Here is a 981,911-nt window from a genome sequence, read left to right as displayed (position 1 = left end):
ACAATTTTAAAAAATAATACGAATCTTCGTCCAAACGTACGGGCGTGCACTCAGGGAAGCACAATTAACGCGTCTTAAACCGAAACAAACTCCGTGACTTCGCAGCCAGCCAATCGCGATGCAACGCATATCAGAACGAAACTTTTTTTCACCGACGTACGCGGAAGGGAGAACAATCGATACGAATTCAGGACGTCACAGAGAAGATCGCTTTTCTTTACTATTTTTGCAACTTGTCGCTTGATCGTTTTCACGAGACACGCGAAATTTAAAAAAAAAACATATATATATACTATATGGACGATCGCTTAAAACTGCACAATAATCTTTACTCTCTCGACTTCGCTGGACTTGCAATCTTCACCCTCAAGATCATTCGTAGGCTATAAAACGATATGTCGATGTGGATCTTTTGTATATTTACGCGACTACGGTTGAGCGGGCAGTCTTAACGATATCGCCACACGCGATCGTCCACAAAAAGTGAAAGAAAATTAATCTTCCGACAGCGACGGGGTTCAACGGGAAATCGTTTATGCGAGACGGGATTAAAACGAACTTGGTATTTTTGTCTTAACGAACCACGAATGAGAATTTAAACACTCTGTGTCAGTGGAACATTGATCCTCTGTCCCTCGAATTTTACTTTATTTATAAATTTATTAACACTAAATTTAAGACTGTTAAATTATCCCACGATTCTCGGGAAATTGCAACAGCAAATTTTAATGAAACCGTTTTAATTAAAAATAATGTTATTTGGTATATCCAGAAATTCTAAACTGCGTGAAACATTAAAAGTCACGCAAACGATGATTTTTCACCGGATTCGAATATTGTAAAAAAAATAATTTATACAGTTAAAATAAAATGCAAATTGTACTGTGAAATTAAAATAAAGAATTGGTCGGAAACAGGAAATTCAATTCCAAAAAATTCGACTCTTTTTCTACGTGAATTCGCATTAACACGGAAATACCAAAGATCGAACAGCGACGTATTTTAGAATAGCTTTATGTTAACACCAAAGTATAAATTTCGTTCCAAGTGCAACACGTACAATTTACAATTACTTTTTACTCCACCGTTTCCTATGGCGAAGGCTGCCTATCGCCATACGCGCGTTCACCGTTACTCGAGAAACGCGAACATATTGTTATCACTGCCCCCTAAACTCTTTATCTGCATATCCTTCGATGTACCGACGACTAACGTTTATACTAAACTAATTAACTTCTAATAAGATATCTTACCGAGCAAAATGTTACTCTACTAATTAAACTTAACGCGTTAAACCTTGAACTTAAGTGTGTCGCGGGTAGCCATCATACCTAAACTTAACTATTAATGCGTAGCGCGGTAAACAGAGATGTATAAAAGGGTGGAACGAGAGCGAGAGTGATAAAGAGAGAAATTGAACGAGTGTGTGTGTACGTGTACGTATGAGGGTGGAATAGAATGAGAATGCCCACGTGTGATGAATAATCACGAATCGAAAGTCGTTAGTAGGCAGTGGAAAAACGAAAAGAATAAAAAAATAAGCTCACACAACTGTATCTAGAGTCGCTATAGCTAGATGGAATTATATTTTACATTGTACAGTCTATACGTATGGGTGCACTATATGAATCTAGATAGCGAAATATGTTCGTGGACAAGATGGAGGCCCGTGGAGAAACCACAGAAACGAGAAACGAAAAAAAATTAAGAAACGCAAAGGACACGGTGTTTGGCGATAAAGATTCGCGGAACTGTAGAATCGCGGATATTTTTGTTGTTCACTACGCTACTCCCCCAATTTTTACACATATCATATACACTATACGTATGCGTGTGTACAGTAGATATTCGAGCACGTGTATCCGGTGATCGATCGATCCTTTTCGAACAAGAAAGGATATGTACAGGTTGCTCGAATTATAGTTGGCATCTTTCTTGTAAATAAACTGAACGAAACGGAGCAGGGAAAGATTCGATTGTTTTAAAATTCGTGTCGAATTCTACGTTCGAAGGTAACTAATTAATTTTTCGTTACATGACGGAATCGTTTGTTTACGTTATATAAGAGATGCAACGAGCATTTTGTAAATACTTAAATCTGGTGTAACCAACGACTAAACGGCTATTTGTTGCAAGAAGTTTATTTTTTTCGATTTTTTTTTTTAAACTTATCGTAGGTAACTATAATTTGAACAGCCTGTATATGTATATATATGCACATGTATACGCGATACGTATGCTAATTCTTCCGCGTTGAGAGAAAACGTTTCGTTTCCGTAAACTTGACGCGGATAAGTAAGTGCGCAGTATAATACGAGCGTAGCGTACAGTGATGCATTTAGATTTTTTACACGTAAAGGCGAAGCCTCCTGTGCCGTTTCGTTGAAAATTTTCCTGTTTGTAAACGCGCGGATCTACGACGCCACGTGACACAGTCCACGCCATCGATCGCAATTTCTCTTGTTTCGCGTAGCGACGTATGTTTTACAAAATCACAGAGCGAAAAGAACCGAAAACAAACTGTAAACAAAAAAAAAAAAAAAAGAAAATGAAAACGAAACAATGACGATACGTTTTACAATTTAAAATTCAGAGGCAACCCACGCACGTGAGTTGCACATGGTAGCGCGCGAACGGAGACGCCATTCTAAGATTTCTCGAAAAAAAACTGGAGACATGTAAATACATAGAGATAATGCCGTAACTACGAAATTATATGAATAAAATATTGAAAATGTGTATCAGCCTGTTTCTATACCATCCAGCGGTAATTGTAATTCGAAAATTCATTAAACAATTAATGATTCATTAAATTTTAACGTCCGGTGGACGAGCACCTTGTATATTACTGTACGAGAGATTGCATCGCCATCTGCGACAGAACGCCCAACTTTGTCGAGAAATGACCGACCTGAAAATTCGGAAAATCCTCTTCACATGGATGGCGGTCAGTTGAGAAATTATTCACTGAATTAGTATTGATAGGCAAACAGTTCTAGTGTTGCGTAAATACATGTGAGTTGACTATGGAAGAGATTAAAAATCTGAATCTGTCGGTAACGTTGCGAATGACACGAAAATGGTAATGGGGTTTCGTGACCCCATAAAAATAGGCTGCAAAAGTACATTGGATGAAGGATCTACTTCTATACCACATCTGTGACGATACTCTAGAATCTTTGATGAATCAATGAGAATCAAAACTAACCTAGCGAAGAAGCTCTATATTTATGATGACCTATGCAAAGCGGATCGCAGCCAATTTGCTAATATTATTCAGTTTTTAATTAATAATTGCATTACCCGGCTGAGAGTGATACGATTATTAATTAAACGCTAAATGATATTACCCAGGTCTCACCACGTGGAGGTTGCTGCGAATGGAGACCCGCCCTAACCGATTCCCAACCACCCTCCATTAGTAAAGATCATTTGTGACCAGTGATCATGGCCGAAGAAGCAATAAACGAAAAAAGTACAACCAACGAAGGAAACAATCAACGAAAGAGTTTTTTGAGAAAGAATTTGCCTAACTAAAAATCTAAATTCGTTTACATCCTACCTATCTAACCATCTAACAAAATGCATAGAAAATATATTCTTCCCTGTTGATACTTCGACGAAGATTTCCTGAAATGTACTGTTACATTCTACCTAACTATAAATCTAAATTATTGAAACATAAACTAAGGAATTTGAAACAAAATACATGAAATACATTCTTCTTTCTTCTATCTTCTATTTGTCCCACGATGATTTCCTGAAACACAAACAAAGCAGTATCAAACAAAATTGTAACAATTCTTAATTGTTGCTTCTATAAACCTAGAACTTCCATAGGAATATGCTCTGTAACAGAAACTTGTTTAATAGATTAGTAAGAGGACAAACAAAAATTTGACACATGCAAGACACATATGCCCAACACCGAATCCGTAAAACTACAAATACTACAACTACAGGCAAGTGCAGTGACAAAGTAAAAATGGTACATAATATACGAGGTTACTTTGACTCTAAAATGTATTCGTCGCGAAATATCTTCTTGCACGTCGATCTAATGATATATTTTAATAAGTAAAGAAAGACTTTGGGTATCTTCGATATCGAAGATACCCAAAGTCGTCGACTCGATTATGAAAGTGAATTTAATTATCGAAGAATGTAAAGAACAATCGGAAGCTACTAATTTGACACTCGTTCTAAAATTAATATAATTATAAGTATTATAAAAGATATTAAAATCATGACTCTACTTTCGATTGATATTACGATATTTGTCATATTAAAAATTGCGGCGTGTAAAAACATCGCACGCCTAAATAAAACGCGACGCGACACGTGCTCATAGCGTGCAGTGAGTGTGGGTATCAGATTGATCCCCCCCGGCCTTGATTATCAGAAAAGCAAGTCGCGCCCCTGACCCACGTCTATCGGACCTCTCTACGTACAACCGCCGGGCCCTGGAGGACACATGATCACAACAGGACCCGCTTAGTACTCGAGAACGGATATGGGTCAAGGACTCTCACCGGAGGTCATTCTCTTTTCCGTATAAAGAGGAGAATATATGCGCTCGGTGAGGCCCCACTTAAGCTGAACCAAGCTGCACCGGGGTTGAAGCGGTAAGAGCTATCACACCTACTACACAGGCGTCACATGTTTCATTCTATCAAACAGAGGTGATCGAGCAAAAAACTCTCCGGTCCTTTCGGTCGAGACATAATCTCGGAAAGCGAGAACCAGAGAACGAGCGGACGAGAGAAAATGAACTATTCATATATGTATATGTACTCATTATATATTCATTTTAAAATGAGTGTCAAATTAAAAATGAATCTACTATGACATTTGTCGTCTTAAAAATCGCGGTGTGCAAGAAGATTATAATTTTAAGCAAAAGGTACTAACTACGCTTGCCAAAGAAAGCACGTATACAACCAGTTGTTTTACCCCTTTGCCTTACGATTTAATTTCCAACTGTGCCAAAAGCGTCAGCAAGGTTTGGCCCGGTAGACTTATCACTTCTCTGAGACGTCTTGTTCATGTTTGGCCCGGTAGACTCATCACGTCTCTGAAACATCATTAAGCTAAGGGGTTAAAAAGGAGGTTTTTAAACACTGAAAAATGACCTATCAACCTATCACCTAGATTGAAAATAAAAATATATCCTGCAATATTATACATATCGAAGCAATCACATAAATTCGAAAACCAATGTAAAAGTAGAAACGGAGAAAAGGAACATTCATAATGACCAAATAAAATCAGATCGATAAATAAAGTTGAATTCACATCAAACAAACAAATAAAAATAATAAAATATAAATAAGTGGAGTGGACTTACTACTTGTTGTCAGTACATAGGGTAGTTACCACTGGATCAGCTGTAAAATAAGAAAATATTCATATTATAGTAACGTCAGTTAGACAAGCAAGGCAAAATCAGTTCATTGAAGCAAAATTAGCATCAAACGATAGAATAGGAGAGGGGAGAGAATTTTTAAACAGTTCTTACCGTTGGTCATCACCGTCCGGCACTGGTCAGTAGTGGTCAGTAGTGGTAGGAGCACTAGTCAGAACTGGTCAGTAGTGGTCAGTAGTGGTCAGTAGTGGTCAGTCAGGGTCAGCCCTGGTCAGTAGTGGTCAGCAGCGGCCGGCAGAGGTCAGCAGCGGTCCCCGGTACTCTTCTGGCCATTTGTACACTCCCGAATTCGCGACGCGACTGAGGAATTCTTCGCAGTGACCCTGCTTATCTGTCTAAGGTGATGAAAGGGTGGGGAGACCAGTCAGAGCCCAAGTTGAAGTTAACAGGTAAGACTGTCTTGTCTACAAAGAAACTATTTCGATTGGTCCCACCTCTTGACCATTTCTGGATCTTCACTGGACCGCTGACCTTGATGTCAACCTCACTGTTGACCACCAGTGACCATAAGCTAGTCATTGTTGATCATCGACTCATTAAAACCATTACGAAGATTCCTTCTTACGACGATTCCCTTACAATTTGATGCATGATCTTTTTAACATTTTGTTCCACTTTGGAAGGGTGTATCTCGTTAATTTTTGTCTTTTTGTACGTCAGTTTAAACAATTGCCATACGTAAGCGAAAAATTCGGAGGTGATTTTAGCGTACTCTTCTCATGGATGGCGGTCAGTTGAGAAACTATTCACTGTATTAGTATTACTAGGCAAAGAGCTTGTAGTTTGCGTAAATCCATGTGAGTTGACTATCGAAGGGATTAAAATTAATTTCTAAATATGTTGGTAACGTTGCGAGTGACACGAAAATGGTAATGGGGTCCCGGGACCCCAGAGAAACGGGCCGAAAAAATACATTAGGTGAAAGGTCTACTCATATACCTCGTCTGTGAATTAAATTCGTTTATAAAAGCCTCGCCCTCGACAACAAAATATTCAAGTTTGTAAAGAAATAGTTTCTATTCCTGTCGTTAGAGGACACCGCCACCTTCTGCTGAAATCAAACTACAACGCTGCCAACTATAAGAATTAAAACTAAATGCTACGATTTAATAAACGATCGAAGTATTCATCGCTTTGAATCTGACGAAGAAGCTAAACTGTACGAGAAAGATTGCAGCCATTTACTGATATTATTTGGTATGTGATTAATAATTACATTATACACGCGTCTGTGTCTACGTAACAAAAAAATGCATTAGATGTTTATTCTGTACTTCGCTCGTGCTTTTTACGTTTTCTAATTGTTGAAATCATCGTTGTTTAATGATCGTTTAAAGGACCTCTATAGCGCCCCAAATTGTGGAACACAGAGTTCCATTGAATGTTCTGTCTATCTTATAACTTGGTCTATATTTTAACTTGCTGGAATTAAAACTTTCGAGCAGCAATAGAAAAGGAAACGTAAATAAATGTGTTAGACAAACATGTTTTATTATATGCTACCTTTGTAAGTAGGGAGAAACAATTGTGAGATAGGAAATATAAATATTAAAAAAAATTAAGCTTCTTCTCATTTGTCAGCCAATACTGGATATGGTTGGGAGTGGACCAGAGGTATTGGATCTTGATCTTAATGAATCTTCTTTCGATGACGGTAGATTATCGATTTGCTAAATTAAAAGTTTAAAGAAACAGTTATAAATATAAGAAATTGATTGAAAAAATTGAAGTACAACTCCATAAATTATTCTGTCACAAGTAAAAACTAGAGGTGGGTGTCGGATCGAGTCGGGGCCCGCGAGCTTGCGATAGTATCGAAACTCGATCAGTATCGTAACGTAATTAATGCAGCTTGTATGCGACTCTGTTAAATGAATGCTTGAATAATCATTTTCAATTGATTGTAAATTATAATTCGACTTGACTTGAGCATTACCTAACCTGACTTCGATATCTCGCAAACTTTCGAGACCCTACCCGAACTCGAAATGTCGGGAACCCACCCACTCAACCCTAGTTACCAACCCAAGAATATCGTTGTTCCGGGGAATTACGAGACCTTGAATTACAATTAAGTTTAGCTGTAATTATATTGAAAAACAGGAATATAAAATTTATTGCGTCGCGTTGACCTAAAGTTACGTGAAAGATTAAATATGATTAGGAATCGGTGTTAAAAGGATTTGTTGACATAAGATCAAAGTCATTTACAATTTACTGTTTTGAAAAAAATGAAAATATAAAACCATTCATTGTGTAGAAATTACAAATTTTTCGAGTGAAAAATGCATGTATACTTTGCATTTATACAGCTTTCATGTACCATATATTTGCAGGGCATAATTTGATGCATTGATGTCAGTAATTAACATGTATTTAATCACTCTAAAGATTAAGCAATATCTTTAATCACCTCCTGTAATTCAGCATTTGTGAACATATGAAACAGATTCTCTGGCGTCATTATCATTAGTTCTATATTAGTATCGTTTAGTTTCTCTTCCATGACTTGTTTTAATATAGTTAAAGCAGCTTTGATTGCTTCTTTGAGCGTCATAGACTGTAATAAAAATTCTTAAATTTTTATCTGTTCTACATATGTATATATAGTGTATATTATATATATACGTATATACAGTAGTTCCGACTTAAATGTCCGCGGTTATTCCCGCCAATTCTTAAAAGCCAAGCGGCTTCGAACATCGAGCGTAACTTGACGCTGGTACTTATCCTCTTTCATTATCTCTGTTGAATTCTGAGAAGTAACCATGCCCACATAAATGACCGTGGCAAGTCCCGAGCGTGGTCACTTAAGTGGGCACTACTGTATATATCTCACATAGTAGCTTACTTTATGATAGACTTCTTGAAGGTTCTGTTGCGCGCCTTCGCTTCCCGAACCAATGGCTTTTGCATCAAACTGAACAAAGGTGCCCGAAGGGTCTATGTGATACAATTGAGGCCCTTTTTCATCAATACCAGCGAATAACATAGCTACACCAAACGGTCGTGACATAGCACTACCAGCATTGTCTCCGTCACTGTCTCCAAATTGTATGGCTAAATTAGAAACAGCTTGCGCTGTTGACTCCACGGACATTCTTTCATTGTAAACAAACCAATGATTTTGACATTCTGATCTAGCACGATCGATCATTGTTCTAGAATCAGCTATTAAGCCAGATGCAGCGCATCCAATATGCTTATCAATTTCTACTATTTTCTCTAATGTTGTTGGCTCCATTAGAGAAGAAGTAATACGCTTCTCAACAGCTAACACTACACCTTCCTTAGTTGCAATTCCTATGGCAGTGGAACCAAGTTTTATAGCTTCTATAGCATACTCAACTTGAAATAACCTCCCCTCTGGTGAGAAAGTGTTAACACCATGATCATACTCTGAACGTGTTAAAAACATCTAAAAATATAAAGATTACTTAATTATTCCAATCACCTCGTAATACTGTATCTAAACTAACTACATTTGCACACACAGTTTAAGGTTATAATTCAGTATTTTGCTCATTAATAGCTTCGTTGCTACTTTCACACAATTAATACATTTCGGTTGTAATCACAACGTATTTGTAGTTTTCTAGTTAATTCATCAATGACCGAAATAATTACAAAATTTAAACGATAAGAGGTTAGCTCGGAATGACATAGCAAAACCAATAGATTCACATTACTTATATATGTACAAAGAAATATAAATCCACAACAGTATAATATATCCATTTAAAATTAAGGATATTTACCTTGAAGATAGATTTTTCTTTCAATAAAAGTTGCTCGAAAATTAGTTTAAGCCGACTTGACAAACGCTAGTCATGGAGGGACTTGAATCTAATAACAGGAATAAATACATAGACGTACCTTCAAGTTTTAGATCCCTGGATCTATATACTCATCACTTATCACTAACTTCACACTATAATATTTTTTTCAAATTTTATAAATTTGTTGTTTTCTACCCATAACTTTAATTTACTGGAAACCCATGGCAAATGTGTTTAATGAATTTAATATATCGAACAAATGTATGGAAAATAGATGTAGTTTGTAATACACATAGTTAGTCAAAATATACACTTATTTTAAATACTCTTCGTGTTTTAAAACTATTATAAGTTATCAATCATAGTAAATAAATGTTTAAATTTTGTCAATTATTGTATACAAAAATTTAATACAATTATAACTACTACATGAGAATTGACCTTAATGATCGTCAATTTGAAAATGACCCTTGTGTATGCCCATGAATGAGGTTATGTTAAAGAATATACGTGTACAAATTACGTACAATTTTTGTTAAATAGTAAAAACCTTTACGTATTATCTATTTTTAATCGATAATAACACGATGAATATTACAGCTACTAATTTACTCCTAGAATTTGAAACAGCTTTCTCTCAACAAAATTGGAATAAATTATTAAGTCTTCTTAACCCTACACTATTCAGACCTCATGAAACAAAGTATGACTTAAACAAACATCGAAAATTTTACGATTATACGGATTGCAATAAATTTAACAAATTATTAACTTCCAGGGAGTCAATTACATTTTCAACCCTAGCAAAAGTAGCACAAATTCTTACAACAGAGGATCCTGTTATTCCAGCAAATATAAAAGTTGCATGCTTAAAATGTTTAGGGAATTCTTGCTTTATTCGTTACATAGACAAGGAATATATTCCAACAAATATTGAACATGGAATATATTGTCAGAAATTATATTCTACTCTAGCTACAAATAATGCAAATTTAAGGGAGGTTTCTGATTCATATGCACTTGTCTCTCATTTTCCTTATGATGGTGTCATCGAATGGACATTAAATTATATTATATTATGTAAAAATAACGAAGATCTATCAGATGAGGAGTTAGAAATACTCAGATTAAGTGTTCAGTTTTTATGTAATTTATTTTCATTTGGATATGAAGATAATAGTTTTTCGGATCAGCCTAACACACCAAAATGTTTATATGATGCAAATTTCAAAACTGCAATAATGTGAGTACAGTTAATTTAACAATTTTAAGTTATTGTTTTATTACCCTAAGTATTACAGTCCTAACTATGCATTTTGTGTTTATCCACAGAAATCTATTGCATTCCAAACATGTTCCACTTGTTAGAGTATCTTGTGCATTTATCCATAATATTTTGAAAAAATTTGAAGGAAAAAATTTCACAGAACCAGAGAAGATACATCTATGTTCTAAACTTTTAAAACCAGTTAAGGAAGGTTTTGAAAGTGCAAAGGAAGCTCTGATGTTTTTATTATGCCAATCAAATGTATTAGAAAATGCATACAGTGATATGGACATCAAAGACAAATTATATTTATTGGAGATGATTTACACAGAAATCTCAGAGGCCGTATACAAATCTAAAAGTGAAAATGTATTTACACAAGACACTATAGAGTTCCTATCAAAAAGGTTTTGCAAAAGGAGTGACTTAATATTGAAAACAGCAGACACATATTTGGATGAAATAGAACCAACAGAAATCATAATTCTTCTCGATATCCTAGGCACATTAACTTCTGCTTCATCCAAAGAATATCATTTTCCAAAGAATCACAAAAGCTTACTCATCAATTGCACTAGTAAGTACCTTGTAAAGCATATTTTCTTTAATATTTAACAAACATTTAACAGTACATATTTTTACAGATCTTTTGATATCTATACAAATGATTGGGAAAGAATCAAACAATTACTTTACACCAATGCAAAAGTTAAGTGACTTAGTACCAGTATCACAAAGAATAACTGAAGAGGATGAATCAAAAGTGAATGTTGCTGCAACCAAAGGGAATGAGAAAGAAGTTAACTCAGAGAGAAATGACCTTTACAGCCACCCTGCATTTGGTTTTAAAGCTGGATTGATCAGAGTTATTGGTAATATATCGTACAAAAACGAAGAGTGCCAAGACCTGGTGAGTACCAATTTCTTTCGATTTATTTGCTCGTAACTCCGAGCAAATAAAATTATCATTAAATTTTTACCTACTATTTATCAAATGATTTCGAATTATTATATTAATGTAACAATTTAGTCTAAAATGACATTCACACGGTACAATTGCGAGTAAATTTTATCGAACATTGCCGATTGCGTTACCTCCTATCGATAGACAAGCTGTTTCGATTATCTCGATCGAGCGTCCGTAACGTAGCGCTTGAAAATGGCGGCGGTGGCGATTCAAACTATGGCGCAAGGTGCAGTAGATAAACAGGGACACGAAATACCAGCGATAAATAAAAAACAAACATAACGATTCTTTTTAATCGGTTGTTGATCCGATCACTTTTTACAGCAGTCTTATATTCTTTTTCTGTACTCTCGTCTTTCAGACGGATTATTCATTTATCAAACACCCATATCGTACCTTTTTATGCTATAGATCATTTTCTGACACGCAAAAGGAACGCACCGAATACAAATGTTAAGTTCGAAATAACTTGCTCGGTTTTTATTGCCTCTCGCGCGTACAGGGCCCCGAGTGATCGCTATTGCCTCTTATTGATTCCATCTCTTACGCGGTGGAGATGGTACAAAAGAACTAACCGATCGTACCAGCGCGCACTGTTCGCCGCGAACAAAGGAAAATTAAGTATCCTGTCCGGCTGGAAGACGCGGCAATTTAGCCAGCATCGGATACTGCGTTAATACATTAGCGAGATCGAAGTACGGCCGCTTTCTGTTACATTCCAATAATTTTATTGGCCTGGCACTCCGAGCGCAGAAGCGTGAATACGAGGGCCTCGCCTTTTATCCCTCGTTCCTCCCGCTTCTTTCTCTTCTTCTTCTTTCGAAGTGTCGAAGGCAATCGTGTTCTTAAATTTCATTCTGTAAATGCGCGTCCCGGTTCTTTGGGCGCGATTGTAAACCGCATGTTTGCCTCGCGATTGGCTGCAAAATTACGCGACGCTCTCTTGCCTTCGCACTGTCACAATTTTAAAAAATGCTCCCAGGTATGTAAATGGAATAGAAACTTTTTTATTTTAATCTTTAACTTGGAAATAAACACAAACAGTTTTTTGAGTTGTATCTGAATAAAAAATTGCATGAAACGTCTATAGCGTTGACTCGAATCTATTAACCCGTTCAGCAATCGCGAGAGACGCGTTCCAAGGTTCAGCGTTATTTCTCCGGATGATGGTCCGCGTGGCATATTTTCTATAAAAGCAAACAGAAGAAAAATATACCGTGCCCCGGTGTTTATGCACGGTGTCGTTCGGTTTACGCGGCGTCTCCGGGCATTATACGACATAATATCATAAGCGTTCGCTCGGCACGGGGCATAAGTTCTCATGACGTTGAACATTTTCAGCTCCGTGAAATGGACGCCATACCTCTGCTTCTGGACTGCTGCAATATAGACGCGAGGAATCCGCGTAAGTACCAGAAGGCCACGTTCCGCGTAAATAAATATTATTATATGTGTATCGCGATTACGCGGCCGCGATACGAATGATATTTCAACTAATTAACGCCGCCCGTTACGCGGTGCGATTAAACGTTTTAACGCGCAGTTATAATGCAATGGACGATCCTGGCTCTGCGGAATTTATGCGAGAATAATACCAGGAATCAAGAGATCATACGGAATTGCACGAGGACCGGAGTCGTGGAGAGCAGCGTGCTGCGGGAAATGGGAATGACGTTGCACGAGGACGAGGAAGGAAAGAAAATTGGTATCGTACCCTTGACTCCAAATAAAAATTAATATTATTCAACTGCTTCGATACGCAGCTCTGCTAATTTTTCGAACAAATGACGCATTGTGTCATGAAAAATTAAAGAAAAATTGTAAAATATGAACATTTCATTTCCTTTTTTTATAAAAACCTTGTATTTAATTCCTTTTCAGTTATTCTAAAACAAAAATCCCAATACTCAATAACTTAAATAAAGATAGTGGTAGATTTAGAAGAGCTGAAAGGGGCCCAGAAGATCGATCAAAATTCGAGAATCTCGCTAGAAATATTAGAGTCACGCGATTAAAATTTCGATGATAGATTTTTTTAATCAACGTGGAGGGAGTTCGAGTGCACGAAGCTCCTTATATTAAAAGATGCTAATAAAAGTGTAGAGTGTTTGAAATATTTATTCGTAATTTGAGAACTGTTCCGCGCGCTTATGGCGGTGATCGTTTTCTTCAAACGGGATCGCTGGTTAAGCGTATAGTTACGACTCGAGTTAATTATTTTACTATTTACTGCCACAGTCGTGTGTACACTGATAGCTCACCGGATAAGGTATCTGTGATCTCTTTATCGAGACTTAGGCGCAATAATTATTCGAGTTAGGCCGACTGCAAACGTATCTCGCCGCGTGTCGACTGTAAAATAAGCCTACAATTATAGTACATGATAGGTACCATTACATGAAATATGATATCGTATTGCATAAAGAGACATTATATCTGCATTCATGGCTGAGTGATTTACGGTACAATAAAAGCTGCGCGGAGTTCACGGTCTATTAGCAGTTACTAATGCAGCTGTTCGACTCTGTGTCAGCATCTATCATCCGAATCCGTTTTAAAGGAAAATTTATTTCGCACGAATGACCCGTGCCCGGTAACATCTTATTAATATGGGAAATATTATTTGGTTCATCGTTTATCGTTTACTAAACAAAAGCTTAGTCAGTCTATAAAACACTTTGTTCTATATATCATTTAAAAATTGTTTTACAAGTAACATGCTTCAACACCTTCATTATCTTTACTTTTCACAGTTAGTACTAATGTATCTAAACATCATGTAACTAATACTTAAGTTTAGTATAGTTAAAATAGTTTTAGAACTATGAAAGATGATATGGAATTTTTAAGAATAATGTTCTGATAATAGTTGTAATAGAAGTGGAAAAATATAAGATTTTTATTGGAAGAATATTCATTTATATTAAAATAGAAGTGTTATTCCACTGCCACGAATGCAAGCTTAGGATTGTCTGCATTAATCAGTCCTGATTTTGTTTATTTCTTTCTGTGACCGTTTCTACGCCTCGACTTGCTTTCCTTTTAAAGGCGGGACTCATTAATTATTCTACTTTTCCTCTGCATTAATATTTATAAGTCTCAACAGCCGGATATTTAAAAAAAAAAGGAAATACGAAAGAAAGTGTATCAAAATGTAGAAACTAATCATTTATGCTTATAAAACATTTCATTTTTAAGTGGATTTTAGCAAAACTGATAATAATTCCGTGAAAATATTGAAAATTCATAAACGATGTACAAATGTGTTGTGCAGTCTTGAATCCAGTTAGGGTTTCGTCGAGAAATATAATAAACATTAACATATAAATCCGTTTCGAAATTTTTCATTAAAAATCGACATTTACAGTATTGAAGAAAAAAATGTAAATATTTCCAATGGTTTCCAAGAAAACAGGCTGTTAGCAGTTTACCTGGCCTACTTCGAATAAAATATGTCTTCCTTCTCGCGAATCGTTCGTACCGGAAGTATCGAAACGCGAGTATTTTCCTTTCTAATGAAATACCACCAACGTTGCCCGCTATCAACGATATCCAGAAGCGTACCATTTCAGATAGAAATCGATAATTAGATCGATAGCCGGACGGAAATTCGTTCCGCGTGAGTCACGCGGTGTAAACGTTTTACAAAATATAATGATACGTTTCTATCAATATACGCGCGCGATTCGCGATCTGATCGCGTGTAACCAATCGTTCGATGATCGATGGTCCATTGTACGTAAAGAATTTTATCGTTTCATCGCCATTCGTCATCAGTTACGACACTCCGTTGGTTCCTTAAAACTATTTATAGATTTCACGATTCCATAAAATCAAGATCTGGCATTCCTTGTTCGCGATATTAATTGAAACAATTAAAGTACGTGTTGTTATCGTGACGAGTGCTGAAAATGATTTTAGAACGCCAAAGTTATCATCGGCGAGGGCACCAAAATTATTAATTTCGTCGAAGCGGGGCTCGGAGAAGGTTTAAAGGGCGTGCCCGTGAGAAAAAGCAGAACGCGAGAGGACGAACCGCTGGGAGATTGCTTTTAATTTAAATATCAAGCCATCTCGAACGATTAATCTTGAGTAGCCATAACGGCTAGCAATTAACGCGAAATTTATCATCTAATTATACGCGTTAATTGTGCCTGGGTAATGATTCCTTTATGAAGCGGGACCACGATGCAAAAGAACAGAGAGAAGAGGAGGGAAAGATTCATGCTTGTTACACCTTGACGTGTTCGAGAAACGCGACCTGCGATGAGAAATTAAGCAACTTGGAATCCCGTGTGCCACGAAGACGAGAGTGACGATGCCGACTTATAATTAAAACAAGAGAAATTTGAAGAGCTTAAGTGGTTCTGGACAGGAAGTATTAATTCTCGAGGAAAGGGTTGCTGTGTCTAGCGTACGAAAGCTCTTTAAGCTTCGAAGTCTATTTCTGGTACGAATCAAAAGGTTGTTTTATAGGAAATAATTTATTTAATTAGATATGTGGTAAATAAGAATTGATTTACGTTTCTCTCTACTGGGACAGCTATAGCAACAAACATAACACGTATTACAGCTCTAGTTTCATTTATGGCAACACAAATTGAATTCAGGAAATATACGAATAAATTTAAAATTATTTATTTTCGCGGAGAAAGGAATATTTTTAAAGCTTGAATAAATCGTCTATTTTAAACGAAACTCGAAAGGGAGATTATTCCATCCACCAACTGCTTCAACCTCAGCCTACGTGCCGCTTCCGCGTAATCTGAATTAATAAACCGCAGAACGCAACATTCAATTAGCTCGAGCGATCGGTGATTGCGTAGAACACGAAAAATGACCGATGCAAATTGGGTGCAAAGAAGCGGAACAGTAAATTGGCGAATTGAGCATATGTCGGTGCCTAATAAGTCGTGGATCCCTTTCTAAGCGAGCCATGAATCAAAGGAAACCTGCGCGACTGCGCGATACCTTTCCGAAAGAGCCGACACGCGATATACTGGGTGTAGCACGAGGGAAGGTGATGGATCGTGGTCACGGAAACAATGGAAAAAAGTTGGTACGAACGCGTGCCCTTATTTAATCCCGCTACCAAGTTCGGACTCGTGGCCATTTTCGTGCTCCGGAAATGTGCAGCTGCTTTCATTGAAAGTGCTCGAAATGGCTACCCTCGAAACGCGAGCCTGTAATTGTCTTTGGAATTTCCCAATGGTTCGAACATTCCGGGTATTTATTGAATTCGTTGGTAATACCTATTGTCGAACTATTAGGTAACGTTAAAATATGGTTAGCTGGGTTCTACGAAGCTTTACGAGGTTAATATTAGAACTATCGATAATTATGGTGTATTTATTTGTACCAAAAAAATTGAAGAAATGTATAAATGTTTACTCATTTTCTTATAAAAAAAACTATAGTAAATTTTAAAAAATCGAATCGAGTATCTCTTTTGCAATATTTGTTAGAAACTACGAATTTTGACCAGTTTGATATTGTTAGTGTTAGTGTGTAAAAATTTTGGGAACGCGAAAGAACGAAACGAGCGGCTCTGTGTTTGCTAAGGATTTTACGGTGACCATTGTCCTTCCATAAAACAGAGGGGAACTCTTTCTGTCTCCTAGATGCGATCGTTGGCTCGATCGGGGTTGACGATAGTCCGGAAAAGATGGCGGAAACGCGTCTAGCGACCGTGGCCAGGGCTTGCATCCAGTCGTTATGAGCCACGAAATGTGTTTTAACGACTGCCGCACACTGTGTATGAGCCATAAATGTTACGTCGAGCCGGAGATTCGTGTAATAGCCACTAAAAGCAACCTTCGGCCCTTTATGGACCGTAAAAGCTCGGATATTTGGAACGAGGAAACCGTCGCTTAAACTTAAGGAGAGTGAATCGCGATCGGGGATGCCTCCCTTGTCTTCCGAGACCGTCTTTGCAAAAAACGAACCTTCTTCTTTAATCAAACACGACGTGGATACGCTCTATCAAATTCCTCAACCCGTCAACCGACGGAGACGTATTAATTTGCCATCTTCGAATTATTTCTGTTCATTTATTTAAATATTTCTGTGTTAAATTGCATTTGCTGTGTGTCGAGATCCATTACAAATTAACGATCGAATTTAAAGGAATTAAATTATTATGTATCTTAATCGTTGAATGTTGATGATTTTTAATATCCGAAACGGGATAGTAACGCATTTGATATAATTTTCACCGTTACGCGTTAACTTTAATATTTGATAATGGTTAGCGAGAAACTTAATTATCATTTATCTTCGAGAAAACGAAACGCGTTTCGTTCGAGTCAGCAAAGGAACTGTGAAGTAATCCGGCCGGTAGGAGATCGCTTTGCAACAAGTAGGCCAATAAATTAACATCGTTAATGAGCCGCTAATTACACGCCGTCCGACGGATCGTTTGATTTATACGAGATTAAAGCGCATGCGTTGCTCGCGCACCTGTTAATTTACGTCTAATTAAATTTTAGACTTTATTCAGGAAAAGTCGACTCGCGAATCGAATATAATATAAACAGGTACATCGTTTGACAAATGTCTTCGATGTTAATGAAAATTAAAATTGAGTCCCGTCGATCGTGTTGGATAAACAATTCGTTCGAGCATTTGAGCTTTTATAATCATTTTTTACGAGCGTACGAATTGATACACTTTCATACATTTGTACAATTTTCATCGTTAATTTTAGGCGAAGACAAGTGTTCTAAACTATACTATAAAATTTAAATTACCATTTCGAGCACGTAAGTTTAAACGATAATCATTTTTTACGAGTGTACGAATTGATACATTTTCATAAATTTTTATATTTTTCACCGTTAATTTTGAGCAAAGGAAAGTGTTTTAAACGACTCTTCTAAAAATCTTCATTTCGATGTTTTTTACCTACGAAATAGGAGCTCCTTTGCAGGATTGCTTTACGAGCAATTCATTATAAAATTCAAATTACCAGAATACTTCAGGATTAGAAACCACCAGGTAAATCTTCGCCCCGAATCGTGAGTTCAAAAAGAATCTTCGACCAAACTCGAGCTCGAGAAGGTTAAGCCGACCCAACCAATCACCGTCTCGCAGTAAAGAGATATAATAACCGCGCGAAACGATCCCAAAAATTTCCTCTCCGCTCCGGACGGGGGAACACACCCAAAACGAGAAAAAAAAAAAAAAAAAAAAATATGGACGACGGCGGTAATTGCCTGGGCAAAATTGAATCGCGCCGCGTTGAACGCGAACTACGCAACTTCGCGGCGAGGCAAGCCGCGCGATAAACGATCGCGCAAATAAACAAGACCACGCTAACCGAACTAATTATTTAAAAGCGAGAGGAGCCCTTTGGTGGGTCGAACGAGCGACGGGGAGAGTAAACAGGACGACAGGGGGAGAAAGGGAACGATTCCGTGGCCCCTATGATGGCCAGGTCCGATCCAGCTGGCGGATTAATTAATCGTCGCGAACGATCTCCATTCAAATAGAATCTGGATAAATTTTCCGTTCCGGTCTGTTTGCCGGCTGGCGATGTGGGCATTATCTTTACGACCTCTCAAAGAAGAGACGTACCCGGCACGAAAGGACGAACGCATGCGCGATACGAGGCGAAACGGTGCACCGAAACCGGAGAACCTGTTATCAAAGAAACGGTGGCTGGGAACCCGGGCCCAATTATCATGCAGCCGACTCTCCGAACTCTCCTCCGATCTCCGATGCGCTCGTCGCCCTTAATTTCACGCCGCGAGCCTAACCGATAAACGACGGGCGCCCGTCGTCCTCGTCGTTGTCGTCGTCGTCGTAGTCGTCGGTGGCGTCTCCGTTTCGCGACGCAAATGTGACGGGAAGTGAAAGACTACGATACAGGCTTCTCGTTTTGTTTCGGTGATAATCGTTTTGGGAACAAAAGTGTGAGAAATTTGCGAGCGTCGAAGGTGTTCGTGACCCCCCTCATGCTTAGTAATTGCATTTCGTAAGTTTTTGTAATTTTTCGGGATGATCGAAAAAAATTGGGAATAAATGTGCATGGAAATGGTAAAGGGATCGTCCTCAGGTTTGGAGAGCTTTTAATACTCAATATTTTGAATCTACAAAAGTCAGAACTGTAAAAACAGAGTCCAGACCAATCTATCGATTCATAACAAAACTTTGTTTCACTTTTTTTAAACCTTCGACCTGGTGCTATTCCTTAACTCATCGTGCCATAATAATTATCGTTTGGGGATCGTAACAAAATGATTTCTCAGAAAGAAAAGAAAAGTGTCCATCAGAGACCACTATGAAAATGCATTCTTTGAACGTGGTAATGCACTGTGCTCGAGTGAACATTTTCTAAGGATCGCCCATTACTCCGGTATAACTGATCGACGTTACGAGCAAGGTCCGACGCTGGCAAGAAATTCGTGAAGAAGCTGAAGAAGGATCACCGAGGAAAAAGCAAAAGAAGGCGTAACAATGAAAACGTACGCGTTTATTCCGGGAACCAGGTAGCCGTGGCACAGATAATGATATCGCGGGGAACAGTCTGGAACTGTTAAGCCGTTCGTTGGCGTTTCAATGTCCCGATGTGTAACGTACGCCGGCGAACGAGCTAAGCTTGGCGTTCGTCCGCCTGTTATATACCCCTTTTGAATGAGCCACGGTAAAAGAAGAGAACAGGACCTTCGGTAAATTGTAGTAATCGCGCGGCTGTCGGCTTGTAACCACCGGTTACGCGGAAAGTCAGCACGATTTATCTCGCGACGCTCGGTCACTAATCAACCGAAGCCGGAATGCACATAAAGCGAACATTAATTAACACTGTCTCCGGGGCTGGCCTTTCGTCGTTTTCACTGTTCGCGCGAACGTCGCGCGTTTAGCTACTTTTACACATTTTCCACCGCGATTCCCAAGAATTTCAATACTTGGCTCGACATCCAGCAGTGCAACGTCTACAGTGAGTTTCAAAGTGGAAATCAGTGTATCGAAGTAAACAACGCGATAGGATTTTTAACGCATTTTTAAGAATTTTAATGGTAAAACAATCGAAACGAGTTTTTGATCCTTGTTCGATAAAAGTGAGTCTCGGGAAGAGTCAAAGATTGGAAGGATCACATAATGATGTTGATCGTCTTTCTTTTCTTTAACACTAGAACTATCGAAGTGGTCAAAATGATTTATTTGTAATTTCTAATAAAAATTGTTACAAATTTACTCGATTGGGTTTTTGCATTTTTGGGGTATATACAAATAAACACACGACAATTGTCGATAGTTCTAGTGTTAAATCGACTCAAACATGAAATTCAACCCCTTGCCATACAATAAAAAATCTGACTTGTTACAAGTTCTTGACGACAAGTTTCGCAATCATGAGGCTTGTCATCAAGTGTTGCATAAAAAAATCAATATCTTTTACATTCACGAGGTATACGTAAAACAAATCTATTCTTTCTCGTGACCATTTCTTGAACGAATAAATTTAAACAAAATTAAATAGTAAGGGGTTGAGAATAAATAAATTTGCACGAAAAGGTACTTCGAGACTTCGAGGCTTGCACCAGTGCTTAAACATCGAGATTACCGTTCTTCGATCGAAAGAAATCCGGGTGTTTTAATCGTGGATCTCTTCTAGATCTCTTCTGTAGCGCGATGCGGTCGATTTCCTCATCGGCGTAGCCAAAAAATCGCATGGCCGGTCGATCGACGACATTCTTTCGCGCGGAGAAAGCGTCGCCCGGGTTTATCGGGACGGGATGATTTATGAAAACGGGGAACGTACTAATTACTCGGCCGTGTGATCCATCGTGGGACGTCGATCGGAAGGTGGACCCGAGGACCGGTTGGACGCCGCGACGAACGCTTTTTCACGGCGCTATGAGAGACTCGTGGCTACCTTGATTCCGGAGCAATGAAGGAGATCAGCCGCTTGTTGCTCGGGTAAGTTCCATTCCTAATGGCTAATTGATGTTTTCCTGAATACGAGACCCGATAATTTAATTACGCGACGCGGTTCTCGTTCGTTCGACCGCGTTTTAAACGTTCTTGCCGCGGCCTACGCGCTTAATAATTCAAACGGCAAACCGAGATTACGCGTAATTACCGGACGAATGAAACATTGCCATGTACGATCGCAGGCAAATAAGGAAGCGTCGTTTCTGGAACGTTTGTATGAATCGTTGGAACGATCGGCTGACGATGACGCTTTATGATGCGAGAGGTGGGTGTTGCGTCGATGTAAATTCGCGAATCGCGATTGGTGTTTACCAGACCATTCTGGAGGAACTGTTACTTCCGTTTTGGTGTTTGGAACGTGATTTAAGGCTGTTTTAAATTAAACAGTGGAAGGGTACAATTTTGAACGGAAAGTTAGGCGAAAAGGCGAGGGTTTATGACGGCTATTTAGCCCCTTTTAATCCCTCAACTTTAAGAAAATCTCATCTAGATAATAGACTTCCAATAATGATTGAAACTCGTTCTATTATTTGCACAATGAAAAGTACGATCTGAATTATATATATTATGTTTCTTACAATTCACAAAACAGCCCATTATGCCATATCTACATAATGTCAATAGTGTACAAATAACTGAGACTGATATAAATATATTAACAAAGTGAATTTGAAAATTTAATTTCTCTAATCTAAAAAGCTACAAACAATTGCAATACGATTGAATAATATTGGAAGCCAGTGTCAATTTTAACGAGTAGATAGAAAATTAAAAGGGCACTTTTATCTGTGACACGATTATGCTTTCAAACTTCTCATGTAGGATTTCGGTAGCACGCACGCGCCTCAAACAAATTGCATAATTCGTTCCAGATTTGGAACTTCAAATAAAAGAGTTTACAAAAATAAATGGCGACCCGTTCGGGTTCTACTGATGGACTCATCAGCAAAGCTGACCCAGCAAACGTTGCCTTATTAGAAGAGACAAATAGGGGCCGTATACGTAACGTTCCTTCGTACGATTTTGCTCGACACGACTTTATTAACGAGTGCATCCTCTCGCCCCCTATTTTAAAACGGAACCAATTGTTTTTTTTCTCGCAAAAATCGTTTCCCCGCTAAAGGATCCACAACGCGAAATAAAATTGATGTTTTAATCTGAAATTACCATACCGGTCCCTTAAGTTAATCATTTCGTTATGAGTTTAGCGCTCTGGGTATTATAAATTATGGGACGTTAATGATTCGGAAAAGAAACGTAAAAGATTACCATTAAAGTTTGCAGATACAATAATAAAATTAATTGGATCACGTGGCCCGTAATGAGATAAAGGTCTTGTATTGGAAACACGGGTATCTTTCTGATCGGTCTCGATGGAATATAAAATTTAATTAAATTCGAAAGGAATGCACGCTTAATTAAGCCGTTTATTATATTAAACAAGTCTGTAATCAGGTATTAAACCATGTTCCTCGATTTTTAATTAAAACTCAATCAATACTGGATTCTACGCATGGTAGCGGAAGACTTTTGAAATTCTACTTCATCTCGATCCACGATGAACTACGAAAATGCGACTGCAAAGGCTCTTAACGCGTTTAATCTCTGAAATCTTCTGGAAAAATGCTCTCGAGCGTCTTCTATAATTAAATGTATCGCCTCGTTTAATCTAACGTTTCAAAATCGAGACACGCAGGTGCCATTTCAAATTGGTACCACTCACAGTCGGAGCCAACGAAATGGCAGACCCTACAATTTACGTGAGTGCCGGTAGTTTGCTCGGAAAACGGATCTGCGGTCATCGTAACACGCCAAATTTTATACCGAATATCGAAAATGTCTAGGCCTGGCTTTGTTATCCGGTTTCTCACGATGTTTCTCGAAATTTCGTCCACGTTCGCGGGCAGCTTTTTTGCCGGACATCGGGCGCGAAGAGGAGAGAAAAGGATCCTCGTTTCGCCGTCTGCGAGAGCTCGCAGGTCTTCTCCATCGTGGTCCTCCTCCCCTCTCCAACCATTCCTTCCTTTCTCACTTGGTCCCCAGTTCTCCTCGAAGCCCGGTGTAACAATGGCCGCCCTCTAATTATCGAAAGACCGCGGCACTTTAAAGAGATCCCGAGAGCCCATCACGGGACCTCCGTTTCGTTCGCTCCTTAAAATTTCTTCCACTCCCCGGGCCCGGCGCTCACCGGCCCGAACCAACGACGGCGGCAACAAAAACAATAAACGACGCGATCGCGCCTCGTGGAAAATTGGTTTCGCCTCACGGGAGCACCTACCGCACCGTCGGCCATTGACGCGAATTACGACCACCCTTTTGCGCGTGGAAGCTAGAAAAAGCGAGGCGAAACCAGGAAAGAATTTGCCCTCTGCCAAACGACCAACGATACATTGGACGATGCTTCTGGTAAAATGGTGCTCCTGTCGATTAGTCTCGCGGACCATAAGGAAATACACCGCGTGTAATAACTGTAAAACTCTAAAATTTTCAATTTTTATATGTTATTAAATAATGAAAAGCAAATACCATATTTGAAATCGAGGAACGATGTTCTAAATAGGGTGGATACCATCGAGACCTGTACTAGAATTATTATTGAGAGTGATACTTGTGGAGATATTCGGGAAGTTCCAGGTTTGCTGGTGATCAATGAATGAACGTCGAAATACCACGCGAAAGAATTGTACAAAGCTTCCATTAAAATTCGAACAATTTCTGGACATATGGAAAGGATAAGACAATGAATGATAAAACGTCTCCAAGCCTGTGTTCAAACGCAAGGAGGACGCCATAACTCGAAAACAAGCTCGAATTGGACGTATGTTTATATGAACCTTTTTTATATTTCTCCATATCAAGTGCATTCTGTAGTTTCTCGCGAATTAAAATTTTCTATAAATGCATAAACATCCGCAGTTTAGTGATAAATAGTGGTTTCTTGTATGAAAAATCTCTTCCTTTTTATTATGAAGATATATAGCCTGGAGTTATTTTTAATAGGAACCTAACTAGAAATATGTTAAAGGTATCTCCATACTTAAAACGTCATGTCTAGTGATCCTTGAGTATACATCTCACATACAGTGTCTGACAAGTGGTTCTTAATTTCACTATGTACAGACATACAATCGGAGCTTGTGAACACTACTTACGTTCTCGTCGCAGTAGATTGAGACGTGTCATAATCGTACCTATGCACCAAGCGTTACCCTTTACATTTTGTGAAAATAACTTTGTGATTTCAAATACCTTATAGTGAATTAAATACATTTTCAAAAACAGAATCTAACGAAACTCTACATATGTAAATTTGTAAATATATCCTTTGACCATTTGCCAAAAAGGTAGTCTTAAACTTCTTTCCAAAATTTTCGAAAATTCTTGGCTTTAGCGTTGTAAAATATTGAAAAGGACCAATTGTATGGCAATTTCATTTATCACCGAGAGAATAAGATCGAAGTTTACGTACCACGCTCTCGTCGCGGCGGATCAAGACGTTGGCTTCCGGTCAATCGACGTTCCGATCGTAGAAGGGAGAAAAGCCACGCCAATAAAGAGAAAATAGCGGTTCCCAGGACGGGGAACGCGTTCGAATGGGCGTAACCCAAGCACGCTCGGTTAGACCTGTTGCTCATTGCTTCCTATTAAATACTCGCACGACCCACGCTGGAAAGGAGTTGGTTTTGCCGTGTTAGCAGCCAATGACTAACGGTGCGGACAGACTCTCTTTCACCCTACGTTTCTTCTTTCTCTTCCTCTCTTACTCGCTTTCTCGCCCGCCACGCCGAATGGAAGTTATGCCCGCGGCCCCGACCGGATGTGCGACGATACCATCGCTGCCGATCGTGTTTCCGGGTGGGTCGTTCGCGAAATCTCCGCTCTTCCTCCTTTTTCTCTTCCTTAACCCCTTTCGTCTCTTTCACTTGCTCGACGTTTGAAAAGAAATATTCGCCAATTCGTCTCAACCCACGAGTGTAATCGAATTACTGGATTACTGGATTTAAGAAGAGATTCACTAAATTACACGAAGATAAAACGATTGAACAATGAAACACTCGACGTTGGATCGGTCGTTGTGGACCAAACCCTCCTCTTGATTTTTATTTATTAGGTCGTGAAAATACGCTAGACTCCAACAATTTTTAATTCGACGGATGAGAAGCTGTATTAGTTTATTTTTCTCGACATTATACTCCTATATATTGTTATTCGTGTAAAATTTATGGTGTACTCATTTTAGGTTCTCAAGTTTCCATATATTGTCCTGAAAGAAACGTTGACACTAGAACTACCAACAATTGTAATGTATTTATTTAAACCAAAGAAATTAAAATAATAGATATGGGAATAAATGTACAATGCAATGGAAGTAAATGTAAATTTTCAAGAATCCAGTCGAGTAAATTTTTTACAGTTTTTTAGTAGAAAGTACGAGCGAGTCATTTTGATCACTTCAGTAGTTCCAGTTACAATGAACGAACCTTTCACCTTGTATCTTGTTGGAATTGATTCTGAATCCATCTTCGAAATTATCTTGAATCCATGCAGTAGCCCGTGAACGTGGTAAACGTATCCTGGGGGTGTCGTTGCCAAGGAAGCCCCCGAAGGGGCCTACCCCAATCTTTTATATCTTGGCGCGACAATGCCGTTACGAGGCTGAAACTGGCTAACCCGTGTGCCGGCCATTGTGCCGGGGAAACATCTGCTCGAAATACAAACCGCTAATAGAAACGCGCAGAAAGGTATTACGAGGTGGTGTTAGACGTTAGACGGACGACAGGAGAAAAAAGGAACGAAACGACGGGGTGGAGTAACATCGAAATTGTGTGAAAAGGCTGGCATAATAGAGAAACAAGGGTAGAATCGCACGATACGCGATACCCGAACAGCCTCCGCCAGGTAATCTCTCTCGTTCTCAGAGCGTTCTTTTATCCTCGAATCGCGAGTACCTTTTGTGTCGACAGAAAGAAATTGTTATGGACGTTCTCGAGACTTTGCCTCACGACTGTGTAATTTCGAAGGAAACGTCCAGTTTCTTTCCCGAGCTCCATTTATCGCGGGCCATCGGTAAACCCTGTAATTTCCCGTTTTCGGACACGCGTGGATCACGCGTTTCGGTCCCGACTCGCAGAAAGCAATTTCCTGGTGATTTCAATGCCGTTTAACGACCAGACGCGACTTTGTTGGCTGCGCGTTACATTTTACACGATATCGAAAAGATGCAACCTTCATTGCTCAACTTGGGGAGTAAATTTGTATGAAATTGTTATGTGTACGTTTTCTCCTTTTTTAAAAGTAAATTTAAGTACAACGGAACGATCCTTTTGTATATTTGTCTTCTGTCTTTCAGAGTAAGACTAATGTTTTTCGTCTCTGTGATTTTAATCAAATTTTCTTCAAAAACACTTCTGTTTACATGAGTAATACACAATAAATTTGCTTGTGTAAGATTGAGGTGTCTCGAATTCCTTTTTCGAATGTATTGCCACGCGATTGCGTATCATGAAAGCGTGCTTTACAGTGATTGTACGATTACGCAGGGCGATCGGTAAGAATTTTAACGATTCGTCCACCGAAATGTACAATCATAAAAGGCCGGTGAATGGACTACGGATTTGAGGCGTCATGGGACCAGAATTAGAGACAGCGAAATAACTTATTTAAGGGAGTGCCCAAACCCGGGAGACCCACCATCATAAACGTTGTCCTCGCCTTATACCTGCGCGGTTTTATTCCACTGTGCGCGCTTAGATTAGACGGTTCCTTTGTCAAAGAATCTTATAAACGACTTCGAAGACGTTAACTCTTGGATACGAATAAATATAGAAGCACTATGCAAGTTCTCACAAACTACATTATTATCATTAATCCTATATTATATCTCTCGTAATGTTTATGTGTTATTCTGATTCCTCAACTTCTTATTTACCAACTTTGTACAATGATAGTACAGATATCAAATGTGCAAGAAATAAGCCAAACTAATTTGCAAAAATTTCGTATGACATAATAGAGGAACAATTAGTAGATTTACCTGTAAAAACGAATGATGTAGCATCGCCAGGTGCTTGTTGACTCGCCACAGGTCAGCTGTCGATACCTGATTCACTGGGCCGGGGCGGCGAATATTTGTGAATGGACCTTTATGGTATTTTACACGTGCATCCCGGTGACAGCATTATTACGCCGCATTGTCCATAAAGCACTCGGCAATAGGGTCGCGGTATAAATTACGCGATATCATAAAGCTAATGACGTCCCATTAAAGCTCTGCCGCGTGAAATCTGCGCTCTCGAAATTCACAGCAGGCAGTAAACATTTTTACGACGCCCGGGAAAAGGGGGGACGAAGACGGGGCGAGAATGGACCGGCGAGGTGTACGCTCGACCATAAAACGGGAATCTACAATGAGTTCACATTGTACGCGATCATCTTCTCCCGTCCTGTGTAAACAGCGTTGCGCAACGCGACTTCCGGCGCGGTCGCGGCGTCATGGACTTCTTATCATCTGGAACAATAACACTTGTATTACTCGTATCGAACGTGCAACACTACTGCGATCGAATCATTTTTTCTCCCTTTAGCTGAAAATGAAAACAAGATGAATCGAACAACTTATTAAGCATTATAGCAGAAGGTTGAGTGACTTGTATTTTATTCTAAATCAATACATTAGCTACCATGCAATATTAAGTGATGATTTTTAAACAATTTGTTTCATGAAAAGGATCCAAGGTATTTATTTTGGATAGTGTCGAGTTTAATATGTTGCTTGCACGATGTGTTCTATAGTTTCAAAGTTCGTACTCTTTGGTGACTTCATGATCCCACCACGATGGGAGAAAGGTTCAATTTGAATAAATGTTACAGGTGATTTAATCTATAGAATTAATTTGTGGGCTCGTTGCATTTAAATTATATCCGTTCGAGTACAGAAAAATTGAACAATTAGTCCCCCAATGTATACTATTTGTCGTATCAGAAGGAAATCTGTCGGCATTAACGGATTCAATGCTGTGTGAAATTAAATGGTCGCAAACAAAGCACTGCGCTTGCACGACGATCGTTCGATACCGGTCGATGGAAACCATCGATCGTCTGGACTCTAATAGCAAGTGACAGGAAAAAAATCGTATAAAGTAGGTGACTTTTGTTTTCGTCGGGGAATAAACGGTGATCGATGTGGCATTGATCGCGCCAAGAAGATAATGGATCAACGCGATGGTAACAATTTGTTGAACCGTTCGTTCGTGCGCGATGCTTTCTCGATCATTTGTCCTCCAGCTCGTGTGTGTTTGCCTCTCTTTCTGCGGATCCGGTGCACCGAATACGCGTGTATGTATAAGCCGGTCGAGTGTCTGAAACGACAGGCTGTGCAGCCAGACATGATTCCTGCCGTTTGTTCGAGTCATTCCAATAAAATGACGGAATAGTCCTGATCGTGTCGCCTGCCACCGTACCTGTTCTCTAACGAGAAGCACGAGTCGCGAATGGCTGAATAAAATTCGTATTTCTGGTTCCAGGGCCGGAAATGGTCCTTAAATAACAGGAACCATACTTTTTCCAATTGTATATTAATAAAAATATAATTTTGTCACTGTTACAAATTAGCCACGATGAGAATATTGACTAATTATTTCGACAAAAATAACTTCGATTCGCTATGGTAATATTTTTCGTGGCTTCGAGGAACGCAGCCCACTGGGGGGCTGTGCCCCCGTTGAGAATCACTGATAAAAATACCCACCAAATTACTTCTCGAGAGATCAAATAAAATTCGTTTAATAGGGGGTTAAGACGTATAGTATTTGCCTAAAAACGAGGATACAAATTGGGCTGTAACTACACGAGCCTCAAACACCGAGAATACGAGATTTTCGTGTTCCCCTCTTAAATTACTACCTATTTCGGGGCCAAGATGGCGTTTCTATTCCTAGATCGAACAATTTTCCAGATTCGTGGAACATCGAGCTACGTTTTTTCCCCGTTTCCCCCGTCGTTTCACGTGGATCGCGCGCGTGTGGAGCGTACATACACGGGACCCCTTTAAAACCGAAAACATATGGCGTACAATTACGATGTAATGATATATAATTAATGGAATTTGCCCGAGGGGCCCTTCTGGTTGTTACACGGCACGCTTGTTTCCTCGAAAATCGAAGGGAACCGCGCTGCCCATTAGCGGCCGCGGATCCGTCCTTTGAATAAAATTCTCATCGCCTTCGATACGTGTGTACTTTCCACGCGGTTCGTCGTTTACGTTTCGCATGCCGCGGTACAATAAAGGCCAGAAAATTGCCGGCACCGCAACATACTAATTTCCAATGTCTCGCGAACGGGTTCGGTGCCACGAGGCTTCCACCGACCGTCGAACATAAAAATGTCGCCTCTATCGCGACTTTCGTAACTTATTCCCTCCTTTCCGCCACCGCTATCCTGGCTGGGTTTTATAAGTAAACACGTTATCGTTAAGGTTTCCTTCTCGCGAAACGCCCTGACGTTCGTATGGGTGGGTGGTGGGAACTCACCGTACGGAGATTATAACGCGTCGCGAAATACGACGACTGTGGAAATGAATTATAAAAAACGTGTTCCTGAGAAACGTATCGGGCAATTTAGAGGGGACGAGCAGGGGCTTAGATTAGGAAGCAGCGTTGGAAACACCTTTCCCGACTACTCGCAATTTAACCTCTCCGTTCCCAGATTACCAAAACGTTCCTAAATTTAATATCGAAATAACAAATCTGATTCACGGTCAATAGAGCACTAAGCTCATTTTTTTCTCTAATGAACAAATAAACGATTGAAAGTAATGGTTAGTGGAGCCATCAGTTCTTTCAATTTTTAATTTTAAAATAGTTAAAAATGATGACATGTTTAAAAAACTGACGTGATGATAGCTAAAATATTAGTGTCGCAATCAATAGTGCACCAAGATTATTTTTTCTTTGAATGAATTATCAATTCTGTCAACCGTTTCTTTTAATTTTAAAATATTTGTATTCTATTTTAGCAAAAATTCAATGGGTTTCTAGATAGTATTATCCATACTTGAATGACAGGTTTAAAAAATTGACGTGGCAGTGATTGAAACATTAGTGTCATACATATATGCATGACAAGGCATCGTAATATAAATAGCACTCCTCGATAATTTTCGATTAGAGACGTAACCGTATACAATTTTAAAGTGCATAATGATTTATGACACCTGACAGTAAACGGATTAATGGACACTTTCGATCGTAAAGAGAATGAGTCTATTAACGGCGACAGAATTATTTAAGACTGGACGTTTCCTGGTAATAAAACTTCCGACGTGCGCAAAAACGCTTTAAATAACCTCTATTAGAGTGTTTAACCTAATCAAACGCGCGATCTCTATGTCTTCCTAGCTTTCCTTGCCAATAAAATAATCGTTCGAGGGTATTTTATTCGCACGATGAAAACGTTTGAGGGAAACGGATATAGCACGACGATAAAACATCCTTCCACTACTGAAATAGTGAGTTCATGGAAGTCGTTAAAAAACTAATATTCCATCTGCTGTGCCGTTCTCGTCGAGATCCGCCCGATAAATAAATGCCACGAACATGACCGGGAGAAAGAATTTCGTAATTGTAATAAGCAACGAACTTTACGAGCCGAGCTCTCGCGAGAAAGATCGGCCCAGATTGCGGTTGAAGAAAAATTTATCGCTCGAACCGAATCTCACCACTATTACTTAACCCAGATTTTATTGCACGCATTATCGCTGGCAACGGCGAACGTATCGGAGAGTTCAATCGATGGTACGTAGCTGCGCGTGACCATAAATCTTCCTCATCGGGCGTTCAAATCACCGGATCCTATTTTCGCGGAGCCTAGGCATTCGTGGCGTTAACTTTAACACCAATTTCACCCAGACCAAATCGATCAATAAACAAAGTAACCACGTGTTAGTGTTTGGGACACCATAGAGGTTGTTTCTATCGTGAAAATAATAAAATATTTCTATAATTAACTCCTTGACGTACGATTTAATTCCAAGCAATTTTTCGAACGTACACTATTCAATTTTGTTTAAATTTGTTCGTTGAAGGAATGACCACAAAAAAAGAACAGATTTGTCTTAGGAATATTAACTGTGACTTGTTAATAGTATCGTACAGGTCAAGGATATATTTTTAACTTTGGAAGTTGAGTTGATTTTGGTAGTGTCGACTTGTGTTACGATTGCGTGATACTTTTATTGGAATAAAATTTTTCCTGTATCTGCTGAACGATACCGATCGTTAGAGATCCTCGTCACGGCTGATTGCTCGATCGTTTTCAGCTACGCGGACGTTCGCTCTCCAGGATCGAGTCGAGGCACACCCCTCGTACATCAAGTCTGCCTCACGTCGAACTGGTGGATCGACCGATCCACCCACGAAATGAATCACGACCGAGCACAGATAGCATCGAAAATTCACGCGTGGATACGTATCGATCATTCGGTCTGTTACACGACGGAAATGATACGGATACACTTTTCCTCGCGAGCTCTCGAAAATGACAGAGAAACGAATTGAAAAATCGAAAGTGAAAACGAGTGATAGGTAACTGGAGAACACTTCGACGAAGCTTGTTCGATAATCCTACCCTACGAAGAGAACGAATAAACATTTATTTCCATTGCACCATAGATTTCTTCATGTGCCTATCCCTTTAATTTTTTACGAATGTATAATTTTAAATTTCGTCCAGAATTTAAGCCCAAACCCAAAAACAATCGCGTGTGAAATCGGTGAAGTCTCGAACCGATTGCAAAAGTGATATCCCCGAAGCCGTAAATTTTTGTATTTTTCGAACACTTTAATCAGCGTTTTCAAACGATATCTACGACACAATAGCGCGGTACGTGTTCGAAAAAGTATCGAATTGCAAATTCACGATATTACATCTTGAATAAAGACATCTGTTAAGATTAATAAGTTCCGGCATTCTGTATAGGACAGCGTAAAGTAAAATAAGTAATAAATAGCCGATACGCGATCTAAAGCGGTACGCTATATATTTGCATTTTACACTATAACTCTACGACGTAGTGTGCAAACGTAGACGTGCGCGAAGATAAATGGAGTCGAGCATGGCGCACCGCGTAATTTCAATGCTGGGCTACTGATTCATTCGACATTGTATTTGTTTCCTATCTGAATAACGTGTGACTGCGAAACCGCATTGTTTATGCGTACATAACCGCGGTATTGTTTCAATGATTAAACCTTACGTTTGCCGCGAATTTTTCAAACGAGTCTCACGGAATTCCGAAACAGGACGAAATTAATGCGTTCGACATAACTCAGAAAGGAAATGCACAGTTGAAACGGGACAAAGGCACGAAATATGAAAGGAAATCGATAGTAACACGAGTTTAATTTAGTTTCAATTTTAGACATTTCTATTAATCAACACTTAAGTGACAACAAAGTGCAATATTAAAAATTGTCAGAATACTATTTCTTCGATAGCTAATCTCATTTTTAATTTTTTAAAGTGGCACCATATAGTTTTACTATCGATAAATTCTGCTGTATCATGCGAATATAATTGAACTTTCTAGAGCACCGTAAAATTTCTATTTTCAATTATCTTTCATTTGAAATTTTATTCCAGACGAGATAAACACTATTGCACAAATACAAGGGAAACGTTTGAACAGCAACATTATCACTTTCATTTCGAACGAATTCCCATCAGAAATAAAAATTGTTCAGAACACGGAAAGGAACAACGTTTAGAAATTCATCGATTCTAACACAATGAATTATAACTCATTCATGCTCGATGTTCCGTTCTCGCGACAACATGACGTATGGGCGAATGAATACCTTGTAACACTTCGCAGAATTTATCTGAATCATTTCTTACATCATTCTTTTAATAGCACCGGAATTGTACACGAACAACTTCGTACACTTTCCAATGTGGTACGTGCACGCAGGAATTTTCAAAACTTCTCAAACTCCTTTTCGAAACGTATGCGTTCAACATGATTTTTCTCATTCCACGTTTAAATAAGGTTAACATTTTATGTTATTAAAAAACTTTAAAAAATACAATTTTTACAATTTTAATGTCGACGTTTCTTGACTTTATATTACGTATATGTATATGTATGACAGTGTCTTTCTTTATTTCAGTCATTTGAGTTGTATTTTTAAGTAGAATTGTCTAGCGAAACTCGTACAGAACCAATTACCCAGGACAAAAGAAGAAAAATCTTTTAACTTTTATTTATTTATATATATACACACACATTTAAGCAGAAATTAAAAGAAAACATTGTAGCACGGGTCCCTAGAATGAAATACTAATGTAAATATGTGTATAATAATAAAAAAATGTAGGATGGCAACTCTATGGTTAATGATAGTTGACAGCACCACAACTTAAAATATCAAAGTAAATGCCCTGCAAGAGTACATGCTATTTTAAAAATTTGGCCCATGGAGGTCAATTGATTCGATAGAGGCTCACCAAATGGAACGAAACGCAATGTTCAGCCTAAGGGGTTAAAAATCTCCAAGGATTTTTATTTTCATAGCAGAACTACGGATATCTAGATGAAAGTTAGTCGTTTAAATGGTTACGTCAGACGGTGAAACGTTAGAAAAGCCGCCTGCCACCGTTCATACGATGCAGGGAACGACCGCAAGAAAGACGACACCGCGTGACGGGCGGAAACTGTAATACCTGGAGGATCCGCGAGGGCGACAGACGCCGTTCAGACGGTAGCAAGAGCGAAATTGACGCTTAACCGCGGATCCATGACGCGGTCCGTCGAATATAGATGTACGACGCACGGGGGTTCTCGGGGGCAACGGGCAACAGGTAACTCTGAAACTAAAGCAAAGCGAGGGTACGGGGGCCTGAAACGGCCGCGAAACGCGCACGCGGGTAGAGAACGAGCGAAGGAGATCGCGCGAGAGAGTGTTTCCAGGGAGGAGAAGAAAGTAAGAGAGCCACCGGAGGAGCAAGGAACAGAGAAAGCCGGACGTGGCCGTAGGAAGACGAAAAGAAACCAAGAAAGGTGGGAACCCGGGGGGGAAACCAAGCAAGATGGAGAAAGAAGGGAGGCGGAGGAAGAGAGAGAGAAAGAGAACCGAGGCGAGGTAGGATCGTAGAGGTAACATCGTAGAGGCTGGGACCTGATCCCAAAGGTAGGAGGACTTGGGTTGGCGAGGCCAGTCCATCGCGGGCCCTCCTCTCGACCGAACGCGCTTTACTTTCTGCCCGCTCGTTCAAATTCCCATGTGCACCGCGGTGTTCACGTCGGACTGCCCTAACCCCTCGTAGGTGCCAGTGCTCTCCTACCTCTCCCGGTGACGGTCCCCGGTGCCCGACTGTTGGTGGTGGTGGTTGTCACTCCGTGTCGCTGGTGGTGGTCGCGTTACCTTGAACACCGACTTACGTCGCGCACCTTGCACAGTTACCCTCTGCTCTAGTTCCGGCGCGCTCCTCGGAGCCATCGTTCGTTCCAAGGATACTCGATCCGATTCACCGAGTACATTTTCGCGAGATCGGCGATGTCAAGACTTCGAGACAACCCTCTGCACCTGTCCGCAGCGGGACAGGGGAAATCGATCATGAAATTTTAATTACGCCGGGGGAGCGATAATCTGCGTCGATCGCCACGAAGGCCGAGGGCAGGAAAACGGGGCCCAGCCAGCTGGTAACGTTCGTCGGAAGCGGCATACAAATTTCAGCCCCGGAATAAAAAGCCCGTGGTTCCCGCGCCGTCTGAAAAGCGCGAGGCGCGCGCTCGCGTACCGGCTACAAACGTTCGAAAAAACTGACAAAAGGGAATAATAAAGGCGGAATGGGACAATAAGAACCGGTAGCACGCCCCGGGAGGGGTTGACCGGTGAAAAGGAATTCCTCTTCGTTAAGTTGGCTTCGACGAGGAGCACCGATGGAAAGAGAAAAAGAACGCGGCCCGCGCGCAGGAACGCTTACTTCTCGTGACTGCGAACGAGCGATCGATCACGGTCTCGCCGTTGATCCCGCGATCTTGACGCCGCGATCGCCGGACTTTTAACGCCGGCGATGATGAGCCGATCGATAAATCCTCGCCACGTAATCGTTAGCAGCGGCCACGCCGTGGCACGATAAGGCAGCATCCTCGCGTGAGCAACGCGCCGATTCAATAATAACGTCGCGTGAGCCGTATCGTCGATCGGCGGAGAAGCTACGCCGCGAAGCGCGCTGGGCGTCGATCATCGCGATCGTCTTTTTAATTAGCGTCTATTTGCCGACGACGCGCGGACGAACGCGTCGTTTCTGGGTCCCACGTTGAGATTGCGAGCAACGGGAGAGCTACGTCGACGGAAGAGGAATTAACGAACGGTTTCGGGCACGCGATGGCCACTCGAGGCGATGTGCTCGAGAACGTATAGACACATCAACCGACTGGACGCTCCTTACCGCTTAGTCACCGCCGACGGAGCCGGGGTTTCGAGTATTTGGCGATCGCAAACACTCGCCGGACCAGTTAAGCGGAGCAAACACTTTACAGTTTCCAAATGTTGGCCTTGCAGTTTTGACTCGTTCGCGCGTCTTTGTTTCGACCTGGACGAGAACGCTTCGCGAAAGGAACCCGCGATTCAGCGTTTCGAACGATCGAGAAACGAGTCCCCGCTACGAGGATGACCGACGTCGTTTCCAGAGTCTCCGGGACAGACTAGAATCGGAAACAGTGTTGTGATCACGAGTGACAGAGGGAGAGGAACCGTGCGAGAAATCGTCCGATGCATTGCTCGAGGACCGTGAAACGCATCCCGTGCCACTGAAACGACGAACTTCCGACGCGACGTCCGGTCGGCTTGACTGCGGAAGCGTGAAACTCGTCGCGTGCACATCCGTTTTATGAATTCAATAAACAAGGGGATTGTGATGTAAGAGATGCGTCGTGGTGACATCGCGGCAACCGCGATAGCCCTTCTGATTCTTGGGCAGATCCAGGGACCACGGCAAACGAGGTAAGACATCTTTGTTCGCGGTTGTGGGACCTTATAATGTTTCTCGTTGACCCTCGTGTACTGGATGCTCCAGGTTTCAACGGACAAACTTTGTCGATTCATTCTATGAGCGTAAATGTTTTATAAACGTGGATCGTTTAACGCTAGAACTATCGACGATTATGGTGCATTTATTTGTATCAATGGAATTAAAACGATAGATCCGAGAAGAAATGTATAATGCAATGGAAGTAAATATTCATTTTCTTATCAAAAATCACGATAAATTTTTAAAAATCTAGTTGAGTTTTTTACAACTTTTATTAGAAACTACGAATTTTAACCACTTTGGTAGTTCTAGTGTTAAAGATTTAGCGATAAGTCGTGACAAAAATATGGAATATGAAGATTAACTTACAGTTATTTTGAGCTGTGTAATACTTTCAGTACTTTTAGAAACAATTAATATCCCATTTAAAACTATTCATTATAATTCACATTATTATTTTAATTTATTACCAAAAGTAAATGCAAGTCTATTACTGTTTCCATATCTACTTTGTATTTTTATTATAATTTTTCATTAAAACTATAAACGATCTGTACCTATATAACACTGGTTTCTTATTTATAAAAACACAATATCCTGACAAAACTTGACTATTTAAACCTGGAACAATCAGCTTGCAATCGAGTATCTTTTATCGTTAAAAAATGTTTATTACCGACCTAAACATATGTTTATTTAATAACTGAAATGTCCAATTAGCACTACAGCAAAAATTGTAATTACGTATGCTATGAACAATAGCATAAGAACACTACTACAATGAAGAATTTTATTTACTTGGAATGGAGGGCAATTCTTAAATGTTATGAATGAAATTGTCTGAGTTTTCACGAATACCACAATTCTACTAATTTAATTTTTTCCACTTGCATTTTATAGCTGTTGCGGAAGATATTGTCATTTATGCTATTCACTGAAAAGTGCCTCGTTATTTGTATGTTCTTTTTCAGCATACTTTTATTACCGATGTTGTATATCACTTGTGTTCAATTTAAAAACTCTCGAGAAACGTAGAGTGGTAGTTAACCTTATTCTTATTTAGAATAATAAATTACCTGGCCAAGTATGCACCCCATTTGGAATTAATTATATTTTATGTTCCATCTAGAGGGCCACCTGTATTTTACGATACGAGGCCTTTATCTCATTACCGCTCTTGTGATCCAATTAATCGCATTATCGTATTTGTAAACTGCCACGATAATTTGTTAAATTTGTTCTCTGGATCGTTATTATCGTTCATATTTAAATTACCTAGAGCGGTAAGCTCCGAAGTGTACAATTAACTGAATTAAGTTTAACCACCGCGACGAGCACTACAAACGCATCATTTCAAATTTGTTTTTTATTTGTGCATTTAAAGGATGAATACCCGTTATTATCAACAATAATATATTCGAAAGTTTATCGTATTCGCTCCACCAAACGCAATCGTGTTCATTGAAAAGTAAAACAACGAGTACTCGATTATCTTTTATAGTTTTCGATCGCTCTTATCGGAAGACCCGTTACAATAGCGTTTCGTACCTCAAAGATACAATTACTTTCGCTCAGCTTCCCGTTATCGCGCGTCCGATCGAAAACTCTATGCGACTGGCTGCATAAATTAAAACGAGCCAGTAAAGTATCCAACAACGGTCACCGATCGAAACTCAATCTGGACCAATAATAGCTTATTTATGTTCGAGTTCGCGTTCCGTAAAAACGCACGGAAACAGTTCTTTAACGATCGCTGGCCGTAACCCGGCGTTCCACGACCGAGGAACCACCGCCGGGGGCATTAGCATTTGTTGACAGCTCATTCATTTGCATCCAGGTAATCGAAACCAACCCCTGTCACCGTGCACGTGAGGGGCACAGCCCGAAAAGATTGCGACTTTATCATCACGGGGTTCGTGTTACCCTCGTGACGCGTATTTCTATCTCCCCGATGCCCGGAGGGGTCGCGTAGATCTTCTATAAAGTAGCTTTCCGTGTTGTCGGGTAACAATATTCACAAAGACGCGCCCCCTTTTGTAAAAGAAGACGACCCCGAATAGGAAAAGAGAGCGACCGCCGGCACGCAACGGGGCCCAACGAAGCGAGGCGATCGCGTTGGCCTCGAGGGATCCAAAAAGAAGGGACCACCTCGATCGAGATTTGGTTTCGTCGCGGAGACTCAATCGTTCGCACTTCACCGGTAGATTCGAACCGAGATAAAGATAAACGACCTATCCTCGAAGGCTGTTGTAAAAAAATCGACCGACTCGCTACAGGGTTACGCCACAGGGTTGGAACGTCCCGTTTGGAGCGAAAATTTTCGTTCTTCTCTAAAAATATATATACAGAAAAAATACAACTTTTCTTTGGAGATTCTTTATTCGTGTAATGTGTATGTCACGCTCCGTGACGCGGGGGCCATTTTTCACTTTGTTACCCGTGGCGTGTGCCGCTGGTATATAATTATTTTCTGGCAGTCGACAATATTTTAAAGGCAATTTTCCACTCGTCCCAAGACCAGTCGTTACACTGTCATGTGTGCACACGTTTCATTTATTTATTTATTTAACGTCTTTATTGCGCATACCAACGACATTGTACGCATAAAGTAAACATAACACGTGTATGATTGAAAAGAATTTTCAAAATTTATGTAATCCATTAGTTCATTATTTTTTAAAGGCTTTAAAGGAAAGTTGATTTCTATTTACCAATTTGGTAAAAATCAACATTAAGTAAAATGATTCAATTGAGATTAATAGTCCACTTAAATATTATTTTCAAAATTCAAGAAGGATATTGACTAGTTAATCTTTATTTTCCAAACGTTTTCTTGGATCAAGTTACACGCAATACGTGACAAGACCACGTGTTTGACGTGAAGATTCTTTGAGGGATTCCGAAAATAATAAATTGCGAGTATCATTGGTCAAAATTGCGATTCCCAGTCGCAAGTTTGAAGACCATAATCGTCGCGCCTAACGTGATAAACGCATTAAAGTGAACGAAGGGGTTGGATCGGCGAAAGAATGCACCGGGAGGCATACGCATGTGGGGCCACAGCATCGCGTCGACGCGTGCTGGAAGCCCGTCACACCTTGTCAAACTTCCATAGCCATGCAATGAAATTTGATGCACGGTCCAATGTTCTTGCGTATGATAAATTTAGACAGCTCCTTGAAAATCGTGCAGTAAATTACGACCCCCTTCGGTGCATCCTCTCGATGTTTACACGTGTCTGGCAGCGACCACGCGTGCATTAACAAGGCGGCATTCTTTCCGAACTGCACGCAAAATCCACAACATTTCTTAATCCACAATTTTATTGTTATTCTCATTATTTAGAAACAAAGCAAAGGCTAAGGGCAGCTAAAAGTAAATTTTTATTTTTATAAAATAAATATTTATTCCCTGGAATTTGGCTTGCAATTTATGCACAAAGGGTTAAGAGCGCAAAAATGGTGGTTACAGGTGGTAAATAAACAATTTTTACCAATAGAAATCAGGAGAGGAGATAACGCTCGTACGGGGAACGCGAGCTGAAAAATGTCGAGAAACACGGCGTTAAACCACAGGTGCGGATCGACGCGTCGTGTATCTTGCAGAAAATCGGCACTTTGAGTCGGGTTTCAATTTTATCACGGCCGCAATTAGATCAAGATAGAAACGCCTGCGCGAATTTTTGCATGTTTTCCCGACAGCCGAGGCGCTCGTAGAAACCGGCTCCCAAACTCCGCGCGAGCCGAGACGCGATTATTACGGCGCAGGCTATTAAATTATTAAGAGAAGTAATTATCATTACCTCCGACAGCTCGCCGCGGCGAGGATGAAATACTGTCATTGTAATTTCGCGCGCGTTTACGTAATGGCGGCGATCGGTCAGTATCTACGGGGGAGAGGCTGACGCTCGGCTCTAATTACAACCCACGGTGAAATGAAATTTTTACATAACGCAACGGCCGCCACGCCGGTCGAATTTAATTATTTCGCGGACGCCCCGAGAAGGTACGCCACGATTTTACGAGCGTCTTGTTACCGGGGCTTCGTTAACCTCGCATCACTTGGCCGTTGCTGTCAGGCAACATCGCGTGTGTCTTGTCAGATTCAATTTTTCCCGATTCAATTTTCTGTTTGCAACCTTGAGTCTCCCATTGTACCATTCACCAGTACTGGACCTAAGTACAAACCTAGGCAGTTGCTCGAAACAGGGATTTTTTAAAGGCATTGGATCATTCTGTCTCTGTTTTTTTAGGGATCATCGGTTAGAATTGCAGAAAAATAATTCGAAGCATTTAATCGTGCAAAACAGGGAAAGTAAACAAGTATATCAATTTTTCCCGATTCAATTGTCGGTTACAATTGCAGAAAAATAATTCCAGGCATTTAATCGTGCAATGCAGAGCAAGTGAACGAGTTTCGTATTGATCGGACTCGTTGTCAAGATTTGGGCGCGCTTTTCAAGAATTTCAGTTTTGTTGCTCGAAACAACGTCGTCCATCTTAGCATCTACAGATGTGCTCTAACAAGATGTTACACATGCTTGAAAAGTGTCGGCGTGTACATCGATTTATCATCGATTGACACTGTCGACCATCTTGGGGCTGCGACGTGTCGCGATGCGGAACGCGATACGAAAATAAACCGTCATTTTGTCCTCGAGGACATGTTCTGCCACGCTGTTACGATCACACTTGGGGCTGTTCGATGAAAAATTGAATTCCACAACGGTGTACAATCTTTACTGTTTTATTTTTTTCGCGTTAACTCGTCACCCAGTTATGACAGTGTTTATAGAAGAAATCACTACTGACATTTATTTTTTTATTTACTGTCATTATCTATCAATGCCACGTCCAATCAGTTTCAGTCGAATGGCACAAAGAAAACGTTTCAGAAATTCCTATAGCATTCTTGGGCCACGATAACCGACGATTATGAACGTTATGGCTCTTCGTAAATCCTTCGAATTAACGAGGGACCAGAGAAGAATTCGAGAAATAATAGTATACCGAGCTTGTGGCGATCGGTCATAATCCGTGGCTGTTCAAGGGCCCATTAATAAGGATACAAATTGAGTGAAACTCGGGGTAGTTAACAGAGCTCTGGACTAAATTATGGTTCTTAATAGTGTGTGTGCAAAGTGGTAACGAGAGTGGAAATGTCATTCGTTTGTCAAATAGTCTCGTCTGAAACAATCCTGTCCATGTTTGATCTACCTTGTCTGGACATACAGTGGGTGTTACTTTTATAAGAACATTATTGTATTGAATGAAAACTAAAGTCAAGTATTTTGATAATATAATAAAATGAATGTGATAAATAACAAAATTGACTTTATATAAAAATATTGAAATACCTTACAAAAAGCAATGGGTGTTTCGTGTTCCTCAAACCGACGTCGAGATTACCTGTAACAAAGATAAGCAAAGTTGTTAGTATCGAGAAAAATTTATAAAAATCGATGCGTTGTATTAAAGGGATGCCTTGGTAGACCATTCGAGAGAAATAATCGTTTAATTAGCGCCGTGAGATTTTTATTACCGCGGGCCTTTGAATCCGCGTGGCTTTCATGGAGCACCGCACGAAAGTTTTGCGGGCAGGTTTACTGTTTCAGGACCGACCGCACGGCCGCAGAGAGGATGTCACGGCGTTTCCACCGTATCGACGTTGGAAAGAAAACGAGAAATTAATCCCGGAGAACGTACGGGGCGACATTACTCACGCATCGTACTTTCTCCGCGGTGTAATCAATATTTATGCGATCGATGTGAATGGGATTAATTAAGATTCAAATGAAAATTTCGCGTTACCTCGCGCCGAGAAAGGTACGAGCTTAATCAAGCCGCGAATTTATTAAACGCGATGACGCTTAAAAATCGCGCTTTGGTCGCAACCGTTACGCCGTGACAAATTGCACGAAAAGAAACACGCGAAACGCCTCGCAATTTATACGAAGTAATATTCGTGTAATTGCAACCGTAACTCGAGACGCATAATTGTAATTTTAAACGAACGGGAAGCGAAAATAACATCGTCCGATTTGCTAAACGCTTCCCCCGACGTAGGGGGTTGACCTCTGGAAGGATCAAAGAAGATTTTTAATTTAACAATGTATTTTTTTAATTATATATTTTCAACAAGTAGAGTGGAAACTAACTAACTGTATTATCTATAATCAATAGGTGATCCAGTAGGTGGCAGTCGATTACTTTATTTTATCATCAGAAGTGAGATTTATGATTATGTTTTGTCTTGTTACTCCTGACAGTATTAACCCCTTCAGGGATGAATTGCTTTGTAAAAGAACAAACTAGTATTCTAAATGGTACTATTAGAAAATTGATACCTCTAAAATATAGTATTTAACCTCTTTTGAAAAGAGTAAGAAGATAATTGTTACACCTTATGCAGCGGTTGCAAACGATCCCCTGGATGATTCTGGCTAATGAGTCCACGGCAAAAGGAGCAGGTAACACTGACGCCGTTGGACGCTAAAGGAAGCTTTATAGCCACGATACTTTTCGTACGAATTCCCCCCCCTACGGTAGCGTTACAGCAGGGGCTGTCCTTTCGCAAATTTCTTCGCCGAGAATCGACCGATCGCGCGGCTCGGCGGTCTTCCAATAAGCGTCCGCCATAGACGATGAAGACACGAACTCTACTACCGAACCGAACTCACTGAATGGTATTACTACTCTTCGCGGCAGGGGGGCCGAGTCGGGCTTACTTTACACCGTCGGATCTTAATTTAACGCCGGGTCCCTCACCAGCCGCCACGACATCGAATCGGGCCTCTCGTTCGACCGTGTTCCGCTGCTATGCACCCCGATCCGTCCTTTCAGAAACACGAAAGAAAGTACAGTGCGTGTCACAAACACAATGAACGAAATTTTTGTTAAAACCTCACCGTTCTGAAACCGACAGTCCAAGACGGCCATTTTTTTGTACGAAAATTTTTTTCAAATTTTTTAATTTCGTCGAAAATTTCAACACCTACTCCAATTTTGTTTTTGAAACTTAAAGATTTCGCGAGTAAATTCGTGTCAATTTTAAGGGAACTTTAATTTTGCCCCTTCATAAAAAATTGACACGTTCAACTAACGTCGTACTTAAAGATTTCATTGAATTAAATCGAAGTCTGCGTCCCTTGGTGGTGACTTTGCCCTTGTCAGGAGCTCCGGTATGGCCGTTCAGGGAGCAAGGGGGAGGGGGTGGCTCCATAAACGAGCCGCGCGTATATCCCGGGGCACGAAGTCGCGAATCATCGAATAAAATGGTCGCGACGGTGGATAAGAACAAAGCCTCGCGAGGGATCCCGGGGTCCTTGAGGTGTTCCAAAGAGTATATTGAATTCCGCGTGTCGTCGCCGCCGCCGCGGTCTCCGGCAAAGATCCCCGCAGACGACGTCGCGCCGCGCACAAAAACCGACGCGCCGTGGTATCCGTGGAACTGGAGGATACGAAAAGGGGGAGGGGTAAGGGCGGCGAACCACGCGATGCGAACGAAAAGAAAGGTAGAACCGGCGAAAAAAGCTTCGGCGAAGATCCAATTAAAATAACCAGTGGTCAGGAGACGTCGCCCGAAAGAAGTATAATGAGAGGAGGAGAGGCAGAGGACGAAGCAGGAGGGAAAACGCGGGGAGTAACCTGGCCAGGGGGAGAGTGAAAGAGAAAGAGAGATACACAAAGGGCGAAACGAATCGCGGTCGTCGAATAAAGGAACCCTTTTCGAGACGGAGAGGAAGAGACACTGGGCACAAAGCGCCATTAAAATATCTCTAAGTGCCTCGGGAACTGCTCCGTGGACGACGGGGCATGAAAGATGCCCCGGGTATGCCCCGCGTTTTCGCGATTCAAATTGAGCAAACGCGCAGAAGCTGGCCACTCGAGGATAATTGATCGTGGAACCCTAAAACTTCTAAAACTCTCTTCCTTTTGTTCGGTGATTCGAGTTTTACGATTGTCTCGCGACGATTATCGCTGGAACTATAACTTGGGGGGGGGGGCAAGATCGGTATTGCAGGGGAATTAATCTCGATCTCACCCAACTTGGTCACCTCAACGCGTTGACTGTAGGACCAAAACTGTGATTTTAGACAATTATTTTCGTGACCACATTAAAATTCATGAATCCTATTCGAATTTAGTTTCTTTGAAATTCCAGCTTGGGATTTAATTGTTTTAGTTCCGATGTAAAAAGTCTTGTCATCCATATATGGATGACGTGGTAATCAAAGTGTTAAATATTTTATCGGTTTTTAGTGACAGAAAAAAATATCAAAGGAAACATTTGTTTGGAGTAACTCTAATTAAATGTCTCCGTTGGTAAGGATAAAATATCAGGAGAAGCATTTTTCTCATTCTACCATATAATACGCTTTTTTTCTTCTGATAGCCCGGGGACCCCTGCCAACATGTTTACAGGCCCCCCAGGGGTCCGTGGACCCCGGTTTGAGAAACGCTGGTCTAGGCGATAGTCTAATCGGCCGATCTCATCCTCGTCATTAGCTTCGTCACGTTCAAGCTACTACCTCATCTTATTAACCCTAAAATAGTATAGTGGGATACCGTGTACGCCTCTCGTTTTTATCAGCAATTTATTTTCACTTCCCATAAAGCGCGCTTGTGCCTTGATTACGAATAAATTGTCGGGTAGAAAATTGTTCTTGCCATTTGATTTTTAGTTTCTAATAATTTCATGTAAATAAAATTACGTATATATAAATTAAACTAGTAAATTAGTGAAAAAAATGGAATCCTTTATCACGAAACATAATTACATTTAATAGGGGTAAATCGATTGCAAATATGTGTGTATATGTTTTTTTACTTAATCTTTGAAAACCTCTTTTCACACAAACAAATTAGCGATGCAATTATGAAATGTATGACATTTAAGATCAGTCATGTTTGTATTACGAATGCTGGCAGCAAAGAGGGTGTGCCGACATATAATACATTGTACAATACATTGCATTCTTTTTCGATGGAATTATCGTCCCTGTCATTGTAGTAACTTGACAGTGTTTTATTACTTCATGCAGATACGAGTTAATATTTACATTTTTTTATTCTGTTTGAATAGCGCCATTATACTTCAATTTGCGTTTAGCGTGTATCTGTTGTGCAAAGGGTGAGGTCTACGATTGAATCTAATCCCGTGAAGTCTGAAATAAATAAATGTAAAACCGAACACTACGATTAAAATGAACTAAACTGCACCAAAAATGGGACAACGTATGGTGGTATCGCAAGAAGATGTACTGTGCAGAGTTGGAAAGTTGGCACTCGAAATGCAACTCCCTTTTAGGTTCTGCTCGATCGATAAGAATAAGTTTGACTTATTAAAAGTAGATCTATAGAGAGGGATTTATACTACACCCAATCAGGTGTCAACTTCCCAACTTTGTACAATGGATATACCCTCATATGAATTAACTAACCCTTAAGTGGATAAATCGTTTAATACATGTCAATGTAATTATTTGAAAATCTATATAATCCTCCATTAGTTCATTATCATAAAGTTGATCTCCATATATCAATTAGATAAGAATTAACATTAATTAAAATGATTCAGTTGAGATTGAGAGTCCACTTAAGGGTTAAGGAATCACATTTTGATGGTTTCAGGAAAGAAACATAAATAAATTATGATAATCGCTAAAATAATGCGTCGAGTAGTTTTGTCACGGAGTGTATCACGCTCGCGAGCGCGCACCTGGGAAAATTGAAATTCGTATTTGTGTTTTTATTGGAAACATCGCACGTTCCCGTCAAATAAATAAATAAATATGAACATATATCGGTGGGGTTCGATCGAAAAGAACAATTCGACGCTTATTCGCTTCAAGGTAAGCGACTCTTCGGTTACGTTGTATCTCAGTGCCCCGAGAGCCGCGCGTTCGAAAGCGTATCGGTGTGCGACACGAAGCGATTAAACGCGAATCATCGCGTCCGCTCCGCTGGCGTTATAAGCGCGGACAAGAGCTTGTAGCAATTTACGGTCTCGTATCTGAGGATCATCGTCGCCGAACGGCGGGTGCTGGCGATTCCTCCTGTTCGCGCCATCATGATCTATGTCTTTATTAGCCGGGCCTCGCGTGCGGACGTTAACGAATGGTATCTGCGTCGACGTGACGATTCGCGAGTTATTGCGTCCGCGCGATTCATGGTTGCAGGGGGGAACCGGATAAGATAGACGACCACGGGTACGTATAGTTATCGAACGAGAAGAGATACGCGACGACAGAGTGAAGCAGGGGTTACCGGATACAAAAAAAATCCCAACCCGAGACACGGTTCACGCTGCCACCTCTCCGGTTTTGGTCCTCAGACTCTCAATACCTACACTGCGTATCGTAAATATTAAACGAAAATTGTCAATTTTTATACGTTCCTGTTAAAATAACGAAAAGCAAAGTGTACCGTACTTGAAATTGTATTAAGATATTCTGTCAAAGAAAACTTGGAATAACGGGGTTTCTTATTAAACAAATTATTAAGCTATAACAATAATTTAGTAATGTCTAAAACCTCCTTTAAACTCAAGAATTTCAAATATGGTATATTCTGTTTCTTCAAATTTCAACAAGAATATGTATAAAATTGAAAATTTTAGGGTGGTTTCATAGATATGACACGCAGTGTATTTCTAGACTCTAGATTCAACCCTTAAGGTTTTCTTTGTATAAATAGAAAAATAAAAAAATTTGTCGATGTTACTAATTGGTTCGTAATTAAACGAACTAAAACACAAGATAAATTCCGAAGACTATTATTAAGCCTACCCCAATCGCACGATTATACTTAGTTTTTATTGAAAACGCAATATCGTTTGCGAGTAATAATGGAACATTATTATGGTTAAAAAACCAGCGGTTAAATTTGATGATGATACGCAACATTTATTGCGTGCACGCCCGACCTTTATCGTTGGTTATTTTAAAAGCAGAGTATATATATTTTCAGCGAAAATAACTCAATTATCGAGAACTATAAAATTTCATTTATCGCGGTTTTCGAAGAACAATGTACCCGAATTACACAAAATGTATACATAACAAATTGCAAAGTATAATAAATTATTTATTGATAAGCTTCACGAAAAATATAGCATGATTTTAAAAAGACAAGTTACAAAAGAAACTCGGACAGTGTTGGTAAGGAATTCATGTTCTGTATCAACATTCGTGTCACATAATACTTTCTTAATAACTTCTGAGAAATTCACGAGGCTCGTTCGAATGGTTGGCACTTCATCAGCCACGCGAATCTTTCTCGTTCGATTGCACATTCGCAGCAAATTATGCGAATGCTTTGGAACAAAACCTGTCTCGGCGATGAATGAATTTATGTTTGAAAAGAACTCGGGGAGCGTACACATCCAAGCGAAAAATCTCTCCCGAGGAAAGACGCGTCGACAAGCAGGTGACAAAAGTCGGCCTAATATATTCAAACTGCTCTAGCCGTTTGCACGGAGCTATGTACGCGCTTATCTCAATTACTGTCCCGACTAAAGAATGCCCGAGCGTCTATGTAATCACTATAATCTCCGCTCGTATTATAATTATCGTCGTCCATTACGACAACGTCCTGTTCGCGAAGGATCGAACGATCGTCGAGAAACGTAATCGCTAACTAACCGCCTTATCTAATTTACTGTAACCAGCAATAAGTATTAGGCTATTTCGTACGTCTTTGTGTTGTTAAGTAGTCAAACTTTTGGCTTCGTCCATTACTGCTCCATATTAGTCTATTAGTTATTAGTTTTGGGCGTCGAATTACCTAGACACGGGCTTGCATGCAACCAGATTGCTTTCGATAATATGTGAACAGAATGTAGTAATTGTTGTTAAAAAGAAGAAATTCCTAAGACAACAGTCGCGCGAAATATAATAAGATTCGAGATCAGTAGTAAGAGTCGCGTGTGAGCCAACGTGTGACTTCAAGATCCACTGAAAATCTTTACAGAGAGCTTGAAGCATTAATTATAAACAGTACACATTATTTTGATGGGCAAAAGTGATTTCTGCAATCAGGAATATATAATCAGTACTAATAAATTATTAAACGACGTTATGAAAAATATTGAAAATAGGTCATTTTCGTTCCTGTCTTTTGACTAGAGGGTGTTCTAAAAAACTCATATGATAGATATGCAATTATAATACGATTGTTAGAAGCATTCGAACTCTTAATGCGACGCTCGCGTGCCACGAAATACGATCGCTCTTCTTCGACGAAATTCCAGCGATACGTGTTTGGTCGATGAAAAAGACGAAGGAAGAAATCGACATTTGTCAGCGAGTGTAACAGGGTAGTCACGGGCGCGTCGCAGTTGTCACTCGTCGGTAAAAATTCACTCGAGCATTAGTGTTAGTTTTCATCCTCGTTCGGTTCGAGCGTTTTTGTTTTCCACCGTTCTCACCGGGTGGTTGATCCTCCATCGTTCGGTCCCACGAACACACGGAAGGGCACCGAATGGGGAAGCCGTTCAATAAATCTTCAGGCGCCAGGGTTGAAATTTTCGCCACCTCTCCTCACGTCAGGACCTTCCTACAAAGATATTTTCAGCATTGCCTGACCGAAGATCAGATCCTAAAGATACCTGGGTTAACGAGCTCTCCGTTCTACGAACAAACGCTTCTATTTCCCCATCGTCCATAAAATAATGGTAATTTGTGGCCCGATATTGTACACACCTCCTGCACGATAACAAACGAGCCTCATTGCCCGAGCAATCGAATATCTCTCCACCGGTGTGTCTCCGTGGACTCGAGACCATTCAGAATTTTGATGATTCTATTGTTGGAGGATTCTACGAGTATTTATGATAATGGTACTCGTGATTTCTTAGGGTTTCGTCACTCGAAACAAGACATTTAATCGTATTGTCTACGATTATAGTAATAATCTACGTGTTTTACAATCCTAACGAATCACCACTAAATTGCTTTCTTTCAATTTATTACATGTTTCTTGATGCTCTGGTGCCATGGGCTCGATTATAAATTTGAAGACTGAAGGGGCGTATTACTAGGAAAGAAATTGAACCTTTTCTTGTAAGAATTTAGGATCACGTTATTATAGTTTTTGCTTCAGCATATTTAATTTGAAATCAAATAAAAAATAGTGACTTATCGGAGTTCGACCATAATAAATTATTAAACTCAGGCCTCGGTACTTTCATTTAAATTTTAAATAAATTATACATACCGTGTGCAAAATTTAAAAATAAATATTTTCTAGACTACTCTCAACGAAAAAAAAATTAAATGATATCTCGTTTGTTGCATACATAAATTACATTAACGCCGTACACCATAAATACTGTAATCGATACGTTTACGAAAATATTTGTATAGGTTTAACTCCTGTAGATAAAAAAAAAAGGAATCGTGCAGGAACCAGATCGCGTCCCTTCCACCGACAAATCAGAATCGTTGCTTTCGCATTATCGAGAAACGTCAACACCTGCGCCAAGTTACACGCAATCTGCTCTTCGTAACTCGCGCGAAATAAAGTTCCAACGGCAGATAAAACATACTTGGAAGCCGTCTTGTATCCGCCGTCCGCATTAAATCTGCCCGTGCTACCGGAAAAGAAACATCGAACGCTTAATTTCGCCGATAGGCAAAGTGGAAGGTGTTATCGCCGTAATTAGCGACACCTGTGATATCTGGCTGGCGGGCTCGGTGCCGATAGCGGCGCGAAAAATCCTCGAACTTCGCCTACGATGATCTCTCCCCGTCCACAACGGCGATCTAACCGCGATCCGGTCGACGTGTAAACTTTTTGCCCGGCGTAAATGTTCCATTTTCTGTCATCCCGGTATCGAAGTCACGGAACGATAGCGTTTAATTATGCTTAATGATGACGAGGTTTATACTCGCGAAACGGATAAACGCGTGTTACGAGCTGGGAGGCACGGCCGATGATTTACAGGACCGATTATTTCGTCGTTAACTTTTACAGCAGAGTTTCTCAAACCGAAGGGAACCGAGGACCCACGATTTCGATTTTAAGGATCTTTTGCAGGATGATAAAATACATGACAGCAACAATGTACTGTAAATTTTAGTTAAATATTGCTAAACTTTCGATTCATGATACACTAGATAGGTAATTTTGATTAATTATATATACAGTTTCTATCGAGTTCTGAAATCCTTGTATTTGGTATAGAATTAATTTAACAATCGTTATAAGAAAAATGAGTAAATAATTTCGAGTAAAAATGTTGGGAATGAAGTTTGAGAAATACTGTTCCAGAGGAAGTTGAAGTTAAACGCGTAACGAGACCCGACTTCAGGTTATCTTTCTTGGGCCACGTTCTGCTTCTACTTCAACGTTGCGTTCGCCTTATCGCGCAAATTGCAATTTTGTTTTATCGCTGTGTAAAGTAAATGTACTCGTATTCCTCGAGATTAAACTCCCGCCAGAACGGAATTAATCATTATTGACAGTGTATCGAAAACACGTGTTTGGTAAAGCATAGAATGAACCGCGTAGTATATTGCAAAATCACGTCTTTTAAATGCAACGAGATATCGAGAAATTATTTATTGGCACGTTCGAGGTTTTAATGGGCGGATTGTTTCGTTAAATATTCGACACCGAGTATCTCGCTATTTCTGGAGCAAATCAATATATTTTCTCCTTGGAGAGATTTAAATGTGTCTCTGTACCTGTGTACGTTTAATTTACTCCAAAAATCTTTTTAATAATATCTTTATATCTTTAATTCTTTGCACTACATAGCACAAATGAAAGATTCTATTTATCGACGGTACGTGCATTTGATTTGGATTACCACGACGAACTTAGACGTTGCATAGTTAATTTTTCAACTTTCACCGAAGAGGTCCCAGTCCAAGGCCGAAACGGACGTTAGTGGCGTGGAATTTTACAATAAATTTTGTTCGTATTTAAAAGACGTTCGTTTAGCAACCGAGGTTGAGCAACGCTTAACTTGGGAAATATTCTTGCGAATTGCTCATGCAATAGTGCGTTCCGTGAAATTAATCGCGCAACACGGGGCACCGTGTCGTTCGTTCAGTGATGGTTATTAATTCGCGTAACGTTTCATGAGAACGAGGCGCAGAAGGACAGGTCGAGCGACCGTTCCGGTTGAAATGACTCACGCGAATAACTCCGCGCGTCCTGATAACGATCAGCTCGTTAAAGGCCCCGCGAGGCCCCCGAAAATACGATTTTTACCCGCGTCGCCAGGAAAACGTGGAAGTCGAGCGATACCTGCGCGTCAACCTGATACCTGGAGAACAACAGGTAACCGGTCGGAGATAAATAAATAGAACGAACCGGTGGAAAATCGTGTAGGAGAGCTGAGGGGGCTGTAAGTGCCGGAACGCGCGATCGGAAGAGATAATTTTGCACCTTACGTACGAACGGAGGAGAACTGGACCGATGAATTTGTCACTTCGCGTTTTTCGAGCCGACTAATATACGCACGCCGTGCCCCGATAAACCTGAAAGACGTATCTTTCGTTTGCTAAATATTGGAGCAACGCAAAAAAGGGATTAACCCTCCGATAGCCGAGCGGAGCGAGAAACTGGTTTTTTCGATTTTACTTTTTTCCCGATCGATACTCGCGTCGCGGCCAATAATTGCATAAACGAGAGCAGCTTGTTCTGTAACAGACGTTCCGACCGTTGATTTACCGGTGAATTTTTTAAAAAATCCAAACGAGAAATTATTGGGTAACGACTGTCGATATTACGGGATGGAAACTTAGTCGAATTCAGCTGGGTTTCGAAGCTAATTTGTGACTCCGCCAGGAACCTACGCTTATGCTCGATCATCGTTAATGAAAGTAATTTTCCGCAAATCTGCGCAACGGTTTACGAAACAACACCTCTTTCCTAATAACACCGCGATCTTCGCTCCCCCTCCTCGCGTTCGGTGCACGCTATAATTTGCATCGTACGAGTCCTCGACACGGCGCATTGTTCTATCGAAGAAGAAGAGCGGACGAAGACAAAGTAAAAACGAAAGGAAAAAGAAAGAAAAGAAGGCGAACGATCGTTCGGCTCGGTCCATCTCGGGAAGTTAAAGCGCGGGCCCTTATAAAAATGCAAATTTTATACGCGTCGTTTGAATACCGATCAATGAGTCCCATGAATTGCGCACTAAATGCTCGATTACATCGGAATACACAGAAAGCCGTGAGTGTATAAATCCGAGCCGAGTTGTCGAGTACGTACGTTAAGCGTAATTTATTCCATATATGATATACACGCTTCGCGCAGCTCGGTGAACCATTGCTGCTTCGTTCGTCCTCCACCCTCAACGACTATCGTTCTCTCTTTTCGTTCGGGGTCCGCGCGGGCCCGCAATCTTCGGGGCCTTTCGCGAACGCGTGTAATGCGACGGTACACGGGATTTATGGGAATATTTATGCGTATTTATAGGGCGTGGAGTCGTCGATGTTCGCGAGTAGGTACACGGGGCTTTCGTGGGTTTGGCCTACCGCGTGGAGAGCCAGATCGACCCCGGGATCCTGGCCCCGAATTTATGTCGCGCCTCGAATAGTTCCGTGTTCCCTTGGGCCTCTCTTCTCACGCTTCGCGCCACCCGTACACGAGCACCACGGTGTTTCGCCTCGATACACGTGTTCCCGACGAACTGACCCGGTTTTCCAAAGTTTCTGCTCGACCGCCTCCGAAGGATTGGGCCAGGGGCGGGGAAACAGCGGACCGAAGTCCGCGCGTGGGCCTCTCTAGGCGTTCTGCCTTTTTCGCATATTTTTTCGACGTCGATCCTCTGTAAATCACCGTCCAGGGACCCGGATTCCTGATCACTTTAGCACGGCGGGCCTTTGCTTGGATAATTTGTTCCCAATTAAATTGGGACCGTTCGATCGATTTAACCCTTCGCGGCCCAGAAACGTTTCTGATATTTCGTTGTGAATGATTTAGCTATTCTTACTTATATTTTAAAATACGTGTATTTACTGTGGTAAGAAAGGCCCAAATTACAATATTATATCTAACACGAAAAGTAAGTGTTTCTTGGGCAATCTATTTTGCTTGTGAACAGAACTAATTGCCTCAATTTTAAAATAATTATCTTCAACCCTCCACAAAGACACAAATTGGGCCTGATTTGGCTTAATCATGTTCTATTCAAAATACCGATGAAACAATTGATGTATGGTATAGAATGATGGTAAAAAGGTATTTGGAATGTCGTTTCAGACATCTCGTATCACGAAGCGTAAAATGAAGATATAGTTTAGCGTCTCCCGGGTAGACGTCGTTTGTCTCACCTGTCGTTGCATTTACTTACAGATAAAATAACACGATGTCCTAATCATACGTTCAACGCTTTAATATTTACTGCGATAGTTTCGTTCCGGTCGATAAGAATACGTTACCAATTTATATCGCGCCTGGGGTAGTTCGTCGCTTCACCTGCGCCGGGGCTTTCGTGCTGCGCATCATTTACACGGCTCTGCGCGGACACGAACGCGTGTATCGCGTCTCGTTTTGCACTTTAGAAGCACTAGAAGCGTTTCAGAGCACGACTTCCACCGATAGCCTATTCGAACGTCGTTTCCTCGATTTATCGTCCTTTCGAGCCCGACCTTTACACGTTTCCGAGTTAAATGGCGCGCGTTTCAAGCCGAGAAATGATGCGCTCGACCGTAAATACGGAGTGGCGGACATTTTTATCGGCGCAAAATTGGCCGAATACATTTTGGAATTTTTTCAAAAACAACGATGAAAATTTAAATATAGATCACACTCCGCTACGAAGGATGAAACGCTATGTAATTTTGGCAATTTTCAGAAATGTACATGAATAATAACTGCTCTTGTGTTAGGTATAAATAATTTTTAGTCGATAATAAAGACTAATTTATCAACGATGATAATTCGTTGTGATCAAGTATGGTACAATTAATTTCATTCTTTGCATAGGAAAATTGGCACCCTAGCCTCATCTTTGATGCCCACTATTGGGCCCTATTCGATATACGTGGGCATGAAGTGACTAATAGACTACTTCACTATAGTCAATTATTCCGATTCTTAAAATGAACGTGGCTCATTTTTTGTACAATGGAGGCGAATTTCAACACCAACAGATGTTTATACACAGCATTGAGCCTTGGAGTTCCCTCAAGTTGAGGATAGAAACATTCAATTTACGAATCGCGCTACGATCGTCACTTAAAACCGACGTAACAAAGACGGAGCTAAATGTTCAGCTAAATATTCGATCGATTCGTCTGGTACATATTTCTTTCGATCACCTTGCGTTTTCGAGCAAGCATGCGTGAAAATAACGTCGAAACGCTGTCTCGTATAAGAATGCCGTCGCCGCAGAGAACCTACTTAACGTTTTTTATCGTCGTCCCACGAACGAGCCGCGTAACAGAGTGGTACCTGATGGATAAACGTAACGCCGTCTATTATTGTCCGAACACCATCGATGTCTTAAGCAGTCTATTTCTGCCCTGGCACGATCGACGGACACTGGAGGGCCAGATTTATTCCGGCGTGTTCTACGAACTGGGCGATCGGGGCTGCCACGCCGTGGACCCCGATAATACCGATTATTTATTAAGATTGGCTCGATGACGAATGCGCCGGCAGCATAATACGCGCGACAAGCGAATAAGCCACGGTAGCGCGAGTCGTCCTGATTGTGTTTCGAACCGATCGTTCGCAATAGAGGAGAGTTTATGGGGAAAACCATTGTGAAGAAAATAAAAGCAATTTTCAAGAATTCTTGGGGGTAACTTTGAAGCTTTTTCTAATCAATGTTCAATGTTTTCGAAAGTACAATTTCTTGACCTACTTCTTGTGAAAATTTTGTACAAAAGTATTAATTATTATAGATATAATAAGAACAGGTGTGAGAGGCCTTCAAAAAATTGTTGTAAACGGTGTAATTTTTGACTACAAATTCTAAAACAAGAAATCATGTAATTTTCTTAAACTATAAGACAGTAGCTTCAGTTTCACGTAGGGATTTACAGAAATAATGATTTATTATAAAATGGTGGAAGTTTGAAGAAAAGATCTAAAAAATCTGTGAAAAAGTCAATATTTCTTTTAACATCATGCAGGAACTAATTTCTCGATCGAAAATTCCGTAAATGTAACTGAAGAGGATGGTATTAGGAATCACCGTACAAAATTTTGAGTAAATCGAATGAAAATTGACCGAGTTAAGCCGCCCATTTTTAAATCCCTTAAATCAAAGGTGCTGCCATTAACGGGCACAGACGTTATTCGGTAAATGATGCCGATTCGAATCGGTGCTCGATCCGTCCTTTATTATCCTTAGAGACGAGCGTCGACGCGTGGGCGGGTGAAAGATCAGGAGGAGAAAGTGAAAGCACCGGGTATCGAAGCCAGGAGACGCGTGTCGGCGCGTTTCTTAGCTCGGACCGCTTCTGTGCTAGCGTCGATCGATGCTGATAATCGGCCACGATAAGAGATAAGGTTGCGCGGAGATGCAGATTTGACAGGTGTCGCGCCAGAGAGTTCGTGGTTCTGGAAAAACTTTCAGTCACTTTTAATCGTGAAACGATCTTTAACGCTGGATCTACCAAAGTGGTCGAAATTATCCATTCGTGATTTCTAATAAAAATTGTAACATTCGACTGGATTTTTAAAGATTTATTAGTTTTCTAGAAGAGAACGGATGAACATTTATTACCTCGCCAAAAACAAATTATACGCGTGTAAAAAAGAGCGAAAACGTTACTCGTGCTTATCGTCTAGAGTTGGACAGTAATTGATGAATAAAAGTCACCCATGATCGTCGCGATAATCAATCAATTAATTACCATTGGGATCAATCATTAATCATAAACTATACTTCCAATCTCCGATCATAAATCGGTAATTTGCAATAATTTAATGAAACATTATTTCAGCTTTCATTAACCTCCTTTTTGGCTTTGTTCGACATATTAAATTGTAATCAATCGTTTCGTGATAAATGATTATATACGTAACTATTATTATCAACCCTTCGAATGCAATATTGTACGATAATCGTTAATCGGATTAGATTTTGCTCAACATTGCCATCGTTTTACTTGCATCTGCATCTGCCCACGAAGTTCCATTAAAATCGGTACGTAACGTCGCGCGTGGTCCCCTTGCGACTCTTAATTGCACAATGTAATTACTCTATTCGAGGAGGAGGTAAGAACGATAAGATGCCTCTTCGTGTCTTCGCGTGATCACTTATCGTGTACTCCATCGCAGACAATTGCGCGCTCTTAGCACAGTAATTTATCGAGCCGTTCATCGAACTCCTTCTCGCCATGATCTCAATAACGACCATGCATTTCCTCACACTTCCTCGCGAGGAGGATTTACGCCAAACGAAATACACTTTTCATCAATTGCACGGACATGATTTTATAGCTTCTACAAATTGCGAAATAATAACGATTTCTGTGAAATTATTCAAGGCAGTATTTGTCGAAATCCTACATTATAATTAGTCCCAAAAATACTCTGTCACCAAGGGTGCAATTTTTCTCACTAGTCTGAGTACGTGGGTACTAACAGATCACTTCATAATTTATACCAAACGAATTCTGAAATAATAACGATATCCGTGAAATTATTCAAGGAAGAATGTACACGAAATCCCACATTATAATTAGTCTCAAAGATACTTTGTCGCGAAGGGTATTTTTTGCTCACCCTTCTGAGGACGTGGATTCGCAACAGAGAACTAAAAGAGCTGGATCCTCGACCCACACCTGGAGACTGTCGTCCATTCGACGGAATTAATTACACGAGGTAATGATCGAATCCGGAATGGAGCCTCGGATCAAAATCGCGTCTCGATTTGCATATTTTCGGATCGCGTGCTGCGCGAAATTCACGAAGGTCCCTCTTCTTCGCGAGGCGATTCGTCGACAGCGGTGGAGATTTCTCAATCGAAGCGGGGCGTATCGCGTGAAGACGACAAGAGGCTTGAAAATCCGACGCATTGACAGGATAATTACACGCACGTAGGCCGGCCGGGTTGTCTGTTCGTCCGTCTGTTATGTTCGTTCGTCTGTCAGCCACGGGGGGAACGCGTACGGGCTACGGGAGGTGAGACAGTGGAGAGAAAGACACTTGGTAGCATTGACTCTTCGGCTACTGGTGGATCCGCCGCCGGCCACCCACGATGTTGATCATCGTCGAAGATCGGTTTAACCTCGCGCCGTCCGTTTCGCCAGTGTTTCCATTTGCATAATGGAAATTACACGCCGCGCCCGCCACGATGGCGAACGTTTCCGCGGAAGTCGCTAATTTACGGACATTCGGCGACGTTACGATGAGTTTATCTTCGAGCGTCGTCGGCGAAATTAATAGACCAGTCGTCGAATACAGAATGTCCACTCGAAAACAGATAATTACAAGCAGATACTCCGTTACGCTGGCAGGCGTGTTTTAGAGACAAATTTTGGTTAAGATTCTAATTTCAATTTTATTAATTCACATGGTGATCGTAGTGAATATTCAGAGAATCTTTATACATATGTTTCTTCATCCTGAACTTTCTTTGCAATTTCTGAATTGGTTTGAACATTCGTCTACGATGCTAATTATAGAAAGTAAAAAAGATACATTATACAAGCCGTAAAACGACCATTCCGTTTTTTATAACGAGAAACATTGTCGCGACTTTAAGTTTTAATCTGTAGTTTCTTCGGACATGTTGTCAAAAAAGTGACGTTTGGCAGGTATCGACGGATTAGCCGAGAGTTTACTGCCTATTGCGTTCGCAGGCTGTTTTTACGAAATGAACCGCCATGAATCAACGTTGCCATTCGAGGCGCGAGCGTGTTCTCGCTAATAACTTAGCTTTATCATCGAAGGGAGGAGCACGTGGATAATGCGGGGGAAAGGAGTTAATGCAAATTTATTGCGACTGATCTGACTATTAACTTGGAACATTATGAGACGTAAGTGGCTGGCTGGAACGGAACTGTGTAGTCTGTTGTTAGTAACTGTTGTAGGCAAGAAAAGGGGAAACAAGTAAAGTTGCACCTATCGCGACAGGCTAAAGAAAATGTAATACCCGTGTTTTATAACGCGATTTACTCACTTTCACGTTGGAAATTTTCTGTAAAATACTTCCGAGAGATTACAGTGCTTTTCCAATTTTATAAAATACATACACGTTCACTTTTAGTTAATTCCAATCATACAGAGATCTGTTCAGAGATCAAGTTATAAAATACTTCATTACTAACTATTCTCAAATTACTAATTAGGGAATATCACCCAAAACTAAGACTCTGTAGAATTACATAGAAATTATTACATCGTCAAAATCGCAATGTTCCAACAGTCTGAGTACACCTCTCAAATGATTTATTAGCTTCGTAGCAGTGTTTCTACATTTCCGAGGAAAATAATTTATGTCTGCCAGTTTGTAAAACAGTAAATCTGAAATGTCGAAATCTCCAAGGAATAAATCGTAAATTGTACAGTGAAAAATCCCAGCTAGTTCGAATATTTTCTGTGTAATAAAACCATAAACGTAGCAGCTATACATACGCTTCTAGGGTGATTTCAATGCGTGGTAGCGTCTCAAGTTAGTGAACGACTCCAATTAAAATTAAATGCCCATCGCAGTTCACCCATTAAGCAGTCAAAATCGCTTTCTCTACTGTGAAATAGAGGAAGCACAACGAGAGTAGTGAAATATTGGCATTGCAAGCCATTGTTCTAGGATGCAACTACGTAATGCAACTACCAAGCTAGTACACGTTATCACGCACGCTACTACCTAGTTAAATTATAAATACTATTAACAAGAAACCTTCTACGAAGCCTCTGGTTTTGAAGATCACTATTACCCAAAATTTATCGTGATTCCTATTCAAATTAATTTTCTTCGTGAAGACTCGTGTTATAAAATATATGGACAACGCGGCAGTCTACGGTGCTAACGCGATTTATAAAAATCACGAACCTCGTGAAATATTATGCAGTTACTTAATCCATCTCATGGAGCCACGAAGTCGTTCAACGTTATTTTGTTGCTTAATGCGACGATTTCTCTTCGCCCAGCCTCCCTTTACGTTTCACGAGCCTCCCCTCCCTCCCTTCGAGCGTAGAATTAATGATCGCATACTTTCCGCGGCATTTCACGATGGGTTATGATTGATCGATCGAGATCGACCGGCAGGCTTGTAACTTATCTTGTTTGCACGCCGCCGATGCTCGTAATTATCTTGACCCGACGCTGTTCTTTAATAGAAATTTACCTCGGCCCTGTCGTGCGCATTTTGTTTCCCAGTGACGAGAAGTTAATGCGTTGCGAAGTGGACGCATCGATGGCGTGCGTGGAACGTAATGAAAGATTAAAGTGCAACTTGTTAACATTATGTTTCTGCGTTCCAGCGTATGTGGCAACGCTCGGGATGATGAATGATCTCCTACGCTCGCGTTCGGTTCCCTTCTCTTTTTCCCTTCGAAGAAACGCGAACGACAGCGTAATTAAAAGAACGACAGAAATGGGTTAATGCGGGGATTTGGAAATAGCCACGGTGAAAACGCGATATGAAAAATTGCGTTGGAAATCGACGGGAGACAGGAAGCTAAATCACCCAACGATTGGTTTTTACTGGGGATCAAATAGTTCACTTTTATTCTTTTTAATCCTGGTTGAACTTATTCCTTTAAACTAATGATCTTGTAGAAGGTATTCGACAACCCTTATAATAAATTCCGTGGAAACATTGTTATGTTTTATAAATATTTTGAGAATATATACAGAAGAATTTACAATATCTTAAAAATTGTTTAAACCCAAATGGTGACATGAATTTTCACACACATTTTTGACTTGAATAAATTTTAAAAACTAATAAACAGGGTTACATCATCATTTGTATTTTTTACGCGGTATAAGCAATCATTTACGTACTTACTCCAAGAACTGCATACCGCACCGTGAAACGAACTTATTACTCAATTTAATAGATGTAGATAGAACTTGAAGCAACAACTTCATAGACCAAGTCACTTTGTCGATCGTTTAAGATCGAGACGTCCAATTGATCAATCACCTGTCCAAGTCGAATAAATAGAATCGTACCGAGTGATTAAGCGTGTGTCTTTAAGCTAGTACTCTGGAATAGTAGAAAAAATACCAATATTTCTTTTAAACGTATTGCAGAAATTAATTTTCACTATTTTTGTATTCGATGGAAGTTATCAAAATAAATCATAAGATTTCACGGAACTCTGGTACTCGAACTATGTTTTTGTTCAACCCCTTGACGTAAGAATTAATCTCAAATTATTTTTCAAACATATACTATTTAATTTTCTTTAAATTTGTATTATGAATACCTCGTGAATGGAAAAATGGCTCGATGACGAGTGAGCAGCATTGTGATTGAGAAACTTGACATCAAGAACTTGTGAACTCCGATCTGAACGTGTCAAGCTCGCCTAAATGTCTGTTATGGTAGTCCCGATTTGGGAATATGGCAGCTGGTAGACATCGAGCCAGACGATCCGTGAAATCGTCCCCGTCGAGGCGTTTAATCGGCGAAGGCGATGTTCTTTTCCCGCTCGCATAAACACAGGCGCCTCGCGCGTTAATACCGGGTGGGAGGAGGGGAGGGAACCGGTACTTTAATGCGCGTCTATGATATGATAATGGGCCGCCACGGGATTATGCATGTAGGTTCATGTATGATAATTTGGCGAGACAAAGCCGCATTGTCGGGGCATAAATTGAATCGCTGTTCACCCCTCCCGCTGGCCACCCACCCACCCCCACTATTCACATCGAAAGGAACGCCCATCCACGTGGGGTGGGGGGACGCACTTGCTGCGCCTTTTTACCATTCGAAGGACTTTCCGTCTTCTTTTCTGCGATTCCCCCGCGCCGATTCCCATCTTTCTCTCGTCGATGACCTTTCGTGCCTACACTTTTTTCTGCTCCGACACCTCTCTTGGTTCCTCCGCCTACTATCGACACTTTTATTTCGCTCGATCGCCCAAAGTGCACTGTAACTCCCGACGAAGGACAGAGTTGCGAAAATCAAGATACTTTGTACGCTTCTTACTTTCCAGGGATTTTTGTGAATATTTATATTGCAAATTGTATGACACTCAAACTTTTAAATTCGATATTTTATGAATGTTTAAATATTAGCCCTACACAGTTTCTCTAGTAGGTACACAGGTTAACCATTTAGCTCGACGAAATCCGGGCCAAAACGGTAGGCATCAACCGTGGTAAACAGACCAGAGTAACTAGAGGTTATAAGAATCGTGACCAACTCTTGTGGCGTACTGATAGGAACTAAAACTCAATCACAATCGTCATTCGCTGTCCGTGAGCTTGGCTCGTGATGTTTACGTTTGGCTCGACCTTCTGTTCGCGAGTCTGACTCGTTAAAGTACAGGAAGGGGTTGATATCAATTATATTAATTTAAATCGACGGACTAACAATTTTTTAAAACGATGGTTTGACACAGATTTCTTTGTATTACCGTAAGAAACTACGAATGAAAATTGTAAATTTAGCAATGAAATTACATAGCGTCGCGTAACGTTCGACATCATCTAGCATATTAATAGGCGCGACAAGTTCGAGACACGAAGAAAAACAAAGATGGGAGGAAAAATAAATGGGCTCCGCGTTCGCGTCAAACTCGCTGGCCCACGCGTCCCTCAAAGCCGATTGCTAATCATGATCGGAGCCAGAATCGGTTCTTCGATGCCTGGAATAGAGAAATCTACAAAAGACGCGCGCCACTCCCACTCGCGGTGTGGGAGACGACGGGCATGCGAGCGTTCGCCGGAAATTCATAACTTAGCATCAACCGGACGAAAGAGGGTTAATCGCCAAAAATACGAGACGAGGTTTATCAGAGCCGGGGCCGGCGTCATAGCTGAAATATAATTTCGTGGATTAGTGAACGGGTCTTGGGAATTTACGTCGAAAATCGCGCGTACAATAATGTCGGCCACGCCCCCGATCGCCGCTCGAACGCGACGCTTGAGCCGACCTGTAAATTATTTAATCCCCCGGGAGTCCCTTTCGGGGTGTCTTTGCGGGCCACTTTAGCCCAGGCGCGAAATTCTTTGTCAGTAATCAGAGGATTACGAGCCACATGAAAGCAGCGCTCCGCGAGATTGATATTTTGGAAGAAAAAGTTTCGACGCCATTTTATCCAGTCTTTTGGAGAACAGGAATATTTAAATACGGTAGTTTGTAGAATTTATATCAAAACATATTTAGTAATTATCTTAATATGCAACACTTAAAGTTATTCCATGTTAACACTAGAACCACCAAAGCAGTCAAAATGATCTATTCGTAATTTCTAATAAAACTTGTACAGAATTGAATGAACACTTATTTCTTTTGCATTACACATTCCTTCGCGTATCTATATTATTATTAATATTATTTCAGCCTAACCTATTGATTCCTTCTATTTGTATTAAAAATTATTTTTAACGAGTTGAGTCTTAGTAATTATATTTTTACACGTAATTTAACGTAGAAGCTGGAGTTGGCTGAATATTTCAAAGTGAAGTGAACCAAAATCGATGAGGTAGATTCTATTAAGAATGTTTCGAGTATGATTGAACATTCTAGTAAATTTTCCACGATAATAACCAAGGTTCTACCATAGTTTCGTACAGAGATTCGTCGACGTGAAACTCGCTTGGGGAACGAAATTCTTTGGAGGAGCAAAAATAGGTAGAACAATGAGGCGTCCACACATGCACAGTGCCACGAGAGAAGCATCTAAAAACGCCTCGAGAGAAGTGAAAAGCCACGAACAGGTGAAGCTGACGGTTCCACGAGCGAACAGGGACCATAACTGGTCCCGAGGCAAAGGAAGCGGTTCGCATAAATTCGCGATATTATCTGGGCGCAAAAGGTATTCTTCATCTCGTAGAATGGCCAACACGGATTCCCACGCATGAGAGCTCGTCCAATTTCGAAATTTCGGGGTCGACCGGGTTAAATGTTAACACGGGAATTATGCTAATTTTCGGCAGCGGCCTGGTCATCGAAACATTCGTCATCCACCGCGGTTTTCTGCTCGCTTTCTGCGGCGCACGATTATGCGAATGTACGAAGGTGGTCCACGGTGAACAGGGACGTATTTGAAAGTCTAATTCTTTTTTTCTTTTTCTCGTCTCTCTCTCTCTCTCTCTTTTTTTAACTATTTTCGTACACGAGCCTGCGAGATCCTTACTAATGTCCTGGGGCTTTCATCTAATTCGCGATTGTGGTTCTTCATCGTTCTTTCCATAGGTTATGACGATCTATTCGTTTCTAGCAGGGTACAGAATTAAAGAATACTTTCGAATATTTGGAGGGAAAAATTATTCTTCTAATTTGACGAAAGAATATCCATAGTTGGACACAAACAGGAAGCTTGAAATATTTATACTTATTGTTGATATTTTACTGTACAATGTATTATTTTAATTATATATGTTTCATTTTCAACAAGTAATGTGAAAACTAATTAATTGTACGAAGCGTATTACATTAAATTACAAACTGATCCATAATCAATGATCCAACAGGTGACAAAAGTGAGATTTACGATTATGTTTTGTCTTGTTACTCCTGGTACTTATTAAATTCTTTTGTTATTTTGAGAACATGTTATATGCACTTTTTAAACAAAAATTTAACTGTTCGAAGGAATGTCACGAATAGATTGCTAAAATTCAGCCCATCTCTGCTCACTATCTATGAAGTTAGGTTTATTTCGAACAGAGCTTATTCGAAGGTGTCGTTACACCGGCGCGACGAATTACGCGACCAGTGTTTGGCCAATTAGCCCCGCCAAATTATTTCTATCGTCCGTCAGGATCTCCTCCGTCCCCGATAACCCCGAAGCCGAACGAATCTTCGAAATGCACCGAACCCCGGTGCAAAATGTCTCACCTGCCGTCGTGAAAGCGAGCGGAATCGACGGAGTTTCCTTTTCGTCGCGTCAACGCCGATCTTATCTTTCGCTCGAGGTCCGCCGTTGGATCCTTTTAATTAGCGTCGGCCGTGTATAAACGTCGGTCCCTTCGAGACCCTGAACAAAACCGTTCCGCCCCGCAATAACTCTGTAGCTCGTGGTCGAAATTTGTCCGGAGATCGTAACGCGGACGTTAAACAAGTTTCTTTCATTTCCCTCGGTCGGGCCACTCTCGCCCATCCGGCGGACACACGGAATTATAAATCAAATAGCAACGCGATTCTTCGTATCGCTCAACCCGATCTAAATCATTTCCAATAACGCGGAAGACACTCCAGACGCTTCTTCCGAGAAGACTATCCAAGAATTCTTACAAAACTTTCAGCTGACCATTTGGTCTAACTCGATCTATTCCTATCATGGCTATAGATTGCTCAGTTCTCGACGTATTTAGGATTTCTGTGATGTTCGTCTTATTTTGTTTCTATTTTCGAGAAACAGTAAAATATTGTTGCCACAGCCACGTGAGTATTTAAGTAAAGTATAATCACTACTTGATCTATTTCAATCATAACTATGGATAGCTCAGTTTTCGACGTATTTACAATTTTCGTAACATTTGTTTTATTTTGTTTCCATTTTTAAGAAACAGTAAAATATTGTAACGACAGCCACGCGAGTGTTAAAACAAAGTATCCCTTAGAGGGTCGTGGTAGCTCGAAACTCGTGGAAGAAAATGGCGTTTCCTCCAGGCTGGAATCTGGGAAGAGGAAGACGTGCGTAGATCGCGTAGGTCGACGCTTACGAAGAATCACGAGCACCTCACCTTCCATTAGCATTGAATACGAATTAAATTAACCTGCCGATGGCGAATTCTTTCCATCCGGCGCAAAGGACGACGGAGGATCGGGGGACGTCGATTCTGTCACGATACAATAAAACGCATTTTTCCCCCCGCGGACGCGCGCGTCGCGCCCAACCGCGACTCGTCGATGATTAATCTGATATTTCTTTTTCTTCCTTTCGTTCTTTTTATTATTATATCGTTCGCGTACACGCACGTGGGGTGTCCCCGTGGCGTACCACGCGTTGCCATGCGATGCCTGGACTCGCAACGTGCTAATTTACATCGCCGTCTGGCCCCCATCGACATTCGCCGGTTCGGACTAATTGCGAGTTCGACGCGCTGTTGTTGATTGGAAATTCTTAATCGAAGTGTCGCGCACGGTTGCATACAGGGTGGAGGATATTGTCGCGAACGCTGGTCGAGGTAGAGGTTACTGTTTCTACGAATCAAATTTACGAGATCGCTCGTAATAAGTCGATGGAGACTTGTTAATGGGGTTGCTTGTACTGATCTATTGATTCTAATAACTTTTCTTTATTTATTTACGTGGAGACAAGTTATGTCATGGATAGATCGTTAGATCATCTTCATTCATTTTTAACTTTCTATAACCCATGGTGTATATCAAGTGTGGTTTTAAATTAATAGTACAACGTACAGTTTATCTGTAATTACTAGTGTACGATTCCTTGCACCAAAAAGGGCAAGGAAATTTCAATGACTATCAATGATCCTTATTTTTTCAGAAGTCGAATATAATTTAGAATTAGAATACATTACTGCTACTAATTTAAATAATACTTCACTGACATCCTCAATAACTTTAATAATGTCTAAGAATCCCACTAAAATAAAAGTTTAAAAATTGAAACCTAGTAAAATTTCTTTAATGTTAACCAGAGTCATTTTGTATATTGACACGGGATCGAAACGCGTCGGGAAGAGTCGCGTTGATAAAAGCGTGCCACCCTGTACTTGGAAAGCGTATTCCTCCGTAGCGTCGGTAGAATCTGTACCCGAGACCTGATACACGGCATTTTAATTAGAATTTACTCGACGAATAACGAGCAAGTTGGATCGAACCGCTTGGCTGTCCATCGAAAAACTTTAATTACGAAACACGCGGAAAATTGAGTGCTATCAGGAAGGGAAAGAAGAGCAATGTCGTGCGAGGCTCGTACGCTTTAAATCGCATTTCTTTCGAGCGATTAATTTATTCGATCGCAATAACCACGAACTGGTTGCGGATCGGTAACGGGAGAAACATGGAGCTCTATCCGCACAATAAACTTTAAACTTCTCTTTGCTCTTTTCAGGAAATTTACATTCTTCTAATTAGGAGCCACAAACAGATTTACCAAACGATTCTTGCTTTCTCACTCCTCTGACAACGTGAAAATCCACATTTATCTTGCAATATCATTTGATGCAAATTTTGCCTTATTTGCTTGTTCTGCACTTATGTCGTCTCCTACGATTTCCAGAATTTTCAACACTGGAACTACCAAAGCAGTCAAAATGACCCGTTTCCAATAAAAATTGTGCAAAATTTACTCGACTGTTTCAATTCCTTTAACACAAATAAATACACAAAGGGTCAAAGAAATCGATTTTCATTATCTGCAATAATGAGTGCACGTGTGTAGCTATGGGCGTAAGCAGCGTTTTAGAAACGTTCAATTAGCGACAGGAGCAACGACGAAACGGTGCTTTCGATGGACGTTCCCGACACCCACAATCGAATAAGTCCTAGCTTAGCCGGCCCATAAAGCGGCGATCGCACACGACGATCGCGAAACCGCCCACGCGATCGCGCGTCGGTAGAGATCTCGCGGTGGAAATTAAACGCGACTCGAAGAAAGGCCCGAAAGGTTCGAAAGCATTCCCGGGGCAACGAGCGTGTCGGAAAGCACGTGGTTTTTCGACCGGAGACCCGGCGTCGCGTCGATCCACGCAAAGCAGCATTTATCTCGGCCCGATAAGTCGACTGATCCCTCTCTCGGCCGGTCAATATGCGTGTCCACTTTGCATTGCATATGCGCGATACGCATAGATAAGGATTAAGGACTTACTAAGTGGTCCCCGTGCGTGCGCGTACGTACGTGGGCCGTCCTGTTTCCCACCGAGGCGGCGTTATTTAGTGAGCAGCCCAGCAGGTACCTTGCACGCGCGCAAACTGTATCACTTCGTATCTAATTCCCGTATTTATGGCGCGGTTTATTGAATCCCCCTTTCCTATATCCCCCGTACGCCATTACCAAAGCCTAAATATGGCGCTAAATTCGAGTCCTTTTTCGCTCATCGCTCCCCACGCGACTGGTCCCCTCGATTTTAATATTTGGATCACAATTTCCACCTTCGATTCTCTATTTTATCGTTTGAAACCACAATAACGTTCTGGGGAATATTTCTTTCGAATTTTTTTAAGTTTTTGAGCTCTCAACTATCATGCTTCTTAAGGTTTCACTGCACAATGTATTTTTTCAATTATATACATTACAGACTGATCTATAATCATATTGCAGTCGATTACCTGTTCTGTTTTATGGACACAACTGAGATTTACGACTGTTTTGTCTTGTTACTTCTGACGGTGCTTTCTTTAGTAATAGTTTGTTATTTTCTTTTAACTCCTTGAAAAAATTAACTTCTCAGTTTGTCAAAGTATATGTAACTTAATACAACCTTAAATAAAATAAATGGAGTTGCACCGTATCCTTTTCAGGGCCGATGATAACGCACGAATAAACGATATTTGATTTTCTATTGTCCGAGAGTGGTTCGCCGGAAGTTCGCAAGTTCGGGGCGGATTAAGGACTAAGAGATCCACAGATCCGACAGTCGAACGACACGCGACATCGAGAGCGTTCCCACAATGGGATTCAAGATCAATAACACATCACGCAAAAAGAACGAAAGAAAAACAATTGCCCCGTCGATCGGGCCGATCGAAAAGAATCGAGCGTGTCACGCATCGGATAACCGGACCCCACAGGCGAGAATCGATTATCGATGAATCGTCGATGACTCGACGGAAAAAAGGGGCACCGGGATTACATTGTTGCTGGATAGAGTTTCGGGACGTCGATTTGGCCCAGTAAACGGCCGCGTATGCGTACGTGGCGCGTTTTAATCCACCGGCGCGGACGAAAATGGGCGTATCGAATCCGAAAGGAGTCATCGCAACCAGAGCGAAAGGGCCCTCGAATATAATCGCGGTAGGGTGCATTGTGAGGTTTGGCACGGTACGACCGAGACACCCGGTCGGGACCTATCCCAAGAACGTCCACGGACACCTTCCTCAAGATTAGTCACGGTGTATCGAGCGCCCGAAACCCATTCGCCACGGGCTGTCGAGTTAAAATCTCCGAAAGGCGGACTCGAGGGCCGAATTTTCTCGTCGCGACGCGACACGATCGGGAAAACCGTCTCGAAGATTCCGACGGCGGATAATAACTACAGGGCAGAAGAAAGCGACGAGGAAGATCCATCAGGGATCGTTGGCTCGGAAACGGGACCGCTTTTCAACCTTTTTACGAGAAATCATGCCACGTGGAAAATGAAATTTGACGTTGGAGGCTTCTTTCGAATTCATTGTGGTCTCGGTCGTGATGTTGTTCAGGGTGGAGAAAAGGTATTCCACTCACTAGTTTAACAAGACATTCTTTCGATAAAGCAGAGCATCGACTGCCTCCTGCTGGATCACTTATTAATTATAAATCAGTCAAAAATGTTTTGATCAAAGATATTCTAACTCAGATATCTAGTTAGTAATATCAGTAGATAGGAAACCAATTCTTCAACAAACATTTTTGGAGAAATCGTTTTCACTTTTCACCAAGAGTAAACAAAGCATAATCAGATACAAGTACCTACGAACGTGACACAGGTTTGGGGATCGTAGGAGGAGGTTTGGGGTGGTAGAATGCGGTCGTCGAGGGGTTAAAACGATGCTTGAGAAAGGAAATCGAGCGCGACGATAAACGATAATAAAGTAACGCGAGATAAGAGCCTCTCCGGACAGTAAATTCACCGACGGCGTTACGGTCGGATAGTCGGAATACCTGGCGCACCAGTTAATGCCTGGTACACCTGTACGTTGTATATCTTGGACGACGTATTTTTATACCGGGGGGAACCCGGGAACAATGAGTCTCGCGAGTGCTTCCCTTCGCTTCTTGTTGGCCGAGTCCACGGACGTGGCACGGATTACCGGAGACCCGAGGAGAGAAGAGGTGACGTAATTGAAGCAACAGGTGCGTCGATGCTCGCGAACGTGGTCAGGATTTTTATGCGCCCAGAGGTATCGCCAAAGTGTTTATGTTAGGCGATACAGGGCGATTCAGAAGGACTCGAACGCTGTCAAGAATTTATCACTTGCAAATTTATTGCCGGCTAAATTTATCTCTGGAACCGTAATTATGCTGCCCGACGCGGCCGCGCGAGAACTCCTTTACAAATTGATGCACCGACCGAAAGCGCGAACCCTTTTTATAAGTTTGAATTCCGTCTAAATCAACGCTAACGATCGTCGTTCAACGATCAACTGTTTTCCCCGCAAAGAATATTCGTATTCTTTTTATTTTATTGTAAATATTATCGTGGATTTGTTGGTTGTGCTTGAAAATAATTAACGATGACCATAGGAAGTTTGGAAAAGTTCAGAACTATTTATGAAGATTATTTATGTCATATGAATACGAAGTATTCATTATCATATTTGTAATCGACAAAGTTTATGGTAAAATTTATTCTAAAGATGTAATACATTCTTGCAAAATAAAACTCGTTAATAGAAACTGTTTATTTTAGAATCGTAATGAAATGAAATCTGTGAAAATAAATAACACTAATAAATGACGAACTTACAAAAGAATTTTTTTCTCGAAAGTGCGTAGGATTTCGGGGGTATGTCTATCGACCAAAAATGATCGTAGTTGACCCCTGTAACCAAAAATAATTTTTCCAGAATGATTTGAAAATTTTCAATTTCGCCGAATTTCAGGAGAATCGTCATTCATGGTCAGACATTGTATTTTCGGTAAAGAATTTTTTCCTCGTAAGTGCGTAGGATTTCGGGGGTATGTCTATAGACCAAAAATGATTGTAGTTGACCCGTGCAGCTAAAAATAATTTTTTTAGAATGATTTGAAATTTTTTAATTTCACCGAAAAATTTCCGAAGATCAGAAATAAACGCATTAAAAGTGACGCTAAATTGCACTTTGAAACTAAACTATTCGACTTCAAATAAAACAGACGACTATTCCACAGGTGATAAATTGTATCTGTAAATAGCACAAGGTTGAAGAAAAATTCAACCGTCGATATTCACAATAGCCTGTGTAACATGTTCTTGATCGCTAACTTTAAAAGAACTTCGCGCTGTCTAACGCGAAATGTCTTCCAGTTTGTTTTCGATTGAAAAATATGGACGATTACGCACGAATTCCTCTCGACGACTGGCGAAAGTCTGACTGTAATAAATTGATGGATATCCTGCGATTTGAAGGGGTAGGGCTGGCTATGTTTACACGTGCTTATTTCGTATTACAAGTTTGCGCAGTCGAGGCTTATGAAGTGTCTCGATAATTGCAACATAAATACAACACGAAGTGTTTCATAAGTCTCCGCTTATTTCACTGTGCAAACTTCTGATATGAAATAAGCATACGTAAACATAGCCCTACCCCTTCAAATTGCAGTGTATCAATCAATTCTTTAGATTCGGACTTTCGCCTGGCGTTGGAAGGGCACTCGAGCTGAAAGACAATTCGTATTAGGCAATACCCATATTATCGTCTATAAATAATTGACCACTTGATGAAATTAGATCGAACAATTTATATTATCGACGCGTAGAAATATTAACATTCATGAAAGGCTTATTTTCATACAAAATATTTCTTTGATTCATCAGCGAAAATGCCTGGAAAAATGATGGTCAATGAATCCTTGTTTTTAATCTATTTTGATAACAATGAATAATTAAACTGTAAAATAAAAGTCGAGCATTAAAAATAAGTGATTTCTACCAGTGTGCCAAATTGTAATATTTTGTTTGGTATAAGAATAAAACAGTTCTTTAAAAATAAAGATTCTTGCCATTTTTATTCGAAATAACAGTGTTCTTGTAGAAGTTTCATCCATCGTGTTCGCGAAGAATTGCGAAAATACGTATGATTTTTAAACGCGATCTCGCGACGAGGGTCGATTCGAGAGGATGGAATGCAAAAACCTTCTCGTAAATTGCGCGTTACCGTTTCCTTCGCGGAGTATTTCGTCATCGTCGTCGAGGGAACCTGGCCGGTGTTCTAACAACGAAGCTATGCATCATCCCCTTATCTAGTCCGCAGATTCACGACTCGCGATCTCGGTTCCGAGATACGTGTAACTGCTGAGCCTTCTGCTCGCTATGTGACGCACGTGTGTGTTCACGTGTGCATGCAACGGCCACGGAAATCGCGCCAACGTTTAATGATATTCACGAGGATTCATTTTTCTGTCACCGAGTGTCACTTAGGAGGTCGGATAAAGAATCATTAAACATCGGTGTAGGGAGATAAGATTACCGTGCCGCGTTCGGATTTGATTTATCGTTCAATAGTTTTTTTTTTTAGGGAGGGTGGGGATAAATGGTGTACGTGTTTTATCGTAAATCATTGTTCGGGGATAATTATTTCGATCGAAACGATCTTGACTTTGGATATAACAGAAACTATATTCAGTAAATAAGCAAAGCAACGTTACTTTTATTCTGAGCCTCTAGAAACTTTTTTAAACCGTTTCTAATTTCTCGATAGCTATTCTTCGTTTATAACAAAAATGAAATCGTTAACTTTTCTAATTTTTACCAAATTTGGGATACAGCCTGTGGTGTTTACGTGACTGTCAATGGAGAAATCGTCTACGTGATGTGTGACTTAATAAGAAACGTAAGAATTTACCTAATGTTCGCGTAGTCAAATTGTAAACAATATTGGAGGCAGTAAATTTTAGATTTCTTCGGTAATTGTTGGGAACTCGATGTTCTTATTTTTAGTCGATGCACCGTTACGCGACCCTTTAATTAAACGTTTCATTAAACGGCGAAAAAATGATCGAAACAACGAGGAGCGATACGAGTGCTATTACATATCTGACCCGTTGGTGAGATTATATCGAGGCACTGAATCATTGGCATGGGTGTATCGAATGCTATAATTAACAGAGTCGCTACTGGTCTCTCCATCTTTCTCCAGCGTAAATACACCCTGCTGTAAGTGTCTTCGAATTACGAGGGCAAGCCAAGGGACAAATCGCTATTTAACTTCGCCAAGGCAACGAAATTTAAAGTGCTGCTAGCTCGTTACGTTATCTAACATTGCACGGCGCCATTATTATACAATTTCGCGTTTAAATCGACGCCCATAAATATTACCCAGGCGTATTATTTACGAATAAGCGTCACGGAAATATTGTAATTTCCTGGAAGTGTTGGATAAGGGTAATTGATAATAAGAGACTGTGACTGTAATGGTAATTAATACGTACTCGATCATCGAACGCTTTCCGGTAATTATAAACGATATCTTTTATTCTCTCAAAAAACTGTAAATACTTGTTCTGGAAAAAGATGCAATTTTCCATAATTGATTGCAATAATGGATTAACTCTACTATCGATGCAACGTGTGCATACTTCGCCGAGTTATAGCTTCGCAGAAACGATTCGTCAAAGAATGGAAACTGAGAGGAGAAAAAGGAGACGCGATCCTTGCATTCTCGGATGCAACGAGATTCAATCTCTCGTTCTTGCACATGTTACCATGCAAATACTTTCTCGCTAGATTGTACAGTTACCAAGCAACATTGTGTACTTGGATCCATAGCAGAATTCCCGCAGTGTCACCCGGCACTGACTATCGAGATATCATCGAAAGAAAGTCGCCGGGAGAACACACCTGATTCCACGTTTACTGCCTCGGCGCTTCTTGCGATGTTACTTGCAACCTCTCTGAAAATTGAATTTCTATGGAATATCAACGAACAAAAAAAAAATTAACCCTGAAATAATACATCTATGAAAATCAATTTTTCTAAGAAAAAATATTTGCATATAAAAATGATTCTATAAAACTCAAAGGTGCAAACCTTTAGAAGTTGTCAGAGATATCAAATTTATCAAATTCATGAACATTGTATGGACTGGTAAAATATTTCTTTTGATGTTGTTTACTTGCACAAGAATCATAAGTGTCACGAATCATTTTGTATCTTTGTTGTCGCAAATACAGAACAGCGAATGCATTCGAGATTATCTTCGGTAATAATCGTCACGGCCAATCATCCAATAAGGAAGACATGTAAATAGTAATAGACCACGATGTAACGGTGGTAGTATAGCGAACCCTAATAATTCTGACGCGAACGGTTAACCTTTGGTAAGCAGGATATGCATGTGAATAGGTGGTTAACGATGATAATCTGCCTGATTTTATAGTAATAGTCCATGACGCGAAGGTGACTGCTCCTCCGCCGTGCCATTAATAATCGAGACTTCCGGGTACGAGGCCTGGTGCTTGTTTGGTAAATGATTGAGACGTTTCGCGGAAAATCAATATTGCAATCAGTCCTATAAAGGCTTTGTAGGAATTGCAGAATATTCTATGCATTTTATTTAATTTAATTTACGAACTATTATATTTACCCCCGTTTTTAAATTACATCTAAATGTGGCAATTAAAAATTACGTGAAAAACCACCTGATATTCAAATAGCAGTAAAAAAATGTTTTTCTAAGTGTCCTCTAAATAGAAAAATTTTGGTCAGTGACCAACGATTTTAAATTACTAATTGTGACAATTTCTGTATCTCGTTACAAAATACAGTTCGTGGGCAAGTTTAAACAGGGAAACTTCACCCTTCGTGCCTCGAAGGTACGGGTACAGAGTTTACGATAAACGGTACCACAGTGCTGGACGACGATTACTTCTCTTTGCCAAGGTACATCGTTATTAGAGTTAAACCCCCATTAACCGCTTACTTTGGCTGTGATTCGTTGTAATTTGCGATCATAAAGCCCCCATCGGGCGATCTTAATACGATATATATTTAAATTAGCTTTCCTTATTTGAAGGAATTGAATAGCTTGCGTTAAGTAAAGCGGGTTAAGTGCGTAAATAGGATAAGTGAGGAGGAGCAGAAAGACAGACTGGTGTGAACAGAAGGGCCCAGGGGTGGCCCCCTGGGTTGGTACCGTGCACCGTACATGCTTATTATAATTATTGTCGATTATATGGATCATTGTGATCTCGTAGGCACACGGTTTCCCGTCAGAGAATTTTCTAAAGCGTTTCTGATTTCTTTGAACAGCTCGTCGCGTTGGTCTCTTAACCCCAGAAAGACTAAAAAAGGGTCAGAAAATCTTAAAGTTTGTAAATGTATTGTTAACATAAAATATGGAAAACATAAGTGGTCTTTCTGGGGTTAATAATAATTGCTTCATTGCAACTCGAATGTTTATAAATATGGATTCGTGTAGAAAAAACGTTAACGGAAAGAAGTTCTAGCATGTTGACCGCCATTGAATTTATTACTTTCAAGGTATCGAAGATCGTAATTACATTTGGTCGGTTCCATCGGAGGCTACGTACACGTTTCCTCTTTCTTTTTGTTCCTCGTTTCATTTTGATCTATGGACACGCGTCTCCGAACAGTCGCTAACTGGTACTCGTTAGAGAAATGTAATGATCTACGGGTAGTCGTTCTTCGGATGAAATTATACAGTAGTCCCTGCTCAATGAGTTGCTCTTCGTCATCAAGTTTTTGTCGAACATAGTGGAACTCGGATATCGATTCCAACGACACGGTCGAAGGAGTTGTCGATCGATCAATAATTAAAAGATAGAGATCGAGAAATTCTTATTGAAATCAATCGGCCGCACTTACGAATTTATTAATGTAATAAATACGCTCGTTTCTATACAATTTAACAAGGTAAATAGTAAGGATTAAAATTTGATAAATCAAATTGGAATATTTAAATTTTGTGTTCACGTTTCTTTTTTCGATACGTGATAAAAGGGGGAGTCAGAAATTCCATGGATGTTCAGCAGCGAGCCAAAATTACATTTAATAGGATCAGAATCAGACATGGAAGATTACGAGTCCGCTTCTTTTAAATCTTCCGTACGGTTGATCCGTGTTACTCATATTAAATGCTTAAACGGGTGTCAGGAAATTGTAATGGCCTTCAAATAAAACTTTTTCGGATGAAGTCACAGGCGAGCCTCGTCATTGAAAAGCGAATTCGTTTCGGTTGACATAAATCCCCAAAGTGATACGCGGATACTGCCACGATGCGTCCCGTTAATGCTCGCTATAGTAGCTGATGCGTTATGCAGCAGTCACGCAGCGTTTTAGGAACTTCCAAAGACTTATCTATAGCGACTTGGAATAACGAAAATATAAATTATGAAGATAGAGTATATATAAAAATGCTGAGACACGAAAGACGCACTACGTATCTGATTATTGGGTGTGTTAATTAAAATAGGACACTTTCCTGTTTTTAAAATGGAAATATGAAAGTTCAAATATATTCTTGCGATTCTACAAAAATTGCAATCAACAGTCGTGCTAATTTTTTATACTAGAATATATCGAAAATCATCGAAATCTCTCAAAGTGAACGCGTAACCGAATTCGTTCGATCATCAAACGGGGAACGCTCGTTTAAAAGAACAAATGGAATTATTGTTAGATAGTTATCTGCCTATAAATTCTAATCACCAATGGCAACCAATTACAGTTTAAAAATAAAAATATGCGAACAGTTGGACGAATCTCGTGGCAAGAAATCCTCCCAAGAAGTGTTCCGTAACCAATTCACAAAAACAAAATCCGATCAGCGTCGCGCGGAACTGTGTCACGAGCAATTACGTTCTTCCTACTAGCGAAGAACCCGTAGTCTACCCGGATCAAGAACCTCGAGTCTCTTGTCAGTAAAGATTAAAGCCCTTGGGGCTTACCGAAGCACGGGGAAGCGGAAGTAGCCGAGCGTGACCATAGGAGCGGAGGAGGGTCGAGGAGGCGTTCGTGAAACAGCACCTGAACGGAAACCAGAAATTCTCGAAACGACATTATGCCCGCCGATAATAAACATTATTGCGGGACCACCTGTGTTCAGTCGATCCATATAAAATGTCCGTGGAAGCGGTTCTGCTGTGAGCGCCGCTGTCGGCGACCGGAACGTGGAAAATCGAATAATGATCTATCGCGAGCGCGAAGGTGCGTCGAATCGCGCCGGACTTTCGAGAATAAGATACGATACCGCGAAAGGCATTTTAACAGTAGCCTGTAAAGAGGATATTATGCAAAGCAGCGCGCGGCACGGCAGCCCGATAATTTCCCGTGATTTACCAATTTTTCCTACCACACTGTTGCTTCGAGTTACGATCAAACTCTTATTGCGATTCCGGGAAAGAAAGATTGATTTTATCTTGGGCGTGGAAGTAGATTCGGTGCCTTTATATCGTATATAACTCTAAATGCAAATATTCTCTCACCTTCGTAATTGCGAAAGACACGTCGAAGCACGATTTGTAAATTTTGGTTGGTCGTCGACAGTCGAGAATTTTTCTGTCTACGATTAAAATTATGTCGTCGTAACTATTTCTATGGCATCGTTTCCGTGATATAACACTGGAACTACCGACAGTTACGGCGTATTTATTTGCACCAAAGAAATTGGAACGATAGACGCTCGACGAAATTTATAACGCGATGGAAATAAATGTTCATTCTCTCTCTTATAGAAAGCTGCGGTATATTTTCAAGAATCCAGTCGAGTAGATTTTTTAGAATTTTTTATTTCTACCGCTTCTGGTGTTAATAATTTTGTCGCGCGATTGACAGTCGCGACTATAAAGATCTATATCCACTGTGCTATTGCGAGCGAGATCGTTAACTTTCTTAAAAATACACGGACTCGGGGAACTTTCACGTTCCGCGTTTGAAGGACTGAAGGTAAAAAAAAGACGCTTGGTGGAGATTAGGGGTTGCTGCGAATCGTCGCGACAGCGGCTTAAAAAGATGGTGGCCTACGGTGGTGAAGCGGCCTGTTGCAAATAGCGCACCATTAACCTCTGTATGAGGAGGGCGTAATGTTATACATTACGCGCTAATGGCTACGTATGTATTGCTGCCGAGCACATGCACGAGAGGCCCGTTGTTCTCGGTTACCTGTTCGGCATACTAAGAGCGGAACAGCGGCACGGGATTCTCTAAAAGAGAACTCGACCAGCGTCGCGAGATGCAAAATCTGTGTCACAAGTCGCGGTATCTGTACGCGTAGAATCCTGTTTCCCCGGCAAACTCGCCAAGGGACGCGATAAAATCCTAGCGTGCAAAGTTCTTTAACCCCTGGACGCTCAGATATTTTTCAAATTTACCGCCCAAATCATTTATTTAATAAATTCGCGTCCTGCGAGCACGTTCTTTGCATTTCTAGCGTACGAGTGTGTTACGTATTTTTATTCAAACATTTACGTAACGCGTTGAAATGTAAAAACGATAACAAGAAGAAAATAACGACAACCACGAGATGAAACAGTACTTGGAAGCGAAACAGAAATAGAGAAAACGACAAATACCGAATTACATGTCTCGTGTAATCTAGTCGCTTTCTAATGCTATACCACGATGTATAAAGTATTATAAATTTGTTATAAAACGTTTGTTGTAATATACTGAGTATCGTTTAACGTCGAAAGATACTCATTATAGGAACATGCGAGGTAAAAGTATAAACATGCATTTCGTATTTAGGTAGGAAGAAAGTTAATCGTTATATCTCTTTTCCATATTTAATGACTATGTGCACTACGCTGCACTGTGTTTCTATCTAATTTTTAGAATTCACAAAATTCTTTTGGTGGAAAAAAGGAGAGCAAGGAGAAACCGGTTCCTTACAAAGCGTAGAATATGTAATTTTCCTATTTTATCGATTTTTAAATATTCGTTTGATATCGATCAGAGTTCGGATTAATATTTCAACGATCAATTTATTCTTCTTCGCTTCGTTCGATTGTTTTGCCTTCGAGAGATACTTTATAAAATTCTAATTGAAAAGTGTATCAATATGATGTACAGTTTCCTCGCGCAGAAATTTACTGGCGTTAAAACGATTCCGAGATAGCTTCCAGGTTGCACCGAGTAATTGCGTTAGAGCAGACTGTAATTACTCGGTGCGCAAGTAAGACAAATGAATAATTAGTATCAGCACGACTCGCTCGTTCGAGACGTGCCCTAAGGGCGTCGTAACATTAAGCGTCTCTAATTAGGGATAACGAATGACGTAATGGACGTGATATTAACTATACAGGACAAACGTTATCAACTTTTCACGCTGTTATAATCGCGTGCGCTCCGATTTAATAATTTTCCAACGGGCTACTTACTGATATACCTTAGTCGTCGAAAACCATCGAGTTCCACTCATCTTGGTTATTTTATTCATGCAAATAATAGCAAACGACTGAGAAGAAATTCATTAAAATAAAATATTTTTACAATTTTACAGGTGTATTTTTTGTACAAATAATAGCAAACGACTGAGAAAAGATCAATTCTGTACACAAAAATTAATAAAAAATGTAGAATAAAATTTTTGTTGCAAATTATCCTCGAATGATTTCTTATGGAGCTGGATCTATATCACAAACGAAACAAGCACTTAGCCTGCCAGAGGAGACCACAAATTAAACACACCCCAGTCGAGTATTAAAATCAAATCGCCTAGTCCATCCATCATCGTGGCCGATCAGGATCCATAGATCGGTCAAATTGAAACACGGCTCGCGGCGATGGCTCGTCCGATCGAGAAAAACAGTCCTACAGTCTGATAAGAATTTGGACGCGATAAATCAGAAAAGAATATTTAAAAATCTAATAGGTTTTGTTTAATAATGGGTCCAATCTCTTCCTGAAGGAAACTACGAGTGTTTAAACTAATACAATATCCCCATTAGGTATCAAATCTTATCTCTTATCGAGCAAACTGTAAATAATCGACAAACCTGGTTATCGTCGCGTAGCTCGTTCGGGGGTGGTTCGTGGAGCAAATGTGGAAACCCAGAGGATCGGGGGAGACCAGGAACGGGGAAGAAACCGCAGAACGACGAGGATGGAAGACGCAGGGGGTACGGGGAAGGCCTGGATTTCTGAGAAGCATGAAATTGCGACGATTACGCGTCGCGTCCCCGGGGCAGAAGAGTTATTTGCATTGGAATGCATCGCGCGGGCTCGGTGGCCGAAACTCACCACGTGGGACGATCTACAAGGTGTCCTGATGAACGTGAGAAGCTGCCAGGACGGCGGCCGCGTGCCGTGCGAAAACGAGCCGAGTGAAATCGCCCGGAGGGTCCGTCCCTCTCGTATAAACGAGGAAGACGTTGACGCGATGGGCGGCAATGAACGAGGGGAACCGTTTCGTGATTTTCGTTCCGCGAACGGGAAGACATAATCGCGCGTCCAGGTGAAGACGTCCCGGCGTCGTGCGTTTCCGCAAACGCGTCTCGACGTCGTGCACCGTTCGACTCGCGCTCTTTCATTAAGTCTCCGCGACGTTGCAACGGTTAATAATGCCGCTCCTTCCGAACAGAAACGCCAATAAGCGTGCATCGCGTGAGAATAAATTGAAAAAATTAACCCGACGTCGAGGGGAACCGGGGATGGTGAATGTTCTGGGAAGTTTGAGACTGTTCGAGTGGATTCGAAGGTTGGCGAAAGGAGGGGGACGGGGCTATTGATGAATAAAATTTGCTCGACTTAACACTAAAACTACCAAAGCAGCCAAAATGATGAATTTTATAATTCGATTATAATTGTCGCTAGTTCTAGTGTTAATCACGAAAGTCTCATAGTAAAGAAATATCATATGATTAAAATGAAAATTTGTGAATTTTATCGTTCACGCGTGCCCCTTTGAATAGCGAAATTTTTCGACGCAACGGTAAATAAGATACTCGTGTGATCTCATTCGATGGAGACCTGTATATCTAGTATTTTAATTGCTTTCGGTTCGGAAGATCTCGACAACCACTCCCAGCCGTCGCAGCAAGGATCTTTAAAGCCTGTAATTTCGTTTTGTGTTCTTTTGAACGTCGTTCGTCGTTAAATAAATTCGGAACATCGCTGACGGGTGGATCTCACGAGCGAAAAGCGAACAAAATAAGTGGGAGTTGTTCGCGTGTATCCGCACGGTTTCTGGAAACGCTGTTACCGCTACGAGGAGGTTGACTTATGGGATGTAAATTACGCAATGGACCAGTAGGAGGTTGAGAGTATCACGTTTCAGGTTGTCGGCAGGTAATCGTTTTTAGTATGCCGTGATCGCGTCCCGCAGGTTGCTCGTGAAGATGTCGAAATAAGGATCGGGATGACGGATGGGCATGAAACTTTTAATACGAAACGCGCGTCCGATCGTGGATTATATAATACAAAGCGATACAAGTCGGTTCGACGATCGGTTAAATTAGATTAGATTAAGTTCACCGTAAGCGGATCATCGTGCACCCTAAGACTGTGACAGTCACTGGCTGCGAGAAATTAATCCTCTTACGAAACTTACGTAACGTTTCGTCAAAATTTGTACAGGCCTGTTTGTCGAAATATAGATAAATTGCTAGTTATAGAAACATGTCTCTATTAAACCCATTTTCTCAGAAGCCAATGGAGATATCAACTTTTTTTAAAATTTTTATTCGATTAAACAAGTTTTAATTTGGACCACATTCCTTGCATCATTGCTTAGTTCTACCGAGACCAATCGAAATACATTTGTATTGGTTAAAATATTACCTCCGCTTCTAAAAAATTATAAGTGATTAATATTATCTGTAATCAACTGTGTAATGATTTTAAAAAGTGCAACAAGATTAAAGGGTACAAGCTTTTCGAGTCGAGTACGCTTCGAGATTCAGATTTCGATTTATACGGGACTCGTATGTTCATGTTGCGAATATTTACCTTAATTCAGGGCCATTACTTGTCCGCCATACCCGTGGCAAGTAAACGAGCAAGACAGGTTTTATTTATCAGCGTATAATATTGAAAGCCGTGCATCAATAAGAAAATTCGTGGAACGATATATTAATCGTTGCGTAGCAATTAAAGACGTTCAAGCATCGGAACTTAATGGGAAGATAATATTTTCTAAACCCCTCAAATTGTTGTAAAATTTAATAGGACTATCTAGATTTATTTTCTTCAACATCTAAATCTTCACAGCTTCGTCTTTAACAAAATTTTCCAAACAACCGTGTATCTCTTTCTACAGTTGCCCCATCAATATAAAAAAAGGTACATCGATAAAAACGGTCAGAGGTAGAATCAAGGAAGGTTCTTTTCACGAGCAGCAATATTTCCTGCGCCAAAACGGGTGTTAAAAAGGTGATACTTCTGCAACCTTTCGCGCACCGCTGTACATCATCGGTCGCGAAAGCGTAAAGTGCCAACGTAACGTCCAATCGTCGCATCAAAAACCGGCGTGCTTTCACATTTTTCAAGAAGTCTTCTTCCGCGGCAGCTCGATGAATCATGCCCGGACAGTAATTGCCGAAGCATCCCCGGCGGAGGATCAGCGAGTTTCCGCGAAGAGGCGCAGAGAGAAAGAGACTCGACCAGGTCGTGGGATAAAAAGATCGAACCGTCGTTGATTTCTTGCCGCGGACAACGTCGCGTACACGGCCAAGTATAACGTACCACCGGAATCGAATTAACACGACGACAACGAAACGAAGGAACTTAAAATGCTAATGAGGATCGACCGCGCCGCTGACTCCCCTCGTCGACACGCTCGTTCCGTACTTTCACACGTTCGAATTTATCGAGATTTAATTCGTCGTACGATCAGGTAGGCCCACTACCGGTCGTCGTTTCTGGATCTCTCAATGTTACCGGACGCTAAACGGTACCTTGTTTCCCGTGGACCCTCTCGAAACCGCCATCGTGGACGGATAATTTATACGAAATTGATTTAATGCTCAGGGGAAGCTCATAGAACAAGATATATCGAGTACCTTTTACTGTACGGCGATACATCGATTATCGCGTTCGACGTTTCGTGTAGAGGCGCGTTGAAATTCAGAAAAATTATACCTGATGCCTGTAACCTTTCCACGAAGGTATTATATTTGAAACCCGCATCGAATATTGCGTAAGTGCTTCCGGAAGGTTTCCAAAAATGTTGAGAAATTATTTTTTCCATGTGTAAAGTGATAAAATATTTATTACAAAACATGGCCTGATAAAAAGTTGATATCAGTTTTGCCATGATAGCCAACATCGGCTCATACCATAAGACTACTCAAACATTGCTCTTTTTTCAGTGAAAATAGTAACTCAAGCTAATAGAACTAATAGAAGACCAGTTAAGTAAGCATTTTGTCCGACTAGAATCAATACATTTTCACATTATTTTCCTGGAGTCTCTTTCCTCATAAGAAATTATGCTCACCTCTAAGGGCATTATTAACGTGTAGAGTGTCTAAAATGTACGCATATTTAATTATATTACCTGGAACGTTCAAAAATATCCCACGTCTTATCATTTAGTCCAGCACTGTATATTTCTGCAGCGTAAAATAAATACCGAAGTACTGTGCGTCCGCGAGAAGTTGGCAAGCGAACAGGAGTGTACTTCGACTTGCTCCGCCTATTTTAACCCAAAGTGGGGCACCAATCGGACCCGCATTCCTTTCGCCAGTCAACTTCTCGCGGATGCACAGTAGTGTATCGCCACTGTGTCCACCGGAGGATCGTATCCCGGAGGATGGCGTTCCCCGATGGAACGCATTGTTCTTGTGCGAAAGAAGGCCCAAAAAATTCGTTTGACAATAAAGACGCACACGGTAAATCGGCTTGGTTGCAGGGTGGTCGGAGCGGTGGTGGTCGGGGCGGCCGTCTGCGGGCGTATTCCCGGTCTGGCGAAGAGTCAACGGGAGCAGTGCAGAAAAGCGCCGCACGCGATGCCTGCGGTGGGCGAGGGCGCGGAGCTCGGACTTCGCGAGTGCCGACATCAGTTCAGACATCACCGGTGGAACTGTTCCCACGTGGCCAACGATCAGGTCTTCGGCCACGTGGTCGTAGTAGGTAAGGATTGTCCTGTCACCGCGGCAAGACCGCTATTTATTATGCTACCGGGCCGTTTTAACAGTGCCACGCCGTACGGAGGAGCGCTCTCAGCGTTCTGTAAAAGGCCAGTCGGCGTGTACGCGGTAATGGATTCAAAAGACTTCGGTATTTCGTGCCCGCGAGCGCAGATGCAGCCGATGCCTCCCGGGGGCCGTGCTACGCGACGTGTAAATGTGGGCTACGCGGCGCGGGATGCTGTATAAATTAGTGTTACGGATGTGCTCCGCTCGAATCGAATATACCGAGAAATAACCGAACAAGGGGGGCAAAAATTATGCGAAAGACCGTCGTACTCGACCGTGCATTGATTTTATGTCTCGCGTACAGTGAACGGAAGAAACGTAACGCGAATAATATCTACGCGAGCTTTTAAAATCATATATGCAACGGTGGTATTAGAGATTTGTTGACAATAATCTGGTTTCGAGAAACTTAACAGGCGTATTATAATTGATCGATGACAGGAGTATGATTTCAAAATTTCGAGGCTCGAAACTTAAGAAATGAGAAAGGAGCAACCTCCAATAATGTCTGCACTATATTAGATATAATTTATTTCGTTAGTTTTTGAAAAAGTTTGTAAATAGAAATAGTTACATACAAGGAAACACTTTTAAAAGAATGACTAATTGTAAACATAGTAAATAGACATAATAAATTGTTCTTAATGAAACAATTCTGATTCACTAAAAATCCTTTTTCCATTCATTCGCGTTCATATGCATAAATTTCGAAACAGCTTGGATCAAACGCGACTAAATGGAGCTTAAACGTTCGATTTAATGCTGCTCACTAAACACCTTTGCACCTGATAAACTACAACCAAGTTACATAGCGTATTTACATAGCGTATATACGTGTTTGCAGACATGTTATAAAATTAAATAAGATAAATAGCTGTTGAGTCAGATCCGTGTTTTATTAGACAGCTGTGCCTGTATCGTATTAATGGTCTTTTCATTATGGATTTCCAAGCTTTATCGTGGACCTACTAATTTACATTCTATCGTGGGACCCTTTCTAGCCATTGGCCGTTAATCCAGCAGTTATTAATACGATCCCAATATCGAGTGATTTAAGTCTCTTGGAAACCAAACGTTTGGATCTCAGAATTATTACGATTGAGTGTAGATCTCGTATAATCCTGTGGCTAGATTGAAAACAAATTCTTAACCCTCTATAACTCAAATTATGTATAGCTTCTAAAATAAATTGATAAATGCTAATAATGAAATTGAAAAGTGTATTATCGTTTTAAAACAAAAATGTAGATAATAGATATATGAACTTTAGAGTCACGCTAATTTATAGAACTTTTTTTAATGGAATGAAAACTATGTGGTATGTCACGTGTTTATATTTCTTTAATTTTATAGCACCGTACTAAATAATGCTGAAACTTTTCAACGATACTGTACCCGGATAATCTTGAATATTTTCACGGCCCCGGATCTATTGTACGACATTTACTAGCCACGTGGAACTATATTCTCATGAAATTTAAATCGGATCAAATACCAAATAAAGGGGTTGCTTTAATGCGACATCGGAGCAACGATAATGAAATAACTTTCCGGCTGTTAAATCAACGTTTCTCGCTTGTCGGTTACGATATCTTTGCTTTGCATCCCGCTGCGCCCATTTTGAAACGAAGATAAATTACAAAGCCACACATCCTGCGGCGTAAACTCGAAATTCTTTATCGAGAACGCGCGGCAATATGTATTTTTCTCTTTCGAACGCAATTGTAATTTGTTTCCATCGTTTTGAAGGAACGATGACTCGTCGAGCCCATCTGACCCGTTGAGATAATTGATTTGAGATGAATCAGCATTAAAAAGAGAACACGAGTATAACGCTGAGAGGACACAAGAGTGGTTTACACAACAAAATTTGCTATTTACAGAGTTGGTTTCCTGATTTCTATTGCTCCTTAATTTCTTTAACGTTATTAATTTCCGTGTTTTGGGATCCGATTTCGATCAACGATGCTCTACATTTTAAGCCCGATTTCGGTTGAAAAGCTCTGGTCCCATTCGTATCCTTCCCTTGTTAGCGAATAAGATACAGAAAGCGAAACCGTTCTCACGTGCCCGCACGCACGAAATTTGTGAAGACGGTGCGTGGGCAGGTACCGACGTTCCCGGGCTCACGTTTTTCGCTATTTTTTTCGCGAACACATCAGAGAGCTCTTACACAAGGTTGCGACGTCCCTTCTGCGCCCCGAGCATAAGTTATACGCGTATTATGCGGCTGCCGGGCAGCCGGCAGCATCACGAAACGGTAACACGAGAAACCGGACCCGCATCTAACGCATACGCGTGCACGCTTGTGGGTGTAGAAAGCCTGCTACCACATAGCAGCGGCCGTTTCGTCGATTTCCACCGCGATAAAATCCGCTACCGCGCCACCGTGCCTCTATCTTCTTCCTCCGCGAACGCCTAATCCTCATAAAAATGTCCGCGATTCCGGCCAAGAAAAAACGCCTACGTTCGGGGGAACCGAACCGTCGCGGGACGCCATTACACGCTGGTCCCCCCCCTTAATTTCGAGCTTCGGGACATTTTCATCGGCGAACTTTTCGTCGTTTCTGCGTGCCACTGTTCTCGCGAACCGATAATCGCCGATAAGATTAACTCTGACGGAGTACAACGTGCTCCGAAAATTGGTCCCGTGCAGCAGTCGCTCTGGAAACTGGAGCTGAGCTCGTTTCTAAACGACGATGCAAACGATTCATAAAGGATGAGATGCAAGACTATTCTTCGTTTGCACGTTGCATTTGCTTAAACGTTCTACGTTGCAACTTTTGTATGAAAACATTATATGCACAATAGTTGGCTTCGAACCTATTTACCAAACGATTTTCTGATCGATTTTTCTTTCATTTTTGGACTCGAGATATCCCCCCTGTTAAAACAGTTGTGAAAGTAAAAATAAACAGCTCGAATTAGTAAAGCGTGGAAAAAGCGTTTCTGTGTGACAGAGTGGACTTTTAAACGCTCCCTGCATTTTGAATGTCTCTTTTCTCGACACCCTGTAAGTACCTCTCTTAATTTCCGAGCGTAGCTGGAAGTAACTTAATATTACGCGACAGGACGTTACGGCAGGTTACGCAGCGACAAATGGCGAAAGCGATATATCTCAGGGACAAGATAATCCGGGAGTCCAGTCAGCGGAAGCTGACGTGATCCGCTCGCATAAATATCGCTAAATACGGCGTATTTGTCATCTCGACGTTAAAAACCATAAGCGCGGACCACGGGGCCACGGGAACTTCGCCATTGATCGTATGTCTCGCGGTAGCGTTATAGGAAACTGGCGGACGCACGCACCGCGATTTCTCATGATTAACGCGGTAAGGGATTAAGCCTCAACGTGGGAAAAATCGAGAATGCAAAATTTACCCAAACGTCGCTTGATTTACGACGCTCGAGGAATCGCTGGTAGTTTGTCACGTGGCGTGTGACTCCGAGCCACCCGGATAAAAGTACTCGCGTTCCTCCGGGGTTGATCTCGAAAACACTGGATTAACCAAACACTCGCGTGATGGAAGCCATTTTTATCCTCATTGTGCTCGCCAATCAAGCGAAACGTATTAATCTATTTCATAGAAACGATCAAATTAATACCATCACCAGTGCAGGGTTGGGAAAATTTGAAATAGTTTGAACATTGAAAAATTTGCACAAGTAAATACTATTTCATTGAATGTTTCAATCATAAGAAATTACTATCTCTGATTCAAATACAGAAAATAGTAAACTGAAAATAGGACATACAAATTTTAATGTTATTTACACAGAAAACAAACGTCTTATGCTATCGATATTATTATTTTCCTGTATTTTAATGAAATACTTATGTCACAATACCATTTCCATTTATAACTCCACACATAAGAAAATAAAAATATTTACATTCTATTTACTATTTTCCTACAGCCTGCACCGATGAAACTTTTAATAAAATACAAATAAATAAAATTTCAAGTTTTTCCGTTCGATATAATTTTACAAATTATGCTGTGGAGTTTCTGAACCCTCTTATAATGTTTCATTTTAATCTTGAGATTTTGAATATTTTCAAAATTAATGTGATTTGACATTCTCGAGAACGTAGAGATTTTTGAGAATAGTAAAGTTTCGATGCTTTGCACGCCTCCGTTCGTACCTCGACGCGTAATCTAACGACCAGACGCTGTTTCCCGGAGACTTCAACGCCGGCGCAGGCTTGCAAGTTCAAGCGCGCATCGTGGTTTTCGCGAAACGTGTTAATCGCGCGTTTAATTCAAGATCGCGCGCTCCAGCGTGCACGGATTATATCGAGCGCATAATGTGAGCGTTTTAAGAGCCGGGAAATATCTTAAGCGTATATTGCCGCACTTAGCTCCAACATGTTGAGCGGCCCCGTTAATTTCACTAATTAAGTTAGCGACCGACCGCCCCTCCGCCTTATGAGCGCGCGTTATTTATATTTTTTTGCGCATTAATTCCTGGCCTTCTTATTTCTCGCGCGACTTCCTCCCTGCAGCTGCTATTTTCGTTTCGTCTCGTTTATCGGCTCGACTTTAAACCGTTTCTCCCCCTTTGCTCTGTTCCTTCCAGTTCCCCGATCCCTTTCCACGCTGTGCTCTATTTATCCTTTTCATTTTTCGAAAATCGTATCTCGATACAACACCCGTTCTCCCCCTTTTAATTTCGTATCTTATCAATACCAAGGTCTTCACGATAAACGGGAACGACTCGTTTTAATAAACGTTTACCGCGCGGTGCCGCGGACCAGCGGGATTCATAACTCGTTAAAATGCGGAACGACGCGAGCGTACCGAAGAATTTGCACATTTTTGCGCGCCATTGCGTTCGTAGAATTCTTGTGCTCGAAATACCAACGAATTTTAAGAAGATTCTCTAGCTTCACCAGCCGAGATAAGCTTGTAGCCTCACTGTTTATAAAATATTTACCAAAAAAGAATAATCCAGCTATAATTTAGTACTGATAAATCAGCGATGAATTGTTGTATCTTATATTTAGGTATATTCCTTATAAGTATAAAACCATAGATAAATAACCGTGTGAAGATTGTCTTCGTGAACAAATAAACGTAAGAAATGCTACTACCCCTGTAAGAATTGCAGAATGGCCACGATTGAGTACAAAATGGCCCCGCAGAAGTTTCGCGAAAACACTGGTACGAAATTAAGATCCGTATCGGTGCTCTAAATTCAATACGATCGGCGAACGAAACAATTGCGTCGAATTGGGAAGAACGATGCGATCGTGATTGTAAATAATCGCATCAGCGAAACGGTCGATTCGAGTCGATATACTCGATCGCCGTGGCGAGTTAACGGCGCGTAAAATTAATCGAAAGCACGACAGCCCACTCGACGATCCGCGGTGAATATATTTTCATAAATTAGGGTTCCTCACGCGACCGCGACGTCGATTTCGGAAGAATCGTCGTGGGCGGATGCCCCCCCTCCCCCTCGTCCCTTAATCGTCGAAACAAAACGACATAATTAAGAGATCCATTACAAGGACCACTCTCTATCCACGGAATATTATCTATTATTAATTCAATCGGCGGGGGCCGTACTCTTAATTACGGAAACCGGCACCGGACTTTCGTCGTCGTTCGATGTTAAGAAGATCGACGAGTTCCAGGAATATCTGCAGCGAGACTGAGGCAGAATGGCTCTCTCCGGCGGAAAGGGTCGCACAAAAAGACTCCTCGTGGAATCCTCCTGGTCAACTCGCTCTAATGATGTGTCGTTATTTTTATATTCCGGCTGTATTTCTTTTTCCCCGATCGTCGTTTTGACTGGCTGCCTACTTACGCCCGACAGCGTATTTGGAAGTCGATCCTTGCGGGGATTTATCGACGCGGACCGACTCTTTGAATACGGAACGACGATTCTTTTCGATTCTTGGCTAGCTCGCAGGGTGGATCGATCGCTTCGATCGAGTGTTCGGGGCACTGGTGTCTAGATAAAAAAGAATCCCTCGGTTAAAAATATCATTAAGTGGACTCTAAAGCTCAACTGTATTAGTTTACAAATGTTTTTGTCAAACGCTATCAGCCACAATTTCACTAAACATGGTGAAACATCTGATTTCTTCCAAATTTAAACCACTCTACAGCGCAGTCTATTTCCCCCAAAGCGATATATTTACCCCAACTCGCGGTGAGATTACACGAATCGTAACGACACCGTCACGGTCGATTACCCAGAAAACACCGAATCGACGAAGAAAATGAATCCGTTAACGTCGAACGTTATCACGGAGACAGGATCTGAGCGCGTGCACGTCGATGCACTTGTTCCTCGATCCCGTGGCGGCGGACGTAAAAATTGCGCGAATATCTCGTTTCAGCGGTTATCCAGCGATAATATCGGGATTATCGCAGCCTATAAATCCGCGTACATACGGTCCGGCGAGGTGCTAATTTTATTCCGCGCGCGACAAAGTAATCCGGACCGCACAGCGGCGGGGCAGATAAAAAAGGGCGGTAACGGACAAGGGGAGCCACGGGGTGAAGAGGGGGGACAAGGAAGACGAGAGAAACAGAGAAAAAGGTGCACTGGCGTTTTCTTGTCAGGACAGCGAGCGTATCCTCTCCGCCTCGGATAACGTCAACGAGGACGTTGCGAGTTAATGTGGCGTCTTATCAATTTCTGCTGAACCCAATGGAAAGCCTTCCTACCTTCTCACCCCCTTTTCTCGGTCGGGTCCCACCTTATCCGTCGGAAATAACTGGACTGGCCCACACTCGGCGCATTCGTGCCTTCGGAACACCTACCTAAATACGTCTACCTGTGTCTCTGATGCGTTCGACGCATTCCCCTACCCCTTCCACCCTCGTCTCTCATTAGCCCGTGTACAAACGGGATCGATATTGTGTGTTGAAACCGGCGAAATAGCGCGATCGAGAGGTTTTACACGGTCGTTCTCCCCTTGATTTACCACGGCGGCCGCGCAACGACACGCTCGCGACGCCGTTTACGATCGCTTTCGAGCGTTATTGAACGGTTTAGCAGCGCGGACGCCCCGCGCGCGTTTGAAGAGCATCGGATGATATTTGAACGGATTGTAACTGAATCGTGAGTGAACGCTCCGAGAGGATTACCGACGTAAATCATGCTTTGGATACCCTACTTTCCTCGGACGGAGACGTTCACTGCGATGACTTCATGACGCCTGAGTGGGAACGCGAATTCAACGCTCCGTGATAGGTTTCTGTGCTCAGCGAATCGAACGTCGAGGAACTTCGATGGAAGTGCTCGCACGCATTTCAGCGCAATCTTCATAAACGTTTCACGAGCAACGTATTTTATTCATCTTCTTTTTTTTCATTATTGCACGCAGAAAGAGTTAGAGACATTCTTGTTTCTGCGCTACCTTCCACACAAGACGGTCCTTGAAACGTGTATTTAAAAAAAGAATAACAAAATCATCGTTTTCCTTGCTATATTAGTTATCAATAACGTGTATTTATTTTAATACTCCTTTGCACTCCTATGATATTTTTTCAAGTCCAAACTAAAGAGATATCACGCACTTGAAACTTACAAAATGCAACAACAATGTAAATAAAACAGATATTTAATTGAATTTGTTTGTTCCTCTATTCGTTTAAATCGCCCTATTTTAAAACACTTAAAAGTGTTGGGAGCTGCTGGTAACAAAATTGAAATATAATTCGAAATGCGACGTATCGTACGAAACAAAAAATGTACGAGAAATGAATCTTAGGCCACCCTGCGATATTAGCAACTAGAAACTTGTAAGCAGTTGTACGTATCGGTTTCCATAAGCTTCAGCCGTTCAATTAAATATTGTAACGCTGATTGCCTTTCAGCGTAATTACGATAATTAACTCAAAGTGTTATCCCATTACACGCGAGAAGCAGAGCGGAAATTTCGAATAATCTTTGACGTTCGTACAAAAGGTCGATCGAAAAATCATCCGTATCCGCTGTTTAATCGACGGAGCCGGACTTATTGGAAAAAGTAACGCCCGTACGATCGGGGAATGTTGACAGCACGAGCGTTGCTCAGAGCTATCCAAGATGACGACGTCGATTATGAAAATTTCCGAGTTCCAGTAATCTGCTGAAGCGCTTCGCGGATTAAATTACACGAGTCGGCGATAGCAATATCGAGCGGGTCGGGCATCGATGAAGAAGAAAACCGGTACCGACGGAAAAGGGGGCGAACCGTATTTCCAGTCGCCAAGAAAAGTGCGCGCTGGTCGATCATCTTTCCACCGACGAGATCCGTGACGGTCCTCTCGGTTTAATGAAACTCCAGATTCTCAGATAGCGTTGCTTTTGTACGGTGACTCGATTAGTAAGGGATGAAACCACCCCTCCAAACAGGGCTTTCCAATCTTCAATGAGTGAAAAGGATCGTTCTATAATATTAGAAATTTATTTTATTTATGGTCACACCAGCGAAATTTGTTAAAAATGAAGGGGGAAAGGATCCTTCAATTGTTATCAGCGGGAGGATTTTGACTCGGTTATATTCGCCGGGTGATAACTCGCGCTCGAATCGATCAGATATCGGGTTGCACGCGTGTGGGATTATTCGCGTGTCGGACGAGCGCCTCGACCGGTTCGAGAAAACTCCAACAACGGACATCGGGCGAATATCGGAACACGTATAATGAGAGAAGTCCTCTCGGGACGACCTCTTTCTTTTTCACCCTGTTTAACGAGATACCATGCGAATGGAATTCTCGTGCCACGTGGACGCACGAATTTATACGTTTCGCGATCATTAGTTCCCCGAAGTATCTAAATTTCGTCTCGCAGCTTGGGGCCTTTTAACGTTTTCATTCAACCTTCTCTTCCCCTATTTTTAATTCTGAATCGCTGGACGACGTCTCTCTAATTTTTAAATTCCAGCATGCGTTTCGGTGACAAACGATGGCTCCTTCGAGGAAGAACTCCCAGGATGCTTCATTTTTATCAATTCTAAATTGTATTATATATTCTGTTACAATTACTATTCCGAGACTCACACGATATCATATGATAAATATACTGTGCGGATTGTTAAATTCTTGGAAGATAAGACAAAGGGGGTGCAAGTCGTTTGGAATTCCCCAAAATGTTTATGATCGACTCGATAATATAGTTATTCGAATAAAGCAATAACCACGACGTGACAGTAAAGTTAATCTTAATCGTTGAACCTGAACGGTCGACGACAATTAATTCCATCCTGATTATAAAATCTGGAAACTTAACGACGTACTAAGATGGCTCAAGCCCCTATAGAGTCGCCGTGCGACGATCGAAATCCGCAATCCGGTCGATCTTTCCCAGCCGGACGGTCCCTAATTGTCGGACGCCCGAGCCGCCATTAAGCAGCCTAATTAATCCGAATTTCTCGAAGCGAAAAGGTAAGGAACGAGTCTAGAAACCAGGGGGTAAAAGAGTCGGGGATATTTATGAACGGTCGGTTATCTGAGCCGTTCTAAATTCATCCCCGTGGTTATCTAAACGGAGACCGGATCATAATTTACCTTCGAATAAATATCGGTCCCGGGGGAACCGTGGAGTCCCGGGTTTAGACGCCAGCGATGGTAATTTTCCACGGCGACTATAAATTCTTAGTCGCGACTCGCGGCGGTGGTACCTGCGCGTACGCGTTGGCTCTCATCTCTGGTCTAGTTACATTCGCGAGCCACAGATACGGGAGGATTTACTTGTGGGTTGGATGATCCGATGAAACGTGTATCGATAAATAACAAGTGTCTTCGAACTGCACAAGAAACTACGATGGGGGAACCAGCGAACTTTCGATGCAACAAATTCATGTTACGTTCGATTCCCAATCTGAAATTCTGACGTTACAATGCGTGTTCTAGTATTGGTTATTCTATGCTATTTTTATATTCATAGATCGCGATTTCTTTCATATTTCTATTCTAGTCGATTACAAGCCCGTTTTATACAATATTTTTAAAATAACAATTTATCAATTTCTATACATATATAATAGTTTTTCTATTTTCCCTATTCTGCAAACATTTAATGTTCAAAACACTGTTCCCAATCTCTGAAATTCGAGAATTTGCTCCGTCGTCTATTATTCGAATAAATTTCCACCCGGCTCCGAGACACGATTTACTCCCGGAGTCGGATCATCCGCAGTTATCCGCCATTCCCGTTGGTCCCCGCCTCGGTCAACCTATCGAACAAATTAGCGGTAAGATAAAGTCGACAGAGACGGATCGTCCTGCACGGCCGCACGATACAATTATCCTCGGTCAACGGCGATGCCTGAACTTCTTCGAATCAGTCAGAGCGACGCGATCTCGTACGAGCAACTGGGAAACGGCCAGGAATTCTGAATTACATCGTGCCTCGATCGAGACGCGCCTTCGGCAGCCTACTCGCCCGGAGCACCGAGCTTTCGATTAAGGCGGCCTTGACGAGGACGAGTTCGTTTCCGATCTCGCGGACGGAATTTTTCGTCCACGCGCTTGCTCTCGGATTGTACTACATCATTACTTTAAGATCGATGACGTTTTAAGACGGTGACACTCGCGTACAAACGTCGAGAAACGAGTCACGCGGTTAACCTCGACTGGCAGCCTCGATGTCCAAATATCGTGCGCAAAAAATCGATCTTTCGATCGTTTAAATCCTGTAGCTGTCTAGATAAACGTGTCTAGTATATTTTAATGTAAAATTAAATAGAATTATGAGAGTAACTGTTGAATTTAAATTTAATTGAAACAAGAATTGTCGCTTTGTTTCTTTGGCAATAATGATTTTCGTAGTCCCGCGAGTATCGTCGCGTTTTAATCTAAACGAGAATTTCCTACGCCGTTTTCCGAAATCGAGTATCGAACAGCTCCGATCGAAGGAACGGATCGCGGAACGCGACTGTGCGGAGGACGTTACACCTGCAACTTATTCCTCGAGGCTGACCCTAATGACTTCGATCGCAATCGTAATAACAGCAATTGCTCGAATCGGATTCGGCCTGTCGTGCACGGATGGGAGCGAAGGAAACCGCAATGTGTACACATTGTGGCGGCCAGTCGCGGGAATCTCTAATGGCCCGTCGACGATAAGTCGAGGAACGCGAGCCCCGGAGACAAATTTCGATTTACAAGTCGCCGGATCGGCATTATTGGATGGAATCTGGCCCCCGACGATTGGCTGACCTGCCGTCGGAGGCTGGCCGGAGCGCGTGCAACCGCCGAGATAGGATCGACGCGGCCGGGCAGTAGTTCAGCGTAGAAAACTGCCAACGGGGACTCTCGAGATCCGTGGATTGAGTTATGGTCGGGGGCCCGGCCGGTCGAATCCCCACAGGGCCCCTCGTGCCATTCGCGTAGACGGGTCTCTTTAAGCCGTATAAATAAACTAGTTAATAAATTAATATATCACTGGCGTATCTGCCCTCGCCCCCTTCCCCGTGGCAGCCAAGTGCCCCTGCGAAAATCGCTAACAAGACCGGGGCCATTAATAATAACCGACCGAGGCGATGAATTCGCGCCGCTTGTTCCTGCCCTCCTTATTAAGATGTAACCACTCATCGACGAGGCCGATAAGTGCGATTCAGGAAAGTGTTCGTCCCACCCAGCCACCGGAGAGGTTTCTCTTTTTGTCGCTGTACCGTTGCAACTGTCGCTGGATTGATTTATTAGGTCATTCCGTAAGTAACGTCGCAACGGTGCGCAAAAACGTCCGAAACGCGGACAAAATTAAGCAAAATGACAATTTTCAAAGCAACGAATATTGTTCATTTGAGTTGCTATATCGTTATCTCGTTTCTTAAATTCTCATACAGATATTCTGCATCTATTGATTTTTTTAATGTATCTCTTGTAATCTTTTCCTGTAGCACTATGTACAATTAGATGTAAACCAATGTCCGTAAAATAAATAAATAAATATATCCATTGATCCAGTTATCAGAAAAGTTCGAAAACTCTACTCTCTAGGTATTTTAGCGTACAGTTGAGCAAACTGTAATTGCAATGGTTGATTGAAACTTCTGACCCAATCGTTCGATGACCAAAGTTTTTATTTTCTATAGGTTTTAACGTTGTTGCTACAGCTATGTAGGATGAAACGGACCGGTTTTCTAGCCTTCGAACTATGCCATGAATTCAGATAGATTAAGAATGTCCTGTTAGATCGTGAGCTTAAAAAGATTAAGAATCAGTGCTGTGGGACGTAAACGACGATACAGTCTGTCAAGGAAGAGCGTGACCAGCATAACTTTCGTTTGAATTCTGTTATCAAGATAGCTGCGGACGCGTTGCACGGAGGGAAGCTCGGTCCACGGCGCGTTATAGAGCGAGTCTCGGTGTGTCCTTATGCCTTTTCTAGAAGACGACATTCTTCGGAAAGAATGATCGGCGATCCCGAGAGAACCGGTTGCTCCGATATGTCAACAGATCAAAATCGCTCGCGAACAAGTGGGTGAAACGATGTAAGGAAGCAGGAACAGTCGTTTGGTAGAATATAGCGCGACAGGAGGACTGGTAAATACTGATCCGTGTTAGAAGTTGCTATTTGGATCGTGAATTTAGGACTTTACGATTGTTTACGAGTCTATAAAAACACTTGACTATTTACCCAACGGTGAACATTTTGGTTATTGTCACGATTCGTGCTCTTCCCTGACTAGTGAAATTTGATGTCGAAGGGATCGTAAGTGATCTATGACTGGACGATACGAATCGAATTCGAAACTTGAAAGAAACGAAACAAAAGTCGTCGACGCGAGAGGGAAAGTTGTTGCAAGAAAAAGAGTTTCGACGATCCTTCGCGTTTCGTTGAAAGAAGGCCGCAAAAACGATTGGAACCAGTCGCTAGAAAAGGTCGAACCGTTCGAACGGTTTCCAACATGACCTATACAAGTATGCGAGTCGCGAGATGGTGAGATATCCCGCGCGTCGCTGGACAGAAGTTTAAACGATCGTTACGAGCTGACATATTGCAATCGCGAAATCGGTGCTGTCGATATCGAAGGCCGCGGTGAGAGTACGCCTGAGATTCGACGAAGAAAAGAAACCGGGGAACCGTGGAGGACGTGGAATAAAGAAATTCCGGACGTATCGTCAGATGCGTATCTGACGATGGAGGAAAAGGTCGCATGGCGGCTGCGGAGACGACTCTCCATGTTCTCTCCCTTCCTGCTACCAAGCACCGCTCTAAGTTCTTGCGTTTTTCGTTTAGGGAGGACACGGTAATGTATTTTTCAAAATGGTATAATAGATGAATAGAAAACATTAAACATTCATTAGAAAAAGTTTCAAAGTTACCTCCAAAAGATTCTTGAAAATTGTTTTTATTTTAAGTCGTCCAGCCCCCCAAAAAGACCACAGAATATTCAAACTTGAACAAAGTGAAAAATGCTGGTCCAATTTGGTGTTTGATGTCGACGACCGAGATTAAAAATATGTGGCGGAACTTTCGGTGGGGCATGAAAAAAGGGCTCGTGACGAAAAGCGTCGGGAGGGAACGCGTCGTCGAGACACGGATGCCTAATGGGCACGCTTACGCACGACTGTGTAACCACCGCCGCCTGTTAAACGCGTCCGAGGAGCCGTAAATCATAAAAGGCAACGTAACGAACGCTGTAAACGAGCACCGGCCGTAGATCATGGATCTAATGCTAGGCGACCCCCCGTCGACGCGACAGCGTGGCTACAAGGGATCCTACGGTGATGCTGTTAATCGTATTACGCGCCGCATACAGACCCCTCTCGGACTGTATCATTTAATATTCCACCGTCTGACGCACCTGCCACGAGAACGAGGCACCTCGAGAACGCGGTCCCCGGCCTACCTCAACGGATCTATGACCAATTACGCGATTTATTACGCGCGCTCGTGTGCCACGAGACGCGACAGTCGAGTGACTGATAGGCGTACCGTGAGTTATGACTATGCTAATGCGCCTCGAATGCGTTTCCTTCTAATTTATTTTTCGAGAGACAGAGAGAGAGAGGCCGCTATAAACTCTAAACTGGCGTTTAGCAGTCGTCGATGGCGATAAAACTGTCGTTATTTATATTTTTATTCTCAAAGATTCGCTGGACGTACGTTGCAAATGATCTTACACACTGAACCACATAATTTGTCCATCACTGTTACTTTTATTTTAATCACTCTTTCGTTATTTTTTTTACCAGTGATGCGTGAAATGTACTTCCTATATTTTTTGATACTAGGAGAAAGTAGAGTAAATGTAAAACCCTCGTTCGTAGCCCCCAACCACGAGATTAGGTGTTTTGCAAATTATCCCGATTATTACAGAAACGTTCAGTTCCTATATTAAGTTAATATATCTCAAGGTATAAGTTGCATCGAAAAATTCACCGCGAATGTCCTGAAAAATTCCATAGCGTCTCGTATTTACATTTGAAAACTCGAGAGGCGAAAGAACGATCGATAAGAGGCTGCGTCTTCGCAATTTGCAAAAATGTGGGAGACTTTACGATCGTAGTCGACAGTTCATCGACCGTCCGCGATAATAATGTAAATTAATTCCGTGACCCGTGCCGTAATTAGAAGTTGTCAGCTGCGCGATCAATTTATTGCACTTGTCGTATGCCTCGTCCGCGATTCCACCAACTTCGATGCAAACACGTACGCTTCATTCTAAATAATGAAACGGGATTGTTTTACGTAACGCGACGCGTAATGTACGCGTTTCGATTGCGACACGGTGACTTCGGCTCACAGAAGACAGAAACGAAACCTGGGAAGACAAACGTACCGTTCGACTCGTGTATTTCCAAAGCAGATTTATAATCTGTCGAGACACCCTCGAACGACGTTGTAAAGAAAGAACACACCGATCGACGAGCCTCGACTTTCTTTTTTCGCTACTTAGCGCTGACACTAAATTTATTCCATTCGTTTACAAGTATTTTATTCCATGGCTCGTTTCTTAATTTTTGTTCAACGTGTAACTAATCCTTCATAGATGTGAATCCTAATATAAAGTGAATATAATTTGTTATTACTACCTAAATTCCCTACATATTTTCTTTGATTTGTTACTGTATATACGAGGACCAGTTCCCTCGAATATTCAAGATTGAAATTGACCCTTCTGCTCGAAACTCTCAATAAAAGCCTCTGACTCTTTACTTCGTTTAAGCAAAAGGCATCCCGAATGTTAACCAACGAATAAAAGGTACTCGAACGCGGACCGGTGTTTGTTTCGGAGGCCGGATCAGTTAAGAGAAAAATCAATTCAACCTCCCAGATCGTTAAAGGACGATGCCACGCAGAAAAAGAACGGGCGACCGAGGCCCGAAGTGGATTCGAATGCAAATTCGACGACCGACCCCGGATCGAACAAATGCTAAATGGAGGCGTGTGTCTTAATTATAGTAATTGGTTAATTGTCTCGGTATCTGATGGAATTCAATCTGCCCCGCCGAAATACGTATACCCGTTCGCGGTTTATCAGATTTTTCCCGAACAACGAGAATTTTTGTTGCCCGATCGGAAACGGAAACGGTGAACCCGGCCACCGCGCAATTCGTTAAACTCGAATAAACGTGTTGATTGTGAACGCGTTCCGAGCTTCGGTGGTCCTCATTAGGGGCGTAAAAAATTATTTATGGCCCCTCGGAATAACAAGTTTTTCGTTAAGTCCCGACCCATTCGTGACTCTCGATTGGCGCTAATTGCGCCGAGTCGTGTTCGCCACGGTTTTGTTTTGCCGCGCGTACGATTTAATCTCGAGCGTTATGCAAGCCCAGGGAATAGTGTGGATAATCGTACGTGAATTTGTTAACGCGCACAAAGTATGATAGTCCAAATAAGATATTAAGAAAAGCTGTTTACTCTATTCTTGAAATCCTTTAACTCGTTAAAATTGAAAGAGGACTGAAATCAGGGAACAGTTTACACGAATGATATAAAAATTTGTGGAGCCTTCGATGAACATAAAGATACTGCATTTTTAAAATGACTATCGCTACCGAGCGATTAAAATTAGCGGGTAAAAGTGGCCAGAGTTCCATTTCGTGGGGGCTAAAAACAGGTACAGCAGGTAGTATACCCGGAGTGTCAGTATACTATAAATTACAATTGTAGCTGGCCACAAGCTGCAATGCATACGATTGGTTTCCGATCTTCGGCTCGAGCGGTCCCGGAGGCAATCGTCGTTCGGCATTTACGATGATTGAACAATGATTATTCATTGAACCGATGGGGGCCGGCAGTGGTCGATCGCTGAAGAATGCCACGCGACCGTAAAAGTCGTCCCTTCGCTCGTCCATCCCGAAGGCCCGCGCGCTCTTTGTCGCTTCGTCAGACGCACAAAACACGTCCTCGTACGCATTACTTTCGCGCCATTGAAAAACCCAACTCCAGGAGTACTCACACCCACGTTACTATCGACATTATACTTCGCATTCAACGACCGTTGCTTTTTTCGCGTACTCTTCCATCGTTGAACACTTCTGCATTTAGATTCGGTCGGTGAGACCGTCGAACCGCGTTTGGAAACTTAATTGATCCTAGATATCCTTAGATCATCCATGTAATTTATTTCGCTTTCTCCGACGATCTTTAACAACTTGTAAATCATTATGTCGCGTCGAACGTTAGGAAGACGACAATTCTAATTAATATTTATTGGCGAATACTACTTTGAGACACGATTAACTTCGCTATTGCAGCTATAAAGAATAGCAAGTCTCTTCGAAGATTTTACGAATATAACAAATTAATTTTTTTAGAAATTTATAAAATTTACATTTTTACAGATCTTCAATGGTCGTATTAACGTTTAAACAAGCAACTGTATTTAATGTATGTCTAATACAAATTATAAACTTGTTAGTAAGACACGCTCCTATATTTATTCCTTTCCAATACAGAACGACCGAACGTATTTCAAATTAAATGTAATTTATACGAGGTAAGCTCTGCAAATGAGATACGGCCAATTGGTCACGCTTATGAATTATCATCGATACGTTATTATTCGTTGGACTTCTACGTCCAGTACTTTGCATAAACGTTAGAATTACTCTTATCGGAGCCATCTTGATTGCCCTTACGTTCGCCTTTGTTCTTACAGAAGATGCTATCGCGTAGACCCATTATCCCATAGATAACTATCATTACTCAATGATGAAAACGCGTGGTCAATGGCGCGGAACGTCTGCCCAAAAGGACAAGAAGCATAGTCCGCGTCGATGCACCTTCACCGTGAAACTAACGATCCAAAGTATACAACACCGCGTATTATTGATATTACCTTAAGCTTTCAGCAATCGTACACGTACGCCTTTATATACGGCGCGCTCGTTCCTCGTTTTTCACCGCGTTTATTACTCTGATTCATGTTTCTGTTTGCATCACACATTAACGCGTATCGAAGCGGTAAGCTATTAATATGCATCGTATTTAACGACCTGCTGCCGGATACTTGTGAATCAAAGTCGTGCATTAATTCGAAGTTTAACGATGGCGAAAGACACAGTGCATTTACATATGAATAACTACGTGCTTTAAATACGAGAGAGAACGAGCGAGAACGAGAGAGACCGATTGCCCTAAGGGTAAGAACCGAGAACGTACGAACTTTGTATTCGAAACGAACGAACGAACATTGTGTCGGATCGTATAAAGATGATCGAAACATCGAACGTATAGAAATACAAATCTATCGAAAAAATATTTTTCACAATCGCTAATCGCTATTCTGTCGCGTTACAATGCGTCTTGCATACTCTGAAACATCCCCATCGAACGAAACGTTTGGTCGCGTGAAAAATGGCGGCACGCCAACGGACAGAAATCAAGACGAGGAACACAAGTTCGTTCGTTACGGCTCGCGCGTCGACTCAATGGATCTGCCATCGATTCAACCGCGTGGGTGTCGGTCGAATGATCTGTGACAAACGTCACGGGCCACTAAAGGGCTCTCGTTCGGGACGACGAGGCGCGAATGAACTTTCAACCTCGCGCCAGACGCAGGAAAGAAAGAAACAACGTGGGGAAGCCTGGTACCAGCCATTGCGGGAGGTGATGCCAGGTGTTGCCGCGCGCAGATAAATTTTTCTCACGGCAAAATAAAGATCTTGTCGGACACGAGAGAGTACAAGACGGAAACATTGGTGCGTGGTGGCAGGACATGCCTGTTCACCGAGATAACCTCGGGTTTCAACGACCCGTTCCACTCTTTCCCCGTCCACGACGCGGCGTATCTAAGCTTCCCTCGTTTTTTCGGCACCCACACGCTCGTCATGGCTCGCGAAAACCCCTCGAAAATCGCTTCAAGGGGCAGGGGAAAAAATAAATCATCACCGTGCGAGGTAATATCTAATAAACGACAAACAACTGGAAAAAATTTACGAACGCTACCCTGAAGATTTCAACGAATTCTTTTCTTTCGTATTTTATTGAATTTTTCCATCTGAATTTTAAATTTTGAAACGCAGTAAAATAAAATCAGAAATCATTGCGAAAACAATTTTGTCTTTGTCTGTTGTTCGTTGTAAAATGAGCGATTGTAAAACGAATTTCTGAAGCGCGAGATATTGGTTTCAACAACACCCGATACACCCAACCGTAATTTCCAACACCCACAATTTTCACGGACGACGAGGCACGCTCGAAAATCGTTGTTGCGAGCATTAATTATGCGAGGCTTCGAGGAAAAACAAATTCCCCGCGCGTCCAAGCATTCTCGTTATTGGGTGTTGACATTTTGCCCCGCAGCTCGATGAAACTAGAAACGCGCTGATTGCGCCAAGTTCAAGCCACGTAATATTTCTGCTTGCAACTTTATTCTGGCCCATTCGCGAGAACGAATGTTCGACAATAAATTTCCATCTTGCCGCGGCACCCACACGCCTGGATTCGGCCTCAAGACAAGCCACTCAACTCGCCTTACAAGAATCAGTTTCAATTCATAGCTGTCCGCGATCTCGCTTTACATAGTATCCGTTACAGAGCATGTGTCCTGCACGAGGAAAAAAAAGAACAAATGTAAAAAAGAATACACGCGAAGAAAAACGAATCGAATGAAAGATTTCCATCGAATCGATCGTAGATAAAACCGCGAGAAGTTTGAAGCTGTCCGCGCGTGCTTCTTGCGTCAGGAAATTTCCAGCGCTACTTCGCCGAGTTGCAATTTATTTTGCAACCGATTCGTTCGATTTGGCGAGCGGAAAGACTAGATAACTTAAACGAGCAATACCTATGCAACTGATTAAAATATACGATTACGCGCGAATGTGTTCCATGCACAGTGTGATTCCAGAAACAAGCTTTAGCTCTTTTCCACGCGAAAAAATCAAATCCTACAACGTGGACAGTTCTTTAATATTATAATGCAACTTTCTGCGGATAAATAAGTTCCTAAATTTTTATCGAAAATGGGTAACTGGAGCAACATATGTGAAAGCGAGGAACAATGAAGAATAAATATCTCGAAACACTAACCCACGAATGCGTATTGAATTTAGTTCATTGTTAAAGTATGTTTAAGTATAGTGGGCTGTGTCTAGCCATAGTGTTCCTTGTTGATCGAACTTATCTAAGGATGGTAATGAGCAAGTTCATTGGAATATTCAACCACTCGAGTCGATCTATGCCCACATGGTACGGCACAAAGTGATCTATCGTTTAATCCGGAAACAATCTAGACGACGTAGCATTACACGTGTTTAATAAAGTTAAACTTTGCTCGTACGACCGTGTTAATTTATTTACCGGTTATTCGACAAACGAGCAATTATCTACATTATTTTATAATTCGATCGAAACATTTACTGTGCATACAAAGTCAGAATTTTTTATTACATTAAATATCAATCTTGCAGAGGGTAGAATGAATTTTCATAACTTTTCGAAAGCAAACGGTGGTTACGTTAAACGTGCACCGATGTTTGTATATTCGTATACCTGTTTCACTGTCGAGCACACGACAATGTGAAATCTATTGAAGCAATAGAGAGTTTGTCGAAACGTTTCTTATGCTAATACGTAAAATCGATTCGAAAGAAAAATATCCTACACTTTATTAACACTCCGGGCATGTTTAAGAACAAGCACGAACGCTTCACATTATGCTGACATTTCACAAAGGTCATTATACAGATGTCAACACGATGTTATCTATTCAAATGCACACCTTCCAGGTTGTTATAACATTTGAATGCTCTTTAATGAAGTCGATTACGATTCTACCTTATTAGAGCTGTCATCGGTTCCATTGGACAACAGTGTCAATAGAAAAGCACGCGTGGCGCTGGCTCGCTGTTATCAAAGTGGCAGTAAATTGGAGCGAATTATTGGCACGAGCTGCACGACTCGATGCAAAGCTAGAATCGAAAGTGCGGTGCACAGGGGAAATGTAAATTGTATTGACATCTATCGATTATACGGAATATTGAATTTCATCAGGAATATCGAGTACGATCTAAGAAAAGGCTATCCAACAAACATATAGAATTACGGGACCGGTTTGCGGTAGAGAACACTATTAAATGGCGCGCATAATAGCTCGATATCGTGGAAAGTTCGATGCTGAAAACGTTCCTTATCGCTGATCAGTTACTCGACAAAGGGTTACATTATTTAAAAAAAAAATAAATTTTGTAATTCACGATACGTGATACGTACTGTGTATCAAAGTAATCGTATTGAAATCATTTTCCAATCGTTTTACTAATTTAAATATTGTAATATTTAATAACTCATCGATTAAGCCCAGAAGTTTCACGCATATATCATTAAAAGAATCAGTTCGAGAAAGAATAGCTTAACGATTATGCTAATGAAAATCCCGTTCCCCCGTTAGGTTCAGACTTCGTACCACGTATCTTAGAATGAGATATTTTTTCAATTCGATCGGCAGAATGCGAGTCAATACATAGATATTAAGTACAAAAGGCTTCATTAGCTCGCCTTGTTCTTAGACTAAACGACGATGAAAGAGTTCTGGTCAGCTTAATGCTAACCTACACGAGGGTCTTAAATTTATCCTCGAAGGATGCTCGGATCAGCCGCGATTTGAATGGATCAGTGAAAATAGAATACAAAGTCTATAATTATCTGCATCGTTACGTTAACAATGGCTATACCTATCAAGTTGTTCATCACATATTTAATAAATTTTTCTCTATTATTTAGACAAGTCCTGAAAAGGACCCAAACAATTGGTCGAAACGAATACGTTGAAATTAAGATTTGTTCGACAATAAATATATACCTTTTGAAAAGTCTGTTTTTAATAGGAAAGGATTGCAATAACATCCAAGAGAATTAGAAATGTTTGAAAAAATCGTTAAGCAATACACACAATTTTTAACCCTAAAATATTCTTAAAAAATAGACATTAACCTCTAATCGTTGGTATATCTGTACTAAGAGAACGAGTAGTCTTAATTTACTTTTTCATTTATCTTGAGTTAATGCTTTCACATGAACGAATTAGGATTTACATAATATATTCGTCTAACCTATCGCCTAAATATCACGTCTATGTTCACGACAGGAGAGTCAGTATCTCACGACGCAACAAATGACCCGCGAATTCCCATCGCATGCGCGATGTGAACGCATAATTGAGTTTCGTTACGAGCCACTTCTGAGGCGATAATGGCGTGGACTTTTTGCGGTGTTAGGCTACACAAGAAAATACTGCTCCGCGTTACCACGATGCCTTTCGTGTTAATGACTGAAGGCCCAATGCTCGCGTGCAGACGAACAGAATTAATTTCAAATTCGGAACACCGGTGAGTCACCCGACTAACCTGACGAAGAAATGGCTAATGACTAACTGTGGTTAGCGACAGGTCGCCCGTTTTGCAAGTCACTCCCTGGGAACTGATTCTAGAATTGTTTCTGAGAAGCAAATGATTCGACGGAAATCCTTTTCGACGAGGAAAAATTGTTTACATTCTTCTGAACTACGCGGAACAGGCCAATAAGTAAATTACTCGTTTGTGATAATTTGCTTACTAAAAGAGTACATTCTTGTTGACGTACAGTAAGCTCTTATATTACTGTAGGTTAAACATAGAGCCATAATAAATGGTTCCAAGATTGAGACGCGTGTTGTTATAAAAGTCATACGGACAAAAAATTATACCTCTCGCGCTATTCATGGAGAACTGGTTTCTGAATATCCCCAAACTGTTAATAAAAAAACAAAAAACTGAGGAGGAAGGTGGTCCTCATCCATATTCTGCATGGGAATATTCAAGTTTGGGATTTTCATGTGTTTTCCCAGACGAAGAAAAATATGGCTATCTCTCATACATAATTTTGTAGAATTTCAACATTAAAATATTCGTCATAATATACATTTAAAAAGCTTGAATGTTTCTGTTGCTCTCATTACCAAAAAATCTCCTGTATGGAGGTTCGTCCTGAGTATAAAGGGTTTTTAAAAAGCCGATTGTCAGTTTTATGTTTTCTTGCGGTTCGGTTTATCGAATCCGTTACGAGGAAAGCCGGCTTATCGGAGTATTGTCTGTTGAGCACTTTGGGTTAACCTCAGAGTAGATAAATGCTATGCTGTTGTGACAATTTGACACGTGATAACGATCCAACGTCACGCATAGTGAAACACACATACTTCGACACAATAATAGCAGTCCTCAGTAAGTGTAAGGAGCACAAACTACGTGCTTAACGTCAAAGTACAATTTAGAAAAGCATTTTAATTTGTTCCTGACAAGAACGATCAAATAGTTTTATCCTATTTACTTTTAGACAAAATTTCACAATGTCTTTCTAGATTTCGACTTTCCTGCAGTTAAAAATAACGAATATATAAACCGAAAGAAAATTAGAAATCACGAAGATTGTTTCTAATCATTCAAAACCGTATGGTAAGAAAAGTAATAATTCCTTATGGTCGTGAGAGCGATACAAAAACAAAGATTTATTACGCGAATCGTTTCTAATAACTGTGATACTTTCATCCTTTCTAATGACCCGTAATGATTTATTAAATAATTTCTAACGACCGCGATATTCTCCCGTGAATAATTTTTACAGAGTTTTCCAAAACATTGTACTAAAAATGGTCCATAAGTAAGAATGGTTATGGTTAAAAAGGATAAAATCTAAACGCTATTTAATAAGAAATATCCCACATCTAGCATTGCAAACCATTCACACAAACTTGGCCTCGTGAATCATTGCAAAGCATTGCCGTAACAAATTGAGCGAGAGAAATTTGATGGATCGTATGTCCATTTGCGATTCGTTGGTCACTTGCAACAGAAACGAATAGCAACGATCATTAGTAATCTGGGCGTGAAAAATCTTGGACTAAGCGAAACTGTTCACCACTAAGGTATTCGTTAATAAAATTAAAAAATAGATTTTTCTACGAATTCTTTTAAAATCACCTTTGAAAACAAATGCACGAACATAATATGATTCGTTTTATTCGTGTTTCTTCTTAGTTGTGCGGTCTTAGATCCACCTTTGCATGCCCGAATCTTGTTCGACGAGCATTTAGTCCTAAGTTACGACTCCTAACTAGAAATCCCAGCCAACCTTTGCCCTCCTGGGGCAAGGAGGACGCGGGGCGAAAACGTCGAGAGGAGAGATTCGAGAAGGCCGTGGTATTTTATTGCGCGACGCGATACGATCGTGCTCGTTACCTTTAATAAGATCGCTCGCGAGGCATAAAATCGCAAGGGCATAATAATAACGTCCTGCTAGCGCATCGCCGGCCACGAACAATGTTGTTGTAGGTGGAAGTGTGACGCATCACCGTTTGAAATACTGCTATCAACGTCATAGCACCGGCGGCTGGACGTTTCGAGTGGACGCGGGACGTGAGATTTAGCGCTTGTCAGGCCCGTATCATTCCAGTTTTACCGCCGCTGGCGTTTCGAATGGCTCGTATATCGCGCCCTGCTAATTAGCGGACAGCTAATTAGCGTGTATACTCGCTTTTGCAGCTCAATCGCGCCGAATTCTCGTCCGCCGGACACGAAACGTCGCGCACCGCTCCGCGAACGATCGACGTTTAAGGCGCGAATCGCTCGAGACTGGTTTCCACGAGAATTCGATTCGATCGAACGAAGACGTTTCTCCGTCTCGTATGCGTGAAACTGCGTACGTACGCTCCGTAAACGTACGGGTTAATATGGTTTAATTGCTCCTCGGTTAACACGTTCAGTACCAATGCTGGCAAACGACATCCGGGAATCCGAGAATAATTACTTTCAAAGTCCAATTTTGGGGATTAATTTCTTTAGTCAATGTGTTATGGTACAAGGAATGTGAGATTGTATCAAAGAAAAATTTATATTAGCCTCGAAAATAGGGAAAAGCAATTTTGAGAAAATTTTTATTTTCATAGTGGGATATTCTTTGTTTTAAACTGAGTAACTTTCATTCTTGTTAATTTTTTGTATCTTCAAAAATGACTGACATATTAAAGGTTTTATGGGTGAAGCGGACTGTTGTTGGAGACTTCAATGCGTGGAACGTAGTGTTGTTGGAGACTTCGATGCGTGGAACGGAGTGTTTTACTCGCGTAAAAACAGAGTTTAGATTTCGAATTCGTATTTTACTAGCTTGACTCGTTTCTTTTGATAATTGAGTCTCTTATAATCGACGTTCTAGTCTTTTACCGCCGCAAGTGTGAAACGAGGTTAAACAAAATCGCGCCGCGGACCAAGTTGTCTTCCGGTTGGAGAGATTTCGCTATTATCGAACGTACGCGAACCCGAGGGATAATAAACTAACGCTTTTGCGACGACGTAAATCATCGGTAAGCCGGCGTAAGTGTGCGTTACGTCTACCGCGACTATGGATCGTGTGAAAGTAGATCTATTTGCCAGCATCTCGTAGCACAAAGTATTGAAATATGGAGTCCTTTCGGCGATAACACGAGTTTCTTCAAAGCCTTAAGCATGGAATTTAACAAGAATGTAAATGTCATTATTCGCGGAGGCTGCTGAGTTCGCCAAATGATAAGTCGATGTCTTTCTAAGGTCTAGAAATATGAAACATTAGAAGGAAACTTTCGAAGCTTTTTTAAAAGCGTCTTTTCCCAAAATTTTTTAGGATATATTGTTCTAGAGGAACACACTAATCAACGAACTTTGTATACATCAGTATAAACGTCGTAGATATTGTTTGTCAAAAATACAGATTAATAACTCGCGATTAACGCTCCCTCATTAACGAACTCGTTAAGTCGACACGAGCACGCGGTAGTCGAACGATGCCGTGACGAAATCGAATTCGTTATTAAATTTAAGCTCGTGGCACGCAATCACCGTAAACAATCGCCCACGCGTAGGATGCTGCCGCTTATAAATTTCCTAGGCCCATTACGGTAGTCGCTTAAAACGCGATGATATAAATTAAAAGTTGTCCGGGTCCGTCGATTGATTGCGACTACGAGCCTTTCCTTTTTCAGTCTCGTGTGGTTTATTGCTGCAACCGACTACTTACCGCTTATGGGCCGATTTAGAACGACGTTACATCGATTACAGTCGAGGAACCAACGTCGTACATATTAAACGAACCATTACAAATTTCCTGCGTTCCAGAATTTTATTAAATTTATTATTTTATTAAAACGAGTAATCAACGATTTGAAACGACAAGTGAGACTTTTGTAAGGAGTTTAATCTTAAAAATTATAAAAGAAAACGCAGCACGAAGTCGGGTTCAAAGAGTACAGGGGTAAAAAATGGAACGCACGAACTGTTTCGGCGGCACAGTATTTCATGTCGCGCTCGGTGGAGGCTTCGTTCGGGCCACGCGATCTATAATATTTTCAAGACGTTTGTAAGTAGACACACGCGCAACGCGGCATGCACACAGTCTTGTACAACGCGCTATACAAATAGATTGAGGTCTACCCTTCGGAATCGCCATGAGTCACAGCCAAATATGGAAGCGGTACTCATTTGGTGCGTTCACAATTTACAGCTGAAATGAATTTATGGAAAGGCCACCTCTCTTTTCTCCGCCCATTGAGAGGCCGCCGACGCCGCGTACGCCGACGAAACGATAAATTTCCCCGTTACCGTCTTCCGACACTAAATAGATGTACGCGCTGCCGTCTTTTGACATAAACGCTCGACATAAATTCATCAGCCTTGTGACCGATGTGCCCGCCTAACTGTCCCCGGCGTCACCGTGCGCACAATCGACCGTCCGCAACGCGAAAAAATGACCTGTTTGTTCGCTAAATCGGAGGAACGCTCCGTTGAACGACCCTTCAAGGCGACAACGGTAGTTTTATTGCCGGGGAAAGATGGCAATTATTGCTCGGACGGGTCCTCCTCGATTATATCCTTAATATCTTTGCTGTGTGCGGCAATAAAAGGAAAACCGAGCCGCGTGACAGCGACAAAACATCGTAAAACAATTTACGTTTGGAATCTGACCACGCAAGGTCAAAAAAATACCACATTTTCGTTTCATTTACGATGCGTTTCTCGTATTAAATTTTAATAACGCTAGGTTTACGGTTTCAGATTCTAAACTTGACGTAACGATACGAATGTATATTCTGATTAACAGGAAAACTGTATTTTAACTGACAACGCAAGTGCAATAAAAATATGCGCAACGAATGGCGGTAAATCTAGCGTTAATTCGTCGGGCTACTGGAGACTTCAATGCGTGTATATGCTAATGCAGAAAAGGGAAGAAACGAAAGAGTAAAAATGCGTGGCGCGGTTGAAGTGTTTCTTTCTTTATTTTTTCTAATTTTAATCCCTTCGTGCAATTTTTGAGTTCGTTCGATGGGGAAAAGCTTGTTTGCGAAAAGATGGTCGGCGTTATGGCGTAACTACCGAACGGTATTTATATTTGAATTTCTCTTTAAAAGTACATTATCGATGTAAATGCAAATATTACGCGGAATGTGGCAATTTAATTTGTCGAATCACTTTGCTTTCAACGCGGCGTTCGATACGAACTACCGCAAAATTCATACCGGTAAAAGTATACGTTGCAATAAATTTACACGTGAAAGTCCAAGGTATCGATAGTAAACGTTTCTAAAATAACGGAAATTCTTCCTTGATACGTTACTTTTGTAAAAAATTCATTTTTTCTTATTCTTTTTAATCTGTGTCTCATTTGTTTCGTATTCTAATGATTTCAATTTTCACGTTAGATTCTTATCTAAATGGGGTATCAAATACACAAGGTATTGTGAAGATGGTAGTGTAACCAGTTTTCAAGGTAGACATTTCTATCTATCAGAAACGAAACTTTCTTCTCCTTTGAAAGGGGTGAAACCACTGTGACGACTTAAACAAATCGAAATGTTTTTTTATCTCTTTTTAATGTTTGGGGTCCTAAGAATGACTTCCTAAACTGTTAAAGCAAAATTCGCAAAAATTACGAAGTTGTGACTAATAAATCCCTACGTGCAACTGAAGCTACTGTATCGTAGATTTAAAAAATTGCATGATTTCTTGTTTTAGAATTTGCAGTGAAAAATTACAAATTTTTGAAAGCCACTCACGCTGGTTCCTATCATGCCTATAATACTTAATATTTGTACACCAAATTTTTACAAAACCCAGTACAAGAAACGTACTTTCGAGAACATTAAACACTTACTAGAAAAAGTTTCAAAGTTACCCTCGAAAAAATTCTTGAAAATTGCCTTTGTTTTCAGTCGTCGCAGTGGTTTCCTGACGAGTCCCGATAAAATCCATTTGGAATCATTACGCTCGCAAAAGCGTCGTTGGGTCGTATAAAGCGGACCGGTAACCCTCGTTACCACCGAATCGTGTTTTGTCACAACAAAAGGGGGGAGCAAGAAAGGAGAGCGTTGTTCGCGGATGCAAACATCGAGCAACGGGGTCCCTTCTTCCCGATCGTTTCGTACTCAAGGATGTCGCGTGCTACATAAATTGGACGCATCGGGACACGCGGGAACGAGCGGCAGATACCGATCTTCGAGCTGGCGTCTTATAAATCAACGAGTCGATCGCGGAGAGATACCGATCTCGGGCTGCGTTATAAACCGTGGCTACGTGCTGCCCGAGCGATCATGGCGCCCGGGCGTGAAACGCGCTCGTTTTCTTTTTCCGGACGTTCGACCGCGAGACGAAGATGATGCATCCGCGCCGAAGAGACCGATCATCGACGATAAAAGAGCATAAAGGGCTGCGTCGCGCGTGTAGGCAGCTGCACGCGATGCAATTTATCTAGTTCCCGGCGTATCTTGTTGCGTTCGCGCGTCGTCCTTCGCGCGTGCAGGTAAAACCGTGACAGCCACGATTTAATTAACGGAGGGAAATTAGAAAAATCAAAAGCTAACGCGTTCAGCTCAATCGATACACAGCCTGGTCGTTTTCGACGTTTCATCCGGGGAAACAAAAGCTATTATCGAGAACGTAAGCGCACATAGTCTCGTCCATAAATTCCGTTAGTGAAATTCAAAGTAACGCCGAGGCGATAAATTCCAACGTGCAAAACTCGCAACAGAGTCGAAGCTGTTAGCTCGCAGAACGACGGACTGTAGATAAACAATGTCCAGTTGCAAATAATTGGTATCTGCGCAGCCGCGCGGTGGGCGTGTATGAAAATCGCTGTAATTCGAACCGTGGAAGAGCAAGATTTATAACGTGGTAAAGGTATTTTAAAAAAATGTTCGAGCTATTATTAGGAGCGATTAAGAAGAAGGATTTTTATTTAACGGATAATTCTCAGAAGCCTCGAAATCACTGAGCTACATAGTCGTTCGTTTCTGAATTAATTCGTCAACCTTTTGTAAAAATCAATCAGCCCGACACAGTTTCGTGCGCTTCGTTCCCCCCAACGTGATCATTAAATTTAAAATTCACGGTAAACTTTATGCTTCGCGAGAATACCTCGAACGCGACGTACGCTGTAATTTAGTGCTCGAGCACAGTTACGTAATAAAAATCACCGTTTCCTTTCTTAAATACATATTTAAAAATACGGCGCTCGACGCGAGATGCAACAGCGTGTAGCGAAAAAATTGATTCGCCATTACGGTCCGCGGCAAAAAGATAATTTTGTTTTAACAACACCATGGTTGTTTGATTTCAGATTCGTAGCTAATTTCGAAAGAACAGTCGACATATTTTCTTTGTTGATTTTGGCTAGGAACGTGTTTAACGATGTTAAATTCAGGAGGACGAATGTTTCGCGCCGATCTGGAGATAATTGCGACGCGGATCGTGCTCGATCACGATCACGGATAACGGGAAAAATGAAATCGAATGACTCGCGAAAGCGCACGTAGGTATATTTACTTTCACAATATGCGCTCCGAACGAACGCGTGTCGGTAACTATGAATTATAACCGTGGGCATAACAAACATCGACTCGGGCTGTATTATCGTGCAACCGCGTGTAGGAAGATTCGATGTAATTACAGTTAACCGGGTCTTTTCAATCTCGATGCTCCTTGTCCAGTCGATGACGCGCGAATCGAACCCAGAATACGTTGCCTCTTTGCCGACGATTACGTTGTCGCGCCTGATTTATCCAACGCTTTTAAAAACACTACGGGGAAATGCTTTTAAATGTCCGTCCTCGAGTATTCATATTAAGGGAGTGAAACCATTGCACAAAGTTCATATTGTACCATTCTGTTGGATGTATCTGTTATTAGTCAGTCATAGCAAGAGTTAAGCGTGTAAAAGAATTGATAAAATTGTTCATTTTATGACGATTAAGGGCAGTTTGCCTCCTGATAACAATAGGAATTTTTGTACACCATCTTACAAACTTCGAGAGCAGGTTTCACCCTCAGAACCGATGTATGTTAATTCGTATCGAATTATTGGGTTTCTTAAGAATTTTATAAATTAATTGACAAGTTTTTGGTGGCAAAATCCAACGATGTCCTCGATTTAAAAGTTTCGAAACACAGTAATTCGATTTTCTACGCGCGCGCGCGATGTTGATGGTAAGATCGACGATGTGGAAATCGAGAGAGCGTTTCGAGAGGACCCGTAGATCGGGACCGGCGATAAGATTCTATCGGCCGTGAAAATTGCACTGTCAAAGCGTGTAATCGTGCCCGCGGGCCTGGCGTATGGGTTTTCGAGTTTTATTGCGCGCGATAATTAGGCGTCCGTGTAAAAGGCGATCCTGACGTTCGAATTAAAGCCGGCCGACGAGGCTGATGGCTGCCAGGCGAACGCGAAATCAACTTGGACGCGGGACAGTATCGCGTAGGTGGTTGAAACGACGACCGAGCCGGTGAAAAAAGCAACATCGAGAAGAAAGGAACGCGCGGTAACTCACTCAGCATGGCAAACGAGCTGAAAGAGCTGCGCGGGTAATTAATTGTGCTCGCGCTTTACGCGAGTCTACGTGTGTCGGATGGTTGTAAATTAGTGTGACGGAAACGCCCGGGTGGCGGGGGGAGGGAGGGGGGGCCCAGTGTGGGTTTGCAACGGTTGATGTATCATGCTTGTCGGCGAAACGAAGTAGATCGGTTCGTACGAGACGCGGATCAAAATGTGTCGCGTGTACGCGAAATCGGACTTTGAGCAGCAATACCATTCTCACAACACGAATTTAAAGATAATTTAAAATTTATGTACACGAGAAATTGTATGGCTAATTTTGTTATACATATTTTTTAGAATTTATATAAATGATTTATCGAACGAACTAAAAAATTGTGTATGTAACCATCATTATGGGACCGATTTGGTTCGAAATTCATTGAAATCGAAAAATTGCAACGTAGACTTCTAAATGTGCACATTATTCGCCATTGCACAAAATGCAAATTCGGTTACTAGTCCTTCGATCTGCAACGTTGCGAATTCCAGCGACAGAAAATAATAGCTAATTCTGAAAGTGTAGCGACGAATATCGAAGCAACGAAGACTGTTAGGAAACGTTTTAAGAGAAAGAATGCATCCAGGTGGTGAACGCGATAGAACGATCGTTTTCTTTGGCAAAATAGCTGAAACTGCATTGTCCTTGGGAGTTTGGTAAACCGCAACCCCGTCTGTCGCATACTCGAGGCTCGTTTCTCGTAGCCTGAAATCCCTATACACGTTCCCTACCTACCGCGCAAACTGGACAGACCTGCTCCGACGCCAGAACTAACAGGAAATTTCTCACTGATCTATTTCAGGAAGCAGGGAAGCAGCTTTCACGTACGCAATAAGTTCAGCGGGTGTAACGTACGCCGTGACCGCAGCTTGCAGCAGGGGCAACATCACCGCCTGCGGTTGCGAACCTACCGTAAGGTAAACTGTTCTCTTTGCCTTTGTATTTTATTCGCGCCGGTTAAGTACTCGTTACCGATAACGTGATGTACAGGGTGTTCCTAACCCGTAACTGGTGCACCTGGGTCCTGGGGAACCGAGAGAAATTATGCGCGTACACCGCGGAGAAGTGGGTTTAAGCGTTCCAGCTGGCCCAACTGGTATTCTCTTAACTTTTACGAGACTTTGAGACAATAACGTCGTCGTTCGCAGGTTACCTTTAAATCACCGTCATCTCGCCGACCACTACTTTCCTTGCCAATGCACGATTATCTGCACTCTCGTCTTCCCGTACACAAATAGTAACATATGTCGTACTGTTTGTAATGATTTCAAATATCAAATTAACTTGACTTACCTTTAATCGTAATATAAGCTACATACATGAATAATTGAAATCTTTTAACACTAGAACTACCGGAAGTGGTCAAAATGATTGTAAATAAAAATTTACTCGACTGGATTTTTACAAATTTAAATATTATTTCCATCGTTTATTATATTATCGTTTTAATTTATTTGGCACAAATAAATACACCATAATTATCGATAGTTCTAATGTTAATAGAATTAAATACAAGTAAAATTACTTTCATAAGTAATGGCGTCAAATTAAATTACTGTACCGTAAAAAAGAAAAGAGTAAAACAAGTTCGATCTGACATCGACAAACTACTTACAAAATTGAAAGAAAAAAGGAAATATTCACAATTTTTGTCCAGATCTACCTGTTTTACTTTCGTTTGTAAATTTGAGTTTCAAATAATTACATTTTAGTTTAAATTATGACTCGAATATAGAATCGAAGTTTATACCAAAAATGAGTTTGTCTCTCACTGAATATTTTTAACAATTTACTAACTCACCGGCGTTGATTTGTCGTTTTGCAGAACGCGAAAGGAATTACCACCGAATGGCTGGGAATGGGGTGGTTGCAGCGCCGACGTTACCTACGGAATGAGGTAAGACAATTAGCGTGATCCTTAATGAATTCGTCGTCAGTTCGCCGCGGCTCCCTTTGCACGTGTCAACGTGCGTGTAAAACCTCCATGACGCTGCACGTCACGACAGATGTTATACACGCATGAATTTTAATATTATAATTTAATGTTAGGTTCGCGCGTAGGTTTCTGGACGCGAGGGAGGTCGAGGGCGACGCAAGGAGTCTGATGAACCTTCATAATAATAAAGCTGGAAGAAAGGCAAGTAACATGAATTATTCATATTTCGTAAAACCTGAAACACGAACTTCCAAGTACGATTTAGCAACGCGTGAAATATTATTCGCAGTCTCGCGTACGATTCTCTAATTGCTTCGACAATATCAGCATAAACGATATTAGGCTAACCGTTATCCCAAGTTAAAAAGCTTGAAATAGACTGAAGCTGACTGAAAAATATTGAGAATATTCGCAAAGAAAAATCGAACAATGTGGCTGTCGCTTAGCTTGTATTTATTTAAATAAACATTTCGAACAACGATAAAAATATAACTTTACGATCGAATTACTGTCAGGAATAAATTGCTATATGGTGGCTTTATTGGTTATTTATTATTCGAATAAAGTAGTTTACCCAACTCCGATGTACACACGCTTGACCTCTTTGTCGAGTCCAAAGATTTTTTCGTTGCTATGTTATAAACTCACTATATTATGCTATAAATAAATAAAATACTAAAACGTAATATACGACCGTCGCGGCTGTAAACCTACTTTAAATGTTCAAGAACCTGAAAGACACCGTATAACTGAATTAGGAAAAAGAAAAGGATACCCAGTTTTCCCCCATAAAATTTCCACTTTTATAACTTCGATCTAAATAAATACTACTTCAATAAAAATATTCCTAGAAACGAGTTGTTTTGTTGCTTTCAGTGAAACAGGTATGCCTGTTATATAGAAGTCTAAAAACAACAAACCTAATCATTGCGTAATTACGATGTTACGAACAAAGGCAGGGACCTTGAGCAATCAATAACGACAGGGGTTGCAACAGAAGTAATTGACGCGCTAAGTTCTTAAGAATTATCCCCGAACAATATAATACCCTTTGAGAAACGAACTGCCAGAATTTTATTTTGTCCCAAAGGTGACGACTCGGGTAAATCTTTAAACGATCAGGTAGAAAATTGCATTTGAAGCGCCACGACGTATTTCCCCATTCTAACAGCCTCGTTTCACTTTTGATTTCCCCGTAAATCAGATAATGGCTAACTTTTTCGCTGAAATGTTTAAAGCAAGAAAATACTAAATATTTCGAGAGGAAATTATCGCTGAAAATGGAGTTGGAGAACTTTAAATCCTAAATATCACACGAGAAACTACGTTTTTCCGGGTCTGAAATGAATTTCTTCGAATTCGTGGTTAATGTAAGCTCGCGGTTCCGAAGTGGGGATGGTCGAAACGGTCGAAAATGAAACGTTTACGAGAAAGGATTACGCCGCAGGTAGTGTACGCGAACGTCGGCGTCTTAATTGGGGAAAGTTCGTCGAGCTTTCGTCTTCTTCGATGGGCTTTATTATCGGTTCGGCAATAAAAACGCGCATATATCGTGGTTGTATGATCTGTTGCGCATATAGACGCTACGGTTAACGATTTATTCTCAACGTCGATCGCCTCGCCGCGCCGCATACTTTATGCCCCGACGATTTTTTCAGCCTCCGCGTCTCTTTTGCTCCCCCTGTCTCTTTCTCTCGATAATTCGAAATGTAAACCAGTTTTCTGGTTCGCAACGCGCCGTCGATGGACGGGCAATCAGCGAGAAAACGACGAAACCGCGGCAGGATTATTTCAGTTGCACCGAATCGATCGTCGAATTGGACGAGATGTTATTTCACATACGCGGGCTCGCGAAAGTGTTCGAAGGCTATTAAATATCTGAACGATAAACGTACGCGTGTGAAACTTATGTTCAACATTTGAAACGTATAATGTTTGTAGAAGTTAGAAAATATTCGCTGTCTACCGTGAAAAAGAAAGAATTGCGCAAACGCGACGATCATTTGAATCATTACCGGCTGTAATGGTTTCTGAAACGCGACGTGTAATTCCAAATGTCACGGTTGTGTGTCTAATATAGAATGCAAGGAATCGAAATTACACGGTTCGATTTCCTCCTGGATAACGCTCGAGCATTGTTACATTGCAGATAGTTAAAGCCCTGTTGCAAACGGAATGCAAATGCCATGGCGTGTCCGGCTCGTGCACCGTGAGAACCTGCTGGCGAACTTTACCCAGTTTTCGTCAGATCGGCGACGCTCTGATGAAAAAATATTACAGAGCCAGACCTGTCGTGGCCATCACGCCGCCGCCACCGCCTACGATGCAGGTAATGTTCGTGAAATTAGATCAACATTGCTCGAATGCAACCGATAATAGCAGAAAATTACAATATCGCGTGCACTCTTATCGCTCGAGATCACCTCTTTCGAAAAACGTTAATTACGTTAAAGTAATAGCATTGATATCGTGAAAATTCTTCCAAGGCTTCGTCTTCGTGTTATTTATTTAATTTCGTTCCCGTAACGCGCAGAGTTTGGACACGTTGCACTCGACGTCGGCGGAAATGGTGCCGATTTTGGGCAACGACGCGAAGACCCAAGGGAAACCGAACGACGTTGGAAAGTCTCGACACGATCGACAACCCCCAAAGAAAGCCACCAAACCGAGACGGCCTCACTTGGTGTTGAAGAGAACGAAATCCAGTGGCGGATTGGGCATAGGTCAGAAAAGAATTCCAAAGAGAAGCGAGCTGGTCTTTCTGCAACCTTCCCCAAATTACTGCGAGCCGGACTTGGCTCAGGGCAGCCTGGGAACGCAGGGCAGATATTGCAATCGTACTAGCAGAGGTAAGAAAAACTAAATAAAATTAAGGACTAGCTGAAATTTGTGTCCTGGCACCAAAGAACACTATAAAACATTCTTAAGTAAAAAGAACCACATTTACTTTGGAAAGGAAAGGTATTGAAATATTCTAATGACTCAGGCTTTGTAAACTAAGCACCTAGTGCAAATATTACTCTACCAAATGCACGTTATCTCTATTATCCCTAAACTGTGATTCATACCACTGTACACATTCTGCTACCAAGAAACGTAATTTTGTAACTACTTGGGGAGGTGTAATTTAAGAAAATAAGAATTTATATACAGGGTGTTTGGCCACCTCTGGGAAAAATTTTAATGAGAGATTCTACAGGCCAAAATAAGACGAAAATCAAGAATATTATTTTTCCTTTCGATAAAAAATAATATAATAAAATGATTTTGTTCATGGCACAAGATTTTAATCGTATCATTCTCTAAAACATTACTCATTTATCGTGCATAATTCGCTGTACGATTATTTTTCAGGAACTGACGGATGCGATTTAATGTGCTGCGGTCGTGGCTACAACACGCATCAATTTACAAGAACGTGGCAGTGCAGATGCAAATTTCATTGGTGCTGCCGTGTGCATTGTGAAACCTGCACCGAGCGTACAGAAGAGTACACGTGCAAATAAACGTTCGAACATTTTTGCAATTTCGGCACGCAGTGATGTAAATATTTGCTGGACGTTAACCACCCACAAAGGACTCGCTACTATCCACGGATTCAAGAATTTTGTGTCAGGCGGCTAAAAATAATTTAACGTCGAGCACGTGGAAAAGTTTATGTAAAGTTAACGCGCCTAATAACGATAGTTGATAGAGCGTTCGTTTTGTGCTTGAATCAAATCGACCCTGTACACCTGTGGCGACCGAAACGCACGAGTCCTCGCCAAGCTTTGTAAAGTTTTTGTTATTTAACGTAGAGAACGATGCTCCTAGTACGTAAGTTTATAAACGATATTTAGCCCGTGAAACGAGTAAACGTGAACTAAGACGTTCGAATCTAAACTGCATGTTTTAAACGAGGGTGGCTGCAAGAGAGAAGAACCAGCGATGGGCAACATTTTATTCGAATAAAAACGACTTATTATTTCAGTTATTGGGTTGAGTCTTTATTACACTTTATAATTAAAAGCCTAATATTTATTCAACGAGTAACGATTACAAAGTTGCTCGTCATTTATTTCGTTGTTCGAAATTTTTTCTGGATAAGAATATTGCCCGTCTCTGGTAGGAACTTGAGGATTTTAAAAACTGTATTTAGAAATTATGAGAAATTTAAACGAATTTCCTGATACAATTCAAAACGATTGTGGAGCGAAAATGGAATTCTACTTTATTCCGATAGTTACGTTTGCCATTTTCACTCCACTACCTTTCGTCACATCCATACGCTCAATCGATTAGATTACATACTCAAATAATTATTCAATATTTTTATTCAACATTCCGTATAGATATACGTACGCAAAATGTACAATATCCGTGACTCCCTAATAATCTTAAGCAGTATACTCTTCACGCTTCCTATATCTTTTCCGAGGAACGATTGATTCATCATCCTCGCCCTCGTCCTCGAACTCCAACCCTTCTAAACCGTCCCCGTGCAAGAAAATACTCAAAGCGAAACGTTGCTTGCGACTTACCTTCTCTAATAGCTGAAGCAACAATCGTATCGTGTTGAAACAACACAAAATGTAATTAAATACGAATATAATTATAAGGCGCAGCGATCGACGTGTCGTTTCACTTATCGATACGAATATAATGTATAAATTCTTCATATTCGTTCGACTACATTTAGAGAAAATACTTCGTGTAGCTCATTAAAATACCTCTAACGTTAATGAACTTATATCTACGCGTATAATTACCACTTCAGATCGATCACTTTAATAACCCAGTGGTATATACAGGCTTTCCATGTTTCGTAGAAGTAGCATGTAAATTATTATTTATTAAAAACGCGACCGTAAATTATAAACGTGAGCGATGTACTTACTTGGCTTTCTTCGGCGACTAATAAACGAAACTGCATTTTTCCACGAGAGCGTTGTTATTCTTCGTTCCCGTTACGATTTCTGATTCGTGTCCTTACTGGCAACTGTAAGAACAACGACTGAGAAAATCCGTGACGAACGTCGCGTAAATTGGCCTGTGTTCGTGACAATAATATTATCGAGACGAAAGGTTGTACCTTCTGAGGGCATGAGCCAGGTAGTTGGATCGTGATAGGGAAACTACGGGACTTTTCGTCAAATGAAGGGGCAGGTATGCGGTCCACACAGGGTGTCCTGAAACAAACAATGACCAACTCGTCAAAAACGACAATATAACTGAACGGTGACTATATAAGGTAATCATTTACCACGAAATTGTCATTTTCGGTGCAAACGTGGAGCAGTGCGTGTCGAGGTGTACGTCTCTGACTTTGCAACTAACGTTGAAATTACATTCGAGCACAGAGTAAGTATACATTATTACAACGTTTTTATTAACAATTCAACGATAGTATCTCAACTTAACTTCTACAACGCACTAACACTAAAGTAAACTATTTTACTTCTACAAAATTTGTTAATTAAATCATTTTTTCGATATTAGTTTAATAGAACATTGTAATTTCGAAAAGAAACGAATTATGTGAGATATTGTTTTACAGAATAATTTGAGCACGCACGTATTTATGTTTTTCAACTAGTATCGTAAAAGTTACATATTATTTATAGTTTTTATTATCTCTTTTTTTTCGAATAAACAGTGACGAATATTCGGGGTATTTAATAATACGAAAGATTACGTTACAGATACAAATCTCGAATAACGAATACGATAGAATAATGTTATATCAGGCGATTGTTTAATCGAAAATTCTTTTCTCTTATTTGTTATAGCGTCGCTATCTTTTACTTTGAGCCTTACGATGACGATAATAAAAATTTTTATTTAAAATTTATTTCCTTTTTACAGATCGTGTACTCCGATAATATGTCGAGAATAAATTCGATTTGGAGTCCTTGCCAGTATGGACCCAGTGAATTTCGAATTGAACCAATGCCGGTGATACCATTACCATCGAATCACGTTTTGCTCTACTCCTTTTGCCCGTGTGGTAGACACAGGAGCCACTTTATCGCCCATCGGGACGTAATTCTGACTCAAATGGGAAGACATCAGTCGATGGTCTGGCAGATTCGCACGCAACAGCACCTTTATAGAATGCACGAGAGACAATTACAGACAAGATTTCGTCGATCCGACGATAACAAAGACTATCGTCAAATAATACAAATGGACGAAGAGGAAGAAATTGATCGATAAGGGAAATTGATTTAATTTAGAAATTATACTGTACAATTGTAAATACTGCGATATTGTTACGAATATCTATTATATTAACGCAAATTGTATACGCGACGAAGTACTTTTATTGAAAGTGCTAATTTTGTTGAACGATTGTAGGAGCACTAAGCAGAACGACATTTGCGTTTAATAAAAATTTTTTTTATTTTTAAGCATTATTGTATTTAAAATAATTAATAAATGTAAACATATATTTTATACAAAATATTTTTAAATACATAGTACAGTCACAGTATTCTTAAAGCCTTGAAAGACTATTATAATAATATTGTTAGTAATATTTCTATATAATTGTGATGCCTGTATGAAGTTTTTTTGTGCGCAATATTCTGTCCATTTTCCTGTCATTTACATAGAAAACATGAATGGTTTGGAAATAAAACATTACCATACGAGAACTGCATTGTTACATTTATTGAGTATCCTTAACCACTATTTCAGTTATTAGTAAAAATACTTGGCAATGATAATTAGTAATTATTTTTGCCATGCACGTAGCAGTTAAATTTTTATCTTTCTTAACAGAGATTCTGCCTCTTGTTTAGCACTATGGTCATCATCATTTTTTACTGGATATTCAGATACCATTTTTAAATACTTTAAAGCTTGTTCCTTCTGATTTAATTTTAAATAAGTTTTTCCCAGCATTAATAAATTATGGCTATAGAAATATGGATCAAGTTTCTCTGCCTTTTCAAAGTATGTCACAGCTTCATTAAATGATGAGCTTGGTGGTTCTTGAAATATTATAGATGACAGTTTTCTTTGATGCCACGATAAACAAGAAATATGATAACACCATGTACCTAACATGTACATGGTTGTTGCATCATTCGGATTGAGTTCTATTGCTCTCTGTAATATCATACATATGTATACAAATTTACAAATGATTTGTTTTATAGTATAATATTAAATAAAGCTATGTAAATAGAACAATATTTAAACACAAATATACTATGACATACCAGCATATGTTTCTTGACATTGTATAACTGAGTTATTCGTACTCTTGTGCCTTCATAATTGCATTTACTGTCAAGAATGACTGACATCCATTTATGTACAGCCCAATGATCCTCTTTTATTTTCAAAGCATTAGATAATATGTCATAAGCTTCAAAAATCATTTTTTTTTCTTCTATATCACTAGCATCTTGAGACATTTTATATAATGCTCTGCTTAGACGCCACATAATTTCAACATCTCCACTATCCTACAAAAATCTGTTATAACTTCTAAATCCTACATATATGTATGTAATAAAAATTATATTTACTCTATAATTTGACAAAAGATCATATAATTCTTTATATTGCCCTTGGTCAAACAGTGCATCAGACTTTGCTATTAGAACTTCTTTTGCAGTTATAACCGATTCATTTTCACTTTTTTTTTTGGTAAGGCCCCATATGCCCATAGTAGCAAGCGAAGTTCCAGTACATAACTTTGTAGCAAATGCATATTGATTATTGATCTATCAATAAAAACTGATTAAATACTTTTCTGTATATTAATAATACTTTTCGCAGGCAATTAATACTAGGTTTATATTTAAATGTTCTTTGTGAAAAGGTTAGAAATTATGGAATTAAAAGTAACATCTATATAAAATGAACTTTGAAAACATTATGGTATGCTGGAAATATGGACAAAGTAAATAGTTCCACGTATCTATAACCTCAAACCTTTTGTGAAAACTGAGAACTCCTATGGAAAAATGATCTTTGCAATACTTTCGTATTTTTTGTAAATCGTAAAACTTTCTGTACCAACATTTTAGGTTAAAATATTTAAAAATAGTATAAAAAAGCTAATATAACATATAATAAATTTAAATTTGAATAATAAATCACTGTTAAATTATTGTAATTTATTTTTATAACTAAACGCTTAAACTCCCATCATACGAGAAACACTACTTCCATACTTGGCATTAAATTTTACTCAATCCTCATTCCTCAATCTACTAAAGTCTACTGATATGTTATATAGATATTTTCTATTTGATGTATTAAATAAAACTATTTGATTAACTGAACAGAAGAAACGATATATTAGAATTAGTAATAAGATATTGATTCTTTAAATAGAAACATAGAAATTGTGCATGCTTTTATTATTACCCTAATTTGAATTAAACATCGCTATTAATTGATAATATTATAGTAAATTAGTTTCAATAATAGCTATTTATTAACAAATCTTTGACAGATCCAGCATGAAAGAAAATTTTTATAAACAATTCATATAGTTTACAATAAAATTTCATTGGTCTACTGTGTCTTTATTTAAGAGTTTATCATAGATCCGATGTCCGATGCATATAGCGTTAATAAATACATCATTAATGTTACTTCGTTTTACATATATTTTTTCATATTGACTTTTTCATTGCAAAACTATAATTATTATACATGACTAGTAATTTATGTAAATTCTATTAAATTTATATTTATTTCTCGTTGAAAGTATATGTAATTTATATTTAGAATTAGTCCAAATATGAAGATTATATACATATTTGATTTAATACAAATGAATTATAATATTGATTCACATATCTATGAATAATTTTCATATAATTGAAATACATTTATTTTATTTTCATATAATAGAATGCATTGTGTACTATAAATTGCTTGCATGTACACAAAAATAAGATGAATTGTTAATAAATATAATTTTTGCAAAATCCGTAGTATATCTATTCTATGACAGAGTTCATGTAAATTAAGCTTTAATGTATATATTTCAAAACGCACATGAGATATGCACTATATACAGTCTGTGTTAGGTTATACAAAATAAAATAAACTTGTGGGGTGTTTTAATGGCGTTTTTTATAAGATAATTATAACTAATTCTAGTCGTGACTGTATCATAATTACAAAAATGCGTATGTCTATAGCTAAACCTCTTTATCATTACTCAGTAGCCATAGCTACTGTGGGTGGCTGCTATTTATTGAGGTAATTATATTTTTGTAACATAATCCAATAACTTCAGGTTTTTCTTTAGGTAGATTACATATTGATGAAAAATCCAATAACATAATTTATCATTTTTCATGTATAAAAACAATGATAAACATTAAGTCATATTCATGTATATTATTATTTGTAGGGATTACCTTACTGGTGGTGGGTATGATAATAAAGAAGAATTAAACGATAAAATTGCTATTGTAACAGGAGCAAATACTGGTATTGGCAAAGAAACAGCTTTTGATTTAGCTAGAAGGAAGGCCAAAGTCATTATGGCATGCAGAGACATGAACAAATGTGAAACAGTACTTATACTATTATTATTTCATGTAGAATGTAGAATTCATGACAATATTAAGTATTTTCCATACTTCTAAATTTATGTTATGTTCTAATCATTATTATTTAAAAGTTTTTCTCTTCTTTAGACACGCTATGAAATAGTAATGGAGACTAGGAACAAATATGTGTATTGTAGAGAATGTGACTTAGCATCTCAAGAAAGTATTAGAAATTTTGTAAACCAATTCAAAAAAGGTATGTAATAACATTTTGTGTTAAATTCATTATTGAATCTTAATCTAACAAAATTTTCTTCAAGCAATGTAATAATATAATATGAATATTTTCTTTAATTTTAGAGCATTCGCGATTGCATATTCTTATAAACAATGCAGGAATAATGAGATGTCCTAAAAGCTACACTAAGGAAGGAATTGAAATGCAATTTGGTGTCAATCATATAGGACATTTCTTACTAACAAATTTGTTATTGGATGTTTTAAAAGATTCTGCACCATCGAGAATTGTAAATGTTTCAAGTGTTGCTCATAAACGTGGTAAAATAAAAGTGAAAGATTTAAATAGTGAAGAAAAGTACAATCCTAGTGATGCATATGCTCAAAGTAAATTAGCTAATGTCCTATTTACAAAAGAACTAGCAAAGAGACTAGAAGGTACACAATAGTTGTTTCTAATAAATAGAATAAATAGAATTCTTATTCTTGAATAATTTTGATTTGATTATTATTTTTTACTCTGTTATCTAGGAACTGGTGTTACAGTAAATGCAGTCCATCCTGGTACAGTCAATACAGAAATAGTACGACATATGACAGTTTATAAATATTTCATTACTCGTATCTTTGTAAAACCTTTAACATGGTTGTTCGTTAAATCGCCTAAAAAAGGGGCACAAGTTGTTATTTATTCCGCAATAGATCCATCTTTGAATGATGTAACTGGTGCTTATTTGAAGTAAGTTTTAATATAGTTGGTTAAAAACAATGGAAAATTATTTCAATGCTGTTTTTATTGCAGCATCTACAACATTGCAGATGTTTCTGCCGCAGCAAAGGATGACCAAATCGCAAAATGGCTGTGGGCAGTTAGTGAAAAGTGGACTAAATTAAATTATGTATAATTACATCATATATCATTTAATAATAAAGTGTTACAAAATATTACCCAATTATTGTATAATTTTTATGAAATCAAACACATAAATAGAGCATTGAAAAATATATTTGTTTGTTATGTATTCTAATTCTAAGTTCAAGGAACAAAAATTACTCAAAGTTGAGGGAATGCCTACTTAGTTAAATATCTAAAAGAAATTAATAGATGTACATGCTTCATGTCAAACATTCTTTTACATAATATTTTTCGTTTGAAAACATTGACACAAAATTTTTAAATACAATGTAAAATAAAATAAGAAATAATTATATACTTACGAAATTTCAAATTCTTCATCCTTTTCGGCATAATATCTATTGAAACACATTGCATTTGTATGTTTCTTTCGCACTGTTCTACTTTTAAATAACAGAAAATCACAATAAATTACTTTAAAAACTATTCAATTAATACGCTCTACGACACTTAATTCGTACGTGTAACGGTCACGAATTCAAACTATACAAGTCAAAAGAGGGAATGAAACGTACAGATGCGCGCGCATGCGTTTTAATGCTCTTTCTAGACTCTAGTATTTGCAGTAAATGCAAATTTAAGGTTAAATGACAACGGATGTTCGAAGTGAACAGATGATTATTGTTTATACTTTCTTAACATTATTTGTATGAGAAGTATACACGTATTTATTCATACACATTGCAATTGAATATATACTTTGTACGTAATGCATTATTTAGTAATTTAACGTTAATAGATTATAAATAATTGATAAATTAATAGGCATTATTTTGTATAGGGAAAATTGTTTAATATACAATATGATGCCTAAAGTGTGGGAATCAGCAGATAAACGTGTAAGGAAAGATATAATAAAATCTTGTGAATTTTCTAAAAAACCGACGGAACGTGCCAGTTGCGAGGTTGTCATTGAAAACATACGCGTTGAAAATACATCTCTAGACCAGTTGAAAGAAACATTGCATTTGGACATTTTAGATGGAACAGGTAAAAAAACATTAATAATAGGGGAAGCAAATTGCGAAATAGATAGCTTAGTCGAACGAGCTATTGAGATGATGATGGTCCTTGAAAAAAGTTTAGTTACATTATCTGTATCATTTCTTGATCAACCTATACTTATCAACTTTGAGATAACATTAACTAAAATGCAACCACATAAGCCAATTTGGGAATGGACACCACAAGAAAAATATTTAATAGCATTGAAATATAAAGAAACTGGTGTTTGTTTATTTAAAGAATCTAGGTGGGTAGATGCATTTCATAAGTTTACTAAAGCTTGCAAAATACTTATAACTTTGGAGCCAATACCTGATTTAGAATTGGATACAAAATTAGAAAATGACATTAATAATTTGAGGCTTATATTATATAACAATATTGCTGGATGCCAATTAAATCGTCAGAATTATGAATTGACAATATCTTTGTGTGATAAAATTTTGAGTAAAGACTGTAATAATATTAAAGCATTGTACAGGAGGGGTATAGCACATGGGAATTTAAAAGATTATGACAGTGCTGTCAATGATTTAAAAACTGTTGTTACATTAGAACCTCAGAATCGTGCTGCACAGGCACAATTTTCATTTTACAATACAAAACTAATAGAGACAAATAAAAAAATTGTAAATATGATAAAAAAAATGTTTAAAACATAAAATACAAATATTGTTGTACTTATCTGTGATGAAAGAATGGAATACATTTGTATTTTGTAAATAGAAAAATATGCATTTATTTTTATCCACAATAATTAACACTACAATTAGACTAAGTCATTTTAAAATTACAACTAAGAAAATCTGTTGCAATATGCAACCTTACAACTATGTTTATTCACATTATTATTAGTATTATTATTATTATTATTATTATTATTATTATTATTATTACAATATTGTTATTACAAAAGCGTGCTTAAAATATGTTTTGTGTACATGACAAATATATAAATGTTTATAGCAAATAATAACATTACATTATTTGTCAATGGACCATGTTTCATTAACCTGATACTACTTTCTGGTAGAACTCACAATCAAATTTATTAATGAAATGTCTCAAAATTTATTTCTGTACGTTTATTTTCTTCTTGGTTTATGATTCACTAAAGTTATTAAAATTATTACACGCAAAACAAATATTTATTGGAAGTCCATTCTTTCAGTTGCAATTGCATTATAAAATTGATTGGGCAATATATGGTCGAATAACAATGAGAGAATAGTAAATTTTTTTTTCGTTTCTTATATTTAAATGAGATATTAATGTACGACAAGTAAATTTCAATTAATATATGGTTTAAATCAAAGAAGTTCTAAATATTGGTAATGACACTTTTACCAATATGCGAAAGTCCGTATCTATCGGTTAAATGGATCTTTTTTTTTTTTCTTCGAATTAAAGTAAAAGTGACCATTAACAAATTGAAAAATAATTAATAAACAATGTCTCTTCATTTTAACCACCACCGTAAAATTGTGTTACTCCCATTTTATTATTAAAATGTAAAATATGAAATCTTCTACTGTTTACATGGTATAAAAACATGTATACATGTAACAAGTTTCAAGATGCATTTATTAATCCAGTTTATAGATGATGGTGTATCACATGTACTCAAAAATGAATATTAGCTCGATTATAAATTAACAATCATTATCAAAAATATTATAAAAATTAAATATAATATATATTAATATTTGTTTGGCAAGATAATTCAATTTTAATCAGGGTTGTGCGGGATCTTGATATTCGCGACGGGACGAGATCCTAAAAATGCTCAGGATTATACTTGTTATTTCCTTGATATATTATTTTCACTTCACCTCTTATAATTTGAAAAATTTAGAATAATTTGTTTCGAGCATTCTAGAGGAACTCCTGTCCCGTTCCTACCCGAAACTTTCGGGATTCTGATAACCTCTGATTTTAATATATTTTCGCAATTAGTTAATTTATCAAAACTAACTACGTGTTTTAACAACCATTCTTCATTGTATTCGCGTAATTTGGCACTTATGCAAATAAAAATGAATAGAAATGATTGACTTTGCTATGTCTACAATATCTATTCAAAGGAAAATAATTAATATTTTTCCTAACAAAAATGATATTCTCTATTTAATGAGAATAAAATCTGCCACACTTAATATGCAAATTTGAGCACTATTAACCCCTTCCCGTACTTTAACGAATCTGACTCGCGATGAAGATTTTGGCCCAAACATGAATACCACGAGCCAGACTCGCAGACAGCAAATGACGATCGTGATTGAGTCACGAGTCTTATAATCTCTGTCACAAAGCAATTTAGCATTAGTCTGGGCCCGGATTTCGTCCAGCTAAATGGCACGGGAAGAGGTTCACACCATACTGGCAATAAAATTCATCTTATGAACCACCTATGTATGTTTTTGTACGTTTCATTTAATATATTCAATACAATTTTACGTCGACAACTGATAAGTAAAATTTCAAACAATTAAAGTCTATTATTTTTTACTCTTTTTAAATTTTAATTTCAAAGATGTATAGAAATTTAATATACTTTTGTCTGCTCTTCCCTCGTCTCCAAATTTCATGTCGATCGGTCGTGGGTGCTATTCGAAAGAATATTTATACTATTTTGTTTATTATTTGCGGTCCATAAGATATTAAAATTAAAGCAATATATCTATATTAGACTGTTGTTGCCCATTTTTTAGACGCGATCAACTAGGTACGTATATCGTGAATTTTGTTTAGAATTCGATAAATGTGAAGAACACTGAGAAGTATTTACATTTTAATTTATTAAAAAATTATTCAATACAATAGTAAGTGATATAGAATAAACCTGGCACAGACATAATTGAACTTGTTTGTTCATATATAGAATAATGCATAAATGTACAAAGTGCGTATTGTTCAAATTTTTGTTTAAAAATATTTTTATATGTTACTCTTTGTGACATTAAAATGCACTTAAGTACTTTTTTTTCTTCAATCTAAGTAACAAGTTATAAGTTATATATGTATTTGATGATATCAAAACATATAAAAGTACTTATATTTCTTCGAAATGGTTTTCTTTTTTAAATTTATTTTAATACAAAAGAAAAAGAAAAAAAATTAAAGCTAATTATAAACAGTAACAAACCCAAAAATAATAGTTTTTATCCAAATTGTAATATCGTTTACCAGTAATTGTGGAATTTTTTATTTCTCTAATAGTATAATATTAATGATCATAAACAATACTAATAACCATGATTTTCAACAATCTAATATGGAATTATAATCAAAATATACTGTATATACATTCACAGTCGCTTCGGATTAATATAGTCAACGCAGTGTTTCTTATTGTGACTTAAGAAACAAATAGTTATTTATGGCCTCATATTGAATGATCAAAACTATGAAATTTTGTTATGTCACTTACTCGATTTTAATACATTGATGTATGTTTTAATGGACTCTAGAAATTGAGTTATGAAGGGAATGAATGTTATGTTAGCTTAGCCTTGCCATTAGAAGTAACAGTGGCATTCATTGTTGTATTTGTAGCTATTTCAGCAGCCTGAGCCACTGCAACAGAAACTGACTTCTCCACAAATTGTTGGTAGAGTGGCTTCATGAACTAGAGAAAAACAAAAATAATATATTTCTAACATTAATACTGGTTCGTATAAGAATATTACTAATGTCTAAATAAATTATTATGGTTTTTAATCCTGTAGGTGTAAGATAGTATACGATATCTGAATACGAAAAGTAGAATATTCAGGTAAAAATACAATTGTATTATTTTTAAGACTAGTTCAACAAAATGTGTTATTTATGACACAATAATAGTTTTTCCTAATACTTGAGATGCATATGAAACGAATATTAGTTACTTCTATATTAACTATAAGCAAATGCCATACCTCTTGGATACTTCTTCCTATTAGCATTCGGCTTATCATGAAAATTAAGATACAAAAAGAAAAAGGAAAGAAAAAAGAGAGAAAGAAAGAAAAGAAAATAATATTAATGTCCAAACTGATATAATTAAAATGCAAGGTATCAAAAATAACGGAATGTAAATAATAAAATGATTAAATAATTATAAAAATACAAAAATCTGTTTCGTAAAAAACATAAATATTTTATAGAGAGAAGACACTTCTTTTCTTTTTCCTCTTCTTAAAAAAAAAAGTAAAAATATTTATATATTTTAAATGCTAATATAATAGCAGTATACTACAGTAAGTAGAAATATAGTACATGTATTCCAGACCTGTAGAAATAAAAAATGGTAGGTATGAATTATGTGTGGCAAAATGATGAGTATTAACAAGTTGAGTGCGGACACCAATATGATGTCTTTTCGTTCAAACCTTGTCGGCGAAAATAACATTAATATAAGTGCACTATCGAAGGTATCGAACGTTTCTAGAAATTTAGTAGCGTTCGGTGTGAATGAAAAGACACGAAAAATTTGCTCGATACTCAACGTGTTATTATAGAATGCATTTACATTTCGAAATTATTATATACAGGGTATAATGCTGTAGTAAAGTAAAATATCGGTCTTTTAGCATTGATAATCAGGAGTGTGCGAGATCACAAAAATTCCGGGTTGGGATGGGACGCGAATTTTTCACAGGAACGGGCCGAGATTCCGAAAATTTCGGGTTCCTGAAAATGTCCGGAATTCTTGAAGATATTTGGGAGTCCAGAGCCGTCTTGAATAAATTCTTCTCGACTCATCTCAAGCATCAGAAGCTCGAGAGTTTTAATCGTCGCATATCACTGATTCAAGGTTTCAATTTTTAACACACTTTCGAGCTCATCAAATTTCCTCGCTCGTTTGTACAGTTTATACAACGGAACACAAATAGAAGATGGAGAGAAAATAATACATCAAGGAAATAACAACTATAAAATCTTTTATTTAAAATTTTTGTGAATCGTCCCGATCTATCTCTCGAACATCTTCAGGAATCCCGGGCATTTTCGGGATTCCGTCTCAGTAAGAATCGTAAAAATTTGCCATTCGTGGATTCGAAATATCGAGGCTATAAAAAATATTCACACAAATTTCTATTCAAAGAATATTCAGTAAGTTGTATATTATTCTTTGATGTTTAGTATACATAAAAACTGGAGAAACCTTAGGGCATTTTTTAAAAAGTTTTACATGTTAAATTTAAAAACAGTTAGTTGTTCTCGTGGCTAATGATACTTTACGCTCTTTTACTAATGCATTATTTTCAACATACACTCAACATATACTATAAACAGGTAAATCTCATCAAAAAGTACAAATCTCTAAATTGTGTATTTAAATAGTCAAGTATACATTACTTACATTATCCCATAAAATATTTGCCACCTCATCCAGTATTGCGCCGAACGGTCTGAAATTACCACTGTACCTGTACGAACGAAAACAATTGTATAATGAAACAGTGTCAAAGCAGAAAGGAGTTTCCGTGCGAAAAATTGTTACATACCTTATGTATGTCCACAAAATAAGAGTCATTATACAAATACTGACAATAAGATTACAAATGTTCGCTAGCGGGTATAAACCAGTAAAACCAAATATTCCAGATGAAAAGTACATTGTGGCAGCAATTACGAAAAATACTGCGGGAGTTCGTGCTGCTTTGAAGATATTTTTGCTTTCATTGTGCGCCTTGAATTGAGTGAAAGCTTTATCCATATCCTACAATAAACAAGAAATTAGATATTTAATATACAGAATTCTGTTTATGATATTCCAAGATTATAATAACAGAACTTCTATTCTTTCTTACCTTCATTAATTTGTCCATGTATGTCTGACTGAACTCATCCCCTCCCATTTTTCTTTTATTTTGGAAAAGATTGATAGCTTTATCGACAGAACGCAAGTGTTCTGTTTCTAAACGTGCAGTTGCTAAAAATGGTTTTGTCCCCCCGCAAACAACTTCCATCGAACGTAAATAAACATCCTTGGCCTCCGCTACCGCAGTTAAATTATTTGCTTCTGCTGTTGCCTGGAAGTAAATAACGTATATAGAAAATGTCAAGTTAAAATAAGATTAATAAGATACATAATCGAAGAGTAAAAACTTACCACCAACATACTTTTAGGTTCAGGAAGCTCGTCCCCTTTATAAATTTTCATGTAACTCTTAAAGTATTCTAACAAATCTTTTGCTTTCACAACCTGGCCGTTAATTTTTTTTGTAACTAAATTTTCTGGGGCCAACAACATAGGTATCAGTTCCTTAAGTTGATTCTTAAATTCAGATTGGATCTCTGACAATCTACCATCGAAGTTGGGATTGGTGGCAATATTGAGACCTGGATGTGGCATAAGGAAACAAGATATCTCCGAGAAGCAAGATTTTATATGCTTTCTCAGGCTCTGTAATTCCGGGTGTTGTCTGTCGGAAATTTCTAATCTCCTTTGTAATATCTTCTTTCCGCCACTCGCGCCATAGTCCGCTTCGTATGGGTAACTCCAATCTCTCACTAAGAATTGCAACTTTTGGAACGGCGTGCTTCCGGAGTTCTCTAACGCCAGCCTACCGTATTCGGTAAAAAGTTGCAAATGCTGGAGATCATCCTCTTGGATGTTTTGTGACAGATTATAAATTTGTACGGATGACAACATTGTGCTTAGAGCAAACACAGTTGCACAATCCCTAACAGTGGATTGACTATCAAAAGCACCTTGTGTATCCATTAAAATCACAGCAACTTTTTCGCCGGTCGATAAAACGCCAGGGAAAACCTCTGACCACATTAAAATTCCCGTTGTGTCTCTCTCGGAGCCTCCTTTCCACGAAAAGCCATTCAGGGGTTCATCTTCTTTTCCCAACCAGAAGTCCGTTTTGTTGTTGTTCTTATACTATTATCATTAATTTTACGATTAGTTTTCCGGATAAACTCGATGTTCGTTGAGAACGTACCTGATAATTCATATAACGAAGGAAAAAATCGAGCAGGAAGCTTTTGCCTTTCCTAAAAGCTCCTGCTACTGAAACAACAACAACACTCCGATCTTTGATATTAGGTTGGAGAAGAATTTCTGCCAAGGCTTCTTCATTTAACTCGAAGGAGTGATCTGGATGAGCAAGCACAACTGGTATGGGTCTTCCTTGGTCCGATGTCTCTTGACTATTTACGGAGACTCGCTCTATTCTTTCTTGCCAACCTAAGTCTAATGAGGTTCATAATGGCAAAAATGTATCCATTTAATCGCGTAACACTTGTACAGCAAACATGATTCACATTAACAAACAGTAGCTAACACATAAGTTTGGTTTTATCAGTTCATACACAAAATTACTGTACAACATTCTCATTATTGTTACATAATCACAGCCAAACATGCCAAAACGATTTCAATGAAAGAGTGTGGCAAAAAATAAATTATGTCACTCGAGAAAAAAGCGTGGTGTGTATCAGTATATCTAAATTTCCAAAAGAAGGTACCTTTTAGTTGTATTTTAATGTTGTTTACATTTTCTATTGTCCCATTAGTTACATTTTGTTCGTAAGACGGAAACAATACCAAAGAAATACGTGCATAGTTGGCATAGGAAGTGGAGTAATACATAATTGTTGCATAGTTTGCAGGTTTCAAGGGCCCCGTACCACTTTCGTTTTCAAACACGGTCTCCATGGTACGCGAGTGCCGTTAAACGATAAAGTACGTGGAAATCTCACATCGTTTGTTTCCTTTCTGTTTCTATAACACGCGTGCAATTGCTATGCGGATTAAATTACCATTAGATCCATGTGTGTACGGCTGTTTATACGATTATCTTCCAAGTACACGGTACATGCATAGGGTATAGGAGTCAGAAACTTTAAGAGGTGGTTCATTATTACAAATATTAAGTTAGCCTACTTAATGCATCTTACTTGTGCATGGATATCAATATAGACCACGTTAAACCAGATTTCTATAAACGTCGCGTGGACTATGACCGTTTAAACTGAACGGCGATAACGAACGTGTTAAATAATTAATAATCTGCCTTATTTAACCAATCAGAGGCACGTGTGTACTAAATTGTAAGCAAAGAAAACTGTGAAGAAACCAGTAACTTATGCTAACAGCAAGTTCAGCTCTCGTTATAATAGACACTGATAATTACAAATGAATAAAAACGATTTAATAGATAGGTGCGCAAAGTCCGATCCTTTTAACGAGTCTATCCGGGTTCGCGAAACAATGTTAAAAACAAGTTCAAAAAATATGCACGAAAAAAAGACGTGTAATTATTATTGTAATTGGAATAATATTTTACAAAAATGTAACAAACTCTTATTCAAATAACGCATTTTCTCTCGCAAGTATATTCAGTGGCATTTCCAATTATTAATATGAATGAAAATAAAACCAGGAACTAGTTTCGAGACGAAATCGTAATTACTATCAGGCAATTTCCTACAACTTTATTAGGGTCAAATGTTAAACAGCTTGTGTTTGAGATCTGTAGTATATTTCTTCGTAGTCTAGAGGCCGTTGGAAGATACTTTAACTCGTTCGTGGCCATTGAATTTGTATTGTTATTATAATATTTTTTGATCGCTAAATTTGAATTCCATTCAGGGACATTTTTTTTGTCGAGCCTCTGACGTGGTTGCAGCGTTGACACCGAGTCGCTGGAATAATTAAGCACGACCGGGGTACGGTCGACGAGGCAGTCAAAGCGTTAAAAGCGCTCCGTTCCCAAAGGATTAATACGCCTCCTTGCGTGCAAGAAATTTTCTTTTTGCCCGACATTGTGTCCATCGGAGCCATGCGTCCGCGCAGAAACGGCCGACGCGATTTCTGACCCGGACTCTTTGATATTCCGCGAAGCTATCACTCAGGATCGTATTTAAAGCGACGAGCAGACCGAGGCAAGTCCCAACGTCAACTACAAGGAACTTAAACGAGCTGGAGCGTTTCAATCTAACGTGACGAAACGTCTCCGAAGGAGCCCCTGAGCGATTACTTATTGCAAGCGAACGGCCAATTATACTCGCGCGAACACTAATTCTACCTCCTCTCTTCGCTTCCGTCTTCAGCTTTTACGCCCGGGTTTCCTCGTCACCGTCGTCGCCGTCGACAAAATACACACCGTCTGCCATCCAGCCACATCGGTGCCTTGCAATCTCGCATTTACACGAATCATTAGCGCATTAAACTCGTAAATACAGGGCGTCGAATTTCTCATCTGGAACGAGACGCGCGGCAGCCAGCGAGAAAAACGAAATACGAGAATTTAATTAACCGAAACGTTAGCGGGCTGAATTGAAAAGAAGGAAATACTGTGATGCAATTGGGGCAGTAAGAATATATATCGCTGAATACGGGGGGGGAGCGGGCTTTCGAATTTCCGCGAAAGCAGAAAATACGGTGTATAGTACGCCATTGGCCGATAAGGAAATTCAATAAAGTTCATTACTCGATACGGCGAGAAATTAATCACGCTTTTGTTGCAGATATTTTATGTCGAAATTATTTCGAACGTACCTCGAATTCAAATCAATAACGTCGAACGTAAATTAATATATGGTAATTGTTTCGCTCGATAGCGTGAAAAATTATGTCAACGTGGCGAGGTAAAAAGGTTAAAAAGGTTACTAAAATTCGTTTCGTCTTGAAATAACAATTTTTCCACAAAAATTTGTGTTGAAAATCTCTTCGTATTAATCACGCGATTCAACTTAGTAAAAATGTAAAAAATCAATACAAACTCAAATTTATAATAAAAGTGCGATTTCCGATCAAGTTGGAGAATGGTTCAAAATGTTCAGAAAAGGTCAAAGCATCAAACGTAGGCAGGGCTCTGGGAGGCCAAGGATAATCGATCAAAGAGCGTTACGTCGAAAATTCAAGCGCGACAAAGACCGATACTACTTATAATTTGTCTATACAAATATGTTCTGTCTGTAGTTTTTTACTGGTTTTAAAAAGTTGGCAAGCGGTGAAAAAATCGAGAAATTCTACGGAATGGCGATTTCCTATGACTCCAGGTATCTGAATTGATCGAGAAAAGTAAAACGGTTGAGGAAACAAAAAAATGTCATAAGACAAAATTAAACGGCTCGAACGATGCACAAACTGAATGTAAATCTGTTCATTTTTATGCATTGATGCATCTGGAAAATACAACTGCATCCTTTTTTTAAACTAGACTACAGTACCATATATGTATACTCACGTTACAATACAAATTTTTCAATCTTTCCCTTACGTTACTTGACATCTTTGTGGCCATAAAATTGGACCTCGTGAACCAATCCAACTGCCTTCGTAAATTCTATTTAAATAACTTGTAGCAACTGAAGAATCATGTGCCTGAGCACCGTCCTCTCGAAAGTATTTTAATCTTTGCCGCGCAGATAACGGAATATCTACATCGGGTAAAAGAATTGGATGGTAGAATTCTAAAAGCGGTTCTTCTGCTTGGTCAAGGTTTCGTTAAAAAAATAAGGTCCAACAATACATTTATCAAATATGCTACACCAAACTACACTGTTGGAGGACCATTAGTATCTTTTCTACAATGAGGGGTTTCTCTAAACCGTGTGTGTTCATTACGTCGATTGAGTATACCGTTATTAGTAAACATAGCTTCTCTACAAAGTTTCAACATAGTAACGTTTGTCCATTAGAAAAGAGACAAGGATGTAAGTAAAATTAACAAGAAAGGGTCAACGGTCAAAACGTGATCAGGGAGCCTTAAAACCTAATTTCTCAATGAACCAACATTTCGTTTGCAGTTTTGTCAACCCTGATTTTCGTTTCATTTTAGCGTGCAGAATCACCTCTCGAAGTATCGGGCACCGTGTATATTCAGAAACAGGATTCTACGTGCAGGTGTGCCATATACAACGACGAGTAAAAAAGTTGTCGCGAGCGATGCACGACTCCCAATTGGAGGCCTCGCGCCATACGTGCGTCCGTGACGCTTCAACTTTTTTCCTCCACAGTGTAGACTCGAGACGTTGGTACAAAACTGGTTCAATCTACATCGAGCGTAAGCAACATTGAATTATATTATAATTAAAAATTGCGAATTTTTTCGTCCATGTGTCTGGGATCGTATTGCTTTTGCGTGCGAATAAAAATCATGCGAAGGTCGAGGAAAAGTAAAAGGCAAATATAGGATGATTTGTGCTCCAAAGCCAGAATTAAAACAATAAAATATAACAATAAAGAAAGCATCGAGGAAGCAAATAATAATCGTCGGTTGCAGAGGATAAAAAACTCACCCACTGGTTCGTTTGTTGTATACACCCGTGGTACACGGTTCACGTTCTCGTCGAGGGTCGTCATCGAAACTTTCTCGGCTGAAAGCAAATTTTTGAACGCACATTTAGCCACATAGGTTTTCTCACATTCGATTTATTTCGATTTTCGCGAACAGACGCATACAAACGGATTAAAACTCGAGCATAAAATCTATTCGAGCTACAAAACGTGCGGTATGAGATTCCATCACGCGAGTTACGCTGTGAAAATTATTACTCCGGGGCTTCTGGTAATAAGCCAATATTCTTCGCGACTTAAACTTTCTACATCAGCCTGTGCTTAAATGCCCCGGCGTCTTATCCCCGTTGCATTTCGAAGCTTTCCATTACGAATCAATTATTCGCGGATAAATTATCGCGTAGACGTTGCGTTTTCGATAAGTTTCCGTCGTAACTTCGACTCCCTGCTCGCGGTCTCGCGCATAAACGTTGCATTTCGAAACACTTCGAACTCCGACTATCGCGAGAAACCGTTCCCGGTAACAGTAAGTTTCTGGTAATAAGCCAAAACCATCCCCGCGATCGAATCTTCGCATTCTATCGAACGTATCTCGCGTTTGAGCGATTTTACGTCACGGTCGTATTTTGAGGTCTATCACCGACTCTGTTATTGCAGAATCTGTTGCGTTCCCGAGTTTCTGGTAATAAGCCAATTTCCCTTTGGGACCGAAACCCCTCGAGTTCGATCGTAGCTAAAGCTCTACTCGGTCTTATAATTAAGCGGTCACTTTACGTCACAATCGTAATTCGAGATTCCACGTTAGAACCGACGAATTCCATTACGACTCTGTTACGTTTCTGGTGACGAGCCAGCACGTTTTTACGATCGAATCGTCGGGGATCGATCGTGTCTGATCCTCGATGTTTGCGCGATTATAAATTTTTTTGTCGTCGCGAGCGTATTTTCAGCGCACCGCGGTTCACTTTCTGATGGCCGGTCTCATTATCGCGAGTCGGTTGGGTCCTCATCCTCGGCGGCCTGGTCGGTTCCCTTGACCTGGTTACCGGTTCCTCGGGTCGTTTCCGACTCGACGTTATCTTTCTCTTCTCGCTCATCTTTGCTCACTCGCATTCGTCGCGGGTACCCGACACGCACCAAAAGGGAACACGAACGCACGGGCAAAACGAGAAAACGGGCAAACGAGACGGCACGCCACGCATAGATGCTCCGCGCACAAACGATCGAGTACTAAGTCGCGAGAGAACCGACTAGAAATATCCTGGTGGTGGTGGCCAGCCGATGGGCCGTGGTCAGCGGCGGAGTTCGCGAGTTGGCAGCATCCCACAATCAAGAAATACCGGTGAAACCTGGGTGACACGGTTGGTGGCGTGTCACCTTGTACTGCGACAGGCCTCATATGGCACGGTATTCTTTATCGTTCGCCCGGTAATTACTACTCCCGTCAAACGGTACATTTTTACCTAACATTGGACTCACCAAACAGTAAAAATAGTTTAAAATTAAAAAAAGAAATACTGGAATTTAGGGGAAGCATTTTGTATTTATCAATTTCGTCTCTATCACTTTTGGTTTTAGGATGGTTTCTGAATGCATTGTGTGATTATACAAAGTACGTAATAAGTAATATACCTAACCCAGACTAAACAGCCAAAATAGTTTAGAATTTAAAAAAGAAATACTCAAAATTTAGGGAGAAGTATTTTATATTTATCAAATTCTGTTTTAAGATGGTACCTGAATGCATTGTGTAATTATACAAAATGCGTAATAGGTAATATTTATAGTGAATCCTTATTTGATTACGATGTTATACGTTGATTAAAAAGAAAGGCTTAGAGGTAGAATATTAGAATGAACATTTTGAAAAAATACTATAAATAAGATTAATATCCTGAGTCAATCCATTGGTTCATTGCAATTTTTTGTGTAGAGTATCTTGTGAAAAAAAGTAATAAAACATGTTTGAATATAAATATAACAGTATCGAAGTGCTGTTTTAATATCTATAAATAAGTAAAAACTGAACGTCTGAACGATCATTATGCATTCCAGTATGCAGTTCTGATTATCATTTTTACTGTAATTTTAGTAAAGTGTACTGCTTATCAGTATTAAACATGGCTTGCATTTTCTAATGCATACCTGACGCTCATAGTTGTATGCGTTTGTGGCTCTGTTCAGCAAACGAGTACAGTATTCCATATTGTAGCCAACTCTTATACGAGTAAAATTATGATTTCGCTAATAAAATTTATTATTTGGAAATAAAGAATTCGTCGAGATTCCGTAAAATCTTAATGATACCGTAGAACCTCGACGATTGGTCGAGAGTGCAGTCGACGAGGGGAAGGGATGATCACCTAACAACAAATGAAGATGTAAGTGGAAGTAATTGGCAGTAGTGGAGATGTATTGTGTAGTTAAATTGGTCACCTCGACTATTGCACGAACCTGGATTACCGCAGGAATTTTTAGCCCTGTTTTACAGGATTAATCGAAGCTTTACTATATTGGTATAACCTGGTTATTAACTTCATGAAACAAATTGCATAGTGTTTCTAAATAAATGGTGTTGCTTAAGAATCTTCACACAATTTTTAAAATAGTCCATTTATGAAGAATTTGAAAAATCAAAATTCTACTTGTTCGATTATTATTGGATTATTACTCGATTGTACATTGACTATTCTATGTGTCAAGAAATATAATACTAATACCAAAGACAGCAATAAGATAAGATAATATAATGAATAATGACAATGATATGACGCACGCAATAAGATAATACAAGGAAGAAGACAATGAAATGTGTATCAACAATACATGCTAAAGAAATGATTTTTCCTCATTTCTGAGTTTCTGTAAATTGCATACTTTCGTACCAAAACCTCTAAGTCTTTTTTTTAATACCACGAATGTTCTGAACATTTCTAATGCACATTTTTTGTGCAAGTAATCGTAGCTTTCCGGATATCGTATTTGCATTCTTACTGATTATATGATGCTCGCACTTTCGAACTTTTAAATTATTTCGCGTTTTCTACCTATTGTCAGCGCAACAAGTTTCCACGGTGCTCATTACTATGTGTGAACGTGTATATTCTATGTATAATATACAATAATAATAACTCCATAGACAGTCAACAAAAAAGAAACATCAACTTATATAAACGAAACGATTACTGAAAATCATTCGATCTGAGCGTTTCCTCGCATCTTTAAGAAGATAATTCAGTGTTGTGTAATTTTTTTTCCAAGTAGTCCGCCTTGAATATTAAATAAAAATAGATCGTTCCACCAACATTGAACTAAGCTCTTATGTTTGCGAACAAACCTTATCATATATGAATTACAATTACAAATTTTGATTTTGAAGTTGTTTGTGTTTGTCAAACCTCGTTCGTACGTCAAAGATGAAAACTGCGTGAATATGGAGTTTAGAAACGACACCGTTTGCAAACGATATTATTTCGCAAATTATAGTTCGGTCGATTCATCGAATTACTACGTCCTCGAAGAGGTTGATTGTTGGCATGATACTGCGATGAACAGATATTAGTGGCTGCTTGGTAACCGGTAGCGTCGGTTCCCATCGTATGTGGAAGTTTGCAGTCTAGTAAAGACTATTTTTAACTTCCGTTGGTTATTTTTGCGTCTGTTTGGTCGCGTGTAAAAGGAAAATCAAACATTTGGGGAGGAACGTTCGTTTCAACGTTGTTCCGTTGCACAAGACTTGTTTGATTCTCGTTAGAGAAGAGCCGACGTCACCAAATAAAATGATCAATGCGTATCGACGCGAGGTGAGAATTAATTCACAGTCACAGAATCGAAAGAGAAGGAAGAGAATGGCGACGAAGACGGTAGATTCCAACTCTTTCCGTTCCCACAGAATTGCGTAATCTATACGTCGAACGAAAACAATATTTGCGAATAAAGCAGGAATAATTATATCACGGGCTCGTTTAAAGAGAAAGCGTCAGAGAGATTGCAACAAAACAGAATTTATCAATAAAAATATTTACCGAACAGATAGTTACGTATCAGTAATCTTTTCTTACACGGTTCTATTGAAGTTTACGGATGAAGTAACTTTTATCTTTTATCGTTCGTTTCGTAACGCCGCGAGCGACATTAACGCACGACACAATTGATGATGTCACGGTAAACAAGAACTTAAAATACTGGTAGGAAGAGGAAACGAGATTAGAATAAATGTTTAAAAGAGCCATTTGTACGCAATAAATGTCCGTCAATTTCGTTGAGTTATTTGAATCGGGAGATTGGACTCTTGGACGTCGAAAGGAGGAAAACCGTCTTGAAATAATATTTTAAGTAAATTTATTGTTAAACGTACGTTCGCGCATCGTAGATGTATTGTTCGAACCTTGAACGTTCTTGACCTTTGACTCGTTTCGCGTCGCTTTTTGCATACATTTGCACACACGACGATATGACGCGAGTTCCCGCGTGCACAGGTAGGCAGAAACGAGCGCGTGCGATCCTAATTTAGTCGCGAAACTCGGATCAAAGCCTACCTAAGAAGATTTCGGAGATGCGCAAAGGTGAAATTTCATGAAAGAGGAGGTACCGAACTTACGATAATAACTTTATCTTTTGGAACCAAATTTAATAATGGAACATCGAGGAAACTCGTACAATATCCTCTGAGAAATAGAGCCAGCGATAACAGAACTATTGAAAAATAATTTGAACAAAAGAATTTAACTCTGGATCGATCTTAATGCGACTCAAATTAAAAAAACAGAAATTGTTACTTTAGGTAATTAATTACGTGACTGTTAAGTTACGATAGTGTAAAATCTCTATCGATAAATATGGCGAACCGGGCAAAGGTTACGGATACGCATTTGCACTTGGAAATATGGAAATTCGAGAAGTATTAACCAATTTCAGATTCCTGAAAAGCTATCTACACGTTTCTTGTCAAACTTCTAAAACGTAAAATAAAAGTACAGTTTTCTTCTCGAAGACGTGCAGTGGAAACGATTGTTTCATGCGTGGAGATGTTAAGAAAATGTCAAGGTAAACTTCGTACCTTCAATTGACACGTTATTATTAATTTACGTCGATAGCCACTTTAAAAATTAGTTCATTATCTCATAATATAACACCCACGGTCATGCTAGATCATAGACACGCGATAAGGTGATCTCGATACGGATCTATACTCGGGCCAACGAGACTACAACTGTTTAAAGTGGCAGTAAACAGATACTTGGACGGTGTTGCGGTTACAGATTAGCGGGCGTCGTTCAGGGACGAATTCGAAGCAGATTTTTATCGGGGGCACTTCACCGTATCGCACTAAATTTTTTTTTATTTCAAATTCAATTTATTAATACTACATTTCTAATGATATTTTTATTCAATCTGTATTCGAAGGAGCGGAAGTACAGGAGTGGTAGAAATCGTTTAAACGACGGACCCTCGGTAAAAGACCGCCTCGAATTCGTCCCTGAACGGCATCCGCTGATCTCTAGCCGCAGTACCGTTCAAGTAGGCTATCTGTTTACAGCCACTTAAACAATTGCAACTCGTTTCGTTGGTCCGTGTCTAGTGCTGCCACGATTCATAATAAGCACTGAAAAGGTTCGATCTTGAACGTGTCGGTCACTCGTATCTTCAAGAGTGTTGATGTCGACTAGTCTTGCATAATGGGTCGTTAACCTTGAATCAAAAGTGACTGCATAAATGATTACACAGATGATTATAGCGTAAATTATGTAACGTGGCATTTGCATCGATCATTGTTCTTAAGAACCGTTTTGTACTAGTTTGATAGGAACGCGGAACGGCGGATTTTACGAAGAAAAACTAGAAATATTCGTTTCTAGAAAACGAATAACTAAATCTGAATTTTTCGACTCGATGGTTTCCTTTTTGGTTTGTAAACATTTGAGGAAATGATAAGTTTCAACGTTGCTTTTCCGACAATGTACAAGGTTGATTATCGTCTCTGTTTACGAGGGTTGAATGCTTATTTTTAATAACTGTAATTATCTACCGTTGTTTACGTCAATAGATAAACTTTGTGTCTGAACCGGAGTTCTTAATCTGTTTTCCCAAAATATGAAATGTAAAACGTTACCTTCGAGACCAAGATATGCTTGTTGAAATTAACGCGAAAACCAGTAGCCCTCTGTTTTCTTAGAACGGTCGACTAGCTTTCCCCGCAGCTCCTCGTTATTTGCATTACTCCGCTATCGGTTGTTTTTCCACGTTCGTCTTTACGCGAACGCTACCGATTTACGAGCAGCCACGGCCGAAGAAATGCAATCAAAAGCGACGTCAGCGTCACTGGCTACGCCAACAGAGGTTTCAGATCGGTACAGTTAACGCGAGCTGTAAAACCGGAGAGTTAACGATCAGACCCACGACGCGCGGGGTTACGACGTGCTTTCACAGAGATATTTATTTAAGAAACAGCCCCTCTCTTATACGCCATTCGGCGCCCAGAAGGCTAAATGTTTTATGACAAATAAGGTTTACTGCGGGAAAGAAAAAAATGGTGGCTCGGGGCCGCGACGAGCAACATCAACGAGAAACAGTCGCGGAGAACAGCAACTATGGGGCCAAACAAATTAATAAACGTTCACATACTTGTACATAATAGTATTCTATATAACAAAATATGCAGATACGATTTATTTAAAGAGGCACAAATGCATTAAATGAAATTATTTATTTATTATTGGGATTTATGATTGTGAAGCGGTCTTCAAATACTTTGACGTGATATATAAAATACAAAATTGTCTCTAATTTTCATTTTAGTTGTATTAGAAAGCTTGCTTAGGGTATCGATAAGAACACTGTGTATACTTCAATTTTCCATCGTGTTTTTTGGAGTATTTCTAATTTGCTTTCTCCAGTAAATATGGCCGTGTTCTAATATCGTATTGACGTGCTAACGCGTTGTCTTACGAATTTTAATCGCTTCCGACGATTAGCTTTGCTCACGAAGTACTTTTTGCGAGCAACTGTACCGTGATATTCGCTACTTTGTAAGCAATTACGCACGGCACTGGCAACAAAAAAAAAAAAACATTTATTCGCCGCTGTTCCTGCGCTCCGCAATAATTTGTTCCGCACTTAGACGGGAATTGTTTTAATCACCCGACCGATCGTATTAGTTAATCGTTCACGGACGTGCTCACATCTTTTATCTTGCACTGTTTCCCCGCGATTCAACTTTATCAATAACGCTTCGAACAGTAAATCTCGGTCTGTTTACTTAGCGAGAAATGTCTACCAACGATTTACACGGGATTGTGCAACCGAACAACAATATTCCACTCCTCTTCTATTGTTTCAGAACCTTTACGACCCACATTGGGAAACAGCTGTAATTTCTGTCTCGATTTTATAAGTACTGCGTGCAAACAGACAGGCTTTGTTATTACTCGTTGTATTCAGAAGGTATTCAGACTCCAATTGGGTAGAAAAAATTAAATAAAAAGATAGTATTGTAAAATGCAAACGTGTACCAAAGGATAGAATCTTCAAAGATATAAACTTGATACTTCTTCACACTATTCTTTATTTACGTCGTACGTTCCGATTAAACAAGCAATTTGTTGCATCATTAGCAAACGAAGAAGTTAGAAAAATGACTAAGTGGGCAATAATATATCCCAGAGATCAATTTAGGATTATTATATCTGGTAATGGGATCAACAATATGTCGATAATATTCTAGAGCTCGAGTTAGGATTATTATGCTTAGAGATGGGATTAATCTAATGACATATTAATACCGATAGGTAGATTAATTCCCAAGTATAGTGTTGAGATATTAGGCAGGCATCGAAGTAAGTTGTCACTGATATTAGTAAAATGTTCTTGTCGACATAAACACGACAGAGTTTCCGTGCTGTCTAAATTAATAGGAAATTACTGTTCGAATAAGACCAAATTTATAATAATGTAGACTTTCTCAAACGTAGACTTTGAACCGATAGTAAGTCAATGAGACGACGATAGTGACAGCAGAAACGAGAGGCAGAAGAGGATAACCTTGAAGTTCAGTCGGATTGCGAGAGCGTTGTTTCGGATAATGGACTGTCGGAAGAAATTGATAATGATGTCGATATAATTGTACGAAAGAACGATCATAAATGGGGCATATCTCGATACAAGAGTATCAATTTCAAACAAAAATCTACAGATATCTATCACGATGCTACCCATCGCTAATGATGTCTTCTTCAGGCATCTGAACTATCATCAATCTCGGTTACCGCGTTATGCAGGTTATTTATATTTCTGTCGTCATACGCTGGAACTAACTGCGATTCGCGAAGTTTGTGCCACGCGCATAGCTCAATTACGAGTTTTGCAACAACCAGAGGGTGTTCCTCGAACACGGGCGTGGACGATCCCCCCGGGCTTCTCGAGCCTAGTTTTCGTGCCTAGAAATCGGTTAACGATGCAGCGAAGAACTCGCGCGGAAAAGAAATCACTGGGCGAGTACTCGTGGACGCGAAAAATTCTCGTACCCGTTACGTTCGTAACACCGGAGGAGCTTTACGGACGCTCGAAACGGGCGCAACTTTTTCCTCGGGAACGCGGACAGTTAAAAAGGTCTCAACGTCGAAGAAAGTAAAGTGAAAGGCGTGCAATTAACTCTGTAAAAAAAAACCCCCCGACGAATTTCGCGTTCCCGCTTTTTCCAACAAACAGAAATATTAAAATCGAGAGAGTTGCAAAGCGGAACGTCAATTGCAGTATCACCGTTAGGCGTGGAAAAAAGAAAGACATCGTTGGTCTTTCTTCTTATTGGATAGGCGCGCCATACTTTGTTCGACAATACGTTTGGTCATCGTCGCGCGATCGTTCTTACGTTTTACGACTGACCTCGGACTATCTCGATCTGTTACGCGGAAGGAATGTAAGAAAAATATAGTTGTGTAAAGAATGACCGTGACTGTGGTTCGAAGGAATTCACCACTCGAGAAATTGCACTTTGCATCGATTTCTACCCGTTCTCTGACGACGTAAACAAGATAATTGAAACCTTTTCTGACGATTTAAAAGAGCAACCCCATATTTTGAAGGATTTGTTTGGTAGTATTGGTATCGTCGAGACTGTCAAGAGTTTAAGGCTTCGAATTCCGGAATTCCATCGCTATCCACGTGTATCGACCAGCGCGCTTTTATTTCACGACTCCGCGTGTACTGCTTGAAGCGTGAAAGTTGAGCGTTATCGTTTATAGACCGATCGCGATTCCGCGTAGCCTAACGCCGACCATAGTCGGGGGATTCGTTGACCCACGGGCGCGGGAGTCTCGCAGAGACAACACGAAATCCGAGTTTTCAGGCGAGCGCGCTGCGAATTGTCTTCGACTCCATCTGACTGAATAATGCGAGTTTAATTAACGAGGTACGGAAATACGCGAACGATGAAGCGAATTGGACGGGGTCTATTGCTATGTGGAACACGTGTGCACAGGTCTCCGCGTGTATTGGTACGCTCGAGAGTCGAAATTCTTGGTATCAGTCTTATTGGATTGCAACAGACGGATTCGCGAAGTCCTCGTTGCCAACTGACACGGTTCTCATTCATTATCTCGCGTCGTCTTAATTCTACATAATTATCGTTCGATTAAATCCTAAGGTGCACCGTGACTTTCGCGAAAAGTCACCGACTTGGGGTTTTCTTACGACATAAGCAAACATCCTCGAAGCTCTCGAGTTACGGAAAATTCATCAAACGATTTGTAAATTTGTTGCAATGGATAGTTTTGTCTATGACACGCAGTACTCCAATAAATATATTAAACGTTAATAGATCAAGACAGCCAGATTTGTCTTTTCCATTACACCCACTAGTTCTACTATTAATAACTTCGCTTTACATTTGAATCAACTTCAATTTGAAATCTTAGGAGACGATAAATATGCAGAGGCAATTGCAGTAAACAAGTGCCAAGATTAGTGTATGTATTTCTTTCTCCGTTTAATGCTCGTTCCCTTTTTAGCGTTTAAACGTAACAGATAATTATGCAGCTCGCGATTAATTAATTGTTCGTAGGGCATTGCTTAGGAAATTTGTTGACGGCCATTGTTCCCGCTTCGGAAAGGAATAAGGCGAACTATCGGGAAAACGAGACGATTCGTTTTCATTGGACGTGGCACGTAAACCTATCGATAGTATTCAATGAAACACGCGCTGTATCGAGTTGAATAGGTATGCCAATATGCGGGTCTCATTTCCAATCCCAAATATCACGTGCAATGCTGTACAGTGGAGCATTGAATCGCTTTAAAACTCTGCCCTGCCTTTCCCACCTGTTTTATTGTCGCGGATTTCATTTAACGCGAAATAATATTATAAATTCCTCGCGTAACGTATCGTCGTTCTTGGCCATTATCTCAAGCGATGCAAAAAACGAATTTCTTGGATTTTACAATATTCTTACAAACGGCCAAACGTTATCACGTATTTATGTATACTATAAGTTTGGAATCAATTCCTTACGTTCGCCTTTCTCGTGTATTTCTTAACATTCGAAAGTTGCTTTTACGGTGTTTTTCTTGGACGACAAAAACGATTCGTAGAGGTCCGCCGGACGCCAAAGAACAAAAGCGTGTATTTAGGAATAAAAACAAATAAGCCGTGATAAAGCATTGCAATACATCAGGCTGTCGCGGGATGAACTTGAGAGAAAAATTGAAAAATTGTTTCAAGAGGAACGTTTACGAGAAATTCTAAAAACGCAACCAGAACAAATTCCAGTCGAAAGAGTGTGGAAAGTTGTCAACGGCGCGTAAACAATTTGCAAAAGATGTATTTTGTAGAAATCACTAGAAAATTTATATTAAACTGTAATTCATTTTCTTTTTTAATAATTTTAATTAGAGATTATACGTGCTTTTAAATTTGTGTACAGTAGAAATGTGTCTAGTACAATATTTTCTGTACATCATTTATTTAAAGTATAAGTAGGTATATTTTCTCACGATAATTGAAATTGAAGTATACATTTCTATGCCCCGGAAGTTCCATTACTGTATTCCTGCATAATTAGGTATACTTTGCTACTTTCTCTTTTTTACACAAATAATAGAATCCCATACTTTTCCGCTTTTGTTACGACCGAGTAGCGTGTATCATAATACACCTGTTGCAACAAGTAATTTTGTAAATTCTCCTTTCACCGTTTGTATATCGTAAATTAAAACACCTATAATCCATAAAAATAAATATCAATACCAACAATGGAGATAAAAAACATAAAATACAGATAAATATCAAATTTCAATGGGATTTACGTAATCACGAATTTATAGTAATAAAACAAATAAAGAAATAAAGAATAATTAGTGAAAGAGAATAGAGTTTAAATTGTAACAAATAATATTACAGAATTATTCGGAATTGATATTGGATAATGTAGTTTTAAAACAATTTATCGTGTTATTTTGTACGCATCAGCATCTCATTTAATAGTCTGATTTGTTCAAACAACTTAGTAGTACGTTCGAATGCTGTAACAAACCGAACAATGACTAATCTTATTGAATAATAAGAATCAAGGACGAACGTGTTACTCATTGACATAATTTGAAGTTCCCTCGTTTTCACGAGTGAAGTTCGAGGTTTTGCCACAAGGCGGTAGCACTTACGTGCCATGCTTCGAAGCTACGTCATCCTCCTTTGACAGAATATTGTGTTACTAAACATAATTACGAATGCATAGCAGCCTATTACGTTCTTTATACTTTACAACGTCACTGATGTTAGAAATTAAAAAGTCATACACCACTGAAAAAAACTGTTTACGGCAGTGATCTAACCTCTACGATCACGAACGTTACATAGCACTTTCATTAATCTTTGCACTCTTGCCACATATATAAGCTCTCCGAGTGATAATTATGGAATAATATGCCCGTTAATGATGCGTACACGATATGATTCATCAAGTTATAAACACGGATTTTTTAACGGTGAGTTCAAATACACCTGGCAACACTCCCTTGCTAACTATATTTTTATTGTAATTCATGGCGAATCACCACGTGGTTGGAATCATACCAAATTAATACCGAACGTTAGCTGTTGTTCTATTGTATCGAAATTCCACTCGAACCGCGAACAAAACGTCAAAAAAAAAACAGAAAGCATAACGGTGTGGGGTTACAGCTGGCACTCGATGTTCACATTACATTCCCGCGATTATTAGGCACATTATCCAATATCACAGTTATTCTATGTACTTTTACCTTTTGTACTGTCGAAAAATATTAAAAAATAATAACAGTACTTACCCGCATACGAGCTCCTGTATTCGTCACTCTGTTTACGCTGTTCAGTGTCCGCCATATTGGGATACGAATGACGCCACTTCCGTAACTGCGTGCAACTGTTTCACTACGTAGGTTAAAACGAACTTCGTCGCTGACTTTTACTTACTCGCGACACTCACGCGATTGTTTGATAGTGGGACGTTAATTGAATGTAAATATAAAAGAATAATAGTAACGAAAGTGAATCAGTTACCGTGGGAAGCAACGGTAATACCTTCTCACAGAGTACCTTTCCCTCTCATTGTCCGTTACAATCTCAGCATTTTTAAAATCTCAAATTGATAATCGATTAGATTAGATACACATCTCATATTGATGTTTTTTTTTTAAAATAGTCTTCCGAGGGGTCATAATTATTAATTTTTATAAAAGACTTGCTCACAGTTTTGTATTATTGTGACGGTAAATTTTCGTATTTGTATTACAAATTTCACTAATTGCAAACAGTTTTTTAACGTTTAAACGTCTACACCATGCATTACAAAATATTTCACAATACAGTATCTATAATGAGTAAACAAATAGTCCATAATTTTTCCAGCTTTAATAATGGGAATAGAATTGTTCAAAATCAACCTTCACTTGTCATAAAATAAAAAAAAAACGCGTTAGTGACCATTAGAGATATTTCAACACATGTTGTATTAATATTAATGACACAAGGAGCATATTATTGAATTCTTTCGAGTTTTTCAATAAAATACGTTTGAAACAAAGATTCGATTTCTTGTTTGTTAGTGAATTAGTTATTATTTTGAGAGTTTGGTACATGTACAAAATATTTAATCCGTGTCGAATGCTCGATATGAAAATCGAACTGAAATAATATCCGTATTAAATGTTTTTGCAAAGCTGTAAACACGCGTGTACGTTAAAATCAACTGAATTAAGGTTATGTTCTCGTTTTTAGTCTCTCTTATATCTCGTAACAAAGTTATGTAAGCTCCTATGGTTTATCAAAGCCAATAAAATATGTCATATAATTATGTCGTATAAACAATGGCAAAAGTGGGATGAAGAGACACGTGTTTTTTTTTTAGAACTATATAAGCAGATGTTATTAACCCTTTGGATAAGAGTTTTCACTATACTGAACGTGCATAAACTATTCATATTGGTCAATTGGCATCTCTGCCACTGGGATCGCTGCACGATGCGATCGTCCAGTGCCGAAACTCGGAATTTTTAACGAACAATTGTAACTAATTGTATTTTTGCATAATTTTGATAAATTTTCATCAAATTAAATAACGTACAATAAACTTGACACGTTTGTTATAAATATTACTATCATAAGAAGTATACATAGTCGGATTAAATGCTTATACTTCGCTCAGCGAGAAGAAAATAGGGTAAACAAAAGCATGTGACTTAGGACAGGGCCGAAACAGCAAGGTACTGGGCTCCGAATAAATCCAAATTCAGTATTAGTTATACAAGGTATTATTTATCTATAATAATAACAATTCTGCAATGAAAGAATTGATAGAAAAAAATATATAAAGATATTAAATACGGTTGTACAAATAAAAATATATCTAAATTATATTTATCGACCTACTAAACGTCGGACTTCTAATACACTCCTGATTGGAGATACAGTGGACCAATAAGATGTTTTTGTAATCACGTGGTTTTGTTTACCGTAGTTTCTTCTCGTTAAATAAAGTATTGCACGCAGTAAATATTTAATTCGTTCGTATTTACAACAAGCATTAAAAATAATAGCAAGATACGAACAAAGTAATTTTATGAAATATTTTATTGAATTTCGTAAACCATAGAGACCTACGTGACCCTGTCGGAAGGTACAACAGAACAAAGGCAACCTAACCTTAAATCAGCTGTTTTGAAAGTACAGGAATGTTTACGGCGCTGCAAAGGCGTTTAATACTCGTACTATTTTGGCTCGATACGGCATCTAAGGACGTATCGTACCAACTTGATATACGTTTATTTGCACCACAATTTTGTTAGAAATCAAGTACTTGGAACGCGTATCAAACGCTCGTTGTAAACTAGTTCGGTAACTGGGCGCGCAGCCGTCCCTTAGCCGTTCATCTGATTCGCGGTTTCGGCGGAGCGCGGCACTACTTTCGCCGGCGGATGTGATTTGATCCCGGCGGTTGCGCGGTCGCAGATTCCCTATGGTGGAATGTGGATGCTGTGCGCGGTGGTTTGTTTCGTACGCGAATTAAAGGGTCTGTTTTGCCGGTGATCGAATGCTTCGATCCGTCGAACGAATCGTCCTTGTAAGCTGACAGCCGTTCCGTGCGACGATGCAGCTTGACAGAACGTACGTGCGCATTGACAATTACGCGCGAACCAGCGTAGAGTGGTCGAGCACGGGCTAGTAAACAAATGTCAGAACGGTGGACGAGAGGGAGAGAGAGGAAGGGAGGGAAACGAAACACTATCGTGCCGTTCCAGCGCAACACAGTGGCGTAACATTGGTGCCTTTCGATCGGGCCGTTTGATTTCTTCCCGTACATTAAGGGGAACGTCACCCACGCGTTTTTCGGCTGGCTGACACGCATGGAACGTGTCCGTGCATTGTCGTCGTGACGTCAGGTGTCACGAGCCTGTGTTCGCCGAGTGCCGTGCATCAGCTGCGTGCCAGCTGCATACCCGGCCTGTCAACTTTCTGTTTTCGTTTCTTTTGATAGCGCCGCGTCGAATTCGTCGGCGTCTGGGAAGCGTCGATGCACACAGACGCCAAACGGGGTCGTGCGTGAGATATCGGTGCTAACCGTGTGATATGTTCGAAGCGTGTCAACGCGTGTGATGTTGCATTCCGTGCACGGGTGAAACGCGAGTGGAACTATATTCTATACCGGGCCCTTTAAATCGGAACGACCGAGGGGGCGACTACTTTCACGCACGACGCACACAACGGTACACCCTTCTAGGCTCCAGCTGCCGTGGCATTTAAATCTTTCATCAGGCTTCGGTTTCTTTAACGTTCTTTCGCTCCTTTTAAAAGGCCCTTCGCGTATTATTGGTCCAGTTTCGCGTCGCGGTCATTTTCCCTCTCGATGTCTGTACTGTGCAAACGCGATTATATCGTTTTCGGTCGCGAGAACGAGATCGCGAAGTTCGACCGAGATTCACGGTGAAACGCGGTCGACCGCTTTTCCCTCGCGCGTCGTAACGTGTCATTTTACTTTTTCACCCGGTTTTATCGTGCTTTGAGGTTAGAAAATTATGTAACATCAAACGATCGCTGAACCTGCCTGGCTCGGAATGTGGGATTTGTTTGCAGTTCCTGGCGAGACGTACTTAACTCGGTGAGTAAATCTACTTTATTTACGCCAGGTGTTTGTACACGCATTTTGTCAATACCAGTAGAGGTTAAACAAACTGTTGCTTAGATCATACGCATTAGAATCAATGTTGTTTTGTAAACTACTTTTATGAAAATCTTATTGTTTTCAGTTTATTTTTACAGACGTGTGTGACTGATACTTTTGTGTAATGTTTGCTAGAGCAGCTGTGAAATTCAAGACGATTTAATTGTCACGTGGCGCGAATTGCATTCACTAGTACGTGCGAGTAAGTCGCGCCACGACACGGTGTAGTAACGAAGGACATTTCATAATTGTCAGTGTGATTAATTAAATTCATTTGGCACACTGCATCGCACGAAATCAATTTACGAATGAATGTTTACAAACAGTGTAAACAGTTGAATTTTTAATAATACATCTTGTGTGTTTACATTGTGCGTGTACTGTAATTCACGGTGTGTTCATTCTGTAATTAAAACTTGAATTAAAATTTTTTAAATGTCACGATGCGTCGCACAAAGCTCTGCTGGATACTTACAATTAGTCATGTACAGATTTACAAAATTGTTTTCGTCGATAACGGAAGGTCACACAAAATAATTTTATTCTACATGTCTCGTTTACTTTTGCATGACATTCTGTATATTCTCATAGACTGAAGCATCTGTCTAAATGATTAGAATAGTTAAATAAAAAAATATAACCTTGTACCATTTATTGCGATTTTGTAATCATTTGGAGCAACGCGTTCTCGCGAAGGGAAATTAATTTAAAAGGACATCAGGTTTCCGTGCGTAACTAGAATTGACTGTGCAAAATATCGGTGTGCTTAAAATCAGCGGCCCGTAATTATCCCTGCGCTTAAGTACTCTCCCACGTTTTTTTTTTCGGGACGCCAGGGTATTTTCTTCTTATTTGCCAGACTTGGAGAAGGAATTCTCGCGGTGTCTCGTTTTTCACCGGTTCGGTCCTTTCACTTACGGGGTCATCAATCTCCTGCTGGGTTTTCCGACGCGTCAGTGTTACCTATAGGAGCTCGTATGCAGTCACGAACCCTCATCACTAACCGTTTCTCTTTCCCTTTCTTCCTCAAGCTTTCCGGTTCTGTTATGTAACTTTTCATTATTATTACTCGCGCGCGGAACATCAGGGGATTCAAGGAAACGCGTCGTAAATCTACTTTTCTTGCCAAGTCCACCGCTCTGTCTCCAGTTCGCGAATTACACGCGACTCCGCAGTACGTGGAAAAGTATTAATTATTCTTATTTCGAAGTCGTAACGAAGACGAGGTTTTGCGGAACGTATCAAAATAGATTGGACGCTCGATATAGTGACATCGGTATAATGCTCGATAACGATATTGATATGTCGATATCAAGATATCGTGTGCAGACGATGTCGATATATCGATGTTACGGTACCGCGATATGTATAAGGATATCGACATTGCGGTGTAGCAGTAGGAAAATATTTATTAACTTATCGACCTATTAAATATTAGTGATCTACTTAAAGGACACCCAAAAATATTTAGATAATAAACAGCTTTTACGAACTAACGTTATACAGGCTTTATCGATCTCAATATTTAGTTTTCATAATGTATTCCAGCATACGAGAATATAATTAATTCCTTCGCGGCATCGTCTACTATTACACTGGATAATTATTATGATTAATAACCGTGTATCATACATTATGTATAATTAATTATACTGTGTTCTAATATAAAATTAAATCGCTCACATTTACGCTGTTGTTCAAGCAAATCGCTTTTACTCTTTATCGACGTTTGGTTACCTTTAAATATCTCGCTAGTTACATAACATCAGATATTCTTGAACTCTTCATTCACGTGTAAGAGTAAAGCGTAACCTACTTTCCTTTAAAGGGAGTTGGATTAAAGTATTAGTTATTTATTATCTATATATACATGTATTGATGTCGCACGATGACTGTACTATTTTTTTAAAAGTATAGCTACGTTTAAGAAATGCAATTTCTTAGGTAATTTTCGCATCTAATTATACATAAGTTGACGAGATAAAATAAACGGGCAGTTTCTCAAGGATGTTTGTTAATTCATTAATCGCTGTATATTAGTTTTACTTGTCGTCTATTTATTTATCTAGTTTTTATCGTGAACATTAACCTATGTTCTTATAATATAAATTTTCAAACCTTGGGAAATACGACTTTGAAATAAACGATCCGCTGTTCGTAAAATATTTGTTCCGTTCAACCAAATAATTCTCAGACGTTGCACCGTGTTTGCAAAAGGAACGTAGATTTTTTGAGGGAAACCGTTAGGTGCACTGACGGGCAAATGGAAAGCAAAGCGTCGCACGAACGCGATCGTACGTACTCGGGAGCGTTTATATTTGCATAAACCTATAGAAATGCATACTCGAACGTTTCGCAATTTTTGTCCACTTATCGTTTCCTTCGGTTCGAATCTAATTACAACGGTTTGCCCGTTACAGAACGTATTGTTATCGCGTATGATTTGGTTATCGCGGAGGACGCGTTCAAGAACGAGCTTGCGTTTTTACTTAAAACACCACGAAATTACAGAAAGCAATAATACCTAGGTTCGCGCGGCAATGAACGTTCCCGCGCGAACGTATTAATGTCGTGTCTAACGAACCGTGGCTCATTTTTATTCATGAGGTTGCCTCGGTGTATTAATTATTCCCGGTCCGTTTGTCTCACGCGATAGACTGCGGGTCCAACTTATTTTGGAAATAAGGTATTTCAGGATGTAGAGTAATGCATCGCGCCACGCGATTCTCGAAGTATCCGATGTACGTACCCAATCAGACACTTCTTTCGTCTGCAATCAGTGCGTATAATATGGGTTTTCATGTTGCAATTACTCGTATAATGCACATACGAGAGCGCAACTTAACTTATCTTGACCAGGGTCACGTTTGCATTTAAGAAGCTTTCTACGTCTGGTGTTTTCTATTGTTGGGGAACAATAGAGATCGTTGCTATCTCATTTTAAATACGCATCCACGATCTGATACATACAATAGGAAAACAGCCTTCCTTTCTCTTTTAGATAATGAAAGATACTACGCTGTTCTGTTTTCATAAAATTTGTTTAATCGGTTTGCTTAGAAAGTTCAGGGATACTCTTCTCAAACGCAAGGAGAAATGCACAGCGATCGTACATCATCCTCTAGAATGTGTATCTTGGGGAATATATATCCTTGTATCGTTCAGGCACGTAGAACACGTAAATCACCATTATTGTCATAATTGTAGAGGGCAGCTGTTTCCAAATACTACATTCAGGGGCACAGGATTCATCGATGGCTCGGATACTTAATTCGAAATTCTTTTCCTTGCATCGATTAGACTTAACACTTTTAACACAATGGTGTTGTAAAATAAAATGTCACGTCGTGTGTTTCAAAGATTGCACTTCTGAGACTCGAGGTTACTCGCAGCTCAGTTACAAGATGCTGGAGTTATGCGCATTTATTTACATTCTTGAGCCGTACGTTACATTCCCGCGCGAACTATGAACCTTGAAACGCTCGTGGACCGTGGATAATCATGAATGAATCCGTACGACTGCCCGGGGGTGGGGCTGACCTTTACGCGATACGTTTCGAATTCGATTTTTGTGCAAGTCGATGTCGACGAACGTGCAATAAATAATGGCGGTTCCCGTTGATTATCGGGTGGACACCTTTTTCCCAGGAGGCGCGCCGTGTTTCAACGTGTACCGCCGAACAATGCAACGAGAGAGATTCACGCTCTGCCGGCGATAGCGTCGAAGTAATTGCAATTAAAATTTGTTTCGCGAAATTGGTTACCCACATTCTGTGTGCTCCCGCCTTCTCTCTTGTCCATCGATCCGAGGCTTTTAGTACCCGCTTGTTTTCTTTTTATCGTTCACTTCTGGCAGATCGAAAATCGTAATTAGCAGCTCGTTCGCGCGACTCATTCTTCCCTCTCCCTTTTTTTTTCCACCCCCCACCTCCCTCCTCCGCCGTTACAGGACTGTAATTAATAACGCGCGGTTGATAATTGCGCGTCTACTATGTGCCCAGGTCGATTTAAACGTTCACGGGCAGACACGTTTTCGGCAACCCTACACTTTTCGCCCGCCTCGATTCGTTTTTCCCTCGAACGAAAACCGTTTAATTGAAATGTAAATTGTTTGATCGAGCCACAGCGATATAGTTGATTCAACGAACGTATTGCCCTCCGTAGAAATTACATTTGCGCAACTGTCGATCCCCGATGAGATAAAAACACGGCGCTACGTTATTGTTTCGATAATTGCACGAACTTTCAATTATTGTTAATTTTAATGAACTGGTCTTAAGTACACATTGCTCGATATTTCAACGATGTCCCGTGGAAAGTGTTTACGACTTATCCTTGGAAAAATTGAGCCACGAACAGTTATAAATCCTTCGATACGTTTAGACATACTCTGGTGTGTTCAGTTTTGATTGGAAAATGATCTTCAAAACGAATTCCTATAACATCACCGATACTTTGAATACCCCTTTTCAGAACAATACTCTTAACGCTTACCAAAATTACGTAAATGTTTCGGTCTGAAATTATCAGGGCTTCCACGCGCGAATAATTTTCACGTAAAAAACGCGAGCTTTTACCGGCTCTCGACCTCTATGGGGGATGTAATCCTTTAAATAAAACCGCTTTGAAGTACAAACGTATTGTGCGCAGTTTCCATTGATTACCCCGATCAGCAGTGAAGAAGTGTGATTCGCGCGAAAACACGGGCCGCGTACTAATTACTGACAATATTTCCGGTACGACTGGTCGTTAATAACGTTTCTATTATTAATGAACGGACTCCAGCGCGGCGTTAACGGCCGATACGTGGCAATACGTTATAAGCTCCGATAATGCGCCACGTGGGACGGCTGACGCGTAATTGTAAACTCGATCAAAAAGGCTTGTAGCTGCCAATGCGATTGTCGTTGTACCGTTTCCACGGTTCCGGTGTTCCCTTATTCCTGCCGTTGGTTATTCACCGAGTTTTCGCGGTATTAAATAATCGAAATTGAATTCGAAGCGTAGTCGCGCGCATCGGGGCGCAGCTTTCCCCATTTCGAATTCAATGCGATCTGTTCGAGCTTGTTCAAGTAGCTTGGCCCCGTACACTCGATGTTCATTGCATCTTTGGGGAATTTCAGGCGTACGTACTGGGATTATTGAACGCGACTGTGCACCCATTCGGAGACCAAAACTCGATGGATCGTTAAAACTGTGGCAGAGACTTTATCATTGTACGAAGGTTTACTCGTTAGCGCATCAAGTTGTTTCGTGTTCGCGGTTTGGGTCGTTGGAACGAATAGTTTTATACGATTACCGGTATTTCTTGCTAGCAGGGCTCGCGATGCAAGGTAATAAGGCTTCAACGTTCTCGTTTCAGAGGCTTAAGATACCCAGTCGCGTATTTAGAAATGAAAGGAATCGGTCGCTCTAAGAGCAATTGAAAATTTGTATCTTAAATGTTTTGTGCAAAAAGCTGGTTTATTTTGTTATAAGAAAGCTTCTTAGGGAATTCCACTTTGTTCCGTTACAAGAGACAGTTTCTATTTTTCGATCATAGCAACACTGTGCAGAACGAGTTTCTGTTCGATTTTGGGCGATCTGCATATTTTGATATTCTCGGGTTTCAATTTTCGATACGGTGGAGATTTCGAAGGAACGAAATTGCCCGCAATCGAAGCAAACGGCGCACAGATTTGTCAAGAAACACGTATTTTCTATGTGTTATCTTATGAACATTGAAGATCGACGTTGCTCATGCACGTGTACGCGATATTTCAAGGATACTGGATCAGTCCAACGGGTGACCGTTATGAATCATAATAAAACGCGTTGCACTTCGTGCTATCGCTCTCGAATGGTTAATTTCTCAAGGGCGTAATAACAACGAAAAGTGGTCGCCTTGGGGTGCGATTAATGTCGCCGCTGTAAAAAATGGTCAACACTTTCTTCTCCTTCGCCCGTGTGTACCGTAACACGAGGAATTTTTTAAAACTATTATATATATTCGTACCATCGAACGATGCTGCGCTTTTAAACTTGGAACTGATCGATGGTACACTCTTGATAACAATTTCTAGAAAAAGAACATCGTTTCTAAAGAAATCTATCGTCGTTGGCTTCAAATGTTTTATTTCATTCTTGACTCGGTTTATTTCTTCCTCTGTAATTCGCGTAGATCTTTCAGGAGGGGTAGATGGCCGTGAATTTCTGCGTAAAATATCACGATCCGGCTCCAGAATTTCATTCAAGGGACTCTAAACGCGAATACCCGGATAAGGTTTGAAGAAATTCGCCGTAACGAAGACGGTGGCGCAGCGACGAGATTTATAAGACTTTCACGGGTCGCCATAAACCTTGAAAATTCTATTTATTTCGCGAATTTGGAGCCAAATGTGGGACGAACGCGCGATGAGATAAATTTACGATCCTTTTTAGGCATTAAATCTGGCGTGTCTGCAAAGTTTGGCGAGCAGCCAGGAGACTCGAGTGCGGCCAAATACACGTACAGATGAGCCCCACCTATACTAGAACACGTGAGCCCGGCATTATGAGATATTTAATTTGAGTTTCGCGCCGTTATATATCAGTCGGTGTTGATGGAATGGCTTGTTCTCTTGATTTCCGTTTTTGCGCCCGTGTTGACCCGTAATTTACCGTAATATCTATTAAGAATCTTTTGAACATCGACGATTTTTATACCCTTTTTCAGCTACGACCCTCGTTCCTCGTTCTTTCGCTTTTTATTTATCCAACGAGATCCCTTTTGCGCGTTAACTCTTCCGAAAGAAATGGCGCCACTTTTTGCATTCCGCGGCGACGATCAACGGCATTGAATTAAACATCGCGTCTTGTTCTTTCACGTCTGGATCACACGATTTCATTTGCGAATAACAAGACAATTTTTCAACCGACATTTTTAGTACCAATCGTTACTCAAAAATTTGTAACGTAATGACAAGGTGTTTACTTTGGCGGGAATGAAGTTAGAAAAGACACCAACCTCTATAATGTATGTGTACGTCGGAAGCGTGTTCGTTGAAGCGTGAATGGGTGGTTCTGTTTGGCAAACCGTCTCTGTCGTTTGCAATCGCCGTATGCAATCTTGGCAAGGGAAGGAATTTGGCAAAGATATTGTTACAGAGAGTTCGTGTAAAAATGTATTTTCATTCGTAGAAGAGTTTACAGGAAAAACGCCTTGTTATTAAAATATCTCGGACGATAGGGCGACGTTACGAGCATCGAAATTAATTCTCTTTGCATTTAATCGCGATTTGCTTCCTTCTTTTTTACTCAGAACGGGTGCCGAAATTCCAACGCGATTTCAATGCAAAACTGTTTCTTCCAATTATTTTTATCTACGTAACCCGCGAACATTTGTACGCTATCTTTTCTTATTTCAGTAGCGCCGCGAGCGAGATAATTGCATTCCAGGGGAAGCGCCGCAACGGCCGCGTCGTATCGTTTTTCTCAAGCGTCTCGTTCCAGCTTTTTGTTTGACGAAGTTACCGTATCATTGATACGGTTTCACAAAGTACACTGCAATTCCCCGAAGTGTGAAGTAAGTTTAACAGTGCGTTAAACGTAATACGATTACGGGAATCTGCAACGTGTAAGCCAAACTAGAATGCAACATCCCAATGAATTCATGATTAATACGCAAACGCTGGTTAAGTTCCAAACTCGAATTGAGAATAATTTCACTGTAAACGGTATTTGTCTTGCCACTGTGAACGAGGAACATCGACAACGGCCATTGAGCATAATACGTAAATAGTTTGGGAAACTAGATAAGAAAATCATCCGTGCAATTCGGGACGATTAGACTCGAGGCAATACCGTTTAGCTTGCGTTTCATTAGCCACGAATTGAAGTTATAGCTGCGTCAGTAAAGAAGAAAATCAAACATTTATTATCTCCAATGTGAAAAATATTTTTTTACTCGACTTAAAAATCATGTAACCAACACTTTCATGACCATCGGTGATTTTCGAGAGAGTTTCCAATCCGATGAAAGTTTCCCAAGCGGTATTTTCTAAGTACTCAAACATTAGCATAGTTTCATCGTTAGGCAAACATACGATTATCGTTTTTATCAATCTTCTCAAGACGATTCGTCGATCGATTTAATATAAATTAAACATCGTCTTAAATGGATTCTCAAAAATAGAAAAAACCATTACTATTAGAGATTCAGAGGCACGCAAAACTAGAATATGATCAAAATTATGATTTCTTCGCGGTCAGCTTTCCATGGTTCTTCGCCAATCTCCATGTGACACCTCATATCGTATTTCATTTGAATTTTTAAGAAAAGTACGCAGCTGTGCTTCTTATTCGTTCCTTACTAGGTGAAACGGATTCCCCGCCACTTCTATTTTTCTCCCTTTTGAAGAAGCTACGCGAGCCGTAAAGCACCAGCGTGAATTCCCTTGCATCCATTGTCGTAAATACCTGCGAGGGAACTCCTTTGAATAAGTAAAGAGGTTTCCTGAATGACGCCCGTGAAAGTATAATACTTTAACGTAACGCGTAAACGTGCAAGCGCTGATTCTGAAAGTGATTCAGCTAGGATCGCGTGCACACGGGGAGGGAACGAAAGAAAAAAAAAGCAAGGAAAAAAAAAAGATATGCAAGGCGAATGTGAAAGTCGCGAAAGTTTCGCGCGCACGGGGGCGTTCGCGGTTTCGCGATCTTTATTCTGCTGACTCCGTGCCTCGTTTAGATACGCTCCATCAATCATGTTAATAAACCTGTTCAAGCGTTGTCTGTATGTATATAGATCGAGTCTGCGTTACGAAAACCCCCCGTACGAAGCACGCTCGAAGGCTATCGGGTCCGAGCAGCTTAGCGAAAAGGAGATGAAATAGTCTGTTGGATAGCAACATGCGAAACGTGCATTTTCTGTATGATGAAACAGCAATGTCTCGGTGTTCCAATGAAATACTTTAGCTGGATGAAGATTAGAGCGTCGATAATCGAGAAAGTTGGTCACTTTATCGCTGTGCTCTTGCTTTCTGTATTGGATAACCCAGTCGAGGGGGGTAGACTTTTTTTCGGCTGGTAAATAAGCACTTGCGAGGAATTTATTCCAAATAAATATAATCGATCACGTTTGTTATGACGTAAAAATATTTTTAAAATAGAAGGATATCTGCTCGTGATATTGAGGTAGCTTGAAAGACCAGAGTTTTCATAACTGACAGACCTTTATGGAACAAAGTAGGATAATTAGAAAATTTTGGTACCGTTTTAAAGAAGAATTTGACTCTTTTCGAGGAAAATTCGCTGTTTGCTCGAGCAGAGAAAAAGAATTGGTAAAGATAGAAGTATTATTCTAGTTACGTCTATAGACACACTATCCCGGAAGCTTTTCTGCTTCAATTTTTAAGTTCGTCAAAAATTAAATAGCCTACGCTCGAAACTGTTCATTTATGGAAAGCAAATTCGAGTTTTTGAACGAAAGCAACGACTACCTTTTTGATGCTTCGTAAAATAACACTTCCATAACTGTCTTTCTCTCTTGATATAAAAATTCTTTGAATAGAAGACTTGAATTTTATTTATGTACAATTTTGCAGACTCAGGTTCGACAAAGTCGTGGTCTACAAAAAAGTATACATTTATAAAAATATAACAGTGCAGTTTTATTCAGTATATTTACGTTTTTATAAAAGTGAAATTGAGAAAGTTATAATTTTTAAATCGTGTTGCTACAAAGTTTTTTAAATCATGCAAATACAGATTATGAACGCATGTTTAACACGGTCCCTGGCAAGTATCTAGCTTATCACATAGATTATGTGACACTTATCTAGTTTATCGTATTATTTATATAACACTTTTAGTTCTTCTTTGAATCCAACGTCACGGATGCGTAGCAGCGATGACTTGTCGTTTTATATCGTTTTATGCAATCAATTAAGATTTCGTTATATCACTTATTGACTTATAATTAGAAATCAATTAATATATTGTATAATAGCAAATAACAAAAATAAAAGTGGTTTGTCGACCACACATTGGCGTAATTAAGTAGTAATTTCTATTTTACGATTCATCATAACAAAGAACCAAAAATTTCGATATCTATCCAGTTTCTTAATACAAAATGGTCACTTTCAGCAAGCAAGGAAACCATTATTCGGTGAAACATCTTAAGCGATACGATTTTGGCAACTGTTCTACACAGTATTATCGGAAGTCGTAACTAATAAATAAGCCATTTGTTATTTATCGGTGAGAAATTTCGGTACCAGAAATACCGTGTTCGAGAATGTTATTTCTACGATATCGATTTTTAGCACGAGCAGGATTGTTGCCAGAGGACTACGACTCTTATCAGTTTATTTTCGAAGTAAAGATGTAATAACGGCTTTCCGGGATGAACACGGATGAGGTCGGTAAATAGATTTCTCATCGGCCGCAAGATGTTTCCATTTTCAATTTCTGCGGGATGGGAGACATTCGGTTTTGCTGCGCTTGATACGAAAGTAAAAAGGTTTACGACTCGCGGAATGAGTACGCGACCCTCGAAGCTTTTATGCAATAACGTGAGTAATCTACGAAAGCAACGGTAGCCACGAGGAAAAAAGTAGGTCGCAGAACGGATCGAACCATCGATCGTCGAAGTGTGATAATGACTCGATGGATTTGAAAGCGGAAGACGCCAGTCGGCGTTCACCTTTTCGACCAGCTCTCATTTTCTCCTCCACGACTTCCTCATTATTCCCAGATCATTCACTCTGTGCTTTTGATACAAAAGCTTCGGGGCTTCGCGTGCATCGTAACACCCTTTCCGCGTGTGTGTGTCTGTGTGTTTTTCCCCTCGCGTGTATGCTTTGGCACATGGATTCATCGTTGCCTAAATTCGACAGCATCGTTTATGCTGCACACAGCTCAGGCTCGAAACATTTTTGGAGCAACCGATGTTGCATTGGAAGCCATACATTTTTATCGTGAACGCGTACGAATTATTTTCATATTTTCTTGTTAGTTCTACTAGTAAAATTCGATTTACAACGCATGTAAAAATTTTTGAACGGAAAATAACATTTTTCGCGTAGAGTCTATCGGCGCTGTCGTATTCTAGGATTTTTATTACCGTTCGTTATTCGTTCGTAATTCGTAAAAACGCTCTTATCGCGTACCGCGCGATACGTAAATGTTTTACACGTCGGTGAAAAGCCTTCGGAGACATATAGCGTTTTACGATTTAGCACTAGCATCTTAACACGGTTTTCGGCGAGTCTGGATGCTTCTGCTAAAAAGCAAGGCAATGCTGCTTTAATAATCGAACAGCCATAAAACGACGAAGATGCAAATACAACGGTATCCCGGGGAGATAAATGGGGGGGGGGGGGGCAGAAGAAAAAGAAGTAAGTTTGCAGCATAAAAGTTTTACGAGTCACGACAGCCCTTTGTTACATCTGCTTGTGTGCTTCGATGTTTAGCGTTCCGTTAAAGTAGCTTTTAAGTTATAAACAGCGCCAGACAACGACGTTCGTTTCTTCCTTCCGCCTAATTGCTTCGTTTTGATAAGCAGATGCGTCTGGTTGGAGCAAAACGCCACGAGGTTTCTTTTCAATTATTTCTAACGGATAATTATACCCTTGCGTGGCATTGACACGATACGTTCACGGTCTAAACTTTATTTCGCTTTATTAGCACTAAAACTGGTTGTGGATTTATTCGTATCAAAGGAATTAAAACGATAGATACGTGAAATAAGTATTTATTTATTTTCTTATAGAAAATTACGATAAATTTTTGATTATTTTTATTAGAAATTACGAATGGTTCATTCTGATCGCTTTGGTAGTTCTAGGGTTAATAAAGAACAATATAGTTCTAATTATTTTACTTTAGGTGTCATTAAGTTTGTAAATTCTTGAGGATCTTCATTTGAAACATTATTTATCTGTAGACATTGTTTAAATAGGTTAATTTTTACTCAGAAACTCGACGTTTTTATTCTTCTTGGAAATCTATTTTTGCAGTTCATATTTCTCCTTCTAGGAAATAATGATATTACAATGATTTCATTTTATACTGTACTTTATTTTAGAATATATTATTTCTTAATAATATAACTTTCAGGTCAGCGAATCTTATTCTTGTTATTTCTATTTTATATTATTTTCTTTATTATTTACGTACATGAAGCAGTGAATACATTTCTTTTTTCTTTAATTAATTAATTCAATTTTCATTTAACATGAAATAATATAAAAACTATTAAGCAAAATTAATGTTCACAGTTTTTAATCGTGTTTTCGGGGATCTATGCACTTTGAAATAGAATTTTTCGCGTCTAAATCGCCGTTTTCGAACACCGTGAGTCGCGAACCGTGTTTCTATTCGACGAAAGCCCCTTGCATCGAGTATAATAGTCGATTTGTCGCGGATCGAAGCGTAAGTAAAATCGCCAGGCAGGTGCGGGCGACGCGTTACGAAGATATTCGACGGAGATGAAGATAGCGAAAATACATTAGATATCTATCAAAAGACCCTGTGGTTGGCTGCACGCCCATTCGGGGTTCACGGAAAATTAGATAACCGATACCAGAGAAATATCGTTTTCTATTCGCCGGTACGATTTCGCGCGGAGTCGGGAGAAGCTTAGTTTCGTATTTCCAGACGATTTCACCAGTCGAACGGACTAGTTGCCGAGTATAAATTTCAGTTGTTTTCGCAGGGGTGTGTGTTTTGTCTGCGGCCACCGGCGAGGAGGGGGGTCGACGGCGGCCGATTGTTATTAATTCCGTCTCCGGGGTGCCACTAATATTCATTTGCTCGACGGCCTGGGTACGTAGGCGGAGGCAAGTGTGCCGATGCCAGTCGAGCTTCTGGAAAACGAAGGATCCACCTTTGCCGAATAACTCAATATCGACGCGGCTTATTCCGGTGGGACGAGACCCCCGTGGTCGTTTCTCGCGTATTTGCCTATTTTTTACCCCCCTCGTATCGTTCGTTTTTTCGCTTACCAACGGCAGTTCACGCGGTTTTCTCGCTCGATCGATTATGAATCCGAAAACAGATTGTTTCATGGCAAGTTTTCAACCTTCCTTACTCGATTGTTTCGCCTAGATCTTGTGCACAATGTACAAATTAAATCAATTTATTTTAAACACTTTCGATGCTTTTGATATTTAATCCTTTGCACTAACTCGAACATACTTTCTTACAAAATAGATAGTAAACATATCTTTTTTCTACATTCTCTGCTTATGTATTTTAAATAATAATATCGTTGTATTTCCTTAGACGGTACATTCAAATTCTTTGTCCCTTCAGAGGGGTTAATGAATATCATTATACGATATTCCACGAATTTTTGCTTTCTCAGAATGTATGGACGCGCCCGCGTTTCGGTAATTATTGTTATTCCCGCGATAAAGTACGCCGCCGAATGCAATAGTGCTATAGAGTGTTTGTTTGAGTATTATTTTCCATGCAAATTAACGGCAATTACTTACGGTAATCGGGCACGGCGTGGTAATTTATTTACCGGGACTAGATATTAAATAATAATTATTACCGTTCGTTTCCTGTATTTCAAAGTGTAACGGTAAAGAGCTCGCATTAAACGAAATTTACAATCTATTTCTTCTATTTTACGCGCATTGTCGCGCCACGATTTCGCGGATCGATGGATCGTCCGGTTCGGGGGGGGTAAAATGGTAAATGGCTCGTTCGCTGTTTAAAGAGAGCACATACTCTTAACACCGTGTAACTCGTATTGTTCGTTGTTACAGAGAATTTCCAATATTAACCTTTCGTTACCAAAGGCAACTCCAGTTCGTCAACGATCGTTCGTTATTTATTAAGAACGATTCAATCGCCCGACGAAATGTTTGCAGATAATATTCGCCCGTTTGCAAATATTTGATCGAGATTGTAACCGCTGGATTAATATTACGCGAAGTAGCGTGATAACGCGTCGAAATTCGGCGACAGTGTGCAGGTCGTTCTTAATTACAGAAATAAATTGGAGTTGTCAAAATTTGACTCGTACGAATAATTGCTTCCGTATAAATTCGCTATCTCGTAATTTCGGCGTGGTATCTACGTGTATACGAAATAATCCCCTCCGACGTCGTGGTTCCGGGGCACGGATGATGATTTAAAATGAAAAAGAGGAGAAGGGGATGGGGGGCGGAGGAAAAAAAGGAGCCGGACTTGTCCGATTCTTCCGGGTCGTATTTTTCTCCTTGAAATACGTTTCACGGCGAAGGATTTACCTGGTGCGATCCCTCCGGCAGCGACGTACATAAACCTCGAGAAATTAATCCCTCAGGATAAGACAGTATGACGAAGCGGGCGGAGAGAGAAGATGGAGGGCTCTTTTTTTATAAGCGAGAAGCGCCTCGATGGCTCGTTTACCGAGCTACGATTAACCTAAAAAGTATACAATTTTCTCCTCCCGCGGCATTCCCGGTATTCTTTCCGCTACCGTCGCTTCTTTTTCGTTTCCACTTTCTTTCGCGTCGTCCTCTTCTTTGTTACCTCTTTCTACCATTCGAAACTCATGACAATTCGTCACCCGAAGCCGTCCGTTTCTTTTATTCTTCGGCCACTGTAACGCTGGTTAAAGAAGCGTTATCTTTTTTACCTCGCCACCCGCGACTCACTTTGCACTCGGTGTACTCCTCGTCGATGTACAAATTACATTCGTTCATTTATTTCCTTTTTTTTTTCTACCGGAGAGCCTCGGGATAAACCGTTTTAAAATCTGTTTCGCGAATTGCGCCGATCGGATCGAACGTTTATTCGAGGGCTCGTTTACGATTCGAGGCTCGAAATATTTATGTGTAAATTTTTTAATTCGTACGTTTCACGAAGATATGGGTATTTTAATGTATCAACGCGCACATATGGAAAATGGCACTTAATAGTAGGGTCACTTGAAAATATAAAACAGTTTTTTAAAAGAAGAGTACCGATAGAAATTCATACGCGTCAATAAAAATGAAGGGTGTGGCGAGAATCGTAGCACGAGCGAAAAGGGGAAATATTCGAAATAAAATTGTTTCATACGAGGCTTCGTTTACGAGAAAATAGAGTTTGAAAATTCTTCGAGTACGTATGCACTCTACTATGACGCGGTTCGTCCAACGACACTTTTCCCATTTGTTACATTTGTTTACACGTGTACGATTCTGTTTGTTTTCGTGTATACGACTTTGCAATTGACGAGTGTTAATAAAATACGATATGCCCCCGAAAATATCGGGGAACTGAAATAAAAAATCTTTGACGCATTTCAAGAGTTGGAAGTTCATATTAGTTCATACATCAGCAATATAGCATGATTAATTGATTTTTAATATTTTATTAAACCATACTAACTATACAAACATATATACATGTAAAATTAATAAACTGACTTCTTCAAAGAGTTACATCTACACATAAAGGATAGTGTGGTGTCTTCTAGCACTTCTTTCACAAAACTGCAACTAGAAGTAACTGATTTTCAAAGATTTAATTTACTTTGTTCGTAATTTGAATATTCAAAATATAACTTCCAACTCTTATCCAAATATTCTACATAATGCATATTTCCCCACAAGTATATTCAGCAGCACTTTCATTTACGAACAAGGTTTTTCAATTACGAAGCTCAAGGAAGGCGAAAAGCTGAATAATATTATGACGCTTTCTGCTACTTCGTTCAAGTCAAATGTTAAAGTTTTTTAACATTAAACCAACTACGACCGGTAAAATGACCGGTTGAATGACTTATATTTTTTCCTAAAAAACTGGGCAAAATTTGGTACCAAATTCTGGTTAGCTTCCGATACAAATAAGAAATATATAGCAAAGATGAAACGAGAGAATCTGTCGTAGAACAGTCTAACAACGCGTATTAAAAATAGTTAAACTTTAGACGCGTACAGTTCCGAAACTATTACTGTTTTATTAATTATTGAGGCATTGTTAGAAGCGGCAAAGCTTCTCCTTTAAAACGGTTTTTTGTTTTTGTCGATCGGACTTTCCGTTTTCGAGATATCGTAATTTATGTAAAAGTTAATTTTTAAAATTTCGCTGTCTCTCGCTTCCCCGTGTTAGAAAAGGCTATTAACGCGTATCGAAAATACTAAAACTTTAGACGCGTACAGTTCCGAAACTATTAGTGTTTTATTAATTATTGAGGCATTGTTAGAAGCGGCAAAGCTTCTCCTTTAAAACGGTTTTTTGTTTTTGTCGATCGGACTTTCCGTTTTCGAGATATCGTAATTTATGTAAAAGGGTATTTTTCTTAATTTGACTATCTCTGTCTCCGTCTGACGCGTCGCGTCGTACCTCCTTGTCGCACGTGAGTCGTGACCGAGTGACCTAGTTTCGGCGTAGTATTTCCAAGAATTTACTACGCACTGTTTACTATTGTCGCGCGCGCGAGTTCATTGATCAGAATGAAATGCTTCGGACCCTTATATCTCCGAAACTAGCCACCGCATCGACTTGAAATTAAAATCGCTATATCTCCGGAACTAATAAAGCTATCGACTCTTACAAACGCTCATTTTAAAGGGCATTTCATCCTCTATCCGATGCCCATATCAACTATTATTTTTGATACTGTCTTCTATGTTTATTTTGCAATTTACTCTAACGCTATGCATCCAAAGAAGTTTCAGCGATAAAATTGAATTATAAATTGTTTATTTAACTAAAAATAAATTTTAATTTACCTACAGAATATTTGTGTAATTACTAGCTAGCATTTTTCGTAAATAATTCTTTTCTTTGGAACTAACGGTATCGACTTGAAACAAAATTTCAAGGGACAGTGTACTAAATAAACTTTTGCATTAATACATATTTTAAAGAAGTTTGACATTACGTTGAATGGGAGATTCGGTCAACAGAAAGTATCATTTCTAGTATTCAGTATTCAATATTGACTGGATAACGTTGATAAGAAAAATCACGAAGAGAATCGATTTTGTTTATCTCGAACCTAGACCCCTCGACGCTTCAAACGCTCCACTACTTCCTGCTCCACGCAGATAAACGTTTTGATATTCACTCCGCTGCAACAAGTGACGCGGAAGACACTTGAAGCACTTAAAATGAAAAGGGGTCGTGCTCGAGGCGCGCATGACCACGCGAACGGGATATTTTGCGCGCGGGATTTCGCCCAACATCCCCTCCCCCCGGAACCACGAAACTTTCGATCTGTACAGATTTGTAATAATTTTTTACGAAAAATTTTACTAAAAACCCATCATCGACGAACTCCTCCCACGAGCTTGTATTCCATCTCGTTGCGTTTCGCCGTTCTCGGCCAACAGTTACGACAATAGTTTACAAGATAACGACTCTCGTCGCGATGTTATAATTTTCAACTCATTACGCTCGGTACTAAAAAGGATAGAAAGCTTTATTAGCAACTCACTCGCGGGCACCGAAGCTTGTTGCATTCTCCACGGTTAACATTGCGCGTAACGACCGTATTGTCGGATCCGTCTCCGTAAATAGAACGCACTTCGCGAAAAGAGCAAAAATCCAAAGAGAATAATGAATCTGCGTAGTTTTAACCAGCCGGAGCTTTTCGCGGCGGTCGGTGTTATTGCAGGACGAAACGAGAGAAACTCTGGACGAAGGGGGGAGGGGGCGCAGGGCTGGGGATTCAAGCTTTACGTCAGCAGCAGGGAAACTTCCATAATTCTCGTCGTTTTCGCTGGCGCAGGTTGCGCCCTAGACGCGCTATCGTCGACCTGTAAGGTCGCTGAGTACTAGGTCGAGGGGGATGAATGTGAGGTAGCGAAGGCGTACGGTAAGAGGATCATTATGCTAGAAGGCAAGCCAAAGGGTAAGAAAGGAAGGCACGATTAGAATGGCGGAACAGGGGAAATCTGGGAAACCGCGGTAGAATAAAAACGTGTCTTAGCCGGTTTCCTGTCTGCGACAGATATTTTATATACAGGGTGGCTCGTGGGTGATTTTGCAACTGGTCGAAAAACAAGAATCACATTTTTTCCACCGAGGCATCCTCTCCAAAAGAATCGACATTGCAACTTTCGTTTGTACTTGTAATTATAAACGTAGTTTTGGTTTTTATTTTGTGTATTCAACATATGTTCTATGTACCTTCGGATCCCTTGACATCGAGTCAAAAAAGTTCGCGTGTTTTAAAGGAGTTGCTTTAAAATACCTCGTACAAGGAACACACTGAACTATTCTTTTCGAGGAAAGGAAATAATGTCAGCGGATCTACTAGAGACGTTCATAGGTTTGAGAAGTTTTCGAAACGATGACATCTGCCTGAAAGATAACGAGCGTACCTCCGAGTTCAATATTGAAGAAAACTCTGGGAAATAAACCCTGTAAGAGAACTGGACGCAAGTCGTACGAGGGTTCGAGTATATTTAAGACTTTTATCGTTAGCGCAACTGGAATATCGCTGTATGGATTCCATTGCTCTCCAGTTATCTTCGAGCTTCGCGGTAAAGTTTTTTACACGTTCGTACGAATATTTTTGAACAATTCGAAGCGTAGGGCCACGCGTTCGGACACACCCAGTACACGTGTGGTCGGATACACCGGGTTTATACGTAATCACGCACGTAGTGGATGCGAGCGTCGGTTTATGTGCGCGTCGCATTCGCCGGGAGGGGGCTAAAATCTAAAGGGAATAATGGATTCGCGTAGTTGAACCTTGCCTTGGTGGGTTCCAGCCGAGTTCTCCTTTTCCGTCGCGTCCGCGACATCTGAAAGGGGAATGGGGAAAGAAAAGGGAAGGAAAGTAGGGTGGGACTTTAAGCTTTACCCCGACAACTTTACCTTCGCAGTGAAAACTTCCATAATCCTCGTCCCGTGCACCCATGTACGTACGTCGACGAGCGTCGTCGTCGTCGGGGGGGTTTGGGCGGAGGAGAAAGGTCGAGAAGGGTGCGTAAGGAGCAGGGCACGTGGTAAAAGGCTCTACGTGTAGGTAGGAGGGTGAAAGGGCGAGGTGAGGAGAGAAAGGCTCGTCTTGTAGCCGGACGGAGTACGGATTTGTGGTGGTTCGGGACACGAAAAGCGAACCTCGCAACCGACTCTGAGAGAAAAAAGGCTAAACAGAGAGGGGGAGTGTCTGATCAGTGAAAGAAGAAAAACTCCTGACCACACGAGCCATGGCGGAGGTAGCGGAGGAAGTAAACGAGGAGAAAGCAGGATGGCTTAGACGGGATTCACTTTCTTTGGATTCTACGTTCGTCGACCACTCGTTCGTTGGTCTGTCCTCCCTTTGTTTCCCGTCTCTCCTTCCTACTTGGTTACTTCTTCAGCGTCGAGTTCTTTTTGTTTCGTCCTCTGGTAAACGACAGAACCGCAGTATTTCTATTATTTCACGGAACCGTTATCGATGGTACAGTTGTTCCGGGAATTAGGCTAGCTTTTCTCCGTCGATGTCTTGTTCTTCGCTAGTTGGGAACAACAACGCCGCTCTTCTAATTCAATTTTATTTCTCGAGGGATCTCCCCGGGTTTGAAGCGAAAGAAACGATGCTTTTACATTTTCTTAATGATACAAGTTTTAACAGTTGTGATTTGTAAATGGTGTGCAAATATTCTTATACATAGATGTCTTTGTACTTTAACACTGATCTCAGAAACTTTAAGCTGAGCCTTGGGTTCTTAATGCAAAGTACAATAACGAGTTTAGGGTAGTTGGCAGAGTGTTAGTTACCATTTGAACGAAAAGGATGCGAGTTAGTTCAATTTTTATAATATCGATTCAACATATTTACCCTCCTAAATGCATATTAAAAATTATTGTTAATATTATACTACAAAAACAGTCGTCTAGATTTTCAAATCTGTATATCCGTATGAGTTGATTTTGAACTTTGTATAAATATTTAAAAACTTCACGATAAAGTAGAATGTGTTACCATCAGTCGTTTAGATACCGTTACAGTACGATGCAGTATGATAAGTGTTACTATAAATATTACTAAATATAATACAAATTTGGATTTGCTTTTCGAATCGAACTTCTCATACGTATTTGGAATAAAAATAGACCAAAATAATTGATTGACGTTTCTAGAAATTTTCATATATCGTTTTTCTGTGTTTTAATAAGAACGATAATAATAAATAATACAGATCGACAGGCTGTGCTTTCTAACAAAAGTTGTTGCTAGCATAGTTCTTGGAAGTTACACGTGGCTGTAGCTATAGGCGTCGACCGCATAAATTCTACTTGCCAGACAGTAAACGGCTAACGAGAGGAGTTGCGTTTCCCCGGCCTTGCAAGATTCCCGCTGAATCGTGCACAATTTCCCCCGTGGATTTTCGAGATGCCGATTGCACGCACCGATCTAAGCCTCGCTTAAACGCTTTGCCGACACGCATTACGATAATTGATTGCTCAGTTCCTGATTAGAGTTTCCGATCATTTGACACTCGTCATGTCTAGAATCCGCGCGAGGCTGATGCGTCGCGTCTCCGCGATTCGGAGAACTAGTCGATCTCTCGAGCTTACCGGTTAAGCTGCCGCCTTCTACCGCCATTCTAGTCGTATCGGAGTATGTATCCTGGATATCCGGATTAACGTCACCGTTGCAACGTTCCCGGGGAGAATCTTCGCGTGATTTGTTCCCCACCGAACGATTTTCCGTACTTGCTTTCAAAATGTTTACAGAGCAATTTCGTTCTGTTCGATTCCCTTGTCAAATAAACAAACGCCAGTCGCTACTGACAAAATCCTCTTTACGTTCAACTTCGTATCACGCGGTATGGATCGATTACCAAGGTTGAAATCGTTCTTGTTGCTTTGAAATATTCTGTTTTCTCCCTTTTTCTTAGTTCGAGTTTCTGCTCTTTCTGGGCTTTGAAGTGCTCTGTTCGGGTCGCGTCGTGGAATGTCGGGTTAGATCGGTTTGGATCGGTTTGGATCGCGTCGGGGAATATCGGGTTAGATCGGTTCGGGTCCCGAATGTTCACGATACATACCTTTGGGTCTCGTCAGTATCACCGGTCGTCGCGTCGCGAATTTTTGCATAAATACCGTTTAATTCCGTTAGTGTTATCGGGTCCAAAAAGGAAAGTTTACGCGTATATCCTTGGATTTCGTGTCGTCAGCCTTGGAGTCTCTAAGTTTTCTGCGTCTTCAGGACTCGTAAGTACATATCCTGATATACAGAAATTGTTCTGCGTAATTCTTACTAGTCTAAACGTTGTTACTAACCAAACGACACGAGCCAACAGTGTAAACACAACTCGACCTGACCTCGTCCCAATCGTTTACTCGCAATACTATTAGGAGATAGGTACGACTCTAATTGAAATCTTCCATCTTGAAGACTCGTAAGTCTTCTCCAATATATACAAATTATTCTGTGTAATTCTTATTAGTCTAAACGTTGTTACTAACCAAACGACACGAACCAACAGTGTAAACACAACTCGACCTGACCTCGTCCCAATCGTTTACTCGCAATACTATTAGGAGATAGGTACGACTCTAATTGAAATCTTCCATCTTGAAGACTCGTAAGTATCCTCCAATATATACAAATTATTCTGCGTAATTCTTACTAGTCTAAATGTTGTTACTAACCAAACGACACGAGCCAACAGTGTAAACACAACTCGACCTGACCTCGTCCCAATCGTATACTCGCAATACTACTAGAAGGTACAACTTTAGTTGAAACCCTGAATCTTCAAGACTCGTAAGTACACATTCTGGAATACAAATAAATTGTTCTGCGTAATTCTTACATAAACCCATATCCTTCAATCCCTAAACGTTGTTACTCACCAACAACGCAACGTAAATACAAATCGACCTGTCCTTGTCTCAGTGGTATACACAAAGTACTGTTGAGAGATTCTATATCGAGTCCGAGCTCGACTTAAATCGTTCGACAAAAACTTCGTTGTCTCGAAATATTCCAAGTACCCAGGCTCGTATTTTCGCGTGAAAAACGAACGTTTCTAGTTCCGTTTCCCACCTTGTCGGCGTCAATTTAGCGCACTTCTCGTGCTCCTTTCATTGATCCCCCGGTTCGACGTTCGTCGGTCGTGCTGGTACACGCGTCCACGGGGGTAGAAGCGTGGGGCGCGTTCGCACGAACGAAGATTTCCGTAATCCGTACACGTCCAGAACTCGTAAGCGTTCGGAACAAGCCGTCCAATTTTTCGGTACGGTCAAGTTTTCGCGGACTCCAATTCCTCGTTACGCCCCCCCTCGGTTCCCCCCGCCCTGGTCGTTCGTTTTTCCTCTCGGTTCCGTTTCCTTTTGGTCGCACTCTCTCTCCTACGACTTGACCCGTGCACCTACGTTGAATACAGGGCCACCTGCGATCGTTACGGAGCCAGAAAGTTTCGCGGATCGATCCCGCGCGGAAGAAACTCTTCCCACTTTTCTTCTCCTTTTATTCGTCCACCCCTGGCCACCACCCCGCCGCCCGTCTCTTCTTTTTCTCCCTCCCCCTTCCCCCCATCGTACCGTCGCTAGTTTTTCTTCTTCCTCTTTTCGCCTCCTCCGGTTTTCTTCGTCCGGTTCACCCCGGTTCGCTATTCTTTCGCCCGCCGCTATCGCCGACTTTTATTCGCGGTTCCGTTACCCGAAAATCCTTCCCCCTTTGTTTCTTTCTGTCCTTTGTTCGTACGTTAGCATGTAAAGCCTGGCCGCGATCCCGCGTTTTTACGGGGGACGATTTTTGCGGGAGAGATTACGCCGCGCCGCGGAATGGGTTTGTAATTGAGGAGCGTTCTGAAAAGGGATTTCCAACAGGGCTACGGGGGTCCCTTTTTCGGTAAATCGGCTCTAATTAACCGCCACGTGTTTGACCCTTCGATAACCGGACACCGTTTTTCGTTGTGAAAAAATGACCGTTCCGAGAATGAAAAATTCGTGCGTCCGGATAGTTTTCCAGAAGGTCGATGGGGAAAGTTAAAAATGAGTCCAAACATGTGAATGTGACAGCGATAGAACTCGCCTAAGCGTTGTGTTTCATTCTTGAGGGTCCGAAGAGGGCCATTTTTTTGAAATATCTATGGAAATAAAAAGAAGCTTTTCTCGATGTAATATCTACAATTTACCCAGTTAACTACAAATATTAATAGCGAACACTAACGCGAAGTATTGATAGTACACTTGCTTTCCGATATGCAAGACCACGGTGGTATTAGAATTTCAACAAGATAACGCTTCCTTCCATGACAGTGCAGCTACATAAACATAACTTAAGGACCACAGCATCGAAACTTTAAGGCTGACACGTTCCGCGGACATAAGTCCTATTGAAAACATATAGAGGAGACTAGAGAACCGTGTTTATTAAAATAACAAAACATGTTCGTCGATTTAATAAAAATATTTGCCAACAATATAGAGTCAAGAATTTCGAGCAGCGGTCGTGCATTAATAATTGTTTTTATCGTAGTTAATGCACAATAAATAAATGATTTGTTTCTCGCATTTTTACGTAATCCAGAAAAGAAAAAAACTGCGTAGCGTTGACTAGGAATAATAAAAGAAGTTGAAAACGAAGCGAACTTGTACTTTTGTTACACTAAACTTTAAGGGTCGTCGAACCACTGTATCACATTTCGGTTCAATCGCAGATTAATCGTGACAAAGGTATTGACGAGATCTATTTCCGGTTACTATGCTCTCAGTATTATGTTCGCGTATACTGGCGGTATCTGACATCAAAGTTAACCGTAAACCCGTGGCGTTTCTAGTACATGATTCGATTGGTGCATAAGTAACCAAAGCTGTCACGCATACGAACGGAACAGAGACTCGTTAAGTACCTATTCCCCTTCAATGAGATTCTAATACTCGATAAGTACTTACGTGTCGTCATATCGTAACAGCTTTCGATGTTTATTGATTACTTTGTTTCAATACCTCAGTCTATCCTGGACAGTGTTGAAACAAAACGAGTAAAAGCAGGACGAAGAAATTGGTTGTGCCCTTAAATGCAAAGGGTTAAAATATATATTTATTTTTCAAAACAAAAGAAGGAAGTAAACGAGTCATCCTGAGTAAAGAAATTACTAGTAATGAATAATGTTTCTTTTTAAATATGTGCAAGAAAATCTTTTACGATCTATTTAGGGATCACGACTAATTGATCTCTATAAAATTAACAATCCGTCACAATTTTTACAGTACATTTTCCACGAATTCGTTAATCGCATCGCGACGCTTTCCACTATGAAATCGGGATCGCCGAGTCCAGGCGAATTAATTAATTATCTGTGCACGATACCAGGGAAACAATGGTCGTGACAATTATCGACACAAAAATAACACGTAGCCGATAGTCTATCGTATCATAATATTCATTCGCTAATTAGATTGAAATTGTATCTATGACACTGCAGTGGAAATGATTGGATAACGTCACAAGGGGGAGGGGAGGGGGGAGAACTAATCGAGCGTGTTCTCGACCTAAATTAATTTCTTGTCAGCGTTAATGTTTGCAAATTTGACCCGGGCAGCCTTTTCGCCGGCACAATATCGCCGAGGCGTGTACGTGTTAAATCGAATCGTAAATCCATTCCAGGCTTTCGTTTGCGCGGTACAGTTTGAAAATTGCATGCAAACGCAGAAATATTCGGGTTGAGTGCCCGCATCGTGATTTCTTATCGATTCGCGGCGTTCCCTTTCCTGTTCTTTCGCCGTCCTTTATCTCATTCTATTTTTCCCTCCAACTTTTTACCGAGCTAAATGCTTCGCGAGATAGAGCTTGACGCGGCTCTTCGGGGCAAAAATTCTTATCGTTCCGTCGCTTATCGTTCGCCAGCTTTCTGGAAAATCTTTCGAAATTGTCACCGGCACGATCGTCGGAACGATTTAATTGAAACGACGCGTTACAACGCTCGCGACGTAAATAAAAAACCGACTCGCGTCCGAGAATTAGAACGAAATTGAAAGGATCGATCGAACGATCAAGAAGAATGGTGTTTGAACGACGAATTTACTAATGAGTTTATGAACTTTCAAAATAAAAGGAAATTAAATTTTATAACCTTTTCATATTTGAAGTTCCGAACTCCGGAACTCATTATTTTTGTCGGGAACAGTCTGAAAACTCTGGAATCATAGTCATCCATAAATAACGCGTCCAGAAAGTTAATTAAATCAACAAGAAAACATAATGTAGTAAAAACATCTCGATAAAGGAGTTACTCTTTTTGCAACGTTCAGTTTGTGAAAACAATAATCAAAATTTGTGTGATCGATATAGAAATCAGTACTGTCCAGATTTCATTTTGATTCAACTACCGTTATTTCAGATAAATTCTGATCAGTCCTTTCTTTAATAGGCGTATCGGATAATTTAGTTTCGAGCACGGTATATTTCTCGTCGAAACTTTTCAAAAGGCTGATAAAGATATCCAAAGTTTCGTCGTGCTCGTGTGGGGGTGTATCGACTCCACAGTATGTAACAGGCTTATAAAAGTAAACTAAGTTTCCTCCACGCGAAGGCACTGCTTGCAGAATTCTATATCAACTTGGTTAGCGATACGTTTACAGTTCTTCCTGTATTAGTGTACTGTATCATATTATTTGTAAAAATTAATTTTTGTTGGATCACTTATTCGGTATTAGTTTCTTATCAATTTTTTTTCAATATAATATTTGTTTAAAGAGATGTGCATTTAAAGATTTGTAGGTATTCAGAACCCTTTTTGGTCGACCAATGAATAATTCAATCTAATCATTGAATTATTTTACAATACACGTACTCTGTTATGTTTCCTCTTCACCCATACCTAAGTAACTAAAATTACATCCATCTTTCTACAGAGCTCGCAAACATCAATGCTTCAGAATATCAATTACCCGAAGTTTTTCATTAAAGAATATTTCAAACTGCTTTCTCATGGAAAGTCAGTTGTTCGTCTACAAGTTTTCAATCTTGAGCGACTGTTACATAATTCTGAATACTCTAAGCTTTTCTGAGGATATTCACCGATCCAAAAGGCGACGTTGCGAAGCTCATCATTCACGAAGTATCCTCCTCGGACATTTTCCCCGACGTGCTATTTTCGAACGTCCTGATTCATCGAGGAGGTAGCGTAACTGCACGAATTTCATATTTTTTCCTTTGTGCAATCAGCGACGTACCGCGATAAAGTTTGCTCGAAGATTTCGAAAACTGTGCAATGAAATTGCAATATTAGAAAATCTAACGTGCGATTTTTAATTCGTGCCTGAAAAGTTTTAAAGAGCGTGGTCTAGAAACCGGGACAAATTGTGGCCAATTTTCAAACGTGGACACAGAAAATTAACCCAAGAAAATATCGAATCTCAAGGTGGGAACTACACTTTAATAATATAATTTTTTGTCCTCACGCGACGGTGCTATTTTTTCAAACTTTCCTCTTTCAACTCGTGTTTTTAAAAAGTTTGGTAGCTGCTGCAACATGCAAAGGTGATTCTAGAAATTGGAACAAGCTAGGTGCCCTTTCTAAGCGCTGTTCTATCGTAACATTCACTATCGTACCTATTGCATTAAGTTTTTACTTTCCTTTGATAGTATCGTTGTTACGAATCAAGTCTGACTCGTTAGTCTAAACAGAGATTCAGTCGGGACGAACTCGAATCTGAATTCGAGACCAAAGAACAAAGAAAGAAGCTTAAGAACGTTAGTTTTTGCGTAATCATGGCTCCCCGCGTTGTCTGACCCGGGGCTTTGAAGTTTCTGCCGCCTCTTTGTCGAGAATTGGTCTTAATGGGTGAATCATTAACGAGGAAGGTAAATGACGGTCCGTGATATTAAAGTTAGGTAGACGTTAAACTCGACTGGTTCGTCGTTATTCCTATATAAGATGAAAGGAAGAGGGGTTGCTGGATAGAAGATGTTCCAAGTTTACCGTTGCCTACGGTCGTTGTTATTAACGTCTTGTGACATTGTAACGAGTCAGAAATTGAGTGTCTTGATCATTACTTTACTATCAAACGTGTGTAGAAAACGTTCTCGCCCTCCTTTCGTGCACTTATATATACTAGATCAAATTTATCTCGATGTCACCTACAATATCGAGTAGACAAAATTATACAAGGTGTTTTAGAGGCCAAAATAAAACGAAAATCAAGAATATAAATTTCTTGATCCAGGCTTCGTTAAGTTATTAAAAAATTAAATTAAAAAGTTTCAAATCATTCTGAAAAAATTATTTTTAGTTGCAGGGGTCAATTACAATTATTTTCGGTCAATAGACACACTCCCGAAATCCTATCCACTTTCGAGAAAAAAATTCAGTAAGTGGACAAATTTTTCGTCGAAATTAACAAATTTCAAATCATTGTAAAAAAATTATTTTCGGTTACGGGAGTCAATTACATTAATTTTTGGTGAATACACATACCTCCGAAATCCTACGTACTTTCGAGAAAAAAATTCTTTACCGAAAATATACTGTGTGGCCAGAAAAGCAATGGACTTGGTTTATACTTTATTCTTTAACTCATTCATACAAACACTCATTCTCTATTGTCTTTGTACTCTAAATTGCTTGTAAATAATATCTAATATATCTCTTTAGTTTTCACCGTCTTCCAATAAGTGATATTGCAAAAACTGTTAATTTAAGAAGAAAAATATAAATTTGTCTTTGCAAGGTGTTATCTCGCTCCGGGTCAAGGGTCGGAAATCCTGGGGCAAAGGTTTGGAAACGGCACGGAAATATTTTTGTACCACTTTGCATCTGTTTACGCGTGGCGTGTAGAGGATCGCGAGGCTTGTCTCATTTCGCGCCGTTGCTCTTTACGTTGGTATCCACGGGCCAATTCAGAAGTCCACGGAAACGGCAGGAAACTGTGTATTGTCGTGCCGGATGCTTCGAGACTTCCGACACTTCCTTTGTCTCTACTCTTCTGCGCGACGGTATAGAAATCTACAGCAGCCGGAGAATAGGGGAACAGGTTACGGTTACGAGCTAAACGGTAAAATTTGCTGCTTTTATTGCCGCAAGAAAACGATACTATAACTGTTAACGTACTCGTGGGGTGCGGCGAAGAAAACTTGGGACGATTCGTATTTTCTATGTTAATGTAAAGGCATAAACTACAGCCGACACTAGACGCAACGCTCTTCTCTCGGTTCGCTTAGGAGGGGAGGAAACAGCTGTGACCAATGTCGAAGTCGGTTGCTCGATGTGTAAGTTTGCCTTGACATTCTTATGCAAACGACGAACGTGTTGTATTACCTACTCTAACACTCGCGTTCTTACGAGTCTTAACTTTTTGATCGTTGTTATGCAGTTTCTCAGTCGATCGATCAGTGATTAGAATAAAATATTTAGAAGTAAACAAAGATAAAATTAGTTACGCCTATTGAAAGTTCCTCTAAAAATGTGTAAGTCAGACATCCTTAATGGGGGTTAAAATTATCTTTTTTTTATTATATTGATTCCAAAAACTTAAAAAGAAAACGATCGTAGCTATTCTTTCGTCGAATTTAATCCCAGAATAAATCTCGGGTAAACCGAGGCGAATTTAGAAACCGCGATTTCCAGGATTCCATCTTCCATCTTTCTTGCGTGGTCTCGAAGCAAGAAGCGGCGATACGGAGCACATTGCACGTCAGGCTAGTCTCCGGGAAAACCTTGGAGAAATTCCTTATCAGCAACTATTAAAAGAGTAAGGAAAATCGATAAAGAACAACCGCGTTCGCGCGACAAGGATTGTTCGTTAATCTTTATCGCGCGTTCGGGCTTCCTTCGGCTTAGGTATTCATCTTGACTATCCTGTTCGGCCTCGACCTCTTCAATTTGCATCGTCTTTATTCTAACTTTCGACCGCGTAATATTATCTAGCAGCGTGGCTCGCTAAACTTTTTATACGTTTACGAGATTAAACTTTGGCCCCGTGGGTACAAGGAGCCCCCGTACGTACTTTCATTCTATTTCCTCCCCCTCCTGTCTTTCTCCTTCTTCGGCATAAGCGTAGTTTTCACGTAGTTGGTTACTCGAACGAGGTACTTAGTATAAGCACGACAGTGCAAATTCTCGGGGTCGCAACCCGGCTTCCTTGCAGTTTTCTAATACGGAGAGCATGATGACCGTTGCGCCGGAAGCGATGCAATTTTTCCAAGCGATCTCGAGGGGGATCCAACCAGTATCGCGCGGTGACGTTTACCTGTTGAGTTTCTAATTAATTGCGTTTGTAAAACGAAGTCGCGTTCCATAGATTCGTTCGACCATCGAAGAGATTCTTTCAAACCGTCCCATCGAGTCGAATTCATTTGACATCACTTTTGGAAATTATAAATTCACTAGATTAATAGTCGAAAGTTCTCGTCGTAGGTCCCATATTTTTGTAATTAATTATCATACCAATAATCAGCTTCCTGTTGGATTTAAGACATTTTGGAAACGAATATGCGACGTATGACGCACAAAACAGGGACGTTAGTTTCTCTATTTTATGCTTGGTAAATTCAATATTCCTTCTTCCGTAGAGGGGGAAGAAATGGCGATATTTCGCGGGTCTATTTTGTGCTCGTACAGCGACGGTAATTTTCGCTGTAAGTTGGAGTAAAGTTTGCTCGGCAAAGCGGAAATTGACGACAATTTTGCGTTACCTGAAAATACCCCGTGAAAGAAGGAAAATTCTTCTGTTTTATTATCTTGTAAACTGAAGGACTGTCGCGACGACTCGTTCACTTTCCTTTTAATTAAACGAGAAATTAGTTTCTTCCTTTCCTCCACGACCCACTTTTGTATATTCATAAGAAGGATGCGAGCTTTACCAACAACGGACACAAATTAATATTTCATTCGAGTAGATGTAATTTCCTTTCGACAACACACAGCTACGTTTTATGTTATTCGTTCCACTTGTTGGGCGCGGTTTTTTATACTGATTTACATTTAGCAAGGTACGACTAACAAGCACATATATTTTAATCGACTTCAGATATACTTTTTACTTTTTCTATGTAAACAACAAACGTTTCGATAGACTGTCGTACTATCCTCGTTCTTGCAACCACAATTTCATCATTTTTGCCATAATCTAAGCAAAATCAATTTTGCGTTGAAAAGTAAGTGAGAAAGAAGGGAAATTTAACAACGAAAGAAAGCTCGCGAAGGCACAAAGAGTCTTTCTACGTCCAAATATATTTCCTCCCCGTAGCTCGCCGCGACGTTAACGACGATTTTTCGTTTTCAACTTTCAACACGGTCTATTTTATCGTCGTTAAAGAGAGTCATTGTTCCGGCGGAGAAACCGAAAGACTCGGGAAATTATACGATGGGTCTCGTTGAAATTCACTTGTGTCGGGCACGGTGGTCCCCAACCGGTGACTCGAAAGTCTCGTAGCCGAGAAAAACGGGCGTGGGAGGGGCCTCGTAGCTAACCTAATTCCGGAGATAAATGCTAAGTAGAGGCAGAGATTTCTTAGATAGGGGAGACGTAGCCTTAACGCGAGGGGGATGTCAGCGTCGTCTTGCTGGAATTTCACGCCCGGCGAATTCTTGTGCATGCACGGAGACCCGGTGCATCGGTGTTCGTGATACCCGGATGCACCTTTCCGTGGCATTAATCCGACGAAAAGTGGACCTCGTCGAGGAAACTACGGAACGTTGGTGGAAAACACATGGAATCGTTGCGTCGAAAGGGGTGAAATCAAGTGAGGGGAGTTCCCCTAGTACCGGACACTTAAGATTTCTTTTTTACATCATTAAAAGAATATAATATTTTATGCCTTAAATACTGTTTTATTTATAATTTAACGATGTTAGAAATCAGTATAAAGCAACAAAACAAGTAATATTATTATAATAGTTAACTGAAACTTTGGTACACGAATAAGCAAAAAAAATAAATAAAACAAAGTTTGTTTTATAAAAACCAGTGTACTATACAAAATTGAGAGGTATAGTAGTTTGTAATTTATACGATACACTAGCTTCTAATTAGATGCAACAATCAATTGATTTTTTTAGCAGTGTACATGCGACTAAAACACGGAGAAACTTGATTGTTTGTTCTATCCCTACTATTGCTTATGAAAATAACGATCTCATAGCGTTTCACACTTCAAAGATATCGTTACTGTTCGATTTTAGGGTAACTCTCCTTACTTATAAATAATTTTGCAATTATGCATCACTGGCCTATAATATTGCAATTTGTATTTCCAATAGTCGTCCATACGCCTCGAAAATAAACGTCGAAGCTTGTTTTTTCTTTCCATAAAGAAAATACCACCGTCGAACAATTTTTCATAAAATAACAACCAAACTCGACTCGGATGTTACGCGTCGCGCTTTCGTTCCTCGTTTCTTCCCGTATTTTTATCGCAACAAAACCACGATCTCGTCGAACGATTTTCTTTTTTTTCTTTTTTTTTTTTCTGCCCCCCCCTTCGCGTGGCCTCGTTCGACCAGTATTTCAGCGGCGTTGCGCGACAGCCTATTGTTCTCCCAGCACTGGTCAATCATCCAGTAGTTTGGGGGCCAACTATACAGGTGGAAACACACGCGCTTCCGTGGATGTATATTATACACGTAAAAGTTGCACGCGTGGGCGGGGGTCGTACGCACGCGCGGGTCCATATGCATACACGCGCTCGCCTATATTATTCCGTCGGCTAACAAAAGCGGCGGTGGCACCGCATTTATCTGGCCAACCGTGAATGCAAATTTAGTTGCGGCCATCGCGGTGGACCGATAAATTCTTTCACCGCGACACGTTGGTTGGTACACGCAAGTGGAATCGACGGGGCTGTGCTCGATTAAACAATAACAAAAAAAAAAAAAGAAAGGAAAGAAAGCGGGGAAAACGGTCGCCCCGGGTGGAAACAACGGAATGTCGTCGAAGGGGAGTGAAGACGGGACGAAGTCGCGAGTAGTCGCGCTGAATCTTTCAACGGCGATCTCCTATTCCAGCGTCGCGGATTACGAGACCTTGCCTTCGCGGTAATAACTTTTTTAAAAGGTTTTCATGCCTCGAAATTCGTTTCACGGGCCAGTCTCCGTGGATGTTCATTAAAAATGGAACGATATTCGCCCGGCCGGCGGAGTTTTTAAGCGACAAGTTCCGCGTCGACGGATTAATATCGATGGTTCCTTTTCGCGCCTTTTATCTCGTCCCGCCCTTCAATCTTTGCCTCGCGACGGAATACTCTCGAGGCAATTTATCCCTTTCACCGGGCGTACGCGAGGAAATTCTTTTTTACCCTCTTGTATTCCTTTTTCCCCTTTCTCTCGTCATTGCGAAACGTCGTCGAAAACGCGACGCCCCCCTCCCCCCGGAGTTCGGTGACACCGTCGCGCGGTTCTACGTTTAAATACATATCTTTCTTGCACGGGCGCCAAAGAAGAGCCCAGGAATTTACATAATAGTTGGGAATTTGCATAATGGAAAAGAATGTATAATAGAGAAGCGAGAGCACGTGTGCATTAGGAAAGAGCCTCGCGGGACGCGACGTTCTTTGATGGTAACGAACCTAACCGAAGCTACCCTCGTTTAATCAATTAATAATGCACCGGTAGGTCGAAAAAGGACGTGTCCGGACATAAATCGGTCGGGAAGAGTTTTAAGGACACGCGTTACCGTTAAAATATAAATTGTTTTTCACGTTCGCCGGGATATTATAATATCGAATCGAATTAATGCGCGACAAAGCTAGACACGACGAGCGTTGAAATTTGTCCAGTATTTAATTTCTATCGCGTGACAGATTTTAAGCGAATTTCATTAAAATTTTTAATAAGAATTTTCATATTTTATGCCGTGACATGCAGGGCATTCTTTGTTTGTCGTTGGTCGATGTTCTCTACGAAACACCCACCGTGTTATCGCGTTAAAAAATGTGGTCGTCGTCAAATATTTTCGAGTCCAAATTAAACGCAACAGCTGTTCCTTTTAATCATAATTGCAAAACTAGAGACTCTTTAAAACGTTAATACTTCTATATATCATTTCTAAGGGGTGTATTGATACATCGTTGGAAAACTCTGCGTTGATTACGAAAGTTCGTCCTTCTTTCGTTTGAGTTGCTTTCGTTTCGTTGCTTCTTCGAATGAGCCGGAAAAAAAATCGAAGTTTCGTTGCTTTTGCGCCATTACCGGAAACAAGACTACGATGATACTGAACGGACCAGAAAAATATGTGAAGTCGGGAGCAAGGGACTCGCGGAACTTCATACTTCACGATTCTGGCGGAAAAATTTAACGACGGTGACATCGGTTTGAAGATGAAAGACGGCCACGGTCGAGAATCGTTTTATCTCCTCGCGCGTACTTTTTACGCGTGTATGTGTCAATTTTCCGTTTCGTAAAAGAGCATGCGGGGTGCTGTTTAAATTTATTTACAACTAAAAGAATCGTCGATCATACTGGGTCGAACATCACTCGATACTGACACGCATTACTATCAGAGCGAACAAATCTTAATTTTAAAACGAGTTCGAATGCTTCGAGTCTTCGTTACTTTATAAGAATATCATATTGAAACTTCAAATTGATATAATAAAATGTTTCACAAGAGTATAAACATTATAATATCATCGTTCGATGCCGTATTATTTTTTCTGCACCGATAATTCGCAAACGAACGACACGGGCGATTTTATATTAATATTCAGAACGCACACAAAACGTACGTAGATAAATATTTTATAAATCAATAACATTAATATTTTACTCTGCATAAGTGCACCGTACTCTCAATACGTTCTGTACATGTTTTCCATATTCATACACCCGATGAATACATAAAATCCGCGGTTCAACGATCGATAACAGAGAAGAAAATTCTTTTGTGCTATTAGCGCGGATTACAGAAGTTGGATGGTATGTAGTTGCAACTTAATAAAGTAAACCTTCGAAGTGGGGAACATTTTCCGGGATACCCTAATATTTGTTGGTTCGGTAGTCGAAGTTATTTCGTGGATCGTTGGCTTACATACGGATCGATGCTCTTTTCGAGACGTTATTCGAGCACCGCCGGAAACTATGCCCGGAAATGTCGGTCTCGTTGATTAGCGATCGTATTTTGGCGAAGCCTGTACACGTCTGCGGGGTTGTTTCGACCGTTGTATAGGTGCTTTAACACGTACACGCGTAGATTGGACATGAACGAGCGTCTCTCCTCTCGGTTCTCCTTCTCCTTGAGTCGGTACAGGATTTAAGGGAGGAAGGTAGTATATTTGGCTGCCAGGTACCGCCCATCTCGTTTATGCGCCCTGCCTGACTCAGCAAGGCCATAAAAGCCCTTCTTATTCGTGAAAAACGATTTCTCGCAGAGGATCTTGTTTGCTGCCAATATCATTCCTATCAAATCTCTCCGGCGACTATCTCCGTCGGATTCCCGAGCACGATGTAAAGCGTGACCCGATGTCGGAATGATTTTCAAACCAGCCAACGCTTCTCGTTCTTACCGAGCTGTTTATTATTACAAATTCACGTTCCTCTTGATTTTTCGGTAGCAATTTGTATTATCTTTTTGACATTTGCTGTCAAGTTATTTCAGCGAAATTTGCGAACTCGTTTCAGATTTATTTCCTTTAACGTTTCGTTTTGAGAATTAATTTTTACGTGTCACCCAGGTATGAAAATAAAGTGTATTCGAGAATTTATAGAACGTCCTTATAAACTATATTTTGAATAATATGATTTTGTTTTAACAATGTTCTGGATTGTCGGATAAATCATTATGCTCGTTATCGATGACACGCACGGAACAACGAACGTTTTTTAATTTTATTACAAAAATTATGAAACATAAATCGTTTCTGTAACCGAATTTTATTCGTTTGTTTCAACCACTTCGCGAAGAAGGTCCACGTGCTGATGCTGAAACTCTGTCGTGCAATTAGTGTTTCGTCCTTGGACGGAATAATTCCAACAATCTTTTGGGGGAGCCCACGTCTTAAGACGTCTGTTTATCAGACCTACACACTTTCTCTTGAAGACTGTACTTCAGGCATTGAAATACTTGGCCACTTAAGTTTATGGACCTGGAGGGCTGGGAGGGCGCGGATTTTACCTGTTTTAAAGTTGTTAACTCTCCTTCCTTTTCGTCACTGTTAATACCATTCTAGAAGACGAACTAAAAGCCACACAGAGGGTATACAAATAGAAACTTTGACGTCGTGGAGTCAAAATCTCCGAGTCGACTATCGTTCGTCACAGCTATGATCATTCGTTTATCGTTGATACTTTACATTACTTTACTAGTTCTAACATAATGAAATCCTTTGCAATATTATTTATATAGTTGAATATGTATATAAATTGTGTATTACAAATCAGCTGACATGGATCAATAATTAGACGGTGATATTCTTGCAAAATAGTGACCCAACGTTAAATTAGCGTCAGTAGTTGATAGTTTAACTTGTAAAATTACTGAAAATTTACATTCATAACTGACATTGGCTGTGACTAGCTGAAGTTGACGTTCAGTTGTCGATCCAAAGACAGATTAGGTATTTCAGGCTTCTGCAAAAAATATGTGTATGAAAGGATGAAGTTACATTTTTACTAGTTACAAGTTCCCACACAATAACCAGCGATTATTCGATAACTTTTTATTTCTATTCGTGGCAAATTTTTTAAATCTACGTTCGAAGCATACCACAAATGGTTGCTTTTTGCTAAACCATGCACAATGAACCACACAATATATCGATGCATTGTTGATGCAAAAATTCGTAAGGAACTAGTTTCTTTTCGTTTATAGCGAATCACCATTACAGTGCACGAATACTATAATTGTTTTTAATCGCGAAAGCAAATAACTACTTCGTATAAATAGAAGCAAAATCCATAAGAAACCAAAGAGTAACCGTGTATTAGACGTTGTAGCCAAAAAATAGTCAAAAATGGAGTTGCATCGTTCTTGCTGCATCTTCGATTTCAGTCTTCGGACAGCGAATAAAGCGTGTTGATTTGCGGGGATTTGCCCGTGGCACGATTAGCAAGCCGGCAGAAGAACTTTGTTGGCGCAGAGATTATAGTCGCGGCGATTTTCACCGTCGTCGATATTTATGTAGTCACAAATTACAATACCGTGCGAGGTTCTCCAGCTGACAGTGGCACGGCCCGGGTAACCTATCGCAAAACCCTCGGACGGGCCAGCTACTTTAACGTAATCCCGCGACGGTGGCGGCGAAAAAATAATATTATTCGAACCGTCGGGCTAAAGTTGTACGCGACCGCTTCAGGAAGTTACCGCACGCCGTGACGAAGTTACTTTCGCATTATCCTTTGTCCGCGACAGTTTCTGTCCAGCGTGTAAGAAGTTTCGCCGATAAAGGAGTGGCTCTTCCTTCCCGAGTGCAGAGGATAACACAAAGCGTGTTCTTAATAACGGTCTTTTCCCTTCTTTATAAAGCTCGACGCGGGTCCGCCTCCCCCCCGTACGCTTTCGAGTTTTATCGGGGACACGTTCGTAAACGCCACGGCGAATACACGCTGTTCAACACGCGTTAATACGTGTTTCCGGGGGAAACATTCTCTCTGTAAAATTTCGACGCGTCCTGGGAACGTTTGGAAAGTATTTTAAAATCGATTTCTCTCGGAAAGTCGTGCTAAACGTAGGCTCGTTTCGTTCTGCGTTTTTGGATATCAATCTTTGCTTCTAACATGATTTTATATAGAATATTCTGTGATATATGGTGGTAATGGGTGTTTGAGATGATTCTGCGTTAAAAGGTGAATACAAAATCTGGGATGAACATTTTTCGCTCGAGGCTTCGTTTTCGAGAAATTCGATCTTGATTTTTCAGGTACGCGTCTGACCATATATCGTTATTTCTACTTGCGTTTGTAAATATCGATGGTGGCGTGTCTTTAACGTTTTAATTGGTTTAAAAACAGTAATAGATAGAGATGAAGTGTAATAAAACACTAGCTGCAATTCAAATAAAGCTTCACAGTATACGTATCGGTAAAAAGTAAATTTTAATTTCGTTTCGATGACATTCGTCGATTGATGGCGCTAATTGGTCCATGCACAGCTGCCAGAAAGTCGAACAGTCAGGAAGCGAAAAAGAAAAAGAAACTAGTCGAAGAAGGGGTGTGGATACGGGACGAGAAAAGCACGGAGATTGGAATTTTACTAAAATGTGGTAAAAGCTTATAATGCTCGAGTGTGGTTGGGGGGTAGTTAGGACTGGTTGTAAGCTACTGTAAACTCGGCTTGAAGAGTTGACATTAATTGGACCGTCTTGACAACTTTCATTCATCTCCTAACAAGCTACATCCGTCTCTATCCGTATTACCGGTTATCCTTTCTGCTCGCCGTAAATTCGACGTTGCTTGGCGTCGCTCCGGGAACACGTATCGAACGGGGACGCGTATCAAAGTTTGCTGTTCGAATTATTGAAGGGCGTTCGTTCGCGTCGGCGATTATAATTAATTCTCGCGTATAGAAAAACAATAATTTCCATGCACATCTCGCGTGTGTACTTTCGTGTGTATTTTACACGTTACACGCGATCGTAAATAAATTCTAAGAATTATTTGATTACACTCGACCTTGATAGGTGTTAAATAGAGCTTTGGCAGAAGAAAAAGTACATCGAAAGTGCGATTGAACACGATTTGGCTACAGGCGTCTGACCATTGCTCGATATTACTACTCGTGTTCGCCTTTCCCTTCGATATCGCTATATTTAAACTAGCTAAAACACCAACGCGAGTGGTAATACGAGTAATGGGCAAACACGCTGCACCCCAACAGTTTTTAAACTCGATTCGAAAACGAAAAAGTCCCACATTTCCACTGAATATCGCAGGGCATTTCGAGCGCGTTAAAAAATAATTTGGTACCTAAAAATAGAATTCCATCTGAACGCCATGAAATTTTGGGCATTTAATTCTTGAATAGTGTTGCTTTAAAAGCGTCGTTGATATCGGTATAATATTTTGTAGCATCTTTTTAACGAGCCACGGTGCTTTTTAAATTAGAAGGTTGCTCGCGCGTGTCACGAGGCCCGGCGTTAAATACAAATGCTCGTTCGTAAATAGTCCGGGGCGTCTCGTTTAATTTTCGTAATTAGCGCGGAAACGACACCGACGGACGCGCTCAAGGTGCACGGTTTCGACGATCCGCCGTGAACTTGGGACAGAGGCATAGTTTGATACGGTCGGCCCTCTCTCATTAACTCCGAATCACGGAGGCAATGAATTCACAATCGGCGAAACAGGCTCGCGAACGAGACAGACATTGTCAGCGCGCTCGACTGGCGCGCGAAGCTTCGGCGAATTCCGTACGGAGGTTTGTTATACCGAGGTTTAACTTGTATTATTACTAGCCCAACAAGTCAAACAATGGGGGATAGCGTCCCGCTCGCTACCGAAATTCGTGGGTAGGCACGCTGGCTCCATAAGCTTTCGGTTCCCCTCCCCCACCCGTCGACAGAAACCAACGACGCAGGATATCGCGGGGAAATTGGAGAGAATTCGCTGGAAAATTTCTGTCTGCGGTCGGGATTTTACATGTGTCACGTCTCTAAATCTTGCTGTCGCATCGACCCAGCGTTCCGCGTTTCCCTCTGCGCGTTTCATTACGGCTACGCAGCTGCGTCGAATGTTTTCCGCGCGGAACTTCACTTTTATAATCTCGTCGTCGACGGCCAGTAACGTTCAACCGACCGTTGAAAGCGGCGAAGTGCTCGTAAAATGTCCCGGGACAAGTTAATACCGCGGCACACTATTGCACCGACACTTGTAAAAATGGCGATCCGTATCGGTTCATTAGCGGGGGAAACGTGGCCGCAATTATCGTTGTCGAACGAACGCTGAAAGTAGATTTAGGACTCGCAAATCGCGCTCGTTGGACGCTGAAAATACCAGTTATCGACTCGTCGAGGAAAATCATTTTCTCGAGAATTTTTAGTCGCGGGAGGTTGTCTCTAAAAACGAATTCCATCCGTCTCGGTTGTTGATCATCCGTCAATTAACGTGGTATCCACTTGTCCAATTTGTTCGTCTTCCTTATTGCAGCTACGTGTCGAGAAATTAACGTAGTGGCAGCTCCTAAATCTCCTGCAAGACCTTGAATCGTTGTTCGTCGGTTAGCTTCCGCCATGACTCTTCATTGATCTTCGTTTTAAGCGTATTCGAGTCTCCTTACACGCTCGTTTCTCAGATTCCAGTCTCCAAGACCGAATGTTTGCGAACCAGTTTATTATATAATTGCAGTAAATTTTCAACTTATACAATATCTTAAATTATATGTGGTACGATTAAATGGGTTATTTAGATATTAAATTATCTATAAAATTGTATTATTTTGGCTTTGATTCTTTTTCCCCCAAGATTTTCGGCGCAATGCATTTTCCGACTCCTCGTACGACTTAATCCTTGGGAATTTCCTCGAAATTTATGGAGTAGAAATGCATATATCTTTATAGAACATCTATCGAGTCCATAAATCTTCGCTCGTTTTACCGGCTACCTCGAAGATTATGCCAGTCTACGCGTATGATGTCGCACTTACATATTACTCCAGAACGTAGTAACTTCTAATGTAACGTCGTGTAATTGCACCAGCACGAGTGACGTGCAACGTTTTACGCGTACGAATGAGCAAGTAGAATATCGCGTGTCTTGAATAAATTCCGCGAACGCGAACGAGAATTCATAAAATTTTAACTAACGTTTAAATAAACACGTAAAACGACGAATAATGCCGAAAGAGATTAAACGATCGACGCGAGTCGCGTTAACTATTATTTATATTTCATTCTGGAGTCGAAAGAAATAAACATTTCCGTCGCATATTTACCCAAAAATTGTAATGTTCCAACATACATACAAGGTTTCTACGAGTACTGTTATATCTTTAGTATGCAGTCAACTTAATTGAAGATCCAATTAAGTTGACTGCACACTTTTCCAAGTTTATAAGCCATTACGAAGTTTACTCTGATGAAGCTTGACGCCGCGAAGCTTGAAGAGCTATTTTATTTACGTTGCGAAGTTTTAAAGCGCCAAAAATGTTCGTTTAGAATATTACTCGTCGGAATAATTACTGATATTTCTACTGGAAACCGATAAAAAAGCGAGAATATTTATTTTTCACATCTGTATAGAAATCGTGTTATAGTAAACAACTTATAATTTACACAACTTACTCTTTGTTACCCTAGTTTGAGTCTCTGATTAGTCAGAATTAATCCCACGTACGAGAAAAAACGCGGTTACGCGAGGCAGAGAGAATCGATGGATCAGCCTACGAAAAAGTTGTAGGAGTTCCTCTTCCTTTTCTTTCCTCGCTTCCCGTTTCGTAGCCCCTCGATCGTTCGCTTTGTCTCGCGAACCACTCGACGACCACGAATGCGAAATGCTGTATTGGTTGTATCCACGAGGACACCTGTGGCCCGTGCTCCAGCATCTTTCTTTGTTTACGTCGTGATACGATATTCGCCGTGAAGCGTTCCACTTGGAAGCGTGCACAACGTCGTACCAGGCGTCATTCACGACTCTTCAGAAGCATCCCCCCATTCATTATACAACGACGTGCAGCGTTCTCGTTGGTTAACGAGTGTCTCTCGTAACGACAACGATACGACAAATACCAGCGCGTGCTTATCTTTTTCGCGGAACGATCGCCAGGCTCTCGGTTGCGCAATAATCGAAGCTCCGAAATTTAATTAACCGTGCGTTAATCAAATGGCGAAATATCGATCGATCAGTTATAATTATTTGACGTTCGCAATATGGTTAATTAAAGGTCTTGTTTGTCCGACGAGTAGTCGGAATATTCGATATCGGAAAAGTAGTACATAATTAGCTCGGAATATTCTGGCCGTTTCCGTGGAAATTCGCGTACGTATCTCCTTTTCGAAAGCGTTTCGTTCGGTTCTTTGAAAGTGAAAATTATTCCATGGGCCGTGGACGTAGCATCGGGAAGAAAATACGAGGCGAGTGGGTTTTTCGACCTCGATTTTTCCTCCGTTCTCGCGTCGATTCGAACTCCCAAGATGCCACGAAAAACTGGACGTAACAGTTTTCGCGGTTAATTTATTTTTCCGGTACCGTTCAACGTGATCGACTGGAAAGGAATCTTTGTATTTCACGGAGGAGAAATTTGATCAAAAGACACACGAGACGCGTCGACTCAATGGAACGTTTCATTTTTGAATATCATCTCCAGATCCATGGTGCATTTAAAAATATGAAAGGAGGGAAAAGAAATCGCAAAAATTTGTCCCACTTTCGAGGGACTTCTCTCCCTTTATATTCCCCGCAATTAATGTCGCGCTGAAATTATCGCGAACCTTGAATTCCGCGCGGTGCTTTTCAGTCCTTTTAGAGACGCCGAAGAGTGGTTGAAAATATTTCATTCGCGCGTTTTCTTACCCGCGGTGAAAATGGCGCGGCACGTAGACGTCAGCGGCGCTAAAAGCACCGGCGGTTACAGACTTTTCCTTTCGCGGGAGGAAAACGAGCGTGCGCGCCTCGCGCGAGCCCCGAGTAAAATCGAGGACCCGAACGAGGGCGGAAGAAAAGAGAAGTAGCAGGGATTCTATTTGTCACGCGGGTACAGACTGCAGCAACGTTACGTCGTATTACGGTAATTTGCTCGTCTCGCGGAACGCCATAACGCGGGGGCATTAATATTCCCGCCACGTCACTCCATTTCCCCAAAGGTTTCCCCCCGTACACCCCTCCGTCCCGTCAGGTTGCTGTTTCCCTCGGTTCTCTGGCTCCCGATAGAGTCAATAGCGGCCCGGAAGCCCGTGGCTGGAAGCCCTCGCGACATTTCGTTTCTAATTCGAATTCCACGAAATCCTTTCCACGAAGCCAATCCAGTCTTATTCTCCCGCGGGCTCCGGCCGCGCGCGTACGTACGTTTCAAAGGGGGCACATATATAGAGTCCTGAAAAGTTCCCAGCGTCGACGACTCCGGGCGCTGGGAGTAAAGGCATCGGGGCACCGTTGAAAAAGGAACGCCAGGAATAGGACGAAACTTGTGGGAGGCGCCACGTAGTTCTCCGGATGTTTTGCGTTCTATCTTTTTGTAGCCGCCTACCACCTCGAATCTCTCTTTCTCCCTCTGACTCGCGGGCTTTATTCCTACGGTTCTCTGTATCTCGCCAACCCTCCCCCCTTTCATTTTCCCTTCTTTCTATCTCGCCGTTCCTTGTAAGACGGGCTTAAGCGAGTACCTGGATGGTAGGTACTGTTCGACCCGCGATAGAAGAGCGAAACTCTGCCCCTCCGGTGTTCTAGTCTGACTTCGCGGCCGACTTTACTACTACCACGCTACACTACGACCCTTCGATCCTCTCGTCCACCCCCTTTTCGTGTTTTCGCTATCGCCGCGTACATACTCTTTCTTGGCCCTTTTAACTCTCGGAGGATGTGTATCCAAGGCGGTTCACCTGGCTTGACTAACGATTGCACTGAAATCGACATTTTAGGACAGCCTCAGGCGTGGGAAAGTACAAACTTATTTTGGTCACAGTGGACTTTTACTAGTTATAATAATACACGCGTGGTTTTAGCCTGGTTATAGACAGTTGTCTTTCTAGGCCATTGGGGACAAGGTGAGGCTAAAGTTTATGTTTTTAAAAATTGTTTGATTTTTATAATAGGAAGCTCTGAGACTTTAATAAAATACACTGTAATTTTGATTAGAAATAATTCACTCGAATCTTCTGGTATGGAATTGTTGAATATTTATTTGCTAAATAAATACAACAGATTTTCAACCCAAGTATGTATTTGACAGTTTTCTGCTAACAGAGCTTGAGGCTCGGAAAAAAAACGAGACGCTCAGGGGGTGCAATAAAGTGTCCTCCTCAGGTAGTACTAACCTTTGCAAGGGAGGGGACTGCACCAATGTACACAAATTTTCATTAAAAATACATGCATGCAATGCTTGTTCTCAACAGGAATATTCTCAGATTTTTATTTTACCTTATCAACACGTTGACTGCCGGACCAAGTCCCTCAAATTGTCCACGAAACCGAAACTTTGTTGTTAGACAATTGGAAACCAGCATTTCCATAATTTGTTAAAGAATTTATTTTTACAGACTCGTTAAAATTCAAGAGTCTTTAACATCTGATCTTAAGAATTAATTGTTTTAGCCCAATATGTTAAAATACAGTAATCTTAAAATTGAATATACGTAAGATCGAACTCTTTCACCGAGGATAACAATTAAGTCGATTTGAGTCGTCATTTTACGAAGCAATTAATTTATCCTCGAAGTCAAATCGCGACGCTGGAAGTGCAGTCGCGGATGCAAATACGTATCTCTGATAACATGGTTCGGTCACGCACGTAAAAACGGGTCGTTAGTGATTTCGCGTCGGAGGATATTCAAGACGTAAAAGCAATCACTTTTCCGTCGCAGATGAAATTGCATCCGACATTGCTCACTGTTGCCAACCGACGCACACACGAAACTAGTCAAAGCCTATTGCCAGTCTACCTCAATCAACCGGTTAAGCTCTTGTAACTAAGCATTTACGTTTCGACGGTGTTGTAACACGATTATGTTCCGCGAATTAATCCCGTAGAACGTCTATTCGCGGAGAAGCAAATCCTCGATGGTATATATAAGTTATCTCTCGATCGATATCGTGTCCGTGCCGTCGATCGTGTTGGACCGGACCAGTGATTAGTTCTGCGGATCTACGGATCTTTCTGCGCGAACTTTTGCGTTTCTACGGCACCCAAATTAAACGATCGAACTGTTACAGAGTGATGGAGTTCACTGGGTTGCAAATATCCATTAAAAATTGTTACTTTACGATCGAGAAACGTTTCGAAAGTTTACGTTTCGTACGGTTGTTGCAATTTAGTTATTTATTTTGTATGAATTTACCGTAAAATTAGGGATTTCAGTAGTTTTTTCAGAACCCAGAAACTTTTTTACTCGATGTTTACCTTAACAACCTGAATAAACAAGTCAAAGTTTCGATTTAAAAAGCAGTAAAAATGTTTGCATACAGTTAATTCTCCATTTCAGAATAGTGATTGAAAATTTTTGGTCACTGTTGAAATGTTAAATTAAGGGGAAAGGGGGATAATAGTTTTCAAGATAACAGTTTAGAAAGTTGCTTTTTTTACGTCATTTTTGACATTGAGTTTAGTGGCGCGTGCAGCGAATGTAAAAAAAAATACAATTTTCCTGACTCTTTGGAAGAATAATGGAATCGAAAAATCCATACTCTTATTCGTTCGATATTCCTGTAACAGTTTGTAAAACCAATTTCAGCTCGACAGCTTCTTTTGTGCTGTAGTTATTTTAAAAAAAAAAAAAGAAAGTTTCGTTGAAATATATTTACATCCATCGTAAAATGATTGTAATTTGGGACCAAAAATAGCTTCAGAATGCAGATAATAAATATCGTGTAACCGTAGGCGATTAAGTTTATCTCGAAATCTTGCTTTTCGAATTTATTATTTAGATTTCTCAATATATTTTCATAAATGTGATTCAACAAAATTCTGGGATTCAATGCTCAAAGTTAAACTGAATCAAAGTTTTTTTATAATCACCATTGTTATCTAACGTATATATTTATCATTTTTGGCGAAATGTGAATGTTTTAACGTTCATTGTTTTATCCCCAGCGATGCTTCAACGTGAATAATTGCATAATGTACTAACTTTTGCCCACAGCCCGCGCGATGTTTTCGTTTCGAAACGATGAAATAAGAAGAAACGTAGACATTTGCGTTTACTACTACGGTTCTAGTTACGGTAGAGTAATAGTCTCTTTTGAAACTGGGAGGATAAGCTATCTCGCAGCGAAAGTTTTATCTAAATCGGCTCAGTCGTTCTCGAGTTTATCGTGCACAAACATACAAACATCCAAACGAACTATTTCACATAATAGTATAGATATAGATAATATTTATTTGCGTATGCGCGCGTGTAGACGCTTACGAAGTTATGCAACGATGTTTCCTAATATATTTCGTACATTTTAAATCTGTCGAAAACAGCTTTGAAAAAACAATCAGTTGAGTCTAAATTCCAAGTTCGAGGGGGTTGGGTTAGGTCTGTACCGTTTAATCAATGATTCATATAGTTTTTGATAGAATAAGATACTAAGGAGTTTTCTTTCTTTTTTGTTCTGTCTATTTGACCCCTCGACCGATGTCGACGTACAATAACTACATAAAATAGAAACTGTCGTCGCGCTTAGTGGTAAATTCGCATCCCCCAATCGATAGATTTACGTTTCCACGGGCGATTTTCCAGCAAGACTGTTCGCGATCAGTTGTTAAGTTCCTTTGATCAATCTTTCGTTCTCCCGGCAACGCGTGGATGAAAGTCGCGGCGAATGTTTCTTTCGTCGTCGTTCGCAATTATCGGGGGAGGGCGATCGTTTCGCGCGATGCTCGCGTGCCTTTGACACTGTCAAAAGACGTTTTCGCCCGGCGTCGAGCGAGAGGAGAAAATCAACGAGAGCCACGGCGTCGAAAGAAAATCGCAATTCATTAAAGCCCCGGGTCTACGCGTCGCCGTTTTATTATTGTATATGTTGAACGTTGATTTAGGGATCGCGGCGGGGAGCAACCAACCACGGTGCATTGTCTCGGTACTCGCCCCATGCTGGGCATTGTTAGCTCTTCCATTGTCCGGTACATCGTCCCTCTCGTCCCTTCAACCCCCTACAGCACTGGCTGGTACCCACCGCAAGCACGTATGCGTGTAACTCTGCTGGCCAGCGTCGAGTGACGTGAAGAGTATTTTCCAGCGATTAATTGTTTTCCGCCGGTCCGCGTTCCTTTTTCCGGCGCTGCTTCGATCGCCGTCCTTTCCGTTTTCTAGCTCCTCGTCAGACTCCGATCGGCCACTTCCATCCATGGCTCGACGAGCCTCCAGAATGTCCGGGTCGTTTTCAACCCGACTCCGATAGGAGTCAATGCATCGGTGTTTTGGTGTTTCTTGCATCCATCGGGCTGTGGTATTGTCTGTTTAGGGTACTTTTTTAACAAATAAAATACTCTAGGTTTAACCCTTTGCACTCGTATACGAGTTTTATTATACGTTTTATCTTGTTACAATTTTTTTTTTAGTTTCTGCTTAAATGTGTGTGTATATATAAAATAAAATAAATAAATAATAGATAAAAGATTTTTCATCTTTTGTGCTGGTTAATTCGTTTTGTTCTCGAGGACATTTGTTTATAAAAAAATTATCAAAGAAAAATGAAAAATACAATTGTGGTCCAAGATTGTGTTTTCAAGAGGAATATTATTTTATGTAGTACAGTTTTATTTTAGCTTTTAGTATTCCAATTTAGGAGTTCGTTTTATTTATTTTTTAAATATTTTGAAAAATCATTTTATGTACAGGGTGAGGCACAAACTAGGCTCCACGATTTTTCAGCCCCTTTCGATAGTGTTGTGGTCCTTCAAGAGCGAGTCATATACCAAGATTGGTCTAACCAGTGTGCAGTAAAGTAATCCCAGTGTGTTCGTATCATTGAAAAGTCGAACAGTTCTATGATTAAGACCCAAAGATCTAAAGAGGCACGAGAGATTATATCTTTGAGAGATGTTGAACGTTTAAAAATGGTCGGTTTCATCGTTAGTCGGCACTCGAGTTCGCGAGCTCGATACGCGGTCGTCAGCGTTTCCGCAAACACCGTGAAATCGATGGACATCATCGACTGGCTGTAACCCGGCACCGGCGGATCTGCGACCGGGGCAAATAGCATAATAGTGGCTCGCCGAGTATGAATGTCGTGTTATCACGCGTGGACTAGTCACGCGTAACTCTGTGCCTACGTCGAACAATGCGTCGTTGAGACGATCGAGTATACACACGACCGACCACCCTTGGACGCGTGGGTGCGTGTGTCGCGCGGCTCTCGCTGGTCGTGTCGCTGTTCGGGACAACGCACTGTCACGATTCACGATAACCAATCCTTCGCGTTGCCTCCGATGGTACACGCGGTCGCGTTTCCGCGTCGCGTGTACTCGTTTGGCTGGATTCGAGCATCGAGAGACCATCGATAACCATCGCGTTTTCGACGTACCTGACAGACGCACTCTCGCACCGCCACTACGGGTTATCGCGTGCAATAAAATCGAAACCCAGCCTTTTCCCTCCCCCCCTGAATCCTGTTTTTAAACCTCCCTCCGTCGCCAAACGTATCGCCAATTATTCGCGAAGAACGAAAGTTTTTCCTGTGTGCAATACTCGCGAAATAAGAATGAATTTGTTTCGCGTACAGAATGATACAATTTGCCTTTAACGAAGAAAAAAAGTGGCTCGATGAAGAGTGTTGAGATCAGTGATGATTCTTAAGTTGCAGAGGTGAAATTCGACACCACTTTTCACGCTCATTCATTTTAAGAATGATCACTGTACCTTGTTATTAACCAGCAGCGATAATCAAGGGATCTATTAAATATTAAATGGTAAAGTTGATGTTTTCGATGTGGTATTAATACCGTACCAGCCACGGAGTTTTTCATCGCCGGAAGGAAATTGGCTTGGGAAAACATTTTTAAAAAGCTCGACGACTTACTCTTTCTTTAGGAAGACCGTCTGCGTGACAGGAAATTGATTTACCTACACGCGCAGGTTTATCTTTACGCTGGAAAAATAGGCTCTTATCCTTGCTCATCCTGCTATATTCACGATCAACACGGCCTTGCCGCAGTATATTCTAGTCCCGTACGTTTTTACATGGCGACGACCACTCAACTTGGATCTTAAAGACGCGAGACGCGAGAAGAAAAAATAAATATTGCCATCATTTGCACGTTCTCGTTACGTAAAACACGATTAGGGGGTCTCAGACGTGTCCTCCAACGTAACGAATCTTCTCAAAATTCTTAACTCCGTTGAAAACAATGAAATCTCAAAACACCATTAGGCACCCCTGTATTCTTCTCGTTGAAAATGCAACCGTTTCCTCATCTTTGATCCACGGGGGATAACGACGTTCGCCTTGGACGGTATAATAATAAATCCCCTCGTAATAGTAACGAGCCATGACGATTCTCGGCCAAGGAATGTTGGAAGACCGCGGATAAGATTATTCACCGATGTATCCCTTAATCTTAATAGAATTGCTCGTGAATCAAGAGCTCCCGACGAACCGGTGATCTCTGTAATCCAGCTGGATTTCGGCACGGGGACGTTTCGAAACCACAGGCATTTAACCCCGAGCCGCTGGAGACGCGACCGCCATTTTTAATCACGTTAATTCCGTCGGCCGCGACGCGACGAATCCACGGAATTCAACTTATTGCGGAATACATATTGGTTGTATGTACCCCCGCGTGCTCACGTTCGCTCTTGGGTTACAATCAGTTCGACAAGTAGTAACGTGCCGCGGACTGATTGTGCCAATATACTTTGGCGTTTCCGCCCGACCGTTACGTCCAATCGATTCCCGTCCTCTCTCGCTCTCTGCGACCTCTTTCTCCGCGTTTCGCGCAATCCGTTTGTTTCCGTACATTTTTACTTCCCGATCGGGGGATAATACGGTCCAGACCGAGCATACGTTTAAATACGCCTCAATTTGAATGTTTCGATCTCACTTTTTTCGACGGTCCAATCCTTCCTTCGATGAAAGCGCGGTTTATTGGGTTTCTAGAATCTGGCTATCAGATTTCAGGTTTCACTATTTTGATATTTACTTTCACTGGACTTCGTTTCTGAGATTAGAATCTGTGTTTTTTGGAGAAATGATTATTTTTAAGTGGGGCTTCAGGACTTAATTCTACACATGAAAATATTAAAAAAAGGTTCATATAAACATACGTCTTATTCGACCTTGTTTTCGAGAATTCATCTCTGAGGTAGGTCGCTGTATATGGAGTTTCGTTAGCTTCTGTTTTTAAAAATATATTTAATTTACTATAAGGTATTTGAAATTACAAAGTTATTTATACGACGCTATATTGGTGCATAGGTATGATTATGACACGTCTTAATCTACTGCGACGAGAACGTAAGTAGTACTCACAAGCTCCGATTGCATGTCTGTGCATAGTGAAATTATGAACCACTTGTCAGACACTGTTCTGCGTCTGTGGGACGTTGGCTAGCGAAAGGAATGCGGATCTAACTGGTTCCCCACTTTAATATTGTCTCCAATGGTCAAAGCGACGAAAGTGGTGATGGGTGGAACAAGAAAAGTGCAATTCCCTCTGCTAGTCAATTTCTTACAAACTCTTGCCTTTTCAGCAATCATACTACACGGCAGTAGGATCTCCATATCCACGATAGACGCATTTTCATTCCGTTCGTGGTTAATGCGTCATGCGTGTGAATTGCAGTTGCGATCGACCCAGCCAATAACAATGTTTACACACATTCTTAACACAAATTTTTCTGGTAGCTTCGACTTCGATCCCTTTCTCAGCTCCCAACCACCTTCTCCGGAGATCCCTCGTCCATTCATCTATCTCTTTACTCGCCTATCTACCTATCCGCCGTCACCTTTGCGCGTTTCCCCTCGTCGCGACCCCGCTTGGTCGTTCTTTCATCCTCACCGGGCGACCGGGGAGCGTCGCTTCGCAAACTTAGCTTCAAAGACCGGATGCAATTAGCGAGGAAAAAAGGCCGAGCCGAGGAAAAGGAGCCCGTTGGACGCGGGGAGGGGGTGGTGGTGGTAGACGGGGGGTGGGATCGTTGCGGAGACAGCTACGGAGAGGAGCGAGAGATTTTCGCGGAATCACGATCGCGTCCATCATCGGACGGCTCGCGAAGTAATTGCTGCTACTGCGAATTCGCGTAATTGATCCCGAAAAAACGGTTCCGCCCGTCGAGACGTCGTCGACGTCGCGGATAGAAAGATCCCTGAAAGATTTTCACCCCCGAGGAAGGCAATCACGGGGTGATTACCGTGCCGGGGCGCGTATATACACGCCGGATGCCGGGGCGTTCAAAGAAGACGAGCCCGCTCGTTACAGAACTCTTTTCGATATCCGCGCGGAAGCGAGGAAATGCGACGCTGGTCGGGGGACGGGGGGAGGAGTGCCTCGGCGCGGGCGGGGGAGGGGACAGACGAACGATAATTAATTAGCCGACTAACGGACTTCTTGCTTCGCGAAATAGGAAGAAAGCGGCGACCTTTGATCCTTGATTTTGATCACCGCCGGGCGTGCTCGCTGCGACGAGTTCAACTTTGATTTGTGAGAGAAAAAAAAGAGAGCGAAAGAGAGACGGAGAGAAAGAAACGAAGAGAGGGCGAGGCAGGGGGGGGGGTGGACGACGGAGGGCTGCTGGCCCCGGCGTGTAGAAAAGTTGCATCGCTGCTGCGGCCTGGTTGGCTGCTACTACCACTCTCAAAGCCGCAAGTAATTAGAGAAAAAGTCGCGACCCAGATGTGGGCGACCATGTCGATCGATTACAGCCCCGGCCGCTCTTTCCTGCTCCCAGGAAAATTTTCCCTTCGAGGAGCGGACGCTCGCGAGAATGTCAAAAAGATGGATGAACCGTTCGGGGCCGTGCCTTGCTCCCCCGCGTTTTCCAGTCCGGCCGGTAATTAGAATGAAAGGAATTTATCTTGGCGCGTTTCGTTTGACGACGCTCGCCGCGAAGGACAGATTCTCCCTGCCCGATTGCGGAATATCTGCGTTCCGCGTTCGCGTCTCGGATTTTTTTAACCCCGATTGCGAAGAATATTAGTAGAATAATTTGTTTTTCTAATCGTCGGTCTCTTCGTATTTTTTAATAGGAAGTCGCCTGGTACCAGGTACAGCAAAGAATAATGTATCGAAATTGCATCGTGGTATCTTAGGAACGATAATATAGAGATAATTGAGAGAGTCGTTGTACGAAAAATTAACGGAAAGATTTAGTAACCAAATAATAAAATATATGGAACTATCTTGTGGTCGCATAAAATACCTGTTAAAAGAAGACACCAAACATGTAGGGTACGGTATCAGCGCGAGAAGTGTGTCAGCGCACGCAGAATTAATTTGAACGCATTGTAAGCGTTCAGAATCGCTCGTGAAGAGCGATTCAGCATGTATCGCGCAGTGAATTAATTAGAATTATTTAGGTACGATGTATAGATAATATCGATAATGGTTAACACGGAAACGGGGCAAAGGCCTTTTAAATTTATTACGTTTTGATCACGTGATAAATGTATCGGCGCTAATTAATTTTCCGTAAACATGTAACGAGCAATACATTGCGAGCACGAAGGAAGCGCATTGTAGAAACGTAGCTAATTACACGCGTTAATTATCAATTAAAACAATGAACGCTAATGAGAATGTTAAAAATATTTCGCTCTAATTACCGTGCTGAAAAGCCACACCGGAAACGAGGCGACTGCCCCGTCAGCCGTTGGGAAACGTCGGAGATGAGATCTATTAGTTTTTATAGATCGTTGACGAACGGGGGAAAACGGGCTCGCACGATCTACGAGCCCACGCGAATTATCCGGTACGAAATTACGAGTAGATGGGTATCGATGTCGATGACAAATTAGCCGTCTCCGCCGATTAAACGACCCTGCTTCCTTTGACGCAAATTGCCTCGTTAATCTGGTATTAAATCGCGGTATAAATGATCGTGACCTTTTTTCCCCAAAGAGAGTCGTATTTTCACGAGATAATGGGAACGCCCGGGCGGAATCCTTTATGCGAATATAATGGACGCGCGTGAGAACGTCTCTTCGTCACTGTTTAACTTGACCAACGTGATCGTACCAGTCACTTTTAGGCTTATGGCTTTCGAACTTTTCGACTTTCATTGCACTTTACGAATTTACAACGACCACTAGAATCACGTTAACGTCGACAATTTTATGCAAGATCTTTGTAGATTCGTTATAAATTTATTGGAACTTGTGATATCAGTTTTGAAAAAATGCCTTTAGAGTTTCTGGTGTCATTATTAAACGCTGAGTACTGTCCCCTCCAAGTCTCTGTAACTTCCTTATTTTTACGAATTTAGTAAAATGGTTTTGTAGATATATTTTGAAGGTCCCAAACTTTAATAGATGCCAATAAAAAAATCGATTTGAAGTGTCAGCTGTGAAAATATATGAGTCTCTTTGAATCACTGTGACGGCTGAAAATAAAGGCAATTTTCAAGAATTTTTTCAGCGTAACTATGAAATTTTTTCCGATAAATGTTTAATATTTTTGAAAGTACATTCTTTGAACTACTTCTTGTAAAAATTTCGTATAAAAATATTAACTATTATAGCGATAATAGGAACCAGCGTGAGAGGCCTCCAAAAATTTGTTAGAAATGGACGGACGTCTAATTTTTCTAAACTATAAGACAATAACTTCAGTTGCACATACATATTTTTAAAAATAATTATTTATTATGACTTTGAAGGAAAAATCTCAAAGAACTGTACATTAACATTTCAGGGGGTCATTCTTAAAACCCCAAGCATTGAAAAATTTCAATTTCAATTTTTTCAATTCGTCATAGTGGTTTGCCCCTTTAAGAGCGTCTCTTCGGGAAGTAGGCAAATTCTAAAGATAATTCGCGGATGCAAACGATGGATCGTTGCTTCGGGCCGCGCGTCCGAATCGCAGACGCGTTTCCGACGACGCGGCGTCCCTTTACGACCAGTTTCAGACGTATTGCGTCCCTGGTTTCGGCGAATGTCGCTCCCTTGCGGCCGGTCAGAGGAGAGTTTTACGCGCGTACGTGCGGTATTGATCGTTACACGCGAGTACGTTGGTTTTTACCGGGCCATGAAATTTTCCCTAGATTACCGTGGATTTGGTCTCCGCCGCTACGGGGGCCGTACACCGGATGGCGGCTGCTCGTATTTAATGGATAGTTAAGTAGAGGTTTCCTACGTGGACCGAATATCCGCGGCGGTTTCCACGGGCGTCGCATATGTTGCGAATATACGCGAGCACGACTGCACGCGGAACCCGCCACGAGTTTAGGAGCACGCACCGACGTCGGAAATAGATACGCGCGTTGCTTGCACGATATCCATAGATTTATATCCCCCACTCCGACCGACAGAAATTCCGTCCAGATAGCTCGCAAGTTGAATTTTTCCACGGTCTCTGCTCTCTTGCGATACAATAAAGTTCTCGAGGACCTTTGAATTATATCCACAATATTCCGAAAGTCGTTGCATTTTGACTTTCGATCACAATTTTAACCCTCAAGTGGTCGCTCAGTTTCAGTCGAAGGTAAATGGAAATCAACTTCCCTTCAAAGCATTTAAAAAATAATTAACTAATGGAGGAGTACATTACATAAATCTTCAAATAATTATATTGATATATACACGAAAAATGGGTTCAAAGTTTTCATCTTAAGAAAGTCAATACTTCTGGAAACTTGCTCTTGTTTGAGGCTAATCTGCGGTTCTGTTTCCTCGTAAAACTCGAGGAAATATATACAATAATCCATTTAAGAAATACAATATATTTGTGCAAAGTCCAAACTTAAATTTTGTACTATTTTATGCAACACGTTAATAAACGATCCTTTCTTTTTGTATAAAGTATGGCTATTTATCCGAGACACGTGCAGTTAAAATTCAAACGTGTCACCATACGGGAGACATTCTCGACGCATGTTCGAATTTTTCGAGAGGATCGTATCTCGCAACGAGGAACGCGGGGTTATCAAACCGTGCTCGTTTCATCGCGCTCGAAGTCGCGCGGTTCCGGGCGAAAACAGTTATCGTATCCGACTGTTTCCCAACCGCCACCTGAAATACGATTATTGGCACTCGGAGAGACTGGTCGGCGATAAACGTAACGATTCTAAACGGGAAGCGGTAAACGTTTTCGGTTTTACTTAGGGACGCGAGATCGATACCTCCTCGAGGAGCATCGATTATTCGGCGTTTTATCTGCCGCGAAAAATCGCTTATCCGCCGGTTGGTTCCGTAATTGCGGAGCAGCCGGGGCATAGAAACGATCCCGCGTATTCGCTTTGGAACATAACCACACCAAACACGTATTCGCCTGGACCGTTCCGCAGGCCAGGTCCCGGCGCGGATGGAACAGCCAGGATTCGTATAGACGCTTTTACGGCCTGCTTTAGATTATACGCCTGAGATAACGGCCGAAGGAAGCGGGAAGCGAGCCTTTATTTGCAGTCGGTGGAAGGTATGCGAATCCGCCCCCGCGCCACGGTTTTTCCCGTAATGCGCCCGCACGGTCTTCGGGGGCTGGGTCCTTTTCCTTCCGGAAACTGCGACTTCTTTCTCCTTCCAGCTCCCGAAGATCCCGCGCGCCGGCTCGAACCAAGTTCGCAGAGAGAGGCGATTTATCCTCAGGATGAACGGGGGAACACGGCCGGTGCACGGAATTGGCGGTTTTCGGTTGCCCGTTTTATTTATTTTTTCTTTTCTTTTTTTTTTTCACTCAACCGGCAACGAACTGCTTTTACGGCGTCCTTTTCCTCGGGGGATTTTGCCCCCGGGCACGCTAAGAATTGAGAAATTTTTTTAGAATTTCTTTAAACGATGCCCGAAACTCTTTAAAACAAGCCTGGCGTTTCTTTGTACGGCGTTGCCTCGCTTCTTGCAACCGAATCGGCCACTCTTCGCCGGAGAGCGAGACTTTGTTCTCGGAACTGGTTACACAAATGAAGTTTTATTCGTACCGTGGCCGGCCGAACGACCGGTCTTCTCTTTTCTCTTTTACGAGGCAACGTACTCCCAATGTTTGCATTGTACGCATAGAATGTTGTGTTTTCAGGTTCATTCGTAAGATATCTCTTTTATGTCGCGTATCTTTCCTTGAAGCGTGCATTTTTAAAATCTGTACAAAAGTATTCGACTGTTTTAGTTTAAATGCGCATACTTAGTACTTTAACTTCCAACAGAAAATTTACAAACTACGTTAAAATTTTTTAATTTTTCATCAGACGAGGAAGATAAAACTAATTTCATTAATATAAAGAATTTTGTTTCAGTTCGATTGTTTCAACCCTGTATAAAAATTTAAATTCATTTTCAATTAACCCTTAAGTGGATTATTGGTGCTACTACGGTCCTCTGCAAGTTTAAACGAATAATTGTTTAATATAAGTCAATGTAATTACTTGTAAAATTAAGTTACCCCCTATTAGTCTATTATTTTTTAAATGCTTCAAGGGAAAGTTGATTTCTATCTACCAATTTGGTAAAAATCTACTTTAGGTAAAATAATTCAGTTGATATTGAGCTTCACGTAAGGGTTAAATAAACAATTGATAGTTCAGTTTTATTGCACACCGGTTGTATAGTCAATAGAAATTGGTAAAAGCTCTTTGGGTGTATAGAGTAAAAGTAAATTGCAAAATAAACATAGAAGACAGCATCAAAAATAATAGTTGATATACTCATCGGATAGAGGATAAAAAGCCCTTTAAAATGAGCGTTCGAACCAGTCGATAGCGTTATTAGTTCCGGAGATATGAGGATTTTAGTTTCAAGTCGATGCGGTGGCTAGTTTCGGAGATACGACGGTCCGAAGCGTTTGTTTACGTTTCATTCGGATCAATGAACTCGCGCGCGCGACAGTAGTAAACAGTGCGTAGTAAATTCTTGGAAATACTACGACTTCCTGGTCACGCGACTGTCTCGACTCACGTGCGACAAGGAGGTACAACGCGACGCGTCAGACGAAGATAGAGATAGTCCAAATTAAAAAAATACACTTTTCTTTACACGACGATATCTCGAAAACGGAAAGTCCGATCGTCAAAAACCAAAAACCATTTTAAAGGGGAAGCTTCACCGTTTCTAACAATGCCTCAATAATTAATAAAACATTAATAGTTTCCGAACTGCACGAATCTAAAGTTTTAGTGCTTTCAATAGACTTTTTACACTTAAATTACGATATCTCCAAAACGGAAAGTCGAATTGACAGAAACGAAAAACCATTTTAAAGGAGAGGCCTTTCCGCTTGTAACAAAGCTTAAATTATTAATAAAACACTAATACTTTCGGAACTGCATGTGTGTAAAGTTTCGCTATTTTTAATACGCATTGTTAGACCGTTCTAAGACAGTGGAAGCTATCAATATACAAAATATAAATCAATATACAGAATTTGCTAAGGTATTTAACGCAAAAGACTAAATTGCAAAAATATCGATTTGCTCAAGCCCGTGCAATTTCGAATCCTCGTTCCTTGCGGCTCGAATAGACGCCCCAGAATAAAAGATACTCGCTTCATTCCGCGCTGTTTCATTTGCTTCTTAAGTGTTGATTATCTCGGATCCGGATTCATGGAAATTCGTATGCATAGCACTTAATAGGGAATTCCATTTTCCTATCGGGCTCTTCCTATCGACGGAATTCTTTTGTTACTCCATTTCCCCCCTCCTTTCGCCTTTTCCCTCCTAAATTGTAACTTCTCTGTGCTCCTGCGCTCGGGAATCGCGGTCACGTTCCAGCTAAGTTCACTCGTTCGTGCAAAAAGGCAATTTATCTCGACGATGAAGGAGAAACCTAGATCGAGGTATTTAGATTCTGTCCTTCAGCGTTGTTTTTCAAACACGAATTTTCAGCTTTATCACGGTTGACACATTTCTTTTTTTGTGCCTTTCTGTTTGTTATCCGAGCGGCCAACTCTTTGTCGTTTAAGCGATCTACCGTGGCATTGAGCTCTAAATAAATCGGAATAAAATATACTGCATAGATAGACTGGAAATTAGAAAATAATAGGATTAAACGAGGACACTGAAATCTGTATCGAAAGTTAAATAAACATTATTTGGCACGAGTATGGACGATGTCGTGTCGCGGAGAGGTTCGACACTCGATTGATCGCGAATTGCCGTGCCGATGCTGCTTTCGATTTTCCGGGAAACGTATCACGGCAGTCCTCTTTGAACAGGGGCGCGATATCTTTCAATTTCTCGACGATGCGTATGAAGTATGAGACTTTACGAGGATTCGAGGGTGCCAACGCGGCAAATCGATATCCGACCTCGAACTCCGACTCCGTCGAGAGAAGAATGGCAGCGAATTCGGAGCAACAGCCACCGGGGAGGATAGATAAAAACACGATAGAAGCGGGCGAGAATTCAACGAGAAACAGATCGATCGGGGGAACGATTGGAAAGAAATTGGAGAAATTGTAACGGGGTAGGAAAACGCGTTACGAATCCCAAGAAATAGGGAAACGTTAATAACACGGTAGGAAAAGAATCTTTATACGAGACTCGTACAAAGAACCCCGACGGAAACTCGGCGAAACTACTAACGAGAGTAATAAATAACTGTACATATCGTTTGGTGGAAAACACAATCGGTTAAACTTTCATTGGCCGTGAAGAGAATTCGAAATCGACGAGTGTCGCCCACCGCATTTGTTTTCATAGTTTTTTCGCGATTCGAGTTACGAAGAAACACTTTATATTATTTTTATCACATCGAAATAATCACGTTAAAAATTTCTGTTTCGAAACTCGAAGAAAATTAATTCTTTTAAGCTCCGTAACGATCAACCGCGTAAGTCGAGGGTTCACTGTATTCCGACGTTTGATATTATGTTTCATCGTAGTTGGAACTCGATAAAATTAAGCTTGGTCGTCGCGATACGTTTCAAACGTTTTTTTCCCCCTCTTTTCGCGTGCTCCGGGAAATTCGTCCCTTTGGCGACATGAAAGTTTCATTCGCGTCGTAACAGCGCGTCGCTTTATACAGGGAATAATAAATTAGTCGCAAAAAGTCGCGCACGGACCAACGAGTCAAAGTAATCGAAGGCACATGCGCTCGGGAAACTCGCGTATGGCAAATTCGACTAAAAATCCAAAACGCGTGTGCCTTTAATCGCCATGGTTTTGCTTATCTGTATCGGTTAAAGGAGAGTTAAGATTGTTAATTAAGAACCGAGAGAGATCGTAAATATGATCGTTACCATATTCGTTTTATCGGTAAACTAGAATTGCGTACATATTGCTGCGAGAAACCAATAAAAGGCAATTATCTTTTTATCGGAAGATGTCTGCGTCGATTGCCTAATAAAACTTGTGAAAACCAAATTAAGTACTCGACTATCTATCGACATTCTCTAGGGGTTGCAAGTTTTATAAACTGTGCAACAAAATTATCAACAAAGACACACATTATGAAACGTACCATTATTCCTGAATATTGGTTCGATTTCCTGCATTCCATTTACATTATTTCTCTTTTTTTACTGCACTTCTTTACTTCGTGTTAATTAAAAATTATTCGTCAAATACTTTTCATCAATCTTCTTTTTTTTTCTTTATTATTAAGTCACGTTCGATCTTGCAGTTTGCAATTTTTCGCGGTCGATGCGTGCCCGATAACCTCGATAATTCACGAAGATACAAAGATCTAATTTTCAACGAGCCTCCGCGAGCCAGGCATTCATGGAACATCGGCGAGCTCGGTAATTTCGTTTACAGTGACCGTAGAAGTTCGAGGTTGCGTGCAAAGTTGTTTGGATAGACGAATACAGCATCGAAATCAGCGGTTCTTAATCATTTTTCCACGGTCCCTACATGCTAGAATCTAGAATTGCCAAGAAACTTTATTCCTTTCAATCTTAAAATAAAATTGCAACTTGCAGAAAGCATCCCACTCTCGTTTCTACGTTTAATATGAAAACAAAGCGCACGATACGATAAATTCGAAGCAACGTGGCGTGGAACCTGGCCCCAAATTTCAGTTCATACATTTCTGGCAACCAGTAATGAAACTCTGTGTACGTACAAACGTTTTTAATAAAACGTCTGACTCGAACGTGTAACGATATGCGCCAGGCGACATACGCGAAAGAATGGTTGCAGCGTCTTCCGAGACGCGGATGGCGGCGCGATATGTAAAAGCGATGCTCGAGCAGTTAGAGGACCGTCGAATTGAAACGGGGCGAGAGAGCCAGGGGCATACGAAGCTCGAGTCAAGGTAACAGGTGTTATCTATAAAGGCTGTAAGAGCTCCTCCACGCGAGAGTCGAGGTACACGATATACAGAGACTGTGTCTTTTCCCGCAACTTCGTTGTTAAAGGCTGTAGTTTGTTTCCACGCGCAGAATTTTCTCGATCGATCGCGTGCCAGTGTTCAAGCACTCTTGGAACGGAGATTTTCTTAGAACAGTCGATGTTCGAACGAATCAAATTGTTTGTTTGTATTTGATGCTGAAACACTTAGTGCATGAGTATGCTGAAGACAAAAGAAAATATTAAATAGACTTGGTTGGCCTACAGTGAAATTTAGAACAGTAAACATTATGAGATTGTATGACTGTGTTGGAATATCTTTGGATTGAAATAAAACATAAATTGTTTGAGATATTTCAGGTTTCTTTATTTTAATATAAAGTCCAGTTCGACGAACTCGTTTTACCCAATTTTCTATTACACTGTTATATAATTAGGGTTCTATTTCAATAATGTCAGTTATAATATTGTTTTTGTGGTTTATTGATATAAACTTTACTTTTTGAAAAACTCCATAGGAAAAGGTCTGACGGGGTTAGATTGAATGTCTCAAAGAGATTTTCTTATTCTAACTCGAAAACAGTATATTTCGTAAGTTGTAACAATTTTTATAACAGAGTTCTAATTTCTTGCAACAAAGGGGGCAATTTGAACGATCGAAACGATTTATTTGCGAATTCGAAAGGCGTAGAAAGAATCGAATGCTTTGAGATTCCACGCGCGGGGAAGAAATAATTCATATCGTTCTCGAACAGATTCTTAGCGAAAGTTCGCGCGCCGAGGGATAATAGGCTGAAGGAGAACGGCGAATGGAGGAGAGATCGATGAACGATGCACTGTTTTGTGCGTTTGACGTATCGGGAATTCTATTTTCCGCGGCAGCGAGTCGCGGGAACATTTTACTTTTCGGGCGCGTATTTCTCCGCGGCGCGAATGTCTTTTCATATGTATCGGGATCGTCGGTACGATCGAGCGGAGCCGCGAAAACGGAAAACGGGGTACTTTTACGTCGTAAGCCCGACTCAATATTCCGGTGCGCTGCACCTTTCGTTGGAGTCGCTTTCGCATAAACCCCTTAGTCGATCTCGAATATATATGGGGAATTTTATTGAAATGCATTGCGTTTCTCGTCTCATCTGCGACAGCCTAGCCATCCGCGTGCAGCCTTTTGTATTTTCATACCGATCCACCATTTTCCGCGTGTGTTTCCCGAGCTTTGCGCCGCGACAAATCCTCCTTTCGTTTCGTGAAATCCTCGTCGCGTACGCGCTAGACTCCGACGCCTTGTGAGATTGTCGATCCGGAGATGAAAAATGCCGCGTTAAAACCCAATTCGATCCCCGGGAATGCTTTATCCTTGTCTCGTCGACGAGTGAATTATATTCAAAATTCTTACATACGACAAAAAGTAAGATTTTTTAACCCTGAAATTTTGCTCGTATCGAAATATCAAAATTCAAAGAAAAGACAGTGACACGGAGGACTTTTTTAAGAAATGGGAAAAATTTGTTATACTCATTTCATCTACAAGTTATAATTATCAAAATTATCGTAAAATATTTTACCAGTTACTTTCTTTATTGGCGAAAATATTTTTTCAAACGCGTTCCATCACCGAGATTCTATCCCGCGAAAAGCGTAACAAGTTCGCGCGTTTCGACCTTTTTGTCGCAATTTAGTAACGTATTATTTTCTGATTTACGTCATTTCTCTCGTAAAAGCGTGTCAGCTCTATCGATCGCACGCAGTAAAAGCGTTTGTATTTAATTTTTCATGTTTGCACCGCATAAAAGTACACCGCCATTTACAGGGTCGCTGCGAGTGTCGCGAGAAGTTTCCTCGAAACGATTTTTCGACGTACTATTTTTTTCCATGGAATTTCATAGTTAATTATATATCATAGCCGGGACAATGTCGTTCTATTCGCCGACGATGATCGCTCGAAACGGCGTACGCTATGCATTTAATATTATTTCGTTAATTTCGACGTTATAATTAAAAATTTGCTTCGTTGCTCGCGCGTCACCGGCATCGGTATTAAATTTTCTATCGAAAAATAAAGTGTCGCCGAACAAAAAAGAACGAGCGGCTGGCTCGTGTCAGAGATTGTTCGATATTCTCGGATGAAAACGTGTGTCGTATAAATTTTAACGTGGCCCGTCGGTTCACTGAAAAAAGGCCGTACCGCGATGCACCGCCCCTTAAATTTACATCAGTCCTTTATCCTAGGCGCGGAAATTTTTATTCCTGTTTGGAAAAAAAGCTCTGCTCGATCTTTTTTCCACCCACGTGCAGCATTAATGTAACTCAGTTTCATATTGCTCGAAGTCCGGTTCAAGTAAGTTTACGTGTTTATCAACGCACGAATAGGTTAATAAAGTGGCGGTGGAAAAAGTTAACGCGCCGGGAAAAATTATATTCGAAAATTATTTAACGTTTCATGAAAGTTTCGTGCAATAAATTGCACGCGAGGCAATCGAGAGAGGTGTTCCGGCAAAGGAGCAATTTGCGTTAATTCTTCGGTCGAACGATATTCATTATTTGATATTTCGTTGTTTTTCAAATATTTAAGAATCATATAGTATTAGAAGCATTGGGAAGCAGAAATAGAAAAAGTACGAAGCGTAGTGTAACTCTAAAGGCAGATGACGTTCACTGTCGTTTTTCTCAGAAGTCTGTAAACTAGATGGAGATACAAAATGTACGATATACAGAAAAGAATGTCTAAACACTTTTGTTACCATAAGTCCTGGTAACTTAGGCGGTTCGAGACTTTTGCAGGGCACAGTACAGTTTACTATTGTTCGTCGAAACTAGCCGTGACACCGTGCATCCCTATTCTTTTAACCGTGCCTGGGCACCAAAATATTACGGGGAACAAACGATAACCAAGCTAGCGAAACGGCGCGTTAGACAGTGTAAACAATAATTTATCTGCGGTTGGCTGCTCGTAGCGGCGAAACGGAAGCTCGGGGAAAGAATAAGTGGAAGAAGGTAGAAGGCCAGAATGCGGGGATAAATTGATAGTCGAGGACAAAGGAGGGAAGAAAGGGGTAGAGAGGGGGAGTTTGGGAAGACAGAAACTGGGAAGAGAATAAGGAGGAACGAGAGACGGGCTTTTCAGGGGTGGTGGCCAGTCGTTTCTGGCCGTCGTCCAATTTCGGGCATTTTGACGTCGAGAGGAAAGGAACCGTGGGAAGGAGCCGTAGGAAACGAGAAAATTCGGGCCTCGTTCACACCCCGGTGTACACAGAGCGACGCGACGCACGGAAGAACAGTAGCGACGGGGTTACGAAAAAAGAGTTACGTCGGCTAAGTAAAGCGAGGCTAGCCTTTGAAGGGGCCGTACTTCTTCATTAAAATTAACGGTACCACTTTGACGAGTCGCGTGGAGGGTCTCTCGTCAGGAGTGTATAAACATTCAACGTCATAATTCGCGGAGAAAAGACTGATTCATCGCAAGCGTGACAAACAATGCGAGAAGTCATCGCCAGGAGGTTGTTTAGAGTCTTCTCGCTGTCCGAGACGTTTCTCGCGTTTCGTATCTCCCTATTGTGAGTAACAAAAACTCTATTTACGGCAATATTCATTGAAATTAGGCAGTTGATCACTCATGTTATTCATCATATCATGTTACATTTCTCACTCATGTTCATCTTCATCCTTCCCTTTTGACTTCCATTCTTATACTCTATCCTATCCTATCTTATTCTTATTTTGATTACAATCATTTTTGGTGAATAGACATACTCCTGAAATCCTACGCACTTTCGAGAAAAAAATTCGAGTAGGTGGAGAAATTCTTCAAAATTAAAAAATTTCAAATCATTCTGAAAAAATTATTTTTGGTTGCGGGGGAGAATTACAATAATTTTTGGTGAATACACATACCCCCGAATTCCTACGCATTTTCGAGAAAAAAATTCATTACCGAAAATATAATGTCTGACCATACCGTTGATATGTTTCACTGAAATTTCATGCGCATGTTTAAAATGTCATAACTTCTGAACGGATTGGAGGATTTTCATTTTTCAAGAGGCAAACGACGCTTATTTTGGTGGAGAATATGTAGAAACAGCAAAAATATTCGAAACGTTGGTCCTTAACCCCGTAAAGTGAGAAAAACCCCATAAAAGTGGTCCAATTTTCAAACGACCACAACTCCTACAATAGTGAATATATTTGAATGAAACTTTTTTCTGACGTAGAGCTCATGGGTACCTACAAAAAAGTAGTAGACAAAATTTCCGTAGGATGTCAAACAGATTTATTAAAAATGAAAAATGAAACTTAAGAAAAATCGACAGGTGAATTTTTCGTCGAAATTAAAAACTTTTAAATCATTGTAAAAAAATTAATTTCGGTTGCGGGGGTTAATTATAATAATTTTTGGTTAATACACATACCCGCGAAATCCTACGTATTTTCGAGAAAAAAATTCTTTACCGAAAATATACCGTGTAGCCGGAAATGTTTCTATAACTTTTTAACGAAGTCTCAATCAACAAGTTAGTATCCTTGATTTTCGCCTTATTCTGGCCTCTAGAATCCCCCATTAAATTTTTCCCCAGGTTTGGCCGAACACCCTGTACAAAATTGTATAAGATTGAGTAAAAATGTAGTTCAGAATTTTGTTCAATTTTCATAATCTCCACATTAATTCGTTTGCTCGATTTAATATGAAAGATAAAACTTCTCGTTTCACCATTTTACACGAGGCTCCTCTTTAAGGGTTAATTTCTTATCGAGTCTCAGCTTGCAATCGATCGAGATGAAAATTTGTATCTTCAGAGTCTCGTAAAATGTTTCGGAGTACTTGGAACCGGTATTTTCGATTTAGTGACCGACAGCTTTGAAGTGGAAAAGTGTTGCAAGTAGTCTGCCCTCCCTCTACCCCCCGCAATCGACGTTACAGTCGGATCCTTGGCGAAGCAGCCGGCGGCTATCTCGATGTAAATCGAGCCTCGGCTCGATAATTTGCCGGTTCGTTCGTACGTAAGTAACGTTTCCAGGAGGACGGTGAACCACCACGGGACACCAAGTCACGTTGGACAGTCGTTTGGACGCGGTCCCTCTTGGTTCTTGGTGCACAGAGGATCGGGACACGAGCGTGTTTACGCGAGCACTCGGTCGCTTGCACGCTCGGGCAAGTTGGTTGGCCGGGATACGCGCGGGGCTCGCCTACACCGGTCGTCCTCCCCAAACGAATTGCAAACTCGCGGGCTCCTCGTCAGAATTGCAAATGCCGCACGCCGGGGGTATATTTTAAAACGAGTGCTTCCCGATAATAGCTTCGGCCCGGTATTTCATCGGCGCGAATCCTCGAGCGGATAGCGCCGCGTTTATCGAACGAGCCTGGGCTAACCGCGCCGCGAAAAACTGGGAAAACTTGTTTGCCGATTTCACGCTCGCCTTCTTTTATACGGTAAACGGGAATAACGCTCGCCCGGCCACCTGACGCGACGTTCGATCGCAATTTTATTGCGTCTATCGCTCGTACGCTCCACGGTTACATCCACCAAGAGTCTGCGTTTTTGCTTCTCCTCAAATTTTTGAAAAAAACAATTTTTTATTCGTCGCAACTCGTCATTTTTCGCTCGCTCTTCATTCGCATTTACGGTAGGGTGGTCCTTATTTTTCGACTTTCGATTACCTTTTGATGTACCCCCCCAAGATTGTGACACTTGGTGAGAGAAACACGTGCCCCACTTAGATTAAAGTTTTGAAATTTGATGCACTTGTACCATCTTGTACCAAAGTTGTCGAGTAATATTTTTTAGTGAAATTATAATTCTTATCCTATGTTGTATGCGATGTTTAATAATAAATTGAGTGACAGTGTTAGAGATCATGCGTAATGTTATTATTTTACACTGAGAGAATTATAACTTCGTCAAAGAATATCGGTTAATAAATTTAGAATAAGACGACACAAGTACATTCGACTCTAATGCGAAATCGTTATAATTTCAAAACTTCGATTCAAACGCGGTACTTGTTCTACAATAGTTGCCCAATCACGTTAAAATTTGACATAAATCATTTCTTCATCAAATGTCATAAAAAAAAAATTTTGATTCCTGTAGTTAAAGACCACCCTAATGTACATGCTGGGTCGCCATATATCGCCATCTAAATTTAGTATTGAACGCGTAGAAGACGTAAGAATATTTTTTAGCGCATCGATGTACCTCGAAGTTCTTTACAGAAAAGTACTAACCTATTCATATTCAAAAGTCATTAGTTTAGAAGATATTTTAATTTTTAATTAAATACACATTACACAGTCGATAACACGTGTCCTCTTACTCAATGCTAGCTTTGTTTACGAATCAGCTGTTGGTAAGATCAACGTATACCGGTTGATACTAAACTTTCAAGTCATAAATATTTCCTTAGAAATCAGCTTTATTAAAAATCGAACCATTTCTGACACAACAAAGGTAGCCAAACTGTTTTGCACGTGCCAACTATTTAATTGCAAGGAGCTGAAAATGATTTCCTCTGTCGATCTCTCGTGCACGTCAATTCTTAATATACGAACGCTGGCACCTGTCGAAAAAACATTTGTCAATACAATTTGTCCCCCCTCGGGTGACAAACTCCCACGACAATATCGAAATTGACAAAAGATCAAGTTTTGAGCGTTGGAAATAGAACACGTCTGTCGAAGAAGTATATCGAACGAAAGCGTTGCCAACCGTACGGCCGTAAAAAAAAGTTGCAAATCAAAATTCCTGTCGTCGTAAATCTGGTGCAACTGTTTGCAACTTGCGCGCGGTAAATATGTATCGTTTCGAATACGCTTCTTTCGTGTAACTGAAAAATTTGTAACGAGGAGGCAGAGAACGAAAGCGTGGTGGTACATTTTTGAGAAAATGCCACTCGTCTTGTTTTGTGCAGCTCAATGACAGTTTGATCGGAACGCAAATATCGAGGATGAAGCGTGAACAGACGCACGGACGATAACAACTGACTTTGCAAAACTTAAACAATTGTCGGAGTAACGACGTTGTAAACTGGCTATTCCGGACATTGTGCTAGTTTCTATGCTGGCTGAATTTCCTGGAAGAGTACTCGTGACGAGCGTACCGCTGTCTGTAACTATTATTCTCGAAGTGATGCACGCAGGGCGTAACCGTGCGTCTTTTTGCCGCATCTGCGCTGTCGCTCAACGGAATGGCCGATGTCCAATTGTCTTCTTACGAGCCAATTTCGGATCTTCGTTAAACGCGTCGAATTTGGCCGCGGTTGCTCGAATTCCGTTCGCTCGGAATACGTTGTTCCCCTTCGACCCCGGAACTCACAATGTATTTTTTAATTTCTCAAACTGTACACTGCTTTTTCCCCCGTTTTTAAAGTCCTTCTGCTGAAAATTCTAAACTCAAATTTAAATTACAATAAAAGTATTTCGCATTTTAAGTTCGATTGTTTTCACAATTAATTGAAAAGAGAAGTTCTACTCCTGCTGAAAATTCTAAATTCGAATTTAAATTACAATAAAAGTATTTCGCATTTTAAGTTTGATTGTTTTCACAATTAATTGAAAAGAGAAGTCTTACTCCTGCTGAAAATTCTAAATTCGAATTTAAATTATAATAGAAGTATTTCGTATTTTAAGTTCGATTGTTTTTGCAATTAACTGAGAGGAGAAATTATTTCGATGGTCGTGCCGGACGCGAATATGAAAATATTATTCTCAGCGAGCGCGATACAAGCGAATTTCTAACGCGAACGAAAAAGAAGATGCAGGAAATAGGGGCCGAGAAAAGTTAGACAGAATATCGCACGGGTCATCCTTTCCGTGAACTTTGCTCCGCAGGAAATTACGGGAACGTGATACTGTACGCTTCTGAAAATTACAACCGTGCCCTTGCTAGACACGAGAAAAAAGCTTGGCCGGCTTTTTAACGGATGCAAATGCGCTGCGAAACGTGTACCAAGAATTAAAAGTGCAAAATGTAGGAGGGAACGTACACTTTAATTATTTCGCATCTCTCGTCCAGGCTCGCCAATTGCGGCGAACACTTTAAGCCGATTTGCATTAAAGGCTATCCCCGTTAGCACTTTGCGTGTCCTATAATGTAAGAAAATGGCAGACGATCCCGGGATCCGTACCGTTTGACGGTAAATGCCGATGCCAGCCGGATATTAAAGACGACAGAATAAAAAGAAAAGCACGCGGATCTAATTTCGATTAAAAATTTCGACGAATTAAATATTTTTTAACCTACGATTCAAAATTCGATGGAGTAAATTATTGAGAAACTCAGTCTTGGACTTTCCTATCGAAGTTAATCAGTATTTAACCGACCAGAAATAACAGTTGCTTAAATTTAAAGAGAAATTGATTTTCGATAAAAAGTTAAGGTCACTGTAATGTTTTCAAATGGAACTAGGTATTTTTAACTTCATAGTATGATTATTCGACGATGCATTACCCCGAGGCCTCGCATTTGGACGTAAACGAATGAATGTAAACGTTACGAGTGCTTTATTAATAGCATACATTCGTTCAACTTCAGGACTTAAGACACAAAATAAAAAAAAAGACATTTCCATGCAAAACCAGCATATGTACTTGTGTTTCTCTATTTTATAATGAGAATGAAAGTTAGTCAAACAGGATTTTTGTAATTTTTAAGCTCTGCATGTTCTTGAACAGGATCAGGAATTCAATCACAGAAGTACCTTTTTCAATAAAAAAAAATGTTCAAAAGTGTACACATTAAAGGTAGATTCAATAAACTCTCATTACCTTCCGAATCATTTGAATTGATAAAAGTTGACATAAAACTATGGTTCAACAAGTTTCTCATTAATTTTTATGATTCCTCTCGAACTATTAATTAATGATATAGCAACTCATATAAAGAATATTCGTTATTTGGAAAAGTACCATTTTGCTTAATTTTGTCCGCGTTTTAGATGTTTTTGCGCCTGGATTCCTTGATCTTCCTTTAACTCGTTGATCTTGCGTTGTCTGCGACCGATAAGAATCGTTCGATCGTTAAAATGGTGACGGGCGTAACGCATAATTATAAACCCGACGGCGGAGTCGCGTTCTCGCGCGCGTGGCCACGATTACAATTTCTCGGAACGTAATTCCTTTGAATCCTAATTGCGGCATTCATTTCCGCTCAGCTCCATCCCGGGCGTTCATGCGTGCGTGCACAAGTGCCGTGTACGCTCCAGCGGCACGCACGTGCAGGATTTACCGTAACCCCGAGACGAAATAAGCGCGATTTACCTGATCCCTTATCGTCGAGCGAAATTGATACCAAAAGGGCTGGTGTTATTTTTCCTCGTGGCTCGTCTCCCCTTCGAGAGGGTGGCCACCGCTCGCGTAAGCGGCTCGATAAATCTTGTATTGCCGATTTTGCGCGCCCCTATCGCTTTCAATAGGACAATCGCATGAAAATCTCGATGGAAAATGCCGCCAAGACGCGGAGGGGGACGAACCCGACGGTCGATAATGAGCATACAAATTTGTCGCGCCTGACAAAGCGCACGAACGTAGCGTCGCGTTTGTCTTCCGACAGAATTTTAAAGGACGCGCCATTTTTCCTGCGTTAAATTCGTCGATCGTGAGAATCAGGGTCTTTCTCGAGATTGGATTTTCCAGGCGAGTGGAGTGGATGTTCCAGACCCTGGAAATCTTTTCATCCTCACGAATTTCACGTTTTCTTTTAATCTATACAGCACTGATGATTAGTATAAAGTTGAAACTTGTTCAAATCTGTCTTTGAAATCACCGTTTCAATTTAAACAATTTTTTAATTTCTTGTGCTAATTTTAAACGAAGAGACTTTCTGTAGATAATAGTATTGTAAGTAAATGATAGTAATTTTTTTTAAAGCCACCGTTTTTCAGTTTGTGCCATAAACAAGCTCGATTTCTTGTGCTAGCTTAACCCCTTAACGTTCATATGTTTTGGGTTAACCAAGAATGATCAGTTTTCTCTATTGGATTTGTTTATATATATATAATTCGAAGGAAAGCAAATATTGTCATCCCTTAAGCTGTTTTATTAAACAAATATTGTTTTTCGAAGCAGTCAGACTCGAGCATGAATGTTAAGGGGTTAATTTAAAACTAGATTTTCCGTATCGTGGAATTATTGTATGTAAATGATAATAACGTTGGAATAAATTCCTTAAAAATACTTTTCGATGGGGAAGAACATCTGCTACCGCAAGGTTTTGACCGTTTAGTGTGAAATCGAATTTCCATGGTTCGCTGGACGATACGCGAATGGCGACGATCCGGTGGCAGACGGTATCGCGTTGTTCGCATTCTACGCCGCCCGCTGCGTCTACCTATGAGCAAATCGTGAGCTAGTGGGTAAATACGGAGACAAACTGTATGTTCACCCCTTCATTACCCACGAGTAAATACCAGCCGATTTTAATTACGGTCTTCAACGTGCAACTATATCTCTTCTTGCTTGTTATTTACTCGCGCGCCCGACCGGGCTATCTAACTTTCTTGCTGACGGCTAAGTAGGGGTCGTTGCCAGGGACGTGATTTTCCTAATCTTTTCGGCTGGAACCAGCGGGCGCTTCCAGCGTTTCAATTCCTACAGTTCGCGGAAATCCCAATATTTAGGGATTTTCATCGGTATAGCGAGCATGGCGTGGGTGGAAAATTGCATAGAAGCTGCAAACTCTTTTGGTAAAGCTGTGGACGATGTTAAATAACAGACCTACGACGATACTGGCAAATTAGTAATATTAAAGGCAAATTAAGTGTCTATATCATTACGAATTTTTTTTTATTACGAATGATAGAACAAAATGGAAAATATTCTGTTATACTTGACAAAATCGTTCTACGGAAACTAAAAAGAGTTTCTACGTCGCAAACTTCAGGGATAGAATTTGTATTTCCAACTATATTTGCAATTCACAAGGATTTGTTTAGAAGAACAAAAATTTATTTTGCAAAAAATAAAACAAGTTTCGAGTCGTCTGGTAGCGTTTGTAAGAAGAGTTAGCTAACCTGATATTTCTAAAAGCATAAAGATATTAATAGTACTGACTTGAATCGCAAGAACCGTCTCGATAAATAATAATTTGTGTTACCGTAATAGTACGTAGCATTATGGTTGCAAGAAGAAGTCGTATATAATGCGTTGCATGTACCTCGATGCATCTTTGGGAATCGAAGCGAGAATTACACGCCTCCCTGTTGCACCGAGTCGTGGCGTCGGTTTTTGCAATCCTAACAAGCGATTCGCGGATTAAGCCGGATTCTCGAAGTGCCCCGATAAGATCGTGAAGCCTCTCTTCCGTTGCCAGGACGAAAGTAAGTAAGGAGCAAAGGTTAAGGAGCGATAAGATCTCCGGAATTCCGCCCCTCGTCGATATTTCTCGCGGACGCGCCTATTACTGGTCCCTTTCCTTTGCAAGCGCGAACTCTCGGTCTTCTTTATCTGCTCCTCGGTGCTCTCCCATCGTTTCATCCCCGTATTTCCGTTATCTAATGTTTATGGACGAGGTGATCCGCTGTATAGCAGCCGATCGCTCTTTAAACGCAGCCAGCCGAATTTATTCCCGTCGTTTGACGCTTCCTCGCCCTCTCCGCGGCCGAAGACAAGATTGTTTAAGGCGCCCCCGAAAGGATCTCCTCTCCGTCGCCTTCGCTGTTTTAAACGTCACTTTCGACGCCGATGCCGCGATGGAAATGCAAAGCGCCTCGTTTCGTATTCCGGACTTCTGTCGAACGATCGAACGAAACCCCCGCGGGCTCCTGCGAACGATTACTGGATCAATTACACCGCCAGACATTACCTATTGTTCGCGGAAAGAAACGCAAACGCTTCTCATCGATCGTGCTCGATCGATTGTCTTTGAGAAACGTGGCTTGCAAGTTCTTGTCGAGCTCTTCCACTGTGGAACGCGTTTTTTTGGTCTCTTTGGTATTTTTTTATGAAGAAACTGTGCAATATAATTATTACTTTTTAAGTAATGTTCACAAATTTTTACAACGAGAAATAGTCAAGATTAGTGGCAGTACAGAGCTTGGTGTTCTAATGGCTTCCATTCTATTTGCTAAGCCAGAAAAATGAAAAAGATTTTTAATTGGGATACATTTTTCTATACCTGGTATTAAAAGGACAGAAAAAGATTGATAATTAAAAAAATGGCAACATTTTATAGTTGAAATATCGATTTTTTCCTAGTTTTTAATTTTGGCAGGCTAAAAAGAAATAGAAAGAATAATGATTTTGACTTCATTCTAGTACAGGTTATAGCGACACATGTACTCAAGGTACACGCCAAGTTTGAGCGAAATCATGGTCATAAGTCGATAAAAAATAATAAGGCGGTTCTAGAATATTGTTTTAGATTTTTACTAGTTTCAATAATACTTGGATACAATTTAATTGGATATATTTTAGAGACGATAAACGAACATAATATTGGTAAACATTTTTTTAAAATACATAGTCTTCGATAATTTCTCTTCTCATTTCATTAAACGTCACGCGAAGACGAAGCAGCTATAAATCATTGAATTCGAAACGACAATAAAATCCCAACAAAAAGGATGATGTTAGAAAGTGTTGCTCAATAATCCTTGGATTATTTAAAATCATTTATGGTGTCATTTTAGAGACGATGAACGAACGAAATCTGTAATAATAGTAAACGTTTTCGATAATTTCTCTTCACGTTCCATTGAACGTCACGCGAAGACGAGGCAGCTATAAATCATTGAATTCGAAACGGGAATAAAATCCTAGGGAAAAAGGATGACGTTTGGAAGCATTTTTCTCGTTGTCGGGATATTTGCCTCTCCCGAGCAAACAATGTTTTCTGATATCCGTTCCATCGTAAAGAACGATCGAGATATTCAAGGTGGGCAAGTTGGGCGCGACACTCCGTACAATACAGCGGCGTATTCCATAAATCGTTCGCAATTGTAAAGAGTCGGTTCCGCGCCCAGTTAACGCGACTCGACGTCTCGAATTGACAGAGCCATTCCCCGCTGCATCGCAGCCAATTGTGAAATATCGTAGGACGTTAAACGTTCCGCGTGTAATTTACTTCGAGCTAGCCTCGAATTGGAATTCCTGCCTAGGGCTGAGCGAGCCACGTATCTAAATGGTAATGGGCCCGCGTCACGCTAAAGAAGCGAAGCCAGCTCTCAGCTAAAATCTCTAAACGCGCGTCTGACGTCGTCAGGCGGTGTGCATCCATCGACTATCTGCGAAATATTAGATTATTAATTATTTTCAGCATCATACCCTCCTTCAAAATTGAAACGGTGGAATATAAACAAAAGTGCAATTGGGTGCATTTGATCGATGCATACCTTTATGCAAGTGTCTTCAAAGACCTCAAAATCACACTTCTATTTTCTAATCATCGAATAAATGTGATTTTTCATTCTCTCGAAAAATAATTACAAGATACTTCAAGTCTAGTTTTAACGTTGTATTTAGCTAAATGTGTACACTCTATTTTTCAATGAACATCCATAAAGCATTTCTGAATGCTTTGTAATCAATAATATGGCTGTTCCTTTCTTAAATATTTTCCATTCGATAGTCAATTAACGTCCCGAATGGCCAATTCCAACACTTTTGCACATGTATATTGCTTACCGTTATCGCAAACAGTCCTGGCCATAATTCCCCACATATTTTCGATAAGGTTCTTGCCCGGGGAAATTACTGACCTCTTAAGTGCATCGATTTTTACCTCTTGAAGCTTCGGTGGATTTATTACTACGGATGACTGCATTATTTTGCTGATTCGTATTTTTAAAAATATTACTTTGTACATGGAAATAATTTCAATTTCGATTTTACCGAACGAAAGCCATTCGGGTCATCGTGGTTGAACTTTTTACGACTTTGTATAATCTGGGACGTTCGAACGGAAGAAAAATTACAAAACAGAGACATAATAAACGAACATGTTAATGAACAAAAATCGTGCGTCACTGACCCCGATTCCAGTCGGTTGTCCACGTTGGATAGCGATCGACAAAAATGGTAACGAGCAACTTTATGACGCAAGGCGAGTAGAATAATTATAGTTCTTTATTACATTTTTTTATCGCGATGATGTATGTGTTTTGTCGGTTTAAATAATGACGTTAAATTCTTTCGTGTTATTTGATTAAATTTTTTGTCGGCGATAATAACTCCTTGGACAAAGTTGACGAGACGTTTCTGCGAATAAATATTAATATCGAGTCTCTATGGTGGATTCGAGCTGCACGACGAGACCTCGGTGGCCCGTCAATTATCTCCCGAAGGAAAACGCACGAAAACGTGCAACGGGAAGCCGTCGCGGAAGGTTTTGCGTCGCCATTCCGCGAGAGCCATTCGCCACGGTAGAAATGATGACGTTGAATATGTATAAGAGACAGTGGGAAGAACGTTGCAACACTGGCTCGGTGAAAAGGACATTCGTTTAATAGGGTTCGATGATCCTCGGTGTAGAAAATAACAGGGAAATGTTGGCCAATGGACGTTCGGTGATAATTTTATGGCGCTGTTGCTCGTTACAGCTGGCCCCGATGGAAACTAATTGGACCCGGGCCATGTTTCTTGGGCCGTTGAAAGCAATAAAAAGCGTATCTCTCGATAAACAACAATCTTTACGCAAGGTCCAAAACGAAATTAAAAGAACATTTTTAACGTTGAGATAATATCTTCATCGGTGTGTGTTCTCACCATATCTCGATACTTCTCCCATTACCAGCTACAAAATAATAAAATTAGTTATCTTTTGACGTTCGAACGAACCTCGAAGAAGTGGTTATCGCCGAGACTTGATTTTACACGATGCATTTTGTATTCGTCTACGATAAGTATTTCCCCGCGGAGTACGCATTTGAAATCAACCCGTGATCGATTTCGTTTCCCGTAGCCTCGTCGTTTTATCACTAAACGAAACCGTTTCCCCGTTGAAAGCGCCGTACGATCTTTCTGCAATAAGTAATATCCCCTGCATACCGCATTAAAGTTCATAACGCGCGTACGCTCCGGTAACTCTCCATTCAGTCGACGTTCGCATGGTGGGAGCACGTCAAAGGGTAAACTTTATTCCGTGGCATTCCTTTTGCAAGCGACTACGGCCGAGTAGGATAATCGAGACTCTATTGTGCTACTAATAATATTAGCTTTCGGAACAGGCCGCGTTTTGCGTCGTTACGCGACAGCGATTCGCAAACTCTATTATACTCCGTGACCCTTTAAAGATCTTTGATCGTCGGGAATCGTAACCTCGGTGACACACGCACTCGACTTGTTCCAAACCGACCTATTGTTCGCCGAATTCCGACATTTCTAAGCATCAGCGGGCAAATCTCACGATACGTGTTCCCTTCTATTCGTTCAGAATAAAGGCGATTCCCTATAATTTAAAAAGGAGCTTGTTCCTTGTAAAGTGAGCTGTTCTCTTTCGTACGACTCCATTTTTTCATACATCGAGATATTCAAGGGTTTATGTTACTTTGTATAGTACTTTAAAATATTTTATATTTATGTGTCTGTATATATTTCTAAATCTCGTATTATTTCAATATTTTCTATTCAGATTTTGCTGTATTAGAATTATGTTATTTTGTACAGTACTTTGGGATATTTCATATTTACTTGTCTGTATATATTTCCAAATCTCGTATTATTTCAATATTTTCTATTCAGTTTTTGCTGTATAAGTTCGTAGAAAGGGCATTACCCATTAAATTGTATTATTTTATATTTCTATCGGTTTTGTAATTGGATATTACTTGCACATTAATATTAAAAAAAACCAAAACGAGAAACTTCGTACATAGAAACATCACAGTGGGAATAAGAACAATATTTGGTAAAAATAAATAGAAACAATTCATTAAAAATAAGTTCCTATTCTCTTCATCTTTTTATCATCACTACAATTTATAATTGAAACAGAATTTACATTATCTGAAAGATTGCAGATTCGGAAAAGATTCCCTGTTTTATTTTAACCAGACAAGCAGTTCGATACAGGAGAAGGGGGTTAGAGCAATTTAATTACTAATTTCTTTTCATCCCTCGAGGGGGTTGTTCTCGAAAGGTGCCACAAGCCTCGAGCAATTATTGTCGCCAAGTACTTAATATAGCAACGTTTAATACGTCTTTTAATGGTTCGTTTCGTTGGAAGGTTACCCAGTAGGGTTGCAAAATCCCCGAGTAGTTGTAAAACGACTCCCAGCGAAAGATTCTGCTCACTGCTGGCAAAAATCGCTCCCGCGATGGGAATGGTACGTAGAATGCAGTCTGCTGCGCCCCGTAACTCGAAAGGTACACGAAAAGCAAAACGTTTTCTCGAAGATCGCGCGCAAAATCGACGAGAGAGAGAGAAGGAGAGCAGAGGCGTGTATAATATACTGATTTTCACGTCTACGTGGGAGGATATATTCGCCTCACGTCCGTGCCAGATTTCCTTGAGTTATATCGGCAAATGCGGAGGAAAATGTGTTGTTCGAAACGTTGTTGCCTCGCGGGGACAAATTTTTCACGGCTGTACATCTGGGCATACGTGGTTTTACGCTCGCAGACAGAGCGAGAGCAGCTTTGTCGCGAGCCCCAATTTATTCTTTGATTGCTCCATTGTATGTTTGCTCATCTCGTTTTATGTACTTCCAACCGGGTGGAAAAAAAGTGCACGGCGAGAGAAGAAGCGTTATCAATGTTTCGGTTTTCTTCGTGACGTGCGCGTGGTTGCAAACTTTTTGCAATCTCGAAACGTCGCGGCGGTGATTTTTCCGACGATCGAAAATGCGAATTTCTATCTAAACGCCCGTTCTGGCGACGTTTTAGACGCTTTCTGCTTACAGGTGTTTTTACCGCGACACGGCCTTCCGTCGAATTAAATTTCAATATTCGGTCAATGGGTGCATTCCTCGCTTTCGATCTCTTTTGTCGGTGTTAATCAGTTTTCGCGCGGCCGTTAAATCTAATCAGAATTTTAATTAAAAAGACTTCAAGCAAGTCCTACTAGAGCACTCTAAATATAAAGGTGTTTGGTGCTCGCACGACTCTTCGTCCCTTAGGATTTAATTATGATTCAAAGATCTTGTAATTGGCTTGATCTCGGTTCACTCATTGCCTGTAGCAGTGTTTCTGATAATTAATTCTCTTATTTAACTATTTCTAATTGAATAGAAAGACAATAAAGGGGGTCCTTGAATTAATAGCCTTGATATTCTTTCCTTAGGGGGGTGAAACTTTAATTATCTTTCGTAACTCAGATTTTCTACTAAGTGCATTCTAGTCTACACCGTTTGCACTCCCCAATGATACACATATGTGTATTATCACTCGTACAATTCGACTTGCAAAGTGTATTTTCAGAATTTTTATTTACATAGAAAGTTTCCAAACCATCGCCCATTATACGCGACCAAATTCGAGGTAAAAAGCTGATTCTCGAACGAAACGTTTTTTAAGGGAGGATATACCTTTAAACGCCCAAAAATGAGGCATTTTTCAAGAATTTTTTTTAATGTAATTGTTTTAATGCAATTGTCATATGATAGAACGTCGCCATATCATTTTTCATTTTTTTAACGCTACTAATATTCCTCCAAATTTCTAATCCGTAATACGTAGTCAGTTTGTTTATAATGGTATACGTTAATTTGCCTTCACCTCTCTCACCAAGTTTTTTTTTCTTTTTTAATATTTCGGGAGTCTCGAACCCCATTCTCTTTTCGACATGGCCGATACATTCACATTTTACAACTGTTAATTAATCGTCATACCTGCTCCTTAACGAGTCACGTTTGTTGGCTACAACTTTCATAACACTTCGAATTTCGCTTTAAAACAGTTTGTACTATATTTTTGAAGGTCCAAAGGTATTTTCCTCCGGAAACGCGCACGCGTAAAATTGAAAACACAGGTGGTGGGGGGGATTTGCAAGCGACCCCGATATATTCTTGCGGCGTAACGTTGACATCGTAGTTTCGCGGGCATTAATTCTTTCCCGACAATCGCGCGCAACCAGGTTTGGCGTGACAATAAATTCTTCATTCCGATCTACTTCTTCCGCGGCGCGTGTCCCGCCATGCGGAACCGTCCAGTCGTACAGTCAATTTAGAACGGCTGTGCCTTTTGCGGTAGATAGAGGCAACCTTTTTAACCGTGCTCCGTTACGCATAATTTACGTTCATTATCTTTAATGGGCGGGCTATTAAGAGGGGCGCGAGTAATAGTATGGCAATACCACTAATGCTTCCGCTCCTCTTACTTTATACCCGACGCCCTCCCTCTTTCTCTTTCCCTTTTTCCCTCGTTCTTTCAACCAGCCGGTAGTTTCGCCATTTTTCCTGCCCGGCACGGTTTAGAGGTCCGGCGCGAAGCAAACGATGCCCGCTGCCAGGGGAGCATTACTCTTCGCGCGGAAGAGCGCAATAATCGGTACGAACGATCGTTCCTACCGAATAAAAGTATTTTTTACACGACGGAATCGCTCGAACGGGTAATTCGATAGGAATCGATGGACGGCCATTTTTCTTTTCTTTGTTCATCGATGTCCACGCGTTTCACTGACGATAACGACCGCATAAATCTGCACGGTGTTGTTTTTTCCTACCATCTCCGTTCGGGGCTGGCTGCACCGTTCTCTTCGAATCCACGCTGGTATTCAGGAAACTGATTAAATTGATTCATTAAATTTGGTATTTTTTCTTTCGGGTAAAAATAATTTACAGCGACCAACAGAAACACTTTTCTCATTTGCATCGTCCCTTTTGGGAATTTTGAGTCTCGTAAAAGAAAAACTATTCAGGATACCCCTTCGACGCTTGGCATCTGTATTTATATATATCTTGCCAAGTTACAGGAATTTTTAAGAAAAGTATCTTCAAAGTTGACAGTAATATTGTATCATTGGCCCCCATGAAGTTTGATAAGTTCTACTTTATTGTACAAATGTACCTCAAGAAAAGCCCTGTAGAGTACAACGAAGGTTTATGTGTTTTTCCCCTCCAGTGATATCTAATAACTCAATTTATAAATATCCTAGACACACGGAAATAATTCCTTCCCAGATGAAGTGAAATTCTTGCAACGGAGGGCTAACTGAAAGTACGAAATTCTGTTTGCTCGGCTTAGAGATAAAATTCTATTTTGAAACAGTGTTTCTCTATAGCTGTATCTTGTTTCGTATCCTTCGGGTTGTTATGTAGTTATCCCTACCACTTCCTGGACCTACTCGCATGAATCCTGTCCCTTACACGCCCTCACTGTTCCTTACTCTTGTCTCCGATGTACACAAAGCCGAGCTAGCTGGAGATAAATTACACGGTTCAGTTCCTGCAACGTTTCTCCGTCTTTCAAGTTGTCCAGATTCGAAAGAGAAAGAAAATTTTCCCCTGCACTACTTTGAGTCTGCAACTTGATACGTAATGCAAGCATCGAACGCTACAGAATAATAATCCCATAATTAATGTACTGATAATAATAGACGAGATCTATGGACGCTGAAAAGTTGTTTGACACAGTGTGAAACGTTGAGAAAAATAGATACCTCGAACGTTAGATCGAGTACAGTAACATACCATCGATTATGTTTTCCTTGAACAAAAAAGTATCAATCCATCTCAAAACGTGTATACAGAATATGATAATTCCATAACTAATGCACTGTTGATAACAGACGAAGTCTATGGACGCAGAAGAATTGTTTGACCCAGTGTGAAACGTTGAGAAAAATAAATGCCCCAAACGTTAGATCGAGTACAATAATTTAGCATCGATCGTGTTTCCCTTGGAAACTAGCGTCCATTTCCGACTCAGCCCGGAAACAACATAATTTCCCGCGACTCGTTTCGTAGCTGGCCCTTCCTTTTTGTCCAACTTTCGTTCGTTGGCGTTCAACGGATTCGTCTAGCCGTCGCGTCGTTGCGATATTCTGGCACGAGTATCTTCGAACGTCTTTCGGGCTGTCACTTACCGTCCCAAAGAAATAACATTTCCTCCTTCAGCATCAGCGGGCGTCATTGTCGTAGTCGTCGCTATCTGTCCGTTTTATCCTGGCCACCAAAAGGCTCATCCCCCCATTTCTGGACGACGTCGCGGATCCTCGTCCTTTCCGTATTTTTGTTTCTCGCGAAACCATTTTTGTCCGACGGGGATCCAACGTCGCTAAGCGTTGCGCAAGTGTCAGCTTGAATAATACATGTACGTTGCGCCGGAGCATTCCGCTTGACGTTGCTTGTCCCGCGCGAGCCCGATTGCTTCCGTGCGAGCTTGTTCAGTCAGTGTATAGAACGAACTGTAGCAACGAGGATTGCGTGTATCGTGGAAATCAGAAAGCGTGTTTGTACCATGCTCGACGATGGTATTCGAAGCTTAGAGCAAATACATACGTTCTTGAACGAACCAAATACTTTGTTGGGGACTGCAATCCATCAAAATTAACCATGACACTTTCTACAAGACATTAAACATATAGAAAATGAAACTATGTACCTATAGTTGCCTATTCTTAATGCGATCATTGTCGGACCAAACCTCTTAAATTGCCCACGAAAACGAAATTTCGTGTTTCTAGATAATTGGAATTCAGAATATTCACGATTTGTTATCGAACTTATTTTTACAGCCTTGTTAAAGTTACAGTTCTATCTAAATTTATTCTGGAGAAAAATATGTAGTTGAATGATTTATATTTTTTATACATTTTTGTTTTTGTAAAAAAAGTGGACAAAATTTGGTACCAAATTCTGGTTAACTTCCGATGTAAATAGAAAATATATGTATAGCAAAGATGAAAGGAGAGAATTTTCAATTTACACTGTCTCAGAACAGTCTAACAACGCGTATAAAAATAGTTAAATTTTAGACGCGTACAGTTCCGAAACTATTAGTGTTTTATTAATTATTGAGGCATTGTTAGAAACGGTGAAGCTTCCCCTTTAAAATAGTTTTTGGTTTTTGTCGATCGGACTTTCCGTTTTCGAGATATCGTAATTTATGTAAAAGGGTATTTTTCTTAATTTGACTATCTCTGTCTCCGTCTGACGCGTCGCGTCGTACCTCTTCGTCGCACGTGAGTCGTGACCGAGTGACCTAGTTCCGGCGTAGTATTTCCAAGAATTTACTACGCACTGTTTACTACTGTCGCGCGCGCGAGTTCATTGATCTGAATGAAACGTAAACAAACGCTTCGGACCCTCGTATCTCCGGAACTAGCCACCGCATCGACTTGAAACTAAAATCCTCATATCTCCGGAACTAATAAAGCTATCGACTGGTTCGAACGCTCATTTTAAAGGGCATTTCATCCCTTATCCAATGACTATACCAACTACCATAATTTATGCTGTCTTCTATGTTTATTTTTACATTTACTTTGACCTTACATACTCAATGAAGTTTCAGCAATTCCTATTGATATTGAACTGAATTTAAATTTGTATACCGGGTGTTTGCATCATTAACAATTATTTTCTGTAGAACTAACTACGGTTTCGACTTGAAACAAACTTCGTTTTCAATTTCGTTTTATCTATCCGATGAAAATTAAAAAATTGTTTAACGTAAAAGGGAAGGATACCTTACGAATAAAAATCAAAACACAACTTTCTATACATATAATGCAAAAATTACGTTACTTCGTAAACGTGAAATAAAAAGACTGGTAATTTAATCAATTATGGCAGGGTATACAGGAAGTGTCGGTAGGTTTAGTGTTAATAATTTCGGAATGCGTTTCAGGTATAATTATTTCCCATTTTGACAATGAATTTGTCAAAGAAACGTTTGTTTTTTCGTTGAAAGGAATTGTTTCGCGTTAAATCTTTTTACCGAATTCCCGTGTTCCCCCTTAGGTTACGATTCGTCGCGCGGCGTTGTTTCAATTCCCAGGAACTCGGTTAATGTTTCATCTCGCTGTATGGATGCGTGTCTGTTTCAGGAATTGTCTTCGACGCGAATTGGATGCAGCGACGTCATCAGGAGTTTGCTACACGGTGAGTACGTCTACGCGGAACTTTAATCTCAAAGCAGTAGGTACCGTGTCGTCGGGGATAATTCGACGAGAGTGCAGCGGGGCCGTTTCGAATCTTTTCAAGGAGAAACGATTTAAATGTTTATCGTGCTCCGTGGATATTTACTTAATTTACGGAAAGACTCCCCGGCGTCGTCCGGTAAAATTTATTTAATAACACGATGAATCCGGCGACTTTAAACATTCCTACAATTTTGCCCTTTCGGTTTGGTCGATCGTATAATTCGAATCTTTGGATGCTCGTGTTATTCTGCTAGATGCAAATTTCAGTGGTTGAAGAATTTTATCGTAAGCATGAATGTTAACAGACTCCGTACGAATAATCAATTTTGATTTTCAATTTACTTTAGGAAGAATGGACCAGAAAACAATTCAATTTAATTTACACTTCGTACTGCAGATATTAATTACAGTGACATTGGCCAACAAAATATTAATTTTTATAATTCGTAGGAAGTTAGAAGCCTTGAACGTACCCTTAAGTTCAACTTTATTTTCCACCGTTCGCGGGCTATTTTCGAAAAATATGAAAATGCGTCTGGTGCAGGGTAGCACTAGGAACGGGCTGCGAGCGAAGTTATGCGAACTGGCCCGACGGGGATTCTCGAAAAAAGGTATCACGCGATCCAAGAAAACAGCGCCGCTCCAGTAGGTAAAATACACCTTAACACGGTTATCCGGACCATGAATAAATTTAGCGCGGCGACCGAGATTACGAGGCCGAGAAAGTAATGATATATAGGAGAGGAGACGCAACCTTACCCCCTTGCCTCCGTCACGACGACGTTATCGAGCAACCATCCCCCACGGCGTTCAACCAGCTCAGGCATGCAGCGTACACATTCGAGCTGGCCGTGTGCGACACGTATGAAACGTGTCCGCGGGAAAAGCTCCGTCGAGTCAAAAGCACGAAGAGGCTGCCTCAGTGTTTCCCAACTTTTTTCATTACGACAACTTTCACCCCCCGGTGACGCGATTTATTTATTTATTACTTAACGTCTTTATCGTACCGTCACGGAGCCCAACCGCAGATGTTCGACGGCCTAATTGGCTGGACCCACCTAGAATTACCACGGTTTAAATCTTAGAAATTTCTATAATATTTATAGTATAGTTGTAGTGGGGTGTCGTTCGAAATTGGTTTAACCCTCTATGAGATAAATTTTTTTCTTAAATATAAACTTAACCGTTATTAATATTGCTATTGATTATCTCAGAGACATTGTATAATTAAGACGTATCATTTTGTGAAAAAAACTAAAATTATTTGGTGAAACGTTCTCCAATTTTCTTCATTCTTCCCTGTCAAAGCTATCGAAAGCAGACAATTTCAATGCAAATAAATAGTTAGCAATTGCCACGAATTAGTCACAAGGTCTCGAGAGACGAGATCCTGCCATATTGGGGAGAAGTTTGAAAAGTATTAAAAATTTGCTCTGTGGGGGGTCGTGCACTCGTCGAGTAAACAATAATCGGGCAGTGGGTAATGTTGCCCGATTGGGAACCCCTGGGATAGATGAAAGAGAGAGATAGGGGGCGAGGGGGTGAGTCGCTCGAAAACATTTGCAGCGAATCGGATTAACGCGGGTATTTAATCCCGCCCGCGGCTTTCTCGTCGACAAAATGAAAAGCGGGACAGGTAAAAAGGCGTATTAAAAAAAAATGGTGGTCGTGGAGAGGCGTACGAAGGAAGAGGGGGGAAGATGGCTGGTGCACGCGGACGTTGAAAGGACACGGCCGCGACAGAGAAAGAGGGAGGAGCAAGATACAGAGAGGACCTTCGATGAAATCTCATCTCTTTAATGGGGAGAAACTTTTCCAGCGAGCGAAGTCATCCCCCTCGAGCTTTCTCATCGAGTGTCGGATTTCTGGCTGATCGCGCTGCCGCTGCGAACGACACAGACACCCTTGAATCCGCGAGCGGGAGGGCACCGTTTCCTTCCTCTTTTATTATCTTTTTCCCTTCGTTTTCTCTTTTTCTCTCTGCGCGCGCCAGAGTTAGCAGAGGAGTCGAAAGAGGGCCCGTCGTGTTTTTTAATCATCTTGAAAAGGAACTCGCGCGCCTCGTGTCTTACGTTCGAATCGACGCGCATCGGGACTCGTCGACGCGTCGATAGAAAGGGTGAACGAGGGTGTTAACATTAATCTGTTTTAAGGGCGTCGACTATTCGATTCGAACGAGGTTCGTCGCGTTTATTTGGCGGTTTTCGGAAACGATCGCAAAGGTCTTTGACGATTTGACAATTTAAACAAATTTTCAAGGGGAAGTGTACTATACAGGCTCACGAAAGTATTAATTAAAATTGACACAAATCGAGCGGTATAGTAAATATTTTGTAAATATCGAATTTTTGCAAAATGAATTGGAAAAAGTCGGAAACAAGTCAGAAACAGAACTGATAGTAAAATGGTACAAAGGAGGAAAATCTATGAATGAAATTACAGAAGTACCTAACCACAATTTCAAAACTTTTTAGTACATGAATATTTTATCGTTTGAATATTTCTAGGATCTTCTTTTTATGGAAACAAGAACGATTGGACCACGAAAATATCTTAAATAAATAAATTGGAAATTTGAAAGAACGTCGATTATCTTGAATTCTCGCTAAAGAAGCTTGTAAATTGAGATATTTTTAAATAAGAGTCCTGCAAAGAGACGTTGGATTTTCAATTCTTTCCGGCGACAAAGAACCAAAGTGTCGCACTCTCATTAGAGTCGCTTTAGAAAATTAGAAATTAAACTGTAAGCAATTATACGAAATTGATGAAAATCTGGAAACAGTCTTTGCGATTGGTCTGGAACGCATGATAATTTGAAGGCAACGAGAACGTTAAAGAGCAACTAATTTGCTCCGAGAATGTCTTTGTGCCGTGGAATCTCATACGGTTGTACGGTTCTAGAAGGCATCTCGTCGGGAACTGCCATCGGAAAGTCGTAATTAGTTTAATTACTCTCGTATTGCTCTTTGCCTTACCCTTCTAACGTCTTAAACTATGGGACATTTTCTCCGTTCTTTGGTCGTTAAAAGATGCGCCCTCGATCTTTCCACGCATCGTTCGCTTTTGAATCTCCGTGATATATTGAAACTCGCGGAACACCTAGTTCCTGATTCGTTACTTTAAATCGACAAAAATGCTCCAAACTTTTCAGTTCAAATTTCTACCTTTTACATCAATCACAAGAGTGAAGCATTAGACTCTCTAAAAGTTTGTTTAATTTTTATTTCTACAATATTTATCGAAGTGTAATTATATTGTAATTGAACGTAATATTTTGTCTTGGTCGTTTTTTAGTAAAAGGCGAATTCGGATCGAACGGAGTTTGCGCGGGAAATGAATGTAGAGAAGGGACGATGTCTGGAAATATTCTTGTCAATTGAAAATGCCGTCAGTCCTTTCTCAGAATTGCTCCTCGGGGATTCAAGTGCGGTAACAAATACCTCTGCTGGTTATTTGTCATTCATAAGGTTTTACCTGAAGACAGGTGCACGTGCCTGTGCTTTATTCGGTTTCACATAAGTCAAATTGACATCTCATTTCTCCCTTCCTTCGACGTCTTGCATGTCGTATGAAACGATCAAACGGAATATCTGCGTCAATTTGGAAAATAAATTTGATCTATTTATCGATCGTGGTACTATTTATATTTACCAAAACATAGAATATTATTTTGATCTCGTCCAGGTGAAAATAAATTAAAATGATAGGGACAAACGTTTATGGATCTCACAACGATATTGCTTTTTTACAGGATTGGGAAAATTATAAATATTTATTTAGAAATTACTATTTTATTAAAGTACTATTTTCGAGTTATTGGAGAGCAGAAATTCAGACAAGTGACATATCGAAAATTTGGAGAAAAATACCTGCAATTATAGTCTTTCTATCAAATAGAAGCGTTCAAACCACCTTATAGTTTCGTAAGTTCAGGTCTTACGTAAATTTTAACATTTTCTTAATCTTGATCGCCAAAAAGTAGAACGTTCAAGTCTCTGTCATAACGTGTAGTTCTCATAAACGGGTAAACTCGATTTCCCGTTACAAAAGTGCTCAGGTATTCTTGAAAACAGCAAAGAAGTCACGTACGTATCAGAAACTCGATGTCGTTGTTCGTAACAAATACGAAGCTCGAAGGACAACCGTTTACCGAGCTCGCGTTTCATGCTGCTCTGAAATATCGGTTATTTGCCATTCCGTCGGCGTGTTTCGCACACGTCTGCCAGGATCTGCTTCCCTGCCTTTGTCTCGCATCAGGATGCAGCCACAATGGTCGCGATTCGACTCAAAATCGAACTTGTAATTAGGCAACTTTCGCCGTTGTGCCACGATTCTCGGTAATCCTGACGAGCTTATCAAAAATGTTCTTTTGATCTTTAATTAGGAATAGTATCTTGGATGGACGGTAAAACAGAACCATCAAAATTTGGCTAGAATGTTTTTTGCATTCTTAAATTCAATGTCAAAAATTAGGTTAAAATGTCTGTAAGATTAGTTCAGTCACAATGGCTAGAATCCTTACTCTTTGAACGTGTCTTGTATAGTCAGATTATTTTAATTAATTTTTCTTAGGGTCATTTTAAGGGTCGAATCTTTTAGTTTTGCACCCCTAACTTCAAAAACAAGGTATAAATATACATTAGTTCAGCTACAATCTTTACTCTTTGAACGTGTCTTCTATAGTCAGATTATTTTAAGTTGAGCTCTGAGGGGCGGGCACGTTTCCTGAAGTATACAATGAAATTAAATTCCTTTCCTTTTTCTCAGATTCATTTTAAGGGGTCGAGTTCTCTACTTTTGCACCCCCAACTTGAATTTCTCATAGATTCATACTTCCAAACACGTAAATTCAAAGTCAACTCAGAGAAGACTCGTTAACTCATACTATTTACAATTCTTATCCATTAATTTTCACCGTAAAATAAATAATCGTCGTCGTTTCTTCTTTCGGAGCACTGGTGGCTCCTTCCAGCTTCCATCCAGGTGCATTTTGGCCGCCGTTTCGGGGTTTCAGGGGGTGCACGTATCGGAACGAACATTCGACCGCACTTGCTAGCTACTTCGCGATAGGCATTCGCAATTCCCCGGCGCCGGGCGTCGTTGGTGCGCTATTTGCCCCGGTCGTATCTCGCGGCACTGATGGAGAACGTAGGTTTTACGTGTTATCGTCGGCGCAGGTAGCGTAATCGTGGCCGGGCCGATTTCGTGAGGCGTACGATCTACGATCCCGGGGGCCGGCTAGGCCGGTGAAAAATGAACCGGCTCGGACCTTGTACGCGGGGGCGGGCCCGGCCACGCGAGCACAGCGCAACCGGCTACGTGACCCTAGCAAGACTTCATAAATCCGGCATCAATATCGACGGGAACGTGCGCCCGAACGGACCCGCCGGTTGCCTTTTTCTCTCACGTTTTCCGCGCACGCCACGCTACTCGCGCGAAATTTATTACGATCGTCGCTGCGCCCACTCGAACCACCTTCGCGCCAGCGATTAATAGAATCTGTCGAACGAACAACGCTTCTGCCGCTTCTTTCGCGATGCTTCCGGTTTCGGGAACCCGGCACGCTCGACGCCCCGGACATCCCACTTTTCAGAATTTAATTAACGTGCCGGGTTATCGGGGTCAGGGTTGTTTACAGGACAATGGGACTCTGGAACAATGGGGACTTTATTCGATTCGCTCGTAAGTGGACGACTCGCGAAACGCACTCTCGATCTTCTCGATCGACGAGGCTTGAAATACTATTCGTAGGGTCGGTTGCCCTGATATGGAATACTTTTTTTATGCTCATGTTTCACTTGCTTGCAGGAACTTTTATAAAAATTTGAATATTATAAATTTATAGGAAATTTTATGCTCCTTAAGAGTCTTCTATATTAGGAATACTTCTTAAGACTCCTTGTAACAGCCAAATTTAAAATATAATAACGATTCAGGAAATCTTTACTTTTTTTTTACTGAGGTCCTCATTTTCCATATTAGGCTCACAGTACTCGTAATATGGAATACTATATTTATATATATCTGTATGTTAATATAAATATTATAAAAATAGGAAGTAGAATGGAGAATGTTGAAATTAGAACAGAGAAAATTAAAAAAACTATTGAAATACCCACGTTCGTCTAAATTTTTTCTACGTTTGCATCATATGTATATTTCTGCCCCCTAAATCAAGAATCGAAGATCGTCCTATAATAATAAAAAAATTCGAACGAATCCGGTAATGTATTACACGCTTTGACGGCCACTGTCACGTGTACGTGATTTTACTATTCCATGTCAACATCGAATAATGGTGATTCAGTATAAACGTATTACACTGTACCATTCGCGATTTCGAGGTTTTCTGACAAATAGGTTGATATATTTCCAATAAAAAAAAGAATTTTAAAGCACGAAAGATCCTCCAGTCGATTCCATCGACCTGAACGTTGACTTCGTCGCCCCCGATATCGTCCAGAATCGAACGAGCCTTACATCTTGATTGAAGCGATTGTTCCTGCCGGAGATCACTTTTGTAGGCGTTGCTCCCTCTTTTCCGAGCTCCGGATCCCCGGTTCCCCCCCTCAGGAGCGTCCACGGCGCGATATCTACTTAATTACCGAAGCTTTTGTAAGCGAATGCTCGAAAAAGAGAAACTGCCTGGCGCCCGGCGGGACGGGGGTTGGAGAGGGTTCGAAGTATAAAGAAAAAAGACGGGAGATACCGTCGGTTGATACCGATGCTGGGAAAGGCTCGAGGAAACGTTCGTTGGTAAGAGGCATTTACATGTAAATGGTCCCACGGTTACGAAAGTCCCGTCGAGCCGGACGGAGAGAGCGAAGTTAACGAGGCTCGATCGTCGGGAGGAGGAAGAAAACGGCTGCCAGACGGAAAAAACGGGCTGCAACGGGGAAGGAACAGGCGGTGGGGGATCGTTTCGTTTCGGTTTGGACTTTCGTCTGTCGTTAACATCCCTCGGAGCCTCTTGCTTTTCCCGTCGTTCTTGCCTTTCCCGCGGCCCCCGACGAACGTCAATTTTTTACCGCTCGCAGCCAATACGGGCTCCGAGAAAATCAAACTTCCATTGACGAGCTACTGTTTCATCGTTTGCTGCTATTTAGGTGTGCCCCGTTCGCTTCGACGGGATCCCTTTTTCGTTTACTGCCATTTAATGAGCGCCATTGTTGCGAACAGAGAGCCACTCTCGCGTACAAATCTTTAAAGGAATGGATCAAGGTGTCGCCGTAGTTTGCGGTTTATTTATTCGTTGGACGAGCATTCGACCGACAAGGTGTGCTCTTTCACCTTATATTCGGCCCTCGAATACTCTTACGCCTCGTTTGAACTTTACGCGTCTCGTTTAATATTAGGCTCAGTTGCCCTAATGTGGTACACGTGTTTCACTTGCTTACAGAACTTAAATATTATGAATTTATAGAAAGTTTTATGCTCTTTTGACTGATAATAGACATATTTTTTTCTACAAAATGTTTAAATTAATTAGTAAAGATATCCATCTGAATCCAACTGGAAGGGTGTGTTTCAGATATGGTCCCGTGAGGAGCACCATTTTTCATGTTTTTACGAGGAAATATTATCATTGCATTCATCGTCAATAAATGGTAATATCACGATTGTTTAATATCCAAATTATGAACGTATTCCATATTAAGGCAACTGACCTTATTATTAAGATTTATTAATTGGGGCTTTACTTTTAATTTTACGTTACTCTCGTACAAATTTGATCAGATTTCAACTGTGAATCAATTTTTATGGTACTCGTATACGTGCATTTCGATCTAAGATTTGGTGATTCAAATATAGAATTTTCAGATTTCAAGGAGAAATTATTTTATGAAATATGAACCTTATGGTCTCAGTCAACCAAATCTAAATAATTTGCCGCGGTATCACGGAACGTCGGATTCAACGTTAGGTTTGCACGCGAAATTTGGTTTATGGAAAAACATCACGCGGTATGAAATTAGAATCTCGTAAGTCGAGAACCGAAAACGGAACCTCGACGTACGAAAGTCATCGTGTATATTACGCGCGCGTGAGTGCCAAGCTAGACTGGTCCGGCAAATAGTTGGAAGCCTCGCGGTCGTATATCATCGAGACAGGATTTATGCAATGCACAAACTCGTGTGTACGTACGACTGCGCTGGCTTAAGCGAAGGCAACGTTCCGCGCGCTGAACTATAAGTCACCAACAGTTTTCATTGTGTGAACAATGCTGCATTTGACGCGTCGACGCGCACGTGTATACAGACCGTAAGTTCTTGGGGAAAAAGGAAGAAAGAAAAAACGCGACCTGTAATCGGTTTACCGCCCTAGACACGACGCCACGCGTTAAGGGCTACGACGAGAATTAGGTTTACGATACGGACGTGACTTCTACGTCATTTTCGAGATTAACGATGCCCGCGGACCTTTGCTTCCACGTCCTTCGATTTAAAATTATTTAGGGACTGAGTGGTGCAAAAATCATTTTTACTGTACCTTTAAAACTAGCTTTTCGCGCGTGTAACTTTTGTCGTTCAATATTGGATTGTGGTCTGGTAAACACATTGGGGTAACAAATTTTAGGGTGGTTTTATATAATAGTTATGATATGCAGTTCATTATTTCTTAAATGCCTTAAGGGAAAGTTGACTTCCATTTACCACTTTGGTAAAAATCAACATTAAGTAAAATAATTCAGTTGAGATTGAGGGCCCACTTAAGGGGGGAAACTCATGTGAAATGGTAAAACGAGATATTTGACAATTTTTTTTACAACATAAGGGCTTGATGTAACTTTTCACCTCTTTCCACATATATTCTTTAATATTTTAAGATACTTAAGGGTTAATGACGTTCACTTTCGTGTACGAACGTAGTTTCTGCCCAATCTTGTACGTCGTTGTCCTTGGATTCGGACCTCGAGGATGTTTCTTTCTGGGTTTCGTAATTGATTTCGGTTTCTAAGGATCGACGGATACTCGATCAATCCGTTTTGCTGTCGGTTATAAATCCCAGACACGATGAACACGCTTCAGAAGCACCTGACTGACGTCAATCTGTAATTGCATTCCTCGTGACGTGTGGATACATTTTGGTCGAATTGCGCCGGATTATCTGTTCTCGATGCACGATAGGTTTCGCGTTGCAACCGGCGCTGCCTAGACCAAACTGCCAGGCTGCTGCATCGGATAGGCTTTTCGCGAAGCTTTGCCCTTAATTAGGAATCATCTTTCAATTCGATCAGTGTCTGAACCTTGGTATCGCGTTGCGGTGGAAACAGTTTTGATATTAAACGGAACCACAGTCAGTTTCCATGCAAACGGGAGATTGAAACCTTTTAATCAGTATGCTTTTCATTTTTTTCACTTCCAAGCAAGCTTCGAGTCTAATAATATCACAAAATTCTAAGAAAACAAGGAATTATCAGATGTTGTTAGAATCATTTACGACTAACACGGACGAGTGACTTTTTGTCCATCTTTCTTGACTGTTTCCAATTGAAAAAGAAAAGTACATAGAATCAAACTTAAATAAGAACTTTATTCGTTACATACAAGTAGTTGTCACACATTATCGAGTATTCTGTATACAACGAATCGCACGTTGATGTTTGCCTAACCCGTTACAGAGATCGTTGCACCCTACGTCCTTTCCAATTATCGCGTTCGCGTAAGGAGTTGCACGAAAAAGAGTCGTGATGTGGTCCGGTTCTATTCGAAGGATGCTACCAGTTTTGAAACTTGCTCGTTCGTAGTCGAACGATCGTGGAACGCGCGTTGGGATGCAGGGTATAAAATAGAGTAGCGGAGATGGGAACACGGTTGCAGGCCGAATATGCCGGGAGAGAGTGATAGACCGATAGAACCGTAGACATTGAATCGGCCCCGTGTAGCCAATCATTGGAGGATCCTCCCATTCCCTGTTTAATCGTCTCAGCAACCTGGGTTCCGGCGGCCCGATAATGAATACGCCCCGTAGCGCAGTTAGGTACATCTGCAGCCGACCATCGAAACACTCTCGCTGTGAGCGAAGATTCCGAAAAGTTTGATACTCGAAGCTCGGGACCAACTTCCGCCACGCGTCCGAAGAAACGAGGAAACCGAAGCGACCGTTTAGCCAGCTATGGTAAAATAACCAAACAGTTTTATCGCGAGCGAAAATGGAGGAGTCGAGACAGAGAACATCGGAAACAAGTTTAAATTCAATATTAAGTTTCTATCGTATCAAAACCAATTATGAAACCTACGCGAAAAATGTGTTTGGAATTTTTTTAGCTTTTATTCCGTTGAGGAAACGCGAGGCGGAGTTTCCGCGAGCTAGCCAAAACTTTGCCTGTTTCTGATTTTAAATTAAACTTAGTTTCGATCCAAGTATACTTTGTCTTCGTGTCAGATTCAATCTGGAAATTCACCGTGACGAATAAAACTTAAATTATTTTATTTCCGTATGTTTTTATATCTGTTTGAAAACATTCTGAAACGACGCCCATTTTTTGGCCGTCCCGTTAAGCATTTTATTGGCGACACGAAATTTTTGGCACCGATCGGCCAACATGGATGCGTTTGACGCGACGCCATCTTGGCATAGATCTTGCTTGTTAACGCTCTGCTCTCACCGAACATATTTTCTCTGTTTTTCTTTAAGTGTATTTATTTATTAATTCTTATTTCAATATTATTTTGAATTATCAGTGTTTTTGCGTTTATGGTTTTATACGTTGCTCGAGTGCTCTTCTTCGTTCGTTTCGACGTTGTTAGGATGTTAATTGTAACTTTATGATTAATAAATCCCCAAAGAAGGAAATCCAGAGGCAAGAGATTAGATGAACGTGCACCAGACCCACCACATCCTATCCACCTATTATTAAATTTCCTATTTTGAAGCGAACGTGTATTTCGGGCAAAATGTGGCGGAGCCTCGTCTTCTCGAAACTATATTATTGATTTTTTATCGGACACGTTGTCTGACAGTCCTGATAAAACGTTTTCTAAAAACACGAAAGCTGCAATTTATTTTTAAAAAAAAATTCGCTTGACACGCTCTAAGGAACCAATCTTTAATAATATTTAATTTCACTCGAGCCTCCTTCCCTCTTTTCTTACGTCATTATTAATATTCTTTAGTGTCTATTCTTAGAATACATAGTTTAGTTTTGAATTTAAATTTAATTTCCTCAATTTGCTTGCGACAAGATCGAACGAAAAATTGCAATAACCTGTTAAAGAACCATCAAAGAAGCGTGATCCGATAATTACATTATCGATGATTCTACGCCAAGCGTTTAAAGCCCTTCGATACGGAACCACTACCGTTCGTATTTAATGAGGATTTTCAGCGGACCAATAATGTAAATTATGTCTATTAACGTGGCCAATGTTGGTAATTGCTGCGAACATGTCTGAAATATCACGTAGCCTCCGTTCGATGCGATTCTGACTACAATTTCTCCTGCAAACCTTCGACTCGTGTAAACACAAAAATCCGTGGACATTAAAGTCTCCCTGCTGAATAGATAAGCGATATTTAAAAATTCTGGACTTTATAAACATCTTATTATCGAAGGTTATCTGGCTTCTTAACCGTAGAAAGTTTCTCTCTCGTAGCGCGATAGCGTGGTGAATAATATACTCGCAGCGCACATAATACTTTCGTGCAACCGGACGGGAAACCCATTTTCTGGAAATTCACGAGAACCGCTCTTAGAAAATGTTTCTGTCAGGCGCAACCCGCTGTATAAACTTTCAGCCGTTGATCGGTAAATTCATCTCCAGCCGCTTGCATTGAAACACAGGAAGTATTTCACGCGGTGGAAATGGATTGTTCGGCCGTATCGATACTTTCGATCGCTCCAGGAATCGTGCACGCGTAACTCGTTGCTCGTTACGTCTTCATCGACGAATTAATAGCGTTCGAGAGTGTCGCGATCGTTGGAAAATGAAATCATTGCGTCGACGATCGATTTACCTCGAAACTTGCATTTTTTCTTTCGTGTTTCAAAAATACCTTCGATGTATCTTAACCCTGGAAGTTGGGAAACAATTTTTTAAAATAACCATAGAGGATATTCGTATATTAAAACTTGTTATTTCAAGCATTTTTCTTAGTCTCTTTTACAAATGTGTTTGAATATTGTGAATCTTGTTTGAAAATTAAGATTTTATAATAATTATGACCATTATTGCAGGATTTATCGTGGTGAAAAATGTCAAATTAATGTTTGAATTAACCGAGTTTTTAAATTTGTTATTAATAGTTAATTATTGCACAAAATAATACAATGGAGAAATAATAAAATTGTTTAATGTATAAAACATATGTGAAAGACATATTTACATACATAGATTTTTCGATCCTTTTTGATAGCCTGACATAAAAATGATTCCAATCGAAGTTAATCAGAAATTAACCAACAAGAAATTACAGTTGCTTAAATTTAAAAACAAATTGATTTTCGACAAAAAACTCACTGTTATATTTTTCAATGGAACTAGGTATTTTTAACTTGATAGTATTGTAGGTGAAATCGTTTGAATCGATAGAGGTTGACATGAAATTATGATTCCTTTTGAACTGTTAACTAATGATAATAGCAACTCGTATAAACAATATTGGTTACGGAGGTTTTTGCAGATCGTCGCGACGGGGGACACCTAACCAATTTCCGATCGCGGGGTAATACCTCATTTTCTGTCGCGAATGTTTGTCGATTCTGTTCATAGCGGAGGATTAATGACGAGCAGTGGCGTCTGCATAGCACGGGAATTGGAACAAGGCAGAAGCGCGTGGACGATGCATCTGCACGGCCGTTGGGTTCGAGTTTAGTATGATTTAACTGCGGAACAAAGTGACGATTTCGTAGGTGGTTTGAGTCGTTTGTAAGCGTCGCGCGTTGGTCTAATGGTCCCCGTACGTGTAATTACGTTGACAGCAGACGGCAGGGACGAATTGTACGCGCTCGGTGTGTTGTGTCGACCTATGGATGGAAATGGTGGATTCGAGTGGGCGACGGGGGTGTTTGGCCGCTCGATGACGCATTGCCATGGATCCGTGATACGCTGGCCCTTCCTAACTCCGGGCGTAAAGTACGCGGTAGTCTCCGATGGGTATTGCTAATTAGTTATCGGCTGAAACAACCCTGAATCCCTTAACGCCCAAAGTCCTTCGTCGTTGAACAAATATGTCTGTTCTAATCGAAGAATTCCCCGGGAACGTGCAATGCATCTTCGACGAACAAAACGGGACGAAAAAATTTGGAACAGCCAAATTGGCGGGCGCAAAAATTTCCTGACAGGCTTAACAGTTATCGATAGATCTTTGTGCAAATTTATATTTTCATTAACGGAATTAATGGGAGCTTTGTAGAGGGTTGTCTCAACCCCTGAGTACAGTAATTTGTAGTTTTTAGAAAATTTAAATTTCTCATGCATCAATCTCAATGTGAATATTGACTTAACGTAACTTATTTTTTAAATAAATATTTGGTTCAAAGTAAAGACTTTGTACACAAGTCTGTGGTATCTACAGCTATTTAAAACAAAAGTGAGTTGTTTAACTAGGGCGTGGCTAGTGTTGCACACGTTACTACAAATTATACATTTTGCTCACGAATATTGAGAACACGTGGCCATATCTGTAATGGCGACCGTGATGACCTAGATCTAACCCATATCTAATCCAGAACCGTTTGATCGAAAAGCAATAAGGATATGTTGTTTTAGTTAACGAGTAAAGTTCCTGAACGTTCAAGATACGACAGTAAAATTAAATGCATATTAATAGCCTGTTTTGTCGAAATATGTAGTTGGAAGAAAATAATGTATAATCAGAATGGATACTAAAATTATTAGACACTGATACAATATTGCCATTTTGGAATTGATAAAATATAAAGAATTTTAGTCTTCTGGGCCAGTTCTTGGACAAATAAATACATAAAAAATGCCTATTTAATAACCTTCTGCATTTTTCTGAGAACATAAATTTCCTTTCAACCCTTGTTTCGTTCTGCTCTGCTCGTTGGATTCATTAGTATGGCTTCGTACAGGATATCCAGCTTCAGGGCTTGTTAATTCGACTGACAGTTAGTTTTTGAATTTTTACGAACAGGAAAAATGCTGTAAAGGATCGAACAAATACACGTTGGATTCTGACATCGCAATTAAAGCAAGGTAAAATTCTGATCTAGTCGAACCAATCCTCTAACGAGTAGTATAATAATTAATATAAATATCGGTTTCTAAATTCGCTAGGGAATCGTATTATAATTTCTAAAAACATTTTGGGGGATTTCTTATTTAGTAACAGTATAAATTTGTTTGTTCTTGATCAATTTTTAATAATCGAGTGGTTTGAAGTTTGCAAAATGAATTATTAGAATAAGCAAGAGAATTGTTACGATTTTTCGTAAATGATGTTTTTCTATTCGTTGGTGTATACGGTGGTGGACTATTAAATTTTCCCATTTTGTCGGTTGAAATTGAAAAATTTTTCGAATTTCACGTTCGCGAGCGAACAGACTCGTTCATCTGAGAGTAAAGGACAGCCAGCTTGTATCGATCGTACCTATATTAATTTTTCCTCTGTAAACTGTTTCTAACGCATGGGTTGCACCGAACAGAGTAAACACTCGCGCCCGGTTTCACAGATGCATGTCCGTTCATACGCTGCGTATATATTCGTGAATATACATTGACCATCTCTAGAATTCCGTTGGGACGGAGGTCACATCTGCGGATACGCACGTACAAGCACTTACGCGTGTTTGTACGTAAATGGAGCTATAAGCGGCGATAACGTTAAATTCGCTTCCGCAAGTGTAACATCTGAAACGGGAAATACAGGTTTGATTAACGGTACGCTCGTGAGCAACTCGAACATTTTTCAGACGATAATTAGGGGTGCTTTCTTCGATCGAATTCGTAAAAGTCAAAAACAGATGCAAACGATATTTTATGAGACGAGCAAAATGAAAATTGAGCCAAATTACAATCATAGGTTGATAGACTGATTATTACAAATTAAGGAAGTAATATTTCTTTAAATTTTTGATGATACAAATTGTATTTGTATTTGTTATGTATATTTGCGTCAAATAGAAGTTTTGTATATTTTGGTATGAGGAGTGTTATTGAAAATATTGTTTGGGAGGAAAGATCTGTCGTGCAAGTAGTATTGGGCCAGACACCATCATAATCAGACTTTACAGAGCAGAGTTACTCCACGCCATTCATATTCTATTTATTTGCAGTGCCACATTCCTCACAATCCTGTTCCCTTTTTTTTTTTTCCTTGCAATACAGCAGTAATTAAGATAAATTGCCATACATGTAATGTGCAACCACGGAATGCATTAATAATATAACTATAAATTATAGAGACGACTGTTTTGAATTTGGTTTAGTTTCTCCTGTCTCGTTGCAAGTGATTTTCTTGGTTTCTATTTAGTGTGAATCTAAGATAAAAGTTAAAAAATTTCATTTTCATGGTTTTGAAATTGTACACGATGTTGATTATTGAACAAGGTTTTAGAATGTTTGATGATGAGAAGAACGTATCGATTGAAGTTAAATTACAGTTTGTATGAAATTCTGGGGCAACCTGAATCTATTTTTATAACAAAAGAATGTTACTGACAAACTTTCGTTGCTAAAGAAAAACGTACAGTGTTATGATTGAATATTCTAAGAATGTGACCCGTTTAATAATAGCAAAATTCGAAGTGTATTGGTTAAATTCTTGAAATACCTGACACAATAGCTTGAATAACATGTAAATGAGAAAACCACGTTCAAGAGCATAGTCAATGGAACTGAAAGCCTGTTGTTATAGTGAACGATTCAACTTCCAATTGAGTTCCATCAACAGACTTTCTATTCCATTGACTACATTTGTAAACACCAAGAATAAACTAATGAGTTTCTATCTACTTAATCGTATTTAAAGTATTGCATAGAACACTCTGAAAGGCAGGCAAATTGCTCCTTTGCCAGAGAGGTAATTAAATGGAGATATTAGTATAATACCTGAATAAGGTAAAGTCTGTTTTAATATTAAACATCTGATTATATTACGAATATTCCAATAGAATTCTACAGACACAAAGACGCAAATAGATTCTACTATTTTAAAACAGCCATTAATCTAATTTATGTCTCATTTTAATGTTTATAAATTCCCGATCTATCTCCAAAGCATTTTCCGTATATTACGTTATTCCGGCGGTCACATCGGTGGGCTAAATTCAAATATTTCTGTAATTAATAGTCAGATATTTAATTATTGACCCGATCGTGCTTTAACCAGTAATATCATTATAGCCAGCAACATATAAAATATTCGTTCAAACGTTCCGCGTTAAATATAGCGTATCGGTACGCGTAAATTATACAACTTACTCCCAAAATCTACTCTCCGTCCTCCGCAAGCAAAAATAAAATTTATTGCAAATACTTTCGATCGCCAAGACAATAACAATCGAACTACCCCGCCGAGCGTCGACGTGTTTCGTGTGTTCTCATCGTTAGAAAAAAAATGCTTCGAAATTCCGGCGAAACGGAAAATTAATACGCGCGGCAAAAAAGAAAAAAAAAAAAATTCACGTTGAAATATTTCTGATCGAAGGATGAAGTAATTCCAGGGGGGGGGGGGCTGTGTGGGAGGGTGCATTTAACCGATGGGCGTGTTTCGTCGAGTCGCGGAATGCTGGGCGTCGAAAACCGTGTTCGTGTTCGTGTTCGCGTTCGGGTTCGGGTTCGAGTTCGAGTTCGAGTTCGGGTTCGATTTCGATTTCGCGAGGCGCGGCCTCAATTTCGCCCGCTGCGCGGCGCGTGACGTTCCCGTCGCCCGACATTCCGCACGGTTTACTGATTCGCAAACGGACCCGACGCGCGCTACGCGCTCGCCCACGCGTGCATTTCCGTGTAAACGGAACGCCCGGACCCGTGACGAAAGTATCGTCCGCGTTTCGAGCCGCCTCGCGAGTGAAATCACGCCACGGACGCCGTCTGGCCTCGTGCTCGGCCGCATACTTCTCGCGGTATGGGAAAATCGCGCGGCACGTGCGAACGAGCAGCCGGGCACATGTCTTTCCTGGACTTCCACGACTGCAAAAACCGTGGCACGCCGCGTAGGAAAACAGCAATTCGTCCAGGAGGCCCAAGACGTTATTTGTTTATTTGTTATATGAGTAGAAATCGCGTACGGGAGAAAATATTACGATATTTCTAGAGTCGAGATAGGGTACAGTTCTTACAGACGAATATTAAGTATACAGGGTGTTCGATCAACTTGAACAAATTTTAATGGGAGATTCTAGAGGGCAAAATAAGACGAAAATCAAGAATACTTATTTGTTGATCGAGGCTTGGTTAAAAAGTTATTAACGTTTATCTGCGTACAGATGGAAATGTCGTCTAATACTATGGGGATTTTTTAATTTTATGGGGTTAAGCAACAACTTTTCGAATATTCTTCGTATTCTGAAATATTCTTCATTAAAATACGCGTTGTTTGCCTTTTCAAACATTAAAATCCTCCAATCTATTCGCGAGTTATAATGTCTCAAACATACGCATGAAATTTCAGGGAAACATATCAACGTATGGTCAGACATTATATTTTCGGTAAGGAATTTTTTTCTCGAAAATGCTTAGGAATTCGGGGGTACGTGTATTCAACAAAAATGATTGTAATTGACCCCTGCAACTAGAAATAATTTTTTTAGCATGATTTGAAATTATTCAATTTTGTCGATCATTTCTGCACTCACTGAATTTTTTTCTCGAAAGTACGTAGGATTTCGGGGGTATGTGTATTCAACAAAAATGATTGCAATTAACCCCTGCAACTAGAAATAATTTTTTTAGCATGATTTGAAATTATTCAATTTTGTCGGTCATTTCTGCACTCACTGAATTTTTTTCTCGAAATTGCGTAGGATTTCATGGGTTTGTTTAATGACCAAAAATGATTATAATTGACCCCTGCAACTAAAAATATTTTCTTTTGAATGCTTTGAAATTTTTTAATTTCGCCCAAAAAGTCCACTCTCTATTATAGTTATTCGGATAACCGGGTGCTGGATAACCCAAACACTACTGTACGAGTTTTCTTGATTTCCTAACTTAATTGTTGCCGTATATGCTTCTCTTTATATCGAACAACTTTCATTGGAAACATTTTTTTACACAACATGTAGTTCACAAGAAAAATGAAGGTGAAAGAATTAAATGACTCGCTCTGTATTTTAAATTAAAAAAATTAAATTCGTCGAACAAACGATGACTGCCTTCGTGTAAATATCAACTAACATACGAATTAACTCCAAATAATTTTTCAACCCCGTACTATTTTGTTTAAAATTCGTACAAGGAATTAATTCGTTTCACAAATGTGACGAGTCAGAGCCTCCACTATTTTCTATAATTTCTTTGCTGAATATTCGAAAGATTTCAAACAGTTTCTTGAAAACACGTCCACGTACCCCGTATATCTAACGCGTAAAATCGTCGCGTGTCGCTAACGAGTATCCCCGCTGCACGAACGTAACATAGTTCGAGGGAAACTGCGGCCATCATGGTTGTAACTGCGCCGGGACAAGTACTTAACAAGTACTTAACGAACGATCGAGTATTAAGCCGTAAATAGAGGAATCGATACGTAGGAGGAACTTTCCCAATAACGTTACCGGTCGGGTCCGCTACAATCGTCGAAGTTGCCCGCCTTTCCGAATTGCCGAAAATTCTAATTACAATTAAGAAGACGCTGCCGTGATCTTGGCGCGGCCACCTCGCGGCGCCCGTTAGCCGTGGGCCGTTAGACGCAATTTCAGTCCCGCAGATCCGGATCTGCGGCAGGGTAGGTGGCGGAAAATCGGAGTAGACGTTTTGCTACGTGAGCACGAAACTCGCATGCATGATCCCTGGGGCATGTCAGCCCGATCGGACAAGAATGTCAGGTGGTCACGTCACGGACCACCGGCTGTCCATCAATCCTGTCCATGGGGTACATGGGGGTTCCCGTCTCATTTCGATTACGTCGGCATACGGGTTGGATTTCACGTGTAAACTACGACTTACTCCCTTCGGCATTATCTCTCTGCCTCTCGCTGACTTCCCGTCTTATGACGCCGTCACGGATGATAATAGAGTGCCAGATTGCTAGAGATACTTCTAGCCCACGTACCACGCGCCATTGTCAGCGTACATTCTTGCTCTCCTACGCTCAACGATACTTATATTTTTAAAATAACTCAGATTAAATATGTTAATTTTCGTGGCCCAATCCACAACTTCAGTTTTCTGTCATTTTATAGTATAAAATTCATTGTATTTTTTTAACGACATTATTCTTTTACTTAAGACACAGGTATAATTTTCTGAAACGACCTAACGCTCTTATAAAATCAAAATAAGTATGTTAATTTTTGTGGCCCGATCCACAACCCCAGTTTTCTGTCATTTTATAGTATAAAATTCATTGTATTTTTTCAACGACGTTATTCTTTTACTTAATATTAGCTTTAATCTCTAAGGAGAGCAAGGAAATCGAAACGTAAACAGTCGGATATGTCGACAAGATTAAATTTCATTTATAATGTTCCGGATATACAGAATATCTTATTTCTGTGTATACTTCCCTGTGCAAGATTCATACAGTACAAAATGAAATCATTGTGATATCATTATTTCCTGGAAGGGTAAGTATGAACTGCATAAACAGATTTAAAAGGAGAATAGAAATGTCGAGTTTCTTAGTAAAAAATAATCTTGAAATAAATAATGTTTCAAATGAATATCCTCAAGGATTTACAAACTTAATGACACCTACTACTGAAGTAAAATGATTAGAGATTGTCCAAAATTGGACTTTCTCGCGTTTAAATCGCCGTTTTAAAACACTGTATGTCGTCCATGCACGACTTAGCGTAAGTAGAAATAGCAAATAATGATCCGACAGTCTCTAGTTGCACGCTTGCACAATGAACGTTCGAGTTCAATTATCTCGAAAACAAAGCACCAAAAACGATCGAATTTTATTTCCGTAGAACCTCCCCTAAATAATACTAAATGAATACTTTTATTCAGGCAATATTAAGATATATTTCAACCGAGAATGTATCTCGCGTACCGCCAACGAGCGTCGAAGGCGTTATTCGAGATACTTTGCTCATCCATCGAGGTGCAGCTAAATTCTTCGTGTACGGGAGTTAGCGCGATGCACGCAGTCGTTCTTAGACGCCAGTGAACTGCATCGAAACGCAGCCAGTCCTTTTCCCTTCCCATTCGCCGGGGCGAGCGTGTTCAATAATATCTCGCCCAATTTCACTCGATCCTTTGCGTGCTTTGTAAGCCAGCCTCCGCCGCCTGGATCTCTCCGGCTCTCTGATCTCAGCCGTACGCCGCCGGGCACCAGCCAATCCGGCATATCAATATTGAAGCTGCATCTCGCCGATGTAACCCTCGTTCCTTCAATCGAACTCGCGCGCCGGTTCCTGTTTCTCTTCTTCGAACCACGCCGACACCCGACGTGTTTCCATGTCACACGCGCGCGAATCTTCGACGCTTACACGAACGCGAGCCACCTCCTTTGAAACGCGATTCGTCCTTAATTTTATCGAAACGAAACTTTTCTGTACAGAGATTCGGGACAGAAACTGATTTAACAAACGTGAACAGCCCTGACTTAGAATCTGGCATCATCGTTGACAAGTATTGTTTTTAATTTAAATCTTTAAATATCTCAATGCACGAAAAAATGAATTTATGTCACGTTTTTTTAAAGGGTAATTAAAAGAACGGTATATTTGATTTATTCGGAGCTTAGCTGTAATTTAATTAAAATTGCTTCGAAATGGAGGAAAATGGGTCATGAATTTAGACAATTCTCCGCTCGGATGGGGTTTTGAACTCCCTTCAAATATGCCCACTTTATATGCGTGTGAAATTTCGTGAAAATTGGACGGTTGTCCCCGGTCATTGACTTATAGTCATTCGCTGGCTCGTGATTACGTTCATGCCTAACTAATCGCGCACACACGGGGCCCTGACCATTGTGGGTACTCCTTAGTTCCCACTTGTTCGTTCAATTAGACGTAGAATATCGTAAGGGTCTCTATTAGAGCCATTCCTATTTGGCACAGTTGTCGAAGATCTTCGCGTTTGTGAATCCTCCCGTGCTTATGTGTATATACACGCCGAGGACATGCAAATTTTGCAGTCTATTGACATCTCCAGTATTCATACTGCCATTCATGAACACGAACTAAACATAGTTAGAATTTCAAATTGGTCTCCCTCGCATGGCTTAAAGTTAAATCCTTCTAAATCCTCTCTCCTTATTGTTGGCTCGCCACGCCTCGTCGAACGGCTGCCTTCGGTTTGTTTTGCGTTCGACAACGTTGCTGTTCGCCTAACGGATAGTGTGAAAAATCTTGGCTTGGAACTTCGCCCGACTCGAATTTCCATAGTCCTTAATTAAGCAGAAACTCCTTGTCTCTCAATCGTTTGATATTTAATAAAAAATACAAATGTGTATGGAGATAAAATTATTTTGCCAAAACTCCAGACTCGAACTCTAAGTAAAAGAATTTATTGTTTACATAATACACGTGCTTCTCCGCAAAAACATTTTCAGAAATTGTACGACAATACGTGGCCCCCTAATTGTCTTGTGCAGCGTGTGTTCTACCACGTGTATATACGTCATCGATTTTTCTCGCGTATACGATGTGTTATGGTTAAATACTCTTAGGGGACTCCGTCCCAGAGCATGTAATAAACGATCTATCTATCTCTGTACACCAATCCTAGAACATTACGCCCCCACCTTCGAATCGATACGGTTGAGCTTCCAACAGTTGTGTTACGACCCATTTGCTGTAAAATATTCATTGTGCACCATACTTATACGCGACGATAATTCTTCAAAGAAAAGCTGTGTAAATCTATTCCACGGAGAGCGATAGAAGCTGTAAAGAAACAGAGGAGGAAGTATAATAATTTATAATGCAGTTTTATCGCGCACCAGTCGTGTAATCGATAAGAATTTCTGGAACTTCTTTGAGTATGTAGCGTCAAAGAAAATTGCAAAATAAACATAAAAGACAGCATAAATTATAGTGGCTGGTATAGTTATCGGATAGGGGATGAAATGCCCTTTAAAATGAGTGCTCGAACAAGTCGATAGCGTTATTAGTTCCAGAGAAATGGGGCTTCAAAGTTTTTGTTTACTTTTCATTTATGAAATCGCGAGGTCATTGACCTCGCGCGCGAGAGAGGCCCGACGCGTTAGACGGAGACAACGACAGTGGAAATTAAAAAATTGCCCCTTTACATAAATTACTATATCTCAAAAACGTAAAGTCGGATCGACATAATCCAAAAATCATTTCAAAGAGGAAGCTTCACCGCTTCTAGCAATGGCTGAATTATTCATAAAACGCTGCTCTAAGACAGATAGAAAATATAAAAAAATATAAATCGTTCAACCGATCGCATTGGGCAAGACAAATCACATATTTTCCTTAGAAAACACAGTAAAGAATATTGATAAATTCATATAATACCTATACCATAAGAAAAGTCGTGAAGTTAAATGTCTCTAAAATACCATTGTACATCAGAAATTCCAAACGAAATTTAAAAAACGATCATTTGACCGATCGTGGTAGGTTCAGCGTTAACAATACCACGATTAACGCGTCCCATGGACGTTTCTGGAACCCAGGGCGTCGTTATTAGCGTCGTTCGACGGAAGTAGCTGGGAAATCCAATCGGTAGCGAAACGACGAGCAGACGAGAGGCACAAGATCGAGATGTTACTCCCGGCGTCGTCGGGGCTAAAATATCCCCTGCAAATAACTTGAATTCTATCCGGATTTCCATCCGGATCTATCGTTGGCGGTGGGGGAGGGGCGTCGGAACCGGCGTGGAATCGAGGAATTCGTGGTAAAAGAAGCAGAAAGTCGGCTGCTTGCGTATTCGATCACGTAAGTACACACGGGAGCGACGAGAAAAAGAGAAGCAGCCGGGCAAACGATGATCGAAAGGGAGTCTCGGGGGCGGTATAGTTCGACTCGTGACCCCGTACACGTCCGACCCCGCGTACACCCGCGGATACGTCGACCTCGTATCGGGTTCGCGCTAAGCGGCCCCGTGAACGGCGGGAATCAAAATCCTAGATCGCGGCGGGACCCCGCGTGGATCGCGCGTTCGGAATTTAAAACGCTCGAGGAGACACGGATACCGCCGCCCAGGAACAATTTGTACCGGTCTTTTGAAATATACTGGTAATCGCGGGGCGCATGCCAATGGCAAGAAATATTTCCCCGCGCCAAATCCCCCCGGCTTTCGCGACGCTTCGCCCTTCCCTCGCGGCTTCTTCTCGGTCGCGTCGCGACGCGGGCCAATTGAATTTTAAAATTCGACACCGCGGCGAATTTTATTGTTGCCCGCGAATTGATTTAACCCTGCGCCGACGTCGTCCGCCACTTTCTTTCCGCTCCTCCTTCCGCGGCTCTGGAATGCTAATGAGACCTCTCCTCGCGACACCCAGAAGGTTTAATTTGCGAGAAGAGGTTGAAAAGGGGTCGTTTCTCGATACGTACTGGTCCTCCGTATCGTGAATTATACATTGTTCCGTCTTGCTTTAAATAACCTGTAACAGTTTTAAGACGAGTAATAATTTGCAAGGAATTTAATATTTTGTTCGTCTCGAGCGTCCGTCCGTTTGCAGGACGAATGCACGCGCCTGTTGGAAACGCACGAACGAATCGAGTTGTTTAATTAAGCCCTCGCGATGGAACAAGCTTAGCGAATGTAAAAGACAAGGTAAATTCGTTTCGTTGTAAACCGCCAAGCTGCGGTACGTCTTCCTCGCGAAATGTAATTTAATCGCGCGATTGGAGTTCCGTGAGGTTGTAAAGGCCAGTGGAATGTCCACGGAAGAAACGAGAGACGTGTCCAACGGATAGGAACGAGACAACAATGAGGATTCTTTCGCGACGCGTATTTATGTAAGACGTTGGAGTACAGGATTTCGCTAGGAAATTATTTTTCTTGCAGGGAACCGGAATCATTGTGTTATATCTTCGAGTGGGTTCGCCTATTAACCCTTTGCTTTCGGTGATTATTTTAACGTTTACTTCCTTATTGATGTCTTCGAGCAGTAAACCTCTCTGAAGTGAATTCAATCTTGTCCAACAGTTTTTCAAATTGTTTGTTTTATGTCTGAGTAAGATATTAATACACCACTTAAGTTTACCACCTTTAATGGCTCCTTACTTAAATATTGTAGAATGTTTTATGAGAAACTTATAATCTTGGAATTTCTATAAAAGAAAAACAAAAGAGAAACTCGCACAGAGTTTATAAACATTTCTGCTTTAAAAAGAGGTCCCTTGATTGGTTCTGCAAACGTCAAAGTTCCAACGTTAATCGATATTTTCAACGAGTCGAGTGCGAAATTAAAACATGAAAAATTAAAATTTAGCAACTGCGTTCTGCCTGCCACTACATTTTCCACCAAAATGACATTCATTTGTTAAACTGTAGCGGCTGCAATATTCACTTTGTTGACATTTATATTCAAGTTATTGTTAAAATAAATTCTGTCGTGTGGTATTCGTCGATATAATTTTCAAACACGCAGGATTTTTGTATTTCTACATTATTTTTAATGAATATATTTCTAATTTTTCAGTTCGCCCAAAGCCTATGTTAATCAATGCAAGATATTTTCTTTTATGCAGAGTTATTTGTAAAAGTGTTATTGAAATTTTATCGCGTTTGCAAGTAATATTTCTATTCGTTAAATTTCATGAATTGCGCGAAGCTTATGGATGTTAACGGGCGCAAGTGCAGCGACGGCATTGCATTTAGGTAGCATCGGGATTATGGAAGAAGTGCCGTGAATACGGCAAAGAAAACGAGCAATTTGTAGCGAGTATTGAGTAAAGGTTGATGCAAGTTATTCCCGGCGAATCGGATATCGAAATGAAAAGAAGGGTGGCACGGTCGCAGAGTGGATTGGGACACTGTCGAATTCGTCAGATCCGTGGAAAGCTTTTCAGATTTGCATACTACCGAATTTTATCGAATACATTACTCAACATCGACGTTCTCCTCGTTCGAACCTCTGGAAACCAAACGTTAGCTACGAAACGAGAAAAAGAATCGTGCACGGGGCTTCGAAATATCTGTTATTCAGGAATTATTTAGTATTTTCTCTTCTTTTAATCCTATACGAAATTACAAACTACAACTTCAACAATTTCAAGAGCAGTTCGTTTCCTAAAAGTCGTTTCAAGCATTTCGACTTGGAACAGGGTCTGCTAGGTTGCCATACCGACAAGTCTGTGGCGACAGTTGCCACATTTGCCACCAGAGGGCTATGCTCTTGCCTCTCTCACAAGTACTCGAACGACTATTCGTATATACAGGATGGTCCATGCAATTCTTTCACGTTATAACTTGGTTATTAATGCATTTACGAAAAAATGCCAAAGGAGAAACAGTGCATGTGCAATTAAGAATTGCATCCTTTCTTTTTCTTGCACGTATCCATTTCCTTGTCGAAAGATACAGTTCTTAATTACTCTTACAGCTGTAGTGTTCTTCCAAATTAATTCTTAAATGCATTAATAACGGAGTTATGACCTGAAACAGTTGCATACACTCCTCGACCGACTGCACTTAGTAGGCCCAGGCCTAAACCATCAACTATAAGCAGCCACAAGGTCGCTATCTACCAAACCCAGACCCATTTCTATGTCACGACGTGCCCCCAAGGGACGAGTGATAATCAGAGCATCAAAGGTGGGGGGGATTGGGCCCCTCCGACTCCCCGTCAATCATCTTTCGAAACGTACACAGTAGAGATGGATCTCCCTGTCAAATTTTATCCGAGACTTTGTTCGTAAGACCAACACGTCCCCCCCTTAGCGGGTATCTGACCAGCGTCGATCAGCATTTCCGGGGGTCGAGCCCCCCAACAATGCAGTCCGGTCGGTAGCAAGAATCGACTGTAAAGGTCGATACGACGCGAACACTTAGGGCAATTCGACGGCAGTTAGGCGCGGGCGGAATCAATGGCACTCCGTTCGGACGCATTATCTTTCCTCTTCATCCATGCGAGACGAGCCGCAGGGTACGCCCCGATAATTATAATCAGCGAGAAGGGGTCTGGATTCAGGCAGGGGTTAGCGCGCGCGCGGAGATCGCCGGGGTCACTCGGGGGTTGTCCAGGGTTGGGAAGAGAGAGGGAAGTTGTGTGTCGTCTCTGCTAGCTGCGACAGAGGGTGGACAGAGCATTTACATCATTTAATTTATGACCCTCTCTGCTGCACCGACAACGCGGACGAGAAAGCTTCGCGTGTACGCGCGTACACGGCCACGGTCGGCCGGCCACCGCGACACACACCCACACTAATGCACACGGTGGAATAAATTTGCATATGCATGTAACCGGCGCGCGGACGCGACCGGGGAAAGAGAGACGAAGCGTGTGTGTGGGGCCCCGTTGGAACCGGCGGGGGGAAGAAGCAGAACGGAGCACACCGAAGCCCCTGGCACTCGAAATCGAACCCGCCACAGTCGATTGACCGTCCTCGAGTGCTTCGACGGGGTCGAACGATTGTCGATGGCGCGAAACGCGCGCGGAAAATAATGCTGTGTCGTTTCAATCAGCGGCTGCCGGACGAGCGACAATGATGACCGGCGACGCGCGCGGAGGAGGAAATACAACGCCCACGCGATCGGTGAAAGTGGATGGATTCGTGCAATTTTAGTTACAGGAAGATCCCAGGTAGTCGACTACCTCTTAAAGGGGGATATTTGACAATTTTTTTTATAGCACAAGAGCTCCATGAAATTTTTCTCTACTTTCCACGTATATTCTTCAACATTTTAAGATTCGATAATTATTTTCCCCGTTACATTTTATAGATTTTTGATAAAATAATAAATGTTATTAGTAGACTGCGGATCTTTATGCAAATTCACATTTTTATTAATAGAATTAATGAAACGGAAGCTTCGCAGAGGGCTGTCTCAACCCCTAAATATAATAATTCGTATCTTACTTTAAGTATTTCTTATATTTTTGCATATTAAATGCATTCTGTAGTTTTTTGAGGATTAAAATTTCCCATAAATGCACAAACATCCGCAGTCTAGTTATTACTTATGGACCTCCCTGATGACGGTGTCCATCGGTGTGCAGTCTAGCATTTTTAGACAGTTTGTTCATAATAGTACTATGAGTCGTGTGAACTAAAATTCTCCCTAAAAAATGCAAAATTGATTGCTCTTAAAATATTGAATATTTTTGTATGGGGGAAAATATTCTTCGAACTTGATACGAAAATATTTCACGGTTTCCCACGAAAAATTCCAAAGTGCCATTAATAAATTGTGTTCTACAGTAGAGTACTTAATAGGGTCTGAATCTGTAATAAGTCGAGTCGAACTTTTTTAATGGGAACGTCAAAATTAATTTTTTAACGACGAAAGACTTCCTCGTTTGCTACTTAAAAACTTATCTTTACAGGGTTCAGGTAAAAAATTACAAGGAAGATTTTCGAGTTAACGAAAGAGTTACAAATTCCTCGTATTAAAACTGTTTGATATAAATTTTCTGAAGAAAATGCATATACCGTTGATATAACTTGTGTAAATAGTATAGATTTGCGTTGCCTCGATGCTTAAAAAAATACTGAATAAATTTTTTAATAAATACTATGGAATACTTTTTTTTTATACACATGTTTCACTTGCAGAATTTTTATAAAAACTTAAGTAGTATGAATTTATAGGAAATGTTTACTCTTTTTTACTGAGGTCCTCATTTTCCATATTAGGCTCATAGTGCTCGTAATGTGGAATACTATATGTGCCTAATATCGAATAGCATAATATATCGAATTTACTAGAACTGTTTAATATTGTTTAATATTGCGGTGTTCCAAATCAGAAACGTATTCCATATTAGGGCAACTGACCCTAAAACCACTAAATAAACTTTTAGAGATAAACGATAACGATAGACGAACAATATAAATATGCATTGAATATTTCTATTGAATTGTTATTCAGTGTTTCTCTATGAAAATCTAGTTTCAAACATACCACGAGACAAATTGGTAAGAACCCGAGGATTAGCGTGGTCGTGGCTAAGAAAACGCACGGTCCCCACTCATAACCGTAACATACAAGTGGAATATTTGGCTTCGGGATTACCAGAGCTCAAAGTTTGATTGGTCGTGAACGGCGTATCAAGTTTTGGCGGAGCAGGTAGAACTTTAGCTTATTCGCCAACGTCTCCCGTGCGTCACGAGTTTCCGAAGTGGACGATCTGCATTTAATCACGCATCATTTTTCCGTCAACAATCGTACTCCCTTACAACGAACCTCGTAATTTTGATTTCTAGAAAACGACTACACGGAGAATTTTTGCAGAATCGGCGTAATTAAAGCATCGACGAAAGAAGAACGAAATTCAGGGTCGTTCTATTTTCGTCGTCTTTCCACCAAGGGAGATGTAGCCGTCTGCTACCTGGCCGAATGAAGACGTAATTCTTTTAATTACTAGGTAGCTTAAAATACAGCCCCTCTTAAAACGCGTGAGAAACGAAGGGGCGGCGGGTAGCAGCCCCCCTCGAGCACCGTGCACGATCCCAGGAAGAGAGCACTTTTGCGAGGCTTCAAATTAAAACGCGTAATTACGCCGGGGGAATTTAGTTCCAATTAGTTTACGATTACCTTTCAACTTGTTCCCCCATCGTGGGCCGCCCCGGTTTGCTCCGCGTTTCGTTCGTCGGCCGAATTTTCAAAATTGATTTCCCGCACGCCAGGCGACGCCCATGTAATACCCGCGCCCGCCGGTTGGGTCCGCTTTAATTTTCAAAAACATTCGTCCTTGATGAAAACGATGTTTCGATAATTTAAGGCCGCGTTCTGGTTTGTTCGGTGATTAAACGGGTCATTTTCGGGCACGTGCGCGTTTTCCAAATAAATTATCGTACGAAATTGAAATTTAATGTCACGATTTATTAATGCACCGACTGTAAATCATTCTTTGGTCGAAATTTATCAATATTTTCCCCATTGATTCCTGTTGGTTCGCACGGTTGTAGGTAATATTAATTTCAGTAGTAATATCGGAGACTAATTGCCGAAAAAGGGACGATAATATTAGCATTTAAATGTTCTTCAAGATTTTTAAGTCTCTTTTAAATCGTTTCCAATAAAATGGACTCTTTTAAACAAAATAAATGGTTCCTTACGTATTTGGTTGAAATTTATCAATATTTTGTCATTTGTATATTAATTTCAGTAGTAATATCAAAGATTAATTGCGGGAAAAGGGACGATAATATTAGCGTTTAAATGTTCTTCATGGTTTTTGAGTCTCTTTTAACTCGTTTTGAACAAAATAAATCGTTCCTTACGTATTTCCTGCTACCATAGAAAATAATATATTTGAACAGATGTAAAACAGTTTTGTGTTTATCTTATTACAGATTTCTAAGGTTTTGGGACGCTTGTTGGACCGGTGTCTCTTTTCTTTTCAGGAATGAAATTCTGGCAAAGTTGCCGGTGAATTGGAATCGTTGTACATTCGAGTGTAGCGAAGTTGATATCGAAATACGATGCCGGACGATTTCTGTTGCAGAATGTCAAGAGGCAGCACAGATTCCGGTTGGCTATGGCTCGCTTAGCGAAACCTCAGATCCCGCCGTCCGAGCCGCCCCTCGTCTCTCCATGGCAGCTGCGGTAAGTAAATTGACGTTAAAACATTGTTAGCCAGAGACGCTTCGTTGCTCCTTATGCAACACTATACCAACAACCTGCCCGTCGACAGGGCTCTCTCGTCTTGATCTTAATAACTGGACGACAATGAAATTAGTTTCGTTAGCGCGGAATCTCGCGTGTCCTTTGTTTCCGGTAGCGGGCGTTCGTTTATTTCGGTCGCCCCCTAACCCTCGTCAGACTTTTCTTGCCTCGTGATTTTACAGAGACGCGTCTGAAGATCAAATTCGTCGTTTGGCGCACGGTGACGTGACCGGGGATCCCGTTTCTGGTGTCCTCTGTCCTCGTCACTTTCGCGTTTCTTCTTTTGCGGTCGGTTCATTCGTAATTCGCGAAAAACTCGAGGTGTTCAGCACTAGTTATGTTTGAAACTATTACTGCAAATAATACGTAGGAATTTTTATCATTTTTGTTAGGCACTATTTAGAAACGGGATGCAAGAAGACAATAGCAAAAATTCATATCAACGTCTGCCCTATTTCACCCCATTTTCAAGTTATAAATTTCATGAAAATTTCAAACTTCTTCTTGAGAACATTGCACCTGTTTACCTTCACAATAGGTGTTCAAAGAGACCTCCTTGCATCTAAACATAAGTCTGGAGACGTTCTACAATTGGCTGTCTTACCCTCTCTATTTGTCAAGGTATTATTTATAATAATAAACCCATATTCATGGTTCACATTCATGAAGATTGCTATTTATTGACTAGACAAAGTTCCCATTTTCACACATGATGTATTTCGATAGTCTGATACATAGTACTCTAATGTAAATTGTTGAGTGAAATCAGTCTAACTAATTCTCACCTTTCAAAAGAGTTATTCCAACCCAGAACTCGCTATAACTTGAAAATGGGGCTAAGTAGAAGTTTATATGAATTTTTGTTATTTTTTTTTTTATGTAGAATCTATCCCTCTATATTTGTACGGTTGTTAAAACGAGAAAAGAAAAGAGCTATTGTGGAACGAGAATTTTGTTTCGTGTCTTCCAAAATCTTTTACGACAATAATAATGGTGTACTTGAAATGTTGATAATGAAAGATAATGGTTACCAGGAACGACTTAGGGGAAAGATTGCTACGTCTTCGCGAGGGAAAGTGTTAATCAGGTGTCGATACCACTTAGGATTGTTTGATCCAATCACCAGTCGTCACCTAACAGAGTGATGGAAGTATTCCCTAATGGGATGAGTGTTGGAAGGTCTCCAAGATCGATTCGTTCTTCGAGCCGACTATAACGTAATTCTATTGTGACAGTGATTGCGTGTTCGTACGAACCGTCTGTTCGCAGGAACAAATAGTTGATGGAGCAAACGTAGCGATCTGCTTAAGTCAATTTCGAACGATCTCTCAAGCGACGCCCTTATCGAAAGGTGTATTATTTTAATCCTTCGTTGCATGGACTCTCGTTGTCGATTATGAATCTCGGGTTCAACGAACTTAAAATTACAGATTCAGTATGCAGGATGCATCCCCTAAAAATTGTTATAGATGGAATATATATTTAATATAATACCAAGTGTTTAAACACACATTTCTTCGTTGTCAAAATACGTCAGTCATTCCCCGGTTTCTGTGTTTGTTTACAAGTTGTTACTTAATATTTCATGTAAACGAATTATCAGAAAAATGTTACCAAATACTGGAAGAATTTGTACAAAATTTGTGATCGTCAAAAAGATAATTTTGAACGATAGATTCATACACAATACTGTGCAACGAAGTTATGTTTCTTTTTTTTCACATGGACACGCGAAAGATTACACCTAACAAAGATTCCAGGGCTCTTTTGATAATTCTTACCGGAGAATGAAACTTTCAAAACCATTTTGCTGATATCGTGTCAAAACACGCCACCCACTGGTCTCCCCCGTCAATCGTCGTGGCTTACCCTCGTGAAAAACGTTGCTTACCCTAACCGAGGCTCCTCCACGATCAGTTTATACCTCGTGGCGCGTCACGAAGTCCTGGTGGAAGGACTGTTTGTCAGCGTGCACGTGTGCGGAGGAAGAGAGGAACTTTGCCCCCGCCCAACGATCGTTCGGACAGAGTCCAGAGTTTCAGACCGCCCCTTCCGGATATTCGTTCCTCGTATATCTCCAGTTTGGCCGGCTCCGGCTCTCCAATACACGCGAGCCACGGCTAGATGGGTCAAAAGGGAGAAACGCGCCCCGTGTACTCGAATTACGTGCGCCAGTTTAAGGAGCGCGACTGGTAAGGGTCGAACGTTGCCTGCGTCGTCCTTGATAACCTGCCAAACTCTCGACTTCCTTCTTTTTGCCTTTATTGCGACCCTACCTGACGCCGCTCGAGTTTTTCGCCGTCTCCGGTTTCCACGAAGAGTCGCAATTATTGCGATTGTCCCTTGGGACAGGTCAGTTTCAACGCGTTTATTTTAATGGAAAATTTGGTTCCCTATTTTCAAGGTATAAAAATGTTAGAATTGTAACTTTTAAATGTATGCAATTTTGTTTACATATTATATCTTGAAATACCATTTGAACTACTTTGAAACAAAAAGTACTTTGGATTTTGGAATAACGAATGTGGAATTTTTGTAATAAAATATATACAGTTTGATCATTGAAAAAATACACAGGATATCTCGACGAGGTCTGGTATATTGATTATATTTATTGTAACGGCGTTGCATTTCAACAGCAGTATTTGTATCAAGTTAGAGTTCTGTTCACTAAACTTAAAATTGTAGCCAATGACGATACATCGATGCCTTTATGGATTTCAAGATATAATAAGACGTCGTTTAATTTCTACGACGGTACTTAAAAATTCGCGATAGCTATAGAACGTAGAGAAAGAAATAACCTTCGATTACCAGAATATGTTTTTGGACGTTCGCCAGCGTGCCACGATTATTCCGCAATTTATTGAGCATCACCGATAATTACTCTGTAACGTATAAAACCTGAAATCCAGGCATTAATGTGTAATCTTTGCACCGACAGGCTCGCATTTGCAGAATTAACGTATTAACAAATATGCATCGCGCTCTCCTCTTCCGCGTACGATGCGCCTCTCTTCGTAATCCCGGCGAGCATAAAGCGGAATCAGCCACGTATCCGTTCGCGCACGAAAGGGGAGTTTAATGGGGGGGAACGCCATGGCCGACGAACGCCAGAGAAATTACAAAGTAAGGAGCGGCTGCGGAGGGCGATAACTTTTGCACTCGCGTTTTCGACTTATTTTTCCACCCTTACACCTCGCGAGTGAACTGCATTCGAATTTTATCACCGAATAGTAAATCCTGTTGATCGAAGTCTTCTTCGTATTATACATCGAACATTTCGATAATTTCAACGCGTTTGATCTTGTATCTTGCAAAACACTGAGGTACCAATATGGCGACCAATGATTAAAAGATGTATAGCTGTTTGCCAGTAGATCAGAATCGAAGTGGTTCCACCCCCAATCGTGTCAAAGTCGACACTGTCTAGCTATATTCGCGATAAAAAAATTCGTGTTCCACCCCTTGGACTTGTCTTGTCAAGCGTACTAATATGGTGGTCAATGATCCACAGTTTTATAGCTGTTTGCTAGTAGATCAGAATCGACGTGGTTTCACCCCCCTAATCGTGTGAAAGTCGACACTGTCCAGGTATATTCGCGATAAAAAAATTCGTGTTTCACCCCTTGGACTCGTCGTGTCAGGCATATCAATATGTCAATGATCAAAAATTCCATATTCGGGTGCCAGTAGATCACAGACGAAGTTCCACTCCCAATCGTATGAAAGTCGACACTGTCCAGTTATATTCGCGATAAAAAAATTCGTGTTTCACCCCTTGGACTCCTCTTGTCAACTATACCAATAAGGTGGTCAACGATCCACAGTTTTATAGCTGTTTGCTAGTAGATCAGAATCGACGTGGTTTCACCCCCCTAATCGTGTGAAAGTCGACACTGTCCAGTTATATTCGCGATAAAAAAATTGGTGTTCCACCCCTTGGATTCGTCTTTGCGAGCGCGTATCCGCAAACTGTAGGGTCAGGTATGCGAAGGGGTGGGCCCCGTAGACTTTGCTGAATGTGCGGTGCCCCGTCGATTAATAGTTATTGGTTTAATCGACGTCCGTCTCGCCCTGCTTGTCCCCTTCTCGGCGGATCCGAGCAACGTTAATCGCCCCTGAATCGCGGTACGTAGCTGCCCGGTCAGAGAAATGCGCCGGCGAGCGTGTTCGGAGGGAGGCTGCCGTGCACCGAGGGATCTAATTGGGCGGCTAGGAAACGGAGGGCCGCGCTATCGGCACGAACATCCATTTTGATCGTTGGCGGCCGCAGCCGCGCCACCCGCCGTCGTTGCCCGACTTACCCCTACGCTCGACCGCCGCGTTCCATCGATGTATTGGCCGGCCGTTTATCGCTGGTCGATAACACGCGACACGCACCTGCGCCGCCCGAAATCTACCGTGGTGGAGCACCGCGACCGAGGTCGCTGACGACCGTCTTTGTCTTCGCAGAATGTTAGGATTTCGTTCGAGGACGCGGCTGATTGTTCCCTAGGGCATTAGCATTTGAATGGGGTATTGCGACGTACGGAGTTCGAAGCTACTCCGCGGAGAAGTGGAGGAACGACGGTGCTCGGATATATGCAAAGATTTCCACCCGGATATCCCTCTTTTCACCACGCGGCGGTGATGTCGCGAAATTTTCACTCGCGCGTCGAACAATATTTATTCGATACGTCGACTGGGCGAGACAATTTTTTCCCTATGATTTTTTTGGCCATTGTAAAATGAAAGCTTAAAATTTGTCTTGGTAGTTAGTTTTCGTAAAGTAATTTCAGCTTGATTGTATAAATATAAATATAAATATAAATGTATTTATATTACCTACAATGCTTATAAGTGGAAGAAGTACGTTATATTATTTGCAGAATCTCTAAACAATTTTCATAACAGTCAATAAATACAAAGCAAATAAGATAACTACATTTTACTCTTTAAAATGAATAAATTTCGTGTTCAATATTTTCCCTCAAAATGCGTCGTTTTGTTAGATATCTAGATGCAAAATTTCCAACCGAACACCCTTCGTACAAAATACGTAATTATTGAATATAATCATAATTAATTCTCTTTTCGTACCCATTACATTTCATCGAACACAAATTAAAACAGTGTCAGAATTAGCAGCGATAGAATTGATTTATTACGTGTTCCTATGTTACTTGACTTTTGCATACCAGATTCTGGCATACTAATCATCTTTAATGTTTAGTATAATTTCGTCTTCTATGCACTCATAGTCCAAAACAATAAAATACAGTGTAAAATTGCAGATATACCACTGTAAAATCTAATGAAACTGATGGAACAGTTAAAATCAGTAGTATGTATCAATCATTGGTCGGACGCTTCCGCCTTAAAGTAAGATTCGACTACTTTTAAGAAAATTGGGTCTTCCTATCGTTTTATTCTTTCGAACTCTCAGATGCTGTGTCGTGATTTGTACTTGAAAAGTTTATATTACTCTGTCATAAAATTATACAGCAAATTTATCTGCTCTCTCGATACGTTATAGTTCCATGGTATCGCGACGAACCTGAATAAGTTTTCCTATCTGCTTTTTAACGATAATTCAACGGTACTGAAACAATAAACATATATGAAAATGCAAATTGCAGTGTCAAAACATTACAGGTCAGTTTTCTTCGTATCGTATTAAATTTTCAATTAAAAAGGTAAACGAAAGACCCCGTTTGGTGCACGATACATATTGTTGTTCGTTCTGATATTGCGAAATTAGAAAGTATCGATCGATTGAATTAAATAAGTATAAACTTACGCTCGATCGCTTTTAATGTCCACGAATGGAACAAAGTGCAGTTGCAACACCGTTTCCTTTCCTATTCTTCGCGATTACGACGTCGTAAAGCAAAACGACGGTAGCAAAGTTGCAGTGCTATTGATTTCGTAGCTCAATAATTGCAACGAAGGATACAGAAAGCTACGTTAAGCGACGGTTTAAAGTGCCGGAAATTAGGCTAGCAGAATCCATCGACGGAATCCTCCATCCCAGTCCGCTCCCCGTGTCGGTAACGTCTGTCTTGCCGGAGTCTTGCTTCCAATTTCAAGGTAAACCAAACCTGACGTTTCCATGCCGCTGGTTTTCATTAAGAAGCCAAACTGCAACCACACGTAACCGACTAGCCGTGTTTAGCATTCAGCTGCGCTCCTGCCGGATGCCTTCCTCTAAGTACCAGGTTTTCACCCTTCTATCGACCCTCTGCCAACCTTCCACCTTCTACCCTTCGACCTTTCTCGTTTCGCGCGAAATACAATGAGCGATACACAACAACGTACACACAGGCACACGCAAATAATTTTTCAATCGATTCATTCTGTCAGAGAAAATATGAACAAAATTTCCATTGCATTTTACTTTGCTCGTGTACTTTCTTTCATTTTACGGAAAAACATAGTTCGATATAAAAGTAATTTTAACGATACAGAAGACAATAATATTATCATGGGTTCTAGTGTTAATATTTAAAATTAGTTATATATTTCAATTTTATAAATATTACCTTCAATAGATCAATGCACTGTTTTAATTTCATAAATTCTTGGTGCTTGAACTTGGCACTGTTTGCAGTGCAAACTTTCGAATTGTTTGTTACAAAATTTCCACCCATTATCAAACAGTTTCGTTCTCTTCTGGACTTTAATTCCGCGAGATCTTTAATAGCTTTGTCTCGTAACATCAGACTTTCGCAAAATAAAATCATTAAAACAGAAAATGAGAAAACTGAAAAGCGTTACTGTATTGAATTCTTTACTTGGCAATTACTCGATCGCGATGAATATTTAATTTCATTTTTTCGCGTCGAATATTGGCGAAGTTATACACTTCTAGAATTCGTTCTATATTCAAAATATAGAAGTACGACGAAGTTCCAAGCGAAGTAAATCTTTGATCAAATTTAAAGTGTTAATTTCCAGGAACCCTCGAAGCTACCTTTGTGAATTTTCGTTTCCAACGACTTGTCAAGTTAATTATAAATATATAATACACGAACTGTGTTTTTAAAGATCGTTTATTTAGCTTCGAAACGTTGGTCGAACGAGACTCGTCGATCTCTGGCCTGCATGCAATTTGCGTGAATTGATCGGAGGTAAAAACTCCAGAGAGGATCTTTTCAGCCCCCGTGGATTCCCTGTATGTACATTTTTTCTGATCAAGAATAGAAAATTGGAGAAAAAGCGAGGGGGGGGGGCAGTGGCACCCACACACACGAGCTGCTTTCACGTAACCGAAGCAAGTAACGAAGTAACTTCTTTTGCTGTTGGGGTACTGAAAAAAAAAAAACGTTAACCTCTTTTTCTTTGCTCGACCTCACTTTATGGCAGCCGATCGTTATTTGCGCGTAATCCTTCAAAGTGCATTGATTAATTAAGTGGCTACGTAACTTCCTTCACCGTCTGCCTACAATAATTTCCAACGTGGAAATTGACTCGTTTCGCGAAGCGTCCTTGGAATTGGAAACTCTCCAAATCTCTCGGTTTTCGTCCTGATCTTGTTGACCCGTTCGGTTATCATTTTCGATCGAGTTCTTTCGTTCTACGAGGACGATTCGTCCTCTTGGGGAATGGTCTGCCACTGATAGCGTAGGAGGAATACTGATTTCTGCTCGTCCTCGTAACAATACCAATAACACAAACGCTGATATCGCGAACGCTGGTCAAACTGATTCGTAATAGTCAACCGTCCGTTGGATCTTTCGTTTTCAAAATAACTCAATCGTCCAGAGTCTAAATATTTGATTCTGATCGTCAAATTTTAAATTTTGTATTTTATTTATCGATGTATTAAGCTCGAATATATTTTAAACTCAGGAAAGATTCATTTTCAACCTGAGGCATCAACGATTGTCTAAAGACATGTTAAATGATGCTAAAAGAACTAAAAAATCTTCTTTCGTTTTGTTTTCGAAATAACTCGTTCGTCGAGAATCTAAATATCTGATTCTGATCGTCAAATTTTAAATTTTGTATTTTATTTATCGATGTATTATGCTCGAATATTTTTTAAACTCAGGAAAGATTTATTCTCAACCTGAGACATCAACGATTGTCCAAAAACATGTTAAATGATACTAAAAGAAATTTTACAATTCTCAACAGTTCTTAATAGTTACTTTGGATAATCTCTATTCTCTTTTACTTCGAAGGTTTTGTGAATGAACCAATACGCCATGTTCGCGTAATTACGATGACTTCGATCGCGATTCTGTGTTTCCCTCACGAGGCTGGGCTCAGTTTCAAGTTCGTACTTTCGAGTCAATCCAACGAGCGGTCCAGAGTTCTCAGACCCGTAAATCCTTTAAGTGTCTCCTCGCTTTTACCACTCAGCCCTCGGAGTGCAGATAACAGAGGAGGAGTAAAACTCCGCCCGGCTCCGTGCGTGGTATTTTTTATGCGCGCACTCGGAAGTAATTTCGCAAGGAGAACTAAATGAATATTCTTTGACACGCGATACCCCCCGGTCCCCGCCCCGCCCCCCGGCCCTGCGCGTTCTATTTACAGTGCATGAAATGAAATTGTTCTTGTTCAGCGCGGCCGTTGTTTATCGTGTACGTCACGCCTTTGTTATCCTGTTTTCCAAAGAAACGTCCTTCTCCCGCGCGTTATTACAAACGGCGCACAAAGGAAGGGAAAAATTAAATTTACGGAGTGTTGCGACTTTTTTGTAATTAATTTTTTCCTCCCCCACCCTCGCCCCGTAATTGTCACAGATCGCGGTCGAATTTCAAAACCGACACGGACTTTAGCAATTGTTTAATTTATTTGATCGTTAATTTTGTTTTATAATGAAAAAAAAATTTTAACTGTGTAAAGAAGAATTCCAAATACATTTTTCTTCGAAACTTTGCTTCGAGTACGACAGATGCTGATTAATTCCTGAGTCTCCAGAGGTCGAGTATCGTCTGACAAATCCTGGACTATTCCACTTCTCTTGGTTCTTGGAATTGCTTCCTCGAGTAAGTCTTATTCGAACTGAAATCATTCTAAAAACTTTAATAACTCGTCAAATGGTTGTTGAACCTGATCTTTCTATTATATTTTAAATATGTAACGAAAACTACGGTTATTGAAATTTTTAGATTTTTCAAGTTTTCCAAATGTACTAAAATGGTTGCTTGGTACGAGTTGGTTGAACAGTCCATTCGGCGACGTAGCGTCTAACGAGTGGAGTCGATCGACTGCAATAAAATTACAGTCGACACGGAGGACATTGAATTTCACGTCCACGAAGGGCTCCTGTGTCAACGCTGTTTCTACTAGTTTAACGTTACTATTGCCTCCGCGGAGTAAGAATTCTCGACCTGCTCGCGTTGTACGTATCGAGGTTTATACGTTACGTGGTTGGTAGTGACAGTAAAAGCAATTACACGTACCGTACGACCTTCTTTAAGCGGGAAACGTAAGTGCGCGACTGTTTCGAAAATATCGTTTGCGAATTAACGCTACGAAAGTTTGGGTACGCGCGTTAATGAGAAAAAACTGTTCGTTAATTAATAACGCGAGCAGGGAGCAAGGAAGAAACGAAACAGTGTATGAAGTTTTGCTGCTGTTACTCGTTACTGTTTTCTATAACAAATACCGAATATATTTTTGCAGTAAATCATCCACGATTTTGTGACAATGCTAGGATCTCGAGGGTACTTTGATTTCGATTTTTTAAACCGTCACTGCATCGTTTTTCGAGAATATTTTATTCGAACAATAGATGATTTATTTATTACGTTTCTCCGATGGAATTAAATTTTGATCGGTGCATTGTGAAATATTTAATTCTGTTATTATCAATTTTATTTTTGTTTTCTTCGTTATTTATAATTATCATTGCTCGGGTGGACGTGAAATTTCGATGGTTTTAAGTTAGACGTATCTAACTTGTTGTGTGGTTAGGTGGACAAACCAAAATGAGAAGTGAAATAGTCCGGGATTTGTCGGGCAATATGCTACCGCAGGACGCAGGAGAATTAACCGATGTTTACCGTGTCAATTGTGCTGCGTATTTATAATTCATTAAGTGTAGTTTGTTAATGTGGACCGTGTAAATATTTACCGAAACAATACTGTTATCTGTAACCGATAGTTCCGTGAATGTTTATCTAATTAAACTGGTATTACTTAATACTAGATCCAAGTATTGCAAACACGTTGTTCATTCGGTGTCTTAGTTTATTCAAGTCGATGAAATCGAAACGATAGATACCCTTAAATTGAATGGAATATTCTTCGTATCATTTTAGTGTCCACTTTTTTATTTTAAATGTGATTAAGGTACCGTATATACTCCTTGATGATTTTTAAGTTACGTCCTTATTCGATAGTTCTGTCACTATTGGATAGAATTTTATCAAAGTGATATAGTTTATTTAAGAAACTGCGACTCCTTCATTTAGAATTAAGAATTTTCCAGGTATTCATATTATCGAATTGTATCGCGTTGATCTGAAATACTATCGTTTCACGAGGAATAACTTAGTTTCATGTATGGCCATCGCGCGTGCCATAAGTTCCTAACTAATGTCCCGCTAATCTCACGAAGCTCGCACGGTTTAAATGTTTTACACAACTTGTTCCCATAATTGGTTATCTAGGATTTCCTCATAATAGTTTCGAACTCCTGAAACACACTCATCGAGAATGGAATGGCTGCACACTCGAATGAAAATTAGGTTAATAATAGCATATACTTTGCAATGTAATATGTTCTTATTTCTCAGAGGCATTCCCCCTGTACCTGTGGCCGAGAGATAAGCTTGCATCGTCAATATTTTCGAATTTGGTGTTCCCATATGTACAGAGTCCTCATTCGTAACATTTTACCCATCTCTCGGATTCCAAATTCCAAATTTCAAATTCCAAAAACACCACCCCCGAATACCGTCTCCCACGACTCCAAATTCCAGTTTTCTTTCTTATCGAGTAAAATTTTAGGGGATGCTGTGTTTCAAAAAGTTCCTGCCCATGGAAAACAGAGGTTTTCGTTGATTTTGTTGATTTTCAAAAAAGCACTACTCCCGAGTACCGCCCCCACATGTATCAGGGGGGTAAATGGAGGGGAAAGAGAAAAGGAAAAATGTATTTGCCGTCCCAGTTTGCTCCGGTTGGCATGGCACGGGCGAAAGCTCTTCAGTAAATCCAGCTTAAAGCAGCTGTGTAAACGTTGACCTATATTACAATCACGACGCGGCGGAGCGCTCGGTAGCTCGACGGCGACGCCATCGGCCCGCTCTCCTCGAACAGGCTACAAAGTAACTCTCGCGACCGCTCCGCGCGTGCCGCGCACCCCAAAGCCCACGCAAAACGCCCAGGCCTTCGGTGCTCGCGATTATTTCTCCACCCCGGGACGCGAACGACTCGTCGACCTGTACGCCGAGGACCCTCTTTCGTTCCTGGCGCTTTGCTTCGCTGATCATCTCGCGATTCGACCTCGCTGCTTTCCCACCCACCCGCCATACGGGAGCCATGCTTGGGCCCGTTCCATTGTCCCATGCAATATTAGCAAATTCACTTTTACTTCGGAAAACATTTTGTTATGAACGGATTTTAATCGATATTTCTGTAATTTCTATAAATATTTCGTTAATCATTGGAAAGTTTTTTATTATTAGTTCATGTTACTCCAAGGTGAATACATAAGAATATTTTGGCTTTCATCGATACTTAAATTTCATTAAATGTGCGACTGATTAGAGTTTGATTGGTGGTGGTTGTCTGGATACGAGAACGTTTTGCTTTCGTGAAAGTGAAAGTTTTACTTTTGGCTGTATGCCATATTACCTTGGTCCATTTAAACGAAGTATGAAAAAAAAAGAAAAAAATAAAGACGCTTGTCAGTCTGACATTTAGATTGAGGAATCGTTTTGACGCCTCTCAAGAAGTTCGAGAAAGTTAGGAGTGACAATAAAATTAAATTTTTTGGAGATCTATTCCTGCTGAAAAGATATTTTTTAGGTGAACAACTGTATTTTATGCTGATAAACGTCTTTTTACTAAAATACGTTTGTTAATATTGCACTGGTGTTTTACTTAATTCATCTGTTTAAAAAATGATACGGTAATCCTATTATATTCTCAATGAATATGTATTTTTTTAACCTATATAGTAATCTACATATAATAGATTTTTTTTCGATCAAAATTAAAAAATCTTTTAGAAATATTTTAGAAAAATTGACACGGACGTTGCAAAGTTGTTTTGGACACAGTAACTTCGTCGATCATATTAATTTTTTAATTCACTCGTACGTATCGGGCTCCAAATAACTTGGGAGGCGTAAAGAATTTTTACTTTTTCTCTTTTTTTTTTAGTCGGAGAGAAAAATTCAGGTCCGAAGAGGTTAATTAGTGTTCGGCGCGGACTTCGTCGCGCTACGCTGCGCGCGTATACCCGAGAAATCCCTCTCCCGGCCCCCTCACCGTCCCTCCCCCGCCGCTCGAACGGACTTTTTTTCGCGCGGGAACTTTTTCAACGGGAGGCGAGCCGCGTGGGCGGAGTTTCTTCTCGACTCGGACTCCGGGATCGGCCAGGCAACCCGGTCGAACTCATTGTCCAGTTTTCGAGGGTATACTTGCGGGCATTAGTGTTTCTAAGGCGAAGTTACTCAATTCTAGCGCCGAGGAACCGAGCAATAAAAAATGAATGGTAAAAAAATTCAACATTTTAAAGAAATAGAGTTTCATACCTATGTAGTTTACAAAAACGTAACGATGCAATTGTATTCTATATATTCAAGTGTTTTTTACAGAAACTTACAATATTTTGCTGTAATATAATGCTTCAAAATTCTTGTTCAGATACGATTTTCCTTATTTTTGAAAAGTACAATAATTTGCACAAGCTGCTGATTTTACATATTAATCCTTAAATGCATAGTGTCTCAAAAATGAAACAGTCTTTAACTTATAATTAAAGTGTTAACCATAGTGAAAGTTTTCTTTTGGTCCATTCAAACGAAGAATGAAAAAAAAGATAAAAATAAGACAAGGTTGGTCAAGAAGACATTGCCAAATGCCTCAATGTAAACTCCTGAGTTCCATAAAATATTTTAAATGTAATGTTCATCTATGTTAACAAAAAAAGCTGTTTTTCTTTATTTCATAATAATTAGTAAGTAAGCATACCTTTTTCCTTAGCAATTAAACGATATTATTTACATTTTCGAAACACTTCATTTAAAAAAAAAAAACGATTAAAATCCACATACTAATTATTTTTGTTTCTATTTTTGCCTAATCCTATATAATAATCTACATATAAAAAATCATGTATTTAAGGGTGAAAGAAATTTTGCCAACTTCCTCCATTTTGGAGAACATTCTAGTACACAATACGTCTGATCGTCACAGGATATTTCTACTTGCGTTAACGTTTGCGCAAAACGTTAGACGAGTACGGTTCCCATTGAACGATATTGGATTAAATTACTCAGAGACGCGCAGACGTTATGGCGTATCGTTAATTGTGTGACTTATGGTTAATCGTGGCGCGTAAACGTAGTCGGGTGCGAGTTTCTATTTCCGGGCATAGCGAAACTCGGAGGGAACGCTTTAAACTCGATTCGAACTAAACGCGAGCGTGTTCGGGATTATGCGATTTAAACGAACTTAAAGCGGCCCATATCGATCGAGAGAGAGGAGCGGTGGAGGGAGAGGAAGTCGGGGCTCGCGTGACGTCTTTGACGGTGCGTCTTCGTCGGAAGCTGCATGTCTCGAATAGAACGTCGGAGGCGCTACGCATCTTCAAAGGAGCCCGAAGTCCTTTGCAATTCTAGTTCGCGTCATGTGAAACGCAATCATATTCTATTTCGAAACTCGCGACTCGACGAAATGAATTCTGGCATCCGTTTGCCGAACGCTATGTAGCTTTTACATAATTGAACCATTGTTTCCTCTTCTTGCGATTAGTAGTACGTAATGACCTATTGTCGGAAGTTTAACTCGGTCGAATAATCATGGGGACAGAAGACGGGGGACGCCTGAAACATGTACCGTGGCGACGGATATTGTGCAGCTCTTTTAACAAAATTAATTAAACGAATTCTTTAGCGATCGCGTACAAAACAACACTGACGATCGATCTATAGAAATGAAGATAAGAAATTTGCGGAAGAACAGGAACGACAATATCTTTGGACCGCGAAATGTGACTGATTTAAAACGCGATGTTTAGATTTTTAATATTTTACGAAGTTCCGTGGTTAAACTGGTATTACGACTTAACGTAATTCGTCGAGCGTTAAATCTCGACGGTGCTCGTGCTAATGGTTTTCACTTGCAACTGCTCGTAAAGCATCTTTTATGTTCTTTTCCAATCCTGTTTGCAATCTTGTTTTATTTAAGAAAAATACGAATACCAATTATCCTTGTAAAGATGTCGAACCGTAGGTAATTTTATAGCTGAATTATTGACATCTGCGCCCGTGAAACGATAGTTGACTGGTAGGAGCGACATCCTCGAGGTAGAAACTAATTTCTAATCGAACGTCCATATGTTCGAAGAAACGTACGTTTTTGTCCTCTCTGCTCTAGACACGAGACATAAAGCTTCTTAATTCTTCGAAACATTTCGAAGCACGGCCTGCACGATTCTCTTCGCCGACGCGTCAAGACACACGGCTCCGAGTTCGTAAGAAAAAGGAGTAAAGCTTCGCGTGGCAAGCAGCTTTACTACTTGATAAACCGTGTAGCTTTCCCGGGCTTTTCTTTGCTTCGCCAGCGACAGAGGGTGATTTCCTTTCGGAACGTACCGCGCGAAATTCTAACTAGCAAAGTTTCCCAGCGACGGCGGTGGCGCGATAGTAAGAGGAAAATGAGGGAGAGGGGTAGGGAACGAAGGGTAGAAAGAGCAGTTGACAACTTTTTAATCTTCTTGGAATCTCATTGGATCCATCCGTTGGAACAACGGGGCGAAATTCACGCCGCTGCGCTGGCAAACAAATTTCGTTTGCTGGCTGCCTGTTGGTGCCGCGCTAATACGAGCTCGGGATTCCCTTGATTTCTCGGCTGGTCGTTCCGACGGATAATTAACGACACGTTTCTCCCTTTTTTTTCTTCTCCCTCTTCTTCTTCTTGTCTCTGTCGTTGCCGCCTGATTTCGTTGATTGTGCCGTGCCAGCGTCTTGAAGCACGCGCGATTAACCGACGAACAAATATCGGAGGACAACGAAAATTAGCCGGGGGACGACGCACTCTGAAATTCCAAAGACAGGCTAAAAATAAATTGTTTGATTTAAGAATTCCGTGTGGTTAGAATTTAACGCTAATTGAAATTTCATGTATACCCATACCTACCACGCTGGCTAGTAATTATGCAAATATCCTGTATGCAAATTTATATTTATTGTCAATTAAATACACAATTTCTTATCCAGTTTTATTGCTGAAACTTTTTTGGGTGCATAGAGTCAAAGAAAATTGCAAAATAAACATAGAAGACAGCAAAAATTATAGTAGCTGGTATAGTCATCGGGTAGGGGATGAAATGCCCTTTAAAATGAGCGTTCGAACGAGTCGATAGCTTTATTAGTTCCGGAGATATAGCGATTTTAATTTCAAGTCGATGCGGTGGCTAGTTACGGAGATATAGGGGTCCGAAGCGTTTGTTTACATTCTTACTACGGCCTTGTCAAGGTCGTTGACCGGCACGTGCTCGGAGAAACTAGGTCACTGGGCCGCTCGGTCACGAGTCACGTGCGAGAAAGTGAGGTCCGTCAGACGCGTCAGACGGAGACAGAGATAGTCAAATTAAGAAAAATACCCTTTTACATATATTACGATATCTCGAAAACGGAAAGTCCGATCGCCAAAAATAAAAAACCGTTTTAAAGGGGAAGCTTCACCGCTTCTAACGATGCCTCAATTATTAATACAACACTAGTAGTTTCGGAACTGCATGCGTCTAAAGTTTTAGTATTTTTAATACACGTTAATAGGCTCTTGGTAAGACGGCCAGTGGAATTTTAAAAATTATGCCTGTCTTTACACGATGATATCTCGAAAACGGAAAGTTGGATCGCCAAAAACCAAGAACCATTTTAAAGAGGAAGCTTCACCGCTGCCAACAGTGGTCTAATTATTAATAAAACACTAGCAGTTTTGGAACTGCACGAGTCTAAAGTTTTAGTATTTTTAATACGCGTTAATAGACATTTCTAATTAATTTACATGAGAATTATGTACTGGTTGTTTGTCCAGTGGCGGTAAATATTTTAGTAAGTGATTTTATGTATCAAAATAATTTTTCGTATCAAGTCTGATTATTAAATATTCGATGGTATCAAAATGAACGGCGAATTCTATTCTAATATTATTATAAAGCGTCGGAGACATAAAATTAAGAAGCATGCAACAATAGAATCTCGACATATTTGTATAATTTACAATTTGCTCGAAATATAGAATTCAAAAGCCAGTCTGTGGTGAAACCATAAAAATAGAGACACGAGTTAATTGTGCTTTGTAGAAAATGATATTTAATAGAGACACACTGGCTACGTAGCGTGGAAAATGTTCAACATTAATTGTAATATAGAGACAGGAAATTGTGTAATCAAGGATATCACAGGAAAATCACGCCATCTATAATAAATTCATACGTGAAGCGTACCAATGTACCAGCAATTTAAGTTAATAAATTTAAATTCTGAGAAGAGAATACAATTCGGTTCATAATAAATGTTGTTTAATTTACTCGTATCAGTTCGTTAATTAATTGCGTTGCTATCTTGACATTTAATGAAACTCATTTACAAAATTAACTATAACGTTCGAATTCTGTGGCTAATGTTTCCAAAAAAACAAGTTATCGATCCTATCGATTCGTCCTTAACAAATTTCATATTATTATTAAGATTATGTTTCACCCATGCAACGAAGATTGAAACACAATCCCAACTCCAACGCCCTTCGGATCCATAAAATTGAAAATCTAAATTCTCCACGAGGCTCGAAACATTCGGGCACAGTAAAATTCAACAAGTAGCCTCGAGTTCAGGCTCGAGCCTCTTGTCGGCCGACAGAAACACGAAATTTATTTCTGACAAATGCAAGTCTTCTTAGCTGAACGTCGACGGGAAACGGTCGTGTTTTAGAAACGCGACTCGCGATGTATTCGAATTTCCAATCGGGTTTCCTCGGCCCGACACGCCGCGCGATCCATTATTTCTCGCTGGCTCCGACGTGACAAGCGAAGCGTACAAGTACTCGGGACATCGTTGAAGATGGGCCTGTCCTCGTCGTTGCAAACTACCGTTGGAGCCGCAAAGGTACCAGCGAAATTGGATGCAAAGTCCGCCAGAAAAGAGATACGTGCCAGGTACCAGGGAACTTTTCGCGTTATTCTTTTTTGACGCCGCTTCCTCTTTCGCGCGCAGACGTACCGCCACGTATTTTAAACGCGGCAGCGTATTCGATGCGTTCTGCAAAATAAAGTTCCCACCGAATTAACCGTACGTAATTGACTCGACCTTTCGCGTCAGCTCCAACAAGCCCTTTGGGGGTTCGGTGTCGAATTAGACTCGGCGCCGTGTATTTCGTACCGGTCGAATCCACGTCGAGTTAGACATACAATTTGTGTATTCGATGGAAATATACCTAACCCAGACCAACTTCGTAAAATTTGGTCATAGAAATTAAAGAAGCTTCTGTGATTTTATTGAAATATTTCATGCAAAGGGAATTGACAAATTTATTCAGCCCAGCAATGTATATTTGTAATTGTACCAGGATAAAAGCAAGAGTTACTTTTGCTCGTAGTTTCCGTAGAATTTTAACGCGTTCTGGTCGAAAAGTTTACGGTTCGGTCGATTCGTACGAAAAACAAGCATCTTTTATGTTCGACCGGAAGTTTCGAAAGTGTTGGGCAACATTAAGCGAACTTGGAAAGTTGTCGATGATATTGAATAATTTAGAAGTTCCAGGTAAAAGGGGAGAGACGAGGATTTATTTATTCTTGTTTATGGTATGGACGCACGGATGGCTGCTTTTTCTTGCGCATCTTTTAATATTGTAACAGTGTCTGTGCTGGTTCCTGGCGACTGTTTAACAAAATACATGTGTTCCACAGGTAAAACTAAGATTAAAATGTTATATAACAAAAAATCCATAAATGCTTAAGAAGTTATAACAAAAATATGAACTGTAAAACTCGGTTGAGGTTCAAGATATTAAAAGAAAACAAATTTATAATAAAATAAAATCAATCTTTTGTAAGCACTCGATATCGTGAGTTTCTTTACAATTTGAACAATCAAAATTTTATAACAAAAAGTTATCATCGAAGAAAGAATACTTCAGCCCCAAAGGTAAATGATAGAAATTAAACTCTGATAAAGAAATCTTAAAATTATTCATATAATTCTTAACTACTTTAAACAAAATTTTAGTAAATTTGTTTGTTCACTAAATAAAAGAGACATCACATTTCATACTTTTTTAATAACTTCTTAACAAAGCATTTATGAATTTTTTTATATAAAACACTTTAGTCTTATTTTTATCTGTAGAACATACCGCTGAAGTGTGTACGGAGAAATGCGGAATAACCTGTATACTGTTCGATGGAGACCTCGTTTAGGCGAATAAAATTGCTGGAAAATTTCGTCGAGCGTTAATTTTCGTGGCGAATATTTCGCTGTGTCTCAGTTCGCCGACGGAAACGCAGAATTTGCGTGTTTTAGCCGGAGATGGCCTTGTATACGTCTCGTCTGCGTATGATTTCAAACTCTCGCAGGAGACTTTAGACGGGAGATCGCGTCGACGGGGTGCTCGTAATTGAAAGACGTTCTTGTGTTATCGACGACCGTGGTAGGGGTTGTTTGCTCGGTCTCCCGTCCTGATATTCAACCTGTGGCCCAAGGCCACACCGTGACACGGGATCCGGTGTAGCCATGGCAACTTTTGATTATGTCTCACCGCGTCGCTTCCTTGGAGCGTGGACTCCTGGTGAGCATTCGTCGTTGCTCCCTCGGATGCCTCTCGCGTGGAAATATGCAGAAAGATGTCTCACCTTGGTTGCTACGTTGAACCAGTCGGGGATAAGGGTGGATGGTCGAGGGAGCGCGGTCCTCGCCACCGAACGAACATTTCGTGACAATTGACAATGAAACTGATGTCTATGAATCGCTTATTTTATCGAGAGTCTTTTCAGAAATTATTAGGTCTGTTTTAAGTGTAAATAATAAATTATTGCAGTGGAATGGTTCGATTTTATATGCTGCTTCTTAGTTGACTTTATCGTACGAAAAATGGGACGCCAGAATTCCGCGATTCGCCCGGTATAGACTCATTTAACTATCCTTCCGTTTCAAACTTAGTTTATTGCCGCAGTCGGATCGTCTTCCGCGCTCCTATTAAGTCATAAACGCGAGTAAACTTCAAAACAACATGTCGCTGGCAAACGTACTCGCTAACACGAGAACTTTACTTACAGCGGGTTAGGGAATTTAGAAACCGTCTGCTCTCAACCTCGACTTCTCTTTGCGAATTTTCACGGAAATTGGCAACCAACGTTTATCATACCAAATTGGAGTATATTGTATAATACCATATAAATAATACATTAATTATTATTTATGTTCACTTGTGTTTATAACGAACCATACCACGATGTGACTCTTAGTCATTTATGAGAATCATGGAAATAATTAAAATGTTATTGTTTATAGTTTGCATTCAAACAGGCCATATATTTTTTGACTTCAAATTACATAAAAGGATTTAAGGTTTTAAGGTTAAGTCCATAGTTCATAAGTGATCCAGAGTGAAATAACTGGACGTAAGTGAACGCGAAACGATAGCAATTTTTCTGGTACCAGTTCCGTGAAAGCTGTTCCATTCACAAAGACACCGTTTCGCGACCGATAAACGCCGTTCTGGTGGATCGCGGAACGTTGCAATTCGCCTAAAAAAAAGAATCATCAGAAAATTACCCTTTCATTGTCCCGTGTTTGGTCACAACGCATTCGCTCGGGCCGAAACAAAATGAACGCGCGGAAAAGAGCGAGGCCGGGCTCGTACAATATTGATCGAAATGGGTTAAAATCACTTTCGATGGGTCGTTCGAACGCGCGATGGTGGAGAAGGGCGGCGGGGCGCACTCGATTCGAAAATCGATAGCACGGAAAGCCGCTTGATTTAGACCGATATCAGCGAGGGGATAATGTATGGTAAAGCCAACGAGTACGAGCACGCATAAACGATAAGCGGCGTGCCCGTCCCGTGTATGCGTGCTCTCGTGTACGAACCGCGAACGCGAGGGAGACGCGATTTACATACCAATTAGAGCGCTGCCCCCTCCTTCCTTTCTGCTCTTCAGCCCTTGCCCGACCTCCCCCACCCACCGTTGCCTCTCTTTTCTCGGCCCTCAATGCAACCGTAATAAAATCTACGCGATACACCGCGCGGTCATATAATAAGCAATTTGCATAAGCCCCTTCGAATCGGTCGCGACAACCGGGCCAACTCGTAAAACGAACAGGGGTTTTTAAATGGCCGCCACGCGGGCCATCGACGCGACCCGATTCACCTGCCGTGTTATCTATTATCTGTTACCACTGTACCAGGCCCTCGTTCTCGATCGTGTTTGCCAGTGGCTACGGTTGGACATTCATATTTTGACAGGGGGAAAAAATCCTTGTACAATATTCCCTCGATTCATGACTGAATTCTACCCTTGGTATGTTGTTTATTATCTGTTACCATTCCTGGGCTCCTAGTTCGATCGTGGTAGCCAGTGGATACGATTGAAATTTATATTTTGGCTCAGAATATGATCCACATACAATATTCCCTCGTTTAAAGACTAAATTCTACCCTTAGCGAGTTGTATATTATCTATTACCGTTCCTGGTCTTCTTCTTCGATCGTGTTAGCCAGTGGATACGATTGAAATTTATATTTTGTCTCAGAAAAAGATCCAAGTACAATATTCCCTCGCTTAAAGACTAAATTCTTCACCTTTCGTGTTGTATATCATCTGTTACCGTTCCTGGTCTTCTTTTTCGATCGTGTCAGCCAGTGAATACGATTGAAATTTATATTTTGACTCAGAAAAAGATCCACATACAATATTCCCTCGCTTAAAGACTAAATTCATCCCCCACAAGTCGAGGTTCGAGACACCAAATATCGAACGACGATGGAGAGGATTCCTTGTGATCGTTTGGCGGGGTAACTGTTTCTAGAGGCGATTTTAACCGGTTGCTGATACAGCAAATATATTTCGTGACGCAGCTCGAGCAGAAGACGGGTTAAGAATTATCGACGGATTCGTGGGGGAAATTTATATCGCGTATCGGATGGTAAATTGCAGCCTGGCATACTTACCGATGGTCTATTGTTTCCGCGGAACGCACTGGTCGCGAGTTTTCCAGCATTTGTGCAGCCACGCTGCCGCTGGAACGAGTGAATTCAATGCAGCCGATTACGAGAGCTATTATTCTTCATTACTTGTTATCGTTACATGAAACTGTTGCGTTCGAGGGCTAATTAATGATTGATTTTAGCGATTCGTACGTTCATCGATTCCGCCGTGCATTGAAAAAAATGATTCCGGGTTTGAACAAAAGCTGGGCGATTACCTTTTCGTACAAACGTCAGTTGGACGAATGTTGAACGTTATTGGCGACGCGTTATACGAGACCAGGTTTTTGCAAGTTTCTGGCTAATTTTTTATATTTACCAGACGATCTAATCATCGACTCTGCAAGATATTTGAAACAACAGATACATATATGGATGACAGGATTTATGATACTAGAAAAATTAATTTTCAATTTAAGGCGTCGAGGGAAATAAATTTGGGTAGAATTTGTAGCTTACAATGATCTAAAATCAAATCAATTTGATCTGAGATTGAACGTGTGAAACCTTCATTCTTATCACAAGCTCTTTTTTTAAACAGTGTTTAAAGTCGCAGTACACGAAAAAATTTGCAAATATTTTGAAAATTACAGCCCTTAAATATCGTTGAAGTTGAGATTGAAAATATTCCGATACCAAACGAAGTTAAATAAAGTAGCGATTGATTGTTCCATAAAAATCGTACTCGTCTCATCGGTAATACAAACAAACGTGGTATTTTTATCATTCCAGGCTCCGGATTGTTTATTTTAACCCCGGAATATAATCCGTGACTGATCGCGAGTTTCTAACGCGAATTTCACGTCAGGTTTATCTTCGAGCGCAGAAGGTTAATACCAAAGAGCCGTTCGGAGGGTCCTCGAGCAAGTAACGAGATCATTTTCCAACATTTTCGGCCGCGTTCTTCGCGGACGTTATGCAAACTCGACCGAGTATTCCCGTTCGTAGATTTTCCCGAGTACGATTTACTGCCGGTAATGGGACGCGAGAGGATCCAGAAGCTCGTTCATGTATCATTCATATGTCGTCGCCGGTTACTCGCTTCGTCTACGCGCGTTCACGCATTCCACCTTCCTCTTTCGTACTAGTTACCTTACCAGCGAGGTGGAGACCTTTGTCTCAGTTCAAAGGTCACTTGTTCAATGTTTCACATTTTTCTCGACATTTTTTGAGGGGCTCAAAATGATCTATTCCATCATTTTTCGTACTTATTATCTATGTTCCCGCATTCCACCTTCCTCTTCCGTACTAATTACCTTACCAGCGAGGTGGAAACCTTTGTCTCGGTTCAAAGGTCACTGTTCAATGTTTCACATTTTTCTTGACATTTTTTGAGGGACTCAACATGATCTATTCTATTATTTGTCGTACTTATTATCCATGTTCACGCATTCCACCTTCCTCTTTCGTACTAGTTACCTTACCAGCGAGGTGGAGATCTTTGTCTCGATTCAAAGGTCACTGTTCAATGTTTCGTATTTTTCTCGACATTTTTTGAGGGGCTCAAAATGATTTATTCCGCTATATAGACAATTTACTTAAAATTCTATACGATCTATCGATACGTTAGATTGAAGGAGGATCTCCCAAGTTGGAAGAGATAGAAATGATCGTTGTATCGAAGATTCCGCGACGCAACACGTTTCGTCTCGACCCCGATGGTCCCAAATCGACGCCGTGTAACGGCATGGCGCAGACCGAGCTGAGACAAGCAGATTTCATTAGCGTTCATTAGCGCGGCCCTTAATCGTTGCGGCATGATCAACGACCGATCGAGGCTCGTTTGGGCGGCATCGACCGCGTACCTGGTGCAGCGAAACGCTCCCACCGGCCGCGTCAAAGTTGCAGAGATTGGCCTAACCCTGGTAATTTACGGTCGTGCTTCAACCCCCTCCTCCCGAGAGGGAATTAAATATTTTCTGAGGCGGTTGGGGGAGGGGGGGAGAGAAATCCGTTTCAGCGCGGTGGCGCACACGCGGCAACTTCCCGATAAGCCGATAGCCGCTTTAACTTTTCTTTAACCGGAAGATTGAATTTCGCTCCCCCCTCCCTCCCCACTCGCTGACGCCCACCCGTCGTCCACTTTCTTTTCTATCCCTCGAACTGCTGGAACTTTCACGGAGGAAGGTATACGGCCATTGTTATACCGCCACTCGGCGAAATTTTCTCGAAAATCACTGTGGATCGCGAATTTACGTCATTCGTGGTCGGTGATAAGGACGAACGAGCCCTACTATGTGAGTCGCACGGTGCGTCAGAATTCATGTGTGAGGATCACAGAAACAATCGACTGTATTTAGCGACCATAGGACGATGGAAAATGTTCGATTGTTAATTCGTTTTAAACCTTAGACCATTCCTCTTCAACATGTTCAAGACGCGACACAATGTAAAAATTGACACCTATGGAACGCAATGGATAGTTGGACATTTATAATTCTTCCCCCTTTTTTAAAATTGGATTACGGGAAAGATAACTCAGTAAAAAATTTGAATTGATAAAGTGACCCAGTACAATAGGTTCCACGACCCAGTTTTATTATTAGATTAGGATACATACCTGGATAGCAGTGGCTGTGGCGGTCCATCGGTTACAGTGATTTATTCAAAATATTGTATGGAATTTACCTGGGAAATTTATTCATTTACCAGCTTGTCATAATAAATTAAAAAGAGGATTTATGTATATAAACTCCCATTTTAATTCACTGTATCAACACGAAGCCAATGAAAGCAATTCAGACACATCTGGGTCAATCGATCCCAATGGATTGCAATTGTTTTGCGGTAAATGCAAAATTTTATGAATACGCGTGCTTCGGGGTCGAAACCAGGGAACACAGTGAGATATCTTGAAGCGTTCCCCCCCCACCATCGAGGATAAGTTTTACGAAATCAGTTTGGCTAATGTGTTAAATTAAAGTGTCGTACACCCACTCTGCCACGAAAACTGTCGACCGTACGATCCATCGTTACTCTGTTTGAAGTAATTTGCATAACTTTCTATACCCCCATAATCCTTGATGATATTCGCTTCAAACTTTAACCATATATTTTGAATAAATTATTCTGTGTACTCGAGGCCAGAGATCTTGGAAGCGATTAAACGTAACGCATTTATTGCCTATTAAATTCAAATTGTGTCCGAATCTTTGCCAGTATTTAAACATTATTCAGGAGTGCACGCAGCCTCTTCTCTGGTAAGGGAATAAATTTGGAAAACATTATTTTAGATCTTGGTGAAAAAAAACTACCAAAAATATCACTATTAATTTCGAAGTTTATAAAACTTAGCACAAAATAATTGAAAAATAATGGAATATAGGTTAAGTAATATTAGGTTGGGGAATCTCTTCTCTGTTAAGGCACCTTTCACAATAAATTTAGAAACCATTACTTTATATCTTGGCAAAAGAAAACTACCAAAAATATCACCCAACTAATTTCGAATTTGACAAGACTTACCACAAAATAATTAAAACATAATAGAATCTACGTCAAGTAATTTTAGGGAAACTCTTCTCTGTTAGAGGGTCTTTCACAATGAATTTAGAAACTACCAAAGATATCACTAATTTCCAATTTCACAAGACTTACCATAAAATAATTAGAAATTAATATAATATTTTTCTATATGAAACTTTAGCCTCCCCCAGGCGTTTTGTAACGTCGCCTGTAGTTTAAAGGCGGGGAACTCCCGAAAATTCAATTTTTGGCGAATTCGTAAATCGAAGCGTTTGTCCTCGCGAGTACCGCGAAGACAGTTTTCCAGAGCGCGTTTAACTTTATGTGTTCACCGGTATGCTCGTATATTCGAGGGATATAGGTGTAATTGCCAGAGGAAGGTAAACGGACAGGGGAGAACGGTAAAACTTCCTCCTTTCAGCGAAGTCGCGTATTAGTCGCGGGTTTTTTTCCCCGCATTTTTCAGAATTTCATTGTCCACCGTCGGTCCGAGCCAGCAACAATGGCGGTCGGAGCACAATTCGAGGAGGATTTTCAATCTTATGTACCCATATCCAGCCTTTCCCGAGGATTGGTACGACGTTGTCCGGCTACCAGCGCACACGTACGTTCTCGATATCCTCCGCGTCGCGACGCTCACGGTATTGGTAGAACAAAACTGGGAGGGGGGGGAAAAAACACGATAGTCAATCGATGGACGATGCTCGGTACGTAGCCTCAAGTGCTTAGAGTTCTGTCGATGTGTCTGTGCGCGCTACTCGTGGTAAATTGGAATATTCAAGAGCCCCGTAGTGACTGTCGGAGTCTAAGATCTGAATTTATGGAAATCGAATAATACTGCAGAGACACGGGGGACTTGGGGGAGCAGTTTGCGATAGAAAGGAGATTCTTAATGCAATAAAGATTTTACTCGAGCCAAAAATTGACGATGATGCGATACAACAACGTTCTTTACGACGTTGCGGCTTTATTGGATTACTAATATTTATGTTACAACCCCCCTCCAGGGTAACTAGCTGCATAACCCATCGGCCAACCGGAATCTCGCGAGATATCAGCCACTGAGAAAATGATAAGGAATAACTACTCGGAATAAAATTGAATCTTCTATTTCCCGCGACGTTATTCGACGATAAAAATGCATTTGGATATAACAAACGTTTATCGACCCCTTAGAAATGTTATAAATACGTTCAATATTCAAAATAACAATTAAGCATGTATCATAGAATCTTTCGTTTCAGCGTTCCAATGCAAAGAAATTCGTAATTTCACGCGTCGAAAAGTTTCCGGAATATTTTCATAACGCTGTCGTCTCCCGACTTCATTATTTCGAACGCAGAATCATTTCGCTAAATACGACTACGTAATTGCATTTCAGGAACGAAGTGACCGTGAAACTAGGTTTCTGTTTTCGTTTAATTTAAAAATTGAAACTGCTTCCAAGGGAAGAAACGCGTCGAGTGGCCGATTGATTTCGATTCGTACTGAAACGTGGACGGTTGCAACTATCGAAGATAAGGGGTAGTTTTGCGGGGAACATTACCGTAGGAGGACATTTTGCGTCGCGAGCATCTGGCCTGCAGTGGCCACCTCGTTCGAGATTAAGTGGCCTCCGAAATGGAAGCATATTTTTCGGTTCTTCGGCAACGAACGAGCGAACTTTCTCGGCGATATTGCGAGGTACATACGTTATCCGAACTTTTCCCTGGATTATAGCGCCTTTTCCAGACGGTCTGCATAAAAAATGTATCGCCGTATAACATACTCGGCGCACCTATGCTAGTGTCTGGATTTTATCGCGGACAATATCGTTACGCCGCTGTTAATAATCGGCGTTACTTGTGAAGAATGTCGGCCAGCGTAAATTATTCATGCGCAGTGACGTTTTTATGGCGTCGAGGCAGGGGCTGTTCTTTGAAAAAGACTGTCGCATAAACGCGCTAGGCTATTGTGCGCGTGGTAAATTCAACTTTGGAAGCAGATTTTTATCCGCGTTAACGAACACGGTTTCTTTTTTCAAGTTTTCGCGAACTCGACTTTAGGCCAATTTAACCCTCCTCGACTGAAATTATTTCTGAATAACTTCTACGCAGATTATGCAGAATCAAAGACTGAAATAGAAGCTATGTTACTTGAACTAATAATTCAGATTCGGTTTAGTGCACGATAGAATCGTATAGAATAGAATTATTTAACCTATTTGTCCAAGATCGATCATTATGTATTTTAGGGGAACAAAGATACTAGAATTAGAAATTCGAAATTAAATTTTGAATACACTTAATACGACAATTTGGTTGTTGTTCCGATAAACACATATGGGGGGAGAACAGTAATTTCGATAATGTGTTTAAATAATCAAAATAATATCGGCGAACGAATCCATTTTCGCAAATACCTGGGAATTTCGAACATTTGATAAAACGAATTTCAACAGGCGAGTCTGCAAACGTTTACCTACGGTTAACAACGATCATTGTTTTCGAAACAGTTAATTAATCATCGACACTTCCTACCTTTTTACAAAGGGTATAGCCGAATAAGGGGGTCAAATGTGAACCTTTGACATACGATGGATCCATCGATAGAGCATCGGAATCGAACATTCTGTGCCAAGTTTCAACCCTCTATCTTGTTCGCAAGGGTAGTTATAGAGTTTGTACCTATTTTCCGTATTTAATCGAGTTCGAAAATTACGTAAAAAATCTGATGCATCGTAGTTATCGAGACACGTGTTCAAGAATTTTTTTCGATTTTTTGATTCCAAAGTCTAAGCGTGAAAAATTAAAAACGCAGAAAAATACGGATTTCGTATTGAGGCTTTCGAGACACTAAATTTATCAGTTTAATAATAATATCTAACAATGGGCATTTTGAACATAATCGAGATGCACGAGTTAAGAGCAGACCGTCTTTTATTATTCTTTGGAAGTTCCAACACTCCGACGAATACACTTTGTTTTTTTTTTTTTACTTAAACGCCGTCGCGAAACAGCGTCGTAATAACGGCAAAACGAAGGAAACGAACGGAGCAAAAGTCCGTCGAAAATTTCCTCGTCGACGTTCGGCCGTCTCCGTTCGTTCGCAACCCCTTGCGTTGCAATTTTATCGTGCAAATAGCGCGGCTCTTTCATTTTCAATTTCTCGCGCCGTTTACCCCTCTTATTTCTCTCTTCTTCCAGTTTTAACGAAGGTGAGAAATTCAACGGGATAATTTTCGTATGCAAATATGGCGTTACCGGGGTCCGGTCCTCCCGTAATCGCGCCTCTGCCCACCTAACGAGGGTGTATTGAATTTTTATTTTTCCAGGACTCGTTATCCGCCACCGTATACCAACCTCCCTGGCAATCAATAACGCATTAAATTTTGCGTCACCGGTGCGTATCGCGCGCACGAACCACTACACCCGTGCTTAGAGTAGCGATTAGAATTGTTCGCCCTACCTACCACGAGCCCCTAATAACTTTATTCCCCGTTCTATTCTCAGTTTAAAATTAAACAAACAATATACAGTAATTTAAAATATTTCTGAAATATCGATTTCCAAAATTTAAACAGAAAACTAGCGGGGAAGGATCAATCGTGGACCTTTTATCGTTGGAATTCATTAATTGATTCGTCCATATGTTGCGGGCGTAGCGTTTCGTCGGACCACTTAATAGCGTTGTAAAATCCCTGGCATAAAGGTGGCCACGATCGCGGAAGCGGGGAGATTTCCATTTAATTGTTCAATTAATATATTAAGCATTAAAATTTAACGCGATTCGTACGGGGAGCGACGGTAATTCGCGCGATACGCTCTCGCCCAGCCTCCGCGTCGGCCGTTCGGCTGTGACGTTTAGTGTTAAAGAGGCCCGAGCGTTATTTTCACTTTTAATCCCCCGTTAATCCGAATGGAAACTAGAAGCGAGAGTTTGCTCGGCGCAAAGCATGCTTTATTGGCGATAATGTTTAACTGGCCCCGGTAGACGCTGCTGATATATCGCAAATTGTTTGCGCTCGCGAACGGAAATTGCCATATCCTCTTCGTTCCTTTTATTTATTCAAACACGCGAAGCGAATCGCGCTGGCATCCGATCCGACCGATGGGCCGGGCAATTTGTTACTCGGGGCTTCCAGCATTAATATTGTCAAATATAACAACCACCGCGCGGTAAAAATAAGTTTTTCTTTTAACCCTTTTAACCCTGACTCGCTGCAAATTCTTGACGTCTTTCACAATCATGTTATCGAGTCTTATATATTAAAATTAACACATTTTGACATTGCACGAACAAATTTAAACAGAATTAAACACTATGAAAAATTATTTGAAATTAAATCGTACGTCGAGTGGTTAACCCTTTGCACTCCAAAAATCTTTATTAATATGAACAACTAGCAATACCAATGCAATTTTCTAATTCGACTTCTAAAGACAAAGAAGTATACTTATTTCCTTAAAAATGTATAAATACCTATAATTCAAATTTTATTCGTATATTTCCTAAATCCAATTTGTGTGACAATAAATTGAAACTTGAATCGAGCTACGATGTGTATTATGTTTGTCGCCAGTGGAATGCAAAGGGTTAATTGAACGATCCATGGGGACTGATCGTTTCGAATTATGTGAAATTTTTTGTAAATGAATTTTATCGAAGGAAAGGAAAATTGTTTCGTTAAAGCCAAACAATTACCAAGACTGCCATTTCCTTTTTTTCGCCCCGTATTCCGGGGCCGTGCAAACTGAAATGATTTTATGAAATACGCTTGGACGATCGCCTGATTAAAGAAGTTCTTGTCAAGCGTTATTCAGCAAAAATAGAAGCCATCGGAGTGCTCGTTCGATGCGAATTCCGGCCAGCGGGCGAGATTTATCGAAGCCCGGCGCCCGGACGATAAAAGTACAATTAAAGCGTGGATAATATATTCCTGGCATCGAGGACGATGGCGCACCTGCAGGAAGCCCGGCTCTTCCGTTCGACGGGACGAGGCAACGAGAAAACGAGCTCGAAGACGAATTAACCCAGTTACGGAAAATAATACCAGAAAAGATCTATTCCCGACCGGCTGACCGCTAATAAAGGCAACTTTCTTTCGAAACCAATTTCTCTCCCATCGACTGGACACTTTTTCTTTATATTCGATCTATTTTAACGAGAAAAAGTTCATCCTCTCTTTTTCACATCCTCTAGAAACATTAAACTGGAGGACTATTTCCAAATTTCATATTTCCATACAAAATTGTGATATTTATTTTATTATCTAAGAAGTTCGTCCTTTTTTCAAATTTTATTCTTCATTTTATTTTTATACATTCTTATTTTAGATTACTTTTTAAAGTTCTTTGAAAAACTGATTTTCATTATGTTTTCAATCGAGTTCGTTATCTCGTTCGTATCGTCTCTAATTTTGTCACATGTTTCACTAGCTTGGAGAACTTTGATAAAAACTCAAATATTATGAATTTATAGGAAATTTTATATTAAAGTTTTGTGACTTTAATAATGTGTTTCATATTGAATATTTTTTCAAGAAATTTACACTTAGAGGAGTAACTCTATAAATAATATTTCATCCCATCAACGCTACGAAAAGGAACAATTAATTCTAAAATTAATGAAAAAACGCTCTCAACAACAACGAACACCAAATCCATCGAGCCAAATTTTATTCCGTATTTTTTTTACCCATTTTCCCAAGTAGAACGACTGTGTTTCGGTTATCGACAGTTAAAAACACGCGTTGGATCTCGTCGTCAAAGGGACGGAATTTTGATCGCGTCGAAATTTGTCATTTTCACGTTCCGCGCTGTTCCCCGGTTTTTCGACGTCTAAGTTTTATTAATGGCAGCATTCGTCGGTACAGTTTATGAAGCGTTCATTATCCGACTTGCATAATGGAACGTCAAAATGTCGAGCAGTTTTTGAAGCCGTTAAGTTAACCCGTGGGATGGGCGGCGTATTTGTTTATTCGGCGTTGCCCGGCGAACAATCATCCGATGAAGAGGAAGCGCGGCAGGGGTTGATCGTCGAATTCGCGAACGGGCACGATGACGGGCAGATCCATCAGCTTTTCATGAATAATGGACAAACGTTTCTAATTATAAATGCTGATTGTTCGGAACCTGGTAACGTTAGATGCGACGGGCAACGTTGTTACGGCGCCAATTAAAAGTGAAACTCGATGTTTGCCCGTGCACGATTTTAAATCGAGAACGAATTAATGATTCTACGAATTTCAGGAGCAAACGTTCGGGGTCCTTCGCGCGTCCGATCGGTCGTGGAAACGTAAATTTCATACAGTTGGTCAGGGACAATCGGGAAGAGTCGTGAGCGCTCAGGTGTCGGTAATAGTCAGCCGACCCTAGAAGCATTCAGGCTTTAAATAGTGAAGCAATCGATCATCCATCCTTAATTAGATAAGCAGTCGGTTCGATGGGCAACTAGGTTCGATCGCACGGTCCAAGTCAGCATTGTCATCTCGCGCGGTAAGAAGCGCGCGAGTTTTGTACGAATTATTGCCGTGACTATAGGAGAATATTACGAAATAAACATTGGAGTTATTTCTATCACAATTAAAAATAACGTGTGAAACTTTTTTAGCAATTAAAATCTCCTCGTTTGGCAATGAGAAAAATAATAGTCTTGGTTTCGCACTGAGTTCGCAAAAACGATGTTTCAAGGGGATTGTCGTTATTCTAATAATTGTTTGAAATGTACTAGTGTTCATAGTGGCGATATGAACAATGAATACAGAATTCACCTGATATTACCGTGCTTCTATTTTCTACATTAAAAATTTATGTTTTTGGCACTTAATATTCATGTCATATAGGATTAACATTAAATGCAAAAAAAAATAAAATATCTTCTCATTTCAAAGTTGTACTAAAAAGAAAGAAAAAAATAGCAACAACGGGAGGTTCGAACGTACTACCTCCAAACTAGTAGTCAACCACCTTGTTTTTTAAAAATAGCGAATAGTGAAAATAACCGGTGATTCCAAAAGGCCCTTAGTCGTAGTTTAAACCTCGAAACGCCCATCCGCCGTTATAAATCAACGTCGTGGACGTCCACGGGGCCAGCGGATTCGACGTCGTCGGGGTGCGTTTTCTGCGAGCCATTGTGGACTATCGATTACCGATGTCCGTCGTATTTAGTCGTCCAGGTCCTCAGTTTCCTCCGCGAGTACGCTATTTTCTGTTCATTGGCCGTCTTATCGCGTGCCATCCCCTCTTCCACCCTCCTCCCGTGTCGTTGGTTTCTGGGGTACGGGTCGGTCGCCCCGGCCAGAGAGAGACGCAGGTTCAAATTGTTTGCATTGTGCGGATCTCCGATGATATTAGCCATTATATTAAACTTTGAAGAGTCCGTTCGAGAGGGAGTACGACGTGAATAGCGTTGCGTGCTCGAAAGGGGGATGACGATTCCTTCCGTTCCGCGCTGAACGACTTCTTGCCTCTTCTGTTGCCCCGGTGCGTTTTCGAAGCTAGATTCCGTGGATTCTTGATCGCGGAGGGCCGATACTCGCGGTGTTCGACGACGTCGAAACGCTTCGAGAAGAATGCTGCCATCCGGGGAAAACGAGGGTGTATTCCTCGAAGGGAAATCTGCTAATGCGAATGGATCGTTCCGTCATCGTCCTGTCTACGCTTCTGGTCGTACGAGACCCGTTTTCAATGGGAAGAATTTATCTTAGTGGACGAAGAATAATAAGGGAACTCGATCCTGCGTTTAGTTTTCGAATGGAATTATTTGGCGAACGTCCATCGTACGAGCGTCATGAGGGTGGTTCTACCCACGGGGGGAGGTTAAAATTGCGCGCATTTTAACTCGTAAAACGCGTTGCGTTCGTTTATTAAATTTACATGGGGCTGCACGTTCAAATTGGTGCTCGAAAAAGGAGACGCGCGAGCAAGATTATATCAGACGTGAAATAGAGGATGAAAGCGGGAATTCGTAATTCGGGCATTTACTTCTAAAAGCACGCTCTCCGGCGACTTTATTTTAAACTCGCGGGCTCGCATTTTATATTTCATCTCTGCCAGAAACGACATCGAAGAGGAGCCCGGGGCGGGGACGTTCATTCAATTTCGTCCGATCGTTTTTCGTTCCGGGCCACCTTCGGCAAAAATTTATCTACCGTCTCCACGCATCTGCATTAATTCAGCACGCATCTGTAAGCATTTGTAAAATCGAGAAAAACTAGGGCATCCTCGCTGGCAGCGTGTTTACGTAGCTGGGGGACCCTTCGAGGGTGGAATGTTTCGTTCAGCTTTAACTTACTTAATTTCCATGACTTGACCGGACAACTTATTCGCGACATTGTTCTTTGTTCGTGTCAGGAAGGATTATTACTTTTCTGGATTTATTAAATAATATAATGGTATTTTACAAGTAGGAAATATCCCCTTTGTATCTGTGGACGAGGTATCTCGCGATATATTGGAGCAACAGTTCCTAAACGAGCCGGCAGAGGGCTGCGTTCAACTCGTCTCTCTCACAAGTACTCGATCGACTGACTGTTTCTATATATAGGTTGGTATAGGTTGGTTCATGCAACTGTTTTTAATGCCAAAGGAGAAAGGTAAATGGCTCGAAGAACACTACATTTGTAAGACGTTAGATTTTTTTCAAATTCAACAGTGCATGTACAATTAAGAATTGCATCCTTTATTATGGCAAACAAATTATTAGTTCTCGAGATATTTTCAAGAAATATCTTTATTGAAAAAGATGCTCGAACTCAAACTCAACAATGTCAAAAGAACAAAATCGAGAACTTTATTACAAAGCCTCACTGTTTCAAAATCAACAATTTCAGAACCTACGAAAGAAAATTAAGAACTGTATTTATTTCAAAGCCTCGCTGTTTCAAAATGAACAATATCAAACCTACGGAACAAAATCGAGAACTGCATTTACTACAAAGCCCTACCGTTTCAAAAACAATACCATTCTTCCCCATCGTTGCTCGCACATCCAAACATCAAAGCCACGACCGAACCTCGAAGACGCAAAGGTACCGTTTAAAACCACTCTCGACCGATCCATCACATCTTCCGTCAGACATACGAACGCAAAGAACGTTTCCCCGCGTGCTTTCCCGGTTTCCGGGCGCCCGTTGAAAGGGCCGTTTCGAAATGGCTTTTTACTTGTTGCGTTCGACCTCGCCGCTGCGAAATCGGAAGCGAATTTTCGTTCGAATTCCGTCGCTGGCCACCGCGCGTCATTAACGTTTAAGCGTCTACGCAAACCCCGATAACGGACGAATTGTTTACGCGTTTTGCGCCCGCCGGAAGGACGATCAAAAGTTCATTTGCGATAAGCAACGTTTCGACAACGACCGTTTTCCACTCCCCCGAGCCCCGCCCACGCCCGCTACCCCCCCTCTCGTCCAACCCTGACAAAACGACGACAACCGCCGCAAATGTGACTTTGATCGTTTTACCTTTTGATGTTCATCGTCGATATCTGACAATCTATCCGGTTCTTCCATCCGGTTATCGATTATTGCCCGTGGCGCGGAATGAATACGCGCTGACTGTTCGATGACGCGGCGCGCGTTCTGTCGCGCTCGCAATTTGCCACCCGGTTGCTGTTCCTACGCACTCCCACCCCTCTTCGTACGGTATGGTGATTCCCTATAAATGGAAAGAAACTTATTTTTTTGTGATTTTTTCTATTTTAACAAATGTCGTTTTTATTGCTCTCAGGATATTCTTTTCAACGCATATGCAGTTACTTGCATTCGTACACCACTTGTGGATTGGTGTGAACTTTTTATATACGTTTTTATCTTAACACTGAGGTTATTTCTATTTTCGAAGTAGTTTCTTCCTAATATTAATAGTACAGTCACATGTGTAGACTTAACCCAAGTCAACCTTATATAGTCTTTTCGCACATCTGATGTTTGAAAGTCCCTGCCTCTCTCTGTGGCGCTACCTTTCATTTTGGAATAGTATAGACATATCTATTTTTCTTTTAAAGTTATCACAGTGTGATGTCTAAAAATATATCTTCTCTGTTGAAGGAGTATCTTTGCTTACAGGAAAAGTGTATTAAAAAAACCTGTTTTTGGAAATTGCAACACGAGAACTGACGTCTCCAACGTGCCATGACCATTAACAATTATTTTTAATTTAAATTTTTAAATATCTCATTGAATAAAACAATGGATTCACAGAGTAACTGTATATGCCTTGAAGCATATCTTCTAAAATTTCTGTTAAAAAATATTGGAAAATAGCGTCGCTCTCGTTTATCTCAATTCTGTTCTTTTTAAAGGGGTTCGTAAAATTACGGTGTATTTAATTTATTCAATACTCAGCCAAAATCAACGAAGCAGAGTATCGAAGACTTGCGAAAGCTTCCAGGGAAGGTATCGTTACCGAAAGCTGGACCAGATCCAATGTTTCGAGTTTTCCCGCGATCGGTCGTCGATCCCGAAGGGCCCAGGTCTCTGGCCACTAAATATTTGAAACGACAGTTATCAGGGACCCGCAGGATCCGCGTTGAATCCCGTTTCACCAGAAATAGTCCGCGGGAACGGGATTTCTAGGCATCGGGTCGCAAATAATATTTTCAAATCGTTGGTCCGCGTCGGTTCGGGCATTCGTCAGGTTTATCGCGGCTCCGTATCTTTAAATCCAATTACACGGGCGAGATACGCGCAACCATGACATATCGATGGCTCGGGTAACTCGTCCGTGGTCATCGATCACCGCAGGATCGATCGTTCCCTAATCAATCGCGTCGATCCATTCATCGGTCGAAACGGCGCAACGTGTAACACGCGTCTAACCGGCAGACGGACGCTCGCACTTCGACGAAATTATATATGCAGGATATAATAAGCTGCCGGTCCTCGAGATATCGACGAATTATGGCTGCTCTAATGGTTCATAGTGGTTGATTTATAACGCGGCGTTCGCGCGAGGCTCGAGCCCGTTACATGCCGCCCCGATCGACCTGGAAATTCTTGTACGCGTCTTCGTCCTTGATGATTTCGGTCAGGAATAAATAATAACTATGCAAAATGGTCGATCGTTCTGTGATATTATGGAGAATATTCGAAAACCTAACAATTTTAGAATTTAAAACTAAAAATATAATCAGTTTTCAGAAGAAAGAAGTGTTTGTTCCAAATTATCTCCAAATTATGTCATTATACAGGGTTCAGCCACCCCTAGAGAAAATTCTAATGGGAGATTCTGGAGGCCAAAATAAGTCGAAAATCAAGGATACTAATTTGTTGATTGAGGCTTCGTTAAAAAGTTATAGAAACATTTCCGGTCACACAGTATATTTTCGGTGAGGAATTTTTTTCTCGAAAGTGCGTAAGATTTCGGGTGTATGTATATTCACCAAAAATGATTGTAATTGACTCCCACAACCGAGAATAATTTTTTCAGAACGATTTGAAATTTTTTTTTTTCGTTGAAAAATTTAGGCACCTACCCCCTGTCGATTTTTCTTAAAAATTCATGTTTAATTTTTAATTAATTTGTCTAATACTTTTTGTAGGTATCCATGAGCTCTGCTTCAGAAAAAAATTTTAATGAGATACACTCACTATTGTAGGAATTATGGTCGTTTGAAAATTGGACCATTTTTATGGCGTTTTTTTTCAGTTTACGGGGTCAAGGGCCAACTTTCCCAATATTTTTAGAATTTCTACATATTCTCCGCAAAAATACGCGTTGTTTGCATTTTGAAATATTAAAATCCTTCAATCCGTTCAGAAGTTATAATATTTTAAAGATTCACATGTCAGGGAACGATTTCTGGCCAGAAATTATATTTTCAGTAAAGAATTCTTTTCTCGAAAGTACGTAGGATTTCGGTGATATGTCTATTCACCAAAAATGATTGTAATTGACCCTCGCAACCGAAAATAATTTTTCCATGAATGATTTGAAATTTTTGAATTTAATTGTTAATAACTTTTTAACGAAGACTCAGTCAAGAAATTGATATTCTTGATTTTCGTCTTATTTTGGCCTCTAGAATCTCTAATTGATAAAAATTATATGTGCTTTTAGATAGTAACGAATTAAAAATTCTATTGATAAAGATATATCAATAAAAATGAAAGATAAATGTCAAGAATTAAAATAGATCTTCTTCTGTAATAAATATAGAACCAAGGAATATATTATCCATAAATTAGAAGATTAAATGAAGATAAAAAATGAGTTTAGATAAAATAACTAAACAACTATTGTTAGTCCATATATTGGTAAATAGTTTGAAGGAATTCAGTTTCTAAATTTGGAGTTCACATGTATTTCTTGCTTTGTTACGTGGTGGACGAAGAAGAGAATTTCCTTCGTTTTTCGACGAAAAGGCAAGACCATACAAGAGCACGAGTTACGTACTATTGCACATCGCGTACGTAATGTACTCCAAACAGATTTTATACAAGAGGCTGAAGCACACTCTCGGAACACGAGTATCCGTACAGATAAAAATAGGTTAATCTATCTACGGTTGAAATATACCTGGCTAATGACCAGATTTACTGGTTTGGAAGAAAACTCAAGTGCAGCATACTAATTTCGGAACGGGCTTCATGGCGTTTCGAAACAACAACTTCCGGACTTTTAATCGAGACTGATTCTCGTTTAAAACTTCGTCTCAGAGTACCAAAGGCTTGCGTAAAGAATTCGATATATAGATCTTTGATTTTTATAAATTGACAAGAGTTTATGTTCCTGTTAATGGAGAAACGATGGAAGGTAATCTTCTATTATATAATGTGTAGAAATGTTTCTCTGACTCGAAGAATAATTAATTCGTGTCAAGGGTATTCCTCTTCCAAGAAAAATGAAACGAGGTAGTTTATTTTAGAACACCTCGTTTTCATACTCTCCAATTTTTCAAGCAACGATTTCAAGGCAGCATTACGGTGCAAAATATTGTCTGCATCTTTATACAATGTCCGTGTTCGAGAAACGAATTGAATAAAAATTTATGATAGTCGTTCGATCGGATTATAAGCATGTATTACGAACGTACAGTATTTTTCGTAAAATTGTGCCGAGAAAAGTATACTATTCGCGTTAGAAATAATATACGACGACTATGTGCTCGCGGGAGCTACCAGCATCGTTTAAATATCGGTCTCTCGTAAGTTCCGCGATAAAAATATTGCCGATTTCTCGTCCGCCGGCGCTATTCTGCTATAATGCTTTCCCTTTTAAGCACGGCGTTTCGGCCTCTATGCTCGCATCCAATACGAAATTTCGCCCCGCATTCAAAGTAGCGCACTTACACCGGTGTACAATTATGAGAGCAAGCTCACGTGCTCCAGAATCGTGCAGTAAAATAGCCGCGCAGCCTACAAAGTCGTAAATTGGCTGATCGAGCGTAGTTCGATAAGAGAAAACGACCTAATGAAACGGAATGCTCCCGGCCAATGCCAAAAGTACTTTTTTCGCGGATAAAAAGCTCCATTCACTGACGGACCTTTTCAAATATCCGTACGATGGCAGTTGAAGTTCGTCTTTGAAAACGAAATGGTAATATATTCAGTTGCTAATAATCACCTGGAGACTGTACGGCGCGAAAGTGCACCCTCTAATTAGGAAATATTTTGCAAATACTCTTCTGTGTTTCAACGTGATTTTCAAGGACTGTTTAAGGCACCATGGATAGTTTCGAACGATATAAAAAATATATAATTCCTTTACTTATTTATTTTCTGAAATAAATCTCCGTCCTCCCAACCCCATAATTAGAAAATATTTTGCAAATACTCTTCTGTGTTTCAACGTGATTTTCAAGGACTGTTTAGGATACTTATGTTGGATGGTTTCGAACGACACAAAAAATATATAGTTCTTTTTTGAAACGTAGAATACTGTCGCAGAATAAAGCTGAAATAAATTTCGGTTCTTCCAACCCCCTAATTAGGAAATATTTTGCAAATACTCTTCCGTGTTTCACCATGATTTTCAAGGGATGTTTAAGGCACGTTGGATTCGATCGATACAAAAAATACATAGTTCCTTTCCGAAACGTAGAATTTCAGTCGCGGAATAAAGCTGAAATAAATCTCGACACTCCCAGCGGTGTTTAGCGTTCCCTATATCGAGGTACGTCGAACCGACGTCTAAGTGAATGTAAAGATTCGAGAGGAACGACGCGATCAAACTTTCCCAAAAAGCTGCTACAATTTCCCGTTTCGCCTCGTACATCACTCGATTTCCGTTTCGATCCACGTCACGATAAATCTTCGCGTCCTTCCGACGATCAACGCCGCCGCCCGTGGCTGTCGACGAAGGAATTGGTTATTCGAGCCATCGGTTTCGAGCGTCGGCGCGTTGTTGCGGCGAAACAAAAAAAAAAAAAGAGGAGAGAAAAAAAAATTACGCGTCGTTCAAAAGTATCGCACGAAATTCGATTACGCCGTCGCGTTTCCTGCGTGCACGTTGTGTTTCCACCCCCCTCCTGCCCCGTCGCTTCCGCGCGTCCCATCCGACGGATGTAATAGCATCGTCGACGTTATTTCTGTACGCGATAACGTGTATGCTACGGGGCTCGCTCCCGGTAAAGATGCTGTCTTTTGATCAACGTCGGAGCCTCGAACCTTATTGCCTTCGCTACGGCGCGGTTGCATTATGCAAAGAGCGCGCGAACTCGCGTTACGAAACGTTCGTTGCGCGTTTGAGATCAAAATTCGACGCCCCGTCGCGGAAGAAACGCCCGACAGTTAATCGTTCGACGGGCGAACTTCCAGCTACGTCGTCTAGAATTTTCGCTAACTTCGTCGGAGGTATCGCTTATGCCCGAAATTCGAATTCTCGCCAAGTTGCAAATACGCGGATGGATCATAGAAGCTACCAATGTGGATATAATTCCACCAAAATCGAGTTTCATTCCCTTAAATCACTTTGAAGTTGTCTCGAAGGTGCCTTTTCCATCGCTCTTCCAGCTTCGATCCTCTTTGTTGATTTTTTGGAGACCCTTCTGGTACTCGATTTTAACCCTCAAATGTATAATTGCTATATGTCAATTATTTGAAAATTTATGGAATCCTACATTAGTTCATTTTTTTAAAAATTCTTTAAAGGAAAGTATCCATTTATCAATTTGGTCAAATTCAACATTAAGTAAAATAATTCACTTGAAATTGAGAATCCACGGGTTAAGATAAAGCAGCAGGAAGAAAGTAAAGGAAAGAATATGTATATATAGAAACAGACTTGAGTGCTTGCGAGAGCGACAGGTTGAGCGTAGCCCTCTGTTGACGAGAGTCACAACTGTCGCCACGTTTTTAATTTCATCCTATCCTCTGCAATCTCGATATTAGTGCCCATATATTTTCCTTTAATTAAAAAATACATCGTCTTTTAGATTAAAAGAAATATTTGTGCATTACGTTTGGATTTATTATCGTATGATTTAATTATTTTGCGATAAATAGGCATTCGCGGTGGGAGAGTTTCTGTGTGGTCGTCGACGACTTTCGACTTTCGTTCGGAAGTAATTTGCTGCGATCGAGATCGTTCTGGAGACACGGTCAGCGCTCCATGTGGAGCACTAGAGCGCGGCAAAAGGCGAACGTACTCGTCGCGAGACGTGCAAGCGTACTCATCGGCCGGTTCTATTCCCACTCCGTTTCTATTTCTCTTCGGCGAGTCTGGTTATGCAACCCGCCGATCGAAAATAGAAGAAGCTGCCGTCATCGTCGACGATGCGACAACGGAGTCGGACCAGTCGATACGGCTTCTTGGAATTACGAGGAACGAGACGAGTCGACTTAGCACGTGCACCATCCTCGTCGAACGGTCGTTTTCCTTTACCGGTTGAAAACTATAATTATTGCACGTGCCCTCTATGCTTCCATAATTATCCATCGATTCCATAGCTTCGATGAATTTCTTAAAATTTTTAAGAATCTTTCCAATTTTTCAGTTTCACTCGATCACCAAGAACGAAACTCTAATGTTAAGGCAAGTTTCTTTTTAGGCAATCATTGGAAATTACCAGCCAATTGCTAAAATAATAATTCTATTTTATTTGTATCTCTTTAAATTCCAAATAGAGAAGCCACGAAAATTTGTTTCTAGGAGTTCGTTAACCGTTCTATTTCAGCCACTAAACGCGACAATTACGCGAACAATGAATTAAATTACAACACGAATTCGATACGTTTTAAATTGCTGAAATTGAATTAACGGAAACGGTGACAATGATGGCAGAAATAATAGAAATAATAACAATCATTAAAGTCGCGTCAAGAGTATTGATTGCAAATCGTTCCGGCAGTATCAATGGCGCGCAGGGTTAGTTTAAAGCAACGCGCGTTAAATCAGAAGTTCCCGTTAATTATATCTTTCGGTTTCGTTGTTTTCTGCCGGGATAATGTTACCCGGTCGCATTGTTTGGCCACAAATTGGCGGAACGATGCTTTGTGGACGGGCAAAGTGATCGACAACCGGTCGAAATGTTAATAAACACAGGCGACGCGAAACAATGGCCGCGTAGACGGGCTTTAAAATAGAAAATCGACGATACTGCTTGTCGACCGGCCTAAAAGTTGCTGGTTTATTCGACCCGCGTTCTCCCATTCGTTGAACGAACGGGGATAGTGGTAGTCGCTAATCGCATAGTTCGTTACTGCACAGTGATAATTAAAACGCCATTGCAGTTGCACACAACGGGCAATCAATGGTATCGATTGTTCCTTCTTTTAAAGTTGCTTTTTTTTTGCTTTTTGGGTGGGGTAACGGCCAACGTTCGATATTCGGATTATATAAATCGGGAATTTATGATAAATTTGTTTGGAAACAGCTTTATTTACACTGGATAATTTTAAATAATTAGTTACGTATCGATGGACGTCCCGTTAATTATACCGAAGCTTAAAATTGCGGCGACCGTTAATGAACGTTATCAAATATGTCAAATTACGTTCTCTGAAAATTTGATTAGTAAATGGATAACCAACATTGAATGCATTGTTGCGAAAACTATAATTTGCGATACTGACGTTGTCCTTGAAAGTGTTGGTCGATCGAACGTGCACGAGTTATAGAAACGTTTTCAACGTTTTAATTAATTCTTGGGAATCATTTAATTGGGGAGTGGACGCGCCCGTTCGAGGTTGTAAATTATTCATTTTCTGTAAGTAATATATTATTTCGATTATAGACATATTTTTATTCAGTAAACAATTGTTCAACTTCGTGTGTAATATTACTGAATACTTGTAAATAGTTACAATATATTCTATGAAGCTCTTTAGACCATTTATAATACAATTCCGTGATAGTTTTTGTACGAAGAATTTAAAAAAATATTTTTACGTTCCAATGGTAATATAATAATAGAAACAAGGAAACCCTTCGCCTATTGACTTTATAATGTATAAATTATATAGATATACTGTTGAAATATCGAACAAATTTATCCAGTAACAAAGTATGCTAGCAAATACCATTAATTTAATTAAATTTGTCTCGAATTTATAATCAATGTATTGCTTGTCACGTGTAAACAATAAATAAAGAACGTAAAATTCGCAACTGTTTAATAATACGAACGTTTCGACCTGAAGTTCGGGCCCTTTTCGACTTATAAAAATATAAATATTCATGGTCCTAAAATTACGAAAAAACAGCTAATGCATCTCGTTTTCGAAGTAAATTATTTCACTATTAAGAACACATTACACACCAATTTTTTTTACAAAATATTAGTTTCAAAATTATTTGGTGTTCAGTCAAATTCAAATTAGGTCATACATTGGGATATACAATAAAGAGTAGTCCCCGAAGAGTTACAAACAAAATTTGTCCCATTTCGATCAATTTTTTAGCCAGTGTATCGTGATATTATACAAGTTTCGTACATTTCCAAAACTGTATTCCCCCTATATGCACACGCAAGGAGATTTAGCGATTTTTGGTTCGTCGTTGCGACGAAGTATCGCCCTTTTCGCGACTGCGGAGCGCTCGCTGGTTTCAGCGTCGGTGAAAACCATGGGGGCGGCGCATTAATTAATAATACGCGATACAGCGGCGATCGTTATCGGCAAATACGAGGGCACGGTTACCCGGAAGCTGGCCGTCGGCGTGCTCGTTGCACGGGCATTTTGAAATATCGTAACGATACGCGAGCGGCTGATAAATAAATTCGCCTAGCTCGTGGGCGTATTTCAGCCCCGCTGGACGTTCGGTCGTTACCGGTGTTTTTTTTTTTTTTTTTTTTTTTTTTCCTACGGCGAAGGTTTCGCGCGAACGATGGTACAAGCGCGCGTATTTGTTGCAAGACACGGTGAATATTTTTTCGCGCTCGCCCGGATGGACAAACGCACTCGAAGAGGAATGGTTACGTTAACCGCGGACCGTCGCCGTTGTGCGGTCACAACCGCGTGAATAATGCCGCGCCAACGATAAAACGTGTGTGTCGGGCGAACTTTTAAACGTATCCTGGTTAGCGGACCGCGCGATTATTTTTTCAGCCCGCTGTCGCGGCAAATTAGGGACCAGAGAACCACGGACAGCTTAACGTCCCTGGAAATCAGTTAACTTCGACGTTTTAACGGCCATATTTGCTTCCAAGATCGAGATATGGAAGAAAATTTGATCAGGAAATATCAGATCTTGTCACCAGAGGTTATTAAAACTGGGAAGATTAATTTTGAAATACTCCAAACGATCGTCAAATGATAGATGGAACCATAGTCATTGTTTGTAGTAAAAACGATGAAACGAGGTGGGAAATCACAAGTAAGCATTTTAAAAATAGCTAGAATTAATCGGAAACCTTTTAGAACTACGATGAAATTAATTTACAGAAGAAATTGAGTGACGTTTATTTTGGCGCTGACGCCAAATCTCAAAAATTAAAAAAATTGTAAGGATTTGGGATTTAAAGTGTGAACAAAGATTCTTTACCTAAAAATAAGTCGAAAATGTGGAATAAAAGTTTTTGATACGAGGCTTCGTTCTCAAGGAAATTGATTTTGAATGTTTCGAATGACGCGTCTGACCATTATCAGATATATCTACTTGTTTCGGTGTTTTTTAAATATGGCACCTCATTACCTGCTTTAACTGATCGTGAACAGTTATGGGATACTCAGATCGATGGAAAATAGATTTTTCTATGCTGCTGGAAACCCAAACACAAGTAGAATTAACGAGGAATGGTCAGATTCAGTAGTTTTGGTCAACCATATGCGCGCTCCGAGGGAATTCAAAGTCGATTTTCTCGAAAACGAAGCTTCGTACGAACAAATTTCATTCCACATTTTCGATGCATTTTCACACAATGCATCCCCTTCGATATGAATTTCATATCAATAAAGAGCATCTTTAGAAATAATTATATTTAAATAGAATATAGTGCTCCCTCCAGTGGATAGGTTTCACAAATATTTGCTCGGAATGTTCTCGTTAAAATCTATGACTGTATCGCTATTTCTCTCACAAAATTTACTTGCAAAAAAATGACTTTATAGGTTTTCTTTTCGCTGTTCGCACTCGGGATAATTATAACAGCGGACGGAGCGACGAACAAATTTGTTGGCCGGAAGCTCGCGTATTTCATTCCGGTTGCATTCGATTCTTTGGACGGTGGTGTCGATGAGCGTCGGTGGAGAAAGACAGGGGGACGCACGCGGCTCCGTGCGGCTGGAAAACCAATGTTTGCCAGTGGAGAAATTAAACTGAAGCTTGTGTCAATATCGTTGTCGGCCACCACCGCTGTTTCTACCCCCGTTCGCACCTGTGTCGCGTTTTTCGTCCCGCGACGTTATCGTTTTGGATAGGTTTTGCACGAAAATGATTAATTATATACCTCTGTCTTCGTCCGCTCGTCTCTGTTTCTAATTCCAAACGCGGAACGTTTCGTCGTTCGGCCACAATTTTATCCGCCTTCGACAAACAAAATCGTTCGAAATTTAACCTTATTCAATCGGGGATATTGAATATCGACTGAAATTAAATATTATTACGCATTTGTATAATTTTTTGTATATTTGTGAGAAACGGGTATCTTGCACGATCAATGGCGAGAAAAATAATGAAGAATAAATTGCCGCCCAGAGGCCTGAAATATACAAATAATTTGTATCGTTGAGATTTTACTTTGGTTTTTATTCGGATGCACGGATCATTTTACTTTTTATTCGCGTATTTCCGCATGCGTTGCACGAAGTTCGATAAAATACGAGCCGCATAAGCTTAGTGGAACCGCGATACTCGAGGATCAAACGCGAGCGCGTCCATTTTTCCGTCGTTAGAAAAGTCCATTGAAGTCTATTCTATGCGCGTGCATTCACGTTTCGATTGACGATTACGTTTTGATCGGGGGGCAGAAGACCTTCCTACCGGACTTTTCGGCCCCGTTCTTCATTTCTTTCCGTCCATTTCCGTCGAAGCTTTCCCGATTATCGGTGACCCACCACCTTTGTGCGCTTCGGACGATCGGGACACAATGCCGGTACACTGCCATTGCAGCCAGCCGTAAAACCATAGACTTGAAAGTCGTAAAACCACCTGAAGCGTAATGCACACGTACACGGTCTCCTCGCGGCCATTCGAATACTTCCCACAGCTTTCAATCGAAGAATATTTTGCTACTAGCGTGCCCCTACGTACAGCCTGAGATTTTCATTAAACATTTTCCTTGGTCATAACCAAAATTAAAATAATAGAAATTACAGGAAACTCACGAACGCACAGATTTTGAATTTCTCGTTGTTCGTTTCATTATATTAATTTTGTCGCGTCAAGGATGGACATCTTGTTTAAAAATTGACAAATGCTTATTTGAAAAACGTTCACAGTACTTGTTCCCCACATCGAGAATTTCTATTTTCATTAAACTGTTTTTACACAATATTTAATAACGATTTTCTTTAATACCACTCGATTCTGTCAACAAAGACTGTTTCACGGTACGTTTCGCGGTATTTCTAACGACATGTAACGTTATTCGAGGCGTTACAAATATTCAGCGGTTTATTAATCCGCGTTTTAAAGAAACGTAAGCGTGCATTGTTCATCGAAATCAATTCGAGCTCGAACGCCCGTTTAAAATCAATTTCAATCGCGAAGCCCTTCCTCTCGAGCGCAGACTGTGGCCTTTGTTCGAGCAAGAAGAAACACGTCGAAAAAAAGAGAAATAAAGAAAAATACCGTGAATTCGCGGCTTTGGCCGTCTCCCCTCCCTCTCAGAATTCACGCGTCACTTTCGTTCATCCATTATGCAAGCGGCGCGAGAGGAACGCCGGACGTCAGACTAAAGTCGATTAACGGGGAAGAAATAAATTTCACCGTTTAACGAATCGAACGAAGAAACGGCTGGTCGCTTTTCAATTCCGCTGCTCCGGGGATCGGGCCGCACAAAGCCGCGGAATTGGCGACGAATTACGTTTCGTATATTCGTTTCACGCCTGCTTTTCTTTGCCTCTCGACGTTGCATTTTCATCGTTTTCATACAGATCGCGAGAACTCTGCTTAAATTACGAACCAACGAGCGGCGAATCGAACGCGATCGTCAGAAACTCGACAACTTTTTCTGAAAATAATTACAAGTCAAATTCCAGAAGATTAGATCAGATCCAAAGATTTGTTCAAAATAGATTTTAAATCGAGACGCTTGTGCAATTTCAATTCGATGTTTTCTTGAAGGGGTTGAATTTCCCTTTCTTCCACTGCATATTACAACCCTTGACAGAAAGTTTCCGATCGTACAGATTAATACAAATTTTACGGAAAAACTGCCGCATTTTACGTTTTTTTTCTACGTTGTCTTGCAAAATAAATGAAAGTTTGTATCATTTCGTAGTTAATTACCTCCTACAAAACATCCCTTCATTTTCCATCAGCCTCAATTATATATAATAACATTTTACAATCATAAAAAATTTGTATTAATGCGTATTTTCTGCCAGGGGTAGTAAAAAAATGTCTCGAGCACAAGTTAAAAAATCGTGTTTCCTTTTTTAAATTTTGATAAATAATCGATGTTCCTTTGTTTCTGGAAGTCGACCGGAACACGAGGCGAAAGGGGTAGGGGACGGGAAAAACGCGAATCGCTGCAAATAATTAAATGTAATTAAAGCCGGGGACGCGCAGTAATCCCGACCGACAAATTTAATTTCGACGGTAGCGTTGTTCTCGCGCGCGCTGGTACGCGCATTCCGCGCTTCGGGCTCGTCGAGAATTGTTCGTTCTCGCGCGTAAAATCGTCGCTGGAATCCACACGGGGACTGTCGATACAATTTAAACGCGCGCCTCGATGTCCGGCCGCGATTCCGTCGACGGGGGACTTCTACGCCGTCGAAGTGCCTTGGACCGTGTGAAAATTTCATTGAAAAGTTACGCGACGCGCGCAAACTCGCGCGTAACTCGTTTGGTGGCAAACGAGTACGGAACGAAGGGTGCTGGAAAGCGGTCGTGGTTCGCGTCGTACCTAAAATTTTAATAAGCCGTCGTTTATCGAACTCAACATCACCTAAAGGGGGGGAAAAAAATGAACCATGGAAGTTGATCGATCGATCTAAAGATTTCCAAGTTGGGGCAGCCTCGATGACATTTAAAATTACTCGCGATGGTTTCGTTACACCGTGACCGCGTCGACGGGAACCTAAATTCGAGCACGAGTGGCATTAGTCTATAGTTTTGGGCACGTTGTGTACATCGAATACATAGTGAAATTAATTAACGAAAGGATTTACGGTGTTTCGAAACAAATATTAAAGCGCGTACCGATCAAACAACCGTGGCTTATTTATTTAACAAACGTTGCGAGCATTAATTTAGGCCCTTTATGGCAGAAACTCTAAAATCATCCGCCACAGCCAAATATTAACCCCTAGATGCCAACACTTGTAATTGATTTGTACCATCTCGATATCGTATCGTGCATATATCATTCTCTCGCTTACTGAACGTTTGGCTACCTCCGTGTGTGTACTGTTGTATAAATAGCGCGCAGATTACGATGATCCATAACGCATGAAATATTTCAATTTATAATCTCGACTCAATTTATCGTATTCCTTGTACAGTAGATTCTTATTCCAATTTTGTCGAGTTCTTCAACCGAGAACAGGAACGTTGAAGCGTTACATTTAAAAAGGAAAATATCTGCGGCAGATATATTTTCTACAAGCTATTAAAACTTCAATTTTAAAGTTTTATCATTTTTTGCGCCGTCGTCGGTTCGGTAAGCTTGAAAATTTTAGTCCCCGAGTAGGAAAAAACGTCTTCGAAGTTTCAGTAACCATCCGTTTGCGACGGTCTGTTGCAGAACGTCTTCTTCAAACTTCCGTTGCTTTATCGATTCTTCGATTTTCGACTTTAAACATTTTACTGCCGCAATCTTAACGCCGTAACGAATAAAAAGCGAAAATAGAGTCGATCTTTTGTTCGCGCGAAATGTGTGACTCTACGTGCGATTTGACAACACCTGTTACGACAGTAAAAATCCTGTGTACGTCGATTTATGTGCTGGCCAATAAAAAGGGGGGAAAATTTCTATATTCGCCTCTTAATATTGTTCCGGAATTCCTAGGTTCGACGATGTTGAAATCGAAGCTCTACAATTCTTTTCTATCAAATCATTCAAACCCTCTGTTTTAAAAATAAAAGAAAATAATTTCGTTTCGTGCTGGATAAAATTAAATCATTTTCAAATAATTTGCAATATGATGCTTCGTGGAGATCACCTGTTATTTTATTTGAACGAATCAACTTTTATTTTGGTCACGCTAAATTATTGAATTTAGTGTCTGAGAATCTTTTGAGTAATTTGAACAGCCAAATGACGAAACAAATTAGAGACAAATCGTTTTATTTAAACAATTGCTAATCCCGTTCGGTATTTCGGTTAACAACGCCTAGAACGGAACGACGTGAACATAGTTCGTAACATTTCAGCTCCGTTCTCGCTTGTGACACGTTGCGTCACTATCAGAGCTTAGGCGAGCTGACACGCGACGACGATACGAGCTAAACTCGCGTTCCGTGCCCTCAAATGGGGTCCTCTGATTGCTTTTGGAGTTCGCGCGAGACACGTGGGATGAAAAGAAGGGACGGAAGAGGCTGTCGGTGTAAATGACACGATTCACCCCCACACTAACGCGGACCGTGTTGCAAGGATGTCCTTTGATGACCACATACCGGCAATTCATTGAACAACCCTGGAACACCCCAGCGCGTCCAATTCTTGTTATGTTAAGTGTTCGAACGTCCCCTCAAAATATCGTCTTACAGTTCGATCGTTTAGAATTATCAATGATACTCGACATTTAAAATTAAACATTCCTTCTATTTATTCCCTGTAATAATAGGTTGCTTCTTTCGCTCTGTAATTCTCAAGTCTGGTAAGATTCTTTTCTATAGAAGAGAATCAAACTCTAAATATTTGCTAAATTTGACAATGCAATGATTATTATTCAGTGACGTTACTCGGCTGCAGGCAATATCAAAATTCCTAGCATTTATCGTTATCAGATTTCCCGTCTCTGACCGACTTGGAAAGACGGAAGTCGCTGTTAGGATGCCCTGGGGTAGTCAGAGTCTCTCTATGTTGTTCTTTACTATATCGAGATATAAAGATTCTGACATCTGAACCACGTGACACTTTACGCGAAAATTGTAACGATAGATAAATAGAAAATCGAAAAATAGTTGATCCTCGACACTAGGAGACTATTTACGAAATTTAAGACATTACAATTTTGTTTAATCGATCAGGAGGCTCAGTTGCTATTTTAAATCTAGTCTGAATTTACACTGAAAATACCGTTACGCAGTTATTTATTTGTCTACCTTTTTACTCGCGTTTTTTTCTACATTTTATTTTCGCTGTAGATTATACATCTTTGCATAATTCATAGTATTATATTATATCCTCTTTCTTTTGTAGATAACCTACATATATTATTCTGAAGAAGACATCGAAGTAGATCGACAACATTAAGTATGTACGTACACGTTTCACAAATATTTCTCAACATTTTTCGGTCACTATCGAGACAGTCGATTCTAAATCGTGGGCTTCGTCGTTATCTGCCTAAGAGTTGGAATAACGTTCGCGCGTAAATCAGGCAAAGCGGCCCTATTGAGAGAAAGGACCGTAAATGATGCTATTGCACGTACTATTTAATTCCTTAGCGTCTAACTGAAAGTTAATGGCGTCGTTCTCTTTGTTCTAAATGTGCGCCATTTCAAAAATGGATCTTTTATGGAAATTTCTTTCATTGCCAAGAATGTTGGCATTCTCTCGTCGTTACAACTATCGCAGTGTTCAGTCACGACGCGATCAAAATTGTTCCTGGCATTGTGCGTGGCCCGATCCAGACAGAATTGTAATTTCTATGGTTAATTTAACAAACTACACGGTTCTTTCTATTCTTGAACGGGTTATTTTACTAATTTAATCGTGTCCAAAAACGTGGCTCTTATTATGCAAAAAAAAAACAATCGAGTCGTCACTCTTGTGGACTGTCAAATTACACGGTTCAATTTTTTAGGGGTGCTCAAAACAATTTAAAAATTTTGGAAACAACGAGTCATAAATTATCAGACGTGTGAGAGGCCATAGGGAACCCATTTCTTATTTTCTCTACTATTTTTCGAATTTATTCTTATTAATCGAATATCAACTAAACAAGTCTAGAAGAGAGAAATTCTATTCTTAAAATAATAATTATATTCCAATGTTTGAAAGAAGAACTAAACCTTTTGTGTACACTTAAAATGTAAATTTTCTTCTTTTATGATACATATAGAAAATATAGATATATTCGAAGTGTCTTATATTTTCGTTCGATACTGAAAAACAAGTCCAACGAAATGGTCAATTTAGAACTAGGATCGGTATTACGATCGTTAGGTTTTATAAAATGAATTTGGGGTTACGTTTCCTATCGTCCCAAACCTTGTCCAATAAAAAAAAAAATTGTATTTCATCGCTCGAAAGAACTAAAACTTTTTCGTACATCTAAACTATGAATTCTCTTTCACATATGAAAAATATACAAATACGCGATTTCTGGATCAGGTACCATCATCGTAGGGCTTTATAGAATCAAATGGGGGGTATATTTCCTTAGTTTCAAACCTTATTCAAGAATGCTGTATTCAAAATCAAAAGATTCCATGACGAAGAATAAACACACACACAGTGTGCAAAAGTGGCCAAAACGTGAACAAAACATGAAATCGATCTTTAATTTGCATGAAAATTAGAACATCAGGAAAGTAATACTAATACTATTCTCTCATTATACAATCACAAAAGTACCATTTTCAGTAAAAAAAAAGTGTTCCAAAGTGTACACATTAAAGGCAGTCTCAATAAATTCTCATTACCTTAAAAATCATTTGAGTCGACAAAACTTGACATAAAAGTATGATTCAACAAGTTCGTACCTTTCTCGTTAATTTTTCTGATTCCTTCTACCTCGAACTATCAACTAATGATAACAACTCGTATAAACGATACTCGTTACTTTGACAAATGCCATTTTGCTTCGCGTTGCCCGCGGTTTCGGAGGTTTTTGCACGCTGGTGCGTCGCGTACGCGCCGGTTTTCGGTTGTGCGTCGCGTGGAGTACGTCCCGAAGCCGAGAGCGTGTGCTGGCGGTTGAATATAGCGTCGCGGATGGGTCGATAACGCGCAACTCTCTCGCTCATCGTGGAGTCGCCAATGCCACGCTGTAGCGCTCCTAAGCCGAGCTTTCCTCTCATTCCGTCGTAAGCCCGCACTCTGGCACATCCATCCGCCGCCGCCACCTGCACCGACCGACCGACCGACCACCAGCCACCGTACCTACCGCCGACCACTACCATTACCATCGTCTCCGTCGCTATCATCGCCGCCGTCAGCGTCGGGTGCAGTCGACGCCGTCAACGGGATCGCTGCGATCGCGAGCATTTCCCGTCACCCGCTACCGCCGTCAATCCCACCTCAGGCATCCTTCCGACCGGAACCTCGGCAATTGGAATGCGTGGACACCGGAAGAACTCGCGCGCGACACCGACGCGACCACGCAGCGGGATCCAGCGACGTGGGATCGATCGAAGCGCGTAGATCATCGTCGTGTTCTTGGACGCGCGCGCCGTAATACGACGTGATTAACAGGTTGTTGTCGCGTATCGGGGAATAGGGACCGGTCCGAATCGCGATCCCCGGTGGTGTACGAGTGCATTCGCGTGTGCCGGATGCGTCGTGTACGCGGCGATCGAGGCGCGATCGAGCCGGCGATCGAACGCGAGATGGTACCGCGCGACTCGAGGAGGCCTGGCTGCGCTCGGGGATCCTGGACGAGCGGAACGACGCCTAGTGAAAGTGATTATGCCAGTCGCCGTGAACTCGGGCCAGTCGATCGGTCCGTTTAAGCCACGTGTGCGATCCGCGTTGTGCCCGCGATCACGAGGAGTCCGTGACTACGATGCGAGGTCGTTCGGTCCGCGAGGAAACGACCGTCTTCGGACGCTCGTTCGAAGCTGGTCCTAACCCTTTCGCTGTCCACAACCGAATAGGACTTTAAGGGATCAACGCCGTCGGACCATCCGCGCGTCGTTTGCAGCGAAAGGGTTGAAATCCCTCGATAATCGTCAGACTCGAATTTTCAATTTTCACGATTCTCGCGAGCCGCGGTGTGTCGACGATAGTGCTGGTTCCAGGGTGAAAGTTCAACGTGAGTGCACCGTCGGGGGTTTCTTCCACGAAGTGTACGACAGATGTTCTCTCGGAGGTGTCCCGAACCGTCGAACGTCGACGATAACGAGCCATCCGCGGTTCGTGGCGCAGTTGGATCGCCAAACCGCGAAACATTAGTGACCCACGGGAAAATGAGGAGATCCTGTACGTTCTTCGCCTCAAGGTAGGACACTCTCTTTACGGCTTCACGGTCGACGATACTTTTTTCCCACACCCCCGCGATCGCGATGGCCGCGAATGATAAATATCTCCCTTTGGGCAGCGAGCTAACCCGCCACGTACGCGGCAGCTCGCGTGAATTTTAATGGCAGTTCCACCGGCATCCCCCGCCGCGAAACCGGGGATAATCCAACGCGGCGGACTGCTCGAAAGAATCCACCCGGACGCCGGTTAAAAAGGTACGCGGGGACGCTCGAGATACGCGATCGCCCGGCGACGCGTCCGCTCGCTGGATTTTATTGTCCTCTAAGCGAGTGTTTATTGGTCGCGCGACGATAACGAGAGCCTTTATCGCCGGCGGTTTTGTTAATCCTCGATGGCGGTGACTTCCTGTTTGCCCGGCGTCTACGTATTTCTGGCAGAGCTGATCCTCGCGGGAACGTAGTTTCCTCCCTCGTACGGACGCTTTATTGTTATGCTCTTTCATACGAGGACCCCCATTATAGCAACGTCGTTCTCGAATCTTAATAATTTGGAACGAATGCAAATTACTTGTTGTTACGCTTCTTCAGGGTTATCACGAAGTTTGCAAAAAATAGTTTTCTAGTTAATCTCCTGATTTTATCGAGGGTTGTTAGGTTCAGGGCTGATACATATCGACACTTCGTTACTCAGCGTTTGATATTCTTTCATATTAAAATATATTGACCCCTTCAAACTATACGACTGTTTGATACAAAATTTTGTTGAGCAAAACATACTTTAGAAGTTACAGAGGTGCATAACTCGCGTGTACCTGTATAATATCTGGGGGTGAAAAATTATTTCAAAGAAATTTCAACGAATTTAGAACCTGTACAAATTACTTGTTATTGTACTTCCTCAGAAATAATTTTGCAGTGAATTTCCTGATTTTATTTGGTTTAGAACTGATATAAATCGACACTTTTTCACTTACAGTTTGACATTTTTCCATATTAACATATATTGACCCCTTCAAAATTTTTTTGGACATACTTTGGAAGTTACAGAGATGCATAAAGAAATTTCAACTTTCCAAGTGATCGTGACAATTTGCAAAATTAAATAAATATAGCGAAGAAAGTTTATTCGAAGTTTTGAATATCTCACGTAACGCGTCGAGAAAGAATTCCATGAAATAATAAATAGTTTTGTCGACGATCTAATTAACTTTAATTGCGAATAAAAGATGAAATTCAGTGGCAGGATAATCGACGGTCAGAGTGTAGGTGTACAATCGAACGTAAAAATAGTAGAAAATGTAGCGGGGCAACAAAAATGTCCGCCAGTAGTTCGAAAACGGTTCGCGCAACTTCCGCGATAAATCATCGCAGTCGCGAGGGAAGAATGTCCCTGAGTTTCATCCATTACAATGTTTTTTTTCAACCTTCCGGGGGGAAAAAGTACGACGCGTAAAGTTTTTTGGCAATAATTTCCTAAGGAAACATTCTCGAACGTATGTACGGCGGAACTTTTTTACTTAGAATTTTATTTCCTGTGCGATCACCAAGCTACTGTTCCTTCAGGAACATCCTTTTTTACATTAAGTATAAAAACACGATATTTTTCTTTGAATTCCAACGATTTTAACATCGCAACAACGATTGAAACGTGCCTTAAAAACAGAGTACATATATACGTGAAAAATGTTTACAATGAAATTTTTAATAATAAATCTTTCATTTAAATTGATTTGTAACTATTTTTTTTTTTTTTTTTGCAAACAACTTGAATTTTGTTGTATGAGTCAAATTGGCTCACTTCAGTAAAAATAGGTATATGATCTAGTGTTAATATATCAAACTAAGTTTCATTTTACAAGAGAATAGAACTGAAATAATAATCCCAAAACTAAATACAAAATTAAATACATTTGATTGACCAGGAATTCGTAGTAACAAAACATTTTGACGAATCGTGCCAAATGTTTCGAATATTCGGACAGCCGTAAAAACTCGAGCGACCGTAGGTTTTCGCGTGTCGTTCGAACTGAGTTTGGTAGGCGACGCGTTAAAGAGCGCCGTAATTTATACCGTGGCCGGCGTCTCGTTTCGCCTTTCGCCAGGAATTCGCAATTTTTCGTGGCCGAATCCTATCCGTCATACAAGTTAAATGTCCGCTCGGGCGGAGAGCGATGTGATTAATGCTCCGGACGAATTCGTTCGGGCGCTTTTCGTCTTACGCAATCCGTGGAATGCGGACGCCGCGAAATTTAATGTCCACGGAGCGGGCAGATTTTCTTCCCGTACCCGTAATTAGCTGGCACGGCGAGCACATTCGAAATATCGAGCGCGAAGACGGCTCTGAAGCAACAGGAAATCGGAACAACGTCTTGCTGCTTCCCCGATCGCGCGAAAAGTCGCGTACTTTCCAATAAACGACAGCGAGCAGTCTGGTTCCTTTCAGTCTATCATAATTTCTAATTTTTTTGCAGAGTTCGTGATTCGTTTTAAAATTAAATTGGTCGAGAAAGAATGTACGTGTAATTATATTTATTTAAGATTTTTTGCAATAGCGCCGGTCCGAAAGCAAACGTTAGAAGTTAACTCGGTTGCCTGACCCACTTCAAAGTTTTATGCCCTAGATTTTCGTTCGGAAGTACACAATTTGACACTGGATGGCGGGGAGGGGAGAAGTTGTAGGAAATTTGCAACCCGCTATATTTAGCCGCGTTACGAAGTCATGTGGACGCTGTAATAGGATTGGAGTCATTTTTGAAAAGTATTTCATTGAACAAACAAGAAATTACTATTATTTGGTTTACCAACTCGAGTCAATATCGAACGATACGCAATTTACATGATATGTAAATACATTTTGGAGCAGTAAAATTTGTTCTCTGGCACGTTTGTATACTTTTTTCTGTCATCGAAATTTTAGATATAATAACCATTCGCTTTAAACAATGTGTGTCTAGAGTAAAGATTTGAGAAAATAAATGTTTGACAGAATACTATTCGAATTATACATAACCAATAACTCCAACAATTCTGAAATTTAAAAGTGATAATTACTTTTTTATCCTCTATTCATTCTTCGAATATCTAAACAAAAATTTGGCTCGTCTAAAATTTTCTAATAAACAAAAGTTTGTTATTTTTCAAAGATTAAATTAAATGTCTGTCGTTTGCTTTGCTCCAAGAGTAAAAAGAAAAGTTGATCCCGACCCACCCCCAGAGTTTTACGATTCAGAAAGAAATGCGCGACTCGTTATATTCGTCCGCGTTACAAATTTCGCGCCAGCACCCTCGGTAAATTCGACGGCAAGGGGGCCAAGGGGGGGTGATACACGGAAAGTATCGTGTACCAACGGATCGTTTGCTCCGGTCTGGTAATATTTCGTTTGAAAGCGATCGGCGAGCCATCCCGTGTAAGTGGACACTGAGAAAACAACGAGAACGGAGCAGTGGCCACTTTGAAACCGGACGCACGCAACTAGCAATGACAAGCGATGCTTTGGTTACTTTAAACAAACGGGATCAAAGAAGCAGGTACCGCGTCTACAATATGCTGACGACATTGCTGTTCGTTCGCTGGATATTTGTTCGATCCCCCGTTGTTTAGGCTGCACGGAAACGTTTCTTCCTGGAAAACGGCTGAAAAGACGTCGCCAGAACACGTTGACACGGCGCGTTGGCCACTGTCAGACGTGGTAACGTTTCAAAACTCGTCGATGCATTTGCCTCTGCAATGTTTATCGATACATCAATACTGGGGATTTGATCGTACAACCGTCTGACGAAATGATTACATTGATATTTTACTATTTCATGAGAGTAACAAGCATTAGGTTCTCGTTGCACTTCCTACTGAAAATAAATTTTAGTTTCGTAGAAGAATTTACTAATATTGTTTAATATTTTTCGTCGACCTTTTGAAATTGTAATTTTTTTCGGTCCAGTTTCGTTCGATATCATCTTCTTCGTCTCTGTTTTCGCAGCTTTCTCTTTTTCTAGCCTTTCCGTTTGTCTTGGGTCGCTCTTTCTCTCCTCTCCTTTGTTCGTTTCTTGCCCTAAAAATATTTTTCTTACTCTTGAAATACTTTTCCTTGCCTCTCGACTTGGGCAAACAAGTGTCTTTGAAAGAGAAAATAAAAAGGTGAAAAGGATTGTAAGGATTGTAGTGCAGAGCACTTTCCAGGAGCGAAGAAAGTAAAGTAGAAAAAAAGCAGCTTCCATCGTAACTTAATCACTCTAATCGACTTCTAAAAACATTCTAAATACTTGGAAATTGATTGCTAACTAAAATCTTTTTTAATATTAATGTAGACATATTCAGAAATCATTCCCATGCAAAACCAGCGTTTCTGTACCCGTGTTTCTGTTTTTTCTGATTTTTCTTTTTCTGATTATCTCATTACACAATCACAGAAGTACCATTTTCAATAAAAAAAAAAGTGTACACATTAAAGACTCAATAAATTCTCATTGCCTTCCAAATCATTTGAATCAACATAGTTGACATAAAACTACGATCCAACAAGTTTGTACTCAGGTTTTCTCGTTAATTTTTCTGATTTCTCGTACCTTGAATTAACTAATGATATGGTAACTCGTATAAACAATATTTGTTACTTGGAAAAATGCCATTTTGCTTGGTTTTGTCCGCGGTTTCGGACGTTTTTGCACAGCGTGCGCGTCGCGACGCAACTTTTCGCGGAATCGACGATGCGTGCGCTGGCGCTTTCGGTCGGTTGTGCCCCGCGCGAAAATCAATCAAAATCGGAACGTCATCGCGTAACGTGGGGCACGCGAGGCGGCGTGCGTGCGCAACTAACCCAGACCCGACTCTGTATCGAAGTATCGGGCTTCGATTTTGCGTTTTCCGCGACAGAGGAGGCGGCAGATTTTCGTAATAACGTCACGTACACAGAACCGTCGGCCCCCGTCGGTCGATGGATCAAAGAAGGAAGCTTGGCCCCCCTCTCTACGCTCCTGCCCCTCCAGCAATTCGTGCTTTTAATTTAGCTCACGAACCATTTGGCCTCCGGCTGCCAGGGCGAACGTGTCCGGGTTATCCTTATACAGAAATAACAAGAAAGCGCCCGCTTGCTGAAATTCGCAGCCTACTTTTCAAAATGAAATCTTGCGCCCGCATTCCGCCCTTTTATTGCTGCCAGCTGCCCCCGCCGCTCTGCTTTGCCGCGCCGTTTTCGAGTAGCTATTCCGTCGGGACGATGCGTCGCTCGAAAACTCGGCTTAATTGTCCCTCGAAATTCCGCGGGGTCACTTTTACTCCATACAGACACGGCTTAGGATCGATCTTCGGATGTAAATAATATCTGTTAAGTCAATGCATCGAGTACTTTGAGTCCTTGGTGTTTTTTAAATTATAATGTGAGAATTGGAAATATTCTTGAACGTTACGAGGGATGGATGCTTGAGAAGTTAATTATCGAAAGTTTTTACGTGTTTATTTTATGGTGAGTTTCTCAATAGTAATTTTAGTTGTGTTTGGTCAGTTTTATTCTATACAGACACAGCTTAGGATCGATCTTTGGATGTAAAATCAGTGCATCGAGTCTCTCGGGTCTTTGATGTTTTTTAAATTATAATGTGAGAAGTAGACATATTCTTGAACGTTACGAGGGATGGAAAGAAATTCGATGGGTGCTTAAGAAATTAATTATCGAACATTTTAATGTGTTTATTTTATAAAAAATTTCTCAATAATAATTTTAGTTGCATTTGGTAATAAATAGTCATTATTAAAATGAAGAAATATCATTTTTGTTGAGATAGTCTTTTCTAGAAATTGTATACTTTTGAAACCAGAATAAATTGAACAGTTTTACGGAATCAATTATTTGAGCTACGTAAAAATCACAAAGTAGAGGAGTTAGGGCTCTCCTCTGTGGGAGATCTTTCCTCTTCGTTCTCAAAACATGTTCTACAGACCCTGCGATGGCAAAGATATTCCTTTGAAAAGCCAGATGTTTAATGAGTTTCATTATACTACCGGTACAACTTGCATTTTCCAGCTTCTGAGGCAGTAGATCACAGTCAATGTTATCAAAGGCAGACTGAACATCCAGAAAAGCACCAAGAGTATCCAAACCTCGATTCATAGCAATTTCCACTCTAGTTAAGATCGTTGCTCGAGCTATCTCTGCAGGATCTACTTTTACAAAATCAGGATTCGGATAAAGGTTAAGGTACTTTGGTTTTCCATTAAGCTTCTCAGTTCCTTGTGGTTTCGAGAAGTTTTTAAACACAGAATCGAACGTGAAACGAGCTCAACGTCAAATTTATCTATTAAAAGACGTTCGAGTGTTGTTTTATCAAATATACTATTTAATAAGGCGAGATAGGCAGTGTGCAAGGATTCTTCTTGCTTTTTAGCTATTTCATAAGTTAACTAATTACGTGATGTCAATGTATTAGCTATATTTAATTTATATTGTCATATACCTTCTAATAAAAAAATTAAAATGTATCGTTTCAAGAAAAGTGCATACACACTGTCCAGACTAAAATATCCACCCAAACCTAAAAGCTAGTACTTCAGTTTTGATAGATACAGTATTTATTTTATAAACTAAAGTAGAAATTCGAAATTACAAGCACTGTAACACACAGAACACAATATTAACCTAAAGAGAACAAATTCTCACGTTATAATGCACATACATGCCTTACAATAGTAACAGTTAATAGAATACTTAAAACGATGGTCTTTGAAAAACACAGCTAACGATTATAGGAATCTAAATCCGTTGACTGTCAAACACTGGTTTTTCTTACGAATATCCTCGATATTTGTTTGAATTTTAGGGTGAAAAATACAAGTACTCGATACTTTCAATGGTGTACTTGTTACTCTATCAATGTCAACGTGTTAAATTACGTCATTAAGATCATATTAACGAATACAAAAATAAGTTCGTGAGCATCGTTTTCGATGAAATTTATGCAAAATTTGAAACTCGAACAATGATCCATCTCGTTTAAATGCTGATTCGATAATAAAGCGTGACAAAGCCATAAGCGAGGATCGATAATTTTTAACAGGATTTCGGAATCGTTAACCCGTACTCGGCGCCGCCGACGAGATTGCAAATTCGAACCTTTAACGTCGCCTGGATATGTTGCGGAAACGTCGAAACTGTCATCGCCATGCTTTCGAAGAACGCTCGCATGGAATCGGCCGTGTCGTGCTTTTTCGCCTCGCTTTTGCCGCTCGGGGCGTCTGACAGCCGTCTCGACGGCGTGTTCGCGTCATTTTGGCGATTTTCCTTCGAACTTTGGGAGAAAGACTCGGACAACGCGGGTCTGGAATCTTCTTCGATGGACGACATCTCCTGAAACCTTTCGGGTGAACATTTTTTAATTCACGGTCCAGACATAAAACAAAATATAAGAATTTTACTTGAAACACGTTTCGAACAAACCAAATGTTCAATCAGAACATAAAAAGACACCGTATAATTTCAAAGAGTAATTATAAAGAAATGTAAAAAAATGTTTTAATCATCATTTAATCACGTTTAATTTAAAAAAATAAATCTCTTCCTAATTCTCTTACAAACGCTCGCGTAGAAAATAGAATTCATAGTCAATTTCATAGTCAACCAATGTGAACTATAGTAAGGATTCTTAAAATGAACTTGGCACGTTCATCTTTCGTGCATTGTATCGTGTTTCGTGTCGTCTTACGCGCCTCACTTTCAACTAACGAATCATCTCTAGGTTCATTTTATGAATTATTGCTATAATTAGATCCGATCGAGAGTACCTGCGAACATTAAAGTCGACCGATTTGGTCTCGTTGGGCGAACCGGTGTCCTTCTGGCTGGACAAACTCATCCTGGATCTCGATTTCGAGTTGCTCTGCTTCGATCGAGGGATGGAACTGGACGCCACCGACGCCACCGACGCCACCGACGCCACCGACGCGGTGCCATCGGTCTCCGAGGCCGTTGATACCTGAGATACCGATCTTACTGACCGTTTTCTGTCTTCTTTCGGCGATCTGCAGTCGTTGCTCGCGCAGCTGTTGTAGTTCGACGAGTCCAACCTGCGAGCGGATTCTCGTTCAGCTGCCGGTTAATCGCGAGAACGAAACGAAAGTATCCCCGACGTTACGCAAACACGCTCGCGACGAACTATGTTTAGCGCTTTTGGTCGAACGACGGCGATCAGAACCGTATTTTGGGGATCGACACGGATCGCGGACGGACGATTTTGAAATATGTCGCCAGAAACGCGCTACGCAAGTACAGTCACAGAGCACTGACGAATTGCAATTTATAAATTTAACATTATTCACGGGGCCGAAAAATCTTTCTCTATGGATATACCGAGTTTGCAATTTAAAGAAATTACGCTATTTTTAAGCAAATATAATTTCTTCGAAAACAGAAGAATAATTAGAGGAAGATTAAATTTGATAAACATCGTTTTAAGGCACAACTTTTGAATAAGAATAATATTGACCATCGCATCAATTTTTAGTCAAAATAAAGAAACTTAGAACGGCGCCTAGAAAAGAATTGGGCAAACTGTGTTAAATCTGTCGAAAGATTGTTAGTATTGACTTCCGCGTTGAGTTTTCGACCGTCCCTATTTCTTGTTAAAGTTTACAATCGTGGTTTATTTTTTTACGTTAAACGCGCGTTGGTTACTGAAAGCGTACATTGTGATGCCAGATGTGAATGTTATAAATAGTGAGGCTGGATTTTCTCGAAGCGATTTAATATCGATGTTTCGTTCCGGTAAGAGAAGTAATTTTTGTCGTATCGTCTCCAATTCGATCATTATTAATAGATATATTTCATACTACTCGATAGAAATTGTTATCTATAGTTTTCCTAAACTCTATAGTGACAGAAAATTTGATTTTAGCAAATATTGTTGAAATCAAGAATCAAAATTTTGTTTCAGTTATGTGTGTTATTAAATATTAAGGAAACCTCTGATATAGCACAAATCAATATACAGCGAGACAGCTGAAAAATTCGATGATACAAAACTATTTATAAAGAAATAAACTGCATAGATATCAATTCTGAACGTATCGATCATTCGTACTCACGGAGCCAATGGAAGGAAGTTAAGATCATGCACGGACCTCAAGCTTCTCCTCCTTCCATAAGAGTCCTTGATTTTTTGCCACTTTTTCTTCACCACCTCCACTGGAATCGAAATTAAAACATAAAAGAAAGGTCATATTCAACTCAGAAAACCATCTAAAGCATAAATTATTTAAGATTGCTAAGATCATAATTTCCAATAATATACAGATTAACAGTTTACAAAGACGATCTTTACCTGGTGCATTTAATTTATCGGAAATTTCTTCCCAGAGGCTTTCCACCGTGTACTCCGCCTCCTCGGTTTGCAAATTAGGATTGTATATCGACGGATACTTTTTTATGAACTTGATCAGTTCTGTCTCGTCGATACCGTACTGACTTTGCTTCGAGACTCTCCTAGTTTTCGACATTTCGCCGCGAAAAAGCTAGGAAGTGACTACCATTAGCAAACCGTTACGACGTCGGGGAGACAATGGAACGTCATCTAATCATTTTTCTTCTCGAGCGCCTTCACTTTGTTTAGCCGCTTGGAAACGGCCACTTGGAAACGAGTGCTTGAAGTGTGTCGTTATTTAATAATTCATTCCTACGTACATACGGCTAACAAGGTGTTTACGTTCGACATTCTCTATATTTAAAATAAAACGAAACTCCTATTTTCACGAATTTATTTAAAGCGAGTGCTACGCCCAACGTTGTGATTCCTTTCTTTCACATATTTTATACGATTCTAACTAATCATTTTTTATCGTTATCTCGTTGTACAGAGAAGAATCTAGCGAAGGTTTAAGGCTATCTGCATACGTACAGTCCATGTACACACGTATCTCGACGAAGAAAATTCCTTTCGTTGGAGTAGATACTCGCTCGGTACTAAAAGTTGTCGCTGGAATGTACGAAGTACGAACCCTCGGGGATGGCTCTAATCATCAAAGTTGCGAAAAATTACATAAACCGGGAATGCTGCTCCTCGGGGACATCTCGAAAGTGGTGTCATTAACCGAAATGAGCGGTCCCTCCTTCGCCCTTCTGGTCGTGAATCTTCCTTTGACTACCCAGCTTTTCCGCCCCGCTGACGGTGCTCGCGTCTTTCGACTTCCGGCGCGAATCCACGACAACTACGGCGGGAACAGAAAGGAGGACGCGTTTAAAATTCTCGTCCTTCGCGATTGAATTAAGAGCGTCTCAGCCGCGGCGCCATTAATCTTCTTTTGTGACGTGTTGCTGGGAATCGCGTAACGCGACGATCGTGCGTCGGGGACGATACGAGCGGCGATGAATTTTAATCACGTTGTCCCGCAGCTCTCGTGGCAACTTAATGACGAGAGGGTTATTTCCTCGGTTGATGAGAAGATTTACGACGCGAGTATACGTTATACTAATTTTCTAACAAACGTTCGGCTGGATTTTATAATGGGAAATGCAAACTTCAGGGACCGTGTCACCTCTCAGGCATCATTTCTGCAAGTTTTCAAACCAAATTCTGTGCGTTGTCTACTTAAAATTAAATATTCACTCAAATTGGTGTTGGATCATTTTGTCTAATACATATCACCGTATTAATAGAAATATATCGTTCCACTAAAGAACATTGCAACTTTGGGGGGAGAAAGTTTGTTGTTGCGTCGTAGTGTACAAATAGTTTGGTAGAATTTACGAACATTTTTCGTACCACCGAAGTGGACGTATTAGAATTCTGTTCCCCACGCATGCGAAGCTGTTAGGTTGAAGTGGAATACGTCGGTTAATCTTCTTAGCGAAGCACTGGGCGCGCATGTAAATTGTAAACGTTGCAGCGAACCGGATTAGGAATTTTCTATTTGCGTCAAAGACGATTAGCGAAAGCTGGGAATTTTTGTTTCGAACGTTGTAATAATAACGCAGCGGGGCGAGATCGAGGCAGGGTTGTTTAAATATTGCTAGCAACGCCAGCCACATTTATTTATGACGAAAGGAACGACTTCAACGTGTAAAATAATAGCTTTTCGTCGGTCATGTAACCACGAAAGCTATCTTCTAAGATTCTTCTTTTAGTTCGTTGGTTTTTTTTTAACGAACTGGTTGTTTTACGAATGTACAATTACCTGCCGCAACGAACAGTTTTATGGCGTAATCGTTCTGTTTAGTATTCGAATAGAACCGATTTCTGATACTAAAGTTATAGTTGTTGCCTCTGATGCTATTTTCGTGGTCGATATCAAATTTTCCGTGCGAGTGCCACTCATTTCCGTTATTAGGAGGAAGAATGCCATAACTTCCGCCTGTCACTTTTCTAAAAAACTAATTTAACACCTGGGTAACTTCCGTTGTAAGTGCCCCGAGGATGCGACCCAATAACATGGACGTCGACCTTGTCGTGATTGTGTTAGTATATTTTGTACGTGTCATAAACCTAACGGGCGGGCCATAATTTCTTTTTAAATGCGAACGAGACGGCCCTTCCACAATAACGAATATAATTGCACGAAACTTGAGCCCGTAAAATATATTCAGAGAAAATTTACCATCGATTTTTCTCAATTTTGTAACATTTCCCCAATAAAGAAGATTCGAATATTGCGTCCATACGGTTTTAACGAAAGGACGAACAAAAAGGGCGGAAAACAGAATCGTGGATATGGAGGTTCGAATCTGGGATAAAAATGCAAAAAGCAATCCCAGAAACGAATATGCTACTGCCTTTGCTGCGCCGCTTTGATGACAAGAGTTCCATTTACGTGGTTGAAATTCAGCATTTGAAATTTTCCCATGTTTAAGAATTTATTTCTCGAAAATGGGGGACAAGTGCTCTTTGCTACTCTCTGATGTTGTCATGGGTACTTTCTTCTACGCCTGTAAACAACAAATAAAAATCTGGTTGCACCGGTTTCCTCTTGTAAGAAACCCTTCCTTAACGGAGAATTATATTATATTAAATATATTATGATGTTTGATATTTGGCGATAATTTCACTATTCACGATTACAATTAGTCATCTATTTGTCTATGAAAAAAATTGGTGATCTGATTGATCCTAGCACACGAGCCACACACACTTCCGACAGTGAAAATTGTTGTTGCAATTTTTTTCTTTTTTTAATGTTAATCCTACATCAATATTAATTGTAAAACAAAAAACAAAATTTCTTGTTAGGTGTATATCATTGTAATAAAGTTAAAAAACGTACTACCCCTAGACTTACCTACAAACTCGTTATAAAATTCATTTACTAGGCGCGTACAAAACTTTGAATCAAAATATCTCGAAAACGAAGGCCCATTTTGGAGAGCCCCTTTAGGGTTTTTTGATACTAACTACTATAACTTGTACCTGCCATTTCAAAAGCGATTTCCATTGCCGGGAGCTCCCCTTATGAGTATGCTTGGACGTCGAGTGTACCTGGGCTCTCTGACCTTAAACCACCCGATCCATAGATCATAAGCACCATAATCTACCCCCTGGGCATTCCACCACGAGGAGACTTAACCCCAGAATTACCAGTTCTCTCAACATTCTTCCTATCATCGACGTACTATCGCATTCGAGGACGTTTTCTCCCAATTCTTGTCCAAGATCATATTATTCCAGAGACTGTATCGCGAGTGTAGTGCTCTCACGCAGCGAAGAAAGTATTACGCGGACGCGTGATAAACAACGGGGCTCTGGAATAAGCGTCAAAGGGAAACTCGTCCGTGGTGCGCGCGTAATCAGGCCACCGCTCGAAGATGCGTCGTCGTCGTCAAACGAATCGCGCTTTAATCACGTAATTGGCCGTAACTACGTTTCCAGTCGGCGTTACATCCGACGAAGAAGCGGGGAAGAACAACGCTATCTAGCTGGAGGAGTTCCGGGGCCGACGGAAACGGATAAGGACGAGGCGGATGGCGATGGGGGTGGATGGCGGCATTATGGCGTAGCCTGCTTCTAATGGCATAACTCGTTGACGAGATTATAATCAGCCGGCAGACATTAAAGCTGGAGGGTCACACCGGTGCGCGCCAAGGGCTGAACTTCTACGGGCTAAGTCCTCTGCAACGTGCACGCACGCATACACGGGTTATGGTCGTTCGCGCAGGTCCAAGCGTGTCGCAAGGGTGTGCCTCACGAAGATAACAGTCGTACGTTTGTAATGGCTTTGTTCATCGGTCGGAGATCCTCCGAAACCGGGGGGTTTGCGCGGGCTTTTCGTTAATCGCGTTAGCTCGCTCGCCTTTGATCCGGGCTTACCCGTAAACATCCTTTTATTGAGCCTTCGTTAGGGGGCATCATGTGAAACTGCAGCGACGTTGTAGCCGGTGCACAAAGGGCTGGTTGAAAAGTAAAAAAAAAAATAAAAAAAAAAAAAGGTAACGACCGCTCTGGAACACCGGCTCCACGGTTTCGCGTTTTGATTAAAAAGTTTCCGTCGACCGGGCAGCCTGTCCAGTTAAGTAGCTCGTTAATTTCGACACCTTTAAATTGAATCTGTTCGAAGCCCCGCGGGATTACGCGTTTCACATTTGGAAACGGAGCGAAATAATTCTTTCCTCGTGGATCACTTTGAAACGAATACGATACGAATAGAAGCGAGCAGGGTGCCCGCGAGTACGCCAAAAGAATTGATCGTTGGAGGCAGATTAACTTTTTAACCGATGATCGTGTTTCACATTTGGATATTCTGCTCTCGTCAGAAGTTGATCTAGGGGGTGAACCTCTGAGTACACCGAAGAATGGAAGCTTGTATTTCGACGTTGAAACCTTTGTTGAGGGCAGATTAACCTTTTAACGATCACGTTACCCCCAATAGTTCTCAAGGTAAGAGATTGACTATTTTTTAAACGAATCAGCAAGCACTAAGTAGCCTATTTGGAGGACGAAAGTATGAGAAACGTGGTGAAAATAAATATACATACGTGTTCGTTTGAGGGTTGAATTTGAGACTTTTTAGCCAAAAGAATCCCTTATTTTTTGCTCCATAAACTTAGGGAGATTCATAAAAACCGAGTTCAGACTTACGTAGATGGATAGGATACTATTCACCCCCTCTAATTCTATGACAAACTATAGCAAACTTCTTTACTTCCTTCCTGTTATTAGGGTGGGACATAACTTTACGAGGGTGACTGACGCGGGTCTCGTGTATGATTGTTTATTTTATTTTTCGTCCCACGTAAGGGTGGACGGTTTCGGACCAGTTGAGCTTAGGATTACCCGGAACTGTTTGCTGAAACATCGAACTATCAATGAAGGGTTCAGTGACGATAGAATAAATATAGAAAGTCACAACTTATTTAATATTCGTATCTTACTTACTTCGTCTATCTAATACCATTGCTTTCATATGACAAAACGCTTCAAGCTCAGCGATTAAAATTTTCTAAAAACGAGACTGCATCATACGGGTGAAAATACGAAACAATTCGGGTCATCTTGACGAATCGTATGTATCGCAGGAACGTGAGAACGTAAGAGAGCCATCGATCTCTCGAAGAAGCGTTCAACAATTTACGATTCGCCCTACGCAAGATACAAAAGCTCCTCGGTGGAAGTTGAGCGCTGCTCTAACAAGTCTTTCGATTATTCCGGGACGGTTTCCGCGCCGCTATCGAGATCCGTGGAATCTGATTCGCGAGTTTACGATTTCGTGCCCGGAGTTAGCGCGGGGCAAAACCCTCGTAGGAGGAGGAAGATGAAGAAGAAGTTGTAAACCCGTGCTTAAGCCGTGCGATAAAAACTTTCGAGGGCAGCGTAGCCGCGGACGTATTTCCGGCCCTCGTCCGGTAACAACTGCGTTCGCGGGGGATGGAGTAAGGGGGCAGCAGAACGATGGAGGTTCGAGGGGAGACAATCAAAAAGATGAACGTATAGCGGGGAAACTTTTTCGCTTGTAACATCGTTGCGCCTCGCTTGAAGCAAATTGGACGGTGCACGGTTACCTGTAATCTTTCTTTGGTCTTGTCGGAGCCAGGAGTGCTCCTGTTGATTTTAGCTTCATAATTCGGCGCCTCGAACGTCTCGGGACGAAGAGCCAGCCGAATTAACGAGCAATTGAAGCTGGAACGATTAATCGTACGTTCTACGGTCCACCATCTCTTCCTTTTCGTTGATTCTCGATAAAAAGTAAATCGTGGTAGGTGCTTTTCAATGTTTCAATTATTTTGCAACAATCGTCGATGAATTCTAAGGAAGTCTAACGTTGCACAGCGCAAGAAAGTTGGTCGATCACGAAACCATTGGGAATCTTAATTTACACAGTGGCTTCGTCGCGAACGAAAATGTTTTCTCGTTCGAAATTCGGGACGAACGAGCTTGGCGAAGCGAATTTTTGTTTGTTCTGTTCGCAAATCTCGGTTGCATCGATCACTCGGCGCAGTATTTATATCTCGCGGACCGAACGAACGAATTCGAATCACGGGAAAGCGTCGCGGGCGATCGACGGACATCGGGGTAAGGGACGAAGACAGATTTTTACGAAGCGGATAATGGCGTTTGCAATTTAAATCCCGAAGAAGAGGAGAAAGAAGTTATAAACTTCGGCTTTAAGCTGCAGCGGCGAGAAATGTTCGTAAAAGTGGAAGATGCGATAAGAATGATGCGCGTCGGTATTCGACGCTCGTCGGTCCGAGTACGGCGCGAAACGACAGGATTTAAACGCGCATTAGGTAATTGATAAATAATCGCGGCTCGAGACCAGTCGTGTATTTTCCTTTTTAATTCTCGATCTTGGCGATTAATAACGCGTCGTCCTAGTCGCGCGAACGTTTCGATTCCTTGGAAATTTTTTTCTGCAAAAATAATGGTTACGTAATTTTATTTCGCAGGAGCACGGTGTTGCGAAAATTCGATATTCATATTTTTGAAAAACCTTGTAAAACGTGAACTATGAAACTGTCGTGTGTAACTTTGTTTGTTTTTTATTTTAATGCAGTTTCAACCTGCAGTGGAGATTGCTCTGCGACGTGATTTACAGTAATTTCTGTATCGATAGATCACATTCTTTTAGGAAGGAATATAACATAATTGCTGATAAATATGATATTTAGATAATTTTTTTTATATTCTATTAGATATTAGAGTTACCCAGAAGCACCTTTAGGATGTTGAATGAGAATATGTGTCAAACACCATGTTTGTTTCTTGTCACTTTTATTTCTAGCCTTCAATGATACGAATGAAGAGCGTGTTAAAGTTATTAAAATTTATTTTGAAAATCAGTGTTCACTAAAAAATACCTATCATAAATCTAACCTAAATACAGATGATAATATCAATAAAATTCAAAATAGTATGGTTTTTATTTAAAAAAGACTTCCTATAGTCTACTTTGAATAACCCTGTACATAGAATATAACAGAGTGGATTCGAGATTTGAAGTCACCGTCTCTTTTAAAAAATCCTTAATATTTCCAGAGTAGAGCAGAAGTACCGTACGTTTAATAACAACAAATAAAAGCTTCCGGGTGGCGCGAAGGGGAAGTCATCCGACCCGGAACGGAACGATCGACGAAAGATCAAACGATTTCGCCCAATTTCACTCGGGGACCGTTCCAACTGCGGAGAGCGTTCCCTAGTCGAAAGCTCGCGTAAACGGTGTAATTACCGTGCACTCTGTTTCCGCGATTCTGGCTTCGTGATGTGTATTCACCGTTCTCCTTCTTCCTGTTCCTCCTTCTTCGGCTGCACGGACGCGCAAACAGCCAGCCAGGAGGGTGAAAATACAAAGGGGCGGTCGCGAGTGCACCGAATTTCAGAGTTCGCAGTTTATCTTGGCGCATTCGCAGCGGCACGAGCTACGCGCGAAGGGAGAGAACGAGTCGCGGGAGAGGGACGGTGAAGGGGAGGGCGGTTTTATTCACGATGTAACCGGGAGGCGAGGGGGGACGGCTGGAAAAAGGAAAGAGGGAAAATTGTCCGCGGTGATTGCTCGAGTGGGTGTGCAAATTGTACGGAGGACAGAACAGTGGGGCAGGTCCGGGCGTGAAAAATTATTTTTACGCGTCGCGAAGGAGATGACGCGGATACGGCGAACTAGTCTCGAGGATGGAAAATAGTTTCCCGTCGCGCGTTGGTCTGTTTGGGCGTTAACAATCGTCGAAACGTAAATAAATTTTTGTCTTGCTCTGTCGGTCGATAACAAAAAATTAAACTTTCCCAGAATTTAATTGTTATTAACTGCAACGACAACCATATATAGGATGTTCAGCCACCCCTAGGAAAAACTTTCTAAATGCAATTTTGAAAATGCAAATTATCGATAATTTTTAGATAATTCGCGTCCAAAAATAGACTAATATCGACCTATGTATCGCTTTATATCCCAGGAATGGTTTATCAGGAAATCAAGAAAACTGGTACAGTAGTGTTACTATAATAGAAGGTGGACTTTTTGGGCGAAATTAAAAATTTTTAAATCATTCTGGAAAAATTATTTTTAGTTGCAGGGGTCAATTACAATCATTTTTGGTCATTACACATACCCCCGAAATCCTACGCACTTTCGAGAAAAAAATTCAGAAAGGTGGACAAGTTTTTCGACAAAATTTAAAAATTTCGAATCGTTCTAAAAAAATTATTTTCGATTGCGAGAATCAATGACAATTATTTTTAGTGAATACACACACCCCTGAAATCTTACACACTTCCGAGAAAAAAATTCTTTTCCGCAAATATAATGTGTAGCCAGAGATCTGTGATTATATTCCTCCTTTTTATCACTTCATATGTAGATACAGTCCAATTATATAAAATTTTAATGCAAGATTTTACAGGCCAACATAAGACAAAAATTAATACAAATTTGTAAGGCTGGTCGAACGAATGACAGGATCTTTTGTGCTAGAAATGAATACAGTAATTTGCAAGTAAGTAAAGGATCTAGTTGATCTACGTTTGCAACCGTAGTATCGAGGAAGAATGCAAAGTTTCGGGAGTCAAATAGTTTGGAACGTTATCGCGAGCAATCTCAAAGGAACCTCTAGAGCCGATGCCGCGAATAAAACTCAACGATAATGGCGACTCGTCGATTCCAGCGGCAGACACCTCCGCTGAAAAATCGGTCGAACTGCAGTTTTCCCGACGCACGTTTCGCGGTGCACGCGCGTCTACGTGCACATGCACACACCTGTCCGCGCGGCCCTCTAGCCCGTCTGTGTCCGTGCGCTCTCATCGAATTTTCATGCCGCGATTCCGACGCGGCGAGATTTATATTTTCTGCCTGTTATCGGGCTTCCCCTTTTGTGCCCGGCCGTCGTTGCGTCCATTCGACCCCATTTTCGGGGCTGGCACACGAGCCGTTCCGTTCGGGAAAGCACCCTTCTCGTATAAATAGCCTCGCGCAGCGCCGTGACAATAACGATTCAACCGTCATCAGATGGAACGCTTCTTATCGCCGCTTGCAGTTGTGCGGTCCACACACCGCGACACTCGAATAAACGTAACAGTACTTTTTCAATATTACCCTGAACTCAGCCACAAATTAATATATTCTATTTTACCACGATAGGAGGCCCGATTTAACTGTAAACCTACCAACACTTCATGTATACCCATTTCTATCATGACAGGTCAAATGACCAGTCTTACTTTTTCTGTTACCAGGCAAGGATTCCCAATGTTTGCATTTTACGTATAGAATTTTGTGTTTCGAAGTTTATTCGTAAGATATTTTTTTTTACAGCGTGTTTTTAAAAAATCTGTTCAAGAATATTCAACAATATTACTCTAAATGTGTACAAACTACGTAGAAATGTTTTAATTTCAACGGATAGAAGATTGTTTAAAGTTGTTTTAAATTAGTTCCGGAGAAACTAATTATTTACGAGAAAGTGCTGGCTAGTAATTATGCAAACATCCTGTATACAAAATTTAAATTCACTTTCAATTAAATAAACAATTTATTATCGAGTTTTATCGCTGAAACTTCTTTCGGTGCATAGAGTCAAAGAAAATTTCAAAATAAACATAGAAGACAGCAAAAATTATAGTAGCTGGTATAGTCATTGGATAGGGGATAGAATGCCCTTTAAAATGAGCGTTCGAACCAGTCGATAGCTTTATTAGTTCCGGAGATATGAGGATTTTAGTTTCAAGTCGATGCGGTGGCTAGTTTCGGGGATACGAGGATCCGAAGCGTTTGTTTACGTTTCATTCGGATCAATGAACTCGCGCGCGCGACAGTAGTAAACAATGCGTAGTAAATTCTTGGAAATACTACGACTTCCTGGTCACGTGACTGTCTCGACTCACGCGCGAGAGAGAGGTCCGGCGCGACGCGTCAGACGGAGACAGAGATAGTCAAATTAAGAAAAATACCCTTTTACATAAATTACGATATCTCCGAAACGGAAAGTCGGATCGACAAAAACCAAAAACCGTTTCAAAGAGGAAGCTTCACCGCTTCTAACAATACCTCAATAATGAGTAAAACACTAATAATTTCGGAATTGCACGCGTCTAAAGTTTTAATATTTTTAATTCGCGTTAATAGGCTCTCGGTAAGACGGCCAGTGGAATTTTAAAAATTATGCTTGTCTTTACACGATGATATCTCGAAAACGGAAAGTCAGATCGACAAAAACAAAAAACCGTTTTAAAGGGGAAGCTTCACCGCTTCTAACAGTGGTCTAATTATTAATAAAACACTAGTAGTTTCGGAACTGCACGTGTTTAAAATTTTAGTATTTTTAATACGCATTGTTCAACTGTTTTAAGATAGTGAGGACTGAAGATGCATAGTAAATGAAATAAAATAAGTGGACTTATAAAATTGTCGATGATATTGAATAATTTAGATGTTCCAGGTAAAAAGGGAGAGTCGAGGATTTATTTATTCCTGTTTCAGGTATAAATTTTAATATTATAGTAATAACACGAATTTCCTATCGTAGAAAGACGTAGCAAAGAATTGTGTAGGGGAAAAATGGGCCAAGAATAGAATACATCAGTTTGAGGTTGTGTTCAAGGTAATTTTGACAAAAATACTATTGCGTTTAATTAAGTGTCGCGGACGGTATTTGGGGAAAATCGGGAATAACGATTCGACGAGCTGTCGTCCCCATCTCACCGGAAACGATCCGTTTCGCGTCCCTTCTTTTCCTTTATCCTCCGAAACCCTTTCCCTTTCGGGTCCTTCCTGAGTGCTCCCACTCTCCCACTCTCTGTACCTGCTGGCAAGGTTCCAGGCCCGTGTTATCGGATCCCTTTGACGCCAATTACGCGATTTTTCTAAATCACGACGGCGCCTCGACTCTCGAGCGGACCCAGACTCCGGTTGCTTCGACGACGAATAGAAAACGACGGCTCGACCAAGCGACGCGTAATGTTCACCCTTCACGGAGCGTCTTCAAACGATTAGGACCGGGAATGTTCACCTTCGGTGATCTCCTTCTGTGTTTTGATGTCTTCTCTAACTTTTACATAAAGCTTCTCTTTTTTATTCTTCTGGAATTAAATTTTTCACCAAACGGTCACAATTTGTTGCTCTCGCTTCACCAACTCTCGTTCTATGATATTTTTCGATAGGAATAATTAATTAGGAACACGTGTTTATCAAATTGTGTACGTGGGGGGAAAAATCTCATTTTACCAATTCTTGCTTCGTTAGAAATTAATCAACGTGTATACGATTTCAACGAGATTACAGTAATAAGTTACACGACAAATTTTAGGCGATTTAATTTCCAATTGTCTGCAACGTAGACATTTTTGCAAATATTATACTCGTTCGAACGATCATCTTCGTTTTGCAGTTCAGTTCTATCGACCATCGATATTAGAAGCGAAGAATGCATGAAAATATAGTTTCTAGTTCTTGCAAAACATGGTATCGGATCTGCAGAGACACCCGTCAGACCTCGTCCTTGGATGTCTTCTAATTAGTTCCACACTAACGAGGGAGGAGGTCCTCGGTTCTTTCGGGGAAGCATTAATGAGGCTAATTTTGTATTTAACTTTATACGTTCGCGAGCACCATTCAGACGATCACGAAGTAGCACTTTCCCGTATCTTCTAACGATTCGCCTTCTCGTCTCTCGTCCCGTTCGCTAAGCGGTCGTTTGTGAAATTTATATACGAGCACGTGGAAATCTGCTACGCGCGTGACACATTATCGCGGTGTAATAGGCCGGCCGTAGAACCGTGAGTCATGGCGATATTAACGACGTAATTACCCAATTACGAATCACTTTTAAGTTTTATGGAAGAAGTCTCGATGACAAATTAAAAATTCAAGCGCATAATTATTCCGCGATCTCCCTTGGTCGAGTCTTGCTCGCTCTTCCGCAAGTTTTATCGAACAATTAATAGAAAATTTCGACCCTCGATCGTGAAAAACAATTTTTATTCGAGACTAGTTGCTCACACTTAAAGGGTTATTTTTCATTAGACGAGAGATTCTAAGGCTCACGATCCTACTATTTTTGTTTTACGACGATAATATTGTTGGATTCCAACACTTTATTTAAGAAAAGAAAACTCGTACAACTATTACGTCGACTGAAGACTAGACTCTTTTTGTCCGTTTTTCGGTATTGCAGGCATTTATATGTTATTGGTAGAGATGGGTAGAGGTAGGGATAATGGTCAAGGGATAGTGTAACTCAGGAAGGGTACAAGGTTCAGGATGAGTAAGGATTAGAAATCTGGACTAGGATGTTTTGGATGAGTAATGTTTGCGAGATGACGGAGTGGTGTTTGTCTGGTCGTGTTGGTCATTCAACAATATCTTGAATTTTTTTTACGAGATTGACGAATACAAAAGTGCTTAATATAAAATATTGGCGAACATTGTTTACGTTGAAACGCAACGCTCGCGTTTCGCTCTTTCCACCGCGAGCGTAGCGAAAGGGCGAGGTTCAGGGTAGAACCATTTTCCCCGGTAGAGGCTCGCGAATAATTTTATCCAAGGACGGTGAACGTACGGTCTCCGAACGCACGCCTCGACTCTCAAAGTCAAAAAACATCGTTCGCGTTCTAGCGTGCTCGTACTACGTACGCGGTTTAACCAACGTTTACGCGTTGCGTAACCGACAACCAACGTAGGATCCCCATCGAATAATATTATTTGTGTACGATGCTCCAAGATATTCCCCGTTGCCTGGAGCCGCCTCAAAGATAACCGTTCCACATACTCACGGTAAAGACGAACCCGGGACCTCGAGGTCTAATTAGTTTCCTCCTAACGAGCCGGTGGGATTGTATTCGCCACGGAGTGAAATTAACGAGGCCAATTTTACATTTAACATCGCGTCCCCGAGAGTGACGCGTCGGTGATTACGGGGGCCCATCTCTTTCTCCGACAGTCCATCCAACCACCCCGCCACCCCACTTTTGGTCCTCGTACGTGCACTGTAACTGTATCAGTCTACGAGACGTGACAGGGGTTGCGCGAGTTTACGTTCGTTTGCCTAATGTCTGCTGCAGTGCCTTTGGATATGGCTACGGGCTCCTTTCCCCGTGGCGTGCCTATTAATTAACTCCGAGACGTTAATTGCGTCGCGCGCACGGGGGCCAATCCACCCCCGCATGCACACTCGCGACGGTCTTTAAGGCCAACGTTTAGTATTTTTCATTATTTATCGATGTGAATTTTAGCGACAGAATATTTATTGGGCTCTCATAATACTGATGGAACAGAAATTTTTATTTTAGTAACGGTAATCGATCGATGTTGGAAATTTACGCTGTTTAGTATTAGTCTGGTTTGTTATGAAGTATAACGGAATCTATCGGCTATTTCAGGATCTTCGAAAAGTTTAATTGGATGTCCTGCGCGTTTAACCTTGCCTACCGCGAATAAGCTTCGCTGGCCCGTTAATGACGCAAGGAAACCGACGTAAATTAGGGGGATTAATTGGACGTCTTCTTTCACTGTTACGCAGAATGTGGTTGGATCGATCCGTAACTTTAATACTAGATTTACGAACACTGTTTACGCAACATTGTTTCTCGAAAGTGGTACGAATTCGAGTGATGGTTTTAAAGCTATGAACTTGCTAAACTTCACTGTGCGATAATTAACAAAATTCTTAAAGAAAATAAACGAATTTTGGCAACGAATGGATACCACTGTCGATAATAAAGAGATATGAGAAATAAAAAGACTAGTTTTAATTTTAGATTTTAATTGAAGCTGGCTTTTCTGAACTGTATTTTTTACAAGTACACGAATAGTTCAGGTTACTAAGTTATTTTAATTATATTGTAATTTCACTTTACGCTGAACTCATCGTATCAGTTGCATGGTAATTTTGTTAAAATTTCTAGCCCTCTCGTTTTCCAAATAAGTGAAGCACTTTAAATTGGAACGAAAAGTACAAGTTATTCGATTCACAGAAATACCAGCTATGAAACAGGCTTCGAGGGTTTAAACGAGCGAAGGGTTTTGCGCTGTGAAGCCCAAGAAAATAATAAAATTAAAAACGAAACTCTAACTCTGAGAAGAAGCCTCGATGCACCGTGTTTACCAATATACTAACACGAAACGTACATTTCAACGATTCTTACGAAATCATAAAAATGCACCTGTTCCTAAAGTGACTAATGATCTATGTTACCTCTGTATCGCGTATTTCATCCAAAAATTGAAATTGAAATTGATATACTAACACTCAATAACACGAAACATCCACTACAAGAATTCTTACAAAATCTTTAAATTGCACCTGTTCCTAAAATATCAAATGATCTATCCCATCTCTGCATCTCGTGTTTTATCAAAAAATTGAATCAACGTTGACAGTACCTAGTTACATGACACTCAACGCTCAGTAGTATGTTTTTGGACGTAAGTTATCAGTGCTAATTTTAGTAATCGTCGGAACGCTTCCGCGATCCGGTGCATTCCCGAAGCGTTGTAACAAACTCCGTAACGTTTTCGAGCGCGCGATCGCGGCCGATCCATCGCGCTGATTCACCGCGGTAACCCGACGGGAACAAAGCCAGAACGACTCGAACTTAATTAACCGCGACGAGCGCGAACAGCCTCGGCTCGGCGGCGAGCGTCGCGCCCGTTTCCCGATTAATTAATTTCCAGAAAACGTTTTTGCTCGTTACCGCGAAATCGGTGTTAACGGATACGTCGTGGCCGCGACCCCGATACGCGTAGATCGGCGGCAACGATCCTAGAAAGACGATCCGAGCGATAATCGGATGTAATTTTTCCAACGTTCGATCAGAATCTTCTCTCGCGATAGATACTGGTGTTGTGAAACGAAAATTCCTCGATGTGCACGTGAGGATTCAATAAATTGAAGCAAAATGGAGGAAGTAATTTTTAGATACGAGTTATTAACCCTTTGCCTTATAATGACGAGTTTGGCTCATTACAAATTCTTGATGACAAGTTTCACAATCATAAGTCTTATATATTAAAATCAACACATTTTTACATTCACGAGGTATTCGTAGAACAAATCTATTCTTTTTCGTGACCATTCTTTATACGAACAAATTTAAACAAAATTAAATAATATAGGTTTGAAAAATTATTTGGAATTAAATCATACGTCAAGGGGTTGAAGCTTTTCTGAAATATTTATCGATTATTCAGGGACGTTAATAAACATTTCGATTTGACTGATCGATGTGTATATGTCTTCTTTTTTTTTACATCAAATTAGTTTGAATGTTTTATTAAAATTAATTTTGTTAAGAATTCTTCGCGTCGTCTGTTTGGTGCAACGTATACGTTGTCCCGATCGTTCTGCCATTTCTGTCAACTTGTTGAGAAATGATCCTCCTTTTAACGCAACGCCCCATAAATTCCACGAGGATGAATGCTACGGTTTTAGCGGTTTCTCTACAATGTTCCAAAATTGCAACTAGTGTGCTCCTACGTGATCTCTGCACGACGAACGCAATCAGTCTTGATATTGCAACAGTATCCAGCGAGGCGAATACTTCTACACTGAAACGTGGTGTAAAATCGAGAAAGATTCGATAATTGTTGCGCGTATATTAAACTCGAATAAATGCACAAACGCTAAGAAGAAACTGAAAGAAGGATCGGCCATAAAACTTGGTCGGTTCGGTGCTCGCGGTGTATTCGTAATAGAATTTGGAGGTTCGTGGAAACGGTTTTGGGCTGGGTTTTGGAGATTCACGAGCGAAAGTGCGCCCGGATGGAAGGTCGTTCCGGAGGCTGATCGATGCGCCTATCGTTCGGAATTACGTTAATTGGACGTTGTCGAGAGCAACGAGACAGTTTTCTGTGCTACGTCGAGCGTGTGGTTTGTCAAGTTGCGAGAGAGAAAGAAAGGGAGGAACGGAGAGTTTGATTGTGAAAGGGAGCGCGAGAGGGTGAGAAGCTCGAACGTAGGACGGAGCGACGAGGAGGGTGGAAGCAACGAGAGAGAAACGCGGCGGGGTAGGACGACGGGGGAATGAAGGGCGAACGGTGGAAGGGTTGAACGGAAGGATAGAAACGTTCGAGGGGGTGGTTGGCGGGGGGGAGTGTAGGGAAAACGTGCGCGGTCCCATTGGGTCGTAGTAAAGCGGTGTGCCCTTCGCTACGGTAACGCAGCCTCTCCATGTATCGATTCGTCTTTCGAACTTCGAATTTCAGCGCGCGCAGTGGTACCGGAATGCCGAAAAACGCGAGAAAAAAATCGTCACGCCGACGCTTCCGTCATTTTTCGTTACGAAAACAGTGGCTCGAGGGGTTCTTTCGGCCCGCGGAACTCGATTTTCGCGTTAAAAATTTTTTCCCAAGGTAAAAACCGAACCCCCTCTCCGAACGAACGCGAAAAGTGTTTCGTGACTTATTGAATTTCGTTGGCCGCCTTTGTGCCCGGCGAAACTCGAAACACGAGCAAATTGTCGCGAATGGCCGAGGGATTTTAGGACAGGGAGACATTCCGTAACGTACACTCCTGTGTAAATACAACTCTATAATTCAGTATTCTTTTGACAATGCGTTTGCTTTGCAATTGTGTTTCAAGGTTGCGACGCGTTAATAAATTAACTCGCACGCTTCACTTTCAAAGATGAACGCCCATTAAGCACATGAATATATTTACTGAATTTGCTTCAGCAAAGCTTTCGATGCCCTCCGTTATATGTATCAAGCTTCATTATACTTTGAAAGTACTTTCGGGCAAAGGAAAACTTATACGGGTAACCGGTGAAATATTATCGTAGAGAATTTTTCGATGAGAGTGGTCAAAATTTTGTGAGATAAATTGCTTCGTTGGTGCTGATCTCATACTTGGAAATTGTATTTTCAAGAATAAAAGAGATCGACAGAAATTGGTAGCACCACGAAGAATAGCAGTGCTAGTAGAAAAAGTAAGCAATGGTCAGACGCGTTAGCCACGTCGTACTCGATCGCGAGTGTACTAAAGCATCGTAACGAGTATTTAGAGCGATTCGAAAATACGAACGGGCGTTGGTTTTATCGCGGTTTCGATTTGAATTATGTTCGAAGAGTAATTGTATCGGTCGTCTGCCATTTTGTTCTCGCCGTTCGCGATAGAGCGTGTACACGCTTGGCCTGGTACCCGGTGCTAATGGGATCGAGGTCTGGAGTGACTCGCGGATTTGCTCGGGCGAGACCGATGCAATCGTTTGTTCCGATTAGGGGAGCACTGCGTTTCGCGTTAGAGCAAAGTTCTGTTGCCCTTGAAAGGTTCACAATGGCTGACGATGATAATGGAACATTTAGAATCAGACACTCTGATCGATACGAGGATCTCAGATTGATGCAATGATTGGAAAATAATTTTGCAAATACAAAACGCCTACCATGGGTATCCTAAGTACATTTTGCATTAGAAAACTGAAGTGGATGAAATTACAATATACATAATCAGCGTTCATCTTTAGTTACACTTTTTCATCAGATATTAGATTCTTGTTTTTTGTGTTCATTTTTTAGTCTATTTCATATTCTGATATTTTTCTGCTTCCTTAATATCAATGTTTTCCCAAAGTTTTCAATTTATTAGTTTCACAAAATGTAGGACCTCGTATTAGAATGTATAATATCGATCTGTATCGAATATTTTTACCATGAAAGGTAACGTATTTTTCCTACCGATATTCAGCCTCAGTTTTCAAATCCACTCTGGAATAAATATTGCAACGTGAATTGTAAATTGTGTGTTATAATCTGAAAAATCACGTTTCGGGGAACCGCGTAGATCGAACAGCGTGCAGAACACACTCGAAAAAAATAATCGTGTGTTTTTGGAAAAGTGATCGTTTCGCGAGGCAGGGTACTCATATATCGATTCGTTTTTCAAACTTTCAACAGGAAAACGCATGCGCTCGGGTCAACCGGTGCGTATATACGTGTTCCACGGTGAACAGGAAGCTTTCAGTAGGCAAGGACACCCGATTAAAACAGCAACAAAGTCTGGTTGTTTCGTACAATGATGAAAACAATATTTTATATCGATGAATTTATAGAATATTTACATTAACAAAGTATAACTAATCTTTCACTGTTTACTTCTATTTTAGAAAACCGTAATAAACGATTTCAGTATCGAATCGTCGCTATATTTACTTTAACAAGCATCGAGATTTCTACAAATTTATTATTATCAAAGTTGTATTTCTCGATGCAAATTAATATTAAGTAAAACACGCGTAGATGTCGACGATTAAAATCGATAAAACGCAAGAATGCGGGGTTTAATTAAATCCGATTAAAAGGATCTCGTTTCGAAGTCTCAGTTTTGCAACATTTATCTTGTCTCCGTAAATACTGGGCAGCTTCGCTGTAATTTAATGTAACCCGACTAGTTTCGGCATAAATTAAGAGGATCCGATGTATTTCGAGTAACTGTTTTGAAACCGGTGCCAGAAGCTTGATTCAGCACGGAAATATTTAGTAGTGTACATGCCTAACATAGACGCGGTGTCTGAAGGTTGAAAGAGGTAGACGTCGTCGTGCGGTCATTGTGAATGTTCCTCGTCAAGCCAAATCTCTAGATTATTGTCGAAATTGAATTCGCTTTCGGGAACTCCGTATCGTTTTAAACTATACACAAATAGCTTAAATGCTAAACCTCCACGTGTATGTGTGCCAATATCCTTGAAGAGGTTAAATATACCGCTTGTCTTAACAAATGAACTCATTACTAAACTTTGCTCGATTTTCATCGTCTCTTGCTTTGTGTCAACAAAAATTTCAAATTTCAATTTACTTTATAAACGTCTCAATTTGAAAAACTGTCAAATATTTCTAAAGATTAATCTAACTTTCAAAGTTCTTATTATCTCAAATTTTAATTCCCCCAGTGAAACAAAGATATTAATCAAATTCCGAGTAGAAAGCGCTCTCTAACCCCGTAAGTTTAGAAAACTGCGAAACAACGTATCGTACAAATTTCATGAATACTTAATGCTCCGCAATATAATATTCAATATCTAATTTAATATTCATGGTTCGTTCAGCACGAATGAACATAAAATACAAAATATTTGACGACCGCGGAATCGAACGTGTTCGCCGTTTGTTCTAACCGCCGAATAGACACGATTCATTATTCCGTACGAACCACTGCGAACCGTACGAGTTATTCGAGGCATTTTTTTTTTACACCGTGATTTAACCGAACGCGTCGATAATCACACGTATTCCACACACTCGAGCAGAGGCGCGCGCATTTATTTGGTCACACGCGTCGCTACTCACGCCATTATCCTTTTACAGTGTGTTTGCAGCGTAACAGGATTGAAGTGGTTCGAAAATTCGGGGCCGACCGTTCGTGCCTCGTCAAGCGAATTTTATCGGGGAGCAATTTCGGAGCTTTGATTATACTTTAAAAGCAATTGTATCGGTCCGCGTTCGACGCAAAGCTTTTACCAATCACCGCTACGACTTGTTGCTTGAAAAGGCGCGAAATTACAATGTATCAATTTGATGCGCGTCGACGTATTAATTTTACGAATAAATTTCAAAGAACCCCTTTGCGCGCCGCTGGCTTTGTACAAATTCTCTTTCACTGCCGAATTTCCCGACGCGAGCGTCTCTGTGCCCGTTGTTATGCTCCGTTTTCCTTCTAACTGTATCAGCTTACGCTTTTAAATAATTTTCGTCGAACCGGAGATTCAAACGACCGATCGATTTAACGCGTCGAACGCTCGAATCACTCGAATTGCAACTATGCACCAAATTAACGCCTTAATATTATAGAAACGACATTTACTTGAGAAACAAGCCACCGAAATTCTTTATTTGTACTGATTATATACGAGAAAACTAATTAAGGTATTTTTAATATTCGTAGAACACGACTTACGAATCGTCTCTAGAGTTCAGTTTACGAATCATTGCTGTATTAGTTGTTCCAACATCAACGAACACCAAAACAAGTAGAAATAACGACTATAGAAAGACGCGTTCGACAAGTAATTTTATATACAAGCAAACTAATTATATATATTTTTAATATTCGTAGAACACGACTTACGAATCGTCTCTAGAGTTCAGTTTACGAATCATTGCTGTATTAGTTGTTCCAACATCAACGAACACCAAAACAAGTAGAAATAACGACTAATAGAGAGACGCGTTCGACAAGTAATTTTATATACAAGCAAACTAATTATATATATTTTTAATATTCGTAGAACACGACTTACGAATCGTCTCTAGAGTTCAGTTTACGAATCATTGCTGTATTAGTTGTTCCAACATCAACGAACACCAAAACAAGTAGAAATAACGACTAATAGAGAGACGCGTTCGACAAGTAATTTTATATACAAGCAAACTAATTATATATATTTTTAATATTCGTAGAACACGACTTACGAATCGTCTCTAGAGTTCAGTTTACGAATCATTGCTGTATTAGTTGTTCCAACATCAACGAACACCAAAACAAGTAGAAATAACGACTAATAGAGAGACGCGTTCGACAAGTAATTTTATATACAAGCAAACTAATTATATATATTTTTAATATTCGTAGAACACGACTTACGAATCGTCTCTAGAGTTCAGTTTACGAATCATTGCTGTATTAGTTGTTCCAACATCAACGAACACCAAAACAAGTAGAAATAACGACTATAGAGAGACGCTTTCGACAAGTAATTTTATATACGAGCAAACTAATTATAAATATTTTTAATATTTGTAAAACACGACCTACGAATCGTCTCTAGAGTTCATTTTACGAATCATTACTGTATTAGTTGTTCCAACATCAACGAACACCAAAACAAGTAGAAATAACGACTAATAGAGAGACGCGTTCGACAAGTAAATTTTAATCGCAAGTGAACGAAAAAAACCTTATTTTTTATTGCTCACAACAGAAGTCTGTGTCAAAATGGCGGACTCTGACTGAATTCTGAAAACTCCGAGCGAATACTAAACCCAAGCCACGCATTCCGGAAGCAACCATCGATATTAAGCTTCTGCAAAAATTCTGATCTCTAAATTTGAATTTCGTCCAGAGTTCTCTGGGACTCTCCAGTGTACAATGGCGTCGTTTACCCAGCGTGGCCATTATATCGGACTCCGTCGACGTAAACAGACTAATAGCTGGGATACCGTTTCGCGTTGCCTGGGATCGACAAACACCGGACCCAGCGCGATCTAAGTGCGGAGTTTAGCCGATTGCACTTCAAATTGCAGTCTTGTCCCAGCGGTAACTGCCCCTTTAAATTTACCGAAACTACCTGACACTGGACGCGGATTTCCAAATTGTTTTCGCTCGCGATGCACGCGGCTTATAGCGTTCGCGCGATGGCTGGCATTGGACTTAACGCGGGGATGAAGAGCAGGCTTTCCGTGGCCATCGGATACGTTTGAGAACGGAATAATTGTCACGGATAAAGATTGCGACGTCGAAAATGCTGTTTAGAGCAAATTCGAAAGAAATCTACGACGTTTAGAATGATTTCGATAATTAAATATTGTTAAGCAGTAAATAACGTAATGGAAGTCGTAAATCGATCTAAAATTCCTATTCGTTGGTCGTGAATAAAATTTGCCCGGCTTTGGTGGTCGCGGTGACACGAAAATCACAGCATCCTCTCTGTCCAGGCTTTTGAAACTACTTACCATCAACACAATAGCGCGAAAGCCGCACGCTGGCCGAGCCTATAGACGCCAACATTAACGTCCCGTACGCGGCCACATTCGTCACGTTCCAATACCGCAAATGCACGCGCTCTTTTACGAAATATCAGCTTGCCATTGGATCCTCTTCCTGTCATTAACCCCAGCAGTCTCTCAAGTCTCGATTGTGTCACGCGAAATTCCCATTTATCCAAGGACTGTATACCATCCTGTATACAAATTTCATTTCATTTTCCATTAAACACACAATTTATAATTCAGTCGTATAATCGATGGGAATGATGGAAACTTCTTTGGGTGTATAGTATGAAAGTAAATTTCAAAATAAACATAGAAGACAGCATAAGTGATAATGGGTGATATGTGTGATATGGGTGATATATCGGATAGAGGATGAAATGCCCTTTAAAATGAGCGCTCGAACAAGTCGATAGCTCAATTAGTTCCGGAGATATAAGGGTTCAAAGTTCTTGTTTACGTTTCATTGTTGACATCGCGCGAGGTGAATGACCTTGCCAGTCACGACTCACGCGCCAGAGGGAGGCTCGACGCAACAAAAATACACCTTTCTTTACACGACAATATCTCAAAAACGAAACGTTGGATCTTCAAAAACCAAGAAACCATTTTAAAGAGGAAGCTTCACCGGGTGTAACAGTGGCTCAATTATTAATAAAACACTAGTAGTTTCGGAACTGCCCGCGTCCAAAGTTTTAGAGTAGTCTCTTTTAAGATAGTGGAAACTAAAGATTCTCTATTTTCATCTTTACATCGGAAGTAAACCAGAATTTAGTTCCGCTGACGAGGTTACGAAGACAGAGAGGGGAACCGTGGCATAAATTAATCGACCGATGATAAATTATGAAACGCGACCAAATCGCGGAGAAGGGAGGAGACCGCAGGGAAGAGAACCGGCTGGATGGGAATGTAGCTCGGGATGCAAAAAGTGATTGTCAAGGGAGATGGATGTCTTCGGGTCTTCAGGCGCCCAGCCAGATGCATCGGGAGAACTTTGACCACCCTGGAAGTTACCCTTGCTTGCATTCGAACGACAATCTGCTGGGGTTACCGAGATAACGATATGGTAACTAGACCGACTCCCTGGAAATTTGAAACTCACGTAAGGGTGGGTGGACCAGACTGGCAAGTAGGTTTTGTTTCAACGCGATAGATAAATGTGCTCTTTCTAAACATGATACACTATCGGTTGGTACAATCAAGACTTTTTAGTTTTTACTTGACGTCCAGATTTTTGACATTGCATCTATATTTTTGACATTTTAAATACTTTAAACTTTAAACTAGACTTCAGACATTTATAGACTGTAAATTGCCTCTCAGAATAATTTCCATTGGAGGTTGAAATTGCATAAAAAAAATACACAATTGTTAATTGTCAACAAGTAGTACGAATTGCTCGTTTCGACGTAATTCTCGAACACGTGTCAAGCAATTATATTATTCTTTTAACATATTAAAATCACCTTTCCGATCTCGCTAATTGGAAAGCCCCACGGTTCCTTCCGTTCTCGCGTTGGCGGTGCGTCCGGACGTAAAAGTGAACGACGATTTTCAAACGGGCCTCTGAATTTCATCCGGGCGAGTTTTGCGCGAAATCGGAACCCGTTGGAGTGCTCTCCCGACGTCTCCATCCCTTTCACGAAACGGGAGCATCTTCCTTCCTATTTATTGCACGTTTATTTCCAACGATCTGGCCGGCGCTAGCTATGCACTCACTTAGATACGCGGTACCTATCAAAAGCTTATCTCGCGTCTCTTCGTACTAAAGCCTCCGTTTGGCTTGATTTCCTCGAGAAATATCGCGAGATTAACATGAAACGCCCAGGTATACAGGCGGGGAGCGTTCTCTATGGCGCGTATCAAAACGGTCCCAAGCTTATCGTAATTTATTCCGAATAACGTTCCAAGAGATAAATCTGCGAACGTTAGAGAACGCCGTGGATACGCGAACGATCGTCTTTCCCGTCGATTTATTACGTCGACCTATTGTCGGGAATATAAATGATTTGCGCGCCAAGAATCGCGAGGCACCGAACTCGCGCTACGGATCGCGGGATTCACGAGATCTCGTCGCGTTCGATTCGTACGAAATAAATTTTCGAACGGTACTTTCACATACGCATGCTCGAAGGATCAATATTTTAGAAGAAACAAGGAATGTTAACGCTTTGACTGCCACGTGACCCATATATGGGTGACAAAACTTTTAACAGTGGAAAACAATTAATTCTCAAATTGAAATGTTAAAGAAAATAAATTTTAATGAGACTACGAAAGTAACTACTAGGACAACTTTTAAAATCAAAGTTTTGGTCTTGTAAACAACTTTAGGATTTTAGACTGGCAGTCAACGTGTTAAATTAATTTCGTACATTTCGAAAATATCTTTTTAGTTCGATAGCAATATCATTCAAAGGCTTTGAAATTTAAGAATCTTGAGATGTTATTTTTTTAGCGTTTAAAGGACACGTTCCAGGCGCGCCAGCTTCGTTATTAATTCGTTGGTTTTTATCTTTTACGCAACTGTAGCTCCTCTGGAGGTAACCCGTTTCATTTTAATGTGTAGTTTCTCTTTGAAGTCGTCACCCGGATTACGTAATTTTACTAGAACGTGGCTCCTCGAGCATTCGAAGCTGCGTGTCTCGAAGTGGACGCAACGATTTCATCTTTTCTCGACGCGTGCGAGTACTAATTACTCTCGACAACCGTGCCCGTTGTTAAAGAGGTCGCTGGAAAGGAAATGGCGGAAGGGCGAAAGTGTGGAGGCAGCCTCTCTCTTTCTCTCTCTCGCACCGCTTTGTTCGACGACGGAGGAACGATAGATTCTCGCTCTGATTTTCTTTTCGTTTCGCTTTTTCCAGCCCAGCGATTTCCTGCCTCTGACACGGCCGGACTTTTAATTTTAATCATCGACCGGGGAATTATAAAAGTTGCCCTCGCTCGAGGACGCTTTCAATTAAGGATTTCCGTTCCTCTCGGGACGATCGGTCTCGTTTGAAGGAAAGAGTACAGAAAGAAGCCACCAGAGAGAGAGAGAGAGAGAAAGTGAGAAAGAAAGAGAAAAAGGGAGCTGGGAGGAACGATACGGTCGAGAAGTAGCTCTTCCTTCTATCTCTTCTCGCACCCCCGACGCTCCCCTTTTCTCCCGCGGGAGGGCGAACGTCATGCGTGGATTTTTTTAATTAATTTCACGAAAACGTTCCTCGCTGCACGTTTCGGCCCAGCGAAGGGAAAATTTTATTCGCGGACAGCCAGCTGGAAATTTTAGATTTGCTCGTGCATTTCGAATTCGATATATTTCGAAACGTTCGTAGAAATTTTAAGAATAAAAGTTCGAACAGAAGACATAGATCAAGCCAATTTTCAATATTGTCTTTTAATTGTATTAAAAGTCTTTGTGATTTTGATCAACGAACAATTTTTGTTCGGTCTTCGTTAACTTTCTCTCGATTGGAAAGTGATCATCGAATACGCAGCTTCTATTTCTGAGATATTCCGATGGTTTTATGTTCTGAATGTATGGCCTAACCCGTTGATTGACTACGCGTGCTATCCAGTGCAGTCGTAAACTCGGAATTTTATAGCTACTACAGAGAACATAGAACCACTCTCCGACTCGATGACTATTTAAAAGCTCTCTTCGTTACTTTTAATACGTACGTGTCCATCGATTTCGAAATGAACGTCGAATTCCACCGATTTTAAACGCCGGTCTTAAAGCTGCCTTTCTATTGCGATAACCAGTGTAAAACCTAGACAATTCTTTGAATGGAAATATAATATTTCATTTTGTCATTTAGCAGTTGAAGACAAATATCTTTTTTGGGGAATAAAATTTTCCCAAATATGTGAAATAGGGACGAATTAAGTAGTTGTAAAATTGATGAAATGCTAATAAAATTGACGCATTGTTGTTAGAACATTTGTGATCGACTTCGAGCCACTGATATCTCGTCCAGTATCGAGCTCTTAATCGTTCAATCTGTCGGTGTAAAACCTAGACATTTCTTCGAATTAAAATTTTCCCAAATATGTGAAATAGAGACGGATTGAACAGTTGTATTTGGAGGAGATGGAACGATTGTTAAAACATTTGAGATCGTCTGGACGTTCGACTCGGAGGCAGTGGTATCTCGTCTAGTATAGAGTTCAGTTCGCGATATAAATTTTCCTGTTGGTCGTTGAAATACCAGAACGAAATAATAGTCTGAGCGATGCGCTCGTTGTTGAACGTGAATTCTGCGTGCACGCTGCGAGCTATTAAGGCGAGCTGCGTATCTTTCCGTGGAGGCACAGGCCGAACGCTTGCACCAGCCAAGATATTATTCTTCCCGAAAGACTTATGCGAAGCAGCTGCCCGGTTCATTGCCGATGAAACAGTGCACGTTTCTTCTATAACTATATGTAACAATTATTTGATCGTTAACGTACTTTATTGCGCCGAACTAATGACACAATAGATAAATCACGCAGGCGGATAGAAGCGCGTTTAAGGTTCGAATAAAATTGGGTCGTGCTCTTCTTAATCCGTAGGTAACTCTTGCTCAAGATTGTACCATGATTGCACCAATGGAGTTTGCTTGGCCTCACAAGTAAATCAACCGAATAGAAATGATTTTCACTTTCCTACCACGAGGAACCAAAATTTTCTGATTTTTAAGAATAATAGAAATTCCGTCAAATATTCATAAAAAATAAGTTTTATTCAGTCACATAACAATTACCTTGTAACATCAACTCATGGACCCAATCTGACGTAAAATACATTATTCCTCGTAAGACTAATTGCATCCTGTATGTGATGTTTCTTACAAGAGCCAATTTTTTAAACTTTCCAGACATAATTTAGAAAAAATAATTTTATTAACTCCTCTTCAATTATGTATTCTTATAATTGTAAAATCATAGGAAATTATTTCATCGTACAGTTTTCAACGCCTCCACGAGACACCAATTCTTCATAAAATTTGTCATTTTTACACGAACCGTAGCAACAGATCGATGCAGTAGCTTTTGTCAGTTTCACTAGAGTAATGAAAGCGGAGCGCTTCTTTTTTAGGTATTTGTTCGCCACAGTTTGACATCAGATCTATAAAAATCATCATGAAATTCAAGTTTCGCTCGTACATGTATACACACACACGTTGTTTCACGGTTCCGCGTGCTATCCGCGTGTGATCGATACTGCCAACCCGGTTTGATTAGTTTACGATGCCCGTCACCAATGTAAAGTGTTATTCGAAATTTATCGATGACCGTCGCGTATGAATTACAATAGGAAAATGTGATATCGCGGAATTTATTTTCGTTTAAATTCTACGCAGTACGGATGGCAATTTTATCGAACGTTCGAAACGGCGGCTCGTCGAATTTATGAATTCGAACGGGCGGCGGGGTTTCCTCCACGTTGCAATAATGGTTTTCGATTTTTCGAATGTTTTTCGAGCCCATAAAGGTTCACGATGTTTACCTTTTCTGGAGATACCGTACACGTGTGATTTTAATTTTTCGTTCGTCGACTCGACTTAAACGTTAGTTTCCTCGGTGTGTCAAAAATGTTTACGGTGCTTTTACTTTGAATCCTACCCCCAAATTATTAAATATCTTCGAACAAGACTAAGAACTACAGTCGATTGTCACTTAAGCCCTTGACGTACAATTTAATGTCATTTTTTGAACGTACACTATTTAATTTTGTATGAATTTATTCCTACAAGAGTAGATTTGTTTTGCAAACACCTCGTGAATGTAAAAAAGAGACTTGATGATGAGTGAGTAGCCTTAGAATTGTGAAAGTTGACATCGAGAACTTGAGTCAGACTAGTCATTAAGAGGTTAACAATTGAATTCTTCGTCTTGATTGTCGCATAGAAAAATAGTCGTAGATGTTCCTCGATCGAAGGATAGGGTCATCCCGTGGTCGGATGACAAAGCACCAAGGCAAGACGACGAATTAGCCTGGAGGGCAGCAAATTAAACGTCAACGCGATTACTCGCAAACACGCTAGAGCCGCGGTGAATTTCGACGGCGGTCGCATTCTCTTTGTGCAACCGGATATCTAGGGTCGCGTTAATCTTCCGCTTCTCCAGCGAACGTACGCATCTTACTGTATAATTCCAGGACGAATGGCGTTCCCCATCGTTACACGATCTATTTTCCAAAAACGAGCATAGAATCTTGTCGATCGTTTGATCGTGAACTCGCGACCTAATCCAACCGTGTTCAACCTCTCATTAGTTCACAAACGGTTCAATTTTTATGTTTCAAAGAAAAGATCGTACGCACTTTCTCGTCTAATCGATACATATTTACTTTAAAGTAGATACGAGAAACTTCAAAGGAATAGCATAAAATGGAAAGTGTGGGGTCGAAATTCATGAGAAAGAGTGATTATGCGTGTAAAACCATGGAGAAAATGTAGAAATGTATTTTTTATGAGGCTTCGTGTTTGGAGAAAATTTTAAAAATTTTCGTGTATGACTTAGCGAACTTGTCTGTCCATTGCTCGCTGTTTCTATTTATATTGATTTTCAATGTTAATAGAGCACTATATTACCTGAATTTTATTGATTCTGAGTGATTATAAGATGATAGTATCGATGGAATGCAGGTAAATATTACGATCAATGTTTTGAAATACAAATACAAGTAGAAATGACGAGAATTAGTCAGACGCGATAACTCGGTCGTAAGAAATTGCTGGCGCGTCCGATGAATTTCTACGATTTTTCTCGTGAACAACACTTCCTATGGAAAAATATTATTACGCCTTTTTACCTTTAATACAAGAAAGTATTGGGTTGAGCTACAATTCGTGGAATGATAGATCACTGGAATGGTATTATTTGTAACAAATGTTTCCATTTTAGGTCTTCTTTTATCAATTCCCACGAGGCGTTATCCAACACTGTGGGTTTTTGTTTCTTTCACTTATTAATCAAAATGCTCCAATAAAAAAGATCTCACCACCTTTTAGAGGCATTCCTAAAATTATTATTCTGATAACAAATTATATAGTAATACAATATTTTCTTTAACGTAACGTTTTTTACAACATTCCAATTTAAAATCTTATGATCTTCTTATCCTTCGTTTTTTCCAAAAGGAAAATTTTCACAACGCGTTCGAAATAGTGTGTTTCTAATTAAAGAAATACCACATCCTCGAGACTCACAATGTCAACAAAGTGCCTTTGTTTCAGAAAATTTTCCGAACGCTCCCGTCACGGTGCATTTCACAACGCGTCCGAAATAGTGTGTTTCTAATTAAAGAAATACCACATCCTCGAGAGTCACAATGGTAACAAAGTGCCATTGTTTCGGCATGTTGGCGCAATTCGACCGCGGATCGGATTCGACCATTTAAACTCTCGCTGTCTCCAACAAGAACGTCATTTCACTTCTGGTATTAATTTGTCGGGGGAACGGGCGTCATCGATTAGACCGACGCACCGCAAACAAATCGAATATCGGCGAGCGAACCGTATTAGTTTCACGGGGCAGAGTTCGAACTGTTTCGACCTGCACGCGCGTGCAAATACGTCTGTATGTATTTATATTCTACACTCTTGGAGCAACCCCCTCCCCCCGGAACACCGAAGTTACCCGCGGGAACTTTGCAAATTTGTTAAATTGCCAATTTACCTTCGAAACTAACGGGCGACCCTTCAACGTCGTCGCCTCCGTTCCGGTGTTCTTTCCTCGGTTGCACTCCGAACTCCGCGATCCTCCGCCCCCCCCCCTGCCTATTTCTTTTCCACTTTGTCTCTTGTTAGCGAACCCGGTGAACTTTTTAATCTTCATTTCCGTCCAATTAACCGGTGGAATTAATTAGGAATTCTTCGACGGGACTACGTCTTTTTCGGGACAGCGAATCTCGGATTAACTCGCGACACGTTTTCGAATCGGACGAGTACCCCGCATGATCGAGCATGAAACGATCGAGAGACGATTAGGGAACGAGGAATCGAAATAATTAAATAGGAACACAAATTTCAATCGACTGCGTGGACAAAGAAATTATTATCGGTTGGTTTTGTTGGAAAAGTTTGACGAAGCTTAAACGATTTCAGGAACGTGGAACGCTCAAAGAAATTATTTTGAAATTTAACATTGTTCCGTACCTCTGGCGGAATAACGCATCGAACGATACCAGCGCACATAAAGCCTTTTTAAAGGACGTACATGAATTACATATTTTAATCCCTTTAATTTCATGCTCGCGTCTCACGTGAGCGAACATAAGCGGTAAAAGCATGCACGCTCGCATTCTACGTGACCTAGTTTTATTCGAGTTATAATTTCCTGTATTTTCATTACTCTCTCGAGTACACTGGTTTTTTCGACGCTATAAAAATACTCGTAACTATTCGCTGAATACGGAATTATAACCTTCCGTCGGCGAAATTTGCAAGGGAAGTCGAAGCGTAGTTGCGTCGAAACAGAGAGTAATTAAATGAGTAAGTTAAAGTGAAAATATTATCCCGCGCTCCAATTTTTTCTGATACTCCGTTCCGATGTAACACAAATATTTCGAGGTATGTTTCGCAAAAAATTCAACAATCCGTTCCGGAATATTTAAAAAAACTTGATTCACAAAATGTTTTCTCCGCACGATATTTCCAGTCGCTGGTGTTTAACTTATACAGTATGTTACGATTAAAAAAATTTTATTTTTATGACATTTGATGGGTTCATTCGGCAACAAGTACGTAAACGAATAAAATTCTCGCGGAAGTTTAATTTTCCGCGGCGAAAAACATTTTGGCGAATACTTTACGCCACCGTCCCTTTAAAGTTCCCGTTCGGGGAATTTGATCGTAAAATTTGGAACGGTCGAAGCGTAGCGATTTTCGTAAGAAGCTTACACCGTGTCGAAAATAACCAGAATTTCGGTTAAATTACCGTGGTCTTGGTAATATTAATACACTCGCGGGCCGAACAGGACGACGCGACTACGTCCCGAACGCCATCGTATTAAGACTCGGTGGAAACTTCGACGGAAGCTTAATTAGATTGCTATAGAATGTGTTCCAATTGTTATACCGCTCGTCGAATCCTCGAAAAGTTCGCGTCTCGTATATTTCCTGAAAGTTCCTCCGCATTCACCCAGCGATTTCCTATCTCGACGCTCATCGATCGGAATTTCCCTTTTTCGCCTCCGCGACGATAAAGCTTCGCCGGTGAATACCTGGAATATAGCGCGAATAGCGGGCCCCGGGTACTCGAAGAAAGTTGGTCAACGGTATTTCTGGATTAGGCTTTCAGGCTCGCACGATGTCCAGTTGTATGCATAAATGAGATCGTGGCACGCATGAATGCTCCGAACACCGCTTAAATAGTGCATCCGTGGAGTTCGAGCTCGAGTTCGAACTCTATTCAATCGATTATAATTGGAAACGAAATGAGTAAATTTCTATTCAATTACTTAAATCATATTTATAGAAAATATGGGGGGGTTATAGAAGCCATAAAGTGTTCGATCATGTTCTATGTGAAATAATTCAGGACGACGTAATATCCTAGAAGGAACATCTAAACATTTCAATGATATTCAGACAGGAGATCAGACCATTAAGTACCCTGTTAAGAAAGTAAATCAGCTACTTTTCTGCGGTGTTCAAGCTTGGTAAAATTTAATTTGGTTAGAACGTAATCGTAATTATGAGAATATCTAGGATCACCACTACGATAAGCAGTCAGGCGTAAAAATTTGTATTGTGGTTATTCAAGTAAGGGACCAGATTAGCGAGCCATGTTCCAAAATTGTTCAAACCAGTGTGCAGTGAAGTAATCCTAGCAGTATTTCGTACGTCTATTCGATATCGTTTTTCGTTCTCGAGATGCACGTGTATATTGCTTTTCCAGTGAGTGTCCATAATTGACCCCGGTTGTCGGGCAGATTAGGGCCGCGTGGAACGAAATACGATGTCAACGTAGGATCGCAAAGGGTTAAGAACCATTGGACGTACTGTACGCGACACAGAGAGATACGTTCCCGGGCAGAGGGGTGAGGGGGAGGCTTCCGGAATGTTGGATGGCCTGCATCGAAGTTAGGCGCGTTTCCAGCGAAGCGCCGGGGCATCGTGTCAAGCTATCTATCGGCGCTCGCACCGCCCGGACGACGAGTGCCTCTAGGAAGCTTAGCTGCCCCGGCGTACAATGTAGCAATTGCAGTGGACCGTAGGTCCAGGCACGTGTAATTAAATGCAATCAGGGAACAGAGTGCTCCGAATTGCCGGCGTTTAGCTCACTCTCCGCCGGCTGTTACTCCTCTTTCCCTCTTACGTTTTCCCGGCGTGCATAGACATCGCGAGCGCGTACCCGACCCGGAGGGGAGGGCCCTGTCTATTCGGCATTTCATCTCGGTAAGCTCCGCAAAGAGCGAAGTTGAAAGGCTTTCAATTCGATAAAACGCTTTCAGCAAACTTCAGCTCGTAGCAATTAACGGAAATTAATTCTCGTTTCTTTTTCCAAACGGCTTCCGCGCGCGTCTTTCCACGCGGGACGTTCCCCTTTCGCGCGATGATCAGCGTTCCGCGAGCTACCGCCAGACTCCGCGAAATCAAATATTTATATTCGACGGAGTCAAGTTGTCTGTGACATTTTTCAACGTCGTTCTTTCGAAGTTAGAATTCAGAATGCCGTATACACTATCGCTGGAATCGTTTCTTTGAGTTTAATAACATGAAAACTGTTTACGTCGTCTTTCCTGTCGCTCGATTTTTAACGCTTTAACACGTTCACTGCCAGACGAAAAGACTACAATTTTGATTTTAGTTTAGTTAACATTTGTTTCGATACTTGTTTTTGTAAGTTTGCTAAAATTCACAAATCCTATCCAAATTTTTCTAGTTTCACATTGGAAAATCCTGTCGCCCGTATACAATAAGTGACGTGGTAGTCACAGTGTTAACGACATTCGATGCTCGGTCGAGCACTTACGAGAGAGCGTACAGGTCGAACGTAGCCCTCTGTCGGCGAGTACGGGAACTATCCCCGCAACAACGATTGACTCTTGATAATAAAACAGTGAAACTGTCCTATAATCAAGTTGATCGGCGTCCATGTGTTTTCGAAAAAGGATTTCCCGCGATCCGTCGTGTCTGGGACGCTGAAAATCCATGGAATCGTCCGACGAACGCCGCGAATTCTCGGAATTCTCCTTGGAGTTCCGATTTCGAGTCGATTGAACGCGGTCAATGCGAGCCCGGCGCGAACGATCGCGAGTGATTAATAATTTGCCGGGATAATTGAAGCGCGACGACGCCCGGACGCGGTTGGTAATGAGTCAATGGAACAATTACGCGATAAACACTGGGAATTTAATAACGTAAGAAGATGGTTCAGACCCTGGAGACGTTGTTGTTTATCATCGAATACCTCGCGTAATAGTTTGATTCCTTCTTTGTCTTCGATGAATCCACGAAACGGGAAATATTTGCGTACGTATCGAAGTACCAAACGACAAAGAATTTCGATCGAGTCGTTATGGTGTCTTCGCCGTTCTGGTCGCGTTGCTTAACGATTAGTGTAACATCTCGGGTCTCCCAAGGCCACGCTCCACTTTACATTATCTCCGTAAAGTGTCGTCGGAGACGAACTAAGCGCACCCGCGCACAACGGACCGCCATTGCGTATTGTTCTTCGGATTCGGTAAGTGGGGCGACGCGGCTCTCGCGTTCTCGAATAAAAGAACGCTTCAAGTATTTCCAAGAGACGTTTCGTGGGAGCCCGTTATTCTCACCTTTCTGTCCATTCATCGCCGGCATACTCGTCCCGATGCGCGAGCAACAATGAACTGTGGCGAAACAGCCGCGAAAAATCGTCCCGCTGCATCCTAAAAACGATGGCGGTCATCGATCTTAGAATTTTTTCTTAATCGGAATAAAGAAAAATTGCACGTCTTCGGTAAGTTTACGAAATTGTTACTAGATTACGATTTTAACTATTTTCGCGATTCAGAAGTAATCGGAGCATTGTGCTTTTTGTTCCTCTCGAGGCCACTGTCCCGTTTATTTTAACACCTTCCAGCTGTAAGGACGAGGGTGAGCGAAGCGGATGCGAGTGACAGAGGTGCACCACCACGTTCGCACGCGACGTATGCGTGCGCGTGTACGGTTCCTTTGATGTGACAGGCGAACACCGACATCGCGCTGAACCAATTCGAGCGATTAGACGAACCGTCATGCGTCAGTCCGACAGTTTTACCGATGCGTGTTCCTTAAACACGTTGTCTGCCAAGTTTATTTCATACAAATTTCACTGGGCGTCGCTCCGAGCCCTCTCGATACGTACACTCTCGATCCAATGTCTTTATCTCGATCGCTTTGGCCAAAAGTTTTGGACGTGTTAAAATTGTTTCGAAAACGAGATCGAGATAATCGAAACGAGAGTGGTGTAAAAGTATCGAGCCACAATGTTTTTACAGATAACATATTCCTCTGGCAAATGTTCAAATTCGATCTTAGGCACTTGTTTACAATACGAGTAACTTTTTAATTAGTCTTTGGTTACTGTAGCGAATAAAAATTACAAATGAATTTGTAGGTTTGAAATCTTGCTCGAGTGCATAGTAAAAACGAAGTACGACGTAAAACCGGCGAACAGGGACTAAAATATAATTTAACTTCGCATCATTACTACATATAACGTGACTTCGACTCGGTTCTCTTCACTCCTGGCACATTCCTTACAGTCAGAAATAACGCGGTCCAAAAATACAAACTTATGATAATCGTGACGTCGGTACTTTATCTTTCTATCCATCGATCTCAACTAAAATATGCGCTTGTCCTTGCTGGGTGTATAGTTCGGAACTAGGTCGATCCGTCTTATTTTTCATTTATCGTTGATTCCGGGCATCTGGAATCGTCGTAAACATTTTTCTGCCCCGACACCGCCCCCAATGGGGGTTATTAGACTCGAGATGCCTTCTCATCTTCTTCGACTCACGGAGGATCAAATGCTCGAGAATTTTTCGCGACTCGAGTATATTTGATCGTGTGGACTGTTTCTCTCGGGTCTTTCTTTTCGAACAGAGTCCATTGTTTGCGTTCGAGAGCCGTAGAAGCGTGGCGAAAGGTACGTCTTGGCTACTGGGTTAGGCGATTTGAGCGGAGCCTCGATCGTCGCTGGGAGCACGCAAGAACGAGGAGGACGGAGGCGCCGTTTGCGTAACAATAAAGCCACGCTTTCTTCGTGAAAAGGGGACGGGGAACAGGCGGACAGGGGGACGAGCCACGAGGGTCGAAGCGCAGGCGGGGAGAAGACAGGCGTTCCAGTAAGCAAAACAAAAGCGGACCGAAAATCACGAGCCGGGGCGGGTAGGGGTCGCGGGTCTCGAATCCACGACAGGAAAAGCGCAGACAAAAGGGTTTAGAGGCGGCCTATAATTCAGGGTTGATGGCTGGATGGACGAAACGGGGGTTGGAGGGGGGAAGGCGTGGGTGGAGGAACAGCGGCGCACTAGGTGAAGAGGAGTTGGAAGGGAGAATTACGAGGTCATTTCCGGTGGCGCCTGCACCAGCTTCCGGTTCCGGTCGCGCTGTGCTATCCCTCCTGCTTTTACCGTCGGGGTGTCTTCCTCGTCCCTCCGCAGCCAGCCCGCTGGGCAACCCCTTTCCTAACCCTTTTTTCGTTTCGCTCTAGCCTGGACAGCATTGGTAAAACTGGACGCGTCGCCTTTTGCTATTTTTTTTTTTTAGATTATGTACCTTTCTGCACGTGTTCGCTGTTCGTTCGCAACTACATAGAACGACTCTGTCTCTAGATTTACTTTAAGAAAATATTTTAACTCTTTGACAGACACGTTATCCATATATGGGTGACAGGACTACTCACTGTGGTACTAAAATAATTAATCCTGAAGTTGAAGTGTCGAAGGAAATAAAGAATAGCATTCATGAATAAGTTACATAATTTACTATCATCTGCAATCAAGGTTGCGTTCTCGTAAAACTTTTACAGTTTTGGTCTGGCAGCCAACGTGTTAAAACCGAATTGTGGTAGCACAAATCCAGTCGTTTCGAAGAACAATAAAAATAAAACAGTCGAGAATATAAAGTTTTGATCCTCGACCTGTTACCACCGGGTGGGACTTACAAAGTTGAAATTCAAGAAAGATTAATTCGTGTAAAAGCTCGTGTATAAACTGTAACTGAGCGTCTGGTGTTACAGGCTGAAGGGAGTTTTGGAATATTTGGGGAAACCGTACGTCTAAGGAATTCTGTTAGTTTCATTGAAGTAGTTAAATCCTCCCATTTTGAACCGAGTTTAAACGCGACAGCTTGGTAGGAGAAGCCGAGCTTAGATTAAGGGTTTGATAGAGATAGTCAGTTAGTCTTCGCTAAGTCTTCAGCAGGTCTCCGCTTAATCTCGAGCGAGTCTTCAACAGTCAGTCAAAAGCTTCGAGCTTTGACAGAGAGTTTGACTTCATTAAGCATAAGAGGAGCAACTAGCAGTGATGGAAAGACTGCGTTTCCAGAGGAAGCCTCTTAGGACAACGAGCTCTAATTAAAGAGAGCACCTATCCTTCGCTGCAAATGATGGCTACAGTCAAACTGTTTTTGACATTATCAATTAATGATTAATTGAACGTCTTTGGAAAATGAGCAACGTATCAAAGAAGACCTTTTGGCGAACGGATTTGCTGTAACATCAAGAACAATCTAAGATTCTAACTTGACATTTGTTTTATATCACAGGAGTGTTTTAACAGCCATTAAATTGTTTCGTACGTTTGATTGGGTAACATCGAGACCCAATGTGAGCACGTTTGCAGTCGTTTGTTTCCTTTATACCTCAGATTTTTCTCAACGTTGTAGCAAATGCGTTGGTCAAAAAGTCTTCCTCGACGCGTTACTTATTTCCCAAAAAAGTGTTTGCAACGCGACACTCTCGATCACCCCCCTCCATCGTGAAATGCTTCGCGGGCAGGGTCCGCATTTGCACGCAGCGCGACGCCGTTGCAACCAAACTTCGCACAATGGCGTAACTTGGCCATTACTATCGCGTGCCCGTGGCTCGGTCATACCCCATCGCCTCTGGTTCGCCTTTAGCCACCCTCCTCTGCCTCTTCTATTATGCACAACCCTCGGCTGCGGCGCGGATAAATGGTGGGGCGCGGGCTTTTCGGGGCTGGTCCGAGCACGCGTACGTACATCCACGATGCAGACTGGTACCAGAGTGTCCGGAATGGTTCTAGGTGGGCAAGTTTCTCAAGGGGGAGGGCGTGGGGTGCGCAGGTGACTCTATTTGGGCGTAAATTGGAGTTAGAGCAGGGCCAATAACGCCCAGGGAGGACAAGCTGCATCGGCGACTAACGCGCGAAGAATGCGGATTAGCGGGGAGGCGATTAGGAATCGACGTTTGGCCTAGTTTCCGGATTTATGGCTCTTCGAACCGATTCGACGCGACACCCTAATGCGCCAGTTCTCAAATCGGGATCCGTCGTCCCCTGGCGGGGCACCGATATTTCAACAAACGAAGAATTAGATTGCATCTTGGAATAAAAAGCTTACATCTTATCGAACTCGTTCTTTCTGTGTTTAGAATAGACTAGAAGGCGTTGGCTTGCTTTTTCTATTTTGTAGACAGTTTTAGTATTGTAAAGACTTAAGTGGACTCTCAATCACAACTGAATTATTTTACTTAATATTGATTCTTATCAAATTGGTAAATGGAAATCAATTTCCCTTTAAAGCATTTAAAAAACAATGAACTGATTGAGGATTGCATTTTTCAAATAATTACATTGATATATATTAAATCTTAACCTTCCACTTAAGGGTTAATATTGATTAACATTCTCACTTATCCCAGAATGCTGCATGTTTGCTAGTTTTATAGGAGTTTAGTCCGTGAAATATTTTTTTAAAGTAGTAGTGTCATTGTTTTGGTTTTTGGAAGTATCTTGAGCATAGCGTTGAATTTTTCAAATTACTTCCACATTAATTCAGAAAGTCGACTTCGAGCAATCTTTAAAATACCTTTCAGACATTTTTGCGAAAGTGAGTAATCCGTATCCCCGTGATTTCCCCCAGAAATTCTATCATCGTAGTTCATCGTAAATATCGTCCGCGGCAAATATTTACGGTCCGAAACGAAGCATTTTTCTCCGTTCCACGCGGCTCGAATCATCGGGCATTAATTATCGCGCATTACCCGTGCCTAATCGCCCCGAAATACATCATCCCCGCGGCCACGAGGTAACGAAATTAATTGCAGGAGGGGGTGAAAGGCCGAAAAATCTCTCGTAATTTACAATCTCCGGCGTCCGTGAAATAATTGCTCGCGTAAAAATTCCCTGCTTTTGACGGCGAGTCCGAAGAAAGGGCTTCAGGGGGGTGGTAGAGGGGGAAAAAGAAAGAAACCGGAGAGACGGGAATGAAACAAAGGGAAAGAAGAATCGCCGTGGCCTGACCGCGCTTTTTCCGCGGCCGTTGCATAGGAAGCGCCAGCGCGAATAACGGGAACGTATCTCGAGGTAAGTGGGTCACGATGCAAATAGTCGAGCGCAATTTGTGCGGCATCGTGGCACACGTCGTGACGCGGCCGTGTCGCTTTTCGCCGCGAAAGACGGGGAGGGCAGGCGTTCCGAAAATACGCGGATTACGCGTCCCGATGGAACAATGAGCGAGCCTGCCCGCGTTTACGCGGTCAACCGGTGAACGAAGAACAGAAACGGAATGGGAGAAAATAATATTTCTAATTACGCGAACGCCGACCTCCCCTTGGACAGACGAGGGATCTTCGCGAGAAGTTAACCCTCGAGCACCCTCAAATACTTACCTAGAGACACACTCCATCTTCAATTGCTTATTATCAATATGCCAAAGATTTAGGATTAAGAGGTGTTACTGCAGCGAAGACATTTGTCAAAATGTGAAAGATAAAATGAAACATTTTTGTAGAAATTTCATTTACTTCAAGAGATTGTATCTTTTTTTTTGAGAAGAGATAGAAGGGTTTTACCACATGACAGTGAAGAGGTGATGAGTTGTATTTCAAGAAAAATAGTATGTTGAAACGACTCGTTGCAAAAATGATAAATACTTTGCAGAATGAGAGTCGATGAATTGTTACGTTTACGTCGTGACTTCCAAACTTTCGCATCGCAAATAATTAATTTAAATTATACTTGCTTTAACTTTATATTTTATTCGGCACTGATTTTGAGACACGGACTGAATAACATAAGTAAATGATCGAAGAAGCTGGCGGTCAAGGATCCGAAAGCAGCTTCCTGTTTAACGCGAGAGGGAGGAATAGTGGGAGGCGAAACGGCCTTCGTACTGCACGATTCGCCCCTGGGCATCAAGTAAAACGCGTTTTGCCTCGTTTCCCTCGTGCAAGAATATTCCTTTTAACAGATCCAAAGCTGTTACGACAGAAACGAAGTAGGCGAAGACCTCGAGTTAGGTTTACTATCCGCGAATCGTTTTAACCTCGTATTCTTGGACAGCTGCTCGCCTCGCACGTTGACGCTGCAACAATAGAACAATTCGGTAATTATTTTTCAGGCCGTTTTCCCAGAACCCTAGAATAGCACTCGTTTCGTAGAACAGAGAATCAACGTGTTTCTTCTTCAACGCGCAGCGCCAAGAATTTGTCACACCCACGAAATGTACCAATAGTGCATGTACCAATGGTAGACAAATGCATCCCCCACTATCGAGGATGAACCGCCAATCAGAAAACTTGAAATTAACGGGGAATGTACTGAGAGTCTTAGAGATGACACGGAGGGTCGGTCAGAAACAGATTCAAACAATCAACAACAGTCACAGTGACACGAAATCGCAAGGCTATTATTCGCTTTTCGTGTTTACGTTTGAGCACACGCGAGTCACTGCAAAAGTATGTTAATAGAAAATTGACCAGATAAATCGTGTAGTATTTTAAAGACATAGTTTTCGTTCTTGGAAATCACAGAAGACGTTATTGTTTAGAAATGATTAGAATTTGTAAAAAGCAATAAATTAATCCAATGTACAATGGATATTGCAAAAACAAAGCGCTGGTATGCCAAGATGAGGTTAAATGTTCAAGTTTCAAAGCTAATACTCATCGAGCATTAATGATTTGTTTTTTTATATTACATGTACTTACGTAGCATGTTTCGAAACTATTTCGTTTCCTATTGTTTCATTAAATAGATGCAACGTTGGATTTCCTGGAACAATTATCCGAAAACCGATTATCGCAGTTTGTCACCCTATTAGTTCGAATAATCGACATTCTGCTATATACAGTGGAACCTCGATTATTGCATGAGAGCCTTGCTTATTGCATGGTGCCGACAAGTATAGAGGATGGTCGCTAAGCAACAAGTAAGATTGAAATTAATAGTGGGTGTAGACTGTGTGGAACTACCACTCATTAGATTGGTTCCTCGATAATTGCAAGATTTTCAACCCCGAGTTCTTGCAGTAATCTATGTTATACTGTGCTTTAGAATCCTCCCCTTAATTAACTGTCGAATAATCGTCACCGAATATTCAAAGATTCTACACAAGAAAACAGTAAGAAAAGTTCGTGTAACCGTGGGTTCTATTTGACCCCATTTTCAAGTTATTTTTAGAAAATTTGACATGAAAATCCTCCCTTAAGGGGACACACTTTTACGAGGAATTTTTATAATAAATACAAATATTCAACAGTTCAGTTTACTAGTTATTTTGTAGTATTCTTAATGTCAATGATATTAGTAAAAAATTTAGAATATATTCTAAAAAAACCTAAAAATTGACAAGAAAATCTGACACGAAAGCCAACAAGAAAATATAAATTAGTATAAATCCTCCCTTAAGGGGACACACTTTCACGAGGAACTTTTATAATAAATATAAATATCCACTAACTTAGAGACGATCAAATGACAAGAAAAACAGACACGAAAGCCAACAGGAAAATCTAAATTAGTACAAATGAGTCAGTAGCCAGTCATCATCCCTTCGAGTTCTCTAAAAGAGAGTTTCTACGAGACAGACGACACGCTTTTCTTGCGTAAAGTATGCCAACGTGCTACTATTAAAAAACATACTATTATTAAAAATTATCGAGTCCCTTTTATTTTAAGCATTTGAAAGACACGTTGTAGGTTCGAAGATCACTGGCGTCCAGCATTGCGTTAAGTGAGAAGTAAAACGCGACCGCAGAGGTCGTTCGCGGGTGGCGCCGGCGTCGAAAAGTGAGATCAAATGAAAGCGTCGTGTGTCGTTGGCAGCATCATTTATTCTTACGTGAGCGCCGTTAATGACAGACCAGAAGGGGGTAGGGAGGGGGGAGGACAGGCAGCCGCGTGATTCGCGTATAACGAACGATCGTAATTACGGTTAACCTGCGAAGCAATTTCCACGGTTACAGTGACCGTGAAACGATTATTGGTCCTGCAGGGGCCGTTCGTCCCGGCGAAATTACGATTAGGCCAATCGACTTCGTCCGCGTTTGCAGAAGCGGGCCGCGCCGTTATCGCCACGCAGCCGGACGCGATTCGTTTGCACGGGGAAGTTAATTACCGAGCTGCAAAGCGACGCCGCTTTCTGGAACGGACCAGACGCGGACCGTCGATGATCCGAAAGCGGCACAAAGCGATCGGAAAGGCGCTGACCGGTCGCTAAACAGTTCCCAGCGATTTCGATCCAGACGAAACGCCGGATCTAATTGCCCCTTTGCGCTTCGTGAATTTATTTTAACGCGAGGCTCCAAGTAATTTCCAGCTACAAATATTACGAATTACCGGCGATTGTCTAAGTTTCTAAAATTATTACATGCAGCAAAATATTTTCAAGAATCTTATTCTGTCGATATCGTCGCTTATTTTGCAAACTTCTCACTGCTTTCAATGAAAAATCAAAGACTGTATTATAATTGTCGAGTCACAGCTGTCCTATGATGCTTACAAACTATTCTAACCAAATTTTGTATAGTAACGTTGTACAACCAGGAAAGTAGCTGTCTCGTTTGCCCTTCGAGCCATTTTCGGATCGCAATGGGCGTTCATGGGCGCTCTAATTGGCCGCCATTTGACGTGGAAAATTCGTGAAACGGATCGACTGGCGAGTCGCACAGCGTGCTCGTAAAAATCTAAATGCGTACCGAGTTTACACGCGGGGTCGTTACACGGCGTCGGAGGCGCAGGTCAGGTCGGATTACGGCGCGGCGGGGTTGGTTTCTTTTCTCGTGTTTCGTACACAGTTTAAGAAAAGAAGGTTAGCGGCGCGATGCGCGTCTCTGAAACGCTTCCACGCCGGCAGAGCACGCGGCCACCGGTGAATTAGGTATTCGACGAATAGAAAAGCCGGCTTCGGGCAGACGGCCAAGGAATGCAGACGCGGTTACGGATGCACCGGGACCTATCGCAACAACCCTAAACCACCGTAGCGGGGGGGAAAAAACGAGCGGCGTTAACGCGCGATGAAAACTACGTCCGCGACCTGGAACGATTTCGTCCCGTTTACCAGCGAATTAGCTCACCCGCGCCAACATAAGTTCCTCTATCCACGATAGCCATCCTAATCTCAGAAACTGAGAATCGCTTCGAGTAATATTATTAGGGTCACTTGCCCTAGTCGGGAATACAGTTTTTAATACACGTGTTCCACTTGTTTGCAGAACTTTTATAAAAACGTAAATATTGTGAATTTAGAGCTCTTTTTAAGTCAAATTTAAAATATGATAACAGTTTAGGAAATGTTTACTTTTTTTACTGAAGTCCTCATTTTCCATATTAGGAAATGTAATGCTCGTAATACTATATCTATATATATTTATATACTTGGGACAACCATGAGTATGCACTTCCCTATAAATATAGAAATATATGAAGGGGTTGCTAGTGTAATTTGATCAATTTTCTTCATATTTACTTATGTATATATTTTCTAAATTCTCCGGTATTGTCAAGATAATTTCAAATTCCCTTGTTCGACTGAAATGCCAAGTGCAACTCGAATCGGTGATATTCTGTAAATTTTATTTGCTGCGAAAGTTTGGAATTGACTGTTGTAACTATTCATAGACACTTTACTGGACAGAAATGGAAACGAAGACTGGGTATTCGTTCATCGAGATTTCTATTATGTCCGTGTTTTATGGGGAACTACCTGGTCGTTTAGAACGTAATTCCAGGATGTTACTTAGCTCTTCTTGCGTAGACTTAGAAAATAGCTATTTGTCAAAGTCAGTAAACGCAGACCGTAATATCTATACCCGCTCGTGTGATCTATTGTTATGCTAGACGGACGTTAACTAGACGGAAGGAACGTCGATTGCCTTGGCTCAACAGCCGATAACTTTCCTAAATTGTTTCTAAACGCGCGGCTCCAGAGTACGTTTCAAGTCGGGAAATGAATTTGCTCGACGACGTTTGAGATAACTGCCAGTAATGGTGTTTCGGTATCGTTCGTCTTTCGAAACTATGGCAGAGATATTACTTTTATCACGACTCTTCGAAATGAAGATAGTTATGTCCTCTGAAAATAAAACTACCGAATATTTCATGTGTTAGAAACTCACTACTCTGTACACGTACTCTATTTTTGTTATTGTTATATTTCTTTCTTTAATACTTCCATCGTTTCTCTGAAATATTAATTTCATCCTGAGAATAACTCAAAACATATATAAAAATATAGCAACGTTACAAGTAATAGGCTGTGTAATGGACGGTAACACTTTCTCTGTCTCCCATTTTTTATTAATCACTCGAGTATCACCTGGCATACAATACAATGAAGTAATATTTTCATACAACAATTTTTATTCCAAATGTAATACTTTATGAGTTATTCTATTCCAAAATCAAAGTGTCACTATTAACCTGCGTCTCCACATGTCCAACTAGACGCACCCAGATGCCAGTCAACGTTTGTAATAGAGGCTCAGTTAAGGGACAGGTGAAAAGAGAAAAATGTGTGCGCGGAGAAAAGTGTTTAGAGGCCGGTTTACGGAACGACGAGCCACGGAGAAATAGCGAAAGCGCAACGGAGGAAAATAGTCGGCCATTCGTCAGCGAACGGCGATCGCGGGCCATAATATACCGGGTCGGCGGATAAGTTACTGCGAGGGACAGGCATTAATTTGGGGGCTGAGTTGGCACGCGAGACGCCGTGCCGCGCCGTGAGCTCGGTCTGTACGCTTCAGGATCTCTCCCTCGAGGCTATTCCGTCCCGTTAACGGATAGCCGTTGCCCTTGGACGAATCGATCCTTCTTAGCTGCGAGCATACCCGTCCAGGGGGGTCGCGGGATGCCCGTAGGATGTCCTCCTTCGACGAAAAACAAACATTCGATTCCGGTCCTCCTCCTTCCCCCGGTTACCCCCGTCGTCCCGCGTCCCTGAAACGGGCACGGAACTTTGGGACTTCCTGGAAGAAACGACTCCGCGACGGTCGATCGATCGACGAGAGGGGTGCTCCTCGATACCTCGACGCGAAATGTGTCTCTGGAACGTCCTTGCGCTTGGGGAATTTCGATTTGATCCCCCGGCTCTGATGGGTACATATTGCTCGGAAATTTAATTCGCGGTGGACTGATGGATCGCTGTTCCCTGAGCAGATCGCTGTAACGGGACGAAGTTCGATCGTTCGCGTGACGTGTTCGTTACTAGAGCGGCGCAAAAACGCTAATAGTGATTTTATTCAAGTCCCTACGCTGCTCGAACACGTTACGACGGAGCATTCGTTATCAAAACGTGTTTTGGTACCTCCACCGTTGGCGAGTTTTCTTTCTTTCTTATCTAAAGAATTTACATGCAAAATAATACGGTTCTTCGTTTCATAAACTTTAGTGATATGTCTTTTACGTATTGCACGCTCCACTGCAAATTTATCATGGTTGTCGAAGCAGATACAGCGTCCTGAACGTTTTCCAGATTCGCTGAGCTTCTGGTCTTCGAAGGTTCGTAGGTAATACGTTACACATCGGTGGGAAAAGTTCAGTAAACGAGACATCTGGTTAGTTTTACCGCGGGCGAGGTATATGAGCAGACTACTTACATCCAATGTACTTTTTTGGCCCCTTTTTTTCATCACGTGTAACTTGTAACATTGCCAACAGGTTACAGAAATGAACACAAGAGAAAGTGAGACGGAAAATAAAATTACAGAAACGTTCCTGGTCACACATTATATTTTCGGTAAAGAATTTTTTTCTCGAAAACGTGTAGAATTTCGGGGGTATGTGTATTCACCAAAAATGATTGTAATTGATCTGCACAAACGATAATAATTTTTCCAGAATGATTTAAAAGTTTTCAATTTCGTCGAAAAATTTAGGCACCTACCCCCTGTCAAGTTTTCTTAGAAATTCATTTTTGATTTTTAGTCACTTTGTTTGACGCTCTACAGAAAAGTTGTCTAATACTTATTCGTAGATACCCATGAGCTCTACTTAAGAAATAAAGTTCAATGAAATACATTCACTATTGTAGGAGTTATGGTTGTTTGAAAATTGCGTTTTTAATCCCTTCTATAGTCAACTCACATGTATTTACGCACACACTACAGCTGTCTACCTATCAATATCAATTCAGTGAATAGTTTCTCGGACGCTGAAATCACCGCCGAATTTTCAAGTCTACTCGTATAGCTTGTCTGTGGTTTTACGTTCGAACCTTTCCTTGCAGATCCTCGCCTAAATTTATGACCTACCACCGCTAGCACAGACTCCAATGGAACTTTGAAACAGTGACTAGACACGAATATACATCAGAGATCATTCGGGGGTCGATGAATTTTCATTCATCGTGTTTTAGTCTCTATTCATGGTGAATCCAAGTCGAAGCATTTAAAAACACGTGTGTTGCGTTTAGTTTAAAGCCGAATAAATTGCTCAAATTTCGTTAGAGAATGCATTTGATGCACCTTGATCTTATAAGCATCAAGGTAGAAAAAATATGTGAACGTCGAGCGTTCAAGAACTAGATTTATTTTCTCCGAAGTGTGCCGTGAGCCCGAGAAAATTATGAATCTCCTACGAGAAACTGTGTCGTGGACTTAAAAAGGTTAAGAACCACTTATGTACAGATTATATTATATACAGATTCTCATCGCCAGCGCCGCTCTCCGTACATAAGATTTATTTATAAATACATTGTACATAGAAAATGAAACTCCTGTTGGTCCCATTATTACTCGATGATTAAAAATTGGATTCAGAAATTATCCAAATGACAAAGCACAAAGAAATTCCATTTTTTTCGTCCACGAAAAACTATTGAAAATGTGGATGAATATAATAAAAATTATATTTTTATCGTTCTGTATTGCTGAATTATTTTTAAACAGGAGGGTCGACAGTTTTCGACGAATATTAAATTCCAGCGAGTCGGGAATCGACAATGGCGACGAGGGGTTCCTCTTCTGGGGGGTTTCGTTTAAAATCGCCGCGCGGGCCACGGATTTTTGACCGGCTAAGTAGCGTCGGAGCACGAAGGCAACGCGTCGCGGAGAAGAAAGAGCAATTCAGCCCCTACGGAGCCCCTGGCGTTCGGAACGACCCTGAAACTCTCGTAGTCACGCAAGCACGCGGAATGCTGGTAGGTATATTCTTACCCCCTGACGTTGCCACGGAGGTCTTGCACGAGGGCCCTAACGATGCTACGGAATTTTAATTCGATTTGCACCGCCGCGAATCCCCGCGAGAAGAGAGCCACGCCGTCTGCGGACTGGCGTGGAATCAGAATCCCTCCTGTATTCTTCGCTCAATAAATCCTCGCGCGATATAACCCAATTACTTCTGGCTGGCTACGCTAGCGTGTATATAAGGGTCTCCCTTCCTTCCAGAGCCACGGATAGTCCTTCATCAAGTGTTAATTGGAAAATGACACTGCCAAGGAAAAGTTATCTGGCGCGGGTAGTCTCGATGGTGCCAGGGCTGATGCCTTCCGACCAATCCTTTCTGTCTTCGTTGACTTTGGTTCCACTCTGTCTCTAGCATCTACGATTTTTTTTTTTCGAAAGCTATTCTAATTTGAAAAAAGCTTTCGTCTGTTTTAAACAGCAAATGGGGATGTAAAGGTCTGCAAGATGAGGATAATATTTCCTCAGAATATTTTTCAATATTTTGCTCTTATCTAAAAATTTTAGTTTTTCGAAAACTATTCTAATTAGAAGATGAAACAGAAGAAATTACTACAATTTCTTACGATCGAAAGGGCAGCGTATATCAATTTTTTCATTATTTTTGGGAAAGAAAGATTTTGAATATTTTCTAACATTCTGTTTATGAGAACACTTGATTAAGAAGATCATAAAAGACGTTCAATGTGATTTCAGTAGTATCAACAGTAGGTCTAACGACGAAAGAAGCAGGGGAAGGAACGATAATAATAAAATAAATGGTAAAGAATAACATGTTAGGGGAGCTATCTTGATGAACTTGCCTTTTCTTAAGATAGGAGCGTCCGTTCCGATTACTTCCAAGTCCCCGTAATGTCGTTGACAGGTAATTTATGTGTCTCAGAGGGCAACCTGCATGAGTTCCTCCGTGATTTTTAAATGGCGACTACCTTCTCTTATAACATGACGGCGAATACGCTCGATAAATATTTTCTTCTTTGCCCGGAGAAAATTCAGAGTATAATTAAAGTATCGCGGAAAATCTCCCCTTTTTCAGAATTAACAACTCTACTATTCATGGATTACTAAACGCAAGTTCTCCGTCACTTTTCATAATTTATCGTACGGGTACATCGCTAGCAATCGTAGTGAGGGAATAATTAAAAACCTAGTTATGTTAAAAACGCGCGGTGGCTGGTGATCATACGTCGTACTATTCGCGTCGAAGACGATTCGACTAAAAATAACGTACGCAGAGGAGGAACCCGCGTTAGCATTGACAGTCAGTTTCACGAGGAACGCGTCAACGACTGATTGAAGCTTCGAGCAATTACCAGAAGGCCAATGCGGAACGTTGACCACCGAAAAAAAAGCAAAAATGAACGTGGCGCGGAGGGGCAGATTAAAAATTCCATTTGCGAGCCGGGAGCAAGTTCGGGCTGCGCACACAGGGCATCTCATTAAAACAGTTCGATGGACGGCGACGCAAAGCGGGACACGATGACGAAAGGATTAACGTAGCAGAAGCACGAGGGAGACCGGAATGACAGTAATAACAGACCTGTCCGTCAAAACCGAAATTCCACGGCCGCTCGCAGTTATCTACGGGCCACGCCACCGGTAACACCATTCAGTCGACTATCTGTCAGCTATTTTTTCTCGTTTCCACGTTCGCCTGTACTATTGGCCTGTTCGAGAATTAACGCCGTGCCTCGGAAATTTCGAGAACCGGAGACTTCCGCGGACGCTGTCGCCGGACGACGTCCAGCGAGATAAAAATTCCCCCAAACGTGGTCGAAATACACCGACTCCCAGAAATATTCGTAAACCCTCTCCCCCCTCGACTGTCGACTTGAAACGATATTTTTTTAAAGTTATTAGCAACGAAAATGTTCACCCTGGGGTGCTCGAGGGTCGAGGAACGTTCACTAAATTCTGAAGGCTTGTTTTTGGGGGAACGATCTGGCTATTTAATATATTTCCTATTTCTTTTTTAAACCAACAGTTACGTTATTTGAATTTATCGTTTTACAACATTTGACATCAGAATAAATATCTTGTTATCTCTCAGTGTTGAATTGCTCAGAATGGAACAAAAGCAAACGAGACCGGTTTTCGCTCGAACATAAAAAATATTCAAAGCTTGGATTCGCGAGTACATTCCGTTTGTATGACGCCAAAGTGGCGTAATTCGCTATGAAAATTAGTGCAACATTAAAAACGTCGAGGCTGTTCGCTCCCATGCAGTTTCACCTGTCCTTAATCTAACTTGCATTTAAATTTAGGCGAAAATAGGTACTCGCGTTCCACGCGGCGGTTGCGTTCGTATTTAGCTGCAAGAAGTCAGAGAGCGAAAATCTTTTCAAAAAATGCTCGTTTACGAAACTGCTATAGTTTGGCTTCCGGGGGGACCCACCGTTTCCGCGTGGTTGTTACGGGCTTGGCGAAATATCTCGTACGCGCGATATACGCGGAATAATACGCGCCGCCATGATCTCCGTTTAACGCAAAGTTTTCTTCGTAGGAACGGCTGCATCGCGGAGCAACTCAAATTAGACTAATCCGCACTGTGTCATCAACTCGTGGATGACGCATTAAGTTACTCCATTCGAAACAATGGACCGTGATGCTCGCCCAACTGCGCGTGAACCGCGAAACGAAGATTACTGCGTACTTTGCTTCAATTTCACGAAACTTGACGCATTTTTTACAATATTATTTAACATTTATTTTTAAAACTATACTATTTTAACATTTAATTTCGGAATTATAGATAGTTCCAGGTACTATCAGGTAAATAAAATTACGAAATCCACCTACGTCCAGAGAATTAATCTATTCTCTTTAGGATCTGCATATCGTCCCCAAACATCGATAATCGAGACGTGTAAGGGGCGTTTCTAGGTATTATTCCAATTAGTATTCGATCGTGTCACTTATCAACGTAAATATTTCTCCAGGTATACTTTATTCGACGGTGTTATAAATTGTAATTTATCGATACGTTATACCTCTCTCCGATCATCGTTAGCGGCATCCTTGTAACCGTTGTTGCGCGTTCGCGTTCAAAGGGTCCAATACATCGCGGTTCGACGTTCCCGGTGCTCGCAAAGTTCAATTTCGAGCGTGTTCAACACGCCCCCGCGCTTTAACTAGCTAATATTAACACCATATTTCAGGGGATAACGAGGGAACGCGGCGATTAACAGCGCCCCGTGCACGGTCGCTCGGCGGTGGCAGCGATTTCGCGAAATCTACCGACGTACGTCAGCGAAAATTTCTGGTAATGGCTCGGTAAACTCTTTTTCGGTTCTGTTGTACGATATTCGAATGGATTTCGCGAACGTTCCGCGCCGCGGCGATACGTATGAATGCCCGGGGCGTAATCCACGCGGGGCTTAACAAAATGATCCGTGATGAATGAAACGCTACTTTATCCGCGGAATGGACGGGGGACGGGAGGGCAGACGATCGTGTCGATTCGATGCCAGAAATGTACCCGGTCCCGTTCGTTGAGTGCTCGCCAGAAATTTCGTGACGGGATCCCGTCGTTATGACGTTTCTCTAGAAATAAATATGCGCGCGGCCGCGCGAATTCCGCTCGTTTCGCCATTTAACGCGGCTGCGGATTTGCACGCGATGACGTCGGCTCGCGATATCCGAGTTTCCATCGCGATCCGTTCGGTACATTGCCCATTTGATCGATTCGTTGCTCCGGCGGAGTTCTATGCGATCCTCTGCATCGATTATCAGTCTCGATAACGCCACTGTACGCCATGGGAAAAGTAGGGGATCCTATCTGCGCGAACTAATTGTAACGCGGAGGAAACCACGGGCCGCGTAGATTTTTATTAACGCTTCGACTCTGCCATCTTCCTTGTTTACAAATTTACATCAAGTATGCTCACTTTCTGTTCGAATACGTCTCATACTGTTTTAACATCAGTAAACTACCTCGACGTCAATAATTTGATGAAAATTAGAATTCAGCGTCGTAGTAAAATACTTATTATGTAATAATGGAATACGTCTCGTGAAATATTCATTTTTTTTAGCACAATATCACTGTTTTCATATTATGCGTGAAACGAGTAAAGATACAAAAAAGAATTGTAATTCACAGACGTTATAAAAGGAATGGAGACTAATAAATATTGGTTAGGAGGAGGGTGCAGAGCAACGAAAAGAAAAATACGTCCGGCAGCATTGATTTCTCGCTTTGCTCATTAAACCGCAATTAATATTCAGATTCCCGATGCGGAGCATTAATCCCGGGCACGTTTAAAAGGCTCATTTATCGACATCCGTCTTCCTCTTCTTCAACGTTTTTAATATAAGTCTTATTGATTCAGTCATATGTTAGAAGGAAGCGTCGTTTTTACCCGCCAGTGTTTCGCAAAATGAATATTGCGCTTGAAAGAATACAGCGTTCGCGTACTTCATGTCGGCATAAGAAGCGCATAGAATATTTTAATTAAATCCAAGCCCTCGGAGAATCTCGGCTAAAGGAAAGAAAGTACATATAGCCGGGTTATACTGCCTTGAGAAGATTTATTACCGTACTTGGAAAGACTAAAATGCGACCGAGTAAATAGTGAGGAACGCGCAGTTTATTCGACGCTGTTAAAAATTCTTTAAGTATCTTCCACGAGCAAGATAAGTTTAACGTTCGAGAATTAATTAGAAATACGAGCTTTTATAGGTTGTCCGAACGTTTCGTCAGTGTTTGCGTTACGTGCTGGCGAACGCGACGCAATCACGGTGATTAAGATGACGCCGCGAGACGCGACGCGTACGAAGTTTTAATCCGTCGGCTTCCAACCTAGGACTTTGTATCGTAAAACAAGTTGTACAGGGTGTTCCCCAAATCATCCCACGATCGGATAGAAAGCGATCTCTCTCGTAAAACTAGAGCAAACACAGTAGCTCTCGAAAGTATTCGAACGATTATTCCAATCTACATAGTTAACTACTAGAATACACGCGTTGGGTTTAAATTTTAAAAATAAGATTGCAAGTTACTTTTTTGCAACCATTACTTTTACAGTACATATTCATATCCAGTAGACTGATTTTTAATTTTAATTGTGGATAGAAAAATGCAACGAGAAATAGTTTGCCCAGGTCCAGATAACCAAGTGTTTAATTAATGACTGCCCAAGCTCCATTTTCACACCAATGTATGTAGTTACATTTTACGCCGATCGTCAATTTGTTCGAAACAGTGTTACTCTTCCGCGACCAGGAGCGTTTCGAATGTTACATTTTGCGCGCAAATATAATTCACAGCGAAGTTCGGCTTGTTAGAGCTCGCGCACCTGTACATGATCAATCACGAGTCGCGATATGAGATTCTCTTGCATAAAGACGCGAACTTTACGAGCGACTGGTACACTTCTCGATTATCGTAGACGTTCGGTGCCCGTGACGCGGTATAAATTATAAATTTAATTCAGTTTCGTCGATCCTCGCGATGGCCGCGAGAAAAAAAAAAAAGGAACAACCCGTCCGATACAAGTTATTTCGACGCGAGCCCGTAAATCATTTTCAACGATGCGCTGGCAAGTATTTACAGATCTATTAAGAGTTCGAATGCACGGCGTCAGCGGCCGTCGAAAACCTAACACTTTACGAACAACCGGTTACGTTTGCTTTCCAGTATTCTTTCTAAAAATACTGTGTCGCCCGCGAATCGTGGCGCCATAGCGCGTCGACGAGAGGCTCGCGAATATAGAATCAATGCACGGTAGTTGGAAATCCCAAAAAGGTTGGACGCAGATTTATTATTATGCACTATGGTTGGACAATTTGAAAATGCGTTTGTGAGAGGATGACCAGCTGTGGGACGTCTGACCCCACTTTCGACGCTCTCCTAGTCCCCAAATGTAAGTTGTTGGCTTAACGAGAGCCAATAGCGAGGATTATACGATCTAATGTAAACATAATATAGGAAAATAGGAAATAATAAACGAAAGAAATGAATATGGTGATTGGCAGATCGAAGGTGTGTAAATTAAACAAATAGAGGACCACGAGGCAAGGGTCTGTCGAAGAATCCATCTCTGTCGTATATTTAGCCAGCTTGAGTCGTGGAACAATGGAGTAATGTGGTCGAATTTACGAGAATAGTAAGAACAACGAAGACATGCGTTTTGGATACGCTGAACAAGCGAGAGTAGTCGTTACGCGTCATAATAAGAAAACAAGGAGACCACTAAGAGTTAAGAGAGCACGCTGGAAGTGGGTGCTAAATAGACAAAAGTATTTAAGTGGTCCCAAAAATAATTTGACTTTCTGACTGCTCGATTGATATGTTCAAATGGAGCTGCTTCCAATAATACTTGTGCAATTCAAGATATTGCATAGGATTGACCTGCTAATTTCATTTACATTATCATCAACTATTTCTGCCTTCGTGATTACTCTTATTTGTATATCATACTAATTCTGTAAGAGACTCTGGCACCCCTAGAGCTAATTCACAGGAATTGAAACATTTTTAAAAAGATGTGCTCCACCATATCGAGTCATTTTGAATTTTCGAAACCTGACTTCGAATAAAGCGTAAAACAAGTAACTGGTTTCGATGGTGAAAAAGACGACTCACGTGGCGCCATTACATCGATTCACAGCCGTAATTTTGTCGGCTAATGCGCTTAGGTATCGTCTACTCGTGCCTTTTCTATCGACACGTCGGTGACACCGTCGATCAGAAATAGATCCTTCCGCCCCGCTTTGCTTCTTTTCTTTGGAATAGCGATATTGGTCGTCAGGAAATAAATTTCATAGCGTCGTGCACCTTTCTAGCTCAACGCGTTGACTGGAGTTTCGAACTTACGACTCTTTGACCCTCGAACGGTGAATTTCCATTTAAAAATTCGTTAAATGGAAATGTTATATATTATAGTTTTCAGTTTTTGCATTTTTGTAACGTCACGAATGTTGGAAATGTGTTTCTGAAACCGTAAAATAATGGAGGTACAATTCACGAAAGCGGTTTCCAGTAGTAATTAGGGGCATCGTGGTTTTAGAAATAACGTCGCCGCGGGGAATATTGTATCGTTACGTCCCTAAACGAAACTATATCTGCCAATACAATACGGTACAGCACGGTAAACTTTCCATAACCGTAAGTACGGATTATCTATTGGTAAACTGTAGATAACTTTACTTAGTTGCAACACCTTGACGAACAAAGTTTATGACGCGATTACTGCTAGCTGAAAACTTCGAACGCATTTTTTTTTGTAACGTAATATACATTGTACTTCTTGTGGTTTGTTTTTAAATCAAAATCTAAGTAAGTAGATTCGAATAAGTATTCGAATAATTTGCGAATCGAATTGATAATTAAACAGTCGATTATTTTGTGCAAAATGCAGAAGAAGCAATTTATTTTTAAGAACGCTTTTTGAAAGGGAAAGAACAATTAATCATGTATTAATCGCGAGATCTAACATAATCCATAACAGGTTATACAATAAACAACTATTATCTGGTTATGCGGATGGAGACACAACGTTATAATTATTTCTTACTTTATTTACTCTTTTGTAAGTGGTTAATGCAAAAAGATTCAATCTATGCATCCATCTATAATTCGAGATCGTGACAAACTCGGAAAACTCGTTTATTCGAGAGTAGTGGAGTATACATGTGACAGATAGCGTGAATAAATGTTTGGCAATCGTAACTCTGAACGATAATAGAAAATTCCGAGTATTATTGTCCCCAAAGTTGGGAAAATTTTCATTGCGTATAATAAAATTATTTTGGATCTAGTTAGTCTAGATGTCGATTAAAAAACTCCATTAATGGATTCTAGTTTGTGACTGAATGTATAACAAGTTATGATAATAATCTTTTTTATTGCGAATAAAAAGTACAATCTTGTACTCTCAATTATTTTTTTCACGCTGAATAAAAGTAACATTATTTTCATAATCATTTGAATAAAAGCGGCATTACATTAACGAACAGGGAGCAGGGGTCAACGATTTCATAAGGAACGACGTTAAATTGGTATTATTTGCTTTCCAAGCAACGACGATTCGAAGTAAGTAGGTCGAGTTTCAGAATGCCACGGGAGAAGCAACAGTGAAAACAGACATACGTGCACAGACACGGCGGCGTGACGTGAGCGCAGCGTTAATGTCTGTTCCGTTCACGAGGGATATTACGCGAGCGCAAAGAAACATCGAAGACAGGTGAAGCAATAGCTGGCTGTATATTAAAATCGTAACTTCGGGCAATATTGGCGAAAAAACAAAACAAACAGATGATGCACGTTGGGAAACCTTCACGCATCGTGTAACGACATTCCGCGCTCGCGTTGACAATTAACATTTCCTCTACAGAACTAAGATACTTGATTCTCAGGATGAAGCGTTAAAGGAAATAAATTTTGATAGGATTTATGAATTTTAGCTAGGTTACGGAAATAAGTGCTGAGACAAATTTTCATTAATTGTTAAAATGTTTCTACGTCCGGCTTTTCGGGGCAACTACCCCACTCGTGCTATGTTCATCCCACGGGTTTTTTATAGAGTACCTTGTATTAGAAGTGGGTTTATTACATAAAATACTTTATTTTATATGCTTTGGAAGAGAGATCCTTTCACTATGACTTGTACGAGAGAACTAAACTGCAGTCGAACAGAGAACTGAGAGCTAAAGAACTGAGGCGTTGGGGACTAATATCTCTGTTGTGTTTATGCGAGGTCCTATTGCATCTTTGTGTAAACAGGAAACCGAATCTTACGAGGGAATATATGCAGCAAGATATAGCATCTTTCTCCATCAGAATAGAAGACCAGTAAATGAGATTAGTTTTCAGTAGAAAACCTAATACCTAGGCCAGGAGGCGAACATCTCCTTATCTGAAAAACAGTAAACTGTCAAGGACGTCGAACGGTTCGTGGAATAGCATCGCCACGTGGAGCGCGCGATTCGCGAGTATTTGGCAACGGACGAGGCGACGACGAGCTTAAAAATTTTGTTCCTCGGTCATCGAAAGTGGCGAAGGGGGGGTGGGGGAGAAGCTATTCGAACGCGTGTGCGCGGAGGGTGATTCGTCGCGGGTGGGGGGTGGGCAGGTAGGGGGAGGGTGAGCACCACAGGTGGTGGGCGTCCCGAGGCAGCGAGCGCCGCTGCACAACGCGACGAACAACTAAAACTCACCGCCGAACGAAAATCCGTCCCACCGTGTCCATCCATCTGTCCGTGGCGCGACTCGTTGTTACGACGGTCCGAAGTCAGCGAGCGCAGCCCGTCAGTTTCGGTTACGTCTTCGTCGTTCGCGTCCGCGCTCTCGCCCTCCAACCTAACCTTTTCTCTTTTCCCCCTCCCCCGAGCGCGAGTCCACGCGCGTACACACGGTTCGCACGCAAGCGCGTGGTGCACACGTACACTATACGCGCGGTGGCTGCTATTACTACGTGCACGCGCACCGATCTACCTGTCTCCTTCCCTTCGCCGGCATCCCCCTTCTTCGCTCTCTCGCCGACCTTCCGTTTCCCTCTCGCGCCACCGTCGCTGGCTCGTTTCGACGCGATGCCGCGCAGTGGCGCAGTCGTCGCTACGAGAGCGACGTGCTCTCCGTCGGTGGTCATGAATCGTGCGGCGGAAGAGGTCCTCGCGAGCCGGCCGCCGCCGTCGTCGTCCTAGTCGTCGTCGTCGTCGTCGTCGTCGTCGCGCGCGCGTTTCACTCGTCGCGATCGTCGTCGTGTCCTGTCACGCGGGATCGATCGCTGTATCGCGACGATCGAACGGCCGCGACCCACGTTCGTGTTCCGTGTTCCGTGTTCCGTGTACGCGTTCGCGGTGGCCAAGTGACGATCGCGAGTGGTGATCAACGTTATTCGTTGTTTCTTTCGCGTTCACCTTTTTCACGTGGTGGAGGTGTAATGGGGATGGTCGCGTCGCGGCGAACGTTGCGCCATAACGAGGCGCGTTAGCACGCGACTGTGAGACGAGAGAGGAAGACAGTGTCCGACAGCGGAACGAAGGGGGGAGGAGGCACATTCGCCGGCACGGTTACCGTTTCGATCGCGTTAATTTTTTTTTCCCTCCTGTTTGGCCCCCTCCGTGGTGAAGTGTCGTGCGATCGCGTGCTAAACACGCGACGGAGAATTGTGTGGTTGTGCCCCAGCGGGAGAACGAGAGCTCGACGAGGGTCGAAAATGTGAGAAAGTTGTTGTTACGGCTGGTTGGCGGGACACCGGACGATTTCGCTGACAAGGTAACGCGATACAGCCTTTTTACGCGCCAAATGAACGCGGCAGCGACGCGACGCGTGATTTACGCGCGCAATCGCGCCCCCGTCGCGGATTTCAGCGGGACGCATGCACGCTAATTACACGATTTATGGAGTTGGCTGCTTTTTTCCCTGGGACCCCGCGACCCTCACTTTCGACGGTGTTTGCGCGCTCGTACGGTGCTCGCGACGCGTTTTCTTTTTTCTTTTTTTTTCGAAACAGCCAGGCCGTCCTCGGGATCGATCAACGTTATCGTCGATCGCGCGCTGGACAGTGATCGATCGTGTTATCGTTCGACGCCGTTATGCCTGGGAAGTGGGCATAGCGTAATACCTTGCACCGATGACAGATGCTGGATAAACTGGTTGCTCCTCGAAAGTTGACCTAACCGTTTCCAGCGTCGCTCGACAATTATGCGTGTTTAGTTATCTTCCTGTTAAAAGTGACTATCGATGACGTCGACCTGCTCGTCCATCCTTCGACTTATCTGCGTATCTTCGCGTTGTTTTCTTAGCGTGGCCGACGAGTGATAGAAAATGGACGACGCGAACGGTGATGAATTGTTAGTGCCAGGCGAGGAATTGTTTATAGTCGTTGACAAGAAAGTTGCTAGCTTAGTGACACGTGATTGGGAAGGTTACACAATCGGTTTTTTCTAAGGTGATATTACTCCACTTGCACCGAGATATTCAAGATTATGAAACGTTTATCGTTAACTCTGAGAACTCAATGTTTATTTCGTGTTATGGTTTCGAAACGATAAATAAAAAAATTAAACGTTCTTTTAGTCAGCTATACTTGTAGGAGTAAATATAAAATACAGAATAGAAGAATGAGATATTCAATATTTTATATTTTCAGTTACAAACATCACTTTAGTTACATACTTTTTGACAAATTTATTTTAAAGAGACAGGAACAATTATCTAATCTTAATACTTTTATGTGGAGCATAAGAAACTACATCGACTGGTGCAGTAAAAAATGTAGGTTTTCATTTAAAAAAGAAGTGCAGTTGCATATTATGCATCGTCTGATACCATTTAACTTTGACTTGTAACATATTTTTATACTCCCAACCATTTAGGAGGTATAGCCTCTTCCAGTTGCGTGGGACACCCTGTAGAGTATTCAGTAGAATATGACCGTCCCAGTCAGCCAACTTCTCGTCTTCTTGATGAGACATTTTTTAAATTTCGTATTAATTTCTCAGCGACACGTGTTTACACATTGAAAAGATTAAATACATTAATCCAAGCAAGGGGAACAATTATTTAACGATTGTTCAGTAGAATATGACCGTCCAAGTCAGACTGTTGCGCAATGGGAAACCTTAAAGCGTAGAAATTATTTATCGTGGAATACTGACTAGTCATTATTCGATAAAATATGTCTCGTGTCTGACAGTCATTTCAGACGCGTTGAGAAAAAATTCATCGAGCGTATGAGTTAGGGGAAAGGTTGATTTGATCGTTCCCGGTGGAAGTACAAAATTGCTTTCATATTCTGGAAAGTCGACGTCGAACGAGGAGTCGTTGAACAGGTCCAATAAATGGAAAGTAATTAATAGGACGGCCGGTATCTCGACACACCGACAACGAAACTGACCGTTGTTTTCCAACGAGAACGGAGCGGCATCGCGAAACTGTCCATGAATAAAAGCAACTCCATGAACGCTGGCCTTGGTCGTTCGATTTCGATTCACTGTTTACGCGCCCGCGAACATAAACAAGACAGTAAAATTTCGTTCCGCGATGCGTTCCCGGCGACTCGTGATTTTTCAGGATCGATGCGAAGTCAAGGTTCTACTAACTCGACTAGAGCAGGTGGACATTGTGGAAAACAGTGAAAATCAATGTTGCTAATTTGATTAAAAACTGAGAATTTTTTAACGTCCACCGAGCGTTCTACTTTTTGGAGCTTGGGATTACGGGGTATACGTAATTTAGAATGCTGTTTAGAAGATTCAAAATTTGGATAGAAATGCTTTTCGAGTTGATATTTAAAAATTCTCAAATTTACTCGAGAAAAATTGTTTTAACACTGTTATTGGTAGTGGATAACAAATCAGCGTACGAAGATTATTTATTTCTTCTAAAACCTGCATCCTAATGCTTGTACATTAATAATACTGAATATAATAATTGTTCACTGAGCACTTATTCTAAAGAATACCTGAATTTACTACTTGTGTATTTAATAATATTATATTAAGAGTTTACCAAAATGTTGGGAATATAAAGACAAAAGGAAAAGCGATTGAGACGTAGTAAAATGAAGTTAGACTCGTGGAAACGAATAATTAATAGATCAACGCGTCAGCCTACGCGTAGTGGAGGTTAGGTGCCGTTTCTAGACACGTTAGTGATTAGGATCAACATCTTCTAATTACTGACTAGTTCCAGAAACCCCAATGGACCGGTCTTCATCAATTATCTCTCGCAACATACAATACACAAAAAAAGGAGTAATAATTCATACGCTTGTCGACTGTATTGAAAATTATGCATAATATTATGAATAAAGCTACTAATTGGATACTGAATGCAGCCTGTCGGTTTCGAAAATCTCCGATAAATTCGTTTCAACTGTTTACCTTCTTTCATTCACGGAACGCATACGCGCCAGTCGTAAATAATAATAATAATGCAAGTCAGTTACCATGCTATGTACTTACTATTCAACAACATAACACACACTTTAAATTCAATCTTGACAAATTTCAATTTTAAGACACTAATCACATAGAGGAACAGCTCGTACGTAATTATGTATATGTCTGATACAGGAAAGACAAGTTGTACGTACATACGTGTCTCCAACGCCATTTGCAAAGTAGACGATGCAAATTCTAATTCGTGTTACGCTGGACAAGGCGTACAGGAAACTTGAGATTAGACTTTTTAGCGTAAGGGCTGCTAACGTGCCGCTTAATACTTATCGACATGCTGAGGGACGTTCAATTAACTATGATAATCTGAACGTTGTACGTACAGAGATTGTACGGATAGTATAATTCTAAGGATGTTATACTTCCTAACCGCTTTAATGATATTCCTGACTTGGGTGTTAATGTCTACGGAACTAATCAAACAGATTTTCTGGTTCTCCAAATTTTTGTAGTTATTATAACGTTGAAACGACGATTTTCCATAGATTTTCCACGATTGTCGATCCGTCTGTTGAAACATCCATATCACTTAAATACTTGTACTCGGAACGTGCAATTATCGCCATAAACTCTCTACGTTTCGATCATTTAGAGGTTCGCTGTTTCAGGTTTGAAACAGAATTTAATATTTACCCCATTACGTTCACCAAAGCGATTTTTGATTCGAGAAAAATAGAATATCCGAAGCACTTAAAACGTAACCCGTGGTAGTACCGGATTATACCAAACGTTACAAATATTTTTACAAGGGAAATTTCTTAACTATCGAAATTCTTCCCATTTTTATATAAAATACTCGGCGTGAGTTACGTTCATCGTGGTTTTCCTTCTCGTTGAAGCAAAAATACAGGATTGTCGTTCGACGTTCCGCGGATCCGTTAAGTTTGATTAAAATCGTTGACCCGACGGTTTGGTGAATTTTTCCACGATCGTCGCATCGAACCGTTTAGCAGTTTTTCTCGTCGACAAAGGGAACGGTAGAGGAAAGAAACAATAACCGTGGAAAAAAAAAAAGCGGAACGCTTGCGCTTGCTCGCGTATCGTGCTCCCTGTTGCTCTCGTACATTGTTCCATATTTGTCCGGCTTCGGTGACCCTATCGGAAAAGCGCTATAAATAGAGAACGATTTCCAATTTTACACAGAAAGGCAGGCAACGCACCAACTGCGGACGAGATGCGACTCTCGAGTGCGCCAGACGTTTCCTTTCGTAATTAGGTCAATCTGCGCCTAATGAGACGTTACTCGCGCGTTTCTGTACAGCCGTTCGCGTCGTTTCGCCTCATTTCGGACGACCGGAGATCGTACCCCCGGATCGAAAGATTTTAATTAAAGGTTACCTCGAGCCGCGGCGTCCCGACGACGACCACGCGTCGCGACGCTACCCAACCGACGACGGTTTTCGTGATGCTCGCCATTCTCGTTTTCGCGTTCGAGCACCGGGTCGTCACGGTTTGTCCCACGAGTCCACCAGAGAGAAATAAATGAAAGGAGGACGCCTGGCACCGGGGACTGAGCGATGAACGACCGTTACGCGAATCCGAGAGTGAATCTTCCAACCACCGTCAACGATAACATTATCGATAAACGTCGATATCGTCGCGGTTCAGTTTGATAAATAAAATAAAATTATATCCATTACTAGCGTCTCGATGGGAATCTCAGTACACGTATATTTATTTCTCCTTTGGATAAATTAAATAACCAGCAGTGAAAGGAATCGTACGTAAATCGAGTATGAATCGAAAGTATCTATCAGGGTTGTCTTTGTATTATTAGTCTACAAAAAGTAAAAGTGTTTTCTTCTCGAACCCCGCGGCGCAGGGAACCACGCGATTTTTTTTAGTAGCTCCAGAATAACGTAACAACGAAAATTCGATTCCGTAACGAAACTGTATGCATGCACGTGTTTCAATTGCCATTGTATTCTTCGGTGGAAATGAATTTTCGAACATGAGCTTTCCACCGGTGGACAAAAATTGCGGGCCCGGACAATAGTATTGTAATGCAAGCTTCGTACGGCTTGGGGGGAAAAAAATTGTATTGGCTTCTGGTACGTAATCGAACGAACTATTAATTATTTTCGACAGTCTGTGGCCATTGTGGCGGGAAGGAATTAAAATTCGTGTGCACTTTTCAGAATTCCGTATTTATTATAATATTCTACGTTTTTAGACATTTTTAACCAATGTCTGACGAATTTATGTTATAAATTCCCTTGCAAACGTAATTGCATAGCAAAGGAATGCTCTCCTTTGTGGACGTTAATATACACTGACGTTTTAATATTTTTGTTTAGGGTCAGTTGCCTCTTTTGTACACGTGTTTCACTTGCTTGCAGAACATTTATGAAAACTTAACCAATATGAATTTATAGGAAATTTTATGCTCTTTTGACTGGCAACGTTTAGGAAATGTTTACATTTTCCATATTAGGTTCATAGTGCTCGTAATATGGAATAGCATGATATATCGAATTTCCACTTTCAGAGAGGGAAAGTATGATATAAGTAACGCACGATAATTCTTTATTTATAAAACAACATAATTATTTGTTGAATCCTCTAATTCGAGCAATAGAAGTTCCTTGAGCAGTTCTCAGCATTGGGAATTTCTACATAGAAAACGTCTGAACCGTTTACGATTCTTTAATATTGCCGTGATCCAAATTAGGAACTTATTCCATATTAGGGCAACTGACCCTATCATTAAATCTAAATTCTCGACGTGATGGAAAATCGTGGATTGTCGAGTTTCGAAAATTTTTCTCGCGTTCGTGGCTCGATGAACGAAGAGTTTCGGAAACGCGTTGTATTCCACGAGACACCGTAATATTACGGAATATTACGAGACACGGTGTCGCAATCGCGGTCCCGGTATTCGTTGCATTCTTCATTCACGGGGCGCGTCACCGACTTCCTCGTCGTCGGCGCGCATTTACGCGCGTGGCGCTTTAAAATAGTCGCCGGTAAATATACACACGATTCCGGGGGTGGGGGCGAGCGAACACTTTTATTTATTGCGGCTACTACGTGCCGTTTCTGATTGACGGGCATTAGCTGCGGCCACTCGAGCGTCCGTGTGCAGTCACCGCGTCGAAACGAATCGAAACGTCGCCGAATATTTACGGAGAATTTCCGCCCCTACGGCGGCCATATGCACGCGTCGAATCGCGTAATCGGGACTGATCGATCGCGCGCAGAAGATACACGATTGGATCCTTCTGCTCGCCCGTACATTAACCCCTTAACGGTTACATAAACATCTCGAAATTTTATTTTCCAAATAAATTCAACCCTCGCTTTGGTCCAGACTTTGTAGATTCACGAGTCTTGAGAAGCTGCAAACTATCTGTCCAAACGTACACACGATGCAAAACAGTCTCAAGAGAGATTAAAATTACTCGAAAGAAAATAAAAATGCTCCTTTACGTTTTTAGAAGAATCTAAATGTGCACGTCGCGATTGAAATTCGCAATTTTATAAAAGTGTCCCCGATTTATTCTTAGGATTGCATTGTCGATGCATCGAGATCTCGAATCGAACGGTTCCCTCCGTATCTCGATTTTATTATTCGCGCAAGCTCGTGCACCCTAATAACGCATTGGCGTTTATTTGAGCGTTGCAATTGAAGCAACGCGATAAGGATAAAGCGATACAAACATACGCTCTCGTTCGCAATTGTAGATTTTCGAGCGTTGAACGTAACACGCACTCCATTCTCTCGATACTAAATAGGAAATTCAAGTAATCTCGTTGGATTTCCGCGCGTTGTTATGAGCGAATTATCGCTATCGAGCACGCATACCACGCGGTCATCGCCGATATAAACATTTCTTCGCGTAGCGTCAGTTTGCTAATTTTTATTAAAAATTCTTCCCATCGTGGAAGAAGGTTACGTCTTTTTCCTCGAATAATAGGATCCTTCGTTCATTCCGTTCCAATAAATCGCGCAATTATTTCCATTGGAGCCCCGCGCGACGCAGCGGAGTCTCCTTATTATTGAAACCCCGTTTTCTATTTATGTAATACCGTTTATAGTCCATTCTATTTTGTCCCCGAGTTACATTCCACGCAGCGTGCTTCGTGAATTGTTGAATCTTTATGAATAATCGAGCTAGGAGGGAAGCCTCGTTGGAAATATCTTATTGTTTTCTTGATAACCTGTTGCGTCTCGCCGACGTTCGTTGCTTTTTTTAAACAATTGTTTAGGTCCAAATCGCAGAATCTCTTCGATTCCTTTCTTACTTTAACATTTATTCGTCTCGATTGCTTTAATCGCAAATAATAAATATTTAGCCAGCATTGATCTGGTCGCGTTCTAGGCTCGATGACATAATGGTTTCGTATGAAAGATGGCGCGGGCGGAAGTAATTTCAAATCCGGATACATTCGCCGATAGAACGTTATACGAATGCAAGGGGATGGAAAAACAGAATACAGCTTATCCCTCGATGTTTTTTTCTTCCATTATATCGGGAGTCTTACTCGCGATTCATCTCCGGCTGCATGGGTTAGAGCTTCCGGATTAGCGGAGCTTTTCCGCCAGCTTGCTCGCCGCGTTCCTGTTATTTTTGTTTTTTTTTTCCTTTTTTTTTTTATTTGCTACTCGTTTCCGTTCGCGATAAATATTCCCGCGTCCCTTTGACTCGTATTTCAATATTCGGCCGCGAGTGGGAATCGACAGAACTCGTTACGGACTCGCCACGGGCGAGAAATCTGGCGCTGTCTGAATATAAACACGGAAAGAACGGAATAAAAGAGCCAACTGGATATATATCGTCCCTCCGTCCATGACGTCCAGGCGTTCCCAATGGCGATCTCGAATCATTTTTCCCCCAGCGTTAGGGATTTTGTTTACATTGGGGATACGTTGCGATCCATGTTTTAACAAAAACAAGGCGGCTGAGAGACGTAATCTAGAAAAACAGACCATTTTTTAAATATCATGAAGCAAGTTATATGCATTTTTAAATACTTGCGGTAAAATCAACCAAAATATTCTCAAAAAATTAAAATAAGATTCATAGTGAATTAGTGAAATGGGAGCTTTGTAAAGGGTTGTCTCAACCCCCAAATATTATAATTCGTGTCTCACTTAAAGTATTTGTTATATTTTTTATATTAAGTGCATCTTATAGTTTTTTGAAAATTTCATATAAATGCATAAAAATTCGCAGTCTAGTAAAATATACTTTTTTACTGAAGCAAGTTTGCTTAATAAATGACATTGTCATCGGCTCTTCTCCCTATAATGTTGTTCTCTTTTGCTATTGTTATTACACGTGTTAATATTGTATATACCGATTACTCATCGTTGTGACAAGTGATAAATAATGACAATCAGTTTCTTCCACGGCGCGACGATTTTTCACGCGAATATTCGAGATCGTTCGTCTGATGGATGCTCCAGATTTCGTCGCTTCTCAATGACACATTCTGCGGTAATTTATAACGTGAATGTGTCGCGTCGTTCGTATTGGCCGCAACGCATTGTTTCGCATGTGCAGTTTTGTTGGCAGTCCACGAGGACCTTGAGACACCGTTAGTGGGCAGTTTTAGGTTGATTAGTAAGCTTGGTATTTGTGCAGTTTTATGTTTCACGAGCGCGCTTTGTGTCGGTGGTGACGCGTCGCGTTATCTTAATAATACCACGGAAAATATAAAAAAGTGATATCTAGGTTTGTAAACTTATATATCCTCGAAGAGACGATTTTCAATATTGTTTAGAAAATTTCGCTATTGAAATTTTGGTCATCACTTTAATTTGTTAATATCGAAGCTATTTACGAGTTTCAAACGGGAAATAGACGACTCTTCTCGGTAGAAAGATCCCTTTTGAATAATCGAAGAGCACGGAATACGAAGATAGTGCTTTCTCGTCGGAAATGTCTTTTCGTTCTCGCGATAACCTGTAGCATCTCTTCGACTTTCATATTTCCCTTTCTCTTTGACGATATTACCTCGTTCGAATAGATCGAAACGTGCATCTTTCTATCTAGAAATCGCCGATATAAATTATCGAGCGGCGCTATTAACGATTTTCATTCCCCCGGAGAATAATTCGAGATTAACGACGAACGGTTAATTTATGGGGTAAACGAACGCAAGGTTACGTTTCTCTGCGCGAAAAAAGCTTTTCGAACGGTGTAGCGTCGTTCTTCTGCCAGTCGCGGTTCTCTTATTCTACTTGCCCCTCGCGTTGTAGCAGTTATCCGCTAATGTCTTACTCTGCACGTCTGTGCATCGCAGACCTTATCTACTGAATGAGTTATTACACAGTGCACGTCTTATATCTACCCAGCAAAGGCATTTCACGCGCGTGAATTGGAATTAAACTTCGGTAACACACCTAAGCAATTGTTGTGTACATTATTTTTTAATCCATTGTGCATCGTACCGAACGCGGGAATAGAAACGTTCGAAGCAAACTCGAAGCGAAGGAAGTTCCGGGAGGCCCTTTAAATATTCGATCAAACTTTGGAAAAATCTTCTGCTCTTTTTTTGGTACGGTTCTGAACAGAAACAAGACTTCTGAAGTACGAAAATCTCAAGAATATGTATATTCTGTGTTTCTTATGAATCTGACAAAAATAAAATATACCCAGTATAGTTGTGTATTCTTACCACGCATGTGACAATGATTAGACTGAAAGCTCGATGAATTCGAAAGTTAGGCCATTAAAATTAATTAGAGAGGAACATTTGTAGCAACACCGTTATCGATCAACCCGATTATCAAGTATGCATCAAATGGTACAGAAATATCCATTTAGAAGACGAGAAATTAGAACAGCTGTCGATGCTTGGCCCCGATGCGCTTCGCTATGACGTTCGGCGCACGTGACAGCCGTATGTCACGCGCGTGGCTACGTTCTTTTTCGTGGTTTCGATTTGAAATGTACATGCGACTGGATCCACCGATTCCGTGTATCGCGAGCCACGGAAAAAAGAAATAATAAAATGCCTTGCATCCGAATTCATTGGATTACGGCCAAAAAGGGTGTACTCGGTATGCGACTATGGAAAAACTATGAATCTAAAACTGACAACGAACATCCTGCGAGCGAAACGAATTCACAGAATTTTTTAGACCGTCCCTGCATTCGATTCCGAATAAATGAATACGGTCAACACCTTCTCATGAATTCGTACGACAGGTGTATAATGAGAAACGAAAGTTTGTTTACATTTTCTCAAAATAATTAGTGTCGTTAACTCTCGAGATTTCTCTACGTATTTCTGTTTCATTATTTGCTATTATTGGAATGATTGATTATGACAGTAATAAGTGGCAAACGAAAGCCAGTTGTAAGGTATTTGTCGATGTCTGTTTGGTAGCTTTGTTTCGAGGCGTGTGGTCGATAATTTTTAATTTCACGTTTCCTTGCGTCGTGCAAAGCAAACGCACGCAAACATTAGGCCACGGAATAGTTAAAGACGTTGAGTGGATGCTCGTGGTCCCGAGGCAACAATTCCACGCGGAAATAGAGGCGCGCGAAACGAGTCCGTCGCTTAAGAGTTTCGCGTCTAGGCGAACAATAATAACGTCGGTCTTCCACTTTCCTCTCAATCCGCGGCGGTTGATCGTGCGTGCAAAATGACGAGGTTTCTTCCTGCTAATGCCCCTCGTCGTATTCTTTTACGGTTATCGCATCGCCCGGTTGACGATCGCTTTAAAGCGCGCGCGATATCTTCGCTTTAATGATCCTCTTAATTGCTTGCTATAGCACAAGCTACTCGGAAGTTTTCACGACGTCCTTACGCCTGTACTAGCTGGAGCTACTTAAACCCGAGAATTCTTGCCGGATACCGTTCGTTCGACTGAAATAATATCATAGAAATTCGCCGAGCTAATGAAGAATCTTCGCAGCGTGAGAACGGCCGGGGCGGAAACCAACTTCGGTACAGTTATGACGCTATAATGGCGGTTCGTTTCTCGAATTGGGAAAATTTCGAACAAACGACGGGAAAAACATTTTCAGGAAACAATAACTACGAATCGGTAATTCTCGAGTAACGAAAACTACGGTCGCTCGTTGTCGATAGAGCACAACCTTTGCAACTCGGTTGAGAAAATTTTAGAAATAACTTTCGCTATAAATAGTAACTGTATGAATTACCAAGAACATAATGGCGTTTCGTTTCCCGAAAAACATTTTCAAGAAACAATAATTACGGATCGGTAATTCTCAACTAACGAAAACTACGGTCACTCTTTGCATCTCGGTTGAGACAATTTTGGAAGTAACTTTCGTTTGAAACAGCAAAATCGAAGAACATATTTCACGCGAGGAAGTTAAGTGTAGCCCGTCGATGTAATCGTGTTTCAGAGAGTGGAGTTACAGGTTCGAGCATTTCGGATACAACAAAAATAGACAGTGTACATCGTTTTGATCTGGATCCACCGAGTTATGAGATAAAACGCATACCTGTTCCATTGACCTCGTTCGTACAAACGAGCCAGCGCAATAACGAAATCTGTTGAACACACTTCTGCGGTTCGCTCGTTGAAGACAATTATTCGATTACGATCGAACGTTCCTCGAGTTCGAAAAACGAGCGAAATCCCCCGACGAGCGGCAAATATTAAATTTACCCCGAACTTGCGCCCCCAATTGCTTATCGTCGGATTAACATTGCGGCAGAATGTTCGCGCCAATTAGGAGAAGATTGCCGTATTTGGACCGTTGCCTAAATTGGATCCCGTTGACGAATAGTTGAAATTAGTACAATAACTTCGTTTGTCGATTGTGTTTTCAACTACGGTATTACATCGATTCTCGTATTCGATGATGCAACAGTTTATTTTCCGTGCGACATAATCTTATTCTGAAAATTTTAACGTATTTAAATTATATAATTAGCATCAATTTTTCACGTTATTGAGATTCAGAAAGAATAGAAATTTATGTTCCTTCAAATTGATTTATAATACAAATTAAGTATTTCCCCGATTTCGAATTATTTTCTACTTCTCAAAACAAATGGGTGCTAAAATTTATTTTTTCTTCGTATCTTCTAGCAGGTACAGAACGATACGTTGGAAATATTTAAAAAAGTCTCGATCCAATTTTGGCAACCTTACAATCGACTGACCCAGCTGGCGACATTATTGAACGAGTATCTGAACTTGATTTATTTTTCCTGAACTTGACTCCCATTCGATGTAGTATCGACGAACAGCGTTGGAAGAGAATTATAACAACGCGAGTTTAAAATAATTTGCGGCCTACAAAGTGGCATCAGGAAGGTTACGATTTCTCTTCGCGAAATTGCTGTACCAAAGGGCCACGGTTTGTCCCAGTTTCTTGGATCGTTCCGTGCTCGTAAAACCTACGCTGCTTGTCGGTTTTTAATCGAACTCGAGACTCCGTATTCGCCCGGCGCTCCCAAATGTTCGCAAACGTTTGCAAACGCTTCTACCGGCGAAGATGTTCGCGTGGAAACACGCACGGACGAACAATTTCGCGAGCAGAAGCGTATCAGAGCCATTCGTGTTTCCTCGTGCGCGTTTAGCGTCGCGTCGTAGACGGTGGCTGTGAACATTTTCGCAAACGTGGCCTCTGCCGTGTGTAACGCGCGAAATTAAACGAAATTCGCTGTACGCGCGGTGGAAATTTCGAAAAAGTTCATCCTCGATTCAACTTCGCGAAGAAAAAGCCCAAGAACAAAGATTTCCCTCTGGTTTGTCTTTACCCTTGTTATCTTTGCAATGTTCATAATTCTTTCGGAGGACACGATAATGCTTTCGTTTCCAGCTACTATATCACCGCGCCTCCCCGTAAAAAGTAGGTTAAATCCGTTGGTCGGATGTAAAACTTTGATAGCTTCGTGTCTTTCGCGAAGTCAGAGGCATTCGTAATTTATAGAAACTCGTAAATTCTTCGGTGGACGTTCGCTCATTAGCCAACAGGAATCGTTGCAAAGAATCGTCTAAAATTAATCCCTTTGGGAAACATTTCATTGTAACTGATAGTGTGAAATGTAATTTTATTGTAAGTGTCGCTCGTTGTATTTTTGTTTGATTCATGATACGAGTTTGACTCGATATTGTGTGTCGAAACGAGACTTCAGGGGTAATAATGAATTTCGAAGATTGAAACTTTCGAAAATGAGAGGTCTGTGGAATTGATAAAACTTTGATAACTATGATTGGTATTCTGAGAAAGTATTGTAGAATATACGACGAGATTGCGTTGAAAGCTGAGAGATAAATAGGTACAATTGTTCACTTTGATATTTGGACAACACTATCTTTGATTCTGTTGATTCATATCTTCGCGATTCATTAAAATATTCCCCTAGCTGCCCCGTATTGCGTTCGAGTATTTATTATAAATAACAAAAATACAACCAGTCTCGTTATAATTGTGTTTTATCGCAGATTCTCAGTTAAACTAGTTTCCGCGTTACAATAATACTCGAACGCTTAGGATATTTTTAAGTTTTGCGATTGTAGTAGCTCTTCTAGTAGAGTGTTTACACTTCCTGTGTAAATAAACCAGCAACGTTGAGATTCTGTTTCGGTTATACAATCGAAATCGAGTAGTGAACATTTGTTCCTCGTAGTGGTACTCGAAAAAAAATGTTTCTAATTTTGGGTTGGGCTGTTAAACATTCCCTGATTTCTTCGGTGCTATTCGAGTATTTATTTAGATAAGAGGCTATTAATTATTTGACAAAATTTAAAGAAAATTTAAAAGCAATACTGTTATTTGTTCTTTGGAATTAATCGTAATGTTTCCACTCCTTTTCCTATTTTAATAAACGAGATCATCTCAAAATTGCAATATAAAGCAGGACTTATTCTTTGTTCGAGAAAAAAATACACTATAAAATCACTCGAGAAAATTCCTGAATTAAACAAATCCATACCAAGTAATATAATAGTGCAAAAATGGCCAAAACGTAGACAAAATAATCGATCTTTGATTTGTACGAAAATTAGTACATTACAAATCTAATGTCAAATTAATGTTTGAATTAACCGTTCACCAATAAAAAGTATTTTCAATACGAAATAATGAATTTTTAAATTTGTTACTAATGAGATATTATTGCACAATATAATACAATTGAGAAGCAAACAGTATATTGAATAACTAAAGCTATAATATTCATAGTTTATTTGCTCAAACTATAACTATCTAGAACAGGTATTGTTTAATGTATAAAGTATATTTACATTTACATATACACATATTTTTTAATACATACTAATAGTATGACAAAGTGTGATAAAAAAGTGTTCCAAAGTGTACACATTAAAGGCAGACTCAATAAATTCTCATTACCTTCCAAATCATTTGAATCAATAAAAGTTGACATAAAACTATGATTCAACAAGCTTGTACTTTGGTTTCCTCGTTAATTTTTACGATTCCTTGTACCTTGAACTATTAACTCATGATATAGCAACTCGTATAAACAATATTCATTACAATTTTGCTTAATTTTGTCTGCGTTTCGAATGTTCTTGCACACCGTGTGCGACGTAAAATTCAAATTTGAAAAGAAGGTTGCGTTGGAGGAATTTGAAACTCTTGAGCCACTCGTAGACCAAGGAAACGTAACAAAGAAATAGACGCGGATCGAGTAACGAAAATTCGTCCTCTCCCCCGTAAACAATATCGTGCGTCGCGCTTGAAAATTTCGCCTTCGCCTGCAAGGATCGGCTCGGATTCGACGGCGTATCGAGCTTGTTGTTTCTGCGCGGGGAATTGGAAAGCGAAACGTATCTCTTTTCGATCGATCTCGCGAGCTCTTCCCGGCGTTTTCGTATCGGGGAGCAGAGACGTCTAAAAATCAGAGAGCGAACGGATCGCCTCGGGCAACGCCGGCGCGGATTATCAAGGAAACGCGAAGGGGCCGATAAAATCGGCGGATGTTGACTACGCCGATCGTCGTTCGGGGTCGTTCGCCTTTAAAACCTTTCTCGATAACCGGATGGGGAGAGCCGTCCGATGGAATCGTCATTGCCTCGAAATCCTCGTGGTCAACGGTGGATATCTGGTGCATCGTGTAGATCCTTACGGTCGGAATGCCACGAACGGATTCCCCGATATTCTTTCCCTCTAAAAATAACCCTCTAAAGACTTTTCTTTGAAGGCCCCCGGGTGCTGCCTTTTGATACGAGTCCGCCCGGTGGATTTACGAGGCACCGCGATCGGTAACCAGAAACGTTGCTCTTGCGTTTCATTGCTTAATGCCTCTGTCGTAAAACTTTGACAATTTCTGCTTGTTTACTCTTCCCTCGGTACAGGAGGGGGGGAAATACGCGACGAAAGTATGTTTCAGCGTGTTTTAGTGGGACAGGCCGCACTAAATCAAGCGCCATGGAAACATTGAACTATGTGAGAAACTCAGCTTCCTGGCTCTGTTATATTTAGCACGCAGCCTGTAACTTAATACGGTTCGCGTTCGATATTTCAGATTTTACCACGGATATTTATTAAAGTACCAATACCGTGAATCGCGTTGATGCCCGCCTAAGTATCCCCTACGTGATTTCACGAGTGTTTGAGGATTTTTTATGCGAACCTTTATAAATTGCGCGTCGTAAACGCGATATTTTAAGATACGGGATGCCGGTGCCCGATCGCGATTACGTCTTTGCATTCGTTTTACGACGTATTACGGGATTTCGAACCTGGATCGTCCAATCATTCGCGAGTGAAGCTCGTTAGAAAGAAAATGCAATTATTGAAATTCATTTATGCTACAAAATACTGTAGATAATACTGAGGAAAGATTTTAGCTAAATATAAGTCGAATACTCTTGAATTTTCTCCTCCACTAATAAAACTACGATTCGAGCCGATGTTTCCAACACACATACATCCATAAATCTTGTTTTACAGCTTCCTTTATTTTCTTAACACGATGTAATTATTCGAACAGGTCTGGGTTAGGTGACTCGCGCGTAGAAGTTTTATTACGACCATCGATCCCTATTCGTATCGTCTAATTTGCTTTTACACAATTCTTATTGTGTTATTCTTCGTTGCTAATTTGATTTTTCCTTTTTGTTTCAGGTAAGTCACGAGAATCGTTTGCGAATTCGTAACTAATTTTCTAAGAACGTTGCCACCACAGGTATTTATCATAATAATTTATTGCTTATAAGTTTTCGATACTTATTTAATATAGAGATAAATAGCTTCTTGTATTTAGTAATTTATGAATCTTCTGCGTAGTTCTGACTTTTCTGTTTGGGTCCCAAGAACTAAAAATTGATACAAAATCGTGTATTCTATTTAAAAATATTCAAAAATAGGTAGGATCACATATAGAATCACGAATACTCCAGAAATACTATATTTCGAGGAATGAAAATTATCTTCAGAGATTTGAATAGACTTTATCTACAGCGTGAACGAGTAAAATTTTTATTTAGCTCCTTTTGATCACAAATCAAACATTTTTCGCATTCACCGTGTTCTTCTATCTCCATTAATTTCCCAAACATTTAACTTAACAGGTATTTAATCCGCGAAATTGAAAACAATTTCCACCCCTCGAACGTAAATATCAATCCAACGAAAAGAAATATGCGTGCAATATTTTGCAACGGGTTCGCCTGTGTGCCAAGTTTCATTAAAATCGGAGATCATCAATTAGGCGTTCCTTGTCGGCCATTTGTTTTAATCAGCGAATTACGTTTGCCTTCTACAAAGTAGCACAGAACGTGTTCGGTGCTTGTTACGAATTTTTATTCGGCTATTATTCATATTAAACGTGTGGTATTATTAATTTTTGAAATTTTTCAATCTTTCGGACATAAATATCCATCGATGAAGAGAAGTACATCGTATCTGGTGTCCTTTATATTTAGTAATGTGAAAATACGTGATATTGCACGTAGATTGAATCGTTCATAAGAATACCCCGTTATTCCGGTTTTATAGTTACGAAACAAGATTAAATCAGCTTTCTGCAATTTTTCCGTTTTCTATACAATTTATCCTCCTTTGGCAGAATATCGTTTCTCAAATATGGTATATTTTGCTTTCCATTATTTTAACAGAAACATATAAAAATTGAACAGTTATGACTTATTAATTTTCTTTTTAAGAACAGTTTTAACCGGTTGGACGTAATCTATCTATCGATAAAAAGAAGCGCGAGTCCGATATTGCTCGTAGCATGATCCGTGTGCCAAGTTTCGTTAAAATCGGGTACCATCAATTAGGCGTTGGTTGTCGGCCGTTCGTTTTATTGAGTGAATCACGGGTGCTCGTACAAAGTAGCACAGAGATGCGGTAGGCGCTCATGGCGGATGTCAGCAACGATATTAAGAGATGCAGGATGACCTTCGTCAACGCCCGGCGGAGGTCTTTAATTTCGACTGGCGAGTTCCACGGACAGAAAGTGGTTGACAAATAAAGCTGCTAGAGTGGTTCGAGACGAGAATCCCGCGAAAACTGCCGTCTGGATATCTCGGCTATGGGTGTGGATGGTGTCGAGCGCTCTTGGCTGTCGCCTCCTTCTTCGTTCGGCGCAGGGGAGGAGGCTGGGGGCGGAGGAACGTCGGATAAGAGACGCGTGAAGGATCGAGAGAGGTAGGGCAGAGGAGTGGGGGAAGAGGTGTGCCGTGTTTTTGACGATAGATAGGGTCGGTTCTAGCATTTTGGCGACACTCCAGCCTCTATATAAATACCACCGGGAGTCACCACTCTCGTCCCCCTCTTCTCCCGCCCCTCGCGCGAACGCTTCGCTTCTGCTTCCCCGCGTACTCGACACGCTTCATTATTTTTCTTCTTCTTGTCCGGGCATTTTTGTTTTCGTTTTGCCACGAGTGTCACGCCGTGCTTTTTGCCGCCGTTAACCGGCCGCGAACTGCCACCCCGGACGCGTCTCTGGATACCGTCGAAACTAATAACGAGGCGTGACGCGAGCGACAAACGAGAGTCGCCACGGGATCGATAATGCGTGTTACGCCGAGCATTCGTTTCCCTATTTTTTACTGTTTTTTTTTTTTGCTCTTCATTCGTTTAATTTCGACGACCTCTTATTATTTTTCGCTTTTTATTCCTTGTAGTAGTTTGAGAAAGCTGGACGATGTGTAAATTTTTAATTTATGGTATGTACAGTTCCCTCCCACTCGTACTCGTGTACTGTAATGGTACTATAAATGAAAAGAAACTTGTTAGTATTTTTTGTCTTTTTTTTTAATGACAGAGAAGATATAATAATATAAACATCATAACAAATTAATAATACGTATGTAAGCGGTAATGCAGCTGCAGTTCTGCACAAGTTCTGTTTCTAATTTGTTCGTATACAACGTTCAAAGACAACTCAAGTAATAAGGAACAAGTTTCTTTTCATTTATAGTGAATCCTCATTATAATGTACGAATACGAGTGAGAGTGACTGAATATATTATTAGGGCTGTTTTCTAGGATATAATATTGAAACGATATAGTAAGTGTCAGTTTTATTACGATCACTGAAGAACTTATTTTCTTTACTTTTTAAAATGTAAATTACTAATGCATAATTAGTTGCTGGTATGTGTATCTTATGTATTTACCGCCGACAGCCTTCGACGATTATTCCCAGCCCTGCTGGAGCTTATTTAATAATTTAATACTTCTGAGGAATTCAGTGACCCTCTCGTAACTCCTCGGTGTGGTTAGTAATTCCTGCATGCTTGGGATCGGTCTGAGAATGGACCTCTGTTCCTCATACTTCCAGCATTCAATCAGTATGCTCAACCACGAGTTGGGTTGGCATGTTTCACAATTAGGTGGATCTGTTAGCTGGTTATGGGTTACTCTTGCGCAGCCCTTGTAATAGACACAAGAAAATAAACGTACCAGGAGTTCGGTAGCAAAGTTTATTAAATTCAACTACTTGGATATTCGACCAGTACTGATCAGTATTTGAAGATTCGTACAAAATTTCGACTGTGGTGAATACAATTTTAACACGAAGATCGAGCTATCGAAAGGATAAAAAGAATCGATTTATTTAAAAGAAAAGTGCACAGTACGAAATCCGAGTGCACGTTGTATTTATTTTCAAAAATTTCCAAATTCCATTATTCGTTTTCACGCAGAATCTGTACAGAGCTTTCGATGACCATGCTTCATTTTTTTTTTCTGTTCGTTTTATTTCATTCGCACGAATGGTTGATCGGGATTAATCGGCGAAGTTGTGAAGTTTCGCCGTTGATACGGATTTCTGATTTCGCAACGAGTGATTAATGACGCGGCTCGGCCGGAGCGGACGTCGTTCCCTGGACGCTGGATTTTGTCGAGAAGTTATTTAAACAATTCGATAATTAACGCTTGTAAATTATAAATCGAAATCAAGAATTAACATTCGTTTCGACTCTGTGTTATTTTCAGTAATCCATCGCGAGAAACGAAACTTTTTAAACGAAAAGGTGGTGAAATGAAAATTGAATTAAGAGGAGTTATATGGTCTTCGATTTTCTCGAGAATGAGGTTTCTCGTTAAAAAAGATCGGATCGTCCGTTTTCGATCTATTTCTAACGCGGACGATCGGTTCCGTTGGAAGCACATCGTCTCGAACTAGCTTCTGCGGGGGTTGCTCTCGTTTTGCATCGGAATTAAACGTTGAAACGCGATGGTACCGCAATCACGACGTCGTTTCATTTTTCCCGCGGAAAACGTTTCTTTTTCCCAGCCGCGAAGTACTGCAGGAAAATCTAACGCGCGACGCTCCACGTATGAAAAATGACATTCCGTGCGACGAGGCAGCCACTTTCCCGCGACATCCTCGATATTCGCTTATTCTCGAAGGACGTAGCTTCTCGCGGAATGGCTGAATGGGCCGACACAAGGCGCACGGGTATTCGTTGGAAACCGTATAAAGACGTCACGAAAGCAAGTACACTCGGATCCACCTGGGAAATTTAAGAGAACATTCTATCGCGCAGTTATCACGAGGATACGTGGCGAGCACTGACGACGTTACTGCCTCTTCTTGACCTCGTTCAAGTTTCGCCAGCCGTGGAACCACGGATCGCTCCATTTTCACGATTTACGCGCGACGTTAAACGCGGCTGATCGACACGAATCACGGCAATCGACCAATTTTCGGTCGTCTCTTCCCTGGAAAGATCGACGCTCCAAAACAAAACGACAATCCACCTTTTCTACTTTTAACCATTAACGCGTCAGCTATAGCGACGATTCTTTATTTTACATACGGGAAAACAAGCACGAGGGAGCTAAATAAATGAATTCTCAGGATAAATAAAATAAATCTAGATAGGATTATAGTTTCCAATCGTCTTGAAAACAAAGTTTCTTTTTCAATTTGTCTGCAGTCAATTCAAGATATAAAAATATTTCAATATTTACTAGTCTGTGCATTAAAAGATGGAGTAAAACGAGGGTCTCGCGACTCTCCACTGGCAAACGCCTATCATTTCGAAGCATCCGTTGCAATTTTCAGCGAGACGATTCCATATTTTCGAATATAATGAAGACTTCGTTCGCGCTCCGCTCCATTCAATTAACGAATCTCTGTCGTTTTATTAATAGATTTATAGACGCGCGAAGTCTGCAACATGCCAGTGAGATACGCCGGGGCGCATGTTCTAGACTTTGTAAAAATATTGCTCTCGTAGGGACGTTGGAATGTAAACGAACGTCTTCGAGTTATAGACCGAGCAGGTGTGGAACCGTTTCGTCGTTTCGACGAATGACGCGCGGGGTGCGTCATAGTAGTCTCTCGAAAACTGAGCCACCATTGGCATGGACGTTTACGATGGTCGTTGCGTTTTCCGCGAAACGAAGTTCAACGCGCGTCCACTGCGACGTCTGCAAAATTTTTTACGACCCTCGTCCTTTCGATTCTCTCATACGTTTCACGTAATTCTTACGATTACTCGTTCGAAAATCGACGATTTATAGAATTCAAATTTATACCTTGCAAAATTGGTTCTGCAATTATAAAATGTGTATTTTTGGTCCTGATGCAAATATCTATAAAATATATCAAATGCAATTGCATTGCATCGTTTCATATTGAAACTCTGAGCAACCCAAATTGCTCTTTAAAACGATTGAGATAAACTGATGAGAGACTGTTAGGATTGAAACTAAGCTACAGATGAATAAACAGATGAATATTTCCAAACGATCTTTTAATTTACAGACTTCCCCGAAACGATACGATCTTTATTTCCCGAACGTTTTCGAACATTTTCTTTTTGGTGATTTAAATTTATGCACAGTTCCATCGCGAACCCCGTTGAAAATTCGCCATATTCCCCGGTGCGTTTGACGTTGCGCGATGTATGCGTCTCGTTTGACAGTGCGCTTGTGTGTCACGATTCCGAGCGAATTTCCCGACTACTTTTCCATTCCGAGCGAATAATTCCACACAGGAGATACTTAATTTAATTAAGCGTCGGTATTATCGTCGAGCGTGTACGTCGCTGAAAAATTAATATCCGAACGGGGGAGCGTTTCAATCGATCATTTGTTTTCTTTTATTTTTTTATTTCATTTTTTTTCTCGCTCATTGTGTTCTTTGCACGGTCGCGCGAATTAATCCGTACGGCTCGTACTCGCCGGGGGAATTTGTTGTTTCGATCAACGAATGATTATTGACGGAATTTCGTAGTAAAGCGGACCGGAACGCGGAAAATTTCGTTATTTAATTACACGGCATTATCGTGCCCCTGGCAGGAATTTAAGGACTTTGTAGAACATTTTCGTCCGACAATTATTAGCAGAAATTTCATTCTGCGCGTCACCGTGACGCCTAATGAAATTTCCGCGTACTGTGACACGCACTGAAGCAAACACACGGGATTTCGAAGATCCACCGCTGGGGGAGTCTTTAACTGGTCGTTGCGACACGAGTCATGGATCATTTCGGTCGTTCTATTCCGATCGTCAATGTTACGCGTTCCAATTTTCCGTTTTTCCTATACTATAACTATTTTATCCAATTCAATATGATCTTAAATATAATTATTTACCACTTTTTTCGAAGAGGAAACTCGAATTTCTAAAATTATCTTTAAAAGAAAGTATCTTTAATTTCACCCAAAAAGCACAGCCAGCGTTTCTAACAGTCTGCCTCGTATGCTCGAGCAACGAAATAAATATATTATGCATTCGAATAAATTCTTAACGGATGTTTAATTGCACCGTGGGGGAAGTTTGGGATTATCGAACACGCGTAATTGTTGTTTCGCTGAGCATCGGGGACGCATTATGGCCGACAATGGCAACCAGTTTCCTATTCGTCGTCTCGCGTTTCCCTTCTGCCTGGCTGTTTCCGTTTTTCCGTCGGTCGAGTCGCGTCGCGTGGAAATAAATTCGCGAGCAACGCCCGTTGTCGCTCGTCGTGGGAACCCACGGCCCTCGAGGAAACGGAAAAAACATGACGTACGAGCTATACGTACCCGCCGCGCGGCCGCAAAATTTGCCAAGAAATTGGTGGTGTGTTAAACGACAAATCAAGACCGCCCGTGGCAATTTACGCCCAGGAACGCTTCCAGGCTCTGCCTAAAGCCAGGTTCTGGTTTGTCGACTGATAAAATGAGTCATTTTCTGGATCACGTATTTTTGGGAACAAATTACCGCGAGAAATTCGAATTTGACATCATTATTGTTTAACGTTTACACTGTCAGCAAATGATTCTGTTTAAAAAAACATTACTGACCTGTACGTGTTCGTTTATGAACAAACTAATCGCACTTTTTGGTATCGTGAATAGTTCTGAAGATGCTCGAGTTTAAAGAATTCGCGAGACACGCTGTATATTAATACAAATATTATGTTCCCTCGCTGTTATGAACGTAAATAATCCTGTAACGTACGATTCTGACGTTGGCTTTTCATAGTACGTTAGACGGATGTTTGTAAACTTGCGCAACTAACTATAAATGAGCAAACTTCAGGCGAGTATTCTACTGACCGTAAGGATGAAAACGGGTCATATAAACACGCGTCCGGAAATATATCCTTTTCGGGTTGTAAACTTTGAAAGCTGTCCATTAGCGAACAGATTCTGGCATTCGAATAAGCTCTTCGAAATAAGCATTCGAAAATGTTACTTGATATGATATCTCGGAGCGTTTCTTGGAAACATAAATCTCCTTTCAAAGTATACGTTCTTTCGAAACTGTTTTGCTTTTCGTCCAGCATCAGCTAGCTTACACTCGACCAGTAGTTTCCTCTTGTTTTTCGATCTATCATTCATTATTCCTATTATTCGTTGCAGACATCTGGTAACTCTTTCGTCACCAAAGAAGGACAGATAAATCTGGGTATATTACAAACTAGAAAAATCAAACGAATCATTGAGTAATATATATAATCTCGAAATATAAAAATTTATAAAATCCTGACGCAGAAATTAACTCCTACAGTAATGAGTCCTAATACTAAATCCGTAAAATTGTTTGTGAGACCGAAACTTTGATTTCAGACAATTGTAAACTACCTAACTCAAAACTTGTCATAGTACTTATTTTCTGTAACATTTCAACTTGAAAATTAATGTCGTCCATATATGGATGACGTGGGAGTCAAAGTGTTAAAATAATCTCCTCTCAGCTACACGAAATCATCATTTTACGAATCGTTGTATTCCGCAAGGGAAAAGCGTACGCCGGCTAATTCGAAATTGAATCTTCGCCTCTGATCTTCCCTCTCCGTGTTCTTTTTTTCGAAGCTCTGACGTTAACAACCCACGTGTCTGGGAGTCTCGTGCGCCGCGGAGGACGTCGCTGAAACGACTGCGTGATTACGCGGTGCTTAAAAGCCGCCCGTCCGTGTGTGCGTCGGGTTACGTTATTAAGGAAACACCGCCGGGCAAAATGTCCGGACAAAGGGAGACCGGGGTAGGAAAATGTTTGAAAGGACAATGAAGAGAGTAAAAAGAGCAACGAAGGAGGCGGAGGAACTCGAACGGAGGCGTGCTAGGCAAAGCAGCGATGATCGATGACTCTATACGGCCGCTATTAGCATGACAATACGCGCGTCTGGGCAACAGCGTCGTTTCGAGAATGCTTCTCGCGCGTTCAGTTCTCGTCTTTCGTCATTCATTGTTCGTCGGCCGCGTGCTTCCATCGGGCAAGCGTGTCGGCCGCGCCTGATGCCCGTTTCGATCGAGATTGCACGCACCATGACCAGCCAACAATTTTTACGAAACTTAAACACAGGTTTCATTTGCACGAAATTATTATATTAATCGACCGTGACAACGCTTGGGTTCAATTTGAGATTATTGGAATTGTAGGGCCATGGGTTGTATGATTGAATTAAACAACAATATTCGATCTTTATTCCTAATTCGAAGATACAGGGTCTACAGGCACCCCTGGGAAAAATTGTAATGGGACGAAAATCAAGAATACCCATTTCTTGATGGAGGCTTCGTTATACAGTTATTAAGATTTAAACTTCCGTCCGTACTGAATTTTTTTCTCAAAAATGCGCAGAATTTCGGTGGTATGTCTATTCACCAAAAATGATTCTAATTAACCCCCGCAACCGAAAATAATTTTTCCAGAACGATTTGAAATTTTTCAATTTCGCCAAATTTCAGGGGAATCGTCATTCATGGTCAGACACTGTATTTTCGGTAAAGAATTTTTTTCTCGAAAGTATGTAAGATTTCCGAGGTATGTGTATTCACCAAAAATGGTTATAATTGACCCCCACAACTGAAAATAATTTTTTTGGAACGATTTGAAATTTTTCTTTTTCGCCCAAAAATTTCAGCAGCTATCCCCTGTCGATTTTTCTTAGAAATTCGTTTTTCATTTTTAGTCATTTTGTTTGACGCCCTACAGAAAAGTTGTTTAATACTATTTTGTAGATACCAATGATCACTATCTTAGAAAAAAATTTCATTGAAATATATTCATTATTGTAGGAGTTATGGTCGTTTGAAAATTGCGTAAATAGTTTCTTATAAAGTTGGTGTTAAGAGGAGAATTTTTACGACAGCAGTGAAAAGTGTTGCCAATTTGTACACTAAGTTTCATATTTATCAACCTTTTACAAATTCACTAAAATATTTGACCGAATGAATCTGTAAAAAAGATCAGTTGTATCGTTCATAAATTCAAGAGTGGCCTCGTAATAAAACAATCAGTCTTGTCATAACTTGTTCATTGGATCTGTTTAGGTTTCGTCATTTTATTCTAATATATTTATATCTCTCGCTATATCCAACGTTTAGTCATCCTCGGTTGAATCAGCCTGTCGTAAAAGTTAATAATAGTGTAATTTCCTATTGCAAAACCCCATAATTACGAAATCGAGTGCGTTAATCCAGCATCGAGTGAAATAAAGTACCGTAAATTGTGTACTTTATTCGCTTTTTTTTTGGAGGTAGTTACGTTAAGCTTCGCGATTGTTTAACAAATATTTCATTCTATCGATTTAAACACCGGATATTGTGGTAAACAATTCCAGAAATATTTCTTCCCTCGTGAAAAACAACCGAGTCTTCCGTACGAATTCTTACACCTTGAAATGTGGGAAGTTTATCTATACGCGTGACGCAATTACAGCTCTGGCTGACTAATGCATAACATTTCTACTGTCTGTTTCATGCCAGTCAGTCCTAATTCACATGTTACTGTTCGTTCGTACGCACGGTCGTGTGCGTACCAAGATAAATAGGCCGCTCCGCTGCATATACTTCTCCCACTGGAAATTGTTAACAAGGAAAAGTTTCGTAAAAAAGTTCTCAGAAACTTTCCCGTAATAACAATAAAAAATAAACGATCGCTGGTATCGCAGAAATTCCCAAGTTCAAGCAAAACGATTTCAAGGTTCTTCTAAATATAATCGCGCGAATAAATTGTGTTTAGATTCATCTAATAACCCTGCTGCACATTCAGCCATTTAATTTTGAAAATTTCTTTCATTCTTTTATTTCCTCAATGGAGCGTTAAATAGGTGATACTTTGATCCTTCTGACCATAGTATACTCAAGGTTATTCTCGTCACTATGACCTACGTCTACTCTGTACCTTCGAGGACATTGAAGTATCGATTCGCGATAACCTTGCGAGCCCATCGATCACTCAGAGTCTCGCCCAATGAAATGGATCAAATTCCACGACGATCTTAATCGCCGTCTAAGTCGATATCCGGTTTGACGTCGCGTTTCTCTGTTCCTATTCCGTTCAGCTTGGATCTCTCGTGCGCGCGTATTTTCTGACTCATCGTTCCGCAGTAAATATTGAACCGACTCGCAAACAGGCGTGTTTATTATCCTAGATTATTTGACCCGTCCGCCAGGAAAACTGATATACAATTCAAAAGGATATACTAGTCGTCCATAAGGATAAATCACGAATGAAACATATTATGAGATGAAAGAAAGATCAAAAAATCAGGAATCAAGCGCTACGACTGAAAGTAAATATTCGTAATTAAATTTTCGAACGATATTGGTACCTCCTCGCGAGATCGATAGACATAGCAGATGAATATCAGTTGGAACTTTGGTTTTTTCATTTTAACGCGATTTCAATCCAATATCTACGTTATATACCGCCGGAAGTAGTCGAAGCGATGCAAGAAAAATCTACTCCGGCAGTTGTTAGACCCAGAAAGGGCTACTATAATCCTCCTACCACTATCAGGTCCCATAGCCACAAAGACCTGTGATCTACCGTGCTGCAAAACTAGGTTAATACCGGAGGGGGTCAGGTTGGGAACTTTCCTTGTTAGTCACAGGCCTCCGAAGTCTGACTAAAACGTCCGACACAACACTGTTCCTTCCGAGACTGGTCTCTCTTTCTACCAGCAATGTCTACAACCGTGAATCTCGTCCTCCGTGTCTCCTCTCCCAACAACAGGAATTATTCAGGACTGGATTTCCATTCCTCTGTGGTACACCTTGGGAAAAATTCAACCGTTCCTTCGAACGGTAAGTTCGAGCTGAAATCCGGTAAAACGTCCGTGACGAATGACGCGGGGCTGCTTAATTATGCGTTAAAAAACGTCGTTGACGCTGTCAAGAGGGGGCCTGGAAGGATGCAGGAAACACGAGGAAGACTTTTTTATCTTGGTCTTCTCGGTGCCCTCTTGTTACTCGATGCCGACAGTGTCTGACAACTCTCGGGTCGTCTAATCTTCGTCGTTCCCTATTTTTAACACCCCTAAACGGGCGTCGAGAGTGTCTCGGAGCGGGAGTAAGTCTGTGAATTATCGCTGGGGCTGCGTGCGCTCGTTTCCACTGACAATCGGTCGGCCATCAATCACCCATCATACTTTTAACGCACTCGATTCTTTTCGTTGGCGTCGATGTAACGAAAACTCTCGACAGAGACTTCGACGAACTTTGAGGGAGCGTTTCCGGTTTCTTGAGCCAATGAGTGAAATTCTTTTATGATTTTTGTCAGTAATCAGGGACGGTGAAGATTTTTTTTACGCAAAGTAGCTTTAACAAGTTTAAACAAATATGAGAGATGAGAGATTAGATACTCTTCAATGGGAAGATTAAAATCGATTAATAATATTGGCTTTAAGATAGAAAAGATCTATGCTCTCTATGAGTGTTTTATGAAGCGTATGGTTGCAATATATGTGGCTTTAACGGAGAGATATGTAATATAATACGAAGATATCGTATCTGACCTAGTTTCTGAGTCACAGTCCTTTTTAGAGTTTGAATAATTTGTATTTTCAACTGAGCTACAGTAGCCCATTCTTCTCGGGCATTCACTGCTAATAATAATTTGGCACGCTACTTTTTTTTAGAACGTGTCAATTTGTTCGGTGGATTTAGCCTGACAAAACGTGTGCTTAATTTTTCAGAAGATTCTCGATTCCATAAACTCAATTTTATATACACGAGGCCTTGAATCTTGAGATTTTTTAGAATTTTAGTCTTCGATATTCTCGGGAAGTTTAGTGGTGAAAAATCGACTGCGTTTTGGAAGACTTGGTATGTCTATGGTAGGTTAAAATTAATATATAACAGATTCGAATTTAAATAACTCTATATATTTTATATATCTTTAGAACTGTCATTCATAAACAGTAAACAAAATTAAGCTATGCGTCACGTATCTATTATTGTTCTCGACTATTTGTATTCTCGTCTAATTTTATTTCGTGAAGTCATACGACAACTCTAAATCATATATTTCGTACATTTCAAACACATAATAAACACAAACTTTTTATATTCTTCTCTATCATCTACATCATCTTTTATTTTTTATATTTTAAAATGGGGAAGAATTAGTAAGTTTAATTTAAAGTACCTAATATTAAATTCTGCTAAGTTGTTTACTAAGCAGTATTTTTATTTTTTCTGATTTTTTTTTTAATCACTAGGATCTGAACGTACAATACGTGCATGACTCCTCGAAGCAATTTTAACATAATCGTAAAGGAAGAAAGGATATCCAAACGAAACGAAGTAGTCCAGGAAAGCTAAAAAAATCGACAACAATCCTGATTGGTACAGTAGCAAATATTTTCTTGTCCCGACGCGCGAACCGTCTCTTCGTAGCGCTAGAATCGTAATTTGATTTACCTTATCGATACGGTGACCCGTCGTTGAGCATGAATCACCATTTTTACGACTGTGCTCTTTGATTCGACGAGACCCGGGAAGCGATAAAGAGAATGAAAGACGAACTACAACTGGATGGAACACAGAGAAATGTAGCGGAGAAAGAGATACGAACGAAAGGTCGAAATGGGGGGGACTAAAACGCAGAAGGGCAAAAAGACGCTAAGCCGTTCCCGACGTTCCTTCTATAAATTGAAGAACTCCGACCTTTCGGGATACATGCAGGTCGAGCTTCTCAAGGAATTATTTAAATCATCCCCGAAGTCTCCTTAATATTGAAGTATCGCTGTTGCAAACGGCGAACGATGCACGAGGCATTGTAACAAGTTGAAAGGACTGCTGTCTAAAGTCGTTCGATGCCGGATCTAGGGGTGCTTCAAACGGGGTTAACAAATCACAGAAATTACAAATAGAAATAGAAATTATTCATTTCAACATTTAACGTATATCACAATATATATTTAAAGATCGTTGGTAATTTGCAAAAGTTTCAAAAACCTTGTTACGTATTACTAAGAACATATCAATTTAATCAACTGCTTTACCAAAGAGATTCCTTCATTTTGTATGAATTTGATCGTTCTATATTGGAAATAATGTGCTCCGTTTGATAATATATATTTTTACAGATTCGAGATTATACTTTGTATTTGGAATGACCGAGTGATCGAAACGTTGTTTGAAATAATGTATTATATTAATAACAAGGTTGGATGGGACGCTGATATCTAATCGAGACGCAGCTTGTTTAATTTTCATCAATTGCCGCACGAAATTTATCTTCCGACGTCGGCGTTAAAATTTTATGCCGAGTAACGATTATGATTGACGCGAGTCGTTTTATTTTACTCTCGGTTGTTACACGCGATCGCGGCGTTGCCTTCGCGATCTATAAATTTCATTGTCTCGTCGATACGCCTGTCACGCTTAAATTCAACTTGAGCAGCAGGATAGTGAAAAAATTTACATACCGCGTTAATGGTACTTGCGCAATCTACTGCCGTGGTTGCACGTAATCAAATTGGGATACGCTCTCCTTGTTCAATTAAACGTGTTATTTTCTTTCGAAATCTGAGTTCCTTCGGTGATTCATAATACATCGCTCGACTGAAACTATTTTTCAATTTAATTTTTTTCTCAATTAAGTGTTCTCGAGAGAAAACTTCTGATTACATTTTCCACTTTCGGAAAATTAGACGTTCGATTATCATACAAGGTCTCTTTTGTATATACTGAAAACCGATAGAATGGAATATATTTGAAATATGCTAGTTTCCTCAATAGCTGGAGGGTTTGGGAAGAATCGTAGCATCGATCATGGTCGCGACATTAATTTCAAAAGGAAAATTACCAGCGTTCCGAGTCGCTGAAAATTCATAAGGAAACACCTTGCGCGAGTGGTAGTTTTATCGCGTCTGTGATTCACCGACAAAGATCGCGACTGTGTCGCGATATCGTTCGAGATTACGGGATTTATTGCGTCGTGGAACGTTCGACGATTTCGCGAGTAAATAGGTCAGTGCAGGTCGATAATTGGCTCTCGTAAATTCCTGACTCGCTTCGAGACGGTTTTATGCCCCTTGGTAGCTTCACTGACGAAAAGTGGTCGATCCTGTACGGTGTCACGCCATAAATTACCGCGAGTAATAATTTCTTTTATGACGTACCATCGTTTCGGTTTAATTCCTAGCCGGGTTCTCTATCTTTGTACCCGGAGACCCTCGCGGACGACATCTTTAAATCATCCGAGTGTTTTACTGCTTCGACCGTTAATTCTCGTTTAGCCAAAAGAGTGCTTTCGAGCCAGTTTTCTCATAACAATGGCTGCATTTAAAACAAGGACGATCAGAATTGCGCAACGTTCGCTTAATAGAAAACAGAGAGGACGCCAGCCAGCGGCCGAAATTTATATCGTATTTCGTGCGTAAAATTCGTCACGTTATTCTCGCCATTTTTATAACTATGTAAATTAATTAATGTCAGGAGAAACGAACGATCTTCAAACGTTTCTCTATTTTAAAATCCTTATTTATCATCTTTCTCATTTCATCCCTCAAAATTTAATCTCGATTCTTTTTTTAATAACAATTCATTGCCACAATCCAGTGAATGTATTTTTATAAAATTATATAAAAGACGTAAACGTTATAATAAATATTAAACTTGCACCTAGTAACAACAAATAGACATTGATATCTACTATGTACAACTTGTTTACGTTCCGCATGTGTTCTCAATATTTATTTGACATCTTTAAAAAAAAAGGAGAAAAACACAAAATATATAATTTTTACAACTATCATCGAATAAAAAATGACTAATGAATTAGCTGATTTTACGAAAGCGCGATTAATAATAGAAAGTTCTCGGGCAAGTTGGGTTTTACGATGTGAAAAATGTAAGGTGCATTTCGCTCGAGAGCCCTGTATTTCAGAAAGTATCGGGCGAAGCAAACAGGGACATTAACGTGAGCGAGAGCACTTCCGGGGTGGTGGGCGAGTTCCGGCAGGAAAACAAAATACAACCCAGTTCCGAATCTTTCAAGGTTTCCGATTCTTGCCAACTTCTGGCATCGTCGTAAAGCATGTCTTTGAATCGTTTAGCTCGGTAACGTTTCTGCGCGCACTTAATTTTTCTGTACTGCCGGTTTCACACCATCTATCTTCCCTAATGTTCCCCCAAGCCGTGGCTGGAACGGTAAGAAACCCCGTCTCGCCGAGAAAGTTAATAAATTTCCGTACTGAAAATAGACTGAAACTTGGACAGCAGTTCATTTCGAGTGGCTTAATGGCTGACGCGTTGATCGACTTTGCTAGATTTCAATTAATATCACGCCGCAGTTTCCAGGCTGGTTCCTTATACGTTATAGACTTCCGAGTGCAATTGATTGATCATCGTCGTTCGACGAATTCTAAATGGCCGTCGACGAGAGCTTGTCGACTCCGATCGTTGTCAAGTCTTACGACGCTTCTTAACGTATCGTTGTTGTCAAATTTAAGTGTATGACAATTCGTTATTAAAATTAACATGGTTCCTAAGATTTCCCAAATGCAGCGTACATTCGAAATTACTGCCAATGTCGTTTAATTCTCTGGACTGTTAAGAAAGATTCGTGAAATAGTCGAAGCTGGTAGGCTGAGAAACGGAGTAACGTCCGTTCAACCTCCATTTTAAGAGGGTGCCGTGATTACCTCAGTCTATCGATTCGACGTTTCGAACTCGAGGCAGAATCCCATCAAACCTATCTTCTTCTCAATCAGAAACTGCGTATCGATACAGAAGGAAGGTATTATAAGAGACGTTGTTTAAAATGTTATCTACAGAGAGTTCCAAAATCGTTAATTACTAACAGAAGCTTCCAGACTGGACCTCATATTTTGGAGTAATCCTTGAAACATACTGTCAGTTTTATGTCTCATAATATTCCTTCTTCTTTGCTTCTTTTTTACGTTTTACATTCTCGTATTTTGTTTCCTTTGGTGTCCTAATAATAAATTCTTCTTCGATCAACCCCCTGTCCAGTCTGTAAATAACATCTAGGAGGGTGTAAAATACGAGTTTGAAAGGGGCAATATTGCAAATTTGATGTCTCACAAAATTCATTACTTTCTAAGGGACAAATTGATAGTAGAGAATGCAATTTTTCCATTCGTGGTTTCGTTTTCCAGGAAATTTTGAAAACTCAGCGCGAACGACATAAGTAGAAACAGAGAGTGATGAACAGACGCGTCGAAGCAACATGAATGGGAAAAATTTCGTTTCTCATCCGTTTCATCGAGTGTTTATCGAACATATGCAACTTATAATACGCATTGAAGTTTAACGTAACGATAAATAAACTGATACGAGTACGTTTTCGCTCCTCCACCGCTCATGAGTTTTTTCTTGGACCAACCCCCTGTCCAGCCTGCAAACGAGGCCTAAAAGGGTGGAAAACGCTTGAGGGGGGATACTGTAGGTTCGCGCGGAGTTTGACACGTAAATTTATTCGAGCATAACCGATCTGGCAGACGTTCAAGACGGACGCTCCACCAACCCCGGGAGAAACCCGCCGCTGTTTTACGATCAAAGTTCAGAACGACATTTGCACCGAGGCTCTTTCGCCTCGGTTCCGTGGCCGATGCCGTCGTCGCCTTTGTACTATTTCTTCTTCGCGGTGCTTCCATTCCGACCTCCGTCCCAGCCACGTCCCCGAGGTACGCTTCGGTGATTCCTGGGAGCGACTACGAGCGTCGTTTCCGTCGTGCTGCGAGCACAGAATTTCCATCTCGATAATCCTGACCGGTTTTCGCGTGACCCCGACGAACCCCCTGTTCCTCGGGATCGACCGAACCGACGTTCCGACACGGGGTCGTTCGTTGCTTCGGGAATCCGTGGCCGCGCGGAAGGTTTTATTAGCCTCGTCCGTTACTACTGAGATAGGAACTTCGACCGCCGAATGGAACGATTCTTCGCTAACCTTTGACTTTAACCGTTAGTCATCCATTTTTCCCCCTCAATTTTTGTTGGTATCGATCGAAATGTAATGTTCTTTGTGTTAATTCCTTGTATTATCGTGTCCAGGATACGGGGACCTGTTGGGACCAACGATGGGGTCAAAGGTCCTCCCACGTGTGAATTTTCTCAGAGCTTTTCCTTTTACTTGTGAATATTGTTATTCTTCTATTTTCGATCAAAATGTAAGTGTGCTTTCAACAGTCTATTTTCGATCTTATTTTGTCCAGAATACGAGGACCTGTTGGGACCAACGATGGGGTCAAAGGTCCTCACACGTGTGAATTTTCTCAGAGCTTTTCCTGTTACTTGTGAATATTTTTATTCTTTTATTTTCGATCAAAATGTAAATGTTCCTTCAATAGTCTATTTTCGATGATCTTATTGTGTCCAGGATATGAGGACCTGTTGGTCAGAGGTCCTCGACGCAGAGTCTATTGAACTCTGTCTCATAGTTAAAACAATGTATGTTATCACTTGCACGAAGGTATTTGTAACAAGAATAAATTTAAGTTCGAAGACCGCAATTTTCCAATTTTTATTTCAAGTCGAAACGTACGATCGAACGAAGGCAATATATTTCTTTGTAGTATGAAATTATTAGTACGGCAGAAAATTCTCAGATTGTTCCCGAACGAATTACCCAGCGACATCGATGTTTTCCCTGTAACTGGAAAAGTTTCCATGGTATTCCAGTGACGTCAGCGGCGCTTAATTAATATCCCGATTTAACGAGGCGGTCTGAAGGACCGAATAAGAAACATTTTCGACGAGACGAAATTTTAATTGCGACCGGCGGCGATTAAAAAAAAATCATATGCCCGACGTTGAGTGCACTCGCGTTACCCTGCATTTACTTTCGTTCTTGAGAATTGCCGGTGCAAAAAGTTTTTCGTGGCACCCTTTCACTTTTTCTTTCCCTCCTTTTCATTCTCTCTTTCGTTTCGTTTCGTAACCGAACAGCGCAAAAAATTGAGAAACGTTTGGACCCTGATACATTCAATTAATTGTGGCGCACTTTCTCGTGTCTACGATTCGTCGATTTTTGCCCGTCGTATCGCGATGAATTTTTCAGGGAAACGATCGTTAAACGCATCGTGGATCGTCGAAATGGAAATTGTAATCGACGATGAATTTCGTTAATAGCACTGCTGTTTCTCATATTAACCAATTTTTTTCTTTTTTGTTGTAGAGTGACAACGGGCTAGTGGACGCAGGTCCAGGTCGAATTAGCAGCATGACAGCCATCAACTCGGTATGTAACTATTAAGGCAAAACTATGTCGCCTGTTAATTGCAATTTCTCCCATTTTGGCTTTCTAATAAGCAAAATTGACAGAGTTACGTTTTCCCTGTAACATTTCTAATTAATTCAAAACTAATCGAACGCTTAATTCATAATGCAATTAAATTAGTTTCAACAATTATTCGCTACATGTTTCGTTAGTAAAAAATTGCTTTAGAGTGTTACTCTTCGTATCGAAGAAATTTTGCATTCAAATTTTGTTTCTACATTAAGAAACGACAACTTCAACAATTAAATGTTATTTCCAAAACTTTGTTCGTCCAACAAATACTACATTTTTTCTACAACGGGGAATTAATAAAACAGTTATTGTTCGACAATGCTGACTTTTGCTAAAAGATACGCGTTAATAATGTTTACTTTACAACAAACTACTCCTACATTCAAATATTGATTCAATATACTCCTTCATACTTGGCACGTTATCATGAAAAAGAGTGACGATAATGCGTCCATCCCCTTCGAACTGTGTTTCATGAAATATGCAACTAATCGCTTCTCGTAAAAGGCACATACTACGTCCGTCTCCCCCACTCCGTCCATTAATAACTCAGCAATGTCGCTAGCATGACCGTGTATATCCTTTCTCGGGTACTACGCATTGATCATATCGTCGAGTAAACACGGCGACGCATATTTTTAGCAATTAAACCGATGGGTTTGTGGAAATTGAAACGGAGGTGTAATTTACTTTTTATCCTACACGCAGAAGTAAATTTTGTCGTACGAAGCTAAACGAGACGACTAGAATCACTTATTTTAGTATAGCAAAACTGCAAAGTTCTCCAAGCCCGGACCACAAGTTTGTAATCAAGCAGATTCAAATTTAGGCAACCAAAACGACAGTTTTCGACCGAAATGGACTCCAAGGGGGGGGGGGCATTGTTCCCCAATTACTCTCGAGTTGCTTTTGCTTTCAAAGCAGAAGGAAAGTTATCTAAAAAAAACCCAAGTCTTTGAACGAGAGTCCTATTTGGGAGTTCCATTACTTCTTTCGGGTACGTTTTTTCGATAGAGACTTTAGACCTAGTTTCGACTTCTTACGCGAATGCTTGTAAATTATCCGTAAACCGTAAACAGTGTCGTGGAACACCACTGTTTATCTTTTGTGGAGAATGACGATGGTTCTCCAACGCGTTTTCACCGTGATTAAATACTTTTAAACGGAATTTATGGCGGGGCTGGGTACTCCGTGCACCTCGAGCCATAGAAATTCCCTCCCGTTTGCCAGACAGAGAAGACTCCGGGCCTCGCGATATGGAAATGAGCCAGTGGCTTGGGGGAAACGTAGGTGGCACACCTCGTGGGAACGGTCTGTAGAGCGACACGACGTATTTGAAGGTTTACACGCGCCGGTACCGCGGACTTTTTCCACCGAGAGATCTTGGAATTTGTGTCCATCGAAGACGAAGGCACGCGCGGGAATTCCGTTGGACCTCTCGAGCTGGCTTCTCCCGAACCATCATCCCCCTCTTACCAAAACTCTTTCATTTTCCTCTCGATCCTTCCTCTTCGTTTGCCGCGTTTCATGGAATTCGGTCCACCAATACCGTCTCCGTGAGTTTGTTCTGCCGTGGGCTCCTCTCTCTGGAAGAAAACGCGGGTTCGATCCTCTGGATTCAGATTCGACGACAGTTTCCAGCACGAAAGAGGGTGGAAAGATGGTAGATTTTAGTTAATTTGTCAGTAGTAATCAATGGTCGATCGAGCACTTATGAGAAAGCATAGCCCTCTACTGGCGAACGTATAAAACGACTGTTCTACAGTACCAAAGTTTCTGATAGTCAGTAATAGATTTTTAGTACGAGAAAGGAAACATTTCGTTCAAGTCGCAGTTTCGAAAAGTAGAAAAGAAAGTGCTTCAGAAAAAATATTAAACATTCTCTTAAATATAGAAAAATTCTACTCTGTTTAATTCTTAGCCTCAGTACAGTTCGTAATTCCTTCCTACAGCTATCGTTAATGAGAAATTTCAGTTTTGATTATATTTTGTGAAATTTGTTGAAGCAACTCAAATTTTTTTATGTAAATAAATATACGTCAGTATAAAACTATTAACAAGAAAGTAGTAAACTCTTTTATGAAAGAGAACCGAACGATCGAAACGTATAAATAAATAAAAAATTATATGTATATTAAAATATTGAAATATTTGAAGGCAAGTTTTCTAAAATATTGCCCGTACGAAAATTGGTCGAGGTTAAGGATGATTGTAGGCCAGCTCTGTAGGGTCTCAGGTAGGAATCGAAGATAAGAATTCGCGAAAAAAAAATTGTTTACCGAACGTTGGACAGACATCTAGGACTAATTGCATTCTTGGAAAGGTTTCTGTAGTATTACGTGCCTCTCGAATCGCCGTGAACTGTTATTCATTGGTTCGTAGACGTGCTCGGGCTTACCAAGGGTGGTGGGGCGAGATTCTGTGACTCTTAGCTTCTGTTCCCCAGTATTGTAATTACAGTCGAAACGCGTGCACGTGTTCATTCCCGCTGCGGAAGTTTAAAATTGTGCGAACGAGATGCTCGATGCTTTCCGATACAGAAACACGACGAGTGTTACAAACATATTGGACGTGTTACGGAAACATTTCAGAAGAAATCTTCGAACCTCGAGGTGGGTGAGTTAATTTTAAATTTCGTCTCGGCGGAGGCGCGTAACGAACGTCCAGAACTTTTCGCTATTGAGAATATTTTCAATTATAATTCGATATAAACGGGCACGGTGTCTGATTTGTTTGGACGAAGGCTGTTCTTACAGCCTTAACCAAGCAAACAATCGTCAAATGTATAGATCAAGTAATTACATTGTCTGCTAGCTACTGAATCAGACGTTAATATCAACCGACATCGCATACCATTTTATAATAATATTCATCACTTTCTAATGTCAAATTTATAATTTATTGCAGGTTGAAAGAAACACTATCCTGATTATATTCTTCAGAAACAATATCATTAAAATTTGTTTGATTCAGTCAACGATAATATTCATCACTTTCTAATGTCAAATGTATAGTTTATTGCAGGTCGAAAGAAACATCTGCCCCTGATTAAAAATATTGTGGTCTACGAATAAAATACTATCCTAATTATATCCTTCAGAAACAATGTCATTAAAATTTGTTTGATTTAGTCAACGATAATACATAGAATCGTAATTTATCTGTTGCATGACGAATCGAGTGAGTTTTACGTGGTTGATCCTAAGTTTTAATGGCTTTTTCCCCAGTGTAAATTAGGGTGTGGAATTTGTCCACTCCACGTGCCAGAAAACTACCATTGTTTAATAGCTACAGGAACGTTTAGAAATACACCGGTAGCACAGTTGGTCTAAATACCGTTTTAATAGTTGAGACACTCATGCGTGGAACGGGTGAGCAAGTGCTTGCACTTCGGGAGCCATATTTTAGGCGACGGCTTGTGCACAAGTTGTGAGTTTCGTACGTTTGAATCTTTGTTTTAAAATTATAATGAAGACAATTTCTGAAGGAGTAATCGTAAACGTCCAATTCAAACAAACTCGAGTTACTCGCAAGATCGGTCCTATTCGTCAAAAATTATTATCCATTTAATGGTTCGAACAACTTTCTCAAAGGAAATCCGACTAACCGAACAGAACGTGGAAACTAGATTCGAAACCGTTATTGAGTCTAAAAACAAACAGTTCTCTAAATTGGGGATGAAAAGACTTATTACTCATTGACAGAATTGGACACCGGCCAATGTGTAGCATACTGTGTCTAATAACAAGCTTTCCTAGATTCAAAATTATATTTTAATCTTGCAACTTGAAATTCGCGTGTATCTCTACTGCGTTGCAATGTTGTAACTTCGAGAGGGGGAAAAATATAGAAAAATCGAACAATTCTTTTCAGTTAGATTCGTTCTTTTTCTCCACTTTTTCTCTCGTTTGTACGTTCGAGAATCGGAAATTAAATGAAGCGATACGCGACGGTCGAATCGAATGCCTCTTTTAATGAAATTGTAGCCGAAAGACGGTACTAAAGAACGCTGAGGAGGAAACCAGTTTAAATAAAGACCCCTCATGTGGGTCAGCCGGCGTGGCGTGCATCGTGCATGCTCGTTACGCAAGCTGATTCCATGGCATCACTGAGCTTTGTTAAGATGCATTTGCGATGCACACATGCTGTCGCGCCGGGTCCACTCGTTATGGACCCAAAAAAGCCACTATAACTCGACACTACGAAATTCTGCGTTACGAACAATCAGAAATGTCACCGAGTAAAGCATCAGTATTATTCAATATTTTTATAGCGTATAGATACGTATAAAATACGTGTGATTTGATAAATGTGCAAATCTCTTGTTTCGATGAAATTATATTTTTATATACAATGTTTTACTTATCGCGAAACATGCATTACTTTCTATTTGCCAGCTGTAAATGAGATCAGACCATGAAATTGAGAGTTGTATTTTTGCAAGGCTCTCAAATTTTATATATATATTATTTATATAAAAATAACAAATTTTAAAGAAGATTGAATGATGACTAAATTTGTATCACATTTTACAAATAGTGACGCTTTGAATATTTACCATACACCATAATGTGGATACAGTAATATCATTCTAATAATTTCTGTCCTTCATGTCCTTCCTTATTTGTAATATTTATTTTATTAATCAAATTTTCATCTATTCATTACAGGTTTGGTTGCACAACAGGAATTTTAATTTTCATTCAACAGTCGTGTGTCTTCTCTCCTGCTATCAAAATAAGAATTTAGTCAGTCTTCGATCATTATTACGCATCTCTATCGTAACGATTCAGAGAAATTGTAAGTTATTCGTGAGGTCGAGAGTGTTCTCGCGAAGCAAGTACGCGTGTCCCTCGGCGTTGTTTCGTGGAAAAATATTTTCCGGTAAATAGAACCCCGGGCGCGCAGAAAAATACAGAACCACGAGTAAGGCACGAGGTGGAGAAGAAATTAGTTGAGAACGCCACGTGCCGCGGCGACCGGCTAAATATTTACTCGCACGTTTTCCAAGTCACGAGGGTCGTCACGTTTACAGTTTTCGAGATGACGAGGACGGACGTTACGTGACGCGTTTCGATCCCGTCGTCCTCCTCGCCTTTTTCCCCACCTTCCGTGGGCACTGGCGAGTTTTACGAGCCCTGAAGCCTATCGCGGAACGAGCGGCTCGCAAGAGGCGAGCAAAATGTGCGTAACGCTGCGACAATACGACGGTTCCAAGAAAAATCGCCTATAATGGTCTCGTAAATTATTCCGAGCCGACGATGTCACCGTCGTAACTTGCTCTTAATTATACGCGTCCCTTTGTTCCACAGTTTGAGAGCACGTTTAAGAGCGCCGCAAATACATATTGGTTCGCGTGGATGTTGCGAACAGAAATTTCTAATTTCAGGCAGGTTACACAGGCTCTCGGTGGTAAGAGATTTTGCAACCTCTTTGAACTTTGATCCTAAAATCGTAGGACGAATATTTTTCGAATAATTTTTGCATACAGAAACGCTCAATCTGTCTGTATTATAATCTACGGAGCAGGTCAGATTTCGATGCATAACACTGTTTACATCGATGATATTTCTCACGCAAGGAGTCCTGTGTATCGTTCTCCGTAATGGGAATTAAAATTCCAGCATTTTTTCGCGACACCCAATTTTGTCAAAAATTTCAGACCTTCTCAAAGGTCAAAGAAAATTCCCCAAGCAACCGGATGTCCAGTTCTCTCGGTAGGAGTGATCCGATAGTAAACTAATATCCTTCACCTACCAACTTTCCCTTCGTCAAATTTCAGAGTCCAATATTTTCCAAGGGCAATTTTTCCGGGATTTTCGCGACGAATTTGTGCATAAATCGATCGAGATAGCCCCGGTGTACATTTTATAGATAGCGATAGATTCCCCGGTAGTTCTATAAATCGACACCCGTTCCGTCCAGAAGCGGTTACGACGTCCCTGGAGATGGACCCCAGGTGCTGCGATCCGCTCCCGGAGGTGAGACGCTTCTTCTATCCCTTCTTCGGGGTCCTTTTCCGTTCTTCTCGTTCACTCCTGGTCTCCGTGTTCTCTCTCTTTATTCCCCCGTCCCCTATATTATCTCGCACGTCGAACTCGACGGAGAAAGCGGGAGGAACGCGAAATGAACTGCACCCGGCGTCTGGGGGGAAGAGAGACGGGAGAAGAGAGAACTCGGGGGCCGATTCTTCGCCCGGGTATCCGATTCTGGCCGCGAGATTTATTTCTTCGATGGTACGGAAGCAGCTGGCTAATGCCGTCGGCTTTGTTATACGGCGTGCCGTGCTGGACGACGGAATAGAACGGAATTAGATTTGGTTCGTAGGGTTAAGTACGGGAAACGTGACGGGTAATCGTGTTCGCGTACCGCTGAAAGCGAAAACGCTCGGGAACCGATGGGTTTCTGCGGCGCCACGTCTCGGCGAATAATGTTGGGAATTGCATTTAACGAATCGCGCATTCGAGAAGTATTATTTTTTAGAAATCTGTCGAACTAGATTCCGGGGGAACTTCGATATTTACGCTTTAGATGCAATTGCTTGCTTGTTCACAGGCTAATTGCACATTTCCTTTGGTAAACACATTTTGGTAGTGTTGCTATTTATTGCACGAGATATCCTAAACCTATACTTATTATACAGGGTGTCAAAATAGGGGCTAAAATAAGATGAAAATCAAGAATATCAATTTCTTGAATGAGGCTTCGTTAAAAAGTTATTGAAAAATTTCAAATCATTCTGAAAAAATTATTTCGGTTGCGGGGGTCAATTACAATCATTTTTGGTCATCACACATACCCCAGAAATCCTACATGCTTTCGAGAAAAAAATTCTTCACCGAAAATACAATGTCTGACCATGAGTGACGATTCCCCTGAAATTTTTCGAAATTGAAAAATTTCAAATCGTTCTGGAAAAATTATTTTCGGTTGCGGGGGTCAATTAGAATCATTTTTGGTGAATAGGCATATCCCCAAAATCCTGCGTATTTTCGAGAAAAAAAATTCTGTACGGTTGGAACTTTAGACGTTAATAACTTTTTAACGAAGCCTCCACCAACAAATTGGTATTCTTGATTTTCGTCCTATTTTGGCACCTAGAATTTCCCATTATAATTTTTCCCAGGGGTAATCGAACACCCTATATAACATCCTATGAGATTTTGTGTTGTTTATATCTAATTATTCTACGAATATCGGCAGTGCTTAATAAGGCAATTTATGCTTCCAATTGATTGGTTTGTTATTAGCCTTTATGCAGACTACGTTTTTTATAAATTTGTTTTCAATACTTCATAGGTTTGCGTAGAATTTTTGTGCTATTTTGTTTCTAACGACCCTTGACAAGTTATACTATTAATTTCTTCAAATTTAAACCTTTAAATATCTCCATGCATGAAACAATGCAGTCTCAAAAACTGCTCATAAAGAAGGATTTGTTTTCCATTTATAGCGAATTATAAAATAATGTATGTAAATCTTAGTACAGATAGCTCTTCGAGAAAAAATATAACTCGTATTAAAAACGCAAAATAGATTTCGAACAAATAGAATGAATTTTCTTCTTTTCTAAAAGCTTTCCGGGTTCAATTAAAAATATTCCAGTGCTTCCTAAACTTTTATGAGTCGAGACCCACTTTCGGAAAACGGTCATTTTTCGCGACGCTTGTGATGCATATTTTAAAAGGAATTTCTAGCTTTAAATTAATATTTATATTTAATAGGACCCGCCGGGAATCAGTGACCTACATTCCATCTCGTACGATCAGCATTATATATTTACCGGCGAACTATGCACTAAACATTCGTGCAACAAACGAAGCAGCCGCGATAAAGTCTATTTTAAAAATACCGTCGCTCCGTCGCCGGAAGGCTACGAGTTTCGTCGTTGTCCGCGATAGCCTTTTGTAACGTCAGATTTATCGTGTAAATTACGTAGTTTCTTTTTTTTTTTAAACTAAACATTTTCTGCAATTATTTCTCGGCGTTATTTATTTTTTTTTCTCTCTCTCCGGTAGCAGCGGGCCGAAATTTACTGCCGTATCACGGTTACTGCAATTTACAATTTTCATTTGTTTTTCCTTTTTTTTTTTATTCCCGCGGAAGAATGGCCCCCGGATCCCGGTCGTACGATTGTCCCCGCGGTTTTCATAAATAATGTCGGCGTTATTTATGGCCCCGGGCACTTTGCATTCTGCGAAGGCGATACTCGTGTTCCATTGTCGGGCGTTTTTCGCCGGCCGGGAAATCGATTTATATACGAAAGCAAAGGATAACGGTGGACAAAAAGACGGGCGGGGGCCATCGAAAGGTTTCGCGCGGTTTTCGCGATGGATGCGAGCCCGCTAAAAATAACGCGAATAAAGAACGCCTCGGGGCCGTCTTGTTGATTAATGAATCCGGTTCCCTTAACAGGTGTAGCGAGCGGATAGTGGGCGGGGCGTGTTACGGAAGCCAACGGGTCGAAAATATACGCGTTTACGAATTTAATCGCGAATTGTCTCCGGTCGGATATCAATCGTGCGATACACGATTGCCCGCTACCATTGAACGTCGCAACTTTACGTGTCTTCGCTTAGGAATTCGAATTAGCCGCGATGCGTATTTTCGATCCACGAAGAATAGTTCGCCCGGCTGAACGTAATTAATTGCATGTTGCCACCCGGGGGGACAGTCTGTTGTAGGTAATTACAATTTCGTCGGTTATTTTGGTCTTTGTCGTTCTGTTTGAAATTAACATTTTCACCATTAATTTCCGAACTATGCTACGCGGGGCTAACGAGACGTTCGTCTTTAGGCCAACCATCGGAGTATTTTCTCCGCGAATTAGAATAGAGGAACAGGTTCTGGAACGCGGGACGGGGAGTTACGTATTATATAACCGCGTTGGGGAGTATACACTGGCGCCATTAGGCTGTGCAACTCGGTGTATTTTCTGTCGTTAGATTTGTTACGAACGAACGTTTATCGAACCACTCGGAACGTCTTCGAGACTTCAAACCGTATCAAACATCGCTGGAATATCTATCGAACCACTTTAAATATCTATAGAGCGCCTGTTGAACCACTTTAAATGCACGTGGAACATTTTATGAACCTTCGAACATCTGTAGGACACCCAACGTCTCTGAAATAGCTTTTGAATTATTTTAATTGTTTCTAAAAATCTGTCGAACCATTTTGAACGTTTCTAGAATGCCCATCGCCCTTCTCTAAGACATCCGTTCCATTTCAAACATGGAATATCTATAGAACGTCTATTGAACCACTTTAAATGCTTATAGAACGTTTATCAAACCACTTCAAACCATTGTTACATCAACTTTCCAAATATCTCCCCAATAAAGCCTTTCTAGAGCCATATTCCTATAAAATGTTTCTATCTTTCAGTTATAAGAAACATTTATTTTTTGAGTCAAACGAGTCTAGATATTCTTCAAACGTAATTCGATACAAGTAATATAGAAACGACTCTATTTTCCAGTATTCTTTCTTTACGTACAGTAGCCTAGTTTCTAGGATCTTGTTTGTAAAATTCCATGTTCCGCGTCCCGGAACGTTCATTTGCTCGGAACGACGTTTACAAGGGCAGGCTTCCGCGCTGCCGTCAACAGCTGTGCGCTGTTAACACTTCCGAAAGATTGAAGAAAATATAGACACGCGTGTATTTAAAGACAGACCCGTACACTTCGTGCTTGCTACGAGAAACGTGCCCGTGGGTCGACGCCTAGTTTTCTTTTCCATCTGTCGTCGCTGATGCGGGAACTTCCATCCAGATAGATCTTAATTATTTCACTTATTTTTTAATAAAAAGATTTACGAGATCAGAAGCTGCTACTTTTTTTAACTTCAGCGTTTGGAACAATGTATCGTTCTTAGTCTACCAAATCATCTTCCTTAACAGTAAAAGAAAATTTAAAGGTGACAAAGTTGGTGTCTTTTTTAATATATTTAGAAACGTTTGTGTTAGTTAGTAAATATAGAAACAGTATATTTTGTATCGAAATTAAAATGGCCCACTGATTGAGTGTAATATTTTTAACTAAGAACGTTCTCAGAGTTTCTGTTCGTTGGAAACAAAATGATCCTCGACGAGGTTAAACAGGGGTTAATGCAAACCGGGGAAATCGTTGCAGCCTCGATCAATTTCGTCGGTGTCGTGCTAAATACGTCGGTATCCGTGTTTGCTTTCCGTGAAATGGGAACGTCACGGAAGTCACGCAACACGAAATTTAATTTCTCGCGATAGTTCGTCGCGATTGAATTAATCTCCTCGTTGGCTGATTTTTACCACCGGGTTGCCCGACGCGCCAGCTCTTTATGTTCGTGGGCGAACGAACGCCTTGTTTCAGAGGTTTCCGTGGCCAACGGGATTTTCGTCGAAGATTAACGGTTTCGATGGCGGTGCTTCCAACGAGAAAGGAAATCCAGCCCCTCATAACCCCGTGAAACTCTGTAGTCACGTAACAATTACCCACATTCCTTCACTTTGATTTAATCCCATCATCGACGTCACTTTTTAAGTAATAACGTTGGCTCGAACGCATTTATTACAATTATTATATAGTTTCTTACTTCTGGGGTTGTCTTGCGTTTCACTTTTCGATTTTCTTTCTTAATTTCTCAACTTTGATTTAATCCCATCGTCGACGTCACCTTTTAAGTAATAACGTGACTAGAACACGTTTATTACAATTATTATGCAATTTTTTACATTGAGATTACTTTGCATTCGTTAAAATTTTCGATTTGCATTCAATCGTCAGTGTCCTGTTACGATTTTCTTTAGAAGCCAAGTATGACGTTTGTGGATTTTAATTTGACATCTTTGAAAGAAGAAAATTAAATTTATAGAGGAATTTTGCAGGAAGAAAATTTGGAAACAAAATGGAAGGAATGGTCTGGTAGGTTTTCGATTGGATCGCGACTGGGTAAAACGTAGATCTACTGTCGGTGATTAACGCGTCTTCGGCTCGAAGGCGCGCCGTCGTGAAAACTGGTACGAAAATATACGGGCGGCGTGGGCCAAGGGAAATTAAACTCACGTCCGCGTCTACGCTGTCCGTCTGTTCCAAGGCTGGCCATCGTGCGTTTACGATTATTATCCGGCGATCGCTTCCCTCTTAATTGTTTGTGCAGTCGTCGTTTCAGACGGTAAGAGTTTCCGCGCCCGCTGACGCTCCTAATGGAATGCCCTGACGCATCGACTAATAATAAATCATCGCCCCCGGGGCCGTGCAATCGCGTTATTTCGGACAATTGTTGCCATTAGATGGCGCAGGGAAAGTGAATCCGTGATTTATTGTTAGAAGCGGCATCGGCGTCAGCACGTGCTACGCAGCTTCGCGCCCGGAAACTTGATTTACTAATTAGACTCCTGTTTCGTCCAATGTAGTCTTTACAACGCTGATACCGCCGAAACTTTACGTACTTCCGAATGCTAACACCGTCCCCGTGTAACTCTATTCCAGACCTATACTGCAGTATTGTATTAATATTCAAAGCTGATCGTGCAAAAAGTTCGCTGTTCGGAACTGTTCCCCTCTGGGAAGCTTTCCAATAAATTATTTTTCAACCACTTTCGACGTTTTTATACGTAGAAGTGTTCGTTACTTCGTTAGTTTTTTGCACAAAATATGATCAGATGATTGGTTATTTGAGAAAATATGTTAGAGTAAACTAGTAATATTTTTATCTTTCGAAAGTGACGTTTACTTAGTAGTTGGTTAATTTATTGTTGAAATGTATTTTATTCAAGGCGTCGGTGATGAAACAGATTTAAAACAGTTTTTTAAATTTGTGCAAATAATGAATACATATTACAAAAGAAGAATTGTAAGTTTCATTGAAATCCATTCAGTCATTTAGACGTGAGCGTATTAAAGAAACGTACGCCTCGATGTATTGTTCGACCAAGCAAGAACGAGGCTCCAAATGCTCATGCGTAAATCAGCGGGTGCGGTTAGTGCAGTCTCGCGATTGCTCTCCACTCGTCACGTCCTTCTGTCACATTAATTGGCAGCTGTGACTTGTCGACGGTCTGGCGAAAACCTCAATTGCCCATCTCAGGTTTAGCTAAAGTTCCTTTACCCCTCGATCCAATATAAAGTGGTTACCAGCAATAGAAGACTCGTACTTCTTAGCTGTCTTGTATTTAAACCTGAAGTACTTCTCAACCACAGTCTTCGAAAATGTCTCGTTTCGTAGACAAATATACCGACTCCACTAGAACCACTGAGAAATTACTGTATCAGAAGGCTGCCCTTAAAAGAAAACCTAGACCTTACTCTTGCTTAATCGAACTATACATACACATCTATATTTAAAAAAACTTTTTTTCTTAATAATCAGGGCATGATTAGGGGGCCATCAAACACGTTTCATTTTCAAAATTTGATTCGACACGATATTTTTCTCAGAGGTCAGAAAATAGAAAGATCTAGCAGGCTATGGAATTAAGGAATCAAGTTTTGTGTTCAATATGACTTTTCAAAATTGTGATTTCATAATTGTAAGATTTATTGACATTTGTGGAACTGCTCTACCCAGACCTTACTCTTGCTTAGTCGAACTATACATACGTAAAACATTTCATTGTTAAAATATGATTCGATTACGATACTTTCCTCAAAGAATTGAGTGTTGCGTTCCATATGTGTTTTCAAGAGTGTACGTGGAACTTCTCCGCCGCACGAAAGTGACATCCGTCTTTATTGCTCATCGTCGTAAAAGTAATTTCACGTTTCGTTCCTAATGCACGATCGTCGTTCGCCGGATCGCGTTGCGCTTAATGTTTTCTCGGCAAATAACATTATTCACGTGCACGGTGTCTCAACGCGTTCCGTGATATCGTTGCGCCGCATTACGTATCGTCTGCGCAACGCAACTTCGAACAACACATTAATGGAGCAGCTCGAGCTCGACCCGCGGATGATGAAACGTCTCGACGAGGGCTCCATATCCTCAACTTTCCCCGCGAGCGACGCGTGGGATCTCCTACGTTCGTGTTACGAGTCGTTATTAGGTTCCCGAGGCACGTGAACTTCTTCCTACGGACGATCTAGCCGATCTCACGATCGCGAGACCCCTCTTTCTCACCCCCAAAATGCTCGTATCTTGTAATCAAAACGCATCTGTACGACCCCTGGCACCTAACATCGGTTCTAATCTTCTGTTAATGCTCGGTGCAACCATGAAAAAGAAGATTAGAGTTCGAATGGTAGGGAGGAAAAATTTTGTTAACACGTTGAGCGCCATGTCAGCCATCGGTGGCTGACACTAGACTTTCCGTTTAGGCCGCGTCACCCATCGGTGGCTGACAGCGTGTAACATGAGAACTATAAAATTTACACTATTACGGAATTACAGAAAATTTATTTAATTTGGTATCATTACAGGATTAATGGGATTCATTGTAACATGGCAAACATAAAAATGGTTCTCCTTCACAAGTATTACAAAATGTTACAACACGCTTGGTCTTTCTCCTTGCCATCTCTCTACCATCTTTTCTTACATTTTTGTCATAACATAATTTACAGTACTTTCGAACTTCAGAGACTTTTCCCGATTTTCTTTGGAGTTTGTGTTCTTTTTTGGATCTTCTTGCAATTCTGCTCGGTGGAATGTTTTCTTTGTCACAACTTGTAAGATGGACTGCTAATTTCCGAAATTGCGTGGCCTGAACGGGATTGTCTTAGAAATACGCGTGGCGCTCAACGTGTTAACTAATACTACCTTTCAGTCCTCTGATAAACAGAGGATTTATGGGATTGGTAAACGAATGGACGACTATTTTCAGAATTGTATTAAGAAATTGCTTCTCCAGCATGATCCTGTTCCGTGATACGAGTCGTTATTAGTTTCGCGTAGCACGTGAACTTTTCCTGCGGACGATCCAGCCGATCCCACGACGTCGGGATCCCGCTTCCTCGATCCCGGCGAGCGGTCATGCAAAAAGCTCGTTGGTCGGATCCCCGTGGAAACTGGACCGCGGCGTCCTAACGACCCTAATTTCCTCCTTCGTGGCCGTTTTGACGTTTTTCCTCGGGGATCAGCCGGGGTCGATTTATATCCCCCTCCGCGCTTAAATCCTTAAGACAAATCGGTGCACGCGAACGACGTTGTTCGAGCAGGAAGCTCCGGGACGTCTGGGTTCTTCGGTTTAGTTTGGAACTCGCGTTGCGGTATGATTGTTCGCCGGACTGGACGAATGTATGGTTCATTGTTCTCCTGTGCAACTGTTTCTGGGAGAGCAAACTTGATTCGGTCTAGGAAAAGATCAAGGTGGGGGATAGCGGAAAGGCAAGAAAGGGATCTAAAGAGATTCGTGGTCTCGTGGCGGTAAAAGTTTTGCTGTTTGCCTTTCGGAGGTACCGGGAAAGAGAAAATAGTATTTGAGTGGGTCTGCTTTTTTTTAAAGTAGTTTCTTTGTCGAGAGTACATCCCCAATTCCTCGCAAAAAAGGTAGCAAAATTTTGTATCTTTTCTGTACTTAATTTCCATTTTATTTATGATATGATAAATTTGGTAAAATCATTGAAAAAGCATACGATTGTCTGCGTTTCGAAAGCAAGTGGTTTCGAATTTATTTCACGTTCGTTCGTTGGGTTGGAGCTCTATGAACGTACGAAATAACGTTTAGACTTGGAGGTATCTTGTAAATTCGGGTAGGATCCCGCGGTATTAAATAACGGAGTCCTGTTCGAGGGGTAAAAAATCGCGTAGCAGGACGACCGTGGGCAAATGTTTGTCTAATAAATGTCCAGGGGAGTCAAGTACCGAAGCGGTAACCCTGCAGCGAAGGAAAAAAACGTCTCCTTAAACAAGAGAGGTAGATTTCTCCCCGATGTATAGCGGAGTAGACGAGGTCGTCCATCCGGAAAATAACCTTCGCCAAAACAACCATCCCTCCTCTTCCAATTCACATTCCGGGTCCTTTTTACCGCGTAACGTCGTTCTTGCTCATCCCGGGGCTCTCGACGTTGTTCCCTCGACTCCATTCCAGGTGGTCACCGATCAGCCCTTTTTCTCTCCAAGAGCCTCTTTCTATGCGGCTACGACGCCCTTTATCGCGTCGATGGAACTTCCCTTCCTCGTCGATCCACTTCCCGGCTCGCATTGTCCTCGAAAACGTTTCGAACGCTCTAATATCCCTGAAACTAATAACAGTATCGTTTCACGAGGCCTCGTCGCGAATTTTTATTCGACTCTCGCCCACCGAGCTTCCAGCGATTCCACTCCTCTCTGCAAAGGACCAAAGGACCTAGCCGTGAACGTAAAAGTGGCTATTCATTTCCTTTACATTTTTCTGGAGATCGAAGATCCTTGGAATAATAGGACTTTTATATTCGTTCGAATAGATACAGAATAATTTACGAAAATGTTCTGTAGAAAAGACGGACACACATGGTTCATTATAACAGATTTTTAGTAACTCTGAATGAAGGAAAAACAGAAATAAGTTATGAGATCGTTTTTTTCACATTCTTAAAACAATTAATATAAAAGAAATTAAATGTATAGTAATGGAAAATTTGACGCCCACCATGGAAGCTTAACAGATTTCTGTATTTTTATGTTCTCGTAATTTGCAGTCGTGCAAAGATCGTGCATTTTCCTATATAAAAGCTGCTTTTACGTGAATATACGATATGCTAAGCGGGAAAACCTTCCTCCGTAATAAATTCTGATCAATATCCGTCCGCGGATACTGAAAGCCCCTTTCCTACTTTTCTATGCTCATAGTGGAAATGGCTATCCCAGAACTGCACGTTAATAGCCTTACGCGTGCTTCCGCTCGAAAAAAAGTCCCGTTTCTTCTAATTCCGCGCGTTCCTAGTCGAATTTTAGCATACGCGCGAAACAGTGGGAACAACGATGGAAAAAATGATAGCGTAATCCATCGGTAGTTCTCCCATGGGCGTCCTTTATTGCGCGGATTGGCCAGGGGGCATCTCTATGCATCATTTACGTATCCTCTGTCCAATCGGAAGCGTGTAATGGCTTTTTTATTCGACCAGAAATATCCTTTCGTTATCGAGCCCTGATGCCGACGAGAGAACGTTTCGACGAGTTTCACTCCGCGATGCTCTGCTTCCGCGATCTCGACTTTTCTTTTTCTTCCGTACAAAGACTTTCCTTTCTCGCCATTTCTGTCTCTCTAACGACGAAAAAATAAGACGCAAATCATTCGTCTCGCTATGGTGTTTCTCTTTGCGATACGTCGTTAGAACACTCACGAAAGATCCGCTGTGGTTGGAGAATTGGACGTTCTTTTTTATCGGGGCATTGCATTTTAATTTTGATTGCAAGATGATTTTTTTTTAACTTATTTCGATAGATAAGTTGTATAGTTTTCCACTATAATATTAAAGAGAATGTCAGAATTTACCACGATTATTTCGGTAGAGTTTTTATTGTGAAAACAAAAGGACGTCGAATGAAATTTCATCGATTTCCGCGGACCATTTCTGCCATTTTCGACGGCTTTCGTCCCGCGATATTTCCAGTTCCGTAAGTGGTCGAAGGTCAGGAGCAATCACGATCGAGGATCGGGATCGCAGAGGAAGACAGGCATGCGAAATGTTGTTAAAAACGCGAGCGCAAATAGCGGCGCCGAAGCATTGTTGTCGCGCACTGGAATTTCGTCAGAGCAAATAAAACGGAATCGCACTCGACCGACTTCCGCGAAACATTGAAGCTTTCGAAAAGGAAATGGTTCGAGGTGTATTTACATGATCGAAGCATACTTCAACTCGCATCGAACCGCAATTTTGTATCTCAATGGAATCTCTGATTGCGGGGGTCGCATCTGTGCGCGCTTTCCAATCGTGCGTCGCAAACAGATTGTAATTTATAATTTGACGAGCCCGACACGGGGGACAGATTTATTTCGAATTACAGGGATCGGTGTGAATTTCCAATTCGGTGCATTTCAATTGGGACTTTTTGTGTTTCGTTAATGAGAAACATCGTGCCGCGGAAACCGTCGTCGTTGCGGGATTATAGTAGCAATTAAACGTGTAATGTATAAATGTAGTAGTGCATTTATTCGTAATTATAAACGTGATTTAAGTACTTCTCTTTGACGTGATCGATGAATCACGAAAGGCAATAAAAAAACAAAATTGCATTCACATATATGAGTTCGTTTGCTTTTACTACTACTGTCGTATCTATTATACTTTAGCTGTTCAATCTTCAACACGTTGTACAGTGCGTCGAGGTGAAAAGAATTGAGGGCCAAAAATCAAATTTCAAGATTTTCGAGAAACAGTATATCATTTCAAAATTCATTTCTAAACACCCTATTGTTGGTCTTCAAAAGCTGGGAAAAGAATAATTCTGCTAAACTATTTTTCCTACTTTCACTACTTTCGTCGCTGTGAAGACAAAAATGACACAAAAAGCCTCGACGCCTAAAGTAAAATGATATTGAAAATGGTCAAAGATTGAGCTTTTTCGCGTCTAAATAACCGGTTTTAACACTCTGCAGAGCGTGGGGGGCTGTATCGTCCACGACACCGATATTTTCGCGATCGTTTGGCTAATCGAAATCACGGGACAATTTCTTTCCACCTGCGCCATGGACAACGTCAAAGTTTCCCCGGCTCTCGTTCGTCAAAGGCCCCCGGGGGCAGCTATCGCGATACCCCCGGCCCCACCTATCCCCGGACAGGCGTCGATTAATCTCCGAAACTGCATATCGGTACGCTTACGTGTACGGGATCGGGCTCTCGTCGTTGTAACGATCGCAACGACTCGGAAAGAAAATAAGGCGGCGCCCGTAACGCACGACCGCGTTCGCGAGATAACGGCCCGAGCCCGCACCGGGGTCTCTGGCTTGTTTATTTCGCGTAGGCTCCGTAAATATATGGTCGCCGTGCCCGGCCGTCTAGGGTTACGGGGCACGTGCATCCGCAGTTTCGCGTATTCTTCGCCCGTGCACACACATGCCGACCCGTGGAACGCGTTACGCGAAACACGCTCGGAACTCTCGGCCTTTTTAAATTCGTTTCCGCTCCATTAACCTCGCCGCCTCTTCCTCGACCCCTACACACACGTCTTCTCGTCTCTTCTGTTTCCGGGCACCGACCATCCCTCCCCCTTGGCGTCGTTTCTTTCGTGACCATCCCTTTTCCTTATAAACGAACGACTTCTCTCTCGCTAAGGCGGGACATAAGTCCTCGGCTTGGTAATATCCATTTGCTGAAACGTGGGCGGGCAGGTGGAATCACGTTGCCCCTCCTGGCCTTCCCATATGGTTCCAAGTTCCTCCATACGATTCTCCGTTTCGTTCGTACTCCCCCACATACTGTCGTGGCCATCGTTAGTTACGTCGTCGTGTCAGATTCGTCTGTGCTGGGTTAGATTCTTTTTTGTTTCAGTAGTTAATATTGATGTCATATAGGATTAACATTGAATGCAAAAATAAATAAAATATCTTTTCATTTCAAAGTTGTATTAAAAAAAAGAATAGCAACAACAACGAGCCTAGCGTCACTTATGAGTGTTGGTTCATAAAATTGCTAATTTCACTTATTAGTAATTGGTACGCTCAAATAATAGAACTCTAGTCCGATCAATTTTCTCCTGAGGCCCTGCTAGTGAACATGTTGTCATAATTTCACAATGTAACACAATTAGACTCTCATTTTAGATTTGTCAAATTAAGGCATGTATAGATGTACGAGTCTAACAGAGAAGGGGAAGGGCTGTGAAAAACAGAATGACACAAATGTAAATGGTAATAGTAAAAATGTAAAATAGGCAGTGCAAATGGACCCTAACCCAGAACCAAGTGACGTTAAATTAAATGAACATCAACACTATTTTATGTAAAAATAATCAATATACTTCACAAAGATCTATATTTACATGAACTCAAATACTTCTTCACGTATTAAAAACTTGCAAGAGTTGGGGACAGCTATATTTCTTTGTGTATTCGCAGGATCGTCGAAACGCTGCTCCTTATCGCGTCGATATAAAGGCCGAAACAGCAATTTCTCGTGTGTCGTACACGAAACTAAACTCGGAATGTGCAAAGTTCCATGGCGGGAGGTCTAGTCGTTGCTTAATCTCCAAGCTTTCTCTCGGGGACGACACGCGAAACGAGATATAACGTACATCGTGCTTCGCGTTTACGTTTCCTGTTTTCTTCTTGCCCCTTGTCCGTTGCTCTTAGCTTAATGGCTCCAAAAAGTGTGCTGCTTCTTAGCTTAGAACGCTTTGATCCCGCTGAAATCAACGAGAATGGCATACCAGCGGTTCAATCCAGGCTTAAAAGAGTACTTTTAGAAGCGACTGTCGTTTGAAATTAACGTATCTCTTTCTAACACTCTTTTAATAATTTATCTATTCATTTACAATCGACAGTAGTATTCTATAGAATCAACAAAATAGTTAACAATTTTAATTCCATAGAATGCACTCGAATGACAAATAAATGAAGCCGGGGAACACTATGTTTGTTTAAAATACGGCCTTAAAACTAAGAATTTATGAACTCTTTGTCAATTTGATTATTTTCGAAGACTCATTCATAGTCTACGAAGAATAATATTAGTTTCTCGAACTGCCTTGTAAAATAGTCAACCAAATGATCATGGAATAAAAATTTCATGAAATGCTGTGAATTCCATAATAATGTGTTTACAAGTTTCCCTAAACCGCTTCTTAAGATATTAATAATTCTTTCGAGAGAGCAGCAGAGATCGTTAGAAATGTTCTGTCCTCGAGGCAACGTTAACGCGATTTTTACCCGACGCATTGGTTGCACCAGTTGTTTACGTTGCTCTAACGAAATTATTCAACGCGCTCGCAAAATGCCACGGATTTCCGACCGAATTCGAAAGGATTATTTCGTCCCCTGAACAAGAGTTATTCGTCCTCCGTGGAATTAATTCGTTCCAACCATATTTTCGCGCGACTCACGTTCCTGTAACGTTCCGGTATTAGCATTAAAATCCTCTATTTCGTTCGTCTGTAAAAAAAAAAAAAGGAACAGAGGGGGAAAAAAGGGAAACGAGAAACAGAAAAAACCTCGGTATTATCCGGACTTTGCGGTTGCATTACCGCGCAAATGATAGAATCTCTCTCGTAAAGAGCAGCGCACGAACAGTAGTATACTGGGCGGTGAGGGGGGAGGGGGGTTGAGTTTATGGTAATGAAATCTAGATTACATTTTCGGTTATCAGGCCGCGCACGAAATCTGACGCTCGCGCACGTCCGGCTGTCAAAAAATATACAAACGCGCGTACAGATAAAACGAAGATGACAAAACAAAAAGGTCAGAATAAAAAAAAATACCAGAAATCGAAACGAAAACGCGACGCATATTTCACTCGGAATATCTACAGGGTGTCCTGCAGAGTGTACCACTAGTATACTGCGAAATAAAATTTTAGATAAGAGGCTTATTCGTTAGGAATAATTATTTTTGTGTTGGTGATTCTAAAGATTGACGCGGAGAATTATTCTCCGTGAAAAAGTACACGGAAAGTGTGCATAAATTTTTTCCGTGAAACGATTCGTTTTCGAGAAAATTAGTTTCGAGAACTCGTGGGGCACGCTAGTGCTTGGAAACAACGTGCCAGCAAGTCTGACCAATACTCGTTGTTTCTACTTGTGCCAGTGTGTTGTGAAGATTTGTAATTGAGAGGTATTATCAGAGAGCCATTGTTCGATTGAAATATAAATCGAAACCGTATAATAAAATTTTGTTGCACCGGGGTCTCGTTTTTGAGAAAATCGATTTTTTAAACTCGTTACATACACACTCAATTAGGTTTGACTGGATCGACTCGTCCTTTTCCATTACTCGATATTTCCACTTGCGTTGGTCCTTGCAAACGTTCATGTTGCTGTGGGATTATGGAACAGTTATTCTTTACGAGAAGATTAATCGACAATGTAAAATGAAATTTTATTTTCCTGGGGCTCGTTTTCGAGGAACATTGCAATTTCATGGCGAACGATTGAATACTGTCGTAATGATTGCTTCCCTCCATTGCACAAAGTTAACAAAATTTACATTTCTCATATCACAATTGGTCCTCAAGCCTATGACACTACGCAAAACAATACCTCTAAAAATGTTCAGTCTCACTTCGAGTAACGATAAAAAAAATTTGTCCCCTCCGCTTTGGATTCGTTTTTTCCACAAAAGGGTCGGTTTCTAGCCACCGATACCGTATTCCTACGCACACCGTGTGCATTTTTCTCCCGTTGCTCGCTCATTTTCGTGAACGTCGCGCTGCATTTGCATTCTGCATTTTGCATACTCTATTACGATTTCACGACGTACGGTGCGCGCGCACATGCGGCGCAGGCGCGCGACTCCGGCCGGATTTGAATTTAAATTTTCCAAAATGAAATAACCCCTGCCACGACGTACTTCTCCGGACCCTCGTCAGCCAACCCCCCCCCACTTCCGCCGCGTCCCCGAAGGGACAATTTTAATTTGTAATCAGGGATTTGCATACGCCCTGGCGGTCGCAGCGCGGCGACGTCCGTCGTCGTCCGGCCCTCGTCCTTCGTCCTTCGTCACGGCCGCGGGTCGCAGCCGCACGGTACGCTCGAACTCGCATTATCGTTCGAATTAGTGGCGACCGAGGCGAATTGAAATCCCGGCGGATGCAAATTTATTCGACGCCCGGCGTCCACCACGGTCTCCTCGCTGGATGGCAGTCGATGCACGCCGCGGCGTCGAGCGCCGCGGGGAAAATGTCGTCGTCGGCGGAGGGGAAGCGACGCTAACGTTCGACCGTTTCGCCCACACGCGTGCACGCGTATCACGTTTCCACGCCCGCATTTGTACACGCCGACTTTCCGCGGATAACGCGACGGATCCCGCATGAATTTTCACTGGCCGCGATAGATCCACGATCTTGGCTGGAAACAGTCCCGACGATCTTACGTTCGAACGTTTCCCTCAATACTCGAAGAATTTATTTCATTTAAATTAAGCATCTGATAATACAGTGGGTATTATAAATGCACTAAACCCTTAAAATGTGAGGAATTTGATATTTAGGAAATAAATTAATAGTCTCGACGATCGTCGCTAGGACACACTCTCGAACAATTACTTTTGAACGTTTCCCTCAATACTCGAAGAATTTGTTTTATTTATTAAGCACTTGGTAATAATACAGTGCATATCGTAAATATATTAACCCCTTAAAATGTAAGGAATTTGATATTTAGGAAATAAATTGAACTATAACAGTACTATGAAAATAAGTATTCAAAAGCAGTTCTGTTACTTTATTGCAAGTAACGTCACCAAAATTCATGAATTCTATTCAAATTTATTTCCTTCGACATTTCAACTTGAGGATTAATTATTTCAGTTCCATAGTCCTGTCACCAATATATGGATCACGTGGCTGTCAAAGTGTTGAGATATTTTCTTGAAATAAACGTAGAGTCGTTCACAACGTGGTTTTTAAATTTGTAATTTGCAGTCTTCGAGGAAGGAGAAAGTAATTTTACTAAAATTTATTTATAGGATAAATTGTTTTTCGCGACTGAAAGTATAGAATAATTAATTATTTAGTCAGATTTTGTAGAATTATTCTGCACGTGTGTTTAGAGAATAGTGAAAGAGCAAAGATCTGTAGTTTCAATTAAGAGTAATGAAAATGCCTAGAACGAAATGATTGTATACCTTTGTTCAGCAACGTAATAATAGCGTCTTTATTATACTAAAAAAGAAATTCACATAGAGTGTGGGAGTTAAGACAGGTCACCTGGAAAACTCGTTTGTTTCTAAAAATGGAAAGGAATGCTTGATGCAGAAGCTGTTTACTTTCACGCGAGGCATATTGTACTAAAGTTTAGAATAGAAATTAATTGTATGCATATAACTGCTCCACAACTTGAAAATGTAATAATACATTTTTGAAAGGCATCCAATATTCAACTTTTCCAATAATCGTACCTCGATACTTTTATGTGCAGAATAATAAAACGAATCGATAAATTAACGGAAGAAAGAAAGAAATGTATTGTACAAGTTGATCGTTAAAAAAGAATCTAACATCGAATGAAAAGAATTAAATTGAAAATGTTGAAATCAAATAATTCCTTATTCATGTGCGTGCATAGTATAATTAGTATCGTTATTGATCGTAATTTATGCGACACGAGATCCTGAACAGTAATGAAACATACTGTTCCAAAAATTCTGATCGATGAACTGGAATTCCACCAAGGGTCTTCGCGTTTCCAAGATGGGGGACCATTTATTTCAGCGACGAAAGTTTTGTCGAACGGTAAAGTGTCTGGTTAGGTAAACAGATGCTTCGAAACGTGAACTTTTCTTCGGGGCGTTTGAAAACTCCGTCTGAAGATGAAACAAAGGGAAGTGTTGAATCGATTTTACATGGAGAGCCGAATGGCGAAGAGAAGGTTGCAGAGGGACTTTTAATGGAACCGAACGGGGGAATATTTTGCGTTGAATGGGTGGTGAAGAGGGTTTAAGTAATTCGGCATAACCATCGGCTATACCACTTGACTGTGTGATATTGTTTCATCGAATTGTGTACTTTGAATGTTTCTAGAAAACTTTCCATCGAGAGAAACGGAAAGATACATTGAACAATATAGTTAAGGGATCACAAACTTTAAATATTAGAATTCAGATTGCAGAATAAGTAATTAAAGACTCAGAAATTCAGTAATGAGTCTTATATTTGTTGATATATTAAAAGTGTTCGATACTTTAAAAATTCTCGTATGGTTGTTTCAATTTTTCAATGATTACACGACCATCGACTAATTGTTTCGAGCCGTGTTGTTTTAGTGAAAGAGCTCGAGTCTTTCGCGTCACAGAATGTACAACAAATATTTTCAAACAATTTACATTTTCATGGTTAAAATTACGGTGGCGACCACCGCAATCACTTGAGCCAAATTGATGCGTATCGTCGAATTTATCACCGTGCATAGATCACAGTTTCGCTTTATCGCGATTCCGTTTTTATTTAATGATCGTCAAAAGCCCGTGTCGTGCACGATGAACGATACGAATGTGACGCGTTCAAAATTTGAACGCGCAGAAAAAATGAACCTTCCTATTAATTACGTTACGCTCGTCGTGAATCGTGCGAAATTTATTTCCACGGACGTATTTACTACATCATACTCCCATTTAACTCGTAGACAAATTCGTGTTTCGAGTTATTTGTCACTGCTGTGAATTTTGGTATTTCCTTCGGGATAAGTGGTCCGTGAAACGATAAATTCGTTGAATTGTGTTAGAATTTGTACTGGGGAAGTATCGTAATAAAAACAGAGAAATGAATAAGCGATCATTAGACTTTAAATGGAATTAATGAAATTGGGAGCTTTGCAGAGGGTTGTCTCAACCCCTAAATATAATAATTCGTATCTTATTGCAGGTATTTCTTACTCCTTTGCATAGTGAGTGCATTCTGTAGTTTTTTGGGAATTTAAATTTTCCATAAATGCATAGTTACATTCGCGGTCTAGTTATTGTCATCCAAGATTAAATATAAGTATCATCGTATATAATTTATAGTTTGAACAAATATTTTTATTAGTAGAATAAATGAAAGCTTTGTAGAGGGTTGTCTCAACCCCTAAATATAATAATTCGTATCTTCAAGGGTTTCTCTTATTTTTGCATAGTAAGTAGATTCTGCACTTCTTCGAGGATTAAAATTTTCCATAATTGCATAAACATCCTCAGTGTAGTGATTGTTATTAGAAACAGGACCATATGAGCACAGATCTGTTTAGAAAAAAATAAAGCAATCTTCTATACTTTCACTAGCAAAAATGAACCGAAAACATTAAAGTATCGGTCAAATTACTGAAAGCAAACGAGTGTAAATTCACCGGATCTTCCAACATAGAACGTGTTCATAGATCAAACCCGATCCATACCGATTTCCTATGGCGTCGTTCGAAGATCAAAGAGTTGAAGAAGTCGAGGACCAAGCGGGGGGATGAAAATAAAACAATTTTAAAATAAAACATTAAAGTATTGGTCAAATTACCAAAAGCAAACGAGTGTAAATTCACCGGATCTTCCAGCATAGAACGTGTTTATAGATCCACCCCGATCCATACCGATTTCCTATAGGCGTCGAAGGTCAAAGGGTCGAAGAAGCGGAGGGACGAGCGGGGGGATGAAAAATCGTGGTGGATCGCGTTCCGTTGGCCGTGTTTGTCGAAATAAAAGTTTCGTTCGCATAATGCCCCGACGCCCATGGCTTCCGAGAACGAATCGATCAGCGTTAACCGGCACGTAAATCATGCTCGGCGAGGCGCGCGTAAATCTGCCTTGAAAATTTTTCGCGGCTGCCGGCACGCTCGTCCTCAAGTTCGTCTTTGTCGCGGCGGGACATTATTAAGTGCGATTTCACGTCGTCCGGCGTCGACGGAATTGGCATCGGCGTGAAATTGTCTCGCGGGCCGGTCGAGTTGCGCGCCACTCGCCTCGTAATAATATGCCGGCCGAGACATAAATCAGTGTCTATTTTTGAACCGCGTCCAAAAGTTTATTCAAATTTATTCTGCCCGTTACATCAACGGGGAAGTGCGCGAGGACCGCGGTCCGGGGTGAAGCGTCGTCGTTATCGCCCGACGCATAATTAACGGGGACACGGTGTCCCTCGTTGTGTCCGCGGGCCCCCTTGGGACTCGTCGTTTTCCAATCGAGCCGGATCGCTGAAAAGCCGGACGGAAATTCCGCCAACGATACGCGCGGGGGTCTTGTTTTCACGCTGGACGTTGCCCTTTACAGGCTTGCAAGCTTTTGCAGATTTTTAAACCGATTTTTTATAATAAAAGGTTATTCAAATTCAGTGTCACGTATTTAAATTGAAATAAAACAAATTATTTGAGATATTTCGGGTTTTTTTATTTTAATCTAAGGCCACAACATTAATGCGTGGAGACAAGCTCGAAGAGAAGTTGGATGTTTATAATAATTTTCAGTAATTTGTACACGTTGTTGCACAGTGTAGCGTTACATGACGATTTGTTTATAGTGATGAGGTGTGTGAAATATTAGCAGGCACTCAATTTGGATAACCCTATATTATTCATTGCCTACTGCTGGGTAAAATCTATCACTAGACTAGAAATTTTAAATTCGCAAAAAACTACAAAGTGCAATTAATTTGCAAAAATATAAGAAATACTTGCAGTGAGGTTCGAATTATTATATTTAGGGGTTGAGACAATCCTCTACGAAGTTCCCATTTCACTAATTCCATTAATAAAAATATGAATTTGAGAATCGGATCGTCTTGGTTAAAAATCGAACATTTTGTTCGTAATTGTAAAATCCTCAGCGTGCTTTCAGCGCGACCCCCGTAGCCCCGCACGGGGTGTTAATGGCGTCCGTTAGGATCGCGACGGGGGAAAAACGCGACGGCGGTGCGGCCGATAGATAACCAATTTGTCCGTTAATCTGTGTCTCTTCGTTTACCTTCTTCCCTTTGTCCGTGCTTCATCTCGGTTAGTTACCCCTTCCCAACCGTCCCGTCGTCCGTCCCTCGTTCCCTTGTCGCGCTCGTCGTGTAAGGGTGGTGTACGCGCTCGAAAACCACCCTCCGGGGTGTCGTTAAACTCTATGCCTGCGAGCGGAGCACGTCGACGCGTTCTTCCGCTCGAAAATTCTCGCGAGAAGCGTTTCCAACTACGCTGCCAGGCATTAGACTCGTCTTGCACTGGGGAGTATCAACGTGGCTGAATAATAATAGCCCCCCGCCGTCGTTTGTAACTTTTCTTTTTTCGGCGCGAGACGCTTTCGAGGCTTTTTTTTTTTAAAGCATTTAGCAGTGTGGTTTTGGTAAATATTCCAGGTCGATGGTCGGGAGCTGTTGACAAATTGTCGCTCGTTCGCTACTTTTCACCCTTCCCCCGTGTACAACTTTATGGGAGTATCGATGAATTTTTTACGTGTTATTACTGAAAATTTGTCGAACTGATGCTTCGTGTTCGTTTGTTCGTCCCTGTACGCGAAAACGTGGTTTAGAAACAGCCAGATTAGCATTTCCACCGGCTCTTCGGAATTTCCAAGCACCTGGGAACCGGTTTGGCACGAACTTGGCGCAAGTTTTTACCGAATCGATTCCCGGAATTCGATACAGGCGGCCAGGTAAATTACGTTTAATTGAACGTAGAAGCTTTATCTATGATTTCGAGCCGGGCGTAGGAACGGCCGGCGCTCGATTCGCGAATATCCCATATTTGCCGAGTGTATTTGCACGGCACACAGTATCGGCCGATATCGCGTAGCTTCCCAACAGTTTTAAACCCGGATTCCCGGCGATAATTAATGATGAAGCCGTGTTTGTACGAAGATTATTAAGTTACGTTGCCGTGCGCTTCGACCGGTCAGGGACTCACTCAATCAATTCTCCCTGTCTCTCTTCTTCCCTTTGTCGTATCCCCAAGCGAGACCTATATCGAAATTCGAAGTGGTAATTCGACACCTGTGCATCGTCTGCTCCGCGATACCCGGAACACACCGCCGGCGCACGAACGATTTTATACGAGGGGGGTTCGAAACCGTCTCTCGTAGTTCCGTGTGCTCACCGTGTTGATTTAATTCATAATTTCCTCCCCGACGGTAAACGAAGGTTCGAAAATGAAATTTTCTTCCCTCGAAACGTACGCTTTCGGGGATCCGTGGAGCCACTCGAAGGTCGACCGGTTAAAATAAAACGTCCGCGAATCGCTCATTTGGTTAAACTATCGTTTCGAACTCAACCGGTTTACATTTTCAGAACGGAGAATTACAAGTTTCGTGATTTCGTGATCGAAGTTTTTCCCCCGGTTGGGAAAAAACGCGAAAATGGCGTACGGATGTTTGGAACGTCACGGAAATATCGACGTTCGGGTGTTCGCGGAATAGATGAAATTCGAACGCGTGGGTTTTATTAATAGGCGCAAGATGAAGCCACTCGATCGCGAACGAAATGGCACCGCCAGCATTTTACCCCGCGCGACCATTGCAATTTGTCACCGGCCGCGGGTCCCCGCGATACAAACGACACGCCTCGGACCGCGACTTTTTTCCATATTTCACCTTTTCGTAATTAAACTCCAATCGATACGCCTTTCACCGGGGCGACGTAAAATGGAGAAAAACAATGCGCCGTTACGCCGGCTCCCCGTCAAAGGTAATTACGTTTTTATTACGTTTCTGCCCGGGAACAGTTTTGCGGACGTTCCGCGACCGACCGGTCAATTTACGCGCTATTAATACGCGTTCGATATCGCACGCAGTCTATTTCCTACCTGACCAGACTCTTTTCTCTCGTCTACGTGTACGCAGCTTCCTTTGTACGCGATCTGTTGCGCATCGAACGAAAATCGAACGTCTAGAAACTTTTCCAAGATCTCTTCCTCCATTTTTGCAACATTTTTTCACCCTCGATCGGTTGAAATATTTCAATTGTCCATGATGTGATTTATATGATATTGTGATTCATTATAAAGGGAAGGAAACTATTGTTTTCTTGGGGGGTTTCCCATTTATTAAATATTTTTATTAGACTGTATTTTACCTTCTATTTACAGAGTAGATTTTTTTTAATATTAACAGACTGGTAATGCCTAATTACAAAACAGGTAGAGAGGTATGATCATGTTAAATAGTATACAAATCAACAATACATGATGTTTTTTCCAAACGTGGTACGATTGTTGACAAGTTTTCTTTTCAATTTTAACCCTTAAATATCTCAAAAATGGAGCAAGTAATAGCATAGAATAGTGTACATAGTGTACTATATAATACTATACGAATACGAGGGGGAAGTTACTGTGTATTTTGGACAAAAAAATTCTTTTATCTTACTTATTTTTATTTTTTTAATTGGAATCTTAACGTCACATCAACAACGAGGTCATTGGCACCATAGATTATTATTTGTCGGTGATTTAATCAGATTCGTTGAGTGATTTGTTACTATGAACAAATTGGAGAATATTCTTTGCATTCTCGGTATTATTAAAAGCTTCTTTTACTGAATTTAGAAGTTTCGTATTTTGTATCCCACTTCTGTTCCTCAAATCGATCTACAATAAAATCAGGTGAAATCTATTCGAGCCCACGACACCTACACTTAATATCGCAAAATAAAGCACACGTTTTCTCCAACGTTTATTATTTCCTCCCCCCTCCCCCAAAAAGGGGGTGAGAGACGATATCGTCGAACCGTGTTCTTAACCCCAGCGTTTGTTTACGCGTTCCAATGGACCAGATTCCGGCCGAAGAAGGTGGGACAGATGGCCGCGAGTCGAGAAGGTGTCTCGAGGAGTGGGGTCATGGAGGATTCGAGGATGACTCAATTCTTGGCACCGGTGTACACGCGACGGGCGATTACCACACCGCGACGTAACTCTTCTTATCCTCGGTGTCGTCCACGACGAGGACGGCCAGCCAAATGGATGCGTTTGCTTTTTCTTCGTAAAACCGCGCGCCAGTTCGGGCGACATCAAAACCGAACCGATCGCGGTCGACGGAACGCGGTCGCCTCCGCCGAACGGATCCAAGAGAAACACGGCGTCCAACGACGGACAAATTGATTTAGCGGCCGTAGTCCGGGACGCCTGACAACGCTTTGCTCGCAACCAGACACGCGACTACAAGGAATTGTACTTCCCTCGTTCGGCACCCGTAGTCTTGCCAAATTTATACCAACGGGCTGGAGCCTCCGCGCCACGGGAATCCTTTAATTCGATTACGGGACCGTGAATTGTGCAACGCCGTCCCGAGGATCGTTCGAAGCGATCAAACTTGCCAGGCAATTCCGACGACGACAGCTAGAATTTGCGATTTATTATTACGTTCCATTCACCGCGTACCAAACCTCTTCGTTTCCTTCTTGAAAAGTGAAAAAAATCACTCCACAGACGTTTCAAAATCATCAAATCCTACGAAGACTAAATTTTCTGATGTTTAGATCGAAATGTAAAATCCCTTTCGATATGCTGATGGAATAGACACGTTACGTGCGTCGAATTTTCACTTTCATCGTTTGGATCTCAGAATTGTGTAGATACAAAGATTAGTCATGCAAAGTCGAAAATTAACCTTGCAACGTATTGTAAATTATTTTGTTACACATTTTCTTACATGTGTGGAGCACGGTTGAAACGTGTCTGACCATGGCTGGCTATTTCTACTTGCACCAGTGTTCTTAAACGTTACCTTTGGTACAACATTATCTCTTTCTCGTTTATCTAATCGTCTTCTAATCAGTTTGACCTGATCAAAATAAATTATATTCTATCGATATTAATGCTCATAAACGCCCAAGTAGAAATATCGAATAATAGTCAGACGCGTGTCCGATGCTTCACAACGCCTCATAATAACCATGTAAAACATAAAAATTCATAGCTTCCACATATTTAAATATAATCTAGTAGTAGTAGAATAATTAGTATAAATTTTCCAAGCAACGCCTTGCTCCTAAACGAAGAATGTAAAAATAGTGAAAAGTCACTGAAGAATTGCTGAGTTTTCCGTGTCCACGTGGAAACTCGTGATTTATTCGATAGTTTGGCATTATAGAGACGCTAAGTTCGATTTGTAAAAACACCAGGCGTTGGGGAACCGGTGGAAAACGCAGACGTTCGTGCCCGATTGTCTCGGCGCTGCCATGCACGATTCTGAGAAGATCAGAACCCCGTCGACGTGGACAAATGGCTTCCCCTTCCAACGGTTACGATAAAGTTACGAGTAAAAGAGGGACACGGAAGGCCCGACGACCGTTCGCTCGTTCCACTTGCAGCACGAAAATCCGTTCTTACGGGCGAAACGTGAATGTAATCCGTGCCAGGGGCGAAACGTTGTTGCTTTTGCCTTTTACTTGCCGTGCACCTACGTAGAGTCTTTGATACCTTTGGTACGTGTACCGCGTGTCGCAGTTACACAAAAGCGCTGTAAAATCTGGATGGACCCTCTCTTTAAGCGGACTGGGTCGTTTTATTTTATTAAATCGCGCGCCCGAGCCCTGGCACGGTCGTCTGGCGTTTCCTTTCTTGTTTGAACGGCTACGTGCTTTTTTGATAGTGATTTAAGGGAAACGATCGAACGGGGGCTTTTTTCATCGGTTGGCAACGGACGATGGCTCTTCCATTGTATCGTCAGGACGGAGAGCGGAGGAACGATTTGTCTGGCACGGAACGTTTCACGTGCATGGAACGACCCACGGAGAGTGTTGCACTTTTCTGGGCAGCTTTAAATACCGAACAAAGGAACCGATAGAAATTTCAAGAAGTTCACATTTAAATAAACAAAAATTAATTGGGAATTAATAATGCACCGTTAGAAATCATTCTTGTTTAGAAATAGTTTATATTTGACACTTGATGAGAACCATGACTCCGCTGTACGTTAATTTATCGAGTCGATTCATGATTCGCCGTAACAAGTTTATTTAGCCGGAATAACGAAACAATTTTTGCTCGAAACTGAATAAAATACACCTCTCAACGTCGCGTATAGAACCCATTGTTTATGAAATTGTGTGTAAAATCGATTTCACGTAAATTTCTATTTATATTCCATCGACGGTAGAACGGTAAACTGAAAAGCACACGTTGACCGGGGTAAAATGTAATTTCATTCGCCGAGATTACATTTCGTTCGGAATCGAAGCAAATTTGTAGAATTACGCGTTGCCCCCGAGCCACGTAGCAAATTGCCCGACGAGAATCAATAATTTTTGGTGCACGTGTTTAGCTTGGCCGCGCAAGAATTTCGTTTTCGCGGACGACAATTGTAGGCCACGGGTCTATTTTCGGTGCCGGTGAGCCACCCAAGCAGCGATTGTTGGAAATGCCGCCCAAAGATTCGCCATCGCGTTGTACATTTGAGGTTCGTCGCGTACGTCTGACTTCGCGGTTTCGCCTGCCGCGGCAGTTTTTCACCGGGGAATAGTTTGCATTCGTCGGGCTTGTTTATCCGATGTTCCGTCTGACTTCAGTTTTCGAGGCCGGGATTCAAACGCGAACGTTTTGCGGCGGCGCCACAGAGATACTCCTCTTTGAGAAAAACACTTTAGAATTTCTTCGTTAGATCTAACGCGTTTCGCCGAAACACCGAACCGAATGTTGAAAACGACGTCAGTCGTTTTGGTGTGCAAAACATCCTGCGTACAAATTGAAACTCATTTTCGAGTAAATAAACAATCTATGATTCAGAGTTTATCGCACACCGGTTGTGTAATTGACAAGAATTATTGAAACTTCATTGGAACACAATAATCTTAGCTTCTAAGTCTCGTATTATGAATGAAAAGTGTTTTAAAGGACCTCGAAACGAAGCATAGGAATGTATATACACTCTGTATAGAAATTTAAACTCATTTTCAATTAAATAAATAATCTATGATTCAGAGTTTATCGTACACCGGTTGTGCAATCGACAGGAATTGATAAAAAATTTTTGGATGCATAGAGTCAAAGAAAATTGCGAAATAAACATAGAAGATAGCAAAAATTATAGTAGCTGGTATAGTCATTGGATAGAGGATGTAATGCCCTTTAAAATGAGCGTTCGAACGAGTCGATAGCTTCATTAGTTCCGAAGATATAGCGATTTTAATTTCAAGTCGATGCGGTGGCTAGTTACGGAGATATAAGGGTCCGAAGCGTTTGTTTACTTTCTTACTACGGCCTTGTCAAGGTCGTTGACCGGCACGTGACTTGGAGAAACTAGGTCACTCGGCCACCGGTCGCAAGTCACGTGCGAGAGAGAGAGGTCCGGCGCGACGCGTCAGACGGAGACAGAGATAGTCGAATTAAGAAAAATTACCTTTTACATAATTTGCGATATCTCCGAAACGGAAAGTCCGATCGTCAAAAACCAAAAGCCATTTTAAAGAGGAAGGTTTGCCGCTGCCAACAGTGGTTCAATTATTAATAAAACACTAGTAGTTTCAGAACTGCACGTACCCAAAGTTTCAGTATTTTTAATACGCATTAATACACGTTTCTAAGGCGGCCAGAGTGTGGATAGTGGAATGTAAAAAATACCTCTTTACATAAATTACGATATCTCGAAAACGGAAAGTCCGATCGTCAAAAACCAAATGCCATTTTAAAGGTTAGGCCTTTCCGCTTCTTACAGCAGCCCAATTATGGGGAAAAGTGTAGTAGTTTCGGAATTGCACTCATGTAAAGTTTGTCTATTTTGAATACGCATTGTTAGACGGTTCTAATATGGATAGGAAGATAGTAAAATTTCATAGCAAAAAAATATAAATCGTCTTAGGCAAGACAGATTACATATTTTTTAAAAAAACAAACAGTAATCGTAGAAGTGAATATCGAAAAATCATTCCACGTATACAGTAAGAAAATTCATAACTTTAAATAGCATTAAAATAACATTATATGTTAGGTTATTATATATGGTGGATTTAATGTTGAGACTTCCAAATTACTCGAAGAGAAGAGATCGTATAAATCCGTTCCAGAGCACCGATTGCTCTTTCAGGATGAAAACTTGTAAGCAAAGAGGTGTCGTTATGGTCTAGAAAATTGCGAAATAAAACAGTAAAAAATTCGCTCGGAGCCTCGGCGCGTTCCACGCGGGGAAATCGAATCTATCAACCGGCGAAAGCACGGTTAAGGCTTCTAAATTACCCGAAGAGGAGAGCAGCAGGCTCGTTTAAAATCCCCAAGCCGTTCCGTATTCGTCGAGAGGCCCGGTGAACGCGTTCCGTCGCTCGCAATTCGCGTCGCCCCGTCGAGGCCCTAAGGCAGCCATCGTGTAAAAAACAAAATGGTCTCGATGTCTCGATGTAGCGACGATCGAGGCGTAAATCGACGAAGGTTTACCTTCCAGGCATAGCTTCGCGTCCCCCTTCGCCCGTGTCGAGAGCAAGAACTCCTTCGCTCGTCGTTCTCGCCTCGTCTCGCCGCGTGGGTGGGGCGTGACAAGGGGGGAGGGGGGAGGAGGAAAAAAAAGAGGAGACAAAGGATGAAGCTCGGCCCGGCCAATCGCATCGCGGGAATAAAAATCTCATACATGTAAAAATATTCAATCGAGCGAGTCCCTCTTCTTTCGTCCTCCATCCGCGTCGATATTTCCACTCTTTCCGACCGCTCTATCTGGGATTGCCTCGAGAAAAAGGGAAATCCTTTTCCTCCTCGTCGCCCTTCGCGCTTTCCACCTTCTCATCCCCCACCCCGAAACCATCCTCTAAAGCTCTTCCTTTGCTCTCGGTGCCGTCGGTGACAGTCGCCCTTTCTGGCGAACGCTGAAGCAGAGAACGTGCGATTTCCTGCCTTTGCAACGCTCGCGAGGCACCGCCGCTTTATTAGCGATCGCTGCCGAACCAGGGCTCGCTCTGTGTAAGAACGAGAGTCTGATCTGCCGAGGTATTATAGAATTCGTCGCGGCGAGCGCAAAGGAGCCCTACGGATGGAAGAAAAGATGCGAGATTGAGATATCGATTAGCGACGTCGGTGTTCGGGCGCCGCGTATTGACTTTGATGTAACCGGAGACCCGTAGCAGTCTTCGATGAAAACGCCGGGAGGCTGACTACGGTCACGGTTTAATAAATGCGGCCACTGTCGCGTGTGCCTCGATCCCCTCTGTGCGATCGTTTTGCATAATAGTTGCACCGAGTCATTTTTTAGCCGGCTCTTACGTAACGCGTTCTATTCATCGTTTTCATGGCGAATAGCATTCGTGCTAATCCTTGGCACACACGGGGTTGAAAGCTCAACTCGTGGACGAACGTTTCTGAACGAATTTTGTACTTGACTTAAGATCTATGAAATGGTTTTAGCAATCCCCGTAAAAAGAAACAGTAGGTTATAGTTGAAACATTGATATCTTCTGAAGCAAAGGTTTATCGGTACAAGTAGCACTAGTATGAAATAGTGTTAAAAAAATTGCGTCCTACAAATTGAAATTAATTTTGTATCATCGTTATTTATAGGACCTAAATATTAAGCTTCATTTAAATTTTGTCGATCGTTTAGACGAAGTTAAAACCCAAGATACGACATTGTAACTAACAGAAAACACATTGTTACGTAGCCCAGAAACAAATTCAATAGAGAAAACTGACCATTTTTGGAGAGTCAGGCTGAAAAATCTGAACATGCAGAAAGAGAATCGCGGGAGAAAAATTGCAAACGAGTTCTTCTCCAAGAAAGGCACAGAGCCGAGCTTGTAACGGAATCTATGCTTCCCTCGTAGCCCCTGAATCGCGAAGATCGCGTTACTTTTATTCCCTCCATCCCTGAAGTTACAACTACGCGGAATCCTTCGCTTGATAAAAAGTGGAATCGAAGAAACGCATCGAAGTTTGCCGCCTAGCTTTATGTTTATTATATCTCGGCGGCCACTTCGGGGGCACTTTTTATCGCCGCGCCGCTATTTCTAAGCGCGACCGGGCTCCACGAGGCCGCAAAGCCTCGTAATCCGTGCACCTGCTGCACGCGATAGCGCCTTACGTTGCACGCGTGTCGCCCGCGCAGTGCCACCAATATCCCCCGGATCTGAATACCGTGTCTTTTTTCTTCCGCGAACGCGTTCCGGTTTCGCACAGTCGATTTTAACGCTCCCTTTACCCCGGTGCACCCTTCGTTGCTGTTTTTCCTTGGACGGTTTTTCCTTCCTTTCGCAGCCTTCTTCGTTTCCCCCCGCTGTTTCACCTCTCGTTGCGAGGATTATTGAATTTCCTGTCATTTCCAGAAGAAATACGCTCTATTTACTTTGCCAAGGTACGAGGTCGGTTTTACCCGGCCTAGACGTGTAAGAGAAATAAGAAATATACGAAGGAGCCGCAACGAACCGAGCCCTTCTACTGCTTGTGTCCCGAGAAAATCAACGACACGGTATTTGTAGCGATGACGGCTCTGAAATCACGAGAACCGGCTCTCGGGGCACCTCCGACGTCGTCGGCGAACTGCTTGAATCCGTACACGGTTGCATCGATCGAGCTTCGCTTATTGTAGTTATTCGAATTTGGAAATGGAAAATTTTTTTACTCGTCGCCATGCAAGGTCTGACTTGTCATCAAGTCTTATACAGGGTTAGTCATTTAACTCTTTCGTCTTAATTTTTCTTGTAATAATAGTGATAGGTAAGCAGGATACGTATAATAGCTGAAACGTTGAATTAATAGACTGAAATAAGCATTAATTTTATGAAAAGAGATATAATAAACATATACAGGATGGACACCCCTGGGAAAAATTTTAATGGAAGATTCTAGAGACCAAAATAAGACGAAAATCAAGAATATCAATTCGTTAAAAAGTTATTAAAAAATTTCAAATCATTATGAAAAAATTATTTTTGGCTTCGAGGGTCCATTACAATCATTTATGGTGATTACACATTCCCTCGAAATCCTACGTACTTTCGAGAAAAAAATTCATTACTGAAAATTTCATGTCTGACCAGACGTTGATATGTTTCCCTGAAATTTCATGCGTATGTTTGAAACATCATAACTTCTGAACGGATTGGAGGATTTTAATGACTCAAAATGCAAACAATGCGTATCAATGAAACTCTAAAGCCTCGGAAAAATGGGCTGAAAAAATACATTGTCTATTATTAAGCAAACACATCTCTTCTTCGAACGTTTGTAATCCATAGCCTCAATTGCTAATAACCAGTTGTCGAGGACGATCAAACAACGACTTAGATCTATTTTTGCTCGATCCAGTATTTTGTAGAACATATCAAACTATCGATCAGATTCAGCGTGTTCTTTGAAATTCACTTGCCATCGCGATCTCGCCAGCATCTGCACACAGGTGACGATTCGACGCGACTGTAAATCTCCTTTGAAAATTTTCCAACGACTGTTTCCCCGATTTCCCTTCGTCCCCCTCGCCGGTGCACGTCCGAAGAAAGCAAGCCCGGCGTCCGAAGTTTCTTCCTGGTTCGGGCGATTCGCGATTATAATATTCCCGTCAGGTCCCGGACACGAAAGGAAAACGAGGAAGCGCTTCGGTATCGTCGCGCGGCCGACAAGAAAAGCCGAGGTGCCCCTTTCTGACCCGAAATTCGTTCCGACGGGGATCCCACCCCCCTCGTCCCCCCCTCCTTGGTCTCTCACCTACAGCAGGAACCGGAACCAAGAGAGATTCCGTTCGTCGCGATATTCGGGACACGTACGAGGAATTTATTCGCGGGAAAGTCGGGTCGCGTATGCAGCCCGCCATGCTCATCTCCGTCCGTGTTTCCGGAGCCGTTTTACCGGCGCGATACGCCACACCGCCAACTTGTTCTCGACTTCTGCTTCGATTTCCGCGTCTTGACAACCAGTCAATGGAAGTTTTAGATTATGCCCCCGTCGGGATGTCGGCGACGTGCTCGGAAGGCTATCGCCATCTCGAAGGACGCGTCGTTAGTTTCTGTCGTTGTCCACGATTGAACTTGGCGTCTGGGACGTTGAATGGAACTGATCGTGAGTTTATGATACGAAGCGGACCGCTTCGCTCCTCTAAACCCCCATGTCTCGCGACTCGAACCTCTCGTTGCATAATGTGCCCCCGTTACGGGGCGCAAATTACGACACAGCGATCTCGTAACCACTTTAACGCGTTCATTGACAGACCGTGCAATGTTCCGCAAAACTAAAATTTTGATTTTCAACCATTGCAAACTGCATAACTTAAAATTTGTTAGAAATTTTTCCCCCTCGACATCTCAACTTGAGAATTAATTTTTCTAGTTTCACAATGGAAAATCCATATACGGGTGACATGGTAATCAAAGTGTTAACTCGACGCTTAGGTTCGTCGCTAAATTGGGATTTTTCAACCAGATATTGCTTTCCAGATTTTTTGAAATTTTTCAAAAATTTTAGGAAGCATTCACCTTCAAATAATATTGAATAGTAGGCTTGAATTGGTAACAAAAATATTGACCAACAGTTCTCGAGCTTGCTTATATTAATTACCCATATAGAACATTTGCATCCCCCGAAATGAGAATCCTATCCACGATGACAAAAAATACAAGAAACGGATCGTTATTTAAAATAAAATATGCTTTCGTTGAAGCACGCTCGAACTTAACGCGAATTTAACCGAAATAACTAATTTTGTGCAGTGTATATAGAAGAGTGGTAATTAAGTTCACCAGGCGACTTGGGGGGTTGCACAACTTTTCGAGAACTCGATAAATTTCTGTAACCTTTTGCTAAAACTAAACGCAGTCTCCTTTAGATTTAATTACACTTCACTGAACTTAAAAGCTGTGTACTTAATAGTCCTTTTCAACGGATCGAAACTTTCGGAGTGTTTGCCTTTTAGATTCTTTTTCTTTGTTTTTTTTCTTTTCTTTTTGATTAAGCCAACAGTTTTCAACGGAGACTCTGGCTTTTGCGGCTGACTCTGTTAAGAAACAATTACGCGATCCTTATAACAAGTTCTCGATCATCTCCATTGTCGGAACTTTCGAGGGACTCGGGTCGCGAGATTATTAGAGAGCTACAACCGTTTCGACTTGCTCGAAGCGAGTATAAAACGTACCATTATCGTTGAGTGCAGTAGTCCCTCGCTTATTGACCGAATTTTCTCCTCGTTTAGGGAACCAAGGTCTCTGTAATTATTTCTATTTAACGAGAAGCGATTTTTGAAACAAAAGTTCTATCTTTTCTTTGTGTTTGACAAAGGTCAGACCTAATCTGCGATCAATTATTGAACTTTCTATTGCTGTCACGCATTTAACATTTTGCAAACATGCTTCGAGGCATCACCTAATTATTATTAAGAATACCACTGAGTAAGATTTCGTGAAAATAGTGACAATATAATTAAAGAATTTACGGAGCACTATCTTGAAAGGGACGGAAACTTTTCGTCGTTTTCTGTTTTGCAATACTGTTCGTCAATTTCTTGGAACTTTTTTACAATGAAATGCACTCGACTCGTTTATTATTTCGAAGAAATTCTTCTTGTAGAAATAAATAAATCAGATCTGCTGAAGTGGACGAGAAGTATCGACTATTCCGTCTCGATGGAAGTACGAGTATTTTGTACTTAATAGTCGATTGGACTTGAAACTTTATTTTCTTGAGACGATTGGTTATATCGTCCGCAAAGTTGTCGTTGTATCGTCGCTTTTGTAATATTGTGTATCGTAGAACGTATATTATGTTATCCTTTATTTCTGTTCAATACTTTCTCCAGTGGATTTAAATTTGTATATTTTCTCAAAATTCCTATAGAGTATATGATTTAAAAAACTTGATATTAAGTATTGATCTAAATTTCGCGTATAACTTCTGACAGTAAAGGTAAACATTTTATCAATCGAGCACGAAACCTTTCAGTATTCTTTTTCTCCGTCGCGTATCAAATGATGCAACAATTGAATCATGAACGGGCTGCAACACTCCGATGGGCAATATTTTATTGGAAAACGCGATAAATAGGTTTCGTAATTTACCAACGGGTCCTGAGAATTATTGCCACTGCGACGTAAATATATGCTAATGGTCGACACCGAAAGGGTCGCAATGTTTCCATCAAGCAGCCACGATATTTTCCGTCGAGTGCGTATATTTTCGTTCGACACGTCGACGCGATACCTAAATCACGTAACCTTCGACACTCATCGCGTTAGAGACGAGCATTGAAAATTAAAATCATCGAACGTTTCGTAAAAAGGAGAAAATATTTTTACACCATGAAACATTCGTTGATAATAAATTAAATAATTTGAAACGAGTTTGGGTGTTTTATGCTATCAATTAAGTGACCATAGAAATTTATTGCATTTTTTTAGGTTGAAAAAATAATCTTTTGATAAGGTCTTAAATGGAGAAGTGGTATATTGTACGATTGTTCGGGGAATTCTAAATAAATGTCTGCTCGAAGCATCCAACGTTGGAAGCAACAATTCAGCGTTATCCGAACAAATGAGGCAAGTGAGGAAGCGTGGAGGATCCATAGGAAAGTCATTAGATAACAAAACGACAGCAGGATGCGCCCGGGGCTCGTGTTCGCGTCTGGTTGGCTTTATTTTAGCGAATCTACCGTAGCAAATGCTTTTTGTCAAATCGTGCGAAAAGATAAAGCGCGAAGCATCTTAGAGCAGCAACGAGATTCGCTCCATCAACTCTCCCTTCGTCGACTGTAAAGGGTGACTAACGACGTCGCGATTCTAGAGACTGCGAAACATGGCTGCTTTCCACTATCGCGACCCTTATTTCGTAACATATATCGCAGCATATTATGCCATAACGCAACGAGGGAATTCTCATATCAGATCGTTTCGATATTTATTCATCTCTCTACGTTCGTTTCTCATAAACGTGACAAATTAGCCGATAATCCTTCTGATTACTCTCGTGTAATTTGGAAAAGTTAGATTTTAATTCTTTAATCAAACTAATATAAAAATTGTAATTTCGATCTCATCGAGAATGTCTGATTCGTTGATTATAAAATGTGCCTGAAACTTGCGTGGTTAATATTTTAGTCGTCTACGTACATATTCATAAACATTAATTTTAAAATGTCGAACAGTGTGCTTCGTTTACATCGGTTTCGAGTATTTCAATAAACTCTGAATATCATGCCACTGATGAAGCTTTCCCATATCAAAGAACTGTCCTTCGACGTTCAGATGACGTATCACGAACAGATCTAATAACTCCTGAACGAAATGAATTTTACCAATTTGTCAAAGCTCTCGGATCGCGAACAGTGCTTTGAACATCGCGTCCATTGGTATCGAAGCATCGCCCAAATAACTGGGAATCAATTTTAATAATCAACGTTTGATTATACTCCGAATCACAGCTATTGGATCCTATTGTATTCGTTGCTCGTCTAATTGACGAAGCGAAATTAAAATTAAAAATTCTGACTTTATACTGACAGTGCACACGACTTATAAAAGTATGATTTTAAAATAGTAGAAACAGCAGTTTACGTAGAGATATTTACGATTCTTTTCTTAAACTTTTCAAGAGGGGAATCACGTCTCATTTTAACAATTATACCAAGATTCACTATCAAGAACAAACAATCATCCGTGTGAAAACTTTTCAAAATCCAAGGGGGGGTTGTGTCCTCCCCGAAACAGACGATAAAGAACCAACCAACGAGCGAAACGGTTACTTCCGCCCGTTTCTGGCGAGCATCGCGATTCCCCCGTTTCGTCTTCGCGTCTAGTTTCGTTCGCGTATCCGTATAATGCGCATTTCGCATTCATCATGCTTTGCCCTTGAGGCGACAACGAGCACCGGGGGCGCCCGTTCTGTTATTAACGAGAAGAGTGAGTTCCGAATCCTCGAAAACTCCTTTCGTTGCGGGGAAACTTCCATCCACAGCCCCGGCAAGCGCCGCGTCCCCCGCGAGTTTTACAGCTTCTCGCGGAAACAGTTCCGCGGAACTAATTCCCAATGGCGGTGCACGCGGAGGATCCGCAGTCTCGCGTCTACGTCGCCCACACACACACACGGCGAGACACGACGTCGCCCGTGCAGAGCCTCTCACCCTCGCGAACTGTATCTCGCGAGCTTGTTCCTTTAATAACGAAGTTATTTCCCATTGCAATTCGACTCCCTGAACTCCTCTCGCCGCGTCTTGTCGGGTATCCTCAAATTTCGACTGCGTCTCGTTCCGCGGTAACGACCACGTTCGATCGCGAAGAGTCTCGAAAGGTAACGATAGCAGAAAAAAACATTTGCAAACCTTTTGTCGCGTCTGTAAAGTATTATTGGTTTGCAGCGCACCAAAGTCACTTTTCCTTTAACTGTGCATTCTTCGACTGGTCAGACTCTTTTAAGCATCTTGTGCAGTAGATATTGAATTAGAAAAAGAATTGTGCAATTACAGAGGTTACGAGTAATGTTATTCGTGTAGATTGAAATCGGTATTCGATTCTGGAGGCAACGGCGTGAAATTTTTGTTGGAAACAATTAGTAGCATCTGTCGTTTCTCGCACGCTCTCGAAGATATATATATATATCGTTAGCACGGAATATTTAGGGGTAGTTGCACCGTGATGGGAAGCTCGCGGATTGCTGAAAACGACGGGGAAGGGAAAAGCTTCCAGAAAGGTGGAGGTTCGCATCCCGTGGCGGCGTGTTTGACATCCATGTGTCTCGACGTCTGTGGAGGTGGTAGGTTTTCGAAAGGGAGAGGTTCGCGACGACAACGAGGGGGTGCAGCGCATTATTGATGGAAAATCATAGGGGAAACGTGAGAGCTGGGATTAGGGAAAATCGTTTTAATGCGAGCGCACGGCTAAATAGTGATGGGATCAAACTCGTTGCGAGTAGCCTGATAATCTGATGGAAAATGTTTCTACCCTGTACAGGTTTGTGGATGGGTAATGGAAGTGTTTTGTACACAAAATCGTACTTGGAAAAAATATGCTGTACGAATACCATGGGAAACGATAAATTATACATCATCAAACGTATCCAAACGTCTTCAAACTGTGTATGAAAAGGGTTTAATTAATTTCTCAATGAACAATGACGTACTTTAAACAGAATTAAATGATCGACTAATAGGGAATGATAGATCATACGTCATCAAACATATCCAAACGTCTTGAAACTGTGTATGAAAAGGGTTTAATTAATTTCTCAATGAACAATGACGTACTTTAAACAGAATTAAATGATCGACTAATAGGAAATGATAGATCATACGTCATCAAACATATCCAAACGTCTTCAAACTGTGTATGAAAAGAGTTTAATTAATTTCTCATTTTAAACAAAATTAAATAGCGTCGATCGTCTAATAGTCTAACTAATAATGCCGATTATTTAATAAAGAACATTAGATCAGGAGAATGAAACAGCGGATGAAAGAATGCTAACGCGGGTATAGGACGCTATTATTTACGCTGCACAAAGAAGAAATATTACATTTTCAAACCACCTTGTTCCACCCGTTTCTTGTCTTCTTCTTACATCGACCCTTCTTGTCTTCTTCGCCACCCTTTCGTTTCTCGAAAGGCGGAGCCAAGGTGAACACTGCTCTCCATTACCATTTATAGTGATTCTCGAACCACCTATTCTCGAAACTTAACCAGACTGTGTACACTCAAAAACGCATATTTGTGTACCCGTGTTTGTGTTCGGCTACCCGTTAAATTGCAAAGTCGCGCGTGTGGTTCTTAGGACCGTCGGTATCGCTTTCAATTTCTTTTTTCCACGATCTTATCGGTTTTCTATTTCGTCGTTTTCGTCTCGTTCTGTTCCTCGAGTTTATATTTTATTTATCGATTGGGTAGATTTTTCGAAAACGAGAACGGTGCGGTCATCGGTGCTAGAAACAAGCAAATTAAAAAAGTTTTGCGGACGATTGCTGTTGGGTCCAGCGTACGTCGAGCATTTGCACATTGTTTCGTTGGCCAACGTGTTTTTTTTCTCCCCGGTGCCCCATTCAGAATCAATTTGCCAAGTTAACGAACTTCAATTTGCCGGCGCGGAAGTTTTCACACCGTTGTTTAAATCTAGTTAATTAACTTCGAGTCGATACGAAACCGAGAATTTTAATATCTCAACAATTTTACAGTATTTCTATCGTCGATTCTTTAAAATACAACGAAGGAATATCCGTTTCATTCGAACACGAGCGAACCTAATTTTGGGGCTGGTTTGGTATTCCCCATATTTCGCGAACGTGTTCTGCAGCGAACAGATTAAATGTATCACATCATTGCCCATCGACAATTTCATAACATCGCCAATGCCTACGGTAATTGAAATGTACTCTATGCCAGTGCTGAATTACGATGTTACCATTACACGAATATTGCAGTATGTTTGGGACTTCTCCCCGAAGCGAGCAATATTAATTTCTATGGCTATCGTGTATCGATAACAGAAACTGTAAAAGTCCTTATAACGGACTAAAAGAAAGGTAATGCGTGATTACGTATCAAAATTTCAATACTATTCACTATTGTGACGTTAATAGCTCCGAGTCACTTCTTTATTGGTAGTCAATTTCTTCTAAAATGAATTGAATAAAATCACACTTTCTGAAAGATTTATATCGTATTATACATCTGGTGAAAGACGAGTGCCTTAATTTGGTAACGTTTTAAGATAATTTCTTTCTGAGAGCCTGCAATAGATTCCACTTTTATGGAATACGCGAAACGCTTCCGCGAGAAAAATCTTTAAGTTAGCACTCTTCTTAAACTTCGCCTTCAAATGTATTTTTGATCGTTCTTGAAACGCCCGGCTGCATATCGCCGCGACTCTCTTTGTGCGAATGGCAGCGTATAACGCGATCCAAATCCCTACTTAATGAAACACGGCGTCGTTCGAATTTGAATTATTTATCCCCGTCGAAAGCCCGATCTCAGATTTCATATCGAGTCTGAGGAAAACTGCGTTTACGTTATCCGAAGACAGTGTTATTAACGCAAGCTATCATAGCTTATATCAATGGATACTACGATCTCCTGATCTCCGTGTTTTATCTCGCGTACTTGATATGGAGTGTCGTGCAACCTTCAGAAATCGCGAAACACTTAATGAAACACCGCCTCATTCGAATTTGAATTATTTATCCCTATCGAAAGCCCGATCTCAGATTTCATATCGAGTCTGAGGAAAACTGCGTTTACGTTATCCGAAGACAGTGTTATTAACGCAAGCTATCATAACTTATATCAATGGATACTACGGTCTCCCGATCTCCGTGTTTTATCTCGCGTACTTGATATGGAGTCTCGTACAGCCTTCAGAAATCGCGAAACAATTTGATCAATAGTCGTCGTCGAGGGGTCGACGACCCGCAGACCGCATCGCGGAAAATTCGTGTCGTTCCCCGCGATGACGTACGACCGAACCGCGTATTTTAAACACGCCATTACGCAAATTAACTTTTGTAGCGCCGGCGGCGTCCGTGCGCTCGCGCGCCACCGAGCAACAAAGAGGAACAGGACATCCTCTCTGGCTCGGGGCCAGACGTTTACTCGGCCGCGATGTTTTTACACTCGTCGCTAGAAAATCCGCCCCGTATATATTTTCCTTGTTCCTCGTATTGTCCCTCGAAAACACCGAAATCGCGTTTCGCTGCCGGTGTAAGCTGCTGTTGGCACCCACTGCGTTCGAACTTTGAGTTTGCTATCGCCTGCCCCGAGACCCTCGAGGTATTCTGTTCCCTGCGCGAAAATCATATGGATAAACCAGACTCGGAGAACATCCTAAGGTACGTCGACAACATAACTCTTTACCTAATTTGATTAAGAGATTCTACAAACGAGTCTCCGTCCATTGGAATTTTTCTTTTCACGAAGAGCAATAACAAAAGTTTCTTCTTAAATATATTGTATCTATTTACCTTCACAGTAGGTGTTTAAAGTTACCTATTTTCATCTAAACATGAACCTGGAGACGTTTTGCCATTGGCTGTCTTGCTCTCTCTGTTTGTCAAGGTAGTATTTATAATAATAAGTCCATCAAACCATCAAAACACTTTCGACCCTTTTGCACGTAAATTAACATTCATCAAAACTACAGCGCGAAATATTCAATACAAATCTCCGTTTTGCTTCATTTCGTACGTTTTTGAACACCGGTAGGGGCGATGACCCATGCGTTTCTCAACTTCCATGTTGAGGAAACATCGCGCTAACAGAGTTAGGGGTTAGCGAGACCGCGTCGTTTCGATCGTACGCGTACAAATCCCAGCGAACGCCCCCATTAGCGAGGACCCTCGTCCTTGGGTTTCGTTAATTCATCGCGTTGGAGGCCGACGACAGGATGCTCGTGGAGAGCACCGAGCAGTTTCTTGCTAGCGCGGGGCGCGATCATTCATATTTAACGGGCCATTTGATGGATTGTGCGCGGCCAGGGCGAGGGGACAAGGTGAGAGAAACGGAGAAACACGGAGAACGGTTCCGGGGAACCAAGGGGATAGGGACGTAAACCGGAGGTTTAAAGCGTAGGTTGCCGGAGGAGGTCGAAGTCACCGGGTAGGTGGGTTAGGTCGTAGTCCTCGGGGACGCTGCATTAGTCACACTCTCGCATCAGTCACCTTCCTTCTGCCCCTTGCCGCTTGGCCGGCGGCATCTCTTTACACAGGACGGAGCATTTTCACGTGGGAATATTTAACTCCGTGGCGGCAAAGTACTACGCTCTGCGGGCCTCCGGTCACCGCGGCGCGCTGCGACGCCCCGGATCTCCGGGACAGGTTGCACGGAACGTCGTACGCGACGCGACTTTACGAGATACGCCTCCCTCGGGGACAGATAAGGCAGCGTCGTGCTCGGTTGACGTCCTCCACCGACACGCCAGCTTGACGGAAGCGTACAGGAACGGCCGTGTTTATGCGCGTCTTCTTCTCGTTTTGTTCGCCTCGATGCCGGAACGCCACGGTACAGTATTCCCGCGTTATATGCGCGATTCTCGGGACCGTGGAGGCGCGTTTAACATCGTTCGCCGTTTCACGGACAGCTTACCTCCATTCGCGTTTATCGTGACGCAGAAACACGCTTCGTTCTTCGACAGTTAAGATCCACGATCTTGTTTTGGGGTTTCACATTTATCGTAACGTAGAAATCAATTGCACGTATAATAATAATGGGAGAGAAATGCATGTTCCTTTTTCTTGAGCAGCTTGGAGGGAAAAGGTTCAAATATTTACGATTGGCTTTTGAAAATATTGATGAAAGTTATATTGAAAATCTGACAAATAGTATTCCACGATGTTTAAAAGCAATTATTGCAGTTGGTTATACTAGATATTGATTTTATATTTTATTATTTGTCCACTTATTTTTGTCCCTCGACTAATTTCAAGTATTCGCTAAATAATTTATGCACCATAAAGGTGTATAATATACAAAACTTAGTTCTATTTAAAAATATAACAGTAATCTCAATTTTTTTTTAAATTTAAGCAACTGCAATTTTGCAATCGTGGGGACTAATTCGTACCTCACCCTGTATATAGAAATAGTTTTAGTTTATTTGGGTGTCTAGACTCTTACAATCAGATTTCCTACACCACTTATCCGGTTTAACAGTTTCTCTTACATCGTATATCATAAACTTATACAACTTTCCTATATATTTCCCAGTTTTACATATAGCTAACTTTCTTTCCTATATTCCACTATTTATTTTTGATTTCATCGACTTATTGCATTTCTGTAAAAATAGGAACATCTATCGAGTGCTTGTGAGAAAGCGTAGCCCTCTGCTGGCGAGTACCAGGAGCGTATATATCATCAATAAGAGTCAGCTCGTAGCTAAAAAATTCTACAAAATATACATACATAACAAAGTAAATAAATTCCCGAACAAAACATTGTAATACACACCTGTATGAAAATATTTGAATATATCTTTGCATCCTTGAAGTTTTTATCGCGAAGTGGGCCCGGTGGCGTTTTAATTCGCAGCCCCCAGAATGGTCCAGGCCTGGCCAGTCCTCGAGCGTCGCGTAACAGCTGGTAATTAAGTTGAAAATATTTGCAGGTTTCTTATCATCAACGTCCTTTTGTCTCCCCGGCCTTGGTAAGCGTCGCGCTGGCATTTTTCATCGTTTGCTCGTAACCAGGCCCCCTCCTCGTCCCACGCTTCTTCATCCGCGCGGCCTTAACGGCGGCTCTATTTCCTTTCTCGCCCTTGGCGCGCGCGCACACCGTCGACCGCATGTTTATTCAAGAGGCTCACGTACAAAAGATATTCCGCGCGGGAGGGAAACGTGACACGACCCCCCTCGGCTCGACTGGAACCGGAAGACGCTGGGAAATGAAAAAGTTATGCTTCCAGCTCGCGAGCTCTCCGCTTCTACGCCTTTTCTTTCGCCGGGGTCAACTTGGAAATGCTTGCCACACGCAGACGTTGGAAAAACCGGGCGAATAACCGGCGCTCGCGATCTTTCACGGGAATCGAAATCGAAATTAACCCTTTGCGGTCGTGTTAAGTTTGTACTTGGGTGTCGTGATGGTTCGTTGCATGAAAATTGAACGATGTGCAAGATTACGGGAGAAAAATAAAATTTATACTTTTTTAAATTCATCGTCTCCAACACGAAGATTTTCGAGAACATGTGCCGCAAAAATAATTCATTGAGCATTTTCCACCCTTAATTTCTTTGTTGGAACACACGGAACAATCTTTACTATTAACCCTAAGAGTCAAAATAAAATTCATCATCGCTACTTATAATTCCACGATACACTTACGGTTTTTTAAATATCTTAAGAAGCCAATATACCCAATTCTAATTACATTTACACTTTGACTGCCACGTCAGTCATATATGGGTGACAGAACTTTTAACAGTGGGACTAAAACAATTAATTCTCAAGTTGAAATGTTAAAGGAAAATACATTTGAATAGGCTTTATAAATTTTACTGAAGTTACGAAAATAATCACTACGACAAGTTTTAAGTTGTGTAGTCTACAATTGTCTATCAAAGTTTTGGCCTCATAAACAATTTTACGATGTTGGTCTCTCAGTCAAAGCATTAAACAGAATTTATGAAATATTATTTCGAATTCTGCTCGACGACTTAGTATAACATAAGATCAGTATGACTCTTTGCTGTGATAACTGAGAGTAAGCAAGAAAAATTCAGTCCTTAAAGAGATTTATTTTAATAACGAAGAGTCGCAAGAAATTTCTTGCCCCCTCTTCGATGAGGTTTCGTAAAAATCGACTTCCGTTTCTCGCGTTGGAGATGTCAGAGAGGTTCGTGGAGCGTTTAAGGTCCGTTTCGACGGAGCAGCCAAAGTATCGCGTTAAAAGCCGTAACGACGGTCGTTAATTCGGTATCGTTCGCTGTATCAGTTTGCATTAACGAACACGGAAGCTTAAACGCGAACGCCGGCGGGGGGGGGGGGGGACAGCGGTGTTTTCTCCGGCGACGAGGTCATTAAGCTGCATTTTTAAAAGCTGTCCCCTGGCGGACCGCCGACGGAAATAGCAACGGGGCAAAAAGAATGCCCCAGCCACTATATACCAGCGACTGTCTAACGACTCTGATTCTCTGGATGCACTCGGACTCGAGTTTAAGTGCACGCCACCAGAAACGCATCTGCTGGCCCCGCTGGCTGTAGGTTTCCCGACTGAAGCGAGCCATTCAGGGCTCTTTAACGTTGACGTGTACAAACTGCAGACGCTGATGAGACGATTCGATGCTCCTCTTCCCTTTCAACGGCGAAAGGGATTCGGAAGGCAGCGACAAAAATGCGGAACGCGCGAAATCGACGATCTCTCAGCGGCTGTCGAGGACGATTAAGTAACTTTCGATTTTAGCAGTTTCGAGTATCGTAATTAAGCTCGGAAATTTACTATTAGCCAAAATCAGCGTGTCAACGTTGGTCGAAGTTATCAGAATTGAAGAGCTTCTAAGAATCGATGTTAATTCTTGCTCGTGGGAGGTAAACAATAAATCAAATATAAGGATAGTAGCTTCAATGTTTGAAGACAATTTTATTAAAATTGGGGATTATCATCCTATTTTCTTTCTTACCACAAAATTAGGAATGCAAAATTGCACCTAGGAATTTGGGACAAAAGTGACCCCTCGTGGATTGGACGTTAATTTTACTCGACAACGAACGTACAACGATCCTTGGAATCTATTTCGTGGAGAGTTCGAGACACGCGAGCGCATAGAAAATGTTTGATTGTTTAAAAATATCCGGAATTCCGTGTCCGTGGTAACCGCTGTTCCGTCCTGGTTAAAACCATGATCCCGTGCGTATAACGGAGTAAAACCTTGGCGAAATGCACGGAACGTCGACCAGCTTATGCACACTCTGACGAATACGATGCATTCAGCGCATCGGATTCCGTGTTTAGTCGCGTCCGTCGACCAGCGTACCGCGAGCAGTTTCGCTTTGTAAATATTATACGGAGGATTAAAACGCAGGCTGGCGGGCGCGTGGTGGGTGTGCGGAAGATGGCATTAAAATAGCGATGGAAACGGAGGATCCGGCGCACGGGGAACGGCCACGACGGCAAACTTTTATTCCGCGGGATTTGTCCGGGAGGCGAGCTAACCCGGAAAATCTAGCTGGAAACGGAATAAGCGGATTCCGCCCCTAGGCTCGCCCGTATTTTCCCCCTTTTGCTTGGCCAGTAATTATTTCGTATTAGCCGCGGAAATGTTGATGCACGCGCGTATCCGCGATGCGAAATTTGATCGAATCGATCGGCGAACGGACACTGGTTTCGAATTTTTGTCGCTTAACTAGTCTACAATTTTCTTTTTATCCTGGTTCCATTGCGATCGAACTCGATTTCTAGTCCAGGTTACATTGTTTCATTCGTTGGTATTTATTTACGGGTTTTGTACATCCTTTGATATAATACAGTTGCATAATATATATAAAAGTTTCATTAATTGCGTATGATACGAGATACAGTGAGTACAACACCGCTAAAGTTCGATATAATGTCGAGAAGATGAGAAGACAAATAATTGAGATTGCTATTCGTATGTGCAAACTTAACTTTAACAGGATGCACTCGCCAAAATATTTGTGTACCATATTTGGGAATAGATTGAATCACGTTAGCCTTGTTTGTAATGACTATGGCCAGTCGAACAGTGTGAGCAAGCATGTTCGAAAATAAATCGTGATGCAAGGGGTTAATAAATGGACTGGTTTTCGATTAACCAGCGGCTGATCCGGAACTTTCGAGGGGCGTAAGTGTTCGATGTTGACGTTCCCCGTTGCCGGGACTCGTTGAAGAATTAAAACGGCCAGGGGTACGATGAAACAGCAATAGCGGAGGAAGCTAAATGTACGGTAACCGCAGCAGCAAACTTTCATTCCCTGGGAATTGTCCGGGCGGACCAGAAAGCAGATGGAGGCAGCATAAGCGGATGCCGGCGGTGGCTTGTCCACACTTTTTAACTTCCGGTCGACTGGTAATTAGTTCGCATTAGCCCGTGAATTGCCTGTAGCGCAAGTGTACGCGAGCTTGTGTAATCGAATATAATGAGAACGCCTCGCACACGTGTTCGCGGAAAGAGCTTCATCGCGGTCTGTTTAATGAATCCAAACGTGCCCGTAGACCCGCATATACACCAAGCAAACGACCAGGGAAGGAGGGTTACGGCCGAGGAAAAGACACCGGGGCCGATTCTCTTGGACTATTCATTGGACAGCGTCCTTTCGATCCGGTTTTCGCGGCAAAAATTCTCCGCCGGAATCGAGTCGGTCGATGCAAATGTACGCGTTAAGTTTTGAGTGGACTCTCAATCTCGAGTGAATTATTTCACTTAATGTTGATCTTTATCAAATTGGTAAATGGGAATCAACTTTAAAGCATTTAAAATATAGTGAACTAATGGAAAATTACATAAATTTTCAAATAACTATGTTGACACGTATTAAACAATTGTTGGAGTTAAATATCAACGCGTTGTTTTCGATGGACCGTATAGTCGCAAAAATGTTGGAACATAATAATCTTGACTTCTAAGTCTCGTATTATGAATGAAAAGTGTTTTTAAGGGCCTCGAAACGAAGCATAGGAATGTATACACACTCTGTATAGAAATGTAAACTCATTTTCAAGTAAATAAATAATCTATGGATAATCAATCGATAGGAATTGATAAAACATTTTTGGATGCACAGAGTCAAAGAAAATTGCGAAATAAACATAGAAGACAGCAAAAATTATAGTAGTTGGTATAATCATAGGATAGGGGTTGAAATGCCCTTTAAAATGAGCGTTCGAACGAGTCGATAGCTTTATTAGGTCCGGAGATATAGCGATTTTAATTTCAAGTCGATGCGGTGGCTAGTTACGGAGATACGAGGGTCCGAAACGTTTGTTTACGTTTCATTGACGCGAGGTGAATGACCACGCGCGCGTAGATAGTAGCGCGTAGTAAATTCTTGGAAATACTACGCGGAACTAGGTCACGACAGTCACGTTCGTAGGGTAGGTCAGCACGATGCACGAGCGAGCGAGAGGTCCGACGCGCTAGACGAAGACAGAGAGAGTCGAATTAAGAAAAATTACCTTTTACATAAATTACGATATCTCGAAAACGGAAAGTCCAATCGTCAAAAACCAACAGCCATTTTAAAAAGGAAGCTTCACCGCTGCCAACAGTGGTTCAATTATTAATAAAACACTAGTAGTTTCGGAACTGCACGCGTCTAAAGTTTTAATATTTTTAATACGCGTTAATAGGCTGTCGGTAAGACGGCCAGTGGAATTTTAAAAATTATGCTTGTCTTTACACGATGATATCTCGAAAACGGAAAGTCGGATCAACAAAAACCAAAAACCATTTTAAAGGGGAAGCTTCACCGCTGCCAACAGTGGTCTAATTATTAATAAAACACTAATAGTTTCGGAACTGCACGCATCTAAAGTTTCAGTACTTTCAATACGCACTTTTGTATTGATTGTAACACTGTAAGACAGATAATGTCGTCGAAGTGTGGCACAGATCAGTAATAAATACGCGAACGTATGTATGTATGTATATAGAACGTAAATAAATTGAAGACACAATATTCAGTACTTGACTGAATTTACCGAAAGGAGTAATAAAACCTTCCTGAACATATTAATCAAAGTAGACCAAATAAATAAAATTAATTTGTAATTTATATTTGCCTGAAACGACTCAACAATTAGAGTCCTTGTAAACAAATCAAAATTCGTCCAAACCTTTCTTAACAAAAACATACTAAATTTTACTGTTCACGCGCAGAAATTACTTTTAAATACATACAATTTTCTTCGATAACGTAAAATGCTCGCTGTAAATATCGCGACAACAAAAAATTATTCAAAGAACCCCCGAGTTACATTTCCTCCAACCTTCCCCAAAACAAAAAACAATGTCACAAATTACTGTCGTACCAACATCCCAGGCAGAGCGTCGCGCAGAGAGCTCGAAAATACGTTTCCAAATAATCAGATCGAAATTCGAAAAACTGGCGAACTTACCGGGAACGGGAAAGCCTTCTTCCGCCCTGTGCTCTCTCACCCCACCCTCAAAAGGAATATACTACCACTATTATTGTCGTTACCAGCGAATCCTACTACGGCTGCCGGTATCCCCCCAGCATCGCTTCTACAATTCTCCCTCCGTCTTTCTTCTTCCCGCCGTTTCCGTAGGGCGTCTCTCTCGTTCGCTACCGCGCGCAGAACGGATCCGTTGTTGGAGCTTTAACCACCGAGTGGAAGGCACGGTAACTTCGTCGAGGCGGAATTGTGTTGGAGAGCTCGGAGGGCTGCAGGGCTCACTGGTTTCCTCGGTGTGTAGGTAACAGAGAAACGAGGGGTTTTTGGACGGGCGGAGCTGGTTCAACGGAGGCGAAGGAAGGGAACGTTTAAGCAGCTTTCGTCGCCAAGCTCTCGCAAGCTCGGCAACGCCAGTTTTCGTACTAATATTTGCCACTTGACCCCCACCCACGGCACCGGGTTTCAGCCTGGCAGCCCATGCGACGTCCGTTCGTTTGGTCTCCTCTTCGTCTCTCTTTATCCCTCCGCGAGCCTCGTTCCACCCACGCTGAAGCTGCCCGTGCACCTCTGTACACTGATGAAATTTTAGGCTACGGATAGCGGGATATTTCGAACGCTTCCTTTTTTCCACGATTTTCAAACAAGACCACTACCTTATTCCTAAAAAATCGATCGCGAGCCACGATTACAGTTACATGTTTGTGTTTATTTTTCATACAACAACTCGTATCGTTTATAAAATGTTCTTAAATTGTTTTTGTAAACGACACGAGTTGTATGAAAAATGAATACTCCTAATACAAGAGAAGCGACAGCATTTGATGTTCAGCTCCATTTTATTTTGTTTCACTGTACAACAACATTGTATTTGCTTCTTTACAAGCATCTAAACGTTTTATTTGGCCTATTACTGCATACCTTGATCTCAATAACGAATACGAATGACTGTCTCACTGCTCTAGTACTACTATCAATTACACAGGAATCTAATCGTTCTTCTAACTGTGTCGAAATGAAAACAAATGCATTCGTATGCTCCTAATACAACAGAAGTGACTGTATTCCATGTTCAGCTGCGTTTTATTTCGTTTGATTTCCGAAATGTTCTTTCGAATCGCGTCTGCTTATCGACGAAATTTGATATTGCCGTTGCATAACGCTAACATTGTACGTCAGCTGGTCGAGACGGTTGTTTCTTGTTGCATCGGGACACCGATTCCAAAACACTGTTAGCGAGGCTTTGGTGTACCCTTGTAGGTCAACGGTTTGAGATATTGACTTTTTGCTGCGCCAGGACGCTAGGGACATATTTCAGAGTCGGGTTGTCGCGTTTTGCGATACCCGAATATTATAATTCTCGGCTGCCTCGAGTTCTTCGGTCGTGCAACGTGTACTGCTCCGATCTCGTGTGTCGGTAGGGACGTTTGAGAAAGACTAAACGCCCCCACCTTATTATTATACTCGAGATAAATGAACTCGGTTATCCTTTTTGGATTGTTCGCATATCGTGGAGCCTCGAGCACGTTTCAGAACCGTCGACGACGCGTTCCAATCGATGAAAGTGACGCAAATAATTCCGGGGAAGGTTTTCGAACGCGTCGACGTCATATTTGCCAAGCTCTCGATCGATAAATTCAACGGAAGCATGCAGGTAAACAAACCGGAGACGACTTCTCTCGGTGTACAAAGTCAAAGCAAAGCCAGGAGGAAGACAGGCAGGCGGAACGAACGTAAATTACAGAACGGCGGCGTTCCTTCGGCGGGAGAAATTGCAAAACTAAATTAATTACCAGGGAGGTCGCACGCGCGGGCGCAACGTGCGCGAGTTACACGGTAGAGAATGAAGCTAATAAAAGGAAAGGACGAAGGGGAGGAAAGAAGGAGGAAGAAAAAGAAGTTTAACTTAAGGTGCTTATAAAACGCACCGAGAGGGTAGCTTGGCGTGGCAAGAGGGTCACCCTATTACCCTTTGCCTCATTAAATGCGCAACAATTATTTTCGAAATTAAGTTTCCGGAAAATGGCCGGTTCCTCCCGTTCCCTTCGTCGATCATTTTCCTACTTTTATGCAATTGTTGTTCCTAATTCACGCACAAAAGTCCAGCCGAGTGCTTTTGTTTCTGACAATGAGAGCATTACGCTTACTCGCGATACGGGGCTGATTGCTGGGGCCATTAATTATGATTCCTTTAATTGTTTTATCCTCGCGTAATGACGGGGGAATATTGCGTTCGCTTGATCAGCATTCAGCGTGCTGAAAAGGTAGAGTTGCAATTTTGGCTCGGAATTATCATGGGAACTCGATTTCTATTATGGTAATATTTAATATCGAGTAGTGGCGAAAGTCGATAGGAATATTAATGTCGGTAACAAGAATGGTAACGTTATTCCTAATGTTTGGTTAGAATGATAAACGAAGCGGAACAAATGTTTGATGGGAAGATTCTCGAGTAATCGTTCTGACAAAAATGTGAAAATATTAATATTGTACACATTTAATTTTTACATAAATATTAAAATTATAAGTGCTATCTCATTCTGCAATTTACTGTCCAAAAGTGCACTTTAGTTTGTCTATTTCGAACGTTGCAATTTATTATACAAGAATGTAACAAAAATCGAGTAAAAATGCAGCAGATGGAAATTTGCCTTTTTTATAATTTTGTCAAAATTTACTGCGCATGCAGTCCTTGGTTGTCAGATGGTTTCCTGTATAAAACTTTAAGGGCCGGCGACGATGCGTGAATTTTCCCTTAGCGTCCCGAGGTCCACGAAAATTGATCCATTTCCCGGCGAAGATCGAGCCGGACCGCTCCACGTTCGACGAAGGTCTGGAGAGAAGGTTGGAAAGAGGCGGCCGTTGATCCTGTCGCCTTCCGTCTCATTAAATATGCAACAATTATTTCCGTACGTAGCCAGGCACGTAGTCGTTCCCGGTCGTTTCGTGACGCTTCGAAGCAACCCTTGTTCACGGTTCTACGGGGCCACTGCGAAAATGGTAAATTTTCCGCGAGGAAATTGGTGCCACGCCGGCGTGACCCTGTTACCTTACGCCTCATTAAATATGCAACAATTATTTCCGTACGTACCCGGACACGTAGACCCGCGGAGTCGTTGGAGCCGGTCGCAATCCTTCGTCCTTGTGTCATGAACACCTACTGCCCTGAGAAATTTCATCCGTGAATGCAATCGAGCTGCAGAAACCGCCCACGCGTGTTTGCGGTCCGTTTGTACCACGGTTCTGATCTCTGACATATTTTGGCCCATTTGCAAATTTTCGTTGGACTCGAATTTTCGCCGCTGGCAATACGAACTTTGAATTCGTGACCCTTATTTCGATGGAAGATTATTTATTGTTTCCCCACGAGACTCGGTTCTTTCATGGAACTGACAATGACAAGGCATTGTGATTTTGAAGATCATAAGAAATTAAATTTAAAGAGGAGAGATCCTATCTTCCTTTTCAATTTGATAAATAATAAAAGAGACACAATACGTTAATTTATTACTTCCATGTTTTGAAAAGCCAAGTAGAAGGTCGTGTAACCCAACAAGCCTTGCATCAGACGCTGGTATATGTTTATTAACATAGGAATTCTGTAAGTTCTGAAGATGTGCTTCAATGTTTAAGATCGCTGTTCGAAGTTTGGAAGCGCTCGGGCAGTCTTTGGACTACTTCTGTGTCTTGTCTTATCTCAAAACTCTATTGAAATCGTAGTGCTCCGCAAACTAGGCTAAAGATAGAGAACGTTTAGCCCGTAATTTTATTCGATACGAATGTTTCATACAAATCCATACGTACGTTCCTCGGCTAAAATTTACTTGAACGAAAATACGCAGACAAGCCCCGAAGCAGTATGAACATTTCATAATGTTGAAACTGTACTTTACGCCCGGTAAAAATGTTTCCTGTTAATTTCGGAAGATCCATTTAACGCATTGCTAGTTCTCTGCAAACAGCGTGAATCAAATGTACATACATTAGGCGAATTAACCGATGATTTGATTAACGTTTGGCAGAGGGTCGGAAAATAAACATTGGCTGTACAGGAGTCGTCCATGAAAATGGTTCTACGACTTTTTTCGTGCAGCAATGCTCCTCGGTCATGGTCGTTCGATATTTTCTTTTCGCAGCTCGGCTCGCGTCGAGCGTCGAATACCTCGACGATCGAAAATATTTCGCTCAGCAGACGCGCGCGGTTCATCCTGCCAAGCTCCGTGGAATTCGGTTGTTTTTGCGAACGAAACGCCCGGTTGCGTAACCGTCGGTTGCATAACCACGATTGTCGCGTCGTAAAGTTCGAAACAAAAATTTTTGGCTCGACGCTTATCGCGACTTCCGTTAAAATCGAGAGGAACGCTTTTTATTTCTGTTTCACGGTTCCGCGAACGATGATCGAGGAGCGTCGTGATCGTTTTATGTCGCCGATGACCGCATTACGAACGAGTCGTCGTTCGAAGGAAACGAGGGTGAAATGGAATAACTGTGTAATTTACGCTCGACGCTATATCTTCGCTTTCGACGCGCGATTATTGTAGCCTTTTCGTCGTCTGGCGATCAAATATTTCTTTTTTCTGAATTACGAAGCCTCAACTTATATATAGAAGCAGAATAATTAGTTTTAGACTGTGTGACAACGTGAAGATATTACTAATATCGACAAAGATTATGATAGCAAAATTAGGTTCTCGTCTATAATAAGAATTTATATAGCAAGTGTCACATAGTTTAGAACGTAAAAACGAGTTTGTAAAATTACTTTCTTGCACGTTCAAATTCACTACAATATTATTTAACACGACAATGGGGGTTCGAAACATAGTCTTGTGGTATGCACAAAAACATGCAATTTTTCCTTCGTATCGACCTCATCTGGAACTCAATGATTCTACCAATCTTCTTAAGAACTCAATTACGAAGTCTCACAGGAATTAAATTGCCCTTTTGGACGTGCAGAAAAACATTAAAAATCTGTGAAACTTTTAAGTGGAGAAAAATTATTTCGAAGCTTCGATCAAGAAATAAGTTTGCCACAATATTTGACGACCATTTTAGTAATAGTAGCGTGGAAATTTTTTTTTTTACCACGTCTGAAACATTAACGGTTCGTTCGAAACGTCCGGTTCCCCTTTAGCATCGACGATGCGTTATATCGGTGCCGGCGTTGGCGAAGTTACATCTTCTGGATGCATTATGGATACCGGTGTATCCCGTACCCGGTGAAATACGCCTCGGAGCCGTGCGCGCGAGCGTCACGAAATTATGGCCGAGGAATATTATTTCGGCCTGGGCGTTTCGTCCTGCCGGTGCCCCGGTTCGAGTTATGCGGGATACCTTGCAAGTATCGCACTATATTACGAAGGATATGGTCATCGCGGCCGCGCTCTGATATTCCGCTGCATATTTAACCAACCGTAAGTACGAGGAATTTAGCGTACTTTATGCGGTTCGCTCCGTCTCTCTTACCCTTCGACCTCCCCGACGATTCCGTTCCCAATGGCCGACGTCGTCTCCCGGTTTTCGCGAACGCGGAAAATCCCAGACGCGAGGCAACCGTTGAAATATCGTCGCGACGCGTCCCCCTTCCAAATATATCACCGGATTTCGCGGGGTCAATTGAACGCTGAGCAACAGTGGCATCGATCACCGTGGGAATTCGTTTCGCGAATTCGTTCTTTTCACGTTCGCTGGCGGAATTTCTGCGGAGAAAACAGTCGATGTACTGCACGTTCGTGAGATGTTGGCTAGTGGGAGGGCGCAGGGGACAGGGGAGTGTGCTCCGCCCATCCCCACTTTTGTCGTCTCCGAACTAGAGTGGGGGACCAATCAGACAGTAGTCAACTTCTCGCGGACGCACAGTAGCAAGACTGAGAACAATTTCAGTTACTTCAAACATAGAAAAGATAGGCTTATTGTGTTTCAAGAATTGGTCGATGTAGATAGACGACATGTTTACACTTACTCGTCCAGTAACTAGTTCTAGAGTTTCTCATACGTTAGTTTAACATAACATAGAAAGAGGTAAGGTATCACCGTTTAACCTCGATGTTATTCAATGGCAAATGAAGAAGTGTATATGTAATAACTCAAGTACTTGCGAGAGAAAACGATTTTGATCAATTTTCAACCTCCATACGACAGAAATAGTTACAAAAACGAAAGTTAACATATTACCAACGAGTCTTCTCGTTTTACAAGTGTGTGTTTCTTAGTAATTTCTCCAATAACCCAAGAAACACATTCTACTATTATCCACATATAACTCTTGAAAATTTCAATGAAATATATTAATTACAAAAATCACATTTTTAGTATACACATTTTGAAGGAATTCTTGATATCATTACAATCACCCCTCGTATAGGAAAATCGTCTTTAATATTCAGTTTGAATTCGATTGCTTCTTTCCTATTGTTTGTAGAATTATGACAAAGCTCCCTGTCACGATAAAGTACGCTCCTTCGAGGAGGTTTCGGTTGGCCCTGTTCGATAGAAAGAATTCAGGGTAATTAACAGTCAGTTGAATCCGTTTCGTTGGATTCGTTCCCAGGGATTGGTTCTGGATGGAAATTCGGTTTCTTTCGGCTCTTTAACTCTTTCGCTGTTAAGCCCACGCGACGTACGCTGGCGACGTAGCGTGGTAAGTACCAAAGCGTTTAATCCGTACGATGTACGGCCGAGCTGGGACGCACCGAACTGTTTAGTCTGTAATCACTTAGTTTGCATAATGCAACGTCGCAGGAGCGGGAGCGGGTATCGACAAAGTGAATCGAAAACGTATTTACCCAGCTTGAAAGAACGGGCGAACGTATTATAGATACGAAAACGAATTCTGTAAAGTCCGTTTGTAGAATGGAAACGGGGAACAGCCCGTGTTTCCGTTGAATTATCATTTTACTCGAGAAGAAACGAGCGTGGATAATCTTTAAGAAATTACGGGACTGTTAAGTTTAACGAAAGGGCTGTTTATAAATAAAAGGTGAGCTATATGGCTCGACCAATTAACATTTTTTTATTGTGAATGACATGGTTTGGAAGATCTTTGGGATGAATTGTTCTTTTTATATCGAATATTATGAGATCATGTCGAAATCGATGGATCTTTTAAATGATTTGAGAAAGTGGAAAATACAGAATATCAAATGTTCTCGCTTTAAAGGATTTTCTGAACCAAGTCAACCAAGGGGGTAAAATTATCAAGTTTTTAAATTAATGGAATAATAATAGTGGTCGAGTTGAATGGTTCATCCTGTATAGATAGATAGAGAAACCCTAGAAATTTATATTCCTGTTACTTATCGATGAACGAAGGTTGAGAAAAGACAGTAATATCAAGACTATGTAACGATGCTCTGTAAATAAAAACTCTTGAAACATTTAACTATATATCGTCAGTTTCTTAAACAGCGAAGGGGTTAAAGAAGCATTAACTTGTTTTGGTTGCAGTTCCGAGTGTCTTCTTGTTTGTCCAGTCTGAATGAAGGTGAAGAGTGCCTAATAAGGAAACTGTAGAAGGTATTCTTAGCAACATTTACTTTAATCGGTCTTGGATCAGGGTATCGAAAGATTCGGATAATTTTAATTACGACGTGTATTAAATATAATGTAAATAACTAACGATAAATAATAGTACCGTTTTCACTTTACAATCTGTTAGTAAAACTTTTGTCTGGTCGTTCCTCTAACTACAGCCTCGCAATTATCTTTTCTTTACACTCTTTTAATTAGACACGTTCGTTATCTAATCACGCGCTATAGCCACGATCATCCCCCCACAAATGCACAAACTCGCCGCTGCTCCTCATTGTAAGTAACGCATTTTTCATACTGTTCAATCTTTTTTATCGCTCATTTCGTAGAATAATATCTTTGCCATCGATCAGGCCGCGGGACTATTCGACTATTTTACACGTATTTGAACGCCACGAACGGAACTCTGTCGCTCGAGTATTCGAATATTATGGCTCCAACGGTGATACATTTAGCTATTACACCTTGTCATCGATTATTGGGTTGCGCACGTGCATGAATCTCTGTGGTGAGTGAAATCGATGATTTATGGACGATCGATACTCCGCATACACGCCTAGAAACACGTACAAATACATATGTAACGTTATGGTTTCGAAGCTGCTTGCGTTCGAAAAATCTACGAACGTTATATCTTAATTAAAAACAAGATAGAGTCAAAGAATTTAATTTGTGAGATTAAATTTGCATTCCAAGGTGCCTCTTTGTAAAAAAAGATTTACATTCTCGTAACGTTCGGTAGAAAGGGGCATCGCTACGCCCTTGTGCATTCTTACTTTGAAAAGCGTTAACTCGAAAAGTGTTGGGTAAAAACTACGAGCACCCCCCACCCGCTGTTAACGAATTGTAATTAATAAGCGTGCCTTTAGCGCGGCCGATTAAAACCCTCGCCGATAGGATCGAGCGCGGGGTAGGCGGGCTCTAATTACGCGGGTTCGAGCGATATTCGCGCCGGAAGCGGAACGAAGCGCCGTGGCTTTGTCAGCTACAAAATTTACCGCCAGTCCCAGGGGCTCGGGGGAGGGAGGGATGAAGCCGTCCCCGGAAGCAACGTTATCGAAACTACGGCCTGCGGATTAGCCCCTCCGTAAAATTATGCGTCTCCGCCGTTCTTCATTTCCCCTCGTTAAACCGACGTCGCCCAGATACAAGGCAATTTACCAACTCTTCCCATTGTGAGCGGCCTAAGGATCGCGTGTTATCCACTCTCTTTTATTTACGACGACCGCACAACAACATAATAATATAGAAATTCTATCAACGAATGTGAAATTTGTGATATTCGACGTCTAGACACCTTTAATTTTTTTATATGCAATTTCGACGTTAGGTTCCGGGTCATTTCATTTTTGTTGCAATCTTAACTTTGATTCTATAATACTATTGGTGTACAGTTCACACCAAAATAGCTGCTTGGTCAAATTTTATAAGTCATTGTTTTTTATATTAATTTATTTCTGTTTATACGAAAGAAAATATGTCGAAACGTCTATTAAAATTCTTCTATGACAGATAATAGAATAATTCCTGGAGTTAATAAATTTTCCAGAAAAACCAGTTACATACGTGTGTATTTGTGAAATTTCGCGTTGACGTTCGTCTCGAAACCCTTAATTTCTCGCGTTGCAATTTTGACGTTAGATTTTGGGTCATTTGATCTTCATTGCGATCCAAACTTTGATTCGCCAATACGACAGATAATAGAATTGCTCCTGGAGCTAACAAATAGATTCCCTTTGACGAACTGAACGATAATTTCGTGTGCAACAATTACTCAATTGTTTCCTTTGAATGTACCATCTAGATATTTAAGAAATTTCCATTTTATTCTGAAAGCTACCCCACAACGTTTGGATCTCAGAATTGTGTAAACAGAATGATTATTCTTTGTACAAACTAAAAGTGATTTAATTGAATCGTTAGAACGTCTAAAGTTATCCTTGCAGTGCATTCTAAATGAATTATTTGCTATAATTAATAATGTTTGACTATGTCAAATCCACATTTGTAGTTCCTTACATCTCCTGTACTAAAGGGTTCATTCGTTAATAAATGAATAGTAATAATAATTACGGTTCACAGGAAGACGAGTGTCGCTCCTAGAACAATACTGTGAAATCGAGGGAGTTCGACGGCGACGATTCGATTAAAATTAAGCGCGATTGCGTTGGCGCGGAAACGAAACGCGGAAAAGGACGCGATCGCGGGCTTTGTGTATTCTTGCCCGTGGAAACAAAAAGGAGGGCCGGTCGAGGCGAAAAAAAAAAAGGAGAAACCCATAGTAAAAATAGACGTAGGACGGGCGGGAACAGACGAGGAGTCCGGTTCGATTGAATATCGGCTAAACGTTATTGCGGTTCGTTGCGTTCGCCTATGCGAGAAAACAGGACCACCGTAGGACGGCTGCGGTTTTTTCCCCCTCCCCCCCCCGTCGCCACCCTCCTGACGAGGCAAAAGAGAAATCGCTACCTCCTGTGTACCATCCATTGTTGGCTCGACGAGCGCGGAAATTATACGGATTTCCTTTCCTTCATCGGGAAAACGATTGCCGGGCGAGCCTTGTAATTAGCTGTCGATTAGCGATTGCCAGGTTCCGAAGTCTGTCGCCCGGGATCGTTAGGCGGCATTAGCGGGTGGGAATTATTCCATGGGCGTTCTTGATGAATGCTTGGTTAGGTAGAATTCATACCCTCCGCGCCCCCCGAAATTGTTTCGCCCCTTCTCGTTATAGATTCCACGGAGCTATCAATCACGCCCACGCGTCTTAATTCGGTACTACGTTGCTATTATTCGTTTATTTCTTGCGTTCATTATGAAATTATTACGTTATGTTGATAGTTACTAGTCAATAGTTTGTGGTCAGATGTGGATGATATGTGTTTTTAAGTGTTATCGGACCGAATGTGTGGTCCTCCGCACCCTTAACCCTTAAATGAACTCTCCATCTCAAATGAATTATTTTATTTAACCCTTTAACACTTTGACTGCCACGTCACCCATATATGGGTGACAGAACTTTTAACAGTGGAACTAAAACAATGAATTCTCAAGTTGAAATGTTAAAGAAAATCAATTTTAATAGGCTTCGTAAATTTTAATGAGGTTAGAAAAGTAACTATTAGGACAACATTGAAGTTGTGTAGTTTACAATTGCCTGAAATCAGAGTTTTGGTCTCGTAAACAATTTTAGGATTCAACGTGTTAAGTGGACTCTCAATCTCAACTGAATTATTTTACTTAATGTTGATTTTTACCAAACTGGTAAATGGAAATCAACTTTCCCTTAAAGCAATTAAAAAATAATCAAGTAATGGAGGATTATATAAATTTTCAAATAATTACATTCACATATATTAAATAATTATTAGTTTAAACGTGCAGAGGGCCCCAATAATCCCAATAATCCACTTAAAGATTAATAAAGCGTATCTGAATAATACATATTTTTACAAGAAATATTTGCATGTAGAATCCGGTGAAATTCATGGACAGGATAACTCCATGTGCAAATGTAAATCTAAGTATTGCGATAGACTTTCTTTTAGTGGGTCTTGGTTTTCAAGAAAATCAATTTTAAATACTTCTTATTGAGGACCATGTCTGACCATTATTCCTCATTCTACTTGCGTGAGTATTTGTAGATATTATTATTATCTGTTTTTTTGTCAATCTTGCTACACTATAACTAATTGAAGCACAGGATACAAGATCCCTGTCGATCATTACGAGCAAGTAGAAATAACGAATAATGATCAGACGCGTAAGTCTCAATCACTTACAAGTATTTCTACTACTTTTCATTCGTATTTTCCCAATGAATTTTGAACAAATTCCTGGTTACAAACATGAAGGAGGCCTATAATATTGCAATAAATATTTCTTCTAGCCATCATGAAAATCGACTTGGAACGTTCTTGACCAAAACTTGGAACATTTTATTTTTGACAAACATTTTTTGGACGATATCGAATACACCGTGCACACACGAGTAACTAACTGTTATAATATCGTTCGCGAGTCGAAGTTAAAATTCGTCGGGAAACATCCCGTCGGAAACGAAACGGTTCCGATCAACGGGGAAGCGTCGATCGCCAATTATCGGGGAACCGGGGGGGAACAGAATTTTTTCGCGTCCCGTTTCGTATTCGATTTCCCCGATTTTCACCATCGCCGCGGCAACCGGCCGCTCGATCCTGTCTATTAAACTAACATGCATTTTCGGAGAAGCTCGACGAGAGGGAAACATTATGAACGCACGAGCTCTCTCGAGGAAGACCCACTCGAACGAGCTGCGAATCGGGGCGCCGGCTAATAATGGCCGAACGGCAAACAAGGCGTATTATATCGCCGCTATAAATTGCAGCGCTATACTTAATTTACGCGAAGCCGCGCGCGGAGCACGGCTCGAAGAGAGAAAGAGGAGGAGGAGGAGGGGGGGGGAGGGGGAGGGAGGGGCAGCGTTGCTTTCCCTGCTTGAAACTTTACCAGTTAGCAGTTACCGATAATTATCCGTGGCGTTTTCCTTTCACGGGGCGCGAAATTATAACGCTCGGCTGGCCGCCTCGGAAACCTCGAGACCTCGAAACTTTTCAGCCTCGTAGCAACGCGCTGAAACAACGTCCGGTTCCTACTTTTCCAGGGGTCATTCCACGCCGAGTCGATCCACGTCACGAACATTGAATTCTTTCTATCTTTATTATCATTGCACCGCTAAATTTCCAATCAATTCTTATTATCTTTGATCAGAGAATTTTTAATGAACGCGTTGATCAAGACAACGTACTGTTCCTCCTTTTCTAGGGGTCATTCTATACGATCCACGTCACGAACGTTGAATTCTTTCTATTTTTATTGTGATTGCACCACTAAATTTGCAGTCAATTCCATTGGGGAATTTTTGGTGAACACGTTGACTAAGACAACGTCCTCTTCCTCCTTTTCTAGGGGTCATTCTATGCTGTGTCGATCATTCCATGCGATCCACGTCACGAACGTTGAATTCTTTCTATTTTTATTATCATTGCACCACTAAATTTGCAATCAATTGGAGAATTTTTATTGAACACGTTGACTAAGACATCGACACGAATAGATTGAGATATTAAAGAATAGGGGCGAAAGAAAGGCGTTCTAAACTCCGCGTAAAATTAAGAGGGTTGGTTTATTTTTCTGTAATTTATTTCTAAACAAAAAAATATTCAATGTCTATCTTATACATAGAAGCAGAATAATTAGTTTGAGATTGTATGACAAAACAAGCAGTTTTTAGAATTCAATGATTATATCAATCTTCCTAAGAACTCAAATACGAAGTTTCACAGGAATTCGCTTAGCTTTTTAGACCCACAGAAAAGTATTAAAAATACGCGAAATTTTTAGTAAACACATTGACTAGGACATCGACTAGATTGAGATATTAAACAATAAGGGCGAAAGAAAGCTGTTCCAAACTCCGCGTGAAGTTAAAAGGGTACGTTTTCTTTTCTGCAATTTACTTCCAAACGAAAAAAATGGATATCGTTGGAATATTCCCGGTCGTCGGGCTCGCGTCGAACCCATAAATTACCGATACCCGGCGCGCGGTCGCTGAATTTTCAAGCAGCCCCGAGTTCTCCGCGGGTTCCTTCCGCGTTAACCTTTCTTCGAGCAGCGAAGACACAAACAGAAGACGCGGTCACCGTGACGCGGCGCAGGAAATACGAAACCCGTTTGGCCGCGATCCAACGGCGAACAGAAGAAATTCGTGGCCCCGTTAAACTTCAACGCCGATAAAAAGAAGCAAGAAGGGGGATGGAGCTAACCCGAAGTGAGGGGAAAAAAGGTACCCCGTTTGTTGTTGTCGCGACATGAGAACTTCTGCCTCGAACCTCCTCTCTTCCCTTCCGAGGGCGCAACAATAGGAATTCAACTCGGTGAAATTTGGTATTCGCACCTCGTCGAATCGAGGGGGGGGCTGTTGTTCTTTAGAAACTCGAGCGTCGCCGGGGGAATAAAGAGACGGTCCGCGTTTGTCCACGTCGGTGGAAAATATTGACGAGAGGCCAAGGAAAATCTTGTCCAGCCATTACTTTGTATTCCATCTCGATCCACGTCTCGAAGGAAATACGTTCTCGAGAATCGAATATTAACGCGACGATGTGGGACGAGCCTTTGAAATTAACGTTTATAACGCGAATCCGTGAAACTTTCGAGGTCAACCTTGTGTTTTTAACCGATTGAATATTCATGAGATTCAGATTCACTTGCCTGGTGAATTAATTCCTGTAGTTTTTAGACAAGAGTCGTTCTTAATAAACATTGGAATAAATGCATCGTAATATTCCAGATTTGGAGCAACGAAATTGTCCGTGATTTTAATAAAAGCTTTCGAAGGACGTCCAATCTCTTTCAGATAGAAATACGTGTTCGCAGGTTTCTTACCGCTTGGAACGTTTTCGTATTCGTGTTGCGAGGTATTTAGGACTTACGCGGATGCTTGTTTAGCAAGAGATTACAAACTTCTGGCAAGTAATTTACGCCATAGAAACTAGCCAATTAATTACAGTATTATTAAAGATGCTCGATAATACCGAGGTGCAACTCAATTTCTGCTTCCTCGGGCTGCATTAACGCGGATGTAAACAATACAAATAAGTGGAAAGTTACCAAGTTTACGTTATGACTTTGTGACGAGGCCTCCGCGCGTAAATCACTCTTTTGTGAATTGCGTCTCGTTGCAACGGGATCTTGACGCGACAACTATGAGACGACTTTATTTTCATTTAAATGCCTGTCACTGTCTCCTGTCAAAACGATACTTAAATCGTAAATTATATGAAATACCGTTGCACTCTGTTTCGAGCGCTTCACTTTTAAGAGATGCAATCCTAGAAATTATTACCAGACGTTACGTTTATCGTTAGTAAATATTCTAATCCGAATCTAGGTTCTTGCCTCCTCGCGGCTTTCCGCGATCCCTCTGTTTTTCATTTTACGAGTTTTGTTCGCATGGCAGTCATGTTACTCGTGCACGCTCGTATGCACAAGCAGGTCGTACTTGTGCATCTCGTTTATTTTAAATTTCAAAATTTTTCAGGTATCCGGCGTTTTTACGTTCGTCTGTGGACAGTTCCTTTATGAATATTATTGTCTCGGAGAATATTTAAAACGAGACGCGTATAGATTCTAGCAAGTGAAGTGTTCAAAACATAAATTCTGTCGTAAATAATTTTTTTAAAAAGAAAATAATGCGATTAATAGAGAGATATCAGTTTCCCAATCGAAGGAGAACTCGTAATCCGCTGAGGAGAACGACGAACGTAAATTGCTCGACATAATTTTCTCGTAAACTTTTGCAGCGTTTTAAAAATTCATGCCCCCTCCCCCCGCTACCTTTTATCACGCGTTAATAAAAAGACACTTACACGGCCGGTAATGGGGGCCGTTTACCATAGTTAAACCTTATCAAAAACCACTTGGTAAGGGCTGTTTGATACTTATAATGAATATTCAAATTACAAAGCACGCGGCGCGGAACGAATTTCACCCCGTTACATATTTTATACGAAAGAAAACAATTTACACGGTCGTTTCCCCGCACGACGCCGAGAGACGGAATGCAGTTGACAGGGCTCGTCCATTAAAAAAGTGTTTCGCGTCGCGTGTCGGACGGTGTAACTCAATTTCCACGTGTTTCTTCCATCGTGCGTTTCGCTCCCATCCATATCCCTTTTCTTGAAGGAACGTATGGATATGATAGATTGCTTCATCGGGGCCCAATTTCTCCGTAGCGCGGTCTGCGCCTAACGCTGCCCAACGTCCTCGTTCTTCACTTTTATTTCCCTCCTTCGTCGCCACGACCACTTCCGCTGTGCTTCTTCTTCCCCGTAAAATGTGTCTCACGAAAATAATTTTCCATTCGATTCTCTGCGTCCCTGAATAATAAATCCCTTAAAAATCCTTGAGACCGTTGGGTCATTCTCGACCCATCTTTCGGTGTACACCAAACTAGCTGCTCAAGACATCGTAGTATTTATTGTAAATTATGTGAGTCATTGTATTTTCGACGGGGAGTATTTTAAAAAATTTTTTTTGCGCGCTTAATTTGTTTCTGTTAAAATTCTTCTAGCTTTAGAGAATTGTTCAATTTATATACGGAATCTTTAATAGTGAAATTTGATGCTCGTTCGATTATCTTCCCGAAAGTTCGACCGGGATTTCATGGACATCCGGGTTGTACGCTTTAATAGAACGTGTGTTCTCGCATAAACGCGCCCTCTTACTCCCAGCCATCTTGGAAACTTGTGACGCTCTAATCCCAATTTATTTCTCCGTATAAAATCTTGTACACAGGCGGGTACGTTAAATTCCCATCAATCGCGTGTTATTTCCTGTTTATTTCACGACTGTACCGAATCATTACGTATCTAATAATACACGAATATATATATACAGACTAAAAATCGAGATTACAAATTCTCAGGCTGCTTATATTCACGCCTACGATTACATCTTCCAAAGATCCGCGCGATCTTAGGATAGCGATATTAGTTTACTTTACGGTTTAAAATAGAAACACCGACCTAAACAACTTAAGAATTGCAAGTCGTTTCAGTTCCCTATTGCTACGTGCCTGTTAGGAAAATAAAATGGCGCGGAAACGTTTCGACTGCGCAAATAAGGCCACCACTTTTAAGGAGAATAATCATTTTCACAAATAAGAATATTCTACCTACACTGAAATAAAATAAAAATAGTTTCGTGTGTGACATAATAAACATCGAAAATTGTTGGAACACAATTTTAGGAAAAATAGTTAAATATTGCCAAGACACTAAAAGAAATCCAACCAATTTTATTTTATTCCAGAAATATTCTCTTTTCAATATTCTCGAGCATTGGAAAATTAAATTTCGAACGGTTATCCTTGGTAATATCCATTATCGTCGGTCCAATATCATCAAATTCTCAGCAACCTGTCAAATTCTCTTTACGGGGGAACGCAATAACCGAAAAAAAAAGGAAAGATCGCAAGACGAACGGTTCGTCCCAAACGTCGGCGACACTGTTTGGCGAACGACAAAATACTCGTAGGCGTCGGCTGAGCGTTGCGTCGTCGCGACGCTAGAAGCTTTATGAGCGATGGGCTCGCACGGGGATGTAACACGTGCCTGCGTCTCGTAATATACGAGCGTCGCTAGCCGACGAGACCCTCGCGTTGTTATTCATAGGGTGGGACGAAAATCGTGACGAGATCGGATGCATGGAGATTTTTCAAGAAAAAAGAAGTTGGAATCGTGCCCGCGAGTTTCCATCGCGCGAACTTTTGGTTTCGCGGAAACGACTTTGAAAGTCTGCGGAGACCGACGTGTTGATACGTTTCGCTGTATCTCGCGGGGCTGCCTGCACTCGTTCCGTTATGGTTGTGCAAGAAATACGGCGCTCTTCCATTGCAAATGCAAAATAATACTTATAATTTCCCCTTCGATCGACCAGAGTTTCAATATCCTTTCGAGGGAGAATTTATCTCGATTTTAAATTCATCATGCTATTCACATTCTCTTCGAAGAATATTATGCAAAAGTTCACTGAAATGGAGTACAATTGAGTGCAAATAGAATTTAAATATATTGCCTACTGGTAAAAATAATTAAACCCTTGCCATAATTGTCTAACTCGTCACAAGTTCTTAATGTCAAGATTCACAATTATGAGTCCACTCACTCAACAAATCTATTTTTTTCGTGGTCATTCCTTGTACGAACAAATTTAAACAAAATAAAATAGTGTACTTTTAAAAAATTACATTAAATCGTACGTTAAGGGGTTAAATTGAAAACATTGAAATGGCCAATATTGTCTAAAAAAAGTTACCCTACTGTTTATATTTATAAAGACTAGAATTTTCTCGTAAACGTAAATTCCACGAGTGAATTGGATTATTATAATGCAGTTGGAATATCGAAGGTGTTAAATAAAACGGTGATAGGGGTCGTGTAAACGGCTGAGAGCGTGTTATTACGTCGAATGCTGATTACACGGCGGCCACAGGGGCGAGAAATCTCGTCCTCCTTGTAATTTTTCCTCCTTAAGGGAGAAGCGTCTCCTCGTCGCTGTTTAATCATCGCGCGCGCAGGTAATCGCGAGGTAGAGCGCACCTGGCTGCCAGCACGCTTCGTTTCGAGACGTTTATCAAAAGAATGCGTCCATTCGGGGGTAGCCGAGAAAATATGAAAGAGGGAATCATGACCAACTGCTCTGAGGGGAATTGTATTTTTCGTCGTTAAAGTGTTCGCTGCGCGTACATGCAGAGCGCAATTTCCGAGAAATTGATTACCATTTCTCCTTCGTGCATTAAGCTTTCACGATAATAATTACGGAATTATATTACTTGAATCAATGTAATACTGTACAGACTTTGAAGATATATATTTAGTATAAAATAAAGATATAAACATAATTCTAAATACTGTCTATACGGGGGGTACCAATTAAATTCGTGTTACGTCTCGAAAGAGGGTGAAAAACAAGTCGAAAATTTCGAGTAATGTTTTTCCATACAATGCTTCGTTTTCGAGATAATTTAATCGAAACACTTGAACGATTAAATAGTACTTTTCCGGAGCGCCTGACCATATATTGCTATTTCTACTTGCGTTGCGCCGTATCCAATAAATTTCAAAAACAAAGCCTCCAAAATGATTTTATCTGACAGTCAATAAAAATTCCTTAATAACAATATAGAAAAATCAATTTCTTATCAAATAATAGTACATAAATCTCAATAAGTCCCAGGGAAGTAGAGTTCCAAATGCACTGCTATAGTCCTCCATCCGCTCGATCCTGTTCGTTCTGTTCCAAACACGTGTCATTCACACACAGCCATGCATATACAAGGGTTATAAAATTTCATTTTACGGTCCCTACATTTAGAAGAAAATTGTAACTATGAATATAAATTGACTGGAATATATGACAAAACTTCGAGCGTCGTAAACTTGTGGCACCTGTGATCCGAAAACCGTGGAAATGCAAACTTTTTTGACGCCATCAGTATTTTGTGTGGTCGAAGCAATTATTACGAATTTATATTCCTATAATTTATTGCCTGGAAATATCAGGAATTTATCGTCTTGAGCTTCGTTTAAAAATGCTATTTGTTTCCTTATTCCTAATTTCATTTCTGCTTTCTTTCACTCTTTTCCTTTTCGTTTGAGTATGTATTTAGTTTTAGATATATCTATTCTAATTCTTTAAGTTCTCGGTGAGAATTCATTCTGAATTTTGCCCTTCACGCTAAGGATAAACTCTTTCATCCTTAATGAAGTGGTATTACTATCATTATCTCGAATTGTATTATATTAGACATTCCAGTCCATGTAGATCCCGGACCAACAATAAGCAAATTTACCCTACGGCTATTCGCATCCCCCTCATTACCAACCCCGTTACTTCACGACTGACCTTTCACGCTCCCCAGAATAAATTAATCGTAAGACCCAGACACTAGAATTTTGGGTTCCCGTGGCGAATATGGCGGACTCGTGAATAATGTCAACACGTATTGGTCTAAGAGGATTCCGCGAAGTAGCCGGATCACCAAGTCCTGAGAAGTTAGGAGGGTTTCGAATGACCAAGAGGTTTGAAGATTTCGGGGTCTAGCGGGAGAATCTTTAAATCTCTAGCGACTCCTCCGCGCTTAAGAAACTTTGAACTTATGGCCTCTGGGATCGCAGCAAGGAGCACGACGAGTTCACGGTCGCTTTTATCGGCTTCCAAAATTTTCGAGTCTCGTAAATCGAACTTAGCTAATCCGGAATCGTAATCCCGAGCTTTCTTCATTAGGAACAGTTTAAAATATTCTGAATATGTTAATCCATCGATGGGCACCGTTGGTCCGTGTGAAAGTACCATATGAAGTTAGGGAAATCTGTTTCCTAGATTTCTGTGTGAAAATTTGCGAGAAATTAAATTTACGAGGATTTAATCGAGGATTTAATATTTCTATTTTTTGTTACTAACCCAGTTCTTCTTTTATTTATTCCAGGTAAGTCAAGAATAACTCGTGACTCGAATTCGTAACTATTTTTTAAAGAAAATTCTCGTCACAAGTATTTAGAATAGTTACCTGATTAAAAGGGTTGCTCGTATTAACTAGAAGTAGCAAAAAAATGTTTGTTGTCTAATTTTTAATATTTGTTCCACTTATCAAAAAATATTTCTAAAATCCACCTTTCAATGCAAGTCTAATTTTCATACAGGTAAACATAGATTCCAAATAATATTTTTAAACTGAGACTGTTCCATAATCGTGTCATCTTTGGTTCCAAGCAAGGAGTTGCGGGGATACAGGGTTTGTCGAAACAGTTGCGAGAGCAAAGCCAGCTGTTATTTCCATAGAAAGAGTCAGAGAGGGAGGAGAGGAAGGGGGAACAGCCCAGGATCGGCGAGTTCTGTCGAAGTTGGCGCGGCCAGTTTATTGAGAAAACGAAAGTAGTAGGTCGCGACTGGGCTGGAAGGTACCAGAGCCACCTTGGTCGCGGAATATTCCGCGGCGCGTTTCCCCTCCGTCCCCGCGTCGTCCCATTCTCCGCGGGTGCCCTTTTGCAGTTTCCTTCCTTTTCTTGCGGCGCTTCGCGTAATTACGTCAGAAATGAAAGAAAAGCGCTCGAGGGCGAGGAGCGTTTCCGTGAAAGGCGACCCGTTTTATTATATGCGGCCAGGACGTTACCCCGATAGAAGCCAGACAACTTTTTACCCGGAGCAGCCGCGAAAGACAGGCCGGGGCTCGTTTTTCTCCACTTTCATAGGTCTCCCGGAGAGAAAAGTCGCGTCTATAATTCGCGGTTAAAGTTCCGTCGCTGTTCCTGACGCGGCTCCGTCTTCCGCCGAGAGGCTTTGCTGAATTATTTCGCGGCGTCGTTTGCCCGTTCCGCGCGATTTTTCACTCGCGTTAACGGCCAACTTTTGTCGCCGCCGGGAATTCAACAGGCACCGTTACCCCCTCCCACTCCTCCTCCATGCACTTCGACGCTCTCGAAATTAATTAATTAATTAATTTAGTTCGAAACGATCGAGCCAAGACGCGGTAATCAAAATACCCGAAACGGGGTTAAATAAATCTATTTTATTTTTCTACGCTGCGTGTCATAACTATAAAACCACCTGAAAGTTCTCGATTTTTATTCTTGCTGAAATTTGAGGAAACGTTGGCAATGTTTCCTTAAAAAACAGTTGAATTATATTTATTCTGAAATAATGAACTAGAGAAAATTGATTCATTGCTGTTTCATGACTGTTGAACTAAGCATTGGAATGTTGTTTTCTGTCGATATTTCGTCAGTTTTGTTTTGCCTAGTGTGATAATTTTGTTAATAGTGCCACGTAAAAGTTATTTAAGTGAACGAGAAATGCCAAAATTTTAGCTTCTCACGAAAGTAACATGAAAACACGTGATATTATCTAGACCAAGCAAGTAGCTTCCTTAGGGTGAAACAAGATACAAAATCTAATAACAAGTATGAAAAATCGGCTAATTGAAATTCTTGAAAACAAAGAACGTCCTCTGCATTACTAAATTACTGTTACAACTTAATTCAATTGTATTCTCAGATATTTGTATAATTTGTTTATTAAAAACACCCCTTCATTCCGGTTTTATTATTACGAAACAAGAATAAATCAGCTTTTTGTAATTCTTCCTTTTTCTGGCAGAATATCGTTCCTCAACACAATTTCAAATATAGTACACTTTTCATTATTTTAACAGCAACATATAAAACTTGACTTCCTGGGTGATTTTATTCCTAAATTTTCTGTCAAAGCATATTTTATGGGATTTCTGTGCGCTGGTCTTTCGTGGAAAAAATTAATTGGTCGATGAATCGATTCGTGAACGCGTGAATAACAAATAATTCCCGGAAGATAGAATAAAATGGACGCAACGGGGGGTTCGAGTCAAATAAGGGCTCGGTTGCTTGTTTGTCGAAGGTCTACTCGTAACAAGCATATTTAATGGAACGTTCTCGACCGTAATAATATGTCGGTCCTCTTCAAACTTTGCGCCGGTACGCACTGTTTACTACGTAAATAGTTTTTCCTTCTAGCAAAGTATTTTCAGCGATTCCCGGGTATCGTGCTTTTCAAACATTCTTTCCGTTTTCTGATCTCGTTGTGACCGTTATATATTAATATAACCTTTTATACATAAATTTTTCTTTAAAAGTAGAGTTCACATGGAATCGGAAGGATCACATTAATGAAAACTGTTACCGAGGGGATGAAGTAACGAGACGATGGGTTCCGTTTGCCAGTAACGTTGAAATTAAATGTAGATTTCGTGCAAAGAAACAGCGAGTAGTAAGTTTAGTAATTCCGTTTTTCATCAATCTTCGTCCAGGGAACGAGCTTGACAGAACAAGCGAGTTACATTTAGCGAAGCACTTCGCCGATGGCGACGCAATATGCGTGTTTCATTTTTACTTATTGCCTTGTTACTCGATCGTGACGTGCAGGAATTACCTGGAGATCTGTAATATTGTTCTCAGCAAGATTTGACGTCGTATCGATCGTTCGATCGGCGAGAAACTCGGGATAAAAAACGTAGTCTTCGACACGTTTCGCAATTCACGAGTTCGTTGTCTTCTGAAATAAAAATTTCCATTTCTCTGTATTTTAAATATCTCCTACTACCAGTAGGGATATATATTTATTAGATAAGGTAACTTCTTGATACTTTACGTTATACAGTTTTTCAATATAAACGTGTTGTGAACAGTCTTAGTCTTTTATATGTTTTCTGTGTTTAAAATGGCGTAACTTCTCTCTCAGACTAATTACATAAGCAATAACGTTTAAAATATTCGTGACTCGAAATCGAAAACAGGATCTATAAAGTACACAAAATTCAATTTCCACGCAAGGATTAATTTACCTTCTGATTAGACAAAATTTTCAAAGCAGTTAAAGAATAATTGTCCCGCCTGAAAAAAACTGGTTAAATTGTTCCCTCTTGTTTCGTTTGTGCCCCCCAAAAAAATCAAGATCGAGCCTCGCGTTAACTTCGTTCGACCGCGTTTTATTTTATTTATCGTCGAGCATCCACGAGGGAGGGGGAAGAAAATTTCATTTTTCTCTCGTTCTCTATCGAACAGAGGGGTAAACCGTGTTACAAAGATCGGTGGCGCTATAGCCCCGGGAAACCGGCGAATCGTAATTTCATGCAGATACGTTATTCCGTCGAAACAACCAATTCGCAGAGTCATTCCCGGTAATTGCGCGTCCGCGGCCCTCCCCTCCCCGGAACGCGGCAAAAAGCGTTTCGGGCACAATGGCGGTTTAAAAATGTTAGCGGGGTCCGAGCATTGAACTTTTTACACGGCGGATAATAACTTTTAATAAAAACAAACGGCCGACGTGGCCGCGGCTCCGCGCTCGCTATAACTGCCCTCTTTACTGCTTATACGCGCTAAGCTCGGGACGCGAGCGGGGGAGTACTCGCTTGTCGGGGGGTACGCCGCCCCGAACCGATGCTGTTTGATAACGAGGACACGATACGAACCAGCCACCTGTGTAACGCGAGCTTTTATGCGTCCGCTGCCGTCGCATTCATCGACGTACGCAGTAAAAGTACGTTTCCATATACCGAACGAACTGCCTCCGCAGCCACGTAACCGTTATAACGAAAATAAAATAAACTCCCGGTATAATAATTACTCCAGCGGGCTGAAATGCTTCTGGTTACGTACGATCGAAATCTTTGTCCCGAAAACATTGTTCGACGCTATCGGCGCGGGAAATTTATTTCGATGCTCGTGACATTTTTGTCGGAACGTATATCGTTCGTTCTCAAATTCGGGTTCCTGAACCTGCTGGAAAACTGGACCACTTTTTGCATTCGAATTAAAATTTACGCGCGACGAAGCGAGTGAATAAAATGGATCTGAAAAAGTCTGCGAGTGCTATTTGAAACTGAAGCTTCGTATTACAGGTTTGTTAAATTTTCGTGGGGGTGAATGTAAACACAGTGTTTTAGTCATAATAGTAACGAATGATGATCGAACAAGTTTCTTAAACATTTTCGTCTTATTTTGGCCTCTACAGTCTCTCATAGAAATTTTATATGCTGGATAATTGGACTATGTATATATGAAGTGATAAAAACGAGGAATTTAATCACAGATCTCTGGTCAGACATTATAGTTTCGGTAATGAATTTTTTTTCTCGAAAGTGCTTAAGATTTCGAGGGTATGTCTATTCACCAAAAATGATTGTACTTAACCCCCCGAACCAAAAATAATTTTTTTAGTATGATTTAAAATTTTTTACTTTCGTCGAAAAGTTTCAACATCTACCCTCTGTCGATTTTTCTTAAATTTTCGTCTTTGATTTTTAATAGCTTTCTTTGACACGCTATGGAAAACTTGTTTAGTACTTCTTTGTAGGTACCCATGAACTCTACTTCCCCCTAAAATTTCCATGAAATATATTCACTATTGTAAAAGTTATGGTCGTTTGAAAATTGGACCACTTATATGGGGGTTTTCTCCCTTTACGGTGTTAAGGAACAACTTTTCGAATATTCTTAGAATTTCTGCATATTGTTGACTAAAATATGCGTAGTTTGCTTTTCGAAACATTAAAATCCCCCAATCCGTTCAGGAGTTATGACATTTTAAAGATTCGCATGAAATTTCAGGGAAACATATCAACGCATGGTCAGACAGTAGATTTTCGGTAAGGAATTTTTTTCTCGAAAGTGTGTAGGATTTCGGGAGTATGTGTATCGATCAAAAATTATTATAATTGACCCCCGCAACTGAAAATAATTTTTTCAGAGTGATTTGAAATTTTTGAATTTTGTCGATCATTTCTGCAATTGCTGAATTTTTTTCTCGAAAGTGCGTAGAATTTCGGGGGTATGTCTATTCACCAAAAATGGTTGTAATTGACCCCCCGAACTAAAAATAATTTTTTTAGAATGATTTGAAATTTTTTATTTTCGTCGAAAAATGTCAGCATCTACTTCCTGTCGATTTTTCTTAAATTTTCGTTTCTGATATTCAATAGCTTTCTTTGACGCGCTACGGAAAAGTTGTTTAGTACTTCTTTGTAGGTATCCATGAACTCTACTTCCCCCTAAAATTTCAATAAAATATATTCACTATGGTAAAAGTTATGGTCGTTTGAAAATTGAACCACTTATATGGGGGGTTTCTCCCTTTACGGTGTTAAGGAATAACTTTTCGAATATTCTTAGAATTTCTGCATATTGTTGACTAAAATATGCGTAGTTTGCTTTTCGAAACATTAAAATCCTCCCACCCGTTCAGGAGTTATGATGTTATGAAATTTCAGGGAAACATATCAATGTATGGTCAGACAGTAGATTTTCGGTAAGGAATTCGGTAAAATTAATTTGCAGAAGATTCGAATCCTCGCCGTACAAAAACGTACCCGAAAGAAGGTAAGAGTATAATTATCGGTGGTGGGTCCTCTTCCCCCCGTAATTCGAATCAAACTTTCGCGGGCGCCGGCAGCCGCTGTAAACGAACAGAAAACAGAGAATGGCGCCTTTGAAGTCGCTAATTCCCCGGCGTTCACAGGGACGATGCGGTGTTTCGTTCTAGCGGGCCGCATGAATATTTCATTCTCGTTTATTCGGAACGCGCGTTATCGATCGTAAAATGTTCCGGCGGCGAAGCCCTGGCCACATGATTTAATTTCACGTAATACCGCTTCGGGCGTTGCTTTTCACGATATCGCAATTAGAGAACTCTCGTACAAAACGCGCGAGAGGGAGCAACGGTGCGGGAGGGAGGGGAAAAGATACGGTTAATATCGGATCGGGCCCGTGTTGCGTGTGTATCGTTAATTACAAAACAGGGGGGGAGAGGGGAATATACGTGTACATCAGCGGGCGAGACGTAACGCCGAACACAATTAATTCCCGGCCGTTCGATGATCATCGACGGTAAAAATCTGTTCGAATTATGCGCACCAAATATCTTCGCGCGCTAACCTACCGACGAATCGCCGACGGCTAGTCAGAACTTCCGTCAAACGTGTAAATGACTCCGTTCAATTATCGACGTATGATGATTAAACGCTGAAATATTTGTACAATTTAATTAATTCGCTATCGGGACCGTTACGTTTCGACGATTAATGACGTTGAACGAGAAGTTTATCGCGCGCGAGCTTTTTATCAACGGGGCCGAAAACGCGCGGGAAAAGACGCGTTCTTGTCTACATCTTGGGGAAAGATTATGGTGATGGGTCGAACGCTATTGGTGGGCGATAATTGAAAGTACCGATACGTCGATGAAACGCGTGAACGACGCTGTCGATCGAAACAATAAACACTTGTTTCTCGATATGTTTTCTCGGTATGTTTTCCCTCTGAACAGAAGCCTTTTTAACGTAATTGGACGTTTCGAGACTCTGGGATATTCGAATGTTGTTGACGAATTTCATTGAGGAGAAATATTCAAATTATTTGGTCTGTTCGATTATCTTTTATGTTTATCAAAATGTGTACGATTCTTCGAAGATACAAAGTGTCTAAATTTATTCGAGCTTCATTTGTATATTAATATCTCACGCGCGAGAAAGAAAATTGAAAACGATTTTCCGTTAAAATATCGAAAGCTGGCCTTCTTATCAAATAAACTAGAACTCGCAACATTTAAACGAGCGTCTCAAATACACACCAAGACGGCCATCTATAGAAGTGGGAGACAATCGATGGAGGGAATGAAAGAAAAACATAGAAAGGATACTGGATTCTTACTGCTGTAATGAGTAAAATCGCTCGAGGGGTTGCAGACCGGTAAAAGGGAGTGGAACCATTGTAATTACGCGATCTTCGTTCGAGCAGCAAGGGAGAGGGCGACAGGAAGGGACGACGATTTGCCAAGAAGGGATGGAAGGGAGAAGGACGCGCGATACTGGACAAATCTTTCAATCGATTCCGCGGAACTTTTATCTGTCTCTGTAGCCGTTGTGCTAAGGGTAGCGATTTCATTTAATTTCATGGTAATTACGCGAACGTCCTCCCGAAATGACGAAATAATTCTTTGCGTTGGAAATTAATGTTCTTAAATCATTCAATATCTTGTGACACATCATTGCTCGAAGCTATTTAACACTAGAACTACCGACAATCATAATGAATTTATTTGTAATTATGCAATGGAAATAAATGTATATTCATTCTCTTCTAGAAAATTACAGTAAACTTTAAAAGATTCATTCGAATAAATTTTTTACAAGCCTTATTAGAAATTTCGAATGGGTCATTTTGACTGCTTTTTCTAGTGTTAAAAAAAAAATTTTCTATTCGAAAGATGAAATATAATATTAAATTTTTATAATCGACTCGAGCTATCGTATTCTTCTCAATAATAGTGAAACTTTCCTTTTCACCCAGTGGTTTACGAGAAAATTGTGGACCGATAATGGAACGAATATTCGTATTTACGATTCGTCGACGTCCATCCAGCGTGTCGTCGCGTTGCAAATAGCGGACAGCAGCAATTTCGCGCAGGGGAAAAAATCGCATCAGTGTTCACAAGTGTCCAGCGCGGGCGAAAAGCTGCTGAACAAAACGCGTACACGAAATTCTCGGCTGCGGTGTCGTTGCAATTCGAACGCGGCTGTTTCGCAAGTATAATTCATCCCCCGCGAATGTTTGTACGGGCGTTTCGTTTACGCTGACAGTGAAACCATATCCCGCGGGATGTTATGCTTATGCAACCATCGAAAAACAGTGTAACGCTGCTACTGATGCGACCAATCCAACGACACACTCATTAATTTTCAACCATTGCGTCGAGTTATCGAACAGATGTTCGAGTAAGTAGTCGCTGGAATTAATAAAAGAGACTTTCTGGTACTTATCCTGACACTGATACGATTCGAACGTCGAGTATTATCGAAATTTTTCTGTGATACCTTAACACGTTCACTGCTGGATCAAAACAATATTCTACAAGATGAAATATTAATTTTAAAATTTATCTCAGTACTTATTTTTATAACCTTGTTAAAATTCATAAATTTTACCCTTTATTTTCCTCGACATCTTGAGAATTAATTGTTTTAGTTTCAAAGTGAAAAATCCTGTCATATAACAAATAACTTTTGAGAAATTCTTTGCAAACTCAAGAAATCACACTTTACGTTTGAAATATAAATATTAAAGATACGATTATAAATATGAGAGGTATTTCTTTTTAGTCGGTTCTCGTTGAAAGCAACACCGTCCCTTGTTTTGTTTTCTTTGGAAATCGTAAACAAGCATCTTCGATGTAACTGATACGTATCGATACAGCAATCACGCGTCTCGGTCAGTCCTGAACCATTTGCAATCATTCCGTTCGATGGATTGACACAACAGAATCAATTTGTGACGTCTGTGTATCGATAGCAACTAAACGCATCTCGATTTCATTACTGACTGGTGTCGTCTTTCGCGGGCTCGGAAGATTCGATCGTCGCGAGCTGTGTTTTTCAGCGTGCACTTGTCGAGATTGAAATTCTTACAAGTGCCGGCCAATTAATCGGCTGGAAATCATGCGGAACGATAGTCTCGTTTATACAATCCCGAATCCATCAAATTACGCGCGATTCGTCGAGTATCCGGTAACTCAGGAATTAAGTTTCGGTTACGGTATGGGTTTTGAAATAAATTTGAGCATAGCAGCGTTGTATCGATTGCACTGATCATTTTAAATGATATGGAAAATATAGTACTTTTAGAAAGAAAAATTAGCATTTTGACCCGGGATGCTAGATGTGAATGTCAATTTTTGGACATAATGTATATCAGTCAAAAGTTAGAAAATATCTACTGTACAGAAGAGGGTGATCGATTTATAGCGACTAAAAATAAATGGATAACGTGAAATAAAATTTTTTGATGCAAGATTTCGTTTTCAAGAGTGATTTGACTGATGTGTCTGATTAGCGATCGATGTTTCTACCTACGAATATTAATTCTTTATTCATATTGGAAAATTCGGTAGAAAATCCTTCATCATAAATTAACACAAAATAATTTCTAGATACACGTTAGTTTCCTGTGTTACTCTAACGTTCTCCAGAATGGCGACTTTACTTCAATATATATCTCAGGATTCTGGAATCTCTTGTATATTTCTTAACCGTCAACGCATTCACTGTTAGATCAAATTTCTAATTTTCATATCGAGAATAAATTTTTCCACAGGTGACGTGGCTGTCAAATTAACAATTTTCGAAAGCAGTAAAATTCGAAGCGTACAAAAATTTCAGCATTTTCGACTGTTTCCATGGTCCCTTTAAATCGTCCTCTCGCATTTACATTTTTGCACGGAATTTCCGCGGCTCGAAATTCGGCGAAGTTGGCGCGTCGTTCGCCGCAGAAATATAAATGTTCGCGCGCGCGCGCGCGCGCGATGGAAATCACGTGGTTCGTGTATCTTTTTTCACCGCGTACGCCGGGGGGTGGTGCGCGTTGCACCCTCTGTGCAGGCTTAATGGACCCGGGCGCAACGACAAAACGCACTTTACGCGCGTCAGAAAAATGAGGGAACACGCGCGCTTGTCGCGTCATGACGGTGGTCAGATACTTTGTAAACAATGTGTCCAGCAAGCGCGGCCGGCTCGTACGCGTTACAAACTGGATACGGCCATTTCCCGGCAATAATTCATCGCCCGGGAACATTTATGCGCGCCGACGCGCGTCCCCCGTCGCCTTTTTTCCCGCGTCCCCGTGCGCCACCGTGTTTTTTACAGTTTGAAAAATGTCCTATCGCCCGGGTTCGATACCGCTCCGCGTTGCGTCTCCGCGATCCTCTTCGTGCCCCCTCCGCCCCCACATCCTCTCTATTTAGCTTCCACCGATGAGAAACGATGCCCCTGTTACCCTATTTTTTTCTCCCTTTTTTCGTTCGATGTATATACGAATTTCGGAAAATCGAGGCACAGGCTCGACGCGTTTTGGTCGAAGTTCTGAATTACGTTTCGAGTTTGCTTGTTCTGGGATTTTTAGTTTCAGCGCGAAGATAAAAATTATTGGACTTGTTGACAAATGAAAGGAAAGGTTTCTTAAAAAGAAACGATCAACATTAAGCGGTGTACGGTACTTTAGGATGTGTGTCCACTTAGAAGAGGGGAAAACACGTATTCTTTGTAATTTGTATATACTGTTTATATTATTTCATAACTCTGTTAATTTTGTAATTGATTAATTCCTTAATATTAAAAAAAAGACTACTTCGTAAATAGAAGTAACCATAGTGTAATTTAATAATATGATAAGAATAAATGTAGCGACTCTATTTAATATCAGGCCATACTGTACCAATGTTAAATTCGTAAATAGAGATACAGAGGAATTTTCACGCAAAGATCGAGGGATGGTTCTTCGACCGGGACCATAATAATCCGTTGATACGGTCTGTTCGGGTACTCTTGGTGAATCGAAATCTGCTCGCCGGGCGAAATTAACGCGGGAAAAAGGCTCTCGGTGGAAAATCGACGGTCGAGGACGAGCATCCCTGCGAAGGGCTGTCCCCATTGTTAGCCTCCGTCGTTCGGTCGGGAGTCATTAAAGCGAATATTACCGTAATACGGGGAAATTGTGGACGCCGACCGGGCGTACGCGGGAGAGCGGCGGACCGACGAAAACGACGACGATGTGCCAGCGTTTGTTCGCCGCCTAGCCCAGAACCCGGAAGACCGTAAATTTTCCAGCGACGAGCGATTCGGTGCGCGTCGAATACACAAAGCGAGATCGCGTAACAACACCCACGGCTCCTCCCGTCCCTGTCTAACTTTCTACCTCTGATTCCTCTTCCTTCCCCGGAGGGCCTCCGTTCTTTACTGCGTGCAAGTATTTTCCCGCGTCCGTTCGTCCGTCGTTTAGCGAAACGCCGCGAACAAAGCAGATTGCTCCACGGGCCGCGTTAAGTTTCGCCCCGCTCCCTCGTCCGGCAGCTTAATGACTTATCAGACGGGAAAATAGCGTGAAAGTGGATTATTCAAATTCTACATTGCGTATTACTATGCATGGAGAAATTATCAGCGGGAGTTTTCCACGCCGCCAAGAGTTTGATTACGGTTTCGACAAGGTTTTTCTTATTTCTTTTCCTCGATCGTTGTTCGCGAAATTTTGTTTCTTCGCTGCTTTCCATTTCCCGTCGAAACGAATCTCCTCGAATCTCTTCTTCGTGGCATTTCTCATAAAATTGCATTCTAAACAAGTGACCGTACTTTTGACTTTGAGAATTCAACAAATTTAAAAGTAATAAAAATAGGAACGTGGCATTTCTAATAAAATTGCATTGTAAACAAGTGACCGTACTTTTGACTTTGAGAATTCAACAAATTTAAAAGTACAAAAATACGAACTAATAAAATTGCATTGTAGACAAGTGACCGTACTTTTGACTTTGAGTCTTGACTTTTGCCTTAGTATTGGGAACAATAAATAATTTACTGACTCACCCATTAAATAAGTGCAAGTAAAGGCTATATATTATATTTTACAAATAATATCTGTCGATGAATGTTGGCTCGCTGATGCGACTGTACCAAATTTTAATGTTCGTTGAGCTTATTTACTATTTTTTCGTGTGGTAGTATCCCCCAGAACGTTCATAGAGTCTCTAATTTAGCAAACAGGCGAAATCGATTTTGTGGGGGGAGACGAAACGTGGAACCCTGTCCCGTATTTACGTTAGAGCTCAGGAAATCTGTGTTGCGGCAGTGTGCCCTCGCTATATCGATGGTCCTGTGCATCGGAAACGGGTACACAGAGGCGCGCTGGCTGCGTATCCGCATTGTTATGGCCACATTTCCGGTTGTTTGTTCTGGGAAGAGACGGGCCTGGCATCTCCTTGTCAGCCATGCGTCGTGGTTCCGTATTTCATGATACTTGGTGGCTCGTGCACTTTTCAAACTCCCGTCAACACGCTCGTAAAGCTGTCTTATCGCGCTGACAACGCGGGAAACCATCTCCGGTACATTCCGTGGAACGGAAACGTTCGACTGTTACTTGAATTTCGAGCGTCGTAAATAATCGGAGGTCGTTGGCTGGTTTGTTGGAGATACCGAATCGAAGACTGCTGATCGATGCCCTGAAAATGCTGGATCTTGCGGTTATTTTCGACTTCCTCTCGGTTATTTTACCCGGACGATCCGGAAGAACGGAATTTTTTACTTCGTCGGTGTTTCTATGGTTCGACGAGTATTTTTGTCTACGACATATAGAAATGGTGACAATTAGTTTTGAGTTGTTCTTCCCAGCGTTGTTTTAAAATTCAATAATTTTTTAAAGACTATGCCTTCTTGATTCGAATTTAAGAATCAACAATTTTGAAAAACATTATTTCGTAGTAAGCCAAGATTTCGTATCACGCGAACCGATGATTAATAGTGGTTCATGTCATGAAAACGCAATTTATGGAGGAGAAGATGGATCTTTCTCATGAACATCACTTAAAAACATTCTTTATGTTACAAACATTGAAATAAACATGAAAGATAACCGACTGAATGGTACTTCTAAAAAGGTGAATGAAAGGCATTGAAAGATATATTTTAGACATTATTTTACAAACATTTGGATTTCACGAGTGCACCCTAACCTCAATTAATTCCCTAAATTAAGATTTTACTGCATTTATTCTCATTATGCTTTCCCCGTGTGTGCTAAGTGAACATGTTCCTGGCTATTCTGAATTCTCTTTCGAGCATAAACGTGCAACCGAGAAATAATTAATTTATACTAACGCAGGCTGATAGAACACCTAAGGGTAGTCAACAAATAACGGTTGCTCCAAGAAAGAATGTTTAATTATAGAGAATTTATAATGCCCCATGTATTCCGAAAATGATATGGTTTACTCGTTGGAAGATTGATCATTTCTCATACATATTAATTAAATTTTCACTATAAGGGAAAGAAGGTTCGACAGTAATATAATAAACAATTGTGAATACATCGTACGATGCTTGACGACTGTTTATTTTAACGTGTACGGAATAAAAACGGTGCAACATGCTGGAGATTAGGGTTAAAGGTTAGAGAAGGTCCCGGTCTTCGCGTTCACGTTGTACATTATGTTAGCGTCGCAAGTCCGGCTCGTCCAAAGTTAAATCGAACTCGCGTGTGCCGGGGAAAGTAAGTTTCCAATTTGACTTTCACTCGGGGAACTCGGAAGTCCCGTGCTTCCTTTAGACAGACCAGGCGATTACCGGTAATGGATTTCCGTAGAGTCTCTGGCAACTCGGTAGCACGTCGTGGGACATCGATGTGGGTCCCGATACAAGCGGCCACGAGCTCGGTCAAGGGCGAAAATCCCGCTCAGATAAATCCACGGTGCTCCCAGGGCGCCTGAAAGAGGACCGATAAACACGCCGACGTGTCTCGCGAGCTAGCGACCTCTTACCAGACCTTTTTACGGGCCACTTTTACCGCTCGCGTATGTTTTACGACTGCTGCTTGCATTTTACACGGCACCCTTTCGTTTGACGGTTTTTTATTTACGGCTTCCTTATCGCGGACACGGTCCTCCGTTATTAAATAGGGGAACGTCGTCGAATTCGGTCCACTTTATACATTCTCAACCGTACGCGACAGCTGAAACATTGTCGAGGAATATTGGGAATGATAAATACATTGGAATAATTTGTAATTGTAATTAGGTCCGGAGAAATCCATTATTTATGCTGGCTAGTAATTACGCATCTTGTGTACAAATTTAAATTTATTTTTAATTAAATAAACAATTTACTATCCAGTTTTATCGCTGAAATTTCTTTGGGTGCATAGAGTCAAAGAAAATTGCAAAATAAACATAGAAGACAGTGAAAATTATAGTAGCTGGTATAGTCATTGGGTAGGGGATAGAATGCCCTTTAAAATGAGCGTTTGTACGAGTCGATAGCTTTATTAGTTCCGGAGATATAACGATTTTAATTTCAAGTCGATGCGGTAGCTAGTTCCGGAAATATAAAGGTCCGAAGTGTTTGTTTACATCCTTGTCAAGGCCGTTGACCGGCACGTGACTCGGAGAAAGTAGGTCACGAGTCACGTGCGAGAAAGAGAGGTCCGGCGCGACGCGTCAGACGGAGACAGAGATAGTCGAATTAAGAAAAATTATCTTTTACATAAATTACGATATCTCCGAAACGGAAAGTCCGATCGACAAAAACCAAAAGCCATTTTAAAGAGGAAGCTTCACCGCTGCCAACAGTGGTTTAATTATTAATAAAACACTAGTAGTTTCGGAACTGCACGCATCCAAAGTTTCAGTATTTTTCGCACGTTTCTAAGGCAGCGAGAGTGTGGATAGTGGAATGTAAAAAATACCTCTTTACATAAATTACGATATCTCGAAAACGGAAAGTCCGATCGTCAAAAACCAAAAGCCATTTTAAAGGTTAGGCCTTTACGCTCCTTACAGCGGTCCAATTATGGGGGAAAGTGTAGTAGTTTCAGAATTGCACTCATGTAAAGTTTGTCTATTTTTAATACGCATTATGAGACAGTGGAAACAGAAGATTCTCTCCTTTCACCTTTGCTATAGTATATTTCCTATTTATTATTTATCTATTTATGTTAGAAATTCTAAAAGAAATTTTGAAAACAGTTATTTAACCGGTCGTGGTAGATTTAGTGTTAAGATTAACAAGCATGGAAAATAAATATACCATTATTTAAAATAGTGTAATTGAATTTTTCAAACACACAGTTTACAACACTGATGGTTTAAATAATTGTTATGTTTTGTGTTTAATCTGAACATCTATAATATTTATATAACAAGAATGATATATCGTTGCATCAAATTAATAATTGAATGTTTTTAGGTATTCCAACTATCACCATTCTAGACTGTGAAAGTTGCATGAATACCTGTTGGATACTGATATAATTTTGACAATTGATGTTTGTATACATCAAAATTACTAATTAATTCATAATCGAAAATTATGGTCAGGCGAGGCACCTTCATCGGGTATAGCAATACGTGCATCAGTGTATTAAATTTCCTATTTGTCGGTCGAGTTAATCATTTCTAATACATGAGAAATAATTTCTCCAATAATAGTGGTAATTCACACCATGTTTGTAATTCATTAGCATGTTTGTTATTAGATAGAACTATCTAATATTGTATTTTTAACAGTGTTTTTCGTTCAAATAGCAATTTTATTCGTCAATATCTATTTCGTGTTACAAGTTTCAAATAGCTGTGCGAAAAATTCAGGAAAAACCTGCTACTAATTTATTTTCTTTAACATTGCATGCAATTTCGAGGAATAACTCCTTAATATAATAACTTAGAATTAATATGAAGGATCTCTTTGAAAACCAATAAGTATCGAATTTTTAAAATTTTAGCCAAATAGCCAATGCACAAACTAATAATTTTATTTTTTTTTAAATAATAATTAGTTATATATCTCGTATGAATTTTTGACGAATCACGGTTTGTAGTTTGCGGTTCCTGGTTTACAAATAAATAAACAAATGATCAAATTTGTCGAAGTTATCGTCGTAGCAGCGTATATTGCCCTTTCTTCCGCTTTCCTCGACGAAGAGCACGTCGGCCCTTTATTTTAACGCTGGGTAATACCGTTTTTAGGAAGGGGCAGAGCGTTTGACGGTGAATCGAGTACCGGTACATCGAAATCCTTTTTCGACGCGATTCAGCAAATATTGACGTTCGCGAATTGAAATTTGCATGGACGGTGAAATTGGCAAAAAATTTCTGCTCGTAAAGGATCGTTCGACGGCGATACGCAACGCGCAGCAAGAAATGAAAACCCAACGAGTCGCGTGACGAAAAGGGACGACGTACCCCTCCGGGGAATATGGCGACCCGTCGAGAGAAAACTGACCTCTTAAAATTTTATATTACACGTTTCATGGGTCGGGACGGTATCCTCGAACGTCTCTGTTTCCCAAACCCAGTTGTAAATCGAGCCGAAAAGGAAACGCGAGTTTTCCGTATCGCGTTAAAGTAGCGTGAAAATCCACAGCCATGCGTGAATCTAGTTTCAGAGTTTATTTCGTTTCTATATTTCAAAACAAAGTTCGATACCTGTGACGACATAGCGGTTCCAGGATAGCTTGACCTCCTTAAACTAACGCACCACGAACATCCAAATTGCTCGGACACTAAACCCGCAGATACTGACACGTGACGTTTACACAGGAAACTGACAGTTCCAGTTGCTAGTATTATGCATAGGTTCGGTATAATTAGAATGGGGGAATTGTTAAATAAATTATCCCTCTAGAGAAGAACGGTCTTCCTGTGGCTCTTGAAACATCGTTCCAATCGTTGCTCGAAGTACTTAAGGATTTCTAAAATTACCTTAATTCGCTCTTTAAGTGGCTCTAAAAATGTGACGAAACAAATGACAGTAATTTCTCCGAGCTTCTCTATGTCCTTCATGGGCCAAAACTGACCCTTAAAGCTCGAGTAACGCACTTGCATGTAATCGTATATAATAATGGAAACACGATAGACAAATGAGAGTAATATCTCCGAGTTTTTAAACCTCAAATCTCGATGTCTCTCGCGGGTCAAAATTGACCCTTAAAGTTCGAATAATATATGTTTTAGTTTTTAAAAATCGAGGACTGATTTTGAATGGATTTTGGTTGTTTTTCAGGGTCCGGTCGGGGAAGTGGGCGGCGTCAGGCTGCCGCTGCAGTCATTACATGGGTACGGATCTGTGTTCATGTACTCGGCGTCGACGAGTCCCGGGGGTGGGGGTGGTCAGGGTGGCGGAGGCGGAGGTGAAGTCACCCTCCGCCTCCGCGAACCCGAGGACATTCCCGAAGAAGTTCTTGCACGCCTCGAGGATACCGCCACCCTCTCCATCTCCCTTCAAGGCGATGCAGTTCTGAGGCTAGGGGCGGCTGGCACAGGTAAGTCCTACAAAGGTGTTACTTCGTCTTTACTTTGGCGGGCCGTGGCTCGACCGCGGAATGAAATTGAACGCCCCGAATGGCCGAATCTCTGCTCGGTCCAGTTGCTCGAGACGATTTCGATTACTGCCGTTAACATCGAAAGTTCTTGCACGAGAGCCTCCTCTCCGCGAATTAAATCGCGAATTATACCAGAGTGGATTCGATGATCAAATATTGCTGACGTGAAAAGCCAATTTTTAAATATTGTATATCACTCGAGAGCATCTTTTTGTTTCGATTGTTGAGATTCTCGAAAATGACGGGTGAAAATGATTACTTTATCTCTGAAGAAACCTCGTTTCTTTTGCTGTGCGTATTTGGATCAATCAGTACTTATAGTTATGTATAATTATTTTTAGCCAGGTGTTTCGCAAGTAATGTAGGTTCAATCGAATCTCGTGTCCACGAGAATGATAAATTGGTTTGCAATAATATTGAACGAAATTTTGCAACGAACGTAACGCGGCTACCATACAAATTTTGATACTGTGCATGAAGAACTTGTTTCAACAAGCAGTAAATCCACTTAAGTCCTCCAACTATGGAGTATAGAGCTTTTACCGGCGAAATTAGTATGCTGTTTGAAATTCTCGTACATTTTAGTATGGCTTTCCACAAATTCCATAGCGGAAATACATTAACCATAGCAATCCTAATAATCTGCTGCCTGAGACGCGCAAAAATCGAATATCAATTTTCGATTCAGTTTCTTTCGAACTTCACAGAAATTATTCCCCGCGAGAAATAAAACTAAAATGTCACTTTGAATAATAATAGCAAATTTAATTATTTAATAAAATACTTTTCTTCATTATTTTGTCGATTATAAACACCGCATTTTAAATTTCGACGTTTCGAACCTACTGGTCCACAAATTGGATCTCCTTTTTGTATTTTTTCGCGCGCGTATTATAATACTAACAACATTTAACCATCGCAAAAAATGCTCCCGCTCCGCAAAATTAACGACTCCACTTACCGCATTGTTTTGGATTTTAATTAATTCTTTTGCTCGAACAGGGCTGTCACTCTCAGCCGAAACTCTGCCTCTGTGTTTCTGAAATAAACACTTTGTCTTACGAAATTCCTTTATTCGTCGAGATTATCAAGAACAAAGAATTAGAAACTTCGTGCTTCGCGGCGATAACATTTCGTTACGTATTTCACTTTCAAGGAACAGCTCGTTTCGGTTCGTTGATATATAACCTTTCCTAAATTATTATCATTATTTGGAAAATCTCGATCGTAATTGGAGGGGTTTTCGGCCAGACTCGCGCAGGCAAATTTATTCGTCGAGATTATTAAGAACAAAAAATTACAAAATTCATGCTTCGTGGTAACAATATTTCGTTGCATATTTCACTTTTGAGGAACAGTTCGTTTCGGTTCGTTGATACATAACCTTTCCTAAATTATTATTATTATTTGGAAAGTCCCGTTCGTAATTGGAGGGGTTTTCGACCAGACCCCGCGCAATCAAATTAAAAAAGAGTTTCGCGGTCGACGAATCCGAAGTCACGAAACCGCCGGGACGATAAATAATTGGCTTATACGGGGCATAAATTTTATCGGGGTCACAGCCTCCGCGAAACTTAACCCTGAATTTATTATAATGGGGATCGTCCCCTCGTATTTTTGGGATCGCAATTAATTTCCTCGTTTTCGAAGTCCGCGCGCGTGGCTACGGCTAGATTAGCCGCCGCATGCGTGGCCTAATACAGAATTATTTTACTGAAATACGCTGATCCCTGCTCTGCATTATCGCGGATACTTTTACAGGAAGTATTTTTCGCTGATAAGCCGGCCATTTATTTCGTTTTATCGGCGACGATGGAAATGGGGCGTAAATTAACGTTGTCGCGGAGCTCAGGAGTGTGCGGAATCGAAGATTGCGTTAAGCCCCCGTGAAGATCCTGGATCCAGTTACCCACAGAATTTTATTTACCCTGCGTTACGTTAAACCAGGAATTAAACTCTTAAAACCTTCAATTATTTACGAAAACTTACAGAAAATTCTTATTAAATTTCAAATAAATGAACTTTCATATTTTCTAGGCAAAAGGTTCTAGTCAAACGAGCAACTTAATTCTTCAATTATTTAAAATTATTAAAAATGTATCGTTCAACGATGCCATTTCTAGGGCCAAAAATTTAATTAGAAAATTTCGTAACGTGCTATTTCGTGGTGCAGTGTCCTTCGAATTCGTAAAATTGAAATGCTTACGATTATTTGCGAAATCTTGCGAAAAAAATACATTAAAAAAGCGGAACGATTTGAAAACATGAACTGTGCTTTTCCGGTAACGATCCAATCGACCATCCTCGTTCGACCCTTCTGTCCAGAATCGATTGCATTAACGATTAACTCCGGAAAGAAATAGAGGCGTAGCATCTATCGTATCGGTTTCTCGGAACTTCCAGATTGCTTCGGTTTCGTGCATTTCCATCGAAGTTAAACGTCTACTTTCGTTGGCTGGTGGATGTTGATCTCGATAAATCGTTTTAAGCGCGGGAAAATAAAAGTTTCCTCGTTTTTCGAGCGTCTCTCCGGGCGGAATTCGTGATTCGTTTATTCGAGGGAAGTTTCTCCTAGTCGACGATCATCTTTCGATCGGTGCAAAAATTCAATACGTTGTTAAATTTCTAAGTATTGTAAACAAATCACTCTATGGTGAAATTCGTCGATTATTTATTATATTATACATTTTTGTTTGTTGAGGTAGAAATCAGTGCTTGTAGATAAACGATATATAATACAAAAATACTTCTGTAACAAAATAAAATTGATACTGAGACTTACAGTTCAATTATAAATTAAGTGAGTAGTCTTACATCTGAAACATTTTCACAAAGTATACATTCGTTTAAATAATTGTCTTCGACTGAAATAGTAGTTCTTATTTTTAAATCGAGACACTTGTATTCACTATTTACCATTTCTTGCGCCATTTATAATACTAAATAAGACGACACGGGAAGCAATAATCTTTTTACGCGACGCTCGTAACTATCGTGCAGAAATTGCGAAGCTCGCGCCAGAGGCAGGAAGAAAGGAGAATATTCGAATAATCGACGTTCGTCGGTGCTTGCACAGCGGTAACGCGAGAAGTTATTCAATTATTCAGAAAAATTCGTACGATGGTTTCCTCTGGCGGTTGGCGCTCAAACAGGTAGCGTTCGACCTGTGGACCATCGGAGCGTAAAAAGGGGGAGAGGGGGGGATCGTCGGAGCCGTAAAGCATCTCACAAACATCCCAGATTACCGGTATGAAATGCTAAATCCATACCTGGACGATTCCCACTCCTGTGAGCGTTGAACCGCTCCCCAGCGAGCAGATTATCGCGAAAGTTTTGACGCCAGACGGGGCACAAAAGAATCAAAGCGACGGGATAGAAGAGGCCTGAAAAGCGGCTCGGTTCGGGGTCGCGTTTGAAGTAGCATTTCCTTGGCACAAACGACCCTCTTAATCAATTGCTAGCACCTTTATCGTGGCTCTCGAGGCGCCCACGCCCCCCACTCGCCAGAAGCGTAAAGCCCCGGTAACAAGCCGCGGCTTCGATAAATCTCGCTCTTTCTTTCTCCTCCTTCTTCGCCCACTGCTGGACGAAAGTAATTTTTGGCCACCGTCGCGGAATTTTTCGATCTCGATTTATTAAAGGACAATTTATAAAACCAAATGATCGCGATACACGTTCAAAGTTGACCATTCCGTTAGCGTTTTACGAGTTGACTTTATATTCTTCATAGGAAACTCATAAAGCAATTTCCACGATGTGTTTTACAAGTAGAAGTAAGACTAATTGTTAAGAAGTTATAACGAAAATATGAACTGTGAACTGTGCAAGACGAGATGTAGTGTCGATGTTAAGTAATATAATAAAATGTTGAGTCTCTATGATGGGAAGTCGTACACTGTACTACGAACGTAATTTTAGTTTCATTATGAACGAATTAAAGTGTTCAAAATGCCAAAATGGGGCACTCTGAAAAAAAAAGTTTACAATACAGAAATACGTTCAAGAGATGAATTAATTGCAAAGATCAACAATAAATTCAATAGTACGTTGATGCCAAAAGTGTCTTAATATTCAATAGCATTTACATCACGTTTCATATTTTTTTCATAACTTCTTAACAAAGCATTCATGAATCTTTTGTTACATAACACTTTAGTCTTATTTCTACTTATAAAACACACTGTTATTTGGTCAAAGTACGTAGATACACGTCAATAATAATGTTTAGATGTATGTAAACAAGCAGAAGCGTGGGACTAAAATATTCCAATCTCTTATTTTCAAAAAGATTTTAACGCGAGTAGAAACAGAAGCTTGTTTTAGATTTTCACGCCTCTTCTCGGTGTACCGTGGTTACTTGGACACACTGTATTCGTGGAATCGATGCCAGGGTTCGATCCTGGCCGAGCACGTCGGGGGGATGAAAACTTATGAAAATCCGGGATTTATCGCGGGGCATGTGCGAGAACGAGCCGCCTTCGTGGCTCTGACAAATCGTCCGGAAGTTAACGTTCGATCGTTTTCGAATCCTTTTTCTCAGCGGCGAAGGATCTGGTTCTGGCGACCAGATGGCCGGCGAACGCCCGCTAAAAGTTTTAATCAGTTCGCCGTTTTCGGCGACCCGGGCTCCTCTCCATTGAACAGTTTCGACAGGGCTCGAGCTCGTTTCTGCGTGTTGTTTTCCCGGGGAAATGTGAAAATGGACGAACTTTGCCCGATTTCGTGCGCAGTGCTGTTCTGAGAACAACATCGGGGAAGTTCCTTCGTCGAAGAAAAATTTATATTCCTTAAGAATTGGAAAGAAATTTAATACCGAACTCGTGGAACACTAGGTGGAATATTTGGACTATTTTTGTCCAACTTTATCTTACACTGTTATGAAATTGCATCTCGTTTTGGCAAATAATTATTTGCAACGTGAATTTATTCGTTTGCAATCGTGTGTGTTATTACGTGTATCGATAATTGCGACAGTAATTAGAAACATTGAATCTCTCGCTTATTCTATGTCAATCTACGTTATACTGAAAAGTTACTGATTTAAACCTCCTCCATAATCATTGACATAAACGACGATGTAAAGAGAGACGAAACAGCAATCCTTGATGGGCGGTAGTGAAACATCGAGCGACAGTAGTACAGGTACATTCATGGTCAGCCAACTCGAAGCGAGAGGAGACTCGGAAACGAAGTGTAAAAATTGCTCGACTGATTTCCGAAGTGAAAGCGCGACGTTTATTTCTCTGGATCGGAAATTCGAAACAGGCCAACCTTAACCTGAGAGAGTATATTTTAAAACTCCCACAAAAAAATCAAGTACAAACTACTTGCTACCAGAAGGTTGTACATTAAAAGATTAATTTATTTTTCAAATGGATTCTCCTTATCCCTCTATTCGTTCGTTATAATTTGTATAGGTGCTTGTAAAACTTCTGTTTACTAAATTTTATCAATTTACGAGAATGCAAGTAGAAAAATAGATAATAAACGAAACCTTAGTCTTTGGTGTCTGACTCTAAAATATTAAATATAAATATATTAATAGCTACGAACAACCATCGATATTTTTAATACCAAGAGCAGTTGTATACGATCAATTGTCGTCAGATGATCGCAGTAGTCGGTGTACGTTTATGGCCAGCCAGTCAGACGCGAGCAAAGTCGTCGTGTAGGTTTCCAGTCCCCCAAAATTGGAAATTCTGCCGCGTTTTTTGAATTCGAAATTTCCGCGAGACCCCCGGAAATCGACGCCCCCGTCGCGTTTTGCCCCGAACAATCATGCGTTTATGTAAACTCTTTGGAAGAATAATGAAAACAACCGTAAATTCATTGCGTCGCGGTCGGGGCGCGGAACGGCGGATTACGTCTCTCAAATTAATTTCATTAACGTTTGAACAGCAAGGTAAATACTCAAATATATTTCAATCAGACGCGGACCATAATTACGCGAATTCATTAGTCGCGTATTACTTTAAACATTTATAACGCGGCTCGGAAATAATTGATTGGTATTCTGCGACGATAATTACGTGCCGGTTTGATTTAACGCGTTATTCGCTGCGCGATGATATTCCATTACTGTTAGGGAAATGGCGTGCGAGATCCGTCATATCCGAAACGAATATTATCCGCGGCAGGATTTTACGTCGATGGCGTAAAAAATGGCGGCGTTTCGATATTTGCATGAAGACGAGTTGAATCTCTGTTGTTGAGAAATTAAGGAGCAGAAAGGCTCATTCTCGAAACTACTGTAAAATATGAAAAAACCATTTGAACTGAATTTAATAAAAGCAGATGTACTAAAAACAAAAGTTACACTGTAGATCGTTTTTCCATATTACATTTGGTAGATCTTCCCAAACGATTCTTCGAGAATACCTTGATGAAATTAATACCGTGGTTATGCACAACGTTTTCTGAATCCGATGAATTTAAAAACTCAGCTATCGAGCTTTCGAAGTTCGTAACCGAGGCGCCCAAACTACTAGAACTCTGTCCAACATTGAACCAACCAAACTCTCGAACTCGACGAGCTTACTTTCTGTTAATTATCCGTAGTTGAATTTCTTCTTTCGGATCGATATCCGAAGACACTTACACGACCAATGCCTTTTCGAAGGACCTTTTCAGGGAACCAAACAAGCAATTCTGCATCGAAACTTCATTAGAAATTCGACAGAAATTGTGTCGTTGATTATTTATTTATTATATTATATACTTCTGTTAAGGTAGAGATCTATATAAACTATATACATATAATATAGAAATACACATAGAATAAAATAAAATTGATACTGAGACCTATAGTAGTCTTAAACTTGGAACACTTGAATATACTTCCGTTTAAATAATTCTCTTCGAGTGAACTGGTTTTAAGGCGACATATCGGAAGATTCTACAACGCGAATAACTTCGAATAACATATCCCTTGGATAAATAAATGTTCAGGGTAAAAATGGTACACAATTTTCTGGGACCGCGTGACTAAATACGCAAAGTTTCAAAGGGCTGTTGTCAATACTGTAGCAGTAAAAAAATTCCGAAAGTTCCTTTTGGAGGGTTCTACGTGACACTTTCAATTTTGCCGCAAAGGCATCGTTAGCGAGACCCAGGGCGCTAAAATCACGCGTACGCCGGGCGACGCCGGGAACGTCGGAACGCGTGTAATGCCAGCTGCCGCGTGGTAATGCCATAAACCGGAAAAGAATGAAACTAGGCGCAATAAAGGCGGCCGGGAATACTCGTCGCGCGGGGCAATAAGTCTGAAATATGCCAGCGTTTTATTCTCGCCGCGCGAATACCTGCGACCGGGCTGAGAAAGGGGTTGGGCGAGCACGAGGGTTCGGGGGTGGGCGAGGGTGGATATAGCATTGGAAAAAAATGTCTGCGGTGCTCGTGGTTTACACGACGAACACCGGGGCTCTGCACGCAAACAATTCTCGCGGAGCATGCGCCACGCGAATACTAGTACGGAGTAAGAGAAAAGGGCCACACAGAGGGGGGTGTTTTAGGGGGTGATGCACACACGACGGGAACCCAGCCGGTGAGTGGCGGAGAAAAACGAGGGGCTGGCGGGGGTGTGTACACTCGCGAGACTCGGGCGGAAAACTTTGCGGGCAGAGCAATTCTCGTTATAACTTCGGCCCTGCGGAAACTTAAACTGCTGCCAGCCGAACATGCAGAAGTTTCAGCCGTTTTCCTGCTCGGGACAATCGTCCTTTCCTTGCTCGGCTGTCCTTTCAGGTAGATAGCGGTCGCGAAGGTGAGAGAACGATCCCCGTTTTTTGCTCCGTCCCCACTGAGGAAGAATTTTTTCGAAAACGACTTTACCAAATTGGATTAAAATTTGGTTCCTTGATTACGCGAAACGCTGTGTCCTTTGTGTGTAATTTAATAATTTTTTACGGATTCGGAAAACATTCTTTTGATCTTTGAACTCTCAAACGATGGGCCACGTATGATTCTTAAAATGAACCTTGGACGTGATTCGTATATTGAACATTCCTATCCCTCAATGATATCGCTGTGTATAAACGTCTGCTGGAGTAAAATTTGCCAACCCTATTCATTCTAACATGTTCACTGTCCATGACCCGTATATGGGTCATATCACCGAGCTATTGGATACGCCACTGAGAAACCGGACAGTGATCGTGTTAAGAATCATTGTTGTGAAGGTTTCGATACAAGATTTTACGTTGAACTTCAATTTTGATAATAGTAAAATTTAGTATGCATAATAGATAGTTCATGATCATTATTCTGAAACATATTTAAAATGTACAGTTTAGTAATTTAGTACCGTTTCATGCTTCTAAATGTGAATAATGTCTTTAAAGTAACAATATCAACGTTAAGGGTCACAAATTTTTTAATCAATCACCTAATATGTTAAAAAAAGAGATGCATATCTCATGCCTCAATTTTCAATGATTCCTTATATTTTCTCAAAAATCGTCTTGCGTTCGAGAAAGTCTCTAATCATCGTCGTCTACGAGGAGGTATTTCCGCGCAAGCGCCTAGCATGAGTTCGCGACACAGCTCATTTCCGCAGCAAATCAAGTGTTATTTATTGACAACATTTGCTACAATTTGACACTGAGTAGGGATCAAAGCTTCCCGCACAGAGAACGTCGTCGCTTCAAAGCTAGCCTCGTGCAAAGTGTAGCGGGGTCCATGGAATGGTTGACCTGAAACAAATTATGCACATATAGGTATCTATTCCGCAGCCATGAAAGGAAATTTTCAAATTTAGTTTCCTCTTTTTTTCTCTTTATTAAAACTTAGAATTGTGTTTCGCGACCTAGAATCTTAATATTTTCCCTAACGATAATTTTTGTTCGTGCAGCGCGCACGTGAATATTCGTACCTTCGAGCCGCGTTTTCCGTGGCATTCGCCCGTGAAAGAAAAATGTAAAACCACAAAGTTAATATGGCTCGAAGTTTCCGCCGGCCCTGTGAGAAATTCTGAAAATACCCTTTCGTTTTCTCCAATTTACTCTGAAATTACAGAAATGAAATTTACGTTTCGTCAGCTGGTTCTACGCGGAGCATTCTTTTACGTTTCTTTGGGGGGCATTCGTATTCTAGATTATTTTTCAATAAAAATTCTCCATGGCATCGAGATTTCATAACAATACGTATTAATATTGTAATTCAAAACATCTTTAGTTTCAAATTGCGTTTCAGTTTACCCATTCCTTCATTCGACGATCATTTTGCAATTCCCTGATCAAAACATAGATCTCGTCGACAGTTACACATGTTTAGACAAATAATTTAACGTACGTGTTGACACTATGAATTGAAACGATAGTTGTACCCAGCTGTCGTTTATTATGTCACGGTGAATATGGCTGTTTCACTGATTACGTACAATTATGTACTTGCAATTGTATACCTCCACTTGTTCCATCAGCGAATGCTGCTTTAAATGCTCGTTAGTTTGTAAAACAATTACATTTGCTAATGATCATGCACCCTCTCCTGTGTTCGATTCATTTTGCTAATTGAGTTCAGTAGAATCGTTTTTATATTTATTTTGTTCCCAGAATCATGTAATTCTATATTACAAAATTTTGAAACATACAAACCGAACCAACAAGAAATGAAAGTGCATTTTCAATATTACGTTTTGAGTTTGCAAATAACTTTTTACACACGTAAGTTTAACACCAACGGTTCATATTTTTTCTAAATTATTTCATAAACAAAACTCAATGTTTTCACCAAGTTACCCAAAACATTCACTGTAATTTCCAAGAACAACGATTTTTCTCTAACTCGATGGAAAAGAACAGTGACGGGGGCAGAGTTCAGTCTTAAATCGAGGGACTACTTGTTCGCGCAACCTTGAATCGCCCAGCGACGATCCCGTTCAATAAGTTTCCCCAAAATCGATACACTTCTGGGAACCGAGTGGTCGATAAAACGGTCGAACTCGTATTACACGGCCGCAGCATTAAAAGACCCAGGGCGAGACCGTCGTAATTCGAGGGGCTTATCTGAAATTTCGAGCCGGTGCTCGTTATCCGTATCTCTCGTTCCCCTTATCTGCCTCGAGATAACGGTTAATAGGTCGGCTCCGGGGGGGGGGAAACGCCGTACTTTTTCTTCGAACTGTAATCACTGATCGAATCTTAATCCCGTGTGCACACACGTCCCGGCAGGCACCGGGAGACGCTCACGGAATTCCTGTAGCAGTTATCCCCCGCGTCACGTATGTAAGAGGGAGTTAAAGGACACGTAGCAGCCGTGGCGCGTAGTACGAAGTTTCCGCCATCCGCGCGGTCCAAAGGCGCTGTGCACGTGCACTGTTCGGGTTCCCGGTTGGCTATCGGGCGTAGGAAATCGTGGGAGCAGCCCAGGGAACGTCGACGCTGAAGATTTAAGCGAGAGACCCCCCCACGAGCTTAGCGAACACGTGCTAGAAAGCGCACCACTCGCTTCGTTAAAGCTATTCAACGCGCGCGCGATCTCGTTGTCGCTGACTCGTTTCTAAACGCCCGGGTAAAAGCACGGAAGCTCCTTTTTCTCGCCCCCGTTGTCGCGGACTTCGTCGTGATCACGTTTGGACAGTGTCCCGCGACCTCGACGTAGATTGGACGGTCTTGTTCGTTTTAATCGAACAGCTTTCTCGTCGAGAGCAAGCAATAGTCGAACAACGATCTCGTCGCGACATCTTTAAACGACGTGTCCTTCGAAAGGATCGTTCTACCCTTCCTTTGTTTCTAGCTGAATGGCTAGAAATGGTAGAACGATTTTTTTTTTTTTTTTTTTTTTGCTGGTGATATTCTGATTTTTGGTAAATGTCACTTCGAGTTTTCTGGAACGAGCAATAGTAGGTTGGTTGTTGAAATGTTTTAATATCATTGTGGTGGATCGTGGTACGAATATTTGCAATACGATGAAGCTTTGTATATTAAAATACATACTGCTCTATATTTGCAGAATACGATAACGATTCGGTGTTTTGTGAAATTTATTTTTTGTTTTGTGTCTGAATGATTTTGGGAGAAATATTGGAACAGTTGTGTTTTTTTTTTTATCTGTGATATTTCGATTCTTGTAAAATAAATTGTTTGTTGAAATTTTTAATATCATTGTGATGGAACATGGTACTGTTTGTAGAATGATGCAGATTCTCTGTTTCCTTTACATTTTTTATATATATTAATTTACATCTGAACTCAGTATATTAAACTATATGTTTCACATTTTTAGAATGCGTTAACGACTCGGTGGTTTGGGATTCGCCATTAAATTTTTGTCCCACTCTCAAAATTAATAAGAATTCTCTGTTTTGACTAGCATGCTTGTATACAGTGAGTATACACTTGAAGAATAGAATAAACTTTGCATCTCGTACTCGGTGTTGTAATATTAAAACTTTGATACGTCATAAGCTAGAAATGTTAGCGATTATTTATGCATCGAATAGTTTCCGAGTGCATTTACGAGACGTATCGTTAGTTGAACCGGAAAGGGGCAAAAAATGGTACTAATCCTCGAATGAATAGACGGCATTTATTATTACAGTAATATAACTATACTATCGTGTACCGTACGTATGCGCCATATCCACGCTCCGAGTCGTAATTTCATAGTAATAAAACTGTTATCGTTAGATGAAGATCTAGTTTCTTTTCGGTATTATATATTGTTCGAATTAACCTATAAAGGTAAGTCGTAAAATAGCTGCCGTTACGAAAGGGATAGAAACGGATTTAAAGCGAAAGATAAACGTTATAAAATTTGACCTACTAAAATGGCAAATGTTTGCCCGCGAGAATGAAATTTTTAAACACACCAAACGAACTCGATTTATTGGCGGTTGCGTACGAAAAATCGTCGAATCGCTAAATTCCGTACGCCGTTGTTCGTTAGAGGCATTACCGTGTCGTGTTAGTTTTTTTAATCGAACGGACACAGTCGAGTAATTTGATACGTGCGTTCTCGTATTGTCTTAATGGAAATATGTTGACTTTGAATTCGGTTGACGGGACGGAACGGTATCGTTGTTTGCTCTACCTTTATCGTGGATCTGTTTACGGGGGAGGTACAAGCTTTTAAAAAACAATCGTCCCGTCCACTGAGCTTCCATTAAAATTAAAAACGCGTACGAAAATGAATATAATATTTTGCTATTATTGCACGAATTTAAAATAAATTTATCAGACATTGGAAACACTTTCTTCAAAATTTAAAATTTCTATGAAACCTTAGATGTCTTATAATTAGGTGAGCAATTGGGCTTGTTTGAGGCAATTTTATAATATTGTAAAACTGTTTCATATGCTCCAGAAAAATTTCAAGCAAGAATAAAAACCAGTGGAATTAGTAGATGGAGATAGATTGGACAACGGAGACGGTGTCCGGATGACACGAGGCGGGGGGTGGGTTTTGCGAGAGGATAGAAATGCTCGGTGTGCCCGGCAAAATTATTGTGATACTCGACTACGCGGCAAACGGCGGCGCTTCCCCGCCATGGCCACAGACGAACCTTCGTAAATTATGAACGCTGTTTGACTTCATGCCAGCTACACCCCGTTAACGGTGACCAACCCTCCCGCGTGTTTCGCTCGCGGCTCTGCACGGGTGTGCGTACCGCGTTCGGAACAAATTTTCGCAGAACGCGTTGCTCGCAATCGCAGTTTTTAAATCTCTCAAAGGCCACCTCGAGAGGCTCTCGTTTCCAAGAAACTAATTCCTGGTACTATGGGAACCTACTCATACTTATGTATTTACAAGGACCTCCATTTTCAATTGCAATTTTTTCGATTCTTCGCCAAATCTTACTCGTTTCGTCTGTAAGATTCTGACTCGACAAGATAATTTTTAAAATGTTTTATTAATTTCATCTACTGGGCGCTAAGAAAGTTAATTTTCAAGTTGAAATGTCGAAGAAAATAAATCTCAATAGTCCTTCTCCAAATCTTAGTCGATTAATCTGTAAAATTATTTTCGTCATAACTGAACATTGTACCCCGACAAGATAATTTCTAAAATGTTTACGCATCGACTGATCACTAAAAAAATTAATTCTCGATTCTCATATCGAAGACAATAAATCTCAATAGTGCAATGGTGGAACCAACCGTCTAATAGAACAGTTACAAAGACTATAAACACGTCTGGTGGTCGAGTCCTTGCGTTGCACGAATTAAAGGAATGTTCTGTGACCCTCGAAACGGACTGGTGGATTCACCATTACCGATCCCCGGTGCGCTACGCGCATTCGATCGATTTGCCCGTGCATGCGCCACAAATGTGGCTGGCCGTGGTACGTCGAAAATAATAAAGGGCCGACAAAGCTCGCAATTTAACGGTGGATGCGTGTGCCTGTGTCGACACTCAGCTTGGCCCGAGCAGATAAAGACGACGTACTTTACGTTCGAGGATAGCTTTTAACACGAATCGTTCAGTTCCAGGTCAACTGGGAAAAGATCAAAGGGCGGACAGCCTATCGGTGGCGCGGTCGCTCCTCCAGCTAACACCGAAAAACGCCCTTTCAGCCTTCCGTTTGCATCTCGATCGCCGTCGCCGTTTATTTCGTCGAATTTTTGGTCCCGTGCTCGTCAAAGAGCACACACACCCACGCTGGAACGTTACACTTGAATCGCGGTCGAAACATTCGCGAACGTTGGAACGTTAATACCAATTAAAGGGTATCCTGGTAATTAATTATTTGTCGAAACGACGATTAGCAGAGGATCGGAATTTTTGCGATCGATTAAGGTGATCGTGCGTGTTTACGCGTTGCGAGGCAATTTGGTAGATTTAAATTGATTAGCAAACAATGTCGATCTCTTCGATGCATTAATATTCCAGGCTAATCAGTACCGTATAATGAAACTCAGATTTGTTCGGGTAAATTTAGAACAGCAACTAATTGCACGAATTACTGTTCTACCACTGCTTTGTCCGCCATTTAATTCTCCTAATTCTACCGTAACGAAGCTGTACACATTTCCCATTCAACGTTGATCGTTCTCTAAATAAAATATTCTTCTTTCCTTTACAATATTTGAAAATTGCTCGCGAAGACAGGAACATTTTATTTTTGTCAACGAACAGAGATCTTCCGGGTACTGTTGGCGAAACAATTAAGTAATTGAAAATAATCTTACGCGGGAACACTCAACGGCGGCAATTCTGTTAGCACACAGGTCCCTTTATCGAGGGCAATTAATCTCGTCGCGGATGGCGGGAGAGTTTAAAAATTCTTTCAGCCGTGGATTACGTACGACAAATTACAAAAGGTGATCAGTTAACGAATGAAAAGTCGCGGAAGTTTCTTCGTAATGCGATTTCTCGGGCAAACAATAGCTGCAGTTCTGTTTCTAATTCCGGCGTACTTGAAGCGGCGCCCGTAGTCTTCAAGATTTATCGGGCAATAAATCGCAACTCGCCGGGAACGAGTTTACATGAAATTAAACCCGGCGTATTCAAGGAGAATGCACGGGTGTCCAGCCATTGTTCGCGGGCTGAGAATCCGAAATACAGCAGCGCCGATCGTGAATCGTTACTCGCGGGCGGTGCTGCGGTTTCTCCTACCTGGTGTCGCGTTTAAAAGGTCACTTTCCCTCTGGATAAATTGGCGAACAAGCGATCTTTACCCCTGATCTCGGACATTTTCGTTCGCCTCTGTTCGAAGAAACTTGGTCCCTTAACACCTTGTCTGTCGTGGTGGTAATGACTGGTACTTGAAACTTATAATGTCTTTTGAAATTGATTGCAAAGAATCTAATTTTTGTAAAATATTCAATGATGGATCAGCTGCCCTAATATGGAATACTTTTTTTTGTTGCTTGCAGAACTTTGATAGAAACTTAAATATTATGGTAATGGTCAAATTTAAAATATAATAACGGTTTGGGAAATGTTTACTTTTTTTATTGAGATCCTCATTTTTGGTAATAGGCTCATAGTGCTCGTAATATGGAATACTATGTTTTGTATACAGGGTGTTCGGCATCCCTGGGAAAAATTTTAGTGGGAGATTCTAGAGGCCAAAATAAGACGAAAATCAAGGATACTAATTTGTTGATTGAGGCTTCGTTAAAAAGTTATAGAAATATTTTCGGTAAAGAATTTTTTTTCTCGAAAGTGCGTAAGATTTCGCGGGTATGTCTATTCACCAAAAATGATTATAATTGACCCCCCGAATCACAAATAAATTTTTTAGAATGATTTACAATTTTTTATTTTTGCTGAAAAATTTAGGCACTGTCGATTTTTCTTAAATTCGTTTTTGATTTTTAATAACTTTCTTTGACGTGCTACGGAAAAGTTGCTTAGTACTTCTTTGTAGGTACCTATGAATTCTACTTCCCCCTAAAATTTCAATGAAATATATTCACTATTGTAAAAGTTATGGTCGTTTGAAAATTGGACCACTTATATGGGGTTTTTCTCCCTTTACGGTGTTAAGGAACAATTTTTCGAATATTCTTAGAATTTCTGTATATTGTTGGCTAAAATACGCGCAGTTTGCTTTTTGAAACATTAAAATCCTCCAATCCGTTCAGGAGTTATGATGTTTTAAACATATTCATGAAATTTCAGGGAAACATATCAACGTATGGTCAGACAGTAGATTTTCGGTAAGGAATTTTTTTCTCGAAAGTGCGTAGGATTTCGGGGGTATGTGTATCGACCAAAAATGATTATAATTGACCCCCGCAACTGAAAATAATTTTTTCAGAGTGATTTGAAATTTTTGAATTTTGTCGATCATTTCTGCACTTGATGAATTTTTTTCTCGAAAGTGCGTAGAATTTCGGAGGTACGTCTATTCACCAAAAATGATTGTAATTGACCCCCCGAACTAAAAATAATTTTTTTAGAGTGATTTAAAATTATTTATTTTCGTCGAAAAATTTCAGCATCTACGCCCTGTCGATTTTTCTTAAATTCGTTTGTGATTTTTAAAAGCTTTCTTTGACGTGCTACGGAAAAGTTGCTTAGTACTTCTTTGTAGGTACCCATGAACTCTACTTCCCCCTAAAATTTCAATGAAATATATTCACTATTGTAAAAGTTATGCTCGTTTGAAAATTGGACCACTTATATGGGGTTTTTCTCCCTTTACGGTGTTAAGGAACAATTTTTCGAATATTCTTAGAATTTCTGTATATTGTTGGCTAAAATACGCGTAGTTTGCTTTTTGAAACATTAAAATCCTCCAATCCGTTCAGAAGTTATGACATTTTAAAGATTCGCATGAAATTTTCCTGCCCATAAATTACATTTTCGATTAGGAATTTTTTTCTCGAAAATGGTTAGAATTTCAGGGATATGTCTATTCACCAAAAATGATTATAATTGATCCCCCGAATCAAAAATAATTTTTTTAGAACGATTTGAAATTTTTTAATTTTTTCAAAAAATTTCACACCTCGAATTTTTTTCTAGGAACTGGACCAGTAATTTCCAATGAAGTTGCTTCTCCGACATATAATTATATTAAACATATTTATATTTATAATTGAAGAATTATAATCTTGCTTTGAAATTCGGGCATATGCACGCTAATTGCAACAAATGACAGTTATAATCGATTGCATTCATCGCCAATAGATGACAAAATCATTCTTTAATATTACGGTGTTCCAAATTAGTGCAACTGACTCTACTGTCGGTTAGAAATGCTGCAAAATATGAAGTACACCGTCTGACCACCGAGTATTTCTAGTTTTTGCACCGTAGTCTGAACAAATTGCTGGCGTGTACAAATAAATTCGCTCGAAGAAGCTAGACTGGACGTTGGAGGACGCTCGCAACTATGTTTATCGTGCCCCACTGTTTGACAATCTTTAATCACACGCGCGAAGCTACGCATAATTCCGTCGAGCGTTAAAAATAGCCGCGTTCCATCGTATCAACGTTACAACGCAGATAAATACTAGCGTTTTGTTACGTTTCGAGCAGATGTGTCAACTCGGTCGTAAATTCTTCCTCGCGGATGACGTCAACCGAGGAATCGGCGCATTCTTTCGATGGTCTATTACCGAATTTAGACACGCAGAAGTTGAGAAATACACGTTCGTCTCGATTGTATTTCGCTAGCCATCGACGTTCCGTTTAAAATATCGATCTTTATTAACAGAAACTCCTCTGGTCTCGTAAAAGTAAGGACCGGAACATAAATCCCGAGAGACCAGAGCTCGTTTAATTTATTTCAAAATTTTTTTTCCCGCCCAACTCCCCGCGCTCCTTGGATATTATGGCTCGTAAATCTTGGGGGAAAAATTTCGACGTTTTATCGCGGGGAAATAAAGATTTAGCGTATCTTGCCGTAGGAAAATTCACGCGGCGTAATGTTTCGCGATCGGATACACCGATTGCGTTCTTTCTGTCTTGAAAATGTTCAAACAGTTCGAAGTACGATATTACAGAATTGATCTCTGCTCTGGCTGGTGATGAAAGAAAAAAAGCCAGCGAAACGTCGCGACGTTCCGTCGTCTTATTTGTCAGAGTGAAAAAAGAAGAAAAAAATGTGTAATCGCATGGAGCAGATTCGGCCAGGATAAGCAAGGGACGCGCGATGGGGGGAAGGGGGGACCCGACGCGAAATTAGCTCGAAACATTTTTCTGGGCATCACGCCGTAAATTAAAGTTTATACACACGGCTGAATCCGTGTTTCCCTCCCCGTGCTTTCTCCTTTCCGCTTCGACCTGTTTCGCATCGCGCCGAAACAAATTCTTCCCTTTTCTATCCCGTTCTCTCTCTCTCTCTTTCGAATTCCGCCGCGCAGCCAGCAGATTAATCCGAAAATAACAAGCTGCGTGTAAAAAGGACCCTTTCGCCCGTTGGACCGGCTCCCGTCCCTTTTTCTTCAATCCCTCCCGATTCAACGTCAGCCCGAACGTCCGTCAGTCATTCAAAGGAATCGACTGGGCTGGCCGCGCGGCCGAGCACAACGCGCCCGTTAATTACATCGAAACAAAACATGTGTATCCCGGCGTAATACCGCCCATATAATTCCGGACGCGCGTACCAACGACGAATTATTGATTTCGCAGTGTTGTTTCGTCGCCGTCGCACGTTGGGAATTCGTTTCGAGGGCGCGGCGAAAATAATTGATTGATTTCGGCGTGGCACTGCGCGTAGGAAAATTGATATAAATTATAAATAACGGGCGGACGGTGAGGGGGGAGGGTAACGAGCTTTGGTGGACGCGGCCGCCGAAGAGATTGAATATTCGATCGGGCAGAAATCGATATTTCATTTTTAATCTACTCACGCGACGATAATTCCTTCGCTCGTTCATTTTTAAACTTTCCCCCCCGGTGCGTTTCTTCCCCGTTGTTTCTGGTATTTTCCTCTTATCGTGCATTAGTTTGCTTCGCTCTGCGCTTGACAAGAAAAAATTAGTTCCACGGTGTAATGTAATATGGAGACGAACGGGATGTTTGACGCGGCGTATAATTTCAGACGAGGATTCAGCGCACGAATGGAAGAAAGTTCGTGTAAACATTTTCTGTATCCGATTTCGTTGGCGTGCACGGTGTATCCGGTCTTAGCGTTACCGGTAATAATTCTTGTTTTATATCGATTCGGAGTAACGGATTGTTTGACCTATAAATACATTTTCAATCTCTGATTTTTTGTGTTTTTACTGTTGTGACTTGGAAGCACGGAGGGATCGGGTTATAATAGTTCTTGCGATCTTTTGGGATAGTCAATTGATCGATTGATCGCTGGTTGAGGACTGACTTGTTTAACGTTAAGTCCCGTATGGATAAAACGTGATGTGCACCTGGGCGATATTTCTACCAACAAGGGCACTAAACTCCTGCGAAACGGTTGTCGTAAACATGTTTAACTCAAACTCATAAACGTAAATGCGATGTTTGTAACGTTTCACGGTTCTTTGCTCGTCCATGGGGCATACCCACATTGTACGATAGAATTTTGATAGTGCATTCTCTGGCATTCGTGAGGAAATGGTATATAAAGATATAAATGTGCGAGTCTGGAAGTGCATAATTATATGATATCCTGCTTAAATGATATTTTTTTTATGATCGATGGGTCTAAGATTTGATCAAAATTCATTTGGAACACTGTTCTAAGTAAATTGGAGAAAATTGAAGAATTCTAGTCAGCCCTTACAAAAGCTACTCGACATTATCTACACAGTTTCTAAACTTCACATAACAATTTGAACAAAGTTGATAACTTCAAATATTTCATAACTAGACTGCGGATCTTTATGTAAATTCATAATTTTATTAATAGAATTAATGAAATGGGAGCTTTGTAGAGGGTTATCTTAACACCTAAATATAATAATTCGTATGTTACTTTAAGTATTTCTCATATTTTTGCATATTAAGTGTTCTCTGTAGTTTCTTCAGAATTACAATTTTCCATAAATGCATAAACATCCACAGTCTATTCATAACATTCGTAAGAAAATGGCATATAAACACATAAATATGCAAGTCTGGAAGCGCATAATTATATGACATCACTCCTACTTAAATAATATTTTGTTATGATCGATGGGTCCTTAAGATTTGATCAAAAATCATTTGGAACATTGTTCTAAGTAAATTAGAGAAAATTAAAGAATTCTAGTCAGCTCTTATAAGTAGGAACTACTCGACATTATCTACACTGTTCCTAAACATCACACAACAATTTGAACAAATATAGACAACTTAAAACATTTCAGTAGCGCAACCAAAACAGTAAATGGTACCAAAATAACGCGAAGAATCCTGGACGAAATTACAACTGAAATAATCCACAGCAAAGGAAAGTACAATTTTCAACCTTGAAAATCTTGATTCAAAATTAAAAAAAATCGATTTAAATGAAAAGATCGTCATTTCTCTCGATCGAATGCCCCGAATGGTGCATCTCTGACGTGCCCGCAGCGTCCGTAGGTGCAGAATCGTCCATCAAGCTGCAACAAACGATTCTGCATCCTCTTGCGTTGCAACATACCCTCCCCCTGGTCTGTTCGATGTTCGCCAAAACGGTCGCGCGTATGCAGATTCGCGTGTTTCGCTTTGACGGTGCACCGTTCGAGATAGGAGCCCGCACGAGCAACACAAACGCGCCCGAAGACGTGCGAACGATTTCGTCGTGGGGGCCAAAATGGCGGGGGAGTAGGGGCCGTTTCAACGTCGACGCACCCTCTCGTCCCGTATTTGTCGCTCGTCCCGCGAGACCGGTTCGAGACCGGTTATAACCCGGGGCTCGTCGATGTAATCGGCGTTGTCCAAGTGTGTGCGTCGACTGCGGGCTCACACGTTGCCTGCATGCCCAACGGCCACAACAGATGAGCCGCGATACATATTTTCCCAAAGTTCGCGCGCGATATTGGCGCGCCATCGTAGACACCGATACTCGAGGGGAATTGAGGAACGAAAATCAAATTCTAAGATTTTTTTAATTCATTCATACGTGTTTCAAGAGATTATAGGAACATTAACGTTCTTTTTTACTAACAAACAGTAAAAATATAATTAAATAATAGATAAAGTTTATTGTGTTTTAGTGCAATGTAATGTATAGAAGTACGAAGAATGCAGTACAATGCATGTACGGGATAAAATGCATACAGAAATAACAGTTGAATAGAAATATATGTGGATATAATTGAATAATATCAAGAATACTATAGGAAAGTATATAGAATAAAATACATAGAGAAATAGTCCAGATTTTAATCTGAATCGTCATCAGTTGTGATATCATCGTCAGTTACTAGATCTTCTGAGATAAACTTATAAACCATATTAGGTAAACGAGAAACTTGTTTTTCTCTGCATACATTTTTCTCTTTTCGTTCAGAGAACTTGCTTCCAAAAGGAGGACGTTTGAGAAAATTGTTAATTATATCGATCTGTCGATGATTGGATACATTTACGCTAAAATCCTCGCTTAGAGTCCAGCGTCCCCGCTGCTTCCTCCCTGCAGGTGTGAACCCGTGCTCAGATTATCACATCAATCAGACATTAATTACATGTAATCCTTGATCTGCTTAGGTTGATGAATCCAAATAACATTGGTAGTGGTGAGCCTATTCGCGAAGGAGATTGCGTGTGTGTGTGTGTCTCGGTTTATGTGTTGGGCAAGATCACCGTTGGACCAATGTTCTGTCTTGAATTTTCTGAAATATTTGTTTGCTTTCGAGTAATTTTAACATCGTGGTGATTATTCAGGTCTTGCATTAAAACTATCAAATTTGATTTTAAACTTAACTTTATTATGGTATGGTCAGTTGACAGGCGATACTTTTTTAGCAATAGAATGGATATTATTGTCGAAAGAACACGAGTCTCGAGGCAGGGGAATTAATTCCACGTACTGCAAACTTTTGCATTAAGCGAAACCAGGTTAAAAGTCATATGAAACGGTCGATTGCGTCTGAAACGGATACTTCTGCAAAAGTGAAAAGCACTTTCCCGGAGTTTCCATCAATTTTTCAAAGTTTCTGAATCCATTGTTAGTTCAAAACCAAAGAAAAGTGGATTTCTCGAATGAATTTAACTTTTACCTTAGTTCCCGGATTCCTCTGAAGTATCCGATCGCAGAATTTATACCCGACGCTAATATTTCTCTTATTCCGTTGAAATCTCTATCTTCCTGGAACTCGTTAGAAACAATCGTGAAACGCATGCTCATCAATCACTCCACTTCTCGATATTGCGATGAGCTTTTGTGCAACAATCGATGCTATCTTCATCGCTCGTTCCAAAAATGTTCCAAATCCAATGTGTTTCGCCATTTTGTTCGTATCGCGAAAGATAAAAAGCCAGAATTTTATTTTCCAACATTTTTGCACAAAATCTTCGATCATTTTACATGGAAACGAAATCGCTCAGCAATTAAAAATATTTTAACAATATTGTAAAAACAATCGAAATCTGATAGCTTGTTTTGATACGAACCATTTGAAATAATATCTTACTCGACTCTGAGTTCTTCGAGGTTTCACGAAATCAGAATAAATTCATGATCAACGATAATTTTAATTGTTCAACGTGAAATCTGATAGCTTTTCTAAATTCGAACCGTTTGAAATAATATTTTACTCGACTCTGAGTCCTTCGAGGTCTCACGAAATCCGAATAAATTCATGATTAACGGTAAATTTGGTTGTTCAACGTGAAATCTGTGGCGAGTCGGGGTGCAGCCCAGCATAATTGATTTTCTTATTGCATTTGAATTCCGAGCGCAATAAATTCACCGAAATATTAACTCTTAAAAGCTCGAAACCTAACCCAGACCTAACCCAGAACCATTTGATATAATATTTTACTCGAATCTGAGTCCTTCGAGGTCTCACGAAATCCGAATAAATTCATGATCAACGATAATTTTAATTGTTCAACGTGAAATCTGATAGCTTTTCTCAATTCGAACCATTTGAAATAATATTTTACTCGTCTCTGAGTCCTTCGAGGTCTCACGAAATCCGAATAAATTCATGATTAACGGTAAATTTGGTTGTTCAACGTGAAATCTGTGGGGAGTCGAGGTGTAGCCCAGCATAATTGATTTTCTTATTGCATTTGAATTCCGAACGCAATAAATTCAGCGAAACGTCAACCCTTAAAAGCTCGAAACAATCCCGGGCGCGTCCGATCCCTCAGGAGCGTTCGAAGCCGAGGGAAGGATTTCCCGTGGCCGGTCCGGGGGCGGAACTTTCCACGGCGAATACTTCAAGCCCGTGGAGCTAAACTCGTTCCGCGTTACGACGTAATGGACGCATTCAGCTAAAAGCGTGATTTTGCCGGTCAACGGAAAGTTATAGTCCGTAATTGAAGGTACGGTAACAAGAGTTACAGGAGCGGTTCAGCCTCGGGAGCGTTTACGAAAACTACGGCCGCGTAACTCTCGGCGAAGAGTGCCGTGAAGCAGACAAGTGGCGGGGTTTAAATTCGAATTAGCCTACAGGCGAGAAATCCCGCTGGCGCCTGGACAAAGCCACCCACGGTATTAAGCCATTAGACCGTAACGAGAGTTGATTAAGTGTGCCGGGGCGACCAGGGTTGCGGACGACCGAGAGTCCGGCCACGACACACGCAAAAAAGCACAAACTGCCCTGGACCGGGGCTCGAGCGAGAATTCTGGAGGGTCCGTCGACTGGGAAAGGGATACCATTGCATCGACGATTACTAATTTTCCCTAGAAAAACTCTCTTCTCGAGACGTCCACCTCTCGCGAGTCGGCAGAAAATTTTATTTCGATCGGGGAGCAATTTTGTGTTTGATCGTTTCCTTCGAATTTTAAATCAACGATTATTTGTTAGTATCTTGTCCACCTTTTTCGATCTTAAGGAGAGTAAAAATTATTAGACTCGTTGATAAATGAAGAAAAAAAGTTTCTCGTACATTGAGATATTTAAGGGTTTGAATTAAAAAGAAATGTTGTCGATATGTTGGAAGCATCGCTTCTCGTCTGATGCGCGTTAAGGGAGGAGGTCGTGTAAATATGGTAAAACGAGAAGTGATATTTGATCATTTTTGTACAGCATAGGGGTTCACTTTCCACATGTATTCTTTAACATTTCAAGATACAAATATTTTTCTTTCGTTACGTCTTATCGACTTTGGATGAAATAATAAGTGTTATTCCTCATGTGCAGTCTAGCATTTTCTTCCTTTGATCTAGAATAAAATATCGAACGACATTTTGTTCATAATAGTACTACGGTGTCGTATGAACTAAAATCCTTAAAAAATGCAAAACTGTCGACGACTCTGAACACAAAATAAATGATTCTTGCATTAAACTTCTAATTTAATAATACAATAAACATAGTTTAAATAATTATTATAATAAAGAATGTTAGTTGAGATAGGGGAACGAATCTGTGCAACAAAAAATATGCAAATCTAAGGTCCTACAACCGTAATGCTCTTCGAGCCACTTACCTTTCTCCTTTGACATTTTAAATACATTAATAACGGAGCTATGACCTAAAACAGTCGTATATACCCTGTACATGCAAAACGCAAATGCAAGTTGCACAATTTCTCTACAAAGGGAACATAAAAAAACTAGTTTTACAGTAGAAATCCCGTCATTGTACAGCAAAGCAGTAACAGTAATTTAATGCGACGAAATTAAAAAGAAAAAACCATTCATTACGATAGAAAACTTAATGGGTCGACTAAAATCGCCGGATCGCACCTGCTCGACGCTATCGCGGGAGCCCCGTGTTCGCATCCCTGGATCCCGGATCGACGATAAATCAACTTTGCAGAAACGAGGGCCGCGGGGGGTTATCGGGCAAATTCGTAAAATAATCGTTAACGCGACGAAAAGCAGCGATCGTCGGGTGTTTTCGCGTGGCTGGTCGCGCGGGGGGAGGGGGCGTATCGACAGGGCCGGCAGGAATCCGTCAAAGAATGATAATTCGCGGAGGTATGCCATGAGGGGAGGGGGGGGGGCGGATTAACGCCGGGAATCATGCACAGAGGGCTGCAATGTGCGAAACTTATACGCGCGAAATTATTTTCGTCCGCCCACGCGCGGACGGGACTTTAATTTGCGATAGAAGCGGACTGCTGTCAAAGGGATGCCGTGCGGTTCCGACCCTCCACCCCCTCGCGTTTCGTTGGCCCCTCCACCCCCTTCCCCTTCTACGCCGCTCGGCCATCAGCCAGCCGATTTAATTAATGTTCCATCCATAGGTATAGCAGGGCCGCGGAACATCGTTCCTCGCAGCTGTTGGCCCGAGAGAAAGACCACCCCTCGTGTGCGAGCGCGAAACGAACGAAATTGCGTTTTTACGGCCCCATAATGAGAAGATCCCGGGGCCCCGGGTTTTTGCAACGAACGCGACCCGTTGTTTGGAAGACGCACCCGCGACGAAAAACACCGGGAACGAGAAACTCCAGCGATGGCCGACGGTGTGTGTAGTTTTCGCGATCGCTGGAGGCTCGTTTGTTGGCCGCGGTCTGGTCAAACGCGCTTCCCCGTCGGGCTCTTTGCGAGAATTATTGGCTTATTTCGTTCTGAGAAGGGGGTGGGGGGCTTTGATTACCCCCAGTACTTGGTACTTTTATCAGCAAATCGATAGACACGGGGTGCCACGTCGGCTTACCAGTCCGGTTTATTAGCCTTCTCACGGAAGAATTGTTTTGTTCGAAAGAGACATTAAGACCCGACGAGAGCTGTATCGGTCTTGTATCCGTGCTTTATCGTCCGGGACTGGTAGGATAATATGCTTGTTTGTTGGGAAAAATTGATTCGGCGAGCTCGCCTCCGCGGCCAATGAAACGTGAACCTTTGGAATTGGCCGAGTACGATCGAAGAAAGTTAAACGAGGGGATAGTTTTTGGCCAGAAGGAAGTGAATGCTTGATTCGAACTGCAGAAAGGTATCTCTGTTCTAAGAGGTTATTTACGCCTCTTTATGCCATAAGTAACGATGGTCGTAGCGAGTTCAGTGAACTCTCAATCTCAATTTTTTACCAAATTGGTAAATAGAAATCAACTTTCCTACAAAGCATTTGAAAAATAATGAACTAATATCACATAAATTTTCAAATAGTTACATTGACATATACAATAATCCACTTAAGGGTTAAAATAGTTTTGACTTTTACAAGTTAAAGTTACCATCGATATAATTTAAACTTGATTTATACTACAATAAAGAATGTCTTAAGACATTTGCATATTACACTTTGAAGGGGTTGGAAATAGTAGATACCGTTTAGAACAATTTTCAAATCCTGTAAAAAAAGTCGCTTTTTCTTTCCAAAAAACGTCCATTAACGACGAGTAAAAAGTTTCGTCTCACGAATAAGTAAACAATCATAATGTTATTTTTTTGTTGTTGCTGTGGGGGAAATTTCCATCAATTTCCAGAAAGAAGTATGGTTTTTTTATTAATTTTGGCAATTGTTAAATAAAATCGGTGTCCCATTCCCCGAGAATTCCATGAAAATGTTGTAGGGGTACATAGTAAATTAATATCGCAATCGTATTATGCGTGGGTTTGTGTTTCATAAATTCTGCCAGGAATATCTTCCCGGTGTTATCCGATTCGTTGAGCACGGGGATCTTCTGGCTGCGTTGTTATTTGGGGAAAACGGATGAGTGACCTCAGACAAATTGACCACTCAAGCTCTTAGGGAGCACGCATCCCTTACTGTCCTCCCTTTGCCGGCCTCGTTGCTCGACGATAAAGGCTTGATCCGTGACTTGAAGCTGCTTCTGCGTTCTACACGCTTCTCTAACTCTAATTAGCTCCTGCACACCCTCCGTAGCGATTGTTTCGGAGTCTTTTGTCAGTCCCGTGAAAATAGGGAGCACCGGTAAAATTCGAATGCTCTCTGCGACGACAAGGAGTCGTGAATTTTGCTATTTAACTCAGTATTTAATTTCAATTCATATTTCTGACTCGGTGGTTGTGTACCCAATGATTACTAACAGTTAGACTGCGGATGTTTATGCATTTATGGAATATTTGAATTTTCAAAGAGCTACAGAGTTCACTCAATGTGCAAAAATATAAGAAATACCACGAGATACAAATTATTGTATTTGGGGGATGAAACAACCCTCTGCAGAGCTCTTATTTCATTAATTCTATTATAGTAATTGAAACTTTTATTCCTTGATATAATATTATTTATGACTGTGTTATATACTTTATGATTTAAGTACTAAATGTTAAAAATTGCTTGAGCGGAGTTAATTAATTTTGAGTAATAAATTTTATGATTTTTAATGAAATTAGTAGACTGTTGGAGGTATGAAAATCTTTTTTACTGTGTTTACATTTCTGAGAAGAGCAATATGGTCGAAATGCAGATGAATGTAATAAAATGTTCATATAAAGTATTTGTACTACATATTTACCGGTTGATAATCAAGAATAGAAAGTTATATTAATATAATATTACTCAAATATGTCAAATATATATCAACACAACAACAGTTCAAGTCTCTTATTTAAATCAAGTAGAAGGGGTACACGTATGAGCAGACGTCACCGAGAATTCACTGTAATTGGAAATATTCTTGATATCAGTGTCATTTTTGAGTTTGAAAATATTTGATAGAATAGTTGATACTCAAAAACAGAACATTATATTACTATAATATTACTCAAACATGACAAATGTGTAACAACATAACGTCAGTTCAAGTTTCTTATTTAAATCAAGTAGAAAGAGTACACATATGAGCAGACGTCATCAAGAATTCACTGTAATTCAAAATATTCTTGATGTCCGTATCATTTTCGAGTTTGAAAACATAAAAGTTTTATACCAAAGGACAGACTACTATCGTCGAATTGAAATATTTGAACGAGCGTCTGACTATGTTTATTTCTCACTACTTCACATTTCGCTTCTTTTCACATTCACCGCCAGTGCTTTCACCCTTGTCAAACGAAACCATTTATGGCATGTCGATTATATTTGGCATGCATGCAGCCATTTCTAAGCATCGTTTCCTAAATCACTGATTTATCTTCGTTTCTTCCTATTCTCCGTAATGATCGCAGTGAAACAGAGCAAACTAGAGTTTACTGCGCTGATAAATAGCAATTAAAAACGACTAACAACGCAAGTTCCTTTCTCGGTTCGCAAGAATGGCACAAACGGTTGAGAAATTGGTCCGTGTCTCCGCGGGAGCTTAACGATTCGTAAACTTACGGCTGACGGCGTCATTTTTATCGAAAGAAGTCGGCGAGGTAGCGTCGGATTAAGAAATAGCAACTGCGAGGCGGAGGATGGGAGTACGGTAATAAAATAAAAAGAGGAGAGTGGCCGTGGAAGGGACCGGGACGGGAAATGCGGGCCAGTCTCATTTAAATGTACGATACCGCTCGCCTCTTATCGCATTATAGTAAATACGGACTATACTCGTTCCGTCGGAAACGAGGAGAGAACGGCTGCACCGCTGATTGCAAATTGACTTCGCTACCGAAATAATACCCGGCGAGCCCGTTACTTGCGATTCTTATTGCACGAAGTTCGTTACCGTTATTCTTTTTCTCTGTCCGCCTCGCTCCGCACACGTTCGTTCCCTCCCCCCCACCCTGTTTAAACGTACGCGGTACATGGCGCTCGCCCTTCTCGTGTTCCCCGGTATTTCGTTTCATTTTCCCTCCTTTTTTTCGGAGCTCTATTATTTACCTTCAGTCTCCTTTGTACCGTTCTTTGTCGCGAGCCGTTCGTCGAGAACCTTGTAATCCAATTTATTTTCCGTTCTCGTTTTTTCGCGCGTTACTTACCAACGTTTTAAAGACTTTATCTCCTCGGTCGGGATCTGTTTGCCGGATTCATTAATTAACCAGGTTACTCGGATCGTAATACGCTGTATTCGACCTTGGCGACTCGGCGAGCAGAGACTCTCGTCGCTGGATACTTGCTGTTTAAACGGTTAATGGACATTTTGTTTTCGACGGGGAGAAAAGTCTAAAAGTACTGGTAGAAAATTTGTCAAGTTATAGCAGACGCCATTGTAGGCAATCTTGGTAGCGCCATCTGCGACTTGGTAAAATTTTTGTTCAGTCTATTGGTAATCGTTGTCTCCAAAAAAAAAATTATATTCTTACGTTCAACGTAGTTTTTAGAAAATTCAATTAAACAGATATTTCATCCACTACTTAAAGGGCAATATTCTTGACAATTTTCCGTGTAATTCTTGAGTCACTCACATTGCAAACAAAATCATTTCCATAACAATGTCGAGGTTTCCAGTGCCAAAGAATTCTTATCGAATAATCAACTTGTATTTTCTTTTCTTTTTCTCTTCGGAAGTGAGGAGTCGCGAAACGCTTGTCGACGATCGAGGAGGGCCCTCAATTTTTGTCTGTCGGTCGAGGATCGAGTGGCAAAGTCCGGCGTGTAATTTTTATTTCCACACACACAGTGGTCGTGTAACGAGCTAGCGGGCCGCATCGCGCCGATAAACGCGTCGCCTCGCTGCGAAAACGTTTAATCGACAATCACGGCTCGATTGTCGGCCGTCCTATATCGCCGCCTTAATTGCAACGCATTAATTATAATGGCATGATTATTGGGCCGCGAGCGTAATTACCCCCGCCCCGTCTCATCTGCGCCGATTAGACCGTCTTTATGCACGCCAGGATCGTCCCGGTAACTAATGCCGACACCGTCAGGGTGCCACCATTCGATCACCTGTCATACCCGGCTGATAGCGCGATTACTCGCCCGAGTATGGGGTCCAACATATTTCCTCGAATTATCTGCACGCTTCTTTTCTTCCCCATCGCCTGGAAAAACTGAGGAAAAAATTTGCTTCCCCTTCCCTTTGACCAGAAATTAATTGTTCCCCAATGCACTGTGGGGGTCAATAGTAACACTTTGACTTTGGAATAAGTTTTTCTCCATATTCTGCTCTAATGGTAATATTACGATTGTTCTGGATCCTGCTCTTGAATTTATATTACAAATTTTCACCAACAATATGTTTAATATATTTCATTCGAAAGGATGAGACTAATGATTAGGAGAAAGAAGTGCTTATTGCATGAGTAATATCACAATTTTAAAGCACTAAGAAACTACTACTTTACGACACGTCGAGAAGTCATTTCGTTCAATATATCTGTTTATTGAGTAACTGTATTGTTATGACATGGATACATTGTATTGCATATTCAAAATTTGTTGCAACTGGCTCGTATTACTATTGACGCCGGTCTCCAGTGTACATGGTACAGTTACGCTTGAAAGTTATTTCGGTAAAAAGTAGCGGTAGTTGAAGATTGTCTCTGAATTCGAAACTTTGTCACGGAGGATGTCTCTGTCGACTTCTTTCATTTCGAGTCGTTTAATTATTCATGCCCCGAACCGCGGAGAAATATTTCCCGAGCAGACGTCCGCGAACAAAGGCCACTCGGAGGATCAACGAAATAGCGGAGGAGGATTCCTCGGGTGGATTCGCAAGGACGCGGCAAAGGTGTGGCAAAGGGGTCGACGAAGGTGGGCCTCGAGTTTAAGTTCCAGGGTGGCCGAGATAATGGGCCTGGCTTACGGCGCACAAAGGGTGGATGCCATCCGCAGCTCGCGACATTCGCGACACTACGGCTTAAGTTTCGTAATGCCACTCGAGGCGACCGTGATACAGTGTACGGCGGGCGGACACTTAATACAATTTGCATACCGTTCGCCCGAAGAAATCGACCTTCAACCGGAAACACCCTGTTCCGGCTGCGTGCATTGTTTTCATCCCTATGGAAAATCGTTTCCGGCGAGAAGCGTTGGACGCCTAAGCTTCGGATCTTTTTACGTCTCTGGTATACGTGTATTCATAAAAAATGATTGTAACTGGCCCCCGCGTCAAAAAATTTAAGCACCTACTGAACCCTGTCGATTTTTCTTGAAAGTTCGTATTTGATTTTTAATGAATTTGTTTGGCGCTGTGCGGAAATGTTGTTTAATACTTTTTTATAGGTATCCGTAAGCTCTACTTCTATACTAAATTTCATTGAGATTCGTTCACCATTGTAGAAGTTGTGGACGTTTGAAGATTGGGCCATTTTTATGGGGTTTTTCTCACTTTACGGGGTTAAGGAACAACTTTTCGAATATTCCTAGAATTTTTGCATATTGTTGACTAAAATACGCGTAGCTTGCTTTTTGAAACATTAAAATCGTTCAATCCGTTCAGGAGTTATGACGTTTTAAACATACGCATGAAATATCAGTGAAACGTATCAACGCATGGTCAGACATTAGATTTTCAGTAAGGAATTTTTTTCTCGAAATTGCGTAGGATTTCGGGGGGATGTGTATCGACCAAAAATGATTGAAATTGACCCCCGCAACTGATAATAATTTTTTCAGAGTGATTTGAAATTTTTAAATTTTGTCGATCATTTCTGCACTTACTGAATTTTTTTCTCGAAAGTGCGTAGAATTTCGAGGGTATGTGTATCGACCAAAAATGATTGTAATTGACCCCCGCAACTGAAAATAATTTTTTCAGAATGATTTGAAATTTTTTAATTTTGTCGATCATTTCTTCACTTCCTGAATTTTTTTCTCGAAATTGCGTAGGATTTCGGGGGTATATGTATCGACCAAAAATGATTGAAATTGACTGCCACAACCAAAAATAATTTTTCCAGAATGATTTGAAACTTCTCAATTTCACTGAAAAATTTTGGCACTTGTCTCTTGTCGATTTTTCTTAAAAATTCGTATTTTATTGTTAATAAATTTGTTTCACGCTGTACGAAAATGTATCAAAGAACATATGGTTTCATTTGTGGAAAAATGGATAATTTTGAAATCTCCTTCATACCTTTCATGTGCAATAATCAGTAACACTTGTTAGGTGCAATACATTTAAGAAGAATTAATAACGTACAAAATGAAAAGTAAATGTATCTAATTCCGACAAGATCGTTGGATCAATATTTTAGAAAATATCCAGACGCAATACTTTGTTTGTATAGTTGGAAGAGGTGAACAGCTCATTGTTAGTCGGAGGTTTTCCGGTAGGAATATCGTAAGAATAGTAGAAGCCGGTCGGTGTTTCACGGAAGAGCAATTCTATCCTTACTGTTTGATAAACCAAAACGTTTACGCTATTTACGTTCGCCGTAGAATCGCCGGAAGCCATGTTTACCGTACGCTGAAACACGATATTTTTCGCAAAATCCTGAATCGACCGTGGTGGCTGCGTGATTCTGAATATCTTTCGCCGGTCAACGTTCCGCGGTCTCTATGTAACGGCCAAACAAAACAGCAATGTAAATTGTGTACTACCGTTCCGTATATTTTGTTTGTTTTACAAGCATTTCGCGTGCGCGTTTATTTTCGCCGCTTTATAGACGCGCCGGTTAAACGAGATACAGGACTTTAAAATTTGACCAACGAAGTTATTCGATACGCGGTCGCTCGTCGGGGCCATCGATCGCTGGTTCGAATGACCGGCACGGTTATCCGTCCTCTTTGCGATTTTAAATTTGTTAATCGAACGTTAATACGATTCCAAAAACGAATTTACTCAAAATTACGGGGCGAAATTATTCGTAATCGCGTTCACGTGAAATTGCAAACTGTTTTCGAGTATATCGATTCGGAATATTGTAACGCCGCGCGTTCTGTGTTGGATGACGCGAGCAACGTCGACGATACGCGTGTATTTATGTGTGTAGCTGGTATTTATTTTCACGCTCCATTCGGTTTACTGGGAGATTCGAATCTGGGTTGTAGAACTCGGTACACGGCGATACGGTTTTGGTTTGTTATCATCGCAAAGGTGGATTTACAAGAGCTCAAGCAGCACTCTCGCAAAAAATTTCTAAAATATTTCTGACCATTCGTTCGAAGATTCAATTAATTTTTCTAACGTTTATTAAAACATATTCTTATCATCACTAAAATCGAAAAGTTAGAAAGAGTCTAAATTAGGTGTTTTCAAAATAATTTTGTGGATTAGTTAGCCCCATAAAAAGTTTATTCATGACATCTGGGGCTCAAAATACCGCTGCGGGGAAAGTTATTTTTAAGATTCACTTCGCAAAGTAACTACTGGCACTTTGTCAATTATCAGTGCGTTTACCTTAATTGTTTGCCAAGTTACGAGGTGCTTGAACCCGATGCATAAACTTTTCGACGATTTATGGCACAACTGGAGGCGCAAAAAGTTCTCGACAGTCCCTTTGTATAATTATTTGAGCGTTGTTTGATCCAAAACACGCGTCGACCGCGCGTATCGATCGAAACGAGTTATCCCGCACGCGATCCATTAATTTTAATCGCCTCGTGTCCTTTAACCGATCGATACGCAATATCCTTCGGTAAATTCGAACGTTCAATATCGCCCAGCGTTCAACGGGGTTACTAAAAAAAAACTCCAGACAGCGCAAATATTATTTCGCCGCGTCGCGATCATAACTACAGGGATTATTTTGCGGGTACCGAAAAAAAAAAGATAGGCACGGGCTAATGAAAGTTAATGAAAAATTGCGCCGATCAACGATCCCGCGTCGACGTACGATCGGATAAAGAGTTGTATAATTCCACGTGACAGCGCGATTGTCAATATTAACAGAGCTCCAATTGACTGTTAGTGCAGCCCTCGCGCTGCTGGCGGCGAAGATAAATTTACCGTGCGCGAGGAAATTGAAAACAGTTTACACTGTCGAATCGTCGAACTGCAACAAAAAAAAAAAAAAAGGAAAAAAAAAAGAACGGATACCGTCGGTCGTAATTGTCAGCACATAGAGTTCGAGCTTTTATCCGACTGATAACACATATCTGACAGGACAGAATCCTGACAGCGCAGCTGCCGAAAGGTAAACAAAATTTTCGAGGCTCGAATATTGGAAGCGATCGATCGCGTAGGTGCACTCGAAAGCGGTTTCGAAAATGTTTTCGGAGAGCGTAACAGTTCGAACACGCCTACCACCATTAATTTCAATTTGATTAAAATTTTTGTTTGCCCTCTCCTCGGAATTTCCACGCACTCCGTCGGGCAGGGGGGACGCTGGGGGGCAGACGAATCTCGTCCGGGGCCCGTAAATACCTATTTTCGTTCGGCGAGTGCTTCATTTAGTCGAGAGTGAACTCGACGCGCATGTTGAAACGTTTCCCTTCGTTCGTTCGTTTTTTAACATTTACGGTATTCAACATTATTTTTATTTATGATTGATAACTGTATTGTGCAACAGTGTTTCTCAAACTTTTTAGAACGCGATTTCGAGTAAAGAGTAGTTTACAATTAGTAAAATGCAGAGTAGGCGAGGGAAATTTTTATTCTACTGATAATTTATATATCCAGATCACTTTGCCCCTATTTTACTAAATTTCTTTTTAGTTTTATGTAAATTATATAATGTATATTGTTGTTTCTGATGAGGATTTCAATGGTTAAGAATGGAAACTTCTTTTCGTGCGCTCGTAGACAGTTCCACTGTGTGTTCAACGTAAATCAAATTTACTGTTGCCGTTGATAGTGACATAAGTCGGTCAATGCGTCGATGTAGAATAGTAGATGTTCCCCAGTACTGAAGGGTTTAGTAGATCAAGGATTCAGTGTATCTGGTAAACCCTGTCTTTGACGTAATTCCGATCTGTGGAATCTACCTACATCCGACTGTCCTAACTAGAATCCTCAGAACTGGTTTAACCGTTTCACAGAGTCAAGTTTTATTCGCAAATTACGAGTAAAAATTTTAAATTCATTTTAAATTCGTTGATAGCTAACAGGTAATAGTGTATGTTTCGATTAGAAAATATAAAAATTCCCGTGTGTTTTCACGATGTTTGCTGCCTTGAAAAGGTACACTATCTAATAATTAATATCGTTAACAGGCATGTCACAGACGCAACATGTCACAATAATCGATTTACTTACTATGTTGAATTTCTCGTTACCAAATGTCGTCTTTGCTTGTCGATACAAGCTTGGTATTGACGCTGTGTGGAATTTATCGAACTAATGAATTTCCGGAGAATTTTGTCGAATCTTAGTAATCGAATTATTAATTAGTTTCACTGTTCCATCGTGTGGATTCACTTACTATTGTACGCCGAACGTTCTATTTAGGTTCACTTCAACGGGACTGATGCTTCGTTGGTTCACGTTCAGGCATAATTAAATAACAAAGATAAACACAAGTATCAATATTTGCTTAGAATTTTGCGCCAAAGTGTTTACAATCGACCTATATAAAATTATAAAACCATTATAAAATCATTCTAATCGAGAGTGCAGATATCAAGTTTGGCTTTAAAAAATATTATTCGCCTTTAATTTTAATGGGACTGGTACTTCGTCAGTTTATGTTTATTTATAATTAAATAAACAAGATAAACAAAAATATCAATATTCGCTTATAAGTTTGTGCCAAAGTGTGTATAATCGACCTATATAAAATTATGAAACCATTATAAAATCATTCAAATCGAGGGTGCAGATATCAAGTTTGCCTTCAGTTTAAAATCTTCTTAAAAAATATTGTTCGCCCCTCAATTTCCACAGATTTCCAAAAAATACGTAACAAACGTACGAGCGTGCACGAAGCAGCGTGATAAATTTATTTAGCACGATATTTTATCGAGAGTTCGCCGCGTTCGGTTCGCGTCTCCCCGGGGCGAGTGGTAAAAATGGCCGTTTTCGAGCGCGGCCCTTTTCAAAGCACAACTTCCGGCGGCGTTAACTTGACGCAAAAACGCCCCCGGCTGCACGTAGGAACGTATAATCGTAGTCGAATCGAGAAACGCGGATCGCGTAATGCACCGATGGCAGCGCTGAGAGCGCGGATGGGATTTTAGAAGGGTTGCATGGCTAAGGTAAACGATATTTGCGAAGCTTGGGGGATCGATAGCAATTTAACCACCCTTCGCCATTCTCTACGAGCACCTCCCGCCGGTACATCTATGTACTTTCCTCCGACCTGGGTCCACCACCACCACCGCCGCCACCATCATCGCCATCCTGGCTACCGGGTGCTTCTGCTCGCTTCTCCGCTTCTTCCTCCCACCCCCTCGCCTACGCAACGTGGCCCAGTCGGAACTCATCCATATACATCGGGAAAATTAATATCTGAGCTTCATTCGCGCGCTGAATAAACTCGGTTGCGCGTTCGCTTCCTTCCACCGTCTCCTCCTTCTTTTTCTTCAAACTCCCGCCCCTCTGCCCCCGATTCCGGGCGACGGTGATCAACCCCTTGTCTTCGTACGCTCTTGTTCTCCCCGTGGTCTTTTTACCCCGTTCTCGTTGCGAGACACCCCGCCGCGCCACCGCCAGATAACACGCTCGCGTTTGTTAATAACTTCCTGGCCCGGAACTTTAATTCCAAAACGTCGCGGTGGTCTCGTATTTCTTGGCCCGTTCCGATTGGACGTACCGTGATCGCGTGCTTTTCTGCCCTCTTTCTTTCGAATATCGTAAATCGTGTGATTTATCCGGGGTCGAAGGGAAGCAGTTTCGTTCGATGGAAAATTTAACGATTTACTAATTTCGCGATTTATACGAGACTATTGAGAAAAGGTCATTCGAGTTCACTTTGGGATTTCTAGTTGATCTTTTGTACTCGTGAATTCTTTATTTATCAAAAATCAGTGTTTCACGTATGCGTTTGGGTTTTCGAAATAATAAAATTTATTTTTTTTCTCTTTTACGAACCATCCCCTCGAGGGATCTATCGCAGATCCTTACGGCGTGGCCCGTGTGCGCGTGTCCGACTCGCGCGGGTGTGATTCATCGATCTCGTAACTGGGGAGAACGTCCGGTGTACCTGGACCGCTTATATTTACATATTTAACTAACTCAACGGCCAGCAACGTGAACGCGGGCCGGATAATCTGGAATATGTTAATTCGGGACGAGGTGCATACCATCGCTTTGAATTAACGCGAACACTCCTGCGCGATTAGTGCGCACGGTCAATGTCGAGGTACAACAAAATGGTACCTAGCGTCTCTTCCGTTATCCAAGTATTCCTTGCAAGAGGTTTCCGGGAGGTAAATATAAGAAACAAACGCTCTGAATTTGATTTATAAAAAATGGCAAAAATGGCACTTCTGGTCCTGCATATGCACAAACTAAATCAATTTATTTTAATAAATTCACAATGAACATAATATATACAGTACATAGATTCATTTTTATTATGCAACTTCAATATTTATTCACGTTCACATTTACTGGCTCCTGACTAAAAGATTATACTCTACGAAATCTGTGTGAACCACACAATGTCTCGGAATCGACTATAGTGTAACGTTTACATTTCATTTGTTAGAAATACGTTTCTTGTCTACGCATTCGAATACTTTTGTGACGTTCGAAAACTGTACATTTATACTAAATTCTCTGTAAATTCTATATGTGTCATCCAGGTGTGTTTGCAATTTTACGTATGCATTCTCGAGACTCCTGAGTAACTTCACTGACAATTTTATTTTGAATACATTCTATTTATTAACGATGTAGATTGGATCAGTTCGAATACTTTCATGAGCTACCGTAGATAAATCTAACATCTTTGAGTATTAGAGAATTTTATTAAAATAAGTTACAAAGAATAGTATTTGGGGATTTAGCGAAGTTCAAAGGATCGAAAATGCGAGCGGGAATCAGGGCAAAGGGATGAAAATTATCCGAAGGAAAGCAAGTTGAGTTTCAGAGTGACTTCCGTCTTAATTTACGGCCCCCCGGGTGGCCTTAGCGAGGAAATTATCGAATTTCAAGTTCGTAACGCAGTCATCCTTCGTTCTTGAGAAAGCATTCTTAGCTTAAATGGTCACAGCGAATTTTCAATCGTTCGGGACATCCTTCGCCAGCAGCGACATCCTCTGCTTTTGATTGTTCCGAGAGTACACAAGGCTTCATCAAAATTGACCTCGGACGCTCCGTGGACGTTCCTTGCCTGGTAAAGTTCAAGGCCATGTTCATCGATCGACCCAGTTATAACTATTCGCTTCCGTACGACGTTAACAATTATTCGCAACTCATTTTATTCTTGAGCTTGCCCTGTCACTGCCATTTTCGTTTCGCGTATATTTCTCAGAGTAAATAAGTCATAATTGAATGACTAATGATGATAAAAATAGGTGTGTGTTTTTCATTATTATACATATATGTCGGAGAAACGACTTCATCGGAAATTAATCGTGGGCCATTCCTTTCAGATCTTATTTAAAACTTTATTAAAAGAATAATCAACGAAAACTGATGAGTCCTTTGTAGGAATTATTTAACTTTCATAGCACACGTCTTTGTCGTCCTTTTTATTCTGTTCTTTTCGTATATTTCTTTTTTCAAACATTCTGGTATCCAGACAATCAACTCACGTTTACATTTTTGAGGACATTTTTCACATCGATTATAATTTTATTTATACAACGTGAAGTGACATGAAAATTTTCTAATGGTTTACGGCGTATATATTCCCTATAATCTTGAGAATTTTGTGCCTTGTAAGATCCAGATGATAGAATTAACGACGACTCAGCTGTCGAGAGTTCCTCGATGGCCAGCCAGCACAGTTTTTCGTAATCGATCCGGACAGTTGTAACCGCGCTATCCATTATTTTTCTCGTTACCCGTGGCCCGGTGACAGATCTGTCGTAGAATCGTGGCCGTCCGCGTCTCGGTATAATCGAGTGAACGGGAAACGGTCGCGACGAGGGTCCGTCGAGCAGAAACGGAGTTAAGGTCGCTTAACGCTTAGGGGCTTTGTAACCTAAAATCCACAGCCAAAGTTTGGTACCACTTGGCAGCAGTTGTCCTCGGATCGCGAAGGCCACCTAAGGTCTCGAGAGATCCTCCACCGGTTGCTAGTTCTTCTGAGAGTGCTTCAGCGTTGTTGTCAGTGCGCCGTGGAAATATGCGAAAGCGACACTCCTCTCGTACCTGAGGAGTTCTCGTTTAACTCTTTAACCCGCTACACAACCTCGCCCGCGTGCCGCTACCGCCGATGGAAATGATCGATGAACTTCCTGAACTATTCTCGAGCCATGCTGGGGACCTCTGCTCCCTCCATTTATGGTAGATTACGTTCTATTTTTGCTTTCCTGGAAAGAAACATATCGAGAGTGATTATTAAATTCGAAAGGGATATTTTCATTAGTTTCTGAGAAACCAGCTTCTTGAAGTTGTCTTTCGTGTCTTCTTTCTTGCGCTTCTGTCTGACATTTATTTCCAGTTTCATTATTGAATGTAAATGGAAGTATCAATTTTACAGAAATGTCATTTCCCCTTTCGGAGTTGTTTGTCAGAGAAAATAGATCCTTCTTAATAAACACTGAAAGCTATTATTTTTACCGTTCATATTAAAATACACTATAAAGTATGTAATGTAAAAGTCTCGAATAGTTTGTCTCTTGTTTCCAGCATGAATTTGAGTTTGAGTGACGAGGAACATCAATTTTGACAGAAACATTGCGTCAAACTGTTAATAAAAGATACGAGTGGATTGTTTCATATAATAAGTAGATTAATAACACACAGTACAAAGTATAGTACATAGTTGCATAAATATTGTCCTTAAAATATTTTTAAAACCGATGATAAATCCGTGTACCCGCGTGATAGAGCAATTTCGCTTCTTAAGGTGAATGTAGGATATCGTGACGATCGAAGCCAATTATTTTCGCGCCATGGTTTTTGCGTTAGCACCATTTGCCAGCCTCGAGGTCGTCGAAACGCTGGGATGAATCAACGGACAAGATTTCGCTTCTGCGTGTGGCCTGGCCATAAACCCATGGGCGTGGCGAACGTATTCAGGAAAAGAGAATGATCACGAACGCACGCCACGAGCAATTTTCCGCATTGATTCATTAACCTCGTTGCATTTCACGGCATTGATTCCCAGAATTCTTGTGCACGCGACGAGAAGATGCTTCTTTCTGCAAAAGAGACACTGCTCGATAATTTCTACTTACTTTCTACAGTGTACGATAAAATTGATACTACGAAAACACTTTTAAATTATCATTGCTCGTAAGAGATTAATTTTCGTTTCGTGGTCGCGCAAAAATAATGTAATTTTTTTTTACACTGGTTTCAGGCAACGGAACTTTAGAGTTGTTCGATAGTGAGAGCGGGCCGGACCTCACGCTATCACCTCAGACCTTCACGTCAACGGCAGAGGCCTTCATCAATGACAATAGTGATAGTCTTGGTGTTCCAGGAGACAACGATACGGGTGAGTGCCACTTTCAATTGTATTTTTAAGGGATACGTATCTTACCGCCCCGTCTGACCATTACTCGACCCGTTCTACTTGCTCGCGGTAGAACAAAAACATCTCTGAAACCATTTGTTACACGGAAGCCCGTTACAACGATACTGAAACAATATACATAATCCAAGATAACGTTGAAAATTATCGAAATAGACTATAGTCGTTAAATATAAATTATCATTGTTAAATAACCAGTTACGAACGCGAACGCAGGGAACTAATTAATAGACATTGCGAAACAGAAATATTATACCGTAAGATAATATTCATTAATTAATTCCACAATGCGTAACTCTGAATCGATAATTCTCGGTAACACGGAAGTTAATGGGTATTCCATTAAATCGATAAGTATCTAACTCTGGTAAAGTAAAAATTAGAGTTTTTTAAAGAAGCAATGAGGGCATAAAATATAAATCACATCATTAAAATAACAATGTCGATACATTTATTGTGATTAAGTAGAATCATCGCTTTGCGTCATTTTAACAAGTATATCTGTTCCGACCACTCGAAGATTTCGAAGTTTCGTATCCTTCGTCTCATATCGAATAGAAAATTCTAATTTGTCCATTATAGTAACGAACTGGAAAGCAACCGGAGCACGTCAAACGGGGCTTCGTTCCTTTGTGCGCGAGGTGTCCATTTCGTCTATTAAATTTATCACGAGCAAATCAGTTATCCGCGGATCGCGATGGACGGGACTCGAAGTCGCGCGTTTTAATCCGCGCCGTTCCGAACTGCTTTTAACTTAATTGGTCGAAAGGGCAGAGGATGTCGATCGTTTAGAGTCGTTAGGCAAAGGCACCAAGGACAATGCATTAATGTAATTGTTGCGCGGCTCGTCAACAGGCGCAGTTGAACGGCGAGTTACAACTAGTTCGAACATGTCGGGAGAGGCCATTTCCGTGCGTATGCCTCGGTATATAATACCTATTGTTTCCTGCAAGTACAAGGGGACTGTTCCAGTTGTACACCGACTATAAAATGTCCGCATTGTTTCCCGCGGACAGCCTGCACGGTAATCAAGTCGCCTTTCTAGAACCGAGTGCTACAACTTGACGCTTCGATCGAGACTCGAACGTCTTAATCGTACCTTTCGTACTTGCGAAATAATATCAGAGAACGTACCTTTTATACACGCAAATAAAATACTAGATTCTTATATTTAATATCTCCAAAACGAAAACCATTTTAAAGTGAAGGTTTCCCCCCTTCTATCGGGGCTCGATTATGGAGAACACAGTAGCAGTCCGAAGTTGTAGCATTTACATAACGGGTTACTAGTTTGTTTATTAAAATGATACAACCGATAAGTAAATTACCCGGATAATTTAATTCGTAACGATTCTGTTAAATGTTTTCGACGTCGCTGACAATGATTATTTCACGAAATTTCGTTTGCTTTGATAGTCTGTTAACCTCTATTTAACAAGACTAACACGATTTCAATTAAGCCGGTTAAATGAGCTGTCGAAATTTGGATATACAGTCAACGAGAGCTAATCGGCTTTGCGGATGCAAACCGTGTAGAAATTACGATCGATAGGAAATCGAACGGGTTGGCTTTGTACGGCAACTTATCGGGGCAAGGACGGAGTCGTGGCCGCAAGAAACAACGGTTGTGTTCGTATCGGGGCGTAAATCGATCGAAAACAATCGAGACGTTTTTACGTTGCGTTTTACGACGTAGTAATGACCGTTATCGTAACAAGTATTTACGCGTAACGGAAATACGATGAGGGCCTCCCATCGGGATGCGTAATTGCGATGGAATGCAGCGGCGTCGCGCAACCTTTCATCCCTTTGACTCGTGATTCACACGCGTACCAGGAGCAAACGAGCGTTCTGGCCAAAAAAATATCGGATTTCAACGGGCGAGCCAACGTCCGCTTGGCCGTGCACGATGCCAAAAGCGTGTTGCTCGGCTGGCTGTGTCGAAACCTCGTACTCGATATGTTTTTCCCCGATACACGGACATCCTAATTGCCGTCGCGTGTCTCTGGGGTTGCTTCCTCGAGGAAACGAGGGTTCCAGGGGGAAGAAAAGTACAAGGGTAACTGGGCTAATGATCCACAGGTGACTGGCTCGATTCGCCCGACAGCGATTCATTACGCGAACATTTTTACTCGATGCTTATCGAAGATTCCGGACATTAGAATTCTTTGCAAGAGATTTTTTATTTCGTTGCTGTTGGTATAATGTACATCGGTGGACTAAATTATAGGTTCACCGGTCTTTGGGTGGAAATTGTTTCCTTTTTTAACACGTTGACCGCCAGATCAAATCCTTCAAATTGTCTATGAAAACGATAACATCTAGATTTGTTTTCTTTCACATCTAATTTTGAGAAATAATATTTTTTAGCTCATCAGTGAAAATTCATATCACCTATATGTGGTTTACAAACTAACGAAATTTGTTTGGGGATTGATGCGGTTATCCCTTTTTAAATTCAAAACAAATTCTGAAAAGTGTCCGCTACATGGTCTCCACGTTAAGTTATTTCCTTCCCACGACTCTAAACGCATCTTTTATGCCGCTATACCGCCCTCATGAAAGTGTATAAGGTTTATGGTGGCTAAGTGTCAACTGTTCGCTTCATGAATAATTCCCTTCGTTGTTTCTTCGAGAGTGTTCCTCATTGAATCTTGCTTTTGTGTCTCGTTATGTCCGTTTCGAACGGGTATTCTAGTTCGGCGTTTCCAAAAAATCGATGTTCCTCCGTGTTCCCGCTGCTTAGGGCCTTAAAAACGCGCCACTAAAGAATTTTATTAAAACCCGTAAAAATAACGCAGCTATAAGCATTTTACTGCCCGGGTGTTCAGTATGCAACGTCGCTGAAAGTGGCAACTGCGAAACTTCTCAAACTTTCTTGGAAATGATACAATATGGCGGGTTCATCGTTGATATGAAAGAATAGGTGGAACAAGATTCGAAAGGGCAAAGAAAAATCATTGAATCGGACAAATTCTTTAATATCTACTCAATTCTAATTTTCTGAGTGCACTTTACGTTTCATTGTTGCCAATTCAATCATCTTTACATTCTTAATCCGACGCATTTAGCATGATACATTGCGTCTGGCCCACGATAACTTTCGAGTGGCCCACGACGAGTTTCAAATGGCCCACGACGAGCTCTGAGTGGTCCATGACGGCTTTTAAGCGCCCCACGTCGACTTTTAAGTGCCCCACGACAACTTTTAAGTGCCTCATGACGACTTTTAAGCGCCCCACGACGACTCTAATTTTCTGAGCTCATTCTTGTCAATTCAATTTGATTCAATCATCTTTACATTCTTAATTCGACGCAACTGGTATGATACATTGCGTCTGGGCCACGATAACTTTCGAGTGACCCACGACGAGTTTCAAATGACCCACGACGACTTTTAAGTGGCCCACGACGACTTTTAAGCGCCCCACGACGATTTTTAAGTGACCCACGATAAAATGAACGCAAATCGAGTGGATGGGAATAGAGGATGACCTACAGCGAACGAAAGACTTTCGATGGGCCGCGTGGAAAGTTGAGGGGCGAGGATCGCCGTAAGGCGTAACTTTTGCGCGGGCGTAAGTTCGTTACAACAATTCCACGGAACTCGGGACCGCCGTTGGAAGTTCGAAGCCGCAGCTGCGGGCGGTCGCGCGCGCGCGCTGCGCGGTTATGAATAAATTTCGCCATGACGATATGTCATTTGCATATTACCTGGTACGCGACGGTCGAACCATCGTCGCGTCGAGTCTCGTGTCAGGGTTGGCCGAGTCGGGACGTTTGACTCGGGAAAATTGCGGGGAAGGGCGGCGATGTCGATGGTATTTCTCCACCGTTGTATCGATCTCTTGCTCGTTTAAGCCGCGAGACTTTTCACGGACAGCTCGAACGAGACACGCGTGTTCTGGGAGAAAGTCGAAGCTTCACGAACACCCGACTAGTCGAGAACGACGATTCTGTCGAGAATTTTTCAGTACAGGACTGTGTTGTCCAGTTACGAACGATCCAAGCAGGTATACAATTCTGAAACGATTTTATTCGATCGTTAAACAGATGTTTTGATTTTGAAGAATTCTTTATTATTCGGGAGTTCTTCGCGGTTGTTTTATGCACGAAAGAAAATGTTATCGACCGACGAACGCGGTTTTTTCTACAGGTTTAGTTCGTCGTCAGGTAGCGTCTCTGGCCATTTTTATGACGCGTTCGTCGCGGTTCCGGAATATTAATTCACGGAATTACATCGACGGGGTAAATAAAAACGATGTTATGGTAATATCCATCCGGACTGATTTTTATTTGACTTGCAATTCAAACGAGCCGCGTATAAACTGCGAAACATGCAAACGTACACCGACGTGTTTGCCGATGTGAGAAAAAGTATATTTTCATTTTCACGTGCAGTCACGCACCGCGAATTCGGCGAGTGACGAGCACGAGATTATTCTGTCCAGTCCCGTAATTTTCACCGTTGCGGAAGAACTTTTTCCCTGTTCGAATAATAGAACGTTCCCGCTAAAGCACTTGCTTCATTCGTTTACGGTTAGAATGAAAAAGACAAAACGGGACAGCTGCTTTCGACAAATTTCCAAGAAGCATCTATTTACTTCCGCCTTTCTTGTCTTTTGTTTTCGTTCGATCTGTCCACGTGTTTTGACCATTCGAACAGCGCGTGGGGTTTCGAGAAGATTGAATATCGGTGGTGGAACTGGACCAATAGTTTTTCTCGAGGAGTTATTACGGGGCACGATCATCCGATAGAACGTTTTGGATAAGCAAAGTTCGCATAATGGCGGCTCCGGCGTAATCGTCGGCCGGATAACTGATTTCCTAAAATTCGCGGCGAAACGAGGGAGCAAACTTTCACGGTGCTCCAACTCCGTAAAAATCCGATCGCCCGAAGTCGGTTTGAATCGAGCCTCGTCTGGCGTCCTTCAAGATTCATTAAACGAGTCCGTGAAAATGCTTCGCCAAACAGCCAGACGGTAAAAGTATTCCGTCGTGTACCGTATTAAATTCTACGAAACGCCAGGCAACTCGTAATAAGACATCAGACTGGCACGCGGACGTCGCCCAAGGGGCGGGAGGGAAACCCAGTTGGAAGAAAAAATACGGGAATCGTTGTAGACAGAGGAATATTGCATTCTTCTGTCGAAGCAATTACTCGCGCTGAGGTATCGTTCCTCCGTCGCCTTTACAGCGGAAACTTTCCGCGAAGAAAAAAAGCCCAAGAGAGAAAGAGAGAGGGAGAGAGACAGAGTGACCACTTTTCCACCACTACGAAATACTCGAGGCAAAGGATCGTATTTAGGACTCTCTCGTTTACCTTTACCCATTTTTCTCTTTTTTTTTCAGCTCGAACCACTTTGTCTTTTGGCGCGCGATCCGCTTGTTCCCGAAAAAGACTTCATTTCTGGTTTCAACCTGTGGCAATTTGTGTAACGTCTGTCGCGTGACACTATATTCAACAGTGAAAATATCGTTAACGGAAAGTGTTTTGGTATTTGAAACAAGTTTATTGCCAATAATGCAACTTTCGGTTCGAATCAGATTAGCTAGAGTTTCACAATTTTTACTTCAGAATTCTTCTGTACACTTCTATCTTTACAGAGCCGTGTTTGTCGTTCTTCCTGTACTTTGGATCATGTTTCCTTTATCTATTTGGGGAGACCGTCAAGTACGCCATCAAAAGGGAGTAACAGCATTGTAAAATAAGTACATAGTTATCCGAGCCCTTCTTAAACAATCCACAAATTCCTCGAGCAAGTATCCGGTAGCCAGCGACATAGAACTTCCATCGATTTCTTCATCGTTGTTTGATTTATCGAGCAAACGCTTTAAAGCAAATACGTTTAAGCAGAGTGGGCAAAATTTATAATTTCCTGGCTAGAATTCGGCATGATCGCTGTATCGCGTAGCGCAAAACACTGGTCATTTTTCAACAACCGTGTATTGCTTTAGGCTATGCAGATTTCCTTCGACATCGATGCATCGTTTTAAGCGCCACCGATAAGCTTTAATGGCTCTATTAATCGTATTCTGCGGAATAACATCACTTTCACGTTGGCTCCACGCTTGCAATTTACCGATATAAAGGAAATAAAAAAAGAATTATTATTCGCTCTTTTGAAATTAAAAGAGAAATATTTTTGGATGAATATAATTGCATTCTCGGGTAAATTCGACCTCATAAACCACATTTTATGATACTATTCTGGAAAGAAGCCTCTCGACATGGTTAGAAATACTTGCAATAACTAACAAAATTGCATAAATTTATATATATAGATCGTTTAGTAACTGGTACTACAAACTGTCCTAGGATCATTTTAGACTAGCAAATGAGTCAAAAACATTGTACGAAAGAATTGTATTCTTCGAGATTGGAGATCTAAAGGGGAAATATATTCTGGAAATATTGAATTTAAGAAAGGGACCGACATTTTCGCGAATTTTGATGGCACGAGACGCGAAAAAGGATTGTTATTTCCGTTAACTGGCTTTTCCACGCGACTTCGTTCCGCTCGACGGGGAATTTCCACCCTAGGTTCGCGTCGGGTGGTACGATTCAGCCCACGGTTCTGCTTCGTTGTTTTCCTAGCCGCCTCTGCGCTCGAAACTGCAACGACGCCCTCTTTTCAAGGTGTCAGTTTCAGGAGCGGCGGTTTTAATGGAACTTCCAGCGAGACGCGTCTCAATATCTCCTCGCAGCCGATTGATTTTTCTATTGTTCACCCTTTCAGCCTCGATATTAAGTTCGCGGGGATTCTCGTTCGCGCGCAGCCTCGGATCTATTATTTTCAGGTATCCACCTATAGGGAGAAGTTACACTTTGGCAGGGCTGTCTCGTCGATGGATTACGTACGCGATCTTAAACGGTTAAATGACATTCACGCGACACGACGCGACGTTCCATCCAAACGATCATTTAATTTAACTACGAATCATTTTGGAAGCAGGCGATTCTACTTGTAAAAGTAGATCGAAAAAGATAAATAACACTTTTTTATTCGAGGCTTATCGAGTCTGAAAATTTGACGCGTCTGACCATTAATCGATTTTTCTACTTAAACATTTTTTTTTTTAATTACTGCTACAAGCATTCACTTCACGGGTCAGTAATAAATTTCAATATTTTGTTTACATTATACATTATAGATACCGAACTTATTTTCAAATTTTCTTTGTTCAAACATCATATTTACCATTATCGTCGGTCTGAAAAATACTCAGCTTGCAAATATGAATAATGAAATTACACGTGAAATGTCAAATCTTGTTCCCCGTTTCCCCCGATAAAATTTTGCCAAGCGTCTGTATTGCGGCTCGTTACCGTTGATTTTTGCCTGCATCCGCCCTAATAAACTTCTGGGTCGCTGTTAGCAACAATTACCGTGCCGCCCCAATCTCGAAAGGTATTTCGCGCTCCCAGACGTTGTTCCCGCCTCGTTACAACGGGGCCAAGTCGAGTTTCGAGACGATGGGCGAGGGATCAATTACGGGTATGTCGTAAACATTCCACGTAACCCAATCGCGAACGCATGTAGCGCATTGAAGCTTTACGGGGGCTGCTGCGCGATCGTTTCGCCCGTCGGTTTATTGCTCGATATGATTGATCCTGTACCGTGTGCTGTTGCCGTAATTCGCGCGAAACGTTGGCTACCTTATTGCGGGCTGGCGGTCTCCTTTAATTCGGAGACAAGTGTGACGAGTGCTGACGAGTGAATTTTGGAAAGGAAATACTCCTTGTTATTTATTTCAGGGGAAGCACACAAAAAAAAATAGATATGTTTGACAACTCGTACCCAGAATTCAAGCAATATTTCATTTTTAAAAACGTTTCTCAACATCACGTAACTTGTACACGTATAAATATGTTGGTATCGCTGACTTAGCAGAAAATTAATTAATCTGTTCCTGGGTGAACGATATATATGATGGTGAGGCGAGGCATTTTGATGGAATCGTAAATATCTTCTCCTTGGCTTTCCTTAGCTTTCCGCCCAAGATAAACTCGTGCCAACTTTTTACGACGCGACTTCCGACTCTTCCCGCGCATTACATCAGGAGCCAATTCGATGTATTTTATGAATAGTAAGCTCCTCGTCTGGATGCAATGTCTTTACATTCTGCGTCCGTGTCTTGACAAGTAAACAATGCGATAAAACCGAGTGTAAGAGAAAATACCCTTTTTCCTGAACGTGTATACTTTTGAGGTTCCGAGCAGTACGTGAGAAATTAAAAATTCTTGAGCTTTTGTTCTTTACATCTCCGCGGGACGTTACGTGCCCTGAATAACTGATTAATTCGATTGCAACGACTTTCTAATATAATCTAATAACCGGAATTAAAATTCTGTTTTATTATTCTCGCGACCGACTTCGCGGTAATAAATATCGCGCCACGTTTCGACGGAAGGAAGAATATAATACGTATTCGAGGCTTCCGGCTCATTTCCTGCAAAATATGCATACCCTCGCAGCACGTGTATTGTTTATCGTCGACAATGGAAACGAGATCTAAATGTCAAAGATACAGATGCTCGCCGTAAGAGCGTTGCGTCAACACTCGTGCTTTATTCTCGAGATAAGACGACAGTTTTTATCGTTGCATGATTTTTCATTGTTCAGCTTGTTTCGCTTTGAAACTGGAGCATCCGCGAGAATGGATGTTTCGAATCTCGGGGTATTTTCCAAAGTGGCGGAGCTTTCGCCACCATTTTTATCTCTCGACTGGAATTTCACCTAACGCTTTGCGTTAAAAATAAAAAATTACGCGAAAATGTATCTTTCGCGCTTACGATTCTTTCCAGGCTTGTACAGTGTTTGTTATTTTATGTTTTTCAACATCATCTTCTTCTGTCTTTGTCCTGTAAATAGTATACAGTCAATTTAATGGTAGCAATTCCTGTCATTTCCTGTATAATTGTTTCAAAACACGTCCATACATATTTTTATATACGAAAGAAACCTGTAGTTCGTATTTTTACTAAATTGTAGAAATGTACTGTCACGGGCTGAAGTTTCCTAACTAGATCGATCGTTTTATATGAATCAGCCTGTAAACAAACCGGGCACGGTACGTTCCAGTCAAATATTTTACGTCCAGGTGGAACGTATCGACAAATAGTCGCGATCAGGCTCAGCTGACACGAAACCCCACAAAATGTGCTAAAATTGACACTGTCACGCCAGTTCGAAAGGGGGTTTGGGAGGAGGGGGGGAGGGATGTCAATAAACCGCTGTCTTCCGCGCGAGGCGTGTTTGTCCCGCGCATCAGCGTCAATACCGAGCCGTGATTAAACCGAAAGCTCATTTCCCCGGAAATTCCCCCGATTCGACGAGAAAAATTTCGACGTCCCGTTCGCGATAAATGTCCGGGGAATCCGTCGTAGGGAGCAGCCGTTTCGCGGTGGCGAGGACACGCCGACCCATCGTTCCAATCATTTTTCGCGCGATAATGGCGTCACTTCCGGTTGCAGCGTCGATGACGCGCGCACGGCGACCCAGATATTCCTGTCGCGTTACGAACCGATTTTATCGGAGCCTCGTAAGCGGTATAACGAGCACGATTAAACGTACTTTATACATGTTTTCTATAACGATGCTGCAGCAAAATTAATTTATGGAAAAATAAATAATTGGAATGCAAAGTCAGTCTTATAAAAGTGTTTGGGTAAATTCATCTTTTTCTATCAGAGTGGGGTTCTCGATGAACAGCTGTGTGCAATAATTTTTTAAAAGAAACAATAGCAGGGAATAAGAACGAAATTGTACGGCGCGTTACGAGGGTGGTGTTCGATTATAAATTGTTTGGTTCGATTAAAATCGAATGATTCGTTGATATAGCGGTGGAGGATAGAGGGGAAAAGAGTCTGGTCGGCCATATCTATCGCTGGGAAACTCGTGACCGCTTTTTCACCACGGCTGTCTCGTTTCGTTCGTGGCTGGTCTCCTCCTCGCTTTTTCATCCCCCTTCGCGTCCAACGGGCGAAGAGAAATCACTTTGCCGGCAAGTCCTCCGAGACTCCGCGCTTTCAAACGCATCGGGATTACGTCGGAACTTATGGATTCCTTATCCAATCTCTCGAACTACCACTCAGCGTACCCTCTCGTCGACGCTCGTAAAAGCTCGAACGTAATGAGAGGGCGAGGATCGTTCGGCGTCGACGCAGCTGTCGCGACGCCCGGTGCCTCTGGTGAAATTGTTGCGACAAATGGAGAGACCGTTTCAGAGGAGTTCGGTTTTCGCGTTCGTGCTCGCCCCCCCGTCCCTCGTCCCTAATAGATGAACTTCGAACAACCGGGCCCGGGGAATGAATACGTCGCGCTGAGCCGTCGAAGAGGAGTTTCAGACCGTCCCTGTCGCGCGTTTAACAATTAGGTATCCGCTGGCGCGATTTCGAATTCAAGGCGGTGTCGTTCGAAACCTGCTGCACCTCGGTTTACACGATCGTTCGGTTAATGCATTACGTCCTACTACCAGTCCCTGATATTCTTTTCTATTTTTCCAAAATACGTTTTCTGGGACAATATTCTAAACAGCTGATACGAGATGTAGTTTCAGATTTAAGTCAAGTTTGGTATAGGTTTGTAGAGGGTTTCATGGAAAATTATTTCAAGCTAGCATCGAAGAAAATACTCCATTCTTTGTAAAAGATTATATTTGCAAACTTATAGTTACAAAATTTTCATATTAAATCTGTATATGTTATTATATACGACTATATTCGAGTTGCAATTCGAGTTTTCTGACCTCTGGCACATATTTTCCCAACGCTTGGTATCTGATCCCCGACACAATATCCGGCGGTAACGCGTAACAAAAGATACGGCTCAGCTTCCGCAGGAAATTTAGACTTTTCGCCAATGATAACACGAATCGAGCCTTAACACATCACAGTGGTCAGAAACGTATGTTTTATAGTCTGAAATCTGAAATATTAATAGGATCAACAACGTCTGAACGTGGGAGGATATCACTAATGATTCTTAAAATGATTCCTCAGACGTGATTCGTAAATTGAACCTTTTTCCCCGTCCGCGATATCAGCTGGTGTCGAATTTCGCTTCCGCTGTACGAAAGACGAGCACGCCAAGCCCGTGAGCGTTCATTTTAAGAATCATCGTTTGGTAGTTTGTTTTCCGTGTGTCGCGTTCGCTCGCAGCGGGCCCCGGGCGTTAATTCGCCTCGTAATCCATAAACTTCCGGAATTCCCCGACCCCTGGCACTTCCTATCTCGCTTCTGGTCCGTAAACAGCGTCGTAGAATGCTCGTCGGAGGACAAGGGAGCTGGAGGTGTTGGAATGCGGAGGCCAAGGGAACGGAAGGAACGCTGGAGAAGGCTGAAGAGGTAGGAGGTGATGTCGACGTAATGATACGGAGAGAGTGGAGAAAGTGCGAGAGGGACCGAGAGAGGTCGATGGTACAACCTCGTTGGCTCTAATGCGGGCTATTCAGCTCCCACAATGCACTAGTAATACGATTTCACCGTCTCGACATCCAGCGGGGCCGTCCACAGGCGCAGGTGTTGCGGGTGTGTGCGTGTGAGACGCAACACGTGCGCGACGCGAGGGCACACGGATTTTCTAATAAGGATATCAAAGTGTATTGGACGATCAGAACGTACCATCAACATTTTTGGTCCTTCATTTTCATCTGGCTCCCAAAATCTGGCGAAATTTTCATCCGTCATCCTCGTACGAGATTCGATTCTAGGAAACCAATATGCTCGATTTTGTTTAGGGTCTCTGAAATGTTCCAAAATTTTATTCGACTTGGACAAGAATAGGCTCCCAAAATCTGGCGAAATTTTCATCGATCATACTCGTACGAGATTCGATTCTAGGAAACCAATGTGCTCGATTTTGTTTAGAGTTTCTAAAATGTTCCAAAATTTTATCCAACTTGTACAAGACTCGAGGTTATGAAAAATTTCATGAAACATCCTTCGACAAGTGAGTAATAGTTAAACTATAAACACCATGGTTTTCAAACTGGAAGAGCTAGTGCAAAGATATATTGCAAGATTGGATATTTTTAGAAGTAACATATCAAATTTTGCTAAAACACGTATTTCTATCTCTACCCATATTTAAAAATGTTAAATTAATTATTTGAAATACAATGGTAGCTTCTTTTCAATAAATTATAAGTATTGAATTGCCTCACAATTAAAAATGAGCTTCGAGTTTACAGAAATTTATTTTAGTTTTAAAAGAGTGTTTGAAAATTCTGTAACAGTTATTTAGATTCTATAATACGTATGAGAAATCGCAGAGTTCGTAAATATTGAGAGCCTTGTCGATGACATTGATTTGGAATTCTGGAAACGTTTCCCTGTTGCTACCTGCGTTTCAGGGTCCCTTCTTCCATTGGTTCATAAACGTATTCAGCTTAAACATGGGTGGGGGCACCTCGGTTTCTTAGTTTCTGTTTGTCAGTCGCGTAAACACAGTCGAAGGTTGCGAGCGAGTCCGGCGTCTTGTTGGTGAAATTTTAAGTGCTGCTTCGACAGTGTTACAAAGATACTAGACGTTGTTCAAGAATATTTAACAAGAAGTGAGTACATTCTACCAGTGTTATTTATTTTATTTTTCGCTAAATTCTGCTTTGGCGGATTATTAAAAGTTCAATCCGTAAAAAGAAGAATATGTAAATAATGACATTATAACCTTCTAATTAAAGTCGAGAATATTTCATGCATTATACTTTTATTCTACACACTGAGGTTTCAACTCTAAATCTTTAAAATTGTGAAAAGGGAACATTAATTCCTATATTTTCGCATTCTATGTTAAAAATGTCAGAATTCAACGCAGTATTATCTCTGAATTGTCTTTTCCTTTGTCCTGTCTTTAAATTTAAAAACTTTACGTATTTCAGCGATGACAACAATATCTATTGTCTCTGTTTCGTGGAAAAGTGCACTTTTTGATGTACGACTTTCCTTTATGGCGAGCTTCTTCATCCCCAATTTCCCAATATCCTCGATGTTCGTCGAAGTTTTCGAGGGTGACCTTTGGTAACCAAGATCTATCGTAAATTTAATAACGACGATGGAGATCGTGGAAATCGCCGGGATGCATATCTGATGGCTGCATAGACCGCGGATCGTCGATGCCTTTGTACATGGAATATGCTCGACAAAGCAAAGCGGATGATGTGCTCGCGGTGGCTGAGTTTTTAAGTTGTTTTTGCGATCGTATGCACTCTCAGATCTCGTACGAATAAATCAGAGCTCTGTCTGAATTATTCCCGACGAAGCTGCGCCGCGGTTGGTCGATCTCCTTGGGGAATAAACGAATAAAAATATCGTAACGATTACAAAAACGATGATCATCGAGGAAATTCTTGCCGAGATTAATTTGCTTTTTCTAATGGAAAGCAAATTCCAATTTCAAGTATTTTGCTCTCCCCGTGTAGACTCGATCTTTAATCTGAAATTAATTCTGAATACATAATGTTTTTACAAACAATTTGATCGTCTTTATTCAACAGATATTCTTTAGGAAAGTCTAATACTACCATCAATAAAAGTATTCTAAATTTTTGTCGTCCCCCTTAAAATAATTATGGTATTTTTTTGCTTCCTATTTGTATTACCTAAGAGGAAAAGAATTTCGAAAAGTTTGGAATAGAATAATGCTTACAAAAACCCAAAGTTATTATAATGTTTAATTAATTAACGGTTTGTTAGCAATTTTATTCTTCCCTTCCTATACTTGATCAGGTATCCGAATTAAATTTTTTTAGTAAAATATCCTGGAACGAGTAAACCCGTAATAAAGGAAGTCTTTATACGTGAACGGACTGAGAGTTTCACAGTATCGATTTGTAATTATGAAGCGAGTTATTGGATATCGAATACTTTGGAGTACATGCATATAGTAGCGTTTCTATGATCGTTGTTCGCCAGGTCTGCTCGTCGTATTGGTCTTCCGTCGGTCACGTGACATTTATTAACTCCGATCGTGATTTCTAAGCTAGGAAAAATCATGTTCTTCGGTTCTCCGCAATTACGTCTATCGTTTAAAGCCGCGGAACTGAAAACCTGGCATTGTTGTTTCAATTTCGTTCTAGGTTTTCGTAAACGTTCGCGTCGTTTTTAAACTTTCGCGTACGTGCGTTAATAAAATTTTATAGTTTTTTTTCTCTCGCGAAGCGTATTTGCTTTGAAAGAGTTGTTGGTTTTTTTTTTTTTTTTTGGAGCATTCGTATTCGATACATTTCAAATTACATCGTTTCGCGTCGAAGTAGTACAATGCTTCTCGTTATTCAAACAAAAAAATAATACGAAAAATAACGCACCATTGAAAAATAAATTTCATTGTTAAAAATAATACTCGTCGATACGCGCTTCCGATTTTAATGTACTTTATTGCGCGTTGTCCGCGTTAATTCTGAAAATATTTCCCATCCGGCTGGAATTTATTCATGTAAATATATATCACTACTATGATTACCATTGTACTATTTTTTACGAATGGAAACTTGAAAGGCAAATGATATAGCACGCCAAAAATAAATACGTATTTGAATTATGTTTTCACGTTACCTGTATGTTTGTTGCTGATGAATATTGAATAAAATGTAGCCTTTTTTATATTTAGAATACATGCAACAATCGTATAAAATATAAATATTTGTTTAATTTAAAGAAATAAACACTGTTACTTTGGCTTTTTATTAAATTTCTCATATGATAAGATATTCATCGAATCATAGAAATATACATTGTACTTTTATATTCATTAATCTTGGCTTCTAATTTTGTTGCAGGTACGTACACGTAAATTCATAGACTGCTAATTATTCTTGCTGAGTGATGGGGGTATGTGTTTCTATTATTATTCTAAGTACGTAATGTATTATGTTTTAATTATAATTTAAAATGAATAATCGTAGAATTTTTAACATCAATTCAACGTATTTATTACAATTATTACGAATATTAAATCGATATTGTTCCGGAAGCTATCATGATTCAAATCGTATCAGTGCGATTTAGTAACTCCGTGCTTAACAGGTTCGCTATTATTTGTAACGCATTAACTATAATTTCAATTCGTCGTCACGGATGCGTAACAGCTCGTAATGCAACGTTACTTAAATAATTAAAATCTATTTGAAATTATCAGAAAGCTAACGAATGCAAAACAATCACAGACAAGACGATTTAATCGTACAAAAACGATTCGTGTGATGATTGATCAAATATTTTAGCTATTTCCAATTTAAAAACTGTTGGCCAGTTTCTCGGGACAAATACTCGGAGGCCGCAGAGTTGATCAATACGGAAAGGCCTTTCTTTGATCGTTCCGGGACAAACTCTGGTGAAAACCCTCCGTCGCGGGGATCAATTTAAATTGCGAGTGTCCTTTACAATGTAAGAAGGAGGGGGCGGTGGAAAGCTCGCGGAAAGTGCAGAAAGGAGTAGTTCTCTCGTCTCTGTTCCATCCACGCGTCGCGTGCAAGCACGTGGCCTCCCATCTTTCGTTCCCCCGGCGCGGCGTAACGAGTAAATAGGTGAAAGAACGGAAAGGAGGAGGAAAAACGGAAGCGACGGAAGGGTGAAGAGGCCGAGCAAAGGAAAAGTAGCGGCGTAACCGAGGACAAGAAAGAGCGGAGCCCACGAGGGCGTGGGTACAGAGCCAGAGAGGGGGAGGGGTGAAGCAGGATGAAGTGCATTTTAATAATCGTGGCAAAAGCGAGTGGCAGCCATCCGACGATGCTCAAAGCCATGCGAATTGCCAACTACATTGCTTCCGCTCCGAAAGTGGCGGAGTATTCAAATAAGTGACGCCCAGCTGGCTCTCTTTACGCGTGGATCCGTGAAGGAACATCGTAAATCCTTTTTTAAAGGGTTGCAATCTGGCTCGACGCGCGAAATCTTGCGTGTCGCGCGCGAATCTTTGTCGCCTCTTTAACGGATGAACTACTATCGCTGGAATATGGACTTGTTGACGCATGGACCTCGGTTTTCGTGGCTGGATCTCATTTTATAAACGTTTATTCGTGAAAATAGAAATTCGATTTGCTCTCGTTTGAGGGAAAACTCTTGCTCGTTGCCTAACAATCGTCCCTTCCACTTGATATAGCGAATACGACTTGACACTTAGGTTTGTTCAGAGTATCGAATGTTTCACTATTGAGAATAGGGAAAATTTCTCTAAATTTGTTTACGAATGAATTTGAAACTGGTGTTCGTTATTGGGGAATAAGGTTTGAAGAAAAAGAACGTGGCAAAGGGCGCGGAATTTAGCTGGTTTCTCCCTCGTGAGAGGCGGAATGATAGGACGAGGCATGTGGGAGCAGGTTGATGTGCGTGATCGCGAGAGAAACGGCACTCGGTCGGAAAAGCACCCCGTAGAAATTTAATCCAGAAACGTAACCGTTGCCTTGGAACGGCTCGCGCCGATTAGGCTGAGAGAGCGTGGAACGGCCACGGGGAGAGAATAGCCGAATAAAAACGCCCAGATGGCAATTTGCAATAGCAGGGGAGCAAGATAGTGTTTACGTACGCGAATTTACGTGGGAGTCGGAGAGGATGTTTCCGGTGCTACGAAACTGACACGTGGAACGTTTGCGTACGCTGGACGTCACGCTTGGGCATTCGAAAAGTGAAAATGATTACGTAAATAATAAAAATATAATAGTAAATAGCAAGAAATCACTTTTTCGAAGTCAATCGAAGAAGGCATCGATGCTGAATAGAACAGTTTATTCTATGTTTCGGTTAATGAGAAACCTTGAAACAGAGTATCTTGAATTGCATTTCACTTTGCACCTAATAACATACATTTTGAAAGTTTGTTACACTCGTCTTAAAGATAAACGAAAATTTATTGCCACGATACGAAAGTTAACAGAAGTTTTCTTTACGAGGTCTGTAAAGTTTACCGATTTCAGTGTCTAGAAAATTGACTGTGACAGTTTAATTTTCTAGATTGTTTTAATATCCACTGTATCGTTAGAGTAACTCGACAAACTCAAATGTTATACTAGTCTTGATCATTCTCCCCATAAAACAAGGTATTTACTCGACTCGTCGTATTTGTTACTATAAATATAAAAGGTTTTCGTTGGTTAATGTTATTCCAGCGTCTTTGTACACTTTTACATTGTATGTTATCGCTCTATACAGTCAGCGAGAGATTAAATTTATTATTTCATCTCGCTCGATCGGCGAAAGGTAAAATAAACAGCAGCATTATGGAAGCATTGGAAATGGAATTGTTAATTGTGAAGCTTCCGGTTTCGTATTATTAAATATTGTATCGCATGTAAATAATTCTTGGAAAGTTCAATACTGAAAATAATTGGATGTTTTTAGTACGGACGCAAATATGATTTTATAACGTCGGAAGAGAAAACTGACTAAATAAACAGAGTTTAAAATATCGGGAATCGGAAATGATTTTCCGTTCCACGAAAAAAAAAGATAAACGAATATCCTTTCGAATTAAACGAGTGATGGCGAAACTATTTAAAATTCTAAAAAAATGCCATTAACCAGACATTTTCTTTGCATTTCTAGATCCGGAGTGTCTCTGACTTTGGACATCGACACAAAAATCTTCCAGATTGAATTTTCGTTTGTATTCCAACCCCTTCGTTAACAGCAACAATGATCGATTGACAAAGTTCAGCGTTCTTTACATTTTAAGATCAGAGTATCTCTGACTTTCGACATCGTCACAAAAATCTTTCAGGCTGACTTGTTATTTGTATTCTAACCCCTTCGTTGATAACAACGATCGATTGACAAAGTTCGCCGTAGAAAATACGCGATTCGAAAAAGGAAACTCGCGTTTGAAATTTTCAAGCGGACAGTAAGATCCCCCCGATAGTCGATGCTGGTAATCTGCAATAAATTCGTTGGTAATACCCCGGGGGGTCTTTTTCTAATTGAACTTTATCCCCGTCTATCCGTTCTATTCGCTGAGTAAGTTCCATTCGTTGCCCGTGAAATCGAGCCGAAGACGCGAGACGTTAGGCCGCGCGCCGTTTTCCCGGCGGTTTCTTCGCTGGAAGCAGCGGGGTGGGGTGCTAGGGGGTGGAAGCTAGGATAACGAAAACGACGATGGCTGGTTCTTCCTTCGTACCCCCCCGCGCGTAAGTCTACGGCAAAGTTTCTGGGAAATGAGCGGTTCTATGGATGGGTGGAGCATCTCCGCGAAACGATACGGTAACGACGCTCGTTTCGCCGCGACTACCGCGGAACAATCACGCGGAATGTCTGCGCGAGACAAATTGTGGGAGTTACGGTGTACCACTAATTTTTCTCGAGCAAAATGGGAGCGATTGTTCGCGGCCTTGCATTCTCCCGGAGGAAAATATCGCCGGCGAATTTTAACCCGCGTTTCCCTGCGCCCGAAGTATCCGCGGGATTAATGGACCACTGAAACAAACTTTAAAGATTTATCATTTTCGTTGGACCCGCGGCGCGAAATTACGCGGAAAATATCGGTTTCTCTTGTCAACCGGACGCCGGTGTTTTCGTTCGTAATTTTAGCTCGGGTTCCTAATAACATTTAGATGGACCGTGCGTTCGCTTCGAGAAATAATAAGGCGCTTCTACGGGGGAGTAAGTTTTTCCGTGGTTTGCACTTTCTACGTAGGACCTTTGTTGTTCGAATATATTTCTGTGTAAACGTTCTATTATCCTAACAAAGAGGATTCCATTGCAGAATATCCTCTCTCCTTTTCTAATTCTCATTGTTAAATATAGATTCATTTTTAGTTAAATGAACCATGTATAATGCAGGTTTGTAGTACTCTAGTCGTATAATCGATAGGAATTGCTGAAACTTCTTTGGGTTCGTAGAGTCAAAGTAAATTTCAAAATAAATATAGAAGACAGCGTAAATAATAATGGTTGATATATAGAAGAAATATAGTTAAGAAACATAGTGGCTAGTAACGACACACTCTGTCTATACATTTAAACTCGTATAATACAGTCGTATAATCGATAGGAATTGTTGAAACTTGTTTGTGTGCGTAGAGGCAAAGTAAATTGCAAAATAAACATAGAAGATAGCAATAATTATAGTAGCTGGTATACTCATCGAATAGAGGATAAAAAGCCCTTTAAAATGAGCGTTCGAACCAGTCGATAGCTTCATTAGTTCCGGAGATATGAGGATTTTAGTTTCAAGTCGATGCGGTGGCTAGTTTCGGAGATACGACGGTCCGAAGCGTTTGTTTACGTTTCATTGAGATGAATGAACTCGCGCGCGCGACAGTAGTAAACAATGCGTAGTAAATTCTTGGAAATACTACGACTTCCGCGTCACGCGACTGTCTCGACTCACGCGCGAGAGAGAGGTCCAACGCGACGCGTCAGACGAAGACAGAGATAAAAAAATACACTTTTCTTTACACGACGATATCTCAAAAACCGAAAGTCGGATCGACAAAAACAAAAAACCATTTTAAAGGGGAAGCTTCACCGCTTCTAACAATGCCTCAATAATTAATAAAACACTAATAGTTTCGGAACTGCACCCGTCTAAAGTTTTACTAATTATAATACGCGTTAATAGGCTTCGGTAAGACGGCGAGTGGAATTTCAAAAATTACGCTTTCATTTACATTACGATATCTCAAAAACGGGTAGTCGGATCGCCAAAAATCAAAATACCATTTTAAAGGGGAAGCTTCACCGCTTCCAACAATGCCTCAATAATTAATAAAACACTAATAGTTTCGGAACTGCACGCGTCTAAAGTTTTACTATTTTTAATACGCGTCAATAGGTTTCGGTAAGGCGGCGAGTGTAATTTCGAATATTACGCTTTCATATAAATTACGATATCTCAAAAACGGGTAGTCGGATCGCCAAAAACCAAAAGCCATTTTAAAGGGGAAGCTTCACCGCTTCTAACAATGCCTCAATAATTAATAAAACACTAATAGTTTCTGAACTGTACGCGTCTAAAGTTTGACTATTTTTAATATCCTCGAAAAAATGTATTCGCGCGATTCGAAAAGGACCAAGCCTTATTTTCACGGAACACGTTGATCCGTGGAGCAAAATGGTCGCTGGACGTCCCCTTCGGCGCAGACGCTGAACGTATTAATAGGATTTAAATCGGAAGCGGGGACGTTCCCGCGAGACAAGCATCGGGAGGAATACCTAATTACGCGGCATTTCGCTGGACGATTTCGCCAGTGACGGATGCACGATGCATTGATATGCAGCCGCGAGCGAGAAGTAAATTGATCGAGACGGGCGCGGGTCTGGCCCGACGGCTGCAATTCGACCACGGACGAGCCTCCTATTCCGGCTTTCTCCATGACAGCCACAGTTTCTATTATGCACCGCGACGCGTTCCGCATCACGGAGGGTTGACGCCGGGGCGTGTATCGCGCCAGGAGCGTTTCCAGAGCATTCTTCGCCCGCGAGAACGGCCGAAATTCCGATCGTAACAAAAATGTCGAACGCTCGAACATCAAATCGACCTCGAAATCAGAATTTTTTGATCGAAACACAGCCAGACCTCCGTTAATTAATCAAAATTTAGTCAACACACAAGTATTCGTTCGTAAGAATAATTTAAAAAAAAAAAGAATATTTTCCTGATATTCAAATTCAAATGATTTTCTTCTCAGATTATTTTTAATGAAAATTTGTATCCATCGGTGCAGTCCCCTCCCTTGCAAAGGTCAGTACTACCTGAGGAAGACACTCGTCTATTGCACCCCCTGAGCGACTCGTTTTAGCAGAAAAAATAAATAAATATTCAACGCTCATGGAATTGCATTTTGTTCAATAATTATTTTACGAACAATCCTGTTGGAACTATTATTCCCATCGAATAGCGTGGTATTTCCATGAATGTCGAGCGCGAAATAACACTAGTACCTCGAAACGATAATCTTTTTAATTTGCAAAAATATGCTTTCCGTGTCCGCTGCCTCCCCGTTTCCTCCCACGCAGACTGGTCGTCGCGTAGCGTGCATCCCTCGCGCCTGATCACGGCTCCAGAGGGGTATGGGAACGCGCGTGAGGCGGCTGGGGCGGAAGAGGGCGAGCCGGCAATTTAGCAAAGCGCACGCATGCGACGATGAATTTTTATTAGTCCCGTCGTATCGAACATGGCGACCGACCGAATGGAATAATTTTTTCCAATTAGACGTACGCGGCCGATTAAATGAGGGGAAATATAATATGCGCGGCGAAGTGGCGCGTATTTAATGAAACGCGGACCGTTGCGCGCCAGCGTTGCTCTCGGCGCGTCGCTCGCGCGAGCTGAATGGGAACGGGACGAAAGTGCAATTTAAATTTTCAGCCGGCGTTTCCGCGGAACGACCTCTCGCCAACGGCGAACGGGAATTGAGGAATTCGCGACGCGTCATGGAAACGGTCAAAGCAGAGTTTTACAAAATAGATTCGACCACCGTGGACCGGACACGGGAAAATAAAATACCAGCGCGAAAGGAAATGCGTAAAATAATGCCGAACGTTTTGAGAAACTCTCACAAAGGCTCGAGAGGGACCTCCATCGTGTCTGTTTTTTCATATTTTTTATTCGAAAATTATTTGACGTTGGAAGTGTGAAATTAGATTGCTCTGGAATTAGTAATATTGGGTTGTTGTTGGCAATTATGAAATTAAGAAATGGAGAAATCCTTAGAAGAAAATGCTCAATGTGAAATAATACGAACTTGAGAGAGGCTCACAAAGTCTCGAGAAAGACGTTCATGGAGTCTATTTTTTATTCGAAAATTATCTTTCACTTTGGAAGTGTAAAATTAGTTTGTTCTGGAATTAGTATCATTGGGTAATTATTGAAAGTTATGTCTTTTAACACTTTCCTATGGGCGACAGGATTTTCCACTGTGAAACTAGAAATATTCATTCTCAAGTTGAGATGTCGAGTAAAATAAATTTGGATAGGATTTGTGAATTATAGCAAACTTGCAAAAATATGCACCAAAACAAATTTTATGCAGTTTACCATGGTTTAAAATCAAAATTTCTATTCAATAACTTTAGCCCTCGTCAAAACACCCTGATGATTCTAACAAAGAAATTTAGCAAAGTAATTTATTAGTTAGCTTCTTGGATCAATTTTTGCTGTCCAGTGGATTGGAAAATTGAACGATAATACTTATTTTATCAAAAATTTCAAACTAAAGTCATTTGTTAGAAGTCGAAAACGAATTTGCTGACTCTGTAGAACGAGAAATATAAATATATTAGTGTTCGAAGAATTTTTGAAAAATGCCAGGAAGGGAAATATAATTTATTTTAACACACTATATTTGATTTGCTGGTCTGTGATTTGAATAAAGGTTACGATCGATTAACATCCGTATTTCCCTCGGTGAAATTTAATTCTTGACATTTCTATACTGGTTATTGTAAGGTTTCAATTTCCAATTAGCGTGCAGGCTTCGTTACACGAATTCTCAAATTCGCAATTTTTTTTTATCAAATTCAATTACTCCGAACAGGATTGAAATATATTTGAATGAATCTCGTTCGGCGAATTTTCGTTCTACCAAAAAATTATATAGTTTCAATACGTTTTACGAGAGCCTCCAAAAGATAACCCATTGTACGTTCCTGCTATTGTAACTGTTTTTAACGAAAGGTTGCTGCAAATTGGCTTTGATATCACGGACGAGTACAAAATACAATAATAGAGATTGTAGTTTGTGAAAGGAAGAATTTAATGTACCCCTGACAGTAACCTGTGTCTACGTTGCAAAATGCAACTTCTCTAGCAACGAGTAAACATTCTGCACGAACGGATTTCCTCCCCTTTCTGCGACGTCTAGTTTGAAATTCTACATCCAAGTTCTTCTATAGTTCGTTCTACTCAGAGAACTTCGTATAAACAAAGCCACGCGGCTGCTACTAAACGTCAAGATTCTGTGTCTTGAATACAAACAAATGCAATAGAATTTAACTTATTATTCACGTATAATAGTAGATTTCCTTTTGAAGCACAATCTGGAACAGTCTTTTAACAGAAGCATTACACTTAATACAGTATTACTTTCTTTCATTCCTTTCGTGTCTAGAAATGTTTTATATCAACTATCCGGGCGTAGTATCGAGACAATTTCGTTCGTATTATTATTTAGATAAAAATTTATTTAATTATCTAAAAAGAAATATATGAAAGACTTACTTTAAATACCTAAAGCTGGAGTTAATGCACATGTTGAACGTATCATAAAAGGAGCAAACTGGGTGGTATTCGCAAAAAGCCACGATTACATTTCACGGGAATGAAGATGACGGTAACGTTTAGTCCAATAATTCTAAATGCGCGGCCACGCGGTTATATCAGGAACGAAAGGGTTAATTTCGCCAAACAAGCAACAACGATGCCAAGTGGTCCAGCCGACGTAGCGTCCACGACCGTGTTTCAACAGGTCTGTCTTTCAGCCGGCCATTTAGACGGTCGTTACGCGACGCGTTACGGGATATAAACGGTATATGGTTAATTTTAAAGGAGCCCCGGTGACAGCGTTTCGCTTTCCGCGCGTTCCAGTTGCACCGCGCTCGTGAATAGAGCCGGCAGACACAGAGGGAAAGAGAGAACGCTGACGGACGAAGACATCGTCGGACACTGACTGCGAATAGCAGCGTGAAAATCTAAAGAAAGAGAGCGAGTAAGAGAAAATCGCGGAGGCTACCGCGTATATAATGGATTCGAGTATAAATATGAATTTCCGCAGAAAGCGTATTTAATTATAACGCGGGGGACTGCGCGGTTTTCTTTTTTTTTTTACCCCCGTTAACCTCTTTCTCTCTCTCTCTCTGTCTCCTAGTCTTTTGTCCTCTTTCGAGCTACGGTTCTACGAGCTTTCTCTGTAGCGGGTTAATGAAAATGTCACGTAGATTCGCGGAGACAGCGTGGGTCGGAGGACACGAAAAGAGAGAATCCTCTTTTCCACGGCCACGTGGAAAGGAGGAGAACGGAAGGCGCGAGACAAAGAGAACGTAAACGGGGAACTTAATCAATTCACAGCGATTCGCGTGACTCAATTACTGGTCGATGCGTCACGTTTTCGCGATCGCGTGCCGCACACGACGTATTTTCGTTCCTCGATCGCCCCGTCGTCGAGGTCCCACGATTCGCAAAACGAATGTCCTCTCGGGAGTTTAGCGTATTCATTTATCGTGCAACGAAAGCGAAATTCGACGCCATGTTCAATTTACGAATCACGTGACCGGGGCGGGGATCATTTTACGAATCATTTCTGTGTTACGAACGATACGTACGAAAGTTTTGAAAATTGTTGTTAAAAATTGATCAACAAACATGGCTGATAACGCGAGGCAGAGGGCTACGCAACATGAAAAATGTTATTATTTCATTTTCCGCGTCAATATTCATTTTCCACAGCTTGACGTTGCAATATTGGCGAATATAACATGTTTATTTCCGCCCTTCTGTATTTTTCATACGTCACACAACGTTTTGTTGGATATTTTTTTATTGATAGGTATAGGAGGTACTGGTTCGAGTATAAACGAAACAGTAATTTACTTTCAGCCACTGTTCTACATTGAAACAATTCGTTTGCATGGCGTTCCTCGAAAAGGGTTTCTTCTCTCACTAGAACAAGTAGAATAATTTCTTTTTATGAATCAATCTCGTAATCGATTAATCACAACACCATTACTAATCTTCAGAAAAAAGAAAGTAACAAAGAATATAGAATTAAAAATAAAAGCAAACGAATAACAGAGATTTGTCGCGAATAGAAAGGTGTTAATGGGGCCACGAGTTTCCTCCTCCACGATTTTCTGGATCCTTTGCATTCTTTTATTTTTGCCTTTCCGACAGAACAGTCAGCGTTATCTCGTCATCCGTATAACGGGGAAAGATCCTATTGTGAAACTCCTACTGTTTGCAGAATCTATAGGCGTTACGAGTTTATTGCTTGTCGTAAACTCTTCCATAGACTATGGGTATTGTGTGCTAACCGGCTCCCGGAATTTATGTGTCACGTTAAGCAAGCTCTTTCTGCCCCGAAAAGAGTCCATTTCCTGATGGGCTCGTCTCGCGTCGACGTGGGCGGTAGTCCCTGTCAAAGATTAGACTTAGGGCGCTGAGGATTGGTATAAATAGCTCGATTGATGGCACGATAGAGGCAGGACCATTCCATGACTGGGTTTTACGATGCTTGGATGGTTACGAGGGACTTTCCCGAAAGAAAGAGTTTCGTGAATTTATTAAGTAGTCGGATTCTTTGTTTTATTTCCTTCGAAAATAAAGAAGACTTTAACAGGTCTTAGCCATCGACTATTCCATCTAATCTTAAGTGGTTGTACATTCTCAATAATTTATATATAGTATCGTACTTTCAAGCAATTGGTAAAAGTTTGATGTATTTTGATTTTAATTAAGTAATATAATAACTATCACATTATTCCCAATCGATTCTAGATGTCATTCACGCAAATTGCAACAATGTTTTCAGAGTCTGAGGGTGTTCACATGGATGAAATTTCCCAGCGAATCTCGCGGACCTTTTGTTGGCTTTAGATATCATCGTGCGGATTTGTAAACACGGCTGAGGGTTTAAGATTCTTCAGAACTTCGGCGCAGGAGTGATCGGGCCCGCCTTATATTAATTAAACTTCACCCCCGCTGGTAATTTACAATTCAGAACGCGGCAGAGGCTATGATAATGAGATTAGTCGCGTCGACGTTTCGTGGATAACGCGTGGCCCGCGTGAAGTGATTTTCCGATCGATATTTCAACGTACAAAAATAACACACGTTGGATTTTAATCCTCGTGACGTATTCTCTCGATACTCGATTCATACATTTTATAATTCTTGTAAAGCTTTCGATTCAAACAGAAGCACTCTACGTGTAAAATTTTTAATTCCTACACGTAGTTCGAGTAATATTATATTTTATAATCCGTAGCGTCATTTCGATGTTAGAATTTCCGAAATCTACAACAGTGATTTAAAGTCTAACTTCGTAAGGTTTCTAAAATATTTTTTTACGAGTTTCTCGAATTTGAACGAAACTCGTTCCTCGACTCTTCCGTCAGTTTCTGGCCTATCCGGTTTGATTTATCGCGTGCACGGCTGTCGGGTACGCCCGTAAATTCGCCACGACGATGAAATCCATCGTCGAGGATCGGTCGAGTGAATCGTCTCCCAGCCGCTGTCGCAATAAACTCAAACATCGTCGTTAACTGCACGCCTCTTTAATAAAGAAAGTTATAATTAATATTTCGTCCTCAAACACCGCGGGGACCGCGAACGACACCCCTCGTTTCTGCACGCGCGGATAAAAAGGCGAGCGCGCAACTCCCTTTTAACGCGTCCCTCTCTCGCCCGGAACCACGAAAAATTCCGGGAAAATATTCTTGCCGGCTGTGGAAGTTTCCCTTCTTTCTCCAGGCCTCTATTTATCCATAGAAACCTTAATGACTTTTCGCGACCCGGTCGTAATTAATTTTCCACCGAGGGCGCGTGTTCCTCGTTGTGTCACGATCTTGGCAAATGTTTAACGTCGTCGGCGACACGCGTTGTTTATTCGGAACGTTTTTCTCGACCGCGCCACTGTCGAATAATTACTGTTTCGCGAAACAGCGAAAATTTCTCGTACGAAAGTTAATAGAACGTTTTTTAAGATCTCGAAAACATTCCGCGATCGCAAAAGTTGTCGTCTATTTATCGTGCGTCTGAATCGAAAGCAACGTGTTCGCGGGAATATTAAATTTTCCTTCGAATCGACGAGCGAGAAGAATGAAATCCCCGTCGACGCGAAAAATTAAATTTAATATCGCACGGGGTTACGAGTAAAGTTTGCGCTCTTTGTGCGACGCACGATTAATTAAAAATTCTACCTTTGCCCGGGAATAAGCAAAACTGGGGCTAACAATCGAACGTTTTTGCCCGTCGAACGTTTTCCCATCGTGCCTTTTCGAAAAGTGCAACCGACGCTGTACAAGCTCCCTGCGCGAAAGTATGCTCTTTCCGTCTCTTTGTCTCCCCGTCTTTCTCTCGTTACACACTACATTACATCCGTCGATAGCATTTTGATCTGTTCGTGTTCATCTGTCCGCGCCCGGAAAAACACTATTTCCCGGTTTGTCTGGCCGGCCGATAGACCCTGAGAGAGGACGCGGGGGCGCAAGGAGAATCAAAAAGAGAAATGGCGCTGGTAATAGTGACATACGAGCCAGGACGGTATCTGTCTGCAATGGTTATAGCAACGGTGGCACCAGGAGAGATAGCAGTCGCGATAGGAGTGACGGTAGTGAGCGCTCGCAGTAGTAGAACACGACGATAGGGCAGACAAAGTGATCGATAGGCTAGTTCTATCGAAGACGACGAGCCGCACTTGTCGATAGCTGATACGGGCTTGTTCCGGAAAAACGACTAAGACGAAGGCGCGTGCAATTCACAGTCGACGTTCGATTTACTTTTCAAACGGGTCACGCTGTTTGAGAACGTTTCCTCGCGATCTAACCTTTTTCACCGGGCGTTCGATTACATTTTTATTGTAAACACGCGACGGAGAAATGTTGGATAATCCTCGACTTTAGATCCTTATATCAATCAAAGTGCTTTATAACGTGAAAAAATGTTTCAGCGATGTCTTAATTAATCGTCACATTTTCCAACGTTACAAGGGTTTTGTTTTGGTATTATGATAACAGTTTATACGGGAGGATCCATAAAATATTAATGCGCGAATATAACTTTGTACAGCGTTAGAATTACTGTTTAACAGGCTTAGACCGAAAGTTTCGGTTGATTTGGTTACTATGAATTGGTAATTCGTTCCCCGTAGTACGGTGGCCTAAGACGTTCCGTGTACTCTAACGACCTAAGCGGTTCTGTGTACCATGCTGATCAAACACGCGCACTGTGACGCTCGCCAAAGCCACGACGATCTTTGGGAATCGAGTTTGTGGGAGCCACACGTGCACAGTAAACGTTTTTAAAGAATTTCACGATCACAAATAACAAATTAAAATCTATCGAGCCCGAAGATGCGACGATGATACGTTGACTGTAGTGAGTTTTGCTCCAAATTCGAGAAAATGCGACGATTAACGTTTGGACTCCCCCGAATCGTAAACCGGTAATTGCTTTCAAGCTTGGTAAATTCAACAGTCGCGAAGCAGTCTCTGCCGTGTCATAAAGTCAGTTCCATTCACTGTTCGGAACACTTGTGCAGCAAGTTCAACCCGAAGTTACTCGGTATATTGTAGGTGCGAGTTTTCGGGAGAGTGTGACTGAAGCGTTTAGGAATCAGATTCCGGAGGAATTTGTACGACGGATCGCGAATACCAGGATCAAAAATTGTCGATTTGTCAACTCTGGAAACGATAATGTGTTAAAAAAAAACCTTTGTCACGAGATATATTAAAATCAACACATTTCAACGTTCACAAGATATTTCTAAAACAAATCTGTTCTGTTTCGTAAGTGGGGGTTCTATTTTATTAATAGCAGCTATAATTTTGTTTTTTAGTTATATTAGTTTGTTATATTTCTTTTTCAGTTTACGCGGTTAAGCAACAACTTATCGAAAATTGTTACAATTTCTGCATATACTCCATAAAAATACGCGTCGTTTGCCGTTTGAAAAATTAAAATCCTCCTATCCGTTCAGAAGTTATGACGTTTTAAACATACGCATGAAATTTCAGTGAAACATATCAATGGTATAGTCAGACATTATATTTTCGGTAAGGAATTTTTTTCTCGAAAGTGCGTAGGATTTCGGGGGTATGTGTATTGACCAAAAATGATTGTAATTGACCCCTGCGACCGAAAATAATTTTTCCAGAACGATTTTAAATTTTTTAATTTTGTCGACAAAGTCCACCTTCTCGAATTTTTTTCTCGAAAGTGCGAAGGAATTCGAGGGTATATGTATTCACCGAAAATGATTGTAATTGACCCCTGCAGCCGAAAATAATTTTTCCAGAACGATTCGAAATTTTTTTAATTTTGTCGAATTTGTCCATCTTCTCGAATTTTTTTCTCGAAAGTGCGTAGAATTTCAGGGTTATGTGTATTGACCAAAAATGATTGTAATTGACTCCTGCAATCAAGAATAATTTTTTTAGAATGATTTGAAATTTTTAATTTAATCTTTTAATAACTTTTTAACGAAGCCTCAATCAACAAATTAGTATCCTTGATTTTCGTCTTATTTCGGCCTCTAAAATCTCCCATTAAATATGTATATACAAATTCGAAGAAAATTGAACAGTGTATGTTTGAGAAAATGCTTGCAATTGAATCGTGCATCAAATGATCAACCAACAAAAAAATTCTTCGACGTCGAAATCGCGGAAAATTTTTACGATTACAAAGTTCGAAATTTCTGTCTATAGATTTTGATATCGAAAATTGTTTATTGCTTTCGTTTGTTAGCGGTGCAAGTACGTGCAAGCGTGGCCCCGAGGCCGTAGGTGGATCTCAGAGGAGCGAGAACGTCGCGAGCGGTTTCGCTTGGCTCCGCTCCATAATTTTATTGTTTTATCTGTCGTGTTTACGACACGGCGGAAAAAGACCGAAAACAACTACGGTAAGAGGATGCATAGAGGCAGAGAGTGGAGGGGGAGTTGGCGGCGGAGCAGTTTATTATGCACCAGGAAGAATTCTCGCTCGGAGCGAAGATAAACGCGCGAGTTCGAGCGAGCTAGCTTCACGCAACGTTGACGCTGCACCAGCCTTGAGGCGTGATAGACATCTGGCCACTTAGCGCGTGTTTCTCAGTGCCTGTCGCGAACCGGTAAAACCATTTCATCGTCGAAACTACGGCGGAGGCCCTCGTTTATATTCTTTGACCCGCGTTCAGCCGGGTTTGGCTAATTAATACGTGTTTCGTTTACTCTTGCTCCTCGCTGATGGAAGTTCTGTCGCACCGTCGCTGACGAATAAACGATAATTAGTTTGTTTTCTCGTCCCGCCTCCCAACCCCTTGGCCGATTCTACGCGCCGAATACTTTCTCGACCTGTCGTTTGTCACGGGGCTTACAATGTCAGTCTTTTCGATCGTTGAACGCGCGTATTGCACGGATCAGAAGAAAAAGACGAGTTTCTAGGCAAAGGTTATGCCTTACTTTTGTTTAGTAGTGGGTAGAAGAACAGTAATATTTTACTCTGGAAATTAAGCTAGTAAATTCCATCATTTATTCATGTTTTTACAGTCGAGAGACAAAACACACACAAATAGAATATACATCGAGACTCGTAATTTAATTACAAATCGCAAATCTGATTTTCGAACGAGGAAATTTTTATGAAAAAAAAGTCCCATTGTATATTCATTAGCGTGCAAATGCTGTTAATCGGGTCAGCAGTGACGATGAAAAGGTAGTAAAAATCGTTTCAGTATTCCCTTGCATAAATTTTATTTTTCCTCCTCCAAAACAAGAACAGATTTTTCGAAGTCTTAACTGCTCAGGATTTATTCAGACCGTGACAACGTTACGCACCCTAGGCGCAGTAGAATAGGATTCCCCAATGGCGATTTCTAAACCTCGGTGGATAATCATTTCGCGGCAGGCCGTTGAAAGAAGCGCGTAGGCGGGCCATGAGCGGGTCGGAGCGTCGTCGAGCGGGCTCTGCAAAGCGCAAACAGCCAGGACAATGGGGCAGAGACGGTTGTGCAACAACGAGAATCCAGCAGGCGCCTGGGACCGCGCTCCGTCCATTGTTGTCCCGTTCTCTCGATACGGGGTGGGCTAGGTGTTCTTTCTGGGTATATACGACACTTGGAGGCCGGTGGCACTTCTACGAACGGCTGACCCGACAATGGACCACTCCACTCGAGGGTGAACCATTCCTATGCTAACAGCCTTTCACGCCAAGTGCAGAGGCGCCTGGTCTGATACGTACGTGCACACACAGACACGCGACGCTCTTCTTCGGTGTGCTGTCGCGATTCTCCACGGTTATCCGCTCCCTACCTCTGTCTCTCTTGACTTACCCCGACGATGGATCAAGGGAGGAGCGGGAAAAAACCATTTCCGGTTCGAACCGACCGTGAAAGATCCTCCGTGACACACGATCTTGCAGATCGAACCCCAACTGCGCTACGATACCCGGAATCGATGTTTATTGATGCACACCGCGGTGAAATTGTGAAAAACTCGTTTCTTCTCTCGATAGTTGTGATATTGTTTAGATTCCAAAGGCGACGGTGTTAAGAATAAATAATGTAAATATGACGAAGACAGTCTCTGTCGAACGGGGAATGTGAACAGTTCTGGAAGAGAATTAAACGAGTTAGATGACTCACTCTGTATATTAAACAGATTTTTACATTCACGAGTTACTCGTAAAACGAATCTATTCTCTTTTGTGACCGTTCCTTGCACAAAATTAAATAGTATACGTTTGAAAAATTACTTCAAATTAAATACACGTTCTTCCACATACTAATAGTTCTCGTCTGAATCAAAATTCTATTTTTGTAATGAGTTTATCATATTCTTTTATTAAAAAGTTGCAGAACAAGAGATAAAATTTTGCAATTTTAAGCTTCCGCCATTTTGCCAGTTTTCGACATAAATTAATTACTTTGGTTCAGGCGATAACAGGAAATCTGCAATCACCTACGCCAATGTTGAAACACAACATGGAAAGTCAATAGAAATTATTAATAAATTTATTTTGCATTCCCAAAGGATAGTTAAGTAAACTGCTTTAAGAAACTTAATAATTGGCTAAATTTTGCAACGTGAGACTACCCCCTTAAGTAAACTGTGAAAATGAATTATAGCGATAGATGAAAAATTAATAATTGGTTTTTGCAACGTTTACTGCCCCCTTAAGAATCGTTTCTGTGCTTCGTGAAATCTCTGTGCCCGATTTGGCGCGTCGTGAAACGTTTCTGGGAATCATGACGCAACCCAGCGTCACCCACGCCTGCCCCGGTCGGGATTAATTATCCAAAAATACTCGACGATTCCTGCCAAGGTAACAATACGTGTAATTGCCCGTAGTTTAACAAGCGGTGCTTGGACGTCGGCCAGAAACGGTCAGAAGAATCGTCGCGGAGTAAGACGCCGGGGCCCCAGGTAGGAATGATCGCAGGGTCCCTCGCGCCTAAGCGGGCATCCGCGTCGTCTGGTAGCAACAAGTGGTAATAGGCGTCGGGTAGGGTACGCGAGACGGCGTATTCATTAGGCTCCTTTTATCGAGGCTCCTCAGCCGCGGGCTCGCGAGGCGGCCAAGGGATGATAAATTAGACATTAGTTGGAAATCTTGGGGAAGCGAGCGTTCGAAAGTTCCGGATAGAAACGGAGGACGAGCACCGTGTAAAGCCGTGAACACGCGAACTAGAGCGCGGTAATAAAGTGGAGTAGTTCCCGGGACGAAGTAGCTCCAGGATGGCCGAACGCGAGTTGCAAGTTTCCGACTTTACTGCGGTGGCCAGCGATAGCACGTGATTCGACGAACGTCCGTCCTCGCGTTTAACCCTTTCGAGACCCCGAATGGGACTCCGCTTCGTCGTTTCGCTTCGAGGGAAGCGTGAGCGTGAAATTCGGAAACCTCGATCATTTTTAAATTTGTAATTCCTCGTGATAGGGGTGGGGAATTTTCTTTAATCCGAAGCCTAAGGTTGTCGTAGAGTTGATTAATCGAAGTCTTCGCGCGCGGCGTAGGGTTGCTCATGACTGGTGCAAAGCATTAGCGGCGAGAGTGATTTGTTCTAACCGCGGCGTCTCCCATCAGTCAAAGCGACCAGTTCCTCGAGTTACGGATGGATTTAACGATCGTCTCGAGACTTTGTCATTCCCCGGAATCTCTGACAGTGCTCGGTCCCCCGGTCCACCCCTCGCCCGCCCTTCGTCTCTGTGCGTCGGGAACCGCTTTGAGGAAACTCGTTAATCCAGCTCTCGAAACTGCGAGGGTGCTCGAACTTCTCCAGCCGAAAATGATCGACCGGCTCCGCGTTTCGGGCTCGTCGGTGGATCGTTGAACGTGCACGCGCACACACACGTTGCACGCGTGCATGACAGACGAGCTACTTCTCCAACTGTAATTGGGAGTTTTGCGCGAGCAACGCGCGGGCTCCTGTCGCTTCGATTGACTCGCGAACCGGGGGGGAGGGGATACAAAACCTTGGGAATAAACGGTCACCTTCGACGTTCTGTCGAAAATTTCGTAGAGTCGTTTCGCGTTTTACGGCGTGCACGTCTAAAATTAGTAGAAAGTTCCGCGAGCGTCCAACATCTGTTCCTCGAGCGATCGGTGCACGGTTTATATACAACGGGAAGTTGCCTTTGTTCTTCGTTGCGTCGGTGTTCGTGATACTTTAAGACCTTACGGCCAGTGTAAGTGAAACGTTACATACTGATTCCGAATGGAACGGGGGTGTAAATACACATTGTCGATGAAGGATCGAGCGCGGAAAGCAAACTCCGAACGGATACGATCGACATACGGGAGAGTATTTTCATCGTGAAATATTGGTCTTCCGTGATACTCTGTGTTTGCTGAGTTAATAACGGACAAACGATCTTTATGGCCGATGGAGACTCGTTGATTTGTTTGAAATAGACTCGAGAGCGCTGCGAATCGCCACGATACGTTCTCCGCGCGAGCGTAAAAGAAAACAGATGGAAATGTCCACATTGTATTAACGCGAGTAAAAAGAATCAATTGTGTGTGCTTCGATCGCGATCGTTTGTACAAAGGGCGCCTAACTATGGGCGAGCAATCTTCGAAAACTTGACTCCAGGAAATTATTAAACAAATATATATTTTTTAAATGTGTACTATTTAAAGGAATTTTGACGGTACATTGTATTTAAATCAAATTTTAAAAAATTGATAAAATTTTATTTATTTTTTTTTGCATATTTTCCAGTATTAAAAAATGAAACGTCGAATTCAATTTTATGTTACTTTGATGTCTAAAATTGCCATCTATAAAATTCCCTGTAACATACCTCTTCATATAGTAACGAAAGTGTATTTTATGAAAGTCTATAAGTAGATACAGACAAGCGTGGTCAGACACACAAAAATTTAGAGAAATTGGGTTTCGAGATGTACATACATCGAAAAATCGTACAAGAAATAAATTCCTACTATAAGAAAAAGCTCTGTCTAAGAGATCGATTTTTATTATTCGTCAGTGAAATAATTTTTGACTTGCACAGTACGAGCGTTATTTGGCGTATATTTTTACTCTGCACGGTGTTAAGTAACGTCGTTTAAAGGCAGCGGAGTTTGCAGAAAAAGATGTTTCGTATCATTGGAAACGGATCGATGGGAAGCGAATACAAAACGCCGAGACCTCCGCGATCCATCTATGAAATGAAAGCGGGGACAAAAAGAGGACGTCGGTCAGTGTAAAGGTAACGCGTGTCCATGTGTCAGCCTAACCTCGTCTCTTTTTCGTGGTCAATAAGAGCTCTTTCCATTTCTGGGAATTATGTCGGGGGATTCCCGTTTCTTTTCAATCCTGTATCGTCCGCTTTCATCTTCGAGTTATAACCCTCGAGCGCGGAGCCGGCTCGACAGAACGAAATAAATGTATTTTCGAAATGGCGCGAAACGCCGTGTACCGCGGGATCTAAAATGAAATGGCAAATGGAATTTTTGGACGAACGTTGATTCATTTTAATACAGACACGCTGTAAATTTCGAGTAAAAATATTAGGTGCTCGTGATATAATATTTCCAATACCTTTTCCCATTACATTTTCAAGAAATTTAGGGTTTCTTACGCTTGAACAATGTAGAACCACATACGATATGCTGTTTGCTTATAAAATCATTAATAACTATGTAAATTGTTCCGAAATTTTACAATTAGTTAAATTTAATATCCTTGTTCAAGCTAACCAGTTTAGCCAGCATCTCGACTTCTTTAGCGGTTCTCTGTATTCCTTTAAAAAGCATGTCACTGCATCTCATAACATACGCAATTAATGAGACTTTTACACATATTGTGGGTACACAAACCCGTAAATAAATAAATAAATAAAGGATCAGCAAACGTATCTTTCGTAGATTGTTGGCCTGAAAAATGGTAAAACTTAAGGGATACCGTACCGTGTAACGGGAGCTCATTTGAAATAGTAATGTCGGGGACGAGACACGTTGCTCGAAAGGCAAAAGTAAAGGGAAGGGACTTACGGTTCAGCGAGGCTCCCGCGAAAGGAGAACAAGGAAATAAAGGAACAACGCGAGATACAATTTCTCCGTTCCATTTAACTGCAAGTGCCTTCATCGCGTAATAACGGAACGTCGCGTAGCCGGGTGAACTTCGTTCCTTTCCGGATGCTCGCGTGCCCGGTTTGCATGTTGCCGGGGCGTTGCTGTAAAATCGCTGGAATTGATTTCGACGACGGTGTTGCGAAACTGCAGAAACGAAACGCCTGGGCGACTATAAATACACCGTACGAATCGGGACCGACGTTCTAGCGCGGACGTCGGAACTGGCGAGCATCAGTTTTTGCAATTAAACGCGTTTCGAACTCCCGGTGTAAATACTTTGAACTTTGGAACGATTCCGCGCTCGGAATTCTCTCGGTTACGCGGACTTCGTGACTGCCTGGGAACAGTCCGGGGCCGCTGGTAGTCTTCGTGACGTACTTCGAACTTTGCGTTCTCGTGCAACGAAGCAACTTTGCCCCCCGCGATGGCCTTTTAACGAATAACGCTTCGGGAAGACATTAATTTCGCCGGTGCTCGCCGCGCGATCGTCTGAAACTTTCGTCGACGCGACAAAATGTGGTTTGAAATTATTTTTCGCGACCCCGTTGTTTCTGATGCATGGCCCAAAACCGGTGGAACCGAAAAGTATCGCTTCGCTAGTTTGGGAGTTTGATATCAATATTCAACGCGACCTAGAACTTGAGAATCCTCTGTGTTTAATATGTGACCATGTCTTGATAAATTTAATAGGAAATATATGTTGGGTTGAAAAGTGTTTCGAAAGATAAAATAGAATGCAAGTATAATAAAAATAGATTCGTAGAATATTAAAGCATGTATATTGCAAATGCAATAGAATAGGATTAAAAGGTCAAGACATAATATTAGACAGGGAAAGGATAACAGAAAGCAGTTAATGCTGGATATAAAAATACGGGAGAAAATGATAGGTATTGGATCGAAGGGGTTAGCAGAAAATTTATGTAAAAGAATGTATGGAACGTTAAAGCATTTTAGCCGAAGAATGTGACGAGATCGAAAGATTTGACTTGTAGAGTGGAGGAAAATTCGATGGAACGTTAACTTTAGATATATAGACGAGATTCAGGACGAGTAAATGCTACAAAGAAATTAGAATAATACTAGACGTTAAGTAAACTTTGACTAATTATCATGAATTAAATGTTCGAGTTCCTAGTACCAATTGTATCTTAAAATATTAGAAACCTCTGTAGATTGAATATTTGTTAACTTCAGATATATATAGACGAGATTCAGGACGAGTAAATGCTACAAAGAAATTAGAATGATACTAAACGTTAAGTAGAGTAATTATCGTTTGCAACCCTTTAAAATGCAACGAGAGTTCCGAAACAGGAACGCCGTGTATCAGCGCCATATTTGCTCGTTGAAAGGCAATTTTAACGACGATCGTGCGATGCGTTGTTCGGGCAGCCGCAGCTCGTGTTCTTAGGAGAAACGACGTAAGGATTCCTCTTGTCCTGTCTTTGTGGGCTCTCGTCTTCCTCCCTTTTGGCCGCCCTTGCTGCGCGTAGAAGCCGCGAGCTAATCCCTCGACAAAGGGGCCATCGAGTATCGATCGCTTATTCTCTTTGACGTGCCGGTTGCTATCTCTTGGCTGCACACTCGTCCATGATAAGAGCACAAGTTTACTCGCACGGGCAACGGCAAATCGACACGTAACTCCAGCTACGTCGATCGTGCGGCCGTGCAGAGCCATTTTAAGAGGCACCTTTATTCTTGACGCACCTGCGACCTGTTTTATTTCTCCCTGTATAGGGGATGTGAGATATTCACGAGGGAACTAATGTTTCGATATTGTAGGGAGAACAAGAAGGTCAGTCCTTATCGAGGGACGAACGAATCCCTAACTGTTCGACTTTTCATCCAACTTTTCTATCGCGACAGTTTCTAAACAAAATGTGCAAAAATTGGAAAATACCAAACATACTTTTAGGAATCTTACGTGTCGCGAAATATAGTTCTGTTCGAGTCCCTTTGCTTTATCAGTTTTGTAGAAAAATAAGTCTATGGGAAGTTTTATGCGCAAAAATAAAAGAAATTTAGGGGTTGAGACATCACTCTACAAAGCTTCCATTTCATTAATTCAATAAAATATAGTTCTGTTCGAGTCCCTTTGCTTTATCAGTTTTGTAGAAAAATAAGTCTATGGGAAGTTTTATGTGCAAAAATAAAAGAAATTTAGGGGTTGAGGCATTCCTCTACAAATCTCCTATTTCATTAATTCTATAAAATTGCATAAAGATTTGCAATCTAATGATAACATATAGGTATTTGGTAGCTTTAACTTTTCCAAGAATTCCCTGATGTAAAATTAATGCTACTTAATTTTTCGAGCTGTCATAGGGTGAAAACGTTTGTAACCGCGGTATAGAATTAAGAGGGTCGCAAGAAAGGGCTACCTCGACCGGTAAATATTAATTCGATTAAGTCAACGAGTTATTAACGAAATAATGAGGGGTTCCTGATGGATCCCGGTCGTCCAAGGGTTAATCCGAAACTGATATTTCTTCCTCCCCGCGATGTTTCCTCCCTGTTTCGCATTACTCCTCCCCAGGGATAGGAACGTAACGAGCCATCCGGGGGGGGGCTTGAAATTTTTAGCAAAGTTGCCCGGTTATTAACTTGTAAATCGGCTAGAGGGGTCTCTCCTTTTTGAATTCGAGGCAAAGTTTCGCGACAAGAAGCCACGGGTATTAGGCATTACCGCCGCAAAGAGAATTATTGATCATCGATAGGTTTAAGAAGCATCGACTTGAAATTGTTGTTGACGGTCCATTATACGGGATACTTAGTTCGAGAGCGTATTGTGCATGGCTAATGAAACACAAAGAGGCGATAATTTTTCTTCGTGTCTCGATTACGGGCAAACTTAAAGTACTGTCGACCTTTGAACAAGTCTAATTTATTCGAAGAATGTTATAAATATTGACGTGGTAGAAAATTTCAATCTCGAATATTGATAAGAGATCTGTTGTAGACTTTTTAAAGTATTAAAAATTTAAAATTATTTGAATGCAACTAAAAAATTAACGAACGATGAGGTCCTGGGATCCCCTCGGAAATGGAAGGTTCGTTATATTTCCATGGATCCCCTCTGCTTTTGGAGGCAGTTCCCCATTCATGCTAGTCATTTTGTCGTGGCATGAATGGCGTCAGAGTTATTCGGATATTTGATTCGTGTATTGTAAATTATTTCCAGCGTCTGATCAAAACGCTCCAATACTCTTTGATCGGGGAATACTCGCGTACCCGGAAAACTGAACGCATGGACACGAAAAAAAGACGCGTTGGAGTCTGAATAATTTGAGCATTCCGCGCCACTCCGCAACCAATGCAATTACAGCACGAATCTCGAGAAGTCCTGAAGCAGAGGAGAGAAATGGCAGAAGCGTTCACCTGCTGGGGCTGCATAATTTGGCGGCATAAATTAATACGTCCCTGGAAATCTCAGGTCTCTGACACAATTAGGCGGAGATTAATTAAACCCATTTCACATCTCGACGGACTTGCTCACCCTTTATCGCGCTCCCGTTCCCGTCCCTTGTTCCTTTTCCCTTATCTGGTACGCTCTTTGTCTTTATTCTGATTGTGCTGTCGCTGGTCGTCTTATTGTGCTGGTAATTCTTTTTCTTCTTATCCCCCGCCATTTTTCCATTACGTTTTCTTCGCGGGGAATTAGGTGCGCGCCGGGAATGATCGACGCGCGTGATCAAATCGCGAGCCACGGTGATTTAAATAAAATGGAAACAGGTTTCGATAATTGTTCCCTATCAACGATACACTCTTACTCGAAAAATAGATCCTTTTACGAGTGCAAGGAAGTTTTATTTTAATTTCTAAATAAAATTTATATAATCAATTACTCTCATGCTGTAAGAGTTGGGTTTTATTAACTTTCATTGCATTAAAACGATAATTAATCATTTTATCGTTGGTAAATGCTCGAGTTCTGATTACCAACTGTATTTTAACATACGAGAAACACCCGCAGATCAAATATTTGCGTCCGTTTTCGGTGGACAAACATTACTGACTCAAGGAAAATTGTAATTCAGAGCGTCCATTATCCAAGCTTCTGTTATCTGAACATTCGGCCGCTCGAATGCTCTATTATCAGAAGGTTCTATTATCCAAATAGAGCATGGTCTTGTGGCTTATGCCCTTCCTTACTAAAACATTTTATACAAACAATTTAGAACGAAGGTGGTATTATTTCGACCTCGTTTTTAAGTCCCACGTACGAAATATACTTTGTATTTAACTTCGAATTGCACTTAAAATTACACCAGATTAGTTTTCCCAGCAATTTTTAATATTCCACGGATGATTAGAAAATTATTTTCTTGTTTTATTTGTTTTCATACGAATGATCTCTGTTTACACCAAGAAATAGAAGAAGTTGAAAATTTCTATTTTCTTGACTTGTTAATTTTCAATTATTTCTTCTCTCGAACAAATTAATTCGACAGGATTTTCGTTCCTCCTGTTAAATATACGTTCTGGCATTAGTAATGCCTAATTAAGCAATAACTAATTTCGGTTCAACGAACCGGAGTTTACAAAGGCAATTATCTTCACTCCAGTTCGAAGATCTTCGCCTCATTTCGGTCCAACGAGGATTCCTAGTCGCGATCTAAGTAATGCATTCGAATCTCTCGTGTATTCCGCGGGATCCATTAACTCATAACAATGGACACCTGAAAGCGTTAACGCAATCCAGTTAGGAGTCCACTGACGGTCGTTAAAAACTTCCATCTTAAACCTAAGCCGTAAAGTGTACTTGTTTACGCGAGCGTACCGACGTTACTTCGGATCTGTAACGACCGCGGGGAGAAAAGTGTTGTTAAAACTTCAGTTCCTTGGCGTAATTGTTTCGAAAGTGAAATGCTTCTGCACGCTTAAGAGCCACGGAACGTCCGTGTCGATCGCGAATTTCGTTACGAATCACTTCCGTCGATTGCAAGCTTCTTGGCAAGATGCTAAAATGTACGTTTCATTGTACAAAAAAATATGTACGAGAATTATTGAGAATTGAGTGATATGTTACATGTATCTCTGAACACAATTAACACGGTGTTTTCTTCTCGAAATTTATAGAATCACCCTGCAAATCAAACGCATGATCCAGATCAACACATTGACTGCCACATCACCCATATAAGGGGTGACAGGATTTTCCACTGTGAAACTAGAAAAATTAATTCTCAAGTTGAGACGTCGAGGGAAACAAGTTTGTATAGGATTCGTGAATTTTGGCAAACTTGCAAAAATAAATCTTGAAACAAAAATTATAATCTTGCAGAAGATTGCACAGTTTTTATCTGACAGTGAACGTGTTAATCGAAAACATTTTAGGATCCGTATGTAATTAATTTATTGGATCTTGGATGGCAGGGAAAGAGAGTATCGATTTAATAATCAGATCCGTCGTCTCGAAACGAAAGTTTGTAGCTCGTCCGAGGTCCAAACGCGGATCATTCACCGTCCCGACGACGAAATTATCGTCGCTCGCCGGGCGTCATTAATCAACCGTCCAGATTTTCAACTTCGTCGGTGCTCTGTCTCGCGGTGACGGCGTCTACATTAAACCATTATACTCGGGGGGGGGGGTCGCGAGCTTTTATTGTCGACGAGGGGGGACGCGGGATGGACGCGGGGGCGGGCCGGGGCGAAGGGTCGGGGCACGGTTGTGTCTTCATCTCCGTCGCCCTTGCTCCCGGGTATGTAAATTCGCGATAATAGCGGAGGATGCTTCGTCCCCTAACCCTGCCTTAACTCGGCCTTTATGAGTTAATAACTTGGGTTATCGAGAAATTCGCCTTGACTAGCTGCCTCCCCCGTCGTCCCCTCCTCTGTCGCGACTCGACCGTGTGACGGTGTACGTACACGCGGCCACCAACACGCTCGAACATCCACGCGGCAGCTTGCAAGAATCTCGAACAGTCCTCGGGTAAAGTGAATACCGGGAGGTATTCAACGGTTAATAGGCGCCTTCAGCGTGATTTCGGCTAGACTTCGGATTTATGCTCGAAAATCGGTAATTAAGACTCCCCCGCGCCACCAGAAACGATTCAGCCGCGGGAGTTGGCGGTGGACTTTTTGTATAATCGTTATTAACCCCCTTGACGCGCGATTTAATTCCAAATAATTTGTCAAACCTGTATTATTTAATTTTAACCTAACCCAGACCTGAACCCATCGTTATTAACCCCTTGACATACGATTTAATTTCATTGAAATTAATTCAATTTTGTTCAAATTTGTTCGTACAAGGAATGGCCACGAAGAAGAATAGATTTGTTTTATGAATACTTCGTAAATATAAAAATGTGTTGATTTTATTACATAAGACTTAATGACGTAGCCTCTTGATCGTGAAACTTGACATGGAAAACTTATAATAAGTCAAATTCGAAACCCGTGATAAGTTGAATTTATTCTGTCGATGTTATTATTTTTTGAATTTTCGAGAATCGTGTGCATTGTCAACCCAGTAACCATTGTTTCGGTTGCGGTAACGCAATAAAATCACAAACATCTGTCGGCAACGATAAAAGCAGTAAGTTTAGACGCGAAACGAACGGAGCGATCTTTTTATGTTGCGCTGATGCGAACGGACAACATTTCGACCACCTTCCGTGACGTAAAAATCGTTTTATTCCTCCATTTATCTTCGTATGACCTTGTACTGTGCCGTTAAAACCGTCCAAACATCCGCTATTTTACTAGGGGTAAAAGAAATATGTCATTTTAAAAAATAGAAGCGATCTTGAAATTTCTGACGATCCCTCGTCTTTTTAAATAATTTTCTTTTGCATTTCTAACAATTACGAATATATTCAAAGTGGTCAAAGTTACCTATTCCTCCATTTTAAATACGATACTTTTATCACAAAAAGCTTCGACCAAATATTAAATTGGGTGCGTTTCGAAACACGAGGCAAATGTAAACCACAATTATTATTTTTTTATTTTTATAATAAGAAATTGCACACATTTCTGCACACTATTTTATTAAAAAAAAAAAATGTTGAATTGAAATTGTGGGGGGTGGTGAACAATCGTTGGTGGAAAGAAATCTTATCGATTCGCGGCGGAACGAAACGGAAAGCAGGTCGACAGAGCGTAACGAGCCGCTCGTAAATACGTTTCGTCCGCATATCATCCATCGGGTATGTCCCGATGCGAAACGTTCAGCCGCAAACTACACACGCGCGCGCGTGTTTATGCCCGCGCGGATAATACGTCCCGTTATAAATTCTGACCCCGACAATGTAACGCGATCTACGTGTCTATTTGCGACACGTAGCCGCCCTCCCACCCCCCACGTCCCGACGCAAACTCACGAAGCAGCACGCGCAAATCCACGCCGCAAACTGGACACGTCAGAGCGTCCCCGGTTCGCTAATTAACCCTTTTCAATTTTGTCACAAATATTGACGCGCGAGCTCGGCTTCGAGGCCCCGCAGCTACCTCGACGCGACGCGAAATTGCGAGATTTCCGTTCGTCGATTTCGATTCGTGCCCGTTGATCCCCTTTTTAATCATTAACGAGGATCACTGGCAAAGAGGTCGCGCACCGGGGACTGTTTGTTCCGGAAACGCGCGACGAATATGGGACACTGGACGCTCGTCGATGCACACGGTCGGAAGAGTTGGAACTTGCGCGCCCTTCGATCTAATTGATCGTAGCTCACGATCGATTCTCGGTGCGCTAACTTCTCTTCTCGGTGAACGATATATTTAATGTAATTTGTAAGATTGTGTAGGTAGTAAAATTATTTCAACGTTTTTTGTATGGAATATGTTCACTCAGATTTTAAATTCAAAATGAAGGGGTAGGGGTACGTGTATTTATTTGTAAAATTCTCTTTATTTTTCTGTATATTTATTCGATTCACAGCGAACAAACTTTTCTTTTCGATGAACGATATATTTAATATAATTTGTAAGACCGTGTAGGTAGTAAAATAATTTCAACGTTTTTTTGTATGGATTATGTTCACTCAGATTTTAAATTGAATATTGAGGGACAGGGGTATGTGTATTTATTGCAAAATTTTCTCAATTTTTCTGTATATTAAATATAAATTCTAAAATAGCAGAGGCATTAAAAGTAATTTTATCGATTCTTAGTAAAATGAAAATGCAAGGACAGAGGTACGTGTACCTATTGCAAAATTCTCCCAATTTTTCTGTATATTTAATATAATTTGTTTGGCAATATAGGTGATAAAATAATTTTAGCAATTTTTATTAAGTAACGTGATTATCCAAATTCAAAAATGGGAATACAAGGACAGGAGTACGTGTATTTATTGCAAAATTCTCTCAATTTTATATCTCACATAATTTATAAGACAATATAGATAATAAAATAAGTTCATCAATTTTTAGTAAGTAGTATGTCTACCATATTATCCATGAAATCAAGTACTATCATTCAGTAATGATCGAGGACATTTTCCTACAACTATCCATCTCTACTTTCACAATCAACCCTTTCCACACCAAAAATCCTTATGAATACGAACTACCAATTCCAATTGCAATTTAGTGACATTTCTTGCAAAAATAAAAAACTATTCTCCTTCCCAGAAAAATGTATGAATTCCTGAATTCCTAAATTCAATTTATATTATAAATGAAGCTTGAATCGAGCTATGTTATCGTGTCACCAATGGAGTGCAAACGACGAAAGATACAACACAAAGCTCTCGAGTCTTTCTATATCCTAAGATCTTAATAACCCTCAACGAAAAAGGCGCCAACTCCCCTCAGAAAAACAGTCCGAGGGGTGCCTGTCGAGACGAAATCGTTTGCTCCAAAAAATTGTCGAGGAATTCCGACAATTTTCGAACGTTTTCAGAAAAAGAACAACCCCGACCTGGTTTTCATCGAACGGACATTGGTGTACTGGGACAGAGGGGGGCGCGAAGGAAGCAAGAAAAAAAAAAAATATCTACCCGGTCCGCGTATTTACGAGTAATATTACCAGAGGGTGTGGAAGCCGGCCATACGTCCCGATTCGGGATTTAAGAGGGGCCGGCCAAGGCCGTATATATACGCGCATAAACGCGCCAGGCGAAATTCCATTATCGGCTACCGGCGATAAATATTATAAATTGGGGTGGTTGCTGCCGTTTCCCTCTCGCTCCCTCGCCCCCCTCTGTGTTATCCCGCTACACGAAACACACCGTTCCCTCCCACAATTTTCTTCGTCCGCCTCCTCTTTCTCGCCCCCCCCCTCCTCCTCGCCGGTTCTCCTCTTCTGGCGTTCTTTCGCTGCGCGCTCACAAAGCCACCCCCCGCGAGGAGGGCTCTGCCCGACGAATATATCGTCGTCCTTCGTTCGCCGTTCCCTCCGTTGCAGTTTTCCTTTTTTTAAGCCCTTTTGCGATAAATCTACCCCCGCGGAGGGGATGGTTTAAGCGATTTTAACGGCGGGGATGGTCCGCGCGTTATTGGCCGCCGGTATCGCGGCGCTGCCGCCGCTTTATTTCTTCCCCCCTTTTTCCCCCGCTCGGTTTTTCTTTCTTCCTCTCGATTTTCGCGTTCTCTTTTTTCCCTCCTCCTCCATCCACCCCCTCCTCTGTTCCGCGTCTTCTACGTTCGCCTGTGCCGTTTCGATTCGGAATACACTGGGGAACGGCGGCTTCGACGGGGAGAGGGTGGCTCGCGAACCACCCCGTATCGTCGCTCGCGGAGGCAGAACGACGACGATGCGGATGGAGACGAATGCGTGTTTGAAATGCCACGATGGGAATGTGCTTGCCAAGGCGCGGGGGGACTCCTCTTTTTTTTTTCTTTTTGCAAACGTGCACGAAATGATGGACGATGCTTTCTCGCGGAAATGGAAAGACTGGGGGACAGCAATGTTTCTTTTTCAGGAGTTGGACTAATTTTAATTTGAAATAATTTGTCAAACGTATACTATTTGATTTTATTGTTCAAATATTGAAAAGTAATATTAATAATTGTCCGTCAAACTAACACTCGTATTTTTCATTAAAATATTATTCTAATTTCAGTATTAACTTTGTCTCTGCTTAAATCAGTCTGCGCAACAGGGGTTTATTAAATATACCTTTACATTCAATTTTTCGTTTGAAAAACATTTACTCTTTGTCGACTCGAATTTAAACAAAATGTAAAGTCCTCCGCGATACCGAAAAATCGGAATGGCAGTCGCCGGAGAACGAAACGTCGAGCGAAATTGCCACAGAAGAACTTATCGAAAACTACATCGCGTGGAATGCAGCTAAAAATGGGAACGTTAAATTGAATGCTGAACGTCGAACACAATTGCCAGTTTGATTCTACAAAGCGAAATTCGTGATCAAAGCTTACACGGAACAAAAGGCCATACCGTGCCGCGTATTGTCCCGTTGTGTTAATTACTTTAATTAGCGATGAAACGCGGATTAAGTCAAGATAGAAGTCTTTGTGAGAAAAGCTGGCTTCAGCCTGGTTTCCCGAATTAACGAAATTTCCCCGTCGAACGAGAGAAACTACGGACTGTGAATATTCCTGGAATCGATATAATTAGTTAAGTTGATAGCAGCATGTTACAGCATCTTACCTTTCCAACATAACTCTGTATTTATCTCCATTCCTGCATTCTATATTATTCCCTTTGTTCCTATTATACACAATTCTGGTGCAACAATTACGTATTATTATTATTATTATTATTATTATTATTATAAAAGCTCGAATTATGGAAACGAAAATCCGCTTTCATTATGTACTAACTACACGGACATTATATCTTATAATTTCCAGAATTTTTAATTAAAATTTATCATACAAAAATGGAGGGAAAAATGCATACTGTCGGTGATAAAATATTAATGATAAAATAATGCAACTGGTTTTATGATCTTGATGATTACTTTAAAATATTTATGAGTCGTATTAGTCAAGGGCAAGCATGGATTCTGTAGTATTAAGTCCCTTATGAAATGTGATAAGCTTGATAAAAACACCGAGTCACATTTAAAGCTATAAAGGCCAATAAATGGCAGCGATCGTGGAATCTTAATTTTTCTTACGAGTTTCGCTTCATTGTTCTCTTGCCCCGTCAGTTATAAAGATTAAGAGCCCGAAGAATTTATCAACTGTTTGATTAATTGCAACTTCGGACGTCTCGCGCGCAAATATACTGCTCCGAACCAATTAAGAAAACAATTAATAACCTTCACCTTAGGAAGAAGCCTTTGTCTATCCTTTCTGAATTAATATTTTCCATTTCTCTTATTCACAGCATAATTTATGATCATGTAGAATATGAGAACGCTATTTCATTCCGATTATTTTACTTCGAAGAGAACTCCGTTACTACTTTATTCGGATAGAACCACGTTAGTAAAATGAAACGCATTGTTCAAGTAATAATATTTTTTATTTCATCTGATAAACCAGTCTCGAACATTCATGGATTAAATTTTAATTCAACAATGGGTTTATAAATGTACGATAAAACAAAAGAGTTCAATTTTTAATAAAAGCCCACGTTCGCCTTTCGACCCTTAGTTTGCTGCCATTCTCAGAACAAGTGTAAATTCTAATCTAAACTAAATTAATTTTTTTTCTAGGTATTAGAGAAACAGTTTTAATTAAATTTAAATTTTAAATTTGCTTATGTCGAGACAGTGGAAGGTCCAAGTTTTTCTCGATATTGTGAGCAGGGACATAGAATTTCCATATTTTGTATTAAAAGAAATTTCTGTTTAGACACAAAATTATAGTTGTAAATTCTCTAAATTTCTTGAATTCAATTTAGACAGCTAAAATGGCTATCGTATTTCATCACTGATATATAAATCGATTAAAAAATAATTCAATGATTTAGGAGATGTATTTTCATAATTCACAAGTGATTTTAATCGTATTTAATTAAAAATAGATCTAACGAGGTCTTGTTTGGACTCATTTTCATCAGAAAATCATCACCAATCCAAACGTTACATATTCACGCATGTGTACTAAAGAGTATAACAATTTAAACTTTTATTATTGAACGATTCGTCAGAGTTTCGGTGTGTTCGTTCCCCTGGTTGAACGCCAGATGGGGACACGTTCCCAGTCCGAGATAGAACATTTCGATTCCTAGAATATAAAGGGTTAAACGAGCCTTGGAAAGAAGTTCATCCGGGATATAGTTTGAAATACTCTATTCGAATTAATACAGGCGTAAGAAGATTAAAATACGTATGAAACGTAAAGAAATATTGAAAACTATACGAAATATTTAGCGTGGAAAAATTGTTATTTCATTTCGTTGAAAATGAAAGGCGAGTTGAGAATTGAGGAGTGTTTATCATCTACATATGAAAACATTAAATTTAATAATTCAGTTGCGTAATATTATTAATTCTGGAAATTGTTCATCGGCTACAATCGCGTCTGGAATAATTATTCAACTTTTTATTTACCATTTCTTTGTGTTTTTACGGTATTACAGTTTGCTTCTACCGCGTGACTATCGATCGATGCTTTATACCAAGAATCTTTTTCATTCGAACAAACAACACAACGTTTATTTGCTCCGATTCAATTTCAAATCGCTGTTTATTTTGAATACATTCCGCCAAAACAGGAAGGTTTGCGCCGTCCAATAAAAGTAAAAATAAGATCTAAAAATACATTTCCATTGCCTACGGGTTATCGAAAAGTCCACGGGAAATGCAATTTTTTTTAAAACATTGTGCACGATCTATGGCAGATACTCCGATGGCGATTTCGTCGTATTTATTTTAGCAACAGGATGGAATGGAGAAAATTCGGCTTTCTGTTCCATAATTTTGGCACGAGACATGCTACAACGATGAATGCAAAATATACACGCACGATGCAGATAAATTATTAAAATTTTTAATGTCTAAATAGAAGATTCTTTCCTGATCTGTCAAATGCAATTCTTTATTACAAAACTTAGTCTTCATTTTTGCATTATAAATAACCGCTTAAGAAAATATTTTAAATAAACCAGAATTAAATTTTGCACAAAGGAGTGTCCTCTCTACTAAAGAAAAAATAAATAAAGCCATATTTCCAGCGTTCGATGACTCAAAAACAACGCCTCGAACGCACTTCGATTCCTGATTCTCATCTCATGTTGCAAAATAACGCAGTCAACTCATCTGTTTAGAAATTAACGTGAATTTCACGAATATGTGTCTAAGTAGATAGAGACGAGTGTAGCCAGACGCGCGGTATCCACGGTTTATCGGTCGGATATCGCGAACCGTTAAAAATATAACCAAACAAGCTTCCAGTTAATCGAACCCTCGGTGTGCCAAAGCATCTTGAACGAAACGAGTTCACGAAGTTACATCGCGAGCACTGTTTACGCGCTGGCATCGATCCGGGTCCGATTTTCCACGGGGGAAAGATCCTTTCCTCGTTTGCACGTTCTTTTAACAACGATTTAACGACTTGGCCGGGCAGCCAGAGGGTCGATCGAACCGGAGCATATCGTCCCCGTAAAATCTCCAGCGGGCGTGTTTCCTCCTCGCCTGACGCGAACGTCTCTGTTTGGCTGGCGTCTACGAAACCGATTCAGTATCTCGTGGTCCGGGGGCATCCTCCCCAGCCCCTCCCGCCCCCGTGCCATAAAATTTATGTTACCGTTCCGTCGGAGGTTCTCGTCTGCACACGTCGTCGTTTGTGTGCTGGTTTAATCTCCGTAACGTCGATGCAACGGGGATATTGCCGTGCAAGCAGAGCTCATTGTTGGTCTGGTTGCACTCTACCTCGCGAGGGGACGGTATTGTTTTGTTAAGAAAGGGGTTAATACTTCTACCGTTACGCGCACAGGTGGAGAAGAAAGCTTCCCAGGTGCATTTCGAGCCCGTGTTTTTAACGCGATGAGGTACCCATTCTTTCGTTCCTTTCTATGGAAACGCGTGGTTCGTCGACATCTACGCGAGCTTCCGTGCGATCGGTAGCGCAGGTAACCTCTTCGAGGATACAATTGCGAACCTACTATCGATCGGAGAAAGAAATTAATTTTCTAGTCGAGGCGTTAAAAGGAAATAAATCTTGGGCTATAATGTTTCCAGTTTTTTTTAGAACGGGGACTATTACTGGAGAAGTAATTCATTATGTTAGATATCCATCCTGGCAGTTGTTAATAACTGAGCACTCGAGATTCTGTCTCCGATGCAATAACGCCATGCACATAGATGCCAACGGAAAGTTATACGAGGTGTTAAGATCTTGATACCGAAGTGCTCGTTACGACAGGGCGAAGAATGATTAATCCTTCGGACATTTGCATTCGAACCATTAAACCTCGGTAAAATCACATATTTCAGCATTTATTATCGAACTATTCCGGCTGGAGGAATAATTCATACGCGTAAAAGTGTAAAAAGTAAAAATTCCCGTCATTTTATTTTATTTTTCTCTACGCGCGGCAGGTTTTCTTCCAAGGCAATTTCGTTTATTGTACCGTGGAAAAAAAGAACCAACCGGTGAAGTTTCGAGCGGGAAACTTTGAAATGTTCTGTCGTCGGTGTTTCGGAATCAGCCGGTCAACGGATTAAAAATTAAACGCGGAAGCCTGGCCGGGGCAATAAAAGGGACAGGGGTAGGAAAAGTTGAAACGTAAAGGGGAATTAAAAATATAAGTACCCCTTTATAAAAGGAACCCCGGTACGCTGTAAAAGTAAACGGGCAGCCAAAGGGTGGGGGGGAAATAAAGGTTGCCACGGGTAAATACAGGAACACACGGGGAAATACTTTTTTCGCGCTTCGGTCACAAAGCCCCGCGTGCCTGAATAGAACAGTCTGGAGAGTTTTAAATTTCATCGTTAACGCATAGTTCAAAGACACCGCTTCCCCGACGCTTTATTCAACTTCGTGAAATGCAGATTCCTTTCTCCTGGACCGATGCTGTTGTCCTTAAACAACGACGAGGGGGGAAAGAAACTATTTGATCGGGGAAGGTTAAATATTTCTGATGTAATTCACCAATATAATATAATTGTCAAGATATTCGCGTTTTCAAGGTTTCGAAAATCAAAGCATTTTCACGTAGAATATCGTCGAATTTCTTTGTTTATTCGATAATACAGTAGTAGCATCATGACATAAATTAATATAACGAAACCGTGTTACGCACGTAATAGGATAACTTGTTTATTGCAAGAGTATGGACAACGTGGAGGTTGAAAGCTAACTTTCGTCGGAGTTGGAACCTAACTTGTTGTGGTCTTGATACTTAAGTGTTTTTAGATAGAATATTTCCAGATTTTCCCAGTCGGATCAGTTCGATGACGTTTCAAAAAATGATACAGTCGAAGGTGAATCAGATGTCCCACGATGTTTTTTCCCCCGGTTTGCCTGGATTATCTCGGTGGCTGAGAACACGTTAATGCATCGAAATGGCAGGATTCTTCCCGCGATCCCGGAATGCATATCGCGCGCAGAATTCTCAGCGTCCGCGCGCGGGGCGTATCCCCGTGTTTATTGCGTCACGTATTACGGCGCTGGTGTGTGGGCGGGCGTGTGTGCATCCGCAGCACGGAATGATGGCCCACTTCAGGGGAGTACGCGTGTTTATACTCTGCACTCGAACCGCGCACATGTGTACCGGCACATTCATTCACGGTCGCAAGAGCCTCTTCCGTGCACGTGTCTTTTTGTACGTTTAATTGCATAGATGCATCGTGAATGGGAGTCGTTGGATGCGCTCGGGCTCTGAGACGATCGATGCTACGTTCCCCGAGTCGTCGAGAAACATGCAACCTCCGATGTACCACGAGCACAGTCGTTAGGATACATTTCTGTTAGAATTTTTCCGCGATAGGAATTGCAGTTATGATATGGATCCATTTAGGAAAATTCTTACGTGCTGTGGTGGACGTCTGCTCGATCCTAAACCTCACTTTGTAGGTGCAAGGAACGTTGAAAGCTGTGGAAACATTAATTATTAAAATCAATTACAAAATACTGCCTAATATTACAGGTGAAGCTAGCACCAAAACATTTGGCCAAACTCGATCGGTGATTTATCGATTCAATAATTCGTATCAACAAAAAGTGTCGTACGATCGCATATTTCTCGACGCTGCTTGACCCATTTATATTTTAAAATATCTACAAAATATCCTGGTATATTTAGCGCATACGAGAGGAAATAATTTTGCATAATCTGGAGTCAATGTGTTATTAAAATTCTGTGACGATTTAAATTTTGTGGACGGATCGTGCGGTGCAGAACGCTGTTTGAATGTATTTTCTCTTCGAAATACAACGATGATCGTCGAAGAAAAATTAATTCGTACGAGGGTGAAAGATGTTTCCGTAATGATTTGACATATCATTGAACGTTAACTGTTTTCATCGTTCGTGCATCGAGGAAATCCGAGCAGTGTAAATACCAACGATATTTGGAAAGCTTGATATTTATAGATTCGAATGTTTGTCGGTGAAATATTACGGCTTAAAATCTGTTGCTGGGCAGAGTGGCAAATGAATACAGGTCGATCCATTCTCACGATGTACCGATACTCTTACAATGAATTAATATCGTAACCTTTCGATCGAAATACGTGCGCTGCAATGATGAATTGGTCGTGTTGGAAAAACTCGTTGTGACACAAAGTTGTATAACAAACGTGGTCTATTTGCTTAACTACGTTACGAATGTGTTTTCGATGTGTTCTAATATCTGTGGATTCTGTACCTCGATTACCACTAATTGTTATTTATTTATACAACTTAATTTTAATATGGTGTTCGTCAGGTATTTATTTTAACTCGTTTAAAAGTTTCAAAATTAACTCCCAAGGAAAACTTTATTCGACCAGTTCTCTTAGGGGATTGAGAGATTATTGGTCAGACTCGAACGGGTTGTTTCGTGAATTCCAGTTCATAATATCCTCCATCGAGCTAATTCCTTCGTACGAATTCGCAATCCTCGTTTAATTTGTGCAGCAACAAAGCAGAACACTCAGGAATGAAACAAAGTTAGAGATAATGGTCAGATAACATAGGTTACATTTTCAAAATGAATGTTTACGTTGGCCTCTCGTAACTCGTGTTACTTTAATAATAGCCAAACGTCGTTATTTTTTGCTCCCTTGGTTCAGAATTGAAAGGAGTCTTTGTCTCCTTATCCCACGGGCGATGTTATCAATGACCTTTTCGAAAGCAGTGTACGAAAATCTATAAATAACTGAACGTTTGAATACCCCCGTTGAAAATGTTGCCCGGCTGCCTACGTCAGCGCTGAAATCGATTTTGGCTTCGGGGATTTAACATGGCAAGGCCAGACCACTGCAGGAGACCACTGTCCATCAGTGATCAGATTTAACGATAATGCCAGATAATTAGATTCTACCTCTAATACCCGTTACCAATCAAGGAATTATCAGCGGCTGGTAATTACTAGCCAAAATTATCTATTCCCTACAAATATCTTCGTCTCTGCCACGCTCTTATCGCGCACGTGCAAAACGTCATTCATCTTCGAAGCAACAATCAATTTATTTCAAACGATTCCGTCGATCCTCCACTCGAGGCGTATTTGGTTCACCGACAGAATATTTTTTTCACTAGAAACATTCCGGGGGGTGAATTTTCTTTTTGCTCGCGCTGGAATACATTTCTGGAGAATTAAAAATTATTGGACACGTTTTTTCCCCCAAACAACGAAGCATTCCTTCGAACAATTTTTCGAGAAATTCTTTCGGTTTTTTAATTAGAGCAGCACATATGTATTGTCTTTCTTTCGAGAGAATATCGTTCGAAACGGAAGTTATTTTATTTTACAAACTTTGTTGACGTATCCAATCGTAGTTCGTAATGGATTTGTTAATAATTTTACGTCACGCTCGAAGTTGCGTTTGTGATAAAAATAATTCCATTTTTGAACGTCACAAATTACTAGCTGTTTCAGTAAACCTCTGTAAATGTCTGTCGGATCAAAATTTTATTTACTTTTTAATTTTGCTTTTGCTTACTACCATAGGGTGAGGTTGCAATTTATTGATATTAAGAGTAACGTCATCAAATTTTATCGCTTAGATCGTTGAAAATATTCTCGAAGCCCGGGGCATCCGCAGCCACGGAGAAAGAAAGATTAGGCTCGTTGATGTTAGCTATTTCGTCGAGGGTACCACTGACGCGGGAATTTACGAACAAAGTTCTGCGACGAATGAGGTTCCTGCGAAGAACGCGGCGGAACCACGACAATTATTTCCCATGCGTACTTTATTCTGACCACGGTACAGGGATCCGACCGAGACGGGGGGATACGCATTCCGGTGGTTCCAACATTTTTGCAGGTCGCGGCTTAATGCGGCAGAACTAGTGAAAAATTGTTGCGCATACCGCAGCGTGGACGATGTTTTGCATAGCTTGTAAAGTGCCCGAAGAGCCGGATAATTAAGACCAGCACGGCCTGCAACAGAAAAGCGGTCCTTTACGACTTTCGCGGTGTCTGTTGGCCTTTTTGCCGGGGCCCTCTTTCCTTTAATTAAAGCCTCACTTTTCTTTGGCGAACGACCTAATGACGTGTGACGCTCGATGGAGGGCAAAGGAGACTACCGGCCAGGGTAGGGGAGGGAAATAATTGTGACGGGACCAGTCAGAGTTATTATTATTACCAGACAGGTGGCCGTAATTAGATCAGAAATGTAAAGTCCCCATTGAATGTTCGGTTTCTCGTTGTGCTTTATTCCTCGAATTTCTGTATGTTTGTTCGATAGAGACCGTATTTTTCAGTTGACAATTTCATCCCCATGCTCAGGTATCTTTTCTAAGTTATCGAGGTGTACTATGAAGCAGTTAATATAATATTTGTGTAACTCGTACAATCGCTATAAAGTTGGAAGAGAATAGTTTGTCATAGACCTACAACACGTTGTTTGTACTAATCTTATTCATTTTATTTATGTACAAATACAATCGATTTGTGGCGGCCAAGGCACCACATACGCCTTAGCCGTTCGAAGCCGCTACAATGTATGGTTGCACACGAGACGATGGTTGCACACGAGACGATGGTTGCACACGAGACGACCAGAGCCGCGTGAGCCGAAAAGCCGTTGTCGTCGTCTCTGACCGTCTTTTGTTTTTGAAGGCCTCTTGGTACGGTGGCGATGATCGTACCAGAGAGTCGAGCGTAACCCGCACCACGAGTCACGTCGTTGTACGACAGCAACAATAAAATTGTGCGGAACGGAACAGAGCGGAGTCATTATCTTCCCGATCCCACATTGGTGACCCCGACGTGATCTCGCCGCGCAAGTAAAGTTTTTTTTAAGAAAATTTGGACATTTTTTGTATACGGACAATATTAGTTAGTGTAGAGAAATAAGTGTATAGTGTTAAGGACATAAGAAAAGGACACGGTCTGACAAATAGTAAGCGCGGTGTGTGTGTGCGGTGAAACTATTTTTTTTTGTGACTAAGACTGGTAAAATGACTGACCCTAACGTTAACGCAGGGACATCCGCGGGTGTGCCGTTGGCAGTTGATCGCGTCGCTGTACGGATACCCGAGTTTTGTCCGGGAGACCCGGAGATGTGGTTTTCAATGGTAGAGAGAAGTTTTGAGGTATCCAATGTAACGTCGGAGACCACGAAATTCGGGTACATTCTCGGCGCGTTAAGTGCGCGACACGCCGCGGAAGTAAGAGACATTATCATGAATCCCCCGGCCGCGGATCCGTACACGACGCTAAAAAATGAGTTCATTCGCCGGCTTAGTGCGTCGCAGGAACAGAAAACGCGGCGGTTATTGGAACACGAGGAAATCGGGGACAGAAAACCGTCCCAATTTCTTCGTCACCTGCGCGGATTGGCCGGTACGGCTTTTTCGGACGGTGTATTGCGGACGCTTTGGATGGGCCGACTACCTGCTAATATGCAGGTGATTTTAGCCACGCAGCGGGACACCCCGCTGGATAAGGTGGCAGAGTTGGCAGACGCTGTCGCGGATACGATGACACCGCGGGTACACGTCACGGAGGCCGCGACTACGGGCGTATCTGCATCCTGCCAAATACCCCCGCCGGGCCCGAGCATCGAGGCCATGTTAAACATTAAGATGTCGCAATTGGCTCTTTCCTTGAGGCAGGAAATTTCTGCCATCCGTGAATCCTTGGTGGACCAGGGGCAATCTTCCCGTCGCAGGTGGACCCACCGAAATCATCCAAACTCGCGCTACCGCAGACGATCTCTATCGCGATCGCGAGAGCGGCCCGCGGGAGGACAAATGGACCATCAAAGGAAATGCTGGTACCATTGGCGGTTCGGTCCGGCCGCGCAGAGGTGCGTTGCACCGTGCAATTGGAACGCCACGGATCAGGGAAACGACCTGGGGAGTCGTTGATGGCGGCCAGCGACACAAATCCAGCATCACGCCGCCTCTTCATCTTAGACAACAGCTCGAAGACGGAATTTTTAGTGGATACCGGGGCCGATTTGTGCGTTTTTCCGCGCCGCCTGCTAGGCGGATTGCGAGAAAGATCGGAGTACCAGCTGGCGGCGGCGAATGGGAGTGTAATTAACACCTACGGGACAGTGTCGTTAAACCTGCACCTCGGCCTACGACGGGATTTCGTGTGGCGATTCGTGGTTGCGGATGTTACAAAACCCATAATCGGGGTAGACTTTCTCGATCACTTCGATCTTATGGTGGACATCCGCAATCGTCGCCTCGTCGATCGGACCACGTCGTTAACGGTCCGCGGAACACGAGCCGAGGATGAAACGCCGTCGGTGAAGACAGTAGCAGGGACTACCGTTTACCACCAGCTCCTGATGCAGATGCCGGAACTTACACGGCCTAGCGGCACCCCGATGAGGACTACGCACCAAACGGTGCATTACATCGAGACAACCCCTGGACCACCCGTTTCCAGCAAGCCGCGGCGGCTTGCACCGGACCGGCTCAGGGCTGCCCAGAAGGAGTTCGACGCGATGGTGAAGATGGGCATCGCTTGTCCTTCGAAGAGCGCGTGGTCAGCACCCCTTCATATGGTTCCGAAGAAGGGCGAAGAAGCTTGGAGGCCTTGCGGTGACTATAGAGCGTTAAACGCACGGACAATTCCCGACCGATACCCCGTGCGTCACATTGAGGATTTTGCGCAACAACTGAGTGGCAAAAAGGTATTTTCCACAATAGATCTCGTCCGAGCTTATAATCAGATTCCGGTTGCGTCGGAAGACGTCGGAAAAACGGCCATTACAACGCCGTTCGGGCTTTTTGAATTCCCGTACATGTCGTTCGGGTTACGAAATGCCGCGCAAACATTTCAGCGCTTTATCGACGAAATTTTACGCGGTTTCGATTTTGTTACGCGTATATAGACGACATTTTGGTCGCCTCAGAATCCCAAGCCGATCACCTGCGCCATTTAGAATTATTATTTAAACGATTAAAAGATTATGGCATTGTTGTTAATCCGAATAAATGCACGTTCGGACAGGAAGAAGTTAAATTTCTAGGCTATCGGGTAAATGAAAGCGGCACTCAACCTTTGCCCGGCAAGGTACAAGCCATAAAGTCATTTCCCCTTCCGAAAAACGCGAAGGATTTGAGGCAGTACTTGGGAATGCTTAATTTTTACCGCCGTTTTATCCCAGATGCCGCTCGCTTTCAAGCACCCTTGAACGACCTTCTAGCCGGCAATTTAAAGGGCAAGACCCCGATAGCCTGGACTTCGGAAGCGCGTCAGGCTTTCGAAAATACCAAAAATAGTTTAGCAAACGCAACCCTGCTTTCTCATCCTGTGGTCAACGCTCCATTGTCGGTTACCTGCGATGCTTCTGATTACACCGTAGGAGCTGTTTTACATCAGTGCGTCGGCAACGAACGACAACCATTAGCATTCTTTTCTAAGAAATTAGGATCTGCCGAAAAGAAGTATTCAGCTTACGACCGGGAACTACTTTCTATCTATTTAGCAATAAAACATTTCAAACATATGCTCGAAGGCAGACATTTCACGATTTTTACAGACCATAAACCCATAACTTTCGCTTTCAAACAGAAATTAGATAAATGCTCTCCTCGACAATTCCGATACCTAGATTACATTGCGCAATTCTCTACAGATATTCAACATATTTCCGGTAAAGACAACGTCGTTGCCGATGCACTGTCCAGAGTGGAAACGGTTAACCACTCGATTAATTTCGAAGAATTGGCAAAATCGCAAGCCCAGGATGAGGAGTTGCAGCGGTTGTTGAATAGCGAATCTAGCCTGCGATTACGCAAAGTCTCGTTGCCTGGTACGTCTTCCGAAATTTTTTGCGATATTTCGACTAAGAATGTAAGACCTTATGTCACCCCTCCTTTCCGACGTGCAGTTTTTAATATGTTACATGTATTATCACATCCAGGTATTAACGCGACGATCAAGCTCATAACGCAACGTTATGTTTGGCCGTCGATTAAAAGAGATGTTCGCACGTGGACACGTTGCTGTATACCGTGCCAAAGATCAAAAATTTCCCGTCATGTGACTGCACCATTGGCTACATTTGTTAAACCTTCTGCGCGATTCGAACACATTCATTTAGACATAGTAATTTTACCGGTGTCCGAAGGTTTCAGGTATTGTCTGACCTGTGTAGACAGATATACGCGGTGGCCGGAAGCCTTCCCCATGGTCGATCAGGAGGCCCAAACCGTAGCTCGAACCTTTTATGACGGTTGGGTAGCGCGGTTTGGTGCTCCCGTACGGATTACCACCGATCAGGGTAGGCAATTCGAATCCAAATTATTTTTTGCGCTGAACAATTTAATTGGATCCACACGCCTTCGCACAACGGCGTATCACCCAGCGGCCAATGGGATGGTAGAGCGTTTTCACCGACAGCTCAAGTCGGCTATAAGGTGCCACGGATCCGACAGGTGGACAGAAATACTTCCGACGGTTCTACTCGGTATTCGTTCCGCCTGGAAAGAAGACCTCGGCGCTACCTCAGCGGAATTAGTTTATGGCGAGCCATTAAGATTACCGGGAGAGTTCTTGTCTTCGCATTCAGCGGAAGGCACAGAAAATGCTTCCGATTTTACTAATAGACTACGCAACCATTTTTCTAAATTGAGTCCCTCTAATGCTTCACGCCATTCCGTTAATCGTACATTCGTTTTCAAAGATCTTAGCAGTTCAACACATGTTTTCATCCGAACAGATTCAGCCAAAACTATTTTACAACCCGCTTATGAAGGTCCATACGCCGTAGTGCGCCGAGGCGAAAAAACATTTACAATAAACATTAGAGGTAAGGAAATAAATATATCAATTGAAAGGCTAAAGCCTGCTTATATGCTAGCAGAAAACAGACCGGATCCCGTGAGCATAGAAAATCAGCCGGTCACACAAACAAACGTACCTGACAATGCGCCGGTTATACAGCAACGTGTCACGCGTTCAGGTAGACGCGTACGTTTTCCCGAGCGATTTCAAATTACGCGGTAGTACTTAAGGCTTGCGCATTATTATAATAAGTATCATATACCATTTATTTTTTTCCATCACTTTTATGTACTTTCATGTATTTTTAGGTATTACGTATTATATATTAAACTCCATGTAAATTCCTTTTTTTTTCAACTCTGTTCAAATACTGTAATGTAAATCTTAGTTAGGATAACGTATTTTATATAATAGAGTAAATGGTAGTGGTAATGTAGTCGGTCAATTTTTCGTAATTGTGCCAATTACTGGCAGGGGGGTAGTGTGGCGGCCAAGGCACCACATACGCCTTAGCCGTTCGAAGCCGCTACAATGTATGGTTGCACACGAGACGATGGTTGCACACGAGACGATGGTTGCACACGAGACGACCAGAGCCGCGTGAGCCGAAAAGCCGTTGTCGTCGTCTCTGACCGTCTTTTGTTTTTGAAGGCCTCTTGGTACGGTGGCGATGATCGTACCAGAGAGTCGAGCGTAACCCGCACCACGAGTCACGTCGTTGTACGACAGCAACAATAAAATTGTGCGGAACGGAACAGAGCGGAGTCATTATCTTCCCGATCCCACAGATTTAATAGTTAAACATACACTAGTGTTTGAAAATCTGGAGACACCTATGTAATTTAGTTTTTAGAAGAATTCTAGTATTTTACTCCTCTTCTGTTACCTGATACAATTGTGACAGCTTGCTATTGTATGAAGAAGTGAAGAAGCTTCGTCAGATTCCTCTTCGAGAAGTGTATATATACAAATAAGTCGAGCACTTGTGAGAAACGTAAAAGCGTAGCCATCTGGCGGCGAGCGCGGAAACTACCATTAATACTAGCTATTTGGCAGACGAATAATCGTCTCACGATTCACAAAAATTCTGAAAATTCGCGTGACCTGTATCTCAACAACGACAATATCGTACAAATTTAGAAGGTATCCATTAGATTATATAAATTTGAAATACCTACTGTCCTCTTTAACACGTTGACTGTCAGACCAAACCCCTAAAATTAAAAGGAAAATTAAATATTGTTTTTAGACAATTGGAAACTAGCATACCAAGAATTTGTCATGGAATTAGCCCCACCTAGCTTTATTTTCTTTTACATCTAATCTTGAGAATTAATTTTTTCAACTCCTTGGTGAAAAGTCGTGTGACCCATATGTGGGTGACGTGGCAGTCAATGTGTTAAAAGAAGTTCATCAGTCGTTTCGATACGAATTGTTGCTTCGGAAAGGAGAATGAAGAATCACCATATTCCAACCGTCGTATGGATTCGCGAAACCGTTTGGCGAACCCGTCGAACTCTCGGGTTCCGTTGAAGTCGCGCTCGCAAACCTCGAGGTCTGCGTAGAGTCGCGCAAACATAACGCCTCCCCGATCGTTGATTTAACGTGTGTACGCGTAACTCGCGGCGCTGAAGGTGTCAGCCGCAACCGGGAAATCCACGAGCGCCGGGATGCGTTTGTAATTCCATTTACCGCGTAAGTGGATGCTGCAACGCGCAGACGGCATGCTTAATAAAGTGTACTTAACCGAGTCGGTGGTGGTGCGCGACCTCGTCACGATCGTATTCGCCTTTCGTATCCCCCCAGGCCGCGGAGTTTCACCCTTATTCCCGAACCAGCCGCCTCTGGGAACGCGTAGCGTCACGACGACGACGACGACGACGACGACTGCGACGACGAGTGTGCATAATTGCATCGCGCTATCGCGGCGGTGCCGCACGTGCGATCCTCTGTGCACGTGGCACTGCGCTATTCTAACAGTCCTCCTGAGAGAGTTTCGCATTAATGCGACGATTTCAGGAATACTTTAGCGTGTGATCTCGCGCGAACACTTGCTTCCCTCCGATTCCAACCTCGTTCGTCGAACGCATCGAATGTTTTGGCATCGGGTGTACCTTTTTCCAAACAACACCCCCGAGTCGATCGTAACATTTTGAAATATTGCAACCGGAAGTGCATTACGCTTGGAAGAAAATTATTTTTTACGAAAATGCTATACGACTCGTGGGAATTTTTCTTTGCGTCAAACAGTACATATAAAATAATATATGAAATTTTGGTTGTAATGAGGCGGGCTTGTCTTGGAAGGAATCGAATTATTTATTAAACTGGGTTACAATATGAAACGCAAACAAGGGTAATAAAATTAGGAAATCACAAACCTACTAAACTATAAAATTACGGAATTACGGACCCATCGAAGTACAGAATTCCGGCCTTATAGAATGGCAGAATCGCGGAACCGTAAAATCGTTGAATCATAGAATCGCTGAAGCGTAGAATCGTGGAAGCGTAGGATTACAGAATCGCAGGATTATGGAAGTATAGAATTACAGAATCGCGGACAGTATCGAGGACTTGTGAATTGTAAATATTGTAACAGCTTCGATTACACATGCTGGAAGTATAAAACGTTTGAAATTTTAAACTTTAAAGTAATTGAACAATTTCAAGTATCATTGGAACTTTGTTAAATATGTAATTTTCAACTGCTTTGAATATTCTTATTCGTGTTTAAATATTTCACACAAATTTTACAAAGCTTTATTAACATAGCATATATTTTATAGTTTTACGTTATAGCAAATAAACACACAGAACTTTAGTTTATTTGTTACAGAGTAACTTCCAAAAGGAATCTAAATATTTTCTATTCCCAAAAGTTTTAACATCGAAAATTATGCAGAATAAAAATTCACAGAAATTGACATACTCGAAATATTTCAAACATGTATTTAGCCATTTTAGCGATTATTTTTGTACGTATCATTGAGAATAGTAACCGAGCACTCTATTCGCATTGCAAATGATTGAGTATTCCTCGTTAATTTATTTTCGACGTTTCAAAGCCATAAGTGTACGGTGAGCAGCGCAAGAGAAAATTAATATGATTTTCATTTACGGTGAAAGCCAGCGAAGTTTAGCATGAGCCCTTGTGTGGGCTGGAATCATATTGGAAGATATTGCGGAATATAATTATTACGATACGAGGTTTCAATTACACTGCCGGAAATAGAATATTCACGCGAGTCGTTTACTATCAAATTTCAATATTGCGTCTATTCCGATGGCAGACATTATGGAAACTTGCTGCAACTTTATCAAGCATTAATGAAATGTGAATATCTTAAAATTGTATGGTATTTATATAGGATTGTCCAAATTGAGCGTCACATCTTTAAATTGAAATAAAACACAAACTATTTGAGATACTTCAAGTTTCTTTATTTTAATATACACTCCACTTTGTAACATTAATCGTAGAACACAATGTCATTAAAATGACTTCCTCGACTTATATTCACGAGCCCCACTCGTTTACCCATTTTTCTATTACACTATTACATAATAGCAGCTATAATTTTGTTTTTTAGCTTGTCAATCGTTTGTGATTTATTGAACAAAGAATTTGTTATATTTCTTTTTCAGTTTACGCGGTTAAGCAACAACTTATCGAAAATTGTTAGAATTTGTGCATATTCTCCACAAAAATACGCGTCGTTTGCCGGTTGAAAAATTAAAATCCTCCAATCCGTCCAGAAGTTATGATATTTTAAAGGTACGCATGAAATTTCAGTGAAACGTATCAACGGTATGGTCAGACATTATATTTTCGGTAAAGAATTTTTTTCTCGAAAGGGCGTAGGATTACGAGGGTATGTCTATTCACCAAAAATGGTTGTAACCAACCCCCACAATCAAAAATAATTTTTCCAGAATGATTTGAAATTTTTTAATTTTCCCGAAATATTTCTGTAGTTACTGAATTTTTTTCTCGAAAGTGTTTAGGATTTCGAATATATGTCTGTTCACCAAAAATGATTGTAATTGACCCCTGCAACTAAAAATAATTTTTCTAGAATGATTTGAAATTTTTTAATTTTCCCGAAATATTTCTGTAATTACTGAATTTTTTTCTCGAAAGTGGTTAGGATTTCGAGGGTATGTCTATTCACCAGAAATGATTATAATCGACCCCCGCAACTAAAAATAATTTTTTTAGGATGATTTGAAATATTTTTTTTTCGTCGAAAAATGTGCCTACACCTGTCGATTTTTCTTAAAAATTCGTTTTTGATTTTTAATAAATTTGTTTACGTAGTTACCCATGAGCTCTACTTCATAAATAAATTTCAGTGAGATACATTCACTATTCTAGGAGAGCATTAAAATCAATTATTTCTTCCTCGAATCCCCAAAGCGCCATAACTCATTCAAAGAGACTATTCATTAGTGTGTGTAAGCGGTGGGGCAGTCAGATTGGGCTACGAAAGTCCATAAGGTGTAAGGTCTACTCGTATACCTCGTTAGTGGTACGGTGGCGATCCAAGCGCTAATATTCCAAGTACACGATCGAAACGATCGAATTTTTCGAATAGCCATCCTTGGAGAGCGAATGGCGTCTCCTCGCGGCCGAAACTTTCCTCCCTTGAAATAAAAGATTCCTCGTCGAAGCTGGCCTTAAGTACACGCGGCTTTTCTGCTTCCCTCGGTTCGCCCCGGTGAAACTTTTTTCGTCGAGCTTCCGGAAGTCGACGGCGCAACGACGAGGTAAACAAGTCGCTTTTCATCAGCTTCGACGGACCCGTGAGGGGGGGTAGGGGGGTGGAAGGGGCAGAGGTAGGAGGAGGGGGCGTATTTACCGGAAGTCCGTATACTCGTCTCAGCGGCGCAAACATCGACGGAAGATAAATGTGTATCTACACGGAACTTTAATAATTTTGTCCCCGGGCGTATACCCGTCGGCGTCGTCCGCGACGTCTCTCCGTCGCGACGTCAAACACCGCCCGTCGTCGAATTCGCCTTTAACGGATTCCTCTATCCGCGGGCACAGTCGGGATCCCGTCCTGCCGCAATTTAATAAATCAACGGGTCTGTCTTTGATGCCGACGCATACCGGGCGAATTTGATAAACGAGCGCCGCGCCTCGCGAGTAACTCGACCGACCGGAGTCGCCTATTCGGTCCTCGTCACCGCGGAATTTTCACCATCGCGAACCCACGTTCCCCGCCTCGTTCGTCCGCGATCGAATTATATTTCGTTCGAACTACGGCGGACCCGAAAGTTCCGCGAATTCGCGATTGGCTTCGATTCACGCGTCTGTATGGTACACCTCGTTAGTCGTAGGAAACAATGGGGGATGCGAGGACTGTTGAAACGTGAACTCGATCACGATAACGGGGTTATGCAACGATTGTGATTTGTAAAGTGAGCATCAACCTTGGCGATCGATCGTAGATGCTTGGGAGTGAAGAGTGATTTGAGAAAGATATTAATTTTAATTTATTAAATTCTGTAAATAAATGTGGGAGAGTATGTTAACCCTTTGCACTCGTATGCCGCCATATAATCACCATCCTACATTTACATTCGTATTTTTTTTCTTTTAATTTCTGCTTAAATGTGTATGTATATATAGAATAAAATAAATAAAAGATAACAGATTTTTCCGCTTTTTTCCTGGCTAAATTGACAAAGAAAGATAAAAAATTGTGTTTTCGAGGGGAATATTGAAACTACATTTCATACATTCACAAAGGCTGGTATTTTAGCTTTTAGTATTCCTGTGTGTCCTATATCTTCCTTCCAATTTAGAATTTATTTTTTAAATATTTTGAAAACCAGAATTTATATTCACGTATTATATAAATTTTCACTGTTCAAGAGGAGGTGAAATGCAGATTAAATTTGTGTATTTCTCTAATTTTGTCTACTAAACCGACAAGTTGAAATGTTTCCATTTTGTTTGCATATGAAAAAAAAAACTCCAAGTTCATTGGTAGCCTTTTCAAACACGAATACGAGCGCAAAGAGTTAACAGTCTCTTGCCAAGGTAAAGATAATTGACTATTACTCTGCCAAATTTCAATAAAATCTGAGGCCTCTCTTGTCTCTGAACAACTTCTCATCTTTTCGAATCATAAAACGTCAAGTGCTCGAGGACTCTTCTTGGGCCAAGTATATTTAATTGAAGTCCATTTTCTCTTGGATCTTTCTTTGTGAACGGAGTCTATTGTTTGCTCGACTGTTCCAGGGTCGAGATCCAAGGACTAACCTTGGCGAGTAGTCCTCCAAAGTGGATAGAATGCCAAGGACAATGCTTAAAATTAACCTTCGAGCATCTGACTCTTATTCTGATTCGCTGGTGTCATTCAAATTTGGTCCTTGTTTTATATTTTCTTGCAATTACAGCGTCATTCTATATAAATTAATCGATCGAATTTGATAGGACTATTTTAACCTAATGTTTCAACTTTCCTCAGAAATCTCTCTTCAGAAAAGTAAAGAAATTACTTATGGTTGGATGTATGTTGATGTGTGTCCTTTATTACAGTGTTTTACATAATGTCACAATCTATAGAATGCTTCTCTAATTCCAGAAGACTTTTGCTTGCCACTCGAAACAGATAATTATTTATTCCTCCAACTAATAATAACCTAAAAATAATTTCAAAATTTGGAACTTGTACATTACAACGAAGCTCCAAAAGTTCTGGGTGCTGTAACGTACAGCGACTGTAATTATTTCAATTAATGTATATCGACGAAACAAGTTTCAGAGTACCAATTATAACCCACATCTCCTCTGAAATTTTGAAGAGACTAAAGTTTCGGATCATCCTACGCTTCGTTATATATACGTATCCAAGATAACAACGCTGCTGGATGTAACATAATAGCAATACAGAGTATACGGGATTACACGAGATAGGATTACACTCTATTTACGTGCATGGAAAGCACAACAAAGAATATTAATTACTTATTAAACGTGGAAGGATTATTTTCCGTGGGCGCGGAATTACTATAATGGAATCGATATTCCCAAGAAAACTGGGCTGAACATTTCAGCGAACACCAGAGACTCGCACAACTGCATTGATAACTCTTGCCAATAATTTGCTTTTGTCTCGAACTATCCTACCAATTCCAGTTCTTGCTAAGTGACCGTCCCTTTCGCGTGTCAACACGCCGCAACAAACGAGGTTTGCACGCAATTATCGAGGCTCCGCTGTTATTGTTGCAACCCAATGACGATTTGCTTAAGCCAACGATTGCTGCTATTCGAGCTCTAAGAGTCTCGATTTTCGAAGTATATTAATTACATATTGCACACGATTTACAGACCAGAGACAATCTTCGAACCTTCTCTAAAGTGTCAAATCATTTGTCTATCTATAAAAATAGCGGTTTGAAAATTCTCGATTAGAAAAAGCTTACGAAATGAAAAGCGGCGAAAATTATCGAACGATTTTAAAGTACCAACGAATACTTTCCCCTGCGATAATTTCGGATTATCGGGATGAAAAATGTGCGATCTGCATTTATCGTCGTACATAATTTGCAACGATAATCGAGTTAAAATGTATGGCGCGGATGTCGCGATATTTCTTCGCGTCCCAGTCGCAATATCGCCGAGTCGCGCGGCGGTATGAATATTAAACGGTTTTTGAACTGTCGTATAATTGGTACGTCCTCTGTGGGCTGTTAAGTGTACCGCGCGGCCACGAAATCGTGTGTTTGTCTAGTAGAATTAGCGATGCAATTATGCATAGTAGCCCCGAGGAGTGACGTTTCGCTTTCTGAGACGCGGCGAGAGCCACCGGGTACCCCGAAGGGACGCGAACGAAATACAATCCGACTAAACAACGTCCGCCGATCGCAAATATACCGCCATCGACGCGGTCGAACATTGTTACCAATTAACCGCTCCCCCGGCGACGAACGCGAACAGTTCATTAAAATGCATCGTACGGTCGCATTAAACTTTTAACGGCGCGATAAAATGATCGGGAAGGGCTGGAAAAACGCGTATTTTCCATTTACGTTCTAAATTACTCGCATTTAACGGAAACGTGCCGCGCGGCACCCCTTTTATTCGGTTGATTTATCGATATCGAAAAACGTGTAAACATCGACCCCTCGACAAATGATTTGGGAAAAAAAAAAACGACCATAGAACAGATTTTTCTATACAAGAAGTCCAATCTTTCAAAAAATTTGCAGAATGGTCGAACACTGTATGAAAGTAATCGTGATCGTGGGAACCAGATTTTTGTTAAATGGAGTTATTTGGATGAAAGTTGTTAGCTTGAAAATTTACAACAATGTCGCAATGAATGTTATATAGAGTCGTATAAAGTATCCTCTATTACAAATGGGAGCTTCGATGTACGCTAAAACGAGCTATCTATATTCGATATAAATGGAGAGAAATTTAGACGCACCGTTTGTTACGTTCCCCGTTTGCACGATGACAAATATTCTCGAAAGTTGGATTTTTGGTATTTGCTAGGCATATTATCCTGTTTGTGTCCAAAATAAATTCGTGAATATCTAAAAAAAAAAAAACCAGGAAGGAGACGTGAAAAAGTGAAACGGACAAAGTATCGTCGAAGTAAGTTCTCGCCAAAAACGTTCGCCGTCGGTATTACATTGACGTTGATGAAGTGAAACTTTTCTGTCTACTACCGCGTCACTTTATTTCCGGACGGTAGCCAGAAGTTCAGCACTTCGGGGAAAAAGAATAACAGAAGAGGTCCCGTGTACTCCGGCCAGTTTGCCCGCTATAAAATTTTCCTTTTTATCAGGGCTTCGGTAAACTCGGCTTCTTTCGCGAAACTCAAACAGCCGACCGATGCTTCGGTAGCTTTGGATCGCGTAAATAAAATTCTAATTCCGTTTACGCCAATAGAGCTCGGTTACCGTCTGTTTTTCCAGCGGAAATATTTAAAATTACACGGGTCGTAACGAAGGTCCCGATGCTACCTGAAAACAGCTCGTGGAAAAGCGAGCGAAAAATATACGATAAAGTTTCTCGCGAGACTTCATCTTCAAACGAAAATCGAACGATTTTTAAAATCCCCATAGCTGTGTACCTGGATCATATTATTTATAATTTTAGAATTAATCGGTTTAAAATTTTATACTTTTTTGCCGACTCTTCTCGTTCGTAATACTCGCCGAGTCTCGTAGAGAATGAAGCTTCTACTGCCTCCTCAATTTAATAATTAACCTTTATCATCGTCCTCTTCAATTATATTCCTTTCCTCGTTTCGTTTCGAGCCCCGGCAGTCTCGAATCCTTCTTCCGGATGCGAAAAGAACGTCTACGCGAATAGCTGAAGACGTATTCGTCTTCCCGCGCAACCAGGGACGAGAGGGCGGCGTAATAATTAAATCTTAAACGAGGCAATTTCTCGTTCGGGGGCCCGGCGCTGCGCGAAAGTAAAGCACGACGAGCCTCCTAGGACTCGGGAACCAACAACAGGGCTCCTGGAACAATCATTAATTAGATACGCCATGAAACAAGGATGAAAGAGGAAGCTGGGCCAGATAGGGAGAAAGATGGTAGCAGGTGTTGCTTTAGACGGTAACAACGATTCAACGGCGAAGAGGGAGGGTTTTGGTCGGGCGGGGGACGAGGGGGACGTATCTCCTTGAACGTTGAAAGTAAATCGTGGAGGAGCACCGGTCGCTCCTCGGCCGGAAATGAGCCTTGCCGAGCACAATCTCCGGTCAGGGAGGGCCTCTCCATTTTGTTCTTTGTAATGTGTCCGCCATAATTGAAAATGTCCATACGGGCTCGAGGGGCTTTGCTCCGCGTTTTCCATCCTTCGTGCAAACTCTGTCGTTCCGGGCGCCCCTTTTCAGCCGAATCGCGTTATTATCGCCGAAGAATACAACGCTGTTGCGCGTTACGATCGAGGGGAACCGTACGGATCGCCGTTACGCGTAGATCTGCGCCAGAGATGCGCGGAATTAAACCTTACGTTTGTTCTTTTCAACAGTGATCTTGTGAAAGAGAAGTTAAAAGTGTATTGCAAATAATTTTTTTTGAGAATGCAGATCTAAAACAGGACATTCAGAGTGATCGATGTATGAAATACTTACGTTTCACGATATTTAATTTGTTAAAAATTATTTTAAAATTAATATCAACACCGGAGGCACAAAGTACTCGGTATTTCCAGAGAGTTGGAAGGTAAGAATTAACGACAAAACGGCGTGACGAACGTAGATTCTTGCAAGCTCGAAACGAGTTTGACGTTTTCATCTATAAATCACGCGTCCCGTAGCGATGCACAGCGACGAGCAGAGGAGTCGTCTCTCGATCGTTTCTTCGTCGAGGCCTCGATCGATGTTGACGACGGGCCAATCGGCCATTAAGTGTATCCTGTATCGAGCGCAAAAAGAGACACGGCGGGCAATCAATCTTCCATAAGTCGGGTGGGAGGGGAGGGGGAGGGCGATGAAACTCGCTTCCTTCCTAGCGGACGATCGAACGAAGAAACCGGCGCGTGTGTGAGGGCTTCTGGGCGAAATCTCGCAAGGCGTCGTAAAAAGTCGTCGATCGAGGATCGCCGAAGCCTCGGATCGGTGTAGGTAATGGTTTCATCCCCGTTCGACGTAACAGGAAAACGAGTTTCTTCCGCGAGCCGTGGTTCTCTCGTCGGGACGTGTCTCGATTTATCAGGATGTTCGATTTGTCGTAGACCGGTAGCGAAGCGTGACGAAAAGCAAACGACCTTGCACCTCACCGGGTCTATCCTTTGGTTTCAGGTAGCAGCGAGGAGTCGAGACCTGGTGGAGGAGATCCTGGAAAGTTGGGCGTGAAGAAACCAAGACCGAAGGCTTCGTCGCCCAACAGACAGGGACCACAACAATGCCAGGTTAGAATGTTATCTGACGTATCCATCTTTCCGTTCGAATCGTTTTAATATAGCCACAAGATCCTATTTTGACGAGAATTATCAAAATACGGTGCCTGCATGGGGTGCATAGTATTGTGCATTCACGAGAAGGGGCAAGCGAAGTATATGCCCCCTTCTCGCCAACTTCTCGCGTACGCACAGTACATAGTCGATGTTTAAACGTAAAATATAACTGGAAAACTGAAGTTTGTTGCTCGTGAACAGTGTGTAAAATAATTTTAAAACTCTTAATCCTTGGCGTGAGATTAAATACGCGTGGAATAATACAGCCATCCAGCGTACTTATTTGGAAGCAGCGTTTGTTATTCGGTTAACCGTCGCGGTAAAATCACTCTCTATTGAATTGGAGTTGACTCGATGCCACGAAGTTAAAACTGTGTTCATTGTTCGCTTTCAATGTCTACGGCACGAAGGTCCATTGTCGTCGATCCTTTCAAACGGTGCTCGCGTATAGCCGAGAGATAAGAAAGCCCAGGCCTCGAAACACGCTTTAATGTCAGAGTTCAATCAGCGCTCGGTCCGAGCCACGTCCCCGATGACGTTCGTTTGACAAATTGTATTAACTCGTCGCTCGTCCCGCCACAAAGAGAGTTTTCAGTGCAATCGCGGAGAACGGAGAAACAGTTCATTAGGGGCCCTCGGACGATCAAGTTAGATTCGATCGATGTAACCGGCGGAGTGTGCTCGGAAACCACAAGTCCACAAAATTTACACCAGCTTACCGAACTCGCGGCTATCCCCTTCTCTCGTTTCACGTTTTTTTTCCGCCCCCGATTGTTGTCCTTTGGCGACTCCGTCTTCGTCGTTCTTGATACGTCCGCCATGTCGCTTTTGTTCGCCCGTCTTCCGTCGTTCTTTCGACGTTCACTTTTTACTCCTCTGTCGCTACATTTTTCTCGCTTCGCTTCTGTCTTTGTATTTACAGTCTGTCACGCGTGCCAAACGGAGGGAATTGTTAAGATTCGATGTAAATTTCTATTCAGCATGGTTCGTTCTTAAATCGTTAACAAATTGGAATTTTGTTCGAAGCGATTATTTTACTATCGTGAGGGATCCTGAATACCTTTTTATTCGAACAAAGAGGGGAAAAATTGTCTCGTTCCTTCGACCTATTCGGAGGACGATAAATTATTGGTAATTCGTTACTCGTTGCAGTTCTCCGGTCCGTTCCCTTTTTCGCATTCATCCATCGTCCGCGTAATATAATTATGGCGTTTCGTGACCAAAGATTTATCTTCGTAATCGCCGTGCAATTGGGCCAAACGTTCAAGGACGTTCACTGGCGTATCCTTCGCTTCGTTAGTCGGTTTTGCTCCGATTCGAGACTGCCAATTGGCGATCAGAGTCGGGAGAAATATGTGAATGAGATTTCTCACCAATCGAGTTCTACCTATTGTTCCTGACTTCGATCGATGAGGACGGGAAAATTATCTGACATCTTCTCTTCCACCCTTTCAACCCTGCGATTTTCTGTTGAGTTTCAACAATCTTTTATAGAATAGTTTTCAACAAATTATTAATAATAAACTGACTAAAATAACAATTACAGAGTTGCTATTCATATATAGTATTTATCGATCGTTTAAATATTTCTTTGTAAGCTTAGCCATCGAGCAAGTACAATACCTTTTCGACTCTGCACAATGAAACTAAATTCGTTCGAATATAATTATACAGTTGTAATCGTTACTAGCGCATCCTCTGGGTTTTTCGTATCATTAAAAGTTACGTAATTAGTTCAAAGCACACGACTTCGGAACAAATATCAGAATGATTATATTAGTACAGTTTTAATAAATTTGCGTCGCGGTAAATTTCTCGGAACGTTAATAATTAAATTTTGTTTGGTGAGCGCGACGCGAATAACATCACCTATATAGTTTTCAAACGTAGCCAGATCACTCAAAGCATTTAATTTTATCTCTTTGAAGTAAGAGATTCGCGGCAAACGTGTTCAAACGAGGTTTCAGGATCACAGTAATTACGTGGCGTTTTCTAGGCACAAATCATTTCTCGAGTTAATTGAACAAACTTCTGTTACGCGCGTCTCGTTACATATCAAAGGACGTTTCTATTCGAGGATTTAAAAACTTCTTACCTCTTTGGCTACGATTACATCTTATACAAGTTCCTTAATCTTACTTTACCACTATCTTGCAGATTACAAAAATTTCAGAGTTTTTCATTCCATAGAAATTGTATATTTTTTAAATAGTTCTTATTGAACCTCAAAGAAAGTATGAATCTTTGGATCTGAATTAGAATTTTGAATGAACTATATGTGAAACGTCAGATCTGACAAAATAAATAAAAAATACTCGTGATCGAAATGTTTCCTTGATTGACAATCAAATTTAACCAGCATTTTTTTTTTCGCAGACCATTGTTAGTGTTCAAAGTTTGCAAAATGTTGGGAAAATGTATTACACGATTGTGCACTCGGAAAATATCGAAACTTCGGTTAACGTATCGACAGTCGATGGTGTTTTGAACATTTGCAAATGTGAAGGTTGTGTACAGAGCACCGCGGTAAATTGAGACGTGGATTTATTTACGTAAAATAGTCAAATAAGCATCTCTGTCTCCCCGAAATTTTGCTATTCGCTATTGGTAAAGTCCAACTCCGTTTCGAGGGGACTTCGGAATTACTTTCTTTGACGACAATTAGATTCTTTGGATAATCGACGCACATAGGCGCGTCTTGAATTCACGCGTGACCCACATAGGGCGAAAATGGTGGCACGGCGACGCCAAAGCGACGCTGCTGTGGACAGTGGGCTGTTTATGCGACCGTGCTTGCAACGGCGTAGTGGTCGACGGGGTTCCGTAGGCGCGTGTACACACGTACAAACGTTGCACCAACATCGAAGGCAGTGTGTAACGCGAAAAGGCTATTGAATATTCAGATAGAGCGATCCTCGAGCGGCCACGAGGAACACGGCGCCTTGTAGGGCAACACACCGACGCAATATCTCTTCGTTCGCGTAACCAACGCGTGGAATAGCATCGACGATTATTTAAGACGCGTGATTTCTGTCTTCGCCAGCAACATTTAAGACGAGTTCATTTTGCATCGTTTAAACGCCTGAAATCGATAATTTTCCCCACATTTTTGTATCAACGATAAATATTTAAAATATCTTTGGTATCATCGATAGAATCGAAGGAATATAAATTGGTCAAGAATTTATGTTGGGTCTGTGCTTCACTTAATAACAGAATAAGATCTTCTATCGTTCTTTAATTGCAAAGTGTAAACGTGAAAAATTTTGTATATAAAATTGTCAAATCACATTTCTTGCGAATGTAATGCTTCTGAGGGCGTATCGTAGCCGTTAGCGACGAATTAAGTTCATCCTCCACGGCTCGATTATAGCTCAGATATCGGCGGGATCCACGGAGGAGGGCAGCCTTCGAGAAGTGGCTTCCGGTCGTTGAGACGCCGACCGTCCGTAATTTTACGGGAAATTAATAGTTACTCGTTACACAGGGATCATGAAAACTTCCCGAGTCGTTCGCTGTCCTTATTTATCCGTTAAATTATCGACCCTCCTGTCGAGTTCCTGATACTTTTAATCGACGAGGTATTTCGCCCGCGCAGGCATATTTCGATACCACGATACTCCTCTCCTTTTCTCGACCTAATGTCTCATTGTGAAATTTTTACGACCCAATTCTATTACTTGTTCGAAAGAAAAAAAAAATAAACACTCCTTTCGCTATCAGAAAGTGCACGAAACTTTGATTCTTCTGAAAATTAGTAATCATTCTGGTTACTCGCGATAATTGATAAATCTTGCAATATAATTTTTACCTGTGGAATAACATTAGCGGCACTGATTCTGTCGACAGTTTAACGTATTTAAATATTTATTTTTATTAGAGGGTGTTAAGAAACCAACGACGGTTTGTTATTGAAGATCTCCCAGTCATCTCGTAAGAACGTTACGATTGTGCAATTACCCGTGCATCGACGGGGAATCATATAAATTTCCCCCGCGCGATACCAACGTTTCCGTGCGTCCATTGTCGCAAGACAATGTGGCGGATCCCGTACAGGGAGTACACAGAGATCACAGGCAAGGAACGTTCAAGATAATTCGAGCGATTGCATCGATCCTTTCGAAGGGCGGGAGGGGGCGAGGTGCGACGCTGCGAGGTGTCGGTGGTCGATTCTCGATAATCTGAAAGCGAGGAACACAGAGCACAATGGTGGTAAACTGATTGAACCGAACGAAATCTGATGGCATTCCTTCTCCCGCCTCTCGCCAGTCTGCAAGACCCTCTTTCTGGTTTCGCCTCTTTTCTCCGGTTCTTCGCGTTGCACACACCTATGCACTTAGAACGACCGCTCTACCGAATCCGATATTATCAGAGAAGGGTTTCGAGAGTCGTTGACCCCGTCTTGCGATTATCCTCTCGCGAATCGAGGATGCGGAATCGAAACTCTTCCAGGAACGTTCGTCGACGATCAACGGATAATCGTGCAGCGGCGCGCGCTTTTAGCGACCATGGACGATCTCCGTTTCGAGTTATAGGACGTTAGAGCGCTCCGCGCGGACCGTGGAGGTCGTTAAGTTAATTAATTAGCCGGCTGGATACCGTTTGTCTCGACGCTGGCTCGGTTCTGGAGACCGTCGAACATTTAAGATCCGCCCGAACGCGAGATGCCCAGCCGGGGCTACCGATTGATCGATGGAATCGTAGATCCGAATTTATCGTCGGTGGTGTTTCAAACATTTTGCATTTTATGGAAGTTTAGTCGCGATGGTAGTTAAAGGATACAATAAACGAGAAATATCGCTTTTGCGTTGTCGTTGGCATTTTTGGGAATTTTTAGACACACTATTTTGGACCAAAATTTTTTTATGAAGATGGAGAAAGCAATGAAAATATCGGAGGTGCTCAAATTAAGTAAAAGATCTTAGAATATTTTGTCTTGACCTCATTATCTTCATCGTTGAGTCTCGAAGAGAAGAGAGTTGGGAGGCGTATAAATGTTCAAGTTACGAATCAAATGTTCATTTTAAGAATCATTAGCGAACCATAGAGCACACTTCTAACAACAAACCATTTAAAATACGAACGCATACGCAAGGAATCATTTTCATATCGTTGAATCACGAAGGGTGGAGAGTCGGAAGGGATATAAATGTTCAATCAACGAATCTCGTGTTCATTTTACGAATCATTCCCGTATCGTAACCTTTTAATAACGAACCATTTAAAGGAGAATCGAAAGCACACGGAAGAAACAGTTTCGTAACAATATTTAAATGAAATAATGAACGAGTTTTCGTTCCGCGTGGGAGGGTGGAACGCGTACGCTCGTCGCGGAACAATTTCCTCGGTATCGATTCCCGTTCAGCCCGGTAATTCCATAATTCTCCATTGAGAACAAACTTGGAGCTTCTCCCTCCCCCTCCGCCCCCCGCGGTTCGAAGCAAACGAGTGACTTTACGCAATTGTCATTCGCTGACAATGAGAGCTTCAAGTAGCGACGCGACATCCGTCTCCTTTTCCACGCCGATGTATATTCCGTTCGCGCAACCATCCTCTCCCGCCCCCCTTTTTCCGCGTCGACGTCTCGAGTCGCGAATAATATTCCGCGCCGTCGTCGCGGCGGCTCACTTTTGTATCTCTCAGCGTCGACGCACACCCGCGCCGGTCCCTCATTATTTACGGGGGCGCGAGTTCCTCGTCTCCCAGCTGGCTGCTGGTAATAAGATGCACTTCTTTAAAGGACCTCGCCTGCCCGGAAGCAACAAATTTCGTTCCCCCCCCCCTCTCTCCTCGTCGTGCGGAGACGTTCGTCCCCTCCGCGTCTGGTCCCTTCGAGGGACGCTCGTCGAGACGAACGTGGTTAATCGGAACAAACGTTTAACCGGCTGGCACCGCGCTTCAAACGCGAATCAACCGACCCCCGTCGGCGAATAGGGTGGCTGGATTAACGAAATAAACTCTCGTCTCGTTCCCTCGCGGCGGAACGTGGATGTTTGAGGTCGTATCGTTTCGATCCTTTATTTTGTTCGTTTTTCTTTCGTTTCATTTCGTCTCTGGTCGCGAGCTACGTTTTACAACGACAGTGCCTGAAGGGTTTTTTGGGCCGCTGAATATCGAGGCGACCGCGTTGATTCGGTCGAAAGGGAAACGACGGATCGTGGAGGGAGGGGGTGGAACGGTTATTTCTGCCCGATCGAGCGGCGGTTTTATAAACGCTCGACATTTTGACGAAAAATGAAGTCCGTCGAATTCGAGAGCGTGCCGCTGCGCTGCCTGGTACGAATTTCGTAACTGCGGCGGGGCTCGAGTAGCTCGACGAGGCTGCGGAGCTCGGTTCACGGAATTCGAGGAGTTAAAAGTACTGGTTCGTCGATATTGTTGGAAAAATCGTGTTACGGTATCGAACGGATGTCGCGACGATGTGGCAGACGTTGCTTGTTATTTGAATGCCGGAAGATTCGTGGATATGAATTCTTTTTAATAATATGGAAAAGGCAATTGATACCGGTGCAATAGGAAATTTATAATATGGTTCAGTTATGTTTACAAGTGTGTTAATTTCATTTATATTGGAGCAAGATTTTGTCAGAATTTTTGGTAATTATGTAGACAGTTGTAACGACATCATTCGTTAAAATTGAAGCTGACTTTGCGGTTGCCTCCAGTTAAGCTTATTGAACTATAAGCTCTGAGATGCTGTTGCACAGAGGGCTTGCAAGAAAAGGCATGCCAATTTGGAGTCCTTGAGAAAAAGCATCGTTCGAGCAGCAGCAAAAATTTCGTTAGACACGATCCGTGCAACGATCAATCACTAACTTTACTCGCAACTTTTCTTACACGGAACTGAGAACGCCATTTTAAGTAAATTATATGTGGTTCAGGAGTTTTTCTCTGTATTCACAAAGTACATTAAGTCCTCAAGTTATTTGTAAAATTCAATTTTTCCTTAACTGTATTCCGGCGTAGAGCGATCAAAAAATTGAAAAATTGGTCTCAGGCAAATTTTACCAATTTTTCGAACGATTACGATTGCAAAACAGAGGCTCGATTGCAATTCCGTTTTAATTTTCGGCCCCCCTTCCCCCGGCGGTGTCTAAAATCACCCCATGAATTTTCTCCCAGGGGTAGCCGAACACCCTCCATACGGTTTGATTAGACCATATTGCGTTGCTTCGTGCAAGCGTTCGTGTTAGTAAACGGACTCACAGTTACCCCCACTCGTATTCGTACGTTATAATAGTAATTCAGTTCGCTAAATGATGAAAAAATCGTTCCCATGTTTCATTTGAGGGTTTAAATTACTAAGAAAACCTGTCAACGGTTGGGTCACGTTGAAAAAATCGGTTCTCCTCCCCAAAAACAGGTTTCTAATACACGTTTTCCTATAAGCAAAGATACTCCTTCGATAGAAAATATATATTTTTAGACATCACACTGTGGTTACTTTAAAAGAAAAATAGATATGTCTATACTGTTCCAAAATTAAAGGTAGAGCCACAAAAGAGAGCCAGGTACTTTCAAACATCAGATATGCAAAAAGACTATATGAGGTTGTTGAAAAAAAAAAGAAAAGTTTCTCGTCCGATCAGGGGTCACCACTTGGGGGGAAAATAACCGTATTATTGGGATTTCTTTACTGAATAATTGAGTATCACTAGAATATTAATATCAAAAAAGGAAGAAAGCTACTTCGTAACCAACAACATTAAAATAAATGTGAAAGAATTCCATAAGAGAAAAGCAAGTTTCCCTTCGTTTACAGTGCACGAAGATAACCGTATATTTTTCAGATTCACGGATTCTCTAAGCGGTTCCCCAAGACTTTTAACCAGCGTACGTTCCATCGCGAGTGTACTTAACGCCCATAAATCCCACGGCGTCGTCTAACCTCCGTTTTCTCGTTTCCCTGGAGCGAGAGGAACGCGGGTGGCGAGAACAAACGTTAACCGAATCGACCAGCAGACGCTCTCAGACCACGAATCGCCGGTTCTCCTCGTACCATCGTCTAACTTCATCCATCGACTCCGTCCCTTCGCGCACTCGGCCCTTCTTCCCTCTCTGTCGTTGCGGCCCTTCCCGCAGCCCAGTCCCGAAGGTTCCCCCTTAACGAAGTATCAGTGTTACCACCGACGGATTACGTATTCAGGAGCGGCGTTTGGTCGGTGTACATTGGCGGGTTCGGCAGCGCGGACACGGGAAGGTTGCTGCAGACACGGCGGTGCTCAGGGTGGCGGGGGTGGTTGCTGCTGGTGGCGGCAGAGGGATCCAGAAAGGCCAGGAGTAATGATGTTTGTTTAGCTCTCGAGGAAGGACCGTTAACGGGGCTGGAAGATACGGGTTTTGGCACGAAGATGATGGCTAAGGGATGGTAGGACCAGGGACCCCGGTTGAAACATCTCCCGTTCTTCTTCCTCTCGTGCATCCCCCGTTCCATCCCTCCTCGCCCTTCCATCTGGACCTCGTCTCGTAAATTGAAACTCCCGTGTGTTCGAGTCCGTACATCTGGAGCTCCTTACGAGTTAAGCTACGCAAATTAGATTTTCTGCTTAGAAGCCAGAAGTACGATTTTCTACCCCCCCTCTGCTATCCCTGTCCCTCGACGTTCGACGATTTCGATCGACTCTGGCGATCGATCTTACGGTTTCTTGGTATCCGTCGAGCGTTGCATAATCCAAAAATCAATGTTGATTAAATTTACTGATGAATTGGAAATAAAAGTAAACACTTTTCTATGATTTTCAAGAGCAAGTATCATAGATACCTAATAGACAGAGATTTTTAAATAATTTATTACAATTTATTACAATTCGATTTTCATTCACGAATATAATTACTCAAATTCGTCAGAAGTTACAGGCATTTCCGGTCCACAATGCTCCCTTACAACAAAGTGACAGTAATTAACGCCCCTCGCTTAAAGTTACAGACTAAACTTTGTCGTATTTTATCATAATGTGGAAACTTGCAAATGAACTTCTTCATTCATCTTAATTAGGTCACCGACATTACGCCGACTTCGCGGCGCATACGTATCAGATCGGGTCTTGTTTAAAAAAAAAAAAAAAAAGCGAAAGGTATACATCAGAACTTACTTTTTTAATTACGATACAAAAGATCTGACAAGCAGTTCTTTAATTAAGATTAAAAGCCCGATAGGACGGATCGCGGTTAACTTTTCTGCCGATTAACCCAGATTCCAGTGCTGTGACAGGAAGAGTGAGCAGAAGGGTGGGAAAGAAACGTGCGTTATACTTCTTCCATAACGAGACGTAGTTTAGTTTTATCTCGAATAATAAACTCGTGTTTTTGATAAGGGGATGCAAGTTTATGCACTCGCGGGTTCGTTTATTTAAAGTGGAAGCGTAATAACCGTCCTTAAAACATAATTCGGTATAAACTCCTGGAGTTACGTTGACCAGTGCTGCTTTAAACTGTTGAATCGTGAGATGTTTACGTGGATAAAAAAATTACAGTGTAACGTAGCGAAGGAAATCTCTGAAATGTTTTTTGCGAAACTTTATTCTACGAAAAGTATATTAATTCGTGAAAAAAAAACGGTTTCACATTACGAAATGTAAAACTTGTGCTTCTGCTCGTAGTCACGGAGAACAAAAATTAAAGGCGCCCCTTTGCAAAGCGACTCGACCGCGTGATATTTTCCAAGCGACCCTAATATTTCATCCGAGTATTGAAATTCCGCGCGGGTTCACGGCGCTACTCGTTCGCGGAAAATCGGTAAATTTCACGGCTGAAGTATCAGCGATCGCTGATTCGACGGTTTATCCTTTCTTCTCCCGCCATTAGGAAAACGGAAGTTTCCGGCCGAAGGGTGGACAAGTAAGGGGAGGAAAGTTCGTTCGAGGCGAGGGAAATTTCCGCGGACGAACTGGCGCAACTTCATTCGCGTCGTCGAAAGTCAGCCACGATCGGAGCGCGTTCGCGTACGAGGCATCGAATCGGGATGGAAATAACAGTGAAACGAAAAGTGGAGACGAACTTTTCTCTTGTCCGCGTCGCCGCGTGCTGGCAGCAGCTGCATTGGAAATTAATTTCGACTCGAACCCCCCTCCTCATCCTTCGGATCGACATATCTTTATTATTATCTAACTTCTTTATATGCACACGCGTGGTTCCGGAGTTTGGAGAATCTATAATCTGAATAATTATTTTCCTAATTTTAGTCAAGTGCTGTTGTAAAATTCTTGCAGACTAAACACCCGATATATAATTTATGGACGTTTCTATATATTGTAGAAATTCTCTGAGTCACAAAAAAAAATATTGTTGCATACATTATCGTGGAAATAGTATTATTCAAGTGCAACTACTCGTGGCACGTTGAATACGCGAGTTCTCGTCCGATCAGTGACGTTCAGCTGCATTGGGCCCGAGTGCAGTTCAGGATGGGTTATACCGCTTGGGGGGAAAAATACGTATAGAGGTATTTATTATTATTTATATACCCCTCTATCGGGTTTGCAATTAGGTATTGCTTGCCCGTTAACATTAAAAAAAACAGAAGAAAAATACTTCATAAATGGGGAAGTAACACAGTGGTAATAAATAATAACATTTGGTAAAAATAAACATTCATTTATAGCGAATACGAGTGGGAGTAACTGTGTTGTATATTCGAACCCGAAGTAATGTTAAAGAAAATACCCAAGTACTCTCCACCAACGATAACAGAATTTTCTATGTATAATAACACACAAATAGCGAGAGTATTTGAGTTTCTGAAACGGTTTGATGGCAAAGAAACGCCGCAGCGTGTAAAGGAAATTTTATCAGAATCGTCCCCGAGTACTTTCCCGTGTTCGATCCCAGGGAATTTCCCGCGATATTTAGCGACGGCAAATTCGACACCAATTCCGACTATTCTTGCGTGGTCCTTGGACTTTGAAATGGAACAACGTTCGTGCGCGCTAGGGCTCTCGGCTTTCAGGTTCCTGAAATAGTTCCTGAAATAGTACACGCCTCCGAGCGAGTAATAAACCCAATTCCACATACTTAACAGGCATACCATCCCCAACACCCCTCGACCCGCGTCTTCGACGTGGCTGTTGTTAACACGTGAAATGCCATAGCAGCGTCTCGCGTAATTAGAAATTTCGCAGACGAGAGGCGGCTGTCGCCGTCTTTGTACATCGAACTGTGTTCTTCGGTTTCAAAGAATTCTACGGTCTGTCCCTTCGCAATTGGGCAGGGGAACGTGGCTTTGGAAACCCTCCGGAGATGAAAGGAAACGTTACCAGGCGAAATTGAATGGTTTTAGATCCTCTGTCTCGTGGCGTTGCCAACGTGCCCCGTTGCGTTTCGTTCTCGCTGGATACCTTTAGATTTCGGTACACTAATTAGCGCTGTTTTTAGCGGAGTAGTTGCGTATAAAAGTAATCTGCTCGGTTCATAAGTTCGCGCTCGTTTTTTAATATAACGATGTGCGAAGACAATACGCAAATTGTTTCGTATTCTTTTCGCCCGGGAACAAACCGTAGCGTGTCGTTAAATTTAATGAGAGTTGCGTGTAATGATGTAGATTCTTCATCGCGGACGGTTTAATACCAACATTCGTTTCTATTACCCTCTCGTTTCCTCCCGCTGATTTAGCTGTTTCGCTGGCTACGTTCGTTTTTCACGAATTAGAGTTTAAAATGGAAATAATTGTTCGAGGAATAAAGTTTAATTTTATTCTGCGTTCGGCACAATGTTGAGGGAAATTTTAAACTGACATCCTATTATTGTATTTCTAGAGGAATTAAGATTTGTGTCAGACACTTTTCAATGGTAAAACTAAGCAAATTATAAATGAAACACGCTTTTACGTGTTTGAATTCGTCTTTGACATCGTCGGTAATAAACATCGATCGTCCCATTTCGAAACGCCAAGGGTTAAATTGCTGTAGATGTTTTGGTAGAAAACCGAACGAATATTATCATCACAGGCGTATCGAGTAACGCTCGATTCGAAGAAGCTATGCTCGCAAGAATTTGTATATTATCTTTAGCTCGAGCGTTAAACGGAGTTTCCTCCCCCGCGACGCCGTTAAAAATAATACGTCTGGCCCCCCCCCCGCAACCGGAGAAATTCATGGTCCCGAAGTCGGTTGTCGTCAAAAGGTCTGCGATAACACAGACTTTCGAAACGTACGATCGTGATCGATGGTAAACGCGCACCCACCGTCGAGGCGCACAGCTCGCCGTGGCGCAATGGTATCTTTATCGACGTTCTAATGTCCGTCGTAAACCCGTGTCCGTCTGGTTTTACGATGGCTGCGCCCGGTAATTGAAAACTGTGTCCGGCCCGTTCCGTTTCGCGGGGCTCGCAATGAACCGTGCGGAAACGTTTGCCCAGCCGCGGAGAATTGCGAACATTTGCGCGAAACACGCGCCGATTATCGTGTATTAAAATCGCGGGAACCGATTCGAAGCCGTTACACTTAGTTTGTCCGCGATTGTGAACAGTAATTTCGTTACTCGTTAGACGGGGAGCGCGATCCGGTTCGTTCCAATAACAGGGGGCCGGCGATTGAATCGAACGCGCCTCGCGGATTGCGAAATCGAACAATCTTTAAATCGTTACGCTGTTTCCAAATATCTCTGTCTTTGGTCTGAAATATATTTTCAACGATACACTTATTAAAATCGTCACTTTTTCGGTGTTAGTTTTATATTAGGGTTTTATTTTGGATGACTAACAGATTATTACAAATTACTTTACTTACATACATACGTGGTAGGTACATTTGTCTGAAGACAATAGATGGTCAAGTGTTTGTTTACTTGCGTACATATTAACGTAGATCGCGTACCACCTATAAAAAATTTTAAACAGACAAGATTTAAACAGGTGGATCGCTAGAAAAGACTCGAACTTGGAAAGTTCGTGCCCCCTTCGTGAAATTGTCAGCGTCGATGGCTGATTACGCGAATAAGCCAACTGTTACGGGGGGGCGTCGTTGCAAAGATGCGCTGACACGGTGCACGGTTTCTGTCGCAGGTCTGCGGGAAGGTGTTCAACAACGCATCGGCGCTCACGAAGCACAAGCTGACGCACAGCGACGAGAGGAAATACGTGTGCACGATGTGCGGCAAGGCGTTCAAGCGGCAGGACCACTTGTGAGTATAGATGCGTGATTCCAACCCCCCTCTTTTCCGCGTGGATTAGCGGAACCTGTCGTGTTTCCGTTGCCGTCTGCGATTAACGAAAACCGTCTACTCTTTTACGCCCCCGCGAGCCGAGAACTCGACTGCTTTCGATCGCAGAGTAATTCCTAGAGTAGACGAAAACAATGTATTCGGAGAGAAAGACTCGAGAGGAAACGTACTTCGAACATACTTGGGTCGAGAGAAGTCCTCGAGTTATCTTCTATGGCTGTTCAGTATCTAATAACTCCCTGGCGGTTATAGGAAAAAGAAAACACATTTGCAGAATTGTATTTAGAGTATAATTAATATGGCTGATAATAGTTAAAAAATGCAATTTTATAAGGATACACGGTTTTTTTTAGATTAGAGATGATACTCCTTATACTCCGTATTTGGTCTTCTATGGCTGTTCAGAATCTAATAACTCGCTGGTGGTTATAGGAAAAAGAAAACACATTTGCAGAATTGTATTTAGAGTATAATTAATATGGCTGATCATAGTTAAAAAATGCAATTTTATAAGGATGCACGGTTTTTTCTAAATTAGAGATACTAGAAATCCTTGCAACGCGTTGAAATTCTAAATGGATGAAATTCCATTCCGCGAATATTTGTATTACTTTGCTGGCTTTTTAAAGCACTTTTAGTGACGATAGGCAGTGCAAGGGGGAGCTTTAGCAAATTAAAAACGATTAAAAGCTATTTACTTTCGTCGATGGAATAGCATCGATTTTTTGGAAGATACATGAAGATAATTTAAAACATCACGATTTAAATCTCTGGTCCGTTTAATATTATAAAATTTCGCTCTATTCCCAGTGTTTTATAATCCAGTAAATATGAAGAACGTTTCGTGTATATTGAATTTTTGATCCGACAGACCCGGTGCAGTGCTATAATATCTACGGAAATGTTTTCTAGTATTTTGTGTAATCTTTAACGGGAACACAGCTTTTCGACAAATTTTTGTATAAATTTAAAAGATATCACCATTTATCCTATACGTAGCAGATTTAATCTAGATGCTACAAAACTATAAAAATAATACGTACAATTTCAGTCATAGAAATTATTTACCAGTTAAAGATTTGAAATTCTCCGAATAATTATCGGTTTCATTCGCTTCGTAAAGCACGCCGGAGACGCGCTAAAAGAATTTCGTCGTTTCGATCGCGTTCGCCCGTTTTAATCGTCGCGTTTACTTTGCACGGAACGACCGAAGAAAATCATTTGTCGCCATAACGATAAATACTCCGGAGCCGAGCGAGTTTAAGTATAGATTCCGACTTCAAATAATACGACGTTCGCTTCCAACGCGTAATCCCCCGGTTCTGCATGTTCCACTTACATCCTAGAAATAAATTGCACCGAAGGCGCGTTAGAAGGGGATATCAGACTCCCCCCCCCCTCTCCACGAAATCGTCTCGTCGTACCGAGAACAAAATACGCGTCTAATATCTTGAGCTGCTTTACGAGTCTGTGAAGTTTCGTTAGTTTCGTTCCCATTTGTACGTCGAATTCGCGCTGAAACCCCGTAATTCGTGACGCGAAAAGGGATGATGAAAGGCGGAGAAAAGAAGGAGGAAAGGTTTACGATGGCTCCGTGGATGTTTCCCGGATCGACGTGTCTGACAAGGTTTTCCCAGCGCGAAAATTCCTATTCTGACGAGTCCTCGTGAAAACGTAGACCACGTTCGAAGACGTAAGAAGTAGTTTCTTTTTCCCTCGCGGAAATTCACTCCGAAGGGATGAAACACTTCACAGGGGTTTCCTCTTTACAGTTTGCGCAATTTTCGCACGTTCATTTCTTTTCATTGTGTTCCCGGACGTGTAAGTCAAAATGATGCTATTTCCATCCAGAAAATGTCTTCTTCGTCTCGCGTGGAATAAAAATGGAGCGTTCTTTGTACGATGCTCCTCGACTCTCTCGGAGTCAATTTATACGGTAAACAATTTCGTATCCGTGTACCCCTCGTCTTTCGTCGTAACGGTTTATGAATTTTTCAATTTTACTCGTCGATTACTCGTTCGGAATTTTCTAAGGATCGCTACACATGATAGGTAGGATTTATGAAATCGAACAATGTGATTTTTGGTTCGTTTGGAAGCAATCTCTCAACCCTGTCGCTCGTTTAGTCTCTTGCTAACACAATTATATTGCTCAGGACTGTTAAACATACAAAAGTATCCATATTGCAACGCTGTATTCATCCAGAAACTTTATTCGACTTAAACTTCCATTTTAGACAATTAGTCTCAGCGCCTATTTTATTTCCTTTAACGTTTCAACTACAAAGTGAAAAGACGCCATCGCTCATACACATATGAAGCGACAATAAAAGTATTATAAGGTCCAAAAGTCGAATCAAAAAGAATTCTCCCGAGAAGTTTACCACCTGTTACTTTGGGAAACAAAAACGACAGTACGAAAGTTACTTTATTCGTTCATATTGGTTCATGTTCATTTTCCGAGGGATCTCGCGAAACTCTCTGAAAATAAACGAAGGGCGAGCAAGGGCAGAAGGGAACGAAGGGCAAGAAAAAACGTGAGCGTGAAAATAGAGGAGCGTGGGGGGTGGCAGAATCGCGGAGTGACCAGCGAGAAACGAAAATTCAATTCTTCTCGGGAACGAGAAAAGGAATAAGAGGGAATCAATAGTGGCAGCGATGGTTGCTTCTGGTAGCCTTGGCCAAGGATTGTTGGCCAGGCCGAAAGGTTAGACTTTGTATTTCCTGCGAAGACGGATCTACAAATCCTCCTTCCCCTCTATTCGGAATTCGCCACGTATCCTCGGCTGCGTTTCGAACGGACAGCAGTTTTCCTTTCTGCCACAGTTTCGTGCCGCCTGTGTCACGTTCGATCCCGTGTCGCGGTATTACTTGCGACTCGTTGAATGTTTTCTCAGGCTTGCGTTGATATCCAGAGGAATTGGTGTCCCCTGTAATTAAATCGTAAGTAACTGATTACGACGATTTGTACGAAAAAAGATATCCACGGATCACTGGCACAGAATCACTGGAAAATAGAATATCTTATAAAGGAAACAAAATAAAGATTACATTACGAATGACGATTAAAAAATTATGAATATTTTGGAAAATTAGTGATACAAAGTGATATAATATACAACAGAAAAACACTTAATTAAATAAGGAAGAGTAGTTAGCTAGGAATAAGTATGACAAGTTTCAGGAAAAAAGAATTCTTCTGAAAAATACGAGAATATAGATGCTTGTACATGAAGAGCTAAGATTTGTTGTACAACCGAATAATAGCAAGCTCTTCGTGTAAAAACAAGTCGAAAATATAGAATAGAATTTTCTCGTACGAGGCTTCATTCCTGAGAAAATTGTCCTCGAAGATATGTCTGACCATTATTCCTCATTACTACTTACAATTTTGTTTTTGAGGGTTCCCAGCGGTATAATATTATGTTTTAATCAATCGTGACCAGTTACGAGATTCATACAACGCAAAGAATACTATTATACACTTACATCAGTGCTTGAAATGATAGAAATACTGATGCAAGTAGAAATAACTGATATTGGTCAGACGCGTTAATCGTACTCGATCGTTCGCGTGTTTCGTGAAGTTTTAAAATTATTTCTCGAACGAAGCCTAAGACTTAGAATTCTTGAATACAACGAAAGAATGCGATACCACAAATAGGATACCACTAATCGCATAATATACGTTTCATCGCGGGAGCAGACAAAGAAAAGCATTAAAGAAACCTAAGTGCGCGGTATTGTAGAGCGGTGAATGAAAACTCGTAAAACAGAAAATAGAAAACGAATGATTGCAGCTCGACTAATGCTCGTAGGGACGATTGGTCTCCGCGAATCGTATTCTAATGCGATTATAAATCAGTGGAAACGTCAACGTGACTCTGGTTCCAACGAGCTTCCAAGCTTATTTTCGAAACGATCGAAACTGGAAAATGTTCAATCGGGCAAAATTTCGAAGGCTTCGAATTCTAAGCTGACAGAATGAACCGAGGCGAGTCTGCAAACTTGTAACTGTGGTCGTAATCCGGCGTAATCTGTTCATAAAATATTGAAAGCTTAAAATCATTCGAGGGATGGGAGTTGCCGTTTCAATATATAATCCTTACGTACGTATTATTCAACTATTTTCTAAGAGGATTATTAGAGCGTTACCACTGAAATAAAACGTAAATTATATATTACCGATTCGAGAATCATTTGCGGTAATATTCAGCCGTATCAATTTATCGTGTAACTCGAATTGAAATATCGAGTTATAGGAATAAATGTACGAATGGAATTAACGTATTTTCGAGGAAAAGATATTAATTTAATAAAACAGTAATTCCAGGGAGAATTACTGTTTCTCGTCGGTGGTTCTTCGATCGGGAACGTTTGTAATTTTCGAGGTTCGAAAATTTGTCTTTGTACTCGCATCGAAATCGCCGCAATCCTCTTTTGTGCTTCGTTCCCTTTGCTACGTGCAATGGATTCGACTCGAACAGTATTTCTCTTTTCCTCGACCTTTCCTCGACGTCGCTTTCGTTTTATGTACATACGTATTTCAGTCGATGGGGTCCACCGACACTATGTTCGATGCTAGCTGACGAACACCGCCAGGAATTACTTTTGTTTCATCTCTGGCTTCTTCGAGCCTTTTTTCAAATTCAATGTCCCGTCGATTGTTCCTTTTCAATTTCCTTTCGCCGCCAGTTCCGTCTTCCCTTCATCGACGAGAAACCCTTCGAACTTTCGAACAAAAATTGAATAGAAAATCGTTTGTTACTGTAGCCAATAAATATTTTTTTTTAAATGATATTATTAATTTTTCACAGAATGCAAAATATGACAAGTTTAAATTATTTCTAGTATTATAGAAGCAATTTAAATATGTTAAAAACAGCAGGTAGAAGATTTCGACGATATTGTTGATATTTGTTTAGTTGGATCGAAGGAACGGCGTACTTAGAAACATTGCCCCTTTGTTCGAGGGAGTATTCCATTTGGCTTGTGTCCATAAAATTTCTTGGTCGGTTACTTGGAAACTCGTTTTCAAGAAAGCATATGCCGGGATTCGAGTAAACGATGTGGACGACTTTATCCGATCAGCGAAAAAGTCCTTGGCCTGTTTCCTGTTTTTATTGAAATCCTTTTAACCTCGGATACCTCGAAAAGACGGGACTTAAGTACCTAACTCTGTATGTACTGCGGACCGAAGTCGTAAAGAATTGTGTTTTCTCCGCGAATCCTTTTAAACTTCACCACTGTATCGCGACCTCGCAATTTCAGCTTAAAAATAGCGGAAAAGTAAACTCGACGATAGCGTTTCGAACTCTATTCCCTTCCGACGAGCTCATCGCTGACCATAGAAATTAATTAACAAATATAATAGCGCGGTTATTTGGGTTCACATTAAATTTTCCCTTACAATTTATAGAAGTGTTTGTAATCTCTGTGTTTTCCATTTAAATTTGTATAACTCTATTATGGTAAATTATGTTTGAACGATCTAAGTAACGAAATCTCCAGGGAAGCTTTAAATGGAGATGCAGAAACACTGTTCGAAATTTACGTTCGGGTAATTTGTTAAAAAGTATTCTGATTCGTGCACGTCGAGTGTTATTGAATTTAATAGACGCGGGGGGGTTGCGTTTAATTAATATAAATGCCACTTTTACGCTCATTGCAGCCCATTACGCACCGAAAGCAACGAATAATTAGTCTTTGAGATTCTTACTGTAAATTCTGCATGAAGTGTAATTTGTGCTCGCGGGGCTGAAAATTCTCATAAGTTCAGTTCACCAAAGGGAAAAAATTGCATCTCACGGCATAGTTGGCCGCCTTTTCAGAGAATGTTTTATGTAACGAATGTAATAACTGTCGTCTCTGAAATACTTCTTTGAAGTCCCTTACCTTTTAAGTATTTAGCAAAGAATTTTCTTCGAGCGGCAAGATTATAAGAGGCGCTGTTATATAAAGAAAGAGGACTGATTGAGAGACGAGACGATTTTCGAACCACTCTCTGTCAGATTTCTTGTAAACTATACGGAGTGTTCACCCACGGTTGGGCAATTATTTTAAAAACAACACAACAAGAATTTAATGAACTTTGTTCTCTATTCGAGTAGAGGAGAAATTAATTTAACTTTCTTATGCAACAAGATTTGCAGAAACGTTTATTAGAAAGCTCGTTGACCAGGAATTTTCCTCCCATTAATATTTGCGTAATCGACTGGACCTGAATAGAAAGTTACGATCACTTTTTCTTATCCTGCTCGAGACAGATCACTATTGTGCTGACGTATCTATTTTTAAAGGAACGTGCAAACTTGCAGAAGCACTCTTTTCAGAGAGTAACGTGATTAATCCATTTATACCTCCACGTTGCCATTGAAACCATTCATGACGTTTCAATGGGAAAATTGTTACGATAGGTTTCTTCAGACAAATATGATTAAGGCAATGATCCATCGATCGTGGGAAGTTTGACGGTTGATCGGGAAATAAATGTAACGCGGCCGGTGATCGAACGTAATTTAATTCTATTTGTACGAAGTAATAAGTGTCGAATTACAAGTTCCATCGATATTTTCTGATATCGAATCTGCCCTTCGCTTTTCCTCGCCATTATATAATATGGGAGAAGTTTTCCATCACGTAACGCGTTTCTATAGCTGTCGGATATTATTCTTTTTTACAAGAAACAATGAAAATACTTTTACCCTCGAATTAAATCCCCATTTCGTATTATTGGATTATTACTCGGGGGTTACCGTTCAATTAATGTTTGATTTCCCAGTACCTTTTTTCGTGCTTATTGTTTTACAAAGCCTTTCGTATTAATTATTCTCTATTATTCGAATGCATGAAAGCAAACGTCGTTAGTAATATTGAAAAGGTACACTTCGGATTAAATTACTACCTCGACTGTTAATATTTCCACTCTAATCGACGATAAATTTTTATTCACGTCCTCGAATATTATAATTCCCTCTGCAGCGTAACGAACGTGAGAATACCGAAGCGAAAATTAGTTACCACAATGGAAAGATGATTTCTTTATTTTCGTTAACAGGTCGAGGGTCACTGTTTCGCTTCCCGATTCGTTTCTTTTCTATTATCAGCAAGTGACACAGTTTCCCGTGAATTTTTGTTCGGTCTTATTATCAAAAAAAAAAAAAGAGAGAAAAAGAAAAAGAATTCCAAACAGGCTTCCCCGGTTGAACCGCGGGCAACGATACACCCGAAGTGGAAAGAAAAAGTCCCGGAGTACTTAACCTGTTTCCCGTTATCTCTTGAAAGCCTCTTATTTCGCGGACGCCACATAGAATTTGCACGGAATTCGTTGTTCCACGCAGGAGTAATTAAGCAGACAAAAGGAAATACGAAAAAAGAGAGGAAATAAAAAAAATAACAAGAAAGAACGACAACGTTCGAAGGACACTTCCTTTCTCGCCAGTAAGCCGAGCCAGCCGCAATTATTATCCTTTGCACATTTTTTTATGGATTGCTAGGGGTGACTTTTTAATGTAAATTTACTGGTGACGAACTGATATAGAATGTCTCGTAGCATGCAGGACCCATTCAAGACTAAATTCTACACGTGAAAGCAATAAAGAAACATATGTTCTATTCTACCTTGTTTTCGAGTTATGACGAATTGTATATTTGAAATCCATTGTATACTCGGCTTGCATGAAATTTGAACATTTCCTGAACAAATGGAAAGAGTAAGACAGTCGATGATAAAGCTTCTCCAGACCTGTGTTCAGATACAAGGAGCTCATTTGTTGTGAATCAAATAACTCGAAAACAAGGTCGAATATGTACGTTTCTATGAACTCTTTTTTTAATGAAATTTCTAAAATTGCACCTTTGGAGTAGCTCTCGAACATTTTTAAATTCGACGTCTGAGTTAGGTCTGGACGGACGTCGAGCGAATTAATACGCAGTCACGAACGGGACGCGTCAGCGATTCGAAGGAGGGCGTAACGGGAGAAGGGGGAGGCTGGTTTAATTGAAATTTAAAAAAAGACGCCCGAAGCGCAACATCCTGTTCCGATTCAGCGAAGGAGCCAGGAGAAAGAGGAGACTGCACGGGTCCGGCAGTCGATCCCTGGTCCCCGTCCCTTAGCCTTCACCCCTTTTCTTGCGCCGGTTCCCGGGTCCGCCATTGTAAGTTCCTCGGCGTATCTCTGTTATCGAAGTAAATCCACGTAGTCCCTTTCCTCCCCCGAGCTCGAACGGGCGACGCTGCTCCTCGAAATAAGGAAGAACGAAAGGAAGCGCTTATACCTCGAGAGATATTCTCTTCGAGGGCTCTTCGAGAGCCAAGCAATATATATATATATATATACACACAGAGAAAGAGAGAGAAAGAGGTGTAGGAGGATGGAGGGTGGTCGCCGTCTCTTGGTCCAAAAGGGATTTGCGACAACTTCGGGACAGGGGCGGAGGGGGGAGCAGGGGGGAGCAGGATTCAGAAAGAGTCGTTGGCGATGCAGCCAGCGGGGGAGCTTCGTCGTTTCTTCGGTCTTCCGCTTGTAAAGAGGGCTTGCTTTCCCACCTCGATATCGTCGATACCCTCTTTGTTCCTGGGCTTTCTTCTCGTCCGCCTCGCATTAAGGATGCTCTGACCCCGTGAAATGAAAGAAAATAGAGCGGAGCGAACGGGCCTCCCTGCCCGGAGACTCTCCTTTCGCAACGACCGACTGCGACCGGGGAAATTAATGGAGAGTTGATAATTGGTGAGAATTTAATCTTGGACTTTGAAGGCTACGAGTAGAGACCGGGCGGAGACGCTCAGCGCGGAAAAGTTTCTAGTACCCAGGGTGCATCTGCGAAATTCTCTCTTTCACTGTTCAATCGTTTCTCGAAATTCCGAAAACCGAAATTATGAGAGGTTTTTAATTCCCGAAAAACTATGGAATGCACTTGATATATTTGGGGGTGGAAATAACCCTGTACGAAACTCTCGTTTCATTAATTCTATTATCCCACTCTCCTGTTCCTTTTGAAGGGACATCCAGCATTTGAATGTACTCTCTAATGAAATACAACGATATCAGTGTTTTAAAGTGATTGTATAGGACAAAATAGATAAGCAAAGAGTGTAAAAGAAGATATATGTTTACTTGAGTTAGTAGTAGCTGATCGAGGAAAAGTCTCCGAGTGCAAAGAATTAATAAAAATATGAATTAGCACAAAGATCCAGAATCGAATTATTATTAACACGTTTAAAAGTATAAGAATGTTGGATCGAAAATTTTAAGGAAAATTCTAAATTCCTCCCCGGGTCTTCTCTTCTCGTTTCGCATGCAAAATGCATCTTGGAACCTTCAAACTCCTGACGCGATTTTCTATCCATCGATCGAAATCTTCGTATTAAAAGAGATCTTTCTCCGAAGCTGGCGTTCGTTTAAAACCGTTATCAGACCCGTGGATCGATTCCATTTCAGAAACGTATATTTAGAGCAGTTCTTTAAAGGATGCATCGCCATTAAAAGAAAAAAGGAACCGAGATATCCTCGTTCCTTTGTTTCTCTTTCAACAACGAAGCTTTCTTTTCTCGCTTCGACGTCTTCAATACGGTCTTTGTGCCATTTTCCTACTAGCCCCTCGCTGCGTTAAAAACGCTTTGTTGCGGATTCAAAGAGAAAGAGCGAGCGAAACGGAAGACATTATCGAAGTATGCTTTCCGTCCTTGGCGTTCTTTATCATAACACTCGAAGATCGCACAAAGTTAATCGATGGAAAATCTTGGACGGAAACACGTCGTTCGATGACAGACTCTAAATCGCGGATGCATTCTTCATATTGCATTGAAACGTTCCTGGTAAAAATTCTGTAGAAAAAATTTTTCTTTAATAGAAATTATATTTGGTAGAATTTCTTTCAAATGAAATAAAATAAATTAAGAGTATCTAAGACGCCATTACGAAGCCTAGTAAGCCATCGTTCGCAAAAATCAGCGAATTCTAACCGCCCCCCCTGTAAATCGCGGCAGTTACTTATTCAAATTACCCATCGACTGTTATTACTCGAAGGCAAATTACGAAATAAATCAGACGCTTTATCCCAGACTCCCTTGAAAGCACCCGGTTTCTTTTTTTCCGCCTTTTAACGTCGGAAGTGCGACTCGCGGGCGGTTCGATCGATCCTCGGAACGATCTCCCGCAAGGACGGCAGATCAGAAAGGATATACGTTAAAAGTTGAACGAATTAGCTTTTACAAATTAAACCCTGTTCCCTCCCCTCCCTTCCTTCTCTCCGCTCGAGTCGAACTTCGCCTCGGGATAGAATTTAAGGGAATTCGTTCGTATATCGATAGACTATAAAACTTGGTCCGATAGAGGAACTCTCCCCTCTCCCTCCCACGACTGCTGGAAAATTTACTGGATACGATGTCCTCCGCGCTGCACTCCCGGCTACTTCTTAGTGCGATTCACAGGAGAATCCCTTCCTTCCAGGAAGATACGGACGTGGACAATGTTCGAGACCTCGTTAAAGTTTCAGAATACGAGAGAAAGGGTAGACGTCGGTTGCACGAGCGGAGGAAGTTTCACGGAGGGAAACCGGAATACGTTAATGCGATGGTTTTCATCGACGGACGCGAGTGTATTTTTTAATATGCTCCTCTGTTGGAACCGTGAAAATTACTTTAGTGACTCGGTGAATCGTGAGGAATGTTGGTTCTTACGGTACTGGAATACCATATTTGATACTCGACCTCTTCTGATCTCTACTGTATTTATTTCTTCTAATATCTCATGAAATGTAAATGTAATTAGACTGGTACCAAACTCGATGCAATTGGATAACAATTTCTAAATTTTTTCTGGTCAGAAACTTCAACTGTAAACGTCTGTAAATTCTGTTTTATTTTTCGATTAGCTTCATTTTCCCGTATCTTAGTTTATTTGTTTAAATGCTGATTTCCTCGTACAAACACGATTCTGACGCAATCGAAAGCAGAAATAGTTATAGGTACGATTCAACGATCTACGAATAATGTTTCCTGTTTGTCTTACGGACCAACAATTTACAGAGTCGCTTACGGCCCGTTTTATCCGCGTTGAATCTCGTATCTCGATTATAGTTACGACTATAGACCGCGGCATTTCGCGGTTAACGATGTCGTTTCCACCGTGTAACTCATTGCCGGATTAATGCAATTACGGTGTGGGCCACGGGAAGATCGACGTATCAGACACTTCTTAAGGGCAATAAAGCTACCCTTCTTATTCGTCGGTTAGACCGCATCGCCAACTTGTTGCACTTTCCGCTCTCCGTTACGTGGTCTCTTTCCTCTTCTTTTTCCCGTCTCGATGGGCGTTTCGTGAGAATGTCGTGAAAATGGCACACGCAGCGTGCGATAATAGTTAACTCGGCCACGCTTGACGAACGTTTACGACCGTCCTCGCACTTTTATTCCAGCCTGTTCCGAAGACCGTGCCGCGAACGCATTCAAATGCCTTCTCTGGAATCGATGACTCGAAAAATACTGCGTCTCGAATCTCGGGCTCGATATCTCCACGCTTCCTTTCTCTGGAGATTTATTTACCGGTCGTTGACTTTTATGTTTCGACAATACGGAAGTTTTCATTTTATCGAATTTAATTTTCATTCTTGTGTGATCAGCGAAGTGCAGCATCCTCTGCAAAACCCGTATTTATTGAATTTCTTCACTGTTTATATTACTATAACCTCTCAAAATATCAATATCAATATCAAAAAAAGAAAAAAAAACTACTTCGTAAATAGAACTAGCAGTGTGTAATGAAAACAACATTTGGTAAAAATAAATAATATTTTTTCCATTTATAGTGTATCACCATTATAGTATTAGTGTACCAATACGAGAATAACTATAAATTGCTTGAAAAATAGGAAGAAGTTTCTTGTTACAGCACGCGTGGAGCTTTCAAAAGTATTTCATAAAATTACTAATCGCTAGAAAAAAGAAATCGCGACAGTTTTGTACCCAAAAGTCCACGAGAGACGGAATTTCGTGGGCCAACTTGTTGCTCCAGCGTATTCTTTCGTCCTCGACATTAAGCTCGCCTTCTTTCGACGCCATCGCGCTGTGCACTTGTTCCGAGGATGCTCGGAATAGGTCCACGGGTCGCGTTAAACGTACGTATCGTCCCCGTCGATGGCATTACACCCGGATATCGAGCAAATGGGGCGAAGAGAGGAGTCTTTAGCCGTGGAAACGGCCGTGAGGTTGTCGCGCGAGGGACGAGCTTAGATGTAAGATAGGACGACGAAACGTGTTTGTCGTTGTTCGGGATTTCCGGGATTCAGGGTGTAGGCGAAAGATACGGCCAAACATTGGGGAAACGTTCCTGGAGGACGAAAACATAGGATAAATTCGAAAACGCTGCAGTATCCTTGTTGAACCTTCACTGTTTAGAGCTTCTCCTGACGTTGAACATTTTGTGGGTCTGCTTGCTAGTGATTTTTCCATAATTGGCTTCTCAGACAAAGTCGATACTATCTCAAATACTATAGCGGTCTCTGTTCAATTTTCTAACCGTCTAATGTTGTTACAAAAATCTAAGATATATCTTCGCATTACGAATGAAGATTGAATATTCTACAGTTAAATATTGTTGTTTAATTCAATCATACAACCCATAGCCCTACAATTTCAATAGTCTCAAATTAATTGGAAAGATTTAAACCCAATATTTTACCTAATTTCGACGGCTAGATTGGTATTTATTAAACCAATGTTTCGAGATGCAAATGGTCCCTCGTTCTTATTAGACGGCTTCTGTGTTGCAGGAACGGACACATGCTGACGCATCGAAACAAGAAGCCGTACGAATGCAAAGCGGAAGGATGCGGCAAGTCGTATTGCGACGCGAGGAGTCTCAGAAGGCACACGGAAAACCATCATGCCGGCAGCAAGGTGAACGAAAGCGTTAGTCCTAGCAGTCCCACGACCGGTCCTCATACTCCGAACACGCCAGGAAGCAATCCCAGCACTCCCAGCACGCCTGGCGCAACATCGACGCCGAATGGCCACGGACATCCGGCCCTGAAGCAACTGCTCGCCACGGAACCCACGCAGACGCAGCAGCAAAAGGTAAACCACGTCGTTTTTCTTACCTATTGTCAGTTTCCTTCTTCGTGACCGTCCAAGGACACGCGAACGGGCCTCCAACTCATCCTGAAAGGATTTTATCGAGTCTGGGTCGTTTGTGACCTAGACTCCTCACTTTGGTCTAGAGGAAGGTGGAATAAAATTGTTGATGATAATTTTGCAGGGTTCAGTGACCTTTTAGCTTGGCAATTTTCATTAAAAAATAGCAGTTTCATGGCAAAAGAGCTCGTCCCCTTTGAATTTTTCTTCTTTTTCACAGTGAATATTAATTAAATATATGTAACACAAAAGAGATATATTTCACGATGGCAATGCAACGATTTTGATGATCAGATGATATCTGAAGATATCAAGAGCAATAAGTAAGGAGGAACGTACTCTCATGACAATAAAACAATAAAATACGATGATTACTCGAATGACGCAATTTATCAATAATTCATGTTGCGATAATAAAATAAATGTATCTTAAACGAAGGCTGCTATATTTATTTAATTACCGTAACATGAATTGTTGATCAATTGCATCATACGAATAATTATTACATTCTAATTTACAAAGCGTAACATTTAATTATTCACGAATAATTTTTTCAACTTACGTCTTACCTATACGTGAATTATCTATGTCTCTAAATCATAGCTCTATTATGTTACATACGTTTAATTAAGTATTTTTTCCCCCCTTATCGCCTTTGATAATATTTAGTATTTGAAGGAAACGGATCGTTGCATTTTTCTAATTGTCGGGTATTAGGAACCGAACGAAGGAGATTTTCTCGTTCGCAAAACACCAAGCCGCTGCCAGCAGATCCGCCAGGAGTAATTTGATCCAAAAGCTTGCCACGGTTCAGTCGATATGTCGTGACACCGTTTTCTCGAAATTGCCCTGATATTGGTTCGTCTGAGATAGGTTTAAAGGCTTACAGCACAACCTGCCGGATGAGTCAACGCGGATCTGAAGATCCAACGACGTAAGAGGATTACGTGAATCTTTGAGGATCGCCCGAGTATGTTACGCGACCTCTAACTGCGCCCTCATTAATTTTTATACGTCATTCGCAGTTTTCAATTTGTCGTGTTCTGGATCGAACCGGCTCGGCAGCAGGATTCTGGGAATTATACTTGGTCCCGCGGTCCGGTACTTTCAGGACTACGGTTATTACTAATAATTCTTAAATAACGTCGTTTCGAACGCGATTGATCCGCTTGCAGTGGTTAATCATCGAGAAATTGGGGCTAACGTAAGATTATGTTTCTGTTGATCCAACTTCATTTCCTTCTGGGACTCTTTTCTTTTTAGGGGGTGGTTTTCGAGCATTCTGAATTTATACGCTTCTGGAAATATTAAATGTTAAATTTCTGGGTTCGCGAGCAATTATTTCTCATTCTGAAAAATCTGACGATTCCAACGTTTCCTCGTTTTGTTATTAATACGAATGAAGCGACAATTTTTCTTCGTATTAGGACTGATTAGACATCCTTACTCATGATTATTCGCGTTTCATTGTTGTCCATCGGTATAATACGTGCAACGTGACACCTTCGTTCTCCACTCTCTACTTACGCTTAGTGTTGTAGCTACACAGCTATCGTATAATACGTGATATTTAATACTGTCGATGACGTATGATCTGTAGCTACTGCTGACTGGTTTCAACAAACTCTTACTAATGCCACGGCCGGCTGATTATTTGCTAACACGGTCTACTGTTGGTAGACCTCGCTAGTGTGCACTACTGGAAACGATGGCTGACTAATACGGTCTGTTTCTACTGTGTTAATAATGGTCCGTAATATCAACACTGTTCGTCGGGGCTGCTGCATTACCGCATTCTTGACAATTGCACGCCCTAATTTGTTTGCATTGCATCGCGAACGTGTTCTGCGAAACAACACCGTTACATAACAATGTCGTAATTAAATTCTCTTATCGATATCGTCGATCCTCTTCGCCGTTTAAACGTTTGCGAAAATCGTGTTCACGAATAAAATAGTTCGAAACTTCCCAGGGTCTTTACGATCGCTTTTAGACATTGTTCTTGTGGGATATATTCTTGCACAACATCCTCCTGTGGTTGTATTCCGTTCTATAGATTCTTCTTTCGATAATTATTATTCTTTCAGACCGTACGAAGTGTAATAAATCGAAATGGATATATTTCATTAGATTCGAAATTTTTGTTCTTTCCTCGATGTACGAGATTAAAATTAATCAACGTTTTAAAACGGAAATTTTCGATACTATCAGATTTTGAACGTGATTCCGAAAGATTCACCAAAACCATGCAATTTCTTACGAAAATTAATTATTTTAGTTTCATAGAGAGGTCCTGTCATATATGGCTGGCAATCAAAGTGTCGATCTGAGAAACGTTAATCTAAATTAAACAAATAATATTCTAAGCCACTAAAATTTCTACTCGATGTAATAAAACTCCCCCCGAAAGATTCTGCATCTCGCGTGTCCGCATCCAGCACGTGGTTCATCGACAACTAGCAATTATCGGATCGAAATTGACATCACCAGTATCTCCGTGGCGTGGAAACGAAGCGGTAAACCGACCGTGAACCGCAATATTCGTCATCGAGTCGGCGGTTGCTCCCAGAAATACCGCGACTTTGTCGTAACGGGGGCTCCTCCGCCCCCATCTTTACGCGGAATCGACCAGCCGGATCCGCCAAGGATCGATCTTCATTGGCTGCGACCATCGACGACGGTACAGCGTGTCTGGCTATTGTCGGACGACGAAACGGCGCGAGCGGAAGACGAACGCAAGGAATCGCGGGGGCGGAGAAGGTCGGATCAACCACCCCCCTACCGTTGATCGTCGGGACTGGTTTCCCAGGCCTGGTGGAAATTAGTTCTCGGCTGTGGAGCACGGAATTATTGCTGCTTTCAAAGTCTCTCGAGCTCCGGGGTGCTCGCCGCGCTTGCATCTGGGGTTCGAGAGGAGAAAACACAAAGAAAAGAAAAGGAAGGCGAGGGACAGACAGCGGGGGCGGGAAGGCGAACGCGTACGAACGCGTGTGAGGGTGGAAGGGAGACGGAGATCGGGAAAACGGAGAGAACCGGGACGAGGATGAAGCGAGGGTAGTTAAACCGAGACTACAAATCTACGATATTGAGTTAGAAGTAAGGCGAACCCTTGAAGCGGGGGCTAATAAAATTTGATGACCGGGAACTTCGTAATGAGAATGAGACGGGGAAAGGGGAGGTTGTGGGGGTGGGAACCGGAGGGACGATAGTTGGGCAGGGGCGACCGATCGAACCAACCGACTATGAAAACTTCTCAGACGCAACGACTTCGTGATTTATGATATTTCAGCGGACCGTCCCCCGTGCCTCTGAACCGTGAACCGATGATCGAGCTTTCCGCGATCAGCTGCGCGATCGTAATTACGTTACACCGTTTTCGGGAGTTGCTACGATTGTGACTGTTTTTAATTTATGCGAATAATGCGCTACTTTAGTTTATTTGAGGTTAACTTGTCGAATAACTCGTGTTAGGGGCGTCGTATTGAGCAAATTTTACTTTGCTTGTTATATGGGGTCGATCTTAGTTTCTGAGATATTAACGAAATAGTTTTTAAATTATTGCAATAGTTTCTATTTACACGTATGTGTGGCAATTTGTTAGGTGCGATATTTAGCTTACAGTTACTTTTATAACAAAAACATGTATAATAAAAATTATTGAAAATCGAATTTAGAAACTTTTGTGTTCGACAGAAATTTTCGATGGAATCGATAGTATCCAAGATAGAAATTTATTTACGTTTTACAAGGACGTAGACAGTGATCGTACTCTTTCTATTACACTGGATCCCCATTCTAGACGTAAGCGCTTGTCGCGATAAACGAGCACGGCTCAGAGGATGTTTTTGTCAACAGTATTCCGCGAGACCTCTAAATGTCGAGTCGTGTTCTGGGCTCTGTCCAAATCTAGATCGTCGTTATTTGAACGTGTTGCAACGTTTTGCAATTATTCCATAACATTACGGTCTCTGAGACGAAAGAACAATCGTCAGAAAATAAAGAAGTGTTCCAGTAGCTGACATACAGCGAAGGTAATAGTGACAGTGAAATTTCATTCGATGAAAAATAGTGATGTTAACCCAGAACCAGAATTATTAAATTATAATTACATATAATTTTATGTGAGCTTACGTTGTGGTTCGAGTGATAAAAGTAACGAATTTATATCACGCTCACGATTGTTTATCCCGACTCAGAAGAACACGTACAGTGAGTTTTTTTTATTTGAAACTTCCAAAAAAGTTCGTTTTTATTTGTTGAAGCATAATGGCAGGTACGAATGCTGAACGACCGACGCGCGAAGTAGAAAAATACTACCCGCAGCTGGAAAGGTTGCCCTTTAAACACAGCACTCGGGCGCCAAGAAAAAGGTCGGTTTTATGCACCGTGAATGTACCAACGTAAAAACGCTAAACTGTCCTTATTAAAAGTCTCCCGGGGGGATATTAACTGCGACTAATTTCGGGGGCGAGCGTTGTCACACGCGAAACACGTAGAATGAAAGGAATGTTTTTACGGAGGTATTTAGTGCGTCATACTTCGCGTAAAGCACAAAAATAACAGAAAATAATAGAGTATTCGTGGCTAGCGATCTCGAAAATTTCTATTCGGTACAAATTCTTTTGGGGCGCCAAACTTCCCAACGACTGGAACGCTACAGCGCTCGTACGTTTATTACTCTACCGAATTTTACCATAAAACATTAACATCGTTAAAAACATAGTCCTACGAACGCACATCAAGCTGAGTCCCCTTTCAAAGCGATTTTGTACAATTTTTGAAGTCGTCGAGTAATGATTCATAAAATGGACATCGTTCGGGTTAGCACATTCATTTTTCGTGCAGTAGAAGTGAAACTCGACACCAGTAGATGTGCACAGTGATATCGTTGAGGAGTAGAGGTGTTCATTTTAAGAATCATTGCAAGAATACTCTTTCAACGACTCGATAGTTCTGGTTGAGGAACAGCTATATGAGATTTGGTGAATAATTTGCAGTGTTGGGAGTGACGCACGAGCGTAATATGTGCCACACAGGTGACGGGGCGCTCGTCGCTCGAAAGTGGTGGAAGAATGAGACGAGAGGGGAGGGAATGTCGAAGTAATTCGACATCAAAAGGCGTTTGTCGGTCGTTCAACCGGGGCCTCTGATTGCGTCGTAAAGACGGCGTGTCTTAGAAATCACGGTTATCGCGGCAGAAAATCACTTTCTTGCTCGCGGAAGCGTGCACGCTCGACAAAAGCAGCCAGGGCCAAGGTGCACAATAAAGGGGCGTTGCACCGTCAGGATGCGACGTTAGAAACGCGTTGCTTGCATCGTGGTTGCTTCTTTGCTGGCCACCCCGTAATTTGGCAATTTCACAAATCGGTGACAATTTTTCAAATCTCTGTTTGGATAAATATAACGATTGGAATAGAAGATAAACTAGCCCAAGCTATAGCTAAGATAGAATAACATTATGTAGGAAATATTCGTTTCCAAATTTATAAATACAGAAAATCACAAAAGCTAGTATATAAATTATATATTGTTTAAAACAGGATCGTTCTCAATAGTCAATCTTTTTTTTTAATTTCGGATATAGGAAGGTGTAATTGCTCCATAATATTAACGTGGTTTGTTTGTTCTTTAGACACGACTCATTTCGTTTAGCTATTTTACGCTGTACACTTTTTCCCCAAAGAATTTTGTATTAATAAAAGAGCCTGCACGTGGCAGAGAACGTTCTATTAAATTTAATTTTGTGTCAACGAATATCCATTCGAAATTTTCCCCCTCGTCTCGAATTAAGATCAGAGATCGCGACGGAACAATGCACAAGGACGCATCGCTGCTCCCATTCATCCGGGATTTATTTGCAAAATTAAGGATGACATCGACTTCGTGCGTACACGAATTCTCCGTTCGTCCGTGATTAAGGACAATTTACGGAATTCCCGCGATTCGTTCGATTCTAACTAATTACTGAAACTGAAATTCCATCGACACTTGGTGCCTCTGCCGTTGAAAATATTTTTCCCGTGCTTCGTGCGTTTTATCGCGGACCCAGCGCGCTTCGGACTCGATTTTAATCATATTAAACTTGAGGCATCCGGCTCTTTCACCGGCGGTAATATTGACAAAGAGTCCTGGAATTTCATATAACACGGTCGCGTTCTCATGGAAATTCATTCTCCGAGTTTGCGAATCGCGGCCGCGTCATAGAATTGAACTACGTACGGCGAACACGTAAATACGCCTCTGCAAACGTCGCTGAATACTCATTAGCTAAGTGTCTATCAACGAACGAGTATTTTTTCACCTACCTTCGACAACCCTTTGTTCTCTTTTTGTCAATCAAACAATTTTTCTCTTACGCTGTTAGTGTCAATAAGTAAAATATCTATACAAGTAGAATCGTTCTCAAGTTTGCTATGCACAAATTCATTTTAAAAGAATCGTAAATTCAATAAAATTAATAGTCTTCTATTCTGAATAAAATCAGAAATGTAACCTCTTGATGTACGATTTAATTCCAAATACTTTTTAAATGTATACTATTTAATTTTGTTTAAATTTGTTCGTAAGAGAAATGGCCACGAAAAAGAATAGATTTGTCTTGTAAAAACCTCGTGAAAGTAAATATGTTACACAAAAAGAGTTTGTAATCAGTCAGACTCGTCATTGTATAGCAAAGGGTTAATATTTTAAAAATCGACAACCATCGTTTCCTTAATTTTTATTATCCATAGTTTGTCTTTCATATAATTATTTTCTCTGCCATCCCTTTTCATATTTCCTTTCTTAGAGTAAAAATAATTTTTTAATTACATATGGCCCATCACAACAAGACCACTAAATGTATTTCAGTGAAATCTTGTACCTTTTTGGTTACTCTGGTATATATTCATGATTCGTGAATATTAAAGAAAATATTAAACCTCACAATGTTTTTGTATTTTCGAGTAATTAATAACCCCCTCAACAAGGCCTCGAACGCAACTATATTATTCTTGATTTTCGTCTCGTTTTCGTATACCTGCACCCAATTGATAAATGAGTGTACTTTTAATCGACGTGCATTTATATCTTTCGTCCCAAGATCGAGATCGATGGTTTCCCCCGAGAGAAGAAAACGCCACACGCGTCGCCAGATTCGCGCGGTTCCAAACCAGACGTATCCCTCAAAGCGTACTGCCAACAGCACCCCGGCGATCGTGATCAACGTTCCGGTGATTCGTTCCGCATACAGTTGGCTGGGAATTATCTTCTTAGCGAGTAGACATCGTAAACTGGGTCGAACGAGAGCCGGGTGGACGCGCACGTATCTTCCCTGTGTGCGTTCCTGCGGGGCGTGGGTGTGTGCCCGACGGCTTTAGAATCCCCCTCCGATCGAAATCGGAACCGTGGCCCCCGGAGTGCTCCGGTCCGGAGCGACTCGAAGTTTGCAAATTACGTTCGACCGTGTTTGGACTCGCAGCTGGTTGGCCAGCGTTCTCTCCACGCGTATCCTTTCACGGGATTCACCCGTGAGCGGACATTGCGATCCTGGTACCGGAGTCAATCGCTGCATGGAATTCATGGTCCTCCCCCCTGCTCGAAGTTAACGCGCAATCGGGCTCGTCTTTTGTGCGACGCTCGGAATAATTACAGGATCAACTATGTCGGCCACGGGACGCTCGAGGAGCCACGGATACTCGCGATACTCCCACGAACGTGTCCAACGTGCGGTGAAAATTTCAGTAAACCGTTTATCGGTGTTTTTAACGCGACTATTAATTCACTTCCGACGCCCTGTCATTTAAACGTTCCAAATAACGTTTCAGCCGAGATAGTGTTCTCTTGTTGGTTCTTTAAGGTATTCCAACTGCAGAGATAAACGCTCTTGTTCCATTCATATTTCAATGACAAAAGAGATACGTCGATCGCGGAGAGTGCCGTTTCCCGCGAAGACACCTGTCCGCGAAGATAACTGTCTCGCGTCCTCTTTCGAAGCGCAAAAAGCGTGTTTCGAAATGCACTTGAATGTCGATGGGAAAGCAGCAAGGTTTCGAAGAACTCTGTTGTTCCCGTATCGAAGTAAAAATACTGAAATTATTTGAATTTTTCACGGCAACATCACGAAACTTTAGCATTTAATTTCCGAAAACAAAGATAAAAAAAAGCAATTTTCTGACTGTCTGAACCCCTCAAAAGAGATCCAAATGTCTGTTGGAGTTCAGTCTTGCGGGCACAAAGGGTACAGACGAGGTCTCCGCGGGAATTCGAGGACGCCGGGCCAGACGAAGAAGCGCGCAACTTCTTTGCGTCGCATAATCACGGACCGGTTGGCGTCGTCGTTGTCGATTAATCCCCTCGTAATTCCCGCGGTCCTCGTCATCGAATTTCCTCCGATTTCCAAGGCGAAATAGTCGCCTCGTCCCGGGATATATCGTATCTCAGCGCCGCCATCTTAACGGACTTACCGCGTAATGGCCTCCGCGCGGGAAAGCTCTCTTCTCGAGCCTCTGTTGCCCGTTCGACTGATCTCTATCCTCGTTTTTTCGTCGGCCGATCGAAACGGACGATTGCCACAGTAATTATCGTCTACCGTCCGACGGAACGAACTTTTAAGCGGCGGAGGAGCCCCGCTGCGAGAGAATCGTGCCTCGCTGATTTTAATGAAAACTCCGGGAGAACTCGACGGAGCAGTCGTCTCTATTGCGACCCGGGAAGGAGACGCTCCCTCGGTCCTTCCGTCGCGTTAACTCGCATTTCCACCGGCTCTCGGATCTTTTAATGCAGTTCTTCGGAGACTGTCTTTCCCGCGAACGATTAACGCTGATGGTTACAACGAGGAAAGAGCTCAGACGGCGTCTCTTTGCCATTGGAAGGTGTCGGTTTACTTAATTCGCGTGCAACCAGTTTTCTGTACGTTTGAAAATGTGGATGAAGGAGAGGGTAGTCGCTGAGTTATCGAATAGTCGAGTACTCGCGAGAGAGCGTAGCCCTCTACTGTCACCGCCTCGAATTTATCAGAATAAACTGCATCAATTTGAGCAATATTTAAAATAAGATGAAAATCGTGTAGATGGGAATCAAGGTACGAATGGGAGGCTTTTTTAAAAGAATAAATTTTATCAAATAACAAACTCATGATAATTCTCAAGATTTACAAAACCCACGGATACTCTCAAATAGTTTCAAGTGTCAAACACTTTTACACCTCGGTCAATCTTTCCAATTTTACTCGAAACATTCCTCAACCATATCAATAAACATTCACACCAATCCATTCCTACAATCATGAATAACGTTCCTCGAAAACAGACTCAATTAACCCTTTAAAATCACCCTACAGGCAACAAGATTTTTCGATTCCCGTTTTATTTCGCGTAGGATCGAAACGTCGATCTCAGCGATGACTAAGTATGTCTCGTAATCGAGTTGGTGGCGGAGGTAAAGAAGACCAAGGAATAATTTAATAACTCCGACGCGCGGAATTCTCGTATCGTCGTGGCCTAGGAAAACATTAACCCTCCCACGGTTTCTCGTAACGGTTGATCCGTCTTATCCGTTATAAACTCCGGGGCGTGTTACGTCTGAAAATATCTACAGTATCGGAAGACACTCGCGAACGATACGCCGGGTAAGATAAACGAAGGAGAAAACGGAGGCAGACGATGAATTTCCGGGTGAAGGGGATGGGGGGTTGTCGAGCAACGGGGTTTCTAAACGCGCGGAATTTCGACGAATCGCCATCGCGAACGGAAATTGACGTACTTCCCCGCAGGAGCTTTGGGAAAGGTAGCAAGTGGCTCGATATCGGTCGGGACGAATCCCCTCCCGACGGAAAGTGTATCCGATTAGCGACAATTCGGACGGGTTCGTTCTGTGAGAGGCTCTTCGGTTCCTTCGGAAGTCTAACAATATTATACCGCGACGGTTCTCCTCTCGGGGATGCTGCATGCAATCGTCCGAGCGTCGTTCGTTTCAGAGATTACGGCTCGAAGGTGATCGGGGAAGTGAAATAAATAGGGGGAGTTATAATACCGTCGCTATACCTATAGATTTATTGACAATCCTCGAGCAAACTGTACAACATTTTCACTTTTTCCTTTCTGGACGCGAAACTAGGTAAAAATCAACATTAATCGATCGTCCACTTTCACAACCATGAGGCTACCAGCTTGTCACCGAGTTTTATCTATTAAAATCAGTTTTACATTCGCGAGGTATTCGTGAAAACAAATCTATTCCTTGTACACACAAATTTAACCCTTAAATGGACTCTCAATCTTAACTAAATTATTTTACTAAATTGGTAAATGGAAATGTATTAAATAATTATTAATTTAAACTTGCAGAGGGCCCAATAATCCACTTAGGGGTTAAATGAAATTAAAAAGTATACTATATATTATATTTGAAAATACTGTAATACTGTAATTTGAAAAATTATTCGGAATCAAATCGTACGTCGAAGGGTTAATAAAAGGTAATAGAACTGGAGGCTGGGTCGTTTCTGACCCATACGTAGAACTATTTACCTATCATGTCGAAAGTAAATCCAGACTCTAGATACAATACTTTGATACTCTATAATTTATAACTTTACATTAATTATTTTATGAAGAATTAGAATCGAAATTAAGAGTAACAGTTTCAAATTAGTTTAAAACTAATATATAACTCGATTATAACGAATTTCGACCTCGAATCGAACGTCGATCGCAGCCACGTAGCAGAAACTGTACGAACAAAGATCGGAACGAAAATATTCCGCAATTATTTCGCGAACAGTCGAAACACGGAGGCCCCGACACAGACGTAGGTGGCTGAAAGTCACACGGACCGTGTTACACGAGTTTCGCTTCGAACTTTCGCGCAAAAACAAAACGCGCGCTGATTTCCCGGCCCCGTGCTTTCATCCGCATCGCTTTTCGCTGGCTCGTGAAAAATAAACGAGCCACTGCCACCGGGTGCAACGTTGTTCCGGATCATTAAACTGCACCGGTTCGCAAGTTTTTCGAGGTCGCGCACACATCTTCGCGCGCAGTTACTCGAGGGCGTGCAACAACACGCGCGCGGCTACCAAACGGAGCGAAAGAAGAACGAGAAAGGAATAGCGGACCATTCGCGTCCAGAGAAACAGGCGCAATAAGCTCGTAAAAACAGCGAAATTACGCGATTTTCTGAATAATGCATCCGAAGGAACTTGCGTAGGTACCGGAATCTTTCTTTGGCTTTCGTTCGAGTGAATTTTTATATTTGTCCATTGTTGGACAAAATAATCTTGATTTTTAGTGGTTCTTTCTTTCAAGAACAATGGAATTACACGATTTTTTGAGAAATGCATCCAAAGTAACTAGTTATACAGGTACCAGAATTGTTATTTCACCTCTATTCGAGTGTATTTTTATATTCGACTGTTATTAGATAAAATAATCTTAATTTTGGGTAATAGAATTTACAGTAGTGTGGTACTTTCTATCAAGAACAGAAGAAATTGCACGATTTGTTGAGCTATGCATCTAAAGTAACTAATTATGCAGGTACCAGAATTTTCATTTCACCTCTATTCGAGTGTATTTTTGTATTCGATTATTAGATAAAATAATCTGAATTTTGAACGATAGAATTTACGATGGTTCTTTCGCGAATGTATTTTCCAAGTCCACGAAGGGTTAGCAACCCGTCGAAAGAAACGTGGGTTGAAATAAAAAGCGGATCGACGCGATTCGAGTCGAGGAAAATAGAGAAACAGGCTCGACGGTGGGTGGTGACCGCCGCCTCTTGGCAGGCTTTCGATATTCCGTCGTCGGGGGCCACCAAGAAAAAGCCTAAGCACCGTAGTTATTGATGACCAGCGTGTCGTATGGGCCGCGTTGATTTATCGGTCCGCGGGAAAGAAATGTTTCCGCGAGGACGCGCGTCGGAGACAAAAGGGAGCAAGGAACGACGAAGATGAGCAATGGTGGATCGCAGGTGATACGCGACCGTGGGGGGGTGGAAATTTACGATAATACTCGCTCGGGTCGGACGGGCTGTGAAATGAAATTTTCCAAGGCGCGTGCGCGACCTTCGCCGGAAGGGAGATTTTATTCGCGTTCTATTAGCTTTCGGAATAACGGGAAAAAAATAATCGGGCCGGAATCCTGGCGACGTTTGTGGAATTTATGCAGACCTGCGTGCTTTTTACGCGATTGAAGATGACGCGAATCATCATATTTTCTGTGAAAATTCGCCACCCCTCCCCGTTCTCGTCGAGCTGAAATTGAAAATTGGAAATTTGAATAGTGGCGCTCGGAAAATTCGTTTTCCACCTTTCGTCCTGTACCCGAAAGAGAGAAATAATTGAGCGGGCGCGTTGAAGTGCTGCGTTTCGTTGTTCAACCATCCAAGTATAATTTAAGATTTTGACCATTCTAAATTTAGTATGCTTTAAATTACAATATAAAGAACTTGGAATTTTATTTTAATAATTCCCTTGTATCTCTGTAAAACAAAGAATCGTGTAAAATCGTATCCAAATTTTCTCTTGCAATTTTTTTTTTTTTATTGCTTCACGCGACGTTTTATACGAGACTGGACATAAATATTAAACCAATTTCGTTGCTGGGCAACATTTGTCCCCGAGCAATGCGCGGGTATAATGAATGTCGCGCGTTCGTATCGATCCGGAAATTATAATTCCAAAATCGAGCCTAATTCACCATTGTCCGTAACGCGTCGATGAATCAACGGTTAATCATCGTTGCAGAATTTCTCTCGGAATGTAGAACAAACGGGCGCGACGATGCGCCCCGTGCCGCGGGGCACGTCTGCAGACACTTCCGGGACGCGGCGCAAATGTTATTACAAAAGCGTCCTTTTGTTGCCGTCGCGGCGTAAATAGATCGTTCATTATCAAAGAGAACAGTTTCGATTCCCTTTTGCCGGCCGTCCCCGATGCGGATGTTTAGGGGAAACGAGCCACGGCGAAATTTATTAAACCGGTATCGGTCGATATGGAAATAAATCGACAACGCCAAAAGCGGCATCCAGTCATAAATAACGCGCGACAATGGAAATTTATGTTAATACGCCGGGGGTAGTCCGAAAGGATAACGAAATGAAATTTCACCGGCAGCGTATTTCCATATCCCGTCGTCGCGCATTCGCGAAACATCCACGATGTAACTCCGACGAATTTCCACCCCCCCTTTCGACGTGTCAGCGTAACCGGACTAATTAAAGCGGGGGAAAGCATTAAATTCTACATTATCTATTAACGATGTTCCACAAAAATCACAATCGAGATTGACGTTAGACTCGTGCACGATTTCGGTGTAAAAAAAACTGATTATAGATTTTATGATCGTACAAAAATAACACACAACTACATTCTTGACCAAAGAGACCCACCAAACTACAGCTCCTGTGGAAACAAACCACATTCTGTACGAATGCAGAGAATTCGACCAGCAGATACGATCCTAACATCCTAGAACCATATAAGGGACACCTTGAAATTTAACGATATCAAATGTGAGAAGCAACAGTAAAAGAAAGCCAGAAGAAGAAGTGTTTCGGTGTAGTTCAAACTGATATTCAATTTCACAGTTTAATATAGTACAAAGAATAAAAGTTTTTGGCGTTGCCAGAGAATGTTGGAGAAAAGTTAATTCCGCGATCTGACGACAAAAGCAGGATACAAATTCTTTGGTAAGAAATTGAAAGACGAAACGGGTCTGGAGTCGCCGCTGTTCGTCCAATTTAAAACTCGGTTTTCTGACATCAACAGCTGACACGGGGAAAAAAAGAGACACCCTCCTAACGCGGGCTCATATTCCCCCGGATAGAGCTCATCGATTGTTAAATTATTCCGCGGAGATTTCAGCAGGTTCTCTCGCAGAAGGGTGAAGGTAAATGAAATAGGATTCGACTGTAAGAGGAAGAAGAAGGCAGGGCGGCAAAAACGAGGACCAACGACGCGAGACTATAATAATCCGCGCTTCGAATCGAACGAGCAACGAGATTTCCGTTTCGGTCTCTCCCCGAGTCGACGTGTTCTAATTTCGCTCCGCGGAGCTTTTAAAACGAAGTACCCACTCGAACGAGGGGAGTCCATCGATTCCATGGGAGTTCACGTACGATTTTTATGGAACGTCCGTATTCTCTTATCCGCGCGTAGTACGGCTGAAAGAGGGGTGCCTTTTTGTTCCGCGCAAAGTAAATTCCCAGGCAAATTGGCATCGTCCGTTCCGCCGGCATTCGGTGAAGGAGAATATTTCGACGGTGGAAAAAAAAGAAGAAAAAATTTATAGGCACCCTTTGACGCATCGAGCGAAAACGCGGGTGGAAGTCGGTTGAATCGACGCGTATTTCGAGAATCGACGCTATCGTTGAATCGACCGGCTCGATCCCGATGGAGAGCCCCGATTCGCAGGTTGAAAATTCTGACGTACTTGTCTCCACTTCTTCTCGATACCCACTTCTTCCTGTTGAAACATCTGTGGGGCATGTGCACGAAGTCGCTGGTTTCGCGAAATACTCGAATTGGCAATTCATTGGACACCGTGAATTGCTTGTTCGCCCTTCTCGAATTCAGAGAAGAGCGTTCCAACGAACTCTTGTTTCGTTTGGAAAATTCGTATCAAGATACGCGTACAATTTTCTGAGTGATTTCTTTCCTTTCAAAATTTAGTTCTTAACGAGGACGTGTTTCCTTGACAGTTATTGCAGTTTGTCTCATACCATTCTTCCAATTTTCTGACTATATTCCCTCATTTCGTTGAACCAAAAGCTCGATTTTGCCAGCAATTGTATTTACTTTGAAAAGGGAAAAATAAAAGAAATATTTAAAGAATAACTCGAATCGAGAATATGTTTAATGGCTGCAAATAATGCGAGCCTGTGTAAAACAATTTTTTTATATGTCACTGAAATCGTTTCTAAGCGGAGGCACAAACATTTATTCGTACGGAAACTCGCGCGTGTACACACACGTATACGAGCACTTTAGATTAAAGCTCTCATCGGGCACTTTGTCCGTTGGGATGCTTGAGAAACTCGATTAGTTCCGCAGCTCGAAAGGGATACACGACTTTTGCGGTGCTTCGGTCAAAGATAAAGCCAATGCGAAGCGAGATTCTGCTGTGCGCAGCTACTGCAGCCGTTTGATTAAAGCTCGGCACGAACCCGATTAGCTTTTTGTGATATCTCTCGACGGGCGTGGATAACAAGGAGAGGCACCGCCCTACCGGAAGTGGCTCCAAGGGCCTCTGCTCTCACAGTCTATCTCGATAAAGGAAAAATCGAAGCGATCGCGATGCGAACGGCGTTCGCCGGCCATTGCATGGCAAAATATTTCCGAGCTTCGAAACTTCGTTACGTGCCCCATAATGAGCGAACGTTAGAACGATTTCTGATGTAAATATTCAATAAAAAGCTTTGTCAAAATTGTATATTTGGTAAAAATAAAATAGATATCTCAATTACAAATTTAACTGGCAATTTTAGAAATTCTTGGTACAGTGATTATTCTTAGTAGGTACGATCACTAGTAATGGAGAGTAATGTCACATCTTGTATACAAATGTTAACTCATTTTTAATTAAATAATTAATTTATAATCGAGTTTTAATCGTTAGGAATTGATCAAACTTCTTTGGGTGCATAGAGTCAAAGTTAAGGTCCAAATAAACATAGAAGACCGCATAAATTATAGTAGATGGTATAGTCATTGGATAGGGGATGAAATGCCCTTTAAAATGAGCGTTCGAACGAGTCGATAGCTTTATTAGTTCCGGAGATATAGCGATTTTAGTTTCAAGTCGATGCGGTGGCTAGTTCCGGAGATACGAGGGTCCGAAGCGTTTGTTTACGTTTCATTGATTACGTCACGAGGTCACTGACTGCACGTGCTTGGAGAAACTAGGTCACTCAGTCACGAGACACGTGCGAGAGAGAGAGGTCCGGCGCGACGCGTCAGACGAAGACAGCGATAGTCGAATTAAGAAAAATCACCTTTTACATAAATTACGTTATCTCGAAAACGGAGAGTCCGATCGCCAAAAACCAAAAACCATTTTGAAGAGGAAGCTTCACCGCTGCTAACAGTGGTTCAATTATTAATAAAACACTAGTACTTTCGGAACTGCACGCGTCTAAAGTTTGACTATTTTTAATACCCATTAATAGGCTTTTCTAAGGCGAAAAGTGGAATCTTAAAAATTACACTTTCATTTAAATTGCAATATCTCCAAAACGGTAAGTCCGATCGACATAAACAAAAAACCATTTCAAAGGGGAAGCCTTGCCACTTCCAACCGCGGCTCAATTATGCATAAAACACTAGTAACTTCGAAACTGCACGCTTCTAAAGTTCCTCCTTGCTACATATTCCGTATTTTCATATTTTGCCCGGTTTTTTACCAAAAAATATAAATCGTTCAACCGATCGTTTGACCGTTCGTGGCAGGTTTAGCGTTAAATATATTTTTAACGAGTTTCCAATGCTTCGATAACTAAAAATCCGCGCTTCTCGGTTCTCGTGATTCGTTAGAGAAATAATTTTTGTTCCCCAACTTGCGTGAAATATCGACGCTCTGTCCTTCCGCGATATTAGTTTTACAAATTACCTTACCGATATCGTATTTCGAAAGATATCGACGCCGCGGATCGTTTATTCGTTTACACGCGCATAGTCGCGCGACGAGAACACGGAACTGTTTACCATTTATCGAGTACACGGCTAACGTAACAACCCTATTCCTAGAAGATACAACGTAGGGGCTTCGTGCAGTGTACAGACACAATATCCCTGATCCTTAACCGCGCGATTCTTGCCCGTATCTTGTAACAACGGGGGGTTCACCGTCGTGTTTCGCCGCCGTGAACACCCGTGGAAGCTGACAAGCGCATGTACTTTTGTAACAACGAAAATCCCGCGAGCTCGGGAATTGTAATGAAAACTTGCCAGCTACCTTACGACGTTTATCCGGGTGACGCGACGTCGGGGAGCTTTGTCTTTCGACTCGGAATTATTTTTACCATGCTCCTATTACGCGCGTTTCCGGTTCGCCTGATGCTGAAATCGCGTACCTAACTGCGCGTGAAGATTTAATAATCGAAACATCACGTGGAAATCTTCGCTTCAAATCAAGATGTATTAACACGGTCGTGGACGAGTGGCTTATTTTTACTAATTCGAGTAGTAGAAAATATTGTTCCAAAGTATGTCACTGATTTTGACAACGATATGCAATGCTCGAACTTTCGAATCGCGTTTGGGTTAATTTTAAAACCCATTGCTATGATAGACATTTCCACAGGCGACTGGCATTGAGAATCCCTGGTTTTGGCGACAGTGTTCGGAGTGTTAATTACAAATGTCTTCTTCGCGATCCAGTATCGACTGTTCCAAACGTGGGGGAGACACGAATCACGTTCCTCCTCCCCTCGAAAACTGTTAATCATCCGACGATCTCGGTACGTCGATGCATCATCCGTCCATCTATTGGTCGGTTCGCTGATTGCAGCGCGGGCGAGTTACAAATCAAAGTCACGATTCCGCGCAGATACTGGCACCGTCGCCGGTATTGGACGAAGATGTAGGAACGCGAGAAGCGACGTTGGAAAGGGATTGAGCGTTTCCAACGCGCGGAGACAGGCAAACCGACAAAGACAGGCGCGCGTATAGACAAATATGGGAATGGCAGGGGCGGAGGACGAGTCGGGGGGTGATGGGGAGGGTGGATCGAAAGAGACCGATGCTGCACCGCCGGCGCATAAATCCTACGCAACGTCGACGCATACATATTCATACGGCGCAAAACCAACACACATTAATGCGCCAGCGATATTAACGCAAACGCGCGCGCGGTGGAAAAGCAATAGAGGAAAGAGCGCAAGAACCGTTGGTACTTCGCGATCGGGAGGACGCGAACTTATAAAGGGACGTTAGAGGGAGAGAGAGAGAGAGGAGGGTAAAACAAACGTTAAAATGGAACGGAAACGTTAGAGCACGCTGGTAACGTTCCCTGCTCTCGTAGCTGAATGCCAGAGTGGATTCGGGCGAGCGCGTTCATTTGATATACAGCTAATTAGAGATCGAAATCTCGGGTCGACGCGAATGCGCGAAACGACGCGATGGCCAAGTTTGGTCCTTTAGGTAGACAGTCTGGCCACTCCTAACGCTAGAAATTATGGTGGAATCGGATAGAGCGGAAAGAAATTTCGATACCAACTTATTTTGGAAAATCTCTTGTTCGATAGAGGAACACGTATCGTTGTGAACGATCTAATTTCGTTCGTTTCTTCCCTAATTAACGTATACTATTTAATTTTCTTTAAGGAACGAGAAGAAATAGATTTTGGAAGCCAGAATAAGACTAAAATCAAGAATATCAATTTCTTGATTGAGGCTTCGTTGAAAAATTAAAAAATTAATTTAAAAAATTTCAAATCATTCTGGAAAAATTATTTTTGGTTGCAGGGGTCAGTTACAATCATTTTTTGTGAATAGACATACACCCGAAATCCTACGCACGTTTGTGAAAAAAATTCGAGTAGGTGGACAAAGTCGACAAAATTGAAAAATTTCTAATCGTTCTGGAAAAATTATTTTCGGCTGCAGGGATCAATTACAATCATTTTTGGTGAATAGATATACCCTCAAAATCCTACGTACTTTTGAGAAAAAAATTCGAGTAGGTGGACAAAATCGACAAAATTTAAAAATTTCTAATTGTTCTGGAAAAATTATTTTCGGCTGCAGAGGTCAATTACAATCATTTTTGGTCAATAGTCATACCCCCGAAATCCTACGCACTTTCGAGAAAAAAATTCCTTACCGAAAATGTAATGTCTGACCATACCGTTGATATGTTTCACTGAAATTTTATGCATATCTTTAAAACGTCATAACTTCTGAACGGATTGGAGGATTTTAATTTTTCAAACGGCAAACGACGCGTATTTTGATGAAGAATATGTAGCCATTCCAAGAATATTCGAAAAATTATTTCTTAACCCCGTAAAGTGACAAAAACCCCATAATTGTAGACCATAACTCCTACAATAGTGAATATATTTCAATGAAACTTTTTTCTGAGGTAGAGCCTATGAATTCCTACAAAAATGTATTAGACAATTTTTCTATAGGGCGTCAAATAAAATTACTAAAAATGAAAAACGAATTTTTAAGAAAAATCGACAGGTGCCTAAATTTTTCAACGAAATTGAAAAATTTCAAATCACTCTGGAAAAATTATTTTCGGTTGTGGGGGACAATTACGATCAATTTTGGTGAATAAACATACCCTCGAAATCCTAACCATTTCCGAGAAAAAAATTCGAGTAGGTGGACAAATTTGACAAGGCCTCAATCAACAAATTAGTATTCTCGATTTTCGTCTTACTTTGGCCTCTAGCCCCAGTTGAATCGTTGGTACGATGCAAAAGCGTCCAATTTATTTATATCGATTTAATCTTCGCAAAATGTTGCATCGTCCAAGCGAAAGAGATATCGAGCGACACGAGTCTTCTTGAAATTTATTAACGATTGCAGACGGTCAAAAGGAGAGTCCGCGAATTTGGGGGGGCGCGCAGGAACGAACAAAGAATGGTTAGCTCACAAAGAACGAATTAATTGACAATGACGCGGGAGCGTGTACGCGCGCACACGGCGGAGACTCGTCCATTGGACGTGATACGATTTTTCAAACAATACCGGCCGGGCAAACGAGCCGTCGCGAACAAAAAGAGAATTTCTGAATTGACATCGTCAAAGGATGAAAAAGGAGAATGCTCTTTGTCCCGTTAAGAGATCGCGGATGTAATCGAAACTCTTTCCGCGGAGTATTTTTACGTGACGTTGCGCGCGGCACGCTTTTCACCCAACGTAACCGCTGTTCGTTTAGCTTTATTTAGCTTATTCAGGAATACCTCGCGATCAGAGGCTCGGCTGAATGCGTTCGCTTGATATAACAGCTAATTGGAGATCGGAATCTGAAAGCCTGCGCAAACAGTTCGCGAGCCGCGCGATCGTTATGCGAGCGCATAAAATGTACCATGGACCTGCTCGTACGCAAATCGCGAGAATCCCCCTCGTGAAAGCATGTAAAATCGCTGTATCAGAAAGTGGTTTCTTTGTGGAAATAAATAGCCGATGAATTTCGCCTCGATTTTCATTAATAATTGCCCGTAATTGATCTCCAACGCCGAATGCTGTAAATCTGGCTAGGTAATCGATTGCCTGAAGTAACAATCTTCGAAAAGGTTCGGGAAACGGAAAAAATTGTCGGGTAATAGGGCGAGATTTAAATTGATCGAGTGTGGTAACGGCGGTGTTGATTCGTTGGAGTGTTGGGTTTCGCGCGGGCGCATAAAAGAAAAGTAATTTATTCGGTGTCACGCGATCGTCATGTTTTTCGCGAGCAATTCGATGAATCGTATCCGTATTTTCTCTCGCTTTTGTATTTGCATATGATAATTCACGATCAGATTTATTTCAGATTCATTTACATACCGTAATTACAATGTAAACAGGAAGTTGTTAAAACGGCACGTTTTATGCACGCGAACAGAACGTCCGAACGATTTTATAAAGTAACTCTGTTAAAGCGAATCGCTACGTAAATTAACCGAAGATTACGTAAATCGATCAAAAAGAACTCACGGGTGTGTAACGTATGTATGTAATTTTGTCCAGTAAACGCTAACCTTTTATATACTAGTCTTTTAGAAATATTTAAATATTTGTGATACTCGGATTTAACGAGGGATGTTGCACTTTTGAGCAACAATGTTACCAGTCGAGGTCGAAACATCGTTACTGCAGTCACTCAATAGCGAATGTATGCGCAACCCAATTCCTCCAATAAAAATACGATACTCCGATAAATGTATACACTTATTGTTTGTATTCAGTAGAACCTTCGGTTTATTTAATCCGTTTGAGTAGAATCTCCATAGGAAAGGCAACATCGAACGAAAACACTGATGATTGGCGAAGCGTACGTAGCGGTTACGTATATATTCGCTAGTGAGAATCTATATTAACGAAGTTCCCGCTTTAACCGCGGCGCACGAGCGAACTACCGGCGATAGATAACACCGGTTCAATTTCTGGAACACCTATCTATCATTCAAATCGTCCAGCCCATGAAAAACTATAGTAAACCTGCGAAAACAGCGTTCACGTTTCGTTCAACAATTTGTATTTCCTTTCTCAGCCACGAGGAACGAATTATTAAAATTTTTCCAGTAAAAATTCCACTGTTGCGCCTCGTTTCATCGTGACGTGCGGCAACAGGGAACGAAAGTTCGAATTTTCGGAAACTTATAGGCGCTTTCGTGTGGCTTTTATGAATTTACAGGGCCGCGACGCAGCCATTTGTCGATCCGCGAAGATATACCGGGACGCGTGGAAAAACCGGTCGTAAATTTCGCGCGTCGAATTCGCGCGTTTCGTTGGAACAGAGGGGGGTGGGGTGGGGGGCCGTATTTAAATCACGGGCAGGCGGCCGGCTTGATATAGGGCTAATTGAAGATCGGAATCTGGACGCGCGGGGGCGTGCCCCCCTCCGAGCACGTAGTGCACGCGTGCACGCGTGAGATCCGCGTCGAAATCGGCCCGCCGGGTGTACCCCGCCTCGCGTGAAACGCTCCAGTGAAACGAAAAGCGAGAGATGGAATCGGAAACGGTCGCGACTCGCCCCGCGAACGCCAATCAACGAGATATACTGCTTGGCAAAGGGGTTGCCGGACGACGGGGGCGGAGAGTTTAGGCGCCAAGTGGCGCTATTAAGCTCCTGCAAACTTCACCGGAATGATTCTCCATTTGCTAACGCTATTGATACGCGTTAATCGCATTGACTTCGACAATAATTTCGATACGGATACACGCTGATACCGAAACACGTGTCGTTGATATAAACGCGATGTTAGTACAGAGTACTTCTCAAAGTAAATAAGAACGAATAAAATACCTGACAGTTACCAATACGATTTTGGTCGAAGAGAATAAATAAATGACGCAATATTTAATCTACAATAAGCGATGATATTCTTTTTAATAAAAAATAGTCCCAACCAGTTGATCGATGATGTTATTGTAAAATCTGAGAACTGAACGTAGAGAGTAACATTCGTCGCTCGAAAGTATTACTGCGTTTAACAGTGCCGTAATAATAAAAATCTTTTTACAATTGTCGTTCCTGTACGGGTGGCTAAAGTCGTCGAAAACGAGACTATGGGTTCGTATTCTTTGGCCATAATTATTTCATACCCTACTTTACCAAGTCTGTGTTTGCCTTTTTATTTCAGCCCCTTCCGAAGCATTATTTCGCGACACGGTCCGTAAAAAGATCGAAGGTTATCTTCGGATTCGATTCTATAACGCGTTCTGTACCTTCATCGGTCTATTTATGATCTTTTACTGTGGTTACAGCTGCGCTCGGTTAATGGAAACCGTCGACACATCTCGAATGGTGAATATTCTATCCTCGGTTTGGGAATGTACACCAGACTTTGTCGAAAGGGAGAGAGAGAACAGCGTTTGACGATGACGTTCAGATTTAACGTTTGTTTATTCTGTTTGTCACGTTTGTTAACTGTCAAGGGTCGTTCTTTCACTATTTCATTTCACCGTTTATTCAGCTAGTTATTGTTTACGAGACCTACGGTTCTTGTCATCGACAAATTGTTTCATATGATTTACACTTTCGATCTCCTGGACGCTTTGCACCGAGCTTTTCATCGTTTTCAACGTCGTTCGTTTATTTACGGAATCGATGATTGGTAAGTAAATCGACTGTGAAGCAAACGAGGCGTGGCGTTAAGATAGAACTTCAACATTAAAAGAAAAGTCACTTAATGAAAACGTTGAGCTTCTGCATAAAAGTATAATCTAATAAATTTAGTCTTTGACAAAGGAAAATACAAAACACTTTTGCCTACTTCGTTATAGTCCTCTTCAATGTTAACTTAAAGACAGAAAAATATAAAGTGAGTAATAAAAGTTACATGTGGGAATAAAATTATTCGTGTATTAAATAATATACACACGATTCAGTTATAGAATTATTTGAATCATGAAAATTATTGGGAGGTTGAGCTTCTATGTAAAGGTATAATCTAATAAATTTAGTCTCTGACAAAGGAAAATACAAAACACTTTTGCCTACTTCGTTATAGTCCTCTTCAATATTAACATAAAGACAGAAAATATAAAATGAGGAATAAAAGTTACATGTGGGAATAAAATTATTCGTGTATTAAATAATATACACACGATTCAGTTATAGAATTATTTGAATCATCAAAATTATTGGAAGGTTGAGCTTCTATGTAAAGGTATAATCTAATAAATTTAGTCTTTGACAAAGGAAAATACAAAACACTTTTGCCTACTTCGTTATAGTCCTCTTCAATATTAACTTAAAAACAGAAAAATATAAAGTGTGAAATAAAAGTTACATGTGGGAATAAAATTATTCGTGTATTAAATAATATACACACGATTCAGTTATAGAATTATTTGAATCATAAAAATTATTGGAAGGTTGAGCTTCTATGTAAAGGTATAATCTAATAAATTTAGTCTTTGACAAAGGAAAATACAAAACACTTTTGCCTACTTGGTTATAGTCCTCTTCAATGTTAACTTAAAGACAGAAAAATATAAAATGAGGAATAAAAGTTATATGTGGGAATAAAATTATTCGTGTATTAAATAATATACACACGATTCAGTTATAGAATTATTTGAGTCGCGAAAGTTATCGGAAGGTAAAGTTGTAAACTTGAAGCGTCTTCTGTATCTTGCAGTACATCCAAGCAATAAATTCAGTAGGAATTTGTAGAAATTGGGATGCAAGGAAGACTATTGGTATCCTAACATAATTTGTTTCAACTTGTGGTCGGGCAACTATTTCGGCGCGTCTGTCTAGATCCGTATAACCAGGTGCCTCATTCGTCCAATTATGGTATTCTGCGATGAAATTTGCAAACTACCTAGGAATGGCGATTAGTGTAAATGCTTCTACGGAATAATTCGGGAAATGCACGCGCGGCTGCCCATTCACCAACCTGGAATTATGCGCAAGTGTGTCGTGCATCAGTCGCGATTGTTAAACTGCTGTGACTTTCGTAAAACACCGACTACGGTTCTCTTAATTCACTCGAGACGCATTATACTTCGTTCGCGTAGCTCTCAGAAAAGTAGAAGATTAGTGAAACGCGACAGTTTGCAACATATCGTTGAATTTACATTCTCAAAGTGCGAGTTAAAAGTAGCAATATTTTTCATTCAAATCCCCCTCGAAATTGCAAGAAAATTGCTAAAAATCCACCATTTTCGAAACCAGGTCAGAGCCTAAATAAATTTAAAAAATCCCGTAGTATTTTTTCAAAAGAGTTCTTGCTTAATTAAAATAATTGCTGGAAAGTACAAATTGCGTACATTCCACGAGCTGAAAATTTTGAGTTACATTTTTCGAAACGTCCACTTTACAGAAACAGTAACGGCCGCAAGAATGTTGCATTAAAAACGTTTCTGAAGCGAAACCGAATGCAAAACGAGCCGCGTCGCGCGAGAAAGCAACGCTATTAAAATATTTGACTCGACGGTTGCGAGATACCCGCGGAACGAAAACTTTCCTCGCTGGAAAAAGCCAAAGTGCAGAGTATTTTCGGTTGCGAAAAGGAAAAATTGAAGCGCGTTTCGGTTTTGATTGTGCAAACCGCTGACCGCGAGAAGCCGCCGAACAAACACAAACAATTTTTTTTTTCTATTTTTTTTTTTCCCTCGGCGTGGCTCGAAAAACGAAACGGGATCGGAGCGCGATTCGATTCGCTGACGTTGATAGTGGAATTTTAAAAAAGCGTACCCACGCTCCCCCGTGCATTTCCCCGGCTCCCTTTTTCCTACCAAAACATCGAAATTACATCGAACGCGGAGCACCGGGTGCCTCTTGCAAATTCGCGCGCTTCTTTTTTTTTATCGCCCCCCCCCCCTTTTTTATTTTTAACTACGAAATGGAAGAGAAGAGTGGCTCCGTTACTGCGATTTCACGAGTCCATTCTACGAGCGGGTTTATTCTGTTTGTTACGTCTACGTCGGTGCTATTCGATTAGTGTTTTTCCTCCTGCATTTTGTTACGCCGGTGTCGATTGTTTTGTCTCCGTCCTGTACATCAATTAACCCTTCCAACGGAATTGTTTCGAAATTTTTCTGTTCCTTTTTGCACCGTATCCCCGAAAGAAGAGTGTTTTCGAAATTATTTATTTGGACAATATAAGGGATTTTTATTAGAAGATCTACGCTCTCGAGTTGTCTTTGGAGGACAAATTAATTTTTAAATTCTCTTTTTTAACAGTAATTTACCATCTTAGGCAATAAGTTTCGTAATAATATACTTGGAACTTCTCTAAATAGTACGCTTAGTATATGTTACGTTGAATCTTTCGGTTTTTTCTTTCGTTAAAGCAACTCTGAAGCTGTGTCGTATTACTTCATTTGGGATGAACCAAGGCGCGTCTGGCGATGGTTCTTAAAGTTTTTTATTGGAATCTCTGAAGAATTTCTCCAGGAATCTCTCCAGGAATGTGATATAACCTAGAAATTATTTTTAATGGAAGACCGTACAATAAAGTTCCTCCACATTGTCTATAAATGATATTTCTTAACACAGTGTCGACAAGATATAGAAGAGCAATAAGTTATATTGAATATCATAGAGTTTTTTTAATTTTCGGAACAATAAATAATTACTGATATGCATAGAAAACGTCATTATTACTTACAAAATTAACTAGTAAGTTAACTAATATTTTGGTTAATTTTTTAAGATAATTAAGAGTTCTTCTGTAAAACAATGAAAAAAAGAAACTAATTTATATTTGATTTTTATTAAAACTGTATAATTATTGCTTCTAAAAATACAGGGATTTAAAGAACATGAGACTGAATAGAGTTTATAAAGTACTTTACACAATTTCTTTTAATCTATACGTTGTAATATTAATTCTAAAATCGGTAATGTGGTAGTTTATTGTTAATCCCATAAACTATTTAATAACCACGTCATGTAACGTGTTTTGTGAAACAGAATATAGGGAAGCGGTGTGTTTCGTTGCGTATTTATAGGCCACAATCGTATCATCGTATTACGTTACCATAATCATGGTAATGTCACGGATTTGTGTTTCTAATTCTTGTTTTGAATTAGCAATGGATTAAATTCCATCCCCGCGGCTGACTCTATAATGTATTATCCGTGTTTGTTCTATTGTAAGCTGTGCATCTTTAGTCGAAACAAAGCACGGCATATCCGTAATTAAGTATTGCAAAAGGGACTGAATTAGCGTGCACTTTTACCTAAACTGAATCAAAACAATTGGAAACTCTTAATAAATAAAAATCGTTGTATTTTCTCCGAAACAACTTTCAATCTTTAAAGAATTTGTAAACGAGGCTTGAAACGTGATTAAAAAAAAATTAAAATTGTGAAATTTAGTGCATAAACGATTTAATATTTTCTTAATTTTACGATAAAATTCATGGCCCAAGAATGATCGTGTAAGGACCCGGACTAAAGACGAGGAAAAATATTTCGTACGAAGTTGAAAGTCTCGTCGGCTCTAAAACTTATATCGATCCTAAAAATAGCAGTTCGGTCGGAATCTTGAAATAATATTTTTGCTTTCAGAAATAAGATTTACCTTTTATCGCGTCTAGTAGTACTCTGTTTGACTAACCCAGTTTCGCATCGTGTACGATAGAACGGGATATCCAACGTTCAACCGATGGATTCGATCTTCGAGGGTATTTACTAGTCTAAAACAGGAAAAAGAAGACCGCCGATGTTGCTCTTGGTCTACAATCTTGAGTGCACTTTGCAATTTAAAGTCTGCTACGTAACGTTAAGAGAACCAAACGCCTCGTCAAATATATAATTGTTGAATGTTCTCAGAAACTTATTGCTCGAATAAAGCAATACTTTTTACTGTATTCAAAATTCCCTAAAATATGCAATACAATAGTGCACACTAAATATACAAATTCCACGTAATTACTTATATCGAAGTACCAAAATAAAAATAGCGAACTGAAACAGCTCTGAAAGAAACAAAATACAATTTTGTTATCTTGTATAAACGTTTTCATAAATATTTCAGAATACAAAATGAGTACTTTGCAACTGTCGATACAGTTACAAAAAATTTAAGAATACGTTCTGTAAGAACAATCAATACGAAGTTCAATCGACGAAACGTGTGTATCGAAAGCCAGTAAATTTACCCTTGTCGACCTTTTTCGTAGCGTATCCGCGATACAGTTCGCCCCAGTTTCGCGGCACGCGATTTATTTTCACGTAAAGAAGCTTACGCGCGGAGGCACGTCCGCGTTTTTTCAAGATTCCCGCGGAACATCGCCGAGATAGAAACGATTCCGACTTTTGGACGAGGCAAACGTCGCGTTCCGTGGATCGTACAAAGGAGCGGTTATCGAAAAAAGTGGAGCGCTCTTTCGACCGTGGATTTTGTCCCCGGAGAACACAGGCGAGCCACAAAGCTCCAAGTTCCGTGAATTTCGTGTGTAATCGGGTCGGAGACCTTATCGAGTTTTCGTACTTTCGGATTCCACCTGCCCGGAACGGAAGGCGCGACGCGAAATTTGCTTTTCAGCTTTGGCGGTTCGAGCCCCGATGGATAACTTTTGCCACGTGACGGATTCGGATCTCGTACGTTTTCTTGCGCCACGCTTCCAAAACATCGCGAACTTTCTCGCGAAAAATTGCAAAATCCCACCTGAGTCGTTATTCACGATCGAAATATCTCGACGATAATAATGTAACTAAACTTCGAATTCAAAGATTTTTTTAAATTTGCATAAGGTTTTGTTGTTTTCTCCGATATCTTGCTTGGAAATTTTTTCCCCCGAATAATAATTTGGGTTGCAACCGAAGGGAGAAACCGGGTTTCGAGCACGCATTCACAGCCGGGGAAATCTTCCGTTTCGAGTGCTTCAGGGAACGCGGATGCGTACGGAACGTAACCAGGTCGAGATCTTATCAGGTTTTCGTGCTTTTGAATTTCACCTGTGGACGAGGGAAGCCTCGTATAGGGGACGGATACGCGGAATTTGCACGCAGTTCCTCGATGTATCCCCGGCCACAAAGACATCCCCGACGACCAGTTTCGTTTAATGTGTTTTTCATTGTTCGTCCGCGAATACCTTTTTTCACCCCCGCTGGTGACGTTGCTCCTTTGTTGAAAAACCGGGGGCTCCGTCGTTCCTGATTGCGGCACTGATGCGTCGGAATTTCCGCGTCGCGGTAATTGTAATTTCGTCGGGCGAACCTGCCACTTTGTTCGCGTCAGAATCCTGCCTCGCGTGGAAGAAAACGTTGTTAACGTTTTTAGAAATTCGCGGGAGATTTATAAAATTCGTTTTCGCGAGATTGTACGATATACACGGGCTTATGAAAGTATTCGAACGATCATATATTCCTAATTGAAATTTACACAAACCGTGTATAGTATAGTAAATATTTTGAAACTGTCATATATGTGAGAATAACAAAAATGTAATTAAAATTATATAATTCATTAGAATTTATTAGATTTGATAGCATATTCGTGGACCAGAAAAGTATACTGTACATTCAATATTAGTTTGTAGCAATATTAATTGGACTAATTAAACGTTTAGTATGAAATTGAATTGCCTTTTGCTGTTATTACAGTCCTAAAAAACAGCCCTAGTTTTCCATAGAAAATGCTAACTTTGACTTTTAATACTTGTGTTTATAGACTGCCATACTTCAACAATCGTCTGTTTCAATTCCTCTTTCGATGTAACCATTGTATTTCTTAATTTTTCATTCGTGTCAGGAGTTTGTAATGTATGTGGCAATGTTGTAATATATTGTTTGGCATATTTACGATGTTCTATATACTCTAAAATACCATGAACCAAGTTTAGTAGGAAATTAAAAATTCATTTTCGAAGATATTCCAATTTCTTGTTTCATTAAAAGTTTCACATAGCTTGTATTTTCTTATCTAAGTGCACTGATATTTTTATTTGTGTAATTTTCAAAAATTTTCTTGAACGAAGATTGACATTAAAATGAAGTGTCTTTTATAAAAGAGTAATCGGAAAATGAGAAACGTCGCCTGAATGTTGTGAACTGGTCCAACATTGGTTAGAATTTGTCTGTCGGGCTTATCTCGTCACGAAAATTCGCAGCCAACAACGGACCACCCTGTATATCTATAACCGTCACCTCGACACCGTAGCCAATCGAAACGGAATTCCACTTTAATACCAGCGTCGAATGCCAACCCCCCCGATGATATTGCAATTAGACCTGTGACAGTCGATCGAACATAGCTCGCCCTGTTGCACCGAGTGTACAGGGTGTTCCGCTGGTTTCGTTGTAAGTTATTCATGAAATGCACTCACGATGTCCGTATAATCAGTTTCGAACTTAATCGCGCCAGCCTTTGGCTCCTCGCACGTCACAAAGAGATCTTTAAATCCCTCCGAGAATGATCGATGTCCATGAAACTTTGCCCAGAGAAAAACTATGGGGATTATAGTATCAGTGCAACAATAATTTTAGACATTTTACAACTATATAGAAAAACCAGGAGGAATTACAATTCAAGAGAAATTGAACATTCTAAAAATTCTAGAGAATGTGCAACTTGCATATAGGAGTCGTTTACTCAAAACAAATTTATTTTTTAATAGTCATAACAAGATCAAAGTGTCTTAAAAATATTTTCATAGTTAAACCATTGTTAACCCTTTGCACCCCGAATTACATTTAAATTTTGTTACCAGCAGCTCCCAACGCTTTTAAGTGTTTTATTTAAAATTTACGTTAACTAAAAAATAGAGGAACAAACAAATTCATTTCGTATGATATCTCCTGAAACAATTTCCAGGGTGCAATCCTGGTTTTCTTTCGCGACAAAGGAGCTCCTGAAATAGAAACTGCACTCGAGATAGGAGTGCAAAGGGTTAATAAAATGGCGTATCGAAAGTTGAAAAAGAGAGACTCCAGCGGCTCGTCTGTTCCCAGTAATCACCGCCAGGAAGAAACAATTATTCAAGAACACCGAATCGCTTCTATCGCGAGAAGCCTACCCCATTATAGATAAATCAATTACCAGCGTTTCCAGCCGAAGGAACGTTCCTAAGGGGCAAAATCGAGCCGACAGAAACAAATTACCCCGAGCTAATCTGCGTGGTTGCTTCGAAAGCCGCTTCCTCGAAGTTCTGTCAGTCTTACCGGTGGCTCGGGTCGCGCGTTGAAAAGAGTAGAATCGTTCCGGGTCCCTTCATCGATCTGGGCCTGGAGGGCGGAGAGGGGGCTGAAAAAGGAAAAACCGGGAGACGGAAAGGCAGCCGCGACCGCATCCGCGGAACTTCCGGGAAAAGTTTCGCGAACGAGCCAACAAACGAACTTGCCCGATCGCCGATTTCCGTGGAAACTCGACGATTTGTGTAGCGAAACGATGCCCCGACGGTAGTTTCTGGAATCGATAAGCTGCGGTATTAAACGCTCCGCGGAGGTGCACGCCATTTTTACTTGTCCCTCCATAGCTGTCCACGAATCGTTGCCACTTTACGAGAGGAACTTCTCAAGAACAAGACCCGGGAACGACGTTCATTCGAAATTGTTATCGTAAAAAGTCTAAACGCGTTTATCGGTTCGCGTTTAGGTTTCGATCTCTTTTCCATGATTTGAGAAAAAAATTGATCAAAGAAAATGACCTGATCTGGTCTACGATTTCGGTAGAATTCTTAAAGTGAATCTGAAGTTGAAATTTATGTTCCACGTTCCACGATTTAATTATTGAATAGTACAGTTTCGTATTTGCAGGCTGTAATGGTGATTCGTTGTGAATGGAAAAGGATGTGGTTTTTTATACAAATCCATATTTTCGTGCATTGAGATGTTGAAGGGTTTGTATATAAATAAATTAGAAACAGAACTTGTGAACAGTCGTGGTGCATTGGAGACGTTGCCTCTCATTCGATCATCTACGTTCAGCTGCATTTGGGCACGGGTCAAGCCCAGTACTTTGGGATGGTTGACCGCTTCGGAGAAAAAACACTATATTGTTGATTTTATACAATGTTTACATTGTTTATACCTCTCTATCGGGTTTGTAATTGAGTATAACATGACCCTCAATATTAAAAAAAGAAAACTACTTCATAAATATAAAAACAACACTTAGTTGTAACCAACAAAAAGGTGGTAAAAATAAATGGGAATAATTCTATAAAAAAAAAACAAATTTCTCCTTTATAACAAATACAGTTGTAACCAAATAACATTTGGGTAGAAATAAATGGGAAAAAGGAAAAAACAAAAGTTTCTTCTCATTTATAGCGACTGGAGTAAAACTGTATAATGAAAGGGGCGTAAAAATATCCTGGTCGTCGATCGAGAATGGGCTCACGCGCGTCGCAAATCCGAAAGCGATCTAGACGCAAATCACCCAATTACAAGACGCAGATTCGATGCAACGGGAGATAGAATCCAAACTCCCATCGGTGGCGAGTTGGACGTCTTCTGGAGGCCAGAAGAAAGAGAGCCTCGCATAATAAAACGTTCGTTAACGAACTGGTTGCCATAGTTTCGTGCCAGCAGCCGGAGGATCAGGCGGATGGAAAGGGGGGGTGGGAGGGAGAGAACCCCGGCGGGCGCTTCTTCTCCCGGAATTAAATTAATTAAGCCAGATTATCTCGGACGGATATAAAAAAAACTTCAATACGGACCCACGTAGACGGACAAGTTTAGCTTCCAGGCGGAGGAGAAAAGAAGTCCCGGCGTTGGGGTAGTTTTAATTCGTTTAAGCGTGCACCGCCCCCTACAGGGGGCCGACGAAGACAGGTGTTAAGGCGTGTGCTCACCGTGACCACATATTTTCCCCGTTCGCCGTCAATTTTCATTTCGGAAACTTCTGCCTCGCGTTCTCCTCGCGACCGGATGGCCCCTCTGCTTTTTCGCGAGAACGACGACAAGACTCCTCCGCGAAAAGTGACGCACTTAAGGGTAACTTTCTCGGCTGCCCTCTTTCCTTTCATGTCGCCATGTACGCTCGCGGAACATGTTTACGCAAGAACGACAGCGAAATGGAACAAAGACCTGACAACGGGAGGCGACTTCCGAAAATTTCCAATCTTCGACGTCCCTTGGGAGAACAAGCCTCGTTATTCCCTTGGATATTACGAGTCATAAATTCACGAAAATCTAAACAGTCCTAAAACCCTCCAATCTCGCAGAGATGAAGTTTAATAAATTAATTTCTCTAATGAAAAGTAACTCAAGCTCCCAGCGTTAGAACGCTCGAACTTCGGCGTCCTTAATCACCGAACTTTCGACTTTCGTAGTTCCAAGTGCGCGCGACCCCTCGAGCCTGGCGACCTGATTTTTCAAAATTACCAGGCAACGAAATTCGCTCGACGAGAGACATCGGCCCCAAAGCGCGTTAGCGTCGTTTTTTGCTACCGCGCCGCGCGGAATTTCATTTTTCAGTCACTGACAATGCTATTACCGGGCATGTCAGTGTCTCTTGGTCGCGGGAACAGAAATTTTGTCGGAGAAACATTTTTTTCAACCCGGTAACGCGCTCCCGCAGTCATCTTCCGGCGCGTAACTGTTCTTTTTGCTCGTTTACCTGCACGCCGGATGCTCGTTCGCCGGTCTCCCGACAATAACATACGCGTCACTCACGCTGAAATACATTTCCAAACTTCCATTTCTCATCTCGCGCAGTTCCTTCGATCGTTTCGTGCTCCTAGAGCCGCGAGAAACTTTGCATTATACTCGGGATATCGTGTTCCCTTATTCAAACAGGATGCAGCGACGCTCACGTTGCGGGGGAGTTCGTGACAATCTGTTAATCGCGTATTCGTGATCTTTAAAACGTTCGTGTTGCAGAAAAATTTCAATCCTTTTAAAATTAAGCTTTCGAAGAGTGGAGGTATTTCGAAAATAGAAAGAAAATTTTCTTTAATGGAACGATATGCTTTCGTACGTGTACCTTGTTGTGATCAAGAAGTTTCGAGACGCGATCTAAGCTGCAACGATTAAAACAAGGAATGCGGAGCGTCGTAAATTTTGCAGCGCACTTTTACCAAAACCTCGAGCATCCGTATGAATTTATTAGTGGGCGTGCACGTTCGCCGCGGTTCACGCTCTTACGTGTGCATATAAATAATAGAACGGAGACGCAAAAGTATCATAAACGCGAGTAGGGAGATGGCGTCGGGAAAAGTGGGTCGCCTGTGAGAAAAGCAGATGACGAACGATCGTGGATACGACGTGAGAGATGGTGGGAGCAAAATAAAGCGATTCGTTGGTCGTTGAAAACATTCGAGAAATTGGTGGTGAGTTAGGTGAACTCGATATCTTATTGATGGTTAAAAATATTGACACTAGGAGACTTCTTAGTCCATCATTGTTTTGTATAGTTTCTGTTATCGCGAAGTATTATATTATTTTATGTATTATCATTTAAATATATATTGTCTCATGTATCAAAAATTGGTTTAGAGTTAGGTAAACTCGACATCTTATTGACAGTTAAAAATACTGAAAGTAGACTTCTTAGTCCATCATTGTTTTGTATAGTTTCTGTTACGAATGAACAAAGTGAGAAAAAGATAAGAGTAATCGTGAAGTTTTATATTATTTTATGTATTATCATTTAAATACGTATTGTCTCGTATGTCCATGTTATAAATCCTAAGTGATATCCTATTCTACTTTCCGATTAAGGTTTAACAAATATTCTGTGCGATATCTCTGAATAATTAGTGCAGGGGAAAAGGAAAGTATAAAGTGGGAATTGGACGAAGAAAGTAGCAAAAGGATGAAAGTGAGTCCCGGGTTACTCCTCGACGGTTCTCCCATCGTCGGAAGCGACGATTTGTCAGGGAAGCTCGTTCGTTCAACGAGAGATAACACCAAACTTTCGGAGACGTTTTGAAGAACGAACATCCGTGAGCTGGTAGGTTATAAATGCGCTCTCTTCGTGAACCGTGACTGGAGCCATTTTGTTATGATTACGAATAGTCGCTACTTTGTAACCGTGCATGACAGGCTGGACCTCGAATACGTGGAAAAGTGGGAAGAACGATAGGTAGCATAGAAATTCGATCGCTGTTCGAAACTAAATGATTAATAACGTTAGATTATGCGAGTTCTCGCTGTCTTAATTTTAATCGATTCACATTGGTTCCGTTTAAGCGCAGATTATTCGTCTTGTCTTTTCTGAAATCACGATATTACCTTTGAACAAGTTCGTAATTTACAGTATTTAAAATACTGTGTTAAACAGGGCGAAGAATTTTTTCTATAAAAAACAATAATGCTGAAAGATTCTGTAAACTGTTTTTCAGTTTGAAAATATTCCAGAGTAGGATAATTAAGCACCTTGTTACAAAATGTATATTATAAAAATTTTTTTAAAATATTTTAATGGATTCACGACGCTAATAATTTTAACGTAGGTCGATTAAAATAGAACGCCTTCTGCACAGTTTTGTTGTTGCAAATGCAAATTTTCTCAGCCCGCGCTGGAAAACAAAAATGAAATTTACAACCGCGGTTTACTTTGTTAAAGTTTTTCGTGAAATTAAATGTGAAAAAATGCCAAAGTTCCTGTATAATTAAACGAGTGGATCGCTGGTACTTCCCGGAGTAAAATAGATTCAGCGAATTAACATTTTTTCGCCGTTAAACAAGCATACCTTGAAAATAGTTTGAAGGTAATGCCGGGGTATTTTAATTTAATGAATCAGTAATTACCGTGTAATCGAGTTACATCGGTATTTCGAAGGAGGAGATTTTCCAGATGTTTGCATCTCGTTATGTGAAACGGATTCAGTTACTCTGAATGAAACTGATGTCCCGTAAGGTCATTACATAAACTGCAGTCGAAATAAGATTTCAAGGAAAACGAATAATTAATTAAACAGAGACTTTCTTTGGGGATTGCGTGCTTCTTGGTTTTATGTGAAATTAATTCTTTCCTGTTTTCACGAACTATGATTCCCGATTTAAATGGAGCAGTTTAATACCACCGTATTAAGATTAGTATGTATTTAAGTATAGACAAGTTGTTGCCCCAGAAAATTTTCTTCGAAGACCCAAAGGTACCTTTTAACGAGTTTAAAGAAATGGTCTCTGAAGAAGAATAAATAACTAATTAATTGTATTCGTGTCCTGGATATTAATATATCGATCGTATGAATTTTGATCGCGTTTCAAAAAAGTCTATCCGCCCATTCCGCGCCACGAGGGAGAAGGAATTAAAACGGATGAATGTGGGCGCATGAAATATTAGGTCGAGTGTGTTCTTTCAGATTTCGCAGACGTACAGGTTTTCGGGTAGCATTATAGCGGAACATTGCCCGTAAAATCTCTTCTTTCGCGAGCAGATCGAATCACAGATGTTTGGATAGCACTCTGCATGCGGTGTAAGTCGGTTCTGATTTCAGTTCGAAATAGGCGAGTTCGTTTAACCAATTCGCGACCCGCGCGTCCAGTTTTCAAACCGTTTCAAACATCGTGACCGCTAAAATTTGGAAAGCTTCGAGCTGATTTAGGAACCTCAGTCTATTCCCAACGAAATAATACGTCTCTGAACGGGTTACAAAATAAATGCGTATATTCCATATAGTTCTAACCCTAGTTCGATCATGTTTGAGCTTTAACGCGTTGAATATCTAAAGATGTTCTCGAGTATATCTCCTTTTATTTGATCATTTTGTTTTGGTGGGAGTGACCACTAAAATTTGGAGAGCTTCAAGCTTATTTCTAATCCTAGTTTGAACACGTTTGAGCTTTGCCACATTGAATATCATTTATTTAATCGTTTTGTTTTGGTAGGCTATAATAGAAGGAGTTGTGTTTCCAAATGTTTGATATAGTCTACGTTGCACCGATAACTTAATAGCGTTTCATGATCAGGCTTAGATTCGAGTGCAGATGTCCAAGAATTTACGTATCGTTCAACTTAATATTTTTATGTACGATCATTGTGACACTTTGTCTAAACTTCATTCGTTGGTAAGTGGTAAAAATGTGGTATGCGCGTAGCACGGTATCGCGGCTAGAAAACAACTGGCTACTGATTACTACAATGACAAACGCCAGCGTGGGAATTACGAGATGAAGGTTTAATAAGGTATGAGTCGAATCGGGAACGACCGCCGCCACATACCCTGCACTAATTAACAAATCCAATTTTAATCGACGGTCCAATTCGCGTCGCATGCTGGAAACCCCTCTGAATACCTCAATTCGTACGTGAATTCGTTGTATGCGTGTAAAAGTGATTACCGGGTGGCTCCGCGGTGCAATTATTTCGTGTCAGCTTTTTCCTTCGACGTTCATCGGATGATTTTAATAAATTGGGTCGTCCCGAAAAATCAGGCCAAACACTGTAATCCTAAAAAAATCGTCCGATCACACGCAGCTAAACATTTAACAGTCGAATGTCAATTTTGACAAAACCTACGATCGATCCAACTTGAAAACTATTTTACGAGATATTTGCTTAATCGAAATAATTTCTTTACTACATATAAATTTCTTAAACTTAAACAATCTTTTTCAAACGTTTGTATTTGTTCGTTCGTAATGAATGGTGTTGTTTTTAATTAATTTTCAAATTTTTATTCGACGCTACCAATAGTCGAATGTATGATTTTCGAACGTTTGTATTTGTTCGTTCGCAATGAATGATGTTTTTAATCGTAGAATGGATTTTGAAAGCTTAATTAATTTTCAAATTTGTATTCGACGCTGTCAATCGTTGAATGTATGATTTTTGAGACTCATTGTCTCGTATATCGCTGGCGTGTTCCGGTTGAACCGAGATTTTATCGTCGCGATGTCATTCGTAATAACCAAATCGTTTCTATCGGAACGGAGGTATTCGACGGTCGGTCTTTCCGCGATCACGGCCGAACGATGCTGGAAACCGAATCCAGAAAGAGCCGGGGAACGATGACGTGAATGGCAGACCAGGCGTGCTCGCGGTAATCCAATGAGAGCGTCTCTTAATTAAAAATCGTGAAATCCGGTCCGCGTCCTGTCCCTTTGTTATGACTTGCATTCGCCGTGTCCCGTGGATCGTGCACGCGCGTCTATATTCTTTTTCGTTAGTGTCGTTGAAAAACGATCGCCCGGGACAACCCATCGCCGGGCGTCCACCATTATTCCGTGTACACGCGTCTGCGCGCGCATCATGCCCCTTTTTTACCCCTCTTTTTGTCCGCCTATATTGCCCTTTTTTTTTTATTGTCCACGATTCTACCATTTTTGTTTTATGCACCGGACACGTCCCGGGCTAAATTTATTGCCTGAAATATTTCTGCCATTTTTTGAATTACGAAAGAACACCGTGCATGGAAGTTTGCGCGACTTTTTCGAACAACGGACCGCTTCCTACGGGCGAGCACATTTTTATTTTGAACGAAGTTCCCCCCCCCTTAATTGCCACCCCTACGCGATAGAAAGAACCGTAGAAAGAATCGTAGAAAAAAGTAGTAATTGTCCGAGTACACCAACAACACGAGACGTTTAATCTTTTTATGAAAATAACAATAGTTCGTGTAAATGTAAGGAAGACGATTTGATAGTCTTAAACAAATCATCTGTTTTGTGTAATTATTAAATGGTGGGATATATAAAAAAACGTAAGATCGTTATTATTTTTTATGTAGAATATAATAGGGTTAACAAAATTCATTTAAAAAATAAAACGTTGTCGTAAATATCTTTGATGTACATTATAATAATTTCGTTATCGAAATTTTATTTTGCAGAGTGCCACGTCTCCCGGCGCCAGCAACGATGGCCTCACGAAACAGCAGCTGGAGCTCATTCAGCAGATCATGCAACAAACGCAACAGCAGCAGCAGCAACAACAGCAACAAACATCCGCGCAACAGCAACAGCAGCAACGTAGTTCGTCGACGACAGTCACAGCTCAGATTCAAAAAACGCAAAAACCGTCCATCAAGTCCACAACATCGTCCAGCAGCGTGTCGAACAATTCTGGAAGTTCGAATGCAACCAGCAACGCGAGATCGAGCCCAAAGCCTAAAGTGTGGAGTCACGTGCAGGTGAGTATAGTCGTCTGTTTTTTGTCTCATAGTTGATACTGTTGTAGTTCGATACCTGTCGATTGTATATTCAAACGTAGTCTCCAATTTCCGATTTTTAATTCTAAATATTTTCTAATTTAATTATTAAATACACGCGTACTAATTTTCAAAGCGCGCCTTTTATCGACGAATTTTTAGTTGCATGGGTTAGACACTAGATGACGCTACTGCAGCTGCGCGAAATCGATGCGCAGAATCAATCTAACCTAACTAAATATGCATCACACGCGTATAATTTTATTATTTAACGCTTGATTTTCCCCAGTAAATATCTATAATATCTAAATTTTATTTAATAGAACATATTTACTCTTAGTAATTATGAGTCTAGCCATACCACGAGATGTGTCCACGTTTCATGATCGAGCCTGTACATCGTGAGCGCTAACTATGCAGATTTTGAGCCAAATCGGTGACCCGAATGTCCGCGATACCCTCTCGTAAGAAATATGTCAGTGGCCATTACTTAATAATCACTGAACATTGTGGTATGGCGGAGTGGATGCATCGTTTGCACTATTTCGTGTCGGTCACGTAAGCGTTTTAATGAGACAGTACGCGGCGTAGTGTCCAATGATATATTACATCGTTACAATTGATCAGTGGTAACCCGTTAAAGTGGCGGTGAATCGTGTTCTCTTAAATTATGGACTCAACCGCGTTTACTCACCCTAATTCGCTTCGGCGCTCCTTTTAGGCGTCACTCGCAATAATTTGCCAATTTGCATTAGCTCCACTTTCGGACAGTCGTGACAATTAATCTGTTATTCCGCTTTCTAAACTGGAACGCTACGATTTGTGCGACAAACTCGCGATTATTTGCGAACCGCCATTAGGAGGTGTTAGGGGGTGTTGTCAGTATTATAATTATGTGTACAATATTTATTCTTCGACATCGACGCAGGCTACAATAACAATGCATAATACTCTTTTGTTCGAATATCTAGAAATAAAAAAATAAATCCTTCTGCGTGGGTGGATCAATTCGAAAAAAATAAAACATTTATTTTACAATGTTTCGACTCATGATGGGAGTCTTCCGGAAATTTAAACAGTTATTAATAGATTTAAAACTGAATATTATATTTTTTTGTTACTCTACCGACAGAATATAAATTTTCCATTTTTAAAAATTCTCTGAATTCTTGCAACGAGATGAGAGATTTTTTTCCAATTCTGCCTATTTATAGCCTTTAAATTTCTCTTCGCCGGAATATAACTGAGAATTGTGGGGGTTGCTTTTAATTGAACGCTCGTAATAAAGTAGAAAAATTACTTGAGGGATTTTGTACGCTCGGTAGTTCGGTCTCCTGTGCAATAAAAGCAGTTGTGGTCCCTGACGTACGTTCCCGAATTGTTGATACAAGAAATACAATCGGCAAACACTGACGTTGTTGCCACAAGGAGTTCAGTTCCCAACCACCTAAACATATCAACCACACGCCTCGTATGTCGACTTAATCGACTTAATAGTAGTTGCTCAGTCCACCCAAGAGACAAATTGTTTACCGTTGGCTTCAATCTATGCGCAGGAACAATAAACAATAGACGCAGTGCATTATCGAACATCAACGTAAAATTCCCTTTTATTCCGTTTATACTTGGTCTTTAATATTACAGTGCTCGTGTTACAATATTACATTCTGTGTATTTTTCCATCGAAAAACATTATTTCTGTCGAAAATTCGAACGCAAGAGATGAAATTTAAAATTAAAAAAAAATGTAGAATGTAACTTTCGTCGCTATGGATTGATTAGAGTACTCGGGAGTGATTTTAATAACGTATGAAGTGTTGTATTTGTTTATTCGTTGCGCCAGTTTCGAATATTTCGACATTTATCATTTTTATTCTACGAACGTGCCGATATAAAATTCAATTTTCAGTAAGCTTTCGCTGAACATGAAACTCGTTAAATTTGATAATTCTATAGTGACGCGTATCGAATTTTAAAATTATACGGGGAAACGGTGCTGTGGGAATTTCACAAAAATCCACTTTGGAGGAATAATTAAGAAAACGGTTGATTTTCCTCTGGTATTTATTTCAGGTTAATAGGAATTTAAAACTCTGTTTGAAAGAAACTGATATTATTCGAGAATTCTGTACGTGACGTGTGATTTTTGTTTAGAAACCGTTCGAAAAAAATTTGCTTGCTATAGCATGAAAATGCACCGAAGGGTGAAACATTTATTCTTGCAGAATGGTTGCGAAAACATTGAATCGATCGTGTAAAAAACTTACCCTCGAACCTGGAAAACGAATTGAAACTTTCGGAAAGCTACGAAAAAATATTGCAGCGTGCATAGGAAATGTTTGCAATATTGTAAAATAAAATATGAATTGAAACTACTGCTAGACAAAATAGTAATTCCGGTATGAAGTTTCACGGATATTGCGTTGCTGTTACGAAACAGTTTGTTCGCGATATTGCAAAACGACGCGTGCATAAATACCATTACTCTATGAAATAGTAATTCCTATAAAAAATTCCAAATATATTGCGTTACTTTTGTAAAATGCTTGTTCGATGTTACAATTGCTCCCGTCGTATTGAAAAATGAAGAACGAATTAATGCTAACTCAAGAAGAAAACCAGAAAACTAACCTTAGAAGAAGTATCGATTTTTATAAAAACTTCGTTCAGGGTAGTTCAAAGTTATGAATTAAAACTACCTCTAAATGAATTTAAATGGAAGGATGATCAAAAGTTTTTAAACAGTAGATAAATTATAAGATCGATAATTTGTATAGAAAATTGGAAAAAATGATATATGAAGAAACTAAAACCACCCCCGGAAGTAAAATTGGTTATCAGGAGGAAATTTGGCGTGGCAAGATTCTCTGTGTCTCTAGTTTCTCATTAAGTCGTGGCACGAGCACCGAACGATGAACAATTAACCAACAAACATATGCAAGGATCGCTGTCTGAATACTATGGGCCATCCCCTATTTTATCACGTTCTTCGTATCTCGAATGACCCGGCGCCCGACCGTCGGAACTTTACCACCGCCTAACTTCATTACGTTAATGGCATAATAACCATTGTGGGCGGTGGAAGGGCTTATGCGCCGAAACGTCGGTGTCCCTAAACAGAGCAAGAAGCGAGCGCAGCCTGAAATCGATCGGATCGCCATTAATATGTATGAGATCTTTGCCGATAGAACCGGCGCGGCGGGGCGGCGGCGGAGGGGTTGAAGAAATCGTTGGAATCGTCGTTACCCCACGAAGACGAACTGCGGCTGCGACGCAGTCCCAGGAACCGTCAGTAATTGGCCAGGAATTCGTGAACGAATGGATTCTCGGGGACTTTCGGGGCGGTTTCGTCCATGGGAGAAATAATCAACGCGCCTCGAGTCCGCTCGAGCGTTATTTCATTCCGCGATCTTCGACCGGATCAAAAGCTGACCAACGTCTCTCGAGGATAAATCATTTAACCTGTCGAACGTTTAGCTATATTTCTATCCACGGCAGACTGTTCTTGTCGTCGCATTTTACGTCCCATTGAAAATGGCTTTCGATTAATTTATTGCTTCAAACGAATTTGATACAGTTTTCTAAAGAAACAAAAAACTCGATATAGATTTTTACATTTGCATCAGAGTGAGTCTCGTTACATGGTTTAAACGCTAGATGGCGCTACCGTGGATGCGCGATATCGGTGCGCAGAATCGATCTAACCTAACTAAAAACGTATCACAAACCTACAATTTTATTATTTAATTGCTTGAACTTTCTCAGTATTCGAAAATTCGATATGGGAAATAAACTGAACGCTACAAATTTCATCGATCAAACATGGATAGTTTCCATAGTTTTCCTTAACGTGTCGATTACTCGGTGCGTTTCCCCTAATTGGAAAAACGCGCGGACCAATCGGGCGCTCCAATTCCGCCGGAAATAGCCGTGCTCGGTGCGCGGCGTCGACCGACGGCGACTGGCCTAAAACATTAGGCCAGCCACGGCAGGGGAAAGTGAAAGAGTAAACACGAGAAACCGACGGCCGCAAATTGCGAAGGTAACGACGTGTTCTTAGTCACCGTTCTGGCAACCGGACTTTCCGCCACGAATAGTGCTTTTCAAGGGGTTTGACGGCATGGTACAGAGAGGGGGACGAGGGGGCGAACGCATCGGTATTCGGGGCTGCTCTCCGCGCGCGTTCCACCTCCGGTATAATAGTCGCTGCAGTCACGCAACGGTTCGAGCTTTACACGCTCGGTTTAACCGAGGCCCCATTCAAGCGGCGTGTCAACGACAAATCCGCGCCCGCGTTTCGCTCCGTGCCGCCGATATCTTTGCCAGCCTTCTCCTTTTTATTATAACACGCTCCTCTTTAAATCACGCCCGGACCCGGTATGCGTTTCGAATCTCCAATCGGATCTCGATAACGCGAGATAAAAATGAAATCTCCCCAGGATATTCTCCTCCCCCACCGAACCATCGAACTTTGTACGTTTGGTAGTTTTTTTAGCTTAGAAATTATCGAACGAATTCACTTCTCGAAGCTTGATACGAGTTTTTAACCCTTTCCTGTGCTTTAACGAGTCTGACTTTGGCCCAAGATTTTGGCCCAAACATGAATATCATAAGCCAGACTCGCGAATGGAAGGTTATCCCAAACGTAAACATTACGAGCCAGGCTCGAGGACAGCAAATGACGATTGAGTTTTAGTTCCTATCAGTACGCCACAAGAGTCGGTCACGGTTCTTATAACCTCTGTTGCAAAGCAGTTTAGCATCAGTCTGGTCTTCTGTTTACCCCGCGTTGGCGCCTATCGTTTCAACCCGGATTTCGTCGAGTTGAATGCCACGGTAAATGGTTAATATTATCTAAAGGGAACATTGAAACAAAAGTATTTCGTTAACCCTTTGCACTCCTATGTCGAGTGTGATTCGACATCAATTTTTATCTCAGGAGCTCCCTCGTCAAGTCCCACCCGACACTTTTTCAAGTCCAAACCAAAGAGATGTCGTACACTTGAAAGTTACAAAATGCAACAACAGTGTAAATAAAACAGATATTTCAACAGGTAAATTTCAAATAAAACACTTAAAGGCGTTGAGAGCTGCTGGTAACAAAATTGAAATATAATTCGGAGTGCAAAGGGTTAAGTAAGCTCGACGATAATTTAAGAGAAAAAGAATCAAAATTATAGACGGTGTCGTGTTTTCTGATTTAATTTTAATTCTAACAGATTTGTTGTTAAATCAGAATTACTATAGCACAGTTGCGATGTGTAAAAGAAAAAGGGAAAAATATCGTACTGTCCCAGGGGAACGTGATGCAACAAAAAGTCTATAATTAGCTATTTTATTATAGGATTTACACGAATTTAATATTACGCAAATGGAACATTGAAACAAAAGTGTTTCGTCAAACAAGCTCGACGCTAATTTAAAATAAAAATAAAAATTATGGACGGTGTCGTGTTTTCTGACTTAATTTCGAATAATAAATTTTTGTTAAATCAGTATTACTGCAGCACGGTTGGAGTATCCGAAGAAAAAAGGGGAAAATATCCCTCGAAACGTGACGCAACGGTAAATCCATAGTTTTCTATTTTATTATAGGATTTACACGAATGCTTTTACGACTAATGTTCCCCTTGCGTTTTCTCGTAAATAACGAGTTCAGCGTCGCGTTGCTTTCGAAGCGACAATGTGACACAAGGATGATGTATTCTCCCAAACGTAATCACGCCTTTTTTATACTCTCGTAAAATGTAAAAGTACAAATTCAGCGGTGCGCGAGCATAAACCCCGTCGGGTCCTGTTACTTCGGCGCAATATTTAAACCGTTAACGCGGTCGATTATTGTTGTACGCGTGCAACGAATCGATTCGATTTCAAAGAAAACGCTTCGATATGCTCGGAAGCATTTTTCGAGAGCAGCGACTCGGTTTCGAAATATTCACTGACTCGCGTGTCAACGAAAATAACGGAAACTTACCAAATGTTTCGTTCTCCTCGTAATTTATTTGAAAAAAAATTATCGTACGCCTAAATAACTTCGTTTTTCGACTGTAAACAAGAACTCGGGTTCGCTTTTTGGATTTTTCTCTGTTCCGTGTGGACTCGAATAACCCGGAGTCGCGTTCCGAAAGATAACCAACACTCGTGCACGTCGCACTCAAATTACAATGGACTCGACTTCGAGGGTCCAGGGGTGGGAATTTTCTAAATTTGCGCAATACCCGCACGAGGTGCCGATTTCCTGACACAATTTCGGGCACAATGACCCGCGAAGGACGAGGAGAGGAGGAAACGAGATCGAATCAGAAAGGATTTGCAATCACGGGTAACCCGGTCCCGCCACCTTTCCCCCATTCAGATTCCAAAAGCACCTGCCCTGACTCTTTTCAATCGCGATGCGCACAGCTGCGAACCTAACTCCTGGACGTCGTGGAATATTAATAAAGAACCAGGGCGAGGAGCAGTCGTTCGAGAATTATTCCGTCGGTGGCTAGCTCGCGTCAGAGAAAAGAAGACGTGTTCCTCGATCATCTTAAATCGTTTCATATGATCATACTCGTCAATATGACAGATCGTTTAAAAATGCAGGGAATCGATTCAAATATAAATAGAATTTCGAAAAATTAAGTTTTCTGTTTTTTTTTTATAATCTTGATAATAGCTAGGTGAATAGAAACTCTATTGTTGGAGACACCCGATACAAATTTTGCTTTTGCATAATTCCTGATAAATTGTGATATTTTGGAACCACGTATCCGACCATTTTTTAAATTTTTTAAATAAAATTGCTGAAAGAACGGACAAATAACTGGGGGATTTTATTATAGAGATAGAATTCTTTGATGGAATGGTTTATTAAAAACTATGCCCGTTCATGCGAGATCGTTTGAACGGCGGGCCCCCGAGGCTGTAGATTTCCAATCGATGCACGGCAATAACAGTTACAAGTCTCGAACGACGGCCACTTCGAGCGGGCACTTGCGTGTAGACGTTCGACCAACTCGCTACAACGTTGGCCCATCGATGTTAGGTTTAATGCCTGGTAGCCGGGAACCGGGGTTATGCCTATGGTCTGCCATAAACAGAGACTGCGACAGAAATTCGCTGGATCGGTGACGGTAACAGAGAGGGTGGCTTTTGAGGCAGATTTGACATAAATCGCAAGAAAAAATTCTTTCGTGGACTTACGAAAGCGAAATGTCTTTCCAAATTTTGTTGTTTCGTCTTTGAAGTGTTACTAGTACTCGTTAGAAGCTATAGATAATTTATTACAAACATTCGATAGTCGTACAAAGTATATAAAATAGCTTCTATAAGCTTTTATGGCTTTTATCTGGTATGCTGAATATTCTAAAAACAGAATAATCCATGTTTTATTTTCCTCATAAAGGAAGTTATTTGTAGATTATTGACTAAAAATGTTTGTGCTAGACTGTTAGTTAATTATGGTTCTTATTGTTAATCTAAAATATGTCATCTCCTGAAATAATTGCAATTCATAAAACTTCAATCCATGTAAAAACTGGATCGGATATAATGGTGAAACGCGCTCCAAAGCCTTTGAAGTTTCACGTGCAAACGTATGAAGCACGTTTCCCTGTTACCCGATCGAGCCAACATTCTGTATTACTTTTTTTTCTGCATTGAAACCATTTTTGAAGTTTAAAAAATCCCACAATACATTTTGTTCCATTAGAACAATTTATTTTTCCGTCTTTGATGAATTTTAAGGATGTTTGTATTGCCCTGAAGGGGATCGATGCTTTAACAGACGAGATATAATGGTTTTCAGGCTTTAGAGATCTTCTTTATATAAAAAAAATTGAAAATTACGGGTCACCAGCGTCGCGAGGTCATCGACGTTAGCAGATGAGACTATTAGCAGGAAAGGCGACGTTGAAGGGAAACCGGAAGAGCGTAAAAGGGGTGGAATGGTCAGAGGAGGAAAGCACGAGAGAGGAGCTGGTAGTTTCGCGTTGGTTCGGTCGCATTAATATGTATGCACTCTGCTCAGGCCGTTGTCGAGGATGGGTCAGAGGTTCCAGAAAGTTTCGCTTGTAAATAGAGCACCCGTAATAATAATAAATAATTGCGGTCCGAAGACAACGGGGAACGGTGTCTGAGGAGATCGAATAAACTCGAAGAACGAATCGACGACGTTATTTTACCTGAGAGACTGGAAGATAGAGTTTGTAACAAGAGTATGGATTAAATTAGTTCTCGAATAGTTCCTGGCATAGTAATGAAAACATCAAGGACGAAATAAAAATTCTAAGGAAATCGTCGAAACAAAATTATTAATAAAATTTGTCCACCTACTCGAATTTTTTTCTCCAAAAGGCGTAGGATTTCGAGGGTATGTCTATTCACCAACTATTATTGTAATTGAACCCTGCAACTGAAAATAATTTTTTTGGAACGATTTGAAATCTTTTCTTTCGCCGAGAAATTTCAGCATCTACTCGAATTTTTTTCTCGAAAGTGAGTAGGAATTCGCGGGTATGTCTCTCCACCAAAAATGATTGTGATTGATCCCCGTAATCGAAAATAATTTTTTTGGAACGATTTGAAATCTTTTTTTTCGCCGAGAAATTTCAGCATCTACTCGAATTTTTTTCTCGAAAATGCGTAGGATTTCGAAGGTACGTCTATTCACCAAATATTATTGTAATTGAACCCTGTAACTGAAAATAATTTTTTTAGTACGATTTGAAATTTTTTTTTCGCTGAAAAATTTCAACACATACTTGAATTTTTTTCTCGAAAGTGAGTAGAAATTCGCGGGTATGTCTCTTCACCAAAAATAATTGTAATTAACCCCCGCAGCCATAAATAATTTTTTTAGAATGATTTCAAATTTTTTAATTCCATTGAAAAATTTTCCGGTCGGTTTGGAACTTTAAACGTTAATAACTTAGAATCTCCCATTCAAATTTTTCCCAAAGATGGTCGAACACCCTGTATAATTAAAATTGTTTCAAATTGAATATTGCTTAATATCAGAACGAATGTAGAAATTATTATAAAGTTCGTTATCGAAAGAGGAATGGAAATTCTAATCCTTTCCCAGTGATCGAAATGGATCGAATTCGCATATTTAAGTAGAGCGAAACGTAATTTCGAACCGAAATTGGAATAACGCCAAAGCTCATGGTCGAAATGAGGTATGGATTACGATAGCAATTTGTCCATGTTAAACTTTGCTAGACTCAACAGCGTAACATCTGTATAGATTACTCGAATCATCTACGTTTGGCGCAACCGTGTATTTAGTTCTGAAAATTATTGAGCAGGCATTATTTTAATGGAACGGGACCGTGTAAATTCATTAATATTATTTGAACGACCTGACGTGCCATTTCAAAACTTCAAAAATAAATTAAAACCAACAAAACTTGTGTTATAAAGTTCAATAACTATAAATGTCTTCAATCTTTTAAAATATTCTCAGTTTGAAATACTTTGTACTGATTTTCACAGAAAAATTCCATTTGGAACAAAATTCTCTTACAGATTCTGTTACTTAGAAAACTAAACACGTTGGCTTGCCAAAAATAGTACAGAAATGGTCAATATTGTATCTCGTCTCTAAAAAGGCATCGACTTTATTTTTCCATAAATTAAAAAATTCTATTCTTCACAATTTGGAACAAAATTCTCTTACTGATTCTTTCACTTAAGAAACTAAACACATTGGCTTGCCAAAAACAGTACAAAATATTTTCCTGTACATTTCTGAGAATATACGAAAGGAATAATCTTGTCTCTAAAAAGGGATCGACTTTATTTTTCCATAAATTAAAAAAAGATGTACATCGTCTCGCGAGGAAGCCCCCAATCCTGGGCTAAATAGTATCCAAATGGTACATTCGGTAACGAAGTCCATCCAGCAGTTCGATTCCCTTTTAAATCGTCGAATGGCAGCCGGCCAATCGACGTCTGAGAAAACAAACGCGCGTAGAATGCATTCGCGGAACGGAAACGGTTCTGCCGCGGCGACGGGAACCCCCGGGTCTCGTGCAACCGCGTAAACGAAACACGGGGTGAGCAGCGCGAATAAGAATTACGGTTGGTCGTTACGTTCTCGGTGGAACGCACACGTTGCACGGCCGTGTCACGCGTGGGGAACAGAAAGAGAATAGGTGCCGTTTTCCGGCGTGTCTCGGTCGTTTGCACTATCGTAAGTTCGTGTCGTTGGTTGCAGGCTAACCTCTGCCAGCCTCTCGCCCTTTTATACGACACGATAGTTTCATCGCGAAACTGCCACCGTTCGCATCTGTTGCCTTTCCCATTACCGTGCGAACATATACCAGCCCATTTGCCGCCCGGTAAACTCAAGTGCGCTCTCAATTTACCCGTCTCTCTTTCTCGTCTCTCCGGTTTTCCGTCACCGTCACGCCGCTCGCGCGACGCGATTAAACGAAACGGATTGTGTTCCGTTCGCCTTTCGCGACCTGGACCGCACCTACCCGGAAATGAGACGCGTCCGCAAACGGCGTCAAACGATTCCCAACCTGGTGGACCTGATTATTTGGCAAATTACTTTTTTCTTTTATCCGGACTACTGCTGTCAATTAAGAGTATATTCCCACTCGTATTCCCTACGCTATAATGGAAAATTTATTTTCATTTATTACGCTGTGTTATACGATGTGTCTTCTTTTTTGGTTTTTTAATATTAACGGACTAGTAATGGTCAATTACAGAATTGATAAAGATTGAAATCAATGATATGTGTTTTTCGATGCTGCTGAACGTCAGTGATCGGACGAGGGCCAACATCTCCAACGCTTTTTTTTCCTTTTTGTAACGAACGTTTGTTGTGCCAAAAAACAATTATAAATGTATATATACAGAGGGCTATCTTATAACTAGGACTGCAATTTAGACTAATGGCTCAACATAGACAATGTTCGTCGCACCTAATGCTGCTTAGAAGATAGTTGTAGGAATAGTTACTTATACTAGAAAGGAAAATAAATTTGCATAGGATTTGTAAATTTTAACAATATTACAAAAATAACCGAATCAGTAGGTTGTGTATAAATATTTTGCAATGTTCTAAGACCAAAATTTTTACATTTATAGTGAATCGTCGTTACATTGCACGAATGCGAGTAACTCTATGAAATTTCTGTGTAAACAAACGACGAAGCAGGGAAGCCAAAAAATGAATTTATTCCGCGCGTGGCGGGAAAGCAGGTCGAGAATGAAAACTCGAGTTCGCGTCAATCGCAATTATTCCCCGCGGTGTAAGTTCCGCGGTCGGTAGCGAATTCACGCGGCGTAGCCACGGCCAAGAAGCAGCGTAAGAAACGAAAAACCGAGGGTACGTGTTCGCCGCCGGAGACGCCCTGGGCTGGAATACTAACGGTCCTTCCGTGACCCAGAAAAGGAACGGGGCGAAGGCCATTAGCATGTTCGTTTCGGTTTAAAATTTAAATCGCCGCGAGGATATATCGCGGAAGGAGGAACGCGCTGACCGAACAGGAAGCCGAGCGTCTCTTTAAAGCGTCCAACGTACCGCGATCAGGAGACGTCGGGAACAAAAGGGAGGAAAAAAAAAAAAAAATGAAACGAAACGAAAGTGGAAAAGGCGCGATGCGTGGCCAACGGGGGGCCAGCTGCTGGGCTTGATTTTCGAGTTCGACGGCGTTAATAAAAATCGGATAGGAGGAACGCTTGCGATTTTTCAAGGCCACCAGATCTTCCAACGGACCGAGGAGGATCGCCAGAGACGAGCGTCGGCGCGCCATTGGTCGGAAACGAGGATTTTGCCTGGACCGAACAACAGACGAGACGTTCATTGGTCGATGGGGGGTCGTTTCTATCGTTGGTGGGACAAGGACGGGGCAGAACTCGCTGGGGGTCCGTCGCGATTCACTGGGGGTCTTCTCAGGGGTGGAAGAGCGGAGAAATTCTTTCGTCCAAGGGTGCACGTGACACCAGTCTGACCAGATCAAAACTGTGAGAAGATACGTTGTGGAGGGTACGTCTAGGTACCCCGAAGGAGTTTTCGAGGCCAGGTACAACTTTACTGTCTTCCTCGTCGCTGGGGGTAAGCCACCCCTTTCGCCCTTGTGACATTACTCGTATGCATAACACTAGGAGTGGGTTATTTAAAGGGAAACGATCGGTTTTACTTCCTGTCGGCGAGACGATTTGAATTTTTTGGGGGGCACGGAATGGGAACTGTGCCACGTGATTGCTCTTTTAGTAGGAGAAGGACATCGTGCGTGTTTTGATGCTCAACGCGATGGTCACCGGTGACTGGCTTATTCGAATATTCGTTACGTTAGAATTTGAGAAAATCTCGATATCCCTAAACGGGGAATACTGGTAGTCGATTTGTTATTTCTTGGCAAACGTTTCAGTTTTAGCGCAACACTAATGACCACTGGACTATTTTCAGAAGTATTTTCGTTACTATTTATAGACCTCTGCCCAACGATATTCGCGATACAACTTCACCATACGTGGTTCGAAACCATGACAGAACATCAATAGAGCTGATTTCACGCGTAAAAATAAACCGAAAATATAGAATAACACTTTTTCGAGGCTTTGTTTTAAGGAAAATCCATTTATACCGCGAATCGAAACAGTTATCGAACTGTTCCAACAGGTTTTATTTAAATGGTTCGAATGAAATTTTTTTTTGTTTTGAAAACGGCAATATAATCCCCGGCGCGAAAATAAAAGCTACAGTTTGCGTAAAACGTATGAAAAATAAATGTATACGTTCCTTTGTGACATGAACAGATATTCTTTTCATCGTTCGATAGTAGAAAGTTATTAATCTGTGCACATTCTAACAAATACTGTAATACTACTATTGATTTTACACGATCGTAAACGCAATATTGGCAGTACAATTTGTACATTATACTCACCATTCCATGCACAAAAATAGTCGTTTTCATTTTCCAATATCGAGCAACGATATTAGTACTATGTATTCCTCGATCTCTAAATAATCTACTCTTTTTACCATTTCCTCGTGAACATACAGAATTTAAAAAACATCTAGACAGAATGTTTTTAAAATTCACAAGTTTCAAAGACAATTGGAAATGATTTTACACAATTATAAACGTAATAGTGGCAGTATAATTTGTACATTATACTCGCCATTCCATGCACAAAAATAGTCGTTTTTATTTTTCAATATCGAGCAACGATATTAATACTATGTATTCCTCGATCTCTAAATAATCTACTGAATTTAAAAAACACCTAGACAGAATGTTTTTAAAATTCACAAGTTTGAAGTACTCGATAGTCGAGGACTCGATGTCGAAAGATTGCACCGTGCAGGTACGAAGTTCTAAGTTAAATAAAGCGCGATTAAAATCGTATTTAACGTTGGTAAACGTGGTGGCTAATTAATTTCTGGACCGCGCGGAGGATCGTGGGCCGGCAAAGAAGCCCAGCGTCGGCGGCCGCGCTTCTTCGATCGATCGTTCGAGGAGGGAACCGTGTACAGGAGGAATGATCGTTAATGGAAGATGTAATTGGAAAATACTTGGCGCGCCTCCGTTCAATTCGCCGCCGTGTTTGTTTGCAATACCGTGCCAAGCCGCGGCGAGTTATTGCAAGAATCCTGCTACTACCCGCCGCCATAATCCCGCACGCTATATAAACTTCCTGTTCCAGCCTCGTCTTCGGCATCGTCCTGCACGCTTTTACGTCGTCGTCTGAACAGGATCGATCGTCGCGAACCGGATGCCTAGCGGAGCCGATCTGCCTCGCGAAACACGCGTTCTCCATCCGTGAAATAAATTTTTAAACGAAAAATAATCATACGCGAACGAGTCATCCGGCGTCTCGCCGTTTTTAGAAAATTATATTATATACGAGGCATTGATATCAAAGTAATAATTTATTTCTAACACATAGAATTGAAAACTAGATACATACGTATACAACAATTTATAAATTTGTCGTGCATTTGGATTTGGACAAAAAGTGTGTCCATTTTTCTAGAGAATAACCAAAATGAATATAAATAATCGAACGTCATAGAAATGTGTAACTTTTTGAGGAGAGAGTGAGGAGATAAGTTTCGACTGAAAACATAAAATTGCACTTTATTAGAGTGATCAAAAGAATTTAATGAAAGGTCACTAAACGTATGGATGTTGTTGGGAAGGTAGTAGTTGGATGTAAATTATTCACACATGTTCTTGAACGAACATGCAGAGCACATGGTAGTGACCTGTTGAATATAACATGATGGGCGTATTTTGAAGTATGCATATTTTCTAGGCTTCGAAATGTCGAGATTCAATTCTCTGTATGAAAATACGGAATTCTATTTAATTTTCCACTTTCAATATGAGTAATTTTCTGAAGGTATTAGTAAACCACTAAATATATTCACTTCGAAGATGTAAAAATCCTGCAAAATATTCCAGAGAAGACGAACTAGTATTTAGAATATTTTTGTTTCAATATCATTTATCTTGTCGTTAACTATCTGCGTTGCTTCTGTCGAAAATAACAGTTGAAAATTGTCCAGTGATAGGTAATCTAGTAGTGGTAATATTCTAGTTAATGAAATGTTGCTATCATCAAATCCACGAACATTTGATGCAAACACTAATGATGGGAATGGTATCGAATTAATACTAGAGATAGCAGTCCGTAAATTATAATCTGATATCGAATAATATCAAACAGAATGCACATACGATACTTCACAAATATATTGATACTCATATATCGAAAATCATTTAATTCAAAAGTATTGCTATTTCTCTATAAAATGAACCATCGTTTTAAGGAACATTTGGAATACAAAGTTGGTAGATTTTTACGAGCAAAATACTGGCAACATCGTAATCTGAAAATACCGCTCTGGAGAAGAATAGGAGGCAATCGATTAACGCTGATATAGGGGAGGGGGGAGAAAAAAGAGAGATTTAAATCAGTTCACAAACGTGAGCGTATTTCATGTGGGAATAAAGTGAACTTCTCGATTTCGTCTGTGAAGCTCATTTCCATTGTTCCTTTTCCATTACGCATTCGAGCGTTGTGTGCTCCCGAAAGCCATTATTTCTTCGTCGAACTTCGTCGGTCCCCGGTCAATCGCGGGTCCAGCCGTCGCTGGGAAACGATAAGGAACCATAGAATTCATTAACAAATATAACAAACGCTCGCGAAGTGTTAATTCAAACAAACACTCTGTGTATTACTCTAAATAGTAATTCACTTCGCTAAATGAAAAGAAATTACTTTCATAAATCCATTGGTTCGTACAGTGAGCTATTTGGGGGCTTAAGTTAAAAATAATAATTGTCAGTGGTCGTGTGGCACGTTGGAGAAGTCTTCTCGTGTGATCAGCAAAGTGCAGCTGCATTGAGCGCGGTCAAATACCGGTAATTTGGGATGGGTGACCACTCCGGAGAAAAACACGTATTTTTCATTATTTATTTGTTATACTGTTTATTATTGTATCTATCGGGTTTGTAATTGTGTATTACTTGACTGTTAATATTAAAACAGTTAAAAGGCTATTTAGAGAATAGAAAATAACCCAGTGTTAATAAACAACAACATTTGGTAGAAGTGAATGAAAAAAATTGACCATAATAGTATAGGATTTCGTCAATGATCTTTACATGGTTATTACTTTGACTGTTAATATTAAAACAGTAAAAAGACTACTTTGGGAATAAACCATACAAAAAATTGACCATAATAGTATAGAAGTAGGAGTTGTGGGATTTCGTCATTACATGGTAATTTGTGGACACCTTTCTGCCTTCCCCTCGAAGTAAAATCCTCTTCCCCATTGTCTCTCCACCAATTACGAATCCAAAGGGGGGAATCGTTCCGCAGGTTCGCGAGAAACTCGAAGGCGGATTCGATTTCTTGGGGACGGTCCGCCAGAGTTGCATAGCCGAAGAGAAAACGATCATCGGAGACGGATACATAATTGGGAAGAGAGCGTGAGCGAACGAGGAACAAAGTGAGTGGAGGGGGAGGGTCGCACGTGGGCTACAAAGCACGTCGAGAATACTCTTGAAAGTGAATACTGGTATCCAATTGCAAGTACCAGCCGTGTCTCTAGTTGTTCAAAGTGTGCATAACAGACCCCCCCGGCCGAGGGTAGGAACTAATTGGCAGGTTGCTCTCAAGAACATAAATACGAGGCGAGAGGATCGAGAACCGGAGGAACCAGGGTTAGCATTTGCAGGGGAAACAACGGCAGGGGGGGATGGGAGCTTTCAGAGACGATGGCGGAATATAGAAGGCCTCCGGGGAGGTTTCGTTGCGACGATGACGAAGTGCCTGCGACTTTGAAGCCTGCCATTTTTGTCGGGTCGACGGAGAATGCGAATATTGGATAACGGGGACGCGCGGACGTATCGATTCCGCGGGATACTCGAACGACAGAGCGAACGAGACGACGAGGGGGTGTCTTTCCCGAGTGTCGATTCGTTGTAAGAATTGCCCGGGCGCGATTCAACGTCCTCGACGTGGATTGGAAATGGCGCGAAACCTCGCGTGCCATCCAAGACCGTCAATCATAGACACTCTGGAATTGACAATTACCGACTAACTACGGGATCGAATGCGATCTTGAAACTGATGGAGAGTAATTGGAAACGGAACCGGTGACGTTAATTAGCTCGCGAAGGGCCCACTTGCAGGAATTAGCAAATTTTGTAATGGATTACGTCGGGCTGCAAATTGGGCGAATGTAACCTTATTTTGACGTGATATTTTTTAACGATGTACACCTGGATTCCTGGAGAAATTTTCGTCCTATATTTAATATAGAGAAAAATATTTGTGACCGACGAGGTCGTCGAGTGAGAATTTCCGTGGATCGGTTAGCTAATTCCAGTCGAAACGCTTCACTGTTTCTGTTGCTAGCGAGAACGTCGGATAGAGTAATGAGGGCGGACCGTATTGCCAATAAAATTATAACGACCTCGTAAATTTCTAATCTTTACTCGCCGGTGGGCAACATTCCCGTTAATACCGTTCCTCGACGTTGGAAGTACACGGGAATGCTTGAGCACTTTTTAATTACTGCGTACAATAGCGTGTAAGCTCATCGCCACTCCAGTGATCGTAGTTCGATCGGAAAAAGAGCAATTCATTATGCAGAAACAACTTTGAGATATTTCTTGCTAGAGCTGCAAAAACTGTGAGGAATTGGCTCGATGTTCGATGTCTTGGCTCAAAAAATTATTCACAGATTCGTGACAAAAAGTGTCAGAGTCGCCAATGCAATTATCATCTTTTTCAACCAGACTTTTTTGTATGTTTCCATGTGTTTCGTTCACTGTTATTAACTTAGATTGTAGTTTTTAATTTCTCGCGCCAGAGTGTGTATTGGTTGAAGATTCGTCTTCATTAAAATTCACCTTTCAATTTACAATATATTCCCGTGATTAGAAGCCAAATATGATTTGAGTTTGAGGCTGATGGGTACGACTTGGGGCGTCGTTTGGAAAAAGGGAAAGAGAAGGGTGAATTTTCTTCGACAGCGGGCCAAAAACAACGTCGATCGCAACACGCCATCGCGCGAACGCTCGTCGCGTCGGTGTATATTCGTGGGGAAATGGAATTACCAGGGGATCGGGCAGATAAAAAGCGACCGCGTATCGCCGGGATACGATCGATAAATTTAACCAATTCCAAGCGGCGCTTTATGGACTCGTTATACGGACTGGTATCGTAATTATCTCCATTTCGAATTTATACGTACGCGCGCGGAGATCCTTTAATCTTCTCGCTAGCGCGTCGTTCCCCGTCGACGAATTACTGTAACGCTCGTCGTCGCGTTATTAACCCGCGGCTGAAATATTCAGAGAAGAATTTCGCGGCTTTTGGAAAAACGTTCTCGACACACAATGCGCTATGACGTCGATCGATGGAAAGCGATGATCGAGTTTCGATTAACTTCAAGAGATTCACGGTGAACTTGATTGCGGAGTTCAACAGTTTTAATAAGATCCTCGAGGCGGAGGAGCAAATAAAAACGAAATAATGATTACAGAATGCTTTGAATGTTGAAATGATTATGTCATCTTTGTACACAATTTGAAAGAGCGAAATTTGTCAGGCTTTGTGAAGCAAGAATGCAGAATTTGTAACAGAAATTCTCGCTGAGGAACAAAAGGCAAACTGTACCGCTTTGTATCGATCTTTTAAATCGCTTTCAAAACGGTTCGAATTTTGTCGAAACACGGGTTTTTGAGTACGATCGAAAAGCAAAGAGCCAAAGCACCATTTGTACAGGGTTGAAAACATTGAAAAGACTATAACCGACCGAGCGAATGCTCTAGAGGATGTAAACCTCCGGTTCGAGGAATAGGAAGACCATCTCCATCAGTGTATTGCTCCTTAAGGGGATTATTTTGAAGCAGACTCGGGCAGATTTTATTCCTGTTACACCTAGGAAATTTGAAACGTTTCTTAACATCTCACCCTGTATTATATTTCAACCGTTCACGAAAAGAAATGCACTTTACAGTTTTTGCTTTGGAACTGTTTTCAGCCCTCAAACGTAACTCGTATTGCGCAACTGCAAAGGGAACTTAGTGAACGAATTTATTTCATGGGATTTAGATGTATTTACTTTTCTAAAATATATCGTAAATATTAAATTGTCTCGCGAGAAGTAACATGTTGCTGTTTCACAGTTTTTAAATCCACGTATATCGTGACATATTCTGGTTCAGAAGATGCTCTGTGAATTCGTCCCGTGTGTATTATGAAAATACGTTGGTTATTTTACAGTAAAACGAATCGAGAGGAAGGGTAAGAGCTTTCGATTTTCTGCAAATCTGGTTACTTGGAATTCTTTTTATTATCAGAACTATAGTACGTGTATATGCAAAATAAACTGATTCCTTGCAATTGAATTGCAAAATGAATATTGTTAATTATAACCGTAACACGATCTCGCGAAAGGTTACGTTTCACGTTGGTTCGAGAACTCTGGAACTGGAAAATCCATTCTGGAACGGTAGGTACGGCTTCTGAATGTTTGGAAAGGAATTTTTCTCGGGAGATGTAAAAATATAAAACGCGACAGGGAGAAAACGAAACGGAAAACGCAAAGAGAATTTCTTGTCAAGACGAAATAGGAGAATAAGAATTCTGTGCAGTATAAAAATACCCTGAAATATATCCCGCGATCGAGGGCGACAGTATTTTCAGTTGGTTATTATTTGAAGCCGATTATTTTTCTTATTTTGAAAAGAGCTAGAAACCTAGCAAATAACTCACTTTCATGTAGTATCGTTATAATGATATTATTTTTCAAATCAAAGAAAAATGTAATTATTTGTATAATTGGTTCTAGTATTTTAACAGATCGTAATATCGAAGCTCAAAGTTCAAGAATTATTATAGATTCCGAGGTTCTCTTTCACTAAAATAGAATACAGTCTTCCTCAAACATCTCAGTTTATCTTGGAAACCGTTCAAAGTCTCGCAGGGCTGGAAAAGAAGCTCGTTTCATCGAGCAGTGTCCACTATGGCTTTTTTCCCAACCATGTACACGCGGACCTCTTCGAACCACGATGATTGAAGGAGCACGAAAAAAAAAATCGTGCATCGACCGCTGTTCAATCCGCTGGATCTGAAATTCGTTGGACATTCAAGAGCCTCGTACTTTTTATTCGCGTGGTATACTCTGAGTTTTTCGACGTTCGCATCCCTGAATTTTTTTCGACGAAATGCTCGCGTGTGCGAAGCGTAACCTATATCACGACCACTGTTCAACTCGTTTCCCCGCCTCTACACACTCTATATTTCTTTCTGTTTGTTTAATGCTTGATTGCATTTCGATCTGTATCCTCTTTGGAATATTATAAATTAGCATACACAGTTCAAACACGCTTATATTTAATATTTATTTGTATTCTTCCATGGAAACATAGTGGAAAAATTTAAACTCATTTTCAATCAAATACAAAATTTATAATCAAGTTATACCGTACTTTAGTCATATAATCGATAGGAATTGTTGAAACTTGTTTGTGTGCATAGAGACAAAGATAAGGTCACAATAAACATAGAAGATAGCAATAATTATAGTAGCTGGTATAGTCATTGGATAGGGGATGAAAAGCCCTTTAAAATGAGCGTTCGAACGAATCGATAGCTTTATTAGTTCCGGAGATATAGCGATTTTAATTTCAAGTTGTTGCGGTGGCTAGTTTCGGAGATTCGAGATGAATGAACTCGCGCGCGTGAAAATAGTAAACAATGCGTAGTAAATTCTTGGAAATACTACGACTTCCGCGTCACGCGACTGTCTCGACTCACGTGCGACAAAGAGGCACGACGCGACGCGTCAGACGGAGACAGAGATAGTCAAATTAAGAAAAATACCCATTTACATAAATTACGGTATCTCGAAAACGGAAAGTCCGATCGTCAAAAACCAAAAGCCATTTTAAAGAGGAAGCTTTACTGCCGCCAACAGTTGCTCAATTATTAATAAAACTCTAGTACTTTCGGAACTGCACGTGTCTAAAGTTTTAGTATTTTCAATACGCGTTAATAGGCTCTTGTAAGGCGGTGAGCGGAATTTTAAAAATTAGGCTTTCATATAAATTACGATATCTCAAAAACGGAAAGGCGGATCGTCAAAAATCAAAAACCATTTCAAAGAGGAAGCTTCACCGCTTCTAACCGTGGTTCTATTTTTGATAAAACTCTAGTTCTTTCGAAACTGCACGGGTCTAAAGTTTTAGTATTTTCAATTCGCGTTACTAGACTCTTCTGTGATAGGATAATGATTTCTACATTGAAAAGGGATAAAGTTATTTTCTTTGCAACGTGCTCTTGCAGAAACCTGACCCTAAAACTTCACTGACGCGTAGTGTGCGTAAAAAAAGTATTATAAAAAAATTTCTTTCTAACTGTACCAATAATTTTCTGTCAATATTTCTCCCCTTTCCACTTTCTCCTCCCTTTCGCCCGCCAAAATATAACCCTTTTCCTCTCCCTACTCGTCGAGTTTGCATCTCGCTTTGCTTGACTCTCCATCTCTTCCCTTTTTTTTCGATTTCAACCATATCGCACACACGCAAAACGCACACACGCGAGCCTGTACTCGTCCCATTAAACGTACCGTGGTGTTTCCACCGTGTGTAACTTACAATCGTGTTATCCCAGTCGGACTTTTACAACCACGCTGCCACCGACGAAAGAATCGAGGGAAAAACTAGGTCGAGGCGTACTGACGTCAATTTTTTTTAAATGATGTTATCGACGCTGGCGTCTGTTCCGCTCATTTTTTCGCTTCAGCCTCGAATCGCTGCGGTTCGACCGACCGCACAAAAGGGAAACGAGGGACGGTCGTAATTATGCTTGGGTTTATTATGCGGATCGTTACGGGATAGCAAAACGTACGTACGTTATTCGAACCGCGTTTCCCCTTTTTAATAATTTTCAGAAGTTTTGCAACGACGTCGATGAGTTTGAACGAGCGTGTTCCGTGGCTCGCGTGCTATCGGCAAAAATAAACTTTTTTGTCTGCAACCGGCCGGAGTTTGAATGAAAATTCACCTGGAAAATGAAACGAGGTTTGCCTGCTTCGAACGGAACAAACAAATGATCGTCAGCCGTACCAGCACGGTTTAGCTTCTTTATTGTTTAAACGCTTCGATTCACTGCTCGGACCTTCTTGAGTACATTCATTCGTCACGTTATAAGAGAAACGTAACTTATGTCAAGTTTTCCAAATGGTATAATAGAATTCTATCGATTATTTTTTAGCATCTTTCACTCGAACGTTCCTCCCTCTTGCAATTTTACTTGTCCCATATTTGTTTCAATCTCGAACGTTATAAAATTTATCACCTCGAACCGCGAAGAATGAACTTTTTGTCTTTCGTACTAAATTCGTGGCAGAGTAAGGGAGAAATTTTCCGGTCCAGATTCCCGTCGTCGCGAACGCCGCGATCGCTTTTAAAATCCTCCCGATTTTTCTCTCGCGTTCTTTGCTGGTGGCGCAAACAGGTTAGACAGGGCGCAACAGAACGAATCCCTCGGGGGGGGGCACCGCTGGTGAAAAGGTGCTTGTTCGAGCCAAGGGGGGGTTAGAAGGGATGTTCCAGGTTCGTCCAACCCCTTTTCGCGAAGCACAGACGGGTAAATCTAATAATGCACGGCCCACGACACCCTGCGAAACGTCGCTGGCCGCGCGGCGACAAGTGTCGGATGGTATTCCGCGTAAAGGAGAAAAAATTCGAGACGAACCGAATTTCGGTGTGCGTTCGAACGAGCTCTTTCCACAGGCACGGGGGGGGGGAACAATGGGCGAGTCCGCGGTAACGAGCTTCCATTTTCGCGAAGCGTTACACGAGGCAGAAACGAATGGCCGGCTAAACAATGAAAGCTGGAATGGGTCGGTCCGTCCTGTAAAAGTAATTTAAGCGCGCGAGCGAAATTTTTGCGAAAGCGAGATTATTAAAGGTTGTAATCCTCTTTAATAACTGCGCCGCGCGGAACATTAAGCGCCGAGTTTCTGCTATCCGCCGGCCACCGGCTAAGTAGTTGAAAACAGCTGAAATCCGACGGACGGTTTCAGGATTTTCGGTGGACAAATTTGTAAGCGCGTTACGCGATCTCGTCGATTCGAATTATATTTCGGTGGAGGGGCGCCGGGGGGAACGGGTCGGGAAATCGCGGCACAAAGGGAGTAATTCTACGTATGAAAAGAAAAAATAAGGGGAAAACGTGTGCGCGCACAATTTTTTCGCTCGAAGCTTTTCCGCTCGAAATCGCCCCCGGGGCACGAAAGATTGTCTTCGACCTTTTTTGCACGCGAGGACCAAACGTGATTACTCGTTTTATTTTCTCTGTGTACTTATGCAAGACTTTTCGAATGGAAGGATATAGGAAATGAAGGGAGCATTGGGAGTTTTTGGTTATTGAATATTAGTGTAAAATAAAGGACAGTAATTCGAAATGTTGATTTCCAAGCAGCAGGCTTCAATTAAACTCGATACACTATCTACCATTGGGAGTTTTTGGTTATTAAATATTAGTGGAATAATTCAAAATGTCATTCAGTTACCTTCGATATTTTTTTATATAAAATGAAAAACAGAAATTTAAAATTTTGATTTCCAAGCTTCGATGAAACCCGAAAAACTATCTGCTCTCGGGTATAAGCAAAACACGAACGTAGCCACCAAATAACAGTTTGGTTTAGATTATCATTATACCGTTCAATTATAATTGCGCCGTCTGCCCTTTCACGATATATCGCTAATCGTCAATTAATTATGAAATATCAAGTTTACGTTTAACGAGAAGAAGGAAAAGCCAGTTCCCATCGCGCTATGAACGCACGCAACGAGATTCCTGATGGATACCGTTGACGAGGTTAATTAGGATATTCCTATCCGAATCGTTTTAATTGCGTGTGATGTAATCTAAATGGGTGGTAATGGCAATCGTGGCCCTGCAATTACAGTCCTGTAATGGACCACGACTAGAATTAATTCGTGGCAGTGATTATCAACGCGCGATAAAACGAAACGAGTGCACACGTTAGAAACGCATAACCGTTACGTATTTTTACGGTCACTGTTCATAATGCGTTGATCGCCATTTTAAGTCAGCTTCGAACGGAAATTCAGCGAAAATAATTAATTCGAGTCCATGGTGTCGGTCGAAAGTTCCCGATTTTCTGGACTGAATTATTACTCTTATTTGAGTGGTATTAAATGCTAGTAATAGATTAGCAAGTTTTTCATTCTTTAATATTGCAGTAGATTGCAATAATAAGATTCTAGACCCTCTCAGATCTTGTACTTCGACTACTGTTTACAATTTCCCCCTCCCCCTTTGGAATACTTATTTCCAAATTTGCTAAATTGTTGGATTGATTTGCTTAATATATGCACACATTCCGCGATATGAAAGCTAAAATTCCATGTCAAAAGGTATTCTGGAAATTATAAAGTATAATAAACTCAAGTCTGTTTCCACTTCCCAAAAATATTATACATTAATTCGAAGAACGAGATAAATTCCCATAAAATTGGGGGGGAAAAATTAATGTTTACAAATACTATTTCGGTCGGATCCGCGTCGTTAAGCTCGACGAAATTTCAAACGAATTCTCCCCCGGCGGTCATCTTCAAAGCGAACCCTCGGCAGAGGCGAGCCGTGCCGAACCGAATAAATTTTTCACCGACGATCGGTCCCGTTCCCTTTGGCGAGAAAAATAAAACGAGGAAAAGGACTGTTCGCGGCCATCGGGAAGAGTCTCGTCAGGTTTTCGATTCAAAGAGAAATTCCGACGCGCTGGGTATATCGTCAACCCCTTCTCTTCCTGGTGCGGTCCTTTCCCAAAGACCCCCAGCAGGAACGAGAACTGGGCCGCTGACCGGTCCTGCGCTTCCTGAGAGCGAAAAATGAAACGGAAGGAAGACGATCCCGCGGGGGGGACGAACAATAATATGTCCGTGGGGGTCGTCAGAGTGGGGAAAAAGCAACGACGAGCCGGTTACGTGTCGCGATTTCGGCGATTTCGAGCGACCAGTTAGTTGGCCCGCAATCATCATCTAGAGTGCAATACGAGATCCGGCGGAAGTGCAAGTAGCGAAGTTGCGAGAGCCAAGTTTCTTCGTAGTCCCGTGTACCGCGGTAATCGAGGACACGATCGTGACACCAGTTGCTCAGTTTCAGTGCGGCTATCGACCAAGCGAACCAAAACTGCGGGCATCGTGTTCGAAACAGTTTTCACGACGTTTCGAGTCGGTTCCAGTAACAGTGTCGGGGTTTTTAATACGAAACTGCGCGAAACTCTCGAAGATACTCGCGAAATTCATCGAACTTCGCCCGCCCGGTAGAACAAGACCTCCCCCGGTGTTTGTTCTCTCTTTTCCCTCTGTTTTCGTCGCTACCCTTGGAAAGCTATCGGCGCCGATAGCAATAATTTTTCTCCTCGATTCGTCGAACCATTCGTCAAGCGGGACAAAGGAAGCTCCAAACAATAGACAGATACGTTGGTCCGCGTCGAGATGTCGGGGATTCCGCGCGAAAGAGAATTCGGAATACGACGATCGAACGTCCAAGCCCTATTGGCAGGTGATTGATATGTTTGCCGTTCGCGGCCGCGTCCCTTTTTCACCTCGCGTCGATCGTACGCCTAAGGCCGTGGACCGTAAACGTGACTTCGTTGTGATATGGATGGTTATAATCATGCCTGGTATCATCATCATCATCATCATTGCGCGCATCTGGAACAGCAATACCAGCAGCAGTATCAGCCGCAGCAAGGCCAACAGTACAATCAGCAGCCCCATCAGCATCATGTCTATCATCAGTATACGCAACAGTATCCGCCGGATTATCTGTATCGGTTCTCGTTACAGGTAAATAATGCTCTGACTCGCCTTGTCGCGTACGATTTGTTAGACCGTGTTTTCTTGTGTTGGACGTCCCGACGGATCGCGGCGTCGACGTCCACTGCTACGTTAAATGGAATTAATTCCGGGCTCTTGTTGGAATCGAGCTACGATCGCAGGAAATAAATATTCTGCTATATACTGATTGTTACTGAGGTCAAATCAATGAGGAAAATTCGTGTAAACTTATTCTTTATTGAAAGGATTGTATTATAAAAATTCAGTAGAAGAAGATTGACTTTTATTCAAAATTCATTTACTATTATTTCCAGTACAGATGGAATATTTGAATGAGTAGTATCGTCATATGTATTGTGTGAATAACTGCCACGAAGTATCATAAATGTCTTTAAAAGGTTATGTCTTTTTGATAAAGCATGAGTTTATATGAACTTTTTTGTATGTATTTGAATGAGTTCGTAGTCACTGATTCTACGAACTGTTACAATTATAACTAACTTTTTTCTATGTATTTGATCTGAGTAACAGGCTGAGTGAAAACCCTTTATTAGCACGTGAAACATTTTTATTACAGAGACAACACATTTTTAGGGCAAAAGTTAATAAAAGATTGGGGCAAAATAAAAACTGTTTTCTAAAGATAGTGAAAATTGATCTGAGAAAAGTGAATCTTCAATTTTTAACCACCTTGTATAATCTACAAAAGTGAGAGAAAGATCTAGGAAAATTTAATTTGAAGTAAACACGATTTATCGAAAAACAATTTTGGAGGGATAAATGATGTTATTTGAAATACTATTTACTATAATTACCAACACTATTCCACTGAATGAATCAATAGTAAAACGTATATTTATAGTCCAACTGTGTAACTCCAAATTATTTCTAATGGACACGAAATATACATTTAATAGAACTCAATTTAATCCAACGTACACCGATCGAACAATTATGGGATTAAATAACAATTTTTTTGCGCGTGTTACAATGGCCATAGAGCGACAATGCGATCGGAATATTTCCAACGGATTTTACTTTGCAAAACCTACCAAGAATTCTTGATAACTGAAAAGGCTGCTCCGAAATCTGAAAGATCATTTATCACGGGCAGCAGTACGTCTTATGAAATACTGGAAACGGTTTTCGAGATCTACCATATATATTCCTTATCGGACAGGCCACTCGCCAGACGCGAATTAATCAAACTCGATGTGCAACGTTTGTGAACGTGAGCGCGAACAATTTTGTAAATGTTCATTCGATGCACCGGGCACGAACAACCGCGTATCGAGCCGAACGAATAAGCAAAATACGGAAAGGGGGGGCATAGATAGATGGACACGCAGATGGGTGGATCGATTATGTTACGATACAGTCGCCAAATTATTTAACCCCTAACCAGTCGGCGATGGCAAACGCGATTCAAATTCATCGCAAATACGAAATTACAAATTTCAAAAATCGTATCGAATTACAAATTAAATCAACTATTTATACAACATAAATTTTTCTAAGAATTAGGTACCCATCACTTCGAACTTATTATTGAAAAATTCGACCTTTTATTTTCCCGTTTTAAATAGAAAGCTATCGAGGAGCTTCCCAAAGGGCCACGACGAGTATCCCCAAAAAAACACAAGAGAATAGAAAATAAAATGTTTTGTGGTTAATACCTTTGCATAAGATCGTATAATTATACGAATAATCCAAAGGGCCACGACGAGTATCCCCAAAAAACACAACAGAATAGAAAATAAAATATTTTGTGGTTAATGCCTTTGCATAAGATCGTATAATTATACGAATAATCCAAAGGACCACGACGAGTATCCCCAAAAAACACAACAGAATAGAAAATAAAATATTTTGTGGTTAATCCCTTTGCATAAGATCGTATAATTATACGAATAATCCAAAGGGCCACGACGAGTATCCCCAAAAAACACAACAGAATAGAAAATAAAATATTTTGTGGTTAATGCCTTTGCATAAGATCGTATAATTATACGAATAATCCAAAGGGCCACGACGAGTATCCCCAAAAAACACAAGAGAATAGAAAATAAAATATTTTGTGGTTAATCCCTTTGCACAAGATCGTATAATTATACGAATAATCCGTGTTCATTATCTGCGTCTTTTCCCCGGCAACAGAGATCGCTATTAAGTTTTCATTAACCCAATAATTCCGTGCGAGCTTCGCTGAAACAATAACGTCCCCTTTGAAATATTGCTATCTGGACGGATATGTATTATGGATATAATGGGAACGCCTGGAAGCCCCGTATAACTACGGGTAAAGGGAACGAATCGCGATTATAGAGCCACGAGACTCCGGAGGCTGAGTTCGGTATCCGATGTCGAGGGAAATGCAACCGGGCGTACCTTTATCTGACAGATAGCTACTGGCAGACTTATACGTTACCTGGTCCAAATTATGCTTCCGTTATCCCCTATGGTCGTTCGGGGCTGTTGTACCACGCTGTTGCGGCCTCTATCGCGTTCGATGTCATCCGCGAAGTTACGATTCCCGTCAGAGGAACGCCAGGAACGAACGAACCGACGGAATTTCCTCCCGCGATCCTGCCCGTTTGTCGCGAAATTTCTGACACGAAGATTCGAACTTGTCCTTGCTCGTTGGGATTACGCGTACGCGTTGAACGCTGTCGTGATTTTGGCGGGCTTGCCAGGTTATCCAATTAGGCGATCGCCGATTCGCCGACGGGAGAATCACGTTATGTCGGAATAATCGGAAACATCGCGGCGGGAATTGTCCTGGGCATGATTTAGAAACGTGGTTCCTGGCGACGGATCCGTCTTTCGAAAAGATTCACGACTCTGGGGGACCAGTTTTGATTTGGATCGACCGATCAGGGCCACTGAGTTACGTTCAAAGCTCGCTGAGGCGATTGGTGGGTCTTTTTAGACCCTGGTGACTCTTAGTTTTACGTTCGTTCTTTTCCCCTAGTTTCTAAAATGTTTTTGGTATTCGTTGTAAACTCTATGTTAATTCAATTTTAATTTACAGTAAAGTGGATTAAAAATGAATGAAATATAAATTATAAAGTGGTTTTAAATTTTCTGAGGTGAAAGAACGCTTTCAATTTTCAAATATTGAAAACAATTCTTGGAGTGCAAAGGGTCTTGTAAAATTCTTTTAATAAAACTCGAAAATATTTGGGACAAAATTGGGATCGTGTATTCCAACAAGTGGGGTAAAATATTCTATATTTTTGTAGGTTAAGAGTCTAAGTGAGTATTGTAAAATACTAGATATGGGTCTAAAAGGACCCAACAAGAAAATTATTACGTAGCTTTCTCTGTTCTTTCAGTAGAAACAAACATATTTATCAATTTTACACTCGACCAACGTGAATTTCCATGTACATCGATTTTTTTAATAAAAAAAGAATCACTATTAGTGGAGGCAGCCTCCAGCGCCGACACAGGGTGGTGGTTAACTACAGCCATTTTAAATATGCAACTCCACCCAGTTGCACGGAACACCCAGCGGAAGCAACAGCTTCCTGCAATATTTTCCGAACACCCAAACCATCGCTCTCTATCACGAGAAATCCAACATTTCTGCGTCCAAGATTCGACGGTTATTCCCAGCCCAAATACAGGCGAAATTCTTCCATAAAAATTTCAAACAACAAATAAAAAAGGAACACCTCCCCACGCGTTACTCGAATAAAAAAACTTTGAACACTTTGACTGTCATCCATATATGGGTGACAGAATTTTTTACTAAAATGTTAGAGGAAATAAATTCGAATAGGATTAATGAATTTTAGTTAGGCCACGAAAATAAGAGCCAAGACAAATATTAAATTATATAGTTTATAATTGTCTAAAATCAAGGCTTTGGTCTCGTAACTACAGTTTGGCAGTCAACGTGTTAATCGCAGAATTATTTCGTACACTCTTGACACTTTCGAACTAAAATTCATTTCCTTCTCGTGAGGGCATAGATCACAATACATAATTTAAAAATAATAACAAAGAATCTATAATACATTTAAACAAAATGAAATAGAACATCTGCAGAACGATTCGTAATTAAATCGATCGTGCAAATAGATACAAAATTTTATTCGTCGTCGAACGAACTATTTCCCCGTGGTCGTTCTCGAGACGATCGCGGCCATTTTCGCTTATCGTTAGAAATTTTCCCAGGGCCGTATCGCTACCGGCGGTTCCCATCTGCTCCGCGAGCATCGACAATCGTAAAAATTCGAACAAAGAGCCCTAATAAAGACGCGCTCGCGACGTACATCGCGCGTCGTACAGATACGCGGGTGAGTTACGCGCGTCGTATGCGCGAAATTATGCTCTCTATGGTATACCAGGGGCGAACGAGCGCCCGGCCCCTCCCCCGCTATCTCGCTCCGTCGGATTTACGACTCGTCAGGCGGCGCGGGAAAAAGCGGACCGGGGCTTTCCTGAGGGGGGTGCCCCGAAATGCTCGTGATCGTTAAACTGCCAGGGAGAATTGCGGCGGCGTCTGTAAGCCCCTGTATCCACGCGAATGGCCGCGTTGCCCGAGATCCGTAAAACGAACGCTTTGCGCGGCGAAGGAGAGCGCAAAACGATCGATGGGATTCGAAAAATGCTCGAATTCCAGCAACAATCGTTGCTACATTCGGTGATACCTTTGTTCCAATCCCAAATAATTTTTCAAACGCGTACTATTTAATTTCATTCAACGCTGGAACCTTCGAAACGGTCAAAATGTTCCTAATTTCTAATGCAGCTTGTGAAAATTCGACTGAATTTTTGAGAATTTGCTCTAATCTTTTATAGGGGAATTTCTGTCGTTTTAGTTTCTTTGGTACAAATAAATACATTATTATTGTTGGTAGTTTTAGTGTTAAATTTATTCGTACAATGGCCACGAAGAAGAAGTTGATAACAATGATCTTGATAATATCAAGAACTCGTGTCGAGTCAGACTCGTTGATCGACCAAATTCTTTGGATCTCTAAGTACTTGCATTTAAAAAGAACAAAATTAAAAGAAAAAATATTCTATCGCCCGTTATTTACACAGGTTTTCTGCGCCACAGAAATTCTTTAGGAGATCGAGTCACCAGAATTCACCCAACTCCACCGAACGAAAATATTGTTCCCCGTAATGCGATTGAAAAACGTTCGATCAACATCCTAACGAAAACTGCTCGCGGGAGACCTAATGGACTAATGTAAACACTAATGCCAGCTTGAATATTAATGCCATTAAGCTTAAACACCACTCGATAACCCGATGAATCGGACGTTGGCACCGGACTATATCAAACGGTACATCAACATAGCCATCATAAATCAATAATTAGATTACTGTGCATCCCGTCGGTTCTGTATTCTATACCGTAGAAAAAGTGGTGCTCGCAGTCGTGATCGACGCTTAAAAATCTCACTGTCGGATTTGAGAATAAAATCATGGCGACGATTATCGAAATATTTTAGTAATACGTTGATTTCTTTCGTGGAAAACTTCGTGAAATCTGGCGTTTGCAGTGGATGAGTATTTTCGTCTTCAATTGATGGGTACTGCTATATTACTGCTACAATTTCATTGCTATACTGATTTGCTAGTTGTGGCCTTTTCGTATAAAACTGCAGACATGTGTAAGGCATTCTGATTTTAAAATCGAAAGGTTGGTTTGGTCAACGAATATTACAATATTTTATCGCAGTTTCAATGGGGGATTATTTATTTATTATAATTTACAGCAGTGCCTGCACGTCTTACGAGTATCCGAGATATACCGATTTTTCTATTTTAATTTAAAAAACACGAAGCAAATATTCACATTGCAGAAATTCAGAAAGTAGGTGCATATATATATATATATATATATATATATATATGTGTGGTTGAAGCTTTTCCAATAATTATCTAAATAATCTGGATGCAATAACGGGGAGGTCGTGGCTCTACCGCGTAGGAACTCGAGAAGAAGAAGAGGGATTAGGCGCGGGTGGAAGGAGATCTTCGAAACGGGAACGAGAGATTAAAACGACCGAGAAGAGGGAGGATCCAGCTCGGAAAATAGAAGAACGTAACGAAACAATCGTTGAAAACAAAGAGGAAACCGAACCAAAGCAATTAAGCGAACTCGTGTACGAAACGCTTAGAAAAAACTCGAGAGTGGGGGACAGGGGGTGGAAGGGGGAGGGACGACGCCTAGAAGAAGAAATCAAATAAAATCATGAAAAGTAGAGTTGAAGAGGGACGATAAAACGAACCGGGGAACGGTTCAGAGGTGGAGGGAGGGGAACGAAAGGCAGAGTGATTGGTAGGCGGCGAAGAAAGCGAGGCAGACTAACGAGCACGCGCGTGGAGCGCGGGAAGGTCGGAAAAAGGAAAAAGGTAGGGGTGATAAGGGTAGACAGGTTGATGTTTCGCGATGGATGCAGCGTGTCACGGGGGCGGGAAGAAAGGAAACAGGGGAAAACGTGAGGCGCAGGGGGCGGAGGAGGAGGAGGGACGAGGGCGTAGAGGGATAAACAGCGGTAGTAATTCGTTCACCGACAAAAGGCCTGCTTTGGAACAATGACGTCTCTGCGTCCTGACCGCGCGCCGCGCGTGGGAGGCTTTCGATGTACCCCGCGGTTTTCATCGGATTTTCTCGTTTGTCGAGATCGCGTACGGATCGATCCGGCCGCGGCTACAAAATGAGGGGGTAAAACGCGAAGGGTAACTGTCGCTTTGTATTACCGCGCTCGCGTTCCCGTCTTTGTCGGGCGTTCTCGACGCGGCACGTACGCCATACTTGTAAATTGAACTCCACGGATGGATCTCTGTTCGCGAATTCAATGCTCCCGAGGTGTTTGGTATCGAATTGAACAAGATCCTTTTGCTACTTTCCTTACCGGGCAAAAGTCCTGAAAAACGCTCGATGCAAAACTACGGGGGACCTGACTGCTGTGCTAGTTCGCGGTTTGGGGAATCGTTTTGTTGGCCCATTTGCTGGATTGACATAGTTTTTGGTACAGGATAATTAAATATCTAATATATTTTCCTGGGGTTAACAATTTCGATTATTGGAAACAGGTACAGTTACTCCCCCTCCCTATCATTATTGTATATTTGGATTGGCTGTATTATTTTTGTACCTATACGTTTTCTTCTAAAGACTATTGCTTCAGGTTTGCTAGTGTTAATCGAAATTTTCCACTTTATGTAGAATGTTCCCAGCATTTTTACATGTATTTACACCTGCCTTACAATTGCTTGAATCGGTGTTTTGATTGTTGACAAGTCTCATTTTTAATTTATTCGAAACCCTTAAATATCTCAACGTATGCAAAATGGACCAGGTTGAAAAGCTTAGATTTACAGCGAATCACCATTATTGTGTGCAATTAAATTGCCATTGTTAGCTTAAATCTGAAGGTGGAAATTTCCTATTCGATTGTGTAAATTTCCCTAAACATAATTACGAGTGGAATACAAAAAACGATTCTTTGTCGAGGTTTTTTCATAAATTGACTAGTAAATTTACAAAAGTAGGAACAAAGTACAACATAATTAGTATTATAAGGGATTAACGTTTCGTAAGCAACAAAATGGCTACACCTGTCGTAAAGATTGCCGTCCATACCGTCGCGTTTACCAGACACTTTGACCGTAGTTTTAATTCCCCCAACACAACGAGTCTAGACGCCGTATACGTCAACTTGTAAATCGCGTCTTATGGACCGGTGTCTTTATTACTGGCAGCGATTCAATTTATGCATCGCGACGAGTTTTACGGTACCCGGCCCCGTCTCTGTTCTATTCTTGATTTAGATTTATCTGCGCGAACGGCACACGTTATTACGGAATTTCGTCAGTTTATTGTGGTCGCGTCCGAACGGCCTCCTAGTTAAGATTCCTGCGTCGCGAATATCAAGATGTTGCACGCGATGCAACGTCGCCATTGTATTTGACATTTATTCCTGTGTAAATTCCGGTTTATTCGTCGACCCCGGGCGAAGGGAATCAGTCTCGATGTCCCCTGTCTGTCGTCGACGACACATATTGTATCTAAATGCGTTCTCACGTGATTCATTTTTAATTCGCGTGAATTATCGAGGCGCCAAAAACTGTATACAAATCGCTAAAAATAAGAAACGTAACGTTTTCACCAAACTGTGGAGAATGATATTAATGAAGTTAGACGATCTAGAGTCCATCGAGTGGGGAGAAAAATTATTCGATTTCTCAGATTCTAATTGTCCGGGTTCTCTGCATCCAATCGTAGGCGTTGGACGGAACATCGAAAACGCCGCGTGATCGAAATATTAAAGATTCCCAGTCGATACAAGCGCGAAAATAACCGATATTTCTCGGCGTAGATTAATGTTATCCATTACTCGTCAAACACGCTTGCTCGACAACTAACTTCCACGCCAAGACTGTGTTGTGATTTACCGGGCGGTTCACAGTACATTGCTTCGCAGAGACGATTCAGCATTTCCAGATTGCAATTCGAACCATTCAACACCAACGATGTGCGTTCGTTGCACTATCGGAAAAGTGATATATGTTCCTCATTAGCAAGTTATCGCCTAGTTTCCTGTCGCTATTCATTGCTAGTTGTGTCAAATATCGACCGATCCGACAGTGATTTCGGATATTATGTCGTCTATTGGCTGGCTCGTTCTACTGGAATGTTTGACGAAGCAAAGAATTCAGGAAACAGGCACGGAATTCGCGCTGGCTCGCGAAACTATCCTGTTTCAGTGACGCTGACGACACGTTATACTTCCTCGTCGAATATTACAGCCACGGTTTCTAATTTTTATTTCAATTATATTTTAGCAAAAATATTACGCTGGCTGACTTCTTTCAAAGTTATCTGTCTTCCTTTATCTGATTCGAAAAGCAGAAGAAGTTCTTGATTGTACATATAACTCTTGTTTATTTATTATCAGACGATCTCAATACGTCCAAATCCGATACTTGTGTTTTAAAAAATATTTTTGAAATGACAATTGAATTACGTATCGAAACTCATCGTACGTTTCGGATTCGTACGAATCTTCCATCGGATTATTTAAATTTATCCGTCCGCGCGGAGCAGATTTCGAATATTTTACGAATCCCTTGTTACACAGCGATAGATCTAAAAATTTTATTAATACGTCGAAATTACTTTCCGCGACCCGTTGCACGGGGGAAGCATCTGCCATTTTCCAGCTCGCACTCAAAGGACCGGTGAAAGGAGAAACCTTTCTGCGAAATTACATTTTTTCCGTAGCCTCCGCGCCGGGTCGAGTATTTTTCGTGTATATCAAATATTCGCGGAGCGATTCTTTTGTGCGTGCATTTCCCTCGTCAAAATAGGACTCTATAAATCGAGCAGCTCGGGAAAGAATTCGAGCGCAGCGATCCGTTTTATATACCGCGCGATATTCGAACGCCAGCGAAACTTTTCGCGCGTTTCGTCGATACCCGCCATTATTTACAGTCGACGGTGCGCTGTCGCGAGACCAGAAACCAGCGAAACTCTTATCTACATAAAAAAAAACACATTTTTATTCGTTACACTGATCTTTCAATCGATATTGTTAAGAGAAAAGCTTGTAATAAATACAACGTATGTCTACGAAAAAAGTCACAGAATATTGGAATTTTTAACGTCAAACTAATCTCAATCGCAAATGAATGGAATATAAATATAGAAAGATAACAGAAATGTATTATGAACAGTTCTCGTGGACCATGTTTGCCCAGTGCTTGGGGTAAACTATTAATTCAACAACTAGATAGAATACATAACTATATAAAGCCCGTGGATACATACATTTAATAATCGGCTAACTCATCGACTAAGCCGTTCCACTTAATTACTTTGTAATACAGCGTACCGTTCAACATCACAGTATTACGAATTTAGATTCACAACTCGATAAACTCGCTACAGAATTGTTACAACGCGTTACCAGGATTACAACTTCGTTACAGATCCATATTAATTTCAAAATTTCCTCTCGAGTAATAATTCAAAAATTGAACGATCCAAACGGGTTTCACCTTTAATGAAAAAGGGAACAGGAAACGTTGGCGACAGGAAAGGTGTTCGAACCACAGATGTTTCGCGATAATGCAAACCGAGGTTGGCATTAAATAAATTAAATAAATAATGCGTAAGACAAGTCTCTGATAAACATCGCTGGTTAATGCGATTATAAACGAATGTATAGCGAAAGGCGCGAGCGTAGACTACACGGGTGCTCGTTAAAACATTAATCCTTAAGGAAATAATCCTCCTCGAGAACCGTGAGTCGCTCTAGCCGCCTAGAAACGTTGGAATATTCGCTACAGGGGAGGAAAGGGTTGCTCGATGTTCTTTTAAACGGTCTTAAAAGGCGCGCGGAATGTTCCCAACGACCAACGAAACGTCTGTGTCGGAAAAGAACGGGGCAGGGCTCACGTGTGCCATTGCCATAAGCCATAAGGGTGGCTTTCGCAGCGTGTAATTAGACACGTTATTCAGTTTACGCGCAGACGTTAAACCGGAGCTCGAGACGCGAAACAAAGAGGCTGGGTCCTTTTAGCCTCTGGTCGAGAGACCTCGGATCGTCGTCCATTCGAAGGCACGAAGATTCAGGCTAAATTGAACGATCCCTTCCCGGCTGGCCGTGTACCGGCGTGTACTGTTCCATTAAAACGGTGTAACGCATCCACCGTTGCACAATTGCATGCGAAATGCAGCTGCGCTGATCGTCCGGGCTGGTTAGAATTTTGTGCATCGTTCAATTAACGAGTTACGCTTACGTCCCTGGTCGTTTTAGGTATACTGGATTATAGAACTCTCGTTCAAGTGGCCTGTAAATATTTCGCAAACAAAAATTGCTCAAAATATTTCGATTTTCTTGGATGACCGAGAGATTCTAATAAATTTTATTTAAGTAAAAAATACAATTATAACAGGGGATGTAATCGTTCTTACAACTACTATGCAATGAAAACAAATGGAAGTGTAGATATTATTTGATTATTTGTTTATTGAAATTTTTATCGCAAACGGAAATATATAAATCTTTCTCGAAACGAAACGCCATCAGTCACAAAATCTTTCATCACGAAACTGTTTGCTAGAAACAAATAAACGACACACTAACAACGGATAAAATGAAAAAACAAAATTCATTCCAGCTTGATTTGAACCACCGAGCATTATTTTCCAAACTTTTACATTTATTTTCCTTCGAAAACAAAAGGCTGGCTCAGCATCAAATTTTTATCAAAGCTTCCATAGTCGTGGATTTAACGTGCTATAAAATTTCATCAAAATCGTGATCCACACTTTCCTTGCGAGATTGCGATAATAAATTTGAATCCTTTCAATTTTGAAGGACTCGCAATTTCGTGAATATCTATTTACCCAAATTTACTTTGTCGCCAATTATTTTGATCATATTTCATGTTTCGTTCGTAATTGCAAGCAGGCGTTTTTTGTTTTTTTTGACAACCTTTGTCGCAGGAGGTATGGTGAACTATGGTACGCGAGTAGAGAAATCAGAGTTCCATATATCACGTTTGCTCCTCGTACGAAAATTTACAACTGCACCGATGTCTGAGACGTCGAATTAAATCGCTGAATTGGAAGTTGAAGCGGGAACAATGGAAATTTATGGGAGTTTCGGGTAGGCACATAGTTCTTAGAGTATACCGACGGTTCCATGGAGAAGATCTATGAGACAATCGGTAATTTAAAGAACACGCTGCACGTGACATCGCGCTGCAGAACATTACGAAAACGGAGCAGCAGGTTCTGGAGAACTCCTGACCTAATCTCAGGATCGTTTACTTCTGCCAGGGACATTACGTAGATGATCTCGGTGCTCGGTCAAATAAGGGACATCTGCTACCAGGCCACGTTTGGCACGCCTGCCTCGTCGGCAAGATTAAATCGTGGACCGAATATTTATGACGCTGGCATATTTATCGTCGGCGTAACGCGATTTGGAGCTAAGAGGCGAGGCAAACTTAAGCCACGTATCCGAACACTGCATTCGGATCTCGCGAATTCCTCCTTCTCGGTCACCGGCGTGATTCTATGGTTCTCATTCTTATACGAATTTTCGCACGACTCCCAAGATCGAAACTAAATTGAAGAATATATTTAAATATACAATATTCGTTCCATCGACTATAAACATTCTGTAGATATTTCAAAGATGATTCTCTAATATTTATTTCGATATCTCCATTTTAATAATATATGACGAATTTAAAATATATTACACACAACAATAATTTGTTTTAGTTTTGTATGAAGTAAATGTCATCGAATATTTTTTAATATCAATAGACAAAATCGAGTGGTTATAAATCTTTCTCGAAACGAAATGCCATCAGTTACAAATCTTTCATCATGAAACTGCTTGCTAGAAACAAATAAACGACACACTAACAATGGATAGAATGTAAAAACAGAATTGAGCGGCGAGAGATCGTTCCGTTGCATCTGTTCGGGACAGAATCGAATCAACGACGCGAGCGTTACTGTACCGGTGAAGAAAAAGCTGAGATACTCTTTGAAGCATGTTTCGAAAGGATCGATCGTTGAGAGGCCATGGCGTGGATCGCGGGCGTAATAAGCCGGTTTAAATCGACGTAGCCGGTTCTGCGATGCAGAAAACGTTATGCAGATGATCCGACAGCGCGGTCGCGTAGAGGCATGTGCCAGGAAGCCACGCCTGGCACTTGTGTCCCTTGTCTTCCGGGCGAGATTGAACCGTGAGCCGAATGTTTATGGGTCTGGCGTAATTACTGACTAGGAGGTCGGCTAACGTGCCGCTGGCATCAACGTCGACGACCGCGGAGGTGGAGAAGCCGCCCGTGGTTATTGTTCATAAGCTCAGGCGCCATGTGTTCGAGGAATTTATGTGCAGCCCCGAACTACAGGAATACCCGTGTCGTGTCTCGAGCAGCGCCCTGGGAAAAGGAGATCCGTGTGTCTGCCGGTGGATTTGTCACCGTGGGCCGATAACGTTCGCGGAGCTCGTGTTTACTTCTGCAGTTAACGTTCCGAGTGCTCTCCGTCTCCTTGACCAGCAAGATGAATCATGATGTCACGGTGGATCAAGAGATATATCCGACCGCTTTGTTCCCGTTCTTTGCTAAGAGCGTCCGAGCATTTCTTCGCCTCTCTAGTGGTATTAAACTCGAATAGTCAGCCTCGCGCGGCGACGGGACCCGCCCGATGATGCATTTAAATATATTTCAACCGCTCTTTACGAAATTAGTTTCCTCGATACGCTTGGCTGCCGTTATCAAACTTTCTCGAACAATCAGAAACAGTATTTTCGCCAGAGGGAATCATTGGTTGCGAAAAAAATGCTGGCCAGTAATTAAGCAAATATTTTCAGTTAAATGAATAATTTATAATCCAGTTTTATCGATAGGAATTGCTAGAACTGTTTTGGGTATGTAGAGTCAAAGTAAATGTTAAAATAAACATAGAAAATAGCAAAAATTATAGTAGGTGGTATAGTCATCGGATAGGGGATGAAATGCCCTTTAAAATAAGCGTTCGAACGAGTCGATAGCTTTATTAGTTCCGGAGATATAGCGATTTTAGTTTCAAGTCGATGCGGTGGCTAGTTCCGGAGATACGAGGGCCCGAAGCGTTTGTTTACGTTTCATTGATGACGTCACGAGGTCATTGACCGCACGTGCTCGTCGAAACTAGGTCACTGGGCCGCTCGGTCACGAGTCACGTGCGAGAAAGAGAGGTCCGGCGCGACGCGTCAGACGAAGACAGCGATAGTCGAATTAAGAAAAATTACCTTTTACATAAATTACGATATCTCCGAAACGGAAAGTCCGATCGTCAAAAACCAAAAGCCATTTCAAAGAGGAAGCTTTACCGCAGTCAACAGTTGCTCAATTATTAATAAAACACTAGTACTTTCGGAACTGCACGCGTCTAAAGTTTGACTATTTTTAATACACGTTGTTAGACAGTTCTCCTTTCATCTTTGCTACATATTTCCTATTTACATAAAGCATACTTTTTACCTCGGTGTTGTTGCTTTAATTATTTGTTGGCTGGATTCAAATTTCAATAAGAACGTCGTTCGTGTACATTTCTAGTTTTCGATTTTATTCGTAAATATTAAAATCTTAGTATTCATAAATATTCTGGGAATATTCTATAAACCTTGATCATAGATTTAATATTGGACGAATCCTTTTCCGGAATAAAATATTTCGTACGAAAAAAATGTTCGTGAATGTACCAGATCATTTATTCATCTACTTTTCGAGGTTCCAATCATGATTCCGCTTTTCAATTCACGGTACATTTGTGCAACATTTTATTAAATTTTTTCCGCATATTTTGCAGATCATACCGATTTAAAAATATAGCTGAAACATATATTTGGAGCACCTTTGACAGAAATTTACACTTTTCACAGTAATTAAACTTTTCCATATCATACAAAATTTTATTCAAACCTGGTCTCCTTTGTATGAAAAGGTAATCACTTAAGCACACTAAATATAAAACTAGAAAGTGGCAACTAGAAATGTGCATTGTCCAAGTACTTCTCTTTTCGTTATTACGTTATTTCGTTACAAATTTATTTAATTTTTATATCTCGTGGTCGCTTCCTCGCCCAATCATGTTAGATCAAGTTGGGCGTGTAAAATATTAAATTCTACGCGAAGCGAGTTGTTTCTTTCCGACGGGGTGGGAAGCATTTGTCGAGGCAAGGGACGCCTTTTGTCGAGTTACATCCGCGGAGGGGTAAAACGGAAGATAAGAATGGATCGTAACTGAATTTCCCGTTCTCGACAGACTTTCACGACTTTCCTGGATTTCCACAGACACGCTCGTTATCGGCGTCGGGACGGTGTTCGTCGTTCATCTGGACGCGATTTACGTTACGTCGGTGCCTCTGCCCGCTGGCTCAGCCTCTTACGTTTCGCGAGATAATAATTTCAACGAGCTGGAAGATCGTGACGCAGCAAGTCGCCCGCGGGAACATGAAAACTAAAATCGTCCAAGTCGCTATTAACGACATAATTTTATGTCGCTCGAACGGGGAGCCTTTCAGCGCCATTTGCACAGGCTATTTTACGATCCTAGACATCGGAATCAAGATCCTGGCGATCCTTAACGGATTTTAGGTTGCTCGATGACGTATACTTCACCCTATCAATTCTAAAGAAACTTTTCTTACAGTGCAATCTCTCCTCAAAACTCGCAATCCATTTAGATCTAAAGAAATTTAAAATTATATTCTTCTTTCAAGTTTAACGAAGCATTTTAAAAGAGATATACTTTGTTCCTGATATTTTATCCTATAATTCCCCTCCTTGAATTTTCAAAATCTGGGACACATACGTTTGACGGAAATACGTCCCACAAAACGAGGAATCCCGATTTCGCGATCGTTTGGTAGCAGAAACGCGGGTCGGGAGTACCGCGAGTCACCATTTTTCTGGACGAGCCGCTAATTATTCCATAAACAGACACAACGAGAAAGGAATGGTAATTAGCCGGATGCGATGCTTGTTTGACTTTTTAATGCCCCACTTTTCCTTTCGTTCTTGCTCTCGTTCCGCGAGTTATATCAACACGGGCTCAAGCTCCATCGACGTGTCGGCTCTCGTCGTTGAAGTGCACTCGTTGCGAAGTCGACGTAAAATACGGAGATAAAGCAACAAACGACGGCTGCTGCGCGACACACAGACCGGGACAACGCATCCGCGGAATTATTAACGTTTACGTCCGTCCTGTTATCGTAGCTTGACACCGTGTTGCAAATTACAATCTCTTTAACCGCCGCGTGGCGATCAATTTTTCTGGTGATCGTGATTTCTCGATTCATGTTTTTTATTCGATTTTAGAGAAACGTCAGAAATATATGTACCAGTTACTTTCACTCGTGTACACTGTAACGATGATTCACTGTAAATTAAGAAAGAGTTTCTTACGAATTGTGACGTTGTTTCTCAGATGGGTGTAAGTCCACTTTATGTGTCCAATAAATTAAAAAGAAAACTTATACGTATTTTATATAGTTGTTTCGACCGTGCAGAATGAATAAAATTTATCTTGTAAATGTTCTCTAATAATATCAATTAACAGACCTTATCGCGACGAGATAGTCGTTAGCAGTGGCTCAAAGAGAGAGGATAGAATCAAGTTTAATGGATCTCCCTTTACGTGAATTCTACAATCGACAACTTGTACTGGAAGTAGATTCGTGCAATCGAAGTCCATCGATCTCCTTTGGATGCATCCTACAATCGTCAACTTGAACTACTCAAGTAAGAGGGTAGATGGAATTAGATTGCATCCATCTTCTCGTCTAGAATTAGGACCAGTGAATTGCCAAGCGTTCGCTCGAACGTAGTAGTGAATTAGAGAAGAGTGAGGAAATAGCGGTGCCATACTCAAGAGTTTCTATAATTGGATGAAAATCAATTGAGTACTCGAGGCTACTGGAAGAGCAGTTTGTCTAATTTGGAGCCTCAAACGTTTGGTGACGTGTGATTTTCGATTGTGAAAACTTGTGGATATGTTTATTTATACTCCCGTAGGCTATATAGTTTTCTGAAACTGAAGATCTACGTTTCAGAAAAGAAATAAGAGCACTCTAAAATTCTTTAACAAGTTTAAATTGAAGTAAATTATAGGACGTTGCGTTTTTACTGATTAAGCTTGAACGCGTGACAGACATCAAGGAATATATGGGCGCACGTTTCAAATTCTGGAGCGATGTTTCATGTGCAAACCGTGTACCTTTCATTAAAAATCCATTAAATGTCGTTGCAAGCGTTTCATTACGAACGTCACGGAATATTATACTAATATAGTCAGAGTAATATTTCCTAGTATCGAAACAGTAGATAGCGAAAACAAATTTCGAATATCATACGTCGAACCGTATCGTGGTTCGACACAGGGCCAAACCAGATCCGTGCAAATTTTCATAGGTACTATATTTTTTTTATTCATACATTTTACCTTTAATATAGTGCCTTCGTTTCGACCAGTTTCACCGAAAGGTTTCTGCAAAGGCCATACATTCCATCAACCATCGAATTTTTACGCAGCGTTATTAGTTTTTAATTAATTTTTAAAATGGGGATGAATATTCCGTACATTTTATTTTATCTCCCAATAGAAAACATTTTTCCTCGGTTACGGCAGTGAACGATATTTCAATGAAATAGTTATCATCCACGATTGATTAAAATAATATTATCTGATGCAAAATTAATTATTTCTGAACTAAAAAAATTGTACAAAATAGAAGTCTCAGGAAAATCATAAACCCATAGATTCTAAATATTATTCAGTGAAATTTTAATGAAATACTAATCATCCACGTTTGAATAGAATAATATTATTTGACACAACAATAATTATTTCTAGAAATTATGTAGGCTATATTTTGCAACGAAAGACGACCTAAAAAAATTGTACAAAATATCAGTCTCAGGGAAATCACAAACTCATAGATTCTAAATATTATTCAGTGAAATTTTAATGAAATATTGATCATCCACGCTTGAGTCGAACAATATTATTTGATACAATTCTAGAAATTATGTAGGCTAAAGATGAACTAAAAGAAAAGTGTTCTTCGACTCGCAGACCCAGCGATTTTGAATAACATTCGGTGACTTCGAAGTTACGTTTGGTGTTTGAAAAACGAATAATACCCGGTTGGATCAAATTCCTCCACGGTCGAACGTAATTCCGAAATCGTCGAGAGACCGTCGCGGGGAACCGGACCCCCGTGCCAACTGGACAGAAAGAGGCGGAACGGAGGGACGAGATATCCTAATCGGTATGAGAGTTTCCACCAACCGACTCTCAATTCGTACCGAAGCAATTCACCGAGACCGCGAGAGGAACGGACCAACACCGTAGGGACGAGAGGATAGTCGGTGGGGTAGACAGAGGGACTCGAGCGAACGACTCGAAGACAATGCAATTATTCGCAATTACCGCGTCCGTCCGCGGTTCGCGGAATTATCCCATTCTGTTTCCATTACTGGTGCCGCCATTCCTGCCTATCCGACGCCGCCATCCTGCCCGACGTCGAGTATATAAATTCGTGTACGGGAACGTGTCGATGTAAGACGCCATCCACTTGGCCCCGACGAGTCTAAGGAACGAAATTAATTCGCTGGATGGTTCGCCAGGAAGATGCAGAAACGTAGATAGCGGAACGATCGTGGCAGCTGTTGCGTCTATGGTCATAATTCAGTTAACTACCGCAATGGGACAATGTTCTGCGCGTCTATAATTACGTCGTGATGTGGTCGAAACACGTGTCGCTAAGTAACGTCCATCGTAACAGTTTTCCCATTTGCTGTTTACTTGCGCTGCCATATTTTCCAAGCATCCCTTTCCGGGGTCGATCGTTGTCCAGCAATGAACAGTTGGAACAGAAGCTTGCAAAAGTATTTGTTCAAGTAGACGTAACAATTTATCATCATATGCATTGAAACATGGGGCATTGTATCGTATGTCGTGAATTCTACCTAAATATTAAGAAATTTTTAATTTTCGTTTTACTCTCGATAATTGATTTTTCATTAATTTTCTGCCAGACCTTATTTGATTTCAAACTCCTATATTAATTTTGATTTTATATTACAAAATTTATAGTAAAACAGTAGCTCGAAACGAACGAATGTCATAAGATTGCTTTAGAAAATTGTTATCCAAGACGAACAAAGCGGTGAATTACGAACGTTAGCTGATATCGATTCTTGCCATCGTCAGCCTCATCATACTTAACGCAACAAAATAATTTAACGAAGCTATTTTTGACGCGACGATTAAATTCCCAGGGCCGTTCTGGCCGTCGAAGCTCTTTAGGGCGGCGTTGAAGGCAGTTCGTTTACGAGACCCGGGACGCCTCTACTGACAAGCAGCTTTTTCTTGCGGGAAGGGCCACCCGCGGGGGTGGAGTGTATATTATGCATATATAAGCCGCAGCAATTTTATCGAGGCTGCCATTTCCCCGTGCAACGAAGCGGCTAACGCACCTCGTATCGACGCGATAGCCCTTTTAATAGACCCTAACGCGTACCAGCCACCGGATTGCCCTAATGGCCAGGTGTATAATTGAAAAAGTAATATCGAAGCCTCGCTGAGTGGCCAACCCCTTCGCTCGGGCCAAGTTTAACGTCGATCGTTGCTTCCCTCGGAGCTTGACAAAATTTTCACGGACACCCTCTCTAAAAACTTATCCAGACTCCGAAATCTATCTTCCGACAAAGGTTAAACTCTGAGATGTTCGAACGTTACGTGTGCTCGAATTGTTTCGCGCTAGTTTTAACCGTGAAATATCGCAAGTTCATACTCCGTGGGATTAATGTGGATTTGCATCTCGCGCTTCTGTTCCCCGAGGTGTCGATCGCTGCTCGAATGGAATTCGGAATAAGTTGGTTATTGATCCGATAACGCCTTCGAAGAATATTCTGCGCGATGGAGGCAACCTCCACCCGACTTTTCACTTTCGTAAAAAATGTTCTTGCGTGAGATTTTTTGCCCAAGGACGAAATACTTGAACGATCGTTCTGAAATAACGTCGGATGATCCCTGAAAAATTTCTTTAAAGTATTAACTTCTGAATGAGAAAACGGAATATGCTTAAGTACAGGAAAATGAAGGATCTTTCTTTCAAAGTTTTTATTTCGTCGAGAATGTAAGAAGACTCGAAGTAAAAATTGATTTAATCGAGGAACATGGTTGAGAAGTATCCTGAAAAATATTCCGTTTTCCAAAATTAGCATTTCAACTTCAACAACCGGAGAAGTCAAGAATGAGAGAGCAAATAGGGAAAGAAAGGGACAAAAGGAATTTCTGAACTAGTAGCATTTAGGAAGTGGTGAACTGGTAGCACAAGGGTAACAGGAGGAATAAACGGGCAGTAGAAGTTATGCCAGTATTGTTCTAATTTAATTATACATGCCAGAAACAGCCAAGATAGTGGTCCAATCCTGTAGCGACCCTCATGAGCAATTCACTATCTCTAACACTGGGATTCTTCCCTCATCCCTTGTTCTCAGAAAATCTTTACTCGACTCAGTTCTACCCTTTCTGTCCTCGTATTCGTTTCACCCATTTTTCCTTCACTGAAATTTGTTATTCTCACATATACGATTTTCGCCTATTATTGTTTCAACAATTATCTTTTAGACAGTTTCAAGTAATTAAATTAATTCTGTAATATTTATTAATACATTATCAAGCTCATCTTGTATACTCTGAACAACTGAAAGAAATTAAACAAAGTGACTTAAAACTCTATGAACTCGTAGTAAATCGTTACGTATATTAAAAAGGATCATTTATCGAACAAGTTATGTTCTGAACAGTGATAGAATTTTCGTTTATGTGTCGAACGGTCTCTCTTAATTCTTCTGGAACGTATCAACCTCCCGACAGTCGTTTCCGACGCCTTTCGACGCATTTAGGTTCGCATCAAGAGAGACGAGAGACGAGAAACATCCGAATTCTCTTTTGTCTCGTGGACGGTTCATCCGGAAACGTCTCGTAATTCGGTGCTTTAACGGGTCGAGTCGTTCGCAACGGAAATGACGAGAAGGTGACGTTTTTCTCGACGGCGTTGGCGGACGATTACGTCCCTCGAAACGGAACGGCTGAGTCAACGCTAATGGCGAGCGTAAAATGTGCAAGTGCTGCTATTTGCTCCCGCAGAGTTCGCAGTGTCGATTAAACAGCGGATAAAAATCTTTTTGCAAACACCAACGAGCCTTGTTTACGGTCGAAACAAATATAAAAGCTGGCAACGCGAGAGTTCAGTTTCTAAATTCAGTGTTTCATTTCCCGGTATGGTATATTCGACGATACGAAAACGTTCGAAGTACCGGATGCGTGGGCACAGTGTAATTAAAGGTTCAAACGTTCTGGAGTTCGTACACGATTCTACGGTTCAATGGATGATAATATTCTGCCTTTAAAAGCTAACTGAACGATAACGGCGAGTGTAAATGTGCAAATGCTGTTGTTTGCTACCGTATAGCTCCCGCGATGTAATCGATTACGTAGCGAATGCAGGATCTTGTTTGCGTACGCCGTTTTGTCTATGACAAAATGGATATACGAACGAATAACGCGAGAGGTCGGATTCTAAATGCAACGTCGTAATTTGTAGTTGAAACCTCACTTTACCAGTTTCAATTTGGCTGTATCTCGCGTGAGCTTCGGTATTAGAACGTGGATTGATAATCCAGCGATAAATACACCTCTGTAGCTGATAATTTTACAAAATTATTATAATTTTTCTTACTTTGATAATCGTCTGTTTCATTCGTAATAAAATATTACTAAAAGCTCTGAAAGAAACGAACGATCAAACTTAGAAATTGCATCGTCGTGCACGATTAATGGCATCGAGGAAACAGCAAACAATAATTGTTTCGAGACTGGTCCGCCTCAAGATCGATACTCGAGCGTTATTTTATCGCGGCAGATTGTTGGAACAACGAGGAAGAGAAACGTGGAGGATATAATCGTTCGACCTGCACGAATTAAACGGATTTTATCGTCGCGGCGCCCCGACAGTCGTGTCTTAAATTAAACTCGCTCGTGCCCCGCAATGCACCGCCGCTACAAACGATCCGCCATTATCGTCGATCGACTGGATTATGTATTTGATGAAGCAAAAGGAGGACGATAATCGAATAGATTGCTCTCGGCACGAAAGGTCGGTCTGGCGAATCGAAATACCGAAGGAAATAACGATAAACACTATTATCGTGCAAGTTCGATTCGCTCTTTAACAAAGTTCGGATAATATTGTAATTTTCCTTTAATTAATTATTCCATTAGAAGTCGGGACGCTAATTGGTGAAAACGAGAGAATTTCGAAGGGCCTCTTGCAGCTGCTAAATTTGATTCGCGAACAGAGACGTTCTCAGCGAAGATGAGACATCTCTAAGTAGTAAGAGCGCGCGAATAGTCAGACGCGAGTCTGACTGATATAAATGTTATCTACTTACTGGGAGTAATTCTTCGTTTATCGGGTGTTATTTTTTTTTTAAGTGGTAATAATCGTCAGCAATATATTGTGCATTTTATAATTATTTTTAAAAATAAAATAATAAAATAGCTCGAGATGAATTCAACGAAATAAAAGTAACGAAACAAGAAATAAATTAACCGGAATTTGCAGCATTGAAATTTGAATTTTCCTTAAATAATAATACATCAGTCTACGGAAACAATAAATATTCTTTTCTATATCAATGTAATTATTCAAAAATTTACATAATCCTCCGTTAGTTCATTATTTTGCAAATGCTTCAAAGGAAAGTTGATTTCCATTTACTAATTTGATAAAAATGAACATTAAGTAATTCATAGTCCACTTAAGGGTTGAATAAGGTAAAATTCAATGTTCCAGACGCGTTTCGTCGTACGAAAAATCGTTAGCTGTGACTCGGTTTCGCGGGAAGTGTCGCCGCGAAAAGGAAAAACGCTTTATCGGAGCCCTTGGCGGGGCAATCTTTGATCGCCGTGAACCATGTTGCGTGATTCCATCCCGATTAATTAACCAAGCGATCAGCCCCTCGTAAAGAGCCCTCTCCGTGCTCTTCCACGACGGTGTTTCTTTCACCGGGTACTCGTACCCCCTTTTATCCCGCGTTGACTCGGAAGCCACTCACCGGAAGTACGTTCTCTTAAGCGACAAAAGAGCGGGACTCGCACGATGCCGGTCGTCGAGCCCCGACGATATTCACGGAAGGTTGCTACTCGAAGACGAGATGTGACCCGAAAGAAAAGCTCTCCGGAACTCTTTCCCCGTAAACGCGGACCAGGCATCGCATGCGTCTCACGTAGAACGCACGTGCGGCTGCACGTTGGAAATCGAGCGTCCCTCTCGAACGAAGCTTCGATTCTCCTGGCGAGAGAGCCGCAACGATTCCGGAGAACCGACGACCAGTGGTTCTTAAGCCTCCACAGGGTGTCCCCTACGACTAGATCTAGCTATTGGAACGACAGGAAATACATAAAAATTGTGTTCAGGGTCGGTACAGCGAGCGTTCTTCGATATTTTTGAGGATTAGGCCTTCAAGACATTTTTACTTGACAAATTAGGATACGGTCGTTACGGAACCAAACTCCACACGGGACTTTCAATCCTTGGAGCTCTATCTTGCCTCAATAGCGATGATAGCCTCAATAGAATTGCCTCAAATAAGTTAATAACAACCTGGACACTGGACAGCAGGGTGCACGGGAATGTTGCATATGTAGGAACCGCCCTCCTAAGGTGACGACGATGAGGATTGGCTTTACCAATCCTCCCTCCAATAGGCAATGTTCCTCGTTGTCACCTTGGACACCGAGGTTTCTCTATGGGAAAAATCAGGACGGAGAGTTAGATTAATTTTGACAGAGTTACGCCTTCACATTTAATCAGAAGCATCATCTTCTATGGATAAAGATCAAGGGTACACGGTTAAGGAGCACAGAGTGGCTGTGCCATAAGCAACGACCACGAGCACCAATTGTAAAAATCATTCCAAATATTTGTTCGTGACCCAAAAAAATTGATAGGAGCATTTCAACTGATCGAAAACGCAATACAGTTTGATAACGAGTTTGGAACTTGGAAAGCAAATCGTTTGAGAACGGACGTTACGTTTTCCCAAGCATCGATTTTAATTAATGCTTTCATAAGTTGCAACGATCGTGAACGCGTTCACGTCGGCGTAAAAATTATTCAAATCGTTCGTGAAACGTTCGCCGGGCGGTAGTTAAGAGTCACTGGCGTGGACGAACGATTTGCAGGCTGAATGAAAACTGGAGCGCGCAATTTCGCCGCGAGGACTTGACTACGTAACGAGAACCTTGTCGAGGAAGTTCGGCCGGGTCACGACTTTCTCTCCTCGCTGTCGCCCTTCGACCTCCTGGTGGATACAGACGAAGCAACGGAGGACTTGATGCTCGATGATTTATCGAAGTATCGAAATCGTCGTCGGAATATCAACGAGCCAGCAGCGACTCGTGACCGGCGACGCGTTCGATTCGATTTCCTGGACCAGCATATTTGTCTCGGTTCTGACGCGTCTGTTCCCCTTTTTATCTTTCGAAACGAAGGGGATGCTACGGGAACACCGTAGAATCGTTTACGATTACCGTAGAAATTTGTATATTCGTTTCACCTTTGTCTTCCAAAAACTAGTCGCGTAAATTCGACGGTTAACGAATCCCGCGTTTGCTCTAAAAATCAATCAGCCCCGGTGGGAGGTGCGCCTGAAAACTAATTTTCGTTCGAAAGACGCGCGTGCCTCGGCTCGAAATTCGATCACGAAAGGCGTGAAGTTCGAGTAACAAGTGGCTAACCGAATAAAAAAAGCAAACGGTGATTTTCTATTATTAATTTTTGTCAGATACTCCTCAACAGCGAATAATATAATAAATATACTCACGGTATTCCAGTAATTATAGCAGACCCGGAATGATGGTTTTATCTGAGAAAATAAATCGAATGTGTAAAATGAAATTTTATTAAGCTCTGTTCCTTTCGCGTATGCATTTCTGAATTTCTAAACGATTAAAAAAAGTTTTACATCGAACTGAGCCCTTTAAAAATTCTCAAATATTGTAAATGCAAATATAAAATAAATTTAATAAATTCATGTCAGTTGTCTGACGTTAACATCCATCATGAGAATTGCAGCATAGAGAAAAATTGGAACAAAGCGTAGCTGGGAATTATTTCGTTCCCCCCTAGCCTCGCGTCGGAGGCAGACGAAAATTACGAAACGTTATGCCGCGTAACAAGGTGCATCGTTCTCGATCTGTACTTAGCTATTCCCTCCCTCTTCCCCATTCCCCTGTTAACGCGAAGTTTCAGAGTTTCCGCGCGGCTCGTAGCAACCCGGAAGAGGAATGGCTCGGCTCTCGAGAGGACTTAACCAGGGGCCAGGAGGAATTCCGCGTTCTACGCGTAACCATATTATTATCACGCATCGTTTCAGGTTTATCCCGGGAGAACGGCCAGCGGGGCGAAACGCAGAAACGGGCGAAAGAAACGAACGCTTTTATTAGAATGTTTATTACGTCGCGCGATAAATTCTCGAACGGCACGCGTTTACGCGCGGCTGAACCGTCACGACTCGGGGAATTTCAATTTTCTTGCTGTCGCGGCAACAGCGAGGATCCGCTAGTCAAATTAAAACGCTCGAGTCGAACCAAAAATGAACCCTCAACGGGTCAATTTCGTTATTTTAACACTTTTACTGCCACGTATGGTTTGAGAAGGTCACGAAAATGAGTACTGAAATCAATTGTAAGTTATGTAGCTTACAATTGTCTAAAATGAAAACGTTACTTTTGTAGAATATTATATTGATCTGGCAGTGAACGCGTTTCAACGAAACCTCTATCGCCTATTCGCGTAGAATTTTTGCAATGGTTAATGCACCAGTGTAGATTTTAAGTCCGTGAAAGCTCGAGGAGAGATTTAGGCGATCGGTGAATGGACAAAGTGAAATATATTCCTTCCACAGAAAGTTCAAACGTTCGTACTTTCGAACCGAAAAGATAAGAGTAAGATAAAGCGTGAGAACCAGAGTTCCAGATAGAGAGCCACTATAAGTTATCCTTTCTTCTCCTGAAACTTGCCCTTTCGATCTTTCACGAAGGCGGAACATAAAGAATTCGTCGGACTTCGTCGCGGTTGGGGCGAGAACGAACAATCGGGGAGCCTGCGATCGAATATTTTATTTTATGGCGAACGTGTCTTAAGGCACGCTCGAAATTGATTAAATAGTGGAATTAAATATCACATTTTGTCGTACATTTGTCTCCAAAGATACATTTGCAAAGATTTAACTAGCAAATTAGCAATAATACCAACTATGTATGCTGTAAACTAATCGACTAAAGTCAAAATATAGTGGTTTCTGATTAAATAACGAACGCCTTGGAATCTCCAATTTTACACAAGTAAAGTTTCCTATTTTTTTAAATTTACCATGTCGAATAAATAATAGTAAAATAAAAGAATCCAATAAAGTAATGTGTAAAGTAGGATCCACGTATACTTCTGTCACCGAGTTAATGAAAAGATGATAATCGAGTCGTCTTTTAATGATTTCAGCAACAACAGCAGCAGGCTCAGCAACAGGTGCAACAGCAGCAGCAACAGCAGCAACCCCAACAGCAGCACCAACAACAACAACCACAAGCTAATTCGCCAGGAAGCGGAAACGTAGGGAAAAGTAGTCCATCGCCGGGAAATTCGGCATCCCCTGGCACTGTTACAGCAAACAAGTCGCAGACCGAACCAAAACCAGTCGAGTGCAATTTGTGCCATCGGAAATTCAAAAATATACCAGCTCTCAATGGCCACATGCGACTCCATGGTGGTTACTTCAAGAAGGTAGGTTCTTTGTCACCAACTTTTTAAAAATATTTCATTCCAAATTATATCATTCTGGTTACATCTGTCGTCTATTATAAGCTTTGTATTTAATTATTGAAAGAGGTTGAATTCCATTATACACTTCTTTCTTGATGAAGCACCATTTTTGTGAAATGTTTTGCTCTAATCTTTTGATTGCAGGTAAAGAAATAATGAGCAATAAATATGGAACGATAGAAATATCAATGCTAATAATAAATCTGAATAGGTGTGCATTGATATCGATCGAAACCTGCATATCGCGGAGATATTAAAATGTACAGGTACCCTTTAAACGGATCCGTGCAGATTTTGGTAAATGTCCTATTTCAAAATTCTCATTACACAGCGGTTAATTAATTAAAATGTCCAAAGTAGCATGCAGAAATTGACGAATTCCCTGATCGACTTTACATGATTAATCCAATCAACCCGCCATACGACGGGAATGATTTACGATTTTTAAATGGAATAAATTTCGCAGCGATCTGTAATATATGAGGAAAAACGAAATGCGGAAAATTTGATATTTTAATTCGAGAATAATTTGATGTCGTAAACCACCCCCTTCGCGACGATCCATTATAAATTATGCTGTATGGTATCGGGGGCCATCTTTTATTTATTTACTGCCTTCTGTGACGGATCGTCGACTAATATAATAGTTAACGTTTGTTTAATAACATTCTTCTGCGACTTAGTTATAAACGTTTTGACAAATGTTTTTCCCCATAAAAGTAATCGTGTAGTGCAATAATTCCCAGCGTTACCATTCGTAAATGGTAAATGGAAACGGTCATGCGTTTCTTGCATGCGCATCAGCTCATCGATTGCTCCGCGAGACGGTCTCGGAGATGAAAATTATACGGAATCCAGCTTTGCTTACCTCTTCCGCGGGACACAGTACAAACTGCATTTGAACCGTAGGGCAGAATTGAATTCTCGAGAAGAATTTCATAAAGTTTACCAAAGGGCATATACCGTGCAAGATTCAGCGGCATTACCATATGAATTCGCAATCCCAGAAACTCGCAGCGAGCGATCGTGTAATCAACCCGTGATTTCGTGAAAATCTCGCCCCTGAAATGTAATCAACCGGCGATTTCACGAAAAAGGAAAAGGATCTCTGTCCTCAGGGGTGAAACACTGGCCCCGAGAGCCTGAACGACGCACCCCTTTTTTAGAAACAAAAAAAAACTGTATTATCTTTGATAGTTACAACACTAAGCTAATTTATTCTGACCCTTCAAACAGAATCTGCAATCTAATAGCTACTGATTATAAAAATGGACAGAAATGTTAAAAAATTTAGCTTCTTATGGGCTTCTCGAACAATGCATTTGAAAGGACCCTGATTTAATTATAATTCAATTTTTTCAATTTCAACTTTTTAATCTGTACGAGTCCAGTTCAATAAGTACATTATTAATCAATACGTTATGAAGAGATCTAGCCCGAGGGCGCCAGATACCCTCGGTCCAGGCCTGCTGGAAGAGATCTTTTCCCGGTTTCTTCGTCCCCCGTGAGTGGAAAGTCCAAACAGAGAGGCTCTTAATAAGGTCAAGGAAGAGTCTGGCTGTTACAGTCAGTTGGAATAGGAAGATCAGCGATTCTGCCATCTTTTTTCATCCCCCTTCGGCTTCCGCCCGGGAACTCTCCACCCCTCGCTGATTAAAAATGTCTTAACGAACGGCGTGTCGTTTATAGGAAAGTGCTGAAAGAGATTCGCTCCGGGAAAAGTTTCGCCCCTCTGCTCGCGATCACGATAGGGGCGAGATTGAACGACGGCCCAGAAACGTTCGCAGTCCTCGATGGAACGATAACTGAATTTGCGTGGCCGCGGATCGAATATCCCTCGATCCCTCCACGGTGTTTCTTTTTAGTTTTAACGCGTCCCACTTATTTACGATCTGTTTCGGAATTGGGTGGACGTGTTTCGAGATCACAGGGTATAGATGTCAATTTACCCGAACGTTTCGATGCTACGACGCTGGAACTTTATTAGAATTTTTTGAGCTTACGATTCTTAATTCTGGAATACCAGTAACGTCTCTCTATGATTTTCTTGAAACTTATTTATTTACATTGAAAGATATTTTACGTAAACTGAAATATCGAATTTTAGGGTTAAACAGGAATTTTAGATTAATACGAGAATAAGAAAATAGAAATAGCTCCTTTCCCCATTCGTCCATACATAAATAAACGTAGTCGTAAGAAACTCATCCATCAATTGTCTACCGACTGATCCATCTCCGCTACGCAGAAATTGATCGATAAGACATCAGTTGCCTCGCACAAAAATAATATCGGTAACGTCAACGTTAATATAAGATACAAATCCGCACTGCGATGATAGAACATCCGGAATGGCTCGTAGAACACGCGTAGAATATTGCGAAACATCAAAGAACATAATATAGGAACCCCTCAAAGCACACTCACGGAAACAACCGTCTACACGGATAGAATATGTATAATATGCATATAATATACACGGATGGTAGACGTAGATCCATGTACAAGCTTCTGTAACACTCTCATTAAATTCGCATGCCCCGTTGACCTTTCGATATTAATTTATCAACGCACCGCATTTGCCAGAATGTAATATATCCACCCTAAATACGTAGTTTCTCATCTGCCCTCTGTCATCCGAACTCCTCGTAAACCAATACCTATGACCACCGCGTTATCCGAGCTTTATGACCCTTGCGTCACCTCAGCATCCACGTTTTCTACCGAAACTAACCCCAATTCTAACCCGTGATGCCATGATACTTGTACTCGAATGACCTTTACGACCTAATGCAACATTGCAGTTGCAGCTTTGGATACACTGACTGCTTCAGAAATATATGTAAATGCTCGGGGAATCTACTAAAGTGACTAACAAATGTCCTGGACAACGCCTTTTTTGAATTATGGACCACCAAATAAATTTCATATACAATATCATGACTAGTATCCTTTTGGCTACTAGGTCTCGATATCAAATCTCATTGACTAATACCATTTATACTGATAAAATAATTAAAATTGGATTCAAATCTAATCCAACACAAAATTATCTAATCTAACACGAATTATCACATATTCCTAGAGTTATTCCTCAGAGACAGCGACATCCAGAAAGAAGTAGCTAAATAGATTCGTCTATATCTCATTTCCGTAAACAAAAATGGATATTAAAATTCTCAAACGCCAATTTGGTTCGAAACGCAGGAATTGTAGGAGGCGGGTCAGTTTTGGGGAACGCGCGACCATAAACTTGTCGAGTAACGTTTCCAGGCATCGTTCCGGTTCGAAAACACGCGATTAATCCGTCTCACGACGTTACCCCCAATCACGATCACCGACAATTTCACCTCTCGATCGTCCACCTTTCCCGTTGGCTTCGCGTCGCCAATCGGGGGTGCACAGGGAACAGGAGTCGGGAGGCGAGTCGATAAAGCAAAGACTGGGGACGAGTAAATGAGTAAAGACTCGACGAGAGGGAAAGCTTCGAGGGGTAGGGGTGGGTGGGTGGGAGGGTTGCAGATGGAAAGGTAAGGCGATGATCGAATCCAAATGAACCCATTAACAAGCTCTTTGGTTCCACCGGATCCCACCCCCCCCCCCGTCCTGGCAATCCGCGGCGGACCGGAGACGGAAAGATTGGGAGCGATGAGAGAGGCCCGTGCAAACATTGTCTCGAGCTTTCTCCATTATGTAGATTGAATCTGAACTGGTTACAGGCCGGGGGTTTTCAGCGTCGGGTGGAGTTTTCAGCGGGTGCCTCCGCCCCGTCGGTCTCTGTCGCGTCCGCCACGCATCCCACCGTATCCGGTTTCACGTCCAGCCTTCCGTTCATGCGACTGCGTCCAGATCCATTCATTCTGATCTGTGTACACATTCATATTCATGCCCGCAGCGGGTTGCCTTTATGTTCGCCATACCTGTTCGCGATCGCGTGCATTAGAAGTCCGCGCGTTCAGGGACACGTGAACGTTCACGGTTCACGGCGGAGAATGGGGCTTGGTGAGTGCATTCGGATTTCTGCCCCGGCTCCCTGAATACACCCATTTGCGCCCCGACCCTGTTACAGGGTCGCCTGCACGCGTGTTGGCTCGGCTGCCGCGTGAGTTGCGTCCATCGATTTCTCCGTCGGACACCCGAAGAGCCTCGAGAACGCTTCTCGAGAATTCTACGGCCACGATAAAGTCTAACGAACTAGGCCAACCGTGGCACGCGTGTGTTTGCATCGAAAACACGGACACCGTAACTTGTTTCAAGATTTGCTTCGAACTTCGGAACTGTAACTTTGTTGGTCGTCCAATGTTGACGAAATGCACATTTTGAAGACTTGTCCTACCGTAACGCCTACAATAGTGAATATATTTCGTTAAAATTTTGGGTGGAAGTAGAGTTCATAGATACTTGAAAATTTTTCAAGAAAGAAATTTGTATAATACAAAGAGACAATTTCTCTAGTTTCACTCAATAATGAGACAGTAGAGATATGAAATATTTCTTGCAGGGGAGGATTATTTTTCTAAAAACCTAAGATTACCTGTAAAAACTATACTAGAGGCCAAAATGAGACGAAAAAATTTCAAATCATTCAAGGAAAAAATATTTTCAGTTGCAGGGTTCAATTACAATAATATTTGGTGAATAGGCATACCCTCGAAATCCTACGCACTTTCGAGAAAAAAAATCATTACTGAAAATAGAATGTCTGACCAGACGTACACCTATTCCCCTTAAATTTGTCGACGAAATTGAAAAAGTTCAAATCGTTCTAAAAAAATTATTTTTGGCTGTGGGGGTCAATTGCAATCATTTTTGATGGAGAGACATACCCACGAATTCCTACTCACTTTCTAGAAAAAAATTCAAGTAGGTGCCTAAATTTTTCGGCGAAAAAAAAGATTTCAAATCGTTCCAAAAAAATTATTTTCAGTCGCAGGGTTCAATTACAATAATATTTAGTGAATAGACATACCCTCGAAAACCTACTCATTTTCGAGAAAAAAAATCATTACTGAAAATAGAATGGCTGACCATACGTGCACCTATTCCCCTTAAATTTGTCGACGAAATTGAAAAATTTCAAATCGTTCTAAAAAAATTATTTTTGGCTGTGGGGGTCAATTACAATCATTTTTGGTGGAGAGACATACCCCCGGAATCCTACTCATTTTTGTGAAAAAAATTCTTTACTGAAAATATAATAAATCATAACTTCTAGACGGACTATAAAAAACGAAAAATAGTAAGTTAATTTTCGCTAACCCAATTGTTTTCGAGGTCTCAGAGAAATAAACGAGGAGAAATTGGTATTGTTGGGCCCTTCGAATATCGAATAACTCGGTTGGAAGAACATGTCGGTGAAATTGACAGCTGCGTCTGAATCCTCTGGGCAGAAATTGTTCCAGCGGACGGGAGCGGTTTAAGGTTCTGTTGGTTCACGTTACGCGGGGATAGGGATTAAGGGATTCGTTGGCGTTTCAAGTAATACAAAAATGCTCGCCGGACCGGATCCAGCCGCGGCGAATATTTTTAACGCGCTCGTTTGCTGAAAACGTGGCGTTCTTGCGCCGGTGGAACCGATTAAACCTTAATCCTCGGATAAATAGAATTGGGTCGTTTCGCGTTTAGAAGATAAATACCGCTGAATTGAATGAAAACGGCCGTATCTTATTCCACGTTTGGTATATTTTCTTTATTCTTTATTTGGGCACAATAAATTTATTAATTCGAGAACCTTGGTATTATGGTACAATTAATATTTCTATTGATCGAACGTAGATTTCCTGAATTTATCTTAACGTCAATTGCAAACATTCTTTTAAAATGGTGGTTGAATTTAAAGAATATCTCTGCTATTTTGTACCTTCAACAGCAAGTAGTATCGAACTAAAATGCACGGTTGCAAGTTGGAAGAGACTTATCCTTCCTTTATTACGTGTATGTAGATTCTATGTTAAACCGTAAGAGGTTATATTACGTTGGAATGTATTTTTCAGGAATTCTAGTCAAAGTTTGTAATGGTAATTCTCGTGGCGCAGTTACAACATGAAACAGGAGATAGGAGAAGTTGCGTGGAATTTTAGACAGTTGCTCGGTAGACGGTATCAGAGCTTTCAGTCTAATATTGCCCGGGGCCAGTTCCGTGAAAACGAACATTTGAATTTATCACTAGTTTTCGAAATAGAACGACGAAAATGCGAACTTTGGAACACCTCGAGGCGCCGCTCTGTAAATAGTTTACACGCGGAGTAAAATTTTAAACGAAACGCGACCAGCGTGGATTTAATTTCATTTAATCGAGATAATTATTTATTTAGAAATTTATAAAATTCACACGACGTTCGTTTTCATTTTTAAATCTCCCCTCCGTTCGAATATTCGCGATCCTGCAAAACTAAATTTTTTACATTCGTTCCCCGAATCGCGAAGCATTACAGACACGACGAAAACAGGACGGAATGATCGATTCGAAATCACCGTAAATGAAATGACAGATTTGTGTGTACGAAAACTAGTGGGACTCTCGTAATCAATCTTCCGCAGTTTCGAATTCGCTTGTCAAGCCTGTTTATGCTACGATCCGAGCGCAGATCAGTTACAACGTTTGGTACCACCATTTCGAAAGTAGTATCACCAGAGCTTGAATTCAGATAATTCGGGGAACAACTGCACCTATGAATTAGATCGAGTACGCATTTTTCTGACCGATGCATAAAAGATTCCGCGAAACTAGCGCGTTAAATTCGCATAGAAATTCCATCGATCCGTTGATTAAACGGTCCCGGCGGGGCGCTTAATTACAGAAGCTGCAACCCCGCGAAACAAACGATCGTTTCGCCTCTAATACGCGTCCTATCCCGTGATCTACTTTCCCGCCCTTTCGCCGTCGGAACGATCGACGATCGGTAGGATAAACAGCCAGAAAGAAAAGCAACGGGTAAATAAAAAAAAAAAGAAAAAAAAATTCCCGCGTACACGTGTCAGGGGTGGGGAGGTGGAATCGAGGGCTCACAATTAAAATCGGGAGAGAGAAAAAAAAAAAGTTGGCATTACGGGCGTCGGGGAGAGGAGAGACTGGGCTGGTACGGGGCTGGAATCGACACGGATCGAATTGATGAGTCGGAGCGGGCGAGCGTTCCGCAATCAATTTCGCGCATTAACGGTCGCCGATCAATATTCATGAACCGAGCGCGGTACGCCACGTCAAAGACAGAGTTCAATTTCGTGAGAGGGTGATATATATACGCGTACGTACAGACGTTCTACGCGGCTACATATCGAAGTAGCGGATAGGAAATTGAGGAGCACGATGACGATCAGCGATTACCGGGGACCCCCGGTGCTCTGGCCATTAAGGTTCGATCAAGATGACGACGTCGAGCGGCGCGTATCACCCCGGCGAACGGTGATGCATAGTTTCTCGAAGGGGATCCGCGAAATGGGACGAAGATATATCGTTGGTACGACGTGGACGCATGCTAATTACCGCCGCGTCCGAAGCCCTGGGACAATTAACCCTTCGTTTCATCGGGACCACTAATCTGCACGGGGTCCGATCGAACTACAACCCCGGGGACGACGATTCGTCCCACGAAACGGGCAAATCGTTTCCAATGGGGTGCTACGAGGCATGATCGACTTACTGCGTGATCAGTGGAAAATAAAAAATAATATAAACAAACGATCATTGTTTGGTTTCCATCCCATCGAGGAATCAAAGGTACAGTTTCGGAGAAAAATATGAGACACTTGGAGTATTTCTATGTCTTCTAATATACAATATTCGTAGAAGTTATACCTATCTATAAATATTCAGTAAACAAATATTATCTTTATCAGGTAACATAGTGGAGCCTTAAAATTCCGTAAAAATAGCTAAAATTCGCTGAATTTTAAAGAGAAATGAAGGATCTCGAATTAAATTGTGAACCTGTTAATTATGCGGTCAGCTGTTTGCCACTGATCTTCTACATCTGAGTGTCTTATCGTTTCTTTTTCTCCGGCCCGTCCTCCTTCATCAGTCATCCTCATCTCCTTCCCTTCTCCATAATCCTAGCTGAGGTATCTGATCTCTCCTGTCTCGTTCCAGTACCATTTCTCTCCTCGTCCCTCTTGGTGCTACTTTTCTGGTTTTCCACTCTCTTGAATCGCCCCCGGTGCGTTCGAGCGCGACGTTCTAATCGATCTTTCGGCAAGCAGACCCATAAAATTAGATCCCGGACGACTCCGTGAATTTTAGACGAGGTCAAGCAGGTCCCTCTGTTGCGCAACCCAAGCTTTGTCCTCGATGTCTGACCAAGATTCTTACTTAACGAGAGTCTCGAGATGCTGGGTACTTGACGACAAAAGCCCGGAGACGCGCCTGGCCCGCTATGTTCATATCCTTTTGTGGCCATCAAACAATATTCCCGGTACTCTTCAGCGTACATCTTTCAACAATTCTTAATAGAAACCTTTACTGCATTAAAGGGAATCTGATCGCGGGGTCTAATACACTTGGCGTTTCTCTTTCTGAAATTACAGTATTAAATGTGAAACGAGGGAATTGAAATATGCATCGTTCCGAGAAACAGGAGCCACTGTTTCGATTAAAATTGCAATATTCAACGCCAAAAAGTAGAGACTCTGTCAGATTGTTATTAGCTTCGGGCAATTTTCATGTATCGTCTGTGTTAAAGCCAGTCTTAAAATGATCCTAATTTATTTAGACGAAACCGCGAGCCTCAGAAATCAGTATTAGTAGTAGCACTGTCTCTGATCAAAGGTCATTTTAAAGTTAATACGTTTCAGAAGCTCGTAATTTTAAGTCGAGTTTCGCGTCCAAAGAAGAAATAGGACATTGTAATTAACTCGAAAGTCCATCGAACGATTTTGAGGTGGACTTTAGAAGCATTAAACTTCCAAGAAGTTCTCTCAAAAGGAATCTATTAGCGTCGTTAACGTGCTTCGCTTTTGATTGTTTCAGGATGCCGAGAATAAGAAAAGCGAGAAGAAGGAGGTGGTCGGGCCGCCCTTGCAAACCGCGTCTGTCAGCGTCAGAGCACTTATCGAGGAAAAAATTATCCAAAAGAGGACTACTGGTAAGTTTTATTAACGCTAAACCGATCATTCTTCATCCCACACCGGTCATATACTCGATAGGAATTGCTAAAACTTTTTTGGGTATGTAGAGTCAAAGTAAATGTGAAAATAAACATAGAAAATAGCAAAAATTATAGTAGGTGGTATAGTCATCGGATAGGGGATGAAATGCCCTTTAAAATAAGCGTTCGAACGAGTCGATAGCTTTATTAGTTCCGGAGATATAGCGATTTTAGTTTCAAGTCGATGCGGTGGCTAGTTACGGAGATACGAGGGTCCGAAGCGTTTGTTTACGTTTCATTGATGACGTCACGAGGTCATTGACCGCACGTGCTCGTCGAAACTAGGTCACTCGGTCACGAGTCACGTGCGACAAAGAGGTACGACGCGACGCGTCAGACGAAGACAGCGATAGTCAAATTAAGAAAAATCACCTTTTACATAAATTGCGATATCTCGAAAACGGAAAGTCCGATCGACAAAATTCAAAAGCCATTTTAAAAAGGAAGCTTCACCGCTTCTAACAGTGGCTCAATAATAGATATAACACTAGTAGTTTTGGAACTGCACGCGTCTAAAGTTTGACTATTTTTAATACGCGTTGTTTGACCGTTCTGAGACAGTGGAAATTTTCCCAGCATTCGTATATGTTGATTCTATCATAAATTAACAAGTTATTTAGTATGAAATCTTGGATCGAAACGTTTAAATATTTGTCGAAGCCCAGTTGGTCGGCGAGCGAAATTCGTTTCACAATAGGTCGATCAGAAACGATAAAAACATTGAATTCATTTCTCTTTTTTTGGCCTGGCTCGTACTCGTATCAGCTGCTGAATAATGGCATTGATATAACGGTAACGAACATAGAAGTTCGCAGAGCCGTAGAATGAGAATAGAATTTCGATGATTTATGTACCCTAGAACGTATCTCGATTCGGTTGTCTCTCTCCTCGGTTCTCCCTCGTTCTCTGTGTCTATCTTTTACCCTCATACATTTTGCAAACTATAATCATAAGGAGCGAGCCGAGTTATATTAACTGTCAGCTTACATTAACTTTGGTTCGGATGTATTCGGGAGTCGGACGTAATATCTGCTTACACAGAAACCGCGCGACAACTGGATACCTGTCTCAGAACTCTATAAATTCCCTTTGAAATAGTTAACGCGACTTAGAGCGCGCCAATTGGCCACCACGTTTTACTCGAAACAAAGTAATTACTTGACGAAAACTATTTGAGGACCATTTTCTAGTTCCTGAATACTTCAGAAACTTTCTTATTATTTTTCTTAATTTTTCTCTTTCAATAAATTGGCATTAGACTATATGAAAATGTCAAACCCAAGATATACTATTTATTCCAACTTCTCATTCAAACGATAACCCAAGCTTTTCTCAATGAAAAAATAGATAGTTGCCCCTAGAAATTTTCAAAAATTCCCCCCACCATGGCCTCTCCAAGGTTAACGGATACACTCGAGGAGGAAGATCGTTTCCGCGTGGAAATATTAATTCGATGGGCGACGCTGAGAACACAAAACTCGCTAGCTCGATTCCGATGATTTATGCGACCCGCGACGTATCACAATTCGGCCATATCTCTCCGCTTTCTCGCTCTCTCTCTCTCTCTACCCCTTTCTCCTACCATTTCGTCGTCTATCCATCCCTCGAAGCGTGTACATTTGCCAGAAGCTCGCGTGATATTCCGCCCGGCGTAGGAATCGCTCCTCCGCGCTCTATGGACTGCCGAAGAATCGTGATTTACGAAGCGAGCACGCCAGAATATTTCTCGCATTGTCCACGTTGGAACCATAAATCAAGTCTCGCGGCACGGTGGAGCGAGGGTGGGCCGAAAGGGGGGAGGGGGTGGCTCGACGGGCGGGGAAGGGGCCGGAAGCCGCGCTTTTGTAACAAAGTGTGCGTCGTTAGCGATTTATGCGCTATTTCGCCGTCGACCGCTGCCAAGTGCGCCGGGGGACGAAACCATTGCTCCTTTCGCGGGGATTCTTCGCGGAGACCGGTCCTCCCATATTGGAATTAATCTGTCGGAATTAACGCCCGACATCCGGCGCGGTTTTGTTCCCGCTGGAATTCGTCGTCGACGGCTGGGTCCGTTTCTGCTTTTATCGATGTTTGTCCTCGCGGGCGAACGGCAGACTGCGGAATTTCGGGTTTTTTGGTCCTCGTTGTACGTAACAATTAGAACGAAAGACCCACGAGAAAACGTACTTCCGATCGAATGGATTTTGGAGGAAGCAAAAGGGTCGAGAAGGATTCTACGATTCGACAAAATTGAGAATGTGTACTTTGAAAGAATGTTCGTGAGATTTATGCCAATGAATTATACAAAAATAAAATAAAACGTCCTAACTCACAATAAAACATACTTGGGATCGAATGTATTTTGGAGGAAGCAAAAGGGGTCGAGAAGGATTCTACGATTCGAAAAAATTGAGAATGCGTTCTTTGAAAGAATGTTCGTGAGATTATATGAATTATAGAAAAATAAAATAAAACGTTCTAATTGTCCTGTAAAAGCACCTTTAGCTATTATTGATAAATTCTGTAAACGTGTTGTGTCAAGGTATAAATTTTCGCGACTCGTTTCTGACAATCGGTGATTTCGCGATGTCGCGAATTCTATTCCAACCCGTTACTAACGATTTGCACATCAACAGTCGCCACAGCTTTCAGCCCGCGTTTCTCCTGAGAGTTTCGCTAAAAAATATCGAACGTTTGCCATCGTCGACGGGCAACTCGACCGAAAATCCTCCTCTAATTGCATCGACGCGTCGACGACGGGGGGAGCGCGACGCACAAGCGACGCCATGCGTCGTCAGCAATTGAGTCGCGCCCGATAAACGATCCCAGTAAATTATTTATCGATCGATCTCTCGTTTTGCGGTCGCGTTTTGCAGCGATCGGTCGATTCTCCAAAAAAAATAACAACCCACGCGCACGTTCGATTCCTCGTTTGATCAGTTTCACACGCGATAGCTCGCAAAAACGTTCCGACATCTGCAATTACAACTTCCTTTAACCCATCTATTGGTTTAATCAACGATATTAGAGAATTCTTCCTGAAAGTTCAATGAACATACATTTATACGTTTCGATTTGAATAATTTCATATCTTATATTTTTAATCGTGTATCGTTTAATTTGTTATTTTTCCTAGGTAAAATATAATTCTTAATACACGTTTGCAATAGTTTAAACGCTCTATCGAAGTACTTAATTAATAATACTGAAAACGCGAGTTATTCACCAAGTAAATACATCGTAATCGAATAGGAGCGATAACGGGTCAACAAAATGTAAAAACCACGATTTTGCGGTAGTAAAAATAATTATAAATTTAACATCATTAGTACAGTAATATAATAAATTTATCGAGTATATTATTATAAATTCCGAACAGTGATTTCGTTCGTTAATTGGAAATAAATAATTTATGCAAATATTCTGAATTGGGTTTCCCGTGCAACGGGCATTGGTAATTTCCGCGAGTGTAATAAATTCTGTAATGAACGCTCATAGTTTGCGTAGATTATAATCCCAATTTAATTTCATCGGTCGCGGTGAATTTAAAATTCATTTTAATGTTTGTTTTATTTCGTGCCGTTGAAATTTAAACGAATTTCGAAACGTTCTCGCGGGCTGCCGGCGCGACGCTGACAAATTATTTCAAACAGATTCCGATGTCAAAGAGTGATACGATAATTTTCGAAGAAGAATCGGCGATTCGTTCGGAATTTACCGTGCAGCCGCGCGGAATACGAGCTATCGCTGACGATGCATAACTCGATGCCGGGTGCATCGGTGCAATTCAACGAAAAATACGATAAGATGACGGCACTGGTTATGGAGGACCAGTAAAATATCGCGGTTATCTGCTGATCGTCGCGGAAAGTTCAGTAAACTGGTGAAGAATACGTCCCATAAAAATAGTTCAAACCGTCTCTCGCGTATTTGCTAATAAAACGTACGATAGTTACAATTTGTACTCGTATCTCATCGAAAGTAGTCTTTGAAAGCAAACTTAGAAAAAGGATAGAATTCGATACAATAGTTTTAAAATGCCTTTCCTTGGCAATCAAGCATAAATCATTTAAAAGTTTACAAACTGTTCGTTGCCATTTTTATTCGAGCATTTAACTGTATTTAAATAATAATTGAATTATGGAACAGTTAATTAATTGAAACCTAGTAGCTTCCATTGGCTTTATTTACGGTTGTCTAACATTTTCAGTAATTCGAGCGATATTGCTCGTTAACAGAGAGTTGTTTGGCTCTGGTATCTTTCTTTCTATTTGCAGATCGACCGTTAATAAACGTATCGCTCCTTTTATTGGGAACCCCTTAACCCGGCGAGAGCCACCGCGATTGCCACGCGAAGCGGAAACAACACGGAGACAGGCTCGCGTCCACTTCGTCGGGGACAATCTGCTTTACCGCGATCAATGATTGGCAATTTGCAAAAATCCCCGGCGGTTTCGCCTGCGCGGATTTACGTCGTTACGCGACTGTGCAAAATGTGCTCCCGTCAAATGGATTTGCGGTCTCTGCGTAAAGTTATGCACGAAAGTGCCGGGTGAAAAATGCAACAGGGTTTCGTCGAACGCTCCGCGAATTGCGGCGAGTCGATGGCAGGAATCGATTCGTTAATCGGGTACTGTAATTGCCACCATACGCGCCCGAACATGTAGCTTTCAACGACGACAAAACCAACCTATCGAATTAGACGAGAATATGGTTCAAATTTTTTATTTCCATTTTTATTATTTTCGTAGTGTTCATTCTGAAAATTGTCGAGTCCCTAAAGGGCGGAACAGAAATGTTTCTGGTAGTCTTTTAACAAATTTTGGATGAACGATGAGTGGAGTTGTACATAGATTGTGAGCTTAATAGCTTGAACATTGTATTTTTCAACGACGATAAAACCAACCTATCGAATTAGACGAGAATATGGTTCAAATTTTTTATTTCCATTTCTATTCGTTTCATAGTATCCCCTATAAAAATTCTGAAAATTCTCGAGTCCCCAAAGGGCAGAACAGAAAAGTTTCTGGTAGTCTTTTAACAAATTTTGGACGAAGGATGAGTGGAGTTGTACATAGATTGTGAGCCTAAAAGCTTGAACATTTTTCAACGATGATAAAATCAACCTATCGAATTAGATTTCTATTCGTTTCATAGTATCCATTATGAAAGTTCTGAAAATTCTCGAGCTCCCAAAGGGCGCAGAACAAAAGTTTCAGGTGGTCTTTTAACAAATTTTGGAGGAACGAGGAGTGTAGTTCTACATAGATTGTGAGTCTAAAACGAAAGTAGCGTTCGCCGGAAGGCTGTCGGGATTACGTACGAGAAATTACGTCGGAATCAATCGTTCGCTTTGCCACGATTTCTATTTCCATCCCGGGATAAAAGCGTCCGCAACGATTTCAATTTACCTCCGTACAGGCGATGGTCGAACGAGTTAGGTCGCTTCGAGGCGGATATTAATTTCTTTCGGTTGATTTATTAGCGGCGCGGCGCGCAGAGCCGGACTGACGACGAGTAAAAACGCTTGGAACGCCGGACGACGATCAGTATAATATGACGCAAAGGGAGAAAAAGACGAGAAAGGTCGGAGATGGGAGGCGGGGCTCGGGCTGGAAGCCAGCTACGGGGCCAGATATTCATGAAATCGTCGTAGAAAAGTTTCGTTGCGATACAGCTGCACACTCGACGGGATCCCATTTCCTTCTTGCGCCCAGCAACCTGCCAGGATATGCACGCATTTATATCTGTCGGGGTTCCGCTGCCGGCGTAAACGATGGTTCGCCCCGCGAAATATATTTTTCACCGGTCAATACTGTCTCTTCGCGGATGCACTAAACGTCAATCTTGAACGCGGCCGGAAATATTGATGAAACCATTCGTCTCTTTTACTCGAATACCAAGATAATAACTTACGCCGCGCGAATAGAGTTTATTTCAACCCTTAACCTCGCTCGACAGCCATCGCGTTTTATTTTCGTTCGTTTATTACTCACGTTTACCATAAAATCCATTGAAAGGGCGTTTTTACAATGGTGGTTGCTCGTTATTATTATAAACAGTGTCAATTCGTGTATAGTCACATCTTTACTTTGTGCAAGTTTTACGTAAGAGTTTGTTTACACGTTAATTTATTAACATCTTTAATGCGTAAGAGAGCATCTCCAAATGTCGAGTTTTATTATCCATCATCCTTTTCTGCAGCGTTTTATTATCGATTCTATCTCGTCTGACCATATATGCCCACGTTCTACTGATTTTTTATTTAAAACAAGGAAATTTGTTTTCACCTGCGGAATTTTATTAAAAGATGTTATTATACTATTATATTATACTCTCAGAATATTATTTATGTAGAAAAGATAAAGTTTGTCCCTCGTCTGATCATTCATTGATACATTCCACTGATTCTTCTATATTTCCTTTTTGTACGGTCGAAGTACGGTCAGCTCGTGATTCTTTTCGCGAATAGAAATAAAGAAAAACGAGTTGATATAAAATAATAATAATTAGCAACCTAGTTGAATGCAAAAATCCATCGTAAACAAGTGTGAACCCCTAAAAATTACAGCGTAAGAAACTCTAGTGGGAACGGAAACTAAAATACGTAAATTTTGATGTATCTGAACCACAAAAAAACAAGAGTGATTTCTACCCATCGTTTCGCGTATTAATTGCGGTTCTCTGGGCGAAAGAACTTTCTCCAAACGATTACTAACATCTTATTACCGGGGGCACGATTAAAACCATTCGCCCCGACGAAAGATTATTCTCGTTCCGGCTCGTACGATCGTGAATGGAGGGATTAAGGGACGCACAAACGAACGGGGGAAACCGAGGTTCGCTAAGAAGCTCGCAGTCATCGTAATTTATTCCCCATAAACTCGGAACGTTCCGGGACGTTCGCTTAACCAGCAATACGATTAATGCATATTAACGTCATAATAGAGGCCAATACGTACGGGACGAGTCGGAAAGGACGAATCGCATTACTGCATTTACCGATCCCTCTCTTTTCATCCGGCTCCCATTTCTTCCCTCCAATTAGTCGCGCGGAAAGGGTCTGAAAGGGAGGAAGGGCCGCGAGGCGGGATGCACGGTTCAAAATGGCCAACCAGTCGCGTCTATCGTCGACGGAAGGACGATCGAGATCCTCCGGAACTGGACAACAGAAGCTCCCTTCGTCCCTAAATTCGCATGCACTGTATTTGCAATCCGTTTCGCCATTGAACAATCGACACGAAAAACGAATCGATGCAGATCTCTGACAGCTGAGAGAAATTTCAACAATGAAATCACACCAACTTAGAAATCACTAATAAATAAAGCTAAAATTGAAATGATTTCTTCCTAAATAAATAAATGTAAAATTAATACTTTCTCAACTTGACAATGTTTTTTAACAGATTTCAGTTGCTTCTGTCGAGTATCAATATCGGCGATGCTCGAACGAGAACTCTGAAGTTTATTTAAAAATCATTGTTCTGGGTAACAACGTGCGATCCTTTATTTGTCTGTTATTAAAGGAATATTTTATCGCAGTGAGCATGCGCCGTTTTATCGACGAACAAAATTCAAAAGTTACGTGGGAACGAAACTGCGGGGGGACGAAGCTAAATAAATAGTTCGGTGTACCTATTCGGATTGAAAATTTATCGAAATATTGTTTAATGATAACGGTGGGGTTTAATCAATCGCTCGACCTTACTTACGGTATTAACCGTTCGACCAGGGAAAATTAATATTTGCATTCCGGTAGGTATTTTGTCATTATTGAATTCGACAGTTATATCGAGAAGGTGGTTATCTTCTGTAGGCTGTTACGAACTGATTAAAAACGGAACGTGCATGGACATCGCTGAAATAATTTGTATTATCTTCCCTTTGTCGCGACAAATAATAATAATTTTATCGTCGTGCTACTGGATTCTTTTAAAAACATAAAATAATATGCAACGGTAATTAGAACCTGTATAAATGGTTACGAAAACATAATGTGGATGTGCATAATAGCATTTTCAATATATGAGTAATAACGCTGTTATTTGAAAAACTGTATTTTAAGAATATTAATTAATATACTTTTTATCGATCGTTTGTCATCCAATGTGCACGAAAATACAAAGAAATACAATGTGAGAGGATAAGATTCAATTTTTCGCCTTGCACCAAGATTGTTATAGTATCGTTTTAAAAATCAATGATGATTTTGATCGGTAATGTTTCAAGTGGATTCTATTTTTTTATTTCAGCAGCAGACACGAGCACGAATCAACAGCCACGCACAAACGCCACTGTGTTCACCACGCAGGCAGACAGCGGGTCGCAGGTCGTTGGAAAAACGAACTTCGCGGTACCAGCACCGCCGCCATTGGCCTCCGCGGAGAAGGTCCGCAGACTCTCGGATGGCGAACATTTCCGACAACCGAACGTCACCGTTGGGGGTCATGCAACCGTGCAGAAACAACTGCAGGAAGCACAGACCCAGGCACAGGCGCAGGCGCTGGCCGACATGATTTTGAAGGTAACTTTTTCTCGCCAACTCTAAAAAATCCAGCCCTCCATCGTCACGTTTATAACATCATTCCGTAAATTATTAAATCAATAAGTGTAGGTTCGTTTATTCTTATGTGTCGGTTGTAGAGACGAATATGGTATTTTCAATAGTTATTCAATCAATGTACGTTGGTCTGAAAGTATTTTGTTGAAAGTGAAGTTCATCGAAATGAAGAAACAAACGGGAAACTTTTCAGGGCACTACTAAAATGGCTGTGAAGAGGACGACATCCGATCCCGGGCAGAGATTGCACTTGACGTACCAGACGTCGGTTCAATCGGCGACCAATCAGCAACAACAGCAGCAAAATAACCAGCCTCAATCTCAACCCGCAGTCACAGACAGTTTCTCGATGACAGGTTACTCCGAGGACGGCGGGTACTTTAGTCCAAGCCTTCAAGACGAAGTGTTCCAGCAGGTCACCGCAGTTCCTGACAGCGTTCTGCTTCACGCTACTCAATTGGACTCTCTACAGGTGAGACATTGCCTATCTCCAAGTTTATTGATTTCATCTTGCACGCTCGGTATGACCCCTTAATGTAAGCGACAGTGATTGGCGAATCTACAAAGCCCAGTACCCTATCTACAACGTTGCTTCTTCGCCCAGGAATCGTGAATAGCAAAAACAGAAATGCGTCTCTGAAACGTGATATCTAATTTCAATTTATTCACTGGGGCTGTGTGAAGAAATAAAAAATCGTAATTGGGTCATACGTGAATATAGAAAATTTCAAATGGCATTTAGAGTAATAATAATAATGATAGACGAATAATTAAAATTCAAACTAACGAATGATACTTTTCATAAATGAAGATTAAAAGAGTTAACGATTCGGTTCGAGACACGTTGCAACTGTCCACGAATCGTCTAGAGGCTTCGTTTCGTTTCTTTTCACGGTGCCCGTCCACGCGAACTCCTAATTTACAACTTTATCCGGGAACCGGCGTCCCGGTTGACAAAGGGCGAGGGTTAAGAAAGGAGTCACGCGAAAAGGAGGGAAGGCATTTGCATTTTCGGCGGTCATGTTAAGACACAATATCTCGCGATCCTTTGACGGTCTAATTAGCCCCGGCGTCTCATTATTCGTTCCACGTCGAGCGCTGAAAACGCTTTAGTTTCAATTACGTCACGGCCTCGCCGGCCCCCTCGACGCAGAAATTTAATAAGACGAATTATTTAAGTAGTTGGCACCGACTGCACCAACGATGCTTGCAATGCTACTTTGTGCCATTTGAAAAGCACCGGATCCCCGCCTCTTCCCTACCCTATCCGCCAGAGATATCTTGCATCCTCCACCGCCGCCACCCCGTCTGCTCTCGACTCGAACCTCTCGTCGTCGAGTAGTCTCGTTAATGTCTGACCCACGGATACCAGAGATTCCACCCTAATGCCTGCATCTCCTACCGTTGGATCACGGAACGCCTTCGTTCCGCGAACTTTTCAGCAAAATCCATCCGACCTCTTCCGCAAATTCAATTTTTCACGGGTACGATTCGACGACGAATCGATATCGCCCCGACGGAATTTAACGCGAAGGGCACGCTTTTCCTACCATCCCTCTGTTACGCGTCGAAAAAACTCCGCTATTCGGTTAATCCTAAAATATAAAAAAAAAGAAAAACATTCGTCGTATTATTGGAAAACAAACTTAGTTCATCCAGACGCGTATTAAAGTTACGAGAACACTTCTACAAGCTCAGAAACGCATTTTAAAATGTCTGTATAGAAAAATTTCTGGAGTGAAACAACCATTGAGATGGACTTATTCCACTATTTCGCATAAAATAATGTTTTGCAATCATCCAAAAACACCGGTTGCCGTTCAGTTTCAGACGGCGAGCTTGCTCCAGGAGCAAACCACCGAACAACTGCAGGACATCACTCTGGAGGAACGATACTCGTCTCAGCACACCGTGAACCCAGACCTCCAGGCGTTGGTGAACTCGCCATTACCCGACTCTTTGGCCGAGTTCAGTACATACGGCGCACAATACACGGAAAGTCCGCACACCCTGCCCACCCAGTCCCCGCTGCCATCGCCTCTGACCAGACACGACAGTCCAAGTTTCACATATCCGACGCCACCAGCCAGCCAAGAGGGCCTCCTGACCGGGAGTCTGCCGTTGCTGAGTCCGCAAGAGGACCCGGAGAGCGTGAGGCAGGTCTCGTCGCCGCTCTCCGCAGCTTTCTACACGTCCACCATGTCCTCCGCGGCAGCGGTGGAGGAGGCTCTCAGCGAAGTGTTGCCAGGGGAATCCGACGCTGACGCCGACCTCTACGGATCGGGTTCGCCCAACCCTCACTCGCCACTGCCAAGCCCTTTGTCGGCGACACCGGCACCGTCGCCGTTGTCCTCCCTGCCGCCGTCCTCCGTCTCGTCGCCAGGACCGGTGTCCTTCACGGGCACCAGTTTCCCCGTGTCGCCTCACCACGCTCTGCAGAGCCAGATGATGCCAAACTCGGAGGACCCGTTGCTCTCGTCTACGCCGAAGGACTTCACCACGGCCAGCCGCAGACGGTTCGAGTTTCAGTCGTACAAGTTCATCACCAGCCAGAACCTGGTGGACTTCGGCCTGGGGAACGGCAGCCTGGCCGGGATCGTCGTCGACAACAATGGCGAGTTCAAGCTGATACAGACCGCGGGGCTGCAGAAGACGAACGTCCTCGTTCAGACCGGCTCGCTGAGCCCGGCGTTGACCTTCAAGAAGGAGATGCGCCTGGCGACGCCCAAGGTGGAGCCCGTCACCGTGAACCTCGGCCTGAACGTGCAGACGAACCACCAGTACAACGCTGGACAGTTCAACCAGCAGCAGGTCGTCAATCCCGCCAAGTTTCTCATACAGACCAACACGGCCAAGAACGGTAACATGAGACAGAAGACGTCCAGCCTGCCGATCCCGGTGGAGCAGATCAAGGAGGAACTCCTGGACGAGGACGTGTTCCTCAATCCCAGCAGCATACCAACCGGTAGCCCTGTACGACACTGTAGGAAAAGGCCTAGAATGGACGGCGGCCTCTACGCCAGCGCGTCTCATTCGTACCCGTCGAGGCTGAGAAAGGCCTGCGATCGACACTGGGACAGCAGCTACACGCCGCCGCCGATTTTGGACCCGTCCCGTCCTGGGCCCGGACTGTACGCCAGGTTACATCAGTACGAGAGAGACTCCGACTTCAGCTCGGACGACTCGCAGGGAAACGACGGACCACCGCCCAGGATCAACATCGGGACGAGGTACCAGGCGACGATACCGCCGGTGGGCAGCGACGGTGACAGAGGAAAGGGAGAACCCGAGGCTGACCACTTGCTCTGGGATCCTGGTATAAATAACGTGCTGACCGACAGCGAACGTAAGTGTTCATTTTTCCTAAACGTCGTCCGTACGGTGTGATGTCATAAGATATTTGAGGCTTTGACGATCCGGGTTAGGTGTCAGAGTCAGTACGTCATCAGAACTCTGACGAAGCTAGCTGCAATGCTGGCGATACATCAAAACACCCTTTCAGAAGGCCGCTTATACCCGGAAGCCTTAAACAGCTTATCAACTGTAATATCATATTATAATTGCCAAGTGACTTGACTCTGGGACTACTTCTGCTTGTTTTCATTTGTAATCGTCGATCAGATCAATGGTTTGCTGTATCCTCAAATGACTCACGCGAGCAAAATTCGATAGAAGTCATCCTAGGGATAACGCACTTTACGAATCTTCATCGTTACCTAGAAATAAGTGGAAACTACTTCGGTACATTTGACACGACTAATTTTTCTTTGCAGTGGAGATGTATTTGCAATTTGCATGCTGCGCTGCGGTGCCAGGCGGGGGGAGGAACAAAGAGTACGCGTTGCATCTGCTGCACATGTGCAGAGGAAACATTCATGTAAGAATATTTCGACTTTGCTTTTATTCTTATCCTCTTTTCTGAGGGTACTGTGCATACGTTAGAAGTTGTATACTGGGAGGGCACTTCGCCTATCCCCCACTTTCGTCGTATGACCAATCAGACCCACGTTCCTTTCGCTAGCCAATTTCTCGAAAACGCACAGTATATTTCTTAACGCCCCACACGGCTCACAGTGACACGATTACGGCTTATTTTAAAAATTAATACTCATCGTACAAAGAACTCTCTGAATAATAGGAATATCGATATTTCTCTGGAGGACTCAAATATTCTACATAGGGCAATTTACATACTTAGTGGTACAACGTATTATTTACAGCGAATGACGTTTATTTTTTCAGGAGGCGATGCTGAAGCTGATGAGACCAACGCCCATGCTGCCAATGGAACATCCGCTGCTCAGTTACGAGTGCCAGGAATCGGACAGGTGGACGTCGCAGGAAATGGACGTGTTCTATCAAGGTCTTCTCAAGTACAACAAGGACTTCTCCGCGATCTCGCGCGACGTGAGTGGCAAAACCGCGAAACAGTGCGTGCAATTCTATTACCTATGGAAGAGGCTCTGCCCGGACGAGTACAAGAGACTGCGTGTCCGTCATGGAAAACCAAAGATTAAGACAGAAAGCAAAGATTGCAAGGACACGAGGGAACTTCGAGATGCTATCGCATCCGTGACGGAGATGGACTTCGGTGAAGACAAATCGATCCTCCATCGTACTCTGGTGAGTGTGATAATAAAACTTGCGTCGAAAGTTGGAACACGGCCTCGAGTAATCGGTTGGATTTGTTTCAACTGTGTCGACCAAGGCTGGGCATTGCCATTGTCGGGGAATACATAAAATATTCGAATTGAAATATGCTTCGTGGATGTTTAACGGTTCATTTATCGCTCAGTTACAGACGAACGAGAGAGAAAACTCGGCTACTCTGACCACCAGCGACGGGGAGCTGAGATTATTCGCATACGACTGCCCAGATGTGAGTACCAATGTTTGCAACACTCTGCGTACTCTACCTACAAGCTTTACTTATACGACTTATGAAACAATGTTTAATTAAACGATAACAGAACTGCAATTTCACCGTTAGGATGATATAAAATAACGTTTATTAGTTGTTCAATATAACTTATAACATTTTGATATTTTTTCAAACTGAAGCATAGTTACTCTCTATATAATTATCGAGACTACTCGAGTACTTTTCTGTACTTTTCACCGTGCATACGTTCTAATTACTTATGGACGTACACCGAGTACGAAGCCTCCACCCCGAACTCGTTGCAAAACTATCTGCCCATTAAATATTCCTAAGCTATTAACTATTCTAATCGATTGAAAGCAAGTGGGTTCGTACTCGGCCTACACTACAGCTCAAAAGTTTGGGATCGTAAAATTAACTGGCAACATCGATATAGCCTCTAACAATAATTTATTACGTTACTGGAATAATATGAACCTTGAAAGTAGGTAAACTTTTTATTATAAAGAATATTGATAAAAATAGTAAGGGTTGAGGGGGTTAATTGAAAGAAACAAAGGTGCATTAGTAAATATGGTGTGAAGCTAATAATTTCAGAGATATTCAAGACTGAAATAATCCATAATAAAACATGCCCATTGCTCTGTTCAAGAGAACGCGAGATAAGAGACGAAGAGGCGGTGCAACCGAATGAATAGTGGGCACACAATTGATTTTGCTACGCCATTGACGTTGGCATGCATCGATCACAACACACACATCCGTACAAAAATTATTGACCCGCAAATTCGCGGGATATCTTTGAAATATTACTTCCCAGATATTCTTTGTTTCTTTCAATAGATTTCACCCGCGAAGTTTGCACAGTTTATTCACGTCCAATAAAACACGAGATAGTTTAGAACGATCCCAGGCTTTCCGGCGTCATCGTGCGCGCTACGCGTCTGAAAAACCACTTTACATGCGTACATACGTGTGAACGTTTAAGTGTCGCATGTGATTTGTTGTTGACCTTGTCGTTTCTTCACGCTTTCTATCACAAGGACCGAGCGTGTTGTGCGTTGTGCGTGACCACTGCGTTTACTTATCTGTCGTCGTTGTTGTTTGTTTGTGTTGTTTATTTTTGCTTTGTGTTTCTTTGTGTTGTCAGAGCTTTAGCGGAAGTGTAACAGTAACGATGGCCGGAAGCACCCAAACCGCCCAAACCGGCAATACCGGCCACGCCACAGTCAACACCAACTCACAAACTCACACTAGTTCTGAGCAACAACTACCCGTGCCCACCCCACTTCACTACCCCTGCAAGATTTGCGGGAAGTAAGTCTCCAATCTCTAATCTAAATTATCCATTCGATAAACGATGGGCCGGCCACTGACACACGCGCCTTTAACGGCGACGAGCGGCAAGTATCGACACATATAGACACCTCGCTTCTAGAGAGAAATAAAAGCCTTCCTGCATACGGTCTTGGGACCACGTAGCGAACCAGTGCCCGTCGTAGACGTCAGACTTTGGTCACATATGCTACCTGTTAATAAATATCAGGGTTACGTTCCTTGAACGAGTTAGCTGCATCCAAATATCTTGGCAGAATACTCAGAACCATTTTGCATTTAAAAAAAGACATTGATGACCTTTATATGCTCCCTATGCACTTAGGAAAGAAACATTTGACTTTTTGTTTCAAACATTTTATACAGGGTGTTCAGCCACCCCTGGGAAAAATTTTAATGGGAGATTCTAGAGGCCAAAATAAGACGAAAATCAAGGATACTAATTTGTTGATTGGGGCTTCGTTAAAAAGTTGTAGGAACACAGTATATTTTCGGTAAGGAATTTTTTTCTCGAAAGTACGTAGAATTTCGAGGGTATATGTATTCACCAAAAGTGATTATAATCGATCCCCGCAGCTAAAAATAATTTTTTTAAAACGATTTGAAATTTTTTATTTTCGCCGAAAAATCTGTCCACTTTCCTGAATTTTTTTCTCGAAAATGCGTAGGATTTCGGAGGTATTTATATTCATCAAAATTGATTGTAATTATCCCCCGCAACCAAAAATAATTTTTTCAGAGTGATTTGAAACTTTTCAATTTCGTCGACAAATTTAAGGGGAATAGGTGTACGTATGGTCAGACATTCTATTTTCAGTAATGAATTTTTTTCTCGAAAATGAGTAGGATTTCGGGGATATGTCTGTTCACCAAAAATGATTGCATTTGACCCTTCAAATGAAAATATTTTTTCCATGGATGATTTGAAATTTTGTCGTCTCATTTTGGCCTCTAGTATAGATTTTAGAGGTAATCTCAGGTTTTCAGAAAAATAATCCTCCCCTGCAAGAAATATTTCATATCTCTACTGTCTCATTATTGTGTGAAACTAGAAAAATTGTCTGCTTGTATTATACAAATTTCTATCTTGAAAAACTTTCATCCTGACATAGACTATCGTACACACGTTCAAAGTCCGTTCTTGCGGCGCCCAAAAATGTTAATTACAACGGTATCCCTGATATTTATTAACACTCTGTACTACAAACATACCTTTACAAAATAACTCATGGCGATGCTTGCATCCTACTTGCTGCTGAACTGCTGCTGAATCGCTGCTGGCCAACTATATTCGCCGACGTAACATCTGGACAGTATACCGTGGCAGCAAGTTGGATATATTTTCAAAAAAAAACGGAACTATCCTCTATATTGTGTATTGCGAATCTTTCTGTACTTTTCCAGGAAATATCAAACATGTTGCATCACATTCCTCGTAACCGTTTCATCATTCAGAAGCGTTTATTTGTGTATGAATTTTCGAACTGAATTTTCTCGATAACTGAGCCCCAAAAGCTATTCTACATTTTTTTCATATTTTTTTACGAGGAGTCACCTTGTACATCATATTTTTATATACCACGTAACAATGAATAATATTAAGTTTTGTTAAAAGAAATCAACCAAACCATCTCTTGATCGATGCATTATTAGAATATCGCTAAAAATGACACGTTGTAGGATAGGATCAAATGAACAATATTCATCATTATTTATGTGTGCATTATGGAACAAGTATCAATGGTGTATTTATCAAGGAACAAATACTTTATAATTTCATTTCATTACGATAGTTAACGTATTTGGTTTGCATCGTTGTTGATTAATTTTATTTCCAAATTTCATTTACTTGTTTCGCTTCGTCTCTATATTGCATCTTACTCTAAACTATCTCTCGTTCGAATTGTTGTGTAATATATTTCCAACACGTCAAGATGAACGATTCCGCACATGCAATCAACGATCAACGTCACAGTATACCATTCGCATGATCCGTCACTATTTAGCTCGTTGTAAATACAAAATCGCCCTCGACAAACATTCTCCAAGCCATCTCCAACTGTACACGACAAACTTCAAAAAAAAAAAGAAAAAAAAAAGAACAATCCTTCCGTAGGAAGCATCGTCGATTCCCCATCAAAGCATCATTTCTCCCCGATCCACCCCCATCGATCAGCCGACAACCGTTCGTCTAATCTGGTCGTTCGGTCTATCTTGCAGAGTTTTCAACAAAGTGAAAAGCAGAAGCGCGCACATGAAATCTCACAGGCCAGTGCCCTCGCCCGATTCAACGGGTCAGGAATCTAAACGGCCTGCACAGCAGCAGCAATCCAAAGCTCAACAGTCCCAGCAGCAGTCCAGCCAGCAACAACGTCAGCAACCACAACAACAACAACAGCAACAACAACAACAACAGAAGCAGCAACAACAACAACAGTTGCAGTCGCAACAGTCGAGCAGCGTTTCGCCGCAGGCGACGGACTTCGCCAATCAGCAGCCACTGCCTCCAAGCAACGGCGACCCAGGCGCTCAGAGCACCGCGCATTTATGGCACAACCCGACGCGGCTCAGGCCACCATAGGACAACGCCCAACCGGTTAAACTTAAGTTACCTTAACGAAGGCTGTAACGGTACGATAGGAAAAGAAAATGAAAAAAAATGAAAAAAGTATTACGGTCGCGCGAACTATATAGGCAGGCACTTATACAACCGCGATCGTCGATGGATCGTCGAGCACGATACCACCCCGCGTGGAGGCGTCGTCCGATGCCTCGATCATCGAGGCGGTTGGCGCGGCGAGCGTTCGACGAAAGCGACGCGAACGCTTCCACGATAGATAGTTCCAAAACGAGATATACCTCTTGTACGCGCTATGGGCTCGAACAGCGCGACGGATCGCGAGTTCTACGGCCAGGCCAGCCATAACTAAGTTATAAAAAAAAAAAAAAAGAAAAGATGATTAAAAGGAAACCGTACGCGACTCTAGGCGCCGAACCGAACGAGGGAAGGCGACCTTATATCGTAGGGACAGTGCGCGACGAAACGAGGATCAATTACCTCGGCGTGTTCGTCCAGGATCGAGGAGGACCCGATTCCGTAGTCGAAGCCCCCGTTCGACGAGGAGACAGGGTACCGGAAGTCCCTATTCGCGTCCAACCGACGAATTAATTAACGAACGTGCAAGCTTTCCGTCTTTCTTTTCATTTTACGGTTTCACGTGGCGCGTGGGAGGGATGGGGAGGGGGAGGGTGGATAACCACCCGTCATCGACGAAGAAAAATGGCCTAGAAGAGCGGGAGACCCGAGAGCACACAGGGACGCGTTTAGTAGACGCGTCGACAACAGTGCGACGGGGGGTTGGGTAGGGGGAGGGGGGCTGACAATTTAAATGAGAAATGGAAATTTTACCTACGACGAGTGCTGTAACGTTAAACGATAATCGCGGTTTTCGATGTACCTAATTGCTATTCGCACGCGAGATGTTCCCAGATTGTGCCACAAGACATTACTGTTACCTGTTGCCTCTTTATCATTCTTTTCAAACGTTTTCGATTGTTCTTTCTTTTCTATTTTTCATTTATATCCTCGAGCGGCGATCGGCTCGCGAGAACGACGTCGCGCTTCCCGGGCGGGACTTTTGTTACGGGAGAGTAACTTTGTTAGATTCGAATTCGGAAGGGGGGTGGTTCTCGAGACGCGGAAACAGGAAGCGCGAACGCGGTTCGCGGGCATATCCCGCGATCACGAGGCACGACTTGTTGCACGTTCGCTCTAGTTTTATTTAGTTTAAATATCATTAGCGTATTTGAATCACGGTAAGTGTGCGGCTCTTATCGGAAAGGCGTTCGTAGATTTGTTGAACCTCCCTGATTTTGTTACCTCTGTTACTTAATATATTAACTATATTCGTCTGAATAAATTTTAATATATATATATAAATATATATATAAATATACTATATATATTTGTGTGTATATATGCACATTATACATATGTATAAACAGATCGATGTAATTGAAAATGAATTCGTAGCTTAGGATGAAATAGTTCTCTAGAAGGAGACAAGTTGTTCAAGTTTCGCTTCGGTGACGATCGAGAGCTTCGTCGATGGCCGAATGTAACATAAGTGATTATACATACAGCCATGAGTACATTATACATACGTGCACCGAACACAGACACAGAGTAGAGAAACGTTTATTAATGAAAATGAAAAAAATAATAATTATTATTATTCGTCTAACGGATCATTAGATCGCGACTCTATATGTACATAATGGGTGTACATGTCTGTACATATTTAACATCAGTGTCTGTATGTACAATTCAAGATGAATTTTAACGCAAAATACGTAGGCTAGGTTTTAGGTTGTTTTAGGAGGGATCTATATAGAAACAAAATATATATACTTGGCTTGATTTTCTACCTTACTAGGGACTACATGGCGAAACTCTTGGAGGAGCAATGGCGGATCGCGAGACATTCGATTCTGTTGCTTTTTAGTTTTCTCCAAAGAGGCAATGATGTTCCTGTATGTAAGGTGCCTTGAATTGTTATTTGTGTTTGCTGTGTTTGAAATTCTCGCGTTGAAATTACCATTTCAATCTGCCAAAGGTACGTTGTTTTATTTTATTTTTTTTTTTTTATTATTATTAAAGCATGAAGAAGATTAAAGTTTATTTGACGGAGATATTTAGAACGCGTCTGTTTAAGTTCGTACGTGGAAATTCGATTCGGTGGACAGATTCCACCACGTTTCTGTTACTTTTTAATTTTTTTTTTTTTTTTTTTATATATAGGAACATCGTTTCGAAAAAAAAATGTCGAGGCTCACGATAAAAGGAAGATGCGTCGATACGATTTCGAACGACGTCTCGTGGTTTGTACGAGCGTTGTTCGAGTTTTCAATTTGTCGTTCAAGAGTGTCGTCTATCGTGGTTGCTCTAATTCTACCTTAAAGCTATTGTTATTGTTAACACTCTTCTTCTTATTAACTTTTACCTAATTAAAGAATAAATCACGAATATACATTTTAACTTTTTAAACTTTTCACGTGTAAAACGCAAGTGACTGAGGATGCTTTAAAGAATCTGCCAAGTTTTAAAACACGTAATGGATGGCTTTAAATCTTCCACTTGTTTTAGTCAGCGAGATAAAGACTACGTTCGCGAGCGAATGTCGAAAGTTCTGCAACAGACAATTTATTGAGCGAAAGGGAACGATTAACTACCGTCGACGTTCGGCATTCGAGGAGGTCCGTTCGATTATAAAAAAAAAAAAATACTCCGAGAATCGTCTGTCTTTATGTGTGTCTTGTGTTTCGACGTTTCACCACTTTCTGCCCCCCCCACACTTTCCCCTCCAAAGCCCCCGATTTACAAAAATGTAATGCGATTTAAACAACAAAACGTTCCGGCCACACGAACATTTTCGCGATATTCTTTCATTTACAGGCAAGAACTTTAAAGATCGTAAAGACGAGTATGACCAAGGGCACCGTTTTATCTATCGATGACAAAAAGGGAAAAAAATACGCACAGGGAACGAACGGGGACAATTTATTTCGCATATACCACGAGAAGAAACGAGAACGTTACGTTTGCTATTCGACTCGAATTAATTTTTCAATTAAACGTTATAGATATTTACGGCCCCGTGGAAATACTACTTTGTGACCATAGAAGAACACGCGATTTTGTGAACACTGAGCGACAGCCTCCAGCGCGCGATCAACGAACGCGCGGCTCCCCTAGAAATCTATATTAACTATTAAATAAGATCCTAGACGGTCGAGACTTAAAAGTAAGTTCATTTAAGGGCGCGGAACCGTTATATGAATCCCCCTCCCAAAAAAAACACGGCGTTCGGCGCGTAAGTCGAGAATGCAACAAAATTAGCAGACATATCATTTAAGACAATACACTTGTTACGGAAACTAAGTTTCTACTAAATATAATTATTATTGTATGTAATCTAACTCTTAATCGGACTTAGAGATTCGAAGGAAAACGGCGTAGTTAGTGATAACGAGGAAAATAATACGAAAGAAAGGAACGAGCGAAGCGTCGATGCGTTACGGTTGTCGTCGAATCCAGACGATACGAAATTCTAGGTATAATTTTGATCGTTCAAGCGATTTGTTCGAACGAAACGCGCGTTATTGAGTTTCCGTTTCACCGAAACAATTGCAATGCTGACGATTGGCTTTCGTTTTTTTTTTTTTCGTCGAAGCTGCGTGCTCGAAGCGTTTATTTTCGTTCCTGTTCCGGGAAAGTGGAAGGTCTCGTGGCGCTCTGGATTTGGGGCAACGCGAACGCGCCGGGCGCGCCCTGGAGGCTGATTGCTCAGAACTTAAGGGAAGGCACGACAAAACGAAGCAATGAAACAGTAACGAAGATATGCATGAATTGTACAAACGAGTCCCTCCACGTCACAGAAAAGAGTATATCTGTATGGAGAATATATATATAACAAATGATAAATATGTGATGTATTTAAATGGTATGTGGTATATGGTATTACATATTTGTACATAGGCGGACCCGTGCCATCAACTAGTGAGTTGTACCGATATTGTACTGCCATTTGATTCGAGTCATTGAAGTTAACATCGTGTGAACGGAGACGAAGCTAACAATCAAACTGGAATACACGTTTACCTGGTACAAGTTTCACGGTTCACGTCGATCGACAAAATTTTTACGATTAAGTTGTCTCGTTCTGCGTGCTTGATTTCATCCGGGAAAATACTAATTTTCCAGCGAGTATTTATTTCCATCGAAAACGGACGAATGCTACTTACGCGATATTGTTTGTTATCATTGTCCAAAATGTAGTTACTCTCCTCAAAATACAGTACTTCCTTTTAAAATTATTTCTCGATTGCATACAGTTGATTCGCAATATTCTATTTAATTGGTACACGCGCCATAACTCGTACGTTGGTAAATGTCTTGATAATCGTTCGCCAATGGGAGCAATGGTACGGACAAAAATTATGGGATATATTGGTACAACTCGGTGAAGAAAGTGTAGCGTGGTTATACACCTGAGGAATGTGCTCAAAATACTGTATTAAAGAGAAAAAAAGTCTACTAAATGATCATCAACGTTTATGCGAGGAATTACTCTTAGAAAAAAAAAAATGAAGTGAAAAAGTTATTATGGATTATCGATATCGTAATCTATTGTCCTCTTACCTATTACCTACTTTAATGTCTATCTCTATACGCCAAGCATGGTTCTTTATACTCTTCTATTTGATGTTATACTATTCTCTAATTAACTTTTACTACGAGAACGAAACAAGAAATAATTGTATTGTTAATAGTGTTTTTAATGTATCGAAGCATGGTCAGCTGTAGGGGAGCCACGGATACGTAATGTCGCGTTTCACATGAGAACTGATCCGACACGATTCGAAACACGCGATAGTGATAGAAAACGCGAACGATCTTGGAACCCTTCGGTCTCGTTCGCACGAAAAACATTTTGGATATCCTTCGTATCTGTCTTGTTCGCCGTATCCCGAGTTTCAATTGCCCTTCGACGATCCTCCGTTCTCTCGGTTCTCACACCTCGTTTGGCCACGGTGCAGTAGTATTCATGTGACACGGACATTTTCTATCGCGCGGTTCGTCGCAATAATTAACGAATAGAGTGAAAGAGGAAACGTGTGTGCTCGGTAGCAATATCGGTGGGGACGCACTGTCCGCACTGTCGTTGTTTTTTCCACTTCTCTGCTCAACTATTATAGTTCTTACCTGTAAGCGTAGTCGTACGTTAGTAATCCTCGTCGCGTACTAGCCCCTTTGGAACCTGTCCCGATTCTTATTGTCTTGCTCAACAGCGGGTAGGAGCGCCGGTTTCGACGGAGCAAATCAAACGAGCCCCCTCTTGAAACCCCATAAATCCCGATTTTCCCGACACACGTGCAATGATATCGCTCAAAAAGTTGGTGCCATAAGCAATATGGACAATATATTATTAATTGTGTTTAGACACGTGCGCGCCAACTACAGCTGGCCGAGGTTCCCGATTTAAGGAGCCCGGAAAACCGCGCGTCGCGCCATTGCCTCACGTGACGACCGAAAGATCGATCTTAGGTTAAGCGATGTTCGATCGATCTTTCCCTCGCGATGATCCCGGTGTCGAACGACGAGCGTCGGCGATTCGGTGGCGATTTTTAGCAGCTCGAGGCCGATCGTCGCTCGAAAACGGGAAGAAACGTTGCTCCAGATCCAAAGGCACTACCAGAGACTTGAGTTCTCCAGTTCGATTCCGCGCCAGGCGACCGCGCGGCGCGCGTTTCTATATATTTAACACAGTTCAGTCAATTTGAAGCGCGATGTGGTACCGAGTCGCCAAAACGAAACGCAGGAGCCTAATCGATAAGCCTAGTTACGTCGATCCTCTCCCCGTTCGACGTGGAGAGGAACGAGAACTGACGAAAGACCCCCAAAAAAAAAAACTGGAGGCCTCGAAACCCCCCCGAAAACGAGCGACTCCGCCATATTGGTCTTCGATCGACGAAGACGGCACAAAGGTCGATCCTCGAATCGCGCGTACGTGTTTCGAAGGAACGCTGGATCCGGTTCGATTACACGGCCTCGTAAATATTTCGATCTTCGTGTAGTCGGTAGCCATATTTAATCGTTTACTTTTCGTCGTTTTCGCAAAGTTGTCGACGGTGGAGCGTTCCTTCGCGACGACAGGAGTGGGCCACGGACGCGACCGATTTTTCGTAGAATAATTTATGCAATTGTCGTCATTTCAAGGCAGATCGTCGTGTATGTGGCTCGTAGTAAATGTGATCGCGCGATCTCGAGATCGGCCGGAGAGAATCAAAGAGCTCGAGGTCCGGCGAAAGCAACGAAACGAAACCCGCGAAAGGATCGACGAAGGGAGAGGAGAAATGTGGAAGAGCAGGAAAATGGCGACGATGATCGGCTTAGCCGGGACGACGAGCGTCTGTGCATCAGTATTACGTTCGAAAGGCGATACTAATATACATTGGACTAGTGATTATACATTATATTGCGTACACACGATTTTATTTAATATATACATATATACATATTGGGCGCGAGAGTGCTGCATTATTATTACATAGATAGGTGGGAATATATGTATATATGTACATAAGTACACGTATATATATATATTTACGTATGTGGGAGCTGAATAGGTGCAAGGAGTAGGGAACGACGTTGTTCGTTCAGGATAGAGAAAAGCTCACGCTTCGGAATCGCGAACGACAGGACTTCGATACGCGGCGAGAGGAACGAAGGGGGTGAGGGAGAACTTTTAAAAAAAGGAGACGTTGTATCGCGTCGTTGTCGCGCGAATTTTTAATTAACGTCGCGACTCGCGAGAGGGGATCGTCGATTATCGATCAATGTGTCAAGGTGTTTCGATCGATCATCCGATCAGGCGTTAGTCGAGCATTCGACCGTCGATTGTCGATGCATCGATCCGTCGTTGATCGATAGATGCATCGAACCACTGGTTCTTGATCTTCCCATCGGCGATCGTCAGTGTTCGATCCACTCTTTCCAAAAACGATAGCCATCGACTCGTTGTTCGCGAACGTATCGTCAGAGCGTCGGTTCGATTTTTCGAGAAGGATCGTTGATGGAAACGAAACGTTTACGTTTAGCGATAGTTTCACGGTTCGATCGACTAACCCTTACGATTTTTTGTTTCCCCTGGATCGTCGGGATCCGGGCGTCTGTCCATTTCGATCGCGTTACGAAACAGAACTACCGAAAACCCTGGGCGTTTGCAACGGAATAGTGTTCAGCGTAAACCATGAAATTGTCGCGGGGAATAAAGAGCAACGTGAAACGGAGAGAGATGTTTTAATACTCAGATGTAATGTATAATCTAACTGTCGTTTATAAATGGATATATAAATATATATGATGAATACTGGATATATGAAATAAATATATTATATATATACAGCTTATACAGTGGTAATGCATACAGCGTGTATATAAATAAATATATGTATACACGTGTATATGTGATTACTGTATTGCATACATAGTATATATATATAAATGTGCGGCGATATATATTATATAAATATATATATATATATATATATATACATATGACTATTTTCTTCTATTGATATTGTGAGTGATTGCTGCGTGTTATTTCCATCATACGCTGCAAGGCATCCTGCAATCAGCGACGAGACGCGAAACGTAAGAATTTCGAAATCGTGTGTGCTTGTTCGTTTTAAAATTTTCCAACTGTAGAAACACGAATGCAAAAACGTTTCTTTTTATTACGAGCAACCGCAACTTTCGTTTCACAATAATCGAAAAGAATTTTGTTGTCCGTGCAGCATACAGCGAATATACGCCACACAGCCTAACGCACATAATTTTGAGAATAGCGGTTAACAAAGTGGACAACAAAATTCTGTTGCGCCGCTTATTCTCGATTTCCAGTTGCATGTGTCTCTCGTGGAAACATAGTTCGCGTCTCGCGAGTGCGGAGCGTCTTGCGCAAGCTATCCCAACACCGAGCTATACCAAAAGCAAGCGAATAACAGAAAAAAAATATGTATGATGTGTAAGCCAAGTGCCTTGTGTTCTGGTAACTAATCGTTGACTTTTAACTACGATATTAGAGGAAGTGAGAAAGAGAGAAAAAAAAAGAGAGAAAAAGAGAGAGAGAGAGACAGAGAGAGACAGAGAGACGAGGAAAGAAACACGAGATCGAAGCTCTTTTTGATGTCGGTTCGAGGGAAAATGAAGCGTGTTCTTCGGTGGGAAAGGAATTTCTTTTCTTCCATTAATTGTTCTGAACGTCTATCTGTTTGTCGAGCGTTTCGTTTTAAGCATCGTAACGTTGCAGACCTAACGGGTGCCCCGTAAGAAATCAAGAAAAATGCAGTGGTGTTGTTTACGAGAAGCGTTATTTTAAAAACGTAGACAAATTTATTTAAGCGCACAATCGTCTACCCTTTCAAGGTATTTCCTTTCTTCTGGTGTAAATCGAGAGTCCTGACGGAGTATAACAATGTGCCAAAAGCACATTGGCACGGCCATTGTGCACCCCACGCCTCTTCCATCCCTTCTTCCATTCCGTGAATTTATCTCTTAACTAGAATAATCCAATCTTCCTGAGAAAAAATCCCACTTGCCCGCGAAAAAGATCGACTCTCGTTACGCCTGGAATCGTATTAACGGGCCCCCCGTTACCTCTGCAACGCGATCATCCTGCGTTTCGATGTAATCAATTCTGTACGATAGAACGAACTTCGCGATAGCGTGGAAGAAACCGAAAGTATAGGAAGATCGAAGAGTTCTAGACGTTGTTAAACTAAGAAAAGCGCAGTACAAGGTCGGCCTGGAAGCGAAAATAGTGTGCTGTGATTATATTCCTATATCAGTTTTGAATATTTATACCGAGTTATTTTAACTACTAATTTATGCGTTTATTGTTCCACGAGAAATTTATTCCGTAACCGATCCGTTTAAATCTATTGGACGTTCTGTTTTTTTTCTAACTTTTAATACACCGATCCTTCGACTCGATCGATTTTGCACTTCCATTCGAAGCAACCGCACATTCCTTTTTAAAACGAATCTACTAGACGTTTCGTTCTGCATAAACTCGAGGATGAATTCAACTCACTGGAATGCAGAGCAAAAGTTGGTATCGATATTGCCTAAAAATTCGTCTGTAATTGACTGTAATCAACGAAATTAGATCCAAAGTTGGCTCCCATGGATATGAAACGTGAAAACCGTGACTCGTTCGCAAGATCGAATAGAGCTTCTTTTATTATTTTAGAGCGATGAATTCACCCTCTGAGATATGTCCACTACTAACCAAACACCACGTACACTATACTCCAATGTTTTATTCCTACATTCGATACATGAAGCGACTCGCACAGTATCGCATTAGCGACAAAGGATACTCGAAGCCTCGCTAACCTCCCACGGCTTTGATTGCCCTGATCGATTATGGTAGGAAAAAATCAATTGACTGCTCGGGGTCGTGTCCTAATTATACTAAAAAATTCTTACTTTCGCGTACAGATTTCTGAACGAACAAAAATTGAATCGTTCGATTAAACGAACATCAGAAATAAATTTTATTGGTCATCGATTATTGAAATAATATTTTAACCTTCTATGGGATTTAGTATTTTGAGTAAATAAAATATAGACACCATTTGATTTTTATATAAATCTCTCTGCATATGTGCAGTGTCAAGGGTCTGCCTAATTTTGAGTTCTAAAGGTTGAATGACGTTTGAAATTTGTTTTTAGAAAATTACTAGGCAAGAATTTTTTCAAATATGAATTCTTTTTACCCCCAAAACTAGGCAGATTCCTTGATAGTAGCCTGCAGACGACCACCTATGCGACCTTGAGCAGCCAATTTATTTTCTCCCGACAGCAATCAGGATTTTCCTTAACGTTGAACGGTCTATCGCGTGTTGTTACGTTACCACTGGACTGCGGATTTTATGTTTCTTCGACACGTAAAACACGATTATGAGAATCATATACCAAACGTATCCGAAATATGTGTACCTATTCAGAATGAAATATTAATATTACTATAATTATTTATAAAATATATTCTATATACATATTGCATACGTTTTCCATGTTACACTACGATTAATGCACCAGTAGTTGACTATTTAAGAAAACATTGTCGCGAAACTTTGTTCCATTTATTGTCTCGTCAAATTTATAGAATCATGTGCCAACTGTTCATCACATATTTATTATATCGAATTTTCCACGAAAATACCTACCGAATATTCGACAAGAGATCCAATAAACTTTTGTTTCATATAATTTAAAAAGTTTATAGTTTAGTCATTAGCGACGATTATTAGACTGTCTCTAGATTGTTCCATATTTTCAGAAAGATTAGGAATCTTCTTCTAAAGCAACGATAGCAAATCGCGTATCTTCTGCGTGCCAAAAATCAGAAAATCGGGCAACACGCCTGCCACTCGACTGCCATTTTCCATGCATCAACTATTATAAATCAACGTTGTGAATGATCATTATCAAAATTTTACGATATCTGCACGGAAAATTCGCCCGCTTTTTTATTATACAATCTCTAGCGTAAGAGCAACGAGTCTTGTGAGTTTAAAAATGCGAACAACCGACGTTCGCACTTTTAGAACGATAATACAAAAACGAGGAAGCAATATTTTTAAAACGACGAGGGTAGTCAAATACAATTAGGTACTTTTAAGGGAACCTTTAGGTTAACCAACCCCGCAAAATGTTTAGTTCCTAACAGACGACATGGACCGTTGTAAACTTATTTTAAAAATCTTGTATTCGCCAAGTATCAACTACTGGTACCATAAAATCCGCAGTCTACACTGGCGGGTTGGAAAGATTGCCCCCGAATGAAATTAAAAAAATGCTAATAATTAATCGCATCACTGTCGTGGAGACAGATTTTATAGACGAGAAATCGGATTTTCAAGGGCCAATCTTTCACAGCTCAGTGCAGTAGTGATTACAAAGGTGGTCAGAGGCGAGGTATCGCGTACAATTTCCACAAAGGCGAAAAGTAGAAGGCTCGAATTCGACGATTATCGAATTGTTGTTAACGATTAACGACAGATTGATCGCTCCTGCCGGGCCCCAGATCCCGAACCCCGTAGCGAAAGGGTTTGTTTTCATTTGTAGCGGGAATCGTTTGGTGTTGCGATAGGTGGCAAAAAAAAAAAAAGTGGTAGAACAGTGGGGATGCGAATGTGTCTTCGTGTATGCGTGTACGCTGACGTGTGTGTAATTGTAAAGCGTGAAAACGGGAGAAAAAAAAAGTATATAAAGCAGCAACACACACATACACCCACACACACATACACACACACGCACATATACGCGCGTCGTTTCTTTCCGGCGATTTTACACTTAATGTATCTTTTAACTATACAGAATGAAACATTAGCTATGTCTAAAAGGAATTGATGTACATAGTAGATCTCGGTAGATAGGAAAAGTGTCGTGGCCGAGGGAGCTCTGCATTCATGACGACCGGTATAATTAATTCGTTTATGGAACGAAACGTTCGGACGGCGCGATCACGGTCACGCTGCATCATGGATGCATTGAATCGGATGAGAAAATCCCTTAAGCAGACAATCCTCTATTAGCTAGTCCTTAAATACGCGAGTGTCCTGTCTCTGTGTACGAATGAAGTATGGAAAGTATTAATTCGTAAGGTGCCCGAGTATATTGCGCCCTGGATCACATTTTAGCTCCTTACGCGATCTTTTCTTAGCCCCTTCTAGACGGCGTGGGAGCGTACACGATCGCGACACGGAAACGGATACGAGGCGCGAAACGGGAACTCGAAGTTCAACAGAAATCGACAAAGAAAGTGAGACAGTCCAAATTAAGCGTCGATCCTCGTATCCGTTCGTCTTGCGTTGATCTTGCGGAGAGTTTTCTTCTTCCTCTTTAAAAAAAATCTATTGCAGACACTGGCTTGATCGTAACCACGAGTAACCGGATGAAACGTGAGAGAGGGACGTAACGACGCGAATAACGAACAGATATCGATTCAACCGAACGGACTTACGGATCCGCGAGAAGTCCTGCGAATTCGGGTTTAGCGATTAGAATTTTTTTAAACGATCCAACGTAAACTGATAGCGGATAGCGCGTGGCGATCTTACCCCTAGCAGTATTGCGATCGAACCGACGGCGATCGACGAGTCGAACTTCACGTAAAGGCGGTTCCAATATTTTCATTTAGATCACTCGAGACAGCTGTCGAAATCAAAACGTACAATGAGAATCAACAGAAGCTAACAGGGTGCTTGTCGAAATCAAAACGTACAATGAGAATCAACAGAAGCTAACAGGGTGCTGGCCCTTCAATCTCCGACTGAAACGCTTAACAATAAATACACGTGCCAAAAAAATCGTCGTTGTAATCAAAATCATCTGCCCCGATCTCTCGAACGATCGAAGCTCCGTAATCAAACAGCGCTTGAAATCAAAAAAAGAATGGCGACTCGAAACGCGCGGACGCGTCGTTCCCTCCTCCCATTCGTCGGAACTATGTCCCCGACAACCCTCTCGTTCCTCTTTCACGCGTCCCCGTGCACGCTTGACGCTTCTGAGCGAGAAAATGAGGCGCCCCCGGGCCCGAAATGGCGAACGTGTAGTATGCAATAATATTCTGTATAAAGAATTTGAATTTTATATGTGTTGTCTTGGAGTGCGTGAAGAAACAAACCCTGATCGATCCCTCGATCCCCACACCCCTCTTGACATCCACGCTGGATCCCGCTGGCAGCCCCCAGACGCGATTTAGAATACTTTAAGGAACAGGTGCAGCGCGGAACGTACAATTGTCCTCGAGAGTTTACCTAGCGATGGGACTTGGACGCGTTTCGATAACCAGATGTAACAATTTCTCGCAATTTTCAATTAATTCTCCCATCATTTATTTTTCACATTTATTTATACAATTTTTTCATACTTGTTGACTTGTTCGTCAACAAGTTGTATAATTATCGTCGATACGATCGTTCAAATAACAATTGATTTGCGGTCATTGTACAACCTGTCGCATTACGTGATAAGTGGGAGTTACGTTTTTTTAAACAATTTTGACACTTATCGAGACACGCGACTGATTGTATCGGTACCTATCAATCGCATGAAATTTTATAGAAATATATAAATTGTAACGTTCGATAGTTCACACGAACGTTATAATTAGTAGGGTAGAGATGGAATCTACTGAAATTTTAGTCGTTGCTTTTGCTGTATTTTTTAAACGATTCACTAAGAAACATAATTATTCAGTATAGTATATTTCCATTTATTTCGTATTTAATTTTATGGCAATCGTTTCAACCTGTAATTGTTCCCTCAAACTTCAATCGAAACAAGGGATTCGTGCTAAAATTCACTCTGCAAAAAATGTCAACGAAGTATAATACCAATGAGAAGTTATGTAGATATCTGTTACACGTGTCAGCATAATGTTTGAGAATTGATACGTATCGGTATCAATGTCAATGGATTGGTCCTATCACTAGTCTCGGAAGTCGTTGATCGGAGAATCAAAATTGACAATCAAAATGGCGACCGACTCGTCAAAACACGGCCGAAGAACGGCCAGCCCTGTTGCATTCGATGTGTGTTCCGATTTTATCATTGATCATCGATGACGCGGGCTCTCGAGTGCATTCCTCGCGCGCTAGCTACTATTTACGATAATAATCGAAATCGGTATTATATTACGCAGTAAACGAAATAACCGTGGCTGAAGCTGTAAATCAAAATACACTGATCTAGAAGCGAACGTCGGTCCCTAGGACGTTCAGCGATAATGGCGTCTGCTGTGGCGATGGTTCCGTAAATAATTTTTGTGTACTATTTAAGCGTTGTTGTAAGCGACACTGTTAACCCTTTATCGCATAAATCTAACGAAAACTCGGTGAAAACGATCCTCGTGAAATTAGGAAGGTTTTACGAACTTTGCTGGCTCGAACGCTTATTGTACAATTTGAATATTCACTTCTCTGAACCGTGAAAGAATTTCTTTTCCGAAAGGTGAAGTATAATTTATGCGATAGAGGGTTGAGCAACGATGTCGATCGAACGTAGCTGGCAGAAAACGCGCCCGATTCGATTCGCTGATCGTGAAACGGAGCGTTGGAATGAATTTTGAGTACCGGTGGCGAGTCAGTGGAATCAAAAAACCGCAGATCAAAAATTTCGAGTCTTTCATTCGAGCATGGGAACGTAGAATATTCGACCACCGCTATGCATCGCGAGCAATCTGGACAAAACAAATCGAGGGTCGTTCGCGACCGGACAACCTTCGTCTCTGGTGATTTAAACGGCACAGAAAATGAAAATAACGTAATTCCTCTGCTGATCGAACTACTCGTAGGGCTGGACACGTATTTTCTTACGATAACCGGTGCGTTAAATTAATTATACACTCATCCGCTATCACCGTTGTACATACCGAGCATAAATGTCAAAGCTGTCCATCTGTACTTTTACGACGAGAGAGGAACGTTTGTAAACTTGGATCGATGTTTTTAGTCGCCGCGTCGTACTTTATCGACGACCCTTCGAGAGCAAAATCGTAGATCTAGCGACGCGATGTCCAGTCCAGTACGTGTTTCCTGCAAAAAAAAAAAACAGTGGTTCTCGACCGTTCGAAGCGAGGGTGTACAAAATACTTGGAAACACATTCGCGATAGGATAAGAGATCTCGCGAAACGACCGAGTGTCGGGGAAAGATCGAAGCGGAGGCTCCCGAAGAACGGTCGAAGAATCGAGCACAGAGAGACGAATCGATGAGTGAGAGAGAATCAGAGGGAGAAAGAGACATATCAAAAGACAGAATTTTTCTTGACGAGCAACCGCATAGCAATACCCTTCTGCTCAATACGGATAATAAGGCGAGAATAAGAAAAAAATGAAACTATAAATAATGTTTTGGGAAGGTTTCGACCGACGCGTTACCAGAGACCGTACGAAGGAGGACCTTTCGTCCTTTCGCAAGCTTTCGTGGCAAACGTCGAAACATCACGATTCCGATCGATCGAAAGCATTCTTTTACGGTTTCCCTATGAAATTTCCGTGCTCAAAGTTGTCCTTCGATCCTCGTCTATCCCCCCCATCGATCGAACGATCGCGCGTGAACAATTTTGCACAGAGATCGTCGACATTCGACTCCGTTCGACCGCCTTTTCGAAAACGGTTCGACGTTGCTTCGCCAGCCAGAAAAACCGAGATCGAAGCGGCCGTGGTTGGAAACCTCGACGTAAAAATTTAGGGAGCAGGATCGCCCGAGAGAATGCAGAGAAGAACCTTCTATATATATATATACAGATATACATATATATATAGATATAAATATATTGAATATACACGATAAATGTTTATATGTCCCGTTAACGAGAGAAGTCGGAAACGAAAACGAAGAGGGGTGAACGGGTGAATACGCGCCCGGTGTTCGGAGCTCGTGGGAAACTATAAACGATCACGTTTTTAATGAGACAACGCCCCCAATCTGCTCCGTGCCGGTCCGAAACGATACGACGAAACGATAGTTCGTTGAAGCGAGGATACGTACAACAGTACAAGATAGACAAAAAGCAAAAAAATGAGAAACGTTTGTAAGATATCGACTAAGTCCCCCCCCCCGAGAGGTTTCACTTTAAAAATAATAGTACGACAAAGACAATGTAAATGTATGAGAGGTCTATTTGTCCCCCTACCCCCTCACCCCCCTCAGAATATTCCAACGACCCCCGTCACAGAATCCTTGCCATCCCTTTCCTCCCTCTGTACGACGAGTGTAAAAAAAAAAAAAAATATCATGTAAAATTAACACACACCGATTAATATAAATATATAAATATATGTGTGTATACATGTGTGTATGCGTGTATTTATATATGTATACATATCGTGCGCGTGTGTATACACATATATGTACATTCTAACAAAATGATTGATTGTGAGTCATTTAAATAATTGTTATATGTATTTTCTATATATTATGACAACTAATACAATGATATATATATTGAGATGATATTACGGTACTATTAACTAAGTGTAGTTAAAATTAGGCGAGCGAGGGCTCGCGTTACGAGGAAGAGATAGGAAAACGTTGGATCGCTCTAGTCCAATATTTCTATATTATCTCACCGATGTGGAGAACGCAAAAATGGAGGACGGTGCGCGCGCGCGCGACGCGTAACATGTAAAAACAAACAAACAAACAAACAAACAAACAAAAAAATGAAAGAAAAAAACAAACGAGACACTCGAAACGAATCCCTCGCACCCAACCACCCACCCCGGGCGGATGGGGAAACTTTTTCTTCCCGGGTACTAAAGAGCGATAGAGAGCGCGATGACGGGAAACGCGACGGCGGTGCCAGGCGTCGTTTCGAATGTGCCCGTTGAGTATTGCAAATGAAGAAAAAACTATAAAAAAAAATCAAAAAAAAAAAATGGAAAAAAGGTAACTCTGAGTGAAGAAATCAATGTGGAATTTGCAACAAAAAAAAAATGTATTTTCTCACTCCCCAGTGCGAGGTGTATGTTCATCGCTACATCTTATTTGGAACGAAAAAACTAAATATTATATTATTATATAAAATTACTGTATAATTGTAACGAAAATTGTTTTTCAAACGATGTGGTATTTTTATTGTAGATATTATTATATAACAAATAAAATCATGATTCATTGTAACCCTTGAGCGTTCAATCGATTGCACGAGTACCGATCTTGAGTTAACGATTGTGTTATCTTATTCTGTCGGATGGTTAAACGATATCATTTTCGTACATACTTTGATCATTTTTCAATTTGTACGCGAAAAGAACACTTTTGGCCCCCCCATTCAACTTTGAATTTTATTTGTAATTTTTACTTCGAGTATATTCTGTTTCTCGTATATCGTAGAAAGAAATATATATTTGCCGACTGATAACGTCATTTCTTAAATAAGTTGCTGAATCAATGAAAATATTTTACTTGCAAATTTAGTACATCTAAACACAGAGCCCAAAGTATTCATCTTAAACGTTTCACAGGTATTTGGTCGGCATTGCACGTATTCAGGACTATCGCAGATATTGATAATTGTATTAAACATTAGACCAGATATACAATAGAAAGCTGATGGTACAGTATAAGCGTACTTGCAGCAACTTCCGACAACGTATAACGATTACGACTGGCTACTGTCAGCCTCTCCCAGCCTCTGATGGCCTCTGCTGACCGCCGCTTATATTTTTGACAACGTATAACGATTACTACTGGCTACTGTTTGTCTCTGCTGGCCTCTGCTGACCACAGCTGACCACTCCTGACATTTCTGACAACGTATAACGATTACGACTGGGTACTGCCAGCCTCTGCTGGACTCTGCTGACCACTCCTGACACTCCTGACAACGTATAACGATTACAACTAGTTACTGCTCGCTCCTGCTGGCCTCTGCTGGCCTCTACAGACCCCTGCTGACCACAGCTGACCACTGCTGATACTTCTGACAACGTGTAACGATTACAACTTGTTACTGCTTGCTCCTGCTGACCGCTGCTGACCACTCCTGACACTTCTGACAACGTATAACGATTACAACTTGTTACTGCTCGCTCCTGCTGACAGCTGCTGACCACCCCCGATGCTTCCGACAACGTATCACGATTACTACTTGTTACTGCTTGCCCCTGCTGGTCTCTACATGCCCCTACATGCCTCTGCTGGCCTCTGCTGACCGCTGCTGACCACTCCTGACACTACTGACAACGTATAACGATTACAACTTGTTACTGCTTGCCCCTGCTGGTCTCTACATGCCCCTACATGCCTCTGCTGGCCTCTGCTGGCCTCTGCTGGTCCCTGCTGACCTTTATTGACAACTTCTGACATGATGTATAAGTATTCAAGCCTTGTATAATGTAAATCTATGGCAATAAATGATATAATTTAACAGAATTCTATGTGTTCTCATCATTTTTACCTTTCGTTTCCTCTCCAAATAATTGCCTTAGTTCTAAGAGACCGTTTTCCGGTTAAAATTGGATTCCCGAAGTGTCCAACTCTCGTACTTGCTGCCAAAACCAAAAATTAAAAAGTCCTGAAACAATAGGAATGTCCTGAAACAATTGGAAAGTCCTGGAACAGCAGGAAAGTCCTGAAACAGCTGGAAAGTCCTGAAACAACTGGAAAGCCCTGAAACAGGTGGAAAGCCCTGAAACTCAGAACTTTGCTAAAAATTCAGGGTTTCCTAGTTGTTTCAGGACTTTCCAGCTGTTTCGGGCCTTTCCACTTGTTTCAGGACTTTTTCGTTGTTTCAGGACTTTCCAGCTGTTTCAGGACTTTCCAGCTGTTCCAGGACTTTCCAGCTGTTTCAGGACTTTCCAGTTGTTTCAGGACTTTTTCTCAAATCTTTTCGAGGAACTTGGAAATTTTTCAAGCGAATAAATGAATAAGTATCGTTTATCGACGGTGGGTATGGCGGTGGCGGTTTTAGGTTCGTTTTAGACTTTGTTATTAGGAGGACATGATATGGGAAGAGGTGGCAGGTATCTTATAACTATGGGAATGCTTTGGAGAAGTAGAGGAAGGTGAAAATGACGAGAAGACATAGAATTCTTTGAAATTATAACATTTATTGCTATAGATTTACATTGTACAAGGCTTTAATACATATACATCATATCAAAAGTTGTCGACAAAGGTCAGCAGTGGTCAGCAGTGGTCAGCAGGGGTCAGCAGAGGCCAGCAGAGGCCAGCAGGAGCGAGCATTAACAAGTTGTAATCGTTATACGTTGTCAGAAGTGTCAGGAGTGGTCAGCAGGAGCAAGCAGTAACAAGTTGTAATCGTTACACGTTGTCAGAAGTATCAGCAGTGGTCAGCAGGGGTCAGCAGAGGCCAGCAGGAGCGAGCAGTAACAAGTTGTAATCGTGATACGTTGTCAGAAGTGTCAGGAGTGGTCAGCAGGAGCAAGCAGTAACAAGTTGTAATCGTTACACGTTGTCAGAAGTATCAGCAGTGGTCAGCAGTGGTCAGCAAAACGCCCAAATAGCGTGGAATAGTTCGTCATTTTCAACGACAGATGGCGCTCATTTTTCGACCTTATAACTCTTTTGCTATACTAATATTTAAGGGGTGATTAGACAGCGGATGTGGTTTTCACAATATTTATTTTCAACAAGAATTAACAGTAACAATCAACAATTAACAGTAACAATCAGCAATTAACAGTAACAGCGAACTTCGTCTACAAACACGTGTGCGCAGGTCGAGAGCTAATAACGGTAGGCCGTACTCAATTGTTTTTGATGATTGACTCGACTGTTTTACAGAAGAACAACGGCATCGTGTGCAGCGCCAAAGCTACGGACGTTGGCCACAACCTCAATCCCCCTGGTGCTAAAACGCCCAAGCTTTTGCCGTAGATGGCTGTGCAAATCATGTACCACCGATGGGTCACACTTTCTTCACTCCTACACAGGGAGCATCACGGACGAACTAAGTGAGCGAGTGAAGCCTATAGGAAAATTCAAAAGTACCTTGTCTTGGCGGGCGGCTGCTACAGCTTACAACAATGAATTATTTTTTGTAAGGAATTCCCGTGTTCTGGCTTGCAGATGTGAGTTTGCTTCGATATATTTCTTTCCTACCGTAAATTTGAGCGCGACTTTCCCGCGCATAGGAATAATAGGTAAGAACTGATTAGGACGTATTAGGAAACATCTTCTTTTATTAATATTAATCATTTCTATATACTGTATTAATGTATTTATTTAAATATTCTTAAAATAATGGTAGTATGAATTTTTTTTATACAATTTATTATTTATTTCTAGACAGTACGTAAATGCGTTATATCGGAAAATTGTGCAGCTTAAAAATATTCTCCTGCCGGTTTTATTTTACCTATACCTAACGAGGCTTAATGATCATTATACTTGTGGTTAATTCTACGGGCCTCAGTGACCCAAAGAAATCTGTGACTGGTACTTTATCAGGATCCCTTCTGAATAAATCCTTTCTTACTCCGACCGTCGATAAGCAATAATGCTTTGGACATACTTTGAGCTGGAATACAGACTCCTTATTAGTATAATAAATTTAATTTGAACCAAGAACTTCTAATCAAAGAACTTACAAATTCTCCTAAAGTTTTGGTACTAGAAGGTTCTACATTCTCTAGAAAATTCAATACATGATATGTGTACCTATCTATAATGTAAACACCGATAGAAGGATCCAAGTGATGCTGTAAGAAATAATTAATATTTATATTGTATAACTAATACCTATAAATGGCAAAATATAAAACTAGTATCATTACATACAGAAAGTGAATCTTCTCCCACCAGACTAGATGCAACTGCCAAGATATTTGGGGAATAAAACTTCTGATACATTGAACTTGCCTGGCAAGTGTCGACTATGAATAAAATTTCATGGTATCTTCGTTTCTGCCACATTTGTTCCAATGCATCTCCGAGTTCTTGACTAGTGATTTCCTCGGAGTCTTGGAACTTCAAGAATCCGTTCCCACCATGACCGGTTAGGTAGATCAAAATATTAGACCCTTCGTCTGTCAGTAATTTCTTGGATCTTGGTGTTTCCGGCATTAACCTTCCGGTTAACAATCTCACAAAATTTTCTACCGTAACTTCATAGCCTCTATAATCTACCTCTACGTCGTCTCCGTAAACGTTAATATGTTGCTTGACATTATTGAACACAGTAGCTGGCCTAGGGTTTCTCGGATTGCATGCCATGTCGTCTGCTATCATCAGAATAATTTGCGAGTCTGGTATTCCCAAACGTTTCACGCTGCGATATATCGATAATACATTCGCAACGTGTCGATAGTTGAACCAAAACCGCGAGGTGTCAACTAACACCGCCCAGTTGTTTGAATGACCAGTCTTTACGAATTTTTCCGGCATCTGCAAAGGTTAGGTTCTCATCAGTACACGATTAAGCATTTGATCAATCTCACGCGCCCGATTATACAAACCTCCAAAGCGTAATTTATTTGGCAGACGCACAAAGTAATAAAAAGTATTAAATACATTACGATATATTTACGTATTGCATGAATTGGTATAAAGTATATTACTGTTCGCTACATTCGACGATAAAACTACGGAAATGAAATTCTTAAATTCTAAATACTATTTTCATAATTTTATCTAAAAACGTTCCCTTCATTATTCATTATAAAATTATTTATTGTCACGACTTTCTAATATATTGTTTACAAACTGTATCGACGAACATATCACGTATGATGCAACCGTAGGAGGTGCAACAACGTGCGTTAGATGTCCGTGCAATCGAATCGACAGGTGCTGCCACCATTTTATACTGTTGCGCCATTTTTTGATAAAGTTCAAATTTCCGTGCACAATACGTCATTTATAAATGACAAATTAATTTAAAATAATACTATTGCACAAAACATTAGTCGTACGAGTTGTTTTCATAATGATCTCTGTTTGGATTTATATTTTTAAATTTATATTTGCGTTTGAAATTCGCATCGATGTCGGTGATAGTTTAAAGAAGCTTTTAGCGGTAAAGAATATTACGTTGCATAGGAATGCAATTAGTAAACTTGCATTAATTTGTACGGAAAAGAATTTATATTTATAATTCGTAACTCGTAATATTTCCAATTCTTAGATGTAATGAGTTACTAATTAAATCAGGTAGTATTTTTAAAATCTCGTTTCAAAATGGTGTACCTGCGCTTGTATGCAAGCTTGATATCGATAAGCTACTGAATTTATTAGTTTAGGAAATTCTTCACTTTTCAATAACTGCGTTTTTAATTCTTCTTTTCAATCATTTTATTTAGATCGAATGTTATTAAATTTTGTTACTTTGCTACAAAATCTTATACTATTATCTTCAGATATGTATTTGACATAGATCGAGGGAGGGTTGGTGGGAATAATGACGTCGACGATTGATTGCCACGTTATAATAATTTATTTAAACATTTATACACCTATGATGTTCCACAGTCTTGAAAGTAGGTTGCTACTGATATATATGTATATGTATGTATATACATCCACATACACACATACAGACACATATGTATATATACATACAACAAGACACGCGTCTTGCGAATACATATAATATGTATACATATAAATTTATTCATTTATTTATAAGTTAATCCATCTCGTTACCGCCTAGATAAAGCATTCTTGAAACTTAGAAATTAATTAAAGATTATAGGCTATCCTGTTTTGCGATCAATTAATTTAACGTCTCCCGCGGAAACGCCCGTCCCGACTGTATTACCCTTTACAATGATTCGTCTGTCAATTATTTTAATGTAGGTACTTCGACGTGCACGGATTTCTATCTCTTAAACGTCCTGCCCCGGTCTATTCTACGTTTCTCGATCCTCTTCGCTCCAGTCGATCGATAACTTAACGTTACAGTTCCTTGGAAGCTAACGAGACACTTAATTTACACGGATTTTACTTCTCTCGCGTTTACGTCGCTCTGTCGCTGTGTAAATGCACGAACGTTTACACGGGTCGTGCACCATGTCGGATACGTATCGTGAAAAATGGCGTAAATCCTTGAACTTAAGCTATAATCGCAGAGACGAAAGGATATCAGCGCGTACATCCAGTGACGGATTCAGAATCAACTCAACAAAGGGGGGAATAAAAATAAGAAAAATTCAAAAATCCCACGCCTAAAAATTATATATAGAAATGTTAGTTTCCATGATTATTCAACATTTGTCGCTTAATGCGATTAAAATACAATATTCAATCCGCCACTGAGTACAATCAGGGTGTTCGCGTTTCAAAGAATTCCCATTTCTTAGTTTTCACTGTTTCTAACACTCATACGTGGTTCCAAGAATTTTCACGAAGAAAAGTAGCAAAGAATCGTGAGAAAAACAATAGGAATATTTTGATGTTTCATTTCATTTTTTTTTGGAACCACCCAGAAGTTTACATTTAGCTTACATCAGCTTCAATGGTATTAGAAATTTAATTTAATAAAAATACGTACGAGCAAGGGAAATTGAGAATCTCCATTGTTTAGAATATTATTTAACTACTTACAATTAGAGGGAATTCTTTTTCTCATCGTGAAGTTGTCCGTTCGGTGAGTTTTCACAATTTCCATAAATTTATTTCTGCTTGGCTGTTAAAATGCTTAGATTGTAATTTTTTTTTAAATTACATTTAGTATATAGATTTTTAATGGATGCAAGAGTTTATTATCGTTATAATTGTTAGTATTTTCGGACGTATCTAAGACCACAATTAATTACAAGCGTGTACTGCAAATTAACGTGCGCGTTAGAAGAATTTTTGCATCGTAGTAACTCGCCGTTATTGTATCTCTACTTTGTTTCTACATTATATCACAAGTTCAACGCATCGCGCTACATTTATTGTATCATCGTGAACATATTTTATATCGTGCCATCTGCGACGTAATATCCAACACATCACGATCAAAGTCTCCTCGAACTTTGCATACGTAAACACAAATTTGCGATAACACTATACTATAAATTTACAAATTTAAATTATCCTGTAGCCATTGTGTCAACCACAAAAATGAAGTCCCATTTATATTTTTTTTTTTTGTAAATTCTCAATCAAAAGACATTGTCTTCGTTTATATTCGTTTAACCGATGCATTTTTCTCCGATCAAGGTTTGCATTCATTGCACACGTGCACGTACTCTTTTTTTTATCTTGTTCGACACGCAGAGTATATGGAAAATAGTACAAATGTCGAAATGAGTATTACAATAAATTAACTGAGAATACAGTCTTGATAAATACTAACGTCATAATTTAATCGCGTACACTTACTTAAATAAGTTAAGCGAGAGTAAAGAATCAAATAGAAAATTTCGTTCGATCGTTATCTAACTTAAAATGATATTTAAAAAAAAATAAATAACGTTTACAATTATGATGAATACAAGGCAACGATAAAGATATAAAAATTACTCGAAAATCGTGCACGCAATATGGAGATATAACAATTTAAGAATACGCGAATTGTATCAATTAATATGTTTATATAATAGGCGGCGTAATTATTCCGATTTTTAGATAATATTTCTATAAATAATTTAATCCAACGTTTCAGTTCAAAGTACGCTCCTTTAGCAGAGAAAAAAATCTCAAATTAGATATTTATCGCTGTTGGTTTTTTCAAAATTATGTACAATGTCTACGATAACTTAGAATTAAATTGTAGAAAACTAGCGTGGGAACAAATTCAACAGGGTGAATAAGAAATAATTGGACACTCAGAAATTTATTACATTCCACATTTCCTTTGGAATGAATTAGATTGCAACAAAGTTGCTTTAGGGTTCTTTTCGAAATTTATTTGAATTCTCGTGCGAAACTTTATCACTGGACAATCAAATTTAAAAAGTATTCAATTACGTTTTGCGTATCTCCTGGCAGATTTAACTTGGAAAAGAGACTTTTTATTTGCAACGTAACGAGAAAGCCCGAGAATTTCTGTTTTAATTCTCCCATGCGTTAATCAACGATGAGAATATTTTTGCGTGCGAAGACCCAAAATAAATTGCTGTTTCTATTTACAAAGTACCGATTGTTCCGAAACATTGGAATAAATTATTTAATTTATCGATGAACTTAGGAATGAATACAAAATTGTTGCACGTTTGAATTTTGTTTCCTGTTATACCACGAATTGTACCACATCCTGCAGTTTTATTTGGAACCACTGATAGACGTTTTATCGTTCGACACATTTCTGTCAATGTCTGCCGAATTAACACTAGATTTACGAGCATTGATCATTGATATTACAATACGATTTTTTTTTTAATTAGAATATGTATTCATGCCATTGCAACGATCAAATTCAACATATGTTGTTAAAAAATAATATTTACGTGTTCTGCAATTTAAAATATGGAATCAACCATCCGTCAAATTGACGGCTTCCGTAAATCTAGTGTTAAATATATAATAATTATTACGAATAAAATGGTATTCAAATTGTGCACAGTGCACAACAACGTACGTTTACGCGTAGAAATATAATTAAAAAAATGAGCACGACGTTTTTAGCGAAGGATTCGAGTGTTTAATTTATACCAATAATTGAAATTACTGGATCTACATATTATATACGTGACTACAATTGGCACTAATGTCATTAAATCACCGATCAGTCCTTTCGTCTTCACCTATCGCAAATCGTCAACAAACTTTACGCTCTTCGCTAAAAAATTTTACGTTTCATCGAACGTTCGAAATCGTGAAAGATCCGCCATCTTTCCTCCGGTCGTCGATGCGCGAAGTAATCAGGAATTTAAAAAAAAATCAACTATCCTTCTCTCGATCGCCAATAGACGAGATAAAGCTCGAGTACGTATCAGATAAAACAAACGACGAGGTTTATAAATTAATTAATATCCATTCCAAAGGTATAAAATTCGAAGTACCAGAACGTGGGAGCGAAGAAATCGCTAAATTCCCATCGATTTTCTTCGTCTCTGTTTCTCTTTCACCATTATTCCCGTTCAGCCCCGATAAAAGAGAAATGAAAAAAAGGAGCGCGTACAATAATTATCTTCTAGGTTTTCTTTATTGTCCCTTATCGACACTATCTGACGTTTTTCATATTTTCCCCCTCCCCTCGTTCAATTAAATATCCTCGAACCTCGAAAACGCTCGGATTATACACCTTGAACCGACATCGACGAATAATTACGACAGATATCAATGCGTGACACGTGTAATTTTTGGTTCGCAATAACGTACTACTATTAGTAATATAAAGCTACTATATAATAATTTATATTAAATTTATATATGTTATGTATAATACAGGAACTATATTATCGCATACAATTGCATTTCCATCTAAATGAATTTGACCGTTTATAGCTGTACGCTTTCTTTTCGTTTTGCTCCTAAGCGAATTCCTGTTCTCCGTTTCGTTTCATTTTTTTTTTTCTTTTTATTTTCCTCGGCACCGTCGCGCGTTTTCCCGATCGCGAACGATGACAGTCAGATTCCCTCGAGATACGAACGACCAAAGCGTCTAGTTCGGATCCTGGCCGCGGAATAGATGAAAAGAATGCACGAGACAATGTTGCATAGGTGGAAATATCGAATACTGGACCGTACGAGTGCATAAATGTCGAAATGAGCGTGAATTTATCGCGGCTGATCGTTGCGTACCGCTCCGCACGTCGCCGCGCGTAAATGAAAAATAAATATCTATAATATATGGATTGGATTCGTGTTGGGTTTTCGTTCCTACGAACTGTAACAATTCAAGCAACTTTCGTGCCGTTCCTTGAACGTATCGCGCGAAATTCGTGGCGATAATCGCGGAGGCTGTGAATTCCTCGCGCGTGGCTACGTTTTTCGAGAAAATCGAATTTTAGATTTCGCGGAGACTGGACCGTGTCTTGATACGACTCGTTATTTTCGTTTCTGCTTGTGTAACTTGTATTATCTTGTTCGATGGAACACTGCTTCGTGGTACGAAGAATTAGTTTTTTTTACCATAATTATTCGTATAGACTAGTAATATAGAAGACAAAACGGCCATCGTTTGGTCAAAAGTGTATGCAGACGATAAAAACGATTTTCGATCGAAAATAACGTAAAATTCCGGGAATTAAAGTTTGAAAGAATATTGAAATTAGCGATCGTTTTTGGAATTCCAAAAATTCGCTGGTATTTTTAGCAGTTCGTGCAACAATAAAGTCTCGATTGGACTTAGCTGAATGAATGGAGGAGTGGTTAAGCGCGAGGGGATTGCAAAAAAATTTATGTATAAGGAATTTATATACAGAAAACCGGAAAATAGAATGGAAAGGACGTACGAGAATAGAACGAGCACGGAATTAAAAAGTAAAGGAAAAAGTGATAAACACAAGCAGAAATAATACGTCAGATAGTTTCCGTCAAGACACGATCAAGATCCATTTCTCGAAAAGTTCTCGATCAATTTCTTCCACGAATCACGGCCCCATCCTACGCGTTTATAATCGAAACAACTTATAAGCTACACGACTACCGTACATATAATTTGAAAATTACATACATTTTAACATAATTCGCGTATATATTTAATTTTCAATATTTTTTTTACTTTTCTTCTTGTAAATAACAAACGTCTGCTTTTCGACTCGCTAGAATACATTTAAAATAAAATCTAACTTCACTTAAAACAACGAAACAGATAAAAAGTAACGAATAAATAATTGATTTGATCGCGTCTCTCGAGAAGATAATATTCAAGCGTAAAAAAAAAAAGAAAAAAAAAAAATAGAAAGAGAGAAAAATTAACGGGCTACCCGCGAGAATAAAAATTCACCCAACTCCAATTGTAAATCGTACGTGTTACGATTGTTCCTTCGCGATTCGTTGTCGACGGAAGAGATCGCTTGGCGGTACGTTCGAGGCGCGTCGAAAATCTTCCCGATTCCAGAAAATAAAAATGTCACGTCGCGTAATTTGGTCGTCGCGAACGAACGGATCGTGGCGAATTAAAATGCGATTTTTTGCCACCGCGCAGTTACGGTTTTACGCCGCTGCAAAGTAATTCCAATCTTGTATTTTTGCAATGCTGGGTGTCGCGACGTCTGCCCGTTTTCTTGGAACACTTTTGTGCCTGTCAGGAACGTTAATTGTTTCGCGAGGATGGCAGCCATGAGAAGTTTGCATTCCGCAAAATCGCAGTCTCATGGTCCCCCGAGGAAAGAAACGGATAAAAATTGTGGACGGCGGACAGAAAAAACGAGAGTTTAGAATTCCACTGGCGTCTCGTCGAAAGATGGGTCATTTTACGAGAAAGATATATATATATATATGTATAGAATTCCAGATCTAGCCTCGATAAATTTTCGTATCTGCATCGAACGTTGCCTGACACTCCCGTCACCATCGTTTCAATTTTAAAAATTCAGTAATCAAAATAATTTGTCAAATGCTCGTAGTAAAATTTTTACTTTAATTAATAAAGATATTACTCCTCACAGATTTTGGGGTCATTTTACGAGAAAAGTATATACTGGGAAAAATTTTAATCGGAGATCCTAGAGGCCAAAATAAGACGAAAATCAAGAATATCAATTTCTTGATTGAGGCTTCGTTAGAAAGTAATTAAAAAATTTCAAATCGTTCTGAAAAAATTATTTTCGTTTGCAGGGGTCAATTACAATCATTTTTAGTGAATAGACATACCCACAAAATCCTACGCACTTTCGAGAAAAAAATTCAGTAAGTGGACAAATTTTTCAACAAAATTAAAAAATTGGAAATCGTTCTGCAAAAATTATTTTCGGTTGCGGGGGTCAATTGCAATTATTTTCAGTGAATAGACATACCCCCGAAATCCTTCGCATTTACGAGAAAAAAATTCGAGAATGTGTGAAATTTTTCGACAAAAGTAAAACATTTCAAATCGTACTAAAAAAATTATTTTTGGTTGGAAGAGTCAATTACAATCACTTTTAGTGAATAGACATACCCTCGAAATCCTACGCACTTTCGAGAAAAAAATTCAGTAAGTGGACAAATTTTTCAACAAAATTAAAAAATTGGAAATCGTTCTGCAAAAATTATTTTCGGTTGCAGGGGTCAATTGCAATCATTTTCGGTCAATACGTATACCCCCAAATTCCTACACACTTTCGAGAAAAAAATTCGAGTAGGTGGACAAATTGACGTTCTACAGACGGAACTTTGAGTGTTAATAACTTTTTAACGAAGCTTCGATCAAAAAATTGATATTCTTGATTTTCGTCTTATTTTACTCTGTATAATCTCCCATTAAAATTTTTCCCAGGGGTGGGTGAAAAATTGACACACCTATCACCATCGTTTCAATTTAAAAAATTCAGTAATAAAAATAATTATACAGAGAAATTTGATACAGAGAGGAAGTTGATCTCGTAGTAAAATTTTTACCTCAATTAATAAAGATATTACTCCCCGCAGATTTTAATGGAATCGTCGAAGATTAATAATGGGAATAAAGTATACTTCCCGGCACAACTGGCGGCGTCCGGTCTATCATTTCCCGATAAATTGCACGTACTCGCGGTGTTTCATTTGCAAAGCGATCTCTTCTTAACGAACCTGCATCGTAACTGCGTAGCGAGAAATGACACGCGTAGAACGTCGACAAAATATGATTGCCAAAGAAGAAAAATGATAGATACGTGACCGCGGTCGATAAAATGCGCGCGAATAAGTGGAGCTCTTAACGCTGGCCGTAAAACTAAAATAAATTAAGTACGAATATTATGTGAATTCTACTGGCGCCAGACTGGAGGCACTGTAACGATCGAAATTCTTTCAGACTAATATCGAAGATATAGACTGTCTAATATTTTGCGCGCGTTTAAGAATGTATAACTGCCCGCGATCGTTAAGCGTCATTCCTAAGTATAAAATATTTCCCATCGTGCAGATAAAGTTACCCCAGACACGTTATTGCCGGTGAAAGACATTGAGCGTACCTTCGTGAAATTCCGATTGTTATTTAATAGGTGACGCGTACCGTTAGCCCGTTTTACCGATGAAGTTTCACGCGGACGATCACTCGAAAACTTAACGAAAAATTATTTCAAAAGGAGCTGCGAAACTCGTTTAACTCTAATATCAATCATCGATCGTTAATGCTAAGCGATTAAATTAATGAACACACGACGTTCTAATAATTTATTACACGATAACGTTTCCTTAAAACTTAAAATCGAATTCTAGCGACAATTTTGTGTCGTCTGTGTAAAAACCCGATAAAATACGAGAGGAAAGGAAAAAAACAATTTCACCATAGTTTTCAACGCACAACCACAGAAATACGCGGTAAAAAAAAGACAAAAAAATACTGATGGAGATGAAAAATTATCAACACCGATCCATCGATAACGATTTCTCGAATTCGATCGCGTATCTCAAATTTGATATGATGATCACGCTCGCATCTTTGAAATCTTCGATACCGTTAAGGAAAAAATACTGCAAATCCGCGACGCGTCTACGAATCAACTCACTCGACCTGTTCGCGACGTATCAATAAATTATTCAACGTGTACTATCTTTTTGAAGCTTCGCGATCGAACGTTTATTTCGTTTCTTTCCCTCGAGTCGAATCCGTGAAACAAAAAGAAGATGGCTCCTTCATTTTCTTAAATCAAACATTTTTACGAGTAGAATAGAACGTTTTAATAGTTTCGGAATACTTTACGAGCGTGCATAAATATTGATGCCTGAAAAGTTGCATTCAGACGGGTTAATCGAGTTTCAGCTTATTCGTTGATTGTGAATCTACGTGACTCCGTCACGCAACGCTGAACAGTAAATACTGACCCGCACAAAATTAGTCGCTATTTTTCTCTTGGTTATTAACTCCACGTAAGAGAATCGAACTGTCTTCAGAAAAGAAATGTTTTTATCATTCGTCCATATTACAGTTACTCGCTAAAAAAAATAAATAATTCCTCGATCGTTCACGCGTGGCTTTCAATAAATACGTTTAAGGAATTCGTGCGTTACGGTTTATTTAAAAGTGAAGAAATTTAAGAAACTGAATCTTGAGAAATGTTGTCTTTCATTCCGTCCAGTCTTGAAACTGAAATCTGAATTTCTATCGTACGAAACTTGTGTCCTCGAAGCTAGCTTGCATTCTACAAGACGTTCGTCAATTTCTCAAACTCGTGGAAGGTCGAGGTCTACGTAAACGAGTTCTTTTCGTGCGAAATTACCTTTAGAAGCTATCCTGGACGGTACCGGACGCTCCAAGAGGAAGAGAACTCCCGGATTCCAGCTGGCTGAGAAACTTTCAAAAATAAATAAACAAGCAAACCCCCGAAGAATCAGTAATCAAGCATTCTCGTTTTACGATTCTTCGACAGGCTGGAATCTCGTTGTTTCTCGAGCAAACTCCTGGCTCTGTACTCGTGTCACGGTCACGTTACCAGAATCAGGCTGACGATCACGATAAACAGTCGTGCGACGTCCGTTGAATTTAAAAAAAAAAAAAAAAAAAACACTCGCCTATGCACCGTATAATAAACGCGATCGTGATCAATTCTGCGAGTGTTGCCGCAAAACGGTTTACACGCGTCCTATGCTCTTTGGGCTCTAAGATTCAATGTGTCCGATCTACGCTCGTCGAGTGATAACAAGTACATCGCTACGCCACAGAACAACTAACTTCAAAGTCCCTCGGAAGATCGCGAACCGCGTCCATACGACGATATCGACGCTTTCGCGATCGAACGGTTCGCCTAACGGAACACCGACAACGCGTATTCAGGTGTCGAGGTGATCCTTGGGAGCCACTGCAATTTATTTTGCTTTGTTAAATATTCTCTTAACAAGTCTTTACAGCAACGATTCTCAAGACGAACGTCGTCTTTCGCGATTCGTTTCAAGAATCATTACTCCGGGTCAAACGTTAATGATAAATAGACAGCCAGTGGTTCCAGGGTCCAAGAAACGCGATCCGCGACCGCGAAAGCGTAGATCCGTCTCGATTCGCACAGCTTTCCACGCTCAGCTCCTCCGCGAACGGAGAAAAGAATACTGATCCGCCCTTAATCTAGCTTATCCCGTATCGAGAATTAATGGCCGTGCCTTTCGAAATGCATCCCGCTGTAGGAAGCGCTACGTGTCCGGTTTTGCGTCGTTCTTTGTCCACAAGATCCCCCAGAAGTCTCGCGCGTTCGATAACTCTGGCTCGAAAATCGCGCGTCGCTTCGTGGATCCCCCTAAACAGTCGATACATAGACAGAGAGAGAGAAGTGAGACATAGAAGGATCTACGACTTATCTTGCAGCGAGGTGGATCGACCGATCTCGATCGATCGCGCGCTACGATAACGCCAGGGAACGATGCGTCTGGCCGTTGTACGATAACGACTCCGATTCGGCGTCCTCGAATCTCGCGTCCTCGTCCGCCAGATCGACGCCATAGTTGCTCGATGTGTTGTCCTCCTCTGGAACAAACGGACAACCGAGGGATCGTTATTAAATCAACCCGCGGTACGGTAACTTTCGAGTTTCTTCAACGATCGCATCGCTTCGATCTGCGAATCGGCCGCGAACGCGATCCTATCTCGCTCTCGATGGCCGCGATTCGTGTTTGCCTCCGCCGACCCGTGCACGACTCGTTGCAACAACGAACACTGTCAACTTGATTATTTTAATTTCTTGGCCCCTCCCAACACCCCCTCCCGTGACCAAGATAAGTTAATTTCGTTATTAACCTTCTAGCTGGCACGCCTGACACCCAGAACCTGTTATGTTGGCGCTAGGAAATCATAGAACGAACTCTCGAAAATTCATTGATCGGTACACGGGAAAATAGAGTGCAACTTAATATTGCTAACTGTCGTGTCTTGCAGTTCAGACGTTTCAACCCCCCTTTTTTAAAGATATTATTCGTCTTCGTCTTTTTAAAAATATAAATTATTATTCGTTGATACAGTTTAATTTAAAAATCCTCGAGGACCCTCCATTCCTATTTACAATAATTAACTGATTTTACGTTCCACCTAAACCATGTAATCGTATCCGAAAATTAAGTATTCGAATGAGTCGCTCGATTGGAATTGCAAACGAAGTTGAATAATTACAATTTAGAGGATACATGGGAATTAAGGATAGAAGTGCATGATCTGGTTAGTCAGCGTGTGGTCGTTGACGAGAGTCGCAGAAAACCGGGCGTGATTTCATGAATCTCGTTGAAACTCGAGCTCGGAAGCCATCCATAGATCACAAAGTTAATTAATTTCACGGTCTTAATTTCTCCTTTTGAGAAAATACGTTTCTTTTCTTGTGCACGCGTGTTCTGTGAATTACTGTATGCTCTCGTAGGATATTTCTTTACTTTGCGCTGATGAGGGCTAGATTTGTAGTCACAACGCGCGCGTAAATAAATTAGGACGTTGAAACGTGACTGGAGTGAGCGCCAGCCAGATTCTCCATCACCCGTGAAAAGATACTGTTTGTGCATACGCCATGAAATACTCTATCTTCTCGTGTTATAACGCGAGGAAAAAATAGTACACTGATTTTTCTATTATCATTCAGGGAGAAAATCATTCTATCTATTCTAGCGATTTGATATGGCAGTCCAACAAGAAGCAATGAAACATAGTACTTTACGCGGAGAGAAACTTCCTTAATGGTGCTCACTACTGATGCTTTTATCTTAATTGAAAATCGAGTGACGCTCGAGATTCAATATTTACTTTTTCACGACTACTTTAAACAGATTTATTCTCCATAATTCAATTTCGAATTCGTCTCGTTGTACACGTGCTCGTCGGTAATTTATAACATTTAATATCGTGTAGGTAGCACACGAACAATATACACGTTTAAACTTCACTATATAAATCATGAACTTGCCAATTTGTTTTTCTTCTCGATTTTAATTTCGCCGTGTTTTAAACGCGCCTATTAGTACTTACAAGATGATGATCGAGTTTTCAATTTGCAGCGATAAAGAAGGAGTAAGGAAATTATTAATATCTGTTCGTGTAAACCGTGATACACGTGTTTCTTAATTTTATCGCGGGCCCGGAGATTATAAATGCCGTCCGTGTAATATATTATTTATTATCGAAAGAACCTATATCGCGCGTCTTGAATATAAATGATAATATTAAATGCCCGTTGCAGAATTCAATTTATCTGTACACGGGTTTAGCGCAAACGCAAATGTTTCACCGTTACTCAGTCTTTATGGTTTACTGCGTATAGACAATAAAACTATTCAAAAGCTTCTGTTCGGGAACGTGTTACAATCTCTTTTATAATTCGCGTAACAGTGAACTGTCATTGTATCGTTTCCTGATGTAATTACGATACACGCGCGCTTTGCAGCATAAAAGGATCTCGCGCTCGATCGCGTTCGGACCCATTATAATTCAGAGAAAGGCACGCATTCTGCGTATTATTGTCCGAGACGACGGTTATCGAAAATATATGCGGAATATATCGTACGTTTCATCGAAAATTTTCTAGAGACAACCTGAATAGATTTTCCGTGTCAGGAAAAGTAAAAATTAGCATAGCTCCGGTGTTAGCGTAAATATACGTGGCAAGTAAAACGCTCTAGCGGTTCCCATAAATTCTATTCCCGTTGTATACGTTGAGATCAACGGGGACTGTAAACTTAGTAGGAAAATGGTTAATTTAGAGTGCTATAAATCGATGCATAAAGCTTCCTATTTCTGCGCGACATGCAACAGGTTTCTACGTCTATACAAACGCGCTGAGCCGGACAAAAGAAAGTCTTAGCACGCGGATCTATATTTTTTTAACGCGATGAAACACTCCCTAAAATTATTCTATTCTCGTATCGAAGAATTCTATTTAATTTTTCAAAAATATTTACCCCTTTTTTTTAAGTAAAAGCACAAAGGTGTTTTTTAATCTTTCCACAGTTGGGACACCCACTCATACACATACTTAGTACTGATACATAAAAAAATCAAGTATAAAGATGTTTTTTCAAACCTTAAAGGGGAGGAATGTACTGGATTGACTCGATAAATTCGCTTCTTAATCTTTCCACGGTGTATGATCAAGACACCCACTTATATATGAAACAACCGCGAAATTATTTCAAGCAAACGTCGTACGAAAACACTGAACAATACGTTGGTGAAAAGAAAAAAAAGAAAAAATTTGTGACGCGTTTGCGAGCGAGGCGTGCAGGTATTTATGCGCGGTAGCGTATTCGCGAGCATGCTTCCACCCTCGTCCAGCCGGGTGTCCAACTGGTATAAAACGCTCGATGGCGTCCGCGGTATAACGCCCGGGGGAACGTGGCGAGTGGTACGCGACGCGTTTCAGCAAATTCGTTAAGTCCCCGGACGTTCCCATGGCCGTCGAAACGCGACAATGGTAGGAAGCGTATGAGAAATGAGATTGTACGCGGCGAGAAACGACCCGCAAGCGGAACTCTAGAATTCCACGGCTAGTTCTCCGGCGAGTTTTCGCGATTGACTGTGTTTAACGGTCGAGACAAGCGACCGCGTGGGCGCGTATATTCTCAGAGGCGACTCGAACAAGGCGAATTCCACGCTGGATTACGACGATCGCTCGCTCCGCGGACGGCTCCATGAATGGTCCACGCCTCCGAAAGAAAAAGATAAATGACCAGACGGCGTATTCCGCTTTATCACCGCATGGGAAACGCTCCGCGGGCCCTCGAACCTCGTCGATTCCGCGCTAAACGCGAGATCGAATCGAAATGGAAGCGTCCACCGACACGCTGTTATTGTTCCAGGAGGGGGTGAACGTTGGGTTTGCTATCGAAAACGGTCAGACTCTTTTCTCAGACGAGGTTTATAAACGATAACACGAGTCTCTGGATAGTTGACGCACAGTGTTTCGTGCAATGGACAAAAATAAAAAGACTAATATCTATAAACGATGGGCTATTATAGCTTAAAATATTCGTGAAGATACACACATTGCTTCAAAATTGATTTTTATATAAATTTTAACTAAGCTGTGGAAATCAATGACAAATTGCGGATATGTTTCCAATTGTCCAGAAACAAAGTCTCGCTTTCGTGGACAATTTGAGGGGTTCGATATGTTGAAGATATTTTGCATATGCGTTATGTGAATGGTTAGATATATAACGACTTTTAATTTGAACGCAGATGATAGCGTCGAAAGCATTCCAACGCGAATATTATAAGAGACAAAGATCTTTACAACAAGGAAACTGTTCAAAGATCAGTAAAATCCTGCACTAGCTGTCGCGTCCCGCAGATAAATAAGATCCAAAGTCGCTATCTTCGTTTCCTAGACGAATTGTTGAAGCATAGAACAGGACTCGCCTGAAAGGCTGCAACTTCTAAACAGGATTATATCTGACATGTTTATCTAACTATTTTTTGTCGTCCTCGAGTCCTGAATCTATCTCTAGAATACTTCACACGCGGGCATAAACTTTATAGAGCAATATTTCTCGCGTCTATCCATATGAAAAGGATGCTTTCCATATAGTTTTATTCTTGTTAAAGACACATAAAAGAATATCTCCGTTTATGAAACATTCGTGGAAATAATTTTCATCGTGCGATTTATCGTACACATTTAACATTCTTATTAAAGGGTTGCCTCCTAAACATATTTCTTATATATTTCTGTATATTAAGTGCAGTCTGTAATTCGTTGAGAATTGAAACAAAGTTCATCTTTTATAAGAATCGTGGCCATCTCCTAGCATGGAGCCAAAGTTGACCCTCTGATCGAAACTATTATTCCTTTATCTTAACATTTTTCTTCGCCATGTTAGTCGAGGCTAATTCCAAGAAATAAAATTTCCCGGTGATTTTTAGCCTGAAAACGAGATCGCTAGTGGTCGAGGGAGGATGGGGTTCGTTCGATAAACCGATGGCGCGCGCGAATGGTCGAACTTATGCACCTTATTTATTCAACGGTTTCGCCGACAACGAACAGCATTCATTGACTACGAGAGTATCTAGGTAATCGCGTGTCGAGGACTTACCAATGTAAAGAGGAGAGGTGTCGTAGGCGTTGCAGGGGCCGGCGTGTCGCGTCTCGAGGACGAAGCCGGTAACGCAGGCGTCCTTGACGATGTGACACCAACTGGGATAGGTGATATTGTTGGTGGCGCACAACATGGTCGCCGATGGATCTCGATCACGGTGTGTCCGGTTCCGGACGCGCTCCCGCTTCCGGGGACAACGATAGGTACAGGTCACGCAACGTGGTCGGCCCGACTTCATCTCCGACAGACACGTCTGCCCCTCGCGACAACGAATCGTAGTACAGTCTGCGTTCTCTATAAAGAAAAAAATCGATTCCACGTGGTTAACACCTGTTTCGTACGATCGAATCATCCTTCCATTTTTACACACGCGTCTACTTCAGATCTGGGTTTCTCAGTAAGAGTTTTCTCTCGTCGTTAAGAATTGTTAAATAAGAAATTATAATATTGTCCACAGCTTAAACTGCGTTATATTCTAAAATTATTTCGATCGTAATCGAGGACTTATTTTTTAATCTTTCGCGAAGCAATTAGCATCGTTTAACTACGAGTCTTGTATAACTTTACGTCCGACGTTTATTGATCTATTAAATGTTCCTGGAAAGATACATTACACTTACGCAAACGAACCAGATTTTCTGGAGGGACCATCGTTCGACGTTTCTTCATCAACGACACTTATGAAAACGAACCAAATTTACAAACTGGTATCTCTGTCTATCATTCTCGTAAATATTTCTCTACTCAATATTGTCTCTAAAGAATGTCGTAGCTGAATTTCTCGAGGAACACTGCGTTCTAAAATTGAAAGAAACTATCCTGAAATGGGGGTGCGTGAATTTCTGTTCAGGTTGTAACCGCGGTTGATTATTTATCCCCGCGTGGATGACCGTAGCACGAATTGCGTAACGTTTCATCGGGTCGCGTACCGGCCGAATGAAAAATGAGCAATACATTACGCGATCCCTGCCCCCTCCGTGAGAAGTGGGCCATTGACCCAAGTAGGTGTAACGACATATTATTGCAGTAATCGCGTCTGCGAACGAGTCACCGTACGAAACTACCGAGCGGACGAAGATAGAGCGCGTCTAATTCGACGATTGAACCTGTCTCTTCGTTTCTGCCTCGTCACAGTAGCCTTCTACCCCGCCATATAGTCGCTGCCTTTCATTACCATTCGTTATTATATAACGCACGCGTTCCCCGCTATGCCACGCAGACGATGAATTTACATTCGTGACGCTTCGCGCTCGTTTTTCCGCGGTGAGGCTAATTCATTCAGAGTTGCAGCGGCGCGTCTGGTACACCGAGCGAACCTGACTTCGCGTTTCTCGTACCGACTTCACGTAGCCTTCAATGGAAGAATGAAGTAACCGCACGAATATTGATACCCTCTGCCAAACGAGTGACGTCTGTTTTCAAGTTTCATTCACGGCTGCAAACTTCATTATCCGGATATCTCGCACGAGTTACCACTGACAAGCCCGGAACCAACGTGTCCTCAAAATGGGGGGAAAAGATTAATTTCAAATAAAAGACAATCGACAGAGACTCTCATTGGAAATATTTTTAAATTGACTCTCTTGGTCCCCCTAACAACATGCCCTTAAAATTAATTTAAAACAAAAGACGAGCAGAAACTCTCGTTTAAAAATTGTTGTACAACCAATAAAGCGTTTAACGTGTCCTTTGATGAAGCACCTAATTTTAGAAAATTTATTTGAGCAAAATAGAGCGAAGAGTGAATGCTGACCCTGAATACACAAGCTCGTACGTCCCCCGTTTACGTATTATTAAATTTTACAAGCACGGATCTAAATCGTAAAATGGAGTTTAAACGTCTCGCGCTGGCGCGAACTGTTTGGATGCTTTCGCGCGAAACGCGCGACCGTCAAAGCGTCGAGCTTTCGTTTTGTAAACGATTCGTGCACCGTGCGCCGCGGTTAAACGTTTAACGACGCGTTTTTAGTTTATCGAGCGTCGTCAAAGGTATATTTGTTTGTTGGCTGGACGTCCGATACGCGTAATGGCGGGCGTAAGTTTGCGTTAGGGTTCCTAGCGGTTGTAGTTGTAGTCTTCGTCGCGCTACGCGGCTCTACTAGATTAATATTAAGTGATTCACGCTCCGTAATGCGATCCCTGTTGTTAGACACGATGCTTAGACCACGCACGTACTTTTATAATATGGAAGACCGCTCGATGCTTGATCTCACTGCTTGTTATACGGACCAGCGTTACGTTATTACACACCGAGAGACATCTGCTTAGCCGGAGCAATTGAATTTATTAAGACACATTACGCAAATTGTAGTATGGAGAGCATTATACTAATGAGAATACAGCGTTACATCTTTGTTAGAAGATTGCGTGTAGATATGGATCGAATACATCCCTCGTCAAATTTTCGTCATATACCAGATTAAATTTGTGTTGATACACAAGTTATACGAAATCGAATTACCAAATAGCAGTATTTTAAATTTTATATGAAATATTTAAGCAAAATGTTATCGAAAAATTAACTTTAAGGAAGAATCGAATAGCCATTATCTGTTGTACAATTTGACAAACATTTTGCTGACGTGCAAATTACACACGTGTGTGCAAAGAAAGTTCTATCTTCATTCGAGTATAAATAGAAGATTATACAGCTTTCTCTTACGTTAAGATGTTTAGACCAGCGCTAAAAATTGCACACATTTCTATTCTCATAATTTCTTTCCTATCGTTCGTTCGGAATATTTTCTAACTCCAAAAATAATAACATTTTTTAATTTCGATGCTGTTTGGATCTTGACGTTCCCAATTTTTTAAGGCAATTGTTTAATAAGAAATTGTTATAATTTATGATTTCTAGTAGCGTATATATTATGCAAATAGTGCTATCGTTAAAGCTGCACATTTGAATTAATACTTTCGCCGAGTGTAACGTGCAACACGTGTACTTTCACACGCTACATAGATACCAAGTTAATCATGTCAGCTTGCATGTTTCCGTAGTCCAATCAGTAACTATATTGTATCAATGCTACACTAGGTTGAATGACCAATGACCCTCGTACACAGCGTTGCATAACATTACATTCTGTTTGTTAGTCATTACGTATCAAATGATACGATAAATTGCAGCAATCCCTCGCGTTGGACATTTAAGACGAATCATTCACGATATTCGTATTACGTAATGACGGGGACGTAGAAAAAACGAGGAAGCTCATCAGGCGTATTCATCGTTATTTACTGTAGACTTTTTAATAAGATAACAAATTAAGACGCGCAATTCTTCGAACAAATAATGGCCAAAAGTATTTTATCTCTTCTCATTGCACGTAGATCTTTCCATTTTTCATATAATGGATTTAAACAAAGAAGATTAAAGTCAATATTCACGTTACGTTTAAGTATGTAAACAAATTTAAAGTCGTTTTAGTCTTCTATCATAGACAAGATACCATTCAATGGACTAAATTAATCATTCTGTTCCAGTAAAATACACGAACTCGTGTCCGTAAAATGTTTTATTACACGGTTATAATTGACAGCTTACATCGTCGATTCAGGAACAAAAAATTTATTATTATAAATACGACGGGGCTCAACCGTTATTCGACGAATGTAAGATCGTGTCTTTTACAGAAGGAACAACTTTGGAACACCTATCACTAATTTGAACGTTGCGTTTTAATATCAAACATTACCATACAACTCATGAATAAAACATTTTCTGACATGGGGCTCGTAGAAATTCTTTTCGTATGATCGACTTCATTAATACAATATATACATTTGACAGCATACTTACTCGACACACTGTACGAGTCACTCGTGTTACCAGAACAGAAAGCCGTAGATCATTCCGAGGTGATTGATTTGTGAATCGAACGTTTCAGACATACTTTCCTCACTACTGTACGATTCTTAATTATTTCAATCTTTCTTTCCAAGCCGTTCTGTATTTCGTAACTTACACGAGATAGAAATTTGCACTTGTGGACGGAAAAAGCAATGTGATTTTAAAATTATACCAGACTATTTTCACCTGGTACAAATAGGATAACGATAGGTTTTTTTATTTTCCTCGATAATAATCAATGATTAATAAAAATTGAATATTTCGTAATTACACTTACGATTTTGACTATTATTGGATATCAAAGTGAAACTGTGGAATGTAAGTTTGATGAAATCATTTATTATCCGGCGATTAGTCAAATTCTGTCCGCGACAAACGCGATCGACAAGTCTCGGTCACGAGTTCGTCAAATACATCACATTGATTTCCCGTCTAACAAGTAAGTAAATACTGCAACTCGTCACACGTAACGCTTCAATAGAGCCGTAAATTTTAGAAGAACGAAAGACGTCTTCGACGTGTACGGCCTGTTTGCAAATCCGCGATGTAACACGGCTATGATTTATGATTCATATGTGTGACGGGGGTCACGCAAGATGGAATGCACGCAGCTAGCCATTACGTATACGTATAAGCGTTGTGGTTTACGACTGGGCATATGTTCGTAAGGCACGTGCTCGTTAAAGAGAATTACGCTCAGTCTTTCGAGCGTTTCATTGTCTTATTCGAGCATTTATTTATTCTAGATATGGTGCAAAGCGTACTGTACGCAATCCAGTCATACTTTGATATTTAATTTCTCGAATAATTTTTTGTCTTTCTACCTTGGAAAATAGTACTTTAGGTATTACGAAATTTCAACTTTTATTAAAAACTGTTCTGTTAATTCTTTCATTTACACATTGCATTTGATAAAATTTTCCAGCAACAAAATAAATGTCTTTTAAATATTCATGACGGTTCGATTATTAACGCTCGAACGAATGCACCGATGTATCGAACGCATCGACGTGATTTGAATTACAATGACAATGTTAATCTGGATTTCCTTAATGTATTTCAGCTCGTCGTTGTTCCAACAAGTTATAAATAGCATACGATCGCGACGATTCATTACTCGCGACGATGGAAACATAAGATTGATAAAAAAAAACCACCCCAGGAAGCACGAAAAAACAAATGACAATGAATATTAAGAGGGTAAATTAAAGAAGAAGTAATAGCCTCTTACCAAACGAATTCTTTCGGGCAAAATTTATTTGTTTTGCTCCATAAATTAAGCGTAATTTACGGTGGTGCGCTTTACACGCCTACGCGGGCATCGCGTATGATTTAAAACAGTGCGCATGCTCGAGGGTTAAAATCGTATTCTGCAAAACCACTCGAGCAAAAAGCATTCTCGCGGCATTAACTCCTTGTAACCTAAATTCTTTCATCCCTTTGCAAAACCATTGGCGCTCTCTTTTTTTTTACGTGCATTCGCATTCGTCTCGGTGAAAAATAATGGAAATCGAGCGCTGCGAAATACTCGCGCCATTATTAATCTAATCGCGTAATTGCGTTCGAGTTTCGAACGTGGCACTTAATTCACAAGTTACGTTCCGCTAGATATTTTAAATATTTTTCATTTCTAACTTGGCCAAAGGTTAACTCAATTTATAAGAGAAAGGCTTATCTCTCAGCCTTAAATTTATTAAAATGTTTATTAATGAATTCGAGAATCCAGCAAGAGTATTTATTACAACCAGTCAAGTATTTTTCAAATTACGAATGATAAAATTTTTAAACGAATGTTCATTTCTAATTAGTTTTACATCGTTCTAGAACACAACTGTTTATCGAAAGTTATACACGGGGAATTATATCAGAAGCACGATGATAAAAAATATACCGATACGTCTGTCACATAATTAACCCGGATAAGTGATAAATCGAGCGACCTCGTGCACCTTGAAACACTCCGTACGGACGCGCGCGTCGATTGTAATTAATGAGATGCCGTTATTGATGGTCTAAAGCGAACGTGGCGAGGATCAAAGCACATCCTTTTCGGAACTCGTTTTACCAGTCGTAACAAAGCAATGGATAGAACCGTTGCTCGGATCTACGGCTAGAGTTCTCTCTTAAAGACCAGATATAATTAATTAGCAACGGCATTAAACGGACGCGTCAGCGGGAACCAGTTTTTTAGCCCTGCGATCGACGATCTAGAATAAGAACTCTCTCTTGCTCCTTGTACCTGCGTTATATTTGTTCTCGAACAGCTATACCTTGTTTACAACGATTTATCTAACAACAACTCGTGAGTGTAAACGTTAATATATAAAATTTGACAACGAGTGAGTAGCCTCGTGATTGAAAAACTTGACATCAAGAACTTGTAAAAAAAAAGGGTTAAATCGTATGATATGGACGGTCAATCTCGATCACCAAAACCAGGAAATGACTCATTACTTTTAAAATATTGCTCAACAATGAAGACGCGTTGTCCCTTCGAACAGCACTCCATTTTTAATAACCCTGAACTGTCAGCTGTCACGCTGCCTTTTTCTTTTCATTGTCAACGCATTACCGCGCAAACGGTACAAAATTTAAATCTCGCGCGAGTCTCGGGACACTTTTTAGTTCCGATAAACGGTACATTCTTTTATGGTACATTTGGACGCCTAGCAGTCCCGAATTTGTCGCTCGAAAGCGGTTCTATTCGGCGCGTCCGACAGAAACGTATTTCGCCGGCGGGCCATTATCCGGTCGGTCGTAATTTATCGACGCGCGTTGCAGACGGACAATGTCCCTTGCGTCATCGGGACAGAAGCGAAGCGTGCAAAAACCGTGCGCGCTGGCGGCATCGACGCGCGAGAAAACCGCGTCGATGTGTGTCGGAGCTATTAGCAGCGAGTAAAAAGAAATAAGCAAATTACTTAACGCCCCGCGCTGGCGGAGAGAAGATGGCACCGCGCGCACGAGAGGTCCGTGAATATTAAAGAATTCGGACCGCGGTCGGACGGGGGGTGGCGAGACGAGAGGGGCCGGGAAAAGCTCGTACACGTTCCGCGGCGCATATCACCGTGTGCATATTTACAGACATCGTGCACTTTCGCGCCTCGAATCCTCGAGAGAGACGATTATTTGCATCGCGACACCTCCTCGCTAAGCCGGCTGGTTTATTTACTTATTTACTTCCCTGTCCTTCGGTGTGTACCCGTTCCTCTCGGCTGTCCCGTACCCCTTTTTCTTTGTACCGGCTCGAGAGGAGGAGAGTTTTTGCCTTTCGACCCGGCACGAGTGGCCCCCGACGACTCGCTGAAAGCACGATGCTCGAAAAGTGGCCATTTTTGGCGCCTGGCGAACTGTCTTTTCCCGAAGACAGCGTCTTCGAACTCTCGAACCGAAGAAACGTCGATAACAATTGCTAGAAAGGAACACCACCGTTAGCACGAGTGCCTCTTTAATCCCTTCTTAATGCTAAACTGCTTTGTAACAGAGATTAGAAGAATCGTGACCAACCCTTGTGGCGTACTGATAGAAACTGAAACTCAATCACGATAGTCATTTGCTCTCCTCGAGCCTAGCTTGTGATGTTTACGTTTGGGCCAAAATCTTCATCGCGAGTCAGACTCGTTAAAGCACGGAAAGGGGTTAACAGGGTGCAAACCGCGAAAGAAATTTATTTATTTATGGATTTTTTTAATCGACATTTCTATATAAAATTTAGTGGAATAACGTGGAATAACGAACCAAAGCTAAAAAGGGGGGATATTCTCTTCGTTGCATTTCGTGTCCAGCGTCCTTCGACATCCATCGGCGATTTACCCGATGGAATTTCACGAGAAAACACGAGAACCAAAAATCGATGCGTGTATTTGCACGACGAGGAGCGTATTTTTATTTGGCGCGATTGTTAATTTTCTGCCAATTGCCTGTCTCGCCTACGACTTTAATCTTCGACCTTTTCTCGTTTACGGGAGTCGACTTATCTTCAATTACGGTCTTATCAACGATAATTTGTCGGGAGTTACTTTTGAGCCAGATTCACGATGTTCTTAATTGTGGTGTAATGTCTGCAACGCTTTTAATCTTGAACAGTAAACGTTCAGACACGTTAATGGAAACTGATCATTGCATTTCTGCAATTCGTTTTGTTTTTACGAATTTCGGTTAGTGAATATTTCATTATCGCAACAGGTGGTAAGATATTCACATTACACATTTTTGTCGATGACGAGAATTGACTGAAATAATTTATTTTATTATTTTTATTAATTTTATCCTTGGTTAAAAGAATGTAATATTTTTACACGATTAGAATGCCGCTGCTATTGTTAAGTGCCCAAATATATTTTATTTGTATATCCTTCACGAACCATAATTAAACACCGAAAAACAATTATTTGAAACGTTTCGCGAAAAATAAAGAGCACAGAAAGTATATGGTATAATTTGAAAAATAAAAATAAGTATTTTGAGGCGTATAAATATTCGAAGAAATTTATGGATAGTAAAGATAAAAGGTTACAAATTATGGTACAAAATATTGAATAAAGTATTCGCAAAAAACGAGCCAAATGGCGCACGCAGTGCGAAAATTATCTCACTTTGAGGCTCCTTTCGTGTAAAATCTTTTTCTGCGTTTTATTTCGTATATTAAAAGGAGATTCTCGAATACGTAATAATTGCTTGAGGCGGAGCACTTCCGGGGCGAAACAACAAGATCTTTTTAATTTTGTATGCAACAATTTACTTACAATGAGCGAAGATATGCACAGTGTGCGTGCGAAACGCGATCTTCCCTGGTTTTATAATCACATACCGTTTCTGCCTCTTGTTTCATTTTGCTCGTTTTGTACGTTTTTAAGTCTCGACTTTACAACCCTGACAGATCAAACATGTTGAACGCTACACTCCATAACATGTAATTTTAATAGTAACCGTACGTTTATAATGCCCCTCATTTATACTTTTCACATTTGTACTATCAAAAAACATTTCTTTCTTTTAATATGCGTGTGCACATCGAGGTACATTCAAAGGAAAAAATTATTTGAAAACAAAGAAATATCTGCTGCGATCCAAGCTGAATGCAATTGTTTCTAATTGTTCGAATGATTGAATTCAACCTTTCCTATGAATAATCGTGCAGCGAGTCTAATCTATATGGAGCATCGAAAACGTAAATAACATCGTAATTATTCAAAAGAATCAGAAAACTGCATCGGAATTGTGCCATAACAGCAGCTGTGGATTGGAATGTTTGCAGAAAGGACTCGATTAATATTACCACACGACGTTTGCATTATCATACTCTTAATTCAATGCATCGTTATAAAACTCAGCTCTTAACCGTGTAAACTTTATTTTTTAGACAAGAATCGATCAAAATACATAGACAGTAGACACTACACATCGAATTTTTACATTTAATTTCAAGATGGCGCGAACAACGATTTCAAAATTATAATTCGATTGGATTTCCAATGGTTTGTGAATGAATCCTCGCAAAATGTGACAATGTTAGTGTGTAAAAGGATTCGAAAATTGAGAAGACCATCGTCCAAGTTGGATTTATGCGCGATCGTAGCACGGAGGAGGATCCAATTCGTGATCAGACTCCGGTCGCCCGATGGTCGTTGGAGAGCGCACGCAGTGAGTTTACACGCCTTTACTCGTAATTTTCCTGCTCTGCGGAAAAGGGAGGCGCGTGTACAGTTACCCGATCGGAATATTCAAGAACGACGGCGGTTCTCTCGCGAGCATTGCGGATACCGTGGTCTCGCGTCCGCGTTCGGAGGCTCTAGAAATCGCCAGGGCCTCGGCGATTTCGCGGTAGACGCGGTCGAGTGCAGCTCCCATCGGCCCGTTACCACCACGATATGTAAAACGCAGTCACGGACCGACGTGCACGGTTTGCATACGGGCAAAGGTTTTCTTTGCCGGTTGTTTACAGTATTGAGCAGCACGAGGACGAACGACGACGAGGAAGGTCGAAGAGAAAGGGTGCGGCGAGGGGCCAACCAGAACAGCCGACGTTACAACAGTAAATTCGCGAGGCCAGCCTGGGTAATTCGAGTCCCAGAAACGATCCCTCGTTCTCTGATAAAAAGGAGACTCCCTTTGGAAAGAAACACCCAAAAGAAACGATCCTTGCGAGCAAATTTACAGCAATGATTCGTAAAATGAACATCTACCCAGAGTTGACGCGTTCAACTTACGAATCACGAGTTCATTTTAAGGATCGTGTACTTGGAAGCAAGATAGGGCCATTTAAGTACCTTAAGGGTTGGTAATTGTCTGAGTTTTAACCTTGCAGGAGAAAGAGTGTTGGTCACTAGTAACCATGCAATGATCTTTTCCAACCCTTCAAATTGTGAATTTTATAATCTATTTTTCTCACACCCAAGTAAAGTAAAGATGAGTGAATAACAGAAATATGTCGTTTCAATTGACCTTGGGGTGTTCTTGACGCTTCTGCCCTAAATATTCATTCCTATCTTTGAACATAAACGAATCGTCCAGATGCGCTGGCTCGAGTACCCCGTTTCGTTTACTGCAATCTTTAAAATATCCCACGTACCTGGCGGAATTCATTGACAACCTTCCCGCATGCGTCGTCGAGATATTTCAACGCTAGCAGTGGACGTTGAATAAAGATTTTAAGTAATCCCGAAAGAATAAAAATCCAATTTAGATTTGGCGACCGAGCGAGCCAGGCAATGGGTTCTGCGCGACCTATACATCAGTTAGAAAATCGTTCGTTCGAGTACTATCCGGCTACTCGGCTGAAACGTGGCCCTGCACCGTCATGCATAAACCATATACGACGCACAACATCAACTGGGTCTTCTTCCAATAGATCATTCAATTGATTACTCAAGAAATTGACATGAGACTGACCTTTCAATATCCCCTCAATAAAAAGGAGTTACCGAACATTGTGTGCAGTTTAGCAAAATTAGTTACGCCAGCTCGCGTTTGCGATTAAGAATTACTGGAGCGCAAACGTGGCTGTAATTTGGAAATAGGGTCAAACGGGTCACAAACAAGGGGCACACGCATTTAGATTTTCATGAGGAAACTTAGTGACCTGGATTCGCAGTACTACAGTAATGATTCGTAAATTTCAGAGAGATTTTCACCTTAAATCTAAATTTTAAACGCGAACAACTCGAATAATTATCGAGTTTTTGCACCCTCGTTGTCGTACAATTGTCTAATTAATATGTCAAGAGCTTAAAACAGTGTTAGAGGAAGGTGAAGGACGATTTTAAGTGGACCCTCGCTTTGAAGGTACCACATTGTTGAGCAGACGCATGACGGGAAAAAGATTGTGCCTCTATCCGAAGAGCAGACCGCACAGCGGCTGTGAACAGGGTAGAAAACGTGGGCAAAGGAGGAGGCTCGACTCCCTAGCTACAAGAACAGAGCATTCAACCTGAGGCATGCGCCGGTGAATGGCGATGTCGAGACGCGGACGCGAACGTTGATATGGTTGCAAGGAACACCGTACGAAGACGGTGGAATAAAGTAGAAACGGAATAAAACAACCTGACGGGTAAAACAGCGGGCTCGAAAGGTGGAACGGAGACGGCAAATCTTGCACAAGTCTCGCAAAAAGAGAAGAGTTTGGCACTGACGCCACGCCGCTCGCCGGTGACCAGACACCGCGCCAACGAGCACAGTGGTTCCCGACGAGAAAGGCCTCCAAGACTTTTCGACGGGGAAAACAGAGAGTTTCGAAAAGGGCCTCCAGGGCTGCCACGACGAAGCGGTTTGACGTTTCGGCTGGAGGCTCTTGACGTTTGAGAGGCACCTGGAGCACGTCAGGCACACGAAGCAACAATGGCTTTGATAGGCAGAAGTTGGGAATTTGCATTTAGCCTCGCAGCTCGAAAAATTTCGCGAAACTTTCAACATTCGTCTCTGTCGTAAGAAACGGGCGCGACTCCCCTCGCCAGTCACACTGATGATTCGTAAGATGAACGTCGATGCTCAACTTACGAATCACGCTCGTTTTAATGCTGTACGACTCTTGGAATTTAGGGAAGATTGAGAACAAGTTGATGACATGTTTATGAAATAAAATTCTAGAAATGGTAGAAAATCAGATATTTTCACACGAGAGTTCTAACAGAGAATGTATTCCTTAAGGAAGTGTAACCTGAAAGGTGTGTTCTAGTCTCGAATGAAAAAATCGACGATTGTTTATTTTATGAATTACAAACTATCAGTCATCGTCACGTTCCTTGCACGGAACACCACATCCGAGATATTCAGTCAGCGTACGTAATACATTTTATTCATGCATACGTAATCGAAGCCACGCACTGCATCGAATAAAATCACTATAAACGTAACGGCGCGCAAGAATTTAATACGCAGAAAGCAAGGATATATTCAGAATCCCGAATCGAGGAAAATGACAATTTCAGCACACGTGCTCGATTGCTCAATCGAAGTTCTTAAATTGCAAGGTTTCCAGTTCCCCGGGTGTCCGGATAACCGACAATCAAGAAATCCAATTCCCGTATAATCGATACCACGGACAATCCCCGGTGCCTGGATAATTAATATCGGGATAATCAGCCGTCCACTACGTGCACGCGTGCTCAATACAATCGTGATTTCTAGTTACAGCATTTTCTATCGCGTAACAGTATCCTCGTGGCGTTGCACGCTCGGGGCATCAACGGCGATCTTGTACCGACTCGCGTGCAGAAATTGTTGCTAAGAATACAACCTTTCATCCTGTCTGCGAGATTAACAGGAACATCTCGGTACAATCTTGTACGGAATCACTGGGCGAGAGTTAACTCGGTGAAGCCTGGCCGAGGTTCGCGCGCGATGCTGCTCCACCTTGTTTCGGTCGGGAAGCTAGACATTATTAGGATGAACGGTTCTATGGTAAATGGATCGGACGCGTCGGACCCAATTGTTTGGCCTCCGAGCGAGAAATTGGATCCCGAGCCTTGAATTCGCTCGATCATTACCCGCGTGATCATCTTAGGTTTACTTTATTTATACAGCGACGATAACATAAAATTGCCTCGATGTATTTGGCAAGTTAACTGCATGTTCTACGGTTTACGTTTAGTATTAAAATTGAGAGGCAGTGATTTCGAACTTAAATATAAGATTGGGTGTCTCTTGGGCCTCTGGGTCCTGGACAATGTGTATACTTCGTGGAAGCGTTCGAAAACTTTACCCGGGAGATTTGAAATCAACTTCGAGCACGTCGGACCTATTTTACGTATTCTACTTCGTGCAGTCGTTTTACACAATTATTTTTATTTCCACCGCGTTTCTCGTTGCTCTTAATCCGAAGCAAATTACACGCGTGGGTATTTATCGGCCCGCGCAGTAATCGAAGAGCAAAACAAGCATTTCTCATCCGTCCATTATCAGCCGCGTAAAGATATCTATTTTAACGTTTGAATCTCGCCGGCCATCGTAACTTTGCGTTCCGATAAGCAAGCTGCTCCCAGCGTTTGCTATCACGTCCAACCACGGAAAATAAATCGGTTTCGTTTCCGGATTCTACGGCCTTATCCATATTTTCCCTATCGAAACGAGCGGGGTGCGTGGCGCATCCACCTTTCGCGAAAGGCCTTCTGCAAAATCTCTCGCGCGCGGTATCTCGGATAAACCTTATTTCTCTCTCGTTCACGTGGCCCTCCGTCTTCCTCCCGTTCGCCATCGTCTCCTCGTTCCTCCTCGTCCGACCGTCTCCCCCATATTTCTCTTCCTTCTTTTTCCTCCCTGCATATATAGAGGACTCCCTTCTGGTTCCCCGGTCGTCGACGTTTTCTTTCTCCGTCCGCGTGTCGTCGTCTCTCTCACACCGGCGGACAGTCGAAAAAGACGGTACGTATGGCATACCTCGTGCAGTCGTGCCACGAGGCCTTCTCGTGCGAGGTACTCAACCTTCTTTGCATTTACCGGTCTCCTCTCTACCCTCTTCTCAGACGGGTAAACGTCTGACCTCGTGCGACCCACCTGTTCCCCCGAAGTAGAGGTGAGTCGCGTCGAAGACGAGGTGAAGGAGGACGAGGAGGAGGATGGAGAAGAAGGCGGAATGGTTCTGCAGATAGAATCGCGAAACGGACCGCTCGACTCTGTGTTGTTTGCATCCCGGCGATAGAGTCGCCTTTTGTCTCCGCCAAGCCGGATCACGGAAGTCGTTTCGAGAATAAAAGATCAAGTCCGCCAGAGACGGCATCGGGGGGATGAAAGATGGCTCGTCTCCTGCCCGGAACAGTTTTCCCAAATTTTGGGACATCCCCACATCCTTCCATCACGATCGAAACGATAGCCAAAAGTCAATCTCGCGAAATGTTCCTCCAGGAAAACGTTGTGGAATTTATTTCCGTAACCTCGTTAGATTTACTTTCTTTAACGTCTAAACTTTACTCGTGATGTTACCTTGCTAAGTGCTTTCAATTTGCAATGCCAAAGAAACGAGACGCGTACGTTAAGGAACATCGAGGAAGCCACTGCAACTGGTTTACGGAACGAGTTGTTAATTTTGACAATTCGTATGCAACAAAGTAGATAACGCCAGGTCCACGGAATGCAACTTAGTTGGTAAAACGTTACAATCGACAGTACCAGAGGATCCTTGAAGTAGATGTGAATTGTATCGACTTGGCAACCGACGTCGAGCGTGCAAGATATTGGGTGCAAAATGTTTCAAGATCAGCACCGACGGAAATGGGACTCTGATGAATTCGTACTATTCGTCGCCAGAGAAGCTCGACAATTTTTGGCACGATATTCGGAACAGAAATTGATCTACAGTCACACACGGTTAAAACTTTATTTTCTATAGGGGATCGTAGTTGCAAAGTTTCTTTCCACGCCAATGCAACGGATCCACAGAAAGTGGTTGTATAGATTAGAAACCTGTATCTATTTTATATTTAAATACAACATCCACACTTGCCACGCTATCGTTATTAAATGTACACTTGTTTACTATACATACATAACAAAAACTATTCATATGTATATATCGTGTATGGAGTTACGTGCAGTAAGGCAATGGCGCCGCATAAATGAGCTTCGCAACTTTGTAGTCAGATTAGAAATCTTTCACTGTTTTTTACTTTAAATGTGTCTCACCTCATATGGTTTCGAGGGACACACGTTCGAACGTTACTAATTGTTTTTTTTTTTGTCTGAAGAGCAAAGATCCGCGCGAAGTTCAACTTGGATCCAGCGTCCGCGAGTTTCGTTTCGAATTGTAGCGATCGTCGGGTCCATCGCGGTCCAAAGGGGATCGTGTTTTCTTTCCCGTCTCGATCTCGAGGATTCGTCGAATCGTCGCGCGTTAAACCATCGCTGCACGAAACGGGATGGGAGTATGTAGTTTGTTGTTCCGCGAGCTCCCGATTTAGATGGTCGTAACGTTCCATCGCGGCAACGCTGGCCCGCGAGCGGGTCGCCGAAATCGGAAAGACCGCGGCGTGTTATCGAAACGGGGAATGAAAATAAGTCTCCGACCCGTTTGTAACTTAAGAAGCCGTCTAGATCCTTTGTAATTCGCGGATCGATCGAACGCCGCGGTTCTCGAATCGATGGACGCGCCTAGGCTTCCTGCGGGACTTTCTTTCGATCGTCGATGGCACAGATTCGAAAAATAAAATACACAAATGTGGGAAGTCGAGCTTGCAGCCTTTATCGAGCTATCGTTACGTTTCCTATTTATTTTAAAAGTGCACGATTGATCATAGGATGAACCATTCGAAAGAATTGGATAAAAATTGGCAAACTCGGAAAATGTAAAAAAATCACAAAAACTGTAATAATGATTGCACATACAGAATCGTGACCTCTTGCATTGGGGTTTCCACAAATTGACACAGTTCGTGACAGATAACCTTCACTTCATCAGAGCATTCGAGCGAAACTCGTCCTTTTTCGAGACAGAAATACAACACTGCAAGAAGAAATCAAAAGGCTTAAACACTAAATAGAATGTGAACAGACAAGATCACGTAGCTATTTCAAGAACTAGAACCGGCCATACAAGATTTCCTCGCTTAGGCCTATTAAAATAAAACGATGCTTCGACATATAAAACCGTGGAGCACCAAAATTACTGGGGATCGTTTTATACTTAATTACCGCAAATTATGCTCCGACAGTGTACGCTTTCGTATGAATATCGAGTCGAATAAAAAACATTTGGTTTCGTTTGAAAGAAAAAAAAAAGAAATGACAAAATGTTCGTACAAAAAAAGTGAATTTGTACGAACTAAGTAGTAGTGTAGAATATCTTTAATGTTACATATCGAGCACACTGATTCCCAGCATGTGTTCAAAATGTCGTCCGTTAAGTATTCTGCATTACCGGTTTTCAAAAAAGATTTAACTAACCGATCGAAGGTGTTGCGGCGGGACAGATGATTTTTATCAGGAAATTGTTCGACGCGGAGCTGTTATTACAGCATTATACTTGCCTTCTCCATAAGTGAGAAGCATTTCCAGTTTTTCCTCGTTACTGGCACCGATGATACACGTTATTCCCTCGATAATCATACGTGTTACTTAGAAAATAGTACAAGACTGTTAACATCTTGTTACGTCTGATGGAAATAATTTTGTTTATTAAGCTCCTTAAATATACCTCGATGCCTCCTAAACGATAAACAAAAGTAACAGCGGAGGATGTACTTAAAGAAATTGAAAGTTAGATTGAGAACTTTAAAAATATTTAATGGTACCGTAATAAAGGTCTTTCCGAACCATGTCACACGCGTTAAAAAAAAAATGTCGATCCACAGCCTCCTATCGAAGATAACAGACGATGTCACATTATGCGACTCATCCTATGCATACCACTTATTTCGTGCAACGAATACTCCTCATTATGAATTTTTAGTCGAAGAAAATTATATAAATATATAGTCTGCATTTTTGTGACTTTTCATTTCACAGCACATTACTTGGATCGTATAATTTATTTAATTTAATTTAACCGGTAGCTTTCCTCGAATAATCTTTTGTATCGAACGAGTACGTTTAATCGATCAAAAACTATCAAAAGGACTTGACCTATCGAATTTATGAAAATTGTATTTCGATACGAACAATGAGTACGAAAGGATCTCCTCGATCTTCTGAGAATTTGTTGCGCGGCTTTAAAAATAGGGAATTTGTGAATTTAAATGCGTTTGTTTCTTAAATTCTCACCTTCCACCCACGGAAGATTAGTCACGATATATGTTAGTCATATCTTTTTCTAGAGAAAAATCCGCAAAACAAGTTACGTCATAGCAGATTAAACTTCTCATGTAATTCTGCTTATTCACGTTCTCGGAACATCGCAATCACCCCTTGAAATTTCGATACCTCTCTCAGCGGATTCGCGAAACTCAAACAATCGTTTTTGTCGTGCTTCTAAACAAAACTTTCCAATCTCGCGGCGATTTATACGTTTCCGTGATCCACGTTGACGTTTCAAAATACGAGTGGTAATTCTAGAGAGAGCGATTTCTCCCGAAAGAATTTAATTAATTGTGCAACCTCTCGTAAATGTCACGAGACTTTATTGGTCCGGTGTAAATCGAAGTATACGTCAACGACATATCGATAGCCTCCAAAGACACGCGTCAAAAACTCTCAAGACTGGACTGACGAGGTGTTTCTGAGTGAAGGACCTGGGAAAAGGTGCTTCATTTACTGAAAGGGATATTCCTCGTAGAGGAAATCCTCGAACGGTTCCAGATGACCAACTGTAAACCAGTCTCTACACCGTTGGTAAAAAACCACAGGTATCACATCGCGATGAAGACGCGGGAGCTGAGACTACTTCAACGATTCCAACAAGCAGGAGCAAACGTATTCTTGGCTATTTAAAAGGATCATCAAAAGTGGACATCGTGTATCGGTGCAATAAGGATCCTCTCACAATGAAGTGACAATGAAATAAAATAATGGAGTATCCTGAAAGAACTATGTAGATGGAAATTCAAATTTTCTGTCAAAATCTTTTTCGAGTAATTCCTGAGCATTAATAAAAATTTATTACCACGTTTCGATCGTCAAGTTATACAACCCATTTGTTTGTAATTCCTCATAAAATAAATTCCCTGTAAAAATTTTAACGAGATTATTTACATTCCACCAAGCGAGCAATTTTTTAGAAATCGAGGTAATCAAGGAGTTAACCGATTAAAGAACTTTGGATTTCCAATGTTATGATACTCGTATGCTTGAAAATGCTGACTTCGCCCAGTGTGTATAAACGAAGAGAAAATATTATTTTACGTATTTGTCGGAGTTGGATATTTATCTTTGACACGTTTGAGGTTGCAAATGTAATTTCTCTGGGTCACGTCGAAATACAAATAATCGATGGAAAAGTCTACCAAATAACGCAACACGATCGACCGAGCATGCCTGATTATACTAATAAATACTACTTGCATCTTTTAGATTACTCGAAAAATATCAATATTTTCGTTGAAAAAAAATAAAATTGTAAATTAAATCATTCCGATTTCGCTTGATATCAGTACCAAAATATCGTCGAGTATAGCTCCATCTTATATTTACGCTAATAAATGACAACTGATCGAGACCACGGATTGTAAACTTTAAATACCCCTAAAAAGGTAATCCCTTCGATTTGAAAAATATTCGGGAGAAAAAATGTAAAGTTGGTAGGAAAAGCGTAGACAAGGGTGGGCCAGGTTTTTCGGGGCCATTTCCCCGCCAAGGACGTCCGATAAAATTCCATTATATTTTCGCGAGGACGGCGGCGAAATGCTGATCGATGCACGCCGAATTCCTCGGGCCGGGAGTTATTTTTAGTCGAAGCGGCTCGGAGGAGAGGGGGAGGGCGAGGGCCCGTAAGTGTCGTAAACGTAAAAGACCGCGTGTACCGGGTTCCAAACGTGCACGCGTTGCGTGGGCGCGTTCTGCAGCGTGCGTGCGTGCGTGCGTGCGTGCGTCCGCCCGTACGTGCGTACGGTGAACGACCGGAGGGCAAGGACGCCACAAGGACACGCCCTAACACACGTTCGAGCGCAGCGACGCGCACGCTCGCGTGCACGCGCGCGCGTGTCAACCCTTTTCCGCGCCTCGGCGACTCCTATTATTTCGCGATAACTATGCACGCGTGGCTACTAGTTTCGCGTCCGTGCCGCTTCCGCCGCCGGAAGGACTAACGTGCGACCGGCGAACGAACCGGAAGACCGACGGTAATTAGACCGTCGCGGCGTCGTTCAAGAGAACGTTGGTTAGCCGCGAGGAAATCGCTCACGGATGAAATTTGGTAATTATTTATCACGTTAACGACTTCTCATACTGGAAAAATTATTTCTAGCTGCGGGAGTCAATTGCAATCATTTTTGGTGAATACACGTACCCCCGAAATCCTATCCACTTTCGAGAAAAAAATTCAGTAGAAGGACTCATTTTTTGACGAAATTAAAAATTTTCGAATCGTTCTGAAAAAATTATTTTTAACTGCGATGGACGATTGCAATCATTTTTGGTCAATAGACATATCCCTGAAATCCTATCCACTTTCGAGAAAAAAATTCAGTAAGTACAGAAATTTTCCGGCAAAATTAAAAAATTTCAAATCGTTCTGGAAAAATTATTTTTAGTTAAGGGGGTCAAATACAATAATTTTTGGTGAATAGACATACCCCCGAAATCCTACGGATTTTCGAGAAAAAAATTCCTTACCGAAAGTATAATGTCTGACCAATGACCAGGAATGTTCTCCTGAAATTTCATGCGTATCTTTGAAACATTATAACTCGCGAATAGATTGGAGGATTTTAATGTTTGAAAAGGCAAACAACGCGTAATTTGATGAAGAATATTTAAAAATTCTAATTAATAAAATATACATTGTTAATAGGTCAGGATACTAATCTAAAAACAATAAGCGAAACAGCAGTTTATCCATACATCAGTATGTAATAGAAACCACGTTCCCATATCTTATATACGTGGGCTACTAAATTTAGCATGCATCAGGTGTGAGCTATAATAAAGCACACATGTTAATTATCAAGCCTCCCCAACGAAAGTAGTACAAGGGAATATTACATTAGATCGAGAATAAAGTCCACAAATGCAACGTAAATTGTTTTTTTTATCGAGTAGGTACTTGATATGAATATTAATAAAACTCTGATGTACTCGAGCCTAAAAAATTTCCGTCGTATCGAGAATTAGGGTTAACAGACCAGTGTCTCAGAAAATAACGCGTACTTAAAACATTCACGAGGAGTTGCAACATAAACGAGACGTGTTTGTTTCTGTAAGCGAGATAAGGAACGACATTAAATATAGAGTGACCCGATATTACAGGAAAAACGTGGCTTACACGTCCTTGGCATTCCACGCGCCGTAAATCAACGACGAAACCGCGGATTATCCTCAAACGGCCTCGAGTTATATACTCGTTACATGCTCGCGCCGTTTTCCTTTTACTTTTTCGCGCTGATTGCCCTAACGAGTTTTTGATTCAATGTTTATACACTGCTTCGATACATTGTACGACGACCACAAAATTGCTAATCGAGAAAACGATCAGTTTCCAAGGAAAACTTCGCAAAAGGACCCTGTAAAAATGTCCAGAGTCTCGTGGGAATAAGAATCCAAGGACTTAAACGATCGATCCGCGTCCATGGTTGCTCCACGAAAATTCTAGTGCCCGTAACAGTCGAGTTAGAGACATCTCGGACAATTATCGGGCGAGACGATTGGAGCGGGATCGCGTGACCGTTTTTCGAGGGGATATTGACGCCATATTGGAGAAGAAACTGCCAACCGCTCCAGCAATCGCGGATCTTGCGCTCAAAGTTACAGGCTTTATTACGACTTCTCCGAGGGAATACGCAGAAAACGACACTTCTTTCTCCCTCCCCTCCTCGAACCCCCCGGTTCTCACCCCCTCTCGGACTCTTTCCTTCCATCGTCTGTCCCTCGCTCTGTCTGTCCTGCTTCTTTTTATAATTTTTTGCTCTCCCTCACAGCCCAGGCAGATCGCGTCTCGGTCGATGAACTTCCTGGAACGATCTTGTGATTGCCTCCTGATGTGTCTTTTTTTGGTCCTTCGCTTTTGTTTCTTTCTCTCCTTTTCTTCTTGAATCCACGCAATGTCGGACACCGGGCGAGGAGTACCGACGAAAATCGTGCCTTCTGCGATACACCATCGCTTAAAAAAACTCGCGAGGACGGCTTATTAGCTGCGTCGTGTCCGTCTGTTTGTTTGTTTCCCCGTCTGCAGACGCCCAGACGGTCGGCCAATTAACGGATTTTCGCGAGACTCTATCATCCAGTGTCTTCTAAAGTAGGTGCCGTCATCCCCTGGGGCATCATCTTACGATCCGAAAGGGGTTTGCGTACAAAAGAGTACATTGCTAATTATTTAGGCGCGTATACACCTAACTTTGTTGTCACGGACCGTGGACAAACTGTTTTACGATTGTCCCTCGTTTTCTTCCGCGGACTTTCACGATATTTCCCTCGATAGGAAAGCGACGAGATCGTTCGCAGGCAACGGAGGCGAAGAACGCCTGGAAAAGGCAAAGACCACGAAAGCGAGTTCGTAAGAGGCACAAGGCTGTTCGCGGAATATGTGCACGACCGAGATCTGTTATCCCTGGAAAAAGGATAATGCAACGGTCGAAGCATCAACGGGGCTAGGAACTGGCAGAAAAGAATCCAGGGGAATGTATTTTCCGAGAAGGAAGATCTCATTCTTCATTCGCGGAAGACGAAGATTCGTGAAATTGCTACTTTCCTGAAGTTTCAGTTGCTCGAGCCGAGTTTCACGAGTTCTCGTCGATTATAATTAAAAATTAAAATATGTGTAATAGATGATATTAAGAATTCGTGTTAATATTCGCTGTATTGTTATGGGGTACAGAGTCATTTTTGTTTCCGACTGTACGAGCGAGGATTCGTTTCTAAATATGGCTAATGTCGAGTAGTTTTTAAAAGTAAACCGTGCGTAGCATTGTCGAATTTGTTTCGATAACGTTTCCTTCGTTGCCCGACCGCGAGAAAAGGAAGCACGATGGAAGAAAGGCGAACAGGAAAGGGTGAAGGACGTAGTCGAGGGGAAAGAATAAAAAAAAGGGAAGGTGGGGAGGGAAAGTTCACTTCATTGGTGAGCAGGCGAGTAGCCAGACTGTTGCTGTTTTGCATCGGAATGTACCTTATTGTTGTCTGGTTTGCACAGTGCCGAATTCTTCTGACAGGTGCCATAAAGTCACCGCGCGGAGTTATGCCCAAACAAGAAAGTCCGCAGGGAATAACAAAATCCACGGTTTCGCGAAATGTTTACCGTAAACTTTCGACCTCCTTTTTCTATCGAGACTGCAATCCTTTCTATTCGCGTTAAAAACAATTAATAAAAATAATTCTCGGGTACCTCGTCCAGTGAATTTTCTGCGATAAATACGAGGCGAAAAAGGCAAATTTTTCAAAATTTTTAGATAGATAATTAATTTGCATCGATCGACGAAACGTTTGTTTTTTAATCTGACGGGTTTGTCGGATCGAAGTGCCTTTGTTTTACACGTCGGAGCTTTGTATTCACCGATTCTATCTTCACAAAAGCCACCCTATATTTTGCACCCGTTTTCCTTCGTTTAATCGCTCTTTCACGCGAGGAGCAACAGGTAGTGCCTTCGAAAGAAAGCACAAAATGCGTTGGAAAAACGTGGACTTCTCTACGAGGGACTAGCAGTTTAAAAATTGCACCGATTCTCAGAACATAACGATACGATTGTGCGAAGACAGAGAATAGTATACGGAAAATAGTTGAAATAAAACGTTTGCTGTAATTTGTGACGAGTTTGTTAGACTCATTTGACACATTTAAAATTGTTTCTTGAGAACACAGAAAGCTGATTTTGTCTAGTAACGAACAACCCTATGTTTAGCGTAAAAAAAAGGTTTTCTTTATAAAAGCTTGCACGCAAACAAACAGACTTTGCCTCTTCCATCGATGGCAATAAAAATAATCGTTCGGTAGCTCGTTTCTACCAACGTTCGCGCGTTATAAATATTTGAATAAAAATCAACAACGACGTTCGCCATTGGCCGACGTGAGGCAAATGAAAAAGTTCATTGACGGTCACCGGTTGACCGACGCGGCGTCGAACGTGTCGAGATTAGAAATACGTCCCCGGACCCCGATGTCACATAAAGAAAAGCGCGTAAAAATTCCGAACACGAAGAAAAAGCGTCGAAACGTCGGTCGTCGATCAATCAACGGACGCTCCCTTCCGTCTTTTCCACCCCTACCTCGCGGATCCTTCGAAACGAGGACCGACTGCAACTCCCCTCCCCCGCAAACGTACGCACGCACAGACACACACGCGAGTCGAAACACAATCCCAGTATCAGCAACTCAACGGCCCACGGCGCTCGATATTTACGATTTCTCCGCGGGTTTATTCGACCGGGGTTACGGCGTCGCGAGTTGTGCACCGCTGCGCTGAAAAACCGACTAAAAAACAGCTAAGGAGAATGCAAAGAGAGGCTAAAGAGAGGCCAAAGAGAAACCCAAGGAAAGGCAAACAGTGGCTAGAGAAGGGGCAGAACGGGGAAGAGGAAGACCGAGGCAGGGGAACAACGGCTCGTAAAGTCAAAAGGGGGCTGAGGGAAAACGCGAGAAAGAGAAAGAAAGAGAGCGCGAGGAGGGGAAAGGGAGCGCGGAGAAGGGGGGACAAAGCAAAGACGAGGAAAGAAAGCAAGAATAAAAGGAGAACTCACGTTTGCAGTGGCCCTTATAGGCGACGGGAATGGCGCGACCTGCGCGGCAGGCGGCAAGTCGCAGGTGGCAGGCACTCTTGTAGGTGTTTCCGTCGGCCCCGCAAACGGGGCGTGCGGCGGCTCGCTGTTGCGGGGGCGGCTGTGGGCACCTGCGGGCGCACTTCACGCAGTGCGGGCTCAGGTTCTGGTCCAACAGGCAGCTCCGGCCTTGGCCGCACCGGACCCGTGCGCACGAACCTGCTCGACACTTTACACGTTATTACGCACAGTCGTAAACCGCCCCCGTGATAGATGCGACGCCTTCCCTCTCCTTCTTGTGTGTGTGTCTTTTTTTTTTTGCATTCGCGCTCGATTTTCACCGCGAGATCCCGCGCTTCCGGTCGCCACGCTCGTCCCTTCCCCGAGAAATCCAACTGGACGTTCGCAAATTTTATTCGTCGTGCAAAATCGAGATGAAAATGAAGAGCAATTTTTCTGATACGATCGAAGATATGAGAAATTTAAATTAAATGAAAGTTTTCTTTGGGAATGAAAGAAATAACTTTGATGATCCGTAGACTACTTTTTAGATCGTAGGAATATTGCACTACAGTATTTGGTCAAATTAAATTCAAACGGTAAATAGAGAAATATATTAAGAGAAATATTATCCCAGTTACAGAAATAACAGAGACTGTTTCATCAGTCAGTAGCAATTTAAGAATTTGAAAAATTGATTGCATTTCACTAAACAAATTTTGAAAAAACAAATCAAAAATGAGGAACGAAATGTTTTGATTGGGGACTTTGTTTTCGAGATAATTGAGTTTGAAGATTCGTCGGATGCGCGCGCGATCGAAGTAGTCTGGTATGTCTGCCCACTACCCACTGTTTCTACTTACGCTGAATTACATGTGCTCTATTGCGCGCGCAACTAATCAAATTAGACGATACGTAAAGGTCCCAATTTTATACCGATATTGTAAATTAATTAATTTATGTTTTATTCCAGATATGTCCAAATTAATAAACATATTTGTATCGGTTGAAAGAAACGTTTTGGCGAGATTTGGAGAAGGAACGAACTGTCGGAGAAGTCGGAAGCGATCGAGCGTTTGTGCGGCATTCGTATGCTTTTAGTTTGTTCGTGTAAGAATGGACTAGAAGAATTAGATAGAAATATTATTATTTATGTCAATGTACAAAGGGAAAAGTTTGGTAATTATTTTCTACCGATTTTGGAAATAGTTTTCTGCTCGGACGTTATTTACAAATTATTATCTATGAATGAATGAATATTATAAGTAGCGATCTAGTTCGTATAGATCATTTTCAAATTGCTAAACGAAAAGGTCTAACATTCAAAAATGTCAAACAATCAATCGAATTTAGAAGTTACTTTTTCAGGAGGAAAATAGTGAGACAGAAATTATGTGTACTTAAAACAATATTTGCATTTGAATGCTTTCGAGAATTCCATCGTGGATTTTCACTACCCGCGAATGCACTTTGCATTACCGTTTTCTTAAGAGAAGAACGAAAACTAACAAAGTATTATTTCTGTATGATTAGACAATTTTAAATTGCACCCAAAAATAAAAAGAATATCGTGTTTAACCCTCGACTGGTAAAATGGTAATGAAAACCTAAAACTCGTGAAAGAAGGTGAGTCTAGATACTGGAACGAACCAAAGTTATCATCTAAACGAATAGGACGTTTATTCCAGCAGATGTTAATATTACTCTTCTTACATTTTCAAGTTGTGTAACAATTATGAAGAAGAAACTACTTTGAATTTCCACGTTAACGATTGAACAAAGAAAAAACCAGGAGGTCAAGACGTGGAACCTTAACTTTAAAGTATCCATTTTAGAAGATGCCAAGTTTAACTTGCTATTCATTTGATTCTTTCCATCTCCGTTCGGAATAGAGCCGCGGTTTGCCCCAGTTTCCAGAATCGTCCAGCAGATCAGTATTCTTTTCGCATTAATTTCGCAGCTGACGGTCCCCGGTAACGAGTTGATCTAGCGTTTAATTTGTTCCGCGTCCAGCTCACGTCATCCCTCTGTTTCGCGGGACAGTCAATCGTCCAACCAGTCTTGGGTTAATTCCCTCGCGACGTTTCTTCGGATTCCCCGAAGCGCAATCAATCCGAAATGGCCCACTCGTCGGCGATTCAATTGCAATTGCGGTCGTGATAATGATTCTATCTCGTTCATACATACTCACTTTGGCAGTGGCCCTTATAGGCGACCGCTAGCTCGTGGCTTCCCTTCTTGCAGGCCCGTTTCTTCAGCCTGCACAGATTTTTGTAACTCTTCCCGTCGGTCCCGCAAACCGGACCACCACCTCTTGGCGCCTTGCACTCGGGGTTGCACACGCACCTTGGCCTTCCCCTGCGCACCACGCACTTCTTCCCCTCCTCGCACCTCACCTCCGTGCAGCTTTCTGTCGACAAATACCATCGACATTACTCTAAAATATTTTTAAAAATATTCAAGTATCTGTGAAACGTGTAATATCGTGGTTCCTTTTCATGCTGGTAGAAATAAATATTCGCAATTCGAGTTCGAGGCTACTAAAATAACACGTAAACAAGTCACAGTTTCAGTCACGATAACATATTCAATTAGTTTCTGGAACTCTTCTGCGTTCCTGGAATCTAACAATCCTTCTCCTAAATAGTTCGTTATGCGAAACTGTTACTGCACTCCGTGGAATACGAATAAACGGGGAGAAATTTGTAAAACGGTCGTGTACGTCAATAAAACAGTGAATCAATCTGATTTATGCCCGCCTGTGCGCAACGAGACACACAAAAGACGAGGAAAGAATTCCGTGGTCTAATAACTATTCCAGAATTCATATTCTTCGGTGTCTCGTTTTAGTCAACGCGTTAACGAATAAATTAACGACAATAGAGTCACAAGATTCACAAGAAGGACGATTCGAAACGTAAGAACGTAGTTGTCGTATGAATTTGATCAATTACCTCTGCAAGGACGGCACTGCACACCTCCTCCGAGTACGCCCCAGAAGAAGATCTTTCCGCTATCGAGGTCTTCCTCGGAGTACGCGGTCGCTGCAGCTGCGTTCGACGCGCAACAATTTTCCTTTGTCACTTGTCGCGACAACAATTCCTTGCAGCGACCGTTGCTGATAGAAGACCAGCACATGCCGCCTGTAACATACCCGTAAAAAGAAATACGTTAGACGAAAATTCAAGACACTGCTACAAGTAGTCCCCGCTTATATGCCATCGAATGGGGTACGTTCGTTTTACACACGTTCCTGCATCACATTTTTCATGGCTCAAGTACACAATAATTGTTGAATATTTACCAAATGAAAGATAGAAAATTAATAATTACAATTCTTGTTTTAACGTTTCGATGCTAAGACATAAACACAAGAAATTGCTATAGTATTCCTCGCTTATATGCCATCGAATGGGGTACGTTTCTTTGCAAATATTATATTATTGTTCCATGTTTCCAATAAATTACTTACACGAATCTAATACAGCAATTTTAATCAACCCTTTAATAAATGTAAAGAAAAGAGATTATTATGCAAAGTCGAAGCAACATTCTATTTAAGGAAAAGAAAGGGGAACGTTTAAAAATACACAATTACACGATGACGAAGTTTCGCAATTTCTTTGGGAATAAAAACGTCACGTTGCAGATATCAATCACGGTGCACGAGTGCAACGGATGCGCCGTGAGGCGTACTTTCACAAAAATCGCAGCGTAAAATTCCAGCGGACGGACGCAGGGGACCTTGGGGGCCCCCGAGAACCGTCAGGATTCGTCCCCGAGATTGTTTCTTTTTTTCCCCGTGGCACGCGTAATCACAGCCATAACTATGCTCCATGTGTAACGCAAGACCGCGTGCACGCGTCTCTTTTTTAATGGATGATGGTCGGTGGTATCAGTATTCCCGGAACGTCGTATTAATGAGACGCGTTGCGAGGAAAATTCTTGCGAGGACTTTTAATTAACGCCGTCTACGGAAGACTAAACGTGCGCGTTACTGGAACGAAGACATTCGCTAGAAAGCTTAACGAGCGTGTCATAACATTGCAAAAGGAACGTTGGCGACAGCAGTGCAATGAACAAGATTCGATCACCTTGATAAGAGAATATTAAAAGATGGAGGTAACTTTGAAGCGATAAGCATTTTCGAGTTGCGTCAACGACGGGACGAGGTTTGGTTTGCGGTCTCGAGTCGCGAGAAACGGAAAAGTAAAGTACTTTTCCCCGCTATGAATTCGTAAAGGAAACCCGTCCCGCGTGAACTCCGTGTGCAAGTACTTTGGCTTGTATGATCAGCACACACGGACCTCGTCCAATTCCTGGCTACAAGTTAGGAATAGTCGACATTGTTTGCCGAACTCTCCATCGACTAGGGTAAAATTCCTCGAAGACGACGAGCTAGCGGGTATGCTAACGTCTGCGCCACAATGAGACTCGCCAGCGAACGTACTAATTACTTCCACTTTCGATTGTGTGTATTTAAATAGCGCTCGCATGCGTTGCATAGAAAATACACCACGACGTGCGTCCCTACGTTTACGTTCCTCTGAAAAATCCTGACGGAATCACGGTGGTGGTACAACAGTAAAGGGATATTTCTCCACTTTAATAATATATTAATAAAATAAAATAAATAAACATCGGAAATTTTCGAGGGAATGGGTAATTTTTTGAAGATTCGCGCGTTTTTTCTCAAGCATGTCTATTGGATAAAAATTCCTTTTGAGAATGTTTCCGAATAAGAGCTTCTTAGCAAGTATCGTCGAATAATAACAGCGAGTTTACATTTTTCATCGAGCACGAGCGTCGAGTGTGTCGGCTGAACGCGGCAAGAAAATTTAATAACAGGATAGGAAATGAATCACGCTGACAAAAGGAGCTTTGGAGGGTACAATACGCGTACAAGTACAGGAATGTCGATTGTATTTGAAACGTGGTGCTCGTATATCAACAGATCCGTGCAGGCGATCACTGGTTACTTTCCTTATATTTTCTTTGACCGCGGCTAAAGAGCAACTCAGACGTCGGTAACAAAGGCGCGTGTTTAAAACGCGTTTATAAAGCGATTATGGCCGCAAGAGGCTGTAATAATAAACGTCATTGAACGGTTGTTATAAAGGAATGTCCCAGTGGATTACTTAATAACGCCGGTCGCGATTGCAAGTATACGTTAAATAAAACATTCTCCGACCGATTCGTTGTTGCGGCAACCGCTGGTGAAAGAATCGAAAATGTCTCCACGGGAGTCGATGAAAACAATTTATACACGCGTCGAGACTATTTTCAGGAAATTATCAAGCGTGCTTAGTCTCTACAAGTACAATCTCGATATTAAATATAAACAGTAATTAATATTTTATTTTTTGACATTCCTCAAAATTTTTCAAAATGATTTGGTTACTTTTTTCTGTGGTCTTCTGTGGTGTCGACTGAATGTTAAATATTTAACAGAGTATAATTTGCTGTACAGTCACACGGTGAAGAATCGCAGCTGGAACAATTATTGCGAAAAAAAATATCAACGATGAACGACTAGCGAGTAACGACTGTTCTAATTGTCAGTGCTCGCGAACAATGAACCATTAATGCGCGTGTCAATCGTCAATCGTCGCGAACGATTGGCCGCTAATTCATTCGTCAAGCATGTATGGCAACTAACGATTAACCGTCGATCGTTACGTCGATTAAGATCTGGTACGCGTTTATTAAGAACGCTGATCCACGTAACGAGACGATAATTGAAGAGAGTCTCCCAGGCGCAAAGTCGTAATTTGTTTCGGCCCCTAAAACCTTGAAATCAAATTAAATTTTCCTTATTCAAAGGACATTTAACCCTTTGCACTCGTATGTCGCCATTATTATACACATATTTACATTAGTATTTTCTTTTAGTTTCTGCTTCTGATTAATTATATTTGATATACTACAGCATTATGTTAGCCATTAGTTCCTTCCAATTTAGAAGTTAATTTGATTTATTTTTTAAATATTTTGAAAAATATAATTTATGTACCATATTATATAGATATTCAAGAGGGAGTGAGATGCAGATTAAAGTGTATTTTTCTAATTTTTTCTACCAAAGCGACAAGTTAAATTGTATTAATATGATCTTATAAAAATTCTGAGTTGATTGGTAGCCTTTTCAAATATAAATACGAGCGCAAAGGGTTAAAAAATCTCCGTGTCTCGAGCACCCTCCGCACGAACGATCGAGCCAGGAGTCGAAAGATACGACTTCCGGCGCGCACGTGGGCATTTCGCGAGACGGGTTCCTTAAGGTGGTGCAGAGAGAAAGGTAGGTGGCTGATCGAAAGAGGTAGAGACCGGTGGTGAGGTTTTGCGCGACGGCGTAAAAACTCCAGGACACGCCGGAGGAACCAGAATCGAGACGTCCCTGAGAGACAATGGAACACCTCGGGCACCGATTAATCACCGCGCGATAATGCAATCGGAAACCGCCGGTTCTCCGTGGCTCCTCGTAAGCTCGGCCAGCGTGTCTGGCAACGAACTGCACGTAACTACGTCCGTGGCCCTTTTTGCCTCCTCCAACCCTTCCATCGAGCTCTGTCTCTCTCTCTACCCCGTATCCACCTTTCCACGTACGTCCTTCCTCGTCTGCTCTTCCTCGAGAGCCCACCTTTTCCTCTTTTTCTCTTCGTTTGTTCCTTTTTCTGCGCTCCTCTTCCTGGCAGCGCTGCCTTCGTCCGTTCCTTTTTTCGATTTCTTCGTATTTCGCGCGTTCACCCTCTTCCTTTCTCTCTCTCTCTCTCCCCCCCTTTCGATTTCTCCGTCTTTGGTTTTTTTTTCTCCGCGTCAAGATGGACGAGAAGCGGCTCGCTGCTGGGCGGTGCAACGACTAAGCGCATTTATTCGTTTCTCGGTACCCCGTCGATCGGGGCCCCGAGCGGAGGGACCGTTCAGCACGTGTCAGACGCGTTCCTTCCTTTCGATCCTCGTCCTTCGAGCGGACCGCGCGCAAAGGACGTTGCACGTCTCGCCGATGGGGACGAGACGCGCCGCGGAATCGATTCCCGTCTGCCGATCGAGACTCCCGTTAACTCGTGACTAGGATGCCGGGTCCCTCTGTACGCGCTGCCTCCTCCAATGGCTTTCCACCCAACCTCGACGAAGGACAATGCCCGGAAATTCGACAATTTTCGACTTGGCGATCAAAGCTGTTTACAACGTAGGGTCAGTTGCCCTAATATGGAACACTTTTTTTTATACACATGCTTCACTTGCCTGCAAGATTTTTAAATTTTATGCTCCTTTGACTGGTAACAGTCAAATTTTAAATATATTAACGGTTTAGGAAAATTGACGTTTGAAAATTCAACTGTTTAAACAATTAAACAAACGTCCAAGTGGTAAAGTAAATTGAATGAAGACAATTTATTTGCACTGAACCTGAACCAAAGCTGTAATTATATTTCAATAAATACTAAAGCAATAACCATTGAGTATCTGCCTTGTCTGAAGGCCTTATTAGAAAATTACAAAATTAAGAAAATAAAAAAATAAAAAAGTTATCGTGGTTTCTACTATACTTAAATTCCAAGTTTTTATTAAAGTTAATGATTGAAATAAGTAATCTGTGGTAGAATTCAAGGAATTTGTTAGGACGTTTTCTTATAGTACAGTGTATATGCATTGCTGGCGAAGCAAACGTATAACTGAAGCGAGTCGATACTGCGTTTTCCGACGAGCGACTTTCGCTTATAATTTTTTACCGCACAGAGCGAAATTCGAGATTCCCGAGCCATAAAGCATGCGTCGGAGTTAAATTACGATGTTTAATTGTATGAAACTACCGAGTGGATTGAATTCTGCCCACTCTCCTTCAGTTTCCTACCATTTAATAGTCAAACTCGCGAATAACTACGCACCCTACAATAATTCAATGTTATTACACAAAACGATACTTATATCATTTTTATTATAACAAAATCAGAAATTATTTTACAATGCTTTATTTCTAAATACAAAATATCTGATGGAATAATAAGACAGATAAAATTATCTTCTATATTATTTATGTATCTTTTGTCAAGCAATTTTGAACCATGAATTGGCTGTAAAGCTGTTGCAACGCGAAGTGCGAAGTCTTCGTGCCGGTAAAACGATTTGAACAGAGGCCAAATATATGTCTTCGAGTTGGACGTCTTAGCTTTCACAGCACAGGTGAAGAAGTTCATGTTCTAACTACCAAAAATTTAAGTTTGCCTAGAGCTCGTTAACCGTAAGAAGAATGAGCCGATAGAAGCATGACGTTGCTGGCGAAAATAGCAGCAGAACTTTTCAAATCCAACGCGCTTTCGTTGGAACGGTTAGTGTCACGCGTAAAAATAGAAATAATTTTTTTTAATTCCAAACTTTATTTCTATAAAGTTCAATGGGTTCTCTAAATTCTTGAGAACGTGACGCGGTGTAAAAAGGGAGTGTTGTCTAATGAAAGATCGAGGAATTAATTAGGAGCAGATAAAGAGCAATGTGCCGAAGAGATACCAACGAAAGACTTCTGTGACAATTCTCAGAAGAGGCTACCCTCATTTCCCAGCTCGCCTTTGCCACTGACCTCCCTTAACGCCGAGCGAAATGCCTTTCACACAGACGAAAATCAAGTAGTGCCTATTTTTATTTCGGTCAAAGAACGACCGAGATGCCTTTGCTACACCCACGATCTCCATCGAATCGAGTACCTTCCTATTTCTCACCGGCAGACAAATTTTATCGGTGATAAAAAGAAAATTTGTTAAAAATACATGCTACTTTAAATGAACACGAAAAATATTGCACTGTGTTCGACAAAAATCGAAGGGTAGTGATACGTACTGTCGATAAATTACGATTATTAAAATTCACGTATATATCGTAATGAAGTAAATTGAAACGATGGATATTTTTCAAAATTATGTTTTGCAAACATAACGCGATGCACGCAAGATTGAATAATCACGAATGTAGACACGAGTGGACACTGTGAAGATTCTAGCATAAAATTTTTCGCGATAGAAATTATCGGCGATGGTTCTTATTACGCATTGATCTTATTGCTCGTGTGTATCCACCTTACATAATAATCGATACGATCGTAACCACACGAACCGCGTATCTCCGATCTATCGGCTACTACCATGCGAGAGGCTTTAACATTGGATTATTTAAAAAACGCTCGTCAAAGTTGACGTTAAAATCCGTGCATTGTACACTGTTGCTTTCCGCGAACATCAATTCATAATAAAATAATTCTCTGGTAGTTTAAACAAAAATATTAAAATTAACCCTTTGCACTCCTATATCGATTGTGACATCAGTTTTCATCTCAAACCAAAGACATACACTTGAAAATTACGAAACAGTGTAAATAAAACAGCTATTTAATCGAACTTGTTTGTTTTTTTATTTAACGTAAATTTGAAATAGAACACTTAAAATCGCTGGGAGCTGCTGACAACAAAATTGAAATATAATTCGGAGTGCAAAGGGTTAAAATGATAGAAAGTCGTGTAAATTTCAGACGCTGAGTGACGTTCGCGTTTCATACCCGCGTAACCGAAAGAGATCCTGTCCCGGAATAGTGCACGCGTTTGTTTCGCGCGGCCCCGTTCCCCGCTAAAATTCGAGTAGAGGGAGAATTATAATTAGTAATCCTGAGGGGCGTCGGACGTCACGGATTACGGACGTATAATGGCGGAACTGCGGCAGCTTGTTACGGAGCGAAAAGGAAAGTCTGGCAAACACGGAGCATTAATTCTCAGCCGCGGCGTGTCTAGACCGCGACACAGCCACCGTTTGGCCCAGTTACGCCCTTCTTCCTCTCCCTCTCTCTCTCTTTCTCTCCATCTATCCCCCCGTTTTCCTCGTCCTTCCCTTCGCGTAATGCACTCCGTCGCCCCCACTCCCCCACCCGACGGGCTGGTTGTTCGCCCCCTCTCGCAGTTCGCGGAGAGCCACCAAGCCCACTGTACTCCGAACCGACGACTCTGCATCGTCTAGAGTTTGTTATTTGCGAGCTTTGGCCCAGATGAACGAAACTTTGAGCCAAGTCTTCTTTCACTCTCGAGTCCTTCCGCTTCTCTTGCTTACGTCATACCCCCCTTAAGACGGACCTAGAGAGAGTATTTTTCGCGGCAGCCCGCAACTCGCGCTCGTCGGGTCACCGTTGTGGCCCCTTTCTTTAATGCCACGTACTCTCGTTCCCGGGATCGAGGAAACCACTTTTCGCGATATCCACATCCCCCGTACCGGACGATTTCATCTGGGATCGAAACGATGATCGAAGCGTTGGACCTGTTGCGTCCCTTGTTTTAACGCGTTGCTAGCCTCGTGGGCAATAAATCGAACCATCGTTTTATTTTCATCGCTGCAACTCCTCGAAGTCTATTTTAACCCTTATATGGATTATTGGGGGCCGTCTACAAGTTTAAACTTTAAAGGAAAGTTGATTATCAATTTGGTAAAAATCATCATTAAGTAAAATAATTCAGTTGAGATTGAGAGTCCACGTAAGGGTAGTTTTCCTACCCCCCTTTGCACTTTAATTATGCGTACATGGTAAGATCAATCTTCGAGGAGTGCTTCTACTGAATTTAGAATTTTAGGGAAACCGAAAGCACTTTTATTAGCACTGATCGTTGCTAATCATTGACATTTTGGACTATGGAAGTAATTTCTTTTTTCTTACAATCTTCCTCTATAACTCTTTCGAATCGAAACGATTGTCAAGGTCGAACTACGCGTTATCACTACTCGAATTGGTATTTATCGTCGCGCGAAACCCTCGCTTTAAGTCACTTAAAGGAGATGGGAGCGAATGCAAGGTTCGCGAACGCTAGAGAAAATAGGAGCGTGAGTCTGCGAATACCAACTCGTAATACCATTTCTAAAAGAAGACTGAATTAATATTAAAACATCGATACGCGGAAGGATTCGCGATCGCACGTCCACGGCGGAAAATAACACGGTCGTCTAATATTTCAAGCAGCATCCTTCGAGTCTTCGAGCACAATGAATTTTTATGACATTCTTCGACCATCGTTCTTCCGTTGGATCTCGGGATGCAGACAAATCGACGTCGTTTAAGCCCCCCGGCATAAACCGTTCTAGCGTTTAGCGGAGCACCTTTCGTTCCGCGAAACGAAGAGGAAGAAGATTTTCGCAAAATGGAAGATTCGGTCGGTTGAGCACCGTGCCTGTCAGGCAGTTTTATCGTAAACAGGAGGATAATGCGATCCACTAGGAAAAATCGCGGAAGACTTATGGGTCTAGACTCGGGGTTCCAGACTCTAGGCCTCTAGCCTGCACAGGCACGTCGGTATGCGAGATACAAGCTGCCGATTAAAGCGCCTATCCGTTCCTGGTGTGCACATTTCCCTGAGCTGGCTTCGGTGCATTCCCCTGCGCTTCCAAACCCGTCAATTTTCGAAACGATCTCTTAACAAATTTCTGTCTTCCATTTTTTGGTGGAAAAAAGTATATATCGAAACTCTATATTGTTTTTGATCGTCATCTGTCGCGCACAGGGGACTTTATCAGAGAAACAGAGACATGTATTTAGCATTTAATGAAATAAAACGTAGACGATAGGTTTGGTATTGTTGGGCTTGAGCATTCGAAAAATAAGTGTATCAGATTGTCTGAACGATCAAATGATATTTGAAAGATCTCAAAGGATACCCCATAGTGATACCAATGTCCTATAGTTGAGTTTATCGTACAGTTAGGCCGTGAGAGACGAATTTATTATTAACCTTGACGAGTTTATCCCCTATCATCGAAGATAGGACGAAGCTGTGCGAAAGTCCCACGAAAACTGTTATTCTCCAGGGTCCACAAACTGTGAACCGCGTTGCAATTTCACGCGCGTTACGGTGGCCGTTTGTATGCGCTTGCCCACATACAAGAGTCCGCGTTTCATTGTTCTCCGCGCGCTCGTTCACACATTTAGGTCTTCCCATTGTACGGGATAACACCGGAAGACACTTATCTCTGTTCCGATCGCGCGGCGATCATTATGCTTTTCAGGAAGCGCGGCTTTCCTAAACGCACGAACGAGTTAAATATACAAGGTGTCTCACAGTTCGTCGGGCATTTGTCTGGCACGTTGTACCGTTACATCGGACAAAAGGCCCGCCACGAATATCTTGATGGCTTCGGAATGCGTTTTCTAAAGACGGATTGTTCGAAAGCGCGGCTTTCTATTCTCTCGTAAACTCTATCGTTATGAATGCGCCGAAGTGTTTTGCATAGAAAGATCGACGTTTAACATTCTCTCCCTCGCCGCGGAGGAAATCTTATCCCGGCTGCAAGTTCCCCGGCGACGTTCAATTTCAACTTTAAAGAAACACGATTCCGGCCGGAATAAAGGACCCTTTTGTCGATATAAATGCCATTCGTTTCAATGCGTTTTTCGCTGACGCGACGCAAATGCATCCGCAGGGTCGTTAAGTATTAACGTACCCATTAATGATCCTCGCGAAGAAGTGGTAATTGTTCGTCGTTACCCAAAACGAGAAGAAAGCACTGCTCGACCGCATTCAGTTATCTTGAATATCGTTACGTTAAAATTATTAAGAAATGTAATCCGATTTTCCAAAGACGAGTCCCTAAAGAAGTTTGTTACGACTACAGATTCACCTAAATGTTCAAACTAAGAAAAGTTCTGAGAACTCGTGCTGTTAAGATCTAGGCCAAAGATTGTCCTCGGTGATATCACGCTTTCGTGTTAATTGAAATAAGATGTTGCTTGGTTTTCGCGTAATCTAAAGCGAGCCAGTGATCTGGATGCGTAGAATGAACGAATGTTCGCGTTCACCGATGTCCCTTCGACTCCCTCGCCCCGTTGTCTTTCAACTGTTTTCCACTCGAGTTCGTGGCCCCTGCGCTCCTACGCTCTCGGTCCAACCACCCTTCTCGCAGATGACTCTCTTTCAACAATTACGACTTGATAACCGTCCCTTGGCGAAATGAACTCACGACGGAGGCAGATCGACCGTGCTGTGCCCCGAAATAAAGGATTCACGGCATCCTCCTCCTCTATATCGTTCTTCGCTGCTTTGCAAAAATAAAAAATTGCAGCAGGAGAAAGTTGGCTTTTTATTTGCCTTTTTAGATCGAGAAAACAATGTAATTGTCGAATATTTCAAGCCAGCATCGATGACGAGTAAAAGAAGCATCCATAATAATCATTTATGTCTGTATTTTAGTCTAAGAAATAAATAAAGTTAAAGAGCAAACAGTGTTAAAAATCGTATAGTTTTATAACATTCGTTTCTTTTTGCTGTCCAAACCGAGGCACTTTCGTCATCGGTGCCAAAAATGTAAGGAAACAGAGGTTACGTAAGAAGCAATAACGTTATATTATCGTATAAATCTCGCAGATAACGTCAAACGTAACCTGTTTTCACAATTTTAAAGAAACTATGCCAAACGTTTCGAAGATCTACCTTGCGTCAGAAATGACCCAAGTGTAATGGTCAACCCCTTAACGCTGTGGCGATAGATCCCGCGCTTGCCGCCAGAGGGCTACTCTATCGTCTCTCTCGCAAGTGCTTGACCGACTAGACGCTAGTCCACTACTAGATTCTCTATACAAGTCAGCAACAGGAATATGCTTTTCCAGAACCGATCTGACTGTTCATGAGGGATGAGAATAATTTCATAATACATTATTTCAAAAACTGTGAACTCTTAAGAGGTTAATTGCCGAAATATTCAAGAGAGCCTCAGGATGGCCCGGGAAAATCCACCCTCTGCCACGAAATAGTTAAATGAATCGAAAAAGTCGATGTTTCGAATGGCGGGAAACCTGGTGCTCGACGGGGAAGGGGCACGTCGACGCCGAGGGCATGGACGTATGTTCAACAGTGTTGCCATCAATACCTGATACCCAGTTGACTTTCTAAGATTACCACCCGATCTCGGTCGAGACCGGACGCAGGGCATTGGAGACGGAGTCGACCGCGACTACTACCACGTGGAGGGAAATGCTGGCCAACGTGAAAGAGCAAGAGAGAGATAGAGCAAGCGAGAAGAGGGTTGTACGGGGGTAGAGGGGGAGAGAGAGAGAGACAAGCTTGGCAAAGCAAAACAGTAGGAAAAGGGATAATAAGAAGGAGAGCACGATGAGCGTACAACGAACGAAGCAAAGGAAGGGGGAGGAGAAGCTTGTGGTTTTGGTCAACCGGTCGGGTCGCCGTCCGCGGGAACAATCTCTGGGCCTTGATGACTAACCGCGTGCCCGTCTTGGCGAGGCAAGAACTCGCCTCCCTGCGGCACGTCGCGAATGCCTGCGCAGCGTTTGCTCGGCCGGGTACCGATCTTTTTACCACCTGCTGTCGCCCGATCCCGCGATACTCCTCCCGTGTTATTTCATCGACGCACAGGCGAGATCGCTACCCCGGAAAAGGCTCGCGGGGATACGCTTTTACGCCCGTTACGCTCTGACGCTCGATCGCGATGACGCGACGGCTGGAAAGATTTTCGTTACGCGATATCGGCCACGGGGAAACGGCAATTGCCACGCGTCGACAACTCCCCGCTTTGGGGCCCCCCCTTTTTCGGGGTACCGACGTTGAAAATCAACCCCATCACGAAACTGTTACGAGAACAGAAAGTAACTGTTGTAGCCTATGTGTCTATTGATTTCGAAGTCTATTTAAAAATGTCAATATGTACAGTGCCGCTCAAAAGTATGTGGATAGTTACAGAAACTGTGGGATCACTTGGATAGATAATAATATCCAAAATCAGAAAAACATTTATGGGAAATTTTACAATCGTAGTGGAATCTAATTGACAGTGGAATAATGAAAAAATTAACAACCAGAATGCCACGACGGGTATATCGATGAGAAAAAGAGAGTTATGCGGTCTTTCGATAGTATAAATTTGTTGATCGGTGCAATGGAATGCATACGAAAATATTAAATACGAACTGCGTCCGATCGAAACGGTATTCTCGAACTATTAACAAAGGATAATTCTTACGCCACGAGCAATACTATATCTAGCCCCATATTCTCATGAATATTAATTCAGCATAATATTAACATTAACGAACTGGTTTCCGTCGGAATGTTGGAAAATTAGCTTCGCCGAACGATTATCGTTCTATATTTACTTCGATTTCGCCGACGTCACGATCGCAAAGGCGTTAAACGTTTTCACTTCGCGACGTGTCACGTTTTTAGTGTTTTCGTTATATTATTGTCTGCTTCGCACGTAATTTAAAACGACCGCTAATCGCACGGCTATCGCGACAGGACGTGCGAAAAATATTGTTTTCCCCGTCGAGTGTGACCGTAGCGATTTAAACGCGTGTATTTTATCCTCTCCTGTTCACGGCAACGCTAATAAACTTTTGTCAGCGTCAACAAGCACAGTATTTCTATTCACGTATGCAAATTAAATTGTATGAAAACTGTTTATAATATGTAAATAGAAATGTCGCGTCCCTATCTTTGTAATCTGGAAACTGAGCTCGACTGTAGCCGTATTACACGGAGCTACCCTATTCTTAGTTTCCGTTTCAAGCTTTTACTATTTGTGCGTGCTTAAGTATTATAAGTAGTCTCTTTGGGGAGCTTCGTTGTTGACGTTAAGTCAAGGGTGGCGGGAACCTGCTCTTTTCTTCTCTGTTTCGTTGGGTTGTTGACTTGACAGTTACTACGTTTACTGCGTACTCTGTCTGGCTCCGTTGGGGAGCAATTTAAAATCTGATAAAAACAGAATCAAATACTATTCGCGATAAATATGTTTCGTTTTCTATCATTTCAGAGGGCATTTACAATATCGTTGATATATCGTCGAGTTTTACGTTGGTCAAAGCAAGTATGAAGTTTGACTCGATTCAAAAATTAAATTCGATAACGAATTAATCTTCAACTGAACCCTAAACAATAACATTCTTCCAGCTCCCATCGTATGAATTTAAAAATATCAATCGTTAATTATAACGTTAGAAAATTCTCAACCGAAGCAAATTGAAACTATTGTAAAATTTTATTTTGAGTTTCTATATTTTATAAAGAAAGAATTAAAGAACTGGGAAAATGAAGTATCAAGGAGCTAAATTCATCTCTTAAATTTTTAAACAGAATCATCTGGCTCGAACGATCCGGTAATGTTTTCTTCCGTCCAGAAATACCCCTGCACATCCAACCCATAACTGGATTAATAATTTCCGTAATCTAACGCGATACGTAATTACCCGAACGATACCTGGTATTTAAATTCATTAAAAATATAAAATAAGTGGATCTATTAATACACCAAGTACAATATACTTAGAATAAACTCGCGTTCCGCCGGCGAAATCGAGCACAGGAAGTTAGCCGGATTCAACCGACTGGATCCGCTATCTATTAGAATACCATTTGAAGGCTCTAATCAACGTCCCCGTTCCCCGTTGAGTTCCTCTTTAATGCGAATTAAGAATAAATGGAACAGCGATTGAAGAAAAAGTCGCGATATTATGATATCACGATCGGGAACGGAGAATCGATGCAGTTAATTAACAACGTAAAATGACTTGTTTATCGTCGCTGAGAAATGTGATGCAATCTCCGTCGCAGTAATCCCGACGAGCGCAACATCCGGCGCAGAAAACTCGAGATCAGATCGAAGCTCATTCAGATTATCAAAGGTTTACCGTTAATCGGTGTCAGCGTCGAAGATGAATCTCCGCGCGATGTTATTTAGCAAAGAAATTGTAATGTCACGGGCAAATGAATAGAAATAATGACTATAGTGTGTTATTGGTCGCAACGAAAAACTGCGCTTGGATTTACCATCATTAATCTTTTAACGTTTAATTGGCATCGCGGGGCATTTCGACATCCACCACGGCCACGTTTCTGTACGCGTAATACGTTTATAATTAATATTGCGCTCTGTTATTTCGCGTGCTCCTCTAACTTTAGATTATCTTCATAATAGCGGCGTGGTAGAACAAGCGTGCAAAAAAAAAACGGCGATCGAGATTGGATTCTACATTTTAATAATTCGCGAGATTCTCGTATTTATTCGTTGTCATCCAATATAATTCGAATGAATATAATCGCGAGAAATGGAGTTTTTTTTTTCATGGAAACGATCTTAAATTTTGAGCGAGTGAGTAATGTAATCAAGGTGAATTGTTAAAAATACACGTCGATTTTCGTTGCGTGTTCGCATTAATTTGGCCGCGTTTGCGAGCGCATAGAGATACCTTCTCCGTCGTGTTGCAAATTCTCTGCAAAAAAACCAGGCACCTCCCTCTCGCCGTAAGTGACATACGCCACAATCAAGGAGACACTCGATGGGGAGTACTGTGCAGGAGTGAGGTATCTCCAGGAGATGCCTGGTTCTTGCACCGCATAATACAAGAGAATATACACTGCAGCTCAAAAGTTTCGAGCGCCCTTCGATATTTATGGAAATAAAGCTCCTACGTGCACGTAAACTTGCTTCTACGTAAATTTCACTCTTTCATATTAACGCATTATTGCCGCTTTTTCTCCAAATCGATGTTTATCTACACTTTGCAATCCGAAATACTCTATTAAATAGGAAAAATAATGAAAGAGAATTTTTTTTTTAATTTCAACGTGTGTTAAAAACAAACCTGTAAGCTTCTACAGACATTTCTTTTCAGTGAAAAATCATGATAGCATAAAATTCTAAATTAAAAGAAGCAAGTAAATTATTACTTTGCTTAGTGCACTTTATTCTTCGTGAAATTTCAAAATTCAATCTCCAGAATTCTTGATACTTTCGACAAATTCCGGTTTCACGAGAAAACTACATTCGAATATTTCGGTATTCCCGATTCCCGACAAAAATTTGCAATTTCGGGGATATTAGAAAATATGACACGTTATACGAGCGCCTGCATAAAAATTAATACACACGACCGTGTCAAATAAAAACCAGTTGTGGATGATATTCGATCATTGACTAAGTAAATAAATATTCATGAGATAACAGGCGAAACAACATCAAATATAGAAACGTTAAAAAGATGCATTGTTTTGCATAAAACCGATTTTCGGTGCGGGACGAAAGACGCGTCTAAATATAGAACTCGTTTGAGCGAAAAATAGTTCGTAGTTAACAAAACAGAAACACAAATAATAAAATAACCATGACCCGACGTTTCAACGTTTTTTGGGACTCCTTATAAGTAATAAATCGAGACTTTGAGGTTAGGTCACAACTAATACACATTTTTCGCCCGACAATGGCGTCTGAGAAAACATTTAGTAATCTGTTTCTTGATTTTATGCAAAGAACGACAGACAGTTAAGAGAAAAACAATTTTTTTGGAATACATGGATAATCCTGATATTTCACAGAGGGTGTGAAAGCAGACTTAAAAATTTCAAATAAAATAGATAAATAGATCGAAGTGAATTCGTAAAATATTGAAAAATAAACAGGGAAATGACAGAAAAGGAGCAGCTGATCGCAAGAATTTCGAGGAGAGGATTCAAGATGGCCACTGAAGTTAATATGTAGACTAGGGTATAAGGTTAGAACTATTCGATAAAATAGATAAATAGATCGAAGAAAATTCGTCAAATATTGAAAAATAAACACGAAAATGACAAAAAAGGGAGCAGCTGATCGCAAGAATTTCGAGGAGAGGATTCAAGATGGCCACTGAAGTTAATATATAGACTTGGGTATGAGGTTAGAACTGCTCGGTGAAATAGATAAATAGATCGAAGTGAATTCGTAAAATATTGAAAAATAAACACGAAAAAGACAAAAAGGGAGTAGCTGATCGCAAGAATTTCGAGGAGAGGATTCAAGATGGCCACTGAAGTTAATATATAGACTTGGGTATAAGGTTAGAACTGCTCGATAAAATAGATAAATAGATCGAAGAAAATTCGTAAAATATTGAAAAATAAACACGAAAATGACAAAAGGGAAGCAGCTGATCGCAAGAATTTCGAGGAGAGGATTCAAGATGGCCACTGAGGTTAATATATAGACTTGGGTATGAGGTTAGAACTGCTCGATAAAATAGATAAATAAATCGAAGGGAATTGATAAAGTATTGAGAAATAACAAGAAAAATGAATGTTTTAAAGTTGACCAGGTTTTATCTGGCACGGTGTTTACGTTGTGGGCACCGATTGTCGAACGCGGAGCAACCCCAGCCTATTTTACGCCTATCCCGTTTTCCCATCGGCGACCGGCAAACCAAAGGGGAACGTAGCGTTCTCAACAACCGGCCGTTACCTCCGACTCCGCTCGCGATACAGCGTCGGTTTTATCGTGCTTGGGTTTTCGAGTAATCACTCTCGTTGTTGGAACTTGAAACTAACCGCACGCGCGCGCATAACTCGAGTGTTTTATCGCAACCTCATCATCACCGCAGACTGCGCCTTCGGCCGTGCATGTCGGTCTGTTTTTGCTACGCTTCACATATTAAAGGCCTCCGAGTCAAAGTGCTAATCCGATACGTCTGTATGCGCGCTGGATAGAACCAGTCGGTGTTCATTAAAATGTGGTGGTCCGCAACTTTGAGAAATGCTGCCTCCGTGATCGCCGCTCCCCGATCGCCGCCGTTCCCCCGGCTCTCGTTATTGTTTTATCGGCCATGTCATTATCCTTGAGGGGAATTCTCTGTTTTCACCGATCGCCAAGTAGTTTTGGTCTTCTTGCTGTCAGCCTTGCCTCGAACCGTTTTCGACGCGCCGCCAGGCATTCCATCGCGCGGGTATTGTTCCATCAACGTCGTCCCGGTATTTTTAAATAATCATCCCCCCACCACTTCGATGATCCACAAACCTTTTTCTTCGCATTATCACTCCATATAAAGACTATCATATATCATGGAATTTTTTTTATTCGTTATTTTTCGAAAGTTCGAAGAATTCTTTCTTTTCCTGCAACTTTGTATAATACCCGATTCGAATTTTTCGTCACATATTAGAACTAGTTCCGATCGCTGGACTTTGGACTTCATGCATCGATGAAAATGAAAAACGTATGCTAAACGCGTACGGAATATATGCACTTATGCAAAATACGAATATCGTTATGTTAGTTTGTGAAATGCATTCTACATATGCTTTGCATATCATTTTCACATTAGCATACGCGCTTGGAAATTCGCAAAAACATCGTTAACTGATACGCGAATGTATTTTTGAAATTTCTTAGCAAGAAACATTTCAATTATTTTGATTATTTAATTTGGAACAAAGCTAATAGTACATACGTTATTTCTAATACCAAAATTCAGTATTTTAACACGATTATTCGCGAGTGAAATTCGCAAAAATGTCGTTAACTGGTATGTGAATTTTTATTTATTTTGGAATAAAATTAATAGTATGTTTCTCCTGCTACCAAAATGTAGCATTTCAGCAGGATTTGCAATATTCGTGGAATGCCTGCTCGCGATCGAGTACGTCTTGCCTAACGTGTCTGTCCATTACTGACTATTTCTACTTGCTATTTTCTAAACACCGACACTGGTACCGTATCATTTTTTTCGACTAGACCCCAGCTAGTTAGAAGACAGTAACACGGTCAAAACGTGTATTATAATACCACCATTGATATTTACGAGCCACAACTCAAGTAGAAATAACGAGTTATGGACGGACGCGTCAGCCATATCGCGCGCATACTCCGCGAACTTTCAAACTCTATTTTCTTGGACACGAAGATTCGTATAGAAAAATGTCACTCTACGTTATCGGTTCAGTTTTATACGAAGAATCATCCCTCGTCGGTTGTACCACCAAAGAAATAATTTAAAATGTATCTGCAATAACTTGGATTACGTCTCGTGTATAAACTAATCGTACAGTATTTCCCAAGATTGTCGAAACGGGGGAAAAATTGTCCTGGAATCCTAAATATTAGAAAATTATATTCGAACGTAAATTCGTTAGCCTCCGTGAATCCTCCAGATCGGATTCACCGATCACGATCGGCGTCGATTCGTTCCGAGACCGCGGCGGGATAATTTTACGTAACGCGTTCCGACGCACGACGTATCCGCGATTTTTTCGCGATCGATCGATTCGATTTCCTGATATTGTACCGGCGCACCGATATAATTGATCCCGATTCCAACGATCCGGTCGCGTTTTACACGCAACGCGCGACTGGTTTCAACGAATATTCGCAAGAGCGCGTATACCCCGGCCGTCTCGGATTCGCTTTTTCCTTTCCCGCCCGAGATATTGCGAGTGATTTATCGTTTCGCGAGCGGGAACGATAATACGAGCCTCCTGTCTAACTTTCGTAAGAGAGCGAAACGCCCGTGGTCGGTGGAATGATGGAGAAAGAAAAAAAGGAGACAAAGAAAAGAAACGTCCCCGCGAAGAAACGACGATTCGACTGAAAACATCGAATCGGTACTTATAGATCCCTAAGTCTCTTCCTACGGGTTTTAAAAACAGAAATATAATCACAATATTTAAATATCGCGCACTATGTGGGGGAAATATTATTAAATTACTTTCACCGGGGAAAATAATCGATTGTTTATTTTGAAAGTGATGTCCATTTAAAAAAAAAAATGAGATATCACGTAATTTATGCTCGATTCAGTATAAACATCTTATTTATAACGAATTATTATTTAATATTTTAAAAAATGCCAATGTTCAATTAAAAATTGGCCAGTATAAGGGATTGCTTAGCCATCGATTATGAAAGAGTTGATTATCGAAGAACGAAAGGACCAAACAAGATGCTTTTCGCGCAGCTATTCCGGGGGAGAAAAATCGTCGAGAAAGAATGGCGAACGGGGGAAAAAGGACGAAGAGACGCCGCGGCGTTACGCAAGCCCGACGTTTTAACTAAAAATATCGAACCGGGATTATATTCCGTAAGCATCTAACGTTACACGTCGGCTCGAGTAATGCGAGGCACACGAAAGCTTAGCGAATTTTAATGCGTTACGATAGTGGCCGCGTCCCGCTCGTGCGCTGCCCGATCAATAAAATTGACATTGTACGCGCGAACACCGGGGAACCCCGAGAAATATTTACGACGTGCGAATGCATCGGTGCAACGATGCGGCCGCCGCGCGGACGGTTTAACGCCGTCGCGCGTTAAAGGAGTTTAGACGAAACGCGGAGAGTCCCGGCCGATCCGCGTTCCCAATAACGCCCACGGGGCTGTTCCCGACGCGTTACAACGATCGTACCACCGATAATTGTGCTGTAATTGCTTCATCGTAACCGTCCCGGGGCCGTAACCCTTCGAACGGTTCACGACTTGGAACACCAACTCGACTTCGAACTTAGAACTCGCCAGGGGAGACTCGAAACCTTGGAAAGTAACAGCTGTAGTTAACGCGAGATATTCGACGGAAGATGAATATTCGATTTATACGACGAATTAAATTTTTTTCGAGGCATTAATTCCTTTCTGCCTTACCGGTTGTCGTACGTGTCGCACTCCGAGAATTTATGGCCCGCCGAAACCTCTCATCAAATGTAAATAGAGACGAGAGAGTACGTGCAATTATTTACATTGCATAGAGATGAATTTCTGTAGTCGTAATTAAACGAGGCCTCGCCGCAGATGGGTACCGGGCGAACCATTATACCGCGAGCGGTTACTGGCGTTTCGTAAGAAAGTGTCCTTTTAATGTGCTCGAGGAGTCACAGTAAAAGACTTCTTGAAATTTTCATACTCTCTGCTTATTTGGTGCGAATGGAATATTTAATGGAAAGAGAGTACTATGGGGAAATGTAATAAGAGAATTGTTTAACTCTTTTTTAATTAATAGTAGGTATCAGTAACCCCTTAACGTTCGATTTAATTCCAAATCATTTTTCAAACATATACTATTTAATTTTGATTAAATTTGATTAAATTGGCCACGAAAAAGAATAGATTTCTAGCCTTATAATTTTGAAACTGGACATCAAGAACTCGTCATTGTACGACAAGGGGTTAATAATTTCAGTCCACCGATCAAACTCGGATCGAAACGTTTGGAAGTCCAGTAAAACCAGACTAAGGAACAGAGAAGTGCTCGAAAGCTTCGAACGCGAATATCAACGATGGGAAAGGACACTGGTGGAACACTTTCAAGCAAGAGAATCCCTAAAACGCGACGATGCATCTTCCTTCCGGCAGCCCCGGAGTCTGAGGATCCCCGGGTGTCGTCTCGCGTCCCGAACCATCTTCGACGAAAAGAGCCTCCTTCTCGCCGCGAGAGGGTCTCCCCGTGGGGTTTCGCGAGGGCGTAAAGTTCCTCCTGGCTGGTTGGTATATTCGTTTCCCTGTCGGGAAAATGGCGCCAAGCGCGGACTCTCCCTCGCGCCGGTCAGGCTGGCCCTAACGCTCCGCGCGACGAGCGAGCGGCTTCACGACTCGCCCAGGCCTTTCTGGCCCCCTCCGTCTGCTGGCCCTTCGCGTTCCTCCCTCATCTCCCTTGGCGGAGGACCTAGAGGGTCCCTCTGCCCCCGTCGCCGTCCTTCTTTCGCCCGGTGGCATCGTCCTCGCGTCTACAGGCTGAAGCTTCACTCGCTGATGCGGAGCACTGACCCGCAAACTGGTTCCTCCATTACACAAGGCTTTCTCCCCCTACCCTTTTCTCTCCCTTCTACCTTCCCCACCACTCCTCCTACCTCCCCTCCCCCTCTCCAGACTTCTTTCTCCCGCGTCTCCCCGTGTCTCGGATCACTTCGATTCCTCTTTCGTTCGCTCTTCCCCACGGGCGCGCGGCCGCGTCTCTTTTACTTACAAGTAGCCTTCCTGCGTCCGTGTCAGCTTCTGCAACCCCCTGCGGAACGATCGGCCTCGTCAAGACGCCGGAGATTCGGGCCAAAACCCGCTCTCGACCAGCGATACCCCGAAACCTTCTCGCAAGGTTGTGCCTTTATAGGTGGCCGGCCCTCTCCTCCGCTTTCCTTCGCGTCCCTTTTTCTTCTTTAACGGCGCTTTCCCCCCTCTACGTCCCCCTGGGACGACGATGTTCCCCTAACGGTTGTGACGTTAGGGTGTCCCAGAAAATATCGTCTACAAACTTTTCGTTCGTTAATTTATCAATTGTTTGCTCATCGACCCTTCGAACTTTGGTTCTTGCGATTGTGAGTTTCGAACCCCTTGCAACTTCGTTGCACGGACTTAATGTGTTTCGTGTTTATGTTCATTTAATTTAAGAAACCACTTTTCAATGTTTGGGGGTTTAAGAATGATCCCCTAAAATGTTAAAGTAAAATTCGCGAAATTACACCGAATTTCTTCTTGAACTCATAGTACCTAACTTTCGTAATAGGTGTTCAAAATGGCCTCCTTGAGTCTAAACATAAATCTGGAGTCTATTGGCTGTCTCACCCCCTCTGTTTCTCTCGATATTATTCATATCTGTCATTTCTCGACTAGATACACTTATTTCAATATACTGACACCTAGTTAATCAAATACAAGATTCAAATAATAATTGAGTGGAATTAAAAAAACAAGGCCAAATAGGACTCACGTTCGTATGAACATTTTTTATTGTTTTCTTGCGTAGAATCGAAGGTAGATCGTAAATAGATCGTAGTACGATTTCGTCCTAGACAAGATTCTTTAAGATTTCTCTCGCTATTGAATTTGATGTAGAGACTCCGAGTGTAGGAGATTGTTTCCACCTGGTAGCAGCGTCCAACAATAAGTCGAGAGCCTCTAGAAAAATCATAGCGAAGAGTTCTCTAGCGTAAAGCTTCCTAAGCTATACGATCCCTCCGAGGGTCGCGTTAAAATTCCAAGGGGTCGCAGAAAGTTTTAGAAAACATAAAATATGTTTTTTCGCTCTACTGAAATGTCAAAATGTAACCAGTATTATAAATTAGATTAATTTGATCATCGAAAATGATGAGAACTGTCGCATTCGCGGTAAATAAAATTTAATAATTTTGTCTTAGTTCGCTACTTATTCGTTACGATATAACCGTAAGAAGAAAATAATTTCATAATTTCATTTTTTTCTCTCGTACCTATTACAAATTGAGGCCACGAGGGCTAAAATGGTTTGATTCTTAAGTAGCTTGACTTTTACGTACAAAATTAGTTCCATACAGTGATATTAGTTGTAAAGAAACTATGAAATGTTTGGCTTAGATGGAGTTTGTTTTTGTTTTCGTAGTCTCGATTCATCTGATTTAAATAATACGATTTTAACTTGATAAAATTTAGTCGCAATAGGAGTAACGAACGATATCAAAAGTCGAAGAAGAAGTCGATCTGGGGTCAATAAGTGTGTGCCATACATTTGAATTAGGCGCCAAGATCGTTATCAGCGCTCTAGTTACGTGAACCGAGGCGTAAAGGGTTAACTTGGAGAACGAGATCGCGGATTCGACGTACGATTGCCTCGTCGTGATCGACAATTTATTCGTTTAAATGGAACAACTTGCTCATAGTCTATTACTAAATTAAAAAATAGAAATCGTTAATATCGACGACACGAACGGCAACACGACGGATTTAAAAGTTAAAATATCAAAATAAAAAATTCTTCCTTAAATTTCCAGCGCTTTAGAGGATATTCAAATGTTAATATACTCGAGTGTTCGAACACCTATGAAAGATTATTCGAGGTTGCAAAACAGCTTCGTTCGCTAAAATCTCGCGCGTCCACCCTCGTGCGCCCCTTCTGCGTCCATTTCTCATTTTCGTTTTTATTCGACAGAGTCGTTAAATAAAGAGGGAATAACGAAGAAAAAAAATTCGAATATTAAATTGTTCGAATAATCGCGAGGCTACTCGGAATCCCCCGGACGCGCTAATGAAGTTTTAGAGAGCCATTCGTTCGTGTCTCGCGTTTTCCCCGCGGCGTTCCGCCGCCGACAGACGTGGAATTAGCGTTGAATTAATTCGCACTTTATCGCCTGTCCGAAGGCGACCGACGATCGCTGCGCGATGCATTTTCACGGCTAATCCACGGTATCAACGTGACTAATTTCATTGGCACCGCGACGATAATTGGCCGATCACCGTTCGTGATTGTTCGCTGCATCCCGTCGACGCCGTCTCGCCGGAGACGCCGTGCGTTGCGACACGCTTTGCTCGTGTTACACGCGACCGATAAACGTCGAGGAACGCGCACACATCGAACGTAAAGACCAGCTATTTTTGTCAACCAAATACCGCGGAATGCACAGAAAAATTCCGTGCAAATGTTTCCACCGTCTTTCGCGATATCAACCCCCTCGGGGCCATTTTGACCCAAATCGAAATTTCGTATTGTTACTCGGTGAAAGCTGAAACATTGCCATTATAAAATAAACTGATTCTGCACCGTTTGGTCGCATTAACGCAACGAACTCCGTGCCCATATTGACCCATATATGAATTTCTGTATTATTATATTTGTAAATTCTCTATTTATTATTATCGTTTACTTTCACAAGCCCATGTAGTACTATTATTATAGTAAAAACATTGCGATTCTAAAGTAAACAGTTTCCATGGGTCAATATGAACCCACAGTCCAAAATTGTTCTCACGCAACGATGATTGCCATTTGGGATTTAAAATAAGAAGTAAGAGAGTAAAGTTGTTCAATTTTAAGACAATTGGTAACATAGAATTTAGCTATAATAATTTAGTAGTACACGAAATCAGAATTTCACGGTCTCTTAAAGGCGATTAAATGCAATTGACGCGATTAGAATCGAATTTGATCCAGTAATTTATCATGAACTGTGCACTTGGAATTCTAATCGCATTCTTCTTGTAAAAGTCACTTCTAACAGTCACGTATCTATAAATTATTGTTTGATTAAAGTGCCCTGAAAGAAACATCCTAGGGTTCATTAACGCGTATATTTATTTTAAAACTATCCTTGAATGTATATATAAATAATGTATAATGTACAAGATTGATCTAAAAAGATTCACAAATAAGAAACTGAAGCCCAAGTGACTCATATTTTAATAAAATATCGTTTTTATCTGGTGCAACGGTGCAAGTGCAGTATGCAGATTTTTTTGAGAAAGTTGACACGTTCTCTGCATTTATAAAGCGATATAAAAATGGATAATCGTGATCGAGTACTTCGAATATTCTGTTTCAACCGATGACACGAAAGCTAAAATTAAAATTAATTGTTTAATTGCTGCATAACTTACGAACGTAACGATAACTGTAAACTGGCGTTTAATCAAAGATTTTAAACGTTGATGACGGAACGTTTGAGCACCCGCTGGGATAAAGTAATATCCTAACATAAACTACGAAATATCTTATAATGTATTGCATTTTCAATGCTCATGCCTCGACACTTTTATACGCGAAACGATGAGACGAATCGATTTATGTAACAAGAAATGCACACTTCGATATAAAAAAAAAAACAAGTGTAAATGCATGTTGCACTTGCACCGTTACGTGGTAAAAAAAAAAATTATGTCATCGACAGATGACAGAACAGATGGCTCTGTATTTTTTTGTATCTTATCTTAAGAGAAAACTACAGCTTGTCCTAGCTCTTGGTGTACGATGAGATTAGAAACAATGCAATTATCCCAATAAATTTCATACGTTTAGAATAATTTGAATATAAAGAATTGACATCGACACTGTACGATCAGCGACTGTTTTGAAATTTTGTGCAAAATAAATAATAAGAACGCGACGTATTGCGAAGTAAAGACATTTAACACGTTCGCGATCGCGCTTCGGTAAAGTCGAAGTGTAGAATGATAATCGTCCGGTGAAGTTAATTTTTTTTACGTCCCAATGGAAACCAGTTTGTTGATGTTAATATTATGCTGAATTAATATTCATGAGAATATGGGGCCAGATATAGAATAAATCGTGATGTAAGAATTATCCTCTGTTACAAGTACGAGAACACCGTTTTGATTATGGTTTAATTGTACTATTTTACTACTAACGAGACCCCGTGCAAATAAACGCCTTTGAAACCAAAAATTTATTGCTCTTGTATGAATTATGCTCCGAGCATAGTCGTGTGGACAACTTGTGCCGTGAAGAAAAATCAAAATTTCCGTGTATGAATTATACGTACGATAGAACCTCGCTTGTTGCATGAATTTTCAGGACCAATTTCTTGCAACAATCGAGGTTCTTCAAATAGTCATAATAACCAATGTGTTTTTAAATTTTTCTAATGAAAAACATTTTAAAAATTAACTTTTTTTTAAGTGGGATGCACAAACTGCTAACAAATGGTATTTATGAGCTCTGTAACTTCGAGTGTTTTGATTAATATATTTACGAAAATGAAAGGTATCGTAATGTATTTGCTTTTTGTTAATTTTTTAATTGATTTGAAAGGGCATAAACTGCACGAGCGATCATTTTATGCTATTTCTCGTTCGTATAAATGTTCGACGTAACTCCTCGCCCGCTGTTCATCGCAACTGGCGAGCAGTCAGTCGCTAAAATAAACGAAGTGAACAAAAATAAGTACTCTCTTCTACCTGTTACGTTTTAAACGGAAACTTGTAAATGAGGGAATAAAATCGAGACGAACGGTTGGCATATTCAATCACTTGTACACACAAACTGCAGTCGAACATCGTTTACAGTGGTCTCGAACGAATGACACACTTTACTCTAAATACGACAAATAAACAGTTTAGCCGATCGATTCTTCTCGTTGCTTGCGTAACGAGAATTACACTTCGGTAACAATCGAAACACACCTTGATTCGCGTTACGTCCACGCCAGTTGTTTGAACATTAAAACTATTGTTGCTTCTCACGCAACACTGGAACTGCAACGAATGAAAAAGTGTTTCGAACACATTTTTCGCCATTTTATTGCTTCCAATGCGCGTGAGAAACGCAAGGATCTTGCGATCAACACAGTTTCCAAGCGAATCGAAAGATAAATAATTCTCGAATTTATTTTTAAATTAATTTCTCTGTAAACTTCAAATCTGCACCTGTCATAAATGTGAAAGTTCGCTGACAGGTATAAATATATTCTAATTTTAGAAATTCTATTTGGACGATATTAACCAATTGCTTTTAAAGAAGAATACTTATGAATAATAATGGGAGTTATGTAATCGATCGAATGCACTTCAGTGCTTCGTTAAAGAGGAATATATTACACCCTAATAATAATATTTGACCATTATTTTTAGTCTCTAGCAAGAAATAAATATTCAATTCAATTTATTTCAAACGAGCGTTTGAACTTTACTTCGAGCTATCTTCAGCCTGGAAGAATAAAGAATTATAATACAAAAACTGTATAATGTGAGAAAATAATAAATAGACTGAAAGCTAAACTATCTACTCTAAGAATATAAACGAACAGATGGATTTTTCTTAAAATAAATTGAGAATACTATGCTTTTCCCTTGGTATCCCAATAAAGTGTTCCAATAATGCTAATCACGGATCGATGAAGAAAAAAACATTATCGTGACAGTTTTAAAACTATTTACTTACTGCAAAGTCTTCGAGTGATACATTATTTATGAGGAAAGCACTGCATAAATTTTACGCCGGAATACAGTCATTCCGTGAGCATGGAAATTTGTGTTAAAAATAATTGTAGGAACGTGTTGAAATAACTCACGACGCGAAAGACAAATTACAGATATGCTCGATATTAATTACAGGAGTTTGATTAATAATCCTGATAAACGTGTTTCGCGTATATAAATTCATACCTGAGAACAAATACTGCGCTTGATAAAACTACGCGGCGTAAAGTGCTTTAAAGTGTATCGATAAATAAACACGATTGCTGCGCGACGTTTATTAAAGATTTCGGTGCTAGTACGAAATTAATTGCAACATTAAACGCAGTCAGTTCGAGCGCGGTTATTTTTAATAAGAGAAGCAATTCGCGATTGCCTTTGTGATCCGACGATTACTATTAAGGAAAAAGTTTAACAACGAAAGCCTTTTCGGGCGAAAAAAAATGAAAAGCACAGGCAGACGATTACGTATAATGTTTCAATTTTCAAACAACCGTGACACATTTATGATCCCAAGAATTTATATTACAAACGATCTTAGTAAATCGACATTGACATTGTTTCCTTAATTAAAATTTTAAATGTCTGTTAACAGACAGTTATTAAGGATCAATTTTGAAATAGTTTCGTAAATAAATTCTCATAATAGTTCTACAATCTATAGAAATTTAATAAATATCGATGTAAAGTTAAAACCTCGTTATTACAACCTAATATTCCACGAATGATCCAGACCTTCGCGATAATTAAATAAATTTCCCCCGGGTATCAAATTGTAAGCGTCAAGATGGTAAGACGCGGATGAACGTCAAAGTAATGTGGATGCTTCTTTAAACTTAGCAACGTCACCTATAAATATGTTTGCATTTTCACCTATTCCTATTTATGTAACGTTAAAATGACGCTGCTTAGCGCTCCAATGAAATGTATTCTGAGCGTTAAGCAGGGTGTTACTGTGCTTCGTCCGACACGTAATTAGTTTATCTTCTTAGTAAACTCGCTCAATTATTTTCTCCCTTGCAATATATTCTTCTACGAATGAATCTGTACGTATTAAATTTTGTTCTCACAAAAATTAATCGCGTCTATGTGATCGTGTCGAAATTGTAAGGTTACCTTTCGAAAGGACTTAAACAGACTTGGAAATTGATTCGATGTCTAAAAACCAACTATCCAAGTGCAATAAATTCAGCACAATTCCACTTCGAAAAAATTCTCGATAATTTTTAGCACGGAACCATACCGTTAAATAGATCAACAGATAAACGTGTAGAGAAATAGAAGAAATTTTTCAGAAGCTAGAAAGAAAGTAACGAAATATTTCTGACCGTTTCAAATAATTAACTGTTCTTTAAAAAGCTTCCTGATTTTCTTATGCGTTAAAATAATTATCTACGATATGAAATAAGACCGTTTCTCTAGAGGAGCATTCTTCTGTAATTGGTTATAAATTATAATCCCGTACGAAATCATGGTAATTCAGCTGGAATCACACGGATTTCTTTCCGCTATGTCCAATTAAAATTTGTAACCGTTATTATAAATTGTGCGCAAAACTGTGCCTCGACCCGTTAACCGTAGAAACGAACGAATAATTTTTACTCCGTTCGTTTATTTCGACGATAAATGGGTCAAAACCGTAACTTTGTTAATAATACGTACGAATTTGAATTGTGTATAGCAAACGGAGCATACGTGATATTGCGTATACGATCGAGCATAATTCGTCCCAAAATCAAAATTTTAGGGTATGAATTATACAATTGGTTGATTACTAATTTGGTAACTCATAAAACGAGAATTGATATTTGATAATTTTTTTACAGCATAAGGGTTTGATGAAACTTTACGCCACTTTCCACATATATCCTTTAACATTTCAAGATACATATATTCTTTTTTCGTTACGTTTCATCGACTTTGGAAGAAATAATAAATGTTATTCTTTATGTTGATGGCGTTGATAGGTGTGCAGTCTAGCATGTTTTTCCTTTGATTTAGAATAAAAAATCGAATGACATTTCGTTCATAATAGTACTACGCGTCGCACGAACTAACATTCTCCGTAATAATAATTATTAAAACTATGTTTATTGCATGATTAAATTAGTAATTTACCGCAAGAATCAATTATCTTCGATAATTTTCTATTTTTTAAGGAGGATTTCAGTTCATACGACATGTAGTACTGTCGTGAACGAAATGTCGTTCGATTTTTTATTCTAGATCGGAGGAAAAAAATGCTAGACTGCACGTATAAGGAATGACATTTACTATTTCATCCAAATTTCAATAGAAAGAAGAAATATTTGTATCTTGAAATGTTAAAGGGAAAGTCTTTATTGTAGAAAAACTGTCAAATATCTCGTTTTACCATTTTCCACGAGTCTCCCCCTTCAAGGGTTAAAATTCCACGTAAATCGTTAACAAATAAAATTGACGAGTAAAGTTCGGAATCTGAAGGCGAATGGACCACCAGGAAGTCGATCTTCAAAAAATATGTAAACATGCAAATTGTAGGAACGTGAAATGAATTTTCATTAAATCGAGTGAGTCAACTCGATTCCTAGGTATTATGTTCGATTACAAGAAGTCCTTTGAATCTCACGTAACTTACGTTCGAAAAAAATGCATGAAAGCCCTTAACGTTATAAAATTTTTATGTGCAACCTGGTGGGGATCAGACCCAGAAACACTTCTAACGCTCTACAAAAGTCTAATTCGCTCTCATATTGATTATGGGTGTTTCGTCTACTATCCCAAGACCAAAAGAGCAAGAGAAATATTGGAAAAAGTCCAGTTTTCGGCATTACGGACTGCCCTAGGCTGTCGCATCAGTACTCCAACGAACATACTGTTAGCAGAATCCAAATTACCATATATCAATGATCGTACTAAATTCTTGTGTAATAATTTATTAGAGCTTATTAGAGCCATTTCTAACACCTGCACACAATCCAACAAAACAATCAAACAATTTTACTACAAAAATAAAAATAAAGCTAGAAACCTCAAAGGGCTGATGGAACATTGTATTATCAATATTTTTAGTTCAATTAAAAATTTATCCATAGAAAACCGGTACAGTATCTACCGTCATGAATATAGTACTATCACTACCTCAGTCCCAGTCAATACCGAAATTGGCTATTTACTTAAAAATTGCGACTATCCAAATTCAACACTGGACAATTACCTATCAAATAGTCCTTCCTATTCAATTTGTACTGACGGTAGCAAAATATCAGGAGCCAATTCGGTAGGGTCAGCTTGCTTCTGTAGTGAACTAAACGTATCAATTGTAAGAAGTTGCCCTACTACCTTATCGGTTTTTACTGCAGAATGCATTGCACTGAATGATGCTCTAGATTTAACTCTTCTTAACACAGAACACAATTATACAATCCTATCTGATTCTCTCAGTGCTCTTCTTTGCCTCCAGCACCCGAAGATAGACATAAGAATTAACCCTTACATCCTCAAAGTTAAAAAAAAATATAATGAATTCAGACTAAGAACGGTTAATGATAGCCATATAGAATTTATTTGGATACCATCTCACTCGGGTATTTGGGGCAACGAAAGAGCTGATGCAATGGCCAAATCTGCCACTATAGAACATTCCGATAAAAATATCAATATCCCAATGACTGATTTCAGAGAAATTTTAAAACGAGACTGTATTTCAAACTCCATAAGACGCATTAAAGAACAAGGGAAGGAGAAAGGAAAGGAATATTTTGAATTCTTTTATAGAGAACTTAAGAAACCGTGGTTCTGGGGCAAAAAACTCACACGTGAGTTTACTACTACAATCAACCGTTGTAGATGCAAGCACTACAATCTTGCCGCTTCCCTGTCTCGAGTTGGCATAATCAACTGCGCGAGATGTAATTGTGGCGCCGAGAAGCAGGATCTCAATCATGTTGTTTTTCAATGCCCTCTGTACGAGGCACAGAGAGTCGAACTCATGGAGGGGTTCAAAAACGCAAATCTGTATCTCCCTCTGGACATGAGATCCCTTCTTGTAAGGCCAAACATTGTAGCATGCAGTCACATACATCGTTTTGTTAAAAAATGTAACTTACAAATTTAAGGTATTCAAACCACATTACTCTTGTAAACCGTAATACTCATGTATAGCTATATAACTCTTACGAGAGTTTCACGAAGCTAATTAATAAAAAAAAAAAAAAAAAAAAACGTGAAATGAATCGTTAGAACGTGACACAGAGTATGACAGATCGAACGATCAGCCTCGCGTTGGGGGGTTGAAAAGGTTAAGAACCGGCGGGTTAGCTTGATCCGGGAGCCCTGTCGTCGATCATGATAGATTGCAATGAAACGTAAAGTCGCTCACCCGTCGCGGACTGCGTCTGAAGCAATAGTCCGATCAGCGAGACCAGGACGTAGGTGTTGTATCGGGGTGTCACGATACCCCGTCTCAGGGTCGTCATCTCAGGCGGCCCCCGCCAGGTGCCCCCTTGACCCTCCGCCGTTCCCGCTCCCTTCTTCGGCAGCTTTGGCTTCTTAACTTCCGCCTTGTTCGTTCCCGCCAGCTCCGCGGCGCGTAGTCCTCGTGCTTCGCATCTCATCTGCCTCCTCCGATCGATTCCCGCTACCCCGTTAACGACAGTTTTTTCCCCGAGATCACCCTCGATTTACCACGTATCCGTCCGGCAGACGTCCTCCCGGCAGCCTCGTCATTTACACCACCGCACGCTGAAAACGTTCGATCGTTCACGGGCTCGATCGAAAAACTGACGGATCCTAAATCGTCTATCGAAACGATCGAATTGGCGTTTTCAATCGGATACTTCACGAGGCACGGGGCCACGACGCCACGCGACAACACGACAGAATCCACCGTAGGATGGTTAGCATTTCAACGAGGAAAAGTCACGCGACCGGCTGCCAACCGAGAGGCCTAGAAATCCCGCGCTTGACGCGCCGTGACCCGTCGACCGAGACACCCGCTACGCGGAACGATCGTCGCGCTTCGACCTCGCGGCAACATCTAACACACCTATCGACCGTGCTCTTCGCTATATCGTCCAATTTTCCACGTACCGTGGGGGGCGTCGCGAGACCCGGGGGGTACGAGACAGAGTGAGAGAGAGAGAAAGATCACGTGCCCGGGGTTTGGAAACTCACTGAACATATCACACCATCCACGAGGATTTGCACGGGCAAAGGGAGGGCCCCTCGTGGCCGTGCGAGAATCGATTCGAAACACCTGTAGAGAGACCGTGGCGTTCTCGTTCTCGTTCCGGGCGAGCGGTCGAGCGTCCTGTCACCGTCCGACGACCGTACTTTCTCGATGCTGTCTCCGGGAAGGCACGCGTCCTCCAGTCCGCGGACCCGATCGTCCCCGTCACGATCGACCGACGCACGGCACAGCGACGCACCACCCGCGTACCAGCATCATCGCGATCGTCGTCCGTCGGGCTCCTCGGTCAGACACGTGGACGATGGCGAAATCGACCGGGGCCCCTGCGTAACACGGTGAGCAACACCGTGCTCTCGACCTGCCTCACGCACTCGATCCTCGTCGATCGTTCGCCAACGAGTGACGGACTCCGCCGCTCGTTCGCCGTAGCCGATCGCTACGGTCTCGCGAACGGGGCAACTACGCACAGGCGGCCCGTCTCTCTCGAACTACGCGGGTAGTTTCGGAGGCGCGCGGATTCGTGTCGATGGGGAAACCAAGCGCGCACGAGGCCGCCCGACAGACTGAGAGTAGCAGTCGACAGTCGGCAGGCAGCAACGGCAGCAGCAGCAGCCAGCAGCCAGCAGCCAGCTAGCAGGCTAGCAGCAGCAGCAGCAGCAGCAGCGGCAGCAGCAGCAGCAGCAGCAGCAGCAGCAGCAGCAGCGGCAGCAGCAGCAGCGGCGGCAGCAGTACAAGGCGGAACGTCTCCCTGTGTGCCGAGCGAAGCTCTGCAAAAGCGGTGTGCACACGCGGCCGCGCTGTGTTATGTTGTCCCCACTTCCCTTCTTCCTCGCGCGCGATCGCGGCTGCGGCTGCGGCTGCGGCTCGCCTATCTGCCTGTACGCCTCTCTATGCCTTGCCTGCCTCTATGTCTGCCTGTTTGTCCGCCTGCCTGTCTCATGCATGCATGCATGCATGCATGTTTCGTCTCCTTCTCCTCCGCCGCCACCTCCTCCTCCTACTACTACCACCACTCCTTCCTCCTCGTACTTCTTGCGTCCTCCTGCCCTTCACCGGCCCCGGGCCGCCTTCCTTCCTTCCTCCTCGTGATACACGCGCGTTCTTTCGACTCTACGCGCGATGCTCCTCCTACGCTTTCCTTCTGACGTCTCGCTCGCCACGGACTTCTTTTCCGTCTCCTCCGACCGGGCCTCTCTTAAGTAATTGTTGCGCGTTATTTTTTCACGTATTCGCCCGCTAGGAACGATCACGCGAACCGATAGGGCTTCCCTCGTTGACCGCGTTACACGTTTTCTCGCATTTCGCTCGTTCACGGTTGATTGTTGCTTCGGAGCTGTGGCGTCTGGAGGAGCAAAGACGACGTTCTGACCTTCTTTCCCTCTCAATTTTTGTGTTTAATTATTTTTGCATGTTGTAATCATTGTTTGAAATATCATATGGACTGACAGAAGGGGCTGCTTTGTTATTTTGGAGCATAGCTATCAATTAAAGTAGCAATGACATTCTGCCTTTCTTCCTCTATAAATACTGCATTTCTTTTGTATGTTGTAATCCCCGTTCAAAATTCGGTATTTAGTCATTTTTGCACGCTTTTTAAAATCATAGTGTGAACTAGGCTTTCTCAACTAGCTGCATTGAACTTTTCATCCTTTACCTTTTGGATCGTTGTGGAGGAGTATCGATGGATCTAGATATACAATTCTGTTTTTCTTTCTTCTGAGTAATTATTGTATTCTGCTTTAAAACGACAGTATGGACTCTTGTGTGTTCCTACTCAATTACCCGTGCTAAATTCGCGATCCCCTTTGAGAAGCAATGATAGAATTCTGTTTTTCCCTCTTAAAATGATTTTGTAGTCTGGTAGAAACACTTGTGCAATTTCCTGTATCAAATAGCCCCTTCTTGATCCTCTAATTTATTTAATATATCAAAATTTTACGATTTGTACAACTATTTAAGAGAGCAGTGATATTAAATACTTTTTTTTTTATTATCTTCATATACTTAGTATCTATTTATTTTTGTATATCTTTTTACATCACCCAATTACTTTTATCCTGTCATTCTTTGTAATCCCTAGTTATTGCTATATTAATTTCTCATTTCTGTTTTCTTCTCTGTTATTTTTCCGTTCTTATTTGCCTACAATCAGCCCCATGTGCTATCAAAATACTATAATACCTTATTATATTTTCACACATATCGTAAAAATTAAAATCACCGAGGGATTAAGGGAACCAGTCCCAGAGCAAGCAATAAACGATCCCTCTCTTTTCCATTCCATCTCACTCTCACGATTTTTCCTTCGTTTCACGATCAACCCCTTGAATCATTCCCATACTACATTAATTCACTATATTTCACAAATTCATAAAACCGTGTTAAATTTAATAATTCGACCACCAGTTTGCCGATGGATCGAGGGATCTAGGGAAAACCACTCCCACAGCAAGCAATAAACTCTTCTTTCACTGTTTCATCCTTCGTTCGTCTCACGATTACTCCATCCAGGTAATATTACCCCCCGCTATATTATTAAAATTCACGACGTTTAACCGTACGAATTAATTTCGATCTCGACACATTTTTTCCAACGCGTCTATAAAAAAATTTTCCACGCGTCGAGGGAAGCGAAGGGGACCAGTTTCGGAGCAACGATCTCTCTCTTTCTCTTTCTTTCTTGCTCTCCAGGTTTTTCGTCCTTCCGTTTTGTTTTTTTTTCTGCGAACGCACCCCCTTTGTCGGGGCCCCGGGGCTTCGGAGACGTCCGTGATATCCGCACCGTTTACTTCCGGTACAATTTCTTTCCGCTGGACGAGGACGAAGAGTCGAACGATCGGTTCACTCGCGGCCATCCGGAATATTTTTTGCCCGATTCCACGGTATTTATAGAGAGCCGTTCGCCGTTTGTTTCCGATGCATACGTCGCGAGAGGTTTTTCGCGAGAAGAACGACGAAAAAGAAACGTAGCATCCATTCGACGACGAAAATAATTGGCCGATTTCCGTATTACGAGCGAGAGACAACAAATTTTGTAACTCACGAACCTCGTGGAACTTGTCAAAATTCTACAAACACTTATTACATCTGCACTATGTTTACGTATGCTCAATTATTATAACTTTGTATTTTACACTCATGTACAAACTTTATCGTACAAGAAATCAGTCGATTATTTTTATAAAATACTCCAGGTTCGTCGAAACGCGGTAAAAATGTCGAATTTTTAGCGATACTCGATGGAACAATGGGGGAACGATCAAAAGCGTACGATCCTGTCGTCTCTCCTTTCACTTCTTTCGATCAGTTCTTTTATTTTCACGTTTCGTCGTTTCGCGATCGGTTTTGCCTTCTTACATTTTGACTCGTATAACGGTTTTAACGACGGTCATTACTATTTTTATCGTCGAACTTTGTAGCCTGCGAACAGGATCCGACCTCGTGCAAAAATTGCAGGCAAGTCTCGGGAAGTTCTCGGCGCACACCGGATCGTTTTTCGAATCCGTCTTCGTTTCGCGGGCGTCTCGTCTCCGTTGTTCATTTCGATCGTGTCGTCGCGTTAAAAATGAAAAACTTCGTTTCAAGTCAAACAATGAATCGATCTTATATTTTACTTCGTCGTGCTTCGAAATAGTTCGAATCAAATAATTCTTTGCTCGTCGCCGAAGACATTTTTTAAACGAACGTTCGCAAAAGGCATTGAAAAAGGTGGCTTCGAAACGTATTTTTTTTCGATTTATATAAGAGTATCTTTATAGTATTTAATGCAGCTGGGCCTAGAAATTGTTTTACTTTAATAAGAATTAATTTGTGCAACATTTTCAGATAAACAAATTGGTCGACAATGAAGATAAAAATGATTAAAACTGAACGAGAGAAACGAAGCAATTGATAATTCGTGTGCAAGCTTGTTTCGTGAGAGTGAAGATAATTTTTGTATATATTGAGCTTAATAAATAATATTTTAACAAAAAACCCTCTGGTCTTTTGATGTAGCTTCTCGGTAATATACATTCCTCTTCATTACTACTCCGGCACTAGTTTTAGTTCGATTGGCTGACGACGTAACATCCGGAAAAGGTTGTTTAAGTATTACTTGAAAATGTACAAAAATTGTTCTGTACCAAATTAACCCTACAATGCATAATAGTGCACAGTTTTTAACGAGCAATTTTTCTTAAATACACTGTGATGCGTACTTGTATTAACATTTGTCTGAGCCAAAAATTGATCGAAATATATTTTAACATAGTCTCGGTCCAAAAAGGTTACAACGAGCCAAAGAATGTTTTTGTATCGTAAAATTGTACAGTATTCCAACAGTTATATTAGAACCGAAAGACCAACCAAAAACGTTTTACCGTTCACTTGAAACTCTCGATCACTGAGACTACGTTAAGAAATGCTCGAATCATGCGTGCAAACGAACCAAGAATGATTGCAAAATGAAAGATTGTTCCAATCGTGGTAATGTTTCTTAAAATTGCACACTGTAGGGTTAATGTTGCGAGGTAGGAAAAGAAGGTGGCCTCGAATTCACAAGAAACTCGAAACGAAATAGCAGAGAGTGAACAGAAAATCCAAGTTACGGTGCCCTCCCCCTTTCTCGTCTCACCTCGCCCTTTCCAGCGAAGGGTTAACGCTTACCGAGGGCCCTTAAAACCGAGGTGTGTCGTTGGGAAGTAAGTTTTACGAGGCGGACGAGGCGCGATTTCCTTACGGGATCGCGTATCGGCGCTCGATCGAGACGTACATTACCCCCGGAACGTATTTTCGAGGATCCGAAGGACGTCGAGGATCACACGCGCGCAAAGGGCAAACTCCGCTCGATCATTGGTAACCGCGAGTGAACGCGGAGGACGCTGAGGAGCTTCGAAGATGAACCGAGAAGCGGGAAGATGACCGATCGTGACACGCGCGGACAGGCGTCGAATTCGAGTCGAGAGGGTTGTGCACCGACCTTGCCTCCGTCCCGGTGGCAAAGTGCAATAGTAATTGGTGGATGCACCGGTGCTACGTCTCTCTTTTATACCGGGCGGCCGAGAAAACGGTACCGCCCCCTTGGCCACGTGACGATACCTTCGCAGCTGGACCTACCACGCGCTTCTTGCAGCGCATCCCCTTCAAACGGTACAACCAGAACCCCCACTACACGTTCCTACACCCTTCCTTCCTTCCTTCCTTCCTTCCGTTCTCCGTTTCCTTTCGCCGTCTCTGCCTTAACCCGCTTCGTCGACGACGAAGAGACAGAGGGCCATTTTCGATAGCGAATAAACGCTCGCGCGTCGGGAGAAGGGTAGTTTTCCAAGATCCGCGTGGAATAACGGGCCATCTACCGATTTTAATCATTTCAGGACGCGTTGGCAAGGTCATCGCCTTGGGGGAGGCTTTCACTTGATGTTGCTTATTAAAGATTTATCGAAAATGTCGTAACGAAGGGGGACATCATTTTTTGATGCGTTGCAGATCAACGATTCTCTAATCTTCCCGACTTTTAAAACTTTGAATATGAAAATTAGGTCTTATAATTCTTGCTACAATTTTCCCTTTGAAAAGAGTAATTTTAAATTTTATCGTATTTTTAATATAGAATTGGCAGCCACAAAATGTAAACAATATAATTAAAAGCTGTACAGATACTCCAAGAGTATCTATTCACATTAGAAAAATAATGAAAAAGAACTTTATAATCAACAAAATACATAAATATTTCTCGAGAGTTTTGTGCGAGCAAAAACGTAAAAAGTTCTGATCGTATTCTTTGTACCCGTCGAGCCGCCATTATTTATTGCTTATATTTTTAATGTTACAATATTACAAGCCCTATAAGGTATCAATTACAGACCATAAGCAATAAATATCAAGAATACTCGACGATTATTTCTCTGTATCATTCTGCTTTATTATTTCGTGCACTCGCGAAATCGATCTGAAAGTAATATCGTTCCAAGTTTTCTTAGAACACGGTTTCTTTTAGTACGATCGAATACTCGGACAAAGTAATTCCATTCGTTTATTTACATCCTTTCTTCATGCCGACATGTAACTAGTTGATTGTGTATTTTAGGTGTAGTTAACGGCGATCGAGATCTATCGCGTGGCACGTTCGATCAATTTTGCGTGTTCGGAATTTGGGTTACCAAGAAAACGGTATCTGGGTGGTGATAAATTTTTTTTCTTCCAAGTATTGTTTAGGAAGATCGATGAATTGTTACATCGAATTTTGATCGTCGAATAATTGAAAACGCGTGCAGTGGCAAATCTAAAAGTGCTTGAACTAACAAAAAATTGCAAAAATAGCTTGGATGTTTTTCATGCGATACAATGTTTATAATTATTAGTCGAAAGTACTTTCTAAGCAAAGTTCTGAAACCGACGAGGCCACTTTCCTTTCAATTTGAAATTGCGTCTAAAGGGCGTCCCGTACATAAAGCCAAGATAAACCGAAAGACGTTACGACAAAGTTGCACGGAAGGTAAACACAGTTGAACGAACCCATTATTTTAATGTACCGTGCAATGAAATTCTCGCGAGCCGAACCGAACTTCTTCCAACGTCGATCTGTCTTTTATTGCGAAACTCAAGAAATCTCAAAACGATTCTGTCTCCTTCGTTCCCGCGTCCTTTTCCCACTCCGTCGATCTTCCTCCTCTCATTCACGTGCATTCTTTCCCCAAGAATGCGTCACTGAAAAAGCAAACAATCCTTCCTTTACGTTCTACCGTCTAGACGCTCACTTTTTTTTAGTTCACGCTAGATTTCTCGATTTCGTAATTCGTTTTACGCGCGGATTGGGCAGACGTAACACAGACACCGTGGACTCGAGAGCCAACTCATTTTTATTTCACGTTGCATTAAACTCTCAAAGTAGACGAGTGGACCTGAGTTTTGAAAAATGCAAACGTATTTTAAAAATGATTTAAACACTTTACTTAATTATTATTGAGGTCGAATTTTCCATTATTCGGAAATATTAAATCGAATTTAAAACTGAAATACAATCCTTGCTTGTTCGTAGAAAACGAGTAGCCATTGCAGCAAGTGCTTCGAAATGTAAAATAATTCAAGTGAACGAGCCCCTTAATTCGATTGGAAAATAAAGAGGACTGAGTACCGCGTGATAAATTCGTCCGCAGACTTTTTTAAAGGGATTAAAGCACGTTGGAAAAAGAATGTTTCGAAAGGGAAGCAGAATTCAATCGCTCGACCCTTGGAACAGGAGTCAAACGCCTCGACGAGCGCTCGGAAGAGCTCTCCAGTCACGCCTGATACGTTCCACTGCGCAACGCGCGTAACATCGTGTCTTCTGTACCAATGCCTGGCAAAAAGTCTTCAACTTTTCGACATAGACTAATCGTATTCGAGATTTTCGAAATCTGGGACGCGTCGACTACCTTCTCTCGTCTTTGACTTTCTTGGAAAATAGAAACGGAAACTACGGTCACGACTGGACGAAATTACCAATTTTATTACCACTTCTCGATCAAGAATCCCAATTTTATCATTTCGCGTTAGTTGATTAATTTTGTAAAAAGGCAAAAGACTTTGCGACTCTGGAAGGAAACAGTTTGGGTCCAAATGGACCCGAGAAAATAGAAACGAAAAGTACGGTCAACGACTGAACGAAATTACCAATTTTATTACCACTTCTCGATCACGAATTCGCGACTCTGGGAGGAAACAATTTTGGTCCAAATGGACCCGAGTCCGGAGGACGTTTCCGTGTACGACCGGGAACGGAATAAAAGGGCTGCTGGATCGCGGATCGCATCCTGTAAGAACCAACGAAGTACACGCAGCGTGGTGTCGTAACAAATCGATATAAACCGCGATAATGCAAACGGAAGAGACCCGTCGGCGTATCGATTTATTCGCTCGATGGCGTGAAAAATTTACCGGGCGACGGAAACGTCCGACGCGGCGGAGGTGCATGTTCTCCAGCGGTCCTAGGGATAAAAAGCGAACGAAGGGGAGGGAAGCTGAAGAGAATAGATCGTCCGCGGTTGTGGTCGATCCTCGGCTCGATAGAATCACGACAGGTGGCGGGTATCTAGATAGCCGATACGTTCGGTGGTCACTGTCGATCGTTGAAGAATAGAACGTGCAAGTCAAGGTCAGCTGTGCGACCGGATGCAGCGGCCTAGCCTCGTTCTGGCAATCTCTTTTCCTTTGTGCATCCCCGGTTTTACGGCACGCGATTCTGATACGCTTCAATGAAGCCAGTTAGGTTTCAACTACTCGGATACGGGGAAATCCGAATCGTCTCTCTCGCCTTCGCTCTTCTTCGGCCACGTCCAGTACCGGTGCAACGAACTTCGTCCTGTTTGTTTGTCGTCCCTAGATCGCGCTGCGAATTATTACAACCACGCTGGGAATCGCAATTATAGTTACGCGTAAAATAGAAATTTTTTTTTCTACTCGCAACAAATTTTTATTCTTGGACCAAGGAAGTACTCTTTTTCAATTATTCACAATTGGTACCGCAACTATCAGGTCGTTCCTATAGCTTAAAGCAATATTTAAAACATATCATGGAATTTTATGATAAACTGTGAACACCTCTTTGATTTTTTATTAAAATGTAGTTCAACGCTTTTCATTATTGACATTTTCAAATTGTTTACCCACTAATGAAGATTGTTGTATTTTATTTCTTAAAATGTTGCAATCAGGCTTCGAACACAGTGAGCCAGCGTGGATTCCAAACTTCGAGCTTTGACACAGTGTCTATTTATTTCAAATTTCTATTAATTCTTGATAACATATTTGAAATTTAAAAAATTCCCTGAACTGCTAAATTTTTCTCTCCAATTTGAGAATATCGAACGACACGAAAATAGAAATTTTTTGTCTACTCGTACAAAAAAGGTCGTAAATTTGTAAATTTTGAGGTTTGCGATCATTTTGATATGCATTCATCAATACGACGGACGCTCCAAGTGTTTACATCTCAATCATTTCTAAAATTGCGATTCAGTCCTGGCCAAGTTCCGATCGCGGCGCAATTTTCGCGGCACCCTGTATATCACGGTGCATCGATCAGTGCCACGAGCATCTCGGAGGACGTAAGGTTCGAATTACACGAACGATCGTACCCTTCGCGACGTTGTATCCCCGTTGCTCGCTTGATTCTCCAATTATTCCTGCCCTCGGTGCCATTCGTGCGGCGCGCTCTTCTTTTATCGGCCCGCTTCTTAGAAAGAGGAGAAAGTGTTACACGCGGGAGACGTCGATCGTAAAATAAGAGGTGTCTCTAATGTTTCTCGGACCTTGTTGCTGTTTACTCGCGAAAGAAAAACGATATTCGACCGAGCGGAGTATCGTCACGCCGTTTCGAATTTATTTCACCCTCCGTAGAAACTTTCTTCGTACCCTTGAACCGTGTTTCTCTTTTTAGTTTACTCGATACGCCTTCCTTGTACAAAATTAAATTTCACGACTTAAACTACTGGTATAGATCAACTATTTATTACAGCAAATAAGGGTCGACTTTTACTTTATTTTTTAACATCGTTCTATATTTTCTCGCGAAACAAAAATAATATTGTACGTGTATATTTCCTATACTTGATAAAATTCATATTTCGGTTACGTTTATAGCGTCGAAATAAATAAATCACGTGTAACAATATTGCTCAAAAAGCTCTACGAAATTCGTGTCGGGGATGGGAATAAAATATCTACGAAAAAACAATTTTAAATATAAACTTGCTTCGAGCAATTAACGTTGGAACCACCGACAATTATGGTGTATTTATTTGTATCAAAGAAATTGATCGAACGGAGATCAAAAACGAACTATTTGTCCATGAAGGAGTAACGATAAAGTCGCGCGTGGATTGCAATGTACTCGGGATGAGATTAACGCGGCGAAAAGGAAGCCCCCGCTCGACGGTCATTACGGGTAACCCAAAAAGGAATTCGAACACGGATCCGTATGATCGAACACCTGTATGACCGGCGTCCGGACGATCGACGGCCCATTATGCCTCGCAAATGGCATAGCTTCCACAGAGACAGGAAGCGGCTATAGAGCCACCGTGCATCCTTCTCCTTTTTCAAGAGAGAGCATCGACTTCTCGCGCGACCGATGCTACGCGAGTGAATCTAGTCTGTATATGGTCGGGCCCAGTCCGTCTGGCCGGCGTCCAGTCAATGGACGTGATTCACTGTTCAGCGACTGAATCTGAGGCAGACGGACGGACGGATGGACGAACGCCTGGCACGCCGGAAGGGACGAGGAGGAGGAAAACCAGCGCCGAAGAGGAGAGCGTTCGGCCGCGACCGACAGTCGCACGGGATCGCCACCAAGGCATTAGGCGAGAGACAGCCTCCGCTGAACCAACAATCTCTGACCACGAGTGGGCAAAATTTTATTCCGTTAACGATCTTCCATCACGTAGCTGGAGAAAGATTTTGCAAAATTTTATTTGGAGCAAATTAAAAATTACGTTTTCTTACAAGTTCAGCAGAAAGAGGATTCTCTTATATGGAACCTATAACAGTGTTCAAATTTTGGCACTCGAATAAAATGTGTCCCTTTCCATAGACATTTTTCCAATTTATAAGGAGGTGTAATCGAGGAAGATTTTGAAAAATTTTATTTGGAGCAAGTCACATTTTAAGATCACGTTTTCTTAAAAGTTCAGGAGAAAAAGGATTCTCCTATATGGAAGCCATAATAGTTTTCAAATTTTGACACTCGAATAAAATCGGTCCCTTTCCATAGACATTTTTACAATTTATAAGGAGGTATTGTAATCGAAAAAGAGTTTGAAAAATTTTATTTGAAGCAAGTCACATTTTAAAATCTCGTTTTCTTACAAGTTCATAAGAAAGAGGATTCTCTTATATGGAATCCTGTTACGACTCAAGTCAAATTTAGACATAAGAGGTATTATGATTGAGAAAGATTTGGAAAATTTTATTTGAAGCAAATCACATTTATAAACCCCTTTTTCTTTCAACCCCACAAGAAAGAGGATTCTCTTATATGGAACCTATATAACACTGTTCAAATTTTGGCACTCGAATAAAATCTGTCGCTTTCCGTAGACATTTTCCCAATTTATAAAGAAGTATTGTAATCGAAAAAGATTTTGAAAAATTCAATTCGAAGCAAATCACATTTTCTTCCAATCCCACAAGAAAGATGATTCTCTTATATGGAACCTATATAACACTGTTCAAATTTTGACTAATAAAACCTATTGCTTTTTGTAAACATCTTTCCAATTTATCCAGTGCTTTATCCAGCTTTTAAATCCTTAAATAAACATGAAACAACGTTTGTAGAACTCTTGACGTTAAAACTAATAGAAGTTACTTCACCTGTAGTATTTTTACATACCTTATAACTTCGAAAATATAAAGAAAATGGAAATAAATGGAATCATAAAAGCATAATGGAGTCGCTAAATGTTCGAATTAATTCGTCCTCAGTGCCCAGACAGGAGCTGCATCGTCGGGGGGGGGGATTAAAGAGCTTTGTTCGTGTGGCTAGCTTGTTTGTCCGACTTAACGTACCTCGATTGTTTCTATTTGGAAGCATTGAAAGTTATTGCGTATAAAAGAAGACCAACAACGTCGGGAAACATGACGCGGAGGATCGTGCGCAACGCGTGCTGAAATCAATCCAGAAATTATGATACGCGCGCGTGACTCAGCGGTTCAAAGACTGCAACATTCCATCGGAATAATATGGTCATCGACGATAAAACAACAATAAAAAAATACACGCAATATCATTCTCAAAAATAGCCTAAAAAAACTGTACGAAACATATTTTATTTTCAGTAAATGGTGACATCTTGTACAGCCTCTAAATAACATAATAATTTCGTTGCTTGAAATATTATTTTAAATACGCGAGAAAATGAAAAATTTATACGTTGTTTGAAATAAATATTTCTCTACGATCTGGATGCAGTTTCCCGAATTTTATGAGGTAGAAGATCGTAACAAAATGGAGTATTCGAAGGTCTGATGGAGCAAGGATACGTTGTTATGGAAAATGGATCCTTCGTTTGAATTTTTAAATAACACACGAGGAATTGAAAAATTGAAATGTTATTTGAAATAAATATTTCTGCACGATTTGGGTGCATTTTCTCGAATTTTATTAGATAGAGGATCGTAACAAAATGGAGTATTCGAAGGTCTGATGGAGCAAGGATACATTGTTATGGAAAATAGATCCTTCGTTTTAATCGTTAAATAACACACGAGGAATTGAAAAATTGAAATGTTATTTGAAATAAATATTTCTGCACGATCTGAATGCATTTTCTCGAACTTTGTAATAAGAGGATCGTAACAAAAAGGAGTATTCGAAGGTCTGATGGAGAAAGTTATGGAGTTGTTATGGAAAATGGACCCTTCGTTTTAATTTTTAAGTAACATGCAGGGAATTGAGGAATTGGAGCTCGAATTTTGTGAGGATCGTAATGAAAAACAGTATTCGAAGATCTCTTGAAGCAAAGATACGTTGTTATGGAAAATGGACCCTCCGTTTTAATTTTTAAGTAACATGCAGGGAATTGAGGAATTGGAGCTCGAATTTTGTGAGGATCGTAATGAAAAACAGTATTCGAAGATCTCTTGAAGCAAAGATACGTTGTTATGGAAAATGGACCCTCCGTTTTAATTTTTAAGTAACATGCAGGGAATTGAAGAATTGAAGCTGGAATTTTGTGAGGAGAGGATCGTAATGAAAAGGAGTATTCGAAGGTCTGTTGGAGCAAGGACCCGTTGTCACGGAAAATGATCGTTCGTATACGCGAAGTACACGTTTCGTGTTTATTGGATTCCCTCGGCGCGTTCTTGCGGCCACGTTTCTTGCGACTCGGTGCCGTCGAGCGAGAGTTCTCGGGGCTGATGCGACAGCAACCGGCGCTCCATTCATACCTGGCACCGTCTGGCTAGATACTCTATATGGTAGCCAGCCGGTCTGTCAATCTGCACGAAACTGGAAAAACTCGATGGAACGAGACCGACGAAACGGGCGTGCGACGCGGAGCCACGGTGGGACGACGATTTAGGCGTACCCAGAAGAAAGGTTAGAACGACGACGAATCAAGGTGAAATTGATTTTCGAGGCTCTCGATAGACGTGAACATATAAGGTAACGCGACCACGGCCCCGAATACCACGCCAAACCCCTCCGATTGTCCACCGACTTTCTTTTCAAACCATTGGAAAACCCGTTTATTTTTACTGCCTCGCTAAAATTCAGGAATCCTATCTAAATTTATTTTCTTTCGCGTCTAATCTTGAGAATCAATTTTTTCAGCTCGATTCTTTTTCCTCTCACCATGATTCGGCACGAAAGTCGTTAATCACAGACCGCCGTATTTTTATAGAAATTTTATTTCCACCGATTATCTCTCGAGAGTCGAAGAACCATAGTTGAGGTTTAAATAAATATTACTTTTAATATTTTTGGCTGAAAGCTTCGATTTTCTTTAAATTTACTATTTTCCATTAAACGTTTTAACTATAATACTCGTTGTCGAAAGTACGAAAATTTGGAGCGTTTAAAAATAATATCAGAACTGTTCTGTAACAACGTTGCCAACTTTTGTTTCTTAGCTCTTTTCTTCAGATTTCACAATTGCCAAAAGGAATTAGAAAATCGACTTAAACGTTAATACAACCGATGTACATAGTTCGAGGACCTATTTGTGTTTCTAATTTGCAAGATTAATTTTAAACAATGTATATTACATATTTTCTCACAGTTTAACGAAACAAGTTTCAAGATAGTATCTGTATCGGTTTTAAAATCTGTATCGAAGAAACAAAAATATTTATTTACGATTACGCTATGTAAAAAATCTATTAGCTTCTCGAGAAGTAATAAAAAATGTTATAAAGCACTCACAAAATTTGCAATCGTACGAAACTAGCATCGATGGTGATGGTGGAGGCGCAAAATGCAGACGAGTCGAGACGATCGAATCGACCAAAGCGAAGAGATCACGCGACGACAACGGCGACGATTCTTGAGACGCGGCGAGCTCTCCTGGAAGCCTGATAAAAAAGACAGAGGCCCAGGAGAATAAAAAACGAACGATCGGTATTTTTATGGGTCCAGAAGCTCAGTGGGTGTGCACCATGCCGTTATGTTTATCGTTTCGTTGATCGTAACGTTTACGGTTCGCGCGAGATTTCTTGTTGTGCTTTTTCTTTTCATTTTTGTCGCCAGAGGGTTACGAACAGGTATTTTTGGACAATCTTCTGGCAAACGTGTTCCGTGAGCGAGCTGACGTCCCCGAGTCGAAGGCATTTTTAACGCGAGAATTTCATCTTGTCGTTTCTCGGCTGTCATACTCGTCTCCATTGTCGATAGAAAAGCGAACCTAATCGCTGAAACTTAATATCAAATACAACCGGATATTTATACATTTATGGGAAATTTTAATTCTGAAAAAATTGCACAATGCACTTATTATACAAAAATATAAGAAATACGTAAAATAGGAATTAGTATATTTAGGGAATTAATTCTATTAACCCTTAAGACTCTTAAGGACTCTCAATCTCAACAGAATTATTTTACTGAATGTTGATTTTTATCAAATTGATAAATGGAAACGAACTAATGGAGGATTGCATAAATTTTCAAATAATTACATTGACACATATTAAACAATTATTAGTTTAAACTTGCGGAAACTTGCTCCAAAAATCTACTCGAGGGTTAATAAAAATATGAATTGTGCATAAAGATCCGCAGTGTAATGATAATTGTGTTAATACAATCGATATAAATTATGAAACGAAACTAAAACTCGTTTATGCATTACCTTACAAAGGAAACGTAACTCATATTCGTGTCGATGCGAACAAAATTTTCGTTTCGATTCTATCAATAATTATCTTTCAGTCTTTCACTAATACCGTTACATTGTACTTCTTCGATCTAAAATATTTAACTTCAAAATTTATAGCAAAATAGTAACTCAACCCCTTGACCTACCATTCAATTCCAAATAATTTTCCAAACCTATACTACTTAATTTCGTTTAAATTAGTTTGTACAAGGAATGGTCACAAAAAAGAGTAAATTTTATTTAGGAATACCTGGTGAATGTAAAAATGTGTTGATTTTAATGACAAGTAGCTTCATAATTGTGAAACTTGACATCAAAAACTCGTGACTTCACACTCGTTGCATTTGTAAGGGCTGAAAATGGCCAAACGAGTTTCTAAGAATTCCATCTGTACCAAAATGTCCGACGGAAGTGTCGTACAAACAACCGATTTTTCGCGCGCTTTCCAGCCCTCGGCTGAACCGTGGTCGTATGAAAAGACGCGCGAAGGTTTTTCGCGCGAGCACGAACAATCCTCCCGCAGAATCGGCCGTGGCAAGGCGCGGGTCTTGAAACGAGATATCGTTGAATTGAATCCGCGGCAAATACCTCGGCTTTTCCCCTCGTGGCAAAGACATTCGAAGGGCATCGAAATGCATCGGCCGCAATCGCGCGCCGCGAGTGCACCGTTGCCGCTCTCCGGGTCCGCGACGATGGGCGGGGCGCGGGACCAGGGGGTGGTCGTGGAGAGGGGGCCGACAGAGAGGGAGGAGGAGGAGGAAAGGGGGGGAGGAAAGGACGAGAGAGGAAAAGGTGCAGCTGCAGCATGCACACGGTCCTGTACCAGTTCGTGCAAGAGCAATAAAGTCTAGGAAGTTGCCTAGACCCGAGCGAGGCTGGCGAGCCGAGCGTTCTTAGCGACCGCTGCTTCCGGTGCGCTCGCGCGTCCCCGTCACTTCCGGGGGCCGACACCGTGAGAGCCTGGGCTAGATTCTTGCCGTGCGATCGCGCGCGTCGTTTCAACCATGTTGCTCTGCCCTCTTCGAATAATAATCGCGATTCGGATTACAACTAAAAGGGTAGGACGGGGGAGAAAGGGGGGCAGACGAAGGGGAGGTTGATTTCCTCGCGATTGAAGTACCCCGGGTGGTTTCTGCGGTTTCATTTCGGTTGATTACAGACCCCGGGGAACGGATTTTGCAATAATGTTGAGGGGGAAATGACAGGGTTACCCGGAGAAATTGCAACCGGCGTCATTATCCCCGGCGGTCATTTCGCTACCTTGTTGCTTCGGAATGTTGGTCAAGGAAAGGGGGCGCGAGTCGGTACCCCGCTTCAAAACACTGGATCTTTAAACCCGGCTTGGTGCAAGGGTTACGAACGTGTACAGTAACTATGATCGCCTCGTGGGGGATGAAAGTCTTCGTTCGGGACGATTTCGAGGAGAATTGGAATTACTATTAGTATTAGATGAGATCTGTGTATCCTTATAGTCGAACAGAGAAATTAATTTGATGGATGGTGAAGTCTTCCGTTTACATCTAAAAGATTGTGATTCGGTATTTTTCACTCGTGGCGCTGTGCTTCCGATAGATGGAGGAATTATAAGCGAAATAACAGGATGGCAGAACAAGAAGGGAGAGCGTTTCATCCTTGGACCTGCTAGTGGATTCATATTTACACTACAAACTCCTTCGCAGAGTCCTGACATAAATCCCATAGAACATCTATGGGCTGAAATTGGGAGAAAACTCAGAAATGATGACACAACGTCCAAGGAAATGTTGAAAAACAAAATAGCAGAAATAAGACACGTTATTGATGTCAAAGGAGGACCAACTAGACATTAATATCGAACAAGTCAAAACTTATTCGTACGTTCAAATAGTTTAGTGACTGCCGGAAACATTGAATTACAATTAATAACACCGTTCTGGACGTACCAAACCGGAAGACATCAAGCAAAATTGAAACGACGGATCTGCAGAACCTATACGCGTAGGGTTAAAAACTATTGCTGGTCGAAAGCTATCTCTCGATCGTTGATTCGACGCTCCGAGCGAGTAATACACCTTTTGCACGCGAACGGTGCTGTCTGGCGGCGGACGTTCCGCGCGTTACACGAGAATGATCGAAGGATCGGCTGTCCGCGTGGAATAATTCACGCCGTAGAGCGACGAGGATTAATTTTAATTCCGTTCGCGACCAATAGGATCTCCTACTTGTCGCACAGCGTCGTATTTCGGCGCGTTCGATTACCTTCGATCGCGGCCGGGCACGTATAGTGTGTCCCGCGAACTCTGCCCGCTTAAATATCTCGATTGTTATAGAACTCGATGAAAATGTTTTCTTGCAAGAAGCATTGAAAAATATAGTCAAATTACAAGGTTGCAAGATTACAAGATCACAATAGATGTGTCTCAGTAACAAATGGTTTAAGAAACGCGACAGTTCGAAGACCACAACGTTGCAGCGCTGTGGATGGCCAAGATTTTGTACTACTCGAAAACAGTCGAATATCTCGGAAAGGGTAGGTCTTAGGAGAAATGTACTTCAGTATTTTTGTACTTGGAATACACCAGTCTGTCAAAATCGAGCAGAAAAAATTGGATGTTCCGTTTAAAAAACCAAAATGAACCTCCTTTGCGTCTCCAAGAATGCCATTTGTGTTACCATTCTGCGAGCAACGTTTTCTCGGATCGTTCGAAATGGTCGTGTTATTTGAGCGTATAGAGTTCGCGAGACACACTGTATACTGCGTATATACTTATGCGAGTACACGGCAGCGTTCTCTGCACACGGAATTGTCGGCGAATAATCGGCAAATCTGTGCTGAGACTCGTGAGTAGCCCGGGGCGAACATTATGCTACCGTGCTGGCAATAGCGTTGCGTAATTACATGATCCCCGAGGGGACTACGGCTAGCCATATGCGAATAACGCTCGAGCCCGAGACCGATTCGAATAACTATATTCGACACTTCAACGTTTTTCTTTTTCTATTTCGCCAGCGCTGCGGGGGGAATCAAAGCCGCGCGAAAGCGCTCTTTTCGCGGCTGTTAAACGCGTGGAATTGGAAAACACCGAGCGAACGGAAGAGGGTATTGTGGACCGGAGCAGTGTTTCCCAACCTACTCCCCATCGTGGCCCATTTTTTTTCACGTCTACTAATTTTTCTCTGGTACAAGACGCGGCTCTTAACCTTTCAGCAACGTTTCTCGGACCAACCTTCTTAATATTAATTAAATCGACTTTGAAAGTATTGATTCGTTCGATCATAACTCGCCAAACGGGATGAAAACATTGCTGTATAAAATGAGAAATGAGATCTTTGGTTTAAATTCTACGATTTCTTCGAAGGATTGTGTACCTACTATATTCTAATTTTTGTAGAATTTTTACTTTTGGAATTGTTCGTAAAGGATTGTTTATTCCACGCGCGTGGCCAGTTTTGAAACGCTTAGTTGGCGTATGCAACAAGGTTGCGTTACAGATTCTAGGGATACCTGAAATTGTTGAAAGATTGAGAAACTCTATGGAAGAACGACCGCAGGCTTGCGTTGAAGCTAAAGGTGGCCATTTCGAGCACTTCCTATAAAGGTAAGCAACTATGCTTTAGTAGAGCACAAAAATGGCTACAACTCAGAAACATGGCCAAATAGGGCACGCGTTTGTACGAACTATTCTCATTGTTACGTGTTACGAAACACTTTGTACACGCTGTATTAAAAAATTAAATAATCATCTATAACTAACACAGTTTAAATAATAGGATACTTAAGTTAAACGATTCGTATCCGTTTATAATTTGTTTTCGACCCTCTGGATCGGAAATACTATAATGGAGTGGTATCAATAAATGGCGAAGTAGACAGATATTCGTGTTATTCGGTACTTAGTTGGAAATAATTTCACGTTTTCTCTTTGTCTCCTTCTTGTTCGTTATTTTCTTTTTTATCGTATGATCGAATCGTTGATAGGTTTCGAGACAAGGCTTACGTAGCGTGTAATTCTCCGCGGCTATGTTGACTCGCTCGTGATGTAAATGCTTGCGTAAGCTATGAAAAATTCCAAATTCCCGCATATTTTTAACCGGTTATCGGCGCTGCGAAACCTCTCGGGCGTTTGTTTCCTTAAATCGCGAATGATGGGTCGCGAATGAAAGGTAACATTAAACACTCGTGATATGCAACAGAGTACTCGTCATCGATAGGATTAAATTTAAAAAAAATTGCCCGAGTTTTGGTAAATAATTGTTTCAATGAAAATCTGGGGAACGCACAGAGTATTTATGGTACACACGTGTCAATAATATCTCATGATTTCCAGGTGCAGTACATCAACCTTTTTCTTACACTCTTACGTCAGAGGATGGATCAGAAATTCTGTCAGAAATTATTCAGAATTAATTCACTTCGTACTAAACAATATTGTAAATCGACTTTTAATTTTTAGCTATATATTGCATACAAGTTTTTGTATTACTGTTCTTCAATAATGTGTGCAGAGAGAAGATCCAACTCGTGCATATTTTTTCCAAGTCTCGTATCTATTTGAAAAATGTTGCAAAATTCTGTTGATATTATTTACGTACGTTTCAAATTGTTTCGCTTCTAATGATACCAAATTTTAACAGAAAACACGAGAAAACAGAATAAAAATACATCGACAGAAATTAATTCTTCTTTCTTCTTTAATTAATCATTACACATCAAGCATAATGTGTGTTATAATTTACAGCTATATTGAAACATAACATCACGAAAATACAGAAAATAAATATTAAGAAACACAACACCTATGAATGTTTAAATTTTAATTCAGACCTAGACCTAAGGAGAACAGCAGATTCGCTGACTTTTGCATCTGTTATATGGTTAAATATTTCAATATTGAGATTGTAAACATTGTCCATGATTATTCTGGTCCTACTAAGTTAAAAAATAATTGACAAAAAACGGGTAATACCGAACCATCGTCGATGCTTACGAAGATAGCAAGTAGAAATAACCAGTAATAGTCAGACATGCTCGCCAAGTCGTACTAAATTGCGCGCGTACCCCAGAAACTTTCGAAATTGATTTCGTCGAACAGGAAGCCCTCAACAACAAAAATGTATTCTTTATTATCGATTCACTTTTTTATGAAAAATCATCCTATAATTCTCAGTGACATATTTTCCATTCGGCCACGTATCTTTTTGAACCATCAAAACAAACGCTTTCAAATTTTAGACTAATACCACGTCAATTGCTTTTTTTTAACGTTTCACAAGGCAATGGAAATTTACGATTACACGTTCTAATATTTAATAAAGTTTAGAAAGAAACAAAACATTCGTATGTGTATATACGTTTTCGACACACTGAACTATATTAGTTTTGCTGCTTTTAGGTTTAATTTATCGTAATACTGTCTCATTCTCGTTGCAATCTAATACTACAGTTCCTTTGAGCAATTTTGACGAGAATAAACAAATCTAAAATGAGAAGTATAATGACAAAGAAAGCGAGATATTAAAGAAACTGAAATATTAAATATTTTTCTAAATAATGAAAATTAAAATCGACGATTAAGGGTTGATCCAGGTAATTTCCCGTCGAGCAGCGCGGTGCTCGCTCCGAATGGTCGACGTTCCATCGAAGAAAAATAATTTTATCGCTCACGAAAAGTCGACGGCTCGCGGTTTATACGGTTACAACGCCCGCCCTCGTAACGTTTATTAATATAACGCACGTGCATCCGCGATATTAACCCGGCGGTCGCTTAACTCTAATATCATATTCTTAACACGACGTAGAATATTGCGTCCCCTTCGCCACGTGAAAAATTAAAACGGCATTCCGTGCCTTATAAAGAGTTTTGTTGTCTCGTTACGCGGGATGCACGAGAACGTGCATTGCGGATACTGTTGGTGCACGTGTGCAACGTAAATCTCTTAACCTTACTGATGTGACCGTGTGTAGAGAAAGAGAGGCGCATCGTGCAGACATAAACTCAGGAATGGGAACAAACACCGTCGGACAGTGTTCCTTCGTGAGAGGCCTTGCTACGTTGTGGAACCCTTTGGGGGAAATATCGGCTTTAAATGATCATCGGGCGCGGTCGTTGCTTTCGCTCGATCGATCGTTAATGTTTACCGTTTCAACCCTCTCCACACAAATCTTAAACGATCCACTTGGATATGCATCAGGAAAAATTATTCTTACATAGCGGAGATATTCTTCTGAAACGAGGTATCGATCGAAGGAGGATAAATGTACTTTTTGAATCAGAGTTGTCAAATTAAAAAATTTCATTTAGTTCGTGGAAATACGAATGTAATATTTGAATAATTTTAATAATATTAAGACGATTGGATATCTTGACCATTCAAGGGGGCGTTAATCTCCTCTTTCACCAATACAATTATTCCCATTCTTCAAAACGAAATTCTAGTTTCTTAATAACCAAAATTTTATAAATAAATTGAATAAAGAAGCGTCTCTACGATTTCTTTGGGCGACGGTATAACATCCCTAAGTCTCATACGAGGATTGTTATTTAATATTTCGCCGTTCGTATCGTCCGTGCCTTAAACATTCCCTCGAAACGACTTGTTAGCGCGGTCTTGTTCCCTACTTCGAACTTTACTACGAGAGTCTCTGTGTTCCTTATTTACATGTTACCGTCCGCCAGTGGAAGAGAAGGAGGCCAGGAAACGTGCACGGCGAACATTTCTGCGGCTGTGTAAAGAGGAGCCCCAGTGATTCTATCGTGCCATAAATTCGGCGAACAAGAAGAAGAACGCGAAAAGAAGAATCGCGAAGAAGGAAGAGAAGAAAACCACGGAATACCGAGGAAGGTGGGTCGTTACTATTACTTCTTCCTCGTCTTCTTCCTTTTCATCTTTCTTCCCGTCGTTTCTTTTTCGTGTCCACTTTCTTCTTCTTCTTTGTCTTCGTACTCTTCCGGCCGTTGTTGCGCTTCTTCTTTCCTCCACCCTTTTGCGCGGTATGCATTATGCATAAGAGCGAGCCTTCGTAATTTCACGTATCAGATCCAATGTCACGTTAGCTTAAAATCAATGCTGCCCATCCTTCCCCTTTCCGTTGGCCCTGTGAACTCGTCCTGGCATCTGATGTAAGTCAAGGGCATTCCTGGAGGAACTTTACTGCACGTTTATTTGCATTGCACGGCTATCTACCGGATGACGATAGGATCTGCCAGCCGCGGACTCCACTTGTTATTCGTATTACATACTTCGCGGCTATTCCCATAGTTCGGCGCGGGAATATTTAAATCGTTACCCTCGACGCTCGACGCGACCGTGTCATTTACTACGGTGTCAATTTTCACGCAGAGAAACAAGCAACGAAATTGTTAACGCATTCTAACAATCGTCGATTCGATCACATTGGTTTTTCTTGCGGGAAAATTACCACAACTGGGGCTTTGGTCCACGAACATTGATTTCACGTATTTTAAAATGGTGCTTTTATTTTAATTTGGATGTACGTTAATATTTATATGTTCTGCAATTTCGAATTGACGTCTTCTTTATTATTTATCTAATTATTTTTAATACTGGCTAATGTCTTGTCTACGACAAGCTTGTTAAGAAAAATTGTATTACTTACGCGCAATATAAATTTAACATACCAAAATTGGCTATTTTCGAAATATTCGAACGAGAGAGGAAAGACCACGAGCCACATTCGTAATAATAAACTAAACCACCCGCGATTGAGAAAGCACGAGTTCAGAATAGAATAATAAAACGTGACGAGAAGAATATAAAAGACGCAATCGTGAAAGAGCAGACAGATAAGAATGTAATAGGTCAAAATACTTTTCTTTCGCGTCAGTATGTACAAGTTTCATAAACGCGTAAAGTTCATCGATATGAACATTTACGAAGTGATTTTTTAAAACATCGATCGTACGAACGTCGCAATACAGCATATACTAAATAATTAAGTTTCAATAGCTTGTTAATACACCGTTTCTTCTATCACTTTTACTTGTAAATGTTTCGACTTTCGATCTGGATTTACCCTTCTGACTCGAAAGTTATTCCATAAATTTTCTTTTCGACGGCGAAAATCGACGTATATAATTGTCTAAATAACGTCTCGACAAGAACAAAAGATACAAGCGATGGTTAAACGGCGAAAACGATAAAAAAACGAAATCGTACGGCGCAAAGTCAGTCCCGAAGGGTCATTTGTAAAGTTCGTCGAGGAATTTTTCGCAACGGTAGCGGCGTTTCTCGACAGGGATCGGACATCGCCGCACAGACAGGTAGCCAAAAGGTTCGAAACGAAGGATTCATCATTCAATGACGATTGCGTAATTGATTCTCGCTGTTACCACGCATCCCTGGCCTGGCGAACGTATATGATAATAGACTACCTGCCCTCCCCCTCCCTCTCATTCACCTCGTCCTCCCTCTTTAGCCATGATGAGCCCGGCGGGTAGCAAGGTATCTGGTCGTTCGTGTAAAGGCAGCCAATCACGGTACCGGGCGGCGAGCACCAGGGGCCTCACCGTGTTGTATATCGTTGTTTTGCCACGTCTGCTAGCAGTCTAGACTCGCCGGAGTTCTCGGGGTCCGGTCGCGCGACGTCACCGAGTGAATTCACCTTTAGGACGGCGATAAACGTCCCCGACTCGGCCGTGTTTTGTAACCGTGACTGCGCCAGGTAGCCGACCAGCCTTGATTGCTTCCCCTTAGAACGCACACACCGGTCTCTCTCGCGTGTTCCCAGCGTAACCTGCCCCGCCGATACCGATTCGTTCCTCCGACGAATTCGAAACGACCCGGGACCCCCTCTTTTTCTCTCTCTTCCGTCTCGAATTACCTACGAAATTTTCTGAATTCGCTCCGAGGTAAACAGTCGCAGTCGTCGGCCATCCGAAACCCATCGGGCCACATAAAAAAAAAATATTTAAAAGCCCACGACGTTATTCCCTTTTTACCCAAAAATACAGGAAACGGAAAAGTTATTTTTTGATAGACTTTTTCTTTATAAATAAGAGCAATAACATTTTAATTATTCCCATGATTCTCATAAGTGACTAAGAGTCACGAGATACTTGTAAAACAAATCTATCCCTAGCACGAATAAATTTAAACGAAATTAAAATTATTTCGAATTAAATCGTACATTAAAGGATCAAGCAAAGGATTAATTTTATAGCTTACTAGACCGGTCCCTGAGTTCTTCCAATTTTTTTTTTCTTTCGACTAAATATACTACGTTCTCACGAAGGTCTCGAGATTCTATTTTGTACGTAAAGTTTCGAAAATTACGGCATTGCGTACACTCGTAACGCATCGCGACGGTTCGAATCGTCCGTGAAAGAAACCAGTTCAGAAAAATTTCCGAAATCGGCGAGATCGTCGACGGGAGCAGCCGGTAAAATCCCAGGAATCGAAAACGTTTCCGTTCCAGGGTCAGGCCTCCGGTTCTGTTGAAAATCCCTGCAGGCTGTCCCCTCCCTCCCCCCGGTGCGATATTTTCCTGGATCCGCTTTGTCTCGGCGGTTTGCCCCTGACGGAACGAGGGGTAGGGATCAAGGTGAGGAGCCGGAGGCAGGGGGCGAGGCGAGGCGAGGCATAAGAAGAGGAGAAGAGGACGTCAGAGTATCTTGCAACGACGGTGCATGCAGCCTCCAGCTGCACCCGCGATGCACCTGCTTCCCTTCATTCTGCAGCGTGCCTCTCGCGGAGAGACTTTCCAAGAAACCCAACCACTCTCGCACCGTTTTTCATCAATTGTTCTTGCTAGCACATTCATGCATCCTCCTCCCCCCCTCCCCTCTCGTCTTCGACTCCATCGCCGTGGCTGCGCCGCCACCCTCTTTATCTGCCTCCTCTCGTTTTCTCACGCTTCCTTTTACCCTTTCCTCGGCCCTTTCCCTTTCATTTTCTTTCCCGCGAACTCAATTCCGATCCGCGCGGCCGAGTCTACCAGAAGTTAGGCGTCAAAGACGTCCTTCTGGAGAAATAAGTGGCCGGGGCACAGCTTTGTTCGTCTTTCAATTCGCAGCCTCCGATGGTTGTTTTCGTTCGTTTCAGTATTATTGTTGTTTTCCAAACAAAATGCATCCAAGTTTCTGATGGCCGCACTCACGTGTGCGTAACCTCGCTGGTGGTTAACTCACACGTTTTCTGTTCTTTTTTTAAGCTATCGAAATCTGATGACTAAGAGGGATCGACGGAAGCCAGGGTTAGACTTTGGGAACAGAAGTTATCGATTAAAATAAATAAATAAAGTTCTCGAAGTTCGTCGCATTCTCCTCTCGCGGTAACCGTAATAAATCTATTTTATGCAACAAAAATTGTCCAATCGACGTTTCATAGTTGAAGATACTAGATCTTAATGAGAATGTCTTGACTATGAAACGTTTGGATAAAGCTATACAGTATATTGTGGGAACAGAGCAATAGCTCAAATTAAATATTCCCTACTTACATTAAGCCAATCAGCTTAGAAATTCTATCTCCCTTTCGCGATCCTGCAATATTACAACGTTTTACCAGTACACTTCGTGACTTCTGTCCAGTCTACTATAAAAAACGAAGATGGAAAAGGCAACGAGACGACGAGAGAGCCTTCCGTTTTGCCCGTGTCTGAATATTTGAAACGGAAACGAGGAGAACGGGGAGCGATATTCGAATTCTCGCGGCGACACGTCATAGCGTTTACCAGCGAGAAGTAGTTAAAACGAAGACTATGTAGCGTTTCACCGCAGAGAGAGTACGTTTCCCAGCGGGAGCGCGCAATGCTGGCCAGATATTACTCCGGCATTGAGGACGGCAGCGTTATAAGCCACGGGTTTCTTCGTCAAGGAGGGCACGAGACGCACGGAGAAACGGGGACCCTCTCGGCTGGGAGATCCTGAATGGTAATGATTATAGCAAATTGCTCTTGCTTGGCTTGGGGGTGCCTAATAGCCACTCAGTGGGGCTGTTGAAATCGTGCACCCCTTCGTTCAACCTTTGATCCCCCCGCCCGAGTCAACCCTTCAAATCTTCATTGTTTCTACCCTGTTTCAAGCGCGGGTGGACCCCTGGCTTCTCCCGTTCCCTGCTACCGTGGATGTTCTCGATATGTCCTGACTGGCTGGCTGCGTGCTCGTCTGCATGCACTTCCTAGCCTACGCCGCTTCGACCGCCTACGGTTTGTCTGTTTGTCAGCCACCCTCTGTGTCGGGGGTGATACTCGCGCGCGCCGACAGAAAGAGAGAGTGGAAGGCCTCCGTTAATCTTCTTGACTCGTCGCCGTCGCGGCTGATCGTTTGCGTGGTCTGGCTTAATTAGCTCCGCGCAAACGCCGGGGCTTTCCGAACGATCGGGTTTTTCAGCGGCGTCGTGCCCGTAGCCGTGCAAGAAACGCGTCTCGTTCCGGCGAAATAGATTTCGACCGCGTTTCTTGCGATACCGCGTCCTGAAAACGAGACTTCGCTACTCGATCGACAGATTTGACGTTACCTGTCCATTAACACGTGCTTCTTTTTGCAAAAAATTAAGTATACGTCAAAATTAGCTTTATAGTAGCTTTGTTTGCAATTATAATCTGTTGTTTTAGAAATTCGATACAAATATCATGACAATATCTTTATCTTTGTTATGTAACTATTTTCTATACTTGTATCCCTTTCTGTACTAATGGGTATTCAATAAATGAATATACTGGAATAAATAGAAATAGTGTAAAGCGTCGAATAATGAACCCTCGAGTATCGATTAGTTTTCAACGTTGTTCGGTGCATTATTTTATCAATTATCCACCTTCTTTAAATTTAAGCTTGTCCAATCCTTCTACTCGCAACGATTCGCTTATTTTTCACTCGTTACTGGGAATTTCGGATTTTATTTTGCTCGTCTCAACGCGAGGCCGTAGTTCCCCAGAAATTTTTTAAGTAGTACTGACTTACGCTAATGGCGTTCCCGGGCACACGCTTGACACACATTTTTCGCCACCACAGTTGCATTACTTCTATTTTCGAACTCCGTATCGTGTACCACCTTAAGAGTACTCTTTCGTCGCTTTAGTTTGAAACGTTCCGAAAGAGGGGGGCCGAAATATTTGACCAACGATCATTAAATTCTGATACGTCGTCGAAAAAGTATCACGTGTTCTTTTCTTTTTTATAGATTTAACAGGCAATGAAATTAAATTAAAACAGGTATATATAAAAATTCAAGCTAGCTACTGTGCAGAGCTGATAAGATGGCCAGCGTTGACAACTTTCCAACTTTGAACAGTAGCCACCGTGTCCAATATACAAAGACAGCTATTTGGAATTTATTAGGCTTGCAATTCGAGTGTAAATTAAAAACAAAATTCTGCGGGATAAATATGAAACAAACGACGATTCTAACAATTATTTTCACCGACGAAAGTAAGACGAATATGTATAGGAAAATTAAAATTTCAAGAGAAATTGTCCTCGTCGTTCAGCCCCAAGACTGCTCCCACTCCCTGCAACAAGGACCCGTTTCCCCCGGGGGAATGTTGTTCGTATCTCGACGCAAACTAAAGCGAGACAATGACGCATGGCGTTCAATTACACCACTTGGCGAGATCCTCGGAAAAACGGTGATACGGTCGGACAGGCCTAACGCGTACGAAACGAACACGCGATCCCAGCCGGGTGATTACTAGTAGCAGGGTCTACATTAGACTCCAATACCACCTTTCGCGACCTCTTGCGGTACCGTGCACGTCCATGGATATTTTTACTCGAATTCGACCTCGTTACTTTCTTACTTCCGCGCGCGCGTGTGTGCGCGGTCGAGGCGAGCTGGACGCGTGCGTGCAGGTGATTCGAGCGCAGGAGGCGCGCGAGTTAGCCGGGGAGAAGAGTATGCAAGCGAACGAGGGACGACGGTGACCCAAGTGACTGACGTGTGCCGGGAGTGAGTCTTCCGGGGCTCCGACTCGCACGGTGGAATGGCCTTTTCGAGTTCGCCAGAAGAGAAGGCGGCCAACGTGGTAGTCGGAGGAGCCGTTGGAAAAGAGCGAAGGAGGAGGGAACGAGCCAGGAACAGGGACGGCGGCGCGAGGGAGAGACCGACTGCCTCCAGGGGCCATGGTCGTTGCTGCCCACGCCGTGGCCCATCTATCCACGTCCGCCGTGGCCACCTGCGCAACTTGACAGCCTGGCTCTAACGATGCGCATACGTAGGATCCTTCGAGAGACGTGTCCTCGGCCGTGGTCTCCGTAGTCTGCGACCGCGGATCGATGGATTCGCGAAAACACCGCGGAGCAACGATCTAACAGAGCACGAACCCAATCGGGGGGACGAACACTTCACGTAACCGGCCAGTCTACAATATCATTTTCATTTTTCGATTACTAGCTCTCGATGACTAGGTTTCTCAACAATTCCAAAAGCGTAGAGTCTGGAAAACAGCCAAATTTATTCAGAAATAGAAATTTCATTAGAAAATGTAATTTTAATGTTTCTCTTGGTCTATCTACTTTCCCAATCTTCCATTGCTCTTTTTTGGGACTTCGATTTTCGTGCAGCGGAGATGACGTTCGACGGAAGATACTTATACGTGGTTGAGAGAGATGGAAATGGTCATTTTAAGAATCATTACTGTATCGATGGATGTTTCGAGAAACATTGTATTTCTGTTCATCGTGGCTTCAGTTTTGCAACTAATTAATTACATATTGTTGAGTTTGATATTTGATGTACTATACAGATCTTATGAGACACCCCGCAACAAACGTTCAAACGATCTTCCATCCAAACATTTTTTCATTATTTTTTTACAAACATTACAGAGTTAAACAGTACAGTTGTTGGCCACCCAATTCTTTTAAGATTCGATCTGGCATGCACACTTAGTTTTCAACTTATTTCCAGTAAGATTGCAAGCATATGTTTAGAATAAAATTTCTGAATGATAAAACGCTTCCACGTAGTCGCGAGATCGACGGATATCTAAGGTCAACGACAGTTTGGATTTTCAAATAGGTCGAAGCAGAGACTTTCGTTGATTCGACTTGGAAATTCGAACCACATCGTCAATCTTTGCCGTGCTACTTACGCTCTGCTACGTGTCACAGGATAGCAGATAGAAATTAGCTACGTGGATACAGAGCTTCGAATGAAATCGACGAAAGACGAATAGCGACACTGTCAACTTCGAGAGAAACTCACTGGAGAAACTGAACGTACGAGAGGATTTAAGTAAATTCTGTTCTGTATAATTTGCTTGTAAAATATCCCCGTGTATCTATTTACGATAGACCCAGTTGTAACTTTCCTAACGCGAAGGTGTACCCTGGTTGTCGAACGAGCTTAGAAATATGTTCGAGATCCTTGTATGGTCTTAAATGTTTTCACGAGAACGTCAAAAGTTTCTTAACAGAATTTCCACCCGTGTTAAGAATATTTCGAAGGTGTTGCATGAATTTTAGGTACGCCACTGCGTGGCCAATTGGGGCGGTGAGGCCTTACGACCCCCGTTGAGAATCCCTGTCCAGGTCTAGGATTCAAACGAATACGTTCCACGATCAGAATACGATTCGTTACGATTCCTATCGCGAATCGATTGTCTACCACGGGATTAATAGAAAGCACAAAGCGCATCCCTCGAAATTTCACAATGGCCATAACCGTAGATTCTTCCCCCGACGAAAGGGCAAATAACACTTGGCTCCGGGACTCCGTGTGATTTACGACTTGTTTATGTTTCACGCACTGGCCGGTCGTCATTTGTTACGAAGGCCAATCTGTATTTAAAACAACCACGCCAGGCCGATGCAGCCGATTTTTCGCGGCTCCGTCGAGCATCCGCCAGGCTAGATCTCGCTCATTATTTCACTGTCGTGGTTATTGTGCGGATACGGTGTTAGCTGACTATAAATTACGGTGAATTCTACTATTCATCACCACGCCGTGCGCTGAACTTAGGACCCCAATTACCTACATTTTATCTTCGCGCCGGCCATTAATCATAGTCCCGCCAGATGTAATGAATGGTCTCTTCGATAACAATGCAAACGTTGTCACAATAAATATGATTTTCCGCGGTGAACCGTATGGACACCGGTTTACACGAGTACAATGCCGTGGTTGCTTCCGAGAAGTATAAATTATTACATTTTTCCGAACGGAACGTGCTGATACCGGAGACCGTTGCTTTGTCCAGGCGAGAAAACTGAGAATCGTGGATTCTCGATCCTTCGCGCGAATATCAAAAGAAACGACTGGTTACTTTGTTTTGTCGAAATAAAGATTGTCTTCGCTATCGTCGACGTTGTGATTAAACGATATAATAGGCAGAAAATTCTTTATACTATCTACTTGTTGTTTGATATTCATGTAGGATTGTAACACACATTCACTGCTTTCTTTAATTATAATTTTCTACATCCTTTGGTAAATCACGCACCACCTTCCGGACTTTTTGGTACAGAGAAGTTCTAGTTGTAATTGTATGATCTCATATTATATACTTTGGAAATGTTAACCCTCGTAGATAGGACAATGTTTGATACTTTCAGGGCAGATTTGTCAAGAAGTGACCTAATTGAGCAAATTTCTTGCTCAACTAAAATAAAATTGATATTTTCACGTTGTATGTCTCGTCTCATGACTGTTAACGTGATGTATTAAAAAAGAAACGACTGAGTTGGGTTCCACGTAGCGTTTTCGTGTTCGCGATCGAGCCAGTTAAGAGTACGCGCACGAAACGGGAAAACAAAGAGTGCTCGCGCGACAGAAAAATACTTAACCCGATCGTCCCCCAATGGCTGGAGGGGGCAGAGCCCGGGCTACAAGGATCGTATATACGCGGCAGGATATCGCCCTTCCTGATCTCTGATTGCGAGTTTGGTTTTTAGCGTGCGGTCGGTTCTGGGCGCGCTCATCGAGTGTACTTCTCTCGCCAGGGAGTGCGAGAGCACCCCGGTGCCGGTGGCCGTAGACTAATGATTCCGTCTGAGTGGGAAATTGACCACTAGGGTGCTGAAAAAAACCTTCGGCCGCTGGCCAAGAGAGAACGAGAAGGAAAAGGTCCATTGTCCCGCCGAAGCGGACCTTAGTGGCTTTCAGTTTTTGAACGACGCTTTACGCGAAACCTCGTAAAAGCATCTTCCGGCCGGACGACAGACATTAAATTCGACGAAACTGGCGTTTCGACGCGTCTCGCGAGCGTTTGTCGCGCGACTCCTCGACGAGTCTCTTAGCCGGTTGGTAATAGCCAGAAGCACGAATTCTTTACCCAATGTTCCCGGGATTCTCTTCAAAATTTGACTAGTCTTCGGCCTTCGAAAATCTATTCAATTTTAAATTTCATTCAACATACACAGGGCGGATATATCACAATCTAAATTTTCGTCGTTATTATTAGCGAAGATTTCGAACACAATCGAATTGATTTCAAGAGGGGTACATTTCGACGATGCTAGTTTTCTCGCGGGTGGTCGTGTGGAGAACATACGAAGGCCATCAACGCTTTTTTGAATCGAATCATAGATATTTTTGCGAGAAAGTATTAACCTCCTTATGTTAAAAAATCATTGGTTTAGGAAGTCTCCTTTCATCATATTATATTTCTCCACCCTTCAGAATACTTAACTGTATTATTTATCAGCGAAGGACTGTTTGGAGTGTATTTTGCAAGCCTCTAAATTCTCTATTTTTGTCCGTTAAAAAAATGACGCAGTTTCGTAGCAAAATTATTCCGAGAAAATATTTATTTATTTATTTATCGTACGGGTGATTAGTGTACAAGAGAAAATATTACGATAATTTTCAGAACAGTGCTCATAGACGACCAATTAGAATTACTACTCATAGAACAAAATATTGAGGTATTTATGAAAATTCGAGATCGATCTAAATCTAGGAAGACTGTTAAATGCTAATGATCGCGATCGTGGCGCAACAATGTTGCCCCGCGAGGTTTTCTCGATCGTGTCGTTTCTTGGACGGCGGAAGCGCAATTTGCACGAAGCAGCCGCGGATAAATACGCGAGTTAGAACATGCAAGAGGAACCCCCGGCCAATAGTAGCGAAGACACGCGAAGACGCGTTTCTTCTAAGCGAAGAAAAGGTACAGGATGGAGAAAAAGAAATCGAGAGACAGTGGCGGGCGAAACGAGGACGAGGAGGTAACGGGGGAGAAAAGGGGGATATTGAATGAATGCAGGGGAAAAGGAACATCGCGAGGGCGGGGTGGAGTAAGAGAAAGCAAGAGAAACAAGGGGGACGTTGAATGAAACGAAAAGGGACGCCGCGTTTATGCCTCGGCTCGACCGCGTCCGCGGTTGTGTAATTACGATTACTATCTACGACTAGCCATCGACTATCCGGTAACGTGAGAAGAACCACCATGGTTCATTCTGCGAACTGGTTTCGCGGTTCGTTCCTTTTTCACTACCGTTGGACCCTGATACAATCCTAGAGGCCGTGGATTATCCCGGGAGGAAGTAGGCGTATACCGCTTCTCGTGTATCGCCAGATCCTTCTTTTTTCCTGCTTTTCCGGGATTTCGTTTATGCGCAGATACACGGTCGCGTTTTTCCTCTTTCCGCCGGGCAATTTCTACAAGCTCCGATCGGAGGATGTTAGCGAGCCACCAAGCAGCTAGTATCCAAACAAACGTTCTGAATATTGTTAACTAATTCTATTTTGTTTACACTTTCGATTCGAGTATCGTGGTCACAATAGTTTGCTCGCGATTCGATCGTGTTTGGATATTACAAATGCAAATAATTGATAAATTTTACCGATGTCTATTTTCTGTTAGTTTCGAAATTCTTCAATATGGATACTTTGATACCTTCTGGTTCTGTGTTTTCACCGTCACTATTATCTTCACTATCAGCTCGTGAAGAACTTCTTCATTTTCTGACGTTCTTTCGTCTTGGACACCGTAATGTTATGGAATAATTGCAAAACGTTGTAACACGTTCAAATAAGGATGATATAATTTTGGACAGGGCCCAGAATACGACTCGACGTTTATAGGGCTGGGTTAGGACTGTCGAGAAATACATCCTCTGAGTTACCGCGCTAACGTAAACACAAGGTCTCAAGTATCGAAGAGGACACGGGCGCCATCGTCCTTTGCATCTTTGCATCAATATTTCGCTTATTTCAATCCAAAAATAATTAGTCGTTCGTTATAACTAGACTGCGGATGTTTATGCATTTATGGGAAATTTTAATTCTCAAAAAACTACAGAATGCATTTAACACCCAAGAATATAAGAAATACTTAAAGTAAGGTACGAATTATTATATCTAGGGGTTGAGACAACCCTCTACAAAGCTCCAATTTCAATAATTTTATTAACAAAAATATGAATTTGCATGAAGATCCGCAGTCGAGTTATAACTTAAAGAAACGAAGTAATAACTTTTACTTCTATTTTTAAAAATGTTGGACATAGCTATAGTAACACGATTGCGCCTCCAAAATTCTCAAGAATCCCAAGAGCCTGCACAGAGACTGGATAAATAGTCAAATTTATTGTATATCGTTTTATTCAGAAATTGCATTAGGAAACGTAATTTTAATGTTTCTCTAGGTCTATCTACTTTCTCAATCTTCCATTGCTGCTAAATTACATATTTTCTATAAAGTTAATAGTTCCGCCAGTCTACTTTCTACTTGCGTTTTGTACCATCTGATAACTGTTTCCTCAACCTGTGAATCCACATTTAGTATTTCACTAAAAATAATATAGAAATATAGACAGACCATTTAAGACGTATGTAGAAATAGCACATTGAAACGATTCTAATAATACTTCTTGCTTAAGTATTTCAGTACCCTGTTTCGAGAAGTCTAAACATAGCGATAAAAATGATCGATAGTGACTCAACGTCTTTACACACGAACGAATTTATTGTGTATTTATCATTTATTGCGATCGCCGCATAATTTTAAACGAGACATCAAGCCAGAATAGGCATGTAATTAAAATTATTTGTGTATTTCTCGTATACGTTCCAGCGTGCTGAGTTTTCTGTGAATGGCGACCCTCGTGAAATAAAATAAAATAGTCACATATGCCGCGTATTGGATGCCATGCGATAAGAAGTTGAATTATTTATCAAATTAACGGCCTTTAGTATGAACTCGTTTTGTTTCTGATTTCAGCAAGATACATACGTAATATTATCGTGATTTATGTACCGCGATATTATCTTAATAAGCAATTTGATTAATTACTGTGGTAAGAATTAATGTTCGCGCTAGTAAAATACAGGTATCCGCCGTATAACATGATAGTTGTGTGCCTAAAGAATGCCGTGTTACGCTAATTCGTGTTACGCCAATCAGAGGATTAGTACAAAATCACGGTTAAATACTGCAATAAAACGAAACTACACATTTCTTTTTGTTATGACCGCCAAAAATATGTTTGTTACATGTGTTAACGATCGATCAAATTACGTATTAATATTAAATGATGCATCCTAACTATTTTCTGAAATACTTGCAATACTTCTACTTTATTTAAATTCCCCTTTCGACAACGTTTTGCTCTTGAAAATAGTTAATTAATTAAATTTCTAAGAACAACTTAAAAATGTTTCATACTTTCAGATCTACCTTTCTATGTATGTTTAAAATTTCAGAGACAATTCCATTCGTGATTAGTACAACCATCCTTCCCTTCAAACTTCGATAAACGTTATTTAAAAATATTTCGTCGAAAAGTTCCGAACCAAAGAGAACGATCGCAAACTTTCTCGAACGCTCTTTGTTCCGCTCCGACAATCGCTAAGCAGTCCGAGTAATTTTCTTTGTCCGAGTACATCGTTCGTTTTAAGTGCCCTAATCGCGTTCGTTTCGAGAAAGTATCCCCGCAATGATTTAAGGAAATCGTTAGAGAAGAGGTCTGCAATCAACCCGGGGGTTTTGATAAACGATTACAAACCAGCTATGGGCGTCGTCGCGTCGTGTTGTCATAAATTTTAATTAAATCCGCGCAGAAATCGCGCGCGCCCCGCAACGAATCCCGCAAAAGAATCAAAACGCCTGAATTTTTTCTCGAGGATCGAACGTCACTGTGCGTAATTGATTCGCCGCCCCGCAGAAATTGATTCCGAGTAAATCGACACGCCTCGAAATCGGTTCACGGCGATGCTGGAAATCAATGAAAGTCGACGCGAGGCGATTAATTATGGAACTCGATATTAATAAATAAATAAAATTACTATTTTGCACCGTTGCTAGAAAACAATTTTTTACGCATTTGCAAAGAAATTTCCTATCGAAAATAATTTACGCGAGCAAAAAATATCGTTCGATCGTATTGCTATAACGAAGCTCCGTCGCGGCGTAATTTACAACGTAACACGCGCAGATCTATCATCGATAATTGAACGAATGATTGGAATAAGCACGTGAAATAACACGTGGCCGTAGATCATGCGTTTTCAATCGATTTATCTGCGCGAATCTGAGCCCGCGTACGCATCGAGCAACACCGAAAAACACATGGAAAAAAGGACGATCCGATCGACGGCGCACGGCAGATTTAATTGATTAGGCCCCGGTCGATCGCGAATGATTTATGCGACGCGAGATTAATAGTAAAAGATAACGTTAAGTTGCGTAAATGCACGATACCTTGAACTCATTTTAACGTTTTTGTATTCCGATAACGCGGCTCGTTTCGTTCTTAGCCTCGAAATGTATCCGAGATAATCTATCGAACGGGATACCGAGCTCGATCAGTTCTAATAAAAGGATTATCGACTTTTACATCTTCCCTTGGAGGTAATTACGCGGCAACGTTTCCGAGGATACGGTGTAACGTAAAGAATCGCGCATGATACGATTGCAATATACGACGTTGATGATCCGACGAAACATTTTCACTTAGCAATAAACTATCTAAAGTTGATTTTTCTATCGCCAATAATTTCCATAATATTCGCCCGGATCGACGCAAACGAGCCACCCTGTATGCAGAACGCCCTACGTCGCCCGGCCAGACTGTATCTTCGAGTCTTAGGTGCTCCATATATGTATGTCATTATTATGTATTTATGCGCATACGTGGTTGCAAAGTGTAAATTCGCTCTTTTTTCTCTTCTTTGTTGTAAATAAAAATATTGTGGTTTTCAATATATTAGCTGATGCGGAGCTTTTCCTTTTCTGCCAGTAAGAGTCTTCGCGCGGAATAATCATTAGCTCGGGAGACATTTTCGTTTTCAATTTGTAGTTTGATCCTTTTCGCGGTTAAGGTAACGCGAATGAAGAATTTTAATTACAAAGTAATAAATTAGAACGTAGTTTCTCGCGAAACAGCGTGAATGTAAATTCTTTTGCTAATAACCGTAAGCAAAATTACAGTGTGTGTGTAAGAAATATTAAATTGTGAAATGAAGAAAATATATATTAATATTGTAATTGAATCGAGCAATAGAAAGAATTGGATTATGAAAATATAATTAAAAAATATTTATCAGTCCCAATTTTTTGTGGATCATAAGAAAATTAGTCACAAATAAAGTAATTTTGTATGAGACGTTTTAACAATGAATTTATCGGCTGTTTCTAATTTTGTATCGTTCCATATTTATTGTAATAATTGCCAGAGGTATACTTTCGATGTTGGACAGTGCAATGATGCTTCGACCGAGGTCTTCTCGCAAAAACACAATTGTGTTCCGGTGACTATCCCGGCTATGTCATTTTCCTCAGAACTCCATCCGTTTCTTTTTGCAATAAGAAACCTTTACACAATTTAGACCAGTGCTTGAGGTCGTTATCTTCCTGCATAGTAACATTTCTACCTATTAACCGGCGGTCTGATGGCATGGCGTGTTGCTCGAGTGCTTTCTTACGGTCTTCTTTTACAACTAATTTCCTACTTTTCTTCGTTCTTTTATCAGTCCACCTACTTCGAAACATTCCTGCGCCATAATCGAGTCATCGACATCTTTTTCTACGGAAAAATGCGTATCAAGACAATTCCGGTCGAAGAAATGGATTCAAATTGGAGCAATTTGGTATAGCAAGCAAAATTCTTCTAAAATGATTACATAGTCCTTTGAAGTCATTCTTCCAACTATTCGACGAATAAAACCTACACCAAACACTGTCAAACACACTTCAATCGAACGCAAGAAACAATTTGAATGGTTTTGTTTGATTATTAACTGGAATGCTAGAATACTGCCGTGTGATCGATTTCGCGAATTACAATATTTAATTTCGCGTGCAATTTGTAAGATTTCAGAACGAACTCGAAGCCTGATCGCATCAGAGCCAATTACACGATGCTCGTTCGCGCGGGACACTATTCGTGAACGGTATTGTAGTTCCAGCAGCGAGCCTCGACGAGTTTCAGCTGACATAACCGTCGCTAATTACCAGCCGGCGCGATTGCCTCGCTAAATCGGCCCGATGCGTCTTCCCCACACGCGTGTGCGTGCCCGTGTCATGTGCATCGGCGCGTGCATACGTGCACACGGTGTCTACGCACGACACTGTCCACGTGCACCACGAATTCTGTATCCTGCATGTGACCCCCACCCCCTGTCTCGTCCTCTGTTCGTGTCAGGAAAATTGAATTCGAAAATTCAGAAACCCATCGACGTCTCGCAGAAACCTAACCAACTTTCATTCCCTCAAGCGTTCGCTATCCCAACGTTTCCACACGTCTTCGAGCTCAACTTGGGGAAAGTTGATTGTTCGATCTATAAAAATGACTCCAGGAAGATTTTTATACGATTCTCACAAAGTTAAAACAATTCGTGGATTAGCAATGTTTTAACAATAATTAAATTATATTTTAAAATTAATATTTAATATTTTAATATTAATATTTTAAATATAATTTAACAGCTAAGTGTTACGTACGAAATTTGTGTTTGAAGTTTGTTGGTCGAGTCTTGATGGAAGATTGGTAGAAATTGGCAACGTGTAACAAGATTCGAGTAAATGAGTAAATAGAGTCTGTACTTGATAATACATATAATGTCATTGGAGTATGAATTCATTTTGATACTCAAACTTGGTGTAGAGAAGTTTGACGGTGTTTGATGGAAGATTGACAGGAATTTGCGACGCGTAATCATCGAATGGCGTACCAAGATTCCAGTAAACGAGTAAATAAAGTCTGTTCGTAAATTCGTGCAACAAAAATGCAACTTAATTGATACTTAATTCCAAGGGTGCTTTTTCAGGCAGATATTATCGTTTTCTACGGATACTCGTCGACGAGCCAGGGGCAAGAATCGTTCGTGAATGGTGCTGTAGGCGCGACGACGCGTACATAGCGTACGTAGGCAAACGCTGAGAGGCGCGCGGGCGCACGAGCGAGCGCGACCGCGAACATACGTGTGTAACGCGATAGCTATGTAGCATAGAGTTACGCGAGCCCAATAATACGTCTGACGGCTGTCTAGACGGGGCTACGAACGATCGGCGTGTGCGTGTAATCCAGCGCGGCCACAAATGTAGCGTTGTGTGTACACGATGCCACGTACACGTTAATGGCCGGCGAGTGCGTGCGAGATGCTCGCCGGCTCACTCTCGATCCAACCGACGTGTCCTGCGGTATCCTGCGCTCTGTCCACCGAACCTGTTAGACGCATCAGGATTACACCCCTCGCGGCGAGTAACTGGACTGGTTCGGGGGAGGGTGTTACAACGCGACAACAGAATCGGTAAACCTGGCGAACAACCCTTTTACAAACGTCCTTCCAACATCCACGGACCCCGTCAACCTCTTCGAAACGCGCAGGGGTGGTCGAAAAGTTCGTGGTACCGATAGAAAGTGGGGACAACAAAACAGGATTTCTTCTTCGATTCTTTGTAAAAGAATACAAAGTTATAATATTGCGAAAATAAAGGGAAATAAATTTATATGTTTCTGCAATTTTCCAAATCCCTGCATTCACTTTCTCGACTACATTAAACTTTCTCGAATGGGATTACTTGTAGAATAAATTATCATTATTACCTTTAACCCTGATAGGAGGGGTAAAATGTATTTTTGAACCTTTCTCGCACGATTTAAAATTTCTTTATCGATGCATTCATCGGATACACAGTCTAAGCGATTGAGTATATTTTTTTAAGTCTTTCTGGCTACTGAAGAGGGTGTTGTCCCCCCTACAGATCCTGATTTAAAGAAAGGGTCAAGGCCACTACGAATATATAACAAAAAACAGGGTGCCATTGGAATTGATAAAATTTCTTCGTTCCCTCGATGCGAAGAGAATATTAGAAACGGTTCGAGAAAATTGTGATTAACTGTCCGTTTTCGAACGGGTCATTCATCAACACTTCTTTTTATCGGTTTCGACGAAGAGTGCGCACAGCCACGGGTCGCCGATTCGCTACCCTGTGTTTAAACCGCGTTACATTCGTCCGAAACATGAAGACCGTTCTATGAAAAATACCAGGCAAACGGCGGTTATGGGAACAGCAGTATAAATTACACGGCATTATGATTAATTCATAGTTAATTTACGGAACGTATCATCATTTTCTCATCTGCCACCGCCCTTTAAAAGCGTACGAAGAAGAACACGAAGATCCTTGAACGTCTCGCGGCAGAAGTATCCTCGACGCCTGTTCGTCCCGGTTCAAGTGCGAGCGGCTCTTGTCGTTGAAACGCGCGGCTCGATCGCGACGCGCGGAGATCCGTCGATCGAGGTCGATCGAGAACGCGGTGAGAGCCGTCGGAACGATTTGCGAACGCGGTCAAAGCGGATCGGTTTGTAAAATTGTTGGTGGACATACACGAGGCTCCGTATTAAATTATAATAACGAAGAGGACAACGACGACGTTCGCGTAGGGCAAACCGTGAGCACCGTAATTATCCGTTCCTCCAATTTGCAAACTTATATGTAATTCAAATCGGTGCCCGGCCGTCGGCTAATGCAATAATAATGACTTCGTGGAAATTTCCGTGCCGGATGCCCGGCGTGCACAATCCTTACAAAACACGTGACACGCTAACGCTCTAGGAAATTCTTCAAATCGCGGGTCGAACTAATCGACCCGCGTCACGTGCATCTATGAGAAAAACACCAAGACGATCGAGTACATCGCCGCGGCGATACGCACCTTGGAACAAACGACACCGAAAGAATCGAATCCCCGTTCTAATGATAAATTAACCCGAGCTCGTAAAGGGTAGTTTTCAAATTTGCATAAAAAATCGTATTCGAGCAGAGGCGTATCCGCCGCGAAGCTAACGAGGCCTCGACTTTGGGCCCCACGAGTGGATGGGGCCCGCGAAAGTTCCTTGTTCGTTGATTTTGTTAAGTCAACGAATAACCTTGAACTCGGGAAGGAGGATGTCGAGAAATGAACATTTCTGGCATCATCTGTTGAAAATCGTTGAAAATTAGTCGAAAATATAAACACGACTTTGTTACGTCGCCCTCGAAATAATTAATTAAAGTATCTATATGTCGTGACTGTAGTTTTTAGTAAAAGTTGCAATCTTTCTAGTTACCGTGAAGCTACAATAATAGTTCATTGCTTTGATTTTTCACGAGTGGCCGTTGCTTCAAAAACATGTAAATATTTTACGTTGCATATTCGGATAAATCAACGACGAAATCGAAGATCGCGTTGCGTTTGAAAATTCTGTTGGAACGAAGCTTGGACGACCTTGAGATCAATAAGATTCCCAAGATCGATTCCGGATAATCGGGTCCGGCGTAACCGGAATCCGGTCGATGCCAATGTCGTCCATTCAACCGCGCGAAAAAGGAAGAGCCACGTCCTCATCCCCTCTCACTTTTCGTCCCGATGCATTATAAATGCAAACGGCGCCCTTCGTTCGTCTTGTACCTGAATGCTTTCCTGTTCTCGGAACGGGAAAGCGCAATGATCGATGGCGTGAAATAATTCCAGCCAGCAGATACGTAACCATTCATTCAGTTGGACGCCGGTCAAATCACCGTTCTTCGTGTTGTGCCTATAAATAGGTATACTCAATGAGACGAGTTCCAGAAAGTCGAGCCACGGTCCCGCTTCGGGCGATCCTGCCCCCCGCCGGAGGACAAAAATATATCGTAGGTGCACGCGATATTTCGGTTCGGTAGACCAAAGGGGAACGGTGGGCTTCCTAATTAAGAACAACGGGCATCCGAACTAACGGAAAGACGCGCGATGCTCGCCAGGTTCACCACCCCGTCGATGTTTTCGTTACGTCGACCGTGAAACGGGATTCTCTTGGGACGTTTCGCGAATATCCTTCACCATGGACCACTTAGAATCACCATTTGTACTAAATCGACGTTTGTTTATATTAGAGTGTCTCGAGAAAATGAGTTTTTCATTTGGTATTCTGTATATTGACGAAAAAACGTGGCGGCCATATTGGTTATTCGCTTCCTTAAGTCACGTGACATTTGTGAAATAATACACGCTTACTGGACGCGTTGAAATTATTATAAAGCTATTCTATCAATTACAAGTATAATAGAATGACGTCTTTTTAATTTTTGGTTACTTTTTTTACAGAAGAAATGAGTTTTTTAGTCGATATTCGGTTGTGTACTTTGACAAGGACATGGCGGGCATATTGGTTACTCCATTTGTTCGAGTCACGTGACATTTGCATTCAGTGATGTTTTACGAGACTTAAAACGAGATCAAACGCTACATAATTGGGATGATATTTACTTATTTAGCAAGTGCAGATAACTCGCTATCCATAACTCAATTAATAAGTAAACATGACCCAAATTGTCTCGTATTTAGTCTCGTCGCGATCACAAAAATCCCACAAAGACCGTTCTGGCAACGAAGTTTCACATTTATCCCGGAAATACCACGATCAAACCGAAGACAAGGAACGTTTGCGTTAAACGATATCTACTTTTCGAGTTACGTAAAGGAGAACACATGGCGCAGGCTACTTCGAGACGTCGACGAAGTTTACGGTATCATTTATCCCGAGACAAATTCGTAGAAAGCAAGAACTGGAATAATTTGGATTCATTGTAGCTGTCACTGGACTGACCATTAAAAATAGGGAGGTTGATTTCAGTGAAAGGTGCGACGATAAGTTAATACGCAGGTACCAAGCAACGTGAGATTGCAACGTTGCGGATGATTAATATCTTATGCTTGTCTATGCATATTTTTCTCGAACAGAATTTACTTAAAAAAAAACATACGACCTATGTAGTTGTGTAATCACATAACCAGCAATTTTGAGGCCCGTGTGCTAAAATTTATCCCCCGAGGGGGGGCACGTGTACACATATACCTATGTAAACCTGTGTTGTCATTATTATTTTTCAAACGGGGGGAAAAAGGTTGATAAAAACGAGGAATTTAAGAAAATAAATTCTAATAAAATCGCCGTTCCTCGTAACGTAATATTCATATTTTTTTTTTATATTTATATATAGGAAATGAATTTTTGCACGCTCGAAGTACAGTTCGACCGGGCTAATTGTAATTCGAAACGTCCCGGCGAAACAGGTCTCGGGAGTCGATGGTCGTTAGCGATGGCGTGGAAACCACTTTCCAACGCTATTTATCAAACCACGGCCGGGAAACAGCGCCGATGCGCATCCGCGACGAAGCGAGAACTTGATGTATCGCGAAAAACAGGTTCGGAAATAATTTTCCGCGATTATTTAATTACTGTTCGGCGATTCCACGCGTATCGGCGGCCCGGTCGGAAGAAAAGTGCCAACGCCTCGGTGAAAAAGGGGATCGCTCGCGGAAGACCGCCATAAATCCCGACGGTGCTCGTAAACGGAGCACTTATGCTCGCAACTTCTTCGTCGCCTCGGGACGCAACACCTTCCGTTCTCCATCGCGGTGCATTAATCTGCTTATCGCGTTGCGTGTTGTCGCGGAGGCCAGGCGCCGCCGCTCTCGGTGCCACTTGTGGCCGCGGACGCGTTACAAGCGCACACCAATACGCGTGTTTTGTCTCTCGACGAGCGCAAAAGACACAACTAACTGATATTACACGTGGCCGTACGGAGGAATTTTGATCGCGCCTCGATCGGGTTCGCATTCTTCGCGTCACCGGAACATCGATTGCGCTCCGCGTATCCAGCTCCGATTGCAACGGTTCTGCACGACTCGGCGATCGGATACGCGCAACGGAAGACACGCAGGAGGGGGCGAAACAGTCGCAGGAACGCGAACCATTATCAAAACGTCGGTTGCACGGCGAAATGTTTACTATTTACATAATTACCGCGCATTCGACGTTTTGGAGTGTTCTAACTTCGCGAAAGGGAGTCTTAGATTCTTACAAAAGTTTGAAACATCTCTCACGCGACTGCAACTATCATAAATTTAAAATTAATTAGTCTCAACAGTCTCAACAAGGAGTCTTAAATTCTTCCAAAAATTTAAAAAATTTCGTACGCAACTGGAACTGCCATTTTAAAGATCGAAACGAAGAACGTTCCAACAGTGAAAATCGTGTGATAATTATAAGTTTTTTTATTTTAAGAATGTCGTTAGAGCAACGAACAAGCCTTTTGTTAAATCAAAAGTTTATAAAAAGGTTTGTAGAGACGTCTGAGCGAATAAAAAGCCTAGATCGAGAAATATAACAATGTTCATAAAGCCGATTTAACGATAGATCGGCGCAACGTTTATGGCAATAAGCGTAACCCGGATGGCTTAATTCTCCGTTTCCCGAGGAACTGTTTCGTCGAGCAATTATAAATCACGGTCTGCGATCTAGTCCCACTGGAACGCATTAAAATCCCGTCAGGCTCGATCAGACACGATTGATCGCGAGGAGCTCTTTCATGGAAGAATTACTGCCCGAGCTACCGACGCTTTCTTTAATCGTTGATCGGAATCCTTTCGGTTCTGCTTTAGAGTCGCCTAATCGGCGGCGTGGAACTCTTTCGCTGCCACAATTATTCTCCTTGTAATTACGACCACGGTCGGATTATACGATAAACGATCTATTACAGGGATCGGCGATCTTTTTCGAAATAACGGTCGAATAATGAGAGTTTCGAGCTTTGTAGGCTAAGAGGAAACATCGAGGAAATTATCTGCGTAATTATACGATGAAAAAGGGAAAACAAGTTTTCCGTTAGCATACGAAATATGATCGCGGCGTAAATTGTTGCGATTCTTGTATTAAGTGCATACTTTGAACAAGAAAAATGTGCAACGTTACTTACACGCGTTCTTTGTCGTTTATTTCGGTGGACTTTGTGGGTTTAGATCGGTATCGACCATCTTGTATCATTTGCTTTCGACGGTAGAAGATCTGCAAGAGGAAAATGTTAATTAGTACATCGAAGGCCAAAGAATTTGTATAAATCTTGAATTGGAGAGTTCAGGAATCCTCGACAGGCAATAAATAAATAAATAAATAAACGTCTCTTTTGTCAAATAACTAAACCGTATGTTAGAAAGAATAAGAATCTATCTATTTGGTCTCAACTTACAAACACATATACCACGCAATTATCCAATTGAGGTTAGATAAAAATAAGTTCAAGGATGGTTCGAAGTCAATGACCCCAGAAGTCAAACTCGGTAGAAGTTACTCTAGGGTCAACATCGTTTGAAACGAGTAGAGAATTGACCAGTGGAAGCATGCAATTGTAGGACAGAACAACAAAAAAAAGCTCCAAAATATAATTTATTTATTTATTACACTGCGTTTCCCTGTGTTTATTTAATTTTCCATTAAAGAAACTCGTTTCAATTACCAAAACACATACGCTTTTTTACGTTAGTTTCTCCATTTTATCCAGTCCTTTTTTGCACGTGTTTTTGCACAAAAAGAAGTGGTCAATAATTTTCTAAATTTCATGAAAATATCTCTACGGGGGCTGATTCGAGGGAACTCGCGTCCTTTCACCTCTCGCGACCTCTTCACGGACGGGTCACCGTTTCATTCGTTTCAATATAAATCTCTTTATTAGAACTGACATTTCTTCCTGTTGTTCCACTGGTGTCACGACCAGCTAGTTCACACGGACCGTCCACGTGGCTGAACGTACACGTGTCCTTAGCAGCGAAGGTGCTTGTCAGTAAGTAGGTTGCGCGGCTGTTAGCCAGACTAGGGCCACGCGTGTCTTCGAAAGGGCTGCCCAATCTATGACAAGTGGTTCTTCCTGTTTTGCCAACGGCTGTGACACGCGTAAAGCATCGTTTCTCGTTCGATCAGCGAAGTTAACGTCCTAACGACACTCGTGGCTCCTACCACGCTCCAAATGTGACAAACAAAACACGCACACGTGACGGACGACAGCTCACCGTTTGCTCAAACGTCAATATCCCGTCTCCGTGGCCGACGCGCAGACACTCTGATTCCAGCTGGACCAAATTATCAGAAACTATGACACGAACAATTTTTCTTTGTTTCGTCTTTAAAAATAGGAATATTTCACCGTATAAAAAATTATAATTGAATATTCAAGACGAATGAAATTCGAAAATAATTGCTCTGAAACTCAGAAAATTTGGTAGAAAAGTGTATTGCCATTTTATCGAGTATAATTTTCAAGTTTTCGTTTGCAATTATCGATCGAATTTGTACTTGCTGTCACGTTTGGAATATTCGTGTGATCTGTGCAATAACGTTCGAATAAATTAGATTGAAAATAGATTGATTTTGAAAATATATCTTTTTGACGTGGACCGGAGTCGAAGCTTGCCAGAACGTCAGGAATATTGCTATGCTTGTTGGCGGTGTACCAAATCGCATTTTTCATGCTATTACCCGTAACTGGTCGTTAACGGACTATTAAATATACATACGTATTATTTGTTCTGTTAAAAAACATTGTATTTTAGTAAAATTCTAAATTTGTGTCTGTTTGAACATACATTATTTACTGAAACAATAATATTTAATATATTGATTTGAGAAGCTTACACGAGGGCTTTTTAAAAATAACAGAGTAGTTAATACTACGAACGGTAGAAAAATACATAACGTATAACGAAAATAAAAAACAGAATACTTAGGTCCCACGTGTACAGGGTCACTGATCCTCGAGTGTCGTAAAAAACATCCATTATTGCGTCGGTGGACAGAAAATAACCCGGAGGTATCCACGTTTCTATTTCGAGAGGATCCCTCCAAAAAAAACTTGGGGACATTGTTTACACTTTCAACAAAAACGAAAGAACCAAAAATTTCGTATCTTTCCACGATAAAATATATTCATAAAATACGCATCGACAATGCAAATCAATAGTTCAAATATTTTTCATCCTATAAACTTCCAAAAATTCTTTAATTTCTTCGTAATCGGACCAGAATATTCAAATACTCTCGATAAGATATATTTAACTTGAATGTATGAAATTTATATTGCAGGAAATTCATTTAACTAATAAATCGTTGAGAATAAAATTATTTTATTTCGAGAATATAGGAATTGGAGGAACTAAACAAATTAATTCCCAAGCTCAAACGTTAAAGAAAACAGATCTACGGTAGTTCAATAATCTAAAAATTAGGCTCGGCAGTGAACGCGTTAAAAAAAAAAGCAACAAAACGCGGTAATTTTAAACTCTGGAAAAACCACTCGACGAGGCACTCGTACGGCATGTTCCGTCTGAAAGGAAGCGACAATCAATACGCGTCTATACATCCACAGGTACGCATTCCGCGACACAGTCGGCCGCTAATGCTAATTAATACCTCCAGCGAACGTTAATTGATACCGATGTCCATATAAACGTATCGCGATCACATTCGCCGACTTCAAACGGACGCGCCGTCCGCGCACGAACGAGAAGGACGGAGCGACAAAAAAAAGGAGAAAATAAACGTCCACGGGTGTCTCATTCCGCTTATCATCGACCCACTCATTTCACACCGACAACTATATCCTTTGGCATCGTCAATTACTCCCGCTAATTAATATCGACTAGCCAACTTAATTGCGGTCGAGATTCATATACGCGGCGCGCAACCAAGGGACGCGTCTTCGACGTTGGCTGCCAAGATGGCCCTGGGGGAGGGGGGAAAAAGAAAAAGGAACGCGTAAAGGGGTTGGAGGAATAAAAAGGCGCGACGAGAGAAATCGAGGGAAAACGCGAGATCGGATTCGTTTCCTTCCTTCGACGAAAAATAAAGAGTGAACTCGTGGCGACGTCAGTGGCGGTCATTAATTTTTCATGGGGGGAAACAAACGTTACTGACTTTAGATTATCAACAAAATTTGATGAAAATGAATTATCTTTAATTAGCTCTCGATTGATAAAAAAAACTGCTATGATTATGTAATCAAGAATATACCAAATTTTCGTTCTTCGGAAAAGGAACGCGCGAAGGGGTTGGAGGAGATCCAGGGAATAAACAACCGAGGGAAAACGCGAGATCGGATTGGTTTGCTCCCTTGGACGAAAAATAAAGAGCAAGCTCGCGGCGACGTCAGCGGCGGCGATTCAGCCCAGCATCGGGCACCACTTGTTTTTGTATTGTTAATTAACGTGTGCGCGCGGCCTACGCACGCTCGCCTGCAACAGGGGCATGCGCATTAATGTTGTCCGTGCTCTCGTGGTACGCACGCGGTACACGGCAAAAGCGTATATATCCCCCTGCGCGCTCTGTCTGCCCGGCTGCTACTTCATGCGTGCGTCCGCATTCCTAGCCTTCAATTATGTTAGGCTTACGTACCCGGGCTTACGTCGCCCGACCGTACGCGGGGGCACAGCCGCGATCGTCCATTAGAGCCGCGCAAACGCTGGACAAACGTAAACCGGAGGCCAGCGCCGCGTTATTATTCAGCCAGAACTGGCCGCTTTGTTGGTACTACCGTCGTTCGACGCGAGCTAACGGGCACGCCGCGATCGTCATCCGGTTTGCTGACCGCGACCAAGCACGTTGTCTTCTCCGGGGCACTCGTTTTCGCATGTAAATCGATTTCCCTCCGCGAAACCGATGGGAAACACGGTACGCGTCTCTTCCTCTCTAACGTTCGCCAAATCATCCCCATCGATTCCTCGAATCGTTAAACGTTCGTGCATGAGACTGTACTTTCCTCGAAAACGTGGAAAACGGTATAAAAATGGGGAAGAAGTACACAAAGAACGTTATCGAGGGAGGTACTATTGAATTGTCGATCGTTACCTCCATTAGGCATGATCATGAGGCGAATGATAGAAACAGAGAGAAACGTGCAACATTCGTTTTGTAAATTCTAAAAGTAAAAACCTGAAAAGTAAAGTCGTTTGTTAGTAACATAAATACACAGCAAACGAAAGATTGGAATCTTATTGTAATAGCTTGATATCACATTTAACCAGCGCTGAATATTAATATTGGAGATACAATTTACTTAATTCACTAGGGTAAAATAGGATGATCTGAGTTTAGAGACCTGGTACATTGTTTTCTCAAGGCAGTCATTTTCTTTTGTAAATCAATTTCGATAGGATCATGGTGATAGGTCCTGATGCAACGAATCCACAGAATAGGTGTTCGATGTAAATACCTAAAAAGTAAAACCATTTGTTAGTAATATAAATACACAACAAACGAAAGATCGGAATCTTATTGTAATAACTTCATGAGATATCACATTTGACAAACGCTAAATACTAATATTAGAGATATAATTTACTGAATTCACCAGTAGTCTCTCCCTAATGTTCGCTGCTCTTTCTTTTAATGAAAGTATCTGAGAAACAGTAGTCATTTTTAAGTAGTGTGGATATACAGCGAAAGACTGAAATCTTACTTTAAATAGCAACTTAATAACATCAATTAGGGTCCCATTGAATATTAAATTCTTTAATCGCGAACCAAAATTCATCAACCCATGTTTCAGACAACGTAAAAGAAAATTGAATGAAATTGTTCAGTTAGAAAACTTTATACGTTAAAGTTACTTTCACTTTGCATCCTGTTTTTTTTCAAAAGAAAAGAGATCACTATCACAAGCAATTTACTGTAACTCGAATAAATGGTTACATACCCGCAACATTGTAGATGCTGGTACCAGATAATGGCCCAGTATTACGACCAATGATATCCGCAGAAAAATGACCGAGGTTGGAAAAATCAGCAATTCAGGAAGTGACAGGAATGATCAGACACATTTACATTCGTTACTTTGAAAACTAGTTTTCATACGCGAACTTAAATTTCTGAGAATATCGTTTGGCTGTCGATCTTGTGCAAAACTGCGTTTTATAGGCTGATCGAAAAGTAGTTGTCGCGTTTTCATTCGCGTATAAATTTTACACGGTGTGATTGGAAAATCCCAAACGATACCTGATATTGTATTTTTTTATTTAAACGCGCAAAATATACGCGAGCTCGCGAACCTGTATAAGATTTATTTCTCAAGAACAGACAATCGTTTATGACTGTATTTGCGTCGCCCTGTATCGTCGTTTCCCAGAAGAAACTGCTTCGGAGTCGCAGGAAACGATACGAATATCCTCCAACACGAAGTCTCGCCATTAATTGTCAGACAACCAGTCACAATTACACTGTTTATCGATCGTAAAAACGCGCCTCGCTGCTTGATACCAATGCAACAACGCCATGATCGTTGATTTCCGTTTTCGCGTTTACTTAGTAATAACATCTTGTCATTGCACTTCCTCGTGACGTTAACACACTCGCGGACGATTCAGTCCGCTGATTAACGGACATCCACGAATAGGCGGCTGGGTGTTTTTAAAAACGATCGATGTTTTCCAGGGACGGGAACCCTTGTATTATAATTACATCGACAGTTTTTCGCGAACTTAGACATCCGGCAATGTGTCCGTATAATATCGCAGGAAACTTTAATAATTGCGTTTCTCACGAATCCGGATACGCGTAAAAACTGGATATGCTCGAACGGTGGGATCGAATTAACTTCTTAACGCGTTTCGATCAAACGTAACCGGAAAATGCAAATTTTCTTCGGTCACAAATTTTCATCGGTTACGAATACGTAAATAATATTCGAAAGAAATTATTAAGATACGTTACGATGATTTTAAGCTGTTTGGATCGTCAAACTATCGGGGTAATAGACACGTTGATCGAAGAGCGGCGAGGAGTTCCGTGTCGAAATCCTGAGGAAGACGAAACCGTCGAAATAAATCGAGTCGTGATTGCCAGTCGACTGGGATGTTTTAGAAAAACAGGGAAAAACGAGAAACTCGATTCTCTGCCTTCTCCATTCTCGACTAGAAGAGGCATCAAGGCCAGACGACGTCCGGGCCACGTAGTAAAAGGGGGCCGAAGAATGGCTGACAGGGGACAAACGAGGGCCATTTGTTATCACCAACTTGACCCTTCTAAGTAGTGATGGGAATCATTCTCGAATTGCCTTTAGACTCGCCACAATAAAATTCGAATAATCTGAAGCCCCTGTCGCGACGCGTTGCTCGGGGATCGTTGCGGTAAATTATTGTGTTCAGTTTCGGGAGATGGCATTATTATGTGGCCGGGACTTAGCAGCTCGTGGACAATTAAGGGATCCCGTTTCTGGGACCAAATTTCAACGATGAAAACGCTATCGATTCGATATGGTAATAGACTGGGTATCGTTGAATTTAACGACCAAAACGCGCCAACGTGTTCCACTGGCTTGACAAAAAATACAATAAAATGCACGTTTCTCTTAATTGCTTTTCGCAAACGAGAATGTATCTTAACGACTTATACAAGAGAACAAGACAATGTGCAGAATCTTTTGCATGTCCCCCCACATAGAAATTAAAATTCAAGAAATTCAAATGGAACTTGAATCGCGCGTTTATGGTTCTGGCGTAAGGGCGACGACAGGTTCTTCCGTGGAAATTTCTACCCCTGGTCGAGTATCGAGCAAAGAATCGTCCGAACGATGACAGCGGACGCGCCGGGGGGGGAAAGGGACACCGGGCGAACGAGCGTCGCGAGGTGGCTTCAGCATGGCGAAAAGAACCTCGAGGAAGAGGAACGGCGAAGACGAAAGAGGAGCACACGGGCAGGCGAAACGCGAAGAAGGGGAACGGACGCGCAAGAAGGCAGGAAATTGGCGAGGCTAGAAACAATTAGTGCGGTTATTTACAATGCTCTCCTCGCCTTTCAATTATGCATTTCCGGGCACGGAAACGAACTCCCAACGCGGCGTGTAACGCACGCCCAGGATGGATGTGGGACCGAGCTGACTTCATTAGCGCGTCTCTCCGCTGTCTTTCACCTAGAAATCGAAGAAACTGCCGCCCGGCCCTTCCACGCTATTGTCTTCGATAATCGATTAATCGGTTGCTTTTGCACCCTCGCTCCATCCAAGCCCGATAATCCTTTAAGAGGATTGACCCCGTTGATTAATTCCGCCTCGATGGGATTTTCGACGAACTGCAGGCGTTTACCATTCTCAAACCGACGACTTTTACCTTAAATTAACTAATTTTTCGCAAAACGTATTCGAGTTCAAGTTCGAGTTCTTGCGACCATGTGAAAATAATTCTTTTGATTTTTTTTTTGAAATACAACTAAAATAAGGAGCAGCGCGCAAAAATATAAAAGACTCAATTTCGTCGCCCCAAAACTGTTCAACTTAAAAGACCAACGAAGCTGAGATTGTTCGCCGCAAACCACCGATGGTTATTTTTGTTAAATGCCTGAATGGGCAATACGGAAGATCGTCCCGTTGGGCCGGTAATGCCAGCAAATCGGCTTTCAAGCGATGCTTATCTGAATTTCTTTGTGAATGCATTACCTCGATTCTTGGAAGATATACCTTTCGCTGAAAGATTATCGATGTGGTACATGCATCATCTCCAGCTCCGGCTCGTTTTGTGCGTAATGCGAGAGAGCATTTAAACACGGTGTTCGGTCAAAGGTGGATTGGACGTGGCGGACCAGTTGCGTGGCTCCTTCGATCCCCTCGTTTCAATCCCTTGGGACTTTTTCTTTTTATGGGGATATTTTAAAAGCATGATGTATTATTCGCAGATAAATGACTCAAAACAGGGCTTCTCAAACGTTTATGGGCCGAGACACGCTCTAGAAAACGGCCATTTTCTGATTGAATAAAAAATATTAATACGAGGGTTGATCGATAAGATCTCCAATCCTATGAAAAATACTATCCATTTTTTTATTTCATCCACGAGAGAACATTCTGATTTATTCTTGATCCAATTGTATACTAAAGTTCGAATCTCTACGCGTTGATTGTACAAGTACCATTTTGCAGTTAATTAAAGAATCTCTTAAATGATTACTCGATCTAAATAGATCAACACATTTAAAAAAATATATGACTCTGTCTCAAAACACCAAACTTGACTTTCACGCGGTCTCTATGCGTCACGATGCACGTGTATCGAGACAATACGATATACATATCACAATAAAAATCGTCGAGGCCCCGAATTCCTGCGGTGTTACGCGATCCGAGAAAAGGTTGATCCGCGACGAACGATCGCGCGTCGCGATGTGATTTCTGTAAATTCAAAGTCCGGAAGCATCCCCCTTACATACGTCCCTGAATGGTTAGGGGCGCTTTCTTCTCGACGTTGGCAGGAGGACCTTGACTGATTTCACGAGTAGGCGCGCATCTGCACGTACCGCGAAACCTTTCGAGGGGAGAATTTACGAGATGGAGAAAAGGACAGGTACGCCACAAGAGTAAAGGAAAAGAAAGAGAGGGGAGAAAGTGATTGAGCGAGTGCTGTTGCCATGCAATTTGAGTACCTGCTACGAACGTGTACGCAGGTGACTTCACGGAGTCTCTCTCGTTCTCCCTCTCCCCTTCCTCTCCCACTCCATGCTGTATATATACTTTTTTAACTTTTTATTTTTTGTTTCTTAGAAACTCCTTCATTGCCTCGTACAAAGCTATAGTTACACCGCCGGTCGCTTCGGAGAGGCTCGAAAATACGAACGCGCGTTTTGATCGAGACACTCGAAACAATCGTGACGCATCGAATTGCATTGCTCTCGAACGGAGCCCCCCGTGCGTTTACTATCGTTTCTACCAGGCGATTTCGATCGATATTCGACGTGAAATTCTCGCACGAGTGTCAATCGCGACGAAAGTATCGAAACAATCGATCTCGCGAATACTGTGCAAAATTTATCTAATAATATTTTAGAATGTTCAAAAAATATTTTTCTTTCGGAACAGTCGTGTTTGGTGCTTCAATTTAACAGTTCTAAATTTTTGTTTTATTATATATTTTTTTATATTTCTTATTTTATTATTATGATTATTTTGAATAATTTTTACTTTTCGTACGGTTCGATGACAAAACTTTCTATAATACAAAAAATAAGTAATGAAAACGTATAAGTTGGGCCCATATACGTAGAAGTACTTGGTAAGTGTAAGCGACTACTCGATACCAGTTAGGGGTTAATCATTTGTTTAAATATATTTTTTTTATTTACAGACTAAAAACTGTGGAAAAGTGTCTTATGAATCATATATTATTGGATAATCAGGAAACTAATCTAAATACCACGGATGAAAGTATGTATAGTGGATCAAAAATAGTTGTTCCGGTGCTACTAGCGCCATAAACGAAGAAACGATGAAATAGAATTACTATACCTGCGCAGTGTCTGATATACCCTATACCTCCTGCGCAAATATACCAGTTCTGTTTCTTCGTTCCTCCGTTGGCGACGCTAGTATTAGGGGAAGAACTATTTTTTGGTCCGTACGTACGATATACTAACATTACTAATGTACCGAATTATTAAAATTCAGAATGGTCTTTAAATAACTACCAAGTAAAAACGAGACGTTGTAAGACGTTAAAGTAAAAAAAATAAAAAGTTTCAATTAATTGCGGCCGAGTGGGGGGAGGCAGAGAGTTTTGTTTCCCCTTAATCGGTCGATTATTGGGGTACGGTCGCCCTTCAAATTTATTACTTCGCAGCCAGCAAGAACTGACCGCGTAGAAACTCGCGTAGCAACCTAATATATCCACTTAACAATCTTGGCGAGTTTCGATGGGTCTAAACACCGCGGAACAAGAGACAAAGGGACGGGAACCGTGGAAAATAAGAAGCACGCGAGAACGATAAATAAAAAGCAGAAATAAAGAACGTCGTCCCCCGGCGGAGACGGAATTCCTCGAAAACTACGATTTCTATTTGAACGTAGGAATCGCGCCGTGGACGGTCGTCCCCGTGACTCACTCGTCCTCGACAAGATATGCCCCTTTGGCCGTGAATCGTCGGTCACGCGGCACCTCAGGATCCCCTCCTCCTCCCTCCCGACGCCCCTCCGCCCCCCAATCGTCGGTCCTGCTCCTGCGGCGCTGGTTGCGTGGTGCCATGTTTATAAGGCTCATAAAGTTCGTGAACGGCCGTCGAAAAATAGTTTCGTGCCGTTTCGCTCGGGACGTGGCCCGCGGGTAGACGCTATTAGCTTCAGGTGCCCACCGGTATAAAATTGACTTTTTATCGCGGCAAAGAGCAACGGAGACGGACTGACCGTGTGTAGGAGGGGGTGTGGAGAAAGGGGTCAGGACAGAGAGGGATGGCTGGTGGCGAGGGGGGAAGAAAGAGGGACCGATAGGGGGGAGGGGAACGGTGGAACAACCGTCCCGAAAATTAGTCAGTGACGTTTTCGAAGATTCCTGAGACGCGACGCGGTGCGCTCCGGCCTCTCGCGTGTCCTTTTTCTCTCCTTTCCGGGGCCGGGGCACCAAAAATACTTCTATCGGCAGATGCACCGATGCAACCACGCGCCTTTCACTCTCTTTCTGTATGCGTGGCCCGGGGCTTATCTTTTCTTTTTTCTCTCTCCGCGTGAATTTCTTTCCGTCTCTCTTTCTCTCTATCTGTATCTCTCCCCCCTCGATATCCCTGCCCCATTGCCGCGCCGTACCCCCCCGGTTCGTTCCTTTTCGCTTCTTGTTTCCGTTCGACGCGGTTCGCTCTACCGCGGAATCCTTGGACGTACTCCTTGCGTCGTGAATTACGGGCCCCATTGAAAAAGGGGCGAAGGGGGCCCCGTTTAAGTGGATCACGTCTCCCGTTCGGGCGTAACTCTTCCGCCCGGTGGCGCGCGTTTGTCCCGATTCGTGGCGTGTGCCACGCTGGGGACAAAATCCCTGAAAACGTGGCCAAAATCTATTTAGGGGAGAGTCGCGCGACGCTTAACGATCGTCCAAATCCATTTGACCAAGATGGCGGAGATCTCGAACTCGAGGGGAGATGTCCGCCAGATGAAAGATGCAAGATATTAGTTTAATTAGTAAATAAATAAAAAGTTGAATGTAAAACACCATCGTTAAGCCCTTTAATTGTGTCTAATGCTTGTAGTTCACAGAATACTTTATCAATGGTAATGGTTATGCAGCGAAGCGATCAACTATCTCGAGTGCTCCGTTCGATCACGTAATAGCCGTTATATTGCATGTTCATTGGTAATGCATTAGACGAATCATTTAAATTGACAAATTTCCTACAAATTTTTGTCTTTTTAATGATTTTTAACGATTCGACTTTCAAAACACGTGCAGTCACCAACACTTTTTAGTGGTGTATTTACATTCTAATTAGACTTCGGTAAAAACTAAATAATGGCGATACAGGTTGTTCCGCTTGTAAGTAATGCGAGCCACTTTCTTAGATTTAATTAATCCTGTTACCTGAACCTGGGACCGTATGTAGTACGAGAGACATGAAACTGTGAGTGTAGGTATTTCCAATGAAATATAGTTATCAGTTTGTTAGTTAAGTACGAGGACGATCCCACTGCAAGATTACCAGAGGTGTGCAAGAACTTGAAAATGTCGAGTCGGAATTGAGAATTTCGCAAGTGGAACGCTTCGAGAACACGAATTTTTGAATTACACGTGTTAAAAATTATGTTAATGATGCCACACGAGATACCAGAAATAGAAGCGGCCTAACGTAAAACTAAACTAAGCATTATAGGCTATTTTAAGTCCACTTCTTCATTAATAGCTAGCGCATACCGCCACACTTGATACTAAACTGGCCCGCGCTTATGTCGCTAATGGATAGCAATAAATTCATAATATACGCGGTGTTTCAGAAATATAATTACTAACTTTCAGTGTCCGACTAAATAAATGAAACAGTCTTAACAAATATATAATCTAAATTTACAAAATTTCATCCCTATACAAGCTGTACTTCAAATAAAACTATTTTCGATTCGATCAGAAAAAATATTGTACGCTTGTAAACCTACAATTATAGATTTGCAATTTTTAATAAGAGCGTCTGAAGTGTTTTATAAATTTTTCATCCCAAAGAAAAATGATACCCGAGGGCACGTCTGAAAAGAGTAGAATATACAAGATTTTCTGCTTTACGTCGTGAAATTGCTCTTATACGCTTCTCGACCAAGTACTCTAGACTTAAGTTTACCTGACAGAGCTCTCTAGAGTTTAGGGTCTCAAACCGTAAATTTTAAAGAACTCTAGTGGTAGAACACTAAACTTGCAACAGAAAAACAAAAAGCTCCTTTAAAAAACACGATGCATATTCATTTCTCGTTTTAGTCGTTCGAGTTACTATTTATAGTATACTCTGACACTAAGTGCACAAGAAATTCTCTCTAAAAATCGTCGTGCAAACGTGCTATTAATTTCCAATTCGATAATTATTATTTATAGTCGAGACTCGAGTAGGAAACATTGTCACACGGTAAGAAAATCGAAGTATGAAGGCCAATTAGAGGGTGCTTTGAAACAATGCAACAGATCGTGATTCCGTGCTTAATGAGGAACATTTCGAACCCGTTAAAGAGAGAGAAAAAGGCCGCTCATATTCATCATCGTTAATACGTTTCGAGAAATCGTTCCATAAAGATATTTTTTTGTCGTCGAATAATTGGTCTCGGTTTTATTTTCGAGCGAATTTACGACTTCGTACCGAGAAACGCGAATGGATGGTTCGCGTAATTTTCGAATCGCAAGAACGAGACGGATGATAAACAAAGTGCCATAAATATTTCGGCTTTGCATCACAGTTTCTATTCTTGGTTAATTCACGCTCGCTCAACGGTACACGATACTTCGAACGACGCGTTTTATAATAAATACTAAAATTTGATGGTTTTAGGAATATAAAATTAAGAAAAATTTTTGAGAAAATATATGCTACGTTATGAATATGAAGATTACAACAGTTACCTATTATGTTCGCTAGCGAAAAATGAAAATGAAATTTTCCTTAATTAATAAGCGTCTTAACGATAAACGAGCGCTCCGAGTTTCACGCTAAATTATCGTTGGTAGTCTTTCGCGATGGGAACACGCGCGAAGAATAAAATTACGCTTACGTTGGTACGGTTCGCGGTTTCGCGTTAATAAAAAGAGACCACAGAAATTGTCTAATGGATGGACTAACATTACCCCTCGCGATTTTTCCACCTGAAAACGGCCAGGCGGCAACGTGGCTTAATTCACATTATTCTATGAGACGTGCTATTATGAGGCATCTAATAATATTCTCGCGTTTACCGGTACGCTCACAAATTACGGGTACTGCGTTAGACATTATGCGCGAGGTACACGGCGGCTCGATCGTTATCTGGAGCAAAATAAATCACTCGGTTCGAAACAATACCTCATTTCCCGCTAATGAAAAACGCGCGAGGCTGATAATCAAATTTTGCGCAACGCGTTCGAAACGGGCCGCGTGTCCGTCAACGCGTACCACATATTTCCCGATAATTGAAAAATTACAGGATAGATGGTACAAACGATCTTGTAACGTACGGCCACTCGAAGGCTGTTGCGACAGCTAGCGCAAAGTAACGATCCCGCGAATCGCATTCTTACTTTTTTTCGCGACTCGCGACATTTATCAATATTTTAATTATCCACCAACGTTCCTACGGGAATAAGAAATTGGATAATACCCTTTTCGGAGCAGCATACGGACGGGAACGGTTCAAAATAATTCACAGACGCTTGCTCGTAAATTTAACGCGACCGTACACGCTCGAGGTAATTTCAACTATAGCAAGGCGTACTACAGTATATTAGCAATAAGTAGCTCGTTCGAGAAAATATTATATTCGATAATGTTCTACTGATAGTCGACATCGACTCTCGATGCTGGTAGACTCATTTTTGTCTATAGTGCTTCAGCGTTCACACCATTAAGATTAAAAAAAATGTTCAGTTTCTGTTGGCGAGGTCAAGACACGAAATAATAAACTCCGACTTAACGAACAAATTAAAAATTGACGTAATGGACGACGACCTCATCAACAATTTCCACACACACGTGGTTAGTTTTAATATCGTAATCATAAATGTGCTTACCGAATGTGCACCGAAGCAACAAGGAATAATTGTTTTTGATATTTATTTCGATTTAATGTTATAATGTGCTCGAGTTCGTTTTTGCCAATTATTCCTTAAAAAAAGATTCGCGTGTCGAGGCGCGTTTGGCCGATGCTTGGAAACGCGTTCGCGCAATGGGAATTCGGGGAAAAGGCCCCCGTGTCGCCAGGATAACCACAGCACGAGCATCAAGCGGTCCCTGCTGCGCCAAGTATCAACTTATCAAGACAGCATATCGAGCGGCTGATGGATATACGCGCGCGACGCGTACGCACGGTTATTACCGTAGATTTGTGGGCCGTGGTGCACCTCGTAAATTCGCGAGCTGGAGTTTCTTTGGGGAAAGAAACGAGACAAGAGGGGGGGCAGGAAGAGAGAAAAGGACAGGGTTGGACGACGACAGCCACGCACGAACGGGACGCCGATTAATACAGCCGTCGAGCAAATCCGAGAATGATTCACAGGCGGCGGTAATTCAGTCGTCTACGCTTCTGCGAGCTCGGATGCTGATTCCCGGGGCTTACCTTCTTACGCCAGAGGCAGATCCCCAGACCTAACTTCGCGGTCTGAAATGTCCTCCTCGTTCGTGGAATCGTGGAAACACGTGTCGGGCCTGAAATTACACTCGAAATATTAATTACATTAATTAAATTCGCGTATTAAAGCATTACTTACGCCAGGTCCGATCAATTCGAAGCGATCTTGCATGCCAGAATAACGGATACACGTCGCTGGATCGTCCTGAAAGTTTTGCACAAGGGTTAAATCGTTTTTCTTTGAGGAAACTATGAAACAAACGGAAAAAGTGAAAATCGGTTAAGGAAAAATCAAATTAAGAGTGTTTCGAAAGATACCATGAGTACAAATTTTAGTAAATTACATTTTCTGCTAGAAATATCTAAGACTCTAAACGATTAATGTACTTTAATTAAAAGAGACGAGAATTGCAATATTGGAACGACATCGCCGCGTTACATCGTTGGAAAATTTTATCATATACGTATACATTTGCAATTTCTGTAGTTACTTCCGCGTTGCTATATTTAACTCGTTGATGGTTATTGGCTCCTATAGATGCTCGACAAAATTGCTCGCCGTATGCTCCGTGTATCTATAGGGTAAAATACTAGTTACAGATTAGATTTACAAAAATTACAGGTCTCCCTTTGTAGTAAAAAATCTTAAAGAACACCTTTTCTTTATTTCTTTAGTTCCATTAGTTTTAACCGAAACAAAAATTAATTTCACATTAGTTACTATATAGCAACTATTTTTATTGAAACTAAATAAAACTTCGTGTAGTTTGGATGAAGATAGTAGAAGTTACACTCACAAACACACAGATATTGAGTTTCATATAAATACAAAGTGTACTACTTTCTTATATGAAACGTCACATGATTAGTAGCAATGGAACACAATATTTCTAATTGTCGATATATTTATTTCAGCAAACACTAAACACAGTCTCAAAATGTTGTGACCATAACGTCGTTGATGTAAGGTTGCATTGGTTACTTCAGATAGACACACCCAGGTGTTGTAACCGGACAATAATTCATAACTAGGTAGATATATATAACGGGCAATTTACCCTAGGGCTTAGTTGATCAGTTGATTACCACGCGACATGCGATGAATACCTATGAACAACCAGCAAAAATTTATGCTCAACGCGTGAAAAACTTTCCCTCGACGACTACTGCTCCGAGCTAATTTCACACAGTATGGATTTACTGCCCGATTACCAGTAGTATTAAAGTTAACTCTCAAGCCAGATAATCGATATAAAATTCAAAATCTATGTGTCTATAATTTCTCCATAACTCTTTATTGATTTGTGTTTGAATACAATTTTTATTCCATACTACAATAATCGAATAAAGATATCTTTGTTCCAACCTGATTTTTTAAATTTATCTTTATCGTGGCTGTTTCTTATTGTTTTGCTAGAACGTTAAACGCCGACTGAAATACCCACGCGATCGTAGATACCGAACTGGTTTCAATACGCGCGGAATATTCTCTCGAACCGAACGAGATATATTCTCGTCAAAGTCGAAATTTAATTCCGCGAAAACATGAAACTCGATTTCTTCGCGTCTGTCACGCGTAATTATCTTGGCGGTCATAAACTTGCAACATATCCTTGTTCGCACCTATGAATCATGAATAACCGGAAGAGAAGAGCCCTACATGCAACCGGGAGAAATACGATCGAGTCCAGTTTCTCAAATTATCTTCCGTAGAAACATCGTTTCGCGAAACAATTCGTGTTTACTGCCGTGTATCTAATTATCACGGTAATTTGCTTGCATTCGAAGAAACTTGATCTTGCAACTACGTGAAATTACTCGAACATGCGAGCAGAGAATTATCTTTCGTAAAATTGTTCTCGTTATGATTCGGAGTTTCAGCGTTCGAGAAATGTGTGAAAGTCGTCCAATTAAATTGACATTAAACCGATTCGCCATTTTGTAATTAGGTAGAGGGATTGTACCAACGACGAGTTCCAAAAATACCACATTTTTTGCACAAATATCGAATAAAAATCGAATATTTCTGACATAATAAAAGAAAAATCAATTTAACTTGGATGCCATTCGATCACCAACGACTGTCCTGTATTTTATTATTCCGAGCAATGTAGTATCTCGAAAATGGTGAATTTAATTTTCTTATTTATAGTCGAGATGGTCGCGACTAATTCACCGTGAAAGCAATTTTAGTTCGCTTTAATTAACTCATCAAAAAAGATTACAATCTTGTCCGCCGTATTTGTAAATGCTTAATTATTGTCTTGCTCGCTTTGGCTAGTACCAGTTTCGTGATTTCATTTCTTTGGTACGAAAGAAAAGTTTCCCATATGAAATATTAAACTGAAACGAAACTTATGATTAGTGTAGGTAATAATCGTATCGGTATCGTAGCCGAGCAATTTGCAAGTAAATAAGAACAGCGAAAAAAGCCTGCCGGACGGGTCCAATTAGAAAATTATTGACACTACACGTTTAAACAACTAATGTAATGACTCGGTGTATGTACGTATCGTACTAGTATATTTTAATGATAAAAGTACGTTATAAATATATAATTAGTTGTTCTTAATGATCGTCTCTGCGTTTGTTTATCGCGCCAGTCGCGCAAGAGTCCGTGGAATCCTGTATCTTTGCGGCTCCGTATCTCCGAACGAAAAACATTCCTTTGGCTTACGCCGAAGGAAATCGATATCCCAGATCAGGATTAAGATATGCGAACAAGAATCAAAGCATAATATACGTTTGTTTAAAAATTGCGAGTGTTTAAGAAACCCGTATCGCGACCGTGCGATCCGAATGGAACGATCACTCTGAATACAGAGTGAAAATTTAAGCAAAACATCCAGTGGATTTTCTAATCGAACGTCCATGCTTAGAGAAGAAAATGCTAAGAAAAATGTTTGGAATCGATGAAACAAACTAATTCGATATTTTTAGAACTCAACTTCTACGAATAAATAAAATACTTCACCGCTAATTGTTAATTGCGCGCTGCTACAATTGCAGTATATCTTTCTACACGCATGTAAGGACTAATTCAATTTATGAACGATAAATTTCAGCGCCTGCTTAGAAGGATATTACGTGTCGTCGTATTAAGAACACGGGTTTTATTAGGTATCTGTAACTCATAAATTGTAATAAATTAACACTTTGACAATATTTCGAATCAAGAATCGAAAGACCCGCAATAGACCACCAAATTCTATTATTTTATTAAAATGTCCAAATAACTCTCCTATCTAGCGCCAAGCTCACGAAATATTTCGCTAAAAACTTGGGCGTTTTATCGCAGAGAGCACTGACCATAAGTTCAAGTTCCCAAATTATTACAAAGTTTTTCGTATTGAAATAACAGAAATCGTAGCTCGTATTTTTGCGAATTAAGTGGCCTATGCTTTCCATCGAAGCGTAAAGAACACCTAAAAAGAATATCATCGCGATTCGACGAAGATAGCAGGAGTCGTAAGGAAATCACAAACACACAGATTCTGAATTTTCGTATCGATAACTTTTTCGTTGGGTATAATAATCAGCTCGAGCCTATCTCGGGGGGCAATATCTCCAGCCCCTCGAAAGATGCTGAGCCCGATTCCAGGCTTTGATCGGCTGTCGCGAAGTTGCTCTTAATTGCGCGTATGCTCGCGCGACGGTCTCTCGCTGGTCGGAATTAATGAACGCGGCGACGTATGTCCGCCGTTTTCACAGCGGTGCTCGTAAACGGGCTTAACCGCGGGCACGAGCGTCGTAAAACACGAAGACACGTGGCAGGAAACACGGCGGTGACAAGCAAAGAAATGGATTGGCCGCTTTAATCATCGAACCCGGTCAGTTTCGTCCCCGGGTATCTTCCCTCTGACAAACAGTTTCGCGGGAACACGGGAACGTCCTGTCCCGTTATCGGGACGAAGGATCAGCTGGTAGGACTAGGAGTGAATTTATCGAGCGCGTGAAAGTCTCTTACGCAAGACGAAGAGACCACGGGTGCCGTCCCGAGATTACCCGGGAATAGTATGACGGGTATATTTTACCGACTGGCCCAGGACCGCTTTATTTCCGAGAAACGCTTTGCCGCTAATTGCGAACCCGCTTTTCCAGATGCATGAAAACAGCGATTTAGACGCGACAAAGCCCAATTTTTTACCATCTTCAATCATTCTACTTTAGTAACTTTGTAAATCCTTGGGGATCTTCGTTTGAAACGTCCTTTATCCCTAGAAATTGTTTAAATAGGTGATGACTTTCGAGAATTTTTTTCAGACAAACAACACAAGTAAATCAATTTGTTGCTTAGTATAGTTAATGTATGATCAATTTAAACCCATCGTTGAAATCGTCTAACGTTGACGCTGATTAGATAGACTATGGTGACACTTCTCACACTCGCCAGCAGAGGGCCACGATCTCTCACAAGTACTCGACCGATTGACTCCACTTCTCCATATGGTTTATCTGAAACAAACAAATATAAAAATATTAGATTAAGTAAAAACTCCCGGGTAGCGGTCTTTTACGAAAATTATTAAATACTGCCAATATTTATACAGAACTTACTTGATCAGTGATATAACTTTCGTACTATGATCTTACTTTACAATAAAACTTCCACCGCTTTATTTGTTCACTAACCCAGATACGCGTGTATATTGATCTCTTCGATGTTTGAACTATAGCAAGCTCTCACATATACACACACACACGCGAGGTATAAGTCCGATCGGCAACGCGCGTTCTGGTTATCATTTGATGAGTCTCCGGGTCGATTGGAAAATAATCGAAAACGAGGACGAAGTTTGTTGCGATTGAGGCAAAGAGCTAGACCAGTTCGTTTCATCCAAGACCACGGTTCGTTTCTCTAGACACTCCTGCGGTGCACCGACGATATTTATAAAGCAAACTTCACGGTGCAAAGACCTCGCCAAGTGTACGAAGCGAGCCGTAAGTTTAGGCCAAGCCCTTAACTCCTTCGGCACATCGTGCGGTTTTCATAATAAACTACTTCCAGCGTTGCTCGATCTTCATTATTTTTATGGCGCCGCGGAGCCACGACATTTCTCGTGATTTCCAGGCCACTTCGACCGGAACGTCAGCTACGAACGGTTTAGGCCTACTCCAGACGAGGCACTCGCGGAGGAACATCCGCGAAGTGTCCGTCGCCAATTTTTGACGAAACTTTGCGGGTTTGCGGAGCAGCCAAATATAAGGAACTCGTGTTTCTTTTTCGCCGAGGAAACTCGAGTTTAAAGGGCGAAACCACCCTCGTAACGTTCGCCCCTTTAATGCCATCTTGAGAGCTATTGGAGATACGGGGATGTTTTTTTCAAACAGATTCTTCGTTAATTATTTTTTATTTAACGCAAGACTGCTCAAAGAGGCGAGCTGCGGTTGATAAACACTGCATTTATCAGAATCTTAAATATCGTGCACAACGTATACAGTTTTAACTAAAACAAACAAAATTATTTAAAAACAGCATCCCTTGCATTTCAAATTAATTTAAAAAATTTGATATCCTATTTATTATTAACACGGCTTTATTACGTTTATCACATCGCATAAAAAGAAAGAAATTAAAAATAAAAAGAAGAGATAGAGAGAAAAATCGTAATGAAATGTAACCCTCGAGTTTTATATTGTATATGTACAGGACAAAATCGTGTGCACATATAATAAAATTCTCTCGGTGAACGTCGCTGAGATTTTTTTTTACAGGATTCAAAATATTTGATTCAGGTTTTAATTGTATAACTTATTACATAAATATAAATTTACAATTACAGAATTCCATGATTTTCCTTTTTATGGAAACTTGTACAGCGGTTGTACAGGCGCTCCCTGTACAAATAATTTTACAGTTCGTTTTCATACTAAAAGGTTGCTTTTTACCTTATAAATTGCCAAGTTTATAATGTTTCGCCGGAGGAAGGAATAAAACAGTCCAATTTATATCTAAAGCGTTACAGTAAGCATGCAAGTATATTTTCATACGAGTCTCGATATCGCGTAGCCTAATCAAAATTTAATAGCTATGTTTCAACCCTCGAAAAAGTGAAAAATTTAATTACCTCCATATAATCGAGCTCATTTGCAAGCTCGATAACGAGTATACATGAAGAACTACAGTTCTCAAACATCTTTTCGTCGCTCAAGTCAAACAATCACTAAATCTACTTTAGTGTAAATCTACGTTAAAAAATTTTGTACTCGTATGATTTTCCAATAACTGACTTCATTAAAATCGTACATCGTTCGATCATCAGTCAAAATAAATAATAAAACTTGAAAGGTCGTTTCAAAACAATATTGTGCTTCCAATTGGAATTCCACAATAATTTTAATTTTCAAGAAAATGCATGGAAAGAAATTATTCTGTATGCCTCGGAATTGGATAGATCCCTAACATCGGACTTGCACAATTTCTACATCGTACAAGAAACGTAGATTCTTTGTTGTAAAAATATTGACGCGTGTTCGGGGAGCCACGAATGTACAAGAAATCTATTCGTAACATAGACACGAATCTAATCAGTCAACAAACGTGTTTGAAGTATTGTTCAATAGTAAATAGTGTGAGACGTGTCGATATTATCAAATTAAAATCCTGTTATACACGTGTTCTTTCCCTTTCTATCAAAACGTCAAGTTTTCTTAATTATTCTTAACTATGCTTGTATCACTTTGTACTAACTTCAACGACTCGTTCCGAACGCACGATCGACGATCGGAATAAATAACACTCTTATTGATTAAAAACTTATAACGATCGTTCCCTGGTTGCCACCATTCGTGAGTATCATTTTTAACGAAACATAACGCAACGAACGTTCACGGCGTGATTATTGCGTTTGATCGGTTATTTCTTTGTAACGCTGCTGAGTCTTTCGCCACAGTGCTTGCTTCTTTTCCGTCGTAGAATCTACTTCGATCGTAGGAAATTCGCTTGTTGCTCCGAGACCGGTTTTGCTGGGATTACTCGTCATCGATATCTGAAACAGAAGCACAAACAAACGCGAACTTTATCGAGTTCTCCTTCAATTTTCATTTTATTCGCTGCGAATAAACATCTTTCGCGTTCAAAAATCCACTAATGAATCGTTCCTCGAGTATAAAACAACCTGTCTAAAAAGAAAGGAGAAAATACGCGTGTAGAAAAGAAAAAGGTTATTTTAAATTAAAAGAGAAAAATACCGTCTTCGTTTAAATTATAGAGGCGAATCCTGTTTGTTCGATTTGATCGTATTGTTTGCGTCCCGATCGATTCTTCGACGTCCCCGGGCGAAATGAATGCAAGAAACATGGCGCAGGTCGGACGAGGAAGCGAAACGTTATTCGGCGGCCGCTCTTATCGGGAGAGGGTTATTTTAAGTTTTGAGTCGCATCCACTGGGCAGAATACCCTCTCCCGGGCGTATTTGGGCCAAGTGGCCTCCCCCGTCTGGCTTGTAAATGAGGCCCTATCTGGCCGTCGTCGACACTTGACTTACTTGGTTGAAAGGGAAAAAGACGAAAAGGAGAGAATGGAAAGAGCGTAAAAAGGAAACAAGAGGAAAGGATTTCGTGCGGGAACGCGAAAACAAGGTCCCGATCTAGCTGGAGATAGACGCCTCGAGAAAGCTACTTTTATTATACGCGACCACGAATTAAAATTAATATATAAAACCCTGACACCAAAATATATAATACATCTTACATTGTACGGTCACTTTTAACGTTAAAAACAAGCTTCGGGATTTAACGATACTCTAAATAAATCAAGGAATTAAATTTGCAATTTACGAGAAGATAATCAGAACATCGTTTGCGATGGCCACCTATGGGCGTTCATGTTGCATGTAATTGATAAACGCGACCAAATCTTATAATTTTTCAATCGTCGTATTAAATTCTCGATGTTTTAAATATTGAATCGATGTCTTTCTTGAACAGTAATTATTCGGTTGAATTGTTAAAAAGTCGCGAAAATTGCAGGAACATCTACGTGATTCAATATATAACCCGTTAAATGTTATCAGAAATTTTTCTCGACTCGCGGAGGGTCGAGCGCCTCAGAAAATCTTGAGATACGCTTTATAACGGTCCTTTGCTCGCTTTTTACGCCTTGAGAGAGCCTCCTTTGAAATTTTTAAGTGGCTGCAGAATGCAACACTGCGAATAGTTTTCAGGCCTTAATTGAGCCAAGTGTTCTTACTTTTGCCTACGTTGAATTCGTCAGACTGCGGGAACAGCGCATTAAAGAAACAGAAAGCTAAGAAACCGACGAAATATAATAATAAACGTAGTTCTAATACAGCGACCAGCGCTTCTTAGAATAACTGGGATTATTAATAATCGTTTTTCTTTTTTTAATTTGTCAAGCGTAAATCCGACGAAGGAAAAATGTTGTATGGTTCGCGAGCGTTTCGAACGATCTACGTGGAAATCGCGGATAATATTGTTTTCGATCGTGAAACGCAATGGCGCCTGATCGCCGAAAGGCTGCGTCTTTCGTCGGTCGCGCTTCTTCCCGGCGTAAGAAGAAGGAACAATGGGGCGGAGGATCGACGAAAGAGAGCAGCCGAGGAAGAAAGACGAGAACGGATCATGATCGAGCGACAGACGCGTTATCGTGCGCGTAAAATGAGCGCTCGTTACCCGATTGACGAGCTCGCGAGACGTTCAGGAGCAAAACGGCTCGACTCGAGTTTCGCTTTCTCGCTCGACGATGATGGCGATGATGATGCATCCGTCTGGGCTGTCTAGACCACTTGTATATATTATAACTGGCGCTCGCTCGTCTGTTTTCTTCTATCCACCCTCTCTCTCTCTTGCTCCGCTGGCCGAACGGACCTCGCGAATATATTTTACCCGATTTATGTCACGAAAATGATTAATCTCCCGGACGGAACGTTACCTCGAATAGAATTACTAGGTTGCTGCATACGAAACGCCATTTCGACGAAGTTGGAATATTTGCGGTACAAACGGGGGTCGATTGTTATACAACAGGTACGTCGAAACTTGTTTCCATTCGGAGACCAATCCATAGTTTTTTTTTTTTTTTTTGGAACACCCGTACAATTATTAATATTGCGCTGTCGATAGAGATGTCACGATGTTCGACTGTTCCTAGTGAAACGTACAGGGCGTTACGTTATGCTACAATCGACGAGGGGGTGGTTTATCGCGAGAAAACAAGTCGAAAAGAGAGAATAAAATCATCTCGTACCAGGCAAGTTGCAGGTTATAGTGTTCGAGTTGAACGACAGTATAAGTAGAAACAGCGAGTAATGAACAGACGCAACAGCCAAATCGTACTCGATCGTAAACAGCATTGTTTTCGAATACGAAACATTACGAAAAATTCGAACCGGTTTGATCGTTGATTAGCAATTAAAAAATTTGTAAATTGCTTGTAATAATTTTTATAACTTTTCCAAAGTCTCTTCAAGGAACTATAAAATTTTCTCGAGTCACGGTAAAGCGTGGTTCGTTTCTCGTAAAAACGCTGTTCGTCGAGAGGACAAAATGCAGTCAGTGATATATTTAGTCCATCCACCTCCGATCGGAATGCGCTCCATTGCGTCTAATAGAGGTTTGCAAACATTGATTGGCTTGATCCAATCTTTTAAAGAGACGGTACGTGGGCCATCGACCGTCAGGGTCTAAACTTATCACAGCTGCTCGCGATGGACAGATGGTCGAGACAATGATACCCCGGATTACTTATTAAAAACGGATTAAAAGTGTCTGTGAGACGATCGCGCGGCGTACCTACTTGTTATCTTATATACGATGCAGACAGATATAAATCGATGGCTGAACCGATGGAGCTTCATAATGCGAAACACAGACGTCCAAGTCGACCGTGGAACCTCCCGATCATTGAATTATTTCCATCGCGTCTGATCGATGGCCACTCGAATGTTGCGACCCAGATATCGTGGCTTGTTTTATGACAAAATTTTCTGCTTTCTAAATTCGAGCCAGGTCGCGGCAATGTTAGCCACTGGGTTATAAATAATTTAATTCCACTGAATAAACCGGGATTTCGAAGTCTGACATAATTGTCACTTTGCAATTTTATTGACAAAAGAATACCGAGTGATTCTAGGAGCTCTTCGATCGTTAAATAAGATTATTAGTACAAATTGATTAGTTTCTCCTCGATCTTAGTAAAAAAAAAAGAAGAAATTTAAATTAAATGATGTGCAGGTAACTTGTTGGAAATGGTAATACATTCTCAGGTACGAAACGATCGCGGACTAAAAGTCTTATTCGCGCTTAGGGGGGCGTGGACTGTGCAAAAGCACGCCACTCCGAGGTCGCGAAAGTGGCCATAAAAGGAACAATAAACCGTCGAACCGCCGCGGCGAGAAAAGGCGAAAACCGATGTTCGATGCCAAGGCGGGAACTAAAAGGGTGGAAAATAGGCAAATAGGCCAAGCTGCATGGATGAACGACACGGGCAAGCCGAGGCAATGCACCGTGATTACCAATTAGACGATGCAAACTGGTCGCCGGCGACTGCAGTGTCTACGACCTCGTACCTATTTCATATTTGCATCCTATTGTTCTCTCGTTTCTTTCATATTCTGATTTCGTTTCTCTCCGACCCAAGCCCATTTAGTCCCGACAGACGTGTACTTCTTAACATCAGATCCTCGCTTTTGATGGTCAAGTGCGCATAAATTTGGATTTTCAAAGTTGTGTTTACTACGATCTCATTTTTTTCTGAACAGTCAAAAAATTATTAAAACGGTGTTCTGTGTAGTGTAGAAATTGTCTCCAAATTATAGAACTTGTAAAAACGATAGAAATTGGGCTACTTTGGACCCTGTCTGGAAACGAAAGATTTTTACGAGACACGTTTCGTTAATAAAACTCCTTAAGTGTTGTAGGCTGTTGCATTTATGGGAAATTTTAATTCTCAAAAGAGTACAGAATGCTCTTGATATGCAAAAATATAAGAAATACAAATTATTATATTTAGGGGTTGAGATAACCCTCTACAAAGCTCTCATTTCATTGATGCTATTAATAAAAATATTATTATATAGCATTCCATATTATAAGCACTGTGAGCCTAATATGGAAAATGGAGACCTCAATAAAAAAAGTAAACATTTCCTAAAATTTACTGTTACCAGTCAAAAGAGCATAAAATTTCCTATAAATCGATACTATTTAAGTTTTTATAAAAATTCTACAAGCAATTGAAACGTGTGTATAAAAAACAGTATTCCATATTAGGGCAACTGACCCTATTAAGGGTAGTAAGCGTTGACAAGTTGAAAGATACACCTTCCGCGTACTACCTTGATTCTCACTCGAGATTGATTGTTTTTGTCGCGAACGAATTCTGGCCCAGTGTGTCTCCCCTGGTGCACGTGTGCACCTATTGAACTTTCGGGTTGTTCGATAGAGGAATGAAATTCCCGGGTCGAGAGAGCCTCCCCCAGACGCCGCAGTCGGTCGTTCGATGCCGGTCGTCGGCATCCAGATAAAACGGTGCCGTGGTACAATAACATATTGAGAATTCGCGGGTTCGCCGCGACGGTAGGTGGTAGGGTGCCAGACGGTCTGTGCCAGTTCGAAAGTTTGTCCCGGTTTGCCTGTCTGGCATGCCGGGAAGCGATGCGCGGACGCACGTGCACCGCACCTTAACAGGTTGAATATGGGCTCCGGTGAGCCCGGAGACAGCATATTGGGTTTGAAACTTTGCTCGTTTACAACGTCGCCACTATGTCTGCCACCGCCGTCGACGTACCCGGCGAAATAAACGTCGCGCTTCCTCTGTCTCGGCGCGATTTTCCCGCTTATTCCTTCGACGCCTCCGTCCGTCATCGCTTTTCCCGTCCTGACGCTCCACCACCGACGCGTTTCACCCACGAAACACCGTATTTCGCGCGAGGATCGTGCCTCCGTGTCGAACCACTTCTCAACAATTTCAACCAGTTTTTATTTCCTAATTTCCCTACTACCGAAGCTCCCAGGAAGGGATTCTTCACACGAATATATGGATCAACCGTTCGCGGTGACGTAGAATTTTAAAATCTTCTGGCAATGTAAGTCCATTTTTTTTTATACTTTAAAAATTGTTAACAATTAACAAATCGACTTATACCACTTTCGACGATAAAGTATTATGAAAAATAAAAACAGCAATTTTTAATTCATTATTTTGATTGAAGTTGGCTTTCCTAAAGTGTATTAAAACGAAGACGTGCAAGTACGCGAATAAAAAATGTTTTACAATCGTCAAAAAGGAGTTCAAAGTGGATATACAAAGCCTTGTACAAAAGTTGATTCTTAGTTAGACCATAACGGTTCCTTATTATCCGACTTTCCGGCCACATCGATTAAACCTCAACCTGAAACGTTGTTACGCACACGTTAGCGTTTATTCCCGCTCGCTGTGGAACAGAGGAGAAAAAGAATAAGAGGGGCTAACCGATGTAGCCGAAACACCAGATAATAAAGAATCATGATGGTGTAACCAAGGCTCGTGTACATATATCGTCGTTCATTATTAGCAGTTACTCAAACTATAATATTGCGAGATCGACGGTGACTCGTTAATTAACATCGATAAATTATAACTGTTGAATTGGCAATTTGATGAAAATGACCTTTTCGGTGCTCACAGTAAAAACATGGGAGTACAAGTCCCGAAACGAATTTCGTAATTTATGGGAAACACGATTGTGCTCGCGGAGTTTAAATTCTGGAGGCGTAGTTGTGTCATCGGTAATAAAATGCTCTTTAAAAATCATTCCTCTTACGTGTTGATTCGTTCGTCGAAAGGGGCAATGATCTCCGGATGTTTGCGATTATTCTTATTAAACAGCGTAACGTTTCCTTCTAAACTTCCGCCAAGACCATATGAAATTAAATGTAATATATAATTTATAACGAAATCAATATTTCCCTCGATCGTTGCTGTTGAAACATAATTTCTACGTAATTATTCATTCGACGTTGGCTTCGAAGAGATACCGTGTCCACGAAACAGACTTTCCGCTCCGGGCGCCGTGAATTTAAGCTGGCGGTGCTCGTAATACGTGCTCCGAAATTACTTAAAGCTACGAGACCAGAAGTTTCACGCTCGGAAAATGTGGGCCAATTACTTTCGGTCAATGTTTTCCCTGGCAAATACTCCAAACAGGCCCGAAATGAAACGCACGAAACTCCATGAATCTCCTCGACTCTTGGAGGAAGGTTCTCGCGCAGCCATCGGAGCCAACGATCTCTTGTTCGCCGAGCCGCGGCATGTTTGCACAGAATTAATTAGTGTTTGGCCGTCTATAGACTCTGGACTTGCTAGACTAAACTAGATAAACTAAGGTGCAGGTACCTTCGTCCTCGTCACCGCCAGTCTCGTGTCGCTTCAAGGTGTGCGCGCGTTAATGTATGCTGCCGCGTTAACGTTTATTTACTGGCCACGGAAGCGCTCCAAGTAATGGAATTCTATCCTTATTATCGCAACGAACCCACAAAAACTGAATCGTGTTTCCCTTCCGTTGCGCTGTTACTATTTATATTTCATATTCGAGTCCTTAAGAGGGTATATTATCTACAATTTTTAAAAAGTCGATTTTTTTTGTTATACTTTCTTGAAGTATATGTCGTTGAAAATATGTTTGCAACAGGATTTATTTTTATGCGTAATATTTACGAAGTTAAAAAGTTATTACAAAATTATATTACAAAATTTCAAATCATTCTGGAAAAATTATTTTTGGTTACAGGGGCCAATTACAATCATTTTTGGTGAATAGACATACCCTCGAAATCCTGTGCACTTTCCAGAAAAAAATTCTTTACCAAAAATATAATGTCTGACCAGTGACTAGGAATATTCTACTGTAATTTCATGCATATCTTTAAAAAATCGTAAGTTCTGGACGGATCGAAGGATTTTAATGATTCAAAATTCACACAATGCGTATTAATGGAGCTCTAGCCTCGTATGTGTGGAGAATCGTTTTCTTGTACTATCTTTAATTTTTAGGAAGTCTTTCCGCTCGTTCGAGACAGAAACGAAGCCCCGACAGCTACGATCCATTAAACGCAGCGAAATAACGATTACCGTTGGATTAAACTAAACATTCGCTGAACGGGGGTAACAAATCGTCAGTCGCTGTTGATCGTCGCGTGTCTCGTTCACGGAATACACGCGCGCGCGTCCGTTCGAGACGAGCATTAGACAAATAGGCAGACGCAGTCTTGCACATGCACGCTTTGGCGGCTTCACGGAGACCAGACACAGAGATGCCGCGCATCCTGACCAAACTCGACGCGACGTTTCTGCTATGTCCCTGCCCTGTTACCTCCTGCGTATTCTTTTTTCACCTCTCCGACGTTTCTTCGCTTTCTCGATACTCTTTTTTTGCTCGTCTTCCCCTTGTTTGCGATTCGAAACTTTATTTTGAAAGTTCGCGATTGGCATATATCAAATTTGACAAATTTGAAATTATGCGACGTGTCGATCGTACGCAAATTTAAAAATTTCAAGATCACGAAATAAAAAAGATGTTCCTGTTCGGGTTCTTCCGGTTCCGTTTGGTCTTCGTTTGGTATCTGGTCCCCTGTCGGACGATCGTATCGCTCTCTCGCGCACGGTTCTCCGTCGTCTCTCTCGATTTCTCTTTCTTGTCCTTTCCCTGTCTCTTTAAACTGCTCTTCAACCACTTTATCGGTCAATTCCAGGCGAGTTTAATGCGTACGCGTACGCCGCCGATTCATTGGCGCGCCAACGTACAGACAGCCGGGCAGACGCAGGGGTCTTACGTGTGGCGTGCACATGCACGCTTTGGCGGCTTTATGGAGAGCCAGACACACAGAGATGCCGCGCGTCCTGACCGCGCGCGAGCACGGTCGCGCGATAATCCTGTGATGGATGTCCCTACGTAGTCGGTAAGCCCTGCCAGCCAGGCTCTGCTCGGTACGTCGGTGTGTTTACCCAGACGGAAGCCGTCTGGCGACGATAGGAGGACCGACCTATCACGTGTGGTGCGCGTGGGCGATACGTCGGTTCTACTTCGACCACCGCCAGGATATGCACCTCCGACGAGACGGCGTTTCAATAACGTATCTAGCCGGGGAATAATCGCGGCGACAGGAGAGCTGTCCCGACGCCCCCGTGGGAGGGCGAAGGGGGGAGGGGAGCAGCCTCTTTTTAAATTTACGAACTGATTGATCGCGACCGAGCCGGAACACCGTCGAGCGTCGTCGCTTTATCGAAGCCTGCGCTAAGGAGCTAAGGACGTTCATGACAAGACCGATTACCCGAGTAACGGCCTACTTGGAGCCTCTACTTTCGTGTTTCGCGCTATACATTTATCTTATTCATCTTTGAAAATCAAAATTATTGCAAGGGATCCAAAACGTGTATATTTCTAATTGAAAAGACACGAATCCTTCTTTCTTTCGATATTTAATAAATGTATAGGCAGATCGTCGGAAACGGAATTTGAGGTACCGTAAGATAGTTCAAGGATGTACAATTGTTATGTATTTTTTTTTTTAGTTGAGTTCACAACGTAAATAGAAAAATATTAAATTAAAGTGTTAAAATATTAGTAAAGACAGATTTGTCAATTTTAGTGATCAACGTGTGGCTCGATCTTTCCACGTTCGATCTCCCTTTCTCAAAACGTTTACTCTGTAGCCCCGTGGACCTTTACTCATCGACGGTAAAACACTGCAACGTACTTGATTCGTACAGTGGCTCGTTAAACACGATGGATCTCGCGCGCGCCGGTGGGAAACTCATATCCGGGGTTTAATGGGACCGTGTTTGATCCGGATGAGGGAAAATCCGGACGAACCGTGGATTCCCGGCTCCGCTAATTCGAGCCGGACTCCGTGCGCCGTTCGAACGCGTTGTTTCCCCTCGATTAACGTCGTCGGATCGATTCCGCGTACCAAAACACGAACGCAACGAAACCGTTCCTACCGCCGACTTCACCAATTAACCTCCCGAACGCGCCGAGTTGGCCAACATTCTCCGGACCCGGTAAATTAAATAATACTTCGGTTCGATCCTACGCGAACGTAACCGTCCGCTGAAACGCACTTAATTGGCCTAGGCTACGCGTCGTTTAATCATTTCATCAATTATTTCATCAAAGGAGCCAAAGGAACCTTCAATCATGCGCATTAATGGCCACCCGCGCAAGCGATGTTCTTTCTGTCTCGTTACGTCCGTTCCCGTTCCACCGGTCGCGGCCGGTTCACGCTCGTCGATACGAGTCAGAGCCGGCTGGCGCTGGTTGTAATTAATAGATCTCTCGTTGTACATATTTGTATGCCCGGGTCTGGCCGATTGTTCGGACAATGTGTGCCGTGGCAGACGTATACGCACACCTCGTCTAGACCGATCGACCGCTCCTGGCTGGATTCCTAGCCAGCTAACGTTACGGACAGTCGACATACGGACGTACAACGCGCACACGTACGCCCATAGACAAGCGTAAAACACGCACACACATGGACTGGTGTGGGTGTACACACAGTTGGGACGGACTGTTAAACCGACGACGTGGTTAATACGCGCACGTGTACGGCCCTCCTGTGTGCACAGCATTATGCGCTCGCGTCCGGTTCCTCCTGGCTGAGCTCCGGTTAATTTCGTTCCGTCTCTACGTGTCTCCCTGGGGTATCGTAGTATGGCGGACCCGTTCTGGGACTCGACGCACCAGCCCCGGCGTCTATTATTCCTTTTTTACATCGGCATTTTTCGCTAATCTCCGCCACGTTACTTTTTGCCCGGCTTTATCCTGTTCTGCGTCGTCGTTGCTGCCCGGATCGCCATTTTACAGGGATATACTTTTCCCATCGCTGACCGTCTTTCCTTTTTTAAACGCCGCGCCACATTATGGTTACTTATTGACCTCCTTGGTCCTTGAATTATTCTTTTCTTTGGATAGAAGGATAGAAGGATAGGTTCGACCCCTTCGATCTCGACTAGACCACAGTGGTATCGCTTAACGCGTTGACTGCCGCAACAAACCCCCCAAATTGTCCACGAACCTTGTTTTTAGACAATTGGGAAACTAATCACGATTTGTCGTAGGACTTATCTGTCAAAGCGTCAGTGGAAACAAGATTCAACAATGTTTTTTTAGGATGAAATGTAACGTGAGTGTAATTTAACAATTGGGAAACAATTACCAAAGGTGTACTATCAAGAATAACATGGAATTTATCAAACGTACTAAAAATTCTTGATTCCAAGCAAGATGGTAGACACTTTACAATGTTCTACTATTAATACTGCTTAGTCTTGGTTCTAGTAGATTGAGTAACAAGTTCAGACTTTGAAGGCGCGCACGTTTCAAAGAGCACTGCCTCGCAATGTAAACAAAATGATTTTTATAAACACATCGCAGATGTTTGAATCATTGAGACATTCGTTCTGTACTGTTAGGAGCCTGCATAATGGATTTAGTACTTAAACATGGTAATAAGAGATATTTACACAACCACGAACAATTGCTAACGTGGAACGGAAGCGGAATGCTTCTTCGATCTTCTTCGATCAAATAGAGTAAAGTACCAAAGTCAATCTGAAAATCTTTCTTCATCAAAATTAATGTTTCTTGCTCGTAGAAATTTAAAACAATTTTTTCAGACTCGATCGAAACGTAATTGTCTTATGGTTTTTGTACGGTTGTGTACGTACACGAATTAAATTAATCAACAGTATTTGGTGGGTCTACTAATTAACTGTGAAATCCACCATCCCGGTTAAACAGCACTCGCGGCAGGTGTCAAACGGCACGTACGCGAATTCTATAAATTAACAGTGTTTGGCATCGTCAGCAATTAAGTGCGAAACCAACGTCCCCCGACCAAACAGCATCCGTATAGCAGGTGTTGAAAGGTACGTTACACACGGCTAACCGAAAGAATCGCCAGCGCCAAACAAAAGCCAAAAAAAACGTCCGATTATTTGCGCCGATTCGCGACCGAACGGATATGCGGGTATCCAGCTGTGGAAAACCGGGGAGGGGTTGGAAAAGGTTTGCCGAGTAAACAGCCAATCTGTAACGCTGTGCAACACGGCGCAGACCAACGATTGGCCAACACGACGATGCACCCGCATGCTGAACGATTCACGTACACAGGAGAATTTCGAGGGATGGCTCCTGGATGGAATTCCGATTCAGTGATCAGAGTTTTTCGAAAATTCCACTATTGTACAAGATTTCTTACACCTATGCTTAACAAAAAAGCATAGATCAAGTTTATCGATTAGAAACGTTTCGACCCAAGTTTGAATTGGTACCAAAGATGGCCCGGGACTAAACTATGGCTATTTTGCCAAATTATTTGTTAGCTATTAGACGAAACGAGCAATTTTTAATTGTGATAACTTTGAAAGAAGTATATTCTTAGTTTTGTTTCCGATTGACTTTTATCGATAACGTTGCACGACGAAGGAAACCATAAATAGATGGTTGAAACGTTTACGGTAAGCTATGCCCGATTATGCAATAACTAGCTATATTGTTTTTTAAAACGGGCATTTATCATCATTATTTGTGTCATAAATTAATGATTAATAGCGTTACTATCGTGAAAACGCACTTTATGGGCGAAAAGACGGATGTCTCTCGCATTATGAATATCACTGGAGGGGCATTCTTTATACCTTCGTATAGTACACTCGCTGCTAAAAGTATGTTGACATGGTAAAGACAATAGCATGATATACCTTAGTGGGGGCCCGAAGGAAACGAAATTTGGAGGCCCCGTTTAAAAAATTTCATTTTTTCACGATCCAATTCGGAACAACTGTTAAAAACTAATTTAACAAATATTGTTATTACTTTATTTGGGCTTAGCATGCTTTTTGGACCGAGGAATTGTATATCAGATCGCTATAATCAATTTTGTATATCACATTGTTCCAAACACAAGTTATTTAACTTGTCTTGCCTAAGAGAACTCTTCGTAAAGTTGTTTTTAATTACTTTCACGTTAAAAAAGTTGATACTGATCCTTGAATCTCTCCAAACATTAAAAAACGATATTTTGAGAAAACTTCCTTATTGAATGTTATTAATTTCAGTATTACAGGAACGATAAAAGTTTAAATTAAATCATGTTATTGGGTGGAGTGCAAGGCATCGAAACAAACGAACATTTCTCAAAATCGATCATAACCGGAGACGAGACAGCGATAATGAGAAAAAAAATGCAGAAAGAGTTAGACTTTATTTCGGCATCTGCTTATTACGAAGCTTTCGAAGATTGGAAAAAAAGATTTCAAAGGTGCATACGGTCAGTACGAAGATTACTTTGAAGGTGATCGAATGTAATTATCGATACCATTAATAATAAATGGTTTATAAATGGAGTCCCGTAACATTATGATCAGACCTTGTAATTGGCTGCAGAGTTCTGCTGTGATATAATTACAGATACACTCGCCGCAATGGTGGAATATGATGAATATTTTGTAAACAAAACAAAAAACTATACCCGTGGAACAAAAATTTAAGACGCTGGAGTAATTCCCCCCCACCCCTAAAAACAAAAGATAAGAATTTACGGAAACCCTGACAGTTTATTACGGAGAGATTGACGCTTCGACAACGAGTACATATCAGCGATTAAAACGTTTTATCGACTTTTTTTACCGATTACGATAGAATATACCCTCTTAAGATCTTATAATTTCTATTGCACGTTAACCAAAGATAATTATAATATATTATATATTCCCTCGATCCTTTAGCTAGATTGGAACGTTTTAAAAATGAATTTCCCCATGTTTCAGACATCTTTATACGGAAAGCCGTAAATGCACAGTAAACCACCCTCATTTTGTTCCAAGCGGGGGCAAACGTTTATGATTGAAAATTTCGAGTATGCCAGAACTACGAGTTTTATCCTGGGTCAGCCTGAACGACGAACGCCAGGAACGACCTAATACTTTCCGTGGCGAGTGTATCTCCGCACCAGCGCGTTGCGTGCGAGTGCATTTACGCTCGAAAGCGTGTGCAACGACGCCTGCACCGATCTCCGATGCCGTCGTGTGGACGAGGCGTTTCACCCCTCCCCTATCTGGCCAGCTTTCTTATCTTTCTCACGCTCCCTCTCCTCCCTGGTATCGTTATTCCGCGTATGCTCGGGGCCCGTTCATCCACCGTCATCCCCCGACTCTCTCGGCCGCCTACTGCCGCGTCGTTGTCGGGGTAAAAGAAAACAAAAAAACCAAAACAAAAAATAAACAAAGACGCGCAGAGAAAGGAAAGGGAACAGGGTGGGAGAGAGAAAGTAAGCGCGCGCCGTAATCTGGTACCCATGGTTAGTCAGCGGATCGGCGTCTAGACGGCAGAGACGTTTGTGTTGGATTTATTTGTGACAGTGGGTTCCCACCTGTTGCCTCCCGCGCCCCTTACGAAACGCACCGCTACAACTTCGCTCTTTTCCCTTTTTCCTTCCTCTCTTCCTCTCTTTCGCCTTCCACGTCCTCGCCTCTGCCTCCTCTCTTGCCCTTTTTCGCCCCCCGCCCCTCCCACCCCACCGCCACCCCCGCCCCACGGTCTTTCTCGTTCCGTTCCCTCCCAATCCGTTAGCGTACCATAAATCCTATGCGTTCTCCATTCACTCAGTCAGTCCTTCCTGGCATTCTCTCGTCGCGTTACAAAACAACGCGCAAACGAGGACAGACCGTTCCCCACCCCCTCTAGACCCGCCCACGCTCGAACCCACCGGCGTCGGTGAGGCAGACTGACGTGCACGCTGCCCCGGAGAATTAGCCCGTATTGCGAGAAAGAAAAAGAGAACGGCGGAAGGAACTCGCCCCGGGGAGACCTAAGAATGCCTTGTCAGTGACTTTGGAAATTTTCGACGCCGACGTCGGGACGCAATTTGCCCGGTTGCGCTCTGCAAACTTTCGCGCGTTTCGTCCCCGGTAACTCCTGAGACCAGTGTTCTTATCCTCTAAAAAGTCGTATTTCAATTTTTAATTTTCATGTTTCCGAAAAAATAAACGAATCGGTACGATGACAAAACACAGGGGGTAAGTACAGAGTTTACTGTTTCCCCTGGCTTCGAACGTCGCCTAACTACAGAATAGAAGACTGCTCTAACGCCAGTACTGCTTGCATTTCGATACGATTTTTTCAGTCTTCTATTATTCGGGGCAAACAAGACCTACCCGGGAACTTGACCACAATTTTCTTCTTAAATGATATTTAATTTGGACCAACATTTTGTTGCGGTGACCTAGTCGCTGAAAAGAGACATTTAACAATGGCCGGATCATGGGTCGCGTAGGCTGATTTGAGCGTAATGCAATAAACCAGATATATAGGTCACGTCGACCATTACTCATAGAATGAGACAACTTCTGCCACAAAATCTATTTTCTATCTTTAAAAATAAACGAGTTATCCAGGTTACCTGCCTTAAATGCCCCGCCTTGTATACTTATTAATTTCTGACAGCGATGCATGCATTACGGTAAAAAACTTTCACTTCGCGGGGCTTGCACCTGTACGCTTATCATAAGTTCATAGATTAAAATACGTAAAATCGTTTCTTCTGGTACATTTTCATAGCGAACAACATACTTTGAATCTAATTAATTTGGCTGGAGAATATCGAAAACGAAGATGAAATACTGTTTAAGTTTTTTTAAAGATTTTTTTTATGAGTTATAACCTTACTAATTGCAACACCGAAACCTTAAAAATTAGATTTTACCTAGTAATAAATCGACTGTTGCGCTTTCGAATATGAAAGTGGACTGCATAGCATAATATCGTAGCAACGTTGAAAACACATGCGAAAATAAATGACGTTGTTATACTAATTTCGACTATTTATCAACGCGGACCATATAACGTAACTTTCCCCTAAGTAATATCGATAATATTTCTGCGCGATACGTGATTATTTTGAAGCTGTAAAACCTGCGTTTAGAAAATACAAGTACTCCACGATACTTAATGAATTTTGTTCGACGTTATGAAAAAACGTAGAAAAACAACGCACGTGTTTAATTAGTACATATTTCACTGCTTAGAGAAATTATATTTATGATATTACATGCACTTTCATCTTCTAAGCCCTTCAATTCGTGAAATACACATACGATTGAATATGATTTTGTTAACGTGTCTGTCCATCACTCGCTGTTTCTACTTAATGTTTCCGAACATTGATGGTGGTACAGTACTATTAGTTCTCTATTGATCTAGCAATTCGAACTAATTAAACGCTTGAAACCTCCCGAAAATAAACCATTGAAACTGTACTATAAATTCTCCAACCGAAGCAATCGCAAATAACTTTTATTGCTCTGCCTTGCAACACAAAACACGAAGCTTATCTCGTTTAATACTTAAATGATCAGCGAATATTTCGATCTCTATACTAAAATTATTTATTCGTCAGCCTCGTTGATTATCCAACAATTACGGGGAGTATAAACATTTAATTGAAAACGAAAACTGTGTAGTTTAATAATAGTTTCGGATCGCTATCATCGAAGTATTTGCAATGCGCGCTCGTTTATAGAATGTTATTAAATTTGATTAGAATTTAGATTGCATCGCGATCGATGCTAATTAATATTCCGCGTTCGTAGTGTTTGCATAATTTGCATATTCGAGCATTTTTTTAATCGCGCGAGTCGCTTTTTCGTCTCATTTAACATGTAATAATAACAATTACGCACGAGCGTGGGTAGTTCATACGTTACGACATAAATTCTGCTTTCGCTCGATCAGCGATCGTTTAGCGGAAGACTGATTCCGATGATGTCATTGCCTCGTGTATGCTTAAGTCAACACGCAATGAGTGTGCAGATTAAAAACTCGTACGCTCGACTTCGAGCGTATCCACGCGTATGTAGGCCTGCATACCGAGGGTAACTTGTGTCTGAGCAGAGTCTGGCTACCAGTTAGATCTGTTCGCCATAATGAAATCACAAAAACCCAAATACAATGCCAACGGTATTGGTCCATCCGTACTTTTTACATAATCTCAATATCCTTTTGTATCTCCAGAAGATACAATCACTAATTCTTCCACCTATCTATTCTCAATACTTCTCTTCTACGAATCCCCTTTTTTTAGGTTCACAGAAATTACATTCGATGCTTCTAACAACATCGTTCGTGCTTTAAAAAATTTTTGCAAACTTCTGACAGGGTTAATTTTGTTAATTTAAATCATTTTTCAGATCTCTGACAGGGTTGTTCGAAGCATCAATTCTATATTTCATTCCATTTCATTGACTTTAAGAACTTCTGTTAGGATTTTTTAATTCTTGTTCGACATTTTTCTTGCTTCTGGTTCATTTAAATATTTCAGAATTCTATATGCTAACTCTTCGATCTTCAGTTTCTTTCAGTAGCCACTACCGCCTACGCTTAAGTATGTTATGACATAATATCCAATTCTCATCTCCCGTCATAATTCCATCTAAAAATGACGCGGTGCTATGTAACTCGACAAAAGAAAAGAGTGACTGTTCGGTGAAGATCCTCCTCAGACAATTTCAACAGTAGTCATCTTCATAATTCATAATTTACACATCGTTCCAAGGTTTCTTAAGCTTAATTCACAAACGAGTTGGATTTTTGTTCACCTGGAACCTTTTTCGTCAAATTCTTTCAAATTCACACTGACACTGACCCTTCGTCGATATTTCACTTCTCCTGTCGTATTAAAGTGGAAAAAAATGATCTAGAATTTACTATCATATTTTATATTCATTTTTTTTTTTAGTGTTATTAATATTCTCTGCGTTATTATTCTACTATAATTATTACTCTGTCGTAACTAAAGTAATAAATTATAATGCAGCTTTACATTTTTCTTTATATATAGATTTTAACATGCAACAATTTCTTACTGGAGAAAGTAGATATACGATCGCGAATAAATTGAAGTTTCTAAGAAAAATCACATCGTTTGCACAAATAAAAAAACGGCAAAAATATAACAGACGACTCGACTCGTGCAAACGTCAGTACGCGATGCACGTCAGTAATTTTCTGCAACAAATTAAATCATACAGAGATAAATTATATATTCGAAGAAACTTTCGCGTGTAATTCATTTTAAATTAACTCGAAATAATCCCTTGTAAAGAAGTAGTGGGTCGGTGTAACGATCGTAACATATTACTATCGGATTTTAATTTATAATCACGACAAATCATGCATAAAAAGAGTAATAACCGCGTACTTAACGTTAACGATCTAAAATAAAGGAAACCAGTTTACACAAAGAATGCTGTAAATATATGGTGCGCTGCACGACCAGGAATCGCATGTACAAAAAATGTAATTATGAACCCGTTAAAAGTGGTACTGATTAACTTTATCGATGCAAGTGTATGAAAATGAAGTTATGGAACAGCGTTAAAAATTTCATCCTGCAATTTTCATAATTTCCGAGTAGACACGCATTAACGTATAAATCTCGCTAAGTGATCGGTGGTTTATGTAGACATCTTCCAAGCTACGTCACGAAATAAAATTTCAAAATCGTTTTTTGCCGCCAGAAATGGCCAATTTAATGCCCCAAGGTATCGTTCACTTTTTTTCATTAACGTGTCACTTTTACAATCGTTGCAATAAAAAAGATAGGTTCTCGATCCGTGCACGAAGACACACAATTCCAGAAATTTGCGTACGTGGGTCGGTCCGTAATTTATCGTAGGTCACGTGCAGTTTGCCATGGGTCGCTTGGAAGTTATCACGAGACACTAATCGTGGGTTGCTCGAAGGCTTACCGCGAGTCCCACGTAAATATATGTAAGAAAAGAAAATTGTACGATATAGCACGTAAGAAAATGTTATTAGATAAAATGTGTATCCGCGAGGATCTTCGCGGGACCGTGAGAGAGGAAATATAAAGTAATATTGCTCGTACCTATAAAAATGATTGTTTTCTCTTGAGTCGCGCGCGGGGCTATAACGACGTAACGAATAGTCTTGGTGCGGCTGAAAAATGGCCTTTGAAGTAATGCTGACTGTAAACTAAGCGCGCATCTGCGTCCCGCGACGCGATAGCAAAGCGCAAATTGACCCTCGAGCAAAACCGAGTTTGACGTGGCTTATAAGCATGTCAACAATCCCATAAAATAAACTCGTTGAAGCCGACTGGCGTAACATAATCTCATTCACTACTTGCTACGGAACCGCAGCCTCTTTAAAGGGTTAAACAGCGTAGCTCGATAGGCGCAGGGGAATGCAACAGAAACGCACAACCGATGAGTTACTGCATTACCGGAACACGATCGCGATTTATCGCCGGTGATCTTTGCCATTACCGATAATAACATTATACCTTCCGATGTTTTTACTCCACCGCGGCTGATGTATTAATTGTGTACGATTGTGATTTATCCAACCATCGGGCAACGTCCAAGGGTTATTAACCAACGTAATGAAAGTGTCCGAATGCGTGAACGAGAATTTCCAGGAGCGAACGAGCGTGAACAGGCACGCGGGATATCTTTCCCAAGAACGTCGGGGAGACCTCTAAAGGAGTCCCCCGGAGCATGGAGACGAGGTGTACACGACGCTGTGTGTGCCCCGTGCGGAGACAGGACGATCAGAACCGGCAAGAATCGGCATATCTGCATAAACCAGCATAAGCAACGAACGAAGATCGTAGATAAAGATTGGGAATTTTTCGCATAACTTTGTGCCGTTCAACCGCGACCGACGGCGACGACGATCCCAACGACGGGAGTATCCACGGCGAAACATGCATCACGCACCACGTGGACACGCGTGGACGGAGTATTTACTCCAATGGGGCGTCCTCGATGCGAAAACACGATAGACACGACGGCGTACGAACTAGCGTGGAAGCGATTCACGGATCGTAGACGTCCCTCCCTCCCTCTCGAAACCCGATAAAACTGATTGCCTAAAAATGTTCAGCGACGTAGAAGCCGAACAGGTAATCTCTTACCGCTGTATGCAAACCGCTGCGCCGGGAAATCTTTAGTATCGATGGCACGACCAACTTGAAACGTTTATTTCGATGCTTCGGGGGGAGTACTTAGATTATTAACTTGGCTCGTTTATACTGCGATTCTCGATCGAAGAAAAAATAAATAAAGACCGCTCTTAACAAGGAGAAAATACTTCGGTGCACTGACCTTTGCGAAACTTTGTTTTTTAGATATTTATTATATAATTAATGTTTCATATGATTCTCTGTGATTCTATGATTCTATGATTCTATGATTATCTGTGATTCTACGTGAAAAAATGAGAAATAAAATTTGTTCGTTCCGAGGATTCGTTGTGTACGCGTGCAATGGAGTACGACTTGGACTTTAACGTAAGTAGAAACAGTGAGTAGTGGACAGACACGCCAGAACAACTCGTACCCGATCGCGCGCCTCGAATGACAAAATTTTATCCTTGATTTTCGATTTGTTTTTTTCGTGGAGGATTATCTTCTTTTCGGTTGTAAAACGTGGTAAAACACTAAGAGAGAGATATTTATAATTGACCCACAATACTGTCTGCTTCAGGTATGCAACAAGTACATGTGTAGTTATCGTACTGTCGATAGTATTAACAACGTCTACAGTAATCTTACGAACATCGACGACTGATTTTCTTCTGATAATGCAATCGACTCTAACGGAAGTTTCTCGCGAGAAATTAACTAAAAGCATTTGCCAGTAATTTCGACGACTTTACAACGTGGTATCGGTCTCTTATAAATTCTTGGCATCGTTAGTATAAAATTGTAAATTTTAAGAAAGATAAAAGTACAATTTAGCGGAAAGCTTTTAGCATTGTACTTAAACACACATTCTATGTATGTAAGGAAAGGTCCCTTATTCGGAGTCATTTTTTGTACTCGTTTCAGAGGTATAGCTTTTCCCAGTTGCACGAAACGCTTGTTTAAAAAAGCCTCAAGTGTCAACCACTAAGGGATCTTCTCCTCCTGTTAATTCTACATCCGGGCCTTGACATAGTGAGTATAATAAAATAAAACGACGCCTCTAAAAATGATTTACTGCTCGAAATGAGCAAGTGTCCCCCCGGGTGACTTATAGACGCGAGTGTATGTGGACTCTTGGATACTACCTTATAATTTACGGGGTTGGCATCGATAGTAATCATTCGACATGATTTCCATCGCTACTATTAACGATAATCGCGTTACTTATCGTACGATAAATCATTTGATCCGGTATAAGCCGCGGGAATATCGCGCCGAGGATCGTTCGATGTCCGGATCGCGACTCCGGCGTCGCGAGCGTTCAATCCCCCCCTCTCGGATAAACAATCGAACGCGACGCAACAAGCAAAGAAAATCCACGAGCGGGACGAGGCTAATATCCTCGACATTCCCGAGACGAGAGTTTTTTTCTCGGTTTTTGATGACGATCTACCAACGTTGCCCCGAATTCCAAAGACAATGGGGGCCCCTCCGGGGCAACCGAGGGAGGTCGAGCCGATCCTCGGCGTATCCTTGCACACTCTTGCCTCTCTGCATTACATAATATCGAAACGACCTTGCGTTCCATCGTACCACCTGCGGCAGGACTACACACGTACACTTCGTGTACAACTTCCGCTTGGAACCCTGCCACCACCCCGCCCACCTCGTTTCCACCACTCTCTTGCACGCACGCTGCCCGTTTCGCTCCCTTTTCACTCCCCCGCCCGTTCTTTTTCCCCTCCGTTACGACCTTTCCCGTCTCCGTCCGGCGCTCGCGTACTCCCGGCATTCCCCGCCGGTCTTTTTCTTCCCTTATCACTATTTTTGCTTTCGCCAAAAGAAAAGGGGTACCGCCGGATGAATAGAAGGCGCGGAGAGGCCGAGCGTGCAGGAGAGGAGGACGCCAGCAACAGGTTTTTGGCGGACAAACAGGAGGCCCCCGGCCGGAGTCGCGAGTCAAGACCTACGATTCACTTTTATTCGACTCTACTTTTTTCAACGGCCATTGGACGTGGCGCGAATTAAATCTCGCTGACCGAAGGTTCAGCCTTTCGGGGATTCCTTGGAACTGTTCTCGATACGCGAACACACGTAAACTTTTGCCTGCGTTTGTAATCGGCGCCATTTTGAGAAAATCGGTACAAAAATGATCAGTTTTCTTTTCTCACAAATTGTTGAAACACGTTCACTGTCCGGTCTCTTAGCGGCGTATCCAAGAGCGTGGCGCTATGACCCGTATACGGGTCACGGACAATGAACGTGTTAAGTCGATAAGTAAATCAAATTTTAGCTTTCTTGCTAATATTGCTTTGTAAATTGCATGGATTTGAAACTAACTGGAATTAAAGGACTCTGAATCGGATTATCCGGCCAACTATAACGCGTTACGATAAATATCTGGACGCAGCGCGCCGTTAAGATTGAAAAATATTTAGATTGGACGTGCTCAGTTCAAGAGTCGGAATTCGCTTAACTGATTTCGACCCGTGCGCTCGCAGACAGGAAATATAATTAATCAGCGACACAGTTGCAGCCGGAACGCCATTATGAACGATCTGAATCTTTGATTCACGCTTAGAAAGTTGTTGGTAACGGATGGGGAGAAATATCTGTTTCGACAGGGTTGATTTTTACTTTTGTATAGTTTGCGAAAGAAATTTTTAATATTTTCTCAAGCAGAGACGGGCAAAATTTTATTCAAGTTATAAATAACCAATAAGTAATTACAATTACTTATAATTCTGATTAATTCCGAGAAAAATCTAAAACACCCCTTTGAAATACTTCGATGCTATCTTCTCTATTCAAACGGGAGTCGTAGAGATTTCCTTTCGAAAAAAAGAACGTTTTATGGAAACACGACGAATCCTCGTTCCCTCGGGGAGCCGCGTTCGATTATTTATTACGTCATTAATCAGTCGCGTTTTTCCTCGGCGAACTGTAAAGGGCAAGCAGATGCAATATGGAAATGAATGTAAATCGTAAAAGGTACTGCCGTAAACGTTCACGCTGTATCCGTGAAATGGCTCGCAACAGTCGGTGATAGACGAGAAAGTCCATAAAATGAAATTGTTGCAGTTTCCGGATGCAGTTTAAGAGCGCCTTACATGGAAGCGCACTGTAACCAATGCATCGATTGCACTTCGAACACAATTGTTTAACGATCGACGTTACGAGCCGCGTAAACTTTACAGTTCGAAATAAATTGTAACATTATTGCGTTATTTATAAGCGATGTCGTAGGTACGCTATGCGTAAAAGAAACTGAGATGTTCGAAGTAACGATCAAGTTAGGCAACGGTTGTGTACGACGAAAATCCTAATTACCAAAGACGAATATATCACTATACTTTCCGATAAATCACCGAACTAGTATTTTAATCGAAGATAATAATTATAATTGATTTTTTTTATGGAAAATTTAATTCTTTTCAAGATTTATTTAAAATATTTCTTTAATTCTGCACAATTTCAAATATTCCTGACGATGTTAAGAGACTGTAACATTTTTGGAGGATGATTTATTCGTTATTCGCGAATTATATTTTGCCCGACTCGAACGTTATGTAAAATTGTAAAATTGATTTATACGAGCTTCCCTGGCAGCTGAATCGTTTTACATCGCAGCTATTCCAATTTTACATCGACCTTTGGCTTTTACAATTTACGCGTCGCGGATGCATACATCGTAAACTGGAAACACGCTCGCGATCGAGGGGTGAAAACCTGGATACGGAAGAAAACGAAAAGGGGTTATTGCTCGACGAGAAATAGAGAGAGAGAACTTGCGCTCGGTTCGAGTCCGTAAACCAGACATTGTAAAGCTCTCGAATGGCGATTGCCAGTAAACCACGAGGATGCGATAAAGTATAAAATTGTCGCGTGTGGTATGAAGGTGCCGTTAACAGGTGTAGGTGGTGCGTGTTCTATCTGACCGAATGAAATCTCGGCAGGTTCATTTATTTGAGTGCTCCGACGCGAGTTGAACGTTTTTATTATCGACTGGCCACAAAAAAAAAAAGATTCAATGACTAATAGTAAATATTCGTTGGTTCGATCGTAATTTTCATTCCCTTCAACTACTATCGTCGACTGTTTATTATCAAATTTAAGTTTATGAGTAAAACTACCCGACCATGCATGCGATACAGTCATAATTAATTCTAAAAGAATGCAGTCGCGTCTTTAAACTTGAATATATTACAGTTATTCTTAATGTAGAGAAGTGCCCTTTAAAACGAGTGTTCATGCAAGTCGATAGCATAATTAGTTCCAGAGATATGACGATTTTTATTTCGAGTCGATCGCGTGGTTAGTTCCGGAGATATACGGGTTCGAAGCGTTTGTTTACGTTTCTTTGTTGACATCGACGTGAGGTCAATGACCGCGCGTAGTAAATTCTTGGAAATGCTACGACTTCCTGGTCACGTGACTATCTCGACTCACGTGCGATCAGACAGAGACAGAGATAGTCAAATTAAAAATAAAATTAGTAATTTACATAAATTATGATATATCCAAAATGGAAACTCGTATCGACATAAACCAAAAGCCATTTCGAAGGGGAGGCTTTGATGCTTCTAACAGCGGCTCAATTATGGGAGTAACACTATTTTTAATACGCGTTGTTAAGCTGTTCTGAGACAATGGAAACTGAAGAATTTGATACCAAATTTTGTCCGTTGTAACGTTTCCTTTTCTTATTATTATTCGTCTAATAAAGAAACTGATAAAATTAAAATAAGAACAAACGGGAAAATATTATCAAACGATAATAACTATTCTACACAGGATCTTATGTCGGATGTGAACTGACAGTACAATCAGTGTCTTTAGTCCGAACGGAACCATTCTGATACTACTTTGTGTCTGAACGGATAGCATAAATCAATCTTTAGAAACGGTATCCCTGTGTTAACGTGTGCGAAATAATTAGTATTCTCATGGGTCGGAGTTTTCCGCCTTCGATGCTAAGCAAGTGTGTTGAAATGCAGTAGAAGCAATTTTACGGATCATAAACGTATCCGGGGTGGAGCGTAATTCATTGTATAATTGAAAGGGAAGTGTTTCTTTACGAGAAGACAAGCGGAATACGTGTAATATTTTTTTTCCATACAGAGCCTCGTTTGTTTAGCAAATCAAAATTAAATATTCGATGTATCTTAATTAGTTTCTCTATTTTATCTTTTTGATGAAACTAACTCCAAATAACAGTATCTTAACAAACCATGGAGATTTAGATATAAGCGGTGATTATCGAAAGGCTATTTTTCCGATTTACCGGTATTACAATCACTAATTGGTGTCTGTTCGATAAAGTACGGACACCTTATAGAAAATCGTTAGCAGCGTCTCTGTCTAAAGTCCGGACGAAGGAGTTTCGGCGCGACAGCTAAAATCACGCAGTAAAAAGACCCAACGTCTGCGATGACAAGGACTGCGACGCAGGGGGTGTCGCAGACAAATTTGTCGGGGAGAAAAAAAAAAGACAAAAAAAAAGAAGATATCGTCGGACATCACAGGGATAAAGGTACAAGGCAAATTAGCAGCCGCGCTTCAAGGTACACAGAGACGAGAGAAAACAACGGGGTCCCCTTTCCCCCAGTCCTTTAATCCACCCCCGCGACTCGTGTGCCCCCTCCTTGAGCTCGGAGCGTGCAATAGAGCATACGATGCGTCTAGACAAAATAATGATTTGGATTTCAATACATTTGCATTCATTACCCCGGGGCACCTCTCCCTCCCTCTCTCGCTCGGTTCTACACGCTGCTCCCGTTTTCGTTTCTCCTGCCCCCGGATCGTCCCCCCCCCCTCCCCCCACCCACTCCCCACGTCCCGCTATTCCGTTTCATGTCTCGCAGAGTTACGCTCGTTATCATACGAATGCTCTGCTCGTGCCGTCGGCGCTCGTTTCGTCGCCGTCGAAATGCGATGTGGCCGGACGGGTAAGCAGCCCAGGACCCAGAGAGACCAGCTTACGCCGTCTGGCTTTTCCGCGTGCACGTGTGTGCGTGCGTGTGAAACCGACGGGTCAGTCGGAGGGTGGCTAGGAGCAAAAGAGAATACCCCAACGGCGGGGGGAGGAGTAGGAGGAGCAGGAGGGGGTGAGAGCAGCGGGAAGTTTTTTAGAGCGGCGCGAAAAAGGCGAACCAGTCTGGATTGCGAATTGCAGCGGCGCGACCGTCCGGCTAATGAGTGGCCGAGCGCCGCCGCCGCCACAGCCACAGCCGCGTTTGTATGCACCTTTTGCATTGGACACACGCGCTGTCACCGAGCTTCCGCGGCGACCAGTCACGGCAAAACGTGAAACGAGGAACGTCCCGTGCACGCAATTGCCGTTTGGCGTCACCCGTGGACCTCGCGCGGCTACGCCGGGACGAGACGCACACGAGACCCCCGAGTCTAATCGACAGTCTGCACGAACGCGTCCGTCGCGCGCGAACAAAAAGATTGCTAATTGGGTCAGTGCTTTTGCGCAAGGAAACCGTAACTCTTCGAGGGTCCTTCGTCGACGTTTCGGTACGCCAAGTCCTTCGCCTCGAGATCAAATTCTTTCGCAAGGCGGAAAGTCATCCCCGGACGTATCTTTTTATTTTTAATCGCCGCACTGACTGCCCGCGTCACCCGACACGGGTGACGGGACCTTTCATTAGGACCTACAAAAATAAATACCACGACAAATGTTAGATCAAACAATTTCTAATCGTCCGAGAGCAAAATGTTTACCTCGTGGAAAATTTCATGGGGTTCGATCTGGCGATCTTGCGAGCAGTCGTTTTATATTGACCGACAAATGAAAAACATGTACTCTTTCGATCGATCGATCTTTAAATGTAACACGGTATATTGATATCTATAAATACAATAGAGTATCGAGATAATGCACAGGGTGATTACAGCATCTAGGGCAAGTTGTATATCTTCTACGCGAAGATACAAAACGGTTTGCAAACAAAACTGTTTCACTCCTGTAATGTTTGAAAACACTCTATTTCGAAGCGTTTCGATCTATCTTAGGATGCTTATCGGTACTGTGACGCTCACACGATCGACTCTTTTCAGGGCCATTATGATGTATGTACAAAGTTCGATCGAGTTTATATCTCAAGAAGAAGTTACGTTATATCACCATTCTTTTTTCTAACTGGGTATCAAAGCTTTCTGACTCAGTATAAAAGTTTACTTAACTTTGTTCTACCATTATTATTTTTCTTTAATGTATTTTCAATCTCTGACTCTATTTGTGATTCATCGGTAGTAATTTTCCGTTTTCTATTCTTTACGGATATATAATGCGGTAAAACGTCGAATACTGGTACATTTAATAAAGTCAAAATCATATTCGTATAAACGCGTACAACTACTGTCATAGTATATATTAGTTGAATTAATCATACATATACGCATTGTCAAATACACTAGAAATAAATAAAGAATCAAAGACTTACAGGTTCAGTTCTGCCATCTCCTTCCTTTCCCAGTGATTGACCCTCGTTCCAACCCATCTTCAATAGGAGCTTGAATCCTCTGTTGTCTTTTGCAATAGATCTATGAATGAAACACGAATGATTAAGAATTTTTAATTGCTATAAACTAAAATTTTACAGATAGGGAAGTAAAAAACTTTTTTTTTATTACTATTGTAATTAGTTTATTTATATTCATTATTTACTTAGAACACAAATACTGTAGCATACTTCTAAAAATTTTGAACCTAAAATTTGTAATACTTACACGTCCGTTGAACTTTGATGGGTTTTAACGTGATGATTCGAAGAACCGACAAAATGTCTTCTGTTTTGGGCTCTGTCTTGGTATCCTGATGCTAGTTGGCTCGCGGTCGCGATATTGTCCTTTTCCACCCCAAATTTGTGCTTCAATCGTCTCAATTCTTGCTTGTAAAGGTCTTTCTTGGAAGTTTTGTTTTCTTCCGTAATACTGTTATGTTGAACGAGCCCAGGCTCGCAATGACCACAGGTTTCGTTTCCATTATGAATGTGGCACAATAGTTTGGTACTTCCAACTTGTATAATTGAGCCGTGCAAAACTTCGTAGAGATCGGATTCCTGTTTAGCTACAGACAGTCTTTTACCGTTCAAAAACGTACCATTTCTCGATCCTAAATCTACGATTTGATAAACTTTCTTATCCTCATCGTATGAAAATCGGGCATGATGCTGAGACAAAAAATGCAACACGCATTACATTGTATAAAATTCTGTGTAACAACTACAGTAGTGCCCACTTAAGTGACCGCATTTTTGCCCACTTAAGTGTCTCTTTCCTTATCTCTGTTGAATTCTGAGAAGTAACCATGCCCACATAAATGACCACGACCGGTCCCGAACGTGGTCACTTAAGTGGGCACTACTGTATAAGCGTTTATGACTACTTACCTTACTAACGTTTATATCGGGTATAACTACTGAATGGTCACCTTCCCGACCGATTGAACCACCTGTATATGCAACAAGGAAAAGACTTCCAACTTTTAATTTCGGCAAATTAGTTTCTTTAACGATGATTCTCATGCACGGTGGATACACTTTTGCTAAGTCTGAAATAAAAAAAAATACTGTTGGTAGGATCATATACTAACCAATATTCGCAATTTCATAGCATGTATCAAATATTACTTGCAAACGCATACTTGTATCGTTACGTATATAATTGTTATCTAATTATGGATAAAAACGGCACTTCTAATAAAATATTTAAAAAAAAATATTAAAAGCTGCTGTTGTTAGGTTATGTGAACACGTAAATCAATAAAATAAAGCCTCCACTCTTGCAGCAAGTGACATTTGAAAAAACAAATTAAAAATAAACCTTGATCTTCTTCGTGGTCACTGTCACTACTAGTACATAATTCTGGAGTAATGTCATTAGAATTGCTGTCATTATCGTTGCTTGAACATTCACCCTCCTCAAGTTCGTTATCATCCAAATGTTCTTCTCTTTTTGCAAGTTTGCGTTTTTTCCCCTCATCCTACAAGAGAGACATGTGTGCATATTAAAAGCATAGGATAATTACCTAGAGCTTGATGCCTGTATTTTTCAATTGATATATTTGAAAGGCCGTTTATTAACTCATGTATGTCATCCAAAACCTGAAACCCAAAATTTTCATCTATGATCTGTCAATATATTATAGATGACAATAAATCTCAACCTTATTTGCCTTTCTAGTTTTCTGCTCCTTCTTGCTTTGAATGTCCGTGGATGCTTCGGTTGCAGCTACTTGTGCTTGACTATGGAACTGATACGTTCCACTGGCTTCGTCGTAATAATAATATGTACCTGAGTTGCCATCATAATATAAACCTTGTTTCTAAAGTATATTTTTTAAATATATTTAAATATCAATTGTCAAATAACATTATAAAAATGTTATATTGCAGCTCTGTCATAAATACTTACAGCATCATAATAATATCCACTGTTATAATCATAATATAGACCTGAAGTCTCCTCATAAACAAAACCAGTTTGCAACAGAGCAGATTCAGCAGCTTCTTTAACTTGGTCTACAATACTGGCTGATGTTTTATCATTATTAGTGTTCCAATTGTGTAAGAGATGTGTCTCTTTCTCATACTCCAAAGGATTTGTTTGGGTTCCATAATCAATTAATGTTTTACTTTTTAATAATTTCTGATTCCTCTGTAATTAATGTAAGTATACATCAAAACCTAGAATGAGAGATGCAAAATACATTGAAAGAATGTAATCCTTACATGTTCATTAAGTTTGCTCCTTAATTTAGCAATTTTTTTGTTTTGCTTTTTAATATGTTCGCGCATTCTCTGAATAAATCTCAAAACATGAGGAACATTACATAGTTCTTCTTGAAAATCTTCTTCAAAATCTGACTTTATTTCTCCTTCATCACTTTCACTAGGTTCATTATAATCTATCATTTTTTCACCTCATACACTGAAGATAATAAGATACTTATAACACACAAAATTTCATATTTCACCCATACTTCGTATATTATTTAAATCTTAAAGTTCTCTTTAATTTAAAGATTTCTAACTAATAAATTTGTCGGAAAATCAATTGAAAATTTTCTAGCACGATGAAAACATATGACGTAATAAAACGTACGAAATTTTATATTTTTCATCCATTCGTAAACAAAACTATCGGATGTCTCTTATATAACCTCAACATATTACGAATATTCTAAATTACTAATATCTAAATATAATTTATAACGTTGTAATTGAAATTGTAAGTACAAATAATGTTCTTCCAATCTTATAAATAAAAGTAAATGGAGTACAAATTAAGTAAATAATATTGATGCATTACATGATAGGGTAACTCAGTAGGGTAACCTAGACCTAACCCAGACCTAACCCAGACTTTTGAGTTCAGCAACCAAATCAAAATCTGTTGAATTTACGCTCGAATTACTGTATCTGACACATATACTTTCATTCATAGCATGACACAAAAAATAAATGATTACATTGAATGAATAAATGTCGTTACAAAGCTTACAATTCATAGTTATAGTGTTAATTTATTGATAATAAGTAACCAATCGTTCTACTTATGCATTTCTTTTTACACTATGAATTTGTACCTTTTACGATGTTCTTTGAAATTCGTATCCCCTGTGTTGTGAATGATTAATGTAGAAAACGATTACATAGATAGTACATTAACACGAGCGGGAAAAACAGGAGCGCATATTTCGTATGTACGTAAATAAGTGAAGTTTCCTACACCGACTGCACTGACATCTGGAAACAGCTGTTAGTTAACACCCCCAAGCATCATGGCTGCTTCCAGTCTGATGGAGCCGTTGAAAATGACGTTTGCTGGGTAAAACGCGATCAAACAGTGCCTAAATATCATTCATTTGTAAGACAAAAGTAAATATTGTGCACGTGATTAAAAAATATTAGATATTTCTCGTGTCAGCGGTTTCAAAAATGACTTTCGTATAATTCTTTTTCAATTTGTATGCGAATGTCCTTCCTACGTTACTTGTCTTTTACGGACAGTAATCAGTGTTTTGTTGAGGCATTATTCGAGATAATACGTGCGTTCTATTGTCAGGACATGTTACAATGATGCCGATAAAGGGTAACCAGGATGTGGCGTGTTTTCTTGTCACCAAACACTCGTGGAAGGGGAAGTAAGTGCGCGTTTCTTTTAATCTTCGTGTTGCGTTGAAAGTTTCGTTGATTTTGTATGAATCAATGTTAACAATTTGTAATTAACTCTATTACAAACAATGGAATTGCATATGTAGTTACACATGGTTTGGAACTTTCTGTTAACCTATTTGTAAAATAAAACAACATCATTGTTATAAAATCCACATACATACATGTTTTATTTCTACAAGGTTTAACTTGAGAAATAAAATAATTAACGATATAATTAAATTACTATCGATAGTATAACAATATAATAAGAAACAGTTAATCAAAACTTCCATATATTTGTGTTCTAATGAAAAGATGTTAGCATCAATATTATGATTAATATTACTAATCTATTCTCAATGTATTTTAATATTAAATAAATCATCATAAAACTACAATGCAGTTTAATATATTGAAAATAATTTTTTATGATTTCTCATTACTTTAAATCTTCTGTTTAATAAGTATCCTTATTGTATAGATTAAAATATTTCTGAGCATTTATAAGATACATGTTATTTATCATAAATTATTACTGTATCCTAAATATTTTATAGAATATTAATCTTGTTTTGTGATATCAATATCAAAGAAAAGTAATATTTATCTCTTATAATATAGGTATAAACGTATTTTTTCGATTGGATCCATGGGTATAACAACATACAATCCCACCACATTAGATGTCACAAACAGATGGGAATATTCTGATTTCATAAGTGTGCAGCCAATAAACAGAAATCAATTGGGTTCTCATGAATTTAGTATTACAATGCGCAAAGAACGTAAAGTTGACAATATGAAATTTAGTTCAGAATATAGAGTTCATTTATTAACCGAGGCTCTTAAATATAGGAATCAATTTGTTGAGAAATCTAAAGAAATTTTGGTGAGTTATATACTCTCTATGATATGTTTACACTGATAAGCTTAGAATTGAAATTCAATCTAGGTTGTTATCAGCCTAGCCATATGGTCAATAATGTCTTGATTAAAATGTCCTGTATAGCATTGCAATTGAATAAAGTTTAACCGTTTGAGTACCAGAGGTCTTTAAAAAAAACACGATCGAAAAAAGCCGAACAGCGCGATAGCGCTCGTCTTAATCTATGTTTGCTATTGTTAGTTCTTAAAATTTTTCATATTTTTAATTTGTAACTTATTATTTTATGAAATACATATATATATGCTATTAGTTTATGATAGGTAAGAACGAAGTACATAATGTATTATTTGGATTACTTATATACAAAAATGTAGCGATGCGACACGCGTTTTTTCGACATGAAATCTGAAGAGCGCGAAAGCGGCGCGCGGGGACTCAAACGATTAAATAGTTTCTTTTAAATAAATTATTAAATGAATATTATGATTTTAATTTATTAAGTAATTTAATATTATTATTTTATTATAATTAAATTATAATATTTTTTTCTTTAATAGAGGTATCAAGCTTACAAGCATCATTGGTCTGATACAAGATTACCAGTTGTATTAGAAGTGACACCATATAGTCTTGACCAATTAGATCCGGCAACTAACATGGTATTAGCCAGTTATTGTTATAAAGATTTTGAAGGGATTGCTACAATGAAAGATTATCCTAATGGATTTGTAATTGTGTGCGGTGGATTTGGACGTTTACACCTATTTGCTTCCCAACATATGGAAGAGATTAAGAAAAAGCTGCTTGAATCAGCTATGAACAATTTAGGTATCAGCATAAAAGTTTTGAAAGAACCAATCAAACTAGACGATTTCGTTGCTCAAAGACTGGGCAAGTTTAGCGGAGACGAACATATAACAAGCGTATCAGAATTCACTGTTCATAAATACTCATCTAGGCACATAGATCCTCAGAGAAGAACTCTTTGTCTTTCGGATACTTGTTTATTGGAGAGAGATCCTCAGACATATAATGTTTGTACTCTTAGACCTTTATCAGATATATTTGCTTTGGTCCGCGATAACGAAAATCCACAACTATTTACTATACAATACCTTAATGGTCAAACACGCAGTTACACTGCAACAGATAGAGATTCCTTATTAGCATCCTTATTGGATGGTGTTAGAGCATCTGGTAACAGAGATGTTCATGTCAGAATGTATCCTGTAAATAGAGGAAAAAGACTTGGACCTCTGAATTTACCTGTTGATGAAGAAGTTGAAACATCTCATCTTAAATTTCTTCAGCAAACACCCACTGGACGTACTTTTGCTGAAATTTTGGAAAGATTTAATGCAAATATTCCCTATAGCGGTCTGAATTATTCTGTGACCCAAGATGTAAGATTAATTAAATGTACAGTAGTGTCCACTTAAGTGTCCGCGGTTATTTCCACCAATTCTTTGAAGCCAAGCGGCTTCGAATATCGAGCGTGTCGAGCGTAACTTGACGCCGATCTTTATCGAAAGATTGTATATACGGTTTCGGGTGTCAGCTATTGTATCTCACTCACACTTATCTTCTTTCCTTATTTTCGTTGAGTTCTAAGAAGTAACCATGCCCACTTAAACAACCGCGGTCGGTCCCGATCGCGGACACTTAAGTGGGCACTACTGTATTTAATGATATAGATATATGTATGTATGTTACATGTAGTGTTAAAACCTTGTATTTGTTCTTATATGAATGTGTATATTGATACAGTACATTGAAGCGGTGATGATTCACAAAAATTGGCATAAATATATTTATTAAACATGCTAACCAAATTCAATTATGATCTAATAAATGATGAAAAAGTTAAATCTATACTACATGTACAAAATGATTTCTAATAAAGCGTTTTTCATAATATACTTTATCTTTAAAAATTATTTCATTATTACTCTTTTCATATAATATTCTCGAGAATTATTGAATTTAAAAGTAGATTATAACTACTTATATTAATAAATAGATTGCACAACAAGTTACACGTATATTTTCTCTTTTTGTCCAGGATGTTATACCGCTTGAATGGACTGTAACTAGAATGCAACTGCAAATAGTTCATACAGTAAATAACTACTTGCAGGGTCTTTTTACTGAAAATAAAGATAAACTTATTCTTGGAGCTTTATATACATTGGTCAGTAAAGATTTGGAAACAAACAATGAAATAGAAGTACAATTTCATGCTATAAGAAGATTGGTTGCTAGTAAAATTGGTTTCACTGCATTTACAACTCTTCCTGGATTCAGGGAAGCTATTGGACACAAAGTTGTAAAAGCTTTAAATAGGCAAAATTTTGGTATAACACAAGCTGCTATAGATTGTATTTGTGCCCTTATGCAACCAATGCATGATGATTGTGATTTAAGACAAGAACAGTTAAACAAAAGTAGTCTTCTCAGCAGTAATAAATTCTTGGAAAGTTTACTTGATATGTGGATTAACCATATTGTAAGTGTTAAAATCCTACATTTGTCGTTTTTCTTTTTCGAAGTATTTTTTTTTGTATAGATTAATCATATTAATTTGCCCCCCGGCGGGCGCGCCCGTGTACAGAGTACACAACTTAGTTTCACGACTTAGTCTTCCGTCAAAAATTTTTCAAAAGGTTTTTCTATTTATTTGACCCAAAAGTTAAAATTTCATAATATTAACGCCGTGTGTACGGACTACGAAAAAAGGCGCGCCTGCCGGAGGGTTAATATTTTTAAATAACTGTTTACCTATCTGTAAAACAATACTATTATGTTTTTTTTAATATTTCAGAATCATAGTACAGGTGCTCTGGTAGTTTCTGCCATGCTTGACCTTTTGACTTTTGCTCTATGTGTACCATACAGTGAAACAACTGATGGTAAACATTTCGACAACCTTTTAGAAATGGTTGCTGCAAGAGGCAGGTCACTTTTTAAATTATTCCAGCATCCATCGCTAGCTATTGTTAAAGGTGCTGGATTGATAATGAGGGCAATTATTGAAGAGGGCGCGCCAGAGATTGCAGCAAAAATGCAAGAACTTGCACTTGCTGAGGGAGCTTTGCCAAGACATCTGTTAAATAGTCTTTTTACTCTTGGTACTGATGGTAGACTGTTAACACACAGACAGTTGTGTAGACATCTCGTAGGACTTTGGGTTACAGGACATCCTACAGCTATGGGTCTATTGAAAAGGATCATGGTAAATTATTATTGACTGAAGTTATATTATTTTCATTTAATTACAAAAATGAAAATATCTAAGTTTGTATTCATTGTGCATTTGTACAGCCTGTTGGTTTATTAAATTACTTAGACTCTGACGAAAAAGTCCCCGATTCATTTCTTGAAAAAGAAAGATTAAATAATCGTGACAATTTAAAGATAGCGATAGATCATGCATCGAAAAACAAAAAAAGTCCACAGTGGATTGCTATCGAGCGTCAAATGCGTATGGTTGAGAAACATGTCGAGCATGCTCTTCAGCATTGGGGAGCCAGAATTGGCATTGAGCGTAAAGAGAAAATTAAGGAACGTCCAATAGTATTAAGAAAACGCAGAGAGAGAATCAAATCAGAAGCAAACTGGAATTTGTTTTATTATAAATTCAATCAGGATCATTCACTGCCGAATTTAATTTGGAACCATAAAACACGAGAGGAATTGAGAACAGCGCTTGAGAACGAGATTCGTGCATTCAGTTCTGATAAAGATTTAGCAGGTGGAACTCTAATTGCCTGGAATCATAGGGAATTTGAAGTACAGTATCAGTGCCTGTCAGATGAAGTGAAGATTGGCGATTATTACTTAAGGCTTTTGTTGGAAAAAGATAGTCCAGACAGTCCCATAAGAAAATCGTATGTGTTACAATTTTAATTTCTATTCTAGTATAATAAAACGTTCTGTAAATAATTATAGTGCTACATTTACTTGTCTCTAATATTATTTTGTGCATGTTAAGTAACGAATTATTACTTTCATCATAGGTATGAATTTTTTAACGACTTGTACCATAGATTCATATTAACAACAAAAGTTGAAATGAAGTGCCTTTGCTTGCAAGCAATGACTATAGTATATGATCGATATTACGAAGACATTGGTCCATTTTCGGACACAAAATATATTGTAGGAATGCTGGAACGTTGTACGGACAGAATGGAACGCGATAGACTAGTCATGTTTATAAATAAACTCATATTACACAGAAGGAATGTAAAGGATATAATGGATCAAAATGGAGTGCGCGCATTAGTGGATCTGTTGACATTAGCTCATTTGCATACATCTCGAGCAGTTGTACCTACACAAACTAATGTGATAGAAGCAGGACCACAGCAGCAACAAGTTATGGAGAAAGAATGGTACTATAATGATGGAGATCAACGAAAAGGACCTATAAGCTTGAAAGATTTAAAAGAGCTGTATCTAACAAATCAAATTTCATACAAAACAAAAGTTTGGGCACCGGGATTAGATGGATGGCGTATGGTTTCGCAAGTTCCACAATTAAAATGGACGTTAGTTGCGAAAGGAGTATCAGTAATAAACGAAAGCGAATTGGCAACTTTAATTCTAAATATTTTAATCAAAATGTGCGAATATTTTCCAAGTAGGGATGTTGACGACGCGGTAATCAGACCCCTACCGCGAATGAAGCGGTTGTTATCTGATCTTCAGTGCCTACCTCATATTGTTCAACTTTTATTAACTTTCGACCCAGTTTTAGTTGAGAAAGTAGCTACTTTATTATGTGAAATAATGCGGGATAATGCAGACGTTTCAAAAATTTATCTTACTGGTGTCTTCTACTTCATATTAATGTATACTGGTTCTAATGTATTACCAGTAGCAAGATTTTTACAAACTACACACACGAAACAAGCTTTTAGAAGCGATGATGTAAGTATGCTCGAAAACACGCATTTCTATCACTTATGAAATAAAACAGTGTCATCGTGTAACTTTTCTTGATACATATATAAAAGCACTAAGTTTTAAATATATTAAACTACGCTTGCTCAACTATTTTTTATTGAATTAATTTTCTATGATACCATTTTTTGTAGAATGTAACTCCCGATATTATGCAGCGAAGTATTCTTGGGCAACTTTTACCCGATGCGATGGTTAGTTATTTAGAAAATCACGGCGCGGAGAAGTTTGCGCAAATATTCCTCGGAGATTTCGATACGCCCGAAGCTATTTGGAATGCCGAGATGAGAAGAATGCTTATTGAAAAAATAGCAACACATATCGCAGATTTCTCTCCAAAATTAAGAAGTCACACTATGGCTAGGTATCAATATATTGCTATACCTGCAATAAGGTATCCGCAATTAGAAAAGGAATTATTCTGTCAAATATTTTATTTGCGGCACCTTTGCGATACTGTAAGATTTCCACAATGGCCTATTCCTGAACCTGTGAGTGAATAAGAAACGAATATATTTCGAAATATATCTCTATAAAATTCTAAAATGCATTTGACATAGTAACACGTAATGTTTAGGTGCGGTTATTAAAAGACGTACTAGACACATGGAAAAAAGAAGTAGAGAAGAAACCGCCACTGATGACAGTGGACGAAGCCTATAAAGTCCTCCACTTGGCTAGTGGAAAGCAACACAATGAAGCTGAAGTTAGAAAATCTTATTATAAGCTTGCACAAATGTATCATCCTGATAAAAATCCACAAGGCAGAGTAAGTTATTGCGCAATTCCTATTAATATAAAAAATTTAAATGTATGTCTCACGGAAATATAATTTTATTTATAGGATAAATTTGAAGCTGTCAATCAAGCATATGAATTTTTGTGTAGTCGAAGTTGTTGGTCTACCGACGGTCCAAACCCTGATAATATAGTGCTCATCTTAAAAACACAAAGCATTCTTTTTCATAGATATTCCGATGAACTTCAACCTTATAAATATGCAGGATATCCGCAATTAATCAAAACAATCAAATTAGAAACGGATGACGAACAATTATTCTCAAAATCTGCACCGCTACTAGCTGCTGCTAGCGAACTTGCATATCATACAGTACATTGTTCTGCTTTGAATGCAGAGGAGCTTCGCAGAGAAGGGGGATTAGATATTCTGTTAGAGGCTTATACACGATGTGTTTCCGTTTTAAATAAATCTAGTAAGCATGGTGATGTAGCAGTACAAGTCTGCATGCATATTACTAGGTGTTTCTCAGTTGCTGGATCGTTTAGAGGTTGTAAAGACAGAATTATTGAACTACCGCAATTAGTTAAAGATCTTTGTAGAATATTACATTTCAAGGTTAGTTATTATATTTAATATGAATTTAATTTTAATTTAATATTTCAAATTAAATTTACTTATACATATTTCTATTGTTGTTCAAATTATGTAAATCTTTTTTATCCTGTTTACAGCATTTAACAAAGTTATGCTCAGTGGCCACAGAATGTATTTCTTCTCTTGCTACGGACAGCGTGTTGCAAATGCAATTGTTACAATCTGGAGCTTTGTGGCATTTATTGCTGTTTATGTTCAATTATGATTATACGTTGGAAGAAGGTGGCGTTGAAAGAAATCAGGATGAAAATCGTCAAGAAGTGGCCAATAATTTAGCTAAATTAGCAGTTCGAGCTTGTGTTAGATTAGGCGGTTACATGACTGAAGAAAACGAAACACCTCTCAATCCTGTCACAGTTGCTGCCCTAGAAAGTTTATTAACGCCTTATCTTGCGCGTCAACTTGCGAAAAATAAACCGGAGGAAATATTGAAAATCCTAAACTCAAATTGCTCGAATCCATATTTAATTTGGGACAATGGAACGAGAGCAGAATTGAATGAATATTTGGAAGCTAAACGACAAGAAAGATTAAATGGCAGCGACAGTTTTGAGCACGATTTTAGCGACTTTAAGTACAGCGTTCATGCCGACGAACTTATTATTGGAGAGATATTTGTAAAAATATACAATGAACAACCTGTGTTCCCCATAGAGGTAACGTATTTTCTTTTCCATAAAAAAAGTACATCTTGTTAATGAAAAGAAACATATATTCATGCTCTAAAAAATTAATATATTACAGAATCCTAAAAGTTTTACGATCAACTTACTTGACTTTTTATCCGGATCGTGGGAATACTTAACATCAGTGGGAAATGTAGCACTAGTTAAAAAGGATCAAGAAAAATTAGATCATATTGCTATGTCATTAGAAGCGTTAAGAAATGTGATTAAAAATAATCCGGGGATAGAATTACAATGTATAGGACATTTTAGATTATTATTTGGACTTTTAAGTTGCAACAATTTCAAGTTAATTCAAAAAAGCGCGCTTGAAGTAATTAGCAATGTTACAAAAAATCAAGAATGTGTGGATGATATTGCAGCAAATGAAGTTATAGTGCATTTGTTATTGGCTTTAAATACTTTAAAGGAGAGTCAGCTTCTTATACTAGAAACATTATATGCTCTAATGAGCTCGACAAAAATCGTCAAAGATGCACTGTCTAAAGGTACGTGCATATAAATTTCACGATCGCGTGCTTATTCTGTATTATCGCCTTACAACAAAAGTTACGTGCATTTATAGGAGCTGTTGTGTACGTTCTCGATCTATTTTGCAATTCGAATAATACTCAAATACGCGAAGCTGCTGCAGAAATGCTTGGCAAAATGTCATCTGACAAGTTAGCCGGGCCAAAAGTGAAATTGGATTTATCTAAATTTTTACCTAGATTATTTAGCGAAGCGATACGTGATGCTCCCAAACAGTGCGTACATATGTTTGAAACAACACATGAAAATCCTGAATTAATTTGGGACGACAATGCCAAAGCTAGAGCTTCTAGGATTGTGACTGAATTAAAAGAGGAGTATGTATACGTTATTTTAAAATATCACCAACGCTATTCCACATATTCTATTGGTTTTACAGCAGTGCATAATTTTTTCTAGATATTATGCATTGCAGAGGAGAAATCCGAATGCAATATTGAAGTTACCTGATACTCAAAGTAATATTGATATCGCAACAAATGAACCTGTAGTGGGCGGTGTATATCTCAGATTATTCATAGCCAGCCCTGCATGGGCTTTGAGAAAACCTAAAGAATTTTTAAGCGAACTTCTGGATACAACGTTAACATTCATGTCCAAGGAAAAAACTGATGTAAGTGTAAGATTGGTATTTAATCTGCCGCTAATAAGAAATATGTCTACTTTTCGGTAGTATTTAATCGTTTTCAAATTAAAATCTTATTTTATAATGTTCTCATAAATAGCCGGATATGTTAGAATTAACGACTCAAGCACTAGTATGTCTACTTCAAGCACAACCAAGTTTAGCAGACCAAGTTCCATCATTAGGCCACATACCTAGGCTTTGTCGACAAATGGCAATGCAAAATAATCAACCATCTGTATATAAAACTGCAATATTAATACTTCATCAATTAGCAACGAGCGAAGTAAGTTCGACATTCTTTATATCAAACATCTGATAATATCTGCTAAAATCTATGCAAACTGTGTCACTTCTTTCAGACTTGTATATCGTCAATTTGTCAAACCGAATGTATAAGCCCATTGAAACATGCTATGCAATCTAGGCGTGATATGATAGCGATAGCGTGCGAAACGTTAAATAGATTATTTTCGACTAATGAAGATAGACTTATAAAACAGGTGAGCTATCATATTATCCTTTTTTGTGATTTTGTAAATTAATCGGAAATGCGATTACTCCGCGAAATTTATTTATCTAATACTATATTATCTAGGCTTTGGATGCTGAAATGGTACCTTATCTATTGAATATATTGGACGGACGATTAGATATTATTGAAAATCCGGCGACAACCAAAGCTCAAATAGTTAAAGCTTTGAAAGCTATGACTAGAAGTTTGTTGTTAGGGGAGAAAGTAAATGCTATACTGGAAAAGTCAAGTGTGTGGGCAGAATACAAAGATCAGCGACATGATCTGTTCATTTCTAATACCAACAATTCTGGTTATCTTACTGGTAAGATATGCATATAATATATCGTACGTGTTATTGTATATAAAATATTTAAACGCAAATTGTGCATCACATAGCTGGAACACCGGTGTCTGCTGGTTATTTAACGGCTGGTCCAAGTAGCACTCTAACAACTGGCCCACCACCAGTTGACAAAGAAGATACTTTAATTAACAGGAATGATAGTATCTGATATAGGTAGCATTGCAAGTAAAAACGAGAGGCAGTAAAAATGCTAATCCTTAAATTCCTATCGGTAAATCCTACCGATATAAAGACTACATTGCCTGTGATTTTCGGCTCCTTAAAATAAGGAATTTATCAATCGAATAATGTTTTTGTTAAATTTACATTTATATTAAAATTATTATGATATATATAATGATACTCTTTATTATGCTGTATAGGCAAATTATATAATTACGTAAGTAATATCATTCTTTACAGCGGTGTTAGCGTGTGGCAAAAGATAGTATTCAATGAAAGTCTATTATTAAATAAATTTTTCTCGTCGAATCTAAAGTTTTGTAAAGAAAAATTTTAGTTTGTATTTAGCAAATCTTGTAACACAAGTTTTCATATTTATTGCAAAACAGAATTTATGTTGTTCAGAGAATTCGTTAATATCGTACAAGAGGTTAGATTCATCCATCTATCAAAGTAATAATGTGAAGAAAAAAAACATGGGTCCTTTGAAAACCTGAAGAAACATTTGCAACTTGTTGAAATTAAAAATACGATATATACGTATTATACAAAAATTTATACGTAGTGTAACAATTTTCTCTGTGATAGCATATGAATTGTGAAGAGAATATTGTAGAAAATACATGTTTTCGGGAAAGGAAATGTTTTATTGCAAAGGAAACATGTTTTCGGGAACTCGCATTCTTGGTAAACAGAGGAATGACGTATGCAATATTTATCATTATTGCTGTATTCAAGTGTGATTAGTACTCCTTGCAAGATTTTTAAAGAATGTATTATATGTATTTTAAATACCTATAAATGAAAACAGTACCTATTTGGTCCAAATTTCAAATGTTCTGAGCCCCATATGTCACCGAAATATTATTACCATCGCCGTTACATAAAAGCATTATAGTACACGTCACTTAATAATATACTTTCAGGTGTTAATAGCATTTTTTGATACTGCAAGATGCTTTCACTTTTTAGGTCTAATATAAACAAAAATATAAAGACTCTGTTTTTTCATACATTCAGAAATACGAAATTTTATAATGTAAAATCGATTTGCTGTTGCTTTTTTATAGTGATTTCATGCTAGTTATTTTTCCAACGAATTTTGTAAGGAAACTAAGAATTTACGAGTGTATATTGGATGCCTGCTGACGAATTAATCGATTGTAAAAACATATGTACGTAATCGCAACTGAAAAATCGAATGTATACATTAAACGTGATGTTTAGTCGTTATTTCCGTACAGTATATGTTTTCTATTACTTTTTTTTTTTTTGTTTCTTAAAATGTTTATGTATTATAAGCGTATTCTGTTGTTCATTAATGGTTAAGACCGAAAAAATGATAAAACTTCTCGGTGATATTGAACGAGGATCTATCGAATGGAATAGATTCCATGGGTAGAGAGTTCCTCTTTCTCATATCAGTTTTTAGTATTTTAATGGAGCGATTGATTCAATGATGTTGAACATACGTAGAACTTAGGATACGAAACACGCACTTGCCATCCATCAATTGTAATACACTTTTGCTACTCTGGATCGAGGAGTCGAGCGGTCCAGGCGCATTAAAGAAAGAACATAGACAGTTCCTTTCGTGACGGTAAACGTACGTGTCTGTTGAACGCACCATATAAATTTCTATATTTACAATTCTAATAAGAAAACGGACAACCGAGTTCCTCTTAGGACCCCTTAATTTCCGACCTAGGTCACAGGAATTCGCGTGAATATGATTTTTATTCGTTCACGTGCGCTCGATTCGTCGATCGAATTACTTCGAGAATAAAGAAAACGTTGAGCAATTAATCAGAAAAAAAAGAAAAATGATCGGTCATCGAATGGAGAAGTAATAGAAAGACAATCGGCATGGTACCGGTGTGTTGTGTGTAATATTGTTACTGTCAATGAAGTAATCGAGAACAAATACAAGACAGCCTTAGTTATTTTTATTTCCGCCTGAGTTCTTAAGATCGAGAGTAAGATATTGTATATACACACATATATATATGAAAGAAGTTATACCACAGATTATTGTACGTATAATTAGAAAATAAACGATTTTGCACATGGTACGATGGTCGTATTTATATTGACGTCCCTGTGTACCTATGAACATTAGATTTCAAACACACGACTCTGATATTGATCGTCGTGAATAATTTCATGGATGTTCAGGTACTTATCTGAATAATTGGAAAGTAATTTATCCACGCTTTGTTTTAATTGAGTTAACGTAGGTCTACTCTGAGGCCGTGCGGTCCAGCAAGACAACATAATGTTATATCTGTAAAAGTATTGTTATGTCAGATCGAATATCTTTTAACACGTTCACTGCCATGTTAATAACTCTCTTAGAGATATTTTCAGATAATTTGAGAAAAGAATAAATTATTATAACGGTTACCAGGACGCGCAGGACTCGCTAACAGTCAACGTGTTAAGAAGTCTTTTATTTTTAAATTTTAAAACAAAGTTGAAGTATATTTAACAAATCATTCTTGTGATTTCTCTCCTATTTGTATACAGGATGTTCGGCCACCCTTGGGAAAAATTTTAATGGGAGATTCTGGAGGCCAAAATAAGACGAAAATCGAGAATATCAATTTCTTGACTAAGGCTTCGTTAAAAAGTTATTAAAACGTTTCAAATGATTCTGAAAAAATTATTTTTGCTTTCGGGGGTCAATTGCAATCATTTTTGGTCAATAGACATACTCCCGAAATCCTACCCACTTTCGAGAAAAAAAATTCAATACAGGCGGAACTTCAAACGTTAATAACTTTTTAACGAAGCCTCCATCAGCAAATTGGTATTCTTGATTTTCGTCCTATTTTGGCCTCTAGAATCTCCTATTACAATTTTTCCCAGGGGTGGCCGAACACCCTGTACACATTGTATAAATTTAAATTTGCATTTAACTCACAACTCTACGCCACAACTTGGCGGCCGTTCCATCCTATAACCGGATTTCAAAAGGCCCAAGATTGCGTTATTTGAAACACCAGGGTATGGAACAGCACCCATGGTTACAATTTCCCACAATAAAATACCGAAAGACCACCTGGAAAAAAAAGTGAATATATTACAAAAAAAAAAAAGATCCATCTGCAGTCCAAACAATTGCCCATTCAAGTTGTTAATGTAACTCTAATTTATATATTATGATTTCTCAGAAGAAATTTCAATCGAAATAAAGAATAAAATATTCTACGGTTTTAATTCAACAAAGTCTATAAAAATAATTTACACGTCACTATAAGTTGAGTAAAGTTGATGTGTTAATGCTTCGATTGCCATCCACCGCAGAGGTAACTTGCCGCGACCTTCTTTTCTGTACAAATTTTCTTGATAAACATCACGGCTGAGGCCAAAGTCTGAAATTTTTACAACTCCGTCCTCACACACTAATATGTTACGTGCTGCCAAATCACGATGAATTATTCGATTTGAAAACAGGAATTCCTGACAACCAGAAACAAAAAAAAAAACCCCTACAATTTTTTAAAATTTCCGATTTTAATAAATTAAGCCCACGAATATACAATAATTAACATCGGGAAAAATTTTTAATTCATTTTTTTCATGATCATATTTTTCAGTGTTTTAGCTGCTAAGAAAGTAACTTCAAGAACATTTCGACAGTTAATAAGCTAGATGTAAAAGAATATATATTTTACCATTCCTATAGTGATTTGTCTTGTAAAGTTTAATAAGTCGTTTGCTGTAACAGTTTCCGTACATTCTGCTACATCTATAACAGACCAAAAAGCATGATTACAAGAATAAACGATGGATTGAAATATTAGTATTCTTTTTATTATTTAAAGTTGCTCCAAAAGAATTTATTGCGCGTGAAAAGATCAGCCCTTGGGCCATTTAATTAAGAAAAAAGTTAAGCCGGTATCTTCGTTGGTTTTTGAGGAAACTGCTCATGGCAGGTGCATAAGCTCTTTACACGTAACTTTAAAATTTAGAAATAAAAGTTTTTTAATAAACTAGAATTAAAAAATTTACTGAAGAGAAATTAGCTGGTTTTATAATTGGAAGATTCATGTACAGTGTGTCTCACAAACTCTATCCACTTAAATATCTTGATTATTTTGAACAATGCGAGAAAATGTTACTTACAGAAGTTGTAGAGTTCGAGAGATATGGTATAAATGGTATTCTACGCCTTCACTTGCTGAAAGACTATTTATACCATACTATGTACTTTCTTAAACCATGTAACTTCTGCAAGTAACATTTTCTCGCGTTGTCGGAAATAATCAAGATATTTAAGTGGACAAAGTTCGCGAGACACATTGTATAAATGTTAATTACCTTCTTGAACATCATATAAACGATTCGCGATTACATTAATGCTTTGATTATTTCGTTCTTTTCCACCTAGTTGACACAAAAAAAAAAGATAAATGTGTATTTAAACAGATGTTTCTTAGTTTATCATATTAAGTAATTTATTGATTGCCAAATGATAAATATCCGATTTACTCGTATAATGTTCACTGTTACCGATAATAAATGAATCTGCGTCACGTTTGAACCGTTCTCTATGATTAATGGCAACGTTTACCATAGTTTGCCAGATCTGAAAATTCATTAAAATTACACTTAAAAGATATCTTATAATGATCTCGTAGAACTGATTAAGAAAACAATATTCTTATTATTGCAATAGGTACATATCGATTCGCCTCACTATTTTAAATTAATATGAAAATAAGACATTACATCTAATAGAAATGTATTAACGATATTTTTACTCAACTTTGATTTACATTATACAGGGTGTTCGGCCACTCCTGGGAAAAATTTGAATGGAAGATTCTAGAGGCCAAAATAAGACGAAAATCGAGAATACCAATTTGTTGATGGAGGCTTCGTTAAGAAGTTATTAACATTTAAAGTTCCGCCATTATCACGCGCGCGCAAATGTTCGCAGATTGCCGTTCTACAGGCAGAACTTTAAACGTTAATAACTTTTTAACAAAGCCTCCATCAACAAATTGGTATTCTTAATTTTCGTCTTATTTTGGCTCCTAGAATCTCCCATTAAAATTTTTCCCAGGGGTGGCCGAACACTGTGTATTAAAGATAATTATGTTAAAATATTTGCAAACGTAACATAACATTGCACTACTCACTGTCCTTAAATAGGTTTGTAGATCTCCTTTGCAACAATATTCCACTACCAGCACTGGTTTGTTATACAAAACACAACAGCCGATCAACGATACTATATTTGGATGTTGACCGGCAATTTTCATGATCATTATTTCTTTATGGAAATTTTGTTCATCTTCCGCGCTTTGGTTGTCTATGATGTAAGATTCAGTTTACTCTTTAATACACAATTTTCAAAGTACAATAAAGTAACGGTATTATACAAAATTTATGGAATAAAATAATCATCAGTTCAAAGAACATTGGTTTTCTAGGACTACTTTTGAAACCTAGTATTATACATAATAGTACCATAACACCTAGTGTTATACTACAATACAGATCATTCTGTTCATTTCACCTTTGAGCATTTTCACCGCCACGTTGTTGACGTTTCCAAATTCATCACGCAGGGAGCCTAGTTTCACAATTCCATAAGCTCCGCTACCAAGAACACCATAGAGTTTTAACAATTTTGAACGCAATTCGAATTTGTCGTGTATAAACGGATAATTGTTAATGTCAGTCGTGTAATCTTTGTCCAGCAATTTCGTAATAGTTCCTTCGGGTAAATCCTTCGGGTTGAGACCCTGGACAAATATTTTAAAAATATTTTTATTTTCGTGAAAATTATTGCTTTCTTTTAAATTCTATTTTCTAATTTTTTAATTATCACTCACTTTGAACGGCCTGCTTTCTATCGAAAAGTGCCTCTTTCTTTGTTTATAGCATTGCAAATAAATCGTCCCAACTAGCACCATAATTATGAACAACATAATTACCCCGACGATAAGCACAGGATAGAAAGTGCTTATAGCTGAAATCAAAATAGCGTTGAATTATTATTCGAAATACAATTACTATTATTGTCGTACTATAGATCGCAATTGTAATTATGCATACTACATTCACCTTTTCACCAGCTGTTACACTACACTATGAAATATTTCCTTAGAAAGTTCAGATAGTTTTTAAGAAACGTTTTTATTTATACATAGTGTTTGTATTATTTTACTAAAATACTAAAAATGTTATGTCAAAAGTCATGAACCTGTGTGTTCATCGCTGAGATTATTGATGATCGTTGATGGATAGCTTGTTCCTCCCAACGAATCAGCAACAATGCTTACTTCATACTGGAATCCTAATTTTACCCTTAAGAAGGATGTCGTGGTTTTATACTGTAAAAAATACAACCATCCGTTTGTTATAATCAAAACTCCACGATCAGTGAACTATAACGGTTGCTAGTATATTGGCAAAGTTTGGTCAAACGCAATTGTAAGCATATCAGAATTAAACGATTCTACTCACGCCAGGTATGACTTCGATTAGAGGTTCATTTTGCGTTCCTAAATCGACGTGTATCGTGTAATTGTCCGGATTCTTTTCAGGCTTATCCCAAGTAACGTTAAGATCGTACAACTCTCCATAACGGTAAGCGTGCGTCGCTTGCAATCCTTTTACATCTTCCGGGCCTAAAATGCATACAAACTCGTATTAAAGTAGCTAAACACGTTTACAAATTTTAACAAAAATATTACGTTCTTACCAATTAGTAATTCCATCGTTCGACTTAATTAATTAAATACACGATCGACGGTAAAACATTTTCACAACGAAATAATAATTATTTACATACTCACTGCAAATGGTTAAGTCGTTGTTATAATAGTTTAAACAAGTCGGCGTGTACATGGTCATTGATCTGTCAGTACTCATTTTAGTATTATCACTGTTAACCGAAAACATCGTTATTCTGATTGTTCGACTAAACGATAATTGCTTTACTTCGAACCGAAAGTCCGTAATCTGCGAACCAACCAGTGTGATTCGATTAACATTCTCACAACTAGACCTAAACTATTTCTAGCAGAGTTGTCATAAGGCAATTTTTTTTAAATGCTCTATTTGTTGAAATAAAATTACACTAATGATAAGTATTATGTATTACCATTTTCAACTCATAGTCGACCAAATCGTGTTCTCCAGACCAAACTAACATGTTGTAATTGCAACTGCGATCTGAAATTGTCACATAAGCTTTGGCGATGGAAGAAAAGAAAGACATGTCTAATTTTTTTAGAGAAAAGTATAATTCAAAATGCATAAAAATGCATACGCGATCTATCTTGTTATTAGCAAACGCGCTGTTATTACCTTCTGCTGGTTCGAATGTAAAATCTGTACGTAGAGAACACTTATTTTCCGTCTCTGCCTCTACTTTAAACAATGATATATTTTTCACGGGTAGCGGCACGTAATCGACTGAAAAAAGTGTATAGAATATACTTAGAGATAGACAGCTTAAAAATGATATAAAAAATGGAATAAGTGGATCACCTGGGTACGTCGAAAACGAGCTCGATGTTTCCGGATGCGAAATTCCATCCTTCGTTATTTTATAGAACCGAAATTGGTAATCGGTACCTACGCTTAAATTTGTAAATGTTGCTACATCACCATTTCTCTGAAAAATATATCCACTGTACGATTCTATACACTAAAGTTATTTGCTATTGACAATCGAGAAATAAAGTCTCAGAAGATAATTCACGAACGTCGTAATAAAAAATTAAATATTATTCACCACTTTCGGAAAGTTCCAAGGATATTTAGAAGTTCTCTGTTCGATGATATACTTTCCAGAATTGAACTTGATTATCATAAAATTGTCACTACTACAATGAAGACTCGTATTAGCTATGGTATCTTCATCCACCTGTGAATAAACTGTTAACGAAAGTTTTTTTATGAAAATTCCTCGACATTTCTATGACAGTAGAGACGACTAAATGAGTAAGTACCGCGCAATTATATTTGTAAGCATCGATATCGACACGTTCTTATTATATTTGTTTCGACTGGTTCTAACTCATTAGAAAACCCTCACAGCCACGGAAAACAGAGAATACCATACTATGATCATCGTCTAAGATCTCCAAAATAAGTAGAAATAAAGAGGAATGGATAGACACGTTAGGCAAGTTTTACGTATTCAATTGCACGCGTAAAAACGAAATTCTTTAGATTAAGTTTTTCTTTCGCAGTTTAATAGTTTCCTTCGTACAAAAGAACGATGTTAATTTCCGCGAAACTTTGTTAATTTAGTGAAAAATTGAAACCTACGACCGATTTCGTGTACGTAATCGTTGCAGGCATCTTGGCACACTTCCTGAAAAAATCATATACAACATTATTGTACATCACATTTACCATTTATATCTGCTGTGAAAATCTGTTCTTTTTGTACGCGATTTGAAAGAAGTTACTGAATTTCAAATTGCACAACGCTTGGCTTGTAACTCTTCCGGAAGACATTGCTAATACCATGAAGGAGAAATTCAAGTAACAATAACTGTTATTTGTATGAAAAATAATTGCAAATATACAAAGACTTTCGGAAGAAGACTACCGAGAACAATTTCAAAATTCCTTATGAAAGTCAAAGACAGGATTATGCAACCCGTATACAGCACAGCTTATCGTGGCCATTTAGAATTTAAATCAAATTCTGAAAGGACCCCGCACAGATCTTATGGAAAATAGCCCCTGGTTAAATTAGCTGAACTTTTGATACGATGTAGTTCATGATGTCTTGTTGATAAGTTCCAAGCACGTAAATTGAACAGTTTTCGAGATACGGGGGATCAAAAGTCAATAATAGCGCGTCTTATTCTAGATTACCACGTTTGAGCATATTTGAGTGTTGTGACCCTGTGGGCCCTTAAATATTATCCCTTGATCCTCTGACCCTCTGGCTCCCCTTCAGGAGTCAAAATAAAGAAACGCCAAAGAGGTAAAAAAATGGTTCTCTTTTTCATTGAACAAACATGAAGCACCGTCGACATTAGCATTACCCAGTGTGCACCACGAGGAAGTTGCTCGATCGGATTTTGCATACCATGTGGCCCCGAAGAGAACCGTTTTTATAGTTCTCTGTATTCGACCATAAGAATCTCGACATTCATATTGTCTTGATGGTCTCTATTAGCGGCATCTCTGGTCGTATTTAGAAGATTACCATCCGAATATTTGACATTTCTTTGATGACAAATCCTAAAAACCTTAAAACACTTGCAATATGTGCGCATGTGCCCAATGTTTTGGCACCGGATTGACAGATGCAGTGGTAACCATTTATTACTTCCTCTTCTAGTTCCAGTTCATTTTTTGGGAATGTGAGAAATAAGAACTTGATGTGAATAAACTTTTAGTCTTCTAAGGCTGTTATCTACCAACGAAGTGTCAATATGCGCTAATAGAGGGCATCAAGATTGTTATGTACAAATAGAACTATAAAAATGGCCCTCTTCGGGGCCACATGGTATGCAAAATCCGATCGAGCAACTTCCTCGTGGTGCACACTGGGTAATGCTAATGTCGACGGTGCTTCATGTTTGTTCAATGAAAAAGAGAACCATTTTTTACCTCTTTGGCGTTTCTTTATTTTGACTCCTGAAGGGGAGCCAGAGGGTCAGAGGATCAAGGGATAATATTTAAGGGCCCACAGGGGCATGACAGTGCTTTTTACATTGAAATATGCTCAAACGTGGTAGTCTAGAATGAGGCGTACTATTATTGACTTTTGATCCCCCGTATCTCGGAAACTGTTCAATTTACGAGCTTGGGCCCATTGGAACTTTTCAAGACATCATGAACTACATCATAGCAAAAGTTCAGCTAATTTAACCGGGGGCCATTTTCCATAAGATCTGGGCGGGGTCCTTTTACTTCTGTATCTGCCCTGCCAGTTTCGAGGTCTGAAAAGACTGTCACGATACATCTGTCCGTAGAAGCTACAGATCCACATATAAATAAGAACAATTTGAAATTAATTTTATTTTGCAAGCAACAAAAAAGCCATACTCGGCTCCTTTCTGAAATGTATTGCAAAGAATAAGATCGTACTATTTCTTTCATTTTTCGAAAACTTTGCTATTATTTAAGTAGCGATGGAACAAAACTGATTTTCTATGAGATCTGTGAAAATCTCCTGTTATTAATACACACATATAATTTACTAGTGCTTTATAATATTAAAAAAAGCAATAGTGTTTTGTTGTGACAAATACAGTGTAAATAATTCCAATAAGGCCAGCGATGTTTAAAAGAATACTCGATGCTGCGATACGAAGATGTAAAACGCGTGTAAAATTGAAAAAAAATTCTTACAACACCTTGTATACATGTCGAAGTAAGAGTATGGTAATATATTCGTTTATTTATAGATCTCATGGGATGGGTAGAAAGCAGTAAATCACTTACGATATCAAAATCGACGAACTAACTATATCAGGGTTACTTTTCAATATACCCACATCACTTTTACTTCGTTTAGTTAAAATAACTGCGGGAAACGAAATTCGAAGATTTCATCGCTCTTTATTGCCTTCGAGGAATGCCTAGCTGCGATTGTTATGGAAATCTCATACATATATTTTGATACATTTATTTATGTTAAACGTATTCGAAAGCAAGAAAATCTGATCGTACGTTGCTACAATTTGTAATGCGTTCCACACATCATGGATCTTCCAATTATTCTGAGAAAAACCGAAGGACAAGGAAATACGCCGTCGTTTTCGTGCAAGTTACTATTAAGTTACAAACAGGAATTCTTCAACATAACGTTTCGTTAATATTTTAACTCTATACGTGTACAAACATCTTTCGTACAGCACGATATAAGAATCGGAGGTATCCCGGATAACGCAGTACGCGACGTGAATTTTCGAATTTCGTTTTTATAATACCATTTTAAAAGGCACATCGAACGCTGCTTCACGACTCGGCGAATGAAATTTTATTTTGTGACAGTTTTCGGACGTACGTTCGGTAACGCGTTTCTATTTACTTAAACGAGTTTCAGCCATATGGAATGTTCGCATTGCAAATTTATGTCTATTAGCGTATTCTTGTACTCACGTCTAAACAGGCCGTTAAACAATCGATCAGCGGCGAGGTGTCTTGTACAGAGGATACGCTGCTAAATAGTATGCAGAACAACAGAAATTGCGATTCCATTTCTACGCGTGTAAATTCACTGACAAATTTCAAACGTTTCCTGCCTCGAAACGATATTTTAACGACTAAACGGTAACAATTTATAGTCGAATTCGACGAAGTAACGACGCTTTATGTTTCGGATCGATCACTACAGCCTAACAGCAATTCGAAATTAAGTCCGCGAAACGCGTCGCGGTCAGTTTTATATTCTTGGTGGTCACAATCAATTTACTGAAACCGAAGTACTCTCGATCGTAACTTTTGGTGACTACGATCGTGTCCCCTACTATAGTAGGTACATCGTCCATGGTTGTGTAAAGCCGCGTCCCCACTGGGTCGGCTTTTGCCATTCGGCAGTCCAAAGATGCCAGAAGTGCACCGAAGGCACTCTTTCACACTATGCCAGATCACGCGTAAGTACATACGTAGAGCTCGTAGAGTTTCGGAAAGTTGACAAAGGCAAACTAACGCATGCCCTCTTTCGCGATTTGCTCTTTCTCGCATCTGCCTTCTCGATCTTAAGGGGCCTTTCTACCTCGTGGGATTTAGAAAATCGAATTTTTTTCGTTTGCGTTTTCTTTTAGTATGTAGCCTCGAAAATATATCTACCAAATATTAAATTGAAATTTGACAAACTAACGAAGTTGTAGCCTGCTGAAATGTACCACACGCAGGTATAACTGGACGTAAAACTTGCGTAAAAAGTTGCCTTTCTACTTTGTGGAATTAAAAAAATTGAATTTTTTTTTGTATTTTCTTTTAGTATGTAGCCTCGAAAATATATCTACCAAATATTAAATTGAAATTTGACAAACTAACGAAGTTATGGCCTGCTGAAATGTACCGCGCGCAGGTATAACAACTGGAATTGAAATTTCAAAGCTGTTTTTCTCGAAACTGAATTTTTCGGCACTGCGTATGTAATAACGAAAAAACTATTCGAGATATCAACATGAAATTTATACAGTATCTTTAGAACTGGTCTCCCTATAGCATGAACTAGGATAATTGCGATATATGCGATACTTTTTCTTTTATTAACAAAAAAGCAACCGAATATATGAAAATATTCAGTATTTTTTCGTAAAATAGCTGCCATTTTGCCATTTTTTGTTTTTTTTTAAAAGATCCTAGTTCGTGCTATAACCACACTCATCCGCATTAAGAATATCGTTGGTTTTTGGATTTCGGATAACTTGTTCGCAAGATATCACATACTAAAAACTGTTGTTTGTTGATCAATAAAAATAGTGTAATCAATAGATATTATGCGTTGCAAAAATTCGTGAATATAGCTAAATATATAATAAATGTATCTACAAAACACGGAATTAATCGCTCTTTAATAGCCCGCAAAAAAAAAATCGCAAAGAAACATGTATTTTTCGTGCCTATAAGGTAGAATGGCCCCTTAAACAACTAAAATCCGACCTTCTGTTAATGGCATAGGATTTGGAATCTCGAGCCAAGATTCTCGACTGCCCAGGCATTTTTACTTTCCGACCTATGTAGGCGCACATAAGCAAAGTACCCACAATGAAAGAAAAATTTTGTAAAATTTATTTCACGGAAATACACGTTTTAAGACCCTCTGATCATATTTTAATTATTGAGAAAAAAGAAATCTTTTTTTATTATTCCCATGTACGAGCGTACGTATGTATATTATTAACACGATTGAGTATAAAAGGCTGAATGAATTTAAATGAAACTTTACATTTAAGTATTATGTTCTCATTTCAAAGTCCGATTAGACTTTGACTAGAATCAGCCCATGGATAGTAATGATTTACCTCTTGCTTTACAGTTGTTCCGATACATAGGCGTAATTTATAAAAAAATCTTTTAAATGTTTCATATAAATCTTAGAAAGAATTAAATTTTATGTAAAACAATTAAATAAACTTTTTTTTCTATCTTCTTTAGAAAAGAAAAAATTAAATGAAATCTTGTACATTACATGCTTACTTAAATCGCATTGAAAACGAACACCACAAATGTTTTAGAATAATGTGCAAAATGGTCTCACTCGTAAAGGGTTAATTCAGAAATAAATGTTTGGTAATTGAAAACAGGTAAGCAGCTGCGATTTTCGCTATTGGAAACTCGGTTCTAACAAGGAGAAATTGGAATGTTACTCGGTTTTTCAAAATCAAAATACTTTAAGATTGAAAATTAATCAATTAAAATGAGAGTCCACTCTTTGCCTAGTATCGTGCACGCTAGGCGTTTTTCAATAAGAAAAGTTCCTATTTTTATAACACAAACAAAACAGTAGAATTAACAGTTGCAAGAAATTAATTAATAACAATTTTCCTCGATATGTTTTGAGATAATCGTAAAAATATGAACGCGTAAGAAAATGAACATATCAACTGCTTCACTATTCGTAAATGCCATAATTTCAAAACACTGTAAAGCAACAGAAACATTGCAATGGATTCGGAGAACTTTAATCTTCGATAACTTCCTAACGAATAAGTTTAGGGCATAAGTATGTTAGTACTTTTATGTAGAGCATAAAAAACCACATCGGCTGGTGCAGTAAAAAGTGTAGGTTTTCATTTAAAAAGGAGGTGCAGTTGCATTTTTCTGATGCACCAATGCACAAAAATGCATATAATTAGTTGCATATTACGCATCGTCTGATACCATTTAACTTTGACTTATAACATATTTTTCTATTTCCAACCGTTTAGGAGATATAGCCTGTTCCAGTTGCGTTCTACTGGTAATTTGATTCGCGGAAAATGATACTTCCTGCGGAAATACGTAGCTTCCAGCGGAAGTCGACCTTGTCTCAGGTACTCTCTCTTTGTCAAACATCCTAAGTTAGAGATCTGCTGCACTTTTGCTGCAATTTTCCCTCGTTTTCTGCGATAAAATAATTGCTTGGTAGAACTAAACGAGGAGATCGAAGGAACTTTGATTCCTTAGTTTAATAATCCAAGAATGTGAAAGGGAAATCGATGGAACTTGAATTCCATCCATCTTCCTTGGGTCTTCGGTCACTACAATCTCCTCGCGATGAGACCTGGTAATCGGTGTTACCCACGATGAAAAGTTCTCCATGGATAACACCGAACTAATGGCTGAGAAATAAAAATCTTTAAATATCGGGTAAAATTGTTAGTAATATCAACTAACGTCGCTTCCGTTGATACTCAAACTCCTATGCAGGTTGATGCAAGTCGGATTTCAGTTGTTTCAAGAGCAAGAAGGAAAAGCTCGCATTCCCCTTCTTTCTCGAATTTCCGACGTTCTCCGAAGTGCCGGAGCTCACGTACACGTGACTATGCATTAATGTTACGTTAAAAGGAGGAACAGTTTCCTCTGTGCATCAGTCTACCGTCTGATAACACTGACTATAGAGCAGAGGAATTGAATGGCTGTTGACGAAAATAGCACCTGTTAAAAATTAAACATATTTTTGTCAATGAACTGGTTTTCGTAAAATGAGGGTAGTTTGTGCTGCAAAAAATTGCAAATACTCTTCGGAAAATGAAGACTCGACACATGTCATTTTCATTAATTTTCCTAACGATGATACGTAAGTATCATAGAAATATATGGGTTGCATCGTTTAAGAATACTACCTTATTTTCACACTAAACGTTGACACCTTTATTTGTAATCTACAATTTAAAAAAATCCCTTGGAACTATTATGTAAGATATCAACAATTGTCTTCAGTTCTTTCTTCTATGTGAAATGTTATGCCGTAGATAAAGGCAAAATATGTTTATCTAAATTATAAATTATTACATTGTTACAGCTCCAAAATATGGGCACATCATTGTGGCAGAACAGACCTCTTGATGAAATCGAACGAAGAGTTGCATTTAAATTGTTATATATGTTCTCATCACATAGAGGATCATTATTACATAAGTAAAAGTGATCCTGTTATAATAGACCAACATGCTGTGCCTACATTATTTGAATCAGATGTTCTAACAAAGAAAGATTTAAGAAATATCTTGGATAGAGATGAAAAAACAGAAGTGACAAACAATGTTGTATTGTCATATTGTGATGTGGATACTGAGATAAACCAATATAGAGATATCAGTATTAGATTTCCAAATTTGTGTAGAATTTGTGGTGAGCCATCATTAGATGGTATAGAAATATTTACAGAGAAGGGCATAGAATTAAAGTTAAAAGATAAAATAAGTTTCCATCTACCAATAGTTGTTGATGTGGAAGATTTGATGCCACAAAAATTATGTATGAATTGCTATAATAAACTGGAAATTGCACATTCACTTGTTGTAACTTGTTTAAAAACAGATATGAAGTTGAAAAGATTTTTAAATATTAATGAAGAAGTAAGTGCATTTTAAATTATATTATTAACATAATAATATCAAATAAGCTCTAATAATATCAAAAGTAAATATTTTTATACTGTTTTATAGATGAACTATGACAATAAATATAATGCAATAGTGAAGGCATGTTCACTGGATATAGCTAAAGAAATTTGTTCAAATGATGAAAATCAGACTACCTCTATTGAATTATCTTCTGATAAAGTTGATGAAATTGTAATGAATCAAGATATTACAACAAAATTAAATTACTTAGAAAATATTGATACACAAAAAACTAACTTTGCAAACAATGTAAGGAAGGAAATGCAATCTGAATTAAATAACTTCATTGAATCATACAACAAAGAAAATAAAGAAGACAATTCCATAAATAAAACAACAAATAATCCAAACAATGATGGAACAAATAATACTAATAAAATTGCATGTTTTCATTGTAAAGATTCGTTTAAAACACAAGAAATTTTTGAAAATCACAAAATGTTATGCGATGGAGAAGAAATAATAATACAAAAACAAAAAGAGATTACTGAGATTAGTGATATTAACAATGAAGAAGAAATGACTTTTCACTTTGTTACAAAGACTTGTAACATTTGTGACAAAAGTTTTAATGATGAGAAACTTTTTGCTGAACATGAATTTTCACATTGTGAACATTATCAAGAAAAACAATGCCAAATTCCAGATAAGCTAAGTATAACCGAAGAACAGCAGAATATCTCTGAACATTCACTTGCTATAAACTCTGCTGCAACAGTTGAAACTAATAAACAATGTGGACATTGTGAATCAATTTATTGTATAAAAAAAGACTTGTTAAATCATATTGAGAAATGTCATGGTGGCCAGCTATTATTTAAATGTATTAAATGTAATAAAAGTTACGAAAAATGGTCTAGTTTAGATGTACACGAAGCCACTCACAGAATAGATAAACCTTATCTATGCGACTTATGCGGGAAGAGTTTTAAACACTCTAATAATTTAAGAGGTCACAAAAGAACTCATTTAGATGACACAAGAAAAAAACGACATGTTTGTGAAATTTGTGGAAATGCATTTAGATCTAGGTAGCATTTATGAACTTCTAAATACTATTTCATAAACTGTTTTCAAAATGAATTATCGGTTGTTTATTATTCAATGTGTATTACGTATATAATGCAGATTTCATTTGGGAGAGCACATGAACCAACACAATGGAAATAAACCTTACTCTTGTGAAAAATGTGGAAAAGCTTTTTACAAAAGAATACAACTAAGGCAACATAAACTGTCTCATGGTGTAAATAAACACATTTGTCCTATTTGTGGAGCAGCGTTTAATCGTAAAGGAAATATGAATACGCATCTTAAGCGGCATGATAATGGAGATGGCATATACACGTGCAGTGTAGGTATTCAATGTCAAAAATAATCCAGTACAATGGCTTATCTAAAAATGAGCACCGCATACGAATCACGCGGGCCCCCAAATTGAATATCAATTAATTTCCGATTATTTTTTTAGCTATACCCTAACAGAACTTCATTACATATTTTAATATATAGAACACTGAATTGTTAATTATACCACTGAGCTAGTGTTAGTCAAAGCTCTGAGCGAACTTTTATTTTTGTATTCTTAGGTTTGTGCATACAGATGTAAGTCAATGAGTGAACTGAAGTTACATAGGAAAAAACATACGGAAGAAGACATCATAGAAAGCATAAGGAAAAAGTGTACCGATAAAACAGTATGGCAATGTGAAGTCTGTAGCCGGATATTTTCGACGCGGGTAGTTTTATTGAATCACGAGCGCATACATAAAGGAGAGAAAATGAACGTTAAATGTAATATTTGTGGGAAACAGTTAGCCAATAAGAATTCCTTGATATATCATAACAAGTCTATACATTCTAAAGAAAGACCACACATGTGTCAATACTGTGGTGGAGCATTCGTGTCCAAAGAGTCGCGTCTTATACACGAAAGAATACACACTGGAGAACGCCCCTACATCTGTAAAATATGTAACATGGAATATAAATGCTCCAGTAATCTTAATCAACATATGAAAATCCATTCTGGCATTAAACCTCATAGATGTACATACTGTGATAAAAGTTTCACGCGTAAAGGGGCATTAAGAGTTCACGAAAGAATTCACACAGGAGAGAAACCATTTTCTTGCGATACATGTGGCAAAATGTTTTCACAAAAGAATGATATGTTGAAGCATACTAAAATGCATAAAGTAAAAACGATGCGTTGCGAACAGTGCGACGAAGTATTTATGAAAAGGAAAGATATCCTAAAACATGTCGCTTTCCACGAACAGGAAAATCCTATAGTTCAAGAATATGTGGAAGTGCGGCAACATATACAGCCCTACAATGTAAATATTACATGTTCAGAATTTGAATAATCTTTTGCAATGAAGTGATGTATCATATGATCAAATATTTATATTACCAATGTATAGTATATATTTTATTACAATTAATGCTGTATATGTTGCGCCTGATTTTTATTGATTACTAGTTAAAATTTTAATTTTAATTATAAATATTGACTTGTTAACATACAAACTGTAAACATTGTTTTTAAGAAATTCAAACTATAAGTTACGTTAATTTAACGACAGTAAAAATGTAATTAATTCATGATGATTAAAGTAATTGACATTATTGTGTTATAAGTATTGGATATTTTTACGTTTTCTCATACTTCAATCCTACTGAATTACTTATTATTTGATCATTGTAATTTAGACAAGAATTTTTGGCAAAAATGACAGATCCATCTTATCGATCGCAAAATGGTCCGTAGATCGTTCATGTCCATTCTGAGAGACTTTCGTGCAAGAATTAATATTACTAATATTTAAAAAATGGAACCTTTTATTCAAAGACACTAAAGACTGTAGAAAACCTCCTTGCCATTTTAACGTTATTGATTTAGTATGGAATAAGAATTCAACGCCGTGCACGGTGAGAAGTAAAACTAAGTATGCCGAGAGTTACTTATTTGAAAGTGATCCAAACCTGAATCGATCTGTGTATCTGACAAGTGTATTTGAATTTTTGTGGAAATTTAGCTCACAATGAAATATTTTTGTCGATTGTTACGAGAAATGGAATAGTTTCTAAAGAACGTATATGAAACTACAGGAAGAAGATCACAGCCATTGGCTCATATCATTTACTATGTAATTAATAATTGTGTTATATTATTACGAGCGATACAATTAATACACATAGTAAATAATAATCCCCAAGTATCGCTTCCACATTTTATACTTACTCTAACGCAATCTGCAGCAATAATCTTGAAAGAAGTAGAAAGAAGTATAACATGTATTGAACATTAGAAATACTATATTACATTCGCGTATTTTTTTACAAGATTTCGATAAAAATCAAACACATATTGGCTAGCTTCTTTACACTTATTCATCGTTTCTAAAACTTCAGTTTCCGTGAAGCGACCTGCAGTATAACAACATACAATATTTTTCTTCATGCTGTCAAACCCATATGTGAATTCTGCTCTAGCATCCTGAATGAAATATGTAATAAATTAGGAACATCCTTGTCGTTAAATATTACGTAGATTTATGTTTACATACCTGTAACTGAACATTATCAGGATCTAGTATAATATTACCAGTATCGTCTTCTATCATACAGCTCACTGCTGCAACAGTAAATTTCATGGGAACTGCAGCATTAATAAGCGATAGGCAGGCAGCATTGATTGTGCAGGCTAGTAACTGAAATGTTAATTTGTATTTGTCAATCTAAAACTCAGTCTGGTGTTTTGGTACATAAAAGCAAACCATACCCCACCGGAATCATCCAGCTCTTGTATACTGATGCATATGGCTGTTGCTGGATGAAATGTAGTAATTATTGCAGCCTCGCATGTTTCTTTTATGTATAGTTCTGTCATCCTGTCATCCACCTCTTACAGAGTCAATCAAAAGTTTCTATAATGGTATCGTTCAAAAATTAAAGTCTAGTTATTTGGTTCGTTCAACTTACTAGCCAGTCCTTTTATGGGAACATACGACACATCAACAAATGCTTTGTTGTAAATCATTTTTTGTGGCTTTGCTTCTATCGGCCCATAGACACCTGCGACGACTGCAGTATCACCTACAATACGTATGTTTTTAACAAATAATAATATTAACAGTTGCAATTAATCTACCTTGCATGAACATTGCCGATCCATCGGGCATAGAAAGTTGATTCAATTCACAATTCATTGGCCGTAACACAAGTTCACTTTCCGCCGCTTCTTCAGTCATGTTTTCTGGTTGGAATTTACAGATATATTATTTTTAACAATATTTGGCGGGAAACATACGTCTCTGAGGTTATAATATTACAAATACCGAAGCACGTGCACCATGAACTTATCTACTTTACCAGATAGCGGGGAAAAATTCCCTATGAACTGTTGCATTGCCTCCAGATGCAAAATATTAAAAGAACGTTCGATAAATTTTTAAAAGATCTACAAGCTCAAGTAATTGCTTTTATAATAATAGTGAAATTCATTTAATGCGTCAAAATGATAGTCTCTTCATGTTTTTTATTGAAATTTCTTACGCGTTACTCGGTAGGTACAAAGCCCTCACAAATTACTTATCACGCTTAGTTTTTCACCTAATGTATTTTTTCGGCCAGAAAATAAAATTACATAAATTTTATTATTTTTTAACGGAATGAAAGCTGTACGGTCCAGAATTGGGCATCAATCGATTAATTTCATTGGAATAACCAATCGATTGAGATTATTTAAAGATTTCGAAATTATTAAAATACGTAACGATCTCATTGATAAATACACCGCAAAACGTCTATTTTTTATTTTAAATTGTAATATATTATTTATTTAAAAACTAACTAGGCAAAAACGTATTTGCGACTCGAAATCAGTGTTATTAGACCGCACACCAGGACGAAGAAGGTACATGTGGAACTGTACGAGGAAGATCGCAGCCATTAGCTCACATTATTTGCTATGTAATTAATAATTATATTAATTACATAGTAAATAATATGACCCGGGTCTAACCGCGTGGAGGTTGCTGCGAATGGAGACCCACCCTAGCCTCGCCCCAACCACCCTTCCTTTGGCGAGGAAATCGAATACCTATCTAAGGGAGAAGCTATCGAAAAGTTAGAAACGAACTACAAAGGTCGAGTTCTTAAAAGAACTGCCCAATGAAGAGATGAAGAACCTAACAAAATGTCAATACATGTGAGATGATACACATGTTTTCTAAAAACGAAATTGAAATGTGCAACTGCACGCACGAACTCTGACCGATGAAGAGATCAAAAACCTAACAAAATGCTGATACATGTGAAATAATCCATCACATGTTTTTTAGAAACGAAATTGGAACGTGCAACTGCACGTATGAATCCTGATTACTAAATTATCAATATGTACTTTATTATTAATTGTTCCTTCTTAAATAAATACTTGCATTATGACAGTGCCTAACAAGACACTCGTACAAAACGAAGAAAGGATCCTGAAGATCCAACCAGAAATGTGCAACTGCACGTATTAGAATACTAATATGTATCTTAATATTAATTATTCCCACTTAAATTCACGCACACGTTTCGGTAATATTTAATAAACGGCAGGAGAACGCTTTTTTATCTTATAATCTATATACATTTGTACTTATATTCTAACGCAATCTGGAGAAACATGAAGAAATATGAGGAAATATTTTCTTCTTGGTGTCTTCATCAATCCCACGATGTTTTTCTAAAACATACACTAATATACAATAAATTATAACCGACATGAAACAAAGAAATACGACAAGATATTTTCTTCTTGGTGTCTTCGTCACTCCCACGATGTTTTCCTAAAACAAAAACTCATATCCAATAAAATATATAACTCATATAAAACAAATAAATATGAAAAAATATTTTTTCTTGGTGTCTTGATTAATCCCACGATGTTTCCCTGAAACATAAATCAGACAATAAATAAATTTGTACAAAGAAACTAACTACATCAAGCTACTTCAAACTACAATAGAGTGGCACATATGGGGATGAAGTTAGACGTTTTAAATATCGCAACACTACGGGGCAACAACGCGATAAATCAACAATCGCAACGCTAATTTATAATAGAAAAAATTCCAAACGCGACTTGTAAGAATAAAAGCAACCCGCGAATGGTAATTATTCGCAACGCTACCCTGAAAAGCAAACGCGAAAAATAGTAATTCGCAACTCTAATTCGCAATCGCGTTTACTAAAAATTCGCAACGCTATTTTTAAAGCAAACGCTCGGTTCCTAGGTTTGCATAAAGACAATCGCGAATCGTATTTATTCGCAGCACTAATATATCAACGCGATAAATATTTGTTCGTAACTCTACGAGCAAACACGAACATTGTATATTATTCGCAACTCTAACTTTAATCAGGGGCTATTGGTACATGTACATAGACATGTACTGGCCACAAAATAAACTATCTACTACTAGTACTACAATTGGGGTAGAATTGAAAATATCGCAACGCTAAATAAAAAATCGCACGATTAATCAAGATCGCAACGCTAATTTATAACATGAAAATTACAAACGCGGTTGACATCCATTATTATATATATAAAAGAGTAAAAAAGCAACGCGAATCGTGATTGTTCGCAACACTACCCTGAAAAGCAAACGCGAAAAATAGTATTTCGCAACTTTACGAGCAATCACGTTTATCGATAATTCGCAACGCTATTTTTAAGCAAACATTCGGTACCTAAGTTTGCAAAAAACCAATCGCGTATCGTGTCAAGGCGCAACACTACCCTGAAAAGGAAACGCGAAAAATAACAATTCGCAACTCTAAAAGCAAACGCGATTATTGGATATTCGCAACTCTATGTATATCATAACCGCGAGTTATGGGGAGGGATGGCTGGCATGTATGGTGCAATCATGTACCATCAGGTACATGCATACATGAGCGAGTCAGAAAAATAAACTAACTACAACTACAGACGAGTTAAGTGACAAAGTAGTAACAGGAATGACTTTCCATTCTCATCCGAGGATGAAGATGAAAAGCCATTTGTTGCAGCCCACTCTTGAGAAAGTTTGTCAGGGCCTCTTCGGCTCATTGAGAGCCTTTTCTTTCTTCGGCGGTCCTGCCGATGCCTGAAACTTACGAAAGACCGGGCTCGAGATTTTGTGCAATACGTAGTCTTCCAACAATATACGAATTGTTGCAAGAGCATACGTGGTGAATCTCGAGGGGGCGAACGTTTCGAAAGGGACCTAATCACGACCGCGAGCGCGAGAGAGCGACTTTAAGA

At 40.8% G+C, this 981,911-nt stretch overlaps 15 protein-coding genes across 26 annotated transcripts; 7 read left to right on the top strand and 8 right to left on the bottom strand.

Moving 5' to 3' along the window:
• Positions 1 to 6,904: 6,904 nt before the first annotated feature.
• Positions 6,905 to 9,312, bottom strand: LOC122399118 (proteasome subunit alpha type-5). Its single transcript, XM_043399541.1, has 3 exons — positions 9,184 to 9,312; positions 8,277 to 8,843; positions 6,905 to 7,985 (listed from the first exon to the last, which is right to left on the bottom strand). The coding sequence occupies exons 2-3, from the start codon at positions 8,841 to 8,843 to the stop codon at positions 7,818 to 7,820; spliced, it is 735 nt and encodes a 244-aa protein (XP_043255476.1). The 5' UTR covers positions 9,184 to 9,312; the 3' UTR covers positions 6,905 to 7,817.
• Positions 9,313 to 9,708: 396 nt separating this feature from the next.
• LOC122398955 (ataxin-10) lies at positions 9,709 to 13,175 on the top strand. The gene is made up of 6 exons (XM_043399225.1): positions 9,709 to 9,907; positions 9,983 to 10,447; positions 10,537 to 11,048; positions 11,116 to 11,381; positions 12,780 to 12,843; positions 12,982 to 13,175. The coding sequence occupies exons 1-6, from the start codon at positions 9,792 to 9,794 to the stop codon at positions 13,173 to 13,175; spliced, it is 1,617 nt and encodes a 538-aa protein (XP_043255160.1). The 5' UTR covers positions 9,709 to 9,791.
• Positions 13,176 to 36,299: 23,124 nt separating this feature from the next.
• On the top strand, positions 36,300 to 119,124 carry LOC122399113 (protein Wnt-7b). Its single transcript, XM_043399537.1, is given in 8 exon segments — positions 36,300 to 36,376; positions 83,126 to 83,346; positions 114,485 to 114,599; positions 115,508 to 115,579; positions 115,732 to 115,819; positions 117,768 to 117,943; positions 118,154 to 118,481; positions 118,960 to 119,124. Coding segments are annotated over 8 exon segments (1,242 nt in total).
• Positions 119,125 to 122,159: 3,035 nt separating this feature from the next.
• On the bottom strand, positions 122,160 to 123,763 carry LOC122399115 (regulator of microtubule dynamics protein 1-like). Its single transcript, XM_043399539.1, has 4 exons — positions 123,545 to 123,763; positions 123,136 to 123,333; positions 122,824 to 123,072; positions 122,160 to 122,710 (listed from the first exon to the last, which is right to left on the bottom strand). The coding sequence occupies exons 1-4, from the start codon at positions 123,632 to 123,634 to the stop codon at positions 122,357 to 122,359; spliced, it is 891 nt and encodes a 296-aa protein (XP_043255474.1). The 5' UTR covers positions 123,635 to 123,763; the 3' UTR covers positions 122,160 to 122,356.
• Positions 123,764 to 124,631: 868 nt separating this feature from the next.
• LOC122399114 (retinol dehydrogenase 13-like) lies at positions 124,632 to 126,305 on the top strand. The gene is made up of 6 exons (XM_043399538.1): positions 124,632 to 124,828; positions 124,983 to 125,148; positions 125,272 to 125,380; positions 125,485 to 125,799; positions 125,893 to 126,100; positions 126,164 to 126,305. Exons 1-6 carry the CDS (start codon positions 124,752 to 124,754, stop codon positions 126,264 to 126,266), a joined length of 978 nt encoding a protein of 325 aa, XP_043255473.1. The 5' UTR covers positions 124,632 to 124,751; the 3' UTR covers positions 126,267 to 126,305.
• Positions 126,306 to 126,885: 580 nt separating this feature from the next.
• LOC122399117 (tetratricopeptide repeat protein 9C-like) lies at positions 126,886 to 127,944 on the top strand. Its single transcript, XM_043399540.1, has 2 exons — positions 126,886 to 126,979; positions 127,059 to 127,944. Exon 2 carries the CDS (start codon positions 127,081 to 127,083, stop codon positions 127,942 to 127,944), a length of 864 nt encoding a protein of 287 aa, XP_043255475.1. The 5' UTR covers positions 126,886 to 126,979; positions 127,059 to 127,080.
• Positions 127,945 to 128,167: 223 nt separating this feature from the next.
• LOC122399112 (atlastin) lies at positions 128,168 to 151,097 on the bottom strand. 6 transcript variants are annotated; one of them, XM_043399532.1, is made up of 9 exons: positions 139,480 to 139,793; positions 138,531 to 138,604; positions 134,909 to 134,930; positions 134,221 to 134,465; positions 133,380 to 134,159; positions 133,078 to 133,299; positions 132,772 to 132,986; positions 132,627 to 132,693; positions 128,168 to 130,910 (listed from the first exon to the last, which is right to left on the bottom strand). In XM_043399532.1, exons 1-9 carry the CDS (start codon positions 139,619 to 139,621, stop codon positions 130,779 to 130,781), a joined length of 1,899 nt encoding a protein of 632 aa, XP_043255467.1. In that variant the 5' UTR covers positions 139,622 to 139,793; the 3' UTR covers positions 128,168 to 130,778. The 6 variants fall into 6 exon arrangements, with proteins under 6 accessions (XP_043255467.1, XP_043255468.1, XP_043255471.1 ...); XM_043399533.1 differs by lacking the exons at positions 134,909 to 134,930; positions 139,480 to 139,793 and adding an exon at positions 150,822 to 151,097 and having other exon boundaries at positions 128,169 to 130,910; positions 134,221 to 134,471; positions 138,527 to 138,604; XM_043399536.1 differs by lacking the exons at positions 134,909 to 134,930; positions 139,480 to 139,793 and adding an exon at positions 144,637 to 144,660 and having other exon boundaries at positions 128,169 to 130,910; positions 134,221 to 134,471; positions 138,527 to 138,604.
• A 2,789-nt stretch (positions 151,098 to 153,886) lies between these two features.
• On the top strand, positions 153,887 to 759,130 carry LOC122399109. 6 transcript variants are annotated; one of them, XM_043399523.1, is made up of 21 exons: positions 153,887 to 154,147; positions 234,896 to 234,950; positions 264,656 to 264,756; positions 314,542 to 314,595; positions 417,297 to 417,359; positions 506,530 to 506,788; positions 546,339 to 546,476; positions 615,704 to 615,813; positions 628,856 to 628,974; positions 641,785 to 642,088; positions 679,963 to 680,262; positions 731,756 to 732,037; positions 741,039 to 741,153; positions 749,448 to 749,719; positions 749,949 to 750,227; positions 751,580 to 753,101; positions 753,529 to 753,632; positions 753,998 to 754,378; positions 754,551 to 754,634; positions 755,788 to 755,954; positions 758,193 to 759,130. In XM_043399523.1, exons 5-21 carry the CDS (start codon positions 417,342 to 417,344, stop codon positions 758,551 to 758,553), a joined length of 4,815 nt encoding a protein of 1,604 aa, XP_043255458.1. In that variant the 5' UTR covers positions 153,887 to 154,147; positions 234,896 to 234,950; positions 264,656 to 264,756; positions 314,542 to 314,595; positions 417,297 to 417,341; the 3' UTR covers positions 758,554 to 759,130. The 6 variants fall into 6 exon arrangements, with proteins under 6 accessions (XP_043255458.1, XP_043255463.1, XP_043255461.1 ...); XM_043399528.1 differs by lacking the exon at positions 755,788 to 755,954 and having other exon boundaries at positions 758,193 to 758,412; XM_043399526.1 differs by lacking the exons at positions 153,887 to 154,147; positions 234,896 to 234,950; positions 264,656 to 264,756 and having other exon boundaries at positions 314,551 to 314,599.
• A 19,273-nt stretch (positions 759,131 to 778,403) lies between these two features.
• On the bottom strand, positions 778,404 to 779,787 carry LOC122398854 (putative GPI-anchor transamidase). Its single transcript, XM_043399092.1, has 4 exons — positions 779,536 to 779,787; positions 778,859 to 779,464; positions 778,669 to 778,779; positions 778,404 to 778,598 (listed from the first exon to the last, which is right to left on the bottom strand). Exons 1-4 carry the CDS (start codon positions 779,590 to 779,592, stop codon positions 778,443 to 778,445), a joined length of 930 nt encoding a protein of 309 aa, XP_043255027.1. The 5' UTR covers positions 779,593 to 779,787; the 3' UTR covers positions 778,404 to 778,442.
• Positions 779,788 to 788,929: 9,142 nt separating this feature from the next.
• LOC122398986 (follistatin) lies at positions 788,930 to 852,709 on the bottom strand. The gene is made up of 6 exons (XM_043399262.1): positions 852,475 to 852,709; positions 821,645 to 821,833; positions 820,882 to 821,100; positions 818,673 to 818,909; positions 795,071 to 795,367; positions 788,930 to 790,529 (listed from the first exon to the last, which is right to left on the bottom strand). The coding sequence occupies exons 1-6, from the start codon at positions 852,707 to 852,709 to the stop codon at positions 790,405 to 790,407; spliced, it is 1,302 nt and encodes a 433-aa protein (XP_043255197.1). The 3' UTR covers positions 788,930 to 790,404.
• Positions 852,710 to 917,310: 64,601 nt separating this feature from the next.
• LOC122398687 (angiogenic factor with G patch and FHA domains 1) lies at positions 917,311 to 948,463 on the bottom strand. Its single transcript, XM_043398785.1, has 9 exons — positions 948,349 to 948,463; positions 947,492 to 947,690; positions 947,175 to 947,417; positions 946,927 to 947,085; positions 946,584 to 946,743; positions 946,151 to 946,311; positions 945,489 to 945,931; positions 945,203 to 945,302; positions 917,311 to 918,812 (listed from the first exon to the last, which is right to left on the bottom strand). The coding sequence occupies exons 2-9, from the start codon at positions 947,672 to 947,674 to the stop codon at positions 918,663 to 918,665; spliced, it is 1,599 nt and encodes a 532-aa protein (XP_043254720.1). The 5' UTR covers positions 947,675 to 947,690; positions 948,349 to 948,463; the 3' UTR covers positions 917,311 to 918,662.
• Positions 948,464 to 948,556: 93 nt separating this feature from the next.
• On the top strand, positions 948,557 to 960,909 carry LOC122398685 (dnaJ homolog subfamily C member 13). 2 transcript variants are annotated; one of them, XM_043398783.1, is made up of 18 exons: positions 948,557 to 948,906; positions 949,541 to 949,808; positions 950,363 to 951,208; positions 951,943 to 952,311; positions 952,627 to 953,037; positions 953,127 to 953,692; positions 953,822 to 954,737; positions 954,905 to 955,261; positions 955,348 to 955,539; positions 955,615 to 956,127; positions 956,244 to 956,822; positions 956,911 to 957,340; positions 957,418 to 957,700; positions 957,783 to 957,996; positions 958,109 to 958,294; positions 958,371 to 958,511; positions 958,607 to 958,847; positions 958,922 to 960,909. In XM_043398783.1, exons 1-18 carry the CDS (start codon positions 948,839 to 948,841, stop codon positions 959,035 to 959,037), a joined length of 6,696 nt encoding a protein of 2,231 aa, XP_043254718.1. In that variant the 5' UTR covers positions 948,557 to 948,838; the 3' UTR covers positions 959,038 to 960,909. The 2 variants fall into 2 exon arrangements, with proteins under 2 accessions (XP_043254718.1, XP_043254719.1); XM_043398784.1 differs by lacking the exon at positions 948,557 to 948,906 and adding an exon at positions 948,929 to 949,032.
• Positions 960,910 to 961,166: 257 nt separating this feature from the next.
• On the bottom strand, positions 961,167 to 970,244 carry LOC122398954 (tyrosine-protein kinase receptor torso-like). Its single transcript, XM_043399224.1, has 16 exons — positions 970,146 to 970,244; positions 966,561 to 966,687; positions 966,378 to 966,485; positions 966,172 to 966,242; positions 965,864 to 966,029; positions 965,532 to 965,695; positions 965,269 to 965,398; positions 964,898 to 965,034; positions 964,579 to 964,807; positions 964,199 to 964,371; positions 963,567 to 963,642; positions 963,375 to 963,440; positions 962,729 to 962,802; positions 962,299 to 962,513; positions 961,975 to 962,112; positions 961,167 to 961,335 (listed from the first exon to the last, which is right to left on the bottom strand). Exons 1-16 carry the CDS (start codon positions 970,242 to 970,244, stop codon positions 961,167 to 961,169), a joined length of 2,142 nt encoding a protein of 713 aa, XP_043255159.1.
• A 3,338-nt stretch (positions 970,245 to 973,582) lies between these two features.
• On the top strand, positions 973,583 to 976,974 carry LOC122398778 (zinc finger protein 28-like). The gene is made up of 5 exons (XM_043398956.1): positions 973,583 to 973,776; positions 974,002 to 974,557; positions 974,648 to 975,636; positions 975,734 to 975,959; positions 976,195 to 976,974. Exons 1-5 carry the CDS (start codon positions 973,682 to 973,684, stop codon positions 976,972 to 976,974), a joined length of 2,646 nt encoding a protein of 881 aa, XP_043254891.1. The 5' UTR covers positions 973,583 to 973,681.
• A 948-nt stretch (positions 976,975 to 977,922) lies between these two features.
• On the bottom strand, positions 977,923 to 978,947 carry LOC122398967 (exosome complex component RRP46). The gene is made up of 5 exons (XM_043399237.1): positions 978,762 to 978,947; positions 978,593 to 978,706; positions 978,393 to 978,514; positions 978,178 to 978,321; positions 977,923 to 978,107 (listed from the first exon to the last, which is right to left on the bottom strand). The coding sequence occupies exons 1-5, from the start codon at positions 978,859 to 978,861 to the stop codon at positions 977,925 to 977,927; spliced, it is 663 nt and encodes a 220-aa protein (XP_043255172.1). The 5' UTR covers positions 978,862 to 978,947; the 3' UTR covers positions 977,923 to 977,924.
• Between the last annotated feature and the right edge of the window lie 2,964 nt (positions 978,948 to 981,911).

The sequence above is a fragment of the Colletes gigas genome, unplaced genomic scaffold (assembly GCF_013123115.1).
Source record: "Colletes gigas isolate AHSC1104 unplaced genomic scaffold, ASM1312311v1 Colletes_gigas_Sc00012, whole genome shotgun sequence".
Taxonomy (NCBI): Eukaryota; Metazoa; Arthropoda; class Insecta; order Hymenoptera; family Colletidae; genus Colletes; species Colletes gigas.
The sequence above is the reverse complement of the archived record's forward strand: the minus strand, read 5'-3'. Positions and strand labels throughout refer to the sequence as shown.

Coding starts and splice junctions, on each gene's coding strand:
- LOC122399118 (XM_043399541.1), bottom strand. CDS start 8,843: ATGTTTTTAACACGTTCAGAGTATGATCATGGTGTTAACACTTTCTCA. Junction 7,986..8,276: donor TTCAAGAAGTCTATCATAAA/GTAAGCTACTAT, acceptor TTTTTATTACAG/TCTATGACGCTCAAAGAAGC.
- LOC122398955 (XM_043399225.1), top strand. CDS start 9,792: ATGAATATTACAGCTACTAATTTACTCCTAGAATTTGAAACAGCTTTC. Junction 11,049..11,115: donor CTTACTCATCAATTGCACTA/GTAAGTACCTTG, acceptor ATATTTTTACAG/ATCTTTTGATATCTATACAA. Junction 11,382..12,779: donor ACGAAGAGTGCCAAGACCTG/GTGAGTACCAAT, acceptor GAACATTTTCAG/CTCCGTGAAATGGACGCCAT.
- LOC122399115 (XM_043399539.1), bottom strand. CDS start 123,634: ATGTTGGTACAGAAAGTTTTACGATTTACAAAAAATACGAAAGTATTG. Junction 123,073..123,135: donor ATCTTTTGTCAAATTATAGA/GTAAATATAATT, acceptor AGATTTTTGTAG/GATAGTGGAGATGTTGAAAT. Junction 122,711..122,823: donor ATGTCAAGAAACATATGCTG/GTATGTCATAGT, acceptor ATGATATTACAG/AGAGCAATAGAACTCAATCC.
- LOC122399114 (XM_043399538.1), top strand. CDS start 124,752: ATGCGTATGTCTATAGCTAAACCTCTTTATCATTACTCAGTAGCCATA. Junction 125,149..125,271: donor ACATGAACAAATGTGAAACA/GTACTTATACTA, acceptor TCTCTTCTTTAG/ACACGCTATGAAATAGTAAT. Junction 125,800..125,892: donor ACTAGCAAAGAGACTAGAAG/GTACACAATAGT, acceptor TCTGTTATCTAG/GAACTGGTGTTACAGTAAAT.
- LOC122399117 (XM_043399540.1), top strand. CDS start 127,081: ATGATGCCTAAAGTGTGGGAATCAGCAGATAAACGTGTAAGGAAAGAT.
- LOC122399112 (XM_043399532.1), bottom strand. CDS start 139,621: ATGAGCGAGAAGAGAAAGATAACGTCGAGTCGGAAACGACCCGAGGAA. Junction 138,605..139,479: donor CCATCAGAAAGTGAACCGCG/GTGCGCTGAAAA, acceptor ATTTGCTTTCAG/CCGAGAAAGTTTCGATGACG. Junction 133,300..133,379: donor AACCTAAAAGTATGTTGGTG/GTAAGTTTTTAC, acceptor ATTTACTTCCAG/GCAACAGCAGAAGCAAATAA.
- LOC122399109 (XM_043399523.1), top strand. Junction 749,720..749,948: donor TGGCCGACATGATTTTGAAG/GTAACTTTTTCT, acceptor GAAACTTTTCAG/GGCACTACTAAAATGGCTGT. Junction 753,633..753,997: donor TGTGCAGAGGAAACATTCAT/GTAAGAATATTT, acceptor TTATTTTTTCAG/GAGGCGATGCTGAAGCTGAT.
- LOC122398854 (XM_043399092.1), bottom strand. CDS start 779,592: ATGTATTTAATACTTTTTATTACTTTGTGCGTCTGCCAAATAAATTAC. Junction 778,780..778,858: donor TGGGAGAAGATTCACTTTCT/GTATGTAATGAT, acceptor TATTTCTTACAG/CATCACTTGGATCCTTCTAT. Junction 778,599..778,668: donor CCAAAACTTTAGGAGAATTT/GTAAGTTCTTTG, acceptor TCTGTATTCCAG/CTCAAAGTATGTCCAAAGCA.
- LOC122398986 (XM_043399262.1), bottom strand. CDS start 852,709: ATGAGATGCGAAGCACGAGGACTACGCGCCGCGGAGCTGGCGGGAACG. Junction 821,101..821,644: donor GCAGTGCCGTCCTTGCAGAG/GTAATTGATCAA, acceptor ATTTGTCGACAG/AAAGCTGCACGGAGGTGAGG. Junction 790,530..795,070: donor CACCTCTCCTCTTTACATTG/GTAAGTCCTCGA, acceptor CGTTTGTTCCAG/AGGAGGACAACACATCGAGC.
- LOC122398687 (XM_043398785.1), bottom strand. CDS start 947,674: ATGATAGATTATAATGAACCTAGTGAAAGTGATGAAGGAGAAATAAAG. Junction 946,744..946,926: donor AAACTAGAAAGGCAAATAAG/GTTGAGATTTAT, acceptor TCTCTCTTGTAG/GATGAGGGGAAAAAACGCAA. Junction 945,303..945,488: donor CATCAAAGTTCAACGGACGT/GTAAGTATTACA, acceptor TTTCATTCATAG/ATCTATTGCAAAAGACAACA.
- LOC122398685 (XM_043398783.1), top strand. CDS start 948,839: ATGATGCCGATAAAGGGTAACCAGGATGTGGCGTGTTTTCTTGTCACC. Junction 948,907..949,540: donor AAACACTCGTGGAAGGGGAA/GTAAGTGCGCGT, acceptor CTTATAATATAG/GTATAAACGTATTTTTTCGA. Junction 958,295..958,370: donor ATCAATTAGCAACGAGCGAA/GTAAGTTCGACA, acceptor CACTTCTTTCAG/ACTTGTATATCGTCAATTTG.
- LOC122398954 (XM_043399224.1), bottom strand. CDS start 970,244: ATGGAATCGCAATTTCTGTTGTTCTGCATACTATTTAGCAGCGTATCC. Junction 966,688..970,145: donor GTTTAACGGCCTGTTTAGAC/GTGAGTACAAGA, acceptor TATATTTTTCAG/AGAAATGGTGATGTAGCAAC. Junction 965,696..965,863: donor CAACGACTTAACCATTTGCA/GTGAGTATGTAA, acceptor TATGCATTTTAG/GCCCGGAAGATGTAAAAGGA.
- LOC122398778 (XM_043398956.1), top strand. CDS start 973,682: ATGAGGGTAGTTTGTGCTGCAAAAAATTGCAAATACTCTTCGGAAAAT. Junction 974,558..974,647: donor TTTTAAATATTAATGAAGAA/GTAAGTGCATTT, acceptor ACTGTTTTATAG/ATGAACTATGACAATAAATA. Junction 975,637..975,733: donor GGAAATGCATTTAGATCTAG/GTAGCATTTATG, acceptor TATATAATGCAG/ATTTCATTTGGGAGAGCACA.
- LOC122398967 (XM_043399237.1), bottom strand. CDS start 978,861: ATGACTGAAGAAGCGGCGGAAAGTGAACTTGTGTTACGGCCAATGAAT. Junction 978,515..978,592: donor TCCCATAAAAGGACTGGCTA/GTAAGTTGAACG, acceptor TGACTCTGTAAG/AGGTGGATGACAGGATGACA. Junction 978,322..978,392: donor AGCTGGATGATTCCGGTGGG/GTATGGTTTGCT, acceptor TTAACATTTCAG/TTACTAGCCTGCACAATCAA.